At 42.8% G+C, this 1,153,433-nt stretch overlaps 1 protein-coding gene, 1 non-coding gene and 2 pseudogenes across 2 annotated transcripts; 3 read left to right on the top strand and 1 right to left on the bottom strand.

Annotated features, from left to right (window-relative positions):
• The first annotated feature begins 68,393 nt into the window (after positions 1 to 68,393).
• Positions 68,394 to 68,468, top strand: Trnat-cgu. Its single transcript has one exon. It is a non-coding gene; the product is annotated as a tRNA-Thr (tRNA).
• A 134,894-nt stretch (positions 68,469 to 203,362) lies between these two features.
• On the bottom strand, positions 203,363 to 905,960 carry LOC124598129 (lachesin-like). Its single transcript, XM_047135981.1, has 12 exons — positions 905,637 to 905,960; positions 857,089 to 857,284; positions 856,934 to 856,960; positions 496,761 to 496,867; positions 394,513 to 394,720; positions 367,962 to 368,123; positions 345,104 to 345,232; positions 329,498 to 329,782; positions 319,626 to 319,688; positions 247,218 to 247,361; positions 224,006 to 224,064; positions 203,363 to 204,010 (listed from the first exon to the last, which is right to left on the bottom strand). The coding sequence occupies exons 1-12, from the start codon at positions 905,958 to 905,960 to the stop codon at positions 203,987 to 203,989; spliced, it is 1,728 nt and encodes a 575-aa protein (XP_046991937.1). The 3' UTR covers positions 203,363 to 203,986.
• Positions 241,458 to 241,575, top strand: LOC124556077 (annotated as a pseudogene).
• Positions 253,013 to 253,130, top strand: LOC124560763 (annotated as a pseudogene).
• Positions 905,961 to 1,153,433: the final 247,473 nt, after the last annotated feature.

The raw sequence follows: 1,153,433 nt of genomic DNA, 5'->3' as shown, positions 1-1,153,433 counted from the left end.
GTTAAGTCAAAGATCATAGTGACAAAAGAAAGAATACACATAAGAATAATATCATTGCAATATATACATATGGATGTATCGAAGTACCTCTACATTAATGAAATCAAATCTGAATGTCGTCACAGAAATATATTAACTATTTTACAGAAACAAAGTAGAATATTGCTGGTATCGAGAGGTTGAGGTGAGGTGCCGTAATGGTTACGTAATTCAAGTACCATTACAAGGGGAAGGACATAATCATACGAATTTTGAACTGTGTACAGTGTGCTTAAAAAGAAGTATCCCTTTTACTTACAGGGGATAGTACTGGTCAACAGCAGAGAAGAAAATCGAGTACACATGTCTGAAATCAAATACCTTTTGCTATACTAACCATCAAATTTCTATTGTGTGTGTGTTGGTCGTTCTGTCTACCTGCTGACGTTCACTGCACATTTGTTATTGGTTGGCATACTTTACACAGCAAGTGTGTGCTCTCAGACTGCGAGGCCCAATGTCAGATAAAGTACTGCCAACGTATCCTAAGACGAAGCGCCTAAGATCATATGTTACAGGTTGCAAAATTAGACAATTCTCACAATGAATACCGTGTGGGCAGATGTAAACCCTTCATCGATCGTGGAAGAAACGCAGGAATTTTGTGTGACAAACTCATAGCGCAGTACACTTTACCGGATAAATGAACAGGTACCGTTTATCAACAGTTTACGCCGACAAATTACCTATCCTATTGAAGAAAGATCTCTTCGCAGAAAGGCTTTCAGCGCAAAGGGACTTCACCCGCTCTTCTACACTCACCGAACAACGCTTAATACAAACGTCTAATGAGCACGAACTGGTCGAAGAAGTCCGGTAGAATAGCTACCCTGTTCACTTGACCTTAATCCCTTCGATTTCTGGCTGTGTGTTCCACAACAGTCTCCTCTCAAAAACCACTGTGCTATATTGCACTTACGAGGCAGGTTTTGGCATACTCATCCCTTGGATTTCGTTAAAGCAAAGATCCTGGTTCCACTACTTACGTGGTATGTAGTTGAAACTCATCCAAATCAACTATTTCTCGGCTAGGAAGTACATGATTCTTCCCGACAACATGCCTACTCCTGTAATCAAGCCTTACATCCTTTCTAACGATGTGCCAGATCAGCCAGGAATTCACGAAAGTGTTCGTGGAAAGGTACTTGCAGAGTGAAGATGGCAGTTGATTTCCAAATAAAGCTCAGAGTTAGTGAGAGTATTACCCAGAATTAGTGAGAGTACTACCAGAGAAATTTAACAATCTTTGTTCGAGCACTGGTCCAGAAAACAGTTCAAACATGTGAGATACACAGCGAATGTCACTTAACGTACATATTCTTTCGATGTTCCAGGAAATAATAAATAATTGACATGAAGTAGATAAATTTTGCACTTCGGAAGCATGAACGCCCAACAGTACTAAAAAAGTACGTCCTTAACGCGTAGTCGTTCAAACATATATAAAAACTATACAAGACAGGTATTAGGCAAATTATTGCCTGCGGTAATCGCAGCCCTGTGTTGCAGCTGTAGTAAGTAAAAAAAATTGCGTCCTATCAGCCGACCCCTTCTTTTAGTCAAGTAGTGCCTGAATTTCTGTTTTCCCCGAATCAGCATGGTTGCTCTTAATAAGGTATCCGATCTACGAATCTAGTCTTCAGCATTCTCCTTTAGTAATACATACCGAAAGCTATTCTATCTGTACTATTTACCATGTATGTTTCACATCTGTAGCGGCTGCACTCGAAGTGTATTTGGTAAAGAAGACTTCCTAAATCTCAAATTCATATTTTTATATATACTAAGATGGTATCTGTTCTTTCGGACATATTCGAAAGAAGAGCTACTATCCTAGTATACATGTAGTTAAGGCTCACCGGCCACTTGACCATCTTGTTCTTCAGTGCGAATGCACAAACAGTGCCCGAACTCTTATGGGAATCGGCAACACTCCGCGAGTAATCAGTATAATGGGCGGGTGCACTACGAATGTAGTGCGGGACAATACGTTGATAATGTGGGTTTCGCGGGAGGCGTGCCAGAGATAAATCCCTGCAGTCGCGCTATCCTCTGCGTCCTCGGTGGCTCAGATGCCGGCATGGTAACTCAGCGTGTTCGGTCAGAGGGTTAGCTACCCACTGTAATAAAAAAAATGGATCAACAAGGAAATGAAACGGGTGTATTGCGACGTCCGCAAAAAAAAAAATAAAAAAAAAATAATAAAAAAAAAGATAGCGCGTCTGCCATTCAAGCAGGAGATCCCGGGTTCGAGTCCCGGTGGGGGCAGACATTTTCATCTGTCCCCGTTGACGTATGTCAACGCCTGTCAGCCACTAAGGGTGTTCATTTCATTGTAATTTCATATTTTATTTTCAGATATTTATCTCTCACAGATATAATTTCCTTGTTATTGCCAGTCTACTTTTTGTGTTCCTTTTACTTTCAATGTTTCATTTCGCTCTTCATTCTGCTTTTGACTTCGCAAATATAGATTCCTTTTTTCCCTGCTTCACATATTTTCGTCAAAATTATATCTAAGTGCTGGAATTCGCATTACAGATAAGACGTCTTATGAAATGTGCCATAATGAATGTCACGTAAAATGTACAGTGTGCTTCATTGGATGTAAGAGATGGCCCTACATTCTCGATCTTGGTAAGTAAACGAATAAATAAATCTGTTTTGAGTTTACTTATACAATCTACGTTAGTGAATCTCTACATTATAATCTGTACAGGTAATGGTTGCGAATGGTGACAGGCATTACATCTGAGATTAAGTGACTCTGCGTGCCGATCAATATTCTAATCTCCAGCTGTAGTAGAGAACCACTTGCTGATACAATTACAGCTTGGAGTAACAATCATGTTCATTACTACATTAATCAGCCACTGTAGTACGACCGATATTGTTTCCCCATTGATAAATAACAGCATCGCGTTCCAGATCGGAAGCCGGTGTTGTTCAATAAATTTTGGGGAATTTGGCTCCGGTGTCAGCGAAGTCCCTGCCGAAGCGCGGTGTATTTTTTTTTTTCCTGAAGCTACAAATCTGTTTTGCTAATGGCCTCGATAAATTATACTTTTCACAGGCTTTATGATAATATTTTTAATCCGGCTGTCGGCTGCAGCTTTGCGAATTAACGCGCGCGCTATGCGAGCGGAAAATCCCTGCAGCGCGGATGCACGCGGGTACTCGCACGTTCGGTATAAGGGTGCAGCGCTTGCCACTGTGGGACGTCTGTCGCGGAAGGGGGCGGGGTGGTGGGGGTGGGGTGGGGGCGGGGGGGGGGGATGGGACACGTGGTGTGGGTAGGAGGGGATGCAGTGCGTCGGACTTGGTGGGAGCTCGGTCGATGGTAATTTGCGCCCGCCAAAGGCGCTCTTAAATACAACACCGCGCTCGCACAAAAGCAGCGAGAATAAGAGACAATAAAGTGCGGCAAACTTGCGCCAAGTTGCGAGGTCCCTGCATTACAGCTAGAGCCGCGGGCCGACCAGAAAAATATGAATAACAACGGGCTCGGCGGCGCGCGGCGGCGGCGGCGGCAGCGGCAGCGGGCGAAGCGACGGCCCTGCGAAATGAAAGTGGAATTATAAAAGAAGAGAGCAGCGCGTGGCGTAAATAAAGGAGAGCTCTAATTCGGCGCGCGCGCGCTGGCTGGCTTTGTCCCGCCATGTTGGTAGCGCGGCGATGCTGCGGTAACGGAATAACGCGCTCCGGCGTTACACGGGGGCCGGGCGGCGCGAACGGCGCGGTCGCAACCGAGGGAGGCGTGCGGGAACCGCCACTGCGACCACCACCAACACGGGTCGACGCGTAGAAGTGTCCAGATCGCTAAATGGACACTGCCTTTTCGTCGCCCTTTAATGACAGAGGTTCCAATCTGACTAATAAACGTACGCTACTGGCCATTGTAGTTGCTAAACCAAGAAGAAATGCAGATGATAAACGGGTATTCGTTGGACTAATATATTATACTAGAAGTGACATTCGATTACATTTTCACGCAATTTGAGTGCATACAACCTGAGAAATCAGTTACCCAGAACAACCACCTCTGGCCGTAATAACGGCCTTGATACGCCTAGGCATTGAGTCAAACAGAGCTTGGATGCCGTGTACAGGTACAGCTGTCGATACAGCTTCAACACGATACCACAGTTCATTAAGAGTAGTGATTGGCGTATTGTGACGAGCCCGTTGCTAGGCCACCATTGACCAGACGTTTTCAATTGGTGAGAGATCTGCAGAACGTTCCGGCCAGGGCAGCAGTCGAACATTTTCTGCATCCAGCTTGAGCCCGTACAGGACCTGCAACATGCGGTGTTGCATTATCCTGCTGAAATGTAGGGTTTCGCAGGGATCGAATGAAGGGTAGAGCCACGGATCGTAACACATCTGAAATGTAATGTCCACTGTTCAAAGTGCCGTCAATGCGAACAAGAGGTGACCGAGACGTGTAACCAATGGCATCCCATACCACCACGCCAGGTGTTACGCCAGTATGGCGATGACGAATACACACTTCCAATGTGCGTTCACAGCGATGTCGACAAACACGGATGCCATCCTCATGATGCTGTAAACAGAACCCGGATTCATCCGAAAAATATGCCGTTTTGCCCTTCGTGCACCCAGGTTCGTCGTTGAGTACCCCATCGCAGGCGCTCCTGTCTGTGATGCAGCGTCAAGGGTAACCGCAGCCATGGTCTCCGAGAGCTGACAGTCGAGGCTGCTGCAAACGACGTCGAACTGTTCTTGCAAACATCCCGATCTGTTGACTCAGGGATCGAGACGTGGCTCCACGATCCGTTACAGCCATGCGAATAAGATGCCTGTCATCTCGACTGCTAGTGATACGAGGCCGTTGGGATCCAGCACGACGTTCCGTATTACCCTCCTGAACCCACCGATTTCATATTCTGCGAACAGTTATTGGATCTCGACCAACTCGAGCAGCAATGTCGCGATACGATAAACCGCAATCGCGGTAGGCTACAATCCGACCTTTATCAAATTCGGAAACGTGATGGTACGCATTTGTCCTCCTTACACGAGGCATCACAACAACGTTTCACCAGGCAACGCCGGTCAACTGCTGTTTGTGTATGAGAAATCGGTTGGAGACTTTCCTCATGTCAGCACGTTGTAGGTGTCGCCACCGGAGCCAACCTTGTGTGAATGAAAAGCTAATCATTTGCATATCACAGCATCTTCTTCCTGTCGGTTAAATTTCGCTTCTAGAGCACCTCATCTTCGTGGCGTAGCAATGGCCAGTAGTGTAATTATGACGCTATCCAGGGTGAACATTAAAAAGCCGACAAACTGCTGGGACGGATTGTGTCTGGAATTGGAGGAGAAATGCATCATTGCCACGGTATGGGGCGCTAACAAATGAGAGTTCCTCTGGCCACGTGTCGTGTTGCAGGCTGTCTGTTTGACGCAGCGTACTGTAAACTATAGAATGGTCCGGTATTCATGTCCGGAACAAGCCGAGATGGTGCTTCTGTACGGCCAAGCAGATTTAAACAGTCGAGTGGCAGCATGGCTATACCGAAACAAGTACCCTCACAGACACGAACAATATCACCCAAAATGAGATTTGCACTCTGCAGCGGAGTTTGCGCTGATATGTTCCTGGCAGATTAAAACTGTGTGCCGGACCGAGACTCGAACCCGGGACCTTTGCCTTTCGCGGGCAAGTGCTCTACCCCGTCCTCACAGCTTTACGTCTGCCAGTACCTCGTCTCCTACCTTCCAAACTTTACAGAACTAGCACTCCTGAAAGAAAGGATATTGCGGTGACATGGCTTAGCTACAGCCTGCGGGATGTTCTACAAGGGTTGCAGGAGAGCTTCTGTAAAGCTTGGAAGGTAGGAGACGAGGTCCTGGCAGAAATAAAGGTGTGAGGACGGGGTGTGAGTCGTGCTTAGGTAACTCAGTTGGTAGAACACTTGCCCGCGAAAGGCAAAGGTCCCGGGTTCGGGTCTCGGTCCGGCACACAGTTTTAATCTGCCAGGAAGTTTAATATCACCCAACATATCAAGCTCTTTTTGGGCATCTCTGTGATCATGATCTTTTCAGACAGACGAAAGTGCTCGGAGGCGTCGGACTGTGCGTACACCAGATTTGAACCTTGTAGTAGGTACGGTTGGTCTGAATATCCTATAGAATCCGGTTCTCCAGATCTGATGCACGCAGTCCGCCGTCCCCCTGCACGTTTGCCTGTCCGAAGTGACCGATGAACACAGAAACGCCCCAAAATGTGTGGTGTAGCTTGTGTCTGTTAGGGTACTTATTTTGGTATAGCCGTGCTACCTCTCGACCGTTTCCATCTGCTTGGCGTGTACAAACACCATGTCAGCTTGTTCCCGACGTGAATACCGGACCATCCTGCTCTTTACAGTACGCTACATCAATCACTCACCCTGCAACACTTAAAGTACAGACGGCACGTGGTTTGAGCGAGTACCATTCCTCAGCGCCGTCTAACGGTCCATTTACTCACACGTGATCATATGAACTTTTTCCTCCATTTTCAGTCAGGAATCCGTCCCTGCAGTTAATCGGTTTTATTAATGTTCTTCATAGAATTCTCCGTGTCCGTCCGGATCACGTCGTAATTCCTCCACGACGTTTCAGCAAAAGACTTGTTACCATTGTCAGGTGCCTGCCGCCTGCTCGGTTTGCCGCCCCATTGAGAGAGGGTAACAGAATTGTTATTATTATCGTTAAATGGCTGGTTCAAATGGCTCTGAGCACTATGGGACTCAACTGCTGTGGTCATAAGTCCCTTAGAACTTAGAACTACTTAAACCTAACTAACCTAAGGACATCATACATCCATGCCCGAGGCAGGATTCAAACCTGCGACCGTAGCGGTCGTGCGGTTCCAGACTGTAGCGCCTTTAACCGCTCGGCCACTTCGGCCGGCTTATTATCGTTAATTCCCCCTTCAGAAGAGCGCTAATATACTGTCAGTTTTCACGGCTTTACTTTGTTTCTCACTTTTTTCTTCCTAAAAACCTCTCATACATTTACTGTGTTTCTTCCACCTCTCTCTTCTTTCCTTCTTTTTGCGTTTGCTGCAATTTCTCTTTTCTGTTGTTTTCTCTGTATTTTTCGCTGTCTACCATGTCTTTTGTGGAGACTGGAACAAAGGCACGAACTTGCTTCTTTCTCCACAGGCCTCTTCTGTTCTCGCTAGCTGCGCTGGCTCCAAAACTGGCGGGAAGATATTAGTGCCACGCGGTGTAGCCGCGTGGTCTCGGGCGCCTTGCCACGGTTCGCGTGGCTGCCCCCGTCGGAAGTTCGAGTCCTCTTTCGGGCATGGGTGTGCGTGTTGTCCTTAGCGTAAGTTAGTTAGATTAAGTACGAGAGTAATCCCAAAAGTAAGGTCCCTTATTTTTTTATAAGTACGTAGACCTGTTTATTTCTGCAATGGTTTACATGAGTTTAAGGCTGAATATTTAGCTATTTTTCGACATAATCACAATTTCTGTCGACGCATTTTTGTAGACGCTGTGGCAGTTTTTGTATGCCCATGTCATACTAGCTCGCCGCCATGCTGAGAAAAAGGATGCCGCCACTGGCGTGATTGTTGCCAGAAAGTTGTCCTGTTCGGCTGCAAGGCGGTGAAGAAATGAGCGGGAAGCATCGACTCTTTGCCACATGTGGTCCTCAGTCAGCATGCGCACACCTTCCGGTAGTTTAATGTTTCCGTTAAAATTCTGTGAGTGGTGCTTCGGGAAACCTCAGGAACCAACGTGCAGAGACCATCCACGGTGATCCGCCGATGTTAACGCATGCTTTGCTCAACCTTCAACACTGTCTCCTCAGAAATTGACGGTCTCCACCTCCTTTGTTCATCATGAATTTCGATCCGACCAGCTGCAAACTCTCTACACCTCTTACGAACATTATTGACATACATCAACTACTTGCTATACACTTCCGTCAATTTGTGATAGATTTCAATCGGTCCAGTGCCCTTTGCGTTCAAAAACCGAATAACTGCGCGCAATTCGCACTTTGCGGTAACATCCGACGGGAGCTCCATTCTCAACGGCTGCCTAGCCAAGACTGAGAGACTCTGGGCGGCGTGCGCATGTTTACACACAGCGCGTGAAGCACTCTTCATAACAGTGTGACCAACAACCACACAAACTGAGTTCTGTACTTATAAAAAAATAGGAGACCGTACCTTTGCAGTTACCCTCGTAGTGTCTAACCCTAGCTACCGATGACGTTTGCAGTTTGGTCCCATAGGAATTTAGCACAACGTTCCAGTTTCCAAAGGTTTTAGTTCTACTAATAGTCTATAGCAATATTGTGGTTGACACCAGAGGTAGATTTAAAGCTGTTTAATTACACTCTTGACGTAAAGCATTCATTGATAAGGCCAGTTTCTGGTCTCACATATAGTCCGAATTAAAGAAAAGCAGATTGTTACCTACTACACTTGTTCACTCCGTCTGCAGGCCACGTGTGGCCGACCGCAGTGTCATCCTCGGTGGAGGATGCGGATAGGAGGGGCATGGGGTCAGCACATCGCTCTCCCAGTCGTAAGATGGTATTCTTGACGAAGCCAATACAGTTCGGTCGAGGAGCTCCTCAATTGGCATCACGAGGCTGAGTGCACCCCGAAAAATGGCAACAGCGCATGGCGCCCTGGATGGTCACCCATCCAAGTGCCGACCGCGCCCGATAGCGCTTAACTGCGGTGATACTCTAGTTCACAGATTGTTAAATTTTCCTAGAGCAGTAGTCACATAACACAGTGTTGGGAATGCAGGAGGACTGCATAGGTTATCTTCAATCAGAAAGATTCCCATCAGTTAGTAACAAAATGACATTTGTTAAATATGAAGAAGTACTCAATTTAAATAATGCTTCTTCTAGTGAATTGAAATTATTACAAGTCCTCCAAAACAATGAAATTCTGTCACCCTGCATCTGACTGATGCCTGTGGAGCCTAAAAGTCTCGGAGACGACGGACGAACACCGCAGCTTGTAGACTCGGCGGTTACTGGAGACTGTACACAACTTGGCACGCTGAAGAGAACTGTTGCCCCTAGCCACACACGTGATGCCCATAGGTCGGCAGTTGCGGCCCCTGGCGGACCTCGGTTTAGTTCACACTGCCAACCCGTACAGCTGCTGCACTACGACTGTTTCGAGCGCAGACTATCGATTGTGGTGTGGTACTCTCTGGAGTTCAGCGCTTCAAAACGATTCATATGTGACCAAAATTTAACTTATCAGTACACCATATAACTCGAAACTATCAAGATAGTGCACATAAGTAATCAGTAAGTTTGTCAACAGCGCCCTGCTAACAGGCGTTGTTCATAGGAGTCAATAACCACCGTGTTCCTCTAACAAGTTCTCATTCAGAATTAATCAGTAATTACTGCCACAGAAGTCATGAATAAAAGCCAGGAGTGAAGCAAACGAACTGTACACAACATATAAGAATATTTCAGAATATTAACCATCGCATTACGGCACACTACTCACGACATGGGATACAGGTGTTGCTCACTTTAATCTCCGCTGCAGACGGCCGGACCGCGTATGTGTGACGTCTGTAAGTAATTTCGCCTATGAACAATATGTTTTACACTGATAATTATTGACGGCAGCCATCTTCAACCAAATACTTCATTAAACTCATAAAAACATAGCAGATGAGATTGGATACTCAGCTTGCATAGTCTCAGGATGTTCTGTTTTTTGATGTCTTCATTATTTTCGTTACCCAGTTTGTTAGTTGTCATATGATAAAAGTCTTCTTGGTCAGTTTGTTTCCGCACATCCTATTCCTCATGTTGTTTGTAATCTTCTCTCTCTGTTCGCACAGTTCTCTTGTCTGTCTTTTTGTCCTCCAGAACCCTTCTTTGTGATCCGGCCCGTAGGTCGTTCTCAGTATTTTTCTCTTCTTTCCCTCCCTATGATTTTTTCGTTCTTCCCTTCATTACAGTTGTTTTTGGCACTTATAATGCCTCTGGTAACAATACTGTACTATAATGTTTTAATTTGACATTGATGGAAATTTTTCTTTTGTTGCAATGGTTCCATGTAACTCTGTACGCGTTTTGTAGTTTTTTATCCTTTCCTCACTGAATGTTGAGTGCACATCCGTTTCCTGTATAATTTCTCCCAGGTATCCGAAACTTTCTACTTGTGCTCCCTATCTACACTTAGTTACCAGCTGGTTCCTGTATCTGGATTTTGTGTCCCTGTACTGCGTTTTTCATAGGAGATTAGTACTTCTGCTTCGGCTTAGATTTCGTGTAGTGTCTCCAGAGCTTCTTTGGTTTCCATTCTGTTGTTTGTTACGATGGCTATATCATCAACAAAGGCCAGACATTTTTTGTTGGTGCTCCTGTCTTTGTGTCTCCCTACCTTTGAAAAATTATTTACTTTACTATGTGTTCTACACTGAAGAGCCAAAGAAATTGATACATCTGCCTATCATCGTGTAGAGTCCCCGCGACCACGCAGAAGTGCCGCAACACGACGCGGCATGGACTCGACTAATGTGTGAAACAGTGCTGGAGAGAACTGACACAATGAATCCTGCAGGGCTGTTCATAAACCTGTAAGAGTACGAGGGGGTGAAAATCTATCCCGAATAGCACGTTGCGAGGCATCCCAGATATGCGAAATAATGTTCATGTCTGGGAAGTTTGGTCGCCAGTGGTAGCGTTTAAAGTCAGACGAGTATTACTGGAGCCGCTCTGTAGCAATTCTGGACGTGTGGGGTGCAGCATTATCCTGCTGTAATTTCCCAAGCCCCTCGGAATGCACAATGGACATGAATGGATGCTGGTGATCAGACAGGATGTTTCCGTACGTGTCTAGACGTATTAGAGGTCCCATATAACTCCGACTGCACCCGCCCCATACCATTACAGAGCCTCTACCAGCTTGAACAGTCCCCTGTTGACCTCCACGTTCCATAGATTCAAGAGGTTGCCTCCATACCGCGTACGTCCATCCGATCGATACAATTTGAAACGGGACTCTTCCGACGAGGCAAAATATTTCCAGTCATCAACAGTCCAATGTCGGTGTTGACGGGCAGGCGAGACGTGCAGTCATCAACGGCACAAGATTGGGCCTTCGGCCCCGAAAGCCCACATCTATGTTGTTTCGTTGAACAGTTCGCACACAGACACTTGTTCATAGCTTAGAATTAATCTCAAGCAATTTGCGGAAGGGGTGCAGTTCTGTCACGCTGAACTATTCTATTCAGTAGTCGTTGGTCCCATACTTGCCGGATCATTTTGCGGCTGGAGCGATGTTAGAGATCTGATGTTTTAGCGGAATGCTGATATTCAGGGCACACTCGTGAAACGGTCGTACGGGAAAATCATCGCCACCTCTGAAATGCTGTGTCTCATGGCACGTACCCCGACTGTAACGCCGCGTTCAAACTCACTTCAGTCTTGGTAACCTGCCATTGTAGCGGCAGTAACCGATCTAACAACTGCGCCAGATACTTGTCTTACATAGGCATTTCTGCCTGTTTACATATCTCTGTACAGGAGTACGCATGCCTATACCAGTTTCTTTGGCGCCTCAGTGTATTACTCACATTTATACATCAAAACCTTAGTTCTTAGTAAATCTATGGCGCACCACCTAAGATGGAAGTTGTGGACATGTTCGAAGCAGCCACAGGTAAGGTCATGGTCCCGATCAAATATATACAGGGTGTCTCACCTAACTCTGCCTCCTCAAATATCTCTGGGACAACAATAGATATTCAGAAACATTTTTCACCAGCATGAACGTACGGCTGGTGATTAGGAAGCCAAATACTATGCAAAATTTTAAAACGGAAACAAATACTATTTTCAACACCAACGTGTGTATTTTTAAATGGACACCCCCTATTATTTTGTATGCAATCAATAGCACGAAGAATCACTAAAGTAATGGCGTCCGTTGCATCACAATACGTCAATTACATTCCAAGAAATTGCGAAGCCAAGTTGACGCTTGAAATAAATGAAGCGTACAGCTAGCGCACGTCCTGAGACTCAAGCATGTATCTCACGCTAGCGGTAGTCGTGATGTGATTGACGTACTACGTCAGTTGTGTGTAAATATATGGTGTGGTATTGCATGATAATACGTCATTGGCCCATATTTCATTGATGGAACTCCTAAAGGGGGATATTTTAGCCCCTTCTTGAGCTGTACCTTACTTGAACCAGTCCGGCTCATATAATATATCAAATAATACGGTCTCTGAATGATGAATGTCCTGCGCAAAATGTTTATTGTTGCGAAATGACAAGTAGAGCTACAATTAGCGGTAGCACACTTGGTTTCACGTTCCTAAAATAAGTTCTGAAATATATGGCTTGTAAAGGATAGCAACCGCGTCACAGTTTCTGGCGTAGTGCATCGCATGTAGAACTGTGCTCAGAGCAGAGGTTGTCTGCACTAGCGAGTGTATCCTGCTGTAAACATACCAATATCACCACGGCATGCTCTACTTTCAGTATACAAGTGTCCTCTGCTGAACTGCTCTCATACTGTAGCGTAATTCACATACGTTGCCTCATTAGAAACTGTTTTCTTGTGACTTGTTACATTTGCCGTCATCTAGTCGATATGCCGGCCTTCAGCAATGAATAAAAACTAGATATTATTTTAATTTATGTGGAATGTCGCAAAAATACAACCGCGGCTGTGACACTGTATGCTGAACGCTACCCAGACCGGCGGTGTCCGTCACGTTGAACCATTGGCAACGTTTGTAGGACACTCAATTAAACAGGAAGCTGGGCTCCCACAAAACGTTGACGTAAAACGCCAGCGACTGGCAATAGAAACGACATTGCTATTCTGGACATTGTAGCGCACAATCCTCAGGTGGGTGTACGAGAAATTGCACGAGGTGTAGGAATAAGCCACAGTAGTGTGTGCAGAATCTTGAATCGGCAACGGTTTCATTCTTTCCATATCTCACTGCACCAAAACTGTACAGGAATGACTTTGAATCCCGCATTGCATTCTGTCGTTTTGAACTTCAGCACTTGCAAGGTAATCCAGTATTCCTAAGCAATACGTTGTTTACGGACGAGGCTTCATTTACAAATCATGGTGTCTGCGGAACATGCACTACTGATCCGTGCAAAGCCCCCACTGGATTCGCCGAGTTACTCATCAACGACAGTGGAGTGTCAATGTTTGGTGCGGTATCATTGCTAATTGTATTGTAGGTCCCTATTTTTACCGTGGAACATTGAATGGACAGCGTGATGCATAATTTCTTCAACACACACTAGCGCTCCTCATGGATGATCTAGGATTGGACACTCGTCTGTCAATGTGGTTCCAACATGATGGATGCCCCGCACACAATGCAGAAGTAGCCAGAGACGTTCTAGATGCGACATTTCCAAATAGGTGGATGGGGCGGGGAGGTACTGTGCGATGGCCAGCACGGTCCCCCAACTTAACGCCATTAGACTTCTTTCTCTGGAGTGCAGTGATACACAGAGTGTATCAAAAGTCCCCAACGGCAGTAGAGGATATGAAACATCGTCTTACTGCGGCGTTTGCGGCAAATACCTGTAGAAACTCTACAATGTGAGCAATGCTCTCTCGTTGCTCTTCTGCAAACGTGTACTAATGCAAACGGAGGGCACTTCGAACATACACTCCTGGAAATTGAAATAAGAACACCGTTAATTCATTGTCCCAGGAAGGGGAAACTTTATTGACACATTCCTGGGGTCAAATACATCACATGATCACACTGACAGAACCACAGGCACATAGACACAGGCAACAGAGCATGGACAATGTCGGCACTAGTACAGTGTATATCCACCTTTCGCAGCAATGCAGGCTGCTATTCTCCCATGGAGACGATCGTAGAGATGCTGCATGTAGTCCTGTGGAACGGCTTGCCATGCCATTTCCACCTAGCGCCTCAGTTGGATCAGCGTTCGTGCTGGACGTGCAGACCACGTGAGACGACGCTTCATCCAGTCCCAAACATGCTCAATGGGGGACAGATCCGGAGATCTTGCTGGCCAGGGTAGTTGACTTACACCTTCTAGAGCACGTAGGGTGGCACGGGATACATGCGGACGTGCATTGTCCTGTTGGAACAGCAAGTTCCCTTGCCGGTCTAGGAATGGTAGAACGATGGGTTCGATGACGGTTTGGATGTACCGTGCACTATTCAGTGTCCCCTCGACGATCACCAGTGGTGTACGGCCAGTGTAGGAGATCGCTCCCCACACCATGATGCCGGGTGTTGGCCTTGTGTGCCTCGGTCGTATGCAGTCCTGATCGTGGCGCTCATCTGCACGGCGCCAAACACGCATACGACCATCATTGGCACCAAGGCAGAAGCGACTCTCATCGCTGAAGACGACACGTCTCCATTCGTCCCTCCATTCACGCCTGTCGCGACACCACTGGAGGCGGGCTGCACGATGTTGGGGCGTGAGCGGAAGACGGCCTAACGGTGTGCGGGACCGTAGCCCAGCTTCATGGAGACGGTTGCGAATGGTCCTCGCCGATGCCCCAGGAGCAACAGTGTCCCTAATTTGCTGGGAAGTGGCGGTGCGGTCCCCTACGGCACTGCGTAGAATCCTACGGTCTTGGCGTGCATCCGTGCGTCGCTGCGGTCCGGTCCCAGGTCGACGGGCACGTGCACCTTCCGCCGACCACTGGCGACAACATCGATGTACTGTGGAGGCCTCACGCCCCACGTGTTGAGCAATTCGGCGGCACGTCCACCCGGCCTCCCGCATGCCCACTATACGCCCTCGCTCAAAGTCCGTCAGCTGCACATACGGTTCACGTCCACGCTGTCGCGGCATGCTACCAGTGTTAAAGACTGCGATGGAGCTCCGTATGCCACGGCAAACTGGCTGACACTGACGGCAGCGGTGCACAAATGCTGCACAGCTAGCGCCATTCGACGGCCAACACCGCGGTTCCTGGTGTGTCCGCTGTGCCGTGCGTGTGATCATTGCTTGTACAGCCCTCTCGCAGTGTCCGGAGCAAGTATGGTGGGTCTGACACACCGGTGTCAATGTGTTCTTTTTTCCATTTCCAGGAGTGTATATTGACGTGAGACTGTTTAACTGGTCAAAGTGTGGATGTATTTTCTATGTTGGATGTAATGCACATGAACATAGATACTGTCGGCGACAGGGCACTAGTAAATGTGTTTAGCAGTGAATTCAAGTATGTTATCTCTAACTGTAGCTCTAGTTGTCTTTTCTCTAGAATAAACATACATTTACAATTTGAAAAACGTAGCTCTGCGTTGGATGCGGTACTTGTTTATTTTTGTGGTTTGTGCATACCTTCCCATTGTGTGAACCCCTGACACAGGCAGCGTGAGGTGCACGCTTGGGTCTCAGGACGTGCGCTAGCTGTGTGCTTCATTTATTTCAAGTGTCAGCTTCGCTTCGTGATTTCTCGGGATGTAATTGACGTATTGTGATGCAACCAACGCCATTATGTTTGTAATTTTTCCATGCTATTGATTGCATACGTAATAATAAGGGGTGTCCATTTAGGAATACACAAATTAGTGTTGAAACTAGCATTTGTTTAGGTTTTAAAATTTCGCATAGTATTTGGTTTCCTAAGCCCCTGTCGTTTGAATATCTATTGTTGTTCCAGAGATATTTGAGACGCTCTGTATATGGGGTCCATTTACTGTTTCGTTCCCTTGACAAGAAACAAATAAAACTGTATCGCAGATGAATATCAGCGCTAAATAATTTTAATACCACTTTATTATGGTGACCAGAGACTAACTCGCGCAATGAATAACGTTAAAATGATCTTAAAACAGTGAAGATTATGCATGGTGAACCACTCAGTGAACGATTGCCCACATCCTCCTTATGCCACGCACAGAGAGAGGTCTAGTTTACGCTGCAATGGTAATGGCAGTCATACAGCATAAACATGACGGAAACGTGTACGTGGAACTACAGGGGAAAAAATGGACGCTGCTATCAGTTACTGAAGAGCCATGAACTGTGCTCTTTCTAAGATCCACCCTCGGCGGGAAACTGTTAACGCTCTCATTGATTTCTACTAAACTAAACTGGTCTCTGACTAATTTCTCTACACTCTTACGAATTCTACATTAATTTCTCCTAAAACAACAGGTCTCTTACGATTATTAATTTTTCTCTAGACTTTATTAGTTCAAAAAACCCACTCTTCGCGGGAGCAACTGACTTTCTCACTTTCTCTGTAATACAATAAATCTACTAAATCTGCTTTTAATTTGCATGTGAATAGGGGGAGGAGGTGTCCACATTACTCATTGACGGACAGACAACTTCTGTCTCACTAAATCTTGGTATGCCCCATGCAGACTGAAACAGCAGACTAGGGACGAGTACACTCTCAGGTCATGTTAATATTTCAGCCCCATGTAATGTGGACCTACCATACCCTTAGTGAGTCTAAAACAGTTTGGTAATTCGGCCTCAGTCCTCATCACTACAAACACTTTGGTATCCATATTCTTAATTTAAGTTTAGCAAACCTTTTCACATGTAAAACAAGATCTACAAACAATTTAGTAACTCACATCGTAGGTATTTTATAATAATAGTTCACTTTCAGAATGCGATTTTCACTCTGCAGCGGAGTGTGTGCTGATATGAAACTTCCTGGCAGATTAAAACTGTGTGCCCGACCGAGACTCGAACTCGGGACCTTTGCCTTTCGCGGGCAAGTGCTCTATCATCTTTTTTTTTCTTTTTTAATCTCATTTTGTTTGCTTTCGTTCGTTGCATCTGCTCGGGGCGGACGTCGTAATACATCCGTTTAAGTTCGTTGTGGATCGATTGACTCAGTTTTTTTTATTACAGAGGGCAGCTAACCCTCTGAGACCGAACACGCTGAGCTACCGTGCCGGCTACCATCCGAGCTACCGAAGCACGACTCACGCCCGGTACTCACAGCTTTACTTCTGCCAGTATCTCGTCTCCTACCTTCCTATCAGCGCACGCTCCGCTGCAGAGTGAAAATCTGATTCTGGAAACATCCCCTAGGATGTGGCTAAGCCATGTCTCCACAGTATCCTTTCTTTCAGGAGTGTTAGTTCTGCAAGGTTCGCAGGAGAGCTTCTGTAAAGTTTGGAAGGTAGGAGACGAGATACTGGCAGAAGTAAAGCTGTGAGTATCGGGAGTGAGTCGTGCTTCGGTAGCTCAGATGGTAGAGCACTTGCCCGCGAAAGGCTAAGGTCCCGAGTTCGAGTCTCGGTCGGGTACACAGTTTTAATCTGCCAGGAAGTTTCAGTAGTTCACTTGTTAACCTTGAACTGAAATCCGATTAAGCACGATATCTCCCTGTTGTCTGTGCAGCCAGCGATCACGAGGTCCACCGGAGACAATCGCTACTCAGTGTGCTCACTTTTTGTACGTGCTTGTCCACAGAAAAGAATTAACATACGTGTATGCTCAACTTAATTGGATACTGCACACACGTATACTCTCAACTAATTCTACACCCATTGGCCTCGGCTGAAAATCATATCAAACACTTTCACAGATCCTTGTCCGTGCAGCCAGTGGCCGCGAAGTCCACTGTAGACAAAGGTTTTCAATGTACCCTCCTTTGTGCGTGCTTGTCCGCACAAAATAACACACACGCCTGTAGTCTAAACTTAGGCAATGGAAAACATAACGCAGGATTTTCCTCCCTCCTCCATAGCTCACTGGTACAATTATCCAAAAAACAGAAAAAAGAACATTATTGTTATAGGCACAAATTTTGGAGTGCAGGTTGACCCAAGTGAACAAAAGTGAAAGGGAAAGGCTGTAAACTTTGACATTATGCGTTGGCTGTTACTCTCTCCGTCACGCCGCCACTGTCAAAAAAAGGACTTGAAGAGAGCAGCACTCATCAAAAACCACCTGACGATCGCAAAAACATCTGTTTGCGAATTATCGTGGAGAACATGGTCCGGGTGGACTCCCGAAATTTATAAAACTTAGAAATACCCCAGGAATACATTAAAGCGCATGTAATATGTCTGTACGACCATCTTCCGCAGCTTCATTAGTTAATTAATGTTCAATAGATCATCTGAACGACTCTCTTAGTGATATGATGCGGAAAGTGTCAGTTGTCAACTTACATCATATGTTATACGTTATTAGTGTTAATCTGAACGAGAACGAGTACTTTTTTTAATCTATGGAATAAAAGCAGTTTGTCATAAGAAATGATTTTAGGCTAAATTTCAAGCTTGCTTTGTTAGCTGTCAAACATTCTATAGTATAGGGATAATGATTAAAATTTTTTGTTGCTGCATACTGAACTCCTTTCTCAGCCACTGACAGCTTTAATAATGAGCAATAAAGTAATTTTTTTTCCTTTGCTATTGTAGGTATCGTTTTTGCTGTCCCACTATATATGTGATGCATTACTCATGACTTATTTCATTGGCGAGTATATGGATTGCAATGCATAAGTCCTTTAAGATCTGCCTACGTGACGACGGCGAAGAACACCGCATGTTATTCTTAGTGCTCGCTTTTGCGCAACCATTACTTTCTTTCTAAGTGATGAATTACCACGGAAAATCTATTGTATATAAATTATTATTGTTTCTTTTTTCGGTCTTAAGTTTACTGCAGTGTAAGGGTGTCTTTCACCAGACACTTTTCGCTTTTGTTTATGAAGCACCTTCAGTAGCCATTCTAGAATTATAGTATACATAATATGGCTCTACATTTTGCTATTCATTGATTAAAAAGAGTGTTTTTATATAATTTGGCGTGCAATTCACTTATGGTGTTATTTCTGTCATTTAGCCGGCCGCGGTGGCCGAGTGGTTCTAGGCGCGTCAGTCCGGAACCGCGCGACTGCTACGGTCGCAGGTTCGAATCCTGCCTCGGGCATGGATGTGTGTGATGTCCTTAGGTTAGTTAGGTTTAAGTAGTTCTAAGTTCTAGGGGACTGATGACCTAAGATGTTAAGTCCCATAGTGCTCAGAGGCATTTCAACCATTTCTCTTATTTACATTTTCTGACTACCCATTGATATAATTATCTTGTCGTGGTGGTGGGGCTTGCGTTGTCAAATGATACTGAGAGATATGTCGCAACCACTGTTTCCTTTTCATTCCCCTCGGCCCCCGGTTTCTGTACAATTATAAATAGCCTTTCGCTATTTACAATTTGTACAGAAACCAGATGGCAGTTATAAGAGTCGAGGGACATGAAAGGGAAGCAGTGGTTGGGAAGGGAGTAAGACAGGGTTGTAGCCTCTCCCCGATGTTATTCAATCTGTATATTGAGCAAGCAATAAATGAAACAAAAGAAAAATTCGTAGTAGGTATTAAAATCCATGGAGAAGGAATAAAAACTTTGAGGTTCGCCGATGACATTGTAATTCTGTCAGAGACAGCAAAGGACTTGGAAAAGCAGTTGAATGGAATGGACAGTGTCTTGAAAGGAGGATGTAAGATGAACATCAACAAAAGCAAAACGAGGATAATGGAATGTAGTCGAATTAAGTCGGGTGATGCTGAGGGAATTAGACTAGGAAATGAGACACTTAAAGTAGTAAAGGAGTTTTGCTATTTGGGGAGCAAAATAACTGATGATCGTCGAAGTAGAGAGGATATAAAATGTAGACTGGCAATGGCAAGGAAAGCTTTTCTGAAGAAGAGAAATTTGTTAACATCGAGTGTAGATTTAAGTGTCAGGAAGTCATTTCTGAAAGTATTTGTATGGAGTGTAGCCATGTATGGAAGTGAAACATGGACGATAAATAGTCTGGACAAGAAGAGAATAGAAGCATTCGAAATGTGGTGCTACAGAAGAATGCTGAAGATTAGATGGGTAGATCACATAACTAATGAGAAAGTATTGAATAGGATTGGGGAGAAGAGAAGTTTGTGGCACAACTTGACCAGAAGACGGGATCGGTTGGTAGGACATGTTCTGAGGCATCAAGAGATCACGAATTTAGTATTGGAGGGCAGCATGGAGGGTAAAAATCGTAGAGGGAGACCAAGAGATGAATACACTAAGCAGATTCAGAAGGATGTAGATTGCAGTAGGTACTGGGAGGTGAAGAAGCTTGCACAGGATAGAGTAGCATGGAGAGCTGCATCAAACCAGTCACAGGACTGAAGACCACAACAACAACAACAACAACAGTAAACCTAACTACAGTTGAGGATCCAGACAGTCGCAAAAAGTGGTCACAACTTGCGACGTGGGAACTGTACCACGAATCGCATGGAAGACATTACTCTCACCCTGTTTAGTAGGACGGTATTAAAACAATTACTGATTATCACAACTCAGTATTGTGTAAAAATAGTGACATGAAACGTTGGAAATTTTAGCAGACAATATTGAGATCATTCGTCGAAGATATTCCGCCCAAAAATATTTTTGCTATGTCAGAATGATAAGTCTTAAAATTTCTTTTTGGTTATGGCGTCGCATCAGAGAATAAAAATTCGTGTGATATGGAATATGAAACAACCTAATACCAAAAAAAAACAGATGTGTTGTATTTGAATGCAAGAACAGAAAAAGTACAAGTAGTAATGGAACTGTTACAATGCGCAGAAAATATGTCCCTCAAGATAAAACCAACGACGAATTCCTAATGGGCACATTGGAGCAAAATAAGAGTAGCATAAAGACTAAATTGATGGGAATAACCGAAAGGAGAATAATGATTTGCACAATATTCAAAATCTGGAAAAATACTCAGGAAAATGAAGTTGGTTTGCTACACAAGAAGACAGTTGACATGTTGCAGCAAAGTAAGGGGGTAATTCTTATTAACGAAGCAGAATATGACTGACATAAAAAATATGCAATGATGCATCGATTTGTGACATAAAAAGAAGCAGAATTTAATTTTTATTTATAATATATCACCCGTCAATTATTTTCACGGCATCTTTCCAGTAAAGAAAGTGATGTTCGCAATATATTATCAAAAATTACGGGAACCTGGTGTAAATGCTGGAAAGACCCCACGTATAGTGACATACAGCTAATTTTTCACTAAAGTGGATTTCCTTCATAAATCGTACTTGCAATATATCAGATACGCCAGTTTTTGTAATGAACCTAATAAGAGAAATTAAGTCAAAATGACATATGTTACAAAGTCTCTTCAAAAAAGATCACTTCGGTTTTAAGCCAACAGTATTTCTCGTCGTCGCGATAAACCAGATCGCATTATTTAATGAGAATCTGTTTAAGTCTTTCTTCCTCCAGTCAGAGGTTGCCTTCACACGGGTTTTGAACGGTCACTGTAAGACAGTATAAAGATTTTTTTAATTCTTTTCTACTAACGCGCTACACTGAATATATAAGTGACCTCGAAGAGTGTTTACATTTTCCGACACTTTAATTTACATAACAAAAGTCTCCATGAAACATCACACGTCCAAGAAAATTACATTACAAAATAAAGTTCTATGAGGCTTATTTTTTGTTGTGTGCATCATGAATTTAAGTAGCTTTACAAAGCAACGACGGTTCATTTTAATCTTCTCATTTAGAACGCTATGAATCTCTCTCTCTCTTTCCCTCTCTCTCTCTCTCTCTCTCTCTCTCTCTCTGTCTCTCTCTCTCTCTCTCTCTCTCTCTCTCTCTCTCTCTGTGTGTGTGTGTGTGTGTGTGTGTGTGTGTGTAACAAGAAAGAACTGTGATTTGGTTGCATGTTTTAGTGATGTTATTCTTTTTCTCCCAAAGACTTAAAAATTTCATCTGCCGTTTTCACATACACGTTTCCGTGGTGAATTATAACAATTACGAGAACAGAAGTAACTCTGTAAAACAGAATGCCGTTTTCCGTGCAGCTGAGACTGCTATTACTTCTGCTCTGCTCCCTACGACTGCTACGAGTGTGTGACGGCGTTTTGAACTGTGAAGTTGAAAACTGAATCTGGGATTACCAGCTCGTTATAGAGACGCATTCATATTTCGACTAGGAAAAAGCGTTCGACAATTTAAAATTGTGCAAGATGTTCGAAATTCTGTAAAAAATATGGGTAAGCTATAGGGAGAGACGGGTAATGTACAATATGTACAAGAGCCAAGATGGAATAATAAGCATGGACGACCAACAACGAAATGCTCGGATTAAAAAGGGTGTAAGACAAAGATGTAGCCTTTCGGCCCTACTGTTCGATCTGTACACCGAAGGAAAGATTCAGGAGTGGAATGAAAATTCTAGGTGAAAGGATATCAATGATAAGATTCACTGATGACATTGCTATCCTCAGTGAAAGCGGAAAATTGTTATGGGATCTTCTGAATGGTATGAACAGTCTAACGAGTACAGAATATGGACTGAGAGTAAATCGAGGAAAGACGAAAGTAATGAGAAGTAGCAGAAGTTAGAACAGTGAGAAACTTAAAATCAGAACTAGAGAAAACGAAATACACGAAGTTAAGGAATTCTGCTAACTAGGCAGTAAAAAACCCATGACAAATTACATCGGTCCATTCTTTTCATCCTAATCACACGAGGAATATATTCATGAAACACGCATCACACGTAATTACACTGTTAAAAGTATTTTCCACCGACCGCAGGGCATTTCGAGTCCACTCCACGACCGCTTCACAGGGCTGGCCGCTTCACGCATTCCCTAACGCGCAACCTGCACCACGCGCGCTCGAGCCCCACGCCTGATATTTGATACCCAAGAAATTAATATCGAAACACATGCTCCCCCCTCTATTTCTCGGAAGTGGATGCTTCTTGTTTGTGTGAACCAGTGTATGAAAACACAGACTGACCAAGATGTCCCCCACCCCTCCTCCCTTCCATACCCACCCCTGCCTTCTCTTGCCACTCAAGTTGCAGACCTTCCATACCCACCCCTGCCTGCTCTTGCCACTCAAGTTGCAGACCTGCCATTGGTACATCCTTTTGTTCTCACACTTCCACGGCTATGGAATCCTGTTGCGGAAGGAATAAAGACATTCGGCAGAAGTAGTTACCGTCTGCTGCACTGACCCCACCTTCCTCCTGAACAAAGTAGTGGACACCTGTTAAACCCTCAACTGTGAATGTCTTGGAAATATTTCCTCACTCTATCAAATTGACTGACTAATTAATTAAAACCATATCCTTTACTTTGGGACAATTTTTCCTTGCAGCGTATTGGTGGACACTAGGAGTGGTATATTTGGCGGGATTCGACCCCGAAACTGCCCAGCTTCCTACTGCACTTTTTTCCCTCGCCTCCTTTTGGTGTATCCTGGCACAATTTAGGTCATTTAATAGAAAGTCAGTTATGTTGGAGGCAGCCGAGAAATTCATATTTCAGCTCAGTTGCATGATATGTGCTTAAGAAATTTGCGGAAGCGATTGGAATGGTGTTTGTGCTTCCAATACCACTTTTGGAAACAATAAATTGATTAACTGGGAATCACATGTTGCGTCTAGGTTTTTTAAATCATTATAGAATTCCTAAATTGCTTCTCTCTACTACATGCGGAATGATGAGGAAGGGCTTACTGCATGATAGGATAGAGACAAACATGAATACCTCTGCAAGACAGAGTCCACTGCGATGTATTGAGAAATACTGAGCATAACACACTTAAAGCACGATCCAGTCCGTAGTAGCAGCAGTTGTGTTGGCTAGATGTCAGAGATCGCTGAAACCCTCACACATCCGATGCACTCATGTCCCACTGTCCATATGCAGCTGGCCAATCCCCTCATACTCCATCAGCACCAACGCTGTGTGTGACAGCAAGAGGAATACGAGAAAGCGTGGCATAGAAGTACCGGGAAACCAGAGAAACTGTCATTTTTCGTCGACAGCGAGAAGATGGCTGGAACAGAATGTTTAACATGAACGACTAACAAATGTAAAGTAATGAATCTACATACGTTGGATCACAGGCCCAGGTCTTACCTCAGAGTTATCGGCAACACCTTACAGATTTTTATAAAGTGTCCTTAGCTAAAGAGCGTTTTACTACCAGCTGGGGGCCTACATTATACAACATCAGAATTGAAAATGTGTTTCACAATGTGCCAGACTGTTCAGCGGTTTTAAACCCTAAAAAACAGTTTTTACAATGTCCTTCTCTGTACTCTGTACTAATCACAGCTATGCAGGGTCAGCTAATAAACACTTTACAGAGCATTTGGTACATGATTTTTAGCAATAATCAGTTGTATGTCTATCGAGGTAATAGGGGTACTTCCAGGTTGAAAGCTGTCTTTGATGCTTTCCTGGAAAAGAGAACCATCTGCCTCTAGATTGACATGGAGCTGCGTTAAAGAATGATAGAAAGTAGATGGAGTGGTTGTTTGAGACGGGTTGTAACGAGGTATGGTTTAGTGGAAGGCTGATGATGCGTTCCAGAGAGAGGAAGATGTTGTTGCAGGTGATTTATCACGCCATTAACGATTTTTTACCGCTGTTCTCTTGGGCCGTATCAGCTGTGTCGTATAAGTTGGTAACGACTTGTATACAATTCCATGTTGTATTTGTGGCTTGGAGCGCTCCCTACCTTCAGTCGTTAACAGCAAACATCTCCATACTACAGTGATCAGAGGCCTTCCGACACATGTATGATGAATCATCTCCATCGATGGAAAACCTATTTCAGCACTCTCCTCTAGACGAACTAAGATGTGTGCGAAATACTCCATTTCTCTGCCACAAGTTGGATATGAGTCTTCAGTTTCATTACTGCCGTGGTTCTAATTTAGTGACAGTTGTTTGTAAAGTACTGCAAACACTTTTTAGACATTTGCTTGACAGTTGTCCTGTTTACTGAGTTAGTGCAGAATTGCGTTCAATTTCACATGCCAAACAATACTGCTATGAGTTCGTCTGTTTCCTTGTAAGAGGCATTATCCCTTGCTGATGATCATTTTACAGGATTGATGCGTTCATAGTACCATTTGTGAACCAACAGTGGGTGCTATATATAGCTGGAAAGCTATATTGTGCATGTGTCACAAAGAATCTGACATTTATTTATTTATTTTTTTGTAGAAGGAAGTAGTTTTATCATCTTAAACTTCGTCACCGTAGTAAGTGGGATAGAAAACTTGCAGGGTAGATGTATGCCAGATGTAGGATATATATATATATATATATATATATATATATATATATGCCCCTGTCTTTTATTTCAACCATTCTGTGTGTTGTGGGAGCAGCGTAGTATGTGATGCCCAGCTTTCTGTGAGAGCCAATTGATTGAAATGTGTTAATGTTGGTTTAGCATCTGGCACAGACCTAGAAGTCATGGTGGAAAAACAAAATGTATGGCAGTCTACAAAGCTGTAGTCATACACTGCCTGGATGTGCTGCAACAGAAAAAACTGTGTATCAAACTTCTTATGAAAGGACAACACAGGTACCGGTATCCTCTCTTGTGATTGATAGTATGGTGACAAAATTTTACACTGGTCTGTGTCAGCGACTTCAATCACTAGCCACCTGCTCCAGTGGAGCCATGTCTGTATATTTAGTAGGATCGCCACATATTCTCGATGTCAGAAAGCAGACGGTATTTGATTTCAACATGTCGGAAGAGAGGGATGTGGTAATATCTTATCGAATCCTATACTGGATGACGTTAGCAGAGTTATAGTTTTCCTGAATTGAATGGTACAGAATAATGAGGATAGAGAGAATGTTTCGGGGACATTAATGTACCCTGTGTGACATGAATGCACCCTATGTGAGGTGGACCTCCAACAAACTGCAGTATCTGTAAGTAGTTTGGAAAATCACTAGAAGACAGTAGCAAAATCTTCATCCCCCTTACAGCTCGTTTAGGATGTGGAGAAAACCACTGTAACTGCTCCTACTCTCTTTTCTGCTACCTAGTATTGCAGGAGATAGCTTCGATTTGCTCTGGCCTTACACACTGTACATGATTGGCAGAGCTATGACAAGAAATTCCATTTCCACCCAGTGGTCAAAACTGAGTCCTACTGCATTAACTCCGGTCAGCCTGTTTCTCCAGGGGCTGCAGAAGATAGTAGATATAGCTCGTTCCAACTTTAGCTCAATTCTGACTTAAACTGGAAGGATGACATAGGCAATGCTGCAGGGTGGGCGGGACAGAGACTGGGGAACAGTTACAAGGTGCAGAGACACTGTCTTTAACCATACTGGAGACTTGTTGTAAGGGATCCTTAGCAGACAGGTTCGAAAAAGGTGAGTCGTTTCGAGATATGAGAGTGCCATGAATATGACTCACCAGTGGCTGTTATCACTAAAAGACATCTCCATAGGATCCAATGCAAACATGTGGTAGAATGGAGAGACTTGATTCCAAATCACTGACAGAATTTCTACCATAAATCGCAACACTTTAGATCCAAAAAGCCGTTGTATTGGTAATAGGTTTTGTTCATTTATTATGACTTCAATCTAGCGCTTCATTTCGTAAGTGACTCCTCACATAGCACACAATCTGCTGTATGTGATTATTCTCCGTGAGTCATCATCCTCCCTCACTATAACCCTGTGGACGTATTACAGAACTTCTGTTACACTGTCTATATGGCATGAAGATAGAATGCATAAAAAATATTGTTTGTTGGCGTGGGAAATATCTAGCACCGGTAAGAGGGAGTAGCAAATATCGGCTTGATACCACGTTTCTTAACAGAATCCCCTTCCAAACTCTGTAAAAAGGGCATTTCTTTTTACGTGCTTACACAGCTAGCGAGATGCACCTGCACTTTTGGTCTGTTAATACACACCTCGTGATCACTTTCTGCATTCAGTGTTGCGGTATTTGTGTGAAAGACCATATCTTGATTTATAAAACATATATAGTTTTAACACGGATATCGTTAGCGATACTGTGGAATATAGACTGTTTTTATGCACGATGATATTAACATGGTCATTGTGATCGTGTTCTTTACACTTGGACGCTTGTAAGACGATTGCATCGCTCCTCGTAAGACACACCGCTACCATACACAAGAGAAACAAATGAGGCCTGTCCACACATTACGGATTTTCACCTAATATTGTATGACACCAGAAGCATTAAGTTACGGGCGAAGTATTATACTTAGTAGGAGATGTGTAATAGATTCCCTGCGATCAGCAGGCTTATGAAGCTTATGTCAGAGTCTAAAATTACTGTGATGATTGTTCTGACATGTGCAAAGAAAGTGACTGTCTGGTCATTAGGGAGGTATGGATTTGATATGGGAGACTGCTATTTCGACGCACCAATAGCCTTAAGGGGGATGAAAGGTTTTATGTGGGAAATTAAGTCCAGTCATAAGAAGGAGTTAGATATTGATATTTCCAGAGGCACACCTGTCAGGACGAGGTACTCCAATACCTCGCTCATTGTCGAACGTCATCAGATTGGGGATGCATTCGTGATATTTAATTGCAATGACAGTCATAAATATGAGGGTAGTTTCCTAGGATGACAGTTTTTGGCATGCAGGGCACATGACGGAGGTAACCTAGGGCAGGAACGAATGGGCATTTCTGGGTTAAGGCTCTCATGAGCCTTGATAACCATATTCCTACCATTCCAATCATCCCCGAATGTCCTCCATGGCTGGAGGTAGTGCATCCCCCAGCAAACACATGTGTCCACGATGGCAGCTGCGGTCATGGCGGCAGTTTTATCTGACCTGTGAGCGTTGGTGTTGGTGGAGTATAAACTGATACTACAGACATGATCGTAGTTTAGGTATGTCCTTCTCAGTACATCGCAGTGGACTCTATTTTGCAGTGGAATTTGCTGTTTTCTCTATCCTATCATGCAGTAGGCCTTTCCTCCACCTTCTTCTGAACGGAGTGGAGTAAATGAATTTAGGAATTCTGCAGTGCTTCGAAAACCCAATTCCAGCATCAAATTCTCAATTGGTAGTGATCTACAACTTCTAGTCACGACAAATACGACTGCTGTGGATTCGATTATGACTTACATGTATGGTGTTTAGTGCTTCTCAAAACATCACAGTGGATTTTGTATTGTAAAGGTATTCGTTGTTGTCTCTATTCATTACTGCAACAGGCCCTTCCTCCTCCTTCCAGATGTCATGGAGAGAAGCAATTTAGGAGTTCTATAGTGACTCAAAAAACCAACTCAACATTAAATTCCCATTAATCAGTTTATTTTTCCCAGTAGTGTTACTGCAAGAACACACACTAGTCCAAAACCTCTCACAATTTGTTTAAGGACACAGTAAGCAACTGAGCTGAAATTTGAAATTTTCAGCTACCTCCAACGTAATGGACTTCCTGCTGCATGACCTAACTACGTCAGTATCCACCAAAAGGTCGCAAGGGAAATCAAATTCAGTATGGTTTGGAAACCGAGCAGTTGCAGGGCCGAATCCTGCCAAATATACCAGTCCAAATATCCACCAATATGATACAAGGAAAAACTGGTCACATACAAAGGCTGTCGTCTTCATTAGTGGGTCAATCAATCTGCTAGAGTGAGGGAGTATTTCCAAGACATCTACAGTAGCGGGTTTGCCAGGTATTAGCTGCTGTGTGCAGGACAAAGGTGGGGTTAGTGCGCCAGACGACATACACTATATACTTCTTCTTGAATGTCTTTGTTCCATCCACAATTGGATTCTTAGTTAATGAGTCAGTCAGTTTGCTACAATGAGGGATTATTTCGAAGTCCTCCACAGCTGGGGATTTGCCAGGTATTAAGGGGCTCCGGAAAGGCTCAAAATCATGAAAAGTTCAATTTTTACTTTTTTGCGTTTTCTGAATCTGCAGACTATTACCTTTTAATAGATATATAATTTATTCAATTCCGAAGACTACAACTATTTTTAAATTTTTTTTGAAATGTGTTCTACATGGGCGTGACCCACTGTGGCGCTGTTAAACTGCTGTCAAATGGTGTTATTATTAACGTCCGTGTTCATCAGGTACATTTTAGTGATGTGAGATAAAGTATGTGTTGTGGCTAACCTGTGATGATTCAATATACACTCCTGGAAATGGAAGAAAGAACACATTGACACCGGCGTGTCAGACCCACCATACTTGCTCCGGACACTGCGAGAGGGCTGTACAAGCAATGATCACACGCACGGCACAGCGGACACACCAGGAACCGCGGTGTTGGCCGTCGAATGGCGCTAGCTGCGCAGCATTTGTGCACCGCCGCCGTCAGTGTCAGCCAGTTTGCCGTGGCATACGGAGCTCCATCGCAGTCTTTAACACTGGTAGCATGCCGCGACAGCGTGGACGTGAACCGTATGTGCAGTTGACGGACTTTGAGCGAGGGCGTATAGTGGGCATGCGGGAGGCCGGGTGGACGTACCGCCGAATTACTCAACACGTGGGGCGTGAGGTCTCCACAGTACATCGATGTTGTCGCCAGTGGTCGGCGGAAGGTGCACGTGCCCGTCAACCTGGGACCGGACCGCAGCGACGCACGGATGTACGCCAAGACCGTAGGATCCTACGCAGTGCCGTAGGGGACCGCACCGCCACTTCCCAGCAAATTAGGGACACTGTTGCTCCTGGGGTATCGGCGAGGACCATTCGCAACCGTCTCCATGAAGCTGGGCTACGGTCCCGCACACCGTTAGGCCGTCTTCCGCTCACGCCCCAACATCGTGCAGCCCGCCTCCAGTGGTGTCGCGACAGGCGTGAATGGAGGGACGAATGGAGACGTGTCGTCTTCAGCGATGAGAGTCGCTTCTGCCTTGGTGCCAATGATGGTCGTATGCGTGTTTGGCGCCGTGCAGGTGAGCGCCACAATCAGGACTGCATACGACCGAGGCACACAGGGCCAACACCCGGCATCATGGTGTGGGGAGCGATCTCCTACACTGGCCGTACACCACTGGTGATCGTCGAGGGGACACTGAATAGTGCACGGTACATCCAAACCGTCATCGAACCCATCGTTCTACCATTCCTAGACCGGCAAGAGAACTTGCTGTTCCAACAGGACAATGCACGTCCGCATGTATCCCGTGCCACCCAACGTGCTCTAGAAGGTGTAAGTCAACTACCCTGGCCAGCAAGATCTCCGGATCTGTCCCCCATTGAGCATGTTTGGGACTGGATGAAGCGTCGTCTCGCGCGGTCTGCACGTCCAGCAGGAACGCTGGTCCAACTGAGGCGCCAGGTGGAAATGGCATGGCAAGCCGTTCCACAGGACTACATCCAGCATCTCTACGATCGTCTCCATTGGAGAATAGCAGCCTGCATTGCTGCGAAAGGTGGATATACACTGTACTAGTGCCGACATTGTGCATGCTCTGTTGCCTGTGTCTATGTGCCTGTGGTTCTGTCAGTGTGATCATGTGATGTATCTGACCCCAGGAATGTGTCAATAAAGTTTCCCCTTCCTGGGACAATGAATTCACGGTGTTCTTATTTCAATTTCCAGGAGTGTATATCGCTGGTGTGATTGTCGATTGCTTCATGTTTATTTACTCTGTCGTTATCTTGAAAATATTCGTAATTAATTCTGTTTCATCCACATCTACATCTATACTCCGCTAGCCACCTTACGGTGTGTGGCGGAGGGTACTTATTGTACCACTATCTGATCCCCCCTTCCCTGTTCCATTCACGAATTGTGCGTGGGAAGAACGACTGCTTGTAAGTCTCCGTATTTGCTCTAATTTCTCGGATCTTTTCGTTGTGATCATTACGCGAGATATATGTGGGCGGTAGTAATATGTTGCCCATCTCTTCCCGGAACGTGCTCTCTCGTAATTTCGATAATAAACATCTCCGTATTGCGTAACGCCTTTCTTGAAGTGTCCGCCACTGGAGCTTGTTCAGCATCTCCGTAACGCTCTCGTGCTGACTAAATGTCCCCATGACGAATCGCGCTGCTTTTCGCTGGATCATGTCTATCTCTTCTATTAATCCAACCTGGTAAGGGTCCCATACTGATGAGCAATACTCAAGAATCGGACGAACAAGCGTTTTGTAAGCTACTTCTTTCGTCGATGAGTCACATTTTCTTAGAATTCTTCCTATGAATCTCAACCTGGCGCCTGCTTTTCCCACTATTTGTTTTATGTGATCATTCCACTTCAGATCGCTCCGGATAGTAACTCCTAAGTATTTTACGGTCGTTACCGCTTCCAATGATTTACCACCTATGGCATAATCGTACTGGAATGGATTTCTGCCGCTATGTATGCGCATTATATTACATTTATCTACGTTTAGGGAAAGCTGCCAGCTGTCGCACCATGCATTAATCCTCTGCAGGTCCTCCTGAAGTACGTACGAGTCTTCTGATGTTGCTACTTTCTTGTAGACAACCGTGTCATCTGCAAATAGCCTCACGGAGTCTCTGTTTTGTTGAAGTATAATAATGAGTAAAAGTAAAGTTATTAGAAATCCTCTGAAGGCTTTTAAGAAAAGGAGAAATGTTGGAAAGCCAAAGGTATGTGTTATTACTGTAAACAATAAAGACGATAACCAAGTGAGTGAACCTAACCTCTCAAGTACACCTGCCCATAGCAGCCAAAGTGGGAAAGAAAATACTTCACAGAAGAAGCTCGGTTCAATGAGTGAAAACTATGAATGTTTTATGGGCGAGTCGGATATGAATGAAATATTTGATATGTCGGTTCTCAAAGGAATTTTTTCAAACTGTGTAAGATGTATTCATTGTAGTGAAATTGGTCTGGAACTCTCCATAATAAAGCACGTAGGACTTGTTAGTGAAATACAACTGAAATGTGATAAGTGTTCATACATGACCACCTTTTGGAACAGTGTTGCAGTAACTGCAACTGAAGAAAATGGTAGCAAAACCTACGAACACAAAAACGAGCGATGCTTGCTTTAGACAAGGAACGCCTTCGGGCTGCAGACAGGGCTGTAAAGAGTCTAGAAATACAAGCAAGGGTAAACAGGAGGAGGAACAAGAGGAAGCTGGAGGAGGAGTTTGCAGAGTATGAAGATAATCCATCCTATGGACCTGGAATGCACTAAAAAGTTAATCCAATCTTTGTCGCTCGATTCCCAAAACTTTTATTTTCTCATACTAATTACATGTTTTCTAAGGATCTGCCAAACATATTTGTTTCAAACTTTCAGTAAATGTTACACAGTACCTTCTGCGTAATTTAACACAGCCTTTTTCCAAAAAACTGTATATTTTTTAATATATAAATAAAAAATTGCAAAAAAATGTTGTGAATTTTCATTACAATTGAAAGAAAATTATCTTTAATAACTGAACTAAAATTTTGTAAAATCCCTGTGTTAAGTTGTAGCCCATATTCCAATAAATAATCTGTAAAAAGTTCAACTTCCTACCTCAAATACTTTGTGAGGAAAGATGTAATTTATAAGCGTTATTTTAACATTGCAAGTATAGGGCGTTCCGGAGCCCCTTAACTACTGTGTTCAGGACAAATGTGGGGCTAGTGTGGCAGACGACAGACACTACCTACTTCTTCTCGAACATCTTTGTTCAATCCGCAGCTGGATTCCATAACAGGAGAAGTGTGAGAACAAAGGTCTGTACCAACAACCAATATCAGGTCTGCGTGAGTGGCGAGAGGAACAGGGGAGCGGTATGGAAACGAGGAGGCGTGGAGGATCATCTTGGTCTGTGTGTGTTTGCATACGTTGTTTCAGACAACCAGGAAGCATCCACTTGAGAGATAGAGAGAGTATGTGCTTTAACAAGAATGTCTCGGGTATTAAGTATCACAGGGTTGCCACTACCTGAAGCTTATGTTGAGGGGCTAGTGTAACTTCTGATCTGTGTGTTGCACGAGTCGGCTGTCTGTGCGTCAGCTGACAGCAGTCGCGGGACCGAGTGGGTTTAGTGCGGCCTGCACATGTGGGAGTGTGCGATGCGGCCAGCCCAGCGAAGTGGACAGAACATGGGTGCTCAATTACTTGTGTTCAGAGCGAAAGATCTTTAACAGTGTAATTACGTATGATTAGCGTTTCATGACCGTACAGCTTGCTTGATTGGTTTTAGAAGGCGATCTATTTGTTTATTTCTTTTTGATGAATTTTACAAGACCTGCATCTCCCAATGTCGCACAAAATAATGAGCAAGAGAAATCGAACACCATCGAATTGAATTTTGTTAATAAACAGTATACCCTTGGCTATGCAGTTTAATTTCCTATTGTGAAATCCTTCCTCTTCAGCACTGATCCACCAATTTACAGTTGGGGCAGGGTGGTGTGGGATGGGAGGCTTGGAGTTTTACCACAGCTAAAGGTGTTAATTCATTTATCGATTTAATTAATTAGTCCATAAAATTGATAGTGTGAGAGAGGGCCACTTGAATAACTCAAGTCGAAAAGTGTACATGTACTGGCAAGGGGGAGACGAGAGGTTCGGAGGTTTACAGGAGGTTTGTGGAGGGGGAGAAAGAGGGGGAGGGGTGGGGGGTATCTTGGAGGCAGAGAATATCCCCTGGAGATCACAAATTAATCCCAGGAGATCATAAACCATATAACAGGATAATACATTAAGGGGAGGGGAGGTGTCATAAACCAATCAAGTTTGCCCTCGAATGTATGAAACCTGCAGTAAGAAAATGCATGAAAATGAGGTTTGCCCAACTACTGATATGGCGTGTAACTACGTCGATCCATGAGAAACAGCGTGTTTCAATCGAGTTCCTAGTTGTAACATTAAGAGTGCAATAAGAATTCCACAATTGAATGCAGAGGAGAGAGTGGGTAGGTGGAAAGAGTACATTGGAGGCCTCTATAAGGTGGAAGACTTGTTTGATATGATTCAAGAAGAAATAGGAGTCGATTTAGAAGCGATAGGGGAATCCACTATTAGAATCAGAATTTAAAAGAGCATTGTAAGACTTAAGTTCAAACAAAACAGAAGGCATAGATAACATTCCACGAGCATTTCTAAAATCCGTGGAATAAGTGGCAACAGATCGACTATTCACGTTGGTGTGCACAATGTTTAAGTGTGGGGATATACCATTCAATTATCGAACAAAATATCAGCCACAAAATTCCGAAGACTGTAAGAGCTGAGAAGTGCGAGAGTTATAGCACTACCTGCTTAAAAGGTTATGCATCCAAGTTACTCATAAGAATAACTTTCAGAAGAATGGAAACGGAGATTGAGGATGTGTTAGATGACGATCAGTTTGGCTTTAGGAAAGGTAGAAACACCAGAGAAACAATTCTGACATTGCGGTTGATAATGGAAGCAAGACTAAAGAAAAATCAAGATACATTCAGAGGATTTTTGTACCTGCAAAAAACGTTCGACAATGTAAAATGGTGCAAGATGTTCAAAATTCTTATGTATATAGAGGCAAGCTATAGGGAGAGATCGGTTAGTATGCAACACGTACATGGTAAGGTAAGGAATTAAGAGGTTCTGCATAGAATCAGAGAGGTAAGGAATGTATGGAAAACACTAATAAGAATAAGGGACAGAATGGTAGGACATCTGTCAAGACGTAAGGCAATAGCTTCCATCGTACTAGAGAGATCTGTAGAGGTAAAAACTGTAGAAGAAGACAGAGACTGGAATACATCCAGTGAATGATTGAGAACGTAGGGTGCATTGCTACTCTGGGATGAAGAGGTTGCCACAGGAGGGGAGTTCGTGGCAGTCCCCATCGAACCAGTCAGAAGACAGAAGACTGACGATAGGAAAAAATGAATGCAGAAGAAATCGCCCACACATAGAACAACCTGTCCGTCAGCGTGACAATTCCAGAATACACACGAGTTCTGCGTCATCTATTACAATCCGACGCCATGGGTTCACTGTCATCGATCGTCCTCCATACAGTCTCAACATAGTCCTATGCGATTTTCATCTGTTTCCAGAACTTAAAGAACACCATTAAGGACTTCACTTTGAAACTGATGAAGAGTTTCAGGGGGAGATGAGGTTGTCGCTCTGTCGAGAATATCACACATTCTACACTGGCTGTATCAACAAACTGGTCTCTCGTTGGGAGCAATGTTTTCGTCCCCAGGGTCACCATATTGAGAAACAAATATGTAGACATTAAGAACAAGGGCCTAAAATACTAATAAAGTACATTTTATTTAAAAATGCTTTAAGAGTTTTGACATAGTATATTCCGAGTCCTTACTTTGTAACACACCTAGTTAAATTCAGATGTGCTGCCCATCTGTTTGTAAATTATTAAATTGAGTTTATGTTTTCCGAAAATATAGTTAAAACGAAAGTTTATTGGAATTTAAAGCAAACCAGTGGTTGTCGTTTCAAGGATTTCGATTACAGAGTGTTTTGATTAATATTTCTTCCTCAAAAACTGAGTACCGATTGGAAGTACTTGTTTCAAAGATCGTTATGCTTATGATTAATTTCTTGTGATCCTAAATCCATTGAGTTTAACTCAGTCGGAGTGTGTAGAACATTATGCTGTGCTAAATTTTATTTCAGTTATTAACTCAAGTTTGTCGTTGTGTATTGATATTCACTCATTTTATCAATAAATTAAGAAGTGTTCAGATGTTAACTTGAACTTAGCCACTCGATTCCGACCATTATATCCTGCCCCTCCAAGCCAGCTCGATGCACCGTTGTGTAGGCGGTCTGCAACTGAATCTATAAACCATGAGCCATTAACCGGGATAGGCTTTCAGTAATGTAGATAAATGCTGTATATTAATTTCTGTTTAGTTCCGACCGTCTTTCCAAAATCGTATCATACAACAGTATGTTTGTACTACATTCTGATTTACTGTTAAGAAAAAATGATGAATGATAGGTGCGTATGAATTTATTATTAATGAGAGACGATTAAAAGACAACTGCAGGGGGACAGACGCGAAACAAAGCAGGACTTGAAAACTGGAATAAAAACCTGAAACGCATTACTCTACACCTTGAGAAAAACGTAAATAATGCACTATATTTTTAATTAAAAGATCTGTTGAAGGATGATACGCAAAACAAAGTTTCCCACCCCTGTTCACGCTAATAAACAGCTACGTTAGTCAGTCACTACAAATAGTGGTTCACTAAATGCATTTTTATCGTTCTGTAACTCATAGATGTTAAACCTGAGGATCACCAGTTGAGAGATACAACAGCTGGGCGGCGTCTGTTTGCTCTTTAGATTTGCAAGATCGCCCAGAAACCTGCCGCGTTGCCTATTAGGATGTGAGACTATGTGACACGTTGCCGGAATGGTCCCACCGTCCTGCTTGGTATTGTTTCTGAGAGCCGTCGCGGTCCCTGGCAGTAGCCGGACAACTTGGACTGCATCTCGAAATGTTTTATTCAGCGAACCACTCTGGCCACGAGGACGCATGTAAATGTCATATGCGAGCCCCGATCGGACACAAATGTGTGTTTCAAACTGCAGTAAATTATTCAGAGCGCCGGCCGCAGAACAATAGGCGAGGAACAGCGACTAGCTTTTAGAGAGATTCCACATGAAAAGCACGCACCACGCGTTCAGGGAACTTCAGCTATAAATATTTGTTTCTAAAAATGGCGTTTGAATTTCTTTCAGTTCACACTATTCTTATGCTAATGCTCATTCTTTAACATAGTAGACGCTTAAGGAAAATTATAAAATTAGTTCCATACTTCAGTGATAAACTTAACAACATAAATCGAACCAATGTTGAACGATGTACAGTAGTTCACAGACAACATGTACGTGATTTGCTTGTGTATGTGGTTACATACTGGGAACTCAAGTATACGACTGGCCATTAAAACTGCTACACCACGAAGATGACTTGCTACAGATGCGAAATTTAACCGACGGGAAGAAGATGCTGTGATATGCAAATGATTAGCTTTCCAGAGCATTCACATAAGGTTGGCGCAGGTAGCGAAACCTACAACGTGCTAACATGAGAAAAGTTTCCAACGGATTTCTCATACACAAACAGCAGTTGGCCGGCGTTGCCTGGTGAAACGTTGTTGTGATGCTTCTTGTAAGGAGGAGAAATGCGTACCATCACGTTTCCGACTTTTATAACGGTCGGATTGTAGCCTATCGCGATAGCGGTTTATAGTATCAGGACGTTGCTGCTCGCGTTGGTCTAGATCTAATGACTGTTCGCAGAATATGAAATCGGTGGGTTCAGGAGGGTAATACGGAACGCCGTGCTGGAACCCAACGGCCTCGTATCACTAGCAGTCGAGATGACAAGCATCTTATCCAAATGCCTCTAACGGATGGTGCAGCCACGTCTCGATCCCTGTGTCAACAGATGGGGACGTTTGCAAAACAACAACCATCTGCACGAACAGTTCGACGACGTTTGAGGCAGCATGGACTATCAGCTCGGAGACCATGGCTGCTGTTACCCATGACACTGCATCATAGACAGGAGTGCCTGCGATGGTGTACTCAACGACGAACCTGGGTGCACGAATGGCAAAACATCATTTTTCGGATGAATCCAGGTTCTTTTTACAGCATCATGATGATCGCATCCGCGTTCGGCGACATCGCAGTGAACGCACATTGGAAGCATGTTCAAATGGTTCTGAGCACAATGGGACTTAACATATTGGGTCATCAGTCCCCTAGAACTTAGAACTACTTAGACCTAACTAACCTAAGGACCGCGGTCTAGGGGTAGCGTCTTTGATTCATAATCTAAAAGTTTTCGGTCCCGGGTTCGATCCCCGCCACTGCCTAAATTTAGATATACAATCAGCATTGGCGGCCGAAGACTTCCGGCATAAGAAGTTAGCCTCATTCTGCCAACGGCCTTGTCAAAGAGGGCGGAGGAGCGGATAGAGGTTCGGGCCACTCTCTTGTCCTAGGGATGGGAAATTGCCCCTAAAGGCGGAAGAATCAGCAATGATCAACGACATGAGGATGCAGAAGGCAATGGAAACCACTGCATTAAAGACACGTAACGTGCATCCACAGGAGATGTGGCCTGTAATTGAAGAAGTGTCATGATGATCTGTCCATTGGCAAAAGATTCCGGAATAGTCCCCTATTCGGATCTCCGGGAAGGGACTGCCAAGGGGGAGGTTACCATGAGAAAAAGATTGAATAACCAACGAAAGGATAACGTTCTACGTGTCGGGGAGTGGAATCTCAGAAGCTTGAACGTGGTACGGAAAATAGAAAATCTGAAAAGGGAAACGCAAAGGCTCAATCTAGATATAGTAGGGGTCAGTGAAGTGAAGTGGAAGGAAGACAAGAATTTCTGGTCAGATGAGTATCGGGTAATATCAACAGCAGCAGAAAATGGTATAACAGGTGTAGGATTCGTTATGAATAGGAAAGTAGGGCAGACGGTGTGTTACTGTGAACAGTTCAGTGACCGGGTTGTTCTAATCAGAGTCGACAGCAGACCAACACCGACAACGATAGTTCAGGTATACATGCCGACGTCGCAATATGAAAATGAACAGATAGAGAAAGTGTATGAGGATATCGAAAGGGTAATGCAATATCTAAAGGGGGACGGAAATCTAATAGTCATGGGCGACTGGAATGCAGTTGTAGGGGAAGGAGTAGAAGAAAAGGTTACAGGAGAATATGGGCTTGGGACAAGGAATGAAAGAGGAGAAAGACTAACTGAATTCTGTAACAAGTTTCAGCTAGTAATAGCGAATACCCTGTTCAAGAGTCACAAGAGAAGGAGGTATACTTGGAAGAGGCCGGGAGATACGGGAAGATTTCAATTAGATTACATCATGGTCAGACAGAGATTCCGAAATCAGATACTGGATTGTAAGGCGTACCCAGGAGCAGATATAGACTCAGATCACAATATAGTAGTGATGAAGAGTAGGCTGAAGTTCAAGACATTAGTCAGGAAGAATCAATAAGCAAAGAAGTGGGATACGGAAGTACTAAGGAATGACGAGATACGTTTGAAGTTCTCTAACGCTATAGATACAGCAATAAGGAATAGCGCAGTAGACAGTACAGTTGAAGAGGAATGGACATCTCTAAAAAGGACCATCACAGAAGTTGGGAAGGAAAACATAGGTACAAAGAAGGTAGCCGCGAAGAAGCCATAGGTAACAGAAGAAATACTTCAGTTGATTGATGAAAGGAGGAAGTACAAACATGTTCCGTGAAAATCAGGAGTACAGAAATACAAGTCGCTGAGGAATGAAATAAATAGGAAGTGCAGGGAAGCGAAGACGAAATGGCTGCAGGAAAAATGTGAAGACATCGAAAATATGATTGTTGGAAGGACAGACTCAGCAACAGGAAAGTCAAAACAACCTTTGGTGGCATTAAAAGCAACGGTGGTAACATTAAGAGTGCAACGGGAATTCCACTGTTAAACGCAGAGGAGAGAGCAGAGAGGTGGAAAGAATACATTGAAAGCCTCTTTAAGGGGAAGATTTGCCTGATGTGATTGAAGAAGAAACAAGAGTCGATTTAGAAGAGATAGGGGATCCAGTACTAGAATCGGAATTTAAAAGTGGTTTGGTGGACTTACGGTCAAATAAGGCAGAAGGGACAGATAACATTCCATCAGAATTTCTAAAATCATTGGGGGAAGTGGGAACAAAACGACTATTCACGTTGGTGTGTAGAATATATGTCTGGCGACATACCATCTGACTTTCGGAAAAGCATCATCCACACAATTCCGAAGACGGCAAGAGCTGACAAGTGTGAGAATTATCGCACAATCAGCTTAACAGCTCATGCATCGAAGCTGCTTACAAGAATAATATACAGAAGAACGGAAAAGAAAGCTGAGAATGCGCCAGGTAACGGTGAGTTTGGTTTTATGAATAGTAATGGGACGAGAGAGGAAATTCTGACGTTACGGCTAATAATGGAAGCAAGGCTAAAGAAAAATCAGGACACTTTCATAGGATTTGTCGACCTCGAAAAGCGTTCCACAATATAAAATGGTGCAAGCTGTTCGAGATTCTGATAAAAGTAGGGGTAAGCTATAGGGAGAGGCGGGTCATATACAATATGTACAACAACCAAGAGGGAATAATAAGAGTGGACGATCAAGAACGAAGTGCTCGTATTAAGAAGGGTGTAAGAGAAGGCTGTTGCCTTTCGCCCCTACTCTTCAATCTGTACATCGGGGAAGCAATGATGGAAATAAAAGAAAGGTTCAGGAGTGGAATTAAAATACAAGGTGAAAGGATATCAATGATACGATTCGCTGATGACATTGCTATCCTGAGTGAAAGTGAAGAAGAATTAAAAGATCTGCTGAAAGGAGTGAACAGTCTAATTAGTACACGGTATGGTTTGAGAGTAAATCGGAGAAAGACAAAGGTAATGAGAAATAGTAGAAATGAGAACAGCGAGAAACTTAACATCAGGATCGATGGTCACGAAGTCAATGAAGTTAACGAATTCTGCTACCTAGGCAGTAAAACAACCAATGACCGACGGAGCAAGGAAGACATCAAAAGCAGACTCGCTATGGCAAAAAAGGCATTTCTGGCCAAGAGAAGTCTACTAATATCAAATACCGGCCTTAATTTGAGGAAGAAATTTCTGAGGATGTACGTCTGGAGTACAGCATTGTATGGTAGTGAAACATGGACTGTGGGAAAACCGGAACAGAAGAGAATCGAAGCATTTGGGATGTGGTGCTATAGACAAATGTTGAAAATTAGGTGGACTGATAAGGTAAGGAATGAGGAGGTTCTACGCAGAATCGGAGAGGAAAGGAATATGTGGAAAACACTGATAAGGAGAAGGGACAGGATGATAGGACATCTGCTATGACATGAGGGAATGACTTCCATGGTACTAGAGGTAGCTGTAGAGGGCAAAAACTGTAGAGGAAGACAGAGATTGGAATACGTCAAGCAAATAATTGAGGACGTAGGTTGCAAGTGCTACTCTGAGATGAAGAGGTTAGCACAGGAAAGGAATTCGTGGCGGGCCGCATCAAACCAGTCAGTAGACTGATGACCAAAAAAAAAAAAAAAAAACCTAAGGACATCACACACATCCATGCCCGAGGCAGGATTCGAACCTGCGACCGTAACAGTCCCACGGTTCCGGACTGCAGCGCCTAGAACCGCACGGCCACCGCGGCCGGCCAGGAAGCGTGTATTCGTCATCCCCATACTGGCGTATCACCCGGCGTGATGGTATGGGGTGCCACTGGTTACTTGTCTCGGTAACCTCTTGTTCGCATTGACGGCACTTAGAACAGATGTGGTACGACCCGTGGCTCTACCCTTCATTCGATCACTGCGAAACCCTACATTTCAGCAGGATAATGCACGACCGCATGTTGCAGGTTCTGTACGGGCCTTTCTGGATACAGAAAATGTTCGACTGCTGCCCTGGTCAGCACATTCTCCAAATCTCTCACCAATTGAAAACGTCTGGTCAATGGTGGCCGAGCAACTGGCTGGTCACAATACGCCACTCACTACTCTTGATGAACTGTGGTATCGGGTTGAAGTTGCATGGGCAGCTATACCTGTACACGCCATCCAAGCTCCATTTGGCTCAATGCCCAGGCGTATCGAGGCCGTTATTACGGCCAGAGGTGGTTGTTCTGGGTACTGATTTCTCAGGATCTATACACCCAAATTGTGTGAAAATGAAATAACATGCCAATGCTAGTATAACATATTTGTCTAATGAATACCCGTTTATCATCTGAATTTCTTCTTGGTGTAGCAATTTAAGGGCCAGTAGTGTATTATGAAAGATAATTGTTAATGACATGTTAATCATTGCCATAACTAATATTACTAGTGAAGATTCGATGGGACGTGTAGTCCCATAGTAAGATCGTTGTACTATCCTTTGTCAAAGGATAGTACATGTCCTGAGTTTTCTGCACACACATCTCTTCTGCTGTATCACATTGATGTAGTGACCAGGAATGGCGTACTCCATAGTTGAAGTACGCATGACGGTATGGTTCTTGTTGGCAAAAAGTCTAAATCCCACACAGATTAAGAGTGACATTCTGGAGATATATGGAGGAAATGTAGTGTCACGCCCAACCGTAATGAAATGGTGCCAACAATGTGACCAAGGCAGCACAGATGTGCGTGATACTAATCTGAAAAGAAGGTCATGGAAATCGACAAAATACGTCAAGTCCCGGTAACCGAGGAACTGATTGGCAGAAATAGCAAATTTCCCGAAGGCGAAGACCTACACACAGCGGTTGTCAAATGGCTCCGAGGCCAAGGGCTGAATTTCTAACGTCGAGGAATTGAACTATTAGTACAACGTCCACACTGCTGTTTACAGAGGCTTGGTGTCTCATGTTGAAAAATAATGTCTTGATCTGTGTCGCTAGTGGAACCAGTGTAGTCCAGCGTGCAGTAACAATTACCTGGCCTCCCACAACAATGCGTAACTTGCTTTGTGATGTCTACTAGTATACGGGGTGTTACAAAAAGGTACGGCCAAACTTTCAGGAAACATTCCTCACACACAAAGGAAGAAAATATGTTATGTGGACATGTGTCCGGAAACGCTTACTTTCCATGTTATAGTTCATATTATTACTTCTTTTCAACTCACATTAATCATGGAATGGACACACAGAGCAACAGAACGTACCTGCGTAACTTCAAACACTTTGTTACAGGAAATGTTCAAAATGTCCTCCGTTAGCGAGGATACATGCATCCACCCTCCGTCGCATGGAATCCCTGATGCGCTGATGCAGCCCTCGAGAATGGCGTATTGTATCACAGCCGTCCACAACACGAGCACGAAGAGTCTCTACATTTGGTACCGGGGTTGCGTAGACAAAGAGCTTTCAAATGCCCCCTTAAATGAAAGTCAAGAGGGTTGAGGTCAGGAGAGCGTGGAGGCCATGGAATTGGTCCGCCTCTACCAATTCATCGGTCACCGAATCTGTTGTTGAGAAGCGTACGAACACTTCGACTGAAATGTGCAGGAGCTCCGTCGTGTAGGAACCACATGTTGTGTCGTACGTGTAAAGGCACATGTTCTAGCAGCACAGGTAGAGTATCCCGTATGAAATCATGATAACGTGCTCCATTGAGCGTAGGTGGACGAAACTAAAATGAGCTCTAACATGGAAATTAAGCGTTTCCGGACACATGTCCACATAACATCTTTTCTTTATTTGTGTGTGAGGAATGTTTCCTGAAAGTTTGGCCGTACCTTTTTGTAACACCCTGTATAGTGAGAAAAGGGAAGATCTTCGCCACCGATACCACACAAGCTGTTACCTTTTCTGATTCGATTTAAAATTTACATCGCTTCCTGTGATGTGTTTTATAGTACTGAAAATGTAATCAACATGTATGAGGCTGCACATTAAAGACCTTTAATTATAGGTAATGTAATTTTTTCTTTTGGTGTTGCACTTCTGGATATAACTGCATTTATTTACAACTTCGGATGGAATATGTTTGACGAATCTAATTAGAACCCCTAACACATTGAAGAGCTTAGCTATAAGACCGCTGAGGATAAGAATCACATATCATTACTCGTGTTCACTTTTGGCCTGTCAAATGCCCTTTCCAAGAGATATCTACCTCCAAAAAATTAGGCCAGGTTTGATTAATGAGTAAAAATATCATTAACATTTCATGATGTTGGTTCGTTTATTTTCCACACTATCAGCTACATTTTCAGCGTTTGTTGCTTGATTCTGTTCTTTCATGAGGCACATAATATTATGTTAGTCCAACACGTTTCGAGACTGGATTAGTAAAAAATAATGAAACGGTAAGACAGCAGACAGGTGTTCTAGAAAGTCTTCCACGACTTGTGTACAGCGCTTACAACCATATGAAACTGTCAGGAGAGTTCTTTGGGATGTTGTTCAATTCACGTGCACATTGACTTGAATGTCGGTTATGTCTTCAAAATTTTGACCTTTTGTAACAACAACGACGCTGTACTATTGTATATATAAGTAAATTTTTTTCCATCTGATTTTTCGATAAACTAGTGTAACTGATGTTCTGATTTCATTTCTTTTTTTTGTGAGATGTCATTATCTTAAGAAAACTGTAAACAATTTTCAATGTGAATATTAATGTTTATGTAAAATGTCAAGTAATATTGTGATAGAATTGAAATGTAACAAATGTTGAAACTATTGCAAGATGTTTAAAATTGTAACTGTGCGTCTGGGCCGGCCGCGGTGGTCTCGCGGTTCTAGGCGCGCAGTCCGGAACCAAGCGACTGCTACGGTCGCAGGTTCGAATCCTGCCTCGGGCATGGATGTGTGTGATGTCCTTAGGTTAGTTAGGTTTAAGTAGTTCTAAGTTCTAGGGGACTGATGACCTCAGATGTTAAGTCCCATAGTGCTCAGAGCCATTTGAACCATTTTTTTTTTTTTTTGTGCGTCTGGTCCATACGTAGGCAATGTGTTAGAATATGTAGAATGCAAAACCTCGGGTGAATACCCGGTCTGTCAGGGAGCGGTAAAAGGTGGATGGCAGGCGAGCGCGGGAAAATGCACGCGGGCACTGCACGGCACAACGGGCTCAGGAGTAGTAGTTGGAGTTTGGCACTGGTTTGAGCAACACCTTCTGCAGCGAGGAGGCTCTCCTGGAAGACGTAGCTTCACTGAGCCTCGGGTATGCCGTTCCAGCGCTCACACAGCATGGGAAAAGTCCATAGGCACTACATGGAAAAGTACTGCGACGCAAAGAAGAGTTAAAGTGCCGATACGTCAAGAGCCATAGCTGTGGTTGTATGTGTACTCTGTGCCTCGCCATCTCGCCGCCCGCCAACCACCGCATCGATACAAGCAGGTTGAAACTTTTAGTACTGTATTCGTATGGCCCATTGAGTGAACTGTTCAATAATAACCTAAATTTTACCAGAGCTTTCCCATCATTTAATTATCCTCACAACTAACCTAGACAGGGTCCTTTCCAAATGTTGTGCAATCCGAGTGTCCCGAAATGAAAAATTAAATTTTGTGTTAGTAATAATTACTTGCAGACCTAGCTATGTTAGAATGCTGTTTAAAGAACTGTTTTGTTAATGAACCAGTAAACGAATAACGAAGGTCTAACGAAGTTGAAAGATAACTTTAATATTGATATAGTAATGAAGTTTAATTATTTCGAGACAGATATAAAGGTATTTAAATGAGCAATAAATAAGATAAAAAGAATAGTAACTCATATACTGGAAATCTTGAACGCATAATTATTTCAGTAATCAATTTTTTTAATATAGTGATCATAACAGTTTCAGGGTCCCCCCCCCCCCTTTTTATTCATTGGAATTCTGAAGTGGTCTAAATTGGTTTAACCAGAAAAAGTTAAAGTCAATATAAAAGCCAAAATTTATGAGTGTTTCATCTTTATCAAAATTGACATTTTGTGTGTGGCTCGAAAGCGCTATTTCTAGGGTAACCTATGCCCAATTTTAATCAGATCAATAGACAGTACGAAGTTTTGTAGTATACATTATAGTGTAGTGTTATGTATTCGTGGTTTTCCATATCAGTACAGAACGCTAAACTACCAGTTCAATAGATTTTCTGGTTCTAAAATTCTACTATATTATGCAATGTTACAACTTGTTGTTTTGCATGAATATATACCAACTTGTACAGGGAAGAAACTCAGTTACTGCCTAATTAGGCTGGCGACCGTATTATTATCAAATTGGTAGCATCTTCTGGTTTGCTTTTGGTCCATCCTGACGTGTAATTGCATTTCGAACTTACTTGATGGATCATTGTTATTACAGAGTGGGTGTAAGTCTGATTTGCCACCATTCAGGTACACGCGGTCGATATCTATACGAAAATCCTTTCTCATAAGGTGAAGCCCGCTCACTTACCATAGTACAGCTTTAACGAGTATTGTGTGCCCCACGCGCACGTTACACTTTCACTTTAATTTCTTCCCCTTGTCCATTTGTGGAAAGTTTGGTCTGATCATGGTGTGATGGATTCTTCCAGAAATGAACTGTAGACATTTTTTGTTTCTATCTAGTCACTGCAGGCGTCCATGCACCTTTGTTTTTCTTCAGGAAACAAGGTACACATTTCACAAACCTTTCTTCCTTTTACAGTGCGTTCTGGGTAGTGTTTTTAACTCTTGATTTAGAGATGTTACTCCACAGCAATTTGTGGCACAACATCTCTGACACGCTACAGTAGCATGTTAACTATTTAATACGGACTTCTCACAAATGATTGGTGAAATGTACATCTGTGGTTTCTATTTGTTCTTTGAAGATGCCACCTTAGCTGACGTCGCTTATATGCGAGTAATAAAATCAAAGTCAACTTTTTGGATGGGTGGTGTATGATCCTAGATGTTCAAAGTTTGATGAGAAAATATGCCAAAAAATATGGAAACTTTTTCTCTACTCACTGTTCTAAATTTATTGTTGCTGTTATTCCATATTTTACACAGAACAGAATGTCTTGTTTGCTCTTTTCTAGAAATTAACACAGAGAAACATTTGATAATTACTGAAAGGGCATCACTGGCCGTTTTACATAAAACTATTTAGTAGTGTTAATCATAAATCTTAGATCATCTGAAAAAGATAACTACCAGAGCTTATCTACAATATCATTCAAGTATTTCATCACATACATATATTACCCAGTGGTAATGGCTATTTTAAATCCTTGTAATAATTGGACAATAAACTCAGATGGCTTCCAATTATCAATCTTACTATGAGCTACAAGAAAACTGAAAATATAATTTTTTTATGTTTTGAATATTCAGGGTACACAGGGGTTAGTCAGAAAGTTTCCAGTATCAGCCTGAAAACATGAAGATATGTAATTTAGTTTCAGTTTGTTTGAAGTTACATATCTACAGCACTGGTACACAACAAAATCCCCACTCAACAATGCCAACGTATGGCACTAGAGGAGTGAAAAAGAAATGCTGCTGCCTAGTGATGAAGTGTGGTATCATTTGATAATGCGTATTTTTTCAAGTGAGTAACAGAATGCACACAATAACATGCCTTGGAAAGACCACAAAATATAGCAACTGGCGATATATTATTATTTAAGATTTGTACCATCAACCTTTCTGAAATACAAACTGCGATATGCTAATTACATTATTTACAATATGTGTGGTTACTCTTGAGTATATTACTTTTTCGAATATTTTGAAAAAAGTTCTCAGTGACGAAACTGAACGTTATTCCCAACTTTGCATGGCTATAACATTGGTTGTAGAAGGCTGGATATTCGCCGTTGCAGAAAAGTTCCACCTCGACAGTCACCCTGTTGTTATCCTGGAAATGCACGCCACACGATAGATTCTAAGGAAAGAAGTCACTGGTTGCCATGTCACCATGTCAGGAGAATCCGAGAGAGGGGGGGGGGGGGGGGGATAACTAGCCCAAACAATCAGAATGTGTGCTTATAGTCTGTAAAGAATGAGTCAGAGCGTACTGAAGGGAAACAACCCTTCAACAACGCATTCAGAGTTTTGTGAGTGTAGGGAAACTATATATTATCATATGAAACAGTGGTTGGATGGCGCAGACGAATTCAGTGTGGTCAGACAAGTCTTAATGGCGGAAAACGGAGTAGAAGTGGAGACGCTGAAGCTCTAACACCTGCAGATCACAATAAAGGCGATAGTAAAAAACGTGAGAGCCAGGCATGGATCAGTTTTCATCTTGCACTACACTTTGGATATAACAGAGGTCAGCGCAGCTGGGTTCCACAACTACAGACACCCATTCAAAAAGTTCGTCATTGTCAAGCAACAGTGTAATGTTTCAGTTGTGACAAGCCAGTGCGGGTAAAGTATTTAACAGTCTAATTACCAGGTGCGAGTGCTGAGTGAATCACAGTGATCTCGAAACAGAGGATTAAAGCTAGAAATGACAACATTCTGATCCACCACCATCACCAAATGTGACAAACACCCAACCAACATCGCGGAAGGTTATGATAAATGTTTCCTTGGTACTGTAACGTTGTGGTGTTAACTGACTTTGCTCGTATGGGGCTAACAATCATAGGATGATACTAACGGAATCTCATGACGATGATTACAGCCACAGCATTGCAGGAAGCCTTCCACATAAGTATTTTTGCTCCATGACATTGGTCCAACTTATTCTTCATGGAGTACAACCAGCACATTGCCGCCTTTTTGGGCTACCTAATCTTTCCCCGCCCCCCCCCCCCCACACACGTCTTCGATTCTCACATGGTGACATGGCCCGCAGTGGCGGTGAAAATCTAGTTTCCTTACTGACAACTTTTCTCAAAATATTCGAAGAAGTAATGTATTCATGAGTAACCATACATAGTGGAAACAATGTAATTAGCATTGCAGTTTGGATTCCAAAAGGGTTGCTTGACTGAAAATGTTATTGTTCATTCACTCATCAAACAGTACATGCCTAAACAACAACATAGCTCCAGTTGCTACGTTTTGTGATCTTTCCAAGGCATGTGATTGCATAGGCCAAGTTACTCAAAAAAATTCAAGTTTTATGTAACTGTTGGCTGTATGCAAAGCTGGTTCAAAACACTTTTAACAAACAGTATGCAAATGTTTGTGTTGAATAATTCTGATAATTTAGTGAATTTAGTAGACAATTTTGGTGACTGAAAAAACAACAGACTCCCACAGGATTCAATCTTGGATCTACTTTCATACTTCATATATGTGAATGACTTTCCTCTTAAAATTTATGGAGCAGAATTCGTACTTTTTGCAGAAGATACTAGTGTTATAATAAATCCCATTAGCGAGGAGCAACAGAAGAGTTGACAACTGAATTTCCAAAGAATCCTTAAGTGGTTCTTTCAAAATGCACACACCCTAAACATTGTGCAGTAAATAGAGCCATACCAACAATTGATGCTGTACATGAGCTGGAGTCAGCAAATAGTGCAGAATGCTCCATATTTTTGGGCGTGCATATTGATGAAAACTTGAACTGGCACAAGTATATCACTGAGCTTTCCAAACAATCAAGTTCTGGATTTCATTGCTAATCTTGGAAGCAAACAAATCAACTGTCTGACAAATTTTGCACATTTACACCCAATAATATCTTCTAGAATAATTTTATATGACATCTCATAACTTAGAAAGAAATTATTGATTATACAATAGCGAGCAGTAAGAATAATACGAGGTTTTCACCCAAGGACATAATGTAGGTACCTCTCCAGGAAGCTAAGCATTTTAACAGTGCCATCAAAACAGATATATTCGCTAATGAAATTAATCATAAATAACGCATCATAATTTGAGGAGAAAAATTATACCTACTACACTGGAGGGAAAAATGGCCTTTATTACACATTTTAAATCTGTCAGTGGTTCAGGAAGGGATTCAATACACTGCAACAAAACTTGCTTCCATACACCCAACAACATAAAATGTGTAACAGGTGGTGATGCAAATTTTAAATTTAATTTAAAATCAATTGTCATGAACAACTCTTCTATTCTACTGACGAATTTGTATTTAAGAATTGGTAGCGAGTAAAAAGATAAGTGATGTTGAATAATGTTAACGCTGATCATGTATACATTTCCTCTGAACCGATTCTTTCCGTATCATTCTGATAAAAGAATTGTTCACATGATCTGTGGAATGTGTAATTAACTAACAGGTCGCACTGAATGATGAATATATAGACAATGACTCACACCAGATTTGTTGATTTTTTTCAAGACAATAATGCAAACTTAAGTTATTATATCTAATTACATATCTACAGAGTGAATCAGAACACCACCGACATACTTCCTCACGATGTAGTAAGGACCAAAACACAAGAAAGTCCAGTAAACATTGTCACTAAATGTATACCTTAGAGCTATGAGCACTCATTCAGAACAAGTACCGTGTTTCAGGGTATCGAAAGTGAACAAGCGCTCCTAGCTCTCACACTATTCGTTCTCAGGCTGGAAGCTCCTTCCTTTTATTCACCCAAGCATTTGTCGACACTAATGTGTTATCTTCTGTGTGTCAAATTTATTTCAGTAAAATGTACATAAAGTTCATGGTCGTTTATCTATTTTAGTCCTACAAATTAAAAATGTATATTGTTGTGTTTGTTTTGGCTGCTCAGATGAAAATTATTTGATTATGAAAATGTATTTTTACAGATCGGCTATTTTTTGCCCTTTCTTCTGTCCTTTTGATAGAACATCATTTTCTAAGTAGTCATGAAATTTGTGTTTTTTCGAAATATTTTTCGTGGATAGTTGTCATGTATGTCACTGTACTTACATTTTCCATCCTGCTGTTTATCTTTCATGGTGTCTTTCTATAAATACTTTGTATACTATGCTCACACTGTTTCCTATACAACTTTTTCTCACCTTCCCTTCACACATATTTTCCACAAAACGTGATTTGAGCAGACAATTATGTCTCCATACTCGTTGAGATGTGCTGTGTCATTATCGCTGCTCACTTGTTCATCTTTTGGATTGCGTTTAGTTTGGTGCTAATTTTGAATGTCTCCTGAGAGCTATTATGCTGTGTCTGGTGGAAGAGAACTTATTTGAAGCGATTTGTGTGTATGTGCATGTGAAATCAGAGAGAGAGAGTGAGAGAGACAGACAGAGAGAGAGAGAGCTGGGAGGAAGACGGAGAGGGAAGGGGATTAAGAAACAGAGGTTTTTTTGTAATTTATCGTGTACGATTACTATTTTTATATGTGTAAGTGTCTTTATATAGTTCACTGAGGGTTCCAAACAGTGTTCTGTTGCACAGCGTCATGTTATTGTTCAAGACTTCTTTCCTTGTGTTATTGCTTTTTTATGTGGTAGTTCTCCTCTGTTGTGAGTTTTTCATAGAGGCTGTTGCTGTCTTTGAGTAACTTAAGAGCAGTCTCAATGTTTTTTTTTTCTTAAATGAGATGATCTGCAGAAATGGGGTGTTCAGAATATATTGTTTTAAAATTTTAGCGTATTTGGTCCATGTGTAAAAGATTGAAACGAATTGTAGATTATTGATGGTTTGGCGGAATGAACTGATAGATTCCAGTCTTGGAGAATTTATCTGTGAAGGTGTTCTTAGTGACTAGAATTTCCCATACTGTGTTATTTATGAGGAATGATATTTCTGATCATTGTTCCTTCAGAATATTTGCAACTCTGACGACGTTTTTGTTGATGTATTTTAATACATGCCATGCAGTGTTCTTTATTATGTTTTCCTGGTTCCCTGTGTCTATAAAGCGTCTATTTTCCTGGTTCTCTGTTGCAGCTGATAATTTGTGTTTTTACTGTCTTTTTCGTCTTGTTGATAAGTTTGTTTATTGTAGCCGTTTCCTCTCGCTATGTGCTGTATTGTGTTTAGTTTCTGTGTGTAGTGTTTGTCCAGTGGACTTATGTTGAACCTATCTAGCATATACCTGAAAATTGAGAATCTGTATGTTGCTGGTCATTGGAATGGTTGTGGTTCTAGATTTCCTGAATATTCAATATTTACATTTGCTGTTGTTTGATGATGTCATCTACGTAATAGTACCAGTATACAACCTTGCATTTTTTTTGTAATTACATTGAATATTTTGTTTTTAATATCGTTCTGAGATATGTTTAGAAGCAGATCGTAGGTGGTTAGCCCACTGGTAGATCTTCTTTTTGCAGACAGAACTCCATGCTGAAAGTGAATAACATCTTTTCTGTTGAAATCTTTAGGATGGTTTCATTTTCACATAGCTAAGCATTTGTTGTGTTCCCTTGTCTCTGCAGTTGTTCTTTAATGATGCCGATTGTTTCTCCTATTGACAACTTTGCCTTCATTTTGGAGATGTCAACAGATATAAGGTTTGCAGATGATGGTATATTTATGGCTTTTTTCTGTCAGTTCAATGTATGTGTGCACCCAGTTAGATGGTAAGATGGTACATTAATTAAGTTGATTGATGGTCTTATTGAACTGTTACATTTGTGTATTTTTTCTAAACTGTCTAAGTTAGATGCATCAGGATCGCTTTGTGTCATAAATTTTGCTTGAGCTGTTTTGGTGGCAATATTGATAGTCCTTAGAACTTTCTGTATATTTCTTTGGTACCTCCTGGTGGTATCACTGATTAATTTAATGATGTCCTCTTCTATGAATTCTTCTGTTTTGTTGATGTATTGTGCCTCATTCATAACAAGCAGGGTAGTCCATCGATTCACCCTGGTAGTGATTGCTTTGTGTTTTGTAACATTTTGTTTAGTTTTCCAGACATGTTTCTTCTACTGTTTTGTTATTGATCTTATATGGTCCTGTTCTCCCTGATTATGTGTGTTACCTCTTCTGCTACCACTTCCCTTGTAACGATGGCCCTGAAGTTTAGGTTTTACAACTTTTCTCTTTCATTATATCCTCTTTCCACAGCTAATTTTTCTTTTACTTTGAGTGTCATTTTTATGACCATATTGTGTTTGGCCCTCTTTTTATGTAATTTTATCTTTTGCTTTGGTCATTTTATATTAGCTAAACTGACATGTCTGTAAATGAATTTGTGTTGGACACCCATCTTATCTTCTTTCTTCATTGGTGTGGTGGATTTTTTGCAGTGACGTCTTTGAATCTTCATTTTCATTAGTATTTCTATGTATGATTTGATTCCTTGAGTGATATCATCGAAATGGTAGGATATTTTTTTTGAGATTATGTGATGCAATCTGCATTTTATATAACTATACAATTAGCTGCTGTTTTTTAACATATAGCAAACTAGTTTCTTGTTTTACCCAAAAATTGTCGGCTTTTCTTTGAGTTACTTGTGCTGTAGGTGATTTCCTCTTTACACTGGCTTTTAAAAAACCGGACATTATACACTACTGGCCATTAAAATTGCTACACCACGAAGATGACGTGCTACAGACGTGAAATTTAACCGACAGGAAGAAGATGCTGTGATATGCAAATGATTAGCTTCTCAGAGCATTCAACAAGGTTGGCGCCGGTGGCGACACCTACAACGTGCTAACATGAGGAAAGTTTCGAACCAATTTCTCATACACAAACAGCAGTTGACCGGCGTTGCCTGGTGAAACGTTGTTGTGATGCCTCGTGTAAGGAGGAGAAATGCGTACCATCACGGTTCCGACTTTGATAAAGGTCGGATTGTAGCCTATCGCGATTGCGGTTTCCCGCGATTGCGGTTTATCACAACACAACATTGCTGCTCGCGTTGGTCGAGATCCAGTGACTGTTAGCAGAATATGGACTCGGTGGGTTCAGGGGGGTAATACGGAATGCCGTACTGGATCCCAACGGCCTCGTATCACTAGCAGTCGAAAAGACAGGCATCTTATCCGAATGGCTGTAACGGAACGTGCAGCCACGTCTCGATCCCTGAGTCAACAGATGGGAACGTTTGCAAGGCAACAACCATCTGCTCGGACAGTTCGATGACGTTTGCAGCAGCATGAACTATCAGCTCGGAGACCATGGCTGTGGTTACCCTTGACGCTGCATCACAGACAGGAGCGCCTGCGATGCTGTACTCAACGACGAACCTGGTTGCACAAATAGCAAAGCGTCATTTTTTCGGATGAATCCAGGTTCTGTTTACAGCATCATGACGGTCGCATCCGTGTTTGGCGACATCGCGGTGAACGCACATTGGAAGCGTGTATTCGTTACCGCCGTACTGGCGTATCACCTGGGGTGGTGGTATGGGGTGTCATTGGTTACACGTCTCAGTCACCTCTTGTTCGCATTGAAGGCACTTTGAACAGTGGGCGTTACATTTCAGATGCGTTACGACCCGTGGCTCTACCCTTCATTCAATCCCTGCGAAACCGTACATTCCAGCAGGATAATGCACAGACGCATGTTGCAGGCGCTGTACGGGCCTTTCTGGATACAGAAAATGTTCGACTGCTGCCCTGGCCAGCACATTCTCCTAATCTCTTAGCAATTGAAAACGATTGGTCATTGGTGGCCGAGCAACTGGCTGGTCACAATACGCCACTCACTACTCTTGATGAACTGTGGTATCGTGTTGAAGCTGCATGGGTAGCTGTACCTATGCACGCCATCCAAGCTCTGTTTGACTCAATGCCCAGGCGTGTCAAGGCCGTTATTATGGCTAGAGGTGATTGTTTTGGGTACTGATTTCTCAGGATCTATGCACCCAAATTGCGTGAAAATGTAATCACATGTGAGTTCTAGTATAATATATTTGTCCAATGAATACCCGTTCATCATCTGCATTTCTTCTTGGTGTTGCAGTTTTAATGGCCAGTAGTGTATTACTACTCCGACAGAATTAGTGAAACTTAATGTTTAGGTTAGTTTTGCATAGCTGTACTGTTGTATTCTTGAATTTGCTGTTGAGCGTAATGGGAAATGCTTGGTATGGCTTTGAGAGAATCTTCTTGATAGGGCTGGAAGTTTTTGTTGTCCTGTTGACGCTTTTTCTGTGTTTAAGTTTTGAAATATTTATTTCTGTATAAGCACCATCTTTGCAAACACAATGTACTTCTATTTATTCACCTAGACATTTTTGAACACATATGTGTCATCTTCTGTGGGTTAAATTTATTTCGCTAAAATACAGTTCTTTTCTATTTTAGGGCTAAAAATTGTAATGTGTGCATTTAATTTGGTTTGTTTCGATTGTTCAAGGGAGTCAAAATCTGTATACAGAATAAAGAATAAACAAAAAGGTTTTTCACATTTAACAGGTCTCTTCTGCGTGTGTAGTCTTGAACAGGGTGCCATTTCACTCATTGGTAGACACAATCTTTCTGCTTTCATAGCCCTTAAGCCGCAGGATTCGAAGAACTATACTGAAGGACTAGATTAGGCTGCTCCTTGCTTCCATCAAAAACGAACTGTTCCACTGCAGCAAGTCAATCGGCAGTTACCGACAACTGTACTTGTCATTCAAATCTCATATCAAGAGACCTCATTTTGCAACATTAGAAGTCGGATTAAACGTTCTGTCAAATACAGACTTCTTCACGTGAGATGATACACCTCATATGAAGTTTCAGATCAACATCCATTGCAAACCAATAGGAAATCCAAGTCAGAAGGTATTTTATATTGTAGCACACATATTTTCTCGCCTCCACTGGTCATGGAGTGCGGGAAGGAAGACTGCTTTAAATACCTCTGTGGGCAGTGTACTTAGTACGATTTTGTCCTCACGGTTCCTGCGAAAGGGAAACTTAGGGAACTTCAATATATTCCTAGATTCCTCATTCAATACCTGTTCCTGGAACATTAAGTATGATTTTGCAGGATAGCTGCCGTCTATCTCCAACAGACTTCCTGTTCACGTTTTTCAACCCTTTTGTGATGACCCTCCGTAACTCAAACAAGTCAGCGAACAATTACAGTAACATTGTTTGCGAAAATTAATTATATCCTGTTAGTCCTATGTTTAATGGTTCTCAGTCACTTGAGCAATATTCTAGGACAGGTCGCACAAGTGCTTTATGAGTAATCTCGTTTGTAGTCATTTCCTTTTTTCATTATCCTATCAACGAAATGAAGACGCCCATATGTTTTATATAACACGAATCCTTTGTGATCATTCGATGTGGTATCCTCACAAAGTTTTTAATATTTATAGATAGATATACTCATAATAATATGAGTTGTTATTGTGAATGTTCTCACTGTTCTTATAAGCACGTACGGCTTGCTTATAACCAGGTCATGGACACAGACGTGGAAGTTTCCGCGCCAAAAATTCGGTAAGACTTTATTTAATACATGAAACACATGCACGCAAAACTCTTCCAGTCACATTTTCGAAAAGTAACAACGTGCTAGGCGATGTTGGTCGCTCTTTACAGTCAGACGTCAAGCTGCGCTTCCTTTTGCACGCTGGGTGGAAACAGAACGTGGCATTACGATGAGAAGCCGCAACGAAGAAAGGCATTAAATTTTCATTTGATGTCTCGCAGTAAACTGCAAAATAAGTGCGCGGTACCAGGATGACGTACATTTAAGGTATGCTCCGTTTCTTGGACCCTGATAATTGCACAAAGCTGCTTTTTCCCAGTGTCCGTCATGTTAAATTCATAGGAATTCGTTTGTTATCTTTCTCAGTACTGAGTAACACAGAGAGCACGCTTTAAAATTTTCCCTCGGGAATTTCGCGCTTTCAGGCGTTCCTCTGTGTACTGTCTCTCTACGGATGTTGCTTTACCTGTTTCCTTTATATGTGTGTGCGTGTTGCTACCTGCCTAAATGAGATTCATTCTATCCGTCCTTTCATCCTTTTTAATCATATCTACTTGTCCTGCGCCTACATCCTTCCTTGCAAACCCTAAAATATGACAAATTCGAATGTAATTATTCTCCCTCCTCCCACCGACACTCCCCTCCCCCCTGCCCTAACCACGCTGTCAACCCTCCCTATATGTACTGTTATGTACTATTCGTTTACATTTGTACGTGTAGGTGCACCAGTGTGATCCATCATAGCTCATTACCTGACTCCTTCTCAATAAATACTTCCAAAGAGATTCTTGCGCATCATAGTGAGTGAGCAACTACATCTACTATACCCTCATGATTCTTAAATACGTCACAGTGTTTGGTGCAGGGTGTTTCGTGAAGAAACAATACTTCCCTTGCTTACTGTTCCACTTACTAATGCTGCGATGAAATGATGAACGTCGGTAACCTACCGCATAAGCCTTATTTGTATGTTTTTTCGGTTGCGATCATTTTGTGCCGTAATTCAGCACAAAAATCCACAGTCAGTTCTAGCATTCTTACTGTCTCCTGTCGCCTTCTTCATCTCTGTAATGGGAAAGACGCCAAGCCGCACTGTGGTTTAGACAAGGTTAACACTTGCTTTTTATTTCATTCTGTTTATAGGATTTACCAGGATATACCTTTAAATATTTCTGATGCTACAATGAATTATCTATACCTAATAATTAATCCAAATGCGTGCAATGACAATATGTGAAATGGGTAACTTCCGTTAATAAGAACATATGTTTAAACATAAAATTTTGAACAGCACAACATACATTAGAGAATACAATTACAACACTGGTTTCGCTCCTACAAACCCACTGGCTGCCTGGTGAAAACAACAGACCTATATTTAGCTTTGCCTAAAAATGGTCCGTAAACGTATTTGCTCCTCTTTTTACATAACTGCTTGCCCCTTTTCCTCCCTTCACACCCTCCAGTTTAAAAAGTCTTGCTAATGTTTCTACGTTGCGGTACTGCAATAGAAAGTGTATTTTTACCTTTGTGGCCTTTTATGCTGAAGCCAACTGATCTGACGTTTAGTGACTAGCAACGCTTTAATAGCTGCAAAGTCTCTTTTTTTTTTTTTTTGAGTCCTCAATCATCAATCCTCTGACTGGTTTTATGCGGCCAGCTACGAATTCCTCTCCTGTGCCAACCTCCTCACCTCTGAGTAGCACTTGCAGCCTACGTCCTCAGCTATTTGCAGAAAGTATTCCGATCTCTGTCTTCCTCTACACTTTTTGCACTCTACAACTCCATCTAGTTGGTTGGAAGTCATTTCCTGATGTCTTAACATATGTCCTATCACCCTGTCTTTAGTCAGCCGGCCGAAGTGGCCGTGCGGTTAAAGGCGCTGCAGTCTGGAACCGCAAGACCGCTACGGTCGCAGGTTCGAATCCTGCCTCGGGCATGGATGTTTGTGATGTCCTTAGGTTAGTTAGGTTTAACTAGTTCTAAGTTCTAGGGGACTAATGACCTCAGCAGTTGAGTCCCATAGTGCTCAGAGCCATTTGAACCATTTGTCTTTAGTCAGTGTTTTCCACGTATTCTTTCCTCTACAGTTCTGTACATAAACTCTCATTCCTTACCTTATCAATATTTCCATCATTCGCCAGTAGCACCACATCTCAAGCGCTTCGATTCTCCTCTATTCCGTTTTTTCCACAGTCCATGTTTCATTACCATGCAATGCTGTGATCCAAACGTACATTCTCAGAAATGTCTTACTGATATTAAGGCCTATGTTTCATACTAGTAGATTTCTCATGACCAGGAATTCCCTTTCTGCCAGTTCTAGTCTTCTTTTGATGTCCTTCTTGCTCCGTCCGTCATTGGCTTTTTTGCTGCCTAGGTAGTAGAATTCCTTAACTTCATCTACTTCGTGACCACCAATCATGTTAAATTTCTCGCTGTTCTCATTTCTGCTACTTTACATCAATTTACTCTCAGTCCATACTTGCCGGCCTGGGTGCCCGAGCGGTTCTAGGCGCTACAGTCTGGAACCGCGCGACCGCTACGGTCGCAGGTTCGAATCCTGCCTCGGGCATGGATGTGTGATGTCCTTAGGTTAGTTAGGTTTAAGTTGTTCTAAGTTATATGGGACTAATGACCTCAGAAGTTAAGTCCCATAGGACTCAGAACCATTTTTTCAGTCCATACTCATTAGACTACTGTTCATTACATTCATCAGATCACGTAAATCTTCTTCACTTTCACTCATGATAGCAATGTTACCAGGAAATCGTACTATTGATATCCTTTCACCTAAATTTTAATTCCACTCCTGAACCTTTCTTTCGTTTTTGTCATTGCTTTTTCGATGTACAGATTGAACAGTAGCGACGAAACACTACATCCTTGTCTTACATCATTTTTAATTCCAGCATTTCGTTCTCAGTCGTACACTCTTATTATTACCTCTTGGATCTTGTACATATTGTATATTACCACTAACTCCCTGTAGGTTACCCCTGTTTTTCTCAGAATTTCGAACACCTTGCACCATTTCACACCGTCGAACACATATTCCAGGTCGACAAATACTATGAACGTGTATTGATTTTTTCTTTAATCTTGCTTCTGTTATCAATCTCATCGTCAGACTTGCCTCTCCACAGCTTTTACCTTCCCTAAAGCCAAACTGATCCTTATGGAACACATCCTCAATTTTCTTTTCCATTCTTCTATATGTTGTTCTTACTAGCAACTTGGATGCATAGAGACCTTCAGTGTACTCTTCTCACCTATCAGCTCTCTTCTCTACATTTTACAGTGGAACTCCCGTTCAACTCGTACTGTTACCACCCTTGCTTTTAATTACACCGGAATTTATTTTTACTTTCCTGTATTCTGAGTCAGTCCGTCCGACAATTATTTCTTTTTCAATTACCTCACATTTTTCTGGTGCTGCCATTTCATCTTAGCTTCCATGAACTGGCTATTTATTTCAATCTTCAGCGACTTGTATTTCTGTATTTCTGAATTTCACTGAACATTGTTTTACTTCTTTCTTTCATCGATCAATTGAAATATTCCTTGTGTTACCCATTGTTTCTTCGCAGCTTCCTTCTTTGTACCTATGTTTTTCTTTGCAACTTTTGAGAGAAGTCCTTTCCTCTTCACCTATACTTCCTACTTCACTATTCCTTTCTGCTGTATCTATAGCCTCAGAGAAATTCAAGCTTATCTCTTCAATCTTTAGTGCTTCCGTATCCATTTTCTTTGCGTATTGTTTCTTCCTGACTAATCTCTTCGGCCTACTGTTCATCACTACTACATTGTGATCTGATCTGTATTTGCTCCTGGGTACACCTGTGTCTGACCATGACGTAATCTAACTGTAATCTTTCTGCATCATCCGGCCTTTTACAAGTGTACCTCCTCCTCTTGTGATTATTGAACAGAATTTTCGCGGGAACTTTATTACAGAACTCTTTTGCCTATCTCATTCCTTGTCAGAAGCCCATATTCCCCTATAACCATTTCTTCTAATCCTTTCCCTGCAACTGCATTCCAATCCTCGACGACTATTAGATTTTCATCGCCTTTTACGTACTTGATTATCCTTTCAGTATTCTCATATACTTTCTCTATGTGTTCATCTTCAGCTTGCGACGTTGGCGTGTATACCTGAACTATCGTTATCGGTGTTGGTTTGCTGTCGGTCCTGATAAGAACAACCCTAACACTAAACTGTTCACAGTAACACACTCGCTGCCCTACCTTCCTATTGATAACGAATCCTACTCCTGTTACACCCTTTTTCTCTGCTGTTGGTATTACCCTATGTTCATCTAACCAGAAATCATTATCTTCTTCCATTTCACTTCAACGACCAATACTATGTCTATATTGAGCCTTTGCATTTCCTTTTCCGGATTTTCTAGCTTCCCTATTACGTTCAAGCTTCTGATATGCCACACCCCGACTCGTGGAACATTATCGTTTCGTTGGTTATTCAGTCTTTTTCTCATGGTCTCCTCCCTTTTGCAGTCTCCTCCCGGGGATCCAAATGGGGGACCATTCCGGAATCTCTTGCCAATGGAGAGAACATAATGACACTTTTTCAATTGTAGTGCACATGTTCTGTGGATACAAGTTACGTGTCTTGAATGCAATGGTTTCCATTGCCTTCTGCGTCCTCACGCCGCTGATCATTGCTGATTCTTCCGCCTTTAGGAGCAGTTTCGCACCCCTAGGAGAAGAGAGTGCCCGGAATCTCTATCCGCTCCTCCGCCCTCTTTGACAACGCCGTTGGCAGAATGAGGCTGACTTCTTATGGCGGAAGTCTTCGTCTGCCAATGCTGATTATTTTTGGAAATGTAAGTGCGGTGGGTTTTGAACCCAAAACCAAGGTGGTTTTCATTACTAATCAAAGTTGTTACCCCTATACCACGACTAGTACCTTGGGGAAAACATGGCTGGGGCATCTGCTACCTCAATGTAAAGATGGACCTTTTGGTCATCGATTTCAACATCATACTTGGTTGTTGTAGTACGCCTGGTAGCTTCTTAGGAGATCGTTCATTGACAGTAACTGTGTCGTCCACTGAACTCAAAAGAAGCAAATTCTTGTTCTTTTTCCTCTTATAGCATGTTAGAGTCATGTCGCCTGAGTTTTAACGAGAACTGTTACGTAATTATATGTTCTATAAATTTTGATCGATCCCTCTTCTTAAAGTCATGACATCCCCACAACAGCCTCCCTGTTTCCGTTCCAATTTCTCCGATCAGCCTCACTCCATCGCCCCTTGCCCCCTCCCCCCCATCAGCAACATATACCTATTTAAAGCTTCTTTCCATTTCATTTCACTGACCCCTACTACATTGAGCCTTTGCATTTCCCTTTTCCCATTTTCTAGTTTCCATAACATGTTCAAGCTTAAACTGCAGCTGCAAAACACAGTACTCTGTTATGTGATTCTGAGCATTCAAGATAGATTGCTAACACAACTATTTAGGTAAATTCTACATTTATGTACACATATTTTGTAGAGTCTTGTACTGCAAGGAAGCAAGGGAGAGGATGTTGTTACATGTGGCCAGTATCCTCTTTCTATAACACAAATGCACACTCGGATTAATACGGTCCTTTATTTACATGAACTGGAAACATTTACTTAAGTTCAATAAAGTCCATGTTTTGTGGTACAAGCTCATCAGTAATAGTCCCCTTGTGGACAGATGTGATGTCAGTATCAGTAATCTTGCTAATACGAACTTTTGGGTCCTCGCTGTTAGTAAAGTAAAATTCTGGTAGAGGTAAACTAGACCTGCTGTAATCACTAATGTGGTCACTATGTACTGTCATAGCCTGTGATGAACTAAACCCACACTGAGAGTAAACTGACAGACGCCAAAATGGATGGTTAAGTGAGGACCACCGGTCAGTGGCAGCAGACTAAATACATGCTGTCAAGAGGGCGTTGGCGGCGTGTTCCCTGTGGATGTGTCTCTGGCCTCTCTCATGATAGATGCACTCGACCCAGTGCCCACTAATTGATCTTCGAGCTTCATCTCCGCTGACCAGTCTGCTGGCGACAGCTTACGCCAGCACATATTTTCTTTTCTAATTATTGTAAAATATTGGAAAGTACATATTTAATTTTTCTTTTTTTAGATCTGAAAATGATCAAAACTGATCGAAACATGTAATCATTAAAAATGTGCACCTGATACGAAGCAATTAATGAGAATTATCTTACGTTATATAGTGTAGTTGTGTGCGAAGGTATTACAGCAGAAGTTGCTGATTCAGTGAGTTCCCTTCTGTATCTCTTCAATGTACCTGAAATGCTTGTACGCACAACATGCTCTGCCTCCCCGTAGGGCATTGCCCATCTTTTCCTACATAAGGAAAACCATTCACCAGGTACTTAAAATTTGTATCAACTGCAAGCCAAAACTTTATTTGTGGATTTTTTTTGGGTCATCAGTCTTCCACCACAAATTCATCTCCTGTGCCAGCCTCTTCATCTCAGAGTAGCACTTGCAACCTATGTCCCCAGTTATTTGCTGGATGTATTCCAATCTCTGTCTTCCTCTAGAATTTTTGCCCTCTACAGTTCCCTCTAGTGACATGGAAGTCATTCCCTCACGTCTTAACTGATGTCCTCTCCTTTCTCCTTATCAGTGTTTTCCACTTATTCCTTTCCTCTCCGATTCTGCTCAGAAACTTCTCATTCCTTATCTTACCAGTCCACCTAATTTTCTACATTCGTCTGTAGCATCACATCTCAAATTCTACGATTATCTTCTGTTCCGGTTTTCTCTCAGTCCATGTTTCACTACCATACGATGCTGTACTCCAGACGTACTTTCTCAGAAATGTCTTCCTCAAATTAAGGCCTATGTTTGATATTAGTAGACTTCTCATGGTCAGGAATGCCGTTTTTGCCATTGCTAGTCTGCTTTTGATGTCCTCGTTGCTCTTTCCGTCACTAGTTATTTTACTGCCTAGGTAGCTGACCATCTCTTTCTTGACCATCAATACTGTTGTTAAGTTTCTCGCTGTTCTAATTTCTGCTAATTCGCATTACTTTAGTCTTTCTTCGATTTACTCTCAGTTCATATTCTGCACTCATTAGATTGTTCATTCCGTTCAGCCGATCATGTATTTCTTCTTCACCTTGACTGAGGATAGCAATGTAATCAGCGAATCGTATCATTGATATCCATTCACCTTGAATTTTAATTACATTCCTGAACCTTTCTTTTATTTCCATCATTTCTTCTTCGACGTACAGACTGAAAAGTAGGGGGGGAAAGACTACGTCCCTGTCTTACACCGTTTTTAATCCGAGCACTTCGTTCTTCGTTGTCAACTCTTCTTGTTCCCTCTAGGCTCTTGCACATATTGTATATTACCCGTCCCTCCCTATAACTTACCTCTGTTTTTCTCAAAATTTCGAACATCTTGCTCCATTTTACAGTGACGTGTCTTGAAATTTCTTTAGTCTTGCTTCAGTTATCAACCGCAACGTCAGAATTGCCTCTCTAGTGCCTTTACCTTCTCCAAAGCCGAACTGATCGTCATCTAGCACATCCTCATCCAGCCATAAATCTTTGTCTTCTTTCCATTTCACATACTGACCCCTAATATGTCTACATTGAGCCTTTGCATTCCTGTTTTTTAGTTTCCCTAACATGTTCAAGCTTCTGTCATTCCACGCCCCGATTGGTAGAACATTATCCTTTAGTTGATTACTCAATCTTTTTCTCATGTTCATCTCCCTCTTGGCACCCCCTCCCGGAGATCCGAATAGGGAACTATTCCGAAATCTTTTGCCAATGGAGAGATCACCATGACACTTTTCAATTGTGGGCCACATGTCCTGTGGATACAAGTTACGTGTCTTTAATGTAGTGGTTTCCATTGCCTTCTGCATCCTCATGCCGTTGGCCACTGCTGATTCTTTCGTCTTTTCCACCGCTAGGACAAGAGAGTGCCCCGAACCTCTGTCCCCTCCACCGCCCTCTTTGACAAGGCCGTTGTCAGAACGAGGATGACTTCTTATGCCGGAGGTCGTCAGCCGCCAATGCTGATAATTAATCATATTTTAAGCAGTGGAGAGATTCGAACCCGTTCAAGCTTCTGATATTCCACACCCCGACTCGTAAAATTCGTTGGTTATTCTGTCTTTTTCTCATGATATCCTCCCTTTTACTATCCATCATCATGACACTCTTTCAATTACAGGCCACATGTCCTGTGGATACAAGATACGTGTCTTGAATACAGTGGTTTCCATTGCCTTCTCATTCCTCATGCCGTTGACCGTTGCTGATTCTTCCGCCTTTAGGGGCAATTTCCTACCCCTAGGACAAGAGAGTGCCCTGAACATCTCTCCGCTCCTCAGCCCTCTTTGGAAAGGCCGTTGGCAGAATAAGAGTGACTTCTTATGCCGCAAGTATTGGTTGCCAATGATTGTTATTAATCTAAATGTACGCAGTGGTGGGTTTTGAGCCCAGAACCGAGGACCCTTTGATTACTAAGACGCTACCCCTAGACCACGGGTGCAAGCCATTCCTGGTTTACTGATCACATATTGAATGAGAGTGTATCTATCCTTGCACGGAAACAGCTTCTCATCCAAGAGTGATTTTTTCATATGGAACGTAATGCTACAAGAATCAGGCAATGAATGAATTTCAAATACGAGTAGCAGGTGTAAAGCGACTTGTACTTAGTCTTTGGCAAAGTCTGTCCATTTTTCAACTCGCATGAACACCAAAATTTCTGTGACTTGTTCACATGTCCGTATCCACCAAAATCCAAAAATGGTTCAAATGGCTCTGAGCACTATGGGACTCAACTGCTGAGGTCATTAGTCCCCTAGAACTTAGAACTAGTTAAACCTAACTAACCTAAGGACATCACAAATATCCATGCCCGAGGCAGGATTCGAACCTGCGACCGTAGCGGTCTTGCGGTTCCAGACTGCAGCGCCTTTAACCGCACGGCCACTTCGGCCGGCCCACCAAAATCCATCAATAGTGGTCCTTCTACCAGGAGTTCATTGTGACACTTCTCAGAAAGGTCCTTTCTTTGCAGATTTGCACCTCATAATTACTTATTAAAAGTCATAGAAAATGGAATCTGTAGAATAAACTATTTACAGGAAGTATTCTACGAAAGAAAAGAACTCGCCAAAAGCACAGGTGCGGTCCTTGCAGTATTAAACGATGATTAGCTCTATAACTGGCAGCAAAGCATTCAATAAGTCGTATGAGGGAAGGACGACACCACGTCCGATGATATGAGGGCTTGCTGAGAAATTACGCCTCCGAATTTTTTATTCTGTTCTCAGTATCGGTCGAGGTATTACATTTCATGCATGCTACTCGGTAGACTCTCCCGCTTTGCTGACGCAATTTGCAATCCTCTGCCGCTAGAGGGATCCGAATTACAGTGAGCAATATGGCAGTGTGTAACATAACTACGTCGGTGAGTGAGATACAGCGTACTGTAATCGCGTTTCTAATCGCAGAAAACGCGCTTTCAATTGAAATCCGTAGGATGATGAAAGCTGTGTACGTTTATGATTGTATCGATATCATGAATTGCGAGTGGGATTGTTCACAATTTTGACCCCAAGGACAAGAGAGCATCAGTGCAGTTCCGCTGCAAGGATACCAAACGCCAAAAAATTTCAAGGCCATTCCACTAGCAGGCAAAGTCAAGCTCACAGTTTTATGGGCGCGGTGCATTTGCAATTCGTGCCTGAAGTCACCACCATAAACTCTGTACAATATTGCGAGTTCCTCAGAAAACTGAAAGCACGAATTCGAAGAGTTTGTCTACACGTGGATAACCTTCTCCTTCAGCACAACATTGCCAGACGACACACGAGTGCTGCGACATCTGCAACAATCCGACGCATTGTGTTCACTTTCATCGATCATCGTCCATAGAGACCCGACTTAGGATACCTTCTGATTTTAATCCGTTTCCAAAACTTAAAGAATACCTTTGAAGGCTTCACTTTGATGGTTGTGGAGCTGTGTAAGCAGAGGTGAGATTATGGCTCCGTCAACAAATTCAAACATTCTGCAGTGGCGGTATCAACAAACTGGTTACTCACTGGGAGAAATGCGTTCGTCGGCAGGGCGACCGTGTTGAGAAATAAGTATGAAGACATGAAAAATGCAGAGACAGAATTTTAATAACGTTGCGTTTATTTAAAAAGCATTGACAGTTTTCACGTCATAGATTTGGAGGCACCACTTTTCAGAACACTCTCGTGCTATTCCTACTACAGCACAATTGTACTTAAACTAGCATTAGGTAGCAAGTAAGCTTTAATTTCATTATATTAGAGAATTAATACATTGTTCAACTTCTTTGAAGGGTGTGCTGTAGGAGTTACAACAGCAAACATCTAAATAATGCTCAAAGAATCTCTTCTGCTTATTTCCTTTGAATCTTCTGCGTCTACTTCGCTACTTCTTCCTGAGATGGTCTCAGACGAGATATATCAACAGCTACATACATACTCCGGAAGCCACCGTAAGATGCGTGGCTGACGCTAACCGTACCAATACTTGTCATTTTCTTTGCTGTTCCACTCGCAAATAGAGCGAGGGTGAAACGACAGTCTGTACGCCTTCGTATGAGCCCTAATTGCTCGTATCTTGTTTTCGTGGTCCTTACGCGCAATGTATATTGGAGTCAGCAGCCGGTAACAAATCTAGCAGTCCGACCTGGTACGGATACCAAACACTCGAGCAGTACTTAAAATATGTCGCACCAGCGCCCTGCATGCTGTCTCCTTTACAGGTGAACCACTCTTTCCTAAAATTCTCTCAATAAACCGAAGTCGACACTTCACCTTCCCTATCACAGGTCTCATATGCTCGTTCCACCTCACATCGCTCTACAACGTTATACCCAGATATTTAAACGACTTGACTGTATCAAGCAGGACATTAGTAATACTGCATCCGAACTTTACACGTTTGATCTCCCTACTCACCCGCATTAACTTACATTTCTCCACTCATCACACTAACTGGGAATTTCGTCTAAGTCGTCTTGTATCTTCCTACAGTCACTCAACTACGTGTAAAAATCGGCGGGACGATAGGTTTGTATGCTACGTCCTTCGTGAGTGACTTACTTCTCGTCAGGATTATTCGAAAGATTCCCAGTCGAGTAACTCCCTGCGACTAGGCTCATATTACAGTGCAGTTTAAAGCGTTTCGGGCATTTTCACAACTTTCTCATAATTGTTCGTCAGTCGTGCAATCAAATGATTTTTGTATGCAAAAAAAAAAAAAAAAAAGAAATGGTTCGCATGGCTCTGAGCACTATGGGACTTAACATCTGAGGTCATCAGTCCTCTAGAACTTAGAACTACTTAAACCTAACTAACCTAACGACATCACACACATCAATGGCCGAGGCAGGATTCGAACCTGCGACCGTAGCGGTCGCGCGGTTCCAGACTGAAGCGCCTAGAACCGCTCGGCCACCGCGGCCGGCAAAACTTTTGTATGCAGTGCGTTACAATTGTGTCAGCTGTCAACCCCTGCTCCGATCATCGATCCCCTCCAGGTATTCCTGCAGTTCGACACTTTTTTCTGGAACTGCCACAGCTACAGCATAATTTATGATTAACCTCGTAAGATTTGATCATGTAAATCAGCCGCTGACCTGGTCCTGTGTGCTACCGATGGACACCCAAAACGTGTTGTTCAGGACTTTAGAGCGGACGTGTGGGCATCCGTGTGTGGGCGATGGTTAGGTGATTAAGAACACGATAAATGTGTGTTCAGTGGCAATGACTCGGCTTTATCGCCATAATTCTACCGCTAAGAGCACAGAAGACTGAATTTACAGCACCTGGAGGCCACAGACAGACAGGTATGCTGTCTGCAAGAGGAGCTGAACGGTACGGCTAGATCGAACGAGGGCTGGCTGGGAACAAGCGACCGGTCGGAGTCGCAGCCCGCTCACCGGTCTCCCCTGCGTCCCCACGTGACTATTCTCGTTTCTCTGATTGGCTGCCGGGGATGCTTTAGACGAGCGTGCCTGCCTTAGCGACAATCTCCGAAGGCGTTACCCCATCAGGAGCACCCACTGTGAGAATTCTCTTATGTGAAGTGAGTATGGGTCGGTGCTGACATCCGCCGGCCGAAGTGGCCGTGCGGTTAAAGGCGCTGCAGTCTGGAACCGCAAGACCGCTACGGTCGCAGGTTCGAATCCTGCCTCGGGCATGGATGTTTGTGATGTCCTTAGGTTAGTTAGGTTTAACTAGTTCTAAGTTCTAGGGGACTAATGACCTCAGCAGTTGAGTCCCATAGTGCTCAGAGCCATTTGAACCATTTGGTGCTGACATCCAGTCATATCTGATGCTGTGCCGGCCCACACCTACCACAACTCGACACTGATGCCTTTCTGCATCGTACAATGAATCAAAAATGACAAAAATAAATATTAAAGGAAACTTCCTGGCAGATTAAAACTGTGTGCCCGACCGAGACTCGAACTCGGGACCTTTGCCTTACGCGGGCAAGTGGTAGAGCACTTGCCCGCGTAAGGCAAAGGCCCCGAGTTCGAGTCTCGGTCGGGCACACAGTTTTAATCTGCCAGGAAGTTTCATTTCAGCGCACACTCCGCTGCAGAGTGAAAATCTCATTCTGGAAACATCCCCCAGGCTGTGGCTAAGCCATGTCTCCGCAATATCCTTTCTTTCAGGAGTGCTAGTTCTGCAAGGTTCGCAGGAGAGCTTGTGTAAAGTTTGGAAGGTAGGAGACGAGGAACTGGCAGAAGTAAAGCTGTGAGTACTGGGCGTGAGTCGTGCTTCGGTAGCTCAGTTGGTAGAGCACTTGCCCGCGTAAGGCAAAGGTCCCGAGTTCGAGTCTCGGTCGGGCACACAGTTTTAATCTGTCAGGAAGTTTCATTTCAGCGCACACTCCGCTGCAGAGTGAAAATCTCATTCTGTAAATATTAAAGGTTTTAAATCACTAACAAAATTCCCTTCCCGCTCTGTCTGCCTGTCCACCATGGACAATGCAGACTGCACCCGGCGTCCATTCGGCTAAACAGCCGCCAGACGCTTTGTTGAGAGCGATGGTGCCACTGGCCGGCGCTACTTGTGACACACAAAGCGACCCATCCCGTGAGACTGAGAGGCTGTAACAATCCCCTTCTGGTAGGTATAGAACTAACTCGCTGGTACTGTTGCAACAAGCGACGAGCTAATAAGCTCACGCCCTGCTCTGCAAATTATGCTGTTGCGCCGTCGAACCTCCGTTTAGGCAACAAGCACTGCGCCGCCCGCTGTAAACACGCCAAGTGCCGCAACAATAGCGTAGAGTGTAACACTCCGGTTTGATCTACTGACTTATCCCGCTCGATCGGGATCTGATAGCAGCCCAAATAGATAATAATTAATGTGACCGTGTACCTAATGGGGCTGGCAATCGGATTGGACTGCTACGGAGATGTTACATTCCATTTTTGTCCTTCTCAAATGCTGTAATAATAAATTGTCTGGTGGCAAGAAGAACAACAACACAGCTTCATTAATCAACGACCTATATTCTTCACAAAAACACAAAGTAAGGAGACAGCCACTGCCTTCGTCGAACAGAATTAATAACGGCTAATCTCAGCACAGGCCCTTTAGTTATTCATTATCGTCACACGCAATTTTTAATCACTGTATCCAACACTGCAATCCAACACTGCAATCCAAATAATGCCGGCGCGGTAGACGCGAAAATACAAATATCGGCACTGAAATATCACTGAATCACACTAGTAATTGTACTTGTTCACTTTCCCGTATATTTCTAACACAAAGGGGTTAAACCACGGCGATGGCCACTCCCTTTGTCGGTACGGTCTTGCATTCCAGCAACAGACCTCCACCCGGCTCGGCCCGCAGCGCGTACCACACTACTGACTCAACACTCGCTCTTGCTCTCGCAACCCGACACACACTATCGATTGTTTGTCCTGTCGACCTGTGCTGTCGCAAAACTTATAGTAAGGGCCTACGGACCCCTTACAAGAGGGATGCGCTGAACTGCACCCCATGCAGAAATAAGCGAAGCAGTAGCGCGCCACAGTGTTGCACGTGAGAGTGTAACGACAACTGTACATATAATAATTTTTTTCTTTATGAATTTAGATAAATTAATGTAAGCTATGTTTTGAACTTCTTTTTCGGTTCGTATCGTGATGTTAAAGAGACTGTGAGTAACTTTTGAAATGAATATTATTATTTATGTTAGATTTCAAATAATGTGGTAATCAAAGGGAAGTGTATTTAATGTTAAAACTATTGTAAGATGTGAAAATTGTAATTTATACACTTGGTCCATACGTAGGTAATGCATTAGGATATGTGTAATAGAAAACCTGTGGTGAATACCCTACCTGTAGGGGAGCGGGAAAAGGTGGAGGCAGGCGAGGCGGGAAAACGCACACTGGCGCGGTTCGGCACAACGGGCACAGTATTACAGTCGGAGGCGAGCAACAGTCGGAAGTACACGTACTGTACCGAGGAGGCTACCCAGGAAAAGTGGATTCCATTGAGCCTCGGATGAACCGATTCCGACGACTACTTGGCATGGCTATATTCCGAGGCACAAAGTTGGAAAGATTACGACGCTAAGAAGAAGGAAAGTGCCGATGTTGTGTGAGCCTTAGCCGTGCTTGTATGTGTGCCGTGCTGCCCGCTATCTCGCTGCCCGCCAACTGCCGCACCGCCTTGCACAGGTCAAACATTTATTTCATCTTTAGAAGTGTATCTGTGTGGACCAGTGTCGAAAATGTTTCTGACTGTTCAATAATAACGTGACTTTTACCAGAATTGCCTTAGCCGTGACTTATCCTGATCACTGACCTAGACAGGATCCTTACCTCGTATTGTGAACTGAAAGTTTAATGTCAGTGTTAATGAAAATTATCAGCAGATTAATCTATGCCATAAAGGAGCCTAAAATTTCCATGTGTTATTGCAAATGTTGAGAAAGAACAAAAGTGTGACTAAATTGGAAGAGAGTTTTTGTTGGATTGAGTTAGCGATGTTATTTAATTAATCTGAGACAGAAATAATGACAGTTGAATAATTCAGAAGTGAGACAAAAGAGTAGTTATCCAGAGATTGATAATTTTGAGTGTTAATTTGCCTTCAGTACTTAATAGTTTCAGTATAACGACCATCACAGTTTCAGGGCCCCCCCCCCCCCCTTCTCTTGTCCATTCTTTCAAACCTTGAAATGTGTTGATCAGATTTGACCAGTAAAGCTAAATTATATGTTAATCCTAAGTGTATTAGTGTATTTCCATCCTTAACAGTGACATAGTGTGTGTACTTTCGAGATTGCTAATGCTAGGGCAATCTATGCCCGATTTCAGTCTGATCAATATACAAAATGTAGTTCGTAGTAATCACTGCGGTGTGGTGTTGTGTAAATGTAGTTCATCCAAATTAGTACAAAGGGAGAAAACTTTAGTTCAGTGGATTTTTCCGGTTTCAAACTTTGCCATATAAAGCTTCATTACTACGAGTTACTATGCTTGTACATGCACCCACTTGTACAAGGAAAAACTCACTCATTGCCTAAGTAGGCTGGCGACCGAATTATTAATTATAGGTGACATCTACTGTGTGTACTTCTTGTCCATGCGAAAGAGTAATTACACTTTACATTTGCTTGACTGCATCACTGTAGTTATTGACTGAGTATAAGTCCGATCTTGCTTCTATTAGGTACACGCGGTCAACTAATGTACTAAAATCCTTGTTTATGAGGTGAAGCCCGTGAACTTATTACAGTACAGGCTTTATAGAGCTAACGTACGTCCGAGAAGGGTGGTAGCGTTACAAGTGGCTTCCCGGTGACAGGACATCCAGTTATTGTCAGTTAAAAATCAATGTAAAGATCGAACAATGGATGTACAGTGGCACGAATAGCAATAAAAGTTAGTAAAAAGTAAACTGCAGTGTGAGTCAAGTATAATAGTGTGGTATAGTTGGCATTAAATATGGACAGGAACGTAGGCAGGGTAGATGCGCCAAGTGAAATGGAGAATGCGGCTGGCAGTAGCCGGAGTTTACGCGGCCAGATAACAGATGGCGTTAGCGGAAGACAATTGGCGTACTTACAATACCACGAACATGTCAATGAACAGATTGAAAGGTTGAGATCGCCTCGGACACAGCAAGGAATAAAACAGGAAGTAGAAGGTGACTTTGTAGATGATAGTGGTTATGTGAATGAATCCACTGACATGTTTGATTCTCCACAGATAAAGAAAGAACCGAAAGAAACTTTGAAAGTAGGATCGGAATACACCGATTCCGTAGAACAAAACAGTGTGAAAATTTTAAACATGAACGATTTATTTGAACAATTAACCAAACAAATTGTAGGAAAGAATGAGCAGCTTAAAACGCACGTTGACAAGCAGCTCAAAACACAGAACGAGCAGCTCAAAACACAGAATGAGCAGCTTAAAACACACGTTGACGAGCAACTCAAAACACAGGTGGATCAAATTAAAGCACAGGTCGAAGGACAGGGAATTAAAATTAGTAAACAAATAGAACAGGTAGAACAAAAAGTGGGTAATTTAAGTTCTGTGGTAAATACACTGAAACTTGAAATTGATACCATTAACAAAAATATGGATACTATGCAGGAGGAAATTGGAAACATTAATAGTAGATTCGATGTTGAAATTCTCAACATTCAAGAGAAAGTAGAACCTATGGTTGAAACTAAGGTAGACGAAAAAATTTTCGGTCTCAAAACTGAGATCGTAAACGAATGTCAACACGGGATATCACAATTGAAAAAGGTAGTTTTAGACACTGAAAGGGATTTAAGTAAAAAAGTAACCGGATGTGTTCAAAATTGTGAACAAAATACTACGAAAATTCAAGGCAGAATTTTCGATCTGGAGAGCAAAATTAAAGATAGGCCTGGTGTTGTCTGTAATGGCACACCAATTACGAAGCTGTTAGAAGGCTAGGAACGCTTCGATCCAGCCAAGAAACATAACGGGTGGCATCCGTTAGATTTTATTAAAAATTGCGAGAGAGTATTTCCTGAGCACTTGTCTGATCAGGAAAAGATAAACGTTGTGATTAGCGCCTTAGCGGGTGATGCTAAGCGCTGGGGAATAAATTTAAATACCGAACGAATGACGTTCGAAGAATTTAGGCAAAGATTTACGGAAGAATATTGGTCTGAACAAAAGCAGGACCATTTATGGCGGGAGTTCATCATGGCCAAACAGCATGATAACAGGGGCAGGAATTCTTTGAAAGATTTCTGCGAGCATTGGTACCGGAAATTGACGCATTTAAAAGGCCGAAGATTAGATAAATTTTCTGGGAGCTATATAAAAAGCTTCCGGAGGATTCAAAGAGGTATGTAGGAAGCAATCATCGCAGCTTCCAAGCAATTCTTGAAAGAGTCGAAGACGAGGATCATTGGCGCGAAAGTCGTGCCAATTATCAAAATTTTGGTAACCGTAATAACCGAAACAATGACGAAGGAAATGACGGCGATGGATTTCCCGTCAATATAATGCAGAGAGGAAGAGGCAGAGGAAGAGGCAGAGGAAATAATCCAGGTCGCGGTAGAGGGTATACCGCGCAAAATAATAACGATGCGGGAAACTAATTTCCGCGAACGTTGCGGGCCAAACGGAAGCGGACAATACATACTGGCCCTGATTTAAGAAAAGATACCGGACCGACCGTAATGTAATGAGACAGGATAGGGACAGTCATGGAACGCCGCAAAGTGTTGTGGCGAAACAAGCGTCAGGTGCGAGCCAGAATGAGTCATCTCTGCCGCACAGAGCGCTACATGTTAACAGGCGAGTGGAGCATCAGAGGGCAACGGCCCAGCCTAGCAGAACATCTGTTCGGAAAGAAGCCGCTAGCAATAAGGCAGCAGTAGGTACGAACGTAGCCGTAAGAGCTGAGGAAAATTTTACGAGTGATAATTCCGTGGCAAAGGAAACAATAAATGAAACTGTGAGTACACAGAGAGGTGCGGTTAGCAGTGTTTGCAATGAGATAAAAGGCGAGGATGAATTAGCAGAAGTAACTGATTGGCGTGTGCAGATCGACGATCTGTACAAGGGCCTAAAGCAATGTGAGTGGGAGGATTTTAAAAGGGAGTATGAGGCGAAGAGATTAGTTGGTGGAAAGAGAGATAGTAGGGACGTCCATAAAGTGACGTGGCCCAAATTTGAAGAGGGAAGAATAAATAGCGCCGCGCAAAGTACGCGTGCTGCCGATAGGAGGAAGGTTAATGATAGGAAGGATTTGGAGGATGAAATCCTCAGCATTGACGAAGAAATAACTCCTGCTAACAGTCCGCCAATAGTACGAGCTGCTACCGAGAGGCACCATGGAGAAGGGGTAGATGATTACCTGAAAGTAATTAAAGTCCACGAGGATTACACTAAATATGAAGTCACAGTAGATGTAAATAAAGCTGATGATGAGGCCGTTTTGCCAAAAGAGGAGATTGAATTAAAATCCAAGCCTGACGACAATACAGAGGAAGAACTTAGTGCCTGTCTCACAAAAGCTTTTATGTTAGAACCTGAAAGCGATCCGGAATGGTCGGATTCCGACGATAGTTCGGATGATGAAAGATACACAAATACAAACGAAAATGAATGTACTAACTCTCACTATTGTGCAAAACTGGCGTACTTAAGTGAATCTCATGTTGAGGAAGAGAGTAGTGGTGATTCTAGTGAAGTTGAATTTTCAGGTGTAAAGGAAAATGAATATACTTTTACTGAAAGAGGGTATGAGAAAATCAGGAGACTGAACAAAGAAAGAAAGAGCCACCGGACGACTCAGTGTTCATTTTGCAACGAGTTCAAGTAAGCAAAGACTTTGAACTCCAGAAACCGAAAAAGCCGCCAGATATAAATGGTTCAGAGGTCAGGAACGTATCTTGGGACGATGTCACAGTCGACCAAGGCGCGTTGCGGACAAAAAAAAAAAAAAAAAAAAAAAAAAGAGGAAGGGGCATGATTTAGAGTCTGGGGCAGATTTATATCGGATTTTGAGAATGTCATTAACACATTACATCATGAAACTACAGGATTTCCACCGGAAGAAATTTTGTTAGGCAGAAGTAGTAAAAGTTTAATTGAAGAAAAACTAGAGTTTCCACCTTGTACAAGTTTGGGATTGGATCAAAAGAAAGAGTTGGTGATAAAAAGGGCAAAGCAAAAAGCTGAATCTAGATCTAAAAGACACAATAAAAATTTAAAAGTTTCAAAATTTAAAATTGGAGATTATGTTCTTTTAAAAACCCACGAAAAGTCTAGTGAACTAAACCATGAAATTTCAAAATTTAAATATATTTATAATGGACCATATATAATACAGAATATTCCACATGACAATGCTTACTATCTGATCTACCCAAAATCCAAAAGACCTTAAGGTGTAAGAAATATTGTGGACCTGAAACTGTATGTTCCTAGGAACGAGTAAATGTGCTGTATCTTATGCTGAACCCAAGTTATTCTAAATGTATCTAATCTTTGTAAATGTCAGTATACCCTTGAAAGTGTGCTAATGTTGTTATGTGAGTTTCAGATTACCAATTGTACTGTAACTGTAAAAATGTATGGAGAAAAGGACTGAAAAGAAAGGATAAATGTTATCAGCCAGATAAATGATGGGACTGTCGAAAATGAAAATGGGCAGTGTATGGACCATAATATGAAGGACTGCCAAATACCAATGATGGCAGATAAATAATCGATGGAAAATTGTAAATGTGATCCAGGAGATGTGACAATATGAAGTGAAAAGGACTGCCCAAATCCGCATAATAGGCAGCAAATATGTGTAGTTAATTTTCTGAATATATGTGTGTGTGTTTTGTTTAGTAAGTAAGGAAATGGACTGCTATTCAAAGCAAGCAGCGACAAACTATCTTATAGTGTATACAAAATATGCAATTATTTTTGTAGTTAAATGTTTGTATTCCAGAATTTTAAATTATTCCTTTGAGAAATTTAGAAAAAATGATTAAATTGCTATTTTAGTAATGTTATGATGGGAAGTTGGACTGTGCAAAAGGCACTTGAGTAAATGACAAGTAATTATTCTTGATGTGTTAAAAGAGTGTAAACCTATATACAGTGAGTAAAAGGAAATATGTAGTGTAAATCTTTTTGGACAATTAAGTAAAGATTCGGAACCACTGTATAATTGTAAGATTTAGTGTTCCCATAAAATTTGGACTTAAGAAAATTTTCTGGAAACAGGGGCATGTGTAACGACAACTGTACATATAATAATTTTTTTCTTTATGAATTTAGATAAATTAATATAAGCTATGTTTTGAACTTCTTTTTCGGTTCGTATCGTGATGTTAAAGAGACTGTGAGTAACTTTTGAAATGAATATTATTATTTATGTTAGATTTCAAATAATGTGGTAATCAAAGGAAAGTGTATTTAATGTTAAAACTATTGTAAGATGTGAAAATTGTAATTTATACACTTGGTCCATACGTAGGTAATGCATTAGGATATGTGTAGTAGAAAACCTGTGGTGAATACCCTACATGTAGGGGAGCGGGAAAAGGTGGAGGCAGGCGAGGCGGGAAAACACACACTGGCGCGGTTCGGCACAACGGGCACAGTATTACAGTCGGAGGCGAGCAACAGTCGGAAGTACACGTACTGTACCGAGGAGGCTACCCAGGAAAAGTGGATTCCATTGAGCCTCGGATGAACCGATTCCGACGACTACTTGACATGGCTATATTCTGAGGCACAAAATTGGAAAGATTACGACGCTAAGAAGATGGAAAGTGCCGACGTAGTGTGAGCCTTGGCCGTGCTTGCATGTGTGCCGTGCTGCCCGCTATCTCGCTGCCCGCCATCCGCCGCACCGCCTTGCACAGGTCAAACATTTATTTCATCTTTAGAAGTGTATCTGTGTGGACCAGTGTCGAAAATGTTTCTGACTGTTCAATAATAACGTAACTTTTACCAGAATTGCCTTAGCAGTGACTTATCCTGATCACTGACCTAGACAGGATCCTTACCTCGTATTGTGCAACCCGAGTATCCTGAACTGAAAGTTTAATGTTAGTGTTAATGAAAATTATCAGCAGATTAATCTATGCCATAAAGGAGCCTAAAATTTCCATGTGTTATTGCAAATGTTGAGAAAGAACAAAAGTGTGACTAAATTGGAAGAGAGTTTTTGTTGGATTGAGTTAGCGAAGTTATTTAATTAATCTGAGACAGAAATAATGACTGTTAAATAATTCAGAAGTGAGACAAAAGAGTAGTTATCCAGAGATTGATAATTTTGAGTGTTAATTTGCCTTCAGTACTTAATAGTTTCAGTATAACGACCATCACAGTTTCAGGCCCCCCCCCCCCCCCCTTCTCTTGTCCATTCTTTCAAACCTTGAAATGTGTTGATCAGATTTGATCAGTAAAGCTAAATTATATATTAATCCTAAGTGTATTAGTGTTTTTCCATCCTTAATAGTGACATAGTGTGTGTACTTTCGAGATTGCTAATGCTAGGGCAATCTATGCCCGATTTTAGTCTGATCAATATACAAAATGTAGTTCGTAGTAATCACTGCGGTGTGGTGTTGTGTAAATGTAGTTCATCCAAATTAGTACAAAGGGAGAAAACTTTAGTTCAGTGGATTTTTCCGGTTTCAAACTTTGCCATATAAAGCTTCATTACTACGAGTTACTATGCTTGTACATGCACCCACTTGTACAAGGAAAAACTCACTCATTGCCTAAGTAGGCTGGCGACCGAATTATTAATTATAGGTGACATCTACTGTGTGTACTTCTTGTCCATGCGAAAGAGTAATTACACTTTACATTTGCTTGACTGCATCACTGTAGTTATTGACTGAGTATAAGTCCGATCTTGCTTCTATTAGGTACACGCGGTCAACTAATGTACTAAAATCCTTGTTTATAAGGTGAAGCCCGTGAACTTATTACAGTACAGGCTTTATAGAGCTAACGTACGTCCGAGAAGGGTGGTAGCGTTACAAGAGGCTGAGGTGGTCGCCGCCGCCATTACCGCTTGTGCCAACTACAAGTCGAAATTCGCCAGAAACATCATAAGAACGTCAGTACATTACTACAGGGAAGTCAGCAATGTGGCGGCTCTCCTATTCGGGCGTGTATAGGAAAGTTGAAAACTGTCTATCTGCTTACAGACTCCCATTCCCATGCGCTTATGAGACTGCACTACTGGCCATTAAAATTGCTACACCAGGAAGATGAGGTGCTACAGACGCGAAATTTAACCGACAGGAAGAAGATGCTGTGATATGGAAATGATTAGCTTTTCAGAGCATTCACACAAGGTTCGCGCCGTTGGCGACACCTACGACGTGCATGAGGAAAGTTTCCAACCGATTTCTCATACACAAACAGCAGTTGACCGGCGTTGCCTGCTGAAACGTTGTTGTGATGCCTCGTGTAAGGTGGAGAAATGCGTACCATCACGTTTCCGACTTTGATAAAGGTCGGATTGTAGCCTATCGCGATTGCGGTTTATCGTATCGCGACATTGCTGCTCGCGTTGGTCGAGGTCCAATGACTGTTAGCAGAATGTGGAATCGGTGGGTTCAGGAGGGTAATACGGCACGCCGAGCTGGATACCAACGTCCTCGCATCACTATCAGTCGAGATGACTGGCATCTTATCTGCATGTCTATAACGGACCGTTCAGCCACGTCTCGATCCCTGAGCCAACAGATGGGGACGTTTGCAAGACAACAACCATCTGCACGAACAGTTCGATGACGTTTGCAGCAGCATGGACTATCAGCTCGGAGACCCTGGCTGCGGTTACCCTTGACGCTGCATCACAGACAGGAGCGCCTACGATCGTTTACTCAACGACGAACCTGGGTGCATGAATGGCAAAACGTCATTTTTTTGGATGAATCCAGGTTGTATTTACAGCATCATGATGGTCGTATCCGTGTTTGGCGACATCGCGGTGAACGCACATTGGAGGCGTGTATTCCTCATCGCCATACTGGCGTATCACCCGGCGTGATGGTAAGGGGTGCCATTGTTTACACGTCTCGGTCACCTCTTGTTCGCATTGACGGCACTTTGAACAGTGGACGTTACATTTCAGATGTGTTACGACCGGTGGCTCTTCCCTTCATTCGATCCCTGCGAAACCGTACATTTCAGCAGGATAATGCACGACCGCATGTTGCAGGTCCTGTACGGGCCTTTCTGGATACAGGAAATGTTGGACTGCTGCCCTGGCCAGCACATTCTCCAGATCTCTCACCAGTTGAAAACGTCTGGTCAATGGTGGCCGAGGAGCTGGCTCGTCACAATACGCCAGTCACTACTCCTGATGAACTGTGCTATCGTGTTGAAGTTGCATGGGCAGCTGTACCTGTACACGCCATCCAAGCTCCGTTTGACTCATTGATCAGGCGTATCAAGACCGTTATTATCGCCAGAGGTGGTTGTTCTGGATACTGATTTCTCAGGATCTATGCACCCAAACTGCGTGAAAATGTAATCACATGTGAGTTCTAGTATAATATATTTGTACAATGAATACCCGTTCATCATTTGCATTTCTTATTCTTGTAGGAATTTTGATGGCCAGTAGTGTACCATTGAAGATTTCAGTTCAATTCAGTTTCGGTGCAATAAATGTCTAGCCTGGCGAAACAGTCTAGTATTACGTCAGCAACGAATAATACAGAGCAAAGCTGAGTGGTATATACTGTCTTTTCAGTTTCTTGACAGTAGCACTGGAGTCCAAATGTTCCATGGTAGCCACAGTATTGTCACCCTGCTGTCGTCACACATACAGCCTCGGTCGGGTACTTTATCTTCTCCAGAGCTTCCAGACATTGCAAATTTTTAAACCTTGTGCTTGTGAAATCAAAATGCATTAGAGGCAACACGCTGTCGAGTATAGACTCCAGATGAAAGCTGGCCTACGTGTGATAGTAACGAGGATTTCACAGTAAATGCGCCAAGGTAATTAAATACTGCTTCTGCAATACTGGAGCCTGAGGATGGTGGTAATATGAGGCCGAAACTAGTAGTGTGGTATACTACAGACATTCTTAAGATACAGCTGTGGTGATACATTTTCTCGCATGCTCCTACTTCATGTTGCAATTTTTTTCGTATATATAATGAAATTCTTAGAAACAGAGAAAAGCGGAATGGGCATACTAATATAGTTTACCTCTGAAAATTAGAGGGCAAAAACCAAACCGCAGAAGTTGCGGGTCACAGGAAGAAAGGTGTCGATAGCGATAGCTAGTTCCCTAATTCTAGGTGTGTAGAAGAAGACTGCAGTGAGGAAAAAATATGAAGTTTCTAAAACTCGAAAGAGCAAGTTGTGAGGAATTCTATTTGCTGTTTGGGTACCTGTGACGCAATTGAATTTTCAGTGCTGAATTTTCCTGATATCGTGGTCGAAAAGAGCCGAGTACAATGGGCTGTTTCGGAAACAACGTATCTTACACAGATTGAAAAGTGAAATGAAGAAATTGGTACGTATTGGAGAAAGTGTTTCTGTGTAGTGTTTCCCGGTACGTAAAAACACATAGCGAATCGCGGAAATTCAATTTTCTTCATCAATCTAGAGTAATCGTTCGAAGGAACACGAGAGGGAGGCAGAGTAAATGAAACAAGTTTTATAGGAACGTTAAGGTTCGTGTTAAGATACTATACAAGCCATAGCGTAATCAACGGAGTAATAACACAGCTTAAAAGCAGCAATGAGACACTGATAGAATGCAGACGAGAGAAAGAGCAGTAATTTTCCTAGATTTAGTTTGTGACTTCGACCTCTTTTTGCCCATCTCGTGTAATCCAGTTTCCGGAAAGAGAGACACGAAAACTTGCAGTCCCCACGGTGAAGCTTTATTCCAAATGTTTGCTGAAGAGTTTTTAATGGATCTACACAGGATCAGAGCGTAAAAGGTTCTTGCTTCTACCATCCTGGATGAAGGCTACTACCTCTATACCTGGACAATTAAATATCATATATGATTCAATTAACTCAATCCTCGACAGTAAAGGTCGTATTTCTTGTTGTTTGTTGTTATCATTTTTGTACGAATCAATATTTAACTGTGATGCACTTCATCATAACTATATTTGTACAGCAGTTTGCAGAAGTCCTTCTATACATGTTTCGAAATCTGTAAACCTGTAGACTGGATACGCATTTTTCCATGGCGCTGCCAAGAAACGAGGTGCGTTATTTACGATCACGTAGTAAATTATCAATCAATACGATTTCAACGATTTCTACACAACATACATATCCCGTACTCCAAAGCATGCCCCACGCTTGAGAGAGTATTGTCAATAAATGTCAACACTTTATTCTGTAAGCAGATATAACATTTAGGCAAAACAGAGTAGTTAAAAATGGTGGGTTGAAATGATTGTTCCTCTATAAACATCTTAAGAAAAGAGTTGTGACTTTTCTGTAAATTTGTGGCACACTGTTTTCCATAATAACTTGTTTCAGCCATGATCGTCGCTGGCATGTAACATCATTTGCTTCCATGCTATAGACCATTTATTCAGACATACATAGTTACAGAAACGTCGGTCTAATACGAACTGCACCGGGCAGCCACAGTTACAATAAGTGCTGAAAATGGTTTCCATTTCCTTCAAACTCTTCCTTGTACGCTCCTTAGCATGTTCTGTCTCACACGTTCACATCGACCAGGCTTCATCCGAACAAAGACAGCATGGATACGCTGCACCAGTGTCTCCACATCTGGCTCTGAGCACTATGGGACTCAACTTCTGAGGTCATCAGTCCCCTAGAACTTAGAACTGCTTAAACCTAACTAAGGACATCACACACATCCGTGCCCGAGGCAGGATTCGAACCTGCGATCTTAGCGGTCGCGCGGTTCCAGACTGTAGCGCCTAAAACCGCTCGGCCACCCCGGCTGGCTCCACATCTGGAATGGGCTCTGCATGAACGATACTTTTGAGATGGCCCCTTAACCAGATATCGTTACGGATTGAGATCTGGTGTACGAGCAGGTCATACAATTTTACCCCCTTGTCCGATCCATCGACCAGGCAAGTCACGATTGAAATGCGTCCCGACGTTAATCCGGACATAACGGAGCACCATCATGTAGCAGCCACATAACCCTTCGAATCATCAATGGCACTTCTTCCAGCAGGGGAGGCAAAGTCACCCACAAGAAACGCAGATGGTTTCGCCCTGTTAGCTGGCAGGCGACAGGGAAGGAAGACTGACCCCAAAATACGGTCGCCAGTTATCCTGCCCACAAATTCCGGATGCATCGATGCTGATGATTCGGTATCACCATACCATGGGGGTTCTGCATACTGTCCCACTGTTATGATGTTTGAAGATACGACTCCGGGTAAAGGTGGCCTCATCTGTGAATAGGATGGATGACTCAAATCCCGAAATCATGGTCCCCTGTTGAAGAAACCAGTGACAAAACTGCTGTCGATGTAGAGAGTCTGTCGCTAGTAAGACCTGCACACGCTGTTAAATAATAAGTGTAGTCACAGTTGTCATGGAGAATGTTCCACACGTTCGTCTGACTTACCCTGTACTGGCGACCCAACTGCCTGGTTGTGACATGGTGCTCGCCTTCTAAGGTGTTAATCACATCTTCCTCCAAGTCTTGTGTCCAAACATTTCGGGTACGTCCTTCATGATTTCCTGACTCCTGAAGCGACCCTGTCTCATACCAACTGCGAAACACTGTCGCAAGCATTGAATGCTGTGGCTGGTGTCGGCGGAGATACGTCTCCTGGTACAACCTTGCTGCCGCCGCCGGTTGCCTTTTGCCTTTCCGTAAGTAGACAACATGTCGGCAAGCTCTCAATTCGAATACGGAACTAATGTGTACAACGCTGTATCACATCGACTACAGGGTGAGTCAGCAAGAAAAGTGAATCGGACGCAAAATTACCAATGACTATGGCAGGAGAGGGCGCTAGGGTATGACGTATGAGGAACAGTACCACCTTCTAGGAGGAAACCATACATACTGTAACTGTGGCTGCATGGTACAGCTCGGTCGCTGTAACAAATTAATTGAATAAATGGTCTCGAGCATCGAAACCATGCACTCTAGGACATAATTTCATTAGACCTTTTCAGTTACGTATACTCTCATCGACCAATCCCTAGAGTTTGTATACGGTAGAAAAAATCACCCTGCATAACACAAATATTATCGCAGCATTTTGTAATATTGACAAAACGAAGGGCCATATAATGCCACAGTAAAGTATCTCTTCACTAGACTTTTCTTCCTCAGCCTTTACGGTTAGTTTTCACACATTTATACTTTTAACGTAAGATTCCTTTGCTTTCGATAACCGTCTACAAGAACAGCACAAATTGCCTGTAACCCACAAAGGTTTGCGATAGAAGTTATTTCGTGAGTTACTTGTAACTGTGCTCTCTACAGAATTTCCAATTACGGGAGACTAATCTCCAAAGATCGCAGGGTGATTTGGATCAAATGGTTCAAATGGCTCTGAGCACTGTGCAACTTAACTTGTGAGGTCATCAGTCGCCTAGAACTTAGAACTAATTAAACCTAACTAACCTAAGGACAACACACACATCCATGCCCGAGGCAGGATTCGAACCTGCGAGCGTAGCGGTCGCTCGGCTCCAGACTGCAGTGCCTAGAACCGCACGGCCACTCCGGCAGGCACAAGGTGATTTACGTTTCCTGCAGTACCTATGCGAGCGATGGGGGCTGCGGCATGTCTAGAGCCGACATTGGCCGGGATATGACGAGGTGATTTTCCCAGGTCAGTCGGTCAGCTGACCCTACACAAGATAATCTACATCTACATCTACATCGATACTCTGAAAATCACATTTAAGTGCCTGACAGAGGGTTCATCGAAGCACCTTCACAATTCTTTATTATTCCAATCTCGTCAATCTCGAATAGCGCGCCGAAAGAACGAACACCCATATCTTTCCGTACGAGCTCTGATTTCCCTTATTTTGTCGTGGTGATCGTTTCTCCCTATGTAGGTCGGTGTCAACAAAATATTTTCACATTCGGAGGAGAAATTTGGTGATGGGAATTTCATGAGAAGATTCCGTCGCAACGAAAAAGGTCTTTCTTTTAGTGATGTCCAGCCCAAATCCTGCATCATTTCTGTGACACTCTCCCCCACATTTCGGGATAAAACGTGCTGCCCTTCTTTGAACTTTTTCGATGTACTCCGTCACTCCTGTCTGGTAAGGATCCCACAACGCGCAGCAATATTCTAAAAGAGTACGGAGAAGCGTAGTGTAGGCAGTCTCCTTAGACGATCTGTTACATTTTCTAAGTGTCCTGTCAATAAAACGCAATCTTTGGTTAGCCTTCCTCACAACATTTTTTGTGTGTTACTTCCAATTTATGTTGTTCGTAATTGTAATACCTAGGTATTTAGTTGAATTTACGGCCTTTAGATCAGACTGATTTATTCTGTAGCCGACGTTTAACGGATTCCTTTTAGCACTCATGTGGATGACCTCAGACTTTTCGTTATTTAGGGTCAACTGCCAATTTTTGCACCATTAACTTATCTTTCCTAAATCGTTTTGCAATTTATTTTGATCTTCTGATGACTTCATTAGTCGATAAACGACAGCGTCATCTGCAAACAACATAAGACGGCTGCTCAGATTGACCCCCAAATTGTTTATACAGATAAGGAACAGCAAGGGGCCTATAATACTTCCATGGGTAACGCCGGAAATCACGTCTGTTTTACTCGATGACTTTCCGTCAGTTACTACGAACTGTGATCTCTCTGACAGGAAATCACAAATTCAATCACATAACTGAGACTATATTCCACAAGCACGCAATTTAACTACAAGCCTCTTGTGTGGTACAGTGTCAAAAGCTTTCCGGAAATCCAGAAATAGGGTATTGATCTGAAATCCCTTATCAATAGCACTCAACACTTCATGCGAGGAAAGAGTTGGTTGGGTTTAACAAGAATGATGTTTTCTAAACCCGTGTTGACTTTGTGTTCAAATGGCTTTGAGCACTATGGAACTCAACATCTGAGGTCATCAGTCCTCTAGAACTTAGAACTACTTTAACCTAACTAACCTAAGGACATCCCACACAGCCACGGGCCAGGATTCGAACCTGCGACCGTAGCAGGCGCGCGGTTCCGGACTCAAGTGCCTGGAAACGCTCGGCCACGGCGGCCGGCGACAATTTTCTTCGAGGTAATTAATAATGTCCGAACACAACATTTGTTCCAAAATCCTGCTGCAATCGCACTTTAGAGTACGCCGGACTGTTTCAACACTGCCCCAAACGGCATGGACCCTCCCGGGTGCCTGTCAACACGCCCGCAACAGGTGGGGGTGGAACCGGTTACCCACTAGGTCGTCCTATTGCATGCACGCGAGTGGCACTTTGCCCACTCTGACTGAGCTCTCTTAGCCACGGCAGTAAGACTGCAATGGCCACAGCCAGCCTCCTGGCTGCCCACATATCAGCTGTTTACTCAGCCCTGTCCACCAACGGCCAGAGGACACGGCTCTCCTCAGGGGATCACTCAGTTTGGAATAGCCTGACGTAGGCGATGCTTGATCTGGCACAACATTACACTGCAAGCTTTTGTCATCCACTATTGTAGACGAAGACAGAGACTGGAATACTCCAGCAAATAAGTCATAGGCTGCAAGTACTACTCTGAGATAAAGAGGCTGATACAGGACGCGAACTCGTGAGGAGCCTAACATAGCCTGACGGGGGCCATGCTTTACCTGGCACAACATTACATGGCGAGCTTTTATCAACAACTACTGTTGAAGAAGGCAGATATTGGAATACATGCAGCAAGTAAGTGAGGTCGTAGACTGCAAGTGATACCCTGAGGTGAAGGGGTTTGGTACAGGAGAACAGCTCGTGGGGAGCCACATCAAACCAATCAGAAGACGATGACTCACAAAAGTGATTGTAGACAATGCACGTCTGTGTACGTCACCTGTGAACAAGTACTGGAGACATATCGTTCATCACAACTGTTACCTCCTTCCATATTCGTTCTCGAAGATGAGTGCATTAACTGGAAATCACAACAGAAATAGGTATCTCATAGCAGTACAGCGTGCCTAATTGGTTAACGAAACTAGAAGTCCAGGATTCCATTTGAAAATTAGTTCGGAATAGCGACCTTGCAAAACTACATGGACAGAATTACAATGAACTCGCAGAATATTTGTTTGCGGCCTATTGTACACATACTATCAATAAAACAACTTTATCTAGCCTTTAAAGCAAATTGCAGGCAGATATGATCTGAACCTGTTTTGAATGTTGACTCAACTGAAACTTAAAAGTATGTTCATCCTCATGCCCTTCCAGAAGTGTTTAGATGTCTGTGAACGATAATTAGATCAGTTTCTATAACAAATTACATCTTTCAGTTATTTTTCACTATGTTGTTACATTGTCAGTCTTATGTTATTGCTTTTCCGTAAAATTCTTACAACCGTATCGGTCTGATTTGGTGGTTATATGTCGGGCGGTACGTCCCCTTTCTGCCCTCAGACGCTGCTGCCCCCCTTCATCCACCAAAACCTTTTATCTGCATCTTCATCAATAGGCATACTCCGCAAGCCACCTGACATTCTGTGGCTGAGGGTAGCATTAATTGATCCCACGTTCCCTATTCCATTCGCGGATGGCGCGTGGGAAGAAGGATTGTCGCTAAGCCTCTTTGTTACCTCTAATTTTTCGAATTTTCACATCGAGGTCATTTCGCGAGATATATGTGGTAGTGTAACACGTTTTGTGACTCTTTCCGGAAAGTGCTCTGTCGAAATTTCAATAATCTCTTCGTGATGCGTAATGCCGTTCCTGTAGCGTATACTGGAGTTTGTCGAGCATCTATGTAACGCTCTCCCACCGACTAAACGATTCCGTGAGGAAACGCGTCCTCTTCGTTGGACCTCTCTCTCTCCCATCACTCATACACCTACATCCACATCTACATCCATACTCCGCAAGCCATCTGACGGTGTGTGGTGGAGGGTACCTTGAGTACCTCTATCGGTTCTCCCTTCTATTCCAGTCTCGTATTGTTCGTGGAAAGAAAGATTGTCGGTATGCCTCTGTGTGGGCTCTAATCTCTCCGATTTTATCCTCATGGTCTCTTCGCGAGATATACGTAAGAGGGAGCAATATACTGCTAGACTCCTCGGTGAAGGTATGCTCTTGAAACTTCAACAAAAGCCCGTACCGAGCTACTGAGCATCTCTCTTGCAGAGTTTTCCACTGGAGTTTATCTATCATCTCCGTAACTCTTTCACGATCTTGTAACGAAGCGCGCTGCTCTCCATTGGATCTTCTCTGTCTCTTCTATCAACCCTATCTGGTACGGATCCCACACTGGTGATCAGCATTCAAGCAGTGGGCGAGAAGTGTACTGTAACCTACTTCCTTTGTTTTTGGACTGCATTTCCCTAGGATTCTTCCAATGAATCTAAGTCTGGCATCTGCTTTTCCTACTGTTTATTTATGTGCTCATTCCCCTAACAGTCGGCTGGACTGGATAATTACTTCTGGATATATTACAGTATATTCTGTTTCCAGCAAAGTTTTATGAATAGCGTAGTTGTACAGTAGTGGATTTTGTTTCCTACATTTGCAAAAATGTTATATTAACTCATATTCATGTTTAGGGTCAACTGCAAGAGCCTGCAACATTCATCAGTGCTCTTTAAAAAAATGGTTCAAATGGCTCTGAGCACTATGGGACTCAACTGCTCTGGTCATCAGTCCCCTAGAACTTAGAACTACTTAAACCTAACTAAACTAAGGACATCACACACATCCATGCCCGAAGCAGGATTCGAACCTGCGACCGTAGCAGTCGCACGGTTCCGGACTGCGCGCCTAGAACCGCGAGACCACCGCGGCCGGCAGTGCTCTATAGATCATGCTGCAAATCGGTAGTGTCTCCAGATGGTCCGACAGATTCTCGACTGGTTTTAAATCCAGAGAGTTTCGCTGCCACACGAGTACGGTAAACTCATCCGGGTATTCTTCGAACAGTGCGCGTGCACTGCAAGCGGTGTGATATGCTATCTTGTCCTGCTGGTATATTGCAGCGGGGGACATGGTCCCCACGGATAGATGGATATTTGTGTTGATACATTGTGCCTTTCAGAAGGTCGAGAAATGCCACCCAGGAAATGCCACGAAAATATCCCGCAGAACATAACACTGCCTTCTCCGTCATGTACCCTTCCAACGATAGCTGCAAGCTCTTTGCTTCCTTTGCATAAAACTTGACTAGACTGGAAGGGCCGCCTGTAACCACTCAATAGACGTCCAGTTGCCGTAGTGGCGTGCAAGTTCCAGCCGTTGTCCCCGATGTACAGCACTCAGCATGGTTGCATGAAACAGGAACCTACTATGGAGGCCCATACGTAGCAACGTTCGCTGAACGGTCGCTAAAGAGATACTGTTTGTATCCCCTTGATTCATCTGTACGCTCAGTCACTCAACAGTTGCACTTTTGTTCGCCCGTACACTTCTCGGCAACTATTGTGTACCCATTCCATTTATGACACGTTGTGTACCATAGTTGCCTTGGGCCCAGTACTGGATAGCGTCATTTTACAATGCACGGTATGCACTATGACCGCGGGGGCACGCGAACAGTTTACAAACTTAGCCGTTTCAGTAATGATTCCAGTCTTGCGCCGAGAGCCAATTATCAGATAAATCACTCCGTTTCCGCATTACGACAACGACTGCACTATATTTGCATCCCTCTCGACGCGCTCTCTCCACTGCTAGTTCTACCATCGGCCTTCGGTGACTGGTCATTGCACGTCGGTGTCAACACATTCTGCGGTCACATTAATGTGAATACGTTCACCACTAGGAGGGTTTCGTATGAGGCTCTGCGGACGCGCCACACTCTCCACTTTGAAAAGGATGTCATTCGTCACGTAGGGGAGAACACGACGACAAGTACTCAAAACATTCGCCAATCCATGGCCTCCTGTACAGCTCATTGTTTTCGCTGTGTCTTTACTGAAGCAGGGTGTTTGAAAGTGATTCGATCTTCAAAGTTATTTTACATCCAAAAGGCATATTTCTGGGCACGGGTTCCTTATCAAAGCTTTATCTACAGAGTCACTTCTCCAGCCCTTAGAAGCCTGTAATAAGACTTGTGAAACGCCCTGAGTATATCAGCCTCTGGTCACAGAAGTGGTAACGCTAATGGTTTCGGCTTGTTACCAAGTCATCAACAGATTATTTGAATATGTCACATTGTGAGAGCCTCTCTGGATCCCTGCACGGACGAGTTGTTATGTATCGAATTCAAATCATCTGATGATGAATTGGTTATACGTTACACCATCGAGACCTCAACCTCACATATAAAATAAAAAAATTTACAAAACATAGTGTTTTCATATCAGAAGATAAAAGTCTATGTAGAACCACACGGTTGTATTTAAACTGGAGGTCCAATGTGGTCTGTAATTATTGTATGGCAGCGAAACATGGTATTTATTCTTATGCGTTAATGCAGAACAGATTTACACTGAAAAAAAAATAGTTATAATTTTGGCCACGAGGTGTAAAACTGGCGCTGTGAATGCAATGAAGACCTATAGACATGTTTCTACATGATATGGATTATGATTGGGGCATAGGCAGAAAAGGTCAAAAAAATGAGAAAGGCATAATGTTAATTTTCTTACTAAACGACACTCACACAATTTGTACAGGGAGCACCGGAGACGTCGAACAGGTGCTGCATCCGTAAAATGACGTAATCATCAGTAGCTCGCAGCAGTTCCGCTGGAATATGAGCGACACGTTCTTTTATACTGACCTTCAGATCAGATAAAGACCGAACGTATCCCTTTATATAGGGGAGGGGGGGGGGGGGGGGAGGGGAGCTTCTCCACGCCCACACCGGCATGACTGCCAACACAAAAGTCTACTGCCGTCCCTGCGTAGCGGTTACTGTTCACTAACTGAGGTCTTCGCAGGATGTGGGTACTGCGATGTTTGCGTACATCTGTTTATGATTAACCATTAATGCGCTATTTGAAGATAGTTTCGGTCGAAGATTTAACAAAGGATAGAGCATTGATGGGCAGAGAAGAGAAGGTGCGAATGCAAGAGCCAAAGGGGAAAAAACCTCTGCGATAATCTGGTCGGATAGTAAGAGCAGAGGTTGCTCACTTGCTGTCTGCAACAGATCATGTAGGGGTTAGGTAAGTTAGTAGTGAGTATCATACAGGAGGGTGCCTTTGTCGTTGCGTCGCATTGTCACTCGACGGCTGCAGCTGGGTACCGGCGTTGTCTTCTCGGCCGGCATGAGCATACCTGAAACAGCCGGATTCATCATCGGTTAGCATCCGACAGGTCATGTATCTGATGTACAGTGCAGGATAGTGTGGAGGTTTGTTTGTGTGCTAGTGTGCGAGTTTGTTGGCTTCCCTGCTGTTGCCTGTTGGTCGTCTATGACAGCAGATGGTATATTCAGTAAGTACTGCTGATTTGCAGGGGCTCGCCGATGAGTTCGCTAGTGGGTGTGTGTTAACTCGCCATAGGTGGTTACGCCCTAGGCGGCAGTGTCTTTGTTCGCTTTTGTTTCCACCTACGGTTGTGATCATAGTTCCCCATAGTCAAGATGAAAGGATTTTTCTAGTGTCTCCCGTTCCTGTATAGCCGTGTGGCAAGGTTTTTGAATACTCCCTTGAGGGTTTTAAAGCGGTATTCATTGTGAAGATTTGCCAGGCGTTACAACTTGCAGGCGTGTAGGTGTTGCTTATCCTCAGACAGGAGCTGTGTACGTCATAAGAGGTCTGATCAGCGTCATGTGGAACGTGTTCCTGGTAAACACATTCTTTCGCGCATCCCTAAAGCGAAAAGTGGCGAGGATTCAGATCAGGTGATTTTGCATGCTATGTATCTGGAAGTCCTCTGGAGATAACACATTCGTGGAAGATTATATCAAGCAGATCTTTCACTGGCCGAGGGATATGAGGTGTTGCCTTATCTTGCATCTAAAAACTTGTGTTCACACAGCTGCGCTCTTCCACAGAATGAATCATTTGCTGTGCAAGGAGGTCTGAATAACGTGCAGACGTCACTGTACACCTGCCAGGCCCTCCGGCTGTAGTGCTTTTAGAGCCACACCACCCAGTCACATACGATGAGTGCAATAGCTCTTCGCGCACAACACGCGGTGTAACAGCACCGCAAATTCCGAGTTCTGTGAATTCACTGCGCCCTGTAGTGAAAAATGCGCCTCGTCAGTCCATAGAATATTGCCCAGCCACATTTTATCAACTTCAGTTTGAAAAGCATTTTCAGTACGTTGCTGTCCGCCCTGATAGCTGAGTGGTCAGCGTGACGGGTTGACGTCCTACGGGCCCGGGTTCGATTCCCGACTGGGTCGGGGATTTTCTCCGCTCAGACACTAGGTGTTGTCTTCATCATCATTTCATCCCCATCTGGCAAGCAGGGCGCCCAATGTGGAGTCGAATGTAATAAGACCTTCACCAAGGTGGCCGGACCTGCTCCGTAAGGGGCCTCCCGGCCAATGACGCCAAACGCTCATTCACATTTCAGTACGTTGCAGCGGATCATGAGGTTTCAGTTTGTGCACCTTCTAGATCTTGTACAGGTAGCAGTGTAAAATAGACCGCAAAGCTTTCCGTACTGTTGACCATGGGGTGGACAATTCTTGTAACACTACACGAGCACTGATACTACCCGGAATACATGCTGCATGGTCAGTTACGGCAACAGCAACCTCGTTATTAATATCCACCGGGATAGGACGCCTTCCTCTTTCAGGTACGAAGCCAAGCTCACATGTCTTTCCGAATTTTATTATCATCTTCTTTAAGCGAATCAACGAAATTTGGCGTCTCCTCAGACCTCTCGGTGCAGTATTGTAGCGCCTGCCTTTCACGTAAAATACACTCCTGGAAATGGAAAAAAGAACACACTGACACCGGTGTGTCAGACCCACCATACTTGCTCCGGACACTGCGAGAGGGCTGTACAAGCACTGATCACACGCACGGCACAGCGGACACACCAGGAACCGCGGTGTTGGCCGTCGAATGGCGCTAGCTGCGCAGCATTTGTGCACCGCCGCCGTCAGTGTCAGCCAGTTTGCCGTGGCATACGGAGCTCCATCGCAGTCTTTAACACTGGTAGCATGCCGCGACAGCGTGGACGTGAACTGTATGTGCAGTTGATGGACTTTGAGCGAGGGCGTATAGTGGGCATGCGGGAGGCCGGGTGGACGTACCGCCGAATTGCTCAACACGTGGGGCGTGAGGTCTCCACAGTACATCGATGTTGTCGCCAGTGGTCGGCGGATGGTGCACGTGCCCGTCGACCTGGGACCGGACCGCAGCGACGCACGGATGCACGCCAAGACCGTAGGATCCTACGCAGTGCCGTAGGGGACCGCACCGCCACTTCCCAGCAAATTAGGGACACCTTTGCTCCTGGGGTATCGGCGAGGACCATTCGCAACCGTCTCCATGAAGCTGGGCTACGGTCCCGCACACCGTTAGGCCGTCTTCCGCTCACACCCCAACATCGTGCAGCCCGCCTCCACTGGTGTCGCGACAGGCGTGAATGGAGGGACGAATGGAGACGTGTCGTCTTCAGCAATGAGAGTCGCTTCTGCCTTGGTGCCAATGATGGTCGTATGCGTGTTTGGCGCCGTGCAGGTGAGCGCCACAATCAGGACTGCATACGACCGAGGCACACAGGGCCAACACCCGGCATCATGGTGTGGGGAGCGATCTCCTACACTGGCCGTACACCACTGGTGATCGTCGAGGGGACACTGAATAGTGCACGGTACATCCAAACCGTCATCGAACCCATCGTTCTACCATTCCTAGACCGGCAAGGGAACTTGCTGTTCCAACAGGACAATGCACGTCCGCATGTATCCCGTGCCATCCAACGTGCTCTAGAAGGTGTAAGTCAACTACCCTGGCCAGCAAGATCTCCGGATCTGTCCCCCATTGAGCATGTTTGGGACTGGATGAAGCGTCGTCTCACGCGGTCTGCACGTCCAGCACGAACGCTGGTCCAACTGAGGCGCCAGGTGGAAATGGCATGGCAAGCCGTTCCACAGGACTACATCCAGCATCTCTACGATCGTCTCCATGGGAGAATAGCAGCCTGCATTGCTGCGAAAGGTGGATATACACTGTACTAGTGCCGACATTGTGCATGCTCTGTTGCCTGTGACTATGTGCCTGTGGTTCTGTCAGTGTGATCATGTGATGTATCTGACCCCAGGAATGTGTCAATAAAGTTTCCCCTTCCTGGGACAATGAATTCACGGTGTTCTTATTTCAATTTCCAGGAGTGTATTAGGATCATGCGCTATACGTATAAGTTGTACCCAAAAATTTTGGGACATCCTGTATTTGTAGAGTGCACACCTGGTAAAAAGAAGTTTAATCTGAGGAACAATTTTTTGACAATATACGTCTGGAGCACAGCACTGTAAGCAAGTGAGTCATGACCTATGTAAATGCGAATCGAAATGTTCGAAAGGAGGTGCTACTGAGGGATACTGTAAATTGGATAGAATGATAAGAAATGAGGAAATTCTTCGCAGCATTGGGGAGGAGAGGAAGATGTGGAAAACAGTGTCAAGCAGAAAAGACAGGATCACAGGATCTGTATTAATTCAGCAAGGAATACCTGGGAGGGTTATAGAGCTTTAGACCGTTGAAACAGTAGAGTAGGACAGAGATTGAAAAACATCCAACAAATAATTGAGAACGTAGGGTTCAAGTGCGTCTCTAAGATGAAGACGTTGTCAAACAAGAGGAATTCGTAGTGGACCGCATCAAAGCAGTCACAAGACTGATACCTGTTGACCAAGTAACTGTTGTTCTGCGAACTAAAAGAATGTACAGTACTTCCTCCTTGCTCTTCGTTTTCGTCTTCGTCCTATCAGTCTCGAGAAAAAGTTTTATTTACTTCCCAGAGTAACTGCTCTTATAGAAGCTTTCACACGGCCACTCTAATCTGGCTGGCTAGTAGACTTCAGCTGTCTTCGTGCGTTATCATTCCAACGGCCTGAGAATGCAATAAAAATAGGAACTTCCTTATTTCTTGTTCTGTGTCTGTTGTCGTAACTGGTGCGTTCTTTTGTCGGTCGTAGAACGCCTCTGCTAAACCAAATAAGAGCACGAGAGCTAAATCTCAAACAATGCGCAATAAAAGTGTTTATACAGTGCTTGTTAAGACTCCACTGAATGTCGCTTCCCGCTGTCTCGTAAACGAAACCGAGCCACTTGGCAAGTGTTCCAAACAAATCTTCGGGAACAACTGGGGACGAGGAGTGCCAGCAAGAAAAGCTACTGAATTAAGAGGGAAGCACTAAGTGAAACGTAAATATCGCCCGCCCACATTAATAACAGCTCGGAAATTATTCAAATGAAATGCAAACGAGGCTCCAGTAATCCGCGAGGGACGTGAGCGGCCGGCACGCATCGACGCCCTGCGCTCCCGTCACTGGTGGGAGATCCAGCGACGATCCGCCCGGGCAGTGGCAACCCTGCTGCACCGCCACCTAACAAAGGAAAACAATTCGTGCATTATGTGTAGTTCCAAAGCCTAAGTAATAATTATTCTATCTGGATGTACACTGATGTGCGATGCGAGATGTGTCTGTAGACGTTCAAAAACTTTCAAATGTGTGTGAATTCTTATGGGACGTAACTGCTAAAGTCATCAGTCCCTAGGCTTACACACTACTTAACCTAAATTATCCTAAGGACAAACACACACACCATGCCCGAGGGAGGACTCGAACCTCCGCCGGGACCAGCCGCACAGTCCATGACTGCAGCGCCATAGACCGCTCGGCTAATCCCGCGCGGCCTGTAAACGTTCATAAGAACTGTATCGGAACTGAGATTCTCCCTTTCTCGGCAGTATTAGAGAGCTGTTTGGATTTTCCTGGAAGTTCGTCGTAGGTCGGTGCAGCAATGAAGAAAACTATTCGACTGGACAAAGGCGGCGGTCAGTCTGTCGTTGGACACATGAACACAATTCAGGCGTTAACGTGGAAAACGGTGTCAGTCACTAAAAAATCTAAAATCCGTTTTTATGGAGAACGCGATAATAATCCGCCCCAGTGGTATAAATGTGTATTCACACTTCTCGTGCTTGCCAGACTTCTTCTCGTCATACTCGTCTGTCAGGAGAATTGTCAAACTTGTCTGGCTTGCGCTCGTGCTGCTTCTGTCTTCGTCCACACTACTCCAGTTGCTTGCCAGACTTCGGTTCGTGAGCATCCGCACCGTACTGTCAGTAGTGAAAAATGCCAGTTTTCTGATTCATAAAAGGACGAAGTGGTTACAGCAAGTGCTAGCTTTCTTGTGACGCGTCTTTTAGCTGAGGAAGAAGGTAGAAGAAGACGCTACAAAGACGCAAGGAAACGCAGGTGGTGGATGACCGGAGTTTTCAGAAGCAGAAAAAGATATATAAGGAGTTATTTTATGGATGACTTGGATGTTGAAAACATACATTTCAATACATTTTGCCGTATGTCCGAATCAGATTTTGAATATGTGATAAATGTGATTGGACTGAAAATATCAAAGGCTAATAGCAAATTTCGGAAAGCTATACCAATTACTGAGCGGTTGGCACTTACGCTCAGATACCTAGCAACAGGCGATTCCTACCCCAGCCTTAGTTTTGTATTTAAAGTCTCCAATAAAGTGATATCAAACATTGTCCTTGAAGTATGTGCAGCACTTACTGGCAGCTAGAAGGAGTTTGTGAAGGTCAGTTAATGAATTATACAATTTTTTTTACTAGTGCACCTTTATTCATCAGTTATAACGAAAAGAAATAGAAACATTTAGATTTAAAGAATGAGAAGCAATTAAAGGCAAAGATTATTAGTTTTGATATTATAGGTTATCTGCCTGGTGCTGACTGCAGTGTAATTAAGAAGCACCTGAAAGATGTCGTGAATGCAGAGCAAGTCCTAGATATACAGTTACTGGTACAATTAATGTATGCAGCATGTGATGCTGTTTGGTTGCAATGCCACATTTAACCATGTGAGTTAGTCGCTGCTGCTTCATATTCGCATATGCTTAGCGGTTCAGTGGTCTCATCACAAGTCACACACTACATTGTACTATACAGCCGTGATGATCTAATTAATACTGTTTATCAGAGGCACCATGGATTCCCGGTAATACGTCCATGCAAACAAATTTGTTCCATGTTCTCTCAGTGATGGTGAGACATGAAATGTAAAATTGCTGGTGTCACAGAACGCCTCACCACCTGCATCAGACCTCCCGCGTCCCCCCTGCACCCCCACCCACCGCATCCTTTCGTCAACCACCGACCTGACGCGCACTGAGGCACCAGCAACTTACACTTCGTCCGCAGGTCGTTTAGAAGTTGCTTTTTTTAGTTCTGCACTGAACACTTCACCTAATTGAACACAGTCACTTATGTGCACCTTTTGCACCCATCGACAATTTTATACGTTTCTAAATCCTTGCCTAAAAGTGATGTAAATTTAATTTAAATTGATTTGGACGTATTTAGCTTACACACATGACCTAGATGATAGAAAAATATAATGCTTTATTTTAAAAGTTGTAATTTGTTACTGTAACTTTTGAAAACAACTAAATAAACTATGATCATAGCCGTGTAGAATGAGTAACATTTCTTATGTTTACCTAACCAATTACATGTTCTTTTCACTTACTATTTTGTAAATAACATCCATCTGAAGCACCTTGCATATCCACATGAAGATATGGATCAGGTTATGTATCACTACATTATCTTTTAATGCCTCTCGCTAACTCATCGTGCAGGGTGGGCCAAAAGTCACAAAGGGTTATAACTGCAAATAACATTTTAGACACTGGGAAGTAGTTTTCATTGACATTTCACTGACTTAAAGACCAAGAGTGGGAGACTCTTTACATTTATGTATGGAATATAATCTCAGGTAGAAACGAGAGAAGAATAAACCCCTTCGTGACTTCTGGTCGACCCTGCACTTGCACTACAGGAGAAAATAGAGAATGATTCAGTAAACCATTAGTGTACAAGAGTGAAAAAATCAAAATAAATTCACAACAAGAAACTAGTGGTGAAATATACCAAAAAATCATTCCCTGACAAGAGACAAAACCATCTCGAACAGTTTCACTCCTCCGTACGTTATTGGTCTCTTAAGACAATTACTCTTAAGTCTGCAATCGATTAGAAAAGAGTAATATCAGTAACATTCATGCTTGCAGTAAATCGAAACCCAGTGTCGTTATACATTCTTAAGAACTAAAAACGGAAAAATGCTACCACACAAAAATAAAATAACACTGCTTATGTCACGTGGGCCCTCGACATTGTCATCCGCGTGCTCACTAACACAGTACTTGAATTATTTCACAACGAGCGAGACACAGAGATCGTGTCGTCACTGATTCTGTCTGCACAGCGTCAGAGTGCGCAGCCCATCTTACTTTGTAGGGTCCCGGCTAGACATTAAGAAAATTTGGGAGAGAGCATCCCCTTTCTTGAAAGTCTTGCAGGATACCACTGAAACCTTGTTGCCAATGTGTGAAAACTTTACCTGTATCTTCACTCAAAGTGCATCCTGTCTCTTCTCCACTGCTTTTTTGTTAGTGTCGATTCGTAGCTGCACTAGCTCTCTATGACGCAGGTGTATTTCGTTGGCATAGGCCCAACTTCCTTCACTTAATTTCACAGTTGACGACTCTTGAGAATTAGAATATAAGGCAAAGTAGTTGGCTCATAAGGAATCTTCTTATTGGTATTCTGAAAACAGAGTAAAAATAATATTCCACAAGCGATATCTACTGTTCCAATACAACCTACAAAGCTTTCCTACTTCTTACGTGATTTTCGCAGTCGTGTTTGATGGGAGGCGATTTGTAGAAATGAATTCAGGCTTGGTCTTGGCAGAGAGAGAACGGAATTGTGGACTACTACCTAAGATTACTTCGTCGCCATGTCCAACCTCTTCTTCTTCTTCTTCTTCTTCTTCCAAGAGCTTTAGATCAACTGGCGCATTGCTGTTTCTTGATCCTTCCACCTTTTTTGGGTGTACCGACGTTCCTTCTTCCTTTAGGAATGTATTGTAGCGATTGTTTTGGATACCCTTTTCTTTCTGTATACTCTTTTGATTCTCTCCTGTATTCCTTAACATTTCCATTTAAGATACAAGTTCCTACCTCCTTCCCGATAGTCTCGTTTTGTAATCTCTCTTTTCTTGTTACCCCCTGAACTATTCGTGAAGCCTCATCTCGTAGGCTTGGAATGTGTTCTAGAGTCCATAGACCTGTTTTCACTTCCATGTAGTCAGCAAGGAACTGTTATAACCTTTTTAACTTTAGAATGGTGTCTTTTCGTAATTTCCCCTGAGTGTTCTTCAGATGATGCCACATATCATACTGATACTGAATCTCTCAATATAGTTTTTCAATATCCACAGTCCCAGCCCAAGAATCTGGATGTGTTAACTTGTTCAGTAGTTTTGTTTCCTAATATAAATTTTAATCTGAAGAGTTGTGAGCCTTGCTATGCCATGTGTTCGAATTATTTTGCTTTCCTATTTTGCGCAATTTATGTAGCGCTCTCTCTACGATATCTTCGTTGCCCGTAAACATAATCCGGTCCTCGACAAACATAAGAATTTTGAAATTTCTTTCTTTGAAGATGCTCTTTATTTAAATTAATATTTCATCGTTATCAGTACCTCCAACGTCGTCTAAATGTAAATTACAAAGATCAGCGAAATACAACATCCTTTCCTTGGGTGATATTTCAAGATTCTAGCTTTACAACTATTTGTTTTCCTTCAGGTGTACTTTGGGAAACTTCGATCAGATGTAGTGGTTTTCCTCTTCTTTTCACAATGTTCCATGGATTTTCTCTGCGCACATTATCAAACGCTTTACTATAGCCTCCTGTGTGAATGTTTTGCGGGTATTTTCTTTTCTCTTTTTTTTGATGAGAAAGTCTTATCTGAGCAGGACCGTCCTTTCTAAAACCTGTTCGTTCTTCGAGTAATACGTACGCGATGTTTCTGATCGTATTTACTTTTATCTTCGTATATATTTTGTGTGCCATATTTTAGTTACACCTCTATAATTCCCTTCGTTTCTTCTTGACCCTCTTTTAAAAATGGGTATCACTATCGCTTTCTTACATTCCATTGGTATTTTCCTTTGCTACCAGCACTGATTTAAAAATCCTAAAAACCTGATAGATATTCAGAAAGTTCTATATTTAAATTATCCGATCTAGGAGCTTTTCCGTTTTTAGAGCTTTTAAAACCTCTTGAAGTTCCTTAAATTCTATTTTTATCAATTTCCGAAAGAGATCTGTTTATTTCTTCTTCTTCTACTTTATTATCGTCTTCTACCACTTCTTTCGATGACACGTTTCTTCAGAAATTCATCCAGTCTTCCCTGTTTAGAAGATTTAAACTTGACACATTCTTTTGTTCTTTGTTTAGTCATCTCATTATTTTGAATTCGGCACATTTTATCAGTAAATTAAACGGCATTGTAGTACAGCCGGAGGACATATTGGACACTTTTGACATGGTGTCTCTGTTCGCCATGGTTCCGCTCAATGAAGTGTTGCAACAGATGAATCGGATTTTTCCTCCCGACGTTGCGGAACTGTTTAAACATTGCCTCACAACCACGTACTTCAAATGGAACAAGGATTTATCTGAACAGACAGATGTTGTCGCTATGGAGAGCCCCTTAAGCCCGGCTACAGTGAAGTTCTTTAGAGAAAAATTCGAGGAACGGTCATTGGAAACTGCGAACAAGAAACCCAATATTTGGTTCCGTTCCGTGGATGATACGTTTGTTTTTGTAGGGGCATGGCAGGGAGGAACTGGATTGTTTTCACAAACATCCAGTGGCGTAGCGTGAGGGGAGACTTTGAGACTTAGTCTCCCCTGTATTCGTGCTTAAAAAAGATGCAATAGTAATTCAAAACAAAAATATAAACAGCTTTCTACTAAGAGCACTAAATGTGCGAAGATATCAGTTTTGTAGCCAGCGCCGCCGCGCCCAGAGTATTGGTGTGTCTGCCTGCTTGAGACTCGACTGCTCTCAGTCTCTGCCTCCCTTCCGTTACCTGGCTGTGTGCGCCTGAGCGTTTTCGGCTCCCCTCCACATCCCCTCTTCCACGAAGGCCGGTGCGCTCCACTTGCTAGCAGGTATCGAGACTAGTCTCTGCCGCTTCTATGCTGGCTTTTAACACGGAAGTGAACAGTCGTGCGGTTTGTGTTCGTAGTCATTCTTGTTTGATTCTAGTGTATATTTTCGTTGTGTCGCCAACATGAGTGAGGCAGCAACTGAACACCTTATAGAATTTTTATTAGAAACTCCTTTTTCTACATTAACGAACGAAAAAAGAGGGAATTGAAGGACACAGGACCTACTCCTATACTCAGTGTAGTTTTAAGTGAAGCCAAACAAAAACGCACTTTTCAGACAGCCTAGTCCTAAAAGTATGCTTGGCTGACTGCAAATGCAGTTAATAACAGATTATATTGTTATGTATGTCTTCTGTTTGGTGGTGAAAAGGAATGATGCAATGAGGGCATTTGTACAATAAAGAACTTTGACAGGAAAGCACAAAAGCATGAGATTTCAAAACGTCACCTGCAGGACAAAGAATCATTTCACATATTGGGCAAAGGTAGAATTGAGCACGCCCTTTCTGAAGCCGCTCGTCTGAATGCAACAAAATAAAATGAACAAGTTGCATCCAACAGGAGAGTATTGGCTCGTCTTATTCAGGCCATTGTATTTCTTTCGCGGCCATCGAGAAGACGAATCCTCCTGCAACAAAGGTAACTATCTGGAATTGTTGGATTTACTAGCTCAAGGACAGCAGTTAATCCGAGACCATCTGTCATCATCTTCAACCTTTAAAGGAACTTCTCCAGATATACAGAATGATGTAATAGAAATGATAACTCTGGCAGTTAATAAGAAAATAAAATCTGAAATTCAGAATTGCAATTTCATTTCGATTCAGGCTGCTGAAACATTAGACGTGTCATGCAAGAGTCAAATGAGTGTAATATTCAGGTACTGTATTGCAGACAAAACTGAGGAAAGATTCGTTGGATTTTACGATATTTTTGGAAATAAAACTGCTGAAGGTTTGTCAAACATTATTCATGCAGTATTGAAAGAATGTAATGTGGAAGGAAAAGTGGTTAGTCAAATATATGATGGCGCTTCAGTAATGGCGATCAGAGTAAGAGGACTACAACAATTGGTGAAGCAGTTCTGTCCCTATGCGCTGTTTATTCATTGTTACGCATACCAACTGAATTTGGTACTGTTACATGCCTCCAGAATCATACGACAAGTACGCATGTTAGTAAGTGATCTTACTGCATTCCATTCGTTTGTTTAGCAAATCATCAAAACGAACTGTATTGCTGACTGAGAAAGGATTTAAGCTGTCACATGCAAGCAACACTAGCTGGAACTTTCGTTACAGGGCAGTTTCAAGAACATCTGGTCTTTCCTCAGGGCTATGTAGTGTTTTAAATTATATATTTGATGATACAGACTCTCAGTGTGATCCACAATCCTTGAGCTGAGCTGTGCTGTGGGAATGAAACGACGGATGGATGATCTTACGTTTGTCTACTTGCTTTGCTTCTACCGAGGGTGCTTTGTTTATGTTGATCATCTCTTTAATGTTCTTCAGTCAAAATCTGCCACTATAACTGCTAGCCACGACGAAATAAGAAATGTTTTGAGAAACCTACAACAGTGAAGAACGGAAACATTCGTTGATGAATGCACTAAATGCAGCTTGTGTTTGAATGGCAACTTATCATCCAGTGACAGTCAAAAGACATCTCTCAGGGCATTAACTTACGAGATACTGGATTTGCAAATTGTTCAGATGGAAAGAAGGTTTCAAGACTTTTCCCAAATTCAGTTTGTTGAACCTATGAACGAAAAGTATTTCCCGAACTATCAAAAAGAATTCCCAAAGTTAAAACTACTTCAATTATTAGAACAGTACCCTTCTTTCAAAGAAGAACAACTTGAAAATCAACTGTGTAACATAAACGCTGATGAGAAAAAACACTTATCTCCAAGAATTCTCTTTAAGTACATTGTCAACAATGATTTAAGCTCCGTTTATGAAGAAACAACGAAGTTCCTGCGTTTGGTTTTGACCCTACCCGCAACTACAGCAAGCAGTAAACGAAGCATGAGTGCTCTTGAACGAGTGAAGAATTATTTAAGGAATTCAATCTCCACCATCCGGCTGTCGTGTTTGAGCACGTTAGCAACAGAAAAGACACTACTTCGAGAGCTACCCAGTGATCAGATCTTTGTAGACCGAGTTACAGACTTATTCGTGGAAAGTGCTTCTTCTCATGCTGCTGGAGTTCTACAAATTTGTCATCGTTTCTTGAACAAGTCAGTTATTATTATTATTATTATTATTATTATTATTATTATTATTAGTGGCGGTGGTAGTGGTAATGGTAGTAGTAGTAGTAGTAGTAGTAGTAGTAGTAGCTGTTGTTGTTTTATTTGATGCGTTTTGTTTCATTTCTTTAAATTATTGTTTATTGGACTATTTTGTCTCCCTGTAATAACTACAGAGTCTCCCCAACCTTTACAACCACGCTACGCCACTGCAAACATCTGAACGGTATCGAACCGAAGACTCAGTTTACGAAGGAGGAGGAGGCAAGTGGAAGATTAAATTTTCGTGACGTACTAGTTTTCAAGAAAGAAGATGGCAGCTTGAGCCACACAGTTTATGCGCACAGACTGGGATTCGAACCACCAGCCACAACAGAAGCGAGACGTCAAGAAAACGTTGTCGGATAGAGCAAGGAAAATCTGTGAACCAGAGCTGCTTGACGCAGAATTAAAACATGTCATCAATGCATTGCCCAAGAATGGTTATTCGTTCCCTGAGGTGAAAAGAGCGTTAATACTACCGCGTAGAAATCATAGTGATACTCAAGCGCAGGTAAAATCGAAAGTTTCCCTGCTAGTCATTAAGGGCGTGACAGAACGCATAGGAAAAATCATGAGAAAGCGGAACATCGCGGTAATTTACGCATCCACACGGAAGATACAAAATCGTCTCAAATCGGCCAAGGATACTCGCCAGCCGCTGGAAAAATCTGGAATTTGGAATTTATAGGACTCCGTGCAGTTTTGGTGAGGTGTACGTGGGTACTACGAAAGAAACTGTCAAAAAACGACTTGAAGGGCGCAAGGACAATCTGAATAGCCGTCTTAGATTGTTTGCAGATGATGCTGTCGTGTACCGTCTAGTAAAGTCATCAGATGGCCGAACCGACTTGCAAAATGATTTAGATAAGATAGCTGTATGGTGTGAAAGTGGCAATTGACCCTGAATAAAGAAAAGTGCGAAGTTATATGAGTACTAGAAGAAATCGGCTAAATTTGGATTACGCGATATCACACAAATCTGAAGGGTGTAAATTCAACTAAATACGTAGGGATTACAATTACAAATAACCTAAACTGGAACGATCACATAGATAATATTGTGGGTAGAGCAAACCAAAGACTGCGATTCATTGGCAGATCACTTAGAAGGTGCAAAAGGAGACTGCTCACACCACGCTTGTCCGCCATATTCTGGAGTATTGCTGTGCGGGGTGGGATCCGCATCTGGTGGGACTGACGGATGACATAGAAAAAGTACAAAGAAGGGCAGATCGTTTTGTATTATCGCGAAATAGGGGAGATAGTGTCAAAGACATAATACGTGAATTGGAGTGGCAATCATTAAAACAAAGGCGTTTTTCGTTGCGACGGGACCTTTTCATGAAATTTCATACACCAGTTTTCTCGTCCGATTGTGAAAACATTCTGTTGGTACCCACCTACATAGGATGAAATGATCATCACGACAAAATAAGAGAAATCAAGGCTCGCACAGAAAAATTTAGGTGCTCGTTTTTTCCCGCGTGCCGTTCGAGAGTGAAACGTTAGAGACAGCTTGAAGGTGGTTCATTGAACCCTCTGCCAGGCACTTTATTGTGAATAGCAGAGTAATCACGTAGATGTAGATGTATAAGAAGGAAATTGCAGAAGAGGCGAGACTAGCAGATAAGCTGTTGCGGAACATACTTTACAGGCAGGAGACCATCACATTCATTTTGACTGACAATGTTGAATGTTTATGGAAAAAGTTCAAGGCAATCGTAAAATGCGTTTTAGACAGGTACGTGCCGAGTAAAACTGTGAGGGACGGGAAAAACCCACCGTGGTTCAACAACTAAGTTAGGAAACTACTGCGAAAGCAAAGAGAGCCTCACTCCAAGGTTAAACGCAGCCAAAACCTCTCAGACAAACAGAAGCTAAACGATGTCAAAGTAAGCGTAAGGAGGGCTATGCGTGAAGCGTTCAGTGAATTCGAAAGTAAAATTCTATGTACCGACTTGACAGAAAATCCTAGGAAGTTCTGGTCTTACGTTAAATCAGTAAGTGGATCGAAACAGCATATCCAGACACTCCGGGATGATGATGACATTGAAACAGAGGATGACACGCGTAAAGCTGAAATATTAAACACCCTTTTCCAAAGCTGTTTCAAAGAGGAAGACCGCACTGCAGTTCCTTCTATAAATCCTCGCACAAACGAAAAAATGGCTGACACCGAATTAAGTGTCCAAGGAATAGAAAAGCAACTGGAATCACTCAACAGAGGAAAGTCCACTGGACCTGGCGGGATACCAATTCGATTCTACATAGAGTACGCGAAAGAACTTGCCCCCTTCTAACAGCCGTGTACCGCAAGTCTCTAGAGGAACGGAAGGTTCCAAATGATTGGAAAAGAGCACAGGTAGTCCCAGTCTTCAAGAAGGGTCGTCGAGCAGATGCGCAAAACTATAGACCTATATCTCTGACGTCGATCTGTTGTAGAATTTTAGAACATGTTTTGTGCTCGCGTATCATGTCGTTTTTGGAAACCCAGAATCTACTCTGTAAGAATCAACATAGATTCCGGAAACACCGATCGTGTGAGACCCAACTCACTTTATTTGTTCATGAGACCCAGAAAATATTAGATACAGGCTCCCAGGTTGATGCTATATTCCTTGACTTCCGGAAGGCGTTCGATACAGTTCCGCACTGTCGCCTGATAAACATAGTAAGAGCCTACGGAATATCAGACCAGTTGTGTGGCTGAATTGAAGAGTTTTTAGCAAACAGAACACAGCATGTTGTTATCAATGGAGAGACGTCTACAGACGTTAAAGTAACCTCTGGCGTGCCACAGGGGAGTCTTATACGAACATTGCTTTTCACAATATATATAAATGACCTAGTAGATAGTGTCGGAAGTTCCATGCGGCTTTTCGCGGATGATGCTGTAGTATACAGAGAAGTTGCAGCATTAGAAAATTGTAGCGAAATGCAGGAAGATCTGCAGCCGATAGGCACTTGGTGCAGGGAGTGGCAACTGACCCTTAACATAGACAAATGTAATGTATTGCGAATGCTTAGAAAGGAGGATCCTTTATTGTATGATTATATGATACCGGAACAAACACTGGTAGCAGTTACCTCAGTAAAATATCTGGGAGTATGCGTGCGGAACGATTTGAAGTGGAATGATCATATAAAATTAATTGTTGGCAAGGCGGGTACCATGTTGAGATTCATTGGGAGAGTCCTTAGAGAATGTAGTCCATCAACAAAGGAGGTGGCTTACAAAACACTCGTTCGACCTATACTTGAGTATTGCTCATCAGTGTGGGATCCGTACCAGATCGGGTTGACGGAGGAGATAGAGAAGATCCAAAGAAGAGCAGCGCGTTTCGTCACAGGGTTATTTGGTAACCGTGATAGCGTTACGGAGATGTTTAGCAACTCAAGTGGCAGACTCTGCAAGAGAGGCGCTCTGCATCGCGGTGTAGCTTGCTCGCCAGGTTTCGAGAGGGTGCGTTTCTGGATGAGGTATCGATATATTGCTTCCCCCTACTTATACCTCCCGAGGAGATCACGAATGTAAAATTAGAGAGATTCGAGAGCGCACGGAGGCTTCCAGACAGTTGTTCTTCCCGCGAACCATACGCGACTGGAACAGAAAAGGGAGGTAATGACAGTGGCACGTAAAGTGTCCTCCGCCACACACCGTTGGGTGGCTTACAGAGTATAAATGTAGATGTAGATGTAGAATCGGACATTCAGCAAACCTACGACCCCCCTTGGAAATGTCCTGCGCAGATGGGAGCGAAACGTCGGGTTTTTAAGTGAGACCCCTTAGACCACGGCACAATAGCCCGGAATATTTTATTAATGGTGAATAGCGTCATCGTATGTGGTACAGACGGGAATGTGGTCGGTAGATCGCTCTCCCACTCGTTGTCCGGTTTGTTGGCCTTGGAACCACTACTACTTAATCATGTAGCTCCTCAGTTGGTTTCATGAGACTTATTGCACCCCGTTCCATTCCTCATACCAAAGGAGAGTAGCTGGCGGTACCGGGAATCGAGCTCGGGTCCGCCACTTGGTAGTCAGCTGCGCTGACAACTCAGCTAAGGAGCAGGAAATTTTGACAACGAGGTTAAAGAAATCCTTCTTAACAATGAATTGCATCACAGAAGTGAAGCACTTGGAGAAATAAACATTCAGACACGTAATTTGCGGGAGCGCACTCGCGCATTCACACATTAGAGAAACGATGTTTTTGCGATGTTAATGAGTCACATTTCAGAAAGTAACTATTGTATGAATACATACTTTAGAACTGGTGCGTCCTCGGCGAATTTCGTTGCATGGTACTTCCTTTATCGTCCAAGTTCCTTCGCGAGTACCTACATCCGTGTAAGCCTAAGGGAAATCTCATTGCGCTGAGTAACATCCCTGTAGCGCCTTTTGTGGAACTCTGGACGCACGATACTGGGGGCGAAACGACATTCCACAAAAGACGCCTTGCTAGTGGTGTGCACGCGTGGCACTTAAAGGGGATTTCAGTCGGTAATGGCTGCACGGGGTACTTCCTCATTCACAAAGCGAGTGCACCTGCAGGCGAAAGAAAAGCCACATTCCGCTGCGGCGCACCAGACCTACGAAATAACAGCCTCAAGACCCCCTTCCTCATTCATAAAGCGAAATCATCAAAAGCGCAAAGAAATTGTCTGAGCATTCACGGCCCTGTCGTCAGGTTGCGTAGATTATCGCTAATGGGAGGACGCCTGTAGAACACATACACTCGTAAGCGAAAAAGAAATACCTTTTCTTAGCACATAAAACAATTTTCGAGCACTACACCTTAAGATTAGCGTGTTTTCCAAGTCAGTTCGGGTCCATCTTCTACATAACCTACAGAAAATAATGGGAAGACATTCCAACTATCTTATATAACAGTTGTCTGTATTAGCTTGTTACATATTTCGTTATAACCTATTAGTACAGGATTCTTAAAGAGAGGGGCTCCTTGGGATGCAGACAGAGTGTGAGAGCGCTCGGTATTCCTGGCGTACATCGGTTCTACGGAACATGCGTCTGCACGGACGAGTCAAAACATTATGACCATCTGATTAATAGTCTTTTTTTAAAAAAAAAAAAAAAAAACGGGACGCAGTAGCTGTTCTGCGTGGCACAGACCCGATAAGTACTTGCTGGGTTTCTGGACAATACCCTATGTGATCAAAAGTATCCGGACGGTCGAATCCCGATGGTCCCGTACCCGCTGCTGTCGTAATTGACGATGTCGTTACGTTAACTTGTGGACGCGTAGTGGTGGTCTGCTGCGGAACTCTATGTTCAAAAATGCACAGTGAACGGTGAGTTCCGAAACACTTGTTCGCGCACCAGCATTGTGCTCTTTGGCAGAGATGCTTTTTGTCAGGTGTCACGGACGTGCACCAATTTAGCGCCTAGAGGTGGATTGACTGTCCTGCCTCTTTCCGTAGATGCTCACGGCAGTAGCACGTGTACATTCGACCAGCTTTGCCGTTTTCGAGATACTCGTTCACAGGCTCTGCGTAATAATAATGTGCCATTTTTCAAAGTACCTTATCTCAATGGATTTCCCCATTTACTGCCTTTACCTTCGCTGGAGTGGTTACCCGTCCGTGTATGCTCCGCTAATATACCTTTATAGCGCGTCGCGTGCCCGCAGCCCCACCAGGTGGTTTCCAACGACGTGGTGGGCAGTGATCATAGTGAGTAAGTAAGTAAGTACCTCAAAGAAGTGTAATAAAACGTACACTATGCATGTATGACTTACCACGCAACGTTCGGTACCGTCTGACGCACTTCATATTGGACACAGTTGTGTAGAGGACTACAAGAAATTGTTACGAAATGCAGGGCTGTTTGCAGATGAAAAATGCTTCATCAAAGAATGGTAGTTGTTAGTAAACACACCATGTGATCAAAAGTATCCGGACACCCCCAAAAACATACGATTTTCATTTTAGGTGCATTGCGCTGACACCTACTGCCAGGTACTCCATACCAGCGACCTCAGTAGACATTAGCCATCGTGAGAGAGCAGAATGGGGAGCAACGCGGATTTCGCGGACTTCGAATGTGGTCACTTGATTGGGTGCCACTTGCGTCATACGTCTGTACGCGAGATTTCCACACTCCTAAACATTCCTAGGTCCACTGTTTCCGATGTGATAGTGAAGCGGAAACATGAAGGGACAGGTACAACACAGAAACGTCCAGGTCGACCTCGTATGTTGTCTGACAGAGACCGCGTACGTTTGAAGAGGGTCACAATGTGTGATAGGCAGTCATCTGTCCAGACCATCACACATGAATTCCAAACTACATCAGGATCCACTGCAAGTACTATAACAGTTAGACAGGAGGTGAGAAAACTTGGATTTCATGGTCGAGCCGCTGCTCATAAGCCACACATCACGTCGGTAAATGCCAAACGACGCCTCGTTTGGTGTAAGGATCGTAATCATTGGACGATTGAACAGTAGAAAAACGTTGTGTGAAGTGACGAATCACGGTACACAATGTGGCGATCCGATGGCAGGGTGTGGGTATGCCGAATACCCGGTGAACGTCATCTGCCAGCGTGTATAAAGCCAACAGTAGAATTCGGAGCCGGTGGTGTTATGGTGTGGTCGCGTTTTTCATGAAGGGGCCTTGCACCCCTTGTTGTGGCACTATCACAGCACAGGCCTACACTGATGTTTTAAGCACTTCTTGCTTCCCACTGTTGAAGAGCAATTAGGGGATGGCGTTCATAATGCACGGCGGGTGGCAGAGTGGTTACACGACGATAACATCCCTGTAATGGACTTCCTGCACAGAGTCCTGACATGAATCCTATAGAACACCCTACAGAACACCTTTGGGATGTTTTGGAACGCCGACTTTGTGCCATGCCTCAACGACCGACACCGATACCTCTCAGTGCAGCACTCGTGAATAATGGGCTGCCATTCCCCAAGAAACCTTCCAGCACCTGACTGAACGTATGTCTGCGACAGTGGAAGCTGTCATCAAGGCTAAGGGAGGGCCAACACCATACTGAACTTCAGCGTTACCGATGGAGGGCGCCCCGAACTTGTAAGTCATTTTCGGCCAGGTGTCCGAATACTTCTGATCACATAGTGTATCTGACACCACATGTCTACGCTCAAATCACACAAATCATGCAAATCACGGGCCGGTGCCTTGTGAGCGCACATCTGGCACCCGACAGCTCTCCCGATGTGTTTCATTGGGTTCAGATGAGGCGATTTTGGTATGAATGGTATCATCATCTGTTCACTGTCCTGTTTAAAGCATTCTAGCACGATTCTGGCCTTGTGACATGTAGAGTTTTCTGCTGGCACATGTTCACGCCATCGGGAGAAATATAAAAAACATGAAACATTGCAGGTGTTATCAATAATGTTCATGAAGTCCACAGCTTCGGACTTTCCATTACCACAACATCTACATCTACATCTACATGGCTCCTCCGCAAATGACATTTAAGTGCCTGGTAGGACTTCTAATATTTTTAAAAATATCGGGAATCCAGATCTACATTTAAAAAATACCGTTATTAGCCCAATATATCCACAAGGAGTACTGATATATCGAACGAAAAAATATCGGCCTATAAAGATGTCAGCTGCACATCGTAAACATACTGCCGGTTTTAGAATTGTATATTTGAGTATTGATTTACATCAACAAGCTAGCAGTCTCGTTATCCCCATTAAAGCAAAACTTAAAAGAAAAACACTTAATTAAAAGATCTGTAAGTTAGTAGTGGTACTTTGAGTAGATGAAAAGCTTGTATTACAACATTTTTGTGTTCGACTGTTGTCGACAACTGGGTTTATGGTTCATTGTCATGCAATATTTCATTCCACTTAACCTCTTATACCTTATTTTCTTAATTTCTCATTGGTCACACGCTGAAATAAACCATTTTCACGCCGATGTGGAAAAATTGCGTGCTGAAGCTAAACGTTGCGGTATCTGTTGGTAGCGCCGAGCGCCGATTACGCCAGCATTTCTCCTCATCTGCCGGAAAGATCAGTCCTGTAATTTAGAATTTTTTTCATCTTTTCAGCAACTTTTTCTGAAGAATGCCGATGTGAAGAAATAGTACACTAGTTGTGTTCATTTTTTTATTTTTTTAACACAGCTGGTGTGCTATTTCTCCGTATCGGAAATTTTGTTATTACATTCATGCCGCGACGATTCAGTGCAATCGGACTTCTTTTGTGCCACCTATGCTTGCTTTACACAATCATAGAAAATGAGTGGAAGTGATGGAAGCTCAAAATGTAGTAAGAGTCCTTCACACAGTGAAAGCAAAATTATGTTATACGCACTTTCAAAAGAACAGATTAAAAATATTGACGGAAAATTGCGATAAATATACATATCGGAAATGAAAATGTCGCCGATATAAATCAGGCATTATCGATAGAATGATATCATATCAACGGTCCTAGAGCAAAGCAGAGGCTCAATCGAAGCATCTCCACACAAATTCTCTATTATTCGGCTCTCGAACACGGTGATGGAAAAACGAACACCTATATCCTTCCATGAGAGTTCTGATTTCCATTATTTTATTATAAAGTTCGTTTGTCCCTACGTGCGTCAGGGCCAACAAAATATTTTCGAATTCCTAGGAGAGTGTTGGTGATTGAAACTTCGTGAGAAGACACCACCGCAACGCAAAACGCCTCTGTTTTAATGATTTCCACCCTGAATCCTGTATCATTTCCGTGACACTAACTGCCCTACTTCTCAATTACATGAAACGTGCCGTCCATCTTTGAACTTACACGATGTACGCCTAGTAAAGATCCCACGTCACGCAGCAGTACTCAAGAAGGGGAAGGAAAAGCGTAGCGTCTAAGTGTTCTGCCAACAAGACGCAGCCTTTGCTTCACCTACCCCACAACATTTTCTATGCTACTTTTCCTATTTCATTTGTTCATAATTGTAATTCCTATGTATTTAGCATTTGTACGGAGTGTAGCCATCTATGGAAGTGAAACGTGGCCGATAAATAGTTTAGAATGGTTCAAATGGCTCTGAGCACTATGCGACTTAACTTCTGAGGTCATCAGTCGCCTAGAACTTAGAACTAATTAAACCTAACTAACCTAAGGACATCACACACATCCATGCCCGAAGCAGGATTCGAACCTGAGACCGGAGCGGTCGCTCGGCTCCAGACTGTAGCGCCTAGAAGCGTACGGTCACTCCGGCCGGCTAAATAGTTTAGACAAGAAGAGAATAGAAGCTTTCGAAATGTGGTGCTACAGAAGAATGCTTTGGATTAGATGGGTAGATCACATAACTAATGAGGAGGTATTGAATAGAATTGGGGAGAAGAGGAGCCTGTGGCACAACTTGACTAGAAGAAGGGATCGGTTTGTAGGACATGTTCTGAAACATCGAGGGATCACTAATTTAGTATTGAAGGGCAGGGCGGAGGGTAAAAATCGTAGAGGGAGACCAAGAGATGAATACATTAAGCAGATTCAGAAGGATGTAGGCTGTAGTAGGTACTGGGAGATGAAGAAGCTTGTACAGGATAGAGTAGCATGAAGAGCTGCATCAAACCAATCTCAGGACTGAAGACAACAACAACAACAACAACAACAACAACATGTATTTAGTTGAATTTAGGTACTTAAGATTTATTGTGTAATCGAAAGTTAACGGATTTCTTTTAGCACTCGTGTGGATGAGCTCACACTTCATTATTTAGGGTGAAATATCAATTTTCTAACCATAGAGATATATTACCTAAATCGTTTTGCAATTGGTTCTGGTCTTTTGATGACTTTACTAGACTATAAATGATAACATCATCTGCAAATAACCCATGACCTACTGAGATTGTCTCCTAAATCGTTTTTATAGATAAGGAATAACAGATGGGCTAGAACACTACTTTGGGGAAAGCCAGAAATCAATTCTTTTTTACTCGGTGATTATGCGTCAAGTACTACGAACTGTGATGTCTCTGACTTGAAAGCACAACTGAGACAATAATTTATAAGCTCGCAGTTTGATTACAAGCCGCTTGAGAGGTGCGGTGTCAAAAGCCTTCTGGAAATCCAGAAATACGGAATCAATTGGAAAATCCTTGTCGTTAGCACTCAACACTTTTTCTGAGTAAAGAAAAAATGTTTCAGATGGCTCTGAGCACTATGGGACTTAACATCTGAGGTCATCAGTCCCCTGGAACATAGAACTACTTAAACCTAACTAACCTAAGGACATCACACACATCCATGCCCGAGGCGGGATTCGAAACTGCGACCGTAGCGGTCACGCGGTTCCAGACTGAAGCACCTAAACCGCTCGACCACAAGTCTGAATAAAGAGCTAGTTGTGTTTCACAATAACGATGTTTTCTAAATCCATGTTGACTATATGTCAACAGATAGTTCTCTTTGATGTAGTTCATAATGCTCGAATGCAATACGTTTTCCAAAATCCCGCTGTATATCGACACTAATGATATGAGCCTGAAGTTTAGTGGATTACTCCTATTGCTGTTCTTGAATACTTGTGTAACTGTGCACCTTTCGCGTCTTTGGCAAAGAATCTTTCGTCGAGCGAACAGTTGTAGATGATTGTTAAGTATAGAGCTATTGTGTCAGCATACTCTGAAAGGAACATAATTTATACGATCTGGACCAGAAGACTTGCTTTTATTTTGTAATTTAAGTATCTTTATTCCTCCGATTCCACTGGCCCCTTCAGAACAAGTGAATGTTCTTCTTTGCATAATAATTTCCTGATGATGACTGGGTGTTGTGTGATGTCCTTAGGTTAGTTAGGTTTAAGTTGTTCTAAGTAGTTCTAAGTTCTAAGGGACTGATGACCATAGATGTTAAGTCCCATAGTGCTCAGAGCCATTTTTTTGAACCACTTTCCTGCGTCCTTGTTTCGATTCATGTTTGAGCTGCCGTGCTCCTGAATATCGGCATATCCAGGCGCAACCACAGAGCTTGTGTGACAAAAACATTATTCATCCGACCAGGCGACGGGTTTCAATTGACTCCGGGGTCCCGTCGCCACTGCAGTCGTAATTGATGTCATTTTGTCATCGTGAGAACATGCAGGTGTGGTGTGCTACGAGTTTCCATATCCAACTATATGCGCTGAACACGTATTCCGATAAACTTGTACACACACCAGCACTGTACACTTTCTGGCACAGATTGCAGCTTATCCAGTCTTAAAGAACAGGCAGACCTCTGACCTCCACGTTAATGAGAGACGGACGTCGAGCACCTTGTGGCGCGTTGGCGTTTCACCGTGCTTCAAACACTTACCATAGAGTATAGACGTTTACGACAGTAGCTCGTGAACAGCCAACAAGCCTCGCCATTCCCGACCCCCGAATCCAGGAACCAGGGCTTAACAATATGCTTTTTCAGTGGATTTCCCCACTGGCCACTTGTATCGTCGCTGGAATTATTTCCCATCCTTCTCTTATATAAGCGTGCCTTACCACGCACCTGCCCGCCTCTCCAGTCTCGCATTGGGCGGTGGCCAGAACGCTTTTGGCTGAGCAGGGTCTCGTTTTCCATCTCCATGTCTCTGCCCCTGACGGACTGCCAGGCGCACCAGACCGAAGATGGAACACCCAGAAGTGGGACCGGTGGGCGCGGACCGCAGAGGGAAGATCCAGAGCTGCAGCGGACGAAAAACGGAGCGGCAACGCTCCGACAGGTCGTGGTGAGCGGGCGCAGACCGCAGGGGGAACGCTTGATACCCCAGACCGTAGATGAAACCCTCAGGAGCGGGTTTGGTGGGCGCTGACCGCAGAGGGAACACCTAAAACCGCAGCGGACGGAAAACGGAGCAGCAACGCTCCAGCAGGTCGCAGGGAATGGGCGCGGACCACAGAGGAAGCGCCTGCAGCCGTTGGTGGAGGGGGAAGGCCATAGGCACAAATACTGGACCAGGTCCACTCGAGGAGCAGTCTCAGGTCGCACCTGACGAAGGTTACGAGCTACGTGACCGAAATATCGTGCAAGTACGACGCTGATATCCGGCAGAACACCCGACAACCCAAGATGTCATTAGATCGCCGGGAAAGCCTGAAGAGTTACAATTTTAGACCTGTTATCTCGAGCCGGCCAGAGTGGCGGAGCGGTTCTAGGCGCTGCAGTCTGGAACCGCGCAACCGCTACGGCCGCAGGTTCGAATCCTGCCTCGGGCATGGATGTGTGTGATGTCCTTAGGTTAGTTAGGTTTAAGTAGTTCTAAGTTCTAGGGGACTGATGACCTTCGAAGTTAAGTCCCATAGTGCCACTTTTTTTTTTTTTTTTTTTTTGTTATCTCGAAGTTCCAAGCAGGTCGTTCGTACTCAATAATCATTGTGCTGTACAATGTATTACAATGTGTACGTAGTAATAAGTTAACAGCAACCATTCGTAATATTAACGTAGAAATAAAAATGAATGCTGAAAGTATGAATCAATTAGAAAAAAACACAAATTAAAAAACACAAAATTAACTCAGCTTCCAAGTGAATGACCGCCAGCTTATGCTACTAGATATGTTACTGGCAGCCTTGGATGAACACAAGATTTGCCGGATAACAACGAGTACACCATTTTGATTTTCAGAATCAAACGTGATTGTTATTAAATGGTTCAAATGGCTCTGAACACTGTGGGACTTAACATCTGAGGTCATCAGTCCCCCAGAACTTAGAAATACTTAAACCTAACTAACCTAAGGACATCACACATACCCATGCCCGAGGCAGGATTCGAACCTGTGACCGTAGCGGTCGAGCGCTTCCAGACTTCCAGATTGAAGCGCCTAGAACAGCTCGGCCGCACCGGCCAGCGATTATTACTGTTCGTTAATCAGTGCGATATTTTTGTTAGTGGGTAGGTGCTTCTGAAAGAGGATTACACACTACTTGGTACAAAACATTTTGTAAAATACAGAGGAAGTAATGGGAATAGCTATACATGGCCAAAGTTAACATGGATTTGTGGATACAAAGATCAGCCTATACTTCCACCACGGCCGTCAACTTGAAATACATTTCTGGTCTGTAATTCTAAAACAGAATGAAGCACTGACCACCCAGAAAAAAATGTTGATATATAGCTTTCTTTAGTGCTTTATTAAGCCTCATACAAGAATCAAACCTAGTACAGTACACGAATCAAGCAGTGTGATCCATCATCAAAATTATAAATATAATGAAAGCTTCTAGGATGGAGAACCACATACATAGCTCCAGATGTCATTGAGCATAATATCTTTAGTTTCACCCATATTGCACCTAAATCGACGTTTCAAAACTGTTAGTGCAGTTACACCTAAGGACATCTCTTCTTCATTTATACGCCGCGCGGGATTAGCCGAGCGGTCTCAGGCGCTGCACTCATGGACCGTGCGGCTGGTCCCGGCGGAGATTCCAGTCCTCCCTCGGTCATGGGCGTGTGTGTTTGTCCTTAGGATAATTTAGGTTAAGTAGTGTGTAAGCTTGGGGACTGATGACCTTAGTAGCTAATTCCCATAAGATTTCACACACTTTTTTTTTCTCCATTTATGGAGTCAATAGTTGACGCTTGTGCCCAAACAAATTTTATTCCTTGCGTCTGAACATATTTGATATATCTTGTACCTGACTCACTGCCTGAACCACTACGGCTTGCGGTTTGACGAATGGATCACTGACATTCATTTATCTTAGTTGTAGATACATTAATGAGCCTTCGTCTGTATACCAGTCGTTAATGTTTGTATTTTTTTAGATCCACACTATCATTGCCAACAACACTGCTTCCTAAATTGTGTACCTGTAAGCCTTGGGTAACAATTACCAATGGTCAAAGTAACTCCGAAACAGAAAAATCATCCACATGACCTCAGAAATCGTAATATACTGCCCAAGAAACGAACCAGTGGTTTCCCGGGTTCGATTCCCGGCGGGGTCAGGGATTTTCTCTGCCTCGTGATGACTTGGTATTGTGTTATGTCCTTAGGTTATGTAGGATCAAGTAGTTCTAAGTTCTAGTGGACTGATGACCATAGATGTTAAGTCCCATAGTGCTCAGAGCCATTTGAACCATTTTTGAACCAGTGGTCTGTTTTGAGAACTGATCAAGTGATTTAGATGATATATTTGAATATACTGATGGCTTTGCAGTTAAATGATACAGGTGGAGTTTGCACGCCCAGATTGTAATGCACTAAGTCACAACACGTTCGCCAACTGTTGCTCAAGATAATCTGCACTACTTGGTACCATCTAGCGTATATTGGCGGAACTTTACCACCAGGAAATATATACTGAACAGTCAGCTGACAGCCAGCAGAGAGCTGCAAAATTTTTGGTGTATGATTGGTCAGAGTATCCACGGCGGTCAAAGTATATCTGGTTACAGTACTTACTTCTAGACCTATTGTTGCTACAGTATTTTACATTACCCACACATTACCGGCACTGGCATGTGTGTGCCTTGGCAAGCCTCGAATCTACACATTGTGGGTGGCAATATCATACAATATTAGATACGTAGTATCTGTCAATTATATTTGTATGTGCCTATCATTATCGGTAATAGAGCTTCTTGTGACCTGTAGGCGTTATTTACATACCTGGAGCGTCCACTTGATCTTACAGACGGAAAACTGAGGGGTTGAATTAAAATATTCGATGTGCTGCCATATTAACTGTAGTCCATAAGTTTTCGTCGCTTGCAATTATTTTCAGACTGCAGTTTAACTGTCTGCAGTCTCTTTCTGCTTGGATAAGGAGGCAACTGAAAATAACTTCGTTAGATGCAGATATTAAGAATATCGAGCGTGACTTGTTAATAAGTGCACCATACTTCGGGTGGGGGCAATGTCGCGTAGTTTGATGCTGTGTACTTTGCGCCTACTCGTGGTCTTGGGGTAGCGTCTTTGATTCATAACCTAAACGTTTTCGTTCCCAGATTCGAATCCCGTTAAACATTGACTAATAATCAGCATTGGCGGCCGAAGACTTCCGGCATAAGAAGTCACCCTCATTCTGCCAACGGCCTTGCGAAAAGAGTGCGGAGGAGCGGACAGAGGTTCAGGACACTCTCTTGTCCTGGGAGTGGGAAACTGTCGCTTAAGGCGGAAGAATCAACAAAGATCAACGGCATGAGGATGAAGGCAATGGAAACCACTGCTTTAACCATTACGTCTAAAAACGGAAGCATCCCATCATTTTCAACCTCCATAGTAATGCTTTATAAAAAACCAGATGGAACTTTGGGACACAGTGTTCACCGAACGCCGACACACACAGATTGGTATCTGCGTCCTAAGAGTTGTCATCCACCACACCAACGTAGTGGCGTCCTTAGGACTTTGGTACGGAGAGCATATGCCATTTCCGACGCAGACAGCTTAACCCAAGAACTTGAACATTTGATGACTGTTTTTGAGGAAAATGGATACACCGAGAAGCAGATTCGTCGGGCTATGGAGTTTGGACCATCTCCGGAGGTGTACGAAGAGGAACATAGATCTGTGGCCTTTCTTCCTTATGCTGGAGGCTTATCGTTTAAGATTGGACGAATTTTAAGGAATTTTAACATTAAGAGTGTTTTCCGTCCACCTTCTAAGATTAGGGCTCTGCTCGGCTCTGTGAAGGATGATTTGGGGCTTAGGAAACCCGGGGTGTACAAAATTCCATGTCAATGTGGGAAAGCTTACGTTGGCCGTTCTATTCGCACAGTGCAAGACAGGTGTGTGGAACATCGCCGACATACGAGGCTACAACAGCCGGAAAAATCGGCGGTAGCAGAACACTGCCTAAATGAGGGACACAAAATGAAATTTGAGGAAACTGTTGTGGTTGCCAACATTTCCGGTTTTTGGAACAGTGTGTATAAAGAGGCGATTGAAATTAGGTTGACTGATAATTTAATCAACAGAGACAATGGGTTTCCTCTTAGAAAAACGTGGAATCCTGTACTATCTCGCATCAAAACTGAACGTTCTTCGGTGCGGCCTTGATTGCGATATATCGTTGCCAGCAGTGTTTCACTAAGGGCGGCGCCACCTCCCTGTTCTGGAAGGCAGAAACCGTGATGGGCGGCGCATGCGCCGTGTACTGAACGGTAGCCTATATAGGACGTCGATTTGCAACCTGGCGTCAGTTCTCAGCGGGACTCATCAGCATAAGCAGCATTTTCCTGAAGATGGCGAACAGTTGGATAGCCGAAATATCGAGTCAAGTTGATTTTAGGATCCGGCAGCAAACCCGAAGAGACTTTCGAGACACGTAACGTGTATCCATAGGAAATGTGGCCTGTAATTGAAGAAAAGTGTCATGATGACTTTAGCAAAGATTCCGGAGTAGTCCCCCATTCGGATCTCCGGGAGGGGACTGCCTAGAGGGAGGTTACCATGGGAAACAATGAAAGAATAATGTTCTACGAGTCGGGGGGGGGGGGGGGGAGGTGGAATGTCAGAAGCTAGAACGTGGTAGGGAAACTAGAAAATCTGAAATGGGAAATGCAAAGGCTCAATCTAGATATAGTAGGGGCCACTGAAGTGAAGGGGAAAGAAGACAAGGATTTCAGGTCAGATGACCATAGAGTAATATCAACAGCAGCAGAAAATAATATAACGGAAGTAGAATTCATTATGAATAGGAAGGTAGGGCAGAGAGTGTGTTACTGTGAGCAGCTCAGTGATAGGGTTGTTCTTATCAGAATCGACAGCAAACCAACACCGACAACCATAGTTCAGGTACACATGCCGACGTCACAAGCTGGAGATGAAGAGATAGAGAAAATGTATGAGGATATTGAAGGGGTAATACAGTATGTAAAGGGGGATGAAAATCTAATAGTCATGGGGAACTGGAGTACAGTTGTAGAGGAAGGAGTAGAAGAAAAGGTTACAGGAGAATCGGGGCTTGGGACAAGTTATGACAGAGGACAAAGATTAACTGAGTTCAGTAATAAACTTCAGGTAGTAGTAGCGAATACTCCGATCAGGAATCACAAGAGGAGGAGGTATACATGGAAAAGGCCGGGTGATACGAGAAAAATTCAGTTAGATTACATCATGGTCAGGCAGAGATTCAGAAATCAGATACTGGATTGTAAGGCGTACCCAGGAGCAGATATAGACTCAGATCACAACGTAGTAGTGATGAAGAGTAGGCTGAAGTTCAAGACATTAGTCAGGAAGAATCAATATGCAAAGAAGTGGGATATGGAAGTACTTAGATGTGGTTGAAGTTCTCTAAGGCTATAGATATAGCAATAAGGAATAGCTCAGTAGGCAGTAGAGTTTAAGAGGAATGGACACCCTAGAAAGGGCGATAACAGAAGTTGGAAAGAACAACATAGGTACAAAGAAGGAAACTGCGAAGAAACCATGGGTAACAGAAGAAATACTTCAATATATAGATGAAAGGAGGAAGTACAAAAATGTTCCTGGAGACTCAGGAATACAGAAATACAAGTCGCTAAGAAATGAAATAAACAGGAAGTGCAAGGAAGCTAAGACGAAATCGCTTCATGAAAAAGTGAAGAAATTGAAAAAGAAATGATTGTCGGTAGGACTGACTCAGTATACAGTAAAGTCGAAACAACTTTCGGAGACATTTAAAGCAAGGTTGACAACATTAAGAATGCAACGGGAATTCCACTGCTAAATGCAGGCGAGAGAGCGGATAGGTGGAAAGAATACATTGAAAGCATCTATGAGAGTTTAAGATTTGCCTGATGTGATAGCAGAAGATACAGCAGTCGATTCACAAGAGATAGAGGGCCTGGTATTAGAATCAAAATTTAAAAGATAAAATAAGGCAGAAGGGGTAGATACCATTCCATCAGAATTTCTAAAATCGTTGGTGGAAATGGCAACAAAACGGCTATTCACGTTGGTGTGTAGAATGTATGAGTCTGGCGACATACCATCTGACTTTCGGGAAAACATCATCCACACAATTCCGAAACGGCAAGAGCTTACAGGTGCGAGAATTATTGCAAAGTCAGCTTAACAGATCATGGATCCAAGTTTTTGACAAGAATAATATACAAAAGAGTGTAAAATAAAATTGAAGATGCGCTAGATGACTACAAGATTGGCTTTAGGAAAGGCAAGGGCACCAGAGAGGCAATTCTGACCTGTGCGGGTTAATAATGGAAGCAAGACTAAAGGAAAATCAAGACAAGTTCATAGGATTTGTAGACTTGGAAAAAGCGTTCGACAATGTAAAATGGTGCAAGATGTTCGACATTCTGAGAAAAATAAAGGTAAGCTGTAGGGAGAGACGGGTCATATACAATGTGTACAAGAACCAAGAGGGAATAATAAGAGAGGACGACCAAGAACGAAGTGCTCGTATTAAAAAAGGTGTAAGACAAGGATGTAGTCTTTCGTCCCTACTGTTCAATCTGTACATCGAGGAAACAATGATGGAAATAAAAGAAAGGTTCAAGACTGGAAATAAAATTCAAGGTGAAATGATATCAATGATAGGATTCGCAGATGGCATTGCTATCCTGAGTGAAAGAAGAATTATATGATCTGCTGAATGGAACGAACAGTCTAATGAGTACAGAGTATGATTTGAGAGTAAATAGGAGAAAGACGAAGGTAATGAGTAGTAGTAGAAATGAGAACAGCGAGAAACTTAATATCTGGATCGATGGTAACGAAGTAGAGGAAGTTAAGGAATTCTGCTACCTAGACAGTAAAATAACAAGTGACAAGTGACGGTCGGAGCAAGGAGGATATCAAAAGCACACTAGCAAAGGAAAAAAGGGCATTCCTGGCTAAGAGAAGTCTACTAATATCAAATATCGGCCTTAATTTGAAGAGGAAATTTGCGAGAATGTACGTCTGGAATACAGCATTGTATGGTAGTGAAATGTGGACAGTTGGAAAACCGGAACAGAAGGGAATCGAAGCAGTTGAGATGTGGTGTTACAGACGAATGTTAAAAATTTGGTGAACTGGTTAGGTAAGGAATGACGAGGTTCTGTGCAGAATCGGAGAGGAAAGGATTATGTGGAAAACATTGATAAGGAGTAGGGACAGGATGATAGGTCATCTGTTAAGACATGAGGGAATGACTTCAGTGGTTCTAGAGGGAGCTGTAGAAGGCAAAACTGTAGAGGAAGACCGAAATTGGAATACATCCAGCAAATAATATAGGACGTGGGTAGCAAGTGCTACTCTGAGATGAAGAGGTTAGCACAGGAGAGGAATTCATGGCGGGTCGCATCAGACTAATCAGAAGACTGATACTTGTTTTGCAGTGCTTCTGGTCATACGGATTCAGCACCAGGCCTGTTTGTGTGCTGTGTATTGGGTACACAGCGCGAACACCTCTAGTTCACGTACCTGGCAATTTGGAAAGCAGCAGTTTCATTTCTGATGCCTGTTCCCTAGTTTCGTAGGTTTTAAACAAAATAACGCAAGACCTCATGTTACCCGTGCTGTCCTGACCTGCCCCAACGCATGGTCGTTCGATAGCTGACCTGGCCATTATTTCTGCGCATCTAACACCCACTGGAAACCCACTGGAAACATCTGGCCTTGGGATTCAGAGAGGTAGGCACGCAGCCATTCGGCAGCAACTGCAGCTGATGAAATGTGGCATAGAGTTGAAGTAGCAAGGAACGAGGTAACTTTATCTGTCACCCAGCTCACTTCGACTCCTTGCGTAACGGGGATGGACCCATTGTCTCTGTCAATGGTGACTAGCCTGTGTAATAATTAATCACGCTCTATAGCTCCAAATGATAGAAATAATATTTTGTTTTTTGCTGCCCAACTTTTGTTGAAATTTTAATTTACATCTACATCTACATGGTTACTCTGCAGTGCACACTTAAGTGCCTGGCAAAGGATTCATCGAACCATTTTCATACTACTTCTCTACCATTCCACTCTCGAATGGCTCGTGTTAAAAAGGAATACTTAAATAGTTCCGTTCGAGCTCTGATTTTTTTTTTATTTTATTACGATGACCATTTCTCCCTACGTAGGTGGGTGTCAACAAAATATTTTCGCATTAGGAAGAGAAAGTTGCTGATTGAAACTTAGTAAATAGATCTCGTCGCAAAGAAAACCGCCTTTCTTTCACTCCTACTCCTGTCTCATATCAGTGACATTCTCACCCCTACTGCGCGATAACAAGAAACGAGCTGCCCTTCTTTGCACTTTTTCGATGTCTTCCGTGAATCCCACCTGGCAAGGATCCCACACCACGCAGCAATATTCCAGCACAGGACGGACAAGTGTAATGTAGGCTGTCTCTTTAGTGGGTTTGTCGCATCTTCTAAGTGTTTTGCGAACAAAGCGCAGTCTTTGTTTCACCCTCCCCACAATTTCATTTATGCGTTCTTTCCAGTTTAAGTTGATCGTAATTGAAATTACCAGGTATTTAGTCGAATTGACAGCCCTTAGATTTGTGTGATTTATCGTGTACCCAAAATTTATCGGATTTCTTTTAGTACCCATGTGGATGACCTCGCACTTTTCTTTGTTTAGTGCCAATGTCCACTTTTCGCGCCATACAGAAATTCTCTCTAGATCATTTTGTAATTGGAATTGATCGAAGTCGCTTGTGAGGAACGGCATCAAAATCCTTCTGGAAATCTAGGAATATGTAATCGATCTGAGATCCCTTGTCGATAGCACTCATTACTTCATGGGAATAAAGAGCTAGCTGTGTTGCACAAGAACGATATTTTCTGAATCCGTGTTGGTTATGTATCAATAAGTCATTTACGTCAAGGTGATTCATAATGTACGAGTACAGTTTACGCTCCAAATTCCTACTGCAAATTGAGGTCAGTGATATGAGTCTGTAATTCAATGGGTTACTCCTGTTTCCTTTCTTGAATAATGGTGTGACCCATACTACTTTCCAGTCTTCAGGAACAGACCTTTCGTCAATTGAGCGGTTGTACATGATTGCTAAGAAAGGCGCTATTGTGTCTGCATACTCTGAAAGGAACCTGGTTAGTGTAACATCTGGACCGGAAGACTTGCCTTTCTTAAGTGAGATGAATTCTTTCGCAACACCTAAGATGTATACTTTTATGTTACTCATGCTAGCAGCTGTTCTTGTTTGGAATTCTGTAATGTTTACTTCGTCTTCTTTCGTGAAGGAACTACGGAAAACTGTATTTAGTAACACCGCCTTAGTGGCACCATCATTGGTAACATTTCCATCGCTATCGCGCAGTGACGGTATTGACTGTTTTTCACCCCTAGTATACTTTACATACGACCAGAATCTCTTTGGGTTTTCTACCATATTTTGGGACGATGTTTCATGGTGAGCAGTATATTTAATTTTTTGGCGCCGAATATGGAACGAAATCACTGAAGCGAAGTAATGGGTGCTTTAAATAAATAAATAAATAAAAAGTATTCCATATTTTGAGAGGTAATAGTGTGTACCAAAACAAAACAGAAGTATCCACCAAACATGGGTTCTAAAACGCACACTATAATAATTACGGGGGCATTTGTTCACAGCTACTGTGGAACACAGTTCTTCGACTGCAAGCTTTTTGCTATTACGAATGTCGTAATCAACTGAGGACAAGCTGCACTGTTATTGTCCATGGATACAGCATGCAATAAACATCTATTTGTGGTGTTACCGTAACTGTATTCAAATGGTTCAAAATGGTTCAAATGGCTCTGAGCACTATGGGACTCAACTGCTGTGGTCATAAGTCCCCTAGAACTTAGAACTACTTAAACCTAACTAACCTAAGGACAGCACACAACACCCAGCCATCACGAGGCAGAGAAAATCCCTGACCCCGCCGGGAATCGAACCCGGGAACCCGGGCGTGGGAAGCGAGAACGCTACCGCACGACCACGAGATGCGGGCTCAAATGGTTCAAATGGCACTGAGCACTATGGGACTCAACTTCTGAGGTCATTAGCCCCCTAGAACTTAGAACTAGTTAAACCTAACTAACCTAAAGACATCACACACATCCATGCCCGAGGCAGGATTCGAACCTGCGACCGTAGCGGTCACGCGGTTCCAGACTGCAGCGCCTAGAACCGCACGGCCACTTCGGCCGACTGCGCTGTATTCCTTTTTCTGTGTAAGTACAGTGCATACATTATTTGTGATGCCACTTTTTTGCGTTCTGAAAAGTTTGTGCTTTTACACGTTAGTTTTATTTTTGCACTTACCGGCTACAGTCCTCTCTTGGTGCAGTTCTTCTAGAACAACTAATGCCCACCGAGCATACTGTGTAGCGATATAAGGATTACATTTCAATCTACATATTCCACAGGCTTAGAAATACGTGAGTATCAGTTTGGTTGAGTTCGGTCAAGGTGTTCGTGGTGTAGAACTTTCCATTTACGTCAGAGTAAATTGTATTCTGTCGTAATGAACCCATTTTAAGACACAGCTGTGATAATATTATCTGCAGTAATACTATAATGGAAAAATCCTTCACAAAAGGGTACAGATTATGGTTGTTCGACATGTCATCCCAGGATTCATTAATTATCCACTTTCTTCCCTACCAAGTATTTCTAACACTTAAGTCCCATCCTGCTAAATTGTATGCAGACTCACATCAAGAAGATAGATGCACAGACCGACTACTATATATTGTTATATGGAAATACAGCACACTTCCCGTCAGACCAGCTTCTGTATCCAGAAAAAGCAAACACTCTGTCGTTGAGTCCGGACTGTCCTGGATAGCTGCTACTCAGCTACTCGCACTGAGTGAGGTGAGAAAGTTAACTGGTTCAATTCCCCATCCGGCCACCCAAATTGATTTTCCCTGTTTTCCCCAAATCTCTTAATCCAAACACCTGAATGTTTCATTAAAAAAAGAGACTACCGATATTGCAAATATGAGCGTATTTCGAGATTGTACTTGACCACTCTTGACTTCAACAATGAAGGCAATTAACCTTTAATCGTCTTTTCTTCTTCAGATTGTGTGATGGCGAAGCAGTGGAAAAGTTGCAGTCATGGTCTTTCCCACGGACGTCTACCGTCTCCCTCATCTTCCTGTCTAGCCAGCACTGTGCTGTTAGTGGTTCAGACAAACTCTCGTACTTGTTTAGAAAAACTACTGTGGATCTTAGCACCGATATCTTACATTTTGTTACGCCACGATTCTGCCGGATGAAACAGATCGCTCTTGAGACGAGTCAGCAAAACGGCATAAGGAGTGCCAAATAGGTACCATGTCACAAGAACACGCATTCAGTATGCAAAATCTGTATTCAGCAAGCTCACAATGAAGAAGTAACTGGACAGGGAATCTGAAGAGAGAAGTTGCAATTCCTTTACAGTATCGCCAGGACTGCGAAGTTACTGTTCGTTACTGTTCTGCTACCGCGCGCCGCGGAATTAGAATCCGCGCCAGACATCATGGACGTCGAAGATCCATAGAGGTCTCTGCACCATCGCGCCGTAAGTTGTGGCGTCGCTCGCCTCCTGCCCCGCTTTTAGTGTGAGGGCGGTACAGTGGAACACCTGGACCCAGCGGCCAATAGCGGCGCCTCCGATAGCGTACTTAAGTGCCTGCCTCGCGCTCAGCCAGTACCTACCTTGGCCTCACCATTGACCGTCACCTCACCTGGATCCCTCATCTCCGCTCCATCCAATCCAAAGCCCACAACCGCCTCCGACTCCTCAAACTCCTCTCTGGCCGGACAAGGGGGTTGCACCCCTCTACCATCCTCCACACCTACAAATCCTTAATCCGTCCCATCCTCTGTTATGCCAGTCCTGCCTGGATATCTGCCTCCCTCCCCCAAATTCTATAAGTCCCTCCAGATCCTTGAGCTTCATGCACTCCGCCTCGCCTTCTGTATATGCCTCCCGTCCCCCACGCGGATCCTCTATGATCTCATTCCTTTCCCCCATCTGCTCCTATTCCTTCAACATATCCGCATCCTCTACACCTCCCGCCGCCTTGAACACCCTCACCCCCTGGCTGCTCCTCTCCTCTCCCATCCCTGCCCCCTGCCACACCTTCACTGTTGTGTCCCCCTTACCCTCCATCTCTACACCCTACATCTCCTTTCCCAAGGTGGCTTCCATCAACTCCCCCTCCCAGATGATGCCCTCTCTCCCTCCATTTATCCCTCCTATCAACTCTGATCCTCACTCCCCCTCCTTTCCTCTGTCCTTTTCCCAGGCTCCCTCTCCCCCCTTTCCATCCTCTTTCTTCCCCACCTCCCCTCTCTGTGCCCCCTTCTCTCCCCCGAGTCCTTTTACATTTCCCTCCTCTGCCTCCTCTCATTCCCTGTCGCATCAGTCCTTCTCCTCCTTTATTAGTCCTCTCCCTCCTTTGTTCCCCCACCCCTTTTTTCGTTTTTTCCCTTCCTCCCTCCTTGTTCTTCCTCCTCCTCCTCCAGGTCCCCCCCCCCCCCCCCCATCTGCCTTTGGCTCGGGAGTGTCATCTTTGTGCCGCCACTTTTGTGCAGTGTTCAACATTGAGTGTTCTACAGTGTGTGTTTTACAGTGAGTGTTCCGTGTTGTGTTTTTTGGGAAGTGTTGCGAACGGCCATCATACTGTCGCTGGGTGTGCCTTTTATCTCTTGTGAACGTTATTAACGTTGCCAACCCCTTTTGCTTTATGTTTTAACTTTCCGTATTTTTCCGCCATTCTACACTTGACGTCACTGTTTTATCGCCTGTTTTTCTTGTTTCTTTTCTTCTTCCGTTTCTTTAAAATAAAAGTCTAATCTCGCGTACGTCGGTTTACACCTCACTTTGCGCTAGACTGCTTACTTCCTGGTTCGTGTACGAGTGAACGTGTTTGTTTCCTTGTGACTATGTTGTTCGGTCTTGTTGTATTCGTTCTGTCCTACGTTGGTCGCGTCCGTCCTCTTCCGTTGTGTTGTTGTTCGCGGGCCTCCTCCCGGGTCCCGCCGCACCTTCCGTCATTGCTACCCCGCGACCGTCCTGGTCGCAGTTACAACTGTTGTGCCAGAAGACCTGGAGCATAGTGTCATGGTTGGCTAATGGCTGGGCCTCAGACCTTGGTTAGAGAGCAGAGGTTCCATAAATGACAGCAGACCTGGATAATATATATATATATATATCACCAGATTTAGGCACTCACTTTTACTCACTATCAGCCACTAGCCGAAGAGAGGTCCACGACAGTCTAGACACCACGTTGCACCAGCCAGCTGCCAGTGGTAGGCTCTGCCATCAACAGCTGCAGGCGACTTCCTGAGCTCAGTTAAAATGCTGTCAAGAAGGCGCGTTTCCATCTATCAGTCAGCTGCTGGGTGACTATCTTCTACCACTGGTAGCTTTCCTGTCAGATCGAAGTTTAAGCATGGGCTGTTTAACTGCCCACTCGCCAGCACCTTGTGTGAGCAAACACTATTGCTTTCCATCGCCCAGTGTGGGTACACACCATCGTCATCAACTACGCTAGAGACCACAGTTTGTCTCCGCATGCCCCAGTGTGCTTACTACTGAGATGCAGCAGCAGGCCAGTAGCTGCGACTGCCTTCTGCTGTCAACCACTGGCCGCTGCAGCCACCGACCACTCGCCACCCAGTGTCAGGGCCTCTGCTGTGTGCTGACTGCAGCGTCTCGCCAACCACTGCCACCACCATGGAGAACATGCAGCCCACCACTTGTCTGGAGGGGTAGTGCAGGCTCCAGGGCGCCACACCGGCTGAGGCTGCTACGTCAAGGAGGCCACAAACTGGCTCTGCAGCTAGGTCCCAACTGCTGCAGTTGTTATGGAACGAGAGAAATTCAATCAGCACTGTTTCCTTTAAGGATAACCATTCAATACCCGTCACCGCTCCACTGCAGCCACTCCATGGGAATTGAACTGCCATACATCTAACCAATCGCAGCCTGCTTCACCTTCCATCTCAGTGGCTGCTCGCCCTGACTGCTAAAATTTAATGTTGTTTGTATGTCAGCGATTTAATTGGAGCAGGATTTGATGTACCCAAGAAGAAGCAGATGGCTGAGCTCATAAGAAACCTTTAAACAATTTGTACATCTTTTGTAGATCTATTGACGTTTTATTGTTTATAAATACGCTTCGTTGAATGCGTTCTCATAGTTTTCCTTGTCTTACTTGCACATCTATCATAGATAGAAAGTATTATGAACTCATGGAGTAGCTCTTTCATACTCTGATATGGCCTTTAGGTCCCCGAAGCTTATTCTACATTTTAACATGCAAGCTACACTCTAATTTTCTTAAACTTATGTTCTTTCCGAGATACTTACACAAGAGGAAGTTGTTGTTGTTGTTGTGGTCTTCAGTCCTGAGACTGGTTTGATGCAGCTCTCCATGCTACTCTATCCTGTGCAAGCTTCTTCATCTCCCAGTACTTGCTGCAACCTACATCCTTCTGAATCTGCTAAGTGTATTGATCTCTTGGTCTCCCTCTACGATTTTTACCCTCCACGCTGCAACACTAAATTGGTGATCCCTCGACGTCTCAGAACATGTCCTACCAACCGATCCCATCTTCTAGTCAAGTTGTGCCACAAACTCCTCTTCTCCCCAATTCTATTCAATACCTCCTCATTAGTTATGTGATCTACCCATCTAATCTTCAGCATTCTTCTGTATCACCACATTTCGAAAGCTTCTATTCTCTTCTTGTCTAAGCTATTTATCGTCCACGTTTCACTTCCATACATGGCTACACTCCATACAAATACTTTCAGAAAAGACTTCCTGACAGCTAAATCTATACTCGACGTTAACAAATTTTTCTTCTTCAGAAACGCTTTCCTTGCCATTGCCAGTCTACATTTTATATCCTCTCTACTTCGACCATCATCAGTTATTTTGCTCTCCAAATAGCAAAACTCCTTTACTACTTTAAGTGTCTCATTTCCTAATCTAATTCCCTCAGCATCACCCGACTTAATTCGACTACATTCCATTATCCTCGTTTTGCTTTTGTTGATGTTCATCTTATACCCTCCTTTCAAGGCACTGTCCACTCCGTTCAACTGCTCTTCCAAGTCCTTTGCTGTCTCTGACAGAATTACAATATCATCGGCGAACCTCAAAGTTTTTATTTCTTCTCCATGGATTTTAATACCTACCCCGAACTTTTCTTTAGTTTCCAGTACATTGATTGACTAATCTTGGAAAGTACGCTGTCATAACTTAACAGTAATTAACTCTTTGATATAAACGTCTCTCTTACTAATCGAACGCATGACAGATATTCTCTGTTTAAATTTCAGAGGATTCTTCCATTTATTGCCAGGTTGGCATCTATTTTTCCTACAATCTGCTTTAAATTGCTTCGTACACCAACTCCCATATTTTTACTGGATGTCACTGTTTCCAGCGATTGTCGCCTGTTGTGTAATCAAACAATAACGGGTGATTCCGCGTTTTTCTGCGGAATACGTTATACTTGTATGTAGTCTGTTAGCTGCCAGTTTGCATCGATCCCCTGCTTACCTTTGTGCATGTCGCTACAATTTCCTACCGCTGGAAGTTCTCTCTGTGCAACACCTCATCCGCGAACAGTTTCATGGTGTTCCCACTGTTATCTAGAAGCTCATTTATATACATACTGTTTACAGTAATGGTCCTATAACATAATTTCACTACGTCGGAAGCTATTATTACTTCCGAGTGTTTCCCTTCGTTAAGAACAACACGCTACATTCTATTTACTCGGAACTCTGAAATACAGTGACTGACAAAGCTTGTCTGATATTCATACTCTCGTATTTTCTTCATTAGTTGTAAGTGCGAAGCTTTATTAGATTTGAATGTAAATTCATCTGCAGTCGACAGTGCAATCAATGGCTTGTTTTTCTTTAGTTAAGTTTTAAAACGTTGTCTGTATGTATGAAACGCATCAGAATTGCATGCAGAGAATTTCTATGGACTTTAAATAATTCAGTCATTTGCCCTGGTGAAAAATTATTATTACTTTGTCTTCGAAAGTAATATTAACCAAGCACATTTTTGAAAACGATGTGTATTCTACATAGTATGACGTATTTATGTAAAGAAATATTCTAAATAATTTAGTGGCGAATTACGTACCAATTGTCGTGTCCTGACGTAGGTGGGAGAGGGAGAGAAGTGGTTACTGGTCAGTGTGGGCTCCCGAACGGTACAGAGCAGAAGGCAGAAGGACAATTAACAATGAAGGCATTTGATTCTTGTCCTCTATCTGAGCTAACACTGATACAAGCAATTACTAGAAATGCAGGTGGTGAGACTTGGTAGGGAATTCGTTGTGGAGACTCTTGGACAAACAGGGTTTTGAAATAGCTGTTTATTCCAGACAGGACCAACGAATACACTGGTGGCTAGTTCTAGGGTTAGAAAAATCTTGACTAACACTGTTACAACAGCAGCCAGTGCAGACGTCCCAGGAGTGGATGCTAACCACAGTAGCAAACACTAGCAGCATCTTAAGGCAACAACTTAGTTGCAAAACAAAACATACTGAATGTGACACTGTTCACTGTGGCAGACTTACGCGGGGCTGGACCGAGGCTGGAGTAGGCGGACGCAGCTTCGGCGCCCAGATCGTCTGACTGAGAACTCCGCCAAAATGCGGAATCTAGGGGTTTTAAAGAGTCGCGTGGGGGCACTGTTTTTCCCACTTAAAGACACCCAGCCAATCCCGCAGGTCTCTTGCAGGCGCCTACCAATCACGGTTTAGTTAGGTCCCCTCTACTGCCCCTAAGGCGGGGAACGTAATGCAGTTGCACTGAGTCCGTATTTGGTATCAACATTGTTCAGCTGAAAGCTAAACGTAACTGCTCTGCCAAATAAGGCTTGAAACATTATCTTTATACGTCATTTAGCCCCGCCCCTCGGGCTCTCCGGAGTAGGGACAGCTAGGTCAACAGTTTTTTGGCGTTTTCGCGCTCTTCCTAACCCTTGTGAGCCTACTGACGTTGCTGTTCTCAGGGCTGGTATCAAGCTGGATTTATACGCTAGTACGTGCCTGTTGGTTACAAAGTTCTACGGTGGCAACCTACCACAGCGTCTAGACGACGTATGACGTTACATGTTAATTCCTTGAAGAGTAACTAACGCCCTGGGAACGCGTCTGGGGGCGTCTGTATTTTCGCAAGGCTCTCCCCTTACTGTTTACATCATGTAACGATATCTCTCCTAGTTTCGTCTGCCCTCAGCATCGTCTCTGCTTCCGCGCCATGGAGCGCCTGTCCTCCTTTCTCACAGCTTCAAGATAACACTACAGTAGCAAGGAATAATAAATATATTACACAATGAATAATGTTAAACTAGATTCACTTATAACATATTCAGTACAAAATCGAGCGGTGTGAATCAGACAAATGTATTTGCTTCCGTTATAGGTCCAGTACCGTTGGGGCATACTGTTATTGTTACTAAAGAATGGGTCACACCTCATGTACAAAAATATATTTTCTAAATGGCATTGCAGTATATATTCGCCTTACATAGTCCCTCGCCAACAAACAGAACATTGCTCTCTATCCCATTTTTAACCTCTCATAGTCGGGGTTCACAGTCATATAGATTGTTTTAAAGGACATCATATACGACGTTGACAGCAGAAATTATTTATTTCTTCATTGCAGTTTCGACCTTTGCGCCATTTTCAAGTGGTAATGCAAAAGATATTGCTTCAGCACATTCAGACTTTAAAATACTCCTGCATGTATATATGTCATCCCGTATAATATTCCCTATATCTGAAAGTCTTAACCCTTTCGCTGTTACAGACATGGTGTTTGCATTCTGTGCTGAGGCGGCTTTCGTTATGGCTGTACTGCTCGCCAAACGCTCGCGCCTCTATCTACATCTACATCTACATCTACATATACGTAGATACTCCGCAAGCCACCCTACGGTGCGTGTCAATGGGTACCACGCACCACGACTTGTCATTCCCTTCCTTGTTCCGCTCGCAAATTCAGCAACGGAAAAACGACGATCTATATGCTTCCGTATGAGTTCTAATTTGTCGCACCTTATACTCGCGGTCCTTACTCGCAATGTATGTTGGCATTTAGCTTCAGATGGTCGTTTTCAAAATGTCCTCCATAGTATTCTTCGAAAAGAACGTCGGCTTTCCTCCAGGGATTCCCATTTGAGTTTCGGACGCAATTCCGTGATACTTACGTGTTGTTCGATGCTACCGGTAACAAATCTAGCAAGCCGCCTCTGAATTGCTTCGAAGTCCTCCTCCAATGCGACCTGATATGGATTCCAAACACTCGGGTACCACTCAAGAACAGATCGCACCAGCGTCCTATATGCGGTCTCCTTTACATCTGAACCACACATTCCTAAAACTCTCCCAATAAACCGAAGCCGATCATTCTCTTTGCCTACCACAGTTTTCACATGTTTGTTCCACTTCATGTCGCTTTGCAACGTTACACCCATATATTTAAACGACTTGACTGTGTGGGCATTAGTAATACTGTACCCGAATATTACAGGTTTGATGTTCCTACTCATCCACATTAACTTACATTCTTCCACGTTTAAGACTATCTACCGTTCATCACACGAACTGGAAATTTTGTCTAAGTCTTCTGTATCTTCCTACAATCACCCAATTTCGACACCACCCACCACCAGCAAACGACCGCAGATTGCTGCCCACCCTATCCCCGAAATCATTTATGTATATGGAGATCAAGAACCTTCCTATCACACTCCCATAGGGCACTTCTGACGATACTCTTGCCTCTGATGAACAAACTCTGACGAGGACAACGTACTGTAACTTAAGAAGTCTTCGAACAATTCACTTATCTGTGTACTTATTCCATATGCTCGTACCTTCGTTTACAGCCCGCAAAGGGGCACCGTGTCAAATACTTCTCGGAAAGTTTCCAGAGTGAGATTGTCACTCTGCAGCGGAGTGTGCGCTCTTATTAAACTTCCTGGCACATTAAACTGTGTGGCGGACCGAGACTCGAACTCTGGACCCTTGCCTTTCTCGGAAAAGTGCTCTACCATCTGAGGTACCCGAGCACGACTCACGACCTGTAGGCGGGAGACGAGGTGCTGGCAGAATTGAAGCTGTGAGGACGGGTCGTGACTCGTGCTTGGGTAGCTGAGATGGTAGAGCACTTGCCCGCGAAAGGTGAAGGTCCCGTGTTCGAGTCTTGGTCCGGGACACAGTTTTAATCTGCCAGGATGTTTCACTTCTCAGAAATCTAGAAGTATGGAATCAACCTGTTCGCAGTACATCATGTGAGAAAAGGGAAAGTGAGTTTCGCACGAGCGATGCTTTCTAAATCCATGTTGATTCGAGGACGTAAGCTTCTCACTCTCAAGAAAGTTTATTACATTCGAACTGAGATTATGTTCAAGGATTCTGTGCCAACCGGAAATTAGGGATATTGATCTGTAATTTTGTGGGGTCCACTCTTTTACTCTTCCTGTATACTAGAGTCAGTTGTGCTTTTTCCCAATCCCTTGGGACCTTGTGCAGGGCGAGTTAGGTAAGGGGCCAATGCTTAGAGTACTCTTTGTAAAATCGGACTGGAATTCCAACCGTACGTGGTGATTTATTTGCTTTCAAATCTTTCAGCTGTTTCTCTACGCCAGGGACGTCTGTTAGTATGTCACCCGTACGGAAGTCTGTCCGATGATCAAATGACGGAATTTTTGTAGGATTCTCCTATGTTGAGAGACGGCGTTCCGGCCGATATGAAATACATATCATCCGTTTTTCGAAAAGCATTAGGTGAAAAAAAACTGATTTTTGCATAACTTACAGTCTGACACCTTCACTCGATAAAGAACTGAATTTATTTTCCTTATTCATCATAAATCCTGCGCCTCATCACACTACAGATAAGTAAAACATTAGGCGAAATTTTAAATAGTTCGTTAGAGACACATCTGCATCTACATCTACACTCACATACATACTCGGCAAGCTATGGTATGGTGCGTGGTGAAGGGTACCATGCGCCACTACTACTCATTCCATTTTCTGTTCCACTCGCAAACTGAGAAAGTGATAAGGGATTGTCTGTATGCCTTCGTACGAAACCTAATCTGTCTAATCTTATTTTCATGATCCTTACGTGAAATATTCGTTCGTGGCAGTAAAATGGTTCTGCAGTCTCTAAATTTTCTCAATAGTGCTCCTCGAAAAGAATGTCGCCTTCCATCCAGTGATTCATGTTTGAGTTTTCGAAACATCTCCGTACTACGTACGTGTTCGAAGTTACCGGTAACAAACCCAGCACCCCGCCTCCGAATTGCTTCGATGTCTTCCTTTAATTTTTTAATCCTTTAATCCCAGACACCTGAGCAGTACTCGGCAATCAGTTCATCAGTCGCCTTCCTACTACATCTTTACATGCTTATTCCGCTTAATATTGCTCTGCACCGTAGCACCTAGACATTTAACTGATGTCAAGCAGCAACATTCTAATACTGTATTCGAACATTACGGGGTTTGTTTTTTCCAACTGATCCCTATTAACTTACATGTTTCTACATTTAGAAACGTGCCATTCATCACACCAACGAAAAATGATTGATGATGGTTTGCATAGCAAAATTATTGACACTGCTGGTGTGCTGGATCTTGATGTTGGTGCTGCTGTTGTCTGACAGGAATATGATAGTGAGAAGTCTTATCACGCGCTCTGGATAAATGGATGGATGAATGGTGTCATTGTATCATTAAGAGAAGAATAAAAGTGTAATGTAGGTTCTGTTATGGAAATGGAAGAGGATGTAGATGAAGATGAAATGGGAGATACGATACTGCGTGAAGAGTTTGACAGAGCACTGAAAGACCTGAGTCGAAACAAGGCCCCCGGAGTAGACAATATTCCATTGGAACTACTGACGGCCTTGGGAGAGCCAGTCCTGACAAAACTCTACCATCTGGTGAGCAAGATGTATGAAACAGGCGAAATACCCTCAGACTTCAAGAAGAATATAATAATTATTATAATTCCAATCCCAAAGAAAGCAGGTGTTGACAGATGTGAAAATTACCTAACTATCAGTTTAATAAGTCACAGAGGCAAAATACTAACACGAATTCTTTACAGACGAATGGAAAAACTAGTAGAAGCCAACCTCGGGGAAGATCAGTTTGGATTCCGTAGAAACACTGGAACACGTGAGGCAATACCGACCTTACGACTTATCTTAGAAGAAAGATTAAGGAAAGCCAAACCTACGTTTCTAGCATTTGTAGACTTAGAGAAAGCTTTTGACAATGTTGACTGTAATACTCTCTTTCAAATTCTAAAGGTGGCAGGGGTAAAATACAGGGAGCAAAACGCTATTTACAATGTGTGCAGAAACCAGATGGCAGTTATAAGAGTCGAGGGACATGAAAGGGAAGCAGTGGTTGGGAAGGGAGTAAGACAGGGTTGTAGCCTCTCCCCGATGTTGTTCAATCTGTATATTGAGCAAGCAGTAAAGGAAACAAAAGAAAAATTTGGAGTAGGTATTAAATTCCATGGAGAAGAAATAAAAACTTTGAGGTCCACCGATAATACTGTAATTCTGTCAGAGACAGCAAAGGACTTGGAAAAGCAGTTGAATGGAATGGACAGTGTCCTAAGATGAACATCAACAAAAGCAAAACGTCGATAATGGAATGTAGTCGAATTAAGTCGGGTGATTAAGTCGGGTGATGCTGAGGGAATTAGATTAGGAAATGAGACACTTAAAGTAGTGAAGGAGTTTTGCTATTTGGGGAGCAAAATAACTGATGATGGTCGAAGTAGAGAGGATACAAAATGTAGACTGGCAATGGCAAGGAAAGCGTTTCTGAAGAGGAGAAATTTGTTAACATCGAGTATAGATTTAAGTGTCAGGAAGTCATTTCTGAAAGTATTTGTATGGAAGTGAAACATGGACGATAAATAGTTTGGACAAGAAGAGAATAGGAGCTTTAGAAATGTGGTGATACAGAAGAATGCTGAAGATTAGATGGGTAGATCACATAACTAATGAGGAAGTATTGAATAGGATTGGGGAGAAGAGAAGTTTGTGGCACAACTTGACCAGAAGAAGGGATCGGTTGGTAGGACATGTCCTGAAGCATCAAGGGATCACCAATTTAGTATTGGAGGGGAGCGTGGAGGGTAAAAATCGTAGAGGGAGACCAAGAGATGAATACAGTAAGCAGATTCAGAAGGATGTAGGTTGCAGTAGGTACTGGGAGATGAAGAAGCTTGCACAGGATAGAGTAGCATGGAGAGTTGCATCAAACCAGTCTCAGGACTGAAGACCACAACAACAACAACAGGTTCTACCGTGACACTGGTTAAGCGAGGGCTGCCTAGGAGAAATTTTGAGAACTGTATTGTGAGGCCTTCGGTACTGGATTCTTGTGGTGGTGACTTAGTGTGGTGGTGATTGAGGGTAGTGGGACTAGAACTGCGTAAAGAAACTGGTTCTCTACTTCTAAAAAAAACCTTTTAAATAATAAAACATGACCTATACAAGGAATCTGATTAGCCCTGTTAGTCATGAACGAAAAAAAATTAGGTAATTCAGTACAATTATTATATAGATGCGATAAATCACTTTTAAGGGAGCCAAATGAACAATTAAAGTCAATATAATTCCAGTAAACCTGCAAAAGTAAAAAATAAATAAATTGTAGGAGCCTACATAGACATCGCGCCTGTGCTAGATGCCCACGAAATACGTAATTTTGTTTTGAAGCTGGCAGCTAATGAGAAAATAGGTGCAGTTTTCAAGCAGTACTGGCGGACGGCATTAGCTGGTAATATACGTAATTTTATGATAGCTAATTTTACTACACAAAAATTAAAATATGTAGTCCCTCCAAAAGAAGTTACAAACAAACATTAAAATAAAATTATAACGAGCAGCAAAATGTCTGAGAAGAATTTTGAAAGAAAATTATTGATTGAACTTTAATTTGGCGGGTTCTCAACACTATCAACAAGACGAAATAATGGTAAGAATATTTATTGGGACTAAACAAAATTGAGATAGTGTGACAGTATTTTTAAAATAGTTAATTTAACCGCAATTGTCTTTAATTTTGAAATGAGAGAGAGCGTAATAATTTTCTTTTATTGTCATAACTGTTGCTTCAGGCAGTGCGATGACGTCAGCGGTGGTCCACGCGGGCGTTGTGTGAAGTTAATCCTGGTTCGTGGCGGGAAGATAATGATGGAGCCTCCTGTTTCATTAATATTCCAGTTACGGCGGTGGTTCACGTCTCCGTTGTAGTCGAATCAGCTGGCAGCACTGGCGCGATAATAATAGTTCCAGTATGCGCGTTGTAGTCACGTGCGCGACGTTTTATTATTAAAAGTTTATTAGTCACGCGGTGCGGGTAGGTCGGAATTATGCGACGTCTTTAGCATTTAAGATATATATCCGGTTAATACCAATACTTCGTACAGTTCTTTCACCGTGTTGCTACAGGAAAACAGTCACATGTGTTTTTTTACTGTAACAGTCCGTTAAACATCAGTTCAATTACGTCGCCGTCTTTAAGACAGTTTGGACGATATAACAAATGTTTCTAGATCAAACCACAGCACTGTTCTTTTACTTAACATTTTGGTTTAGTCCACTTTCACGCAATTCTAACAGCTACTGTCTCCACACGACAATGGTGTCTGATTCATGACTAATTGTGACAAGTTCACACAGTTTGTAAAATCGTCACCGCAAACACTCGATATACTTTTCAGGTTTTACTGTTCACTTAATAATGCACAACCTCCTATTAACACAGCGGACGCACTGTAATTAATTGTTACTCCGCGTATCACCGTCTTTCACGGCGAAATTTGCAACGTTTTGCACCCGCGAACCGACTACGTACCACAACTCACACGCTCTCTACCGATAGTCGTTCGCTCTCTCTCTCTCTCTCTCTCTCTCTCTCTCTCTCTCTCTCTCTGACACAATACTTCTCCGAGCCTAGCCAAATATTTACAAACCATATAAAACCAGAACATTCATATTCGTACAATATAAAATATAAAACAGTAGCAAAATGAATGAAGAAAGAATGTGACGTATTAACAAATAAAGAATAATTGAAATAAATGATACATACTTACTATGACAAGGTAATGCACAAAAGAAAAAAATTACTATCGACTTTCGGGGAAAGCAATGTCTTTACAACTGCTGCACGTCATATGTTGCGAATGGGACTGAAGAAGAATATCTGGGCAGCAGAGAGTGAAATGGAATAGTTCTGGTACCTGTGGCCGTTTCAGTTAGATGCTATATATGGAACGGGAAGCCGGTCTAATGCACTGAACGTTACCATTCAGAGGGAAGAAAATTTTTCTTGATTGATGAATCTATGTGAATCCCTAATTACAGAATCGGGCTTATATAGATGATATAGAAGTCATAACATCCTTGACTTAAGGCTGGATACTCCGAAGATTTCACCTGTTAATTTGGTTGAGTTCTGTTTAACAATCGTGTTGGGATTGTCGGTCAACAACACTCTGTTTTCCTACCGGATATTAGGTCTGCTGTTGCCAGGTACCAGCAGTTGTAGAGGCAGGCAGGTAGCTAGTAGCAGCCTAGTCCCACACCTTCACTGTGCACTGCGGGCAGGCCCGTGCCACGCTGCGTTGGCTGCTGTGTTGTGATGCGCGCCACGCACCGCCCGCCGTGTCGGACGAGCTACGGCGGTGGCGGGGGCTGCGGGGGCGGCGTCGGCGGCGGCTGCGGCGGCATCGGCGGCGGCGGCGGCTCGTGTGACGCGATCCTTGTAAGGCTGCGCGTGCCCTGCATTCAGCCGCCGCCAATGTCGTGGCGAGGCCGGCCCGGCCTATGTACCGGCTCGACTCAGGGCGAACAGGACTGCGGGCACTTCTGCAGTGTTGTCCACAAAAATTACTATACAACGAAGGATAGCACATTACGAAATTTTATTTATTGTGCGCATTCTTCGTGACTGATTTTTTTGCTATTTGGAGCTGTACGAGGTGCCCACCTCTGGCAGCATGTAACATCAAATTTTGTTATGGAAATCACTGTGCCAGATACTGTGCCGTGTGTAGGAACCAAAGACGTTACTCCTTGCATAATAAAGCGAACATTATCATTGTATTATCTCTGGTTTTTATTATCTCTGTTGTTGCATGTAACGTTAACGACTCCGAGTTTGTTCTTGCTCTGACAAAGACGTTGGGAACTTATAATTGTGAATGTTACGTATTACAGCTCGATTGTAACATTAAAAGTTGTATTCAAGGAAGAAATAAACGAGTGCTCATCTGTGATAAATAATTATGTGAGAAACGAACGTAAATATTCCTCTTTCTAGTCACTCTAATTACTATTGAAAGTTACACTACGTCGACGTGCAGATGAAGAGACGACGGGGAGTTTGGCGAACGAATTTGCAAATACACTACTGGTTATTAAAATTGCTACACCACGAAGATGACGTGGTACAGACGTGAAATTTAACCGACAGGAAGAAGATGCTGTCATAGGCTAATGATTAGCTTTTCAGAGCATTCGCACAAGGTAGGCACTGGTGGCGACACCTACAACGTCCTGACATGAAGAAAGTTTCCAACCGATTCCTCATACACAAACAGCAGTTGACCGGCGTTGTCTGGTGAATCGTTGTTGTGATGCCTCGTGTAAGGAGGAGAAATGCGTACCATCACGTTTCCGACTTTGATTAAGGTCGGATTGTAGCCTATTTCGATTGTGGTTTATCATATCGCGACATTGCTGCTCGCGTTGGTCGAGATCCAATGACTGTTAGCAGAATATGGAATCAGTGGGTTCAGGAGGGTAGTACGGAACGCCGTGCTGGATCCCAACGGCCTCGTATCAGTAGCAGTCGAGATGACAGCCATCTTACCCGCATGGCTGTAACGGATCGTGCAGCTACGTCTCGATCCCTGAGTCAACAGATGGAAACGTTTGCAAGACAACAACAATAAGCACGAACAGTTCGACGTCGTTTGCAGCAGCATGGACTATCAGCTTGGAGACCATGGCTTCGGTTACCCTTGACGCTGCATCACAGACAGCAGCGCCTGCGATGGTGTACTCAACGACGAACATGGGTGCACAAATGGCAAAACGTCATTTTTTCGGATGAATCCAGGTTCTGTTTACAGCATCATAATGGTCGCATCCGTGTTTGGCGACATCATGGTGAACGCACATTGGAAGCGTGTATTCGTCATCGCCATACTGGCGTATCACCCGGCGTGAGAGTATGGGGTGCCTTTGGTTACACGTCTCGGTCACCTCTTGTTCTCATTGACGGCACTTTGAACAGTAGACGTTACATTTCAGATGTGTTACGACCAGTGGCTCTACCCCTCATTCGATCCCTGTGAAACCCTACATTTCAGCAGGGTAATGCACGTCCGCATGTTACAGGTCCTGTACGGGCCTTTCTGGATACAGAAAATGTTCGACTGCTGCCCTGGCCAGCACATTCTCCAGATCTCTCACCAACTGAAAACGTCTGGTCAATAGTAGCCGAGCAACTGGCTCGTCACAATACACCAGTCACTACTCATGATGAACTGTGGCATCGTGTTGAAGCTGCATGGGCAGTTGTACCTATACACGCCATCCAAGCTCTGTTTGACTCAATGCCCAGGCGTATCAAGGCCGTTATTACGGTCAGAGCTGGTTGTTCTGGGTACTTATTTCTCAGGATATATGCACCCAAACTGCGTGAAAATGTAATCACATGTCAGTTCTAGTACAATATATTTGTCCAATGAATACCCGTTTATCATCTGCATTTCTTCTTGGTGTAGCAATTTTAATGGCCAGTAGTGTACGTACAGTGGCGTTCAAAGGACTCGAGAGCACGCAACAAGAAATTTGCCACAGCTCTTTACTAACGTAATACCACACCACAAAAGACACACAAGGTGAGTTTAGGTTCAGTGGGCATTTCCGTACACAATTTTAAAACAAGAATACTTGCTAATCTTCTCTATAAAACCATAAAACACAATAAACGTAACAATATAGGCAGCTACTGGTGTAAACAGGCTGGGCATCGAGCCAAAGGAGCCTTTGTGGCAGATATGGGTACGTCATCCCACGCTGCTTCAAAACTATCAGTTGTTGTGGTAATGTTTACCAGAGCCGATTTACGGCCCAAGCTACACTAGCGACCGCTTGACGCGTCAAACTGAAAGGGGCACCAGACACACCTCTAGGGCACACTTTGTATGGTGGTGTATCGTTACCAGCAGCGAAAACAACATTTCCAAGCTCACTATGTTTAGTTTTATTTTTAAAGATCTTGCCGAGAACGCAAGGAACTGCAGCTAATGTGCAAGCATGGGTTTGAAGAAGGGGAGAGGCGTGAAATGATATCACGATTGCGTAGCAAAATGTTGCCCAACGGACCTTGCCTATTAGATGACGCTCAGTTTAGCTGTAGCAAAGGTTAACTTACCAAAGGGGCAGTTCTGACTTTGCGTTTGACCTTCCGCTGGCACGTTGGAAAAGTTACATGACTTGGCACTTGGGGTCTTTCAAGACTCCAGTTCATTTGACTGGAGCAGTTTATTTATTGTTGGGTTTTGCCATTATTTCCCTGTTGTAACATGAAATTGTTATTTTCCATACTGTTTTGATTATTAGTAGATCATATATACCAAATGAAAATTTTTTTTTATATTTTATGGCACAAAATACACCATTACATAATTTTCGAACATTTTGTTTTCCATTGCTTTTTGTTACAATGACGACATTTATTTTTTACAATTTAGATTCTTAGATACTAAATATTATCAGGACATAGCATTTTATTTGATCTTTTCGACGACAACTGATATATTTTCGTATTTACCTGATTTTGCTATATCTTTAGAGACTGTAACAAAAATGAAAAGAAAATGGAAACTTCAGTACAAAAAAATACCTCTTCTAATGTCATTGTGATATAAATGGCCATGGCACCACGACACACTTACTCATTTTAACGACATTCTAAGCACATCACAATCTGTCTGGAATGAGACCTGCAAACAAATTTTCCACAGGTTACAAATTGTTTTTATTTCTTTGTCTAGCTTCCCTGGACACAAAGAACATCTTCATCGTTTGTTGGTGGTTTGGTGATTCACAGGCGTACTGAGTCCTTGAAGCTCATAGTCATATCCAAGAACAAGAAAACCACGTTTTGCTCCCTTTTGAAGGCATCTCCTATCAAGTAGTCTTCTGTTTATGCAAGGATACACAAGCTATCGTCCTAACTGCAGCAGGAACCTCCTATTCTCATTCGAAGTCAGGTTTTGTGGGTAATGATACAACCATATAATCACTGCAGCGATTGCAACAATGTCGATCATACTATAGAAGAGTGCAAGGGGCAAGGGCTTGGTGTTGCGTTTCACGCCTCAAGTTCCCAAAAGTTGATCTATGGTGTCAACACCTCCCTTACGTTTGTTGTAATGCTCTATTACTTCTGGCTTCTTTTCGTTACCAACTACAGTTCGTGATGACTGAAGAGAGGGGACAAGTATAACTGCTGATAACTTCTTTGGTACATATGATACTAGTTATATGGAATCAGAGAGGAATTTACTATTGTCGAACAATGTGGCTGCAGCTCTTTAGAAATTACAATCTTGTTTTTCCTTAGAGTTGCGACATAGGTGGTTTTCACCGCCAGCAATTCTCTCACTAAAGGTATGCTATTGAAAAAATCGTCAGCTACAATTTTGCAGCCCTTACTGAACCATTTTGCAGTTAGATCTCTTATGACCCTGGAACTTTGATTTACTTCTCTCTGTTGGCGAGCTTATTTTCCCAAGTAAATCTGTCCATTCAGTGCAAATGCATTTATAGAATCGCAAGCCCGGCTCATTTTTATACCATATTTAGGAGTCCTGCTTTACATGTATTGTCGGAATGGACAGTGCCCTCTAAACGCATCAAGCCGTTCATCAACAGTTATGTCGAAGCCTGGACTGTATATGGAAGAAATCTGTGAAATGAACATTTCCTAGATGTCTCCAAATGCAGCTAATTTATCATGAATCCCATGATCTTCCCTTGTTTCCTTATCGTCAAGTCTGAGAAAATGTGCGATAGCTTGAAACCTTTGTAGGCCCACTGTTGCTCTGAAATTAGGCCTGCCATGTTCTTCCTTCCACTATTTAATCATATCTTCCTTCCTTGGTCTGCAGGCTCCAGAAGATATAAGCAAACCAATGTACGCCTCTAGTTCTTCCGCATCTAGTTCCTTCCATACCTTAGGTGCATTATTAGGATAATCTTCATTCCACTTTTTGTACACTCGCCTAGCCTCTCTGTTATTTTCCTTTACCACGACGGACATTATTTCTGGGGTAATTAGGAGCCTTAGGACTTCTTCTATTGAACTAGGGGTACCACATTAGCACCAGTTTTGTCACGAATTATGAGATGAAGTTTGGCACTTAGTTGGAGGCTCTTTGTACCAAATCGTTCCATTTTTTCCAATGGAATTAGCTTTCATAGTGTTGTCATTACTAACAGTGTCCGCCCCCGTTAGCTGAGTGGTCAGCGCGACACACTGTTAATCCTATGCGCCCGGGTTCGATTCCCGGCTGGGTCGGAGATTTTCTCCGCTCAGGGACTGGGTGTTGTGTTGTCCTAATCATCATCATTTCATCCCCATCGAAAGACTTGCAGCAGGCGAGCGGTCTACTCGACGGGAGGCCCTTGTCACACGACATTATTATTATTATTATTATTTTCGATTTTTCCCATTTAAGAGAGCGTTTGAACTTGAATTCCTTTATGATGATTGTTTGTGTTTTTTCTGAGCCCAAATTTTATTCATGTGTTCACTGTGTTGTTTCTTTCGCTCCGCTGTCTATTTGCATCCTGGTCTCTTCTGTGTTGTGGTGTCAAATTTATGTTTTTTGATGATGTTCCTGATTCAGTTCTATTTTCTGCATCGCTTACTGTCATGTGTGCTTGTCTGAGGTCCTCTTCAACTTCTTTTATCCATTTTGTTTTTCCCCTGTCTGAGTTGATGACTTTAAGAATTCGCTTTGAAATTCTGTTTTCATTCATCCAGTGGATATGTCCGTAGAACTGCATTCTTCTTTTCCTTATTGTATCCGTAATCTTGTCCGTGTGTTTATATAATTCTGATGTTGGTCTCTTCTTCCATATTCCTTGCTCTTGTATCGGGCGAAAATTTTCCCGAGAATTTTCAAAATGGTTCAGATGGCTCTGAGCACTATGGGACTCAACTGCTGTGGTCATCAGTCCCCTAGAACTCAGAACTACTTAAACCTAACTAACCTAAGGACATCACCCACACCCATGCCCGAGGCAGGATTTGAACCTGCGACCGTAGCAGCACCGCGGCTCCGGACTGGAGCGCCTAGAACCGCACGGCCACCACGGGCGGCTGAGATTTTTCCTTTCTTGTTTCTCTATTTCTTTGGTTTTAGTTTGCCCACCTATTTGTGTTGTTTCAGACGCATACAGTGCCTCCGGAAGTACGACAGTGTTGTAGTGCCTCAATTTTGCGTTAATGGATATGGACTTTTTGTTATAATAGTTCCACGTGAGTTTATATGCTTTCTGTAGTTTTTTTATTCTTTCCTCATTGGCCTTTAGGTTGATCCCTGATGGCTGGATGATTTCTCCCGGGTACTTAAAATGTGGTACTTGTACGATTTTCCCATGGGTTGTCACAATAGGCAATTTGTCCTGTGGCACTCTTTCTATGTACTGGGTTTTCTCATATGAGATTTGCAGGCCAGTTCTTTGTGCAATTTCGTGTAACTTCTCTATGGCGTTAGTGGCTTCTTTTCTATTATTTGTGAGGATTGCAATGTCATCCGCAAAAGCTAAACACTTCACATTGAATCTATTATCTTTTCTAATGCCAATTTGGATTCCTTTGACTTCTTTTTCCCATGTCCTGATAATTTTTTCAAGAATGATATTAAAGAGTAATGGTGAAAGTCCGTCACCCTGTCGCACTCCAGTTTGGATTTCAAATGGTTCCGAGATATCCCCCATAAATTTAACCTTGGAGACTGTGTCAGTTAATGTTTCCCGAATGATTGCTCTTGTCTTTCTGTTAATGCTGAATTCTTCCAGCGTCTTGCAGAGCACTACTCTGTCTATTAAGTCGTAGGCCTTTTTAAAATCTACAAAAGTAACCACTGTGTTTCGGGTGTTTCTCATCTGGAGAATCATTTTCAGATTCCAGATATGCTCTATGCATGATCGTCCCTTGCGAAAACCAGCCTGGTATTCTCCTATTTGTGGATCAGCTTGTTCTTCTAATCTATTCATGAGAACTTTTGATAGGATTTTATATGTGACCGGTACGAGTGAGATACCCCTGTAATTATTTGGTTGAGTTTTGTCCCCTTTTTTGTGGAGTGGGTGGATGAGTGCGCATTTCCATTCAGAAGGGATCTGTTCTGTTTCCCAAATGTTTAATATGATTTTGTGAATTTTTCCTGTTAATCTTTCATCATTTAGTTTCCATAGTTCTGCAATAATTCCATCTTCTCCTGGGGCTCTATTGTTTTTCAGTGTCTTGATAATTTCTACTATTTCGTTGATGGTTGGCGGTTTAGCGTCAGGATTTGGTGTAGACGCCTCATAGTGAATATCCTCCGTAGATTAATTTTTTGTGTAGGGTTGATGGAAAACTTGAGAAGTTTGTTGAAATAGTCTGCGAGGATTTGGCAGTTATTCTTCGTGTCAGTTTCTAGTGAACCATCCGGTTTCTTGAAGCAAAGATTGGGTGGCTGGTATCCTGCAATATGTTCTTTAAACGTCTTATAACAATTCCTGGTGTTGTTCTTCTTAAAGTCTTGTTCTATCTCATCTAGTCACCGTTTCTCATAATTTCTTTTCTCCCTCCGAATAGTTTTCGATGTTTGTTTTCGGATTATTAGAAATTGTTGCCATTTTTCTAATGTTTTGTGACTATTGAAGTTTTTCCAGGTATTGGTCCTTTCTTCTATTGCTTGGTCACATATTATATTCCACCACCTGTGTTTTCTCCTTCTCGGGGGTTGACCCAATTTCATCGTGGATTTGAGGACGTCCACAAGTTCTGTCCAGTTTGTGCTGCTTGTCTGACTAATTTCCTGTAAGATGTTTTCCTTGTTGAGTTTTATGTATTCGGGGTCTGGTCTCAGCACTTTGTTTAGTTTTGGCTTTTTTCTATTGGGTTGTAATCTGGTCTTTATCTGTAGAAGATGGTGGTCTGAGTCAAAAAATCCTCTTCTCGTTTTCACATTCAGAATTTCTGCTGTGTTACTCTTGGAGATGGCCACATGCTTTATCTGGAATTCACCCAACATTGTGTTGGGCGACTTCCAAGTATACAGTTTCGTGTTGGGTTTTTTGAATTGTGTTGACATAATTACGAGGCCGAAATTTTCGCAAAAGCTTATCAATCTTTCCCCATTCTTGTTAGTTCTCTAGTGAGCTGTATGGATTCCGGTGATTTTCCTGTATTTTTCTCTTTATCTAATTGTGCGTTAAAGTCGCCTAACAAGATTATTACATGGTGTTTGGCAATTTTGTTTGTCGTCTCTTCAAGGTCATTCCAGAAGTCATCCACTTTCTGGCGGTTCTTCTTGTTATAGTTATGTGTGGGTGCGTGTGCGTTGATCAAGGTATATGCTTTGTTTGCCGATTTGACGGAGAGCGTTGATGTACGTTCTGAGGCAGACTGGAAGTCAATGACAGAGTCGCTGATAGATTTGTGGACTGCAAATGCTGTGCCGAACTGTTTGAGTCCTATCACATTAATTTTAACTGCTTGTTTTCCTTTGTAGATCCTGTAGTTGTCTGTATCAAAATGGTTTTCGTCCGTAAATCGTGTTTCCTGGATTACAAGGATTTTGATCTTGAATTTTTGCAGCACGTCTGTAAGTTGTTTCATCTCGCCCAGTTTGAAGAGAGTATTAGTATTAAGTGCACTGATGAAGTGTCTTTGTTTTGTGTGTAATAATTTGGACGTCGTCTGGTTATCAACCTTAGGCGTAACCTGATGCTCCTGGTCCCCCGGAATCCGATGACCAGGTAAAGCCAGCCTTGCGACTGGTGACCGGGGTAGTGGATTCATTCCTTGTGTTATCATCATGTTTGGTTTTTAAGTTGAAAACTAACTTGGTGGTGGTCCTTCTGAGGAAAGATCACGAGGAATACGACTTGATTGTTGAGATCAAGAAGGTTGCTGCAGCCTCACCATCTAGGCGAACAGACGCTGAACCCTACCCGCTGGATACCAGGTAGACGTTAGTGGATTTCGGTTGATAGTTTTGGCCCACCCCGGGTATTTTATTTCCCCGGTACCCTCCATATCTGGAGAGCATTCCCCTATCCGCCACCTGGGGAGGCGCCCGATGGGAGACTATCAACTCCACACGGGACACGACATTATTATTATTATTATTATTATTACTAACAGCTACATCATCGGCACTGTGAATGACGTCATCTTCATTATCTTCCTCATTCTCTTCCCTATCTGATGCAAGTATCCGTCACCATTCAGGTCAGAAATACTTTCATTATCGACATCAGCACCATCTTATCAGCATCTTCAGCCCAAACAAGTTTTCCATCAACCCTACACAAAAAATTAATCTCATGTATGTAAATTCTAACATAAGTTATAAGACAATAGTTTCTCCCAAAATTCCCACAGTATTCATAATTTGGACTTACATTATAACGAACAGACACTTCTCTTTTTATGAATAATATCATACATGAATGCAAACTGTAAGATTTGAAAACAGATACTGTACTTACCTAATAAAGCAGGCCTTCTCCCATTTCTCTGGCATCAACAATGCTGTCTGAAGCTTAACTACTGAGTAACCTTCATTGTTAAATGGTTCAAATGGCTCTGAGCACTATGGGACTCAACTGCTGAGGTCATTAGTCCCCTAGAACTTAGAACAAGTTAAACGTAACTAACCTAAGGACATCACAAACATCCATGCCTGAGGCAGGATTCGAACCTGCGACCGTAGCGGTCTTGCGGTTCCAGACTGCAGCGCCTTTAACCACACGGCCACTTCGGCCGGCCTTCATTGTTAATAAGTTCTGCCAACTTCAGCTATTTACTGGCAACACTGAGTCAATTACACCAGCTGGGGTCTTTGAAGACCCCAAGTGCCCGTTTTCGTTGATTCCTAAACTAAATCATCATAAATTAAAGAAATAGTTAATTAATAGTATTTCAGAATGCTAGTCATTTAGATCATAACTGCGAGAGAGATGTCAGGAACCATAAGTGTTGCAGGTCCAGTTAATAATGAAGTGCAAGAAGTGTATTGTATTGTACTGTATGTTAACTGGGGGCCTAGATATGACGGAGAGGCTCCGTCCCCGCCGCAGCCGCAGTGGTCCACAACCCCACGACGACTACCGCAGTCCACTTCACCCCTCCGCTGCCCCACACCGAACCACTCTTTCAGTGTTATTGTGCGGTTCGGTCCCCAGTGGACCCCTGCAGGGATCGTCTCACACTAGACGCGTGTAACCCCTATGTTTGTGTGGTAGAGTAATGGTGGTGTACGCATACGCGAAGAACTTGTTTGCGCAGCAATCGCCGACTTACTGTAGCTGAGGCAGAATAAGGGGAACCAGCCCGCATTAGCCGAGGCAGATGGAAAACCGCCTAAAAACCATCCACAGACTGGCTGGCTCACCGGGCCTCGACACAAGTCCGCCGGTCGGATTCGTGCCGGGGACTAGACACTCCTTCCCAATCCGGAAATCCGTGCGTTAGACCGCACGGCTAACCGGGCGGGCGCAAGAAGTGTAAGTAGTATGGGGTCCCAAAAGGCACCACTTGTCCAGCGGAGGATTGATAATTGAAGCAAGACTGATGTGAATTCAATGCACCACAATATTATTTACCGACTTAGAAAAAGCTTTCGACGATGTCAAATGGTGCAAAATGTGTGAAATTCTGCGAAAAGAGGTGAGGAGGGGTAAGCTATACGGAAAGAACGATAATCTAAAAATACGTGACCCAAAAGTATGTTCATATTTGAAAATTCAATAATTTACTTAACAACGAAGGAGGAGAAAGTAAAAATCGACACACATGCTTGCAATGACATTAAAACAAAAGAGGTGCACATAATTATACAAAAGTAATAATTAACGTAGCAACTGATGTTCTTTAGAATAAATGCTCAATATGACGGCCATCATTCATCAACAACACGTGGTAGTCGAAGGGCTACGTTGTGAACTGCACTGCACAGTATATCAGTAGGTGCGGTCAGCAATTACCGTCGAATGTTGTCTCTTAGCAACTGTAATAAGGTCGCACGATCGCATTAGACTTGCGACTGCAGGTAAGCCTACAACCGATAACCTCACAGAGGGAGGTCTGGCGACCTGGGAGACTAAGCATAACGGAAGTGGCGGCTCAGCAAGCGATCCTCACCAAACGATGTGTGCAAGAGATCTTTCATACATGTGGTGGAGCTCCATCTTGCGCAGAAGTCGTACTTTCCAGCTGGTGTTTATCACACACAGCATGGCTGATGCGATTGTGGAACTTTCGGTGTATCTCGCACCCATCACGATAACAGTCTGACAAGTAGCACTTCGTATTTCCTCTAAGATTGATGCGGTAAATCAACACCATACCGTGACTATCTCGTCATGCAGTCGGATTTCCACGACAGTTCTATAATTTTCGGCAGCCAACATTCTGTATTTTTACGCACGATTCTCACACTGCGTCACTGACAAGTTACTGTCTAGCACCATCTGTTGGCTGCTTTCTGCACCCTCGTTTGGTTTCAATAAAACTTTGTCATTTCAGGTATGTGTGTCAAGTCTTATCTCTCTGCCAACATTATTCAGTGAAATAGTGCATTTCTAAATGTTGACGGATTTTAAGGACGCCCTGTACAAGAACCAAGATTCAACAATGAGACTGGAAGACTAAGAACGAAGTGCTCCGACTGAAAAGGCAGTAAGACAGGGATACAGTCTTATGCACACAATGTTCTACATACGAACAGGAAATGACAGGAATGGAAGTTCAAGAGTGGAATTAAACTTCGGAGTGAAAGGATATCAATGATGTGTTCGCTGACGATATGATCATCATCAGTGAAGCTGAGCAAGAATTATAGGCTCTGTTGAATGGAATTAGTCTAATGAGTGCAGAATGTGGACTGAGATTAAATTTTATTTATTTATTTATTTTTCGTGTACGCACGCTAAATAAAAGTACAGTGCAGTGATACAATATACTAAAAGTAATAACATAATACAGCAAGACATATATTTTTCCATTGAATGGACCAATATCCCCAGAATTGCGGCGGCTTTGATGGCCTTATCACTTGCTCCATTAAGATCCTCCGTGGTGTAAGGATTGGGCGGGTTTCTGCAGACCAGGAGACGTTATGTCTTCTGTTGGTCGCCACTCACATAAATCGTCTTCAGTAATGTAGCCCCGCTTCCTGAGGTTCGCCTTGCATCTTGACAACACCATCTTCAGTCGGTTTAGAGCCTTCCATGTCGCAAATGGCAGATGAAAGCCCACAGTAGGTTTCTCTTTAATGTTCTTCGTGTCCCCTTCAGTTAATGAATCTCGCCATAGCTCTGTTCGACAATTTCTAGGTGCTGACGGAATTGCTGATGTTGCGTGCATGAAGCTCTTTCTTGACGTCAGCGTAAGTCTTTGTGCTTCATGCCCAAACAAGTGATGCCTGAGGTCGGATTCCTCCTTCTTTTTCTCAATTTCTGCGGCTGTTCTTCTGTGGATGTCAGGTGGCGTTGTCCCATCATCAAATAGATTTTGATGACAGGAGTTGGTCGTAAGCATCCATTTACAGTGGATCCAGTCTCATCTAATGCGGTATCAATCTGTTTAGCACGTATGGAGTTGCACCACACAGGTGCTCATACTCTGCTACAGAGAAGCACACTGACAGGGCGATGTAAGGAGCACGTTAGGCTGTGAACACCAGGTGGTGTCAGTAAGTTTACGTATGTTTTTCAGAGCAAATACTTTCTGCCTTTTTTTTTTGAAAAACTGAACATGCCGTCATTTGACTGTATTGTTGTTCATTTAATTACGACTCAGGTTTCGGCCTTTTATGCCATTTTCAGTGACTGAGTTTATGTCTTTAACATATATTGCAGACATCAAGTTCAAAATTGGTCGTAAATTAAGAAAAATATTCTTTCCCGCGAAATTACAGATGTAAAATCATCATCTAGTAAAAATATCAGTAAATAATGGTGGGAGCGTGTCATATTTAATAAAAACTGGTTTACTTTTATATAGCTACAAATGGAAACTTTTTTTGTAAAAAATGACATGCTCCCACTATTATTTACTGATATTTTGTACAATATGATGATTTTACATCTGGCATTTCATGGGGAGCGATTAGTTTTTTATTTATGGCGTATTTTGAACTTGATGTTCTGCAATACATGTTAATGACGTAAACCAAATCACTTTAAAATGGCATAAAAGGCCCAAACCTTGGTCGTAATGAAATAAAAAACAGTACAGTCAAATGGTGGTGTGTCCATTCAAAAATTATTGTAGGACTGTTGCTCAGTAATATCAAAAGCTTTCAGCATGGTTTCTTGGCAGTGATCTTTGAATGTGAGACTACCATCCAACTTCGCTCCCAGGTACTTGGGAGTATCGTAGTGAAATAGTTGTTGCCCCCTCCAGGTAATATTTTATTTCCTCCTGGCTTCCTGGTTTCTCGGATGACAGGCACAGACCTTTGTCATTCTGGGATTTGGTTTCAGATGGTTATTATCATAATTCTCGCCGAGATGCTCGAGGGCTGCTGCCAGCTGCGTCTCCTCTTCCTCAAAGGTTCTCCCTTGAGCTGCAGTTGCTGTGTCATCCGCATAAACACTGTCTGGAATGAGACCATTCTCCAAGGTCTCCCATCGGTTCTTTCTGTTATTCGCAGTGAGAAGAAACCTCATGTTTTGCTGGAAACACCGGATGACGGGTATTAAGCGGTAGCCTTTTGTGACTGAATATACCTTTACAATTAACTTCCTGTGGGTGACGACATTATACGATGCTAACCGATCTATGAATGCCTGTCCTTTGACTTACCCTCTTACGTATCTGTCTTCTACGTACTGCGCCAGATCGAGGATCTGACTACATCGTGACCTTCCTGGTCGGAAACCCGACTGCTCTTTTATAAGGTTTTTATAAACAAGTTGTGAGATGCAGTTCAGGATCAGCCTTTCTAGGACTTGGTATAGTTGTTAAAGAAGAGAAACTTATCGTAAGTTTTTGGGACCAGTTGGTTCCTTTCCACATAACGGAAGTGCTACAACGTCGGCTTTGCGCCAGATCTTAGGGATCTGTAATTCCGAAATGTAGGTGTTCGTTTAATTTAAGGTCCATTGCTTTGTTATTGACCAAAACATTTTAAATTGTTCTGCTCTTTGATCTACTAGGTCTTAAACTTTATTCTTCATAGATTGAAATGTTGCTTCCAGTTCTTCCATGGTGAAGGGAGTACCAACATAGTCTTTCTCATCACAATTTCTTTGAAGCTTCTTGTACACAGTTTTTCTTTTAGTTTTCCCATTCAACAGTAGTTGACGTGCAGTTTGATAAGATGTTACATTAAATATGCTCGAAGGAGAACTGGGGGGTCATTGTTAAGTTTCTTCAGCAGTTCCTACACCTGACGGCTGTTCTGTTACAGATCTAGCTGTGTCACTATCTCACACTATTTCTCTCTTCTTGCTGCTGATACAGCTTTTAGTAGGAGAGTTAATTGAAGAAAGACGAAAGTAATGAGAAGTAGGAATAGAATAGAAAGTGATTTATCAAAATTCGTGATCACGAAGCAGACGAAGGTAAGAACTTTTGCTGTATTGTTAATGGAAAATAACACATACTGGACGAAACAGGGAGGACATAAAATGCAGATTAGCTCAGGAAAAGGTGGTAGAAGGCATTAATGACCAATAGAAGTGTACTAGTCTCAAATAAAGGCCTTAATTTGTGGAAAAAATTCTTACAATGTACGATTTCGTCACAGAATTCTATGGCAGTGAATCGTGGGAAATTAGAAAACCGGAACAGAAGAAAAGAGGAGGACTCGAGATGTGGTGCTACCGACGAATATTAAAAACTGGGTGGAGTGATAAGGTGAGGAATGAGGAGGTTCTCCCCAGAATCGATGAAAGAAGAAACATACGGAAAATACTGCAAAGAAGACGGGATAGAATGGTAGGACATACGTTAAGACATCAGAGAATAACCTCCATGGTGTTAAAAGAACCTGTAGAGAGTCAAAACTGTAGTGGAATAAGGGAATGGAATACATCCGAGAAATAATTGAGGTCATAAAGTGCTCCTCTGAGATGAAGAGTTTGCATCAGGATTCGTGGCGGACTGCATCAAACCTGTCAGAAGGCCGTTGACTCAAAAAATAAAATAGATGTAGTTGATTGGAGAATGGTGGCGTGACAGTTCCTCGGTAATTCGTGCTCACATGCTTTCAGTGGCTGAGAGATCTGGAGAATACGCTAGTCACAGTACGTTCGAACTGTAACGGCGCAAAATTACTGCAGAACTTCCGCCTGCGTACCGTCCGTGTGACGAAGTCAGGTCAGTAACCAGGTGGAAAGAATTGCGGCTCGACCCACTGCTATTTACAACAGCCGTCCGATGCCTCCACTCCAGATAATGTGACGTGACGCACTATCGTCGCACCTCCCACAACTCTCAGCGCATGCAAGCAGCACTTAACAACGGCGGTGAGAGCCTACGTCAGGTTGAGACAGGCAGACTGTAAAGTGACGCCCAGTCTGTGCTATGCTATCGCCGTAGTTCTGCAGCCACTGGGCTGCGATGGAGGCACCTCAGCTTGTCCGCCCATCCCCCCAGCCCCCAACCGCACCACCGTAAGACACCGTGTCTTTACTTTGTTTCAAGATTGCTGAAATTGAGGAGAGGACAGCTCTCTCATAACAAATGTCCTCCGTCATGGAATTTGGTTTCTTAGTCTTTTCCCACATATGCTTTACACCAGTCTTGTGATTCTTGACAATAGCTGTCCTGCTTGATAATTTTATTTTCCTTTAACGTTTAACTGACCTACATCCCCTGGTCGGTCTGTTGCAAATTGCAAGTAAGTCTTTGTGCTTCATTCTAGAAATACTCATAGTGACTTCAGATAACGTTGCACACAGTGAATCGTACAAATAGATGACCGTTGCCTGCCCATGATAAGCCCAACGGCTTCATGAAACCATTCCATATGACGAAAGAGGTATCAACGATTGTAATAAAGATCGAAATTTAGGGTCAGTTAGTAATCAAACGATAGATAGCATCAGTGGGTGTAGTGAACGGTAAAGAATCTTAACGGTCCAACGCACTAGCACCCGAGAGGACAGATACATTATTAGTACGCTATGAACGATTGTACAGTCACGTCAAATTTCTTTAGTCAGGATATAGGTTGGTTTGCAACAAGGTAGGTATCCACGCGGCAGTGGTACTACGTATGCAGCAGCAATACATCATCGACATGGCGACTGTTGTTTGCTGCTCCCTTTGGTGCGGCTGAAGCTAGAAATACAACTCATGTGTTCTGGTGTCGCACAGGTGCACCAACTAAAACACAGAACACATTCATGAGTGGCAGCAAGTCGTATTTTCCCACCAATCCTTGCTTTCCATGCAGCATCATAATTGACGTATCTGTGTGTAGAGAAGCCGAAGAGTACGAACTTTGCTAGACAGCGGTAGCCATCGTCATGACGGACTAGTACATGGGGAATAGTATGGGGTTCACTTGGGTTCAGCACTTGATTAACTCTGGTTTGCATAGTTAATTATTTGCATAGCAACGGTGACGTATCTGAAGTTTAGGCTGGAGGATGTGCAGTGGTCTGGAGGACATCGTGACATTACCTATATCCAAAGTAACAAAAGATCACAGGTTATACGCGCTGTCCTGACTAACCTTGACATAGAGGGTGTTCGACCATTTTCTGACCAGCACATTCCCCTATAGGCAACACACCGTACTTCTACCAAATATAAATTTCTTCACATAGCTCGCCGGCAAGCTTAGCTGGGGGTTCTTGAGGCTATCTGCTTACTAACTGACGATGTTCTATAGCATTACGATCGGAGAAACCGATACTTCTGCTCTTAATATGATAATGGCTTGGTACTATTAACTTCAAAATCTCTAGCTTATAAGAATATGTGCAGCATATCCAGTTCAAGATCTCTAAAAAGTATACGCGTTGATCTAAAACCAAGCTGGAAATTCAGAACATTATTTTATCCCAACTGTCAGTGGAGTAAGTACCGCGCATTTTTTTCTTTTGCAGATCGTGCTGTTAATAAAAATGATTTAAACTTCCAATAGCAGTTACATGTTTCAGCGGAAAGCGACGCTGTGTATTTCCTCCGCGTGGAACGCTATAATAGTATAACGCCATGGGAATTACCAGATCAACGTTCGCGAGAGGTAATGTGTTGTTTTATTTTCTCCTTTATTTATCTCGTCGTTTCTGTTGTTTACTAAACAGGATACACAGGTAAAATATAAGGATAGTAATACCATTGCCTCTTGAAACGTGCGTTGTTGCCTTTATGAAAGAACATTACACTTTATAGCTTCGGCATTTTCTCGACGCTTTGAATGTGTGATAAAACTGCATACGGTAACTCTTCTTTCAGTACGTACGGCTGAAGCGCTCTTCTATTATGCATAGAAAATAGTCTAAAGCTTTATTGCTGAGGATACTAAATTAATTTCAGCTATTCATCAAGGTTGAACTGTACAGATGCACAGTTTTAAAGAGATACCTATGGAAAATTCATACCTATATATATAATAGGGTCACTCCCAGATATCTTACCTACTTATGATTTCCCGACCTCTAAAATACACTGAAGTGACGAAAGTCATGGGATAGCGATATCCTCATATACATGTTGCGGTAGTATGACGTACACAAGTTGTAGAAGGACAGTGCATTGGCTGAACTGTCATTTGTAGTCAGATGATTCATGTTAAAACGTTTCCGACGTTTTAATGGCCACAAGATGGGAATTAACCCTAGGACGCCTAAGGGGGGGTTCGTTGAACCCACAATTCTTTTATGTCCCCTGATTTTGCCCAAGTAACTTTCATACCACATATTCCCTTTGAGCTATTGTTTGTTGGCTATTTTATGAAACGTTAGTGTCAATATATTTTATAGAAAATTCCTTCTTTGAAAGAAAAAGTAAATAAACTTATTATGGGTCCAACAACCCTCCCCCCCCCCCCCCTCAGGCTTCCATGCTATAGAAAATTTCCCTTAGTAGGATTTCGTATTCCTCATCTCCACAACAATGCAAGTTAGTTTCTTGTTGGTTGGTATTCTTGATATTCACAACAATCGGTTTACTTTCAGAAAAAGTGATTGTTGATGTCAGTCAGCTGTTATTTAGCTTGTAAACTTGCAGTGAGTTAGTGTAGTCCCCAACACGTAGGCCCCCAGTAACTTTGGTGTCCTACACAGCAAAAACGAAACCAAGTAAGAACTTACTGATGCACCAAGATAAAGGCACTGTTGGAGGAGAGAAGAATAAAACCGAGAGAAATGCATATTATAATTCCACTAAAGGTGGAACTGATACCATTGATCAAGTGGCGCGTATGTACACCTACAACAGGGGAACAATTTTACTCTCTCATCGACATTTGTGCTATCAATGCAACCACCATATTCATCCAGCAACATCCAAGATGGAATGAAGAGAAACACAACAAATGGAAACTTTATCTTCCGCAAGCTGGGATGGAACTAGTGAAATTGCAGGTAGAAGAAAGAAGTGCCAATGCAAGAGGGTTATATAAACAAATTGTTCAATCAATGGATACTATTGTACAAAAGAAAATCAAAGAAGTGACAACAGAAGCACGTCAGCCTCCTGCAGGGAAAGGTCGGTGTCATGTTCGTGTAAGAAAAGCTAAAACAAAGAAGCAGAGGTACAACAATCTAAGTAAACCAAAACAGTATTGTGGACAGTGTCATAAACATGTGTGTAACACACATTCAGAAAAAATTGTTAAGTGTGTTTCTTGCCTTGAAGTTGAGGACTCAGAGTAGTCTATTGTATATGAACACATCTGTATTTTGAATTATAATATGTCAATTTTTTATTCACTCAATCCAATATTTATAAGAATTAACAACATTTATAAACCGATGCCGTAGTTAAAATGCATAAACCATTTTGAAAGTTGTAATTTTTCGTCACTTAACTTATTTAATACCTGTGGGCTCGCCGAACCCGCCCCTTAGGCATCCAAGTTAGAGAAAAAGGCTTGGGCGTCCTACGGTTAACAGACTTTGAACGTGGAATAGTAGTCGGAGCTACGCGCATCGGACATTCCATTTCGGAAATAGTTAGGGAATTCAGTATTCCGGAATCCACAGTGCCAAGAGTGTGTGAAGAATACAAAATTCAGGCATTAGCTCTCACCAGGGACAACGCAGTGGCCGACCGCCTTCACTTCACGACCGCGAGCAGCGGAGTTTGCGTAAAGATGTCAGTGCTAATTGAAAAAACAACACTGCATGTATTCATTGAGACAAGAAGGCGTAATTAGCCATTAATGGGCTATGGCAGCGAGTGCCTTTGCTAACATACGACATCATATGAAGCGACTCTCCTGGGCTCATGGCCATATTGGTTGGACCCAGCACAAGTGGAAAACAGTGGTCTGGTCAGATGAGTATCGATTTCAGTTGGTAAGAGGTGATGGTGCCGTGTGACGTAGGCACCACTAAGCCCTGGACCCAAGTTAGCAACAAGGCGCTGTGCGAGCTGGTGGTGGTACCATAAAGGTGTGGGTTGCGTTTGCACGTAATAGACTGTGTCCTCTGGTTCAATTGAAACGATCATTGACTGGAAATGGTTATATTCAGGTACTTGGAGACCATTTGCAGCCTTTCGTGGACCTCGTCTTCCGAAACAGTTTCTTTATGGATGACAGTGCACAATGGCACCGGGCCACAATTGGTCGCGATTCGGTTGAAGAACATTCTGGACAGTTCAAGCGAATGATCTGGTTACCCAGAGCGTGAGATCTGAATCCCATCGAACATTTACTGGATTTGATCGAGAGGTCAGTTCGTGCACAAAATCTTGTACCGGCAACACTTTCGCAATTGTGAACGGCTATAGAGGCGGCATGGCTCAACATTTCAGCAGAGGACTTCCACCGACTCCATGCCACGTCGAGTTGCTGCACTACACTGGACGAAAGGAAGTCCGACACGCCGGCCGAGGTGGCCGAGCGGTTCTAGGCGCTTCAGTCCAGAACAGCGCGACTGTTACGGTCGCAGATTCGAATCCTGCCTCGGGCATGGATGTGTGTGATGTCTTTAGGTTACTTAGGTTTAAGTAGTTCTACGTTCTAGGGGACTGATGACCTCAGATGTTAAGTCCCATAGTGCTCAGAGCCATTTGAACCATTTTTGAAATCCGACACGATATCTGGAGGTATCCCATGACATCTTGCTCGTCAGTGTACTTAGAGAGCTTTTACTTGTGTTAATGAAAGAATTTATTGCTCGGTCTATTGTGACGTGCTCTTGCACTGGAAAGAAGAACATACATAACTTATTGTGCAGCAGCCTACGTTTGTTGCTGTTTCACTTGAAATTAAGATCCTGTCAGTCTAAATCTACGTTAACATGTAAACTATGCTCACCGCGTTTTGATATGTGGTGTAAAGTGCCTCTGTTGTAGCTATCTCTGCCTCCTCTATCCAGCTCTATTATCGGAGAAGAGGTAGAGAAAGCCTACGGATAAGCTCTAATATCACCAACTTTTTGCGTCAGTGTAATTTTACGAGGTAAAAATTTGACCAAGTAGAAAGTTGCCTGAGTCTTCTTGGAATTTACGCTCTCCGAGTTTATTAACAATTTTTTCCAGTGGATCACAGCACCTGTATTGTGAGGTCCGTCACTGGAGTTAGTTGCAGCTTTTACTAAACGAATCCGTGACGAAACGCTAGGCTTCCCCTTGAATTTAGTCTTTCTCCTCCATTACTCCTTCTTCGTGAAAGGCCCCAACCGATTTGTGAGTCACTTTTTCCGTGAACGAGGTAAATTTCGTCGAAATCCTTTCAATGCATCTCAGCCTGTCATGTTCGTTTCCTTTGCAAAAACAGACATAATGTCCGCAGGGACACCGCATTCACTTTTTTGTGCAATGTTATTTGTAATTCGTCTTGATTGCAAAATATTTATTCACACGACCGGTTTCGGTTTCTCTAGAACCATCTTCAGAGCTGAAAATTTCGGTTACAGGAATAACCCGTCCACACTCAGCAACCTTCACATGATGCGTCACATTAAATTTAATGTGACGCAGCATGTGAAGCTTGCTGAGTGTGGACGGGTTACTGAAATTTTCAGCTCTGAAGATGGTTCTAGAGGAACCGAAACCGGTCGTGTGAATAAATATTTTGCAATCAAGACGAATTACAAATAACATTGCATGTGCATTTCCTGTAACTAGTTTCTTGTGGTCGCTCCAGCATAGATCGCGACAAGCGCTTACTCCCTTCATGGCTGTTACTGTTGGAAGTGTTTTGTCGCGAATCATACAGTCGAACTGTAATGAGCCTTTTCAGCTATTTGTGAGCAATTATTTACGTTCTGGATTAACAGCCAGCCTCTTCACTATTCGTCGATCCTCTGCAGTACGGATAAATTGTACCATACAAATCCACCCATCAGTTTTGACCTGTTGGTATCATACCGGAACCAAAGTTTTTACAGTCAGACAAGATTTCAAAACGACGACGATTATTCGTAGACAAATGAATATACCACAGTAAAAAAAGACAATACACATTCATACCATAAATTACAGTCATAGTTGAAGCGAGGAATTACTTAAGCACGATTTACATCACAAACCAAATGCGACAAAAAAAACAAAAATAGAATTCGTAGCAATAAACAGCGAAAATGACCGTACTATTTCGGGGAAGTAGAGTTTTGGAGGCGACAAACTAAAATATTACACAACAATGCCAACATCAAATAAATTGTGACATACACGCGACGGAACAACGACAGGTAATGCCGTCAAATCAACACAAAAAACCTAAAGGAAATCCTACTACATGCTTAACGGAAAATCACGAAAAATAACGAAACGGAATGGACAACCATAATTTACCTATACAGGTCAATTCTGCTTGCCTGTGCTTTCTTTATGGAATTTTATTTTTTGAATCGCACTTCGTGCTAGAGTTATATGATTTTTTCTAATCTAACTTTTGGTGCCTCAGAAACGTGATTTAGGAAGAACTTTTCAGCTAATTCAGATGACGAATACGCAGTCCAACTCATTTTTGTTCGACTGATGTGAACAAAAAGAAGTTGTCATGCGAAAAATCTGGTGAATATGAGCAATCGTTAAATACTCTGTTTCTTCACGTGCTTCGTGACTGCCGGCATTGTCACTGATATGGCTCAGAGTAACGGTTGTGGCTGATGGTAAGACAGTGCCCGTAATTAGCAACAACATAGTATACGCAATTTTCATGGAACAACGAAAAAAAACATTTCTCATGACTAATCACAGTAGCCCTTGGAAAGAGTACTAAAGTAAAATAAACCCAGACCATTGGCCATCAAGTCTACATCTACATCTAGATGACTACTCTGCAAATTACACTTTAAGTGCCTTTTAGAGGGTTCAGTGAACCACTTTCACCATAATTTTCTGTTATTCCACTCTCGAACACTTGCCGATAAAACGGACACCTATATCCTTCCGCTCCGATACCCTTATATTCTCCCTATGTAGATCGGCATCAACAAAATATTTTCACATTTGGAGGATAAAGTAGGTGACAGAAAATCTGTGAGAAAATTGCGCCGCATGGAGAAACGCCTTTGTTTTTAATAACGTCCACCCCAAAACCTGTATCATATTAGTGACACTCCCCTATTTCTCGATAATACGAAATGATTCCCGCCGGGAATCGAACCCGGGAACCCGGGCGTGGGAAGCGAGAACGCTACCGCACGACCACGAGATGCGGGCGAGAGCAGGTTGGTCAGAGCTTACACAAGTCAGTAGCAATAAGCTAAAATTTCTCCAGAATTAATCAAATCTCTGAGAACAGTGGAATCTGAAGGTTATTTGAGTTGTTGGCAAAAATCTAGAAAAAGGGTGCCTTGCCATCAGATGTCAAGAAAAGGACGATCATTGCAGTACTAAAAAACTCACCTAAGGATCAGTGGAGAACCATAGGGTAGTTTATATGTCAGATCACACTTGTAAACTGCTGATCAGAATAATATGCAGACGAATAATGATATACTGAACGAAGGTCGCTTTGGTTTCAGGAAGAGAAACAGTACCTAGGAAACAATTTAGAAATTGGGCTTAGCCGGTGGAAGGCAGGTGGAAGAAAAATAGGGATACCTTCCCAGCATTTGGGAAAATCTTTCCGTATTGAAGGTGAAATAAGATCTTCATAGAGACAGGTAAATAAGAAATGACATAGGTGATGAAGAGTATACGTAGAAGAATAATTACAGAATTATGGGGGTAGTGAAAAAATGCTTAAAACGTGAAAACCCTATTGCTAAGAATAGCCAAAGGAAGAATGTTGTCAGAAGTGGATCAGCAACTCATAAAACAGCTCTTCGACAAAATAGCTCTGTTGCTAATTTCTGTTTATATTAAAATGAGGAATACGTTTCTGAAAGTGAACGTCTAGAGCACATCATTTTGTGGAAGTGAAACGTAGATTATTGAATATTCGAAATAGAAGAAAATTGAATCATTTAATTCTTTATGGATTCACTGAACTACTAGGCAAGGACAGATCATTTCCTCACCACCTACTTCCCTGTTTCAAGATCTGTAATAATTATTTTACAACTACCTCAGAGATATTGATTTAGCCAACTTCTGATTATTTCGCTATCTCTTTGATCAACCGTTGCATCGAAGTCATAATCTTTTTTTGGTGGTTGAGAATGCCGTGTGGTTCCCTGGTTCAAATGGCTCTGAGCACTATGGGACATAACTGCTGAGGTCATCAGTCCCCTAGAACTCACAACTACTTAAACCTAACTAACCTTAGGACATCACACACATCTATGCCCGAGGCAGGATTTGAACCTGGGACCGTAGCGGTCGCCCGGTTCCAGACCGTAGCGCTTGGAACAGCTCGGCCATAGTTCCTTGTTCGAAAGAGTGTTTGCCATTACAATTCGTTGTTCAGCGCCTTCTATGTTGAGTAGCATCTGGTTCTTGATCTATATTTGAGCGAGCATGCTGTCCTGATGAAATTATCGTTGTTTGCATGATTTTCAACAGTCTGTTCGACAAGCAAGATTAACCGGTAGTCATTTCAGTTTCTGTACTGTGGTAAAATATGTTCTACAGTTTGAGGTTAGTCAGGTTGCCCATTCGTATCATTTTGTGTGCGGCTATCCTTCCACATATTCACCCGCAGTGGAGTCGGCTTCAGGAGGTTGCCAATTACTAAGCAATTCATTACGTAATGTCGTCAATTCTGTGCAATCCTCAAGCATCGATTCCACATCGACCAGCGCAGCGCCGCGAAACATGAAGAAGGTGCTGACCCACTCTTCAATGGAAAGAGAGGGCAGCGTCATACCTCCAGAAAGACAGAGTTCAGCGTCCCCTGACAACACTGATTAAACTAAGCGCACTTCGCTCGTCGGCCCAGTTCAGTAACAGACTTCGAGAGCATGTGTACTGAGTATTAGGAAGAGGTTACTTAGCCTGCGTTCTGCAAATAGTAATAGAAGCAAAGATAATTGTATGTAGGAGGCAAAGAAAGCATAGGAATCAAGAGAAGTTTAAGTACACGTTATTTTCATTTTAGAAATAAAGTGTCCTTCCAATTATAAAGTGTTTCGCACAGGCAATTTTGGATTCCTGACAACGGCCTTCGCTACGTCTCTCATTCTTTGTGTCGATTCTGACTCCCATAGTAGCCGACACGACATCTGGCGATTAGGATTCCAGAACCAATGCTGCATTCGCTCTACACGGCTCCGTTCCCGTGTGAAACTACACTCCTGGAAATGGAAAAAAGAACACATTGACACCGGTGTGTCAGACCCACCATACTTGCTCCGGACACTGCGAGAGGGCTGTACAAGCAATGATCACACTCACGGCACAGCGAACACACCAGGAACCGCGGTGTTGGCCGTCGAATGGCGCTAGCTGTGCACCGCCGCCGTCAGTGTCAGCCATTTTGCCGTGGCATACGGAGCTCCATCGCAGTCTTTAACACTGGTAGCATGCCGCGACAGCGTGGACGTGAACCGTATGTGCAGTTGACGGACTTTGAGCGAGGGCGTATAGTGGGCATGCGGGAGGCCGGGTGGACGTACCGCCGAATTGCTCAACACGTGGGGCGTGAGGTCTCCACAGTACATCGATGTTGTCGCCAGTGGTCGGCGGAAGGTGCACGTGCCCGTCGACCTGGGACCGGACCGCAGCGACGCACGGATGCACGCCAAGACCCTAGGATCCTACGCAGTGCCGTAGGGGACCGCACCGCCACTTCCCAGCAAATTAGGGACACTGTTGCTCCTGGGGTATCGGCGAGGACCATTCGCAACCGTCTCCATGAAGCTGGGCTACTGTCCCGCACACCGTTAGGCCGTCTTACGCTCACACCCCAACATCGTGCAGCCCGCCTCCAGTGGTGTCGCGACAGGCGTGAATGGAGGGACGAATGGAGACGTGTCGTCTTCAGGGATGAGAGTCACTTCTGCCTTGGTGCCAATGATGGTCGTATGCGTGTTTGGCGCCGTGCAGGTGAGCGCCACAATCAGGACTGCATACGACCGAGGCACACAGGGCCAACACCCGGCATCATGGTGTGGGGAGCGATCTCCTACACTGGCCGTACACCACTGGTGATCGTCGAGGGGACACTGAATAGTGCACGGTACATCCAAACCGTCATCGAACCCATCGTTCTACCATTCCTAGACCGGCAAGGGAACTTGCTGTTCCAACAGGACAATGCACGTCCGCATGTATCCCGTGCCACCCAACGTGCTCTAGAAGGTGTAAGTCAACTACCCTGGCCAGCAAGATCTCCGGATCTGTCCCCCATTGAGCATGTTTGGGACTGGATGAAGCGCCGTCTCACGCGGTCTGCACGTCCAGCACGAACGCTGGTCCAACTGAGGCGCCAGGTGGAAATGGCATGGCAAGCCGTTCCACAGGACTACATCCAGCATCTCTACGATCGTCTCCATGGGAGAATAGCAGCCTGCATTGCTGCGAAAGGTGGATATACACTGTACTAGTGCCGACATTGTGCATGCTCTGTTGCCTGTGTCTATGTGCCTGTGGTTCTGTCAGTGTGATCATGTGATGTATCTGACCCCAGGAATGTGTCAATAAAGTTTCCCCTTCCTGGGACAATGAATTCACGGTGTTCTTATTTCAATTTCCAGGAGTGTAATACGTCGCTGTTCCCTTTCAGAGGAGCATTGCTACTAATTGTTATTTCTTATGCCTTTGTTCTACTTATTATTTGTTCCGGCGCTCCTCTCATTACAATGGCCTCTAACCCCCTCCCACAACAGCTGCACCTACAACTCCGGCTGCTGCTACATTTTATCTAATGTAGTTTATTCCGTTTCAGAGCCACCAAACGCCACAGTTGATGACGGCCGTCCAGCAGCTTGGTAATCCACAAGTCACTGCTTTTCGGTTTCAGTGTAGCTGTGGACAGTACATCAGTGATTCAATGATATGTGATGCCATTACGTATGTGCCAGACAGTAGAATTCGAGAACAAATTCTCAAATTCTTAAACATTCGGATCCTACTTTAAAATAAGTGTTACAAATTATTGAACATCACGACTCATGTGATAGTACTCCGGAGAACATCGAGGTAGCTCCCCTTTGCAGTGTAAAGCAAAGTGACAAGCTGGTACGGCCTTACGACCGACCGCCATGCGTAAAGAGGCCACAGCGCCACAGCCAGACTAAACAAGTGACACTGCGCGTGTCTGCTGTGAAATCACGTCCCCGCTGCTTTTTCATGCATAACCGACAAAACTGGCCTTCGCCGAACATGACGTGCTGTGCTTGTGAAAAGCCAGGTCATGTACAGTCAGTGTGCTTGCAAAAGAAAACGAACTCCTTAGCGTGGGGCAGCTTCTCACTCTGCAAACGCAGTTTTTCTCTAAACCGGCTACCGGTACTAGTAATGACCAAATTCAGGATGTGTCTTTACGCCGAGCAAGTGCTGTGCAATGACAAATTGTTTGTGAACTTAGTCACTGCTGGAAGCTGTGTGCTGTGCGGCTAGTGCCGGCGGAGGTTCGAGTCCTTCCTCGAGCATGGATAATTTAGGGACTGATGACCTCAGCAGTTAAGTCCTATAAGATTTTACACACATTTGAACATTTGTGAAGCTGTGTGGGACTTCAGTTAGACATTGGCGTTTCCGTTAGATTGCTTAACCATGCCACTTACGAACAGATGGGCTCGCCACAGTTGACAAAATCTTGTACGAAACTTACTGTGTATGTTAGTCAGGACATTCCAGTGCTTGGTACATGTAGTGTGCCTGCCACATTCCGGTCTCACACCAGAAGAGTGACATTTACAATTTTGTGTTCGTGAGACTGTGAAAGAATTTTTGGGTTAGATCATTTGATTTGTTTGGTCTTCGTATTCGGGACAATGCAATTTCTGTTTCTGGTTTCAACCCAAAAGACAGTGTTACTCAACTCACTAAGGAGTTTCCTCATTTATTTTCTGGAGGCCTAGGTGGAGCAAATAATTTTGTTGCGCACATGACAATGAAGGTCACCGCGCAAGCTAAGCTTTTTCAGGTGCATCCCGGCGGCCACGTACTTAGAGAGGAAGTGGCAAGTGAACTTAAAAAATGACAAGACGGTGGTGTTATTGCCCCTCTCCAGGCTAGTCAATAGGTTCAAATGGTTCAAACGGCTCTGAGCACTAGAACGTAGAACTACTTAAACCTAACTAACCTAAGGACATCACACACATCCATGCCCGAGGCCGGATTGGAACCTGCGACCGTAGCGATCGCGCGGATCGAGATTGTTAGTCAGTAGGTTTTTCCCTTAGTAATCTTACCTTCGCCTCCTGGGAGACATCGTCTTTCAGTTGACTTTAAATCCATTGTCAGTTCACAATCAATAATTGATACATACCCTTCGTCTCACCCTGAGGTATTAATGAACAAGCTTGGAGCAGGCCGATATTTTTCAAAAATTGACTTACGCGATGCGTATTTGCAAATCCCGCACGATGAGAATTGTCGGGAAGTGTTTGTGGTGAACATACATTTAGGATTGTTCAAATTTTTGCGCTTACCCAATGGCAGCGCTTCCATGCCTGCCACATTCCAACGCTACTTAGAACACCTTACTGCAAAAATTCCATTCTGTTCAAATTGCCTGAACAATATTGTGGTGTCAGGGCGTACGGAAGAATCAGTAACCTTTGTACGCTTTTTCAGGTGCTTTCAGTTGCAGGTTTGAACTTTCGCCTGGAAAAATATGCCGTTTTCCAGACTTAAATTCATTAATTAGGCCATGTTCTTAATAACAAATGCTCTTAATAACCAAGGCATTCCTCCCCTCCAGTCACATTTGCTGGCCATCCTGGACCTCTCTTCTCCACAGAACATGACGGAATTACAGTCAATTGTCATGAAGTTGACATATTATATCCGGTTTATACCCAACGCAGCCCAGATCGCGGCTCCGTTGCATCGTTTGCGCTGGAAGGATGTGCGTTTGGATTGGACCTGAGAATGTCAGGATGCATTTCAAAAACTGAAAAATGCATTGTTAAGTGACACATAGCTTGTTCATTTCAATCCCGCTAAACCCGTGTTTTTGGCCGTGGAGGCCTCTTCTTAGGGCGTCGGAGCTGTGCTCTTGCACAGATTTGGTTCACAGGGCAGGCCGACTGTTTACGTTTCCAAGTTATTGACCAAGACGCAATGTAGTTATTCCCAAATAGACAAGGAAGCGCTCGTACTTATCTGTGGCTTGACATAGTTTCACCGTTATCTGTTTGGTCGGAAGTTTTATTTAGTGACGGACCGTAAGCCACTTCATTCTTTATTTCGTACGTCCAAACCTGTTCCACAGCGCCCGGCTCAGAAGCTGGGCTTTGTTCTTGTCACAGTATCAGTACGAAATACTGGCAAACTGCACAGGCCACAAAATCAGATCCTGATTTGAACCTTTTGTTGCACTGCATCTGTACTGCCTGCCCTCGTTCGGTGAAAAACATTCAGAATTCTTTTGTGCACCGATATTTTGTTCGTCGGCATTTGCCCTCCTTCCAGAATGGTGTGCTTTCATTCAAAAATTACTATAGAAATTCGCTTGTTCTTATTCCTAAAGTATTGCAAAAAGATGCATTGCGATTGCTCCACCAAGGTCATTGGGGAATAGTACGCGTAAGACAGCGCGTCGAGACTGTACTTGGTCGGGCATGGACGCCCACATTAAAAAGATGACGTCGCGGTATCACGATTGTCCTGAAAATCTATCGGCCCCACTGCAAACGTTCTCAGCTTGGCTAAAATCTCGATTTCCGTAACAACGAGTGCATATTAACTTTGCTGGTCCCTTTTGGAACAGTCATTGGCTTATTGCAGTGGGCTCTTTGGGCAAATATCCGTTTGCCTTGCCCCATGCGCTAGACTACGTCACATAGTACCATAAAGCCTTTGTCGTCTATTTTTTTACTTAGAAGTTCCGCTTGAAGTGTTGGTTGCAGACCACGGACCACAGTCTTCAGGACTTTGAACAGTTTTGTGCGGGCAGTAGTATAAATAACATTACCAGTGCTCCGTTTGACCCTTAGTCGAACGAAGAAGCTGAACGATTTGTGCCTCAGTTCAAGCACCAGATGGCGAAACGAAGTACCTCCGACATACGGAAGCAAGCGCTGCTGCTCGTCCTCTCAACGTACCTGTCCCAACCCCTTGACGGTCCATCGGCGGCGGAGCTTCTACACTACTAGCCATTAAAACTGCTACACCAAGAAGAAATACAGATGATAAACAGGTATTCATTGGACAGATATATTATAAAGAACTGACATGTGATTACATTTTCACCCAATTTGGATGCATAGATCCAGAGAAATCAGTACCCAAAACAACCACCTTTAGCCGTAATAATCGGCTTTGATACGCCTGGGCGTTGAGTCACATAGAGCTTGGATGGCCTGTACAGATACAGCTGCCCATCCAGCTTCAACACGATACCACAGTTCATCAAGAGTAGTGACTGACGTATTGTGACGAGCCAATTGCTAGGCCACCATTGATCAGACGCTTTCATTTGGTGAGAGATCTGGAGAATGTGCTGGCCAGGGCAGCAGTCGAACATTTTCTGTATCCAGAAAGGCCCATACAGGACCTGCAACATGCAGTCGTGCATTATCCTACTGAAATGTAGGTTTACGCAGGGATCGAATGAAGAGTAGAGCCACGGGTCGAACACATCTGAAATGTAACGTGCACTGTTCAAAGTGCCGTCAATGCGAACAAGAGGTGACCGAGACGTGTAACCAGTGGCACCCCATATCATCACGCCGGGTGATACGCCAGTATGACGATGACGTACACGCGCTTTCAGTGTGCGTCTACCGCGATGTCGCCAAACACGGACGCGACCATCATGATGCTGTAAACAGAAACTGGATTCATCCGACAAAAATGACGTTTTGTCATTCGTGCACCCAGGTTCGTCGTTGAGTACACCATCGCAGTCGCTCCTGTTCGTGATGCAGCGTCAACGGTAACCGCAGCCACGGTCTCCGAGCAGATAGTGCATGCTGCTGCAAACGTCATCTAACTGTTCGTGCAGATGGTTGTTGTCTTGCAAACATCCCTATCTGTTGACTCAGGGATCGAGACGTGGCTGCACGATCCGTTACAGCCATGCGGATAATATGCCTGACATCTCGACTGCTAGTGATACGAGGCCGTTGGGATCCAGCACGGCGTTCCATATTACTCTCCTGAACCCACCGATTCCATATTCTGCTAACAGTCATTGGATCTGGAGCAACGCGAGCAGCAATGTCGCGATACGATAAACAGCAATCGCGATAGGCTACAATCCAACCTTTATCACAGTCGGAAACGTGATGGTACTTATCTCTCCTCCTTACACGAGGCATCACAACAACGTTGAACCAGGCAACGCCGGTCAAATGGTGCTTGTGTATGAGAAATCGGTTGGAAACTGTCCTGATTGCAGCACGTTGTAGGTGTCGCCACTGGCGGCAACCTTGTGTGAATGCTCCGAAAAGCTAATCATTTGCATATCACAGCATCTTCATCCTGTCGGTTAAATTTCGCGTCTGTAGCACGTGACCTTTGCGGTGTAGCAATTTTAATGACCAGTACCGTACATGGCCGGCGCCACAGCACGCTGCTCCAGCTGCTGCACCTATCGCAGCGCACGGCGCCTCCCACCCTCCGCAAGTGTCACTTTGTGCCTAATAATCGTATTCTTTTCAGCATTTTTGGTCTTGTGACAGCCAGAGCGAGAGCACCAGCAGCAGCGAGTACTGTTTGTATAAAGCGTTTATTTTGCATTTTGTTTACGACCTTCCACTAAAGAAGGGATTCTATTTGTGTTTATCTGCTCTGCATAGTAACTAACAGTTCTTGATAAAACTTTACGTAGTTTTCGTGTTAGATTTCTTAGTGTTTTCTTGATCGTTTAGAACAGAAAGCGCCCTAAAACCGTCTTTTGTTTGTTTCGCGGCCGTTAGCCACTAGTCACTTGAATCAGCAGTTGTCTTGTGACAGCCAGAGCGAGAGCACCAGCAGCAGCGAGTACTGTTTGTATAAAGCGTTTATTTTGCATTTTGTTTACGACCTTCCACTAAGGAAGGGATTCTATTTGTGTTTATCTGCTATGCATAGTAACAAACAGTTCTTGATAAAACTTTACGTAGTTTTCCTGTTAGATTTCTTAGTGTTTTCTTGATCGTTTAGAACAGAAAGCGCCCTAAAACCGTCTTTTGTTTGTTTCGCGGCCGTTAGCCACTAGTCACTTGAATCAGCAGTTGTCTTGTGACAGCCAGAGCGAGAGCACCAGCAGCACCGAGTACTGTTTGTGTAAAGCGTTTTTGTACTTATTTGCTGCGCTTAGCTTTTAAATAGTTTTTCTGGGAAAACCTAGCGCAGTTTTCGCGTCTCGTATTTCTGTGAGTGTTTCTTGATTATCAGAGTAGCTCATCAGAAGATTATCTTGGGAATTTGTCACCGTATAGAGTAGGGTAAACATAGTCATGTGTAGGGACTGTGGTTGTTGTGAGCGGACGCAAGGAGAATTGGCCACTCTTCGGGGGCAGGTGGAGGCTTTGTCTGTTAGGCTCATCGAGCTCGAGGCGCAGGCGTCGGCTCGTAGTGGCGTTGGGGCAACTGTGGTGAGACCTATGCCTACTTCGGTGGCCTTGGAATCACATGGAACCCCTGATGTCACTGCGTCTTCCGGCAGTGAGCATCTAACCGGTCAGCCATCACTCCAGGGTGAATGGCGGACAGTGGTGGGCTCGCGCGTGCCTGGCCGAAAGGCGAAGGTGGGATCTGGCCGCGTGGCAGCTGCCTTACCCCTTTCCAACAGGTACGGGGTGCTTCCTAGTGGTGATGACATCGTTTCCGAGCCACCACAGGATGCCTCGCCTGTTGGGCCAGTGGCCGATTCTCCGGCAAGGTCCCGACAGTCACAGAGGGCGGGCCTATTAGTTATAGGGAGCTCCAACGTTAGGCGGGTTATGGAGCCCCTTAGGAAAATAGCGGGTAGGTCGGGGAAGAATGCCAGTGTGCACTCGGTGTGCTTGCCGGGGGGTCTCGTCCGTAATGTGGAGGAGGCCCTTCCGGCAGCTATTGAACGCACTGGGTGTGACCGGCTGCAGATAGTAACACATGTCGGAACGAATGACGCCTGCCGCTTGGGTTCTGAGGCCATCCTTGGTTCCTTCCGGCGGCTGGCTGATTTGGTGAAGACAACCAGCATCGCACGCGGAGTGCAAGCTGAGCTTAATATCTGCAGCATAGTGCCCAGAGTCGATCGCGGTCCTCTGGTTTGGAGCCGTGTGGAGGGTCTAAACCAGAGGCTCAGACGACTCTGCGACTATAATGGTTGCAAATTCATCGACCTCCGTTATTGGGTGGAGAACTGTAGGGCCCCCCTAGACAGGTCAGGCGTGCACTACACACCGGAAGCAGCTACTAGGGTAGCAGAGTACGTGTGGCGTGCACACGGGTTTTTTTTAGGTTAGAGGGACCCCCCCTTGGGCGAAACGATAAAATACCTGACGGCTTACCAGAGAGGACATTATCATCGTTGATAAAGAACGTCCGTCCTCAGAGACCAAAAACAGGAAAAGTTAACGTAATATTGGTAAACTGCAGGAGTATCCAGGGCAAGGTTCCTGAATTAGTATCTCTTATTGAAGGAAATAGTGCGCATATAGTATTAGGAACGGAAAGTTGGTTAAAACCGGAAGTGAACAGTAACGAAATCCTAGACACAGAATGGAATATATACCGCAAGGATAGGATAAACGCCAATGGTGGAGGAGTATTTATAGCAGTAAAGAATTCAATAATATCCAGTGAAGTTATTAGCGAATGCGAATGTGAAATAATCTGGGTTAAGTATCAAAGGTGGGTCAGATATGATAGTCGGATGCTTCTATAGACCACCTGCATCAGCAACCGTAGTAGTTGAGCGCCTCAGAGAGAACCTGCAGAACGTCGTGAAGAAGTTTCGTGATCATACTATTGTAATAGGGGGAGACTTCAATCTACCAGGTATAGAATGGGATAGTCACACAATCAGAACTGGAGCCAGGGACAGAGACTCTTGTGACATTATCCTGACTGCCTTGTCCGAGAATTACTTCGAGCAGATAGTTAGAGAACCAACTCGTGAAGCTAACGTTTTAGACCTCATAGCAACAAATAGACCGGAACTTTTCGACTCCGTGAATGTAGAAGAGGGTATCAGTGATCATAAGTCAGTGGTTGCATCAATGACTACAAGTGTAATAAGAAATGCCAAGAAAGGCAGGAAAATATATTTGCTTAACAAGAGTGATAGGGCACAAATCGTAGAATATCTGAGTGACCACCATCAAACGTTCATTTCTGAGGAAGAGGATGTGTAACAAAAATGGAAAAAAATTCAGAAACATCGTCCAGTACGCCTTAGATAAGTTCGTACCGACTAAGGTCCAAAGCGAGGGGAAAGATCCACCGTGGTATAACAATCATGTACGAAAGGTACTACGGAAACAAAGAAAGCTTCATCATAGGTTTAAGAGTAGTCGAATCATAGCTGATAAGGAAAAGCTGAACGAAGCGAAAAAGAGCGTAAAGAGAGCAATGAGAGAAGCATTCAACGAATTCGAACATAAAACATTGGCAAACAATCTAAACAAGAACCCTAAAAAGTTTTGGTCATATGTAAAATCGGTAAGCGGATCTAAATCTCCTATTCAGTCACTCGTTGACCACGATGGCACCGAAACAGAGGACGACCGAAGAAAGGCAGAAATACTGAATTCAGTGTTCCGAAACTGTTTCACTGCGGAAAATCGTAACACGGTCCCTGACTTCAGCCGTCGCACGGACGCCAAAATGGAAAATATTGAAATAAACGATATCGGAATTGAAAAACAACTGCTATCACTTAGTAGCGGAAAAGCATCCGGACCAGACGAGATACCCTTAAGATTCTACAGTGATTATGCTAAAGAACTTGCCCCCTTTCTATCAGCAATTTATCGTAGATCGCTGGAAGAACGTAAAGTACCTAGCGACTGGAAGAAAGCGCAGGTCGTTCCCATTTTCAAGAAGGGTCATAAATCAGATGCGAATAATTATAGGCCTATTTCGCTTACGTCAATCTGTTGTAGAATAATGGAACATGTTTTGTGTTCTCGTATTATGACGTTCCTAGATAATACAAATCTCCTTCATCATAACCAACATGGATTCCGCAAACAGAGATCATGTGAAACTCAGCTCGCCCTATTTGCCCAAGAAATTCACAGTGCCGTAGACACTGGCGAGCAGATTGATGCCGTATTCCTGGACTTCAGGAAGGCATTTGATACGGTTCCGCACTTACGTTTAGTGAAAAAAATACGAGCTTACGGAATATCGGACCAGGTTTGTGATTGGGTTCAGGATTTCCTAGAAGAAAGAACACAACATGTCATTCTTAACGGTTCAAAATCTACAGATGTAGAGGTAATTTCGGGAGTACCGCAGGGAAGCGTGATAGGACCTTTATTGTTTACAATATACATAAATGACTTAGTTGACAACATCGGTAGCTCCGTGAGGCTATTTGCAGATGACACGGTTGTCTACAAGAAAGTAGCAACATCAGAAGACTCGTACGTACTCCAGGAGGACCTGCAGAGGATTAATGCATGGTGCGACAGCTGGCAGCTTTCCCTAAACGTAGATAAATGTAATATAATGCGCATACATAGGGGCAGAAATCCATTCCAGTACGATTATGCCATAGGTGGTAAATCATTGAAAGCGGTAACGACCGTAAAATACTTAGGAGTTACTATCCGGAGCGATCTGAAGTGGAATGATCACATAAAACAAATAGTGGGAAAAGCAGGCGCCAGGTTGAGATTCATAGGAAGAATTCTAAGAAAATGTGACTCATCGACGAAAGAAGTAGCTTACAAAACGCTTGTTCGTCCGATTCTTGAGTATTGCTCATCAGTATGGGACCCTTACCAGGTTGGATTAATAGAAGAGATAGACATGATCCAGCGAAAAGCAGCGCGATTCGTCATGGGGACATTTAGTCAGCGCGAGAGCGTTACGGAGATGCTGAGCAAGCTCCAGTGGCGGACACTTCAAGAAAGGCGTTACGCAATACGGAGAGGTTTATTATCGAAATTACGAGAGAGCGCATTCCGGAAAGAGATGGGCAACATATTACTACCGCCCACATATATCTCGCGTAATGATCACAACGAAAAGATCCGAGAAATTAGAGCAAATACGGAGACTTACAAGCAGTCGTTCTTCCCACGCACAATTCGTGAATGGAACAGGGAAGGGGGGATCAGATAGTGGTACAATAAGTACCCTCCGCCACACACCGTAAGGTGGCTCGCGGAGTATAGATGTAGATGTAGATGTAGATAAGGCGCTGGGAGAGAGGAACGATTCTTCGAAATTTCGGCGGCTGCTAGTATTTAATTCAAGGTCCTGCTGGGCTGCTGCGCCACCATCAGAACCAGATTCATGCTTGTCATTTGCGAAATTCTTCCACACATCTTCTGTCCGAATACTCGCATCCTGCCAGGATCTAGCGGCCGGCGCAGCCACCTCCGGAAACGATGGAACTAAATCAATCCCCTCACCGTCGCAGCCGGCTCAACTTCCCGGACCCGTCGTCGTCATCATCAACAACGCCACCCTCTTCTCCGTTTTTCGTCGGACCGAATCAGGAAGAGGGTGGGCGCCTCTCCGGGGGTTCTCCGACCGGCGTTCCCCTCGGAGCGCAGGCCGGATGTCAGGACGCGGATGGCGGCTGGACGTCGGTCCCACTTTCGGCTCCCCATTCATCACGCCACCAAAATTCCAACCTCACCGCCCCCCCCCCCTTTGTCGTAACATGACTCATTACACGATAATAATGTGCTATTTTGGAGGGGGGAGGAGGAATGTGCAGCCCAAAGCATCGATTGCACACAAACCAGCGAAGCGCCGCAAAAGGGCATCAAGAAGGCCCTCACGCGAGTGCCAATGGAAAGAGCTGTCAGCGCCACACCTCCAAGAAGACAGAGTTCGACGCCCCCTGTCAACCTGTCAACGTTAATCTAACCAGCCGCACCTCTCCAGTCGGCCCAGAGCGTGAGTACTGAGTAAGAGCAAGGTGTTACTTAGCCTGCGTTTGCCAGCAATAACAGTAGCTGAAGTACTTGTTTACAGGAGGCAAGAGAAGCATAGGAATCAAGAGAACTTAACTCTATTTATTTAGATGTAAGGTGTCCTTCTAATTAGAAAGAGTTTTGTACAGATGATTTCGGATTCCTGCCACTATTATCGCAACCTCTCTCCTTCTTGATTTGTGTTGGTACTGACACCCACAGTAGCCAACAAAAAAAATACATGTTAAAATCACTGTGAATGCAAGGGCTGTTTTAACTGAGTTTTATTGGATTACTTTCCCAACGGTGGAAGCTTGGTTTTGTAAAGAGTAATACGAACAGGATTCTCATGACGAAATTGTAAGTTCTGTCACGTATCATTATTAACAACCGCTGCATAGTGATTTAGCAGAAATATCATTGTGTATATTCATGCCTCAAAGAGGGCTGAGCAAACTGCCTTTACTTCTGATAATATTGAGTCACTAAATTATCATTTCCCGAAGGATAAGTACTGCTGCACTTTTAAATGTCTTTTCCGGTGGTTAACTGTTTCATTCACTCTGAACTGATAAATACATGTTTTGGGAAACAGTCCCACTTGCTATAAGAGAGCACCTCACTCACGTTGGAGTCACTTATTGCTTTCACGAAGTTGTATACTTACGTATTTGTGGTATTTTCAGATATCCAGTCTCTTGCCCCTCTCGTTGTCCTCATATATACATGAAAGTGTGCCCTATGTCACTGTTACATGGATTTTAATTCGAGTCAAATAGCATGAGAAACTTTTTCATGGAAATTACATATTTCATTTAACAAGCACACAGACAGAAACACACACACACACACACACACACACACCTCTTATTTTGGTCGACCCTGCCAGGATGAAACTTTGGATTCCTTTTATAAAGTTATTGGCTAAATTCGATATTTTCTAACAAATGCTGACTATGAGAATTTTAGCCTATCTGCACAGTACTTTCCTTCTATTGTGGGTTAAAATTACTTTTATCCACTGATGCCTTTATGTAGTTGCCATACCGGCATACATATTTTCATTCGAGATTTTTACTTGTGGAATGAAATGCAATAGTGAACGCAGAATATTTGTATTTAATTTCTGATGTGGAGTGACATTTATATTAATTCTGTATAAGAAATTATCCTGACTTCGTGACAGAAGGGTATGAGCAACATTTATTATTTTGAAGTCAAAGAAACAGTGAAAAGTTATTCTCTGTTTGTGAGATAAGAAATGATGCCTTTTCTGATCAACAGGAAGGCACAGTGTAAATTTTGCGGAGGTGGATTAAGAAGTGATTTTAATAAATTTTCTTTGAATTTTTCTGAATAATATTAATATTGTGTTCTGAGAAAGCAGTAAGTTGTGCAGCTGTGGTAGGATTTCTTCTGAAGTTTTAATGTTATGTCTTCTATGTTTTGTGTCATCTGATGTTTGTATTTCCTCGCCATAAATTCAATAGGTAACCTGCTTGATTGTCCGTTTGTGGCGTGGGGTGACGGATAACTTGCACGTACATGCCTTTGCACTTACTTGGCATATAATTCGCCATGGAAACCAGCAGCAAGAAGGCCCAGGTGACTGGGTTAACAGCAAGGTGCTCCAGCTGGGCAAACTGCAATATTTCTTAACCGATTAAAAAAACTAATTACGGAGAAAAATTGATCCTTGCACATCTCATAGCTTCATTCGACAGCTTCATTGTGAACTGCCTGTCATTCCGCTATTGATCATGGCTACTATCATACTTCGAGATTAGGTAAACTACTGCAAGAAATTCAAGTTTCCATTGAAAGGTGTTGGTCGCTATGGAGTTGTGTTTTGTGCATATTAGGTTGTATGTTGCTATGTATGAAATGTAGCTAACATATTGAATTATCTTTAAACTTGGAAGGGTACCGTTAAGATTCCGATCTCACGAAAATAGGTTATATGTAAACTACTACGTCCTGAATGTCTGCCTGACAAAAATGTGCTTCCTTACAGCGTAATGTAAGTTGCATATTCTTTCTGCACTTGTTCTGTACGTATAAAAGCGTTGTCTCTTGTCTGCTATTGTAAAAAATATGTTCACATCCATTATATTATTTATCAAAATGTAGCAGTTTCCGATATAATTTAGAATCGCCTAATATTAAGGCTAAAATTAGTCGTGTGGACTTAATAACATCCTAATGAAGCAACTGGAGTAGGTTTCCATTAACAAATTAGAGGCTAGCGTTACTACTTACAACAACAGATACACGTGAAACATCCCCTTAGAAAAATTAAGAATGACAATGGTTCAAATGGCCCTGAGCACTATGGGACTCAACATCTTAGGTCATAAGTCCCCTAGAACTTAGAACTACTTAAACCTAACTGACCTAAGCACATCACACACACCCATGCCCGAGGCAGGATTAGAACCTGCGACCGTAGCAGTCCCGCGGTTCCAGACTGCAGCGCCAGAACCGCACGGCCACCGTGGCAACAACTGTGTGTATTGATGGGGAAGAAAGTTCCTTGTGAGTGGGATACTCAAGCCCAGGCAGAATTTCAATGAGTGGAACTGGCTCTTTTATGAGTACCACACAGACTTACACAAAAAATTTCGTCTAAATGGCTCTGAGCACTATGGGACTTAACTTCTGACGTCATCAGTCCCCTAGACCTTAGAACCACTTCAACCTAACCAACCTAAGGACGTCACACACATCCTTGCCTGAGGCGGGGTTCGAACCTGAGACCATAGCAGTCGCGCAGTTCAGGTCAATAGTTTCGAATCATGCTTGGTACAATAGAAGAATACAAACGATTTATATGTCACATTACCACCCAGTATCCAATCCCCCTGGGCATGCCATAATGCACTTGGGCAGCTGTATAGACTGTATCACCAATGGTGCCATAGATCTGATGTCATAAATGTGAGAAGTAATATGTACACATATTTTAGAAAGCAATCAATGCCTTTCCATAAGATTCAGCATCTTTGTCACCTTTCTTAGTGTTGTGTAATCAGTTTTCATCAAACAATCTAAGAGAAAATGTAAAGTTTCCAACTTTTACGATATTGAAAGAAAGCGGTGTGGTGATGTTAGCGTTGCAGAAAATATGAAAGACTGCAGACAGGTATCACAAAATGACTGGCGCATAAGATGGGCCAAATTGTTCATAGTTTGTTGGAAAGTTCTAGTTAGTTTGCACAAACTGCCGTAAATACGGCATTCACTGACATGTATTTTCCTTCAAATTTACCGCACTCCATTGAAAGTGCAACACTCAGCATGCCCGCGTACTACAGAAGTAGACACACTGAGGATAAGGAGGCTGAAATAAGTGCATTATGTTCCTAATGTGAAAGTGTTGCATGAGTAATTATGTTATGATTTGTAGGAAAGAGACTCCTGTGAACCTGTTGCATGAGTAATTATGGTTCAAATGCTTCAAATGGCTCTGAGCACTATGGGACTTAACTTCTGTGGTCATCAGTCCCCTAGAACTTGGAACTACTTAAACCTAACTAACCTAGGGACATCACACACATCCACGCCTGAGGCAGGATTCGAACCTGCGACCGTAGCGGTCGAGCGGTTCCATACTGAAGCGTCTAGAACTGCTCGTCCACCCATGCTGTCTGAGTAATCATGTTAGGATTTTTAGCAAAGAGACCCCATTTATCGAAAACTTTGAAGTGTCATGAATATTTATGCGTATAGGATATTAGACTAGAATATGATCAAATTTCTCTGTATGAGCAGTTCCTTTTTTACAATTCATATATTTTGTGTGGATGAATGAAGTAATGACAGACCTGCAGTATGCAAAGTCTTTAATAGATAACCCACAGAGTAAACAGAAAGGGTGTATCACACTGAGAGCGAACATTGTATCCATGAGTTTGAATATAATTAGAAATTATAAGACGGACAAATGTTGCCTAACAAAATCTACTCTAATGTGAAACTTAACATGTATAGAATAATTATTACTGCCATATTTTATTGGTCTTCGTTTACTTTCGTATGTTTTGATACATTTTATGTACCATGTTTTAGTGTAATCAATGTACGAATGAATCAGTTTAGGTGATACAAATCCTGGTGAGGAGGAGATGATCAAAGATTGTACCGTTTAAAAAAGAAAGAAATGTCTTTGTACTCATTTGCGCTACTTCACGTACTAAGCACGATACATGAATCTTCGTTGTAAGAGATCTAAGGACATAGGAAGAGAGGCGTCTGCTAATTCACTGTCCATTATCTACAGCTTAATATTTTAATTTGTTAGTTACGAGTTCCATAGATAATTTGAACCATTCTTTCATCAAAATGATGTGGAATTAGAGAGTTTGCAGGATATATGTGCATAATTGGCGTTAACATTGCTGACTGCATTCTTTTTATTCCTACTCTTTCAACTACACCTAAAAAGTAGTTTTTAAAGAACCATAGACTTTTCAACAGAATTCCGCTCATAGACTGGAATAAGATGTCCTGGAAATGGTATTACATAAGATTTAAGACTTGCTGCACTACCTGTCCGACATTTTATATTGTTGGGAAAATTATAAAAATTTTTTTTCAGTGCATTGAACTCATTTCTAAGTCACTGATAGCTATAGTAATTGGTTATAAAGTTCATTTCTTCCCTCAAATCTTGTAGTTACGGACATTTCTATACTTCTTAAACTGCAATGGAAAATTTATGACAAAACCTCATTAGTGAATATATGTACTTTGATGCTGCAGTTGACATGCTTAACTTCTTGAAGAGACATCCACATGACGACCAGAGGTCAGCACCGTGTACAGTTCTTACTGCTCGCTTTTTTACAATTAGAAGTCTAATTGTAAGTCATGAGCTACCAAAGAAAATTATTCCACAAGACTTTATTGTGGGTAACCATGCAGAATACGCCAGTACTCTGAAACATTTGTTTTCAAGACTAGCAACTACACAAACTAGTTGAAATTAATTATTTTAGAAATTCAGTAATATTCTTCTTCTAGTTAAAGTTTTGATTAATACATACACCCAAAATCTGTAGCATTCAACGCCATTACTGACCCTTGCTCAGGTGCTACATCAGTTATTTGCATCACTCCATGTGTTGTGCACAACTGAATATAATTTGTTACTCCATTTTCAGGGAACCACTAAACAATTCTTTGAAAAATCTCATTAGCCTTCTATTGCAGTTTCTACTATGGAATTTATTATAACATTTTTATTGCTTCAACAGTTCTACTTGTTGTATGTTAAGACAGTTATTCACATATATAAGGAATGGCAGAGCATCCAAAATTGAACCTATGGGACTCCCTTTGAAATTACTGCTCAGTCACTAAATACTCCTCCCCTCACAACATTATTTGAATTATTCAGCACAAATTTTCGCATTCTTTTTCTTTAGTAAGATTCAAGCAAGTTATGTATAAGGCCATCAGATACAAAAAATTTTTATAAAACTGTACCATGATATACGATGTCTGTTAGAAACGTATCTGATCTTTGACCAAAAGATACAAAACTGGCTTACCTGCAGCGTTGGACACCTAATCTCCCTCAAAGTAGTTTCCTTGAGATTCAACACACTTTTACCAGCGGTGCCGCCATTGTTGAAACTATGCCAATAAATCCTCTTTCGGATTCTGGTTCAGCTCGTCGCTGCTATAAAATCCTCTCTTGTCTGAAATTGTGTACCTTTCAATGGCTTCTTCGGTTTGGGGAACAGCCATATTAGGAAAGTATGGAGCCTGTTGAAGCACAGAAAGCTGGTCTCTCGCAAAAAATGCCTGAATCAAGTGCAAGGGACGTGCTGGAGGGTTGTCATGATGGAGATCTCAATTTCCTGTTGATTCAAATTCGAACTCTTAAGCCACACACAGCATCACGTTGCCGATGGAAGCCAAACAAATTCAGCAAGCATCACTTCGACACTGCTGTGCACTTGGTGGGCTTTCTTTGGTCTTGATGATGAGGAATGCTTCCACTGTGACGACTGGGATTTTGTTTCCGTGTCGTATCCGTACACCAATACTTGTCACCAGTGATTATGGTGTTCAAGAGATCGGCATTATTGTTCGTGGAGTCCACATTTTGCCGACACTCTCTTCATGGTCAATTCTTCACTCACAATAGAATGTACCGAAAAAGTGCTGATGCTCACCTCTTCCCAAGTTTGTACGATAGTCATTCGTCCGTCTCACATCACATTGGCGTTCAGTTTGGCAATGACCTCGTAATTTCTGCATGTTGATGGCGACAGGATCGTGGATCGCTCTCCACCGATGTACGGCCGTTTTTAAACCAATTATACCACTTCTTAATCTGTGTGATGCCCGTAGCATCGTCACCGAGAGCCGTCTGATTCTTCCGAATGGTTTGCACCTAGCTGTCGTGCAGTTTCTGGCAAAATTTGATGCAGTAGCATTGCTCCAATCGTTACGTCATTTCTCTTGCAGTAAATAACTGACGCAGGCACTACATACTGCCCCACTCAACTGAAGCTTGCCAGCAGCTGACACTATGCTAGATTGAAATCCATCAGGTGTTCGCCCAAAAAAAGCTCGGATTCTTTTCTAACACACAGTGTACACTATCAAACGCCTTGGAAAGACCAGAAAAAATACCAGCTGGTCGTATTTTATTGTTTAAACCTTGTAATATTTGGCGCATGAATATATAAATAACGTTCTCAATTTAGCAACCCTTCTGGACCCTATGCTAAGTTGTTTCAACTTAAATGTGAGACTGTTCTTGAGTATATTACTTTTTCCGGTAGTTTGGAGAACGATGTCGGTAAGGGAATGGGGCAGTAACTATTTAAATCCTCCTTGTCGCTCTCCTTGTAAAATGGTTTAAAAAGTTTTATTCGACTGTAAAATTCTCTGTGTCACTGATGCATTACATGTATCACTAAAGATGTTAGTTGCTAAGCTACAAGAACTTTTCAGAAAGAAGGATAAAGGCTGTTCAATTTTGTACTTACAGTCTATTTAACAAATGTCAGCATCAGTAACTTGAGATAAATTTAATTATACTTTATTGTTTACATTAGTATGTGGTTGGTTCAAATGGCTCTGAGCACTGTGGGACTTAACATCTATGGTCATCAGTCCTCTAGAACTTAGAACTACTTAAACCTAACCAACCTAAAGACATCACACATATCCATGCCCGAGGCAGGATTCAAACCTGCGACCGTAGGGGTCACGCGGTTCCAGACTGAAGCGCCTAGAACCGCACGGCCACACACATTAGTATGTGTTTTGGTCTGATAGTCTCAAGGCATGAAAATATGTCATATGTAAAAACTTCTTACTTGATATCATGGTCCATAAAAGGAATTAATATAACTAGTCTTGGTCCCAATAGCATTGTTGTGCTTGATGTCACAATTGCAATTAATATTAAGCAGAATGTAATGTGAGTTAATCATAGCAGTTGCACCTAGTTAGAGAAGCATGTTACTTGATCTATCATAAAATGTTTGTGTAAGCCATATACTGACCCATATTATGACTTGATGCATGGTTGTAGGAATTCAGAATGAATGTATATGTCAGGAAAGCACTTTATGATATACTTACCATTTTATCTCAAAATTCTATAATTAATATTTATTGTTATTTTGAATTTTTCTATTTCGATGCCATGCTATTTGAAATTTTTTGAATGAGTTAGTAAACAGATGAAAGCTGTTACCTTTATATGATATATCTCTGACTTTACAGTACGACTTTTTTATACAGAGACTATCGTGGGACCAACGATGACGATGTTAAAGTATAAATTCAACCTATGCAGTACCATACGTATTGTGCAGGCTTATGTACTTCTAGGAAAGAGAGAGACAAGAGAAAGGAGAAGAATGGTGTGTGAAGAAAAGTTATGGGCATGGAAGCATAGAGGCTCATGGATGATCCACTGTGGCCACTGAACTCAACCTGAGACACCTGAAAACAACCACCAGCAGTATTCTGCAGGGAGTACGGAGAAAGTCTGTCCTACAGAACAATGTACAGATCAATACATCCTGAGTGCCAATTTGTGAAGAAAACAATCAGTATAGAGAATGGAATATGTAGTCAGACCATGAAAAACGTCATTGAGGTGTAGATGAAGTTTTCGCCATTGTGATAACTTGAATGAGTGGATGGGCATCAACATGCTTTCTGAATCAAGAAACAAAATATTTTTCTACTTCTCCATGTATTCAGTGATTTATTCTCCACAACAGTAATTGTTGAAACATTTAAATTGTTAGCTCCTCATTAACTGAAAGCAAGGTATGTGTAAGTTACTCAAAAAGAGGTGTATTTTTCTCTGCTATGCCAATTAATTAAGCAAGAGTTGACCACAGGACGCAAATGAACCTTACCTACCTCCCTCTATTTCTCAAAAGAACTATTACTTGTGTATCATAATGTTTGATGTTCTTAAACGCCTTGTAAAGTGTACATCGTCATGCTAAAGTCAAACACAACTATTCAGTCTATGTTTGCAACTAAACTTTTATATGGATGTAGTTTATTAAGGAAGTCGATTAAAGTTTAGTGATTGTTTTGGGTCACTTGTTTTTGCAAATTATCTCACTATTTCCTACCTTTTAGTGTTTTCCAAGAATTTATTGAATGCATTATCTTACTTTTAAGATTTAATCTTCTGGTAACAGCTTTAAAACTCATCACCATCTAGATTCCCTATAGAGATACGTGTCAAAAAGGTCAATTGTTAGCGTGTTCAGCTAGGGATTATTTCTGAATGATTAAAGTACTTTGCTTTTTATGCAGAGATTTTATTATGTACTTCAAGCGCAAGTTGTGACTAAGTAAGTACTTTGCTCATTGATTTCGTGATGATCAAGTATAGATTTTGACTAGCTAACGTACTTTACTCATTTTTTTGGTAATGTTGATATGCCCTTCAAGCATAAGTGGAGTATTATGAATAAAAATTGTGCACAGTCAGCTGAAAAGCATAAACATGATTAACCCTGCGTACTCTGAACTAATATTTACCTGTTCATCTGAATAATTTTATCATATTTAGAAACATATTATGATATTATAATGCAATTTGGAATGTCCCCTGGTGGTCTCCTCGAGAGTACATTTCAAATAATCTCAACGCATTAAAGGAGAGGCTGGAGGCTGACGAAAAGTGCCTGTTGGTTGGCTTCTGCATTTCATCACCTATTTTCCTCTTACAAGAACTTTAACATTTATTTGACGTCTATCCCTGAGATACTGACTTAGAGAGCTTCAGTATATAGCGATAATGATTCTTTTGCTAACTCTTTGCTCAGCCACGACATCAGAATCATGGTCTCTGATGAGTGGTTGTCCATTAGCCAGTAGTGTGGATTGGTGATTGAGATTGCCATGTAATTCCTTGCTGAGTAGAAGTCAGCATCACAGTCACGTTAAAACTTCTTCACATTCGTTGTTTACACACCGATGTGGTAAGATGTGTCTGGTTCTGGAGCTGTATTTGAGGAAGCGTAATGTTTTGATGAAGTACTTTTGTTTGACAGAGATCCATGGATTTGAACAGTCGGTATGACATGCAAAGTGACCAAAAACATCATTCCAATTTGTATACGGTGCAGAAGTACGTTCTACATTTGAGATTTTTCAGATTACTTGTATGTATCATTGTGCGTGCAAATCTCCTTCGACATATTCTCACACATTAGTGTAGCTTGAAGAAGTTCGAATTTTAAGTATTTGGAGAATCTGTTTTAAGTTCATTTCAGTTCCCCACGTTAAAAATTGCTAGAAGTGCAAAGTCTGTTTTGCGTGAGTTTTTTTGGTTGTTTTCCCAATAGCAGAAGCTTGGTTTTGTAAAGAGTAATATGAACAACATTCTCATCACAAAATTGCAGCTTTGTTGATGTTCATGAGGAGTAATACATTCATTGCTAACGACACATGTTGCATAGCAGTTTATAAGAAAGTTAATTCCCTATTCTCATGCTTTAATTATATGTGTCTCAAAAATGGCGCCAACACCTTGTCGTGATTTCATACGCTAACTGCTGAAGAGCACGGCATTATGATTAAATTAACGTACTGAGAGACATGGTTGCGGCCTGATTAGCAAAATGTCTTAACACGCTTGCTAGTTTTTCAAGAATTTTGTGAGGGAAGTCGATGTACTTTCCCGTGTTGCTGGTCGCTGTTGTGTTACCTGTGATTTCACTGCGTCGGTGAGTTATCATGTCTGATATGGATATATTGGTGCACTGTTAAGTATCTTTTCAGACACTTAACATTCGCTCCGAAATGATAAATACTTGTCTGCAGCAACAGCCCCACAGTACACCTGATCACTATAAGAGAGAATCTCACACATGTTAGTACCACTTGTTGCATTTACCCAGGTACTTGCGTTATTTTGGAACATGTTGATCACTACCCCTTCTTTTGTGGTCATGTCCAAGAATGTGGGTCCTGTGTCGATACTTTAGATATGTTTATTTGAGTCAGATAGCGTTAGAAACGTTTTCATAGACATTACTTATTTCATATTGCGTATCACTAGAACATAAGCGCATCCTTATCAATTCCTATGAGGGTGGTTGCACCTTTCCGAAAAACACATACGCCTTTGAAGGGTAGTTGGACATCTACTGTTCTATCCAGTAGTAACCAAACATGCTGGAAGGAGCAGCAGAGAGAATAAATAGTGGAAGTAGACAGACTTGCATGTGGTTGGTCGTAGTTTTACTTATATGTGGATCAGTTTGACAAGGATATTGGACATTTCATGTTACTGCAGTTAAGGAACAAACAAATACTATACCTACAGACTCTCACATACTCAAGTTTTACCTAGCAATTTTTTTTTGGATTTGAGGTCCGCCAGTTATGCAAAACACCGTTTTTCTCAGTACCAAAACATGTTTCGGCACCACTGTGCCATCATCAGTGGGTTTTCGTTTTTCCACAAATAACGTAGTAAAACGCTTTTCACCACACCAGAACACAGTGTGATTGTGGTTTGTTATGTGTCCCAGCGCAGTCAGTGTTCATTTGTTCACCAGAGAGTTCGGCGCCAAATATGATTTTTATTTCAATTTCATCTTTGTGTGTGTGTGTGTGTGTGTGTGTGTGTGTGTGTGTGTGTGTGTGCGTCTGTTTGTGTGTTTTCTGTGTGATTCTTAGCTGTGTGTTTATTTATTTTTTGCTTGTGTGTGTGTGTGTGTGTTTGTTTGTTTGTTTGTTTGTTTGTGTGTGTTTATGTGTGTGTGTGTGTGTGTGTGTGTGTGTGTGTGTGTGTGTGCGTGCGTGCTTGTGTGTAGACTTTATCTGTTTGTGCTGTTTTTATTTGTAAAGTTCCTTTAATGTGTTAAATACGAGTAGTGTGCCCTTACAGAGTGTAGTGTATTCGTTTAAGACCTGTTTTCCTCCTGCTATTGCCTTCTGTATATGGAAGTTTTCCTCAGTGGTCAGTTTGCTGTATAGGCTGTGGCTGGGTCTTAGAATTGTTGAGTCTATTTCTATTGTGGTTGGGTGGTAGTTGTTAGCTATAAGGTGGTCACCAATTATGATATGGAAGCTGTTGCTTTTTAAAGCTCTGAGATGTTCCGAATATCTTGTTTGAAGTTTGTCCTATGTATACTGACTGGCAAGTGTTGCATGTGAGTTCATATATCCCTGACCTGTTAAATTTATCCATGGGTGTTTCTTGTGTCCTGATCTTTTTGTGTGTTGTGTTCGCCATCCTGTATCCTATTCGGAGTCCATGTTTCTTTAATAAGTTGCTTATTCTGTGAACAATCTTGTTATTGTAGGTGAGTATGTGCCACTTCGTTTTGTGTGAGTGTTGTTGCTGTGTTGTGTCTTGTGTGTGCTCATTGTTTGTGTTTTTTGATGTTCTGTGCTAGGTGAGGATTTGTCTGTGTGTGGTGTGTTCATTTTTGTACTGTTTGCATATTTTTTGATTTAACTTGTCTACCATATGGGTAGGATAACCATTTTCTACTGCTACTTGCTTTATTATGTTTAGTTCTTGTGTGTAGTTCTGTTTGTTCATGGGTGTTCTTTTTAATCTTCGGAGCATGCATCTGAAGTTTGCATGCTCATGTGTCAATGGGTGGTTCCCTTACGTAGCAAATTCGAAATATGTAGTGAGGCGCGGTGTCATAGTGGGAACCATACTTACGCTATAGCTGAGTCGGCTGAAGTTCATCCCTGACAGTTGTAGTGGGCTCGGCGCAGCAGCTTCGCGGGCCAACCTCAGCCAATAACGTAACGCTATTTCGTAAACTCCTGTATGGCAAAGCCTCAATGTTTATAGATGGCTACTGTTTCTGCCTGCAGCCGTTAGCGCTTCGTAATTGAAAGCTGACAACAGCGTTGCAAGCTGTCAGGGATCTTCTTACACCTTCCCGGCTATAATCTGAGGTAATTTAGGGAAAGCACTTAAATCCACAGCGATGATGTTTGGATTCCGGTTTGTGTACCGCAAGTTCTAGTTTGCTTGCCTGAAAAACTGAGTGAGATGTGGGACTCCAAAGTGCAATAACATATTGCTTTTAAATATATTGCAGAGCTTTTGGAGTAAGGTTTCTCTCTGAAGAGAAGAGAAAAAAGCGTTACACTGTGGAAGTGCCATATGAAGTGAAAGATACGTTTATTATTATGATTATTTACTAGTTTTACATTTATACCAAATCTCTGCTGTTTTGTCCAAAATTTTTTACCTGCCTTTTTTAATTTCTTGTGCTATTCCTTTAATCACCTTGGAAATGTTATTATACAGTTTCATTTTGTGGTAGACCTGGAAACCTGTTTGTTCTTTGTTGACAATATAACTTCAGCTTGTTATCCTTTCCCACTGTACATATTTTTTATTCAGTAATTATCACGGTTATTTTGACGTGCATTACTTACGAGTGAAGGTACTCCCAAGATCTAGATAAAATCCATCGTGTTTTGAACAGATCTTTACAACAGTCCTGATTACAGTTTTGTGTTATTATAACAACTGCACTTCCCTTTAATTTGAAAACTGTTCATAGCTTTTGTACTTCTCTCCGGAAATGCATTTATAGTTAAGAACTGACTGTACATTTAAACAGCATCTAAAAAAAGGCTAGCTGTTACTTGTACATACTGATTTCGGGACTCTTCAGTCATAACATGTTGATTTTGTTCTATTTGTAACAATCTTCGAGTGTTCACAACGCTTGAACTGAAAACCGACACTCATTTCTAGAAATTTGGCATTTCTTTTACGGTCTGTAGGTGTATCATGTATAGTGTCATTTGTACTCTTCAAATGAAAAATCTCGTTACGTTTGTTTTGTGTTCAATGTAACTTTATTGAATTTTTTTAATGGTATACTTTCTTGACGGTTTCATTTCCTATCTCTGCAAGGAGTTCTCTCGTTTGTCAGTGGCTATAGCATTCTGGCATCAGAATTTTTTCCTTTGAAAAACGCTTATATTTACATGTATCAGAAATAGTATCTGTCGTAATATGCTACCGTGAAGAACTCAGAACTAATTTAATATGACTGTGATAAGTGTTTCACTAAGTTATTGACGATATAGAAACTATGAAGGATGTTTTTTGAGAGTGCTGGTTAGACGAATGTAGGGTTATATCAACAACAACAGAAAATTAGGTAGCGGGGGTAGGTTTTGTTGCGAGTGGGAAGGTGGGACAGAGAGTGAGGTACTGTGGACAGTCCGGTGATAGAGCTGTTTCCGTCAAAATTGGCAGTAAAAAACGCCAACAGCAACTACTACTGAGGTACAGTTCCCAACTTCACAAGCAAAAGGCGAGATTAAGCATCTGAGTCTATTCACTTAGTAATTTAGTACGCAAACGGAAATGACAATCTAATAATCATGGGGGATTGGAGGCGGTTGTAGGGGAAGGAATAAGTTACAAGAGACTATGGTTTGTAATAGAAATGTCAGACAAACAGACTTATTGAGTTCACCTAGTAATGGTGAATAAACTGTTCAAAAACTGCAAGAGCATTGAGTATGCTTGAAAAAGACGGAGAGACGCTAGAATATTCCAGCTGGATTATATGAGGATCAGGCAATGGTTTAGAAATCCTTTATTGGATTGTAAACCGACTATCACAGGCAAAGAAGACCTTCATGGTCAAAAGAAGGCTACTAGTATCGACCATCTGTCTTCATTATTGCAAAAAAATTCTAAAAATGTATGTTAGTTGCATAGTACTTTGTAGTAATGAACCATGGACTGTGGGAAAACTGTAAAAGAAGAGAATCGAAGCATTCGAGATGTGGTGCTATTCAAAGCAATTAATAGTTAGGGGACTCGACAGGGTGAGGAATAACGAGGTTCTTTGGAGAATCGTCAAAGAAAGGAACATATGTGAAACAAAGAAAAGAAGAAAAGACAAAATGATAGAACCTGGGTTGTGATATCTTGGAAAACTTCTGTGGTATTAGTGGGTACTGTAGGGTAATACAGGATTTGGAATATATCTAACAAGTAGTTAAGTACAAAGCCGAAGATTGAAACAGGAATGGTCTTATTCCAAAAGGGTAAAATTCTGTTAAAAGAATAAATAATACCCGCAAAAGCTGTTAATCGCACCATATCTTCTTCACGTTATTTCCAATATTGTGTTCACATGGTCTGCTGGCATTGTCACCGTATACGGTTTTCACCTGTTGCGTAAGAGTTGTGCCAGTGGAGCATAGAAAAAGTGACTGTCTAGGGCAGGGCCTGCAACAGTGTTTGCAGCTGCGAATACTGCCTTTCGACGGAGTTGCCCTTTAAGTCAGAGTGTGCACGATCTCTTCCCAAGAGAGCAGCGACTGCCCTTGTTTTGAGGACTCGAAAGCCATTAATTCGGCAAATGGTGCGTGGTGCTGTGTCCTCCCCCCCCCCCCCCCCCCAGCCCCTCCTCTCCCCACCCCCGCCCCTAACAGTGAATATGCATGAGCAGCGCAGACGGAGGCCGGCTCACCCGCAAGCCACATTATTCAAAATGCAGCCCCGAGTGCGGCACGCTGTGTACAAAGCCCACTGCGCCTCGTACAAGAACGTCACCACTGCTGAGTCTGAAATGGACTCTCCGAAATCATGACAGATACATCATGCACAGTCTTTCCGCGCCGTATCTACCGGGTGATCAAAAAGTGAATATAAATTTGAAAACTTAATAAATCACGGAATGATGTACATAGTGAGGTAAAAATTGACACACATGCTTGGAATGACATGGGGTTTTATTAGAACCAAAAAAAATACGAAGTTCACAAAATGACCGACAGCTGGCGCTGGACAGCAAAACGTCAGTGACTGCGCATGACAATCGCGTATAGAAGCAGCTGTAATGAGAAAGAGAATCAGATGCGCCAACAGTTGCAGCATGTTGACGTTACCTGAAAAGGTACTTTTAGTGAAGCTGTATAATTAGAATGGGGAATGTGCTAGTTCAGCGTTATGATCCTATCGCCATAGCAAGGAGATTCGAACGGTTAAAGGTCCGTTGACAAATTCAGCTGTGGCGAGAATGATTTCGAAGTTCGAAGCCACGGGTTGTTTAGACGATAGACCACGTAGTGCCCGACCGAGCACAATGCGTAATGCTGCTGAGACAGTTCAGGAAGAAATGGAGACTGTAGCGGGTTCGTCTATGCACGGGGAAGTCAGCGCTCGTGCAGTCGCACGTCGCACCGGCATTCCATACACTACTGTTAGGCTGGCACTGAGGCGTACCCTCCGATGCTATCCGTACAAAATCCATCGGCATCATGAACTGTTACCTGGCGATTTAGTGAAGCGGAGGGCACTTGCGGTGTGGGCGTTGCCAAAGATGGCGGAAGATGACGATTGGTTGAGTAACGTGTTGTGGACCGACGAAGCTCATTTCATGCTCCGAGGGTCTGTCAACGCCCACAACTGCAGAATTTTGGCTACCGAAAATCCTAGAACTGTCGTGGAAACTCCATTGCACGACGAGAAAGTCACGGTGTGGGTTGCATTGACACATCTACCGTTATCGGGCCTTTTTTCTTCGAGGAAATGCGTGATTCTGCTTTTGTAACTACTATCGTGACAGGTGAAAGGTACGCCGATGTGTTACAGAATCACATCATCCCCAGCCTGGCTGATAAACACCTGCTGGAACGTACGTTGTTTATGCAGGATGGCGCTCCACCCCATATTGCTAGACGCGTGAAAGATCTCTTGTGCGTCTCGTTTGGTGATGATCGTGTGCTCAGCCGCCACTTTCGTCATTATTGGCCTCCCAGGTCCCCAGACCTCAGTCCGTGCGATTATTGGCTTTGGGGTTACCTGAAGTCGCAAGTGTATGGTGATCGACCGACATCTCTAGGGATGCTGAAAGACAACATCCGACGCGAAGCCTCACCATAACTCCGGACATGCTTTACAGTGTTGTTCACAACATTATTCGTCGACTACAGCTATTGTCGAGGAATGGTGGTGGACATATTGAGCATTTCCTGTAAAGAATATCATCTTTGTTTTGTCTTACTTTGTTATGCTAATTATTGCTATTTTGATCAGATAAAGCGCCATCTGCCTGACATTTTTTGAACTTTTCTATTTTTTTTGTTCCAATAAAACCCCATGTCATTCCAAGCATGTGTGTCAATTTGTACCTCTCTATCTACATTATTCCGTGATTTATCCAGTTTTCAAATGTATACTGACTTTTTATCACCCGGTGGATACGTTCCAATATTAACAGTTAACTATAAGAGAAAGACTTAATAACCTAGGAATGTGTAATAATGCAGTCAACGAAAACCAAAAGAGGTCGAGTAGGGGAAAAATTCGTGTAGATACAGATTTTCGTACATTCGTAGCAGGGAGTGCACTGAATAACGTACTAATAATCGTGCCTAGTGAAGTGAGTGGGGGGGGGGGGGCAATGGGAAGGGGCATTTACCTGTAACTTTTCATGTTTTTTCTTGAAAAAGCTCGAAAACCGCTGCGTCCAGCGTTAGTATTTCCCAATACAAAAATAAAAGTACATCACATTTACTACAAAAAACGCGCTAGTCTTTTTTTCTCCAGGACTAATTTTTCCCGTGTTCCAGCGGATGTAAAGGTTGCAGATTATTAAAAATAGTGTTTTAATTGTAAGAACTTAATGTTTGCTGCTAAACGAAGTGGGTTAAGAACAAAATAATATTAAATGTGTGTACCACATCTAAGTGCAGGAGAACCACATTAGGAGAGAAACCGTGCTCTGTGGGTTGCACGAGGGAAGAGTGTGAAAGGTAAACGCATGAGGGAAAGCAGGTCGCCATATTGCGTGCATACACTTCCCACTTCTGTAGATCTGCAAAGTGAAGGAGTAGGTGATCCCGCAATCTCTACCCTACGCCGGCCGCTGTGGTCGAGCGGTTCTAGGAGCTTCAGTCCGGCGCCGCGCGGCTGTTACGGTCGCAGGTTTGAATCCTGCCTCGGGCATGGATGTGTGTGATGTCCTTGGGTTACTTAGGTTTAAGTAGTTCTTAGTCTAGGGGACTGATGACCTCAAACGTTAAGTCTTATAGCGCTTAGAGCCATCTGAACCATCTCTGCCCTACTATGGATGTTTCACAAAGTTGAACCGATCCTTCGCAGCTCGTCCTACGAATCACTGGGGATCCAGTACGCAGACACTCGAAAGGAGTTAAGTATTTCTCAACTATGGACATGTAGGCAGTCTACAGGCAAATCGAAATTTACGAAGGTGGCTGGGAAAAGTCTGCCTTCATAACCTCTAAGAGTTCAAAAATATGCCGTTTGCACTATGTAACGCTCCAGCAACCTTCGAATATTTGGTGGACATCCTGCTTCGACACCATAAATGGAAGATGTGGCTTTGCTCCCTGTATGACACTGTCGTTGTTTCGAAGGCAGTTGAACAACATCTAAGCTACCTTACAACCGTGATGAAGTGTGTTCAGACTGCAAGTCGTTGACTGAAACCGAAAATCTTTGAGCATCTAATGAATGGCGATGGGATCTATCACTATCCAGAGAAAATGTGAACAGTCACATATTTTCCGACTCCTCATCATATTCTTTATATGAGACGTTTTCTCTGAATGAGCTCACACTATCAGTGATTTATGAATGACATCTGTATCAAGGCACATCTGTTGCGAGAACTACTGTCGGGAGAAGCTAAATTTTCCTGAGACGAGGCAAAATGAATCTGTTCCCTTTTCTTTAAGAAGGCACTAACATCTCCAGTTCTAGCTTAGTACTACGAGAATGGCTAGACAGAACTTCACACTGACCTTACCGCCTTTGGAATAGTGACAATTGTTGCACAAATTCAGGAAGGTGCTGAAAAGGTGACAGATGTGCTTCCAGAGTATGCGCCAAGTCCGAGGCGAACTACTCTATGGCCGAGAAAAAGAGCCGTGCATTTGTCTGGACCATCAACAGGATCAGGCCTTATTTATTTGGCAAGCCATTCAGCGGTGTGACAGGTCACTCTACTGGCTGAAGAATCCGTCAGGTCGATTGGTGGTATGGGCATTGAGACTGCAGGAGTACATCGTCTCTTGGTACACAAAAGTGGACGCGGATACAAGGACGCCGACAACCTTTCAAGGAACCCTTTGGAGGAACCCAGCAACGCAGATGAAACCTTAGTCTTCGCTCTATTAAATGACATTAGTGCTGACTAGAGGCAACAGTCAGCACTGCTGAAAATCACAGAAGCCGTAGAGGAGGAGGAATCCGCCAAATGATAATTCCATTCGTAGTTATCCGAGAACTGTAAGAGATGAATTTGATTGAGTGGGACAAAAGTGATTGTTCGTCGTCCCACGTCTACAACTATTTATTGTGAAATATTTCCACGGCACTTCACCATCTGGTCTCCTTCGATCTGTGATGACTTTAACCAAAACATATGCAGGTATCACCGGCCATGTCTCTAGCGATCCGTTAGGCGCTAAGTGAGCTACTGCAAGAAATGCTAGCGACGGAAGATAGTTACCTCCTGGACGAATGGTACAAATCCCGCCCACAGTAGCGCCATTCCGCAAACTTGTAATCAACCTCTTGCGGAGGTTTCCGAAATCGACAAGTCGTAATCGATCTATAATAGTGTGCACTAACTACCTCATCTGCTATGCTGTCATTAAATCTGTGGCGACTGCGAAGCTCTTTAAATTGCAAAGTTCCTTTTAACGTACGGATAACCCCATGTGATGATCTCTGATGGTGGAAAACTTCTGCAGTCGAGAGTAGTATCAGAGATAATTACATCTGGTGACATCACTTGCAGGATAATAACTGCATTCCATCCACAGACGAATGGTCTCACAGACCGCTTTAATAAGTCGCTGGCAGACGGGTTCTCAATTTACGTTGATGCAGAACAGAGAGATTGGGACACAATACTGAGCGTCTTGACATTAAAACATTCTTCGACACTTTCCCCCGATATAACTTTCATTTTAATTTTCCTTGCTTTGTGCTTATGGTGAGTGTTTCTTTCACCGCTAGTTGTTGGGCGTGGAGCGTCGAAGCCTTAAGGCGGGAAGTTCGTGAAAAACACACACTTATTAAAGATGCACCAAGTCCATAATTTTGGAAATACGGCAATGAAATTTTGCAACATGTTTTACACGAAACTAACGCATTTACTGTTCAGTTCCTTGGAATTTAAAAAAATTATTCTCAAAAAGTAGTTTTGTCTTTTTCTTAGAAGCTATTCAAGAGATTTCTACAAAATTTTCTCTATTTAACCTCTTTATATATAGTAAGCTACTATCGTGAGGTTTCATGAATATATAGCTAATTTTTAATTATAATTCTGTAAGTATGATACAAAATTAATGGGAAATTCCAAACACATCGCCCCATAATTTAGCTTTACTGAGAATTTCAAAAATGTTTCTTGTGACTACTTTTGTTGCGTTATAGAAATACGTTTTCTAAATATCATAATTCTAGGCTACAAAGATTCTGAGAAAAAGTTACATAAACTTTAAAACAGACAGTTTTCAGGAAGTGCAGTTTCAAGCTCAACCTAATGGTTTTTTCTTATGTCACTTCCTGGGAAGGCCCTAGATTTGTACTCAGGGTCCTCTTTACCGTGAAGGCTTCTCTTCTGGTTTGTTGTTTCCTGCCTTCTTTACTTTTCCAGGTCCTCAACTGACTTTTCAGCTGCATAGAGGCGCTGTAAATCTGTTTCCCTCAAGATTTATTGAGTGGTATTTCCTATCTTAATGCCCATTCTCTAATATCTTCATCCTCCCTACGTTCCCATCATTAAATAAAATAGCTGTGTCCTAAGTTACAATTCTGACAACAGTAGCAGTTGAAAACCTTGTTTAAGGGCATTTATAGACTCACTTGGATTCTTTATTTTGCCGTGAATACGCTTTTTAGAAGTACAGGCTCGGCCATAAACCTGTAAGTGGTCTTCACAACATCCAGAATACAATTTAGAAGCCTCCCCTTGTGAATATAGGGGTTGTTCAACGAGCTAATACTGAAGTTTTGCTTCATCAAGTGGGTGTGGCGGGAAGGTGGAGCCATACATTTAATTGTTTTTCAGGCACTTCGGATGCGATTTCAGCATTGAAACTTTGCGAGCTTACTGCCCATCAGTTCTATCAATAAATAAAAAATAAATTTAAAATTGACATTTTCGGGTCAGGGCAGCATGCTGTCTGTCCGCCACTCTAATTTCGTTTTACGGGAGGCACTAGTCGGTGTGGTACTTTAACAGTTGTGGCAGACAGCAGTGGAGATCAAGCAGTGTCCACGGATGCATATCTAATGACAGCTGCGTTGGAAATGTGATGTCTGGAAGCTATATTAGCGGAGTTAGCAGAGGATAACTTCTCAGCGCGAAATGTTATTACCTCGTCGTGTATTGCGCATGATATGAAGGGAGCTCCACGCTGCAGTAATCGCACTGGGTGGGGAATTGTGTGGCTCGCAAAAGTGGTATACGGTGTGCGCTAAGCGCCTTTAGTTTTGGCTGGTGGAGAGTTATTCTGTGAAATTTAAAAAAGGCGAACGCCACTCCGCCACGAAAAGGGTGAACGTTTGCAAGTCTATAAAAGTTTGTTCATTGCCCGTGATTTAATTGTCTTAGAAGAGTTTCGCCCTGTTCCCAAAAGCAATGTCTTATATTAGTTTTATGTGAATTTTGTATGTTACATTTATCAGCCGATGTGCTGACTTCACTTCAAGGACAGCGATTTTATTTCTATAGGATATGTTGTGCTAAAGTTTTGCAGTTGTCTTTCAGTGATTTAGATTTTACTAAGCGATCTTAAGCAGTGCTGAGCTTACTTGAAAGAGACACTTAGTTAATTATTATAATTTGAAAGTATTGGCCCATTAGCTGACGACAATAAAGACTCGCAGATTGTTTTGTTACTGGATGGCTACTTCTAGAGCTGCATTTCTTACAAGCAAATGAGCTGCTGAATACCTTTAGTTATCGCGGAGTCATTAGCTGATGCTGTGTGTCTTTCATTTAAAATTAGTTTTAAAGAAATGTAAATCTTCTTCTTATCCATGAACATTCTTTAGTACCAACTGCTATAATCGTTTATTTCAGTTCCCGAGCTCGGAGCGGCTTGTGGGGTTTTTAGACTAATTGTATTTTATTGACACCCGTACGTTCGTCTCTTGTTTTAGAAGTTACCTGTACCAACCTGTAAACGTAATGCTCAATATACTGCAGGCGGCCGCTGTCGCCATAATATGGGGCCTGGGAGCGACTTACGCCCGTTTTGTATCTGACGGTGGAACAGTTATGTAATAAATAATGTTTCTCAGCGGCATTTATTCAGTTAGTGTGAAGATCTATAATGAAGTGCTACGAATTTAAAATTTTTTTACCCCTAGGTTATGTTACTAGAATTCCCGAGTTTGAACGTAAATTTGTCCTTCCTCTTGTGTTTATATTTGTTCTTGAGCTGTATTTTAATTGCTAGAAGTTCAAAGCTAATTTAATAGACACATAGCCTAGTGTCAAACATGTCTTACATTTTACTGTTCTCCTTTGCTGATGAAAATGGAGTGGGGGATGGTTCAATGGAGACAAAACACTTAAGTTTCCATCGAGAAAAAAATAACCAACAATACACCTGCCTGTATCAATAACCGGACACCCATTAGGGGTGGAGGTCTCTATTGAGTAGCAGACATACCTGTTGGTTCTGCGTCTTCAATGTCCGTGCACGAGTCCTCGACCTGTTAAACTTACCTGACCTTACCTATAATGAGGCTGCTAATACGTTGGGCAGCAAACATATGAACTCTAATACTAAGTTATTCTAGAACAACAACACTCTGAGAGAGGTTGGAAATCCCGTGAATGTCAGGCAAATCTGGTAAAATCTTAATATATTGTTCAGACCACTGTCCTCTGATTTTGCAGGTGTACGTTAGTTACATCAATTGCACCAAGTTACACGTACTTTTCTTAGAATTCATGCAGCTGACACAATTATAACTTCGTCCTCTGAACACAACACTACCGATACTGAAGCATAACTTACTCGCAAATCAGTTCTAAGCTGCCACAGCTCTGATATGCGGCATATGATTTATGAAGTCAACCACGCAGGACTTCAAACCATAACACCAGGTAGTTTTGATCTGCTGGCAATTAATAACCTGATACCCTCCAAAACATATAAATAGCCTAACCTCACCGCCATGACAAAGTGACCATTATTGGTGTTGTGGTCTTCAGTCAAGAGACTGGTTTGATGCAGCTCCCCATGCTACTTTATCCTGTGCAAGGTTCTTCATCTCCCAGTACCTACTGCAACCTACATCCTTCTGAATCTGTTTAGTGTACTCCTCTCTTGGTGTCCCTCTACGATTTTTACCCTCCAAGCTGCCCTCCAATATTAAATTGGTGATCCTCTGATGCCTCAGAATATGCCCTACCAATCGATCCCTTCTTCTAGTCAAGTTGTGCCACAAACTCCTCTTCTCCCCAATTCTATCAATACCTCCTCATTAGTTACATGATCTAACCCATCTGATCTTCAGCATTCTACTGTAGCACCACATTTCGAAAGCTTCTATTCTCTTCTTGTCTAAACCATTTATCGGCCACGTTTCACTTCCATACATGGCTACACTCCATACAAATACTTTCAGAAAAGACTTCCTGACACTTAAATCTATACTCGATGTTAACAAATTTCTCTTCTTCAGAAACGCTTTCCTTGCCGTCGCCAGTCAACATTTTATATCCTCTCTACTTCGACCATCATCAGTTATTTTGCTCCCCAAATAGTAAGACTCCTTTACTACTTTAAGTGTCTCATTTCCTAATCTAATTCCCGCAGCACCATCCGATTTAATTCGGCTGCATTCCATTATTCTCGTTTTGCTTTTTTTGATGTTCATCTTATGTCCTCCTCTCAAGAACTGTCCATTCGGTTCAGCTCCTCGTCCAGGTCCTTTGCTGTCTCTGACAGAATTACGATGTAATCGGCGAAGCTCAAAGTTTTTATTTCTTCTCCATGGATTTTAACACCTACACCGAATTTTTCTTTTGTTTCCTTTATTGCTTGCTCAATATACAGACTGAATAACATCGGGGATAGGCTGCAACCCTGTCTCACTCCCTTCCCAACCACTGCTTTCCTTTCGTGCCCCTCGACTTTTATAACTGCCATCTGTTTTCTGTACAAATTGTAAATAGCCTTTCGCTCCCTGTATTTTACCCCTGCCACTTTTAGAACCATGATCATTAGTGCAGATAAATTTACGACACCGAGACAGTGGACACGGAATAGTCATAGCATCCTACTTATCAACATGAGCTGGAGTAAGTTTTGCTCGTTACCTACTCCCTCTAAGTCAGTGCAATTTGTCGCGAATCAAAATACAATTTTTCAACATCAATCATAGCTACTTCATATACGACTATACTGGATTTGGGGTTGTGAACTCGACATGAGCCTGAATAGAGCTTATTATACCACAGAAGTGCAGCTGATGTTCGCCCCACGTCCTAATTCTTCCGGTACCCTTCCCGTTCTCCCTAATAGCCACGTGTCGCCCCCACTGCGGTCCGTCCTGCGCCGCAGTGACGTCAGACCATCCTTTTTATGAATATTTATGCTTGTAATATTATATAATAACTTAAATCGGTGGTTTCATTGGAGGTCATCTCAGTATCATACCGACATAATTTCTATTACACCCTGACTACGATAATCTGTACCTTTACGTTGGACTATTTTATGAGAGTGACAATCTTTTGCATTCACCAAGCTTCTTCGGTGTATTACTGATTATTCAAGGCACAATTGTGAGGAATTTAGTAAACTATCTTAATTTAGTTCGTTAAATTCCATACGAGTATTTCGTGTAGTCCGCATGTGTGGAGTCGGGATTCCCATGTTTTCTCGTAACGTGGAGGTCTCGACTTCTAGTCAGACTTCAGAAATAGCTGTACGTTTTCAAACTGCCGGATTTATGTGTCTAACCTTGAGATCAACTGAATAGTAACAAAAATTACGGTATCTAAAGTGAAATACTTTGTCACTAGCGGTAGGAAACTGTCCGTTAATGGCAATACACTGTTGTTAGTTTGCCGCCTGTTTTGATTGTTTAATGTTATCGACCAACTCCTAGAATCTACCTTCATATTACACATTTCGTGTAAGAATCACGACTGTAGCACTCTGCACCTCTCACGCGGACTCGCACAATTGCACCTTCTGCTCTTACGACGCAAGTTGGTTACGTTTCAGTCTTTCGTCTGTCTCGGTTTTAAGACCAGCTTACCGAATAAACCGCCTGTCATTCTTTACCGTACATGCAGTCACTCGCGTACGTCACATTACTTTCAAAAATCCCTCAACTATACTCACACCAGTCGTGGGCAAACTGCACTTTAGTAAGTAATATTACCAGGGCGACTATGTAAACCCTTCCAGTACCTCCACACGACCTCACAGTTACGACCATCCATCGAATCCCATTTGTTCAGACACGCATTTGTTCCGTCACTGTCTTCATGTGCCAAGAATTAACTTACATGGGAAACTAATGCATACAAATAAATAGTTTTCTCCATCATTCACTTACTTCTTCCACCAGTACATGTTCCCATGGCCCACGCCATGATCTTCAGTTGGAGAATTACGTAGTCATGATCTTCCTGTTAGTAAGGAACACAGGCCTTCGGAAAACAGGTTATTTTTCGTCTTTTGAGGAGTTATGAACCGTCCTTCAAGGAAGAAGTAACTAATCCACTTAATTTTTAAGTTTAATCGCTATCTGTCTGAAAAAAGTTTCCAGTGGTAGCTACGTAAATATTTACTTCCGTTACCGATATGCAGTGTGTTAAAAGGAAAGTTTCATTTTTTAATGTGAAAGATGAAGTAGTACGTAACTTTCCAATGCTTATTACCTCAGAGTCGAACAAAAAACGAAAAAAGCTTCAATAGTGTCCCAACTAACGAACAAAATTAAAATTTTCTATTGAATTCGTAATTCACAGAGTGTAAAACAACTTTTAACCGTTGACCCACTGTTCATACACAACCTCTGACAACGTCTTTGCTTACAGTTCGCTGTCGTTTTCAGCAGACACAAAAAGTCTCATTCGAAATTTATACATTACCTGGATAATCAGGATCCAATTAGTGCTTCTTGCAGTGTACATTTGTTCTGAAACCCTAATTTTGTCAGTATGTCGACAAGGAACAGAGAAAAACCTTTCCAAAATATACGCACGTGTACTTGGTTCGAATTCGAGCACAAGAAACAGTGGTTTTCTCATCGGAAAGCCTGCTGCCCTCGACTTCAGAATGTAGACTTCTATAGTAACTTAAAGCTGTGAGTTGATCTAGGTCACCGTTATCTAGCTGCAATACTCGCGTTCACTCATCGCAAAACGCAGGCTTCCCGCCGCCGACATCTCGGTTAACTGACGCAAGACGATACGTCGTTGCCGATCTCCATGGATTCCTTTTGCTTTACATTTTAATAAAATTTACTTAAGTGGATCTTGCGTGAACTTCATGATTTAGTGAAACTTCCTGGCAGATTAAAACTGTTTCCCGGACCGAGACTCGAACTCGGGACCTTTGCCTTTTGCGGGCAAGTGCTCTACCATCTGAGCTACCGAAGCACGACCCACAACCCGTCCCCACAGCTTCAATTCCGCCAGTACCTCGTCTCCTACCTTAGTATTGTATGAACTGATCCATTCATGATGTTTACTTTATTCCATATTACAAAAATATTACATTTCTTTACTTAAAAGTAACCTCTTCAGATTTATAGCCAGTCACAGGCCACCATTACCTTCACGTAGATTGGCGCTTGGGGAGGTTAATCCCCAAACACTGTTTACTGACAAGGTAACGAAACCTGGATCCCTTCACGATGGCAGCTAGAATTTGCTATGTAGTAGCCTAAACTCTACGCAACGGAAAAAAATGTCCATTTGATGATATACAGGGTGTTTCAAAATAGTACGGCCAAACTTTCAGGAAACATTCCTCACACACAAAGAAAGAAAATATGTTATATGGACATGTATCCGAAAACGCTTACTTTCCATGTTAGAGCTCATTTTATTACTTCTCTTCAAATCACATTAATTATGGAATGGAAACACAAAGCAACAGAACGTACCAGCGTAACTTCAAACACTTTGTTACAGGAAATGTTCAAAATGTCCTCCGTTAGCGAGGATACATGCATCCACCCTCCGTCACATGGAATCCCTGATGCGCTGATGCAGCCCTGGAGAATGGCGTGTTGTATCACAGCCGTCCACAATACGAGCACGAAGATTCTCTACGTTTGGTACCGGGGTTGCATAGACAAGAGCTTTCAAATGCCCCCATAAATGAAAGTCAAGAGGGTGGACGTCAGGAGAGCGTGGAGGCCATGGAATTGGTCCGCCTCTACCAATCCATCGGTCACCGAATCTGTTGTTGAGAAGCGTACGAACACTTCGACTGAAATGTGCAGGAGCTCCATGGATGAATGAACCACATGTTGTGTCGTACTTGTAAAGACACATGTTCTAGCAGCACAGGTACAGTATCCCGTATGAAATTATGATAACGTGCTCCATTGAGCGTAGGTGGAAGAACATGGAGCCCAATCAAGACATCACCAACAATGCCTGCCCAAACGTTCACAGAAAATCTGTGTTGATGACGTGATTGCACAACTGCGTGCGGATTCTCGTCAGCCCACACATGTTGATTGTGAAAATTTACAATTTGATCACGTTGGAATGAAGCCTCATCCGTAAAGAGAACATTTGCACCGAAATGAGGATTGACACAATGTTGGATGAACCATTCGCAGAAGTGTACCCGTGGAGGCCAATCAGCTGCTGATAGTGCCTGCAGACGCTGTATATGGTACGGAAACAATTGGTTCTTCCGTAGCACTCTCCATACAGTGACGTGGTCAACGTTACCTTGTACAGCAACAACTTCTCTGACGCTGACATTAGGGTTATCGTCAACTGCACGAAGAACTGCCTCGTCCATTGCAGGTGTCGTCGTTCTAGGTCTTCCCCAGTCGCGAGTCATAGGCTGGAATGTTCCGTGCTCCCTAAGACGCCGATCAATTGCTTCGAACGTCTTCCTGTCGGGACACCTTCTTTCTGGAAATCTGTCTCGATACAAACATACCGCGCCACGGCTATTGCCCCGTGCTAATCCATATATCAAATGGGCATCTACCAACCCCGCATCTGTAAACATTGCACTGACTGCAAAACCACGTTCGCGATAAACACTAACCTGTTGATGCTACGTACTGATGTGCTTGATGCTAGTACTGTAGAGCAATGAGTCGCATGTCAACACAAGCATCGAAGTCAACATTACCTTCCTTCAATTGGGCCAACTGGCGGTGAATCGAGGAAGTACAGTACATACTGACGAAACTAAAATGAGCTCTAACAATGAAATTAAGCGTTTCCGGACACATGTCCACATAACATCTTTTCTTTGTGTGTGAGGAATGTTTTCTGAAAGTTTGGCCGTACGTTTTTGTAACACCCTGTATATACAAGAAACATATTTAAGCTGGCTATATCTGAAGGTATTATAATTCAGTTGTGCTATACATTGTTGATCACCAGTTATCTAATACTTAGGACAGGATTTAAGTGTAAATATTAAACCAGATGTTGGCTTTAATAAATTTATTACAAATATATTCGTATATACACGCGACAGAACGTAGCAATACTGACAAACAGAAGCAGCGTATTGTGGAAGCACACAGTTCGTATAGCGAGAATCATAACTTTTTGTTGTTTCAGTTTCCTGCTTACAGCTACTACCTCGATTAACTTTCCCAGTGACAGCGTACAAACATTGCGTTATAAACACACTGTTCCTGGAAGCTATGTCGACCAATCAGCATTCCGTATCGCAATTGACATTACAGTCTTAACAGATCAACAACCTCAGATAGAATTTAATAGCATTTTATTGGAAAGGGTGGTTTTTATTTTCAGCACTCTCTTGTCGCATCGCCGTATCTGAGGTACCCACAGAAGAAGTTAGTGTCTCAATTGTACTTGTTCCCCACTGCCAAGAAGTCACACGCAAAACTGATAAAAGAGCGAGTCGAAGGAAACGTGAAGATTTATCGTGTCCACAGTGCCACTTGCTGAGCTGCGCCTGACAAGTAGTTTTGTGGCAGCGTACGTCACAAATTTTTGTTAGGAATTACGAAACGACAGCGTCGTTCGCCACTCCTCTGTGTATCCCTTTACTTTCACAGTCACTTTGTAGCTGGTTGCATGACTCACGGGTCATGCTCCTCGAGTATGAATTGCATCTCAGACGACGAAAACACGCTCCACCTGTAACACAAACGAAAAAAAGCTGTAAGTCGCTAGAAATTCTTGTATCTGCTTGTATCTGTCTGTTCCTTACCCAACTGAAAAAAAGGAGGCGTATAATTTCCAAATTTACTGCTCTCCTGTCATGTCCAGCTTGCCAAACAATTAAGGGTGACAATATTAAGCTAAGACGAGAAGAATACGCTTAGCTGGACTCCAAACACCTACACTACTGGCCATTAAAATAGCTGCACCAAGAAGAAATGCAGATAATAAACGGGTATTCACTGGACAAACATATTATACTAGAACAGAGATTTGATTACATTTTCACGCAATTCGGGTGCATAGATCCCGAGAAATCAGAGCAATGAGTCGCATATCAACACAAGCATCGAAGTCAACATTACCTTCCTTCAATTGGGCATTGAGTCAAACAGAGCCTGGATGGCCTGCCCATTCAGCTTCAACACGATACCACAGTTCATCATGAGTAGTGACTGACGTATTGTGACGAGCCAGTTGCTCGGCCACCATTGACCAGACGTTTTCAATTGGTGAGAGATCTGGAGAATGTGCTGGTCAAGGCAGCAGTCGAACATTTCCTGTATCCAGAAAGGACCGTACAATACCTGCAACATGCGGTCGTGCATTAACCTGCTGAAATGTAGGGTTTCGCAGGGATCGAATGAAGGGTACAGCCACGGGTCGTAACACATCTGAAATGTAACGTCCACTGTTCATAGTGCCGTCAGTGCGAACAAGAGGTGACCGAGACGTGTGACCAATGGCACCCCATACCATCACGCCGGGTGATAGCCAGTATGGCGATTACAAATACACGCTTCCAATATGTGTTCTCCGAGATGTCGCCAAACACGGATGCGACCATCATGATGCTGTAAACAGAACCTGGATTCATCCGAAAAAATGACGTTTCGCCATTCGTGCACCCAGGTTCGTCGTAGAGTACACCATCGCAGGCGCTCCTCTCTGTGATGCAGCGTCAAGGGTAACCAAAGCCATGGTCTCCGAGCTGATAGTCCGTGCTGCTGCAAACGTCGTCGAACTGTTCGTGCAGATGGTCGTTGTCTTGCAAACGTCCCCATCTGTTGACTCAGGGATCGAGACGTGGCTGCACGATCCGCTACAGCCATGCGGATAAGATGCCTGTCATCTCGACTGCTAGTGATACGAGGCCGTTGGGATCCAGCACGGCGTTCCGTATTACCCTCGTGAACCCACCGATTCCATATTCTGCTAACAGTCATTAGATCTCGACCAACGCGAGCACCAGTGTCGTGATACGATAAACCGCAATTACGATAGGCTACAATCCGACGTTTATCAAAGTCGGAAACGTGATGGTACGCATTTCTCCTCCTTACACGAGGCATCACAACAACGTTTCACCAGGCAACGCCGGTCAACTGCTGTTTGTGTATGATAAATAGGTTGGAAACTTTCCTCATGTCAGCACGTTGTAGGTGTCGCCACCGGCGCCAACCTTGTGTGAATGCTCTGAAAAGCTAATAATTTGCATATCACAGCATCTTCTTCCTGTCGGTTAAATTTCGCGTCTGTGGCACGTTATCTTCGTGATGTAGCAATTTTAATGGGCAGTGGTGTATATCAGATATGTATAGAAAGTTCCGAGCCATTCAGTATTACACGGTCCATTAATTTACTAATGCGAAGGATTTCGGTAAGGCAATTTGTAACTAAGACATACCACAAGGAAAAATAAGCAGCTTAACTTCATATATTAAGGAGAAGAAGGTACAACGGCAGTCGACACCTCCCCCCCCCCCCCCCCGCATCCCCCTCCCCCACCAGAAAATTTGGGTCATCACCTACTGAATGTACTGCGTTTAAATTTTGTTACTCGTTCAGCCCCTCTGCAGCCTCTTAACGACCGAGCGCGAAATACTGCACAGTGATGTGACATCCAAATCCCTCCTACTAGCGGGATTTTGAAAGCTTAGGAAGCGGAGATGGGAGATGGGCACATACACCCAACATGTTTTGGAATCTTGTTCGAGAATACATGTTATTCTACTCATATATGAGTAAAATATTATTTTAAGACTATTCTCGTACTGATAGTCTGCAGCTACATACACGCTTCAAAATCAAATAAAAAAAACCCTAACTAACTGAACAAATATCATGAAATGAAGCTAATGTTTTTCGATCGAAAAGTCAATCATACGAATCACGTTAGAGTAGACTACATCTCCTGCAGATACGACTCTAAAATCCAAATAAAATAACGCAAAACAGCGATGGTAGTAATTAAATAGCGGTATGCTACTTCTTTAATGGAGCACTGATCGTTTCGTTCTTTTATACTGCATCTGTGAATCGCAAAATAATGTTGAAAAGAAAGGGATCTGTGGTACTAGCTGCAGATTAGAAACTGCACAGTCTAACACGAGGAACAAACCATGTTACGGACGTCCAAAAACAGTATTTCACAAACTTCTTGCTTTCTCCACTGTACCGTACCTGACGCACGGGCATTAGGCGGCTGCAGTGGAACAGTGGTGGCGACAAACGATCGGTGCGCCCTAAAGTTTGAAAGCTGTAGTTTCAGAAACTCACAAATGGATACTATCAGAATTATGGCCAAACTTTTCGTGCGGGATCGATTGATGAGGCTGATATCTTGCAAGTGATCTTTTTTTCTCCTTAAAATATGAGTTCTGACTGATATTGTTTCCTTGTTAGTACTCAAAATTTGTTCTTGTAATTGTAATTTGGCTTCCGAAAAGTAGCATCAACGGAGAATGCAATGTGAGACAGTGCAATGCAATGTGAGACAGTTACAGAGTTTATTGATGTGCACAGAAGGTATTATGACTTTGTTGTCGCACAGCTCGGCAGGTAACCTATGATCATCACTGCCGACACTCAACCACCGGCAGGTAGGGAGACTGTCACTTGGGTGTTCGTCATAAAACCGACCGTTTCGCGAGAGACTGTCAGACCTTATGGTTTTATGATCTCTCTTGCCGACACTGTGCTTTCAATATCTGACCTGGTTACCCTCAGGACTACTAGGTACACTGGCTCTGCACAGAAATTCAAACCGTGCGATGAAATATATTTCTCATTTTGGTCATCAGTCTTCTGACTGTTTTCATGCGGCACGCTACGAATTTCCCTCCTGCGCCAACCGCTTCATTTCAGAGTAGCACTTGCAATCTACTTCCTCAATTATCTGCAGCATGTATTCCAAACTCTGTCTTGTTCTACAGTTTTTTCCCTCTACTGCTCCCTCTAGTAACATGGAAGTCAGTGCCTGATGTCTTAACAGATGTCCTATCATCCTGTCCCTTCTCCTTGTCAGTGTTTTCCACATATTGCTTTCCTCTCCGATTCTACGCAGAACCTCCTCATTCCTTACCTTGTCAGTCCACCTAATTTTCAACATTCTTCTGTAGCACCACATCTCAAATGCTTAGATTCTCTTCCATTCCGGTTTCTCCACAGTTCATGTTTCATTGCCACACAATGTTGTGCTTCAAACGTATATTCTCAGAAATTTCTTCCTCAAATTGAGGCCTATGTTTCATTCTAGTAGATTTCTCCTCGCCAGGAATGCCCTTCTTGCAGGGCTAGTCTGCTTTTGATGTCCTCCTTGCACCGTCCGTCATGGGTCATTTTGCGTCCTAGGTACCAGAATTCCTTAACTTTGTCTACTTCGTGACCATCAGTCCTGATGTTAAGTTTCTCACTGTTCTCATTTCTGCCACTTCTCATTGCTTTCGTCTTTCTCAGATTTACTCTCAATCCATACTCTGTACTCATTAGACTGTCCATTCCATTCAGCAGATCATGTAATTCTTCTTCACTTTCACACAGGATAGCAATGCCAACAGCGAATCGAATTATTGATACCCTTTCCCCTTGAATTTTAATTCCACTTCTGAACCTTTCTTTTACTTCCATCATTGCTTACATTGAAAAGTAGGTGCAAAAGACTACATCCCTGTCTTACATCCTTTATAATCCGGGCATTCGGTTCTTTTTCGTTCACCCTCATCATTCCCTCTTGGTTCTTGTGCATATCGTATATCACCCGTCTCTCCCTATAGCTTATACCTATTTTCCTCAGAATTTCGAACATCTAACACCGTTTTACATTGTCCGAACGCTTTTTCTAGGTCAACAAATACTGTGAATGTGTCTTGATTTTTCTTTAGTCTTGCTTCCATTATCAACCGCAACGTCAGAATTGCCACACTGTCTTTATCTTTCCTAGGACCAAACTGATCGTCATCTAACACATCCTCAACTTGATTTTCCATTCAACTTGGTTGGATGAGCTGTTAAGCTGCCTGTGCGATAATTCTCGCCCTTGTCAGCTCTTGCAGTCTTCTGAACTGTGTGCATGATTTTTTCCGGAAGTCAGACGGTATATTGCCACACTCATACATTCTACACAACAACGTGAACAGTCGTTTTATTGCCACTTCCCCTAATGATTTTAGAAATTGGAATGTTATCGATCCCTTCTGTCTTATTTGATCTTAAGTCCTCCAAAGCTCTCTTAAATTCTATTTTCAATACTGGATCTCCTATCTCTTCTAAATCCACTCCTGTTTCTTCTTCTTCTTCTTCTTCTTCTTCTATCACATCAAACAAATCTTCCCCCTCATAGAAGCCTTCATTGTACTCTTTCCACGTATCCGCTCTCTCTTCTGCATTTAACAGTGGAATTCCTGTTGCGCTGTTAATGTTACCACTCTTGCCTTTAATTTCATCGAAGGTTCAAGATGTAGCAGGTCTAACAGTGCGTATTTTCCTACATCGGCTTCGCCATAGTGTAGCGACACTAACTGGAGAGGCCAACTTTGGAATGCATTTGGAATTAGAACTTATTTTTAACTGTTAATTTTCACGTTTCCTATGATAACGTGTACGCTGTACACCTAAGATTCACCAAATATTACAATGGAAACTGAGTGAGGTTATGAATAACGCAAATTGAAGTGCTAACCAACCACTTAACGTTATTAATTTAGCTGTGGGACTGTAAATACGAGTGAATGAATAGATGATGAAAAATGTTTTCATTACGATTGCAGCGAAAATCGCACTGAAATGGAGACATATTTTGCACAGAAGAAACGAAAAGAATTCGTTGAGGATTGATATAACTGATTTTAAAATGAAGAAATAAATGAAAATCCCGCAGTTGTGTAGGCTCCCGCGAGTTATTCGAACAAATGAACAAATGGGACTCTTTACAGTTTACAATATTAACTTCACCGACAGATAGGAGAAAGGAAGAGCATGGTTTAGTGGTAAGGAGAGATAAGCATTACTCGAGTAAATTTCTATCTAGTTAATTAATTTAATAAGCCGAACATTAAAACAAAATTTATTCACGAATAAATTATTTGCAGGTAAAGGGATTATTCCTGTCAGAGAATAATAATAAATATTAATTTATTGTTAGTAACTTGAATAAAGACTAACGTAGGATGCCACTATATTTCCTTCGTCTACTTCTTTCATTGAATTATATAACTAGCGTTTGTTCCCTTGTCTCGGAGCAGTTTCTACTTCATAAATAACTCATTAACGATTTGTACAGAAATATGACTCGGTGGCTGAGTAGGTTACCGACACAGTAAGTCAGGAGACTTGCCAGCCTCTGTAGCAGAAAAACTGAATGACATTTTCATTTAATGAATTTGCGAGATATCGAACGACATCGCAGAGAATTGCTGACGACAAAACGTCGAAGAAACGGCAATAAAGAAAGAAAAAGCTTTAAGTTCCCGACTACGTAGCTAACGGTCTAAGTTTCGATCCTCCGTTGGCCCAACGGCTTTTTTCTGTTACTTCTCGCTTCTGTCTCCCCTCGACAACAAGAAAAACACCAAGTTGCCCAGCTGAAGGTTTCCATCTCACTGGCTGTATAATGCTGTTCAGAGGTGGGAGGAAGGCAAAAGCGCATCACCATGCCTGGTAAAGCACTGCAGTGCTCAAGCCAGCCTTCTGGTTGACAGCAGCTTTCGTTGCTTTACAGAGCATAAACGCAACATAAAAGTGGTTTCTTAGCGGCCAGCCTTACCGGTTACATTACCGCAACGGCCCAGTTCAGCTGACTGCACTTACCAGTACTTCCAGTTTCCCTATCCTAAAATGTGGAAGTGCTCCACGTAAATACTCAAAAATGACAATACAGCGAACCAGAGGCTTAATCTACAGTTTCTTCCTCCACTGTACGAACATTCCTAAAACAGTCGGATATGGGTGTCTTGTTGCTGTAAATAAACCATTTGATCGTGTTTATAGAGCTACATAGTGAATAAACATAGTATGAACATAGAGGTTGCTAATGACTAACGTCAAGTAACACTGAATCTAAAGAACTCCTCAAATGTTTGTGGAACGCTGCTGGACGTCGAAAGTCATTCATACATGTTTTAGGATTAACTCTGAGTATGCTTTCCGTTATAAGATAGAACGGTTTCTCGACCCGACATGTGCCTATGAAGTTATATAGAACTACGAGACTGAGAAATTTCGGAAGAGACATGGGTTTGAGTATTTAAAGAGCTTATATTATTACTGCACACTGTCAAATTTTTTGTGAAGAAATTGTCAAGACACGATCGGAAGACTCTCTTTGCCTTTGGCATCTGCTGGAGTCATTTAGTACCGACTTAAACAGTACATCTGTTTCAGTTTACCACATCCTTTAATTATACCGTTTTGTTCTTATCCCATCTGCACTGGGATCTAAATTATAGCCACATAAGCTGGCCACACTATATCTATTGTGTTTATGAAACTTTTGCGCGTTTAAGGTAAAATTGAGCAGTTTTCAAACTCTTTGGTACTTAGAAATTGTATAGTAATTCTTTTCATTATACAGGGTGGTCCACTGATCGTGACCGGGCCAAATATCTCACGAAATAAGCGTCAAGCGAAAAAACTACAAAGAACGAAACTTGTCTAGCTTGAAGGGGGAAACCAGATGGCGCTATGGTTGGCCAACTAGATGGCGCTGCCATAAGTCAAACAGATATCAACTGGTTTTTTTTTTAAATAGGAACCCTCATTTTTTTATTACATATTCGTGTAGTGCTTTCTTCGCTTTGTGATAGATGCCGCTGTAATAGTCACAATCATGTGGCTCACAATTTTAGACGTACAGTTGGTAACAGGTAGGTTTTTTATATTAAAATACAGAACGTAGGAACGTTTGAACATTTTATTTCGGTTGTTCTAATGTGATTCATGTACCCTTATCATTTCTGAGAACGCATGCTGTTACAGCGTAATTACTTGTAAATACCTCATTAATGCAATAAATGCTCAAAATGATGTCCGTCAACCTCAATGCATTTGGAAATAGGTGTAGCGACATTCCTCTCAACAGCTAGTAGTTCGCCTTCCGTAATGTTCGCACATGCACTGACAATGCGCTGACGCATGTTGTCAGGCGTTGTCGGTGGATCACGATAGCAAATATCCTTCAACTTTTCCCACAGAAAGAAATCCGGGGACGTCAGATCCGGTGAACGTGCGGGCCACGGTCTGGTGCTTCGACGATCAATCCACCTGTCATGAAATATGATATTCAATACCGCTCCAACCGCACGCGAGCTATTTGCCGGACATTCATCATGTTGCAAGTACATCGCGATTCTGTCATGCAGTGAAACATCTTGTAATAACATCGGTAGAACATTACGTAGGAAATCAGCATACATTGCACCATTTAGATTGCCATCCATAAAATGGGGGCCAATTATCCTTCCTCCCATAATGCCGCACCATACATTAACTCGCCAAGGTCGCTGATGTTCCACTTGTCGCAGTCATCGTGGATTTTTCGTTTCCCAATAGTGCATATTATGCCGGTTTACGTTACCGCTGTTGGTGAATGACGCTTCATCGCTAAATAGAACGCGTGCAAAAATCTGTAACCGTTCCGTAATTTCTCTTGTGCCTGGTGGCAGAACTGTACACGACGTTCAAAGTCGTCGCCATGCAATTCCTGGTGCATAGAAATATGGTACGGGTGCAATCGATGTTGGTGTAGCGCTCTCAACACCGACGTTTTTGAGATTCCCGATTCTCGCGCAACTTGTGCTACTGATGTGCGGATTGGCAGCGACAGCAGCTAAAACACCTACTTGGGCAACATCATTTGTTGCAGGTCGTGGCTGACGTTTCACATGTGGCTGAAAACTTGCTGCTTCCTTAAATAACGTAACTATCCTGTGAACGGTATGGACACTTGGATGGTGTCGTCCAAGATACCGAGCACCATACATAGTACACGCCCGTTGGGTATTTTGATCACAATGGCCGTACATCAACACGATATCGACCTTTTCCGCTATTGGTAACGGTCCATTTTAACAGGGGTAATCTATCACGAAGCAAATACCGTCCACACTGGCGGAATGTTACGTGATACCACGTACTTATGCGTTTGTGATTATTACAGCGCCATCTATCACAAAGCGAAAAAAGTGGTCCAACTAAAACATTAATATTTCATTACGTACTACACGAATATGTAATAAAAATGGGCGTTCCTATTTTAAAAGAAATTCAGTTGATATCCGTTTCACCTATGGCAGCGCCATTAGCGGGCCAACCACAGCTCCGTCTGATTTCCCCCTTCTAGCTAGACGAGTTTCGTTCTTTTTAGTTTTTTCGTTTAATGTTTATTTCGTGAGATATTTGGCCCGGTTACTATAAATGGACCTCCCTGTATAGTGACCTCTACCACTTATGTTTCGTTCATCAGCACAGTGATGATCTATGACACCTACACATTGTCCTACAATTAGCACCTTACACCTTAAGCTACAATTAGCAATTTCTTCTCAACAGCCGTAAACTGCCACGCAGCGACAAATTACCAGCCCCAAGATATCAATCTCTCGAGAGACAAGTTTTTCCTAAAACATGTCACTACCGGCACAGTACACAAGGCAATTATGAGAATCTCTTCCGAGGCAGTAGGAAATGATGGAGTGAGCATTGGCATGATTAAGAACGTCGTAAACACTATTACTCCAGTTATCACAGACATCTTCAACCTGTCTCTTGTCAGTAGTACATATCCTACTGAGTGGAAGCAAAGCTTAATTCAACCTATACCCAAGACTGACAACCCTAAGTCGCCAGGTGACTACAGGCCGATCAGCATACTTCCTGCAATATCTAAAGCCCTAGAACACATCGTCCATGAACAGCTGACAGATTACCTCAAAACTCATAACATCCACGACAAATATCAGTCAGGTTTTCGAAAGCACCATAGTACAGCAACTGCATTAATCAAAGTAACTGATGACATTAAACATGCTATGGACAGACGTGAAGCTACCATCCTAACACTGCTTGACTTTAGCAAGGCTTTTGATACAGTTGACTTTGATATATTACTAATTAAAATGAAGCAGTTGAATTTCTCAAACAGCGCAATACACTGGTTCGACAGCTACCTCAAAAACAGAAGTCAACAAGTCATTTGTGGATCGGAAAAGTCATCATGGAAAAACGTGCGCTCTGGAGTTCCCCAAGGCTCCGTCCTTGGTCCATTACTCTTCTCACTGTACATCAATGATATTTCTTCAGTGATTCACTCCTGCAACTACCATCTATATGCCGACGACATCCAACTGTACATAAGTGCAAGCCCCAAGAACATTGCTGACGCAGTAGCGAGTATGAACGCAGATCTTTGCTCTGTTTCTCGATGGGCACAGAACCTAGGTCTGAAACTAAACCCCAAGAAATCCCAGGTCATACTTATATCTCATCCAAAGTTAATCAGTCGGTACTTTCGCGAAACAGTCCCTCAAATACTCCTCAATGGTACCCAACTACCATACCAAAAAACAGTAAAAGACCTTGGAATAATCTTGGATGAACACCTAAACTGGGAAGAACAAACAGTCACAGCTTGCCGGAAATCGCTCTCCTCCCTACATGCAATTCAAAAGTTTAGAAAAATATTTCCATCCCATGTTAAACAAAAATTAGTCCAAACACTAGTCTTGCCTAATCTTTACTACTGTGATGTAGTTCAACATGGCACAAATAATGAAAATTCGAGATGCCTCGAGCTAGTGATGAATGCTTGCGTTAGATACGTATGCAATATACGGTTGTATGATCATATCAGTCCTTCATACTCCCAGCTAGGTTGGATACGCCCACATAAGGCACGCGATCTCCACACGATGTGCTTACTTCATCGATTTCTTAGCCACTGGTGCCCCCAATACTTATCTTCTCACATTAAACACCTATCATCATTCCACAACCGCAATACCAGATCGGATACGTCTAGCATCTTGGCTGTACCTTTACATAACACAAAATCTTTCTCCGTGTCATTCTCCATCTCAGCCATACGACTATGGAACGCGCTCCCCTGTGATCTGCGTCTTATCCAAAACCATTCAACATTCAAGAGGGAACTTAAGACTTACATATTAGGGACGGTATAGCTACCATTGTTGTGCCCCCCCCCCTCATCTTTTTCTTTCTCCTCTCCATCATAGCTTCGAATTTTACCATTCTATTTCTCTTCCTCTAACCTATCTACCTCTTCTATATCTCTTTCACCCCATTCCATCGTCTTATGTCTCTGCTTGATGAGAATAACTTACAAGCTGCAAGAATATAACGAGAAAATTCCCAACTAGCAATAGGACTGACACTCATACAAGAAAAATATGTTTACTTTCATATACATAGTCATTATTATTATTATTATTATCATTATTATTATTATTTTTATTATTCTTGATTGTTATAATTATTTTTTGATTGTTATAATTATCATTGTACTACTTTTATAATCTCTATTTTTTCTGTAACATTAATACTGTATAACATGTTATATGTCCTAATTTTCTGTAGACACTGAAATTTGTTGAATCTGAGTATGCCTGGTTAGGTGTAAGAGAGGGCCTGAAGGCCCTAATCTTGCCAGGTAAAATAAATGCATAAATAAATAAATAAAATAAATAGACTGCGGGCTACTGTTATCACCTAGACTGGGAGTTACAATTAACACCCAGACCTAGAGCTACCACAAGACGAATTGCCTTTACGAATTTATAAATTTTGGACTTGTACTCCTAGACCTTAGGCTGCGATAGCACATAGACTTCCGCAGTATAAATTTACCATGTGTGTACATGTATTTTACAGAGGATAACTCTTACCATCTGTTGTGCAGAATGTCATAATGTTTCATACGTCTAACTGGTTACGACGCTAATATTGTGTATAGTACCTGTACCTCGAACCACTACGCCATTAATACTTATGAATAATGATTAATTCTTCTATGATTTACATCAACAGTTCATTTCAACCGCTGACACGCGCTGAACTTATAGATCAGTCTTTGTATTATCAACAAGCATAATGGATTTTTATTTAAGTACCTGATGTAAAGGATTGTACTATTCACCCCATTGCTTAGCACCTACATCTCAAACAATAAGTTAGTGAAAATGTATTGTGGTGTAGAGATATCTTATATCTATGATTGTTCTGTTACATTTTCAAGCAAACATGGTACCTCACCAGCAGTTGTAATATATGCTTCTCTCATATGAAGCACTTAACTGTGAGCCATCTTGCTCGATGCTTCATCGCATATATAGCAGCTAGATTTTGAACTACATTGAGATTGAAATTGGTCTTTAGATACATTTAACATTAGGAACCTGTAGTGGTAATTTATATTTTTACACCTGCAGGCTGTTGGTATTTTATTGTGTATAAAATACAGAGATATGGCTACTTACCATTGTTATAAACATCCAACGGCTTCTGTATGTCACTTACATAATTGTTTCTCCTGTATTGATTTTAATAGTGGTCACTTATAAAGCTATTGTAACTACGGGTTACAACAACATGGAACCTTCAGTTGTTCGCTTATTTTATATGAACACTAAAATCTGAGCTTCATTAATTGATATGTCAGTGTGCAACACCTAGACCTCAAGCTAAATTAGGATCACATCCCTCTCCGGTTTCAGATGTATCTATGCTTAATGCCCCTTGATACTTTTCCCTTAGACTTAGGCTACGTACTATTAATTTTATATGTACGGAGACCATGATAGCGTTTGAGGCACCTGTTAATCCTTTTTTGCTGGGATGATTGTTTTATTACGTTTTTATGCATAAAATATAATTTATACTGAATCTCAGTAAGTGCATCTCTTATATCAAGCACTTAAGTGTGAGCTATATCGCTCAATGCATCATGGTGTCTCTGGCATCTAGACAGCTACATTTGGTTTGTATCTGCTCTGTGTCTTACATATTCGCACCTTGGTATCCGAATATACTTCAGTCAAGTTGTGACTTCACATACACGATAGTGTGACACCTTATTCTCTATCATACTTAAGCGTAAGGCTACCTATGACTATAATTTATAGCTTACGATCCAGCCCCTTTCATGGTTCCTGTATTATTTTTTTTGGGTTTCATAATACTTAGTAACCACATGTAATTCTGGCTATACTTAACACCTACACCTCAGGTTACAACATCATGTAATTTCACCTGTGCTCTACTTTCCTATGAAGCACCAAAACTGACTTATATTACTCGATAGCTACACACTGTGTGTGTAACACCTACACCTTAAGCTTCTTTGGGATGATACATAAGTCTATGTCGGCTGGATCGCCTGGATATTACTTCTAATGTAATAGTTCTCATGAATATTTATTACAAAGTAAACAAAATAATGCTTATTGTTAATCAGTTAACTTGCATTTTGACAAGTATCTTATGAGTTAATGTTTGATGATACGTTCTACAGTAATCAGCTGGGTGTAAGTTACTAAGTTACTATGAAAATATTCATGAAGTTCGACCCTTGTAACTTGTTTTAACTTAATATCTACTCGCTCAGTTGTACCACTTAGGTTTTATTCATTTATTTATGATTTTTAATTAAAGTCACTCACAACGCCGGATGTAATTGACACCTACACTTTGGTTTAAATTATTTCTCGCTTTATTATTTAGTATTATACGTTTTTAATTTGTTGATCATTGGCTCTGTGCATTCTTTCCTGTATCTTTAAATATTGTACCGCTTTCAGTTGCGGCCATATTAATTTCCTTCTTTTGTTGTATTACTTAACCAACGGCTTGTGTTCGGTATATGATTCCTAGAAATTGTAGAAACTGAACATAGTTCCCTAAATTTTATGTAAAAAGACCGTTACGTTGAAATTCATTGCATTTTTGGAGCCCCGACTTCTTAAAATCTCGCTTGTTAGCAGCGCCATCTGGTAAGTAGAGTTTTCGTATAGCAATAATGTTACATATGCGGCCAGTTCTCTGACAGCCATAGTACGGCTGTTCTTTTTTTTATTCTCGTAGCTAGCGTTGAGAGTGATACACCATATTCACATGCGAATGTTCAAATGGTTCTGAGCACTATGGGACTCAGCTGCTGTGGTCATAAGTCCCCTGGAACTTAGAACTACTTAAACCTAACTAACCTAAGGACAGCACACAACACCCAGCCATCACGAGGCAGAGAAAATCCCTGACCCCGCCGGGAATCGAACCCGGGAACCCGGGCGTGGGAAGCGAGAACGCTACCCCACGACCACGAGATGCGGGCACATGCGAATGTGTACTGTATCATAGTTACCACTGTCAACCCGTAGCGTTTAAACGCAAGTGTGGCAATACGAGCTCTGGAGATATATGTGGCTAGCATTGTAGATTGTGTAACCGTGACGACCCATTTTAGAGTGTGATTCCACCTTTATACCACTTGTTGTTGCGCCTGGTGGTGTTGCGCCTGTTGGCTGATACACACTGAATAAACTTATTTGTTTCGTTGTTACCTATCACAGAATGGAGGTTAAAATATAAAATTTGTTTTGCTATCGTTCGCCTCTTTTACGCAATTTTCTGTATTTTGGATCTGATTATGGCTCGACAATGAGCTGACACAAGTAATCAGTAAAGGAATTTTAGTGACCTTCAGCCAGGATTTTTATCCAGACATTTCTCTCAGTTTTTGCTGAAGAAGATTCTGATTTGTGGGTCTTACGTGGTGGGAATTTACGGAGATGGGACCTGGATAAACTGACTAAACTAGAGGTTGTACAGAGTTTCAGGGAGAGTATATGGGAACAATTGACAGGAATGGGGGAAAGAAATACAGTAGAAGAAGAATGGGTAGCTCTGAGGGATGAAGTAGTGAAGGCAGCAGAGGATCAAGTAGGTAGAAAGACGAGGGCTAGTATAAATCCTTGGGTAACAGAAGACATATTGAATTTAATTGATGAAAGGAGAAAATATAAAAATGCAGTAAATGAAGCAGGCAAAGTAATACAAACGTCTCAAAAATGAATTCGACAGGAAGCGCAAAATTGCTAAGCAGCGATGGCTAGAGGAAAAATGTAAGGATGTAGAAGCGAGTATCACTAGGGGTAAGATAGATACGGCCTGCAGGAGAATTAAAGAGACCTTTGGAGAGAAGAGAACCACTTGCATGAATATCAAGAGCTCAGATGGAAACCCAGTTCTAAGCAAAGAAGGGAAAGCAGAAAGGTGGAAGGAGTATATAGAGGGTCTATACAAGGGCGATGTACTTGAGGACAATATTATTTAAATGGAAGAGGATGTACATGAAGACGAAATGAGAGATACGATACTGCGTGAAGAGTTTGACAGAGCACTGAAAGACCTGAGTCGAAACAAGGCCCCCGGAGTAGACAACATTCCATTAGAACTACTGACGGCCTTGTGAGAGCCAGTCCTGACAAAACTCTACCATCTGGTGAGCAAGATGTATGAAACAGGCGAAATACCCTCAGACTTCAAGAAGAATATAATAATTCTAATCCCAAAGAAAGCAGGTGTTGACAGATGTGAAAATTACCGAACTATCAGTTTAATAAGTCACAGCTGCAAAATACTAACGCGAATTCGTTACAGACGAATGGAAAAACTAGTAGAAGCCGACCTCGGGGAAGATCAGTTTGGATTTCGTAGAAATGTTGGAACACGTGAGGCAATACTGACTTATCTTAGAAGCTAGATTAAGGAAGGGCAAACCTACGTTTCTAGCATTTGTAGACTTAGAGAAAGCTTTTGACAATGTTGACTGGAATACTCTCTTTCAAATTCTGAAAGTGGCAGGGGTAAAATACAGGGAGCGAAAGGCTATTTACAATTTGTGCAGAAACCAGATGGCAGTTATAAAGGTCGAGGGGTACGAAGAGGAAGCAGTGGTTGGGAAGGGAGTGAGACAGGGTTGTAGCCTCTCCCATATGTTATTCAATCTGTATATTGAGCAAGCAGTGAAGGAAACAAAAGAAAAATTCGGAGTAGGTATTAAAATCCATGGAGAAGAAAACAAAACTTTGAGGTTCGCCGATGAGATTGTAATTCTGCCAGAGGCAGTAAAAGACTTGGAAGAGCAGTTGAACGGAATGGATAGTGTCTTGAAAGGAGGATATAAGATGAACATCAACAAAAGCAAGACGAGGATAATGGAATGTAGTCGAAGTAGAGAGGATATAAAATGTAGACTGGCAATGGCAAGGAAAGCGTTTCTGAAGAAGAAAAATTTGTTAACAGCGAGTATAGATTTAAATGTCAGGAAGTAATTTCTGAAAGTATTTGTATGGAGTGTACCCATGTATGGAAGTGAAACATGGGCGATAAATAGTTTGGACAAGAAGAGAATAGAAGCTTTTGAAATGTGGTGCTACAGAAGAATGCTGAAGATTAGATGGGTAGATCACATAACTGATGAGAAAGTATTGAATAGGATTGGGGAGAAGAGACGTTTGTGGCACAACTTGACTAGAAGAAGGGATCGGTTGGTAGGGCATGTTCTGAGGCATCAAGGGATCATCAATTTAGTATTGGAGGGCAGCGTGGAGGGTAAAAATCGTAGAGGGCGACCAAGAGAGGAATACACTAAGCAGATTCAGAAGGATGTAGGTTGCGGTAGGTACTGGGAGATGAAGAAGCTTGCACAGGATAGAGTAGCATGGAGAGCTGCATCAAACCAGTCTCTGGACTGAAGACCACAACAACAACAACGTTGTTATCTAGGAATAGAGGCGTTTCAGGAGATATAATACACTTATATCCTCTTCACGTGGGAAGAATTTATTTTATGTAGTGTGTTTACAACGTCAAATCTTACAACACGAAATAAGTTTTGTGATCCGATCTTTGAAAAAAGAGTTGTTTTCGAAACTAATTTAAAAACAACAAGAAGCCTATGAGTATTAACGAAATGTCTCGCACACCGCACCTGCGTAAAGAGCATTCGCATGCGTCACGTGCATGCAGGCTCTAGGGGGAACCACATCTTCCATAAGTTAAACTATTATAGGAAAGATGAACAATGGTTCGTTTCATATCTAGAGAAGTTGAAACAAAGGGATGTAACCAAGTGTCGTCAACAGTCAGGGAACTAATTTAAATCCGCATGGTACGTTCTAAAGTGGGGAGAGAGTGTTGCCATAGGATTCCGTTCCGGGTCTATTGCTTTCCTTAATACGTCAGGGTTGTAGGCTACCCCCAATGTTATTCAATCTGTACATTGAGCAAGCAGTAAAGGAAACCAAAGTAAACTTCGGAGCAGGAACTGAAGGTCAGGGAGAAGAATTACATGTTTTGAGGTTGGCCGATGACATCAATTCTATTAGTGCTAGCAAAGTACTTGGAGGAGAAGTTGAACGGAATGGATAGCGTCGTGAAAGGAAGATATACTCGTAAGGTGAACATCTACAAAACCAAAATAAGAACAATGAAATGCAGCCGAATTAAATCAGTTGATGCTGACGGAATTAGATTAGGAAACGAGATACTAAAATTAATAGATGAATTTTGCTATTTGGACTGCAAAACAAACGTTGATGGCTGACATAAAGAGGTTATAAAATGTTGACTGGCAATAGCAAGGAAGGTATTTCTGTGGAAGAGAAATTTGTTAACATCAAATATAAAACTTCCTGACAGATTAAAACTGTGTGCCCGACCGAGACTCGAACTCGGGACCTTTGCCTTTCGCGGGCAAGTGCTCTACCAACTGAGCTACCGAAGCACGACTCACGCCCGGTACTCACAGCTTTACTTCTGCCAGTACCTCGTCTCCTACCTTCCAAACTTTACAGAAGCTCTCCTGCGAACCTTGCAGAACTAGCACTCCTGTAAGAAAGGATATTGTGGAGACATGGCTTAGCCACAGCCTGGGGGATGTTTCCAGAATGAGACTTTCACTCTGCAGCGGAGTGTGCGCTGATATGAAACTTCCTGACAGATCAAAACTGTGTGCCCGACCGAGACTCGAACTCGGGACCTTTGCCTTTCGCGGGCAAGTGCTCTACCAACTGAGCTACCGAAGCACGACTCACGCCCGGTACTCACAGCTTTACTTCTGCCAGTACCTCGTCTCCTACCTTCCAAACTTTACAGAAGCTCTCCTGCGAACCTTGCAGAACTAGCACTTCTGAAAGAAAGGATATTGTGGAGACATGGCTTAGCCACAGCCTGGGGGATGTTTCCAGAATAAGATTTTCACTCTGCAGCGGAGTGTGCGCTGATATGAAACTTCCTGACAGATTAAAACTGTGTGCCCGACCGAGACTCGAACTCGGGACCTTTGCCTTTCGCGGGCAAGTGCTCTCCGCTCTCCGCTGCAGAGTTAAAATCTCATTCTGGAGACATCAAATATAGTTTTAAGCTGTACGAAGCATTTTATGAAGGTATTGGGAGTGAAGTCGTGTATGGAAGCGAAATATGGAGGATCAACATTTTCGACGAGAAGAGACTAGAAAATTTTAATACGTGGTGCTACAGAAGAATACTGAAAAGTAGATGGGTAGGTAATGCAGTTAATGAAGAGCTACGAATGGATTTGGGGAGACAAGAAATTTGAGGCGTAACTTGACTGAAAAAGGGATCAGTTGATCGGAGACGTTCTGAGACACCGAGGGATCACCAACTGATTACTAGAGGGAGAAGTTGGAGGGGGGGGGGGAGGGAGGGGTAAAAATCGTAGAGGGAGACCGATAAATGAATACAGTAAGTAGACTCATACGGGATATTCGAATAAAAATAAGCTTGTGCAGGCTAGAGTAACATGGAGAGATACATCAAACAAATCTTCGGAATGAAGACCACAATAATAATAATGATCTCACACTAAATATATTTGGTAATACAAATAGGTTAGGTGGAACGTTAGGTAATAAAAAATATGTTAGTAGGTAATATCGGCTTGTGGCTTACAGGAAACTGATAGATGCTGATCTCCACAAAAACATGTGGAAAACAGTTTCTGAAGCGAAATTCTCGTAGAAGTGAAAGTTAAGAATCATAAATGGATGATATAATTAGTGAAGTACAACACAGAAATTCCTGAACTGAATATATATATATATATATATATATATTGTAATCATCACATTTAGGATATAAATGCTGAAAGAATTATTAAAAAAAAAAAACTTAGCTCCTTTTTCAAACGCGGGCGGGTCCGTCGGTAGGGGCTGAAAGCCGTGTCACCCTCATCGTTTGATGCCTTATGGAGCAGCGTGAGATCGACGCATTGTTCACCCGGCCGTTGTCAATTTTTGTGACCTGAAGCAGCTACTAGTCGGTCAACTACATCCTCAGTGAACTTCACGTGGGACAGGATGCCCTATTACCTTCCTCCCACCAACAAAAAATCCCCGATAATACCGGGAATCGAACCCAGATCCTCTATATGGCAGTCAATCACACTAGCCACTTAGCTGTGGAGACGCTGCTATGAATGCTATTAGAATAATCTCCATTGTGCCTGCCATTGAAACGCGACAGCTTGTAAACGACGCATAATTTTATTGTGCTGCATCTTTCAGTATTATATTTTGAGGCAACTCTGAATACAACTCAGTTAGAAAGAGCAGTCAAAATAGTCTTCATTGTCAGTTTGCCGGCTTCGTGTAGGTAAATGCTTTATAATTTTGGTATCGCTGCTCATACAGTCTCTAATGACATTTGTGAATAATAACATTGACGCATTCGAAAGCGACTGTCACATTTTCCCAGCGAGCGCCAGACGGAAAAACTATTTGCATTTGGGGAACAATTCATCAACCATTATCTTCAACAGGTTACGACCACCACTGTTTTAGCGTTGAACCTCGTTCTATTGAAACCAAATTCAGATATTATGTTCAAATTTTTTAATTATGTACAGCAGTCCATTGCAGTAATTTCAAGAATTACAGTGTCATAAATTGTTTTTGTATATACTACTGACATTTGTTTATGGTTTATTTTTTTATTGTTTTCTTTTTTCATTTTTTTATTTTCTCTTTCAGTTTCGGTGAATTAAACGTGGTGATTTTACTACATGGGAACAAACAGCATGAAAGCTTGTGGACGACGAGATGTAATGATTATATCGGCTATAGTCAGCCCATTTTTATACAATAGCTCAACAAATTCCTTTGTTTCACATAAAGGAGCAACAACGTTTACAGGTCTTACTTATACTTTCTCTCTATTGTTCTGAAATGGGTTTACCACGTATTCTTCTTCTCTACAGTCTCGGTCATCTACAGCTATCCGTTAAGTATTACATAAATATCACCAATCTTACTATACGAACCGTTTCTTTAAATAAAAATTTAAAAAACTTCTCTATTTCTTTTTTTATCCTCTTTCTTTCTTCATTTCACTTATTTGTACCCCTTGCACTATGGAATTCCTTCCTTTTCGAGAGTTTCAACGTTTCAATGTCTTACAAGTACGTAAGTGTTCTCAAGCAATATTTACAGACATTCGCGTGAATAAAAAATGTGACGACTGAATAACAATGTTTTTACGTCACCTAAAATCTCGGTAGATGTTCTTTCTACCTATACTATGTGGGAATAACTTGATGGAGAAGCAGTTTAATATTGTTAACATTGAGTAATAAGTTATTAATATCAATATACGCAGCTGTACCTGGCTCATCAGCGTCCACAGCACATGTAGTAGCAACAACAAGCATGGCTCCTGGGCTCCTGAAACAGAGAGCAACAAGTAGAAATTAGTCGATGTTTCTCGTTCTTCTTCAGATCCCTTATAAGAAATAGTGTAAAAAATTTCGGGACTACATTTGGTTAGGTAACATATTTGAGTGGCTGTCATTACGAGATCATAGGTTAATGTAAAAGAGAGATAACCATTGCAGATGTAAAATGTTGGTACATTAACAACCAGTGTTAATGCTAGATTGTTGAATGCAAGCATGCAACCGTGCATTCGTTGTGTTGTACAGGCGCCGAATGTCATTTTGTGCAATCGAGTTCCGTGTGTGTTGCTCTTGGTCTGTCAATACAGGGACGGTTGTGCATGACGCTCGATTTGTTGTCCGATGATGTCCCAAACGCGCTCGACTGGTGATCGGGCAGGCCAAGACAACATGTAAACACCCTGTAGAGGTTTTGAGTTACAACAGCGGCACGTGAGTAAGCATTATCCTGTCGGAAAAGACGTCCTGGAATGTTTTTCGTGAATGGCAGCACAGCAGATCGAATCACCAGATTAACGTACAAATTTGCAGTCAGGCTGCATGTGATGATCACGAGAGTGCTCCAGCTGCCATACGAAATCGCATCCCAGACGATAACTCCAGGTGTAGGTCCAGTGTGTCTAGCACGCAGGCAGGTTGACAGCAGGAAGTCAACTGTCCTCCTAACAAATAAAAGGGCCACCACTGGCACCGAGACAGAACCATCTTTCACCAGATGTCCGTCCTGCCTTCCAATAAGCCCTCGCTTGACACCACTGAAGTCGCAAATGGCAATGGTTTGGGAACAGTGGGATGCACGCTACAGGACGTCTGGCTCAGAGCTGTCCTTGAAGTAACAAAATTGTCAACAGTTCGTTGTCACTGTGGTGCCAAATTCTGCTCAAACTGCTGCTTCAGATGCAGTACAATGCGACAGTGCCGTAATCTGAACACGATGGTCCTCCCTCTCAGTAGTTTCAAGCGGCTGTCCGAAGCCCGGTCTTCTTGCGACTGTACATTCTCGTGGCCACCGCTGCTACCAGTCGTGTACCGTGGCTGCATTCCCGCCACGTCTTTCTACCATATCGCAGTACTCGTAGCCCTGTTACACGACGTCGTTCAAACTCAGTGATGTGTTGATAATGTCGTCCTTGTCGCCTTAAGGGGGGGGGGGGGGGGGGGGTAGGACGTGAAACGGGCCGACTTGCAGCAGGAGAGGCACCACAGGACATTTTGATTTACACTGTCTATACTTTTACAAATAAATTCATAAAACTTTGCTAGCATGACCACGAAGGATTCAGGATTCACACTCATAGCAGAGGAATTTCAAAAACATAACAAAACAAATTTGTTTACATGTGAAATTTCATCATTTTTTCACTTGGTATTAGCTGCATTTGTTGCTGTAGGTACACTTTTATTCATAACTAAGAGAAATTCTTCTATGAATTTTGCACAGCATACAAACCATACTTACAGGTGTATGAAACTCTAGAATTTCCCAAATCTGTTAAAAACTGTGGAAAAAATTGAGACAATTAACTATCAAATTCGAATTTTCTCTAAACACGAAGTTTAAAACGTAGCAGCCCATTCATTTTTCCATAGAGTTTCATACACCTGAAAGTATGGTTTGTAAGCTGTGCAAAATTCATAGAAGAATCTCTCTTACTTATGAAGGAAAGTGTACGTATAGCGACATATGCAGCCAACAGTGAGTGAAAAAAATCATGAAATTTCACATTTAAAAAATATTATTTTTTCGTGTTTTTGAACTTCCACTGCTATGAGTGTGAATCCTTCCTGGTCATGCTGACGACGTTTTATGAATTTATTCGTAAAAGCAAAGACAGTGCAAGTTAAAATGTCCTGTGGTGCTTCTCGAAGTCGGCCCGTTTGACGTCCTACACCCCTTAAAGGCATTCTTGACTAACATCAACTCACCAACTCAATCGAAGGCACACGACCGTTAAGCGTGTTTTTAAAGCAGTCCTCATTTTGCTGCTACCGCCACTCGGACGCAAATGTCGCAAAATTTGAATACACATCTTCTTTCAGATAGTGAAACACGACTACCAACTTTCGTTTATGCCGCACGACCCCTTGTTGGTGTTTTCTTCTGCCAGCATATGTAAAAAAACATTTGCTGCGAATAAGCTATTGTGAACAGCTACTGATCTTGAAAGTATAGCACAATAAATAATATAAATGATGTTTGATATTATGGATTCTTATAGAATGGTGTACCGTGAAATGATGACGATGACCAAACAGAAAAATGCACCACGTAAACTCATCATTGAATAACAAGAGTCACTTCAGAAGAGAACTGCACTCAGCACGCTTGACAGGCATGGACCGTAAAGCACCATGCCACAAAGTGGGATCACTGCTAGAGGTTTTGCGACTATTTCCACAGGTCAGCAGCATTCTCTGTGCTGTGGACTGTAGGTAGTCCTTTGATCAGTGTACTTATGAGGCCACTTTAAAAACCCCGGCAGCACCAGTGGGCTTATGCTGTGCTAGATGACCGTGGAAGTCAGAATGACTTTTTACTGAAGATACACCAAGGCGCAAGTGGATATCAAGGCTAGCCTTGCTTGTGTAAATGGTGGTTTCTATAAATAGTGACCGATGTTCTACAGCAGTTACACTTTAGTCCGACGAAGTCAGTCAGCCGGCCACTGTAACCGAGCGATTCTAGGCGCTCTCGTCCGGAACCACGCTGCTGCTACGGTCTCAGGTTCGAATCCTGCCTCGGGCATGGATGTGTGTGATGTCCTTAGATTAGCTAGGTTTAAGTAGTTCTAAGTCTATGTGACTGATGACCTCAGATGTTAAGTCCCATAGTGCTCAGAGCCATTTGAACCCATTTTTTTAATATTACGGTATATTAATAATTTTTACTTATGGACCGTCTGACAACAACTGAATAAAACACAATTTTAGTGCCATACGCGTTTCGCCTCTATTTTCTGCAAGGCATCATCAGTGGCAGATTGTGTGGACAATTTCCTACATACTACGCTCCTGTTGCATTTTTGGTGTTGTTCTTCTTCTTATGAACGCCAATTTGCGGTTTGTTTCCCCATTCCACAACACTATGCACTGAACGCTTGTTTTAAAGCAATGTTTTTGAAAAACATTGAAAAACATTGCTTTAAAACAAGCGTTCAGTGCATAGTGTTGTGGAATGGGGAAAGAAACCGCAAATTGGCGTTCATAAGAAGAAGAACAACACCAAAAATGCAACAGGAGCGTAGTATGTAGGAAATTGTCCACACAATCTGCCACTGATGATGCCTTGCAGAAAATAAAGGCGAAACGCGTATGGCACTAAAATTGTGTTTTATTCAGTTGCTGTCAGACGGTCCATAAGTAAAAATTATTAATATACCGTAATATTACACGCAACTGAGGAAAACAGGACTATAAAAGTTGACGATGTCCATTTTTTTAAGTCGGCCATAAATACAACTGAAATTTGTAGTGAGTAGACTCTATGGACGTTACGTCTCCAATAACATATTTAAGTCCAGTTTAATCCTATGTCTGGAACTTGTTGGATCAAGTGGCGCCTTTATCCAATAGTGTTTTATTACTTATAATACTATTGTATTTTTATTAAATTTAATTTTTTGTTTGAAAATGTAATATCCCATAAGTGAATTAAACTGTGTTCATTTCTGATTATTCGTGTTCTTTCACAAGCATTAGTAAGCAACCGATCATTTCAGAGCACATCATATTCCAATTCTACTTAGTACTATTGTTTCCAGATTTTCAAGTAAACTTCTGGAAATATTTCATTATAGTGATATTTTTAATTTGATATTCAAATAAAATGAAGTGAAAGAACATAGTAATTAACTACATATCATCCTGCATTACCTGCTTATCACCCCTGAGAAATTTTTTCTCTAGGGCTAATCAAACCTGCTGTCGTGCAGGCTTATAAACTGTTATTTAAACAGTCGTGGTGAGGATCGATCGACGAAGTTCTTGATCCTATACACAGAGTGTATGTTCCCCGTCTGTTTCTCTCAGATATATTGAAAAGACAAGATCACTATAGCAATGGGAATTTCAGTAAAATGTAACTAAGTAACATTTGACTGGTCTCAAATTACGAGTACATTTGGCAAGTCTAATTTAATGTCGTGAACCATAGCACATTAGCGTTTCTAGCTCTCTTCCAACAACAACAACAGCAACAACACTAAATTTCTCTCAAAAAGACTGGTAGTATTGTTCTGAAATGGCAAGTGCGCCAAAATCGCTTGTAAATATGTTTATTGATTACCGGTTTCCACGTATCTCTGCTGTCATCATCGGATCTTGTAATATATTAATAGAAGTGTTACAAAATCCGATGATGACAGCACAGATCTGTCGAAACAGGTAATCAGTAAAAGGATTTACAAGCGATCTTGCCGTACTTGATATTTCAGAATAATGTGAAAGTTCAGACTGGTCTCACCAGTTCACACGATGTCAGATATATGTAAGGCTGGTAGTCTCCACGTAAGTTTCCTATCACAATTTTTTTACAACGTTTGAAATGACACACAGAAATACTTCTCCTCCAATGAATGTTTCGTTCCAGTATTCACTAATTTTTGGCCCAGTCACCTATCCGCAATATGATATTTTGTTTGGGTGCTGTTTTACATTCCATGCATCACACTACAAAGTTTTCATACAAGACTGAGTGCGAAATGGACAAGACAGCGGTAGCCATATGATTGAGACATATGACTGTTGGCTCTTTACGGATATGAAACATTCCTCTTTGCCCTCTGTGTGTACGTAATTCTGTAGGACGAATATTTATGGAATCTTGGTCGTATTTTCTCCAATTAAAATCTGTAAACACTTAGTAATGGAAAGGAACAAATAATTGGAAAATGTTAATTACTGTTTGGGCAAATCAAGTTGTTCATCTAATTTCTCTCATTTATCTGACCCGTCCTCTTCCTATAACCTATCTTGAAACAGTAGGTCGGACTGGTACCTCATTAACAAGAGCCAATCGACCGGCAATTTCCCCAGTAATTGCAGAAACACATAACGGAGATCGCTAAGAGTAGTTTGCAGAGTCGTATTTGGAATAGCTGTCAGAAGTGCGTTTCGTATACCCCCACGAGAAACAATCGGAACGAAAGGAACGCAGTGTTAAGCAAGACGAACAGTGACTTATTTTTCAAAGACCTCTAGTGGTAAAATGTTTCTACCACAGCTTTGCCAGTTCAAAAAGTGTTGACTCTATCTTTTGTGCTTTACAAATAAGGAACTTTGTAATCTAACTCAGTGACACTCTTTAGAAGAAAATATCGTCCTTCTTCGTGGAATAATAATAATAATAATAATAATAATAAAATTTACATACGATTAGAAGGGACTCCTTAAAGTAACTTACGGCGCCCAGCTAGTCTCAGTCACGTGACCACGTAAGCCGTGATCTGGAGTGCTGCTCCAAGCTGGATCCTTGCCTTTTTGGCCAACACTCTACCGACGACATTACGGAATACTTCGCAAATACGAAATTGGCTTAGCAAGTATTTGATAAATAGAACCCAAAGGTAATGCTTGTTATAAAAAGAATAGCTTTGTATTCTCTGATTACACGATTATTGAACGTCATGAACACGTCAGATCGTCTAAATACGAAGGCTGTTCGGAAACTAAGGTCCCAATCGGTCGGGAAATGAAAACCACAATAAAAATCAAAAATTTTTTTATCCGCAACAGTTAGCCACACCTTCCAGCTATCTCTCTAAATAGTCATCGCTCAAACTTAGACGCCGGCCGAAGTGGCCGTGCGGTTAAAGGCGCTGCAGTCTGGAACCGCAAGACCGCTACGGTCGCAGGTTCGAATCCTGCCTCGGGCATGGATGTTTGTGATGTCCTTAGGTTAGTTAGGTTTAACTAGTTCTAAGTTCTAGGGGACTAATGACCTCAGCAGTTGAGTCCCATAGTGCTCAGAGCCATTTTTTTTCAAACTTAGACATCTGTCATGGCGTTCTACAAACTTTCCAGTATCCTCGTCACAGAAAGCAGCCGCGTGTATTTTGCGCCAATGCTCTACGCTGGTCTGCCTTTCGTTGTCTGTGCCAAAATGTTGTTCTTCGTAGCCAGTGGTTCGTGTGAGCAGAGATGAACAGCGGAGGGAGCCAGATAAGAGCTGTATTGTGGGTGATGAAACATTTCCCATCGAAAACGCTGAAGGAACGTCTTCATAGCCCCTACAGCTGAAAATTATCTTGAAGAAAGAAAGGCATGACATTTATGTTATGTGGGCTGCATAGCTTCAGGCAAAAAATCTCTCACCAGATCCATATACTTGGCGGGAGACACTGTTGTTTTAGGCACTTCTACGTGAGAACTTTGCGATCTGAATTGAAAAGAGCGACGCGAAGCGGTCGACAGGCACACTAAAGACACTGCCCAACACATCTGTGCAAAGTTCCATCGGATTTTCATAATGTTTTCCATTTCGCCCCTAATCAGACCTTACTTTCCGAATACGCCTCGCATGTAGGGGTAATACCGACAAACGATATGAAATCTGGTGACTACGTAACATTAGCACTGCGTAAGGCGAAAAAAGAAGTACGTTCGTCGGAAGTGTTATGGGAAAATGCAATAAAATGAATGAATAGACATTAGAACCTTAACTGGTCTCTGTATCATGTACGAAATTATAAGAGAAATGCTCTGTGAATGTAAATGGCAATCCCTGAAAGGAAGATGACGCAGTTGTGAAATCATGTTCGTTAATTCGAAGACTATATGGCCATTGTAGTCCCACCAAGGAATATCTTGCAGGGTGCTCGTGAGAATATGAGATTACAGCGCACACACAAACATATAGGTAGCATTTTTCCTTCGCTCAATACGTGATATTTACGATACGAAATAAAATCGATGATATTGTTACGATGTATCGCCCATCATGCACGGTACAGTAGCTTATGTAGTTATTTTTTTGGATGGTTGGTTGATTTGGGGGAGGCGACCAAACAGCGACGTCATCGGCCCCGTCGGATTAAGGAAGGATGCGAAAGGAACCATCCCAGCATTGTCCTCCTTTCAGAGGAACCATCCCAGCATTTGCCTGAAGCGATTTAGGAAAATCACGTAAAACCTAAATCAGGATCACAGCGGGCGAGTTTGACCGTCGTCCTCGCGAAAGCGAGTCCAGTGTGCTAACAACTGCGCCGCCTCGTTCCGTGCTTATGCAAGATTTGCTACCGTAGCATCACGTCTCAGGCGCTTCGATAGTCTTCTTTTCCAGTTTTTCGACATTCAGAGATTTGTATACATGTAATGCTGTTCTTCTGACATGCGTTCTCTGAAATTTATTACTAAAATTACTTTGAACGACACCAGTATACTTAACCTTCGACTTTTCTAGTACATATGTCGCCTTTGCCTCGTTGGTCGTGAGTTATTCTGCTCCCAAGATAGCGAGCCGCTGTGGCCGAGTGGTTCTAGGCGCTTCAGTCTGGTCGCAGGTTCGAATTCTGCCTCGGGCATGGATGTGTGTGATGTCCTTAGGTTAGTTAGGTTTAAGTAGTTCTGACTTCTAGGGGACTGATGAACTCAGATGTTAAGTTCCATAGTGCTCAGAAACATTTGAACCATTTGAGCTCCCAAGACAGCAGAATCCCTTCATTTCGTCTGCTAGATGGCTCCTAATTTTGATAAGGTCATTGCTAATCTTATTTCTGCTTCTGTTCATTTCGTTTGTCTTTCTTTCGTTTTCTGTCAGACTATGTTCTGTGCACAATATACTCTTTATCCCGTTCAACAGACCTCCCTCCCAAACACATAAGACCACAATGTCATCAGTGATTTTTATCATTGATATTATTTCACTTTGAATTTTAATCCTGTTCCTGAAACTTTTTTCTATTTTCTTCACTAATTATTCGACAAACGTTCTGAATAGAGAAGGAGGAAGACTACCTCCTTGCCTCATGTCTTTTTAATCCGAGTATTTATCTCTTCGTCTCTGTTCCCCGTGATTTCCTATTACTTATACCTTTTTTCTGAGAATTAAAAAATGTTTCTTCTAGATCGACAGAGTGTCATGAATTTTCTTTCGCCTAGCTTATATTAACAAGTCTAACGTCAGTACCACCTCACCGATGCCCTTAGCTTTACTAAAGCAAAGATGAGCGACATCTAATAGAACTTGCATTGCTATCTTCAGTATAGAATGGATTATACTTTTTTACAAATTAATAAAGTACCCTGCGCTATTCACTTTCACTGAGGAGCCGAAACATTATGCCCATCTGCTTCATAGATTATTTGTCCGTCTTTGGAACGAAATACATAATCGATTCTGCGTATCCGGCCCTCTGATTTGCATACGCATAGATGGCGCCCGATACCGACCCAGGTGGGTTCCATAGGGTTTACGTCATCCGACTTTGGTCGCCGAGACGTCAACGTGAGTTCTCTATAATGTGTCTCAAACCACTATAGTACGGTTGTGGTTCCGAGACACGGATAATTGTAATGGTGAGAGATGACATCGTCATCTGGGAAGACAACAAGCATTTACGAATGCGCCGGCCGCTTTGGCAAAGCGGTTGTAGGCGCTTCGGTCCGGAACCGCGCTGCTGCTACATCTACATCTACATTTATACTCCGCAAGCCACCCAACGTTGTGTGGCGGAGGGCACTTTACGTGCCACTGTCATTACCTCCCTTTCCTGTTCCAGTCGCATATGGTTCGCGGGAAGAACGACTGTCTGAAAGCCTCCGTGCGCGCTCTAATCTCTCTAATTTTACATTCGTGATCTCCTCGGGAGGTATAAGTAGGGGGAAGCAATATATTCCATACTTCATCCAGAAACGCATCCTCTCGCTACACCGCGATGCAGAGCGCCTCTCTTGCAGAATCTGCCACTTGAGTTCGTTAAACATCTCCGTAACGCTATCACGGTTACCAAATAACCATGTGACGAAACGGGCCGCTCTTCTTTGGATCTTCTCTATCTCCTCCGTCAACCCGATCTGGTACGGATACGGATCCCACACTGATGAGCAATACTCAAGTATAGGTCGAACGAGTGTTTTGTAAGCCACCTCCTTTGTTGATGGACTACATTTTCTAAGGACTCTCCCAATGAATCTCAACCTGGTACCCGCCTTACCAACAATTAATTTTATATGATCATTCCACTTCAAATCATTCCGCACGCATACTCCCAGATATTTTACAGAAGTAACTGCTACCAGTGTTTGTTCCTCTATCATATAATCATACAATAAAGGATCCTTCTTTCTATGTATTCGCAATACATTATATTTGTCTATGTTAAGGGTCAGTTGCCACTCCCTGCACCAAGTGCCTATCCGCTGCAGATCCTCCTGCATTTCGCTACAATTTTCTAATGCTGCAACTTCTCTGCATACTACAGCATCATCCGCGAAAAGCCGCATGGGACTTCCGACACTATCTACTAGGTCATTTATATATATTGTGAAAAGCAATGGTCCCATAACACTCCCCTGTGGCACGCCAGAGGTTACTTTAACGTCTGTAGACGTCTCTCCATTGATAACAACATGCTGTGTTCTGTTTGCTAAAACTCTTCAATCCAGCCACACAACTGGTCTGATATTCCGTAGGCTCTTACTTTGTTTATCAGGCGACAGTGCGGAACCGTATCGAACGCCTTCCGGAAGTCAAGAAAAATAGCATCCACCTGGAAGCCTGTATCTAATACTTTCTGGGTCTCATGAACAAATAAAGCGAGTTGGGTCTCACACGATCGCTGTTTCCGGAATCCATGTTGATTCCTACATAGTAGATTCTGGGTTTCCAGAAATGACATGATACGCGAGCAAAAAACATGTTCTAAAATTCTACAACAGATCGACGTCAGAGATATAGGTCTATAGTTTTGCGCATCTGCTCGACGACCCTTCTTGAAGACTGGGACTACCTGTGCTCTTTTCCAATCATTTGGAACCTTCCGTTCCTCTACAGACTTGCGGTACACGGCTGTTAGAAGGGGGGCAAGTTCTTTCGCGTACTCTGTGTAGAATCGAACTGGTATCCCGTCAGGTCCAATGGACTTTCCTCTGTTGAGTGATTCCAGTTGCTTTTCTATTCCTTGGACACTTATTTCGATGTCAGCCATTTTTTCGTTTGTGCGAGGATTTAGAGAAGGAACTGCAGTGCGGTCTTCCTCTGTGAAACAGCTTTGGAAAAAGGTGTTTAGTATTTCAGCTTTACGCGTGTCATGCTCTGTTTCAATGCCATCATCATTCCGGAGTGTCTGGATATGCTGTTTCGAGCCACTTACTGATTTAACGTAAGACCAGAACTTCCTAGGATTTTCTGTCAAGTTGGTACTTAGAATTTTACTTTCGAATTCACTGAACGCTTCACGCATAGCCCTCATTACGCTAACTTTGACGTCATTTAGCTTCTGTTTGTCTGAGAGGTTTTGGCTGCGTTTAAACTTAGAGTGAAGCTCTCTTTGCTTTTTCAGTAGTTTCCTAACTTTGTTGTTGTACCACGGTGGGTTTTTCCCGTCCCTCACAGTTTTACTCGGCACGTACCTGTCTACAACGCATTTTACGATTGCCTTGAACTTTTTCCATAAACACTCAACATTGTCAGTGTCGGAAGAGAAATTTTCGTTTTGATCTGTTAGGTAGTCTGAAATCTGCCTTCTATTACTCTTGCTAAACAGATAAACCTTCCTCCCTTTTTTTATATTCCTACTAACTTCGATATTCAGGGATGCTGCAACGGCCTTATGATCACTGATTCCCGGTTCTGTACATACAGAGTCGAAAAGTTCGGGTCTGCTACGGTCGCAGGTTCGAATCCTGCCTCGGACATGGGTGTGTGTGATTTCCTTAGGTTAGTTAGGTTTAAGTATCTCTATGTCTAGGGGACTGACGACCTCAGATGTTAAGTCCCATAGAGCTTAGAGCCATTTGAAACATTTGAAGGAATGCAGGCCTTTCGCAGCTGTCTGCGTGTCTTTAATTACTAACACAGATCCCAAGCAAGCGCAGGAGAATGTCTGCCATGGCATAACACTGCTCCCACTAGCTTACGTCCGTCGCGCGATGCACGTTCAAGCCGCCGTTCATCTCGGTGACGATGTTTGTGGAGACAACCATCGACCTAGTGTAGCAAAAATGTGATTCACCCGAAGAGCCGACACGTTTCCGTTGATAGACAGTCGAATCCTGGTGGTCTCCTGCCCACTGCAATCGTAATTGCCGATGTCGTTGGGCTAATATGTGAACACGTAGTTGTGATCTGCTGCGGAACTCCACATTCAGGAATGTACGGTGAACGGTGTGCTCCGAAACACTTGTTCGTTCACCAGCATTGTGCTCCTTCGGCAGAGATGCATTCTGTGAAGTGTCGTGAACGTCCAACAATTTAGCCCCCAATAGTGGATTCACTGTCCTTCCTGTTTCCATAGGTGCTCAAGACAGTATCACGTGAACATTCGACCAGCTTCGCCGTTTCAGAGATACTCGTTCACAAGCTCTGCATAATAATAATTTGCCCTCTGTCAAAGTTTCTTATCTCAATGGGTTTCTCCATTAACACTCCTTATCTTCGCTAGGATGATCCCTCGTCCGTGTCTGTTCTGCTTACATACTTTTAAGGATTTTCTCGTGGCCGCAGAGCCACCAGGCGGCATACAAAGTCGCGGTGGGCGGTGGTCATAACGTTTTGGCTTATAAGTGAATATTAAACTATATAAAGTTAATGTAAAAGTGGGTAGCTGATCGCCATGGTTCATGCAACATGTCTTAGTATGTTTCTGAACTGATATATTGTAGAAAGTATCCAGCATTTATCCACTTCCATATTTCATGTTTACTGCTTCAATAGTTGCTAAGAAGGATGGGTGTTTAGTTTCATTGAGACTAAAAACAAAAAAACACCTATTTTGGAATTATCGATGATGTGAAAGGCAAATTTCTCTATTCGATCATGAAATCCCGAATGGTTTAGATAGAGCAGCTTGAAATCATGTTTCCCCACTATCTGGACGCACCCTCACTCCGCCTTCAGGCCACGAGTGGCCTACCGGGACCATCCGACCGCCGTGTCATCCTCAATGGAGGATGCGGATAGGAGGGGCGTGGGGTCAGCACACCGCTCTCCCGGTCGCTATGATGGTATGCTTGACCGAAGCCGCTTTTATTCGGTCGAGTAGCTCCTCAATTGGCATCACGAGGCTGAGGGAACCCCGAAAAATGGCAACAGCACACGGCGGCTGGATGGTCACCCATCCAAGTGCCGGCCACGCCCAGCAGCACTTAACTCCGATTATCTCACGGGAACCGGTGTATCCACTGCGGCAAGGCCGTTGCCGACTACCTGGACGCCTTCGACGGAATTCCTCAGCGTTGAACAGAAAAAAATCGTATTTACGGAACAGTATGCGACTAAATCATAGATTAGCTGCTACCTTAACTGGGTATACTTCGTAATGAGGAGACAATTTAAAACCTAAAGTGAGTAAGCAAATACATCAAAGAAGTGTGATGAAACATTTATTATGCGTTTACGACATACCACGTAACGTTCGTTACCATCTGACGCACTTCATACTGGACACAGTAGTATAGAGGAATACAAGAAATTTGTACGAAATGCACGACTGAAACATCCTAGCGGTTTTAAAATGTGTGCGGGACCGAGATCCTAACTCCGAACCTTTACGTTTCGCGGGCAAGTGCTCTACCAACTGGGCTATCCAAGCACGACTGACGACCTCTTCTCACAGCTGTACTTCCGCCAGCACCTCGTCCCCTACCTTCCAAACATCACAGAAGCTCTCCTGCGAACCTTACATGAGTCTAACTTCTGGAAGAAAGGATATTGCGGAGACATGGCTTAGCCACAGCCTGGAGGATGATCCCAGAATGAATTTTTCACTCTCCAGAGGAGTGAGCACTGATACGAAACTTTCTGCCAGATTAAAGCTGTGTGCCGGAGTGAGCTGAGTCGGCAGAGCACTTTCCCGCGAAAGGCAAAGGTCCCAAGTTCGAGTCTCGGTCAGGTACATAGTTCTAATCTGGCAGGAAGTTTCATATGACAGTTCACTCCGCTGCAGATTGAAAATTTCGTTCTAAATGCAGCACTGTTTTCAGACGAACAATGCTTGATCAAAGAATGGTAGTTGTTACTAAATATCAACAAATGTAATCTAACTCTTATAGTACGTCACTGGGAGGCATGAATGATGTGATATAACGAGCCGTGATCGGTGAATGAAATCACAATGTGACGCAAAGAGAGATACCACGTGAAGTTGTGAAGTGAATTTGAAATTCGTGGCACGTCTTGTTTTTGTTCCGCCAGCCGGCCGCGTTAACGCTGCTCTTACGCTAGACGTCGGAAGGTGGGGTGGGGGGGGGGGGGGGGGGGTAGTTATGTGTTTTTCACTCTGCTGGCTCCGCTAAGTACCTGGATAGGCAGCACATGACGGAACAGGGAGGTTTTTGTGTGTGTGAAATCTTATGGAACTTAACTGCTAAGGTCGTCAGTCCCTAAGCTTACACACAACTTAGCCTAAATTATCCTAAGGACAAACACACACACCCATGCTCGACGGAGGACTCGAACCTCCGCCGAGATCAGCCGATCAGGCCATGACTGCAGCGCCTCAGACCGCTCGGCTAGTCCCGCGCGGAACAGGGAGTTTTGGGCTGACCATCACTCAATCGGAATCTTAGTCTGACTAGCGGGCGAACCGGTCAGAGCTTTCGAGCCTTGGACTGTGAGCGGTCATCCCAGAGATTGCCTGCGGAAGCAGTGGGAGCAATGAGTAGTGGAGAGCTAAGAATGGAAAGTTTTTTTCCTAGCTGGTAGCCAAGAACTGCCTTTGGTATCTCATCCGAACTTGCGACGTTTGCTTTACGCGAACCAGTGTTCATCAAATGAGCTACCCATACACGAAAGATGACTCGCCGTCACAGCTTTGATCAGGCTGCGAGCAAGCGTCGTGACTCATGCTTTGCGTTTTCTGCTTTTCTTCGTGCCAATTTCTTCTCGTTATTCGCACTCCCCGCTCCCCCATAGATTGGTCTATATGTTGTGTTTTTCTTCTTCCAGGGTCCAGCTCCCCTTATTCCGGAGTTAGAGTAGTAACATTCGGGCCGATAGGACGGCCTTACGGCACTGTCATGCCTGTACAGATACAAAATAATTTTCGACCAGTTTTACCTGATCGAGTTAGGGTATGTACCTTGTTAGTAAGGTATGTGCTGTTGGTACTGAACTCTTTGGTAGCAGCCAACTCTGCAAATGTTTCTCTTCATACTTGATGTAACGTGTATCAGTGCAGAATGTACTGAACAACATGATATTAGTATTTACGTCACTTTCAGACTAACAATTATAGCTACTACAAGTCGTATGTTTTTGGTTGGATAGTAAGCATCGCTCAAGGAAGCCATTGATACGTATTTTTCACTGGGCAGGAGGTCGGATGTTTAATTTTGGACACGTGGACACAAAACGGCTAGTCTATACTCAGAGATGTAGTCCACTCAGAGGTGCAGTTAACACCACGCAGAAAAATCAGGTCGTAAACGTTGTGACGTGTTTGTGAGAGAAGTGTTCGACGCAGAGAAAAATTAGTCATCACACTGATGAGTGTACATATTAAGGTACCACATATGAAAATTTCTATACTTCTACCTGTTACACCATGTACATAGATTCCACTGAACAACATTTTGTTTTATTACGTCATGAGCCACGGAGAGATTAATGATTATATTGAAAACGTAAGCTAACAACATGTGTTTCATATTACTCACTTCCTTTGTACTGGAATATCACAATGATTTTTTGGTATTACTTTTCATATTTATCCTGGTAATAGGTCCTATATTAAATACAATGAAGTTTTCCTTAGTGAGAAGAAACAGTACTTGTTATTTTTTACCCTGTGCTTGTGAATATCCAACGAGTAAAATCAAAACCATGTGGTGATGAGATGATTTGAGTGGCAGTGATCTGCTGTAGTAAAATCCTGACTGACAAATAAGATGCCACGTTTTGTTCTCTTGTGAAAAATGAAAACACTTGACAAGAATGAAAATGCTGTTTTATTAATTCACATTTCACAACGAAAAATATTGTTTTGTCTGGAAGTATTTGGCCGTTACCTGAGGCATAAAAGTGCCGTATCTCCCAGTTGAGAGGCTGTCAATAGAGTCAAAGGAAAGAGCAATTCCAAAGAGGCGGCGCGACTTTTCACCCGAGCGAACAAGTTAACCGAGCCGAAGACACCTTTCCTTCCGCCGTAAAATTCTTTGTGTGACAAGTGCTCCGCCGAGCAACTCCTCGCTTTGAGGGCTGCGCGCCAGTCTTCTACCTTGCAAGAATTCCCTGCAAACTGCATAATATCGGAAGGGATATATTCGAACGCCTATGTAACGAAGAGGAGATGTGCTATGTACTCTATCGTTTCATTCTTTGTGCCTTTACATCAGTGTCTTAGATTTTCACGTACCGCATCTGTCTACGAATGGTTAATTAGCAGTTTACTAACCGATATTCAATCTTTGTCATTCGTCATAATTTTCCCTGTGTCTACTCACTGGGCTATAAAATAAACTGATTCATCTGATTTGTACTGAGGGTACGCGTTCAGAAAAGAAGCATTACTGCTATCAGCATCTACAACCCCGCAAGCCACCTCATCGTGTGTGGCGGAGGGTAATTTTAGTATTACCGTCTTGTGACCGCCTTCCCGTTCCATTCAAGAATGATGCGTTGGAAAAATGACTGTCAGTAAAGCTATGTTTTACACTAATTGTTTCTAATCTTCTTGTCGTGATCATTTACAATCATTTCATGAGTGGTGTACGGGAGAAAATAAAACATTGCCTGACCCTTCTTCCCTTCAGGGATTCAGATTTGAGTTCACGAAGCACCTTCGTAATTCTTGGGTGTCAACCGAACCCATTGGTAACAAATCAAGGAGCATAGCTCTTAATTGCTTCAACATCTTTCTTTAATCTGACCTAGTTGGGGTCCTAAACTCTCGAGCATACTCAAGAATGGGTCGTGGTCTCCTTTATAATTGAGCTAAATACTCTCCCAATGTACCGAAGTCGGCCAGTCACCCTCCCTCCTACCACCCTGATATCGACCTTATGTGCTCATTCCATCTAATATCGCATTTAATAGTGACTGTGTGATGCAGTGCACCACTAGTTCCGTTTTTGAACATTACAGGTTTATTTTCCTACTTATGTACATCAAATTACATTTTTCTACATTTAGAGTAAACTGCCATTCATGACACCAAAAAAACTTCCTATATCCTCTTCCAGTCATCTGAAAACAGTCCTTAAAAACTCTCAGTACGTACTTCTGGTTTACATATTGAAAGTGCTGCACATTACATTTTCCTTTCGGTCTTATGTCGATCTATCACATTCGTTTCGGCGAGTTATTTCTCACGAGTATGTACAGGACTAATCCTTACTCACTGAAATACTTTTCTTCATTATGAGCTTAGCGTTTTTAAGTATCTACCATGGGGTAACAGATTATATTTACACGACATTTCTTGAATATCTTTTAAGTTCATATACGTGCTTGAATAAAGGAACAAAATTAATTTAACCGCTACTTTTGTCTTGGGATAACACGAGATATGTAAATGTAAACAACGAAGAGAGAATTTGAATGTGGTCAGAGCGTACATGTGGGACGTAGGTAAACGCAGTCTCCGAAGTCGAGCAAGTTCCGAGTGTTTCACGCCCCATCGTCTCATAGTCCTACCTTGAGTACCTCGGTCGACAGAAACCCGCAGCCGCCAGAGGTGACAACCCTGAATCAAAATACATTTGTCTCTGTCAATTACTGCGAAATGAAACAGCGTTCAGACGTGCAACATTGCTAAAAATCGCTCCCTCATTCATTTAAAAGCAATAGCAACAACAACAACAACAACCGATGATTAGACGCACCATCTAGAACAGTCTTCATACAACATGGTACGGAAGCCACAACCAACAATTGTACCTCCACTCGCTGTACCCACAGGGCGCGTACAGTGTGTTTCACGTAAGACTCAAATGCTGCGTCTGACATTGAAAGGGAACAAAAAATGGGGAAACGGATTCCCATGATGATGAATATGGCTTCCAAGGGATTCAGCGGTGTATTATTTGTTATTTTGCCTTCATAACTAAAGATCCAATAGAATTGCTTTGTGAGTAATATAGATTACCAGATCAAAAGTTTTCGTCAGTTTTTTGAATGATTTGGTGCAGTCCGACACAAATTCCTCTCCTGTGATAACCTTTTCGTCTCAGAGTAGTAAGTACAACCTACGTCCTCAATTATTTGCTGCATGTATTTCCATCTCTGCCAACGGCCTTTCCGCAGTGATAACACCGGTTCCCGTCAGATCACCGAAGTTAAGCGATGTCTGTCTGGGCTAGCACTTGGATGGGTGACCATCCGGTCTGCCGAGCGCTGTTGGCAAGCGGGATGCACTCATCCCTTATGACGCAAACGGAGGAGCTACTTGATTGAGAAGTAGCGACTCCGGTCTCGGAAACTGACATACGGCCGGGAGAGCGGTGTGCTGACGGCATGCCCCTCCATATCTGCATCCAGTGACGCCTATGAGCTAAGGATGACACGGAGGCCGGTCAGTACCGTTGGCACATCATGACCTGTTCGGGAGGAGTTTAGGTTTTTAGTTTTATTTCCATCTCTGTCTTCCCCTACAACTTTTACCCTCTACAGTTCCCTCTAGCACCACGAAAGTTATTCCCTGATGTCCTGACACATATCCTATAATCCTGTCCCTTCTTTTTGTCACTACTTTTCATATGTTCCTTCCTTCACAGATTCTGCGGAGAACCTTGTCGTTCCTTACCTTATTAGTCTACCTAATTTTCAACATTCTTCCGTAACACCACCTCTCAGAAGCTACGAATCTCGTCTATTCCGGTTTTCCCACAGTCCATGTCTCACTACCACACAATGCTTTTCTCCAAACCTAAAGTCTCAGATATTTCTGTCTCAAATTAGGATCTATGTTAGATACTAGCACACTGCTCTTGGCCAGGAATGCCCTTTTGGAAGCGCTATTCTGCTTTTTATGTATTCCTCGCTCCGTCGTTCGTGGATTATTCTGCTGCCTAGGTAGCAGAATTCCTTAACTTCGTCTACTTCCCAGCCACCAGTTTTGCTATTACGTTGCTCGCTATTCTCGTTTCTGCTACTTCTCATCACTTTTCTCTTTCTCCACTATACTCTCAATCCATGTACTGCACCAATAACACTATACATGCCATTCAAAAGACCGTGTAATTATTCTTCATCGTCACTGAGGATAAAAATGTCTTCAGCGAATCTTATCATTGACATCATTTCACTCTGAATTTTAATCCCGTCATTGCTTCTTCGATGTGTAGATTGAACAATAAGGGTTGAGGAATGCCATCCCCGCCTTACGCCTTATTAATCAGAGCACTTCGTTCTTATTTCTGCAGTCTTAATGTTCCCTCTTGCTTCTTACAGTATTGCACATTGTCTGTCTTTCTCTGTAACTCACTTCTGTTTTTCTCAGAATTTCGATCACATTGCTTTATTTCACATCACACACTTTTGCTAAATCGACAAATTCTGTGAGCGTATCATCATTTCTCTTCAATCTTGTTTCCATTATCCGGCGGAAAATCAAAACAGGCTCTCTGTTGCCTTTTCTGTACCTTTCCTGAAGTCAAAATGATCATCTAGTAACACGACCTGAAATTTCTTATTCAGTCTTCTGTACATTATTCTTGTCAGCAGCTTGGATGCATCATACGCTAAGTTCATTGTGCGATACTTTTCGCACTTATCTTCCCTTGCCAACTTCACAGCTGTGTGGATGATATTTTTCCCAAAGTCTGATGCTATATTGCAAGTCTCATTCTTTCTATACACCAACTTGAAAAGTCATTTCGTGTGCTGTTTCCCTTAATTGTTTTAGAAATTTCGATGGAACGTTATTTATACCGTCTACTTTGTTTCATTTCAAGTCTTAAGAGCTGTTTTTAGTCGTGACTCTAACACTAGATTCCATATGTCTTCCTTATTGACTCCAAGTTCTTCTGGTGTCAAGTCATCAAACAACCCCCCCCCCCCCTCATCGATGTATTCTGTGTACTCTTTCCACCTATCCGATCATTCCTCTGCTGCGTTTAACATTCCCCCTAGAACCGTTCGGTCTCACCGCTGCCGGAGGTCAAACGATATTATGCGTCTGCATTAAAGGTTGTGGATTCATTGCCCATCGAGGCGAATCAATCAAGTGAATGCGTAGTGTCTGTTCTTTCGGGAATGTTCGTATGAGTTACTTTTACCGATAACACAAGTTTAGAAAAAAACATTTTTTCCAACTGTATGGAATATTTCTGCTGACTTATGTTTTAAAGATCGTAGATTCTAAAAATAAATTCCATAATACCCCATGTCACGTATAGGCTTCTTTTTTTGTAAAATGAATAGAAATTTTTCATAAAAACATTTATTACAATGAAGTAACATTATTTTTACAAGCAATCAAAACATTTTTTCTGATTTATAGAAAGTTTAAAGGTTACCCTTTTTTCTTGCTTCTGTGTCTTCTTCTCTTAGATGCTTACCCGAAATCGTTTCGGAATTCCTTCTTTGGTTTCTCGATTGAGGATCCATCAATCGTCAGCTGACATACTTATGTCCCATCATCCTTGGTAACGTCTCTCGATATCATGGATTTCCTGCCGAACTCTATCAGCTTGTTTTTCACTAAGGGCTTCTACGTTTCCTTCAAAATAGTCAATACGTGAGTGTAAGAAATGATCTTCCAAAGCTAGTCTTTGATCTTTGAGCTTCATACGCTGTCAGCCTTCTTCGTACAACGCTTTTGTAGTCAGGGTTCTTTGTATTCCCGAAAAACTATGTATTCTTGAAACACAAATACATTCCAAGTATAAAGAAAGACTACTTTAGGGCTAGCTTTCGAAGAATCAATGAATATCCTCCATTCTGATGAATCATGTTCTATTTGAGAACACTTCATGAGGCCATGAACACCATTAAATTAAGCAGAATTCCCTATTTGAAGAAAAACTGACTAAATTTTCTCTAATGATACCTGTGTCACGCAAATGAGGTCCGAGGTTTTTGTTTTTTGTCTTCATCCCAGCACTGCGGCAGCATCCTTTGAAAGACCTACCTTACTAGGTCGTTGAGATCACTCTGAGAAAGAAGTTTACGTCCCTCGTCAACAAGAAAATATGAGCTAGATTCACCCCGGCCAGCTAATTAGTCTGAGCCTCCGACTAATTCAGGATGTCATCTAAATAAGAAGGTGGCTGTGGAACCGAGATTTCAGAGCCTTGGGACACTGGACGAATAACTGAGTCAGCGTTAGGGTAAGATACTTTCACTTTTTGTAGTATATCTTCCACATCTACCGAACAGAAGTAGCAGTCGGTTGTGTGATTTTTCTATTTACACCGTATCACAGGAATGCCAAAACTAAATGAGTTTTTCTTACCCTTAAACCACAAACGAGGGATTTATATGATCTGTCATTGTAGTGGACTGAGACTGCGGCTCGTCACAAACATGTAGAAACAAGAATTACTAAGATCAGTATTTTTTGTGAAATACATTAATTACATGCCAAGTACCGACACTGCATTAGTGTTATCTTCAGACCAGTATGCAAACTGAATGGTGATATCCAACCTTCGTTGCATTAGGACAGGTACCATGCACATTCACTGATCTGATGGATGTCTATTTACACGATGTGTGCATCCAGTCATCTAAAATTAACTGACATCTGTCACAGTTGTTAGATGTTTCACCATTCAAACAGGAATTTTCACTCTAATGCGGAATGTGCGCTGATATCAAGTTTCTTATCAGATTAAAACTATGTAGCAGACCGAGTTCGAGTTTCAATCCGGCATACCAGATTTACTGTGCCAGGAAGTTCTGAGTCATCGTTCTGTTTGGATAGGGGTCTGAAGATGACTAGCGTAGTGTCGAAACTGGTCACGTAATTAAAATATTTTATGAAAAGTACGGCTGTTGGTGTTCCTTATTTCTATCATAAAAGTACATAAAGAACAGAAAATCTTCCTTGCATCTTCTGCACACCTTATAAGGATCCCTAGCTTTCTCTTGATCTTCAAGTTTCAATTTGAATTACGCAAAACAAACATTCTACACAAACTCACTTATGTTCCTTTGTTAAAGTTTTAGTTTTAAGACAATTTTTTGAATTAAAAATACTAAATTTTAAGTTAATTGGGAATTTTACGCTGAAAACAAAATAACGCCTGAAATTAACAAAAAAAAATTGCAAGATCGAGTTTTTCTGGTACTCTTTCGCTTTTACCAAGTTGAAAAGTATAAGTAAATGTATAAAAATGGTAAGAATTCCTTTCACTTCCAGACCTTTGAAATCTGTTTTGTGCGTTAATGGCTACCTTGAAGGAAAGCATGCCTCAAATTTCATTTGTGTTCAAGAATAGAGGATGATTTTTCTTAATGGAAACAATTTGTAGCAAAGGACTACTGAGAATATGAAAAGGAAAAACGGTCATACGGAGAGATACACCTAGTTTAAGGTAGAGATAAAAAACCTTTGACAATTACCCCAGTGCCAAAATTATACAATTAGCCGCCAGCGTGGGGTAAGCAAGACGACCATGTGTAATATATCTCCTCGACAACTACCACTATCCGTATCATTCACAAACCGTGCAGGCCTTACTCCATACAGACTTGCCGCCGAAGAGACGATTCTGGCCACCACGGCAGCGCCTTCAATCTCTACTACACGCAACACACATTGCCGATGCTATGAAGATAGATATGCATCTGCACAGGTACAGCCACAGTCTATTGGTGGGGATTATTTATGACCACCTCACTGAACCAGTCATGCTTCCACAGTGCCTCATAGGTGAGACATACATGCACTTCCTGACAATGACCCTGCTTCCCTTGCTGGAAGACGTTCCATTGGGGCTATGAATGGTGGTGTGGCTACTTCTTGATGTTGCCTCAGCTCACTGCCCTCTTCAGTGTGGAGCTAAAACATTAGGAGAGAGAGAAAATTCTGACTTGTGTGCTGTGTCCTCATGTCTGCTTCCAGCCACTGAAACCTTCACTATCCATGATCTCTTATCTCCACCTCGAACTAGGTGTAACTCCATTGGAATGCATTTCCAGCCATATTTCCGCCTGACTTCACTTGCTATTTATTCACTCAGTGATCGTTTTCTGCAATTTGGTCGCATTTTGCATGTCTAAATTACTTTAAAATCGTTGTGTTTCTTCTCTGTAACCTTTTCCATTATACCCAACCACATTTCGGCAGAAACAGCTGCAGTACGACGAGCGGACTGATGCTGCTACGGTTATGATGATGAAAGAATTTCCCTCGAGGTAAAAAACTGCATTTGTGAGAGTAGGGATGACTGCGACAGCTATTTAAAGAGTGCTCCCAAGAGGTGCTAGGTACCAGTATATTTTAAGAAAGTGGTGTCCCACAGCTCGAAAATATTGGAAGAATGCCATTATTTAACGTCAACAGCTGGTCATGAAATTTCGATATTGAACAACCAGTTTTGGTCTGGAGACCACCATCAGGTTAATAACCTCATACTGTGCGACAAAATCAATGTAGTCAAAGGATACAATAGATGAATTCGTCATGATTTCACGATCTGACAACAGTGGCGAATTTATGGATTTTATTATTTGATATCATTGATTTTATCGCCTAGTAGGACACTGAAAATGGTATTATGAACCTGATGATGATCGTGGATCGAAACTGCTTGCTCAATAACGGTATTTTAACAGCAGCTCCTGGCAATAAATAATGGCGTTCTCACTAAGTATTGTTCCATTTGATGATGAAGGCTCAGTATGCAGCCCAGATACTGTTCATGCGTGGCATGACGATCTGGCCATTCCCTCCAGATGTCTGTGTAAAAACGACGGTCTGTCTACTCGTGAGCTACACCTAAGGAGTGAGTGTGCGAGTGGGAGAGCTACGGCATGCGGAGGGTCATGCTGGGGTGAGGTGCGAGTAGCGGGCTGGGGTAGTGGGGTGGGGTGAGTACCTGTGGCGCCGGCCAGGGCGGGGCGCGCCGTGGGGCCCGGAACCCTCGCCGCCGGGGAGTCCCTCCTGCGGTCTGGCGGGGCTGACAGCGCCTCCTCGGCGCCCACCTTCTGCCGGGACAACGGCGTCGGCGCCGCGCCCTTCTCTGTGGACACACCACCACACCGAGCCGTCACTCCCCTGCTGGCTGACGGCACTGATGCACTGATCCCACTACCTGTTAGAACGGTGAGCTAATAAGAAGGCAGGTGGTGGGCTGCGCACATTAGTGGGAGGCCCTGACCACGTCACACACCACACACCGAGCCGTCACTCCCCTGCAGGCTGAGGGCGCTGATGCACTGATCCCACTACCTGCTAGAGCGGTGAGCTAATAAGAAGGCAGGTGGTGGGCTGTGCACAGTAGTGAGAGGCCCTGACCACGTCACACATCACACACCGAGCCGTCACTGCCCCACTGGCTGAGGGCGCTGACGCACTTATCCCACTACCTGCTAGAGTGGTGAGCTGGTAAGAAGGCTGGTGGTGGGCTGCGCACAGTAGTGAGAGGCCCTGACCACGTCACACACCACACACCGAGCCGTCACTCCCCTGCTGGCTGAGGGCGCTGACGCACTGATCCCACTACCTGCTAGAGTGGTGAGCTGGTAAGAAGGCTGGTGGTGGGCTGCGCACAGTAGTGAGAGGCCCTGACCACGTCACACACCACACACCGAGCCGTCACTCCCCTGCTGGCTGAGGGTGCTGACGCACTGATCCCACTACCTGCTGGAGTGGTGAGCTGGTAAGAAGGCTGGTGGTGGGCTGCGCACAGTAGTGAGAGGCCCTGACCACGTCACACACCACACACCGAGCCGTCACTCCCCTGCTGGCTGAGGGCGCTGACGCACTGATCCCACTACCTGCTAGAGTGGTGAGCTGGTAAGAAGACTGGTGGTGGGCTGCGCACAGTAGTGAGACGTCCTGACCACGTCACACACCACACACCGAGCCGTCACTGCCCCACTGGCTGAGGGCGCTGACGCACTTATCCCACTACCTGCTAGAGTGGTGAGCTGGTAAGAAGGCTGGTGGTGGGCTGCGCACAGTAGTGAGAGGCCCTGACCACGTCACACACCACACACCGAGCCGTCACTCCCCTGCTGGCTGAGGGCGCTGACGCACTGATCCCACTACCTGCTAGAGTGGTGAGCTGGTAAGAAGGCTGGTGGTGGGCTGCGCACAGTAGTGAGAGGCCCTGACCACGTCACACACCTCACTCCGAGCCGTCACTCCCCTGCTGGCTGAGGGTGCTGACGCACTGATCCCACTACCTGCTGGAGTGGTGAGCTGGTAAGAAGGCTGGTGGTGGGCTGCGCACAGTAGTGAGACGTCCTGACCACGTCACACACCACACACCGAGCCGTCACTCCCCTGCTGGCTGAGGGCGCTGACGCACTGATCCCACTACCTGCTAGAGTGGTGAGCTAATAAGAAGGCAGGTGGTGGGCTGCACACAGTACTGAGAGGCCCTGACCACGTCATACACCACACTCTGAGCTGTCACTCTCTTGGTGGCTTGAGGATGCTGACGCACTGTTCTGAGTACCTGATAGAGCAGTGAGCAGGTAAGAAGACAGGTGGTGGGCTGCGCACTGTAGTGAGAGGTCGTGACCATGTGACACACCACATTCTGAGCTGGCACTCACTTGGCGGCTTGAGGACACTGACGCACAGTTCTGATCGCCTGTTAGAGTGGTGAGCAAGTAATTAGGGGTGGTGGCCTGACACACAGTAATGAGAGGTTGTGATCATGTGACACAGCACAACAATGATCCATCTCTGCCTTGCTGGCAAAGGGCGTTGCTAGAGCAGTGAGTTAAGTGAGAGCTGGGTGATGGGGCACCAGCCAGTGGCCCCATGACACTCCAGCCAGTAATATTATTTTGCTGGACTTGCCGACCAGTGCTCAGTATAAGTGACAAAAAGGAAATACCATAGTTATTAATTAAAGAAATGAGTAGAATGTTTCCCATGGACTTCGATGATTGGAGAGAGACTCAGTGGTTGGTTGGTTGTTTTGTGGAAGGAGACCAGACAGGGAGGTCATCTGTCTCATCGGGCCGGCCGCGGTGGTCTTGCGGTTCTAGGCGCTCAGTCCGGAACCGCGTGACTGCTACGGTCGCAGGTTCGAATCCAACCTCGGGCATGGATGTGTGTGATGTCCTTAGGTTAGTTAGGTTTAAGTAGTTCTAAGTTCTAGGGGACTGATGACCACAGATGTTAAGTCCCATAGTGCTCAGAGCCATTTGAGTCTCATCGGATTAGGCAAGGACAGGGAAGGAAGTCGGCCGTGGCCTTTGAAAGGAACCATCCCGGCATTTGCCTGGAGCAATTTAGGGAAATCATGGAAAACCTAAATCAGGATGGCCGGACGCGGGATTGAACCGTCGTCCTCCCGAATGCGAGTCCAGTGTAGACTCAGTGGCAGCAGTGTTGTTAGTTCTCCAGAGAGCAGACGACTACAAAACATCGAGTGGGACAGAGAAAGACAGAGAATATAAGAGTCACTACAAAATATTGTCTTCTGTCACTGAGGAGAAAAGTCTTACGTAGCTACTGACACCCATTGTCAGTGACTTAATGGATATGACTACCCATTTTCTCAGCCAGAACCATACATATGTTTGACAACGGTCACCAGTTAAAAGTGTCTTAGTAAAAGTGTGTGAATCGTTAGTTCAGTGGTGACTGATGTCGGACAAACCATGAGGTAGCTTATTGTCTTGAATCTCTTTTTAATCGTCTCCCCTTTCCTCTCCTTTCTGGGACACAAGCTTTCCTCTGTTTTGTACCTTTTATTCGCCAGTTGAAATCACAATTTAGGTGACAGGGTCATAACTGATGGAACACAAGTTCAGACTGAGGAGGAAAGCGGAAGCAAACCAGCCATGTCCTTTGAGGCGACACCACAGCTTTTGTCATAAGCGATGTTAGGAAAACCTAAATCTGGCTGGAGCTATGAACGCTGCCCTCCCGAGTGCCTTAACAGCGCAACACCTCTATCGGTATTTGATGCTCCATAGTTTATTTGTTCTCATTGTGGTCTCAGGACTTTCTAGGCATCTGCTCGTCTTTTGCGTTCTTTAGTCAGCCCATCCTTTCAAGATCACTGAACCTATTTCCCAAGCAATGGCACACGCTTTTGGTTCCTCTTGGCAGTATTGTGTACAGAAACACCTTCATAAATTTCCAGTATGTAGCCCTACAACTATCTTGTAAAAAAGGAGGTGGCAGTATCTACCGTTTGCTTCTAACCGACGGTTTAATCTCAGAGTGTTGTGAGTCGATGGTCATAGAGTCATGCTGAAATGATATGTTACACACTGTTCAGATACCTGACTGAGACAGTTTCAGCTCATCTAGCTGCTGTGTTTGCTGGAAAAAAGGCTACTTTGGGTCCATATTAGAGTACATGTAACAATGTGGGTGCTTCAGCTGCAAAGGACAAAATGTACCACTTGAGCAGCCTGCAGTCCCCCCTACGAGGTAGGGCTGAAAATAGAATGAATGTTGGGTACATGGATCTTTCTGCTATACGCCTCATATAGCTACACTATCTGAAAAAGTATGTAAATACCAATAGGAAAAATGGAACAGACCATTAGCTGCCACGAGAGGCGACCCACCAGTGTAAGAAGAGGCAGCTCTTATCGTGTTTTCACTAGAAAAGCAGTGACAGCAGAATGGGTAGGTTAGGCAGTTGAGTGACTATGAACGTCTACTAGGCAGTGCATGTCACCTAAAATAATCAAGCAATGGCGTTTGAACGCTTCTAAATCTACCGGACTGTTGATGATGCGACTGTGAAGAGGAAGCGCGAAGGAACAACCATAGGTCGACCAGAACCAAGCAGACCTCACGTACTGACGGACACAGACTGTCAAGCACTGCATAGGATGGTTGTAAAAATTACATGAAATCAGCGAAGGGAATCAATCATGAGCTCGAACGTGATACCATGTAATACACTGGATATACACTGCCGGAAAAAAGTAGTACACCTTTTATGACCTAACACTTCTATCAGACTCATTAGAAACATCAGTTAGAAAACTCAACGTTCTCAGACACCAAGCGGCAAATGTTGAGCTTCATTTATCGCTTGAGAAAACGCAGTACATCACGAACATAGGTAAATCTCCTAGTACACTGCATCTAGACGAGGGTGAGATCAAGAAAAGCAACAGATTTAACTACTTGGGAGAATGGCTGGAACCTAATCTATCCGAAGGAACAGCACTATCAACACGAGTCAACAAGCTAGAGCTGCCATACCAACTGATCAGGAGCGCTTATAATAAAAAATGTCTGTCCTGAAACACTAAACTGAAGCACTACCAGCCAGTCATCCGTCCTGAAGCCTTATATGCCTCAGAATGATTTATGGAAATGCCGTGTGGCTAGGGTCTCCCGTCGGGTGGACTTCGCCTGTTTCAAGTCTTTCGAGTTGACGCCACTTCGGCGACTTGCATGTCGACGGGGATGAAATGATGATGATAATGACAACACAACACCCAGTCCCTGAGCCGAGAAAATCTCTGAACCAGCCGGGAATCGAACCTGGGCCGTTAGGTATGACATTTCCCCGCGCTGACCACTCAACTACCAGGGGCGGACAGAATTTTTAATACTCAATAGGTAGGGACTTACTGAAAATGAGGAAGATACTGAGGCCAGTCAAGGAGGGCGACAATTATAAAAGGCGATCCAACCGAGAGTTTTAGAGTACTGTGAAAGAATCACAATGTAGCTAGGAAAAACGTCTGGCATTTTATGGACATGTTTAGAGGATGCATCGTGACAAGCTAACCAACCAGCTTCTTTGTTACTGAAAAAATAGGAAAACCAAGACACCATGGTTGATGCAAGTGGACAAAGATCTTCAGGAATTTGGAATAACAGAAGAAAACTTGAAGGATCGGACAATTCTCAGGAAGAAGCTTAGAGGTTCCAGGACAGACTACCAAGAAAGAGGACTGGTGCCCTCTGGACACAGGAGAGGAAGGAACAATAGAGACAGAGGATGAGTAGCTACTGGGCAAATGGCAAAGCCCACTTCAAACGCAATAGTTGAATTTCGTGGTCCTTAGTTGGCCTATACGAAATAAGTAGAAAGAAGAAGTACGCCTTTTAGAGCTTTCCCATCAACTCAAGTTTTATTGTTACAACAGTGTACACGGACCACATGAAATGATTACATTTACAGACCAATAACACAATTGGTTCTGAGGTACCAGGCATCGACTCATGCTGAAGCACCCATGTTAGTATGTTGTGTAATCTCCAAGGGCGCCAATGCAGGCACTAACTCAGGCATCCAGTCGATTGTAGAGATTGCGAATACTATCCTGGGATACGTTATTGCCGGCTGCAGTGGCCATGCGGTTCTAGGCGCTACAGTCTGGACCCTACGTCGCAGGTTCGAATCCTGCCTCGGGCATGGATGTGTGTGATGTCCTTAGGTTAGTTAGGTTTAAGTAGTTTTACGTTCTAGGGGACTGATAACCAAAGAAGTTAAGTCCCATAGTGCTCAGAGCCATTTGAACCATTTTTTGTTACGTTATTTGAAGCCTGATCGACCTGATCATGTAGTTCTGTAAGAGTCGTTGGTTGACGAGTAGCATGAGTCACTTCTCGTCCCATCATATTCCACACGTCGTCAATTGGTGAAAAGTTAGAGGATTGTGCTGGCGGGGTAAGTTGGTGCACGTCTTACAGAGCACGTCGAATTTCATGGGCAGCATTATCTTTCCGGGCAACGGCCTCGCCGCAATGGATACACCGGTTCCCGTCAGATCACCGAAGTTAAGCGCTGTCGGGCGTGGCCGGCACTTGGATGGGTGACCATCCGGGCCACCATGCGCTGTTTCCATTTTTCGGGGTGCACTCACACTCGTGATGCCAATTGAGGAGCTACTCGACCGAATAGTAGCGGCTCCGGTCAAAGAAAACCATCATAACAACCGGGAGAGCAGTGTGCTGACCACACGCCCCTCCTATCTGCATCCTCAGCTGAGGATGATACGGCGGTCGGATGGTCCCGAGGGGCCATTTGTGGCCTGAAGAGGGAGTGCTTCCAGAGCCACACATCACCTCCCCGTTGCAAGAAGGGCAAAATAACAAGTATGACAACATTCTACACGCATCGAGCGGTGGTTAGCGTTACCTATACAAACACCAAAGGTGAACGACAGTTGTAGCTTTTTGTGTCCCAGACGGTAGGTCATGGAGTAGGGCCACTGTCTCTTGGACGAATGCCCGGTTCGTGACAGCCCTCACGAGGTGTACGTTGTACATGCAAACGACCATCACTTGCATGCAGACAGCATCTGCTTTCATCGCTGAAGACCATGGTGCTCAATTGCATCCTCCAAGTAATCCTATGACAGCAGTAGTCGAACCGTGCACATCGATGCTGTGGCGTGAGCGGAAGATGGGCTAGAGGTGTTCGTCCCGTAGTCCCACTACTAATAGCCTGTTCACGACAGTTTGTGCTGACATGCCTCGGGTCACAAGCCTTCTCATTCCTGCTGTGGGAGCTGTACGATCTGGCACTGCTGCCTTCGCAACACGACAACCTGGCGAGCGCCTGGGTTGCGTGGATTTCCGGAAACGCATCTATCGTTGTGAGAATGTTTACATCACCACTGATGTCGGCATCGTTCCACGTACATATCATATAGCTGAAGTGTATAACAGAGATATTGGAGCTTCGTATTTTATGTCTACAGTGCCTCTTACTTTAAGAACTAATAATCACCGTAAAATTGGTGAATATGAATCTGTATGTGTCTGGGCTAAAGGCCAAGGCAATCGTTCTGATGTTCAAATTGTAGGTGATTTGACTCACACTTACAGAAATTAATAAAGTTCCTTTCCTTCCCATGTGTCCTTTATTTTTTTTTAAAAATACTATCCTTGGCTCGTACTCAGTGATGTACTCTGTGTGAGGCATTTCTGTGTGACCTTGAACGGTGCTTCGCGCATGCGCACTGCTCATTTCAAGATGGCGGCGCCCATGTCACGGGTTCGTGCAGTATGTGTGGCAATTCTCCGATAGGACCATCCGTCCACTCGGAGGGCCACAATCTGATCCCTTTCAAAGTAGCTCAGTTGGCTGTAGGAAGTATGAGTGCCTCCACGTGGCAAGGTTTCCTACATGTTTCGCACATCTGCACCATACTTAGCCTTCTGTCTGTGAGCATTAGCCGGCCGCTGTGGCCGTGCGGTTCTAGGCGCTCCAGTCCGGAGCCGCGCTGCTGCTATGGTCGCAGGTTCGAATCCTGCCTCGGGCATGGATGTGGGTGATGTCCGTAGGTTAGTTAGGTTTAAGTAGTTCTAAGTTCTAGGGGACTGATGACCACAGCAGTTGAGTCCCATAGTGCTCAGAGCCATTTGAACCATTTGTGAGCATTACCTATCAAAAGCGTGGACACTGATGGCGATCTGGTAGCTATTCCACGAAGATTTCTGTTGAAAGACGACGTTGAAACCATTATCAATACGTCTACTATCCCCCATATCAATTCATCGGATCAAATTCGACATCGTCTTTTTAGAATATTAAGTTTCTTCACGGCAGCGTAAGTACTATAAAGATTAGGTTCGAGTGCAAGTGATAAACCACACGTTCTATTGTTAAAGGAAAGCGATGTGTGAGGATCAGAATCACTTGTGTAGCGAGCTTATGTATAATGTCTCACTTAACTACCGTCACTGTCTGATGCATTTATTGCCAATTTTAGATAGTTGTGGTTAAGATAATGTACTTCCAGTGTCTCAGTAGGTCAAATGGTTCAAATGGCTCTGAGCACTATGGGACTTAACTTCTGAGGTCATCAGTCACCTATAACTTAGAACTACTTAAACCTAACTACCCTAAGGACATCACACACATCCATGCCCGAGGCAGGATTCGAACCTGCGACCGGAGCGGTCGCGCGGTTCCAGACTGTAGCGCCTAGAACCGCTGGGCCACTCCGGCCGGCCTCAGTAGGTCAGACTTGAGGCTGAACTAGACGGTTCGAAACTAGTCGCCAAAATATATGTACTACTATTGCGACAGAATTCATATCAGCTATGGACCTATGGCCTCCCACTGGAAACTTTTTGATCGCCGCTTATAAACGCACTTTCTGGTGGACCTAGCGGGAGTATTACATGAGTTAAATGATCTACTGGGTAATATTGGAGATTCCAAGGGGCTGTTTGTGAATTATGTTGTTGTATATACCCGAGCGGTTCTAGACGCTACAGTCTGGAACCGCGCGACCGCTCCGGTGGCAGGTTCGAATCCTGCCTCGGGCATGGATGTGTGTGATGTCCTTAGGTTAGTCATGTTTAATTAGTTCTAAGTTCTAAGGGAATGATGACCTAGGATGTTAAGTCCCATAGTGCGCAGAGCCATTTGAATCATTTTATTAGCCGTTCTCCGAAATCGACAGGTCGCACCCGGCGAGATGAGCACTTTCTTTGCTTGTTCGAGTGTCTTCGGTCTCTGTCTGTGGCGAAGCTGGTGGGGTTGGTAGTGGTGGCCAGTAGAGCGTTCGTATTTCTGGTGCACGGATTCTCTGGAGCGCCTTGAGCCGGTGTTTACCGTACCGGACGCTGCGGTTGTTGACGCAACGTGTTTGGCGAGGCTACCCCTGTCCTAGCTGTGTTAGTTCGCGTGGTTCCGGGTTTCCTCCTGGAGAAGTCAATGCGATTCGGCGAAGCCTACGCGTCGTGCCCCGGGCTGCCCTAGTTGCTCGGAACGCCTTAATCGTGGGATTTTGCCGGACACCGGATCAACGCATTCTTTGGTTTTCCCGTCGAGGACAGGGACACGTCCTCCCCGCTTCTCTTTACGGGTGAGAATCATTTGTAATGTTCGCTAGTAACCTGTCTCGATTGTCTGCAGTCTGTCTGAATCAGCTTGGCGCTTGCCTTTCGCTTGGTTTTGAACTTAGATTGTGTTGCGTTCCCGCATTCTCCATTTTATTGATGATTATTCGAAGGGGTCGCTGGCATGTGCTCAACTGCTTCCCATATGGAAATTGGCTTATCTGCTTAGAGTTTTTCGTTTGTTCCTTTTTTTAAATTTTGATTTGAAGGCTTTGCCGCCTGTGCTCAATTTTAAGTTGACACTGTGTTTAACTTAAGAAAAGGGATCCACTTTAACTGGCGGTAGTGACTTCGTTCTTCCAGTTAGTGTATATCTCCCTCTATAGAAAGCGCGACTACTCTTTGACGGAATAACTGGAATATTTTATATGATTCTCAAACGGTGCTTGCATCTGTTAAATTGTATATGAAACTGTATAGGGACGAATTCCACAAGGTTAATTGAAGTAGGCTACTTAAAAGCCCCTGACGGGACCATGAAGCTAATAAGCAGCCTACCTTTAAGAAGGGTGAAGGAACGTTTTGAGTTGTGGAAACCAGTTCTTAAAGCAGATTTCGCATTTGTCAAGATTGTGGTGATACTTGTTTTACACTTAATATTTAAATAACCTTTGATTCTTTGTTGTTCCCGTGTTTAAACGCGCTGTAAGTGTGGTGTCTTTCAAAGCTAGACCAAAGGCTGTATTTAGTCTCGTTGTACCCTTTCACTCTTTAGAGAGCTTTTAATGTACATGTTGCAGTGGTGAACTTAATATCACTTGCCTGGTTTTCGCAACGGTCTACAGCCGGTCTAAGTTGTTTATCATCTGGTATTTGAAGTTCAATAATTTTTCTTAAAACTGATCTTTAATAATTTTTTTCCTTCTTAGATAGGAAAGGGAACATTGATAGTTGTGCTTTGTTACTGTTTTGGAAAAGAATTTCTTGTTAGCCAATAAATCTTTGGCGGAGATCTTAATAAGAAATGATGTTCAATGGTTTTCCTCAGTCCTTCCTATAGGACCTTATTGTTGGTGTCTCTTAACTAGATACACGCCCTTGTTTCCAGTTCCAGCTTAAAAATCCCTCGTTCGACTGATACTTTAATATTACTTCCGAGTGTGGTATCTGCACCAGATAGAACTGGCTGAGAAAACGGAGGAAATTCGAAGACGATCAGCGGATTTTTAACCACAACTTTCTTGAGTATGCATGAAAGCTTCACAGAGATTGTATCCAGACGCAACAAGAGTGGCGTTTTGCATCACGGTGTGGTTTACTGTTAAAATGCCAAGAGCGTACTTTCCTAGAAGCGTCAACCAATGTATTGCTCCTCATATGTATGTATATCTCGTGAAGAGACCCTGATGTGAAAGCTAGAGAGATTCCAACCCTCACGGTGGCATACCTACAGTCGTTTTTCCCTCCCATCTTTCTCGATTGGAAAGGAAAGTGACCGTGGTAGAGAAAGTACTCTCCACCACACAGTATTAAATGGATTTAGGAGCATAGATACAGGTGTCCTACGGGTTACGATCGCACGATTAGCTTCATGTGGGAGGAGCACGTCATGTACACTACTGGCCATTAAAATTGCTACACCACGAAGATGACGTGCTACAAGACGCGAAATTTAACCGACAGGAAGAAGATGCTGTGATATGCAAATGATTACCTTTTCAGAGCATTCACACAAGGTTGGCGCCGGTGGCGACACCTACAACGTGCAGACATGAGGAAAGTTTCCAGCCGATTTCTCATAGACAAACAGCAATTGACCGGCGTAACCTGGTGAAACGTTGTTGTGATGCCTCGTGTAAGGAGGAGAAATGCGTACCACCACGTTTCCGACTTTGATAAAGGTCGGATTGTAGCCTATCGCGATTACGATTTTTTGTATCGCGACATTGCTGCTCACGTTGGTCGAGATCCAATGACTGTTAGCAGAATATGGAATCGGTTGGTTCAGGAGGGTAATACGGAACTTCGTGCTGGATCCCAACGGCCTTGTATCACTAGCAGTCGAGATGACAGGCATCTTATCCGCATGGCTGTAACGGATCGTGCAGCCACGTCTCGATCCCTGAGTCAATAGATGGGGATGTTTGCAAGACAACAACCATCTGCACAAACAGTTCTACGACGTTTGCAACAGCATAAACTATCAACTCGGAGACCATGGCTGCGGTTACCCTTGACGCTGCATCACAGACAGGAGCGCCTGCGATTCGATCCCTGCGAAGTCCTACATTTCAGCAGGATAATGTACGACCGCATGTTGCAGGTCCTGTTCGGGCCTTTCTGGATACAGAAAATGTTCGACTGCTGCCCTGGCCAGCACGTTCTCCAGATCTCTCACCAATTGTAAACGTCTGGTCAATGGTGGCCGAGCAACTGGCTCGTCACAAAACACCAGTCACAACTCTTGATGAACTGTGGTATCGTGTTGAAGCTGCGTGGGAGCTGTACCTGTACACTCCATCCAAGTTCTGTTTGACTCAATGACCAGGCGTATCAAGGCCATTATTACGGCCAGAGGTGGTTGTTCTGGGTACTGATATCTCAGGATCTATGCATCCAAATTGCGTGAAAATGTAATCACATGTCAGTTCTAGTATAGTATATTTGTTCAATGAATACCCGTTTATCACCTGCATTTCTTCTTGGTGTAGCAATTTTAATGACGAGTAGTGTAATATTTGTGCATAGGGGAAGTGACTGACCGAATGACGGTCATCTTGTAATGGCGGACACCAAAATATGTACGCAAACTACGAACATGGAGGCTTCATCAGAAGTAGTAGTTACCTATACGCCTACAAGTAACAGCACTTGCTGTGGTTGTCCTACGACAAATCGCACTCTCGGCAACTGTAATAATTCAAGAGTCCTCGTCTAAGAAATTTCAGTATTTAGACCAACAACTGTTGGCAAATTTTACTGAGGCGTTGATCTCAAAGATCTTAAATTAAGCTGTAATAAAGCACTATTCTAAAGCACATTTGGTTCCAGTAAACATTATTTCGTTAGTTTACATGAATGTTTCAAAATATCAGCATATGTGAAGGTAACAGTTGTAAGGGTTGTCAGTTAATTTTCTGAACGGCGTTACACCAACCTGACAAGTTTCTTCTTTGCCTCAGAGCGTAGAATTCGCACTAGAATCTCTGATAAAATTACAGCAGACTACGAAAACTATTCAAGAGGGAATTTCTATAACGAAGGGTTCAAAACACTAGAGGCTGCATATCTGAGGAACAAGAACTTCCCTTGAAATCAAAGAACCTACTATAAATGCTTTCCCTTGATGCACCTAAAATTTTGTTCAAGTCCTTTCCTAAAATCGCTACTATATGTACAGTACCAAGAGTTTTGAAATATCTTTCATACATAGAAGACTATATCTTATTGGAGACAACGGTCAAATTCAGCTTCGTTATTAGTCACCTCTGCTGATGTTGTCAGCATATCACCTGGGCTTAATAGTGATAAATGATACAAATTCCGACCAGATCACTCATGTCACAGTTTGAATTAGAGTTTGAACAAAATAGGCCAGTTGTCAGTAGCTGTATTGCAGTACCAAAAGAAATAGTTTCATAACTACGTGGTCGTATGGAATTCAATGAAGGAAAGGCTTCAATTTAAAAAAAAACTATGATAACTAGTATAGCGCCCGATGCCTCTGTCGCAAAGACTGTATGGTTTGCACAGATCCTTTCTTTCTCCTTAATCGAATTTTTACGTTGGTACTCCCACTGCAGTAAATTTGCACACTATAAAACAGTTAGTGACCCTTTACATGGCTGCCATTCTTTGCATAATTACAATGTTCCAACGTGTTTCATTTAATTTCATATAGCGAGCTAAAAACAAAGAAAGAAAAAAAAAGAAAAGAGAGAGACAAGTCGGGTAAGTGTTTCTATGGTTATTAGCGCCAGTCTTAAACCTGGTACTGAATTCTTTCGTTTCAAGCGGATATTCCTGTAGATGGAATCTACATCACTGATTAGTTTGCGCAGTAATTGCAACAAAAATAATTTTATGAACATATATTAGGCCTAATGAAAAATTAATGTATTAACGATGTTATTCAATTCTGACTAAGCCGATTTGTCTTAGTGACTGTTAAATAGCTTTCTTTGATTTAGTTTAGAAGTTTTACGAGGTTTAGAAGGCTTTTCAAGTCCTTATAGTTTGAATTTCCAAAACACTGAGACACGTTCAGTATATCTTTAATTTGTAACAGAGAAGTAATCAAACTTCACTTTTCATAGATGTTGATTTAAAAGCTTTAGTAGTTGATTACTAAACTACTTTACAATAAAAAATTTCCCTATAAAAGCGAACAAGGACTCCGCGGCCAGCGATGTTGCAAAACTCTGCTCACACTGTTCTTCCAGCAGATGCACAGGGCAGTAGACATCGGCTCTCAGGCTGATGCCGTGTTCCTTTTTTTCAGAAAGGCCTCTGACAAGATACTGAACTGCCGTCAATGACGAAAATACAAGCTAATCCGATTTGTGAGTGGAATCAAGACCTCCCTGCAACACGTCGCTCTTAACGGAACGAAATCTAAAGCAATAAAGGTAACTTCAGGAGTACCTCAAGGAACTTTATAGGACTGTTACTGCTTACACTAGATATAAATGATGTAGATAACGTCGACTGTGTCTAAAAAGGTAACAAGGCCACAACACGGTAGCGTTTTTCAGGAACACCTACAGAGAATGCAATGAATGGTGGAGGGAGTGGCAGCTGATCCTGAATGTAAGTAAATCTAACATACTGCAGAAACATAAGAGAAGGAATCTGTTATGGTAAAATTATGCTACTGATGATAAATTGCTGGAAATAGTAATAATAGTGAAAATTTGTAGAGTGTAACAATTGTAGCATGAAGAGCTGTAGAAAATGCGTTCTATCGTGGATCCACGTTCGAGGAAGCACTCTTCACGGGGTACTTTCTGACAGGTTACCACCAACGTGATGTAATAGCAAGTTCTGTTCTTCTATGTGTGACGAATGGGCCCTGAAAGTTGCGCTGCACAATTTTTATGCATCCCCGGGCCAATCACTAATGAATGTGTAATAGATTTTTGCAAAGCTGTTTCACAGAGGAAGACCGCACCACAGTTTCTTCTTTAAATCCTCGTACGAACGAAAAAATGGCTGACATCGAAATAAGTGTCCAAGAAATAGAAAAGCAACTGAAATCACTCAACAGAGGGAAGTCCACTAGAACTGACGAGATACCAATTCGATTCTACATAGAGTACGAGAAACAACTTGCCCTCCTTCTAACAGCCGTATACCGTAAGTCGCTAGAGGAACGGAAGGTTCCAAATGATTGGAAAAGGGCACAGGTAGTTCCAGTTTTCAAGAAGGGTCGTCGAGCAGATGCGCAAAACTGTAGGCCTATGTCTCTGACATCGATCTGTTGTAGAATTTTAGAACATGTTTTTTGCTCGAGTATCATATCATATCATTTCTGGAAACCCAGAATGTACTCTGTTGGAATCAACATGGATTCCGGAAACAGCGATCGTGTGAGACCCAACTCGCTTTATTTGTTCATGAGACCCAGAAAATATTAGATACAGGCTCCCAGGTAGATGCCATTTTCGTTGACCTCCGGAAGGCGTTCGATATAGTTCCGCACTGTCGCCTGATAAACAAAGTAAGAGCCTACGGTATGTCAGACCAGCTGTGTGGCTGGATTGAAAAGTTGTTAGCAAACAGAACACAGCATGTTGTTCTCAATGGAGAGACGTCTACAGACGTTAAAGTAACCTCTGGCATGCCACGGGGGAGTGTTATGGGACTATTGCTTTTCACAATATATATAAATGACCTATTAGATAGTGTCGGAAGTTCCATGCGGCTTTTCGCGGATGATGCTGTAGTATACAGAGAAGTTGCAGCATTAGAAAATTGCAGCGAAATGCAGGAAGATCTGCAGCGGATAGGCACTTGGTGCAGGGAGTGGCAACTGACCCTTAACATAGACAAATGTGATGTATTGCGAATACATAGAAAGAAGGATCCTTTATTGTATGCTTATATGATAGCGGAACAAACACTGGTAGCAGTTACTTCTGTAAAATATCTGGGAGTGTGCGTACGGAACGATTTGAAGTGGAATGATCATATAAAATTAATTGTTGGTAAGGCGGGTACCAGGTTGAGATTCACTGGGAGAGTCCTTAGAAAATGTAGTCCATCAACAAAGGAGGTGGCTTACAAAACACTCGTTCGACCTATACTTGAGTATTGCTCATCAGTGTAGGATCCGTACCGGGTCGGTTTGACACAGGAGATAGAGAAGATCCAAAGAAGAGCGGCGCGTTTCATCACTGCGTTATTAGGTAAGCGTGATAGCGTTACGGAGATGTTTAGCAAACTCAAGTGGCAGACTCTGCAAGAGAGGCGCTCTGCATCGCGGTGTAGCTTGCTGTCCAGGTTTCGAGAGGGTGCGTTTCTGGATGAGGTATCAAATATATTGCTTCTCCCTACTTATACCTCCGGAGGAGATCACGAATGTAAAATTAGAGAGATTCGAGAGCGCACGGAGGCTTCCGGGCAGTCGTTCTTCCCGCGAACCATACGCGACTGGAACATGAAAGGGAGGTAATGACAGTGGCACGTAAAGTGCCCTCCGCCACACACCGTTGGGTGGCTTGCGGAGAATAAATGTAGGTGCAGATGTAGAGAGCGGAAGGTAACTCATACCTATAGTACTCACTCGTTCCCCTTCTCTATTTGTATGCTGACTGAAGGAAAAATTAGTCCCAGTTTCTTTACACAATTTATTCTGTTACTTTCACGACACACACGTGCTACATGTGCGGTATAACAGTACAAGACTAGATGACAGGACTCGATGCCGTAAATGGGACACGTGCCGCATTATGCTGATGCAGCATTATGCCACGACAGCCTCTGGCCGTCACCGTCCGCCTGTTGGTCAATGCCCGGCCAGTTACGGAAACCATGGACACTTGGACACGGGGTGAAGTGACATTTGTGGCAGCAACATCATACCTAACCCACGTTTAAGTACTGGCCATCCGGCAGGGCTGGTCAAGAGACCGAATCGAGTGAACGCCAATCACAGTGTCAGCTTCCACTGTGAGGTCGCTACCACCCTATCGTCATACTGATAGCACCGGCCGTCAGTAGTGCGGCCGCACCACTGATGAAATGAGGCTCGAACTGAGGCCCTGCAAGACACGTAACTCGCTTTTCCTCAAGCTTCACAGGACAACTGGTTCAGCAAAAGTGTAATGAGTTGCATGCTGCGCTGTAATAAATGAGTGGTGGATAAGTGTTCGTGACCACTACAGAAGACGTAAAAATAAGAAATAAGTACCATAGGGACCGCTGAAAAAAAAGAAAAAAAAGAAGTGTTAAAAGGAATTCTTTTCCAAATGTTATGCTCAGCACTGAGAATATGTGGGAAATTGGCCTAACGCGTTGGCGAAATGCAGTAATTGCCTCTGCAGCAACGCAGTCGATACCTTGTAAGTAGGCTGTTTAGGTTTTTATGTTGGTAACACCACGTAGCGCTCTGTATGAAAATCACTGGCTGTGCTGTGTGCAGTCTGTGGCTGGTTTGCATTGTTGTTGGCCATTGTAGTGTTGGGCAGTTGGCTGTTAACAGCGCGTAGCGTTGCGTAGTTGGAGGTGAGCCGCCAGCAATGGTGGATTTGGGGACAGAAATGGCGGAGTTTTGAAATTTGTAAGACTGGATGTCATAAACTGCTATATATATTATGACTTTTGAACACTATTAAGGTAAATACATTGTTTGTTCTCTATCAGAATCTTTCATTTGCTAACTATGCCTATCAGTAGTTAGTGCCTTCAGTAGTTTGAATCTTTTATTTAGCTGGCAGTAGTGGCGCTTGCTGTATTGCAGTAGTTCGAGTAACGAAGATTTTTGTGAGGTTGGCTCTGAGCACTATGCGACTTGACTTCTGAGGTCATCAGTCGCCTAGAACTTAGAACTAATTAAACCTAACCAACCCAAGGACATCACACACATCCATGCCCGAGGCAGGATTCGAACCTGCGACCGTAGCGGTCGCTCGGCTCCAGACTGTAGCGCCTAGAACCGCACGGCCACTACGGCCGGCTTGTTGTGAGTTAAATGATTCTTGAAAGGTATTGGTTGTTGTCAGTCAGGGCCATTCTTTTGTAGGGATTATTGAAAGTCAGATTGCTTTGCGCTAAAAAGAAATATTGTGTGTCAGTTTAGTGATGATCAGAATAAGTAAAGAGAGAACTGTCTGAGTACGTTCAGTTTTGCTCAGCTGTTTGAAAATCAAATAATGTAAGAGGTTTACTAGCACAGCCATTCATAGTTTTTCTAAGGGAGCGTTACAACCTATGTAGAGACAAGTGAGTATGAACAGCAGCCACGATTCTCAGAAAACATCGGAATCAGGTTTTCCAGCCACATGCCAACGTCATCCGACCGAAAAGAGGAAGGGAGGCGATGCCCTTCTCAACTGATATGAGAAGAAGCAAGACAGACTCCTCTGGGGACTCCTGTCTGGAACATCAGCCGAAACGACCACCACGAGAGGACGAAACCGACATGTTCTTCAAAACAATGGCTACCACAGTGAAAAAAAATTTCACTCAAATCTCATTACTCAGACCACAATTGCAGTTCTCCAAATCGTCACAGAGAAGGAAGTGCTAACCCAACAGAGTCAATACAACTCCCAGTTCACCAACTGCGAATTATAATGAAGACATTCGTACTCGGAGCACTCGCAAGCATCACTGCCTAGGTCCACCACTGACACGCCTTCAACTCCTCTTAGCAAAGTTACTCCAACAAGTGACATTGTCACTCAAGTACAAGGTTTTTCACTAAAATATCTTACTGATGAACACTAATAATAAAAAAAATATTATAACATAATGTTTTGTGCAATGTACCATATAATTTTGCTATATGAGACCCTCTGGACTGTGTGAATATTGTCTCGTGGTTGTATGTAGGTGACTCATTGTTGTAGGTTATAGTCTTGTAAAGCATTAGTTTTTTTTCGTAGAACCTGTTGCAAATAATGAAAAAGTTATTAATGATAACTAGTAACCAGACAGCACGTATGGACTGAGTAGTTAGTGCACGTCCGGTTTCATTTGTGAACAAAACTGAAATCCGCGACGTATTCAGGTTTCCAGTCCCTGCCAACATAAAACGCCCCATCCTGTTCACCCAGAGCAAAATTCTTGCTCCTAGGAAAACTCATCTTTGGCGTCACTCCGTGCTCGTGCCGCGCTCGGCGTAGCAGATTCTAAATGAAGACCTCACGACAACGTGTCACCGGCGATGTCTGGGAGATCGACGGTCACCACATCTGCAGAACATCGAAGCAGTGGGTCGACGCCAGGCTGTGCCACAGGACGACGGCGCCCGCCTGTAAGTGCTCAAGTTTATTGGGACAATAAAGATCTTTCACGAAAGCCATCTGTTTCGCTACAGCCACCTTCTCCTCCAACGCATTCGTGTAACCCAAGCCAGCTCATGGAACCTGGGTGCTAGACCCGAACGCCATCCTGAGAAACCGGAAGAGTGGCTTCCCACCCATTCGTAGCAGACACAGCACACCATTTCGTTACATTTCTAAAAAGTAGATTTGGTTTTTTTTCCTAAATTTACGCAACAGGGTTTCGCCAGAGGAATTACATTTACTTCCACCTGTTGTCACTTAACTTCTCCGGTCACCTGCGCTACACTTCCGCATGGGCAAACCAAACTGTTGTGATCCTTGCACGACGACTCTCGATGCTTTTGACGTCTGCTGCCACGTCTTTGTGATCAAGGAACCAAACACTTCAGTACAGCTCTAGAATAATCCCAGTTGTGCCTCAACATGATTTGCCCATTTTAGAATCCTTCCAACAAATTTAAGTCTTCTATTTGACTTCACCACTACAGTAACATCTGTTTATTACTCGCAGACATTCAAGGGATGTAACAGGTTACAGCAGCGTAACACTAGTCTTGCAGTCAGATATAATCCAGCTCTTTATCCTACATACCGGCAGATTCTTGCAGTGAAGATAGTTTTTATTCAGTACAGTTAAACTAGATGTTAATAGGGCCAAAACGAAGGCGCCGTATGTGGAATGTAAATACGTTGACCCACATGCTGGTGCTACATGTACCCTTATGTTATAAGCGTGTTTCATATCAGTTGACATTCAACTGCGAAGTTAAAGATTCAAAGCACAAAAATCTTTAAGACAATAGTGAAATCCCTCAACACCACAATACCTTCCACCCCCCACCCCCGACCCACAACACTCTCTACCGATTCCACAGTAGTTTATAGCAAAAGAAGGAATAAACGTGGCAGTGAGTCAGATAGCAGAGTAATCATATTCCGTGACTCCTCAAAATGCTCAAATTTTCGTTTTGAAAACAAACCATACCGACTTTAAAATTCAAAATCCCATGGACTCTCTGTAAGTAATACTACAAGGACGAGCTGAAAAGTAATTCCTCCGAATTTTTTCCTTGGAAACTCTCAAATCTTTTTAAATGAAAAGAAGTTTGTTTGAAGTCCACACCCTTATTATTCGTGTCTGCGTATTTCTTTCTCAGTGTAGCCACCCTGGCGACGAATACATTTCTTCCAGGTAGAGACCACTTTGTTGATACCGTCACTGTAGAATGTTTCACTTTGTTGATGGTGTCATCTCACCTCTTCTAGCACCGCCTCATCACTATTTCAATGAATCCCTCCAAGGCGTCCTTCAGGTTTTGGAAACACTCCAAGTTCTGTCACACACATTGAGATTAGCAACAAAATTTCCATCTTTAGGAGCACTAACAACCCAACGTTTCACATTACCGATGTCAATGGAATCACCACCGTACACGGCTTTCATTCTCCTATGAGATTCCATTTAAGGTACGTTTTCTGCTGTTACAACCTCAATTACAGCATGCTGGCCGGCCGGAGTGGCCGAGCGGCTCTGGGCGCTACAGTCCGGAACAGCGCGACGGCTACGGTCGCAGGTTCGAATCCTCCCTCGGGCATGAATGTGTGTGATGTCCTTAGGTTAGTTAGGTTTAAGTAGTTCAAAGTTCTAGGGGACTGATGACCTCAGATGTTAAGTCCCATAGTGCTCAGAGCCATTTGAACCATTTTTGAACAGCACGTTGTTTCTCACGCGCCGACATACTTACGTTTCACACCGCCATATTACACGCTACAACTCTGAGCCCTCTAGCGGCAGAAGATTGTAACTTGCGTCAGCGAAGTGAAAAAGTCGACCGAGTTGCATGCATGACATGTAATATCTCCATCGATATTGACAACGAAATAAAAATTTGGAGGCGTGACTTTTCAGCACGTCATCGTACAACAGAGAGGTTGCAGCTGTTTCTCGAAAAACTGCAAAACGATGTAGAAAAGCTGTCTGAATGGTGCGAAAAGTGGCAGTTGACCCTAAATAACGAAAACTGTGAGGTCATCCACATGAGTGGTAAAAGAAATTTGTTAAGCTGTGGTTATACGATAAATCATTCAAATCTAAAAGTCGTAAATTCAGCTAAATACCGAGGTATTACAATTACGAACAACTAAGTCGTAAATTGGAAGGAACACATACAAAACGTTGTGGGGAAGGCTAACCAAAGACTGCGTTTTATTGGCAGGACACTTAGAAAATGTAACAGACCTACTAAAGAGACTGCTTACACTACACATGTCCGTCCTCTTTTAGAATACTGCTGCGCGGTGTGGGAACCTTACCAGATAGGACTGACGTAGTACATCGAAAAAGTTCAAAGAAGGGCAGCACGTTTGTACGAGGCCTGTTCAGAAAGTAAGCTCCGATAGATTGCCAAATTGAAACCACAGTGAACATCAGAAATGTTTTACTTGTAACAATTAGCTACACCTTTCAGCTACTTCTCTACGTAGTCGCCGTTCTGACTTACACTTTTGTCATAGCGTTGTACCAACTTTTCAATAGCCTCATCACAGAAGGCAGCCGCCAGTGCTTTCCGCCAATTCTCCACGCTGGCCTACACCTCGTTGTCTGTGTCAAAATGTTGTCTTCAAAGACAGCGGTTCATGTGACCAGAGATGAAACTCAGGGGGAGACAATTGCGGACTGTATTGTGGGTAATCTCACATTTCCATTTGAAAACGATGCAGGAGCATCTTCATTGCCCCTGCAGAACGCGGCTGAGAATTGTCTTGAAGAAGAAACAGCACGACAGTTATGTAATGTTAGCTGCATAGCTTCAGGCGAAATTTCTCACCAGGCCCTCGTACTTGGCGGCAGACACTATTTTCTAGACATCTTTACGCACTCACTGCGAGCTCAGAAATGAGAAGAGCGACGTGATGCTAACTGGGGTTATACTAGAGGCACTACCCAACACATCTGTGCAAAGCTTTATCGGATTTTCATAGTCGTTTCCATTTCGCGACCGATCGGAGCTTACTTTCTGAACGCCCCTCGTATTATCGCGAGATATGGGAGAGAGTCTCACAGAAATGATACAGGATGTGGGCTGGACATCATTGAATGAAAGGAGTTTTTCGTTGCGACGGAATATTTCACGAAATTCCAGTTACCAACTTTCTCTTCCGAATGCGAAAATATTTTGCTGACACCGGCCATTTTATCACCACGATAAAATAAGGGAAATCAGAGCTCGTACGGAAGGATATAGGCGTTCATTCTTTCTATCGCGCTATACGAGATTGGAATAATAGATAATTGTGAAGGTGATTCGGTGAACCCTCTGCCAGACACGTAAATGTGATTTGCAGAGTATCCGTGAAGATGTAGATGTAGAAATGACCGTCCGTTACGACCACTCAACACAATGCGGTATAAATCTACACGGAAGGATATAGGCGTTCATTCTTTCTATCGCGCTATACGAGATTGGAATAATAGATAATTGTGAAGGTGATTCGATGAACCCTCTGCCAGACACGTAAATGTGATTTGCAGAGTATCCGTGAAGATGTAGATGTAGAAATGACCGTCCGTTACGACCACTCAACACAATGCGGTATAAATCTACGATACGGTGTCTCTTGAAGCGCCAAACGCTTTGGTTATATCGGCGACCGAAGCACTCACTACACGAACACCAAAAATTTCCCCACGTCCGAATTCACTTACCTCCGACATAATGCAATAATGCACCCACCACTATACAGAACGCTGTACTGACCACAACTGACACTGGCAACGAATTGAGGACACTACACAAGTCTCGCCTTTGGTCATATACGACAGCGCAATCTAGAGGCTTGGCTAGCATCTCATTTAAGTCCAAGCATGCATTTCTCTCTGTTGTTCCATATATTTCGTCATCAACTGTACGCTGTTGCAGTGTATGTCCTACTACAAGAGGCATCGGATAAATGAGGATTCACGTGGAGTATTCGTGGTGCCGCAAACGTTTCGCTAGAATTTCCGGCACCATCGGACTGAGGCCATCATGCGTGACTTATCTAACGCCTCTGCTAACGGGTAGATCCGCGCGCCGTTCTTTATCTGCTGCCGATGGGCAGCGCTGGGAGTAACTTACCGACGCGCCGGAAATTGAGTTCCAGGGGAGCCAGAAGAGAACTGGAAATATGAGCCTCGGCTCCACAGCCGCTCCCTATCTTTGAGCGGTGCGATTAATCAACTCGGAAATCGTCGTACTTAGCTGGCTGACGTACGGCGAGGAAGCCGTAGCTCGTTCGTTTAGACGTGCATACACACCGTAGCACGTCCCAGACACTGTCGTTCAGTTTATCGACGTATGCTGCACTGCAATGTTGGATACATTCGGCCAGTACGTGTGCAAAGCTTAGTAAGCCAACAAGAACCTCCTCACCGTCCTCCTACCCCAAGTTACGCACATTTTGTACTAATGATTAGATTAGATTAGATTAGTACTTGTTCTATAGATCGTGAATACGACACTTCGTAATGATGTGGAACGTGTCAGGTTAATAAAAGGTGTCTATACAAGATATTACATTACACAAAATATTACATGACACTCAATATTTTTAATTTTTTTTCTGGGGTTGGGGAAATTACCCATTTACTCTATCCAAAAATTCATCTAATGAGTGGAAGGAGTTGCCATTAAGAAATTCTTTTAATTTCCTTTTAAATGCTATATGACTACCTGTAAAACTTTTGATGCTGTTAAGTAAGTGACCAAAGACTTTCGTGGCAGCATAATTTACCCCATTCTGAGCCAAAGTTAGATTTAACCTTGAGTAGTGAAGATCACCCTTTCTCCTAGTGTTGTAGCCATGTACACTGCTATTACTTTTGAATGCAACCGGATTGTTAATAACAAATTTCGTAAGTGAATATATATTGTGAGGCTACAGTGAAGATCTCTAGCTCTTTAAATAAGTGTCTGCAGGATGATCTCGGATGAGCTCCAGCAGTTATTCTGATTACACGCTTTTGTGCAGTAAATACTCTTTTACTCAATGATGAGTTAGCCCAGAATATGATACCATACGAAAGCAGAGAATGAAAATAGGCGCGGTGAGCTAATTTATTGAGATATATATAGCCAAAATTTGCAATGTCCCTAATAGCATAAGTAGCAGAACTCAAACGTTTCAGCAGATCCTCAGTGTGTTTTTTCCAGTTCAACCCTCATCAGTGCATACATATGGAAATTTTGAATATTCTGCCTTAGCTACCGATTTCTGATCGAAGTCTATATTTATTAATGGTGTCATTCCATTTACTGTGCGGAACTGTATATACTGTGTTTTGTCATACACTCCTGGAAATTGAAATAAGAACACCGTGAATTCATTGTCCCAGGAAGGGGAAACTTTATTGACACATTCCTGGGGTCAGACACATCACATGATCACACTGACAGAACCACAGCCACATAGACACAGGCAACAGAGCATGCACAATGTCGGCACTAGTACAGTGTATATCCACCTTTCGCTGCAATCCAGGCTGCTATTCTCCCATGGAGACGATCGTAGAGATGCTGGATGTAGTCCTGTGGAACGGCTTGCTATGCCATTTCCACCTGGCGCCTCAGTTGGACCAGCGTTCGTGCTGGACGTGCAGACCGCGTGAGACGACGCTTCATCCAGTCCCAAACATGCTCAATGGGGGACAGATCCGGAGATCTTGCTGGCCAGGGTAGTTGACTTACACCTTCTAGAGCACGTTGGGTGGCACGGGATACATGCGGACGCGCATTGTCCTGTTGGAACAGCAAGTTCCCTTGCCGGTCTAGGAATGGTAGAACGATGGGTTCGATGACGGTTTGGATGTACCGTGCACTATTCAGTGTCCCCTCGACGATCACCAGTGGTGTACGGCCAGTGTAGGAGATCGCTCCCCACACCATGATGCCGGGTGTTGGCCCTGTGTGCCTCGGTCGTATGCAGTCCTGATTGTGGCGCTCACCTGCACGGCGCCAAACACGCATACGACCATCATTGGCACCAAGGCAGAAGCGACTCTCATCGCTGAAGACGACACGTCTCCATTCGTCCCTCCATTCACGCCTGTCGCGACACCACTGGAGGCGGGCTGCACGATGTTGGGGCGTGAGCGGAAGACGGCCTAACGGTGTGCGGGACCGTAGCCCAGCTTCATGGAGACGGTTGCGAATGGTCCTCGCCGATACCCCAGGAGCAACAGTGTCCCTAATTTGCTGGGAAGTGGCGGTGCGGTCCCCTACGGCACTGCGTAGGATCCTACGGTCTTGGCGTGCATCCGTGCGTCGCTGCGGTCCGGTCCCAGGTCGACGGGCACGTGCACCTTCCGCCGACCACTGGCGACAACATCGATGTACTGTGGAGACCTCACGCCCCACGTGTTGAGCAATTCGGCGGTACGTCCACCCGGCCTCCCGCATGCCCACTATACGCCCTCGCTCAAAGTCCGTCAACTGCACATACGGTTCACGTCCACGCTGTCGCGGCATGCTACCATTGTTAAAGACTGCGATGGAGCTCCGTATGCCACGGCAAACTGGCTGACACTGACGGCGGCGGTGCACAAATGCTGCGCAGCTAGCGCCATTCGACGGCCAACACCGCGGTTCCTGGTGTGTCCGCTGTGCCGTGCGTGTGATCATTGCTTGTACAGCCCTCTCGCAGTGTCCGGAGCAAGTATGTTGGGTCTGACACACCGGAGTCAATGTGTTCTTTTTTCCATTTCCAGGAGTGTAGTTTAATGAGAGCTCATTTGCAGCGAACCACTAAATGATTTTCTGAAAAACATCGTTTACAATTTCACCAGTTAATTCTTGTCTGTTGGGTGTGATAGCTATACTTGTAACATCGGAAAAAAGTACCAGCTTTGCATCTTCGTGAATATAGAGTGGCAAGTCATTAATATATATATATATATATGAAGAACAGGAGAGGACCCAAGACCGAACCTTGCGGCACCCCATTCTTGATTGTTCCCCAGTTTGAGAAATCACCAGTTTTTTGCATCTTATGTGAACTGATGCAGCCTACCCACGTTTGCGATCAGGAAGATTGCCCCGTTCACAAAATGGCTTCATTTTAATCAAACATGTAAACCGTAGTTTACAGGTAAGAAACACCATAAACATGTAGACGACGCAATTCCTGGAAAAACAAACCTCATCCAAACAAAACTGCAGATATTTACACTCGTTAATCTGCAATGAATATTCATTCAATAACGTATCTGCTAAGCCTGCAGCAGATAACAACTGATTCATTTTATTGCAATAACAATATCGGGGACGAGAATACTAGTTTGAGATCGCTGAAATCAAATGTGCGTAAACTGCATTGCAACAGCGCTAGCCAGTAAGTCAGTAGATAGTTTGTGGAATCATAATGTCCCAGCGGAGTACCAGATTTCGAATGCATACCTGGTTTATTTCTTTCTTTTAATAATTTTCTGACATGTATCGATACGTCCTCTTGAAGAATTCTAGCACGGCTGTCTACCCACTCCACTAAGTAGGCACTGCTGTTACAGTCATTCCACCAATTAGACAGTGATGCTGGAGCGAGGGGGAGGGGGTTACAGCCTGTGGTAGAAGTTCAGTATATTTTCGTACTTCATTTTTAAATGATCACATATGCTATTTTTTGTCCCGCAATCCTTTTCTGAAATTACAATCATTCCTCTGGTAATTAAACTTTTCCCAAATTTGAAAACCCATACCAATGTACAACATGGTCATGTACCTAAGAACAAATATTCTATTGAAATTTAATGAGTTTCCAGTAGAGAAAAACTTGTCAGTACTGTATATATTACGTGAGGTGGCAGTCATACGTTGTCTTAGTATGGGTTTGGTCCACTCCCTTTGCCTTGTTTCAGTTTTGTGTATACAAACAAGGGCTTTACTTACTCAGTCACTAAACGCCATAGAAAAGCAGGAAGGTTCAACGAGATATTAGGGACTGAATTAGTGTTGTAATTTGTAGCTAATGAAAATCCATAGTGAAAGTAGGAACCAAGTAAGAATGGAAAGGGTCGTTGTGCTTATTCGTGCAGAGGCAGACAAGTCCACATATTATATAAACACTTCTAAAAATATTTTTCCTGTTATTCATCTTAAAATTCTGTATCTGAAGAGTTAATAGTACATTAAAAAAAAAATGGTTCAAATGGCTCTGAGCACTATGGGACTTAACTTCTGAGGTCATCAGTCCCCTAGAACTTAGAGCTACTTAAACCTAACTAACCTAAGGACATCACACACATCCATGCCCAAGGCAGGATTCGAACCTGAGACCGTAGCAGTCCCGCGGTTCCGGACGGCAGCGCCTAGAACCGCACGGCCACCGCGGCCGGCAGTACATTCCAAATAGCTTTAAGTTCATTATGAGCACTCAACGTGTACAACGCGCAATATTGATAAACGCTACCCAAAACGCAACCACATCTCTAACAAGAACAAGAGTTGTGTGAAATGGTGGAAACTGCTTATGGAAGTCTATAGTTGGCATTTTTTCATCCGATTCTAAAATCGGTCATTATTCTGAAGCACCGATCAAAAAGCATCATGTGTTTGTAGGTACACTATCCACTAGGTACAACACTTTTCCCTGCTGAATCAAATACTTTTTCTACACATGACTGCTGTGTTACTACGTTACCATTCCTTTACGCCCATTTCATGTACAGAGGATGAAATTTTGTTACAGTCGTTTTTGTGTTACTAGCAAGGAGGGAATCATGCTATTAAGTACACTGTTTTCGTAATGTTTATTTTGCGGATCTTAAACGAAAAAAGATAACTATATGGAGTAACAATATGACAGTTTAAGTGTCTAGTCGTCAGATTTATATGATTACTATTCGGAAAGTAAGCACTTTTAGTTCTGAGCGCACAGTGAGGACGTAAAATGCCTAGAAAAATAGTGTCTCCCGCCAAGGATGTGTGCCCGCTGTGAGGTTTCGCCTGATTTCATGCAACCCCACATAACGTACCTGTCATGCATTTCCTTCTTCATGACATTCTCGCACGCGCACTGCAGGGGCAATGAGGATCCAGTGCACTGTTTTCGTTTTTGATGGGAAGTATTTGATTACTCATCATAAAGCCCAGACTTGGCTTTCTCTGATGTTCTCCTATGCTCACGTGAAATGCTGACTATGAAGACAACGTTTTGACCCAGACAACAACCTGCAGACCAGAGTAGAGAAATGGTGGAAAGCATAGGCAGCTGCCTTCTATAACTGGGGTATTGGAAAGTTGGTACAACGCTACGTCAGATCTCTAAGTCGGAGCGGCGACTATGTTGAAAAGTAGCTAGAAGCTGTAGCAAACTGTTGCGAATAAAACATTTTGGTTTTCGCTGTGGTTTCCATTTCGCGATCGATCGGTTCCTTCTTTCCGAGTAGCTCTCGTAGGCCGCGCGGAGTGGTCGTGTGGTTTGAGACGCCATGTCACGGATAGTGCGGCCCCTCCCGACGGAGGTTCGAGTGCTAGCTCCCTCGGGTATGGGCATGGGCATGGGTGTGTTGTTCTTAGCATATGTTAGTTTAAGTTAGTTTAAGTAGTGTGTAAGTCTAGGGACCGATGACCTCAGCAGTTTAGTCCCTTAGAAATTCACACACATTTGAACATTTAGCTCTCGTAAGTTAGTAATTCGTCTATTTATCGAAGACTTTCAGCCATGTAAGGCTAATCACAACGAAGATAGGCTGATCGTATGTGTAATAAGCAGATTCTGTACTTGATAGGGGAGAAAAAAGAATTATGGTACAACTTGATTAAAAGAACGTATTTTTCGTATAGTTTTACAAATAGACAAAAGTATCCACGATCAAATGGAAAAGTCCATATGTGACAACCAGTCCATAGCACTCGTAGGAACTTTGTGTAGAGTCCTCAGATCACTGTCAAATACTCGTCCTGGGCAACCCTTAAAATGTATTTTATTGTTTACTCCTCCAATCTGCAGTCAAGGTCAGCAGATGAAAGGAAAACTCACTTATTTAATATGTAACTACCACTCTCTTGACCTATCCTAATGAGGTTCAGCCTCGACCACGGTTGGCCAGGTAGCCGGATTCCCTCAACCATATTTGTTGGATCTTGAACCTGGTGACCGGAGCTGGGTGGGTGTTCATTCCGGCCTTGTCGTCCCTTGGAGGTCACGTCGACAGGACGGCTAATTTATGAATCAACACAGGATAGTTTACGTGATTTGAGAAGAGTTGTTGTTGCAACTTGTAAGACGCCGTGGTAGGGAGATTGCTTATGACATGTGATCTTCTTGAGCAAGTATAGCATAGTCGCTTTGCTCCTTATGTACTATGGAGCAATACTAGTTAGGACAGGAAACCACTGAATGGGCGTAGATTCATTAAGCTGCACAGCCCTCTTCATTGTCAGGTTGCTGTTTTTCCACATAGGAGCGGAATATTGGCTCAAATGGCTCTGAGCGGTCTGGAACTTAGCATCTGAGGTCATCAGTCCCCTAGAACTTAGAACTACTTAAACCTAACTAACCTAATGATATCACACACATCCATGCCCGAGGCAGGATTCGAACCTGCTACCGTAGCAGTCACGTAGTTCCGGACTGAAGCGTCTAGAACCGCTCGGCCACAGCGGCCGGCGAGCGGAATACTCACCGGCAGAATAGGCTTATAGGACACATCCAGAGGCGTCAAAGAATAGTTGATTTGGTAATCTGGATAAGTATTGGGGATGGTAATCGAGATGGAGACCAAGGTTTGTAAGCAGGTTCAAATGAACGTAGAGTGATATGAAGAGAATTGCACTAGAGAGACTAGAATAGCAAGCAGTGCCATACCAGTCTTCCGTTCGAAGACTGTAGCAGCACGGTCCCTTTCAAGTCAATCAATTTTGTCCAACAGTTTGCCATGTGAGCACTTCCTATCCTTAAAGTGCGCTTCTGTAAGGTCTGCAATTTACGCAACCACAGCCCCAATAACTGTTCGATGTATTTCGAACTCCTTGTATACGTAGCTCTCTGTAGATGTAGGAATAAATTAAATTCAATATGTGCCATGTCTGGTGAATATTTCCCAAAGCATACACTATCAGATCAAACGTGTCTGTACTTTTACATGCAATGGTGACTTGAGAACCAGATTTCTTTACTTTACGTGTATGGTAATAAACACTTTGTCATCAGACTACCGGTTTCGGTCTATAATAACCATCTTCAGAGATGTTTTATAAAAACATGCCCTAATGTACTACAGCCATTTTATTTTTTGTTTTGTTTTGAGCACTAGTGCTGCTGACAAGATGACTCTTGCCTATGCTGTTATTTATATATATTGCTGGTGTTGATTTTGTGTTTAACATTTGACGATGCCACTGTGACTCCAGTACATTAGGGTTTTCTTTTTAAAAACAGATCTGAAGATGGCCATTATATGCCGAAACCGGTAGCCCGATGACAAAAAATTGTGACCATAGACGTAAAATAAAGGAAATTTACTCTACATTCAGGAAACTGTTTTATTCGCGACCATGTCGTAGCTTATGACAAATAGATGCCAAGGGAACGGGATCCGCCGATATAATATGAAGCGCAGTGTACTGTGTTGACAATAGAAAAGTAGTATGAGCAGAATCTGTCTGCCAGGAGAGATCAGTGGCTTCGAAAGTGGAGTAGTTATTGGATATCAAATGGTTCAAATGGCTCTGAGCATTATAGGACTTAACTTCTGAGGTCATCAGTCCCCTAAAACTTAGAACTAATTAAACCTAACTAACCTAAGGACATCACACACATCCATGCCCGAGGCAGGATTCGAACCTGCGACCGTAGTGGTCACGCGGTTCAAAACTGTAGCACCTAGAACCGCTCGGCCACCACTGCCGGCCATTGGATATCACCTGGGCGACACATCCATCAGGGATATTTCGACACAGAGGAACAACCACACTAAACCAAAACCAGGCAGATTTCGTATTCTGACGGACAGACACCGGCGAGCATGGCGGACTGTGGACGAAATAAAATCGCATAAAAACAGGGTGAGTTTCAAAGTCGAGTTAGTGTTTTGTCCATGCGTAGGGAGTTCAAAGGAATAGGGTACATTGATCAAGCAGTCTGTAGTCAATACTAAGCGACAATTGAGATGGTGTGAACAATGACGCCACTGGACAGTGGATGATTGGTTCCGTGTCATCAGGAGTGATGAGTCACGTTATACCCTGTGGCCATCCAGTGTTAGCGTAAGGGTTTGGCGAATGCTTCGCCAACATCACCTGTCATAATGAGCAGTGCCAATAGTGAAATACGGAGAAGGCAGTGTTCCGGCATGGTGGCGATTACCGTGGTTGGGGTGTTCCAACAATGTGATTAAGTGAACGCTAAATGCTGAAGGATATGAACACATTTCACAAGTTGTGTACTGCGTACGGTTGATGAACATTTCAGAGCAATATTTCTATCAGCTTGACAGTGTATTCTGTCATATCTACCGATTTCCGTCTCATTCGGGGTGCTTTGGTTCTTAGACTATAACGACAGTGAATTTGAACTATGTGCGCAAGCCTCTCTGAAGTCTACCTCGGTAAGCACGCAAAGATATGGAAAGTGTCTCTAAATGAACTGATATATTATAGTGCAGCACCAGCAACCCTTCATGTCTCAAGTCTTCCCTGATAGCCACGACCTATTTCAGGAGGATAACTGTCCTAGCCATAATGTCGGAGTCATGATACATTCGTCTTAGTGTGGCAGGAAATTCAAATAGATACTTTGGCCGCGAAATTCCTGTCATCTAAAAACGATAAAAGACATCTTGGACGTTATCGGTGCCGGCCGCTGTGGTCGAGCGGTTCTAGGCGCTTCAGTCCGGAAGCGCGCGGCTGCTACGGTTGCAGGTTCGAATCCTGCCTCGGTCATGAATGTGTGTGATGTCCTTAGGTTAATTAGGTTTAAGTAGTTCTAGGTCCAGGGGACTGACGACCTCATATGTTAAGCCTCATAGAGCTTAGAGCCATTTGAACCATTTTGAACGTTATCGGTTGCCCAAAAGCTACAGGGCAGTAATTAATGGGAAATGGGTGCTCCTTGCATGGACGTCTGTTACCACATAACTCAGCAAACCTACGAACGCGTTATTAATCATGTTGTCATAACATTTTGTCTCGTCAGTGTAGAGTCAGCAGTACGGCAGAGCGTAGCCTACCATTCTTTTAATAACAATAAGGGACGGAGCATATGTGACTGACGTCTTGCCTGCATTCGTTCTTCTTCAACAGCCGCTGTCTGTTTCTTTGACGTATCCTCATACTGCGAAGTGATTGAAGAGACTTTTAAAAGAATAACTTAACGAACCAAACTCTTCAATAACCATAAAAGCTGAAATAATGAATTAAAATTTGTGCCAAGGCCAGGACTTACTAGGTAGACGTCCTATCCACTACATCACCCTGGTTTTGTGGCTAACACAGCTGCACGGACTGTTATACTATAATTTAAGGAGGGGAAAATCACATGGGCTGATCACACAGTTAAAAACAGCAGAAGTATCTCTCCTGTGGCTTTGCCTTTGGTGCGCCTAGACGACAAACTCTAGAGAAATAATAGGCATTCGCCCCTTACCCAACCACCTACTCCATTTTTATGGGTTCCACCCTGGGTCTTGTACAAAATTAAGGACAAAAAAGGAGAGGGAAGACCTGTAGTACAACTGGTGGAACGAGATACCCTAGTGGCTCTACTGTAGCAGCACCGTATTTCTTGAAGCACCCGCCCGCAAGTCATCTCAGATCCTGATATGTCGGAACCGTCCGCTGAGTGTCGGGGACCGCGCCGTGGCTCGGAAGGAGGTGCGGTGCGGCAATCAGCCGGTAGCGGGAGGCGGGAGCCAGACCCCAGACCCCAGGCCCCAGGCCCCAGGTCCCAGGTCGGGGCAGGGCGGCTAATTGCGTTACGCGGTTCACTGGAGGCCTGATGGCGCCTCCCGGGGACCCCGCCCGGACCCGCTCTTCCCGCGGAGGAAGCGCGCCGCCAGCTGCGGATATTAATACGCGCGCCCGCGCCCAGGCGAGGAGATAATTACCAAGTTTGCACTACCTGCCGCCGCGTCGCGGTTAATTATTCCACTGTAATCACCTCCGCGGCGCTTTTTAAGCCACTGTGTTCCGCTGCCGAGTCTTTCAGAGGAGACTGCTGTCATGGATGACAGAAAAGAACGGGATTGCTGTCGTGGCTTACTACTGCGCGACTAGTTGTCCACTTGGTACTGTGTGACAAGTTTAATCGACACGTTGGTTGGCTGATTTCGGGGAAGGGACCGAAGAGCGAAGTCATCGGTCCCATAGGATTATGGAAGGATGGGGAAGGAAGTCGGCCGTGCCCTTTCAAAGGAACTGTCCTGGCATTTGCCTGAAGCGATTTAGGGAAATCGCGGGAAACCTAAATCAGGATGGCCGGAAGCGGATTTGAAACGCCGTCCTCCCGAATGCGAGTCCAGTATGTTAGCCACTGTGCTACTTCAGTCTCCTAGCTAGTCTGATGCATTCCGCCCCTCGTCTCCCTTCTGCCAATACTGCATGCATGAAAACTTCTTGATATCATGGAAGGTAGGAGAAGAAACCATACTGGTGGAAGTAAAGCTGTGACGTCGTCTCCCAATTCATGTTTGGGTACAAAAACCAATTTATGTTGTTTAAAAGATACTTCTTATGGATACAAATATACACTAAAATTGTTTGTTTCTTTGTTGTTTGTTAAATTTGTATTAATTATTTCCTCGATTAATGAAATACACTGCTGGTCATTAAAATTGCTACACCAAGAAGAAATGCAGATGATGAACGGGTATTCATTGGACAAATATATTATACGAGAACCGACATGTGATTACATTTTCACGCAAATTGGGTTCATAGATCCTGAGAAATCAGTACCCAGAACAACCACCTCTGGTCGTAATAACAGCCTTGATACGCCTGGGCATTGAGTCAAACAGAGCTTGCATGGCGTGTACAGGTACAGCTGCCTATGCAGCTTCAACACGATATCACAGTTCATCAAGTGTAGTGACTGGCATATTGTGAAGAGCCAGTTGCTCGGCCACCATTGACCAGACGTTTTCAATTGGTGAGAGGTCTGGAGAATGTACTGGCCAGGGCAGCAGTCGAACATTTTCTGTATCCAGAAAGGCCCGTACAGGACCTGCAACATGCGGTAGTGCATTATCCTGCTGAAATGTAGGGTTTCGCAGGGTCCGCAGCTCGTGGTCGTGCGGTAGCGTTCTCGCTTCCCGTGCACGCGTTCCCGCGTTCGATTCCCGGCGGGGTCAGGGATTTTCTCTGCATCGTGATGACTGGGTATTGTGTGATGTCCTTAGGTTAGTAGTTCTACGTTCTATGGGGCTGATGACCATAGACGTTAAGTCCCATAGTGCTCAGAGCCATTTGAACCTTTTTTTTTCGCAGGGATCGAATAAAGAATAGAGCCACGGGTCGTAAAACATCTGAAACGTGACGTCCACTGTTCAAAGTGGACCGAGACGTGTAACCAATGGCACCCCATACCATCACGCCGGGTGATACGCCGGTATGGCGAAGACGAATACACGCTTCAAAAATGGCTCTGAGCACTATGGGACATAACTTCTGAGGTCATCAGTCCCTTAGAACTACTTAAACCTAACTAACCTAAGGACATCACACACATCCATGCCCGAGGCAGGATTCGACCCTGCGACCGGAGCGGTCCCGCGGTTCCAGTCTGTACGGCCTAGAACCGCTCGACCACCCCGGCCGGCAATACACGCTTACAATGTGCGTTCACCGCGATGTCGCCAGACACCGATGCGACCATCATGATGTTGTAAACAGAACCTGGATCCATCCGAAAAAATGACGTTTTGCCATTCGTGCACCCAGGTTCGTCGTTGAGTACACCATAGCAGGCGCTCCTATCTGTGATGCAGCATCAGGGGTAACCGCAGCCATGGTCTCCGGGCTGATAGTCCATGCTGCTGCAAACGTCATCTAACTGTTCGTACAGATGGTTGTTGTCTTGCAAACGTCCCCATCTGCTGACTCATGGATCGAGACGTGGCTGCACGATCCGTTACAGCCATGCTGATAAGATGCCTGTCATCTCGACTGCTAGTGAAACGAGGCCGTTGGGATCCAGCACGGCGTTCCGTATTACCCTCCTGAACCCACCGATTCCATATTCTGCTAACAGTCGTCGGATCTCGACCAACGCGAGCAGCAATGTCGCGATACGATAAACCACAATCGCGATAGGCTACAATCCGACCTTTATCAAAGTCGGAAACGTGATGGTACGCATTTCTCCTCCTTACACGAGGCATCACAACAACGTTTCAGCAGGTAACGCCGATCAACTGCTGTTTGTGTATGAGAAATCGGTTGGAAACTTCCCTCATGTCAGCACTTTGTAGGTGTCGCCACAGGCACGAACCTTGTATGAATGCTCTGAAAAGCTAATCATTTGCATATCACAGCATCTTCTTCGTGTCGGTTAAATTTCGCGTCTGTAGCACGTCATCTTCGTGGTGTAGCCATTTTAATGGCCAGTAATGTGATTTGAAAATGAATTTCACCACAACAAAAGATTTTATTTAAACATATTAAAAAAAGAAAAACTCAGTCGGTAGAACTCTAGTCTGTGAAGGGGTGACAAGGCCGGGGGGAAGGCCGAGGGATGACCATCTGTTCCAATGCTGCCTCGAGGCAGTCGTGAGTCGCCCTATTGAAGTCGTTCTCGAAGTCCACCGACAAAATGGCTCCACTCAACCAACAAGCCAGGATGACGACGTCCCTAAAATCTCCTAGTGCCGTCTCTGTATCACTGTCACCATTCAGGCATGTTTGGTTCAAGGAGAGAATCCGGGGCGGGATACATCGAATGTGAGTGGCTACAGTCTGGGTATAACTTCGAAGTCACTGTTATCCTGGTGAGAGGCCGACAATGTTCAACATCCTCGCCTCCTGGATGCTCTCCATTGAGAACCCCACTCAGTGAACGGAGATAACCGTCTGTTGCCGAGGCGTCTGATCCTCTACTTCGTAGAACCACTACTAGTGTTGGAGAAAGGCATCTGCAATATCCTTTTGGGCCCTCAACCGTTGCCAAACCGGTACGTGAAGGGCGCGTACTGTCGTTCTCGAACATCTCCGATTTTTGCTTGTTTTATAGTGCATGGGCAGCGGTTCGCCTCTGATCCAGTCCCAAAAATGCACACATAAAAGTGTGCCCTCCAGACGCCGACGCATGAGCATAATGGTCTTCGCCTTATCCACTGTAATTCCCCATGGCATGCAGCAGACAGTGCTTGGATGCAGAACACCCTCAGTAGCATGAAATAGTATTCCAATTGATGCCAACGCATTGTTTCATGCGCATTTGGAACTGCGTGTGACGGAAGGCGTGCTTGGCACAGTGAAGCCATCACCTAAGCATGGACAGATACGATAGAATGTGCCTCTTACACATCTTCCATTTCTCCATTATCAGCTGCTGGCACTCTGTTTTCTTGAGGAGCGCAACGTTCAGTTTCCATAAGCCCTGTCCATGTCACACATACTTACATGGTAAGGATAACGTTGAGACATTACCGACATGGTCAGAGAATGCCGTCTGCCATAGCTCCACATTGAGCGACGGCACTGTAAGTCCTGGATCATTCAGTGGCTGAAAGTTTCCCTCCATGCATCGCCAGGTATCTATCAGTTGCAGTCTGTTTAACCGCTGGTTAAGTCTGAGCTTCTAGTGAATTGTGGGATTTGTCCCATCGGGATAATATGCAGCAAAAGTCGCTAATGTGGACGATGTTGTTATACTGGTCACCAATACTGGAGGGAACGTAAACCTTGCTGATCCTGATGTCTCGAAAACTGACAATGAGGTTCCGAACTGATGGGAGGAAGATCATGTCATCCACCTTGATTTCTTCCTTCAGGAACCTGGCCATCCCACAGTCGGTATCCATGTACGGCATTTGGTAGATGTCATACCCATGAATCAGCGAAAGCAGATAGAGGCGAGCCTCCTGCAGGAGAGTCACCCTCAACATATGGAGCTTAATGTGTGAACCGAAGGTGTTAGGACTGATATAGCCTATCCGACAAGCTTGCTGTGGATTGGTGAAAACGGGCACTCATGAAGGTAGGAAGAGCCTCCGAGGTTCGAAACGGCTCCCCCATCGGCAGCAATCCCTCTCCTAAATCCATAATCAGTTAGGATCTGCAAAATGATGCAGCTGCAGCCACCCCATTATGTGCTCCTTCACTGATATCGTCAGACTATAGAGGCATGCTGGGTTGGTTGTCGCCATTTTGAAGCACTGTGTCTACAGTGATATGTGCTGCATCCGCCAAGGACTCGCAATTCGGTTCCAACTGCTGTCCTGCATGCATGAGCATTTCGCTGTGTGTGTTTGCATCGCTGATGCTATGCCCATCTGAGGCGAGACTGATGGTTGACTAGGTGAAGATCACTGTCGTTGGGGTCATCTTCTTCCTGAGACAGCATGTGGCACATGTCCAAAGGATCACGGCGACGTTTCCTCCACTGCCTCGGAGATCTTTGTTTGAGCACATGGGCATCCTATATTTCAATCTTGAGCATTGTGGTGTATGTTAAGATGGTCAACCACACGACTTGCGGAAGGATTCTGAGTGTGACTCGAGATTGTCATAAATTTAGAATTTAGTTGTAAAATTTTGGAACACGTATTATATTCGAGTATAATAACTTTTCTGGAGACTAGAAATCTACTCTGTAGAAATCAGCATGGGTTTCGAAAAAGACGATCGCGTGAAACCCAGCTCGCGCTATTCGTCTACGAGACTCAGAGGGCCATAGACACGGGTTCCCAGGTAGATGCCGTGTTTCTTGACTTCCGCACGGTGTTCGATACAGTTCCCCACAGTCGTTTAATGTACAAAGTAAGAGCATATGGACTGTCAGACCAATTTTGTGACTGGATTGAAGAGTTCCTAGATAACAGAACGCAGCATGTCATTCTCAATGGAGAGAAGTCTCCCGAAGTAAGAGTGATTTCAGTTGTGCCGCAGGGGAGTGTCGTAGGACCGTTGCTGTTCACAATATACATAAATGATGTTGTGGATAACATCTGAAGTTCACTGAGGCTTTTGCGGATGATGCTGTGGTATATCGAGAGTTTGTAACAATGGAAAATTGTACTGAAATGCTGGAGGATCTGCAGAGAATTGACGCATGGTGTAGGAAATGGCAATTGAATCTCAATGTAGACAAGTGTAATCTGCTGCGAATACATAGAAAGATAGATCCCTTATCATTTAGCTACAATATAGCAGGTCAGCAACTGGAAGCAGTTAATTCCATAAATTATCTGGGAGTAGGCATGGTAGGACCATATAAAATTATCGCCGGTATAGCAGGTGCCAGGCTGAGATTCATTGGAAGAATACTAAGAAAATGCAATCCGAAAACAAAGGAAGTAGGTTACAGTACACGTGGTCGCCCACTGCTTGAATACTGCTCACCAGTGTGGGATCCATACCAGATAGGGTTGGTAGAAGAGATAGAGAAGATCCAACGGAGAGCATCGCGCTTCGTTACAGGATCATTTAGTAATCGTGAAAGCATTACGGAGATGACAGATAAACTCCAGTGGAAGACTCTGCAGGAGAGACGCTCAGTAGCTCGGTACGGGCTTTTGTTGAAGTTTCGATAACATATCTTCACCGAGGAGTCAAGCAGTATATTGCTCTCTCCTACGTATACCTCGCGAAGAGACCATGAGGTTAAAATCAGAGAGATTAGAGCCCACACAGAGGCATACCGACAATCCTTCTTTCCACGAACAATACGAGACTAGAATAGAAAGGAGAACCGATAGAGGTACTCAAGGTACCCTCCGCCTCACACCGTCAGGTGGCTTGCGGAGTATGGATGTAGATGTGGATGTAGATGTGATGGCCATATAAAGAATACGCAGGTCTAACATGCAGGGCTCAGACAGAGGACGATCTGGATATCAGTCTACTTCTTGAGGTTCCTGCCGAGATGGAGGTTACTGGACTGAGCCCCTTTGGAAATTCTATTAGCCATATGAATGAAAAACTGATGCAACCTAAACAGAATGTGACAGTTCCACATCAGTCTTCCCAAACGTGTCCCATCCTATTTGTGAATTGACTGCTATCGTGTCACCATCATTTAAGATGGAAAACCGAAGATGTGCTTTGGAGGCAGCCAAGGGGGTCATGTCTGTTTCAGCTCTCTGAAACTTCGAAGTATCCAATTACCACCAACAGATGTGGAGGTGATGACTACATGGATGACATTCCCACTGATGTAATTTCAAGCTGTTCAAGTCGCCTACCACCCGTCGACAATGAAAAAGTCTTTATTAAGATCATTGTCATCTCCAGAGGAGCAGCAGCAGCAGAGGAACGAAGACATCATCTGAGACCCCTCCATCTACACCGTCACCACTGAACAGTGGGGTGACACAGGTTATGGGGATAGAAGTTGCCTCCATGGCTGTGCCAACCAAAGCCTTCATTCAAACGTCTTCAAACACTGGACATTATCTCACAGAAAGTGCTCAATATCCAGTGCCATTAGTCTTGGATTCTCCTGCGAGAAACTGAACCTCAGGGTCGATTTTTGGTATTGGTGTTTCACACTTCTTGTATGTAAGGTGAGTGCATGCGGACAGGTGAGATACGCAACACCACTGCACGAGTGCTATTATGGCAGGAACGTAAACAGGACGTCCACGCCACTCCACTGCCGAAGGCTAACCACCACTTGGGCACAGGAAGACCAATGTTATTATCATATCATCATTTTATTCCTATATGTCATGATTACGTCGTTAAGCGTCTGTGTATATGCAGATACTTCATTTATTACAATACAATGTCCTTCAGTAAAGCGGGAAAACCAGATTATAGTCGCGGTCCGGCACAAAGTTTCATTTGTCACAAACAGCTAACGCTAGAACATATTCACAAAAAGTGAATCTATTACGTGGTTTCCACATCTGCGAATCGTCAAAGGCAGTGTCTGCTCCTTCAGACATGCATGTATGTCTGAAAAACATTGTAACGTAGTAACTTCAGTTGCTGCAGACAAAGACAACTTCGCATTAATGGTGGCTTCTAATTTAAAGAATTTTTGCACGAGAACAAGGAAACTGCCATTTCTCGCGACATTCTGTAATTATCGCAAATTTCACAAGGTGTATGTAAAACCAGCAGATTTTGTGATTTTTGTCGCTTATTTGAAACGTGAAATTTCTACGTTTGCTGTATTTGTGAAGAACACTTTTTCATAGTTTCAGAGCATCCTCGCTGACAAAGTTAAATTCCACCTCGTCTTTCCACGCTAAAACTTCAGCCGAGCAATTGTCGCTTGTGACTGTGGTTTTATTCTTGACATTATTAGCTTTACGCAATCAGCTACACAGCCTGGATGGATTTGCGTATACAGACCTGGTCTAGTATATAGAACAGCAGGATGCAATGTAAACGAGACAAAACGACGCTGTAAGAAAACCGTCTTGGTTTTGTAAGCAATCGTTTTCATTTTGTGAATGCTTGATAGTTTCTTGCAGTAGATTGATTTCAAGTTTGGGGGCCAAGAGGCAAGAGAGAATATAATTATTATCAACAGAGAGCACGGTAATTCAATGGGAACATTCTTCTTGAAACGCACTTGCTTAATATACTTCAATTTTTGTCTCATTTCCTCTGAATATTATGTTGGTCAAAATTTTCTAAGCGGGCTGGTAAGATTAATCGATAGTTTAAATGCATTTTCGGCAGATTAGTAATATCGCTTTTTTTGGAAATCTGATGGTTACGTTCCCCCTTTCTCAGGTTTTAAAGGCAACTCAGGTACTCTTCTTGTCTCCAAAGCTTCCACAAATTTCAGTAATTCGAAAGATATATTTCATACTCCTGTCACGTTTGAGTTCAGTTCATTCAGTTTTCAGACGACATGTAAGTTTCTGACCATTTATTTTTAACCCTATACTTTCAAAGCTGAGGTAATATGGAATGGGTAAGACACAGAAGCGATGTTTAGCTACCTAACTGGCCGTCTCGAATATCTGCTCCATCGTTGAGTAATAACAATCTGATTTGTGAAGGAAGTGACCTTGAAAACATCCGCAGTTGCTATGATAAATTACTTTGTTTTGAAGTATATTGACTGTATTTGGCCAAAAAATACGGCACAGTGGAAGTGGGTTGCAACAGAGTTAGTGCAGGCGAGAAAGGGTGTTACACGCCACAAAGCAAAACACGGCCGACAGGTGATGCGCAACAGAGCCAGCTGGGCGCTGTATAGTATCAGCCGACACTGCAATACACTAGTGGAAAGACGGAAGCCTTTCCCCACTTACCACCAGAAACAGTTTAGAGTAGGTGCCTCAAACCCTAAACGAACATAGACTGGAAAACATAAGTATTCAGCCATTCGTTTTCAGTATTATCAAATCTTATGCAAAATCTTAAGAAGGAATTTGTAGCAAGATTCCAAGATTTTTCAGAAATAGAGAAGCTTAAAATCGCCTTTTGAAGTTTCTGTAGAGGCAGATTGGGCGGATGTGGCTACGAAATTGTTCTGCCTTCCAAAGCCTTTACTCCAAATGTAGATAATAGACTTGCAGGAAGACATTTCCTTGAGAAAGTATAAAACTTCATTCGCTGATGAATTTTGGAGCAAACATGCCCCGAAAAATATGATAATTGCTAAAATTAGCCACATACCTGGCTATTACATTTGGCTACACGAGTATTTGTGGAATATCATTTTATAAAATGAATTCTTGAAGAACAAGTATCGCTCAAGATTAACGGATGCCCCCCTTGAAGACATTATTCGCGTAAGCTGCTCCCCACATCAACATAACTTTAAGAAACTGGCCCAAGACCGCAAATGTAATTGATTTTTAGTACAAATAGGACTATCGGTTGTATTTCATGTTTGTGAGTGAAAATTAAAATAAATAATAGCACTCAATATAAGTTGTTTCTGGGTTTTTCGATACAAATATGCCTATCTACTGTAGTTCATATTTTTTGTGAATCAAAATAAAAATTAAAAAAATATTGAAGAATATAAGATTTCTTCTAGAACTTTTAATACAGGTATGCCTACCTATTGTATTTTATATCAGTCTGAGAGTGAAAATTAAAAGAAAAATTAGTAAGGAATTTGAGCTTTTTTCTGGATTTTTGAATATAAACAAGCTTATCTAATGTATTTCATATTATTGTGTGAAAATTAAAATAAAAAACTAGTAACGAGTATGAGATTTTTCTTCTGTACCCCAATAGAAATTTTCAAAAGTGCCCAGACCTGATATTACTTTCCGATCCTTGCCTCAGGTGTTAGACAATTTGACGTAAAACTGGTTTTATTTATTTTACAAATGTATAAGTTATATTTTGGATATTTCGCCAATTTCTGTATTATACGTTTCAGTTATGGCCGAGTTGTTTTAAATGCGCTAAGGTAGACCACTCTCTTGGGGGTCAATGTTTGATGTGGCGTGAATCCGAGAGAGTATAAAAATTACTTCCACAGTGCTCTACCCTGTGTGACAAAGGTACATTTGTTGGTCCGCTATTTTAATCTCTGTATCAGTTCAAATGGCTCTGAGCATTATGGGACTTAACATCTGAGGTCATCACTCCCCTAGAACTTAGAACTACTTAAACCTAAGTAACCTAAGGACATCACACACATCCATGCCCAGCATACACAACCGTAGCGGAGGCGCGGTTCCAGATTGAAGCGCCTAGAACCGCTTCACAACGGCCGGCTCTGTATCAGCAAACTGGTTTAATTTCACTTAATGACTCTTTCATTTATTTGACTAATTATTTCGTCCTATCTGAATTTAACTGAATTCCTGTCTTGGTGTAATGTTTAAACTAGCCGCTGCTGTTGAGCTCTGAAGTTCGAGTATCTTGGTTAATGACCTTATAGTAATAACTACAGCTAAATTTTGTTAATCTTTGATTGGATGTGAATCGTAAGTTGCGCAAAACTGTTTAATCAGGGATCTCTGAAATGTATAAATATATCGAGTTTGTTTGAAAAATGCGTATTGTGTGCGACACTTTCATTTGGGCACCAGCAAATTGCCGCTCCAACCTAGCTCCCTACTGCCTGAATTTTGTTAGCACTTTAGTTGAACAAACATGTGAAGCTAATCTTGAACACATTACTTTTCGACATTTTGAATAAAGCTGTCAAAAGTGAGATTGGGTGGTAGTTGTTAGCATCAGACTTATCCACCTTTTTACCCAATGATTTAAAACTAACATATTTAATTCTATCAGGAAAAATACCCTGTTTCAGTGATCTATTACCCATGTGGCTTAGAATCCTACCCACCTCTTGGGAACAACCTTTTAGTGATCTGTTGAAAATGCATCAATTCCATGCGAGTGTTTCCTTTTGAGTGAGTTTATTACTTTCCTAATTTCAGAATGAGGGGTGGGCAGAATTTAAATTTTATTAAATTTCGTAACTGCTGCCTCTTCTATGTATAATGTCTGTATCCTATGATGTCCATAACATTTAAAAAGCGATTATTAAAATTTTTTTCAATTTCTGACTGTTTGTTAATAAACGTTTCATTCAGTTTGGTGATAATATCATCTTACTGTGCTCTTCGCTGCCCTGGTTCCCTTTTACAATATTGCAACCTGTTTTATTGTCAGAAATGCTATTCTCAGACATAATACACAGACTTACTCAGACTTTTAATTCAGTACAACAGTTTTTTTAATAGTTGAATGTCTCTGGGTCATTATTCTTTCTTTCCTGGTTACAAGATTTTTATACTTTTATTAAGTCGTAGTTTCGTATAAATATATTTCACTGTTTTCAAAGGCAAACTGTTTTCAGATACACTCAGAAAGGTATCGAGAAATAAGTTACATTTTAAATAAGCATCAGGTTCCCAGTAAACGTCACCCAAGTCTTAATTCCCGCAAGCTTTCCATAAAATTTGCAGTTGTTAAACATTTAATTGAGCCCACAATTTTGGAGAAGTGTTTTGCTTTACTGTATGACGTTCTGAATCGACTAATACTTGAGAGTTATTCTTCCTATGAATCTCTTACAGTTCCAGAAACAGCTAAAAATTTCCCTGTGGGGTGCTATACATAGTTACAAATATAAAAGTACCATTATTTAGTTTAAGCTCACAGGCGCATGCTTGTATATGTTGCCCTCCATAAAAATTTGTAGTTTCTAAATTTTTCAAACTACGATTACTTTTAACATATGTGGCAACACCCCTTTTTCCCATACTTTCCCTACTTACACGTACTGAACGCTTGTATCGCCTTAAGTTTACATTTTCCATATATAACTGTTCAGTCAGGCATAGTAAATCTATTATACTCACATCTTTCAACCAAGAATCTTCTCTACTTTGTTTCTTAATCCTCTGATATTCTTATGCAAAAATCTAACATTATTTTTCACTGCACTTTTATGAGAATCTTGTAATATTCTAATATCTTCAGTACTTGCCTGTCCGAGCTTCAGTGTCCCCCCCCCCCCCCCCACACTTCTAAAGATTTTAAAGATTTTACTATCAAACCAACGATTTTACCCTTTCCTTTCCCACTGAGATGCAACTGGCCATGCCTAGTAAAACCCAACGTATCAATAGCATAAACAAGAACTAAACCCATATCTGACCCGATAGCAACCCGAAGCAGCTAATCTAACTCCATGTTGACCCTACTTACAGAGCTGTTAAACAAGGGCCGATCATACGGCATGCAAGCGGGCAGAAATCCTATATTTGTACGGTTCGTTACAGAAGCAATTTTTACCATGTCAGTGTCACTATTGTCGCCCATAACTCCTCAATTGAAAATCACAAGGCTGAGTGCATTCCATACCAGTTCTCCCTCCAAGAAAAAATACCAGGCAGTAACAAATAGCAGCCATCTATGCTGACCACTCCGCTTCGGAGGCGAAACAAGTACAGTACTGGCCATTAAAATTGCTACACCGAAAAGATGGCGTGCTCCAGACGCGAAATTTAACCGACAGCAAGGAGATGCTGTGATATGCAAATGATTAGCTTTTCAGAGCATTCATACAAGGTTGGATCCGGTGGCGACACCTACAAAGTACTGACATGAGGGAAGTTTCCAACCGATATCTCTTACACAAACAGCAGTTAACCAGCGTTGCCTGATGAAACGTTGTTGTGTTGCCTCGTGTAAGGTGGAGAAATGAGTACCGTCACGTTTCTGACTTTGATAAAGGTCGAATTGTAGCCTATCGAGATTGCGGTTTATCGTATCGCGACATTGCTGCTCGCGTTGGTCGAGATCCAATGACTGTTAGCAGAATATGGAATCGGTGGGTTCAGGAGGGTAATACGGAACGCCGTGCTGGACCCCAACGGTCTCGTATCACTGGCAGTCGAGATGACAGGCATATTATCCGCATTGCTGTAACGGATCGTGCAACCACGTCTCGATCCCTGGGTCAACAGATGGGGACGTTTGCAAGACAACAACCACCTGCACGAACAGTACGTCGGCGTCTGCAGCAGCATGGACCATCAGCTCGGAGACCATGGCTGTGGTTACCCTTGACGCTGCATCACAGACAGAAGCGCCTGCGATGGTGTACTCAACGACGAACCTGGGTGCGCGAATGGCAAAACGTCATTTTTTCGGATGAATCCAGGTTCTGTTTACAGCATCATGATGGTCGCATCCGTGTTTGGCGACATGGAGGTAAACACACATTGGAAGCGCGTATTCGGCATCGCCATACTGGCGTATCACCCGGCGTGATGGTGTGGGGTGCCATTGGTTACACGTCTCGGTCACCTTTTGTTCGCATTGACGGCACTTTGAACAGTGGACGTAACATTTCACATGTGTTACGACTCGTGGCTCTACCCTTCATTCGATCCCAGCGACACCCTACATTTCAGCAGGATAATGCACGACCGCATGTTGTAGGTCCTGTACGGGCCTTTCTGGATACAGAAAAAGTTCGACTGCTGCCCTGGTCAGCACATTCTCCAGATCTCTCACCAACTGAAAACGTCTTGTCAATGGTGGCCGAGCAAGTGGCTCGTCACAATACGACTGTCACTACTCTTGATGAACTATGGCATCGTGCTATGGCATCGTGTTGAAGCTGCATAGGCAGCTCTAAATGTACACGCCATCCAAGCTCTATTTGACTCAATGCCCAGGCGTATCAAGGCCGTTATTACGGCCAGAGGTGGTTGTTCTGGGTACTTATTTCTCAGCACCTATGCATCCAAATTGCGTGAAAATGTAATCACATGTCAGTTCTAGTATAATATATTTGTCCATGAATACCCGTTTACCATCTGCATTTCTTCTTGGTGTAGCAATTTTAATGGCCAGTAGTGTAGATGTACAGGTGGCACACAAATTATTTTACATACTCTGAAGGGTGATAGAGAGCAAACGAACTACGAAAGTATGGGACAAAAGGGCTTGGTTATTTGTCTAGTTTCTTGGAAGTTAATTGCGCTTGTAAAATCGCGTATTTAATTGTGTGATGCTGAAATGCAATTGATGTTCGTGGCTCAATCAAAAGAGTAGTGGTTTATTCCTGCTTCAATTTCAAATATTGTCCTCCTTTTCTACGCAAGCGTTATACTCTAAGGTGAAAAAAAGTCGTGGGATACTTCCTACTATCATGTCGGACCTCCTTTTGCCCGGCTCAGTGCAAGAACTCGACGAGGCATGGATTCAAAAAGTCGTTGGAAGTCCCCTGCAGAAATATCGAACCATGCTGCCACTATAGCCGTCAATGACTGCGAAACTGTTGCGAACTGACCTCTGTGTTATGTCCCACAAATGTTCTATTAGATTCAGGTCGAGCGATCTGGGTGGCCAATAATTAACTAGATATGTCGAGATTGTTCTTCAAACCAATAGGGAACAGTGTGTTCAAAACATGCTTCAAATGGCTCTGAGTACTTTGGGACTCAACTGCTGAGGTCATTAGTCCCCTAGAACTTAGAACTAGTTAAACCTAACTAACCTAAGGACATCACAAACATCCATGCCCGAGGCAGGATTCGAACCTGCGACGGTAGCGGCCTTGCGGTTCCAGACTGCAGCGCCTTTAACCGCACGGCCACTTGGGCCGGCTAACAGTGTGTTGCTGTTAACAAAAATTCCATCGTTTTTTGGGAACATTAAGTCCATGAATGGCTCCAAATTCTCTCCAAGTAGCCGAACATAGCCATTTCTATTTTATGATCGGTTCACTTGGACTAGAGGACGCAACCCATCCCACGTAAACACAGCATCACCATTTTCCACAGTGCCTCGTTGACTACCTGGGTCCATGGCTTTCGTGGGGTCTGTGCCACACTCGAACCCTACCATCAGTTCTTACTCTAAAATCGCAGCTCATCCGACTATGCCATAGATTTTCAGTCGTCTACGGTCGCACCGATATGGTCACGAGCTTAGGAGAGAAGCTGCAGGCAATGTCGTACTGTTAGCAAAGGCACTCGCGTCGGTCGTCGGCTGCTATAGCTCATTAACGCTATATTTCGCTGCACTGGCCTAACGTATACGTTCGTCGTACGTCCCACCTTGATTCCTGCGGTTGTTTCACTCAGTGTTGCTTGTCTAATAGAACTGGCACCTCTACACAAATTGCGATGCTCTGATGTTAAGGGAAAATCTTCGGTCACTGTGTTGTACGTGGTGACAGGTAATGTCTGCAATTTCGTATTCGCGGCACATTCTTGACATCGTGACTCTCGGAATACTGAATGCAGTAACGATTTCAGTAACTGAATGTCCCATGTGTCTAGTTTGAACTACCAGTCCACGTTGAAAGTTTTAATTCCGGTCGTGCGCCCATAATCAGGTCAAAAACCTTTCCACATGAATCACCTGAGTACAAATGGCAGCCCCACCAATGCACTGCCCCTTACGCCTTGTGTACGCGATACTAACACCATGACTTTTGTATCCCATGACTTGTGTCACCTCAGTATAATCTGGTCACTGCCTTTGTCGACTGACAGCGGTTCATCAAGGTGAGAGCTCCCGGTCACGTTACATACCTTTACAGCACTTGTGATGATCATTCTCGACTATTGGCGGCACCATAGTAATATTCACCAGACAGAATTAAGCAGAAAAAGTGATCAAAACTAAGAATTATTTGAAAAACTTTATTACTGGTTAAACTTCGAAATCTGAAACCCCTCCAGATAGCCGTGTGTAAAAACACCGCCTCCAGGACGGGGAGATGCGCCGGCCCCGCATCGAATGAGCCCGGCGGATTAACAACGAGGGTCGGTGTGCCGGGCAGCCCTGTTGCGGTTTGTATGCGGTTTCTCACATCCTACAAGGTGAATTCCAGGCTAGTCGAAGTAGAGAGAATATAAAATGTAGACTATCAATGGCAAGGAAAGCGTTTCTGAAGAAGAAAAATTTGTTAACATCTAGTATAGATTTAAGTGTCAGGGAGTCGTTTCTGAAAGTATTTGTATGGAGTGTAGCCATGTACAGAAGTGAAACATGGACGTTAAATAGTTTGAACAAGAAGAGAATAGAAGCTTTCGAAATGTGGTGCTATAGAAGAATGCTGAAGATTAGATGGGTAGATCACATAACTAATGAGGAGGTATTGAATAGAATTGGGGAGAAGAGGAATTTGTGGCACAACTTGACAACAAGAAGGGACCGGTTGGTAGGACATGTTCTGAGGCATCAGGGGATCACAAATTTAGCATTGGAGGGCAGCGTGGAGGGTAGAAATTGTAGAGGGAGACCAAGAGATGAATACACTAAGCAGATTCAGAAGGATGTAGGTTGCAGTAAGTACTCGGAGATGAAGAAACTTGCACAGGATAGAGTAGCATGGATAGCTGCATCAGACCAGTCTCAGGACTGAAGACCACAACAACAACAACCCAAATCCCGCCACAGTTACAGGATTCGTATACATTTAAAAAACTTTCGCCCACGTTCACGTTAATAACAGCGCACAGAGACAGTTGGGCTACACATATTCCATCCTGGGGGCTAACAGGGTGGCAACAGGAAGGGCATCTGGTTACCCCTTAACTTAACCATTCCAAATCCGTTAAGTACCATGCATACATTGCAATGATGCGGCACAGGGAAAAGACTTACTAAAATTTGAACACATACACGTGCCTTTTACTGATATAACACAAAGATTTTCCTTTGGTAAGAAGTGGTGTTAACTCCATTTTACAGCTTGATGTATTTCGGCGCTAAATAAATTATTAACTATCGCCAAAATGGCAGTTACCGTTAAAAATTGAACCTTTGTGAGTAAGTATCAGTGTATGCAGTGGTATTCTCGTGAAGCGAAACTGGCGGTAAAACGTTGCCAGAACCTGACAACAAAAAAATCACAGACCGGTTCCCTCAGAAGTTTCTGCCCAATGACCCTGTTAGCTTCGTCTCTCCACTCTCGTCAGTCACCTATTTTTCTGTGGATATTTGTCATTAAACAACACCCTAGGAGGTCACCTATCTTTAGTGTTTACCTGGACTCCTAGGAGCCAAACACACTTCCGAGATCAGTGTAGTTAGCCACCAGGACGCATAATGTACCTCTGATTTGGGTGCTGCCTTGGTAAAGTTTTTAGTAAACGCTGAAGCCACATAAGAACAGGGAAATTGCTTTTGCAGTAAACAATCGTTTTGCGATTCGCGCTAGATCTTGGACTAGTGATTTATGATCTTATACGCCCGCTCAGATAGAGCCGTTATATTGTTACCCTTCTATGTCCCTCGTGTTGGCCTCATTATCAGTGCTTGTTACGACTTGTGAATTCCTTTATTTTTGTTCCGCCATCCTAGCAACGACTGCAAGATTTGTTCTTATATCCATTTTTCATGCTAAAAGCAATATTTGCTTCTCGCTCTAGCTTTTTGAAGCCCATGTACCTGTATAGTTCGAATATAAATACGACTGTCATCCGATGACTGTTTCTGAACCTCTCCTTCTTTGCTGTAATTTATATATAGCTTTAATCTTGTCAAATGTAACTATGCAGAAAGACTGGGCTTAATTTACTCTGTCAGCAGAAAAAGAAATTTCGGGCAACTTTCCACTTCTAGCCCAATTTAGTCGAGGGTGTGACACAGAACGAATCAAAAAATGGTTCAAATGGCTCTAAGCACTATGCGACTTATCTTCTGAGGTCATCATCCGCCTAGAACTCAGAAATAATTAAACCTAACTAACCTAAGGACATCACACACATCCATGCCCGAGGCAGGATTCGAACCTGCGACCGCAGCAGAACGAATCACATCAGGAACAACGGGGGCACTTTTTGCTTTAATAAATAATGTTCTACACAAATTTAGGAAAACATTCGGATTTCCAAAAGATACTGCAACGATATTTTGTTTCCCAGTCTCCATTGTCAAATGTAAACGAATGAAAGCTCCCTTGTGTAAGCTTCCGCGGTTGTGTGCTTGCTGCGCGTAATTTTCTGCACGGGTGTTTCCCGAATGCACGCCCTTTTACTGTAACCCTCACCCTATGTAGTGAAGACTTTTCTCTCCGACAGCAGATTATTCTCATTTGTTCAACAAGCAGAAAAATGCCTTTTCCGAAGAGAAAGGAGTCCTCTATTGCCTTGGTCTATCCCGGCATCTAACTACTGTAGCAACTGAAAAGCGTTACACCACGAAGCAACAGTCAAATATTTGTATTCAGTGTAGCGTATAAGCAAACAGCCTCCAAATGTCACGTAAAGGAATTTCTTGCCTTTCCTGGAATATATGGCTGTCTCTGGTCGCGAATATTACCAGCTGGAGACTGATACAAATGTTTGCGCCCTCACATCGTGCCCCGGAAAGGCTCTATGGAGGGCCGCAAACCAGGTAATCGCGCAAGCCAATCAAGTATCTCTACGTCTCTCGAAATTTCTCCAGTGCGAAATCCAGTGTGGGGGTCTTCCATTATCCTGCTGGAATAGCCCTATTCTTCCCTGGTCATGAAGTATTTAATAACAGAACTTATAGTTTTTACCAAATATTGGCAAGCATTCAGCCTTCCTCCTGCATTTACCAAAGCTATACAAACAGCTGACTCACCGACAAAGCTTAATGTCACACTCCAAATCAGTAGTGTTGTCATATTCAACAGCTATCCAGAGTACGACTGCAGGAATAGGAGGTGCAACGGTCTGCTTCCTATGGTCTTTCAGCAAGTTTTCTGTGGACGCCTGTCTCATAGTTACAAAATGATATTCATCACTGAACAACACAAAATGCTAGTCGTTGTCGCAGCTGACTCAGGTAGCTCCGGACCATGAAATTCTCTGTTATCAATGGCATGACGTAAAAGACGAATGACTGTTCGAAATCTCATCAAGCTTCCTGTAATTCTTTCACGGCTGTCCTTGGGGAGCGTCTGCCATTAAACTCCGCCCCGAATTCAGCTGTTGTCATACGCCTGGTTGTTGAGCCAGTGCGAACAAACACGTACCTGTTCTTCTTTCCGTACTGTTATCCGAAGTCATCATTCGATCTGTACTTATTGATACACAATCGTCTGTACGATCCCTCGATATGGTTGTCCCACGTCCGTCATGCAAATGAGTCGACGTTTGTCGAAGTCCAAAAGATGACATTAAGTTGCAAGTGCACATCGCGGGGACATTCTGAGTTGCGATGTCCACTTAAAATTTTCCAGTGCCGTTAAACAAGCCTAATAACCACCGTATGCTCCTAACATGCTTCATTTGTAGAACCGGCTTTTTTCTGTGCGGAAAGTAAGACCACGTCAGGATGATTTTCAATCAACATATCAGTCAAGCATGGAAATATTGGGGCCATCCACTTCCAAAACGGACAAGAACATCTAAACTGCTGAGCAAATTATTTGTGATGAAAATCATGCACGACTGATGATGTTGCTCATGGGTTGAATATTAACCACGGTACAGATTTTTCTATCTGTAATGGATCGTTGGCGAATCTAAAATGTCGAGAATATTCGCATGTGCTTCTAGCACATCACATAAACTGACAAACAGACACGAACAAGAAAGACTGGAAAAGTGGAAATCACATTTCAGGTGCTTTGAAAGGAAACAGAAGACTTTGTGGAGTAATAACAGTTTATTCACTACGAACCACTGAGCAAGCGACGAAGCACCGTGTGGAAGTACCCATCTTTTCCTACAGCAAAATATTTGAAAAAACAATCTCGTCTATGAAACATGACGATGGTTGTGTTATGGTGCACGAGAGTTTCAACACTGATTGGTAACACTCCTACAGGTCAAACATCGAGTAGTGACGCCTAGAGGTGTGAACCTAAGAGAGAAGGAAAGGTATTGTTTTGCTTCAAGATTATGTCCATCGTCAAACATTTTTGAAAAATAAAAATCCAGTACAATCAAAATCCTTATTATGAGCTTCTGGAACACCAAAAGTTCAGTCCTTGATCTACCTTGAAGTGATTTTCACCCTTCTGACCTGATGAAACGACGATACGATACCGCAGTGCCTGTGTTAATCTGAAATACAATGTATAGTTCTCTCGGACACGCTTGTATATCCGAAGGAACTTTACACCGTACTTCGGATTAACACAGGCACTGCAGTATCGTACTTATCTGCCGACACCGGGCAAGCGACTTCCAAGAAAAATGTCTTGCCTGAACGGGAGTATACATAATGGATGTACAATTACAGGTTGTAGACGCATGATTGATGACGTATGGAAGTCTGGCCCTGACCGTCAATCGTGCACGGATAGCCAAATGGTTAGATGACTGCACGCTGTAAGAGGTCTATGATTAAGAAATTTGTTGCTAGCGCACTCGAGCAGATGTAATTTCGATGGATTGCTCACGCGCTGCCTGCGATATGTAAGCTATAAGAGAATCTCAGACCAAAGAGCAGTGTTGTATGCAGTACGAACCGTGTGGCAGTTGTAGTAGTTGCTAACGAGCAGTCGTGTGTGTGGAGGTGGCTGGCCGGTCGTGGGGGAGCGATGGCGGAGCCTGAGCGATGTAGTATAAGGTATAAGCAGCCTCGCGCATATGAAGTACAGGGTTATTACAAATGATTGAAGCGATTTCACAGCTCTACAATAACTTTATTATTTGAGATATTTTCACAATGCTTTGCACACACATACAAAAACTCAAAAAGTTTTTTTAGGCATTCACAAATGTTCGATATGTGCCCCTTTAGTGATTCGGCAGACATCAAGCCGATAATCAAGTTCCTCCCACACTCGGCGCAGCATGTCCGCATCAATGAGTTCGAAAGCATTGTTGATGCGAGCTCGCAGATCTGGCACGTTTCTTGGTAGAGGAGGTTTAAACACTGAATCTTTCACATCACTATGCGTGAAACTTACCCGCACGCGTTCAACCGTTTCTTCGCTCACTGCAGGCCGACCCGTCGATTTCCCCATACAGAGGCATCCAGAAGCTTTAAACTGCGCATACCATCGCCGAATGGAGTTAGCAGTTGGTGGATCTTTAATGAACTTCGTCCTGAAGTGTCGTTGCACTGTTATGACTGACTGATGTGAGTGCATTTCAAGCACGACATACACTTTCTCGGCTCCTGTCGCCATTTTGTCTCACTGCGCTCTCTAGCGCTCTGGCGGCAGAAATCTGAAGTGCGGCTTCAGCTGAACAAAACTTTGAGTTTTTCTACGTATCTAGAGTGTGTCGTCACCTAATGTCAATGAATGGAGCTACAGTGAATTTATGAAATCGCTTCAATCATTTGTAATACCCTGTATTGTTATATCAAGTCCCATGTAAATGTTTAGAAAAATCTCTTAATAATGATCTGTTTTATAAAAATTGAAAAAAAAATCTGTAACCTTCCAACAGTAAAAATACAATTATTTATAATTCACATTCTAGCGTAACCTCCCAAAAAATAAATTGTGCAACCTATCAATAATAAAATGTGACTAATCTCTCAATAAAAAATAGTGGCTCACTTATAATATTTCAATAATTGACTGTGAATTTAAACTGATGTCTACTCTTATAATAAATTTTTCTGGCACAGCCCAGTGCAATGGTGGCCGATAGATTTGTCATGTATAAGAGGAAACAACTGATATTTCTTTACAATAATCGGGATGACCAAGGATTGGAGAAATTAGTAAATTCTATAAATTGAGATGAATGATTGTCAAAAGTTAAATTTTATATAGAAGATTATTATTAAGAGATTTTTTTGAAACATTTACATGGGACTTGATATAACAATACTACATATGCGCGAGGCTGCTTTTACCTTATATTATATCGCTCAGGCTCCGCCATCGCTCCCCCACGACCGGCCCAGCCAACTAGATACACACGACTGTTCGCTAGCAACTACTACAACTGCCACACAGTTCGTACTGCATACAACACTGCTCTTTGGTCTGAGATTCTCTTATAGCTTACATATCGCAGGCAGCGCGTGAGCAATCCATCGAAATTACATCTGCTCAAGTGCGCTAGCAACAAATTTCTTAATCATGGACCTCTTACAACGCGATGAACGATAAACTCTGGTTCGAATCTTCGTACGGCACAACTTTCCGCTATCATCATTCCATTATGCAGCTGATGGTACACCCTATTTGCAAGTGCGAATACGTTTCATTTACGATGAAATAACGTCTGCGTGACTAAGAGTTTTCTTCGGATGACGAGACTATGAAGGAATCGTAAGGGCGTATCTGCACGATGTCACAAAACGTCTTCCAGTCTAAAATTAGGCACTTTGCCATAAGACTAGTCAATTGCATACAGGTTGAAGGAGATTCTGTAAAGAAATGATTTTTCTGGCAATGTGGATTTCCCAACAAAACTTCCTTCAAAAAATTTACTTTACTTTGTAAATTGCTCTTATACTTTACCAGTAATATTATTGACAAAGTTGGTCTCTCTTGAAGCAATCCAAAGTCCCTTTGACAGAGTAAACTAAATTATTATGCAAATTGGAAATCATTGCCTGAATTTTATTATAGGTAACAGTGAACCAATAGTCAGCTTCTATATACAAGGGCACTTCAGCCATTATAAATAACATTGGTTCACAGTGGTGACGTGTCGCAACATTGTTTCACGGACATTAGGCTTTTAAATAGTGTACTGTTTACTGAATTTATAACAGAATGTGTTTTACGCACAGTATTTGCGCTTGAAATTCAATTGAATTTGTAACAACATGTACAAATGCAAATAAGCGAACGGCATGGAGGTAATTTGCGTCCCTGTAATAGTAATTAAACTAAACTTGTTTCTAGCGGCTTTCCCGAATACTGACAAACTGTGACAGACAACATGAAATGGCATTGGGCTAATGCACAATCGAAGAGAACGTGAACGCCTGGTAACTTATAAGTTTCATCAGTTTTAGGTTACCGTCAGTCACTCATGGGGAAAACAGTGAGTAGTTAGGCAGTGCCACTCCTGTGTAACATTTCGCTACAGGTTATAAAAGCTAATTGTGTAATGGCTACTTACACAACTATTTAGTAAGTAATCGAATTACTGTGAATATCAATATGTAGAACGACAAATCCATGGTTTCTGTAGATACCATATATACCTTTTAAATATTTAACCACGTTGCCATTTTGCGTCATCTACGGTAAGGTTCAATGTCGCCAGGTTGACTGTGGAATTTTGGACTCTTTTTCATAAACACACAATGACTAAAAAGATGAATTCAGTCTTGTCTTTCGGTCAGGGTTGTTGAAAATCTGGGTTGCTTTCGTTGGGCACAGAGAAGCACAACTTGCAACATTCCATTGATCAATCATACGGCATCAAATTTTGTGTGGGACTCGGAAACTTCGTAAAAATAACATTCACTGTTTCGCCGCAGACAACTGGATATGACTCCCTCCAAGGAACTAGAGTTGTTTAAGTTGAGATCAGGGAGGGTTGGCAGGAGATACAGGACATAGCATTCTGGAGCTCTATAGAAGGGTAAATCAGAGGACAATGTGAATAATGTGCACGAATGTTTGGATACTTAACACAGTTATGTATTAAGATGATAGTACAGACTTTAAGGATGTACAAAATAACATCGTAATGGAACCCTTTGACCTGTACTTGCTCCAAACTGGCTTACAGTATTAGCTTAACATAAGGTATGCTCCATTGTGAGTTTGTAACTGAGGGGCAGAAAATCAACACACTGACTTTCGCAAAAGTGCTCAAATGACTGATGCAAAAGTCAGCGTGGCCAGACAAAACATTACTGCCAATATTGGCTGTTGCATAAATACAGCACACCAGAGTCACCTGCCTGCCAGCCACTTATTTCGAGAATAAACGAGTGTAAACTTTACCCAACCCTCGAAATCGCTCGTTTTGCACCTTGTCAACTTCCTTTTATTTCTACGAAACAAGGATACGCTGAATAAACTCCACACAGATACGATGCACAAACTGAAGTTGCTAACACAAATGGCCTACTTGCTGTGCAGGAAAAGACTTACAGGGTGCCTACCAGGTTTGGAAACAGCACTGGCAAAAGTCTGTCAATATTTCGTTCTAAGAACCTTAATCAGTTGCACTAATATGTGTAAGTAATAAGTTTTACAAATTCTATCGAATCACTTCCAAGCAGAAACTGTACTAGAGGCAGCAATAATTTACTTTCTTTCTGAGGAATGGAGAACATTAGTTCCACATCTTTGATCGAATGCTCTAGTCCATTAGTAAGTCATTCAATGCGGTCGGTTCTAGTTGTGCCTTGAAGGGAGTCTGTCAAATTTCCTCAGAATTCCCATGTGGTGAACATTAGGTAGGAGCTTCAGTAGACTTATATAGATGAGTTCCGATTCCAAATATTATCACACACTGTTAAGCAAGCCACTGTTGAAAATCCGTAAATATTTTGCCATGGATCAAAAGTGTGCTGCTGTCGCGAAAAGATATCCAAGGCCTTCATATCAGACCCACGTAATTTAACTACCGCCAAAATATAAGTACACTATTTGGTATGAATCCTTCAGGAAAACGCATGTCAGTCTTGAGCACTGCAGAAACTGTTAAATTTCTGTAACTAATACCAAAAAATATTGTGAGCTCCTAAACTTACGGTCACTTTGAACTCAGTGCCCTTCACAAATATTTGTCTGCGGAACCGTTACTCGGACACATAGTCCATTACCAGTGGTAACTGATACGAAGGAGCAACAAACTAATGTATGCGTATCGATGTCGATAACACAAGAACATTCTGCATACACCCAGTGGCGGATACATATGGGGGGAGCGTTGGGCGCCCCCCCCCCCCCCCCCATCCACGCCCATGCCAGGCCGCCAGCATTGCCACCCGCGCGCAGCCCCCGCCAGTCAGCCCGCACGCTATTCGTTCGTCTCTGTCGTCAGTCGACTCGACTGAATCGAGTTATCGAATAGTTGTCCGCGTCGTCGTATTTCATATGTTTCTGTCTGGCACGTAGATAGCTAACACATGCCTACGGGAAAAGTTGCGTCCATTCTAGTGATCTCGATACGTTATGAGGGAGGATCGACATAATTTCTTAGCTACGTTGAACACTCACCCTGACAGTGATTGCCCTATTTACAATAGAATTATCCAATTTGCCGGGAAGAATAGGCGGATAGAATTCATCATTTAAGGAAGAGAATCATAATTCTAACTTTTTTATATCATAAGATGGCATTGTCTTGTATATGTGTGTAATCAGTTTAAATAAAAATTTCATAGATTTTGCTTGTAACTTCTTTATTTTTTAGTACGGTAAAAGTAGAGGTAGCTCAAGATATCTTTAGCACCCCCTCCTTGAGGTTTTTCTGAATCCGCAGCTGCATACACCAAAGTAGAAACATTAGATTACTTTTTTAAAAAAAAAAAATACTATATAAAACGACCTATATGTCAACTATAAAATCGTTATGTTGGTTAAAATGACGCGTACACAAAATTTTCTTATGAACTTTAGCTCATGTTGTCCTTTACCAAATATATAATCTGCGGAGCACCCTTCATATATGATTTTCCGTCAGTTCTCTGTAGTAACGTATTCCAATAGAGAAGAGATATTCGTGCTGAACAGAAGGACCCCGATAAACTGTTAATCATGATGAGTTTGCACAGGTTATACATTTCTGTTGATATTTTTGTGGACATGGTTCGTTTCATTACACCTCGTGTGTGTATGTGTGTGTGTGGGTGGGGGGGCCGGGTTTATCTGGGTGTATGTGGGTGTGGGTGTGTGGAGGGGGGCTATGTGCGTGTATCAATGACCTTATGGGCGCACAATGGCGAGGATGTCAGCGCCATTCTACCTCGTATCTGGAGCCATAAGCCACGCTATGTGGCCGTGCGGTTTGAGGCGCCATGTCACGGATTGTGCGGCCCCTCCCGCCCGGAGGTTCGAGTCCTCCCTCGGGCATGGGTGTGTGTGTGTGTGTGTGTGTGTTGTTCTTAGCATAAGTTAGTTTAAGTAGAGCGTATATCTAGACCGATGACCTCAGCAGTTTGGTCCCTTAGGAATTCACACATATTTGGAGGCATACATCAACACTGGGGTACCCTACCCTATTGGGGTGTCAATATCCCACAACATGTAGTCGAAACGAAAGAAATGTGAACGCGAAATGAGCGTACGTGCATCGAACTAGATCCCTCTGCTTGTAAAAAAAAAAAAAAAAAAAAAAAAAAAAAAAAAAAAAAAAAAAAAAAAAAAAAAATCTTATACATGGTATTGGGCACTATCTACTTTGTGTTTCTAGCCGTTTTGTTCATAAAAGAATTCCTTCATTCAGTTTTCACTATACGCAATCTTTAATTGCTAAAGTAAGTTTAAAAGGTATACTATTTTTGTTTTAAAAGACTTCTTATTGGACGTGGATAAGCTCAGTAACTGGACTATATGGTCCTTCTTCGGGCTTATTAATACAGCTTTAAAAGACTGACTAAAAATGCGTACTTACTTCTCTGTTATTGTTTTCTTTATACAATCCCAGTCTATACCTAACAGCAGATCAACAGTTTATCATATGGTTTCGCCAGTGTTTTACATGAGTATTCTGCTTTTTTTATCCGTTTGATACGTTATTATTGTGTTATACAAGTTTCTGTATTCGATAAAATTATTTAGCGTCATTTCATTTATTTTTCCAAATTAATGGCCTGATTGTGGTCTAAATCGGTCGAAACCGGTAATTTCTGTTGAACTTTTGTGTTACTGCGCTGATGGATAATTTTTTATTGAAGAAAGTTATACTCGAGATGTTCAGCGGGTAATCGCGACGCAAACCATTAGTATGACATACGAAGTCTACAATTTTTTCTGTAACGGCTCTAGAAAAACTTCACAGTTTGCAAATTCAACTTTAACAATTCAAATCGGCCTGATAGCTTGCTTATTCCCGAGTTCCGAAATTCCAGAAGTGTAACATCTGGAAATCTAAATGTCACATCAATATTGTGCCTGATCTGCCTCTAAGGATCTCTTCATCCAGCTACTATGATTTCCACACATCACAGTATATACCACAATACTCCAACAATTTTCTAATCTTGTTTAATAAAAATATAAAGGTTAAGATGGTCGTTTTAATGCTTCACTTCTTCCACATAGTCTCCCCCAGTTTGACAACACACGGAAGTTTCATACAACCATGAGAAACTGTCAGAGAGGTCATTCTTTGGGATGTTGTTCCACTCGCATGTCACATTGGTTTTTAAGTCGGTTATTTGACCAGAGCGTTGATCCTTTCAATTTCTGCACTTTGTCGTTTTGCGGTAGGTTCGTCTTGCTAACTCCATTTCTTGTCAATCGTGATTACTTTTTCCGGGAAGGAATTGTCTGTGTCTGGCATTTCAAACAAGTTGTGGCAGGCATCCATTTTGTTGGGGAGTCAGGTGTGTGAGAAAAACTTCGCACACACTGTTCTCTTCTTGAAGACACTCTGGAGAAGAACAAATGATTTAGAGATGTTCCTCCATTTCGATTTGTGAGACAACGCTGACATTATACGTCCGCACGTTCGCTATTTAACACTACCTGCTCACTGCTGACTTACCGAATGCATATCTGTCGTTTACAGTTGTTAGTTCAAGCCGCGACCGTAGTTACTCCGCTGACGATGATTTTAACTGATATACTCAGACCAGGAACTCTTCGGCCGGATGTTGTTCTTATTTTACTCCAAATTACTCAAAATCTAAGAAATTATTTCGATTTTGTTAGTTTAAATTTTAGGACAAGTCAGATTTTAATACACAGCACACTTTTGGTGTGCCAGTTGTACAATACTACCAGCTGAAACACATGGAGCAGATGACTCATTGCGGTGGCCGTGCGGTTCTAGGCGCTTCAGTCCGGAACCGCGCGACTGCTACGGCCGCAGGCTCGAATCCTGCCGCGGTCGTGGATGTGTGTGATGTCCTTAGGTTAGTTAGGTTTAAGTAGTTCTAAGTTCTAGGGGACTGATGACCTTAGATGTTAAGTCCCATAGTGCTCAGAGCCATTTGAACCATTTTGACTCATTGCATTCCTGAACAACTACACAAAAGTAGTCTACAAGTAATACACACTGAACGGGGGATGAGGGCTTTTAGGAACAATGTTTTTGTCTCTTATCTTAAACCGATCCAATCCTTATGAAATTTTTTTCGTGAATTATCGTGATGTTACTGAAGATCAACTTCAAATTACTAGTGATGAAGTACTCCCGAGCGCAGCTATATGAATTACATATCGCAGAAGATATAGTTGAGAACATAAACTGACATTCGGACCACAAATACAGTTTTATTTCATACTCGACCTTCTGTGTAAACTCCTCCGGATCCATAGTGGTGCCCGGTCTACCGAGTGATAAATCTCCATAGCGTCGGCTACCCTCTAGGGTAGTAGCTTGACAACAAAGTGTGTAAGTTTTAATACTGGCAGTAATGGTCACAATTTACTTTATGTGAAGAGACCATTTTAATTGCTGTATTTTTTCCCCGCTATGTTGAATGCTCTAAAGCTAGTGCCTCTTGTTATTGTGGTCTTCACAGCGAAGACTGGTTTGATGCAGCTCTCCATGCTACTCTATCCTGTTCAAGTCTCTTCACGTCTGAATAACTACTGTAACCCACATCAGTCTGAATCTGCTAACTGCTTATCGCACTCATCTTTTGACTCCCTCTGTAACCCCCCCCCCCTCCCCCCACCCTCTTCTCACCAATACCAAGGTATCGATTCCATGATGTCTTAGAATGAAACCTATCAGCTGATTCCTTCTTTCGTTATGTTATGCACAAATTACTTTTCTTCCCTTACCCATTCGGATCCTCTCATTAGATACGCCATCTACCCATCTAATTCTTAGCGTTACTCTGTGGCACCACTTTTCAAAAACTATTTTCCTCTTATCTGAACCGCTTATCGCCCACGTTTCACTTTCTCAGACGGCTGCACTCCGCCTTCAGAAAAAATTTAATAACATTTAAATTTAGGTTTGCTGTTAACAAATTTCTCATCTTTAGCAACACTATCTTTTCTATTTTATCTCCTCTCTATTTCAGCCATCAGCAGTTGTTTCACTGCCCAAATAACAATACGAATCTACTACTTTTACTGTCTCATTTCTTAATTCCCTCAGCATTGGACTGCATTCCATTACCATTATTTTGGTTTTGTCAGTGGTTATCTAACATCCCCTTTTCCAGACATTGTCCATCCCGTTCAACTGCGCTTCCAAGTCCTTTTCGGTCTCTGACCGAATTACAGTGTCACCGGCAAACCGCAAAGCTTTTATTTCGTGTCTCTGAACTTTAATTACCTTTCCAAATTTCTTCTTGGTTTCTTGCACAGTTAACACTGTCAAAAGCTGTCTCCAAACCTACAAATACTATAAACGTAAGTTTGCCTTTTCTTAACATGTCTTCTAAGATTAGTCCTAATGTCGGCTTCAACACGGTTTCCGTTCTTCTGTAAAAAATGTGTATTTTTCAAGCATGACCTATTAAACTGGTAGTTCGGCAGTAATCACACCTGTCAGCACCCGCTTTCCTTGGAACTAGAATTATTAAAGTCTTCCTGAAGTGTGAGGGTATTTCGGCTGTCTCAGATATCTTGCATATTGGGGGCAACAATTTAGTCATAGCTGGATCTCCCGGGGATATCAGTAGTTCTGAATAATGTCATATTCTCTAGAGGCCTTGTTTCGGGTTAGGTCATTCAGTGCAATGTCACGTTTCTCTCGCAGTGTCAAATCTCCCATTTCATCTTCATTTTCATTGCCTTCCCTTCCTATAGTATTGACTTCAAGTTCTTTTCTCTTATACATTCTCTATAGACATACCGTGTGCGATTCTTATCTGAACCCGGGCGTGTTGTATCAATAGTGGCTGCGCTGTGGGAACGTCTTTGGCCGGTTGCTGGGTGACTTTTGGACTTACTTCTGCAAGGGGGCAGCGCTCGTTGGGAAAAGCAGCAGCCTGGCCTCTCGATGGTTGGTACTGAAATGCCTGTCTCAATTGGAGCCACTAGCCACTCAACAGTCTGAAGGATGTGAACCAGATCTGTAATCTCTTTTCACCTGGAAGCTATTGGAATCCTTATCTTTCAGCATCTATCACTGTGATTGTGCAGCGATCTGAACTTGTTAAACAAGTCTCCTGAACGATTGATATCCTGGTTGTGTCGCCCCCTGCAAGTGTGTTTTCTGTTCTTTCGGTACAACTGTGAGAGAGTGCATTTATTAGTCAATTATATTAGGCTGTTTGTGCCCGCGAGTCCTCTGTTGCCCGCTCGAGGTGGTCCCACAGACTCTCGACTGTACTGCAATCCTATGAGTTTAATATTCTCACCCTCCTACTCTTCAAATCACGTGCTTACACTGCGAGCTGTCAGGCATATTGCGTGGTCCTGCCGGTAGATACTATCGTGCTGATGAAAAACAACCTATATGTAGGGCTGGTCGTGGTCCCCGAGGATAAGTGCATACTGTGACTTCCAGAAGCACGTAAGAAAGGCAAGTCTTCCGGTCCAGATGGTATACCAGTCAGGTTCCATTCAGAGTATGCAGACACAATAGCGCCTTTCTTAGCAATCATTTACAAACGCTCATTTGACGAAAGGTCTGTTCCTAAAGACTGAAAAGAAGCACAGGTCACACCAATATTCAAGAAAGGAAATAGGAGTAACCCATTGAATTACAGGCCCATATCACTGACCTCAATTTGCAGTACGATTTTGGAGCATATACTGTTCTCGAACATTATGGTCTAGGTGATAATCTGAGCAGATCCCGTAGATTAAATTTCAGATGACTCAGTAATTTACCGTCTAGTAAAATCATCAGACGATGAGTTCCAATTACAAAACGATCTAGAGACAATTTCTGTATGGTGCGAAAAGTGGCATTGGGCACTAAACAAAGAAAAGTTCGAGGTCATCCACATGGGCACTACAACAAAACCGGTAAATGTTGGATATACGATAAATCGCACAAATCTAAGGGCTGTCAATTCGACTAAATACCTAGGAATTACAATTACGAGCAACTTAAATTGGGAAAACCACACAGATAATATTGTGGGGAAGGCGAATCAAAGACTACGCTTTGTTGGCAGAACACTTAGAAGTTGCGACAAACCCACTAAAGAGACAGACTACATTACACTTGTCCGTCCTCTGTTGGAATATTTCTGCGCGCTGTGGGATCCTTACCAGATAGGATTGACAGAGGACATCGAAAAACTGCAAAGAAGGGCAGCTCCTTTCGTGTTATCGCGCAATAGCGGTGAGAATGTCATTAATATGATACACGAGTTGAGGTGGCAGTCACTGAAACGAAGGCTGTTTTCTTTGCGGCGAGATCTATTTACGAAATTTCAATCACCAACTTTCTCTTTCGAATGCGAAAATATGTTGTTGACACCCACCCACGTAGAGAGAAATGATCATCATAATAAAGTAAGAGAAATCAGAAATCGAATGGAAAGATTTAGGTGTTCCTTTTTCCCACGTGCCATTCGAGAGTAGAATGGTAGGGAAGTAGTATGAAAATGGTTCGATGAATCCTCTGCCAGGCACTTAAGTGTGAATTGCAGAGTAACCATGTAGATGTAGATGACGAGATCACCCAGGAAATGCCAAGAAAACATTCCCCACGCAATAACGATCCCTTCTCCTGCCTTTCACACGTTTCACGCAGTGCACATCAACAGCCTTCTGTCCTTTGGAGCATAAAACGTGCTTCATCTGTTGCCAGCCCCTCGGTTCGTCGTCGGACCCGCCAGTTAGCTAACAGTTGCACACCGGTTAATCAACAGCTGCAGCCGTCTTTTTCCACTGCCGTGTATATCAGATGGTGCAGTGCAGTTGCCTCGGCGGCGGTTTTAGATAGCGCCATTTTGCCAGGCATGGTACACTTAATCCAAGGCGGCAAGATTACAAACAAAGCCGTTTCGGAAATGCTTCCACCGGTGCCCCAAAAGCCGTGCCCTTTTGGACGTCAGGTAAATTGCTCTGTTTCCTCATTAGGACAACTATTGCACTATTTTCCGCCTTCACCCGACACGCTTTATATTCCCTCCACTGCTAGTGCCACCACTGGCCGTCTGTGAGTCATTATTGTGCGTTGACATTGAATGTAGGCGGTGGGGCCCGCATCTCGTGGTCGTGCGATAGTGTTCTCGCTTCCCACGCCCGGGTTCCCGGGTTCGATTCCCGGCGGGGTCAGGGATTTTCTCTGCCTCGTGATGGCTGGGTGTTGTGTGCTGTCCTTAGGGTAGTTAGGTTTAATTAGTTCTAAGTTCTAGGCGACTGATGACCTCAGCAGTTGAGTCGCATAGTGCTCAGAGCCATTTGAACCAACCATTTTTTTTGTAGGCGGTGGGCACCGTCACTGGACCCAGTAATTTCGTCTGTTCATGGGAGCAAGGGATTATTATCACTATTATTGTTACTGTACATACATGTTAAAAAGACCGGAAGGGGGCCTCACTGTATAGTCCTACGTGCCTCCCATCAAGCTCCCCAGTTAACAATTAATTCAAGACAAAGAGCCATCTTGATGTACTACTTAATTTCTGAGTGTAGCGGCTAATAAAGTTATACTTCTTCTTTTACTAAAGCAGCTCGGCATATATACAAATCAAAACAAGTTTTGCATCACCTCGGTTTCCAGAGTTCCGGAACCTGTACAGACAATTGGAATAGAGACCAGCATAAACATAATTTCCCCCATTTTTATTGCTCATGAAAACCACACATTGCATGTTGCATCACCATACAGCGAGACCTTAAGAGGTGTTGGTACAAATTGCTGTACACACCGGTACCTGGCTGGCTCTGAGCACTACGGGACTTAACATCTATGGTCATCAGTCCCCCAGAACTTAGAACTACTTAAACCTAACTAACCTAAGGACAGCACACAACACCCAGTCATCACGAGGCAGAGAAAATCCCTGACCCCACCGGGAATCGAACCCGGGAACCTGGGCGCGGGAAGCGAGAACGCTACCGCACGACCACGAGCTGCGGACACACACCGGTACCTCTAATACCCAATAGCACGTCCTCTTGCATTGATGCATGCCTGTATTCGTCGTGTAATACTATCCACAAGTTCTTCAAGACATTGTTGGTCCAGATTGTTACACTCCTCAATGGCGATTCGGAGTAGATCCCTCAGGCTTGTTCGATAGGGTTCATGTCTGGATAACATGCTGGCCACTCTAGTCGACCGATGTCGCTATCCTGGAGGAAGCCATTCACAAGATGTGCGCGATTGGGGGGGGGGGGGGGGGGAATTGTCGTCCACGAAGACGAATGCCTCGCCAGTATGCTGCCGATACGGTTGCACTATCGGTCGGAGGATGGCATTCACGTATCGTAGAGACGTTACGGCGCCTACGATGACCACTAACGGCGTACGTCGGCACCACATAATGCCACCCCAAAACAGCACGAAACCTCCACCTTGCTGTACTCGCTGGAAAATGTTTCTAAGGCGTTCATCCTGATCGGACTGCCTCCAGACACGTTTCCGACGGTTGTCTGGTTGAAGGTATATGCGACACTGAACGGTGAACAGAGCGTGACCCTTGGGCGGCCTGAGTGAGACATGTCATCGACAGTTTCTGTCTCTCTGTATCTTCTCCATGTCCGAACAACATCGCTGTGGTTCACTCCGAGACGCCTGGACACTTCCCTTGTTGACAGCCCTTCCTGGCACAAAGTAACAATGAAGACGCGATCGAAGCGCGGTATTGACTGTCTATGCATGGTTGAACTACAGACAACACGAGCCGTGTACCTGCTTCCTGGTGGAATGACTGGAACTGATCGGCTGTCGGATCCGTTCCGTCTAATAGGCGCTGCTCATGCATGGTTGTTTACATCTTTGGGCGGGTTTAGTGACATCTCTGAGCAGTGAAACGGACTGTGTCTGCGATCCAAATCCACAGTCAACGTCTATCTTCAGGAGTTCAGGGAAGCGGGGTAATGCAAAATGTGTATAGGAGGAACATAAGGAATATCCCTAAGATAAACAGAAATGTGTGCAGAAAACACAATAATGTGTGTAGTTAAATTTGTGTGCTTCTATTCTAATTTTTTAACGCCTGGGGCGCATTTTCGCTGAGCTGGATCCTTTGTGACACTGCCTTCATTTTCTGTTCTTATCTATTGACCTGCTTCCCTCTGCTGTCCCAGTGGACGAAAGTTAATTTAAGGATTTTGTATTTTCTATTTCTAGCTGTTCAACGAAATTAACTGTTAACCTTTTCTGTAAACGATTATCAAATATTTCATTTTTTTAAGTAATTTGCTTATTACTGGGAGGAGTCTTACCTGATTTATTAATGTGATGTCAGAAGCCGTTTTACTTAAATATTTAGGCTGTAAGATCCCCTCAGTTGTATGTAATTGCTACTCCATTTTGCGTATTATTGCTCTAAGGCACTCGTTCAAAGCTTCATTGTACGTAGCCGTTGATGACTGTTGCTTTCGGTGCAAGTCCTAGTGATATCGTGGAGCGGCTTTCAATTTCTAACTTGTAACTGGCTGTTGTCGGCAAAGTCTGACTCAAAATTGTTTTTCTTTTCTTCAGTGGGCCTCACCTATATTCCAGTCAGGTATACTGTGTATGTTATGTACAGTTTTGAGGTGCCCCGCTTACTGTAAACTTATAATTGATCGTTGGCCGTAAATATTTATTTTTGAATTTTTAATTATTTATTCTTTTTCCAGTAGGCCTCAATCAGTTTAAAAAATTTGAATTTTTTAAATATTGTTAACTTCTTACTAACCTTGTCTTTGTCTGTGATCCTAAAGAACAGTACCACATCTTTTTCTAAATTACTTTCTGGGTGGAGAACGTGATATTCATTATTTCTGCCTTCCAAGACGCTTTCCCCAGAACCGTAAGAAGTTCCACATCGAATTTTTACTATGTGTAATTGCTGACTCTTAATGTTAATAATTTGTAGTTAATTTTTTTGTTTTATCAGCGCAGCACCTTATCGCTCACTCTACCAGGTCCCTACCTCTTCAGCTGCCTTCAGGTTTATTCCTCTTGTATGGACCCTCTAGATTTTCCTTCCTCATTTCAGCATTCTCGTCAGTGGTTGGTACCGGTTTTCAGTTTGGGCCCTTGATATTGACAAGGACGCTCCTTTTTTCTCCAGAGAAGTATTTAATTTTCCCGAGGCGGTATCTATCTTTTCCCTAGTTATACATGCTTCTGTAGGCTTACATTTGTTCTCTAGCCATTCCTGCCCAGCTGTTCTGCGCTTCCTATCAATCACATTTTATAGACGTTTGTATTCCATTTCGCCTGCCTCGTTTCCTGCATTGTTATATTTTCTACTTTCATCAACTAATCTCCTGTGATATATAGGGATTTCTACTAACTCTTGTCTTTTTACCGATGGTCAGAATCCAAATCTGCCCATGGAAATGTCTTACACTTTAAAATCTGGTTCCAAATTCGCTGTCTTACCGTTACATAATCAATCTGAAATCTTCGAGTACCTCCAGATCTATGCCATGTAAACAACCTTCTTTTTATTCTCATCGCAAAATTCTCCCAGGTGGCTTCCGGTTTCATTTTCCCCCAGTCCATATTCTCCTACTGGTTTTCCGTCCCTTCCCCTTCCAGTTACCAAATTCCAGTCATCTATCATAATAAAGTTTTCTTCTCCCTTAACTATCTGAATAATTCCTATTATCTCATTCTTTTAATCGCTTCATCATCGGTGTAGCCAGTACTTTTACTACGGTAGACGCTGACATTGAGTCTGTCTTGGCTACGATAAAGCGTTCGTTATGCTACTCATAGCTGCTCACACAAATTCCTACTTTCTTATTCATTGTTACACCGACTCCTTCATTACTTCTACTTGATTTGGTGTTCGTAACATTTGTATCCACCTAGCCTGAAGCTCATTTGATCTTGTCATAGCACTTCACTAATTCGTACTATATCTTACTTCAGTTCTATCCAGTTCTCTTCTCAAATTTTCTAACCTACCTGCCCGATTAATGAATTTAAGATTCCATTCTCCGATCTGTACAATCTCGGTTTTGCTTTTCCTGATGGCGACATCCTCCTGAGTAGTCCTCTTGTCCGTGCGGCTGGTCCCTGCGCAGGTTCGAGTCCTCCCTCGGGCATGGGTGTGTGTGTTTGTCCATAGGATAATTTAGGTTAAGTAGTGTGTAAGCTTAGGGACTGATGACCTTAGCAGTTAAGTCCCATAAGATTTCACACACATTTCCACTTCTCCCCGGATACTATTTTTACTTCAGGAATTCTTTACCCAAGAGAATGCCATCATCATTTAGCGATGCAGTAGAGCTGAATGTCCTCGTGAAAAGTGGAAGCAGTAGTCTCCCCTTGCTTCAGCCGTTCCCAGTAACTGCGCAGTAAGGCCACGTTGGATGATGTTACAAAACCAGATCAGTCAATCATTCAGACCGTTGCCTTCACAACTACTGAAACGGCTGTTGCCCCTCTTCAGGACCCACATGTTTGTCTGGCCCCTTCACAGATATCCCTCCACTATGGTTGCACCTACGGTACGGCTACCTGTATCGTTGTAGCAAGCAAGCCACACCATATCAGAAATATCTGATGTTCATGTGGCAGCAGGTCCTGTTACCCCTTCAAAAATTCAAAATGTTATGCAAAACTGCGAATTCTACGGTTTATTTCGACAACAAGGTCACTGACCTGCTGCAAAGGTCAAAGCTAGTTCAATTTCCAGGTTATCTTCTTACTCATTTTAAGCCGTTTCTCGTAACTCTAGACATATATTTGCCCTTTAAACGTCGATATCTCGTGTCACTTTTCAATAGTTTCTAATTTTCAGTAACTCATGAAAACGACACAGAATTCATGAGTACAGATTAATTAGTTAAATTGGCGCATCGATTTTCCTGACCTGGTGCCATTTTGATTGAGTTGTCATGTGAAAGGAATCCAGTCTTTCTACGTGACTGATATTTCGTTGTTTATTCCAACTTAACAGTGTGTCTTATATGACTTTCAATGTGTACTTTTGTATTACCTATAAATCTACTTTTGACTGAACCGTCATGTGAAAGGAAGCCAATCTTTCTATGTACCTGAAATCACGTCCTTTATTAACATCTCAATAGTGTGTATTATATGACTTATAAGTTGTTTAGTTTCATATTACTTATAAACCTCGTTAGCCTATTCCGTGAGAGTGTCCCCGAGAACGACACTCTACATTTAGAAGAGAGCAGCACCGAGAGGAAGCTAGGGAAAATTATGATAAATGGTACTCAGTCAGAGGAAGGAAATACTATGGTTAATAACATTTGTACTGCAATTAGCCACCAAAGGTCCTAACTTGCATCGCACCATTAGTAACAAAAATGAAAGTGGACAGTGTAGTGTTAATTTATCTCTTCGTACCGCTCAGTGTAACTTGCCTAGTGCACGTTAAATTACTTGTGTTGCCATTTCGATTAGCTGCTATGGCTGTTCCAAATATGCATGCTTGACTGTATTGCAGTTACGTGCAAAGGCGGATGTTTTGAGAATGGACACAATGTCCAAAATTAGTCACCGTCGATAAATAAAGGATGCCTGTCAATGTTAATTACGACTGAATTCCAACCATTTATTTCAGAGTAGTGTTACTTATGTTGCGGAGTGTAAGTCAGTCAGTAAACAACATTATATCATAATAAGACCCATTCACTGAGCTGAAAGGCAGCATATTGACGGACTCCTTGAGGAAGGATGGATATTCTATTTTTGCCACTTCTGTTGCTGTCATCAGACTATGAAGACGGTGTTCGTATTGCCCTCGGATTTCCAGACGGCTGCAGTCTTTTGCGGAAAACAACAGCGTCCGTTGGAATCATATTCAGGTGACACGAGCAGTGTGAGTACTTTGCTACAGCACACCTCCTACGGCTCCCCACCCCTTTCCACCCTGCCGCATGCCGATTCTGGTGGAGTGCTGGGGGGGGAGACACCATCGCTAAATGCTAGTCGCGAGCTCTGGTCCCTCAGGGTTTCTGCCGCATCCGTGGGACACAGAAGACCTCACGGCCAATGTTGGGAGTCGTCGGCTGAGCGCTGGCTCCCACGCTGCACTGCGGTCGAAGCTGCTGTCTCTAGTGATCGGGCCGTCGACCACTCGTATTTGAACAGCTTTCTCTACTGCACAATCCCTATACGGAGCGGCCTGTTTTATCAGGCTGTTGAAATACAAGTGGCTGCCGGTCTGATCAACAGGGAGCTTCACTCTCAGTAAAGTGTGCCACATAGAGGTCAGTCGAATGAAGTAACAACTTCAGCAGAGAGCTAATTCCACGCCAGACGGCGGCGTCATTAACACTGAGGGACCGGAATTCGCACCCAGCATTTGCCATCGCCTCCGTCCTCCACTCCATACGACGTGGCGAGCGGCCGAGTAGTGAGAGAAAGGCTGGGCAGCATTATTAATATGAAGGAGGCGCAAGGCAGCGCCTGAAGTTGACGCCAAGGTAAGCTGTCGAATGTTTCGTAAGCGAATTCACCCGGCTCTGCACCCAAGAGAAATTGCAACAGAAGATTATCCGGTAAAACTTTATGTAGCAAATGTGAAAATGGTGTTTAGAAATAGTGAGCATAGGAGGGAAGTCATAACTTAAGAAAGGTTCAGAGCGACTCACAACAACAACTTGAACGTCGTCTCGTCTAAACAAATGTGAATACAACAAACGGCGTCCTTGCCTACAAACCAACACATAGTGCCATCACAGGCCATCTCACTGTTCCTACACACGTCGCCAGACTTCTCCCAGGACGATACTTGCTTTTGTGACGTTCCTCACCCAAATCATCGTCGTTTTCTCAAAAACCAGCATAGTCGTTCAGATTTTTTTATGTTTTCAACTGGTTCAAATGTCTCTGAGCACTATGCGACTTAACTGCTGAGGTCATCAGTCGCCTAGAACTTAGAACTAATTAAACCTAACTAACCTAAGGACATCACACACATCCATGCTCGAGGCAGGATTCGAACCTGCGACCGTAGCAGTCGCTCGGTTCCAGACTGGAGCGCCTAGAACCGCACGGCCATTTATGTTTTGAGGCTGTACCGCCGCCTAACAACGGGTGTCTGGTCGGCTTTGTTTTGTTTCCGACCGGACGAGATCCGCTTTCGGGTATGAAGGATGGCGAATGCGCAACCAAGTCCAGCACTCGTTGTTGAACTCCGCAGCAATAGAATTGGGTCCATGATCATATACACATGAATATTTCACTATTCGTATGGTGCTTACGAGACAGCACTGCCGTCACGATGTTCTGACACCTGCCTTTTCATTCATGGAGTGCATACAAAGAGAACGTATTCGAATGTCTTGCCCATCCATACCCAATTTGTACTTGTGCCTCTAATAATACTGTTGTCGACAGGACGTTAAAATCTAACTTCCCTTCTTTGCTATGTCGACTAGGTCTCAAATGGTACAACTGTGGAATCTGTTGCTTTGCAATCTTTGGCGCTAGATCTGCTGGAAATGATGTTTCAAGCTAAACATATATGGACTGATTATCTCTATAATACAAAGGCACAATTAAATACTCCATGTACGCAGGTAGGTGACTAGATGTAATGTATAGTTCAAATGTAAAATAGTTCTAAATAAAAAAAAACTCAATACCGCATTATGTTGCCGTAACTGTCAGCTGCCCTTTTAAGTTTCATTCCATTTTCATAAGACTTTCTGTGTAGAATCTTTTCATTGTCATTCAGTGTATACTTCTAATCCTTAAAGGAGTTATAAGCAATCTATTTCACAAAGTTATTACATTTCTCTGTGCCACAGAGAAGTTTATATCTTTACTGAAAATATTGCCCTTGGAACTTTAATTCTGCTGCAACTTGGCATGTTCGTTATTGTTGTGTTATCCTTAAAATGATTGCTCAAATCACGCATCTAATTTGTGAGATTGGTTCAGGGCAGTTATCGCGGACCTTCACAAAAATTTCCACACATACAGACCATGGATTCAACTTTTCAACATTATTTTAGACGATTAAAGCATGCACCATGGAACCAAGACAAAGAAGTATTCCATACTTCACGTTATTATGGGTGAGAGTAGGAAGTATTCCGTAAGCCTTCACATTACTGTCGGTGAGAGTAGGAAGTATTCCGTAAGCCTTCATATTAGAATAAAAATAGTAAGAGACACCTCACCGGAAGATGAAGGGTATGACATTTTTCGAAACGGTGCGAATGTGAAACGTTACCACAAGGCTGGAAGCCCAAGAAATTTCTATCAACAAGGTTGACAGCTCTTAAGTTGCCTTCAGTTGTAAGCCAATACTTCTTAACTTCAGACTTACACCGCCATGTAGGTGGTTTCAAAAGGTCACTCCAACCACTGCGGATCTCTCATTGTGAGTAGAATCAAATGAAAACCCCTAAGATTCACAGGGATGGAATTATCTCTGGAAATTTGAATGTGTTCTTACCTGCTTTGGTGGTTCCACTGCGCACTTCTGTCGCCTTGGGCGGCGTTGAAGGTCGTGGAATTTCTGAAAATCAGGAGAAAGACTATTTTAAGCGTATTTTCATACACTGCAGAAACCAAAAATAAGGATACAGATTATCGCAGTATCTTTCCACTTTCCAGGTGATTGAACATCCAACTTCAGAAAAGATCTATAGTGCAGACCATTCACAGGACACAAATGCGTCGGAGACAGAAATTACACGTATATAAAAATTACGCATTACTGTAGATGATTTTCGGAACATCACTTGTCTGAACCAGTCGATTGAAGCAGTAAGAGTATTTTCGTACACAATGCTGCAACCTTTCATAACTTTGTTTCAGAAACATTGTAGTGTTGTTGGTTTGTGAGCTCCTGTAATAGCCGCTCGAAACCTGAAGCCTTTTTCACCGCCCCTGCATAACAAGCGCTGCGGCAAACAAATTGTCAGAGGCCATTAAAAATGTCAGTGCGGGCGTTCGATACTTGACGTCGTTACGAGGACTCTCCAAAGGTCGTTTCACGCCTGCAATTAATGTGCCCACAAGATCTGCCGCTAAAGTCACCCCCAGAGCGGCCAACCGGCAGAATGCCAGACTGCCTCCCGTTGATCGCCATCACTACGCTATCTTGGTATACGTGAGCGACGTGACGTTACTAGACAATATTGTATAGCTGCGGAATATAAGTTTCCCCCTCTCATTTTACTACTTAACTGCAGAATGTGGTCTAAATCACCTATTCTTCTCGTGTGACGGGTATCGCGACCAGCAAGTCCTATTGTGCAAAAGGCAAAGCGGCTGCTAACACTATTTTTCTAGTATCAAAACCATCGCCGCATCAGAAAATACTTCAAGAATCGTTCTGGGCGTTTTTTAAGATATTGTCGTAGCTAGAGGGAGGGCTGCGTGGGTGAATCATAGTAATTTGAATAAGACAGCAGGCAAGAGGTATTGAAGATAATAGTATATTTAGGGCCGATAGATCAATACCAGGTGGCACATTGTACTTCAAACAACTAACTGTTAAACTTCTACCACAGAAAAAAGGAGATACGCTGACCAGCCAAAACATTATGATCATTGTCCAGCGTGGCGTTGCGGGCGCGTGACGTGCTAACAAAACTGTGGAAGCGGAGCAGACACGGACAAGGAATCACCCTACCGAAGATATGGGCTAAAAATGGAGACATCCACTGAGATAAGCGACTCTGACAAAGAACAGATTATTATAACGCAGAGCCTGTGAACGTGTATCTCGAAAACGGTGAAGCTGGTGGAACGTTCACGTGCTACGGTCGTGAGCATCTACATCTAATGCCGCATACCACTACAAACCTAGTAACAAACTGTAGGATCCCTGATACGCAGAATCAGTGATGTATTTCGTTCCAAAGACGAACAAATAAGCTATTGAGCAGGTGGTCATAATGTTTTGGCTCATCAGCGTATTTTTACGGTAGAAGTTAATGTCAGCACGTCACAAATAAAACACCACCCAATTAAAACATACAACATGTTGTCCTGTATGTTTTAATTGCGTCGTATTTTATTTGAGACACGCTGGTGTTCCCTGCCAATTTTTCTTACAGTTTGACACACGATCACTACCTGACATTCAGTATTGTAATAAGGGTGCACATCATCAAAAAAACGTCGGCCGAAGAACCCAAGACAGAAACCAGAAGGTAGCTTGTCACCAAGTGGCCACGAAGGCCTTAACAATTTTGTACAGCTAATAATGTGGCAAGATCCGATTATGACAGCGTAGATCTGGCGAACCGCTGTTAGTAACCAACGTGATTCATCTGAAAGACCATCTGTCAAAATTCAATGGGGGGTCTCATCTTTTAGTCATAGTCTTCTGACTGGTTGAGGCGCCCCTTCAACAATGCGTTGACGCTGTCCAACCTACGTCCTCAATTATTTGCTGGATGTATTCCAGCCTCTGACTTCATCTACAGTTTCTATCCTCCACATCCCGCACTAGGACCATAGAAGTTATTCCAAAATGTCTTAACCGATGTTCTACCATCTTGTCCATTCTTCTTTGCAGTGTTTTCCATATATTCCTTTCCTCGCTGATACTCCGGAGAACCTCCTCATCCCTTATCGTAACACCCATCTAATTTTCTACATTATTCTGTAGCACCACATCTCAAATGCTTCAGTCCTCTTCTGTTTTTGGCTTTTTCACAGTCCATTGTTCACTTCTATTCAATCCTGAGCTCCAAACGTACATTCTCAGAGATTTCTTCCTCCAGTTAAGGCCTACGTTTGATACTAATGGGTTTCTCCAGGACAGGAATACCCTTTTGCCAGAGCTAGCCTGTTTTATGTCCTCCCTGCTCCGTCCATCATGGGTTATTTTGCAGTCTAGGTTGGAGAATTTCTTAAGCTTTTCTACTTTCTAAATCCCAGTTCTTATACTAAGTTTCTCGCTACTCTCATTTATTCTTCTACTCATTACTTTTGTCTTTCTCCGATTTACTTTCAGTCCATATTCACTAGAAAGCTCATTCCACTCAACAGGTTCTGTAATTCTTCTTCGCTTTCACCGAAGATACCACTGTCGTCTTCGAATCATATGACTGATATCCTATCACCTTCAATTTTAAATCTACTCTTTAATCTCTTTTTATTTCCGTCAATGCTTCTTCGATGTATAGACTGAATAGAAGGGACGAAAGACTACATCCCTGTCTTACAACCTTTTTAATCCGGACACTTCGTTCTTGGTCTTTCACTCGTATCGTTTCCTCCTGGTTCTTGTACATATTGTATATTATCCTTCTTTCTCTAGAGCTTACCCCGTTTTCCTCTGAATTTCGAACACCTAGCACCATTATACATTGTCGAACGGTTTTTCCAGGACTACGAAATCTATGAACTTTCCTTGATTCTTCTTCAGTCTTGCTTCCATTATCGGCCGCAACGTAAGAACTGCCTCTCTGGTGCCCTGACCTTTCATCTAATAGGTCCTCAAATTTGTATTTAATTCTTCTGTATATTATCCATGTCAGCAACATGGATAAATTAGATGTTAAGAAGCTTGTGCACAATTGTCGCAATTGTTGGCTTTTTCAGTCCTCGGAATTCTGTGAATGACGATTTTCCGGATGTGTAAGGGTATATCGGAAGTTTCATACATTCTAGACACTAACATGAATTGTCGTTTTGTTGTCACTCCTTCGAAGGATTTTAGAAATTCTAATGGAATGTTATCAATCGCTTCCCCCTAATTTAATCTTAAGTCGTCCAAAGCTCTTTTGAATTCTGTTTCTAATAGTGGATTTCCTATGTCTTCCCTCCCGACTCTTTATAATTCTTCCAATACAACATCAGACAAGTCTTTCCCGTCGTTGTGGTCTTCCCCCCTATATCCTCTTTCCACCAAACCGCACTCTTCTCTCCATTCAACAGTGGAATTCCATTGCAGTCTTAATGTTACTGCTATTGCTTTTTACTTCACCGAAAATTGTTTTGAATTTTTTGTATCCTGAGTCAGTCATTTCGACAGTAATTTCCTTTTCGATTCTTTCACCTTTTTCGTGCAGCCATCTCGTCGTCGCTTCCCTGCAATTCCTGTTTCTTTCATTCTCAGGTGACTTTTATTTCTAGTTCTCTTGCAAACGTTTGTGGTAGCCCTTTTTACTACAGATGTCCATTCCTTTTCAACTGAACTACCTATTGATCTACTCCTTACCGCAGTGTCTATAGCCTCAGAAAATATCAAGCTTATCTCTTCGTTCATTAGTGCATCTGTATACCATTTATTAGCACACTGATTCTTTCTGCCAAGTCTCCTAAACTTCAGCCTGCCGTTCAGCATTACTAAATTGTGGTCTGAGTCTATTTCTGCTCCTGGGTATGCCTTACAGTCCAGTATCTGATATCGGAATCTCTGCCTCACCATAATATTACCTAACTAATGTCAACCAGCATCTCCTGGCCTTTCTCAAGTATACCTCCTCCTCTTGTTATTTTGAAGAGATAGTCGGTATTATTAGCTGAAATTTACTGCAGAACTCAGTTAGTCTATCTCTCCTCTCCTTCCAGTCACAAAATTGATATTCTCCCGTAACCTTTTGTTCTATTCCTTCTTCTGCAACCGCACTCCAATTCCCCATGAATATTACATTTTCATCTCCATTTATGTACTGAATAGCTCGTTCAATATCGTGATATACTTTATCTATCCCTTCTTATTTTGCTTGCGACTTCGGCATATATACCTGAACTATTCTTGTCGGTGTTGGTTTGCTGTTGATTCTGATGAAAACAATCTTATCACTGAAGTGTTGACAGTAACTCACTCTCTGTCCTACCTTCCTACTGACAACGAATGCTACTCCTGTTACCCCACATTCTGCTGCTGTTAATGTTACCCTGAACTCTTCTGACCAGAAACCATAATCTTCTTTCTTTTGCAATTCACTGACCCCCACTATCACTATATTGAGCTTTTGCATTTCCCTTTTAGATTTTGTAGCTTCCCTAACACATTCAAACTTCTGACATTCTGTCGCCCGAATCGTAGAACGTTACCCTTTCCTTTGGCTATTCAATTTTTTTCTCATGGTCACCTCCTCCTTAACAGTCCCCTCGCGGAGATCCGAATGGGGCACTAGTACATAATCTTTGGCGATGGAGACATGAGCATCACAGTTTTTCACTTGAAGGATACATGTCCTGTAGATAGACATTATGTGCCTTTAATGCAGTGGTTTCCATTGCCGTCTGCATGCTCATGTTGTTGATCATTGCTGATTCATCCGCCTTTTAGGGGCAGTTTCCCACCCCAAGGTCAAGAACCTCTGTCCGCTACTCGGCCCTATGGACAAAGCCACTGGCAGATCAAGGGCGGCTTCTTACGCCGGACTTCTTCGGTCGCCATTTCTCAATGTTTTAGTTGCGGCGGGGTTCGAATATGGGTATTGGTGTGCAAATTTCCTCCTTCGCCGTCGTTCAACAGCAGTCAGCATGGATGCTTGATCCAGACACCAGCTGCGGAGGCCCATAAGAAGCAGCGCTCGCTGAACGGTCGTTGAGCAGACATTTTTGATAGCTCGTTGGTTGACCTAAGCGGTCAGTTGCTCAAACGTTGTACATCTGTTCTCCCGCACACTTATATGCCCGCTGGTGCACCACAGTCTCCTCAAGTCTCCTCGCCGCCGTTCTTGGATAGCGCCATATTGCTGTGCACAGTATACTTTAACCCCGGCGGGTCTTTCAGCTTTCCTCACAAACTCGTTTCGGAAATGCTTCCACCGTTCGCCCGAAAGCCAATGAGCATGCCCTTTTGGAGATCAAGTAAGTCGCTCCGTTTCCACGTTACGACAACTACAGCACTGTCTTCTCCTACACCCTCCCCCCCCCCCCCCCCCACGCCACCACCCCGGACATGCTTGATGTAAACTCCACTGGTTGTGCTCCTACCCGCCATTTGTGAGTCGTTATTACACGTTGGCTTCAATGTAGGCGGTGGTCACGTTGATCTGACTGGACCGTTCATAATAGTGCAATATATTCCAAATTTTGAGAAACATAAGTGTACAATACATACAGCAAGTGACATACAATACACGGGTTGGATCACGTGAAACTTGCACTGGAAATATTGTGGAACTGGAAAATGCAATTGATGTGCAGTCTTCATGGAATCGATTGGTTGTCTGGGGCTCGCAGTGCTCGTCAATCAAAGGCTCGTGATAATATTTAGAAAACGTTTTTTTGTGGAAACCTACACTTTTTAAACGGAAAAATACCTACTGATATTAACAAACTAAGAGTAAAATAAATCAGAAAGTCAGTGATATTTGTTGCAAAATTCTATTCCGAGTCGTTTACGAGACATCGTATTTCAGAAAGTTTCTACACCGACACGTGAGCAATACGTATGGTAGCACATACTAAATAACAACACAAGTGCATACACTAGAGCTGGCCGCTGTGGCCGAGCTGTTCTAGGCGCTTCAGTCCGGAACCGCGCTGCTGCTACGGTCGCATGTTCCAATTCTGCCTCGGGCGTGGATGTGTGTGATGTCCTTAGGTTAGTTAGGTATAAGTAGTTTTAAGTCTATAGGACTGATGATCTCAGATGATAAGTCCCATAGTGCTCAGAGCCATTTGAACCATTTTGAGCATACACTAGTTATCTGGACCTTTACAGGTTGTGTTCAAAACGACCGCCGGCAGCGGCAGTATATGCTTGCAGTCCGGTTTCGAACGACTTATGCACACGTACTAACATTTCAGCGGAGATGTCCGAGCAGGCTGCAGTAATACGCCGTTGCCCATCATCGTGTCCTTGCAGACAGTCTCTACAAGGGGTGTCCTTGTAGACAAGGTCTTCCAGCTTTCCTCACAGAGGAAAGTCTCTAGGCACCAAATCCGGGGCAGGGCCGGCCAAGGTACAGGTCCTCTGGGCCCAATCAAAAGATTTAGAAACAATCAGTGAAGACATTACTGTAGTACTTCGTGCACTGTGGGAGGGACAGCCAACATGTTGGTAGCGCAGGTTCTTCCTAGTCTGCAGACGACCGTCGTCTAGCATCCGTGGAAGATGGTCTGTTAGCGGATTACGATACTTATGAGTGTTCAGTGTTTTCTATTTATTTTTTACTTACTCGTCAAGTTCCGTAGGACCAAACTGAGGAGCAAATCTCCAAGGTGATGGAACGTGTCAGTACATGCAATACAACATAAACGTAATAACAGATAAAAATAAAATGTTTATGAACCCGAAAAAGTCAGTCCATAAGTTTAAGTAAAGGCTATCAGCAATACAATGAAAATCAGCTTAATTTTTCAAAGAATTGCTCGATAGAATAGAAGGAGTGACCCATGAGGAAACTCTTTAGTTTCGATTTGAAAGCGCGTGGATTATTGCTAAGATTTTTGAATTCGACTGGCAGCTTATTGACAATGGATGCAGCAGTATGCTGCACACCTTTTTGCACAAGAGTTAAGGAAGTACGATCCAAATGCAGGTTTCATTTGTGCCGAGTATTAACCGAGTGAAAGCTGCTTATTCTTGGGTAGAAACTAATATTGTTAACAAGAAATGACAGTAAGGAATATATACAGGGTGAGTCATCCCACATTACCGCTGCATATATTTTGTAAACCACATCAAATACTGACGAATCGATTCCACACACCGAACGTGAGGAGAGGGGCTAGTGTAATTGGTTAATAGAAACCATAAAAAAATGCACGAAAGTATGTTTTTTAACACAAACCTACGTTTTTTAAATGGAACCCCGTTAGTTTTGTTAGCACATCTGAACATATAAACAAATACGTAATCAGTGCCGTTTGTTGCATTGTAAAATGTTAATTACATCCGCAGATATTGTAACCTAAAGTTGACGCTTGAGTACCACTCCTCCGCTGTTCGATCGTGTCTATCGGAGAGCACCGAATTACGTAGGGATCCAAAGGGAACGGTGGTGGACCTTAGGTACAGAAGAGACTGGAAGAGCACATTACGTCCACATCCTAACACCTTTTTATTGGTCTTTTTCACTGACGCACATGTATATTACCATGAGGGGTGAGTTACACGTACACACGTGGTTTCCGTTTTCAATTACGGAGTGGAATAGAGTGTGTCCCGACATGTCAGGCCAATAGATGTTCAATGTGGTGGCCATCATTTGCAGCACACAATTGACGTAATAAATGTCGTACACGCCGCAGTACATCTGGTGTAATGTCGCCGCAGGCTGCCACAATACGTTGTTTCATATCCTCTGGGGTTGTAGGCACATCACGGTACACACGGTACATGTTCTCTTTTCTCACACCACACCACACGTTTACGCTCTATGGACTCTGACGTTCCACCTGACAAAGCCAACGGGGATTGTCGACACACCAGTAGTGAACGTTTCGATGTTTTACCTAGCTATGATGGTAAATATGGGTTCACCACTAAACAAGATACGCGATACATCTGGAGCACCCTTTCCAAATGCCCATGTCCAGAAGTTAACACGAGTCTCATAATCGGCCCCATGCAGCTCTTGATCGCTTGTTCGCTTACGATCGTTGTATCTGCTCGGGGCGGACGTCGTAAGACACCCGTTTTAGTTCGTTGTTGATCGGTGAACTCAGTTTTTTTATTACAGAGGGCAGCTAACCCTCTGACCGAACACACTGAGCTACCGTGGCGGCACTCTCAGCTACCGGGGGCGGACAACGCTCAATCATAGATCTACTGTTGTTTCTCGTATATGTAAACGATCATCCGTTTACATATACAACAAACAGAATTAGTTCTTTTTGCAGACGTCACTAGTACTGTAATCAGTCCAAGCGTATGCACAGAATCAGAACAAATGGCAAACAATGTTCTTAAAAGAATCACTGATTGTTTTTCTTTGATGGTCTCACGCTGAAAAAAATAAGATACTATATATATAGTTCTGTACAACTAGCTGTATTACACTGATGGTAAGTGCAGCACATGATCTGGAAAAAAACACGTTTTGGAATTCGTAGATCGACATCGTTCAGCCACATTTGCACTCAGAATTATTGCAAATCTTAGGTATAGTGTTGTTGTTGTGGTCTTCAGTCCTGAGACTGGTTTGATGCAGCTCTCCATGCCACTCTATCCTGTGCAAGCTTCCTCATCTCTCAGTACTTACTGCAGCCTACATCCTTCTGAATCTGCTTAGTGTATTCATCTCTTGGTCTCCCTCTACCATTTTTACCCTCCATGCTGCCCTCCAGCACCAAATTGGTGATCCCTTGATGCCTCAGAACATGTCCTACCAACCGATCCCTTCTTCTAGTCAAGTTGTGCCACAAACTCTTCTTCTCTGTTCAATACCTCCTCATTAGTTATGTGATCTGCCCATCTAATCTTCAGCATTCTTCTGTAGCACCACGTTTCGTTAGCTTCTATTCTCTTCTTGTCTAAACTATTTATCGTCCATGTCTCACTTCCATACATGGATACACTCCATACAAATACTTTCAGAAACGAATTCCTGACACTTAAGTCAATACTCGATGATAACAAATTTCTCTTCTTCAGAAACGCTTTCCTTGCCATTGCCAGTCTACATTTTGTATCCTCTCTACTTCGACCATCATCAGTTATTTTGCTCCCCAAATAGCAAAACTCCTTTACTACTTAAAGTGTCTCATTTCCTAGTCTAATTCCCTCAGCATCACCCGACTGAATTCGACTACATTCCATTATCCTCGTTTTGCTTTTAATGATGTTCATCTTATACTCTCCTTTCAAGAACACTGTCCATTCCGTTCAACTGCTCTTCCAAGTCATTTTGTTGTCCCTGACAGAATTACAATGTCATCGGCGAACCTCAAAGTTTTTATTTCTTCCCCATGGATTTTAATACGTACTCCGAATTTTTCTTTCTGGGTAGAGTAAAATCTATAAATTGACAAATTTTGCATATTTTTCCTTTATTCATATTATATGGAATATTTTTTCGGGAAATGACATTCGTTACTCCACATTAAGGCTGTCTTTAGCGCAAAAAGGGGTGCACACTGCTGCTATTAAAATTTTTAACCACTTGCCTAGGTATATAAAATTTGTCAGAGTCAGCACAGTAAAATTTAATAACAAACTGAAAAAGTCTCCCTCTGTCAACTCCTTTTATTCCATAGAAAAATTTATATTATTGCAACGCGTAAAAGGTGATGTGTAGGGATTTATGACTCACATCCTGATGTTTTTTTTTTTTTTTTTTTTTTCAAAGGAACGTAAAACTAACTGACTAAACTAGGACATGGATTCAAGTGCTACTCTGACATAGAAGACAGACGACTTGAAAACATTGGCCCAGGTGAGAGCGCAAAGTGACTCACCATAGAGCCTGATGGAGCCCTCCGTTTCGCCCAGCGAGTTCTTGGAGATGCAGCGGTAGTTGCCGAAGTCGTTGGCGGTGAGGCCCCGGATGGTGAGCCTCATGTGCGAGCGGTACGACGTCTCCTGGATGTCGGTGTGGTACTTGCTGGTGGGCAGCAGCATCACGTTGTTGTAGACCCAGTAGCTGATGGCGCGCGGGTACGCCTCCGTGTGGCAGTCGATGGTCACGTCTGTACCTGACGGCGCGCCCACCAGCTGGTTCGGCACCCAGATCATCGGGGAGACTGCAACAGGGCAGGCACTCGGTGACAGACAAGTAAAGAATAGTGCAGACACAGGAAAAGTCATTGAATTAGGAGATTCCAGAGCGGGAAGCCGGCCGGTGTGGCCGTGCGGTTCTAGGCGCTTCAGCCTGGAACCGTTTGATCGCTACGGTCGCAGGTTCGAATCCTGCCTCGGGCATGGATGTGTGTGATGTCCTTAGGTTAGTTAGGTCTAATTAGTTCTAAGTTCTAGGCGACCGATGACCTCAGAAGTTAAGTCGCATAGTGCTCAGAGCCATTTGAACCATTTATACCAGAGTGGGAAACAAACTAGTTGGATCTTTGTTCAAATGTTCAAATGGCTCTGAGCACTATGGGACTCAACTGCTGAGGTCATTAGTCCCCTAGAACTTAGAACTAGTTAAACCTAACTAACCTAAGGACATCACAAACATTCATGCCCGAGGCAGGATTCGAACCTGCGACCGTAGCGGTCTTGCGGTTCCAGACTGCAGCGCCTTTAACCGCACGGCCACTTCGGCCGGCAGTTGGATCTTTCCACGGGAAAACGTACCATCACGAAAATATTCTACCTGGTATATAAGATATATGAGACACGTGAAATACCCTCATACTTCAAGAAGAATCTAGTAGTTTCTAATCTATAGAAGGTTGGTACTAAGAGGTGTGAATTTTACGGAACCATTAGTTTAATTACTCCTGGCTGCAAAATACTGTCAAGAGTTATTTGCAGAAGAGTGGAATGAAGAAAGAAGTCAAGCCTGGGGGAAATCAGTTTGAGCTTAGGAGAAATGTAAGGACACGCAAGGCAATACTGAGGCTACGACTTATCTTAGAAAATACACTGAAGTAAGGAAAACCTATGCTTTTAATATTATTAGGCACAGATTAAGGTGTTTCTTTTTTCAATACTGAGCCCAAAAGACTCTTCGAAATTCTGAAGGCAGCAGTGATAAAATACAGTTAGAGAAAGGTCATTTACAAATTGTACAGAAGCCAGACTGCACTTATAATAGTTGAAGGACATCAAAAGAGAAGCAGTTTATATCGAATAAAATAGGGTTGTGGTCTATCCTCGATGGTATTCAGATTATGCACTGTAGAATTAGTGAGGGAAACCTAGGAGAAATTTGGGAAGAAAATAAGTTTCAGAGATAAAAAATAAAGGTTTTGAGTTTGACAACCAAGCAGTTCTATCAGACACGGGAAAGCGATATAAAATGAAGACTACAAATTTAAGGGGGGTAGGACGTCAAACGGGCCGACTTGGAGCAGGAGAGGCACCACAGGACATTTTATTTTGTACTGTCTATACTTTTACACATAAATTCACAAGTAAGAGAGATTCTTTGATGAATTTTGCACAGCATACAAACCATACTTACAGGTCTATGAAACTCTAGAATTTTCCAAATCTATTAAAAACTGTGGTAAAAATTGAGATAATTAACTACAAAATTTGATTTTTTTCTAAACCTAAAGTTTAAAACGTAACAGCTCATTTATTTTTTCATAAATTAAATAGATTCTAGAGTTTCAGACACCTGTGAGTATGGTTTGTATGCTGTGCAAAATTCATCGAACAGTCTCTCTCACTTATGAAGGAAAGTGTACCTATAGCAACAAATGCAGCCAATAGTAAGTGAAAAAAATGTTAAAATTTCACAAGTAAAAAAAAATATATTGTTATGTTTTTCAACTTCTGCTGCTACGAGTGTGAATCCGGAATCCTTCCTGGTCATCCTGACAAAGTTTTATGAATTTTCTTGTAAAAGTATAGACAGTGGAAATTAAAATGTCCTGGGTGCCTCTCCTGCTCCAAGTCGGCCCGTTTCATGCCCTACCCACCTTAAACAAAAGTCTTTCTGAAATCGAAATTTTTTGACCTCGAATGTAAATGTGTTAGGAAGCTGCGAGTATCCCATATCATCAGGTATTTAAATGCTGTGTATTAGCAGTAACATTTAACAGTATATTTATCGAAGTGCTTAATTGCAGTGACTGTATTGCAGCTACCTCTGATTTCGCAGAGGTAGAATTTTAAATCAATCGCTGTCCAGTGATAATGTTTGGAGTTAATTATTATTGTTGTCACTGTGCGCGAGCGCTCAGTAACAGTTGGCAGCAGTTGGACGCAGTAAAAGCGGAGCAGAAGCAAACGCGTTCTGGCATTGTGCGCATGACGTCGGAGAGGAACACTTCGCGCCCATGTTTGTATGCTGGAAGCTGTGTGGTTTTGTGAGTGTTGTGTTCGCTTGGTTACTTTTGTGGAGTGATTTGCAAGTGAAAGTATTTTGAGTGTGCGCAGGCAATGCCAAGTTATGTTGCTGTTCGCTGCAATTCTCACAATTGCAATACTACAGGGACTGAAGTATGCTTCATGCTTTCCCTCACGATGCAAATCTGCAAAAGATTTATCTGTCGAAGTGCTGTATAAATGACGCTTTAAATGTTCCAGATGCTTGAATATGTTCTTTGAGCTGTGCGCGGCTCGAGTTCACCCCGTTTTTTGTTTGTCATCGACTTTTAAGGTACTGCCACCTCGTTTTCTTATTCCATTTACTCGCGTCACTAACTTCCTGCCTAAGCTGCCCGTGAGTGGAAGCAGCAGCGCTTAGCGATAATAGCACTGTCGTACCATCTCTGGAGCGACCGATAGTATTTCCGGGTCGTCGTGCGTCTGGGGTTCAGTTGTGAGCTTAGTCGGAGCGTAGCTGCAGTGAAGTCGTGACGCAGCAACAGTGAAGTCGGGGACGGAGCGCCAGTGAGGTGCGGACAGCCAGTGCTCGCCGACCGCCGGCGACATACATGAACTGTCCGACGGAAGGAGATTGGAGCGGAACAACCGTTGGTTGGTCGTCTCATCGGGCGACGTGTATTTGGTCTTTTGACCGTTTCTGGGCCACGTCACTTGGTCATCGTCCCCTACGTGGGTCGGTTCCATCCTTGCGCAGAGATGTCGTGGCCAATGGGTAAGAGCTACCTCTGTATGGCAGGGTCCGAGCCAGTGTACCTGGGTCGCCGTGTGTCCGAGTTCCGAACGGACATGGAGTTGAGTCGGGTTGGAGCCGCAGTCAGCTTCGGACAGCCAAGACTCGCCCCACCGTTGCCGGCACACGTAACTTGAGTGGTAACGACCTCGGTTGGTCGATCGGTCGATCTCTCATCGGACGACGTGTATTTGGTCGCCGACCGCTTGTGGAAACTCTCTGTGTGTCGAATGGATTCGTCCTTGTTGTTCCAGAGTGATCGCTTTTACGATTGTTTGGGTTCTTGTGCAAGTGTGTTTACGTGGAATCGTGTGTGTAGCTTATGTGATTTCCACTGAGCAGACAAATGCTGTCTGCGTACTGGAGTAGTCAGTCGGTTGGTTGAAATAGAGCAGCGAGTGTGTCGGATGGAAGGGAATTGATTAGGCTGTTGGTTGGTTCCTCAGCCGTCCCTAGGTCGTGTTGCCACCCGATTGTTCAGTGTTAAGCTTCGAAACTGTGGTTAGAATTCCCTCCCAAGGCCGACCCTTGGAACCTTTCTGAGCACCACTGTCTGTTGTTTGTGATTGTCATTTTAGTTGGTCACAGGTACTGTGCCAGGTCTTCAGCCGTGTATTAATATTGTCTACTTTGTGTTTAGTGTATGGCCTTCAGCTGAGTTTCATTAAAAATTCTTGTTGCTCTGTATTTAGGTCTTCAGCCGCATTTGTGTCAGAATCTGTGGTTTTAATATGTAAATCCTTGTCTGTAAGGTTTCTATTTAATTATTTTGAATTCTTGAAACGGTCTTCAGCCGCGTTCTGTAAATGCTTATCTTAAAGTTGTCATTAATTATTATTGAGTAATTGCTTGGACCTTCAGACGACAAGATACTTCAAGTTTTCTTAAGATGTTTTTCTGTTGTTCTGTGTAAAGTCTTATCTTTAAAGTCTCTCTTTTGTTATGTAAAGAAAATTCCTTTTACTCGGGCTTTTAGTCCAAGAATTTGCTTGAATTTTCGTTAATATGGCATTTAGCCGGAATTTGTAAATGCTTTGCTTTTAAAGAATTCCTTAGCTGATCTGAAATATTATTTCGGCCTTTAGCCGAGAAGATATTGTAAATTTGCTTAAGTAAGGCCTTCAGCCGTTACTTTAAGTCCTGGTGTTTTAAAAGCAATTGTTTAAAGTTGTTATGGAGAAGTTATTTGGGCATTCAGCCGTGAAATGACCTGTGTTTTTTTAAAGAGAGAACCGAGCATTTGTTTGAGGAACAAAGTTGACTGTGTTCTCGTATAACTAACAGTAATTGAATTTGGCCCCTTTCTACAACCTTCACTCTTCTCATTTTAAAGAAACTGGTTGTGTTAGAGCGTTCGGAAATGCTAAATTTACCGCAGAAACGAAAGCTTAAGAGCGATGCTTTTCTGTCGTAGTTTACCTCGTGGAATTAGCGCGAGTGATTCCACACAATATCCAACGGAAGAAAGAAAGGAACGGTTCAACAAACGTGACATCCTTAGAAGAAACACAGAGACTTTAGAAAAGCTTCCACTACTGAATGATTGCCCATAAAATGTACATTTGCAGATCAATTTGATGATTGAGATAGAACCAGTTTACTCAGGAGAAATGTCTATCTGCAAACAAGTGCATGGAATCGCGAGTACGTATTAAAGAAAGTCAGTTGCCATCAACAAAACAACACCTGCACGATGAAGAGATGAAAAAATGCACTTGAGTCTCGTCAAATTAATCGAGTACTGGGGTAAATATATTCGCGCAATCAAATCACATGTTTCTTATGCGGGTCAAAATGGGCTCCATGGATCATAGTGAACATTTGCAAGTCAAAAACTCTGGGTATCGTTTTTCAGTAAATTACAATTTTTTCAGGCAAAAACTCGGATATTCTCTACTTGCAGTGTAGCTTTGCGTTCGTGGATTATTCATATTTTCAGCTGCCAATCAAGTATTTTTCAAGGATGTTTCACTCTTCATTAGCTGCATTGAAGAGCCAAAAAAACTGGTACACCTGCCTAATATCCTGTATGGCCTCAGTGAGCAGTCAGAAATACAGCAACACGACGTGGCATTGACTCGACTAATGTCTGAAGTGTTGCTGGAGGAAACTGACAGCACGGATCCTGCAGGGCTGTCCATAAATCCGTAAGAGTACAAGGGAGTGGAGATCTCTTCTGAACAGCACGTTGCAAGGCTTCCCAAATATGCCCAATAATCCTCATGTCTGGATCATTTGGTGGCCAGCGGAAGTGCTAAAACTCAAAAGAGTGTTGCTGGAGGCACTCTGTAGCAATTCCGCATCCGTGGCGTATCGCATTGTCGTGCTGGAATTGCCCGAGTCCGCCGGAACTCACAACGGACGTGAACGGATACAGGTGATCAGACAGGTTTCTTCCGTACGTGTCACCTGTCACACTCGTATCTAAATGTATCAGGGGTCCCATACCACTCCAACAACACACGCCCCATACCATTGCACAGCCGCTACCACCTTCTAAGAGTTACCTGCTGTCATGCAGGGTCCATGGATTCACCCGTCCGTACACGTCCATCCACTCGATACAATTTTAAACGAGACTCATCCGACCAGGCAACACGTTTTCAGTCATCGACAGTCCAATGTCGGTGCTGACATGTCCAGACGAGGCGTAAGTCTATGTGTCGTGCAGTCATCAAGGGTATAGGGGTGGAACTTCGTCTCTGAAAGCCCATATCGATGATGTTTTGTTGAATGGTCCGCACGCTCCTATTTTTAATGGCTCAGCATTGAAACCTGAAGCAATTTTCGGAAGCGTTGCACTTATGTCCGCTGACTATTCTCTTCCGTCCTCGTTGGTCCCGTTCTTCTGGCCGCAGCGATGTCGGAGATTTGATGTTTTGCCGGATTCCTGATATTCACGGTACGCTCGAGAAATGGTCGTACGGGGAAATCCCCACTTCATCGCTACCTCGGACATGCTGTGTCCCATCGCTCGTGCGCCGACTACAACACCACGTTCAAACACACTTAAATCTTGATAACAACTGCCCTAGAGACTTGTTGTCTTATATAGGGGTTGTCGACCGCAACGCCGGATTCTGTCTGCTCACATATCTCTGTATTTGGATACACACGCCTATACCCGTTTCTTTGGTGCTTCAGTGTAATTCTTCTGCTTCCTGCAAATAACGCATTTGTATAATTCTTTTTGTAAAAATGGAAGTGTCCAGCTATTAGCTAAAGTCCTTTTCAATTTGTGACGCCACATAACATGAAAATGAGGGCTATATAGATCTTGTTTACTCGTTAAAACTTTTCTCACAGCCAATTTAGAATACTTCAAGCTCATTTCGAGCATTTACTTTGACAGAAAACTGCAAGAACGAATTACACAACACTCCTCTATCTGGATGTTTCGAAATGCTTGAAGCTTTTAAAAATAGGCAGTGTCTCTTTAAGCGCCAGAAAAGTTACAGAATGTGACATTCTAGCAATAGCAGAATAGTAATTTTACATTTCATTATTTCAATAGAAACCAAAACATACTACAAATACGTGTTACGGCACTGTTCCGGAAGGAAATGCTGTTCCTTAGTGACGTCACAGCGTCCGCGAGTAGCGGCTCAGAACGCTTAATCCCCGTCCTTATTCTTCCACGGACTTTGGTTGGCAGTCTGCTGCCGGCATGTGAGCAGCGAGGTTGGGTTGATAATATGAGCGGGCCGGCACTGTTCGGTTATAATTGCTACCTATATGGTATTGGTATATGATTAGCAACGCCGCGTTATTTCACTTCAGAGTTTCGGTGTGAAAATAACTATGTCGCGTAGTGGCACGAAGAACCTTAATTAACTGTGCATATTTCAAAGAACCTGCTGTGGGTTTCGTTTCGATAGTAAAGGAGTTTTGCTATTTAGGGAGTAAAATAACTGATGATGGTCGAAGTAGAGAGGATATAAAATGTAGACTGGCAATGGCAAGGAAAGCGTTTCTGAAGAAGAGAAATTTGTTAACATCGAGTATAGATTTAAGTGTCAGGAAGTCGTTTCTGAAAGTATTTGTATGGAGTGTAGCCATGTATGGAAGTGAAACATGGACGATAAGTAGTTTGGACAAGAAGAGAATAGAAGCTTTCGAAATGTGGTGCTACAGAAGAATGCTGAGGATAAGGTGGGTAGATCACGTAACTAATGAGGAGGTATTGAGTAGGATTAGGGAGAAGAGAAGTTTGTGGCACAACTTGACTAGAAGAAGGGATCGGTTGGTAGGACATCAAGGGATCACAAATTTAGCATTGGAGGGCAGCGTGGAGGGTAAAAATCGTAGAGGGAGACCAAGAGATGAATACACTAAGCAGATTCAGAAGGATGTAGGTTGCAGTAGTTACTGGTAGTAGAAGAAGCTTGCACAGGATAGAGTAGCATGGAGAGCTGCATCAAACCAGTCTCAGGACTGAAGACCACAACAACAACAACACAGTAAATCGTTTGTTCGTGACCTCGTAACAATAATTGTTCTTCATAGTACCCGCCATTATGCGATTCTCCATATCGTCAATCCCTGAATTACCTGTCTTTCAATTAAAGGAACCGTGGGAAACAGCAGTATCGTTGCAATGTAGCATGGTATCCAACGGCCGTGTCGCAAAGTGTTTTCTGAATTATTTTGTACTGAGTCTAATCCTATACGGAAGGTAAACGTGGCCACTGATTAGTGCACATAAGGAGAAAATAGAAGATTTTATACGAGGTAGTAAAGAAGTGTGTTGTAGATTAGACGGGGGGATAGACTAGTGAGATCCTGAAAATAATAGAGGATAAAATAAACTTATGCGAGAACACGAAGAAAAACGTAATCGTATGATATGACTCATACTGAAGCATCAGGGAATCGTCAGTTGCCTAATGGAGGGTGTTGTAGCCGTCACAGGGCTAGATATACCATATCAAATTTAGTGAAGACCGGAGTATTGTGCACGAAGAAAATATTGACTCCTAAGTAGCCAAAAACAGGAGTCACTGATACTGAGGCACTGAACACTTCATGGCGAGTTACCAGGAGAAATCTTTTCGCCAGTAACTGTCCGTACTTTTCAGATTGTTTTTTTTTTTGTTTGTGTGTTACAAGAAGAGGGAGTAATATACAAGTAACTGTCCACAAATCCGCACGTCCAAGCTGAGGTCCGGGTCGACGTGGACTGTATCAATAAGCTCAGAGTGTGCTCTATTGGGTGGGACGTTGGGCGCGGCCTGCGTGAAGCCCGGAACGTACGTGAATGCTGATTGCTAGTCAAGCAAGCATCATCTCTATGAGAAATTGCTCTGTATTGATGGTACAGTTTTAACCGAGTGGGTGTTGCCTGCTACTCAGTGTGGTATTGTTTAGTTACTGTCTCTCGTGTCTCAGTGTGTCTGCGCGGTATCAGGTATTAAGTTTGACCTGGAAGTCAGCTTATTGTGCACCATTGCCTGTCAAGACGGCCACGGGCCGCTTGTAGCGGTCGGCGACGTTGTTGAGTTTCCCAAGGCGACGAATCAAATACTTTAGAAGTTCCTGCCTTTCATCCTTTCAAGCTGTTCAGTGTTTTGAGACTTCTTCGAGGAGAGCCTTACTCAGCGTATTAGTTCCACAGGGAGGTCTATAATACTCTGTTGCACGCATAAAACTGTCAGTGTGTGACGGTACGTTGGATGCAGGTGTCTTCTGTCACTGTTTGCGGTGTGTTGTGGCCGCTTACGTCTGACGAAGAGCCCCCCGTCGAATTCTAGCCGACCGACGTTCCATGAGAGGTAAACGATCTTGTCGTACTTCCCGCTGGAGGTCGGGCTGCGAGGTCGCTGCCTGGCCAACCTGTTTGTGGAGCTGCGCGGTCTTCGGATCTAGAGGCTGGACGCCCCTCTAGCGTCGCCGTGCATTTGCGCACGATGCACCTCCGTAGCTAGCTGTGTGCTGTGGTCGCAGTTGCAGAATTTGGCGGCTGTTTTCTTTCAAGGTGGGAATTCCAGACCGTCGTGGTCGCTGCTACATTTCGCACACTTACATCTACCTCTAGATCTACATTTATACTACGCAAGCCACCCAACGGTGTGTGGCGGAGGGCACTTTACGTACCACTGTCATTAACTCCCTTTCCTGTTCCAGTCGCGTATGTTTCGCGGGAAGAACGACTGCCGGAAAGCCTCCGTGCGCGCTCCAATCTCTCCAATTTTACATTCGTGATCTCCTCGGGAGGTATAGGTAGCGGGAAGCAATATATTCGATACCTCATCCAGAAACGCACCCTCTCGAAATCTGGACAGCAAGCTACACCGCGATGCAGAGCGCCTTTCTTGCAGAGTCTGCCACTTGAGTTTGCAAAACGCTTACCAAATAACCCTGTGACGAAATGCGCCGCTCTTCTTTGGATCTTCTATATCCCCTCTGTCAGCCTGACCTGGTACGGACCCACACTGATGAGCAATACTCAAATATAGGTCGAAAGAGTGATTTGTAAGCCACCGCCTTTGTTGATGGACTACATTTTCTAAGGACTTTCCCAATGAATCTCGACCTGGCACCCGCCTTACCAACAATTAATTTTATATGATCTTTCCACTTCAAATAGTTCCGTACGCATACTCCCACATATTTTACAGAAGTAACGCTACCAGTGTTTGTTCCGCTATCATATAATCATACAATAAAGGATCCTTCTTTCTATGTATTCGCAATACAATACATTGCCACTCCCTGCACCAAGTGGCTATCCGCTGCAGATCTTCCTGCATTTCGCTGAAATTTTCTAATGCTGCAACTTCTCTGTATACTACAGCATCAACCGCGAAAAGCCGCATGGAACTTCCAACACTATCTACTTCGGTGGCATGCTGCAGTGTCGGCCTACATGATAGAGCTCCTGATACCTGAAGCACTGCTGTGGTCCTCTGCGTGCTCGTAACTTCTCATCTCCGACGATGAGTGCGTAGGCGCGCGACACGTCGAAGATTGTTAAGTGGTCTCAGAGAGAATTCGCACTCTCACTGGAGTTTCCTTCTGTGAATCTGGAGTCCTGTGATTGTCGACAATTGATGAAGTGAAGCTTGTATTTTAAGCGCTTTCTGCTCCGTTACATGAGACATCGCTTTGGAGCGCGCCTTGTAACTCCTTCAATTTCCTTCGGTTCCGGGGACAGGAAAAGTTTGCGTGGGATCCATTGTTTTCCGCCATGTTCATCACTGTTACATATTCGCTGGTGGTAGTACAGGACAGCTTCAACCTGTCATCATTTGCTTGTTTGGCAGTGAAAGATTTTTGAAGCTTCTGCGCTAGTCAATCATATAAGGTCGTGTAGTTTTTCGAAAACTGGAGAATTATAGGTGATATCTCCAGACTGTGCTGCTGTTATTGCTGTTGCTGGTGTTGTTGTGTTTGTTGTTGTCTTCGCTCCATAAGCTGCTGTAGCCCTGCTACGTCGCTAGTCGGACCAGGATCGCCATCTTGAAAGGCGACGAAGGTGTAATTCGTCTCTATTGGCGGTGTCTGTGCGGCGAGGCTGGGTTTTACTCAGCTGTGCAGGCTGCATATTAGAAATCACCAACCTCAGAACGGCGTCTTCTCGACGTCCCTCCACTCAGCAACCTAGATACAATATGACGTAAAAGCAGCGTTGATGAAAAACACCATCTAATATCTGCAATTACTGAGGCTACGCAACTATAGTAATGAAATAAAGTTCTGTAGAAAAACTATCATTAAAAAATTTATCAGGCAGTAAGAAAATGGATTGGCTTTTGGAAAATAATTTCGAAATTTCCACACAAAAGGTTCATTTTGTCCATATAGCCAAAGTAACCGTACTATTCAGTCCACATTTAAACTAATGGCTGTTATCATCCTGTTAACAACTTATACCCACATTTCACACGCACAGAAGCCAGAAATATGTCCAAATTCGACCGCAATCAAACAAAATTTCCACAGTCATTAATTTCACCACTAATTCGAGTTCTTACATTTGGTCCTTCTTGTGGATTTCTAAAAGAAAAAAATTGCACTCCACAAAATGCTCAATGGTTGAATACAGAACATGTCACGCGGATACTATGAAGGTCAAATTTTCACACACGAATATCATTCCAACAAAACAATTCCAAAACTTCCAGACTTCACAAAACTGTCAGCGTTAGTCACGCCACGTATCAAACGTGAAGAACTCAGTATTCCTTCATTTTACACATAATTAGAAACATCACATTTAACATGCACTGCCGCGAACGAAGCTGGCAACCGACCCCCTTCTTGCAACCTCACTCCGAGTATAACTATCAGGTAACAAGCGGGAACCGTTTCAATTCTGATTGGTTAACCATAGTCGCTGCCAATCAGAATGCTCGCTCACGATCAAACTCGCGCCAAAACTGGTCTGCACCAATCCTTACATAAAGACGCATCTACATCATTCTGATATACCAATATTAAAGTAATGTTTAATAAATGAAAACGAAAAGGCCATCAATCTGGAAATGTCCTTTAGATACAAATAATACTCCAGTTGACTTTCTGGCTCCTCTGTTACAATAGCAATACACATAGACAACTCTTGCCGGTTACTTAAGACGGTATATAATGCAACATTAAAATTTGACGAATGTCCTACATGCACATTCTCATTCACTCCCATATACTCCCACAACAATTTTAGGCACCAATAATAATTTTGTCTGATTTTTATATTACGAAAACGAAAAATAATTAAAGTTTTGATATGAAAATCTCAATTAGTTAATTCTGCACACTGAGATTTCTGCTTATGTTTCCCAATTATACCAAAAGATAAACCACTATATTTCCAAACTGAATTTAGTTCCCTAAATCTCGGTTTTTTACTTTTTTAGCACTTTTTTTCTATCTCTGAAACTGTGATAGTTATAAAGCTGAAATTTGGGTATAATCTTCTCCTGAATGTCAAAAGGTAGTGCACCTACTTTGAAAATTATTGAATAATATTAGATATCATTTATTTAGGTTCTTACAGATGGTGAATGTACGGTCTCTAAGAAGTGACACAGGAGCCGTTCTCACGCTGCCGTAGTAGCAGGTGTACATGACTCATTGGCTAAGACACAAGTGGCGGTTTCTCTCACAGCCTCCGGCTCCAATACTGCGGTCTGTATAGCAACGAATGTTATCGCGCATTACCTCGCGACGTTACATCTGGACAATTCTTCTCGGTTTTGATTGCTTTTTCCACGCTGGTTTCGTAAATCTTCCGTCGCTTGCTGTTGAAGTTTGAAGTGCCTCGCTAGTGGCAAATGCGTCACTGCGAATGCATCTGGAGGTCGTGACAGAGACCTCTAATTCCGTTGTTCGTTCGGATGAGTCCGTGCTGCAGTCGTTCTCGAAGTCCACGTTTGTGCGCCGAGACGTCGTATTAGATGTGCCTTCTGCCGTTGGCAAGTTGGCCTTCAGTGGAGCAGCCGAAGAGGCTGACGGCGGGGTAATCCCTCCCTGACGGCGATCACAACACGTCCGTACGATGTTCCACCGCGCGCTGTCAACTTATCCTGATTGCTTGTCGTCTTAAACTGGCAGGCGTAATGATTTCCGCGCACAGCACATGACCTGATTTCTATATATTCGTCGTATGAGGCCGAGACTGGTGCTTCATGTGGTGATTGCAGGTAATACCAGGAACTACAAGAAAGTTTACATAAACGTGGAGCATGCCCCGGCCGGTACTTGCTTGCCGGCGCGTCGGCTGGTTCCGGAGGTAGACTGAAGGCTGGCAACACGGCTGAAGCGGCTGTATTTCTGGTTACCAAAGTGATCGCCAAACAACCGTAAACACGGCGGAAGGAAGTGCCGCGGCTAAAAAGTGTAGAGGAGGCCAAGGCTGACTGTAGTAAGTCCAAATCAATTAGGTTATGTAGTTATTCTGACAAGAAGAGGCTTGCACGGATAAAAACAGTGGGGAGCTGCATCGAACAAGTCTTCAGACTGAAGAACACAGTAACTACAAGACTCAATGAGAAAAAACTGTGCGGGATAGGATTGTTTAGAATGGAGTGCGAATGGACGAAGACGGTAGCAACAAGTAAGTGACGCCAATATGAATACATAAAGTGCGACAGAAAACGAGGAGGAGTGGACGAAAGATTAGAAGACGCTGATTTCGAAGCGAAGGACGAGATCAGATGTAACGGCGTAAAGTCAATCCCCGGCACGCCAGTCGGGAACGACAGGGAAGAGAAGGCTGTGAGAAGGGGTCAGCCAATCGCACGCTGACCGACCTCCCTTCCAGGACGACAACGCGACAGCAGCGGACCCCAGGTGAAGAGGACATAAGCGCGGCGCCCGCCTCGTGAAGGCTCAGTTCAATCCAGCTTCAAGATTAGTGAGTTGGATGGCAGCGTCAACGTTACACACTACGATACCTGTTCAGGAAAGACTTCTGTCAGCTAGAGATCAGCAGTCACTGCAAAGACTGATTATTTCGTATGCCGCCCTTTGTTTGCGAAACATCTGTGTGGTTGCCAAAGCTAAGTATTGTATATGATCAATTGTAATAAAGCTCATTAATACGACTTTTTTGATTGTTTGTCTAGCGGACCGAGTATGCAAGCTTTGTAGACACTACACCATGGGCTAAAATACATGATAGCAAAGACGATGGTGGAGATACAAAAAGGATACCTATTGGACCCCCGTCGGACGTTCGAATCCTCCCTCGGGGCTGGCCGTTGTGGCCGAGCGGTTCTAGGCACTTCAGTCCGGAACCTCGCTGCTGCTGCGGTCGCAGGTTCGAATCCTGCCTCAGGCATGGGTGAGTGTGATGTCGTTAGGTTAGTTGGGTTTAAGTAGTTCTAAGTCTCGGGGACTGATGACCTCAGATGTTAAGTCCAATAGTGCTTAGAGCTATTTGAACCTCCCTTGGGCATGGGTGTGTGTGTCGTCCTTAATGTAAGTTAGTTTAAGTTAGATGAAGTAGTGTGTAAACTTACGGACCGATGCCTCAGCTGTTTGTCCCATAAGACGTTACCACAAATTTCCAAAAAGAAATTTCAGACGTCAGAGGGTAAATATTTATCGTAAGGCATCCGCTGGACGCATGTGGATATTGCAGAGAAGTTGATCAAGACGACTGAATGTTTGGACTTGTTGACGTAAGATTCTCGACCCATAGACACATAGTGAAGGGATCATTGTAGAGGTGAAACATGTCAGGGAACATTCAGTGAATACAATGGTTACTCTATCAATGAGTTAGTTAAAAGGCAGTTTTATTTGCTATTTAGAACCTTATTTAGCTATTGACTGACCACTCTGCTATATTGATTGAAGAGACTCTATCAAAATGCGTTAACAGCCATCAACTAATAATCAGAAATACGGCAGCACAGTTGAGATGCGTCGTTTCGAATACGGGTGACATCTCAGGTACTATCTAAAGCAGTAGATTCTAACAGATAACGCTCCTAAAGCAGACGCGTCTGACATCGATAATGTTCGACAATTTTCTTACATACTAGCACACGCTCAGATGTGGAAACACGTAATGCATCCAGAAACACTATCGAACATGACCGTTTTGGTAGTCCAGATCTTATGGTATGAGGAGGTATAATATTTGAACACGGGAAACTCACCGTTTCTCTCCGTTTTTCTCCGTGTGTGCCTATTCGGAGCGTATTCCCACCTGACTTCAATTTCATGGATGGCGATGCGGAGGATATTAGGTGAATACACTTGCCAGCCAGTTTCCCAGACTTAAGACCAATCAAGCATGTGTGGGATGCGTTGGAGAGATGCACAGAACCACGTCCACATGCACCTATGACCTTCTAGTAGTCGTCAAACGCGCTGGAATACCACAATATCAATGCCCAGGAGACCATCATAAATAGCGGTGACTTCAGTGTGATTACTGGCAATGCTTAAAATGGTCTCTTCTGTTCGTCTCATTGTGTATTTCTTTCAGTTGCCTTCGTAACTACGCTGTAGCAATTGTTTCTATGTATGGTCGAAGTTTCATCGAGGAATGTTACTTGACAACGACACGTCACGCGGAAGTTGATTCCGTTCTTAAGTTTTACAGACTTGAGACTGAGTTCTTGAGGACTTCGTACTATGTTATATTTTTAATTAATGCAAAACGAAGGATCCTACGAAGTTGATTTAAATGGATCTTTTTTCCATTTTCCTTCATCCAAACTGTTAAATATGTCTGTTCCATACTGTCCGATGTTTTTACAAATATCTCCATCCACAAGTTCACTGACAAGACAATTCCTACAGCACAATAAACATCTATTAAATGATCACGAACGACACACTTTGACAGCTAGGTCTGCCAACAATCAAGTCCACTCACACTCGACGTCGACGGTGATCCTCTTGCTGACGGAGGGCGGCACGCCATTGGAGGCTATGCACAGGTAGGCGCCCATCTCGGTCCGAGAGATGCGCGTAACGTTCAGCTGGTTGCCGTCGTACACGTTCACTGCAACACAAGCACAAAAGTTGACTGGTTACTTTTCCTGACAGGCAGCGGTACATTGTACAAGTGGACGTCGAGCTCGTTCCGCAAGATGGTGTCACATCCAAGCTCGTTGCTACAGTACACGATCACTGCATGACGAATGCAGCTGTCTGCTGTTCAGCTTTCCTGGAGGACAGTAGTACACTAAGCTGTTAGTAGGACGAGCAATCTCATATATGCTAAAGATTAACGGCAATGAAAAGTTAGTAAAAATAATGCAGTACTATTTGCCCCTCCACTAAACTGGAGATTAACTCCAGAAGCCCCTTACGATAGTCTGATGTTTCCTTATTCTTTAATACACGCTCTACTAATGTTTGTAACCTCCCACCAGATAATGTTCCCAGATGCCCATACAGTCAGCTGTGATATGGCAAGAGCAGCTGCGGATTACATATTTGAAACGTTCAATTCCGACGCTGTAGCTACTTGTAACCGTTTCCCCACCAGTAGCTCACAGTACTTCATCTAAAAACTCTTCACATTTCATTCATAACAGGGGTGGCACGAGATAGTTGGTTGTAGAAAAATAAAGGACCTTATGCTTCAGTAGATGCTTCATTAAATAAAATTTGCTATATTGTGTCCGCAACATCCTTGCTTCCAGGAGTGCTAATTCTGCAAGGTATGCAGAAGAGCTTCTGTGGAGTTTGGAAGGTAGGAGACGAAGGTACTGGCGGAATTAAGGCTGTGAGGACGACTCGTGAGTCGTGCTTGGGTAGCTCAGTTGGTAGAGCACTTGCCCGCGAAGAATTCGAGTCTCGGTCCGGCACACACTGATAGCACTGTCTGAGCTTGTATTGTATTGTATTGTATGTAAACCGGGGACCTAGAAACGACGGAGAGACTCAGTCCCCGCCGCAGTCGCAGTGGTCCACAACCCCACGACGACTACCGCAGTCCACTTCACCCATCCGCCGCCTCACACCAAACCCAGGGCTATTGTGCAGTTCGGCCCCCGGTGGACCCCCCCCCCCCCCCCCCCCCCCACGCCCCACAGGGAACGTCTCACACCAGACGAGTGTAGTCCCTATGTTTGCGTTGTAGAGTAATGGTGGTTTACGCGTACGTGGAGAACTACTGTCTGAGATTACTTGAAACTGTAATAATTTGCTACGAACTATGAGATTAGGTATTGTTCGGAAATTCATGTTGTCGCTCTGCGTGCTTTTCTCTGCTCTGTCGGTCTATTTATTTAAATATTTGTAGTAAATCCATAATAATTGTATAATCAAGCGTAAGATGCCAAAACAACTCTTAACTAGGATCAGTTACACACCATGTCACTACACACTGGTCCAGATCTAACACCATTACCGTTTAGCTACCACAGCAAGCCATCCACAACGCTCTACCAAACTACCTATAAATATATCTTAATAATTTCTTATACCAAACCATACACAATCCGTGATTCATATAGCACAATTAATAGGACGACTTCTTAGTGCAAATGTGTTAACAACTGAATTGCTCTCAAGGCGTAAGTAAAACAATCGCTTTTGACTTAATACACTTAGTCAAGCTCACACAGAGTAGCTTACCAAACTGAACAGCTGTTGACAGTGCACAACGACAGCTAGTCATACGGCAACCACGGGCTTCCGCACAGAAATTTGTATCCCTGCAAAAACACGCAGTGCGCTGTTAAGCACCTTGTTGGAAATTAGGTGAACTGATAAGGAATGGAGAGGTTTTACACAGAATCGGTGAAAGGTAAACACCGACAAGAAGAAGGAACAGGATGATAGGAAGTGAGTTAAATCAACAAAGAATAATTTCCACAGTATTTGAGGGTGCTGTAGAACGTAAAAACTGCAGAGAGAGATGGTAATACAGTCAATAAGTAATTAATGGCATTAGGTGTAAATATTATTCTGAAATGGCTGACAGAGAACAGGAATTCGTGGCGAGCTACGCCAAACAGATAGAAGGCTAAGGAGAGAAAGCAAAAAAAGAAATTAAGAAAATCGTGGAAAATAATAGTACCATTAGTAGAATCATGCTAAAGCGAGGGTAGAACACTCCGTAGTGAAACATTTTGTGTGTGTGTGTGTGTGTGTATTCAAAAATGGCTCTGAGAACTATGGGACTTAAAATCTGTGGTCTTCAGTCCCCTAGAACTTAGAACTACTTACGCCTAACTAACCTAAGGACATCACAAACATCCATGCCCGAGGCAGGATTCGAACCTGCGACCGTAACAGTCGCGCGGTTCTGGACTGAGCGCCTAGAACCGCATGGCCACCGCGGCCGGCGTGTGTGTGTGTGTGTGTGTGTGTGTGTGTGTGTGTGTGTGTGTGTGTGTGCGCGCGCGCGCGCGCGCTCGCATTCGCTTCATCTTGTGTCTTCGGAAACCACTAATAATAGCTGACAACTTTTTTTTTGTATAGAAAACACGTGAGACAGAAGAAAAATCTCTGGAGACAGTGCTATTTAAAAGAGGACCTTCATGAATTATTAGTTAACCAATGATGTTGATGAAATTTGAAGCGGTGTTAGACCTGATGACTGTAAGTCACTGAAAAAAGGTTGAATATATCTGGAAAAATTTTACAAGTTGACATGTTGTTGTGGAGAGAAACTGAAGGGACGGTATCAGGACGGTAGAGGTAACAACTGAGTAGCCGACGAAGCTATGGACGTGGTCAGGTCAGGTGATTCGTTGAACAGTACAGATATCTTTAGCACATCTGGGAACAAGTGTTTCAGCATTTTCCGGTTGCAATACTCTTTTAGGTATTGGTTCAAAAATTTGGTATCAACGCAGTAAATCTATCTCTCTCTCTCTCTCTCTCTCTCTCGCTCTCTCTCTCTCTCTCTCTCACACACACACACACACACACACACACACACACTGTAAAATTCTCCGACGAAAGTGCCTTCGTATGTGTGTCTGCGTCTGAAGGGTAGTTTTATCATGGCTGACCCACGTGTAGAAGTGAAGGCATATCTCGTTCAGTGCTGTAATTTTTCAGGGCTAGTTTCCGAGACTGTGGAGTTACTACCAGAAATCTCCAGAGTTGTTCGCCGACAGAGTAACTCCTGAAACACTGATGAGTATTCCAACAAGAGAGGTGTTTAGTACTGTGATACCTTACGGAACGAACTAAACGTCACTTGAAAAGTGGTACCAGTCGGAACTCCTGTGGTTCAGCTGTCATTGCTGAAGATTCGAGGTAGAGGATACCACATATATAATCCACTGACGCGTCAGACCATCACGCTACCCGCCGCTCTCGTGTGCAACGTGATATGCACCCACGGATATTCGGTTCTCTTATATAGCACCTACATATTCATGAACATAGTTACTACACATTCAAAGTGCATAGTGCATGGTGGCGGGTTCATAGTACCATTATTATCAGTTTTGGTTCCTGTACGGCTAGCTTATTGAACGACGGAAAAATGAGTAAATGATTGTCCAAATGCTTCTCTAAGCACCTAATCTCCATTATCTTTCTCAAGATCCCTATACGAGATATGAGTTGGTGGCAGCATAATGGTTCCACGGTCATCCCCTACAGGGATTCCCGATGAGTATGTCGTCTTTCTTCCAAGGATTTCCGTTTCAGTTCTCCGGAGGTTTCTTTTATACTTTCATATTGGATATATCGACCTGCTATGACCTGAGCAACACATCTCTGAACTTGTTCGATGTATTGTTACGTCTACTTAATGATTCCGTACACTGGGAGAATTTCTTAGACCTGGTCGCACTTGTGTACTGTATGCGATTTCCTTTGCAGATGCACAGCATATTTCCAGAACCTTTCCAACAAATTCAAGTCTTCGATTCGCCTTCCCTAATGCTGATATTACGTGATCGTCACACTTAATTTCGCATCTTAGTATTGTTTTAAAGACTTACATGATACGGTGTGTTCAAGAAGTTCACCACTTATCTCGTAATCAGATACTATCTGATAGCTATTATCTTTCTTTTATCAACATTTAAGAAGGGCTACCATACATTATTTCCGGTAGAAAGGTTGTTCATGCCTTTCTCACGATCATTCAACGACGGTACTGAACTGTACACGACTAGACCGCACCGAACTATTTTATGGTATTGTTGATTCTACCTTACATATAAGTCCTAATACACTTCCACGCCCGACGTTACTTCCGTTTAGTGGAACATTAGCGTCTAGTGTAGCGTTCTGAGCTCTATTAGTCAAATATTCCTCTATGCAACCTCATATATGCGAAGATATTCCCAATGATTTGACCTTGGCTTGTAGTCGATAATGTTTCACTGGTAACGGACCATCACTGTCCCCTTGATGACTGATCGAAAAAGTCAGTTTGTTACTGACTGAGCTCTCCGTGTTCGTACTGAACAGCCTGTTGCAGCCGGAAGTGTCTTTGTTTTCCGTTCACTCGCCCTCATTTAGCGTAATACCTTTAACTGATGATGTTCACTGCCGCCCCTCACCAAGGAAAAGATCGACTTAAAGCAATGCTCCAAGGTTTTTCTCATGTCAGTGAACTGTGATTTACGAATTATTAGCCTCAAGGTCAAGCAGTTGCCATGACAGTGTAAGTGTTCCTAAAAGGACGCAAAAAAAGTAAGAAGCAAATGCTAGTTCAAGGTAGAAAAACAGTTCTTTGAGGTTGACTATGCGGTTGCGCACTCAGTTTCATCATTTCACAAAATTTATGCGATGAGACAGATTACTGCCCCTTCTCAACCATCCCATTCCCCAAGAATGCATTCAATGTGATGTTGTCATGTTTCCAAAATATAAAACAGATAAACAGCAAACATCACAGTGATCAGAAGAGTGTTTTTACATATTTTTACCAGCTTAAAACAGGAGCGACTGCAGTAATGGATAGGAACTGTGAGTGCTCTGTACAGATGCGAGCTGAGTGGGCAACCTTTCGCTCACAGTTCCAGGCAGTGTTGGCTTCTGTCACAGAGCTTGAGGCTGCTGCCAAAGTGCATCAATGTGGGGGGTCGGAGGCGGGGTTGCGAGGGACGTCGAGCATGTCCCACATGTCCCCCGATCGGTTCACTGCTGTGGCCACCCCAGGTACTGTCTGCACTGAGGTTGACGCCTCACCCATGGTCGAGTGGGAGATCATTCCAGTGTCTGGCAGGCAGCGAAAAACTTTCTGAAGGGCCGATCGTAGGGCCTTCCCAGTTCGTTTGACGAACAGGTTTCGAGCGTTGTCTGTGGCTGACGATGTCTCTAAGATGGATGCAGTCGTCCACCCTGTTCCAGAGGAAGCTTCTCGGCCCGCAAGGTCTGGGCATTCATAGAGGGTGGGTTTGCATGTAGTTCGGAGCTCCAACGTTAGGCACGTAATGGCGCCCCTTAGGAACATGGCGGTCAAGTAGTGGAAGGAAGCCAGAGTGCACTCCGTGTCCATACTAGGGGGGAGTCATTCCGGATGTGGAAAAGGTGCTTCCGGATGCCATGAAGAGTACAGGGTGCAGCCAACTGCAGGTGTTGACACATGTTGGTACCAATGACGTTTGTCGCTTTGGATTGGAGGAGATTCTCACTGGTTTTGGGCGGCTGGCGGAAATGGTAAAGTCTGCCAGGCTTGCTTCGAAGATTAAGGCGGACCTCACCATCTGCAACATCGTCGGTAGAACCGACTGTGGTCCTTTGGTGCAGAGCCGAATAGAGAGTCAGAATCAGAGGCTCAGGCGGTTCTGTGACCGAGTAGGCTGCAGATTGCCTGACATGCGCTATCGGGTGGTGGGTTTCCGGGTTCCGCTTAATAGGTCAGGAGTCCACTACATACAGGAGGCGGCTACACGGGTAGCGGGGGCTGTGTGGAAGGGACTGGGCAATGGGCGGTTTTTTAGGTTAGAGGGTCTCAGGGAACCACAGAAGGGGCGTCCGTCAGAAAGTGGACAGTAAAACACAGTAAGGTAGTTGTAGAAACGATTGTTATTGTAGTTTTAAATTGTCGTTGCTGTGTTGGAAAAGAACCAGAGCTCCAGGCCCTAATAGAAAGCACTGAAGCTCAAACAGTTGTTGGTACAGAGAGCTGGCTAAAGCCGGAAACAAGTTCAGCTGAAATCTTTTCAACCATCTAACAGTGTTCAGAAAGGATAGATTAAATACAGTTGGTGGTGGAGTATTTATTGCTGTCAGAGTTTGTCTTGTAGCTAAATTGAAGTAGATAGTTCGTGTGAAATAGTATGGGTTGAAGTTATACCTGACAATGGGACTAAACTATTAATTGGATCATTTTACCGACCCCCCGACTCAGAAGACATAGTTGCTGTACAGTTCAGAGAAAACTTCAGTCTCATTTCAAATAGGTACCCCGCTCATTTAATTATAGTCGGTGCCGGCTTCAATCCACCGTCGATATGCTGGAAAATTTATACGTTTAAAGCCGGCGGCAGGCATAAAACGCCATCAGAAATTGTGCTGAATGGTTTCTCAGAACATTGTTTTGAAAAATTAGTGCAAGAGCCCACTCGGAGCATAAATGGTTGCGAAAGTATACTTGACCTCTTAGCAACAAATAATTCTGGACAAATGGGGCGTATCATGACGAATACAGGGATTAGCGACCACAAGGCAGTTACTGCTAGGCTTAATACCGTAGAACCTACAACCATCAAAACGAAACGCAAAGTATTTAAAAAAGCTAATAAAAATGCTCTTAAGGCCTTTTTAAGAGACAGTCTTCACTCCTTTCGATCTGATCATGTAAGCGTGGAAAAGTTGTGGAATGATTTCAAAGAGATAGTATCGACAGCAATTGATGTATACCACATAAATTGATAAGTCATGGTACTGATCCCCCCCATGATACACAAAACGGGTCATATCGCTGTTGCAGAAGCAGCGAAAAAAAGCATGCCAAATTTAAAAGAAGGCAAAATCCGCAAGATTGGCAAAGTTTTGCAGAAGTTCGAAATATAGCGCGTACTTCAATGCGAGACGCTTGTAATAATTTACACAACGAAATTCTGTCTCAAATCTGGCAGAAAATCCAAAAAGATTCTGGTCATACATAAAGTACACCAGTGGCAAGACGCAATCAATACCTTCACTGCGCGATAAGAACGGTGAAGTCACTGATGACAGTGCCACTAGAGCAGAGTTATTAAACACGGTTTTCCGAAATTCCTTCACCAAAGAAGACGAAGTAGATATTCCTGAATTCTAATCAAGAACAAGTGCCAAGACGAGAAACATAGAAGTAGATATCCTCAGTGTAGCAAAGGAGCTTAAATCACTTACTAAAGGCAAGGCCTCCGGTCCAGATTGTATACCAGTCAGGTTGCTCTCGACGTATGCTGATACAATAACTCCATATTTAGCAGTTATATACAACCGGTCGCTTACAGAAAGATCCGTACCTAAATACTGGAAAATTGCTCAAGTCACACCAATACCCGAAAAGGAAAGTGGGAATAATCCGCTGAATTACAGGCTCATGTCACTAACGTCGACTTGCAGTAGGTTTTTGGAACATACACTGTATTCGAACATTACGAAGTACCTCGAAAAAACGATTTATTGACTCAGTCAGCGCGGATTCAGAAAATATCGTTCTTGCGAAACACAACCAGCTCTTTATACTCATCAAGTAATGAGTGCAATCGCCAGGGGATGTAAAATTAGCTTCACATTTTTAGATTTCCAGAAGGCTTTCGACACCGTTCCTCACAAGCGTCTTCTAACGAAACGGCGTGCTTCTGGAATATCACCTCAGTTGTGCGATTGGATTCGTAATTTCTTGTCACAAAGGTCACAGCTCGTAGTAATAGACGGAAAGTCATCGAATAAAACAGAAGTGATATCCGTCGTTACCCAAGGAAGTGTTATAGGCCCTCTATTGTTCCTGGTCGATATTAATGCCTTAGGAGACAATCTGAGTAGACGCCTTAGATTGTTTGCAGATGATGCTGCAATTTACCGTCTTGTAAAGTCATCAGATGGCCACAACTAATTGCAAAAGATTTAAATAAGATATCTGTATGGTGCGAAAAGTGGCAATTGACCTTGAATAAAAAAACATGTAAAGTTATTCACATGTGTACTAAAAGAAATCCGTTAAATTTCGATTTCGCGATATGTCACACAAATCTGAAGGCTGTAAATTCAACTAAATACTTAGAGATTACAATTACACATAACCTAAATTGGAACGATCACATAGATAATGTTGTGGGTAGAGCAAACCAAAGACTGAGATTTATTGGCAGAACACTTAGAAGGTGCAACAGGTCTACTAAAGAGTTAGCTTACACCACACTTGTCCGCCCTGTTCTAGAGTACTGCTGTGCGGTGTAGGATCCGCATCTCGTGGGACTGGCGGATGAAATCGAAAAGGTGCAAAGAAGGGCAGCTCGTTTTGTATTAACACGAAATAGTGGAGATAGTGCCACAGACATGATACGTGAATTGGAGTGGCAGTCATTAAAACATAGGTGTTTTTCGTTGCGACGGGATCTTCTGATGAACTTTTAATCACCAGTTTTCTCCTCCTATTGTGAAAACATTCTGTTGGCACTCATCTACATAGGGAGAAATGATCATCACGATAAAATAAGAGAAATCAGAGATTGCACAGAAAAATTTAAGTGCCCTTTTTCCCGCGCGTCGTTCGAGAGTGGCACGGTAGAGAGACAGCTTGAAAGTGATTCATTGAACCCTCTGCCAGGCGCTTTACTGTGAATTGCACAGTAATCACGTAGACGCAGATGTAGATGTACTTTGAACGGTACAAGAATTAATCGTCTGTAACCAGAATAAAAATAGGTGAGAAGACGTGCCTGCTAACCATCAAACCTGTTCTTTGAATCTATTAGGAATTTTCCAAATTATAGGGAATTAGCAGAGTTGTGTCAACATTGCATCGTATCGCTTTGTGCGTGAGCGAGTCGCTTATGGAGTTCTAGAAGGTATGTCGGTTCTATGACACCATATAAACCAATAGTATGACGATCATGAACGCACATTAATTTGGTCTCAGCTAGATGAAGAAACCAGTCACATATACGAACGAAGAACATGAGAGTCAGTACTATTTTGCTTGGGGAGGATGAGTTCTGTTATAGTCTTCTCGCTTACGAAATCTCTGCTCGCGCCTGGCTTTAGCCTGTGAGAAGCGACGTGCTCAAAGGACGGGAGCCTTAGGTGAAGAGAAATATACAGCAATGCCTCGTTGCGTAAGGTACTTTCCGTAACATGGAAGAAAAAAAAATCCGTGCATCTGCCTCAAGGTATGTGAAACATTCCGTATCTTTGCCCTTGCTACATCACTTGCTCAGTGTGTTTTTGGAGCTTAGATACCTAATTTGGTGACAAAAATCCCAGAAACGGATGACCTGCCATTTAAGTAAACCTTTACTGTCTCATAGAGATAGTGAACTCTGATTAATTCTGTGAACGAAAGGCACCGGAAATGGAAGCTGCCGTGCGGACATCAATAAAAATAGCACCTATATTGAAGCAGTAAGTAGATAAATTCGTTTCTTGACACAGCTTATAGAGTCGTTAACACTCAGGGTCATAGACTGAAGAGTTTGCTAAATTATTGTCACAGATCTAGTTTCCGGCATAACGCTACAAACATTAGTATGTAACTTCTGCGTGCTAAGGGTTGAAAATTTGTTAATGGTAATAAACAAGTGTCTCATACGTGGCCGGTTGAAGTTATGTATTTATATTCACTTAATATACAGTCACTGCGATCTACGATCTACAGTGAATAAACCTGCTTGGATGCTATTTTTAAATTTCCAACCGACTGGGATTCAAATCGAGAACCTCGCCTTTCGAAAGTATAGCTCCCAGTTCCAGTTCTTCTAATACTTCGAGAGGAGCACTCCTGCAAGAAAAAAATACAGTTGAAAAATGGCTTAGCCAAAATCTAATCCTTTCCTGCACAGTACAATAGCACATGACCTGTTTTCGCGGCTGATAACAACTCTGTACTGGTTGGCTTTTCGTCTGCTATATCTTCAGAGTCGATACCCCTGTTTTCTCAGAGTGATTGATTAATGTTTTTTAACGACACAACCAACTAAAGAACCAAGCAAATCAGCTGTCACCGAACACTGGCTCGAGTATAATCACGAAATTAAATACGATGAAATCAGTATTGTGATCGAACGCCAAATTTCTAGGACAGCATAATTAAGGATCCCATCGAAATAAAGACATCGAGAGACTTAATTAACTGAGAGGGAGGTTTCAATTTACATAAGGCTTCGGGCCCGGCAATCAATCAAGATTTCGCCTGCCACCACATCCATCAGATCTGGGAATCGAAGAGAGAATATGCGATTTACTGAATATCAGTGCGGGCTAAGAAAAACAAAAGCATCAAATGTCGTGGTGAGCATCGAGAGTCGAGAGTCGAACTCAGCCATAATAGCGGCGAGAGACCAGTGATAGTTGCATGTTGGTTCCAGGCAGCGATTGCACATACCAGCAAAACTCGGAGCAGAAGCAGCTCACGACTGAGGCAGTCGTAGAAATACTGTGCAGAAAATGGGAGGAGGAGATCGGTGTTTAACGTCCCGTCGACAACGAGTTCATTATAGACGGGGCCAAGCCCGGATAAGGGGAGGATGGAGAAGGAAAGCGACCGTGCCTTTCCAAAGAAACCATCCGGAAATTTGCCTTAAGCGATATTGGGAAACCACGGAAACCAAAATCAGGATGGCCAGACTCGGGTGTGAACCGTCGTCCTCCAGAACACAAGTCCAGTGTGCTAACCACTGCGCTAGTCAACTCGGTTGTATAAAATGAGATCAGTCACTCGGCTGAACAACCACAGGGACACCATTAATCTTAAAGTTTTTCTCCATGAGTACTGATTACGTGAATTATTCATGTTGTGTCCGAAATTTATGATGTATTTATAAATTTGAAAACATTTCGACTTGTCTGGACATAAACTGGTGTACAGGATGGCAGCCAGTCAAGGAACATTTTAGGGAATTACTTAAAAAATTTTATTTCAAAGGCCCAGTGGAATCTTTACAAGTTTTCTCCCAGAGTATTTCACGCCGTGTCTACGTGACACAAGTTGCTTGTTTTCAAAACCGAGGCAGTTGTGTCCACTTAAAGCTACTGCAAGAGACGCCTTGAGCCCTCTGCTGAAACTGCTAGCGACTTCACGCTATTGGTTTTAGCCAATAGCGTGCGCGGGCTACCGATCACGTGTGTGGACCATGCAGTGTTCTACGGTGCAGAACACAGTTCCTTCTCTCTCTTGCAATCCAGACTTCGTGTAGAACATACGTCTTCTTGGAAGGCAGAGCTATCTGGCTCTGCTTTTCACGACCAGCCACCAACGTAAGTTAACATGAACCGCTTCCCCTACCGTTTCCCACTTCAGTTAATTGTTCGACCCCCTAGACTGGCCTAAACCTGGTAACTACCGACCCTAGGGGCGCCCCTTGTACACCGTACGTTGAAAAACTTCCTCTTTATTGTACCTAATTTCCTGTTTTGTTATTTAACGGCAACCCTGGATGCCCACTCTCTAATCCTGACCGCTCGACCTCCTGCACCCTGTCGTCACAAGGCGTATGTAACAACCGCCTCCACGCTTTCCCAAACCCTGTCTACATTTACAACTGGTGTCCAGAAGTGGGATCATAAACATTAACATTGGTGTTAGGGATCCTATACATTTACAATTGTTGTCAGAAGTGCCTGTATACCCTATATTGGTGACGTAAAGTTGTTAGTAGCAGGTCTTTCACAGTTCACTGGAAACAAAACAACAGGACTGCACGTAATGTGCCTCAGCACCCTTCCGTGGTTGCAGACACGTACTTCTCGGCTAGCTACTGAAAGCAAGGCACGCTGTCACGATCGGACAGCAAGCTCTGTTGGCTGCAGCGAGCCACATATTGTGTCGCAAAGTTCCACTTAACCAGACTTATTGTATTGTATTGTATTTGTAAGGTGTATGCTTCGCCGGCGATGGGCGAGGCATGACAGAATCTCTGACCAGAGAGTAGTTTATCGTTAGTTGTTGCTTGTCGCGAGTCTGCGCTAGTCTGCGCGAGTCGACAGTAGAAGTCAGTCTGCGCTTGCCTGCGCGAGTCTGCGGTAGGAGTCTGTCTGCAGTAGTAGTCAGTCGGATACGGTAGTAGGGAGTCGGCATGCGTCGGCTGTGTGCTCTGGTCGCGACTCTGGTCAGGACTCTGGAGGATGAGTATTGTTGTAGAAGGTAAAGAAGCAGCCTTGAGCATATTTAATAATGTATGTTAATTGTAAATTAATTTGTTCAGAAAAAATGCCCCAATAATAATTTTTTACAAAGTAACTCTTTTAAAGAAAAGTATTCGTTTCAATTTAAAGAATTTTTCCACTCTTTTCAAGAAAAAGCATTCATTTCAATTTAAAGAATTTTTCCTATGCATTCCTTCCAAGAATAAAAAATATATATATATACGCCAGTATTGCACGAAGCTGTGTCAATAAATAAGAGCAGATATAGTTGCAGTTTTTATTGAGGTAAGAATTTTGCTCTTGTTATTCAGAATACAGGGCCGAAGGTCAGCGCTGCTGTCCTTATAAAATTTACCAGATATTATTATTTCTGTTAGGAGCTTACATTTTGTTCATGGTTCATTATTTAATTAATATTATTGTGTGGGTTTTTGGTCAATTTTCATTTATCAATTTTGTGGGGAAGTTACATATTGTATTGACCTGTGGATCTAGAAACGACGAATAAGCTTCGTCCCCGTCGTAGCCCACAGTGGTACACAACACCACAACAAGCTACAGCAGTCCACTCACCCCCATCGCCGTCCCACACCGAACCCAGGGTTACTGTGCGTTTCGGGCCCCAGTGGATCACCCCGGGAACGTCTCACACCAGACGAGTGTAACCCCAATGTTTGCGTGGTAGATTAATTATAGTGTACGCGTATGTGTAGACAGTATTTGCGCAGCAATCGCCTACATAGTGTAACTGAGGCAGAATAAGGGGAACCAGCCCGCATGCACTGAGCCTTAATAACCATCCACAGACTGGCCGGCACACCGGACCTCAACACTACTCCGCCGGGCGGCTTCGTACCGGGGACCGGCACGCCTCCCCCCCCCCCCCCCCCCCCGGAAAGCCTGAGAGATTCACACGGCAGCCGGAGGATTGTTGAAGACGATCATCGTCCAACACCACCGTAATCAAGACGTCAACAATTTATAAGGGAACTCGTCTAGATTGTTTACTAAGTTAAAGGCAGACCTAGTCCATTTTTTGGATTTAAATAAAAGTAACACAGTTGTGATTTCGTACTTAAGACATGTCATTATCCTAATGACGTTATTATCTGAAATATGACCCTACAGGTAACGATAAGGAAAACTCCATCCACAGGTTCTAGCAAGTGCATCGGTACCGACCGATCGGGGTGTCATCCTCTGCAAATAGTGTCACTGGACTTGGCACAGAGGGTCGTGGGGTCAGCACGACTGTTGCAAGTTCTCATGTCCCGTGTAACAAATCAGTGCGTGTCGCAATGTCAGAGATCACATTGTAATCTGTCTCGCTCCAACTGATTAGCATCTTGTTCCATATATTTGAAAATAATTGAGTCACGTAATGTGTCCTTCTTATTCTGCTTGTTACCTTTAGACTCGCGACTGACTTTACGTAAGGATGGCCGCGCTGGGTAGCCGCGCGTTCTCAGGCGTCTTGTCACGGCTCGCGCGGTTCCTCCCGTCGGAGGTTCAAGTCCTCCCTCGGGCATGGGTGTGTGTGTTTTCCATAGCGTAAGTTAGTTAATAAGCTTAGGGACCGATAACCTCAGTAGTTTGGTCCCATAAGATCTTACCACAAATTAACAAATTTCATGTAAGGATGCATTTCCTTATTCTCTGTGATTTTCGTTAAAATAATACTGTTATCTAAATTCATTTGCATTTATATTCAGAACCAATTGGTCCATATTCCATTATCTATGGTGTATATACAGCCTGTTTGTCTTTCGGGTATTTAAGTGCTTTGGGAAGCGACTGGTATGTGACGTGTCAATTTCGCGGTATCAGGGCACCATCATGCAAACATTTGTCTTTACAAGTCAAATATTGAAGTCTAAATTTCTTATTACGACGTCCAAAATCTCAAAACTCAATGGGTGTCATCATGTGCGTCTCTGCTCCTTATCAATTGGCTCGTGAGCCACATCGACCATTCCTATCCTGCATCGTTACTGGTGACAACAAAGGGTATCTTTATGCTAACATAAGGATAATAAAGGAATTGTTAAGCCAAAAGAAAGCAGAGACTCCCCGCATAAAGACCTGCGTGCATCCACAAAAGATATAATATTATACGTCTTGTGGAACAGCGACGGTGTGGTATGCTGCGAATTGTTCCCTGAAGTGTAACATTCATTGTCAGCAACTGAGACGCCTTGTAGATGCAACCAAAGAACAACAGTGAAGAACACTGCGTGGAATGATCCTGCTCCACGATAACGCCGGTCTGCATTCAGCTTGACTGACAAAAAATGCTATACAGGAGCTGGATTGGGAATTCATTCCACACTCACCTTATTCACTTTATCTTGCACCATTGCCTGTTCACCTTTTCCACTCTCTATCGAGTAACATTCAATAAACTTCCTTTACGGATGAAAATGCGTTCCGAATATAGCTCGACAACGTCCTCACAGCTTCAATTCTGCCAGTCGTTCTTGGGTAGCTCAGATGGTAGAGCACTTTCCCGCGAAAGGCAAAGGTCCTGAGTTCGAGTCTCGGTCCGGCAGAGTGTTAATCTGCCAGGAAGTTTCATATCAGCGTACACTCCGCTGCAGAGTGAAAATCTCATTCTGGAATAGCTCGACAAGTTTTTCGCCTCAAAACCACTTGATTCTACAGTAGAGGAATCGAAAAGTTACCGCAGCGTTGGCAGACTATTGAAGACTGTGAAGGAGAATATATTGGTGATGAGTGAAGTATTTTTTATGTAAATCTGTTGTATTTCTTAAACTTATGGGAAAACGCTACGGACGTATGCACCAACTTAATATTTGATGCATTATACTACATATTATCGCTGTCCTCCGACACTAAGCTTCCGCGCTCCCCAATGACGACTCTGCACTTGACTCTAAAAGATACTGAAAATAGCAAGCAATAGATCCCTGTTTCGCCTAGTAGGAGCCTTAATATAAGTCAACAAACAATTCTGATTATCTATGTTTTTTAATGTGCTACCGATGTGATTACTGTGATATGCCCCAACTCCGAATAATTAACATTTGCAGGCTTAAGGTTCATTCTGTGATGGATACGTTACCCCAGAAGCCGCTACTACTCTATCAAGTAGCTCCCCAGTTGACATCAGGAAGCTGAGTACACCACTTTCCAGTCCTCACTCTATGGGAAAGTCCCTGTCAGTAACGAACTGAACACCGGTCTTCCGACTGGCAGTCAGCCGCCCTATCTACTTTTTCCTTTCGATCTGTTTATTCGTTCGTGTTTCGTCAGTGATTCTGTGCGAGTGTCACACGACATCTTTCAAATTCCGTTGATGAGAACATCACTTAGATTAGCGGATGGTCACACCACTGACCCCGCACGCTGAAATACCGTGCCCCCGACCATCTACGAAAGCAATAAGACCCTAACTGCGACCAGGTGACATTGGGTTAATGAGCTAATACATTTTCTTATATTTTACTAAATTAAAATCTCCATTCTCGTTTTTTTTCTTTTTTTTTTTTTTGTCCCTATATTAAAGATAATCTCACGAACTACTGTAGGGGTTTTGATACAGTTTTCACTAATATGTACACTGATTCTCGAGGGAGTTTTTGCATATAATTTATAACGTTTCGTCGAAATTATCTGATCTATGATGTATCAAAAGTTCCTCACCACGTTTTTGTGTCTTAAATTTTGGTAAGTAATCAATGATATTCAAGTAAATTGATTTAATTCGTTTACTAACAGTTAGTCTGGCATGAACTAATTTTTTATTTTCTTACATGTTATTTAGTCTGTGATTTGACTGATGTGAATTTATTGTGATTTGGCGTGCAATGTTTCGGCTTTAAATTATCATTCTGAGTACAACATTGGGTCATGTGTTCATCAGAAATTTTGTTTTGTCAGTTTTGATCTGATCAGACAGTGCAAAGCTGTACCCGTAATTGTTAACGTATGGCAACTCATTTTGCATTCGCGTGTTTGTGTTACTTAAGCCACTGTAATCTCAGTACGAAATATTGTATTATTTCTTGTTTCAAATTTGCCATGAAGTATGTTATTTTAAACCGTGGTAATTTAATTATGAAGACAATAGGTGAATTACCCCTTTATGTTCGCGACATATGTTTGCGCAATAGTAACTGCGCTTATACGGCTTAATTACGAGAATCACAGCTGCGATGATTAATAAGTTACGCAGTGGCATTGTTCGGAGTGAACTGGCGACCGTATTGTTTTATAAAATTTATTTTATTCTTTTTTGGCGAATACTGAGTACTTGTACCGATTCAGAACTATACTGATTTATATCGCATTTATTAAAATTATCTCGTACTTTTATTCGAAGTTGACTATGGGAGAACACTGACATTTTCGGCATTAGATGTGCTTTCTAGCCGGTTGAGATATAGCTCAATTGTTTTGAGATATAACCAAATGGGCTGTGGGGGTTGTACTGCCATCTCCATGAAGGAAACGATGTCGTGGACATCCTGGACGGTTTTATCTGCTGTGTACATGTGACAAGTATGATACGTAATGGTGGGAGAATATAATTTTTCAGCACAATTCATTGAAATTAGAGCATTTAATGCTGGTCTCCTTCCAGAATGGCTGTTAGAATATAACGTAAAAAGTCTCTGCAAGCTTCATTCCTTTCAAATACGCATTGTACTAGCTGGTTCGTTTCTACTTTCTGGGTTTTCGAAAAGAGATATCAAGAGGGTTGTACTTGAAATGGTGTAGGAGGCACCAACTTTCTTATGAAGTTACCACTGTATTGAGCAGATTAGACAGAAATGAAAGTAAGCTTCCGCCTCACGTCCACTCGCTACACCTGCTGCTAAAACGACAAAGCAAACAATTCTTTTACCTTCCGTCAGTGTGCAAACCTCTCCTCTGTTTATTCTGCTTTTTACTTTATTAATGAAAGTTCAGTCAGTTATAGCGGCAGTTGGGCGAGTGAAACGGCTGGTGTTTACATATGATACGTAGAAATTGAATTTTACCATCCGCCTAACCAACCAAAGCATTGTTTCCTATGTGTATGGCAATCTAAGCTTAACGACATGGTAAAGTCGTAATTCTTCAGTCTTTCTCGGTGATCTGTTGACATCTTCAGGCGGCGGGTATTCTACCTGATATAAGCGTTGTTCTCGACGGTATTTCGACAACGTGACTCAATATCTTCATCAGGTGCTACCAGAGATTCAGATAATACCAGATAAAGATCTCGAGTCACGTTGTCGAAATATCTTGCCAGAACCAATATATATATACCATTTATACCATTTTATTATAAAATGGCATATATATATATATATATATATCATTTTATTCGGAATATATATACCATTTTATTCGTAATATATATATATATATATATATATATATATATACCATATTTGTATATATACACCATTTTATTCGGAATATATCTACCATTTTATTCGTAAAATTGCAAATTTTATAGTGAGATAAAATTCCTAAAATGTGAATGTAAAAAAAATACTGTTTATGTTTTTAAATATAACCTACACCGGTTGAAAATGTTAAAAATTTTTACGTGCATAACTTCAAGATCTAATAAATCGGTAATTTTTTATATAGATGGCTTTGGATTGCTGTGGTATAAAGGTTATGTCCAGAAGGTTGAGGAAGTTGAAACAAAGTTCGAGAGAGAAGAAACTTTCTGACGGCAGAACCATACGGGGCAGGCAGATAGACAAAATTATTGATGAACTACAGCAGTATAATGAGATGACCATAAGAAATAATACTGACGATTTGTTTAAAATGAAGCAGGCAGTAAGGGCTACCTTCTTCCACAGTCTGCAACTGATGAGAAACCAGTACACCATCGTTGCCCTCCTGGACCTGATTCATGGTGCAATTACCGCATTGCCCAGTACCCAACAGTTTATACAGCCATAAACATTCCATACCAGCAGCAACCATGGGTATCGTAAAACCTATTCATAGAGTTTTGTCAAATCCTGCATTACTGAAGAAGTATCTGTATGGTCAGACTCAAAATCCCAATGAATCGTTCAATAATCTTATATGGACTCGCTTACCAAAAAATGTTTTTGGTGGAATGAAGACACAAAAATTGGGCGTCAGTGATACTGTTATTGCCTTTAATGATGACAACATTGTTAGCGTGAAAGTGCTACAGTATATGGGAATTAATCCTGGAGCAAACTGCATCAGAGAACTTGAACGGATGGACAAGGTTCGCATTGATAAAGCAGAGTATGCAGCACAGTTGGCCACTAAGGAGTCCAGAAAGAAGGAAGGAAGAAAAAAACACGGAAATAGATCAATAGGGAGATATACAGTATGGCGCAGTGTGCTTCTGAGTGTCTAAAAACAAAAAATTAAGCATATATTAAGAGAGTTTCAGACTGTTCAATCTTTAGAAACCGTACCCGAATATTTACATTTCTGTTGTGTTTTCCCCTAAATCTCAGAAACCACTTCAAACACAGTATTCAAGTTTTCCGGGAGTAATAACATACATACCCTGAGTCTACTGAACTAAAAGAAGAACATAATGTTATGTATAATTAAAATTATTTAGGACAACGTACAAAAAAGTACACAAAATTTTAACTGTGTAGTTAAAAAAAATGTATTTCCGAAAACAGTGGATGAAATACATTTACTGTAGTTCAGTAGTCTCGGAATGTACAGTTTAATGTCCTGCATAAGTTTCATGTCAGTGGCTACAGTGGTTCCTGAAGTACCTGGAAGCCAACTCACTAAATTGAACGTTGTCTGAATAGGGCGTTCCAGCTCCCCTTACCACATAACTACGTTCTCTACACTTCAGATCAAATGACAAGATGACCATAACATTGTGGTGAGATACCAAGAAGTGCAGAAGACTGTGTGGAGAAAGCACAACAAAGAACTGTTCATGTAGGCAACTCGCAAAATCAAAGCTAGGAATACAATTACAACCAAATTAAACAGCACAAGTTGGGTGACAGAGTAAACAAGTAACGAGCTGCTTACAATGTGAGTCACACTACCACAATGTGTCACATTTCCCCAGAATCAGCAAACCGTGCAGGTAACAGCACCAGACAGCATCCAGAAGATCACTGACCCTCATGGCGGAGCACGATCGAATGACCTTGAAACAGATCTACTTCTACAACTCTCTACTTTCAGAAAAAGTCCATACAGAGGGGACTACTCAATTCTGACTCCAATGTGATGAATGAAAATATCGCTTGTTTCGTTTATGTTCAAATGTGTGTGAATTTCTAAGGGACCAAACTTCTCAGGTCATCGGTCCCTAGACTTACACACTACTTAAACTAACTTACGCCAAAAGCAACACACACACCCGTGCGGGCGGGAGGATTCGAACCTCCGGCGGGTGGGGCCGCACAATCCATGACATGGCGCCTCAAACCGCGCGACCATTCCTTGTGGCTGTTTGATTTATAAATGGGGGGGGGGGGGGTTAAGGGGCGGGACATTTCAGAAATGTCCCTCTCTTGGTATATAAAACGTACCTTAAGAAACAAGTGGTTGGTTCTTTCATGGAGCACTATCACAGTGTTTAGTGATCTTCGCACTAAATACCGTTGGAGGGTGGATCACTTCGAATGTGTACACAAAATTTTGAAGCGAAAGCAATGTATCTTCCCATGCTAATCATGCGGATACTTGGTGGCTAGTTCACTGATATCTGATGAGAAAAGAATAAAAAAATAACTTCTTGTTCTCAGTAATTCTCTTGGGATGGCAGTGGAGCAGTGGAGGCACCGCGCCTTCTGCTCAAGGCTAAGAGAGTAGCTGGCTGTGCCAACAAAAACACAAAGCAGGCCACAGCCTTACTTCGCCGAAAACTGTCCAGTTCCCAGCAGACTTCGCCCGTCCTAATAACGTTCACTGACTGCCTTCTGCCAACACAAGGAGAAAGACTTCCCAACGAGAGAAAAGCAATACTTTCCTCATAGAAAATGTGTCCAGTACACTTTAAATAACTACATCTACATCTACATTTACATGATTACTCTGGAATTCACATTTAAGTGCTTGGCAGAGGGTTCATCGAACCACAATCATACTATCTCTCTACCATTCCACTCCCGAACAGGGCGCAGGAAAAACGAACATCTAAACCTTTCTGTTCGAGCTCTGATTTCTCTTATTTTATTTTGATGATCATTCCTACCTATGTAGGTTGGGCTCAACAAAATATTTTTGCATTCGAAAGAGAAAGTTGGTGACTGAAATTTCGTAAATAGATCTCGCGCCGACGAAAAACGTCTTTGCTTTAATGACTTCCATCCCACCTCGCGTATCATATCTACCACACTCTCTCCCCTATTACGTGATAATACAAAACGAGCTGCCCTTTTTTGCACCCTTTCGATGTCCTCCGTCAATCCCACCTGGTAAGGATCCCACACCGCGCAGCAATATTCTAACAGAGGACGAACGAGTGTAGTGTAAGCTGTCTCTTTAGTGCACTTGTTGCATCTTCTAAGTGTCCTCCCAATGAAACGCAACCTTTGGCTCGCTTTCCCCACAATATTATCTGTGTGGTCTTTCCAACTGAAGTTGTTCGTAATTTTAACACCCAGGCACTTAGTTGAATGGACAGCCTTGTGAATTGTACTATTTATCGAGTAATCGAATTCCAACGGATTTCTTTTGGAACTCATGTGGATTACCTCACACTTTTCGTTATTTAGCGTCAACTGCCACCTGCCACACCATACAGCAATCTTTTCTAAATCGCTTTGCAACTGATAATGGTCTTCGGATGACCTTACTAGACGGTAAATTACAGCATCATCTGCGAACAACCTAAGAGAAGTGCTCAGATTGTCACCCAGGTCATTTATATAGATCAGGAACAGCAGAGGTCCCAGGACGCTTCCCTGGGGAACACCTGATATCATTTCAGTTTTACTCGATGATTTGCCGTCTATTACAACTAACTGCGACCTTCCTGACAGTAAATCAGGAATCCAGTCGCAACTGAGACGATACCCCATAGGCCCGCAGCTTGATTAGAAGTCGCTTGTGAGGAACGGTGTCAGAAGCTTTCCGGAAATCTAGAAATACGGAATCAACTAGAGATCCCCTGTCGATAGCGGCCATTACTTCGTGCGAATAAAGAGCTAGCTACGTTGCACAAGAACGATGTTTTCTGAAACCATGCTGATTACGTATCAAAAGATCGTTCCCTTCGAGGTGATTCATAATGTTTGAATACAGTACATGCTCCAAAACCCTACTGCAAACCGACGTCAATGATATAGGTCTGTAGTTAGATGCATTACTCCTACTACCCTTCATAAACACTGGTGCGACCTGCGCAATTTTCCAATCTGTAAGTACAGATCTATCGGTGAGCGAGCGGTTGTACATGATTGCTAACTAGGGAGCAATTGTATCAGCGTAATCTGAAAGGAACCTAATCGGTATACTATCTGGACCTGAAGACTTGCCCGTATCAAGTGATGTGAGCTACTTCGCAACCCTGAAGGTATCTACTTCTAAGAAACTCATGCTAGCAGCTATTCGTGTTTCAAATTCTGGAATATTCCATTCGTCTTCCCTGGTGAAGGAATTTCGGAACTAACAACAAAATAATTTGAAAAATAAATCAATATCGCGTAGCGATATGTTTTAGTAATGTCACATAGGAGTAGATTATGATCCATAGTCAGTCTTACATCACTCATTCTAATCACAATGAAAGGTTCGTCATATAATTTACATTTGGGAAGATTTGACTATCTCTCTAGATATCTCAATAAGCTATATAACTTCTTCCACATCAAATTGTGTAGTCGATCACCTTAGCAATATTCAAATTATCATGCGGCGTCAATCGCTGCCACTCGGGTATTACGCCATGATCGTCTTTTATTGTTTATGGCTTTTTATGTTTCACTTGCAAACTCGCAAAGCTACTTCTACAGGTATATAAAAACATCCTCTGTTTACAATATTTCTCATAATATCTGCCTAACTAATACTTCTTCAACTATATTAATTTATTCCATGCCTGGACCATTGCACGACCATCCCTTTGGCCACACTTAACCAACTGAACTACATCTCAGCGTCTCCGGAGTGAACGCAGTCTATTAAATGACTCCCACACCATTGGTGCGAAACTACCTTTTCTGGAACCTTCTAGGAAACCAATGATACAGTAATCAACAAAAGATAGAGGCTGATATCGATTATTAGCAAAGGTATCGTTAATGGTACACTTACCGGTGACAAATGAAAATTTTCGGAGCCAAAGATGTATTTACCCAAATGAGCACCTCATCTTTAACAAACGAAGCATGAAAGAAAAGGTAATAAAGCAATCTTTACATCCATAAGTAAACAAAATAACCGTGTTCTGTTGCAGACGACGGCAGCGTGAGAGATTGCAAGTCGCAGTTTTAATGAGCAACTCATCCCGTGTAATCAGGGTAAGGAATATGGCTTAAGAGGTTCACGTGAATGAGACATTAGCAGCTCACCCTTCTTGCGCCTGTCGATGTGTATAGCCTGTCCATCTTCACGGCGCCACATGATCTTGGGCGCGGGGAAGCCATCAGCCTTGCAGGTCAGCGTCACGTTCTGGTTCTCCCGCACAGACACAGAGGATGGTGTCGACTCGTCGTCCACGATATTAGGCGGCACTGAAACAGCGAAAAGACAAAATCAAATCAGCGGAGAGGAACGGACTCAATGAAGTACCTCTAGCTGTTACCCAACAGAACACTCTTTAGCCTACTCAGTAGGCAGAAAACAACATAAGTAACTTGAATAATGAAATTGTACTGGAGCACACTGCCAAACTAGACAGAATTGGAAAAACTAAGCTTTCGGTTTATCTGAAATGTAATACACTATGTGATCAAAAGTATTCGGACACCTGGCTGAAAATGACTTACAAGTTCGTGGCACCTTCCACCGGTAATACTGGAATTCAATATGGTGTTTGCCCACCCTTAGCTTTGATGAGGGCTTCCACGCTCGCAGATATACGTTCAATCAGGTGTTGGAAAGTTTCTTGGGTGAATGGTAGTCCATTCTTCAAGGAGTACTGCACTGAGGAGAGGTACCCATCTCGGTCGGTGAGGCCAGGCAGGAAGTTGGGATTACAAAACATCCCAAAGGTGTTATATACGATTCATGTCAGGACTCTATGCAGGCCAGTCTATTTCAGGGGTGTAACCACTCCGCCACAGGCTGTGCATTATGAACAGGTGCTCGATCATGTTGAAAGATGCAATCGCCATCTCCGAATTGCTCTTCAACAGTGGAAAGCAAGAAGGTGCTTAAAACATCAGTGCAGGCCTGTGCTGTGATAGTGCCATACAAAACAACAAGGAGTGCAAGCCTCCTCCATGGAAAACGCAACCAGACTGTAACACAACCGCCTCCGAAATTTACTGCTGGCACTACACACGCTGGCAGATGACCTTCACCGGGCATTCGCCATAACTACACCCTGCCATCGAATCACCACATTGTGTACCGTACTTCTTCACTCCACACATGTTTCCACTGTTCAATCGTCCAATTTTTACGCTCCTTACACCAATCAAGGCATCGTTTGGCATTTACCGGCGTGATGTGTGGCTTATGAGCAGCCGCTCGGCCATGACATCCATAGTACTTGCAGTGGATCCTGATGCAGTTTGGAATTCCTGTGTGATGGCCTGGATAGGTGTCTGCCTAGCACATATTGCGACACTCTTCAACTGTCGGCGGTCTCTTTCAGTCAACAGACGAGGTCGGCCTGTACGCTTTTGTGCTGTACGTGTCCCTACAAGTTTCGACTTCACTTTCACATCAGAAACAGTGGACCTAGGGATATTTAGGAGTGTGTAAATCTCGCGTACAGAACAATGACACAAGTGACACCCAGTCACCTGACCACGTTCAAAGTCCGTGAGTTCGATGGAGCGCCCCTTCCTGCTCTCTCACAACGTATAAGGGCTACTAAGGTAGCTGATATGGAGTACCTGGCAGTAGGTGGCAACACAATGCACCTAATATGAAAAACATATGTTTTGGGGATGTCCGGATACTATTGATCACATACTGTATCTGTAGTCTCTGTCCATGTCCTCCATGCTGAAATGGAGAGGGAAAGCGGATAGGAGGCGCTTTGAGGGAATGGCGGGTCAGGCAAGGGGCGTACGAGACAGTCCGCGGAATCGCGAAAAAACTCTACTTTTGTGGAGCAGTCTCGGGAATTTCGACAGCAAATCACACTGTGGCGCTGGCCGAGCGGTTCTGGGCCCTTCAGTCTGGTACCGCGCTGCTGCTACGGTCGCAGGTTCGAATCCTGCCTCGGGCATGGATGTGTGTGCTGTCCTTAGTTAGGTTTAAGTAGTTCTAAGTTCTAGGGAACTGATGACCTCAGATGTTAAGTCCCATAGTGCTTAGAGCCATTTGAACCGTTTTTGAACACTGTGGCGAGCTACATACAATATATACAACAGCATAATCTGCGAGTAGCCTCGGAGAACTCCAAATGTTATCCGCAACTGCGAAGTTTGTTAAGCCGTTTTGAATGTTACGTAGAAGCTACGTTATCGTTCAGTGAAAAGTTATTTTTTCCTTGCCTCTTCATGTTTCCTGCTTTATACACTGAAGCGCCAAATAAACTGGTACAGGCATGCTTACTGAAATACAGAGATATGTAAACAGGCAGAATACGGCGCTGCGGTCGGCAACGCCTGTATAAGACAATACGCGCATTCCTCCATTATTTCAATGCTTGGCCACCAACAAGTGTCAGCTTGCGAAGCATTCAACGAAAATCATCGATATGGGCTTACGGGGCCAAAGGACAAATGCGTACCCTCGATGATCGCGCAATACAAAGTTTCTCGCCTCTCCTGGGTCCGTCAACATCGACATTGGACTGTTGATGACTGGAAATAAGGTGCCTGGTCGGACGAATCTCGTTTCAAAGTGTATCTAGCGGATAGACGTGTACGGATATGGAGACAATATCATGAATCCATGGACCCTGCATGTCAGCATGGTACTGTTCAAACTGGTGGAGGGTTTGTAACGGTGTGGAGGCACCTACAGTTGGACTCCATACGTCTAGGTACGACTCTGACAGGTGACCCGTACGTAGGCATCCTGCCTGATCACCTGCATCCATTCATGTCCATTGTGCATTCCGACTCACTTGCGCTATTCCAGCGGGACAACACGATACCCCACTCGCCCAGAATTGCTACAGAGTGGCTCCAGGAGCACTCTTCTGAGTTTAACACTTCTACTGGCCACCAGACTCCTCAGGCATAAACATCACTGAGCATACCTGGGGTGCCTTGCAGCGTGCTGTACAGAAGAGGCCTTCACTCACTCGTTCTCTTTGGGGTTTATGGACAGTCCTGCAGGATTCTCGGTGTCAGTTCCCTGCAGCACTACTTCAGGTATTAGTCAAGTGCCTGAAACGCCGTCTTGCAGCAATCTGCCTCCTCGTGAGGACGCTACACGATATTAGGCAGGTGTACCAGTTTATTTGGCTCTTCAGTGTATTACACTCAGCCTTCTGTACACCTATCTCTCTATTCAGATGCAGAAAACTCTGGAGGTAATATAAAGCAGGAAACATGCAGAGGCAAGTAAGAAATAAGTTTTCGGTGAACCTTAACATCGTTCCTAAATAAATTGAGTACAAAAATTAAATTTCCGGAGATTTTGCAGTACGTGTGCACAATTGCTCGCGCAATGCTTCGATTCTCTTCTTTTCTGGTTTTCCGACAGTCCATGTCTCACCAGCATACAATGACATGTTCCAAACCTAAATTCTCAGAAATTTCTTCTTCAAATTGAGGCTTGCGTTTGATACCAGTATCCTTGGACAGGAATGCCCTTTTTGCCAGTGCTAGTCGGCTATTTATGTCTTCCTTGCTCCGTTATTTTGCTGCTTTGATAGCAGAATTCATCCGCTTCTTCTTCGTGATCCTCAGTCCTCGCTGTTCTCATTTCTGCTACTTCTCATAAATTCCGTCTTTGTTCGATTTACTCTCAACCCATATTCTGTACTCATTAAATCGTTCTTTCCATTAGACAGGTCCTGTAACTCTTCATTTTCTCCAAGAATAGCAGTTTCATTAGCGAATCTTATCACCGACTTCCTTGCACCGCGAATTTTAATCCGACTCTTTAACATTTCTTTTATTTCCGCCATTGCTTCTTCGACGAGTAGATTGACCATTAGGGGCGAAAGACTACATCCATGTCTTATAACTTTTTTTGATCGGAGCACTTCGTTCCTGCCGTTCCAGTCTTATTATTCCAATTCGGTTCTTGTACAAACTGTATATCACCCGTCTTTCGCTATACTTTGCTACTGTCTTCCTGAGAGTTTCGAACAGTTTTCATCATTTTTTCCAGCCCGACAGATGCTATGAACGTGTCTTGATTTTCCTTCAGTCTTGCTTCCAACGCCAAAGCCGGCTGTCTGGTGCCCTTACCTATTCTCAAGTCAGACTGATCGCATCTAACACATCCTTCTGTGTATTTTTCTTGTCAGCAGCTAGCATGCATGAGTTATTAGGCTGATTCTGTATAATTCTCGCTCTCTTCCGCGTCTGCTATTTTTAGAATTGTGTGGATGATGTTTTCCCGAAAGTCTGACGGTATATCGCCATTCTCATACATTCTACACATCAATAGTCGTTTGGTTGCCACTTCACACAACGATTTGAGAAATTTCTAAGGAATGTTATCTGTCGCTTCTGCCTTATTTAATTGTCTGAGGCTCTTTCTAATTTTGACTCTAATACTGGCCCCTCTATCTCTTCCCTGTCGACTCTTGTTTCTTCTTCTATCACGTCATCAGGCGGTTCCTCCCCTCACATGGGCGTCCAGTGTACTCTTTCCACATGTCCGCTCTCTATTCTGGATTCAACAATGGAATTACTACTGCATTCTTAATATTGAAGCAGTTACTTTCAGTTTCACAGGAAGTTATTTTGACTTTACTATACGCTGGTCAGTCCTTCCAACAATCATTTCTTCTTCCATCTTTTCACATTTTTCGTGCACTCATTTCGTCTTAGCTTCCCTGCCATTTCTACACTCCTGGAAATTGAAATAAGAACACCGTGAATTCATTGTCCCAGGAAGGGGAAACTTTATTGACACATTCCTGGGGTCAGATACATCACATGATCACACTGACAGAATCACAGGCACATAGACACAGGCAACAGAGCATGCACAATTCGGCACTAGTACAGTGTATATCCACCTTCGCAGCAATGCAGGCTGCTATTCTCCCATGGAGACGATCGTAGAGATGCTGGATGTAGTCCTGTGGAACGGCTTGCCATGCCATTTCCACCTGGCGCCTCAGTTGGACCAGCGTTCGTGCTGGACGTGCAGACCGCGTGAGACGACGCTTCATCCAGTCCGAAACATGCTCAATGTGGGACAGATCCGGAGATCTTGCTGGCCAGGGTAGTTGACTTACACCTTCTAGAGCACGTTGGGTGGCACGGGATACATGCGGACGTGCATTGTCCTGTTGAAACAGCAAGTTCCCTTGCCGGTCTAGGAATGGTAGAACGATGGGTTCGATGACGGTTTGGATGTACCGTGCACTATTCAGTGTCCCCTCGACGATCACCAGTGGTGTACGGCCAGTGTAGGAGATCGCTCCCCACACCATGATGCCGGGTGTTGGCCCTGTGTGACTCGGTCGTATGCAGTCCTGATTGTGGCGCTCACCTGCACGGCGCCAAACACGCATACGACCATCATTGGCACCAAGGCAGAAGCGACTCTCATCGCTGAAGACGACACGTCTCCATTCGTTCCTCCATTCACGCCTGTCGCGACACCACTGGAGGCGGGCTGCACGATGTTGGGGCGTGAGCGGAAGACGGCCTAACGGTGTGCGGGACCGTAGCCCAGCTTCATGGAGACGGTTGCGAATGGTCCTCGCCGATACCCCAGGAGCAACAGTGTCCCTAATTTGCTGGGAAGTGGCGGTGCGGTCCCCTACGGCACTGCGTAGGATCCTACGGTCTTGGCGTGCATCCGTGCGTCGCTGCGGTCCGGTCCCTGGTCGACGGGCACGTGCACCTTCCGCCGACCACTGGCGACAACATCGATGTACTGTGGAGACCTCACGCCCCACGTGTTGAGCAATTCGGCGGTACATCCACCCGGCCTCCCGCATGCCCACTATACGCCCTCGCTCAAAGTCCGTCAACTGCACATACGGTTCACGTCCACGCTGTCGCGGCATGCTACCAGTGTTAAAGACTGCGATGGAGCTCCGTATGCCACGGCAAACTGGCTGACACTGACGGCGGCGGTGCACAAATGCTGCGCAGCTAGCGCCATTCGACGGCCAACACCGCGGTTCCTGGTGTGTCCGCTGTGCCGTGCGTGTGATCATTGCTTGTACAGCCCTCTCGCAGTGTCCGGAGCAAGTATGGTGGGTCTGACACACCGGTGTCAATGTGTTCTTTTTTCCATTTCCAGGAGTGTATTTATTTCGCCCCTAAGTGGCTTTTACTTTCGTATTCCCTGCGCGTTTTTGTACCTGAACTACTGTTGTTGGTGTTGGCTTTCTTTCGCTTCTGATGAGGACGACCTGATCACTGAACTGTTTAAACTAACTCACTCTCTACCCTGCTTGCTTATTCAAATCGATCCCAACTCCAGTTGTACCATTTTTTGCTGCTGTTGACATTTCCTTATACTCTTCTGACCAGAAATCCTTGACTTCTTTCCATTTCACTTTACTAACCGCTACCACATCTAGGATGTGCATCTGCATTTCCTTTTTCAGATTTTCTAGCTTTCCTACCACGTTTTGGCAGTGAAGATATCATCGTGACACTTTCTAATTACAGCGTTCATGTCCTGTGGATACACGTTATGTGTCTGTAATGCAGTGGTTTCCATCTACTTCTGTATCCTCATTTCTGATTCTTGCTCCTTTTAGGGACAGTTTCCTATCCAAAGTGTCCTGAATTTCTGTCCGCTCCTCCACAGTCTTTGACAAGACGACTGGCGTAACAAGTGTGACTGCTCAGGCAGAAGGCATTGCTGATGAGTTTTTACTCCAAATTTCAGCAGTGGCGAGGTTCGAGCACGAAACCGAGGACGTTTTGATTACTATTCGAAGATCCTACCCTTAGACCACAGGTGCAAGGCTACTATTAGATGGTGCTGGTTACATACCTATCGTAATGTGTTTAAGTGGTACAAAAAATTTGAGACGACGATGTTATTTTGGAACTGCACAATTTCAAGATATTTGCAAAACGGAATTCAACTGCGAGAATCCGGTTGGGGAATCCGAACATTAAAGTGGCTGCGCGCTGTATAATTTCCTGCAGACAGTACTCACTTCCCACGACGTAAAGTGACTTCGCCGCCAGCAGCAACAAACCTAGCAAGATGAGCCCAGGTACTTTGTCTCCCTTGCTCTAACTGGACTTGAGGAGACAAATACTACAAAAGCCCCTGTAATTTCGCTTATCGTACTGAATTATTACTCGAGGGTTTCCTAAGCAAACCTGTTGCTCTCCATACATCATCGGTAGTGGGATAGTTAGGTATGTAACCAGATCTTCCTACACCCGTCATAACACGGGACGATTAGTCATCTTTGATGTGGAACTCTAGAAGGTTTTTGACGTCATTTCCTGCTACTGTTGGTTGAGAAACCATTTCATCATATGAAACACAAAAGTTCTGTGATATTCTGCAAAGTGCCACGTAAAGTAGAACCAGTAGGAAGCTGGAATGCTCCCTACGCCTCAGGCAGAAAGCAAGACATCATACTGTGTATGCCGTGTACAGTAGCATATTCGATGGATGGTGTGTTATACACTACACCCTATAAATACATGTTCTTTCTAAGCACCAGCACATTGGATATCTTGAGAACGAATTTTTGCAGCTACGATTTATTGCAATAAAAAGCCAGGAAACGCCACATTGGTGACTAAAGAATTTTCGCATTTAGCTGTTTCTCCATTACAACTCGCGTGTCACGAGAGCCGTTTTAAGATAAGGACCGATTTGAAGTTTCACGATAACGTGCCTCTCTCGTTAGGATTTGTTTTGATTAAATGTCAATAACAATTTGACCATTAAAGATTTAGAAGATTGTAACCGGTAGATAATTCGCACCCTGTTTTAAGACCTGTTTTTTTTCGATTTCACGCTTTTCAAAAGGTTTTGAGAGTTTCGTATGAAAGAGGCAGAAATAATGTCTGTAATCCAGAATGAGATTTACACGTTGCAGCGGAGTGTGCGCTGATATGAAGGAGAGCTTCTGTAAAGTTTGGAAGGTGAGAGATGAGATACTGGCAGAAGTATAGCTGTGAGGACCGGGCGTGAGTCGTGTTTCGGTAGCTCAGATGGTAAGGCACTTGCCCGCGAAAGGCAAAGGTCCCGAGTTCGAGTCTCGGTCGGGCACACAGTTTTAATCTGCCAGGAAGTTTCAATGTCTGTAATATTTATATCTGATGTTATGTAATTATAAGTTTGCTTCTGTCAGGACTGTGTTGGTTCGATATGGTGAACTGTTATAAGCTAATCTTCTTAATGACTGGATATGTATCTTCCATTTTTGTCTTAGTATATGCTCATGGATATTGAAGCTTTTATTTATGTATACTACAGGTTGAACAACGTAACGAGCATATAGTTAAGAAAGGAAATGTGCATTTTAATAGAGCTGACATAGGTAATCTGTGGGCGTCCTTTTTTGTGAACAAACTGTATGGTTTTCGAGCCAAATAAAGCGGACAACTGCCCCCGAAGAGTGCTGGGGGTGCAAAATCATGTTAACCAGCTAGTGCCTTGTGACGATGGCGCTGTGGTTCAAATGGTTCAAATGGCTCTGAGAACTATGGGACTTAACAGCTGTGGTCATCAGTCTCCTAGAACTTAGAACTACTTAAACCTAACTAACCTAAGGACATCACACACATCCATGCCCGAGGCAGGATTCGAACCTGCGACCGTAGCAGTCGCGCGGTTCCGGACTGCGCGCCTAGAACCGCGAGAGATGGCGCTGTGTCTAGAGACGTTGGATACCCCATCTGCGTGCAGACAAACATTAGCTGCCTCATACCGTGTGCTGATTGCATTGCAGGAGAGCCTATGCGGTGATCTGTAGGGGACGGGGGTCTGGGCCTGTGGTATGGAAGACTTTAAACGTTTTGGAAGACGAAGAGCAACTAGTAATTAGGCACAAAAAACGTTCCACTTACGACCCTTTCAAGAACCTGCATAATACCGACTTTCAAAACACTTCGCTTAAAGAAAAACATTTTACTACACTATTTTTCCCCTATATGAAGCCCTGAGGGGGGGGGGGGGGCAGAGGCCTCCCCTTGCCCCGGTTATGTGTGCCCTTTCTACATAAGACTATACATTCTACCAGGTTGTAGCCATGTTATGTTCCATATCGCTCAAGACTGTCGTGAAAGAAAAGTTGCAACTATGTTTTGATGTTGTTTTCTCTTTTCCTACATTCACTACCTGTTTTTCGTCTCATTAGCAATTTTGTCCGTAGTGTTGAAAGTCCAAAAAGAATACACAAACAGCCCCACGATGAGCACCAAAATATAATGAATTTAAATTAATTGAGAAGTCACAAACAAGGTTGCCCCAATTGAACGCCAATTCTAACTAATTGCAAATCAGTGAAAAGTAACTGATTACTGGACCAACAAAACAAATGTATTCTCAGGACATATTTTCCTGGATGTGGACATTACTCTGTAATAGGGCATTTGGGAGCAGCAGGGGTGTACCTACAGATTCAGTTTTACATGAAGGCATTTGCAGCAGATGTAAAATTGGTGCCATATGTGAATCATCCCTCGTCACCTTGGGCTGCTTTATTCGTTCCTTCTTCTGTGCTTGCTGGCTCCCTCAGATATAGCAGGGTCCCGGCAGCTGATGTGGTATTACTGTACTTGCGCTAACCGTCTCTCTTCTGCGGTGGTTACCTCGTTGAAGCAGTATTAGCGTAGTATTTGGAGGCTGAGGTCAGACGAGGAAGAGCAGTCGAATGCTTAAAGATTCGAGCATCGGAATGTCCATCCGACATGCAACGGTAATAATTATGTCACAAAATAACCCATTTTCTAAAGACTGAGTAGACAATAGGTTGGCATGTGTGTCCCTCTCTCTCCTCCAATCATTATCTGCCTGCATTGCTGACTTCTCACTAACTGAGTGATCTATGTGATTGTTCTCGCTGACTGGATGGCTGCGGCTCCTGATTGGCAGTATTTGTAAATCGTCCTGCAGTATGTCCTTTAGGACACTAAATTTCCCGACGTACCGTCTATGCCAGTGATGGGCCCAGTTTTTAATAGCACCCAATGAACGATCGCCACTGCCCATCCACGCAACGCGGTCATTGTACATTTCCAGTCTCGTGGCAGCTGGTGTGTAGCATACGAACTCCTGCGGCACTCTCAGGTGTTCCGTGTTGCAGCACTTCACACCGCGAGCTGCTGCTCCGTAGCGTATTTTACACCGACTTCAAGTGTACCACACAGTCTGCAGCAGAGAAAAGAAGGGAATCAGCTGAAAATTCTTCTGTAGGATAACTAAGAGGCAAATATGCTCCTCTTTATAAGACTCTGACGGAAAATTGGGGAACCAGCTGCCTCAGTCCTCATGACGCCTTCTTGAAATTTAGGATGCGAAAATATTCTGCTTTTTTGTACTGAAAGACAGTAGCAGTGAGACAGTGACGATAGAACAGAGATGAAACAGTACCAGTGCGAGAGAAGGAGAAAAGTAGACACTGATGGTGGGAGGGTGAAAATGGCAGTGAAAGGGAAAGAGAGATGGATGAAGACAATAGCAGTGGGAATGAAAGGGAGGAGATAGTGAAGCTCAGTGAGAGACAGTAGCAGTAAAGAGAAACAGAGATAGGTGTAGATGAGAGTCTATACCGTCCTCTTCTACATCTACATCTACATACATACTCAGCAATCCACCATATGGTGCGTGGCGGAGGGTACCTCGTACCACAACTAGCATCTTCTCTCCCTGTTCCACTCCCAGACAAAACGAGGGAAAATTGACTGCCTGTATGCCTCTGTACGAGCCCTAATCTCTCTTATCTTATCTTTGTGGTCTTTCCGCGAAATGTAAGTTGGCGGCAGTGAAATTGTACTGTAGTCAACCTCAAATGCTGGTTCTCTAAGTTTCCTCAGTAGCGATTCACGAAAAGAACGCCTCATTTCCTCTAGTGACTCCCAACCGAGTTCCTGAAGCATTTCCGTAACACTCGCGTGATGATCAAACCTATCAGTAACAAATCTAGCAGCCCGCCTCTGAATTGCTTCTATGTCCTCCCTCAATCCGACGTGATACGGATCCCAAACGCTCGAGCAGTACTCAAGAATAGGTCGCATTAGTGTTTTATAAGCGGTCTCCTTTACAGATGAACCACATCTTCCCAAAATTCTACCAATGAACCGAAGACGACTATCCGCCTTCCCCACAACTGCCATTACATGCTTCCTCCCACTCCCCTCCAGATCGGCGAACTTTAACGTGAAAAAATTTCCTCACTTCCCCCCAACCCTATACCCTCATTTTATAGTTTCTCGGTCTGAGGGTCACATCTCCAGCAAACCATCCACAAGGACAAATGTGGAGAGGAGACAATGGTGACTGAATAGAAAGACAGCAGACTTTATGTGAGAAAGAAAGAGGCAGTGGCGATGGGAGAGAAAACGAATGGTACAAAGGCAATGAAAATATTGTGGTCACGAAGAGCGAGAGAAAGGGATGAAGTCACTTTATTTGTTTAATCGTATGGCTAGGAATCGCACGAGGATAGTCTTGTTCTAGAGCTCAGTACTATATCGATGAGAGGTGGCGCAGTGGTTAGGACACTGGACTCGCATTCGGGAGGACGACGGTTCAATCCCGGGTCCGGCCATCCTGATTTAGGTTTTTCGTGATTTCCCCCCCACTGTCGGGCAGACCGTTCTCCGGGTGCCAGTCTTTCAACTTGACGCCACTTCGGCGACCTGCAGGACAACACAACACCCAGTCCCTGGGCGGAGAAAATTTCCCGACCCAGCCGGGAATCGAACCCGGGCCCAGAGGATTGACAATCTGTCACGGTGACCACTCAACTACCGAGGGCTGACGTGAAGACAGTCATAGGGAGGGAGACAGGAGATAGGTAAATGTGTCACTGAAAGAAAAAGGAGGATACTTGCAGGGTGAACATTAATAAAACCGAAAAACGGCAGGTTCGGATTCCTACCGGAAATGGGGGAAAAAGTTCCTATGAACATATATCCAAAAATGCATCGTGGCCAAGGTAGACGACGGTGACGAATGACAGTTCCCCTGACAACGTGTCGCGTGCTCCTTGTGTGTTGCAGGCTGCGTGATTGACACAGCTTACTGCAAGCAGCAGAATGATCCGGTATTCATGTCGAGAAAAAGCTGAAATGGTTTTTGTGTACAACCAAGCAGATGGAAGTGGTCGAGAGGAATCACGGCTATCCCAAAACAAGCACCCTCACACACACAAGCCGCATCACACTACATTCAAAGCCCTTTTGGGCGTTTGTGTGATCATGATTCCTTTCAGACCGGCGAACTTGCAACGTGGCGGCGGATCCCCAGCTCGTTCGTCTGTCTGAAAGGAGTGTGAGTACACTAGATCCGGAGTGCAGGATTCTATGGGCTATTGAGTCGAACCCTAGTACAAGCTCCAGGCAAGTGGCCCGCCAACATGGTGTAAGCCAAAGTACGACTTTGTGTATCCAGCAAAGAGTGCAAGGATTATCATCTGCAGATTTTCCGCTATGGGAAGGATTTTGTCAGTTTTGCACCAGACGACCGGAATTATGGGACTTCTGTCACTAATTCTCTTTACTGACGAATCAACCTTTATCATCACTGACATCATCAGTGTGCACAGCCCTCATTTGTGGCCTACAGACAATCCTCGGGAAACAGTTGAGTCGTCTCATCAGCATCGGTTCCGCATCGTTGTATGGGCAGGGATTTTGGCGACTACATACTTGGTCCAATCATTACTCCACGACGCCTCAACGGAAGCACGTACCTGACTTCCTGCAGAATACTCTGCCTAAGCTGCTTGAGGATGAGACATCGGTAATACGGCATGTTATGTGGTGTCTGAATCACGGAGCACAACCCACTTCCGCATTACAGTTCGCCGACGCCTCAACAATATCTTCCCCAGACGTTGGATGGGAGGCGGAGAAATGTTCAAATGTGTGTGAAATCTTACGGGACTTAACTGATAAGGTCATCAGTCCCTAAGCTTACACCCTACTTAACCTAAATTATCCTAAGGACAAACACACACACCCATGCCGATAGAGGGCTCGAACCTCCGCCGGGACCAGCCGCACAGTCCATGACTGCAGCGCCATAGACCGCTCGGCTAATCCCGCGCGGCTAGGAGGCGGAGACCCTGTAACATGGCCTACTAGATCATCAGACTTCAACCCCCTGGATTTTTACCTCTGGGGCATCTGAAAAGTGTTTGTGTGCTGAACCAGTTCCTGATGTGCAGATCCTTCATCAACGTACTCACGACATTTTTCACGCTAATTCGGAGGGAGGACGGAAAGTGCGAAAGAGTGCAGCAATCCACCATGCGACATGTGAACGCGTCCTGTGTTAAAAGAGGGCGAATGTGATCGCACGCCGAAACGTGAGCCACGGAGAATGAAGATGAGGCAACTGATACCCCACTTTTCAGTCATATTCAATTAAAGAGCAACATACACTCCTGGAAATTGAAATAAGAACACCGTGAATTCATTGTCCCAGGAAGGGGAAACTTTTGACACATTCCTGGGGTCAGATACATCACATGATCACACTGACAGAACCACAGGCACATAGACACAGGCAACAGAGCATGCACAATGTCGGCACTAGTACAGTGTATATCCACCTTTGGCAGCAATGCAGGCTGCTATTCTCCCATGCAGACGATCGTAGAGATGCTGGATGTAGTCCTGTGGAACGGCTTGCCATGCCATTTCCACCTGGCGCCTCAGTTGGACCAGCGTTCGTGCTGGACGTGCAGACCGCGTGAGACGACGCTTCATCCAGTCCCAAACATGCTCAATGGGGGACAGATCCGGAGATCTTGCTGGCCAGGGTAGTTGACTTACACCTTCTAGAGCACGTTGGGTGGCGCGGGATACATGCGGACGTGCATTGTCCTGTTGGAACAGCAAGTTCCCTTGCCGGTCTAGGAATGGTAGATGACGGTTTGGATGTACCGTGCACTATTCAGTGTCCCCTCGACGATCACCAGTGGTGTACGGCCAGTGTAGGAGATCGCTCCCCACACCATGATGCCGGGTGTTGGCCCTGTGTGCCTCGGTCGTATGCAGTCCTGATTGTGGCGCTCACCTGCACGGCGCCAAACACGCATACGACCATCATTGGCACCAAGGCAGAAGCGACTCTCATCGCTGAAGACGACACGTCTCCATTCGTCCCTCCATTCACGCCTGTCGCGACACCACTGGAGGCGGGCTGCACGATGTTGGGGCGTGAGCGGAAGACGGCCTAACGGTGTGCGGGACCGTAGCCCAGCTTCATGGAGACGGTTGCGAATGGTCCTCGCCGATACCCCAGGAGCAACAGTGTCCCTAATTTGCTGGGAAGTGGCGGTGCGGTCCCCTACGGCACTGCGTAGGATCCTACGGTCTTGGCGTGCATCCGTGCGTCGCTGCGGTCCGGTCCCTGGTCGACGGGCACGTGCACCTTCCGCCGACCACTGGCGACAACATCGATGTACTGTGGAGACCTCACGCCCCACGTGTTGAGCAATTCGGCGGTACATCCACCCGGCCTCCCGCATGCCCACTATACGCCCTCGCTCAAAGTCCGTCAACTGCACATACGGTTCACGTCCACGCTGTCGCGGCATGCTACCAGTGTTAAAGACTGCGATGGAGCTCCGTATGCCACGGCAAACTGGCTGACACTGACGGCGGCGGTGCACAAATGCTGCGCAGCTAGCGCCATTCGACGGCCAACACCGCGGTTCCTGGTGTGTCCGCTGTGCCATGCGTGTGATCATTGCTTGTACAGCCCTCTCGCAGTGTCCGGAGCAAGTATGGTGGGTCTGACACACCGGTGTCAATGTGTTCTTTTTTCCATTTCCAGGAGTGTATTCTCCTTTTTTGTGCTCCGGCAGGAGCATTTTTCAGCTGGTACAGAAAATACCTACAACAGCAGTACCGTGTGTCTGTATTGACACTATAGACTACAGTCATCAGATTATTTTGCCTTTCAGACACTGAAATACTACTTTGAAACAGAAAGCTGCTGAAGAGGCCGAACTACTCACTGTAAACAGAATGATATTGAAGAAATCTAAGAGACAACCGAAAAGAAATTTTAAAATATGTCTCTCCAAATTACCTTGAAGAAGTGACATACATGGTAAGAGGAAACAAGAAAATCGAAAAGAGCATCAACATTCATTCGAATACGAAGGACACGTAGGCCAAATATAAATGGAGGTATTAAAAAAGACAGGTTGTGGAATTCTACAAAACTTGCAGTAGGATCAAAGTGAGAGAATGAAATGACGTCCTGAAGGAGGCAGAAAATTCGTTACTGATCAACTGGAAAAACCCAGGAAGACGGGAATAATTTGGTATGAGAATACGAAAAGAGCCCATTCTGACAGAATGAAAGTAATATGGACAAAGAAATTCTAAGCAAAAACTCTGAAATCCCCTTGTTTGTGCACTGAGTTGTCCTATAAAATATTAATAAAAAGCTTGAATATGCCTTTTTAAGGGTTGTCGTTTGCTGTAAGACGCGATGTTATTTCGTCTCTCCGTAACAGGAAGTGAGCTTAATTGGCACTCTAACCAGCCCGCTTGAATCTTCAAAGGCAGGTGCACGGAAAGAACAGCTGGAAGGTCCACCTTCATTACTTCCCTCGTGAAAATTTTCTGACTGCAAATTAATAGTCCACAGAGTATCGGATGAGGTGTATTGCGGCAGCAACCATCACAAATCACAGGTGGCACAAACATCCGAAACACTGTATAACGTTTAATATCAAACGCCACAGTCACTGCCGGAAATATTTTTCTACGCTCCCCACCGACTGGAATGGTTTTCGAAGCAGATTACAAAATTTAATATTTGCGCTCACATTAACAACGTTCACAAAGGGATATTACATATTACCTGTCGCTTTAGCGCGCTGTTTTGTGTGTGTTCGTGTGTGTGTGCGCGTGAGTGTGTGTGTTTTATTACAACAGGACGCGCCGTAAAAATATTTGCGAACGACGTGAGATATACAGCAAAGCCAATCCTGCAAAAGCGTGCCGCGGTCTCCAAACTATTTACTAAATATACGGACAAGTGCTGCAAAACCGACAGCTAAATCATTCGTGGCACGCCCGCTAAAAAAGCACAGCGGACAGCCGGGTGCGGCAAAACCATTGATTTGTGTTCGGCGTTAACCGCAGCAGCCCGTGCCTGTTTATCTTAGGGATTTTCCGGCGCATTATCGCTTCGAACGCAGGGGGAGCAAAAAGACGCCAAGCGTCCGACATTCCCGTGTTGTCGCCGTTCACCGCAGTTTCATCTTATCTTTCGAACCGTAGCCATATCGATGTTTCGCAACGTTAATTTACGTTCCTCTTGCAGTTTTCCGTGTTCGCGCATTAATTTTTCGTACGTCTCGCTACGATCGTGTTGTGTCTTCCTGTGAAATACTAATATTCAAATAATTTGAATAGTTATTGGGATATTTTTATTATAAACGAGCAGAGCACACAGTGTTGCTCCATTTATTCCATTTCTGTTGTCCCGTCTCCTCTTTTCCCCTCTCCTACACCCTCCTCTCCGTCCCTCTCTCTCCCCCACTCTCTCTGTCCACAACCTCCTGCTCCCTCTCTCTGTGCCTCTGCTACTTCCCACTCTCTCTCTCTATATGCTCCTCCCCACTTTCTCTGTCCCTCTGCCCCACCCGATCCGTCGATCTGCTCCTTAACCATCTGTCCATCTCCTACTTCTGCATCTTTCTCCCCTCTGTCCTCCTTCATCCTCCCTACTCCCTTTACTTTTTTCTCTCCCCCCCCTCTCTCTGTCCATCCCCTCCTCTTCCTGTCTCTGTCCAGCTTGCCCCACTCCCCCATCTCTCTCTCTCTCTCTCTCTCTCTCTCTCTCTCTCTCTTCCTGTATCTCCCCTTTCTATTCCCTACTCCACCTCTCTCTGTTCGTATCCTCCTCTTCCCTTTCTCTGTCCATTTCCCCGTCTTCCTTCCCCCTCCCTGTCACCCTTTATCTACTCACGTCGTCACCACTACCTCAACAGGAGTCTGCTGCTTTTTACCTCTACAGTATTTCTTTCCAGGTAGTCAGTAATATGTGTACCAAGTTGGGTTGAAATCGATCCAGGGGCTTAGGGTGAGCTTTCAACCCACGACTTTATCAGGGTACGCACATCTCACATATATTTCACAAATATTTAACGTATTTCGTACATATTTGTATACATATTTCACCGAGCTACGCGCAGCACTTACGTTTTCTCGCAGCTCAGTCTCTGTAACATAATATCTCCTGAACAATTTGTGTTACAATGATATAATTTTGCAGGTGGGATATTCGGGTATTGTCGGTGAAAAGTGTTGGGAATAGATTTAGTATAAAGACGTAATAAATTAAAACGTTATGCGTGATGTGACCGTTTTTCGCGATTCCAGTGGTTATGTCATCTTATCTCCTGATCTATACGTCGTTAGCTAGTATAATTTTGTTGGTACATTGAGCCGTAGTTTTTCAAGCGTCTCAGTGTTCATCAGTCACATCCCCTGAACTAGTGTCAGACAATGATATAATATTGCAGCTACATTCAGCGGTGTACATGATTACTGTCTGTTGACCACAATTGGTACTAAAGAAGTATCGCCTGATGTGCCAGTTTTACTGCATGAACAGCGAAAATATGGCAAGCGTTGTCATGTATAAAGGGCCTTCACAAAGAAACGAGCCGGAGGCATAATTACAGAAACCAGTACCTGTATGATAAAAGCATTGATCCTGGCTGTTAAGACACTTGTCCCACTGTGACACAAGGCGGTGAATGGCTGTCTCATAAAATTCCTGGGGCTGTTATGTCAACCAGTTCCGCACGTACAACTGAACGTCGTTGTCTGAGGTGAATCGTTTGCACCTCAGAGCCTTTCTAAGGGGACCAAAAATGGCGTAATGACAGGGAGAGAGGTCCGTACTGTATGGAGGGTGGCTGAGAACCTTCTATTTGAATTTCTGCAGAAATGCCATGACTGTGTTAGCCGTATGAGGCTTTGCATTGTCGTGGAGCAGAATGACCCCACAGGTGAGATTGCCCGGTCGCTTTGATTTGATCGCTTGGTGAAAGGTGGTCAAGTTTTGCCAGTAACTATGGGCATTCACTGTTGTCCTGTGCTGCAGGAAGTGAATCAGAAGTGGGCCATCTTGGTCAAAGGAGAACGTCGGCATAACCTTTCCTGCACTCGTGTTGACGGCCTTGGCTTTTTGTGGTGGTGGTGACCCTGGATTCATCCACTGGAGACTTTGTCGTTTTCATTCTCGTTCGAAGTGATGACACCATGACTCATCTTCAGCCACCACTCGTGCCAGGAACGCATTCCCTTCCAGAGCATAGCGCTGCAGATGAGCAAGACAGTGGGCCATTCGACATGATTCCTGGTGTGGTTGAAGACTGTGGGGCACCCATTGGGCATACACTTTGCACATGTGCAGTCATTCCTTCATGACGGTGTGAACACTTCCGACGCTCAATCGGACCACAGCGGCTGTGGTTTTCACTGTCATTCGGCGGTCCTGGGTAATGAGTGCATCGACCAGCTGGACGATGTCATCGGTGCTCCAGATCGTGCATCATCGGCTAACGACGCCCGTTCTTCCCTGAAGCGCTTGTGCCACATCTTGACCCTTGCAAGGGACATGCAGTGTTCGCCGTACACTTGTGACATTCGTCGTTGAATGTCCGTTCATCCTACTCCTTCCGCTGTCAGAAAACCTCTTTGTTCTTCTTTTGACGGCTCCACGTCATTGTTTGCAAGGCGACTGGCAGCGTTGGACAGTTGATACATACGTGATGCTGCTAGCTCTGTATAGTCACGTGACGTGCACGCGTGCGCTCTAGCGACGTGCTGTGAACTTCCACGCTCTGGTCTGAACCACACCTCGTTACATACGCCACGATATTACCCTCCTGTCACCGGTTTGCGCATTCCAGACTCCGGGTCGTTTCTTTTTGAACGCTCCTTACACACTACCTTTTCACCCCTACCCCCACAGCTGTTCTAACCAGACAACAAATTATATGTGTACCAAGTTTGGTTGAAATCAGTCCGATGGCTTAGGAGATGTTGGACATAGATACATGCAAACACACATACATACATTTTTGTAATATGTGTCGATTACAGCCTCGAGTCACATAAATGGTATTAAAGATGTACATATAGATGTTTTACTTTCGAAGAAGTCTTCATCATTTGCCGTCGCGGTTTTCAGTCAGAAGTCGACTCTATGATTTCATGTTGCGAAACCATCTTCGTCTCGTCGTATATACCACAACTTACATTGATCTGAGCTTAGTTACTGCATTCAAGCGTTGGAAGCCCTCCACTGCTTTTATACCCCTGCACTTCCCTCCATTACTATATTATCGATTCCTTGACGCCTCAGGGTGTGTCATGTCAACCGATCCCTTCTTTTAGCAGGGCAGTACCAGAAATTTCCTTTTCCCCCAATTCGATTCATTGACTCCTCGTTAGTTACTCGACCTACCCACATCATCTTCAGCATTCTTTTGTAGCACCACATTTCAAAAGCTTCTCTTAATACTCAGACTGTCTGATGATAACTTGCAGCAGTGCGACCTGAACCTGAACTGCGTTCTCCTAAAACAGTATGCTAGTCTATGTAAGTAGTTTTTGTTCCTGTACGCTAAGTGACAGTTTGTTTTTCAGTTGCCGGCCGGAGTGGCCGAGCGGTTCTGGGCACTACAGTCGGGAACCGCGCGACCGCTACGGTCGCAGGTTAGAATCCTGCCTCGGGCATGGATGTGTGTGATGTCCTTAGGTTAGTTAGGTTTAAGTAGTTCTAAGTTCTAGGGGACTGATGACCTCAGAAGTTAAGTCCCATGGTGCTCAGTACCATTTGAACCATTTTTTTGTTTTTCAGTTATCTAGCATGAACATAATCTGAGCTTTCTTTATATTTAATGCCGCGTTCGTATTGTCCTGCGTAATTTCCGTAACCAATATACTTTTTTTGTGTGTGCTTATCCGGTCTTACGGTGTCCGCAGCTTCTCATGGTTCGACAAACGTATTTAATTTTAATTTTGCCCTTCCCGTCGCCACAGGCTTCATTTGGCCCGAAAAAAGCGTGGTCTTTGAGAATTTTTTTCTCTGGATGTGTTATAGATATCAATGTTAAATATGGTCAAAATTTTTATTGATATGTCCTCTACAAACTGGAATTTTTTCGACCGTAAATGTCGAAGAGCAAAGGCGGAAGTGCTGTCGGAACGAAACAAAAGTTTTCGGCTTCGTCGGCCAATTAAACATTGATGTATCGGAATAAAAGTGGTACAACTCCTAGACAATTTAGTTAGCTTCGTCGGGAACACAGAATCATGCCAATCGGTTCAGTGGATTTGAAGTTAGCGTACCGCGCGATAAAAAACGTCATTTCGTGAAAAACGTGTTTGAAGTTTGACTGCATATAAATGCAAAATTATGCAACGTACGTTCAATCTGCTATTCCGAGTCCATAAACTACTCCTTCCTCTTCCTCATAGACGGCGTTCTGCTCGATCTGGGCTACCTTGCGCTGCTCCAGGGCCGCTTGTACGTCCGGTGACAAGCGGTTTTCGGCCGCTTGCATCCGGTGGTCGTCCTAATGCTTGTCGAACTACGTCGAATAGAGTCCCAGGGTGACGTCCATCGTTGTCATGGTCTTCCGAATCGCTGAATACCCGTCGTCGAAGCTCCTCACTGCCAGGAAAGTCGCAATCTCTACAGTATTCACACCAGAATGCAAATGCTTGGGGGCTAACTTCCAAACACACGCGTGCAAACTTTCATTTGAATTTTGTGTGTTTCCTCGTAAGCACAGGTACAATAACTCGTCCTCCGAAAGAAAAAAGCTGGTGCGTGAAAAAGGCCGATTTCAGTCAGGTGCAGTTTTTTCAAACGCGTGCGCCTACAGCTGCGCTGCCGCGTTCCCTACAACTGCCACCGTAGCACGAATGATTACGCCGCTGGCAATGAGATGCAAGCATCCTCTCTGTTCAGATTCAGCAGCGGGTGTATTTAATTTCGAAAATTCATGGACTGACCCTTTTCTATGTATTTTCCAGTTGAGTAACGCTTACAGATTTTCATAGTGGCCAGGGCTCGACAACTTCTGATGAGAAATGTACTGAAGAGTGATAGATTTGTAAATCTTTTCTACCTGTATATGTTTCTACATTCAAATCAACTGTTAGCAACTGACGCTGCCGTCACTGCAACGAAGTTATCTACTATTTTTTACTGCCTTATATTAGATACGAAAGATTACGCCAGCTTTGGCGATTGTAGCAAATAGTAAAGTAGATTGTATTATTGATGACGGAAGTCTCTGTTATGTGTCTGTGGTGTTTATTACTATTATAGGAAAACGCTACAAACTTACGCAAGAACCCAGTACATTACGTTCTGTTACTGTGTGGCATTGCAATTCACGCGAAAGTATTGGAAAGGGAGGACGTAGGTGGAGTCTTTCAAAAATCTCCAGAGAAAAAGATGTGACATAAATTAATATCTGAATTCTCTGTTTATGAACAGCATCTGTTTCTCCTCCTGTATCCACTAAAGGAACACACAGTGTGCACGGAAGATATAACACGAGTAGAAACTTTATCTGAGAAAGGATGGGTCAGAAAATCGGCAGCTTGCCTTAAGTTAATTAGGGAACCCGCGTAAAACCTAGATCTGCATAGCCGGCTGGGGATCTGAAACTCTGTCCTCCCGAATGCAAGTGTCTTAACTACTGCGTCACCTCACTCAGTACGGCAGTATGTTCAGGATGAACGCAAACAGTCTCTGCAAGAAAAGTTTAGAATATTGGAACCAGGAAACCACCACCGAGCTTCAAATGGCTGCTGCAAATGAGGAGTAAACTGAAAGCGAACAATATCGATGGCCATAAGACTCTGTATTCGTAAGAAGGCTTTAGAATCTCATCTTCAGAGGAAATGAAACAGATAAAACTGGAGCATGCTTTTCAAAGGATCGTAAACGACAATACTGACACAGTGAACAACATCAGAAAAACCCAAAGCTAAGGCATTAAAGCATAAGTATAGATGAGAATCTCTTGGGTATTCAGTCGGATGGTTTAATGGGCTCCGTACTAGCTGAAACCTCGACATTTTCATGTTTTGTTTTGTTATGCTCTTATTCTACAGAATTTACTCGTTACATAGAATAAATCTACCCGTACTCGTTACATAGAATAAATTCTGTAGAATAAGAGCGAAACAAAACAAAACATGAAAATGTCGAGGTTTCAGCTAGTACGGAGCACATTAAACCATCCGACTGAATACACAAGAGATTCTCATCTATACTTATGCTTTAATGCCTTATATATATATATATATATATATATATATATATATATATATATATATATATATACTCCTGGAAATGGAAAAAAGAACACATTGACACCGGTGTGTCAGACCCACCATACTTGCTCCGGACACTGCGAGAGGGCTGTACAAGCAATGATCACACGCACGGCACAGCGGACACACCAGGAACCGCGGTGTTGGCCGTCGAATGGCGCTAGCTGCGCAGCATTTGTGCACCGCCGCCGTCAGTGTCAGCCAGTTTGCCGTGGCATACGGAGCTCCATCGCAGTCTTTAACACTGGTAGCATGCCGCGACAGCGTGGACGTGAACCGTATGTGCAGTTGACGGACTTTGAGCGAGGGCGTATAGTGGGCATGCGGGAGGCCGGGTGGACGTACCGCCGAATTGCTCAACACGTGGGGCGTGAGGTCTCCACAGTACATCGATGTTGTCGCCAGTGGTCGGCGGAAGGTGCACGTGCCCGTCGACCTGGGACCGGACCGCAGCGACGCACGGATGTACGCCAAGACCGTAGGATCCTACGCAGTGCCGTAGGGGACCGCATCGCCACTTCCCAGCAAATTAGGGACACTGTTGCTCCTGGGGTATCGGCGAGGACCATTCGCAACCGTCTCCATGAAACTGGGCTACGGTCCCGCACACCGTTAGGCCGTCTTCCGCTCACGCCCCAACATCGTGCAGCCCGCCTCCAGTGGTGTCGCGACAGGCGTGAATGGAGGGACGAATGGAGACGTGTCGTCTTCAGCGATGAGAGTCGCTTCTGCCTTGGTGCCAATGTTGGTCGTATGCGTGTTTGGCGCCGTGCAGGTGAGCGCCACAATCAGGACTGCATACGACCGAGGCACACAGGGCCAACACCCGGCATCATGGTGTGGGGAGCGATCTCCTACACTGGCCGTACACCACTGGTGATCGTCGAGGGGAGACTGAATAGTGCACGGTACATCCAAACCGTCATCGAACCCATCGTTCTACCATTCCTAGACCGGCAAGGGAACTTGCTGTTCCAACAGGACAATGCACGTCCGCATGTATCCCGTGCCACCCAACGTGCTCTAGAAGGTGTAAGTCAACTACCCTGGCCAGCAAGATCTCCGGATCTGTCCCCCATTGAGCATGTTTGGGACTGGATGAAGCGTCGTCTCACGCGGTCTGCACATCCAGCACGAACGCTGGTCCAACTGAGGCGCCAGGTGGAAATGGCATGGCAAGCCGTTCCACAGGACTACATCCAGCACCTCTACGATCGTCTCCATGGGAGAATAGCAGCCTGCATTGCTGCGAAAGGTGGATATGCACTGTACTAGTGCCGACATTGTGCATGCTCTGTTGCCTGTGTCTATGTGCCTGTCGTTCTGTCAGTGTGATCATGTGATGTGTCTGACCCCAGGAATGTGTCAATAAAGTTTCCCCTTCCTGGGACAATGAATTCACGGTGTTCGTATTTCAATTTCCAGGAGTGTATATATATGTATTCTGGTTTATTCATTCAAAATGGTTCAAATGGCTCTGAGCACTGTGGGACTCAACATCTATGGTCATCAGTCCCCTAGAACTTAGAACTACTTAAACCTAACTAACGTAAGGACACCACACAACACCCAGTCATCACGAGGTTATTCATTCATTTAAACAAAATGCTGTGTGAGTGTGACCATAAACGTTTGGTAGTCTACAAACTAAAATTTTATTTTTTTTTAGTCGCCGGCCTCCGAGGGTAATTATTTAGGAGATAGCGATTCAAAGCCATTCAAAGCAGTTGAGTAAGAGTAGTCCCGTGGTGGCAATGTTGCCATCAGTAAACTGAAGCGCAAAGTTCATGTACAAAAGCGAATGGGTACGAGGCTGCGCCGACTGAAAACTGCAACGCACGCCGCTTAAACGAGGGGACCCGCCGAGTGTCATACCCCAATCTTGCAGAAACTTCGCTCAGTGATAGAGGAGACAAAATAAGTGAAAACGTGTATCGGCTTATCTGCATACACTCGACCGCTTCTGAGAAAACGACGGTCAAAGATTTCAATGCGCTCTTGCTGTATTGTAGATACCTTTTAGCGTGTAATTCAATTGAAGCGGTGACTCAGCGGCTACCGTCGCGACTTCAGAACTTTTCTCTGCGAGTTCAAACCCGGTTGTTTCTTTTTCCCCCCCTCACTCTCTGAATTATCTACGAATGTTTATTCCAATTTATGTTGAAACCATGTTGTCGTGATTGGTCAATTAATTTACTGTGTAATGAGAGAAGCTAAAAAAAAAATAAACGAATGAGAAAATGATGTGAAATATTTGTGAATGTCGTTGCAACGTTAGAGGTTGTAAGGAGGTTCAAAAATATTTCAAATTATTTTCTCATTCGTTTATTATCTTTTTAATGCATTAATTACTCATTATAATAATTCATTATTATCTTTAGATTTCATTGACATAGAAGCTCACTTTTTTTACACCACCAAGGGACCGTATACCGCAGAAAGTGCTATACATTTCCGCTTATTATGTCTACCCGTACTCGAGGTAAATGGGCTTTAAGGGTTGGGTAGACGGACGGTCAAGAAAGTGAGACTAGTAGAGTTCCATTTTTACCGATTTAGGTGACGAAATCCTAACAACGAAAATAACTAGGACAGTTGCTGAAGATGAAGGCCGCATAAATAATTTCCCCTAATCTTTATTCGAAATGTTCTATTTGCAGTCGATACATCAGCATATTAATCGTAGCTACGCTTTCGATCCAAATCACGTTTACAGGAATGCAAATAAAATCTATTTGCCAATACACCTGGTAATTCAGATCCCAGTATCAATGCCACCGCGTTTTAGAAGTGCGAGCACTCCCATTGCCAGCTAGCTTAAGAAACACTTCGGCTAATGAACGTTCTCTGGCTGTGGCGAGTCAAATAGAGAATATTCGAAACATTGTAGAATACGTTTGGCAGCTATGTCGCCGTTTAATTTCCTGGGGTGGTGCAGAATTGTCCTACTAAATTTCCTCGCTAATAACAGTATTTTGTTATTTCGATAAACATCCAGAATGATTGTCACGCAAGCGGTGACATAAAGGTAGAAAATTCTTGTTTTTGAGTCCAGAAAGCTCTATGCAACAGAAACTGCAGATCTATTTGCCATTTTCATTGCGAAATTGCCGGCTTAGCCATGTCTGGGGTAATAATAGAGGACTGTTTGCCTGGGTTGTCTGCTAGCGTGGTGAAAGGTGTTTGCTACTGCGAGGGAAGTCTAGTTTGTTTTCGGTTTTAATCTCGATGGTGGCAGATGGACTATCAGTAAAACAATTTTAAGAAATTCTCGCTCCCCCAATACGTTTTATTGCTACCTTTATTCTGTACCGGCGCCCTGTGGATGTCAATATGAAACTCTTGTAGAATTTCATACTTGTTACTGCCTACTTTCTCCGCTTCCGTCAATAATTGAATTGACTTAAGTGTAGCACTGAATGATTTTTAACTGAATTTCGTTATGAATCTTCAAGCATTGCTAAATTTGCACACTTTCATGGTAGGTCAGCAACGGTAATCCAGTATGACTGGTCTGAACCTTGACACAGACCGTTTCGCGGCCGAATGCGTATAATATTTTGCTAATTCGTACTGGGGTACTTTGTCTTACTAAAACATTTATGTATCTCGATAAGCTGAAATTCATTTTTTTTTCGTACTAATTAGAGTTTCGTCTTTCATTGATATCTTATATTTAGGTGTTGTGTTTAACACACTAATCAGCATTAATGTAGTCTTACATATGATAGAAAACAGTCTGACAAAGTTCCGATAGTTTTTCAGTTTCACGCCTGTGCATAGTATGTTGGTAGCACTTCGTCGCCTTGCCTGTTATGCTGTGTGGCAGACTTTAAAGCTGTGCGGATCAGCATAACGAAAAGGCGAGGGTCTCGCTCGTTTTGTCCACGACTGTACATAGTAAGTGTATACGGAACCCTCATTTTACGATTCCTTCTCCATTCTGGCCAATATTTATTCGTCAAGAGGAAGCTTTTATTGGATGAATTATTATATCTGAAGATGGCAATAAGTTTCCGAAACCGGTGATGTGAGTATTGTCGTAAGAAGGTAATTTTGAAGTAATGATTTATTATATTATCTGTGGTATGCGATACCAATTAACCGTGTTGCATTATGTAATGTGAGACTGCCATTCGCTGTTATCTATGGTATGCGCAACTGACTAGCCGTGTTGCACTGTGTAAAGTGTACCTCTCCTACACTGTTGGTTTGTGTTCGATACACCTACTTCATCTCACGCACTGATACCGCGTTTGCCCAGCAGAGTCGAAACGCAGTGCGTCCCAGACGAATTATACAGACTCACCCACAACCTGCAGGTAGCCGGTCTGGCTGATCATGGGGTTGGTGTTGACTTGGCACATGTAGAAGCCGCGGTCCTCCTGCTGCACGTCGCTGACGTGCAGCAGCCACGTCTTCTGGTTGTCGTGCGACACGCTGAAGCGAGGCACGCGCGCGATCACGTGCCGGTGGATCGTCAGGATCATCTGCCGGTCGATGTGGATCCACGCCACCTGCAACAACCAGTCAACACGAACTTCACTACTGTGTTGTTGATGCTGTCAACTGGCACATCTTCATTACGTCTCCTTTCATTTTTACACTACTTGACAAAAACTTCCTAAGACACTTGAAAAGGCTCTATGCCAACATAAAATTTACCATGGCAGTAGAAAAGGACAAAACAACTGCCATTTCTAGATGTGCTGGTCACAAGGAATGGGACACAGCGTGTATCGAAAAACAATATACACGGGCCGATACCTGCACAAACTATCAAACTGCGAGCCGAGCCAGAAAAGAGGCATGATTAATACGCTCGTAACGCGAGCAGGACGAATATGTGAGTCGTAGCACCTCAGACCTGGAAAGTGTTCTGAGGAGCAATGGGTACTCCACAAATTATATTAGAAGTGTAACAGAGCCAAACACTCAGCGAAGTAAGAAATCAGAAAAAGAAATGTCGGGTGCGGCCTTTGTGCCATACATTCCCAGAGTGACGAACAGAATCGGCCATATATTGCGCAAAAATGGCATAAAGACGATTTTCAGACCGATAAGGAAGATCAAAGAGTATCTTAGATCGGCAAAGAAGAAGAGGGACCCCCACACGCAATGTCGGGAATAAACCGTATACCATGCACATGCGAAAAAGTTTATGTCGGAATGACTGGACGATCAATCAACACCAGGATCGAAGAGCATAAGCGGCATTGCATGTTGGGGCAGGTGGAGAAATCGGCCGTGGCAGAGCAAGTACTGAGTGAGGCCGATCACGTAATAAAATTCGCCGACAAGGAAGTTCTGCCTGTAGAGAAGCAGTATCACACGCGCTTGTTCAGAGAAGCTGTAGAAATACAAAAACACGCGAACAGCTTCAACAAGAAAGAGGAAAGCCTTAAGGTAAACGTATCCTGGCTTCCCGTACTGCAGCGAACGACCGTCGCTGGTAGCAAGAGAAGAACCGCACCGGAAATGACCGCGGAGAAGCCCTCGGACGTTGGTGCGCCAGGTACATATAGTCTGCGGCCGTCAGCTCGGCTCCAGTTCACCACCGGCAGTGGAGGGTGAAGCTTTGACAATGCCAGCCACTCGTGCTGGTGAAACGTTGGTAAAATCGTTAGATGAACGTTGGCCGAAGAACCCGAGACAGAAGCCAATAGGCAGTTTTGCAAAAACTGAAGCACCCAGAAAGTGAGGAGGAAACTAAACGAGACTTCTTGGGTTCAGAAGGTATATGGTGTTATTTCAGAGGTTAAAAAATGGAGCCAAATTTACAAAAAACCTTGCAGAATGAACTCCCTTATTAGCATGATGCTGGATCATTTGTAGCCTTGGTGCATGCACTGATTCCGTTCGGATGGGCTCCATAAAGCTGTTGCATCCTTTCCTGAGGCAAGCTGACCTAAAAATTGAGAAACTCGTCTTTATTATCCTGGATATTGACACTAGAACGGAGCTGACGTTCTAGCTGGTCCTATCAGGGACTTTTCTGGGTAATCTTACTAGCGACGAGACTAACACAACATCTTTATGCAGATCTACATCTACATCTACATCCATACCCCGCAAGCCACCTGAAGGTGTGTGGCGGAGAGTACCTCGAGTACCTCTACCGGTTCTCCCTTCTATTCTAGTCTCGTATTGTTCGTGGAAAGAAGGACTGTTGGTATACCTCTGTGTGGGCTCTAATCTCTCTGATTTTATCCTCTCTTCGAAAGATATACGTAGGAGGGAGCAATATACTTCTTAACTCCTCGGTGAAGGTATGTTCTCAAAACTTCAACAAAAGCCCGTACCAAGCTACTGAGTGTCTCTCCTGCAGAGTCTTCCACTGCAGTTTATCTATCATCTCCGTAACCCTTTCGCGATTACTACTAAATGATCTTGTAACGAAGTGCGCTGTTCTCCGTTGGATCTTCTCTATCTCTTCTATCAACCCTATCTGGTACGGATCGCACACTGGTGAGCAATACTCAAGCAGTGGGCGAACAAGTGTACAGTAACCTACTTCCTTTGTTTTCGGACTGCATTTCCTTGGGATTCTTCCAATGAAGTCTGCCATCTGCTTTACCGACGATCAACATTATATGATCATTCCATTTAAAATCACTCCTAATGCTTACTCCCAGATAATTTATGGAATTAACTGCTTCCAGTTGTTGACGTGTTATATTCTAGCTAAATGATAAAGGATCTTTCTTTCTGTGTATTCGCAGCACATTACACTTGTCTACATTGAGATTCAATTGCCGCTCCCTGCACCATGCGTCAGCTCGTTGCAGATCCTCCTGCATTTCAGTACAATTTTCCATTGTTGCAACCTCTCGATATACTAGAGCATCATCCGCAGAACGCCTCAGTGGACTTCCGATGTTGTCCACAAGGTCATATATATATATATATATATATATATATATATATATATATATATATATATATATATATATATATTGTGAATAGCAACGGTCCTACGACACTCCCCTGCGGCACACCTGAAATCACACTTACTTCGGTTAAGGGACCTCGGCTGTTCAGTATAAAATGTCGAATTAAAACACCTTCAGCCGTCTAAATTTCCAAATGTTATTTTATTTGAGCCACCAGTTTCAGCGCTATATTACGCCATCTTCAGCCCCCTGACCGACGTGTAGTAAGAATCCCACCTCTGGACCAGTCGAAATCGGAGCAAGCATTCAGTGACTGATTTCGGCAAATGATGATCGAAGAGACCGCAGGGTCAAAAATCTATGGATCAGTCGCTGCATGTTGCCCCCCATTTCCACTGGATCCGGAGGTAGGATTCTTCTAGACATCGGTCAGGGGGCCTGAAGATGGCGTAATGTAGCGCTGAAACTAGTTGCTCGAATAAAATAACAACTGGAAATTCAGACGGGTGGAGGTGTTTTGATTTGACTTTTTATATCTCAACATGGAGTAAAGTGACAGTTCATAGAGACATGTTCCATGTGTGAACGGGCACCACCCTGTTGATAAATGTCGCCGCGGTACTTTGACATGAGATATAACAGAGGAGACGCATGATGTCCATGACATACCTCCATGCCACCAGATTTCCCTTAATCACTGTCAGCCACGACCTGAAGTCATACCAGTTGTTTCCGCATACCACGGCGCCAGGAGCTACTCCACTGAGCCTCTCCAAAACACTGGGCGAACGGGAACTCTCTCTGTGTCGACATAATCGGCGACGGTAGTGATCCGAGATAATGCAGTAAAGCTATTCATTGCTCAACACAATGCGACATCTTTCGTCAGCAGACCAGTACCAGGTCACAGCACTGCTGCAGCCGTTTGTGTTCTTATGTTAATGGCAGCCTACAAATGGGACAGAGTTCCTTGTATGGCTGGTACTACTGTCAGATAAAAGGTGTGGGTGACACAGAATGCGTTATTTATTCCCTGTTGGAAACGCAGATATGAAGGTCTTATGAGGTGCTTTGTTCATAATAAGGTGGTCCTTCATGCTGATAGTCATACGTGATCAACCTCAACCTTGTAATTGGTACACCTGTCTTCATGAGCCCTTGCAGTCCTACACTGGACCACTGTCACATTAGAATGCACAAGAAATCTGTATATTGCACAGTTCGACCAGATGGTGAAATGCAGAACCACGCTGAAGCCCATTCCAAGTTCTCTCAGGTGATAGTAACACTATCTCACACGAGTATGTTGCATCTGCGCGTCTCACGCAATGTTCGCCAAACATGAGGCTCTGTTCACGGCTCTTATCTACAATACCAGGCCTGATAACATCACTACACGTGAACAACACTAATGCACTGTGGTGGTCTTTCAATCTGTCACAGAGACTTGCATCTCTAATCATTTTCTTACGCGCCTATGGTGTGTAAGTGTACAAAGTTAGATTACCATTCGACGATGTCTTTTGGATGCTTCACATTTTTGTCGGAAAGTGTATATCTCCCATGACATCGCAATAAATGTGGTGGACGGAAAGTACTCAAGAGCTACCAGCTGTCTTCCTAATCTGTTAAAACGTTCACTCGGTGACACGATCCTAGTTTTGCAGATTGCTTACCTAATGGCTTACAGGTGAAACAAAAATTACATTTTCAGTACTTCGTGTAACTATCCAGCGAATTTAAAATTGTATAATGCTGTCATAATCTATTTTTTGGCTCTGAGCACTATAAAACTTAACATCTGAGGTCATCAGTCCCCTAGAACTTAGAACTACTTAAACCTAACTAACCTAAGGACATCACACACATTCATGCCCGAGGCAGGATTCGAACCTCCGATCGTAGCAGCAGCGCGGTTCCGGACTGAAGAGCCTAGAACCGCTCGGCCACACCGGCCGGCCATAATCTATTCATCAATAGGTATATCCTTACGTTAAGGATTTAACATAATAAGACAAGTATTACAGTTGGAAACGGAGTATACGAGTACATCTTGAGGCCATATAACTCCTAGTTCGCAAATTATCCAAACTATATTCATCCGCGGTTTGAGAATGAGAAAACTTAGCGACTTCCAACAAGTTCCACAGATAATTTCAAACCTTTTCTTAACTTCTCCCGTCGACATCCCTATAAAAACATTCAAGCAAAAGCGATCATCGTTTACCATGTTTACGCTCTTCATGCATTAAAATTTCAGCATCAGTCATGGCGTTTAAATTTATTACTTGATTACTACTAAATCTGTCTTGAAGAGAGTGTAGACATGTGCCACCAAATTTACCCTCAAAGTTATAGCGTTGTAAGACACATTGTTCAGGAGATATGATGTAACTCATGAGTCACTGCGCTTATGGTGCGACGAAAGGACCATGATGAATGGTGAACAGAAAAATCCACTATAGGTACTGCCTAAATGAATACTAAAAAAAACACACACACAATTTAGCAAACAGTCTTAGGTTATTGTCAACAGCAAGGTGTCGTTTCTGGGAAACAGCAAATAAACGCTAAACTATTTAGGAAATTGTCTCCACTTCCTGTACTGAATGACAGTTTTCTTTAAACGTGAATAAATGCCAGGTAATGCTTACTACATTGAGAACGGATCTAACAATATCTGATTCAAGATTAGTGGCTGTGAAATTATTTGATTAACAACAGGTAATGCTACAAAATGAAGTGAAATGGAACGAAAACCTAAATCAATAGCAGAGTAGGTGAATGGAAGACTTGGATTTGTTCGGAGGTTTCCGGGATCATGCACTGAATCCGTCAAGGAGGCAGCAAACGAAACGCTAATGTGATGTAACCTGAGTACTGGTCGAGTACTGCGATCTTTTTTTTAAGTTTATGTGACACCGTACACCATACGTCATAGTAATTCGCGTGAGGATAATACGACAGATATAATGGTGTGTACGAAGACATTCAGACGCGTGCAGGTCTCCAAGTCGCGTAACAATAACCTCGAAATTTTCATTAAAAATATTTTCTTGTATAGTCCTGTTGTTATTCGTTGTGGCCTAAGTGCCAAGTATATCCGTCGCATCACCAGAGGCTATTTATTTCCGTAGATGCTAACACTGCTGACAATCTGCGCTGTCTCTCCTCCTTCTACTCATTAGACGAATTTTTGGATATAATACGTGGGTAATTTCCCCAACCCCAACAAAAAATTAAAAATATTAAGTGTCGTGTAATATTTTGTGTAATGTAATATCTTTTATAGACACCTTTTATTAACCTGACAAGTTCCACATCATTACGAAGTGTCGTATTCATGATCTACGGAACAAGTAAAAATCTAATCTAATCTAATCTCTAATCTAATCTTTGTGTAGCTAATAGGGATCGTGGGCGAGAGAGGTACGTGTTGACTGATAGCTGCCACAGAAGAGAGTGTGGTTGCAAACCCTAAGGGCGAATCACGATTAGTCGATACACTTATGCAGATTATTAGTGCCATCATGGCTTTACCAAATTGTTCTAAAAATAATTTTGTTGTTTCACAGCCATAATGTGTGCTTCCAGAGAATTTTCGTTTCACTTTAAGGGACCTGACACATCTACATCTACATGATTACTCTGGAATTCAAATTTAATTGCTTGACAGAGGGTTCATCGAACCACAATCATACTATCTCTCAACCATCCCACTCCCGAACAGCGCGCGGGAAAAACGAACACCTAAACCTTTCTGTTAGAGCTCTGATTTCTCTTATTTTATTTTGATGATCATTCCTACCTATGTAGGTTGACCTCAACAAAATATTTTCGCATTCGGAAGAGAAAGTTGGTGACTGAAATTTCGTAAATAGATCTCGCCGCGACGAGAAACGTCTTTGCTTTAATGACTTCCATGCCAACTCGCGTATCGTATCTACCACATTCTCTCCCCTATTACGTGATAATACAAAACGAGCTGCCCTTTTTTGCACCCTTTCAATGTCCTCCGTCAATCCCACCTGGTAAGGATCCCACACCGCGCAGCAATATTCTAACAGAGGACGAACGAGTGTAGTGTAAGCTGTCTCTTTAGTGCACTTGTTGCATCTTCTAAGTGTCCTGCCAATGAAACGCAACCTTTGGCTCGCCTTCCCCACAATATTATCTATGTGGTCTTTCCAACTGAAGTTGTTCGTAATTTTAACACCCAGGTACTTAGTTGAATTGACAGCCTTGAGAATTGTACTATTTATCGAGTAATCGAATTCCAACGGAATTGTTTTGGAACTCATGTGGATCGCCTCACACTTTTCGTTACTTAGCGTCAACTGCCACCTGCCACACCATACAGCAATCTTTTCTAAATCGCTTTTCAACTGACACTGGTCTTCGGATGACCTTACTAGACGGTAAATTACAGCATCATTTGCGAACAACCTGAGAGAACTGCTCAGATTGTCACCCAGGTCATTTATATAGATCAGGAACAGCAGAGGTCCCAGGACGCTTCCCTGAGGAACACCTGATATCATTTCAGTTTTACTCGATGATTTGCCGTCTATTACTACGAACTGCGACCTTCCTGACAGGCAATCACGAATCCAGTCGCACAACTGAGACGATTCCCCATCGGCCCGCAGCTTGATTAGAAGTCGCTTGTGAGGAACGGTGTCAAAAGCTTTCCGGAAGTCTAGAAATACGGAATCAACTTGAGATCCCCTGTCGATAGCGGCCATTACTTCGTGCGAATAAAGAGCTAGCTGCGATGCACAAGAACGATGTTGTGTTATTGTTCTTAGCATTTCATAGGTTCGGTTATATTTATTTTGCACTCCAGGTTTAATGAAGGCTAACTCGAGATTCTGTTCTCTCTTGTGGGATTTTCTCACCTTAGTTAGCTCTTACCTCTATGGCAAGTGTTACCTTTACCAACATTTAATGTGCGCATGGGATTATTTAAAGAAAGTTCTTTACAAGGATGCCTTAGTAATTGTACTTGTGTTAAACGTGTGTTGCAGACAACTATCTGTTCCTAGTCTTAGCGCTCACTGCTGCGCACAATGAGGATTAAAACGATCTCCTCCACCAACAACAGTGATATAAGGCCACGAAACACAAAGGCTGCAATACCTTTCCTAAGCTAATCTGGCAAATGCTATGATTTGTCGGCCTTTCGGAAGGGGGAGGGATGCAGTGGGCGCCCAGTCAATTCTATAATGGTTATCTCGAATTTCTCATTAAAATTATATACATTTTTCTGTACACTATTGTTCGATGTAGATTACGTGTCGGGTAATAACATAGCTTGTCCGGAGAGATTGTTTGTTTCCTTGGAATTTGTAATGCTGACAATCCATTCCCTTCGCACTCGCTGTGTGTAACCAATAGGGATCGCCGTGGAAAAATTCAAGTATTGACTGTTGGCCGCCAATGAGGCTTCCTCTTGCACCGATACCCCATGATACATAACGTGTTTCCTTTCTGACTTCATAGAGAACCTGTATCCGAAATGGCAATGTTATATTTCTAATGTGATCACCTCTCGACCAGACGAGACTGGCTGACGGGCTAGCGTTTCATCGCGGGGGCTCCCAACAGTGTGACCTGTACAATAAAAAGCCCGCATCTCGTGGTCGTGCGGTAGCGTTCTCGCTTCCCACGCCCGGGTTCCCGGGTTCGATTCCCGGCGGGGTCAGGGATTTTCTCTGCCTCGTGATGGCTGGGTGTTGTGTGCTGTCCTTAGGTTAGTTAGGTTTAAGTAGTTCTAAGTTCTAGGGGACTGATGACCATAGATGTTAAGTCCCATAGTGCTCAGAGCCATTTGAACCATTTGTACAATAAAAGGAAGTTCCTTATGGTCAATGAGCAACTAACCCTCCACGTTACGCGCTGCCTACAGATGTTCACTCCTTTACTACCCTAACCAGCTAAATTTCCATCGCTCCATGCATGAATGAGATAGGGCGTAATTTCTGTATTTATCATTTCATTTGCTTGGACGCATCACCTAGTATTCAAAATAAGATCATATATACAATTTAAGCAAAATTCATTTGAATTAATGATTTTAAAATGAATTTACTGTATTAAACTTGCATACACAAAAAACTTGGATAGCTAAAACATACACAGATTTAATAAAGAAGTAATAAATATCGAGAGTTAGGATAAGATGAAGGATGGAAAAGAACAAAAAAAGAAAGAAAGAGGAAAACGCGCTGTCCACATTCCAGAGTTGGTATGGTGGAAGCGTAAGAAGAAAAACACTCAGTTTTATCCTTCCCAATCGCAGATAACACTACCCACTCGTAGCTTCTATTTGGTCCTTGATGCTACCTATTTATAGTTTCTATTTGCCCTCTGACATTTCATCGCATAAAGCTACGTGGGACAGTGGTAGAATAGGGAATGGTATATATGGATAGAAAATACCGTGCGCCAGGCTCTCTGAAGTGGTATACAAGGTAAACGTGTAGATGTGTATGCTTGCTGCAAGTTTACCTTCGTATGATCCAGAATTTCTCTAATTTTACATTTCCATCACAGTTTCTAACAACCCTACCACAACAAGTTCAAAAATTAATTATGATTGTGGTGTTGCTCACGCTGCTAAATACTGCATTTTCGAGCAACAACAAAGTTATATTATGTGGCAGGCGTCATTAGAGCACAGTTAATAAAGTCATTTCTTGAAATAATGGATAAACTAGGCCCTCATCTTTTCGTGTTTCCCACGCTGGTCTCGTTGTGAAATCATGGCTCAATCGTCGAAAATCTAGGTGGTGATGATTCCAAGCTCGGATGCAAAGAGGCGTAGGTGTTAGTCTGCGATATTCAAAAGTTTTATAGATGTGTTTCATAAACCATTCTCGAGGATTAAACTTGAAAATAACTTCCTCGCTGTTAAGGTTCACATTTCATAAACTGACTACAATTTGCCTTTTTTCAACATGACGACCAAGACTTGACTCTCTAATAACCGTTTACGCGCCCAAAAATCAAAGTTACAAGAACGTCAAAGATCACAGTGACAAAAGAAAAAATACACATAAGAATAATATCATTGCAACATAAACATATCGATGTATCAAAGTACCTCTACATTAATGAAATCAAATCTGAATGTTGTCTCAGAAATATGTTAACTACTTTACAGAAACAAAGTAGAATATTGTTTGTACCGAGAGGTTGAGGTGAGGTGCCGTAATGGTTACGTAATTCAAGTACCATTACAAGTTATAATCGTAACTAACTAGCTAACTAATGGGAAATAAATTTGAGAAAAAATAATACGATTCCAGAATCGTCTTGAATCATTTCTCCTTCGAAATTTATCTTATCCTTCAGTTAATTCCCTTTGGTGACAAATAATGGCCATGAAACAGCGAAAAAACATCTACCTGGATGAATACTCTTCACTAAAAACCATTACATTGAACCTGGATCTAATATCTGTGTTTCCAACACCTAAATAAATTCTGCCTGTATCTCTATATTCTGCCTGTATCTCTATATACACTACGGAAGCCAGGGAGCCAGGGTACTGTGCGTGAAGGAGTGTACTTCCAACCAGTTTGGCGATTGGGTGTTGCATTTACGGTGGCCAGCAGTGTATGATGAACTCACCGAGACTTCCTCAACTGTAACAATCTCTTCTCTTACATTTAATGTTTTCAGTTAATGTTTAATACAAGTCTTCACATACCATTTCTGCCATCTACTGCTACTTCTTAAACCATAGAACCATTTCATTATGTCTTAGTACTTGTGCTATTGTCTTGTTCCTTCTTCCAGTTAACGTTACGGATAAATCTCATTCCTCGCCAGCTATGCGAATGTCCTCATTTCTTAATTATTTCATTTCGTTGTAAGGCAGTGTATCACACGTTATCAAATGCAAACTGTTGTCATCTTTGCGTTGACACTGTAATTTAGGCAGGGACGGCAAAAGTCTTGGAATAGCAGTTGAACAGAATGGGTAGCACCTTCAAAACAAGTTCTAAAATTAATATTAACGAAACAAAGATAATGGAGTATAGTGTAGTGTAATCAAGCGTTGCTGATAGTATTAAATTAGGAAATGAGGCATTAAAAGCAGTAGATGACTTTTGCTATCTGGAAAGTAAAATAATTAATAATGGCCCAAGTGGTGAGGATATAAAACGTGCACTGCCAATGCCAAGAAAAACGTTTCAGAAAACGAATAATTTGTAAACATTAATTATATATTTAGATCTTATGAAATATTTTCTCGACGTATTTATATGAAGCAGGACATTATGAAGTGTGGTGCTGCAGAAGAATTGCGGGAAAATGAAATTTGTCGGTAACTTGACTAAAGGAAGGGATCATTAGTGGACACACACTGTGGTATCAATCTATCGTCGTACTGGTAATGGTAGAAGTGAGGAGGGTAAAAACTGTACAGGTAGACCAAGTTTTGAGAACAGGAAACAGGTTCAAATGGATGTGAGCTGCAGTAGATATTCGGAGATGAAGTGGCTTGCACTGGGTTGAGAAGCTTAGACGGCTGCAAGAAATCCGTCTTCGGCTCATGACAACAACATCGGGACAGTACTGTAATCGGAGTCTATGAAAAGTAGAACATTCAGTAATTTCCAGACGTTGTCAGTGATGTATACAATCAAAAACTGTAATAAACGTTTAATAATTTCGGAATCGGGGATTTAACAATAAAACTTATATATATTCGTGTACTCCACTTCAACACAAAGAGAACGAACGATGAAATTTTCTGCAAATACTTCTTTACTGTAGTTACTATTGCTGGTTACGGAAACAGTGCATAGAGATGAAAAATTTAACGTGGATCAGGAATTCAGACTCTCCTGAGAAAAAAAGGAAATGAGGCTATACTTACGCTGCCAGGCGCATTTTTCAGCGGCAACATTTACGCTCTCAACGTGACGTCACATAATGGAGGTCAAGCGCGGAGCTACACCCCCGTGGTGCATTTTTCAGTAAAACAGCTTCCGCGCCTGTCCATACCTATCGGAATGCCGTTACCCAAGAACGATATGGGGACAGCAATTTCCGTCCATAAAGAAGCTGTGGCGAACTATCACCGCCAACACGCGGTCTGGCGTCTCCTATAAAAGTTTAGTATGTGTCGGCGCTATCAACGCAAGTGCAGACCTGATACCAGGCACATGAACGTCGGCGGCAGCATGTAACGCTGGAAAAATACGGGCCCAAAAAGTGACTCGCCCTACATAATTCTCCGTCCGTCGGGACAGCACACGAACGCAAAAAAAAGGGGAAAGAAATTCTGCGATGGACGTCATCGGAATAAAGCGATGAGCGATGCATGCGGACGACCTCATGACAACACTGCCAAAATGAGTTAGGGAGTCCCATAAAACAAGGGCAATCTATTTTTTCCCCTTGTATCGACGTGTCGATATTCTAAGACCTTGAATGCTTAACGAGCCTATATTATCAACTGCACAATGTATTACACAGTATTTAACACTATTCTGCAGCTAAAACTTAGCAACTTTTTCTTTTATCGTACAAGAAAATAATCATAATTCGTAGGTCCGTGAATAAGAATAACAGCCTAATGAGTACAGAATATGGACGAACGAAGAAAGATGAAAGTAATGAGAAGTAGCAAAAATAAGAACAGCGAGAAGCTTAAGATCAAAACTGATCACGAAGCAGACGAGATTGAGGAATTCTGCTGGCTTGGAAGCAAAATAACCCATGAAGGACGAAGGAAGGAGAAGCAAAATCATCGAGGGAGGAAGCAATGAGGACATAAAAAACAGAGTAGTACCAACAAAGAGGGTATTCCTGGACAAAAAAAAAGTCTGCTAGTATCAGACGCAGTCCTTAACCCGAGCAAAAAAAATGTGTGAATGTGCGTTTGGAGGCCAGCATGTCTCCAATTGTAACAACGCGGCCTGTGTCCATTGCGTGGCTTTAAACGATCCCCCAACTCCATTATCCCAGCTCGCTGTCAGTCGCGTAAAACATCATATTCTGGTCCTATTGCAGGGTCACTTTACCTTAGCCTCACACTTTATGGTAGTGGTACTAACCACACGTAGTTAAAAATTAAGTACACGAGGGATCGCTCTGTCTTCAAACAGATATACAGGGGACGGACAAAAGGATGGAAACTTGAATAGAACATCATGAACTGTGGGACAGACGGAAGAGAAGAGAATAGAAGCGTTTGAGATGTTGTGCCGCAGAGAACTGTTGAAAGTTAGGTGGACTGATAATGCAAGGAATGAGGAAGTTCTCTGCAGAATTGTCGAATAAATGAACGTATGGAAACACTGACTAGCCGGCCGACGTGGCCGTGCGGTTAAAGGCGCTCCAGTCTGGAACCGCAAGACCGCTACGGTCGCAGGTTCGAATCCTGCCTCGGGCATGGATGTTTGTGATGTCCTTAGGTTAGTTAGGTTTAACTAGTTCTAAGTTCTAGGGGACTAATGACCTCAGCAGTTGAGTCCCATAGTGCTCAGAGCCATTTGAAACACTGACTAGCAAAGGGGAGGGGATAATAGGATATGCGTTAAGACATCAGGGAGTAACTTCCGTGGTAATACAGGGAACTGTACAAGGTAAAACTGTAAGGGAAGACAGAAATTTGAATACACACAACAAATAATTGAGGATGAAGTGAAGAGATTAGCGCAAACCAGTCAGAAGACTGGTAAAAAGAAATCCGTAAATACTTTCATTACGTATTGGAATTGATTTCCTGCATCAGTCGTGAGTGTGATTTAACAGTCTGTGCAAGCACTGATTTTCCTTCACTGGAACCCTTTTGCGAATAGTTTTCTCAACAAAGTGTTAACCGCAATTGTAATACAGTTGTGGTGTGCATCCATACGGCTTTGTCTGAACGTCATCAGATTGTAAAGTTTTACATTCATTGCGCGTAGGATGACATGAAAGTTCCTGCAGTTGTTGAAATACGTCGTGAATAAGTACAGGGTGTTCGAAAAATATTTAATTCGATTTAATAAGACAAGACTACGTAAATGAAGATCGATCCTTGGGGCCGCGCGGGATTAGCCGAGCGGTCTGAGGCGCTGCAGTCATGGGCGGAGCGGCTGGTCCCGGCGGAGGTTCGAGTCCTCCATCGGGCATGGCTGTGTGTGTTTCTCCTTAGGATAATTTAGGTTAAGTAGTGTGTAAGCTTAGGGACTGATGACCTTAGCAGTTAAGTCCCATAAAATTTCACACACATTTGAACATCGATCCTTGGGGTGGATTTTAATTTACTCATCGAAACGAAATATTTATCTGGACCCATCTTGCCTATTGTCAGTTCATGTGGTACGCTTCGTGCAGCTAGCAAGTTCGCTCGCCCATTCGCTTCTCAATGTGCGCCGAGCCGCCGTGGCAGTAACACACTAACAAAACAGGTTAGGTTCAGTTACAACTGTGTGGCGTGGCGTCATTTTCATCCTCGGTGTATCTCAGTGATTTATTCTTTTCTCCATTGCTCCATACTCCAGATTTTATCGCTTCCGCACTACGTTTTCCTGTTATGGACATTTGCATCAATGATGTGTGGTTTTTAGTATTCCAGCTCGGTCTGCAATTCACTACTTAACGGAGCTGGTGCTGTTTTGGTGCTGATAGGGCTCGCGTGTTCGACTTCTGCAGCTGTGGTCTTATTTTTCATCATAATACTCTACAGTGTGTGGCATCGCAACTAGTGTGCGATCGCCCATTTGTCTATTAAAAGCTTTACTTCAGAATGTATGTGGGCTGTAATGTAAGCCAGTACAGTACTGTAAGGTCAGTTACGGACGAGTTGTGTCCTGCAGACAGACGTCACGAGCATCTGTTGCAGCTGCGCGTGTGAAAGCAGTGGAGTAGCGCTGGCAGGCCACTTACATTATACGAAACTAAAAATATTAATAACTAACAAAGGAACAACCTGAGGAATGTCATATTTGATGTACATCCTTCTGTTGTGAAAACAAACAATATGTCAAAGTCTGAGATCAAAAATAGTTGTATTTTGGAAGTTAGTAAAATTCCATTAAAAAAAAGTAATTTTCCGACAGTCAAGAATTTAAATAAATACAGTGATGTAATAGTTCACCTTCAGTGACTATGTACGATAATCTGATAACACTTTCAGTGTTCATACATAAATTTGGAAAGTTTTTAGTTTCAGAAAACCTCTGTGACTTTTCTATGATAATAATTTCAAGAATTCTAAGTAAATATGTGTATTGTGTGTTAGGGTGCGTGTGAATGAGAATGCGTGCGTGAGAGTACGTGGGACGTTCGTCATTATTAAAAATCATTCATGTAATTCCCTACAGGAACTGGCACAAACTCTGTAACGTGGGAACGAATCCACTAGTGGTTCCCCCACTAGTGAATGTCGGATGTCCAAGTATGTATGTTTATGTATAAGACAGCCAGAACATTCGCGACTACATAATAAATTGCCAGATGTAGAGTAAAGCTTATAGTTCATTTTGTTTTGTTTATTTAATTAGAGAGTTTTGTGTTACTTAATTTGATGACGTCAATGAGCCTAGAGAAGTGGTTGGTGCTTGCTAGATTTTGGCGCGAGCCGCGCCCTAGAAGTGAGTTCTCATTGGTCGTAAGTGCTGACAGCCAATGAGAAGCGAGACAGTTGGCCGCCTAGCGAGGAGATATAGTTTTGAGTGGTGGGAGAGTGAGAGAGAGAGAGTCGCGAGCTAGCTTTGATTGGAGGCGGTTATGCTGGATGTGACTTTTCGCATTGTGTGTAAGATGAAGTCTTGGGATGACTTCTGCGTTATGATCCAGTGTTAGTGGCATCTGGTAGTGACCAGAAACTGTTTATGAAAACTTCAGTGTGTTGTGATAATTCGTACCGACGAAAATCGCGAGTCAACTTTGAATTATATAGCGTGGCGGTACTGAGTATATTCTTACTGAGTATTTTATGGCAAGCATAAACTTTTACTAAAGACAACCACAGAATATCGTGTGCAGAAGTAATTGGCCGAACATTGACTGTGTTACAAGTAATTGGTTTCGGAATTTGGGAAGGTAAAAGTTCGGGCCGTTTTAGGTATGGTGATAACTGTGAGCAGAAACTTTAGTAATTTTCGTAAATGTGGGCTGATGATCTTGCTTAACGCCAATAAAGATCTATTGAAGATTTAAATTTGAACTTCATGTTTAAAGTACGAGTGACATCCCCTTTCCGAATCATTTCTTTAAAGTACATAGACAATTTTCAGCAAATTTTACTTACAGCGGCCTCCGGCGTGTAGCTATGAGGTTACAGTTTCCTCAACACTGCTTTTCTGTGATCTCGTAAGTAGCTGCAATCAGGAGTTTACGTGCGAAGATCTACCACTGTAAAGAGGTAGGTGCACAAAAATTATAAAAGAAATTGCATTCCAGCAGCAACGTATAATCCGTCGCAAGTGACTGTCTGTCACGATCATTTACTTTCATCCGCATTGTGACCTACCGGATGAGTTTTTTCCGCTTTCCCGGTATCCGGTCCAAATCTTCGATTCGGTGCCTCTTGAAACATTAAATACTTTTACTGTCTTCTGACCATGAATGCCACTTGTAACGCATTGAGGACATTGTACAGCGCCACCAGCTGGCTTGACAAGCATCTGCGTCTGTGTTCAAGCATACATTTCTCGTGGTGTTTCCATATTTCTTCACAATCCCTGAATTTTTCCATAGAGAGTCATGAATAAATTTGAAAGGAGTTTCACACAAACAATAAACTAGGAAGCACTTAAATGAGTTGCAGAACTTCTGTTACTGTGGGGAATTAATGATTAAGGAATTAAACATGAAAATGAGGATAAAAGAGAGAGATTCTATCTTGCTGTGGCACATAGCCGAAGAACGTTAATGTTTCTGTATTACCAGTGGCATACATAAATCTGTGGTTGGGATACGGTCGTAACTGCGAGTTACTACCGTAAATTCGATGTATCTGACCGTCGAAACTAGCGAGAAACCTCTTCTTTCTTTACGTAGACGGGGTTACCGTCTAGTATCGGGTCAGCTATAGTCAGGACGCTCTTCGTCCGTCAGTTACCTAATTGAGGCAAGTCATACGCGCCGCCTGCATGCGAATTGTGTGAACTTCATTCTGTGTGTTAACGTACTTTAATTGTTTGTGTATCGTATTTTCTAAGGTGGAGACTGGGGAGCAGCACAATATTTACGTTACGGATAGTGGGAAACTTCCTAAAAACGCCTGCAGCGGCCATGGTCGTTAATGCTCCGAGTGGATTCAATCCCGGTGTGTTACACCTTCCCTTCTCACGATACAGTGTGCTGCGCATTACGCTATTGGAGCAGGTGCGCAACGAGCGAGCAACAAGATTCGAAATTGTGTTTCTGGGCAAAACCGGCAGCCTTTCCAGAACTTCTGAGGTCTTAAGCATTCAGGAAAACTACTGCAACAGTGCATCTTAAGTTGTATTTCTGTATGACCTACAGACTGACAGCACTAACCACAAAAGAGGAGTTTTGCCTGTAGAAGATCAAGCAGCAAAATGAGACTCCCCACTAGTTTTGAGTGTTTTTTAAAACCTCAGCCTTCAAAAGAAAAAAGTCGATTGCCCATAGACGTACTACTTTTTTACAGCCAGCCATCCTGTGTTTATTTTTACACATTTGGCTCCTCAAGGAGATAGAGTTGCCAGACGTCTCCTAATGGCCGAAGCCACCTATGTAGGGCGTCCCTGCCAAAACACTGATCACGTTTCCGCAGTGGCTTGGTTTTAAAACGCATTTCGGGGAAATTACTAACGTCTTAGTGAATGTGAATAATGATTCTGAAAAAGATGAAAAAAGCCATCTGTACCTACGTATAATCACTATCTAAATAGTATCTCTCACCTCCAGTTTACAAAGAACCAGAATTATGGGGATCTTTGATCAACAGTAGATTACGATGCTAAGGCTGTTTCACCAAATTTGCTATTCAATTCCTTTTCCAGCTATGTTTTACCTAAAGCTGAGCCGGCCGCGGTGGCCGTGCGGTTCTAGGCGCTCCAGTCCGGAGCTGCGCTGCTGCTACGGTCGCAGGTTCGAATCCTGCCTCGGGCAGGGTGTGTGGGATGTCCTTAGGTTAGTTACGCTTAAGTAGTTCTAAGTTCTAGGGGACTAATGACCACAGCAGTTGAGTCCCATAGTGCTCAGAGCCACCTAAAGCTGCAAGTCTGAAGTACAAGAGGTGAATTAATGGGGTCGATGTATTTTATGGAAATACGTATTTAAATTTTACAGTTCTCCAAGTTCCTCTGTAATAGTTTGGAACAATATTTTTATTTTAAAATAAATTGATTATGCTAGAAATTATATGCCGCCCGTGGTGGCCGTGCGGTTCTAGGCGCTTGAGTCCGGAACCCCTCGGCCATTGATGTGTGTGATGTCCTTAGGTTAGTTAGGTGTACGTAGTTCTAAGTCTAGGGGACTGATGACCTCAGATACTAAGTCACGTAGTCCTTAGAGCCATTTATAAATTCTGATTGTTTTATCTGGCCATAAATGGTATATATCTCACACTTCATAATATTTTGGTTACGAAATTTATCGTAAGTTTTATTATCTATCAAATCAAGAACTGTTATATTTTTTCAAAAGCAAACTCAGATTTTCATGAGTGACAGCCATATAGGAGAAAACATAATCCTTATTATTTTGACATTTTTTGTAATTTTTACGGGTCTCTATTTAAAAGTTACATACAAATATAGATAAGTAATTTGATTTTTAGAAATATTGCGGATCTCAGGAGGCGGGTTTCCTCCGTAACTGTTCACTGACATATGCAGAACACTGAGTAAAAACATTAATTTGACCATTTGCTGGTTCTGGAACAATCTAGAACTTCGTGCTGCAGTATATCGTTCATCATACGGGCTCTTGTAGGACTATCTTTGTTTGAACGCAAACTTGTAAGTTAGTCTTGGTGCTGTGGACAGAATGTGCGGCAAGAACGACTTTTTGTGAACTGTGATTTATATTGAAAAGGTATTCGGAATGATTTAAGAATTTCTAGATTGAGGACAGTTATCAGTACGAAATCTGCATATCCTAGAAAGGAGAGTCTCTTTAGCGATGTGTAGCAATCTGATACATAAATTTTATTGTTTTGTAGCCCTGGATGGGACATAAAAGAAAATGTGAATAAGTATCTTCAATAATGTTCGGCGAACCTGGACTTTTACGTCATCCGCTAAACCAGAAGTTTGTAGCCACAAATGCGTTCACGAAATCAGATGAGCATTGAAAATTTTGCTCATTACATCACCCAGTTCACAACCTTTTTTTATACGTTGCTGTTTCTTGTACTATAATTTTTACATAGCTACGTAACTAGCTGAAAAATGCGATTAATTATCATCAAACTTTGTAACGAAGACTTTTCAAAATGGCCCTGAGCACTATGGGACTTAACATCTGAGGTCATCAGTCCCCTAGAACTTAGACTTACTTAAACCTAACTAACCTAAGGACATCACACACATCCATGCCTGAGGCAGGATTCGAACCTACGACCGTAGCAGTTGCGGGGTTCCGGACTGAAGCACCTACAACCGCTCGGCCACCGAGGCCGGCGTAGACTTTTAAATGGACATAGAGAATAGCAGTGTTAGACCTTCCATCACACACAAAATTAATTTCAAAAATTAAGTAATTCACTAACAAATTCAAATTTCTGAATTATATTTGGCTTCAGAGGGATCTTCGATTTTATATTAAAAAACTAGAAGCCCGCCTCGATTGCGAAAAAGGCACCTAGTGTTAACCCAGGTTTCGGCGTAGATAACTACACCTTCTTCAGAACAATAAAACCCACAAGTGCCTAAGAAGACCTTTGTAAATGATTAAAAGAACACCACAGCTATACATTTATAAGCGAAAAAAGGAAAACACAAACAGTACATGTGTACAAAGTCTAAACCGTTACTTAACTTAATGGTGTAACCTCCACCTGACACCGGCCTATGTTCGATGGGCCATGACCCGCCATAAACTGTAGCTACAAATCAATATATATTAACCAACGATTGCTGACCCGCTGCGATGTTGAAGGTTCTTAAATCTTGGGTTTTAATTATCCTAATTATTCTTTCATTGATTAAAGTCTTGTTGTCAGTGGGGCAAGTAGCTATAGATTCTGAATATTGTATTTGGTGCGCGATAGCGGGGCTATCATGGATCAAAGAGTGCGACGAGGAATGGATAGAGCCATAGGGGATATCAAACAGTGCCATCGGGTATATCAAACAGGAATTTTTTTGCATAAAACCGTAGGTCTCTCGCGCGTTTCTTATCACTAGAAGTATTCTGAATGCGATGCTGGTTACCCCTACAACTTTTTCTATAAGATCCCCTCGTGTGATGCTGGCGTGGGAGTGGAGCTGAGAAGCGCAGGCAGTCGATACGTGTGTTACCCTGCGGCGCTCGGCTACAGACCACGCGCGGTGGGATGCGATGCGATGCGGGGGCCGCTATAGCTTGTGGACGGCGTTCGCTGCCTTATCGACAGGTCGTTCTGCCTGCGAGGCGGCGAACGCAGGCTGCCTGCGTCAAGAGTGTGCCGAGGGGGGCGTGGCAGACGGCGAGCGTTCCTCGTTAATGCTGCGGTCGGGCGCGATGTGCCGCTTCAACACCGCCACACAAGCCCACCGTGCATTCATTGTGGCGGTGTATCCTGTTTGAGGAACGATCTTTTTACGTTCCCGTTTTCAAGAAGGGACGTCGAACAGACGTGCATAACTATAGACCTATATCTCTAACGTCGATCAGTTGTAGAATCTGGAACACGTATTACGTTCGAGTAGAATGACTTTTCTGGAGACTAGGAATCTACTCTGTAGGAATCAGCATGGGTTTAGAAAAACACGATCGTGTAGAACCCAGCTTGCGCTATTCGTCCACAAGACTCAGAAGGCCATAGCCACGGGTTCACAGGTAGATGCGTTCGATACAGTTCCCCACAGTCGTTTAATGAACAAAATAAGAGCATATGGACTATCAGACCAATTGTGTGATTGCATTGAAGAGTTCCTAGATAACAGAACGCAGCATGTCATTCTCAATGGAGAGAAGTCTTCCGAAGTAAGAGTGATTTCAGGTGTGCCACAGGGGAGTGTCGTAGGACCGTTGCTATTCACAATATACATAAATGACCTTGTGGATGACATCGGAAGTTCACTGAGGGTTGTAACAATGGAAAAATGTACTGAAATGCAGGAGGATATGCAACGAATTGACGCATGGTGCAGGGAATGGCAATTGAATCTCAATGTAGACAAGTGTAATGTGCTACGAATACATAAAAAGAAAGATCCTTTATCATTTACCTACGATGTAGCAGGTCAGCAACTGGAAGTAGTTAATTCCATAAATTATCTGGGAGTAAGCATTTGGAGTGATCTAAAATGGAATGACCATATAAAATTAATCGTCGGTAAAGCAGATGTCCGACTGAGATTCCGTGGTCGTGCGGTAGCGTTCTCGCTTCCCACGCTCGGGTTCCCGGGTTCGATTCCCGGCGGGGTCAGGGATTTTCTCTGCCTCGTGATGGCTGGGTGTTGTGTGATGTCCTTAGGTTAGTTCGGGTTAAGTAGTTCTAAGTTCTAGGGGACTGATGACCATAGATGTTAAGTCCCATAGTGCTCAGAGCCATTAGAACCATTTGACTGAGATTCATTGGAAGAATCCTAAGGAAATGCAGTTCGAAAACAAAGGAAAAAAATGGTTCAAATGGCTCTGAGCACTATGGGACTTAACATCTATGGTCATCAGTCCCCTAGAACTTAGAACTACTTAAACCTAACTAACCTAAGGACAGCACACAACACCCAGCCATCACGAGGCAGAGAAAATCCCTGACCCCGCCGGGAATCGAACCCGGGAACCCGGGCGTGGGAAGCGAGAACGCTACCGCACGACCACGAGATGCGGGCAAAACAAAGGAAATAGGTTACAGTACACTTGTTCGCCCACTGCTTGAATACTGCTCACCGGTGTGAGATCCGTACCAGATAGGGTTGATAGATGAGATAAGCGCGCTTCGTTACAGGATCATTTAGTAATCGCGAAAGCGTTACGGAGATGATAGATAGACTCCACTGGAAGACTCTGCAAGAGAGACGCTCAGTAGCTCGGTACGGGCTTTTGTTGAAGTTTCGAGAACATACCTTCACCGAGGAGTCAAGCAGTATATTGCTCCCTCCTACGTATATCTCTCGAAGAGACGATGAGGATAAAATCAGGGATATTAAAGCCCACACAGAGGCATACCGACAGTCTTTTTTTCCACGAACAATACAAGACTGGAGTAGAAGGGAGAACCGATAGAAGTACTCAAGGTACCTGCCGCCACTCACCGTCAGGTGCTTGCGGAGTATAGATGTGGATGTAGATGTAGATGAAACGCACCGTATCACAGACGTTTTGCGAACAAACCAAGTAATCGAAGATGTGTATTTTGCGGATTTGTAATTACCAGCACACCGCTATTCGAGAAAAATTTCACCCTCAGAGAAGTGACCAAGATTTAGAAGTTTAAATCGCACTCGAAGAAAAGTGTATGTAATCAGTGACTTGAATTATACGGTAACAGTTGCTGTGCAGATTGATGATGTTCCTTCGAAAGAACGCGTTGGTTTTCATACTAAGTTTTTCACATTTAATGGCACACGTTGACAAGTTTAAAGCTGCAGAATACCAGACCAAAAATTTATCAAGGGACATGGGTCCGCAAAGGAACTGAGTTAATTGAGAATTCTATAGTAAAAAACTTAATTGTTTTTAATTGCATTCTTATCTAGGAATGTGGTTATGACGATTGCTACAGCTCTGAAGATGTAATGCATTTCTCCTATAAAGAGTATAAAAATGGGCCTGCCAAACTTTCTGGACACATTCAACAGACACACAAGAAAGTCTTTTATTTGGATACTGGCCCTGAAATGATTTATGCTAGAATCGTCACAACGTTTCATAATACATTAGTTATAGCATACAGGAACATAAGGTACCAACATACGACATAAAACACTTTATTACTCGGAATGTTCGAAATGCCTTCTGTTAGTATTGTATACTTGTCAGTCCGCCGTAACGACAAAAATTGGAAAGGCTGATTTGTATGTGTGGTGAATGTGATTTCATAGCTTTCCACAATAAATGCACAAAGATTTTCTACAGGGTGTCCAGGCAAGAAATGTACACAAACAAGTCATTGTAACGAAAGAACTACATATTTTATGTTGTTGGGTAAATATGAAATGGATGGAGACACTCTCCAAGATGTGGTAATAACTGTCGTGCTCATTAACACATCGAGAGACGTGGAACACCGTTTCGATATCTGTCGAGCTACAGACGGTGTGCACACCACTGAATTGTACGAACACTCAAAAATATGTTTGAGCTCCTGTGTACGATGTTGAACAAAGAAAGTTATAAACCTTAGCAGGTACTGAAACATAAGGAAATGTTTTTATTTACTTCTAGCTCAGAGAACCTGTACAGCTTGTAGCAGCTTTCGAAACAGAAAATATTTTGTAACGATGGAGAATTCGACTTACACAGTTTGTTAAAAAATGTTCCGACATCTATATCTACATACGGATCCCTCAAACCACCTTACGGTGCGTGTCGAAGGGTACAGTGAGTACCACTGTCGCTCCTTACTTTTTCTCTTCCAGTGGCTAGTGGTTCGCGGGAAGAACGATTTCTGGTAATCTTCCAAGTCAGTTACAATCGGTGTAATTTATCTTCATTGTATTTTCGCGGGATGTACATAGGAGGAAGCAATATATTGCTTGACTCTAGGAACGTACGTTCTTGGAACTTTAACAGTAAACAACACCTTGATGCAGAACGCCTCTCTTGCAACGTCTGCCGCTGGAGGTGGCTGAGCATCTCCGTGACTCTTTCGCGCTTACTAAGTCTACCTGTAACGAAAAGCGCTGCTGTTCTTCCGATCTATTCAGTTTCGTTATCTTTCAGGCTCTGTAGCAGCCCACAATAGCGATTAACATTATCATGTGGTAAGTAGCTGCATTTAGAGGCAACTGAAAGTTTCTTTGGGCAGTTTTTGCTACTTTGTTGAAGTTTTTAATGTCTCTCTGGCAAATGATTTCCGCGTGTGCCGAAAGCTTTGTTTATCGCAGATGTTTGTACTAAGATACCTACATACGTCTTTTCTCTTCACTCTGGTCATTAAGGGGCTCCGGAAAGGCTCAAAATCATGAAAAGTTCAATTTTTACTTTTTTGCGTTTTCTGAATCTGCTGACTATTACCTTATAATAGATATATAATTTATTCAATTCCGAAGACTACAACTATTTTTAAATTTGTTTTGAAATGTGTTCTACATGGGCGTGACCCACTGTGGCGCTGTTAAACTGCTGTCAAATGGTGTTATTATTAACGTCCGTATTCATCAGGTACATCTCAGTGATGTGAGATAAAGTATGTGTTGTGGCTAACCTGTGATGGTTCAATATATATCGCTGGTGTGATTGTCGATTGTTTCATGTTTATTTACTCTGTCGTTATCTCGAAAATATTCGTAATTAATTCTGTTTCTTGAGTCTCTATTTTGTTGAAGTATAATAATGAGTAAAAGTAAAGTTATTAGAAATCCTCTGAAGGCTTTTAAGAAAAGGAGAAATGTTGGAAAGCCAAAGGTATGTGTTATTACTGTAAACAATAAAGACGATAACCAAGTGAGTGAACCTAACCTCTCAAGTACACCTGCCCATAGCAGTCAAAGTGGGAAAGAAAATACTTCACGGAAGAAGCTTGGTTCAATGAGTGAAAACTATGAATGTTTAATGGGCGAATCGGATGTGAATAAATATTTCATATGTCGGTTCTCTAAGGAATTTTTTCAAACTGTGTAAGATGTATTCATTGTAGTGAAGTTTGTCTGGAACTCTCCATAATAAAGCACGTAGGACTTGCTAGTGAAATACAACTGAAATGTGATAAGTGTTCATACATGACCACCTTTTGGAACAGTGTTGCGGAACTGCAACTGAAGAAAATGGCAGCAAAATCTACGAACACAACAACGAGCGATGCTTGCTTTAGACAAGGAACGCCTTCGGGCTGCAGACAGGGCTGTAAAGAGTCTAGAAATACAAGCAAGAGTAAACAGGAGGAGGAACAAGAGGAAGCTGGAGGAGGAGTTTGCAGAGGATGAAGATAATCCATCCTATGGACCTGGAATGCACTAAAAAGTTAATCCAATCTTTGTCGCTCGATTCCCAAAACTTTTATTTTCCCATACCAATTACATGTTTTCTAAGGATCTTCCAAACATATTTGTTTCAAACTTTCAGTAAATGTTACACAGTACCTTCTGCATAATTTAACACAGCCTTTTTCCAAAAAACTGTATATTTTTGAATATATAAATAAAAAATTGCAAAAAAATGTTGTGAATTTTCATTACAATTGAAAAAAAATCATCTTTAATAACTGAACTAAAATTTTGTAAAATCCCTGTGTTAAGTTGTAGCCCATATTCCAATAAATAATCTGCAAAAAGTTCAACTTCCTACCTCAAATACTTTGTGAGGAAAGATGTAATTTATAAGTGTTATTTTAACATTGCAAGTATAGGGCGTTCTGGAGCCCCTTAATTCTGATTGTGGGGCACCTTGATCTTGATAATACTCCTTTTAACAATACTGAGACAGTTTTCCGTGCGGCTATAGTCAATTTCTTTTCTAAGCTCGAGTTACTAAATGTTTCAGGAATTTCCCTACTATTTGCCTCTAACGTAGCCTTTGTGATGGCAAATACTGTAATTATCATACTGTCTCATTAGGGGATGCAGCCTCTGGTGTTTGTCACACTCTGTAGCTGGTTCAATAATGACTCTGTGACAACGTGCTAGACCTCTAGACCACAAACAGATGCTTGCGGGCAGGCTTCACTGACATTTTTTTCCCTTTTTTTAGTACATTCCAGTTTCATCAGCCACACTGAGCAGCAGCTCGGGGAATGTTACACAAACATCTGCGACACTCTATGCGGCTCTGTCTTTCGCACAGGGCAGACAAACATTAATCATGGAATGTGGATGACATCGGAAGTTCACTGAGGCTTTTTGCGGATGATGCTGTGGTATATCGAGAAGTTGTAACAATAGAAAATTGTACCGAAATGCAAGAGGATCTGCAGCGAATTTCGCATGGTGCAGGGAATGGCAATTGAATCTCAATGTAGACAAGTGTGATGTTCTGCGAATATATAGAAAGAAAGATCCCTTATCGTTTAGCTACAAAATAGCAGGTTAGCAACTGGAAGCAGTTAATTCCATAAATTATCTGGGAGTAGGCATTAGAAGTGATCTAAAATGGTGGGACCATATAAAATTAATCGACGGTATAGCAGGTGCCAGGCTGAAATTCATTGGAAGAATACTAAGGAAATTCAGTCCGAAAACAAAGGAAGTAGGTTACAGTACGCTTGTTCGCCCACTGCCTGAATACTGCTCAGCAGTGAGGGATCCGTACGAGATAGGGTTGACAGAAGAGATAGAGAAGATCCAACGGCGAGCAGCGCGCTTCGTTACAGGATCATTTAGTAATCGCGAAAGCGTTACGGGATGATAGATAAACTCCAGTGGAAGACTCTGCAGGAGAGACGCTCAGTAGCTCGGTACGGGCTTTTGTTGAAGTTTCGAGAACATACCTTCACCGAGGAGTCAAGCAGTATATTGCTCCCTCCTACGTATATCTCGCGAAGAGACCATGAGGATAAAATCAGAGAGATTAGAGCCCACACAGAGGCATACCGACAGTCCTTCTTTCCACGAACAATACGAGACTGGAATAGACGGGAGAACCGATAGAGGTACTCAAGGTACCCTCCGCCACACACCGTCAGGTGGCTTGCAGAGTATGGATGTAGATGTAGAATGTCCCAGCTGTATCAGTCATTTCGCCTACACTTGTGTGCTTGTCGTCTGAAGTTTTCACAGTATGCAGTGCTTAATTTGCCGTATTCTCGGTGTATTTCCCTTTCCTGGAACTGCACTGGAGCGGGCTCACGCCAGTTACCAGTCTGTGATACCTCAGACTTCGGCAAAGAGGCTTTTCCGTATCCTTCGTCTAGGCCATTTACCAAACAGATCAGCCTGTAAGATTTCGGTTCTCTTGAGTCTTTGTCTGCCCCCCCATCTGTTTAGTATAACCATATTCAAAATTTTTCCGGATTCTGGGCATCCGTCACAGCAAAAGATTATTGTTTACAACACGATTAGGTATGGAACGATTTGGTCCATTAGCTCATGCAAAACACTTCTGTCATAATTGTATTTGGCCCAGGTCCTCTCTTCTTCTGTAGCATCATTAATGCCAGCCTCACTTCCTCCTAGGCAAATGGAATCACAGTTCTACAGAGTGGCTCAGGAAAACGGAAACTACTCATCTGACGCCATTTGCGCTAATAAATGCAGAAAAACATTTGTTATTTACGTAAGTGCATGTATAAGTGTCCCATTCATATTTTCACTACAAAATGTAGCAAACTATTTCTTTACTTCATAAGTATAATATTAGGACCGTATGCGCCCTGTAGGAGTTGACATTCAAATACTCTATTATGGAAACTTCGGACTGCTCGGAGTAATATGTCTCAGGGGATGGCAGCTATTTTGTCTTGAATCTTTTGTTTCAGTTCATGGATAATTGCAGAACATGTATCATACACTTGCTTCTTCAGTTTTTCTTGATTTTTTATTTCTTACGAAAATAAAACTTGTTAGACAGAAATTTCACAATTCTCGGATTCAAAATAAAATAATTTTTTTTCTCTAGGAAGGCCACAATGAGCGATTTCTCCAGAACAAGGAAAATAAAGAAAGAAAGCTATCCAATAACTTAACGATTAAAGCCAAGGTGCAACAATTTGGTAAATAGAGCACGATAATGTGGAAGACTCTGCCGTTTCCAATGCACGTTCTCCATAAATTGGCGAAAAACACGGGGTTTAGAATTGTTGTGACGCCCGGCTACATAGTGAGCATACTGTCCGAAGAGCCACGCGATCGAATTAGTCTTCGTCCGAGGGAAAACGGAAAAGTCCGGACACAAAAGAACCGAGAAAGCAGCTTCAGCTGATAGGGTAAGGAAGGCCAGTTATCAGCGCATCCAGTGCCAGTGTTCTCGTCCACGAGAGACAAATCTGTGTGGGAAGGTATCAGGTCGATGAAATGTGTCACAAAGACTAAGAACAATAACGATGGAAGCGTTCGCTGGTTGGGAACAGACGGTGAATGAATGATCCTATACCATGATGAGACGATTTGCATCGCCAGTACAGGAAGACTGACGTTTAACAGCACTGTTTCCCAGGATATGAATGGCCCGGCCATTTCAATCGGGTAGAGGGATGATTCTGCTGCCCAACGAGAAAGTAAGATGGTGAGCTGCGTCACTGATAAAATTTTGGGTCTCAGAAAACTGATCATTATATAAAATTCTGATATGTGCCACAATTTAGAGTTGATCCGGCCAATGTCGGCAGGGGTAGTCATATTGACCGGTGGAAGACACACACTTAAACGAGATGTAGTGAATAGTTTGCGTATATATTAAAAAGTTACGCCGTATAAATGATACTGAAGCATTCATGTTGTTATTGTGAGGTTCCAAACCTCGAGTTCTACGGGTCCTCGCTACGATTCATACTGAGTCGTAAAATATGACTTTTCCAATGGAAACGACGGGATAATTGCATTAGTTTGCGTGCCAGGGTCGCAGAGACTGGTAATGTTTGTACAACGTAGAACACTTTACTGAAAATGTAAAATGTAGGATCTAAGATCCTTACTTTGTGAATAAGTCTAGGGGAACAGCGTTCGTGTACACGAATTTCCCATTGAATTCGATATGTCAACACCCTCTAATTGAGTGGATCCTCTTTCATCGGGCAGCGATCCTCGGTAATCCCCAACAATTTGTGGCGAGCAACCACTGTTGCCTATGGAATGACAACTTGATGAAAACCGCGCATTGACAACAGGGTACATATCCCTTAAGCAGTGCAGGCTCCAGAGACGAACAAGGGAGAACAAAAGAAATCGCCGGCCTGTGTGGCCGAGCGGTTCTAGGCGCTTCAGTCCGGGACCGCGCGACCACTACGGTCGCAGGTTCGAATCCTGTCTCGGGCATGCATGTGTGTGATGTCCTTAGGTTAGTTAGGTTTAAGTAGTTCTAAGTTCTAGGGGACTGATGACCTGAGATGTTAAGTCCCATACTTAACAATACGATAACATCATCCGCGTACGCTTTACCGAGAAGGTTTCCCCCAACATCTTCCAGCCACGTAATTCATCAGCAAAATGGCGAAGCACAGGTTCTAGGGAGAAGACAAAAATTAACATGAAGAGGGGGCTCTCCATCGGATGGTGATCTGGGATGTAAGATGTCCGTTCACTACGATCACTGATTGAATACCATTAAAAAGATTTGATAATACCGGACAAGCAGTAATAATTGAGACCGGTAGAGCACCTACATCAAGAAGCTGTGACAGATCCTGTCAAACGTCTTATTGCAATCAGTAAAAAAAGGCTTTAAAATCTGAAGAAGTTGCAGCTACCGAGATGACGTCCCGGCATTCGACTGCAGCAATCAGGATCGTGCACCCAGGTACTCAGCTTTGAACAACAAGAATTTTCTCTATCAGTATCGACAACCCCCCCCCCCCTTCCGCCACCCCCGTGAACCATGGACCTTGCCGTTGGTGGGGAGGCTTGCGTGCCTCAGCGATACAGATAGCCGTACCGTAAGTGCAACCACAACGGAGGGGTATCTGTTCAGAGGCCAGACAAACGTGTGGTTCCTGAAGAGGGGCAGCAGCCTTTTCAGTAGTTGCAAGGGCAACAGTCTGGATCATTGACTGATCTGGCCTTGTAACAATAACCAAAACGGCCTTGCTGTGCTGGTACTGCGAACGGCTGAAAGCAAGGGGAAACTACAGCCGTAATTTTTCCCGAGGACTTGCAGCTTTACTGTATGATTAAACGATGATGGCGTCCTCTTCGGTAAAATATTCCGGAGGTAAAATAGTCCCCCATTCGGATCTCCGGGCGGGGACTACTCAAGAGGATGTCGTTATCAGGAGAAAGAAAACTGGCGTTCTACGGATCGGAGCGTGGAATGTCAGATCCCTTAATCGAGCAGGTAGGTTAGAAAATTTAAAAAGGGAAATGGATAGGTTGAAGTTAGATATAGTGGGAATTAGTGAAGTTCGGTGGCAGGAGGAACAAGACTTCTGGTCAGGTGACTACAGGGTTATAAACACAAAATCAAATAGGGGTAATGCAGGAGTAGGTTTAATAATGAATAGGAAAATAGGAATGCTGGTAAGCTACTGTAAGACATTTCAAGGGGCAGATGTGGACTCTGACCACAATCTATTGGTTATGACCTGTAGATTAAAAGTGAAAAAACTGCAAAAAGGTGGGATTTTAAGGAGATGGGACCTGGATAAACTGAAAGAACCAGAGGTTGTACAGAGTTTCAGGGAGAGCATAAGGGAACAGTTGACAGGAATGGGGGAAAGAAATACAGTAGAAGAAGAATGGGTAGCTTTGAGGGATGAAGTAGTGAAGGCAGCAGAGGATCAAGTAGGTAAAAAGACGAGGGCTAGTAGAAATCCTTGGGTAACAGAAGAAATATTGAATTTAATTGATGAATGGAGAAAATTTAAAAATGCAGTAAATGAAGCAGGCAAAAAGGAATACAAACGTCTGCAAAAATGAGATCGACAGGAAGTGCAAAATGGCTAAGCAGGGATGGCTAGAGGACAAATGTAAGGTTGTAGAGGCTTATCTCACTAGCGGTAAGATAGATACTGCCTACAGGAAAATTAAAGAGACCTTTGGAGATAAGAGAACGACTTGTATGAATATCAAGAGCTCAGATGGAAACCCAGTTCTAAGCAAAGAAGGGAAAGCAGAAAGGTGGAAGGAGTATATAGAGGGTCTATACAAGGGTGATGTGCTTGAGGACAATATTATGGAAATGGAAGAGGATGTAGATGAACATGAAATGGGAGATACGATACTGCGTGAAGAGTTTGACAGAGCACTGAAAGACCTGAGTCGAAACAAGGCCCCCGGAATAGACAACATTCCATTGGAACTACTGACAGCCTTGGGAGAGCGAGTCCTGACAAAACTCTACCATCTGGTGAGCAAGATGTATGAAACAGGCGAAATACCCTCAGACTTCAAGAAGAATATAATAATTCCAATCCCAAAGAAAGCAGGTGTTGACAGATGTGAAAATTGCCGAACTATCAGTTTAATAAGTCACAGCTGCAAAATACTAACACGAATTCTTTACAGACGAATGGAAAAACTAGTAGAAGCTGACCTCGGGGAAGATCAGTTTGGATTCCGTAGAAACACTGGAACACGTGAGGCAATACTGACCTTACGACGTATCTTAGAAGAAAGATTAAGGAAAGGCAAACCTACGTTTCTAGCATTTGTAGACTTAGAGAACGCTTTTGACAATGTTGACTGGAATACTCTCTTTCGAATTCTAAAGGTGGCAGGGGTAAAATACGGGTAGCGAAAGGCTATTTACAATTTGTACAGAAACCAGATGGTAGTTATAAGAGTCGAGGGACATGAAAGGGAAGCAGTGGTTGGGAAGGGAGTAAGACAGGGTTGTAGCCTCTCCCCGATGTTATTCAATCTGTATATTGAGCAAGCAGTAAAGGAAACAAAAGAAAAATTCGGAGTAGGTATTAAAATCCATGGAGAAGAAATAAAAACTTTGAGGTTCGCCTATGACATCGTAATTCTGTCAGAGACAGCAAAGGACTTGGAAGAGCAGTTGAACGGAATGGACAGTGTCTTGAAAGGAGGATATAAGATGAACATCAACAAAAGCAGAACGACGATAATGGAATGTAGTCGAATTAAGTCGGGTGATGCTGAGGGAATTAGATTAGGAAATGAGACACTTAAAGTAGTAAAGGAGTTTTGCTATTTGGGGAGCAAAATAACTGCTGATGGTCGAAGTAGAGAGGATATAAAATGTAGACTGGCAATGGCAAGGAAAGAGTTTCTGAAGAAGAGAAATTTGTTAACATCGAGTATAGATTTAAGTGTCAGGAAGTCATTTCTGAAAGTATTTGTATGGAGTGTAGCCATGTATGGAAGTGAAACATGGTCGATAAATAGTTTGGACAAGGAGAGAATAGAAGCTTTAGAAATGTGGTGCTACAGAAGAATGCTGAAGATTAGATGGGTAGATCACATAACTAATGAGGAAGTATTGAATAGGATTGGGGAGAAGAGAAGTTTGTGGCACAACTTGACCAGAAGGCGGGATCGGTTGGTAGGACATGTTCTGAGGCATCAAGGGATCACCAATTTAGTTTTGGAGGGCAGCGTGGAGGGTAAAAATCGTAGAGGGAGACCAAGAGATGAATACACTAAACAGATTCAGAAGGATGTAGATTGCAGTAGGTACTGGGAGATGAAGAAGCTTGCACAGGATAGAGTAGCATGGCGAGCTGCATCAAACCAGTCTCAGGACTGAAGACCACAACAACAACATATCGACAAACGTTATTGATCACCCGGGTGACAGTTTTGCAATCGAAATTAAGTAGTGTGATTGGGCAGAATTTATCACTGTCTGGACGTCCGGTTGTCTTCGGAATTAGAACGATTTTACCAACCTTGAAAGGATCAGGAATCAACCCCCCCCCCCCCCCCCCCGCATCACATTTACGAGCGACATATGACATCGCCTATAAGAAGGCAAAAATTTCGTAAAATTCCTTAGTAACACCGTCGAGCCCCGGAGATTTTCGAGATGACGAACTAACAAGAAGTCGGTATATGTCATCTCCAGTGAAGTCACTTACAAGTTCATCATTTAATGCCGGAATCACCACGCATTCCAGGAGGTGTAAATGCGTCAGGGACAATCGCGTCAGTAGCACAGATGTCATAAAAATCGGTAAAGTAATTAAAGATCGCTGTGTAAATGTTAGGTTGGGACGTCACTAAGTGACGATTGGTGCGAGTGACGGACGCCATACATGCTCTTATTCGATGGGTCTGCAACTGGATAACATGATTTAAGACACCAATTCATCCTGTCGGAGTGAGCGGGATTTTGTTCGCACCCTGAGCGCTTCCATTTGTTGTCTCCTTAAATGAAAAAGCTCCTCCTTAACATGGCAGATATCCATATTTCGTAACGGAGCTGGTCTGTCTCCTTCGTAAAGTTGTCGTAAGACGGAATAGGAAAATTCCTGGGTCCTAAGGAGACCCCTCGCCCTCTCAGCACTGTAACGCGTTAATGCTTTCCAGAACAACATTTTTGTATGCCCTGACCACCACTACATAAGAGACGGGTAACGGTACTGTGAACGGAAGCTATGGGCTCAAACTTGTCGAACTATTATCTCGAGGGAAAAGTACTTTAAGAGAGATGTGTTCAACATGCAGGCTAGGCCATACAGTTTTACTGGTTGCGTCACAAGATCTAACGCTACGGCTACGGCACAGTGATCAGTAAAACAAGTGGGTATCATGTGTGTCGCTAAAAGTTGCCCACATAAATAACCACAAACATAAAAACGGTCAAGTCTGCTGCTGGAAGTAGCTGTAAAATGGATATACCTGACGAGAGTGGGATAGTGACATATCCAAACGATCTAGGTCCTTGCTGAAATTAAAATTTGTGTCTGATCCATAGGACAAAAAATTAAAATCTCCGCCTAACAAAAGTTTCTGCGGGGTCTTACGAAATAAATAAATTACATCCTCTTCGTAAAAATGCGGTCGACCTGCGAAAAGGCCAGATCCTGAAGGGGCATAAAGACGAATTAAAGTAAGATCACGAAAAGTGCAGCCTACCCCTCGGGTGTTATCAAGAACTTCGAAATCAGTCAGTGGTGTTCCCTCTCATTAAAATACCGCAGTACCAGTAAAAATATTCAGGAGTCACAATTAAAAAGGTGGAAAAGCTGGGAATATAAAAATGATCAAGTAACACTTCTTGTAAAAGTATCACGTCTGGACTTGAAATGTAAATAAATTGTCGCGGAGCCGAAAATCTAAGATCGGAACTCATTCATTTCACATTCAAGGTAAGAAAAATATAGGCCTGCATCTAGCTATTACCAAAACCGTTCAGCTGATTACTCGCAAGCAATCTTCAAAGTCGTGTATCATACTCCATGGCAGAGTCAACGGATGAATCTCAACATAAATTGTTGGATCTCTCTCTTCCATCTTCTTTCGGTTTCTTTTTTTTTTTCGCGTTTTTTTTCAGGTTGAAAACGCTGTTCTTTGCGGCTTTGCAATGAGACAACTGCTGCATGGGGGAACGTGTGGGATCGGGGAGGGGGGGGGGCGGCGAGGGGGTTAACTGTGCAAATTCAGGATAAAGTGCCAGAGGACACACACACCCCACTCTTCCAAAAGTGGGCGGTGCTGCTCCTGAGATTCAACGGAAACGAAAACTGGCGGTATGTCTCTTATCCTCGCCACGTGTTCCACTTGCACACTTGTGCCAGTCTGGTTCTGATCAGAGCCGGCCTGTGGCATGATTTCCCCATCTGGGGGCGCAAAAGTAGGATGGAAGTAGGAAATACGTTACAGACACAGGGTCCGCAGCTCGTGGTCGTGCGGTAGCGTTCTTGCTTCCCACGCCCGGGTTCCCGGGTTCGATTCCAGGCGGGGTCAGGGATTTTCTCTGCCTCGTGATGACTGGGTGTTGTGTGCTGTCCTTAGGTTAGTTAGTTAGTTAGTTCTAAGTTCTAGGGGACTGATGACCATAGATGTTAAGTCCCATAGTGGTCATAGCCGTTTGAACCATTTGGGCCATTTTGAACAGACCCAGGGATGCCCGGCAAGTTGGTTGGGCTGACTTGGTGGAAGAGACCAAACAGCGAGGTCATCAGTCTCATCGGATGGGGAAGGAAGCCGACCGTGCCCTTTGAAAGGAACCATTGCCTGAAGCAATTTACGGAAATCACGAGAACCCTAAATCACGATGGCTGGACGCTGGATTGAACCGTCGTCCTCCAGAATGCGAGTCCAGTGTGCTAACCACTGCGCCACCTCGCATCGATATAGTACTGAGCTCCAGAATAGGTCTATCCCAGTGCGATTCCGAAGCGGTGACCTCAGTCTTGGGAGACACATCAGAGTGGATGCTGGACGCTTTCGACTCTAGAACAGCAGCTGATACGTTATCATCTGGTCTGAAGCCCGGGAGAGGCCTCCTCCAACGGCTATCTTTTCAGTAGAGCGGAGGAGGGAGTAGGAACCATCTGACTCCTCACTGTCTTGCGGCTCTCTACGCTTATTTTGAAGGCGATGGCGGCGCGAAAGCTACAGTGGCAAAGTCCCTACACAAGGTTAACGCCGTAAATGCACTAGAATCTCCAAGCAATGCCCAGCCATCCCCTCAAGAATTTGGTTAGGCACAATGGCCGCCACTTGGGGGACCAGTTCCGCTGAAGTTAGCCTGTTACGATGTTCGTAAGCGACTTTTAAGACCGTGGCTCGACGCTGACAATTTGTGCTAAAGTTTCCACCTTCGCTACGTATAAGACAGGTCCCTTTTTATCCTGTATAAACTGTATGTACCCGGTATAAACCCACCTGCAAATTAGAGGTGCTATCCCGTTTTACGACCATGTCCACGGATTGAACACCACTGTAAACTTGTTAACGATGTTGAGCGGGTCATCATTCCAGCTGTATATTCCACATGCCTCCAAACATAAGCAGGAGGATCTTGAGGAAACTGTCATCAACTTCGAGCGGAAGGTTAAACACCTCCGCGTTCGCCAGAATAACAGTGCTAACAGAACAATCGCTATAAGTGGAATGAACTTTTTCACCGTGCTCTGAAAGGAGCCTGTCAACGTGAAGTGGGTCTAGTAACTTGATATAAAACACATATGATTCAGAATCTAGCCAACGGCTCCGCCGCAATGGTAAGACTGCTTCCGTCAGATCACCGCAGTTACGGGCTGTCGGGCTTGGCTAGCACTTCCATGGGACCTGCCGAGTGGTGCTCGCAAGCGGGGTGCACTCTGCCCTTGTGTCGCCAATTGAGAAGCTACTTTTGAGGGGTAGCGGGACCGGTTACGAAAACTGACAACGGCCGGGAGAGCGATGTGCTGATCACATGTCCCTCCATTTTCGCGTCTGGTGACGCCAATCCTGAGGACGACACGGCGGCCGGTCGGTACCGTTGGGCTTTCAAAGCCTGTTCGGACGGTGCTTTGTTTTTGTTTGTTTGATTCAGATTTGATATAACCCGTGTGAAATTGTTCTGAAGTTACTTTGCTCGTGTGTATAAGTCAGTTATGTATTTCTAATGAACCTGGCTGCACAGCCCGTGTCGACTTGTGTAAACTAAAATTGACTGTATCTGTACGTGGAATTTTCCTGGGAGGTATGTACGATGTCATGGCGCAAGAAGACGCCGTCTCAAATTCAATCACAAACATGAGACGCCAAGAGATAAACAACAATGCGACACACATACGGACACATACGACACTAGCGGAGAAACAAAGAAGCTCTTGGAGCGGTACGATAGAGGAGGGAACAAAAAAAAATGGCTCTGAGCACTATGGGACTTAACTTCTGAGGTCATCAGTCCCCTAGAACTCAGAACTACTTAAACCTAACTAACCTAAGGACATCACACACATCCATGCCCGAGGCAGGATTCGAACCTGCGACCGTAGCAGTCGCGCGGTTCCGGACTGAGCGCCTAGAACCGCTAGACCACCGCGGCCGGCAGAGGAGGGAACAGGCAGAACCTACTCACGAAACGCGTTAAGCGGGAATACCTAGACCACGGGTCCTACATTGACAACACTAACGTTCAAAACTTCCCGTATCCCCGCGCCACCCTGTAGTGCTCACTTGCTACGTCAGAATGAAAGCGAAAAGTACCGATGGTACTCAGTGTCTTCCACCGTGCCCGTCGCTTAGATACAGTAGGTACTGCTACAGTGTCAGCAAAGTCGAAAATTGTCAAGAATGTCGTCCTGCTGCACATCGCACAATGAACACTCATTTTCGATCAAGAAATATATAGGAATCAACGCACCAAGGAAAGGGGTGATTTCATTGACGGCACTTACGCCATCTCCTGAGGGTTTTTCGTATCGATTCTGATCGACGATATGTATGAAATGTTTTCCTCGTCCATGCATTAGAAAACTGCGTGATTGCATCGCTGCGTGTCTCGGATCTGACCTCTGTCACACAGGCGGCAAAAGAAGGGGTGAAATGTGGATAAGAGCGGGTGTGACAACCTTTCCAACGTGTGACACGTAACGATGGCTTTGAGCGTTGTGGTGAAATTTGGCGCCAATGTGACATCATTAACCCAGCTTACAACTCACATGAACTTCTGAGCTGTGGGGTTGTTTCGCGTGTATCGTCACCTTGCTGTCTGAAGCGTCAACGAGCCCGGGGCTTACATTTCAGGCATAGTAACAGTGTAGGTACCTTTGAGTCAAAATTAAAATATGCGTCACTGTTTGGAAATCGCAATGGGCTACTATTACGTAGCTTCAAAAAAGTGATGACTGATGTCTATCTAAACATTAAATTTGCTGTAGAGATGGAGAGGGACGGCAAACTTGCATTCTTGGACGCCTTAATTGAGCGGAAGGCACGAAGCCGGCTTGGTTCAAATGGTTCAAATGGCTCTGAGCACCATGGGACTTGACATCTGAGGTCATCAGTCCCCTATAACTTCGAACTACTTAAACCTAACTAACCTACGGACATCACACACATCCATGCCCTAGGCAGGATTCGATCCTGCGACTGTAGCGGTCGCGCGGTTCCAGACTGAAGCGCCTAGAACCGCTCGACCACACCGGCCGGCGCCGACTTGGTCATTCAGTGTGTAGAATGATAGGAAACCAATGCACAAACGCACACCGACCGGTACTTGAACGCAAGCAAAGTTCACCAACCTGTACACAAGAAGGCGTTCCGGAACACGTTGGTGCACAAAGCAAAGTTTATTTCCGAAAAAGGCCATCTAGTCTGAATTGCAGTACCTAAGAGGCGTGCAACGATTACAGCAAATAAGACATTACAAACATTTTTAGGTGTTAACGACGAAGAACGTCTCGTGAATAGGCGGAATAGGCCTGCATTTCTTCCATATTGTTGGCCACCGACCAGCAAGATAGGACGCATGCTTCAGAGACATGAACAGAGATCAGTGTTCCGGCGTGCTTCCTAGATACGAGATATTTTACACCCAGTTAAAGGTGACGTAGGTCTGCCAACGCCCGGTGTGCGCGATGTCTTTCGTGACTGCGACTGCATCCGTGTAGCCCAGACTATTCGCATTGTTGCTGAGCGATGTGCTGACCACACACGACATGTTAGACAACGGAAGCTTGGGAAATCAATCGTGGCTTAACATTACTTTGTGAATGGATGCAAAAGAGAAAAGACAGAAGAACAAAATGTGTTTCGGGTGGGATGATCTTGCTTGAACAGTGTTTCCCAGTCTGTCAAATTATTGAAAAACACGGAGAACGCAATTTTTCCTCATACCCAGCCTTTATCGGCTCTGAGGAATCTTTTAGTTGAGTTGATAGAGTGAAATTATGGAAAATTCTAGAAAAGAATAGTGTACCTTAGCATCTAATAAGGGTAATTCAACGTTTGTGTTTACGCAATAAAATCAAAGTACAAAAAATAACTACCTTTCGAGAAGCATGTCTCACGGGAGTGAGAAAAGGTGTATTTTGTCACCCACTTCGTTTAACATATACCTAGACGACGTCTCAAACACAGGACAGAATAAAGCAGTGCACCATTATAAGCTTAATAAAGTTGTGGACCCTCCCGCCGGAAGTTCGAGTCCTCCCTCGGGCAAGAGTGTGTGTGTTGTTCTTAGCATAAATTACTTTAAGTTAGTTTAGGTAGTGTGTAAGTCTAGGGTCGGGACCGATGACCTCAGCAGTTTGGTCCCTTAGTAATGCATATGCACAATAAAGTTATAAATACACTTCTTTGCAGATGGTAAAATAATCTCAGTTGACTCAAAAGACAAATTACAAAGAGCAATTTTGTCCTTACACAAAGCAGCAGAGAGTTATGATATGACAATATCTAAAGATAAAACTAGGATAATATCATTCGATGGTAAAAAGCGTTTACGAACAAAAATAATAACTTATGACAAGCCGCTAGAACAAATAAATACTTTTAAATACCTGAGATTTGAGGTATTGTATATTGCATCTAATGATCAAGAATGCAAACGGCGAAATTTTCAACAGTTGGTACGTACTATAAATTGTACTCTCATCAGAAAAGTTAAGAAAGTGACAATACAAAAATTTTGTAATGTGATAGCAGCAACATTTCTTATCTGTGGTCCAGAGGCTCTAACTGCCAGTCAACCGAAGGGGACTGAAGCAGTAGAAATAATCTCCTAAGACCTCTAGTTGGTTACAAACACGTGAAACGGATTAAGAATAGTGAAATACGAAATAAATTGGGTGTCAAAAGCATAATTCAAAGAGTAAAGGAGTACAAAAAGAAATGAAACGAATACGTACAAAGCATGTGAGATTAACGAATTGACAGACAATCACACATTTCAAGAGGAGTGTTGGGTGTCCTGAGAAGAGTTGGATAGATCAGCTGCCGTCTGAAATCGTAACGGGCAAGGATGCTGGAGTAATTCTGGTAAGCAGTAAATTTTTTATATGTTTTCCCATTTTTTCATAAATTTATAAAAATTAAGAACGTGAATTCTACATGTACACTTCAACGAATTTAAAAGTAAGGAAATGAACTGAACCAGGAATTGCTCTTGCAATTATAAACAAAGCCAGTGAGATCCATAAACAAAACTAATTTTGTAAAATACAGGGAGTTTCAAAAAGAATGTACCTATTTCGAATACATGTGTTTATTAAAATTTAAGACCTACGAATATGAAACTTTACACAGGTATTTATGGATCTCTCAAGTTCAGATTACAGAAGTTCAATATATCCTCCATCAGCGACACGAACATTATCACATCGATATTCAAATTCCTCCCATACTAGCCGGCTTTCGTGGCCGAGCGGTTCTAGGAGCCTCAGTTCGGAACAGTGCTGCTGCTACGGTTGCAGGTTTGATTCCTGCCTCGGGCATGGATGTATGTGATGTCCTTAGGTTAGTTATGTTTAAGTAGTTCTATGTCTAGGGGACTGATGACCTCAGATGTTAAGTCCCGTAGTGACTAGAGCCATTTGAACCGTTTGAACCTCCCATACTGCGGCAAGTATGTCCTTCGTCACTGATGATGTGGCAAAATGGATCCGGTTGTTCAACTCTTCCAGATTCAGTGGGAGTGGCGGTACATAAACGTTCTCTTTAACGAAACCCCACAGAAAGAAGTCAGAAGGTGTCAAATCCAGTGGCCGTGGAGCCCAGCTGAGACATGCTAAGTCGCAAGCTCCTTGACGACCAATCCATCGATTCGGTGGAGTTTCGTTCAGATATTCACGCACTTGGCGACTCCAGTGAGGGGATGCCCCGTCTTATTGAAAAATTAAGTTGTCTTCGTACTGCCTCGGAAACAACCAGTTTTGTGACATAGCGAGATACTTCCTACCGTTTACCGTGTTTCCGTCAAAGAAGAATGGGCCGTAAACAAATGATCGGATATCGCACAAAACACGTTGACTTTGGACGAATCTCGTACATGTTCAATGGCTGCATGCGGGTTGTGTAAGCCTCAAATTCGAACATAGTGTTTGTTTACCTGACCACTAACAAGGAAAGTCGCTTCATAAATGAACACGATGCGTTGTGCGAAAGTGTTATCATTGTCAATAGCATCAATAATCTCGTTACAAAATGCCACAGGTTTGCGTTTGTCATCAGGACGCAGAGCTAGTAACAGCTGTTACTTGTACGGCTTCATAACCAACAGACGTTTCAAAATACGCCAAATGGTTGTTGTAGGCAGTTGTAACTCCCGACTGACACGTGATGTAGAAGGACTACGTTGGAAAGCAGTTTGAATTCGTACAACATTTTCTTCAGGAACACGAGGGCTGCCAGGATTCTTTCCTTTACATACATATCCTGTATCTAGAAACTGTAAATACCATCTTTGAATGTGACACCCATTCGGAGGATCAGTTTGATGCCTCAGCCTGAAACATATTTGCACTGTCATCACGGAATTGCACTTCGAAAACTCGAGCACACAAAATGATTTCGGCTGTGGAGTAGACAATTTAAACATACGACGGTTACTAACAAGGGAACCTCCCCATCGCACCCCCCTCAGATTTAGTTATAAGTTGGCACAGTGAATAGGCCTTGAAAAACTGAACACAGATCAATCGAGAAAACAGGAAGAAGTTGTGTGGGACTGTGAAAAAATAAGAAAAATATACAAACTGAGTAGTTCATGGCAAGACAGGCAACGTCAAGGACACTGGGAGCGCAAGAGCGCCGTGGTCTCGTGGTAACGTGAACAGCTGCAGAACGAAAAGTCCTTCGTTCAAGATCTTCCATCGAGTGAAAAGTTTAATTTTTTATTTTCAGTTTATGTGACAAACTCTTATGTTTTCATCACTTTTTTGGGAGTGATTATCACATCCACAAGAAAACCTAAATCGGGGAAGGTAGAAGAATCTTTTTACCCATTCGCCAAGTGTACAAGTTAGGTGGGTCGACAACATATTCCTGTCATGTGACGCACATGCCGTCACCAGTGTCGTGTAGAATATATCAGATGTGTTTTCCTGTGGAGAAATCGGTTGACCTATGACCTTGCTATCAAATGTTTTCGGTTCCCATTGGAGAGGCACGTCCTTTCGTTTACTAATCGCACGGTTTTGCGATGCGGTCGCAAAACACAGACACTAAACTTATTGCAGTGAACGGAGACGTCAATGAACGAATGGACAGATAATAACTATGCGAAAATAAAGAAAGTAAAATTTTCACTCGAGGGAAGATTTGAACCAAGGGCCTCTCATTCGGCAGCTGTTCACGCTACCACTGGACCACGGCGCTCCTGAGGTCATATTGTCCATAATGTTGCTTATGTGGCCCATGGACTACTCAGTTTGTTTATTTTGCTTATTTTTTCACAGTTCCACACAACTTCTTCCTGTTTTCTCAACTGATCTGCGTTCAGTTTATCAAGGCCTATCCACTGTGCCAACTTATAACTAAATCTGACGGGGGTGCGATGGGGAGGTTCCCTTGTAAGCAAAACAGCAGACAGCTGACATCTAGCGGTTATTAATATAAACTAGACAATGTATTCGTTTCTCCAATAACCGAGCCGAGGCGCAGCGGTCGATAGTTTGGACAAAATAATTCTTCGTAATACGTATATTCTTTTTGAAACATCCTGTAATATACTAATAAAGCATAAGTCAGATTATTATAAACAAAACAATTGTGGTGCCAGTAACTAATCTTCAGTTTCACTCACTCCTCGTTTCCTTTGAGTGATAATACAATCCGGTGAAAAAACTAATGGTGCAGGGTCACATTTTTCTGTTGGTTTTCCACTAGCATACTGAAACATTTGGCAGTTCATTCTGATAGCATGTGGCGTGGACAGTGACACTGAATCCCAAAAAGCGCTTGAGTGGAAACCCTTGTAGCAAGCGCGAAAATGCGCTGGAAAAGTAAAGCGTGATGTTCTCGTTCCTGTGTTTTGTGCCCGTAGTAATTTATGAAACGCTTTATCTCTCAGATCCTAATGAGTGACATTGCTGATGATGTCACCTGTTGTACATCAACGTTTTGCTTCTTACAACGGCTTCAAAGCTGATGTTACACACTCTAACTAATAAATCTTCTCATATGTCGATAATGTTTGGTGCAAAATACCTAGTCGCCTACAATTTCTCAGTGTGAACAGTGAAAGGTGGTATATTCTTTGGACAATGAACTTTACGATTGATTGTAGCAGTATCTGAGGTGTGTTCATGATCTTAACACACCAATGCCGGCAAAGCTATGATGCAAAAAGGTTTGACAAAGCCTCTATTTTAGTTAGTTGCATATTCCATCGCACAAACTCTCGTAATGATGTGAAACTAGTTACTTTTATAACTATGGTATACTTTCTCACTTGAAAATTTGGCAACCGCGAAACATTTAAATTATTATTTAAGCCACTGTTTTGTTTTTACAAGCAGTAATTTGCAATTGTGAGTTCAGTCTCTCACTCTCTCTCTCTGTCTCTTTCTCACTCTCTCTCTCTCTCTCTCTCACTCTCTCTCTCTCTCTCTCTCTCTCTCACACACACACACACACACACACACACACACACACACACATACGCACAGATCAAACCTTTTCGAATGATCAATGTGGTATCCTATCAGGTGTTTCCATTGTTGTTAATTGCATATTATGTATCCAAGCAATATGCTTAACAGATGCAACCGTTTCTTTTAACAATCAGGACAATAAAAAAGTATTCATCATTTCGTATTGTATAAGATTCATGGCATAGTTAAGTACAAACTGAATTAGCTTAAAACATCATCTCATTATGCGTAAAATTATATCGAATTTTAAGAAGATGCCAAGCCGATGATTACTGATTGGGTGACATTTGAAAAAGTCACAATTAATAAACATAAAATAGAATATTTACTGTAGGATACATAGAAGTATTGAGTGTCGTCCCGCCATTGTCAGTAATGTACTATAGGGATAAGTTGAATGACAAGCATGCAGTTTTGCTAGCATATAAGGGCTCGGCTAAAACATCTGACAGTTTTAATTAACAGTACCTCGGCTATAACGCAACATGTTATTCATACAACATAAGGGAGTACATATTCAATTTAAGAGCCAAAAGGTAGAAATTTAGAAAAAAACCTTAGGGTTTGGAAATGACGTCGTCTAAGTACTGTGTATTTTTCACAATATCTTCTTCATCTCTGTTGCTGAAACTCTCAAAAACACAACTCAACTCTTGATTTAGTATAGCAAATATTTCCCGATGGGTCATCCTTTTAAGTGCGCCCACTGTACGAAGTTTTCTACCGTACGCATTTGATATAAGGAGCACGCACAACAGAAAAGATACCAAACGAGGCCTGTGATGGATTCGAGCCAGTCAGTGACAACATTGCGAGAAAATAGGTGACCAAGGAATTTTATTACCACAGCCATCATCATCATCATGACCTTCCTTTCAAGGATTAGGCTATTGCCTGTTCCGAACTCACACACTCCAATATCTCTTTTCCATTTCGGCTTGAAGTTCATGACCTTCCGTGGAATTCTCTCATCTAGCATTCTCATGAGGTGTTGTCCCCACTTTCACGATAGTTTTGAAATACTTCATTCAAGTTGAAAACACTTAATTCTGGTCTTATATTTTCAGTTTTAACCACATCTTTTCTTATGTATCCCTTAGTCCTTAGAAACCTCATCAATGCTGTTTGACTTTATTTATTTATTTATTTATTTTTAATTCAACCCTCAAATAACTCATTACACTGTCTGCTAAGCGATCAGTTGCTCCATCTTGCCAGAACCAGATTCAGTTTCGATAGAGGCATCGTCTTCTTATGTTGGGCACAAGGAAATGTTCAACTATTGATAGCAACGTACTGCTGTAGCTGTTACTGATTGTCCACCATCATGCACTTCTTCATAAGACAACCCACACTGCATCTTTGGCTCTGTGTGGGGGATATCGATGCTTATTCTCAGAGTTCTTATGTTACCAGAAGCACAAGTTGTGATGGTTAAAAAACAAAAGAGAGCTTCGTCGCTTGTCATTGGAAGCATGAATCATCACTTAAAACATGTTCATCAAAGCTTGCATTAGGTTAACTTGCACTAAACATATGCCAGGCTGTAAATGGAAGCCAGAAAGATGGCCATAAGGAAGCTAAGCGACAGTACATCTCCGCCACTTACTTTAACAACAACGGTATTACCAGTCCGCGGAATAGGCACAAGTCTGCCCATGCCAACAAAAGTCAACAAGACACTAAATATGTAAACGATTCTCATTGGCCCCAACTATCTAAACCACCTCTCAGGTACTAAACGAAGTTCACAACATGCCCTGCTTTTAGTCATCTACGCTCTGGAGTCGGAGATCCAAATGTAGTTCCTAAAAATTGCGATTTCTGGCGTCATTACCAGCTTTAGGAGAAACACATACGTAGACCACTTGCTCTTCTGCAGCGAGGAAGTTCTATAGGAAGAATTGTGAAGATGTTACGCATATGAAGAATTCTGGACACGTTAAGCTTTCAGAAGTTTTGGTAGCATTTTTGGGAAACAGCGATCTTGTAAGCCATGTAAAATTAGTGAAACAACGGTCTAGATAGCAATGGTTATTTTATTTCTAACGACCGGTTTCGACCTAGTCTTAGGCCATCCGTCAGCTGAAGTTGACGATGTCCAGAACAATAAGTAGACATCAGTCGCTGAAACTGTTATGCATTTTGAATAATCTTGAGTATTTAGTTGTTAACCTACGGCCATTTAGTAAGGGTGAAAGAGTAAACAATGATGAAACATTTGTTTTGCGCTGCGACCAGAAAGATGCATAGTAGAACTTTGTTTGCTGGATGACTGATATTGAATTATTTCCATAGCATATCTTATTGGCTCGATGTCGATTGTGCTCCATCAACGAACGACCTTCTCTTCTATTCCACAGTTCCACGTTTACATCTCCATCTAGACTCAGCAAGCCACCTTACGGTGTGTGACAGGCGGGTAGATTTTGTACCAGTCCCACTCCAGCCCCTCCCCCCCCCCCCCCACCCTCCTGTTACAGTTTCGAATGCTACGCTGGAAGAGCAATTATTTGTGATCCGAGGAATTTAAGCCGATCAGCTGTTTGCACTGTTGTCGGTTGTCCAGCCAGATGCCGTCGTTTTGGAAGGGGTGATATGGATCAACGATAGGGGTTAAAAGCTAATGGAGGCGGTGATCTGTGGGAGGCGGGGAGTGAGAGGTACACATTAAACTCAAGACGGAGCCCCAGAGGCGCCGGAAGGGTTTCGTAACACGATAATTCGACAGCGTACCTTTCCGACATCTTCAGGTGATACCTGTACGATGAGCGTCTTTGCTGCATGCCGCCTCTTTTATAATCTTATCGCCCCCCACCACTTCTTCCACTATCGGCCGCACGCTCCCTCAGTTATCTCGTGGCCTGCCTCAGGTGCAGAAGTCGCTCTCGACCGACGCTATGATTTTAGTTGGCTGAGTCCTGGGTCCCAAGCTTCGCTTTGAGTCAAACCAGTATCTCTGTTGGTCAACCCGTCAACCACTCGTATTTCAACTGCCTCCTTCGGAACGCAGTCCCAAAACGACGAGGTCTATCCGCATTCACATATAACAGTATAAACAACTGGTTTACGGAGCCTTAAGTCGTCTTTCAAAATACCTAATACGGCAGGCCGGCCGCGGTGGTCTAGCGGTTCTAGGCGCTCAGTCAGGAACCGCGCGACTGCTACGGTCGCAGGTTCGAATCCTGCCTCGGGCATGGATGTGTGTGATGTCCTGAGGTTAGTTAGTTTTGAGTAGTTCTAAGTTCTAGGGGACTTATGACCACAGATATTGAGTCCCATAGTGCTCAGAGCCATTTTTGAACCTAATACGGCAGCGTTTTCTGTGATGGATGGAAAATGGATTTAATGTTATGTCGAGCTAGGAGTCTGACGATTTTGTTTGATACTTTGCCGGCGTACGGAAGATACGACATTGTTTTCTCTTCCTCGTCGTTTTCTGTCTGCTGGGCTTGTACTTTCTCCATGAAAACACGTCCGATTTGTCGCTCTTCGCATCTGGTCTTCTTCAAAAACGTAAGGTGGTTAAGCTCCCTTGGTAGGTATTCTTCGTCCGGTATTGCGAGGGTCCTGTGTATCAGCATTACGAAAACAACTGCGCCCGGGTCGACATCCAACAACAGTAGAAAAAGCGCAATTATTGTTGGTAAGTCTCACTGTGAATTCTAGTCTCTCTAATTTAGCCTCCATGGTCTAGCCATGATGTAACGTGATATTGTTGGGGTCTTCAATCCAGAGACTCGTTTGATGCAGCTCTCCATGCTACTCTACCATCTGCAAGTCTCTTTATCTCCGAATAACTCCAGCAACCTACATTCTTCTGAATCTGCTTAATGAATCCATCTCTTGGTCTCCCTCTACGATTTTTACCCTCCACGCTTCCCTCCATTACTAAATTGGTGATCCCTTCATGCCCCAGAACGTGTCCTACAAACCGATCCCTTCTTCTAATCAACTTGTGCCACAGATTCCTCTTCTCCCCAGTTCTATCAGCACCTCCTCATTATTTACGTGATCTACCCATCAGATCATCAGTATTCTTCTGTAGCACCACATTTCGAAAGCTTCTATATTCTTCTTGTCTAAACTAGTTACCAACCATGTTTCACTTCCATACATGGCTACACTCCATACAAATACTTTCATAAAAAACTTCCTGACACTTAAATCTATACTCAATGTTCCTCTTCAGAAACGCTTTCCTTGCCATTGCCAGTCTACATTTTATATCCTCTACTTCGATCATCATCAGTTACTTTTCTCCTCAAATAGCAAACTCATCTACTACCTCAAGTGTCTATTTGCTGGATGTATTCCAATACTGCCTTCCTCTACAGTTTTTGCCATCTACAGCTCCCTTTAGTACCATGGAAGTCAAATGGCTCAAATGGCTCTGCGCACTATAGGACTTAACTTCTGAGGTCATCAGTCCCCTAGAACTTAGAACTACTTAAACCTAACTAACCTAAGGACATCACACACAGCCATGCCCGAGGCAGGATTCGAACCTGCGACCGTAGCGGTCGCGCGGTTCCAGGCTGTAGCGCCTGAACCACTCGGCGACATGGAAGTCTTTCCCTCATATCTTAACAGATGTCCTATCATCCTGTCCCTTCTCCTTATCAGTGTCTTCCACATATTTCTTTCCTCTTCGATTCTACGCAGAATCTTCTCGTTCCTTACCTTATCAGTCTACCTAATTTTCAACATTTTTCTGTAGCACCACATCTCAAATGTTTCGATTCTCTTCTGTTCCGGTTTTCCCCACAGTCCATGTTTCACTACCATACAATGCTGTACTCCAGACGTACATTTTCAGAAATTTCTTCCTCAAATTAAGGCCTATGTTTGACACTAGTAGACTTCTCTTGGCCAGTAATACCTTTTTTGCCATTTCTGGTCTGCTTTTGATGTCCTCCGTGCTCCGTCCGCCATTGCTTATTTTACTGCCTCGATAGCAAAATTCCTTAACTTCATGTGCTTTGTGACCATCAATATTGATGTTAGGTTTCTCGCTGTTCTCATATCTACTACTTCTCATTACCTTCGTCTTTCTCCGATTTACTGTCAATCCATAGTCTGTACTCATTAGACTGTTCATTCCGTTCAGCAGATAATTTAATTCTTCCTCACTTTCACTCAGGATAGCGATGACGTCAGCGAATCCTATCATTGATATCCTTTCACCTTGAATTTTAATTCGACTCCTGTACCTTTCTTTTATTCTTGTCTTACACCTTTTTTAATACGAGCACTTCGTTCTTGATCGACAGTATACAGATTGAATAACATTGGGATAGGCTACAGTCCTGTCTCACTCTCTTTTCAACCACTGCTTCCCCTTCGTGCCCCTCGACTCTCATAACTGCCATCTGGTTTCTGTACATATTGTAAATAGCCTTTCTCTCTCTGTAATTGACTCTGCCACCTTCAGAATTTGACAGAGAGTATTCCAGTCAACATTGTCAAAAACTTTGTCCAAGTCTACAAATGCTAGAAACATAGGCTTGCCTTTCCTTAACCTACCTTCTAAGATAAGTCGCAGGGTCAGTATTGCTTCTCGTGTTCCAACATTTCTACGGAATCCAAACTGGTCTTCCCCGAGATGAGATTATACCTGTTTTCCCATTCGTCTGTAAAGAATTAGTGAAGCGTTTTGCAACCGTGACTTATTAAACTGATAGTTCGATAACTTTCACACCTGTCAACTCCTGCTTTCTTTGGGATTGGAATTCTTATATTCTTCTCGAAGTCTGAGGGTATTTCGCCTGTCGATGTAATGAGTTGGAGAGGCCAATAAATTGGTCGCCTCTTCTCGCAAGTTTCGCAGCGAACTACACCGCGATGCACAACGCCTCTCTTGTAGGGTCTGCCACAGGAGCTGGATCAGCCTCTCCGTGTCGCTCTCACTCTTCCCAGATGAATCAATAACGAAACGCTATTCTCTGGAACTTCTTCATTTTGTCTGCCAAAACTATTTGATACGGATCCCAGACTGGGCAGTATTCAAGCGTTGGTCGGACGAGGGATCCTTTCAATAAATCTCTTTCTGACATCTGCTTTACCTGCAGTGGTCGTCGACTTTAAATCGCCATGCACGCATCATCCTAGAATTTCAACGGACGTGGCTGATCCCAGTGATTGTTCTTCAGCCGTGTTGTTATTGACGTTGTTGTGGTCTTCAGTCCTGAGACTGGTTTGATGCAGCTCTCCATGCTACTCTATCCTGTGCAAGCTTCTTCTTCTCCCAGTACCTACTGCAACCTACATCCTTCTGAATCTGTTTAGTGTATTCATCTCTTGGTCTCCCTCTAAGATTTTTACCCTCCACGTTGCCCTCCAATACTAAATTGGTGATCCCTTGATGCCTCAGAACATGTCCTACCAACCGATCCCTTCTTTTAGTTAAGTTGTGCCACAAACTTCTCTTCTCCCCAATCCTATTCAATACCTCCTCATTAGTTATATGATCTACCCATGTAATCTTCAGCATTCTTCTGTAGCACCACATTTCGAAAGCTTCTATTCTCTTCTTGTCCAAACTAGTTATCATCCATGTTTCACTTCCATACATGGCTACACTCCTTACAAATACTTTCAGAAACGACGTCCTGACACCTAAATCAATACTCGATGTTAACAAATTTCTCTTCTTCAGAAACGCTTTCCTTGCCATTGCCAGTCTACATTTTATATCCTCTCTACTTCAACCATCATCAGTTATTTTGCTCCCCAAGTAGCAAAGCTCCTTTACTACTTTCAGTTTCTCATTTCCTAATCTAATTCCCTCAGCATCACCCCACTTAATTTGACTACATACCATTATCCTCGTTTTGCTTTTGTTGATGTTCATCTTATACCCTCCTTTCATGACACTGTCCATTCCGTTCAACTGCTCTTCCAAGTCCTTTGCTGTCTCTGAGAGAATTACAATGTCATCGGCGAACCTTCTTCTCCATGGATTTTAATACCTACTCCGAATTTTTCTTTTGTTTCCTTCACTGCTTGCTCAATATACAGATTGAATAACATCGGGGAGAGGCTACAACCCTGTCTCACTCCCTTCCTAACCGCTGCTTACCTTTCATGTCCCTCGACTCTTATAACTGCCATCTGGTTTCTGTACAAATTGTACATAGCCTTTCGCTCCCTGTATTTATCCCTGCCACCTTCAAAATTTGGAAGAGAGTATTCCAGTCAACATTGTCAAAAGCTTTCCCTAAGTCTACAAATGCTAGAAACGTAGGTTTGCCTTTCCTTAATCGTTCTTCCAAGATTCGTCGTAGGGTCAGTATTGCCTCACGTGTTCCAACATTTCTACGGAATCCAAACTGATCTTCCCCGAGGTCAGCTTCTACCAGTTTTTCCATTCGTCTGTATAGAATACGCGTTAGTATTTTGCATCCGTGTAATGATAGAATATTTGGCCTATCTGCCCATTCATTCGCAATATCTTACACGTTTTTATATTGAGGGTCAATTGCGAATCCCTGCACCAACATCAAACGTCACATTTTCCTGCAGTTCGGTACATTTTCAAACGTTGCACACATCAGTAGCACACGCGGGAAGCTTGATGAAACTTTCGACGATATCCAATTTGTCATTGATATATATTGTGAAAATTAAGGGCCTTGCAACACTACTTTGGGGCACATCCTCATTTACGTTTATCGTCTGACGATTTCTCTCCGTTGAGAGTGGCAGACTGTGCTCTGTTTGCTAGAAACTCGTCATTCCCATCGCGCATTTGTTTTGTTTTGTCTTTCGCTCAAATTTTATTCATTAATCAGCAGTGCATAAGTGTATCTAACAACTAATGGAATAAGGAAGCACGGCATCAACCTGGACGTCGGTAGATACGACTTTGCTGGGTCTTGTGGAAGAACAGAGCGATCCGAGTTTGAACTAGTGCAATTGGTAAGGAATGTAGCACCTCGTGTTAGACCCGTATTGAAATGTTGGCGGTACTAATGCACAGTTGCAGTGCAAGAATCACCATTTTTCAATATCGCTTCAAACACAATTTAATGGTGCTTATTTGTCAACAGCTCCATGGTTCTTGAAATGATACAGCAGAAGCAGGAGTTTGTCATTATGCAATAATGAGGATGTTGTTTAGTGTACGTACAAGGAGGAAATTAAAAATTTGTGGCTGTGGAAAATAGTATACGAACTGATAAATTTATTTAATCTTTGTCTGAAGCTTTTGGGACATTATTCTTTTTTTGAAGTAAGTTTTGTTACAGTGTGAGAACATAAATGTACAATTTCATTTGTCTGGACTGCAATACTGCCTTTGTGAGTGTATGAGTTCTGAGTGAAGCAACTTTAAACTAAAAACATATTTTCAACCGTAAATAAATGCTTTCTGGATAGCTTTCACTAAATAATTAAAAGTGGTACCGGTAACACCAATCGAAAGTGTATAAGCGTTCGTAATAAAGGGAGTACATACTTCAAACAAACATAATCCAAATTTATTTCGAGATTGGTTCTTTTATGTGCTTATTGTCAAACTATGCGGGGGCAACGCCCTGCACTGGGAAATTATCTGGAATCACAAACGGCAAATAGGCCAAATTTTTCCTCTAGCTAGTCATGGACAATTTCAGCCTTTTATGGTGCAAATTTGCGTAGTCCACAAATGACTGCTGAACGATCCACACAGGCCGACAGTTATTATAGTCCGTAATTCAGTAATGGTGGTCATCAAACGTTAATTGTAAATGCATACAACTGTTTCCGCGACCAACGGAGATGAAAAATGGGAAGTACAATATGATTCTCCATTATTGTACTGGGTCCAAATGAAGATAATTCAAGCCAGTGACCTCCTAAACGAAGTAAAACGACTTAAAAGGCATCGAGAAATAGCTCTTTTCATCATAGGACTTACAAACACATTTGCAAACAAATCATAAGTCCTTCTTCCACTGTTTCCGATAGTTACAAGAGTTACAATCACGTTTTGTTTTTGATAAAATTACGTGAACAGTTATTCAATATGTTGCATGCAAATAAAGACTGAATCATGATGAGGCGAATATTTGTTATTCCTCGCAAAAAATTAAAACAGATAATTACTGTTGTATTGTGCAAATTATATAATTTTTATTAAACTGAAAGTTCATAGCTTTTGATTCTGAATAAGGTCAGATATGTTAACATCGCTGCCAACCGTGCATAGGGGTAATTAAGAGTGTAAAACATGATGTTAGTTACTCTCCAAAGTACACTCCTGGAAATGGAAAAAAGAACACATTGACACCGGTGTGTCAGACCCACCATACTTGCTCGGGACACTGCGAGAGGGCTGTACAAGCAATGATCACACACACGGCACAGCGGACACACCAGGAACCGCGGTGTTGTCCGTCGAATGGCGCTAGCTGCGCAGCATTTGTGCACCGCCGCCGTCAGTGTCAGCCAGTTTGCCGTGGCATACGGAGCTCCATCGCAGTCTTTAACACTGGTAGCATGCCGCGACAGCGTGGACGTGAACCGTATGTGCAGTTGACGGACTTTGAGCGAGGGCGTATAGTGGGCATGTGGGAGGCCGGGTGGACGTACCGCCGAATTGCTCAACACGTGGGGCGTGAGGTCTCCACAGTACATCGATGTTGTCGCCAGTGGTCGGCGGAAGGTGCACGTGCCCGTCGACCTGGGACCGGACCGCAGCGATGCACGGATGCACGCCAAGACCGTAGGATCCTACGCAGTGCCGTAGGGGACCGCACCGCCACTTCCCAGCAAATTAGGGACACTGTTGCTCCTGGGGTATCGGCGAGGACCATTCGCAACCGTCTCCATGAAGCTGGGCTACGGTCTCGCACACCGTTAGGCCGTCTTCCGCTCACGCCCCAACATCGTGCAGCCCGCCTCCAGTGGTGTCGCGACAGGCGTGAATGGAGGGACGAATGGAGACGTGTCGTCTTCAGCGATGAGAGTCGCTTCTGCCTTGGTGCCAATGATGGTCGTATGCGTGTTTGGCGCCGTGCAGGTGAGCGCCACAATCAGGACTGCATACGACCGAGGCACACAAGGCCAACACCCGGCATCATGGTGTGGGGAGCGATCTCCTACACTGGCCGTACTCCACTGGTGATCGTCGAGGGGACACTGAATAGTGCACGGTACATCCAAATCGTCATCGAACCCATCGTTCTACCATTCCTAGACCGGCAAGGGAACTTGCTGTTCCAACAGGACAATGCACGTCCGCATGTATCCCGTGCCACCCAACATGCTCTAGAAGGTGTAAGTCAACTACCCTGGCCAGCAAGATCTCCGGATCTGTCCCCCATTGAGCATGTTTGGGACTGGATGAAGCGTCGTCTCACGCGGTCTGCACGTCCAGCACGAACGCTGGTCCAACTGAGGCGCCAGGTGGAAATGGCATGGCAAGCCGTTCCACAGGACTACATCCAGCATCTCTACGATCGTCTCCATGGGAGAATAGCAGCCTGCATTGCTGCGAAAGGCGGATATACACTGTACTAGTGCCGACATTGTGCATGCTCTGTTGCCTGTGTCTATGTGCCTGTGGTTCTGTCAGTGTGATCATGTGATGTATCTGACCCCAGGAATGTGTCAATAAAGTTTCCCCATCCTGGGACAATGAATTCACGGTGTTCTTATTTCAATTTCGAGAAGTGTATTTGTTAACCTCGACTTTAACGGACAGCCATAACAATCGGTTTATTCTACGTCGACTGACGTAGCATAGCGAAACTGAAGATCAAATACGTAGTGGTTGTGTAAGATCAATTTTTATGAAGTTATTTAATGTGTTAACATTCGTAAATGAAAATGATATATTTGAAGAACTGTGGTCAGAGAACCAGTTGTTAGGCAACGGTGTATTGTCTCGGTGGAAGCACTGTGGAGTCATAGAATCTTCGACAGTCAGTAGCGGATAGCTGCAATGTTCAGCAGGCGGGGTTTCGTCGAGTGTACAGTCTAATGAAAATTGTACTTTTCGAACTATGGGAGTGGCACATTTATTACGAGGAGAAATGATGAGTCAAAACATTGGTTGGATAGCATACGGACATAAAAAAAGTTTTCGTTGGTCCACTTCACCCTCGTCACAGTCGCGTTTTTGATAATTATTCTATTAACTGATCTTCTGAGTTGATGTACTGCACCATGGAAATTATTAGATTAAAGGAATATTCTTATTAGAGTCTGTAATTGTCTTCTTTGATAATTCCTGTCCCAACTGAAATTTCAGTACTTAAAGCTTGAGCACGTGTTTCATTGGCATTCTGTGTCAAGATTATGATCCCCATTTTCCCTGAACCAACTGTAGTTAGTTTTTAGCAGCATTTTTTAGCTGTTGTGGTGTTTTCCTGTGTTGCTGTTTCTGCCAATAATACTTCATTTTGCATGTGATATTCATAATATGTGATTGTTTCGTTTCCTTTGCGCAATGTATGTTCTGTCAGTTTCTTTATTTTACCAGGGCCTTATGTATGTGCGAAAATTTTCGTGTGCCTCCGGTTACTTTTTTTTTCGAAACAGTTCGCACTGACCAAGTCTGCTGAGCGTGAAAGTATCGGTTTGCTTATTTATTTGCTTATAGATGAGATTTGCTTTCACACACGCACACACACACACACACACACACACACACACACACACACACAAATGATTCATTCTATTTATTTGCTTATGGATGAGATTGGTTTTTCACGCACACACACACATACACAAAGGATTCTTTTCAATTCCATGTAAGTGAAGTGGTTTTGAGATCAGTAGCACATTTAGCTTGTCAGTTTACATTCCCAGGATTGTATTTATGATAACACAAACAAAGGTAAAAGGCTACTTACATTTGTTTTAAGAAACGGAGAACCAGATGCTTTTTTCTCTAGTGTATAAGGTTTCTTATGAATCATTGCAAGTTTAATATTATTGAAGTTTTTTCTTTTAATAATGGTAATTTGCGCTAAAATCTTTTGTTACTTAGAAAAACATGTATAATAATGGACAAGTATTTCATTATTCTTCATTTAATTTTCCTGATATCTAAGTCTAAATTAACAGTATTCATACTTCAGATTCATTCCTGATCGTCTGAACTTAAATGTCTTCAAAAACAAAATTTCCTAAGGAGAACCAATTTTATACACAAATCTGTATTATCACACGGGGCACTTTAGTTCCATGCATTCAAAACATGACATCCTGCATTTCTACTAACCTTTAGGCACGATAATCCAAAAATATCAACAATCAAAGTTGGATGTGTTTATCACCATTGGGTGTCCGCCAACCTTATTTATTGAAAATTGTCCTTTTTTTCTGTCTGCTGATCGATGTTTTTTATTTCGAAATTACCGATTTCGGGCAATGTCGCCCATAGATCCTATGTTATAGTTATATAGTAACCTGTCGTAAAAGAACTGTCAGTTCGCTGTCGTATCCTAAAAGTATACTAGCATGCCGTCGCTATTTATAAATCTGGACATCCTGCTAACGAAGAAGGCAGGTGGTACGCTAGGCAAAGTAGTTTACGCGAAGAAGACCAGCACGCACCCGTACTTGCATACGACAAGCTATAACCATCCGGATCAGGAGGCAGATATTGCTAACCCCCTGGTGTTTCGATCCCTAGTCTGTGACAACGAGAGCCTCCCAGCGGAGCTACAGCGTCTGAAGTAGGCATTCCGTCTGACAGGGGACAGTAAGCCGAAATTTTGATAGTCATTTCCGTAAAAGATATTAACGTTTTCGACATTAAGTCAATAAAACACTGCATATAATCCTGCTACTTGTCAATGACGGCGCTCACAATATTGGGGAAATTGCTCAGAGCCATTAGACACGCGATCTTTCTTGGGATGACGGATGGACCGGGTAATGGTTGCAAAAAGCTCATCGGAAAATGAATAACGGCATCCTCGCGGAGTTTGTTTCAGTTTCTTGATTCATGAAAAGTCTAATGTAGTTATTTAATGACTGTAGGGTGAGCGAGGTAATACTTCCCAACCATAGCCCCACATATACGACTTTGGCGGTGCGCGGGCAAGCGTTGCTCTGACAAGGGAACCTCCACATCGCACCCCCCTCAGATTTAGTTATAAGTTGGCACAGTGGATAGGCCTTGAAAAACTGAACACAGATCAATTGAGGAAACAGGAAGAAGTTGTGTGGGACTGTGAAAAAATAAGCAAAATATACAAACTGAGTAGTTCATGGTAACATATAGAACATCAAGGACAATAGGCTTGTAGGAGCGCCATGGTCTCGTGGTAACGTGGGCAGCTGCGGAACGAAAGGTCCTTGGTTCAAATCTTCCATAGAGTGAAAATTTTTATTTTTTATTTTCAGTTTATGTGACAAACTCTTATGTTTTCATCACTTTTTTGGGAGTGATTATCACATCCACAAGAAAACCTAAATCGGGCAAGGTAGAAGAATCGCCACGTGTACAAGTTAGGTGGGTCGACAACATATTCCTGTGATGTGGTGCACATGCCGTCACCAGTGTCGTATAGAATATATTAGATGTGTTTTCCTGTGGAGGAATAGGTTGACCTATGACCTTGCGATCAAATGTTTTCGGTTCCCATTGGAGAGGCACGTCCTTTCGTCTACTAATCGCACGGTTTTGCGATGCGGTCGCAAAACACAGACACTAAACTTATTACAGTGAACAGAGACGTCAATGAACGAACGGACAGATAATAACTATGCAAAAATAAATAAAGTAAAATTTTCACTTCAGGGAAGACTTGAACCAAGGACCTCCCGTTCAGCAGCTGCTCACGCTACCACGGGACCAAGGCGCTCCTGAGCCCACACTGTGCATGATGTTGCCTATGTGACCCAAGGACTACTCAGTTTGTATATTTTGCTTATTTTTTCACAGTTCCACACAACTTCTTCCTGTTTTCTCAATTGATCTGTGTTCAGTTTACAAGGCCTATCCACTGTGCCAACTTATAACTAAATCTGAGGGGGGTGCGATGGGGAGGTTCCCTTGTGAGGAGACCGGCCGAGCCTCGAACATGTGGTGATAAATTTTACGCATTTTTCTGCTCTGTTGTTTACTGTATACACGTAATGCACTACTGAGACAGTTCGTTCGCGTGAATCTTTGTCTGTAATGATGCTTCAAGTATTATTATTGTTATTATTATTATTATTATTATCATTTGGTAGAGTGTGGGAGGGTTGAAATCTTCGCATGTTCACTGTTATTTCTAATCCGTTTCAGACTTCAATCCGCGCTTCATCAATAGTGACTATCTTATGCACTAAAACTTGCCTTCCACGCGCAATATTCATTACATCAGGGTAGAAATGTCTAGGACTTTTCATTTCTGTTAAACACTCGAGCTGTGAGGGACCAACTGTGTACAAACTTTTTTTCTTGTTTAACTCGTTTCTTACGTTGGTATAGCCACTGGAATCTCGGGAGGACACGCATGTTGCCTTGCGCATCTATTTAGGATCAGAGTGATAGATTGTCTCACATACAATGGACATCGATAAGACGATGGAGATCGAAACACGTCATAGGAGGATGCTCCAAATGTGGTCCACATCAAAATGAACTATTGAGAAACCTCGTAAATATTGCAATTCTCTTGCCAACAAATATACTCGTGCCCACAACAAACGGAAATTTTCCAAGATTGATATTACTTTCCCGAAAAACAGTATACACCTTGTAATGGTACTTGAGTTACGTAACCATTACGCCACCTCAACTCAACCTCTCGATACCAGCAATATTCTATTGTGTTTCTGTAAAGTAGTTGACATATTTCTGAGACAACATTCAGATTTGATTTCATTAATGTAGAGGTACTTTGATACATCGATGTGTTTGTATTGCGATGATGTTATTCTTACGTGTATTCTTTCTTTTGTCACTATGGTCTTTGACGTACTTGTAACTCTTGATTTTTGGACGTGTAAGCGGTTATTAGAGAGTCGGACCTTGAGAAGGTCAAGTCTTGGACGTCATGTTGGAAAGACGCATATTGTAGTCAGCTTATAACTTTAACAGTGAGGAAGATGTTTTCAAGTATGTTTTTTATTGTGAAGTGATGTTTTGTGTGTTACGTGATATTGCAACAAAAGCAATGAAAAGGAAGTGCAACTTAAATTCGGAGAGCTGATTATTTTTTTACATCACCATTGTGCTAACTTTCAATAGATTTAATCTTCAAGAATGGTTTGTGAAACACATCTATAAAACTTTTGAATATAGCAGAATAAAAGCTAGGCATCTTTGCATCCGAGCTTGGAATCATCACCACCTGGATTTTCGACGATTGAGCCATGATTTTACAACGAGACCAGCGTGGGAAACACGAAAAGATGAGTGCCTAGTTTATTCATTATTACATGAAATGACTTTATTAACTGTGCTCTAATGACACCTGCCACACAATAACTTTGTCGTTGCCCGAAAATGTAGTATGTAGCAGCGTGAGCAACACCACAATCATTACTAAATTTTGACCTTTGTTGTGGTAGGGTTCCTGCAGAGCTGGTCACAAGTTTTGAAGTGGTTGGTGGAAGTTGACGTGATGCAATCCGACTCCCCGTGCATATCAGACACGCTCTACTGGATCCAGATCGGGAGAACGAGCACGCCACGCCATGGGTGCAATATTTTCCGTTTCCGAGAAAACATCAACCACCTGTGCTCCAAGAGGTCGAGCGTTATCGTCCATCAACACAAAATCAGGGCCCACAGCACCTCGCAACAACCGCACATGAGGTCGCAAGATCTCGTCACGATTCCCGATAGCAGTCAAACCTTGGGGGCGGTTCACCCGCACAATTTTGTGAAGAGATGTTCGTGTGGTTAATATAAACCCTCCCCACACCATTAGGGATCCTCCTCAATATCGGCCTCTCTCCACAAAATTTGTGTCCCGAAATCGAGTTCCACGTTCCCTCCAGATGCGAATCCGTCGACAATCACTCTCCTGACCAAATTATTACTCATCTCTTAAAAAAATATTGGCTAACTGTTCGACGGTGCGGGTGACATGCCGACAATTCCACTCAAAACGTTCCCTTCTGTGAAGACGCGTCAGAGGTACACATAAAGAGATTTCCAACAGTAAAGGCCACTCTGCCGAAGCTTTCTGTACACCGTTTGCCTCGATACAATTCCGTGGATGCTGCGCGGTCGGATACCTGTTGCCATGTACTACTAAGGCGGAACCGTTGTGCCCTTACAACCAAATAACAATCCTCTCTTTCTGATATCACAAATGGTCGGCCCTGCCCTGGTCTTCGGGATACAGCTTCGGTCTCTATAAACTGTCGCGTCATCCGCGAAACTACTGAGCTATTCGCATTAAACCATCGGGCCACATCGGTCTGTGAATGTCCTACTTCCATTCTTCCTATGGCCCTCCACCGCAGATAGTCTGGTAGACGTCTTCTCTGTGCCATACTGCAACGTTAGTGGTCGTGTACACTACCCCGTTTGATAGATGGCCTGACGTCATCGTTTGTGTGGTTGTTCGTTGACTGTAGTGCCACTTTCCGTGCAGAACACGATCGTACGGACACCTATTGACAATTTTTATCATTATATTGTGAATTAGACACAGAACGGGGAAATAGCGGTTTGTTACTTTAATTCTGAGAACCAGTGTATTAAATCAGTAATGTATCAGAACTATATCGAAATTAACGATTTCATAGCACGTTACTAGCAAGTACATTATCGTTTTCCACGGATCCCTTGGAGAGGAGTCTCTGTACAATTCTAATGCAGACAGAGTTACGAGCTATAATCCTTGTGAAGATATTCATTGATGGAGTAGAAGGAGTTGGCCAACAAGAAGTTCTTTATTTCACTCTGAAACCGATCTTTGTCACTTACAAGACCTTTGATATGCTCTGGTAAGTTATTGAATATACGAGTACCCATGGATTTGACTCCTTTTTGTACTGATGTTAAGCTTTCATAGTCCCTATACAGATTGTTTTTGGTTCTGGTATTTAAATCATGTTTTGCACTATTTTGAAACATGTTGGAAATGACAAAGGACACCAATGAGTAGATGTACTGAGAAGTAGTAGTTAGAATACAAAGTTTCATAAACAGCTCTCTGCATGATGATCTAGGACTGACACCAGATATAATTCTAATGACTGGTTTATGAATTTTGAAAATGTTCTCTTTGTGAGATGAGTTTTCCCAAAAGATGATTCCATAACTCATTAGTGAATGGAAGTAGGCAGAATAAACTAACTGCTTCATTTCTAAGTCACCTATTTCTGCTATCATGCGTACTGCAAATGAAGCTGATCTAAGACGTTTCATTACGTCTAGAGTGTGAGTTTTCCAGTTTACGTTGTGGTCTATTTGTAGCCCGAAAAATTTCTCTTCAGCTTTAATTCAATTGTTTGAATACATTATACTTATAGGATCAGGTTTTCATCGTGAGGTACTAAACTGTTTGTACTGGGTCTTGTCAAAATCCAGTAACAATCCATTTGCAGTGAACCACCCACTGATACTTACAAATATTTCATTAGCTGATTGCTCAGTTTCATAACTGGTACTGTTTTTTATACCATTACTTGTATCATCTGCAAATAAGACAACATTTGCATTTTGTGACACTGGGTATAGGTCATTAATATATAATCTGCATTTTGTGACACTGTGTATGGGTCATTAATATATAATAGGAACAACAAGGAATCTAAAAAATTTCAGATGGTCTCATATTTTGAATGACTATTGACATGTGGTGAGCCTGATACAGACACACACTGTTCTCTATTAAAAAGATAGGATGAGAACCATGAGCCTGCTACTCCTGTTATCCCATAATATTTTAACTTTTGTTTAAGGCAAGCACAATCAAAAGCTTTAGCCAGATCACAGAATATTCCAAGTGGTAGTAACTTTTGATTTATTGATTGTAATATATCATCTGGAAACGTTAATATAGGTTGATGAGTTGACAATCCTTTCCGAAATCCAAACTGATTGAGAATGAGAATATTTTTCTGTACTATGTGTTTATAAAGTCTGTTGTACATAGCTGTTTCAAACACTTTTGAAAATATTGTCAATAATGACATGGGACAGAAGTTTTCCACTGATGATTTGTCTCCTTTATTGTATAAACCTGTAACATGATATTGTTGTGCCTATGTAGTTAAGAAGCACAATGCAAAATTGCTTCAGACATGCGTGCATGGGCCATCATGAAATACATGAAATGTATTCGCAATTGCGTGTACGGACAACCATCAACTGTATAATGGAAAGACAACATTGAAAATTTGTCTCAGACCGGGACTCGAACCCGGATTTCTCGCTTTACGCGAGCGGTCGCCTTCAGTATATTTCACGTATTTTGTGATGGCTGTAGTCACTACAGTGCCTGTTCCTTCGAATATGCAAGCGTGTGCGAAATAACATTGCACCGCACTTCTTAATAACCCAGAAGCTGCAATGTCGTATTTATCCGCCGATACCAGGAATCGACTTTAATTTCAAATGTCCTCCCCCCGTACGGGAATTACATAATGTGTACGAGTACCGGTTATAACGCCTGAATGACAACATATGGAAGTTTATGTTTGGCCGTTGTTCGTGCACAGACAACCAAAGCGCTTAAGGCGACCGCTCGCGTAAAGGGGAAATCTGTGTTCGAGACCCAGCCCGCCACAAATTTTCCATGTCGTTATTCCATTATACAGCTGATGTTAGTCCAAAACTATCTTCTCTAACATCACATAGCAGATGTGATGGATATATTGATTTCAGTAGAATTCCAAAACATTATTTTAAAAAAATCATTTGTCTGAAAACCGAATACTTCCTGTAGTTTCAGGAATTTCCTTACATGTTACACAGCGAACTTCTTAAATATTTCACACTCCGTCTTCATTTGTGTTTGGTCCCCCTCGTCTTGGATCGTTTATGCTCAAATGACCTTCAAGAAGACGGTTGGTGCAACGAGAGACTAGAACAGTCCAAATAGTTCACTTACATGACTATTCTTCGTGGTCTGATTTTGCTACGTTTAAGTTTCAATCTCTATGTACTACCTTTGGTTCTTAACAGCCACTGTATATGAGATTCGCGCAGACGCTATTTGTGGCTTCTGCTATTGCGAAACAAAGCATTGTATTGATGGAAAAAAGTACGGGGTACTTCTACAAGGGTTGACCAACATTATGGATAAGTTATTCACTCAACAGTGTCGATAACCGATTTATTTAGGTGACACGCCCCTGAACAGGCTACATTTTTAGCATTATCTTCACCCTCATAGTGCAACTGATCTATAAATGAGAGATAGCTCAAAATTCTCACACACCATTGGAGTCAATAGTCAAAGCATTTCCCAAAAAATCATTGAGATATTTATTATATTTTGCTACTGAGAACAATATTTATAATAGTATAAAAACCTGCACAGCTTGGAAAAAGAGTCAGAGTACAGACAACATTCACATAAGATTTTTAAGCCTCCAGCTTCTTTCCCTGATGCTGATCTGTGAAAAAGGCAAGTAATTTATTTTACTACAACAAAAATATTTAAAAATGTACCTCAAATATCACCATCATCATCATGTTACAAATTTTTCAGGGAATAGTAGGCAAGGGAGGTAGAGGAGGTCATTCTAAATATCTGTACTAATTTTTGTATACCAAATATTCTATGCTCTTCGTTTACATTCGAACCATAGCCTTCTAGATATGCCTGCATTTTGTTTCCGGGTGTCAGTGCCTTCTAGAATACACCTGTGTTAACGATCCGTAACTAACAATGGAAAAAGCGCAAGAACAAAATAATGCATCACGTATTCTGACGCACTTCAGATTGACAGATGAGCGTGGCTCCTGTGCAAGGTTATGTTCAATCTTAGAACGAACGGAAATGATAATTCCCATAAACTATACATTTTTGAAATCAGCATGAAATGGTCTTTTCTATAGACCAAGAACATTTTTTTCTAATTTTTGGTCATTTTCATGAGCATGTCCGCGCAAGTGTGCAACGTTACGAGCAAAGAAAAAAAGCGGAAAAGGACGAGAAATGGAACAGGAGTGAGCGTGCAGAAGTTCTAACATAGCTTTTGGAGTGGTGAGACCGAGAGGTGGATCGCTTCTTTTGTATAAACAGGACATCTGCAATATTCAGACGCTTCACTGGGCGAAACGACTATGACACTCGTCAAACCGCCGCAATGTTTCAACAAATTGGTCAGTCGGATACATATTCCACAGATCATCTGAACGATCCTTTTATCGAAATGATGTGGAACGATTCAGTTTACATGCTCAGTGTTAACATTAATAAATTGATTATTATTTTTATTCTTACTGATGCGACTACACTTTTTTTTACTAATTGCCAGTTTTTAAGGTGAAATTATTCAACGGAATACAAGGAGTTGACCAGGAGAAATGATTTTAAATTATATTTAAAACTTGCTTCGCTGTCTGTCAGACGTTTATGTTACAGGGCACATGATCAAAAATTTTTGTTGCTGCTTATTGAACTCGTACCTGAGTCATTGACAACTATCACAATGGGTAATAAAGGTCATTTTTCCCTTTAGTGTTGTAAACATGTACATCACTGTTCTTCTGAAGTTAACGAATATACGTGTTGTGCAGTTAAGATAACTATCCCCTTAAAGTGGTATCTACATGTCGTTGGTGTGTGAATCCCACATATTATTCTTACTGCTCGCATTCGTGCAATCAGTACTTTCTTTCAAAGTGATTAGTTACCCAAGAAAATTATTCCGTACGACATTACTGAGTGGAAATATGCAAAGTGTGTCTGGAGGTTCTATGTTTGTTTCCAAAATTAGCAATTATACGTAGAGCAAAAGTAGCTGAACTTAACTGTGTGGGGTTATTAACTACTGATCATGTGTTACTTCAATTGTTGGCACGACTGTTTGTTATCCAAAACTGAATGTGGTGTATTTTTAAAAATTTAGAGAAAGGCCTCTTTCAGAGAACCACTTAATAATTCCTTGTAACTAACTGTTCAGTTGCTTTATTTCTAACGGCATTTATTGTGACACTAATTTCATCTGCAAAAAGCACCGAATTTTTTTGTTGAATATTTATTGAAAGGTCATTCACAAATATAAGGAATAGGACTGGACCCAAAATTGAACCCTGTGGGACTTCCTTTGTGATTTTTTTTTCCGCAGGTGCTAGCTTTTCGATATTGTCTGAATTATTCAGGACACCTTTTGACATTCTCTTTGCAAAGCATTATTCAAAACAGCTATGTGTGAAGACATCAGTTCCATAAAACTTGTGCTTTTAAGAAACTATCATCATTTACGCAACAAACGTCTTGGAAAGGTCATAAAAAATTCCAACTGGCGATATATTATTGTTTAAGGCTTATATTATGTGGTGGATGAGTGTACAAGGCTTATATTATGTGGTGGATGAGTGTACAAATAGCATTCTCATTCGAGCAATGCCAGCTGTATCCACCTGAGTGGGAAGCTTACGCGACAGAGTTTTGTGAGAAAAGAATAGTTTTGTTCCATATAGTTTTGTTCCGTATATATCAGTTCACATTCGAAGCGCACTTCACTGCTGTTACTGTAGTAGTGCAATTCTGAGATCGATGTCTGTTGTCATGCTTCAAATGCTGGAGTATTAACTTCCAGGTTGATTAAAATATTTTTCTTGGAACATTGCCTTTCGGGGGCAATGCCGTTTCTCCAGAGGATTCTCGTCACATAATGTATGACGGAGAACATCCATGAAATTTGGAAGGTAGGAGACAGATACTAGCCAAGTAAAGCTGCGGGGGGAGGGGGGGGTGGCGGAGGTGCGAGTTGTGCCCGGATAGTACAGTTAGTACGAGCATAAGGTCATTGCCTTATATAGGAAAAGGTTCCGGGCTCCTCTCACTATCTGCCACGGAGTTTTGAAACACTCCATTCACTGCAGAGTGAAAGTTTTTGCTGCAGTCTACAACTGGTCCCCCTAGTGTTGTACTGTATATGTTAGTTCCTTCATAAGCGGCTTTCCCTCTCACATAACCCATCCAACTAGTTTAAGTTTGCTATTCACGTTCTCAGTTACTTATTTTAACGTTATCATCCGATTTTACCTCGCTATGTACTATTAACCCAAAATATTTAAACGATGTGACAGGCTCTAACATTTAAACTCTTTCCTTGTGACGGACAAATGTGGGAATCTGATGCAAGTGTGTCTCTCACTAAAGATGCCGATATCTGCACAGCTGTAGTTTCTGTAATTTATCGTTAACAGCTCATCTTCTATACAGAGCAATAACGAAGAAAAATTACATAAAACAGCTTACAGTAAAATATGCATTCAGTTTGCTGAAGTTTCGAAACTAAACATGCTATTTTAAAGCTTCAATTTGTTTGCAGCTATTCAATGGCAGTTGTCATTCGAAAAGAAAACACTGATTTTCGAGTCGGTGTAGGCTTCTTTGCCTACCCAAGGGAACGAATGTTTTGAAACTAGCAGTGAGTCCAGTAATAATAAACGTCTCGTGAGGACAGAACAAAGGCGCGAAGGGACGAGCGTCGAGAAGAAGTGACACCGCACTTATTTGCGCTAAGTGTGGCCCACAAAGACGGAGTTCAGGATGAGTTCAGCTCCCAGCGAGGCGACGCAATCTAAGTTTTCCACGCCAACTGAAACGAGAGACGGTAACGGAGTCCCCACTGGAGTCGGCAACTCGAGGTCGCAGTTCGCAGCACGTCCCAGGCCGTGTTAATCCTCCGCAAGCTCCGACTTTGACCGCTGAATCAAGATGGAGTAGTGTTTCGTTATACAGCACATACATGGAGCGGTCGTTGGAAACGCGAAGCGCTCGAGTGTGCAACAGTCTGATAGTTAACTTAGACAGAAGGCATTGTTGACGTAATTTCAACATTTAGTTGATGTAGGATGTAAAGGTACTTGAATTACGTAACCATTACGGCACCTCATCTGAACCTCTCGATACCAGCAATATTCTACTGTGTTTCTGTAAAGTAGTTAACATATTTCTGAGACAACATTCAGATTTGATTTCATTAATGTAGAGGTACTTTGATACATCGATATGTTTATATTGCAATGATATTATTCTTATGTGTATTCTTTCTTTTGTCACTGTGATCTTTGACGTACTTGTAAGTCTGATATTTGGGCGCGTAAGCGATTATTAGTTAGTTAGAGAGTTAGAGACTGGAGAGTCAAGTCTTGGACGTCAATATGGAAAAACGCATATTGTCGTCAGCTTATAAAATGTGAACTTTAACAGTGAGGGGAGATGTTTTCAGGTATGTTTTGTATTGTGAAGTGATGTTTTGTGCGTTACGTGATATTGCAATAAAAACAATTAAAAGGAAGTGTAACTTAAATACGGAGTGCTGATTACTTTTTTTACCTCACCATTGTCCTGCAAAAGTGTAATCTTCAAGAATGGTTTGTGAAATACATCTACAATACTTTTGAATATCGCAGAATAAAAACCTAGGCCTCTTTGCATCCGAGCTTGGAATCATCACCACCTAGATTTTCGACAATTGAGCCATGATTTTACAACGAGACCAGCATGGGAAACACGAAAAGATGAGTGCCTAGTTTATTCATAATTACATGAAATGACTTTGTTAACTGTGCTCTAATGACACCTGCCACATAATAACTTTGTTGTTGACCGAAAATTCAGTATTTAGCAGCGTGAGCAACACTACAATCATTATTAAATTTTGACCTTTGTTGTGGTTACAAGGACCAACAACCCTTTTATTCCATAAGGCGTTGATTACAAATCTGCCACACTTGCAGTACATTTATGTTTTGGCGACCAGTTTCGAACCGTCTGTTTCATTCTCACGCCTTATTAAGAAGGCTGCGCTGAAAGTGCCTGATCTAAATGAAAACCATTTAAATTGGCAATAAATGCATCACACTGTAAATGTTGGTAAATGACACAATGTACATATGTTCACAGTACAAGTCAAAATCAATGGCAATCAAGTCTGTCAACTATCGGAGTGTTGCGTGGTTGGCTGTTTCGCATTAATGACGAGAGCTCCATGTATGTGGTGTATAACAAAATGCTACTCCAACTTATCTTCATTGAGTGGTCTTTTGACTTTTAATATATGCATATATACAGTGACATTTATCCCCTGTCACTGTGTGATGCGTGTATTGCCAATTTACATGGTTGTTTACATGGTTGTCATTAAGATTAGACATTATAAGTGCAGCCTCAGTAGATTGGGCTTCAGAAACAACCAGTGGGATTGAAACTAGTAGCCAAAAAAATAAAGGTATGGTACTGTGACCTATCTGTTATTGTGGTAGCTTGGTTCAAATCAGGGACAGCGTCTTTCCAACTATCGTAATAAACCGAGCAATATTAGTCGCTTGGCCGCAACCCATTTAGCAACAATGATGGATACTGATGAAATCATTGTCCACTAGGCCAAATAATACATGCTTCGAATATGATGCAGCAAAAATGAGTAAATTTTTTATACCTGTCGTGCGCAGCTGCAAGGAAAATGAGTGGGTTTCAGATTGCTGATGTAGCCTAACTGTATGTAATGCTTCTAATGAAGTAACTTTCCGAAGTCAATACAGACACCCGTTGATAATAAGAAACGTAGACAGTAACCTGTTTCGCTTAGTGTTGTTTCGCTGCATGTGTATTACTGAATTACTCACAGAATATATTGCAGCGTGTATTCGCGAACAAAATGTTTTTCTAAACATGATTTTCTTTTCATTTTTGTCTGCTGCAAAAGTGTTTTTTTTAAATTATTATTTATATTCATACATCTCGACAAATATGTGTGACCATGGAAAATCTCCCTTTTATTTGCGTAAAAACATCATAAAAATGGGGAATGGTTCTTTATTATGGACTTGAAACTAGAGCTACGACTTTCGTACCAAAGATCACGAAGAGTGGAACTGCCGATAAATTCTTGTGTACGATACATTTGTGACGTACGCTTTCTGAACCATATCGTACCAGCCGACGAACTATTATCATGGCTACGTGCCGATAAGAATAGAAACTATCATACTCTATGTTTGCTCTTTTGTCCTCTTAGTCATTTCACTTCCTTTTACATGTCTTCAACTCTTGTTCTACTATCCGAACAGCACAGTAGAAATACTCGTTCTCAAAAAAGTAAAAAACTCTCTATACTGTCACATAGCATTACCCTTGTTTTCTATGTCATTTTCTATATCAGGAACACGACTGTGGAACAACCTTCCTCGAAATAATTGAGAAATTAAATCCCTTTCACACTTCAAAAGACGACTAATGGTCCTCCTCCTACCACAACAGCCATCTCTTCCAGATTCTGCGCACCTCATTCTTGTCAGTTCCACTCCTCCATAGCTAGTTCCTAGCCCTCGTTTAGCAGAGTTCTATTTTTATATTCTTTACTTTCCTAACACCCCCTGTCACTCCCATTTCAACCTCCTCCTCTTCCTTTGTCCATTCTGCTTCTGATAATGCTAAACATGACCTCAAATGTGCTAGGGTAATCTATATCAATTTAAAAGCTGTTTATTATTATTATTATTATTGTTATTAATGGGTCTTAAGGTCCTAATCTGCTCAGGATAAATAAACGACAAATATATTAATAAAATTATGAATAAAACGATAACTATAACTTGAATCTTGGATTTCGTAATAGTCATTTTCAGTCTAGTGGGAATACAATGTTCTCCTACCCAAATGTGTGTTACCCACACGGTATCGACGTGGATGACACTGAATTCGAAGGAGCATGGTTTAAATTCACGTTCGGCTTGCCAGCAAAGATTTTTTCTCTGATCGATTAAGGCGTAGTGTAGAATCTTTGCTTTGAAAAAGAGTCGTTCTGCTTCCTGACTCAACCTTCATCAACTTGAGCCTGTGCTCCCTCTCTAAGGGAATTGTTGTCGGGTCTCTCCAACATTCCTTCGCTGTTTCCTAAACTTACAATGAACACTATGTCACGCCACTTATCAACTAATTATGGTTGCTCTGGTACACTTCTTCATTTCTCTTTCATATACTCTTATCTAGGCATGCCCCTTCCACCAGCCCTTCAACTACAATTTCCACCGACGCCTCATGTCGTAGTATGTCCCCACTGTTCTCTCCTTTCATTCCACTCTATTCTTTATTAGAACCACACTCCTCGTCTCCTTACCATAACTATTTTCTCGATAATTTGATATTCCTCAACAAGGAGACAGATATGTTCATAGAATTTTTAAACATGGTAAGTTAGCCAAAAGAAGGATATAGGTGACGCCATACTGTTCTTCTGATTAACAGATTGAGCTCATTCACTCACCTCTACAGAATCTTCTATATCTCTATTCGTTACGTCTGCAGCTATTGCAATTAGTATGTGAGAAGTTGTACACATTAGAAGGTGAGCCAATTTTGTTTTTCTTATGCGCAAAATGAACGTTTCCTTACATATGCTCATATGTAACACTTAAACTATGTAGTTTCCTCTATAGTTCTTTCGACAGTCACCTGCAATAAAGCTGCATAGAACATCATCGACTGTCTATCTTTTATACTCATTTCTACACTCGTCCCTGTGAATCTTTCCTTCAACCACCGTAGTATATGGCAGTTATTCTTTAACTTCGATTCATTGAAATATTTGTTACGTGCTTCATCTATCATTCCTTACCCGATCAATACATCTTTTCTGAACAGTCAGCTGCTGTAACACCATGGCACTTCAGACGCCACTAATGGTTTCATTTACGTCTTCCACCATTGTCCCTGTTTCGCACCCGTATAAAGATGTATTTCTGTCGTACTTTTAATGACTTTTTTCTCGAAGTTAATATTTTGGACCTTAGCAGCTGTTCCTTTTTAACTTTGAGCAATCCTTGTCAAGGCATTTCGTGCATCTTCATTCTTTATCTATTCCATTTACATATTACAATTCTCCTACTTCTAGAATCTCAAGATAACATTTAGCCCTTCATAAGGTACATTTGCTGCACACACATTTGTGTAGTTTTACTATCGTTTCTTTGCATATTACACCGTTTAACTTTTTCCTAATTAACTACTCGATTCCTATTCACTTTCGATGAACGAAGATGTATTATCAATGAGCCATATAATGCTAATTTTCCAACCGTGACAAACAACGTCCAGAGGTGAGCTCTTTATTTTCATCCATCGTCTCTTGAATATACAGGGTGATCTAAATGTCCGTTAACATTTGAAAACTCAATCTTCATAGAATAATATAGACAGAGAGGTAAAATTGCCTGAAATGACCTGAGGTTTTATTGAAAACCAAAAAGCTTCACAAAGTGAATAAAAAGTAATAATTGGCATAACAGCTGATTTTTAGCAAAGTCGATGTTCCTTGTATCAAATGCTCCAGAGGTCGCTGTCATTCATCAACAATAGTTGTAGTCGAGAGTCATTGTTGTGAGCACCACTGTACAGAATATCTACAGGTGCGATGAGAAATTGCCGTCGGATGTTCTCTTTTAGCATCCCTAATGAGGTCGAACGATCGTCACTTCAGGTAACCCCGCAACCAATAATCAGACGGACTGGGGTCTGGGGACCTGGAAAGCCAATTACGACGGACGTGACGACTCAGCATGCGATTCTCACCAACCGATATGCGCAAGAAATCTTTCATACGTGTAGATGTCAGGGCGAGGCGCTATCCTGCAGGAAAGTCGTACCTTTCAACAGGTGTTTATCAACCGGGCTTCTGTAACAGATCGGCAGGCCTCACACCCGTCACGTCTACAGTTCGAAAAGTAGCATCCCGCATTTCCTCGAAGAGCAGGGGTCCGATCACGACTGATGTGGTTAATCCACAACACAACGTAACATCCCTGTCATGCAGTAGGGTTTCCAAGACAGTTCTCAGACTTCGGGTAGCCGAAATTCTGCAGTTGTGGGTGTTGACAGACGCTCGGAGTGTAAACTGGGCTTCATCGGTCCACAACACGTTAGACAACCAACCTTCCCCAATTTTTGGATGTTTCCAAACATAAAATGCTCTCCGAATCACAAAATCGGTCGCTAGCAGTTCATGTTGACACTGGACTTTGTATGGATAGCACTGGAGGGTAAAACTTAGTGCTCTCCAAGCAGCTGTGTCGATGCGACACGCTGCTTCGCGATAGCTGACTTCACCATGCGGAGATGGACCCACTAAAGTCTCCACTTCTCCCTGAACTGCCCGAGCAACAGTAACACTTGTGTCTGGTTGCCCACTAAGGGCCTATCGTCGAAGCAACCCGTGGCTTCGAACTTCGTGATGATTTTCTTCACAGTGATACTTGTCGCAGGACCTTTACCCGTTCAGATACCCTTGTTATGGGGGTAGGAGAGTAAGGCTGCAGTAGCGGGTTCTCTGTTCTGATAGTAAAGCTTCACTAACCGTGCCTTTTCTGGTAAAGTCAACATGCGGCGATTTTTGGCGCATCTGACTCCCTCTCCCAATACAGCTCAATTTATACACGATTGTCATGCGGCGTCACTGACGGTGTTGCTGTCCAAAGACATCTGTTGGTTGGTTGTTGCCCTCGTTTTTGGTTTAAATGAAACTCTATGTCATTTCAGGCATGTTTGTCAAGCTATACCTCTCTACCTGTATTATTCCATGAATTAGTGCATTTGCAAATGTTAACAAACTTTTGGGGTACCCCGTACAAGTTAAATTTCAGTGATGAGAATGATCAGTCGTATTTTGCAGCTTTCCTTCTTTTGACCTTATAAATGGAAAACTGGAAAACTCTTTTATTTCATTGGAGGCCTATAGATTTCCTTATTTGCCATTTACTACTAACTACAGTACTAAAATTTCTTCTGGAGTTCCGTAGAGTGACGGAATGAATATTGGTCTGTTCCCTTAGTACTTTTACGAATTGCAGTGCTGAAAAAACAAATTCCGTTTTGATGAGAAACCATAAGAAAGTCGTTCTCTACATCTACATTTACGTTATTACTCTACTATTCACAGTAAAGAGCCAGGCATAGGGTTCAATGAACCACCTTCAAGCTGTCTCTCTGCCGTTCCACTCACGAACGGCGCGCGGGAAAAACGAGCACTTAAATTTTTCTGTGCGAGCCCTGATTTCTCTTATTTTATCGTGATGATCATTTCTCCCTACGTATATGGGTGCCAACAGAATGTTTTCGCAATCGCAGGAGAAAATTGGAGATTCAAATTTCATGAGAAGATACAGTCGCAACGAAAAACGCCTTTGTTTTAATGATTGCCACTCCAATTCACGTGTCATGTCTGTGGCACTATCTCCCCTATCCCACGATAATACAAAACGAGCTGCCCTTATTTGTACTTTCACGATGTCATTCGTCAGTCCCACCTAATACGGATCCCACACGGCACAGCAATACTCCAGAATAGGGCGGACAACCAACTGAACCAAACTTTCAGCTATAAAAACGGTGTCGCACGAATTTTCCCTAAGCAACGTCGTAACCGTCAAAGGTCGGGTTGATGCTGTTGCTGTGTTCCATGAACTTTCCTATTATTGGGCCATGGACCAGGTCTGTGACTGAACTCAAGTCTTCCTTGCAGATGGAACTCAACACGTCTATCTTAACAGAAGAAAACGACATGTGTCGAGGTAGTTTTCAGAGTACTTCAAGCAAGTGTGATAGGACCGTTACTGTGTAAAACGTATATAAACCACCTAGTAGAAAGCGTCGGCTGCTCTTTAAGACTGTTCGCAGGTGATATAGTTTCCTTAAAACAGTAACAATGCCAGAAGATAGTATAGATTTCCAGAAAGACCTGCGGAGGATTGATGAATGGTGGACGCTCTTGCAGTTCACCTCAGACGAAAAGAAACGTAGCACATTGGGCAACTATACGAAAAGAAATCCACTACTGCACAAATACACTATTGATGAGATATTCCTGCATGAAGTATCTACCGAAAAATCTGTAGGAAGAATTATCCAGGGCGACCGTAAGTGGTTGACAACATAAAACAAATAGCAGGAAAAGCTTCAGAGGAAGAATGTTGAGGAAATGTAGCTCATCCACGATATAAGTGGCTTACATGGCGCTTCTTAGACTGATTCTTGAGTTCTGTACATCAGTCTGGGATCCTTACTAGGTAAGAGTAATAGAAGAGATACGATAAGATCCAACGAAGAGCAGCGCGTTTCGTGCCGGAATCGTTTAGTCGACGCGAGAGTGTTACAGAGATATTCAACAAACTCCACTGGCGGTTGTTACAAGAGGGGCGTTACTCATCAAGGACAGATTTGTTACTGAAATTCCGAGAGAGCACTAACCGCGAAAAGTGGGGCAACATATTACTTCCTGCCACATATGGCTCACGAAATGACCATAACGAGAAAATTAGAAAAATTAGAGGTAATATAGAAGATTAGTGACAACTATTCTCACCACGCACCGTATGCGAGTGGAACAGGGAGTAGGGATCAATTAGTGGCATCAAAAGTACCCTCCGCCACGCACTGTTAGGTGTCTTGACGAGTATGACGTAAATGTAAATATTTGTCAACGTCGACATTGAAAGCACAGATTTGTCAAGCCGCAACAACAATTCTGAATTTGTTAATGAATTTTAAGCGAAAGAGTTTAGCACAATTAAACTGTTCTATTTGCTTACCGTCATGATCAGGCATATATCGGAAGGGAGCGCCTATAATTCCTGAATTGCATGTAGTTGACTTTCTGAAGTTTAGAGACAAAAAATTGGCTATGAATCATTAATTAGTGTCCATGAAAATGTATTAACCTAACCTCCTAAAAGTATAATTAATTTGCTATTTGTTCCAGTGATTGTATCATCTGCAAGTAAAACAATCTTGGCATCTGGTAATGTCACTAATAAAAAATGATTAATAAACACAAGAAAAAGTAAGAGCCCTAAGATGGAATCTATTGGGTCACCACATGTAAATATATGAGAGCATGTCTCTAGCGTGTCACTGTCGCTTTGGAAATTGGTTAAGCTTCCTTCTACATGGATTCCGGACGTACGAAGATAAAGATAAGTAAAGTCATTTCGTCACTGAGACGGTGACCTGAGACCAACAGGCCGAGTACCGTAACACTGCTTAAGATCAGCTGAGCCAGTCGCAGTGGAAAAGTGAACCTCTACTAAATAGAAATGAATGCCATGAGATTTGCATTTGCTATTTAAATTGCAAGAGTGGATGGACTTTTTTTCACGGGATTAAGCTGATTGGCAATAAGATTTGCGGAATTCATTTGGACTCTTTCCAGCTGTATTTTAATGAAAATGAATTGCTATAAAATACTCTGACGAAGTAGTAGAAATAGCTTTGCAAGCTGAAATTAAGCTTTAAATTCTTTAATTATGTTCCAGTAATAAACGTATGAACATTAATGATAAATATATGTAAAACAACTGATACGGCAGACAGATAACGGTACAGAGAAGTCAAAAGAGCTAGAATTGCTTAAATCGTGATTAATTCACTTCTAATTTATCACTAATAAGCATGTGTTAGCATGATGATCAGAAAGCGAAACAAACAATGATATTCAACAAGTAGTATTACATAATGAGCCAACCATTTTTTTATTTACTGCAAAAAAATGTATTTAGCAGTTGTGAATGTCATCAGAAACCTTACACTTGCTACAAATTTCTTGTTACAGATGTATAGTGATTTGACTGTTGTAATGCAGCCCTCTCCTCTAACATTACCTTTTTTATATAGAAATAACCGGTACATGTATACTATCGATTCTTGTATCTCAGTTGTTTAACTGAATGAACTTCATATGATTTTGTATATGATGTGTTATGTTTCAGGCTAAAATATGTAAAAAAAATAATTAGTTAGTACTCTGTACATACAGTTAAAATTGCTCTTCTTTTAGGAATATTTGAAATTACAAAATATCAGGCATGTTTAAAATTCATATTATTAACTGCACAACCTAAAGCTAATTATTAAATTTATTCCTGGATTAATTTATAAAATAATGTTATAACTTGGTGATGATTCTTCTTTTGTCTAGAAATATGTAAACTCTTTTGCTTTGTTAAGTCTTTGGAATATTGTGAGTACCGCAGAATGTAAGTAATCGTAGGCATGTCTCTGGTGGAGTCAGACGTATTTATACGATAGACACTAATAATGTAATTTGGAATATTAAGTGGAAATTGTAAAAACGGTGTGATATTCAAAAATATGACAAAGAATAGAATTCAAGAGTAGTACAGGCATCTCTTCATCAGTTATTTAGTCATCAGGAATCCACAACGTTAAATCAAAATTTCAGTGGCAAGACTGTACACCATATGCCTCTTGAAGCTTTCAAAATATGTGCAGAGACAGAGAATTTTAGTAGTGATGTGTGGGAGGGTAAGATTACAATGTGATATCTATTAGTAGTATTACTCATTACCGGGCCAATGGCAAAAAGGCGTTTTAGGTGCTCTGTTTGATTATACGATATTATTGTTCTGTTTCAAAGACGCTGAAAGCCTGCTCTCCTTTAATTATCTTTAGCCTGGGGCTTCATATGAGATTATGACCCTGTTTTTAATCTGACGTGTATCTAAATAAAGGAAATCTGACTGAGATCATTAAAGTTTCATGGTGGCAATAGCATCAGATTAGAAGAGGAGGTTAACAAGAGCTACAAAGACAGAACTTCCTCTATTATTTCATTTTTTCCTAAAAGTTTAATTTCGAAAACTTCATGTGTTATACCAACGCTACTGAAAGAACATTTAATCGTAGAATTAAAGAAAAGAAAGAAATTGGACGATTGAATTGCAGACAGTAAAGTCGGTATAATTTTAGATGTTATGGTCTGCCTCTGATGATTCGCCGTTATAACGGGCATAAAACAAAACTCTCTTGTAAAAATTAATTTACCAATGCAAAAATTGTAACTGGGGACACTAGAATTCTTAGCTGAATACTTTTCATAATGTTCTGCCGCTCCAGGCACCGACAACCACTAAGGTGTACCCAAATGGAAAGGAGGTTACAGTTATACGAAAACAAATTTTAATACCAGTATTATAACCACAGCTCATGTGGAACAATGAATCCATACACAATGGCCACTGACGTCGATACACCAGCATGTACGAATGGAGTGGATGGTTTCAGTGTGGGAACTCCTGGTTTGCTGACTGATCCAATTTTCCACAGTGTCCTGCACTCCTTTGTAACAGGTGAACCTCTTCTGCTCTTTCTGAGATTGTTTAAAGCGCCCGAAGATATGCGAGTCATGTGGGGAGATATCGGGGCCGTATGGAGAGCGTTCCCAGGCCTCCCATCGAACGTTTTGGTGGAGCTCGAGGATTTTCAGGCCCACACATCCCTCGTCATAATGCTGACACCACCAAAATATTGCATACCGTGCGAGTCACTGCTATTCGTTCACCTCTGTCATCCTGTGATGAAGCATGCTCCCCTTTCGAAGAAACTGGATAATCGCTCTTTGTGGTGATAGGGAGGAATCAGTCATACAACGAAACGCGACAGCAACTCTACAGAAATGGGTAAGTTGTTGCGAAGCCGTTAAGGGGGTGGCCCTCTTTGAACGCATGAAACATGTGTGATTTATAGATTTTTTCAGGTAAAATAAAATATAATGCTTGATCAGATGATATAGATTTATTCCTTACACTTTTTTCTTCAATAAATCATTTTTGTGACGGAACGGAATCAATATTTTACAGAGGACATGTGAGTTCTCCAAAAACATCAATATATAAGTACTACAAAAATAACAGAGCGGACAGTACTTCACTTTCTTTCATTCCATACAGTCAAATCGCAACATTCTTTTGGATAGCTCATCAAGTGAAACTAAAATTCTCGAAATAGAAATGTTGTGACGTGCCCTGCAGAGGCCTGTTCTCGGATCTGGGGAATATAACTGCCGCTTCCCAATATCTTTATTCCTTAATGAAATTTTACTTAAGTAATATAGTTTTTTTAAACCTACAGCTCAGTTCATGGGATCAGTACTAGAAATAAGAATGATCATAATGATTTAAAGTCAGTTACTTTGGTCTGTGCCCATTATTCGGAGGAACAAAAGCTTGTCATCAGCTATGCGATGTTCCAATACTAATAAACTTCAGTTCCAGACAAGCCAAAGGAATTTATATGTGATCAACTCCTTCTACCCCATTGATAAATTTGTTAGTTGAATCGACTCAGGTACATACTAGTATTGGTTAAAAACAGTCTTGGTTGCAATTTAGTTTTTTTTATTTTTCAACGACACGTTTCGCCTTTTTTAGGCATCTTCAGGTATCTAAACAGAAAACAGAGAACAAATACATCCATTTAACAATCGCGATCGCGTTGTGCAGACTTGGATAACCTACAAGGATGTATAAACAGCTCACCTATTGTAAATATAAACAGATCACCTATTGAAAGTGCAAATACCTTAATTTGATATTTATTAAGAATCCTTTAGTCAGTGTAGCCAAAGGGCATCGTCGAATATATCAGGCCAACATTGCATTCGTTAAACTCGGTAAAAACTAGAAATATAAAGTAGTAAAATCATTACCTTTTCTAGATGGACGCGGGAGGCAGCAAGATCTGCATAACGCGTTCCCGTTCGCAGGAGCGAGTAACAGTAAGATGGGGGCTCAGGTAGTAAGCATAATGCACCCCAGCGTCGTGTGCCAGTACTGAAGCCTCTAATACAGAATCACCTCAAGAGGTGGCGCTGCGACGCAGCAGTGATTAAAAATGAGATCGTAAACTGGATATACATACCCACTAAAACTTTATAAATGTAATTCACATAAAACATTGATTAGATGGAATTACTAGGGGCAACACCTGTGCTTAACTTATCCTACAATTTTGACGAAGTAAAATATAAATGAAGGCAGTAAATTTAAAACTAAATAACAAGGTGTATAATACAATACACAGATGCAGTACGTAAACAGATTTTTCGTATCATATACCACTAGAACGAGAACATTAAAGACACAGAAGCATATTTTCAAATAAAGAGGCCGCCCATATAACACTCAATACTGCGTCATTCTGAGCTAGAACGTCTAGCAATAAAACTTTTTTTATAAAATACAAGTAAAATTATTAGGTTTAAAAAATACACACCAACGTGGAAGACGGACGTTGTGCGGGTCAACTCCCCCCCCCCCCCCCCCCCACTTTTTTTATAGCTACATTGAAATGCGTAAAATGCGTCATCATTTAAAGCGGCAAACTCGCAAATATCCTATTTGAGTAAAAAAAAGAAAAAAAAACCTAATGGCTTTGCTAAGAATACGACATAAGACTAGAGAGGAACAGGGCTCATGTTTAGGCAGAATTACGGGAGCTCCAGGATTACATTAACAACACGGATTTCATAACTTCTAAAAAGGCCTGATTGGCGCCAAATATTTGGTCGTTAAGGAGAGACAAATCTTTGTCTTCCATATGCCTAAATATTTCAATTTCTTCCAAATTGTTTAACTTCTTTCCCTTTTGCGCAAAATGCAAAATCTTAACATTTTGTACTTGCGGAGGTCTGTGGCCACTGCCTTTAAGGTGTTGGGCAAAGTCAGAGCTTTGTTTTACCTGTCCCCATCTATTAAGAAGATATTCTTACAATATAATTTTGAAGGTTCTGCCTGTTTGTCCAACATATCCTGCATTACAATCGCGACACACCAGCAGACATACCCCCGATGCCAAAAGGTTGTTCTTTTTAGGTGATTCATTATGTATGTACATAAACTGGAGATTGGTAGCCGTGGAAAATACTGTACGAGAGCCCACTCCCCAGAAAATGTTTGCCAGTTCATAACTAAAATTTCCCATAAATGGTAAAGAAATGTAATTGTGCTCCGCGACAGAAGGTGCACTGGATGAACTCCGAAGGGGCATCGTTGTTTTGTCTTGGTACATCTTATCAACGAGCGCAGCACTGTAGCCATTATTACGTGCGATATACTTTAGATTGTAATGTTCTCTATTAACTGCGTCTTCAAATAATGGCAATTCGCATAGGTGCGTGATCATAACTCTAAAAAGACTAATCTTATGGTGACGAGGATGGCAGGAAGAAGCATGAATAATAACATCTGTGGTCGTGGGTTTCCTAAAAATATCTATGGATACTTTGTTATCACGTAGCTGTAGCCGCAGATCTACGTAATTGAGGACTCCGTCAGTATTCATATCCTTATGTGTGAAAATCATCTTTGTGTGGAGGGCATTAAATCCATCAACGAAACCCGAAATTTCTGATTGATCACGATTAAACACAACAACAATGTCGTCGACATAACGCCGATAAAATAAAATTTTTTGACAAAAGTAGGAAATGCGTTTAAACACCTGGAGCTCAATGTAGTTGACGAAAACATTAGCTAAAAAACCAGCTAAAACGCTGCCCATAGCCAGCCCATCTCTCTGACTGTATATGTTGTCATTGAATGAGAAATAATTATATGCCGTAAGAATTCAAAGAAGAGAGATAACCTCAGTAATTTCATCTGTTATCAATCGCTTATTATGAAAGAGATTCTCCTGAATAATCATAATGGTTTCTTCTATCGGCACATTTGTGTACAAATTCTTTATGTCAAGGGATAACAGACAACAGCCTGTCGGGAAGACTTGCTCCTGTAACAACGTAACCAGTTCTTTTCGACTCGTTAACGTCAAAGTCTGCTCAAAAACAAATTATTTTTTCAAAATCTGCAAGGAAAATCTTTGCGCAGGTTCACCTATATTCCTTCTTGCATTTATTAATTAACGGGCGGATAGGGAAACCTTCCTTATGAGTCTTAATTTGGACCCTCAATGCAGGAATTTTAGGATTCATAACACGCAGTCTTGACAGACCGTTAAGGGGAATAATAAACAAACATCCTTCAAGACAATCTTTAAGTTCCCTCGCATAAGTCTCCGATGGATCGTGGTCTAACCGGTGGATGTTATTCTTTTCGAAGAATGACAGAACCTTATCCACATATACTTGTCGATATATAATAACGGCTGATTTTCCTTTATCTGCGCGAGTAACAAGGGTTTCCTCATCCTCTAGTTTTTTATTTATAGATCTCAGAACTGACATCTCATCATTATGGGCTTGTCTTTTTACCACCTTAGTTATTATATCACTCGCCCTACGGGCCAATTTGACATTTTCTTCTTTAGTACACTTCGAAGCGTCGATGGCCATTTTTACATCTGCTACTAAAGTGTCGATCTTTCTACCATCATCTTAGGCTGAGTACTGCATTTTAAGCCTTTCGCCCATACGGTCCATACTGTCCATACTGTTATTAATATCAAACAACAAGAGACTTCTGTAGTATCTTCCTTCTGCACATGTTCACTGCAGTAATGTGATGAATGTATATCAGTGTTGTAAAGTGATTTTTTGTTTGATGATGCGTACATACCGTACCCAAACCATTATCGTATACACTTCGGTGTATTGTTCATTTACAGGTTTTATGTAATTTGTGTTATTACTTCTTGAACGAAAATATGTTTAAAACTTTGTGCGACATTGCAGAGCTTGTATTGTTCATAAGTAAGATCACCGTTGCGAGTTTGGACAACAATCGGCAGTATAATAGAATGACGACAGAGAAAATTTATAGCGGATCAGGAGTGGATCCCGGATTCCCTGCTTACCGCGAGCGGTCGCCATACTATTTCGCTATCCGAGCACGATTCACTGCCAAAACATTTCATGGAAAACTTTTTGACTTATTCCACGTCCATTAGCACCACTTCACATCGAACTCTCTCTCTCATTTTCGTATGTAGTCTTGTATTCTTGTATTTGGGCATCCTCTACGCTTGTGAATCTCAGTACTATGGACCTACGGACAACGAGAGCGTTGCGCACACCTCCACACCTGTTTAGTGTCGGCACTGAGTGAAATATGCATACGGCATTTTTGGCAGGGATTCATCTTTCGGAACGTTTGGCCGATGGTGCAAATATTTTTATATGTCGTCACTTCAGCGACCAGTTTGTCGATGATGATGAAATGATAAATAGAACAACATAGGAGATACATACCTAGAAACACCCCAACCCGACTATTATTCGAACCTGGGGCCGCGCGATCGGGAGACAGCAGCTCTGACAACAAGAACAGGAGCTGGTGTTTCCTCACCACCCAGGCCACCGGACTAACCGGAACTCCGAAATTTCTTAGTTAGTGCACCATCCTACTACTCCCTATAAGTGAAACTCGAAACATCAACAGCACATTCCAAGACAGTCGATGAATAGTGGTCGGATGGGAGTACAATACGCTAATGGAAATGGAAACTACTACCAGGTGGTTATAATTACAGTGCACCTACTCGCAGAGATCCAGTGTGGACTGTAACTGTCATACGCCAGCGAAACTAGGCAGATATTCTAATGCATTGATGCGACATACCATCTGACTTTCGGAGAAATATCATCCACACAGTTCCAAAGACTGCAAGAGTTGACAAGTGCTAGAATCATAGTACAATCAGCTTGACAGCTCATGCAGCCACGATGCTGACAAGAATACTACACAGAAGGATGGAGAAGAAAATTGAGAATGTGTTAGATGACGATCAGTTTGACTTTAGGAAAGTCTAATCCGATAAAAGAGAGTGTAGTAGGACTAGCGTAATGTGTATTAGATTAGTTAATCTGCTAATGGAGAAAGACTTGAGTGAGGAGAATTGTTCGATGGATTGTAGAGCACGGTCCTGATTAAAAAAAAAAAAATAACAAGCTTTCTACTTCGCCCAACAACGTGCACAATTCATGTGTTTATCCATTAGCAGATTAACTAATCTAATACGTCTTACAGATATACCAGCACGTAATCTATAAAAATAAAAATGTCAACGTTCGTCTGTTCAGAATCGTATGACTCCGAAACTTCTTGACCGATTGCTTTGAAATTTTGACACAACGTTGCTTTCTAACACAAGTATGTTTTTAGGAATACAGATTCCTAAAAACACACACACATATATATATATATATATATATATATATATATATATATATATATATATATATATGTGTGTGTGTGTGTGTGTGTGTGTGTGTGTGTGTGTGTGTGTGTGTGTGTGTGTGTAAATTTTTGTAACAACGCTTCCCTTTCACCAAATTTATGAAAGTTTGTATATTACATATATTAAAAAACAGGCGTAGCTATAAAAACACAGGAGTATATCAATGGAACATTATGTCAACATTTTAAAGCAATAAATAAAAAACTTTCGGAGATTTTCGGTCAGAAACTTCTACACTTTCTGTATAAGTACAAACATAGACATTAGTTTCTTCAAAATATCAAATCTCCGGAAGTTCTTCATGGATTGCGTTGAATTTTGAAAAAACGTTGCGTTCGGACACACAAATGTTTTCATGCACCTACTGGAACGCTGCCTGGTATATGTGTAATAAGAGATGAAACGTAACAAAAATCACTGAAACCTAATCTTTGAAAGTTCTTGACCGATTGCTTTGAAATTGTGACACACTTTTGAATTATAACGGAAACGTGTTTTTAGGTACCTTATTCTTTAATTTCTGTATATTTTTACTACATATAATACATAAATATATGCGTAATGTGCAAAGAGAAAACATTGCTACGAAAAATCTGAAAATGTAACTTTCCGATTTACTTCAAACATTTACGTGCTACGGTAATAAACATTTAGACACATATAGGTCATGTACTTTTTAATGTATACAATAGGGAAATGTTGTTAGCAAACAGGAAAGATGTATTTGTGGCTTCAGTTTCTGATTAGATCACTACTATAGAAGCTGATATTGTAATAACCATAAATAAGGCTTAAGATCAGAGAGATGTGGTGGGAAATGGGGTGGACAGAGAGAGGGTGGGAGGAGACAATGGACAGAGAGGGGAGGAGGAGAGGATGGAAGAGAGAGGGGGAGGAGAAGATGGACAGATAGAGGTGGGAGTAGAGGATGGATAGAGAGGGGAGGAGGAGAAGATGGAAGATAGAGGGGAAGGAGAGATGGACAGAGATAGGAGGGGAGGAGAGGATGGACAGAGAGAGGGGTGAGGAGAAAATGGAGAGAGAGGAGAGGTGAAGACGTACAGAGGCAGTGTGGAGAGAGGACGGACAGAGAGAGGGGGGAGGAGAAGATTGTCAGATAGAGGTGGGAGTAGAGGATGGACAGAGAGGGGAGGAGGAGAGGATGAAAGAGAGAGGGAAGGAGAGATGGACAGAAATAGGAGGGAAGGACAGGATGGACAGAGAGGGGAAGGGGAAAATGGACAGAGTGATGGGAGGAGAGGATGGACAGAGAGAGGGGGTGAGGAGAAAATGGAGAGAGAGGAGAGGTGAAGATGGACAGAGGCAGTGTGGAGAGAGGACGGACAGAGAGAGGGGGGGAGGAGAAGATGGACAGATAGAGGTGGGAGTAGAGGATGGACATAGAGGGGAGGAGGAGAGGATGGACAGAGAGAGGGGGGAGTGGATGGACAGAGCTAGTGGGAGAGAAGAAGATGCACAAGAGAGGGGAAGATGGAGCAGGAGGACAAAGAAAGGGAAGGGGGAGATGGAGAGAGACAGGAGAGAAAAGGATATTAGGATGCATATCCAATTGCCATACTTGTTAGAAACGTGTGCTATCTTTTTTTCCATTTAAGCAGATTGAGCTTCAGTAAAGCGTGAATACCGGGTACTGCCAGCGGTTTATTTAATACCGCTTCGAGTAACTCTTACGTGTTAGCACCTGTCCTGTTTACTTTTCTCAGGGTTTTGTCTGGTGATCTTCCCCCAAATTACATGTATGTCATTCAGCCGTTCTCTCGACGCAGCAAACAGTATGAATCCGATACGTGGAACCCGTGTGCAGTTCGTTACACCCCGAATAGCACATAAAAACACAGTGCTTCACACGCGAAATTCACTTTAATGACCGGGAGCAAAACTGCACTGTTAACAGTGTCCAACAGTACATTCAGAATTTGCACACACATTCATGATGTTAGTAATGCAATCTCGGCTGACGTTACCAGAATTATCCACATTACTCGACTATTGTGTCTGACTGCGGTTAGAATAACACCACAGGTTTCACGCCCCACAGGACGGAATTCTATTACGAAACTTAATGCAATGCAAGAGTGATATTAGCCTCTAGTTAGTAAAGAAGATTGGTACTCATCTGAGCAGTAATATTTAAATGCCACGTTTAAGGAATCGTTCACGCAAGAGATTCATACAGACACAGCGTAGTTTGACAATCGAACAGTCTCCCATACGGACAACATAGTAGACCCCTGGCGTAGAGAAACAATTGAAAGAGTTGAAAACAAATAAGTGGAATCCCAATTCGCTTTTAGAAAGAGTACGCTACAGCATTGACCTCTTATCTATCCTGCATTTATCGCGAATCTCTCACTCAGTGAAAAGTCCCAAATAAGTGGAGAAAAGCTCAGGTCACTCCTGTATATAAGAAGGGTAAAACAACGGACCTGCAAAATTAAAAACCAATATCCTTAAAATTGGTTTGCTGCAGAATTCGAATATAATACATTCCCTAGAGACCGAAAAGCTAGCGTCCACGAGTCAGCTAGGCTATAGAGAGCATCGCTCGTGCGGAACTCAGCTTGCCCTTATCTCACCTCACATACTGCGAACTATGGATGAAGGGCAACACGCACATCCCATATTTCTTGATTTCCGAAAAGCATTTGACACGGTGCCGCACTGCAGACTGTTAACGAAGGCACGAGCATATGGAACAGATTTCCAGATATGTGAGTGGCTCGAAGACTTCTTAAATAACTGAATATAGTATGTTTTCCTCGACGGCAAGTGTTCGTTAGAGACAAAGGGTATCGTTAAGAGTGCCCCAGGGAAGCGTGATAGGTCCTCTGTCATTTTCTATATACATAAAAGATCTGGCGGACAGGATGAGCAGCAGTCTGCGGTCGTTTGCTGATGATGCTGTGGTGTACGGTAAGGTGTCGAAGTTGTGTAACTGTAACAGGATGCAAAATGACGCAGAAAAAATTTCTAGTTGGTGTGATGCATTTCAGCTAGCTCTAAATGCAGAAAACTACAAGTTAATTCTGATGACTAGAAAAAACAAGCTCGAAATGTGCCGCTTGGCACAGTCATATCGTTTAATACCTGGGTAGGAAGTTGCAAAGCGATATGAAACGGAACGAGCGTATAAAGATTATAGTGGAGAAGGCGAAGGGTCAACTTCTGATTATTGACATACTTTTGGGAAAGTGTGGTTCATCTGTAAAGGAGACTACTTATAGCACGCTTGTGCGGTCTGTTCTTGAGTACTGCTCGAGTGTTTAGAGATCCACAACTGATCGGATTAAAGGAATAAATCAAAGCAATTCTGAAGCAGTCTGCTAGATTCGTTACCGGTAGATTAGGAAAACAGGCAGGTATTGCGGAGATGCTTCGGGAACTGAAATGGAAATCCGGTAAGGGGAATGCGACGTTCATTTCGAAGAACATTATTGGGAAAATTTGGAGAACCAGCATTTGAAGCAGACTGCATAAGGGTTCTACTTCCACTGGCATATATTTCGAATACGGGCCACGAAGGTAAGAAACTAGAAATTAGGGCTAGCACGGAGGCTAAAAACTGTTGTTTTTCTTTCGCTGTATTTGAAAGACGAACAGGGTAGGAAAAGACTGGTAGTGCTTCCGAGTACCCTCAGCCACACACCGCACAGTGGCTTGTGTAGCATGTATATACGTAGATGTACATAGGCAACTTAAATTTGGATTTCAATAGGGCTACTCTACCGAGTCAGCTATTTATACACTTACTAAGCACGTAATAAAATCTTTAGATGGTAAAATATCACCAGCTGGAATGTCTGTGTCGTATCGAAGGCATTTGATTGTACCAATCATATTATTCTGTTACATACATTTAGTTTTTACGGAATACGTAGTACACCACTTGCGTCGTTGAGTTCATATTTAAGGAACAGAATGAAGAAAGATACCACAGACTATTTGAGTAATACAAAGTTATGCAGTAACCCATAGTTATTCTATCCTTGGCACAGAAAGGGGTGAAATATGAACTCTTAGTCTATCCGTAGAAATAAAATATCTGACAAGCATCAGATATATTTTCAAACGTAGATTAAAGATGTTTCACTAAAATCTCCTATGCCACAGTGGGATTCGTGAGTAGAATTAATTAATAATTTTTACAGAAGAATCGGTAAATTTTCCGCATGTAACCGTAAAAAATATTCGTCATCTATATACTACGTATATGGGTTGGTAGGTGGATGCTGGTGTTTGTGTCTTAACATTTATTGTGAATATGATTTAGGGAACGAGTAACTATCTACCTTACCACACAGTGTTGATGGCGATATTCAGCAGTTTACCAACACTGAAAAAACGTACAGGCTGTACAGTTTAATTTGGTTATTGACTCTTAATGGAAAAGCAATTACGGTTTTATACAACCTGACTAATCTTAAAGACCTGTTACATTCAAGTTATAGACAAATGTGTTCTAATTTCCACATTTATTCGTCTATTGTCTTTAAATTTGCAGAAGCAGGTAACACGCCATTTGTCTGTGACGTAGTTATCCACATCTTTTATTAGATCGGAAAATGAAAAAAATCTGGGATAGATTCTTAAAATGTCATTAGGAGCCCACTAATCAGCTTATCCACCCAATTAACTACGAACTTGACACTAACATAGCTGGATTTCAATTAACTATTTACGTCACATCCTTTACTGCTGCATCAAACCACTAATAATTCCATGTGTGTCTTACACCAACAGTTGGCAACATTTTTCAAAATAGTAATTTATGTTCGTACAGGTTTGCTTAAAATTTATCTGTACATTCCAGTGTTTTGCTTTAAATATGATCTCTTCTTACACCACCACGATCTCTGCAGTTAAATGCCTTCGAGCCTGTCATCCATCAGCATAGCAAGCTTGAGAACTAAGAAAACCGCATTCTCTCTCGCGTATTTTCACTTACACCCCCTGAAATTAGGAAAATATTAAACTCACGCAACAGTAAAAACTTGCATGGAACTGATAGCATTTCCAACAGAGCACTAAGATCGTTATTGCATCAGTTAAATAGATTCTCAGTCACATATGTAATAGTTCACTGTTACAGGACGTTTTTCATGATAGACTGAAATATGGTACTGTTAAACCATTTCATAAAAAGGGGAATAGATTTGATACCAACAACTAGGGCCTAATCTCATTTCTGACTACTTTATCCAAATTCATGGAAAAGTAATATATTGAAGAGTAGCTTGATCTTTCTGTAAAATAAAGAACTAACAAAATGACAGTTTAATTTTTAGAAAGGGTTTTCAATAGGAAATGATTTATATGCTTTTATTGAAAAAATATTAAATGCTTTGAATACCAAACATCATCCAATAGGATCCTTGTGATCCTCAAAACCTTTTTACTGTGTAAATAAATAATTCATCTAGCTAACCTTAAGCATTATGGTGTGAATGAGACAATTCACAAATGATTTGATTTTTATCTAACTGGAAGAGTACAGAAGGTGAGTATAAAAAGTTCACATTATGCTGAGAAATCAGCAGATTTCTCAGACTGGGGATGTATCAAAAATGGGGTCCCACAGGGTTCAGTCTAGGGTCCTTTACTTAATATGTATTAATGTCTTGTCAGTCTGTATTCATGAAGATGTAAAGCTAGTTCTTTTTGCTAATGATACAAGTTCAGTAATCATACCCAAAAAACAAGAATTAGTTGAGGGATTTAGATATGGTTTTGGGTAATAGATTCACGAAGAAAGTTTAGGTATGTAATTTGTCACTGATACGCCAGATAAGTAGGTAGTCGCTAGTATACACAAGGTTTCTCACTGTTCGTGTTACAGGCTTCTAGGGTAAGAAGACGAGACTCAGTAAATAAAGTTCTGACAAGAAACCCACTTCCTGAAATATACGGTATGGATATAAAATAAGTCTGAAGGATGTATCTCTTCCAAATCTCCCATTTGACTCTATGCACACAAACTGAGGAGACGGCGCCGTCGTCAGTCCCTGTTGTAATTGTGACATCACATACCATTTTCGGCCGAATACAACAACGACTGCGAGAAAGTGGTACATTCGCAGCTCGGACGGTTGGCTGTGGTGCTCCACGGACGCATCGCACTCTCGACATCGAAGATGACGGTCTTCGCCAAGTCGGAGAGAACACGACGATGAGTACACAAAACATTGTCCATGCCATGGGCTCCTGTAGATCTGTGTTTGCACCGTGAAGAGGAAGATTTGAAAGTGATCCCATCTTCAAACTTATTTTACATCCGAACGGTACATTTCCTACTATGGGTTCCTTATTAAAACATAACCTACTGAGTCAACTCTATGATACCTAGAAGCCCATACTAGAAATTGTGTTGTGAAACATCCTGTATATAAATGAACTAGTAACCCATCATATCTTTGCACTGGTAGCATTAGTATATATGACCGGACGACTTGTGTGATGTAATGGTAGTAAATTTTAATAAATTGTATGCACACTTATTTTGTGTAAAGCTTTTAGTTAGTTACAAAAAACCGTTACAAAACAAAACAAAACCAGTGAAAAATCTTTATCTCTCTATAATGATTATCTGTTTTTAGTAGTGAGTATGTCATCCCCGCACAGTTTTTAAATTTTGCGACGAAAATGTGCAAGATGGAACCATCTAGAATGACATTTTCACTCTGCAGCGGAGTGTGCGCTGATATGAAATTTCCTGGCAGATTAAAACTGTGTGCCGGACCGAGACTCGAACTCCAGACCTTTGCCTTTCGCGGGCAAGTGCTCTACCAACTGAGCTACCCAAGCACGACTCACGCCTCGTCCTCACAGCTTTCTTCCTCCAATACCTCGTCTCCTACCTTTGGAACCATCTAGTTTATCTTGAGGTCTGAGGTCCAACTCAATGGCAGCTTCAGTGAGGTCATTTGCATTCATTGTCTGGGAACTGTGCTGGTCAAAGCAATCGGTTGATGTTGCATCTTTGAAGATACTGAGACACTGCCAGAGTACGGTGCACCTTACATTGTCATCGACTAGGATAAAGTTGTCACCGACTTCACGTCTGTAGGAACAATCGCTTGTAGGGCCTCTTGGAGGTATTAGAGTCCGCAGTCCCATCATTATTGCCGCCCATCTGAAAACGGATGGACTTCCTGAACATATCGGCGTTACTGGAGTCGTCTAGCGCTTCTCCAAACCCTAACATGTCTAGTGACCAGTCGCAAACCTATCCTGGTCTCGTCAGCAAACATGACATTACTCCATTCTGAAATGGTGCACTGTTGATGTGCAAGAGCCCGATTTCGTTGGTTCAGTACAAAACTTCTCGTTCGTCCTCTGGAATGAAGACTACCTTGATGCAATCTTCTAAACACTGTTTGGTCTGAGATACGAATCCCTGTTGCCCGAAGTCATTTCCAATATTTCTGGCAGTTGATTTGGGCGCCTGCGAGACGACAGTCGCAGGAAACGATCCTGCATTGATCTTGTCATTCGAGGACAACCACTGCGAGGAGATACTGTTCTCCACACCTTAGACACAACACTTTGAGTGACATGTAACCGATCGGCAACATATTGCTGTTTATGACCTGCTGAAAGTAAAGCCACTATCCTGACTCTGTCAAAGTGTTGTATGCCTCTACATGGCAAGTTACTGCAGTGCTGTACACAAACTGAACGAAGCTGTTGTTGACATTGGACTGCCTGCGGTGTGCCGCTGCGGCAGCGGTATGTTTACACGACTGGGAAACAGCCACAAAGCCTGCCAATAGTAAGCACCGTCCACAGTGTGGGTTCTAAATGCATGAAGTATCGAGATCATTGAGACTTCTAGTATCGTAGACTACATTTTACGGTAGTGTTCCAAATTTTTTATATTGCTCATGCAGCAAGAAGGTACTTGAATATATTCATCACACACACAGACGCATTGTATGTAAGTAATATATTATCTATTTAAATAATACAGACGTTTCTGATACACCAGTCATACCCTAATATTACTTTTTTCCACACACATTAATAGAATCTATTGAGGACACACACAGTAACTCCAAATTTAGATTCTACGTCTCTGCCCAAGAAAGGATTAGAACTGTATATCTTAATATTTACTGAAAGAAACTAAATTTGTGTAGAATGGAAAAGGAACATGCATAGATACAGGGTAACAATTACTGAACTATAAGAAAAAAATGTTAATAAGCTACAAACTATGGCGTGCACACATTTTGTTCAACATGTAAACGTCACTACAGATATCCGGATTTAGGTCCTGAGATGTTCGATATACCTGCCTTCATTGGCGATGATGTGGCGTAGACGAATAACGAAATTCGACATCCATGCTGTCGATGACCTCCTGAATGGCTGTTTTCAGGTTTTGGAGTTATTGCTGCACAACTTGCCTTTAATACAGCCGCAAAAGAGGAGTCGCATGTGTTCAGATCCGCGGAATATGGCGCTCAATCGAGGCCCATACCAATGGCCTCTGGGCACACCAGAGCCAGAATGTGTTCCCCAAAGTGCTCCTGCAGGACATCAAACAATGCTTCGATGCAGCCGATTTAACCTGCATGAAGGAAGGATAGATGCTGACGTGGGTGTTGGAGTGCTGTTCAGTTTCTAATGCCGTCTGTTCTGCTTTCTTGCGGGTGAGGTACTCGTTACTTGACTGCCGCATGTGCTGCCGTGTTCAAGCTGCTCCCTCTATGTTGGATTTCCTGTGTTTCTCCATCACTCAGTTTCAGAAATTGAATTTACCTTTTGGTGCCTCTGTTTGACATTATTTCAATGCCACATTTGCTGTTTTAAAATTTCCTTTAAATACGATTTGTTCAAAGCCTGCTTATTTCTCAGCTGGGTCTGAAATTAATTGTCATATGTTTTAGGCCGCTACGTGGGTTCGTGGCCACTGAAGTCGAAATTGTGTCTGATTTGTATTCGAAGATGTTACTTCCTTGACTGAAGTGGCTACTGTGACAAACTGCCTATTGGCTTCTGTCTCGGGTTCTTCGGCCGACGTTCATCTAATCATTTTACTGACGTATCAACAGCACGAGTGGTTGGCATTGTCAAAGCTTCACCCTTCATTGCCGGTGCTGAAATGGAGCCGAGCTCGCGGCCGCAGACTATATGTACATGGCGCGCCAACGTCCGAGGGCTTCTCCGCGGTCATTTCCGGTGCGGTTCTCCTCTTGCTACCTGCGACGGTCGTTCGCTTTCCCCTTTCTTGTAGAAGCTGTTCGCATGTTTTTGTATTTTTACACCTTCTCTGAACAAGCAGGTGTGATAGTGCTTCTCTACAGCCAGAACTTCCGTGTCGGCGAATTTTATTACTTGGTCGGTCTCACTCAGTGCGTGCTCTGCCACGGCCGATTCCTCCACCTGCCCCAACCTGACAGAAGCCAATAGGCAGTTTGTCAACAAGTGGCCACGAAAGCCTTAACAATTTTGCACCTACTGTGAGTTTGCCTACAGCTGTGGTAAGCAAACGCTAGCGGCCCAGTGAATCAAGGCTTTTTGTGTAATTTTATTTCATTGCTGTGATGAGATATACCCTTTCGGGGAATTAATATTTACTGTTTTAAACATGACTCCGATTGTAATTGTTTGAGCACTAGCCCTCAAGATTTCCCTGTTACCTTCTAAGCCACATAACTTCATGTGAGTGACGGTTGTGTGTGATTATTACATTAAATTGTTATATTTTATTGTAAGATTAAGTTAATCATTAGTAATTCCTTTGTAAAATTCTGGTTGTTCCGCGTAAGGTTTGGTCAGAGCTTGGGGCCACGCTCAAGTTGAGTGTTTGTCTTGCCCTGATCGTTTTCATGTGTTCCACGATTATTATGCATGATTAATATGTTGGCTAGTTTTGTCTTGATCTTCCAAGATGTCCGCAGCGCTTGGCTGCTCAGGGGCCTTATTTGTTGCCAGCCAGTCCACCGGGCGCAGCCTACCCCCGTTGGCTGTATACGTAAACGCGAACGGCGTGCCGCTTCCCGTCTCACCGCAGCCTCTGAGACATTGCAGCCTCCTGGCTTGCCATGGCATACCACATAACTTGAGTTTCTGTCTCGTAGCAGTTTGGCGTTAATTTACCTAGCAGTATGCGTTATTTTTCGATGTTATTCAGCCGGCCAGTGTGGCCGAGCGGTTCTAGGCGCTACAGCCTGGAACCGCGCGACCGCTACGATCGCAGGCTCGAGTCCTGCCTCGGGCATGGATGTGTGTGATGTCCTTAGGTTACTTAGGTTTAAGTAGCTCTTAGATCTAGGGGACTGATGACCTCAGATATTAAGTCCCATAGTTCTCAGAGCCATTTGAACCATTTGATGTTATTCAGACCTGGCCTACCGCACCTGTCTCTTCCGCGGTTTTCCCTGCCTGAAGTTTGTTTTTTGTAACGTAATAGTTTTAATATTGATGTAATGCTCAGGTGTTGAATGGGTCCGCAGCTCGTGGTCGTGCGGTAGCGTTCTCGCTTCCCGCGCGCGGGTTCCCGGGTTTGATTCCCGGCGGGGTCAGGGATTTTCTCTGCCTCGTGATGACTGGGTGTCGTGTGATGTCCTTAGGTTAGTTAGGTTTAAGTAGTTGTAAGTTCTAGGGGACTGATGACCATAGCTGTTAAGTTCCATAGTGCTCAGAGCCATTTGTACCATTTTTTGTTGAATGGTATTTTACTATTTTTCCACGCCAGTATATTGAATAGGGCAAAGAGCCTATCCTGGTTGATTAATTATGTGATACACTTTGGCTTATGTTGTAAGAAATTTGCCTTTTTATTTGTTTATGTTGGACCTGTTGTGTGTTGTTTATTTGTAAATCTGAATTGAATAGTTTGCATTTTAAATGTGTCTTTGAGAAATGCTCTATATTTACGGTGCTGAGGTGGACTAAAACAATTCAGAAGAATCGTGTTTGCGGGGTAGCCTTCTCTGGTTGATCAAGTATGTCTTCAGAATTGTGGGATAGCTTTGGCCAGTGTTATAAACAATTTTTTTATTTATTTATAGTGAACCTACTCGTGCCGGCTGGTGTGGCCGAGCGGTTCTAGGCGCTTCTGTCTGGAACCGCACGACCACTACGGTTGCAGGTTCGAATCCTGCCTCGAGCATGAATGTGTTTGATGTCATTAGGTTAGTTAGGTTTAAGTAGTTCTAAGTTCTAGGGGACTGATGACCTCGGACGTTATGTCCCATAGTGCTCAGAACCATTTTGAACCATTTTTTTTGAACCTATTCGTGATCTGTTTACCTGTATATCTGAATTGATGAGTTTCCATTTTTATTGTATGGGGTGTTCAAAACGTCTCTCCGCAGTGCTGTATGATTGTCAGCCGCGCGCGCCGTGTGATTGTTCGCCTGCCCGGGTTACTTCCCTTCAGGTGGACTCTCCCAACATTCCACTGTTTCGTTTATCTCAGCCAGCGTCAGTAGTATCGTTGGTGTGTGTCGTTGCGTGTTGACATGAAAGTTTAAGTTTAGTTCCTTTGTTCGTTTGTTTCGTTTTTGTCACTGTTAAAATGCTAACCATTGAAGAACGTGTGTTTTTAGTCGAACACGCTTTCAAAGCTGGCGGTAAGTACACAGTTTGAGTTAATGAAACATTTAATTCAGTTTTCCCGGAGACAACACTCCCACATCGCGATACTGTGCGAGATTTGAGTAACAAATTTCGGAGTACGGGTTCAGTGACAGATGCACCGAGAAGTGGTCGTCCTAGCGTTTTGTCTGAGGATAAACTGCTCGATATTTCCGATAAAATGTCCACGAGTCGGAACAAGTCAGTAAGGAAACTAGCCCAGGAAATCTATGTTAGTGTCGGAACGGCCCACACGGCTGTAAGGAAAAAATTAGAACTTTTCCCATACAAAGTGACAGTCGTGAAAGAACTGAAAAATACTGATCATGGCAAGAGACTGCATTATTGTCAATGGTTCAAAAATTTCCTTCAACAAAATAGAAGGGATATTCTTAAGGAAACGTTTTTCACTGATGAGGCGTGGTTTCATTTATTCGGGTACATTAACTCGCAAAATTCTCGTATGTTCAAATGTTTCAAATGGCTCTAAGCACTATAGTACTTAACATCTGAGGTCATCAGTCCCCTGAGACTTAGAACTGCTTGAACCTAACTAACCTAAGGACATCACACACATCCATGCCCGAGGCAGGATTCGAACCGGCGACCGTAGCAGCAGCGCGGTTCTGGACTGAAGCGCCTAGAACCGCTCGGCCACAACGGGCGGTTTCTCGTATGTGGAGTACTGCAAATCCATTGTGTATTCATGAAAAACCACTCCATTCTGTGAAAATAGAAGTTTTGATTGCAATTTCTAGACGTCGGGTTGTGGGTCCCATATTTTTCAACGAAACAATAAACGCACAACGGTACTGCAGTGATATTCTGTAGCCATTCATAGGAGAACTTGTGATAAGTGAAATACCGAACGGTTATTTTCGATCAGATGGTGCAACCGCGCATACAGCTCGCAGTTCAATGTCACTGCTTGCTGATGTGTTTGGTGATCGCATAATTTCACAGGGACTTTGGCCTCCGCGATCGCCTGACCTGACACCACTTAACTTTTTCTTCTGGGGTGCAGCGAAAGCAACTGTCTATAAAAACCGTCCGAAATCCATCGATGAAAAGAAAACTGCAATATCCACTTTCACTGCTTCTGTTTGCAGAAGAAATGTTCCAGCTTGTGTTTGGAAACATGATTAGACGAATTGAATTGTGTATTCAACAGCAGGGGGGACGCTTACAACATTTAATGTGAAAATTTGTAAGTGAAAATGAATAATCAATAAATGAATAACTTCTATTTCACTGAGTTTCATTTCGATATATTCACTGCGGCATAAGGCACGCGCGGCTAACAATCATACGGCACTGCGGAAAGACTTTTTCAACACCTCGTATGTACACTACTGGCCATTAAAATTGCTACACCAAGAAGAAATGCAGATGATAAACGGGAATTCATTGGACAAATATATTATACTAGAACTGACATGTGATTATATTTTCACGCAATTTGGGTGCATAGATCCTGTGAAATCAGTACCCAGAACAACCACCTCTGGCCGGAATAACGGCCTTGATACGCCTGGGCATTGAGTCAAACAGAGCTTGAATGGCGTGTAAAGGCACAGCTGCCCATGCAGCTTCAACACGATACCACAGCTCATCAAAAGTAGTGACTGACGTATTGTGACGAGCCAGTTGCTCGGCCACCATTGCCTAGACGTTTTCAATTGGTGAGAGATCTGGAGAACGTGCTGGCCAGGGCAGCAGTCGAACATTTTCTGTATCCAGAAAGGCCCGTACAGGAACTGCACCATGCGGTTGTGCATTATCCTGCTAAAATGTAGGGTTTCGCAGGAATCGAATCAAGGGTAGATCCACGGGTCGTAATACATCTGAAATGTAACGTCCACTGTTCAAAGTGCCGTCAATGCGAAGAAGAGGTGACCGAGAGGTGTAACCAATGGCATCCCATACCATCACGCCGGGTGATACGCCAGTATGGCGATGACGAATACACGTTTCCAATGTGCGTTCACCACGATGTCGCCAAACAAGGATGCAACCATCGTGATGCCGTACACAGAACCTGGATTTATCCAAAAAAATGACGTTTTGCCATTGGTGCACCCTGGTTCGTCGTTGAGTACACCATCGCAGGCGCTCCTGTCTGTGATGCAGCGACAAGGGTAACCGCAGCCATGGTCTCCGAGCTGATAGTCCATGCTGTTGCAAACGTCGTCGAACTGTTCGTGCAGATGCTTGTTGTCTTGCAAACGTCCCCATCTGTTGACTCAGGGATCGAGACGTGGCTGCACGATCCGTTACAGCCATGCGGATAAGATGCCTGTCATCTCGACTGCTAGTGTTACGAGGCCGTTGGGATCCAGCACGGCGTTCCGTATTACTATCCTGCGCCCACCGATTCCATATTCTGCTAACAGTCATTGGATCTCGACCAACGCGAGCAGCAATGTCGCGATACGATAAACCGAAATCGCGATAGGCTACAATCCGACCTTTATCAAAGTCGGAATCGTGACGGTACGCATTTCTTCTCCTTACGCGAGGCATAACAATAAGGTTTCACCAAGCAACGCCGGTCAACTGCTGTTTGTGTATGAGAAATCGGTTGGAAACTTTCCTCATGTCGGCACGTTGCATGTGTCGCCACCGGCGCCAACCTTGTGTGAATGATCTGAAAAGCTAATCATTTGCATATCACAGCATCTTCTTCCTGTCGGTTAAATTTCGCGTCTGTAGCACGTCATCTTCATGGTGTAGAAATTTTAATGGCCAGTAGTGTATTAGCAATGCTCTCTATTTATGGTGGTAAGATCGAATGAGAGGAGTCAGTGGGAGTGTGTTGTGCCAGACAGCTGCATTATAACATCTATCTGTGCAATAAAATATTGTTGAACTTATGTGAAGTAACAAATGACTTGTGATAAATGGCCTGCACCTTTCCGTGGCGCTTTAGTTTTTCCATTACCCTGAGCCGTCCACTGACATTTCACGAATGGAGAATCTGTTGAACGACCTCGATCGACCCTCATGGCTCCACATATGTGTTGGTACCTTGCAGAACGTCACTGGCTCTCTTCCTCCACATCTCGCAGCGATACGCACTGCAAAACATGCTTATTCGGGCTTTTCACAGACGGTCACATTAGTGTGACTGGACAGTGTAGTAAATATGCTTGAGCAACCTCCGTGTTTTTATCAGTGGAGTTCAGGTTCACACAGTGTACCATCGACGCGGTTAGAAACATCAGGGAGCGCCAGCTGTTAGTGCTTCCTGCATTAGCAGGTACATCCTTCCGGCGTGCCTTGCTGTGTCAGTAAGACAGTGAATGTACGTAACTGTGGTCCCCTCATCCTGCATAGAGCAGAGCAGACTGCACTCACGGGCAACGCCATTCGTCTATCGACCGCACAGCGGCAGCTGTTGTTTTGGTGGCGAGCGCTTGAGTTTCCGCAACGCTGCACCGCTGGTGACAAGTTCCGGCCAACTACTGCGAAGCGACGGCTGCGTCCGGCAGCTCTAGGTATTCTCTCTTCTGTTTAGTCTCCTACAAAAGAGCACTGCGCTGTTTCTGATACCGTAACACAGTTGTCACCACTGAAATATTTTTCCTTTGCTTTTTACACATACAATTATGTTATTTTTTCATTCTGACAAGGGAACCTCCCCATCGCACCCTCCTCAGATTTAGTTATAAGTTGGCACAGTGGATAGGCCTTCAAAAACTGAACAGAGATCAATCGAGAAAACAGGAAGAAGTTGTGTGGAACTACAAAAAAATAAGCAAAATATACAAACTGAGTAGTCTATGTGCAACATAGGCAACATCAAGGTTAGTTTGAGCTGAGGACCGCAGTGGTCCCGTGGTTAGCGTGCGAAACTGCGGAACGAGAGGTCCTTGATTCAAGGCTTCCCTCGAGTGAAATATTTAATTTTTTATTTTCAGTTTATGTGACAAACTCTTACGTTTTCATCACTTTTTTGGGAGTGATTATCACATCCACAAGAAAACCTAAATCGGGCAAGATAGAAGAGTCTTTTTACCCATTCGCCAAGTGTACAAGTTAGGTGGGTCGACAACATATTCCTTTCATGTGACGCACATGCCGTCACCAGTGTCGTATAGAATATATGAGACGTATTTTCCTGTGGAGGAATCGGTTGACCTTGCGATCAAATGTTTTCAGTTTCCATTGGAGAGGCAAGTCCTTTCGTCTACTAATCGCACGGTTTTCCGGTGCGGTCGCAAAACACACACCAAACTTATTACAGTGAATAGAGACGTCAATGAACGAACGGACAGATCATAACTTTACGAAAATAAAGAAATTAAACTTTTCAGTCGAGGGAAGACTTGAACCAAGGACCTCTCGTTCCGCAGCTGCTCACGCTAACCACGGTGTTGCCTACCTTGCGCACGGACAACTCAGTTTGTATATTTTGCTTATTTTTTCATAGTTCCACACAACTTCTACCTGTTTTCTCGATTGATCTGTGTTCAGTTTTTCAAGGCCTATCCAGTGTGCCAACTTGTATCTAAATCTGAGGGGAGTGCGATGGGGATGTTCCCTTGTGAGATAAAAATATAATGTTGTTGTTGTGGGCTTCAGTCCTGAGACCGGTTTGATGCAGCTCTCCATGTTACTCCATCCTGTGCAAGCTTCTTCATCTCCCAGTACCTACTGCAGCCTACATCCTACTGAATCTGCTTAATGTATTCATTACTTGGTCTCCCTCTACGATTTTTACCCTCCACGCTGCCCTCCAATACTAAATTGGTGATCCCTCGATGTCTCAGAACATGTCTTACCAACCGTTCCCTTCTTCTAGTCAAGTTGTGCCACAAGCTCCTCTTCTCCTTAATTCTATTCAATACCTCTTCATTAGTTATGTGATCTACCCATCTAATCCTCAGCATTCTTCTGTAGCACCACATTTCGAAAGCTTCTATTCTCTTCTTGCTAAACTATTTATCGTCCACGTTTCACTTCCATACATGGCTACACTCCATACAAATACTTTCAGAAACGACTTCCTGACATTTAAATCTATACTCGCTGTTAACAAATTTTTCTTCTTCAGAAACGCTTTCCTTGCCATTGCCAGACTACATTTCATATTCTTCCTGCTTCGACCAACATCAGTTATTTTGCTCCCCAAATAGCAATACTCCTTTACTGCTTTAAGTGTCTCATTTCCTAATCTAATTCCCTCAGAATCACCCGACTTAATTCGACTACATTCCATTATCCTCGTTTTGCTTTCGTTGATGTTCATCTTATACCCTCGTGTCAAGACACTGTCCATTCCGTTCAAGTGCTCTTCCAAGTCCTTTTCTGTCTCTGACAGAATTACAATGTCATCGGCTAACCTCAAAGTGTTTTTTTCCTTTATTGCTTGCTCAATATACAGATTGAATAACATCTGGGATAGGTTACAACCCTGCCTCACTCCCTTCCCAACCACTGCTTCCCCTTCATACCCCTCGACTCTTATAAGAGCCATCTGCTTTCTGTACAAATTGTAAATAGCCTTTCGCTCTCTGTATTTTACCCCTGCCATCTTCAGAATTTGAAAGAGAGTATTCCAATCGACATTGTCAAAAGCTTTCTCTAAGTCTACAAATGCTAGAAACGTAGGTTTGCCTTTCCTTAATCTTTCTTCTAAGATAAGTCGTAGGGTCAGGATTTCCACGGAATCCAAACTGATCTTCTCCGAGGTCGGCTTCTATCAGTTTTTCCATTCGTCTGTAAGGAATTCGCGTTAGTATTTTGCAGCTGTGACTTATTAAACTGATAGTTCGGTAATTTTCACATCTGTCAACACCTGCTTTCTTTGGGATTGGGATTATTATATTCTTCTTGAAGTCTGAGGGTATTTCGAGTTTTGTCAGGACTGGCTCTCCCAAGGCTGTCAGTAGTTATAACATTATATATAATATTGTTCAAATATTGAGAAATACAGTAGTCAAAATAAATTTTGCACATTTGCTGTAACTTTAAAACTGAACTTTGTGATCCAGAAACACGTTACTATATCAGTACATTCATTTGTTTGTAATTTAATTCTAACGGAAACAGTATATATTTCTATCGTGAGGGGCAGTACGTGCAGTCTATGGCAACCATGTAAACTGTAAACATTGCAGTACCTGCACAGTGTATTATCGCGAGAGCCGTGTTGCTTCAAGATGGTTTGGAAAGCAGTAACGTATGATCAGACGCTCAGTCACTTCATAGAATACTGAACTAGTTTGTAGCGACAGAATCAGCTCAGCTTTGTCACAGTAGTAATCGTGAGAGAAAAAAATAACAAGAGTGCAGGATGAATATCTGTGTATAACAGATAGCAGACACCCTCAACACAATGCGATACGTCCACGGCGGTAGTTAACAGCTACAGGAGTGCAATTGTCAACCCAAATGATACCAAACAGGTTCGATAATCTGGGACTAGACCCCTGCCACAAGACCTCACAAAGCTCTTTGTCTAATTGTGAGCAAGTCAGCAGGGTGACATCACGCTTTTTTCTGAAGAGATCAGCATCAGTCTGCACCTTGACAGCGTTTACACCCTAACTATCTCGTGGACCGCCACCATTAGCGGTTTAGTTACGTTTTGGTGTCGAACCAAGTGTGGTCGCAGGACAGCCCCTGTGCCAATACCAGAGAAGATGACTGGTGTGAAGCATCGGAACGACCTCCTTGCACGCATCGTGGCACTGTTTTCTGACTCCCGTTGATGGTCGACAGTCAACGCCCTCATCATCCCACTCTGGTGAACACCTTCCTAGTGGAGCTATCGTGTTTGAAGGTGCCCACAACCACACCGCAAATGAAAGCGCCAGATTTGTTCATATATCAACGCCAAATGTCAGACATGTCTACAAGGAATAACAGCCGTCAGAGATTTTGGCTTCCTATACAGAAGTGAACATTGTGAAGCACGAGTGAACATTGTGAAGGGAACTTTATGCCACAGACATTTGGAATTGGGTACCACTTCATTGCTCACAACGCCACGTGGGGCTGCACATTCTGAATGGAGCGAATAACACAGAAACTGGTCCAGTTGAATAGAGGCTTGTAGAGGCTTCCAGTATTCCAGTGGGTCTCTGTTGTGCAAGGCATCAAGCGCCCTGAGTGCCCTATAACGCGTTTATTCAACTGTGCATGGAGAATATAAACCAGGCCAGAGGCAGTTCTGTGGTGTTTTTCGTAGCATGATTTGGTGAGTCGTACTCATGAACAATGATCCTTGTTTCAGCAATCTCGGTGACCAAGTGTTGACCATTCTTTAACATCTACATTGTGGATATGTAGAGAACCCTTCTGTATTAGAAATGTTTCCATAAATCACACGTATAGCTGGCCGGAGTGGCCGAGTGGTTCTAGGCGCTACAGTCTGGCGCCGCGCGACCGTTACGGTTGCAGGTTCGAATTCTGCCTCGGGCATGGATGTGTGTGAGGTCCTTAGGTTAGTTAGGTTTAAGTAGTTCTAAGTTCTAGGGGACTTACGACCCCAGCAGTTGAGTCACATAGTGCTCAGAGCCATTTGAACCATTTGAATCACACGTATATGTTCCTGGTTTAAGGATACGTGAGCACTACACCTCAACTGACCCGCTAAAAAACACGACCTAAACCCTGTAGAAGTTCTCCGGTACTACCTGCATTTGGCACAATGTGTGAAACGTACCACTGCAACACGCCAAATCTGATAGGTGTAAGGGGTCATAGCTGAAGGAACTTCATCACCACATTGATGCAATTTTTTCAAGGCCAGAGGCGATGTTACAAGATATTAATGCGGTACCTCTTGGGCAGGACTAATTTTTTCTTCAGTGTACTTGCTACAAGAGCTACTTTCTTTTTTCTTCAACATCCGATCGGTGGCAAAATGAATACCACAATGAAAACCAAAACCATTTAGTTTGCAACATTTAGCTATGCCTTCCAGTTACCTCTCTCCATAATCGCCACTTCTGTCAATTGTAGTAGACTGGTTTGGGGAAGGAGACCAGACAGCGAGGTCATTGGTCTCATCGGATTAGGGAAGGATGGGAAAGGAATTCGGCCATGCCCTTTCAAAGGAACAATCCCGGCATTTACCTGGAGAGATTTAGGGAAATCACGGAAAACCTAAATCAGGATTGCCAGACGCGGGATTGAACCGTCGTCCTCCCAAATGTGAGTCCAGTGTCTAACCACTGCGCCACTTCGCTCAGTACAATTGTAGTAGTGTGGTACCATCTTTCCAATGCCCTTGTCAAAGAAGGCAGCCGCTTGTGTTTTCGAGCTTTTCCTTACATTGGTATGGAGCTGGTTGTCTGCGCCAAAATGCAGCCCAGAACTGTCAGAAGAAGGATATGCATGACAGTTACATTATGTGGGATGCATACAATCAGGCGAATCACCTGCACAGAAATTCACGTTTGGCGGGAGGCTCTATGTACTAGGCGCTTTTATGGGCTCACTCTGCGCTCATTACAGAAAAATGCAACTTGATGCAATACACTGGCATACTAGGAAGACTGTGCAAGACACCTGCGCAAAGCTTCACCGGATTTTCACTGTGGTTTTCATTTCGCTACCCATCGCAGCTTGAAAAAAAGTTCCTCTCAAACTGTACGCAGATGGCAGTGTCACTGACCTTGAACTCGCCCAGGTTGTCGACGACGCAGGACAGCGACGCATCCCTGCCCAGCGCGGCCGTCACATTCTGTATGGGCTCCACGAACCGCGGGCCGTCTGTCAGAGCTGGAATTGAAAAGAGAAACGCCTCACAAAAACTGCGCAGCGCAGCCACGGAAATCTGGCGCGGCGGGCGCACCTCCAGAGAAAACACTCGGTGGTCGCAAAATTGTTGCTTCAGTGTAGTAATGACAAAAACACTTCTGCACCTTGCGAATTATGACATTATAATCATCACTGCTACATGTGTTAAAATCATTCACTTACTGCCTTCCCTACATGGCCAGTTTTCAAAGGCATCAGCTGATTTCAGACCTAAAAACAATGAAGAAGAAAAAAACAGTCTTTACAAACGTTTTAAGTATAATATTTTGAAACAGACATTTAATATTACGGAATAATGAAATTTTAATAAATATACAAGGTGGTCCATTGATGGTGAGCAGGCCAAATATCTCACGAAATGAGGGTCAAACGAAAAAACTACATAGAAGGAAACTTGTCTAGCTTGAAGGGGGTTGGCCCGCTAGATGGCGCTCCCATAGGTCAAACGGATATGAACTGCGATTTTTTTAAATAGTAACCCCCATTTTTTATTACATATTCGTGCAGTCTGGAACCGCGCGACGGCTACGATCGCAGGTTCGAATCCTGCCTAGGGCATGGATGTGTGTGATGTTCTTAGGTTAGTTAGGTTTAAGTAGTTCTAACCTCTAGGGGACTGATGACCTCAGAAGTTAAGTCCCATAGTGGTCAGAGCCATTTGAACCATTTGAACATATTCGTGTAGTACGTAAAGAAATACGAATGTTTTAATTGGACCATTTTTCTCGCTTTGTGATAGGTGGCGCTGTAATAGTCACAAACATATGGCTCACAATTTTAGACGAACAGTTGGTAACAGGTATGTTTTTTAAATTAAAATACAGAACGTAGGTACGTTTGAGCATATTATTTCGGTTGTTCCAATGTGATACATGTGAACTTATCATTTCTGAGAACGCATACTCTTACAGCCTGATTACCTGTAAATACCACATTACTGCAATAAATGCTCAAAATAATGTCCGTCAACCTCAATGCATTTGGCAATACGTGTAACGACATTTCTCTCAACAGCGAGAAGTCACCTTCCATAATGTTCGAACATGCATTGACAATGCTCTGACGCATGTTGTCAGGAGTTGTCGGTGGATCACGATTGCAAATATCCTTCAACTTTCCCCACAGAAACAAATCCGGGGACGTAAGATCCGGTGAACGTGCGGGCCATTGTATGGTGCTTCGACGACCAATCCACCTGTCATGAAATATGCTATTCAATACCGCTTCAACCGCACGCGGGCTATGTGCCGGACATCCATCACGTTGGAAGTACATCGCCATTCTGTCATGCAGTGAAACATCTTGTAGTAACATCGGTAGAACATGACGTAGGAAATCAGTATTCATTGCACCATTTAGATGCCATCTATAAAATGGGGGGCGAATTATCTTTCCTCCCATAATGCCGCACCGTACATTAACCCGCCAGGGTCGTTGATGTTCCACTTGTCGCAGCTATCGTAGATTTTCAGTTGCCCAATAGTGCATATTATGCCAGTTTACGTTACCGCTGTTGGTGAATGACGCTTCATCGCTAAACAGAACGCGTGAAAAAAATCTGTCATCGTCCCGTAATTTCTCTTGTGCCCAGTGGAAGAACTGTACACGACGTTCAAAGTCGTCGCCAACAATTCCTGGTGCATATAAATACAGTATGGGTGCAATCGATGTTGATGTAGCATTCTCAACACCGACGTTTTTGAGATTCTCGATTCTCGAGCAATTCGTTTGCTGCTGATGTGCGGATTAGCCGCGACAGCTGCTGAGGCACCTACAAGGGCATCATCATTTGTTGCATGTCGTGGTTGACGTTTCACATGTGGCTGGACACTTCCTGTTTCCTTAAATAACGTAACTATACGGCGAACGGTCCGGACACTTGGATGATGTCGTCCAGGATACCGAGCAGCATACACAGCACACGCCCGTTGGGCATTTAGATCACAATACCCATACATCAACACGATATCGACCTTTTCCGTAATTGGTAAACGGTCCATTTTAACACGGGTAATGTATCACGAAGCAAATACCGTCCGCACTGACGAAATGTTACGTGATACCACGTACTTATACGTTTGTGACCATTACAGCGCCACCTATCACATAGCGAAAAAAGTGGTCCACCTAAAACATTCATATTTCTTTACATACTACATGAATATGTAATAAAAATAGGGGGATTCTATTTTTAAAAACGCAGTTGATATCCGTTTGACCTATTGCAGTGCCATTTAACGGGCCAACCATAGCGCCATCTGGTTTCCCCCTTAAAGCTAGACAAGTTTCTTTTTTTGTAGTTTTTTCGTTTGATGCTAATTTCGTGAGATATTTGGCCCGGTCACTGTCAATGGACCAGTATACAGGCAAATGCCGTGATGGTTCCTTTCAAAAAGTGGCGTCTATTTCCTTCCCTATCCTTTCGTAATCCAAGCAGTCGATGGAATGTTAAATTCTAGTCTTCCTTCTTTTTCTCTCAGCCATTTCAGCTACACGGTAAAGATGAAGAAATTACAAGACCGGAGTAATTTTTTAGCAGCTGTGATATTATTAATTTTTGACAGTGGTTAAAAATGCCTCGTTTAGCATTGTTTTTTATTTTTTATTTCCTTATTACTTTTTATGTCTTGTTTATTTTTTAACAAATGATAATTCCTGCACACTAGTATATCCAAATTTCATACAGTGGCTGTACGTCCGCCATGTTAGATGCTAATTGAACTGCCATGTTTTCTGAAATAAAAGCTATCACCTAGACTCCACAGCCCAACCAAATTTTATCTAGTTGCCTTTTGAAAACAATTCCCTGATTTAAATAACTACTGGCTACTGAATATCGACGTGCGTCAGGATCCGCCGCTGTTGAATACTGACTGATACATTTTACTCCAGAAAACACGGCACTTCAATTTGCCTCAAACACTGCAGACGTATAGGGACGTTCGTCCACTCTATGAAATTTAATCTCTTTGACTATATCACTCTCCGGGTATTTTAATCTCTTTGAATATATCGCTCTCCGACTATTCTGGTCGTTGTAGTAGACGGACACATTTGTGAGCCTTAACGTTAGGAGACATAATTACTGTGACGGAGCACTTAGAGGCCTTCAAACAACTGAGTCTTTGAAAGCTTATTTATTAGTCACCAACGAATTACGACCTAAAAAAAATATGTGAGCCTAAAGTTTAGGCAACAGCAAAGACAGAGAGCCTGATCGCACATTGCCTGCCTACTAGAATGTAACGACAGCAAGACATGAGTAAAACTTTAATTAATTTCACCCCAGTTCCGACTGACTTCAATAGAAATCCAGAGAACAGCAATCCCGAATAAAATATTTAGATTAGTAGCTAAATCCAATAGCGCAGATACGTCTTTGACGAATAGATTGATAAAGCGAATATCATTTGAAAACCTTTCGGGTATTTGACTGTCTTCATTCACTGACACTGTATAGTACAATATGACTGTCATTAAAAGGCGATACGTAAATTAGTCATATAACGGGTATTGAAATAGCTATTACGTACCGTGTGAAACCGAAAACAAGAGAATTGAAGCATTTGAAATGTGATGTTATAGAAAAATGTTGAAAATTATGCCGCGCAGGATTAGCCGAGCGGTCTTGGGCGCTGCAGTCATGGACTGTGCGGCTGATCCCGGCGGAGGTTCGAGTCCTCCCTCGGGCATGGATGTGTGTGTTTGTTCTTAGGATAATTTATGTTAAGTAGTGTGTAAGCTTAGGGACTGATGACCTTAGCAGTTAAGTCCCATAAGATTTCACACACATTTGAACATTTTTTTGAAAACGATAAAGTAATCTTTACCTAGGTTTCGATAAGTTTAAACCTATCTTCTTCAGAACTTATCGAAACCTAGGTAAAGATTACTTTATCCTTTGCAACGGGTCGGCTGTTTTCAATCTAATTACGTGGAACCGTTGCTGTTACGCAGCTATGTTTAAAATAATTTTTTTGAAAATTATGTTGACTGTTAAGGTATGGCATGAGGAGGTTCTCTGCACAATCGTCGAGGAAAACATTGAAAACAAAAAGAGACAAGATGGTAGGATACCTGTTAAGACGTCATATAATAAGTTACTTGGTACCAGAGGGACCTCTACAGGGTAAAAGCCGTAGAGGAAGACGGAAACTAGAGTACATCCAGCAAATAATTGAGGACGGAGGTTGCAAGTGCTACTCTGACATGAAGAGATTGGCACAGGTGAGGAATTCGTTGCAGGCCGCATCAAACCAGTCAAAGGACTGATGACTCACAAAAAAATCTTTTTAATCACTTCTTTGTTAAATATATGATGTGTGAGTACATAAGGAAACCAGCCGGTTTCACGAAAGTAGATTGTTTCTGTAAAAGCAAACTACAAGTTCAGTTTTATTTACTAAGAGCTAAACAAACTACACTTTAAAAAAGTAACAAAATTAATAATAAAATAATAAAAAAACATTGGTCAATATCTAGTGGCAGAGTCTCCTCTTCGACTTATTATTTGTTGACGCTGTAATCGTTCATTTCACAGCTCTTTCAGAATTTGGTAGTAGAATCACCGATATGGCTGCCATACGCACTCACTGACAGGAAGAAGGAAGATAAGTGTTCAATGTTCCGTCAACAGTGAGGTCATCAGAGACGGAGCACAAACTCGTATTAAGGAGGGATGAGGGAAGGATGGAGGAAGGAAAGCGGCCGTGCCTTTTCAAAGGAACCATCCCGGCATTTGCCTGGAGCGATTAAGCTAAATCGCAGAAAACCCAAATGTGGATGGTCGGACGGGTATTTGAACCGTCGTAATCTCGAATGAAAGTTCATTGTATTAACCACTGCGTCTGTGACACGAGACTAACGTATGTTCGTTTGAGCTTTGAAGAGAGGAAACAAAGTATTAGGGGGTAATCATTTATTGAAGCACCCTGCATGTCTCGCGTGAACCGGCATTTTCTTAGACACGAGACCAGGGTAAATATTGAAGTATTCAGCCGTAATAAACTCATCTACATTTAGATATTTTGCCAGCAGCTCCATGTTTCATAACTCACCCGTTTTGTCCATCGGGAGATTGTGTCCGCCGCCGTTAGCTGAGTGGTCAGCGCGGCGGAATGCGACGCCAAGGGGCCCCGGTTCGATTCCTGGCTGGGGCGGGAGATTTCCTCCGCTCAGGGACTGGGTGTTGTGTTGTTCTCATCATCATTTCATCCCCATCTCTTACGTGCAAGTCGCCAAATGTGGCGTCGAATGCAATAAGTACTTGCCGTCGGCTGCCGGACTTCCCCGAATGGGGGACTCCGGGCCCACAATGCCGTACGCTCATTTCCATCTGGCAATTGTCATAATTTCATTCAAACATAGCACACGTGCCAAATTTTCCTTAGATTATAAGTTACTGCTTTTGTCTAAGGAAAGATTGTTGTAAATCAGTATTTTTAAAATTCTTGTGATAATAACACACACGGATAAAAGAAATTTATCTCAAGGCCTTCATTTTTTTGCTGTTAGGTTATTTGTTCTATACTACAACCATTCATTGAAGCTGTCCTCAACCGAAAATGCGCAGATCAGTGGATTTTCTCGTTGCTAATTCCGCAAAAGTCGCTTACTGTGATTCTACCAGGTGGCAGGATGAACTGGGGAGTGTAGTAAGGTGGCGGTTGCGTAGCGTAGCAGCATTCTATATGTTGCTAAAATCTGCAGGACGTGGTCCACGGCCGTAAAGACGAAGGGAACCAGATTATTTCAAGTTTCTCAAAAACCGTGCCATTTCCGTACGTAGTGACGAGCTGTGAATAAATCAGTCCTGGTCTTCAACAGACTGCGGTCTCGTACTAAATCTTTCATCACCGTACTATTGCCAGGGTTGTTTCTAGGCGCTTCGGTCCGGAACCGCGCTGCTGCTACGGTCGCAGGTTCGAATCCTCCCTCGGGCATGGATATGTGTGATGTCCTTAGGTTAGATAGGTTTAAGTAGTTCTAAGTTTAGGGGACTGATGACCTCAGATATTAAGTTCCATAGTGCTCAGAGCCATTTGAACCAGGGTTGTTTCGACAGCACTCCAGAAATTTTAGTGGGGAGCCCTTACACGATCTCCGCACAGTCCCAGTCCCTTCCTCCGCTGTTTCCATATTTCTGTAGCCCTGCAGAAACACATCCGTGGCCTCCAATTAGCTTCGTATGAAGCGGTGCATCCCTGGGTACAATCATGGTTTCATAGGCCACCTCAAATATTTTTCCATGTAGTTACTGCTAGCCTCGTCTCACGCTGGGATAAATGTATTAACAGTTGAAACAATAAAAGTTTTATTTAATTCCCATCTGTCTAATTTTCGTTTGTTTGCCCCTCATGCAGGATGAAGAAGAAACGCTGCCCTTGGGGGTCGGCATAAGATTCCTCATCGAAATTCAAGACGGAAGTATCTCTAGTAAAACCTAGTCCCGCCAGTAGGTTTAACAGAAATGCGATTTAAAAAAGCGAAGCTCTGGCAATGCTGTAACTGTGTGCAGAGTGGCCTATTAGCTCAGTGCGTGCCGGCACAGTAGCTCAGCGTGTTCGGCCAGAGGGTTAGCCGCCCTCTGCAACAACAAAAAACTGAGATAATGGAACGTCGATGAACTTGAACAAGCGTCATGGGACGTCCGCCCCGAACAAATAGAACGAACAAACACAAAAAAAAGTGCGACGAGGCAGTGCCGTGGGGAACAGCTACGTAGACTCGCTAATGTTTGTATCTCGTTCGCGCTAAACATTTTTTTCTTCTTTTTCCAGTTAAAGCGTCAAATTCTATCCAATTTACATCTCCACAATGCGATATCTTGTGTATGTCTATTACTGTCACCTTTATTTAAACATTAAAACATAACATGAACTTCTAACAGGCGTAAATGCGCACTTTGTTTCATCCAATTCACAAATAAAGACAAAAGAAAATACAGTGGATACAGTAATAATATCTGTGTCCAAGGACGTACAAAAAACACAATTGGTAGGCTACACCAAATTGCACACATGCTAACCACAAGAATTCCATTCTGTACGTTTCACGTCCACGCTTGCCTTCACAGAACCGGTACGAACATGTACGAGCAACGCTCACTTTAGAGAAGATGTGCAAAGCTACCACCTTGCATTTACAAACACTTCTCCACATTAGAACATATTTTGTTGGACCCTACGAAACACGACAGCATCCATCACTCCCAAAGCGTCATGCACACGAGCTATTAGGTCTTCATCCATGGGTGGAGTACTATAAACTTGCTCCTTTAAGTGACGCCCCAAATAAAAATCTACTGGATTAAGGTGGAAAAAACGTGGAGGCTGAAACCATAGCTGCCACCAAACACCAAGTGGAACATTTTCTAATGCATCGGGAAAAGCATTGTAAAGAAACGTACGATACTGAGGCGCATTCATCATTTCTGGCAATAGGTAAGGGCTCAAAAGAGCTCCTCCCACTATTCCAGCCCACAGGTTTACGGCAAGGCATGCCTGAAAGCACCGCTCATGGGTAACGCGGGGCTTGTGTTGTCACAAATAACGGCAGTTGTGGAGGTTGAAAATACCTTTACAAAGGAAGCTAGATTCGTCAGTCCATATCGAATTATTTATAAAACGTTCGTTACCTTCCATTTGTTGCAAAAACCATTCACTTGCCGAATACGGTCTTAGGCCCACTGGTGTTGAATTAACGTCAGTTCTTGATTTGCAGCACTGTAACAAATATTCTTTGAGATATCTGGAACTACCAGGCAAAAAGAAATGATCGTGTGACATGGTTGGCCGGGAGGCTGCAACTCTTATTTCAGATGACTCCACATTGAGCGACTTGCGTGTCGATGATGATGAAAGGATACGAGGAGAATACAATACCCAGTCCATGAGTGGAAAAAATGTCCAACCCGGCCGAGAATCGAACTCGGATCCGCTGTAAGGTAGGCAAACACGTTACCAGTCACTTAAGTTGGCGGGCACTGCCGTGCAATATGATGTGTATTTCGCCGAACTGAGTGGTGAATGGTTTCAAGAATCGCGTCCTCTGCTTGTGGAGTAAGTCTATTCTTTGAAGGACCTCTTTCCATTACTTCTGGACGAAGATTACCGCCGGCCGGGGTGACCGAGCTGTTCTAGTCGCTACAGTCTAGAAGCGCGCGACCGCTACGGTCGTAGGTTTGAATCCTGCCTCGGGCATGGATGTGTGTGATGTCCTTAGGTTAGTTAGGTTTAAGTAGTTCTACGTTCTAGGGGACTGATGACCTTAGAAGTTAAGTCCCTTAGTGCTCAGAGCCATTTGAACCATTTTTTGAAGATTACCGATTTCCCGAAAGCGTTGCTCCAGACGACGGAAAACATTCTCATCTGTCTGGCGCCTCTGAGGGTCCCCTGCAGCAGATGCATAAGCAGCAGCAGCCTCTTTGGTATTGGATGCATCCAGCACCGAAAGTATATAGACGTATTCATCGTTTGTGTACTCCATCGGAACCCACTCTACACGAACTTCACAGGACCAGGTATGGCTGTGTACAGTGCGGTTTGTAGACACACACATGAAGTTTAATGGTACCCACTGTCGTGTGATAGACTACTGCCGTATGAAAAAATGGTGTTCTGCTTATAAACGACGAGAACTATGGGACGGACGTCTAAAAATATAAAAAAAAGAGCCTGATGAGAGTTCGAACCACAGCTCCATTGTGTACGTGAGTTTGACGTCCCAGTAGTGTGCTGGTCGGGTAGTTTGGCGTACATTTCGATAGGCTGCACGATGTGAAAGTGTTGTCAGCTCCTCATTTTCACTCATGTGTTTTCAGAATGGAGTCAATCTCATATAGGTAGATTTTGTCTTGAATCTGCATGCCGACCTCCAAGTGCGCCCGCCATTTTTTTCACCTTGTATATTAATGACCCAGTATGTAACGCTGGAAACACCGTGAAGCTTTTCACGGACAATGCTGCTATCTAAAGGAAGGTTGCAACTCTAAAAGACTAAAGCGAAGTGCGTTTCACATAAAGAGATGAAGGGATCCACCGCTGCTCGATTACACTGTAGGCGACAACTCACTGGAAATAGCGAGGAGTGACCATCCGCAGCGACCTAAAATGGAATGGTGACGTAAGAACAAATGTTAGACTGAGATTCATTGGGGCACTCTTAGGGAAATTTAATTTATCCATGAAATATGTGGCTACCAAAAGGTTCTTGGGTACTTTTCATCAATCTGGTACTCTTACCAAGCTGAATTAATAGAACAGATAGAGAAGGGTCTTTTGCTCCTGCGGGCAAGTGCTCTGCCAGCAGAGCTATCTGAGCACGAGACACGACCTATCGTCATGGCTGTACTTCCGCAGTATCCTTTCTCCCAGGAATGCTACTCCCACAAGTTTGGCAAGACAACTCAACTTCTGTGATGTTTGGAAGGTAGGAGATAGAATATTGGCGGAAGCAAAGCTGTGAGGACACACTGTGAGACTTGCTCAGTTGATGGAGTACTTGCCTGTGAAAGGGGAAAGTCCTGAATTCAAGTTCTGATCCGTCACACAGTTTTAATCGGCCAGGTAGTTTCACTAACTCCTTCATTTCCCTGTCATCTCATGTGCTGTATCTTTCGTAAAACCAATTTCTGTGAAGAACGGTATATTTTTCCGAGCACACTGAAGTGTTTGTTCTTTTTTGCTTTTATTTTTACATTTCAGTGACAATTGTATAGACCTCCTTTAGGACCGACGAACAGTTATCAATAATTTTGATGCACGTAACTGTCTGCATTTGTAATTCGATATTTATTTTGATACATACACACCAATTTTGATGCATACCATCTCAGTGTCGCAATTCTTGTGCATTTTTAAGGGGAGTTGGAACGTTCTGTCCCGATAATGTTAAATTTAGTAACTTGGCTTCCCTGTATTTCAGGAACCACTGTAGCCATTGACACGAAACTTTTCAGGACATTAAACTGAATGTTCTGAGTCTACTGAACTACAATAATTGCATTTCAGCCACTACTTTCGGAAATACAATTTCCTAACTACACAGTTAAAATTTTGTGTACTTTTTTGTACATTACCCTAAATAATTTGAATTATACATAACATTATGTTCATCTTTTAGTTCAGTAGACTCAGGATATGTGCGTCATTACTTCCTGAAAACTTGAATAATCTACTCGAAGTGGTTTCTGAGATTTATGGAAAAATGCAGCCGAAAATGTAAATTTTCATTAACTTCCTCTTTTCTTCTTTCTGGACTCCTTAATCGCCAACTGTGCTGCATACTCTGTTTTATCAATGCGAACCTTGTCCATTTGTTGAAGTTCTCTGATGCAGTTTGCTCCAGGATTAATTCCCATATGCTGTAGCACTTTCACCTTACCAATGTTGCCGCCATTAAAAGCAATAACATCATAACTGACCCCTCCCCCCACTTTAATTTCTTCATTCCAAAAATAAAAAAAACGTTTTTTGGTAATAGGGTCCATATAAGATTACTGAACGACCATTGTGGTTTTGAGTCTGGCCATGCAGAATGCAGACACTTCTTCGGTAATTCCGGATTTGCCGTATCTCTGTAAATAGGTTTTATGACATTCATGACTGCTGCTGTGCTGGAATTTTTATGGCTGTATGTACTGTTTGAATACTTAGCATTGTGGTAATTGCACCATGAATCAGGTCCAGGAGGGCAAAGATGGTGCACTGGATTTTCATCATTTGACAGTCTGTGGAAGAAGGTAGCCCAAACTGCCTTCTTCATTTTTAACAAATCCTCAGTACTGTTTCTCATGGCCATGCCGTAATACTACTGTAGTTCATCATTCATTTTGTCTGTCAGCCTGCCTCTTATGGTTTTACTATCAGAAAGTTTCTTGTATCTCAAACTTTGTTTCAACTACCTCAACTTGGTGGCCACCCCCTTCTGGATATGACCTTTAGAAAACAGCAATCTACAGTCTTCTGTATAAGAAATTACCGACTTTTATTAGATCTCGAAGTAATGCACGTAAAAATTTTAACATTTTCAACCGATGTGGATTATATTTAAAGAATAAAATGGAATATATATATATATATATATATATATATATATATATATATAATCATTTTATTTGGAAATATGCAAATTTTATAATGAGATAAAAATCCGAAAATGCGAAAAAAAATTTTTTTTCCTTTCTAACTCCCCTTGTATTTACAACGATTATATTGAAGGTATGTGGTATTTGTGATACTAATTTGTTTGATACTCGCTACTCTCGATGTCGTAATTATGGAACTTATTTACCCATTCATACATCAATTCATTTATTCGTTAGCACAAGTGTTTTCATATGGGAATTTATCCATAGCTTTTAGGATTCATGTATTGTATTTATAATTCTACATGTTGTACATCGTCACAATCATACACCCTGATTGGTTGTTATGTATTCATATTTCTAAAAATATCAATATATTTTTGTTATTATTATTGATCAGTGTGGTAAATTATGTAATAGGTTATGTTTATAATGGACTGAATGCTTTGATATTATACTATAATGAGTGTAGATTGACACTCATGTTCTGAAATAAACAGAACACCTTAAACAACTACAGATAGTACGTTCATATTCACAGGACACGTACATCAGTATGTTCTGCATACCTCAGTTCAGCATGTGTCCTTTTGCCTGGTAGACATCCTGTATGTTGCTTAAGCCACAAGATGCATTACCTTAGGTTTATAGCGACAACGAGAGCCGTAGGTATATTTTACCAGTAGGTGGTGTTGTGCGTGATATTGATGTTGACCTTGAACCCGCAAGGCTGACATTTTTCAAATGATAATCATTTCTGCAGCCACACTAATGTACGTGTCCTGTGAATATGAACGTCTTCTCTCTAGTCATTCAAGGTGTTCTGCTTTTCCTGAACATGAGAGTAGTAACTAATTGTACATTGATTTGAATGGGAGTTGATTTTGAATGCAAGTTGTGTACAGCAATCTGGACCACCACCTCAGAAGTTCTCGCTGTATGGTGGTGCAGCACGCAATGTGTGGTGATGATGAGCAAGAAAAGGGAGGAAATGATGTTTATGTTGATATCTATTCCAATGTTCTGCACAGGTTCCGGAACTCTCGGAGCCGAGGCGATACAAAACTTTCTTATATATATATATATATATATATATATATATATATATATATATATATATAACATTGGAATAGAGATCAACATAAACATCATTTCCGCCCTTTTCTTGCTCATCAACACCACACATTGCGTGCTGCACCACCATCCAGCGAGAACTTCAGAGGTGGTGGTCCAGATTGCTGTACACACAGGTATCTCTAATGGCCAGTAACACGTCCTGTTGCATTGATGCCTGCCTGTATTCTTCGAAGCGTGCTATCCATAAGTTCATCAAGGCACTGTTGGTCCAGATTGTCCCACCCCTCAAAGGTGATTCGGCATAGATCCCTCAGAGTAGATGATGAATCACTTCGTCCATAAACAGCCCTTTTCAGTCTATCCCTGGAAAGTCTAACAGGGTTCGTATCGTGAGAATATGCTGGCCACTCGAGTCGAACAATATCGTTATTCTGAAGTACGTCATTCATAAGATGTGCACGATGGGGGCGCGAATTGTCTTCCATGAAGACGAATGCCTCGCCAATATGCTGCCGATATGGTTGCGCTATCGGTCGGAGGATGGCATTCACGTATCGTACAGGCGTTACGGCGCCTTCCATGACCACCAGCAGCGTATGTCCACCCTACATAATGCTACCCCAAAAACGGCAGGGAACCTCCACCTTGCTGCACTCACTGGGCAGTGTGTCTAAGGTGTTCAGCTTGACCGGGGTGCTTCCAAACACGTCTCCGACGATTGTCTGATTGGAGGCATACGTGACATTCATAGGTGAAGAGAACGTGATGCCATTCGTGAGCAGTCCATTCGGCATGTTGTTGGGCCAATCTGTACCGTCCTGCATGGTGTCATGGCGGCAAAGATGGACCTCGCCAGGGACGTCGGGACTGAAGTTGCGCGCCATGCAGCCTATTGTGCACAGTTTGAGTCGTAACAGGACGTGCTGTGACTACACGGAAAGCGTTATTCAACATGGTGGCGTTGCTGTCAGGGTTCCTCCGAGCTATATTCCGTATGTAGTGGTCATCCACTGCAGTAGTAGCCGTTGGGCGGCCTGAGCGAGGCATCTCATCCACAGTTCCTGTCTCTCTGTATCTCCTTCATATCCGAACAACATCTCTTTGGTTCACTCCGAGACGCCTGGCCACTTCCCTTGTTGAGGGCCCTTCCTGGCACAAAGTAACAACGCGGACGCGATAAAACCACGGTGTTGACCGTCTAGGCACGGTTGAACTACAGACAACACGAGCCGTGTACCTCCTTCCTGGTGGAATGACTGGAACTGATAGGCTGTCGGATCCCCCCCGTCTAAGAGTCTCTGCTGATGCATGGTTGTTTGAATCTTTGGGTGGGTTTAGTGACATCTCTGGAAGTCAAAGGGGCTGTGGTGTCTGCGACATAACATCCACAGACTGCGTCTATCTCCAGGAGTTCTGGGAACCGGGATGATGCAAAACTGTTTTTGATGTGTGTATAGTGTAAACAGCAACGGTCCTATCACACTTTCCAGTGGTACTCCGGATATTACATTTACATCTGTCGATTTAGTTCCGTTAAGAGCGACGTGTTGAGTTCTATCTGCAAGAAAGTCTTGAATCCAATCGCAGGTCTGTTCCGATACTCCACAGGCTCGTAATTTTTTCATTGAACGGCAATGCGGGACGGTGCCAAATGCCTTACTGAAATCAAGGAACACGGCATCAACCGGAGTGCCGTTGTCCACTGCTCTGTGTATCTCATGGAGGAACAGAGCGAGCTGAGTTTCGCAGGATCTCTGTTTGCGGAATCCATGTTCATTTTATAGAGGAGATGTTCGTTTTCCAAAAACATCAGAATTCTGGAGCATAAAAAATGTTCCATAATTCTACAACAGACTGACGTCAACGATATGGGTCTATAATTGTGTGGATCTGTCTTACGGCCTTTCTTAAAAACTAGAATGACCTGCGCTTTTTTCAAGTCGTTAGGTACCTTTCGTTGCTCAAGCGATCTACGATAAATTACTGATAGAAGGGGAGCAAGCTCTTTCGCATAATCTTTCAAGAATCTTACAGGTATCTTATCTGCTCCTGAAGCCTTTTCGCTATTAAGCGATTGTATCTACTTTTTAATTCCGCGATCGGTTATCTCAATATCTGCCAGTTCGAAGTACGTACGACGATTGAAAGGAGGGACAGTGTTCCGATCTTCCGCGGTGAAACAACTTCGGAAGACCGAATTCAGTATTTCGGCCTTCTCCCTCTTATCTTCCGTTTCGGTACCGGTGTGGTCGGTGAGAGAATGAATAGATGATTTTGACCCACTTGCTGATTTTACATACGACCAAAATCTCTTACGGTTTTTACTCAGGTCGGTTGACAACGTCTTACTTTCAAAATCATTGAACGCTTCTCTCATTGCTCTCCTTACGCTCATTTTCTCTTCGTTCAGCTTTTGCTTGTGAGTTGGGGTTTTACTTCTCGTTAATTTGAAATGAAGTGCTCTCTGTCTACGAAGCCCTTCAATAAGACAATAAGAAGTTTCCATTTAAATACGCTGTTATTCTTAAATTTTGCATGATTTTATGGGGAACTTCGCTTCCCAGTAGGTCACCAGTGGTTTGGGTTATAGCAACTCAACCGACACTTCAAACTATGCGCAGACATTGTGCTTTCTGGCGTGCTAGTAGCACTTCAGAAATAATGACTGATTCCTTCCACCGATTACATACAATTATTTACAGCTAAGCTCTGCTATTCTCGATTGTCCTTGCCTGTCAGTATATGAGGCCTCTCTGGTCTTGATTGGTTGTGAATGTTCATTTGTGTTTCCATTCCACAATGACATCGTCAACAGTCGACTTGAACGGCTTTAGAAGGAGTGAAATTCTGTGATGGACTTGTTACCCAGGTGTCATCCAATGACTAACTAGCATCCGACGTCACTGAGGTTTGATGAGTGTTCCATTCTTTTGCTACTACTTTCTGCTGCCTTGCATGTCGACAGTCTGTCTCTTGTCACATCTAAGGATCAGTAGTTACACATAACATAAAGCTGATCAGTTACTTTCAAGCAGACAGAGCAGATGTATCCAGAATGAAGTTTTTAGTTTGCATCGGAGCGTGTGCTGGTACGAAACTTTGTGGCAGATTAAAACTGTGTGCCAGAATGTGACTCGAGCTTGGGATCTCTGCCTTCCTCAGCACTCTACCGACTGGGCTACCCAAGCACTTCTCACGACCGGTCCCCAGAGCTACAGTTCCGACAGTTCCTCGTCTCCTACCTGCCAATCTTCACAGAAGCTCTCCTGCGAAACTTCCAGAACTTGCACTCTAGAAGAGACATGTCTTATCTACCTGTGAAGTTTGGAACGCAAGAGATCAGGAATGGGTGGAAGTTAACCTGTAGGGAAGGCTCGAGAGTCGTGCTTGGGTAGCTCTGTCGGTTGAGCACTTGCGCACGAAAGGCAAAGTTCCAAAGTTCGAGCCTCGGTCTGGTATAGAGCTTTATTCTGCCAGTAAGTTTCAGAGTAGATCTAGATGTAGACATCGACTCTTCCGAATTGTCTGGAATGTTCTTCAAATCAGTCACGAATGACTGTTGACCGGGTGCCGTGCCATCGTTACTTGGGAACATGAAACTCATGAATGGCTGCAAATGGTCTCCAGTTAGCCAAATATTACCGTTTCCAGTCGGTGATCAGTTCAGCAATCCATTCCACATAAATGGAACCCACACCATTATGGAGCCACCATAAGCTTGCACGGTGACTTGTTGACTACTTAGGTCCATGGCTTCAGGGTGTCCGTGCCACATTCGAACCCTACCATCAGGTCCTCCCAACTGAAAAGGACACTCATCTAACCAAGCCATAGTTTTCCAGTCATCTAGGGTCCAACAGATACGTCACGAGCCCAGGCAAAGTGCTGCAGACGGTGTCTTGCTGTTAGCACAGGCGTTCGCTTCGTCGTCCGCTGCCATAGCCCATTAACGCCAAATTTCTGAGCAATGTCCTAACGGAAACGGTCGTCGTATGTCACACATTGATTTCTGCGGTTATTTCACGCAGTATCAACTCTACGCAAACGCCTCTGCTGCTGATGCCCGTCGGCCACTGCGTAGTCCATGTTGAAGTGCCTGAAATTCTCAGTACACTCTTGACACTCTGGATATCTTAATATTAAATACTTAACAATTTCCGAAATAGAATGTCCAGTGAGTATTGGGTCTAGTTACCATACCGAGTTCATGGTAAGTCCAGGCTGAGCCGTACGTAGTTCATGTTATTCCGTTTATTGTTTGTCAAAAAAAAAATGGTTCTAATGGCTCTGAGCTCTATGGGACTCAACATCTCAGGTCGTAAGTCCCCTAGAACTTAGAACTACTTAAACCTAACTAACCTAAGGACATCACACACATCCGTGCCCGAGGCAGGATTCGAACCCGCGACCGTAGCGGTCGCACGGTTCCAGACTGAAGCGCCTAGAACCGCTCGGCCACACCGGCCGGCTATTGTTTGTCATCTTCTCTTACCGTACTGCCGCCTCGTTTTCTTATTCCATTTACTGGCATCACCAACTTCCTCCCTTACCTGCCCGTGAGTGGCAGCAGCAGCGCTTATCGATAAGTGCTCTGTCGTACTATCCTTGGAGCGACCGATAGTATTTACGGGTCGTCGTATGTCTGGAAGTCAGTCGGGCACAGAGCAGCATTCGGGGACGGAGCAGCGGTCGTAGACGAAGGAGCGTCGGGCATGGAGCACCAGGGAGGTGCGGACAGTCAGTACTTGCCTGTCGCTGGCGACACACATGGACTGTCCGACTGAAGAAGACTGGAGCGCGAACGACCGTTGGTTGGTCGTTCGGTCGGTCGTCTCATCGGCCGACGTGTATTTGATCTTTTGAGCGTTTCGAGCTGTGTGGCAGTTGGTCAGTTGCGGCGGAGCAGCGAGGAAGTCTTTGCGGCGTGTGTTCAGGCCGGGGCCGCTGGCAGCATGCATGCGCGGTCGGAGTTGTGTGGCACTAGCTGTGAGAACTGCTAAGTTTGTCGCCAGCTGCACCTGCGTACTGGAGATCAGTAATTAGTGAACCTGTCTCGAAAGCTCAACCGTTGTGACATCTCTTTGTTGACTGCTGGTTATTGCATCCTGGGCTGTCCCCGCAAGCAGCAATGTGATGGTGTGTTGGGGTCGGCACATTTTGAAGCCGTCTCCCTGTATGGTGTTTAACCTTTGAAATGATTTTAATTTATTAGTGAAGTGCACCAGCGGTATCTTCTGCTTTGTGACCGTAAACGTTCCGGTTACCTGCCCTGGCCATTAGCGTAGTTTTGCAGCAGTGTGTTTTCCTCGCCGTGTTGATGCTGTCCGGCAGTCTAGTTCGACAGCTTGGTGTTGTTCTCTTTTTCTCTTTGAGTGTTTATCATGCCTTGGCTGTGTTTATACGCCAATTATTAAGACATAATCCTGCCACGATCCTCATCTTCGCTGATACCTTTCGTTGTCGCGCTGTTGGTCGGGTGGAAGGGAATTGATGAGGCGGTTGGTTGGTTTGTCAGCCGTCTGTAGCTCGTGCTGTAACCTGACTGTTTAGTGTAACGCTTGGCTGTCTCACCTAAACTGTGGTTAGAGTTTCCTCCCCAGGCTGACCCTTTGAACACTTCTGAGCACCACTGTTTGTTGTTTGTGATTGTCATTCTATTTGGTCGCAGGTACTGTGCCAGGCCTTCAGCCGTGTATTAATATTGTCTGTTTTTTGGTAAGTATATGACCTTCAGCCGAACTTCATAACAGTTTTATGATTAGGCCTTCAGCCATGTTTCATTTAAAATTCTTGTTGTTCTGTATTTAGGCTTTCAGATGCGTTTGTTTCAGAATCTGTGGCTTTAATATGTAAATCCTTGTCTGTAAGCCAGCCGGAGTGGCCAAGCGGTTCTAGGCGCTACAGTCCGCTACGGTCGCAGGTTCGAATCCTGCCACGGGCATGGATGTGTGTGATGTCCTTAGGTTAGTTAGGTTTAAGTACTTCTAAGTTCTAGGGGACTGATGACCTCAGAGGTTAAGTCCCACAGTGCCCAGAACCATTTGAACCATTTTTTGAACCTTGTCAGTAACGTTTTTCTTTAATTATCTTGAATTCTTCAAACGGCCTCCAGCCATGTTCTGTAAATGTTTATCTTAAGGTTGTCTCTAATTATTCGTGGGTAATTGCTTGAGCCTTCAGCCGACAAGATACTTGAAATTTTCTTAAGATTTTTATCTGTTGCACTGTGTAACAGCTTATCTTTAAAGCCTCTCTTTTATTACGTAAAGAAAATTTTTTATTGGGCTCTCAGCCGCAGAATTCACTTGAATTTTCCTTAATATGCCCTTTAGCCGGAATTTGTAAATGCTTGGCTTTTAAAGAATTTCCTTAGCTGATCTGAAATATTATTTCGGCCTTTAGCCGAAAAGATAGTGTAATTTTGCTTCAGTAAGGCCTTGAACAATTACTCCAAATCCTGGTGTTTCAAAAGCAATCATTTAATCTTACTCCAGAGAATTTACTTTGGCCCTCAGCCGTGAATTGATCTTTGTTGTGTGAAAGATAAAACTGTGCATTGGTTTGAGCAATAAAGTTGTGTGTGTTCTTGTATAACAAACAGTAATCGAAACTTCCTGGCAGATTAAAACCGTGTGCCGGACCGACACTCGAACTCGGGCCTTTGCCTTTCGCGGGCAAGTGCTCTACCAGCTGAGCTACCCAAGCACGACTCACGCTCCGTCCTCACAGCTTTACTTCTGCCAGTACCTCGTCTCCTACCTTCCAAACTTTACAGAAGCTCTCCTGCGAAACTTGCAGAACTAGCACTCCTGAAAGAAAGGATATTGTGGAGACATGGCTTAGCCACAGCCTGGGGGATGTTTCCAGAATAAGATTTTCACTCTGCAGCGGAGTGTGCCGGCTAAAGGCAAAGGTCCCGAGTTCGAGTCTCGGTCCGGCACACAGTTTTACTCTGCCAGGAAGTTTCATATAAGCGCACACTCCGCTGCAGAGTGAAAATCTCATTATGGAAACAGTGATCAACCTTGGCCCCTTTCCACAACCTGATCCACTCTGTTCTGCCAAACCAGATTTCACAGTCGTTCGGCAATAAACACGTCGGAAGCCTTTTCACATAAATCACGTGAGCACAAGTGACAGCATGGTCAATGCACTACCTTCTTAAACTTCACGATACTACCACCGTCTGTATGTGAGCATATCGCTATTCCATGACTTGTCAGTTCAGTGCAGAACTGTCCGGATACTATTGAGCAGGGCTAACATATGTAGATGTAAATCTAAAATCCCTCCAATTGCACAACGCCCGCCAGAAACGCTTTCCAGTAGCACTCTCTGGTTGCCTTCCGTACACCTCACTGCAACACCTAGACGTGTCTAGCAGGTCAGAGAAACAACAGCTTCAACTGCTGTGGCTATCCTCCCCACCCAGCTCTCCCCCCTCTTTCTGCCTTTCCTCCCTGCTTACACTTCCCACTCCCCGCCACTGGCGGTTTAATTACGGCGGCACACGCAGCGCCGCGGTGCGGACCTCGGTGAAACATTTACGACGGCCGGCCGGCAGGCCAGCGGTGGGCACGCGGCAAGAAGCCGGCGGCTAGCGGACCGGCCGGGCTGAGCGATGGGCTGCGCGCGCATCCGTCTCACCTGCGCCATTAGACCGGCGCGTCGCAGTCGCCACCTAATGCCCGCACATAAATACTGCAGCCGCCCCGCGCCGGGCCGCCGCTAATATACATTAGTCTGCCCTGTTTTTTTTCCGGCGATGATGTTGCGCACTTAATTTTCTCAGGAACTTACCGGCTACGGGCGGTGTTGCGAGCTACAGGCTGCGGAGAAAGCCAGCCTCCACATCTCAAGAACGTCGACAGCACAGCACTGCAGATGCGAGCTTGATCCGCTTGGAATTCTCTTCGTTGCAGTGTGCCAGAGAGAGAGGACGAATGTACTTCGCATAACCTGGCGTACGTTGGCGGACAGTACCTTGCTAAAAGGGCCATCACACACTCAATATTTATTGCGCAATAATATTGTACCAATGTTGTTGTTGTGGCCTTCAGCCCAGAGACTGGTCTGATGCAGTTCTCCATGCTACTCTATCCTGTGCAAGCTTCTTCATCTCCCAGTACCTACTGCAACCTACATCCTTCTGAATCTGCTTAGTGTATTCATCTCTTGGTCTCCCTCTACGATTTTTACCCTCCACACTGTCCTTCAATACTAAATTGGTGATCCCTCGATGCCTCAAAACAAGTCCTACCAACCGATCCCTTCTTCTAGTCAAGTTGTGCCACAAGCTCCTCTTCTCCCCAATTCTATTCAATACCTCCTGATTAGTTATGAGATCTACCCATCTAATCTTCAGCATTCTTCTGTAGCACCACATTTCGAAAGCTTCTATACTCTTCTTGTCTAAACTATTTATCGTCCACGTTTCACTTCCATACATGGGTACACTCCATACAAATACTTTCAGAAAAGACTTCCTGACACTTAAATCTATACTCGATCTTAACAAATTTCTGTTCTTCAGAAACACTTTCCTTGCCTTTGTCAGTCTACATTTCATATCCTCTCTACTTCGACCATCATCATTTATTTTGCTCCCCAAATAGCAAAACTCATTTACTACTTTAAGTGTCTCATTTCTTAATCTAATTCCCGCAGCATCGCCCGATTTAATTCGACTACATTCCATTATTCTCGTTTTGCTTTTGTTGATGTTCATCTTATATCCTCCTTTCAAGACATTGTCCATTCCGTTCAACTGCTCTTCCAGGTCCTTTGCTGTCTCTGACAGAATTACGTCATACCAATATATTGCGCGAAAGTGGTAGGCCAGGAACTTCAAGATATTACTGCGCAATATTTATGGCCAGGACACTTCAGTTAAAACTCTGCCTTTGTAGCGAATATGTCGGCGCTTCAGCATATGAGAGGGCCTTTAAAAAAGTAATATAACACATTTCTTTTTTCGCTACCAATTTCTGTTGCTAAATGCGAAATTTGTTGTGGAACATCGTGGAATATTCTCACTTTAGCCCCTATAGTTTCATGAAGTTTCGATAGCTGCTGTACGTAGCCTTCAAAATAGCGTCTGCAACGAAAGAGCTTTCCAGGTGGAGAGCTATCGTTAGTTTTCTTTTGGTGGAAAACAAAAACATTGCAGATATTCACAGACGCTTGCAGACTGTCTGCGGAGAACTGGCAGTGAAAAAGGCATGCGGAGTGGTTGTGCTGGGTGAACCGTGTTGGGCTCATGTATGCGTTGATTTAAACCTTGGTTCCTATTCTGTGTTTGGTTTCCCGCTGTTATTGCGATTACGCTGTTTTCACTCTCTCCGTGAGAGGCAGCAGCGGTGTGTATCGATATTCGCACCTTGAACTATCTTTGGTCTGGTGCTTATAGTTTCCGCCTGTGCTGTGTGCGAGCAGTCGGTCCGTTGGCATGGAGCAGCGAGTAAATCTCCATTGGGCATAGTTTGGCCGGGCCTGCTGGCGGTCTCTACGCAGTGTCGTAGTGTGTGGGGCTGTTCCCATTGCTACGAGGCCCGTGGCTCACCGACCCTGGACACGAAAGTTGAGCTTGGATTTAATTTATCAGCAAGTCCAGATTGTTCACATTGTGCCATTTGGTTCTCGTTGTTGGCTGTTGGGACATTCCCATGAGCAACAACATGTCTTTTCGTGTTGGCGAAGGTTTAGCCACCGTCTGGTGGAGTCTAATTATATTTGGTTATCTGTAATTGAAGTGCACCAGCGGAATTTTCTGCCTTGTGGCCGTTAATTTTCCGGTTACCTGCCCTGGCCATTGACGTAAATTTAGGCAGTATCCTTTCCTCACCGTGTTGTTGCTGTCCAGCTTGGTGAGTAGTTCGACAGCTTAACATATGCTTGGTTGTGGGCGTCCATGCCTTTTACGTTTGAACTGAACTCCTGGTGGTGTGCTGGTCGAGTGGAGCGCAAGTTACCTTGTCGGTGGGTCCGTTGACTGTCTGTTGGTTGGGTTGTCGTCGGATCGAGAATAGTTGGACAGACTGCCTGTCTCACCTAAGTGAACGTTTAGTATTTCAAGTGCTGGCCAACCCCCAAAACTTCTGAGCGCCGTTAGCTTCACTGCCTTTTCTTATTTTCTGTTGTGTGTATTTGTATGGCTCATAGGTGATGGTTTTGAATCAAAGTTGAATCGTTTTTAGTGGTGTTTTAAATCATGGGCCTTCAGCAGCTTTAAAATTAAAGTTCCTTGCTTTTAAAGTGTTAGACTGTTTGGGCCTTCAGCCTGATTAAAATATTGTTTAAAGATAAAGCCATGGGCATTCTGCCTAATAAAAATTATTTTAGTTGTGTTTTAAGTCATGGGCCTTCATCTGTTTTAAAATTAAAATTTCTTGCTTATCAAGTGCTCGATTGTTTGGGCCTTCAGCCTGATTAATATATTGTTTAAAGATAAAGCCTTGGGCCTTCTTCCAAATAAAAAATATTTTAGGTTTATTATAAGTCATGGGCATTCAGTCATTTTAAAACTAAAGTCCCTTGCTTGTCAAGTGTTAGATTGTTTGTGGCCTTTAGCCTGTTTAAGATAAGGCTTTGTTGTTTAATTTTATTTTACCTTGAGTTTTAAGTCATGGGGCCTTCAGCCGCTTTAAATTAAGGATCTTTATCTTTCGAGCATCAGATTGTTTGGGGCCTTCAGCCTAACTGAAGATAAGGCCTTCTGCCTTGTGTTTTTTTATTTAATTTTACCTTGAGTCTTAAATCGTCGGCCTTCAGCTGTCTTTAAATTAAGGTAGTTGCTCTTCAAGTGTTAGTTTTTTGGGCCTTCAACCAAATTATAGAACTTACTTAGCGTGAAGCCTTCTGCCTTCTAAATATACTTTTTGGGGTCTGAATTTTGAGTTAATGGCTTCTAGCCATTTTTCTTTAATTAAAGTAGTTGTGCCCTTAAGGCATAAGATATTGTGACATATTCAGCCTATAACTAAGTTCAAGAATTTGTACTGTAATGTTTGGTCAAATAAAGTTACATGTGTTCGAGTGTAACTGACAGCCGCTCATTTTGGCCCCTGTCCACAATTCCAACTACATGTCCTGTCCTGCGGGTTTAGCAGGGCGTCTCTCTGGGATGATGTCATCATAGCAAGAATGTAGCTCAGACCTATCCAATCTCCCACAGGCCGACCAACCGCACACATCTGTGATTCTTGCAATGTTTGAACGTGCAGACATTCTCGTTCTAGGTGGCCAATAGATCACAATCAAACACCTCCCTGCACAACTGGACCGAGGCTGATCGTCAAAAGTTTTTGTCGAACGCCGTCACTGGTGATGGAACATGGGTTCATCACTTCGAACTGGAAACAAAACGGTAATCCATGAAGTGGCGCCATATCACCTCTCCTCCAAAGAAGAAGTCCAGAGCCGCACTATCAGCCGGTAAAGTCATGGCGACTAGGGAATGGTTATTCTATTTGATGTCCTCCCTCATGGTGCAATGGTCAACTCTGAAGTGTATTGTGCTGCCCACATGAAACTCAAGAAACTACTTCTGCGTGTTCTTCGCCACAAAACTGCATACGAACTTGTCCTTCTCCTTGATAACGCAAGGCCTCAAACAAGTTTGTGCGCACGAGAGGAGCTCATGAAACTTCATTGGACTGTTCTTCCTAGTCCACCCTACAGGCCGAATCTTCCATCTGTGTGGTCCAATGAAGGATGCACTCCGCTGGAAGCAGAAAGTGGGTGATGGGGAGGTTAGAGATTCAGGAAGACGTCTTCTCCTACGTCGACCGATAAAGTGGTACCACGCGGGCATAAGGTCCTCCCAGTAAAGTGACATTAAGCCGCCGCATTGAACGGAGAATTTGAAAAATCGGGTTTTGTAGCCAACAGAGAGGTGAAAAATATGGTCTACAGGAATCCTGAATAAAACCAACCTGCTTTCTGAAAAGAAAGTGTTTCATTACTTATTGAACGCTCCTCGTAGAACTCGCACGTCAGCATTGTGACTACGACCACTACCTGCTGCAAAAATAACAGCAAGAGGAAACTGCAGTGGGCGAAAAAGTGGCCATACTAGCATACTAAGAGAATCTCCAGCAGGGTCAGATCACTGTCGGAATAATTTATGACCGAACGAGGAATCTTTCAACTAATTGATGGGCATCGTTACATCTTTTGTGCAAAGAAAAAAATTTTGTTCATATACGCGTCAGATTTCACTTTTTACATTCCTGGAAGCGATCTACAAACCTGAAAAAGAGTAGATAGTATATTGTACACGATCAGTAAGTAGTGCTGTTATGTATTTCTGTAGTAAACATTTCAAGCATCTGAAACGAACATATAAGCCGTTGTGGTATTATTTCCCTGCCCAGAAACAGTTCTATGAAATATTTCTTCAGTTAATTAATGGTTAAGCGTTAAGTATCCAATCAAACTTGTCTCCTCAATGTAGCACAACATATCATTCGTTTCCTCTGTCTTTCCTGACGCGTTCCTATTCACATGGCGTCCCTGTCCAGTTGTTTAAACGTCTGCAATTCACGACTTTTCAGCAGGAGCTGCCGTTTCTTATGCAGTATCATCCTTACATTGTACAACGTATTCTGCAACACGTTGAACGAGCGTCAATATTTTTAAAGTACTGTAGTCTCTTTCAGTATATTGCGACAACCGTCAGTTCCGCTCTCAGAGACAATATTATTGCGCAATATTCAGTACTGCGCAAAATATGCCATCCATCACGCCTTAAGACGGATATGTCCAGTTTTGATAAATACTGAGCATCTGAAGGAGCTTAAAGTCCATATTACCCGATACACCTAATGTGTATACCTAAGCAGCAGCGCCCCATGGGTACATGCCTGAAACTGCAGACAGGTCCGCGTCGAACAATAACACAGTACACTGGAGATATTCGGGGCTCGAATCCGTGCGTGCAAACTAGACTTCAATAACACGTGAAAGTGCGACGAGGATGATTTCTTGTAAAGTCGTTCATTTCTGAGAATGGAAGGTTCCAAACAATTAAGTAGTTGTTGTCTTGCAAAACTATCTAACAGAATTATGTTATTAGCTTGTTGAATTATGAGTCCAATGTTCGTTTTATATTACGGCATTTTTCACACAAGGATAATTTCTTTCAGTTTACGTTTATACAGCATTTTGTACATGTATGATGCAGTTATTTTGGAGAATATTGACCTGGTACTGTTTGGAACTCTTAGGGACTAGGGCATAACGACGACGATGACGAAAATCCAGAAGTCGTTGGGTTCTGCCCTGGTTCGAAAGAAGGGACGATGGCAGGGGATATACTCCATATTAATGAAAGAATAGAGGCCCGAAGATCCGAGAGAATTTCAGAACTTCATGATAGTGGATGTGGCTTGTTTTCACAAGCTGCTGTCGAAGACACAGGCAGAAATGCGCTTAACTGCCACAGTAACATAGTAATTCCTCGCGAATACAATCAGTCCCTCCTTTCTGGCATGCTGAAATAAAGTAAAAGATGTAAACAAATCAAACGCCGGCCGCGGTGGCCATGCGGTTCTAGGCGCTGCAGTCCGGAACCGCGCGACTGCTGCGGTCGCAGGTTCGAATCCTGCCTCGGGCACAGATGTGTGTGATGTCCTTAGGTTGGTTAGGTTTAAGTAGTTCTCAGTTCTAGGGGACTGATGACCTCAGCAGTTTAGTCCCATAGTGCTCAGAGCCATTTGGACAAATCAAACAAACTTCCATCAATTGAGGTGCTATGTATGCGAATGTAAAATCACAATTGTAAATTTATAGGCTTATTTACTCAGAAATAAACGGTTGCTCACTTATTTTATTACGATACAGCGGGTCGAAAGGATCACACAGACACCTTTACTCGTTGTACTCCTGGATTAGGACGCTTAATGCTCGTTTTGTCGATTCGATTTCTAGACTAGGAAGCAGTGAGTGCAAATTATGCTTTCCGGAACCAGCTCATATGAAAGAAAGCCTGCTGGCAAAAAAATGTTTTGATTGAGTTTAATTACTGCAGTACACCATTTCTGAGAGCGTACGTCTGGAGCACAGCGTTGTCTGGTAGTGAAACTTGGACAGTGGGAAAACCCTAAAACAAGGGAATTGAAGCATTTGAAATGTGGTGATACAGAATAAAGTTGAAAATAAGGTGAAATCATAAGGTAGGAAATTGGAGGGTTCTTCGCAAAATCGACGTGGATAGGAATACGTGGAAAACACTAGCAAGAAGAAAGGGCAGTATACTGATACATGTGAAAGATATGAGGGAATAGCCACCATGTCGCTAGCATCATCTGTAGAGGGTTAAATCTGTAGAGGATAACAGAGATTGAAATACATCCAGCAAATAATTGAGGATGTCGGTTGCAAGTGCTGCTCTGAGATGAAGAGGTTGGCACAGGAGAGGAATTTCTGGCGGGCCACATCAGGCAAGTCAGTAGATTGATGAAAAAAAAAAAAAAAGCTTTAACAAGACAAGAAGAAGGCATATTCTAAATACTCCCTTCTGCAAATGCGTGAGTTTTCGTCGTCTAGTGTACATGCGCAGATTCACGTCAGTTTGCAACTGGTATGTACTTCCGCGCAGATAATGCGCCTCCTAAACTTTGTAGTTCCACCCGTTCTACCGCCAGATAGCTGTAACATTTGTGGCGGATCGTCGTCTAACACCTTAATGGTGCGTTTATACTACCTCTCTGGTCGTCAGCACAGCCCGGCGAGGTGAAGCAAACCCCTGACTCACGCTAGTGCATTTGATCTGCTCCAACGCTTCCCGCTACGAATCTAACCAAGCGATGATATATCATGCTAGTGTGTGTTTCGAGGTGCGACCATCGCCGCCCATCCTGAAACTTAAGTATTAATTGGTTGTTTCAAAGTCACTCTCGGAGTGCCGTGTTTGACTGCACCACGCTGCGCGGTTTGTTCTGCGGTGTACATCTAATTCTACACACCCGTCTACGTCTGTACATTTCAGACTACAGTGAAGTGCATGGGAGGGTTACCTCCCATTGTATCATATATTATGATATGGAGCGTGGGAAAACAACTTCTTAAATGCCACTGTGCAACATGTAATTAAATTAATCTTAGCCTCGCGATCACTGTAAGAGCACTGTGGAGCTCCAGTATATTCCTAGATTCCTTACTTACTGCTGATGCTTGTGTCTAATTTTTCGGTATCCTACAAATTAAACCACGATTAAACCATGTAGTGACAACTAAAAGTGACGTTTTACGTAGGCACTTGTTCCAGCCGTTTTGCTGACACAAAGCTATGTACTGTGTTAGCAGAGGCATAGCGATCATCATAACTGATTCATGATGGATGACATTAGCTGTAATACATTTTTGTAAACTACTTCCTCCGTTTCACCTAATGTATCCCTTTTTTTTCGTTAGATATCAGTATGAAAATCTTAAAGTGGCAGATATACAGGGTGTTACAAAAAGGTACGGCCAAACTTTCAGGAAACATTCCTCACACACAAATAAAGAAAAGATGTTATGTGGCCATGTGTCCGGAAACGCTTAATTTCCATGTTAGAGCTCATTTTAGTTTCGTTCTTCCACCTACGCTCAATGGAGCACGTTATCATCATTTCATACGGGATACTCTACCTGTGCTGCTACAACATGTGTCTTTACAAGTACGACACAACATGTGATTCATGCACGATGGAGCTCCTGCACATTTCAGTCGAAGCGTTCGTACGCTGCTCAACAACAGATTCGGTGACCGATGGATTGGTAGAGGCGGACCGATTCCATGGCCTCCACGCTCTCCTGACCTCAACCCTCTTGACTTTCATTTTTGGGGGCATTTGTAAGCTCTTGTCTACGCAACCTCGTATTGTGGACGGCTGTGATACAATTCGCCATTCCCAAGGGCTGCATCAGCGCATCAGGGATTCCATGCGACGGAGGGTGGATGCACGTATCCTCGCTAGCGGAGGACATTTTGAACATTTCCTGTAACAATGTGTTTGAAGTCACGCTGGTACGTTCTGTTGCTGTGTGTTTCCATTCCATGATTAATGTGATTTGAAGCGAAATAATAAAATGAGCTCTAACATGGAAAGTAAGCGGTTCCGGACACATGTCCACGTAACATATTTTCTTTCTTTGTGTGTGAGGAATGTTTTCTTAAAGTTTGGCTATACCTTCTTGTAACACCCTGGAGTGTATAAAGTAGCTGTTGGTAAAAGCTGACGAAATATTACCTGAGGGTATACAGGCGTACGATGCGCTCTGCAAGAGAAACTACGGTAATACACTACTGGAAATTAAAATTGCTACACCAAGAAGAAATGCAGATAATAAATGCACAATTTGGGTGCATAGATCATGAGAAATCAGTACCCAGAACAACCACCTCTGGCCGTAATTACAGCCTTGATACGCCTGGGCATTGAGTCAAACAGAGCTTGGATGGAGTGTACAGGTACAGCTGCCGATGCAGCTTCAACACGATACCACAGTTCATCAAGAGTAGTGAATGGCGTATTGTGACGAGCCAGTTGCTCGGCCTCCATTGACCAGACGTTTTCAATTCGTGAGAGATCTGGAGAATGTGCTGGCCAGGACCGCATTCGAACATTTTCTGTATCCAGAAAGGCCCATAGAAGACCTGCAACATGCGGTCGTGCATTATCCTGCTGAAATGTAGGGTTTCGCAGGGATCGAATGAAGGGTACAGCCACGGGTCTTAACACATCTGAAATGATCAATGCGAACAAGAGGTGACCGAGACGTGTAACCAGTGGCACCCCATACCATCACGTCGGGTGATACTCCAGTATGACAATGACGAATACACGCTTCCAATGTGCGTTCCCAACGATGTCGCCAAACACGGATGCGACCATCATGATGCTGTAAACAGAACCTGGATTCATCCGAAAAAATGACGTTTTGCCATTCGTGCACCCAGGTTCGTCGTTGAGTACACCAACGCAGGCGCTCCTGTCTGTGATGTAGCGTCAAGGGTAACCGCAGCCGTGGTCTCCAAGCTGATAGTCATGCTGCTGCAAACGTCGTCGAACCGTTCGTGCAGATGGTTGTTGACTTGCAAACGTCCCCATCTGTTGACTCTGGGATCGAGACGTGGCTGCACGATCCGTTGCAGCCATGCAGATAAGATGCCTGTCATCTCGACTGCTAGTGATACGAGGCCGTTGGAATTCAGCTGATGCTGATGCTTGTGAAGAACTTCTTCGGCTCTTTGAACGAGAAGGTGATGGCTTCCTGGCAAGAATCGTTACTGGGAACGAAACCTGGGTTCACATCCAAAACCAAAGAAGTTTCTAACAGAACGAACAGCAGGGAAGGTTATGCTTACACTCTTTTGGGACGAAAAAGGCGGCATTTTGGAGCATTACATGCCTAGAGGGACCACTGTCACCAGTGCATCATACACAGATCTATTAAAAAATCAGCTGCGGCCTGCAATCAAATCAGAGCGACGTGGATTGCTATCAGCAGGTGTCCTTTTGCAGCATGAAAATGCAAGGCCCCACACTGCCCGTACAACAGTTGCAATAATCACAGATCTACATTTTGAGTGTCTTCTTCATCCACCATACTCACCAGCCCTTGCCCCAAGTGATTTCCATACGTTTGGACCACTCAAAGACCCAATGGGAGGAAAGAAGTTCCGTTCTGATGAAGAGGTATGCCACGCGGTGCATGAGTGGTTGCGCGGACTACCAAAAGAATTTTTTTCTAAAGGAATTTATGCTCTTTGTAAGCGCTGGAGGACTTGCATTACGCGTGGGGGAGATTATGTTGAATAGCAATCTGTGTGATTCATAGTACAAGAATATCCTTCTGCTTTGTTTAGATGGAATGGATGTACCATGTGCTTTCAAAAGAGTGCATATTGTGAACCACAAATTTAATTACAGATTGACACACTGCGATGTCTGTTTGAGAATTCCAAGCTCGAGAATTCTAAGCTTTTTAAATAACAGCGTATGTGAGGCTCAAAAATCGCATACTGTCCAGAACTAAATCATAAAATGACTCAATTTCTGTTTAGACTGACATGTCTGGTACAATGGCGTAGTTCGTCTCTCACGCACTCTTTTCTCCGCCTCTCTAGCTCGGTAAGTAGCGTCGCCGAATCCGCAGCACAGCGCTTGCGACAATGCTGGCGACAGGTGGAAGATGGCTGAAGGGTATCGGGTAAAAATTACCGCGGGAGCCGCTGTCAGCTGGCGGCGGCGACGGCGACGGCGACGGCGACGGCGAGACAATGGCGCGTCGTGAATGGGGACTGCGGCCGCCCCAGGCGAGCCGAGCAGCGCCGCGCCGCGTCGATAGGCAACCCACCCTACGCAGCCGTCGCGCAGCGCGGCCTAGTGAAAGCGAACAGGGGGCGCTTGCTTTTTCGCTGTGCATAATAACACGTTCGGACTTTTGTTACTCATACGTCATCGCACAATTCATGCTTGAGCAGTTATCGAACGTACTCATTACTTAATGGTGTAAATTGTATAACGGGCGTCTTGGAACTAACTAATGAATGAATTCCATATTATACGTGTACATCATGTGCACTGTAACTGACCACAATCAGTGGGCGAAATCCCTGTCGTTAGACTATTCTGAGTAACAGTTTGAGTGTCTTACCGAATCTTTTAAGAGAATCCATGACAGATACTGCAGAGCACCATTACTGTATATTACACTGAATATTCCTTCACTTCCATTTTTTACCCTTTTCAGGCTCTTCCTCATATGAGATGTGGGGACATTATGTAACATGTTTGTAACAGATGCTTCTCTGTAAGATGAGTACATTTTAATGTGTCGTCTTGTGTGTTAAAATTATTTGGGAAAGTGTGTCGAAAAATTAATTACTATATTTACTGCACCAATATGGACAGTACACCACATTTAGAATGCTGCAAATTGCTATTGGCAATCAATGCTTACAAAATAATACTAACTAATAGTTAATTGCGCTGCACTCCTTGTCTCAAACGCAATCGCAATGGAAGCTAAGAGTTGGATGTCAACATTTGAACCGTCCATCCTACCGGGGTCATGTAACTAACGCACAAGCCAACACTTTATAATGTTTCCTACCTTCTTGTCACCGAAAACCAGGCTCCAGTACTTCAAATCGCGCTACAGACAAGAATATGCAACTTCTGCGTATCTCATCTGAAGTTGACACTGGTGAGCTCGAAGCTGGTTGATGGAAGTAAACAAATATTTCGCAAGATACTGGTTCTTATATCTATGTGTCATCTTCTACAGTTCCTTCTAGATGCAATAAACTCACGCAAATGTGCACTCAGTTTGTCAAAGAGATGTCAAATGTCATTTTGAAGGACAGTATTCCACACTATTTTTCACCTCCCAACATAAGTGGCCGAACATCCGCAAACTATAAGCTGGAAGGGATAAACTATAGCTGGAAATGATACAAATATTCAAGTTTCCTCAGCCATTATGCCTTGGTCAGGTGTTTTTCAAGATAAATCCAATGTCCTAGCCCATCTGCGAAGGATATGTTAAAGCGTGTAGTGCTGTCTGTTCACAGAGTACAATGAATTCTAGGTGACAGAAGAAAAACTTCAGACGACGAAGCGAGAATCATCTGTGGAGTCGCTTGGGTGAGAAGTAGCGTCTATGGGCAGTGCTATGTTACGAAGGGAGATAAGATCGTCTGGAAGAAATGACACTAGCCTCTGGAATCCAAAGTCTTTTGCTCTTAATTAAAGATGTCATTGACCTTCTTTGGAGCATCTTACAGTAACGGTATGTCACTGCTTTAAGAAAAACCCACGAGAAATACATGGTAATTTTTTAGGTTACACACGTATGGCCTCAACTGCTGGAAAAGAAGTTCGCTACATAGAATACTGAGTAGCCGTGAACAGGTGTGTGTGCTAAAAAGAAAACTATGGAGAACGAAAAGAACGATACAAAGGCAACAGTCGAATGGGAGTTAAACAAGAATCAATTGTAGCGGAACACAATTTGCGATAGGGAAACTAGAGGATTCCAACCGTAAGACCCAGATCCTGGAGGCCATGAGCAGATCAAGTGCTCCATAAAGAAATACGACACTAATTTCAATCGTAAGTAACAATATGTTTAAGTCAATATTATCAGTCTTCCGCTATTGAACAGTGTTAATGTAATTAGTCAGTCAGTTTCAAGTTCCATGGATCACTTTGCCCTATAGATCGTAATGATGCGGAACGAGTCGTTTTACATTCATACCGGTAATTAATTTATACATACACTTGCATTCTAAACAGTTCAAAGTTTTAACTTTTTTTTTTTTTTTACAATAAGAAGGTGGATATACAGACGTGACTTAGTAATCTCTATGTATTACAGTAACGGACATTCTTCTAGCGAATGGGAGTTGTCAAGAGGAAACTTTCGTAGTTTGTCTTCAAATTTTCTTTTGCTGTCACTGGATAAGTGATAAAAATTTTTTGTTGCAACATTGTGCAACCTATTTTGTGCTAATGACTACCTTAATGTGGAATAAGGACTGTCATTTCTCGCTCTGGTATTGTAATTGTGTGCATCATTGTGCCTTCTAAACTAGAGTGGATTATTTACAACACACTTCATGGGGGAATAAATATACTGTGAAGTGGTAGTCATAATGCCCAACTTCTTTAACAGATGTCTACAAGACGACCGTGGGCGACCCCACATAATATTTATTGTTACAGCAGGCATTTTTGGGTAATAAAGACTTTTTTTCTTAATGATGGGTTGCCCAAGAACATTATTCCACACAATATTATTGAGCGAAAATATGCAAAATGTGGACTTACTGATTTACTTCTTCCCAAGATTTGCAGTGATTCTAAGTGCAAATGTGTGTGAACTGAGTTGTTTTAGGTGTTCCAAAATGTGCTTTTCTGATTTAAAACCTCGTCAATATGGCTTGTAAGAATTTTGAAGTTTACACCCTATTTATTATTTCTTCGCCATGGGTTACACTTTCATTGTTGTAGGCCCCTAGATGTGATGAGTGGAATATGTTGTGTCTTTTCTTTTGAATATCTTGTGAATGATATATTTAAGAGCGTTTCCTATTTCTTCTCTTTCCGTAGATATGCTTGGATTGGGTACAGTATTAGTGTTGATTGCAATACTAGTGTCATTTGCAAAAAGAACTAATTCTTCTGATTGTATATTAGACAGAAGATCGTTTACAAATTTGTGAACAATAATGGACCTAAGATTGAGCCTTGGGGAACCCTAAACATCATATCTCTGCAGTGAGAATTATGTACCTGGACTACATTGGATGAATTAATATGTAGAACACCATCAAAATCAGAAGAGTTTTAATTTTTGAGAGACTCTACAATTTTCTTAGTTTCAGAAGGAGAAGTTGGTGATACATTCACATAACTGAAACACCTTGTGATGATAGCTGCAGTGTGTGGAAGGCAACAACCAACAATGGCCGACTGCACTGGAATTTCAGAAGGTGTCGTCAGGTCTCGTATCGTGATATATCTCCCTACCACATATTATTTAAGTCAGTTTTGTGCCACTTATGCAGTAAATCGAAACTACAATATCCCCTGAAGTTGTCTTTTGCATTCGGTGTCGAAACGTTTGATTCACTCAGAAAATCCGTTTGGCCGCGGGAGAATAGCCAGGGTAACTGTACTCAGAGATTACAGTGTAGATCGGGCTTGACGCCTCACATTCCAATACGCCAAAATGTGGGTTAGTGCGAGATAATGGCCGTAACATAAAGGCAGAGGATTAATGTTGAAATTTTATACCACGCCTCATTCCTTGAATGTTTATGATTCATACTGATGGGGATGTACTGAGTATAACAGGGGAACAATTAATTTATGGAGCAAGTAATTTCAAAGAAGGCATTATGAAAAAATTGTGGAAGGGTACTATGATTTGAATACAATAAGCAACCGCAACCAAACAGGTGTCTATTGCAGTACTTTTACAGAGGTGAAGAACCTTGCGCATCATAAACTAGGATGAAGAACTGCGTCGAACAAGCCTTGAGACTGAAAATCACAACGACACCTGTCGCAGCAATATGAAATGAAAGGAACACTTAAAACCTACAGAAGTGAAGACAAATGGAAATTTATTTTTTGGATGAGTTCTGGAAATCGCTGTGTATCTCAAAAGAAACTTGCTTACAAGACGCTGGTGCGAACAAGTCTATAGCAATTAAGAGACGCCCTATTAATACTGTAACAAGTCGGTATTGCACACACGAAAGTAGAGAGAAGGTGCTAGGAGGATTTGAATTATAATCTGTGGCAAATAATATTGCTTTTGCGGAACTCTAGAGAAAATGTCAAGAATCGCTATATAAAAACCGTTCCTAAGTACAGTCGTATATCTCGGGTAGATATTATGAGTACAGGAAGAGAGAGATTATGGAGCGTGTGCAGGCATAAAAGCTGTTATTGTTCACTCGCTCAATACCAAAATATAATAGGACAGATAATCTCTAACATTGGTAGAGACATTCTAAGCACGCCCTTATCATGGCTTTTTGCCATTGTTAACAAGAGGTCATCAGTTGGTAAAGCTTCATTTATTTACCTATTTCGAGCAAGACCTTCATCTAAATGTCTGTCAAAACCATCACAACCGTCATGGTTGGTTGGTTGGTTGGTTGGTTGATTGGTTGGGGGAAGGGGGCCAAACAGCGAGGTCATCGGCCCCCCACTGTCATGAAAGCACCACTTACAGATGGCACTTTGCAAGCCGTCACTTGCTTTATCATAAATATCTGTCTGAGTCATTCTAAACGTTATTATCTTTACATAAAGGAAAGTATTATATTCAAATCGTGAGCTAAATCATTAATTTTTTACATATAAAATTAGTGAATCTCTTCATGGCACTTTTGCTGCCTATGTCTGCAGTCACTTTCAGAACTCAAATTAATAATCGAATTAATTAATTGAGTAATACTTGACAGTGAATTTCTGGTGTAGCAATGTATCACCACAATGAAATAAAAGCAGTGAATAATTGAGGGACTATGAATGAGAACAGTGATGTACTTAAGTGTACAAAAATGATGAAACATTTTACTAATCCTTTTATAGCTACAGTGAGTTGGTCAGTCTTAAAAAAAATGACAATCATAAGTCAGAAAAGGGATGGTGCTTGGTTGCCAAAACATTCATTATGGTGGAAGCTGTACAAATGCTCCCCTGGATTAATCCCTTTTACAACGCAGTTCGACTTTGTTTACATGAATGCACTGTGAGGCGCAGCTCTATCAAATGGAATCAACTACGACCACGTACACCACAAACTATGGTTCACGTAGAACAGGGAGCTGTGAATATCATTTAACAACCCTACGCCAGTGCAGCAGTACATTACCCTTTCATCTTGATTCAGGCAACAGCAGAAGTCGGTGCACTGTGGGCGACGAGTGGCACACTGCGGCAGCTGTTCTGACGCATCCACGAAAATTTGCAGACTACGCAGACTGGCGTTCTGATTATTAGAACGTGGGAAACTTCCCTGTTAGAACCCTGAAATCCCAGAAGATTTCAATGTGAGGTGCACCCGTTCGCTGGTCTGGCTAACCCAATTTCACTCTCAGGCACGACGGTGATTGCTGGAATTTTCAAACGTCAGGCGGCCTACTCAGGACAGATAAGTTCATCCTCGTGACACACGATACGTCCGGGATGATACGCAGTTCCACTGACAGGACAGTTGGAAACTGTCACTGATTCTAGTCCACCACTAGTTACAGACCACAAGTCTCACCCACTGGGGAAAGACCTGAAGTTCTCACCAGGAGAGGACCACAAGATGAAGCAGGCAAAGAATCGCCACCACTTTCCACCAAGCGTCTGTACGGGAGCTGAATCAGCAAAAGCGAAACCGGCTCCATATTTTAAAAACCGATCGAACTATCCTCTGCTCACTGAATCTCCCCTCACAACTGTTTTGTTGGTCTGGGCTTCCCACACTGGGGGAGCATGTCTGTGCTGTACATACACTGCTGGCCACCGTAAATGCAACACCCTGAAGGAAGCATCCGAATCAAGTGAAATTTACACCATGGGTTTGCAGCGATGAGATATGCAACTGATTAGAATTTCAGCGCAGACGCATATCACGCGCGCCTGTGGCGCCACCTCATAGCGCCATTTAAGGCTTGGCGATTTCGACGAGTGTACGTTCGGCACGTGTGTTTACCTTGTGGTTGTTTCACAAGACGATCAGTTATGCCTCGCAGACAGCAGCGAACATCGTTTGATCAAGTATCCGAGTTCGACAGAGGAAGGATAGTGGCTTACCGAGATTCTGGATTATCATACAGAGGAATCGCTAGTCGTGTTGGACGAAACCAAACAACTGTAATGCGGATATGTGACCGTTGGATGCAGGAGGGTACGACGGACCGACGTGGTCGATCGCATTCACCTCGGTGCACCACTGCACGTGCTGATAGGCAAATTGTGCGCATGGCAGTGACGGATCGCTCAGTGACGCCCCGAATCATAGCACAGCACATTGCGTCTGTAACGCATCATCCAGTGTCTGCGCGTACCATTCGACGCCGTTTACAGCAGAGTGGTCTGTCCGCAAGACGTCCATTGCTTCGTCTACCATTGACGAGGAACCACAGACGTCTCCGTCGCCAATGGTGTGATGACAGACGGATGTGGACGGCAGAATGGAGTAACATTGTCTTTACTGACGAGGCACGCTTCTGTCTGCAGCACCACGATGGTCGGATTCGAGTGTGGAGACACCGTGGAGAGAGGATGCTGGACAGCTGCATTATGCACCGCCACACTGGTCTTGCACCAGGTATTATGGTATAGGGCGGTATTGGATATTACTCTCGCACGCCTCTAGTACGCATTGCCGGTACTTTAAATAACCGGCGCTACATATCCGAGGTGCTGGAGCCAGTTGTCCTTCCTTACCTTCAGGGCTCGCCCACAGCCATATTTCAACAGGATAATGCGCGACCACACGTGGCACGCATTGTCCAAAGGTTCTTTGTCAATAACCAGATTGAAGTGCTTCCCTGACCGGCTCGCTCTCCGGATCTTTCGCCGATAGAAAACATGTGGTCCATGGTTGCTCAACGAGTGACCCAGATTACATCCCCAGCTGCCACACCAAATGATCTTTGGCAACGTGTGGAAGCTGCTTGGGCTGCTGTACCCCAGGAACACATCCAACGTCTCTTTGACTCAATGCCGAGACATGTGGCAGCGGTGATCTCCAACAATGGCGGCTACTCTGGCTACTGATTCTGGCAGGAACCACATGTCACAGACGTCTATAAACGTAATCATTTCATACTTGGTCAACATGTTATCTACAAAATAAATTTTGTTGTGCTACCTCTTGTCTTTCTTGGTGTTGCATTTACGGTGGCCAGCAGTGTATATTGAGAGGAGCCAATCAGCGACTCAGAATCTCTCTTGTCTGAGAAAAGAAGATTTTAGATTAGGGAGGTGTCGTTCTCATTATAAGCATGGCCATGTTTCGCCAAAACACCTCTACTTAGACGGGACCATAGTCCCTCGTTTATGGAGAGACGTAATCTTACCCGGCTGACCATTTCCATGTACTGAAAGCAGGCTCTTAAGCTTCACAGACAGTCATGCCCAACAAATACATGTTTTTACCGCTCGCTAAAAGAACCTGGTGACTTCCTAGCCTACTGGCGTTAGGGGAGTTACACTCTTGGCTCCACTAAAGACGTGCGCCAGCTGCTCTGTGTGCATCGTCCCAGCTTCTAACATAAGAACGCCCGGAGTTTTATGATCTGCCCACCGTTTACACAAAAGCTCAGATTACAGAAGTCTCTCTTAAATGGCTTTTTCCGCCAAAATGGCTATCTTCGCGGTGGACTGTTGCCTGGCCCAGGTAAAATGTTTTGCAAACTGGCGCCCTTCTGCTCTGACCCTAACTGGAATGCGGGGAGTGCCACAGCATGAAATCCCTTTGCAGGTACAATCTACAGAGCGCTTCTTCCCAGAATCACTAGCACAGCTGACCGAGTTATCCTTCACCTTTACTATGGACTCCTTCACCTCCACATGAACCATCGGGTACAAGTTCTCTAGAGGCTACACATGGAGTTATATGAACATTTTGCCCAAAATTTCCTCATGTATAAAAGTAATAAACCACATATACCAAATGTAATACTGGGGAACATCGAGATCATGAACTATAATATGAATATTGATCTGACAGTGTTACTGAAGTGAGAGAGTGGCGTGACACTGACTGAAAACTTACAAACACACTCAACAAACACACACAATGACAACATCACACAGAAAAGAACCAGATGGTACACCATGACCTACACACATAAACTAACACACAGAGTTGCAAACATCCTAAAGAGACAGGGCTTCAAAATAGCATATAAGCCTGGGTAAACCCTTCCAATCATACCTAAGCCAGCCTGCTACCAACAGGGTCAAATTCCAACAGTCAGGAATATATAAACTTGAATGTCAAAGTTGCGATGCAAGTATACATATGCATGAGACGCAGGAATTTTGAAACATGATACAAAGAACATATCAGATGTTAGAAGTATGAAACAAACCATTCCACATTTTCAAAACATTTAAAACACCATAACCATCATCCTACAAACATGGAACAAGAAACAAAAATAATGAGAATAAGCAACCATGACAAACATCTTATACAAACGCAAGAAAATTTCCACATCCAGAAAGCCATAGCAGTATACAAACACGTGATAAATGAACAAACACACATCACCACAGGCTCCCTACTACACTTAATAAAGGAAATAACAAGATAAAACAGAAAAACTCTTCCCCCTTCATCATCTGGACACACACACACACACACACACACACACACACACACACAGCACAAAAAAATTGAATCACACCAAAACACACACACACACAGCACAAAAAAATTACATCACACCAAAACACATACACACACACACACACACACACACACACACACACACACACACACACAAACGCACACACAAATGCATACACGAACAGATCACAGATACTTCAATAATTATACTCGAAAGTTTGGCAATAACATTCGATCTTTGACAAAAACATTTGACAGTCAGCAACAGAAACCAAAACATTGCATTGAAACAAGCGGTCAGTTCATAGTGCTGTGGAATGTGGGAAAAGATCGCAAATTGTCCTTCATCAGAAGAAGAACAACACCAAAAATGCAACAGGAGCATAATATGTAAGAAATTGTCCAAGCAATCTGTAAATACAGTTCAAAACATTACTACTTAATAGGAAATACCAACCACCAGAACTATTTATAACTTATAGCCACAGTGACAAAAATGTAAATAGCAAACATATGTTCATATTCCAGGCCACTGATGATGCCTTGCAGAAAATAAAGGCGAACGCGTATGGCACTAAAATTGTGTTTTATTCAGTTGCTGTCAGACGGTCCATAAGTAAAAATTATCAATATACCGTAATATTACACGCAACTGAGGAAGACAGGACTACAAAAGTTGAAGATGTCATCTATGAACTGTACAGCTGACATCTCACCATCGACATGTTCTATAATACTTCGGATGCAATAATCAGACTGCTGCAGTTCCAGGTAGGACCTCACTCAAATGAATTGCAGAAGCTGTGTGAATTGTACTCCTTAATGCCACAAACATGTGTCTTGATTTACTTTTCTTTTACATTTGACTGGTTTCTTGCAGCCCACCACAATTTCCTCTCTATTGCCAATCTCTTCATCTCGCAGTAGCGAGCAACTGAAGTTAAGTCTCACTTACGATTAACATTCGTCTTGATTGCAAATCGCATCGTACTATGAAGCTGTGAACCAACGATCTGCCACAATTGCAGCGAGCCTTTGCCATTGTGTGTAAGTACTGAAGCTCTAAAGTGAAACATCGGTCTTAGAGACCTGTAACGTTTCTTAAATGCGTAATGCAGCAACACTGATCTATTTGCCGCTATACCCTCCACAGTATCTTCTCAGTGACAAATCATTTACGTTAGAGAATCATTTCAGTTCACTTTGTGGCTTCTCGTTGTCGCGTATATGTATGTAAATATCATAAAACGTACAGGTCTGTCCATCTTTTGTTTCGTATTACTTTTTAAATGGCTCGGTCTGACAAGATGTTTCGCACTACATTTAATTTATTCTTTCTATTATTCCCTTTTATTTTGTGATTTTTTGTACGGTTTAGAAGACGCCACGACGGATAATACTTCTGACGTACTTCGTAAATCTACAAGAGGCCCAAGGAATGAGAGAATACGGTACAGTGATGCCATCTTTGGAAAGAATCTTCCTGAGTGATTGCATGGAGAGCCATAATGAATACGAGCTGGAAAATGATTACTCAGATGCGGATTCTCGTTTCATAATGGCGATGTGAGAAGATGATCAGAGAAGAAACGACATTGGTAATAGGTTGGTAGCAAGTGAGAGTAGTGATGATGATGATGATAATGATGACTGTGACAATATACCGGAAGATGACGAGAAATAGTTAGCGCCAATACATTTGGAAAACAAGGTGGCATGCCAGATATTTTTGTTGGTTATTACACAATTATTGCGATTTATTGTAGCTGAAGATTAATTCTGTAACTGTTTATGAAAAAATCAATTAATTCTGAGTAAACAAAACTTAAATAACACTAATATTGATGTTTCATACTGAAAGAACTAAAATATCACCCTTAACACATAGAACATTTTAAAAATGGTAAATCTATGAAAAAATATGATTGGGAAAAATTAGGTCTGTCAGACTCGTAACTTATAATTATGTACTATCGACCTCTGTTTCTGTTTGGATAATGCTGTGAAATACGACCTAGATAAATGTTAAGGAAGGTAACATGTAAATGAATACACAGCTCCGAGACATTTTTATAAGACACACTAACATCAAATTTAAATCTAAGTAACTTACATCTACAGATGTAGTCAACAGATCATCTTACTGTGTGTGACGGAGGTTGCTAGTAGTAACACAATAATTTACTCACTTTCCTCTTTCGTTGGCGAACAGGAGGTGTAGCAAGAACCGTGGCGTATTTCAGCCCCTTTCTTTAGACGTTCTCTACTAGTTTTACTTCCTGAGGGCACCAGACACGGTGTTTTTTTATGTACGTGTGTGTGATCAGGGGAGAGGGGTATTCGTCTTCTGACAGGTTTGATATGGCCCGTCACGAATTCGTCTCCTGTGTCAGTCTCTTCATCTTAGAACAGCGCTTGCAACCGAAGTCCTCAATTATTCATTGGATATATTCCAGTCCCTGTCTTCCACTACAGCTTTTGCAATCTGTAGCTTCCTCTAGTACCATGGAAGTTATTCCCTGATGTCTTAACACATCCTGTGCCATCTTCTTGTCAGTGTTTTCTACATACATTTTTCCTCGTCGAATTCGGGGACAGTATTGTCATTTCTTAAATTATCAACGTCGTTTTGAAGCACTACATCTCAATCCCTTCGATTGTCTTTTTCTATGGCTTCCCACGGTGCATGATTCACTATCACACGCTGCTGTTCTTCAAGCATACATTTTCAGAAATTTCTTGCTCAAATTAAAGGCAATAATACTAGCAAACTTATTTTTAACATGTACGCCCTCGTCATCTGTCCTAGTCTTCTCTTTACGTCATTCTCGCTTCGTCCATCATAAGTACGTTTTTCTGAGGTAGCGGATTTCCTTCACTTGGTTTTCTTTGCAAGCCCAAACTTGCTAACTTACCTACTAATGTTTCTGCTACTTCTCATTACTTTCGTCTTCCTTCTTTCACTCTCAATCCATATTCTGTGATCAATAAACTGACCATTCCCTTAATTATGTCCTGTAATTCTTCTTCGCTTTCAAAGACGATAACGATGTCATCAGCTAATATAATCATCGATAATCTTTCATGCTGAATTTTAATCTCACCTCTGAACCTGACTTTTATTTCCGCCACTTCTTCTTTGATAAACAGATTGACCCGTAGACGAGAGGACTGGATCCCTGTCCTATACCTTTCCTAATCGAGCATTTCGCTTATGGTCCTCTATTTTTATTGTTCTTTTTTAACACCTGCACATATAGCATACTTGCATATTAAGTGACAAACCCAGCGTTCCCCGGGTATTCATTTTTCCAGTTTTCTATAAAAGAAAAAACAAATAAAAAACTTTTTTGTGGAGAAGCGTCAAAAAATTTCATTTCTTTCTCCGAGGTAGTGTCATGGCTCTCTGGAGATCCTTATCTACACTACTGGCCATTAAAATTGCTGCACCAAGAAGAAATGCAGATTATAAACGGGTATTCATTTGACAAATATGTTATACTAGAACTGACATGTGATTACATTTTCACGCAATTTGGGTGCATAGATCCTGAGAAATCAGTACCCAGAACAACCACCTCTGGCCGTAATAATGGCCTTGATACGCCTGGACATTGAGTGAAACACAGATTGGATGGCGTGTACAGGTACAGCTGCCCATGCAGCTTCAACACGATACCACAGTTCATCAAGAGTTGTGAATGGCGTATTATGACGAGCCAGTTGCTCGGCCACCATTGACCAGACGTTTTCAATTCGTGAGAGATCTGGAGAATGTGCTGGCCATGGCAGCAGTCGAACATTTTCTGTATCCAGAAAGGCCAGTACAGGACCTGCAACATGTGGTCGTGCATTACCCTTCTGAAATGTAGGATTTCGCAGGGATCGAATGAAGGGTAGAGCCACGGGTCGTAACACATCTAAAATGTAGCGTCCACTGTTCAAAGTGCTGTAAACGCGAATAAGAGGTGACCGAGACGTGTAACCAATGGCACCCCATACCATCACGCCATGTGATACGCCAGTATGGCGATGACGAATACACGCTTCAAATGTGCGTTCACCGCGATGTCGCCAAACACGGATGCGACCATCATGATGCTGCAAACAGAACCTGGATTCATCCGAAAAAATGACGTTATGCCACTGTGCACCCAGGTTCGTCGTTGAGTACACCATCGAAAGCGGTCCTGTCTGTCATGCAGCGTCAAAGTCTCCGAGCTGATAGTCCATGCTGCTGCAACGTCGTCGAACTGTTCGTGGAGATGGTTGTTGTCTTGCAAACTTCCCCATCTGTTGACTCAGGAATCGAGATGTGGCTGCACGATCCGTTACAGCCATGCGGATAAGATGCCTGTCATCTCGACCGCTAGTGATACGAGGTCGTTGGGATCCAGCACGGCGTTCCGTATTACCCTCCTGAACCCACCAATTCCATATTCTGCTGACAGTCATTGGATCTCGACCAACGCGAACAACAATGCCGCGATACGATAAACCGCATTCGTGATAGGCTAAAATCCGATCTTTATCAAATTCGGAAACGTGATGGTACGCATTTCTCCTCCTTACATGAGGCATCACAACAACGTTTCACCAGGCAACGCCGGTCAACTGCTGTTTGTGTATGAGAAATTGGTTGGAAACGTTCGTCATGTCAGTACGTTGTAGGTATCGCCACCGGCGCCAACCTTGTGTGAATGCTCTGAAAAGCCAATTATTTGTATATCACAGCATCTTCTTCCTGTCGGTTAAATTTCACATCTGTAGCATGTCATCTTCGTGGTGTAGCAATTTTAATGACCAGTAGTGTATATTAACGGTTTAGGGAGACAATCTGAGCAGCTGCAAAACGATTTAGATAAGATATCTACATGGTCCGAAAATTGCAAATTGACCCTTAATGATGAAAAGTGTCATGTCATCCACATGAGTGCTAAAAGGAATCCATTAAACTTCAGTTACACAATTAATCAATCACATCTAAAGCGCGTAAATTCTTCTAAATATCTAGGAATTAGAATTACGAACAGCTTAAATTGGAAAGAATACGTAGAAAAAGTTTCGTGGAAGGCGAACCAAAAACTGCGTTTTACTGGAAGAACAGATAAAATGTTTATTACAGAGACTGCTTAAACTACGCTTGTCCGTCGCCTTTTGGAATACTGTTGTGCGGTGTGGGAGCTTTACCAGATAGGATTAACGGACACACCCAGGAATTTCAAAGAAGGGTGGCACTTTCTGTATTGTCGGGAAGTAGGGGATAGAGTGTAACGGAGTTGATACAGTATTTGGGGTGGACATAATTAAAACAAAGGTGCTTTTTGTTGCAGCGGATTTCACCAACTTTGTCCTCCGAGTGCCAAAATATTTTTTTGTGGTCGACCTACAGAGGGAGTAACGATCATTATAATAAATTAAGGGAAATCAGAGAAAAAGTAGATGTTCGTTCTTTCCGCACGCTGTTCGATAGCGGAATAATAGAGAATTAGTGCGAAGGTGGTGTGATGAACCCTCTACCCAGAACCACAAGAGGAAGAGTTATACTTAGAAAAGGCCTGGGGGTACGGGAAGATTCCAGCTGGATTTCATCATGGTCAGACAGAGACTTCGAAGTCAGACACTGGATTGTGAAGTGGATTCAGATCCAAATATAAACTCAGATCACAATTTAGTAATGATGAAGAGTAAACCGAAGTTTTGGAAGATCGTGAGCAAGAATCAATGTGAAAGGAAATGGGATACTAAAGTTTTGAGGAATTATGAGACGCGTTTGAACTTCGTTAGAGATGTGGATACAGCGATAAGCAATGCAACAGTAGCCAGTTGATTTCAAGAGTCGACATCTAACAAAAGAGCAACCACAGATGTTTGAAAGACAAACATGTGTCCTAGGAAAGTAACTGCATATAAACCTTGGGTTACAGAGGAAATACTCAAATTGATGGAAGAAAGAAGGAAGTACAAAAATGTTCCGGGAACGACTGGAATTTAGCAATATTAATCCCTTACTGATGAAATAAACAGGAAGTGCAGGGAAGCCAAGGCAAAGTGGACGCAGGTACAAATGTGAGGAAATCGAAGAAGAAGTTATCACAGAGGACTATTCAGCATAGACAAAAGTCAAAAAAACTGTTGGTAAAAGTAAAAGAGAGAGCGAAAGTATTAAGAGTCGAACGCAGAGGAGAGAGCGAATATCTGGAAAGAGTACATTAAAGGCCTCTATGTAGGCGAGGATTTGTCTGTTGCCGTGACAGTAAAAGGAGTAGTGATTTCGAAGACTTGATATTAAAGAAGACATTTAGGATAGGTAAAGTTGTATCAGAATTTCGTTGGGAGAAATGGTAACCAAACAAATATTCAAGTTGGGTGTAGAATCTATGAGACTGGCGGCATAGCATCAGACTTTCGGAAAAACATCGTCCGTTCAGTTCCGAAGATTGCAGGAGTCGACAAGTACGAGAATTATCCCACAATCAGCTTAAAATCTCATGCACCCAAGTTGTTGACAAGAATAATATACAGATGAATGGAAAAGAAATTACAGGATGTGTTTGATGACTATGGGTTTGGCTATATGAGAGGTAAAAGCACCAGAGAGACAGTTCTGATGTTACGGTTCATAATGGAACAAAGACTGTAGAAAAATCAAGAGACTTTCATAGAATTTGTCGACGTGGGAAAAGCGTTTGACAGTTTAAAATGGTGCGAGATCTTCTAAATTCTGAGGAAAATATGACTAAACTACGGGTAACGACCGGTGACATACAATGTATCCAGGGGCCAAGAGGGAACAACATGATTGGAACACCAAGAACGAAGTGTTTGCATTAAACAGAGGGCGACACAGGGATGCAGTGTTTCACCCCTAGTATTGAATTTATACATCAAACTGGGAACTACGGAAATAAAAGGAAAGTATAACAGTGGGGTTAAAATTCAGAGTGAGAGGGTGTCGATGATAAGATTCACTGAAAGTGAAGAAGAGTTAGATCTGTTGAACGGAACGAAGATTCCAGTAAGTGCACAATATGGATTGAGAGTAAACAGAAGAGATAAGTGAGTAATGAGAAGTAAGCAGGAAAGAGAATACCAAGAAACTTAGCATCAAAATTTGTCATCACGAAGTTAACTAATTCTACTACCTAGGGAACATAACAACCCATGATGGACGAAGCAAGATAGACATAAAAAGCAAAGAACGCATCCTTGACGAAAATAAGTCTACTAGTATCAAACATATGCCTTAATTTGAGGGAGAAATATCTTAGAATGTACGTTAGGAGCACAGTGTTGTATGGTAGTGAATTATGGACTGTAGGACAACCGGAACAGGAGAGAATCAAAGCGTTTTGAGATATGGTGCTACAGAAGATTGGTGAAAATTATTTGGACTGATACGGAATGAGTAGGTTCTGCTCGGAATCGGCTAAGAAGGGACCATAAGGCAAACACTGATAAGAAGAAGGGACAGGACGAGAGGACATGTGGGAATAATTTCCAAGGGAGTAGGGGGAGCTGCGGGGGGTAAAAGCTGAAGCGGAAGACAGAAACTGGAACGCATAAGTGAGGGCCTGAAGTGCGAGAGTTACTCTGAGTTGAAGGGGTCGGCAGAAGAAAAGAACTCGTGACGGGCCGCAACAAACCATTGGGAAGGTAATTTCATTACTGGCCATTAAAATTGCTACACCACGAAGATGACGTGCTACAGACGCGAAACTCAACCGACAGGAAGAAGATGCTGTGATATGCAAATTATTAGCTTTACAGAGCATTCACACAAGGTTGGCGCAGGTGGCGACACCTACAAAGTGCTGACATGAGGAAAGTTTCCAACCGATTTCTCATACATAAACAGCAGTTGACCGGCATTGCCTGATGAAACGTTGTTGTGATGCCTCGTGTAAGGAGGAGAAATGCGTACCATCACGTTTCCGACTTTGATAAAGGTCGGATTGTAGCCTATCGCGATTGCGTTTTATCGTATCGCGACATCGCTGCTCGCTTTCGTCGAGATCCAATGACTGTTAGCAGAATATGGAATCGGTGGGTTCAGGAGGGTAATACGGAACGCCGTGCTCGATCCCAACGGCCTGGTATCACTAGCAGTCGAGATGACAGGCATCTTATCCGCATGGCTGTAACGGATCGTGCAGCCACGTCTCGATCCCTGAGTCAACAGATGGGGACGACTGCAAGACAACAACCATCTGCACGAACAGTTCGACGACGTTTGGCAGCAGCATGGACTATCAGCTCGGACACCACGGCTGCGGTTGCCCTTGACGTTGCATCACAGACAGGAGCACCTGCGATGGTGTACTCAACGACGAACCTGGGTGCACGAATGGCAAAACGTCATTTTTTCGGATGAATCCAGGTTCTGTTTACAGCATCATGATGGTCGCATCCGTGTTTGGCGACATCGCGGTGAACGCACATTGGAAGCGTGTATTCGTCATCACCATACTGGCGTATCACCCGGCGTGATGGTATGTGGTGCCATTGGTTACACGACTCGGTCACCTCTTGTTCGCACTGACGGTACTGTGAACAGTGGACGTTACATTTCAGATATTTTATGATCCGTGGCTCTACCCTTCATTTGATCCCTGCGAAACCCTACATTTCATCAGGATAATTCACGACCGCATGTCGCAGGTCCTGTACGGGCGTTTCTGGATGCAGAAAATGTTCGACTGCTGCCCTGGCCAGCACATTCTCCAGATCTCTCACCAAATGAAAACGTCTGGTCAATGGTGGCCGAGCAACTGGCTCGTCACAATACGCCAGTCACTACTCTTGATGAACTGTGGTATCGTGTTGAAGCTGCATGGGCAGCTGTACCTGTACACGCCATCCGATCTCTGTTTGACTCAATGCCCAAGCGTATCAAGGCCGTTATTACGGCCAGAGGTGGTTGTTCTGGGTACTGATTTCTTAGGATCTATGCACCCAAATTGCGTGAAAATGTAATTACATGTCAGTTCTAGTATAATATATTTTTCCAATCTATACCCGTTTATCATCTGCATTTCTTCTTGGTGTAGCAGTTTTAATGGCCATTGGGGTAAAAAACACAAAAAAATGAAATAAAAAATTGAAAAGGGGAACCAAATTTTGCCCGTACAACGTTTGGGACTGTCGTTTTTAGAGATGTCTTCATTAACTGAATATCTCCTGTGGTACTCAGTATTGCAATTCAAAAGCACTTTATCATTCCCAAGTACTTCAGTATTCCACTTCTTTCTTCGTTAATTCTCCCATATGATTCTCTGAAACTTCAATCGACTCTTCATCATTACTAGATTACGATCTGAATTTATCTGTTACTGGATACGCCTTACAGCCCAATATCTTATTCCGGGATCTCTCTCACACCACGATGCAACCTAGCTCATCTCTTCCAGATGCAGTAGCAGTAGTTACTAACCGGAGAATGAGTGTTTTGCAGACCACTTCTTTAGTGACTGATATTTTACTTCGGTAGGATTCTTCGTGTGGAACTCAGGCTTGCATCTAGTTCCCTACAACACCTTTTATGTGATCGTTCAACTGTTAGTCACTTTGTTACATAACTCCCAGATATTTTACGGATTTATATTTCTAGTGCTTTATCACCAATAGTATAACTGAACAGTCTTTTCGCCTATTTATATGCAATACGCTACATTTATTTAGGTTCAGGATCTAGTGCCAGTCCATACAACAAGTATTGATACAGCACTACGGACCATTTACATTTCGGGGACGGAATTATAGAAAAGAGCAATCGCTACCAATTACCACTTTCTCTGGGATCCTTCAGCAAGAGTTAGATTCGGTTACAACGTAATATGTACGGACAGCTGTGAAGCAGAAAGGTATTCATTCAACGCATATTACTACGTCGCAGAATATATAGGTTGTCCCAAGAGTAGTGATCAATATTCAAGGATATGACAGGAAAGATCATTCGAAGGAAAAAAAAACTAGTTCACATGGGCTCTAAAATGCATATCAATAAAGTTATGAGCACTTCTTCATCTTCGCTGCTGTGAAAAAAGTCTCTTCTACTGCAAGAGCTTTGCTTTCCATTTTTTTGGATGGAGCTAGTATGGACCAAAACAAGAAAAAATGATGCAGTAAACATGGAATCTAAAATCATACGTTACGAACTTAGAACACTTGTTGATCTCTGCCACTCTGAAAAACATTTATTCTACTAGATGCCCTAGTGGCTTGTTAAATCCCAAGCTCCCCTTTTTCGTTCAAATGGTTCAAATGGCTGTGAAGCAGAAAGGTATTCATTCAACGCATATTACTACGTCGCAGAATATATAGGTTGTCCCATGAGTAGTGATCAATATTCAAGGATATGACAGGAAAGATCATTCGAAGGAAAAAAAAAACTAGTTCACATGGGCTCTAAAATGCATATCAATAAAGTTATGAGCACTTCTTCATCTTCGCTGCTGTGAAAAAAGTCTCTTCTACTGCAAGAGCTTTGCTTTCCATTTTTTTGGATGCCCTAGTGGCATGTTAAATCCCAAGCTCCCCTTTTTCGTTCAAATGGTTCAAATGGCTCTGAGTACTATGCGACTTAACTTCTGAGGTCATCAGTCGCCTAGAACTTAGAACTAATTAAACCTAACTAACCTAAGGACATCACACACATCCATGCCCAAGGCAGGATTCGAACTTGCGACCGTAGCGGTCGCTCGGTTCCAGACAGTAGCGCCTAGAACCGCACGGCCACTCTGGTCGGTCCCTTTTTCGTTACTGAAAGTGTACTCACCAAGAGAATCACTCCACGGATCGCAAGTCTTGTCACCTTGTTAAAGATAAAACTCGATGGAAGCTTATTAGCACAAATTTGAAAGGTATCGTCGATGGAAGGCAATAAATCAAACAGAATTATGCCGTTACGCTTCCTGTGGGAAAGGAAATGAAACGTAATATTTGAAGATGAAGCATAGCAGTATTTCCGCCGAAGGCGATAGAGATTATCTCTTAGATAAAGCGAATAAAATGTACATAAATTCACTTCGTAAGACTTCTGGTGAAATCAGCCACTGAAAAGAACTCAGAGTTAGCCTTGGATCACTGGAATTTAGAAGCTTATGGCTCATAAAAAGCTCAAGCAATTCTACACTGATATTCTGCTCTTTAGAAGCGAATTGTATCGTATCACGGAACAACCCAGTGAAAGGAAGGAATCAACGATATCGGACAGAAGCTGAGTGGTCATAGAAGAGCAGTTGCATCTTAGCTAGATGTGAGCTTCTGATAATTCTGCGGAATTCTCGATCCCTTCTTCTTTTCCGTCACCCCTTCCCCACTTTACTGTCCCCTCTCACTTCGATTTACCCTCAGGTTTCTCTTTCTCTCTTTTTTTCCTTTCGCGTCTAGAACGCCGCCGGTCTGCACCTAAGAAAAATCCAACACTAAATTAAAAATTCCTTTCTCAGTTTATGTTATATCCTCTTTTTTTTCTTCTTCTTGCCTTTTCTCTCGTTAAGAAAAGATAAATTGCCTTTATGGTAAAGATTAAGTTTCGCTTCTTAGCTCTAATATTTGCACATCCAACTTTTAGATGTCCTTCACGATGAACACTATGTACGTACCTCCTAGAGTTTTTCTATTCCTGTACTAGTTTGGTGGTTATCGAAATTTAAATGATGACAACGTATGTACCTCCTAAAATTCTGTATTCTTGTACTTTTGGCGGTTATCGAAATTTAAATGTCGCACAACTGACGTAGAATACCAGGGCAAGTAAAACGTATGTTCCCCTATGACTGTATAGAAAACTTAACCAAAACCTAGTACATAGGTGCACATCAAATCTCTAAGTTATGAGCACTTTTCCCTGAATATGAAACTTTAATTTCTTTGTTCACTACTATTTTCAGGTTGGCAGCCCTTTTTCCAAGCGCTCCTGTATAAGAGTTTTAAACAGTCTCACCATAAATACACACGTATTGTGAATTACTTAAAATATAATTTTTTCAACATTAAGATTTGTTATGCATAACTGGAAATTAATCTCTGCAAAGTATAAAGTATAGTTTAGATTCCAGATAGCTACATAGTCTACTTATCGCTACAGCTCATCATAGAAATAAAATAGGTGTGATGGTTCAGAGGGCAAGGAAACTATCAAAAAGGGATAATGATAGTAAAACATACAAGGCAAATAAAATGTGTACTCAGCATAGCTTTTTTAGAGCAAGCTTATGTGAAAGACATTTATCTGATACAAAGGTAAAAATCGTTGAGTGCTTCTTTTGTACCTAAGCTTACCATCAAGTGTAAGCTGGGATGGTTGGAAAGTGGCGTCGTTAACACAGTACCAACTGGGTCATCTTGGTGCAACTGTACCAGGAATGAATCAACACTACCAAACCTTGATGTACAGTCCACCAACATAGTTGTAACCAAAATTACGTTTTATGTTTTGTAGGAAACAATGGTCTGTTACGTATGGCATAAGTGAATAACAGTATAATGATGTTTTAATATGATTCACCAAAATATTTATGCTGAAACTCTCATCTTATGTGTTGTTTTTATAGAGAAGCGCTTAAGAATGGAGCAGCTATCCTGAAACTATAAAGGAAAAAGGAGGAGTTGTGGAACTTTATGTCTAGAAAAAATATTTCATAAGCTTTGGAACCACACATAAAAATTCACTTTCTAAGATATTGCGGAAGATCATGGAAAGCTCCTCTACGCCGATATAAAATCAATCTTGTCGTCAGAGCATATAGGAATACTCGGCTGTCGACGTAGCTGGAATATCGTCAGACCATGACTGGACGTCGGCGTGATGGCCGAGTACACAGTGGATGAGAGATGCCCCGATTAAATTAATTTCCATTTTATGAAATATAAACTGGAAACGAACAGCGTGGATACCTTTGGGAAAAAGAGGAGCTAAGATTTCAGCTACTACCAATAGAGCGCTGATAGTTACGTATACCACCACTAGAGTGCTCGCTCTAACAGACAGATAGTTATCTTCAGTCACAAAGAAGATAACTACTATGGAGCTTGAGTTTTCTGCGTTCATGAGTCCACAAGAGGTGAGTCGGAAACTACAGTGCAGAGGGTGTCTCTGATTTAGAATTAAACCACCAACTAGGAAAAGCATAAGCCATTGGTTTGAGAAATTTCGAGAAACTGGATATCTATCCAAAGCACGAAGTGCGGGCCAACCTCAATAGGAAATAGGGGGACAATTGGAACACTTATAACCTATGTTTCTAAGTATTAAACTTCCTGTTTCCATATGTACACTATGTGGTAAAAAGTATGCGGACGTCCCCAAAAACATACGTTTTTCATGTTAGGTACATTGTGCTGCCACCATCTGCCAGTTACTCCATGCCAACGACCTCCGTAGTCATTAGACATCGTGAGAGAGTAGAGTGAGGAGCTCCGTGTAACTCATGGACTTCGAACGTCGTCAGGTGATTGGGTGTCGCTTCTGTCATACGTCTGTGCGCGAGATTTCCACACTCCACACACTGTTTCCGATGTGATAACGGTAAGGAACACGTACAGCACAAAAGCGTACAGGCCGACCTCGTCTTTTGACTGACAGAAACCGCCGAACGTTGAAGAGGGTCGTAATGTGTAATAGGCTGACACATATACAGACCATTACGCAGGGATTCCAGACTGCATCAGGATCCGCTGCAAGTACTATGACAGGCGGGAGGTGAGAAAACTTGGTCGAGCGGCTGCTCATAAGCCACACATCACGCCTGTAAATGCCAGACGACGCCTCGCGTGGTGTAAGGAGCGTTAACATTGGACAAGTGACTAGTGGAAAAACGTTGTGTGGAGTGACGAATCACTGTACACAATGTGGTGATCAGATCGCAGGGTGTTGGTATGGCTAATGCCCAGTGAACGTCAGTACAGTGCCAATAGTAAAATTCGGAGGCGGTGGAGTTATGATGTGGTCGTGTTTTTCATGGAGGGAGCTTGCATCCCTTGCTGGTTTGCGTGGCACTATCACAGCACAGACCTACATTAATGTTTTAAGCATCTTCTTGGTTTCCACTGTTGAAGAGCAATGTGGGGATGGCGATTGGATCTTTCAACACGATCGAGCACCTGTTCACAACGCACGGCCCTCGGCGGAGTGGTTACACGACAATAATATTCCTGTAATGGACTGGCCTGCACCGAGTCCTGACCTGAATCCTATAGAACACATTTGGGATGTTTTGGAACGCCGACTTCGTGCCAGGCCTCACCGACCGACATCGATACCTTTCCTCAGTGCAGCACTCCGTGAAGAATGGGCTGCCGTTCTCCAATAAACGTTCCAGCACCTGACTGAACGTACGCCTGCGAGAGAGGAAACTGTCATCAAGGGTGGGCCAACACCATATTGAATTCCAGCCTTAACAATGGAGGGCGCTACGAACTTGCATGTTGTCTTCAGGCAGGTGTCCGGATACTTTTGATCACATAGTGTATTTAGATTATTAGTACTCAATTTATATTTCATAACATAAAGATTAACTTTGTTGGGTGTAAAGTTTTCAGTGATCATATACTCAGAATGCCCAACTTATTGGAAACCCCACTTGGGAGCTCGTGCAGGTTCTGGGCTTTCTGTATGTGCAGTGGCGTTACAGATCGACCATGAGTGCATCATTTCGAGGAAACTTCATCAGTGTCATTTAACGCGTCCAAGAAAGTGTGATGACACGTGTTGCCATCGACTATCGCGGAATGCAATAGGCGATTAACAGGACACACTACAGGAAACTAGTTCAACGCTGAATAATAAGTGATGAACAGTCGTTGTCATGCACAACAACTTCCTCGCTATGGAATGCTAGGGAATACCGCTACCAAGCATCGAAAAAGCACACATGCACTGATCATTCACGTTCCACATAGTTACACGCCAAAGGCAGGGTTACGAACAAAACAAAATAAGGTAATGAATTTTGATTAACATCGAGGAACGTTTCCAACATGTGGCTATGGCATTCTGGTAACAAGGATTTTAAGTGGGGTCCCTGAAAGGATTCGTATCATCTTTCCTTAGCTAACAACACAGGATCTAGACATCAGAAACGAGCTCCGTATACTTTCTTTAATCTCGCCAGCAGGTTCTATGACGTCATTTCCGAACTGCCGTCTCCGTATGCTCGGAGACTGCCCTCGCGAGTCTCCGTCGATGCCCATTTATAACCGTAAACCCGTCGCTTAAGCGATGTCTGGCGCAAGTGGTCTCTGCCAACGTAGAATAGAAAGCGAGAACACGAGGTCGTAAGCAAAGTCGAGGACTCGCGGCATTTCCTGTACATTACCAATCACTGGATATGAAGATTTTTATACAAACAAATCGAATGACTGACAGTTTACCATTCTGCCTGTACATATATTTAAATAAATGTTTTTGGTAAGTGCGATTGGATCCTTGTGTATGTATGTATGTATGTGTGTGTGTGTGTGTGTGTGTGTGTCTGTCAGCGGTACAGGCAACCTACTCTTTAGCCAATGAACAATAAAATAGTGAAGTAGATGAGAAAAACAAGAAGCATACAGCAGAGACATTTACAATGAATTTAAAACTTAAAGGCAAATGTAAGGTAATGTTGGTGCAGATGGCGGTGGATGTGACGGGAGAGGATGGATTCAAAGACCTTGTTAAACGTTGTGGTGAGGCAGATTGGGGCTACAAGGAAGCATCAGAGATGGTGGTTTGTTTGTTTGGCTTAAGGAAAAGCAAGATTTAGGTGGGTTTGGACAAGTCAGGATAGTAGACCGTGGAGAGGACAGTGTTATACAGGGTTGGAAGAGTGATGAGAAAGGAGACAGGACAGTCATTGGGGTGACCTTAGGTAATATGCTCGTGTCCATTGAATGTGTTGCATTTCCTGTGAGATACTTGTTTTATGTCCTGTGTTGTGATTGGCTTGCTAAATTCTGTTTGTTCGTGTTGGAAGCGGGGAGCCAGGTCTGGGGCTTTGATACCGTGCAGTCATGGACAATAGAGAATTGCCAGTAGTCAAAGTAAAGGTCATCAGGGATGAAAAAGACGTCAGAGAGGTAGGATGCAAGTAGATTGTCTTTGCTCAGGTCGTCAGGTAACGGAAGGTTGTTGTGAAGAATCGGGCAATGAGGGATGGGATGAGTGCCAGTAAGTCACGGAATGCTTTTCAGTATTTAGAAGAGATAACTCGGAGTGCACCATTGAGTCTCGTGCATGTCTGGAGCCAGTCCTGCGTTTTTTTGGCATTGAGTAAATGTCTAATTTGTCATTGTAGCTGCCAGTGGCATGTAAATGTATCCCACTCATGAGTTCGGAGGAAGGAGTGATATAAGCGATGGGATTTATGGAGAGCGAGTACAGCTTGTGGTGGGAGAGTGGGGCGATCAGGATGTATGGCTTTAGTAGGGATATGGTGGAGATAGTCTGCTGCAGGGAGACTGTGGCATGGGATGATACCATCAGGCTGCTGGAAGGTTACGGCGTGGTTTCCTATCTGGGTATCTATAGATACCCAGTAGGTATTAAACAGTTGGCTACTGGATGGCTGTGGCATAGGGGATATCATCGGATTGCTGGAAGGTCCTTTTCGCCAGCGCTAGTCTGCTTTTGATGTCCTCCTTGTTCCGTCCGTCATTGGTTACTTTGCTTCCTAGGTAGAAGAACTCCTTCACTTCATCTACTTCGTATCCATCAAACCTGATGTTTAAGTTTCTCGCTGTTCTCATTTCTACTGCTTCTCATTACCTACATCTTTCTTCGATTTACTCTCAATCCATATTCTGTTCTCTTTAGACTGTTCATTCGATTCAAATCATGTAATTCTTCTTCATTTTCACTCAAGATAGCAATGTCATTAGCGAAACTCATAAGTGATATCCTTTCAACTTGAATATTAATTCCACTCCTAAACCTCACTTTTATTTCCATCATTGATTCCTCGAATGGTGGGTGCGAAGGACTACATTCCTTAATCTTATTATTCTCTCCTGGCTCCTATACAGATTGTACATAACCGGTCTCCCTCTGTAGCTCTCCGCTATTTTTTTTCACAATTTCGAACATCTTGCACCATTTTACATTGTCGAACGCTTTTTCCAGGTCGATGAATCCTATGAACGTGTCTTGATTTTTCCGTAGTCTTGCTTCCATTATCAACGGCAACGTATGAATTGCCTCCCCGGTGCCTTTACCTTTCCTAAAGTCAAACTCATCGTCATCTAACACCCCTACTATTTTCTTTTCCACTCTTCTGTATATTATTCTTATCGGCAACTGCGATGCATGAACTGTTAAGTTGATTGTGCGATAATTCTCGCACTTGTCAGCTCTTGCATTCTTCGCAGTTAATGGGTGGTTTGAGTGAGTTGTTAACATAGGCTTAGTATACTTCTCTAGAATATAAAGTTCTTAAAATTGAGAAAACATAAGCTTGAATTATTGCTACTGCTGATTCTAGAATTAACAGAAGTATTTGTCCAATAATTAATAGTGAAATTAAGTTTATTGCTATAGATGGTCCTGTGGATGATATTTTTCCGAAAGTCGGATGATATGTAACCAGACTCATACATTCTACACACCAACGTGAATATTCGTTTTGTTGCCATTTCCCCCAATTATTTTAGAATGTCTGATGGAGTATTATCTATCCCTTCTGCCTTATTTGGCCGTAAGTCCTCCATAGCCCTCTTAAATTCTGATTCTAATACCGGATTTACTGTCTTCTAAATTGGCTCATGTTTCTTCTTCTATCACATCAGACAACTCTTCTCCTTCATAGAGGCCTTCAATGTACTCTTTCTACCTATCCGCTCTCTCCTCTGCATTTAACAGCGGCATTCCCGTTGCATTCTTAATGTTGCTTTTAATTTCCTATGTGCTGTGTCAGCTGTTACGACAATCATTTCTTTTTCGATTTATTCACATTTTTCATGCATCCATTTCGTCTTAGCTTCCCTTAGCTTCCTGAAATCCCGAACATTTTTATACTTCCTTGTTTCATCCATCAATTGAAGTATTTCTTCTGTTACCCGTGGTTTCTTCGCAGTTACCTTCTTTGTACCTATGGTTTTCTTTCAAACTTCTGTGATTGTTCTTTTTAGAGATGTCCATTCTTCTTCAACTGTACTACTTATTGAGCTATTTCTTATTGCTGTATTTATAGCCATAGAGAAAATCAAGCGTATGTCTTCTTTCCTTAGTACTTTCGTATCCCACTTCTTTGCGAATTGACTCTTCCTGACTAATCTCTTAAACTTCAGCCAACTCTTCATTACTGCTACACTGTAATCTGAGTCTACATCTGATCCTGCGTACAATTCCGTATCTGATTTCGGGATCTCTGTCTGACCATGATGTAATCTAACTGAAATTTTCCCGTATCACCTGGCCTTTTCCAAGTATGACTTCTCGTCTTTTGATTCTTGAACAGAGTATACGCTATTATTGGTTGAAATTTAGTACATAAATCAAGTAATCTTTCTCCTCTCTCATTCCTTCTCCCAAGCCCGTATTCTCCTGTAACTGTTTCTTCTACTCCTTCCAAACAATTTCATTACATTTCCCCATGACTCTTAGGTTTTCATCTCCCTTTACGTACTGTATTACCCTTTTAATATCTTCATATACTTTCTCTGTCTCTTCATCTTCAGCTTGCGACGGCGGCCTGTGTACCTGAACTATCGTTGTCGGAGTCAGTATGCTATCGATTGTGATACGAACAACCCTGTCACTGAACTGTTCACAGTAACCTACTCCCTGCCCTACCTTCCCATTCATAACGAATCTTACTCTCGTTATACCATTTTCTGCTGCTGTTTCATCCTATACTCATCTGACCAGAAATCCTTGTCTACTTTCCATTTCACTTCACTGATTCCTACAGTATCTAGACTGAGTCTTAGCACTTCTCTTTTCAAATTTTCTAGCTTCCCTACCACATTCTGACTTCTGACATTCCACGCCCAGACTCAATTTCGTTCTTTCGTTGGTTGTACAGTCTTTTTCTCATGCTCATCTCTCCCTTGGCATCCCCTCCCGGAGATCCGAATGGGGGACTGTTCCGTAATCTGTTGTCAATGAAAAGATCATCGTGACACTTTTCCAATTATAGGCTGCATGTCCTGCGGATATTCGTTATGTGACTTTAATTCCGTGGTTTCCATTGTCTTCTGCATCCTCATGCCGTTGAACATTGGTGATTCTTCCGCCTTTGCGGGAAGTTTCCCACCCCAAGGACAAGAGAGTGTCCTGAACCTCTGTCCGCTCCTCCGAGCTCTTCGACATGGCCGTTGGCAAAATAGGGGTGACTTTCTATGCCGGACGTCTTCGGCCGCCAATGCTGATCATTAACCAAAATGTTTGGAACCGGTAACTGAGGACGTTTTGATTATTAATCAAACATGGTACCCCGAGACCACGAAGGCATATAGACAGTAGATTTCCCTTCGCCGTATTTGCGCATGGAACAGGAAAGGAAATATAAGTAGTGATACAGAGTAACCTATGCCACGCACCGTACAGTGTCTTGCGGAGTGACTGTGTAGATGTAGACGGGCATCGTAAAGTCTTGTTTGACGGGTGGCGGTTTAGCTTTGCACTTGGCGCAATAGGTAGGGTGGGCATCATTGCTAGTATTGCAGGTGGGAGGGGAGGCGAGGTTGGAACAGTGTTTGAGGAAGTTAGAGTCTTTCCAGTGAAGATATATGGGGGGGACTCTTACAGTAGGGAGTGAGGTGGTCATTATAAACAATGCAATTTTGGCAATGTATGCATATATATGTAAGTACATGTTATGTATCTACGTGCGTATGCATATGTAAGTATATATGTATGTATATATGTATGCATGTTTGTGTATGCGTATTTATGTATGTGTGTACAAGGTTATTCAGGGAAGGAGTCCCTGATTTCAAAACTCAATACCTCGAAAATTAAGATCGATAGATGAGCGCAACCAGCGGTATGTTAGTGCGAAAGCTGTGAGAAATTTGTACAGAACTTATATAAGAGTTTCGAAATAGTTCTAAAATCTGCTGACCCTTCTGACAGATGGCGCCGTTATCGAAATACGTAGGGCCTATATATAGTGTCCCACACCTCAGGACGATCAGTTCCACCGTTAAACGTGAAAGGAGGTTAGTTTACAGAACTGAATTGAACAACATTTTTTTCTGATACTGGAATACCACGTGTTAGAACACAGTCTCATGGCAACAAGGCGCAGTGCTCAAAAACGATTTAATATTCCAAAATGACCAGATGCGAAAACCATTCGCAACCTGTTCGCCACATGGCAACGGACAGGAAGCGTGGCTGAAGATCTAGTGGACAATGCTGGCCCTAGGTTGGCTCTGAGCACTATGGGACTCAACTGCTGAGGTCATTAGTCCCCTAGAACTTAGAACTAGTTAAACCTAACTAACCTAAGGATATCACAAACATCCATGCCCGAGGCAGGATTCGAACCTGCGACCGTAGCGGTCTTGCGGTTCCAGACTGCAGCGCCTTTAACCGCACGGCCACTTCGGCCGGCTGGCCCTAGGTAATCTGTAGTTACTCCTAAAAGTGTCGCTACAGTTTCTGGAACTACTCAGCAAAATCCAACGAAATTCGCCAGAAGAAGAGCAGCAGACACTGGTTTGAAGCATCCAGCAGGCAGAATATACTGAGACACTGCAGACAAATGTTTCCGAAGCCAGCAGGCCATACCTGTACGAACTGTGCCACAGAGGGCTAACTTTGAGAAGCCGATTCTTCAAAAATTCATGTCACATTACTCTAATAAATCTAACTATCGGCTGAAATGGCTACTCCTTTCATAATTATAGGCGTTTATTGCCAAAGTGAGTATTTTATTCTTTCTGTAAAACTTTGACCTTTTTCAGAAATAACTTATCTCCTAATTATCATGACGTAGATTGGATAATTCTACAGTAATTCCCTCTTCTTTTGTTGTCTATTGGCAGTCCAGTGACGATTACTGCCTTCTCGAAACCGTGTACTGCATTACAAAAGCTTTTGTGGTCGTGTCGTAAGAAAATAAAGAGAGATTAAAGAGGTGAATGGTAATCTACAGATGTCTGGAAAAAACCTAATCGCAGTAGTATAGCGTATAGTGAGATTGCTTTATGTCTCTCATAGATCGTAGGACGTAAGCATGTCGTACTTCGCTTAACAAGTGGAGTTCACAAATGGAACATCATATTGTTGAAAGAAAAATAGCCACTGCCTTAAGGAAAGAGTTATCCTGCGAGTACGGCGAATGGCTTAGACTTTCGTGTCATTGTGACAATCGCCTGTAGGATGCGCAAGATATGACTCATTTAATCGCGGCCAGCCCATACTGGCCTGGTACATGGGACACTCCATGCCCGAGATTGTGAAGTCACTCGTGTCTGACGTGCTACTCACCCAAGAATTTACCCTAGTACCTCAACGTGTGGGGAATCTGCCGCAAGCAAGCATGTATTGAGAATAAGACGCGTCACGGACTATGATCGAGTCTGATAGGTGATATACGGGCAGGTTAAAACGTACATGCCTTTTTTGGGCCATCGATCTCTTTACTGGTTTGATGCAGTCCTCTCTCACTAACCTCTTCATCTTATCTATCAGCTACAGGCAATGTCCTCAGTAATTTGTTGTTTTTATTACGATCTCTGCCTTCCGCTAGTTTTTACCGCTCTACAGAAATCTCTTATTCTTATATGTCTTACCACATTTTCCATCAACTCGTCTCTTTTTCTTGTTAGTAATTTCCACATGTTTCTTTCCTCAGAGAGTGCGCGGTAAACCTTCTTTTGCATTTTACCAGCTCAGTTAATTTTCAGCAAGCTACTGTAACATCACGTCTCAAACGCTTCGAATCGCTTCGTTTCTTGTTTCCCCACAGTCCTTGAATCAGTTCTGTACTGTGCTCCTGACGTACTATATTCTGCGAAAACTCTTTCTCGTACTAAGCCCTATGCTTGATACTAGTGCGCTTCTTTCCGCAACAAATCCGCTTTTTCTGTGTCGTACCCAGTTTCTTATGTCTTCCTCGCCTCATCTGTAAAGCATTACTTTGCTTCTAAGGCAGCAGAATTCCTGGAGCTCATGTAATAAGCGGGGAACAGCAGAATTCTTACACTTAACATAATACTTAGATCCCACTTTTGAAGTTAAGACTATCGCTAATCTGATTTTGCACCCCATTAGTTTTGTTATTGTTGGATACTTCTCTCAGTCCATGCACTGTGCTCGTTAGACCGTTCATTCTAGTGAACAGGTATTGTTATTCTTCTTGACTTTCACAGAGGATAGCAATGTCACCAGCTAACCTTATAATTATCATGTAACCTTCCCGTTACTTAATTTGTGGCAGTTCTTAAATAAATTGGAGCGTGTTGCCTAATACGAAATTTTAGGCAATAAAATGTCGCTTTGAAAGGATAACAGCACAGATCACTTTACTGCGTTCATTGATTCACTGAAGTCTGCCGTCTGTACTGGTTTGCCGAATAAATCTTTCACATTATAACTGTCCACGGTAGCATTGTTACAAATGAAGATGATGAGCTCTCATAGTCCGAGGAGCGCAGAGGACGATGCGGGAGACCCGCACGGCCGGCTAGGCGAGATCCTAGCGGAGGTGGTTTGCCACTGCCTTCCTCCGACCGTGATGGGAATGAATGATGATGATGAAGACGAAACAACAACACCCAGTCATCTCGAGGCAGGAAAAATTCCTGACCCCGCCGGGAATCGAACCCGGGAAGCGAGAACGGTACCGCAAGACCACGAGCTGCAGACTGTTACAAATATTCAGATAATAATATGTTCTGCTAACGGAAGCTACTGACTAGGAACGGTGGTACTGTTTCGTCCCCTAATTTCATACGAAATTCCGCACCCTCCGCGAATAATTGTTCATTTGCACTTTGTTACACATAAGTGTTCGTTATCTTGCCATGGTCCTTGTATTTTGGGAAATATCATTTTGACAAAGTGGATAATCTGAAAATGGATCCCTAGCCGAAACTAATCATCAAGCAAATAAAAGTGAAATTTGCAACTTTGTCTGTTTTTCCGTTGTATTGATTAACACAACTTGCTGCCCTGCAATTACTCAGGCGTGCTGGAACGTTCGTTATGCATTGTGTTGTCGCAGGTAGACAGCAGGCAATGGGAGTTGAACCTTGGCTCTGCGCCCGCCGGCTAGTATCTGAGGCTGTAAGCGTTTCTCGAGAGAACACTGGTAGCATACCGCATCGCGGAACTGACCGAAGATTGGAAGGCGGCGTGTCCCAACGGAACGGGGCTGCAAGGTCCTCATTCCGGGGCTCGGACCATGAGGCGGCAGGCAGTCAGGAAGCGACCTTTGGTTCGCAGCCTGGCTGGAACGATGATAGCTGCGTCAGTGGTACCTCGTCAACATCACGGCGAAGACTGACGCACGCTGGGCGTTGTTCATGGTCCTGCAATACCTATGACCTGCACTGAAAGCTTGGGAATTTACATTGAAGAGCCAAAGAAACTGGTACAGTCACGCGTATTCAAATACAGAGATACATAAATAGGCAGAATACGGCTCTGCGGCCGGCAACGATTCCATAAGACAACAAGACTTGGCACAGAATGAGATTTTCACTCTGCAGCGGAGTGTGCGCTGATATGAAACTTCCTGGCTGATTAAAACTGTGTGCCCGACAGAGACTCGAACTCGGGACCTTTGCCTTTCGCGGGCAAGTGCTCTACCATCGCAGGAGAGCTTCTGTAAAGTTTGGAAGGTAGGAGACGAGGTACTGGCAGAAGTAAAGCTGTGAGGACCGGGCGTGAGTCGTGCTTCGGTAGCTCAGATGGTTGAGTACTTGCCCGCGAAAGGCAAAGGTCCCGAGTTCGAGTCTCGGTCGGGCACACAGTTTTAATTTGCCAGGAAGTTTGGCACAGTTGTTAGATCGGTTACTGCTGCTACAGTGACAGGTTATCAGGATTTAAGTGAGTTTGAACGTGCTGTTATAGTCGGCGCACGAGCGATGGGACACATAATCTCCGAGGTAGCGATGAAGTGGGGATTTCCCGTACCTCCACGAGTGTACCGTGAATATCAGGAATTCGGTAAAACATCAAATCTCCGACATCGCTGCGGCTGGAAAAAGATCTTTCACGAACGGGAGCAACGACGGTGAAGACAATCTTTCAACGTGAAAGAACTACAACCCTACCGCAAATGCCTCCAGATTTCAATTCTGAACCACCAACAAGTGTCAGCGTGCGAAACATTCAACGAAATATCATCGATGTGGGCTTTCGGAGCCGATGGCCCACTCGTGTGCCCCTGATGACTGCACGACATGAAACTTTACGCCGACATCGGCTGTTGATAACTGGAAACATGTTGCCTACTCGGACGAGTCTCGTTTCAAATGGTATTGAACGGATGGACGTGAACGGGAATGGAATCCATTGAACCTGCATCTCAATTTGGGACTGTTCATGCTAGTGGAGGCTCTGTAATGGTGTGTAGCGTGTACAGTTGGAGTGATATGGGACCCCTGATACGTGTAGATACGACTCTGACAGCTGACACGTACGTAAGAATCCTGTCTGATAACCTGCATCCATTCATGTCCACTGTGCATTCCGAATTACTTGGGCAATTGCAGCAGGGTAATGTGGCACCCCATACGTCAAGAATTGCTACAGAGCGGCTCCGGGAACACTCTTCTGAGTTTAAACACTTCCGCTGACCACCAAACTCCCCAGACATGAACATTATTGAGCTCCTCTGGGATGCCTTGCAACGTGCTGTTCAGATGAGATCTGTACCCCTTGGTACTCTTACGGATTTAAGGACAGCCCTGCAGGATTCAGGGTGTGAGTTCCCTCCAGCTTTACTCCAGACATTACTCGAGTCCATGCCACTTCATGTTGCAGCGCTTCTGCGTGCTCGCGGGGGCCCTACACGAGGAGTACCAATCTCTTTGGCTCTTCAGTGTATATAGCGCCAATCACTGCCGCTCATTTTCAGTGCCACCGAACTCTCTTGCTAGTACGTAGGATGATTGCTCCTATGAACTTCAAAGGAGTTGACACCTCCTTGACAACGGCCATTGCCCGGAGAAGCTGGTCGCTGCCGGTCTGACAAAATGCTTCGATGAGCGGTGACTAATGCCCCTGAATAAGGGGAGGGGGGTTGGGGGAGGAGATCAGACAGCGAGGTGATCGGTCTCATCGGATTAGGGAAGGACGGGTAAGGAAGTCGGCCATGCCCTTTCAAAGGTATCATCCCGGCATATGCCTGGAGCGATTTAGGGAATTCACGGAAAACCTAAATCAGGATGGCCGGACGCGGGATTGAACCGTCGTCCTCCCGAATGCGAGTCCATTGTGCTAGCCACTGCGCCACCTCGCTCGACAATAAGGCACTGAGCACGTGTCGTTACAACGTAGTATTAGTTATGCTAACTAGAAGGACGAGAAATCGCCTTCTCGCGCTGCAAGTTTACCTCTCATTTCTAGAGTGAGTGATTGAACAAGCAACGGAAAAAAGGTACAAAGACCACATTTTTCAGTCAGAAACAAACAAAAGAAATTCCCGAAGAAAACCAGACGTACTCGATAACCTCCACAATACGGGCGTCTATGAAATAAAATGTAGATGAGGCAAAGTGTGTATAGGTCAAAGCGTGAAATCTCTGGTACCGAAACATTCGGAGAATTGCGGCCAAAATACAGATTTCAACAACGTACAAGTGCTGGGCAAAATGCAGCATTTGTAGAAACGAAGTTCGAGAAGTGGTTGAGATTCCTAAGAACGAATGTACATTAAGTAAAGGTGACGACTATAGATCTTCAGCTTCGTGGCCTCCCACCATCAAGGAAGTAAATACTCAGCCACATATTGCACGAGGAAGACCAACAAGTAGAGGAATCTATGTCTGTGTCACGGAAAAGAATGTTTGGCAAATATTCTCCCACTCTTTTTCTGCCTATTATCGCTACATATACAGTGACGATAACCCCCAAATAGTAGTTGGAAACGTTTCACCAGATAATACAAGCGAGAAAATTCCGTTGTGGACGAGAACGACAGAGTTGTCTTTTTGTTTTTGACAGTGTTCGGCTACCAGGGAACACCAGAGGATCCTGAAGAATATGGTAATGGAGGGATGAAACGTCGATTGTGTAAGAATAAATGCGAAAACAAATAATGACGCTGCCTAACTTCCTAGAAGATTTTGCCTTGTCTCTGACAGATTCCGACGCCAGTTCCTGACATCATGTAAATGTGGTAGCAATGCACGTACCATGGCATCCGTTCCTCATCCCCATGAAGCCTCTGCATCGTTTTTCTCTACAACAGAGCCACAACAGCAATTTACCATTTGAGTGTGACGAAAATTGCACATGATGGCATGCTGATTATACATGAAGACTTACACGGCAGATTAGTTGCAGTGCAACCCGAAAAGACGCTACACTTTATATACGGAGCTAAATATATCGGTCTAAAAAAGAAAAGATCGTTTTTGGGGATAAAAGAGGGGAAGATGTGTGAAATTTTAAGATCTAAAGATGTCTTCTCCAGAACTGGGACTTTTTCAGATACTGTGGGGTGCACCACGACGCCACACGTAGCCGCAGAGTTACGATTTCTGCAGTCCAGTTGCCATAACTTCACAACGATGAGACGAGGACTGCATTGGTTCAGTTCTGGGAAGTTAAAGTTAAGTGACACCGACCAATTTGAAAGTGGTTTTGGAAGATTTCTCATATTTATCTGGTCGTGTGCTTGCCTCGAATTACGTATTACCCAATCAACTATAAAGGTATAGCTTTCAAAACACATTTTCTTCGTGTTTACTTATACCTGTCTACATTCAGAAAAACAGAAAACATAAAAGTAGTAAAATAAATTAATTACTCTTTTAAGACGTAGATTTTTGTAAGCAAGCAGGATTATAGATGTCACCAAAGTTGCATAAACGTTTTCTCCTAATCTACGAGTATTAATGTGGCATTTTATTGGTTATTTTGTTGATGTAAAACGTTCGTTTTGTTAATATCAAACGTTCAGACTTTCCTACTTGTAATCCCGTATTTTATTTTCAGTGTCAGCCTAAAATTATTGGAATATGAACATTTCTTGTGGGAATATTTACTGGTACGTTTTATAACGCGGTTGATTCCCTCGTTTTAGTCATATCATGACTTAATTTCAGATCTTGGGATAAAACTGGTGGTCTCAATACTCGTATTAACAATATACACTACTGGCCATTGAAACTGCTCCACCAAGAAGAAATGCAGATGATAAACGAGTATTCATTGGACGAATATATTATACTAGGACTGACATGTGATTACATTTTCACTCAAGTTGGATGCATAGATCTTAAGAAATCAGTACCCAGAACAACCGCCTCTGGGCGTAATAACGGCCTCGATACGCCTGCGCATTGTGTCAAACAGAGCTTGGATGGCGTGTACAGGTAGAGCTGCCCATGCAGCTTCAACACGATACCACAGTTCATCAAGAGTAGTGACGGGCGCATTGTGAAGAACCAGTTGCTCGGCCACCATTGACCAGACGTTTTCACTTGGTGAGAGATCTGGAGAATATGCTGGCTAGGGCAGCAGTCGAACATTTTCTGTATCCGGAAACGCCCGTACAGGACATGCAACATGCGTTTGTGCATTATCCTGCTGAAATGTAGGGTTTCGCAGGGATCGAATGAAGGGTAGAGCCACGGGTCGTAACACATCTGAAATGTAACGTCCACTGTTCAAACTGCCGTCAATGCGAACAAGAGGTGGCCGAGGCGTGAAAGCAATGGCGCCCCATACCATCACGCCGGGTGATACGCCAGTATGGCGATGACGAATACTCGCTTCCATTGTGCGTTCACCGCGATGTCGCCAAACACGGATGCATCATGATGCCATTCGTGCACCCAGGTTCATCGTTGAGTACACCATCGCAGGTGCTCTTGTCTGTGATGCAGCGTCAAAGGTAACCGCAGCGATGGTCTCCGAGCCGATAGGCCATGCTGCTGCAAACGTCGTTGAACTGTTCGTGCAGATGGTTGTTGTCTTACAAACTTCCCCATCTGTTGACTGAGGGATCGAGACGTGGCTGCACGATCCGTTATAGCCATGCGGATACGATGCCTGCCATCTCGACTGCTAGTGATACGAGGCCGTTGGGATCCAGCACGGCGTTCCCGATTACCCTCCTGAATCCACCGATTCCATACTCTGCTAACAGTCATTGGATCTCCACCAACGGGGACAGCAATGTCGCGATACAATAAACCGCAATCGCTATATGCTACAATCCGACCTTTATCAAAGTGGGAAACGTGATGATACGCATTTCTCTTCCTTGCAAGAGGCATCACAACAACGTTTCACCAGGCAACGCCGGTCAATTGCTGTTTGTGTATGAGAAATCGGTTGGAAACTTTCCTCATGTCAGCACGTTGTAGGTGTCGCCAGCGGCGTCAACCTTGTGTGAATGCTCTGGAAAGCTAATCATTTGCATATCACAGCATCTTCTTCCTGTCGGTTAAATTTCGCGTCTGTAGCACGTCATCTCCGTGGTGTGGCAATTTTAATGGCCAGTAGTGTAAACATGTGTTCGTTGATACACCTCTGAAATTTATTTATCGCTCATCTATCAGTGTAGTGTCGCTTAAAATTTCTAAGTGGGTAACTGTCAATCGACTTCAGGTACAACAAGTGTTCGTAGTCATTGAGTCAGTTGTCTAAATCGACAAAATAGGAAGTTGCCCCTTCTTGAATAAATGTCTGCAGATACCCATGCGCTTTTTCCTACAGCCTATATCATAATCGATTTTAAACGTCTGTAGACATACATGTATATAAAAGGAGGTTTGCGGCTATTGAGAGACTTTCACAATCTTTTCAGACAATATGAAACAGGCAATGACCTTCGGTGGATCCCTCAGGACGAGAATTTACTCTATCCGACTGAAAATAAGCATAACTGCATAATTGCCTTAACTCAATTAAAAACTGTTGAGTTCTTCATAGTCCGAACGGCAAAAGTTTGCAGTTTTTGTAAGGAGATTGGAGACGGCGGCCTGATGCGTTCGCAGTCGCCGGTGCCGGACCTGTGAATGAGCGCAAATTGCAGACGTAAAGCGGGGCCCGCGGAGGGCGTGCGCCGACCGCGACTACCTCATTACGCGCCTTTCAAGGCCGACGCATCCCGTAATAAGGAGAACCGTAATCATTCACTCTTTCTGACAGGGCCGGCGCACCCTTTTCTTGCTCTCTGCCTAATGAGGAGCTTTTCCGCGGAAACGTCCACCAGCCAGCAGACGAGAGGACGACTGCGGAAAAGCAGCTGCATCAGCGGTTAGTTCCAGAGTGCAAGCGAGCCGCTAGTTTGCAGCCGGGCTGACTGCCAACGCGTCTGACCACAAGCCCAAAGGTCCAGAGCTCCATCCCCGGTGCATGCTACAGTTTCTTCTGTCGCCTGTCCCATATGCCACTTCTAGAAACAAGATGCATATGTGAAATATGCTAAGTTGGTTCATGGTTCAAAGTACACTTTTGAACTGGCTACACAACACAATTCGGAGGTCGGATGAAAGCATCCCTGAATATGGAAGTTAATAGGAATATAAAAAAAGGGAGGAAGGTTTATCTGTTTAGCAAGAGTAATAGAAGGCAGATTTCAGACTACCTAACAGATCAAAACGAAAACTTCTGTTCCGACACTGACAATGTTGAGTGTTTATGGAAAAAGTTCAAGGCAATCGTAAAATGCGTTTTAGACAGGTACGTGCCGAGTAAAACTGTGAGGGACGGGAAAAACCCACCGTGGTACAACAACAATGTTAGGAAACTACTGCGAAAGCAAAGAGAGCTCCACTCCAAGTTTAAACGCAGCCAAAACCTCTCAGACAAACAGAAGCCAAACGATGTCAAAGTTAGCGTAAGGAGGGCTATGCGTGAAGCGTTCATTGAATTCGAAAGTAAAATTCTATGTACCGACTTGACAGAAAATCCTAGGAAGTTCTGGTCTTACGTTAAATCAGTAAGTGGCTCGAAACAGCATATCCAGACACTACGGGATGATGATGGCATTGAAACAGAGGATGACACGCGTAAAGCTGAAATACTAAACACCTTTTTCCAAAGCTGTTTCACAGAGGAAGACCGCACTGCAGTTCCTTCTCTAAATCCTTGCACAAACGAAAAAATGGCTGACATCGAAATAAGTGTCCAAGGAATAGAAAAGCAACTGGAATCACTCAATAGAGGAAAGTCCACTGGACCTGACGGGATACCAATTCGATTCTACACAGAGTACGCGAAAGAACTTGCCCCCCTTCTAACAGCCGTGTACCGCAAGTCTCTAGAGGAACGGGGGGTTCCAAATGATTGGAAAAGAGCACAGGTAGTCCCAGTCTTCAAGAAGGGTCGTCGAGCAGATGCGCAAAACTATAGACCTATATCTCTGACGTCGATCTGTTGTAGAATTTTAGAACATGTTTTTTGCTCGCGTATCATGTCATTTCTGGGAACCCAGAATCTACTATGTAGGAATCAACATGGATTCCGGAAACAGCGATCGTGTGAGACCCAACTCGCCTTATTTGTTCATGAGACCCAGAAAATATTAGATACAGGCTCCCAGGTAGATGCTATTTTTCTTGACTTCCGGAAGGCGTTCGATACAGTTCCGCACTGTCGCCTGATAAACAAAGTAAGAGCCTACGGAATATCAGACCAGCTGTGTCGCTGGATTGAAGAGTTTTTAGCAAACAGAACACAGCATGTTGTTATCAATGGAGAGACGTCTACAGACGTTAAAGTAACCTCTGGCGTGCCACAGGGGAGTGTTATGGGACCATTGCTTTTCACAATATATATAAATGACTTAGTAGATAGTGTCGGAAGTTCCATGCGGCTTTTCGCGGATGATGCTGTAGTATACAGAGAAGTTGCAGCATTAGAAAATTGTAGCGAAATGCAGGAAGATCTGCAGCGGATAGGCACTTGGTGCAGGGAGTGGCAACTGACCCTTAACATAGACAAATGTAATGTATTGCGAATACATAGAAAGATGGATCCTTTATTGTATGATTATATGATAGCGGAACAAACACTGGTAGCAGTTACTTCTGTAAAATATCTGGGAGTATGCGTGCGGAACGATTTGAAGTGGAATGATCATATAAAATTAATTGTTGGTAAGGCGGGTACCAGGTTGAGATTCATTGGGAGAGTGCTTAGAAAATGTAGTCCATCAACAAAGGAGGTGGCTTAGAAAACACTCGTTCGACCTATACTTGAGTATTGCTCATCAGTGTGGGATCCGTACCAGATCGGTCTGACGGAGGAGATAGAGAAGATCCAAAGAAGAGCGGCGCGTTTCGTCACAGGGTTATTTGGTAACCGTGATAGCGTTACGGAGATGTTTAATAAACTCAAGTGGCAGACTTATACCTCCCGAGGAGATCACGAATGTAGAATTAGAGAGATTAGAGGGCGCACGGAGGCTTTCAGACAGTCGTTCTTCCCGCGAACCATACGCGACTGGAACAGGAAAGGGAGGTAATGACAGTGGCACGTAAAGTGCCCTCCGCCACACACCGTTGGGTGGCTTGCGGAGTATCAATGTAGATGTAGATGTAGATGAAGGACATACCACCTCTAACAGGCGTTTACCTAGAAAATTATTGTAGGCTTCAAGCGAACCTTCAGGTAGAAGACAGCTTTACCTTTTAAGCTACATAAAATGTCTAATTCGAAAAGGTTTCCACAGTTTAGAATGTCACAAATCTTACGCTATTATTGCAACCTAGACTGTTTATTCTTGATGAAAATGTATCACCGTTACTGCACCTACATCTACATCTACATGGTTACTCTGCAATTCACACGTAAGTTCCTGGCAGAGGGTTCATTGAACCATTTTGATACTACTTCTCTGCCATTCCAATCTCGAATGGCGCGTGGGAAAAAAAGAACACCTAAATCCTTCCGTTCGACCTCTGGTTTCTCTTATTTTATTGTGATGATCATTTCTCCCTACGTAGGTGGGTGTCAACAATATATTTTCGCGTTCGGAAGAGAAAGTTGGTGATTGAAATTTCGTAAATAGATCTCGCCGCTAAGAAAACCGCCATTGTTTCAGTGACTGCCACCCCAAGTCGCGTATCATATCAGTGACACTCTCACCCCTATTGCGCGATAACACGAAACGGTCTGCCCTTCTTTGCACTTTTTTGATGTCCTCCGTCAATTATACCTGGTAAGGATCCCATACAGCGCAGCAATATTCCAGCAGAGGACGGACAGGAGTAATGTGGGCTGTCTCTTTAGTAGATTTGTCGCATCTTCTAAGTGTTCTGCCAACAAAGCGCAGTCTTTGTTTCGGCTTCCCCACAATATTATCTATGTGGTCTTTCCAATTTAAGTTGATGTAGGTTGATTCTTACAAAGAAGAAGACAGCAACTAGCCACTATTAATACTCCTATTTACTTAAGTAAATAGCGCTGTAACCGGTTTCGAACTGACAAGTTCATCATAAGACGGCTGTTCACGACATTTGCAAGATACACTTTACATATTCGCCACAGTGGAAGAATAAAAATCGAAAATTGACGATTATGTAAAGTGTATCTCGCAAATCTAGTGAACAGCCGTCTGTTGATGAACTTGTCAGTTCGAAACCGGTTACGGCGCTACTTACCTCAATAAATAGCAGTATTAACAGTGGCTGGTTGCTGTCTTGTTCTTTGTAAGAATCAACCTACATTAATTGTACACAGCCACGGTCTCACCATGTCAGTTTTAGATAAAATAGCAATTTAAGTTCCTCATAATTGTAATTCCTAGGTATTTAGTCGAATTGACAGCCCTTAGATTTCTGCAATTTATCGTATATCCAAAATTTATAGGATTTCTTCTGGTACCCATGTAGATGACCTCGCACCTTCCTTTGTTTAGTGCCAATTGCCACTTTTCACACCATACATAAATTCTCTCTAGATCATTTTGTAACAAGAATTGATCGTCTGATGATTTTACTAGACGGTAAATTATAGCGTCATCTGCAAACATTCTAAGGGGGCTGCTCAGATTATCACCTAGATTGTTTATGTAAATCAGGAACAGCAGAGGGTCAATGACACTACCTTGCGGAACGCCAGATATCACTTCTGTTCTACTCGATCATTTACCGTCTATCACTACGAACTGTGACCTCTCTGAGAGGCACCTTAGCCATAGAGTGGGAGCGGTTGTATTTCTTTATCGTCAACTTCTCGTGATGCGTTTCAGGTTATCTTCCTCATCAGATATGTGACAGAAGTATACAATCTAAGACGAAATATAGAGATACAAATAACAATGAAGCAAGCAAATCCATTAATATTCCTTTAACATCGGTACACAATATCTTCTCATTTAAAATCACTCTATTACATCATTGACTAAGCCAATGCTCGAAGTGATGCAGGTGGTCTGCAATAATGTTAACGTAGTCTACAGGTGTCATGATGTTTCCGATTACTACCGGAGGTAAACAAGGTGAATGTCCCCACTAACATCGGCCTGTGTCCATGGTGCGGTGCACGTTTCGACCAGTCCTTAGCATGGTTGACAGCGTTTTAGAACACGGACGTGGACCTGGGTTAATGCGACACTTGCCTCATCCCACCAGGCAACAGGTTTCCACTGATCCCGATCCAAGATACAATCTCGATGATGCCGTGTCCCCAGCAATCGTACGTGAATACATCATTGGGTCGACGGGGGAACATGTAGGAAATGTCTGCTGAGGAAACTCATGTTCAACAATGTGTGCCCCCAACACTTGTGACTGCACCAGCATTGTACTCTGTCCTTAGATCTGCCACACATCGCCGTCTGTTCTCCTTTACAGAGCGGGACAATGTCCGACCCCCTCATCCTGTAATGAGATGTGGACATCCAGCACATTACAGCCTACTCGTGATTTACGTAACCTCCATCAACTGCCCATAATTGCTTACGACAGTAGCACGCGAACAGACGACCAGCTTCGCCCTACCAGGAGCCGCAACGCCGTCAAGTGACATTCTTTCTGACGGTGGGCAACGGCCTTACTGTTCAAGCTCGTCGGTGCATAACACCACAACTCTGTGGATGGTCATACATTTTCTACATGATTTATGAAGTTTGTTTTATTAGTTGTGCTTAATATTATTCTTGTAAATATGTTGTCAAGTTACAAATGCTATTTGTTATTTGAGAAAGAGAATACGCATGGAATGTTAACTTTTGTAAGTAGACACGCTGGCCTAGTAAGGGAAAACTTATTGTCAAAGAGTGTTATAAATTGTAAACGCATCATCGCTGGGCATGTGAGCGCGCCAATAAAGTAGCAGTTCGGAGTCGCGAGGAGACGGTGGTGTCGTTGGTTGGGTGTATTCGCCGGTGTGGCTACGCAGAGGTGCGGAAGTAAAAAGTCTGTTTCCGAAGTGCGGAGCAGTGAAAACTGAAATGGTTGTTTTGGCGGATGTTTAATATGGGCAAGGTATGTGTATGGCATTTATTGGGCACAGTACAAATGCAGCAAGAGTAATTCACATAACATCAAGAGTATTGTGAGCCCTTGTTATAGGCTATGGTATGGCACGAAGATCAACCTTGCCCTACTTTACCGCCAAATGAAGCCGTTCGACAAATCATAGGCATCATAAAGTGACGTAAGATCTAGACTTTTTATAACTAGAAGTTTAATAGGCTGACCAGCATAGCTGGAATTTCATTGCTTAAATAACATTGTTTTCGTGCATATCGTCACCTAAATCGTTATCCAAGTAGTATCCATCCCATCCCTTTGTACGAACCGAGATAATCAGAAAACGGACTGAAAATAAAGTGAAATTAATTTATTAGATATCAAAACATAATTTTTCGAACTTTTCGATAGTTACGTGATAATGAAATCTTTGGCCGTAGTATGAATAATGTCAGAAATAGAATGATGCAAAAGCCAGTATTAATTCATCTGCTAAAAATAGAGTAACTTTCGTAATAAGAAGTTGGTAGTAAAACTTTTCGTAACTTGGACTCTAAATTTCACTGTCAAAGCGCAGTTTCTAATTTATAGCTTGTGGCATAATTTATAACTTTTATTACATAGAGATATTAGAGTAACTGCTGGGTAAATGACAGCCATTACCAATGAGTAAATTCAAACAATCTTTCGGCTTGTTACAATTACGACAGTCAGTATTACGGTGAGAAACATAATAAAAAGTTTCTGTCCACAATCAGTAAACAGTCTTACTTTAATTGATCTTTGAAAATTAATATAATATGTAGTATGCGTTTGCTATTGGATTATTATCTGACTACTGTGACATGTGTGGTGTGAAGCACTTGAAAGTGGGCGTTAGGTACTGTTCCTACGTCATGACGCCAATCACTATTCTTACGTAATATTGCTTACGAGTATAAAGTTCAGTTTCAATTTAATTATTCTTGTTCGGGTGAGGAACTGGTGACCGTTGGTTATTTTCATTAATGACATACTTTGAAAACCTTTTTCCCACTAACTGCCGTTAATTAAAAATTAGTTTACGTTCTAAAAATGTATAAAAGTACTGAGCAGTGGCAATTCGCTTATAACTTCATCTAATTCTCTCGGTTTTGCATTGTTCTTCGGAGTAGACGCCTTTTCCTCGCAAATTAGGGACTTTAGGTACACGGTCATATAGGAAAGCCTTATTAGCCGGAGAGGAGGGGTGTTCATTACTATATACTTATCAAACCCATCAACCAAATACACTCCTGGAAATGGAAAAAAGAACACATTGACACCGGTGTGTCAGACCCACCATACTTGCTCCGGACACTGCGAGAGGGCTGTACAAGCAATGATCACACGCACGGCACAGCGGACACACCAGGAACCGCGGTGTTGGCCGTCGAATGGCGCTAGCTGCGCAGCATTTGTGCACCGCCGCCGTCAGTGTCAGCCAGTTTGCCGTGGCATATGGAGCTCCATCGCAGTCTTTAACACTGGTAGCATGCCGCGACAGCGTGGACGTGAACCGTATGTGCAGTTGACGGACTTTGAGCGAGGGCATATAGTGGGCATGCGGGAGGCCGGGTGGACGTACCGCCGAATTGCTCAACACGTGGGGCGTGAGGTCTCCACAGTACATCGATGTTGTCGCCAGTGGTCGGCGGAAGGTGCACGTGCCCGTCGACCTGGGACCGGACCGCAGCGACGCACGGATGCACGCCAAGACCGTCGGATCCTACGCAAAGCTGTAGGGGACCGCACCGCCACTTCCCAGCAAATTAGGGACACTGTTGCTCCTGGGGTATCGGCGAGGACCATTCGCAACAGTCTCCATGAAGCTGGGCTACGGTCCCGCACACCGTTAGGCCGTCTTCCGCTCACGCCCCAACATCGTGCAGCCCGCCTCCAGTGGTGTCGCGACAGGCGTGAATGGAGGGACGAATGGAGACGTGTCGTCTTCAGCGATGAGAGTCGCTTCTGCCTTGGTGCCAATGATGGTCGTATGCGTGTTTGGCGCCGTGCAGGTGAGCGCCACAATCAGGACTGCATACGACCGAGGCACACAGGGCCAACACCCGGCATCATGGTGTGGGGAGCGATCTCCTACACTGGCCGTACACCACTGGTGATCGTCGAGGGGACACTGAATAGTGCACAGTACATCCAAACCGTCATCGAACCCATCGTTCTACCATTCCTAGACCGGCAAGGGAACTTGCTGTTCCAACAGGACAATGCACGTCCGCATGTATCCCGTGCCACCCAACGTGCTCTAGAAGGTCAACTACCCTGGCCAGCAAGATCTCCGGATCTTTCCACCATTGAGCATGTTTGGGACTGGATGAAGCGTCGTCTCACGCGGTCTGCACGTCCAGCACGAACGCTGGTCCAACTGAGGCGCCAGGTGGAAATGGCATGGCAAGCCGTTCCACAGGACTACATCCAGCATCTCTACGATCGTCTCCATGGGAGAATAGCAGCCTGCATTGCTGCGAAAGGTGGATATACACTGTACTAGTGCCGACATTGTGCATGCTCTGTTGCCTGTGTCTATGTGCCTGTGGTTCTGTCAGTGTGATCATGTGATGTATCTGACCCCAGGAATGTGTCAATAAAGTTTCCCCTTCCTGGGACAATGAATTCACGGTGTTCTTATTTCAATTTCCAGGAGTGTATCTAAACTGGTTGCAATATATGCGGTATCTATAATTAAAATAGTAGTTTCAAAACGTAGTAGAAAATGAACCACTGCTCAGAATGAAGTGTGACCAACACGTTGCTGACTCAGGAGAAACGTCATTAAAAAAAATAACGAAAATTTTTCAAATAGATGGCACTTTAAGCGTCCTAACGTAAATAGGGTCGGCTACAAATGACAGATGAATCTCAGTATGACGGATATGGTTTGAGTAACACGTTTCACTATTGGTACTGTTCAATGTAAATGACTGCACAAGTTCGGCAGTCGACCGTTGTGGCGCTGTTGGTAACTCCATCCAGTACGGCAAGGTCGTACGGTATCGGATGGTAAAAATCGATTTTTAATTGTCCTCGGGCCAAGAACCAAATAACAACCAAAATACCATCGGTTTTTAACTGTTCTGGGACCAAAAACTGCATAAAAAGAAAAATGGCATCGGTTTCTCATTGTCGTGTGACTGGCGCAAGACATGTTCAATATGTTGACCACAGTTATTTGCAACAAGCCGAAATCGAGAAACAGCATGTTCCACAACGAATCGAAGTGCCACTGGAGCCAGGTTCAGATTCCGTTGCGCAGTGCATGCCTTCAATTATGCTACGTTCGTAATTAAAGCACTGAAGACATCTTTCAGATAACCCCCACGGCCGGAAGTCACGCCGATTAAGATCATATGATTTGTATGGCCAGGCTACAGGGAAATGACGGCAGGTAATTCTAGCATTACCGAAATGCCTCTGCAGCAGCCGGTTCAATGGCTGTGCGAAGTGCGGAGTTCCATTTTGCATAAAAATGATCCTACGCACACATCCACAATGTTGAAGGGTGGAATGAAGTCGGCGCCCAGACGACTCTGATGGCGTTTACCAGTGACGGTACAACTAACAGGACCCGCAGCACTCGGCTTGTAACACTACGCTACTGCGAACGATACTTATTAAAGCCTGTACTATGGTAAGTTGACGGGCTTCACCTTATAAGAAAGGATATATATGTTGACCGCGTGTACCTGAATGGAGGCAAATTCAGACTTCCACCCACTCAGTAACAACAATGATACGTCAAGCAAGTCTGAAGTGCAACTACACGTTAGGACGGACAAGAAACGACACAGCAGATGCTACCAAATTGTTAATAACACGGTCGCCAGCCTAATTAGGCATTAACTGAGTTTCTTCCCAGTACAAGTTGATGTACGTTCATACAAAACAACACGTAATAACACTGCATAATATGGTAAATTTTAGAACCAGAAAATCTACTGAACTATTAATTTCACTTTCTGTACTAATATGGACAAGCCATAAATACACAACAATACACTATAATGTTTACTACAAACTTCGTACTGTCTATGGATCTGATTAAAATCGGGCATAGGTTACCCTAGAAATAGCACTTTCGAAACACACACACAATGTCAATGTTGAAAAAGGTAAAACACTAATAAATTTTGGTTTTATATTGACTTTAACTTTGCTGGTCAAATCAGTTAAATACACTTCAGAATTTAAATGAATAGAAAAGAAAAGGGGGGGGGGGCCTGAAACTGTTATGATCACTGTACTGAAATTTTTGATTATCGAAATCGTTAAGCACTCAAGATTTCCAATATATGAGTTACAACTCTTTTTGTCTTATTTCTTGCTCATTTAACTACCATTAATTTTGTCTCAAATTAATTAAACTTTATTACTAAACCAATTTCAACATTATCTTCCAACTTTGTCAGACCTATATTATTTACCTACATATTCATTAACAACAAAGTTCTTTAAACATCATTCTAACATAAATAGGTCTGCAGGTAATTATTATTAACATAAACTTTAAATCTTCATCTCGGGACACTCGGATTGCACAACATGTGGAGAGGATCCTGTCTAGGTTAGTGATGAGGATAATTAAATGATAGGACAGTTCTGGTAAAAGTTAAGTTGTTATTGAACAGTAAGGAACAAAAGTAACACTGGTCCACACGAATACAGTACTAAAAGATTCAACCTGTTCGTATCGATGTGGCGGTTGGCGGGCGGCGAGATGGCGAGGCGCAGAGCACACATACAATCACAGCTATGGCTCTTAATGTATCGGCACTCTACTTCTTCATAGCGTCGCAATATTTTTCCATTTAGTGCCTATGGAATTTTGCCATGCTGTATAGTCGTCGGAAACGGCACATCCGAGGCTCAAATGAAACTACGTCTTCCAGGAGAGCCTCCTCGATCCAGAACGTGTTACTCAGACCGTTGCCCAACTCCGACTACTACTGCTGAGCCCGTTATGCCGTGCAGCGCCCGTGTGCATTTTCCCGCGCTCGCCTACCATCCACCTTTTACCGCTCACCTACAGACAGGTTATTCACCCGAGGTTTTGCATTCTACATATCCTGATACATTGCCTACGTATGTACCAGGCACATAATTACAACTTTGACATCTTACAATTGTTTCAACGTTTCTTACATTTCAATTCTGTTATAACATTGCTTGAAATTTGACATAAATATTAATATTCACATCGAAATTTGTTTACAGTTTCTTTAACATAATGGAAGGAAAGAAAAAGAAATGAAATCAGAACATCGATTACCCTAATTTATCGAAATCAGAAGAAAAAATTATTGTATGTACGATAGTACAGCGTTGTTGTTACAGGCTCCTCGAAAAAATGTGGCCCTACGACAAACGCACCACACAGTCACATTTGCAGAATGAAGTGTACTGCCGGCCGAAGTGGCCGTGCGGTTAAAGGCGCTGCAGTCTGGAACCGCAAGACCGCTACGGTCGCAGGTTCGAATCCTGCCTCGGGCATGGATGTTTGTGATGTCCTTAGGTTAGTTAGGTTTAACTAGTTCTAAGTTCTAGGGGACTAATGACCTCAGCAGTTGAGTCCCATAGTGCTCAGAGCCATTTTTTTGAAGTGTACTGGCTGATGAGCAGGCGGATTTTCCGTTGCCCATATTCTGCAATTCTACGTACTGACACGTCCTTGGAGATGACAATGGGCTTTGTCTGTCCACAGAATGTTATGTTGCCATTCATTGTTCACTTCCATGCGAGCAAGGAATTTCACAGCGAACATTAGTCTTGTCGGCGTATCACAGGAAGCAACTCCTGTGTAGATAGCAATACAGGATGCTTCGTAGGATTTTATGTACCGTGCTCGCAGGCACGTGCAAGGTTGGGGCAATTCTCAATGCACTAGATGTTTGAACACCATCGCTCGACACCGCCTGCAGTGCTGTGACCACATCTTAGACAGACGTCGGATCAACGGCTTTTCTCCCTCTGCACTTCAAATGGAACTGTTCTTTTTTCGAATTTTGTCATCATTTTTTCCAGACTAATAGCAGACATCGAACCAATGCCTTTTTCGGTACAATAGAGATTTCGGAGCCTCTGCAGGGCTACTGGCACACAGTCACTACTCTTGTAAAAGAGTTTTATCAACAGCGGGTGATCCTTCATGGAGACAGCTTTAATCTGAGGAAGGACTTCTGAGAATGTACGTTTGGAGCACAGCATTGTGTGGTAGTGAAACATGAACTGCGAGAAAACGGGAACAGAAGAGAATCGTACCATTTGATATGTAGTGCTATAGACGAGTGTTGAAAATTAGGTGGTCTGGTAAGGTCGGAATGAGGAGGTTCTGCGCAGATTGGGAGAGGAAAGGGAAACGTGGAAAACACTGACACAGAGCACGGACTGGATGATAGGACATCTGTTAAGACTTCAGGGACTGACTTGAGTGGTACTAGTGGGAGCTGTAGAGGGCAAAAACTGTAGAGGAAGGCAGAGATGGGAATATATTCAGCAGATAATTGATGATGTAAGTTGCAAGATGTTGGCACAGGGGAGAAATTCGTGGCAGGTCGCATGAAACCAGTCAGAAGGCTGATGACAAAAAGAAGAAATGGAAGTGGTGTACTACTTTACTGTGCCAAGTCTTTATTACGTAGTCTGTGTATGTATTAAATAATGTGGGTGATAAAGACTCCCTTTCTCAATCCTTGACAGATTTTTTTGCAAACGGACTTCCTTTCTGTACTTTGATTTTGTTATGTATATGCACTGATGAACCAGAACATTATGACCATCTGCTTAATAGCTTTTTGTCCGTCTTTAGAACGAAAAAAATGTTCAAATGTGTGTGAAATGTTATGGGACTTAGCTGCTAAGGTCGTCAGTCCCTAAGCTTACACACTACGTAACCTAAATTATCCTAAGGACAAACACACACACCCATGCCCGAGGGAGGACTCGAACCTCCACCGGGACCAGCCGCACAGTCCATGACTGCAGCGCCCAGAGCGCTCGGCTAATCCCGCGCGGCCCAGAACGAAATATATCGCTAATTCTGCGTATCGCAGATCCAGCAGTTTGTTGGTATGTTTGTAGAGGTATCTGGCATTAGATGTCTACGCACGGCTCATGTAATTCGCGTAAACACTGAGCTACTGATTTTGATACACGGTACTGGAGCCCGATAGCGACCCAGATGGCTTCCATATGATTTACATCAGACAAATTTTGTCGCCGAAACATCAGCGTGAGTTCACTACAATGCTCCTCAAACCACACTACAGCACGGTTCTGGTTCCGAGACGTGGACTATTAAACTGCTGAAGGATGACATCGCCGTTGAAGAAGACATCAGGCATAAAGAGATGCAGGTGATTCAAAGCCGTCAGGGTGTCTTTTAGTACCACCACAGGTACCATGCAAGCACAGGAGAATGTCTCCCACAGCATAATACCGCTCCCATTAGCCTTCGACCGTCAGGCGCTGCACATTACGAGCAGCTATTCACCTCAACGACGGAGTGTGGAGACAACCGTCGACCTAGTGTAGCGTAAAGACACGATGGGTTTCCATTGATCGACGGTCAAATTCCGATGGTCCCGTGCCCATTGCAGTCGTTGAGTCAACATGTGAACACATAGGGATGGTCCGCTGCGGAGCTCGGTGTTCAGAAATGTACGATGAACGGTGCGCTCCGGAACACTTGTGCGTCCATCAGCATTGTGCTCTTTCGGCAGAGATACCACAGATCACCATCTATCCTGCTTTACAGAGCAGACAAGTCTCCGAACCGCACGTTCTGTGAAGAGCAGTGGACGCCCAACCATTTAGCATTTAATGATAGTTTCACTGTCCTCCTACCTCTTTCCATAGATGCTCACGACAGTAGCATGTGAACATTCGTCCAACTTCGCCGTTTCCAAGATACTCGTTCGCAAGTTCTACGTAATAATAATCTGCCATCACAATGGATTGTCCCATTTACAGCCCATATCTTCGCTATGGCACCAGGTGGCATCCAACGACGCGGTGGGCAGTGATCATTATATTTTGGCTTATCGGTACTCACACTCAGCGTTACACTTAGTAGATGCGCGCTACACCATTCTTTTCTTAAATTTCCCATCATATAACTCTCTTAACTTTATCAAAATATTTTTCACAACAAAGGCTGCATGTGGCCTTATTCTCCGTGTTTTTTAATAATTTGGTAGCCTAGAAAAACACCGTGCAAGCAAGATCTTACCATCCGACTTCCATTCTATTCTTCAGTAAGAAAGGTTTCCGAAAGTACCTTTAGTTTATTTGACATTAGTTTTGCATATATCTTGTATCCAGAGCTCAGAATACTAATACCTCGATAACTGTTACATTTTCTGCGATCCCCTTTGTTAAATAATGAGGTAACAACTGCAGTTTGTTAATACTCTGGCATGATGCTGTATTTCCAACGAGAAATGTCCTCAAAAACTATTATTTACGATAGGAGTTGGCAGTGTGGCGTCACCAGCCTTCACGCTCTTCCTCCTCTCATCAAAACGCAACACAAACGCATCACCGCAATTTACCGCCACCCACTGTTAAACTTACTTTGTCTCTCCAGCTGATCTTCATCATCCTTCTATAGCACCACATCTCCAGGGCCTCTAGCCGTCTTCTCTCTTCTCTTCCAATTGTCTAATTTTCACATCCATATATGGCCACACTCCAAACGAAACCTTCCATGATACGTTCCCTTATTTTTAGACTGATACTGTTGCTGGTGAGTAAGTTCCTTCCCCGACTAAATGCAATTTTGGCCTTTTGTATTCTGACCGCAATTTCTTTCCGGCTTCTACCATCTCCTGTGATTTTGCTTCCCAGGTAAGTAAATTCCTCTATTATTCCAACTTCTCTCTTCCAATTCTCATTCTCAGAGGTTCATATTCTGCTCCAGTACTGCATACCATCACTTTAGACTTTTTCTTGTTTATTCTCGTTTCATACTGATTGCATAGAATTTTTTCCATTGTTTTGAGGACTTCCTCTAGAGAGAAAAAAAGAAAGGCATATAGCTGTTTTTGTAATAGTTGGAGATAAGGATCTAGAGACAAAGTAACAAATGAAGAGGTGCTTAGAAGAGTACAGGAAACCAGATCTCTGTGGAGGCACATCCAAAGGAGAAGAGACAAACTTGTAAGGCATATTGTACGACACAGCAACGTCATTGGAACAATAGCAGAAGGAGCTACTGAGGGGAGTAATCGGCGGGGGCGACCAAGGATATCATACATGCAACAAATCGTGAGTGACATTGGATGTAACACAGACTTGGAAACGAAGAGGAAGGCAGACAGAAGAGAGGAATGGCGCTCTGTTGCAAACCAACCTCAGGGTTGAACACTGTAAGACGTCATGGTCTCCTGACCTTCATTGCTTACATATTCCGCCCTCACAATCATATTCCACACATCAAGACGCTTCATTCGAACCCAAACTCGATAAGATAAAGTCAGTGTTGTATGAATTCATGTAAATGATATGCATATAACAAGTGCTCACTGGGGTTGAAATACTCGAGGCTGGCATACACACATACATTCCAGACACGATGGTCACAGGAGCTTTTAGTTCGAGAGAGGCAGACCACACACTGGGAGGCCGGTCCCTTTGGAGGACGAGTCAACCTCGGCCCCCCGTGGAGCAGACAGCGTGTGCCCGAGTGAAAGGGGGAATGACCCCCTGTTCGGCTTGAAAGCAAATTTCGCTACATAGTGTGGGAGCGTCCAACTTACTCATTCTTTACACACAGCATGCAGTTTCAGAGATTTGCACAGGGAGACAGCAAACGCCAAACGCCGATACTACAGATTTCTGGATTGGTCGCCTTAAACAAAATGTCATTCTCACGTTTTAGAAGAGCAATGCTGATTGGCAGACGATATTTCTGACGCCTTCAGCTGAAGGAGTGATGGAAGAGACCAAAAGATATACCCCTTCACGTCTGGCGTGGAGAAGCAGCGTTCCGTTGTCACTCTTGGAGCGAGTAACAAGTCTCTCCTCAGTACTTCACTGGGAGAGCACCTCTGTTGAGAGTGAATCGAAGTGTGACTCTATATTGAGTCCTTGCGATTAAGAGTTGTTCACTGTGTTGGCTGACACACTTATTGTATGATGTGAACGGACAGAGTTATAGTTAAACGCCTGCAAGCGAATTTTTGAGTGGCATCGCGGTGGACTGGTTATCTGACCGGTGTACCACACCCATAGTTAGACTAGGGGCGAATAGGAATCCTTGACTTCATCAAGGGATAGGGAGGATTTGATTGGTGAAGGTCAATCCAGATAGAACGAGAGTTATCTCATTTGTCAGCAGACAGCAGTCATCGCAGCTTACAGTACTGTGTGCTACAGCTATTGCGAGTCCCATATTTCCTCTACAACAGTACACTTCGCTGCATTTCACACGCGACAGCCTCGAGCATACCTAGCAACATACTAAAGGTTAATTAATCAAGTTGAGTAGGCGCACCTCTCAGCCATTCTGCCAAGTCAATAACAGTCTCAAACTTTGTATAGAAATTTCACTAGCGAATCCTATCCTTGAGAGGTAACTTCACATTCTGAAAAGAGCCAGGATATAACTTGTTCAATTCATAACTAAAAGTGCCATTGTGATTTCTCAGAATTTTTGCAAATTGAATAATAATTTTCGTTAGTTTCATGTTTTTCTTACAGTAACTAGCACTACTTCAGTACCCAAGTATCCCACTAGATACGTAAGAAATTTTGTGAATTTTTGTGTCATTTCCTTACAGCAGACGACTCCAGAAGATATTTATTGCTCAAAGTTTTTCAGGCATTTCTCTTTAGAAAGTTAGGAGCGTCTGTCTGACATCTGTAGTAGTGTGGGGGTGGAAATTGCATCTTGCAGGAGCCACAGGGTAAAGGGTACATCTCAGATTAATCCGTTGCGCAGAATAACTGAATAGCAGATCAACCCCACGCTCACAACACAAAAAGAATGACTGTTAAAATTAAGGTACCTGTCTCCCAGGTCGCCAAAGAGGCGCCAAGGAGCAAAGGTCTGCACCAGGCCGTGAGTAACAGGAGTTCATTCTTCGTTCATCCAGGACTACAGCGTGTATTTTCTGGTCCAGCTGAATGCTGGGACGTCGCTCGTCCCTTTGTGAGACAATACCCCGGCGTCGCATCACGTCCAGCGAGCCGTCAGCGTGACAGCGAATCCTGCTAGGGATTTGCAGCCAGCAGCAGCTGCGGAGGGCCACCTGGGAGGCTGCAGATGACTGGAGGGCCCTCCTGGCCCCCGGCTAAGCGATCGGAGTCAGTCGGGCGCCGCTCGCCGACAAATGGCGGCCGCCCCCGCCAGCGGGCGGCAGACAGATTGGCCAGATTCCTCTCAGATGTCGCCGGCGCCCCGCCGAGAGCTGCCTCTCAGAGCAGCTGGAAGGCGCGCGAGATGAGCGCCGAGGGCTGGAGGGCGCGGAGGAGGGGGAGGGGGAGGAGGAGGAGAGGGGGCGGACGGCGGGCGGTGGAGGCTCCGGAAAATCAGTTACGGCCCAGCGCCGAGTCCCGTCGGGAACGCGCCTCTCTTTCTCCGACGTGGCGCTTCGGGTCCTGCCCCTCCCCCTCTCCCCCCACCGCTACCACCCCCTGGCCGCCGTCACTGCGTAGTTTACTCGCCGGCGGTCCCTGCGCATTTTTACAAGGTTTCGCCTGTCCCCGCTCTTATTACTCGCCCGTCCGCGGTCCGTGACGCACAATAACGGCCGTGTCGCAGTTATTTATCTTCCCCCATTATGGTTCTGCCTGACAAGAGCGGCGACAGCGCGGGGATTTCCGACTAAATTGCGCGTCACTGCAGCTCACTGATTTGCAGGACCACCGTGACTTCGTCATTGTCACGAGCAATTTATTTTCATCATCTTCGCTGGGATGTTTTACTACAACACATGCATGAGGGTACACATACTAGGCTATTTCAAAAATATTCATTCGGTTGGTGGTTTAAGTCGGCGTGATGCTGCTGTGTCATCAAGAGCATGCGATGTGCGGATGTACGAGGATACGGCGCCGCAAAGCAACCTACGGCGCCGGTCAGCAACCTGTGCATTCCCTCAAATGGTGAATGGTGGGAACGCATAATTCATACACGAACGTTGTGAAACGTCATAGTTTCGGTGGGCCAGATTCTACGATACTGTGAAGCATGGGCATACGTTACCCTAAAGTTTGACCGAGCGAGGTGGCGCAGTGGTTAGCATACTGGACTCGCATTCGGGAGGACGACGGTTCAATCCCGCGTCCGGCCATCCTGATTTAGGTTTTCCGTGATTTCCCTAAATCGCTCCAGGCAAATGCATGGGCATACGTTACCCTAAAGTTTGACCGAGCGAGGTGGCGCAGTGGTTAGCACACTGGACTCGCATTCGGGAGGCCGACGGTTCAATCCCGCGTCCGACCATCCTGATTTAGGTTTTCCGTGATTTCCCTAAATCGCTCCAGGCAAATGCCGGGATGATTCCTTTGAAAGGGCACGGCCGACTTCCTTCCCTAATCCGATGAGACCGATGACCTCGCTGTTTGGTCTCTTCTCCAAAACAATCCAATCCCAACCCTAAAGTTTGAGCACAGCACAAAAAATGAAATGATCGTATGGCATTGTTGTCCGGGAGGCCCCATATGGGGAAGTTCGGCCGCCGTATTGCAAGTCCTTTTTAGTTGACGACACTTCGGCGACTTGCGAGTCAATGATGATGAAGAGCACACAACCACCCAGTCATCACAAGGCAGAGAAAATCCCTGACCTCGCCTGGAATCGAACCCGGGACCCCGTGCGCGGGAAGCGGAAGCGCTAACGGAAGACCACGAGCTGCGTGCTATTTACCTGATTATGTGTCCGCCCCCGGTAGCTGAGTGGTCAGCGCGACGGAATGTCAGTCCTAAGAGCCCAGGTTCGATTCCCAGCTGGGTCCGTTCAGGGACTGGGTGTTGTGTTGTCCTAATCATCATCATTTCATCCCCATCTACGCGCAAGTCGCCGAAGTGGCGTCAAATCGAAAGACTTGCACCAGGCGAACTGACCACCCGACGGAAAGCCCTAGACACACCAAATTATTATTTATGCAATTATATAATTTTGATATTCCATTACTCCTCCATTTTTTTTTTTTTTTTGGTGATATGTTACAATACAGCATCACCGGTCAATTGCAGTCTAACTGTGTTGGTGAGGCAGTAAATTTCCACATGGCAGTGACTGCGTCACTGCAATTCACTTTGGAGGTGTGGCGGTGGAACTTATAGTCCCATACCACCCTCTGACGGTGACAGTACTACATGAGTCAGGCAGAAAAATTTAGCCTAACATGGGCAGGTATGATTGGAAAGTATTGGACATAGAATGGGGGCTAGTCCCGCCAAAGGATGCGTCCGTGGTGGGCGTGCCGGACCTATCGTTAGCCATGGTCGGAATCCGTTTCCTCTAGGATGGTTATGGGAACCAGATGTCGATGCCAGCGGCGTGGAAGTGTGGTCCCAACGTGGCGTAGCCCGTGGACAGTGTCCCGCAAGGCATCCACTTTCTCATACAGCCGCCGCGCGTTGTTGCGTATGGTCGTCTATAGCAAGGAACATAGAATAAAAAAGGCATGCCAGATTGGCTTAGTGCGCTGTCATTTGTCAGCGACTTGTTACGTCACCTGGCAGCCAGACGGCAGCAGTCTCCGTTTGTAGAATATGAGTGATTGCAAAATAACTGTTTTCACGTCTCTTCTCTTCTCATATAACGTAAAGTTTCGCGTTCACAGGGTTGAACACACTTCATGTTAATATTATATACAAGGTTTCCGAAGGAAACGCGTTAAATATTAGTAGCAATGATGATATATCGCCACGCAAAACTAGTGGACGATGTTCGCATCCGCATTCATGCTCGTGTTTTAGGCATCTGACTATGGTAAATGTTTTACAGTTGGGTACTGCCGATTTTACACATGTTTTTGTAAATAAAAAGATAGTAATCGTCGAACTTACCTTACAAAGCTGATGCAGAAGCTACGTCGAAGATGCTGAAGGCGACGCTGACCAGAGCCGATTCTTCCTTGCCGAATTCCGTTTCATTGCATCAATTTTGGCTCTTTTGTTTAAATGTCTAATCCGTATAAAAGTTCTTGTTCTGACATATAACTCAACTATTTTGCTATTAAGTTCGGGAAATTTCGCACTTATATGACCTGCTAAGGTTGCCATCACTCTATTACAATGAGAAATATTTGATCCATGAAAAGCAGCAAATATAATTTCTAACTCACGTATTTTAGCAAACCAGTCAGTAGAGGGAGAAATGAGGCCCCCTTTTGAAATAATGGTAATCCAATCTTGCTTCAGACTTAGTTCTGTATCAACAACACACTGCCCTGCTGTATTTCCCAAAGAACTGTCAACGTTTTTGCACTTGAATGCTATATATCCTGCTAGATATTTTAGAGCATCCTCATTCACGTCTTCACTGGTACACACTGAATCACTGAGCTCGAAATGTAAGAGCAAGTTTTCGTCATCTGTAGCGACGTCAAATGATTTATCAGTTACTCTTATACATAATTCACTCGAGAGAAAACGTGCAAAATCTTCCTCAGTTTCATCAGCTGGTGTCGGGTAGTTTTCAGAAACAGAATTCTCATTTCTGTCCTCTGAAGTCGAAGCACCTGAAGACAAAGGTATTTCACTTGCACTTCCAGTCAGTATCAATAAACGAATTCTGTTTTTCACCTCAAAAGGAGTGGGGTTGTTGTAGAAGACACCAAGGCCACGGATTCTGGAAAAGAAATTTTCCAGACAATCTTGAATAAGTCTGGCTGTCAATATATAAGTAGCTCCGGAATTTTTCATATCATTGTACAATCCAAAAAGTGAATTTATTGATACAATGAATCCCTTCTGAAATGGGAGAAGACTGTTTCTTTTTCCTACTCGCATACTAGAGCACATTTCAAGAAATCTTTTTAGAGTGTTTTCCTGACTTCTGATATGAAACCCGTGACCACTTCTAAGGGGAGCTTTCTCATCTTGAGGGTATCTCGAATTCAGCACATCGAAAACATCGTTCACGAGCTCAATGAAGCTTCCTTCGCGATTTTTCTGCAGAACGTATCTCACAGCTTGGGCAGTGGGACGTGAACATATCTGTGCAGCCCTTCGGACATTCTGACGATCACGTCCACTAACGTTGAGATGAACCTCCGATATGTGGTGATTGATCGAAAGGTCGCCTTTCTGATGTCGAAGAAGATCTTCTATAACCATTTTTGTAATCACAGTACCATCAGGCAAAGTGATTCCGTCATCAAGAAAATGGAAATGTCGTGTGGCTAGGGCCTCCCGTCGGGTAGGATTTCTTAATAACTTAAGCAAATGTGGAACATCAAAAATAACCCAAACTTTTCTGCTGTGATCAACAGGGTTTGAAAAGAATGTCTTGGATGTAGACACACCAAGTTGCTTCCACACATTCATATTTTTTGGTCCCATGTCACACGTAACAGCTACAATACGGATTCCTGCTGTTTCAACTTCTTTTATGACATTCTGCAACAAATCGCTAGACATTGCAACATCAAAGTCATAATACACTGGCTGCTTCCATTTTGAAAACAAGCTGCGAACCATGACAACTTGGACATTGTTGTGTGGTCCGAGTACTACATCGTCGGACGAATCATAAGTCACACGACCGTCAATGCTCATCTCGTCGAAGCTTAGGACACCAATCGCCTCTAATGATGTGAACATTTCTGACCTACTTTTAATTAACTCCAAAACTGGTTTCAAAATACCTGGTCGGCACTTGAACTGTTTCGTCCATATCTGGAGTGTTGACCTGCAGGGAAAAGGATAATTCTTCCTCCTCAGGTAGGCATATGCTTTAGGAGACAAAGCTCTCAATGTGAGAGCATTTGCAATATCCTCTGAGCACCACTTTACTTGCTTCCTCTTCTTTAACAGACAACGAATTTGTCCTGGTGTGAAACACTGAGAAAGTGTACTTCTCACATCCGAGCATACACATTTGTGCTTCTTAGTGTGAGACACATTAGGTTTTACAGATGTAGCTTGCTTTATAACTTCTTTCATGGACTTAATTCTTTGTTCCAGTCGAACATTTTTAATCTTCAAACTAACCAATTCTTTCTTCAGTGCTTGAATTTCCTGGTCTTTAAATGAAATTAGCGGATCAGTCAAAACGTCTGTGTTGCTGGATTTGTCCAGCTTACTTTTCTTGGGAGATAAAGTTTTCAACGTTGAGAGAGCTCTTTTTTTTACTGTTCTAGTGTCACAGCGACGTTCTCTCTCTGTTAGAACACTACCGGTAACATTCGCGGTGCTGGGACCTGGAACTTCGAATACATTTCCGTGCCAGTTTGGTATTTTTAGAGACGGAACAGCATTATCCTGTAGCAGTTTCCGTGTAGGTAGACCTAACAATTCATTCTGCAAGTCTCGTTTGTAATCGCTTTCACAAAAATGTTCAGAGCAAACTCTTGCATTATTAACATTAATTTTGTCCTCTCGTTTACAACGAGCAATCCACTTACGCTGTAGTTCAACATTTTTTGGAAAACGATGATAAATTACGCCTTCAGTCTTACGTCCACTATTACTACATTCAGCAACTGCACAATACGACGTATTTGTAGACATAATTCCAAGAACGAAGCTACAAGGCTCACGGAACAATTCCTTTCCAACTGAACACTCGGCAGGACAAGAACTACACACAAACTAACGTGTAACACGAACTCGCATGCACGCCTTCGATAGAAACACTGAGAGACACCGTTGTAAACAAACTGCAGTAGCTGCCAGGTGACGTCACAGCTCGAGATTCAACATGGCGGAAAAAGGAGTGGGAGGACGCATTTACACTCCCCTGGTCTATAGGGGGAAATTAGTGTGCGTTTGAAAATAATGTAGTATTATTGTAATATTCCGGCTGCGAGTATCAGCGATGATGCGCTTCCGTAATTGAGACGACAACGCTCCTTGATGTGACGACAACGCTCTCTGCTGTGAAAGGCATATAGCTGTTTTTGTAATTGTTGCAGATACGGAATGTGAGGTCAGAGTAGTTTGCATATAGAAGTATTGTTGAAGTGCAAAGGAGATACAACTTGTAACCGCAATTATCAAGAATACAAGAAGTTTCTCTTATGAAAAAAATGGTAAATATCATCTATGAACGTTTATTCGATGTTGGATCCCCGGACCTTCATAAATATTATTAGTGTGTTTAGCAATGCTGTGCATAGTGATTTCTTCGCGAGTTAACAATACTGGGCGAATCTGCTACTACCACAGTCCGAACGACGCGCAATATTTCGCCGTCGCTTGTATGTTCAAGACGTTCCCTAAGACCAGTTTGTTAGTCAGATGATATCATACTGCCACTGTTGTTCAACATTCATTCTGAAAGTGTTTCCAGAAAATCTTACGGCGACTGTGAGTACCTTTTTGGTGAAGAGAGACGGAGTATTCATCACGACTTGTAGCAGTATTCTCTGACTTTGCCTGGCCTTCTCTGAGAAACGGAGAAACGGAAACCTCCGACCACCAAATCGTCCTGTATCTAACACTTTCTCTCCTTACAGCAGCCACAAAGAAAACATATTCATCTATAGTCAAATTTTTTCATAAGTTTTTTTTTTCATCTTAGACAGGTAAAATTTTTTAGAATGTATGCATCTAGGAAAGAGAATCAAAAGAGAGTCTAAATACAGTACCTGTCTTATCTCTGTCAAAGTCACAGGTCAAGCAAGTTAGTTAATTAATCAATTTTTTTGACTTAGCAATTAGTTCATTTCTGTTTTTTCAGGCTGTATTTGGCCCATACTTCATTTTTATGAACGTCAGTCCGGGACCTCTTCCAACTGCGTAGGTGGAAGAGCTCTTGGAATGAGAGGATACGCGGCGAATGGACTCGCTTGCTCGTCTATCTTCCTCTACAGCTGTTAAACTTTGCAGCCCCCTCTAGTAACATGGAAGTTATCGTCTCACGTCTTGACACATGCCCTATCGTCCTGGTCTTTCTTCTTGTCACTATTTCCGATATATTACTTTCCTCGCCGATTCTGCGGAGAACGTCCTCATACGTTACTGTACCAGGGCACTTAATTTCCCGCATTAGTCTGTAGCATCACATTTTATTTTTTGATTCTCATCTGTTCTGGTTCCACCACAGTACATGTTTCACCACTATATAATGACGTTTACCAAATGCATATTCGCAGAAATTTGTTTCTCAATTAAGGTCCATGTTGGATACTAAGAGACTTCTCTTGGCCAAGAATACCTTTGTTCCCAGTAATCAGCTTTTTATATCCCCCTTGCTCCGTCCATCAAGGGTTATTTCTACACCTACATCTACACCACATCTATACTCTGTAAACCACAGCCGGCCGGAGTGGCCGTGCGGTTCTAGGCGCTGCAGTCTGGAGCCGAGCGACCGCTACGGTCGCAGGTTCGAATCCTGCCTCGGGCATGGATGTGTGTGATGTCCTTAGGTTAGTTAGGTTTCATTAGTTCTAAGTTCTAGGCGACTGATGACCTCAGAAGTTAAGTCGCATAGTGCTCAGAGGCATTTTTTGTAAACCATGGCGGAGGGTACGTCAGATTGTTCCCGTTACTAGGGTTTCTTCATGTTCCAATCACGTATTGAGCGCGGAAAGAGAGATTGAATGTCTTTATGCGTGCAGTAATTATTCTAATCTTATCTTTACGATCTCTACTTGAGAGATACGTAGAACGTTGTAGTACTTTTCTAGAACAATCTCTTAAAGCTGCTTCTTGAAAATTTGACAACGTACTTTCTCGGGATAATTTACGTCTCTTATCAAGTTCTTCCAGTTCAGTTCCTTCAGTATCATTGTGACACTCACCCACGGGTTAAACAAACCTGTAACCATTCCAACGGCTCTTCTCTGTATACGTTCGATACCCCCTGTTACCCTCTCTGGTATGGGTCCCCCTCACGTGAGCCATATTCTACAACCAGTCGCACAAGTGACTTGTAAGTAATCTCCTTTTTGTATTGATAGCACTTCCCCAGTAATTTACCTGTAAACCGAAGTCTACCACCCGCTTTGCCCACGAGTGAACCTATGTGATCATTTCATTTTATATCCCTAGAGTGATACACCCAGGTATTTGTATTTATGAGCTTGCCGATTCCAACAGTGACTCACTGACATCATAATCATAGGATACTACTTTATTTCGTATTATGATGGGCAAAATTTTACATTTCTCAACATTTAAAGCAACACTCTGAAATCTTATCAAGAACTGACTGAATATATATGCAGCTTCTTTCAGAAAGCACTTGTTTACAGGTAACTGTATCATCTGCAGACTACACTACAGGCCATTGAAATTGCTACACCACGAATATGGCGTTCTACAGTCGCGAAATTTAACCAACAGGAAGAAGATGCTGTGATATGCAATGATTAGCTATTCAGAGCATTCACACAAGGTTGGCGCCGATGGCGACACCTACAACGTGCTGACATGAGGTAAGTTTCCAACCGATTTCTCGTACACAAACTGCAGTTGACCGGCGTTGCCTGGTGAAACGTTGTTGTGATGCCTCGTGTAAGGAGGAGAAATGCGTACCATGACGTTACCGACTTAAGGTCGGATTGTAGCCAACCGCGATTGCGGTTTATAGTATCGCGGCATTGCTGCTCGCGTTGGTCGAGATCCAATGTTAGCAGAATGTGGAATCGGTGGGTTCAGGAGGGTAATACGGAACGCCGTGCTGGATCCCAACGGCCTCGTATCACTAACAGTCGAGATGACAGGCATCTTATCCGCATGGCTGTAACGGATCGTGCAGCCACGTGTCGATCCCTGAGTCAACAGAAGGGGACGTTTGCAAGACAACAACCACCTACACGAACAGTTCTACGACGTTTGTAGCAGCATGGACTATCAGCTCGGCGGCCATGGCTGCGGTTACCCTTGACGCTGCATCACAGACAGGAGCGCCTGCGATGGTGTACTCAACGACGAACCTGGGTGCACGAATTGCAAAATGTCATTTTTTCGGATGAATCCAGGTTCTGTTTACAGCATCATGATGGTCGCATCCGTGTTTGGACATCGCGGTGAACGCACATTGGATGCGTGTATTCGTCATCGCCATACTGGCGAATCATCCGGCGTGATGGCATGGGGTGCCATTGGTTACACGTCTCGGTCACCTCTTGTTCGTATTGACGGCACTTTGAACACTGGACGTTACATTTCAGATGTGTTACGACCCGTGGCTCCACCCTTCATTTGATCCCTGCCAAACCCTACATTTCAGCAGGATAATGCACGACTGCATGTTGCAGGTCCTGTACGGGCCTTTCAGGATACAGAAAATGTTTGACTGCTGCCCTGGCCAGCATATTCTCGAGATCTCTCACCAATTGGAAACGTCTGGTCAATGGCGGCCGAGCAACTGGCTCGTCACAATACGCCAGTCACTACTCTTGATGAACTGTGATATCGCGTTGAAGCTGCATGGGCAACTGTACCTGTGCACGCCATCCAAGCTCTGTTTGACTCAATGCCCTTCGTATCAAGGCCGTTATTACGGCCAGAGGCGGTTGTTCTGGGTACTGATTTCTCAGGATCTATGCACCCAAATTTCGTGAAAATGTAATCATATGTCAGTTCTAGTATAGTATATTCGTCCAATGAATACCCGTTTATCATCTGCATTTCTTCTTGGTGTAGCAATTTTAATGGCCAGTAGTGTATTACCGTTGTCTGCGAGATAACTAATATACAACTTGAACAGCAAGGGTCGAAGCACACTTCCCTGGGGCACACCCGAAATTATATCTACATTTGACGATGACTCTCCATGCAAGATAACATATTGCATCCTCCCTACCAAAAAGACCTCAATCCAGTCACAAAATTTACTTGCTACTGCATATAACCGTACTTTTGACAATAAGCGTAAATGTGGCACTGGGTAAAATCGTTTTCAAAAATCCAGAAATACAGATGTGTCTGCATTGACCCAAGATTTCAGTATGTCATGTGATAAAAGTGTGAACTGGGTTTCACATGATCGATGTTTTCAAAGCCCATGCCGGTTGGCATCGAGAAAATCATTCTGTACGAGATACCTCATTATGTTTGAGCTCAGAATATTTTCTAAGATTTACGAAAAAATGATGTCAAGGATATTGGCCAGCAGTTTTGTAGATCACTACTACAACCCGTCTTGTAGACTTGTGTAACCTGTAGCTTTTCCAAGAATTGAGTACAGTTTTTTGTTGGAGGGATTTGCAATAGATAATAGTAGAAGAGGGGCTAACTAAGCCGCAAATTCAGCATAGGATCTGACAGGGATTCCGTCGAGCCCTGGATCTTCCTTCAGTTTAAACGAATTCAGCTGTTTCTCGACTCCACTGACACTGAAACGTATTTCATTCATCTTTTTCGTGGTACGAGGATTAAATTGGGTCAGTTCTGAGTTAACCATTCCAGCTTTTGCTTTGCTACCCTTTATTTCCGTTCTTGTCTCGTTCACTAAGCACTGGACACTAACGTTTGTGCGACTAACAGTGTTGAGTTCTGTGAGAGGTCGCTTGATACTATTCTGCTACGGTAGTCATTGAAGGCGTCACGGATTGCTCTTTTGACAGCCAAACGTGTATCATTCGGCATCTCTCTATCTATAGCCCTACGTTTTGTTTTACACCTATTATGCAATAAGCTCTGTTTCTGTAGAAGTTTCTTTACGGTGACCGTATACCATGGAGGTTCCTTCCTATTATGAACTGTTCTGGGTTCATATCTATCCAGTGCATGATCAACTATTCTTTTAAACTTGAGCCAGAGTTCCTCTATGTGCCCCCGGCCTGCGCTGAAAGTTTCGAGTTCCTCATTGAGATACGACACTACTGACTTTTTATCTGGTTTACTGAACATATATATCTTTCTGCTTGTTTTATCCTTTCTACTTCGGTAATTATTGTTGCCACAACCGCGCCATGGTCACTGACACAAGATGGGTCAGGTCTATTTGTTTCCATTGGATCCAGAGATTTAGAGAAGGATTCTGGTAAATTGAAGATTTCTGCAGACCCTTTTTCGTGTGACATTGAGGACATGTCGAGTAATTTACAAATGAATGTGGTTGATATTCAGTCTAATGACACTCGAAGACACTCTTTCTATGCAATCTATGATCGAGTTTAATTTTATGACGGTCTGCCATCTTATTTTGAAGAAGTGGCAAGATTTCCTCAGCAAGTAATTGCAGTTTTTGACAACAATTCATTGTTAATCACAGATGAGTATTTGAGTGCCATTCTCTCAATTTCTATGATAGAAATGGAAGCAAACGTTCCAGAAATAGCCAATCAAACACAGCGACAAAAAATCACATTAATTTTAGATTTGACCCGCATGTATAATTATTTCGATGTTCTCATTTCCATTCTGTCATTTTCCGTACTTATTAATAAATGATATTGAATAAAATGTGAAAGTAAACGATTATGTTTTTCAATTTTTTTTATGTCACCGATATCTTTATAGGAACATAAAATTATTAACCCGCCCGTCTTTATTTCATTTCGATACTATATGGCACATTCTGCTGAAAGATGGGCGACCACTGATGTAACTTAACCCGCAATAACCTGGAATGTTTCACGAATTCCTGAATCTGGACCAAGGGATTCGTAAGAATGAGCGGTAATAACATTGAGAACTTCCTGCAGTGTCAAGGGATAAATGACTGCCACAGCACAGAATCTCTTACTTCTAGCATAAAAGTGTTTCACGGTTCATCTGGTATTCAAAAGATACAACACGTTACGAATTTAACGTAAAAAGAAGTTAAAAATGACATCTCTGAGAAGCAAACTCGGAGTTCTTGACTTCATAGACTTCAAACTATCATTTATATTCTTCAACTGGTATCTGAAAACCATAACCTTGTTCGGGTACTCATCATGTTCTATTTTACGCGCAGATCGGACGAAGTGTATCTTAACGGCAAAGTTACACTCTCTGTATTCATCAACAAAAGCAATTCAGTAATGTATGACGCGTTTGGATAATGATACGTAATGATGCATAAATGCCGCACGGAACAATTTGCAGACGAGAGAAAAGCGTGAATAGGTTCGTCAGTGAACGGTGTCGAACAATATGGTGTGTTCCAAAATCAATACCTTCGTCATTGACGTCAACTGTACCCCGTTGGCTGTTGTATTTATGTGAAGAGAGTAATCAAAGATAGGAAGAGTATCTTAGTTCTAACAAACAAATGCAGAGAGTCAATTATTTCAATTACATATTTTTTAGTTCCTAATTTGTTGCTTACAACAGACCAGTTCTATCTGTCAGCCTCGTGATCTCACCATAGACGTTGGATCTCCTTCAGTCACACCTGCAAGACCAGTAGGTTATAACGGTGCGAAAATTGGTATTTTGTAAGAAATACGGCACTATTCTGAAAGGTGCACATTGTGACCAACACATTCTCATTTTACTTTTAATTTGTGCTATCCCTATTCAGAAATTAAAACTGCAATATGTCAATAAATGTGGCGTGTCAAAGCAAGATCAGAGTGGATCAATGACATTAAGGATATAGAAGATTCTTATGGACTAGTTAAGTAAAGGATAATCAGAGAGAAAATTGTTCACAAAGAAACGCAAATGTTTAAAGGACATGAAAAATATTGGGACCGTTGGCTCAAAGTTTAAGACGTTTTCTATCAGATTTTGATCTTCCCTTCAGTCCTAACATTCGATAAAAATGCTTCAATCGGTATTACTAAGATTTCATGACAAAACTTTTGCATTAGGTAACACAATACTTTTAATAATTTTACACAACAATGTCGGAAATAGCTCATGAAAGTAATCATGCATATAAGATTATACCTGCAAATAGCGATAAAATTAAGAAGTAACTTTGATAGAAAATTGGTGACATGCAAAAAAAGTAATAGACTAAATGCAATAACCCATTACCAACATTTGTTTCGTTTTTTTAGAACTGTAATGAATAACCGAATTATTCTTAACGAGACGATCCAGTGGAGTCAAAGTTGGCGGCAACTTAACATATGAATGAGAAATTTGTAGAAAACGAGCTCTCTCAATATGAGACATATCTTGAGTTAAACATAACTCGTATTTTCAGTTTATGTCACCGTTGACTTGAAAAGAGTCTTTGGGACTTTTACGTATTGTTGATATCGAGCGCATTAGTGTTGGATTAGCCTCAGCGGCTCATTAGAATGCCCGCTACTTCAGCAGAGGAAACAATAAAGGAACACCAAGGGATAAGTGCTCAGATTAAGACAATCATAAACCAAGGGTATGGTCTTCCTCTTAGTGTTCAACGTGTGCATCGAAGAAACAACGTCGGAAATAAAGGGAGGTTCATTAGTAGAATTATACCTCTGGGTGAAATGATATCAGTAACCAGATTCACTGATGATATTGCTATTCTCAGTGAAAGGGAGGAATAATTAGATAACCTATTTAGTAGAATGAAATGTGTAATGAGCACAGAATATGCGACAAAAGACGAAACTAATTAGTAATAGTGGAATTGAGATTAGCTCCAAACTTAACGTCTGAATTGGGGACAAAGAAGTAGACGAAGCAGGTATCTGCCACTCGGAAGCAAAATTACAGATGATGGACGAAGCAAGGACGATACGAAATACAACAACACGGGTAAACAGGACATTCTTCGGCAAAAGAAGTCGACTGATATCATAGGACTGAGTTGGAGTAAGAAATTTCTGGGAACGTACGTTTGGTGCACGGCACTGCATGTTAGTGAAAAATGCACTGTGGGAAAACTGGAAAAATGCCACAAAATAAACAGGAGGTTGAATAAAATCACACACCAAAATAAGTAACTTTTTTGTGACTGCTTATAGGGTTTCTGGTCCCAGAAGAGTGGTAGCTCAGGTGCTATAATACAAAAAATAATAAGTTGAAAGAGATGTTAAATAAAATTTATTCATTTACCTTGCACAACAGCATGTTCATATTCTAGATTTGTCCCAGTGGTAATCTGATATTCTAACGATCATGCATTTCACAGAGTTACGGGCATTCTGAAAGCCAGCAACAAGCATAGATGTTGTAAGCAGTCTCCCATTGAGTTTTTCCTGTCATATTCAAAGGCCAGTACCGGAGAACACCACAGTTCCAAAAACTCTGTTACGTAGTTTTGATCCGTTTATGCAGTAGTTTAATGATAACAAAAGTTCTTTGTAGTTAAAAGAAGATGGTAAAAACATTTCACATTTCGGTGATTTTTTCCAGAGAAGGTGCAACGAAGCAAGATGATAATAGAAAGGAAGGGTGCTAGCTTGAATAAGTTTTGACTTACTGTGGCTCGACGCCCACATGGATATGCTTCAGACTACAGGACATGGTTGGAATGCCAGCGACTCCTTTGACATTTTTCTAACATCTTTATTCATCTGTATTGTTGATTTCCTTAATGTGAAAAATGCCAAGCCGAACCGTGCTTAGGAGTACACATTAAACCGTAGATAGGGTATAAAACTGGATGGGTAAGACAGTTCCGAGATAGGAGGAATGAAAATGCATGGCACCACAAAAGCCCCATGCCTAGTAAACAACTACGCTGTTCAAATCAAACTTCACTCAGATAGCAACTTTACTCAGCTGGTTACGTGCGTTGGACCGTCGTGTGCTTAGTGTCAACGGCAAAGTGGGCGTGTCCTCTTCGTTTCAGACACCACCCGACCCCACTGGAAGTCACTGCTCGCGAAAGCGCGTGAGAAGTAAATCTGTCGATCGAATCAAATTAGGAGGAGCAGTATTTCCTCATAAAGCGGTTAAGGGCCGGCAGACACGAACGGGCGTTTGAGGCCAACCATCGAGCTTCCCAGGGCATTTGCGAGGTGTTCCAGGGAACGGCGAAGTCCGGAACATCTTCACGCACGCAATGCCTAGTACCTCGTGGAGAAGGTCCTTCAGGCATTGTGGGAAGCAACAGCCGCCTGTAGTGGTTCTTCACGTACAAGAGAATTAATTAAAGACGATTAAGGTTTAACGTCCCGCCGACGACGATGTCATTAGGGTCGGAGCAGAGACCCAGGCTCCAGGCTCTAGTTTCAGATTAGTCAAGCATCTCTTTGTTGTAAATATATCATCATTGTGATTACAGACTTTTGCGTCACCAGAACCAACAACAGCCATACACAAGGTGATTGTTATTAACGTTTAAAAAACTGCGAAACGGCGCAGATAACGCTGCGACAAGTAATTTAGTATAAAACACATGGAATCGCAAATGTCGGGAAATACCCGAAACTTCGATGACAAATTTTTAACATGTGACGACGTCAAATGATCGTACCTGATCACTGCAGCGGAAGTCAAGCAATTTTTAGGTATTTCCCGAGATGCACGAGTTTAGCACGTGTGGCTACGGGGATCGAGTCTTGCGCCTGGCATTTTTTCGTTGCATTACAGTTATGTGTTTACACTGAAATAAGATTTATTATTTTATTTGTCGGTCTCGCACTCTTCGCTGCTTTATTGCAAGGTACCATACAGCAAAACCCTACCATACTATGTCACAAGTAAATGAGTATAAGCTTCCGAATTGCATCGTTAGCTGTAAATGACCTATGTTTTCTGTACCGAATACTGTCTGTAAACAGAGAAAGAAAGGACACAGGGAGAAAACACAATAGAGGAACTGCTTTTACTTGATTGCAGCGAGGACAATAATTTTGTAACATCTACATTTACAATAGATCACATTTAAAAAAGGTGTTCAAAATTTGCACCGTTTACTCGAATGCAGATATTGCATCGTTCCCTTATCTCTTTACGCCCAAGCTCAACCGCTGCACGTGCGGCGAAGCACGTCATCTGATGAAGTCACATTTTTAACATTTCGCTTCGATTTTTGAGGTATTCCTGAACGTTGGCGACTCCATGTGTCTTACATTAAATAAACTGTCTCATCTACATCGCTTCGGGGGTCTTTAAACGTCGACAAGAATCACTCTGTCTAAGACCGTAGCCTATTAACATACCCATGACTTAAGATAGCTAATTAATTCTCCTAACAAGGAAACACCATCAAGAGGCGAACGACTAAAGTATGGCGAAGTTAGCAGCAACTCTATCGCATGGGGGAAGCATACTACAAAGAATATTATCTACATCTGCATCTAAATCTACATAGATACCCAGCAAGCCACCACACGGAGCCTGGCAAAGAGTACCCTGTAGCATTATTAGTCATCTCCTTTCTTATTCCACTCCCAAGTACAGCGAGGGAAAAGCGACCGTCTATTTGCCTCCGAATGAGTCCTCATTTTTCGTATCCGATCTTCGTGGTAGTTAGGCGCAATCTATGTTGGCGGTGGTCAGCTTCAAATACTGTTTCTCTAAATTTTCATAATAGTGTATCTCGAAAAGAACGTCGCATTCCCTCCAGAGATTCCCGTTTGAAATATCGAAACACCTCCGTAACATGTGTTGTTCGAATCTACCGTTAACAAATCTAGCAGCCCGCCGTTGAATAGTTTCGATGCCTTCATTTTATTCCTGGTATTTCGACACATATGAGCAATTATGGTTCTGCAATGTGTAGGTGTAGTCAGTCTAAGAGACAGTGCTCACCACGTCTTTCATGTGACGCCCAGTGTCAATGGAAACTGACGATTTGTTTTCCCGTTAAAAAAAAATATTAAGGTGGAATTTTACGTTCTCATTTGATAGGGCGGTCCCAAATCAATCTACTAAATACGTATTAACAGGGGTAGTAAAACACGAAGAGCAAGGAGTACTCTAGCAGCGAGTGAGCAGCGTTGCCGCATGGCGGTAACATTGAGTGCTGGCCAGGGCGGTGGTGTCACTGGGCGGTGGTGTCACTGGGCGGTGGAGTTCACATCATTCTTCGCGTTTTACTGTTTCTGTTAATAGTAGTAGTTTGGTATTCTGCCTTACGGCAGGTCTTCTTATGGGTTAAGCCTCTTCCACTTTTGTCTGCCCATAGCCGGTCTTTTCATTTCTGAATATTTGTCTCCTTTGATATTGTCCAGCATTTCTTATCTTATTTTTCCTCTTCCTCTTTTTCCCTCCACCATTCCTTCCTTCAATAAAAAGTCCCTCCTCAAGCAATGTCCAATCAAGCTCCGTTCTCTCTTTCTGATGACTTTCAGATTGTTTCTTTCTTCTCCAACTCTTCTTAATACTTCTTCATTCCTTACTCGGTCTGCCCATTTCACTTTTTCCATTCTTCTCCAATTCTCCATACCCACTTCTCTAGTGCCTCCAATCTTCTTTCATCTTCCTTCCTCAATGTCCAGGTCTCCACGCCACACAGTGCAACGCTCCAGATGTAACATTTGGCAAGTCTTTTCCTCAGATCTTTGTTTAGTGGTCCACAAAGTAATTTCTGTTTCCTCTTGAATCCTTCTTTTGCCATTGCAATTCTTTTTCTAATTTCTGTTGAGCAATACACATCATTCCCAAGTAATTGAAGTTACTCACTTGCTCTATTTCCTCTCCCCCTATTTTCATATGGCATTTTCTCCCCTTTCCTCCAGTTACCATGCTTTTCGTTTTCTTCTCGTTAATCTTCATTCCATATTCTTCTAATTTTGTGATTAGACCATCTAACGTCCGTTCCATCTCTCTTACACTCTCCGCCATGACAACCATGTCGTTTGCAACTCTTATGCACTCCACTCTCCGACCCCCTATACAAACTCCTCTCCTTCCATCAAAACTTTCACTAATAATTTCCTCCAGATATATGTTCTGTTAATACAGGTCGATAAAATCAATACCGAAATAGTCTAATTAAGAAACTCTCTATCGAATGGGAACATAAAATTTCGCTTTGAAAATCATTTTGTTCGAAAAGGGAAACAAGCCGACGCTTTTCATCGTTACTGTGCCTCGCATGGTAGATGTGATAAGTAGCATTTGTCTGGGCTAGCTCCAGTTATGTAGAGCAAAATCGAAATGGAAACATCTGCCGAAATACTAGAGAAAATGCGCCTGACGACTGTTAGGAGGGACACAACGGAAATTTGTGAGACATGTGTTTGCACTGATAAACACTACGAGTTGTAATAAGCTGGACTGGCACTTACGTTAGAAGTAAGCGCTGTTATTTTAAAACCAACATTCAGGGTGAAAGCTGCTTTTTTTTCGTATTAATGGTGTGTACTTCATAACGACATTTTGAGGAAATTTTAATTGTAGTTAATAAAATTTTTATAAAGTCATATGCCTACACAGGAGAGGAATTCGTGGCGGGCAGCATCAAAAAAGTCTGAAGACTGATGACCCAAAAAACAGTTGCCTACGTATTCGCAGTCAGTGCTTCATTAGTGTATGGTAGGATTGCTTTAGAGGTCACGCAATACTCGCCGCCTGTATAGTTGTCAGCAGCCTTTCACTCCTGCCTCTAATGGATAACTTGGGACCAGTGTAACGAATACAGAACAATGAAGTCCAAATATTAATCTCTGTAAAAATATTTTCAATTATCGGGAATCAGTTTAAGATATAATTTTATATTTAGACTCCTGTTTTGCTGTTTCCTATTTCCGTTCGTGTCTAATCAGTGTATGGAGATTTAATTTGAAGGCAAAGACGACCTTAAAATATGACCGAAATAGTAGCGTTCTTGATGGTCTGACGCATTCTTTATCAGGTTGCCAGGTGAATTTTAATTGACATCGACCTGACTGTGGATTTAAGCTTTGACTTTCGTATCTTCTGTGTCTAAGCAACAAAAGACGCAGCCATATTTTACCACCAGACACTGAGGATAATAGTTGTGATTCTAGAAACACTGAGTTTTAGCTTAAATTTCCCGCGACGTATCTGCTAGGCAACTTTATAAACTGTACCATTACAACAAAGGATCATTTCAAATTTAAATTTCCATTCGTATTAAATAAATGACTCTTACATTCAAGTGTATACTATCTATATTCATAGCTATTGCAGAATGCTGAAATCTTGAAACTCACTCATTGTAAATAGGTCACACAGAAACTGTTCCAGCAAGAGATCCTGCAGCTGCAACTGGCCCGTAATTGGTTTTCCACTGCAGAGGATAAATTACCGGCAATATTCAAATCTGGTGATAGTGGAGGAGGACGAAGGATATTATTTCATCATGGTACTCATCAATTCAGTTATTCAATTGCATCTACATCTAGTTCTGTGAAGCACTCTATTAAAAGTGACTTCGTGAACTACTACCATAAACCCACTACCATGCCACCCCCCCCCCTTCCTTTCCTCGTTTTCCTGATCTATTCGCTGTTAAGACGCAGGAAGAACGACTATCCTTGATTTTACTGTCAAGGATGATCAGCAAAATAAATATGAGATGAAGCTGTGGTTGTTCTACTAGTCTTGGAAAGTACTCTTGATATTTCATCACTGAACCTATCCACGACGATCAGTCGCTCTTTATGAGAGTCTGCCACTGCAGCTTCATAACCGTCTCTGAAAATCTCACTCTCAAAATTCAACCTGTGACGAAAGGCACATCCCTTATTTGGATCTCCTCCATCTGCTGTGTGAATACTACCCAGCACGAGTTTCAAACTACCTACCTGTTCTCAAGACGCCACACGAGTGTTTTGTGGATGAGGCACATTCATTTATAATTCTTCTGTATCTGCACTTCTATATGGTTGTTCCACTTTCGAGCTGTTCATGATGCAAACACCAACCCCAAGTACTAAACAATCGGTATTTTTTAACTAATCGTCAATCGTCAGTTATACAATAGAACAATAACGTTCTTTCACGCTAAATTCGTTACAGTTTCTTATCTTAACGATGCACTACCAAGTCCTGCATGAAGTGTCAGTTTACCCATCACAGCAAATAAATCATTGTGTCCCACAACTGCATACATCTACATTCCGATAGCCATTTTACTGTGTGTTGCAAATGCTACATCGTGTACCACTTTAATTCCCACTTTCCCGACGCATTTGCAAACTTTTTCGTGGGCAGAATCACTTTCAGTTAGTCTCCATAAGAGTCCATACGGGCCCGAAGATCTCACATTTACTTGTCATGTTTGTGTGAAGAATTAATTTGTTGGCCGACTCTTTTTGGAACTTCCGCTCTCGAATACAAAAGTGATATCGTCTGTGATGATCAACGCCTCGCTAGTAGCTTTTGCCACTGGAGCTGAAACAGCTTCTCTGCAATATTACCAGTCGTGCCAACCTTACCTGTGTCGAAACATGCTGCTCGTTTTTGAAACTCCTCAATTTCAATTATTTGGAAAGCTTCCCTTATTGACGCGGTATTCTCAAGGATCGATCGAATGATTGTGTAAACCACCTCTTAAGTAAGTAAAACACATTTCTTCACTACTCTTCCACTGAATCAAAATCCCACATCAGTTTCTCCCACGGATCTTTCTTATGAAGTCATTTTAAGTAGGTGTCTTTGGATGCCTAGTACAACAAAGTTACGGCACTTAGTGCTTCCAGTGGTTAAACATCAATCTCATAATCAAACAATAATTGATATTTTCATCGTTTTACATGCGATACTTTACATCAGTTTCTGTCGAGGATCAACCGCTAAGCTGCACCAAGAAGGTCTTTGTTCATCTCGCTGTAGTTTTCTAATGTTACCATTCTCGTACGCAACATCATCTGCGGGTAGCCTCAAGCAGCGTCTGACGTTGTGCAACAGATCAACTACAGTGTCCAGGATGACTTTTGATACGTACGGAAAACCAAAGGAGAACAGATAACGCTGAAACGAATAAGAAACTTATGTATTTTTCTCCCACACAAACCAATATTCTAGAAGCTGTCGCTACTTTTCTGTAGCTCACAAATACGAAGTGGGAGGAACGTAAACCTAACTAATTCATACCGACGATTATGATCACATTGTAAGTATTTGTGGGAGCTGTTTCGTCAAAATGAACATTGCCAGTAAAGTACACGAAATATTTCAGTACTTCACAATGTGAAAGAGGGCTGTAACGTTGGAAAGGTCACACCTCCTCTGGCCATAACTGGGAGCTCAAACTGGCGTATGTTTTCCAACAAATGTGGGGCACGTTTCATAATAAATATCTGTCGCGTATTGTAAACACGATCCGGTAAGTCTCCCGCACAGCCAATCAGTTTGAGAACTGCACGCAGCTGCGCGTTCGGGCTACAGGCAGTTTGCAAATTTTGTCCTATAAACAGAAAACTTTGACCTTGATTGTTGGTTAAACTGTTGGTCAAACAAAAAAATGGAAAGAGGGATTTACGTCTCAAAAAATATATCTGTACGTCCTGTGAGCAACTTTTCCCGATGCATCGGAAAGCCATCCTCGTAAGCAATAAGGAACCAAACACTCCATTGGAGTGACTCAGAATTTAATTTAAATCTGGAGATTCAGCTCATTAAGAAACAGGTATTGCTCTTTTATTTATAAAACTTGTCTCACATGCTGTTAAGTTTTAATTTTTTGCTAGACGATAATGCAGACGTTACGGAATCCGTTTGGGAAATCAAGGAACACGTCAAAACCTTGGTACTCTCATCTCGTAACTTTTGGAGTTCATGAAGGAATAAATTGAGTTTCACAAGTTTGCTATTTGCGTAAGCTTTGTTGATTCGCACAAAGGAGATTTTCCGTCACGATATGCGACGATAAAACGTTTTATGTAACGAAAGAACATTCTGAAATCAACTCTGTAGGCCTGTTAATATGGACGTATGACCGACGAACCTCTTTGAAAACGTGAAAGGTTTGCTCGCTTTTCAAATCACTTGCACCGGTTCTTTGTTCCAACGACCTCCACGTACAATGGCTACAGTAAGCCAACCAGTTAATACTAGGCAGAAATCCAATCTGCACTTCCTTGACTCTTGTGCAGAAAGGAGTGCAGTATTCTGCTGCATCCATTTTCAATAAGCTACCACAAGAACTCAAAAATCTTAGCAGTAGCCCAAACTCTTTTAAGTCCAAACTGAAGAGTTTCCTCATGGCTCACTCCTTCTATTCTGTCGAGGAGCTCCTGGAAGAGCTAAAAAAATTAAGCAAATTCCAGTGTTACATTGTTGATTTTCTTTATTGAAATTTACGACTTGTCACCTGAATATGCTTTTTTTATATTTAATTTTATCTGTTTCTAATATCGTGTTATAATTTCATGTATTGACTCGTTCCATGACCATGGAAACTTCTCCTTAATTTGGTCCCACGGAACAATAAATAAATAAATAATATAAACGCCTGATATGAAGGCAGAAAGTTCTTTTGCACTTTCGGTATTGTTATATCTCATGAGGTCCAGTTATCTCGGGCGCATTGCATTACAACGATCTGGTAATTCTGCTGTTTCAGACATGTTTCCTAACTCTGAATACTCGGCACTCGACAGAACGCTTCGAGCAATGTATTTCCTCCCTGTGGTTGACCCCGGAGCAACTACTTCCGGATGATTCACAGCTTCACGTCGTCGGCAGGCGAAGTTATTGAGTTGCCAAGCAGAACTCCATTTTCCGCTCGAACTGCTCGATTGCAGCGCCGTTTCTCAGTGGACAGGAGAATAAGCCTACTCATACCACCGGTCGAAAAAGTATAAGGTCGCATGTGAGGCGAAGTAGAGAATGCGTCAGAACGTTGCAAATGCAATAACAGAAATGAGATGAATACAGCGGAAGAAAGTAAACTTCTCCTACATAAGAAATCTTCTAAACTAGTACACAGATTTTCAAAGACAGGACCCATGTACTGGTATCCATTCCACAGTTTGCACATTCTACGATTATGAATATTTTTAATCAAAATTCTTCCGTTAAACAGTTATTAAATACGGGCATATTAACCATCTCGGAATTATCTGTTGTATTGGTTCATGAAACATAGATTTTAGAAATTATGCATAAGAGCACTGGATGAAACATTAGTCAACCCTACACCCAACACACAGAGACATAATGATAAAAACTCGTAATACGGCCTTCAGTCTTGACAATGGATTCATGCTGGCAAGGAGGAGAGTACACAAATTTTTTTTCAGATTTGTCGTATCCAACTGAAGCCACTTACTGGTGATTAGGTCCTGTAGAGGTCCTAGGTTGGAGAGATTTTTCACTCGCTGTTTCAAACAGTCCAAAACATTTTCGAGGGAATTTGACCGTGTGAGGAAACTAGAAGGAGGAACCAACGAGCGATGATGTGAAGAAAACGCTAAAGAGAACACAAAGTAACTAGGCTCCTGGTCGAAGAAATGAAATGATGGAACTCTTGAAATCGCGTGGACTGGCCGCTTGGTTTGGGGCGCCATGTCACTGATTGCGCGGCCCCTCCCTCCGGAGGTTCGAGTCCTACGTCGGGCATGGTTGTGTATGTTGTTATAGGTATAAGTTAGTTTAAGTAAGTTTAAGTAGTGCGTAAGTCTAGGGACCGATGAGCTCAGCAGTTTGGTCCGTTAGAAATTCATACACATTTGAACATATTTTTTTGAACTCTCGAAGTATGAAGAGAAAAAGATACGAGATGGTATATCCCGAAAATAACCATGGAAAACGTTAACAGTCGGTCGCTGTGCCCGAGCGATTCTAGGCGCTTCAGTCTGGAACCGCGCTGCTGCCACGGTCGCAGGTTCGAATCCTGCCTCGGGCATGGATGTGTGTGTTGTCCTTAGGTTAGTTAGGTTTAAGCAGTTCTAAGTCTAGGCGACTGGTGATCTCAGATGTTAAGTCGCATAGTGCTTAGAGCCATTTGAACCATTTTGATAACGTTAACAACAGACGTGGCCATCTGTGCGCGTCCTGTGACAACACTGGCAGCCGGGTCGACGAGTGTTGTAACGGCCGAGAGGGCGAGGTTTGTCAGCGTGGTCAGTAGGTGGCAGCACCTATGATGCGCGTGATTGGCGGAGTTCAGAGTAAGAGAAATCGTGGCAGCAGATCAGCTAATCTGAGGCTGAAAACACGCAGTGGGGAAAACTCGACCATCTGAGTTGTCGCGCGAAGGTAGCTGCCACGGCTGACTTACTGAATGAAGGAAAATGAAAATAACAGAAAGTGTAAAAAAAAACCTGAGCGAAAGCAGAATAGGGGAAACCACTTGTATGGTTTTAGAGAGTAAAATTAGACGTTAGTAAAGACGCGGCCTCGCTACGAGACTTAGTTTTAGAGATATGATACGTTAAATATTTTGGATATAAAGTGATATTGAAAAACTAATAACTCACTAACGCCTTACACGATTCAGACAAACGTAGTGTCACTAGCAAGAGCTCAGTGAGCACTATCGAACTGTTTTAAAAGCTTTTCCGTAAATATTTAGTATCTCAAATTACAGGTCGAATTCTATGTTTCGAGCGAGAAAAAATTTTCCAGTAAAAAACGAAACAGTGAAAGTAGCGAAATCTTTAGTAAATAGCGGTAACTAGGAATGTGTGATTGTAATTAGTTTAATTGTTTAGTATTTATTAGTGGTATAACGCCGCAAGATAGCGCCCTTATAAGCAAAAATATTATGTTTGTGACAGCCATTAAACCTATACAAAAATTAAGAGCAACATTTAAATCTGATAAAATTTACGTCTAAATTCATGTGCAATATATCTATATGAGATTAAATTTAGAGTTTAAATATGGTTTCAAAAATCGGAAGTGCTTCAATTTGACTCACCTTTAGTGCGAGCCGCTAAGTATCGGCAGCCATTTTCGCGCAACGCACTGAGATTTCGGCGGGCAGTTGGAGCGGAGTTCGCGTACAAAATCTACATCTACATCTACGTTTATACTCCGCAAGCCACCCAACGGTGTGTGGCGGAGGGCACTTTACGTGCCACGGTCATTACCTCCCTTTTCTGTTCCAGTCGCGTATGGTTCGCGGGAAGAACGACTGTCTGAAAGCCTCCGTACGCGCTCGAAACTCTCTAATTTTACATTCGTGATCTCCTCGGGAGGTATAAGTAGGGGGAAGCAATTTATTCGATGCCTCATCCAGAAACGCACCCTCTCGAAACCTGGCGAGCAAGCTACACCGCGATGCAGAGCGCCTCTCTTGCAGAGTCTGCCACTTGAATTTGCTAAACATCTCCGTAACGCTATCACGGTTACCAAATAACGCTGTGACAAAACGCGCCGCTCTTCTTTGGATCTTCTCTATCTCCTCCGTCATCCCGATCTGGTACGGATCCCACACTGATGAGCAATACTCAAGTATAGTTCGAACGAGTGTTTTGTAAGCCACCTCCTTTGTTGATGGACTACATTTTCTAAGCACTCTCCCAATGAATCTCAACCTGGCACCCGCCTTACCAACAATTAATTTTATGTGATCATTCCACTTCAAATCGTTCCGCACGCATACTCCCAGATATTTTACAGAAGTAACTGCTACCAGTGTTTGTTCCGCTATCATATAATCATACAATAAAGGATCCTTCTTTCTATGTATTCGCAATACATTACATTTGTCTATGTTAAGGGTCAGTTGCCACTCCCTGCACCAAGTGCCTATCCGCTGCAGATCTTCCTGCGTTTCGCTGCAATTTTCTAATGCTGCAACTTCTCTGTATACTACAGCATCATCCGCGAAAAGCCGCATGGAACTTACGACACTATCTACTAGGTCATTTACATATATTGTGAAAAGCAATGGCCCATAACACTCCACTGTGGCACGCCAGAGGTTACTTTAACGTCTGTAGACGTCTCCCCGTTGAGAACAACATGCTGTGTTCTGTTTGCTAAAAACTCTTCAATCCAGCCACACAGCTGGTCTGATATTCCGTAGGCTCTTACTTTGTTTATCAGGCGACAGTGCGGAACTGCATCGAACGCCTTCCGGAAGTCAAGGAAAATAGCATCTACCGCAGTCGACGTGCGGCTGGAAGTCGCCTCCTTTGTGTAACCAAAATATTTTGTATGTGTTCGGTCAGGGCTTGTGAAAGTTTCGCCTGTGAAGATCACTTGTTCGTACTTAGAAGAAATTCACTTCATCTGAACTGTTCGTGGATACTTGTAAATAATTCGCGACTCTCGATCGAAAACAATTTGAAAACATAAACGTTCACCGTTTAGATTCTGAATAATATTGGATTAGGTGACTTTGTCTTAACATTTATGAACTATTCTGCAGTTAACTCTGATGTTGATCTGCAGTTAAAATTATCCTTAGTTCGTCATTAAAGTACATCAGCTTGGAAGTGTGCTGAAAGCACATTCAATAATGGAACTTCCTGGCAGATTATAGCTGTGTTCTGGACCGAGACTCGAACTCGGGAACTTTGCCTTTCGCGGGCAAGGGCTCTACCATCTGAGCTACCCAAGCACGACCCACAACCCGTCCCCACAGCTTTAATTCTGCCAGTACCTCGTCTCCTACTATCCAGACTTCACAGAAGCTCTCCTGCGAACCTTGCAAAATTTTAGTGGCTTTACTACGGGTTAAGCGAACACGTAATGCTAGTCGGCCTACTTAGGTTCTCCCACTGATGAATATTATTTAAAAACAAACTGTGATGAATATTGTGGAAGACAATTTTTTTTTTCTGAAATTAATTCAGTCTGTGAATAGTGAGAAGTGAACATTATTTCACTGCAGATTTCTGCGTCTAATTTTAATAAAGTAGTGCGACGCATGTGTTGGTGGGTCCCTCGACATGACGAAGCCAATATTTTGAAATCCGACCAGGCATTGGGAAGACCTATTAACGGAGTTTTCCTTGCTTTATTTAATTTTTTATTCGTGCTAACACACGTGGGTGCTCACGAGTTGGACTTCAGTGGAAGCAACAGCTAATTACTTCACCATTACTCATTCATTTGTTTTGTTAACTAAGCAGCAAGAAAAGCAGAACATTTCTTAAAACAAATATTTTTTCTGTCACTAATATTAACACAAGTTGCTTTGCATATAGTTGGTCTCGTCCGGGAACAAAGTAATTTTCTCCAGCAGAATATAATCCCAAAGAATATTGCAGATAGCAGTGTACCTTTTAATAAATAACAACAGGTGGAAGATATATATGGAGAGTGGAACGTGTCTTTTATTAATTAAATCTGTAAAATTGGAGACAAGAAGTCTTGTTCAAATTACAGGGTAATTAGTGTGATACATTCAGCAGCAAAACAGTTTTCTAATATCGTGAAAGAAAAGGTGGAGCAGGACATGAAGATTTCTCAGAGAAACAAAGTTTTTTTAGGGCTGGTAGAAAGGGACAGAGTTACTGACAGGGAAATCCACATGAATTTTGTGTATTTTGAACGAGCACACGACAGAATCCCAAGATGTGAGACTGCGTGTGCCATGATGAGACTAGGAGTAAGGGGTGAGTGGGTTAAAGTAGTTATGGAAATGTACAAGGAGACAGAAGCAATAGTAAAGGCGGAAAACAGAATAATAGAAAGCTTTCAAACCACAAAAGGCCTTGAACAAGGTTGTAGTTTATCCCCACTACTTATTAATATATACATAGACCAAGCGTTGGACGCAAAAAATATTAAAAAAAGTTTTCAGGAATGAGTATTTTAGTTGGGCAGGACTAAAAGCATTCACTACTGTTTGCAGATGACCAAATAATTTTCTCAAAGAACAGATAAGTATGGAACACATGTTGTATAAATGGCTAAAGCGCTGGAGGCAAAAATTATTACAAAAATTGTTCAGGAATTAGTATTTTACTTGGGCAGAACTGAATGCATTCACTGCTGTTTGCAGATGACCAAATAATTTTCTCAAAGAGCGGACAAGATATGGAACACAAGTCGTATAAATGGCAAAAGGAATACACAAGATGTTACCTGAAAATTGATTTCGGAGAGAGCGTAGATTTCCATTAGTAAAGAGGAACGGATTTAGTTCTTGAAGATAGAAAAATCAAAAAATGTAACAATTTTAAACACATTAATGTGCAAAATGTGTACACCAAAGTGACTTTCGCATCATGCGTCACCATCAAGTAACGTAGCTCGATGAAACTTGAAACACGAACAGGAAAAACTGCTGCAGTATAATGCACAAGGTACTTGAAGTAAATACGTAGTGAGACGGAGAGAAATGACACTTTTTTTGCAAGACAATAATTACACTGAAGTCATCGCTATTCAGGATGGTCCCGTGGACATTAAAAAAAGGCGGGACATGGTTCTTAACGGGGTGTGTGATCAGCACGGATAGGAGTGCGTGATCTTCGACGTGCTTCCATGCTGGCAATAAGGCTGGTAAGAAATTTTGGTGGTAGGTCGTTCCATCCATCCACCAGCGCGAGTGACAACTGCTGGATGGTCCTTGGCACATGTGGGCATGCTGCAATACATTCCATACGTGTACGGTGCGATTTAAGCGTGTCTATTTACCGACTTTTCTCTCGTTCCAAGAGCTGATGCACGTGCGCTGTTCGATCTGGAAGCGCAATGTTATCCATAAAAATGGAGTGAGGGCTGAATGCAGTCCTGAAAAGACGCTCGTGGGGAAGACTACAGTGCCGCAATAGCGTTAACCGGTGAATCTAACGTGTTCAAAGATTTCCGTGCATTCGGGAAATGCTCAGGAAGCAAAGGCTGCTGCACTCTCGGTTCCAAAGAGAACGCACAAATGACGACTGGCAAAGGGTGGTAGAGATTCGTGTGTCTGTGAAAAGATCTATTGGAAAGCACACCGCAACTCCCACTGTCATACCTTAGAAAAAGATCTGACTGAGAATTCGAGAAAATTCTGGCCCTATGGAAAATCACCAAATGGCTATAATGCTTCGATCCAGCACCTCGTTGGCTCCAAGGGTTCCATACAGTCACTGGTTGAACAATCTGCAGTTGAAGATACCAAAACGAAAGCCGGAGCTCTCAATTTCACGTTTAAAAATCGTTCACGCAGGAGAATCGCATTAAAATCCCGTCGTTTGACCATAGGACAGACTCCCGTAAGGACGTTACAGTAATAAGCATCCCTGGTGTTGAGAAACAACTGAAAGATCTGAAAACAAGTAAACTGCCAGGTCCGGATGGCATTTCAATTCGGTTTTACAAAGAGTACTCGACGGCAATGGCCCCTTACTTAGCTTGCATTTATCACGAATTCCTGGCATAGGGTAAAGTCCCAAACGACTGGAAAAAAGCGCAGGTCATTCCTGTGAAGAAGAACGGACCCCCAAAATTACAGACCAATATCCCTAGCATTGGTTTGCTGATGTATCCTTGAACACATTCTCAGTTCGAATGCAACAAATTTTCTTGAGAATGAGAAACATGTCCACAAATCGGCGTGGGTTTAGAACGCGTCACTCGTGCTAAACTTAGTTTGCCGTTTCCTCATATGATGTATTGCGAACTACGGATGAAGGGCAAACAGGTAGAGTCCATATTTCTAGATACCCAAAAAGCATTTCAAATGGTGCCCCGATGCAACGTCAGAAGCTGCTTGAGGCTACCCGCAGATGATGGCACGAGCATATGTAATAGCTTCCCAGATATTTGAGGGACTCAAAGACTTCTTAAGTAATAGAACCCAGTAAGCTGTCCTCGACGACGTGTGTTCATCAGAGATAAGGGTATCTTCAGGAAATATATATATATATATATATATATATATATATATATATATATATATATATATATATATATATATTTGGCGGACAGGGTGGGCAGCACCCTGCGGTTGTTTGCTGACAACGCCATTGTGTATGGTAAGGTGTGCAAGTTGAGTGACTGTAAGAGAATACAAGATGACTTAGACAAAATTTGTAGTTGGTGTGATGAAGGGCAGCTTCTCTAAATATAGAAAAATATGAGTTAATGCGCATGAGAAGGTAAACCAAACACGTAATGTTCAGATGCAGCATTACTATTGTCGTGTTTGGCAGAATCACATAATGTTGAAAAGTGATATGAAATGGAAGGAGCATCGAGGCTTATAGTAGGAAATTGTTTGATCGACTTAGGTTTATTGGCAAAATTTTGAGAAAGTGTTGTTCATCTGTAAATGAGACCGCATATAGGACGCGAGTGCGATCTACTCTTGAGCACTGCTCGAGTGGTTGTGATCCGTACTGGTCGGATTAAAGCAAAAGATGGGCTGCTAGATTTGTTGCAGGTATGTTCTAACAACTAGCAAGTGTTACGAAGATGCTTCGGAAATACAAATGAGAATTCCTGGAGGAAGGTGATGTTCTTTTCGAGGAACGCTAGTGAGAAAGTATATAAGAATGTAGTTCTGGCAATACCGGCGATGACCTTTTTCTTCTGTGCGGATGCACACATATTACCCGAACTCTTACGGGACTTGGTAAGAATGTCTTCCACGAGTAATGAGTGTGTTGGGGTGGGACACTACGAATGTAGTGTGTGGGCATACAAGGTGAGAATGTGGGTCTCGCGGGTGGCGTGCGCGAGATAGTCCCTGCAGTCGCACTATCCTCTGTACTCTCGGTGGCTCAGATGCATAGAGCGTCTGCCATGTAAGCAGGAGATCCCGGGTCCGAGTCCCGGTTGGGGCATACGTTTTCACCTGTCCCCGTCGATATATATCATCGCCCGTCAGCAGCTGAGAGTATTAATATATAATTCTAATTTCATTCAGAGTGTGGTCATGGGCACGTCCAAACACAAAAGTTCCTTTCTGCCATTGTAACACGTTTCCACGTCCACACAACTTGATGCGCCGTCACGTACACTTCACTCATATGACTTACACTGTTCAGTCACACTTATGAGACCACCTGTTAGAAGCCTGACTGAAAAACTTTTGCAGCGCGGACTGATGCGAGACGTGCAGGAAGAGAGTCAATGATTTTGTGAAATATACCGACCCGGAACCATGCCGACTCCAGAGCCGTAAGCAGCTACGCTAGGTTTCTCAGCTGAGGATCCGCGATGCGAACAACCCGATCCACGTGGGCGCAGATTCTCTGGGATCTACGGTAAACTCGTCCTGGCGCCCTTCTAACCACGCAGCTGCGTGACACGTTGCATTGTCCTGCTGGTAGATCGCATCGTACTGAGGACCAACAAACGGCATGTAGTGGTGGTTGTGGTCTCCAAGGATAGATGCTTACTTGTGTTGATCCATTGTGCCTTCCTGAATGACGCTATCATCTAGGGAACGCCACAAAGACTATCCAGACAACAATGTCTCCTCCTCCAGCATGGACCCTTTGGACGATTGTTGGAGTGTGTCTGCTTTCAGACGTTCCAAGCGAAGAGACATCTATCTGATGGAGCATAATACGTGATTCATCTGAAAAGCCACTAGTGGAGGTCAAGTTGCGATATTGACGTGTAGATTCCAACGTTAATTGCCGATGAACAGCAGTCAGTATGAGTGTATGAACTACACTACTGGCCATTAAAATTGCTTCGCAAAGAAGAAAGGCAGATGATAAACGGGTATTCACTGGAAAATATATTATACCGGAACTAACATGTGATTACATTTTCACGCAATTTGGATACATAGATCCAGCGAAATCAGTACCCAGAACAACCACCTCTGGCAGTAATAACGGCCTTGACACGCCTGGGCATTGAGTCAAACAGAGCTTGGATGGCGCGTACAGGTACAGCTGCCCATGCAGCCTCAACACGATACCACAGTTCATCAAGAGTAGTGACTGGCGTATTGTGCCGAGCCAGTTGCTCGGCCACCATTGACCTGACGTTTCAAATGGTGAGAGATCAGGAGAATGTGCTGACCAGGGCAGCAGTCGAACATTTTCTGAATCCAGAAAGGCCCGTACAGGGCCTGCAAAATGTGGTCGTTCATTATCCTGCTCAAATGTAGGGTTTCGCAGGGATCGAACGAAGGGTATTGCCACGGGTCTTAACACATCTGAAATGTAACGTCCACTGTTCAAAGCGCCGTCAATGCGAACAAGAGGTGACCGAGACGTGTAACCAATGGCACCCCATGCCATCACGCCGGGTGATACGCCAGTATGGCGATGACAAATAAACGCTTCCATGTGCGTTCACCGCGATGTCGCCAAACACAGATGCGACCATGATGATGCTGTAAACAGAACCTGGATTCATCCGTAAAAAAAGACGTTTCGCCATTCGTGCACCCAGGTTCGTCATTGAGTACACCACCGCAGGCGCTCCTGTCTGTGATGCAGTGTCAAGGGTAACCTCAGCCGTGGTCTCCGAGCTGATAGTCCATGCTGCTGCAAACGTCGTCGAACTGTTCGAGGAGATGGTTGTTGTCTTGCAAACGTCCCCATCTCCGCAGTTTCGAATCCTGCCTCGGGCATGGATGTGTGTGATGTCCTTAGGTTGGTTAGGTTTAAGTAGTTCTAAGTTCTAGGGGACTGATGACCTTAGAAGTTAAGTCCCATAGTGCTCAGAGCCATTTGAAGCATTTTTTTTCCCCATCTATTGACACAGGGATCGAGACCTGGCTGCACGATCAGTTACAGCCATGCGGATAAGATGTCTGTCATCTCGACTGCTAGTGATACGAGGCCGTTGGGATCCAGCACGGCGTTCCGTATTACCCTCCTGAATCCACCGATTCCATATTCTGCTAACAGTCATTGGATCTTGACCAACGCGAGCAGCAATGTCGCGATACGATAAACCGCAATCGCGATAGGCTACAATCCGACATTTATCAAATTCGGAAATGTGATGGACGCATTTCTCCATTTCTCCTCCTTACACGAGGCATCACAACAACGTTTCACCAGGCAACGCCGGTCAAGTGCTGTTTGTGTGTGAGAAATCGGTTGGAAACTGTCCTCATGTCAGCACGTTGTAGGTGTCGCCACCGGAACCAACCTTGTGTGAGTGCTGTGAAAAGCTAATCATTTGCATATCACAGCATCTTCTTCCTGTCGGTTAACTTTCGCGCCTGTAGCACTTCATCTTCGTGGTGTAGCAATGTTAATGGTCAGTAGTGTACATGCCTGCTGCAGTGGCCCATATGGAGCAGCGTTCGCTGAACAGTCGTTGAGGAGAGACTGTTGGCAGCATCTTGGTTCTGCGCCACAGTTGCCTCTGCACCAGTTTCGGATTGTGCGATTTTGCAGTGCGCGATGTACTTTAACCACGGTGGCAGCCCGCCCGGTTAGCAGAGCGGACTAACGCACGGCTTTCTCGAGTGGGAAAGAGCGCCTGGTCCCCGGCACGAATCCGCCCGGCGGACCTGTGTCGAGGTCCGGTGAGCCGGCCAGTCTGTGGATCTGCCTCGGCGAATGCGGGCTGGTTCCCCTTATTCAGCTACACTATGTCGGCGATTGCAGCGGAAACAAGTTCTCCACGTACGCGTACACCACCTTTACTCTACCACGCAAACATAGGGGTTAACTCGTCTGGTGTGTGACGTTCTCCGGGGGGAAGGGGGGGGGGGTCCACCGGGGACCGAATCGCACAATAACCCTGAAAGAGTAGTTCGGTGTGGTGCGGCGGAGGGGTGAAGTGGACTGCGGTAGTCGTCGTGGGGTTGCGGACCACTGCGGCTGCGGCGGGGACGGAGCCTCTCCGTCGTTTCTAGATCCCCGGTTAACGAAGAATACAACCACGGCGGCTCGTGAATAGTTTACAGACTTGGTGGTTTCGGAATTGCTTTCCACCCTTGGCCCGAAAGCTAATATTTATGCTCTTCTGCACGTCAGATAAATCAGTCCGTTTCTGCATTTCGACAACGACTGTACTGTTTTCCGCATTCCCCGGACACACAGTGTATACCATCGACTAGGAGTACTGCCACTTGTCGTCTGTGAGTGGTTACAGCACGTTGATGACGAACATATGTGGTGATCACATTAATGAGCCTGAACATTGCACTTCAGGGAAGGATGATAAAGCTCTTACCAGTTCTACACCATCCACTGCGCTCTAAGTCACCCACTCTGCTCTTTTAATAGGATGCCTAACGTTTTATCCGATGGGTTTACATACTTCCTGTCATTCTCGCTTAGAAAACGTATAAAACTGTTGTCTGTTACGCCTACGTGTAAAGAATTCTATGACTGTTTCTATCTCGTCTTCACTCATCCTACGCTCTTTCTTACTTGCGGTTTGAAATATTAGAAATCTCCGGTAATCTTTCTTCACGTTCTTCCCAGTTGTGTCGAAGCTTCGTTAATTTTTAAAGTGAGGTATTGCAAACTGTGTTTTTACACCACCTTCTGTCTTATACTGTTGCATACACTGAGGTGTCGAAAGTCATCAATAGCGACATGCACATATACAGATGGCGATAGTGTGGCAAAAGCAAGCTATAAATGGGCAGTGCATAGGCGGAGCTGTCATTTGCACCACTGCGATTCCTATGAAAAGGTTTCCGACGTGATTACGGCCGCACGACGCGGATTAACAGACTTTGAACGCGGATTGTTAAGTTGGAACTAAACGCATGGACGTGCCGTTTCAGAAGCTGTTAGCAAATTCAGTATTCCAAGATCCACATCCTAAAGAGTGTGCCGAGAATACCAACAATCATTCATTATCTCTTATCATGGGCAGCGCAGTGGCCGACGGCCTTCACTTAATGACCGAGCGTAGCGGCGTTTGCATAGAGTTGTCAGTACTAACAGACAAGCAGCACGGCCTGAAATAACCGTAGAAATCAATGTGAGACATTTGATACCGTTCCCCACAGTCGTTTAATGAACAAAGTAAGAGTATATGGACTATCAGAGCAATTGCATGATTGGATTGAAGACTTCCTAGATAACAGAACGCAGCATGTCATTCTCAATGGAGAGGAGTCTTCCGACGTAAGAGTGATTTCAGGTGTGCCGCAGGGGAGAGTCGTAGGACCGTTGCTATTCACAATGTATATAAATGACCTTGTGGAAAACATCGGAAGTTCACTGAGGCTTTTTGCGGATGATGCTGTAGCATATCTAGAGGTCGTAACAATGGAAAATTGTACTGAAATGCAGGGGGATCTGCAGCGAATTGAAGCATGGCGCAGGGAATGGCAATTCAATCTCAATGTAGACAAGTGTAATGTGCTGCGAATACAAAGAAAAAAAGATCCCTTATCATTTAGTTACAATATAGCAGGTCGGAAACTGGAAGCAGTTAATTCCATAAATTATCTGGGAGTACGCATTAGGAATGATTTAAAATGGAATGATCATATAAAGTTGATCGTCGGTAAAGGAGATGCCAGACTGAGACTCATTGGAAGAATCCTAAGGAAATGCAGTCCGAAAACAAAGGAAGTAGGTTACAGAACACTTGTTCGCCCACTGCTTGAATACTGCTCACCGGTGTGGGATCCGTACCAGGTAGCGTTGACAGAAGAGATAGAGAAGATCCAACGGAGAGCAGCGCGATTCGTTACAGGATCATTTAGTAATCGCGAAAGCGTTACGGAGATGATAGTTAAACTCCAGTGGAAGACTGCAGGAGAGACGCTCAGTAGCTCGGTACGGGCTTTTGTTGAAGTTTCGAGAACATACCTTCGCCGAGGAGTCAAGCAGTATATTTCTCCCTCCTACGTACGTATCGCGAAGAGACGATGAGGATACAATCAGCGAGATTAGAGCCCGCCCAGAGGCATACCGACAATATTTCTTTCCACGAACAATACGAGACAGGAATAGAAGGGAGAACCGATAGAGGTACTCAAGGTACCCTCCGCCACACACCGTCAGGTGGATTGCGGAGTATGGATGTACATGTAGATGTAGACAGCGCAGTGACATTTGAGGTTAATGGGCTTGACAGCAGAAAAATGACGTGAGTGCCTTTGCTAACAGCACGACTTCGCTTGCAGCACTTCGCCTAAGCTGGAGACCATATCAGTTGTACCCTAGACGACTGGAAAACTGTGATCTGGTCAGTTGGGTCCCGATTTCAGTTGGTAAGAGCTGATGGTAGGTTTCGGGCGTGGCGTAAACCCCACGAAGCCGTGTACCCAAGTCGTCAACAAGGCACTGTGCAAACTGGTGGTGTCTCCATAATGGTGTGGCCTATTTACCTAGAATCGACTGGGTTTCTGGTCCTACTGAACCAATCATTGACCGGAAATGGTTGTGTTCGGCTACTGGAGACTATCTGCAGCCATTCATGATGGACTTCATGTTCCCAAACAACGATGGAATTTTTATGGGTGGCAAAATGCCATGTCATCGGGTCATAACTGTTAGCGACGCTTTTTAAAAACATTCTGGACAGTTTGAGCGAATGATTTGGCCACCCACATTGCCCAAGATGATTCCCATCGAATATTTATCGGACATAATCGAGAAGTTCAAAATGGTTCAAATGGCTCTGAGCACTATGGGACTTAACTTCTAAGGTCATCAGTCCCCTAGAACTTAGAACTACTTAAACCTAACTAACCTAAGGACATCACACACATCCATGCCCGAGGCAGGATTCGAACCTGCGACCGTAGCGGTCGCGCGGTTCCAGACTGTAGCGCGTAGAACCGCTCGGCCATCTCGGCCGGCAATCGAGAAGTCATTTCGTGCTCAAAATCCTGCACCTTCAACATTTTCGCAATAGATGCATCATGGCTCAGTATGTCTGCAGGGAACTTCGAGCGACTGTTGAGTCCCAGCCACGATATTAAGAGCTTTCCCATGACTTTTGTCACCTTAGTGTATATTCAGCAGCTTGCCGCATTATACGTATTTCGCCACTTTGTCTACGCGACGCAGTTAGTTCCGTTAGTATACATTTTCACGTCTGCATATAACAGCTTATATCCACATTCTAGTAAAATTTTATCTCTAAAAGATTTTTGTGCTTCAACGCATGTTAAATATAGTTATCAACTGTTTAGGAAAACTGATCCAGTTGCTGTAGAGACCTTTGTAAACCTTATCAAGGAACAAGAGTGGCAAGATGTTTATAGCGCTGATACAGTAGATGATAAATATAATGCTTTTCTCAAGACTTTTCTCGTGCTCTTTGAAAGTTGCATTCCGCTAGAACGTTCAAAACAGGGTACTAGCACAAACAGGCAGCCTGGGTGGCTGACTAGAGGGATAAGAATATCTTGTAGAACAAAGTGGCAATTATATCAAAACGTTAGAAAAGGGCAAAATCTAAATGCAGCAGCTCATTACAAACAGTATTGTAAGGTGCTTAAAAATGTCATTAGGAAGGCAAAAAGTATGTGGTACGCAGATAGAATAGCTAACTCTCAGGACAAAATTAAAACCATATGGTCAGTCGTAAAGGAAGTGGCTGGTCCGCAGAGACAGGTCGAGGATATAGAATCAGTGCGTAGTGGGAATGTCCGTGTTACCGATAAGTCGCGTATGTGTACAATATTTAATAATCACTTTCTGAATATAGAAGGTGAACTAAATAGAAACCTAGTTCCAACAGGGAATCACATAGCGCTCTTAGAAAAAAGTGTTCCGAGACTGTTACCTGAAATGCTCCTCCATGATACTGACAAGAGGGAGATTGAGTTAATAATTAAATCACTAAAGAACTCTCATGGATATGACGGGGCATCTAGCAGAATACTGAAGTATTGTTCTATGTATGTTAGCCCAGTACTTAGCCATATCTGTAACTTTTCCTTTAGGAGTGGTCGGTTTCCTGACCGATTAAAGTACTCGGTAGTGAAGCCACTTTATAAAAAGGGAGACAGGGATAATGTTGGCAATTTTAGACCTATTTCTATGCCATCGGTGTTTGCTAAAGTTATGGAGAAAGTTGTATATACAAGGTTACTGTACCATTTAAATTCACATAATTTGCTGTCAAATGTACAGTTTGGTTTTAGAAACGGTTTAACAACTGAAAATGCTATATTCTCTTTTCTCTGTGAGGTTTTGGACGGATTAAATAAAAGGTTGCGAACGCTAGGTGTTTTCTTTGATTTAATGAAGGCTTTTGACTGTGTTGACCACAAAATATTACTGCTGAAGTTGGACCATTATGGAGTAAGGGGAGTAGCTTATAATTGGTTCGCCCCTTACTTTAAGAACAGAAAGCAGGAGGTAATTCTCCATAATATTGAGAGTGGTAGTGATGTTCAGTCCCAATGGGTCACCGTTAAGTGGGGTGTTCCCCAAGGGTCGGTGCTGGGTCCACTGCTGTTTCTTATTTATATAAATGATATGCCTTCTAGTATTACAGGTGATTCAAAAATATTTCTGTTTGCTGATGACGCCAGCTTGGTAGTGAAGGATCTTGTGTGTAATATTGAAACAGAATCAAATAATGTAGTTCATGAAATAAGTTCGTGGCTTGTGGAAAATAATTTGATGCTAAATCACAGTAAGACTCAGTTTTTACAGTTTCTAACTCACAATTCAACAGAAACCGATATTTTGATCAGACAGAATGGGCATATTACAAGCGAGACGAAACAGTTCAAGTTCCTTGGCGTTCAGATAGATAGTAAGCTGTTGTGGAAAGCCCACGTCCAGGATCTTGTTCAGAAACTAAATGCTGCTTTATTTACCATTAGAACAGTATCTGAAATAAGTGACACTTCAACACGAAAAGTAGTCTACTTCGCATATTTTCATACACTTATGTCGCATGGTATTATTTTTTGGGGTAATTCTTCTGATTTTTGGCTCAAAAACGGGCTGTTGGAGCTATATGTGGTGTAACTTCGAGAACATCTTGTCGACCCCTATTCAATAGTCTGGGAATTCTGACATTGCCCTCACAGTATATATTTTCTTTAATGTTGTTTGCTGTTAGCAATATTAGCCTATTTCCAAGAGTTAGCAGCTTTCACTCAGTTAATACTAGGCAGAAATAAAATCTGCATGTGGAATACACTTCCTTGACTCTTGTGCAGAAAGGAGTGCAGTATTCTGCTGCATCCATTTTCATTAAGCTACCACAAGAACTCAAAAATCTTAGCAGTAGCCCAAACTCTTTTAAGTCCAAACTGAAGAGTTTCCTCATGGCTCACTCCTTCTATTCTGTCGAGAGCTCCTGGAAGAGCTAAAAAATTAAGCGGGTTCCAGTGTTACATTGTTGATTTTCTTTATTTAAACTTAAGACTTATCGCCTTAATATGTTTTCTATATTTCATTTTATCTGTTTCTACTATCGTTTTATAATTCCATGTATTGACTCGTTCCATGACCATGGAGACTTCTCCTTAATTTGGTCCCACGGAACAATAAATAAATAAATAAAATAAATGTTTGAGCCATGCATGTGTGACGAAGTTCGACGTATGACGCATTCATAGGCCATGACTTATCCTACACACTATTGAAACTAGTTTTCCAATAAAAACCAGTATGGCCATATAAAAGTAATAAAAGTTATTGCGTCATATCATTCTAAATACCAGTAATTGATGTAAAGGAAGAAAAGTCGGGGAAATGAATGTAGTTAATCTCTTCGTCATCCTTTCCCGCATGATGTCCTGGGTTAAACTGTAAATTATAAGTTTATTTTTGTGTAGTAATAGCCCTGTTTATATGTATGCATTTAACCACGAAAAACTTTAAAATATGCACGTAAAATATGTGCATAAAATATTCAGGTAAAAAGTTTATACAGAAATAAAAACTGAATTTCCATTGCTTTTAAGCGCCAATGAATCAAACATGCAACTCAATTTTCGTCGCTAAATTATTTAATAAATAAATATCGAAAATGCTTCTGCACAAACATTTTACAGAGTAATATTGTACAGGATCAAAAGTGTCTCAATTCTTTCAATGTTAATTGCCTACAATGGTCTCACAAAACGTTTATGTCGCGTAAAATATTTCTTTTCACTTCACAGGTACTTAGAGTACATTTATAAACTCGTCTTCACGCTCTGCTCTTATAGATATGTCACCCTGAAATTCGGTGTTTTACAAGGTAGAGTTGCAAACTTGTTTTTGTTTCCATTTTTATGGACTAATCCCTTGGATAAGATTCAGTTTAGAGAAGATGATTTTTGCACAATTCCTAATCCACAATAAGTTTCCATAGAGTTAAGAATGGTGCCGGATTCATGAAAAGTTTTACTATCTTCTTGTACTTTTTTCATCACATTGAAGGTAATTCGCATTGAGGTCCCACAATGACGATCAAATCTGTTTGCAGTGCTGCTGATTATTTCCATATCTAAGTAACTGCACCTAAAGATGTGTCCTATGTAATGTCAGGAGCAGCTGTCCTGATACTCTTTTTCTACATGGTTGTTTACCAAAATTGTGTTAGTTTAACGTATTGCTACGCATCATGATAAAAATGTAGAAGAATTGGTTCTATGTATATGAGAATAATTTTGCCAACATGGGCAAATGTATTTTTAATCATAACTTTGAAAGAAATTATATACTTGATCACTTAACTTTCACAAATTACAATGCTGTACTTCTAATACTGAAGGTCGTTTGCCCTTGTCAATTAATGTTATCAAAAAAAAAAAAAAATGAAACTGTGGAATTATATGCCAACTTAAAAGGCAATACCATCCTGAGGCACACTGCAGATTTTTCCACCACCTTAGATTCCAAACTACAATTTTCTCTACAAACTACTGATGCTAACGGTTAAATTCTGCAGAAATTAAGTCTTCACACTACAAGAAGAACTTCTGTACGAGAAATAGCGAAATAATTTCTGTTCGCATCACTTTTTAATGAATTTGGCCGGTTGTCTTTATGCTAATAAGTATCGAATATTTTGAGATGTTTCCCCCACTCAACATTTTTCATTCATTCCTTTTTTCTGCTCTTTGAACTTAATAAATTTGCCATCTGACAATATATTAGGTTACCTTCCACATCTCACTGTGGCAGATGTATTTCAAACATAGTAATTCAGACATTTCATTTTTCCCATAGACTATAAACTAAATGAATATAACGACGAGCACTGTAGCTGTTGCGATGTAGCTGTTGTTTATGTGACAAAACGTAGCACAACAGGAAAGCAATTTCCAACCTCGTATCAGGAGTAATGTAAAATAAGACAGATGAAATATGTCTACAATGAGCACCTGTAATTCTAATAAGATATTTAAACAGTCTCTTGTTGCTGCCCCTCTTCCTGCAATGGCAAGGAAAGCGTTTCTGAAGAAGAGAAATTTGTTAACATCGAGTATAGATTTAAGTGTCAGGAAGTCATTTCTGAAAGTATTTGTATGGAGTGTAGCCATGTATGGAAGCGAAACATGGACGATAAATAGTTTGGACAAGAAGAGAATAGAAGCTTTCGAAATGTGGTGCTACAGAAGAATGCTGAAGATTAGATGGGTAGATCACATAACTAATGAGGAAGTATTGAATAGGATTGGGGAGAAGAGAAGTTTGTGGCACAACTTGACCAGAAGATGGGATCAGTTGGTAGGACATGTTCTGAGGCATCAAGGGATCACCAATTTAGTATTGGAGGGCAGAGTGGAGGGTAAAAATCGTAGAGGGAGACCAAGAGATGACTACACTAAGCAGATTCAGAAGGATGTAGGTTGCAGTAGGTACTGGGAGATGAAGCTTGCACAGGATAGAGTAGCATGAAGAGCTGCATCAAACCAGCCTCAGGACTGAAGACCATAACAACAACAACATTTAAACAGTAGATAATAATCAACATTTTAACAAATCGTAACAGAAATGACATTTTCCTACAAGTGCGTACAAAAACGAAATTTCCTAAAAATACACTCATCAATTATGTACATCATAGTGAAAATTATTTTCGCTACAGCATACTACATCCTTGGCCATAACTTTTGTTACTGTTTTTACCATTAAGTGCTCCAGGAGGTGATACCCCAGTTAGATGATAAACACGGAAATAAAGTTTTATTCAGATTAAAAGAACAGCGACAGTAGGAAATGACTATTTACAGCAGTTGAAAACATCGCGTAGATGGGCAGAAAAAAATCAACAGAACAGTGAAAATAGAGTACAGTACCCTTAGTAGACTAAAGACTGCTTTAAAAATTAAGTTCTCATGTGTCTGTAGGGGAAATTTATAATCAATGTATATTATCAGTTCGGTTTTCAGGTATGTATTTGAAAGCAAAAATAATTGAAAGACAGTTTGAAGAAATTTTAGATTTTGTTGTAAATTACTAAGAAAAATAAGAAACCTAAGAAATGAGTCAGGGAACAAACTGGAGTGGAAGACGTAGTTGTGTCTTTAATGAAAAGACTGAAGGTCGGCAGTACACATAGACAAACGAGTGGGTTATAAATGGACGAGGACGTTTTCTGCCGCATTCAGATATAAGAAAAGCGCATGATGTGGACCCAATTCAAAACAGACTGATTAGACACGCAGAAGAAGCGTGGATGCGTTTCGTGAAAAGCTGTAACTTTAGAATAGGTTTGGCGGTGACTTTTATCCAGCAATGTAGATAAACTGGTGGATGATAATGTTCATTATTATCTTCATATGGCTATGCTTTGCCGCTGCAAGCACTTTTCTATAATTATTGCCTTCCTCTTTGTTTCTTGAGAATTTTAACATTTTCTTACTTCCAGTAGACCTATTAAGTTCTTTCTTGGCCCCCGCTTACTTTCCTTTCGCTGAAATTATTCTTTCCAATATTTATCTGAAAAACTTTGGTGTTTGCGTAAATATCCGAAAGGTTTCGTTTTACGTTTTTGGATAGGTACTCTATGATTTTCCATTCAATTGTTTCATTCAGAATATCTTCCGTGGATGTCTTTTACTGCCTAGCCTGATCCTCGGTAGTTTTCTCCAAAGCTACAGTTCCATCGATTTTAAGGACTTCCTGTCTGTACACAGTTTTCACAACCATAGAAGGAACATACTCCCCGCAACAATCGCCAGTAATTAATTTTTCGTTTGCGTACCTAACGATGTGTTCCCTAACAGTTGTCTAATTCTTTCAAAAGACATTTTATTTATTAAAACTCTTTTTTTTCTGATTTTCGAGCGGCAGCTGTCTTTTATAACTAAGCTATCTAACAAAAGTGATCAACTTTTTTTTTATTTTATTGCTTTCAGTTTTGAAAATAGATAATAAAATATCGCCAAGTGGCATATTATCTGAACCTTCGTACATCAAGTAGCTCTCTTAGAAACACTTAGGTTTTATGGAGCTGATGTCTTTACACACAACTGGTTTGAACCACACCTAACAAACAAGGTGTAAAAAGTTGTGGTGAATAATTCAACAATGTTGGAAAGTGATGAAAGTTTAGTGACCGAAGAGAAATCACGAATATTCCCACAAGGTTCCATTTTGGGTCCACTCCTATTCCTTATAAATGTGTAATACCTTCTACTTAGCAGTCATCAGCAAACTGGATACTTTTTCAGACGATTCTAGTGTTACAAAAAAAATCCCGTTAGACACAAAGCATCAGAAATAATGTTTTTCGAAGAATTATAAAGTGATCCTCCGAAAATAGATTCACCGTTATTAATTTTGAGAAAATAAGCAATATTCTGTTCTGTACTTCAAATTGAGTCATACAAATCAGTATTCATATACTATATCAATCATTAGCATGCTCCAAATTTTTGGATGCACTTTTCGCCGAAAACTTTAACTGGAAGAAGCATATTACTGAGCCACTGAAAGAATTAAGTTTAGCTACTTAGAAGGAAAGTAATGATTTCACAAAAGTGAGCAGCAAGAATAATATCTGATGTTCCACCACGATCATCTCAAGGAGTTAGGAATTTTAACTGCAGCATCACAATATTCGCTAATGAAATTCGTCATAAAAATTAGGCCATCAATTCTGAGAAGAACAGTCATGTAAATACGTACTAGAGGAAGAAGTGATCTTTATTACCCATTACTAAACTGTCACTGGCTCAAAATAGAGTTAAATATGTAGCAACAAAAATTTTTGGTCTCTTGCCCAGTTACGTAAAATATCTGATAGGTAAAGAAGAAGGTTTTAAATCTAACCTAAAATCATTTCTCCAGGACAACTACTTCTCTTCCAATGACGGATTTTTATTTAAAAACAAAGCACGTAAAAAGCTCTTTATAAGTTTAGTTTGTGAGTGTAACAGATAATAATACGGTACGTTTATTAATGTTGACACTTATCACGTATACTCATCCCATAAACGGACTCGTCCCATATCATTGCGATAAAAGAATCGTTCAAATGGTCGACGAAACATTTACGTAGCCAGGTAAGTAACTAGGCTGTCCTCAGTTCCTATTTGCTTACTATCTGCAGTTTTACTGACTATTAACTTAAAGTTCAAATTATTTTATAGCTGTTCTCTACGTACAAAGCATGTTTCCCACGTGTTTCTCACTATCAGCTATTAAGACAATATCACCTGACCTGCAAATTTTGTGCTGTAAATGGGAGATTTGTTTCACTTTAACTCTAGATGGGTTTTGTTTGGATACTGTCGTAGCTTTCTCGGTTAAAAGGTTAAATATATCTGGTGACAATGAGGTAACTTTTAGGACTTCCCTACCATTTGCTTCATGCTGCTCTACATTAAACTCTATCCTTACTCTTCGTTTTTGTACACGTTACCAGCATTGTAAGAAATCATAATATTCTATAGAATGCACGAGGTAATGTACAGAAGGCTAGATGGTTTTATGCAAAGAATTAATTTTTGTGAACATGTTTCGTACTTTTCCCAGGCATTTTATACAATTCCTAGGTATTATAAAAATGACCAGTACTATTTACGCGAAGTGTTAAAAGGACACAAGATGAAAAGTTTTTATTAACTAACCCGCATGTGAAACCGAAAGAACAAAACTACAACATAAATCACACGATATTCTTACCGGATAACAATGAAAGCTAAACTGAGGTTGAAGTACTTATTATAGTAAGTACTTATTTTTCACCTTCACAGAAGAAAACACTTTACATTTTAGCAATTTGATCTTGTGCATACATTTCACTGCTCAAAGAAGAATGCGAACATAATATTGTTACAGGTAAAACACAAAGTGGAACTGGCACAATGTACTTGTTCCAGCAGGTAAGGCCAGAGTGACATTTTGAATTGCACTTAACTTTCTTTTTCAGGTGAAGGCACCTCATATTTTGGCATTTCGTGTTGCACATACACCTGACGAATCCTTGGCCCATTCCTGTGGACTGAGAAGAACCTGCAGATCAGAGAGGTGTTTCGTGGTCAGGAACGTCTTCAGTTCTCATTAAGTTCTTTGGACATACGGTGAATCCCAGTCTTGTGTACAGCTACTTCAAGATTCCTTCTGCAGTTCCAAGTCAGTAAAAGCCGTCGATCGTCGCGTTCATAACAGTTGCCAACAATAGACAGTGTGAGTCACCCCATCATTTGTCGAGATGGGGAATCGGAATTTCTTTGTCAGAATCCCTTTTAATTTTTTGGGTCCGAATCTCAAGGTTCAATTTCGATTCCGTTTTGCTCTGGATAGCTGCCTCAATATTGAAGCAAACACTGCACAAAATGATAATCCCATAACGTTCTGTCGCCGTCACCATCTTTAGGAGAATGTCCACAGACGACATGAACGTTTCGGCCACGCTTTTGACGTACCGATATATAAGCACTGTCGGTTTCTTTTAAGGAGACGCAACAGATATCAGAAAAAGAAGGGTTTTAGGTAACCACAGAAATGAAACGCTTTTCGGCAACCATGTCTTCATGGTTACTTTGATTTCCTCCATCATGGATTACATCCCCATCTATCTCTTCTGCAGGGAGCTGTGCCTCTTGAATTGATTCATTTGGTCTTTCTTTCTGCTTTTGTGTTGCACTCTATTTTTTTTCAGCTCTTAGTCAGTCTCTACGCCTTGAAAAACGCCATCAGGCAGGGAGACGTCGAGATACCTATTCTAGCGTTGAAGTCGAACAGAGCTTCGAAAGGTGTCCTTTTCAGTCAAGAATAAAAAGCTCTGTTTTTCAGAAGTTGGACAAATCACAATCCGAGCACACAGCATATTTTCAGTGTCCTAGTTTCCTCTTTTGACGCTCCACTGACTCCGAGAGTGCCGTGGCTTACCGAGGACGATCTTCAATGTGGGTCAATACTGCTTTAGGCTGCTTATTACATTGTTTGCAAATACCCTGCCGTTATCGGACTGTAGAATCGTTGGAGCACCAAGCAACGTAATTACTCTATATCGATGGAGCTGTAGACGATTTCTTCAGCTCTCTTTGATTTCAGAACCCTGGGAACTACCAAGTTAGTGAGGTGATCCTGGTAGACCATTATAAACATACCCTGCATCAGGATGTGACTGAAAATCGATGTGATCTACCTGAGAACCGTAACTGAATTCCTAGAAAACCATTGACTTGACCAAAACACCTTTTTTTTAACACGTTTTTGCTTCTTCTGGCAAGGCTTACACAGGTGAATGTACAATATCACGACGGGTATTGTTCCTATATTTGGGTTAAAGTTGTTTCAACATTCTGTCCCGCCCTCCATAACCAATAACCAGATGGGCCTTATGGAGAATGCCATACAACTCGGAATCGGGGATGTAAAATTGAATAGCACCCGTAGCTTCTTTAACAGGATAGATCAACTTAGTCTCATTTTCGACCATCATTACGTCATAGTGCCTCATCTGGCAGTAGGCCGTGGTTCCTTCTTCAAGATCGTCTTAGCCACATCATTGACTATCCGTTTGGTAACAGGTTTCGGTTAGGTAAACACAGTTTTTAGCATCATTGGCTCCTAATTCGGATAATGCGTCGCAGAACCGTCGTAGCACGTTAGCATGGCGAGGTTCCTGTCTTGGCACTATACTCCCTTGCGACATGGTGATCCAACAACAACGGGAAAGGAAGATGGGAGAGCATCTGCGGACTTTCTACCGGATGCTACAAAAAAGAGAACCATTATGATGATAACCGTGGCGTGATGGTAGAACGTCAATGCAAAACGTACAGTGCCTATGCAGTGTATTAAATAAGTCTTTTCATCCTTTAAGTCCGCCCCGATAGCTTAGTGGTACCTCCACTGAGTTGGGGGTTGCCTGGCTCAGAGGGCACGCACCCCTCCTCCCCCGGCGGTGTCTGAGTTTCAACCGCCTACGATCTATTCTACTTCTGACCTCCGCGGATGGGAGAGCGCGTCGCAGATTGCGCGGATTTTATTTTTTTGCTTTTCCTTTTTCCTTTCTTTTTCTTTAACCAGAATTTATATTTCTTTTCTTTTTCGCCGATGTGTTCCCATTATTTCATGATATTAGTGAATCTTACAAAAACACATGCAAATAAATTAATAACAACGCCTTCCACTACTGTTGATTCCTGTGTCTCCAAAAAACAAAACAAAAACAAAAAAAGGGGGGTAGCGTCTTTCATTCATAATCAAAATGTCTTCGATCCCGGGTTCGATCCCCGCCAAAAAAAAAAAAAAAGAAAAAAAAAAAAAGTTGGTAGAGCACTTGCCCACGAAAGGCAAAGGTCCCGAGTTCGAGTCTCGGTCCGGCACACAATTTTAATCTGCCAGGAAATTTCAGTTATCAAAACGTTTTTGGAAATATTCTTTTGTCCAGAAGTCGGAATACTGCAAAATTATATTAATCCACATGTATTTTTTTCGCCATCTGCCGTATGTAATTCCTTGATGTCAAGTTAAATTGATATAAGTATCAGTACTGACTTGGAAGTTTCGCATAGATCAACTTAATGTCTCACAATTTTTCTGTAAATTTCGCTATTGGATTCTAATAGGGTATCTGCGACGCTTTTTACCATAATAAAAAGTTACATGAAGTCTCGTGTTTTATTCCTGAAGCCAGCTGTTAACCCGAATAGCGTGACGGTTCTTTTTGTCGGATCATTGACACACACGAATGAGGAATATTCACGGTTAAATTTCTAATGCACATAAAAAAAAGTGGTCAGCGCGGCGTTCGGTAACGCTAAGAGGCCCTGGTTCGATTCCCGGCTTGGTCGGATATTTTCTTCTCTCAAGGACTGGGTGTTGTGTTGTCCTCATTATCATCATCAGTGGAAGGCAACGGGAAACCACCACTGGAATCACTTCCCTAGACGCTCATGCGGGGGACCTCCCTGACGAGGCTTCCCCCATGACAAGACCTGCCGTAAGGCAGAACGCGAAGTTAGTTTGAGGTTCTATTTTAGGCAGTCTATAGAATGTCGGATTTCACACAGTGCCCAAACAGATACACTCCTGGAAATGGAAAAAAGAACACATTGACACCGGTGTGACAGACCCACCATACTTGCTCCGGACACTGCGAGAGGGCTGTACAAGCAATGATCACACGCACGGCAGGGCGGACACACCAGGAACCGCGGTGTTGGCCGTCGAATGGCGCTAGCTGCGCAGCATTTGTGCACCGCCGCCGTCAGTGTCAGCCAGTTTGCCGTGGCATACGGAGCTCCATCGCAGTCTTTAACACTGGTAGTATGCCGCGACAGCGTGGACGTGAACCGTATGTGCAGTTGACGGACTTTGAGCGAGGGCGTATAGTGGGCATGCGGGAGGCCGGGTGGACGTACCGCCGAATTGCTCAACACGTGGGGCGTGAGGTCTCCACAGTACATCAATGTTGTCGCCAGTGGTCGGCGGAAGGTGCACGTGCCCGTCGACCTGGGACCGGACCGCAGCGACGCACGGATGCACGCCAAGACCGTAGGATCCTACGCAGTGCCGTAGGGGACCGCACCGCCACTTCCCAGCAAATTAGGGACACTGTTGCTCCTGGGGTATCGGCGAGGACCATTCGCAACCGTCTCCATGAAGCTGGGCTACGGTCCCGCACACCGTTCGGCCGTCTTCCGCTCACGCCCCAACATCGTCAGCCCGCCTCCAGTGGTGTCGCGACAGGCGTGAATGGAGGGACGAATGGAGACGTGTCGTCTTCAGCGATGAGAGTCGCTTCTGCCTTGGTGCCAATGATGGTCGTATGCGTGTTTGGCGCCGTGCAGGTGAGCGCCACAATCAGGACTGCATACGACCGAGGCACACAGGGCCAACACCCGGCATCATGATGTGGGGAGCGATCTCCTACACTGGCCGTACACCACTGGTGATCGTCGAGGGGACACTGAATAGTGCACGGTACATCCAAACCGTCATCGAACCCATCGTTCTACCATTCCTAGACCGGCAAGCAGGGCCGGCCTTAGCCATCCAGGTGCCCCGGGCGAGTCGTCCAGTTGGCGCCCTTTATTGTATAAATAGCGAACCTGTCAGTGCTTTGCAACACGGTATTTGACTGTTTTCTAGAAATCGTCTTTAGTGGTTAATGGCGTCATCTTATGATCATAACATGGTTTTTTTCCATCGTAAATTTGAGTATTTTATTTTTTTAAATGGAAATGAAATCCAAATAATCTGAAAGCCCGCTAAGACGCTCCATGTGAGTCCTGTGTAGCCTGTGACGTCAGTCCAGCATGCTGCTGTCGCTGCCGTAACAGTCAGTATAGCAGTGATATATTGTTTGGGCATTCACGTTTTGGGAAATTGTAGTACTGCACTGTACATCTACAACAACTCCAGAAAATTGTTTTTGCGTGTTCCAAACAAAGAAAAGATGCGCAAAATGTGGTTGAAACAGGCTCGTATATCCCAAATATTTCTTTTCTTTTCTGAAGCACCCCTGTACTAAAGCGAACAAAACAAAACAAAAATTGTTCAAATTGGTCAAGCCATTTCTTTGTTTTGGTGAGCCTAACACACAACAATTGATTTTTATATATAGGAGGTAATATGTATAACGAAAAAACACTAATTTTGAATTGGGTACCATATTTTTATTTAATTTAATGTAACTGTAAGCCATAAACCTATATTTTCTGTCAGTCATCTGAACACAAAGCATATTACGCCTAATGAAAAACAATTATAAACGACTAAAATTTTACTTTTCCCGCTTTTCTGTCGGCAAAGTCTCTGATCAGATTAGCAAAGTCCAGGTTTTCTGCAACTTCATTTTCAATGGACAGTGAGGCCAAACTGGTTAGTCTTGTTTGAGACATTGTAGACCGCAAGTACGTTTTTATCAACTTCAGTTTGGAAAAACTGCGTTCGCCGCTTGCGACAGTCACTGGTATTGCTAGCAAAATACGTAACGTTATCCAGATGTTGGGATATAACTCTTGAAGATTATGCTTTTTTATGAAGTTTAAGGCTTCAATAGGCGTTGCCTGGCTGTCTTCGAGATAGTGTTGCAGGCCTAAAATTTCGTCGCACAGCAAATTTCCATCAATATCTGACTTCATGTTGACAGTTAACTTTTCTTGTAATTTAGAACAGCATTGTATTAGTTCTTCTTTATTTCAATTTTTTTTAATGCCAAACAAGAAACTCCACGTCGCAGAAAATTCTTGCATCTGTTCTAATCTTTCTTTCATGGATATGTGCACGGTGTCCAACAGTGCATTGAAAAACTCTACTTTAAACTTCTTTTTTGGGTCAGTTATTTGATCATCAACAGCCTCTTCACCCGGCCTGCGTTTAATACGTCTTAATCGCATTTGTGGTTTAAATAATGGCTGCGTATCAAGATCCGAAGCCAGTTCAGTTGCTGTTGCAATAGCTTGTTCGAACCCTGTTTGTCTATATGTTTCCAAATTAGAGCAACATTTGTCAAGGATTCCCATAAACTCGACAAAGTTGATTGTGGGTGACTGACTTGCTTTACTCACAACGTTAATTTGAAACAGAACATCATGCCATGTCACGAGAGAAACAATGAAGATGAAGTCTTTTAATTGTCCTCCTAGTGTTGTCGCTTCGTGTGACACCGCAGCATCGCTTTGTTCAGTAGCATCTGCCGAGGAAACCAAAGCGTCATGCATTTCGCATAATTGATAACGAACCGCTTTGACGCTATCAATTCGAGCTTCCCAGCGTGTGTCACTTACATTTTTCAGGGTGTATATCTTCAAATGGTCGGTCAAAATTTTCCATCTACTTACCGATCCAGCAAATAGATTAAACATTTTTTGTAACATTCCGAACAGTGTCACGGATTTTACTGATGATTTTGCCGCATCACACAATACCAAATTATAACTATGGCATCCACATGGCACAAAAAAAACTAGTGGATTTAACTTCTTAATTCTGTTCTGGACGCCTTTATTTTTCCCCTTCATGTTCCCGCCGTTATCGTAGCCCTGTCCTCTGCAGTTATTAATGTTAAGGTCAAGATCACTCAATGTTTTTAAAATGCTTTCTGTGAGGCCTTCACCGGTTGTATCATCTATTTGCAGAAATGAGATGAAATGTTCTTTTACACTTACGCCATCCTCTGTTATGTCGGCGCATCTTAAAGTTATCGAAAGTTGTTCTTTGTGGCTTATATCTGGAGTACAGTCAGCTATGATTGCATAATACTTTGAACCCTTTATGCGGGATACGATTGTAGACATAACGTGTGATGCCATGAGTTCTATTAATTCATTTTGTATATTTTTGCCGCAATAATGGTCAGGCAAATCACCATTCAATGCCAGTCTGACGTGCTCTTCCATGATTGGATCAAACTTTGCCAATAACTGTACAAGACCTAAGAATTTTCCATTATTTGGGGTAAATAATTTATCTGATAACCCTCTGAATGCCATATTATTTTCAGCCAAATACGAAGTAATGTGCATCAATCTTTGAAGCACATTGCTCCATCGTAAACTTTCTTTAGAAATTAGCTTTTGTTCTTCCTTGTCAATAGTTAATCCAGCTTTAAACCTGATTTCAGCTTCAGTCCATTGAGTAAATGCTTTTTTGTGGTTAGGACTATTTTCATGCAGTTTCAGAGCTTCACTTAAATGTTTCCAATTTATGAAACCCACAGTGGTAGTCAAATTAGTAGTTGACTTTAAATCAAACAGTCGACAACAAAAGCAAAAGACACTGTCGTTTGATACAGAATAAACTAGCCACCGTCGTCTGATAGTTTCTTCGTTTGATAGTTTTCTTGTGTAATGAGTTGAAGAGAAATGACGCCCATTTTCATCTTTTGGAAAGTTATTTAGACATACTTGTGAGGGTCCACACATTATAATGCGATCTATATCTCTAGCATTAAGTACGTTTGGCCACGTACCTACATCAGAAACATTGTATTCTTTTATTGCAAGAACGTTGATACTTTCATCGACCACAGATGTCATGTGTTGATTTTGACTTGGAGAAATATCAGAGGATTCATGCAAAGATGTACTGCGCTGGTCAATTTGATCACCTTCAATAGGTGATTGTATATTTTTTGTGTATAATTGTTCACAGTCTGAAGAAATATTTGCTGACACATGGACTTTTGATTCAATATCTGAAGTATTTGCCTTAGAATTTCCTTTAAGGTACTTATAAATATTCATGTGCTTTTTAGTTTTTTCAAGAACTTTTTCTTTTTCAGCTTTTTTTCCGATTTTCTGAACCAGAAAGCTTTTTTTTAATCATTTCCTTCTCTTCTGGCATGATTTAATAATTTGACAAATTATTGCTTGGACACTGCTCTATTTCGCGACCACAATATGCGATCTATAACAAATAAAGAAATTCACCTGTCAGTAGACGTAACTAGAAAAAAACCTGAACTGAAAGATAAAAATGTTTTTCGCACCCACCAGAGAATTAAAATGTTGACACAGTCACGACACTCGTTTCGCTCACAATTATTCAGCCACGGAAACATGACCGCTGCCTCCGACTCTTACTGACAATTACTGACATGCGGGTGCAAATCGTAGCGCTGCCAACACATGCAGTCTAACAAACATTGTGTGGCGCTGTATTGTTTCAGTAAGTTAGGGGAGAATTCTCTATGAATGCAGTGCACGCATTGCATGATCTATTAATTAATGTACATGAGTCATTAAGTCACAAATATTCGATATAAATACATTCGTATTAATTAAATCATAATGTAATGTATATTTCACAGTCTGTATTTTCTTTTATTTGGAGCGACCGGTAGTTTCTGTTGTAAACGAGAGATGGTGCGGCTGCATGGGCTCTTCCTTGTTGCAGTTCTTGAAACAAATAAGAGAGGCGCTTTGGTAGAGCCCGTGCTAGCCCGCGTCAAACATGGATGGTTGCAGACAATACGAAGATTGCATTCAGCATGATTTCTCTTCTGCTACCCCGAATTCATCGCGCATTCGTGAGATTAGCGACGTATGTTGAATGAGACTGAATAATATTTTAGTTTCGCGAAATGGGTGATTGTAAATTGTAATTTTTTTTTTTACATGCGTTTAGTATGTGGCGCCCCTTGGGCCCCGGCGCCCTGGGCGACCGCCCGAGTCGCCCCACCCTAAAGCCGGCGCTGCCGGCAAGGGAACTTGCTGTGCTAACAGGACAATGCACGTCCGCATGTATCCCGTGCCACCCAACGTGCTCTAGGAGGTGTAAGTCAACTACCCTGGCCAGCAAGATCTCCGGATCTGTCCCCCATTGAGCATGTTTGGGACTGGATGAAGCGTCGTCTCACGCGGTCTGCACGTCCAGCACGAACGCTGGTCCAACTGAGGCGCCAGGTGGAAATGGCATGGAAAGCCGTTCCACAGGACTACATCCAGCATCTCTACGATCGTCTCCATGGGAGAATAGCAGCCTGCATTGCTGCGAAAGGTGGATATACACTGTACTAGTGCCGACATTGTGCATGCTCTGTTGCCTGTGTCTATGTGCCTGTGGTTCTGTCAGTATGATCATGTGATGTATCTGACCCCAGGAATGTGTCAATAAAGTTTCCCCTTCCTGGGACAATGAATTCACGGTGTTCTTATTTCAATTTCCAGTCGTGTATATTTAATACTGTTGTATGTTTCAAGATCTAATTTCTTCCAGATGTAATGTAGGTCAATAAAAGCTATTATGAATAATGATGGTAGTTACGTTTAATATCGTGCCCGTACACGTAAGAGCTACTATCTCTTATTCATATCCTTTCTGTATCTTTTTCGTAATCGGCTAAGTTTATTCAGTCACCTGTTCCTTCACCTGCTTTCTCGTGGCAGCAAAAAACAGCTTGAACACAAATATTGTGTCCTACTTGTCGCTAAGTAGACGGATTGACAGAAATGCTGAAGTTCGGTCAAAAAAGAGGGAAGAGAAAACTACATTCTTCTTTGCTGGTCTATCGAGAATTTCAGAGAGTGGTCTTTCGCTTCACAAAATGACAATGCGTGACCAGCCGAGCACTTTGCTGCAGACCGGTCCGCCGCGTCGCATATTCACAAACAAGCGCAGAGGCCGCAGACCGCCCTTGTCGATGATACAGTCCGCTGTGGCCCGATACAGGCGAAGTCGCGTTCTGAGCCAGATTAGCTGGAGCCGTGTCTGAGTGCACCCCCCCCCCCACCCCACCCCCCCCCCCCCACCCGCACTCCAAAGAAAGCCGTCCCTAGGGGCTGGGATACTAGCCCTCGGCGCACAGTCTGTGTGTGTGTGTGTGTGTGTGTGTATGTGTGTGTGTGTCCAAGGTGCTCTCCGCTCTCCCGCGGCGCCGCTGAAAGGAGAAGACTCTCAAAGCACTTCTGTCAGCTCTTGCCTCTCGTTCTCAATCTATTTACACTCTATCCACAGCGTAATTTATTTTTTATAGCGAGATTGCCCGAGGATCGCCTTCTAAGTGCTTACAATGACGCTTTTCAGATGCGGAATTGCTTTCGTTCATAAAATTCAATCTGTATATTGAGCAAGCAAACAAAAGAAAAATTCGGAGTAGGTATTAAAATTCATGGAGAAGAAGTAAAAACTTTGAGCTTCGCCGTTGACATTGTAATTCTGTCAGAGACAGCAAAGGACTTGGAAGAGCAGTTGAACGGAATGGACAGTGTCTTGAAAGGAGGATATAAGATGAACATCAACAAAAGCAAATCGAGGATAATGGAATGTAGTCAAATTAAATCGGGTGATGCTGAGGGAATTAGATTAGGAAATGAGACACTTAAAGTAGTAAAGGAGTTTTGCTATTTAGGGAGTAAAGTAACTGATGATGGTCGAAGTAGAGAGGCTATAAAATGTAGACTGGCAATGGCAAGGAAATCGTTTCTGAAGAAGAGAAATTTGTTAACATCGAGTATAGATTTAAGTGTCAGGAAGTCGTTTCTCAAAGTATTTGTATGGAGTGTAGCCATTTACGGAACTGAAACGTGGACGATAACTAGTTTGGACCAGAAGAGAATAGGAGCTTTCGAAATGTGGTGCTACAGAAGAATGCTGAAGATAAGGTGGGTAGATCACGTAACTAATGAGGAGGTATTGAATAGGATTGGGGAGAAGAGAAGTTTGTGGCACAACTTGACTAGAAGAAGGGATCGGTTGGTAGGACACGTTTTGAGGCATCAAGGGATCACAAATTTAGCATTGGAGGGCAGCGTGGAGGGTAAAAATCGTAGCGGGAGACCAAGAGATGAATACACTAAGCAGATTCAGAAGGATGTAGGTTGCAGTAGGTACTGGGAGATGAAGAAGCTTGCACAGGATAGAGTAGCATGGAGAGCTGCATCAAACCAGTCTCAGGACTGAAGACGACAACAACAACAACAACAACATAAAATTTGTCTTTTTAATAGTTGAAACACTTACAATCTAGAAATTATGCTTTTGGTTTGTTTGCAGTGTGCGTATAAGGAAACAAATTTCCACAAAAATTGAAATTCGCGTGAATTTTCGTTGTACGGTTTTTTACGTTTTTTCTAAATGGTCTGATTCGCTTTGTTCAACTTTTGGAAAGCAGTCAACTTTCGAGTAAATAGTTTACAATTGAATCGGTCAGATCTACATCTACATCCATTCTCCCCAAGCCACCTAACGGTGTGTGGCGGAGGGTACTTTGAGTACCTCTATCGGTTCTCCCTTCTGTTCCAATCTCGTATTGTTCGTGGAAAGAAATCCTCTTGGTATCTTCGCGAGATATACGTAGGAGGGAGCAATATACTGCTTGATTCCTCGGTGAAGATATGTTCTCGAAACTTCAAGAAAAGCCCGTACCGAGCTACTGAGCGTCTCTCCTGGAGTCTTTCACTGGAGTTTAACTATCATCTCCGAAACGCTTTCGCGATTACTAAATGATCCTGTAACGAATCGCATTGCTCTCCGTTGGATCTTCTCTATCTCTTCTGTCAACGCTACCTGGTACGGATCCCACGCCGATGAACAGTATTCAAGCAGTGGGCGAACAAGTGTACTGTAACCTACTTCCTTTGTTTTCGCACTGCATATCCTTAGGATTCTTCCAATGAATCTCAATCTGGCATCTGCTTTACCGACGATTAATTTTATATGGTCATTCCATTTTAAATCACTCCTAATGCCTACTCCCAGATAATTTATGGAATTAACTGCTTCCAGTTGCTGGCCTGCTGTATTGTAGCTATATGATAAAGGATCTTTCTTTCTATGTATTAGCAGCGTATTACACTTGTCTACATTGAGATTGAATTGCCATTCCCTGCACCATGCGTCAATTCGTTGCAGATTCTCCTGCATTTCAGTACAAATTTCCATTGTTACAACCTCTCGATGTACTACACCATCATCCGCAAAAAGCCCCAGTGATCTTCCGATGTTATCGACAAGGTCATTTATGTATATTGTGAATAGCAACGGACGTACGACACTCCCTTGCGGCATTCTGATGCCACATTTTGGTCAAAATACGTTGATAGAGCTATTTACGTCCCAAAGGGTAAATCCAGTTAGTGAGTTAATGAAACAAGTTTTCCCGATAATGCATTTTGTGGGTTCGCAGTTGCGAATAACGAGAAGAAGAAAGAAAAACTTCCCTTCTTAGTCACATAATAATTCGATGTAGTGACAGAGTAAGGAAGTAAGATTTGTTTAAAAAACCACGAAAGTTTTAGTAAGCAAAGAAATTTTCCGAAATACCTATTACGAACATTTTACGTGTACTCAGGAAAGTATGGTTATGGCATTTCTAGTGCCTTTACTGAGAGTTCTGTAAGTGTTGACAAGTGTCGACTTTAAACTCTACTGGGGTTATAAGGTTGCTGCTCCTACTGACATTATGTGTGATGAAACGATACCTATGAAGAAGAAAAACTCCAAGATCTAGTAAGCACTGTCCTATACGTTACTGATGATTGCAAAGGTTGCTACTATCAGGTGTTACTGACACCCGCTTCCAGTGTGTATGGAAAAAATGACTAATATGTATGCAGTTATTAAATTTGAACTATTCTTATCACGATTCTGCTTTAATAAGATTTTTGTTCAGTTAAATCATTTCTCTGCGTTTTCTGTAAATAATTTCTGCTTTTGACAGTTAAAATGAAAGCCATTTTTTCAGATTTATCGAAAGTTACATTGCAATGAATTTTTCCATTCTTAACCTCACAGATTCAATGTATTTGCAGAATCCTACTGTGATCGTGCTCTCGCCGAAGATGAATTTCGTGATAGTCGAATAAAATCGATTGTTGTTTAAAAATACAAATGGCATCATTGAAGAAGATCGTCGTTGGTTTATGGTGAGATAACACCACAAATAAGTTTCAGTTTGGTGAGATCCCATAAACTCTCACCACACATGTGAACCATTGTCTACGTGAATTAAATTTCCTTCTGTCCATCGTCCAAATTACTTACAATCATCTTTAGCTTTCTTTTAATGTCAGCAAATTCGAATCGTATTTCTGGTGACACGTTTCATTAGGCACTGACCATGTATGGTACATATGAACATCAGAAAGCATTTAGTCTCTACAGAATTATTGAGCTGCTACTTTTAAACCTCATTTTGGCTTATGGTCAATAGACCACTTGTGCATTAAATAAAACTCGTCCCTTTTATGTAAAATACGGAATTTGATCGCTGAGAGATTTAGTACTTCATTTTATTGTCGTTAGTTTAGCGTGCTTGTTAATCTATGAATATTTAACATAAGATTCCAGAGATGCGGGACACACACATTATTATTGTTAGTTATCTATCAATATTGTGAATATAACCGATGATAATTGAATTCTATAGCACCATAACTTCACTTTCACATCATTCACTCCTTCAGAGAGTGATGAACTACTTTTTCTTTCTGAGAGCAATGTACTGAAGCAAAATTTAAAAAATGGAGAAAGTCTGAGAGATTCAAAGAGGACTAGAAAAATTTAATTCCATTCAGCTCGACTCCCATCTAGAAAATCACCGATGAAACATAATTGCATATAGGAAAATCCAAGAAGTGGGTGATATTCCTAATAACATCCTGAGACCTACGATGTGTGAATAGGATTACTACGTAGAAAAATTAGTGTGGTTTCACTAAGCTGCAGTGTGTGTATTATTTTAATTTACGTACAGTTTATGATGAGATACAACTATGGAAATCACAACTGACAAATATATAAACATATTAACATATCTTTTGCAAAAATATTGTAGAATGACACGACATAATCCACGCTGCTTAAATGTGTGTAAAACAGGATTACTTCCAGTTTGAAAACGAGAACCATAGTCAGCCTGATAGCCTAGCTATTGGTTCACCTCTTATTCTTATACTATCTTAAATTCTCATGGACAGTTTCGAACAAATTTTGTTACAGAAAGATCCAGTGAATGCAAAATTAAGTATTGTTTCAGATATAACGATGATGTACTGTGTTCGTGTACCAGTAGCATTAGACAGTTAGATAGATTACTAGAGCATTTAAACTCACAACAAAATAATATTCAGTTTACAATGGAGCTATAAATTCCTCGGACCTTAAAATGGGTATGAGGACAAGCAAACGCGTATATGGCGTTTACAGGAGAAACATACCTACCGACCGGTATCCGCTGCAACCTCCCAACAACCACACAGCCTCAAACGCACAGCTTTCCATTCAGTGGTGCATCACCTCATATGTGATCCATTATCAATATCAGCCTTTCAAACAGAACTACAAACCATCAAACGAATCGCATCCAGCAATGGCTATAACTCTGCCCTAATTGATAATACACTATGGAATAAGAGAGCACATAAAATTACACCACTTCTATACGCCGGTCAACAGCAATCTCTCTGATGAAAAATTCCCTGTACTTGCAACATTTCAGACAGTCTTGCAAAAAAACTTAAAGTCTCGGAACCATATATATATATATATATATAAGATCAATTACAGGCAGAGCTGTGGCAATTGGGATATGTCAACATGACAGAAGCTGGAAATTAAAGAAGAAAGATTCAACCTTTGCTCATCGTCTTTTAGCAAACAACCACTCACATTATATAGAAAGTGAAGTTTCACATTCTGTCATGAAAAGCAGGAAGATGACCCAATTGAAAATACTGGAAATCAACAAATACATGGCACAGAATGCTAACCAAGTATTAAATGATCAGACTCAATTTCCATTTTCCCCTTTGTCATACTAAATTTTCGTTATACACACTAGATTCACACGGTAAATTCATCTCATTTATTGTCAGCTATGACATATATCACGTTATAAAAACTTTGTTTTAGGTAATTTAATTATTTCTATGATCTATTTCCCCATTTTCCCACGTAAACACTATGTCATTTTTCTATCTTCTTTATAAACAATATCGGAGTAAGTAGTACGTCATGTTCATCTGTGTTCGCAACATTCATTTGTCACATTAAGACTGCCTGAGAAGTGGAAAGCCTGTTCCTGATCGAATAAATATAATTTTGCGGGACATTAGGAAATGTTTTTCCTCTTTTTTAATATTATCATCTTCTGACACGAACGTGCGAAAAATTGAGACAAAGTCTTAACTTATTGTTGGCTTTCGGCTTCAGCCATGATTTTAGGTACGCAACCGAGAGTTTTTCTCTCTCACAGAGCTTTTGCGAGTAATACGTGTCGTGCAAACAGGGCCGAGGGTCACTACCCCTTTGTCATATTAAATTTTCGATATAAATAAGAAGCAAAGCTTGTTGGCTGTAATGGGTATAGTTTTTAACACATTCACAGGAGAAATTTACTAGAATATCCACAATTGATCGGATCAGGCAAAGTAGTTTTATAACCTATATTAATTAACATAGAGAGAGAAGTAAATTTACGCTTGAAAATAATCTTTTTTGCCACTCGAAAAATTGCTATTTAACTATAAGTAAAACAGCCCTATCTATAATTTCATGTGACATGGTATTTATTGATTCTATTTTTATATTTGATATTGAACAAAATACCTTTAGAAATTTTCGAGTGGTTCCTTAAATCACACAACTAAAAACGTCGAGAAATAAAAGTATGACTGGAAATGTTGCACTTATCAAATATCACCCCTATTTGGTTTTTGAAGTTCTGCTGGTACCAAGATGAAATTTGTATCTTGTTATTTAATCGCAATTGTTATTTTACAAATTACTAAAGAGAATAAACAGAAGCGATGTTAGAAATGTTAGAGTCCCGAGAAGTCTATCTCTCACACTAACGCGTTAATGCGAAACAGTATCTACATTCCCAATATTGAGTCCATTTTTAAAAAAAATATTTCTTCTATCTCCATCGCTGTCATTCTCGTAAAATTTCGATAGTATTCTGGATTTAACTTCACAACCTCTTAAGTGAGAACTCTACAATGAGAATCTTTTATGCTCAAAAATCATCCCGCCGCATAATCCGCTCTCTCACCGCGACCACGATCGTTTAGGCCAACGTTTTCTCTTTGTCACTGAACGTATTATAAGTGTAGCTGCAGCCCGATGCTCTTCCATCGCAACCTCTTCTTCCCACACGGAACTACGATAGAAAAATGTCGCGGCGAGTGATCTCACAGACAACCTCCACAGCTCGTGGTCTAGTGGCTAGCGTTGCTGCCTCTGGATCACGGGGTCCCGGGTTCGATTCCCGGCCGAGTTGAGCATTTTCTTTGCCAGGGAACTGGGTTCAAATGGTTCAAATGGCTCTGAGCACTATGGGACTCAACTTCTGAGGTCATTAGTCCCCTAGAACTTAGAACTAGTTAAACCTAACTAACCTAAGGACATCACACACATCCATGCCCGAGGCAGGATTCGAACCTGCGACCGTAGCGGTCTCGCGGTTCCAGACTGCAGCGCCTAGAACCGCTAGGTCACAGCGGCCGGCCGGGACCTCGTACGGTCGCTGATGACCACGCAGTTGAGCGCCCCACATGATCATCACAGACACTCTCACCCGGCTGTGTGTAAACGCTCGCAACAGGTGCTAACGCAATATTCTCAGACACTTACAGAATGTACTCGCAAGAAAATATCAAACAGTAACCATCAGCGACAATTAGCCCCTAGCGTAAACTATTCTGCGAGTGTTATCTGAGAGTACTAAACCGGCTTGGGGGCAAAAACCAGTAGCGTGTATCTCAGTCCTTAGGCCAGGACTGGGGTGAGTCCTTGTGAAGGAGTGCTGTATACAGGGTGGTCCACTGATCGTGACCGGGCCAAATATCTCACGAAATAAGCGTCAAACGAAAAAACTACGGAGAACGAAACTTGTCTAGCTTGAAGGGGGAAACCAGATGGCGCTATGGTTGGCCAGCTAGATGGCGCTGCCATAGGTCAAACAGATATAAACTGCGTTTTTTTAAATAGGAACCCCCATTTTTATTACATATTCGTGTAGTACGTAAAGAAATATGAATGTTTTAGTTGGACCACTTTTTTCGATTTGTGATAGATGGCGCTGTAATAGTCACAAACATATGGCTCACAACAGTTGGTAACAGGAACTTATCATTTCTGAGAACGCATGCTGTTACAGCGTGATTATCTGTAAATACCACATTAATGCAATAAAAGCTCAAAATCATGCCCGTCAACCTCAATGCATTGTGTAATACGTGTAACGACATTCCTCTCAACAGCGAGTAGCTCGCCTTCCGTAATGTTCGCACATGCATTGACAATGCGCTGACGCATGTTGTCAGGCGTTGTCGGTGGATCACGATAACGAATTTACTTCAACTTTCCCCACAGAAAGAAATCCAGGGACGACGGATCCGGTGAACCTGTCATGAACTATGTTATTCGATACCGCTTAAACCGCACGCGAGCTATGTGCCGAACATCCATCGTGTTGGAAGTACATCGCCATTCTGTCATGCAGTGAAACATCTTGTAGTAACGTCGGTAGAACATTACGTAGGAAATCAGCACCATTTAGATTGCCATCGATAAAATGGGGTCCAATTATCCTTCCTCCCATAATGCCGCACCATACATTAATCCACCAATGTCGCTGATGTTCCACTTGTCGCAGCCATCGTGGATTTTCTGTTGCCCAATAGTGCGTATTATGCCGGTTTACTTTACCGCTGTTGGTGAATGACGCTTCGTCGCTAAATAGAACGCGTGCAAAAAATCTGTCATCGTCCCGTAATTTCTCTTGTGCCCAGTGGCAGAACTGTACACGACGTTCAGGGTCGTCGCCATGCAATTCCTAGTGCATAGAAATATGGTACGGGTGCAATCGATGTTGATGTAGCATTCTCAACACCGACGTTTTTGAGATTCCCGATTCTCGTGCAATTTGTCTGCATCTGATGTGCGGATTAGCCGCGACAGCAGCTAAAACACTACTTGGGCATCATCATTTGTTGCAGGTCGTGGTTGACGTTCCACATGTGGCTGAACAGTTCCTGTTTCCTTCAATAACGTACCTATCTGGGGAACTGTCCGGACGCTTGGATGATGTCGCGCAGGATATCGAGCAGCATACGTAACCCACGCCCGTTGTGAATTTTGATCACAATAGCCATACATCACCACGATATCGACCTTTTCCGCAATTGGTAAACGGTGCATTTTAACACGGGTAATGTATCACGCATCAAATACCGTTCGCCCTGGGGGAATGTTACGTGACACCATGTACTTATACGTTTGTGACTATTACAGCGCCATCTATCACAAAGCGGAAAAAGTGGTAAAACTAAAACATCCATATTTCTTTACGTACTACACGAATATATAATAAAAATTGGGGGTTCCTGTTTTAAAAAACGCAGTTGATATCCGTTTGTCCTATGGCAGCGCCATCTACCTGGTCAACCATAGCGCCATCTGGTTTCCCCCTTCAAACTAGACGAGTTTCGTTCTTTGTAGTTTTTTCGTTTGATGCTTATTTCGTGAGATATATGGCCAGGTCACTATCAATGGACCACCACGTAGATAGGAACGCAACTCCATCGGTGGCCTATGCTACGGACAATATAAAATAGTTGCGTGTTCCATCGGCACTGTGATGCAGCTTCGGTTGACTTACAATGGGTCATTTTGGACGATCCTAGAAGGCGGAACCAGGACACGTGGGGATGAACGAAAGTGACTTTAGGGTAGATGCTCAGATATGTCAGTGGTAGATAGCGGAAAGACGTCTTGGTTGTTCCAGTGCTGGGAAATTCCTTAAAAAGATCCAAATTTCGCGATAAGTTGGCGTCTGGGGAGAGGATTACGCAAGCACGTGCTGTCTCTCTCTCTCTCTTGCTGCTCGTCCTATTCTGTTTCTAGTAGTCGTTTGTGGAAAATTTCCTTGTGATCTCGTTAGGAGAGGATGACAGAAGGTTAGCTTCTCTCTGTCCCATTGGCCAGTATTCAAAATTTAACGTAGAGTTGATACGCATTGAAAGAAGACTCTCACTCCATCTGTGTATCAGTTGTTTTTACGTGATTGGCCAGCAAACTGGCTCACACAGTTTCCTATACAGAGCCTAAGTGGAGCTCAGAAAGGGAGCAGCAGAATCAGTCGGGATTCGGAAGTATAAGTCTCTCGACTGTTGGAAGCAGACGCAATGCTAGAAGCTTTGCAACCATAGCTGTTGGAGAAAATCTACTCCTGGTGGGCGAATGTGCTGGCTTCCTGATAGTAAGCGTACTCTGCAGGTTGTGTGTTCGATTCTATAAGGCCTTGTTCCATCTGAGACGCCTTCCTTTAATCATATCAATTTCGCTGTTCTCATTAAATTCCCGATTATTAGTTCATGATTGGCTTACGTGCTAACTACTCAAATCCCAGTGCTTAACTTTCGAGAACTGTTCACTATTATACCAAATGAGTGGCTATGGATCCTTTTGGATGCCTGATTAACCTTCTCATAGGCATTATATGATGATCCTTGCAATTGTTTCTGGTTCTGCCGGATTCTATGAGTCTTGAGTTTCAGTTATTAGAGAACACATCCATTTCTCATGCCTCAGACATTTACCCTGTGAATCCGCACGCACACGAGATTTATATGTAGTATTAGAGATTCCATGAGGATATTAATAACTATCTGATTTTATCTCTATGTTGGCGCTGCGTAAACGCTTCTGTAAATTAAAACCCTGTATCTCATAAATTGGAAATAACATGAATTAATCGTTTCGTTTATGCAGAGACTACATTTCTCTGCCTTACAACTTGGCTGAGTTTAACGGGTACGCACTTGATATAGTAATTACATTTGAATATCGCGTCAATTACGCCTCTCACATCCTGTCAGGAAAGTTGCCTATAGCACATATTTACCCTGACGCTCCCTCCATGTTTAATACACATTACACATAGCTTAAGCCGCCAGAATCATTGATTAACGATTAAAATCCATTACACAATAACAAATGGTGAATTTTCGATACACATTCACTTATCACTGTTATTTACAGTACATTAATTAACTAAAAATAACGAAACAAAGAGGATAAAATTTTATGTATCGACACACAGACCAGACTAAGCCATGAATATTAGCTCCATTCTCCACTACACACTAAATTCGTGACTTCCACAAAATCGTTATAAACCCATGAAAGCTTCCTGTACATTGAACTATAAATATACTTATAGAAACACAGTACCACTTGACAAAGGTATCGTTAATTAATTTTGAAACAGGATAGAAGACTTCATTGGTGTGAGAAGTTTTCGCCAAATACCATAGCAAAAATTATAAAACTAAATGAATACTAAAAACAGCTATCATATAGTGGAATATAAGGGTATGTGCTATATACCATGTACATTCTATCCTTCGCGACCGAGCGAGATGGCGCAGCGGTTACACACTGGACTCGCATTCGGGAGGACGACGTTTCAGTCCCGCGTCCGGCCATCCTGATTTAGGTTCTCCGTGATTTCCCTAAATCACTTCAGGCAAATGCCGGGATGGTTCCTCTGAGAGGGCATGGCCGACTTCCTTCCCCATCCTTCCCTAATCCGATGAGACCGATGACCTCGCTGTCTGGTCTCCTTCCCCAAACAACACCAACCCCCTCTATCCTTCACCATAGAATATAATCTTTTTACACTATTCATACACTACCTACGTGGATAATATAGTCAACTGGTGCCTCTCGCGCGAAAATCTCTTGAAGCGTACCAATCCATCAGCACTTGCAGAAGTAGCAATCTTCTATACGCCGTGCAATGCTTGAAATGGTAGAACAAGCTTTCCCGATACAATCAATATGTCTCATTAAAATCTTACAGTCCGTCGCAGACGCCACTTAAAGCGTTAAGTCTAATGGAATAATTCCTCTCCTGCATCCTGATGCTTACGGAAACTTGAGCTGCTAAAGAGATTGTGTGATCTATTGACGGAGTATGAAACTAGGTGCCAACAGCAAGTAGTGTAGAGGCAGCGAACATCAGCAGTTTGGTAGACCAATAAGAGAAATAACATTTCAAAGAGGGAATAATATGACATATTTTAACGTTGAACTCCGTTTTTACACCTAGATAGGACATAAAAGGTTGTAAAAGTCGTTGAAGGTTAATTTCAAAGTACCATTTGTTAAGATTGTTTTTCAGTTACGCTCATGTACAGTATTTAGGAAGAACGATGGTCTGAAATTCTGAGTTTGAGCGTACTCTTAGGTGTGATTTTACCTTCACTGTTAATAGAGAGCTGATTGCTGAAAAGCATTCGTAGATTTTGCTCTCAGAACATGTTGTAATTTTCTCTTTAGGTTTCAGAGAGAGAGCCTACTTGTGTCAGTAGAGATTAAGAAGTACTTCAGCTACATTCCATCGCTAGTTAAACAAGCCGGTAACCACTCCCATTTTAGCTGTGTGAACCTGGTAAGTGTATTTTAGTAGGGAGGGCGAGGGGCAGAGGGAAAATGAAAGTTACTACCGAGCTACGCATCAAACAGTATATACTGCGACGGCTGTAAACTGTATTGATGAGATCGTTCTGTTGCGTAAAGCGCAAGTTGTGTAACACACAGACCAGTACTTCCTTGAGGAATGAAGGCCCCAAGACGCAAATGTCTAGATACCACTTCGTTCAGGAATCACCAGCAGATAAAAATCATTCGAAAGTTGATCTGGAGGCCTTACCGGGTGCACAACAGAATATTTCAAAGGATAAAAGTCTAGGTGTCGTCGACCCCGAAGCAATAGCATATGATATACGTAAATTTATTTTCAGTAAGGAATTCCTCTCCTCTGCCAACCTATTCATCTCAGGAGTACCACTTGCAACCTGCATCCTCAGTTATTTTTCGTATGTTTTCCAGTCTCTGTCTTTCTCTACAGTTGTTACTCTCTACAGCTTCCTCTTCTGCTGTGGAAGTTATTGCCCGATTTCTTAACACATATTCTGTCACCCTCTCCCCTCTCGTCAGTGTTTTGGATATGCTTTCTTCTTCGTTGATTCTGCGGAGAACCACCACATTCATTATTTCATCAGCCCATCTACTTTTCAACATTCTTCTGTAGCACCACATTCCAAATCCTTCGATCCATTTCTGTCCCGGATTACCCGAAGTGCACGTTTCGCTACCATACAATTCTGTGCTCCAGATGGTCTGTTCTCAGAAATTCCTTCCTCAAATTGGGGCCTATGTTTGATAATAGTAGACTTCTTGAACAGTATTGCCCTTTATTCTTGTACTAGTCTGCTTTCTGTGTCCTTGTTTCGTCCGTCATGGGTTATTTTGCTTCCAAGGTAGCAAAATTCCTTAACTTCGTTACTTCGGGATCAGCAATTTTGATGTTAAGTTTCTCACTATTGGTATGGTAGCTAAGTGGTCAGCGCGACAGAATATGAATCCTAAGTGCCCGGGTTCGATTCCCAGCTGGGTCGGAGATACTCTCCGTTCAGGGTCTGGATGTTGTGTTGTCCTAATCATCACCATTGCATCCCAATCGACGCGCAAGTCGCCGAAGTGGCGTCAAATCGAAAGTCTTGCACCTGGCGTACGGTCTACCCGACGGGAGACCCTAGTCACAGGACATTTGCATTTTACTATTGGCATTTCAGCTGCTTTTCAATACTTTCGTCCATCTTCAGTTTACTCTCAGTCCTTCTTCTGCACTCATTAGTCTTTTCATTCCTTTCAACAAATCTGAAACTCTTCCTCACCCTCGTTGAGGATAGCATTGACATTAGCGAATCTTATCATAACCTTTCGCCTTGGGAGTTAATTGTGGTCTTGAACCTTTCCTTTATTTCCGTCATTGCTTGTTCGATGAACATGTTGAACAGTAGGAGAGAAAGACTGAATCCATGCTTTACGATCTTTCCAATTTGAACACTTTGTCCTTTGTCTTCCCATGTTTCTTTCTTGTTTATATTGTATATAACCCGTCATTTTCTACAGTTCACGCTGTTTCTCATACAATTTCTTACATGCTGAATCATTTTACAAGGTCGAACGCTATTTCCAGGTCGACAATTCCAATGACCTTTTACTGTTTTTCCTTTAGTCTTGCTCCCACTATTAAGTGCGTCAGGACTGCCTGTCTAGTATCGTTATCTTTCCTAAAGCCAAGTGTTTCAATAGAAATGATCAAAGCTGGATAAAAAATAATACGAAAGGAACTTAATTTCTGCACGAAATATTCTGTACCAAATATTCTCTAAAATGATCACAAACCATCAGATTTCATCAGGCAAAGAAACCAACTGGATTTACATTTGAATATGACACAGTATTAGGAATCAGTGAATGAAATTATGGAACGGAACAATCAGTAGGAAATTCCTAAAATTCAAACTTTCCAATTTTTTACTCAATTGTAACTAACTGTAAAGTAACAGCTCTTAAACGCTAAGCACTGATCTAATCTGCATTGGTGTATTAAGGAATAAATGAGTGATTGTAGCAAAATCTCGGCGAATTTATCAGAAGTGAAACAAGATACAGATGGTAGCTGCCGTATCACCAGGACTACTTTTAGTAGTTAGCAGATTTAAGCTGACAAAATGTAAAAGAAATTAATGTTACTGTAAAATATCTGATCGCATTCGATCTGCTGATGACATCGTTCTATTTGCCTCTACTGCAGTCGGCCAGAAAATCAAATACCATGTGATTAAAATAATGTGTAAACGACGTGTCGAAATAAAAACAGTAGAATTTAACAATGAAGTAATTGAACGAATTATCCGTTTCTATTTTTAAGGTAACTGTAGATAGCTCCGGGATGGATACATAAGCTCATCAAAAGGAGAGTACAAACTGCCAGCAGAAGACTCAGTATACTAAACTAGGTTTCCAGAACTAACTTTCTGACATACTGAAAGCAAAAGCCTACAAAAATATATGTCAGCAGTTGAAACATCCCCTTAGAAAAATTTATGAATGACTGTGCTGATAAACCTCTTACATTATATGCTTTTCAAACAGCTGAGCAAAATTGAACGCACTCAGACATTTCTCTCTTTACTTATTCTGATCAACACTAGCCTGAAACACAATATTTTTAGCGCAACGCAATCTGACTTTCAATAATCCCTACAAAAGAATGGCCCTGACTAACAATAACCTATACCTTTCATGAATCACTTACCCCACAAAAATCTTCGTTACTCGAACTACTGCAATACAGCGAGCGCCAATACTTCCAGCTAAATAAGAGATTCTAACTACTGAAGGCACTAACTACTGATAGGCATAGTTAGCAAATGAAAGATTTTGATAGAGAACAAACAATGTATTTACCTCAATAGTGTTCAAAAGTCAGAATATATTTATCAGTTCATGACATCCAGGCTTACAAATTTACTGTCTCTGATAGACCCACGTCCAGATCATCCGCTCTCAAAACTCCGCCATCTCTCCCCCCACATCCACCACTGCTGGCGACGCACCTCCAACTGCGCAACGCTACGCGCTGTTAACAGCCAACTGCCCAATATTACAATAGCAAATTCCAACAATGCAAACCAGCCACAGACTGCACACAGCACAGCCAGTGATTTTCATACAGAGCGCTACGTGACGTTACCAATATAAGCCTACTTACACAGTTTTTAAGCGTCTTAGCGAGGCATGAAATTTAAATAAGTAAATTGGAAGAGATCAAAGCAAGTTGTCAGAGTTTATATTTTTTTTCTTTTTTTTTACTTTGTGAAGGGGTAGTCCCTATCCCTAGTGTATCTCTTTATACGACTCCCTCGGCAGTTGGACGAAAATGGCATGCGATTTCGGAAGTCCAACAGGGACTGGCTATCGTGCAATCTTCCCAGTTTATGAGCGTACCGTGAAACCGAAGATTTGAGCATTATGCAAACTTATTTTATTTCCAAACGGTACGTTTCCGGACGTTGGTTCTAAATCAGAACTCTACAAAAAGCCGGCCGGAATGGCCGTGCGGTTCTAGGCGCTACAGTCTGGAACCGCGTGACCGCTACGGTCGCAGGTTCGAATCCTGCCTAGGGCATGGATGTGTGTGTTGTCCTTAGGTTAGTTAGGTTTAAGTAGTTCTAAGTTCTAGCGGACTTATGACCTCAGCAGTTGAGTCCCATAGTGCTCAGAGCCCTCTACAAAACCTAGAATAGGAATTGTGAAACAGCCTATGTATAAAGTACTTCGTGCCATGATAATTGCGGCACAGTGGAGGTCCCGGCCTGCACAGCAGGTTGCGCCAAAATCACAGGCAGTTTTCTCGCTGCAGACGAGAGGGCGCCAGAGACATGGAAGGGGGGCCGCAGCCAGCCGTACCGGCGTCCACCAAACAGCGACTGAAGCGGCCGAGCGGAATCTTTGCAGAGAACAGTGGGACCACCTGGATGCGCGGGCGGCTAGAGTAGTTAAGCTCGGGGTAGAGAGGGAAGACGCTTGGCGGATGGCGGTCTATTGTAAGGACGAGCGAACGACGGGGCGGCCCCGGTGCCAGTCCAGTTGTAAGGACAACACAGGGGAAGTGAGGGCCGCCTGCACAAAACTGTGCCAACGGGAGAGCTGCTGCTGTCGTTTTTGTTCGCGGTGTCTGAGCAATTTTTATGGTTAGAGAGGTCGGACAGTACCTGTGCCATAATGTTGTGCGCGTACTTAAGAGCCGCGAGTGAAACACTCGAGAGATGCTTTTAGATGTTTTAGATGCAAAAACGTCGCCTGTGCAGTCTACATCTACAGCTACATCTACACTGCGCTAGACACATTGCAGTGTGTGGCGGAGACTGCATTGTGTACCACTGTCGTTTCCCCTCTTTCCCGTTCCAGTCGCGAATATTTCACGGGAAGAACGATTGCCGGTAAGCCTCAGTCCCGATTCGAATCTGTCTGGTTTTAACTTCATGATTTTTCGCGAGATATACGTATGACGAAGCAACATATTTGTTGACTCTGCTAGCAGAGTACCGGTACACTCTGGGAAGTTTAACATTAAGGGGCTCCGGAACGCCCTATACTTGCAATGTTAAAATAACGCTTATAAATTACATCTTTCCTCACAAAGTATTTGAGGTAGGAAGTTGAACTTTTTACAGATTATTTATTGGAATATGGGCTACAACTTAACACAGGGATTTTACAAAATTGTAGTTCAGTTATTAAAGATGATTTTTTTCAATTGTAATGAAAATTCGCAACTTTTTTTGCAATTTTTTATTTATATATTCAAAAATATACAGTTTTTTGGAAAAAGGCTGTGTTAAATTATGCAGAAGGTACTGTGTAACATTTACTGAAAGTTTGAAACAAATATGTTAGGAAGATCCTTAGAAAACATGTAATTAGTATGAGAAAATAAAAGTTTTGGGAATGGAGCGACAAAGATTGGATTAACTTTTTAGTGCATTCCAGGTCAATAGGATGGATTATCTTCATCCTCTGTAAACTCCTCCTCCAGCTTCCTCTTGTTCCTCCTCCTGTTTACTCTTGCTTGTATTTCTAGACTCTTTACAGCCCTGTCTGCAGCCCGAAGGCGTTCCTTGTCTAAAGCAAGCATCGCTCGTTGTTGTGTTCGTAGATTTTGCTACCATTTTCATCAGTTGCAGTTACTGCAACACTGTTCCAAAAGGTGGTCATGTATGAACACTTATCACATTTCAGTTGTATTTCACTAGCAAGTCCTAGATGCTTTATTATGGAGAGTTCCAAACCAACTTCACTACAATGAATACATCTTACACAGTTTGAAAAAATTCCTTTGAGAACCGACATACCAAATATTTCATTCACATCCGATTCGCCCATAAAACATTCATAGTTTTCACTCATTGAACGAAGCTTCTTCTGTGAAGTATTTTCTTTCCCACTTTGACTGCTATGGGCAGGTGTACTTGAGAGGTTAGGTTCACTCACTTGGTTATCGTCTTTATTGTTTACAGTAATAACACATACCTTTGGCTTTCCAACATTTCTCCTTTTCTTAAAAGCCTTCAGAGGATTTCTAATAACTTTACTTTTGTTCATTATTATACTTCAACAAAACAGAGACTCAAGAAACAGAATTAATTACGAATATTTTCGAGATAACGACAGAGTAAATAAACATGAAACAATCGACAATCACACCAGCGATATATATTGAACCATCACAGGTTAGCCACAACACATACTTTATCTCACATCACTAAAATGTACCTGATGAACACGGACGTTAATAATAACACCATTTGACAGCAGTTTGACAGCACCACAGTGGGTCACGCCCATGTAGAACACATTTCAAAAAAAATTTAAAAATAGTTGTAGTCTTCGGAATTGAATAAATTATATATCTATTAAAAGGTAATAGTCTGCAGATTCAGAAAACGCAAAAAAGTAAAAATTGAACTTTTCATGATTTTGAGCCTTTCCGGAGCCCCTTAAAGCACTGTTGTAACCGTTGGAAATTTTTATTTTTGTTCTTGTTTTTGTGACCATAATAAGAGTCCAGGCTCCATAGGCAAACAGCCAGCCGACATTAAGAAATAGTCCACCAGGACGTAGGGACAAGATAAGCGGCAGAGGCTGCCAAGTATGGCTTGTTGATCAAATAACAGAGTGTTTGACTTCCTGCCAGAGGAAGCAGCATGACTCCAACTTGCGCAATGGAAGACGCAAACACCAGGGCGATATTGCAGCAAGAGAGAGTGTCAGTCACGTGCGGAAAAGACTCGTGTGGAACCAAATTAAGTTGTGTGCAGCTAGAAACGAAAGTGTCGTGTGGAACCGAAGGCATTCTTGCACAAGCCGACCAATTAGAAACTGATAAACAAAGTAAGAGCTTACGGAATATCAGACCAGCTGTGTAGCTGGATTGAAGAGTTTCTAGCAAACAGAACACAGCATGTTGTTATCAATGGAGAGACGTCTACAGACGTTAAAGTAACCTCTGGCGTGCCACAGGGGAGTGTTATGGGACCACTGCTTTTCACAATATATATAAATGACCTAGTAGATAGTGTCGGAAGTTCCATGCGGCTTTTCGCGGATGATGCTGTAGTATACAGAGAAGTTGCAGCATTAGAAAATTGTAGCGAAATGCAGGAAGATCTGCAGCGGATAGGCACTTGGTGCAGGGAGTGGCAACTGACACTTAACATACACAAATGTAATGTATTGCGAATACATAGAAAGAAGGATCCTTTATTGTATGATTATATGATAGCGGAACAAACACTGGTAGCAGTTACTTCTGTAAAATATCTGGGAGTATGCGTGCGGAACGATTTGAAGTGGAATGATCATATAAAATTAATTGTTGGTAAGGCGGGTACCAGGTTGAGATTCATTGGGAGAGTTCTTAGAAAATGTAGTCCATCAACAAAGGAGGTGGCTTACAAAACACTCGTTCGACCTATACTTGAGTATTGCTCATCAGTGTGGGATCCGTACCAGATCGGTTTGACGGAGGAGATAGAGAAGTTCCAAAGAAGAGCGGCGCGTTTCGTCATAGGGTTATTTGGTAACAGTGATAGCGTTACGGAGATGTTTAATAAACTCAAGTGGCAGACTCTGCAAGAGAGGCGCTCTGCATCGCGGGGTAGCTTGCTCGCCAGGTTTCGAGTGGGTGCGTTTCTGGATGAGGTATCGAATATATTGCTTCCCCCTACTTATACCTCCCGAGGAGATCACGAATGTAAAATTAGAGAGATTAGAGCGCGCACGGAGGCTTTCAGACAGTTGTTCTTCCCGCGAACCATACGCGACTGGAACAGGAAAGGGAGGTAATGACAGTGGCATGTAAAGTGCCCACCGCCACACACCGTTGGGTGGCTTGCGGAGTATAAATGTAGATGTAGATGTAGAGTGTCGCGTGGAACCGTACACATTCTTGTGCAAACCGATCACTTAGAAATGAAAGGGTCGTGTGAAACAAATTAACTCGTGTGCACCCAAGTACATGAGAAACGAAATAAAAGGCCAGGCAGCGGAATAGCTAGAAGCAGAGATTCAGATGCAGATTCAGAGCCAGTGCCGGCAGTTTGGAGATTCCGCAGCGAGACGCCAGCGGGGCTGAGTAGGCCCATACCAGCCGATGCAGCTGATAAAGACTTCAACTACAAGAAGACGCTGATAGACTCTGGTGGACGCTCAGGAACTGCAGGTCAAGTAGGATTTTTAGAGTTTCATTGGAATAGTGTTGAACAGAGGCTGTCAGTATTTGTCTCATTTACTTAGAGAGATTACAGTGCTAACCACGAACAAGTGATTGCTTTGTACTTGTTTCTTAGATGTACCGGCAATTAGCTTTGAAGTGGCAAGTCCGAATAAATAGACTGAATCTTACAAAGGGGTTTATGGTCCAACACCTCACATAAGTATATGTGAGAATAAACGTGATAGAAACTAACCAATCTCTTCTGCCCATTGCAATTCTGTAACAGATTTTCAGGAAACTTATTTGGTTCAAACCAAAGAGATTCTCTCCCTCTCCTCTCCGATATAAAGGTTGACAGCAATTTGTAACTAAGCCATTGTCGTTAACGTCCCGATTGCGCTACGCATTTCGCACTTACTTCATTCTGGTATAGTGAGGCTGTGCCGGGACGCGACACCACATCACGATGTAGAACGGCTCTCTTGCAGCGTCTGCCAATGGAGTTGGCTGATCGTCTCTGACACACTTTCGTGCTTACTAATTGAAGCTTTAACGAAACACGCTGTTCGTCTTTGGATCTTCCCTGTTTCCTCTGTTAGACGTGACTGCTACGGATTCCGTACTAACAATCAATATTCAAGTAGTAGTCGAACGAATGTTTTGCAAGCTACTTTCGTGGTTGACATTCTACATTTCCTGAGGATTCTTCCAATAAATCTTAGAAGGGAAGGCCTCGAGGCTGAGATCACAGATTTACTTCAAACTATGTCCACCATTAGGAGGTCATTAAAACAACATAATGTGCAACTAGTAAGGTACACTACTCTGGCAATTCCGAGAAAAGCGCAAGAGACGCTTTACGTGTCTGTTATGTGGCTTATTTATCTGTGCATAGTCGCAAGACGTTAGAGTTCGTGGTGGTCAAGTGGTAAGAGTTCGAGGTGCCTAAGACGAATGAGTATGAGGCAGCCGTTCAACTCCTGTTCAAACGTAATTTTTAACTTACATTTTTTCATCACTGGTTATATTATTTAATTTATGAAATTTCAGAGTCAATATTATAAAAAAGATAATATAGAAATTCTTCCAGTCCATATGTGACATAACAGCAAACCAGTGCTTAACAGTACTGGTTAAAAACAGTCTTGGTTACAATTTAATTTTTTTAATTTTTCAATGACGCGTTTCGCCTTATTTAGGCATCTTCAGCTTATCTTTTCTAGCGGCACCAAGATCCGCCAGTACTGGCACACGACGCTGTGGCGCATTATGCTTATGCTTACTACCTGAGCCACCATCTTACTGTTACTCGCTCCTGTGAACGGGAACGCGTTATGCAGATCTTGGTGCCTCTCGCGTCCATCTAGAAAAGGCAACCTGAAGATGCCTAAATAAGGGGAAACGCGTCTTTGAAAAATGAAAAAACTAAAATTGCAACCAAGATTGTTTTTAACCAATAAAACGATAATATGTGTTTGCATGAAATATCAGTGAATTTCATGTTATTTGACCACTCAGTATTTTAATTAAATTTAATTATCAGAACAAACATATTTATAACTATCGAGAAGTAAACGAAGAAACGCATAGTTTTCCTGAAAATGCATGCATGTCGGGATTTGCGAAATCCCTTACACACGCAATCTGGTAAGGTACACGGAACTACTTTGCACCTCGACGCTTCGGGCTGCAGTCAGAGACGCAGGTACCATTCGGCAATCAACCTGCGTAGCCGTGCGACGTTGCTATTGTACTAAGAGCGAATAGTGTAGGTACAAAGTTTTTGAATACCACATAATTTGCACTTGTACTACAAAAATAGTGACTCCTTGTTCTTCGACTACTGCAGATAGTGAATTTCATGACAGTTCGAACCGACGCCTCATCCACTGCCCTCTTGCAAAGCACGAACGCTAACCACTTGATCAAACTGACTGCTAACGGCCGGCACTTTCGTACGGATACATCAGTAACACTGAAGAGCCAAAGAAACTGGTACACCTGCCTAATATCGCGTAGGGCCCCATGAGCACGCAGAAGTGCCACAACACGATGTGACATGGACTCGGCAAAAGTCTGAAGTAGTGCTGGACAGAACTGACACCATGAGCCCTATAGGCTTATCCATAAATCCGCAAGACTACCAAGGGGTGGAGATTTCTTCTGAACAGTGCGTTCAAAGGCATCCAGGATACACTTAATAATTTCATGTCTGGATAGTTTGGTGGCCAGCGAAATTGTTTAAATTCAAAACAGTGTTCCTGGAGCCACTCTGTAGCCATTCTGGATTTCTGGACGTGTGGGTGTCGCATTGTCTTGTTGGAATTGCCCAAGACCACCGGAATGCGCAGTGGACATGAGAGGATGCAGGTGATCAGACAGAGTCGTATCTAGGTGTATCAGGGGTCACATATTACTCCAACTGCACACGCTCCACACCATTACAGAGCCACCACACCCTGAACAGTCTCCTGCCGACAGACAGGATCCATGGATTCATGACGTCGTCTCCATACTCGTGCACATCCTTCCTCGCCATACAATTTGAAACGAGACTCGTCTGACCAGGCAGCATGTTTCCAGTCATCAACAGTCCGATGTCGGTTTGACGGGCCCAGGCGGGCGTAAAGGATTGTGTCGTGCAGTCATCAAGGGTGGATGAGGCATATCGATGCCGTTTCGTTGAATGGTTCGCACGCAGACACTTGTTGATCGCCCAGCATTGAAATCTGCATCAATTTGTGGAACGGTTGCACTTCTGTCACGATGAACGATTCTCTTCAGTCGTCGTTGGTCTCGTTCTTGTAGGATCTTTTCCTGGTCGCAGCGATGTCGGAGATTTGATATTTTTGCGGATTCGTGATATTCACAGTAATACAAATGGTCGTACAGAAGTCCCCACGTCATCGCTACCTCGAAGATGCTGTGTCGCATCGCTCGTGCTCAGACCACACCACCACATTCAAACACACTTAAATCTTGATAACTTACCATTGTAGCAGCAGTAACCGATCTAACAACTACGCCTTTTTTTTCCTTTATTGAGTTTCGATTCCCCCTAAAGGGGATGGGCTGGCAGCAGCTTATTACGCCGCTCTTCAGCCTACAGAATTTGTTTTAAAAAGATGAAGATAATAAAAACTAATAACAGTTGGCGATAAAATCGGTGACTTAAAGGTAAAATGGCAGAAAATTCTGGAGCTTAAGACATAAAACACAGGGTTGATGATGCTAATAAAATACACAGGAAGCAGAAAAATAATAGACAGACAATTAAAAAACACGGCGACAGTCTGGGTTCTGTTCGCAAGAGATATAAAATGCACACCCAGCGACAGCATGACTTCTGTTCTCAACACTGAGGAAAGACGCACAACACTGAACACTCACATAAACACTGCACTAAAAAGTTGGCACAAATATGACATACCACACCTGAGAGCAGGTGGGGGGGAAACTGGTCAGATGACGGGAAAAAAAGGGGGGAAGGAGAGGAAAAGTGAAGGGGGAGGGGAGAAAGGAGCCAACGGAAGATGAGGATCCATAAGAGGGGTGGGGGGTGCTGAGCAGACGTGCCAGGGAGTGGGGAAGGCAGAGGAGGGAAGTACAAAAGGACTTGGGGGGGGGGGGGGGGGAGAAAGGAGATATGGAGAGTGTAGGCGGGGAGAAAACACAGGATGGAAGGGGGAGGAAGAGGGAGCCCAGGGAAAGGACAGAGGAAAGGAGTTGATAGGAGGGATAAATGGAGGGAGAGAGGGCACCATCTGGGAGGGGGAGTTGATGGAAGCCACCTTGGGAAAGGAGGCGAAAAGTGTAGAGATGGAGGGTAGGGGGGTACAAGAGTGAAGATGTGGCAGGGGGCGGGGATGGGAGAGGAAAGGAGCAACCAGGGGGTGAGGGGGTTCAAGGCGGTGGGAGGTGTAGAGGATGCGGATATGTTCAAGGAAGAGGAGCAGATGGGGGAAAGGAATGAGATCATAGAGGATCCGCGTGGGGGACGGGAGGTGTATAAGGAAGACGAGGCGGAGTGCATGGCGCTCAAGGATCTGGAGGGACTTATAGAATTTGGAGAGGGCAGATATCCAGGCAGGCCTGGCATAACAGAGGATGGGACAGATTAAGGATTTGTAGGTCTGGAGGATGGTAGAGGGGTGCAACCCCCATGTCCGGCCAGAGAGGAGTTTGAGGAGTCGGAGGCGGTTGTGGGTTTTGGATTGGATGGAGCGGAGATGAGGGATCCAGGTGAGGTGACGGTCAATGGTGAGGCCAAGGTAGGTGAGGGTGGGGGTGAGGCGGACAGGACGGGCGCAGATAGTAAGGGAGAAATCCAGGAGCCGGAAGGAGAGAGTGGTACGACCTACGATGATTGCCTGTTTCTTGGAAGGATTGATTTTCAGGAGCCACTGGTTACACCACACAGCAAAAAGGTCAAGGTGATTCTGGAGAAGGCGTTGGGACCGTTGGGACCGTTGGAGGGTAGGAGCGAGGGCGAGGAATGCGGTGTCATCAGCATATTGCAAGAGGTGTACTGAAGGGGGGGGGGGGGGGGGTTGGGGCATATCTGCCATGTACAGGAGGTAGAGGAGAGGGGAGAGGACAGAGCCCTGGGGCACACCCGCAGAGGGGTAGAAGGTGTGGGAATTGGCATTATGGATGGTAACATAGGAGGGGCGGTGGGAAAGGAAGGAGGCCTTCAGACGGATGTAGTTGATAGGAAGTGCGTAGGTTTGGAGTTTAAACAGGAGACTGGGATGCCAGGCACGGTCGTAGGCCTTTTCGAGGTCAAGGGAGACAAAAATGGTGGAGCGACGGAAGTTAAGCTGGAGGGAGAGGAGATGAGTGAGGCGGAGGAGCGGTCATCAGCAGAGAAGGAAGGTCGAAAGCCACATTGGGTGTTAGGGAGGAGGACACACTACGCCAGCACCTGTTGTCTTAAATAGGCGTTGCCGACCGCATCGCCGTGCATGATTTAACTGCGTTAAATTTGCTACAAAAAGGTTCTGTTCATCTTTAGTGTGGGGCTAATACGCTACTGGCCAATAAAATTGCTACACCACGAAGATGACGTGCTACAGACGCGAAATTTAACTGACAGGAAGAAGATGCTGTGATATGCAAATGACTAGCTTTTCAGACCATTCACACAAGGTTGGCGTCGGTGGCGACACCTACAACGTGTTGAAGTTGCATAGGCAGCTGTACCTGTACACGCCATCCAGGCTCTGTTTGACTCAATGCCCAAGTGTATCAAGGCCGTTATTACGGCCAGAGGTAGTTGTTCTGGTTACTGATTTCTCAGGATCTATGCACCCAAACTGCATGAAAATATAATCACATATCAGTTCTACTATAATGTATTTGTCCAATCAATTCCCGTTTATCGTCTGCATTTATTCTTAGTGTAACAATTTTAATGGCCAGTAGTGTAGATTGCGCCCAGCGGGCGTGAGTAGATGGAAATCTCTCGTGTGGTTTATAAAGGCCAAGTATAATATTGCGGGTTGCATGAAACGACATGGGTAGGGGCAACTTAATCGCCCTGTGTATTGTTCGTAAGAGTGGCCGAATTATTCACGATCTCGTCGCTTCACAGTAAGAACGGCTTGACTTCCTATACAAAAGAAGCGCAACAAATTTGGAAACTACGACCTCTCCCGTTAGGTGCCAGATCACCTGTGAGCACTTTGAGACTCGGCAGTCACAACAGACAGCGGCGCGACGGCTGGGGTGAGAAGCCGGCGCGCCTTGACGCGCGGCTGAAAGCCCTCCTCCACGAGGGTCCTTCCCTCCCAGGAGCAGCTTTGCCACCCGACACGGCCAGAGGGCTGTAGAGCCGGCCTGCCGTTTGACGCCCCTCTCCGGCAGCTTCTGCAACCCGATGCCGCTCTCGCTGATAGCTCAGGCGTTTTCGTTGAGAACGGGTACGCGGCCGATGAGGAAAAACAAAGTTTAACGCGTCCTCTATCAAGAGATTATCAGATTAGTGGCATACGCTCGGCATGGGCAAGGATGGGATAAAAATGGACAGTGTCCTTTCAAAGGGACCTTACCGGCATTTGCATTAACTGAGTTAAAGAAGACACCGAAAGACGCTTCATCTGTATGGCAGGGCGGCGATTTGAGTGCTGGTCCTTCCAGGTGCAAGTACAGTGCGTTAACAAGTGTAACACACAACTCAGTCACTAACTTCGTAGGTATTATATTATTAACTCTTACAAATAGTACAAAGTATTGCCGATAAAAGCGCAACTATGTCCACAAATCTACAGCCCAAGACACTCAGATAGGATGAGGTGGGAACTTTAAACCATTTCTTAATTTCCAGGCTAAATTTTTCACCCTTCAGCGGAGTTTTCGTTGAATGAAACTTCCTTAAAGATAAAAACTATGTAACGGGTGTGGCTAATCCATTCCTCCGCAGTATCCTTTCTCCTAGGACCGCTAGTCCCGAAAATTTCGCAGGTAAACTCCTGTGGAGTTTGAAACGAAGGAGATGAGGTACTGGCGGAAGTAAAGCTGTGAAGGCGGGTCACGAGTCGTGCTTCGGTAGCTCAGTTCATGGAGCACTTGTCCGCGAAAGACAAAGGTCTCGATATGTAGCCTAGTATACAGTTTTGATCTGGCAGGAAGTTTCATTATTCAGTTGCAGGTGTTTAGCGCGAAATTGGGAAGTTTTCTTCGCTGTTCCTTTATATATTCAGTCCCTAATCTACTCCTAATGACTGTCACTCTGCAACGGCTCAAACACTGACAGTCGGGACCGCAGACCAGCAACCGACCCCAGGGGGAAGTTACCGGTCAGTGGCCTGTCAGTTCAGCAGCATCAAGAGACACTGCTTTCGCAACCGGTGCTTCCGCCTGAGAGGTATCGCATAAGCGAATGACCTACTTATTACGCCACACCAGGCTGTCGACCCCACTCCAGAGCCGGCCGTGGTGGCCGAGCGGTTCTAGGCGCTACAGTCTGGAACCGCGCGACCGCTGCGGTTGCAGGTTCGAATCCTGCCTCGGGCATGGATCTGTGTGCTGTCCTTAGTTAGGTTTAAGTAGTTTTAAGTTCTAGGGGATTGATGACCTCAGAAGTTAAGTTCCATAGTGCTCAGAGCCATTTGAAACAGCCCACTCCAGACGCGGCCTCTATGCAGGGGGGCTTCCGCAAATGTCAGCACGAGGAAACGAGATTTCAATGAGCAGGACCAGTCCGTCATGAAGTCCTCACAGCTGAACCGTCCGCTGACATATCTATGACACTGCCTCCGCAGGGCCGCGAACCAACGACCGCTGCCTGAGTGTCCAACCTGCGCTCAAAGACGGCGTATCTCTGCTGCAGCGCCACTCTGCAGCCGTCAGCCGCTATCCGCAAGCATGTTGCGGTAGCCGGTCCGCTGTTACCGTCGGCGAGAAACGCCTGCGTCCGCACACTCCTGCCAGTGTGGTCGGTCCGACAGTCATGTCTAGTCGCCTAAAGTCTGTCTGTTTCAGATGTACTGAACCATCTCTAATCGTGTGCACCAGTAAAGTTTTCAGTCAAATGATTGGCTGCCTCCTTCGCCCACTCCATCGCCAACCACCAGCACAGAACAAATGGTTCAAATGGCTCTGAGCACCATGGGACTTAACATCTGAGGTCATCAGTCCCCTAGAACTTAGAACTACTTGAACCTAACTAACGTAAGGACATCACACACATCGATGCCCGAGGAAGGATTCGAACCCAGGAACTACCAGCAGACATACAGTGCTGCCAAGTGCGAGAACAAAAAATCGGCAAGTTTATAATTTTCCTGACGTGAAGTTATTTATTTTACATTTACAGGCATTATAGCAGTTAGCTGAACCTACAGGTGCAACAATAAAGGCTAAAAGCTCCATTGCTTACGTAGAAACGAGTAAAACATACGCGTCCCAAAAAAGGGACAATGGTCAGTAATCGGTTAAACTCTTTCGTATTCTTGGAGCGCAACGGTCTTTTACTGAAGGGTAGCAGAGGGCTAGTTGTTCTGTGCTGGCCGGCCGGTGTGGCCGAGTTATCCTAGGCGCGGTTCCTGACTGAAGCACCTAGGATAACTCGGCCTCGCCGGCCGGTGTGGCCGTGCGGTTAAAGGCGCTTCAGTCTGGAACCGCGTGACCTCTACGGTCGCAGGTTCGAATCCTGCCTCGGGCGTGAATGTGTGTGATGTCCTTAGGTTAGTTAGGTTTAAGTAGTTCTAAGTTCTAGGGGACTGATGACCAGAGATGTTAAGTCCCATAGTGCTCAGAGCCATTTGAGTCATAACTCGGCCACACCGGCCGGCCAGCACAGAACAACTAGCCCTCTGCTACCCTTCAGTAAAAGACCGTTGAGCTCCAAGAATACGAAAGAGTTTAACCGATTACTGACCAGTGTCCCTTTTTTGGGACGCGTATGTTTTACTCGTTTCTACGTAAGCAATGGAGCTTTTAGCCTTTATTGTTGCACCTGTAGGTTCTAGGTTCAACTAACTGCTATAATGCCTGTAAATGTAAAATAAATAACTTCACGTCAGGAAAATTATAAACTTGTCAATTTTTTTTCTCGCACTTGGCAGCACTGTATGTCTGCTGGTAGTTCCTGGACGACAGTGAGCTGTGATTGAGTTTGGCTGGGCGTGTTTGTCATGAACATATGGATGTCCGTTTAAGATTAAGTATACTCCAGATTTTTTCAAGTAAGTGCAATATCGATATATTTTATGCGTCCCAATAATGGGACAATGACATGTTACACTATCATTTATTGTGGGTCTGCTTATGCATGACGAACATGTTTGTTATTCTTAGCTCATTATTTAATGCGGACGCCTTTATTCTATATGCATTATTATTCATTGCGTTTTCCGCTTCAGAACCAATAAAGTTTGCCACGGGGGTGCCACCCACCTTTGCGTTATAATCTCCTCCTATTATCAGAAAATAATTTTTGTTTATTTTACACGAAAGAGTCAAAGAAACTGGTACACCTGCCTACTATCGTGTAATCCCAAATATGCTCAATAACGTTCATGTCTGGGGAGTTTGGTAGCCAGCGGAAGTGTTTAAATTCCAAAACGTGCTCCTGGAGCCACTCTGTAGCAATTCTGGACGTGCGAGGTATCGTACAGTCCTGCTGGAACAGCGGAATGCAAAGTCCGTCGATATGCACAATAGACAGGAATGGATGCTGGTGGTCCGACAGGTTGCTTATGTACATGTCACCTTTCAGAGTCGTATCTAGACGTATCAGGGGCCCCTATAACTCCAACTGCACAAGCCCCACATCGTTACAGAGCCTCCACCAGCTTTAACAGTCCCCTACTGACATGCAGGGTCCATGGATCCATGAGATTGTCTCCATAACCGTACGTACACGGCCATGCGCTCGATACAATTTCAAACGAGACTCGCCGAACCAGTCATCAACAGTCTAACGTCGGTGTTGACGGACCCAGGCGAGGCGTAAAGCTTTGTGTCGTGCAGTCATCAAGGGTGCACGAGTGGGCCTTCGGATCCTAAAGCCCATATCGATGATGTTTTGTTGAATGGTTCGCATGATGACACTTGATGGCTCAGCATTTAAATCTGCAGCAATTTGCGGTTTGCACTTTTGTCACGTTGAACGATTCTCTTCAGACGTCGTTGGTCTCGTTCTTGCAGGATCTTTTTCCGGCCGCAACGGTGTCGGAGATTTGATGTTTTGCCGGATTATTGACATTCATGGAACACTCATGAAATTGTCGTACTGAAAAATCCCCACTTCATCGCTACCTCGGAGATGCTGTTTTCTGTCACTCGTGCGCCGACTACCACACCACGTTCAAAGTCACTTAAATCTTGATAACCTGACATTGAAGCAACAGTAACAGATCTAACAACTGCGTCAGACACTTGTTGTCTTATATAGACGTTATTGACCGCATCTCCATCTTCCGCCTGTCTACGTATCTCTGTATTTGAATATGTATGTGTATATCACTTTCTTTTGCGCATCAGTGTATATAGGATTCTTTGCAAGATATCACGGAAGTCTTCAGTCAACCGTTCCGTCTTCTGTGGCATATACTCCAGTTACCGATAGGTAACTTATTAATATCTTTGTTATGACCACAATGATCCATTCATTAATGAAGGTGTGAGACTGTATTTTGTTTGTTAAAATCTTCTTCCACAGAACAACAACTTCAGCACAGGCTCTTTGCTTTTGAAGGACTCCGCTGTGCATCATCATATTTGTATATTGTTGTCGAACCTTTTGATTTCTTTTTGGTTTTCGGTATGCTAGCCATGTCAATATTTTGTAAATTTACTACATTTTCTAATTCTACTTTTTCTAAAGCAAACCATATTGATAAATTTAAGACAACCTTGGCCTTCAACAGGAACAAACAACGACAATGTATTGAAATTGGCTTTATCTAAAAAGCCGATTTGAATACATTGTCGTTGTTTGTTCCTGTTGAAGCCGAAGGTTGTCTTAAATTTATCCACACGGTTTACTTTTTTTCTGGAAATTCTGAGTAATATTATGATTCCCTCGTTACAGGACGCCGGCCTGTAGCTACTTATTAGGGCTATCTCCTTCATATATCCCAGCACACCTGTTGTTCTTTTACGGTTGTCTCTCTTACATGATTGCTTTCGCTACAGCTATGGATCCATCTCTCCAGGTTCTCCCTGTTTTTCGTAGAGGCTGTCTCCTTTAGAAGAGCTGGCTTTCCTGCTCCCAGGACCTACCCCCTCAGTACCACTACGTTGTGGACTGCTCTTCGTCAGTACATACGGATGCGCTCTGGTGTCTTTTGTTCACTGAGTGGAAGCTGCTAATGGTGGTCCTCCACAATCACTTCATGCTCGTATCTGTAGCAGCAGCTCCAGTTCTAAGTTTTATAACTTTGAAATGCCTACTGTAGCAGTTTCTCGCCCCCCCCCCCCACCTTCCTCTTTACCCCGACCATCATCCATGACACATGGCTCTTTATACTGCAAAGTCGGTTTAGTAAAATGCTGGATACTACAGAATGTGGTCACAAATATAATATACTGCTGCTGTTTTATTTTACAGTCTATCACTATGTTCTTCCAAAGGAATTTGACTTCTCATAACTCATGACTGATCGGTTACCCGCCGTCTGCGAGTGGTTATTGCACTTGACTGGACCACCAAATGTAAACGAGACAGATGGAAAAATTAAGCAATCTGTTTATTATTTCAAAAGTAATCGCCGTAGCCTTTATCCTACCGTGAGTCAAATGGTTCAAATGGCTCTGAGCACTATGGGACCTAACTTCTGAGGTCATCAGTCCCCTAGAACTTAGAACTACTTAAACCTAACTAACCTAAGGACATCACACACATCCATGCCCGAGGCAGGATTCGAACCTGCGACCGTAGCAGTCGCGCGGTTCCGGACTGAACGCCTAGAACCGCTAGATCACCGCGGCCGGTCTACCGTGAGTCATTATGGGCAGTGTCTTCATGGAAAAAATTTAGGGTGTGGAAGATGTGTAAGGGATTGCCACAGAAACCTCCCAGCGAAAACATGGCAATATGTTGGTGCGCACTTTGTTAGCACCTTGTTTCCACTGCGCTGCAGAATTTTCGCTGTGAAGCCCAAACAATAAAGTCAATATCGTCACTGCGCAATAGCGATGGAAATGTTACCGATGATGGTGGCACTAAAGCGGAGTTACTAAACACAGTTTTCCGTAATTCCTTCACACAAGAAGACGAAGTAAATATTCCAGAATTCTAAACCAGAACAGCTGTTAGCATGAATGACATATTATAAATATCTTAGGTGTTGCTAAACAACTCAAGTCTTCCGGTCCAGATGGTATACCAGACAGGTTCCTTTTACAGTATGCAGACACAATAGCGCCTTTCTTAGCAATCATATACAACCACTCGCTTGATGAAAGGTCTGTTCCTAAAGACTGGAAAGTAGCACAGTTCACACCAATATTCAAGAAAGGAAATAGGAGTAACCCATTGAATTACAGACCCATATCACTGACCTCAATTTTCAGTAGGATTTTGGAGCGTATACTGTACTCGAATATTATGAATCACCTTGAAGAAAATGACTTATTGATACATAGCCAATACGGATTCAGAAAATATCGTTCTTGTGCAAGACAGCTAGCTCATTATTCCCATGAAGTAATGAGTGCTGTCGACAAGGGATCTCAGATCGATTACATATTCCTAGATTTCTAGAAGGATTTTGATACCGTTACCCATAAGCGACTATTAATCAAATTGTGTGCATATCGAGTTTCGTCTCAATTGTGTGAACGGATTCGTGATTTCCTCTCAGAGAGGTCACAGTTTGTAGTAATAGACGGTAAATCATCGAGTAGAACAGAAGTAATATCTGGCGTTCCGCAAGGTAGTGTCATAGGTCCTCTGCTGTTCTTTATTTACATAAATGATCTAGGTGATAATCTGAGCAGCCCCCTTAGATTGTTTGCAGATGACACTGTAATTTACCGTCTAGTAAAATTATCATACGATCATTTCCAATTAGAAAATGATACAGAAAGAATTTCTGTACGGTGCAAAAAGTGGCAATTGGCACTAAACAAAGAAAAGTGCGAGGTCATCCACATGGATACTACAAGAAATCCGATAAATTTTGGGTATACGATAAATCGCACAAATCTAAGGGCTGTCAATTCGACTAAATATCTAGGAATTACAATTACGAGTAACTTAATTTGGAAAGACTACATAGATAATACTGTGGAGAAGGCGAAACAGAGACTGCGCTTTGCTGGTAGAACACCTTAGAAGATGCGACAAACCCACTAAAGAGACGGCCTACATTGCACTTGTCCGTCTTGTGCTGGAATATTGCTGAGCGGTATGGGATCCTTACCAGGTAGGATTGATGGAGGACATCGAAAAAGTTCAAAGAAGTGCAGCTCGTTTCGTGTTATCGCGCAACAGGGGTGAGGGTGTCACTGATATGATACGCGAGTTGGGGTGGCGGTCACTGAAACAAAGGCGGTTTTCTTTGCGGCGAGACTATTTACGAAATTTCAATCACCAACTTTATTTTCCGAAAGCGAAAATACTTTGTTGACACCCACCAATGTAGGGAGAAATGATCATCATAATAAAATAGGAGAAATCAGAGCTCGAACGGAAAGATTTAGGTGTTCCTTTTTACCTCGGGCCAATCGAGAGTGGAATGGTAGAGAAGTAGTATGAAAATGGTTCGATGAACCTCTGCCAGGCACTTAAGTGTTAATTGCAGAGTAACCATGTAGATGAAGAACATATACCCCATACAGCCCCCAACTCTCCCTATGCGATTTCCATATTTTTGGAGCCCTGAAGAAAGACTTCGCGTTTGTCGATGTGCTACGGACGAAGCCTGGTTACAATCACGGTCCCGTATGTAACCGCAAACATTTTCCCATAAAGGTACTGACCCTCTTGTCTCACACTGGGATCAATTTATTAGCGGTTAAGGTGATTACTTGTAAAATAATAAACAACTGACTTACTTTTTCCCACCTGTCTCCTTTTTAACTGCCCCTCGTATATAAAGTTTTTCGTACGTTCGCCTTGTCAACAAATTTTTACTTTATATATACAACGCTATCACCCATAACAAAAGCGACCTTAACTTGGTTTTTGTATACTGCTCACAGCAACGCAGATCGCCGATGGCTCCGACTGACCAAGTTCTCATCTCGGACCGGCTCACACCTAATCGCTATGGGGATTATTTGCACCTGCGTCAATACGCCACAAATTTCAGTTCCAATTTCACCAGCGGCAGCATGTGTGGGCGTGTGTGTGTGTGTGTGTGTGTGTGTGTGTGCACGTGTGTGTGTGGGTGTGTGTGTGTGTGGTCGGTAGCTGGCGCGGTACCGCTGGATAAACACGTCCCGAATTAAAAACAAACATTTGTCAGCACAAATTAAATAGTGTGATTAAGTACATGAAGGGGTATTTGAGAGAGGAAGAGGCGGCTGCAGAAAGAGAGAAACAGAGAGAGAGAGAGAGAGAGAGACAGAGAGAGAGAGACGTGGAGAGAGAGGTGGTGAGGTTGGTGGGGGGCAGAGGAGCAGACGGTATGACGCGGAGCTATCAGAGAGTTTGGGCGGCAAACGGAAATTTAATTTAGCCTTTGACCGTTCAATTCGGCGTCGGCTGGCGGGAGGCCAGCAGAAGCGCGCAGTTACACCCGCCGTTAGCAGGCAACGCGCTCTCACTTGCTCACACTCCTAACGAGTGAACCGGCGGCTCCAACGAGGCTTGCGCACCACCTGTCTGTGAAGTATAATTTACCTAAACCGTACCGCGCTGTGTTATCCTCAAACTTAGAAAAGTGGCGGAGTTTCTGCGTCCTGTATCTACGTCCTCAAAGAATCAACGACAGGAATAAAAGATAACTTCAAGAGCGGGATTAAAATACTGTGTCGAAGGATGTCAATGATAACATTTGCTGATGGTTTTGGTATGCTGAGTGAAGGTGAGGAAAAACTGCAGGAACTATTGAATAGAATGAACAGTCTGCTGAGCACACACTCTGAGTTAAGAATAAATTGAAGGAAGCCGAAGTTAATGAGCAGTAACACGTGAGGCAAGACTGACCTTACGACTTACCTTAGATGAAAAATTAAGGAAAGGCAAACCTACGTTTCTAGCATTTGTAGACTTACAGAAAGCTTTTGACAATGTTGACTGAAATACTCTCTTTCAAATTCTAAAGGTGGCAGGGGTAAAATACAGCGAGCGAAAGGCTATTTATAATTTGTACAGAAACCAGATGGCAGTTATAAGAGTCGAGGGACATGAAAGGGAAGCAGTGGTTGGGAAGGGACTGAGACAGGGTTGTAGCCTCTCCCCGATGTTATTCAATCTGTATATTGAGGAAACAAAAGAAAAATTAGGAGTTGGAATTAAAAGCCATGGAGAAGAAATAAAAACTTTGAGGTTTGCCGATGACATTGTAATTCTGTCAGAGACAGCAAAGGACCTCGAGGAGCAGCTGAACGGAATGGACAGTGTCATGAAAGGAAGATATAAGATGAACATCAACAAAAGCAAAACGAGGGTAGTCGATTTAAATCGGGTGATGTTGCAGGAATTGATTTAGCAATTGAAACGCTTAAAGTAGTAAACGAGTTTTGCTGTTTGGGGAGCAAAATAAATGATGATGGTCGAAGTAGAGAGGATATAAAATGTAGACTGGCAATGGCAAGGAAAGTGTTTCTGAGGAAGAGAAATTTGTTAACATCGAGTATAGATTTAAGTGTCAGGAAGTCGTTTCTGAAAGTATTTGTATGGAGTGTAGCCATGTATAGAAGTGAAACATGGACGATAAATCGTTTGGACAAGAAGAGAATAGAAGCTCTCGAAATGTGGTGCTACAGAACACTGCTGAAGATTAGATAGATAGATCATATAACTAATGAGGAGGTATTGAACAGAATTAGGGAGGAGTTTGTGGCACAACGTGACACGAAGAAGGGATCGGTTGGTAGGGCATATTCTGAGGCATCAATGGATCACAGGTTTAACATTGGAGGGCAGCGTGGAGGGAAAAAATCGTACAGGGAGACCAAGAGATTAATACACTAAGCATATTCAAAAGGATGTAGGTTGGAGTAAGTACTGGGGGATGAAGAAGCTTGCACAGGATCGAGTAGCATGGAGAGCTGCATCAAAGCAGTCTCAGGTTTGAAGACCACAACAACAACAATAACAACAACAACACAAATCAGACCAGCGATAGGTTTAACATTAAAAGTCTTAACCATAAAGTACCTTGGAAGCAGAATAACATAAGAGTGAAGATCTATGGATGACTTGAAAAACAGGCTACCACAGGCAAAGAGGGTAGTCCTGGCCAAAAGAAATCTACTACTATCAAAGAAAGGCCATAATTTCAGAAATAAATTTCTGAGAATATGCGTTTGGAACACAACATTGTATGGTAGCGAATCACGAACGAGAGGAAAATCGGAAAAGAAGAGATGTGGTGCTATAGAAGGACGTTGAAAATTAGGTGGACTGAAAATAAATGAGAAGGTTCTCCGCAGAATCAAATGGTTCAAATGGCTCTCAGCACTATGTCACTTAACATCTGAGGTCATCAGTCCCTTAGAACTTAGAACTACTTCAACCTAAGTAACCTAAGGACATCACACACATCCATACCCAAGTCAGGATTCGAACCTGCGACCGTAGCAGTCGCGCAGTTCCGGACTGAAGCGCCTAGAACCGCTCGGCCACCGCGGCCGGCCTAGATTTTTACGCATAGGACATGTAATTCCTGTAAGTAACTGGCAGCTGATTTACGTACGCGGTGATGGTGCCCAACAGCGACCCAGATGGGTTAAGTAGGATCGACGAAAAAAAAAAAAAAAAAAGCATATGGAAAACACTAACGATAAAATGGGATGAAAGAGGTCATGTGTTAAGGCATAAAGAATTAACTTCCATGGTACAAGAAAAAGTTGTAAAGGGTGAAAACTGTAGAGAAAGACAGAGACTCTAATATATGCGACAAGTAATTGAAGACATTTATTGTAGCTATTAATGTAAAATGAAAGGGTTGGCGCAAGACTGGAATTCGGGGCGGGTGGCATAAAAAAAGGTCAGAAAAATTTATTTACCATCTACACTTCAACATCCACACCGCATGCCACTATACGCTGCATGGCTGGGATGTGTTCCGGACAAATATCAGTGCATCTCGTCCGACTCTACTCGCGAATTAAGCGAGCGAATAATTGTCTAAACGTATATCTCTGTAGGCACACCAATCTGTTGTCGCAGTCTCATGAGCTCTACGCGAGATGTACGATGATCGCAGCACAAAAGGCGACACTGTTTTCTTCGAATACTGGTTCTCCAGATTTACCCATCAGGCTTTCGCGAGATCTACGTTATTTTCCTTCCAAAGATTTCCATTTAAGTTTCCCGAGCATTTCTGTTGCTCTTTCCTAAGGGATGTACTGTTCTGCTACGATACTATCAGCGCGCCTCGGACTTAGGCGTCTGTCTGCGATATTGCAGTCGTTGTGTTGTTAAGAAGAACGGGCCGGCCGATGTGGCCGAGCGGTTCTAGGCGCTTCAGTCTAGAACCGCGCGACCGCTGCGGTCGCAGGTTCGAATCCTGCCTCGGACATGGATGTGTGTGATGTCCATATGTTAGTTAGGTTTAAGTAGTTCTAAGTTCTAGGGGATTCATGACCTCAGATGTTAAGTCCCATAGTGCTCAGAGCCATTTGTATCGTATTTAAGAAGAGGGATGTAATGTTCATGTCAAAGGTACGCTGCACCGTTCTTCTTAGCAACATAGGCACTACGGTATCCTATTTATCATCCGATACCGCGCAGCGACTTTCAATTGCAATGTCCTCCTATGTACGGGAATAACATAATATGTGTACGAGTACTAGTTGTGACGCAGGAAAAACGACACTTAGACGTTTGGATCAGGCCGTGAGTTATTATGGTTCCACACATGTGATGACATTTACTGCATTTATTTTGTACATCATCTTCGCTATTCACTTTGGTGTTGTACGCTAAATATAAAAAACTGGAGAGCTTTTCCAAGTGTTTTGTCGTCAATAACAATTTTTGACCTGAGTGGATGTTTTCGTCTTGAGTCAAAATTTTAGTTTTAGTGGTGGATACTTTCAGATTGTAGCATTGTGTTCGCAGTTGATATAACCTACACACCGAATGTTGTAAGTTTGCATACTTATTTTGTGTTAAGACTGGACTGCCTGCATATAGCGTAACATCCAAATGATAGCTCTTTTTTTCTAGTGTACCTTTATGTACTGCGTTCCTCCGTTTTAACATGGAATCATCAGTTTAGACGTTGAAGAGCGTCGGTGACAATCTACATCTCCGCCTGACGCCTTGACCTGCTATTATCTTTTCTGTTTGTATGACGCTTGTGTTTATGATTATTTCGGAATCATACGTAGTTTTGACTGGCAATCGCAAGGAAATCGTTTCTGAAGAAGAGAAATTTGTTAACATCGAGTATAGATTTAAGTATCAGGAAGTCGTTTCTGAAAGTATTTGTATGGAGTGTAGCCATGTATGGAAGTGAAACATGGACGATAAATAGTTTGGACAAGAAGAGAATAGAAGCTTTCGAAATGTGGTGCTACAGAAGAATGCTGAAGATAAGGTGGGTAGATCACGTAACTAATGAGGAGGTATTGAATAGGATTGGGGAGAAGAGAAGTTTGTGGCACAACTTGACTAGAAGAAGGGATCGGTTGGTAGGACATGTTTTGAGGCATCAAGGGATCACAAATTTAACATTGGAGGGCAGCGTGGAGGGTAAAAATCGTAGAGGGAGACCAAGAGATGAATACACTTAGCAGATTCAGAAGGATGTAGGTTGCAGTAGGTACTGGGGGATGAAGAAGCTTGCACAGGATAGAGTAGCATGGAGAGCTGCATCAAACCAGTCTCAGGACTGAAGACCACAACAACAACAACGTAGTTTTGGTTGTTTGTGTAAGAAGTAGGGGGACATACTTTTTCTTCCATTATTGTCCGTAGTCTGTATCTAATGAGCGAGTCAAAAGTCCTCTCTAAGTCAGTAAATCCAACATGTGTTTCTAGCTAGACGTCGTGTCGTTTTTTCAAATTCTTCTAGGATGAAAATAGTGTATTTCGCAGGTGACTGTGTACAGCTCTTATCTAACTTGAAAAAAGCGTCCCTGTGCCATCAGCTGTGCAATTGTACATCTATTCTCTAGCGGTTTCAATTATTACAGTCACCTTCACAGGAGAAAACTCTACACAGTGTACATCCACCTTTGAAGCTGACTGTACACTCGACACCGGTGGAGAATAAACATACAATTGTACAGCTGACGATAGAAATATACTTATATAGTGTAGAAAAATATCCGCTACCAGTCACAATAAAAGGTTATTTATTTGTCACACGACTGGTTTCGGGCTTGTGCCTATCCTCAGTTGTTAATACATTCATATACTTGTTTATACTGCTGGAGATCAATAAAGATGAAGCACCATTGTTACAGTTAGGCTGTGGTGACAGATTTGCCACTTAGTTACACACTTATTATCATTTTCACGTCCATATTTCAGTTTGATGAAGCTTAGCTGCATATTTCACTATTATGTGTGTGTACTCGTGAAATCCACTATGTTTACGTACAACATAGGACTATTTGGTTCATTTCATTTGATGGTGTAAGAAAACGCTATGTTTTAAGCATTTCGTTATGGGTTTACAGTATTGTACTTATTGTATTTTCGATCATAATAATTAGTTACTTAGTATTTTTAATTAACAAAATACGTTTATGTGAAAAAGAAAACCTAAAAACAAAACAGTCTGTGAATGTAAAACATAAATTAGCAATTTAACATATAAAACAAATATAGGTGAAATAAATAACTGGAATAGTAGTGAATGTCTAGATATTTTACTTAGGTGTGTTGAAAGTACTCCGACAGCACACTGTGTACAGCTTACTTTCCAAAAATGATATTTCAGAAACCAGCTTTATTACACAGTGATTTATGTGTCTTGAAAGATTTCTCAATTCACGTTGTAACAAAAGTTTTCATTTTACAAAATTAATTAATTGTGGTGAAGTATGTTGCCAAATTTCAGAACGTTACAAAAGTTAAGAACATTAATTACATATCAACTTTTATGTGAAAAAGGTCTTTTTAATAAAATTGTTTCGAAGATATTCTCTCTATACCTAAAATGTCAAATTGCCATTTGGGGTGTGTTTCGCTCTTTAAAATTGGAATTGGGCACAAACAAAGAAATACATACTGCACCATTCTGCCTCCTCTACACACCCACCAAGTTTGATCAAGATCGTTTGTTGACACTTGGGAATGTTTCCCTGTTAAACGATTTCACGCTGCTTTACAATGATCTATGCTTTTGCAACTAGAGAAGTTAACGAGGCGCGAGTATTAGTTTACTTTGTGATGAACTTCAGCGGACAGCGAAGCAGCATCACCGAGGAACTTTTAGCGTAAATAGTCGGTGGGACTTGAACTTTGGTATTTCTATCCAGTTAACAGATTTAACTGAGGAATTTGTCGAATCTTATTCACTATTTCACGCAATCTTAACGGCAGTTAATTATGATTTTTACTCTTTAACTTAAGGTGGAAACCGTCACGCATTTAATAATTTTATGTAATGTCGTCATATGTCCGTGTGTTTTATTGAAAATACGATAGTCAGTATTCGATTTAACTCCATAACTGTGTTAACTACATTGTTAAGTGCTTTGGTTCGACACATTTTCTCATTTTATTGAATATTGGTTACTGTTTATTTCTCACTGCGGTGTGTTAAATCAGTGCTTGCCTAGCGAGATCTATTACAGACAGTTATTGGGACAGAAGCACAGCAGTGGAGTACCTACCCAGTAGACTGCAGAGCCACACACTTGCCGTTAGGATCATTCACTGGTTTCCACTCCAATAATCCTAGTACAGATTTGAGAACACAGGCGCAAAGTATTACGGGACAGGCCCTAGGAAAGATATAGCATGTAATTGTAGTGGTTTATGTGTCTTTTATATTTTATCTCCTACTCTGTTGCGCATCTGTTTTAGGGTACGGCTGAAGATTTGACAAAAGAAGAAACAGGAGTCGACAGGAAAGAGACAGAATTTTAAGAAGCTTTGGAAGTAATAAAATATTCTCCGGCTTCCAGCTGTGTCAGGCGGTTACAGCCCATGAGCTTTCTACCAGGCTCTCCTCGCCCATTGTCTACTGAATGACTGCCGTGTCGCCGCGGTCTCGCCTTTATGCTCTGCTGGCTGTGACGTCACTGGTGCTCTCTTCCCCGCCAACTGTGCCAACGTCTTATTCTTGCGTCCGTCGCGCCCGCTTCAACCTCGCGATGGCCGGGTCCCAGGCTGTGCAGAGCTCCAAACCGCCGTCCATGTTGATGGTGTTTCCAGATATTTTCATTTCTACCGCTTCTTCTATGACGCTATCCCCAAATCCCATAGTCCTCGTAATTACACGTGTTTCGTCGAGTAGAACTCGGTGCCGATTTTCTAAAGCGCGCTCTACCACGGCTGACTTTTCAGGACAGCTTAGCTGTAAGCACCGCTCATGTTCCATCCTGCGTTGCTCCACAGTGCATACTTTTTGGCCGACATAGAAACGGCGACACTACTATGGTGTATTGTACACTGCACGCTTTAGAAACGCTAGATCATCCTTCACAGGCCTCATGAGATGTCATATTTTTAATTATGCCTGAACACTGACGAGATGTTGAAATGTTGTACGTAATTTTACTAGTTCATATCGCCGCTAAGCCATACATTTCCACAAGCTCTGTGTGGTGTGCGTACTGTAAGACCTTCGGTATACACACCATCAGATTATTTGACTTGTCGCTCTAACGAAGTAGGCGAGTGTCAGCAATATGTCTCGTGGTCTTATCGTGGCGTGTTTATCTTCTGCCGTTAGGTCAGATGATAGAAATGCCACTTGCACGCTTAGAGTAGCAGATTGACGGTGACCAACTTTAAACAGAACTTGATTAATTTTCACACACATTTATTAGAATAATAAAAAGCATAGATATACGTAACTTGATTCTGGATGCTGTTTACAATTGACAATCTGAAGTTCCTTTGGTCTTGGTACGTTAATCTTATTCTCACATATCTCTGATACTTGACAAAGTGTCTATTCATTTATCTTCATGGCTATGTACAGGAATATGATAATCTTATTAGGCGCAGACTGAAACTTGACTATAGACTGGTACCGACAAATGCAGACTAATGCAGACTGACTAATCGGAGGTCTGTACACTCGTTATAATACCTCGCTCGTTCAGGTATCACCGCGCGAGTGTGATCCGCGAGGAGAAAAGGTTCTACGTTAGCAGCAATCTCATTGGCTGCGTTATATATTAATACGCGGATCGGCGGAAGCAGAATTTGGTCCGTCTTTATGGCAGCGCCGTCTCGTAGAGAGGAGACGAGCGCTGCGCCTGCGCTGTTGTGCTTATCGGGGCGCGCTCTAGTGGGAAAGTTGTGTACGCGCTGACTACGCGGAACTATGTGCACAAGCAACAGTCTGTAAGACTTAAGATCGAACAAAGCAGAAGGGACGGATAGGACTGTATCGGAATTCCTAAAACCGCCGGGGAAATTGTCAATAAAACAACTACTCACGTTGATGTGTAGAATGTATGAGGCTGACGATATACCATCTGACTTTCAGAAACAACGGGTGGATTTTGTTAACACTCATCTAGTCTCGCGACTACCCCATTTAGCACTGATTTTGCCGATGCCAAAGGCAATGCCACACAGACCGTAGGTGGCGTTCGGCTGTTTTGCAATCGCGGGTCTTTCCTCCAAAGTCCGCTACGGCACGCTTACACTTCCCCCTCGAGATGGCGGCCTCGGCCTTGTCCAACCGAGAGCAGCTGCCTTTACGTAAGGATTACCGGGAGCTCTGATTGACGAACTGGCCCCTCCCTCTCGAGTGGTCCGCTTTGCAGTAGCCCAAATTTCTTCCTCTCTCTCACATGTCAGGACCTTTTTCATCAAATACTGTTATGTCCATAGTGACTTGTCTAGTACCAGGAACCGTACGACACATGATGTTTACTGCGTAATGATATGAAATAATACTAGGAATGTTGCGGAAAGCAGATATCCTACGATCGCATGGCCCGTGGGTTGGCATTCTTCTTCTTCTTGCGTTACGGCCTCTGTAGGACCACAGGTAGCCCCTTCGTGGACTGCATTTTCCTCTTCTCCCAGAACCTCTTCATTCTTTCTCTTCTCCTCTCCCGCTCTTCTTCCGAGATCTTCAGTTTCCGTTCCTCCTGGCGGCTCCACTGGTGACATTCTAATCTTTTCCTGTATTCTTGTCTGTCACTGATCTCCGGCATTTTTGTCGGTGTATATTTGTTTCTCCAATTTTCCTTTCCTTCGACCTTGATCCCCAGTTCCAACCAGTCCTTCCGAAGTTCAACAATCCACTTGGTTCCTGTCTTTCCCCTTATCCTCCCTGTTGTTTCCCACACTCTCTTCGTCATTCTGTCCATACTCATCCTAACTACATGCCCAGCAAACCTTTCCCTTTTGAGTCTGATTTCCCCGGATATTCTTCTCATGTTCCGGTACAATTCTGTGCACCATGTCCACCTCGACACGACCGCTCATGAGACCTGGTATCTGGTCGTTATTGGAAAATACATGACTCAACTTCGTTCACATGCCACAAAAATGACAGATTTACCGCCGTGCGCTCGTTGTCACACTCTTGATACGGATGAACATCGACTGAGGTGTGGATCGTCTCGAGAGCTGTGGCAGCTAATTCAGAAGATGCTTGCCTTCCTTCTACGTACGGCTCCCCATGTCATTACACCGAAATCATGTTCCCAGATGTGACTCATTTCCCACGTACGAAGACCAACGCTGTGATCTGGAAAAAAGGCCTCTCGATCTCTTATTTGTTACACGAAGGCGACCAGATTGTTCTTGATTTTTGGACGTTCCTGCAAGATCGCATTACTTTCCTCGTGCACCATCCGCGATACCGTCAGTACTACGGCATCCCTTTGGGTAGTGCCTTCTTCGATTCCCCCTGCAGCTGGGGTGTTCCAGGTATGAGAAGGCGATTTCAGTGTGATTGTGTAATACCAAGACTCTGTCCAATGTACCGGTAAAATGGAATATTCTTGGCGAAGACGCGCCAGGAACATGCCCGTCTGCCTTGGGATCCAGAGTGCGGCTACCCACAAGTTAGCGGGAGGGCATTTTCTTTAATTTCCTTTATGTTTTGTTAGTTATTGATGCTAATTCCACATGATTATTTTTCGCCTGGAGGGCATCCTATATGATCTAAACAAGGGAAAAAACAACAAAAAACAGAAACATATTTGCTATGATACACTACCTGAGAAAAAAACTGATGTGGAAAAAGTATACTTATTTACGTTTTCAAGAAATGTTTTTTTTTAATTTCATGAACAAGATCGTCATTTGTTTTAGAACACCAGAGATTTTTATTTGCTTTGTCATTAGTTAAAAGAATTAAAATAAAATAAAATGAACAACAACACGAAGAAAAAAATACAGCGACGGTTCAAAACTTTCTCTTACCATCTAGATTTAGGTTTTTCGATCTTTTAAATAAATTCTTCGTTTAAATTGCGGATCAACATTTGAAGTGATATGGTTAGGTCCGATCGTTTTACATGGTTAGATCAGCTTAGCAGAATGAAATTTACTGGGTTTTGCTACTTTTGTATAATTACAGCTCTAGGTGTTACCTTTAATTAATTATAAACCGAAACCACGACTCCAAAATACTTCTACTGGTTCTGATATACAACTGTTTGATTTGTACGGTAATATGAAGGTATAAGTATTGGAAACAATTACGTTGTCCTCGACGGCGAGTGTTCATCAGAGACAAGTTTATCGTCAGGAGTGGCCCAGGGAAGTGAGAGAGGAACACTCTTATTTTCTCTATATGTAAATGATCTGGCGGCCAGGGTGCGTAGCAATAAACGGTTGTTTGCTGATGATGCTATGATGTACGGTGAAGTATCGAAGTTGTGTGATTGTAGGAGGATACAAGATGACTTAGACAAAGTTTCTGGTTGGTGTGGTGAAGGGCATGATTGGCATCTGTAAAGGAGACAGCACGTTGGACGCTAGTGCGTCCTGTTCGTGAGTACTGATCGAGTGTTTGAGATCCATACTCGGTTGGATTAAACGAAGGCATTGAAACAATTCAGAGGCGGTACACTGTTACCGGTGGGTTCGAGCAACATGCAAGTGTTACAGAGATGCTTCGTGAACTGAAATAGCAATCCCTGGAGGGAAAGCGACTTTCTTTTCAAGGAACACTACCGAGAACATTTAGATAACCCGCGTTTCAAGGTGATTGCAGAGCACCGTACATTTTACGTAAGACCACGAGGATGAGATACGAGAAATTAGTGCTCATACGGAGGCATACAGATTGTCATTTTTCTTTCGCTCTGTTTGCAATAGGAAGGGAAATAACAGGACTGATAGTGGTGCAGTGTACCCTCCGCCAGTAACCTAGTGGTATGGATGTAGCTGTAGATATAGAAGTAGGTACACTACTAGACATTAAAACTGCGACACCAAGACGAAACGCAGATGATGAACGGGTATTCATTGGACAAATATATTATACTAGAACTGACATGTTATCACATTTTCACGAAATTTGGGCGCATAGATCATGAGAAATAAGTACCCAGAACAACCACCTCTGACCGTAATTACGGCCTTGGTACGCCTGAGCATTAAGTCAAACAGAGCTTGGATGGCGTGTACAGGTACAGCTGCCCAAGCAGTTTCAACACGATACCACAGTTCATCAAGAGTAGTGACTGGCGTATTGTGACGAGCCAGTTGCTCGGCCGCCATTGACCAGACGTTTTCAATTGGTGAGAGATCTGGAGAATGTGCTGGCCAGGTCAGCAGTAGAACATTTTCTGCATCCAGAAACGCACGTACAGGACCTGCAACATGCATTATCCTGCTGAAATGTAGGGTTACGCAGGGATCGAATGAATGGTAGAGCCACGGGTCATAACACATCTGAAATGTAACGTCCGCTGTTCAAAGTTCCGTCAATGCGATCACGAGGTGACCGAGACGTGTAACCAATGGCACCCCATACCTTCACGCCGGGTGATACGCCAGTATGGCGATGACGAATACACGCTTGTAATGTGCGTTCACCGCGATGTCGCCAAACACGAATGCGACCATCATGATGCTGTAAACAGAACCTGGATTCATCCGAAAAAATGACGCTTTGCCATTCGTGCACCCAGGTTCGTCGCTGAGTACACCATCGCAGGCGCTCCTGTCTCTGATGCAGCGTCAAGGGTAACCGCTGCCATGGTCTCCGAGCTCATAGTCCATGCTGCTGCAAACGTCGTCGAACTGTTCGTGCAGATGGTTGTTGTCTTGCAAACGTCCCCATCTGTTGACTCACGGATCGAGACGTGGCTGCACGGTCCGTTACAGCCGTGTGGATAAGATGCCTGCCATCTCGACTGCTAGTGATACGAGGCCGTTGAGATCCAGCACGGCGTTCCGTATTACCCTCCTGAACCCACCGGTTCCATATCTGCTAACAGTCATTGGATCTCGACCAACGCGAGCAGCAATGTCGCGATACGATAAACCGCAATCGCGATAGGCTACAATCCGACCTTTATCAAAGTCGGAAACGTGACGGCACGCATTTTTACTCCCTAGACGAGCCATCACAACAACGTTTCACCAGGCAACGCCGGTCAACTGCTGTTTGTGTATGAGAAATCGGTTGGGAACTTTCCTCATGTCAGCACGTTGTAGCTGTCGCCACCAGCGCCAGCCTTATGTGACTGCTCTCAAAAGCTAATCACTTGCATATAACAGCATCTTCTTCCTGCCCGCTAAATTTCTCGTCTGTAGCTCGTCATCTTCGCGGTGCAGCAATTTTAATGGCAAGTAGTGTATAACTTACGAATTGTTTAATAGGAAAGATCAAATTTTAGAATTCAGAGTTTAATTCCACAAATTATCGCTGACGTATGTAAATACGTGAAAAACATCGAAACTAAAAGTTTTTATTATAAATACATGCAATTTATACTACGTCATCCATAAAAATTTTGATGTAAAACTGACAAAACGTTTTCCTTCCAATTACATTCTCACAGAAATGGGTGTTATTACATTATTCAGTTTTTAATAACAATTAATTCACTGAGTCAACAATTATGTTTCATTATCCCAACCGTGCTCCGTTGCTCGCTAAGGTGACAGAATGTTGGTGTCCTGGTTCGTAGGAGCTCACTTGCCTGCTGGGCCACTCTTACTGGACCCGTGTCAGACGTGGAGCACACAGGAAAAAAGAAAAAAGAAGAAACAGCAATGTTGCAGCTACCAAGTTCTGCCTAAGCCCTTCGAGCAGGTAAAAAAAAGGTCCTCCGGTGGATGCAAATCAATGCTCCTAATTAGTGGGGCAGTGCATGACGAGCGCGACCAAGGAATATTAATTAACGTCTTTCAGAGTCGCCGGCAGGCTAATGAGATTATAGCGCTCGCACCCAGATTGGCCCTCGGCCTCTCCCTGTCGAACGGAAACTTTTGAGTGGACCCGGCGCGCTCCACTTTCCTCTCGCGTCCGCGCAGACGCGGAAAAGGAAAAGTTTAATGAACACCGACAGACAGGGAGTTATTCATCGCCTCGCAAATGTTTAGTGAGAACTAACCAACGGAACGTCCGCCTAAATGAAAAAATAAGTGGCTATGCTTTGCTCTACTGCTAAAAGTACGTTTATTTCTTGTATTCGGCTGGTCACTTAAATTATGGCCTCGATAATTTTACACTGTACGGACTAACGTGTGGACATTAATGCTGGCGTCATCTGACTACGGCCACTAGGGGTAGCATCTTAGCATCTTCGACTAATAAACTAAATTTGCTGGGTCTCTGGTTCGATTGCAGGCACTGCTTAAATCTGGATAAAAGCCACAAGTAGTGGTGGCCGACGACTTCCGGCATATGGAGACACCCTCGTTATCGATACGGGCGGACGAGAGGACGGGGGTAAGGGGTACAGACTTATCCTCTGGGTGGGGCAATACCCTCAAGAAGTGGAAGAATCAGAAATGAACAATGGTAGGGGAAAGCAGAAGGGAATGGAAGCTATTACTTTAAAAGCACATGAAGTGTATCCGCAGGGCATGTGACCTGTATGTGAAAAAGTGTCATGATGGTCTCTCCATCAGCAAAAAATACCGGATTAGTACGCCGTTCGGATCTAAGGGAGGGAACCGCCAAGGAGGAGGTGTCAACGAGAAAAAGCCTGAATGGCCAACGAATCGGTAACATTCTCCCAGCCGCAGTGTGGAGTGTCAGAAGTCTGAACACGGCAGGGAAGTTGGAAGGTCTGAAATGGGAAATGCAAAGGCTTAATCTTGAAGCAGTGGAAGTCAGTGACGTCAGTATCACGTCCGCACATGAAGACTTCCACAGAATCAAAATTATTTTAGATGATAAAAAATTTTCCTTTTTTTTTTTTTTTTTTTGCAAACTATTTCCTTCTTGGTGCTTACGTGATACCGTCAGCAGGAGAGGGATCTCTGAAAGTGAAAAATGCAGTCTTATTACTGAAGAGTCCGCCCCTGGTAGCTGAGTGGTCACCACGACGGATTGTCGTACCTAACGGCCCGGGTTTGATTCCTAATTGGGTCAATGATTTTCTCCGCTCAGGGACTGCGTATTCTGTTGTCCTTATCATCGGCATTTCATCCCCATCGACACGCAAGTCGCCGAAGTGGCGTCAACTCGAAAGACTTGCATCAGGCGAACGGCCTACCAGACGGGAGGCCCTAGCCACACGCCATTTGCATTACTGAAGAAGTTTCATTTGCCCTGATCCTAATAAATGCATTAGAGACGACTAGTTTCGGCAATTTAAATCGCTGTCCTCAGATCATCTACATGCGTCAACCATTGTGCTATCATCTAGTCATAAGCAATCTTCTTTAACGAGTGGTTCCCTGGTTCCCAAGTATAAGAATCAGTGCCTGATTCTGTCGATGACATATTCGTTATCCAACGAAAAAAATCTTTTGTATTTGAAATGGACTGCTCCTTATATGGAATGAAGCACTTTTTTCTATTTTCCAGCCGTTAAACATACAGGCAAACGTTCTTTTAGGCAATTTTTATCTGCTGTTTCCTGTGAAAGCGTGCGATTTCCGAACTATTCTGGCAGATAGCGGAGGCCTTCTGAACCATCAAAATGGCGTCTACGCAATACACTCGTCGCAAGCACCGTGCTGCAATTGAACTTTTGGTTTCGGGAAAAGAAACGATGGTGAACGTCAATAAACGTGTCTGTGTTGAAGTTGGTAGGTACAGTGCTGGGCGATGAATAAAGAGAGTTTAAGCGTCACGAAGTCTCGAAACTGAGCTTCAACACCGGCTGAGTTCGGGACGCCCTACCAAAGTCACCGGTCCCGACTTATATCGTACGTATGCCATTATTCGTACAGACCGACGTTCCGCAACTGAAAAACTGTCTCCACAGCTACGGGTGAGCATTGAAAGTGCGTAATGCAGTGTTTGAGACTCTTCGGTATTCAAAGGTGTGCTCAAGATAGGTTCCAAGAATCTCACAACAGACCACAGGATTCAAAGGAAAGCCATTTCACCCGAATTTTTGCAACAGTTTGAGATCAATGGAAAGGCCTTTGTTGTCACGGATCGTTACAGGTCGCGGATCATAGGCGCATCACTTTGGGACTGAAATAAAAAGGCAGTCACAGGAGTGACACCACCCATAATCACAGAAAAATGAAAAAAAATCGAGGCAAATTCCTTTGGTGGCAAAGTCATGATGACAGTCTTTTGGGATAGTGTCGGTGCATTTCTTATGGGTGTTTTGCAAAGAGTCATTCATTAATTCAGAGGCTTATGTGAAGACTGCGAACAAACTCTACAATCATTTCCGAGGTGTCCAGTTTGAGAGTAATCAAAAATAAATCTTGCTCCAGCACAATAAAGCACCACACACGTAAGTCTCGGCACCTCGGGACCTATCGCCAAATTGGATTGGATATAACTGCCTCATCCACCCTAGACTGAAGATCTGGTGTCCTCGGACTTCCATTTGTTTTGGTACACTTCGAGGATGGTGAGAGCGTAATTCATGGGCCAACTAGGAGTATAGGCTAAGACGCTAGCGTAAGGACACAGAACGTGACTGAGACTACGGAGGAAAACTGGCCAAGTGCGATTTGGACTGCAGTGAGGGTTCCATCGTTCATCCATCTTAAGAAGTGAGAATCTCAACAATTTTTGCCTGTTATCAGTACAGATGCTGGCAAGAATTCCAAGAGCATATCAAAATCTCTACAGTAGTCCCTCAGATTAGACTGGACATACAAAAAGATGCGAGCAGAGAGAGAAGATTTGATAAAACATTTTTTATTTACTTACTAAAGCATGACTACAACTTACATTTTATGTTCACGTGCAATAATGTTCGTCTATTATGCTTTTCGCGAATCTACATCTACATCTACATGGTTACTCTGGAATTCACACTTAAGTGCCTGGCAGAGGGTTCATCGAACCATTTCATACTACTTATCTACCACTCCACTCTCGATTGGCGCGTGGGAAAAAGGAACACCTAAATCTTTCCGTTCGAGCTCCGATTTCTCTTATTTTACTATGATGATCGTTTATCCCTGCGTAGGTTGGTGTCAACAAAATATTTTCGCATTCGGAATAGAAAGCTGGTGATTGAAATTTCGTCAATAGATCTCGCCGCAAAGAAAACCGCCTTTGTTTCAGTGACTGCCACCCCAACTCGCGTATCGTATCAGTGACACTCTCACCCCTATTGCGCAATAACACGAAACGAGCTGCCCTTCTTTGCACTTTTTCGATGTCCTCCGTCAATCCTACCTGGCAAGGATCCCACACCGCTCAGCAATATTTCAGCAGAGGACGGACAAGTGTAATGCAGGCTCTCTCTTTAGTGGGTTTGTCGCATCTTCTAAGTGTTCTGCCAACAAATCGCAGTCTTTGTTTCGCCTTCCCCACAATATTATCTATGTGGTCTTTCCAATTTAAGTTGCTCGTAATTGTAATTCCTAGGTATTTAGTCGAATTGACAGCCCTCAGATTTGTACGATTTATCGTATACTCAAAATTTATCGGATTTCCTTTAGTACCCATGTGGATGACCTCGAACTTAATTTGTTTAGTGCCAGTTGCCACTTTTCGCACCATATAGAAATTCTCTCTAGATCATTTTGTAATTGGAATTGATCGTCTGATGATTTTACTAGACGGTGAATTGCAGCATCATCTGCAAACAATCTACGGGGGCTGCTCAGAATGACGAATGCTTCTTAGGTTTAAATGAAAAAAGATATTTTTATGCGACGTAATACAATTTAAGAAATTTCAGAGTTTTTACTTTACTTGTACAATCTCAAAGGGATGTAGTTATAGGTTTCGATGAGTGAATTTTCGAGTATCAAAATGAGTGACATAAATGGCCGTATCTATTGACTGAAGTATCTTACAAGCTTAAAATTTTTCAACTGAGACCGTAGACCTTAATGTGTACCAAATGTGAATTGGATATGTCTACACATTTCAGAGGAAAAGGGTTCTTGACAGTCGGACACAGAAAGACAGACGGACAGGCAACACAGCACTGCTGGAAGGATTCCGTTTTTACACATTGAGGCGCGGAATCCTAAAAATTACACATGTAATGTTGATTGAAATTGTTAGTTAGAATAAATATGTTGTGAGAAAAAAATTATGGACTGTTATTAATTGAAAGACCGTCGTATTTTAAAGCTAACAACACATGGCCTACGCAGAAACATGACTTTTAATAACATACAAAATGGCTTTCCAAGGAAAGCAAGAATTGCACACAGCAAAATCTCGGAGTTGCAATTAAATTCGAAATCCGAAAACTCCATTAACGGCGCACTCAGTTAAGTGCCGCGGAAGCAGAGCTCGCAGACATAAAGGCAGCGCAGACGGCGTCCGCTCGCTTCACACAAGGAGAGCGCAACATCTGCTGCTAGCCTGCCCGCCGGCGAGAAAAAGGAGCCTCGCTGGATCTGGAAGCTGGAAGCTGGAGTCTGCGCTTTAATTAAAGCAGTATTTTAGGCGGCGTGCGTCTGCACGGTACAGCTGCCTCTGCCGCTGCCGAACCGTTGCAGGCGTTAGCAGCAGCTGTTACTGCCGTGGCGCGCCGAAACAAACAGTCCGGCCAGCAGGTGGACAAGCGCCGTGATGGACGGCGGCGAGCTTCCACACGTAGCGAAATCCAGCTGGCGCACTGCTCTGCGTTACGGATACACTACTGTGCAATGCAAAAACGTACATGTGTGCCCAGTGAATATCACAAGATGTACACGCGATTATTTCGTATTGTGGCTCATATTACGGACATTTTGACGACATAGACTACGGAGAGTTCACAGCTTGTGGTCTCACGGCAGCGTTCTCACTTCCCGAGCACGGGGTCCTGTGTTCGATTCCCGACGGGGATAGGGATTTTCAAAAAAAAAAAAAAAATGGTTCAAATGGCTCTGAGCACTATGGGACTTAACATCTGAGGTCATCAGTCCCCTAGAACTTAGAACTACTCAAACCTAGAATGAGATTTTCACTCTGCAGCGGAGTGTGCGGTGATATGAAACTTCCTAGCAGATTAAAACTGTGTGCCGGACCGAGAGTCGAACTCAGGACCTTTGCCTTTTGCGGGAAAATGCTCTACCACTTTTTTTTTTTTTAATCTCATTTTGTTCGTTTCAATTGTACGTGGCGGACGTCAACTGACGCCCGTTCAAGTTCTTTATTGATCCATTCACTCAGTTTTTTTTATTACAGAGGGCAGCTAACCCTCTGACCGAACACGCTGAGCTACCGTGCCGGCACCACGGAGCTACCCCAGCACGACTCGCACCCCCTCCTCACAGCTTTACTTCTGCCAGTACCTCGTCCCCTACCTTCCAAACTTTCCAGAAGCTCTCCTGCAAACCTAACTAACCTAAGGACAACACACACATCCACGCGCGAGGCAGGATTCGAACCTGCAACCGTAGCGGTCGCTCGGTTCCAGACTGAAGCGCCTAGAACCGCTCGGCCACACCGGCCGGCCAGGGATTTTCACCTGCCTCGAGATGACTGAGTGTTGTTGTGTCGTCTGCATCATTATCATTCATCCCTATCATGGTCGGAGGAAGGCAATGGCAAACCACCTCCACTAGGACCTTGCCTAGTACGGCGGTGACGGTCTCCCGCATCGTCCCCTACGCTCTGTTACGGAGTATGGGACTTCATCATCCATCAGTCTACGGAAAGCAGCGAACTGACGTTATATTTACGTTAAAATAAACAGTCGAGATCGCAATAATATTTCTTTATTGACAGGTTTCGGCTTATATACAAGCCATCTTCAGAATTTCTCGGCCCCCTATAGCTGGTGCTGACGGCTCCTCGGATTTCTCGTGGTACCACGATAGTACACTGACTGATGGTTGTGGAGCCACGGGTTAAGTAGCGTGCAGTTCACGCGCCGACTGTGGCTTGCGTCATTACCGTCACAAGAACATTAAAATATATATATAGTGAGTCCTAATAATTGAAGTTCAATCACATCTATATTAATACTGTGCAATTCATAGCTATATCAAAACACAAAGGAATTAAAGGCATCAGCTGCCAGTGGACATTGGTTTAAAACAATGGAGGAAGCTGAAAAATTGTACCTGACTGGGATTCGATCCCGGGTCACCTGTTTACTAGGCACGGACGCAGGCCACTTCTTTTTAATGTCATTTTGTTCTATATTGTTTGTTGACTTCGTTCGTGGCGGAGGTCCTATGACACTTGTTCTGGTTGTTCGTTGATCCGTTCACTCAGTTTTTTATTACAGAGGGTAGCTAAACCGTCTTACCGAACACGCTGAGCTACCGTGCCGGCAAATAAGAATCATACGTGAATGAAATTTCGTATGCATATGATAATGACGTAATGTGTGAAATCTTATGGGACTTAACTGATAAGGTCGTCAGTCCCTAAGCTTACACTTTACTTAACCTAAATTATCCCAAGGACAAACACACACACCCATGCCCGAGGGAGGACTCGAACCTCCGCTGGGACCAGGCGCTCAGTCCTTGACTGCAGCGCCTGACCGCTCGGCTAATCCCGCGCGGCACCACTAAGAGATCCGGACACGGTGGTCATTATAAATCCACAGACTACCCTAGCACTCCTCCCGTTCTCAACTTACCACCTACTACTGATATATTGCCCCTTGCACATTATCCTCATTACTTACGTGCTGGGCAGCGTGTTCAGTGAACGTCTTTCAAAATATTTCGCGACCGTTCGACTCTCAGACTGATCGTGGGAAAAGTGAACACCTAAATCTTCCCGGATGGGCTGTGATTTATTTTATTAGGATGGTGATTTCTCCCTTTGCAAGTGGGAGTGGAAAAAATATTTTTGCATTCGGAGGAGATCAGTTACAGTGACTAAGGCATCCACAGCGGGTCAAGCACCATCGCCGTTATCCAGATAGTGCGAACTCTGCTGATAGCCCGTAATTAAAAGGCCGAAACTGGTCAGTCGTTAACATCGGCTGCCATCTAGACTGCTTTTAAATAATATTATTAGGAGGAGAAAGTTGGTGATTGAAATTTCGTGAGAAGAGCTCGTTGCAACGAGAACCCTCTTTTTGACTATCCATGATAATAAATTATGGAGATACATCTGCATGTGATTAGTAATTACAAATAAGAGAGCCGCTGGTTACAGGCTGGTTTTTAAAACATTTTCATTACAATATCTATTTCAGAAATAGATTCCATTCCATTCCAACGCACTCTAAGTATACATGAAATTGTTATTATGTCTTACTTCCCAGGATGATGTAACCCTGATAAAGCAGTGTAAGCTCGACGTTCACGACACTGCTCCAAAATGACCGCTCGATGGCAAACTGAGTAATAGTCGATTTTAGTGTCATGAACGGGAGGTTCGGTTGACTTCCAGCTGTGGTTGGGAAAACGATATCTAACGTTGATTACAGATGTGTACTACTACTCCTCCCGAACAGGCCATGAAGGCTCAATGGTACCGACCGGCCGCCGTGTCATCCTCAGCCCATAGGCGTCATTGGATGCGTATGTGGAGGGGTATGTGGTCAGCACACCGCTCTCCCGGCCGATGTCAGTTTCCGAGACCGGAGCCGCTACTTCTCATTCAAGTAGCTCCTCAGTTTGCCTCACAAGGGCTGAGTGCACCCCGCTTGCTAACAGCGCTTGGCAGACTGGATGGTCACCCATTCAAGTGCTAGCCCAGCCCGACAGCGCTTAACTTTGGTGATCTGATGCAAACCGGTGTTACCACTGTGGCAAGGCCGTTGGCTGATTACACATGTACTTAAGGTTAAACTAAGGACGGGAATGCATTTCCCTAAATCGATCACATAATAAGAACCATACTGTATTCAGAGCCTAATTTATTTATAATTAGCAAAAACGTCTTTTGTGTCACTGATAATGACGTTTCTAGGATGACTTGGTGTGGGCAGAGATTGTCTGCTGAAGGAGATTATGGTATGCAGTCGAGGAAGCTCTGACTATGATTACGATAGCTTCTGTATTGCAGCTTGTTTACAGTCATTGGTCTGGAGTTACGAGTAACTATGGTGAACGAGGTGAGTAACACAGGGTTTCCCAGTGTGGCAGCACTTAGCTATTGGCCATGTACCATGCTGTAGCTGCTGCTACTGTGTCACCAGATTCTCGTATTTCCCAGATGGAATACGTCTGGCTGATGATGGATGCTGCAGGAAAAAATGGAAGTGTCGTGTGGCTAGGGCCTCCCGTCGGGTAGACCGTTCGCCTGGTGCAGGTCTTTCGATTTGACGCCACTTCGGCGACCTGCGCGTCGATGGGGATGAAATGATGATGATTAGGACAACACAACACCCAGTCCCTGAGCGGAGAAAATCTCCGACCCAGCCGGGAATCGAACCCGGGCCCTTAGGATTGACAGTCTGTCACGCTGACCACTCAGCTACCGGGGCGGACAGGATGCTGCAGGAATGTCTGGCGGCATCACGTTCCCAAGCCCCGTGCACAGAGGCCCCCTCGTGTCGTACTCCCGACACTGTGAGAAAGTGTTGGACCGTCCAGGTACCCCAAAGCTTAGACAGTGGGCAGGTATTTGTAGCCCGGCTGAGGTGGATGCGGCTGCATCTTTGGCGCGGTATTGAGCAGCACCAGGTCGACCTCACATAACTGCGAAGCTGGTTGATGATGGGGGTTGGTCTGGGAGGGGCTTAAAATGTGCTGCTCCCTATTCACTTGCATTATTATGTCGCACCTAACGATCTGGAAAATGGCAATGGATGGAGTCTGGCGTAATCGACCCTTGTGTCGTCACGTGGAAGGGTGCGACATGGAAGTGGTAGCTGAGCGCCCAGCGTGTGTGTCGACGACCAGAGCTGGCTGATTCCAGCGTGGCCCCATTACTGTCTGGGCGCTCCATCTCAGGGTGCAAGTGCTGTTGTGTCTATCCCTTCACATAGTGTTTGCCACCCAGCCTCCCATATCACTGGCATTCTCACCCCCGTTTCACAACAGAAAACTAGGTTGATTGGCGACTCCATGGCGTGTTGTGTGCACCACGACCAAGTAGTGGATAGAATTGGAAGTAAAATCAGCGTTGGCCGTATTTTGTTGTTTTATTGTCAGCAAAATCGATTTTCGGTCACTTAGTGACCATCCTCAGTGCTGTAATATACGATTAAAATTGGTAGGCACCGGTGTCAAGCTATAACCACAAGCTTAAAGCGAACACCTAAACTTTCATTGATCATGAGTATACCAACGTGACTGATATCCTTTCAACCTGTTTTAATCGCTCTTGAACCTTTCTTTTATTTCTGTAGGAGAGGATTATTGCATTTCTCCCTTACGCCTTCTTTGCTTCGAGAACTTCTGACATATTTATAGTGAGCCTTGTTAACGTTTAAAAACACCCGAAGCAATGTAGATGGCACTGAGGCAAGTAATTTAATATGCGACACATTCGGCTGCAAATGTGGGGAAATTCCCAAAAGTAGATGACAAATGTTTGAACGGACGACGTCACCATATGTACTCAGCCAAAAGATGTTTTTATTTTGTGTTCCTTTCCTTCTGTCGTTTTGTTCTCTTTTGTTTATAGACATTATTTAGTAAAGAAAACGTGGCTCGTTTGCTGGTGATGACACAATTAAGAGGTTATACTCATTCACTTGTGACGCAATATGGCAGGTTTTTGTTGTAGTGCACTTTGCAATTAACCGGCGGAGGCTGCGAGCTGCGAGACCGGTAAATAAAAGAATAAATCTTACCTCATACTAAATACATAAATACCTAGCGCTTTGAAAAATATACTTCCTGCCACACGGCAGACTCGAACCATTAGCCCCACGTGCTAAAATCACGCACGCAGACCCGGAGCCACGCTGATGCGAATACTTAAGTTGGGATGATCAGGTGCGACAGACCGATGGACTCAATATTGCTGCCGTTGCTGCGAGGTATGTGAACTCATGGCGTCACATGTTCAAGATTCGTCATCCACTTTTTAAGTATTTACCGACATTTGCAATCCCATGTATCGTATTAAATTACTTACCGTCGCTCCGAAGCTTTTTAAAGGTCAGGGAGAATGGCCCTGTGTATACATTAATCAGCCGGAACATTATGACCACCGCCCGATGTCGATATAAACCCGTCCAGGAGACAGCAGACTCACCTGGTGAGGAATGAGCCCTAGTCAGACACACGCACGGAGACTATAGTATCAGAGAGCGTGCTGTCAGTGAGTAGAATGGTGAGGGTGTATGATCTGATTTTCACCGAGGGCAGATTGTGATGGCCTGGAGGCTCGGCACGAGCATTTCGGAAACTGCACGACTTGTCGGGTGTTCGAGGAGTGCTGTGGTGAGTGTCTTGAACACATGGCGAAAGAGGCGAAACCACGTTCACACGTCGTGGAGATGGGCTGTCACCCCTCTTTACAGATGTCGGACTGCGTAAGATGGACAGATAGGTAAAACGGGCGAACTGTAGTGGAACTAACATCTGACTTTAATGCTGGGCAGAGTACAAGGGTGTCTGAACACACAGTGCACCGGACCCTCCTAATGAAGGGTCTCTGCAGCCGATGATCCACCCATGTGCCAATGTTAACACCACGACATCGGCAACTACGACTGAAATGGGCACGTGCCCATCGGCACTGGATGATGGCACAGTGGCAGAGCGTTCCACGGTCTCATGAATCCCGATACCTCCTTCAACATGCCGATGGGAGAGCGCGAATCCGTCGTCTTTCAGAGGAACAGCTCCTCGACACTTGTACTGTGGAACGCAGGCAAGCTGGCGGCGGCTCCATTACGCTCAGGGGAACATTCACGTGTGCATCCACGGGTCCAGTGGAGTTATGATGGCCAAGGAGTATCGCACATTGGTTGCAGGCTACGTATACCCCCTCATGACTATCATGTTTCCCGACGAGCAGCGGCATTTTTCAGTAAGATAACGCGCCATTTCACAGGGCCAGGAGTGTGATGGAGTGGTTCGAGGAACACATGGGAGAGTTCCTGTTGATGTGCTGGCCCCAGCAACTCACCAGATATGAACCTGATCGAACACATCTGGGATGTGATTGAACGTGGTGTCAAATCTCATCCCCCCCCCTCCCACCCTCCCACCCACCCCTGGAATTTACGGGAATTTTAGGTGACATAAGTGTGCAGATTTGGTAGCAAATCCTCCAGCTACCTATCAAGGCCTCACTGCTTCCATACTGGGACTCGTCACCACTGTTACCTGTGTCAAAGATGGACATACCGGCTATTATGTGTTCTGGCGAAACCACAAGCGCCGGAACGAAGATGAAGAACGCAAGAGCAGAGAAGGCGGTGAGACGACGTCGGTCAATGGTGCGCTGATTAGGACCGCAGCCCGGCAGGAGCGGTCTCTACATGAAGAGAATGTAAGCGTAACTCCTGGCAGTCTCGGTCGCACAGTATTAGCACAGTACTAGATGGAGACTAGCAGACAAGCACAGCCATTAGCTCAGTACTAGGAGAGTGACGTGTGATCCATATCAGTTACTTATGTAAGCAAGTAATATGGGTCACAGTTTTCTATACAGCAAAGGACTTTGTTTGCATGTCGCCCATCACTTGCGACTCCATTGTAAACTCAAAGTATTGACAGTCTTCTTATTTGTAATAAAAACTATTAGTGTGATTTGCTTGCATTGTTGTATAGCATTCCGACAACGCAACATCCTGTAGCCACCCTATGCGACACGAGTGGGCAGAGCCCCATATTATGTTGCAGTGTACACATATGTGTGTGTTGTATACGTATCTTTCTGATATATTTTGCCTCAGTCACTTTCGAAATTCATTTTTATTCGAGAAATCGGCAACATACAGTACAGTACGAAAACTTGAATATGCACTAGTGTAATTATACTGGAACATCAATGCCGTGTACTCAGATTTTTAACAGACTACGTTCCTGCAAGTACCGACGGAGTATTCCGTATATGTTACGCTCTTAACCAGTCATAAGATGCTTCCCTGAGGCACACACGACGTTTGTCTTATTTTCGTTAAACGTCCACCGTCAAATACGCTACACTGAGTCCTATAAGTAAAAATTCTTCTTGAAATTCCGATGTTTTAGATGGTACGATAGCATCTTGTTTTCAGTGAAGTGTGTGTGTGTGTGTGTGTATTTATGTGACAACATCAAAAAATAGTTTGAAAATCTAAGACCTACGAAAGTACATGTAAATGTTTGCTGCCGTCCATGTATCACCAACTATCTTTGCGTTGGCATTCCTATCGATGTCTTACATACAGACACTAAACAGAAATATTCTTGTGCAGCCAAATTTAGATATGAACTACGGGACAAAACACGCTTTGCCTCATAGATGTAAGCTTAGTTCGTGGTCGCTTTATCGCTCACTACTGTAGCAAGGGCGCTCATTCCCCCGTATCGGCTCTATTTCCGGCCAACAGTGCAGCAGAGTCGTCAGTAGGTTGCTGTAGCCTTCACTCCGCCCCCAAACTTCTGTCTTCCGCCTCCCTACTCCCCTATCGCAAGCGGAAGCAGCAGCGACTGACGCCGGGGGCAGAAACGGCGGCGCTCATTTCCCGCCGCAGCTCTAGTCGACTCGCGCGACACTCTCGACCGGCGAAGGGGGGCGACAGGTCGATCTTTCGAGACGCGGAGGTCGGCCGCTGCCGCAGAGCGCTCTATCGCCGCCACAGGTAATTAACAGCGGCGGTGCTTGCGGTGGCGGCGCTAATGTAAGGCGCGAGAGGCCGAGAGGGTGCTAGGGGGGGTGGGGGGTGGAGGGGTGGAGACATGCCCCCCCCCACATCGCCAACCGTCCCCTTAGAGCGGCGGCTCTGTCGTCGAGGCCGGGGGGTGGGGGGGAGGAGAGGGATGTACTTTCATTAGCCGGCTGGCGGCAACGCTTCGAGGCAGACGAATGAGGGGTTCGACGCTGCTGGGCGAACACACACGGACGCAGACGCGCTCGCAATCAAAACACAGCGCCGAGACACAATGAGCGTCGCGGAAAGTGATTAAGTGAGAGGTTAGGGGCGCTGCGTAGCTGCAAGGGCGTAGTGCGGCAGCCTCCTCATCCTAGAGTTCTAGCTGAAAACACTAAGAAGAGCACGCAGACAGTCTACACACACTGAAGTATTTTCGATGATCACTGGATCCAGAAACATCGCAAATAACATATTACTTTAATGAGAAAATTAAATTTTAAAAATGTAAGTTTAGAAAAGGACACCGTTATGTTTGCTGACGACCATATAATTCTGCAAGAGGATGGGGTCGATCTGTAAAAGGTAATACAGGGTGTCTTAAAAAGAATATACGTATTACAAAGTACACTACTGGCCACTAAAATTGCTGCACCACGAAGATGACGTGCTACACATGCGAAATTTAACCGACAGGAAGAAGGTGCTGTGATATTTAAAGGATTAGCTTCTCAGAGAATTCACACACGGTTGGTGTCAGTGGCGACACCTACAACGTCCTGACATGAGGAAAGTTTCCAACCGATTTCTCATACGCAAACAACAGTTGACCGGCGTTGCCTGGTGAAACGATGTTGTAAGGCCTCGTGTAAGGTGGAGAAACGCGTACCTTCACGTATACGACTTTGAAATAGGTCGGATTGTAGCCTATCGCGATTGCGGTTTATCGTATCGCGACATTGCTGCTCGCGTTGGTCGAGATCCAATGACTGTTAGCAGAATATGGAATCGGAGGGTTCAGGAGGGTAATACGGAACGCCGTGCTGCATCACAACGGCCTCGTATCACTAGCAGTCGAGATGACAGGCATCTTATCCGCATGGCTGTGACTGATCGTGCAGCCACGTCTCGATCCCTGAGTCAACAAATGGAGACGTTTTCAAGACAACAAACATCTGCACAAACAGTTCGATGACGTTTGCAGCAGCATGGACCGTCAACTCGGAAACCATGGATACTGTTACCCTTGACGCTGCATCACAGACAGGAGCGCCTGCGATGGTGTACTCAACGACGAACCTGGGTGCACGAATGGCAAAACGTCATTTTTTCGGATGAATCCAGGTTCTGTTTACAGCATCACGATGGCCGCATCCGTGTTTGGCGACATCGCGGTGGACGCACATTGGAAGTGTGTTTTCGTTATCGCCATACTGGTGTCACCCATCGTGATGGTATGTGGTGCCATTGGTTACACGTCTCGGTCACCTCTTGTTCGCATTGACGGCACGTCGAACGGTGGACGTTACATTTCAGATGTGTTTCGACCCGTGGCTCTACCCCCCATTCAATCCCTGCGAAACCCTACATTTCAGCAGGATAATGCACGACCGCATGTTGCAGGTCCTGTACGGGCCTTCCTGGATACAGAAAATGTTCGACTGCTGCCTTGGCCAGCACATTCTCCAGATCTCACACCAACTGAAAACGTCTGGTCAACGGTGGCCGAGCAACTGGCTCGTCACAATACGCCAGTCACTGCTCTTGATGAACTGTGGTATCGTGTTAAAGCTGCATGGGCAGCTGTACTTGTACACGCCATCCAAGCTCTGTTTGACTCAATGCCCAGGCGTATCTAGGCTGTTATAACGGTTAGAGGTGGTTGTTCTGGGTACTGATTTCTCAGGATCTATGCACCCAAACTGCATGAAAATGAAATCACATGTCAGTTCTAGTACAATATCTTTGTCCAATGAATACCCGTTTATCGTCTGCATTTCTTCTTGGTGTAGCAATTTTAATGGGCAGAAGTGTTTTATTTTGTCCAAACTATCGATCGCTGCGCCTCGGCTCGGCTATTAGAGAAACGAATACATAGTCTAGTTTATATTAATAATCGCTAGTTGTCAGTTGTCTTCTGTTTTGCTTGGTAACCATCATATGTTTAGAAATGGCTACTCCGCAGCAGAAGTCATTTTGTATTCTCGAGTTTGCGAAATGCAACTCCGTGATTACAGTGCAAAACCGTTTCAGGTTGAGATTCCAAACTGATCCTCCGAATGGGTGGATCATTAGCAGATGGTATCGACAGTTTCTAGGTACAGGATGAGTATGTAAAGGAAAGAGTCCTGGACGCCCTCGTCTTCCTGAAGAAAACGTTGCACCAATTCAAACTGCTTTCCAACGTAACCCTTCAAAATCAACTCGTCGTGCCTACAACAATTTGGCGTATTTTGAGACGTCGGTTGGTTATGACGCCGTACCAACAGCTGTTACAAGCTTTGCGTCCTGATGACAAACGCAAACGAGATTCTTGATGTTATTGACAATGATAACACTTGCGCACAACGCATCGTGTTCAGTGTTGAAGCGACTTTCTGTGTTAGTAGCCAGGTAAACAAACACAATGTTCGAATTTGTGGCCTACACAACTCACATGCAGCCATTGAACATATACGACATTCGTCCAAAGTCAATGTATTTTGTGCGATATCCGGATCGTCTATTTATGGCCCATTTTTCTTTGATTGAAACACGGTTAACGGTCAGCAGTATCTCTCTATGTTAAAAAACTGGTTTGTTTCCGAGGCTGCACGAAGACAATTTCATTTTTCAACAAGACGGGGCACCCCCTCAATGGAGTCGCCAAGTGCGTGAATATCTGAATGGAACTCTACCGAATCGTTGGATTGCTCGCAAAGGAACTGGCGACTTAGCATGTCTCAGCTGAGCTCCACAGTCACCGGATTTGACATCCTCTGACTTCTTCCTGTGGGGTTTCGTTAACGACAAAGTTTATTTACCACCACTCCCACATAACCTGGAAGAGCTGAAGAATCGTGTCAGTACCGCCATAACAAATGGCTCTGAACACTATGGGACTTAACAGCTGAGGTCATCAGTCCCCTAGAACTCAGAACTACTTAAACCTAACTAACCTAAGGACATCACACACATCCATGTCCGAGGCAGGATTCGAACCTGCGACTGTAGCGGTCGCGTGGTTTCCAGACTGAAGCGCCTAAAAGCGCTCGGCCACTTCGGCTGTCACTGCCATAACTTCAGTGACGAAGGGTATGCCTGCCCGAGTATGGGAGGAATTTGAATATCGATGTGATACTATTCGTGTCTCTGATGGAGGACATATTGAACGTCTGTAATCTGAACTTGAGAGGTTCGTAAATATGTGTGTAAAGTTTCATATTCGTATGTCTTAAAATTTAATAAATGCATGCATTCAAAATACGTATATTCTTTTTGAAACACCCTGTATATTGTTCAGAGGCTACAATTTTACAATTGATCACAGAAATACTAAAGTTATGGCTTTTAAAGGAAAAAAGTCTATACATTCCAAAACAGTGACAAACTTTAGAAGAGGTTTCCTGTTTTAACATCTGAGATTGTGTCGCAAGCTACCAGTCTGAAAATGGAGTACACAATAAAATAAAGAAATATCCGATGATGTCTGGCGCGGCACAACATGCAATTGGCAACAAAGTATGTGAAGAAACAAAAATAAATTGTTCATAGTATCGGCTACACATGTTCCGGACAGGGCAAAATGCGTATACATGCCACAGAAACGAAATTTATGAGGGGCACTAAAGGTTAAACTACAAGGGAAACGAGACCACAGAAATGGTGGCTGGAATGAAGTCGGAGAAAGATGCGATGACAGACGCCGGAGGGCGATTTCCCAACTTTGAAGTTGAGAGAAACAGTTTCTGCCTAGGAGGATCCGACACCAAATGGCTTATGCGGCATAGCAGGCCCACGTGACTCGGGGGTCATGTTGTTCAGAGTGCACTCAACTGCATGTTGTTATTGTTGTGGTCTTAGGTCCGAAGACTGGTTTTATGCAGCTCTCAATGATACTCTATCCTGTGCGAACCCCCATCTCCGAATGACTATTGCAACCTACATTTTTCTGAATTTGCTTACTGTCTTCATCTCTTCTCCCAGTACGATTTTTACCTCCCACACTTCCCTCCAATACTAAATTGGTCATTCCTCTCAGAATGCGTCCTACCCATCGTTCCTTTCTATTGGTCAAGTTTTGCCATAAATTGCTTGTCTCCCCGTATATAATACCTCATTAGTTCCGCGATCGACCCATGTCATCTTCAGTATTCTTCTGTAGCACCATATTTCGAAAGTTTCTATTCTCCTTTTATAGACACATACCTCAAAAGGAAGTTCCTCACACATCTGTATTCGACGGTAACAAATTTCTCTTCTTCACAAATTATTTTCTTGCAATTGTTAGACTACATTTTATATCCTCTCTACTTCAGCCATATCAGCTATTTTGCTGGCCAAAAGCAAACCTCATCTACTAGTTTAAGTGTCTGTTTGCTAATCGAATTCTCTTAGCATTACCTGGTTTAATTCAACTACATTCGACTATCCTTGTTTTGCTTTTGTTGAAGTTCATCTTACATCCTCCTTTAAAGGCACTGTCCATTCCATGCAGTTGCTCTTCCAAGTCCTTTGCTGACTTTGGTAGAATTTCAATGTCATCGGCAAACCTCCAAGTTCTCTCTGAACTTTAATTCCTTCTCCAAATTTTTCTTTGGTTTCCTTTGCTACTTGGTCAGTGTACTTATTGAAGAACATCTGGGATATGCTACAACCGTGTCTCACTCCATTTTCAACCACTGCCTCCACTTGATCCACTTTGATCTTTCCCCATGTAGGCTTCTATCAGTTTTTCCATTCTTCTGTACAGAATTCGTGCTAATATTTTGCAGCCATTACTTTTTAAACTGATAGTTCGGAAATTTTCACACATGTCAGTAACTTCTTTCTTTGGAATTGGAATTACTACATTCTACTTGCAGTCTGAGGGTATTTCGAGTGTCTCATGCACCTTGCACATCAGGTGGAAGAATTTTGTCGTGGCTGACTCTCCCAAGGTTATCAGTAAATCTGATGAAATATCTTTTACTCCTGGGAACTTCGTTTCGATTTTCAGACTTTTATCAAATTCTTCACTGCTGGCCGCTGTGGCCGAGTGGTTCTAGGCGCTTCAGTCCGGAACCGCGCTGCTGCTATGGTGGCAGGTTCGAATCCTGCCTCGGGCATGGATGTGTGTGATGTCATTAGGTTAATGAGGTTTAAGTAGTTCTAAGTCTAGGGGACTGATGACCTCAGATGTTAAGTCCCATTTGAACCATTTGAAATTCTTCACGCAGTTTCACGTTTTCCACCTCATATTCATTTGCGTCAGCTTCTTTTATATCATACTGCTTTCAAGTTCATCTTCCTTATATAGGCCCTCTATATACTCCCTCCACCCTTCAGTTTTCCTTTCTTTGCTTAGGATTGATTTACCATTTGAGCTCTTGATATTCATACATATGCTCCTGTTTTTCCCAAAGGCTTCTTAAATTTCCGTTAGGAGGTATCTGTTCTTCCCCTAGCGAAGTATGTTTCTAAATCCTTACATTTGTCCTCTACCTATTATTGCTGAGCAGTTCTGCACTTCCTGTCAGTCTCAGTTTTTTAAGCGTTTGCAATCCTTTCAAGTGCTTCATTTGTTGCATTTTAAATTTTCTCCTTTCATCAGTTAAATTCAATTTGGTGGTCGTTAGAAGTGGCGGATATTTTGGAGGAGTGTTGTTAGGAAACAGATGTCTCAGATGTCTCCAGTAGTGGGAGGCAAGTGGAGGAAGTTGTTGAGATGGATGGAATGGTGGTGGTGGGGAGGGGGGGGGGGTGTGAGCATAGATTGGGACAATGGTTAAGGAAGTGGGACTGCTTACAATGGGAGCAGGTGGAAGTATTCTTACAATCAGCAGTAAGTGATCATTAGAGGAGGCATTTTTGGTATCTGTAGGATTGGAGGAGTGGGAGATTTAGTGTCTTCAACATTGTGATGGCAGTTGTAGATGAGGGCTCCCTCCTTCAGGAGGCGATCGATTTTGGAGAACATGTTCTGCAAACACTTACATGAGAAAGGTTAGACCAGAATCATTGATGATACAGTGGACATTGCAGATTTCTAGGGAAGGAGTTCTGTGGCCATCTTCTCTGGGACCAAGCTTCATGATCATGACAATGAGGGGAGGTGGGGAATGGCACAAACTTTGGGGTTGTTTGGATGGGGGTGGGGGGTGCAGGGAGTGAGAGTGGCATGAGTATCAAATATATCATGGGGGAGTTTCAGGAGAAGGTGTGTGGAAGGTGGGATTGGTTGATTTGATGAAGACTGAGTCTCTACAGGGGATGATTCTTGGGATAGAAATGTGGGGGACATGTGTTCTGATTTCAGGAATGAGGGATTTTGTGTTTGCAAATTGAGGATCAGCATGGGAGAGGAGGAAGGTATGGACATCCAGAGGAGAGGTTGTGGGGGTGGAGCAGCCTCCATGTGTTCAATGGGGTCTCGGTTGGACTGATGTTTTTTTGTAGTAGTGTCTGTTTTGGGTCGCTTCTGGGGTTTTTTGGTGACTATGAGGTGAAGTGTGGGATCATGAATTGGAAAGGGTGGGATATGGTGCAGGACAGGACCTTTCAGTGGGGTGGAATCAGCGTGGATCCTGGTGGATGGTATTGTATCATCTTGTGTAGCGACAGTAACACAGCAGTATGTGGCTTGTACAGGTTTCGCAGGGGCCATGGCGAGTGTGGAAAAGGTTTGGAGTGCAGGACAGGCAAAAGAAAAAGTTGAAGGTAGGGAAGGTGCCACAGGGAGAGGGAAGGGGTTAGGTGGCTGATATGATTGTGGATGGGGAAGAAACTACTGGGATTGGTGGTGAACATATGGTGGTGGGCTGGAAGAAGTGTCCCATTTGTAAGGTGTCCACATTTTCGGGCCTTACGTAAGCTGCATAACGACGATACCGAATAAAATCACCAGCAAATAACGATCTTATTGACAACAGTAAATAATTAGAGCCATCTCATGTACGGAATAACAAACGATTTACTCTTTTAGCGACAGGGGCATGAGTAATATAACAAAGTGAACGCAGCTTAGAGACGGACAGACCAGGTGGCTAATGACATTGGAACGAATCAATTAGCTTTAACAAAAGAAAGCCCAGGTGCACTGCAGAAAGAAATAAGGGAAAATCAATAAAATAGTGGCCAGAGTACATTAACGAGTGGAGAACCGGGCAAGAAAAATAAGAATTTGCCTTTAACGTTGGAGCGGTTGGCTGAAGCCAGACGTGTGATGTAGTAGAATCAAGGTGGGGATGATAACTTCATATAAAAGCCCTTTGAGAACTCAATTAAGACACAGAGACAGAGAGAGCAAGCGCTCATGTTTAGCGGCGGGCCGCACACATGTGTGGTAAAGGCGCGACTCTGACACTATTTTACGTTTGCGAAGTGAGGGCGATACGCTTCACGTATCGTGGTGACAAACATAAACCGATAGTTAAATATTCCTGCGGGAATCCCTTCTGGCTGAATTTTGTTTACGTCGCTTCAACCCAGAGCGAGTGTGCAATTGCCATTAATTTCGGCTAGGGAAATTTGAACATTCCACGGAACGCCTAGCGTTTGAGACTAATTACTTTTAGTGAAGGCCAGAGTAGGGAATTAGCGATTTCAGATCCAGCAGGGAGACAAAGCCGCCGCAGTTGCCATTTGGTAATGGATGAAGTGCTTTTGGCGAAATTAAATGTTGAGTCCAATTTTGCGAGAGTTGCATGCTTTGAATAGAGAAATTTTACAGCTAATTACTAACCTACCCTCCAATGAGTTCATGAGAATCGATTAGATAAAGTCATCCTCCCCCAACTTAGTTCACTGTACAGCTACGACGTAGGTGTAATTTTCACTGCTAAAGATATACGTGTTTCAATTGATAACATTTTCACATATAGAGATATAGTTTGATTAATTACGTATTCAATGTTTGATTATTAATTGAGTTATTGAGAGAAGAAGTAATTAAACTTGCTTATTGATTATAACTTTTTCTTGAGAGCTTTGGTACATTGAATGTAATGCGAAAAGGGAGAGATTGTGTTATCATTCCCGGCCGGGTTGGCCGAGCGGTTCTGGGCGCTACAGTCTGGAACCGCGTGACCATTACGGTCGCAGGTTAGAATCCTGCCTCGGACATTGATGTGTGTGATGTCCTTAGATTAGTTAGGTTTAAGTAGTTCTAAGTTCTTGGGGACTGATGACCCTCAGAACGTAAGTCCCATAGTGCTCAGAGGCATTTTTTTGTGTTATCATTTTAGGTTAAATCCCAAACTTGTCATTAACACCAATTTATGAATTCTTGGAATAAAAATATGGCGTTTCAGACTTGGATCGCTATTCTTTATTTTCAATGACGGGTTTCGGGCTAACTGCCCATCTTCAGATATGATAGACAAAGTTAAAAATATAATTAACAAGAGAGATACAATTAGTGATAGAAATATCTTAGTTCACAAAAAGAAATTTTGGAACGTATTAAGTGCCAACATACCATATATTGCAGTTACAGAGTAACTTGTCAGTACAGAACAATCGTTTCGCTGTCATAACTAAAGTAAATTTTAATCTGTTAAAATCTTATATCGCAGTTTTCGAGAAACCCGATTGGTAACAGTAAAAAGTGCCCTCTACCTATAACAATTGTGCATCTGTTATTATTTCACCGTACATATTAATGGCGAATATTCTTTTTAATAAAATAATTTTTAAAATAATAACATATTAATAATGTTTTTTGAGTGGGTCATGAAACGAAAAAAATTACACTAATATCAAATTTCTTTATAAAGAAACATAAAATATAATTAAATTATTGTAATTTTTTTCGTTTCATGGCCCACTCAAAAAAGATTATTCATATGTCATATGTCATATATCATTATTTTATTAAAAAGAATATTCGCCATTAATATGTACGGTGAAATAATAACAGATGCACAATTGTTATAGGTAGAGGGCACTTTTTACTGTTACCAATCGGGTTTCTCGAAAACTGCGATATAAGATTTTAACAGATTAAAATTTACTTTAGTTATGACAGCGAAACGATTGTTCTGTACTGACAAGTTACTCTGTGACTGCAATATACGGTATGTTTACACTTAATACGTTCCAAAATTTCTTTTTGTGAACTAAGATATTTCTATCACTAACTGTGTCTCTCTTGTTAATTATATTTTTAACTTTGTCTAACATATCTGAAGATGGGCAGCTAGCCCGAAACCTGTCATTGAAAATAAAGGATAGCGATCAAAGACTGAAACGCCATATTTTTATTTAATGAACGATCGCGGAATTCCCATTAAGACAATCATGTCTAGTTTACACACATTCTTGGAATGTCATAGTAGCATTTTTGATTACTTTGAGATAGGGCCAGAATTAATAGCTATGTGGAATGTCTGTTTACCACCGTAGTATTGAGAAGACAGTCAGAACTTTATCCTTTGCCGCATTCAAAATTAACAAATCCAACGACACATTACACATTTAGCGATGGTGTGGGACCAGGGGATGGGGTGGTGTGAACGGTAGACATGGTTGAGGTGTCCATCGTGGGTTGAGAAATTGGGAGTATGGCTGATATATTCCAGTAATGGACCGTCGCCGAGATAGTGGAGGATGGCGTCTGTAATATCTGAGGTGAAGCGATGACAGCAGACCTGTTGCCGTGGTTGATATGCAGGTAAGTAGATGGAGGCAGCGAGGAGGTTGCAGAGGCGGCGGCGGCGGCTTCTGCAGTGACGACTGTAGCAGTGGCAGCAGCAGCAGAGGCTGCTGAGGCAACGGTAGACGGCGGACGGCTGTTGTACAGCAAGATGGAGGCGGTGACAAGAAAACGGTAATATGCAAAGAGATGATGATGAGCACACACACTCACAGAAGAAAGTCTCGATGACACAAAAGAAAACTATAACGATGAACAGAGGCAATTGCAGAGCATAGGGAAATAGTCCCTACCAGTTTACGCGAAATCAACAGTAGCAGCATGTGGACTAGTAAAAGAGACCGCTGGAAGTGCGGAGGGGGTGCGCTGCTGGCTTTGAAGGGCCGCCAAGTGTTCTGCTGGCTGGCAAAGAGGGTAAAACCAATGCCTGAAGATGTAGCACAACCATCTAGCGACTGTCATCGAGTTACCTACCTTTTGGCAGGCATTAACTTTCTGGGATGGGTTACCAGAATATGGGTAGATGTAATATGTTGCCTTATTATTTTTGAAATGTAAGCTGTCTTCTTTGTACCTTCACTGTCTCTTCTATTAACCGAACCTGCAAAGAATTCCTTACTGAGGAGCAATACTCAAAGAAGCTATATGATTCCAGAGACTTTTTCAAGTCTCTAACATCTATGATGCATAAATGCAGACTGAAAATTTGAACGAAAGTTCGGGGTGAGGAGTGAATGGGAATTTAGATTGAGCAGGGAGGCATGCTAGAGTAGTCCGTGCAATTGTGCCAACCCACTGGGTCAGGGTGGCAGAGTGGTTAGTACATGTAGCTAGTGGGCAGGAGACCTGTCTTCGAATCCCAGCCTTTGTATATATATCACAGATGTTTGAGACTTGTAAAGTTCTCTGGAAAGTGTCTATACCCGGGTTTCAGTCAGGATTCCCCATTTCGTTTGATATTGAGGTGCTATTCTAATACAGCTGCAGAGTCTTTACAATACTGCTCGAGTTTAGGGGGAATACTGGGTGGGATGATGAGTGAATGGGAATTTGGACTGAGGAGAGTAAGGTGCTAGGGTAGTCCTTTCAGTTGTGCGAAGCTACTGTGACAGGGCGGCGCAGTGGTTAACGCATCTCCCTAGTGAGCAGGACTCTCCAGTTCGAATCCTGGCCTTGACACCAATTTTAATTCGTCACTTCAGTCTGCATACATAGTACTCAAAGCGTGAAGTACTTGCTTTGTGAAAGAATTATAGTTGGTTAAAATGTTTCCTGAAAATCTCAGCCGAACAATCCACAGCTGAGATCGATACTGAATGCCCTTGCTGTGACCCAGACGGAAGTAACTGATTTGACTCGTAGAACAGGAAGAAGTTTTCTTTGCTTATTAGTCGGTAAGTGGAGAAGAGGGTGTGGTTTAAAGTTCCTGGTCACCAAAGTCCTCGGCCGAATTCCAAAGCTTTCTGTATTGTCCCATGAAGTGACTGCATGTAACACTGTTTATAGTGAACTGCCCATCAGATAGGAACAAACTCTTTGGTTCATTTCGTGCTATTAGGGAGAAAGACGTTTAGTCTTTCCCTGCCCGTCATCCTTAAGGATATAAACACAACACTAGACGATTTTCATCACAGACATACACGCGCTGTAGTACAAACTTCAAAGATCTTCCCAGGACGACACTGCAGGATTCGTGAATCTGCTCCCAATTTTCGTTTCCTTCCATGGACTGACTTACCTTACCATTGCTAGTAATTTATCACCAATAGAAATGTATCCATTCACCTGTTCATGTGCAATTCGTTAAATTTATTCACATTTCAGTTCGTATACCAATCTCTGCATCAGTCATCGACCGTCAGCGGCTTTTCCTTCCTATCACCAGTCTTTTGGCATCGCATTCTTCATATAGGTAACAACTTAGAACAGTCTCACGGATTTTCCAGCGCTACAGCTCATTTTTCCTAGTGGCGAGCTTATGTGTGTTTCAGTGTGGGACCAGCCTTTTTTCCTTAATGTTATTTTAATTATCCATTAAAGAGTGGCCTTTCAGTGGATATAACCACTCTTCAGTCAAATGTTTTACATATTTAAGAAATGCTTTTAACTATATAAAAGAGATGACATAAATAATGTTTTTAAAGGATATTTACACAGGTGAAAAGTTGTACGACATAAAAAATACAATTTATATAAAATTTAATTTGTAATCACATGTGATGATGATGCTATGGACAATGGTGATGCTGGTGCTGCATGAAAATGATCGTGTTCATGAAGGAGGTGAAGTGGTAAGTGGTGCAATCGAGCTCTGTGGAGCTGCAGGAAGCAACTAACGGTTGTTGAGGTTGGGGACGGAGGAGGGAGCAAACGTAAGAATGGAGTGAGGGAGAGCATTGTCGCCCATGGCTGGAAGGAAGCGCGTATTTTGGGACGGCTTTTCATCATTTGGTTGTATGAGGGGACTTCAGAAAAGTCAAGTAACTTTTGGTGCTGACTATTGAAACACGTATGTTGTGTGGCGGCGATGGCGAGGCATTGCAGAGTCTCTGACCAGAGAGCTTTTTATCGTGTGGTCTTATACGGTCGCGAGAGAGTCGCGAGCGGGACGCAGTCCGCGAGCGTCGACATGGCTCTCTGGTCAAGATGCTGAATGAGGTATATTGTTAATTAAGGTAACCAAGCTGCATTGCGCACATCAGATAATGTAAAGTTTATTTATTGTAATTAATTTTCAACAAGTGCCCCAATAATAATTTTGATTTCAAAGCAATTTTTAACAAAAGAACCATTTAATTGAACGAACGATTTCCTTCCATTTCCTTTAAAGAAAAGTTTCAGTTAAATTAAAAAAAAAAAAAAATAATACTTGCGATGCATTTCCTCCAAGCCGTGGCCAACAATAAGAGCAGAAATTTGACATGCAGTTTCAATGAGGTAAGAAATTAATTCTGATTTTTTGCACAGGGCCAAAGACTGATATTTCGGTTTAATTGAGTTTACATTGTCACTGAAGTCTCATTAGCATTGAATTGTTTTTCATTATTTTCGTGAGAGCTTACACCTTGAGTCAGATTGCGATTCTCATTTTTATTGTCATTAAATTTAATTGCTAGGAAGGTTACGCTTGGTTCCCATTTATTATTTTTTTTTGTCTTTCAAAATTTCTGTGGGGAGCTTACACTATGTATTGAAGGGATACAGATACATGACGCTATTTTTCACCATGGACATTAGGTTTCGTAAAAAACGATCGGCAGATTCTACCAGTTGTGCAATTTCTTGATGATAGACGTTCGCTCCGTAGGTATGGAGTTTTTCGAGGACCAATATGTGAAAGTAATCTCTGGAAAATCTTTTTCCCTTGAGATGTTTTTTGAGGTTGCTGCGTAGATAGAATTGCATGGTGCAAGATCTGGGATTCACCAACAGCATCACCCACATCTGTGTGGTCTTGCTCAAATTTCTGTACCCGTTTCATTACGGGGGTGGAGGGCTATCAGCATTCCATTCAACTTACTCTCCAGTCAAAGGACAAACAAAAACTGAGACGAAATCATACGCTAACAGAGATTAGATATTTCCAATGAAGTAAAAAATTTTTGAAGGTGAAATAAAATGGATGTTTTTATATATAATAGATATGAATTCCTTCTCTTTCACTTAAAACAGTAATAATAAAAGATAAAAGTGAAATATCACAAAAGTAAATTTAAAACATTTAAAAAATGATGCGAAATGTTGCATCAAAAAGAAACACTTCAGTGTCACTAAAACTGGAAGAACCTGCCTTTGGATTGGTAGGTTGTTATTGAAGAGGAAAAGACTGATTGTTAAGGGTAGAATGACGGTGTCAGAAAGGTAGAGGACTGGTACATAGGATCGAAGGGGTTAGTCAGTTGGTTGCGTGTTCCATTGATCAGTTGCACGGTGCGGTACCCGTTATGATGTGGAACGTGCCAAATCCACAAGAAATGCGCATATGAAAGAAGATTTTTTAATATATGCGTATTACAATAAAGAGTTAAGGATTAATATTTCTGTTATTTACCCCATTCCCTTAAATTGCACAAAATGCATATACTTTATTTATATATTTATTTATTCCTATTCAAGAATTCATTTATGGGATAGAAGGAGTTGTCAAGGAGATGTGATTTCAATTTATTTTTGAAGCTATTACTGCTGTCTGTCAGACATTTTATTTCATCTGGTAATTTGTCGAAAATTTTTATAGCAGCATATCTTACACCTTCCTGTGCCAAAGGTAGGTTGAGTAAAGGATAGTGTAAGTCTTTCTTTTTTCTGGTATTATAATCACGAATATCACTGTTGTTTTCAAACTGGTCCGTGTTGTTGAGAACAAATTTCATTAGTGAGTAAATGTACTGTGAGGCTGTTGTAAGAACTACCAATCTTTTAAAAAGATGCCTACAAGATATGCGACTATGAACCCCACATATTATTCTAACCACTCTCTTTTGAGCAGTGAATACTTTTTGTCTAAATGTTGAGTTACCGCAAAATATTATTCTGTATGACATCAGAGAGTAAAAATGTGCAAACAATGTTAGCTTACTAATCTCTATATCCTCAAAACTGGTAATTATTCTGACTGCAAAAGTTGCTTTAGAAGATCCAAAAAGATTCTCATCTATATGCACAACCAAAAGCTTAGTATGCCCTACCCTGTCTACTGAATTCTGTTGATGTGTTATATTTATTGAAGGAACTGTACTTTTTGCAGCAGAAAATTGGATGTACTGTGTTTTTTCAAAGTTTAGAGCCCATTTGCCGAAAATCAATTAATGACTTCTCCAAATACCTTATTTGAATCATTTTCAATTGGAGTTTCTTTTACTGGGTTAATAATGACGCTTGTATCATCAGCAAACAGTGTCAGTTCAGCCTCCTGTTTCAGATAGGATGATTGCTAGGATGATTGAACCCTGTGGAACACGTAATGTGTTTTCACCTCAGTTAGACGAAGTGGCAAACTTATTTAAATCACTTGACCCATATAAGGAAACTTTTTGCTTCCTGTTCTGTAGGTATGACTTAAACCACACATGTGCTATTCCATTTATACCATAGAATTGTAATTTCTGCAACATAATGTCATGGTTCACACAATCGAATGCTTTCGACAAGTCACAGAAAATTCCTATTGGTGACATTTTACTATTTAAAGATTCTATTATGTGGACAGTGAAATTGCATATTGCGGTCTCAGTGGAACAGCATTTTTGAAATCCGAACTGTGATTTACTAAGTATCCCATTACTGTTGAGATGGCTAACCACTCTAGAGTACATTACTTCCTTGAAGATTTTTGAAAATGATGTAAGCAAGGTAGGAGTGGCTGTTGGGAGACAAGAAGCGAGGAGTACATGTCTAAATCGGTGAGGCTATAATTTGAAAGGAGAAAGGTGTTCAGGAATGAAGAGGGATGGGAGAAAGGTGCAAGGGAACACGGGGAGGGGTGGACCGGGAGCCTTGATGAGGTGCGATGAGTGGGGTAGATTTAAAGTTGGTAGTACAGGTAAATATTAGGATGAAGTTAATGATATGGTAAGGGGGAGATGCTTGAAATTCTTTTGGGAGACGCTGTGAAAGGTCTATAGGTGAGAGGTTGGTGGAATCTGTTGATACTACTAGAATTGGAAATTAGATGGGAAAGAATAAGATTATTGGTAACAAGTTTGCGTATAGTGTAAGTTGTTCGGAGGTGAACAGTGTGAATGAGGAGAAATGGGAATTTGATGTGATGGTAAATGATCCATTTTGGCAAGGTAAACGGTTGTGGAAAGTGTGGTGAAATCGATGATGTTCAAATATCTGGAGGGACTTATAGACCTTAGGTGGTGCCAATATCCGTGCATAGGAAATGATGGGTTGGATCAAGGTGTGGATGACAATGGAGGGGTGAAAGCCCCAAGCTATGCTTGTTAGAAGTTTTATTAGTTATATTCTATCTCAGGCTTTCTACTGATTGGTTAGTGGGCGAGGTTTCTATATTAGATACTGGTCGATGGTAAGGCTAACATACTTTATTGTATCAGATATCTAGTCGGCTTTACGGCACTCCTAGTAGATAAAGATGCGCTGTCGTGTCTGAGTTAGCTGTGGGATGGGTGGTGGCAGCGCGTCAGGTAGGGAGAGGACACTCACGGCACAACACACAGCAGGTGTGGCGCTGCGGTATTGTCTCTGAGTGCGCGGGACGGTTGCGAGGGGCGTGCCCGGAGAATGGCACGTCGAGTGGCGACCCCTGGCGGAATGCAATTAGGAGTCGGGGCGGGCCCGCATAATTGGCCCATTTGGCGGCGGCGTTCGGTTTTTGCCGCGCTCTCCATTACACCGCGGCGGTCCGCCCACGTAATGAGGAGGTATGCAGGCCAGCCGAGGGGGCGTACGGCCGCTGATACGGGAAATAGCACGCCTGCGTACCGTGCTCTCTCACAAAACACTCGGAACGCGTAGCCTCCTCTCTTGAATTTCTTCGGTTTTATTAGCGACATTTTTCTGGTTGGTTCACGAGTCCTCCGCTTTTAATACCCTACGCTAATCTTCCTACGCTTCAGTACCTTTTAAGGTCGTCGAAAACAGTACGTTATTCATTATAACCATCTTTTTCTGTTTTTTCCCATGAATCTTTAGACTGACATGATGTGGATCGCAATGATTTCGCAGCCTCTGCCAACGTCCTCGTCTAAGAACAATCCTTACACCAAATGAACTTCCTGTCTCCCGTGTTATTCGAGGAATTCTATTGGACCTTGTCTTTTTATTAGTTGTCCCTCAACTAACTTCACTATTTCATCTGTCAAAGCAACGTTGGTGTCGTGTTGTATGTCTGTTTCTGTCAGTCGTTGACTAATGCTTCCTGTCAAACTCTCAAACATTTCTAATTAATTCCAAAATGAATTTTCACTCTGCAGTGGAGTATGTGCTGATTTGAAACTTCCTAGCAGTTTGTTTCAATTTATTCAACTCCATCTCCCTAGTTTTCCACCTTTCAAGAAATTTCTTGTTTCCAGCTGCAGTTCTTAACCTATAAATTATGGCCAAAATTAGTATCTGTTCCTGGAAATATTTGCAGTTTTAAATCTAGTTTAGAAATATCTGACTTGTCATTACACAGGGTGTCTCAAATCTTTTGGATCAAAGTAAAACAGTTGATAGTGGGTCCACTATCGATTACAACGAAAAAGGAAAACATTGGTCGGAAATACGTATTTATTGTGTTGTGGACATACAGAGTACACCACATAACAACAACGTAGCTCAAAGTTCAAAGCGGTAGCCGCCAGTCTCATTGCTTGCAGCCGCGCGGAATTAACCGAGCGGTATAGGGCTCTGCAGTCATGGACTGTGCAGCTGGTCCCGGCGGAGGTTCGAGTCCTCCCTCGGGCATGGGTGTGTGTGTTTGTCTTTAGGATAATTTAGGTTAAGTAGTGTGTAAGCTTAGGGACTGATGACCTTAGCAGTTAAGCCCCATAAGATTTCACACACATTTGAACTTTTTTTTTTTTTTTTTGCTTGCATCTGCCGCACTCTCTCAAAGATCCCTGGTGTTTGTTGTACCAGGAGACAGACTGCTTGGACCCTAGCAAGCAGGTCTTCACCCGTGTCTACGAGGGTTTCATACATCGACGTTCTGACGTAACCCCAGAGGAAGAAGTGCACTGGTGTGAGATCGAGCCATCGCGCTGGCCATGGGACAGGAGCTCCGTTTCGATTCCACCGATTAGGGCACCTGTTACTCAGGTATTCGTAGACGTTAACATCGTAGGAGCTAGTACACCATCTTGTTGAAGCCACGTACTTTCACGAACATCAAGGGGTACAGTCTCCAAGAACTGTGACAGCCTATCTCTCAGAAACACTGGGTAACGTGGGCCAGTTAAACGGAAAGGCAGCAAATAAGGTCCTCTTACGTGATGCTGGACAATGCCCGCCCATACGTTGACAGAGAATCGTTGCTGGTTGCCACCGATGTGGGTGGCGTGGGTATTGTCCTCACTCCAGATACGGTTGTTGCAGCTGTTGAAAATAACATCACAGGTGAATGAGGCCTCATCCATGAACAATGTGAGGTACGTTGTTGTTACGGGTTGTACGCTGTGTATGTCCATAACACAATAACTATGCATTTCCTATTATTGCTTCTCTATCTCAATGTAACCGGTTGTGGACCCTCTATCACCTGTTTCAGTTTGACGCAATAGGTTTGCGAAACCCTGTATGGTCTATCTAAAACGTTCTGGGTGTCAAGATATCTTGAACAAATACAACTTTCTCTTACAAAGTGTTTCCAATGATTAAACTATTCTCTGTACAGTACAGTTATTTAGTAAGAGCGAATAATTTTTTTTTTGTCATTTTCCAATTATTCAAGCATAGTCATACTTCGTGAATTGAAAAAAAAATATATGTACCTCAAACGTTTTTCTCATCTTTGAATGCGGAAGATATCTCTGTAATTTTGTCTCTGAGGAGTATTAACAGATTACATAACTACGTGACAACGATTTATGCTTCAGTTTTCCTAAACATGATTATGAAATACTCTCATGTGTTTGCGGTATAGTGCCTACAGACCGTGGTATCAACCATTCACACAGCTCATTCGTTAGGAGTCCTTCCGTAACATCGCGCAGTACTTCAGTGATATTGTGCAGTACTTCTGTGATATTGTGTACCTGTTCGTTCTGGCTGCTGCCATACTTCAGAGTCACATAAATTAGCTGGACTGTCGTCTAACACCAGTTCACGATTAATCGACATCTTTAGAAGGAAGGGCTGGTCCACTTCCAAACCTAATGTGACGTACAGTTCTAATTTCATTACTGATTCGGAGTTTCACTATGCATTGTACATGTATTTATACTGCCTTTTGTCGACGTACCTAAATTAGACAAACACCATTAAATGTAGTTGTACAAATCAACATAAATATTCATTTCTAGTTCAGTTGGCCAACGGCCTTGCCGCAGTGGTAGCACCGATTCCCGTCAGATCACCGAAGTTAAGCGCTGTCGGGCTGGGCTAGCACTTGGATGGGTGACCATCCGGTCTGCCGAGCGCTGCGAGGCAAACTGAGGAGCTACTTGATTGAGAAGTAGTGGCTCCGGTCTCGGAAACTGACATACGGCCGCGAGAGCGGTGTGCTGACCACATGCCCCTTCATATCCGCATCCAGTGACGCCTGTGGGCTGAGGATGGATCGGCGGCCGGTCGGTACCGTTGGGCCTTCCAAGGCCTGTTCGGAAGGAGTGATACGTGTAGTCCATTACTGATATGTCAGCCATCACTGCAGTCTTGTTTTCCGGCTAAAAACACTTAGTCTTTTACGACAAGTGAAGGTATCCCGACAAAGAAAAATTAAATTCTTCGACTGAAGTGGACCACGCTGTCATCAAAAGTCCGAACCTGAAGTTATACAATTCTTAAAGTGGCACAAGCATTCTTAAGAACTTCAAACGTTCCTTTCCTCAGAGAGGTTGCGAAGGACGCGGACGCACTAGAAAACCATATACGAGTATCTCGCCACTGGACCGCAAAACAAAACACTGCAGACCCTAACCTCCTTCCCCAGACTGTTACTACTGTCCTAAACAACCGCCTTGACGGGGAGAGAAATCTTCAATTAAAAGTTAAGAATCAGTAAAAAACAATCGTCCAATATGAAACAGTTTTGTTCCATGAAACAAACAATTTATTCGTTTCATCCAGCCTAACACACGCCTTCCTATTACAGCTTCATCCATTGGCTAGTAATATTCTCTCCTTACACATGTAAGATTTGAGTGGTAGCTCAGAGCCGATTATCACTTCTGAAACTGCTAAGGGGCTTTTCTCTTATGTAAAATCAATAAGGGGTTCGAAATCATCTATACATTCACTCAGAGACCGGAGAGAGAAACGGGTGATGACAGAGAGAAGGCCGAAAGACTGATTTCCTTCTTCCGAAATTGTTTCACTGTGGAAAATCGTATCACAGTCCTTCCTCTCAGTCATCATACGAACGTCTAAATGGCAGGTATTGAGATAACCGATCGCGGAATAGAAAAGGACCTGCAATAGCTTAGTAGCGGAAAGGAATCAAGGCCACATGAGATATTTATTAGATTCTACAGGGATTACGCGAGAAACCTTCTTCCTCTACTATCAGCAATTTATCGTATATCACTGGAGCAACGAAGAGTACCTAGCTACTGGAAAAAAGCGCAGGTCATTCCCGTTTTCAAGAAGGGCCGTAGGATAGATGTACACATTCATAGACCTATATGGTTGAATCCAAAGGCCTCCTGTAACAGGCCATTTACATCTTTCATCTCTGCAGCCATGGCTTGTCTGGCTTCTATTTCTCTCCTGATTTACGTGTTCCGTGATTTCCCTAAATCCCTTAAAGCAAATGCCTAAATGGTTCCTTCGAAAGCGCACAGCCGCTTTCCTTCCCCATCTTTCGCTAATCCGAACTCGTGCTTCGTATTTAATGACCTCGTTGCCGAGGGGACGTTAAACACTATTTTCCTCCTCCCTCCCCTACCACAAACCACCCAAATATTCGGAAAAATTCCACTGACTTCATGGGAAAACCATACTTGTCAGCATAGCGTCAAAGAAACAGTCAGTCACGTCTTCTGAAAGTCGAGCAGACGCTCACGCTTGCCATATTAACCGAAAACTCCGCCCTACACAAGTGGTTGTCTTTTGTGTAGACTTTGAATCACATTTACTCCAGCAAAACTCCTCCCGCACAGGCCATGAAGGCCCAAAGGTACCGACGGCCGCCGTATCATCCTTAGTTCACAGGCGTCACTGGATGCGGATATGGAAGGGCATGTGGTCAGCACACCGCTCTCCCAGCCGTATGTGAGTTTCCGAGACAGAAGCCGCTACTTCTCAATCAAGTAGCTACTCAGTTTGTCTCACAAGGGCTGAGCAAACCCTGCTTGCCAACAGCGCTCGGGAGACCGGATGGTCACCCATCCAAGTGCTAGCCCAGACCGACAGCGCGTAACTCCGGTGATCTGACGGGGACCGGTCTTACACTGCAGCAAGGCCGTTGGCTTTTACTCCAGCAAGGCTCGTTAGTAATATGTTACACGGTGCATATATTCAGTGGTTTGATGTTTATACGTTTTTCTTAAGTTTACACTTGACCGTGTTCTCAGAGCTCAGCTATTAAAGTGCACTTGCTTCCAACTAGATAGATTTATGTTGGTATTAAAATAAATCCTTCATTCATTATGGTGTCCACAATTACACGGTACGGTGGATAAAAATAAAATCTTATTAACCATTTTTGTGACGACAGGAACATAAAATCTACCTGTAACTGTAGCCTCACAATACCAGTTGCACCATTCTTTTCACTAACTATCGAAAATTGTTGACACATTTACGAGATATATTTAGTAATTAAAGAGACAAATTTAGATAGAAAAAACTGTTTATTTTTATAAAAGGAGAATTTTACTACCTCTCAACGGAATCATCACCAATATTAATACTCTTGCCCCCACGATGAATTAGTTTGTTTTATATAACTATTACAAAGAAGTATTGTTATTTGAGCCACTTTTCCACTAATTTTTTGACCTTCGCGTTGTTGCCGTACTTTTTTCAATGTGATGCCTCCCTGAGTGTAGCAAACAAATGTAAATCTGAGGGAGCCAAATCGCGACTGTACGGACGACGAGGTATTGTCTCTTAACCCATTTTTCAATGGTTTCGTGAGTAAGCTGGTGGTGTGCGTGCCAACAGTGTCGTGTAGCAGTACCACGTCTTTTCTTTGAGATCCGCAACGTTTTTCTCTCACTGACGCTTTTACTTTTTCCATCATCATGACAGAGTAGGAGACAGTGCTTATGATAGGCTTATCTTCCAAATAAGGCGGGTTGAAAGCGAGGGAGTTGACACTTCAACTGTTCGCCACTCACTGAGGTTCGGCCATTCTTGAACTTTTATTAATACGTATCAAAATTTCTCGGTTCATACAAATTTCACCATATTGTAAAATCACTCGGAAATGATTTTAGCGGTTTTCGTGAACGTTGTTCAACTCATGTGGAAACTTCAAGGGACATGCCACCGTTCAATGGAATATTGAGGTTAGAAACAAAACAACTTCTATCCATCAGCTGTTCTCAGCTCATTCCAGGGATGCCAATTTAAAATCATGAAATTACAAAACTCCTCCTGCTAATTGTTTAGTTTTTAAATGTTTGTTTCTTTAATTATTGAATGTCCCTCGTATATTATGTCTTAATTACTTTCGCCTTCACATGGAACGTAGCTAAAAACAATCGCTCTGTGACTTGTGCTAAAACGATGCGTTATCAGCTCCTGGTAAATGAGCTTTCAGAATTTTCCTAATTAATACTACAAGAAATTAAATTAATGTTATTAACTGCGGACGTGTACTGAATACAGTAATTGTGAAATATCGTTGTATACTTTATTATAATTTTACAGCAAGAAGTTGTTGCTTATTTAAAACTCAATCTTTCTATTGGATACGTTCTTATCTTCAGATGATCGAAATATGCGTTATTGCAAATGTGTGACGTTCTAAACGCCATACCATTGTTGTCGTAATTATTCAGACGGGAGACGGAAATACGATGGGCAAGATCTCGAGTCTGCACGAAATAATTCACACTTATGATTACGGTTGTTTTCCGCCCTACAATCATAGAGATAAATCATTCTGTACCACGTACTGCGCGAACAACTGAGAACACAGAAGTACTAAGTAGTCACTACAGGCTTAACATGTGACATATCAACACGAACTATTCGTCCTACATATGTTAAAAAATACGTCCTAACAATGTGAAATGCGGAGTTACCCAATCGAAACTGGTTACCAGTTGTAAATAAACAACAAAAAACTATAGTATCTGGTTTGCAGTAATTACAGGAAAACTACAATTCCGTTAGTGTATTTTCTCCCTAAAAGAGCTAGCATCCTGCTTTACTACTAGAAGCCGCTTGGAAGCTTGAGCCATCTAGTGATGTACCAGGATCACTTGCTCCAAACAGTTTTCGATATGAAAGCACGTTAATCGCCTTACATGTGCTTTGTAGTTCCGCCACACTGCCGACTGCGTAACGAGCAGTTTTTATTAAGCGAGTGAGCGGTTAGTGCTAATTGAGCTCCGAAGCTGTACGACCATGATTGCCCACCTTGATTAAAATAGTATTAATTAATAGAGCTCGTACTGCCTGCTGCAACTGAAATGGCACGTCGATGACCGTAATTCAGATAGTTAGTCTATCTATAGAGTTCTAATTGAATATCGAGTGCTTTTTGCTTTCATCACTTTATAACTTCTCCCTGAGAGTTTAATTGGAAGCGTTTCGTTAGGGTGATGAAAAAGGATTAGTTGCTACCGTATTAAATTGAACTCGTTATCGGAAGCTCACTTGAAGGAATAGTTTCAGAATATTATCTGCTGTTTCTGTGCTTCCATCATTCTAATTTACTGCCACCTTTTAATTTGCAATTTTATTATTTTCCACTCCGTTTTTCGCGCTACAGGAGCACGAATCTTAACAGGCGTTAGTACCTACTTAAAATACATTGCAGAATATTGAAGGACTGGTAAGTCGTAACCGACTTCGTAACAGAATTCACAGAAACTAGCTGCAATGACGACTAGGGCTTGAAAGACATCAAACTTAGCAGCCGTGTCAACAGTGATTGTTTCAAACTTCAGAAGGGTAACTAAATAGCTGTAGTTAAACATATTAACCAAACAGGACACAAGGTTACAGCAGATGACGCCCTCATTAACGACTTATTTTAGAGAAGACCTGGAGAATGGCTGTCTTAGAAAAAATGGAAATATTCATCCATAGTTAAAAATGGAATAATGAAAACCTGTATGGAGTGGAGGATTTAGAACCCACAGTTCTTCAACAAATTTATGTGGTTTTTGCTATTGAACTCTCTTTCATCTAACTCTCTCTCAACTAATTAAATACAGCCTAAAAATTATCACGAGCACAAGAGAAAGTAAAGATTACGTTCAAACTGTACGTAGGAACATAACTTAGAGACTACAATTTTAAATTCATAACACTTTATTACAATAACATCCTTTCGATGTTATTTATTACATAGCTACCATTTTCGGAAGCCTTCAGGCCTTAACTGACACTGAGGGGGTTAACTGCAATCGTACACACGAGTCCAGCAGTGACCATTATGAATAACCTTGTATCCGTAGACAGTGAGAACGATGTATTTACACCCATCGACGACATCGGTATTACAGTTTACGGGAACAAGTTCAGTGATGATGGCCACCGATGGACTTGTGTATACGATTGCAGTTAACCCCGTCAGCGTCAGTTAAGGCCGCAAAATGGTGTATTGGACCACCGAAACTAGTAGCTATGTAATAAATAACATTGAAAGGACGGCTGGAGTTGTTCCATCTATTACATAAGTGAACAGTCGAAGTCCCTCAAACCTTCGGTGAGAAGGATGGACATCCAAAACTTTATTTCACTCTTTTACATCAAATAAATAGCTGTAACCAAAAAAACTTTGTTATTAATTATAAAGGTTGTTACAAACGGGCACAACACGTACTCAGGCTGCAGATTATGCCGACGAGGAAGGAGCACACTTGTAGCAACTAACTTAATAATTTCACTTGCCCACAAGCCGCCCCGTGCTCTGAACTGTACACCACAGAGGCAGTAAGAGTACATAATCAATAAAATATTTTCATAAATAAGCAAACCTTAAAAGCTAGCTTTAAATAAAATATACACGCCGTCAGTTAATGTTACCGCAAAATTACTCAGCTGTTACTTTACTTGAAAAAGACAATGCTCTCTAGCAACAGGCGTCCACTAACAAATATACATCTCCGTGATTACTCTGCTTTTCACAATAAAGTGCCTGGCAGAGGGTTCAATGAACCACCTTCAAGCTGTCTCTCTACCGTTCCGCTCTCGAAAGGCACGCGGGAAAAAACGAGCACTTTAATTTTTCCGTGCAAGCCCTGATTTCTCGTATTTTGTCGTGATGATCTTTTTCTCCCTATATAGGTGGGTGCCAACAGAATGTTTTCGCAATCGGAGGAGAGTACTGGTGATTGAAATTTTATGAGAAGATCCCGTCGCAACGAAAAACGCCTTTGTTTTAATGATTGCCACTCCAATTCAAGTACCATGTCTGTGACACTATCTCCCCTATTTCGCGATAATATAAAACGAGTTTCCCACCTTTGTCCTTTTTTCGATGTCATCCGTCAGTCGCACCTGATGCGGATCCCACATCACACAGCAATACCCCAGAATAGGGCGAACAAGCGTGGTGTAAGCAGTCTCTTTAGTAAATCTGTTGCACCTTCTAAGTGTTCTGCCAATGAATTGCAGTCTTTGGTTTGCTCTACCCACAATATTACCTACGTGATCGTTCCAATTTAGGTTATTTGTAATTGTAATCCCTAAGTATTTAGTTGAATTTACAGCCTTCAGATCTGTGTGACTTATGGCGTAATCGAAATTTAGCTGGCTTCTTTTAGTACTCATGTGAATAACTTCACACTTTTCCTTATTCAGGGTCTTTTGGCACTTTTCGCACCATACAGATATCTTATGTAAATCATTTTGTAATTCGTTTTGGTCATCTGATGACTTTAGAAGACGGCAAATGACAGCATCATCTGCAAACAATCTATGACGGCTACTCAGATTGATTCCTATGTCGTTAATATAGATCAGGAACAATAGAGGGCCTATAACACTTCCTTGGCGAATGCACGATATTATTTCTGTTTTACTCCATGACTTTCCGTCTGTTACTACGAACTGTGACCTTTCTGACAGGAAATCACGAATCCAGTCGCACAACTGAGGCGATACTCCGTAGGCACGCAGTTAGAAGACGCTTGTGAGTAAGGTGTTCAAAGCCTTTTGGAAATCTAAAAATATGAAATGAATAGCACTTATTGCTCCATGAGTATAAAGGGCTAGCTGTGTTTCACAAGAGCGATATTTTTGAAACCGTGCTGACTATGTGTCAATAAATCGTTTTCTCTGAGGTATTTCATAATGTTCGAATACAGTATATGTTCCAAAACCCTACTGCAAATCGACGTTAGTGATATAGCCCTGTAATTCAGCGGATTACTCCTGCTTCCCTTTTTGGGTATTGGTGTGACTTTAGCAATTTTCCAGTGTTTAGGTTCGTATCTTTCTGTGAGCGAGTGGTTGTATACAGGGTGTTACAAAAAGGTACGGCCAAACTTTCAAGAAACATTCCTCACACACAAATAAAGAAAAGATGTTATGTGGACATGTGTCCGGAAACGCTTAATTTCCATGTTAGAGCTCATTTTAGTTTCGTCCACCTACGCTCAATGGAGCACGTTATCATGATTTCATACGGGATACTCTACCTGTGCTGCTAGAACATGTGCCTTTACAAGTACGACACAACATGTGGTTCATGCGCGATGGAGCTCCTGCACTTTTCAGCCGAAGTGTTCGTACGCTTCTCAACAACAGATTCGGTGACCGATGGATTGGTAGAGGCGGAACAATTCCATGGCCTCCACGCTCTCCTTACATCAACCTTCTTGACTTTCATTTATGGGGGCATTTGAAAGCTCTTGTCTACGCAACCCCGGTACCAAATGTAGAGACTCTTCGTGCTCGTATTGTGGACGGCTGTGATACAATACGCCATTCTCCAGGGCTGCATCAGCGCATCAGGGATTCCATGTGACGGAGGGTTGATGCATGTATTCTCGCTAATGGAGGACATTTTGAACATTTCCTGTAACAAAGTGTTTGAAGTCACGCTGGTACGTTCTGTTGCTGTGTGTTTCGATTCCATGATTAATGTGATTTGAAGAGAAGTAATAAACTCAGCTCTGACGTGGAAAGTAAGCGTTTCCGGACACATGTCCACATAACATATTTTCTTTCTTTGTGTGTGAGGAATATTTCCTGAAAGTTTGGCCGTACCTTTTTGTAACACGCTATATAATTGCTAAATATGGAGCTATTTTATCAGCATACTCTGAGAGGAACCTGACTGGTATACAATCTGGACCGGATCACACTATAACTTTAAAAGAAACTTCAACACACTTATGAAAGTAAAAGTCTTTCCTTTTTTTTAAAAAAAAAAGCAACCAGCACACTGACAAACCAAATTCACATAAGGCGAATAACGCTCAGTGCTGTTAGAACCAGGGTAAAATACGCTGAACAGTTAAAGCAAGGGCAATGAACAAAGTTTTACCGACTTGCAGACGCTCACCCACATCATAAGTAAAGTTGAATTCTGTTTAACCATATTGAATGACTTTCCTTCACCGCACAAGGCCTTCCCAGTGTGACGCCAACAAAGACGCTTAGCAATGAACATCTTCCACTTTAGCGAGCCAAAAAATAAATGCCACTGCCCAGTACCGGTGCAATGGCCAACTCGATCCACTGCATCGAGGAACTTTCTGCATGCCGAGCGCCGTCTCTCCATATAAGCCTGTCACGACGACTTAATAACACGTCAAAACACTGCTCGGCCCCCACTGCTGTCTGCTGCAAGTTTTAAGTTATACTCCGGCACCATACCACGTGGCTGCCGTACACTCAGACTCAACGAAGGACTACAATCCTCTCGGTGCCAAACTACCACATTCACTTTCCCGGTTCATCACTGCCTACACCGTTCCGCGCTTTCCCCCTTTAAGCTCCGGCACTATACACTCGTCTCATCGCTGTGAGTGATGCATCGTGAGCCGACAGCAAGACTTTCTGCAGTCGATAACAGACCGTCTCACTGTGTTAGAAAATCCGTAATGATTAGAAGCATGTTGTTGTGGTGATCTAAAGACCGAAAACTAGTTTAATGCAGCTTTTCACCTTAGAGTATCCTGTGCGTGCAAGCCTTTTCATCTCTGCGTAACTGCTGCCACCTACATCCATTTATACCCACTCACTGCAGACAGAACTCCAACAACTTTTAGCTACCACATTTCCATCCACTACTAAACTGAAAATTAATGACTTGAGTTCAAAGTATTAATGTTCCAAATAATATTCATTTAATAGTTCGCTATGAAACGGCTTCCGGCTTCTTAGGCCATCGTCACATAACTAAATACTAAACAGGTAGTCCATACAAGTTCGTAGCTACACAAAGATTGCTGTTCAAAGTTAAGTGATATTATGACTACACCGATACAAAACACAAGCGTAATATAATATCTAAATGGATTCTGAACAAATAAATCTTGTATTACAGTATTTTCAAATATTAAGGCTACACGAAAATACATTATAAAAATGTTCTATAAGTGATTCATGGCACAGGTTACTATGTCATATGGACAAACTGGTGAGTGTGACGAACAGACCGAAAAAAGGCGTGAGGAGATGAAAGAAGTCTTTGGAAATGGCTGTGGAGCAGTTATAACAAGCTTATTACCTAATAATGAGAGAAATAATAAGTGGCTGCTGCTACTTTAATAAAGGTGAGTAATGAAGGACCAGTCAGGATTCTTTTAATGTTGTTTATTAATGGCCATAAATTCAAGTAATGTTAGTTTTGTGCCTTTAGTTCCTTTATCGAGAACACCACATTTCATATCTTATGAATGACATTCATGTAGAGCTTGTTCAGCAAAAGTGGAATCTTTCTTTTTCAGTCTCCAGCTCCTTTCACGTTCAGTCACTCTAGTAGTTATAGCCTCACCTGATTGACCTAAGTATAATGTGCCACAGGTATTTCAAGAAGTTGTATAAATTCCACTCTGTTCTAAAGGTGGAACCTTATCTTTACTGTTCAACCAGACGGTAGCCAACAGTACTACCAGCGTAAAAAAACTGGAGTATACTTCCTGAGTTTCAGTTTCCCAAGAAGGACCTATGAAGTCTTATCCACATATAGCTTGCGGGCCCATTTGTTATCAATGTGGTTTTGTGCTATCTGAGGTGGATAAAGGAATGCTGTTATCTTCTGTCTCTTCTTTTTCGTGGGTACGTTGTCAGATAGTGTAGGACAATAAACACGGCTGTATGTTATTTCTTTAATTATTTTCAATTCGTTTTCGAAATCTGGTTTGGTTTTGTGGTACAGACGGTGGGCGGTGCACCTTGGAATGGAAGGTTGTATATTCGTGTGTTATGGGATGCTGGGAACTAGCTAGTATTACTGTGTCGGTTGAGATTACTTTCTTGTATGTCTTAAATAGATGCTATTACTTACTGACGTCAGTGGTGAGGTATGAAAATTTATTAGTCTCCTCCGAACTCCAGCGTAAAATTGATTTTAAAGCGGTGTGAATTCAAATATGGGAATCCTATTGCTAACCCATCTGATTGACTGTACAGAGCCCGTTTAAAATGAGAATAATTTTAAGTATGTTTCAGTTGCCATCCTCATATTTTCTGTCTTCACTGGATTTGTTCTGGTTGTAAGTAACCGTTCTGTTAAAATTCCTATTGCTTCTGCAACAGTAATATTAGGAAACAGGCTGCTAACATCAAATGAGACCAGTTTTGCACTAGATGGAACGGGTACAACTTTTAGTTTTTTCCCTAATGCAAGTGAATAGGTATTCCCGCTTTGGTTGAAATTTGATTTTCGTTTTAATAAGCGAATTTAACTCTTTTGCTAATTTATCGTAAGGTTAAGAAACTGAAGATGAAGAAACTGAAGAATAAACAGGTCTTTTTGGAACACCTTCTTTGTGCAACTTGGGTAATCCATGTAACCTAGGTGCTACTGGGTTCATGTTTGTGAGGTATTTGGAATCGCTACCAGTAAATATCTATTTGCAGGTTTTAAGAAAGTTCTTCACTTCCATATCATATTTCATAGTGAAATCCTTAGTTAACTCAGAGAACTCTACAGGATTGAGGAATGTCAAAACCTTTCCAATATTCTGACTCACTAAGTAACACTAGACTGTTCCCGTTGTCACCCTTGGTGGCAATCACATCTTGAGAAGACAGTTTTTTAATGTAGACAACGCTCTTTGCTACGTATAACTAGAGTTGAAGATACCAGTATTTACAGTTTCTACTTCATGAGCTATCAGATGTTTCGTACACACATCGTCTGACAAAGAATAGTGAAGAATCACTTTCAGCATGTCAAGCTGTTTTTCGGAAATATTGGATTTCGGAGCATATTTAATTCCCATACTAAAAATTTGGAATCCTTGAGAAGAGAAATTTAGATTTCATATGTTAATGACACGTTCTCCAAATTGTTAGTGTTCAGTGATTGTTGGGGCTCGTTTCAGTTGAGATACCTGTTCGATTTTAGCTTTCTAGCAGCGGTACACCTGGTTCATCAGGTTTGTTTTGGCAGTCAGTTCTTCTCGGACTGGTTTATCAAATACTTCTAGTTCATAGGGATGTAGGAGTGACGTAATTACCAAGTGAACAACTTTCAAATGTAAATGCACATTATCACACAACAAGTACCCCTTTTTATTTCTTTATTCGCCCAAGTCCTCTCGGCAACACGGACAGCTTTCTTATCAACTCATTTCGTACTTCTTGACTTTACCATAGCGTAATTCGATGCTATGTTTACTTTTAAGCACTCAAGATTGAACGAAATCTGTTGTGTGGCTTTATAGTTCCGTTCCACTAAACTCTAGCATATGAGAGAAAATTGAGCTATGTTGGCACATTTGATAATATTTATGGAATATTCCGCTGGTTCTGGGAGGAACACAGAAATATTAATAACTTGAATACAGAGTTTTAATGTTCCAGTATAATATTTAACTGAAACATGCTTAAAGCAAAATCATTTTCAATTTCAAAAGGCTCTGTATGTTACTGTGTGAAGTCAAGCGCTGGCATACCAGTTGGTAACGATAGAGAAGAGATGGCTGTGAGAAGAAGTCGGCCAATCGCATGCTGACCGTACCTCCCTCCAGGAAGACAATGCTAAGACAGCGGCTCCTAGGTGAAGAGGACATAAGCGCCGTGCCCAACAGGTCGCGGCCCAGTTGAATAGCAGCTTCAAGACAAGGGACTTGGATAGAAGAGTCAACGCTCTTTACTTCAGTGGTACCCTCTGTGTAGCACAGACATGGAATTGTTTATACTGAAGGTGATTTATTATTTCGTATGTCGCCCTTTGCTTGCGACTCATCTGTGTAATTAACAAAGTACTGTAATGCTTTCATTTTGTAATAAAACTCTTTAATATGATTTTTTTGAATTGTTCGTCTAGCGCAAGTATGCAGCATTCCTAGACTGCACATATTTGACGACGAACATGGAGACTCAATACTGTATAGTCAGACAGTTGGGTTAGCAATGAGATCGCCACCGAGCCCCTTGTCAGCGGAAATGGTTATGAATTATTTTTAGCAAACAATTTAGGTAAAGAGCCCGTAAGTTCTAAAATATAATACTGGACTAGGTAAGTGGATGATGTGCTGTGCTTGTGAACAGGTACCACCAGGCAATTAAATAAATTTTCTTGACATTTGAATTCACACCACAGTAAAATCAACTTTAAAATGTGGGGATGGGAGGAGGCTATCAACTTTTCAGACTTAACACTTATTTAAGATACACAGGAAAGTAAGCCGCGCGGGATTAGCCGAGCGGTCAGGGGCGCTGCAGTCATGGACCGTGTGGCTAGTCACGGAGGAGGTTCGCATCCTCCCTCGGGCATGGATGTGTGTGTTTGTCCTTAGGATAATTTAGATTAAGTAGTGTGTAAACTTAGGGACTGATGACCTTAGCAGTTAAGTCCCATAAGATTTCACAGACATTTGAACATTTTGAACACAGGAAAGTAACCTCAACTGACTCAGTAATACCAGCCAGTTCCCAGCATCCCATAACACACAAATACACAGTGCTCCATTCCAAGGTGAACCGCCTACTATCTGTACCACAAAACCAAACCAGATTTCGAAAACTAATGCAAAATACTTAAAGAAATAGCAAACAACAATGGTCGTAGTCCTACACTATCTGACAACATACTCACCAAAAAGAAGAGACAGAGTATAACAGCATTCCTTTACCCACCGCAGATAGCTCAAAACCACACTGATAACAAATGGGCCCCCATGCTGTATGTGGATAGGACTCAATAGATTCTTGCCAGGCAACTAAAGTCCAGGAAATGTACTTCAGCTTTCCTCAATAGTAATACTGTTGTCCACCGTTTGTTCAGCAGTAAAGATAAGATTCCACCTATACGACAGAGTGGAATTTATAGAATTTGCTGAAATATGTGTGACAAATTATAAATAGGTCAATCGGGTGGGGCTATAACTACCAGACTGACTGAACATAAAAGGAGTTGGAGACTGAAAAAGAAAGATCCCACCTTCGCTGAACATGCTCTGAATGAATGTCATTCATGTTATGTGAAATGTGATGTTCTACATAAAGAAACTAAAGGCACAAAACTAACATTACTTGAAATTCTAGCCATTAATATCCACCAGTCAAAGAATCCTGACCTGGCCCTTGATGACCAAACACAATTCCATTACTCACTCTTATTAAAATAGCAGCAGTCAGTAACTATTTCTCTCATTATTAGATAATAAGCTTGTTATAACTGTTCCACACCCACATTCCATGGCCATCTTCCCTCCGCCCCCCTCCCCCCATTTAGGTCTGTCCGTCAGATTCACCAGTTTGTCCATATTGCATAGTAGCCTGTGCCATGACTCACTTGTTGGATAGTTTTGGCTTATACATTCACATGGTCGTGATATCTGAACATACTGTAATGCGAGATTCATTTCTTTAGAGGCTCTTTAGGTATTACATTATGCTTGTATTTTGTATCGACATAGTCATAAAGTGTCATATGGCTTTGTACAGCTATCTGTGTAGGAATTCTTTCTGAGATTGTGTTTACTATGTGTTTAGTATTAATTTATATGAAGATGGCCTAAGAAGCTGAAAGCTGCTTCATAACGAGGTGTAAAATAAATACTATTGTGGATCATTAATACTTTGTATTCAAGTTATTAATATGTCTATGCTCCTCCAAGATCAGACGGAATATTCCATAGACAAATGCCATCAGAAAACACATGTTAATATTCAATAGTAAGAAAATTCTCATTACTGGGAAGGCTTTCCTTGCTATTGCTAGCCTGCATTTTGTATCTACATTGGACAATCGTCGTTTATTTTGCTGCACCAGTAGCAGAACTCAGCTAATGATTTAGTGTCTCATTTTTCAGTATAATTCCTTGACATCCTCGAATTTAAACATACTATATTTCCATGTCCTTGTTTTATTATTATATGGGTCTATATTCAATCACTGTGCCTTTTTAATTTTAACATAATTTCATTTTTGACATTAGGATTAACAAGTCATTCACATTCCCGCTTACTATAACACAGTTCATCTCCTAACTTCAAAGATGTTTCGTCTACGTGTGCAGAAAAGATTAAAAAGTGACAAGTAATATAGCGATTGACACATCAGTAGCATTATTTTGGCTGCCGCCTTAATTCTGATGTATATTGGTGCTGATTAAAGAAGATGCTGTTAGTGTACTTGACGAACTTACAAACAGGGGAGAACAAAAATTCTGATAGCACTAGCGATGGAAGATGGAGAATAAGCCAGAACAGGACAAATATTTCTGATGTACAAGCGGTCCAGAACACAAGACATAATACTACGCATATTCGTATTAAATGTTTCTGTATTGTCCTTTTTGCCTGGTGATGAGTTCGAACTTCAGAACGAGTTGCAACAATAAAAAGCAAGTTACAATGTTGTTGTAGGACATCATCATGTTCGCTCGTCTATGAATACAAAATTACACCCAAGGTCCGCGACCGTGAAAGAGAACAATAGTAATAATATTTCTGTACGCATCACATTTCAGATCCGGCCCATTTGAGCAGTTGCGGTTCCATTTAGCCACGTATGGGGACAAGTTGGTAGTGGGACAGATTAATTCATTCGTGAGACAACATGTATTAAACTGCCGCGTATGTTTGAAGTCCTACCCCATGAACCACGGACCTTGCCGTTGGTGGGGAGGCTTGCGCGCGTCAGCGATACAGATGGCCGTACCGTAGGTGCAACCACAACGGAGGGGTATCTGTAGAGAGGCCAGACAAACGTGTGATTCCTGAAGAGGGGCAGCAGCCTTTCAGTAGTTGCAAGGGCAACAGTCTGGATGATTGACTGACCTGGCCTAGCAACATTAACCAAAACGGCCTTGCTGTGCTGGTACTGCGAACGGCTGAAAGCAAGGGGAAACTACGGCCGTAATTTTTCCCGAGGGCATGCAGCTTTACTGTATGGATAAATGATGATGGCGGCCTCTTGGGTAAAATAATCCGTAGGTAAAATAGTCCCCCATTCGGATCTCCGGGCGGGGACTACTCAAGAGGACGTCGTTATCAGGAAAAAGAAAAGTGGCGTTCTACGCATTGGAGCGTGGAATGTCAGATCCCTTAACGGGGCAGGTAGATTAGAAAATTTAAAAAGGGAAATGGATAGGTTAAAGTTAGATATAGTGGGAATTAGTAAAGTTCGGTGGCAGGAAGAACAAGACTTTTGGTCAGGAGAATAAAGGGTTATAAACACAAAATCAAATAGGGGTAATGCAGGAGTAGGTTTAATAATGAATAAAAAAATAGGAATGCGGGTAAGCTACTACAAACAGCACAGTGAACACCTTATTGTGGCCAAGATAGACACGAAGCCCACACCTACTACAGTAGTACAAGTTTATATGCCAATTAGCTCTGCAGATGATGATGAATTTGAAGAAATGTATGATGAGATAAAAGAAATTATTCAAGTAGTGAAGGGAGACGAAAATTTTATAGTCATGGGTGACTGGAATTCGAGTGTAGGAAAAGGGAGAGAAGGAAACGTAGTAGGTGAAAATGGATTGGGGCTAAGAAATGAAAGAGAAAGCCGCCTGGTTAAATTTTGCACAGAGCATAACTTCATCATAGCTAACACTTGGTTCAAGAATCATAAAAGAAGGTTGTATACATGGAAGAATCCTGGAGATACTAGAAAGTATCAGATAGATTATATAATGGTAAGACAGAGATTCAGGAATCAGGTTTTAAATTGTAAGACATTTCCAGGGGCAGATGTGGACTCTGACCACAATCTATTGGTTATGAACTGTAGATTAAAACTGAAGAAACTGCAAAAAGGTGGTAATTTAAGAAGATGGGACCTGGATAAACTGACTAAACTGCAGAGGTTGTACAGAGTTTCAGGGAGAGTATAAGGGAACAACTGACAGGAATAGGGAAAAGAAGTACAGTAGAAGAAGAATGGGTAGCTCTGAGAGATGAAGTAGTGAAGGCAGCAGAGGATCAAGTAGGTAAAAAGACGAGGGCTAGTAGAACTCCTTGGGTAACAGAAGAAATATTGAACTTAATTGACGAAACGAGAAAATATAAAAATGCAGTAAATGAAGCAGGCAAAAAGGAATACAGATGTCTCAAAAATGAGATCGACAGGAAGTGCAAAATGGCTAAGCATGGATGGCTAGAGGACAAATGTAAGGATGTAGAGGCTTATCTCACTAGCGGTAAGATAGATACTGCCTACAGGAAAATTAAAGAGACCTTTGGAGAAAAGAGAACCACTTGTATGAATATCAAGAGCTCAGACGGAAACCCAGTTCTAAGCAAAGAAGGGAAAGCAGAAAGGTGCAAGGAATATATAGAGGGTCTATACAAGGGCGATGTACTTGAGGGCAATATCATGGAAATGGAAGAGGATGTAGATGAAGATGAAATGGGAGATACGATACTGCGTGAAGAGTTTGACAGAGCACTGAAAGACCTGAGTCGGAACAAGGCCCCCGGAGTAGACAACATTCCATTAGAACTAATGATGGCCTTGGGAGAGCTAGTCCTGACAAAACTCTACCATCTGGTGAGCAAGATGTATGAGACAGGCGAAATACCCTCAGACTTCAAGAAGAATATAATAATTCCAATCCCAAAGAAAGCAGGTGTTGACAGATGTGAAAATTACCGAACTATCAGTTTAATAAGTCACAGCTGCAAAATACTAACGCGAATTCTTTAGAGACGAATGGAAAAACTAGTAGAAGCCGACCTCGGGGAAAATCAGATTGGATTCCGTAGAAATATTGGAACACGCGAGGCAATACTGACCTTACGACTTATCTTAGAAGAAAGATTAAGAAAAGGCAAACCTACGTTACTAGCATTTGTAGACTTAGAGAAAGCTTTTGACAATGTTGACTGGAATACTCTCTTTCACATTCTGAAGGTGGCAGGGGTAAAATACAGGGAGCGAAAAGCTATTTACCATTTGTACAGAAACCAGATGGCAGTTATAAGAGTCGAGGGGCATGAAAGGGAAACAGTGGTTGGGAAGGGAGTGAGACAGGGTTGTAGCCTCTCCGCGATGTTATTCAATCTGTATATTGAGCAAGCAGTAAAGGAAAACAAAGAAAAATTCGGAGTAGGTATTAAAATCCATGGAGAAGAAATAAAAACTTTGAGGTTCGCCGATGACATTGTAATTCTATCAGAGACAGCAAAGGACTTGGAAGAGCAGTTGAACGGAATGGACAGTGTCTTGAAAGGAGGATATAAGATGAACATCAACAAAAGCAAAACGAGGATAATGGAATGTAGTCGAATTAAGTCGGGCGATGCTGAGGGCATTAGATTAGGAAATGAGGCACTTAAAGTAGTAAAGGAGTTTTGCTATTTGGGGAGCAAAATAACTGATGATGGTCGAAGTGGAGAAGATATAAAATGTAGACTGGCAATGGCAAGGAAAGCGTTTCTGAAGAAGAGAAATTTGTTAACATCTAGTATAGATTTAAGTGTCAGAAAGTCGCTTCTGAAAGTATTTGTATGGAGTGTAGCCATGTATGGAAGCGAAACATGGACGATAAATAGTTTGGAGAAGAAGAGAATAGAAGCTTTCGAAATGTGGTGCTATAGAAGAATGCCGAAGATTAGATGGGTAGATCACATAACTAATGATGAAGTATTGAATAGAATTGGGGAGAAGAGGAGTATGTGGCACAGCTTGACAAAAAGAAAGGACCGGTTAGTAGGACATGTTCTGAGGCATCAAGGGATCACAAATTTAGCATTGGAGGGCAGCGTGGAGGGTAAAAATCGTAGAGGGAGACCAAGAGATAAATACACTAAGCAGATTCAGAAGGATGTGGGTTGCAGTAAGTACTGGAAGATGAAGAAGCTAGCACAGGATAGGGTAGCATGGAGAGCTGCATCAAACCAGTCTTAGGACTGAAGACCACAACAACAACAACAACAATGTTTGAAGTGTGTATATGTTGTATTAAGGTGTGTGTGTGTGTGTATGTGTGTGTGTGTGTGTGTGTGTGTGGGTGGGTGGGTGGGTGGGTCGGTGTGTGCGTGCGTGGCTGAATGACGTGTTAGCCAAGGACGAGACAAAGTTATGGTGGGTCAGATGGATTCATTCCTAGGGCTCAAATATTAAATTGTCTTGTCTGCGTTAAGTGTATATGTGTTGACGAGTAGAATGAAGGTGTGTAGATCCCTTCGCGAGACCGTTTAAATTATCGCGTACATTTTGAAATACCTACACATTGAACACTGAACTGATACAATCATTCCCAGGACAATAACTAATTAATCGACACGTCCAAGGTTACTAAATAATAAGGTTGAGCAGTAAGCGCTCTGCTCTGCCATTGGCTGGCCTAGTGACGTCAGCGTGGAAGCAAGCGCTCACAAGCAGACGACACGGCATGCGCGTTGACGTCAAGTTTTTGGCGGAAGATTTTGTTTAAACCAGAATTGTGATGTCTAAACTGCTTTTCTGCTGCTAAAATATTACAGTTAATACTGATGAGTTATATTCTTTCGCAGCTTATGCCTCACACATCGGTAAAATATCAAATCACAACCACACTGACACACACTTGAAATTCGAAACCTCGGCTCAAATAAATCAGAAACTATTCATTGAACCGCACTGAAATGAATTTACTTAAGAGCTCGAAGTTGCACACACTTGTTTGTAAGAACAGCATTCCTTCTTTCTAAAGCCGCTATAGTATTCATCAAAGTAACTTTATCTGTGTCTGAAAAAACAAAAACTGTCATCTGTACATCTACATCTACATCTACATCTATACTCCGCGAGCCACCTTACGGTGTGTGGCGGAGGGTACTTATTGTACCACTATCTGATCCCCCCTTCCCTGTTCCATTCACGAATTGTGCGTGGGAAGAACGACTGCTTGTAAGTCTCCGTATTTGCTCTAATTTCTCGGATCTTTTCGTTGTGATCATTACGCGAGATATATGTGGGCGGTAGTAATATGTTGCCCATCTCTTCCCGGAATGTGCTCTCTCGTAATTTCGATAATAAACCTCTCCGTATTGCGTAACGCCTTTCTTGAAGTGTCCGCCACTGGAGCTTGTTCAGCATCTCCGTAACGCTCTCGCGCTGACTAAATGTCCCCATGACGAATCGCGCTGCTTTTCGCTGGATCATGTCTATCTCTTCTATTAATCCAACCTGGTAAGGGTCCCATACTGATGAGCAATACTCAAGAATCGGACGAACAAGCGTTTTGTAAGCTACTTCTTTCGTCGATGAGTCACATTTTCTTAGAATTCTTCCTATGAATCTCAACCTGGCGCCTGCTTTTCCCACTATTTGTTTTATGTGATCATTCCACTTCAGATCGCTCCGGATAGTAACTCCTAAGTATTTTACGGTCGTTACCGCTTCCAATGATTTACCACCTATGGCATAATCGTACTGGAATGGATTTCTGCCCCTATGTATGCGCATTATATTACATTTATCTACGTTTAGGGAAAGCTGCCAGCTGTCGCACCATGCATTAATCCTCTGCAGGTCCTCCTGGAGTACGTACGAGTCTTCTGATGTTGCTACTTTCTTGTAGACAACCGTGTCATCTGCAAATAGCCTCACGGAGCTACCGATGTTGTCAACTAAGTATATTGTAAACAATAAAGGTCCTATCACGCTTCCCTGCGGTACTCCCGAAATTACCTCTACATCTGCAGATTTTGAACCGTTAAGAATGACATGTTGTGTTCTTTCTTCTAGGAAATCCTGAATCCAATCACAAACCTGGTCCGATATTCCGTAAGCTCGTATTTTTTTCACTAAACGTAAGTGCGGAACCGTATCAAATGCCTTCCTGAAGTCCAGGAATACGGCATCAATCTGCTCGCCAGTGTCAACGGCACTGTGAATTTCTTGGGCAAATAGGGCGAGCTGAGTTTCACATGATCTCTGTTTGCGGAATCCATGTTGGTTATGATGAAGGAGATTTGTATTATCTAAGAACGTCATAATACGAGAACACAAAACATGTTCCATTATTCTACAACAGATTGACGTAAGCGAAATAGGCCTATAATTATTCGCATCTGATTTATGACCCTTCTTGAAAATGGGAACGACCTGCGCTTTCTCCCAGTCGCTAGGTACTTTACGTTCTTCCAGCGATCTACGATAAATTGCTGATAGAAAGGGGGCAAGTTCTTTAGCATAATCACTGTAGAATCTTAAGGGTATCTCGTCTGGTCCGGATGCTTTTCCGCTACTAAGTGATAGCAGTTGTTTTTCAATTCCGATATCGTTTATTTCAATATTTTCCATTTTGGCGTCCGTGCGACGGCTGAAGTCAGGGACCGTGTTACGATTTTCCGCAGTGAAACAGTTTCGGAACACTGAATTCAGTATTTCTGCCTTTCTTCGGTCGTCCTCTGTTTCGGTGCCATCGTGGTCAACGAGTGACTGAATAGGGGATTTAGATCCGCTTACCGATTTTACATATGACCAAAACTTTTTAGGGTTCTTGTTTAGATTGTTTGCCAATGTTTTATGTTCGAATTCGTTGAATGCTTCTCTCATTGCTCTCTTTACGCTCTTTTTCGCTTCGTTCAGCTTTTCCTTATCAGCTATGATTCGACTACTCTTAAACCTATGATGAAGCTTTCTTTGTTTCCGTAGTACCTTTCGTACATGATTGTTATACCACGGTGGATCTTTCCCCTCGCTTTGGACCTTAGTCGGTACGAACTTATCTAAGGCGTACTGGACGATGTTTCTGAATTTTTTCCATTTTTGTTCCACATCCTCTTCCTCAGAAATGAACGTTTGATGGTGGTCACTCAGATATTCTGCGATTTGTGCCCTATCACTCTTGTTAAGCAAATATATTTTCCTTCCTTTCTTGGCATTTCTTATTACACTTGTAGTCATTGATGCAACCACTGACTTATGATCACTGATACCCTCTTCTACATTCACGGAGTCGAAAAGTTCCGGTCTATTTGTTGCTATGAGGTCTAAAACGTTAGCTTCACGAGTTGGTTCTCTAACTATCTGCTCGAAGTAATTCTCGGACAAGGCAGTCAGGATAATGTCACAAGAGTCTCTGTCAGAGCTGTGAGTACCGGGCGTGAGTCGTGCTTCGGTAGCTCAGTTGGTAGAGCACTTGCCCGCGAAAGGCAAAGGTCCCGAGTTCGAGTCTCGGTCGGGCACACAGTTTTAATCTGCCAGGAAGTTTCATATCAGCGCACACTCCGCTGCAGAGTGAAAATCTCATTCTGGGAACTCTATGAATGACCAGTGATCAGTGATCAGTGTAGCTACGGCTCTGGAATGGGGCATTCACTTCTTAGTCATTCATAAGAAGAGATAAATGAGTTCTGCGAGAGGAGAGCTTTGATAATCGTAGTATTGTTAATGGCAGCCATTTGCGAAAAAGCTTGAGTATAAAAGTTTAACTCGCCTTAACGACAGACATACCTGAGTAATTGTCCTGAGTTTTATAATAGGAACTTGTCTGAGATACAGATAAGTTCTACTTAAAAAAAGGTATGGTTCGTTGATTATTTACTTCGGTACCTGAAGTTGTCTGTACCATGCACTACAACAACGCATTGATACTTGGATTTGATGTTAAATGAAGTGGTGCGATATTCTCCACGTGCTGAGTTCAGGCTGATGACGATTTTTCATGCTCGTAAAACCTATTATTCGCCGACTTTAAAATATTATTGCGAGTTATAACTCATTTTTTCTTTACTACAGCTTTGAAACACGAATAGCCCTTTTTTTCGAGAAAGAACCTAATTTGTTTAAGAAAGACATTTTCTACTAGTAATTTCATTTCATTTCATTTTAAAATTGATATTAGTAACAACTCTTAGCAGTGTAGGTAATAACGATCCAACTTCTACCATCGAACAGGATATTGTTAATCAACTTTTACAAACTGCCACCGAGCGAGGTGGCGCAGTGGTTAGACACTGGACTCGCATTCGGAAGGACGACGGTTCAATCCCGCGTCCGCCCATCCTGATTTAGGTTTTCCGTGATTTCCCTAAATCACTCCAGGCAAATGCCGGGATGGTTCCTCTGAAAGGGCACGGCCGACTTCCTTCCCCATCCTTCCCTAATCCGATGAGACCGATGACCACGCTGTCTGGTCTCCTTCCCCAAACCAACCAACCAACCAACCAACCAAACTGCCACGCTCGAATATTACTTTAACTACCAGGTACTTCATATATTGCAAGAAAGCTAGCTGACTCCTTTAACGACTTTAAATTTAACATGAATCTCATTACCAAAACTCTGAAGTCTTAAACTGTATACCTCTGGTTGCTGTTCTCCCTCATGTATATGTATACTTGTTAGACCGTTTAAAACTGGTAGTCCTAATTCCAAGGTGAATTTTTCTAAGTGACGTGCATTATTCAAGAGCTATACTGAAAAACTTAAAACAAGAGAGACACTGGCAAGAAATACACAACACTAAAAGTTCCACAAAACTAAGAAATGAAGAAAGGTCACGTTTTAACGTCCTGTCGATGTCAAGATCCTCGGGGATGAGGTGTAAGCATAAAGTAACCATCGATGGGTGACTAAATTAGCCACCGTTTCATTAAGTACCTTCTTGACGTGTATTTGAAGTGCTTTAAGAAAATTAAAGAAAACTGAAGTCAGGAGAAGATGATCTGAACACTATTTTTTTCAGAATACCGTACGTCGTTTAACGGTTGTTTGTTAGTTCAGTTGTATGTGGTAAATACGTGTATAGGATAGGATGCGAAAAAGGAAGAAGCAGAATAAGGTGAGAGGGAGCAATAGATACATGGGACGAGTTTACAAAAGGAAAAGGAAGAAATGGGAGAGAACCAGAAACGGAGGGGAGTCAGAGGAGGCGAAAGAACGGAGAGAGAACGTGCAGGATTTTTGTGGTTGAGGGTGGAAAGCTGGGCAATTAACTGATGAGAGTGAGCTGAATACTGGTTTGTTAACAAAAACATTCCTCTGATGAAGCTGGGAGTCTTGGCTGGTTGTAAGACCAACAGGTCAGGGGGACACGCTGGGCAACACGGTTTCTCCAGTCGTAAGCACCGCTCTCAAGCTGCAGCCGACACAGTTATAAGGCAACGGCCCGCTTAACAATTTCCGAAAATCCTTTAACAATAATGAAATGAGTTTATCCTCCAGCGTTACATACAAACTATGAAAGTACACCGGATAATTGAAATTGAATTCAAATGACCAAAATCAATTGCATTCACTTTAAGCTTCAAATAACTTAGATAAAAAGATTTAAAGCATCTGCGCTGGCAGATTAATATTACTATCTTTAAAGTAAATCCATCCATTAATAAAAGCTTTAATAAAAAATTAATTTATAAAACTGATCAGAAATAATATCTGAGTTTAATTACTTTAGCACAATGGACATGAACCACACAATACACGAAAACCAATTACGACAGACATACAAAAACCTTAGACGTCACCCACTACAAACCACACACTCACAACACAATTACTAATGGCCGCTGCACCAGCTTATCATGCAACATTCAGGTTTAACGGGTCGCTGCTGAAACACCACAACCCACACAAATGGCGCAGAGGTATTTGATGGATGAGCACAGTTTAAGATATGGCTGTTGATATGCTTTCCGGGATGTGAGGTCGTGGTCCAAGGACTTTTCTGCTCATTACGTTTCGTCCAGGACTGCGCTGGACTTCCTCAGAGGCACTGCTCCGCTGAGTCTTGCCACGACCTCACATCCCGGAAAGTATATCAACAGCCATGTCACCCGGACGTGAAAGCCATCATTCTACAAACAGCTTAAGATAGAAGTTATGCTAAAGAATTTTTGCTTAACAGCCCTACTCTTGACTTAGATTTAAACCAAAAAGTAAACAGTAACATATATTACTACCTCTAAAATTAAAGAGGTGGCCCTTTGACGCTCTTTCTTAGAAACTGAATACATACTGACCAGCAGCGAAACAGCACGCTATCATACCATGTCTTAAGCCTCGGTTTTACTAAGAACCATGCGGGACACCACTATCACATACTTAAAGTTTAATCGCTATAATTCTGGCCGCATATTACATCTTAACGAATGTTATGTTACCATGAGAAAAAGATTGAATAATCAACGGAAGGATAACGTCCTCCGAGTCGGGGCGTGGAATGTCATAAGCTTGAACGTGGTAGGGAAATTAGAAAATCTGCAAAGGGAAATGCAAAGGCTCAATCTAGATGTAGTAGGGGTCAGTGAAGTGAAGTGGAAAGAAGACAAGGATTTCTGGTCAGATGAGTATAGAGTAATATCAAAAGCAGCAGAAAATGGTATAAAGGGAGTAGCATTCGTTATGAATAGGAAGGAAGGGCAGAGAGTGTGTTACTGTGAACAGTTCAGTGACCGGGTTGTTCTAATCAGAATCGACAGCAAACCAACACCGACAACGATAGTTCAGATATACATGCCGACGCCGCAAGCTGAAGCTGAGGAGACAGCGAAAGTGTATGAGGATATTGAAAGGGTAATACAGTATGTAAAGAGAGATGAAAATCTAATAGTCATGGGAGAGTGAATGCAGTTGTAGCGGAAGGAGTAGAAGAAAAGGTTACAGGAGAATATGGGCTTGGGACAATGATTTAGGGAGGATAAAGACTAATTGAGTTCTGTAACAAGTTTCAGCTAGTAATAGCGAATACTCTGGTCAAGAATCACAAAAGGAGGAGATCTGATTGGAAAACGTCAGGTGATACGAGAAGATTTAAGTTACATTCTATCACGGTCTTACAGAGATTCCGAAATCAGATACGGGATTGTAAGACATACCCAGGAGCAGTCTTAGATTCAGATCACAATGTAGTAGTGATGAAGAGTAGGCTGACGTTTATGACATAAGTGAGGAAGAATCAGTACGCAAAGGAGTGGGATACGGAAGTACTAAGGAATGACGAGATACGGTTGAAGTTCTCTACTGCTATAGATACAGCAATAAGGAATAGTTCAGTAGGCAGTACAGTTGAAGTGGAATGGACATCTCTAAAAAAAAAAAAAGTAGGGAAGGAAAACATAGGTGCAAAGAAGGTAACTGCAAAGAAACCATGGGTAACAGAACAAATACTTCAATTGATCGATGAAAGGAGGAAGTACAAAAACGTTCCGGGAAACTCAGGAATACAGAAATACGAGTCGCTGAGGAATGAAATAAATAGCAAGTGCAGGGAAGCTAAGACGAAATGGCTGCAGGAAAAATGTGAAGACATCGAAAAAGAAATGATTGTCGAAGGACAGACTCAGCGTACAGGAAAATGAAAACAACATTCGGTGACATTAAAAGGAAGGGTAATAACATTAAGAGTGCACCGGGAATTCCACTGTTAAATGCCTCTGTGACTGAGAAGATTTGTCTGATGCGATAGAAGGACAAACAGGAGTCGATTTAGAAGAGATAGGGAATCCAGTATTAGAATCAGAATTCAAAAGAGCTTTGGAGGACTTAAGATCCAATAAGACAGAGAGGATAGATAACATTCCATCAGACTTTCTAAAATCTTTGGGGAAAGTGGCAACAAAACGACTATTGACGGTGGTTTATAGAATGTATGGGTCCGGCGACATACCATCTGACTTGAGGAAAAGCATCATCCACACAGTTCCGAAGACGGCAAGAGCTGACAAGTACGAGAATTACCGCACAATCAGCTTAACAGTTCATGCATCCAAGTTGCTTACAAGGATGATATACACAAGAATGGAAAAGAAAATTGAGGATGCGCTATAAGACGATCAGTTTGACTTTAGGAAAGGTAAAGGCACGAGAGAGGCAATTCTGATGTTGCGGTTAATAATGGAATTAGGCCTAAAGAAAAATCAAGACACGTTCACAGGATTTCTCAACTTGGAAAAAGCGTTCGACAATGTAAATTGCTGCAAGATGTTCGAAATTCTGAGATATGTAGGGGTAAGCTATAGGGAGAGACGGATCATATACAATATGTACAACATCCAAAAGGGAATAATAAGAGTGGGCGAACAAGAACGAATTGCTCGTATTAAAAAGGGTGTAGGTCAAGGATTTAGCCTTTCGCCCCTACTGTTTAACCTCTACATCGACGAAGTAGTGATGGAATTAAAAGAAAGGTTCAGGAGTGGAATTAAAATTCAAGGTGAAAGGCTATCAGTGATGTTGTTGTTGTTGTGGTCTTCAGTCCTGAGAATGGTTTGATGCAGCTCTCCATGCTGCTCTATCCTGTGCAAGCTTTTTCATCTCCCAGTACCTACTGCAACCTACATCCTTCTGAATCTGCTTAGTGTATTCATCTCTTGGTCTCCCTCTACGATTTTTACCCTCCACGCTGCCCTCCAATACTAAATTGGTGATCCCTTGATGCCTCAGAACATGTCCTACCAACCGATCCCTTCTTCTGGTCAAGTTGTGCCACAAACTTCTCTTCTCCCCAATCCTATTCAATACTTCTTCATTAGTTATGTGATCTACCCATCTAATCTTCAGCATTCTTCTGTAGCACCACATTTCGAAAGCTTCTATTCTCTTCTTGTCCAAACTATTTATCGTCCATGTTTCACTTCCATACATGGCTACACTCCATACGAATACTTCCAGAAATGACTTCCTGACACTTAAATCAATACTGGATGTTAACAAATTTCTCTTCTTCAGAAACGCTTTCCTTGCCATTGCCAGCCTACATTTTATATCCCCTCTACTTCGACCATCATCAGTTATTTTGCTCCCCAAATAGCAAAACTCCTTTACTACTTTAAGTGCCTCATTTCCTAATCTAATTCCCTCAGCATCACCCGACTTAATTAGACTACATTCCATTATCCTTGTTTTGCTTTTGTTGATGTTCATCTTATATCCTCCTTTCAAGACACTGTCCATTCCATTCAACTGCTCTTGCAAGTCCTTTGCTGTCTCTGACAGAATTACAATGTCATCAGCGAACCTCAAAGTTTTTATTTCTTCTCCATGAATTTTAATACCTACTCCGAATTTTTCTTTTTTTTCCTTTACTGCTTGCTCAATATACAGATTGAACAACATCGGGGAGAGGCTACAACCCTGTCTTACTCCCTTCCCAACCACTGCTTCCCTTTCATGTCCCTCGACTCTTATAACTGCCATCTGGTTTCTCTACAAATTGTAAATAGCCTTTCGCTCCCTGTATTTTACCCCTGCCACCTTTAGAATTTGAAAGAGAGTATTCCAGTCAACATTGTCAAAAGCTTTCTCTAAGTCTACAAATGCTAGAAACGTAGGTTTGCCTTTCCTTAATCTTTCTTCTAAGATAAGTCGTAAGGTCAGTATTGCCTCACGTGTTCCAGTGTTTCTACGGAATCCAAACTGATCTTCCCCGAGGTTGGCTTCTACTAGTTTTTCCATTCGTCTGTAAAGAATTCGTGTTAGTATTTTGCAGCTGTGACTTATTAAGCTGATAGTTCGGTAATTTTCACATCTGTCAACACCTGCTTTCTTTGGGATTGGAATTATTATATTCTACTTGAGGTCTGAGGGTATTTCGCCTGTTTCATACATCTTGCTCACCAGATGGTAGAGTTTTGTAAGGACTGGCTCTCCCACGGCCGTCAGTAGTTCCAATGGAATATTGTCTACTCCGGGGGCCTTGTTTCGACTCAGGTCTTTCAGTGCTCTGTCAAACTCTTCACGCAGTATCATATCTCCCATTTCATCTTCATCTACATCCTCTTCCATTTCCATAATATTGTCCTCGAGTACATCGCCCTTGTATAGACCCTCTATATACTCCTTCCACCTTTCTGCTTTCCCTTCTTTGCTTAGAACTGGGTTTCCATCTGAGCTCTTGATATTCGTGCAAGTGGTTCTCTTATCTCCAAAGGTTTCTTCAATTTTCCTGTAGGCGGTATCTATCTTACCCCTAGTGAGATAGGCCTCTACATCCTTACATTTGTCCTCTAGCCATCCCTGCTTAGCCATTTTGCACTTCCTGTCGATCTCATTTTTGAGACGTTTGTATTCCTTTTTGCCTGTTTCACTTACTGCATTTTTATATTTTCTCCTTTCATCAATTAAATTCAACATTCCTTCTGTTACCCAAGGATTTCTACTAGCCCTCGTCTTGTTACCTACTTGATCCTCTGCTGCCTTCACTACTTCATCCCTCAAAGCTACCCATTCTTCTTCTACTGTATTTATTTCCCCCATTCCTGTCAATTGCTCCCTTATGCTCTCCCTGAATCTCTGTGCAACCTCTGGTTCTTTTAGTTTATCCAGGTCCCATCTCCTTAAATTCCCACCTTTTTGCAGTTTCTTCAGTTTTAATCTACAGGTCATAACGAACAGATTGTGGTCAGAGTCCACATCTACCCCTGGAAATGTCTTACAATTTAAAACCTGGTTCCTAAATCTCTGTCTTACCATTATATAATCTATCTGAAACCTTTTAGTATCTCCAGGGTTCTTCCATGTATACAACCTTCTTTCATGATTCTTAAACCAAGTGTTAGTTATGATTATGTTGTGCTCTGTGCAAAATTCGACCAGGCGGCTTCCTCTTTCATTTCTGTCCCCCAATCCATATTCACCTACTATGTTTCCTTCTCTCCCTTTTCCTACACTCGAATTCCAGTCACCCATGACTATTAAATTTTCGTCTCCCTTCACAATCTGAATAATTTCTTTTATTTCATCATACATTTCTTCAATTTCTTCGTCATCTGCAGAGCTAGTTGGCATATAAACTTGTACTACTGTAGTAGGCGTGGGCTTCGTATCTATCTTGGCCACAATAATGCGTTCACTATGCTGTTTGTAGTAGCTTACCCGCATTCCTATTTTCCTATTCATTATTAAACCTACTCCTGCATTACCCCTATTTGATTTTGTGTTTATAACCCTGTAGTCACCTGACCAGAAGTCTTGTTCCTCCTGCCACCGAACTTCACTAATTCCCACTATATCTAACTTCAACGTATCCATTTCCCTTTTTAAATTTTCTAACCTACCTGCCCGATTAAGGGATCTGACATTCCACGCTCCGATCCGTAGAACGCCAGTTTTCTTTCTCCTGATAACGACATCCTTTTGAGTAGTGCCCGCCCGGAGATCCGAATGGGGGACTATTTTACCTCCGGAATATTTTACCCAAGAGGACGCCATCATCATGTAATCATACAGTAAAGCTGCATGCCCTCGGGAAAAATTACGGCTGTAGTTTCCCCTTGCTTTCAGCCGTTCGCAGTACCAGCACAGCAAGGCCGTTTTGGTTATTGTTGCAAGGCCAGATCAGTCAATCATCCAGACTGTTGCCCTTGCAACTACTGAAAAGGCTGCTGCCCCTCTTCAGTAATAAGATTCGCTAATGACATTGCTATCCTGAGTGAAAGTGAAGAAGAATTACATGATCCGCTGAACGGCATGAGCAGTCCAATGAGTACAGAGTATGGACTGAGACTAAATCGAAGAAAGACGAAGATAGTGAGGAGTAGTAGAAATGAGAACAGCGAGAATCTGAACATCAGGACTGATGGTCAAAAAGTATGTGAAATTAAGGATTTCTGATACCTAGGCAGTAAAATAACGAGTGACGGACGGAGCAATAATGGCTCTGAGCACTATGGGACTTAACTTCTAAGGTCATCAGTCCCCTAGAACTTAGAACTACTTAAACCTAACTAACCTAAGGACATCACACACATCCATGCCCGAGGCAGGATTCGAACCTGCGACCGTAGCAGCAGCGCGGTTCCAGACTGTAGCGCCTAGAACCGCTCGGCCACCCCGGCCGGCACGGACGGAGCAAGGAGAGCATCAAAAGCATACTAGCAATGGCAAAAAGGTCATTCCTGGCCAAAAGAAGTCTACTAATATCAAATATCGGCCTTAATTTGAGGAGGAAATTTCTGAGAATGTACGTCTGGAGTACAGCATTGTATGGTAGTGAAACATGGACTGTGGGAAAACCGGAACAGAAGACATCCAAGCATTTGAGATGTGGTGCTACAGACGAATGTTCATACCTAGGTGGACTGATAAGGTAAGGAATGTGGAGGTTTTGCTCAGAATCGGAGAGGAAAGGAATATGTGGAAAACACTGGTAAGGAGAAGGAACAGGATGTTAGGACATCTATTAAGACATGAGGGAATGACTTCCATGGTACTAGAGGGAGCTGTAGAGGCCAAAAACTGTCGAGGAAGACAGACTGGAATACATCCAGCAAATAATTGAGGACGTAGGTTGCAAGTGCTGCTCTGAGATGAAGGGGTCAGCATAGGAGAGTAATTCGTGGTGGGCCGCATCAAACTAGTCAGAAGACTGATGACCAAAAAAAATGATTACAGGGAAGATATTTACTGCATCGTCCACGTGGGCCAGATGCAAACGCTTCTGTAAGTTAGGAAAATTGGATACCCTATGCATAGATATGTGAAAGGGAAGATGTGTGTGGCTACATTCCTACGTAAGGACGCAAAGCAACATTGCAGGCCCTTACCGCAGTGAACAGAATTTTTTTTTAAAGAACGAACACCACAACTTTACGTAACTGCGGGAGACCAGACCAGTAGCAGCAAGTAACACGACAACGACGGAACAGCTAAAAGGGCCACATTTCATAATATCACTTCGCATCAGACTCAGACAACACTAACCTTGTTCCAAGCCAATCGGTGTCGTACAGTACCCGTAGCAACCAGCAATACTTGTTCTGCAGTGCCGACTGTCCAGCACTTTTTCTGTCGGTAATACAATCAGACCACCTTGTAGCACCGATCCTGATCCTACATCAAAAGTGAACGTTTGGAGACACAGTGAAACTAGAGGCTTCAGTAATGGATCACACTGTAGTTAATGTATCTGTATGCATTACCCAGTTTCGCCTCAGAAGGCCTGTCTGGACAAATCTGACCGACTGTTACAACGACGTTAAGAACTCTCACTGACAACAGTAAAAATCACCAGTCAACTAAATTTAAAAAATTACGGGTAGTTGAAAAAACTAGGTTGAAGAAACATGACGCCGTACTACCATATACCACATAGGCGGCTGACAAACACATGTACCGGTAAGTCATTCCCAGAGACAAGTGCCGCTATTTTTTTGCCTCAAGCACTCCACGCTAATCATAGAGAGCGCTACGCCGACAACGTATCGGCGAGTTGCAGGCCAGCACCGCGGGCGGCCGAGCACGTGAATCCCAACAACCATAATGATGAACATCCGGCAGACGAATAACGATTACTTACTTAATTACGAATTAGTCTTCTTCTTAGCTAATCGTCAGGCGACTACAGAATGCCTCAAACAAACACAAAACACCGTGCTACTTGAAGAGATACTAGTGGTAGAGTCACAGTGGGTTTGTATTAAATTCTGGGTGTAATAAGTGAAACTTTTATCTTAAAACTGAGGAGCAGAGTTGGTTTTACTGTTGTAACTAACACCTGTACAACTGAAACTTAGTGCAGCAGAAGGAAAAGTAACAATTTTTTTTTGGTCATTTAAAACGAAGTTGCCAGTCAGCGTTGCATGTGTATTGACTGCAAGATTTCCAGTAATGCCATCTTTCTGCTGTTCTTAACAGCATGCAAAAAGTCTCAATGGACGTCATGTGTGCGGTTTTCTGTTAAAAGACATTCCTCTAAGGTCGACTCTGCGTTACCTAAACTCCAGCTTCTCGACAATCTAACAGCCACAGCCCTCTTTCACCACCATTAACACATACTTTTCTGCAGAGGTCACATATGATCATATACACAACAGTCTATGTCAACTGTTTAATATTACACGCAATGCCATTATACAGGGTGATTCAAAAAGAATACCACAACTTTAAAAATGTGTATTTAATGAAAGAAACATAATATAACCTTCTGTTGTACATCATTACAAAGAGTATTTAAAAAGGTTTTTTTTCACTCAAAAACAAGTTCAGAGATGTTCAATATGGCCCCCTCCAGACACTCGAGCAATATCAACCCGATACTCCAACTCGTTCCACACTCTCTGTAGCATATCAGGCGTAACAGTTTGGATAGCTGCTGTTATTTCTCGTCTCAAATCATCAATGGTGGTTGGGAGAGGTGGCCGAAACACCATATCCTTAACATACCCCATAAGAAAAAATCGCAGGGGGTAAGGTCAGGGCTTCTTGGAGGCCAGTGATGAAGTGCTCTGTCACGGGCTGCCTGGCGGCCGATCCATCGCCTCGGGTAGTTGACGTTCAGGTAGTTACGGACAGATAAGTGGCAATGTGGACTCTCCATACAGTTGATTGTGGAATTTGTAGCTCTCTGCTAGCTCTGCGAGTCGATTTTCCTGGGCTGCGAACAAATGCTTGCTGGATGCGTGCTACATTTTCATCACTCGTTCTCGGCCGTCCAGAACTTTTCCCTTTGCACAAACACCCATTCTCTGTAAACTGTTTATACCAACGTTTAATACACCACCTATCAGGAGGTTTAACACCATACTTCGTTCGAAATGCACGCTGAACAACTGTCGTCGATTCACTTCTGCCGTACTCAATAACACAAAAAGCTTTCTGTTGAGCGGTCGCCATCTTAGCATCAACTGACGCTGACGCCTAGTCAACAGCGCCTCAAGCGAACAAATGTACAACTAAATGAAACTTTATAGCTCCCTTAATTCGCCGACAGATAGTGCTTAGCTCTGCCTTTTGTCGTTGCAGAGTTTTAAATTCCTAAAGTTGTGGTATTCTTTTTGAATCACGCTGTATATTTCAATAACCAAACACAGTCCTGTTTTGTCCTTCGTGAACTTCACTTTCAGTTATGAAAGTAGTGGGGTCTAGCCCACTCGTCGCTAATAGCGTGCCTACAGGTTGCAGCGTTCTCGGAATGCTATACAACAATTTCAAACAAATGACATTAGTAGTTTTATTTCTAGAAAACAATTGACAATAATTTACTACAGCAAATGTCGCTAGCGGGAGGCGACTTCGCACAGTCCAAGGAAACAGTTGATACGGATCACGACAGTCTGACAGCGTAGCACCAATCACGTTGCAGACTCGGGCCGATCTGAGCTGCCGTGACTGGCAGGGGCGTCACTTTTATTCACGTCTTGCAGGGGGCGCTCCTGACGCTGCGCACTCCAATTCCGGGGACCACTGGCCGCCGTTTCCTCACCGCCTTCTCTGGTCTTGCGTTCCGCATCTTCGTTCCGGCGTTTATGGTTACGTCAGAACAAAAGTATTACATCATAAGATTATAGCCGGCTGGAGTCGCCGAGCGGTTCTAGGCGCTACAGTCTGGAACCGCGCGACCGCTACGGTCGCAGATTCGAATCCTGCCTCGGGCACGGATGTGTGTGATGTCCTTAGGTTAGTTAGATTTAAGTAGTTCTAAGTTCTAGGGGACTGATGGCCTAAGAAGTTAAGTCTCATAGCGCTCAGAGGCATTTGAACCATAAGATTATAATCATATTTGTTGTTCATTAATATGCAGTAGTTTACTTAGTAACATGTGTAACACGCCCGGGAGTACAATGGGGTGGGATGGTTCCTTAAAGTGGTTGTCGTTCCTTGACCGTGCGCGCTGTCCACACCACGTACCTGAGAATCCCGTGGCGGTCGTATTGTCCTGCTCGACACTGCTGTTGGCTTGCCTGAAATTATCTATCGAAATATGCAAGTGGGGTTAGGGGAACCACTCAACGTTAAAACACAGCACTGTTCGACATCCGGTATGAACAACTATATTCTGAGACGATTAAAGAGAATCGCAGGTTGCACTGTTTACATTCTAATTCATAAGTGTTTATCCCAATTAATGTATGATTACCAGTCCACAATATCACTTGGACGAGCGTACGCTTAACCGACACAACGCGGTGATTGTTGATGATGCGGAAGCCGAATGATCGCATGAAAGTTCTTACGCTCGTCACGCAAACACAGATATTTGTTACCAGTCCTCCTTGACACTGGTAATAAACTTTAACACTGTTCACAAAGTTAAATTTACAGTTCACAGTAGAGATGGGCAAACTGAAACACGTAACTGTTTCGAAACAAATGAAACAGTGCAATGTAATGTTTCGATACGCTGTTTCGAAACAGTGAAACAGTTTGTGTTTTGTAATCTAATTAACCTACACATTTATCATCTTGACTGTCTACTGTATAAGTATGTCCACAAACACAAATGAGGTGCGAGAGCGGTAATCATATCGCAGAAAGTATGAAATTATCACTTAGGCGTCTTGGCAGTTTCGTATTTCTGCAGCAAATGTGCTTGGCTGAGGATAGCCACAGCTGAAGACAGAAGAGCCACCACCGACGGAACTGGAGGTGGGAGCAAACTGCAGAAATAACGGATATGCTACTGGGATTCCCACATTCCGTTAGTATGGGTAATATACCCACCCTGCTGATTTCCATGCACACAAAGGGAATCATTGAGGATAATAGGCACAGTGACTATAGACTCACAAATAACGCCAAATAATTCGAATAAATAACAAAATATAACAAAAAAAATTTTGTCTTTCAAGGTGTTTCGAACCGTTACTATAAATTCACCATGCTTCGTAGTCCTTCCCGTTCACCATTACACTATCAGTGATATGTCAAACAGATTGCTTGCAATTATACCTACATCAAATTTATGTATGCGTCTGTCACTCTGCGCCTTTTTTTTATTAAAAATGTTGTCGGCTTACTTACGTTTCTTAATATGATTACTGTACATGAACAGAGAAGCATATGTTATCAAAAAGTGTAATTTAACTGAATGATTTTCACATATTTATTATTTTGAATGTGAATAGTATGCATTGTTTTATTGCTTGGTTAGTGTTTATAAAGCAGATGTTACGCCATTTCGTAATATGACAGTCAGCTAGAAACGAAGCTTTATTTTCGGATATCTTAAGCTTCATGCTATTGCTTGTCAAAAAGATTTCGACACTCTTGAAAGTGTTTCGTGAAGTGGTACGTTAAATGTGTTTCAGTACCTGTGCCGAGCCCGAATCTTGTCCGACACAGAGGGGAATGAAACATCACTGTTTCGATACGATTAGTCCGTTCCAAGCACTGGTGGACTGAAACAGCCTTATTTTGAAACAATGATACAGTTTCTGTGTCTGGCTCGAGACCGAATCTGGTCCAGTTATCCGAGACAGGGGTGGAATGAAACACCACTGTTTCGAAACAGTGAACCGTAGCCGTTCCGAAACACTGAAACAGTTCCACGTATCGATACACTGTATCGAAACATAGAAACAGTGGCCAAGTCTAGTTCACAGTTCTCAGTTGTACGAGCGTGCGCGTAACCGTCGCGGCGCGGTTGATTGTTGACGATGCGGAAACGCGATGACTGAACGCACGTTCTCACGCTCGCTACAAGACACTGGCACTTGTTTTCACTCTTTTATGGTAACTAATTTTTGCTGATTCGCATTAGTTCATTCTGAGAGACCGAACACGGCGCGGATGATTGATACTGTATGGTACGACACGCAACGAGAGGATATACAAATACGTTATCAGTAGCACTGCTCATTTTTAAATTAGTTCTTGACACACTTTCCTCTTAATCACTTGCATATTTTATCACTTTACTGTAATAACACTTGTAGCAACACTTCAACTTCCATGCTAACAATGCCTCTCACATGCAGAGCTACACACTACACAACATACAGTGTGTAAACTTTTAGATGGCAGACCTCTCCCTAGTCCTGAATCGGCAGAAGTCGGTAAACGTCGGGAGGCTTCGGTAGGCACGCAGTTTCGACTGCTGCCAACATTACGTAGCTGACTGTGTTGTACAAGGTAGCCATCGTCGTCTGCTTCGTTATTGTTTTGCGCTGTACTGTTCTGCGTGTTTTTATTGTGCAGTTGTGCTAAACATTATCAAAATGAGTGAAGAGGCAGTTGCTGGCCTATCTCGGGAGTCGCCGGCAACCCCTACTGGTAAGCCTGCGGTTAGAAGGAAACCAGTATTATGTAGCGATGCTCGCAAAATTATATTGCGTGTGATTGAATGATGCGAAAGGGAAAGGGAGCAGAAAAAATTGCTCCACCCCATTTACAAATCTTCAGTGAGAGCTGCTACATACACAGGACAAAGCATGCGTAGCACTGGAAGATTCAAACAGTTTTCAAGAATTATCCAGGCGTATCACCACAAACGCCTGGCGAGAAAAGGTGAGTTTCCATTGTTCGCGATCACTTTGAAGGAATCACCAAAATTTCATCGCAATCGGATGAATGGTTTGGGAACGAACAGAGGGCAGACATACATACATTCGTTTTTATATATAGAGATTGACAGTTACGTTATAGTATATGACCTGTTTAAGGTTATTTAAATTTTATAATTAATAGTTGAACATTGCGGGAAATGAAATAAAATATTGCGAGTAGTGGGAATCGAAGGCGGGTCCGCTGCGTGACAGGCCTTTACCTAATCAATTGCGCTACGTATACATCAGTGACTAACTGTAGAAACAGTTCCCATTACTATTTTCGGGCGTTCGGAGAACAACTCACCAAAGTTTCATTGCAATTGTATGAATGGTTTGTGAGCACATAGTAGACAAACATACATACATTCATTTATATATATATATATATATATATATATATATATATATATATATATATATATATAGATTTTAATGTACATGACGATTTCAGTTTCGTTTACGAACAACATTTAAAGCGAGATTTACTTCCAAGCCTTTCGTCTGCTTTCGTGTAAGCATGACGCGCAATTTGTAGTGCCAGCACTGCAACTGGTAGGCGTGCCTTGTCCCCCTCTACGGCTCCCATCCCCTCGCTAGCCAATGCTTGCTTCCTCCTCTCCCCGCACCCCCCTCTCAACTCAGCCGTCTTACAGTTAACACACTGTAGCAGTTCCGTGTCCCGAGCTCGACTCTACAGACGCGGCTGCTTGCAAAGATACTCCACAAGTAAACCAGCGATATGACAATACGCTTACACATGAAATATGTAATTCCTCTCTTTGTAAGTCCGATTTTTAACGTCGCTGTTTTTAGTGTGGCTGACAACGCAATGGGAAGGTCGTAATGCCGCTGTCAGCATTATATACAGTTTCATTCCCTTTCTAATAATTACGTAAACAGAAGATAAGAAATGAGATTTTCAGCAGAATCGTCGAGGAGAGGAACGTGTAGAAAACACTGACAAAGATAAAGGGCACGATGATAGTGTTAAGGCACCAAAGAATAACACCCACAGAACTTGATGGTGCTGTAGAGTGTGAAAACGTAGTACAAGAGAGAGATTAGAATGTGTACTATCAGATGAGGAAGTGGCACAGGAGAGGAATTCGCGGTTGGCCGTTTGAAAACAGTCAGAAGACTAAAAAAAAGGAATTTAATGGAAACATTTTATAGATTCTGTAATGATTACTTGTGTCTTGGAGAACACCGCAGCTGTTTTCGTAAATTACACTGTAGGAAATACTGCAACCAGCTTCAAGATTTTTTGAAATGATTTTACTGTGCCATTACAGGTTTCGTCCCTAACCCATCGTCAGGTAGTAGCCTTGACTTCTTTGCAAATTTTACATTTTTCTCTTCGTGAAAAGCCTTCCGTTATATATTATAAGACAGACGTTTGATTTTCTTCAGTATGGATTGTAAAAGAAAATCAAACCTCCGACTTATACAAAGGAGGGCTTTTCATGTAAACCTTCCAAAGAAGTCTACGCCGCCTGACGATGGGCTCAGTACCGAAACTAGTAATCGTACAATAAAATCATTTCAAAGAAACTCGTGGCTGGGTGCAGTATTTTCCATGTGTAATTCTCCTCTTTTTATCTGTTGACGATCTGGAGGTGCCCACCGGTTCCAATATTGTGAAACGCTGTTGCGCGTCATTCAACTGTGATTGTGCTATTCGGTTGTCACCTGAAGAATATCAGAGAAACCGAATTTCTGCTCGTAGTTAAATGAAAAGAACCTGAAGACAATTAGGAAAGCGGTTCCCTTTTCATTACTATCGCCGACCTCCGTCAAGCAGCGATGGAGAATTCGGTTAAAGTCCCCTATGATTATTTGACTGCTCTGAAATACGTTTGGGGAATAGTAAAAAGTAGTCGCATATTTCGCCCCATCGATCTTAGAGTATAATTACTTGACATTGTCGGTGGTGTAGAGGCGATCTTTAAATATACTTTTGTAGTCTTCTTTAGGAAATCTTCTTGTTTGTTGTTTCCATCCTTGTGGTCTCGACGAACAAAAAATACTGTGAACTTACAGTACTTTACTCGTGAGAAGACAACGATAGAAGCAGCGTGCTTAAAAAAGAACCCGAGGCGGATAGCAACTGCTTCTCCATGACGTCAAGAATCCCTCGAATTCTGGGACGGATTTCTGCGACGTCGCTTTGAAAAGGCCGGTTCCAAAAGGAAACACATTTCTCATTCAGTGTCAACGTTTAATCTGCGCGGCACCTGTAGAGCAGTTTGCGGCTTTCTGGGCAGCACCTGCTGTGACGTCACAGCCGCGCCAATAAACGCCACGCTTGAGGCCCCCCTGCTTTGCCTGCAGCCGCTGGCGGTGGTAATGGAGCAATAACCAATGGAACAAGAATTCAATTACCGGGCCGTGAATTACCGAAGGGCATAATTTTTTCCCATTACGAAAGCCATTAATCCCCGTGTCTGGAGCAGGCGCGCCGCGCCTACACTCGCGCTTTATTAACGGTGACAAATCCCGGGATTCCGGGAGCGGCCTATCTCTTCCAGAGGAAGGATCCTTTTCTCGCGCTGTTAACGTTTGGCCAATCAAGTATGTTTTTTAAATGTTAAAAGAGTATTTTTAAATGGCTGTAAAACCTTGTCTGGCGGAATAGTAGCTATTGTTTATTACGTCCTCGACTAGGTTCTGTTAAAAATAGCAACCTGCCTGATGTTTCCCTGTCCTGACAGTATTACCAAGCATCAGATGTTATTACACTCAGTTAAGGTGGAGTTGAGGGTAGGTTTTCTGCTTACTCACAGCTGACAGAGGATCTTTACATTGTCAGACAGGAGTCGTAATTAGATTCAAATGCAACAGCTTGAGATTTTTAAAAAGTTCTTACAACTAGAGCACACGAATGAACGATATTAACAGCAGTGAAATAGGTAGCACCAGCAGCTTAGATCATTAAATCTAAATACCTGGACAGTTGCATGGATGATCTCGTGGCTTGGTTACCATCGTACATCCATTCTGCCGTGATTAAATTAGGCTATGAGTTATCGCGACTGACTAATAATAGTTCAATCGATATGACTGCTCGGCGAAGTGGCAGTCTCCCCTACCCTCCACCACTGTAGCTTCTGAGTCTTCAGCACTCAGCTCGCATTCGGGAGGACGACGGTTCAATCCCGTCTCCGGCCATCCTGATTTGGGTTTTCCGTGATTTCCCTAAATCGCTTCAGGCAAATGCCGGGATGGTTCCTTTGAAACGGCACTGCCGATTTCCTTCCTCCTCCTTCCCTTACCCGAGCTTGCGCTCCGTCTCTAATGACCTCGTTGTCGACGGGACGTTAAACACTAATCTCCTCCTCCTCCTCCTCCTCCTCTTCAGCACTCAGAACATTTTTTCTAACGCGACGCTTAAGCTACTGGTCCATGTGTCCTTGGAGCTGACAGATGAGTGGGGTGCCCTTCCGAAGTCCAGATAAAAAGTTAGGGCAGCTGTACTTTCCGGGACCTATATAAAAACTCCGATCCAGAGAAAAACAGTCGACTGGCCAGAACGGTAATACGTTTTATGACCAATCTCTTGGTTCTTTTTGCAATAAGTTCTGAAGGAACACAGGAATGTTCCGTTTTTAGTCTCCAGCGACGTTTTGTCGCCTACATCACCTTGTTGATATACTTGTGCACGTAAAGGCGGGCTCTTATAAACAAAGTCTCCGTATTAACGAAAATCGCAATCTTGGCGGTAATTTCTAACACGGTTCTTTGCTGACTCTTAAAAACCGCAGAGAGAACCCTCTGTTCAAGAGGCACATGATTGTACTGTCGTCATATTTCACAAATGTTACTACTTATTGACTAATGAAGTCGTCACATTAGTCGTTTTATTCATTGGTGAGTGCAGTGATCCCATTCTGCTGTCATTTCTTAAATAAATGAATCTTGAGCTAGGCGTCCTCGCCCAAAGCGACGTTCACTTCTTCTTAATACAACGTGCAGAGGTAGGCGGGTAATCTTCTGCACTTGACCCAACCATCTACTTGCTAGCCTTCTTCGTGGCATTCTGCTTTACATTTCTCCTTGCAAGATGGTCTTTTTGAATCTGTTCACTTCTCAGATGGTGCCCAAGGAAGTGGAAGTAGCTTTGACTGGCGATATAACTTCAATTGGTAACAGGTTAATCAAGAATTTACGCTTTGCTGATGGCTCTAGCAGGAAGTGAAGAAGAACTTAGTGATTGTTCTCCAGAGTGAAGACTGTTAGTTTAAACTTCGGTCTAGAGATAAACATGAAAGAGACCAAACCATGAAAGAGACCAAACTAATGGGTAGTTATCGACGTGGTTTAGACCAAGTTCATCTTACAGGTTGCTTAATGAATCTGGAGGTAGAGAGTGGTTTTGTATGTCTAGGATCTCTGATGGATGACACAGGAATTTGTAAGAAGTATTGAAACCACGAATCGTCTTGGCCGAACCGCAGTGGGTCAACAAAATTTTTCAGACCCGGGCATTTTCCAAAACTATGCAGATGCGCTTAGTGGAATCATTGCTATTCTCTGTGTTGGATACTATTTAAAACTTCAGTGGCTCAGAAAACAACCGACTGTCCAGAGAGGGACGTTTTTTACAACCAACGCAACTAATTTCATTTTCACTGCTTTTGGGGAGGTTACGTTGCCAGACAAGAATGTCTTCTAACTACTGAAGCCACCCCTCTGATGCCCGGTGTACAAGTATGACACCGGAATTTGGTTGCAATGATTACACGTCTGTGGTCTGAAACTAATAAACAATATTTTATTCAAAATAATCTGAGTTGCTATTTACACTTTTCTTCTACCTCTTCGGCAGGCTATGAATACCACGTCAAAAGAAATCTTTTTAAACGAACCAGTCTGGGAGTTATTTTCGTACATTTTGATACGAATTGAAACGTTGCTGAGCAAGAGCTTGTCCCAGTGATGCAAATACATGATAATCGGAGGGAGCCAAGCCTGGAGAATAAGCCGCATGCCATAGTATTTCCCAACTGAGAGCCTCGATCGTTTCCCTGACCCGTTCTGCTGTGTGTGTTGGGACGTTATCATGGAGCAATGTGACTTTGTGCTTACTTACTTACTTACTCACTGGTAATACCGGACTCGAGAGTCCATTACCGCAGCAACGTATTTTCGCCACCTGTCCCTGACGTAGGCTATTTCCTTCATTCACCTTCAATACCTAGGCTCCTTAAATCAGCCTTCACATTGTCCTCCCATCTACGCCTCGGTCTCCCCACAGGACGTTTTCCCTCAAGTGCCCTACCAGTACTCTGCGCGCTGCCCTGCCCTCATCCATTCGAGCTACGTGACCCGCCCATCGCAGCCTACGTGATTTAATAATACTGATTATGTCAGGGCTTGAATAGAGTTCGTGAAGCTCTTCGTTATGCAGTTTTCGCCACTCTCCGCTAATGTCGTCCCTTTTTGCTCCGAAAATTTTCCTCAAAATTTTGTTTTCAAATACTCGAAACGGCTTTTCATTTTGCACAGTGATAGACCAAGTCTCACACCCATACAGCATAACTGGTAGAATAATAGTTTTGTATATTCTAATCTTTAAATTCCTAGACAATAATCATGATGAAAGTAATCTATTCAGTGAGAAGTAGCACGCATTTCCTGCCCGTAATCTCTTCTTCAGTTCGGATTCAATCTCATTTCTCGAAGTGATGTCCACGCCTAGATACTTAAATGTATTCACTTTTTCAAACTGCATGTCTCCAACTCTTAACATTTCCTGATCTACTGCTGTTCGCATTCTAGTAGTAACCAGGTATTTAGTTTTGTCTTCACTTATCCTTAGACCTACATCTTCACTAGCCTTGATTAAAGCATTCGCATTTGCTGTTACAGATTCTTTCCTATCGCTAATGATGTTCAGATCATCTGCATACACTAATATTTTAATATTTCCATTTAACTCCACACCCTCTGAATTATCTGCTGCCATTCGTACAATATATTTTAGGACTAAATCAAAAAGTAGCGGAGACATGGCATCTCCCTGCTTAAGTCCGTTCTTTATTACAAATTCAATATATTCTAGGACTAAATTAAAAAGTAGCGGAGACAGGGCATCTGCCTGCTTAAGTCCGTTCTTTATTACAAATTCTTCTGACTCCAATTTCCCCACGCGTACTCTACCTTTTTTTATATTCCGGTCGTTTTGCAAGTAATACTCGATTTAAATTGACCATTTGTTGTTGGTAGCGAAAAGTGTTAACTGTTTCACGAGGTTTTAGCAGCTCATAATAGATGACACCCTTCTGATCTCACCAAACACAGAACATTCTCTGCCTTCCTTAGCGATTTGGTCTTGCAGTGGATGTCGATGGTTTGCTGGATTCATCCATGATTTACGACGCTTAGGATTCTCGAAATATTTCCATTTTTCACCACCGATGGAGAAACGACTTTCTTTTGTATCTGGCGAACAGCATTTCAGAAGCGATCTTTCAATTTGCTTGCTTTCGTTCAGCTCATGCGGAACTCATTTCCCACTTTCTGCACCTTCCCCTGAGCTTTCAACATAAGAGAAACGGCTTTCTGCGTCACATTCAATTGTTCCCCGAGTTCCTGTTGAGAGTATCATATTCATACAATAAGGCCAGCAATTCGTTGTCTTCGAACTTTTTCGGTGGCTTCCCAAGTTCGTCGTTTCTCACGTCAAAATCACCAATTTTGAATTTTTTGAACCACCCGAAACACTGTGTTTTCCTCAGCGTATGTTAACCGAAAGCTTCGACAAACATTCAATGCGATTCTGCAGCAGTTTTCTTCAAATGATAACAGAAAACCATTCCTGTTCGCAAATCGTAGTTCGTAGGCACAAAACTCGACATGTTTACGGATTTGAAACAGATACCGGTACATGGAATTTGGGTTACTGTGTGTTGACATTCGTCGTCAGCCGTTACACGAAGCAGATGGCGCTGCAGGCGCGGTCTTAACGGGTCCTACAATGACGGCTAGCACCATCTACAGGGAAATTCGGGTTTCATACTTCTACGTCTGGTACATCCATGTGCGAGGCAATGTTCAGGTCTCCACAAAGGCTCAATTTTAACGAAAAATATTTTTTGGCGAAAATAACAAACATCTTAATCAAATAGAATAAAGATCCGCAAAACTGATGGAAACATCTCTTTAATTTTTAAGAAATTCTTCCAGCCGGAGAGAGTGTGTCATCACACTACCAAAGTGCAAATGCTACTCAAATTAGTATCGTTGCATTTATGAAGGCGTTAGGCCTAGTAGACTAACGGTACGCTTATGTCTGAAAATCGGAAGGTTGCGACATCGAATCCCAGTCGGGCCACGAATTTTCCAGTCTATCTTTTAACATAGCATTCACATCTCAGTAGTGTTCCAGAATCGACACGTGGTTCGGATTCCGCATTAAACCGTAGGTGCCATCTCCGTGGTACGCATTAAGGACACACAAGTTGCCGAAGTGGCGTACAATTGAAAGACTTTCACGAAGTCGTTGAACCACATGAAATTATTGTTTCTGAGAATCTGCATACACCCCTTCTTCAAAATTCCTACGGACTGAGAATTTGAGTAATATAAGGAGTAGTTTAGTCTAAGGTGTAGCAGTATCAGTAGTAGGTCACTATCAGGAGAACGTTAGTTAAAAGAATGCAGTGTTTCAATGCTAAAAGAATACCAAATACCATACCGATGAAGACACGTGAGTCTTGCCCAAAAAGTTTTCTTGTTTCTTCCACTGTGACTTGAAGAACGCGGTTTAATTTCTTTCCTAAGTTTTGTTTTCATTAAGACGACCTATTTTTGGCCTTCAGAGAACATTACGTACCTATTCGGAACAGATTCCAAAGACGTGGATGAAGGGAATTGTTGACCAAGACCCAAACAGAGTGAAATTGGCAGGAGAGTATCATACCCGAAAAAACACGCAAAAAGGAAAAGTAATTCGTCTAGTCATGAAAAGCAAGAAGTCCTGTTTCGAGTATTGGACACATTATAAGTACCACTTTAGGTGTATATCAACCTGGACACTACGTTAAGTGGCGAAAGTCACGGATTTATTATTTCGTGTTCAGATATTCAAGATATAAGCTTCTGAAACTGAAACTAGTTTCGTACACGCTATGTGCACTAATGTGGATGTGTTACTAAAAGTTTAAACCATTCGTCAGTTTACATGGAGTCAGCAACAAAGTAATAAACGGAAGATTTATAATTGCAGTGGATTTTACTCAGAGTAAATAAAATATGCAAAACCATAGTTACACTTTGATATCCAACGATCTTCTTCATTTGTGAGTCCATATTGTCAGCAGTCGCTTTACAGTTCGTATGGGTATTTTCCTTCTGTCGTTACATATACAAGAAATGCATAGTTTTTATTTTTCATTAGACGCGTTTCGTGTTATTGACGTAACGCACCGTCAGTGGTTTGTAATTAAAGATGTTTACAACCTGATTTGTTTTTAAGATCGAATAATAGATCGTTATCAATTTGTTGGTTTTTACTCACGGTGATTTTTGCTTGATTTGTCTCCTACATCAGGAAATGCCGTCTGCTTGCTTGTCTTTGGTGTCTTTTTTCTTTAGACACTGATACTTGGAGTCTAATTTTTCGCTACTCTGCACAACTATGCATTTGTTACGTTTTACACACCACACTTTTTCGTACACCTCTGTTCACTGTTTATTTTTATACTTCTGAATGTGTATTGTGTTTGTAGTGTTTGTAATATAACGTTGCCGCTACTTTGCCTTTGACTTATACTTTTTTATTTTACTGTATGTGTGTTATTCTGTTTAATTTCGTCTCGCTGGTCTCATTTAATTTAGTCTCTGAATCGCGAATATACGTTAGATATCTGAAAATTAAATCTGAAAGAAAATGCTGGTAACCAAATTATTAGTAGTAGAGTATGAAGTTTTAAGGAAAAATATGACGCTTAAAGTGATAGATCTCTTTTTTTATTCAAGGATATCTTCGGAGACACATAATACCATAAAAACAATAATGAGTAATCTGAAACATAGAAGTAAAAACTTAAACAGTCAAGATCGCTAATTATAGTTTTATTTTTGATGACCAGTTTCGGAAAATCTAAGTTGTCATCACCGCAGCTTAGGCAAATACATCTCCATCATACGTATAACATATCGTGTCAAGTCTTGACACGTCATTCCAGGAACATGCAGGAAGTGGTACATCGGCAGTCTATAATAAAATAAGATTTACATAAAATATCAATCATACTGTGCAGGCTGAACGAGTTCATAGCCATAAAACAGATAAAAGGACAGTCTCCTCTATATTAAGCATTTGATGGAGATGTATTCGCATAAGATCCGATAACTACAACTCATATTTGCCAAAACCGGTCATCAAAAATAAGATAGAAATTTTTGCTATTGAAGCTTTTACTTCTCTGTTACAGATTACTTCAGATCGCCCTCCTACTTGAATGCAGCCAAGCACATGTAATGAGTAATCTACCTCTTGCATTCAAAAAATAGATACGGGTGAGTATAGCACACTGGTAAACTGCTTTTATTGCAAAAACGAACTGTGATCCAGATGCAAGCTTCTGGCATCATTATGTGATTGAAAATGATTACAGCCAAGAGCCAACTGCGACTGGTAGTGAAACTATACCGGAAGAAGTGGAAGTCGTTTTGATGACCAAAACAGTTACACAGTGGCGTAGTATAGAACATAACTGACTCCCGGGGTACTACACTTTGTTGGTGCTCCCCTCCCTTGCCCCCCGCCCCATCGCAGCACCATGGACACGACACTACACCTTACTGGTATCCCCCCCCCCCCCCCGCTACGTCCTTCCAAAAAACACAAATTGTAATATAATATACAGAATTTACTCTAATGCTCTTGTTGTTGTGGTCTTCAGTCCTGAGATTGGTTTGATGCAGCTCTCCATGCTACTCTATCCTGTGCAAGCTTCTTCATCTCCCAGTACTTACTGCAACCCACATCCTTCTGAATCTGCTTAGTGTATTCATCTCTTGGTCTCCCTCTACGATTTTTACCCTCCACGCTGCCCTCCAATGCTAAATTTGTGATCCCTTGATGCCTTAGTACATGTCCTACCAACCTGTCCCTTCTTCTTGTCAAGTTGTGCCATAAACTCCTCTTCTCCCCAATTCTATTCAATACCTCCTCATTAGTTATGTGATCTACCCATCTAATCTTCAGCATTCTTCTGTAGCACCACATCTCGAAAGCTTCTATTCTCTTCTTGTCTAAACTATTTATCGTCCATGTTTCACTTCCATATATGGCTACACTCCATAAAAATACTTTCAGAAACGACATCCTGACACTTAAATTAATACTCGATGTTAACAAATTTCTATTCTTCAGAAACACTTTCCTTGCCATTGCCAGTCTACATTTTATATCCTCTCTACTTCGACCATCATCAGTTATTTTGCTCCCCAAATAGCAAAACTCCTTAACTACTTTAAGTGTCTCATTTCCTAATCTAATTCCCTCAGCATCACCCGACTTAATTCGACTACATTCCATTATCCTCGTTTTGCTGTTGTTGATGTTCATCTTATATCCTGCTTTCAACACACTGTCCATTCCGTTCAACTGGTCTTCCAAGTCCTTTACTGTCTCTGACAGAATTACAATGTCATCGGCGAACCTCAAAGTTTTTGTTTCTTCTCCATGGATTTTAATACCTACTCCGAATTTTACTCTAATAGTAGTCCGTTTTCCGGAAAATCTTATTTTCTTGCAGACAATTTGACGCCCCTCTGCTCTCGGGGCATTCTGGATTCCCTTGCTATGCCACTTTAATTGTGGTAACTGTCTTCTGCGGCTTAGTATCACGATCAACGGTTTGAAACAGGGCAAAAAAAATTAAATGGCTCTTATTACGTACTAGGACTGAACCGTTTGCAAGGTCAGCAGAAACAGCAGCAAACGACATTAAAATGCTAACTGTGAGTTAAAAAGTCTCCCACTCTTCGACAACTAGATGACAAATGTGTACGAACTGTGCTTCCAATTAATCATTTCCCTAGTATCATGATATCCTGTTGTAGTCCAAAAGACTTTTTCTCATTTCCACCTAAAAATGGCTAGAAGGAGACATATTGTGGAGCGGTGTATAACAGTATTATGCTGAGTTGCTGGCAATGGCAAGGAAAGCGATTCTGAAGAAGAGAAATTTTTTAACATCGGGTATAGATTTAAGTGTCAGGAAGTCGTTTCTGAAAGTATTTGCATTGAGTGTAGCCATGTATGGAAGTAAAACATGGACGATAAATACAAGAAGAGAATAGAAGCTTTTGAAATGTGGTGCTACAGACGAATGCTGAAGATTAGATGGGTAGATCACATTACTAATGAGGAGGTATTGAATAGGATTGGGGAGAAGAGAAATTTATGGCACAACTTGACTAGAAGAAGGGATCGGTTGGTAGGACATGTTCTGGGGCATCAAGGGATCACCAATTTAGTATTGGAGGGCAGCGTGGAGGGTAAAAATCATAGAGGGAGACCAAGAGATGAATACACTAAGCAGATTCACAAGGGTGTAGGTTGCAGTAGTTACTGCGAGATGAAGAAGCTTGCACAGGGTAGAGTAGCATGGAGAGCTGCATCAAACCAGTCTCAGGACTGAAGACAACAACAACAACATGCTGAGTTGGACACAAATTTCCTCTATGCCACAACAAGAAATTTGGGATATCGATGTACAAATTAAATACTAAGCTAATGTTGAGAAATAAATGCTTATCGTGTAATCATGTAATTTATTTCGCTTTTATAGAGAGTAAAGATGAAATAGTTAGCGGTTGAATAACGAAGACAGAAATATTTTTTTCCCTTTTTCTTTCGGTTTGACCACATGCATTCGACATGCATGAATCACAATAATTGGAAGTAGTTACTCGTAGCATCTGACGAAATGCAGTCTATGAACGTTTATTGCCCTTGTTGAAATGCAGTCGGGTACGTGTGAAATAAATTAAGGCCAATGATTTGTGATCGAGCTACATATTGCGCACTTTACGTCAATTCGCAGCAGTACTCCATCAATGGCCGAATTCAATTCCGGAGAGCTATTGCGTTTAAATGTTTACCTGGCAGGATTTCCAACCAATTATAGTCTCCAAACTGACAACGTGCGAACGGTAACGGGAGTTCATTCCGATCACAAAATTACTGTTATCCCTCCTCCAATCGCCCAGGTAAATTAAATATTTGATTGTCGGCTCAGCATAAATGAAAATTCTCTTGACTGAATTAGATGCCTACCATAAACACTCAGATAATCCGCCCTATTAACGGCGTAAGTCATCTGTATAAATATCTGCTCATAAATTGCCACCAAGTCATATCATGCGCAGTTTTGACTGGTTAGAGCTGGGCGTTTAATATTAACAATTCTTCTTTATTGTTGGTGTATATTAACACAAATTTATTTATGTATCCTTACATCTAACTAGATACTCTACATATTTCATATTTTGTTCATAACGACACATATGTTATAAAAAAGTTGCATTTAGTAAGGGTAGTAATACTTCTAAATAACTAAGAAACAATAAGTGGAAAACAATAGTAGGTAAATACAAAAAAGGACAGAGTATATTAGCTCATGAAAATTGGAATAACAAAGAACGATTACAGCGAGAAAGATTAAAACTGAGGGCAGTGCAGCAATAGACGTTTCGTTAGGGGAATGAAAAGGATAGGAATAGGAACGTGATAGTATAAAAGAAATGAAGAAAAGAGGAAATAACTGGGAAATGAAAAGAGAAAGAAGTATAAATGGGAGAAGGTGAATGCGTTTGCTTGCGTGTTTGAGAGAGATGTACGATGGGCGTCAATTTTTTAGAGAGAAGTTATGAGTCTGACAAAAGAAAGCAGCAGGAGTTTGCGAACGTTTTTGTTTTATAGATAGGACAGTTTGGTTACTAGATAAGTGAGGAGACCTTGCGATTTCGACGACAGGTGCCTGATCTCTGTTATTGTGTTCGAGGATTAATACACACTGAGGTACCGTTGAAGTACATGGCGCTCCGTAGTCGCGTAGCTTCTCTTGCATAACCATCCAAATCGGGCGTAAGAAACAATGACATGGTGAAAGAGACGGATTTTGCACATGTCACGCAAACAAGCATTAATGGTTAGATATAACAGTCTGAAATTTCCGATTCTAGTGCTGTGTTGAACATCATGGTAATAGCGATCCGGCGGAAGAAATAATTGCCAAATTTACATCTCATATCGTATAGAACTATTTTACGTTACTTATGAACGGAACAGAGGCAAGCGAAAGTCATCCTGCACGTGCTGTCAGCATTATGTTCCCGGTCAAAGTGCTCAAGTGAAGTTACACACAAATTTTTCACCCCCTTCCGATATAATATTGGGATACCGCTGATCAGTTTATCAATTGTCTTAATTAGTGGGATGTTTTTGCCATAGTGTTTACGAAAACCGGACTAATATTTGTCATGTAAGTGTAATTTCAAATGACGTACTGCTCCAAACTAATCTCAGAGTTGAACTCTGAAGAGAAAGGAACTTAAATTTGTGAAAGTATTCAGCAGTGCGGTAGTAAACGACGAAGTTCAGCACTTCAGATACGACAGATAAGACAGTAATAGGCAGGTAAAGATAAAGTGATTGTGGCTTTGGTTCTTCGGATAAGTCGGATGATGTTTCTTTCGTTATTACGAAAGAAAAATTAAATTTCTATATTCAATGATGGAAGATTAAAAATTTGTAGGTGTTCCGACTGAGGCAGCAGTAAAGAAAGTATTGTACTGTGGACGAAGTGCAAACAACACACTGAAATTTTAATCGATGAAGCAATAGTTAATGTATCTCAATTTCTGAGAGAGTGAACTGCTGGTGAACCATCGTCGTAGATTAGTGAATCCTAGTAAGTGCTACGACAGTATTAACAGGCACAGTTCTTCCAATTAACTGAATTTCAGCGAGGTTTTGTTGTATTTCTAGTAAACTTTACAGCCTTTTCTACGAAATTAACAACACGCTGGACGTGAGGTGTTAGATATGTGGCACCAACGCTCTATGTCAGAGGACGTTGTCCTGATTCTGAACGGCATCAGCACTTATGTAAATTCATTCGTGAACCTGTGAGTCAGACGAACAGCTTTTGCTGATCACTCGGTGACCATGAGAAAATCGTTAGGCAGAATAATACGTAGCAGAAATGTTACCACATCGGCATATTCACAAATTCTGGAACGAACATGGTGGTGGTCATACCTCACAGTTTTCATGTTTATCTACGTGAAAAAAGGTCGATTTTAGCATGAGAATTAAATATGTCAGTCACATTTATTTTATTACAGCATGCCCATTAAAACATTATCTGCGAAGTCCCTCTGAACCTTTCTCGAATACCAATTATGGAACATGGATACATAAGAAAGATTTCGATCCACCAGGCTGTATTTTAAAAATGTTCTTTATTAAACATAGTTTCGAGCATGTCTCATTTACATCTTCATCGTAACAGATATTGATGCATCATCCTCAACAAATGAAAATCACGTGTCATCCTTGATTGCGCATACGACGTTCGTCAGAGTCAGTAGTTATAAAAACTGGTACACCATCCCATATGCTGGCTGAATTTCAGATAACCTTACAAAAATATGTCGCAATTATTACCTGAGTTTTACAATAATAACATCACACGAAAATTTTTATTCAGCATTAATGATATGTGTACAAAATCACATGAAAGCACTGTGAGACAACATTGCTAGTCATTCAGTCATAGTTGTGATAATTACATTATCGGAACACCAGAAAAAGACCGATTCATCTTTTTCCGGAACGGTAAGGCAAACATAAGATGTGTGTTGTGCAGCTTTTCATGCTATTAAAAAAAAAAAAAAAAAAAAAAAAAAAAAAAAAGAAGAACTGTAAGATGACCCTACTGTAAATACTTGAAATCAATAAGCATGACACAGAATGCTAGCTTAGTTTTAAGTGATCAAACTCAATTTCCTGAGTGGCCTTCTGTTAAAATAAGTTTCAACTATACGGATATTAGTTTATGATTGTAAACACATCCTTAGTTTTCATCTGTTGTTATCCAATTAGAAAATTTATTTTTCATTTTTTGTCAGACGTAACTAGGGGAAACCGGGGGACGTTGGCCATGTTTTTTATTTTTTTATTATAATTTTTTTAGATATTTAAATTTATGAAATTATTGTTAAATTTTAGAGCAATCTTACAGAATTTGTACTGCAATTATTAAACCTGAAAATATGAGTTAAAAAATTAAAAATAAAATTAATTAGTGGCCATACGTTAAGTGGGCCAATCTGCCCCCACCTTGGGGTAATTTGGCCCACAGACTGGTGCACGTTGACTGATGTAATATTTTGATATGTTAAACTAGATAGCTTTAGGAAATGAAAATAAAACTAATAGTTATTAGGGATCATACTTTAATGTACATAAAATCAAGATGAATACTGAGTTAAATGCTTAGCATTTTATTATGACACCGGGAAATCGTAAACTTATTAGGATTTATAGTGTCTTAATACAAACCAGTCAACTTTAATCACTGTCCAGATCCGAACGATTTCATTATTCACACATGTCTGAGGAGCCCAACGCTTGAAGTTTGTGCACTGAATTCATTGTGCTCCGGGCTGAGTTTGAAAACGGCTTGAGACACCTTAGGCACAGTGAATTTTCATCTTCCTCAACGTCATCGTCGTCATCTTGCGTTTTAGTCCTACTGCAGTTGATTTAGTTAATTTCATTCTACCATTGCTCGTACTTTCTTTTTGAAAAAGTGCTTTTTTAGCCTGTGATTTAATTTTTCTTTCCAATACTTTCGCCATCTTTTCTTTTGCACCTTTTTGTTCTTCCTCGAGGGCTGTTTTTACTGGAGTGTCTTTCAGTATGCCAGAAATTCTTTTCCTTTTCCCTGCTGCCATACCTTTTCTGGGTTCTGCTTTTCCAAAAGGTCTGACCTCATCTGGAGTTGGAAATGGCCTTACGTTTTCCGGTGCCTGTGAAATTTCCTCTGGTGGTAACCCTTCTTTGGACATTGAAGGAATAGCCAGAACTTGCTGAGAGATGTTGGGCGTAGTGTATATCTCAGCTCGAGTTGAGGGACTGCATTCAGTGCTTGGGTGTGGCCTATCCGAACTGTAGGAAGGCATAAAATCACGCCAATAAAAATGTTTTTGTTAAACGGATTGATCCCAGTGACCTTGAATCCGCTGGTTATGTTATTGGGAGTTGCAGCATTTGGCAGTGCTATTCGCACTATCGACGGGATGTCGTAAATGGTCATAGGCTGTTTATTATTGGTAGCCCATGCGTCACATGCTGAGTTCACGAACTTTTTAAAAGGACCATAAACTCTTCTGGCTAAAGGCTGTGGCTTATAGCTGCAATGCGACGTAATAATTAAGAACTCCAGAGTCCAGATGTGAACCGTGGTTATCAATCAAAACCGAGCAAGGGCGTTCTTTTCAACAGCGAGCGAATAGGACAAAATTTTTCATATATTTTGCAAAGTTCGTCTCCGTCATCCATCCGGAAAGATGAACTGTTCCATCACACGGATAAAATGATTCTTGAACTTGACTCTCGGGAAGATGAAGAGTGGAGGCACACTATTACCCAACGTACCACTAATTGCAAAAGCGATTATAACAAGCGACCCTCTCTCAGCCGATGTCACTCGCCCTATTTGGTGAAAACCTCTTCGAATGACTACACGACCATGACGCTGGACGGTCGTACTTCAGGTTCGTCTATGTCCCAGATGTCCACAGGGGTCACTTTTAATGTTTTTAAAACGATGTGTAGATTATTAAGAAGCATTTCTACATTATGCTTTTTGAAACTGATGCACCGGGCCAAACTAATTGTTTGAGAAGTCCGAATCGAAAGCTGAGGATGCCTCTCCAAGAATCCTGTGAACCAATCGCTTCCCGCCATTTCGGTCTCGGTCCGTATTTGGGGTATTTTATTGTTACAGGCAATAGCGTGTCTATATGCAAACTTCCTGACCTCTTTTCGGGAGAAAACCGTAATATGTGCCACTTGCCTTCATGAAGCATTGTTCATTCGTATCTTCTTGTTCGGAATCAAATATCTGAAAATAAACAACTGTAGTTACGTTAGGCATAGAGGCACGGTTTTTCTTTTCATATGTGTGTGTGTGTGTGTGTGTGTGTGTAGAGAGAGAGAGAAAGAGAAACAGAGAGACACAAATCAGTACTTTGCGCAATACGACGTAGAGAGAGACACAATGATAGTGGCAGAAATAGAGAAAAAACGTCAGAAACTGAAACATGGCTTTGCAAATAAAAATAATTTTGGTTAATAATATTTCATACATGAAATCTTTTATCGTAGAAAAATTTATTCCAAGGCTTCTTTTCGGCATTAAGTACTTGTAGGACTCCTCCAGGCTGAGGGTTTTGGTCCAATGGCACGGGTTCAGGTTCAGTTTCACTTTCCTGAGTTTCAACTGACGGTTCCCTGGTCTCCCCTACTTGTGCGTAACATAAAAATGTAATACTTTATTTGCTTGAAGCTCTGTAAGTCCATTTTTTATCAGTACGAGCAATGTATGTGCAGGTCATACGTAATGTTATGTTTTTTTTCTACTTTCAGTAGTCACCTGATGATATCTTAAGAAGCCGAAAAAGCCCTTTCGTGACCAATTAAATAAATTTTGTAGAAAAGTAGGAAAGTTCTTCCTATGTGCTATTGTTCTCATGTTCAGACAAGCACCGTTGGGAAATTTAGTTAACGTTAATAACACCAATGTTTGCCATAAAGGAAAAGTATTTTTCCTAGCGCTATTGACAGCGATATAATCTTTTAAAAAATGGCTCTGAGCACTATGGGACTCAACTGCTGAGGTCATTAGTCCCCTAGAACTTAGAGCTAGTTAAACCTAACTAACCTAAGGACATCACAAACATCCATGCCCGAGGCCGGATTCGAACCTGCGACCGTAGCGGGCTTGCGGTTCCAGACTGCAGCGCCTTTAACAGCACGGCCACTTCGGCCGGCTAATCTTTTAAGCAATGGAAAGTTTGAGAAGGGAAAACATTGAGATGGCAAGACTGGCGTGCAGATTTTGGTAGGTTTGCCGTATTCTCATAGCCTGTGAGGCAGCAAGGGTGCCTCACGCACTAGATCGAGATGTTTTGATCCAAGCCGTGATAGAATATATTGTATAAACTGTGACGATACAGAATTTATGCATGTAATAGCAACATAATTTTTTTTGAAAGAAGTCATTTTCCTGCGTGACTTTTTTTTTATATGAAATGCTTATAAAATTTATTTAATCATTAGCCATTATCTGATGACGACCAGTTGAGTATTATCAAGCTACGTTATGCACACATCACGCCATGATACACACTGCGGTATGGGAAGAACAACATGCAATAGCAACTCAAATAAAACTTCCCAGAAATCCTATTAGGTGCGGGTACACCTAGCACAGATGTAAGGTTCTTTATGTAGAATGAAAATATATAGGCTTTGTCACCGTACTAATTAGTTCAAATGGTTCAAATGGCTCTGAGCACTATGGGACTTAACATCTATGGTCATCAGTCCCCTAGAACTTAGAACTACTTAAACCTAACTAACCTAAGGACAGCACACAACACCCAGCCATCACGAGGCAGAGAAAATCCCTGACCCCGCCGGGAATCGAACCCGTACTAATTAGGTCAGAGTAGCTCTTGAAATGGAAAGTTCAGTTAAGTCTTCAAATGCAGTCTGGGAGATGAGACGTGAGAAAAAGCCTGACAAGCGAGAACCGCACTCTTTTAAATCGTGCTTCAGTCAGGTTCGTGATGGCACTCTCATTGCCATAGAACGTATTAGACATTTGCACATGTGTCACCGAGTGATCAGCAAAAGCTGTTCGTCTGACGCACAGGTTCACGAATGAATTTACATAAGTGCTGATGCCGTTCAGAATCAGGACAACGTCCTCTGACATAGAGCGTTGGTGCCACATTTCTAACACCTCACGTCCAGCGTGTTGTTAATTTCGTAGAAAAGGCTGTAAAGTTTACTAGAAATACAACAAAACCTCGCTGAAATTCAGTTAATTGGAAGAACTGTGCCTGTTAATGCTGTCCTAGCACTTACTAGGATTCACTAATCTACGACGATGGTTCACCAGCAGTTCACTCTCTCAGAAATTGAGATACATTAACTATTGCTTCATCGATTAAAATTTCAGTATGTTGTTCGCACTTCGTCCACAGTACAATACTTTCTTTACTGCTGCCTCAGTCGGAACACCTACAAACTTTTAATCTTCCATCATTGAATATAGAAATTTAATTTTTCTTTCGTAATAACGAAAGAAACATCATCCGACTTATCCGAAGAACCAAAGCCACAATCACTTTATCTTTACCTGCCTATTACTGTCTTATCTGTCGTATCTGAAGTGCTGAACTTCGTCGTTTACTACCGCACTGCTGAATACTTTCACAAATTTAAGTTCCTTTCTCTTCAGTGTGCAACTCTGAGATTAGTTTGGAGCAGTACGTAATTTGAAATTACACTTACATGACAAATATTAGTCCGGTTTTCGTAAACACTATAGCAAAAACATCCCACTAATTAATTACTATGGGGTCCGCTACGCAACGTGTGGAAGTAGAGGCGGCATTATCTTAAGACGTAAAAAATATAGACCTATGTGAAAGCATAACGCTGAAAACTGCTTTCAATAACTGTCGCTAATCTTCCTGCCACAATATATTTTCGATATCTGTCTAGCCCGAGAAGAAAACTGAAACTGATGCTTCCACTTAAATGTATCTGTGGTGTCAGTCTAAATTTAGAACAAAAACGAAGTTAATACCTGTACTATAATAAATCTTTAGTGATAGTCTACCCTGAAAAAGGAAGAAAAGTCTTTCGCAACCTACCAAAACGCTGCGTCAGGTTGTCGAATTTACGGAATCCTCCCAGGCAGAAGTGGCGCAGCGAACGACCCGTGAGCCTGGCACTTTCCAAAAGACGCGCTCCATAATTTAGTATTTATTAACTGCAACGAGATTTACGGCTTCCATTTAAGACGAGGAACTTCGGTAAACTAGCAGCAAGGGAGCCGGATGATACATTGAGATGAGAGGGCACTACTGACAAGGGAACCTCCCCATTGCACCCCCCTCAGATTTAGTTATAAGTTGGCACAGTGGATAGGCCTTGAAAAACTGAACACAGATCTATCGAGAAAACAGGAAGAAGTTGTGTGGAACTATGACAAAAGTTAGGAAAATAAACATACTGCGTAGTTCATGAGCAACATAGGCAACATCAAGGAAAGGGTGGGGTGAGGTGCGCCGTGGTCCCATGGTTAGCGTGAGTAGCTACTGAACAAGAGGTCCTTGGTTCAAGTCTTCCTTCGACTGAAAATTTTACTTTCTTTATTTTCGCAAAGTTATGATCTGTCCGTTCGTTCATTGACGTCTCTGTTCACAGCAATAAGTTTAGCGTCTGTGTTTTGCGACCGCACCGCAAAACCGTGCGTTTAGTAGACGAAATGACGTGCCTCGCCAATGGGAACCGAAAACATTTGATCGCAAGGTCATAGGTCAACCGATTCCTCCACGGTGAAACACGTCTGATGTATTCTATAGGACACTGGTGACGGCATGTGCGTCACATGACAGGAATATGTTGTCGACCCACCTAACTTGTGCGCTTGACGAATGGGTGAAAAGATTCTTCTACCTTGCCCGATTTAGGTTTTCTTGTGGATGTGATAATCACTCCCAAAAAAGTGAAGAAAACGTAAGAGTTTGTCACATAAACTGAAAATAAAAAATTAAATTTTGCAGTCGAGGGAGACTTGAACCAATGACTTCTCGTTTCGTTGCTGCTCTTGCTATCCACGGGACCACGGCACTCCCTGCCTGCCACTGTCCTTGATGTTGCATATCTTCGCATGGGCTACTCAGTTTGTATATTTTACAAAATTTTTTCATAGTTACACATAACTTCTTCCTGTTTTCTCGATTGATCTGTGTTCAGTTTTTCAAGGCCTCTCCACTGTGCCAACTTATAATTAAATCTGAGGGGGGCTGCGATGGGGAGGTTCCCTTGTGAGACGGACAGTGTTGCCAACCGTCCGCTGCGTGTTGAGACCGTCTACAGTATGAGAACTTCCTTGCAATAGATCTATAGGACATTTCCTGCATCCAACTGTATATTTTAGGGCTCCTCTATTTTTATTTGATAATAAAACAGTCTAGAGAACGTATCATTGTGTTTGTTATTGTTTTCCGCCCAATTCGGCCACTTTCAAATTTAAAGAGAGACATTGTTTCACCAGGCCCTATTTTATAACAGTAATTTACTAAGCACTAATAATTTAGAGCTTTTCTCGGTCTTAACTGCATCTGCAAGACGTGGATACTTCATCCTCGTCAAAAAAAATCTTGTGCCATGCTTATGCATAACATCCACAGAGCAATGGAATGACGACTGTGCTATGGAGAACTACTCACAGCACTTGTATTTTGTTTGTGGAGGATGGTGTATCCACATGTGTTGTAAATGCATTCGAGAATGAGCCACGCTCGGAACTACTAGTGCTTAACATGGTGCTTAGAGAGTGGTGGATCGAAGTCTTTCTTCTAACTCACTTCGGATTTACAACTAGAACAAAGGACTGTTGGTACCAGCGATGTCATCTGATGGGCGTGGTAATCGTCCTCCTGTACTTTAGTGTAAAATCGAGATAGCCTAACCCGCTCGAAACTGATTATAATAGGCATTTAGTACACAGTACCGCGCATATATACTCTTTCTACACAAGTCGAGAAGAAACAGATTATTCAACAATTTTATTATTAGCATCATTCAAACAGAAACGAACAGGAGGCTGTGAAATGAAAGCCGCCTTACGGATCCTAATACCACTGCCTGCAGAAGAAGATGTGGTTCCTATAAGAGTGCAGAGAGCCCAGACTCGCTGCTAGAGGGACGTCACCGGACACACACGTGGCAACGAAGCGTGCACGTGCTTACGTCGACCGTCCACTGCACTCAGTTATTGCTGGAAACACAGAAATGGAGGCTCCAAAGGAAGAACGAAGGGGTGTAGCATGTTTGCTGACAGTGGAATGTGTGGCGAGAATGGAAATTCGTCAATGAATGGGGCAAGTATATGAAGAGCACTGTAAGTCCGTTGTAAGGGTCAAGGAAAGACGGATGCCGTTGACTGATAACGTATGATATGGGACGCTACACCGCATTACCAATACCACTGTTCGGTAGGTGTATGCCCTCATTATAATATTTTCAACATTTCGCGGCCCTCTCAGCAACTGTATAACGAAACTTTGTCTCGAAACCTGGCAGAAAATCCAAACAGATTCTGGTCGGAAGGTCTATGTGAAGTATGTTAGCGGCAAGAAACAATCAATGCCTTCTCTGCGCGATAACAACGGGGATACTATCGAAGACAGTGCTGCCAAGGCAGAATTACTAAACACAACCTTCCGAAATGATTAGCTTTTCAGAGCACTCACACAAGGTTGGTGCCGGTGGTGACAACTACAGTGTGCTGACATGAGGAACGTCTCCAACCGATTTCTCATACACAAACAGCAAGTGACCGGCGTTGCCTGGTGAAACGTTGTTGTGATGCCTCGTGTAAGGAGGAGACATGCGTACTATCACGTTACCGACTTTGATAAAGGTCGGATTGTAGCCTATAGCGATTGCGGTTTATCCTATTGCAACATTCCTGCTCGCGTTGGTCGAGATCCAATGACTGCTAACAGAATATGGAATCGGTGGGTTCAGGAGGGTAATATGGAACGCCGTGCGGGATCCCAACGGCCTCCTATCGCTAGGAGTCGAGATGACACCATCTTATCCGCATGGCTGTAACGAATCGTGCAGCCACGTCTCGATCCCTGACTCAAAAGATGGATACGTTTGCAACACAACAACCATCTGCACAAACAGTTCGACGACGTTTGCAGCAGCATGGAGTATCAGTTCGGAGACCATGGTTGCGGTTACCCTTGACGCTGCATCACACACAGGAGCGCCTGCGATGGTGTACTCAACGACGAACCTGGATGCACGAATGGCAATTCGTCATTTTATCGGATGAATCCAGGTTGTGTTTTCAGCATCATAATGGTCGCATCCGTGTTTGGCTACATCTCGGTGAACGTACATTGGAAGCGTGTATTCGTCTTCGCCATACTGGCGTATCACCGGCCGTGATGGCATAGAGTGCCATTGGTTACACGTCTCGGTCACCTCTTGTTCGCATTGACGGATCTTTGAACAGTGGACGTTACATCTCAGATGTGTTACGACCCGTGGTTCTACCCTTCATTCGATCCCTGAGAAACCCTACATTTCAGCAGGATAATGCCCGACCGCCCGTTACAGGTCCTGTACGGGCCTTTCTGGATACATAAAATGTTCGACTGCTGCCCTGGCCAGCACATTCTCCAGATCTCTCACCAATTGCAAACGTCTGGTCAATGGTGACCGAGCAACTGGCTTGTCACAATACGCCAGTCAGTACTCTTGATGCATGTGGTATCGTGTTGAAGTTGAATTGGCAGCTGTACCTGTACACGCCATCCAAACTCTGACTCAAGGCCCAGGCGTATCAAGGCCATTATTACGGCCAGAGGTGGTTGTTCTGGGTACTGATTTCTCAGCATCTATGCACCCAAACTGCGTGAAAATGTAATCACATGTCAGTTCTAGTATAACATACTTGTTCAATGAATACCCGTTTATCATCTGCATTTCTTCTTGGTGTAGCAATTTTAGTGGCCAGTAGTGTAGATATCATCTTTCACACGTAGAAACACGCCTACTTAGTTTCGTTTATGTCGCACAACTCCTTCTTGCTTTTGCGATTTTTCTTCCGTCATCCTCAAAAGATGATACATTATTTTCGCTGATATACACTCCTGGAAATTGAAATAAGAACACCGTGAATTCATTGTCCCAGGAAGGGGAAACTTTATTGACACATTCCTGGGGTCAGATACATCACATGATCACACTGACAGAACCACAGGCACATAGACACAGGCAACAGAGCATGCACAATGTCGGCACTAGTACAGTGTATATCCACCTTTCGCAGCAATGCAGGCTGCTATTCTCCCATGGAGACGATCGTAGAGATGCTGGATGTAGTCCTGTGGAACGGCTTGCCATGCCATTTCCACCTGGCGCCTCAGTTGGACCAGCGTTCGTGCTGGACGTGCAGACCGCGTGAGACGACGCTTCATCCAGTCCCAAACATGCTCAATGGGGGACAGATCCGGAGATCTTGCTGGCCAGGGTAGTTGACTTACACCTTCTAGAGCACGTTGGGTGGCACGGGATACATGCGGACGTGCATTGTCCTGTTGGAACAGCAAGTTCCCTTGCCGGTCTAGGAATGGTAGAACGATGGGTTCGATGACGGTTTGGATGTACCGTGCACTATTCAGTGTCCCCTCGACGATCACCAGTGGTGTACGGCCAGTGTAGGAGATCGCTCCCCACACTATGATGCCGGGTGTTGGCCCTGTGTGCCTCGGTCGTATGCAGTCCTGATTGTGGCGCTCACCTGCACGGCTCCAAACACGCATACGACCATCATTGGCACCAAGGCAGAAGCGACTCTCATCGCTGAAGACGACACGTCTCCATTCGTCCCTCCATTCACGCCTGTCGCGACACCACTGGAGGCGGGCTGCACGTTGTTGGGGCGTGAGGGGAAGACGGCCTAACAGTGTGCGGGACCGTAGCCCAGCTTCATGGAGACGGTTGCGAATGGTCCTCGCCGATACCCCAGGAGCAACGGTGTCCATAATTTGCTGGGAAGTTGCGGTGCAGTCCCCTACGGCACTGCGTAGGATCCTACGGTCTTGGCGTGCATCCGTGCGTCGCTGCGGTCCGGTCCCAGGTCGACGGGCACGTGCACCTTCCGCCGACCACTGGCGACAACATCGATGTACTGTGGAGACCTCACGCCCCACGTGTTGAACAATTCGGCGGTACGTCCACCCGGCCTCCCGCATGCCCACTATACGCCCTCGCTCAAAGTCCGTCAACTGCACATACGGTTCACGTCCACGCTGTCGCGGCATGCTACCAGTGTTAAAGACTGCGATGGAGCTCCGTATGGCACGGAAAACTGGCTGACACTGACGGCGGCGGTGCACAAATGCTGCGCAGCTAGCGCCATTCGACAGCCAACACCGCGGTTCCTGGTGTGTCCGCTGTGCCGTGCGTGTGATCATTGCTTGTACAGCCCTCTCGCAGTGTCCGGAGCAAGTATGGTGGGTCTGACACACCGGTGTCAATGTGTTCTTTTTTTCATTTCCAGGAGTGTATATAAAGAACGGCTGGTTACCAGTTTTGATTCACCCGTTACTACAGCTGCCTTTCTGATGGCGCATAAGTGAAACTGTGTGTAATTCACAGTGTGCCTCGAGATTATTTTATAGTTCACGGCTACACTGGTTGAATGAAGGCTTTATCGTGTACATTTTGTGGGTTGACGATCCACGTGGCTTCCTTTGTTTCAACAGTATTCTTTTTCATTTCAGTGCAGAACCAAGAAGAAAAACGTTGTAAGCTGCGTATCTTTGAGAACGTTAGCAACAAGTCTTCGGAATATCAGATTGTAAGTAATATCACTGTACTCGTACGAAAAATAATTTCGTCTGATCTAGTCGTCAGTTCATGGCACGTCTTTGGTATAGTGTATGCTTCACACTGTAGTAAAATGTCAATTTTATACTTCTGCTGTCTTGTACCAACGTGTTAACGCTGAGGAAAGAGAGAAAGGACGGTATCCTTTCATCAGATGGCACGTGTTATCATACACAGAATGATTATTTGTAAAATTACAGAAAACGATATTAACTTCACATTTGAGCAATGTTTCCGCCGCAATCCGCAATAGTAACGAAGATGGCGACTAGTGAACAGAAAGCGTTTTGTGTTTTGCAGTTTGCAAATACCGAAACTATAGTTACTGTGCAACGTGCGTTTCGGCTGAAGTTCGGTTGTTATCCCCCAATTGATAATAACATTCGTAGATAGTATCATCAATTTGAGGATACTGGCTGCCTTTGTAAAGGGAACAGCAGAGGACGACCAAGAGTTAGTAAGGAGAGTGTTGAGCGAGTGAGAGAGTCGTTCACTCGTATCCCAAAGAAATCAGTCCGGAAAGCTAGTCGTGAATTACAAGTTCCCGTGTCGACTGTTTGGAAAGTTTTAAGAAAACACTTACAATTACGTCCTTACCGTTTACAGTTACTACAGGCTCTAAAGCCGACAGACCATGGATTACGTGCCAACCTCGAAAACGAAATGTTGTTTCATGACGATGAAGATTTTTTGGATCATGTTGTCTTCAGTGATGAATCGACCTTTCATCTTAGTGGACATGGTAACACTCACAACGTGCGCATCTGGGGCTCAGAAAATCCTCATGAGGTTGTACAAATGCAACGAGATTCCCCTAAAGTGACTGTTTTTTGTGCGGAAAGTTTATGGGCCTTTCTTTTTTGGTGAACCCACTGTAACGGGCACTTCTTACCATGATACACTAGAGCAATGGCTCTTCCATCTGTTGGAAGAAAATGAGCTAGAGAACTTCATTTTCCAGCAAGATGGTACGTCACCTCACTGGCACAGCGAAGTACGCGATTGGTTCAACTTCATTGTACCCAAGCGCTGGATAGGCCGCAAGCGGCCCAATGACAGGGGTTGCTTTACATGGCCTCCACGTTTACCCGACCTAACGACATGCGATTTTTTCCCTTGGGGATTCATCAGGGAACGTGTGTACGTGCTTCCGCTACCAGCAGACCTCCCTGAATTAAGAAACCGGAATGAAGCAGCTGTTGCTACAATAACTGAAGAGACACTTATCAATGTTTGGGAAGAACTCGGCTATAGACTTGATGTGTGCCGTGTGACAAATGGTGCTCACATTGAACATTTATTAGGTTCTTGGTAAAACTGTTTGAGTTGCTCTTTCATTTGACGTATCATTTATAACTGTAAGTTTAATAGATGTTATAAAGCGTTAAAACCCCGATATTCATTTGTAAACACCCTGTATTACGAAACCAACCAACCAAACAAATAAAATTCGCAACCAGGCTCTTGTGTTTACCACTGCCACTTTTTAGCATCGAGCTAGCCTGTTTTACGATTTGAGGTTGTAATGGTACTTAAATTACGTAACCATTACAGCATCTCACCTCAACCTCTCGATACCAGCAATATTCTACTGTGTTTCTGTAAAATAGTTAACATATTTCTCTGACAACATTCAGATTTGATTTCATGAATGTAGAGGTACTTCGATACATCGATATGTATATATTGCAATGATATTAATCTTATGTGTATTCTTTCTTTTGGCACTATGATCTTTGACGTACTTTTAACTCTGATTTTTGGGCGCATAAGCGGTTATTAGAGAGTCAAACTTTGGTCGTCATGTTAAAAAGAAATGTAAACTTTAACAATGAGGATGATATTTTCAAGTGTGTTTTATATTGTGAAGTGATGTTTTGGAACGAGTTACGTGATATTGCAACAAAAGTAATAAAAAAGAAGTGTAACTTAAATTCGGAGTGCTGATTACTTTTTTACATAACCATTGCCCTAACTTCCAAAAGTTTAAGCTTCAAGAATGGTTTACGAAACACATCTATAAAACTTTTGAATATCGCAGAATAACACCGAGGCCTCTTTGCATCCGAGCTTGGAAGCATCACTACCTAGGTGTTCGACGATTGAGCCACGAGTTCACAACGAGACCAGCGTGGGAAACACGAAAAGATGAGTGCCTAGTTTATCCATTATTTCAAGAAATGACTTTATTAACTGTGCTCTAAGACACCTGAAACATAATATAATTTTGTTGTTGCCCGAAAATGCAGTATTTAGCAGCGTGAGCAACACTACAATCATAATTAATTTTTTACCTTTGTTGTGGTAGGGTTGTTAGAAGGACAAATTCCGAGACGCAGTCACAAAAAATCTTCTGGAAGCTGATTTACGACTGTGATTATCAGTGTTCTTAGTCTTTGACTGTAGCTGCCGCTTTGTCGGCGAGCAGTTTGCAGCAGCGCCAGCAAGTTTTCGCACAGAGGGGCGCCGGGCCCTCCCGTGGCACCCATTACGGCACCTCGACGCCCTCAATTAGCCGCGGGCGTAATTTCACGGCGGGAGGGGAAGGGGGAGGGGCGGTGTGTGGCGGCGAGGTAGGCCGCTGCTGACGGCGGGCGCAGCAATCACCTCTGCCAAGCCCGCCGATCGAGTCCCGGTGGGGGCGACGTACGCACCACCTGACCAGGTGACACGTGTGCAACAATGTCACTGTAAGCGGACACTTCCTGCTCTGAACAGAGCTGAGCTCTGTTCTGGGAGGTGGGAAGAAGGAAAGTGGAGAGGGGGATTGTTACAATAATTATAGACTCTCCATCGCAAGTTGGCTGTTCGAACATTGTAAGCAGGCCCAAAGAATAAGGAATCTACAGCTCACACTCCGCTGTAGAGTGAAAATTTCATTCTAGAAACATTCCCCAGGCTGTGGCTAAGCCATGTCTCCGCAATATCCTTTCTTCCAGGAGTGCTAATTCTGGAAGGTTCGCAAGAGAGCTTCTGTGAAGTTTGGAAGGTAGGAGACGAGATACTGGCAGAAGTAAAGGTGTGAGGACGGGGCGTGAGTCGTGCTTGGGTAGCTCAGTTGGTAGAGCACTTGCCCGCGAAAGGCAAAGGTCCCGAATTCGAGTCTCGGTGCGGCACACAGTTTTAATCTGCCAGGAAGTTTCATATCAGTGCACACTCCGCTGTAGAATGAAAATTTCATTCTAGTTCCAAGGAATAGTCTGCACGGTTTCAGAATTAATAAGTGCTATCGACAAGGGATGTCACATTGATTCCATATTTTTAGATTTCCAGAAGGTTTTCGACACCGTTCCTCACAAGCGTCTTCTAACCAATTGAACCTGAGTAAAGAAAAGTGTAAAGTGTGAAGTTATTCACATTAATACTAAAAGAAATCAGCTAAATTTCGATTACGCGATAAGTCACACAAATCTGAGGGCAGTAAATTCAGGTAAATACTTAGGAATTATAATTACAAATAACCTAATTTGGAACGATCACGTAGATAATATTGTGGGTAGAGCAAACCAAAATCTGCGATTCATTAGCAGAGCACTTAGAAGGTGCAACAGGTCTACTAAAGAGACTGCTTGCATCACGCTTGTCCGGCCATTCTAGAGTATTGCTGTGCGGTGTGGGATCCGCATCAAGTGCGACTGACGGATGACATAGAGAAAGTACAAAAAAGGGCAGCTCGTTTTGTAATATCACGCAATATGGGAGATAGAGTCACAGACATGATACATGAATTGGCGTGGCGATCATTAAGACAAAGGCGTTTTTCGTTGCGACGGGATCTTCTCATGAAATTTCAATCATCAGTTTTCTCCTCCGATTGCGAAAGCATTCTGTTGGCATCCACCTACATAGGGTGAAATGATCCTCACGATAAAATAAGAGAAATCAGGGCTCGCACAGAAAAAATTAAGTGCTCGTTTTTCCCGCGTGCCGTTCTAGAGTGGGACGGTAGAGAGACAGCTTGCAGGTGGTTCATTGAACCCTCTGTCAGCTACTTTATTGTGAATAGCAGAGTAACACGTAGATGTAGATTTTCAAGTGTCTGCCAGTTTTTCAAGCATCTCCGTGACACTCTGCCGAAAGGGTGGCTGGATTTCGGGTTCCGCTGAATGCGTCAGGTGTCCGCTATACGCAGGAGGCTTCTACACGGGTAGCAGGGGCTGGTGGCGTGGACTGGGCGGTTTTTTAGTTTAGAGGGTCTCGTGAAAACACAAGAAGGGCTTCAGTCACAAAGGGTGCAGGCCGAACACAGGAAGAACGTAGATAAAGGAACCATCGGTATAACAGTTGTCAATTCTCGTAGCTGTGTTGCGAAAGTACCAGAACTCCAAGCGCTAATAGAAAGCACTGAACTGAAAGCTGGCTAAAGCCGGAGATAAGCTCAGCCGAAATTTTTACGAACCTAGCGGTGTTCCGAAAGGATAGGATAAACACGATTGACGGTATCGCGTTTGTTGCTGTTAGAAGTAGTTTAGCTTGTCGCGAAATTGAAGTAGTTGGTTCCTGTGAGTTAGTTTGGCCAGAGGTCATTGTTGTCAACCGGAATAAAATAATAATTGGATCCTTTTACTGACCTCCCAATTCAGATGATACAGTGGCTGAAACGTTCAAAGAAAACTTGAGTTTGATTTCAAACACGTACCCGTCTCATACAATTACAGTTAGTGGTGGCTTTAATTTACCCTCGATATGTTGGCGAAAATACATGTTCAGTTCCGGAGGTACGCATAAAACATCATCCTAAATTGTGCTAAACACATTCTCTGGCAATTATTTCGAGCGGTTAGTTCATGAGCCCAAGCGAATAGTAAACGGTTATGAAAACACACTTGACCTCTGATCCTGAGTTAATAACGAGCTTCAAAACGGATACAGGGATTAGTGAGCACAGGATTGTTTTGGCAAGACTGATTATTGTAAATGCAACTGTTCAAAAAAGCAGATAAAAATTCACTTGACGCGTTCCTGAGAGACAAACTCCACTCATTCCAAATTAATAATATGAGTGTAGACCAGATGTGGCTTGAATTCAAAGAAATAGTATCGGCAGCAATTGATACATTTAACCCAAATAAATTAACAACGACGGAACTGATCCTCCTTCGTGCACAAAATGGGTCAAAACACTGTTGCAGAAACAACGAAACAAACATGCAAAATTTAAACAGACGCAAAATCCCCAAGATTGGCAATCTTTTACAGAAGCTCGAAATTTAGCGCGGACTTCAGTGCGAGATGATTATAACAGTTTCCACAACGAAACTTTGTCTCGAGACTTGGCAGAAAATCCAAAGAGATTCTGGTCGTATGTGAACTATGTTAGCGGCAAGATACAATCAATGCCTTCTCTGCGCGATAGCAATGGAGATACTATCGAAGACAGTGCTGCCAAAGAAGAGTTACTAAACATCAGCCTTCTGAAATGCCTTCACAAAAGAAGACGAAGTAAGTATTCCAGAATTCGAACCAAGAGCAGTTGCCAACATGGGTAACTTAGAAGTAAATATCCTCGGAGTAGTGAAGCAACTTAAATGAATAAAAACAGGTCTTCTGGTCCAGACTGTATATCAGTTAGGTTCCTTTCAGAGTATACTGATGCATTAGCTCCACACTTAACAATCACATACAACCGTTCTCTCGACGAAAGAAACGTAATCAAAGACTGGAAAGTGCACAGGTCACACCAATATTCAAGAAAGGTAGTAGGACTAATCCACTTAATTACAGGCCCATATCATTAATGTCGATATTCATCAGGATACTGGAACAAATATTGTGTTCGAACATTATGAATTACCTCGAAGAAAATGGTCTATTCAGACAGTGTCAACATAGCTTTGAAAACATCGTTCTTGTAAAACACAACTAGCTCTTTACTCACATGAAGTGTTCAATGTTATTGACGAGGGACTTCAGATAGATTCCGTATTTCTGGATTTCCAGAAGTCTTTTGACACAGTATCACACAAGCGGCTTATAGTGAAATTGCGTGCTTATGGAATATAGTCTCAGCTAAGTGACTGGATTTGTAATTTGCTGTCAGAGAGGTCACAGTTCGTAGCAATTGACGAAAAGTCATCGAGTACAACAGAAGTGATTTCTGGCGTTCCCTAAGGTAGTGTTGCAGGCCATTTGCTGTCCTTATCTACATAAACGATTTGGGAGACAATCTGAGCAGCCGTCTTAGGTTGTTTGCAGATGACGCTGTCGTTTATCGACTAATAAAGTCATCAGAAGATGAAAACAAATTGCAAAACGATTTAGGAAAGATATCTGCATAGTGCGAGAAGTGGCAGTTGATCCTGAATAACGAAAAGTGTGAGGTCATCCACATGAGTGCTAAAGGAAACTCGTTAAACTTCGGTTACACGATAAATCAGTCTAATCTAAGAGCCGTAAATTCAACTACATACCTAGGTATTACAATTATGAACAACTTAAATTGGAAGGAACACATAGAAAATGTTGTGATGAAGGTTAACCAAAGACTGCGTTTTATTGACAGTACACTTAAAAAATGTAACAGATCTACTAAAGAGACTGCCTACACTACGGTTGTCCGTCCCCTTTTAGAATACTGCTGTGCACTGTGGGATCCTTACCAGATACGACCGACGGAGCACATCGAAAAAGTTCAAAGAAAGGAAGCACGTTTTGTATTGTCGCGAAATATGGGAGAGAGTGTCACAGAAATGATACAGGATTTGGGTTGGACATCATTAAAAGAAATGCATGTTTCATTGCGACGGAATCTTCTAACGAAATTCCTATCGCCAACTTCCTCCTCTGAATGCGAAAATATTTTTTTGATGGGCATCTACATCGGGAGGAACAATTACCACGATAAAATAAGGAAAATCAGAGCTTGTACGGAAAGATATAGATGTTCGTTCTTTCCGCGCGGTAAACGACATTGGAATAATAGAGAATTGTGAAGGTGGTTCGATGAACCCTCCGCCAGCCATTTAAAGGGGATTTTTAGAGTATGTTGTACCCGTGGTCTAGGGGTAGCGTCTTTGATTAATAATCAAAACGGCTTCGGTCCCGGGTTCGATCCCCGCCACTGCATTAATCAGTATTAGCGGCCGAAGACTTCCGGCATAAGAAGTCAGCCTCATTCTGCCAACGGCCTTGTCAAAGAGGGCGGAGGAGCGGATAGAGGTTCAGGGCACTCTCTTGTCCTAGGGGTGGGAAATTGCCCCTAAAGGCGGAAGAATCAGCAATGATCAACGACATGAGGATGCAGAAGGCAGTGGAAACCACTGCATTAAAGACACGTGACGTGTATCCACAGGTCATGTGGCCTGTAATTGAAGAAGTGTCACGATGATCTCTCCATTGGCAAAAGATTCCGGAATAGTCCCCCATTCGGATCTCCGGGAGGGGACTCCCAAGGGGGAGGTTACCATGAGAAAAAGACTCAATAATCAACGAAAGGATAACGTTCTACGAGTCGGGGCGTGGAATGTCAGAAGCTTGAACGTGGTAGGGAAACTAGAAAATCTGAAAAGGGAAATGCAAAGGCTCAATCTAGATATAGTAGGGGTCAGTGAAGTGAAGTGGAAGGAAGACAAGGATTTCTGGTCAGATGAGTATCGGGTAATATCAACAGCAGCAGAAAATGGTATAACAGGTGTAGGATTCGTTATGAATAGGAAGGTAGGGCAGAGGGTGTGTTACTGTGAACAGTTCAGTGACCGGGTTGTTCTAATCAGAATCGACAGCAGACCAACACCGACAACGATAGTTCAGGTATACATGCCGACGTCGCAAGCTGAAGATGAACAGATAGAGAAAGTGTATGAGGATATTGAAAGGGTAATGCAGTATGTAAAGGGGGACGAAAATCTAATAGTCATGGGCGACTGGAATGCAGTTGTAGGGGAAGGAGTAGAAGAAAAAGTTACAGGAGAATATGGGCTTGGGGCAAGGAATGAAAGGGGAGAAAGACTAATTGAGTTCTGTAACAAGTTTCAGCTAGTAATAGCAAATACCCTGTTCAAGAATCACAAGAGGAGGAGGTATACTTGGAAAAGGCCGGGAGATACGGGAAGATTTCAATTAGATTACAGCATGGTCAGACAGAGATTCCAAAATCAGATACTGGACTGTAAGGCGTACCCAGGAGCATATATAGACTCAGATCACAATATAGTAGTGATGAAGAGTAGGCTGAAGTTCCAGACATTAGTCAGGAAGAATCAATACGCAAAGAAGTGGGATACGGAAGTACTAAGAAATGACGAGATACGTTTGAAGTTCTCTAACGCTATAGATACAGCAATAAGGAATAGCGCAGTAGGCAGTACAGTTGAAGAGGAATGGACATCTCTAAAAAGGGCCATCACAGAAGTTGGAAAGGAAAACATAGGTACAAAGAAGGTAGCTGCGAAGAAACCATGGGTAACAGAAGAAATACTACAGTTGATTGATGAAAGGAGAAAGTACAAACATGTTCCGGGATAATCAGGAATACAGAAATACAAGTCGCTGAGGAATGAAATAAGTAGGAAGTGCAGGGAAGCTAAGACGAAATGGCTGCAGGAAAAATGTGAAGACATCGAAAGAGATATGATTGTCGGAAGAACAGAATCAGCATACAGGAAAGTCAAAACAACCTTTGGTGACATTTAAAGCAACGGTGGTAACATTAAGAGTGCAACGGGAATTCCACAGTTAAATGCAGAGGAGAGAGCAAATAGGTGGAAAGAATACATTGAAAGCCTCTATAAGGGTGAAGATTTGTCTGATGTGATAGATGAAGAAACAGGAGTCGATTTAGAAGAGATAGGGGATCCAATATTAGAATCGGAATTTAAAAGAGCATAGGAGGACTTGCGGTCAAATAAGGCAGAAGGGATAGATAACATTCCCTCAGAATTTCTAAAATCATTGGGGGAAGTGGCAACAAAACGACTATTCACGTTGGTGTGTAGAATATATGAGCCTGGCGATATACCATCTGACTTTCGGAAAAGCATCATCCACGCAATTCCGAAGACGGCAAGAGCTGACAAGTACGAGAATTATCGCACAATCAGCTTAACAGCTCATGCATCGAAGCTGCTTACAAGAATAATATACAGAAGAATGGAAAAGAAAATTGAGAATGCGCTAGGTGACGATCAGATTGGCTTTAGGAAAAGTAAAGGGACGAGAGAGGCAATTCTGACGTTACGGCTAATAATGGAAGCAAGGCTAAAGAAACATCAAGACACTTTCATAGGATTTGTCGATCTGGAAAAAGCGTTCGACAATATAAAATGGTGCAAGCTGTTCGAGATTCTGAAAAAAGTAGGGGTAAGCTATAGGGAGAGACGGGTCATATACAATATGTACAACAACCAAGAGGGAATAATAAGAGTGGACGATCAGGAACGAAGTGCTCGTATTAAGAAGGGTGTAAGACAAGGCTGTAGCCTTTCGCCCCTACTCTTCAATCTGTACATCGAGGAAGCAATGATGGAAATAAAAGACAGGTTCAGGAGTGGAATTAAAATACAAGGTGAAAGGATATCAATGATACGATTCGCTGATGACATTGCTATCCTGAGTGAAAGTGAAGAAGAATTAAATGATCTGCTGAACGGAATGAACAGTCTAATGAGTACACATTATGGTTTGAGAGTAAATCGGAGAAAGACGAAGGTAATGAGAAGTAGTAGAAATGAGAACAGCGAGAAACTTAACAACAGGATTGATGGTCACGAAGTCAATGAAATTAAGGAATTCTGCTACCTAGGCAGTAAAATAACCAATGACGGACGGAGCAAGGAGGACATCAAAAGCAGACTCGCTATGGCAAAAAAGGCATTTCTGGCCAAGAGAAGTCTACTAATATCAAATACCGGCCTTAATTTGAGGAAGAAATTTCTGAGGATGTACGTCTGGAGTACAGCATTGTTTGGTAGTGAAACATGGACTGTGGGAAAACCGGAACAGAAGAGAATCGAAGCATTTGAGATGTGGTGCTATAGACGAATGTTGAAAATTAGGTGGACTGATAAGGTAAGAATGAGGAGGTTCTACGCAGAATCGGAGAGGAAAGAAATATATGGAAAACACTGATAAGGAGAAGGGACAGGATGATAGGACATCTGCTAAGACATGAGGGAATGACTTCCATGGTACTAGAGGGAGCTGTAGAGGGCAAAAACTGTAGAGGAAGACAGAGATTGGAATACGTCAAGCAAATAATTGAGGACGTAGGTTGCAAGTGCTACTCTGAGATGAAGAGGTTAGCACAGGAAAGGAATTCGTGGCGGGCCGCATCAAATCAGTCAGATGTGGATGTAGAAGGCAAACAATGCTCTTAAAAATCGTGATGCCCTTCATAGTGCATGACAAACATCCCTTCTCAGTCCAATTTGGCACGGGCCTGACACGTCTGAGCAGTATTCTAGGATTGTTATCACGAGTGTTTTATTAGCATTAGACTGTATTTTCTTATTATCTACAAATAGACCTAAATCGTCTTCCAACGTAGCAGCTACATCACGTAGTACTGTATAAATGTCTCCTCTATTTTTTCTTTTTACTAACATTTGATGGTAATAATAATAATAATTAAAGGCTTCACCATAATTTAAAGAGAAGAATATCACCCCATCCATAAGCCGACATGAAGTAAACTGTATACTTTGTACTCCAATTACGGGAATATGGAGTATTTGAAAGGACACTAGACGCGCGGACGACTTACCATAACATATGGAAGGCGGTGAATTGCTTGGATTGGGAAGGCCAGAGAGAAGTGTACGTGGCGTTTGCATGAGAACACAAAAAACTTCTCGATTGTTCCAGGAGGAACATTAGGTAGACCTTTCCGTCAGCTTAAAATCGCGCGGAACGACTATGCCAAGGGAATTCCCCGAACTAGTGTGGTATGCAATAGACCGAGATATCGCATACAGACATAAAAAAAAATCACATGAGTTTTTAACCTTAGAAGTAAATAACTATTTATTTTATGATCTAAAGAAGATATTTGAGATGAATACCTAATGAGCCAGATTCCTCTGGTTCAGTTCATATGTTTCATTCATTTTCAAAAGCGAATACTTCTACTGTGATTCACAAGCGCGGAAACACACGTTCAGTTGATAGACACCACTAAGGTGCTGGATCTAGTCTAAGTTGCTAGTGGGCTGCCTGAGAGGCATGCCACGTAGATGAACGTTCGGCCAAAATGTTCCTTTTCTGATGTAATGTAGTATTTTCGGATTACAATGCTGTTGCAGTAAAAATTAATATTTGTATCAACATTTGTATAACTCTAATTACTCTCTCTCAAATCCCTCCTTATGGGGAGAGAGAGAGTGTTTTAGTTTTAGCGAATCAAAATTTACGAAGTAAATAAGTATTTTTTATATATCCGTAACCATTTTCCGCGCAAAAATGAGAACATGGATTTTCTTGAATTACAGCGCCAAACTTCCATCGTCAGGTGCTCTGTAAATATATAGATAAGCGATGGTGTTAATATAATGGTTTTGTAACTATGGCACAGAGGAAAATCGCACTGCAGTTCCTTCTCTAAATCCTCGCACGAACGAAAACATGGCTGACATCGAAATAAGTGTCCAAGGAATAGAAAAGCAAAAGGAGCACAGGTAGTCCTAGTCTTCAAGAAGGGTCGTCGAGAAGATGCGCAAATCTATAGACCTATATCTCTGACATCGATCTGTTGTTGAATTTTAGAACATGTTTTTTGCTCGCGTATCATGTCATTTCTGGAAACCCAGAATCTACTCTGTAGGAATCAACATGGATTCCGGAAACAGCGATCGTGTGAGACCCAACTCGCTCTATTTGTTCATGAGACCCAGAAAATATAAGATACTGGCTCCCAGGTAGATGCCATTTTCCTTGACTTCGGGAAGGCGTTCGATACAGTTCCGCACTGTTGCCTGATAAACAAAGTAAGAGCCTACGGAATATCAGACCAGCTGTGTGGCTGGATTGAAGAGCTTTTAGCAAGCATAACACAGCATGTTGTTCTCAATGGAGAGGCGTCTACAGACGTTAAAGTAACTCCTGGCGTGCCACAGGGAAATGTTATGGGACCATTGCTTTCCACAATATATATAAATAACGTAGTAGATAGTGTCGAAAGTTCCATGCGGCTCTTCGCGGATCATGCTGTAGTATACAGAGAAGTTGCAGCATTAGAAAATTGCAACGAAATGCAGGAAGATAGGCACTTGGTGCAGGGAGTGGCAACTGACACTTAACATAGACAAATGTAATGTATTGCGAATACATAGAAAGAAGGATCCTTTATTGTATGATCATACGATAGTGGAACAAACACTGGTAGCAGTTACTTCTGTAAAATATCTGGGAGTATGGGTGCGGAATGATTTGAAGTGGAATGATCATATAAAATTAATTGTTGGTAAGGCGGTTACCAGGTTGAGATTCATTGGGAGAGTCCTTAGAAAATGTAGTCCATCAACAAAGGAGGTGGCTTACAAAACACTCGTTCGACGTATACTCGAGTATTGCTCATCAGTGTGGGATCCCTACTATGTCGGGTTGACAGAGGAGATAGAGAAGATCCAAAGAAGAGCGGCGCGTTTCGTCACAGGGTTATTTGGTAAGCGTGATAGAGTTACGGAGATATTTAGCAAACTCAAGTGGCAGATTCTGCAAGAGAGGCGCTCTGCATAGCGGTGTAGCTTGCTGTCCAGGTTTCGAGAGGGTGCGTTTCTGGATGAGGTATCGGATATATTGCTTCCCCCTACTTATACCTCCCGAGGAGATCACGAGTGTAAAATTAGAGAGATTCGAGCTAGCACGGAGGCTTTCCGCCAGTCGTTCTTCCCGCGAACCATACGTGACTTGAACAGGAAAGAAAGGTAATGATAGTGGCACGTGAAGTGTCCTCCGCCACACACCGTTGGGTGGCTTGCTGTGTATAAATGTAGATGTAGATCTGAAAATTTATATCATTAGGTGTTTTAACTTACACGTAACATCGTTGCTGTCATGTCCTGTCTGTTTTGTAATTATTACTTTCTCCCAGGTTTAGAGTGGATATGTATATCAGATGTTACTTGTTTTCCAAATACGCTGCTTTTCTGATATGGTGTAAATTTTCAGATCATAGTGAAAAAACCATTATATTAAGACCATCGCTTATCTATGTATTTTCCAGAGCACCTGACGATGGCAATTTGCCGAAATGGGCTCATTGTAAATGAGAGAAAACATAAACAACTTACATAGCAGTGTTGCTGGATATTACTCATAAATAATCATGTCATTAAAAGACAGTTTTTTCACTGCGGGCCCCAAAGAACAAAAGCTAAAATGTGCGTAGTTTTATTATATAGAATCTGATTCTACAATAAAAAATGGGGGTTCCCATTTGGATTTTTAAAGTTGATCCCCTCCACACCCCTAGAGGGCGGCCTAATTTTAGCACCAGCAGATGTGCCCCTCGAAAATAATAAACTTTGGATTCTACACTTTTTCCGTGTGAAGCTTATTTTTCAAGTTATTCTGGTTTGTCAAGTTAAAATTAACATCCTGTATATATACTTATTGAGAATTTCACAGAGAAAACTTTTTGAAGCAGTGCTAGGCGCCTGGACGTAGGAAACCACTTGATACACTCGTACCAATTACCTTCCTGCAAATGCATAGCACTACTTCGAAAGTTTTCTCTGTAAAGGCACATTTTTAAAATACCCAACAAATGTGTGTGTGGGGCGGGAGGTGGGAGGGAGATGGGGTGCCACCGAGGTTTTTGCCTAAACAGGGGGCTTGGGGGGGGGGGGGGGTTGGAATTAAAAATTAGAGGAACACTATGCCGTTTTATTCACTCATGTGTCCATGTCATGTTCAAATTTTGTCACCTCGTTTTGACTGCTTGCTAGTGGTTTCACCCTGCACACCAGAGCAAAAATTGCAATTGGGTGAGATCACATTCAGTGGCACTGCTAGGCCATGTTGCCTTTAGAGAAAGGTTGAGGCGTCTTGGAGGTGTCCGCAGTATTTAAGACTGTCAAGAACCTTTTCCTGTTGCTCATCACACAGTAAACTGGCGCTTTCGGCTGCGAAATATGTGGGAATCAACGACCCAAGGAAAGAGGTGGTTTCATTGATGGCCTTTTTGCCACCCCCTGAGACCTCTTTGTGTCGATTCTGAACAGTGGTGCATCTGAAATGTTTCCCTCGGCCACACTCGTAAGAAACTTGCGTGATTTCAACGCTGGGCGTCGAGATTCTGACTTACCTCACAAAGACGTCAAACGAAGGGGTGGAATGTGTGAGAAAGGGAGTGAGACGACCTTGTTATTGCATCTTCACTACCGATCAATGCAATTTAGTTCACTCCCCTAGAGGGACAAGCCCATTGCTTTGTTAGAGTGCTTCTATTGTGTTAAATGAATACGGCCTGCGCTGAAATTAGAAAGTGCAAAGAGAATTTTGAGTGTCGCTGCTGGCGCTGAGATTAGTGTTCGTAACGCAGGAACGCCAAAGAAGAAACATTTCTAATCGGAAATAACGACACAATATTAAATTTGTCTGAGACGAACTGGCAGTGAAGACTTGCCAAGTGTTTGTGCTGTGTCGAGAAAGCTAATTCTTCCTAGCTTGCATCGGATTGCAGATACGACGAACGACTCATAACGCACTCCGCAAGCTGTAGTATGCGCGTGCACAAAAGGGGTAGAAGTTACAGAATCTGAAACACGAGGTAAAAATGGCTAGAAAACGATTTTTTCTGTGAGGTACTGCAACAAATAGAGATAATGCTATTCAAACACAGATTATCCGAAAAAGTAATTCCACAGTACGGATATTAATCGGATATGTTTCGTACAGATAGTAATTAAGTAATGGAGACTAAGACCAATGATTAATCGTGTGATTCTAGCAGTTAATCTGATTTCCCCTTATGAGAATGAGTATTACCTGGGAACAGACAGGTTTCGTATTTCAAGCAAATCTGCACTTCACAGTATAGGTGGCTCCAGGAACCAGAAGTAAGACTGAGGTAAGCAGAACCAAGTATGACGTACAAAAAAAAAATTAGTTCCATGTGTAAATTAAAACATTACATCGTTGACGGAACGCGGTCGTGTGATAAATTGAGAGTAAGAATGACTGCAGTTAAATGAACGATTTCGAGGCTGTTAGCCTCTTCTTCAGATGTACCTGCTTACGTCAAAGAATTATCAGCTGTCCAGAAAATTACTTTTTCACTTAGTCATAGGTGAGAAATAATTAAACCATGATACTGTCTAATTTACGTATTCTGAATATCGTAAAAGTACAGAGGTATTAAACTTTTAGCAATTCTGATGTATAGAATTTCGTGGTAGAATGCTACTATTAAAGTGTTGTGGAATATATGTCTAACAGCCCCACATTACACAGTGCGCCCACATTATTAGTGGGGTGTTGTACCTGTGAGAGGTGAAAATATTTTACGCTGCATGGTCTACACGGTCACAAGCTAAAAACGGGTACGTTGTTCACTTACCAGGACATACACTCCTGGAAATGGAAAAAAGAACACATTGACACCGGTGTGTCAGACTCACCATACTTGCTCCGGACACTGCGAGAGGGCTGTACAAGCAATGATCACACGCACGGCACAGCGGACACACCAAGAACCGCGGTGTTGGCCGTCGAATGGCGCTAGCTGCGCAGCATTTGTGCACCGCCGCCGTCAGTGTCAGCCAGTTTGCCGTGGCATACGGAGCTCCATCGCAGTCTTTAACACTGGTAGCATGCCGCGACAGCGTGGACGTGAACCGTATGTGCAGTTGACGGACTTTGAGCGAGGGCGTATAGTGGGCATGCGGGAGGCCGGGTGGACGTACCGCCGAATTGCTCAACACGTGGGGAGTGAGGTCTCCACAGTACATCGATGTTGTCGCCAGTGGTCGGCGGAAGGTGCACGTGCCCGTCGACCTGGGACTGGACCGCAGCGACGCACGGATGCACGCCAAGACCGTAGGATCCTACGCAGTGCCGTAGGGGACCACACCGCCACTTCCCAGCAAATTAGGGACACTGTTGCTCCTGGGGTATCGGCGAGGACCATTCGCAACCGTCTCCATGAAGCTGGGCTACGGTCCCGCACACCGTTAGGCCGTCTTCCGCTCACGCCCCAACATCGTGCAGCCCGCCTCAAGTGGTGTCGCGACAGGCGTGAATGAAGGGACGAATGGAGACGTGTCGTCTTCAGCGATGAGAGTCGCTTCTGCCTTGGTGCCAATGATGGTCGTATGCGTGTTTGGCGCCGTGCAGGTGAGCGCCACAATCAGGACTGCATACGACCGAGGCACACAGGGCCAACACCCGGCATCATGGTGTGGGGAGCGATCTCCTACACTGGCCGTACACCACCGGTGATCGTCGAGGGGACACTGAATAGTGCACGGTACATCCAAACCGTCATCGAACCCATCGTTCTACCATTCCTAGACCGGCAAGGGAACTTGCTGTTCCAACAGGACAATGCACGTCCGCATGTATCCCGTGCCACCCAACGTGCTCTAGAAGGTGTAAGTCAACTACCCTGGCCAGCAAGATCTCCGGATCTGTCCCCCATTGAGCATGTTTGGGACTGGATGAAGCGTCGTCTCACGCGGTCTGCACGTCCAGCACGAACGCTGGTCCAACTGAGGCGCCAGGTGGAAATGGCATGGCAAGCCGTTCCACAGGACTGCATCCAGCATCTCTACGATCGTCTCCATGGGAGAATAGCAGCCTGCATTGCTGCGAAAGGTGGATATACACTGTACTAGTGCCGACATTGTGCATGCTCTGTTGCCTGTGTCTATGTGCCTGTGGTTCTGTCAGTGTGATCAAGTGATGTATCTGACCCCAGGAATGTGTCAATAAAGTTTCCCCTTCCTGGGACAATGAATTCACGGTGTTCTTATTTCAATTTCCAGGAGTGTAATAATACACTTCCTAACAGTCGATAACTTTGAATGTGTGGTTACGATGTGGCACCGACTTCAGTATGAAATGTTGTTCTCGTTAGTAAGAATGTATTTTCGATTAAGGAGCCACGTAACTTAGCTTAAATTTCACTCGTCATATTATTCACTGAAGAGAATGTTTGAGGGTATTCCTCACTGTCCCACTTATTAGGTTTTCATCCTGTTCCATTTACGTGCGGAGCGCAGCAGCAATGACTGTTTGAAGGTCACTGTGCGCCAAAGGTTTAGACTATCTGGACACATAGGTGTCTCTGGCATTAATATAATAGAAGTTGTAACTCCTCTGCCAGAAAATCTTAGTTACACCTTCCAGTACGCACACGTAGCTCTTTCTATTGAAATTAATCAATTTGTGCGAGTAAGCTTTTGGACTTCGACCTAAAATTATACATATTTATAGTAGTGAGGTATGATTTTTGGTTTGCGCACCCAGAATCCCATAGCAACCCGTAATCCTTGAAAGACATCGTTGCCTTTGACCGTTAAAAATCATTCGTTTATCAAAGTCCACTTATGTAATTTTTAGCCGTTTTCCACTTGAAAAAAGCTGATTGGTCTAAATTCCAGTTGTAGATTTCGTAAATAAACAATATTTAACATTTAAAGCCGATGTCGATGCCTTTCAAGAAGTTTTATATGATGAGAACTCCAGCAATGAAAAAGTAATCAAACACTTGTTCTGGATACGTGTTTTCCATCTTTCGTGAATTAATAGAATCACTGTAACTACTGTCATCGGAGACTGAGCTAAAATCATTCAGACTGTAGATATTTAGATATGAGTACTGCATCCCTTGTTTCCTTTTAGCCTCTGTAACCAAAATAACCAGTGTATTACAGCCTTCGTTTTAAAATAAAAAAGAAAACCTCCTCGTTTTTTTCAAAACACCAGGTGTAACATTATCTTCTGACTTGTTGGAACTGCCATACTGCTGTCTCTTCGGGCGATAACCTCTGAGCGTTACCGATGACGAATAAAACAAAATCTCAGCTCGTATTTCAAGCAATGTATGAACAACGAGGTTGTGGTGTGCGTACTGTAAGACCTTCGGTACACACACCATCACATTATTTGACTTGTCGCTCTAACGAAGTAGGCGAGTGTCAGCAGTATGTCTCTTGGTCTTATCGTGGCGTGTTTATCTTCTGCCATTAGGTCAGACGGTAGAAATGCCACTTGCACGCTTAGAGTAGCAGATTGACGGTGACCAACTTTAAACAGAACTTGATTAATTTTAACACACATTGATTAAAATAATAAAAAGCATAGACATTACGTAACTTGATTCTGGATGCTGTTTACAATTGACAATCTGAAGTTCCTTTGGTCTTGGTACGTTAATCTTATTCTCACATATCTCCGATAATTGACAAAGTGTCTATTCATTTATCTTCATTGCTATGTACAGGAATATGATAATCTTATTAGGCGCAGACTGGAACTTGACTGTAGACTGGTACAGAGTAATGCAGACTGGTACAGACTAATGCAGACTGACTAATCGGAGGCCTGTACACTCGTTATAATACCTCGCACGTTCAGGTATCACTGCGCGAGTGTGATCCGCGAGGAGAAAAGGTTGTACGTTAGCAGGAATCTCATTGGCTGCGTTACATATTAATACGCGGATCAGCAGAAGCAGAATTTGGTCCGTCTCTAAGGCAGCGCCATCTCGTAGTGCAGAGACAGACGAGCAGTGAGCCTGCGTTGTTGTGGTTAGCGGGTCGCGCTCTAGTGGGAAAGTTGTGTACGCGCTGACTACGTGGAACTATGTACACAACAGAGGTGTACCAGCTACTGCATGTTTCCTATATTGCAGCAACCAGATATTTATTGAATAACATCACCCGTGTGCCGCCGTTGAAATATTAGTCACTGATGAGAGTGTTAGTGGGGTACAGGACATTTTTCAGACTTTGTGTCTATTTCATTTTTTATTTATGCGTAAAAATATTCAGTCTAAAGAACGAAGGTTACATTATCGTGAAACTTACGATTGCAGATACAAAATCATGAATAACATTACTTCAATAATATTACTACAGTATGCCAATAAATACGGTTAACATCCTGCAAAGAAAAGACTAAGATACAATTCGACACAATGTATCGGCTGCGTTACATATTAATACGCGGATCGGCAGAAGCAGAATTTGGTCCGTCTCTAAGGCAGCGCCATCTCGTAGTGCAGAGACAGACGAGCAGTGAGCCTGCGTTGTTGTGGTTAGCGGGTCGCGCTCTAGTGGGAAAGTTGTGTACGCGCTGACTACGCAGAACTATGTACACAACAGAGGTGTACCAGCTACTGCATGTTTCCTATATTGCAGCAACCAGATATTTATTGAATAACATCACCCGTGTGCCGCCATTGAAATATTAGTCACTGAAGAGAGTGTTAGAGGGGTACAGGACATTTTTCAGACTTTGTGTCTATTTTATTTTTTATTCATGCGTAAAAATATTCAGTCTAAAGAACGAAGGTTACATTATCGTGAAACTTACGATTGCAGATACAAAATCACGAATAACATTACTTCAATAATACTACTACAGTATGCCAATAAATACGGTTAACATCCTGCAAAGAAAAGACTAAGATACAATTCGACGCAATGTATCGACCCAAATAATCCCTAACATAGCATCCCACACACGAGTTCATGAAATTTACCAACATTACTTATGACGTCTTACAACTCTATGTATAAAAAAATTACAAGGCCAAAAAGTGAAACACAGACATACAAAGTGTTTGGAAATTTAAGACTTTTAGGGCTTGTAGAGGAAGTGGGTACATATTATTCTGAATGGGAACTCATCTCCGAAAACGTACCGTTTCCATTCTACGATGGCTTCAGTTCAGATATTTAACTCATCCATTTCTGTTTGAGGAATTAAATTAGGCATTATTTAGTACAATTATTAGGAAACAGTTCAAAAGAAAACATATCGAAACAACCCTTTATCACTTACGAAAGTTTGTGTTAACACTTAGACATTATGTCTTCACTTTATTTCAGAACAAAGAATCACCCAGCGTACTGTACGAACAGAACAGTACTGATACATTATTACAGCGGCCCGATGTGGCAACAAACAACATTGTTACAGACATTGTACCTACAAATTATGATCCGGTACACACTCCATCCCAATTGGTGTCTCTTCAATTTGTAGTGCAGCGGCCAGAACTCGTGCCAGCGTTTATCTTCCACAGTCTACACAGGAGTCTCGTAAATTAAAATTTGCACACCTATACTATGCCACAAGAAGTAGTCCATAGAACGTAGTACATGTCATCCTATCTAATCTATTGCACCAGGATAAGTAACTCTTGAAACTTTTCTTTTCTCTTCAGCACACTTGGACGCGTTACACATCTGAATTGAAACCGCTGTAGAATGGAAACGGTACATTTTCCGACATGGGTTTCTGTTCAAAAATTATGTTTTCACTCCCATCTAAAAGTCCTACAGGGCTATAACCGGAAATTCCGAACATCCTGTATATACAATCCTGGAAATTGACGGATATTTTTCAAAGAGAGGCTCAGTGAAAAATTGAAATTTGTATTTACTTGAGAGAGTTTTATTATATGTCGTGTCACAATCACTAACTTTGCAGAAGATCCAGTAACGTATCGAATCTAAAATTAGACAGTTATTCAATCGATATTTTATATGTAGTTACTTGATACCTGAAAATAACAAACAAAGTTTGCAGTCTACAATTTTTATAACATCAATTTAATAGCTGATGTCACCTTTTCAACACAACAATATAAAATTGTATGCTCACATGATTCAGTTTGTTAAATATCAAAGAAAAAGATCACCAATCCTGAAAACAAATTAGATAACATAATTATGAAACAAAACTATGGTGCTTTCAAACAACTCTTTCGATTGTTGATGAAACCACTAGATAAACTTGCTTCTTGTGTCCACATACGCACAGTCTTTTAGTATAATGGCGCATCAGTTGTATCTCGTTTTTGAACAGTAGTTTGGTAGTTTTAGGTGACTCACTTCATTCAATAAAAACAATAACTGGCCCAATACAGAACAGAAATGGACACAGCGCTGAATGTTTGAGGGCACTATATTTTTGGTTCCCTGTTTTAAACACAATTTCTCCTAGGTGCATCCGAAAACTCATAAAAGGTGCCTCAAGAATCTCTTAGCTATGAGGGAGACTAGTATTTCCAGTAGAGAACGGAGTATATTTGTGGAAAAATCCACCAGGAGTGGCCGGCAGCTGACAGCCGTTTTGTTGGTTTTCTATGGGCTAAGATAGATATTGTTATATTACGAAATAAAATGCGATGCTATCACACTATTTTCCCATTATTGTTAACTTCACAGCTCATATTCCCTTTGTGACTCCACATGTGTGCTATCAAGCTGCAGAATAAGTACATCAGTTAAAATTTATTTGAGAATAAAAGCAGTCTTAGTTGCGAAATTATTTAACTTCAATGAGGCATTTCACCCTTTTGGGGCATCAGCCGATCGTCCATAAAAACTAGAAAGCAATTAGTAACATATAGAGGAAGGAGTATGGTGAGATCTTGCACGACTACGCAGGTAAAATGAGCTAAAAATAATAGAAACTTATGTAAAAGTAGCTCAACATGTAAACCATCCGTCATAAAGCCATATAAAACGCGTGACGGACGCAACAGCAACTGGATATGTAATCCATCCGTCAGAAAAACTTTTACAATGCAAAGTGTAACTAGTTAAAAGCAAATAAAACCGCCAGCATATCATCAAGAAGCCACATAAAAGAAGCGGGAAAAAAATTCGACGCCTATTGCATACTACCTTAAGTACACCACCTGATTCCGCCATAGCTGTACAAAATAGGGCCACGCTTACAAAATAAACGTAATATGAGCTCCACGTAACGCAATGTCCGTGCGTGCATACAGATATTGCTGCGACAGATCAAGATAACTTCATACAGACCAAAACAAACAAGTTAAAAAGTTAGGCTGTCGACGAAACTTGTTCATTTTGGCATTACCATGTTAGTGGACTTATATTTCAAAGGACGCTTATTAATGACCTTATTTGATGGAATGTGACTTAACATTTTCATATTCTGTAACTTACATCTTTTTATTTTAATCACTAGAAATAAGTCTTTATCTCTTGTTGGCAATGCTTACGACTGTCTTGGTCCTGATCCCTTGACGCTTGGGTTCTTGGTCCTGTATGCTTAAACTGTGCAAACATTTTAAAATTTAGCTGCTTTGCTCAGAATGGAAGTTTTAATGACACATTTTGACTTGCTGTTTTATGTCATCAAATATACCTATTTACTCTGCTTTATTAGGGGTACCTCAAGATACTTTTGATTTGATGTGGTTGTTATGGTTTGATAATATGTATATTAATTTATTAGGTTTATGTAGTTTTTGTATTTCTTAAATGTGCCTTACGTGGGTCACGCACACTACCTGGGTTCCTCTTGCCGTATTATACGTGGTGTTTCCATCTTTATCTGTTACAGTAATATTTCTGAGCACTCACAGACGTTGTGATGCGTGTGGCTCATACGCTTGTGGTGTGCGTACTGTAAGATCTTCAGTGCACACACCATCAGATTATTTGACTTGTCGCTGTAACGAAGTAGGAAAGTGTCAGCAATATGTCTCATGGTCTTATTGTGGCGTGTTTATCTTCTGCCGTTAGGTCAGACGATATAAATGCCACTTGCACGCTTAGAGTAGCAGATTGACGGTGACCAACTTTAAACAGAACTTGATTAATTTTCACACACATTTATTAAAATGATAAAAAGCATAGACATTATGTAACTTGATTCTGGATGCTGTTTACAATTGACAATCTGAGGTTCCTTTGGTCTTGGTACGTTAATCTTATTCTCACATATCTCTGATAATTGACAAAGTGTCTATTCATTTATGTTCATGTACAGGAATATGGTAATCTTATTAGGTGCAGACTGAAACTTGACTATAGAGGGGTACAGACTAATGCAGACTGTTACAGACTGGTGCAGACAATTACAGACTGACTAATCGGAGGTCTGTACACTCGTTATAATACCTCGCTCATTCAGGTATCACTGCACGAATGTGATCTGCGAGGAGAAAAGGTTCTATGTTAGCACCAATCTCATTGGCTGCGTTACATATTAATACGCGAATCGGCGGAAGCAGAATTTGGTCCGTCTCTAAGGCAGCGCCATCTTGTAGTGCGAAGATGGACGAGCGCTCCGCCTGCGCTGTTGTGCTTAGCGGGGCGCGTTCTAATGGGAAAGTTTTGTACGTGCTGACTACGCGGAACTATGTACACAAAACCGCGTTTATTTTTTTTAAGAATAGCCCTGCTTCGTACTGCAATGGCAGGGTCAGCTGGGGTGCTTAAGGTAACATGCAATAGGCGTTGAATCTTTTTCGCCACTTTTGTGTGCCATTTTGATGAAAAACTGGCGGTTTTGTTTTATTTTAACTAGGTCCACTTTACAATGTATAGTTTTATGATGGATGGAGGACATACCCATTTGCCGTTGTGTCCATTTTCCATCTTATGTGGATTTATGAGGGATGGGTTACATATTCAGCGACTTTCATGTAAGTTTCTATTACTTTCAGTTTATTTTACCTGCGTAATCGTGCAAGATAGGACCACATCCCTTCCTCTGTTTGTTATTAATTGATCGGTTTGTTGTTTTTATAGATAATATGATGATGCCCCAAATAGGTTAAACGTGTCATTGATGTCAAATAATTTCGCAATCAAGATTATTTTTATTCTGAATTAATTCGAAACAGTTTGCTGTAACACCCTGCACAATGGAATGTAATAGTTTTCAATTAAAATCTAGTTTCAGAAATATTCGCTTCAGCTTTGAAGGAACTTCACATTGTACAATAAAAAAATAAAATGGAACCGATAACGATTCTTGTAAGACAGCAGTAATAATTCCATCATAGAATTGGACACAACATTGAACCTTGAGGAACACCAAATATTTGCTTCGTCGTATAGCACATCCTGTCGTACGTGCGTTCAATAACTGAGAATTGCAGAGAGTTTTCGGCTGTGGGGAGTCCGGTGTGTGACGTACTGGTGCCAGGCGGAGTGCCGGTGTGGGGGGAGCCCCGTCGGCCGGCGGCCGCTTTGCGGTGGTTTCCCGCACCCCGCATGCTGCCGGCCGCAGCGCCGCGCCGCTTAATTCCGCCGGAACTTGGCGCCGGCCGCAAGACTCGGCTACAGTTCGCCGGCGCCGGCGCCGCGCGGCAGCCCCGATTCTCTCGCCCGGCCGTCGCACGCCGGCGCAGAGGCGAGAACTCCCGCCGTCCTGCTGCAATTCTGCCTGCGGTTTCTGGGCGCGGCGCGCAACTTGCCCGAAACTGACCCACTGGCGTGACTGCGCGACACTCGAGCGGTTTTCGCAGATTAGCCTCACGTGACGTCACAGCTTGCTCTGAGACGCGGACTGCCATGCGCTCATTCAAAGTTTGACGCCTCAAACAAATGCACTTTAATCCCTTCACACTTTTCTCTATTGGAATGAGATAGTGGGAAAAAATTAATTTTGTGCTCCAGCACCGTAGGTGCACTTTAAATTGTGGTACAATATACAGGGTGAGTCGTGTAAGACGTAACATCCCCTTTATTCCGGTGGCGATTGCACGTATCGACAAGCGGTGTTCGGCGAATCATAGCCGACTATGGGGCACATACTTTGGTACATGCACAATAATCACAACGTTTATTTTGACCGAGATAATGAGGCAAGTACATGTTATTTAAATGGGACGCTATACTCTTTTTTACCATCATTCGAACGCTCTGGAAAAGACACGTATAGTGATGTAACGCATGTTGCTATTGTGATTCAAACTTCGCTTAAAAGACGCTGGGAAATATTGTGCGATTGAAGGTTGAGGCGGTTGGAAGCGGCTGCAGACTGTAAACACGCCTCGCGCGACCCGCAGGCCGAGTTGCCGTGCTCTATGTAGCATGCACGGCCTAAGCTACGTAGGTAAATCCTCATCCGCCCTCTTTTAAGCAAAGTTTGAATCACAATAGCAACATTCGTTACATCACTATACGCGTCTTTTCCAGAGCGTTCGAATGATGGTAAAAAAAGTATAGCGTCCCATTTAAAAAAACATGTACTTGCCTCATTATCTCGGCCAATATAAACGTTGTGATTATTGTGCATGTATCAACGTATGTGCCCCATAGTCCGCTATGATTCGCCGAAAACCGCATGCCGATACGTGCAATCGCCCCCGGAATAAAGGGGGTATAACGTCTTACGCGACTCACCCTGTATACTCTCTAATTCGGTTTTTGAAACAATTTACCGTTCTTTACATGTAAATTTTTAGATTAGATCTAAGAGCGACTGTCATGAATATCAACTCAAAATAACAATTAACGGTAGGCTGTAACTTTCATTCATCTATCCACTACACTTTTCAGGGGGTTACACCTCTATCTCCATGATCAGATAGATATATTTAAATGGACAATACACAAATGATTTGTGAATACATCTGGACAGTTACTTTATGTCTACTATCAAACATGATAAATGATCGAATCTTTAATTCCGTAACGAGAGTCAGTAGAAGTCATCATTTTGTAGCTGTTTATTACGAAAAGCTGCCAGATTATATCCTTTTGTGGAAACTAATTGTAGATATACAGTATCAATTAAATGGCTGGTATGGTGGTGAAGATGTCGTTGTTCTTCTTTTTTTTAACTTTTCGTGAATTTTGCAGCGCGTGTAAAATAGGATTTAAAGGAATTAATTTTTTTATTCTGCTTCATCTTATCAAGTTCTTATAGTTTTAGGTATGCAGAAGAGTTCACATCGATAGCAGAGATATGAAATATGTGTCAGAAATCCACTGTCTTCCCAGACTCAACTATTTTTCTCTACCTCCCTTACGCAAGTCTTGAAGGCGCTAATATAATTTAGCTGTGTCAAGCAAACATTATATTTATTTTATTTTATTTTACACCTCTAGCTCCGTAGGACCAAGTTGAGGAGAAAATCTCTCTCATGGAGCTTGTCAGTACATGAAACTACAATATAAAATTAATAACAGGTAAAATAAAATGATTATGAACCCAAAGAAAAGGACCATCCATAAGTTTATACACGGTGGTCTATTGATCGTGACCGGGCCAAATATCTCACGAAATAAGCGTCAAACGAAAAAACTACAAAGAACGAAACTTGTCTATCGTGAAGGGGGAAACCAATGGCGCTATGGTCGGCCCGCTAGACGGCGCTGCCACAGGTCAAACGGATATCAACTGCGTTTTTTTTAAATAGGAACCCTCATTTTTGTTACATATTCGTGTAGTACGTAAGGAAATCTGAATGTTTTAGTTGGACCACTTTTTTCGCTTTGTGATAGATGGCGCTGTAATGATCACAAACATATGGCTCACAATTTTAGACGAACAGTTGGTAACAGGTAGGTTTATTAAATTGAAATACAGAACGTAGGTACGTTTGAACATTTTATTTCGGTTGTTCCAATGTGATACATTTACCTTTGTGATCTCATCATTTCTGAGAACGCATGGTGTTACAGCGTGATTACCTGTAAATACCACATTAATGCAATAAATTCTCAAAATTATGTCCGTCAACCTCAATGCACTTGGTAATACGTGTAACGACATTCCTCTCAACAGCGAGTAGTTAGCCTTCCGTAATGTTCGCACATGCATTGACAAAGCGCTGACGCATGTTGTCAGGCGTTGTCGGTGATCACGATGACACATACCCTTCAACTTTCCCCACAGAAAAAAATCCGGGGACGTCAGATCTGGTGAACGTGCTTCGACGACCAATCCACCTGTCATGAAATACGCTATTCAGTACCGCTTCAACCGCACGCGAGCTATGTGCCGGGCATCCATCATGTTGGAAGTACATCACCATTCTGTCATGCAGTGAAACATCTTGTAGTAACATCGGTAGCACATTACGTAGGAAATCAGCGCCGGCCGAAATAGCCGAGCGATTCTAGGCGCTACAGTCTGGAACCGCGCGACCGTTACGGTCACGGGTTCGAATCCTGCCTCGGGCATTGATGTGTGTGATATCCTTAGGTTAGTTAGGTTTAAGTAGTTCTAAGTTCTAGGGGACTGGCGGCCTTAGAAGTTAACCCATAGTGCTCAGAGCCATTTTAACCATTTTTAAGAAATCAGCATACATTGGACCATTTAGATTGCCATCGATAAAATGGGGGCCCATTATCCTTCCTCCCATATATTAACCCGCCAAGGTCGCTGATGTTCCACTTGTCGCAGCCATCGTGGATTTTCCGTGTGCAATAGCGCATATTATACCGGTTTACTTTACCGCTGCTGGTGAATGACGTTTCGTCGCCAAATAGACCGCGTGCAAAAAATGTTTCATCGTCCCGTAATTTCTCTTGTGCCCAATGGCAGAACTGTACACGACGTTCAAAGTCGTCGCTATGCAATACCTGGTGAATAGAAATATGGTACGGGTGCATTCTCAACACCGACGTTTTTGAGATTCCCGATTCTCGCGCAGTTTGTCTGCTACTGATATGCGGATTAGCCGTGACAGCAGCTAAAACACCTACTTGGGCATTATCATTTGTTGCAGATCGTGGTTGACGTTTCACATGTGGCTGAAAACTTCCTGTTTCCTTAAATAACGTAACTGTCCGACGAACGGTCCGTACACTTGGATGATATCGTCCAGGATACCGGGCAGGATACGCCCGTTGGGCATTTTGATCACAACAGCCATACATCAACACGATATCGACCTTTTCCGCAATTGGTAAACGGTCCATTTTAAGACGGGTAATGCATCACGAAGCAAACACCGTCCGCACTGGCGGAACGTTACGTGATACCACGTACTTATACGTTTGTGACTATTACAGCTCCATCTACCACAAAGCGAAAAAAGTGGTCCAACTAAAACATTCATATTTCTTTACGTACTACACGAATATGTAATAAAAATGGGGGTTTCTTTTTAAAAATCGCACTTGATATCCGTTTGACCTATGGCAGCGCCATGTAGCAGGCCAACCATTGTGCCATCTGGTTTCCCCCTTCAAGTTAGAAGAGTTCCGTTGTTTGTAATTTTTTCGTTTGATGCTTATTTCGTGAGATATTTGGCCCGGTCACTATCAATGGACCACCCTGTATAAACGCAGTCAACAATATAAAATAGGAATCAGCTCAGTTTTTTCCAGGAACTCCTCGACAGAATAGAAGGAATGACCCATGAGAAAACTCTTCAGTTTCGATTTGAAAGCGCGTGGATCACTGCTAAGATTTTTAAATTCTTGTTGTAGCATACTGAATATGGATGCAGCAGTATACTGCACGAGTACGATACGATATTGCAGTACCTGTGTTACTGTGATTACAATGCAAAGTTCCTTTGGACATGCATGCATGTCCAAAAAAACAAGCACTGCGGCGACTACAGCCGGTATTAAATACATTAAATGAATTCGCAATTGCGAACAAGGACAATCATCAGCTGTAGAAAGGAATGACGACAGTGAAAATTGTGCCGGACCGGGACTCGAACCCGAATTTCCCACGTATCGCGAGCGGACGCCTTACTACTTTTTTCTTTGCTCTCACTTCGTTCGTTATTTTTCGTTCTGTTTGTTCGGGGCTGACGTCCGATGACGCTTTTTTTAAAAAAAAAATATTTATTCTTCAGATGCACGATACATTAAAAAACTCATCACCTAATACATTTGTGGGTCCTAATTGATACTAATACAATTATTATTACTGCAGCCTTTCTGGTTCTATGAATGTTAGTGCTGTTACTACTTTCACTATCGGCACTACTACTACGTCCTATGGTTACCAGCATTTTGCTATGTCTACTTCTTATGCTAGTCTACTGTACCTGCAGCGTTAGAGGTGTGCCAGCGTGTGTATAAATCTACATTGTTGGCCGTGCCCATCGAGCTAAGCCCATTGGGCATGCCTCCTGGCACTGGGCTGGCCCAAAATTGAGAAACGCTGCAGTACTACACATGTTCAAGTTATTCGTTCTTTCATTAACTCAGTTTTTTTACAGAGGGCAGCTAACCCTACCATTTGCCTACCAGCGCATGACTCGCGGCCAAACCCAATCTTCCATACGTTGTCAACTTTGCGTCTACGGCCTGTTCTCGTACATCGATTATGTATATTCCCGTACAGGTCAGACGCTGTACTTGAAAGTCGCTTGCAAGCATGTCCAAAGAAACTTTTCATCGTAATCAGCATAACACAGGCAGTGCAATATCGTATTCATCTGCCGTTACCAGACAAGCGACTTTCAAGTACAACGTCTAACATGTACGGGAATATACATAATGGATGTGCGTGGACAGGTCGTAGACGCATGGTTAACAGCATATGGAATTTTGGGTCCGACCATGAGCCGTGCACCCTTCTGGCCCAAAAATATCCTCCTGGAATGGGAAGAGTTACCCCAGAATATAATACCAGACGACATAAGCGAATGAAAATGAACAAAGTAAACTACTTTTCATGTCGAACTATAACGTACTTCAGATACCATTCGAAGAGTAAAAATGATAGCATTAAGCCTTCTAACAAGACACTGAAAGTGGGCTTTCCACTACACTTTACTATCTATCTGAACACTTAGAAAGTTGAACTGTTCAGCTTCACTAATCATGTGCCCTTACTGTGAAATTAAAACGTCGGGGTTTTGTTGGACTGTGTGTTAGAAAATATAAGAACTGAGTCTTACTGTGATTTAGCTTTAGTTTATTTTCTACAAGCCATGAACTTACGTCATAAACAGAACTATTTAAAACAAAGCCAATGTTGCACACAACATCCTTCACTAACAAGCTGGTGTCATCAGCAAACAGAAATATTTTAGAATTACGTGTAATACTAGAGCGCATATCATTTTTATAAATAAGGAACAGGAGTGGCCCCTGCACTGATCCCTGAAGCACCCCCCCCTCCCCCCCCCCCCCCCCCCCGATTTGACTGTGCTGTGGAACCACTCAGACCCCACATCACAACCATTCTCATCACTGTGAATAATGACCTTTTGCTGTTTGTTCTTAAAGTAAGAAGTGAACTAATTATGAGCTACTCCCCATGTTCCATAATGGTCCAACATCTGGAGTAATATTTTGTGATCAACACTATCAGATGCCTTAGTTAAATAAAAAGATGCCTAGCGTTCGAAACCTTTTGTTTAATCCACCCAGTACCTCACAGAGAAAAGAGAATGTAGCATTTTCAGCTGTTAAACCACTTCTAAAGCCGAAATGTACATGTTCATTATATGTACACTGCTATTTATAAATCTATCTTGGCGTTTTAAAGATGCTGCTGTATACTGTAATATTTACTGATTTCTCAGAGTATGCTAGTTATACAGGTACATAAATTTACTCTGACTAAATTATGACAATGCTATCGAAATTATTCATCGAATAAGGTAAAGTCGAACTGTAACTTCGAAGCCACCGTGTTTTCGTCTCTCAAAGAAATCGTTTGCAATTATTAGAATACAAAGTAGTTAGTTTATATTATAAAGTTTTACCGAATTACTTTCGCTCATTGCATGCGTTAGTATATAATGTCTCAATAACAGGGAATTAACGTTAAAATATTAATGATCTGTCAGAAGCTGCACAAATGTCTACGTACATCTTAATACGTTCAATACTCCCTATTAGCTCTATTTTAGTACGGTTTCCACACATTCAAGCAATACTCTAAGGTGATACGCCCAAGCAATTTTTAAGCGCTCTGCTTTGTATACTGACTGCATTTTTTCAGTGTCCTACCAATGAACGAAACTCTGCCAGCATCTTCAGCTGTGATTGAGTCTGTCTCATCATTCCATTTCATATCCGTCCAAATTATTACAAGAAGGCAGATCTGCGTTGTGTAGGTTCATGGTGAAAGACCGCCAGGATATCGTAAAGCAAAATGTTATTAAAAACAAAAAATGAAACACCGATCGACCATAAGCCTTGGCAAAGACTTTAATTATGAATGCGAGGTAAGGCGCAGACAAATGAAAAAAATCGTCATTTATTTCTCCTTGTACATGATTTTGGGTCTCAACCAGAGGCTACCGGCTCAAGTAGTAAACCTGTCGTGCCATGACGCCCGTTCACAAAATGATTCACATTGAAGTGTACACGCAGAGATATTCGCCGAAAAAGCTGACGAACAACGTGTGCATGCTGCCGAACGCAGCATATATAGCTCAGCCACATCGGCTTTTCTCGCCTAGAAGAATGAGGCAATTGCTCTCCAGGAACAATTCGAGTTAGAATAAGGTGTTGATATACGGTTCTGGTATTGCAGACTAAACATAAGTAACGAAAAAATTTTTTGGTTAAATTTTGGTCAAAAGTGGTCAAAACGTAACTTTTGGTCTGCCATATTGGATTATCCATTGTGAATTTTGGAAATCTGAATGCAGATTTGTGTTCAACGACATCAAAAATTAAAAAAAGATGTATTTTTTGTGCAAATTGAACTTATAATACACTACTGGCCATTAAAATTGCTACACCAAGAAGAAATGCAGGTGATAAACGGGTATTCATTGGACAAATACATTATACTCGAACTGACATGTGATTACATGGGTCGTAACACATCTGAAATGTAACGTCCACTGTTCAAAGTGCCGTCAATCCGAAAAAGAGGTGACCGAGACATGTATCCAGTGGCACCCCATACCATCACGCTGGGTGATACGCCAGTATGGCGATGACGAATACACGCTTCCAATGTGCGTTCACCGCGATGTCGCCAAACACAGATGCCACCATCATGATGCTGTAAACAGAACCTGAATTCATCCGAAAAAATGACGTTTTGCCGTTCGTGCACCCAGGTTCGTCGTTGATTACACCATCGCAGGCGCTCCTGTCTGTGATGCAGCGTCAAGGGTAACCGCAGCCTCATGGTCTCCGAGCTGATAGTCCATGCTGCTGCAAACGTCGTCCAACTGTTCGTGCAGATGGTTGTTGTCTTGCAAACGTCCCCATCTGTTGACTCAGGGATCGAGACGTAGCAGCACGATCCGTTACAGCCATGCGGATAAGATGCCTGTCATCTCGACTGCTAGTGATCCAGCACGGCGTTCCGTATTACCGTCCTGAACCCACCGATTCCATATTCTGCTAACAGTCATTGGATCTCGACCAACGCGAGCAGCAATGTCGCGATACGATAAACCGCAATGGCGATAGACTACAATCCGACCTTTATGAAAGTCGGAAACGTGATGGTACGCATTTCTCCTCCTTACACGAGGCATCACAACAACGTTTCACCAGGCAACGCCGGTCAACTGCTGTTTGTGTGTGGGAAATCTGTTGGAAACTTTGCTCATGTCAGCACGTCGGAGGAGTCACCACCGGCGCCAACTTTTTGTGAATGCTCTGAAAAGCTAATCATTTGCATATCACAGCATCTTCTTTCTGTCGGTTGAATTTCGCGTCTGTAGCACGCCATCTTCGTGCTGTAGCAATTTTAATGGCCAGTAGTGTACATATAAAAATTTTCCCTAAACTTTAAACAGATTTTTTGCGAAAATGATTTTTGAAAACTGCGTGTAGCATAAAATAAAAACCGTTCAACTCGTTTACTTCTACTTCTGATCCTCGAAAAGTAATCACTTTTCTCGGGGGCCTATACCTATAATATATGAAGCTTGTTAATGTGAACTGAACTGCATCATAAAGTTTGCCCTACGACTCTCCCTTTGGTAACATTTTTGTTGTGTGGTATACGTCAATGCTCAGGAACTAACAATACACAGGAGGATATCAACTTAATACAAGTCAAATGTCTGGAGGGTACACTAGAACGAGAAATTTAATTTCATGTTCTGGGAAGTAAAATTAAATAAGCAGATCAGCAGACGTATGAAGCAATGTATGAGAATCAATGGTTTCTTCAACGAGGGAGTTACTGGAGTCAGGTGCTGATGGCCATTGAATGCTCCTGATGCTATACGTTTGAAGTACAGTACTGTGTGTATGTGGAACATTGAGTGTTGGAAAATGGAAAACAATAAACTCAATGCTATCGTTACGTGATGTTATATTAATGAATTATTGATTAAATTGCCAGTATTAATTTTTTTAGTTGTGTCTTTGCGCCTAGGATAGCACGGAACTGAATACTTCATAAGATGTTGAAAATATTGTGATCAAACTTAACCAAACCATAATGAACTATGAAATCTCAATGCAGATGTAACAATAAATAATAGAATAGTAATAAGAATAAAAATAATAGGAATTGTAACAAACATATATCATAAGAATTATTTCGTATGATATTTAATCTGTTGCAACAAGTTGCTGTAAATTTTTCATGCATGAAACTGCATCTCGTAAACTGCTTTTTATTGCTACAATACAATTTATTTATGTTCCATACGTGTTTCGCCGTTTTATTTTTAAGGCAAATTCTACGGATCTATTCTTGAAAATATAGTTCTGTTTTTACTACTACCTATAGACTCGAAACAATCCACACCACAGTTTTCATATGGAGACAATGTTATTTACAGATATTAGTCCCTCTTGCCAAAATTTGCTTTTTCTCTCATCTCGTCATAGGCCGCATCTCCCCTGCAATTATGAAAAACCGGCATATACTCACCACTTCATTTGTGTTTTTAGTTTTCATACTTTTTTTCGTACACTAAATATAGTGACAAAATTTACTATTGATGTGGTGACAATTTTAAAAAGTTACCTTGAGCAATATTTTTGTTACACTTTTTGTTAGCAAGGCTTATTTTGCAGCGTGTCTCTCTCTGTTCCTTTCTATTGGTCATTTCTCTCTCTCTCTCTCTCTCTCTGTTTGTGTTTGTGTATGTATGTGTGCGTGTGTGTGTGTGTGTGTGTGTGTGTGTGTGTGTGTGTGTGTGTGTGTGTGTGTATGTGTGTGTGTGTATGTATATGTGTGTGTGTGTTGCGTGTGCATATGTGTGTGAGTGTGTGTGTGTGTGGATGGGTTCATGTTGAATTGTATGGGGACTTAACGCGAAAAGTTTGCATTTCAAATATATTTCTACCAACTAGGAGAATATTTCGTTTTGTAATTAGTAGCGCCTTGTTACCATACATTCTCAATTATGACACAAACGGCTTTTATGATACACCCAGTATTATGAATTGAATTAAGTACTCTGTAAATAAAATTTAAGGACTTTGTTGTAACCGCTGAGCATGTAATGGTATTTCACATTGAATCTTGGATACGGAAATAACGAACTAAATGACTGAATTTCATCTGACAGATACTACAATTTTTTTCAAAAACGTTCGAAATAAATCTTCGAGGAAGGTGAGACAAGGCGCGAACAAGAACCGTTTCAAAAGACAGCAGTGTCAGCTAAAGGTATTCTCTTTTCCGTTATGGACGTTTATCTGCTTCACAAGCGTTAATTTACAAACCGGCCGTTGTAATAACGAAGGAAATAATGGAAGCGACCGTCCACCGTTCGCTGACGCTATCGCCGTGCCAATGGCTATTGTCAATTTATCGCCGCTCACTTCACGCTTGATCTACTATTTAACACCCTTTTAGTGCGAGATGTAATAGTGCAGACCAATACATTTCCAGATACAGTGGCTTATTTATACCTGTCAATACTTCATTTAGCCCTTCACAAAGATGCAGAGTACATTCTGGTCGATGGCTCTAGAGATGGAATATTGTGCGGGAGGCATCAGGCACAAAAACATAGTACAAACTATCGAGAACTTGGTGTTTGTTGAGGATGGAAATAACAAGGTAAAGAACTCACACTTTCTCATTTTGCTCGAGGAAACGTGGGGCGTCTACTGAAATGTGGACACCGAACTACACAGTGCTTACATTCTCGAATATTTCTGTCAGCATGCTATGCATTTTTTTATTGTTTAGTTTCAGGCACTGAAAGGGTTTTTTTATACAGAAAATTGAAATTTTCGTAATATTTTGGATGTCACACGGAAAGTAAAGCTTGAATAGCATCTGATTAGTAGCAGGTAACATCTCTGCCAAAGAGATAGCGAGATAGCGCTGCGAGAGACTGTTAGCAGAGCCTTTGCTTGTGAGTGGAGGACAGTATTGGAGAAGGAGAGAGAGAGAGAGAGAGAGAGAGAGAGAGAGAGAGGGAGAGAGGGGGGGGGAGGGCGGAGGAGGAGTCGAGTTGTATCTTGTGATGGAGTAAGATGTGCTTAGCCGTGCTGTGTGTTGGCAGTAATTTCCTCATATTATTTCTCATTTATGGAGAGATATTTTGTAGCTTCATTCAGAAGACTTCAAAAGGTACTGTAATAGTGTTATTTCCGAGACTTCCAAACACAATAATTAATTTGATCAGCGTTTTATAACTGTAGATTCTTATGATAACGTAAAAATGTGTGATTTTCTGATTTTTCATCAGAGATGGAAGCATACATGATTGTAAGAAAATAAAAAGAATTTGTTCCGGTTTCTCCACTATTAAGGTAAAGCGAATTTTTAATATTTCAATTGCTGCCTTAGTGCTGTAAAAGTTAGTTAATACAGTTACTTTATTGTTTTTCCTTCAGTCATCATTCGTCTCTTTGTTTCAAGTTTCACATATATAATTTTGCTTTCCCGAATTTCTCAGTAACAGAACTTTGATGGTGATCATTGCATTAATCAGATTTATTTGCACAGAAGTTTTGTGGATGTCTCTACAGTTTAAAGCACCCATTGGATATCGCATTGCTGGTAGTTTGAATTTTTATTTTTTAAATAGCATAGCAGCAGCAGCCACAGTAATTTGCAGACAGCAGTAGCACAGCACTTATTCCTTGCACAAACACGTAGGCCGCTTATGATTTATGTGTGACACAATTAACATACTTTTCAGACAGAGCATTCTTGGTAGTTACCTATATTTCATATTTTTGTCACTTTCACATTGCTTACATTATTGCTAACAGAACAGTTTTCTTAAATTTAACGAAACAGACTGCATTTTCTCCACGAGTGTAGCAGTACGCAGTTTAATGATGTATTTCTGATTAACTTTTGCACTGCTGATCACTTTTCAAGAATTTCAAGCTTATTTATGAACTTAAGTATGAGCTTAACTGTTTCTCTCATCACTTCACATCACCACATAGGCGAAATACCAGTAAATATGAATATACCACACAACAAAACAAATTAGCCACTTTAAGCACAATAACATACAATTTGAAGAAGAAATTACCAGTTTATGATGTCAGCGATTATTTTCGGATGTACAGGATTAGGTAATAGAGTAAATGAGTTTAAAACGTAAAAAGGAAGCTGTTGTGGCTGACAATTCGCAGTTTTTCACAAACACAACTTTTATTTATGTAAGTTTACAAGGTTGGTGACTAAACTACAAAAAAAGGTAACAAATGGTTCAAATGGCTCTGAGCACTATGGGACTTAACTTCTAAGGTCATCAGTCCCCTAGAACTTAGAAAAAAGGACTTAGAATAAGTCTCCTAATGGAGGCAAACAAAAGTACACTTCTAATTTTCCACAAAGGTTCGTGGTAACAAACAAACACACACACACACACACACACACTAGTAAAATTCCAATTCAGAGACGAAGACGTAATCTTCAGCAGTCAGAGTCCACGAGTTCAGCATCTGGAGTGTACTGAGCTTCGGGGCTGGTTCTATCCCTTAAATAGCTGTCTCCAGCCAATTAGGTTTTGGCGTAGTGATACTTCCTGCAGGCTGTGCCTCGAGCACCCCCTGCAGCAAGTAGTGCTCGGAATGTTTCCGTTTTCTTGTATGTAAATAGCCAGTGTTTACCATGGTGCTTTTGGTACGTCTTGGACATAAACAACCCCGTCCTCCGTGGTGTAATATGGGTTGCCGGCCCTCAGGGGCGACCTTGGCTCCGGCATAACAGAAGCTGTACACATTACGTCAAAATTAAATCATTTAAAATACAGTGATGTCGCTTCGTTAGAAGCGAGGGGCAGTTAAATCCCAAAAACTGACAAAACTACATTGTGAACGAATATCACGAGTATACAGGGTGCTTCACAGTTACAACAGGCTTCTTGCATTTGTAGGGGATTTAGTAGATAAAGTTTTGATAAAGCATCCACGTCTGGAAATGTATCTTTTGAATGTATGCTTGAATAACAGATCACTTCCCAATCTCCCGCTTAATGGTGCGGTACGTAATGGTAGAGTTCCACAATGCATGTACTGAGAACGTTTTGCGGATCGCCTCTGTCCATCATAGACCATTTTCGTCCGACAACACACCTTGTACGACGAACACTGTGGGCGTCACATAGACCAGCTCCAGTAGAACACACACGTCAGAGCTCATTGTCTGTGCTGTGTGTGTGTGTGTGTGTGTGTTTGTGTGTGTGTGCGTGTGTGGGTGGGTGTGTGGGTGTGAGGGTGTGTGGGTGGGTTGGTGTGGGTCTCTGTATGTATCGCGAAACTGGAGATCTGAAAGGATTTTCAAACTTATTTTACATCCAAACAGTACTTTTCGGGACATGGTGTAGCGTTTCTGCCACATTTTTCGTACAAGTTACATTTCCGTTTTACTTCTACTTGCCATCAGTCGGACGAGAACATTCAGTAGCAGCAAAGTAGGGAGAGGTCTGCCTCTGCAGCTGCGCGGTCATTGCGGCGAATTGCTAGCTGAAGTGGCCCTGGGTTTGATTCCCAACATCGGCGGAGATTTCCCGCTCGGGGACAGGGTGTTGTCGTTACGTTCGTGTCGTCATAACTGACATTCCACTGTTGATATGACGGTATGGACATGTCCCGAAAGCCGAAAAATTAAAAAAAAAAAGGTAGGGAGAGAGTACTGTGCGCTGAATTGTGCGGCAGATGGTTCAGGGCGTGGGAACGCGCCTGCTGGCGGTGACATTACCGACCTGGAGTACCGTTTGGAAAGCCGGGAATCACATACTGAGCGTGGTGCGAAGCAGTACCATGTTGTCAGCTAGTATTTATCATTTGATCACTGCTATGCTCCTCCAGCCACAACGTCAACGTCAGTTGATCTGATACAATATTAATCATTTCTTCATATAGTAATTAACTAAAGTAAATACGTGAATCAGAAGAACATTTTAACTTAGTCGTTAGTGGTGGAAGACGATGGACCAATCAGAAGCTCGCACTGAATACTCAGGAGCCAAACTGTTAATGTAACCCACTACGAGTCCTCTACCGGGTACAAGCGAGGCAACACGCGTCGGAACGGCCAAGTGGAATACGATGCCGATAATTATTCGTCGCAGTTAACAGTGCCTCGGAAAACGTTTGTATGTAATAACTTACTACTAGTTTTATATCAGGTATGAACAAATGCAACACGCGCTTTTAACAGTATAGTGTAAAGAGTTACCGAAAATCATTTCTCGTGTTGAACGGTGCCTTGCTGAACGGTCGTGTAAAGTTTTGAACGTCTTGTAATGCTGTGAATCAATAGTGTCTTGTTGCGCTGCTCTGAACATAGCTTCCGCGGAATTTGATTTGAAAGTTAGCCCATGTAGACCCTATTTAGGTCTGACTGATTTACATTTGTTAATATCGGAAAGGTATGATTTTTTATATCCGCTATCTTCAAGAAGACGCACGTTGTTACTGCGGCGCAAGAGTTACCGAGCACTAATTTTCTTCGGCCCTCATACATATAGTAATGAGTGGCTAATTTCTCATAGATACAATTGCTAAAGACGTTATATGCTAACTCCTGCAAAATATGGGAGCTGGGAAAAAAAGATAAACTGTGGTAACGAACCAAGAAGGCAAATGCTACGCTATAGCAAATACATTTATTTCCGTAAGGACAAAATAAAAACTTGTGTCTTGACACAGAATGTTAGTGGCGAATTTGCAGAAAAATCACGAACACAAGCAAGAATTGCCGCTGTGTGGTAACAATATAGACTACGCCTGTATTCCTAGTTTGACTACAGCAAACGTGCTGTAGACACGACTATGAGTAGAGGGCCATGAATAATAAAGTAGACTTTGCCTAACTTAAGGGGGGCGGGGGATTGACAACACATGGAAAGGACAAGGTTTTGCATGCAAACAGTGAGGCACTGACTGCGGCTACTGCAGATGGCATCGAGGTAGCAGCTGGTGGTAATGAAGCTTTTCTCCAACATAGTCACTTCAATTTAGCACGTTTTGTTGTTTGTACATCGAATCCTGCGCCTATATGGAGAAGAAGCCAAACGGGTCGAGATCTATGAGACAATTTTAGAAAATGCGGGGTAAGCAAATCAAAGTCAGTGAAGCCAGGAAAGTGAAAAGACATACCCTCGCAAACTTTAATACTGGTAAAACATAGAATTACTGCAAGGTGACTTGGGCATTTTATGAAACCCATCGAGTGTCGTAATTATAATAACAATCCACCGTCGACATTCTTCTATTTTTTTTTAAAAAAAAAGAAAGGCTGCAGTGAATTCCTTATCAAATATTTGTCTGTGAGCTCCCTCTACAACCCCAAGAGATATGCAGTAGAAACTGTGAAACATCTTGAATAAAGACAAATACACTCGTAGGCATATAACAAGCAATTTTTGTGGTATTGCACATATAATGACGTACCCAAACAAAATGTAAAGGAGCATTTGTAATTATTTTAGTCAAAATAATCTATTAAACTAGGGAAAAATCTGAGATTGTTGTATTTTATGATACAGGTCTATGCACCAGCGACGAGAAAATAAATTGCGTGTCATTACGTAAAATGTCTTCTTTTCAGTATTGTCTGTTACATCGTAGATTTGAAGGTCGAAGGTGACAGCCAAAACCACTAATTTCTTGTTGAAATTATGGGTAATTATTCCAGAAATTAACTATTTTTAAGAAAACTTTTTAACGATCACTGACGACTCCATAAAGCTTGAAATGTCGCTCTTCCCGCTATGTATTTTTGTTAGACAGCGAACTTAATCTCTGCTTTTTCGCGGGTTTATATAGCATTTAATTTCACTGTTGAGTTAAGTAAATTCATGTTTCATACAGTTGAAGAAAACTGAAATATAATTATAAACGATGAAAGTACGAGGCCGGCCGCTGTGACCGAGCGGTTCTAGTCGCTTCAGTTCGGAAACGCGCTGCTGCTACGGTCGCAGGTTCGAACCTTGCCTCGGCCATGGATGTGGGTGATGTCCTTAGGTTAGTTAGGTTTAAGTAGTTTCTAAGTCTATGGGACTGATGACCTCAGACGTTAAGTCCTATACTGCTCAGAGCTGTTTGAACCATTTGAAAGTACGAGAGCGTGCTGAAAAGTGATGGCTCCGATATTTTTTATTTGAAAACTCGTAAAGCTTTTTAAATGAAACAAACGTTATTAACATTGTACATCTTTATTCTTTTCTGTATATTTATTCTTCATGTCTACATTTTTGCAGCCCTCTACAGCTAAAGTGCTCAGAATTGTAGCATGTAACATGGTGGTATGTTACGTAACTATGTCAGTGCGTGAGAAACTGCGTGCTGTAATCGAGTTTCGAATTCTAAGACTTCGTCCACACATGGAGCATCCTTTCCTTCAGCATGACAATGTTTCACCACACACGGGCGCTGCGACATCTGCACCTGCCCGACGCCTTGGGTTCAGTCAGCGATAGTCCTCCATACGGTACGGCTTCACCTTAACATATTTTGATCTGTTTCGAAAACTTACAGAACACCTTCGAGGACCTCACTTCTTTAGCAATGAAGCGGCGCAAGCAGAGGTGAGTTTGTGGCTCTGTCAACAAAGTCAGACATTCTACAGTGACGGTATCCACAAACTGGTCTCTCGCTGGGAGCGAAGTGTTCGTCGCCAAGGTGACTATGTTGAGAAATAAATACATATACATGAAGAAGAAGGATGTATAATGTTTTTGTTCTGGTCATCAGTCCAGAGACTGGTTTGATGCAGCTCTCCATGCTGTTCTATGCTCTGCTAGCTTCTTCATCTAATACCTACAGCAACTTACATCCTTCTGAATCTGCTTACTGTAGTTACCTCTTTATCTCCCTCTAATATTTTTACCCTCCACGCTGCCCTCTAATACTAGTGATCCCTTGTGCCTCAGAACATGTCCTACCAACCGATCCCTTCTTCTAGTCAAGTTGTGCCACAAATTTATCTTCTCCCCAATTCTATTCAATAGCTCCTCATTAGTTATGTGATCTACCCATCTAATCTTCAGCATTCTTCTGTAGCACCACATTTAGAAAGCTTCTTTTCTCCTCTAGTCTAAACTATTTACCGTCCATGTTATACATCCATACATGGCTACACTCCAAACAAATACTTTCAGAAACGACTTCCTGACACTTAAATCTATACTCGGTGCTAACAAATTTCTCTTCTTCAGAAACGCTTTCCTTGCCATTGCCAGTCTACGTTTTATATCTTCTCTACTTCGACCATCATCAGTTAATTTGCTCCCCAAATAGCAAAACTCCTTTACTCCTTTAATTGTCCCATTACCTAATCTAATTCCCTCAGCATCACTTGACTTAATTCGACTACATTCCATTATTCTCGTTTTGGTTTTGTTGATGTTCATCTAATAGCCTCCTTTCAAGACACTGTGCATTCCGTTCAACTGCTCTTCCAGGTGCTTTGCTGTCTCTGACAGAGTTTCAATGTCATCGACGAGCCTCAAAGTTTTAATTTCTCCTCCATGGATTTAAATCGTACTCCGAATTTTTCTTTTGTTTCCTTTACTGCTTGCTCAGTGTACAGATTGAATAACATTGGGGATAGGCTACAACCTTGCCTCACTCTTTTCCAAACCACTGCTTCCCTTTCATGTTCCTTGACTCTCATAACTGCCATCTGGTTTCTGTACAAATTGTAAATAGCCTTTCGCTCCCTGTTTTTTACCCCTGCCACCTTCAGAATTTGAAAGAGCTTGAACGAACAAGAATGTTAAGAAAGTTTTTTAGCTAAAAAGTCTTCAGAGTTTTCGCACGAAAAATTCGGATGCATTACGCTTCATCTCGTTCTCGTACAAATCTCGGATTTTGAGTTGGCAACTCTTCCTTCAGTTCCATCTCTCATCGCAGGCCGCTGGTGGCATACGTCGTACTGGTCTAAATGAAAAACAAACGAACGATGAATTTTAAAAGTTAGTCTTAAAGTTTTTTTTTAATCATGACAATGTACCCAGCTCCGTTTCCAAGTTTTTAGCTCGACTGCAACTAGAAAAACGTTTTAGTACCGAGTTAAATTGGCTTGAACTTCAGAGCCCAAAAAAAGCTTCCTAACGCTTTCCAGCACAAAATTAATTTGAACAGAAGTTCAGGTTATTGTTTGTGAGGCCATCTAAAAGAACGAGAATGAGCAAAGACAGAGAGCCGTTGTACAACCAGGGACGGCAGCGAGGTCGTCAGTCTCCGAAGGCAAAAACTGTGTTCCAGGCGAGGATGTGGCGTGGCGAAGGCCGGCAGTTTGGAACTTGGGACGGAAGTTTCACCTAGCGGGCTGTTCGTTCAAGTGGGCTTTTACGGTCGATTGAAAAATTATGCGAGCTCTCGGTGCTACATCCTGCAGGTAAAATTGTTGCTCACTCCGGAACTTTGTCGAGTGCGGCGACCTAAGCGGATACGAGTGAAATGTACGCCGCCGTCTCCTGTTTATTTTCGCCACATGCTCTCCGTATATCTTGCGTTTGCAGTAGACTGTAGCACTGGCCGCACAGGGTAAAGAAAAATAGCTTTCGAAACATTCTGCTCGATACGAGCAATGTTTCTTTCTAAAACATCGACGGAAACCGCAAGTGCGTAATGTAAAGCCGGTGAGTGTGTGTTTGACCTTGGAAGAGACGAAGTGGAACGTGGCAGAAGAAATGGTGAGTTTTAAAAGTTTCGGCAGTACGTACATATATGTTTCGGAGTTCGTGGATAGGTATGTTGAAACATAGCGTAGCCCTCGAAATTGAGTTGTACATTTCATTCATGCATTTTCGATTATTACTATAATTGTTATTATTATTATTGCTATTACTGTAATTCTTATTATTTATCTTTATATCGAGCAAGTGAAATTACTTAACTACTTCAACTCCTCATATTCCTTTGTTGTTGCCTGTTTTCCCGGTAGTCCCCTACCTTCTCCTCATAGCGTCTATTCTTTTCTTCTGTCTGTCATTTTTCCTAATTTATTATTTTTCAAATTTAAAGCCTTCTAAATTTACTATTCTTCCCTGAGAACAGTTTCCTTCTGTTATTTGCTAGTCTTTGATGCTTTTTTTTGCAAGTTTTATTCTTATGTCAGTAATAGTACTATTAACTTATTTCTCCAGACATGCAGGAGTGTTTCTTTACCTAACCTGGTGTCGTTCATTCAATAGAGGTATCCAAATAACATCACACTGCCTTTACGTCTAATATTTTCTGTATATTTTTTGTAGATCTCAACATTATTTTTCATTTTTTGACCCACTGCCGTTTGTAATGAACCCATTATTTTTCTAATAATCCGTCTTTCCAGTGTCTATTCCCTCCAACTTATAGTTCGCTGTTACACACTTAGATGCATATAAACATTACGAACTGTGATGTAGTGCTTTAGTTTCATGCCCTTTCCGTTTTATCAATTCTTACATCGACTGCAAATCTCCCTCGTGTCTGTTGCTGTATGGTTTCTCCAAGATATTTAAATTTAGTAATCAGTTCTATTTTATTCATTTGTCGCCTTCTTCATTTTGCTTCATTCTTTGTATTTATCATGTATTTCTTGTTCTTCTGAAATTATTCTCTCTGGTATTTGTGTCCAGAAGATTTATTTTAGTAATGGGCTGCTGTAAGATTTTATAAAAGTACCTCAAAATATAGGCAGTTCCTGTCAATTTCTTTCAGTTTCCAAGGTATTATTTAGCTCCAAATTCCACATCCCTTTTTCCCCCTAAAACACAGCTAAGTAGTAAACAGCTCTTCAAATGGATGAAAAATTTCTCTCATAAATTTCACTTTAGTTATCATGTTCATCAGAGTTTTACGAATTACATTTGCTAATTTCTTTCAACAAGAAATTCTCTAATGGTTTGATTTGTGTTCCTCTGTTTTCTAATTCATATGCTTTCTTGAAACCAATAAATGGTACTGCTAGAGGCTTGGAGGTTAACATTCTGTAGGGAATTACAGATAGTGATTGTAACCAAAAAACCTTTCTGTGTAGGATTTTTTTTTCTGAAATCACCCCGGTATTCTCCTACCGGGTGTTTGTTTAAAATTTCTTCAATCTTCAATTTTTAATAAAATTTTGTATGCCACTTGTACGAGTCACACTCCTCTGTGATAGTCAACCTTCTTTTCGTCTCCACATTTTGTATAGTGGACTGGTTTACGCTATTTCTCCCTCTTCTGAAATATTTTCTGTTTTCCAAACTTTGTAAAGCAGTAAGTACAGATTTCTTGTAATCCTTACGTCTGATCGGTTTAATAGTACTACTGTAATTATGTTTTTACCAGTTATTTTGTTATTTTTAAGTGTTTGATGGCTTCATTAATGGTTCAAATGGCTCTGAGCACTATGGGACTTAACATCTGAGGTCATCAGTCCCCTAGAACGTAGACCTGCATAAACCTAACTAACCTAAGGACATCACACACATCCATTCCCGAGGCAGGATTCGAACCTGTGACCGTAGCGGTTGCGCGGTTCCAGACTGAAGCGCCTAGAACCTCTCGACCACACTGGCCGGCTCTTCATTAATTTCTAGATCTGTTGGTGGGAATCTTTTCTCAACGTTCCCTGGCATCGTTAGAAATTCCAGTTTTATTGCTAGAATTGTAATCTGAAGTTTAATAATCTGTCAGTTTCTTTTACGTTTTACAGTTACTTCTCTTATTTAATCAACTTTTACCGATTTCATGTTAGCAAAAAAAATCGATTCCTCTTACTTTATCTGAGATTTTTCGAAGGTTCTCTTGATTTTATGGTTTACTTTCAATGTTTACTTCTGTTATTGTCTGAATTTTCCAGGTTCTTTGTTTTCTCTTATGATATGAGCTCTATTGGTAATTTGCTTGCTTTCTATGTTTTCTTACATTTGATAGGAGTAATCTACCCTTAACCTAATACGGTAATTCCCCTTTCCGTCACTTAAACATACTTTTTTTTATTTTTCCTTTGGATATGACTATGTGGTCTAACTGAAATTTCTTAGATTTGGATTTTGAGATATCCAGTTTGCCTTTTTTTTTTTGTTTGTTTTTTTATTTTTGTTTGCGAAATGGACACGAGTATTAAGTAGAAAATTTTACTCATATTAATAATTGTTACTATTATCTTTAGTACATATTATTATTAACGTTATTATCATTACATTGCGTAAGACATAAAGCTTGTGCTGCGAAATGGGGCAGCTGTGTTCAAACGTCCTGTACACACATCCCATTTTTATCCTATTTTTCTAGTCAACCACGGTGGGTAGACTTTTTTATATTTCAATCGACCGAAAATCTCCCATGTCGACCTCCGTCTGAAGGGCCAGGACGCAGAGAGTGGTCACGGCTAAACTCACTTCAGAAGTTTCTTCTGCTCTAATGTTCACCACAGAAGCGCCGGCGCACCGATAGCATTACACCCCTCGGCCGGCCATCCCTTAAACCTTCTCCCGCCGTCTGGGAATTCCTGCTTTCCGTGGGGGAATTCCCAAGGTAGGTGATCGTGGCGACCGATGGCCTCCTCTAATAGAGTTAATGCGCGACTGAACAAAAGTTCTCGGGATTAGAGCTCAGCGCAGGAACTGCGGTGAAATAAAATCATCGTATTGCATTATTAGCAGTGCTGAGGTTGTTCGGCTGTCTGTTACAAGTCTTTCTACTTGATGCCACCTCGGCGACTTCCTCGTCCTTGCGCTGAAGATGAGATGAAATGATTAGGACAACAGAAACACCCAGTCCCCGTCGATAAATTGAACCCGGGACCCCGGGATGTATAATCAGCGGCGCCAACCACTAGGCCTCTAGCTACGCAGAACTGCGACGATATTTCGTTGCGTCACGATGTTTAAATCATCATATCCCGCCAAAGCAAGGAGGTACTTCCTAGCATAAAGCTACAAGAGGCCTCATTTTATCACAGACAACGATCAGTGATTTATGAATGCAGAGTCTCGCGGCGATAACGTTGAATAAAATGTTATCGGGTTTCCAACCGCGTCAATTGCTTAAAACTACACGAGCTTTCCGCCAAGCACTCCTTGGCCATTGTCAAGTGTTATGACTGCCAGTTGTAACCTCCCCCTCATTTATCGACCTTAATGACAGTGAAAAATTAAACCGCGTGTACCTAATGGAAATTTGGGAAAAGCAATCATCACCGAAGTTAATCTGTCGGTAAAGAGGGAGGAAAGGGTTACATCTAAATGAAAGGAAAACTGCAAATGGAACTGGTAGAAATTAATTTTGAAAATGGGTAAAGTTAATAAAGAAAGTAAATGTGCGGTCGTTACGTCAACAATTAACTAGCGGTAATTAGATATTTGAGGTTTGGGGGAAATTACGGTCGCCAGTCCTAAGGACAATTACTATAGTAACTGAAAAAGAAAGGTTATTACACATATAATTAGCACTAGAAGCGTGGCAACTGAAGGTTGACACTTGTCGTGTGAAAACTGAAAGTTTGTCAGAAGTAATAAATTTCGCTACACTCTGACTTAATTTAGCAAAAGAATGAATAAAACCGGAAAATTGAAAGTTAATTTAGTGACTGAGATTAATAGTGAACTTTGTTTCTGAAGCATATCGAAATTCAGTAAAATACAGTTAGTCTTGGGCTACCTCAACAATCATTTCAAAAGCTACTTGAATCTACACAATTTAGAAGGAAGAGATTGAACTTCGAACTTGAATTAAATGATTCTGAACAATTAACAATAGTAAAATTTAGTACGTACCAAGCTGAGCTGCAGTCACAGGTAAGCTAAAATATGCTAACAAAACTCGCACTCTTAATTTGTGCTCGTGTAATCCAAATATTGTAGCCAGCTACGAATACTTTAACTGAGCTTTCAAATTAAAGCAGTGAAATCGAATTATATTATTTTAATGCTGACGTTTCAATTTCAACGGAAAAGGAAGGGACCCTGCTTGGCAATGCAATGGGGACAATGAGCAACAAAGGTTCATGCTAAGTTGCTGTAATTTTGTGATGCAACAATTTTAAAAGCTGAGGTCTGCCATACAGTTCTGAAACTTTACGTGCTTTTAGTCTTCCTTGTTGATTGATTGAAGGTTTGAAGTCGTCGATCGAGGAGGTGGCGACAGTCACTCATTGTCGGCCGTCGCTGTTGCAGAAGCTGGATGTTGGCGCGTCTTCTTCTCGACACGGTCACCAGGCGAAACGGGCTCTTGATGTGCGCCAGCTAATGCTTCCCGTCCGCGACACCATGTCAGAAACTATCATCGCGAGTCGAGCGCAATTACATGCTGCCAAACCCCGAAAGCGCGGCAACTCGCGGGAGCGTCACACAACACCCCTGCTCCACTCGCTACTCCAGCCAGACTCTCTCTGCCCGCGCCCCACGCGGCAGAGTTAACACTCCCAAAGATCCTACACACTTTGATTCTTCACACGACCCATCGATGTAATCGTTCGATAGCAGTTTTCCCTAGGCAAGACCCAGCGTAAAAATACAAATAATATTTACGAAACAAACCAATTATACATCGACATAAATGCATAAATATATATATACAAATAGTAAAACAATTGCAATATGTAAAGACACAGAAATGTCATATATTCAGGTAACAAAGATAAGGAAAACGAATTTATAGTACAATAGATGGAAATAGGAGGAAATGCATTTCCGGCGTTACACAGTGGGCTGTCGGTGCGCCCTGATATACGCTAGCTGCCGGCTGTGACGTCACTGGTGCTCGCGAAACTGCTATATATGGGCATGTTTTGAGTCGGCGTTAGATGTGCCCTCTTCAGCCGCGCGATCGCTGGATCCCACGCAGCGCTGAGCTGCAAGCCACCGTCTCTATTCAGGGCGGAGAATTAAATCGTCTGCAGCAGTTCAGGAGGTACACACTTGTTTATTTACAGAAAAAGGAGTTTCAAGCTGTAGCACATGTTAAATTGGCTAGTGCAGTGATATCTTTATAGCCAGTTTGTCGATTATTTCAGAGGAGAATGTAGGACAGTGTTAAAAGGGCCAGTGGAGCCGAGTCGCCCAGCGGCCCTTTTCTTGAGATATTGTTGTAACCCAATGGTTCTTGAGTATGTAATGGCTCGCAGAATAATTTGGTGTGGACAGGCGAAGTATATTGCATTAGATGTGTACAGCGTAATTTCCGCAGCAGGATGCAAATCAACATTAAGAGTACTGTGGGCCCAATTTCATTTGTTAAGGAGCCTCAAGAAAAAGAGCCTGCATCTCACATTGTCAACGGAAAATGCCTTGCATTGCATCGACGACTTCTCATCCTGAAGTAATATCAACTAACTGCTTGGTCAGGCTTGAGTACGGCTAGCCAGCGTTGTAGTTCGTGTTGTGTTTTAATAACGGTGAGTTATACTAAACTGTTGACGTTAAATTTTATCGGAGACCAAATACCTAAGCAAGATCCATCCTACTCAGTACTGATGATCCGAGAGAGTCCTGTTGATTGAGAAACTATTGCAGTGTTTTATGAAAGAAATAATAGTAATTAAAGTTTTAATAATTTGCAAGACTACAATTAACAAAAGTGCTCAAGTCAAGTGAACAGTAATCTGACAGAAAGTACTTAACAAAGCAAGATTCAGAAAAAAATACTTTTTGTGTATTTTTCATGGATAAATAACTTTTCAGTTTTGCTCAAATTTTATCAGTCAGAAATATTTGTTAATGTCGTGAGCAAGTAACAGTAACTGCACAATGTAATTGGCAATAATTGTTAATTAATAGTACTAAAAGTTGAAATTGCATGAAACCGGTAAGTCAGTATAATCATAAATCGAACTTTTCCATTATTTTGCAATCGAAATTTTAAATTTGGACATAATGTAACTGAAACTAACATGAAAGTCGTTATTGAATGATGCTACATCATTACGATAATTTTCAAGCTAAATGACAACATGCAGTAATCCATAAACATAAACAGCTGCTTTAGGAATATATATATATACGCGTTATCCGGCGACGTCATTGAGGTAAGAATTTTCAATTTATTCAGTATGATTTTTCAGGGCTATGGCGCAGCATTGCTGACGTCCAGATTTACAAGTTTAGGTTCACAGTTAGTTAATTATTGAAAGGTTATATGTGAGCCACAATTTTTATTGAGAGGTTAGTCACCCATTTATTGTAGGGTTATAGAATAAACTGTTGGAAGGTTACAATATGTTACCTAGACAAACGTGTTCGTGAAATTTCACTACTGTAAAATTTTGTGTTGCGACTTTTTTTTCATCTTTGTGTATTATTCTATTCAGAGTTAATTTTATAAGTTAATCTCTTGACAAAATGTGAAGGGTCAGGAGAGCTGAGGGATGGTCTGTTACAAGCAGAAAGAAAGGAAACTTTAGACACCTGTGAACACCAGAGCTGAAGATCCTAGCAGAAGGTTCAAAACGTCGATAGTATACAAGAAACTGAAGTGTAAAATGACACCACCTAATAACCTAGAAAATTTGCTTTCAGTAGGAGTGTAGGTTCATGTTGTATGTGCCACAAGGTGGGTGGCTGTTTTTCTAGTATGCTGGTTCAAATGATTCAAATGGCTCTGAGCACTATGCGACTTAACTTCTGAGGTCATCAGTCGCCTAGAACTTAGAACTAATTAAACCTAACTAACCTAAGGACAACACACACATCCATGCCCGAGGCAGGATTCGAACCTGCGACCGTAGCGGTCGCTCGGTTCCAGACTGTAGCGCCTAGAACCGCACGGCCACTCCGGCCGGCTCTAATACGCTGGCAGTAGCGTAAATCATTGGGCAGTCGTCAGTTGACATGCCTTTACGTTTATCGCCAGTGTCAGAAACTGGCACAAGCGTAATCAAACAAAAATCCTTATAGACAATTTGCTTGTATTTTTTGGTTTCAAGACCTTAGTTACTGAGAAGAAACAACAGAAGAAACCAGAAGCCATGTATAACAAGCTGTACTGAAGGATTTAGCTGCGTCTGAGGCGTCTTGAGAAATTCCTTGCCAGTTGCGAGGACAAAAGTGTGGAATATAACAATACCGCTGTCTATGTTCATTTATATTAATTCTGTAATCCGATAGCTTCTTCTGATTTTCTTTCTATGGTCTCATTAGGCAAACGTGAAAGGCAGCCTTTGTGTTTGTTGCATTATTTACGTTACAGATATGGTATAAAAATAACTTCAGTTACGAAGGGGCACAAAATATTCGCTATAAATAAAGTAATGCTGAATAACGAACGTCAGTTAGTTTCACTTACTTCTGATTATGAAGGGATTTTAACAGAACTTTCTACTGGGAATGAGAGCGCTCTTTTAATTTCGCAGCTCCTTAATTAAGTTGGGAGACTTCATCATAACCGATGTTGACATAGCGAGGGATGGGAACACAGTGAGCGACCGCGAAGTGCGGTAGTGAGTGGGAGAGTGAATGGGTAGCTGGGTGGATTGGTTTTGTATATGTATGTATGTGTGTGTTTGTTTGTGTGAGTCTACTTTCTACGCAATAATGCCGGACAAACAGGGTAGATGGAAGAGACGTAGGGATGACTGTGATGAAAATTAATGAAAGGAAGAGAGCAGGACGAGGTGATGTTACATGCAAATGCGTATTCTCGTAGCGTAACTTCTCTCGTTTACTTTGTCGCACGATATTATCGTGACAACTCTACTCGCTGAAATAAAATGCACGTTACTCTTTACATTTCAGCTCAGTATTTGATACTTCTGAGTTTCACGTTTACTGAGAATGCCACAGGGATCATACACCACTGCCAGTGAAAATACTTCGTATTAATAGGAAATCGCAATGATCTGGTAAGCATATGTTATTTGACTTTGCAGCACCGCAGCACAATTTTCAGATTCCACTATAAAATGGCTTCAATATAAACGCCGAAACCGGGAATGGAGTAAAGTAAATAAATTTCTAGCAACTGGAGAGTTTATTCATTAAAGTCTTCGATGTAAGATCAACGATCAATACAGCTAGAACTTGCTTATTACCAGCAAGTTGGTTTGCATAATTAATCTTTCAATCTGCAGAGGTAGCTTTCCGGAACACGAACCCAGGCCTTCACCTAGTGCGAACAGTTCTTTTACTGACTGATGTCTCACTGCACCAGAACCTCTCTGTTAGTTTCAAAGCTCTGTGCAGGACAGGCGCTGTGAGACCAGGCCGTGATTCCGTCTACATATATCAACACGTGCTCCTTGAGGCAGGAAGTTGGACCAGTGCTGCCGCAAGAAAGTTGAACTAATAAAAAATAAATTAAAAAATAAACTACTCGCAATAGGACGCCTAACTTAATCATATGACTTTATTCTACTTGGTGAATGATTCAAGGACAAACTTTTCGTTTGCTACACATACTTTATCTGAAATTTGTTCTTCCTATGTCTTTATTGAACACTTGGTGTGTCCGAAAATAGTCTTTCCGGCTTCTGCATACCTTCCACTAGCGAATCCGGCAATGCTTCGCAACTGCAAAACATGTATGTGAGCAGAGTATACCTCCTATTAATGGACATCGGTGGGAACTGTGCCAGGACACAGATTTCGGCTCCTCCCTGCAATTTCACCCAGTTTGAAGATATGGAACTATAAATTGTAATCAATTACATATTGAATATGACTGAAAATGAATTCTTCCTTTTCATTTTTAAGGTTCTTTTTCAAAATTTTTTATACGGAATACAATTATAAAACTGAAGAATACACAAAATTTTTCGTTTTTTAGATACTGTGTTGTAAGAGTTTGACTTGTCTGGTCTTGGGGTTTGTATATTATTATTACCAACGAGGCTCTGATTGACAACTGAGGTCACATAAATAAAGCGTAATTTCATCTGCAAATAGGCGGCACAACGAAGTTTTGCTCGCCTCACGGAGTTGAACAGGTGACTCTTCAGCTGGGAAACATATAATGGTAGTGGCATCACCAGCATTAAGTGGCAGAAATTTAATCTGGCTTAAGCGAAAATGCAACAGATACAGTTTACATGACATATATGTTCCTGTTATAACCACTTACAAGAAGGAAACCAATAAAACATGCCAAATTCAGAGGAACGCAAATTCCCCAAGACTGGCTAAGTTTCACGGAAGCTGGAAATTTAGTGCGGATGTCATTGCGAGATGCTTTTAATAGTTTCCACAATGAAACATTGTCTCAAAATATGGTAGAAAACCCAAAGAGATTCTGGTCGTATGTAAAGTACACCAGTGGCAAGAAACAGTCAATACCGTCACTGCGTGATAGCGATGGAAATGTTACCGACGATGGTGCCACTAAAGTGGAGTTACTAAATACAGTTTTCCGCAATTCCTTCACGACAGAAGACGAAGTAAATATTCCAGAAATCTAAACCAGAACAGCCCTCAGCATGAGTAGATAGGTGTTGCGAAACAGCTCAAATCACTTAAGAAAGGCAAGTCTTCCGATCCAGATGTTATACTAATCAGATTCCTTTCAGAGTATGCTGGCATAATAGCGCCTTTCTTAGCAATCATATACAACCGCTCACTTGACGAAAGGTCTGTTCCTAAAGGCTGGAAAGTAGGAGTCTGTGGGGACGGGTCTTGACTCATGCTTGGGTAGCTTAGTTGGTAGAGCACTTGCCCGAGAAAGGCAAAGGTCGCAAGTTCGCGTCTCGGTCCAGCACACATTCCAAATGTCATGAAGTTACATATCAGCTTTCAGACACCTCAGTGGAAGTGTCCTCAGCAGAATTCAACCAGCCTTTACAGCCAAGGGCGGACAAGCCCCATATTAATAGTTAGCAGTAGGAGTCCACACACATTTGATGAGATAGTGAATCGGGCTCAAATCTGTGATCTGATTTTGCGTCCGTAAATTAGGTTGTAAAATAGCAATTTTGTTGGAGTGTGTCATGACAGTGGGGTAAGGTACAGCAATCCAGTGTTTAAAAGCCGGAGCCATGGTCTGTGAAATGTAACGTTTCAGATTCATGTCTGCGTTCAGCACACACTTTTAATCAGCTAGAAAGGTTCAAAATTGCTGGCGAGTGAAACATTCAATCTGGAAACATTGCCTTAGACCATGGCTTAATCATTGCTTCACGATATCTTTTCTTCCAGGTGACATAGTTCCGCAAAGCACGCAGGGAACTTGTCTCACGTTAGTTTGTAATGTTCGAGACATGTGCTGATAGAAGTTACGTTCTGAGGGTAGGTCGTATGTAGTTCGTCGGTAGCTAAGTCTGTAATGCATCTGTCCGCTAAAGGTTACGCCGTGGCCTCGAGAGCCGGTTCGACACATAGTTTTAATCTGTCAGTAAGCTTCATGAAGTTAACTTGTTGCAACTATTTTCTATACTGCTTTACATATTCATGCCTTCATGTCATGAGCCATTTTTGCATCAGATGTCTTCAGGGGTACTATCCATGACTAAAAGTATTTGGTTTTGTAAGAATGTAGAGTTCCACGGCGTTAACACCGAATAAAATGTTCTCCAGGCGTGTCTAGTGGCTAAAATGTCACGAGAATTTGGCCAAGTAATTCTCGGTCATTGTCAACTAGAATAATTACTGATAGGCTGCTGGAGCTCCTTCGTGCTAGGTGTAGAAGTATGAATTTGGTTGCAGCGATTACACGTCTGTTGTTTGAAACTGATAAACAATATTTTATTAAAAATAATCTCCATTCCTATTTAAACATTTCTCCCACCTGTCTGGCAGGCTATGAATGCCACGACAAAAAAATGTTATTCTTTTGAAGCGAACCTGTCAGGGAGTCATTTTAGTAAATTTTTATAAGAACTGAAGCGTTATTCAGCGAGATCGTGGCCCAGCGATGCAATTAGATAATAATCGGAGGGAGCCAAGTCTGGAGAATAAGCCGCATGCCCTAGTACTTCCCAACTGAACGCCTCGATCGCTTCCCTGACCCGTTGAGCTGTGTGCGATGGGGCGCCATCATGGAGCGATATAACTTTGTGTTGCGATTTTCCATATTCTGGTTGTTTTCACGTAATGCTCGATTTAAATCGATGATTTACCGTTGGTAGCGATCACTGGTAAAGGTTTCACCAGATTTTAGCAGCTCATAATAGATGCCACCCTTCTGATTCCACCAAACACAGAATATTGTCTTCTTTCCAAAGCGATTTGGTCTTGCAGTGGATGTCAATGGTTTGCCTGGATTCACCCGTGATTAACGACGGTTAATATTCCCAAAATATATCCATTTTTCCTCACCTGTCACTATTCGATTGAGAAAGAGCTTTCTTTTGTACCTGGCGAGCACCATCTCACAAGTGGGCTTTCGATTTGCTTGCTGTCTTTCATTCAGTTCATGTGGAACCAGTTTTCCCACTTTCTGCATCTTTCCCATAGCTTTCAACCGAAGAGAAACAGCTTTTTGAGTCACATTAAATTGCTCCGCGAGCTTCTGTAGAGTCTGAGTATCATCTGCATCCAACAAGACCTGAGTCCGCCCCCGATAGATCCTAAGGGCCCGGGTTCGATTCCCGGCTGGGCCGGAGATTATCTCCGCTCAGGGAATGAGTGTTGTGTTGTCCTAATCATCATCATCATTTCATCCCTATCAATGCGCAAGTCGCCGAATTGGCGTCAAATCGAAAGACTTGCACCCTGCGAATTGTCTACCCGACGGGAGGCTTTAGTCACACGACATCTACATTTAATAAGGCCTGCAATCCATTGTCTTGGAACTTTTTCGGTGGTTTCCCGCGCTAGTCGTTTCTCAAGTCAAAATCATAACTTTTGAATTTTTTTAACCACTCGAAACACTGTGTTTTCCCAAGATCACGTTCGCCGATAGCTTCGACAAGTATTCGATGCGATTCTGCGATAGTTTTCTTCAAATTATAACAGAAAACCAATGCTGTCTGCAAGTCGTAGTTCGTAGACACGAAACACCGCCCGGTGTGGCCGAGCGGTTCTAGGCGCTTCAGTCTGGAACCGCGCGACCGCTACGGTCGCAGGTTCGAATCCTGCCTCGGGCGTGGATGTGTGTGATGTCCTTAGGTTAGTTAGGTTTAAGTTCTTAGTTCTAGGGGACTGATGACCTCAGATGTTAAGTCGCACAGTGCTCAGGGCCTGTTTTTGTAGACACGAAACTCGATATGTTTACGGGTTTGAAATAGATACGAGTGTATGGAACTTGGGTTACTATGTGTTGACATTCGTCGTCAGCCGTTACAGGAAGCAAAGGGCACTGCAGACGTGGTCTTACGGACCCTACACTGACGAGCAGCACCTCATATAGGAAAATTCCGGTTTCTTGGTTCAAAAATGGCTCTGAGCACTATGGGACTTAACTTCTGAAGACATCAGTCCCCTAGACTTAGAACTATTTAAACCTAACTAACCAAAGGACATCACACACATCCATGCCCGAGGCAGGATTCGAACCTGCGACCGTAGCGGTCGGGTGGTTCTAGACTGTAGCGCCTAGAACCACTCAGCCACATCGGCCGGCTCCGGTTTCTTACTTCGTCATATATGGGCATATGTTGACTCCGTGATCGATACGCCCGCTGCTTCAACATCGCGATTGTTTGATTCCGCGCAGTCTCTACTAAGAATGCTATCAGTGATTTTCATTTCCGTTTCTCCTTTAACTACATTATCCCAGAAGCCATTAGTGCCAGCCTCGACAGAGATTACTTTAAATTCGAACCGATGACTATTTTCTACAACATGCACAACTAAACACGATTTCTCAGGTTAGCGTAGGGAACGAAACCTCTCATACTACTTCCTGCATTGTTTGCAGCACGCGCTGTTTGACCGACGCAGAATAGCCACACTAGTTGGTAGGCCCTAGATGTTCTGAGACGAACCGCATATTTAACTGGTCCCATCAATTGCCTGATTTCTGTTGAGGCCTGTAGGTCGATTTTGTGTCTTTTCAGCAGGCGGCTTTCCCGGTACGGAAAGGCATCAAAGAGGTTTCTTTTCTTGCTCCTTGTCGATAGTTTTACTGCGATTCTTGCTTATTTGGTGATTGTTGTAGCCCCTGCTCCTGAAGACCTAATCTGATGGTCCAGGTTATGAATGGCAGATGCTGTTCTTGCACGACGAACCAAAGTTTAACACAGTGCGCTTCTGCGACTGGCGAGGAATACTTGATCCTAAGCTAGTTGTAATTTAACTACATGATGCGGCTGGAAACCTAAAAACATTTTATTCAGCTTTTGATTTTCATTGATTTCTAGGGGATGAGACTCTTTGCCGTAGTAAAACTCTTCCTTGCACAGATGAATCTTCGCGGAAGTTTCCTGTGATTTCCAGTTGTTATTCTTGCGCGTCTTTTTATGTGACTTGTAGGGGAGAACTGTTTTGTGTTTCCGCTTTGCTGATGAAGATTCTACACTATTGGATAACAAATTAGTATCAGCTGCCCACACTCAATTTGTTAATTAATTATTTGCCTTCACAACTTTAAAGTGTGTCTCAGCACTGCAATTTTTTTTCAGACGTGCCGGTAACGAAGGTGATTCATTGATGGTCAAAATTATTGTGCCCATTAGTCACGATAACAGAGGATGACTTCAATCAAAGGACGTGTATATAGTGTAACAGGTAGACTAGTGTATAGGGGAAGAGTTTGGTAGAGCACGAAATGAAGAGCAGAATGTATCCAGTAGAGATACATTCACGAAATAGGAGGACAAACTGGCAGAACGATTTACAATGATTTTACACACTATCTTGTGTGACGGACAACTGCAGCCATAAATAGATATCTTGAATAATAACCGCTTGACTTCTCTTCTAAAAAATTATTTGACAGCCTGTTTCGTAGCTTAGAAGCCAAAACATCAGGTTAGATCTGTTTTGATGGATTGTAACCCTCGAATCAACGGCAAACCAGTCACGTTCAGCTTACTGTCCTCCTTTCCGGATTCATGGTAGGCGCTCTTTTTGACTGGGTGTCCCAACACAGTATTGGTTTCATGTCACTTTAGGTTGGGCACATATTTCTTGACCGTTCTTATTGTTTCTAAAAATTTCTTAGGCGCGCTTTCTGGTTACCTGACGAATCGCTAATTGCATTGTTTTTATTGATAGACAAGGATTGTTCGATCCTGTCCATGTCGCAAATTTAGTGTCGTGATTTAATATATAAGGAAGTTGCTCTATTTCCCTCTGTTCGTTGTAGCTATAATGTGCCACAATTGAAGCGAACACTTTTTCTGATTTAACATACCTAACCTCTTGATGTGGCTTCTAAGTTACAAAACCGGTCTTTAAAAAAATTATTAACTAGAGCAGCCAAGCGGTTATAATTCGAGACGAATAACCAATGAGGTGTTTTACGTTAACGTGTGTAGAACCTCCACTGTACAGTAGTGGGAAAGAGATACAGAAGCGCTGAATTGTTCCGGAACTACGATCCCTACGCGTAAGAGGAAACCATCGTGTTCTTGTTCCTGACTTCCTTTTAAACGGCCGCAGAATGAGGACTGTGGAGGTACCCGGCGCGCCGCGGCGCGAGTAAAAGTGGTTACCCGACCCCGAAAGAAGATTAATGACCCACAGAGAGAAGGAGAGAGAGAGACAGAGAGCAAGAGGGGGGGGGGGGGGGAGAGAGAGAGAGAGAGAGAGAGAGAGAGAGCAGCTAGCGCCGGGAGATCGCCGCCTCGGGATAAACTTTATCTTCATTTGCAGGCGCCGGCAGAGGCACCCGAAACAGCCGAGACGCGTGTCGTCCCGTGGATAAATGATGCCATCTCCCGCGGGAACCAAAAGCTGCAGGCGATCTGCGATTCCCCGCCCGATATCCGTTCCCTCCATTTTCACTCAGACAGCGTGTCCGACAACCTTCCCTTCCGGTGCTCACGTAATCATTGCTGTGGCGCTTAATTAAGAGAAATGCAACGTACCCCAATCATGAGAGATGAATCTGCTGTGTCCTTCGGAGTCTCAAAGAAGGAAAAGCGACTGGTCTTGATGACATGCTATAACGTTGTTGAAAAATTGTGGTAATAACAGGAACGACCAATTATTCAGTGTAATAAATGACTGCTACGAAAGAGAACACCTCTCACACGATAGAACCGTTACCATTACTAGAACAAAAAGACAGTTGATTACTCCAATTACAGAATATTATCACTCTTAACACATGCCTCCTAAGTGCTCATTAATATACCCGATGGTTATAATTAAAGTGCAGCTGCTCACGGGGCTGTAGTTATCGCATGGCAACGAAAGTTGGTAGCTACTCCAATGCGTTAATGGGGAACCGATTTAGACTGGAAAAAAATTAGTTCCAGTTTTAGCCACCAGGTGCAAATCTGGCGCTGTACAGCACCTCATCGACTTCCGGTGTTCATATAGAACAAATTGTGCAAGAGGCTGTTAAAAATTAAATCAACATTACGTCTTTCTCACTTTCTGCCCACGTTCCGTTCCTAATTCATATATACCGAAACATTTCTATATGTATAGAATGAAATTTTCACTCTACAGCGGAGTGTGCGCTGATATGAAACTTCCTGGCAGATTAAAACTGTGTGCCGGACCGAGACTCGAGCTCGGGACCTTTGCCTTTCGCGGGCAAGTCCTCTACCGACTGACTCACTACGACTCACGCCCCGTTCTCACAGCTTTAATTCCGCCAATACCTCGTCTCCTACCTTCCAAACTTCACAGAAGCTCTCCTGCGAACCTTGCAGAACTAGCACTCCTGGAAGAAAGGATATTGCGGAGACATGGCTTAGCCACAGCGTTAGGGTTGTTTCTAGAATGAAATTTTTGCTCTACAGCGGAGTGTGCGCTGATATGAAACTTACTGGCAGATAAAAACTGTGTGCCGGACCGAGACTTTCTTCCAGGAGTGCTAGTTCTGCAAGGTTCGCAGGAGAGCTTTTGTGAAGTTTGGAAGGTAGGAGACGAGGTACTGGCGGAATTGAAGCTGTGAGGACGGGACGTGAGTCGTGCTTGAGTAGCTCAGTCGGTAGAGCACTTGCCCGCGAAAGGCAAAGGTCCCGAGTTCGAGTCTCGGTCCATTTCTATATGTCTTTCTTGCATTCACAGCTCCATATTTGTACCAGGAGGATAAAACTGGAACTTGTTTTTTGCCAGCGTAAATCGACTCCACATTAACGCCTTAGAATATTACTACGCTTCGCTACCATACGATAATTACAGCCCACACTGGCTTCTGTGAGTAGCTATACATTAATTAATACACCTGGTAGTTACGAGTGGGATAAAAGTAAAGGCGTGTAAGTGCGTTGAAGACCAATTTATATTAGAGAAGGCAGGGGAAGAAGAGAAGCACTTTTGACTTTGCGTATGTTATTGGAGTGAAGGATGGATATGAACAGATACTTATCTTACCTTCACTGAGGTAGAAAAATCTTTTGACAGTGTGAACAGGAAGCTACTCTTTAGAACTACGTAGAGACAAAGCACAAAAATAAAGGTCAATAAAGTAGAGGAAGAGGCCAATATTAGAAAAGGTGTTAGACAAAGATCTCCCCTATGAATGTGTTCATTGCGATAGCTATTCATGTCATGAAGAAGACAGAAGGAACGAAGACGAAAGGTGAAAGGATACACTGCATCAGATTGTCTGATGACGTTATAAGAGCAGTCCGAAAAATTCTGAAAGCTGTATCAGATACTCTTAAGGTATGGAAATTAAAAAGGACAAGTGGAAAATGAAACGAATATAAGTACAGTAAAATATGAAAGAAGTTAAAAACAATATAAAATTGATGAAGTTAGAACTAATCAGGTGAAATAGCTTTTCATCTTGGTAGTATACTCATGGAACAGAATAGCTGCTTAATGAAAGCGAAGAGCATAATTGCATTGGTAAACAGAAAAACATTTATACAGCAAACGTTTGAAACCAAAAAAATCCTTTTCAAAATAATTTTATGAAGTACACTGCTCTACGTAAGTCAAATTTGGAATCTGACTAAACTGTAACGGAATTGACTCGAAGCTGCTGAACAGTGGATGTGAAGGGAAATTACAAGGACAAGAAAGACGGAAAGGTAAAACCAACCTGGAAGATGGAGTACTAAAGATGGAAAAATGTTCCATTGCTATTCAACTATCGTAAATTTTACTACAGCAAATTTTATTCAAAGGAAGATATAATTTATAGGTTTGACCTATAATGATAAGCTTCATACAAAATAGTTACAAAATGAACCTGTTTTATAACCTATAACTACAATTTTACTGCTCAAAATGTTTTTGGTAAAGAAGTCATAATTTGCACTAGTTACAAATTAGTATAACTGTAAGAGTATCGTACACACACAACGAGTAAACAATTTTCTGATTTAGACACTATTATTACAGTCTAAGCAAGATCTAGCTCGTTATTGGACACATGTTGCTTTTTAGCAGGGAATGTCATCGTCGTTCTTCGTTTATTCGAAGGGCAAACTGAGCGAAGTTTTCCCCCTTGAGGTTGCTAAAGGTTCTGCTGCTACTCGGGTGAAGTTATTGAAGTAATTCGCCTATTATGGTAATGTCAAAATCAAACTCAGCTAATTTCAGCAGCAAAAGACGAGGTTAACACTAAATAGGACCAATGTGATACAATCTGACACTTTTATAACTTCGACTGCTTGATTTTCACCTAAGATAAATTCTAAACTATAAAACGGACATGCCGCTTATTACAAAACAGGACACGATTATTAAACTTTTGTAATATTTATGACAAGAGCTCCTCGAGTGTTAGCAATAAATAATTCAGCCATTGTCAACAACTATGTTTGTCATGAAGATACTGAAGAGCACGAACCGGTCAGGTGACTCTCTTAGCGGGATCGGAAAGAGATACCAACAGAATCGTAAATTTTACGATGGTCTACTAAGTTAGGGTTAAGGAAAGTATTGAAGAAAAAAGGGAAAAGTATTAAAGAAAATGGAAAAGAGAAAAATAAAATGTGCCGCACATGTTATCAGACACAACACTCATCATTAATATTCTTGAAAGAAATGAGAAAGACAGGAAGGTGACGGCATGGGAAGAAATTTTGGACATCGAAAAGAGGATAGACTGTGACAGTTATACGAAACTGAATCGAACGTCCAACGACAAAAGAGAGTGGTTGCATCGAAAAGGCATTAGCCTTTGGAGAATGTGTGGTCGTAATACTAGTCACTCTCGTAAGAGACAGCTGCAGATGGTGTAGGACTGAACTTGTGTCAGGCGGTGATGACACCACCCCATTCTCCCTGTTGCTGACGTTGATCTTGGCAGTGAAGTGGTGCTATGTACCAGTCAGTTGCAAGGAACCATTACAGTAAGATGTAGAGACGTGACGCAATGGCTGAAAGCAGGTAATGTGTTGGAGATGCCCATCAACTCAAGATCAACGACCTTGCCGTTCTTGTTGATGTATTAATGTCGACTGTCGAGCGTGTCTTTATGGAATGGTGTACTCCTCGTAGACATGTAACACGTTGTAAGAACAGCACTCGTTTGAGGAACCTAACCGACAGGGACCAGACTCGAGTGTCGTCCTTTGTCAACATCAGCCGGTTTCAAAACCGACAGAAATTGCTATTACCAGTGAATGAAGTTCATGTAAACCAGAATCAGAGCGAACATTGCGAACTAAATTGCATCCAGTGGCCATAAGGGGTCTAATACGTCTCACAAGGACATTTTAAGCTGGACACCTTGTATGAGCCAAACATCATAGAAGGTGGTCAGCGCGTGACTCGTCTAGTGAGGTCCAAATAGTCACAATTTTTCGTACCATGGCTTAGGCCGAAGCATTCAGGTTACCATGGACGTGAAGCCGGATATTTATATCAACATTCTCGGTGCCCCAGTGTTCTTCCTTTTTCTACATTTTCATCATGACTGTCCTCTGGAAACACCTATTTTCCATCATGACACCGTATGTATTCACATATGTGTTCTAGTTCTTGGTTTGACAAGCAACTAGTCACCCAGTTCCACATCGATGTCCCTTTAAATCATCATGTCGCAGTCCAAAATAGTTTCCAGCTATTTGGAACAACAGGCGAAACGGTAGAATTAACATCCTGACCAATTCATAGCTCAATGTAGTCTAATGTGTGAGAGCGTGTCTTGAATCCAATAGTCTTAACTATTTGTTGGAGATAGTGTAGTCTACCTTCCTCGGCAGTTTTCACATACTACAGTTTTCAGCAATCTTCTGTAGCACCATATTTCAAATGCTTCGATTTTTTCAGTTCCGGTTTTGCCACAGTCCATCTATCACTCTGTCACGTACTCTGCTCTAGATGTACATTTTCAAAAACTTCTTGCTCAGATTACTAGGAGATTTCTTTGGGACAAGGAATACCCTCTTCCCCTTTGTAAGGCTGCTTTTTATGCCTTCCTTACTTCGTCCGTCAGATGTCAGTTTGCTTCGAAGGTGGCAGAATTTCTTGACTTCGTATACTTCGTGATCATCAATTTTGATCTTAAGTTTACCGCTAATCGCATTTCCGTTGCTCTTCATTACTTTCGTCTTTCCTTTATTTACTCTGTAACTTTTTTCTCTGAGAGTAGCAATGTCCTCAGCGATCTTATCGTTGTCTAATTTTATTCTCACTACTGAACCTTTCTTTTATTTCTCATGAACAGCACGGTCAAAAGACTGCATTCTGTCTTACATCATTGTTAATCGGAGTACCTCATTCTTCGTCTTCCCCTCGTATTGCTCCCTCTTGTGTCCTGCACATACTGTATATTACCCGTCTTTCCATACAGTTTACACGTACCTTCCTGACAACTATGAACATCTTGAAATATTTTACAATGTCGAACGATGTTTTAGATGGCAAATTCTATGTACCTATCTTGATTTTTCTTCGTAAGTCTTGGTTCGATTATGAAATGGAATGACAGATCTGTCTCTCTGATGCCTTCATTTTCCTAAAGCCAAATTGGTAGTCCTCTAACAGGTCCTAAAGTTTCTTTTCCACTCTTCTGTGTATTATTCTCGTTTAGCAACTGGGATGCATGAGCTGATAAGCTGATTGCTCTGTTGTTATCGCACTGTTCTTCCCTTGCATTATTCGGAATTTTGCTAACGATCGATAGTCTGATAATATTTCTCCAGTCTCATTCCAAACGCCAGAGTCGTTGCTGCCACTTTCCACAAAGATTTTAGAAATGCACCAAGAATGTTAATAAGTTACTTGTTTCATAGATCAAATTCACGATAAATCAAACAAGGAATACTTATTGTACAGCTAAATAAAAGAATAGCAACATTTATGTAGCTGCATACTGGCCATTTACAAGCTTTTACTTTTTTAATTATTAACTGTAGTTAACAATTTCTCAGTGGTGTAGTAGGAGTTGTTAAGCAAAAGCTAGTTAATCTACATATGAAAACGTTTCTGCTGTATTTATTATTTCCGTGGGTTGATTGCACAATAGTTTTATAGCTGCTTGTTTCAACCCCATCCGTGTTAAAGTTCGATTCATTTATGATTACCGCAGATCATTTTTCCTTGTAGTGTTACCTATCCCTTCTGCCTTATTTTATTGCAAATTTTCCAAAGCTTTGATAAATTTTTACTCTAATACTGGATCCCATATGTCTTCCATAGCCTCAATGTACTCTTTCCACTTATCCACTCACTCCTCTGCGTTTAAGAGTGGAATTCTCATTTCACTCTTAATGTTATTTTGACTTGCGAATCAGTACTCCCGATGAAGATTTCTTTTTCGTTTTCTTCACATTTCTCCTGCAGCCATTTCGCCTTTACTACCATGCCCTTTCTATTTATGTTTTCCTAAATAAATTATATTGCTGTATTTGTGTATTTTCCTGAACTTTGTTGTATTCCCTTTTATTCGTCGACCAGTTGAAATATATCTTCTGCTGAAACTTCCTGGCAGATTAAAACTGTGTGCCGGACCGATACACGAACTCTGCGAACCGTCAGTATGCAGGTAAGTGATCGTCTATCCCTTGACCCACACAACTGGGTCACTCCAGTCCGGGGCAACGCGGAGGTAATGGCCAACAAACTGTCGACCCAGTTTCCAGACTTCATCGATGGCAGCGCAACACAGGGGGTGGACGCCGTCAAATTGTAGAAAGCGGAGTGTCCCACAAACCGATTGCGTAAAGACGTTGATTTGTGGCGAAATCTCCGCACGCAACATGATACCTTGTTGTTGGAGGAAAGGAAAGGCTGGTGGACATGACGCCAAGCCGTGGACCACCCCGTCGATGGATTTTTGAGTCAGATGTTGTTGCCCGATATGCAGAAAAGTTGTGTGGCACCTTGTAAAGTAATTTCTATACGAGATCACAGAGGAATATGCCGAATGGCAATTTGTTCCAGCTATAATACCTTTTTTTATACAGATTCCGTGAATTAGAACACTGGCTACGTGAGATCTAGCTCATCTCATAATGTTGGCTTTATATCGTGCACAGTTTGAGTTGTCTCACCATGGCGTCAACTAGACAAATGTTGCACTAATGGTTTGCGTATGTTCTTTGTCAGCCACCTTCTATAAATTTGTTATTGGCTAAGCTTTTATGACCGTGAAACGAACAATGCAATTTATACATGTTATTCTGTGACAACTTTCCTTATTATACCATCGTGACGTCTACTCACGGTGTATCTGTACAAACAGGTATTTAGGGTGGTCAAGAAAAATATATATATAACAGTATACTCACTATAAAATATTACACATTCACTATAACATAAATGCAAGAAAAATCCTAGTTTTAGAGAACGTAACAGCTTCCTGTACAGAAACCAAAGTCTTGGATGCATCCATCCTTGAGCAACAATGTTGTCCGTGTATTTCATAATAATTAACAGTCTACCTCTCATTTCCGATTACTTCCCAAATTACTCTCTTGCAGTACACATCCCCACATGTATTATTTAAAGGTTTTATGTCGTGGGCGACAGTCACTAGTCAGAACAGCGACGCCAAAATCACGAACACCGCCTTAGAGCAACGCCATCGATAGGGTGAATGGGTGTCTTTCCCTGACAGTAAGGAATATTTGTATTGGTAGAAATATTTTTCCATAGTTATCCTTATTATTTCCCTTGCCATCAGCTCTCCATACCCACTCTCACTCCTAAATGTGCTAAGGTGTTTCATATACTTGAATGCATGGTGTCCGTTCCTTCGAAAGAACGGCGTTACCACAACTGCACGGACTATCTCGGTACGCCTCACGGCCGATTCACACCCCCACCGAGCGCCACCTCTCTGCAGTCTTTAGAAGGAACAGGCACCATACATTCAAATAATTGATAAGCCTGGCTGGGCAATAGATCCACATTTTTTTCTGTGCGAATCCACAAAATACGTCCTATCTCCTGTGGGGATCTCTAAGTAGAGTACAGGAGTATAATGGACAGGGACTGGATTTATTCACATGTGTACCACGGGCAGTCGAAATTGTTCGAATCGCTCTTACTTTATAAGAAAAAACACACACACACACACACACACATGCGCGTGCAAAGGCACATCCTTTACTAAACATATAGATTAAATTACTGAGACTATTTATTTATACTTTTTTCCTTGTTACTTACATTTTTTGTTTATGTGCAAAAAAGAAGAGTGTGGAAGGTACAATTGAATGCAGAATGTTGTTTACAAAATCTCCTGTCACCATCTATCCATCCATCAATCATCATACGTTACAAAATAGAAACAAACACCAGATGGCAATAACAAGTTAAAATGGATGAAGCTCAAATACGTAGAAAATCTAAAAATACATAAAAAATAACATGATTGACAGACATAATATACCGTTAAAAGAATTCTGGTACAATTATCAGTGCCACGTTATGATTTTTATGTTTTCTTGGTTTTTATATTTTTTTATTTATTCTTAGATTTTTATCTGTTCTAAGATGTCCTGTATATTTGGCATCCAGCCATCTGAATTTATTATTGTCACATTAGTGTTTCTTTTTTTTTCAATTCTTAAACATATCCGAAAATGTGATACTGGACTCGGTTTTCATGCATTGCAGAGATGCAGTTGTTTTGTAAATGACTGAATAAATTAATAGTAAATTAAATGTATGGTGCTAATGGAAAAATTTTGATAAGGTCTCGTCACGATACTTGAGGATGACTGGTTTATTCATGATGCCGTATTCTCTATGTCTCTTGCCCCTTTGTGTACCTAGGAAAATGAAACGGTTCTTATTATGTTTAATCTATTAGTAATATATAACATGTAATGGTTCTATTTATGACCCTAAATTGCTAAGCAGTTCTTTCAGAAACGTAATACTAGAATTGTCAGGGATTTTTTTACACGCCCTAGAGGCGTAATGATGCTATTAAGACACTCATGTATACTGTAAGGAACCGTCTCCCTACAACATTTTTCTCAAAGACAGAAACGTTACATGTATTGAAGATGATGACCTCATGTCGTGTTGTTAACATAACTTTAAACGAAAATCTAGAACAGGTGTAACGACAGTTTGGAGCTGTCATGGATGCCGTATCAAAATGCACTTAAAATATATAGGGCTATTACAAATGATTGAAGTGATTTCATAAATTCACTGTAGCTCCATTCATTGACATATGGTCACGACACACTACATATACGTAGAAAAACTCATAAAGTTTTGTTCGGCTGAAGCCGCACTTCAGGTTTCTGCCGCCAGAGCGCTCGACAGCGCAGTGAGACAAAATGGCGACAGGAGCCGAGAAAGCGTATGTCGTGCTTGAAATGCACTCACATCAGTCAGTCATAACAGTGCAACGACACTTCAGGACGAAGTTCAACAAAGATCCACCACCTGCTAACTCCATTCGGCGATGGTATGCGCAGTTTAAAGCTTATGGATGGCTCTGTAAGGGGAAATCAACGGGTCGGCCTGCAGTGAGCGAAGAAACGGTTGAACGCGTGCGGGCAAGTTTCACGCGTATCCCGCGAAAGTCGACGAATAAAGCAAGCAGGCAGCTAAACGTACTACAGCCGACGGTTTGGAAAATCTTACGGAAAAGGCTGAAGCAGAAGCCTTAGCGTTTACAATTGCTACAAGCCCTGACACCCGATGACAAAGTCAAACGCTTTGAATCGGCGCGGTTGCAACAGCTCATGGAAGGGGATGCGTTCAGTGCGAAACTTGTTTTCAGTGATGAAGCAACATTTTTTCTTAATGGTGAAGTGAACAGACACAATGTGCGAATCTGGGCGGTAGAGAATCCTCACGCATTCGTGCAACAAATTCGCAATTCACCGAAAGTTAACGCGTTTTGTGCAATCTCACGGTTTAAAGATTGCGGCCCCTTTTTCTTCTGCGAAAAAAAACGTTACAGGACACGTGTATCTGGACATGCTGGAAAATTAGCTCGTGCCACAACTGGAGACCAACAGCGCCGACTTCATCTTTCAACAGGATGGTGCTTCACCGCACTTCCATCATGATGTTCTGCGTTTCTTAAACAGAAGATTGTAAAACCGATGGATCGGTCGTGGTGGAGATCATGATCAGCAATTCATGTCATGGCCTCCACGCTCTCCCGACTTAACCCCGTGCGATTTCTTTCTGTGGGATTATGTGAAAGATTCAGTGTGTGAACCTCCTCTACCAAGAAACGTGCCAGAACTGCGAGCTCGCATCAACGATGCTTTCGAACTCATTGATGGGGACATGTTGCGCCGAGTGTGGGAGGAACTTGATTATCGGCTTGATGTCTGCCGAATCACTAAGGGGGCACATATCGAACATTTGTGAATGCCTAAAAAAACTTTTTGAGTTTTTGTATGTGTGTGCAAAGCATTGTGAAAATATCTCAAATAATAAAGTTATTGTAGAGCTGTGAAATCGCTTCAATCATTTGTAATAACCCTGTATATAAATCTGGGAAAAACGTATGTAGTTGCAGAAATGCAAGGTGTGACGAAAAGACGAGTAAATACTGGATTAAATGGTGCTTCAGGCGTAAAACGTTACGTGCATACAGAGTTTTCTGTTGGCGTGGCATTCTAGCAGAAGCTATTGGCAGGTGAGTAATTTTGATGAAAGACAGCCATTTCGACGGATGGAATTTAGTTCGTTGTTGATTTATAATCGATGAAAATACTTCTATTCGCAGATCTATCACCAACTAGGATGTCTTGAATCGCTGACGCAATGAATTTCCGTGCTCTGATGAGACGTAACGTTTCATTAGTGATGGTCATACGCTGAGTTGATTATGATAAACTGAGACTGTGTTTGAATTCGGAAAGAAATTAGTTGAGTGTGAGTCAACTAGACGCGTTTAAAAACTTTTTTGCATGAGTCGTTAGAGATCCTGGTAAGTGAATCCACCTCGGCTTCTAAAATACTTTACTTCTCTTAAAAAACACAGCCAGGGCATTTTCAAGTGTCGAGTGTCGCAATAAGAGTCCAGTTAAGACGCGAATGATATTCAATAGTGATGTGAAGTGCCGAACGCTGACTTAATGGTCGGCCGGACACTGTGGCCGAGAGGTTCTAGGCACTTCAGTCCGTAACCGTGAGCCTGTTACCGTCGCAGGTTCGAATCCTGCCTCGGGCGTGGATGTGTGTCATATCCTTAGGTTAGTTAGTTTTAAGTAGTTCTAGGTCTAGGGGACTGATGACCTCAGATGTTAAGTCCCATAGTGGTTAGAGCCATTTGAACCATTTGAACTTAATCGTTTGTTACAGACAGCTATCGAAAGCAAATGGTTCAAAGTTTTGTTTTCTATCGCTATTATATTGCGCATGTGTCTTTACAAATGATTATTTTTTTCGATCGTTCATGCTCATCTTCGGCACAGAAAACTGTTTGAAACATTTATTATGTTATTCCAAATCGCAAATGTTTTAAATATTTCCTATTTCTCACTTTTCATTTGTACAACAGTTCGTTCAAAAATTTTGTGTGGAGCGTGGTTGTTGATCTATGTACAGACAACGGATGAAGAGAAGAACTGACGAATGAGGTGGGATACATGGAGAGAATGAACTGGGCCCTGTGTTCCCATTCTCAGTTCACGCCACAGTTTCGTTGAATCTTGGGCGTGAGTGTGATATTTGATACACTCACGCAATTCATATTTTGTCGATATCTGGATGTCGGGTGAGAACCATGATGCATTGTGTTCTTCTGTACATTGAATTTACCCATTTGACCTTTTAATTTTTTCATTATTTCTTAACTAACTGCATTTTAGACAGTTGTTATCATGTCATCAGCATCTGTGGAAGGAAGCTGAAGTACTGTCAAATCTCGAGCAGGTGACAAGCTGTTGGTCATCCAGGCATCACCACAGAAAGTGCAGATTCGAGACTCGCCCCTTACGTAAAGGAGGATAAGCGATATAGGGGAGATCTGACGACTGAGTACAATCGCGCTTCCGGCTCAGTTGTTTCAGTTAAAACAATTCATTCTACATTGTTGAATATGGCACTCCTACGTCATCGTAAGTTACCGTTGCAGTTGGCACGAGATCAACTGGACCATGGATCAATGGAAACATGACAACTGAATGACTCATATTACTTGTTACACTAGGCAGCGAACGGATCCGCCATCATCCCGGCGTATGGTTATCGAAACATAAACCACGACCATGGACACAGAGTGATGGACGCAGTATTATGCTGTGTGGGACATTCGCCTGAACGTCCACGGGAACAGTGTTAATGATCGAAGGTATCATGCCAGCTGAAGCCTGCACAAACATTATCGAGTACCACCTGGATTCCCTCGTGTTTGATACCTTACCCGACGAGGTGACATCTTCCAGCAGTGTAACTATCCTTGTCACAAGACCAGAATCGTGCTACAGTGACTGACAAGCACGGGGGCGCACTCATTCTGATGTCTGGTCCGCCAAATTTGTCTGATCTGTACCCGACGTAACACATCCGGGAGACTAGCGAGCGCCAGTTCCACACTCACAGACCACCGTAACTTACGTGGTATAGCTCCAGAAAGTTGCCAACGGATTTTTGAAACCAGAATCGTTGCTGCAATGCGTTTCAAAGGTCGACCAACACACTACGAAGATTATGGTTATAATGATTTGTTTTATCAGTGTAACTATTCGCAACTACGTAATCGTGTTGGAAAGTGCATGATGGGAAAATGTGGGAGGAATTCTGACTTTTTAAATGCCAACCCATCACCTGTGACTAGACTATGTATTGCAGAACGCGATCCACTGTCCGCCTCGGCATTCATTCTGACGCAATAAATAAATGTCGTGCGGCTAAGGCCTCCCGTCGGCAAGGCGGTCGCCTGTTGTAAGTCTTTTTTATTTGACGCCGCTTCGGCGACTTGTGTGTTGATGAGAATGAGACGGTGATGAATACAACACAACGCCCCGTCGTCCCCGAGCGGAGAGAAAACCTGGCCCAGCCGGGAATGCCCCCCCCCCCCCCCCCCCTTCCCTCGCTGGGCACGCTGCCTCGCTGACCACTCTGCTGTGATGGCGGACGGCTGAGTCACCTGAAAACTCTGTGATCTATGAAGGAAATAAAGAATTTCGCAAGTCGATTTGGTTTCCTTTAGCAGGATTTTCACTCACCATTAAAGCTTTCAAACCGTGAAACTGACTCATTCCCATCTTGCAATCTGTTAAAATTCAGAAAGGTGGATAACTCTAGTGTAAACAAAGCTTGGTAAAAGAGGAGCAGTCATCAGTATGTGAGAAAAGAGACTACTGTGCTTCAATTGTTTGTGAAGATATGTAATTACTTCCCTGTTTGTTTACAGTTTACTTCCTTGCGTGATACTTCTTTCTTTCATATTGTAATATGCAATTTCATGCTTTTACACTACACATTTCACTACCCCACTTCATTCTGTGATTGTAGACCGATATATGCATCATTCATAATGAGAAATATTGTTTGTGTTCTGCTATGAAATGTGTCCGAAATATTTTGGTTAAAAATTATACTGACGCTAAAGGATTCTGAAGGAGATAAGGAGCTAGTGGTTGCAAATTTCTGTTTAAGGCGGTAACGAGGTCTTCAAACAGCAATGCGTGTGACTCGCGACTTAAAAAGTACATATGTTTTCATAACCAACAGCTCCCAGCTACCTTGAAGATGGCAACGCTACATTGAAAAACTGCACACATTCGACTGATATGTGTCATCTGAAGACATTGTCTGTAAATGAGTCCGTGATAATGTTGTGTCACTTTATTTGTGAATGTACGTCTTGATCACATAAACTGCACATTTCACAATTACCGGTTTCAGCCATTGTCACCTCCACATTACAAAAATATTCTGATGCAGGCATTAATGTCAAAATCTTACTATGTACCTAGATACATTATATAGATTTTGACTTTGAAGCCTACATCCGAATATTTTTATGATTTGAAGATGGAAATGCCCGAAATCGGTAATTGTGAGAAGAACAGTTTATGTGATCAATGCAAATATAGTGACTGATGTGTATCCAGAGTCTAAAATTCTACTTGTCGAATACAGAGTTATCCTAGTTACTGAAAATTTGAGACTTTCTTGCAATATATGTTGCTGCTTGATGTATACAGAAAAGTTTTGCAAAAGAAGTCACCCTAATTAGAATAAATTTATCGCTACAGATATTTACGAAGAAGTAAGTCGATGAATATGAGTGGCCGTAAGTCACCACAAAGAATTATTTGAAAAGTAAAATTTGTATAGATGGCGTTGTACGGTGTGGGAAAAAGTTCATCAGCAAGCATCTGTGAAATTACGCATGAAATGTAAGCTTCGAAGAATACAGCCTGGAAGTACTAGCGCGACAAAAATTTCTACACTACCGTAAACAATGTGTTTAAATATAGAGGCGAAATAGCTTGAGCCCTGAGATGCATAAAGACTGGAGCTCAGTTGTTACTAAAAGCTGTAAGTAGCTTATATCAATAAAAAACTAAATTTTGGGTCTGTTAGTTTCTCATTTAAAGTACTCAGCGTAGGATCCTCTACTCTCCGTATAACCTGGGCATCGCAGTTTCGAAATAATGGTACATAAATGTTCGCAACAACACAAATTGAAAGGAACAGAGGTACAGTACTGTCTGCGTAATTTTATCCTTGTTTTTTGGCCTATGTAACCATTTTACATTGTTTGTGCTTTTGTCCTGCCAGCACTACTTCATATTATTTGCAACAATCAGTTGACTCGTAGTGATTTGATTCCAAACAATCTAAGAAGGGAAACTCCCCATCGCAGCACCCCACTCAGATTTAGTTATAAGTTGGCACTGTGGATAGGCCTTGAAACACTGAACACAGATCAATCGAGAAAACAGAAAGAAGTTGTGTGGAACTATGAAAAAATAAGCAAAATATACAAACTGAGTAGTCCATGTGCAAGATAGGTAATATCAGTGATAGTGGTAGCTCAAGAGCGCCGTGGTCCTGTGGTTAGCGTGAGCAGCTGCGGAGCGAGTGGTCCGTGGTTCAAGTCCTACCTCGAGCGAAAAGTTTAATTTTTTATTTTCAGACGATTATTATCTGTCAGTCCGTCCATCCGAACAGTGACGTCAATGAACGAACGGACAGATCATAGCTTTACGAAAATTAAAAATGTAAACTTTACACTCGAGCGAAGACTCGAACCAAGGACCTCTCGTTCCACAGCTGCTCACGCTAACCACGGGACCACGGCGCTCCTGTGGTCACACTCTCCTTGACATCCGCCTGTCTTCCACATGGACTACTCAGTCTGTATTTTTGCTTATTTTTTCATAGTTCCACACAACTTATTCCTGTTTTCTCGATTGATCTGTGTTAAGTGTTTCAAGGCCTATCGACTGTGCCAACTTATAACTAAATCTGGGGGGGGGGGTGCGATGGGGAGGTTCCCTTGTAAGCAGCGTGACGTAGTAGATTTCGGGCAAAACAGAAATCCCCTTCAGCCGGACGGCATAGCGACCTACGATGATGGTTGGTCACCCACCAGTCTTACTCCATCAGATTTACAGACAACGATGGTACCTTCACAGTTCGCATAACCGCGAGATGCACTTACTCATTTAACAACCGCGCTTCGAAGGAGCTACGAACGCTCTTGCAGGTGAATCTGAAAGACTGCTAATCCCTGCTGCAGGATTCTGTCTGCCACTATTGAGCAATAGCAAGCTAATCCATATCTTCAGAGTCACTAATCTTTTGAACAAAAATCTCCTGAAGTCCTTCTGTGTGAACCTGCATAGTGCTGGACAACTGGACAGATGTGAAATAAATACTTTTTAGGCAGATTTCAGTGAAGAATTCCACGCGTTTGTCCGTAAAGCAATAATTTCAACGGGATGCGATATGAGTCGTTTCCTACATCTCATTTCCTGATGATCATAATCTACACTACATCTTGATCCAAAGATACATACGCGATCCACAAGCAATTGTACAGCTCGGCAGGGAGTACTGTGTTGTGTGCAGTGAAGGGAAAATGATTGCCTGTTTTAATAAGCACCCTAAATTTACTACTATAATCGTTACGTGACACTGGCAGTAAAACTGTTGGAAAGCCTCTAATTTTAACTACAAGGGCTATTTTTAAAACTATTTTTGTTTCATCTCTGAGGCTGCCATACGACCTATATCGACCCTTCCCGACATTTAACACGGCGCTTTTGATTTTTTCGTTTTCCTTTAAGCTGACTTAACGACGCCTAATACCGCAGCGATAATGGTTTATCTCGTAGAGTCCCCCGAAAAATTATGTTTTCCATTCGCATTTCTTCCTACTACAGGTTTCACATCAAATTTCCGTTTCGTAGCATTAGCTACAGATTTTTAAACGAGGTGAAAAGTTTATTATTAATGCTATAAACTGATACTATTGGGTTTGTCCCCTGCACATCCATACTATTTTGTATCTACATCATTTGGGGAAAGCTGTCATTCAGTACGTAACGTGGAAATTATTCCTCTTATTTTAATTCGTGGCTGTAATTTTCAGCAGCTGTAGTATTATGTTTGCAGGAAATATTTCAGACATCAGTTGCAAATAAATTTTTTACTATCTTTACCGGTATCGACAAATTAATTTACAATACGTAAATTTCTGAACATTCCATGACATCCTTCTACGAAGAACAGTCTACCAAACTGAGCTTCTGAAGATGATAAATTAATATGTCGAAATGGGAAAGATAATAAAAAAATTTATTTGCAGTTGATAACTAAAATTCTTCCTGAAAAATTATTTCCCTTTCTGCATTTAATTACACTCATCTGACGACGAAAATTTGCTTCAGATAAGGGGATAGTGACAGAATAACTTTAAATTAATGAGATATTGGAGAGCCCGTATTGTTGAGAAGAACAAGGCACGTTATTTTTAATACAGGCGTTGTAATATCTTAATAATCCGCCGATACCACGCAGCGACTTGCAATTAAAATATCCCCCCCTCCCTCCTGTACGGAAATTACGTAATGTGTGTACGAATACGAGTTGTGAGGCAGGAAGGAGGATATATGGAGGTCTGGGTCTGGCGGTGTGTCGTGCACAGATAGCCGATAGGCCAAGCGGCGAAGGCGACCGGGAAATCCATGTTCGAGTCCCGATCAGGGACAAATTTCCATTGTAGTCATTCACTTATACAGCTTATGGTTGTTCGCATTCGCACCTGCGAATACATTTCATGATTTTGTCCGTATCATATCAATCGTCAAGGGAAGTGTAGAGTACTTTCGTATGTTGAACATTCGCTGTGCAGTATAACTTAATGGATTCTGTTGGTCATTCTTCTGGTCGCTCACATATTTGAGGAGAAATTTCATACGATTGTTCTTCAATATCAGTAGGCAGTTTGATGCAAACTAGGTAAACGGAATATACCTGTCGACATATTTCAGTGGTTTGGAAGATACCTCTTACAAACAGGTAAACTGTGATTCACACCAGCGTCCTTCCGAGAATATAGACAAATTGACCTGATATCATTTAACTGCAAATGGGCGATCTGACCCTAGAACCATTGACACCTAGAATATAGGTGGAATGCAAATGTAGCCGTGGTGTAGGGACTTAACGAACCGAAAGAATCATAGACTGACTCATCCGTTACGAGACGATTTCAGAAGCCTCTTTCCATTAATTCTTGATTGATTTTGAGAGGTCCGGAGGAAGATGGAGAAGACTAAAGGAAGAGAAGCATGGTTAGCATTGGGTTTATTCAGCACGCGAACAGAAGTAACATGCTAAACATATTGTAGTAGGATTAGATTAGATTAGTACTTGTTTCATAGATCGTGAATACGACACTTCGTAATGATGTGGAACGTGCCAGGTTAATAAAAGGTGTCTATACAAGATATTACATTACACAAAATATTACACGACATTTAATATTTATAATATTTTTTTTACATTACACAAAATATTACACGACATTTAATATTTATAATATTTTTTTTTTTGGGGGGGGGGGGGGGGGGGGGGGGGAGCGGGTTGAGGAAGTTACCCACTTACTATATCCAAAAATTCATCTAATAAGTAGAAGGAGTTGCCATTAAGAAATTCTTTTAATTTCCTTTTAAATGCTATATGGCTATCTGTCAGACTTTTGATGCTATTAGGTAAGTGACCAAAGACTTTTGTGGCAGCATAATTTACCCCCTCCTGAGCCAAAGTTAGATTTAACCTTGAGTAGTGAAGCTCATCCTTTCTCCTAGTGTTGTAGCCATGTACACTGCTATTACTTTTGAATTCGTTCTGATTGTTAATAACAAATTTCATAAGTGAATATATATATATATATATATATATATATATATATATATATATATATATATATATATATACTCCTGGAAATTGAAATAAGAACACCGTGAATTCATTGTCCCAGGAAGGGGAAACTTTATTGACACATTCCTGGGGTCAGATACATCACATGATCACACTGACAGAACCACAGGCACATAGACACAGGCAACAGAGCATGCACAATGTCGGCACTAGTACAGTGTATATCCACCTTTCGCAGCAATGCAGGCTGCTATTCTCCCATGGAGACGATCGTAGAGATGCTGGATGTAGTCCTGTGGAACGGCTTGCCATGCCATTTCCACCTGGCGCCTCAGTTGGACCAGCGTTTGTGCTGGACGTGCAGACCGCGTGAGACGACGCTTCATCCAGTCCCAAACATGCTCAATGGGGGACAGATCCGGAGATCTTGCTGGCCAGGGTAGTTGACTTACACCTTCTAGAGCACGTTGGGTGGCACGGGATACATGCGGACGTGCATTGTCCTGTTGGAACAGCAAGTTCCCTTGCCGGTCTAGGAATGGTAGAACGATGGGTTCGATGACGGTTTGGATGTACCGTGCACTATTCCGTGTCCCCTCGACGATCACCAGTGGTGTACGGCCAGTGTAGGAGATCGCTCCCCACGCCATGATGCCGGGTGTTGGCCCTGTGTGCCTCGGTCGTATGCAGTCCTGATTGTGGCGCTCACCTGCACGGCGCCAAACACGCATACGACCATCATTGGCACCAAGGCAGAAGCGACTCTCATCGCTGAAGACGACACGTCTCCATTCGTCCCTCCATTCACGCCTGTCGCGACACCACTGGAGGCGGGCTGCACGATGTTGGGGCGTGAGCGGAAGACGGCCTAACGGTGTGCGGGACCGTAGCCCAGATTCATGGAGACGGTTGCGAATGGTCCTCGCCGATACCCCAGGAGCAACAGTGTCCCTAATTTGCTGGGAAGTGGCGGTGCGGTCCCCTACGGCACTGCGTAGGATCCTACGGTCTTGGCGTGCATCCGTGCGTCGCTGCGGTCCGGTCCCAGGTCGACGGGCACGTGCACCTTCCGCCGACCACTGGCGACAACATCGATGTACTGTGGAGACCTCACGCCCCACGTGTTGAGCAATTCGGCGGTACGTCCACCCGGCCTCCCACATGCCCACTATACGCCCTCGCTCAAAGTCCGTCAACTGCACATACGTTTCACGTCCACGCTGTCGCGGCATGCTACCAGTGTTAAAGACTGCGATGGAGCTCCATATGCCACGCAAACTGGCTGACACTGACGGCGGCGGTGCACAAATGCTGCGCAGCTAGCGCCATTCGACGGCCAACACCGCGGTTCCTGGTGTGTCCGCTGTGCCGTGCGTGTGATCATTGCTTGTACAGCCCTCTCGCAGTGTCCGGAGCAAGTATGGTGGGTCTGACACACCGGTGTCAATGTGTTCTTTTTTCCATTTCCAGGAGTGTATATATATATATATATATATATATATATATATATATATATATATATTGTGAGGCTACAGTGAAGACCTCTTGCTCTTTAAATAAATGTCTGCAGGATGATCTTGGATGAGCTCCAGCAATTATTCTGATTACACACTTTTGTGCAATGAACACACTTTTACTCAATGATGAGTTACCCCAGAATATGATGCCATACGATGGCAGAGAATGAAAATAAGCGTGGTAAGCTAATTTACTGACATGTATATCGCCAAAATTTGCAATGACCCTAATAGCATAAGTAGCTGAACTCAAACGTTTCAGCAGATCCTCAGTGTGTTTTTTCCAGTTCAACCCCTCATCAATGCATACACCTAAAAATTTTGAATATTCTACCTTAGCTACCGATTTCTGATCGAAGTCTATATTTGTTAATGGTGTCATTCCATTTACTGTGTGGAACTGTATATACTGTGTTTTGTCAAAGTCAAAGCTCTATAAGAGCTGTGTTGTGCAGCCTTTTACCCACTGATCCTTCGTTCCAACACTAGCGAACTTCTTCCTCCAAAATGAGTTTTCTACAGTGATCACGACGCTAAAACGACAGATTGCTGTACGCATTTAGTTCGGAGACCGCAATCGTAACTTCCCGGATACAGAAGTACGACGTGAAAATTTGAAGATAGTTCTGGATTCTACAGATGTGTGTTGAAAATTGTTCTTCTCTCGACTGCAGTAGGACAGAGTCAAAGTGAGTCCGGTTTACCAGTACTCTCGCCCACATACCGGTCTGTGACTTGCGCAATTCAAATGTAGCTGAACCGTTTCCCATTATTCTACAGAAAGGTCTTACGAGGAATTAATGTAGGTTGATTCTTACAAAGAATAAGACACCAACCAGCCACTATTAATCCTGCTATTTATTTAAGTAAATAGCGCCGTATCCGGTTTCGAACTGACAAGTTCATCATCAGATTTACAAGATGCACTTTACATAATTGTCAGTTTTCGATTTTTATTATGACGATTATGTAAAGTGCATCTCGTAAGTCTTGTGAACAGCCGTCTGATGATGAACTTGTCAGTTCGAAACCGGTTACGGCGCTGTTTACTTAAATAAATAGCAGTAATAACAGTGGCTGGTTGCTGTCTTCTTCTTTGCAAGAATCAACCTACATTAATTGTACCTAGCCACGGTCTCACCATGTCAGTCTTAGACAAAATTGCATCTTACGAGGAAGTTCTTCATCGGCTGCAAGCTCTGGAGAATTTCGACGGATGGTCACATGTTCATTTCCTGCTCTCTTAAAGTCATCTGCATCCACATCTAAACCCTGTAAGCCGCTTTATGATGTGAGGTGGAGGGTACTTGTAGCACTATTATCTTCTCCCCCCCTTCCCCTCTCTGCTCTATTCATGAGTGGAGAGTGGGAAAGAGGGCTGTCGATAAGTTTCCGTACGAGCTGTAAATGCTCTGATTTTTCCTGTCGTGTTCATTTCACGAGACGTAAGTGTAAGGAAACTACGTGTTGAGCGACTCTTCTTGGAACTAACGCTCTCGGAGCTGCAAAAATAAATCTCTCTGTGAGGCACAACGCCTCTACTGTAGCATCTACTAGTGGAGTTTGTTGAGTATCTCGTTAACTCTCTCGCCCTTACTAAACGAAACTAATTCGCATCACGTAGCTCTTCGTTGGATTTTCCTTATCGCTTCTATTAATCCAACCTGCTACGGTCCATGATTGACGAGCAATACCACTCCTCTCGTGGAAATAGCATTTCCTTAAGATTCTTACAGTCTCAACATAATAACTGCTTTTTATGCTATTGGTTTTATGTGCTCATTCCGCTTCAGAACGCTGTGAACGGTTCCTTCTGCGAATTTCACTGTCGTTACCGTTTCCACAGATTAACCACCAGTAGCATAATCAAGCAGTAATGGATCGCCGATTAATGCGCAATACGTCGTACATTTACATTCAGCATTCAGACACCGGTGCCTACACCGATCGTTTATGCCCTGCAAGTCTTCTTACATTTCGCTACAGTCTTATGGCGTCGCAATCTCCCTATAGACAACAGCACGCCAGCACAACAGCAATCAGACTCGAGGGGCTTCCGACGTATTCCATATATATAGTAACAACTCTGTGACATTCCGCTGTATTATTGTCGAAATCAGTTTTTCATCTGTCGATTTCATTCCGTTAACGACATGCTGACCTCCATCTGCTGAATTCAGTGATAAATCTGGTCACACACTCGGTAAATTTCTGTTTTGGAGTACTTTTTTAAGTTGTGATCTACTGCTTAGACAGTAGACATTTTTATCTGCGGCACCAAAAGCCTTTAAAAACTCCATTGGACTGAGACAAGTCTCCACAATTCTTATCTGGCATAGTCTAAAGTTTAAAATGGCCAGTTTTAGAAACAATCGAAATATGGTATACACCTTTCTATTCTTTAAGGGGGGTAGGACATCAAACGGGGCGATTTGGAGCAGGAGAGGCACCACAGGACATTTTAATTTCCACTGTATATTCTTTTACAAGTAAATACATAAAGCTTCGTCAGCATGACCAGGAAGGATTCAGGATTCACACTAGTAGCAGCGGAAGTTCAAAGAAATAACAAAATAATTTTTTTAGATGTGAAATTTCATCATTTTTTCACTTACTATTGGCTGCATTTGTTGATATAGGTCCACTTTTCTTCATAAGTAAGAGAGACTATTCGATGCATATTGCACAGCATACAAACCATACTTACAGGTGTCTGAAACTATAGAATCTATTTAATTTATGAAAAAATGAATGAGCTGTTACGTTTTAAACTTTATGTTTAGAAAAAAATCAAATTTTGTAGTTAATTATTTCAATTTTTACTACAGTTTTTAATAGATTTGGAAAATTTTAGAGCTTCATACAGCTGTAAGTATGGTTTGTATGCTGTGCAAAATTCATCAAAGAATCTCTCTTACTTCTGAAGAAAAATGTACCTATAGCAACAAATTCAGCCAACAGGAAGCGAAAAAATGATGAAATTTCATATCTAAAAACAAATTATTTATGTTTTTGCACTTCCACTGCTATGAATGTGAATCCTGAATCCTTCCTGGTCATGCTGACAAAGTTTTATGAATTTACTTGTAAAAGTATAGACAGTGGAAATTAAAATGTCCTGTGGTGCCTCTCCTGCTCCAAGTCGGCCCGTTTGGCTTCCTACTCCCCTTAAACTCCGCCAGATGACGACATAAGTTGTCGAGCTACTTGCAGAGCATTATAAAATTTGTACCATATTTTGGAAATATATGTGAAAATGTATTTTGTTCACTGATCGATAGTGCATAATTCAAGTACTGCAGAATCCTCAAAAATTTCCTCCTGTGGAAACACCGAATGTGGTAAGTCTTTGGAGTTTTTTTTTGTGTTAGTGTGAGCCAAGTACACGGGATCGCCAGTGCGCCTGTGGCATCGTCCCCTGCTGTGTAGGCTACTCACCGTGGCAGGCGGCTAGCGCGGCCAGCAGCAGGGCGGCGGCGGGCAGGCGCGCCGGCCCCGGCGTCGGCGTCGCGGCGGCCGGCGTCGGCCTCATGGTGCGCGGCGCGCGCTACCACTGCGCCTGCGTCTGCGGCGGCCGCCCATCGCGCACTCACTGCAGCCTCCTCTGCCGCCGGCCGCTGCCTCCTCTCGCCGCTGGAGCCGCCGCGACGCCAGCGCGCCCCCTGCGCGGCGGTGGACCCGCGCACTAGCCGTGCTGCGCGGGACACCTACCTCCGCGGCGCGACAGAACCTGCGATGCCGCGGTGGAGAGACGCGTATCAGCTGGCACTGTGGCGTGCGTGGGTTGAACTGCAAGAGAGTGCCCCAACTATTTATTTATTTATTCATTTATTTTATTATTTATTTATTTATTGCAATCAAAATTGTACAGAATTCTTTTGGAACTTGGAATACCACAGAAGTATGTTAGACTTTGTAACCTCCCCCTCACTTATCGACCTTAATGACAGTGAAAAATTAAACCGCGTGCACCTAATGGAAATTTGGGAAAAACAATCGTCACCGAAGTTAATTTGAGAGTAAAGAAGGAGGAAAGGGTTACATCTAAATTAAAGGAAAAATGCAAATGAAATTGGTGGAAATTAATTTTGAGAGAAGGGTAAAATTAATAAAGAAAGTAAATGTGCGGTCGATACGTTAACAATTAATTGGAGTTAATTAGATATTTGAGATTTGGAGAAAATTATGGTAGCCAGTCCTATGGACAACTACTATAATAACTGAAAATGAAAGATTAATGCACATATAATTAGCACTAAAAGCGTGTCAACTGAAGGTTGACACGTGTTGTGTGAAAACTGAATATTTGTCAGAAGTAAGAAATTTCGCTACACTCTGAGTTAATTTAGCAAAAGAATGAATAAAACCGGAAAATTGAAAGTTAATTTAGTGACTGAAAGTAATAGTGAACTTTGTTTCTGAAGCACTACGAAATGCAGTAAAATAAGGTTAGTCTTGGGCTACCTCAACAATCATTTCAAAAGCTACTTGAATCTACGCAATTTAGAAATAAGAGATATAACTTTGAACTTGAATTAAATGATTCTGAACAATTAACAATAATAAAATTTAGTATGTACCAAGCTGAGCTGCAGTCACAGGTAAACTAAAATATGGTAACAAAACTCGCACTCTTAATTTGTGCTTGTGTAATCTAAATATTGTAGCCAGCTATGAATACTTTAACTGAACATTGAAATTAAAGCAGTGAAATGGAATGATATTACTTTAATGCTGGCGTTCGAATTTCAACGCCACTTGGGTTCATTCCGCAAAAGGAAGGGACCCTGCTTGGTAATGCAATTGGGACAATGAGCAACAAAGGTTCATGCTATGTTGCTGTAATTTTGTGAGGTAAATTGAACAGTTTGAAAACTTGAGGTCTGCCATACAGTTCTAAAACTTTACGTGCTTCCAGTCTTCCTTGTTGGTTGGTTAAAGGTTTGAAGTCGTCGATCGAGGAGGTGGTAACAGTCACTCATTGTCGGCTGTCGCTGTTGCAGAAGCTGGATGTTGGAGCGCCTTCTTCTCGACACGGTCACCAGGCGAAACGGGCTCTTGATGTGCGCCAGCTAATGCTTCCCGTCCTCGACACCATTTCAGAAACTATCATAGCAAGTCGAGCGCAATTACATGCTGCCAAAGCCCGAAAGCGCGGCAACTCGCGGGAACGTCACACAACACACCTGCTCCACCGCCCTACTCCAGCCAGACCCCGCTCTGGCCGCGCTCCACGTGGAAGAGTTAACACTACCAAAGATCCTAAACACTTTGATTCTCCACACGACCTATCGGTGTAATCGTTCGATAGCATAGTTTTCCCTAGGACAGACCCAGTGTAAAATGCAAATAATATTTTCAAAACAAACCAATTGCAATAAATGCATATATACATAAATAGTAAAACAATTACAATATATAAAGACACAGAAATGTCATATCTTCAGGTAACAATATAAGGAAAAATTGTATAGTGCAATAAATGGAAATAGGAGGATATGCATTTCCGGCGTTACAACTTATAGAAGCGAGTCTGAAAAATACAAAAGGTAGAGTAAGTGTGGGGAAATTGGAATCAGAAGAATTTGTAATAAAGAACGGACTTAAGCAGGGAGATGCCCTGTCTCCGTTACTTTTTAATTTAGTCCTAGAATATATTGTACGAATAGCAGCAGATAATTCAGAGGATGTGGAGTTAAATGGAAATATTAAGATATTAGGGTGTGCAGATGATCTAAACATCATTAGCGATAGGAAAGAATCTGAAACAGCAAATGCGAATGCGTTAATCAAGGCTAGTGAAGATGTAGGTCTAAGGATAAGTGCAGACAAAACTAAATACCTGGTTACTACTAGAATGCCAACAGCAGTAGATCAGGAAATGTTAAGAGTTGGAGACATGCAGTTTGAAAAAGTGAACACATTTAAGTATCTAGGCGTGGACATCACTTCGAGAAATGAGATTGAATCCGAACTGAAGAAGAGAATACGGGCGGGAAATGCGTGCTGCTTCTCGCTGAATGGATTACTTTCATCACGGATATTGTCTAGGAATTTAAAGATTAGAATATACAAAACTATTATTCTACCAGTTATGCTGTATGGGTGTGAGACTTGGTCTCTCACTGTGCAAAATGAAAAGCCGTTTCGAGTATTTGAAAACAAAATTTTGAGGAAAATTTTCGGAGCAAAGAGGAATGACATTAGCGGAGAGTGGTGAAAACTGTATAAGGAAGAGGTTCACGAACTCTGTTCAAGCCCTGACATCACGTATGCTGCTATGGGCGGGTCACGTAGCTCGAATGGATGAGGGCAGGGCAGCGCGCAGACTACTGGTAGGGCACCTAGAAGGAAAACGTCCTGTGGGGAGACCGAGGCGTAGATGGGAAGATAATGTCAAGGCTGATTGGAGGAGCCTGCATATTGAAGGTGAATGGAAGGAAATAGCCCAAGACAGGGACAGGTGGCGAAAATACGTTGCCGCGGTAATGGACTCTCGAGCCCGGTATGACCAGTGAGTGTGTGTGTGTGTGTGTGTGTGTGTGTGTGTGTGTGTGTGTGTGTGTTTGTTTTACCTGGCAACACAATAAGCCTATGCTCAGCAAGCCACCTGACGCTGTGTTGCGGAGGTCCTTCTCGTACCGCTATTTGATCTACCCCATTCCACCTTCCAATTGCGAACTGCGCTTGGGAAAATAGCTGTCGGCAAATTTCTGTATTAGCTCCAATTTCTTGAATTTCCTCTCCTACGCCAACCTTTTCATCTCAGAGCAGCACTTGCAACCAACATCCTTGCTGGCTGTATCCCAATCTCTGCCTTCCTCTACAGTTTTTACCCTCTACAGCTTGTAATATTTCTGGCTTAGTCAGCCATCTTATTAGGCTGCAAGAAACTGTTCCCAGAGCAGTGTAGATGCAAGAAGTATACAGGGTGTTACAAAAAGGTACGGTCAAACTTTCAGGAAACATTCCTCACACACAAAGAAAGAAAATATGTTATGTGGACATGTGTCCGGAAACGCTTACTTTCCATGTTAGAGCTCAGTTTATTACTTCTCTTCAAATCACATTAATCATGGAATGGAAACACACGGCAACAGAACGTACCAGCGTGACTTCAAACACTTTTTTACAGGAAATGTTCAAAATGTCCTCCGTTAGCGAGGATACATGCATCCACGCTCCGTCGCATGGAATCCGTGATGCGCTGATGCAGCCTTGGAGAATGGCGTATTGTATCACAGCCGTCCACAATACGAGCACGAAGAGTCTCTACATTTGGTACTGGGGTTGCGTAGACAAGAGCTTTCAAATGCACCCATAAATGAAAGTCAAGAGGGTTGAGGTCAGGAGAGCGTAGAGGCCATGGAATTGGTCCTCCTCTACCAATCCATTGGTCACCGAATCTGTTGTTGAGAAGCGTACGAACACTTCCACTGTAATGTGCATGAGCTCCATCGCGCATGAACCACATGTTGTGTCGTACTTGTAAAGGCACATGTTCTAGCAGCACAGGTAGAGTATCCCGTATGAAATCATGGTAACGTGCTCCATTGAGCGTAGGTGGACGAAACTAAAATGACCTCTAACATGGAAATTAAGCGTTTCCGGACACATGTCCACATAACATCTTTTCTTTATTTGTGTGAGGAATGTTTCCTGAAAGTTTGGCCGTACCTTTTTGTAATACCCTACATAGATGACGAAATGTGGCGTGAGGTACCTGTGGCAGATGTTAGATTCGGTACCATTCCCGTGTGAAAGACCGCTTGCATAATGCTACTGCTCTGTGATTGGCTGCTGTGTTCGGAGCAAGGGCGCCAAAACGTTAAAGTATAGTTATTATTATTAGTTAAACTACTCATTGGAATGACTTCACCTTTCAATATAAATATCTCTCAATAGCTGACTATCAATCAGTCATTTTAGAATTATTAAAAACAATTTAAATCACAAACAAAAGACTGACGAAATTGTAGACGAAGCACTTCGGAAGCGTTCGGATCACGCCTTTTCTGGTATGGCGCGCGAGGTGTTTAGGGCTGTTGGTCACTCTGGATTAGGCGGTCAAGGATAACAGACATGTTGTCTGTCGTAGGATGTGTTTCCAATTTTTATTTAAGTTCCTGTTCGTCACTCTAGATTAGGCAGTCGAGAAGAACAGGATGTGTTTGCCAGTATTCAGTATTAAAAGATTCACTCCGGTAGTCATGAGGCACAAATAGTGTAAAGATACATTTTCGTAAACATTGTGTTTGATCACGTACTTTGCTGTGTCAGAAGGTCTTGAGTAAGATCATGTAGTCTTCTCGTGTGGCTATTTTAAAATACGCGAGTGGCATCCCAAAGAAGTGATACATTATTTCAGAACAGAACCTCGCTAAAAGTCAGTTTCAGCCTCAAGATACACCATACACTCCTGCATACCATACCGTTGCTCAGCCTGCTCTGGCACGATTGTTTCATAACCGGCAACGTGCGACGCAGCCCTATGGAATTCGCGCACAGGATTGCCTCGGTGCGATGTCTATGGCTGGTCTTCGTGTTTTACGTCGCGGTTGGAGCAGATCTCCACCTTGGCTCCTCCGGAGACCCAAACTTATTTTAGATTTGACTAATTTTAAGAAAGATGGCACACCAGATTTTACGTTCCAATCTCTGTTTTTAAACATTTTACATGTGGATCACGGTTTCACTGTCTTTTATACTGATGGCTCCAAACAGGAGACTTTCCTTGGCTGTTCTGTGGTGTTCCCTGATCATTTTACCCGGATTTGCCTCCCTGCTGAATATACCGTTTTCGCAGCGGAGCTCCACGCGATCCTGAAGGCACTGGAGCAGATGAATCGTGTTCGGGGCGATCTATTTCTTCTCTGCTCCGATTCTCTTAGTGCCTTACAATCACTGCAGAACCTATACCCGACTGAGGAGATGGTCCAGCTGATACATGACCAACTGTACTTGCTCCAACAGCGGGGTAAAGAGGTATCCTTCTGCTGGGTGCCTGGTCATGTCGGCATATGGGGCAATGAACAGGCTGATCGGGCTGCCAAGGAAGCCTGCAGAGAGCAGGATGTGGTCCAGTGTCCTATCCCCTTGCAGTCGGTCATCGCTGCACTCCACAGGAAGTGCATGGAGTTGTGGGAGGACGAATAACTGGCGAAGACGACCAATAAACTGCGGTCGGTAAAGTCAACCACTCGGCCGTGGCGTTCCTCCTGCCGGCTGCTCAGGCGGGAAGAGGTGGCCCTCACACGTCTTCGGATCGGGCACTGTCCTCTGATGCATAGCTATTTATTACGGCGGGAGGATCCTCCGTTTTGTGATGCTTGTGGTGTGCACATCTCTGTCCGACACATTTTAACAGACTGCATTTTATACCGTGATGCAAGGGCAGAAGCACAAGTTGATGTGGATCTGCCTTGTGTTTTAGCTAACAATGAGACGTGTGTGTCTAGGGTTTTTAAGTTTTGTGATGTGTCTGGACTCTGGCCTAAACTTTTAGGCTGGAAGTTTTAATGTATTGCAGAGTGGCTGACTCCCCCCTTTTTTCCTTGTGGTCAGCCAGCCACTTTCATCTGCTACATTGTTTTAGTTACCTCTACCATTTTCTTCCTGTGTTGTCCATGTTTTACTGCTGACGCCCTGCTTCATCCCACGCTTCGGTGTGGGTGAGCACATATTTTTCAATGATTGTTCCCCGTGTTTTATGTTCCGTTTTATGTAAATGTTCTGAGTTTTTTTCTTGACACCCGTCTCACTATGATACTGAACGGGCGCTGAAGACCTTGCTGTCGTGCGCCCACAAAACCCCTCTACTACTACTACTACTCAAGATACAGAACCTACGACCTGCGTGGTGTTTTCTGCGCTGGGGACATCAACTTGAAGACAGCAGGTTAGTGAACTATAACAGAACCTTCCTATTTCACACAGTGCAGTGGAAACAACTAGGCGCCTCACGTGTACTGCATGCACAGAACAAATGTGCTCAGTGTCACGTCACCTGCAGTAATGCAGAGGAGTTAAAGGAGGATGATCGTTATTAGCACCAACAATCAATTCATTCTTCCTTTCTTGCCGTAAGCTGAGTCTACTACTATAGCAATTATTCCCAAATGTCTTAACAAATGTCTTCTATTCTCGCCTGTTCCGTTTTTCCCACAGTTCATATCTTCTATCATACAATGCTGTGCTCCAAACGTATATTCTTAGAAACTTTTTCTTCAAATTAAGATATGTTTGATACTAGGAGACTTCTCTTGGCGGAGAATGCCTTTTTTTTCTAGAGCCAGTCTGCTTTTAGCGTCCTCTTTGTTCTTTCCGTCATGAATTATTTTGCTACCTAGGTAGCAAAATTCTTCAGCTTCATCTACTTCGTGAACACCAATTCTGCCACATTCCTCTTCCTTCGGTTTACTCTCAGTCCGTATCCTGTACTCATTAGACTGTTCACTTCAGTCAACAGGTCCTGTAATTCTCCTTCATTTTCACTGAGAATAACAATGTCATCAGCGAATCTAAAATAGTTATCGTTTCACCTTTAATTTTAATCCCGCTCTTGAACCACTCTTTCATTTCTGTCATAGCTTTTTCAGCGTATAGTTCAAACCGCAACCCTTTTTAATCCCAGCACTTCGATTTTGGTCTCCCACCATTATTGTTCCCTCTTCGTTCTTTTACATACTGTGTATTACCCGTCTTTCCCTACAGCTTTTTCTCAGGATTTCGATAATCTTGCAACATTTCTGAGGACTTCGATAATCTTGCAACATTTTTCATTGTTGAAAGCCTGTCCATGTTCGACAAATCTTATGAACATGCCGATTTTTCATCAATCTTGCTTCCATTATCAACATCAACGTCACAAGTTATTCTCTGGTGCCCTTTCCTTTCCTGAAGCCATGCTGTTCGTCATATAACACATCCTAGGTTGCTTTTCCGTTCTTCTGTATACTATTCTTGTCAGCAACTTGGATGCGTGAGCTGTTAAGCTGATTGTGTAACAGTTCTCACACTTGTCACCTCTTGCAGTCTCCGGAATTGTATGATATTTTGCCGAATGTCCGATCGTATATCGCCAGTCTAATAGATACTACACACCAGTGTGTATAATCGTTTTGTTGCCACCACTTCTCCTAATACTTTTACAAATTCCGATCCAATGTCATTCGCCCCTTCTGCCCTATTTGAATTTAAGTCTTCCATACCTCTTTTAAATTCTGATTCTGATATTGCATCTCTTCCCTATTACTCCTAATGGTCCGAATGGCTCTAAGCACTATGAGACTTAACATCAGTCTCCTAGACTTAGAACTACTTAAAGCTAACTAACCTAAGGACATCACACACGTCCATGCCCGAGGCAGGATTCGAACCTGCGCCCGGAGCAGCAGCGCGGTTCCGGACTGAAGCGCCTAGAACCGCTCGGCCACAGCAGCCGACTCCTTGTTAATTCCTGTTTCTCCTTCTATCAAGTCATCTGGTAGGACCCTCCCCTCATAGAGGGGGCTCTTTCCACTTGTTCACTCTGTCCTCTGCATTTAACAATGTAATGCCTTAGCACTCTTTAAAGTTACTACCCTTGCTTTTAATTTCACCAGAAGTTGTTTTGGCTTTCCTGTATGCTGAGTCATTCCTTCCGACAGCCATTTCTTTTTCCATTTCTTTACATTTTTCCTGCAATCATTTCGCCTTGGCCTCCCTGCACTTCCTATTTATTTCACTCTTTAGTGACTTGTATATCTGTATTCCTGAATTTCCTTGAACATTTTTGTACTACCTTCTTTCATCAATCATCTAAAGTACTTCTTTCGTTACCCATGGTCTCTTTTTAGTTACCTTCTTTGCACCTAGGTTTTTCTCACCGACTTCTGTGAGTACCCTTTTTAGAGATGTCCATTCTTCTTCAACTGAACTGCCTACTGCGCTATTCATGATGGCAGTATCTATAGCGTCAGAAAATTTCAAGTGTATCCTTTCATTCCTTAGTACTGCCATATCGCATTTCCTTGCACAATGATTCTTCCGAGCCTACTCTTCATCATTACTAAATTGTGATCTGAGTCAATATCTGCCCCTGGGTACACTTTGCAATCCAATATCTGACACCGGAAGCTCTGACTCAAATCTTCCCTTATCGCCCGGCCTTTTCCAAGTATACCTCCTCCTCTTGTGATTGTTGAAGAGAGTATTTACCATTAGCATCTCAAATATATTTCAGAACTCAGTTTTCCTCCTCGTCATTCCTATTACCAAGCCCATATTCTGCCATAACCCTTTCTTCTACTCCTTCCCCTACAACTGCATCCCAATCCCCCGTAACTATCAGATCTTCATCTTCCTTTAAGTACTGAGTTACCCGTTCATTATCCTCATATACTTTCTCTATAACTTCATCTTCCACTTGAGCCGTTGGCATGTGTACCTGAACTACTGTAGTTTGTGTAGATTTGTTATTCGTTTCTGATGAGGACAACCCTACCATTGAACTGTTCGCAGTAACACAATCTGTGACCTACTTTTCTATTCATAGCGAATCCTACTCCAGTTATACCATTTTCTGTTATTCGGTCCTGAAAGGCTTCGTCATTAAAAGAATATTCTCTTAAATTTAATTTAATTAAACATCTCTTAATTAATGGAATTCTGGAATAGGCCTACCACTATTGCTGGTTTAGGCACTGCTCTCTCTCTCACATATCAAAAACATATTTAATGGAAAGAATAACAACAAACAACGTTAAAGTCGCTAATTGTCTTCTGCAGTTTACTGAAAGGACCGTGGGGGATATTGGGTACATGGTGGCAAAGGATATGGAACGGGTTTGGTTATAGTTGAAGGGGTGAACATTAGAGTGGCCGTGCGTTTCTAGGCGCTACAGTCTGGAACCGCGTGACCGCTATGGTCGCAGGTTCGAATCCTGCCTCTGGCATGGATGTGTGTGATGTCCTTAGGTTAGTTAGGTTTAAGTAGTTCTACGTTCTAGGGGATTGATGACCACAGCAGTTAAGTCCCATAGTGCTCAGAACCATTTGAACCATTTTTGAATGAAGTTACGAAAACCAGATTCGTATATCGTTCGCTGGTGCTTCATTGGATACCAGTGATGACTCACAAAGTGGAACCTGAAATCTTAAAGATCGAGTTGCAGGTAACAGTGTACGAAATGCCTAGCCGGCCACACGTAATTGTAGTGTTTGGCAAAGGGGAAAAATTTTCACTTCAGTTGTAACAAATGTGATGTAATTGTGTGGGGCCTCGTTCTGGTGATAAGAGGCAGTTTCTTTCCCCTCCAGTTCCAAATGACGTTTTGGTACCACCACGAAAATAGATGTTCGATGGTGTCCGTAATTTGACAATGGCTTCAGAGTGGGCTGAATGCAAGATTGCCTCAGATCAATTTTTCACGCAAAGGGGCGGTGTTGATGACCGGTACATACCACGTTGTCTGCATGAAGATAGGTATCATTCGATGGAAAACGTTGCTCCACAGACTTGTCAACCTGAGCTGTGTGAACCTGGTTGATTGGGGATGCGGCGGAAGAGGGCTAAGCAAAGTATTGTAGAAGAACAACGTGGAGATGCGGAGCATTCCATCGTTCGTTTGGTTCAGGACTTGGTAGTAGATGTCTGCGTATTCTGGTACAACATTAGCAGCGACGTCTGGACGCAGCGATGGACCGATTTCCTGGTGGAAGGGTGCATATAGTCATTTAGTTATGCTTTCAGCATTATTCTTGATGAAATTGTACGTTCTTTTGAAAGTTATTCAGCCACGACTCACCTTACGCCATTACAGCTTTACTTTTGCCCTCATCTCAGTGGGATATTCATTCATGTTATAACACTCCAGCTGTCTGCTACTACTGTACCATAACCTCAAAACTGGAAACAGGTTATGAAGTAAAACTATTTTGTTCAAGCAATTATGGTATATAGCAACAGAGCAGTGTTACCCTCCGAGAGGAATTTTATTAGGTTGACCGTGCTGTACCCAACGGGAATGGCTTATCGAAAATGAAAGTCAGAATTACGTAAATATTTGAACAGTACGAACAAAATTTTGTCTATCTGTACTGTTCAACTGAGAAAGAAAACGGTCGCCAGCCTAACTAGGCAAGAGAATGATTAACATTCTCGTTTAAGAAAATAGTTATCAGTAGCTACAACGGATCCACACAACCTATACTTTGTCACACGCGAGTGCAGTGAACTGTTACACATACATATGTTTACGGTAAGATTGGAACTAACAGAGCAGCAGAAACAATTTGCAAAATTATAACAGCTACCGAAACACACTATTACTTTCAGCGTTTACACAAAGTCAGTGGTCTTTATAACATTACTATTAATATGCACTTCTAATACACCAGAGAGACAAACACTTAGTAAACACGAGTATATAAGGTTTCACAACTGCAGCTTTCTCACTTTTACTACATCGAAACACAGTGTTGACAAAATTGCAAGAAACTGCCTCACCTTTTATAATTTACTACAGACAACTATGTGATCATTTACTTTATAAGCCTCAGTCTTAAGGAATTTTAATTTGAAGTTGGCAACAACACATCAACAAGCATTTTTACTAGGAAAATTATTTCAGCAAGCATCATTAACTTTAACTCACTCTCTTGCCACTTTAACTTTCTCTTTACTATGTTCAAGAGGCATCAATTAGCAAAACTCTAGGTTTTAATTTCTTTCAGTAAGGACACTCGGAAATCACTTTAGTTCAAACGGAGAGGAACCTAAGAGGTGTTATGATGAGGAGAAAAATCAAGGTAGGTACATAAATTCAGAAATAAATTACCTTATATTTGAGCACATTAGCACATCCATTAAGCTGATCCTTCACTGTACATCATTATAGTATTACGTTACAGTGATTGCGCAACGTGGTGGCAACTGCATGTTGGTAGGTGGATTCGCAGACAGAATTGCTGGACTCTGTCATTTCTTGGTGGCGATGATAGAGACAAATTCCAGAAAAATTCCAGCTATCTACCCATCCATCCGAGGCCTTGGAAAGAAGCAGGAAAAGCCTCTCTCGAAATCAGCACAATATGCTTCTTTTACATGGCAGTGCACGGACTCGTAGCTCGTCCCCGACTCGTAGCTCGTCTCCGACTGACTATCAGTTCCACCTTTTCCACCTAGGCCAACCACAATTTGCGCGTGCTACACCGTTCCGTTCCCGAGGGGAACCACTACACCATTTACATACAAACTAACTAAGAACCCTAAGTGAGGATCAGCAATTTACATAACAGTAACCAAATGCATTAAATAAAACAAAACATTTACACATATTGACATCTCTACAAAAAATTATTCACACAAAATTACAATTATATACATTAAGTTTTGTTCCCTCCAAATGGGACAAAGCATTTAAATGAAAGATATGCTACACAGTATAGAACCAAACCATGACATCAAAGTTTGTATAAAGAAAGCAGTATACAATTTTATGTTATCTATACAATCACACATATTTACAGAAGCACAGCAATGTAACATTAAAAGAAAGAAAAGGAAAATAAATCAGTACAGTATTAGAGCTATGGTGTTACAATGTCTAAATGCAATGACTTTGATTTCCAGGGAGACTTTATCAAGTGATGCATGGCGTATTGACTTGTACATAGCTTGTAGAGATTTCCGTGGCAATTGTTAGATTTAGGCGTGGTAGCACGGTTTAAGCGAGCCAAACCAACAGTCATAACATACATGGTTCAAATGGCTCTGAGCACTATGAGACTTAATTTCTGTGGTCATCAGTCCCCTAGAACTTAGAACTACTTAAACCTAACTAACCTAAGGACATCACACACATCCATGACCGAGGCAGGATTCGAACCTGCGACCGTAGCGTTCGCGCGGTTCCAGACTGTAGCGCCTAGAACCACTCGACCACACTGGCCGGCGACATACATGTATAGCAGTCCCTTTGTAATATGTTTTGATTTCCCAGGTCGTGGTCAGGTTGTAATTTAATAGCACAGCTAAAATCGAAGAACTGTACAGCCTGTTCGGTATCATGTTCTACAGTATTAAATTCCATTACACCTCTAAGTTTTTTTCCAACTTTTCTCTTTCGATTCTGCTTTATTTTCGTATTATACACAGCTGACCTGTAGACCTTTGTCGGAGATGATTCTCTTCTTAGTTCCTCCCATGTAATTACCCAACATCACCATTTGATAAGCCTATAATGCCTATAATGCATGCTGAAAAGTAATGCCTCTGAGATTTTTACTCTGTTCTCAATATCTGTCGAGGTATTGCGTGTCATGCGTATTACTCGGTCGGCTTTCCCACTTGGCAGCATCTCCGCCAGCACCGCCTCCTTCCCGCTACCGAGTGTGGCTTTCGACCGTCCTTCTCTGCCGATCAACTTCTTCTTCACCTCATCTCCTCTCCGACCAGCTCAACTCCCGTCGGTCCTCTCCCTCGACCCTGAGCGTGCTCACGACCGTGTATGGCATTCCGGTCTCCTCTTCAAGATCCAAACCTTCGTCCTTCCTATCAATTACGTCCGTCTGATCGGGTTCTTCCTTTCCCAACGTCCATCCTATGTCACCATCCATAACACGGATTCCTACACCTTCTACCCCTCCACCGGTGTGCCCAAAGGTTCCGTCCTCTCCCCTCTTCTCTACCTTCTGTATACGGTGGACATGCCGCCGCCTTCACCCCTCGTCCACCTTCTCCCAGTACGTCGATGACACCACCTTCCTTGCCCTCGCCCCAACCCTGCAACTCTCCAAACACCTTCTCCAATCCCATCTTGACCGGTTCACCGCTTGGTGCAGCCAGTGGTTTGTTCAAGGTCAATGCTTCCAATACCCATGCGATCATTGTAGGCAAAACCACCCCTTCCTTCCGTCTCCTCGACATCTATATCACCTTTTATGACCGTCCTATCACCCTCACCCCTACCCTCAAGTATTTGGGCATCACCTTGACTGTCGCCTCCCCTCAGCCCCTCATCTCCGGACAATCCAAGCTAAGGCACGCTCCTGCCTCCGTCTCCACAAGATTCTTTCTGGCCACACATGGTGTCTGGACCCCTCCACCATCCTCCACACCTATAAATCCCTCATCCACCCTATCCTCTGCTATGCCCACCCTGCACGGATCTCCGCCCCTCCAACCTTTTACAAATCCCTTCAAATCCTAGAACGCCATGCACTGCACCTCGCCTACCGCATCCGTCTACCCTCCCCCACGCAGATCCTGTATGACCTTATTCCGTTCCTGCACCTCCTCCTTTTCCTCGAATGGATACGGATCCTCTATACCTCCTGTAAACTTAATCCCCCTCACCCAATTTTTTCTCCCATTCTTTCCCACCTCTGTCCGCTGCCACGCCTGTATTCCCACGTCCTGCCTGCTCTCCATCTCTCCACTCTCCATACCCTCGCCCAAGGTGGCTTCCACCAACTCCCCCTCCCTGATGATGACCTCATCCCCTCCATCTACCCCTCCTACCAACTTTGATCCTCCCCTTCCACACCCTGTGTTTTTTTCCTTAGGGCACCCTCTCTCCCTTCTGTCCCTCCTCCGTTCCTCCCCCCTCCTCCCCCTGGGCTTCCTCTACCCCCCCTACCTTCTTACCTCCCCTTCCCATCTCCTTTGCCACTCGCATCTACGAGCTCCCCTCTCCCTCCTCCCCCACCTTTTCCCCTTTTTGCAGGTCCCCGGACTCGTAGACGTAAAGTGAACATTCGCGCGCAGGAGATCGTCGCCAGTGTTTTTGTGTGTGCCATCGTGTTAGTGATTCAGTGTTTCGTCATTTGTGCTCCTTGGTTCACGTGTGCCATTTCTGTCGTCTCTGTTAGTGCCCGAGTGCTGAATGTTTTTACTTTGGACGCTGCACTTGTGAAAGACTTCATGCATTTCTTAATTTGTGTGTCTACTGTTGTCTATCCACCGTGTTGTTTCGTTTTTCGATGACTCCGCTTGTAATAAATGTATTATCTGTGGCCGAAGAGTGGTGTAGTATTGCCGCTGCCAGCCTACCTTTGTACAAGGTGTCAAAATAACAATAAAGGGAAAAAAATCTTTCCCACTTCGCTGTCGTAAGTTGCAACCGTCTGCCGCTAGATGGCTCAGAATTGTAGTGTGTAACATGGTGGTGAGAAAACCTCAGAAAACCGAAAGCAAGAATTCGAGGAATCCGTCAACACATGGAGCACCCTCTCCTTCAGCATGACAATACCAGACCACATACGAGCACTATGTCATGTGCAACAGCCCGACGCCTTGAGTTCCATGTCATCGATTGTCCTCCACACAGTCCCGGCTTGGCCCATCCGATTTTCATCTGTTTCCAGAACTTAAAGTATACGTTCGAGGGCTTCACTTTGATAGTGATAAAGCGGTGCAAGCAGAGCTGAGGTTGTGACTCTGTCAACAAAGTCAAACATTCTACAGTGACGGTATCAACAAACTGGTGTTTGTCGCCAGGGTGATTATGCTGAGAAATAAATCCAGAAACATAAAGAACAAAGAAGCAGAATGTTGACGAAGCTGGTTTTATGTAAAAAATTCGGAGACATGAGTTTTGAGCGCGCCTTCGTAGTTCTGCTTAATTTGATTTCACCTACTGATCATTGTATTTGGTAGAGTAATAACTAGAGGGAGCTGTAGAGGGCAAAAACTATAGAGGAAGACAGAGATTGGAATAAATCCATGAAGTAACTGAGGACGTAGGTTGCAAATGATACTCTGAAATAAAAAGTTTGACAAGGAACAGGAATTCGTGGCGGGCCGCCTCAACCAGTCAAAAGATTGATAACTCAAAAAATAAATAAATAAATAAAATAAAATGAAAAATAGAGAGAGAGAGAGAGAGAAAGAGGGAGAGAGAGAGAAAAAGAGAGAGAGAGAAAGAGAGAGAATATTAATGTAACAGATAGACGACTAAATACATTACAGTTTTAAACATGGTTATTTGCTCAGCAACCAGCTCAAATGGCTCTGAGCACTATGGGACTTAACTGCTGAGGTCATCAGTCCCCTAGAACTTAGAACTACTTAAACATGACTAACCTAAGGACATCACACACATCCATGCCCGTGGCAGGATTCGAACCTGCGACCGTAGCGCCTAGAACCGCTCGGCCACCCGGGCCGGTGCTCAGCAACCGTATACTAGTTTCAACATAGGATGATACAGACAACCGGTTGCAAATAACTGTTTGCTACATTGACCTAGTTTTCGACACCTACTAAGGGCGCCTTCATCAGAAAAAATTATGAGAAACCGAAAATTTACATTCCGAGAAAGCAATAGCCAGAATTAAGAGTAGCTATGCTCAAGTAAAAAATAATTTTTTTGACTTGAGCACAGCTGCTCTAAATTCTGACTATTGCTTTCTCGCAATGTAATTTTATGGTTTCTCAAATTTTCATTCTGATGAAGAAACCTATAGAAGGTATCGAAATCCAGGCCAATGTACCAAAGAGTTGTTTTCAACCGATTGACAGTATAATCCTACTTTGAGACTAAATTCAGTATTACAATTTCCTTGATTGAAACGCTTTTAAATTTCAATAGAATATTTGATCCTAGATACATGACCACATATGAAGTGAGTACAACCTTTAAAAATGGAATATGAAAACATATTAAACATTCTATTACAGAGCTGGCTACGGCCAGAACTCTGACAGGTGTCCCAAGGAACAAGACTCTCGCCTGCAATAAAGTAATACACTAAAAAACTCTTGCCCCACGGGAATAATCAACCTTACAAAAGCGGTACAAACAAATAAAACCAGAAAGAATGAGATTTTCGCTCTGCAGCGGAGAGTGCGCTGTTATGAAACTTTCCTGGCAGATTAAAACTATGTGCCGGACCGAGACTCGAACTCGGGCCTTTGCCTTTCGGGGGCAAGTGCTCTACCATTTTTTATTTTATTTATTTATTAATTTTTTTGATTGTTGTGTTTGGTCGTTGTGGACGTCACATGACATCCGGTCAAGTTCGTTTGTTGATCCTTCCACTCAGTTTTTATTACAGAGGCCAACCAGCTCTCTGACCGAACACGCTGAGCTACCGTGCCGACGTCCATCTGAGCTACCCAAGCACGACTCACGCCCCGTTCTCACAGCTTTACTTCCGCCTGTACCTCGTCTCCTACCTTCCAAACGTCACAGAAGCTCTCCTGCAAGATAGGAGACGAGGTACTGGCGGAAGTAAAGCTGTGGGGACAGGGCGTGAGTCGTGCTTGGGTAGCTCAGATGTTAGAGCACTTGCCCGCGAGAGGCAAAGGTCCCGATTTCGAGTCTCAGTCAGGCACTCAGTTTTAATCTACCAGGAAAGTTTCAAAACCAGAAAGCCTTAACCTGTTACCCAGCCTCACATATCAGTATTTCACCTCTCTGAGATAAAAACTTTACAATAAATGAGGCATGAACTATCACATAAAATAAGAATACAAGTATAAACGGAACACAAGGACACCCGAGCAAGAATCTTGTTGCAGGAGCTGATCTTAAAATGCACCCGACCAAGGGCAGCACATTTAACAAACACCGGACAGACTATACAGACAGTCACTAACACAACAACCAAACGTACTTCTTATAGCAAGGACAGAAAGAAAAGGAACATTAATAAGGGTAAACTGAGCTCTAAAATACAATTCAATCATATGCAGCACTGCTCTAAGAATTGCACATCTATCAGCGGTGTCGCCATGTTTACCGACATAAACCTGTGGTTACTTAAGTATGTCAGCAAAAGCTGAACGATTTGCACGACAGGACAGCTTAAGTCACAAGTCACATTACCTTCCACTTGTTGTAACGGAAACCACACTTCAACCAGCATTTACTCTCGTCGCAGTTGCTCTGTGTCCCCTTGACGTATGAAAAAGAAAACACCGTCCGTTGCTCCAGCTGCAAGTTGACGGAAAGCCACATCGAGCCTTAGCTGTCCGTCAGCCCAACTTCCTTGCTGATCTGCCACACTTCAAATTCCTTCCCGAGGAGGTCGCTCTCGAGCTAGCCTCTCTTTCGTCTATACGGGACTGTGCTGACACGGGAACTTTCTGGACCAGCTACGCCAATACCCAAACAAGCGCAGCTTTCGCACCTTGCACCATTACTGTCAACTGCTGCAAACTGCGGCTTGGCGCTCACACCAAACTGGAGTTGCCGCTTCAGTTCCACAATCCAGACTGTCCTACCTGCTTGCTCTCATGATGACAGCAAATACTGTGTTCTCCATCCCCATAGCTCCGCAACCTCCGACCAACCTTCTGGGCCAGCCACGTCAAAAACATCTCCAGGCTCTGTCAGCATGCTATGCCACGCCTAGTGTCGATCCAGCAATTGCCTATGACGGCCCGAGACTATCTCCAAATTGAAATGTCCGATTCCGTCCCAGTCATCAGGCCCCAAGTCGGGCAGCTTACACCCTACCCCTCGCCTCATCACAGTGCTGCTCTCGACCAAGTGCCATGACCAGACTCCATGAGTCGCGCAGGTGCGAACTGCTACAAATGTGCACTGAAGCTGCTCAACAGTTTAGCATCGCAAGTACGATCTGATCAAAAGTATCCAGACACCTATTTTGTGCATCAGTACAGGGCTCGTCCATTTTTCATGTTTATGATGGCTCGAACCTTGCTGGGGACACTTTCAATGAGCCGTCTGAATGTCTGTGGGGGATGGCGGCCCATTCTTCGTCAAGAGCCTGTTCTTCTTCAAGCGCTTTAAGAGCCCAGTGGGTAAGGATGTTGGATACCAGGGTATGGAGCGCTGTCGACGTTCTACCTCGTACCAAAAGTGTTCCATTGGGTTCAGATTGAGACTCTAGGCAGTTCACGCCATTTCAGGAATGTTGTTATCCACAGACCACTGCCTCTCAGATTTTGCTTTCTGACTGTGTAAACCGTCTTGCTGATGCAATCTTCGTTTCCGAACTGTAGCTGTACTGTAATCAGTACACAAGCCTATCAAATGTGTTCATTTCCTTCTGCGTGTGGTGTTTTCCTAAACGCAGCAATAGGACAGCAACTTAACTGTGACACACACACTCACACTTCACTGTAGGCAGTTCACACTGAAACAAAACAAGCGCTGTATCGTGTGTGAGGTACAGAGGCGAGCGAGTGTGCCGGGACTCACCCCAGTTCACTGCTAGTAGCGCCACATCACCATAAAGCGTCTGCGCGTAGCGTGCAAGTACTGCACCACAAATATGTGTGAAATTAAGATTCAAAATTGATGTTTAAAACGTTTTTAAAATATAGTTTAGTGTTATAATGTTCCAAATACCAAGTCTTTATGTTCCAGACTTAATAGTTTTCATAAAAATGCCGTTTTAAGAGAAAAATAAGTGGCGCTAAATAATGAAGCTAGAAAGCCAGAATTTGCTCAGAAGGTGTCTTTAGAATTCATAAACAAGTGCTGCAGGCTTCCAAAACCATACAACAAAAATTAACGCTAGAATCCACATTTTTAGAAAAAATCAGAGGTACTAAATAATGGACTTCGAAAAATTGTTTTATGCTTCAGTTCACCCCAGAAATAATAACTGAGAGACCACATTAAGCTACCTCTTATAGTTTTGAGCAATTAAGTAAAAACCAATTTTGTAACAAAAGTAAACCAAATAGTTGTAAATTAAGTACCTGTGATTTTAATGATAGAGAATTTTGGTTAAAGTCGATGGTAAAACATACCAAGTGATAGAGTAATATCAAATTTAAGAGTTGTAATATTAATAACTATTCTAGAAGGGAAAGTTTTCAGTCTAGCGACCTAAAACATTTTTGGTAATTTCGAACAGCTTAACTGTATACAAGTAAACATTAAGAGGTTTCTGAAGTAATTTGTAACTATATTCTAAAAGTTTATGTGTCCGAGAAAGCGGTCGTTCGGAGGCTGCTGCTCCAGCCCACATTCTGCTGGTTTCTTGTGACAGCTAATGAACGAAGGTTTTACTCAATAGCATTTCCTTCAGCGTGAGGTCATCTGGGACGGATAGGAAGTGGACATCTTTAGTGTTTGTTAGAGGTGTGTGCGGGACGATGGTTTGGATCTTCTATTTCCAGAAATTAACTGGGGGGGGGGGGGGGGCGGGGTTTCCCCGGCAACTCTAATGGTCGAGCAGTGCGAGGGGACGCCTATGCGGTGGAGGCTGCTGCAGTATGCAGATAGCCGCAGACAACTAGTGTTCCCTCGGCCGTCCGCTCCGGCACCTATATAAATGCAGCCCGAGAGGCAGTAGAAAGGTTCACTTCGCATTCAGCTACTGTAAGATCCACGTGTGTTAAACGTCGAATCGCGCTCTGCCTCGGATGACGTCAGAGCCGAGCTGTGATAAAGCATGTATTTTGCGGTAAAAACGTAGAAACGGATAGTGAACTCGCGAGGACTGTACACCGTCCTGGATCGCTTAGAATTCGCCAAAGTAACTGTTAGTGTGCCGTCCGTGTGAAATACAATTCCGCGTGGCAAGTGGTCACCCTATTTCCACTTTTATGGGGAGAGTTAATTTTGAACATTTATTGCAAACTTTCATTGAGTAATTTTAGTCAGGCCGAAAGACAATCTGGTAGGAACGTACCGTAGAGGTCGCCTCTGAACTGCTAAATGTACTGTTAGAGTAGAAAGACTTGCTTTCAATTGAAAATAGTGAATTTGCAAGTGTTGCATGGGAAAAACGTGATGCAATATAATTTTGATTGCAACTTTATACTTTGATTTAAAATTTAAGGTCAGATCCCGCAAAGAAATAGGAGGATAGAAACTTTTCTTTCAGTGGGCTGGAGCCGGCCGAAGTGGCCGTGCGGTTAAAGGCGCTGCAGTCTGGAACCGCAAGACCGCTACGGTCGCAGGTTCGAATCCTGCCTCGGGCATGGATGTTTGTGATGTCCTTAGGTTAGTTAGGTTTAACTAGTTCTAAGTTCTAGGGGACTAATGACCTCAGCAGTTGAGTCCCATAGTGCTCAGAGCCATTTGAACCATTTTTTCAGTGGGCTGGTCCAGAATGTGGCCGTGCAGACTGGAAACTAAGGTCACTGTGTTTCCCTTCGCTTTCTGGCTGACCACCAAATTAGTTGCCAGGCTCGCGTGAGGAAAACGACGAACAAACAACTGAATAACTCTTACCCGCCACCCCACAACATGATGACAGGTCACGCTCTCCAGATGCTTGTCAAACTCAAGTTCTGCCATCGGACTGCCAAACAGCATAAAGTGATTCATCACTCCAGATCACTAGTATCCAGTCATACACTGTCAAGCGGCGTCGGTCTTTGCATTGCATCAAGCGTTGTTTAGCACTAACTGGACAAATGCGTGGGTTATGAGGAGTTGCTCGACCATTGTACGCCCTACGCACAGTCATTGGGCTGGCTGGGATGATGGTGGAACTTTTGGAATTCACGAATGATCTTTTCTACTGATCTGATGAGAGTATTTAGGACCTACATTCACTATGCTCGAAGGTCCTTCTCCGTCAGTAGATGAGGTCTCGTTTTAGCTGCGATTTATCCTCCGTGTTTCCACTTCACACAGCCGATGTGTGCAACAATATCTCTGGTAGATTTGTTGGTCAGGGGGCATCCAGTGACCAACCCATTCTTCTCTATTGATGACAGGCCGGCCGAAGTGGCCGTGCGGTTAAAGGCGCTGCAGTCTGGAACCGCAAGACCACTACGGTCGAAGGTTCGAATCCTGCCTCGGGCATTGATGTTTGTGAAGTCCTTAGGTTAGTTAGGTTTAACTAGTTCTAAGTTCTAGGGGACTAATGACCTCAGCAGTTGAGTCCCATAGTGCTCAAAGCCATTTGAACCATTCTAATGATGACACAATACACCCCACCTCCTTTTATACTGTCAGATCCGCCTCTCACGTAATCTTGTGGTAAATTCCGTATTATGTAGGAAAGTCTGGAAATTTTGATCGTATGGTACTATGAGATGACAAAAGTCGTCGGACAGAGATTGTTGTTGTTGTTGTTGTGGTCTTCAGTCCTGAGACTGGTTTGATGCAGCTCTCCATGCTACTCTATCCTGTGCAAGCTTTTTCATCTCCCAGTACCTACTGCAACCTACATCCTTCTGAATCTGCTTAGTGTACTCATCTCTTGGTCTCCCTCTACGATTTTTACCCTCCACGCTGCCCTCCAATACTAAATTGGTGATCCCTTGATGCCTCAGAACATGTCCTACCAACCGAGCCCTTCTTCTGGTCAAGTTGTGCCATAAACTTCTCTTCTCCCCAATCCTATTCAATACTTCCTCATTAGTTATGTGATCTACCCATCTAATCTTCAGCATTCTTCTGTAGCACCACATTTCGAAAGCTTCTATTCTCTTCTTGTCCAAACTATTTATCGTCCACGTTTCACTTCCATACATGGCTACACTCCATACAAATACTTTCAGAAACGACTTCCTGACACTTAAATCTGTACTCGATGTTAACAAATTTCTCTTCTTCAGAAACGCTTTCCTTGCCACTGCCAGTCTACATTTTATATCCTCTCTACTTCGACCATCATCAGTTATTTTGTTCCCCAAATAGCAAAACTCCTTTACTACTTTAAGTGTCTCATTTCCTAATCTAATTCCCTCAGCACCACCCGACTTAATTAGACTACATTCCATTATCCTTGTTTTGCTTTTGTTGATGTTCATCTTATATCCTTCTTTCAAGACACTGTCCATTCCATTCAACTGCTCTTCCAAGTCCGGAGATATGCACACATTCAGCTGGCGATAGTATCGCGTACACAGGATATAAAAGGGCAGTGCACTGGCGAAGCTTTCATTTGTATTTAGGTGACTATTATTAAAAGGCATGGAGAGCTGCATCAAACCTGTCTCAGGACTGAAGACCAAAACAACAACAACAATTGTTAAAAGATTTTCGACGTGATTATGGCCGCATGATGGAAATTAAAAGACTTTTAACGCGGAATGGTAGTTTCAGCTAGACGCATGGGACAGTCTATTTTGGAAATAGTTAGAGAATTCAATATTCCAAGATCCACAGTGTCAAGAACGTTCCATGAAGAGTAAATTTCACGTATTACCTCTCACCACGGACAATGCAGTGGCCGACGGCCTTCATTTATCGACGGAGAGCAGCTGCGTTTGCATAGAATCGCGAGTGTTAACAGACAAGCAACACTGCATGAGATAGCCACGATCAATGTGGGAATTCGACGAAAATGTCCATTAGTACAGTGCGATGTGATTTGACATTAATGGTCTACAGCAGCAGATGACTGACGCGAATGCGTTTGGTAACAGGGAGACATGGCCCGCAGCGCTTCTGCTGGGCTCGTGACCGTACCGGTTGGGCCGTAGACGACTTAAAAACCCAAGTTGTCAACAAGGCACTGGGCAAGCTGGTGGTGGTTCCATAATGGTGTGGGTTGTGTTTGCATGGAACGGACTGGGTCCTCTGGTCCAACTGAAGCCATCATTGACTGGAAATGGTTACGTTCAGCTACTTGGAAATCATTTGCAGTCGTTCGTGGAATTCATGTTCCCTTAACAATTACGCTACGTCACTGGGCCCCAACGGTTCGCGATTGCTTTGAAGAACATTCTGGACAGTTCAGGCGAATTATTTGGCCACCCTGATCGCCCAACATGAATCCCATCGAACATTTATGGGACATAATCTGGCGGTTAGTTCGTGCACAAAATCCGGCACCGGCAACACTTTCGTAATTATGGACGGCTATAGAAGCATCATGGCTCAATACTCTGCAGAGGACTTCCAACGGCTTGTCCGTGCCACGTCCAGTTGCTTCACTACGCTGGACAAGAGGAGCTAGGACACGATATTAGGTGGTATCCCATGACTTTTGTCACCTCAGTGTACATACATTGCCTGATAAAAATAGAGAAGCACAAAGAAGACTTGGTGGGAAGTCAATGTAACTTCGTACACGCACATTCAAGGGATCACCAGTATTGGAGGGAAGCGTGGAGGGTAAAAATCGTAGAGGGAGACCAAGAGTTGAATACACTAAGCAGATTCAGAAGGATGTAGGTTGCAGTAGGTATTCGAAGATGAAAAAGCTTGCACAGGATAGAGCAGCATGGAGAGCTGCATCAAATCAGTCGCTGGACTGAAGACCACCACAACAACAACAACAAAAACCTAACCGAATTAGTGCTTGTGTCTAGGCCATAGCGGGTGCAACGTCATACTGAAAAGTGGGGTGATAATGCTAGTTTTTTGTAAATTTGAAGTGATTTTGCAATCAGATCCCCGCTTCAATCCGTGAGTTTTATTTCACTTGCTCCTCTGTCTCTAGGCGCTTCATTTTTGTGAGACCATTACCTGTAGTAGCTTTTGGACTTCTGTGTAAGTTCTAGAGCAGTGTTTCTCCACGAGTGATCCACAACGCCTAAAAATTGAAAAGTGTTGTAATAAAATGGAACTCACAGCTGTTATGCAAGAGTAATTTCTCAATTACACTACTGGCCATTAAAATTGCTACACCACGAAGATGACGTGCTACAGACGTGAAATTTAACCGACAGGAAGAATATGCTGTGATATACAAATGATTAGCTTTTCAGATCATTCACACAAGGTCGGCGCCGGTGGCGCCACCTACAACGTGTAGGCATGAGGAAAGTTTCCAACCGATTTCTCATACACACCGCCGGCATTGCCCGGTGAAACGTTGTTGTGATGCCTCGTGTAAGGAGGAGAAATGGGTACCATCACGTTTCCGACTTTGATAAAGGTCGGATTGTAGCCTATCGCGATTGCGGTTTGTCGTGTCGCGACATTGCTGGTCGCGTTGGTCGAGATCCAATGACTGTTAGCAGAATATGGAATCGGTGGGTTCAGGAGGGTAATACGGAACGCCGTGCTGGATCCCAACGGCCTCGTATGACTAGCAGTCGAGATGACAGGCATCTTATCCGAATGGCTGTAACGGATCGTGCAGCCACGTCTCGATCCCTGAGTCAGCAGATGGGGACGTTTGCAGGACAACAACCATCTGCACGAACATTTCGACGATGTTTACAGCAGTATGGACTATCAGCTCGGGGACCGTGGCTGCGGTTACCTTTGACGCTGCATTGCAGAGAGGAGAGCCTGAGATGGTGTACTCAACGACGAACCTGGGTGCACGAATGGCAAAACGTCATTTTTTCGGATGATCCAGGTTCTGTGTACAGCATCATGATGGTCTTATCCGTGTTTGGCGACATCGCGGTGAACGCTCGTTGGAAGCGTGTATTCGTCATGGGGTGCCATTGATAACACGTCTTGGTCACCTCTTGTTCGCACTGACGTTGCTTTGATTCAAACAATTTCTGAAAAGATTACAAATATCAATATCACATACACGCACAACATTGGTTTTTAACCGCTTTCTTTCCAGGAAAGATAAGAACAATTCTTAAACAATATCACTGCACTGCGGTCTTATTACTGTTGAACCAAAAATTTTCTCCTTTTTTATTTTCCATGAGTGGTCAATTAAGAATAAAAAACAAACAACAAAACTTGGGACTTGCTGTACTCTTAAGCAACAAAGAGAAACTACTCTCGATGTTCTTTCTATTCAGTAGCAAGATCATGTGAGTAAATAAGATTTTCAATTCTTCATCGCCACTTTACAGATTTACCCCTGGTGTTTTCGAAGCCAGACACAATAATAAGCTTTATCATGCGCATGTTCTTTGTGAATTTAACTAGAGTTGGATTTGGATATGACGTCACGCGCACACCTCCAGCGCGAGCGAGTGGCATTAGCCATGTTTTTCCCCTTCAACATTCCATCAAATAATAGGTGAGGAAAAATGTTTTACTGGAGACAATATGTATTAGAGACAGTCATACATGTCACGTGTTCATGGTATGACAAATGTCACCTGAGTGGAGAAGGATAAACGGCAGATGTATACACACTGATTTGTCATCAGACATTCGTTTCTTTAGCTGCTCAGCGTTCTTTTGTGTGGCGATATTTCTTAAGTTCGCAATAGCTCGATGGTTGCAATCGTCTGCTGTGAGGCGAAAGACTATTGGTGATGTCAAGTTGGACAATGCTGCTGAAAGCGAGCCTTCAAGTTCACAAACTGCTGCAAGTGAACGTGAAGGAAAGAAGGGAAAACTACACAGGTTCAAATGGTTCAAATGGCTCTGAGCACTATAGGACTCAACATCTGAGGTCATCAGTCCCCTAGAACTTAGAACTACTTAAACCTAACTAACCTAAGGACATCACACACATCCATGCCCGAGGCAGGATTCGAACCTGCGACCGTAGCAGTCCCGCGGTTCCGGACTGCGCGCCTAGAACCACTAGACCACCGCGGCCGGCTACTAATAATAAAAAACGCTATATTCTTAAACTTTGAATAACGTCAAACTTTGTATTTTCCTTGTACACTTCTAAGAAAATTAATTATGACAATATTTTTGTCTTGAAAGTTGCTGTGTAGTCGAAATCTGTGGTGGGAGCTAATTTTATATCATCTTCACGTCTGGAACCATGTGAATTCATCACAGCACACCATGATGTCTGTAGAAGGCACTGTTCGTACACCAGCTATGGCTCAAACACTCCAACAGATATTATGACAGGAAAACCTCGCAGTCCGCGACCCATAATTTTAAAGATGAGTTCCGTATACATCCTTAAGAGCCACACCACAATGAACATGATTCGGAGCACTTTACGAATTCACATCCCCAGACATGGAAACCATGTCCATGTCCGCACTCATAACCATGTGTGCGACTCCCTTCGTTCTGTCTGCCTTATGCCATTACAACGCATCCAAACAAGCGGGAAATTTAAATCCCATTATGGATCTCCACCATCCGTAGTTAAATGTTTCAAATTTAACCTCCATAAATTACGTACCCTAGTGAATTTACAGTCAGTTCCAATAATATTAAATTATTTTTCGCTCTATTAGATTAATTATTTAATAAATATTAATACACCTTCATTTAAGTGATTCCAAAGATTCACAGTATTGCCAGTAACTGAGTATCGATATCCGATACAAAATATTTGTCAAAAACTTTTATGAATTCTGTGGTGTTTATTTGTTAAAAGAAGCTGTTAAGTTACAATGCGGCCAGGATTAATTAATTTTGGTCATTATGACGGTAATGAGAACCGAAACAGTTCGCCACCAATGAAAACAAAAGAAACCGCGATTTGCACTATTAGTAGAAACTTTGACTCTTTCCACATCCCAGAGACTCCTCTCCAAAGGACCCATAGAAAACGATAAATGTAATGTAATGAGAAAATGTAGCCTAATGCTCCATTCTACACTCCTTGCCGAGGGGAGTGTAAGCTTTCCGTATCGCTAACCTTGAGGGCACGTTTTTCCGTGGACCACGATCTAAATATTTGGGTTGCGTACTATTCAAATGACCGCATCCACACATAAAATTCCCATGTTTTGTTTATTTTTAGTCTGTAATTTATTGGAAGATATACAAAAGAGTCGTGTCACTGAATCTGTTTCAGGTAGACCTATTACACAAGCACAAAACATGCTACACTTCCATTGCAAAAGATGCTTTTGACCGCTGTATTTTTGGAATGTAGTATTCAAACGATTTTCGTTATCCTAAGTAGATAGGCCTTCTGGTACTTCACAGCCTCTGTAGAATTCCAACACTGTGTTGCTAGAGAGATCAGAAATTTTATTTAGTTTTCTTATTTTCATTCACATTTGAGTTAAGAGTGGCTAGTTTCGAATATATTTTTTTAATTTTCAAACCACTACTTACGTTAAAAATATATCTTCAGTGGAAATGTTATATCATTCGTGAAAATGTTACTTCATCAGCGAAAATGTAAAATACAAGATATTAAAGTATATGAACAATGGTTTATTACAATGGCAGTACTGTATGTGAGCAGTTTTATATGTATGTACTAATCGTAAAGATTTATTAAAGTGGCTGTAACATACCTGTGTCATTCTCGTGTGATTAATGAATTAATTTCATAGTATAACATTTATACATTTTTAGCTATTCGGGATAGTTCGTGTTTGCTTATTCTAAGCCCTTGACGATAGTAACTACTATGCACTGATTCATCTGTAAGCGAAGTGTGGTTAAGAGGCGCCTCCTGTGTTCATTATGTAATCTCGCGCACTGTCGTCATAGCACAGAACTAGTATTATTTTGTTGTACCACATCGTGGCCAGGGGCGACGAGTTGCTGTTCTGTTGCTCTGCGGAACGTCGTCACAAGAGGAGAGACGTACATCAGCTTGGTACAGAGCCACTGTGGAGCAAGAGATCGTATTCAGGATGCGAGGGCACCAACTCATTGTGTTGACACTGCGGAGTATGCTAGCCATCATCAATGAAAGCAAAAGTTGCGGCATCTCATATGTCTAGCAAGCCTTCTGAAGGAATTAACTAGACAGAAAAAACAGTCTTTTTTTAAAATACTTTGCCATTTGACTATATATTTCCTGTATACAATCTACATTTTAAAAGGCCATAAGGTAAAATATTAAATGTAAGCCGACATAAAATTACGAGAGTTACACTTATGATACTTCTTAGACCATTAACATCATTTTGCCGTGTACCGTTCAGGATGACATATCTACATTTCATTACATTTGCTGAACATGATATAAATAGTACGAAATTAACGTCTTGTAGGAATGCAACATATCGTATAAGCACTACCTTTAAGACAAAGCTATGAAAGAATGTAGATTCAGGTGCAAAGCGTTCTGGAGTCTACATTCTTGACATCAGTTTCATAGCTGCATCTTAAAGGGATGTGCTAGTCTTGTGTTTACCTGCTTGGGGCTGATTTTCCCAGATATGATATGCTTGTATGATAATGTGCTGCATTCTTATAATACGTTAATTTTGTATCATTTGTGTTATGTTAAGCAAATGTGTTGAACTATGTAAATCCCATCCTGCACAGTACGCACCAAAATTATGTTAATGGTCTAAGAAGTAAGTGCATCTCTCGTAATTGTACATCAGCTTACATCTAGCACTTTTTGCTTCAAGGCGTGTTATTTGCATGTTTCGCTTTAAGAAATATACTCGATAATGGCGTGAAATAATGTCATCCTGCAAAAGGGTGTTAACGGTCTAAGATGTAAATGCATGTCTCGTAATTTTATACCAGCTTAGTTCTAACATTTTTTTTAAACTTTTAAAATTTTTCAATTTCTTACTTTACCTCTTACTATTTGCATATTTTTGCTTTTACCATTGTACTCGATAACGGCGGGAAAGCCGAAATCTAGATTGTACAGGGTGGAGCGCGGTACATTGCTAATTAGGGAATGAAATAAAAAAAAATCAACACTTAGAACCTTACATTTTTATTTTTCTCATATTGGACAATAATGGAAGTTTCTAATTACATGGTTTAAACAGTATATCTGACAATCGTCTACTTTTACAATAAACACACTGCCGCAGTTGTTTTCTGAAATTCTCATGCACTCTTTCAAGCGTTTCTTCCGGTATTTTTGCGATTTCAGCCTCAATATTGTTCTGTAGGTCTAACCTTTGCCTTCAGATAACCCCAAATAAAAAAATCGCTGGCCAGTTGAGATCCCCCACCCGAGAGAGAAGCCTTCCAGGAAACGCTTGCTTCAAAAATTCATGTTAACGCCCGTTGTGCGTGTGGTGACACCGTCTTGTTGAAACCAGGTATCCTGTAACTGCATTGCCTCGCCAGCTGCAAAAACTCTCGCAGCATTGTTAAGTAACGATCGGAATTCACAGTAACAGCACGACGATTTTCCTGGAAAAAGTAAGGGCCAATGATGGCTACTCGAGATAAGGCACACCACATAGTGACGCGGTCCAAGTGCGGGGGTCTCTGGTGAATTTGCCTGCGGATGGTATCGCTCCACTACCGCATACTCTGTTTGTTTACACATCCACTGAAGTGAAAATGTGCCTCATCGGAAAAGAACATATCTGCGTCAAGGGGTATGGTTGCAAGCATGCCTTCACAAGATGTTCTTCGAGACTTTGATGACTGGGTGTTGTGTGCTGTCCTTAGGTTAGTTAGGCTTAAGTAGTTCTAAGTTCTAGGGGACTGATGACCATAGATGTTAAGTCCCATAGTGCTCAGAGCCATTTGAGCCTCTCACAGTCCAAGAAAAACAGCCGGCCCTGCAGACAGATTTTACAGTCAAGAACTGCAGGCTTTTGCCTCAAGTAATGCCTGTACTCAGTCAACATGCCGCCTTTACACCATCGAGTCACCTGTTGGGTTACTCCCATCTGCTGACAGCCACTTCCTTTGTGAGCCACGGAACCTGGGGCAACTAGCTGCCCATCTGTTCTGCTGCTGTCCTACACTCCGTGTGGGCGCACATTGCTGCTGTTCAACAGGCGCACACCATCAACTTCAGCCACGCCGGAAGCCAAGGGTTACCACCTGATCCAGTGTCTCTTGTCCTGCCGCTAAGGAAGCGGTCAAGCTGCCAGGACCGTTCTCTGTCACCCATATATACATGGGCAGAACTCAAATACCGCCTTCATGTCCTATTAGGGACGAGTAGGATAGAATGTCGTATTCTATCCCACTTGTCGCTCACAGACCATCAAGGCGGTATTCGAGTCGTTCAACGTGACAGAAGTGCTACCCTTCCGCAAATTGCTGCAAATTTCAGTGCTGAGCCATCAGTAACTGTCAGTGTGCGAACCATTTAAGAAGACATAATCGATATGTGCTTTCGGAGCCGAAGGCCCACTCGTGTATCCTTGATGACTGCTCGACACAAACTTTACGCCTCGTCTGGGCCCGCCAACACCGATATTGGACTGTTGATGAGTGGAAACATGTTGCCTAATCGGACGAGTCTCATTTCAAATTCTATCGAGCGGATTGACATGTAGAGTTATGGAGACAACCTCATGAATCCATGGATCCTACAGACGGCCGCTATGGCCGAACGGTTCTATGTGCTTCAGTCCGGAACCGCGCAGCTGCTACGGTCGCAGGAATCCTGCGTCGGGCATGGATCTGTGTGATGTCCTTAGGTTAGTTAGGTTTAAGTAGTTCTAAGTCCAGGGGACTGATGACCATAGGTGTTAAGTCCCATAGTGCTCAGGGCCATTTGAACCATTTTTTCTTTCTTGGAGTTACGTAATCCCATACTGACAATTGCTGGACCACGCACATTTTTCACGGATGAAAATTCAGTTCATTGTGAAGAATGCGGTGGAGAGAACGTCTTGCAATGCTAAGCGCAGGTGCGTGTTCACGAGCTCAGCGTTTCGGAGATTGCAGTACTGCTGCTCTAACTCGTTCGACATTTTGTGGTTTTGTAAAGCTTGTCTCAGGTCCTCTTCGTACAAATGACACATACCCTGTTGTTCTGAATGAATTTACCCAATTTAAAATTGATTGCCATCCAGGAACTCATCCGCGTGGGGGTACTACAGAACGCAAACGAAAAGCACGTTGCACTGCAATGATCGAGTGGGAATACGAGAAATACACTTCAACACAAAATGAGCGCTCCTTACTTGCCCACTGGATTATCGCAACTGAACAACAATTGAATATAAACCTCTCGTCAGTCACTGAAAACCACGCCCACTCTCCCCTCTATTCGACCAGCAGAGCCACCACAACGTGAATTCTAAAAAAGCAATTTACCGCGCTCCACCCTTTACACAGGAAATTTACAGAAATACACAGTCAAATAGCGATGTAGTCCTTCAAAGACTATTGTATTACTGTGGCTCAGCACCATCAAGGAATCATTGTTGCCTGACGATGCCCAGCTGCTCCAGCCTGGGTTTGCAGGTTGGGGGTTCCGCCTTTGCAGGAACGCTAGCCTGTCGGCTCACATATACAGCCTACCACCCATATCAAACACTCATTCTTATATTGTGCTCACTAGTATCTAGATGCGCACTATGCCCAGCGGTGCAGTCAATGGCAGCCAATAACCGCGAGGAGAAGACCTCTCACAGTCGTCCACAGCCCGTGGTCGTGCGGTAGCGTTCTCGCTTCCCACGTCCGGGTTCCCAGGTTCAGTTCCCGGCGGGGTCAGGGATTTTCTCTGCCTCGTGATGACTGGGTGTTGTGTGATGTCCTTATGTTTGTTAGGTTTAAGTAGTTCTAAGTTATAGGGGACTGATGACCATAGATGTTAAGTCCCATAGTGCTCAGAGCCATTTGAACCATTTGAACCTCTCACAGTCCAAGAAAAACAGCCGGCCCTGCAGACAGATTTTACAGTCAAGAACTGCAGGCTTCTGCCTCAGGTAATGCCTGTACTCAGTCAACATGCCGCCTTTACACCATCGAGTCACCTGTTGGGTTACTCCCATCTGCTGACAGCCACTTCCTTTGTGAGCCACGGAACCTGGGGCAACTAGCTGCCCATCTGTTCTGCTGCTGTCCTACACTCCGTGTGGGCGCACATTGCTGCTGTTCAACAGGCGCACACCATCATCTTCAGCCACGCCGGAAGCCAAGGGTTACCAACTGATCCAGTGTCTCTTGTCCTGCCGCTAAGGAAGCGGTCAAGCTGCCAGGACCCTTCTCTGTCACCCATATATACATGGGCAGAACTCAAATACCGCCTTCATGTCCTATGAGGGACGAGTGGGATAGAATGTCGTATTCTATCCCACTTGTCGCTCACAGACCATCAAGGCGGTATTCGAGTGGTTCAACGTGACAGAAGTGCAACCCTTCCACAAATTGCTGCAAATTTCAGTGCTGAGCCATCAGTAACAGTCAGTGTGCGAACCATTTAAGAAAACATAATCGATATGTGCTTTCGGAGCCGAAGGCCCACTCGTGTATCCTTGATGACTGCTCGACACAAACTTTACGCCTCGTCTGGGCCCGCCAACACCGATATTGGACTGTTGATGACTGGAAACATGTTGCTTGATCGGACGAGTCTCATTTCAAATTGTATCGAGCGGATTGACATGTAGAGTTATGGAGACAACCTCATGAATCCATGGATCCTACAGACGGCCGCTGTGGCCGAACGGTTCTATGTGCTTCAGTCCGGAACCGCGCTGCTGCTACGGTCGCAGGAATCCTGCGTCGGGCATGGATCTGTGTGATGTGCTTAGGTTAGTTAGGTTTAAGTAGTTCTAAGTCCAGGGGACTGATGACCTCATATGTTAAGTCTCATAGTGCTTAGAGCCATATGAACCATTTTGAACCATGGATCCTACATATCAGCAGGAGTGTGTTCAAGCTGGTGAAGACTCTGTAATGGTGCGGGGCGTGTGCAATTGGAGTAATATGGGACCCCTGATACGTCTAGATACGACTCTGACAGGTGACAAGCACGTAAGCATCCTATCTGACCACCTGTATCCATTCATGTCCATATTGCACTCCGACGGAGTTGAGCAATTCCAGCAGGACAATGTGACACCCCACATGTCCAGAATTGCTACAGAGTGGCTTCAGGAACACTTTTCCGAGTGTAAACACTTCTGCTGGCCACCAAACTCTCCAGACATGAGCATTATTGAGCCTATGTGGGATAACTTGCAACGTGCTGTTCAGAAGAGATCTCCGTCCTCTCGTACTCTTATGGGTTTATGGACAGCCCTGCAGGTTTGATAGTGTCAGTTCCCTCCAGCACCACTTCAGACATTAGTCGAGTCCATGCCACGTCGTGTTGCGGCACTTCTGGGTGCTCGAGTGGGCCCTATAGATATTAGGCGGTTGTACCAGTTTCCTTGGCTCTTATTTGTAGATGGAGCAATAGAGAGGGAAAATTGTAGGAGAAGACATGGATTGGAATAATTCCGACAAATACCTGGGGGCGTTTCGTACAGTCGCTATTCTGAGATGAAGAAGTATGCACAGGTGAGGAAGTCGTGGCGGACCACATCAAACCAATCACAAGAATGCGAAAAAAAGTAACATCGAAAAGCACGCAAAAGTGGCAAAACTAACAACACCATAGGAGAAGCTGAGAGAAGAATAAATGCAATACTTTTCAAAGGAAATGTTTAGCGGCGCTGTGCAATAATATAGCGCCGAAGTAATACTGGAAACATACGAGAAACACAGTAATTTTCGTTAGCAAAGGCTCAACCACGTAGTGCAAGCATTTCAACGTAATGAGGATAATGTCCACGCTGCTCTGTGCTGCTCAGCTACATCATTTGCATTAAAAGCACGGTGTGTGGCACTTCAAAGGAGGAAGTGGATTTAAGTTTAGGACGGAGAGAAGGGTCAGCCCTCTCGCCGCACTACAGACCTTCTAGAAGCATTAATTTACTTACTCTTAGACAGAGACGCAAGGGAAGCTCATAAAAAATGGACTACTTGGAGTGGATTGCTCATCTCACTCCAGCGTACGTCTCTACTTGACGAGGAACCAGTGGATGCAAATTCGTTCCTCCTGCTAATTCGAAGGGAGCTTGTGATACCAGCGGAAGGTTAGCAATGGACTTTTGCCAAACCTTCAAAGCGAAATTTGTTGCTTTACAACATGAAACAAGCACCTTAGCTCAATCAATGCACAGCAGTTTTTAAGCTTTCAGATTACCCTCAGTTCCCCTGATACCTATTAATCCCAATCTAATATTAGAGAGGGAAAGGAGTGAATAATCTATATATTATAAAAACATAGTAGTTATTTTACATATTTTTAAAACTATGGATGCAGTATACAGTTTATAATGTAATGGTCCCAAAAATTAGATGTTTGCTACCACTCTTAGATTATTTTTTATGCCACGCCCTTTTCACTCCTACTGTCTCTCCCGGGGATAATTTTTCATCGGAACTGTCACCCGTCAGACTGATGTGGTTGTTGTGGTCCTGACTCACAAGTCCGGTGCAGGTCTCCACGCCAGTCTATCCAGTGTCAGCTCCCTCCTCTCTGCATAATTACTGCAACATTCACTTTGGAATGAAATAAAGAGGAAGTCCAAGGAAGCTGAGGCGAAATGACCGCATCAAAAATGTGAAAAAATGGAAAAAGAAGTGGTTGTCGGAAGGACTAACTCAGCATATAGAGAAGTCAAAACTACCTTCGGTGAAATTTAAAGTAAGAGTGGTAACACTAAGAGTGCAACGGGAATTCCACTGTTAAATGTAGAAGAGAGAGAGGATAGGTGGAAATAGTACAGTGGAGGCCTCAAGGAGGGGAAAGACTTATCTGATGTGCTAGATAAAGAAACAGGATCGGATATAGAAGAGATAGGGGCTGCAGTATTAGAATAAGAATTGAAAAGCGCTTTGGAAGACTTAAGATCAAATTATGCAAAATGGATGGATAACATTTCTTCAGAATTTCTAAAATCGTCGGTGGAAGTGACAAAAAAATGTATGAGTCTGGCGGTATACCATCTGACTTTCGGAGAAATATCATCCACACAATTCCGAAGACTGGAAGAGCGAACAAGTGTGGGAATTATCGCACAATCATCTTAGCAGCTCATACAACCTAGGTTGCCGACAGGAATAATATATAGAAGAATGGAAAAGAAAATTGAGGATGTATTACATGACGACCAGTTTGAGTTTAGGAAAAGTAAAGGCACTAGAGAGGCAATTCTGACGGTGCGCTTGATAATGAAAAGAAGCCTGAAGAATAATCAGGATACGTTCCTAGGATTTCTCGATCAGGAAAAAGCGTCCGATAATGTCAAATGCTGCAAGGTGTTCGAAATTTCGATGAAAATTTAATTGTACGGAGAGACGCGTAAATATATGACATGTACAAGAGCAAAGAGGGAATAATAAGAGTGGAAGACCTAGAATGAAATGCTCGGATTAAAAAGGGTGTAAGACTGGGATGAAGTCTTTCGCCCCCACTGTTAAACCTACACATCGAAGAAGCAATTCTGGAAATAAAATAAAGGTTCAAGAGTGGTATTAAAATTCAAGGTCAAAGTATATCAGTGATAAGATTCGACGATGACATTGTTATCCCCAGTGAAAGTGAAGAAAAACTACATGATCAGACTAATGAGTACAGAATATTGATTCAGAGTAAACCTAAGACAATAATAAAAAATAGCAGAAACGAGAACAGCGAGAAACTTAAAATTAGGATTGATAGATGAAGTTAAAGAAGTATACTACTTAGGCAACAAAATAGCCCATGACGGACGGAGCAAGGAGGACATCGAAAACAAACTAGCATTGGCAAAAAGGACATTCCTGCTAGCAACGAATACAGGCTCTCATTTGTGGAAGAAATTCCAGAGAATGTACATTTGGAGCCGGGCGATAGGACAACTGTTAAGATATCAGATCCCACGGTACGAGATGGAGCTATAGGAGGTAAAAAGTGTAGAGGAAGACACACTGGAGTACATCCAGCAAATAACTCAAGATGCAAGTTGCAAGTGCTACTGTGAGATGAGGTTGGCACAGGAGAGGAACTCGTGGTGGAGTGCATCAGACCAATCCGAAGACAGATGATCCAAAAAAAAGTTTCTTAATGTTAAATAGCTGTTTGAGTCAAGGTCACAATTTCTTGGAATCTCGTTATCACATATGTGATATATTTCGCCATAGAAATTCGACACGGTTGTCTTGCACGTACCAGGATATCCAACTTTTGGCTTTTGCGAGCATATGTTATCAAAGAGCTTCACTTACACAGGGTTCTTAAAACGCTCTTTTGTTGCGTGCGTTTACCGGTTTTGTGGTTGTCAACTGTCGCCGATTTTTTTTTCTTTTCTTGAGACCATAAGCCGTTATTTGACTGTGTATACTGTAATTATCTTCTGTACTATCTAAATTTCTACTTTTATGCCATTTTCATGTACAATGCTAAAAGTTCTTAAACCATTCACATATCCTATCTGTTAAGGCAGTCCAAAGCAGTTAGTTCTGTTTACCTGCTTTGAACAGCCTTAACAGATATCACAATGGTCTAAGAACTATTATAATTGCATAATTAATTGATAATGACATAAAAGGCGAAATCTAGCTGATTGAGAAGGTAAACACAGAAGTATAAAGTCAAACGGCGGTTTATGCTATATATTGCACGACTGTTGCTCAAAACTATCAAAGTGTCTCAAATGGCTCTGAGCACTATGGGACTTAACATCTGAGGTCATCAGTCCCCTAGAACTTAGAACTACTTAAACCTAACTAACCTAAGGACATCACACACATCCATGCCCGAGGCAGGATTCGAACCTACGACCGTAGCGATCGCGCGGTTCCAGACTAAAGCGCCTAGAATCGCTCGGCCACAAGGGCCGGCTTCACAACCATCGAAAACTTTTTTGTCGACGTGTGTTTTTCGGCCGTCTTTTGTTTGTGTTGTAATGTCTATGCTCATGTTGATATTTGTTTGTTTATTACATAGATTTGTTGCTCGGTGTTGTCAGGGATGGTCTCGGCGAAAACCAAGAGTAAGTGAAGGGAATCATTTCTTTTTTTTACTTTTTGTAAGGGAATTGTCAGTGATGGGTATTGTGGCGTGTTGTCATAAATGAATTGGGTTCTAAATTGGTGATAAATAGGTTGATTATTGCACGCGTAAAACGTAAAAACTGAAATATATTTACAGTCAAAATGAACACTTGTTATACAGATATACGGCTATGAATCAGGACATAGGTACATTGATAGAACCATTCTAACACTTGTGCTGACCTAGACTGTCGTTAGTAACTCAATTAATAATCCTGAGTTAACAACGGACATCAAAACGGATACAGGGATTAGTGAACACAGGGTTGTTGTAGAGAGATTGAATATTGTAACCACCAAATCCTCCAAAAATAAACCAAAAATTTACATATCCAGTAAATCAGATAAATATTCAGATGACGCTTTCCTAAGAGACAATCTCCACTCCTCCCAAATTAACAATGTAAGGGCAGACGAAATGTGGCTTGAATTGGAAGAAATAGTATCGGCAGCGATTTAGAGACTTATACCAAATAAATTAACAAACGACGGAGCTGATCGCCATTGGCACACAAAACGGGTCAGGACGCAGTTACAAAAACAACGGAAAAAAATATGCCAAATTTGAACGGACGCAAAGTCTCCAAGATTGGCGATCTTTTACAAAAGCTCGAAATATAGCGCGGACGTCAATGCGAAATGCTTACAGTAGTTTCCACAACGAAAATTTGTCTCGAAAATTGGCAGAAAATACAAAGAGATTCTGGTCGTATGTGAAGTATGCTAGCGGCAAGACAGAATCAATACCTTCTCTGCGCGACAGCAGTGGAAATACTATCGACGACAGTACTGCCAAAGCAGAGTTACTAAACACAGTCCTTACGAAATTAACCAAAGAAGACGAAGTAAATATTCCAGAATACGAATCAAGAACAGCAGCCAACATGAGTAACATAGAAGAAGTTAACCTCGGAGTAGTGAAGCAACTTAAATCACATAATAAAAGCAAGTCTTCTAGTCAAGACTGTATACCAATTAAGTCACTTTCAGAGTGTTCTGATGCTATACCTCCATACTTAACAATCATATGCAACCGTTCTCTCGGCGAGAGATCCGCACTCAAGGACTGGAAAGCTGCACAGGTCACACCAATATTCAGGAAAAGGTAGTGGGAATAATCCCTTAAATTACAGGCCCATGCCATTAACGTCAATATACAGCAGGATTTTAGAACATATATTGTATTTGAACGTTATGCATTATCTCGATGAGAACGATCTATTGACACACAGTCAACGCGGATTTAGAAAATGTCGTTCTTGTGAAACACAACTAGCTCTTCACTCACACGAAATGTTGAGTACTATCGGCAAGAGATTTCAAACTGATTCCGTATTTCTGGATTTCCGGAAGGCTTTTGACAACACTGTACCCAAGGTAGTGTTAAAGGCCATTTGCTGTTCCTTATCTATTGTAAATAGGCTGTTTAGGTTCTTATATTGGTAACGCCACCGCCGCGTAGCGCTCTATATGAAAATCACTGGCTGTGCTGTGTGCAGTCTGTGGCTGGGTGGTATTGTTGGAATTTGCTATTGTAGTGTTGGGCAGTTGGCTGTTAACAGCGCGTAGCGTTGCGCAGTTGGAGGTGAACCGCCAGCAGTGGTGGATGTGGGGCGAGAGATGGTGGAGTTTTGAGAGCGGATGATCTGGACGTGTGTGCACCAGAGACAGTAAATTTGTAAGACTAGATGTCATGAACTGCTATATATTATGACCTTTGGACACTATTAAGGTAAGTACATTATTTGTTCTCTATCAAAATCTTTCATTTGCTAACTATGCCTATCAGTAGTTAGTGCCTTCAGTAGTTTGAATCTTTTATTTAGCTGGCAGTAGTGGCGCTCGCTGTATTGCAGTAGTTCGAGTGACGAAGATTTTTGTGAGGTAAGTGATTTGTGAAAGGTATAGTTTAATGTTAGTCGGGGCCATTCTTTTGTAGGGATTATTGAAAGTCAGATTGCGTTGCGCTGAAAATATTGTGTGTCAGTTTAGTGTTGATCAGAATAGGTAAAGAGCGAAATGTCTGAGTACGTTCAGTTCTGCTCAGCTGTTTGAAAATCAAATAATGTAAGAGGTTTATCAGCACAGTAATTCAATAATTTTTCTAGGGGGACGTTTCACTATATACGCGACTGAGGAGACAATCTGAACAGCGTCTTAGGTTGTTTGCAGGTGATGCTTTCGTTTATCGACTAGTAAAGTCATCAGAAGATCAAAACGAATTGCAAAACGATTTAGAAAAGATATCTGTACCGTGGAAAAATTGTCAGTTGACCCTAAGTAACGAAAAGTGTTAGGTTATCCACATGAGTTTTAAAAGGAATCCGTTAAACTTCGGTTTCACGATAAATCAGTCAAATCTAAAAGCCATAAATTCAACTGCATATGGAGGAATTACAATTACGAACAACTTAAATTGGAAGGAACACTTAGAAAATGTTGCGGGGAAGGCTAACCAAATACTGCGTTTTATTGGCACGACACTTAGAAAATGTAACAGATCTGCTTAGGAGACTGTTCAAAGGAGGACAGCACGTTTTGTGTTATCGCGAAATAGGGGAGAGTGTGTCACTGAAATGATACAGGATTTAGGGTGGACATAATTAAATCAAAGGCGTTATTCGTTGCGTCGGAATCTTTTCACTATGGGACTGAACTTCTGACGTCATCAGTCCTCTAGAACTTAGAACTACTTGAACCTAACTAACCTAATGACATCACACACATCCATGCCCGAGGCAGGATTCGAACCTGTGACCGTTGCGGTCGCGCGGTTCCAGACTGTAGCGCCTAGAACCGCTCGGCCACTCCGGCCGGCGGTAAGGTAGCGAAGAATCCTTACAAGCACGGGCAAGCGCCCTATTCAAACAACAACATTAATCTTTAAAAAGACATTAAGTGATTCTCAAGTTAATTAAATTCTGTGCACAGTAAAGCTCGCAAAAGTAGAGTGCAATGATGAGATAAAGTTAAACCAATAATGAATATCACCAAAAAAAATTTAAAAAAATAAATAAAATACAGATACACCCCTTCATGACAGATTTTTAGTGCCGCACACAGTACACTACAACACACTGAAAAAAGGTCTTTTAGAGCCTGTGCTACTACACAATTTCAGAGAAAGAGGGGGGGGGAGGGGAGAAAACGGCAAACATTAATTCCGCAAACGTTAAATAACTTCGATGTATAAAATAATAGCCTACTTCACGAACATCGAAATAAAATAGTCCCAGGTGAATCAATAACTAATGCCCTTGACGTAACCTTAAAGGACGAGGGCGAATAGCATAATATCAAGTCAGCTTAGAAATTTAAACTACACTAGTAGGTTAACATATGCTCACTGAAACTGGGGAGCTCATTTAAATTACCCCTTAACGGGATACTTATAAACTTAAACAGTCAAGTAAGGCTACCATTTCACTGTTTACGAGTGAACAAGTAATGCAATTAGATAACACAGAACGTATAGATTCAATGTTAAACCTGTGCTTTGAACCAACTATAACAACGTCCGGACAGCTCAGTGTACCAGGAAAAATACAGGGTGATTCAAAAAGAATACCACAACTTTAAAAATGTGTATTTAATGAAAGAAACATAATATAACCTTCTGTTATACATCATTACAGAGAGTATTTAAAAAGGTTTTTTTTTCACTCAAAAACAAGTTCAGAGATGTTCAATGTGGCCCCCTCCAGACACTCGAGCAATATCAACCCGATACTCCAACTCGTTCCACACTATCTGTAGCATATCAGGCGTAACAGTTTGGATAGCTGCTGTTATTTCTCGTTTCAAATCATCAATGGTGGCTGGGAGAGGTGGCCGAAACAATATATCCTTAACATACCCCCATAAGAAAAAATCGCAGGTGGTAAGATCAGGGCTTCTTGGAGGCCAGTGATGAAGTGCTCTGTCACGGGCTGCCTGGCGGCCGATCCATCGCCTCGGGTAGTTGATGTTCAGGTAGTTACGGACAGATAAGTGCCAATGTGGTGGCGCTCCATCCTGCTGAAATATGAATTGTTGTGCTTCTTGTTCGAGCTGAGGGAACAGCCAATTCTCTAACATCTCCAGATACTGTAGTCCAGTTACAGTAGCACCTTCGAAGAAAAAGGGACCTAAATCTTTATTGGCTGAAATGGCACAGAAAACGTTCACCTTAGGCGAGTCACGTTCATACTGAGTTGTTTTCCGCGGATTCTCAGTGCCCCATACAGAGACATTGTGACGGTTGACTTTCCCGTTAGTGTGGAAAGTTGCTTCATCACTAAACACAATCTTTGAAACGAAAGATTCATCTGTTTCCATTTGAGCAATGATAAAATCACAGAAATCGATTCTTTTAATCTTATCAGCTGCAGACAGTGCTTGAACCAATTTCAGACGATAAGGTTTCATAACTAACCTTTTTCGTAGGACTCTCCATACAGTTGATTGTGGAATTTGCAGCTCTCTGCTAGCTCTGCGAGTCGATTTTCCTGGGCTGCGAACAAATGCTTGCTGGATGCGTGCAACATTTTCATCACTCGTTCTCGGCTGTCCAGAACTTTTCCCTTTGCACAAACACCCATTCTCTGTAAACTGTTTATACCAACGTTTAATACACCACCTATCAGGAGGTTTAACACCATACTTCGTTCGAAATGCACGCTGAACAACTGTCGTCGATTCACTTCTGCCGTACTCAATAACATAAAAAGCTTTCTGTTGAGCGGTCGCCATCTTAGCATCAACTGACGCTGACGCCTAGTCAACAGCGCCTCAAGCGAACAAATGTACAACTAAATGAAACTTTATAGCTCCCTTAATTCGCCGACAAATAGTGCTTAGCTCTGCCTTTTGTCGTTGCAGAGTTTTAAATTCCTAAAGTTGTGGTATTCTTTTTGAATCATCTTGTATTACAGTTTCACCATACTGGCTTATGCCGTCCGTCACTCCCAACAGCAATAGAACCAATTAATACACCCCGCTTACTCGGACTGTATCACATCACAAAATCGTAATAAGCCTTTAACCAAACACAACAACACGTGTTTACTTAAACAGCACTAAATAAACCAACCTTTTGGTTGGCAAGACAACAGCTTCCAGTCATGGTGCCGATACTTGGGAAGCAAGGATCAGTATAATATGCGCACCGAAAACATGACTAGCAATTCTTGCCAAATCTTTTATGAAATCCTTTACAGATCCAAATCAGGGCCGCGCGGGTAATGTGGCCGAGTCCAGTCCGCACACTACAAGCCAGGTTCGGTCTTGCAAACGTGTCAGACACACCACAACCTCCGCGTCGTGCCCCGGCCTGCTCAACCACGCTCCCCCTGACTCCCCAGCGCCGCGCGGCTCTCCGGCTGTCCCTCTCTAACGCCACACGCCCGTCGCTGCCAAAAGCCACGTCAAACGGCGCAGCCCAAAGATCACACAAGATCGATCAATCGATACGAGCCGGCACGGCTCACTGCTGAGCCTGGAGGGTCTGCATCCTGGTGGCACTAATTGTGGCCCACCCAGTGGAGCCACAGGTGAGCGAAGGATGGACAACCATCCGGTACAGTCAGAGCTTGATTTCTAGGTTCAGTTCCCCGTTGTTGAACATTGGGTGCAACGCTTTTATCAGCTTCTGTCCTGTTTCGGTGACGTATTCCGCATGTAGATGGAAGTGCAGTGTTTTATCAATCCGGGCACCTAGTTACTTGGTATCAGGGGACCATGTGGCGCAGGATTGGGCGCCGTTTGGTGAAGTAGACTGACCTTGCATCCGTGTGTCGGTCTACATCTACATCTACATCTACGTCTACATCTACGTGATTACTCTGCTATTCACAATAAAGTGCCGGGCGGAGGGTTCAATGAACCACCTTCATGCTGTCTCTCTACGAACGGCACGCGGGAAAAACGAGCACTTAAAGTTTTCCGTGCGAGCCCTAATTTCTCTTATTTTTATCGTGATGGTCATTTCTCCCTATGTAGGTGGGTGCCAACAGAATGTTTTCGCAATCGGAGGAGAAAACTGGTGATTGAAATTTCATGAGAAGATCCCGTCGCAACGAAAAACGCCTATGTCCCCTATTTCACGATAATACAAAACGAGCTGCCCTTCTTTGTACTTTTTCGATGTCATCCGTCAGTCCCACCTGATGCGGATCCCACACCGCACAGCAGTGCTCCAGAATAGAGCGGACAAGCGTAGTGTAAGCAGTCTCTTTGGTAGACCTGTCGCACCTTCTAAGTGTTCTGCCAATGAATCGTAGTCTTTGGTTTGCTCTACCCACAATATTATCTATGTGATCGTTCCAGTTTAGGTTATTTGTAATTGTAATCCCTAAGTATTTAGTTGAATTTACAAATGGCACTGAGCGCTAAGGGACTTAACATCTGTGGTCATCAGTCCCCTAGAAGTTAGAACTACTTAGACCTAACTAACCTATGGACATCACACACATCCATGCCCGAGGCAGGATTCGAACCTCCGACCGTAGCAGTTGCGCGGTTCCGGACTGAGCGCCTAGAACCGCTAGACCACCGCGGCCGGCAGTTGAATTTACAGCCCTCAGATTTGTGTGAATTATCTCGTAATCGAAATTTTGCTGATTTCTTTTAGTACTCATGTGAATAACTTCGCACTTTTCATTACTCAGGGTGAATTGGTTCAAATGACTCTGAGCACTATGGGACTTAACATCTGTGGTCATCAGTCCCCTAGAACTTAGAACTACTTAAACCTAACTAACCTAAGGACATCACACACATCCATGCCCGAGGCAGGATTCGAACCTGCGACCGTAGCGGTCACGCGGTTCCAGACTGAAGCGCCTAGAACCGCACGGCCACACCGGCCGGCTCAGGGTGAATTGCCACTTTTCGCACCATACAGATATCTTATCTAAATCATTTTGCGAGTCGTTTTGATCAACTGATGTCTTTACAAGACGGTAAATGACAGCACCATCTGCAAACAATCTAAGACGGCTACTCAGATTGTCTCCTATGTCGTTAATATGGATCAGGAACAATAGAGGGCTTGTAACACTTCCTTCTGTTTTACTCGATGACTTTCCGTCTATTACTAAGAACTGTGACCTTTCTGACAGAAAATCACGTATCCAGTCGGACAACTGAGGCGATACTCCGTAGGCACGCAGTTTGGTTAGAAGACGCTTGTGAGGAACGGTGTCGAAAGCCTTCTGGAAATCTAAAAATATTGGATCAATCTGAAATCCCCTGTCGATAGCATTTATTACCTCATGAGTATAAAGAGCTATTTGTGTTTCACAAGAATGATATTTTTTGAATCCGTGCTGAATATATGTCAATAAATGGTTTTCTTCGAGGTACTTCATAATGTTCGAATGCAGTATATGTTCTAAAACCCTACTGCAAATCGACGTTAGTAATATAAGCCTGTAATTCAGCGGATTACTCCTACTTCCCTTTTTGGGTATTGGTGTGACTTGAGCAATTTTGCAGTCTTTAGGTATGTATATTTCTGTGAGCGAGTGGTTGTATATAACTGTTAAATGTGGAGCTATTTTATCAGCATACTTTGAGAGAAACCTGACTGGTATACAATCTGGACCGGAGGCATTGCCTTTATTAAGTGATTCAAGCTGCTTTGTTACACCGAGGATATCTACTTCTATGTTTCTCATCTTGGCAGTTGTTCTTGATTGGAATTCAGGAATATTTACTTCGTGTTCTTTGGTGAAGGATCTTCGGAAAACCGTGTTTAATAACTCTGCTTTAGTGGCACTGTCGTCAGTGCCTTCACCGTTGCTATCGCGCAGTGAAGGTATTGATTCCGTCTTGCCACTGTTGTGCTTTATGTATGACCAGAATCTCTTTGAGTTTTCTGTCAGATTTCAGGACAGAATTTTGTTGTGGAAATTATTAAAAGCATCTCGCACTGAAGTACGGGCCATATTTCGAACTTCTCTAAAACTTGCCAATCTTGGGGACTTTGCGTTCTTTGCATGCTTTTTTCGGTGCTTCTGCAACAACGATCTCACCCGTTTTGTGTACCATGTGGGATCAGTCCCATCACTTATTAATTAGTTCAAGACAGCCCAACGACGGTGGCTCGGAGAACTATTGTGGGCGTGTCTTGCTATTTCCGTCATAGTCGTGTGGCCAGCAATACTCCGATAGCAAGGAGTATCTTTGTGGTGTCGATACCAGGGGCCAGAGCAACGCCTATCGACTACACCTCAGTGGAGAGATTGAGTAGGTTATTACTTAATCTGGCTATTTTCTACATATCGGTTAGATATTAATTTTGTGGCTAACATGATCAGTTTCTTGTCAGTTCAATAAGTTTGGTGATATATTGCCTCCTCGTTCATTACAAGGGATCTTTGTATGTGAAAATTTTGCGTAATATTAAGAGTTTTCTGTTGAGATTGCTCCTCCTTAGAGCCAGTCCTGACAAAACTCTACCATCTGGTGAGCAAGATGTACGAGACCGGCGAAATACCCTCAAACTTCAAGAAGAATATAATAATTCCAATCCCAAAGAAAGCAGGTGTTGACAGATGTTAAAATTACCGAACTATCAGTTTAATAAGTCACAGCTGCAAAATACTAACACGAATTCTTTACAGACGAATGGAAAAACTGGTAGAAGCCAACCTCGGGGAAGATCAGTTTGGATTCCGTTGAAATGGAACACGTGAGGCAATACTGACCTTACGACGTATCTTAGAAGTAAGATTAAGGAAAGGCAAACCTACGTTTCTAACGTTTGTAGACTTAGAGAAAGCTTTTGACAATGTTGACTGGAATACTCTCTTTCAAATTCTGAAGGTGCCAGGGGTAAAATAAAGGGAGCGAAAGGCTATTTACAATTTGTACAGAAACCAGATGGCAGTTATAAGAGTCGAGGGGCATGAAAGGGAAGCAGTGGTTGGGAAAGGAGTGAGACAGGGTTGTAGCCTATCCCCGATGTTATTCAATCTGTATGTTGAGCAAGCAGTAAAGGAGACAAAAGAAAAATTTGGAGTAGGTATTAAAATCCATGGACTGTGCGGCTGGTCCCGGCGGAGGTTCAAGTCCTCCCTCTGGCGTGTGTGTGTGTGTTTGTCCTTAGGATAATTTAGGTTAAGTAGTGTGTAAGCTTAGGGACTGATGACCTTACCAGTTAAGTCCCATAAGATTTCACACATATTTGACAATTAAAATCCAGGGAAAAGAAATAAAAACTTTGAGTTTCGCCAATGACATTGTAATTCTGTCAGAGACAGCAAAGGACTTGGAAGAGCAGTTGAACGGAATGGACAGTGTCATGAAAGGAGGATGTAAGATGAACATCAACAAAAGCAAAACGAGGATAATAGAATGTAGTCGAATTAAGTCGGGTGATGCTGAGGGAATTAGATTAGGAAATGAGTAAAGGTGTTTTGCTATTTGGGGAGCAAAATAACTGATAATGGTCGAAGTAGACAGGATATAAACTCTAGACTGGCAATGGTAAGGAAAGCGTTTCTGAAGAAGAGAAATTTGTTAACATCGAGTATAGATTTAAACGTCAGGAAGCCGTTTCTGAAACTATTTGTATGGAGTGTAGCCATGTATGGAAGTGAAACATGGACGATAAATACACTCCTGGAAATTGAAATAAGAACACCGTGAATTCATTGTCCCAGGAAGGGGAAACTTTATTGACACATTCCTGGGGTCAGATACATCACATGATCACACTGACAGAACCACAGGCACATAGACACAGGCAACAGAGCATGCACAATGTCGGCACTAGTACAGTGTATATCCACCTTTCGCAGCAATGCAGGCTGCTATTCTCCCATGGAGACGATCGTAGAGATGCTGGATGTAGTCCTGTGGAACGGCTTGCCATGCCATTTCCACCTGGCGCCTCAGTTGGACCAGCGTTCGTGCTGGACGTGCAGACCGCGTGAGACGACGCTTCATCCAGTCCCAAACATGCTCAATGGGGGACAGATCCGGAGATCTTGCTGGCCAGGGTAGTTGACTTACACCTTCTAGAGCACGTTGGGTGGCACGGGATACGTGTGGACGTGCATTGTCCTGTTGGAACAACAAGTTCCCTTGCCGGTCTAGGAATGGTAGAACGATGGGTTCGATGACGGTTTGGATGTACCGTGCACTATTCAGTGTCCCCTCGACGATCACCAGTGGTGTACGGACAGTGTAGGAGATCGCTCCCCACACCATGATGCCGGGTGTTGGCCCTGTGTGCCTCGGTCGTATGCAGTCCTGATTGTGGCGCTCACCTGCACGGCGCCAAACACGCATACGACCATCATTGGCACCAAGGCAGAAGCGACTCTCATCGCTGAAGACGACACGTCTCCATTCGTCCCTCCATTCACGCCTGTCGCGACACCACTGGAGGCGGGCTGCACGATGTTGGGGCGTGAGCGGAAGACGGCCTAACGGTGTGCGGGACCGTAGCCCAGCTTCATGGAGACGGTTGCGAATGGTCCTCGCCGATACCCCAGGAGCAACAGTGTCCCTAATTTGCTGGGAAGTGGCGGTGCGGTCCCCTACGGCACTGCGTAGGATCCTACGGTCTTGGCGTGCATCCGTGCGTCGCTGCGGTCCGGTCCCAGGTCGACGGGCACGTGCACCTTCCGCCGACCACTTGCGACAACATCGATGTACTGTGGAGACCTCACGCCCCACGTGTTGAGCAATTCGGCGGTACGTCCACCCGGCCTCCCGCATGCCCACTATACGCCCTCGCTCAAAGTCCGTCAACTGCACATACGGTTCACGTCCACGCTGTCGCGGCATGCTACCAGTGTTAAAGACTGCGATGGAACTCCGTATGCCACGGCAAACTGGCTGACACTGACGGCGGCGGCGCAGAAATGCTGCGCAGCTAGCGCCATTCGACGGCCAACACCGCGGTTCCAGGTGTGTCCGCTGTGCCGTGCGTGTGATCATTGCTTGTACAGCCCTCTCGCAGTGTCTGGAGCAAGTATGGTGGGTCTGACACACCGGTGTCAATGTGTTTTTTTTCCGTTTCCAGGAGTGGAGAAGAAGAGAATAGAAGCTTTCGAAATGTGGTGCAACAGAAGAATGCTGAAGATTAGATGGATGCCGGCCGAAGTGGCCGTGCGGTTAAAGGCGCTGCAGTCTGGAACCGCAAGGCCACTACGGTCGCAGGTTCGAATCCTGCCTCGGGCATGGATGTTTGTGATGTCCTTAGGTTAGTTAGGTTTAACTAGTTCTGAGTTCTAGGGGACTAATGACCTCAGCAGTTGAGTCCCATAGTGCTCAGAGCCATTTGAACCATTAGATGGGTAGATCATATAACTAATGAGGAGGTATTGAATAGAATTGGGGAGAAGAGGAGTTTGTGGCACAACTTGAGTAGAAGAAGGGATCGGTTGGTAGGACATGTTCTGAGGCATCAAGGGATCACCAATTTAGTACTGGAGGGCAGCGTGGAGGGTAAAAATCGTAGTGGGAGACCAAGAAATGAATACACTAAGCAGATTCAGAAGAATGTACTGGGAGATGAAGAAGGTTCCACAGGTTAGAGTAGCATGGAGAGCTGCACCAAACCAGTCTCAGGACTGAAGACCACAACAACAACAACAGATGCGAATTGCAGAGCAGCCTTGTAGAGATGTTGGGATCGCGGGGTCCACACGACGTGGCACGGGTGCCCTGGCGAGAGCACGTATCGACCTCGGACAGCCCCGCCAGCGGGAGCTGACCGGACACTGTGTGTTGCGGCGGGCGACACTTTTTGCGCGCAGCATGCGGGTCGGGCCAATGCGGCGCCATACGGCGGCGGCGGCGGCGGCAGCGGAGCGTGTGCTCTGTACGGGCACAGCACGGGGCGGGGCGGAGCGCACTCGATAATCGACGCGTGCTGTCCGGCCGGCTGGTACACAGCAGCGGGCCGTGACGGCACCAGCCACGCGAGCAATGGCCGCGCCAACTCGGCAGCCGCCCTTCCAGCCTGATGCGTTTACTTCTTTGTCATTTACACCCCTCCCGATAGCCGACGGTTTGACAGCGAGCTCACATCCACTCATCAACGGAAAAATACACTACTGGCCATTAAAATTGCTACACCAAGAAAAAATGTAGATGTAAATGGGTATTCAATGGACAAATATATTATACTAGACCCGACATGTGATTACATTTTCACGCTATTTCGGTGCATAGATCCTGAGAAATCAGTACCCAGAACAACCACCTCTGGGCGTAACAACGGCGTTGATACGACTGGGCACTGAGTCAAACAGAGCTTGGCTGGCGTGTACAGGTACAGCTGCCCATGCAGCTTCAACACGATACCACAGTTCATCAAGAGTAGTGACTGGTGTATTGTGACGAGACAGTTTCAGGCGTAGCGCCGTATACCGATCCTGCCTTGGAGGCGGTTAAGTGGGAGATGTGTCTCAGAGCTGGATAGTGACAGATGGTGACGCGAGACTGGACGCGCACGTAGTTTATGTATCAGCTGATAGAGGAAAATATTGGATAGGCGGACTGTGATTTTAGTTTCGATTGTGCCCACTAGAGTGCACTAAAGTAATAGAATGTTTTTCATAAACTGTTGTAGTGTTTTCATAAAGTGTTATTACGTATTTTTGTGTATGTAAAATGTTATATATGTGTTTTAGCCGTATGAATGATGCGTGAATGTAGTTTAAGGTTAATAGAAAGATAATTGTTTAACGCGTTATCTATTAGGATTTAGTGTGCGAACATTTCGAAACATGATGGAAATGGAAAATGGTCAAATGGCTCTGAGCACTATGGGACTTAACATCTATGGTCATCAGTCCCATAGAACTTAGAACTACTTAAACCTAACTAACCTAAGGACACCACACAACACCCAGTCATCACGAGGCAGAGATATTCCCGGACCCCGCCGGCAATGGAACCCGGGAACCCGGGCGCGGAAAGCGAGAACGCTACCGCACAGCCACGAGCTGCGGACGATGGAAATGGACAAAGGGGATTTTTGTAGAATATATTTGTAAAGGGACGGAAAGAACCGCGCCGCCGCAAATTGCTCGGCCACCATTGATCAGACGTTTTAAATTGGTGAGAGATCTGGAGAATGTGCTGGCCAGGGCAGCAGTCGAACATTTTCTGTATCCGGAAAGGCCCGTACAGGACCTGCAACATGCGGTCGTGCATTAACCTGCTGAAATGTAGCGTTTCGCAGGGATCGAATGAAGGGTACAGCCACGGGTCGTAACACATCTGAAATGTAACGTCTACTGTTCAAAGTGCCATCAGTGCGAACAGGAGGTGACCGAGACGTGTAACCAATGGCACCCCATACCATCACGCCGGGTGATACGCCCGTATGGCGATGACGAATACACGCTTCCAATGTGCGTTCACCGCGATGTCGCCTAACACGGATGCGACCATCGTGATGCTGTAAACAGAACCTGGATTAATCGGAAAAAATGACGTTTTGCCATTCGTGCACCCAGGTTCGTCGTTGAGTACACCATCGCAGGTGCTCCTGTCTGTGAGCAAGGGTAACCGCAGTCATGGTCTCCGAAGTGACAGTCCATGCTGCTGCAAACGTCGTCGAACTGTTCGTGCAGATGGTTGTTGTCTTGCAAACGTCCCCATTTGTTGACTCACGTATAGAGACGTGGCTGCACGATACGTTACAGCCATGTGGATAGATGCATGTCATCTCGACTGCTAGTGATACGAGGCCGTTGGTATCCAGCACGGCGTTCCGTATTACCCTCCTGAACCCACCGATTCCATATTGTGCTAACAGTCATTGGATCTCTACCAAAGCGAGTAGCAATGTCGCGATACGATAAACCGCTATCGCGATAGGCTACAATCCGACCTTTATCAAAGTCGGAAACGTGATGGTAGGCATTTCTCCTCCTTACTCGAGGCATGACAACAACGTTTCACCAGGCAACGCCGGTCAACTGCTGTTTGTGTATGAGAAATCGGTTGGAAACTTTCCTCATGTCAGCACATTGTAGGTGTCACCGGCGCCAACCTTGTGTGAATACTCTGAAAAGCTAATCATTTGCATATCACAGCATCTTCTTCCTGTCGTCGAAATTTCGCGTCTGTAGCACGTCATCTTCGTGGTGTAGCAATTTTAATGGCCAGTAGTGCACATTACGCGCGTAAAGTTACATTTTTATATTTCTGACAGACAAGTGGTGATGACGTGTCTGTGAAGACGCTAATGATACGTTTCGTCCTGGCTGTTGTGGTCTCTGTGGTCATCAGTTGCCACCGGTTTTTGATGTAACTATCCACGCTAGTCTGTTCTGTTCCAGCCTCTTGATCTGTGCACAACTGCTGTAAACCTTTTCTGGTTGAACCTAGGTTAAGTGAGGCACCTGCAACTTGACGTGCTGGGCAACACGACTAATCTCTTAGCTTAAGGTCTTCCTTCTAGGCTTAACACATATAGCAACTATTAAAAATACGTTAGTAACTGGTGTAAGAGCTGCAGATTTTTTAGACTGAAGTTAGCTGATAGGTATACCTGCTTAAATGGTTCAAATGGCTCTAAGCACTATGGGACCTAATATCTGAGTTCATCAGTCCCCTAGACTTAGAACTACTTAAACCTAACTAACCTAAGGACATCATACACATCCATACCCGAGGCGGGATTCGAACCTGCGACCGTAGCAGCAGCGCGGTTCCACACTGAAACGCCTGGAACCGCTCCGCCACAGCGGCCGGCATACGTAATGAAAGAAATTCCCTCTAACTACTGTCTCACCTTCAGAGGACGTCATGCTTCCAAGTAGAGAAGGAAACAGCATATTTCATCAGCATATAAGAGGTATTAGAGATAAAGTTAATGAACTGTTTATAGATGTTGACTCTGAAATTATTGGTATATCGGAGCACCACTTAAATAATTTGATAATTCAGAGGCTTCCTTTACCAAGATACAGACTAGCTGGCTGTTCTTCAAGGAGTGCCTGCGGGGCGGAGGAGTGGCCATGTAAGTAAAAAACAGTATTCCATTAGAGTCCATAGGCGTATCACGGCACTGCACTGAACAGATATTTGAATGTTGCGCAGGAGCAATTGAATTTAGTGAAACTAAACTCCTAATTGTTGTTGTTTATAGGTCCCCTAACTCTGACTTCAGAGCATTTCTCCTCAAGCTAGAGAGGGTTATTGATTCACTTTATGGAAGTACCAGAAATTAGTTATATGTGGTGACTTCAATGTAAATGTTGCATATGACGGTACAAGAAAAAGGATGTTGGTAGATCTCCCAAATTCATATGCTCTGACGCAGACTGGGTTTTTTCCAACCAGGCTACAGGGCAACAGTAGCACAGACATAGACAATATTTTTATTCATTCTTCATTACTAGATGGTCATTCTGATAGTAAAAGGGTGAATGACCTTTCAGACTATGATGCACAAATTTTTACAGTAAAACGCTTTTGTGCTCAAACAAATGTCACATATAACTACAAACTATGTAGCAAAGTTAATGCAACATCAATAGAGAAATTTTTTAAACCTCATCAAGTAACAAGTATGGCAGGATGTTTATAGTGCGATAACATAGACAACAAATATAATGCTTTCCTTAACACATTTCTCATATTCTTTGAGAGTTACTTTCCATTTGAACGTTCTAAATGGAGTACTAGAGTAAAAAGCAGCCCGGGTGGCTGATTAGTTGGATAAGGATATCCTGTATAACAAAGCGGGAATTATATCAAAATGTTCGAACTAGTCACAATCAATCTACAGTAGCTCATTACAAAAAGTACTGTAAGGTGCTTAAAAATGTTATTAGGAAGGCAAAGAGTATGTGGTATACAAATAGAACAGCTAATTCACAGGATAAAATTAAAACCATATCGTCAGTTGAGAAGGAAGTGTCTGGTCAGCAGCACAAGGTCGACGATATAAAGTCAGTTCGTGGCAAAAATATTTCTGTTACTGATAAATCAGATATATGTACAGTATGTACAGTATTTAACAATCATTTTCTGAGCATTGCTGGTGAATTAAATAAAAATTTACTTTTTTCTGGAAATCATATAACTTTCTCAGCAAAGACCACTCCCGAATAAGTGGAATAGTTACCTCAGTACGAAAGTTACAAATGGGCTGTCGTATGAAATAAATGTCTGTTGACGAGGAAGCACGCAAGGATGAAACAAGGAGGCTTAAAGTTCTACTCTGCTGTAACCTGCATAAATCTACTCTGAACTTTCACCAGAGGACTGAACAGAGTGTTGCAAATGCCACTCGGGATGGCACGAGGACTCTTCAAATTCAGAAGGAAGAAAATTTTTGATTTTTGTTAATGAAAAAGACCAGTTTTCAGTTACGGTAATTTTCAAGAAAATAATCCTTTCATTTCATACTATTCAATAACAAACATGCAGCAATGTTTAGTTAATTAATGCCCAGTCTTACACTTTCTAAGAATAAAGATGTATTCCACTTTTATCAATATTATCTTGCCCCTTGGTCAAACTCATTTTGTCCCAGTATTAAGTTAAGACGGATATTTAGCATGAGTTTGCGCACGACGAACAACTCTTTAGAGAGCGATTAGGGTTCACCTCAGCGATCACACTTGAGGCCACTGTCGGTGCATGTGAAATTGCACGACTTGGTCAGTCGCTGAAATATTCCGTGCAAAATGGTATCGTCAATTCAAAAACATACCATCAGCCACTCATGCTGAAATCATCTTACAAATCTAACAATGTATCATGTCTGAGGTCGTAACTGAATTTATAGTAAACTACTAGTTTCGCTGTTTACCTGTTGAACAAAGAGAAACCACACTTTTTTGAAATTTGAGTGAAGATCTTGTGATATTCCTAGCTCTGGCCACCAGTATTCTATTTTTCTAAAAGCTAGCCTTCATGCAGCTTGATACACGTGAAGTAGCATATGGCACAAAGGGGGAGTCCTAAGAGGGTGTCCACCACTTGTAATGAACTTGGTCGGCAAGTTCGGGTGCTAGGCGCCAAAACGCATAACTTCTCTTATTAGTTATTTATTTTTCTTTCATTGTATTTAACCCAGTTTTTTAGTATGACAATCTCTTATGGTTACCTTACTGATCTATCGCTTCTTTTATTAAATTTCCTTGGTTTGAAAAAGATAAGAGTTACAATACTGCAACCGAAGTGCTTCGGACACCTCCGAGTCGCTTTGGCGCCTGGGAGACGAAGTATTCGGCTGCTCTTGTGTCTCTGTTTCGGGCGTTCTGGAGGGCTGGACACGTGTCTCAGTATTGTGCGTTACTTAGATGTGAATGTGTAATGGTCACTCTGTCTAGTGCGTACCGGAGAGCTAGACGTGTGTATCGCATTTAGGAAGTTGTACGAGAAAGTTACCATACAATAAAGAAAGCTAAGTCGAGTGTTGTAAAAGATACTGTAAATGTGTGAATATTTGAATAATAACCAAACAGGATACAGTAATGAGAAGTATCGCCTACCATCATTGTCAGTACCACAGATCTTGCCCTCTGTAGTTACAGAGACTAGCCTGGGCATGTGGCATCCCGCAAAAATCACAATCACAGGTTCGAATTGACACCATAGCAGCCTCCACCGAAGAAGATCCCACGACCGCCGAACCGTCTTCTGCGCTGGGGACACAACTTTAGAAGACGACAGTTTGGTGGAAAGAACGGAGACTCTTATTCAATCTCTCCAGCTTCCAGATCTGACTTCCAGAAGGACACATAATTTATAAGCTTCTGATGAGAACTGAAGTCTTCCAGGAAAAGCGTCACTGTGATGAGTACCTCGTTGCCAAATTCCTCTCTACTGTCTCGCTTTCTCAAAGAACGTTCATCAATTATTGCTTTAACGTGCGCCATCTGCAAAAGACTTGTTAATCTTTCCTGGAAATTTTCCTCAGCGTAAACAGCAAACATTCTAATTAAAAGTACAGTTTCGAATAAGATGGCGCGCCGGCTCCGCGCCGGTTTTCAGTCAAATTTTCGGTTAAATGAGAACCTCATTTCATAATAAGAACCGCCTTTTTGGCCATTGGAACTCATCATGACAACCTTTTTACTATAGAAGTAAGTACACCTCACTGATTAAAGCTGGAAAACACAAGAAAACCGATTTGCGAAACGATCTGATACAGTTACATAAGTTTATAAATACCTGTAGTAAGCAAATTTCTCACCTTGTTCTCCTTTATTATCTGGCTAATTTTTCCATCAGATTGCACCGTATGACTCTCGTATAAATGTGTTATTTCCGCCAGTCTTTTAGTATTCATACCCTGTTGCGCTCTTTCAATATCGTCACAATGCAGAAAAGCAATAGCTATCACACTCCTGTCTACTGCTTGCTAGCTCGTTCTGGCTGTGTGCCACGTGTTCGTGTGTGTTTCGTCGTGGTTACTGCCAACGGCTGATTTTTATCCCACAAGCTGCGACATAGTCGAGAATAACAGCAAAAGTGTAGGTTTTGTTTCTTTATTCTAGTTCACAACCACAAAAAGGTTTTGTTCCCAAAAAATGATTTAGATCAGAGGTGATAATCTTCAGATCTGTTTAAAACATATCCTAACACAACGAAGACAAAGTGGCATCGTCAAGAGTTTCATCTCTATTGATATTGCCACTTCGGCTTTATTAAGGTAGGATACATTTTAAACGGATCTGAAGATAGCCGTTACCGACTGAAATACATAGTTTGGGTACAAAAATATGTTTTTGATCAAGCGTGAAATAAAAAAAAATGAAAAATACTGAATGTTAGGAGAGCGGAGAAACGAATGCCAATAGATGAATACTACACTACTGGCCATTAAAATTGCTACACCACGACGATGACGTGCTACAAACGCGAAATTTAACCAACAGGAAGAAGATGCTGTGATATGCAAATGATAAGCTTTTCAGAGCATTCACACAAGGTTGACGCCGGTGGCGACACCTACAACGTCCTGACACGAGGAAAGTTTCCAACCGATTTCTCATACACAAATAGCAGTTGACCGGCGTTGCCTGGTGAAACGTTGTTTGATGTCTCGTATAAGGAGGAGAAATGCGTACCATCACGTTTCCGACTTTGATAAAGGTCGGATTGTACCCTATCGCGATTGCGGTTTATCGTATCGCGACATTGCTGCTCGCGTTGGTCGAGATCCAATGACTGTTAGCAGAATATGGAATCGGTGGGTTCAGGAGGGTAATACGGAACGCCGTGCTGGATACCAACGGCCTCGTATCACTAGCAGTCGAGATGACAGCCATCTTATCAGCATGGCTGTAACGGATCGTGCATCCACGTCTCGATCCCTGAGTCAACAGATGGGGACGTTTGCAAGACAACAACCATCTGCACAAACAGTTCGATGACGTTCGCAGCAGTGTGGACTGTCAGCTCGGAGACCATGGCTGTGGTTACCCTTGACAGACAGAAGCGCCTGCGATGGTGTACTCAACGACGAACCTGGGTGCACGAATGGCAAAACGTCATTTTTTCAGATGATCCAGACTCCGTTTACAGCATCATGATGGTCGCATCCGTGTTTGGCGACCTCGCGGTGAACCCACATTGGAAGTGTGTATTCGTCGTCGCCACACTGGCGTATCACCCGGCGTGATGGTATGGGGTGCCATTGGTTACACGTCTAAAAAATGGTTCAAATGGCTCTGAGCACTATGGGACTCAACTGCTGTGGTCATAAGTCCCCTAGAACTTAGAACTACTTAAACCTAACTAACCTAAGGACAGCACACAAGACCCAGCCATCACGAGGTAGAGAAAATCCCTGACCCCGCCGGGAATCGAACCCGAGAACCCGGGCATGGGGAGCGAGAACGCTACCGCACGACCACGAGATGCGGGCGGTTACACGTCTCGGTCACCTCTTGTTCGCATTGACGGCACTTTGAACAGTGGACGTTACATTTCAGATGTGTTACGACCCGTGGCTCTACCCTTCGTTCGATCCCTGAGAAACCCTACATTTCACCAAGATAATGCACGACCGCATGTTACAGGTGCTGTACGGGCCTTTCTGGATGCAGAAAATGTTCGACTGCTGCCCTGGCCAGCACATTCTCCTGATCTCTCACCAATTGGAAACTTCTGGTCAATGGTGGCCGAGCAACTGGCTCGTCACCATAAGCCAGTCACTACTCTTGATGAACTGTAGTATCGTGTTGAAGCTGCATGGGCAGCTGTACCTGTACACGCCATCCAAGCCTTGTTTGGCTCAATGCCCAGGCGTATCACGGCCGTCACTACGGCCAGAGGTGGTTGTTCTGGGTACTGATTTCTCAGGATCTATGCACCCAAATTGCGTGAAAATGAAATCACATGTCAGTTCTAGTATAATATATTTGTCCAATGAATACCCGTTCATCATCTGCATTTGTTCTTGGTGTAGCAATTTTAATGGCCAGTAGTGTATATTACACAGCATATTTCCCTTTCTACAACTATTTCAACTTCCAGTTAACGCTCTCCATTATTAGCCCAGTCTATCTCAAAATGTTGAGTGACTGGACCACTCATAGCTACTCACACTCTAGGGGTGGCCCAACCGATCAGTGGATGGTGAAAAAGTTTTTGGGAGTGTGGGTGGTTTCCCGATGTAGACAGACACAAGCTGCGCAAATGAGAATACAGTCAAAATGTTTTTTCGAAAATGAGACACATATCACAAAGACTTGGTGGTGGCACATACTGTGATACATTTTAATGTGTTGAAAAATTTGCTCTGACTAATGGTCAGCAAAAAGCAACGCGAGATAGCAATTTTCTTTAAGACTGCAGGAACAGTAAATTAAATTTCAAACTGAATAGCGAATATTTAAATATCAAGAAAGTTGTTTAAAACTGATGAGTTAAATTTTAAACTGAACAGAGATTAGCTTTAAATCAACTATGGAATAATAAATGGGAAAATTGCAGGACAATTAAAATTTCCAATTTCATGTCGACTTTCAGATATCATTACGAGCAGTCAAGTTTCAGCAGAGCGTAAAGTAATTTAAATACCCTAAATTAAACAATAAACACCAAAACACAATAATAAAGAGTAACAGATTTCTCAAAATCGGCTACTAACGCCTCAGATTGACTCTGTATCAGGAAGCTTAAACAAGATTGGTCCCGACTTCAGAGGCGACCACCATTCCTCGCAATAGTCTGGCTGAAATACCCAAATCAGCTGCATCAGGTCTTTTAAATGAAGGCACACGTCCCTGAAGCTGGAAATCAACAGCAAAATGCGACCCTCGGCCTACAACGATCTATCTGCTACCAGCTGTCGTCTCCCGGATCCATACGGTCGCACTCCTCTCGTCCTCTATGTTGCTGTTTGCCAGTTGTCACCAAGAGACGCCATGCGTATCCGACGGCCCAGCACAGCGACAAATTCAAGACTCCTCGGAACGGTTCACATGACCCAGGCCACAGAGCGGACACACCCGACCGCTTGCTTGTCACTCTGCTTCCTTCCTGTCGCTGGTTCAACTCAACGAGAGCGAGAGCGCGCTCGCTACGTTCACAGACTCAGAACCGCACCCGCGCCCCCTCTGGAGGAAGATAGCCCACTTGCAAGCCGGACGCAACCTATAGACTCGCTGCACGGTCCAATACATACACAGACGTCCAGGCAGAAAATGCAAAGAGATTCTGGTCGTATGTGAAGTATCTATGCTGCAAGAAACAATAAATACCTTCTCTGCGCGGCAGCAATGGAGATACTATCGAAGACAGTGCTGCCAAAGCAGAGTTACTAAACACAGCCTTCCGAAATGCCTTCACAAAGGAAGACGAAGAAAATATTCCAGAATTTGAATCGAGAACAGCTGCCAACATGAGTAACGTAGAAGTAAATATCCTCCGAGTAGTGAAGCATCTTAAATCACTTAAGAAAAGCAAGTCTTCTGGTCCAGACTGTATATCAGTTAGGTTCCTTTCAGAGTATGCTGATGCATTAGCTCCACACTTAACAATCATATACAACCGTTCTCTCGACCAATGATCCGTACCCAAAGACTGTAAAGTTGCACAGGTCACACCAATATTCAAGAAAGGTGGTAGAAGTAATCCACTAAATTACAGGCCCATATCATTAACGTCGATATGCAGCAGGGTTTTGGAACATATTTTGTGTTCGAACATTATGCATTACCTCGAAGAAAAGGGTCTATTGACACACGTTGATTCCGTATTTCTGGATTTCCGGAAGGCTTTTGACATTGTACCACACAAGCGGCTTGTAGTGAAATTGCGTGCTTATGGAGTATCGTCTCAGTTATGTGTCTGAATTCGTGATTTCCTGTCAGAGACGTCACAGTTCGTAGTAATCTGCGGAAAGTCATCGAGCAAAACAGATGTGATTTCTCGCGTTCCCCAAGGTAGTGTTACAGGCCATTTGCTGTTCCTAATCTATATATGCGACTTAGGAGACAATCTAAACAACCGTCTTAGGTTGTTTGCAGATGATGCTGTCGTTTATCGACTAGTAAAACCATCAGATGATCAAAACAAATTGCAAAACGATTTAGAAAAGATATCTGTATGGCGCAAAAAAGACAACTGACCCTAAATAACGAAAAGTGTCAGGTCATCCATCCGTTAAACTTCGTTTACACGATAAATCAGTCAAATCTAAAAGCCGTAAATTCAACTAAATACCTAGGAATTACAATTATGGTGAAAAAAGGCAATTGACCCTAAATAACGAAAAGTGTCAGGCCATCCACATGAGTTTTAAAAGGAATCCATTAAACTTCGTTTACACGATAAATCAGTCAAATCTAAAAGCCGTAAATTCAACTAAATACCTAGGAATTACAATTACGAACAACTTAAATTGGAAGGAACACACAGAAAATGTTGTGGGGAAGGCTAACCAAAGACTGCGTTTTATTGGCAGGACACTCAGAAAATGTAACACATCTACTAAGGAGACTGCCTACACTACGCTTGTCCGTCCTCTTTTAGAATACTGTTGCGCTGGGTGGGATCCTTTCTTGACAGATAATGATTTTGTCAATGTAAACGCTCTTTTGCGCTATTATGTTACTAATATAAATAAAACCAAGCACATTCATGCATCGTAACTATGTGTGTTTAGGAATGCTGCCGCTTCTTTCAATGTTTTGTCTTATTTATGCGAAAATACAGGTTTTTACGCAGGGAATGTACATTCTGGCCTGTGATTGAAAATTTGTGATGTGTATAAAAATTTACTATAACAGTTCGATAGTGCTCACTAACACCTATCCGTAGACACTTTGTCTGTAAAAATTGCCTAAGGCGTTATCGAGATGTCAATTTTTAAATTTCGTTATATACATAAAACATTTAACATGAAAACTGTCACTTGTTGAATTCAGGTTTCCTTAGGTTTAGTCTATTTACTATTTTATACTGGACACTCAATTTGGCTATGGAGGCTACCCTTCCAATTTGCACGCTAATGGTCACGTTTTTCCGACCAAGCTGCCGGAGTCATCGTTCACCTCATTTGCTGTCTAACTTCCCCATACTTAGAGCGTCTGCCAGTCACTGCTGTTTCAAGGAAAGTGACTATTTGGGGACTCGAAAAACGAAGGAAGCAGAGTAGAGGCCAGCTATCAAACATCGCTGTAACGTAGGCAGAGGAGAAGTCTCTTTTTCTTTCTCTCTTTTGACTAGATTCGTGCGGCCTGCCACGAATTCATCTCCTGTACCAATCTCTTCGTCTCAGCAGCCTGTCCTACGTCCTCAATTATTTGCTGAATGTCCTTCAATCTGTGTCTTTCTCCACAGTTTCTACCGTCTACAGCTCTCTCTAGTAAAATTGAAGCTATTCCCCGACATCTTAACAGATATTTTGCCAGTGTTTTGCATATATTCCTTTCCTCTCCGATTGTGCCCAAAACCTCCTCATGCCCCACCTTATCAGTTCATCTAATTTTCAACATTCATCGTGAGTATTATTGCACATCTCAAATGCTTCTATTCTCTTCCGGTTTTCCCACAGTCCATGTTTCACTACCATACAATGCTGTGTTCCACACGTACATTCTCGGAAAGTTCCTCCTCAAATCAAGGCCTATTTTTGATATAAGCAGACTTCTCTTGATCAGGAAAGCCTTTTTGCTAGTCTGCTTCTTATGTCCTCCTTGCTCCGTCCATCTTCAAAACTCCTTAACTTCGTCTACTTCGTGACTATCAGTCCTGATGTTAAGTTTCCTGCTGTTCTCATTTCTGCTACTTCTCATTAGTTTCGTCTTTCTTTGATTTGTTCTCAGTCCATATTCTGTACTCCTTAGAATGTTCGTCCCACTCAATACGTCCCATAATTCTTCTTCACTTTCACCTCCGAGTCGAGCACCACACCACAGTCGTGCGTCAGCGTCTTTGGCTATGACAGGGAGTGCTGTTGGTACAGAACTGTAATCACTGCATGGCTGGGATCGTCTGAGTAACAAAGTACTGTAGCATCCTGACTGCTCAGGCTAGTCCGATGCAGTTTAACGGGCGAAGCGGGAAGGCTGTAAGAAGGAGAAAAACGCACCAAAGAGGACATTACTGGCTGAATACAGTCTATTAGTATCAAACGTAATGCTTAATTTTAGAAAGAAATTTCTGAGAATGTACGTGTGGAGCACAACACTATTTGCAAGTGAATTACGGACAACGGGAAAACCGGGAAAGAAGGTACACTGTTTAAGATGTTAAAGAAGACTGCTCAAGATTAAGCGTTTTGATAAGAAATGAAGATGTTCTATGAAAAATCTGTAAAGAAAAGAATATATGAAATCACTTAAACCAGGATATAATTATGTGATGGCAGTGCTGGGTATTAATTCTGACGAAACTGAATTGATTCTTTTTTAATAATTTAAAGTTTCGGCAGAAATGGTTGAAGCTCTCGAGGAAGACTGTCCCGTGGGTCTCCCTCGTCGCTCCGAATGCGAAAGCGTCTTCACCAGACGGGCTGTAGCGGATCTGGCAGCGTACTGCTCCTGGCAACCTGCAACTGTCACTATATACTATATATCTTAGACCAATCCCTGACCATTCAGTGACAATAAGAACACCACAAATGGCAACTTTGCAAGTTCAATACACTTAACAAAATACATGAATAGTGTAAAACTAGCAGCACCTATATCTAACGACACTGTGTAACCCCCTTAAAAAAATAAAAAGTAAAAAATTCAAGGACATTAAAATAATTGCTTCCAAAATTTCAGTGCCAAGAGTCTATCATAAGCAAATTTAACAAAACTAGTCAGCGAATTAAAAATGCAATAACAACTTTACGAACAAATTACAAAATAATAACTTAACTAATAATCGTAAGGGATTTCTAAAATACCCAAGGTAACCTGTTAAGTAGTCTTAAACAAAACATCCAAGAAGGCGACAAAAAGGGATACATTCACCAAATACGACCACTAGATCCACAAAAGCAACAACAAGTATCAAGAATACTATTGTAAAACCTTATGTAAAACCGTTAAGCCCGTGCAGCACAGGCCGACAACAGTTACTCACCACAGAGCCAGAGCAACACAATCACACGCAAACCCGTAACTTCGCTTTAAATAACAGCTCGGCATAGCCGTCTTAAATAACTATACTTCTCGTCAAGTAACACCCTTCAGTGTTCGGACCAAACAAATTAATTTTGCAACCAATGCGTCAGCGCAATGCAGCCACACACCACAAAGCTATAATTACAGGGCACCTTGACGCCGTAACGGGTTCGTCGTAATCACATTGCCTACGTACGGCCTACGTTAGTTGTAGCGTGTCGTGGAATAACGGAACAAGTGGGTGCTGCGGGTTAAGCACTCTGATAGTGACCGTACCAAACAGTAATTTAGGTTAACCATCTAATTTCAGTAGTTCACCACTACTGAGTTAGGAAAGATTTAGTTCACTTTTACGAAGGACCACACAGACTACCTGCTCTTTGAAGTTAAACAAACAAGACGTACACCTCTCAACAAACGACAAAACCTCACTCATTTTGAAAAACCATTCCACTTCCGGAATCGTCAGACTATCTGCTCTTTGAAGTTAAACAAGCAAGACGTACACCTCTCAAAAAACGACAAAACCTCACTCATACTGATACTAAAATGTAGACTTTCACGGCCGGAAATATCATGTCCATTATAATTATCCGGGCTGTTATGCCGTGGTCGGTTGATGAATTTTGTCTCAATTCCCAACGTTTCGTCTCCGACTGCGGGAGACATCTTCAAGGGGGTCCGTAGGTAGATCGAAGGTCCAACACACCCACTGGCTCGCTACTGACTGCCGCTAAATTCCGTGTCCGCGCGCTCCCGCGCCGCGGCGTGAAATTAAACGGTATATGGATGCCGGTGTTAAAGAAGATGTGTACCACCCGTCCACTACTGGGTGATGGCAACGGCGATCGACGGCGACGGACAGCAGCCAATTGCACTGGCGTTTTCAAAACACGTGACGTCACGCCGCGGCGCGGGAGCGCGCGGACACGGAATTTAGCGGCAGTCAGTAGCGAGCCAGTGGGTGTGTTGGACCTTCGATCTACCTACGGACCCCCTTGAAGATGTCTCCCGCAGTCGGAGACGAAACGTTGGGAATTGAGACAAAATTCATCAACCGACCACGGCATAACAGCCCGGATAATTATAATGGACAAAACCTCACTCATTTCGAAAAACCATTCCACTTCCGGAATCGTCTATCATCCGACATGGTAATTCAAACTGACACTAAACATTTCACACTTCAAGGTCCGCTTCCTCGTAACCCAACCGAAATTAAGTGATTAATCGTGTTTACACAAACAAATTACAGAACAATCAGATCTAGGGCGTGCAAAGCACCGAGCTCCATAGATCAGCTAGGTGAGCATGACGTTAATCCACACTCGATCTCAGTCTGAACCAATTAAACACCAATTTAAGTCATTATTCTTATATGACATTAATGTAAATCATGACAGCGAAACAAAACAAAATTACACTTCACGGCGGTGTCTCGTAATTGGATGTAAGCGGTAGCTGATTGCCGGCCGGTGTGGCCGTGCGGTTCTAGGCGCTTCAGTCTGGAACCGCGTGACCGCTGCGGTCGCAGGTTCGAATCCTGCCTCGGGCATGGACGTGTGTGATGTCCTTAGGTTAGTTAGGTTTAAGTACTTCTAAGTTCTAGGGGACTGATGCCCACAGATGTTAAGTCCCATAGTGCTCAGAACCATTTGAACCATTTGGTAGCTGATTCATAACACAAGTGGCACCCACCACTCACCACACAACAATATACGGTGTGACGCGCTGCAAAACACATTAACGTACGCTCGCAACAACAGGACCAATCAAAAAAATTGCACTGGCCTATGGCATCGCTGTCGCCAGGCAACAAAAACCTACCAAGTGACGGCGATTAATCAGTATACACAATTCGTCTACCAAATACCAACTGTCGAGCTTCAAACCCGTCTAGGGGAATCAAACAGACTAGAGGTCTAAGGCAAAGCCGAACTCAGCATCGTCAGCTGCAGAGCCCCTAAACAACGCAGCTGTCGCAAGCATCGCCTACAAGCCACTGAGTCCCTTCCCGGGGGGCGCCCCATGTCTCGCAACTTCACCTTACATCGACAGCGCCAGCTAACAGCAGCACGCGAAACACCCCTGGCACAATACCTCTTTCAGCCGATGGCTACGGCGCGAATTCAAAAAAAACTGCATGAAGAAACAAGACCATTGGACATACGAGGGTCACTCCAAAAGAAATGCACACTATTTTTGTAAAAATACAGTTTTCATTCTGCATGTGTGAAAGTTTTACAGTGTGTAGACACATCCTTCCCGCTTGTTTTCAAACTTAGTTCAACCTGTTCCCGCGAGTGGCGCCGTTACAGCATGTCTTCAAGATGGCTGCTACACTTGACGTTCGTCAGAAGCAACGTGCTGCCATAGAATTCCTATGCTGTGGAAACGAGACAGTGGGAAACATCCACAAGAGGTTGAAAAAGGTGTATGGAGATGCTGCTGTCGATCGCAGTACAGTTAGTCCGTGGGCAAGCAGGTTACGTGATGAAAGCGGGCGCGGCAATATTGAGGATTGTCCTCGCAGCGGCAGGCCTCGTGCTGCACACACTCCAGACAATGTGCAGAGAGTTAACGAATTGGTGACTGCTAACAAACGCATCACAGTGAACGAATTGTCACGCTACGCTGCGATAGGGGAAGGAAGTGTTTGCAGAATACTGAAAGTGTTGGCGTTAAAAAAGGTTTGTGCCAGGTCGGTTCGCAGGATGTTGACAGTTGCTCACAAAGAAACAAGAAAAACGGTATGCAGCGAACTTTTGGAACAGTACCAGAATGGTGGACATGAATTTCGTGGAAGAATTGTGACAGGTGATGAAATATAGCTCCATCATTTTTCACCGGAGATGAAGAGGCAATCAATGAAGTGACATCATGCAAATTCACCCAAGAAAAAAAATTCAAAACCACACCTTCTGCTGGAAAAGTTATGGCTACAGTGTTTTTCGATTTTGAAGGACTCCTGCTTGTGGACATCATGCCAAGTGGAACGACCATAAATTCTGATGCATATGTGACGAAACTGAAGAAACTTCAAGCTCGACTGAGTCGTGTTCGACCACATCGTCAAAAGCAGGATGTTTTGCTGCTGCACAACAATGCACGGCCACATGTCAGTCAAAAAACCATGGAAGCGATCACAAAACTCGGATGGACAACACTGAAACACCCACCTTACAGTCCTGACCTGGCTCCATGTGACTATCGTCTCTTTGGGAAACTGAAAGACTCTCTTCGTGGAACAAGGTTTGAAAATGACGACTCCCTTGTGCACGCTGCCAAACAGTGGCTCCGACAGGTTGGTCCAGACTTTTCACCGTGCGGGTATACAGGCGCTGGTTCCAAGATGGCGTAAGGCAGTTGAGAGGGATGGAAATTATGTGGAGAAATGAAAATATTGCACCTAATGGATGTATCTACACACCGTAAAACTTTGAAATATGTAGAATAAAAGATGGTTTTAAAAAAAATAGTGAGCATTTCTTTTGGAGTGACCCTCGTATGTCAAAATATCGGAAATTAACTTCCATAGTAATCATAGCAGAAGGATGAGATTGAAATGTATAGAAGAACTAACAGAAGATGTCGGACATATGTATCATTCTGAGATGAAAGAGGTTCGTAAAGGGTATATGTCGTGTCTGGCTGCATCAGACCATCTAGAAATAATAAAAAAACTTGTCATGCTACCGTCAGGCCAACTATGTACTGGATCCCAAGTATGACAACCCTGATGCAGCCTACAGTGGCAGTTTAACGTCTAGTATCCCGACAGCTTCACTGAATCACACTCTGTTTCCTAATTATAACCGGAAAGAAGATAATAATTTTCAATCCCAAAGATAGTATGTGTTGACAGATGTGAAAATTTCCGAACTATCAGTTTAATAAGCCACGGCTTCAAAATACTAACACAAATTCTTTACAGACGAATGGAAAAACTGGTAGAAGCCGACCTCGCAGAAGATCTGTTTGGATTCCGTAGAAACGTTGGAACACATGAGGCAATACTGACCTTACGACTAATCTTAGAAGAAAGATTAAGGAAAGGCAAACCTACGTTTCTGGCATTTGTCGACTCAGAGAAAGCCTTTGACAATGTTGATTGGAATACTCTCTTTCAAATTTTAAAGGTGGCAGGGGTAAAATACAGGGAGCGAAAGGCTATTTACAATTTTTACAGAAACCAGATGGCAATTATAAGAGTCGAGGGACATGAAAGGGAAGCAGTGGTTGGGAAGGGAGTGAGACAGGGTTGTAGCCTATCCCCGATGTTATTCAATCTGTATATTGAGCAAGCAGTAAAGGAACCAAAAGAAAAATTGGTAGTAGAAATTAAAATCCATGGAGAATAAATAAAAACGTTGAGGTTCGCCGATGACATAGTAATTCTGTCAGAGACAGCAAAGGACTTGGAAGAGCAGCTCAACGGAATGGACAGTGTCTTGAAAGGAGGATATAAGATGAACATCAACAAAAGCAAAACGAGGATAATGGAATGTAGTCGAATTAAATCGGGTGATTCTGCGGGAATTAGATTAGGGAATGAGACGCTTAAAGTATTAAATGAGTTTTGCTACTTGGGGAGCAAAATAACTGATGATGGTCGAAGTAGAGAGGACATAAAATGTAGACTGGCAATGGCAAGGAAAGCGTTTCTGAAGAAGAGAAATTTGTTAACATCGAGTATAGATTTAAGTGTCAGGAAGTCGTTTCTGAAAGTATTTGTATGGAGTGTAGCCATGTATGGAAGTGAAACGTGGACGATAAATAGTTTAGACAAGAAGAGAATAGAAGCTATCAAAATATGGTGCTACAGAAGAATGCTGAAGATTAGATGGGTAGATCACGTAAGTAATAGGGAGGTATTGAATAGTATTGGAGAGATGAGAAATTTATGGCACAACTTGAGTAGAAGAAGGGATCGGTTGGTAGGACATATTCTGAGGCATCAAGGGATCGCCAATTTAGAACTGGAGGGCAGCGCGGAGGGTAAAAATCGTAGAGGGTGACCAAGAGATGAATACACCAAGCAGATTCAGAAGGATGTAGGTTGCAGTAGGTACTGGGAGATGAAGAAGCTTGCACAGGATAGAGCAGCATGGAGACCTTCATCAAACCAGTCTCTGGACTGAAGACCACAACAACAACAACAGAAAACTATTCGAAGAAGTGAAAATCTGAGATGGTAGTTCGGCAGGAGGCGTCACAATGAACGTCTTTCTCTCTGACATGAACTCCGTCGTCGTGCGCCGTCAAAACACACCACCACCTCCAGACGTTCCTGCGGAATTTCCGAGAGCCGATCCCGGTGTCAGGGTGCGGCTTTCTCGCAGTGTGGGAGCGCGGGGGACTGAGGGAACGCCCCTGACGAGGATAATCCCGGTGATCCTACTTATTTACGTCGGAGCGAGGGCGGGCTGCCCGAGCCGCAGAGGGTCTCTTTGTTAGCTGTATCCACACGGCCGTAGATTACATGGAAATCTCGCGCTGCAGCGGGGGCGGCGGACCGCGGCGGCCCGTGCGTGGCGTGGCGTCGCGTCGTGTGCGGGCGGCGGCGTCGCGGGCGCGCCGGGCCTCCGGCATGAAATATTCAGGCGCGGGGGCGGCGCCGGAAGACACGCCCACGCCACACCCTGGGCGGCGACAGGGCCGGGGGAGGTGTGTGTGTGTTGGAGGGGGGGGGGGGGGGGAAGGCAGGCGGAATTCCTCTAGAGGCGCTCACGCACTTGATGTGAACACTGCTCGCAGCCAGCCCCAATTTGTGCGGAATTTCCTGCACGAGCCGATTATTAGCCGAGACGTCGGTAGACGTCATGAGGACCAACAAAAGCGAATATCAGCACAAGAGCGACTTTACCAAATGGGGAAAACTATAGAAGACGATGTGAAATTTAAAAACTTCCCGCCGCCGAACTGAATATTGAAAAAGATTTCGGGCTTGCAGCCGGTCGTCGTTAGCTTCCATCCACGATATTTCGACTGGACAACTGCCAGCCATCCTCAGGTGAGCCATCGAAGACTGACGAAGACTCCCTCCGTTCCGTAATATATAGCGTGCAGCGAGTATTTCGCGCATGCGTCAAAATCATATGGAGAGACGAACCACACCGCCCGCCAGCAGCGCCCTCGCTGGTGGAACTGCAGAACTCAGCTGTCTTCGGCGTTGTCAGTTGCCGCGGCCATCGGAGTACTCCGACGTCTTCGTCTGGAGCAGATCTTAGAGATGACGGGGTTCCACGCATTATCCAGCTGGTAGCCATTGTCACGGTTGATGAAATTGTCTGTCATGCGAATTTCCACTGATTCTTTCATGACGGAGTCCCAAAAGGATGTTGCTGTGGCCAAAATTGTTGTATTGTCATACTCCATTGATTGTCCAGTGGAAATGCAGTGCTCAGCAATTGCAGACTTGCTAGGTTCCAAAAGGCGAGTACAGTGTTGATGTTCAGTGCAACGTTCTTCTACTGTTCGCAATGTTGGTCCTGTATATGACATGCCACACTGACAAAGTATTTTATAAGTTCCCGCCTTCAGCAATACCAGATCGTCTTTCACTGATCCCAGCAGGTCGGAAATTTTCCATGGTAGACGGAAAATTACTTTCACTTCGATACCGTGGAGGAATCTTGCAATTTTGAAGGAAATGTTGCCAACAAAGGGAAGAAAAGCTAAAGATTTAGTAGACGTGCTCTCTTCTTTCTCCACTCCCTGTTTCTTTGACTTAGTTGCAAGTGCCTTGCTAATTTGCCGGGTACATCTCTAAGATCTGCTCCAGACGAAGACGTCAGAGTACTCCGACGGCCGTGGCAACTGACAACGCCGAAGAGAGCTGAGTTCTGCAGTTCCACCAGCGAGGGCAACACAGAAGATGCTACCAATTTGTTAATAAAACGGTCGCCAGCCTAATTAGGCATTAACTGAGTTTCTTCCCTGTACAAGTTGATGTACGTTCATGCAAACCACCGGTAATAACACTGCATAATATGGTAAATTTTAGAACCGGAAAATCTACTGAACTGATAATTTCACTTTCTGTACTAATATGGATAAACCATAAATACATAACATTACACTACAATGTTTACTACAAAACTTCATACTGTCTATTGATCTGATTAAAATCGGGCATGGGTTACCCTAGAAATAGCACTTTCGAAACACACACACAATGTCAATTTTGATAAAGGTAAAACACTGATAAATTCTGGTTTTTATATTGGCTTTAACTTTGCTGGTCTAATCAGTTTACAACACTTCAGAATTCAAATGAATAAACAAAAGGGGGGGGACCCTGAAACTATTATGATCACTGTATAAAAAAAATTTAATTACTGAAATAATTGTGTGCTCAAAATTTCCACTATATGAGTTACTACTCTTTTTATCTTTTTTCCTGCTCATGTAAATACCATTATATCTGCCTCGAAATAATCAAACTTCATTACTAAACCAATTTCAAAATTATCTTCCAACTTTGTCAGACCTTTGTTATTCGTCTATTAGTTCATTAACAAAAAAAAAATGGTTCAAATGGCTCTGAGCACTATGGGACTCAACTGCTGAGGTTATTAGTCCCCTAGAACTTAGAACTAGTTAAACCTAACTAACCTAAGGACATCACGAACATCCATGCCCGAGGCAGGATTCGAACCTGCGTCCGTAGCGGTCTTGCGGTTCCAGACTGCAGCGCCTTTAACCGCACGGCCACTTCGGCCGGCAGTTCATTAACAACAAAGTTCTTTAAACATCATTCTAATATAGCTAGGTCTGCAGGTAATTATTATTAACATAAACTTTAATTCTTCATTTCGGGACACTCGGATTGCACAACATTTGGAAAGGACCCTGGCTAGGTTAGTTGTGAGGATAATTAAACGATAGGACAGTTCTGGTAAAATTTAAGTTGTTATTGAACAGTATGGAACAAAAGTAACACTGGTCCACACGAATACAGTACTAAAAGTTTCAACCAGTTCGTATCGATGCGGCGGTTGGCGGGCGGCGAGATGGCGAGGCACGGAGCACACATACCACCACAGCAATGGCTCTTGATGTATCGGCACTTTACTTCTTCATAGCGTCGCAATACTTTTCCATTTAGTGCCTATGAAAATTTGCCATGCTGTATAGACGTCGGAACGGCATATCCGAGGCTCAATGGAACTACATCTTCCAGGAGAGCCTCCTCGACCCAGAACGTGTTGCTCAGACCAATGCCCAACTCCGACTACTACTGCTGAGCCCGTTATGCCGTGCCGCGCCCGTGTGCATTTTCCCGCGCTCACCTGCCATCCACCTTTTACCGCTCCCCTACAGACAGGATATTCACCAGAGGTTTTGCATTCTACATATCCTAACACATTGCCTACGTATGGACCAGACGCACAATTACAATTTTAAACATGTTACCATAGATTCAACGCTTGTTACACTTCAGTTCTATTACAATATTGCTTGAAATTTGACATAAACATTAATATTCACATTGAAAATTGTTTACAGTTTCTTTAACATAATGGCATGAAACAAAAAAAAAGATATGAAATCGGAACATCGATTACGCTGATTTATCGAAAAATCAGATGGAAAAAAAATTTACTTATATCTACAATAGTACAGCGTTGTTGTTGTTACACGCGGAATACTCGCTGCACGCTATATATTACGGAACGGAGGGCGTCTTCGTCAGTCTTCGATGGCTCACCTGAGGATGGCTGGTAGTTGTCCAGTCGAAATATCGTGGATGGAAGCTAACGACGACCGGCTGCAAGCCCGAAATCTTTTTGAATATGGAAGACGATTCCGGAGAGGATAGGGAACTAAGAAGGTCATACATACAATTACGTTCCAAGGGAGGTTAACCTCATGAAGGTGGAAGTAAGAGGTCTTTGACGTTGTAGATTTAGGTAATTGAAAGCATACATGAATCCACACTAGGTTAGTGGGAATGTTTTGTGCGTACTAGTGTTTCAGCTCCACACAGTAATAACTATGACGACGGCACGTCGCCGGCTGCGGCGAACGAGCGGTTCTAGTCGCTGCAGTCCGGAACCACGCGACTGCTACGGTGGCAGGTTCGAATCCTGCCTCGGGCATGGATGTGTGTGATGCCCTTAGGTTAGTTAGGTTTAAGTAGTTCTAAGTTCTAGGGGACTGATGACCTCAGATGTCAAGTCCCATAGTGCTCAGAGCCATTTGAACCATTTGAACCACGGCACGTCCGCACATCGATATCCGGGGTCATCCACTTCACTGTGTTACTGAATGACCCTCGTGTTGAACTGCGTCGTCTCGTGCAGCGCTGATAGACGGTGACCCGGTATACGAACCAGGAACAGGCTGACATGGACTTTATAAACGAACAGGAAAGTGGCAATGGGCGTATGGCAGCATGACTATCGGAAAAAGTACCATCGCCGACAACAACCGCACATGAAATTCAACAGAGCTACACTCTTTGTGTAAGACACGCTCGTTTACGGGAATGTGTAACCACGAAAGGTGGGTGCATTGGGTATGCACGCAAGCCTCGCATCCAATCTTTTCTGCTTACCTGGGCCGCAATGACGGAAAACGAGTATTTTTAGGCCACACATAATACAATTCACACTAAGAATAACCGCTGAGCTAATATGAATATGAGATTTCATTCAAGTAAATACAAATCATAGAATTAATGTGACATTTGACTTTGATTTTGAAAAAATGATGTATCAGTATCAGGTTGAAACACGTATGTATTCAGCGTATTCATTAACACCGATGGCGAGGCATGACAGAATCTCTGACCAGAGAGTTATTTATCGTTGCTAGTCTGCGCTTGACCGCGCGAGAGTTCAGTTGCGTGTAGCGAGCCGGCAGGAACAGAAGTTGTGTGTGAGGAGTCGGCAGTACGAGTAGCGAGTGGACGGTTGTACTGAGCGGGCGTCGACATAGGTCTCTGGTCACGGTTCTGGACGAGGTATATTGTTATCGAAGGTAATGAAGCAGCATTGCGCTCAGCTAATAACATATGTTAATTGTAATTAATTTGTTCAAGAATTGCCCCAATAATAATTTATCTACAAAGTAACCTTTTTAAAGAAAACGATTCATTTCAAGTTAAATAATATTTCCTATGCATTCCCTCCAAGAATCAAAATTAAACATGGGCCAGCATTGCACGAAGCTGTGCCAAAAAAATAAGAGCAGATATAGATGCAGTTTACTGAGGTAAGAATTTTGGTTTTTGTGTTCAGGTTTAATTATTGCACAGGGCCGAAGATCAGCGTAGCTGCCCTTATAAAATTTATCAGGTTCATCTTAACGTTAATTTTGTGGGGACTTAACATTTTTTTGCACATTTTTATTATCATTGAGTTTTATTACTGTGGGGAGTTTACATTTGGGCCATTATTATTCTTTAATTTTACAAGGAGGTTACGCTTGGGTCATTTTTATGTATGCAGTTTTGTGGGAAGACAACATTTCACTTAACATTGATTTTATATTTTCACGGGGAGGTTACAAGGATCGATCGAAGTGGTCGCAATTCTCAGCGTTTTTTCAAGCTTTTCATCTGAGATTTTGGTTCTGTTTTCGCTCCTTGTCTCCTTTTCTCTTGAAAATAACTGTCCACAGACGTACGTGCTTCCAAACGAAGATGGCACGTATAACGTGTGACTGTGCAGCAAGGGATACTTGTCTCTCGGCATATCTGATTTGTAAAAGTCCAAAGAAGATGAACAATTTTTTTCTTTTAGTTGGATGTCAGACTGAAGCTCTATACATTCCATCTAATAATGTTCTGGCAACGTATCTCAATTGTTTATAAAAGGTGTTGCGTAAAAACATTTTGCTCATTTTTGCATCAAATCGAAAAGTATGGCTGCGTATTTCATCCCGTCATTAGGATTTTGTTTGGCCATTGTGCTGAAATGAAAAAAAAAATGTTTGAATTTACTTTCACTTGCCATAGTTTCAATTTTATTTGGATCACGTTCACTGTTTGAAACATTGTACTGATAAGAATGTTTTTACCTCGAAGACGCCTGCTTTACTCACCTAAATGAGCTGTCAAATTTATCAAATTCGCTAAGTCTGCCGTCCAGTTGACAACGTCAAGTTCTGGCACAGATTTTGTTTTTCAATCATGAACGACATGATTTCATTAATTAGTCTATAATATCTTTTAACATCTGGCCTCAAGTGAATCACGTTACTTCTGTAAAATATACGATATCACCATGCTTCTGAGGAATTCCTGCAATAGATCATCATTCAATCCCGTGAAAGAATTGAATTAAAACACATCTCTCTGTAGCGATCACCTATTATGTTTGAAATTGCACATGAAATTAAAAATATTTCGTGAAAGCCCTTTAGAGACGTTCATGTTCAAATATAGTCCTTTGTAATACTGGGTATGACATCAAATTTGTTATAAAACAGTTACGGTACTGTTAGATAGCAAACATTGTCTGTAATTTCAGTACACATGAAAATTTCTAACTGCTATTGACTTGCACTGATGAGAACTACGATGAAAAAGATTCTTTACACAGCTGTACAGAAATAATACTAGATTACTCTGTACTTACATAAATTAATTGCAAAATGCGTCTGTAGATCTCTAGTTTCGCAGATGCAACTGAAATAGCCGTAAGATAATTGATCAGCGCTTATGACGGATTGGCCGTTTGTAGGAAGGAGACTCTGAGGGTTCAACTACATCACGGGTGACAATGTTAAGGACGGGAAAGGACCAATGAGAGAATAGCGTCGTGTAAGAGTTTCAAATCGAAAATATTCGTTTTATCATAACTTTACATAAATCAGAATTTTATAGATTTTTTTTTATTGATCGTATTATATATGATTAGTTCTTGTGTCGCACTGATACTTGCTTTGGGCCGCATTCGGCCGCGGGCCGCGGGTTAAACACCTCTGCTGTGTAACATGACCCTGGTATCAGCAGCAGGCAGGTGACCTTCCGGTATGGGGCAAGCCAGACGACCGTGTGAAACATTCTCCACTACATCTACCACCACCCACGTATCATACAATACATGCAGGCGCTATTACCTACAGACGTATATCGTCACTGACTTGTCACTTTTACCTCGGTGCTGGGACTTCTATCACCCATCCTATTCACAGATGAGAATTTCTCCACGAGACGTGGTATTGTCGACCTCCACAACACCACCCGTGGGCTACAAGGAAACCTCATGTTGTGGTGACAGCGAACCATCAGCGTCACTTCAGCTCCAGTGTGTTGTTGGGGATTATTGGCAACCACCTCACTGGTGAGACATATCTGCGCTTCCTGTAGGTGACCGTTCATCGCCGTTTGATGGTACAATGGGTGACGTGGCTACTGAATGATGGCGCTGCAGCTCACTTTCAAATTTCCATGTTGAGGCATCTCGACAATGTCTACTCTGGGCTAATGGATCGGACGAGATGGTCCAGTCGCATGGCCCGCCCTGTCACTTGATCCCAACCCTCTGGATTTCTGCGTATGGGGGGGGGGGGGGGGGGGGGGAGGGGGGGGTACCTGAAAAAGGTCATGTCTACGGAGCCCATCCTGGACGTGTAGACGCTGGAACAACATATTCGTGCTGCCTGTGACGTCATTCAGTTGCAGGATGGCAGATCTGAAAGTATGCATTAGTCGCTACTATGTCGTGTTGGCGCGTATTAAGACACCTGTGAAGCCCCTTCGAACACCATATCCTAACTGAGGGCTCGTTTCAGAATGTCGTACATTGCACTGTAGTGTATATTCATGATGAATTAATAATTACGTCTAGCACACCATACATTTCCGGCCATATGGCCCTCGACGTGTTTTGCTTCTTATCTTCTCACTGCTCGCTTCCTACTGTTTGTTCCCATTTCGCAAAATCACCCTGTATTCAGGGTTATTCAGGAGGAACAGGAAATACTTGTTTTAAAAAAGTTTCAACTCCACTAATCTCGACGACACCACCGGCACCTCTTGTGAGGTCGTCTTAGCGTTCTTTTACGACGGCAACTCTATCCTTAATCTGAACAAGTCGTATTCTTTCTTTATAGATTATGCATTTCAACCATCTCCACAGGCAAATATCTTCTTCTTCTTTTGCTAGCGCCTTTGTCCCACATGTTGCGCAGGGTCGGCATGATTAAGGTCGGTTAATTTTTTAAGAGGTAGCCGGATGCTCTTCCTGTCGCCACCCCGTATCTCCGCCCCCTCTCCAGGACGGAATGAGTGTACCCCGGCTGTCTGCGTCTAGTGTAAGCCATGGAATAGTGCGAACGTGTTCAAATGTCTGCGAGTCGTGTAACTTAGGCGGGGCATGGGGACCAGTCCGGTATTCACCTAGTGGGGATGTGACAAACCACCTAAAAACCATATCTAGGCTGGCCGGCACACCGGCTCTCGTCGTTAATCCCCTCGGTGGATTCGTTCCGGGGCTCACGCCTACCAGCGTCCAGAAATCAGCGCATTAGCGCTCTTGGCTAACCTGGCGGGTTTCCACATGCAAATATCTATAGGTGTAAGGTCTGGAGGCCCCTGGAGATCAAGCAACGACACAATTTCTGCCGATCGACTTTCTGGGCAACGTTAGACTTAGGTGTGTCACCTGACTGTCCAGGGACCCCATCACACTGGCAGTTAGGAGTGATATTGATATCGCGTAGAGTGAAAGTTGCTTCATCACTAAACAGTATTAAAGGAGTTACCCGGTGACTTACACTTAGGCAATAACAAAATTCCAATCATCTACCTTCATTTCCTTCTCGAAGTAGTTGAATGATAGTAGATACCGTGCATACATAATGTTCCCATACTTCTGTATGTGGAGCACTGATACCTGTAGAAATATGCTTGTTGATGGAGTATGACCTGTGCACCAGCTTTTATCGATGTGTTGCGAGCACCCCAGAGACTTTGCTGTTCCCTCACTGGGTGACGGATTTCGCGGCGTCCATATAAGGGGCGCGAGAAGGGAGGAAGGACACTTCGTGTGCGCATGCGCGAATCTCTCTGGTAAGTGCACTTTCGAGGGAAACTACCCACGCACCCCCCTCCCCCCCCTTCCCCTTCAGATTTAGTAGTAAGAGGGCCCAATGTATAGTCCGTCGAAAACAAGACAGATCAAGCATGAAGGCTGGAAAATGTGCTGAACTGTGAAAAAACAAACAAAATAGAAACTGTGAACGGTTCAAGCTCAAGATGTGTAACATCGAGTGAACTACAATAAACACGGCGTCGTGGTTGTGTGGTCCCAGTGGTGGACTGCAAAGCCGGAGATCCATGTTCGAACCTCCCTCATGTCAGGTTTTTCCCCAAACTTATGAACTTTCCGTCCGGTCACTGACGTTTTATTCTCCTTCTGTAGTGTTGGCAACTGTACTAGACATTGATTATAGAATAACAGTCATATGGTAAGAATATATTACGGTCGGAAGTGAATGTGGTGAATAGTGAGAGGAAGCGAAATCCCGTATAGACCTCTCACGGAAATGACAACAACAAATAAACGGGTGTGAACTGTGTTGCAACAAAGAAAGTCAAGAGTCTAAACTTCCAAAGAGTTATAAGGCGTGGCACTTGTGTACAACAAATAGGATGTCTCTGTTTGACCCTTCCTCGCATCTAGCTGTTGCAAACAAACGTTACACCACGACACAGACAGAAATTTGAATACGGCGAACAGATACGTCAATGACCAGACGGAGGGTTCATAATTTAGTGAAAATAAATATATATGGGTCACGCGGGAGATTTGAACACAGATCTCCCCACGACGCTGTCAATCCTCAACTTCGCTCGATGTTGCACATCTTGAGTCTGGACCGTTCACTGTTTCTGTTTTGCTTCTATTTCACAATTCAGTACACCTTCTCCCTGTTTCCATACTTGATCTGCGTTGTTTTGATGGCTTATCCACTGGGCCATCTTATCACTAAATCTGTGGGTGGGAATTTGGAAGGTGTGATGGGCAGTTTCCGTTGTTAGTAGTGCTGCTGGCCCTCAGTAATGGAGCAGTAGGGTTATACTTGGGATGGACTGTAACCTGTGTGTGGCCCACATGTGAGGTGGGATGATGACTACGGCGGCGTAATAATTCTCGGTGATGGCGTTGCCAGTAGGCGGAAATGTACAGTGGAGTGGGCCTCAAAACCTCGGTCGCTAGTTCCGAGGGCGCGCCTGTGGGTGCTCGACTGCCTGCTTGGCGATCGATGAGGGGTATTCATTTTCACTGAAGGTGTTATAAGAATTCTACTAATATACTATGATCCTACTGAACCTCGTGAGCTGTGACTTCGTTAAATTTCTGCTGAGTGTGAGTCATTCGCTAAAGACCCATTGTTTTGCAATGCTCGTGGACAGGCATTGGGGAAGTAAAATAAAAGTAACGGTGTTAGACGCCTTCGACGCGTTTTCATTTAGGTATTTTAATTTGGTGAGAACAATCTTGAATTTTTGGCAGACTTCTGCAGAAGCTCGTGAGCTCTTTAAGCGCTGTGGACCAAGTCTTGCTTTGATATGAATTCTTTTGTAAACATTTACGTTTTAGTATGGAGAATTATTTACATGGCCATTTCCGTGACCAGTATTTTTTGGGCTGCAACTATTTGCGTCACGGATTTTCATTTTCATTGTTAGTCACTTGTATAATCGTTTACATTGTTTGTTGTAACTCTACGCTCTTATCTTGTACTAAATTGGGGTGATAGTGTGAGTTTTGTTACTAAACTGAAAAGCTAGCTTTAAATGATTAGATTATTTTAACCTTACTGGCAAATTAAAATTGTGTGCCGGACCGAGAGTCGAACCCGAACCTTTGCATTTCACGGGCCAGTGCTCTCTTGCCTCAGGACGTCTGTGAAGTTTGGAAGGTAGGAGGTGAAATACGGGCAGACGTGAAGCTGAGGACTGGCCGCGATTCGTGCTCTGTTATCTCAATTGGTAGAGCACTCACCCGCAAAAGGCGTTAAGTCCCTCTTTCGACTTCCGGTCTGGCACGCCGTTTTAAGCTGCAGGAAGTTTCATATCAGTGCACAATCCGCTGCAGAGTAAAAATTAATTTTGGAAACAAATTGCTTATTTATAACTGAAATTTTTTTTGCAGTTATATGTTTTAAAAATCTGCAAATGTGTAACCTCCTTGGTAAATAACCGCGCGGAATAGCAGCGCGTTCTCAAGCGCCTCGCCACGGTTCGTGCGGCTCCCCCCGTCGGAGGTTCGAATCCTCTTTCGGGCATTGGCGTGTGTGTCGTCCTTAGCGCAAGTTAGTTACAGTTAGATTAAGTAGTGCGTAAGCCTACCGACCGATGATCTCTGCAGTTTGGTCCCGTAGGAACTTACCACAAATTTCCAAGAATTTCCTTGGTGAATACAGGACGCCCCAATAAAAAAATAACTCGCCACCCAGTTGAATCTGAATGCAATATTTGGACTTCTGAAATAAACAGCTGCAACAACGGGCAGTTTTATACAATAATCGATTGTTAGCATTCTGATGTCAGAATTTCAGTTTATTTCATCGGCGAACTTAGACGTTTCTCTTTGCGCTCTTTCTCGATAGAAGAAAGAATTGAAATCATGAAATCATATTTGAAAAGAGGTTCCATTAAGGAAACTTGCGAAGTTTTCTGGGTCAAGTACCCGTACAGAGGACAACCAGCGAAGAGAGGAATTCAGAGTCTGCATAGAAATTGGAGCACCTACGGATCTGTGCAAACCGTAAACCGACAAGAATTTACTGCAGACATCCACCGAAAAATTATCCAGAGCCCAATGAAGTCTACGTGTAAATTGGCCCAACAGGCGTATGTAAGTGGGAAGATTTGCCAGCGGACATTGAAAAATGTTAATATGAAGCCATACCGTGTGGCGATTATGTAGCAATTACGGGAGGATGACAATCAGAAACGCGTAAATTACTGCACGTAGGTTTTGAATAACATCACCGATGCTGTGTTACACTCTTTCCATTACATCATGAGTGACGAAGCATGGTTTCATTTTTCTGGTCATGTGAATTCACAGAACACGTGTGTACTCCATGATGGAAAAATCGACATTTGGTGCGGTGTTACAGGAGCGCTCATCATTATACCGATATGTTATGACACTAGCCCAAAAACCGTTGCACATACGGAAATATTTTATACATTTTGTGCTTGACTCACTGAATAAGGAACACAATACAGCTTCTTCTAGCAAGATGGGGCAACATGCCACACGTCTAAGTTATCCCTGGAACAATACCACGATGTCTTCGCTGAGGATCGAACTGCTAGCAAATATTTATGGCCACCACGTTCGTCGCATCTAACAACATGTGATTTTTTCCTGTGGGGACACTTGAAGAGCAATTTCTATGAAAGAAATCCATACGCAATGCAGGAAATGAAAGACAACATCAGCCGTGAAATTGCAGCCATAGATATCCTAACTTTAAGCCGGCTGTATCTTCGTATGCTTAGACGTTCACAGCTGTGTATTGATGTTGCAGGGCGTTACGTTCAACATCTCTAAATTTATTTGTCAATGAATTTTCCATTTTAAATAAATAACAAGTCCATTTCAGCTCCTAGTTTCTGTAATTTCACTGCATTTCCTTTATACTTACATGGGCTATTTTTATGTGTGCCGCTCAGTTTTTCTGGGAATTAAATAAAAGTCGTGACGGAGCTTTACATTTTATGGCCTAACCCTCCGGTTTTCCTGCTCCATGCACTCTGTATTTCATCCACACACTGTTCATTTGCAGGTCCAAATTATGTATGACTGCTGGACACTGCTCTAGTCTAACACAGTTTAGCGAAAATTCGACTAAGCACACATGAATGTGGAACTCTGTGGTTAGTAAATCGTCTAACGTAGTCTTTACAAGCAGTTGCAGCGGCTCCATTAAAATGGAAATGAGTGTACGGCATTGTGAGCCTGGAGTCCCCCATTCGGGGACGTGCGGCCGCCGAGGGCAAGTACTTACTGCATTCGACGTCACATTGGGCGACTTGCGCGTTATGAGATGGGGATGAAATGATGATGAGGACATCACAACGCCCAGTCCCTGAGCGGAGAAAATCTCCTGCTTCAGCAGGGAATCGAACCCGGACCCCTTGACGTGGCATTCCGCAACGCTGACCACTCAGCTAACGGGGGCCGACAGCGGCTCCGCTATAAATCCCGTATAGAAACACCACATCTCCCAATTCACTGTCTGTAAATACGTGCAGCTTACTTAAACTGTTCAAAATGCCATCAGAACCACCGCTGAAAAATTCAATTATATAAACTCAAGAATAATTTCACAACTCTAAATAAAAGTTACAATCTATAAGTAAATAGCAGCTGGCGCACAATTAGGCAAAACGAAAACCTCTCCGTAACCAGATGTACCTTCGTAAATTCAAATTGGATACTTGTTATATGGAATATTTTATTCGCATTACTTAGTACTGCCAACTCATTCATCCTGAAACGCCCTTTATATATGTGTAGGATTCCACAAACGGTGTCAATCTTAAAATGTTTTGAAACATTGTTCATGGAAGCAGCAGCAGCGGGCGAAAAACATTATTAAAAATATTAATTAAAAATTATGATTACAAAAGAGTCTTGACTGCAAGAAAGTATTTATTTTTGTTTTTAAAGGTGGCCAGTTTCGATGTGAGTGAGATCTTCAGCCCAGTGGTGATTGATGGAGACTTCACGTTAAATGATAACAGCCAAACAGTTGCAGGATAAAGATTTGTTGAAATCCTCGACGACGGTTTCAGTATATCTAAATATACCTTCATCAGAAGCAAAATGCACCTGAATAGGTACACTGTTTCACATTGATAAATGCCTTCTCGTGATTCGGCGTCAAATGGCATCTATCACACTGTTTAGTGAAGGCAATAGCATACCTGTTTTCAGGATTTTAAATGAGATGTCCATGTATTTCGAAACATACCTGAAAACAGGTATGCTATTGCCTTCACTAAACAGTGTGATAGATGCCATTTGACACCGAATTACATGAAGGAATTTATCAATGTGAAACAGTGCACCTATTCAGGTGTATTTTTGCTTCTGATGAAGGTATATTTAGATATACCGAAACCGTGGTCAAGGATTTCAATAAATCTTTATCCTGCAACCGCTTGGCTGATATCATTTACTGTGGAGATTTACAACAGTTGCCGATTCAGCTACGTTAAAAATTTTGAGACTGTTGGAGACGTTGGCACGGAGTATGGACCGCTGTAGGAAGGCATGGAGATCAATTGCTTTGGCGGTCAAGACAGTTCCTACATAAAATTTTTAATGGTGTCAATCTTATCAAATCCTTCTGAACGAACTGCCGCATCATGTTAAAAAATAAGATACTAAAATATTCCACCTTTTGGCGGTGTTCCAGCGGCACATGTCAGGGTGTAGACTAATTTGTTTGGGTAGTGCGTGCTTCGGTATACTGCGTTTGTAACGCTGTCATCACCGCAGTCGAATTTATTAGATTTCATTAGCACTACTCAATCATTCATCTAAATTTATAAAAAAATTATATTTAATATTTGGCACAATATAACATAAACCAGATGGCAGTTATAAGAGTCGAGGGGAATGAAAGGGAAGCAGTGGTTGGGAAGGGAGTCAGACACGGTTGTAGCCTATCCCCGATGTTATTCAATCTGTATATTGAGCAAGCAGTAAAGGAAACAAAAGAACAATTCGGAGTGGGTATTAAAAGCTATGGAGAAGAAATAAAAACTTTGAGGTTCGCCGATGACACTGCAATTCAATTAGAGACAGCAAAAGACTTGGAAGAGCAGTTGAACGGAATGGACAGTGTCTTGAAAGGAGGATATAAGATGAGCATCAACTAAAGCAAAACAAGGATAATGGAATGTAGTCGAATTAAGTCCGGTGATGCTGGGGGAATTAGATTAGGAAATGAGACACTTAAAGTAGTAAAGGAGTTTTGCTATTTGGGGAGCAAAATAACTGATGATGGTTGAAGTAGAGAAGATATAAAATGTAGACTGGCAATGGCAAGGAAAGCGTTTCTGAAGAAGAGAAATTTGTTAACATTGAGTATAAATTTAAGTGTCAGGAAGTCGTTTCTGAAAGTATTTGTATGGAGTGTAGCCATGTATGGAAGTGAAACATGGACGATAAGTAGTTTGGACAAGAAGAGAATAGAAGCTTTCGAAATGTGGTGCTACAGAAGAATGCTGAAGATTAGATGGGTAGATCACATAACTAATGATGAAGTATTGAATAGAATTGGGGAGAAGAGGAGTTTGTGGCACAACTTGACAAAATGATGGGACCGGTTAGTAGGACATGTTCTGAGGCATCAAGGGATCACAAATTTAGCATTGGAGGGCAGTGTGGAGGGTAAAATTCGTAGAGGGAGACCAAGAGATGAATACACTAAGCAGATTCAGAAGGATGTGGGTTGCAGTAGGTACTGGGAGATGAAGAAGCTTGCACAGGATAGGGTAGCATGGAGAGCAGCATCAAACCAGTCTCAGGACTGAAGACCACAACAACAACAACAACTGTGATATGCGAAAACTATTTGAAATGTATGATATATGTGATGTTAGAGTTTTTTGCTAGTGTATATTTGTAACTTATGTAAACAAAAATGTGAAATGTATAATTTGAATTGTATTGTATGTAAACCGGGGACCTAGAAACGACGGAGAGGCTCCGTCCCCGCCGCAGTCGCAGTGGTCCACAACCCCACGGCGACTACCGCAGTCCACTTTACCCCTCCGCCGTCCCACACCAAATCCAGGGTTATTGCGCGGTTTGCCCCGGTGGACCACCCATGGAACGTCTCACACCAGACGAGTGTAACCCCTATGTTTGCGTGGTAGAGTAATGGTGGTGTACGCGTACGTAGAGAAGGTGTTTGTGCAGCAATCGCCGACATAGCGTAACTGAGGTGGAATAAGGGGAACCAGCCCACATTCGCCGAGGCAGATGGAAAACCGCCTAAAAACAATCCACAGACTGTCCGGTTCACCGGACCTCGACGCAAATCCGCCGGGCGGATTCGTGCCGGGGACCAGGCGCTCCTTCCCGCCGGGAAAGCCGTGCGTTAGACCACACGGCCAACCGGGCGGGCTATTGTATAATTTACTAAATAATATTTTGCCATGGATTAGAGAAATGAAAATGTTTGTTGTGTAACTTTATATACTTGTGCAAGTTGTCATTTGTGTAAAACGGTGCATGCAGGGGACAATGTCTAGGATATGTGTTATGTAAAAGATGAAGTGCTTTTGTACTGCATGGGAAATAATGTGGGAAGCGTAAAAGGTGACTGGGTTTTTTGACTCGCTACCTGTAGAGCGAGCGGGAACGAGAAAACACTGTCAGTAGGCAGCAGTGAAATGGCAGACAACCTTCCGTAAATAAAAAGGAAGACAGCGTTACTACGACCGAAATTGTGGCTAGAAATAGCAGCGAAGTGGAGGAGAAAGATTTATTTAATGGAGCCGCGCAGAGTTCGCGAGATGCCAGTGCGAATCAATCCAAAAGCACCGCGCAGAGGACGTGTGTATCTGACGTTAGGGTAAATGAAGAGGTCGTGAGTGGACGCGAAACGGAAAATAAAATTTTACACGTCAGTGAAGAGTCATTCCGTAGCAACAAATCTGCGAAAATTGTTTCTGTCATTCACAAACCTGACTTAAAAGAAAATGAATTTGTGCTATTGACAGAAATCCACGAAGAATACAACTTGTGTGAAGTGCAAGCTGATCACTTCAGGGAAGACGAGGACGACGGTTCGGATGAAGACGAACTAAAACTTACGGAAAATAATCTGACTGCAAATGAAGATAAGGAAGAGGAACTTCTTACCATCGAACGAATTCAAAAGTGCATTAACTATGAGACTAGCAAAGACATAGAATTTTCGAAGAATTTAAGATGGGCTTTCATGTCGAAATACAATAGTAATACTGAAGATTCTGACTTAAGTGAAGGTGAAGAATCAGAAGAAAAGAAGCTTACTGAAACAGTCACACAAGAAAATGAGAATATTTCGTGTGAAAAGTCGCCGAAACGAGATATCAAACATGAAGAAGTTGTTCAAGAAGAAAGAAAAACACTAGAAGATGAGCCATACGAAGGGGAATAATTTCAATACAGGATTAATAGGACGTAACGAAGCCAAAGAGAAAGCAAGCACCGTACGAAATGATTAGTAACAAATAACTGAGATTGTGAAAGAATTTGCGATTACAAAGAAGAAAGAACCACCTGACACAGAATTTAAAGAAATGAACGCCATTCCATGGGAAGATGTAATGGTGAATCAAGACGTACTTGCTGAGAACAAGAGCATACGGAGGTGAAAGTAACTAAACAAACCATAATTCAGATAGAGGTTTGTGGCTACAAATTTAGGGCGTTACTGGACACTGGCTCTTAAATAAGTCCTTTATCTCAATCCTTCTACGACTACATACAAGACAAATCAGGTATAGTCGTAATGTCTGTGTAAGAAATCAGCATTGTAGGTGCAACTGGAAGACCAAGTAAACCAATAAAGACGCAAGTTTTAACAAAATTTGTAATAAAATGTTGTGTTCTTACACACGATTTCCTGATGACGTCAGAACTTAGCACCGAAATAATTATGGGCGTAGGTTGGCTGCAAAAGCAACATGTAGTGCAAATGAAATAGTTAGCATTACGACAGAAGAAGGAACCGTGAACATAGACTTTGAAGAAAGATGATAGCATTGAACTAGAATTTTAGTCTTTGTTTATAGAAATACATACACGTAATGAAGGATTATCAGAATTATTTGAAGATTATCACATACAAAGCACAAGAGTTTAGACCAAATGTTAGAATAATTTCGGAAAATTGTCACTGACATACCAAATTTAGATCCAATGCAGAAAAATGAGTTGCTAAAAGTACTGGAATAAAATAATAGCGTGTTTTCAGATACTCTGACAGAGTAAAAAATTTCTAATATCATTTGGAAATAATGCCACATAAACCACTTTCGTTTAGCGATATCCGGTACCTGTAGCGAAAAAACAGGCCATTCAAGCCGAAACTGACAAGATGCTTGAGTGGAGAGTCGTGGAGTGTAGCAATAGTGAATATAATAATCCATTCACTATTGCAGGCAAAATGGATGGTGGAGTAAGAGTGGTAATTGATAGCAGAACTTTGAATAAGACAGTTAAGAGAGAAATAGACGGTCCTGAATTATTACGCGAAATACTGCAAAGATTTTACCATATTAAATATTTATCAAGCCTGGATATGACGGCCAGTTACATGCAAATCGCTTTGGATACTGAATCGAGAAAGTATACCGCTTTCCTTTCCGCTGGTAAACGTTATCAGTACAAGATAGTACCGTTTGGTTCAAATACACCAGTTATTGTGTTCATACATGCGTTAGGTTGCGTGCTAGGAAGAGAATTAAGCAGTAGACTCACAGTTTATGTAGACGATTTATTAATAGCTACACAACAATGGAAAGAACATTGTGAACTACTAGAATAGGTACTCATTGCATTGCAGGAAGGAGGAATTACTCTTAAATTTAAGAAATGGAATGGTGAGAAAATAAACTAAATTTTTAGGATATATTACTACAATGGATGGAATAGAAAAGGACCCTAAAAAACTAAAAGCTACTGAAAGGTGTCCTCCTCCAGTTTAGATTAGATTAGATTAATCATTCATCCCATAGATCCACAAAAGAACGGATCCTCCTGGGTGTGGAACATGTCAGATAAACAATATAAAAAATGTAATTAATTTTAATGATCCTCAGTCAATAAACAGTAAAATTATGTACATGAATTAAAATTAAACTTCTAATATTTACAGGTTTAATACTTACATTTGCTTTCATCAAATCCATCATTCATACAGTAGCTGGTTACTTGGCTATTACAACCAAGTATTGTCAAAAATTAAAGTAAATTATTCATTTCAATGATCCTCAGTTAAGAACAGCCAAATTATGTACAAGATTTAAAATTAAACTTCCACTATTTACAGACTTAAGACTTACGTATGCTTTCTATACATCCATCATTCACTTCACTGTTACAACCAAGTATTGTCAAAAATTAAAGCGTAATAAATTTTCATTAAAATGGTCTACTGCACTTGTTGAGAAATTCATGGATGGAATAGAAGGAGTTGGCCACCAAAAATTCTTTTAAATTATGTTTAAATTGTGCCTTGTCTGAAATTAAACTCTTAATGGTTGCTGGTAACTTATTGAAAATATGCTTTGCTGAATACTGGACTCCTTTCTGGGCAAGAGTAAGTGATTTTAAATCTCTATGTATATTGTTCTTATTCCTAGTATTGATACTGTGTACTAAGCAGTTAGTTGGAAAAATAGATTTATTATTTACAACGAACTTCATTAAGGAATAAATATACTGAGTAGCTGTGGTTAGTAGGTCCCATTCTTCGAATAGGTTTCGACATGATGTTCTTGGATCTACACTACACATTACTCTTATTATACGCTTCTGTACTCTAAAAACTGTTTCTCGGTTTGTGAAGTTACCCCAAAATATGATACCATATGACATAATGGAGTGAAAATAAGCAAAGTATGCCAGTTTATATCTCCTATGTCTGACATCATTCGCATTGTAAACACAGACTTGTTTAGGCGCTTTAGGTGATCGTTAGTATGTTGCTCCCACCTGAATTCATTATCAAGTAGTAATCCCAAGAATTTTACACTCTCAGCTTCTCCTATTTCCATGTCATCATATTTTATACACACACTATAAGGAAATCTCTTGGAAGTTCTGAACTGCGTCTAGTGGGTCTTTTCAAAGTTTGATGACAGTGAATTGCCTATGAACCACTTATTAACATCAGTAAAAATTTGATTAGCTGCCCTTTCTAAATTTATATTTGATTTACTATTTATTGCAATGTTTGTATCATCTGCAAATAAGATTAACATGGCATCTGGTAATGTAACAGATGAAATGTCATTAATATACACAAAAAAGTAATGGACCTACTATGGAACCTTGGGGAACACCACATGTAATTTCTTACCACTCAGATGATGTCTGATTGCCTACTGCTGAGGTGTTATGTAATGACACCCTTTGTTTTCTATTAGTAAGATGTGACTGAAACCACCTTGCAGCAGTACCAGTGATGCCATAATATTTCAATTTACTTAAAAGAATGCTGTGATTCACACAGTCAAAAGCAATAGGAAACACTTAAAAGCTTTTTTAGGTTTATACAGATTACTCAGAAAATTCGTAAAGGGGGAAACTTTTAATAGCCAAGTTTTAAACAACTCTTACAAAAGAACAATGCATTCATTTGAACGTCTGAATGCCAAAGAGAAATTGAAGAATTACTTGCAAATAACATTTTACTCCACCCTAATTTATCGTTACCATTCCATATGACTATGGATAGTATTAATTATGCGGCAGGAGTAGAAATCTTTCAAGAAATAGAATATGAAGAGGAAATTGTTCATAAAACAATTGATGTCTCAAGCTGAACATTAACAAAATATGAACGAAACTACACTATTTTGAGAAAGGAGGCACTAGCCATAATTAGGGGATTGAAAAAATTTCGTAACTATCGATGGAGACACAAAGTTGTAATACATACCGTCCATAAAGTTCTTACATTTTTGTTCGATTGTAGACTACTGAAACAGAGGTTGTCTCGTTGGGCTTTATATTTACAGCTAAACGACTGTAAGATACTTTATGTAAAAGGACACGAAAATCATATCGAAGATGCACTTTCGAGACTACCTGAAGGCAAAGTGCAAACTAATTTGGGAAAAAATTACAAAGAAACATCTAAGTTGTTGCATTTGAAACCAGTAGCTGGTAGTAAAAGAATAGCTACTTTATGTAAAATTATCAGAAGATTTCAAAAAGAAGATGAACTGTGGAAATCAGTGAAGGTCAAATTTGACAGTGATGATTGTTTACAAATACCAAGATGTTACAAAATCTTTAAAGGTGTACTGTGTATTAAAAAAGGTAGTAATAGCGAAGAATGGCAAATTTGTTGGTCATCACAATTTCAATTGGAACTAATTGTTTACTACCAGTTATCATATGGACGTTATGGAGGAAGAAAGTGCAATGGGAAACTACAAGCGTAGTCAATATTGGGAGTAATGCGTTAAAGAAGGTCAAGGAACGATTAAAGTCTTGTGATGTCTGTCAAATAGCTAGTGTGACAAACAGAACTAACAGAAGAGCTATGCAGAGCCTCAAACCCAAATATAACTTAGAGTTACTGTCTGCAGACATGTATGGACCGCTACCAAAAAGTAATTGGCAATTTCACATACATACTAGTAATTTCAGACGTTTTTTCGAAATTTATTAAACGTTCTGAGAAGTCAGAACAGCTACAGTTAAAGCAGTATTCAATAAAATACTAGATTACACTAATGAAATACGAGTGCTAAACAGAATACTGTGCCACAATGGCCCATGGTTTACTGCTAAATTATCTTTAGAAGGTATGGAAAAACGGGAGTGCATGTAACTCACATTTCGGCTTACTATCCATCTAGTAATCCCATGAAACGCTATAGCCTATGCGAGAGTTAGGAACACTGTGTAGGACTTATTGTCACCAAATTAGTAGATTGAGCAAATTTCTTCCAGAATTTGAAGTAATCATGAATTTATTACTCCATGAAACCACTGGCTCCACTCCTGAAAAAATTACGCTAGGTTACAAAAGTAAAAGTTTAGTAGAGGACATATTAAAATACCCACCCAGCAACGAGAGAGATTTGGTGAAAAAAGAAGGAATTGGTAATGGAGTTAAACAGAAGAAAGGCAGAAGTAAGAGGCAAAGATACGATGAAAAATTGAAATTCACAAAATTTCTTATTGTTGAATTAGTCCTTGTGAAAGGTCATGAAAAATCCAGTGAGGTAAACCATGAGATATCCAAATTTAAATACATTTATTACAGTCCTTTTGAAATTCAAGGAATACCACACCAAAATGCATATTTCCTGGTGTATCCTAAGTTCAGAAAACAAGTAGTAGTCAGAAATATATTTATTCTAAAGAAATTTTAGCTAGGAAAGTGTAAAAACTCCAACAACTATTACTGATGAGAAGTCTGTATGTTGTTTGTAAGACGGTTGTACCTATATTAATACCTGACACGTTTCAGGTTTTGAAGTACTTATTTATATGTATACTGATGACGGAATAAATGAAACAAATGTGTCACCCACAGGACTGTCAAGTGAAATAATGCAGCCTAAGCGGCATGGAAAAAATATAATTTTGACACCAAAGGACTGCCCAAACATGTGAAGGTAGAAAGGGAGCCAAGAAAGAAAGTTATACAGAATGTAGTTAAGTAAAGTGGGAAATGGGTTGCTAATAATCTTATTAAGAAGCAGCCAAAAAGTGAAGTTCATTCACTATGATTCAGAGAAACCAAAAGAACTCTCACAGTACCCATACTGGTTGCAGCAAGCTTTTTCAATAATGCTTAAAATTTCGTATAATTTATGTAAAAGTGTTATCTAGGTAAAGTGTGACTTTATGATAGATTGTGTAATGAACTTTCAGTGTATAATGTCTGTATGATTTGTGTAAGAGTTAGAACCCCTTCATGATGACAATGCTTGAGAGTAGAGGAACTGATAAACCAAACTTTTATTTCAATTATGCTTATCTGTTAGGACACATAATTGAAACATAGACATACATAACACAATTATATCAGTCATATAAATTACAAAAAAAGTTTTACACTCAAAAATGGTCGTAATGTAACTGTGATACGCAAAGACCATTTGAAAACTTTGACATATGTGATATTAGAGTGTTTTGATAATGTATATTTGTAACTTATGTAAAGAAGTATGTGAAATGTATAATTTACTAAATAGTATTTTGCCATAAATTAATAAAATGGAAATGTTTGTGTGTGTAATTTTATATATTTGTGCAAGTTGTCATTTGTACAAAATAAAATTGTACATGCTTAAGGAAAATGCGTAGGATATGTGTAATGTAAGAGATGGAGTGCTTTTGTACTGTACTGAAGTTACTGTGGGAAGCGCAAAAGGTGGCTTGGATTTTTGGCGCACGACCTGTAGAGCGAGCGGGAATGAGAAGACACAGTCAGTAAGCAACAGTGAAAGAAGTAACACTCGGATGGAGCAGGCGATGCATTGCCTAGAAATTGTTCCACAATAGCCTCGGCTGACGACTGCTGAATCATTACGGCTTTGGTACAAGTTGTTGCGCTAGGTAATGAACATTAGAACGACAAGTCCATACTTAAAGAAACTGGGTAGTGCAGCCACCATTACTATGTGCCACACCCGACACCTACAGCCAACAGGTTACGGGCAGTAAAATTAGAATTGTAGAAGGCGTGAACTTTTTACAAATGATTGTTATGTTAAAACATAACCTGACAGGTCATCAGTTCCTGTCCACAATCGATCAGCACTTTCTGCTTAATTAACCAATCTATGCCTAGTATTATCTCTGTAGTTAACTCATGCACTCCCACAGAGACATGTGAAACTGGCTGTTCCTATATTTTAAACGACCAGTATCTGATATTTCACTTGTTTGTATACTTTTGTACAGGCAAGTACACCACGCATGTTTGTTCTTTCATCACTTCAAAGAACGCATTGGATGCGGCACTAACCTCTGCCCCAGTATCCAGAAGGACATATAATTCATGATTGTAGACTTTAGCTGGTAGTAATGTCTGTGTTCTAGTGTTTTCAGTCCTATTTTCTTCACTTTTCCATAAAAAATCATTTTCCACAGCTAGGTCCTGCCAAGAAGGCTGTCCTATCCTTACATCTATTCATATATCTGGAGATGTTTTCCTCCTCCTTTCCTCTACTCCTCAACTGCTACTGCACTCCGTCACACAACTCCTTCCTCCTCCTCGTCTTCGTCGCTTTCAGCAGTTAGCAATACTTCTGGACCCTGTCGAGATTCGGTAACTTCCACTTTTTTCCTGTGTCTAACTCTGTCTTCTTTCTATTGGCTTCACACAGGTCAACACTACGTACAGTTTCAGTTACGCCTGGAGGAGTAAGAAATTCGTCAGCACTACTGCTTTGGGCTGCATCAGTTTCTGAATGGAGCTCGTTTTTACTTTCTTTCACTCTATATGACGCTAGAAATCCTGCATTTACTCTATAATTTCTTCATCACCTTCATCTTCCTCTAACAAGTTACTGTCGGATATCTTCACCATCCTGTACAGCTGTTATTAGTCGTTGGATATTATTGACTTCAGCAGCAACACTACCAGACTGTAATGCGTTTAGGTCATCGGTTCGTCACCCTACAGATCTGTCTCATTTTCGGAATCTCTAGCCTCGTAATGAACCTCCTCCTATACTGAAAATAGCTCAAAATCGGAATGGGTCTCTACACTTTAATTCTTGGATCATCGTCTTTAATCTCTCTTTCGAAAGTTATCTGCTTTGTCTGGGTCTACCCTAATCATTGTTCATATTCGGAGAATGGGATTATCTCGTCAAAATCCATTTGTGCATGCATCTCTGTGCAATGCTTTTTCCTTTCTACTCGTGATGGAGAGCCTCTTCTAGATCACTACCTCCCCTATTTCGCTCGACTTTCCCATTTTAACCCGTCATATATTTGACGAAGTTTCCCAAAATACGAAACATCCTCTCACCTGTCTTCTAATTTGCAGTTATTGTTACTCTTGGCAATAAAATGCCCCTCCTTCGGTAGTTCCGAAACATCTTCTCTTTGATCCAAATTCTATACTTCTCCTTCTATCTCTTTACCCCCTTCCGTTTAAATAACGTCCACTTCAGCTACATGCGTGTCTGTTGTCTGATCTGCAATGTCTTGTGTCAGTACTCCGATGTTCACTTTTACCTTGTCTCTGTTCCAAAACACATTTCCAACAGAGCCACGCTCGACCTACCTATTCGTATCTCCACACTTACAAGAGATCCTCTGTCGTCTTTTATTGGGCCTTTTCCACGCCCGGCAGAGCCAAATTTTGCACGGACGTTAGTGTCCATCTCTATGTCCTTTAATATTACTGAAGTTACCTCTGACACGACCTCTACCACATCTTCTATTCATATTTAGCTGATGTCCATTTCTGCCACCTCTTTCAGATGTATTTTGATCCCTGGACGATCTTTGGTTGCATGTTTCCCATCACCGACCTTCACCTTCGACCTTCTCCAACCAATCATCGAACGTTTTGTGATTACTGCCGATATAGCGTTTTGAATCTTCAGGTAGTTTCTTCATTAACTCCCCCACTATTTCAGATTCTGATGGCCTATCTATCAGATACTCTAATCATTTGAACCAGTTTTCACAGTAAACTTTCGTGGTACTCCGTTCATGCCGGCCGGAGTGGCCGAGCGGTTAAAGCCGCTACAGTCTGGAACCGCACGACCGCTACGGTCGCAGGTTCGCATCCTGCCTCGGGCATGGATGTGTGTGATGTCCTTAGGTTAGTTAGGTTTAAGTAGTTCTAAGTTCTAGGGGACTTATGACCACAGCAGTTGAGTCCCATAGTGCTCAGAGCCATTACTCCGTTCATGATTGTCTGGAATTTTCGAGACGACAAATTCTCGCCATAACTTATTTTTGCACCGACCAGAACTCCTCTAAAAACTTTTGCTTGAACCGGTAAACGTCATATTCGACATAGCCAAGTTCGAACCCTTGTCTTTGCAGTGCTTGTCATAACATCTATTGAGAAAATTATCTTTTTGCTATCCTTCATATCCTTAGGTAACACCCGTTCGCAGTTTTTTATGAAATCTACCGGATGCCAATCTCCTTGTTTCGTCTGACAACTGCATGTTTCCTCTTTGATCAATAATTCAGATTTCTGGACAGTGAAAGGGGTACTACTCGCTTCACTTTGGAACTCGATACGTAATGATTCGATTTCATTACGTATTTGTGTGGTTTCATCACTTACACTTTTTGTACTTTTGTAACAGCATTTTTAAGTGCCATGACGTCTAATTTCGTCTCGCTTGTAATCGTAGTCATCATTAGAGGTACCATTTCCTGGTATTTGATTACTACTATCGGTTCTCCGCCCTCTTCTATTCTTTGCAATTCAGTATCGAGTCTTTTGTTGGTACCAACTACTTCGTTCTGAATTTTCGTCAAGTCAGTTCTATCTGATGAAATAGAAAAACTGACTCTGTACATTGAGAATAGCTAAGTTCGATTCTGTTTTACCTGTTAGATTCTCATATAACTCAAGTTCCTGTCTCAGAGCCCTAATTTTATTTTCCAATTTTTGATTCTCCATCTAACTATGAGACAGTCTTCTTATTCTCATTTTGATATCTGATTCAACCTGAGTGCTAATACAGTATTGTACCACCCTCATATTTTGATTCATTGTCAACATGTTCTTGGACAAGCTTCGCAATATTTCAATTAATTCAGAGATAGACATCTGATAATCTGCCCCAACTGTTCGTTTCGTGCCATGATACTGACGATCAGAAATTGTAGTCTCTTTTTCTACTGTCTTCAATACCGATGATGATTCACTTAATAGTCACGTAATATCGATTCCACTGTCGCTAGCCGCCAGTAATGGCAGCTGTTGGCCATTTGCGTCACTCTTTCCTGCCGCATATGCACCGCAGAAAACTCTATCTCCCTGCAATGTCCTCCTCTATCTTCATTCTCACTGTTTCCGGATTGCCGTTAGTACTAGCCACATTTATTAAATCTTTTTCTTGTCTCACAACAACTCTAAAGCAATCTAAAAGACATTGTCGAACTGTCAAAAACTGTCTTTGCTGCGCTACCTTGCTGTAGTGTTCTTTCATCACCAAATTCTGGTGTTTCGGTTCTCACACACAGAACTAAAGTTCCTTTTCACAAGAAAAGACTTTAAAGTCCTGTCACTGTGACCACGTGTAGCTGAACCCGCCTATTCCACGTGTGACCGATTCAACTTTTTATTTTAAATGTTCGAATCGCGTGTAAGCGAACCGTTTTTAACGTTATATAGCAGGGAAAGGAATGCTTTTTAATACGAACGAAATAATATTTAACCATGGTTACCCTCAAATGGAAGTATCAATGGGCAGAACAATTTCTGTATCTCTCCAGAAGTGAAAACATGGCGTTGGTCGCTCCACAGAAAGTGAATTCGGTTAGCGGTCGGGTTTACTACACCCCGCGCATGTACCGCTATCTGCCAGGACTACCTCAAATAATAATAATAATAATAATAATAATAATAATAATCATAATCATAATCATAAAATAAAATAATTGTCCCTCCTGTGCAGCCTGCATGCCGCTTCTCAGAAAAATGCTACTTTAAATTCGTCCAGTAGAGCATTTTCATTAAAATTGCACAGCATTACACTGTTATTATTAACATTAACAATTTTGACGCTTATTACCTAACATAATTGCTATTATTTCCAAGGCATGGATAATGGCGTCCGATTTTCAGGACTGGTACCAACGCATGTTATTAAGCACACAAAACTATATATAGCCTATCTGGATTTGGTTTTACCCGCACCCCTGTAGAAACAGCTCACAACTATGCACTCTTATCTTACGACAGATCCACTGAAATAAAACTATATCTAGTAAGATTGTTTTGGTCGCCATATCTGAAGGAGACATTTTAATACTTTATTTCAGTTTACGTTTATTTAAATGTACCAGAAGTAAATTTACGTTAATGACTTTTGTGCCAAAAAATTTTTCTTGGGAAGATGGAGGCAGACTGTGATATTCTTAGGTGGTTTAATAATTCGAATCCTAACTCGGGTCCACTACGGGTCCTGGGAGCAGTCCGCGAGGCATGCATATAAACAGACACACACAAAACAGAGAAAACGCTCTCCAAATGTGTAGGTGACTGGATACAGTCGAGTAAAGTGCCGTAGTACGCCTCCTGATCAGTGCATTTGGGCCGTATTTTGGCAGCTGTCCTACATTTACAAGCAATTTTAGAACAGAGCATGAGAGGATATCTCATTATCGCATGGACAGATCTGACACAAAATCGATAGAATTGCGGAAAATGACGAGAGAATAGGTACACATTGACCGAATGTACATCGAATTGCGGGGAAATTGAGGAAGTACTTGTGTACCTTCTGGCTGGCGCCGAACAATTTGTAAATGGGAACAAGTATGCGGCAGCAAGAGGAACCCGACAAAACGTGTAAGTAGGCTGTTTAGGTTTTTATGTTGGTAACACCACGTAGCGCTGTGTATGAAAATCACTGACTGCGCTGTGTGCAGTCTGTGGGTGGTTGGCATTGTTGAAATATTCGCTATTGTAGTCTTGGGCAGTTTGATGTGAACAGCGCATAGCGTTGCGCAGTTGGAGGTGAACCGCCATCAGTGGTGGATGTGGGGAGAGAGATGGCGGAGTTTTGAGAGCGGATGATCTGGACGTGTGTCCATCAGAGAGAGTAAATTTGTAAGACTGGATCTCATGAACTGATATATATATTATGACTTCTGAACACTATTAAGGTAAATACATTGCTTGTTCTCTATCAAAATCTTTCATTTGCTAACTATGCCTATCAGTAGTTAGTACCTTCAGTAGTTTGAATCTTTTATTTAGCTGGCAGTATTGGCGCTCGCTCTATTGCAGTAGTTCGAGTGACGAAGATTTTTGTGAGGTAATTGATTCATGAAAGGTATAGGTTATTGTTAGTCAGGGCCATTCTTTTGTAGGGTTATTTGAAAGTCAGATCGCGTTGCGCTAAAAATATTGTGTGTCAGTTTAGTGTTGATCAGAATAAGTAAAGAGAGTAATGTCTGAGTACGTTCAGTTTTGCTCAGCTGTTTGAAAATCAAATAACGTAGATGTTCATCAGCACAGTAATTCATTAATTTTTCTAAGGAGACGTTTCAAACGTCGACATCGAATCGAAGGTAATCAGTGAGGCAGTCAATTTTTCGCCGTCGAGGGAGCATTATTCTGTATGTCTATTGAGGTACCAGTAATACACGCGAGTTGACTTCTGTATTTGATGCTTTTCAGGAAGGCAGAGAACCATCCGCCTCTAAACTTACCTGCATCTGCGTTAAAGGATAACAGAGAGTGGACGGGGTGATCGATTGAGATGGAGCTGTAACGAGATGCGATTTAATGGTTGACTGTCGATGCACTCTAGAGAAGGAGAAGTTACTGCAGGTCAGTTTTTCCACAGTTCTGTCAGGATGCATCAGTCGCGTGATATAGCCTGCGTTTTACTCGTATACAGCCACGTGTTCTGTATGTGGTTTAAAGCACTGTCCACTTGCGATCGTTAACGGTAAACCTATCGGTCCTCAGAGGACTTCCATCTCATGTGTGATGAGACGTGACACATTCCTCTAAACGAACTTTGATTCATGCGATGTACTCCATCCCCCCCCCCCCCCCCCCCCTGTCGCGTCTTGGGTGTAAAATCTAGACTTCAGCGTCATAACTAATTTAGCGATAGGTACTTGTGAGACACTGCAATCCCCGTGTACACATTTTCCTGACAGGGGTGCTATTTACAGAGTTAGTGACGGAATGAATGGTAATTTTCACATGTCGGACGCTGCTGCTATGTGTTTATCTGTTTCCTTGTAAGAGGCATTCGGCGTTACTAACGATCATTTTATATAGGGCTGATGCAGGCATAGTATAATTTCCGAACCGTGATCGGACGTGAACAGTGGGCGCAATACATCTCCAGAAAGCTATATTGTACCCGTATCACACAGAGCCAATGTTTTAAGGAAGTAGTTTTTTCGTTTTATGGTTCGATAACATAGTTTATCGTAGAGAAACCGGGATGAAGGATGTATATCCTGCGCTTGAAATATATTTCTTACATTTGAATATTAAGAGCGCTACATTCCATACGACTGATAGGTTGGAAACGCAGGCGGTCTAACATTATAGCTCGTTTTAAGTGCAGAACCTTGTAGCCCTAGGAGTACGTGTGTTTATGTTCTCTCTTACCAATACCTTCCAGATACCAATCCTAGACTCTAGAACAATACTTTAGAGTATGCTCTGTGACTCTCATCCGCAGAGAGATAGATCGTAAATTAAACACTGTGCTCGAGGTGTTAGAAATATGTAGAGCTCTGTCTGGTATACTTCGATGATTTATGTGTTCGAGAATTAACACTGAATGGACGTACTGCGCAGTCATCTATCTACAATCGCAATGATACTCCCGAAGTAGAGAAGGGACAGTTTAGCTGTGATACTGAAATTGGGGAAACATGCTGTCACATCATTGACCTGTGTTGCAATTACTGTAAAATAACTAAAATTGTTCGCGCTATCAACTGTGATGCTTATTATTACAGTACATCAGCGGTGTCTTTTCCATCCCATCCGTGCATTGGCGCGCTGTTGGTTACCACATAATGATTGACTGGCAGTGCTTGTTTGAGTTGGGGAATGAGTTTTGTGGATGGGTGACACCTTCTGGGGGTTGCTAGCACCGAAACAGCGATCGCGCACATGAGTGCAATATGAGGAATCAGTCGAAATGGAACTGAGAGCGATAATCTATTCAGTCACTATGGCAGATTTGTTTAAATGTAGAGGTCGTCAATCACTTGCGGACATCAGTTTGGAATCACTCCACAACGCAGCCAAACTCTTCTAGTTTCCGTATGTTGTAACTGTCTTTTATTTAAAATCATCCACCTTGTGTCACGTGTCATGGTAGCCGCAGTAACAAAATTATTTACACGTGCGATGTCTAGTTATCTGTGAGAGGCCGTGGATGAGAGCTTATTAATGTCAGTTTAGAACCTGACTCAGACCTCGAAGTCGTGGCAGAGAATGAAAATGTATGGCATTGTACAGTGCGTGTTAGAAAACAATGTTTCAATCACAGACACAGGATCAGAGAGTGCGTCTCTTGCGACATACAGTGTAGTCTGTGGAATACAGTCATCATCCTACAGTATGGGTGATGAAAACTTAAACTGGTCTGTGCAGTTGATCAATCTCAGTATATTTAATAGGATCGTCACATGTGCTCCATGCCTGCAGACATGCGGTATTTGGTTTCGATGTATGGGAGGAGGGAGACGCGTTAAAAATCTTATCTTGTTCTCTAGAAGATGAAGTTAGTTGAGTTTTTATAGTTCATAATTGTGCTCTGGAGGATGGATTAGAAGAAATAAAGACAGAATGTTTGCGTGATAGACGTGAATGGACCCTGAGGGACGCGGATCTGTAGTACCTGCTTGTAGTTTGGAGAAGCACTACAATGCAGTAGCAAAATCCACGTCCTTCTCCAGCTCCCGTACTGTCTTTTATACTACCTCTCGTTGCAGGATCAGGTTTCATTTCCGTAAAATGATCCAATCACAGTAGCTCAGCCTCGCCTGTTTCTACTCGGGTTGGCGAAGGTGGTAGATGTAGCATTCTCTGACTTCTACTCAGTTCCGACTTACAATAGAACAATCACATGTGCAAAGCTGTAGGGGCGGTAGCACAGAGTCTGAAGGGTAGTTGTAAGATACATAGGGGCTACCTAAAACCACGTTGGAATTTTACTGCAGCGGACAGGTTCGAGAAAGGTGGCTCGTTTGCGACATATGTGAGTACCAGGAATATGATATGGCATCGAGACAGAATGCATTACAAATGCTGGAGAAATATCCAGTGGCGGTGGCGAGAGGGTTGCACGTATCTGTTTCATACCACGCTCCTTAGCCGAATCACTTTCAAAATTCAGCGATTTTATCACGAGGTTGCATCGTGGGCTATGTGTAACCGTGCTGCTGGTGTGATGATACACACTTCGGCGATTATCGTCTCGGTATTTGTCTGGATAGAAAAACCACGTCATTCGTAGATTCCGTGATGGTGTTACAAACTTTCATGGATGATGGACAAATATAAATGTATCAATTTGAGGTAAGGGGCCGTAGTCCGGAAACGGACGAGTCGAAAGTTATAAGCGAAATCCGTTTTGATACCTCTGACAGTGGAATACATGTACCGGTACTGTTTTTGCCGAGATTGTAGGATAGGCAGCTTTCAGAGGCGGTCTAGTAGACATGGGCCTTAAACCGCATACCTTAAGAGCTATGAGCACTTGTTCATCTTCGCTGTAGCGAACGACACCTCCTGTATTGAAAAAGTAACCATGGCTCTTACGGTATGTGTTTTAGAGTCCATGTTTACTAGTCTTTTTTTTTTTCTTGTTTTGGTCCATGCCACCACCTGTGAAAGCTGCCTACCCTACAGTCTTAGCAACAACAGTACCAGTACATGTATTCCACTGTCAGAAATAACAGAAATATTTTCGCTTATACACTACTGCCCATTAAAATTGCTACACCACGAAGATGACGTGCTACAGACGCGAAATTTAACCGACGGAAAGAAGATGCTGTGATATGCAAATGATTAGCTTTTCAGAGCATTCACACAAGGTTGGCACCGGTGGCGACACCTACAACGTGCTGACATGAGGAAACTTACCAACCGATTTCTCATACACAAACAGCAGTTGACCGGCCTTCCCTGGTGAAACGTTGTTGTCGTGCCTCATGTAAGGAGGAGAAAGGCGTACCATCACGATTCCGACTTTGATAAAGATCGGGTTGTAGCCTGCTCGCGGTGGTCGACATCCAATGACTATTAGCAGAATATGGAATCAGTGGGTTCAGGAGGGTAATACGGAACGCCGTGCTGGATCCCAACGGCCTCGTATCACTAGCAGTCGAGATGACGGGCATCTTATCCGCATGGCTGTAACGGATCGTGCAGCCACGTCTCGATCCCTGAGTCAATAGATGGGGACGTTTACAAGACAACAACCATCTGCACGAACAGTTCGACAACGTTTGCAATAGGCATGGACTATCAGCTCGGAGACCATGGCTGCGGTTACCCTTGACGCTGTATCACAAACAGGAGCGCCTGCGATGGTGTACTCAACGACGACCGTGAGTGCACGAATGCCAAAACGTCATTTTTTCGGATGAATCCAAGTTCTGTTTACAGCATCATGATGGTCGCATCCGTGTTTGGTGACTTCCCGGTGAACGCACACTGGAAGCGTGTATTCTTCATCGCCATCCTGGCGTATCACCCGGCGTTATGGTATGGGGTGCCATTGGTTACACGTCTCGGTCACCTCTTGTTCGCACTGACGGAACTTTGAACAGTGGATGTTACATTTCAGATGTGTTGCGACCCGTGGCTCTACCCTTCATTCGATCCCTGCGAAACCCTACATTTCAGCAGGATAATGCACGACCGCATGTTGCAGGTCCTGTACGGGCCTTTCTGGATACAGAAAATGTTCGACTGCTGCCTTGTCAGCACATTCTCCAGATCTCTCACCAATTGAAAACGTCTGGTCAATTTTGACCGAGCAACTGACTCGTCACAATACGCCAGTCACTACTCTTGATGAACTGTGGTATCGTGTTGAAGCATCATTGGCAGCTCTACCTGTACACGCCGTGCAAGCTCTATGTGACTCAATGCCCAGGCGTATCAAGGCCATTATTACGGCCAGAGGTGGTTGTTCTGGGTACTGATTTCTCAGGATCTATGCACCCAAACTGTGTGAAATTGTAATCACATGTCAGTTCTAGTATAACATATTTGTCCAATGAGTACCCGTTTATCATCTGCATTTCTTCTTGTCGTAGCAGTTTTAATGGCCAGTGGTGTAACTTTCGACGTTTCGTTTCCAGAGCAGGCTCCCTTACCACAAATTGATACTTTTATACTTCTCCTTCATGCTTGAAAGTTTGTAACTTCTCACTGAATCACCCTGTATACAGCCTATATGCCTATACAGGCAGCGGCGCCTACTAACGTCTACGCTCTGTAACGTCGCTGGGCAACGTTTTCCGACACACGTTGCTACATTCCTTTTGTTCCTCAAGACGTTTCCTACAACTCTCGAAGTTTGTCGGTATGTTTTTGAAACACCCTGTACATCGCAAGGATGGGTCTGTGGCACCACATCTCAAACCCTGGTTTTTTTTCCATCAGTTCCTGTATCACTATCATATAATACTGTATTCCAAATGTAAAATGTACATTCTCAGAAATTTCTTCCTCAAATTAAGGCCTGTGATACTATAGACGTGTCTCGTCCATGAATAGCCTCTTTGCGAGTGCGATACTGCTTTTTGAATCATCAGCAATCTAGAGGTCTAGATGAAAGTGTAATGGCGTCGGGGTGAGTGGAATGAGCGAGTGGTTCTCTGCTGGAGGTGGATGGAGATGTAGACGACAAAGGTAGCCAAGTGTCTACAAAGTTCTTTACTAGATGTAGCGCAGCGTGCCTGCGGTGAGCAGATGACAGGTGGCGGGCGCTGAACACTGCACCCAGGCGCGCCAGTATCGATGCGCTGGTGCATGTGCTTGTCGAAGAGTGAGCCTGGTAGCGAGCTGCCCTGGCTATCGTCGCATTCCAAGTGCCCGGCTGTTGCTGAGTCAGACACGCATGACAGGGTCCCAGCTTAGGTGACTAGAGCAAATCAGGCTGGTGGCCAGCCTAACAGGATCCAAATGACGAACCTCGCACTGATGGCTGAGGCGTTGCTTGTGACAGCATCGGACTGCAATGGCAAGAGCCCCGACTGTCGAAGCCATCAGGCAGCAGTTACTGGTTCGCAGCTCTGTTGTGTCGATGATAGCTGCATCAGAGAACTGTTGGTGATCTCACAGCTGAGACCGACACATGGGAGGCACTGATGCGTAGTCCAGACGTGCTGATCACCTGCTTGGTTATCTTAGGGGTACATAAGTGAACCAAGTTGCTTGTGAAAGAGAAATACTGCCAAACACTTCAGTGCCATCGACACTTCCTGAACGGTGGTCTTTGCCTAGAAAACTGGGTCACTATTGAGGCAGATGTTGGTGTGGCGAAATGAATCGGCTAGTTGCAGGCCACGCCCTGAATATGGAAATGGACGCTTACATTACGGAACGAATGTTTAAAACTAAAGCCAGATGACGAACGCTTCAAACTGAAGACCAGAAATGTCTGGAGGAGGTCTAAAGCAGCAGTGAATGTCAAATGGCCGCACTGATGATGACGATATCGACAGCGACAGTGATTAGGACGACGAAGATGGTGATGGTGTTCTAATCCACTGAGTCAAGTCACTCATGCACTCTTCTCTAATTCGACCACGGAGGTAGCTGATAACTACTCACATATGGAAGGGCTGTAGTCAAATCTCTATACAACCATGCAATTTTGGGTTTCTGAAACTGGAACGCTGGCATGGTTCCTTTCAAATAGACAAGGTCCTTTTCCTGCACCATTGAGAGCTTTTGTTCTACCTCGATGACCCCGTCGTCGACAAGGCGTTGTGAAGTAATGGGCGAGTTGTGGCGCCATGAGAAAATTCTAAGTTCAGAGTTGGCGTTGCCGCACGGGCCGCTCGGCGGCTGCGGGCCGCTTGGCAGGCCGACCACGTGGTGCTGGACTTCGGTCGAAGCAGGAGGGGTTCAGTGGCCACGTGGCTGGGAATTCCATGGTGACAGTGTATCGATGAAAGGGACTTGTATGCCGAGAGTGCCAAAGACGGCCGACTTTGTGAAACCATCATGGCAAACATTTCACAGTTCGTATAGAAATTATTCAGGTAGTGAAGGAGACGAAAATTTAATAGTCATGGGAGAGGAAGAGAAGGAAACGCAGTAGGTGAATATGGATTGGGGCTAAGAAATGAAAGAGGAAGCCGCCTGCTAGAATTTTGCACAGAGCATAGCTTAATCATAGCTAACACTTGGTTCAAGAATCATGAAAGAAGGTTGTACACATGGAAGAACCCTGGAGATACTAGAAGGTTTCAGATGGATTGTACAATGGTAAGACAGAGATTTAGGAACCAGATTTTAAATTGTAAGACATTTCCAGGGGCAGATGTGGACTCAGACCACAATCTATTGGTTATGAACAGTAGATCCAAACTGAAGAAACTGCAAAAAGGTGGGAATTTAAGGAGATGGGACCTCGATAAACTGAAAGAACCAGAGGTTGTACAGAGTTTCAGGGAGAGCATAAGGGAACAATTGACAGGAACGGGGGAAAGAAATACAGTAGAAGAAGAATGGGTAGCTTTGAGGAATGAAATAGTTATGGCAGCAGAGGATCAAGTGGGTAAAAAGACGAGGGCTCGTAGAAATTCTTGGGTAACAGAAGAGATACTGAATTTAATTGATGAAAGGAGAAACTATAAAAATGCAGTAAATGAAGCAGACAAAAAGGAATACAAACGTCTCAAAAATGAGATCGACAGGAAGTGCAAAATGGCTAAGCAGGGATGGCTAGAGGGCAAATCTAAGGATGTAGAGGCTTATCTCACTAGGGGTAAGATACTGCCTATAGGAAAATTAAAGAGACCTTTGGAGAAAAGAGAGCCACTTGCATGAATATCAAGAGCTCAGATGGAAACCCAGTTCTAAGCAAAGAAGGGAAAGCAGAAGAGGAGCTAGATGAAGATGAAATGAGAGATACGATACTGCGTGAAGAGTTTGACAGAGCACTGAAAGACCTAAGTCGAAACAAGGCCCCAGGAGTAGACAACATTCCATTAGAACTACTGACAGCCTTGGGAGAGCCAGTCCTGACAAAACTCAACCATCTGGTGAGAAAGATGTATGAGAGAAGCGAAATTCCCTCAGACTTCAAGAAGAATATAATAATTCCAATCCCAAAGAAAGCAGGTGTTAACAGATGTGAAAATTACCATCTATCAGTTTAATAAGTCACAGCTGCAAAATACTAACACGAATTCTTTACAGACGAATGGAAAAACTGGTAGAAGCCGACCTCGGGTAAGATCAGTTTGGATTCCGTAGAAATGTTGGAACACATGAGGCAATACTGACCCTACGACTTATCTTAGAAGAAAGATTAAGGAAAAGCAAATCTACGTTTCTAGCATTTGTAGACTTAGAGAGAGCTTTTGACAATGTTGACTGGAATACTCTCTTTCAAATTCTGAAGGTGGGAGGGGTAAAATACAGAGAGCGAAAGGCTATTTATAATTTGTACAGAAACCAGATGGCAGTTATAAGAGTCGAGGGACATAAAAGGGAAGCAGTGGTTGGGAAGGAAGTGAGACAGGGTTGAAGCCTCTCCCCGATGCTATTCAATCTGTACATTGAGCAAGCAGTAAAGGAAACAAAAGAAAAGTTCGGTGTAGGTATTAAAATCCATGGAGAAGAAATAAAAACTTTGAGGTTCGCCGATGATATTGTAATTCTGTCAGAGACAGCAAAGGACAGGGTCTGGAAAGGAGGATATAAGATGAACATCAACAAAAGCAAAACGAGGATAATGGAATGTAGTCGAATTAAATCGGGTGATGCTGAGGGAATTAGATTAGGAAATGAGACACTTAAAGTAGTAAAGGAGTTTTACTATTTGGGGAGCAAAATAAATGATGATGGTCGAAGTAGAGAGGATATAAAATGTAAACTGGCAATGGCAAGGAAGGCCTTTCTGAAGAAGAGAAATTTGTTAACATCGAGTATTGATTTAAATGTCAGGAAGTCGTTTCTGAAAGTATTTGTATGGAGTGTAGCCATGTATGGAAGTGAAACGTGGACGTTAAATAGTTTAGACAAGAAGAGAATAGAAGCTTTCGAAATGTGGTGCTACAAAGAATGCTGAAGATTAGATGGGTAGATCACATAACTAATGATGAAGCATTGAATAGAATTGGGGAGAAGAGGAGTTTGTGGCATAACTTGAATAGAAGAAGGGATCGGTTGGTAGGACATGTTCTGAGGCATCAAGGGATCACCAATTTAGTACTGGAGGGCAGAGTGGAGGGTAAAAATCGTAGAGGGAGACCAAGAGATGAATACACGAAGCAGATTCAGAAGGATGTAGGCTGCAGTAGGTACTGGGAGATGAAGAAGCTTGCACGGGATAGAGTAGCATGGAGAGCTGCAGCAAACCAGTGTAAGGACTGAAGACCACAACAACAACAACATATAGAAATTAAGAGTAGCCAGATGAATCATGATACCTCAGAGAGATACATGGTCATAACCATTATTTGCACAATGATTCTGATGCTGTAATTAGATTTTCAATATCTTTATTAGTTTAAAGTTTAGTATCTGACTGTAAATTATACAAGTAACACCAAATAATGAATTTCCAAAATCTAAACGATTCATCCGATTTTGTCGATCGACATGTCTTTGGAAAGCTATTAGTGTAAACCTAAATTGGTATAAATTACAGGGATGTAATTTGAATAGTATGTGATTTATTGGATGTCAAAGTGGCCGATTACTATCGATCGTGTCAGGTCATAAGTACTACACAGTTACACGAAAAAACGGTAGCAGCATGCTTGTAAATACACTCCTGGAAATTGAAATAAGAACACCGTGAATTCATTGTCCCAGGAAGGGGAAACTTTATTGACACATTCCTGGGGTCAGATACATCACATGATCACACTGACAGAACCATAGGCACATAGACACAGGCAACAGAGCATGCACAATGTCGGCACTAGAACAGTGTATATCCACCTTTCGCAGCAATGCAGGCTGCTATTCTCCCATGGAGACGATCGTAGAGATGCTGGATGTAGTCCTGTGGAACGGCTTGCCATGCCATTTCCACCTGGCGCCTCAGTTGGACCAGCGTTCGTGCTGGACGTGCAGACCGCGTGAGACGACGCTTCATCCAGTCCCAAACATGCTCAATGGGGAACAGATCCGGAGATCTTGCTGGCCAGGGTAGTTGACTTACACATTCTAGAGCACGTTGGGTGGCACGGGATACATGCGGACGTGCATTGTCCTGTTGGAACAGCAAGTTCCCTTGCCGGTCTAGGAATGGTAGAACGATGGGTTCGATGACGGTTTGGATGTACCGTGCACTATTCAGTGTCCCCCTCGACGATCACCAGTGGTGTACGGCCAGTGTAGGAGATCGCTCCCCATACCATGATGCCGGGTGTTGGCCCTGTGTGCCTCGGTCGTATGCAGTCCTGATTGTGGCGCTCACCTGCACGGCGCCAAACACGCATACGACCATCATTGGCACCAAGGCAGAAGCGACTCTCATCGCTGAAGACGACACGTCTCCATTCGTCCCTCCATTCACGCCTGTCGCGACACCACTGGAGGCGGGCTGCACGATGTTGGGGCGTGAGCGGAAGACGGCCTAACGGTGTGCGGGACCGTAGCCCAGCTTCATGGAGACGGTTGCGAATGGTCCTCGCCGATAGCCCAGGAGCAACAGTGTCCCTAATTTGCTGGGAAGTGGCGGTGCGGTCCCCTACGGCACTGCGTAGGATCCTACGGTCTTGGCGTGCATCCGTGCGTCGCTGCGGTCCGGTCCCAGGTCGACGGGCACGTGCACCTTCCGCCGACCACTGGCGACAACATCGATGTACTGTGGAGACCTCACGCCCCACGTGTTGAGCAATTCGGCGGTACGTCCACCCGGCCTCCCGCATGCCCACTATACGCCCTCGCTCAAAGTCCGTCAACTGCACATACGGTTCACGTCCACGCTGTCGCGGCATGCTACCAGTGTTAAAGACAGCGATGGAGCTCCGTATGCCACGGCAAACTGGCTGACACTGACGGCGGCGGTGCACAAATGCTGCGCAGCTAGCGCCATTCGACGGCCAACACCGCGGTTCCTGGTGTGTCCGCTGTGCCGTGCGTGTGATCATTGCTTGTACAGCCCTCTCGCAGTGTCCGGAGCAAGTATGGTGGGTCTGACACACCGGTGTCAATGTGTTCTTTTTTCCATTTCCAGGAGTGTATATTTATTCGACTATGCCTTCGTTTATATTCGATATATGAAAAAATTGGTAAAATATTTACTGTGTGTTAAAAAGCACAGAGGCATTTAGCTCCTGGCCTACCTTTAGCTTCTTTTCTTTTGATACATGTTTATTTGTTTATGTATTTAACAATGTGTGTTAGAGCATGTTTATAGTCCAACCGTTGGGATATTTATTTAATTTCAAGTATTTAAATGTAAACCCAGTATTTTGAATGTGTTTCATTATGTTTGTGAGTGTGTGTTGGCTTGAAGACATGGCAGGAGTGCTCTAGCCAATCACAGCATTCGTGAATGGGGAAACTGGTTCAAATGGCTCTGAGCACTATGGGTCTTAACTTCTGAGGTCATCAGTCCCCTAGAACTTAGAACTACATAAACCTAACTAACCTAAGGACATCACACACATCCATACCCGAGGCAGGATTCGAACCTGCGACCGTAGCGGTCGCGCGGGGAAACTGGATGGAAGTGGGAGAAGAGCATTGTTTCGAGAGTGGACAAGGGGGAGCTCTAAAGAGTGCGGCGTTAGGGACAGTCGCACAGGACACAGAGAGTCCTGGAGAGTACGGACAGGACACGGGAAATGCTGGACGTGACGGCGAGACGGACGGACGGTCGCGGCAGAGACTTGGAGAGTGTGGAGTGGTTTGCGCATGGTATCGGCAGATAGAAATACTTCGGAGTGCCGACTTGTGCACTTGTGAGATTTCCGTAGCTTCTACAGAGAAGACGTAGTGTACGTTTAGAAGTGAACAGCTCCCGAGATATGTTGTTGTTCATAACTAATTAGGTGCAGTAGGAATCTATTGTTTCCCCGCTATTCAACATATATGTTATTTAATTGTTGGACCATCGACACCAGTAAGTTATGAAACGTCTCCTTAGAAAAATTTATGAATGATTGTTCTGGTAAACCCCTTACGTTATTTGCTTTTCAAACAGCTGAGCAAAACTAAACGTACTCAGGCATTTTTCTCTTTACTTATTCTGATCATCACTAAACTGACACACAATATTTTTAGCGCAACGCAATGTAACTTTTAATAATCCCTACAAAACAATGGACCTGACTAACAATAACCTCACTGCCGAAAACAATTTGTAAAATTTTTTGTGGGGAGCATGGGGGCTATGTAAGTAGGCTGTTTACGTTCTTATATCGGTAACGCCACGTAGCGCTCAATATGAAAATCACTGACTGTGCTGTGTGCAGTCTGTGGCTGGTTGGCATTGTTGTAATTTGCTATTGTAGTGTTGAGCAGTTGGCTGTTAGCAGCGCGTAGCGTTGCGCAGTTGGAGGTGAGCCGCCAGCAGTGGTGGATGTGGGGAGAGAGATGGCGGATTTTTGAGAGCGGATGATCTGGACGGATGTCATGAACTGATACATATATTATGACTTTTGAACACTATTAAGGTAAATACATTGTTAGTTCTTTATCAAAATGTTTCATGTGCTAACTAAGCCTATCAGTAGTTAGTGACTTCAGTAGTTGGAATCTTTTATTTAGCTGGCAGTATTGGCGCTCGCTGTATTGCAGTAGTTCGAGTAACCAAGATTTTTGTGAGGTAAGTGATTTGTGAAAGGTATAGGTTATTGTTAGTCAGGGCCATTCTTTTGTAGGGATTATTAAAAGTCAGACTGCGTTGCGCTAAAAATATTGTGTGTCAGTTTAGTGATGATCAGAATAAGTAAAGAGAGAAATGCCTGAGTACGTTCAGTTTTGCTCAGCTGTTTGAAAAGCAAATAACGTAAGGGGTTTACCAGCACAATCATTCATAAATTTTTCTAAGGGGACGTTTCAGTTTTTCGCAGAAATATACCACATTCTCAAAAGTACTTCTACTACCGTACTCATCATTTAAAGTCGTTAAAAGTAGTACCTGCATATTTTATTTATTGCAATCTTTTATTTATAAATTTGTACGTTACATTCGCAATTGCTGAGTGATAGGAACCTTCGACCATTCGATTCATGTGCATATTCATATTGTATACTGTAGACTCAGCAGTATTTGGCTTGTGATGCGGCAACTACGTATACCAGCCCGTAGACAACGGAACCAGGCAAAACTTTCAGTATTTCAACTCTGAGTCTGAGGGTAAGTAGTTGAGGGCCACAACACACCATCCATTCCTCATTTATTATTTGAAAGCCCGTAGTGTTAAACCCTAATCTTCTTTCTCACGAGTTCAAAGTATTGCATATGTAATGTAAATATACTGCCTACTAAAATATGTGATGTACCCAGAGGACATGGCCGAATGAATGTAGCTTCGTACACATACACACCATCGACTGCTATTTAATAATACATAGAACTACCACGAGGATGCATTAGTGTTGTTCGTCTTTAGTGTTGTTACGAGGCCTAGTAAGGTATATAAGGAGCTCTTACGGTGACAGATATTGCGCGATCAGTCGTAAGGACGTGGAGGCGCCATATAGTTGTGTGAGATAGCATTATCAGCAACTGACAATTTCAAAGGGGCCTCAGTGTTGGTCTCCATTTGGTCAATTCAGCGAACCACACAATATCAAGATGTATGAGACATTCGGATGTGACAGTGACCCGATATTGGAATGCACAGGAACGTCAGGATAGACAGCTTCGACTCACCACCACCACGGAGGATCGTCATATTGTCTACCAAGCACGTCGTAAACCCTCCACATCTGCGCTTGTCACCCAAAAAAAAGTAATTGACTCCCTGCAACATTCTCTGTCATGTCTCACCGTTGGTCAGCGAGTACCAGTTGGACCATGAGATTACCGTCCCATCACACCAAAGTCTCCCCTGTTTTAAGTAGTGCTGCTATCGGAAAAATGGATTGACGGGGCCAGCCGGGGTGGCCGAGCGGTTCTAGGCGCTACAGTCTGGAACCGCGCGACAGCTACGGTCGCAGGTTCGAATCCTGCCTCCGGCTTGGATGTGTGTGATGCCCTTAGGTTAGGTTTAATAAGTTCTAAGTTCTAGGGGACTGCTGACCTCGGCAGTTAAGTCCCATAGTGCTCAGTGCCATCTGAAACATTTGGACTGCCGGTAAACGGCGTCGCAATGTTTTCAGCAAGGATTGGCGGTTCTACACAACCCCGGATGACCATCGACAGTGAGTATGCCGGCGAAATGGGAAGAGGTCCCACTGTTTCATTGTTCAAAAATGATTCAAATGTCTCTGAGCACTATAGGACTTAACTTCTGAGGTCATCAGTCCCCTAGAACTCAGAACTACTTAAACCTAACTAACCTAAGGACATCACACACATCCATGCCCGAGGCAGGATTCGAACCTGCGACCGTAGCGGTCGCGAGGTTCCAGACTGAAGCGCCTAGAACCGCTCGGCCACACCGGCCGGCTGTTTCATTGTTCTGGAGGGGGCATAGCGGTAATACTTTTGGCGTCGTGGTATGACTTCAGGTCACGGCTGGTAGTCACTGAGGGTACTCTGAGGAAACTCTGCGTCTTCAGGTGTTATGTCTCATGAGACAGTTTCATGATCCCATTTTTCAAACAGAACAATGCTCATCCGCACACGTCACATGTCTCTGTGAACTGCCTGAGTGATCCTGAGGTACTCTCACGACGGGCAAGTTCTCCATATCTGTCTCTGGTACAACACGGATGGAATCAGCTGGAATACCAACGCCGCCCCAAAGCAAGTAACCGGGATAACAGTTGGGGACCGGCTTGCCTGAGAGGAGGATGCGACAGCTTTATTATACCCCCTTCCTAGCGGAATCAGAGCATCATGTAGGCCAGATGAGGTGCAACGTAATAATGATAAGTGGGCTCATACTGCCAGGTATTTTGTATATTTGACTCGATATTGTAATAACTGAAATAACATCCAATACCCTCTCAGCCGGCCGCGGTGGCCGTGCGGTTCTAGGCGCTTCAGTCCGGAACGGCGGGACTGCTACGGTCGCAGGTTCGAATCCTGCCTCGGGCATGGATGTGTGTGATGTCCTTAGGTTAGTTAGGTTTAAGTAGTTCTAAGTTCTAGGGGACTGATGGCCTAAGATGTTAAGTCCCATAGCGCTCAGAGCCATTTGAACCATTTGAACCAATACCCTCTCAACCCGTGAAGTTTCGTTTCGTTTCCTCCTCCCAGGCGGTATACATATGTAGTAGTGGCGATAATCATAAGCTGTATTATTTGCTGTTTAGTACTTTGATTTAGACAAATAAATAATTACTTATTTTTAGTTCTACAATGAGGTACTTTCGCCACAGTAAACACCCAATAGTCACGTTGTAATAATACAGGGCTCATTGGAAGTAAGTTCACTAAGTTCGTTTGAGGTCAGTTATTTTACAGCTTCCCAATCGAATCTTAACACAGCACTGCGACTCCACTTGTTTATCGTGGCTCTTGACAGTGCGCAGGTCCTCCTGTCTAGGCAACGTTGTATAGATGCGGCTTATTGAGTCATATGTCTGCCGAAAATTATCGCCCGCATTTGCAGCAACTCATTCCGGGATTAGAGCCTATCTCAAACTGATGGGCTGCTAATTCAATAATTTACATCGGAAGGGTGTGGACTGTGAAACTGTGCACGCTCTCAGCCCGTCATCCGTTGTAATTCGGACCAGAATGCGAATTTATGGTCGACAAACGACGTGTTACCGAACTGTGCAGCAAAATATTTTTATTACCATTCGTAGTGAATAGTATTGTTTTATTCGTAATAAAACTGGCAATATTCTCTGGGACTGTCCAGTGTTAAATGAAAATTTATTTGACTTCGTATTACGCTTTCAGCGCCCTTTTTATTCAAACTGATGTGTCATTTGTTAGACTGGAAACAGAGCTTGATGCACTAATTTCAACTGCCGCAAAAATACAGGCACAGTCCAGCCGCTGTCCGATTTTGAAAGAATCTTTTGCAAAAGTTGTTTACTACAGGACCGCAAGAAGTTGTCATGTAATCGTGTTGATCAAAGAGTTCCACTTCCCATCTTGACTGTTTCAAAAACACCGTCATTTACAAGATGTCCCAAAATATAATTCAGAAGGCAGTGAAAAAGTAAGCGATTCTTCTGGTTATTACATGATTCGAAATAAACATGGCGTTGTTGTTGTTGTTGTGGTCTTCCGTCCTGAGACTGGTTTGATGCAGCTCTCCATGCTACTCTATCCTGTGCAAGCTTCTTCATCTCCCAGTACCTACTGCAACCTACATCCTTCTGAATCTGCTTAGTGTATTCATCTCCTGGTCTCCCTCTACGATTTTTACCCTCCACGCTGCCCTCCAATGCTTAATTTGTGATCCCTTGATGCCTCAAAACATGTCTTACCAACCGATCCCTTCTTCTAGTCAAGTAGTGCCACAAACTTCTCTTCTCCCCAATCCTATTCAATACCTCCTCATTAGTTACGTGATCTACCCACCTTATCTTCAGCATTCTTCTGTAGCACCACATTTCGAAAGCTTCTATTCTCTTCTTGTCCAAACTAGTTATCGTCCATGTTTCACTTCCATACATGGCTACACTCCATACAAATACTTTCAGAAACGACTTCCTGACACTTAAATCTATACTCGATGTTAACAAATTTCTCTTCTTGAGAAACGCTTTCCTTGCCATTGCCAGTCTACATTTTATATCCTCTCTACTTCGACCATCATCGGTTATTTTACTCCCTAAATAGCAAAACTCCTTTACTACTTTAAGTGTCTCATTTTCTAATCTAATTCTCTCAGCATCACTCAACTTAATTTGACTACATTCCATTATCCTCATTTTGCTTTTGTTGATGTTCATCTTATATCCTCCTTTCAAGACACTGTCCATTCCGTTCAACTGCTCTTCCATAACATGGCGTTATCGTTTGAAAAAAGGAATAGCGTGCTAAAGTGTTACTGAAAATGAGAGAATCTTGCTGAGGTTAGACGACGTTGGAGAGTTGAATTTGAAACACAACCGTCTTCACGGTGGACAATTAAAAGAATATCATAAAAGTCTGAAGTTGACAGAACGGTGCATGACGTGAAGAATGGACAAAGCGGGAGGACGAGACTTTGAATTTGTTTGTCACCTTGCTTCTCGGCTGACACTATGCAGCCGACTGGTTTGGTGCTGGATTTTGGTAGCAAAACCAAATTTCGTCCTTCAGAGAACATAGCCCTTTGTTCTTGCCGTACTCTTATCAACGTCAATTCGCTTAATTCGTTTCATTCAGAGTTTAATGTGAGTCGTCTGGGGGAGGTTGAGGCTAGGCAGCTACTGAACACTTAGGGATTCACCCTGACGTCTTCACTAATCAGTTGGAACTAACGCACAAAATCCAGTTCAAGATTCGTTTTAACTGATGATGTTCCTGTGTGAAAAGTTCCATAACGCTTGTCTTCCCCACCCCCCTCCCCCGAAGATGAGGATACTGCGACAAAAGGTCAACCACATGCGAAAAGGGGGGGGGGGGGAGCCTTAGGCAGTCCAAATCATTCCCCCATATTTCCTAAGGGATAAGGCTTATTGATTACAGAGCACTTTAATCAAAAGGTTGTTCTCGAATCTGTGCAGCTTCCTGACTTGCATGATTGTTTTACTTGGTTTCTGTGGCTTGTTACGTCACTATGCCTGTTGGTAACCAAATCTCTTACCAGGTACGGTTGACCGAGGATTCTAACAAGGGAACCTCCCCATCGCACCCCCCTCAGATTTAGTTATAAGCTGGCATAGTGGATAGGCCTTGAAAAACTGAACACAGATCAATTGAGAAAACAGGAAGAAGTTGTGTGGAACTGTGAAAAAATAAGCAAAATATACTAACTGAGTAGTTCATGTGAAGATATGCAACATCAAGGACATTGGTAACGCAGGAGCACCGTAATCGCCTGCACGGTAGCTCAGCGTGTTCGGTCAGAGGGTTAGCTGCCCTCTGTAATAAAAAAACTGAGTTAATCGATCAACAACGAACTTAAACGGATGTCTTACGACGTCCGCCCCGAGCAGATGCAACGAACAAACACGAACAAAATGAGATTTAAAAAAAAAAAAAAAAAAAAAAATAGTCTCGTGGTAACGTGAGCAGCTGCGGTGTGAGAGGTCCTTGGTTCAAATCTTCCATCGAGTGAAAAATTTAATTTTTTTATTTTCAGTTTATGTGATAAACTCTTATGTTTTCATCGCTTTTTTGAGAGTGATTATCACATCCACAAGAAAACCTAAATCGGGCAAGGTAGAAGAATCTTTTTACCCATTCGCCAAGTGTACAAGTGAGGTGGGTCGACAACATATTCCTGTCATGTGACGCACATGCCGTCACCAGTGTCGTATAGAATATATCAGATGTGTTTTCCTGCGGAGGAATCGGTTGACCTATGACCTTGCGATCAAATGTTTTCGGTTCCCATTGGAGAGGCACGTCCTTTCGTCTAATAATCGCACGGTTTTGCGGTGCGGTCGCAAAACACAGACACTAAACTTATTACAGTGAACAGAGATGTCAATGAACGAACGGACAGATAGTAACCATGCAAAAATAAAGAAAGTAAACTTTTCACTCGAGGGAAGACTTGAACCAAGGACCTCTCGTTCTGCAGCTGCTCACGTTACCACTAGACCACGGCGCTCCTGCGATTCTAGTGTCCTTGATGTTGCATATGTGGCCCATGGACTACTCAGTTTGTATATTTTTGCTTATTTTTTCACAGTTCCACACAACTTCTTCCTGTTTTCTCAACTGATCTGTGTTCAGTTTTTCAAGGCCTATCCACTGTGCCAACTTATAACTAAATCCGAGGGGGGTGCGATGGGGAGGTCCCCTTGTAAGCATGTTACTGCATTTTGCACCATTTGAAACATCTGAGTTCAACCGGGTGCCCTTCGGGTTATCCACCAGGGCCGCTGTGCTGACTAGCCTGTTGGATCACGTTCCCGGCGACGTTAAGTCCAACTGCTTCTGTAACTACCTTCATGATGATCTTGTACATAGCCGTTCATTTGATCAGCATTTGTGTCATTTCGAGGAAGTGTTGTTACGGCTTCGGGCGGCTGGCTAAGCGGCAGATTTCTTTCTTGCGTCATCTTGTGTCAAGCGAGGGGCTAGAATTGATCGGAATCGTCCGTCGGCCTTACATTTTCCTCTCCCAAGGAATAAGGAGGAGGTAAGGTAGATTTATCTGCATGGCCAATTATTTTGGGAAGTTTGTTCCTAATTTTGTTCAGCTCTCCGTCCCTCTTAATAATTTGCTTAAAAGAGGAGAAGCCTTTGTTTGGGGGAGGGGGGAGCCAACAGGCTGCTTTTGAGACTATTAAAATCGCCTTGAGTAATTACACAGTGATGGCCATGCCGGACTTCGAAAAAGGCTTCATTGTCCAGACTGATGCGTCTAATGCTGGCGTTGCGGCCGTGCTCTTGCCGGAATGTTCCAGGGAAAGGCGTCCCGTCGCTTACATCACGAGTAGTTTGACTCCTGCTGAATTAAAGTACTCCGTCTATGAGTGCAAGGCCTTGGCCATTCTCTTCGCTTCTGAGAAATTTAAATTCAATCTCGAGCACAGGGAGTTCGATTTGGAGGCAGTAAACCAAACCTTAAGCTGGTTCTTGGCGGAACCTAGAGAGATTGGTAGCGTAGCCGGATGAGCGGTACGGATGTCAGAATTCTGCTTCAGAGTTCGGCACATTAAGGGGTCTGACAATCAGGCGACCGATGCACTTAGTCACATGTTCGAGGAAGGCGCCGAGGAAGTAGAATCCTCTTTGTGGTGTTTTGGCTGAGGTACCGGAACTTTTTACCGACCTTAAGGTTAAAAGGGCCATGACCCCCTCTTGGGACCTCTTGGACAACGTCTGCTGGCCGTGGAACGGATATCCGATAGTTTGTCGAGAGGTAGGGAGATCCGCTGATGTTAGGATTTTTTTGCCTGAGAAGCTTGTTCCAACCATTTTTATTACTTTCATGACTCCTTGCTTGGGGGCATTTGGGGCTTCACAAGACCATCGCTAAGGTGCATCAATACGTGGCCTGACCGTCATTATACAGGGTGATTCAAAAAGAATACCACAACTTTAAAAATGTGTATTTAATGAAAGAAACATAATATAACCTTCTGTTATACATCATTACAAAGAGTATTTAAAAAGGTTTTTATTCACTCAAAAACAAGTTCAGGGATGTTCAATATGGCCCCCTCCAGACACTCGAGCGATATCAACCCGATACTCCAACTCGTTCCACACTCTCTGTAGCATATCAGGCGTAACAGTTTGGATAGCTGCTGTTATTTCTCGTTTCAAATCATCAATGGTGGTTGGGAGAGGTGGCCGAAACACCATATCCTTAACATACCCCCATAAGAAAAAATCGCAGGGGGTAAGATCAGGGCTTCTTGGAGGCCAGTGATGAAGTGCTCTGTCACGGGTTGCCTGGCGGCCGATCCACCGCCTCGGGTAGTTGATGTTCAGGTAGTTACGGACAGATAAGTGCCAATGTGGTGGCGCTCCATCCTGCTGAAATATGAATTGTTGTGCTTCTTGTTCGAGCTGAAGGAACAGCCAATTCTCTAACATCTCCAGATTCTGTAGTCCAGTTACAGTAGCACCTTCGAAGAAAGGTGACGCTGACGGCTAGTCAACAGCGCCTCAAGCGAACAAATGTACAACTAAATGAAACTTTATAGCTCCCTTAACTCGCCGACAGATAGTGCTTAGCTCTGCCTTTTGTCGTTGCAGAGTTTTAAATTCCTAAAGTTGTGGTATTCTTTTTGAATCACCCTGTATAAGGATACCCGCCGACTGGAGGGGGAGTGCGAGCTATGTAAGGTGGGATGTTTTCTATATTCGGGCCGCCTAAAGGTCTCTTGACTGATAACGCTCCAGCCTTTGTGTCGAAAGAGTTTAAGAGATTTTACTATGGTAACGCCATCAAGCATGTCACTACTATCCGTTATTATACTCGGCCCTCTTCCGCTGGAAGGGTGAACAGTAACCTAAAGGCCGCTCTCATCGATGCGAGTATTTCTAGGAAGCTCGCCCCGCGATTTGTAGGGCCTTGCCGAATCCTTAGGTTCCCACAGGTTATTGGGAATATAAAGGGGGGGGGCGGTGGCATTACGGTTTTAGTGGGGGGAGGTAACTATGTATGTGTGACGATTTTAGTAATATTGGATCCGATAAAATAAATAAATTTCTATGTTGACAACCGTAATCTTGCATGAGGTTTTTCATTTTTTAGAGACCGAAAAGAAAGTATTACTGACAAATTGTCCGAAGGTAACTATCTGAGATCAAGTTGCGCCCATTTCTTTCAGTTCCTTGTGTGTATTTTTAAGTAAGAATTTTTCTCAGTTTGATCGGCCAATTATCTTAGAACGACACGTCGGCCATCGCTTCATTGATGTAAAGATGATGAACTGAAGAAGTATATTTATGATTAACCAGCTTATACTATCAGCTATTTTTTCTAATGTTTTTGGTCAGTTTCGTGGTTACTCTCACGTGTCGCGGTGATATGTTAAAATCAGTTTTCTAACAGTCACATTACATCATCGCCTTGACTTTCTGAGGAAAGCTTCATTTAAAACATCTGAGTTTCAATCTAGAAACACAGACAGGAACGCTTCAATACGTAACTGAAGAAATTATATTACTCTCACGGCGTCTGTCATGTAGAGGCTTCATCCGTCTTTACTTCCTTGAAGAAAGGAAACGATACCAAAAACTTTTTGCCCAAAAACGTGGCATGTAAGTACTCCCGGTCTTAGCGATGTTTTTGAAAATGAAGATCACTACTTTTAACAGGATGGGGCGTCACGTGACTTCAGATCTGATGTGAGAGAATTTGTCAGTCGGATATTCCTTTCGAGATAAACAGGACGAAAAGAAATTGCTATGTAGTAACCATCTCGATTATGTGCCACCTTAGGCTCCTTTCTTCGAGATTCTGTCAAGTGCACACTCCCCAGAAGCACACACTGGACCGTCTATTAGGGCAAACCAATCCCGCCATGCTGTTCCATCAGAAACTACACAGTTGGTATGTCGTTCTGTTCTAACACGTTGTCGATGACGCTTTGCGGTGGAAGGTGATTATTTTGAACATATAACACGTTAACTTACATCTTAATGTATACGACACCAACTTCACATTTGTTTTAATTAAAGATACATTTAGTTTCAATGAGCCCGTGCACTGTTTCGGGTCAGCTTGTGTATCACGATGTTATTTTCAAGTGTTATTTCCGTCATCCTAATGTCACGCCATCACCCTGGGCAGATGTATAAAAATGTGCATCTGTCACTGAAACACACTGATAAGCCAAAACAAGATGACCACTGCCCACCGCGACGTTGGATGCCGCCATGTGGCGTCGCGGGCACGTGACGCGGTAACAAAAGCAGGTAACAGGAGCAGGCACGGACGGAGCATCACTCCAGCGAAGATAAGGGCTCCAAAGGGGAAAACCCATTGAGGTAAGCTACTGCGACAAAGGGTAGAATATTACTACGCAGAACCTGTGAACGAGTACTTCGAAAACGTCGAAGCTGATCGAACGTTCACGTGCTGCTGTCGTGAGCACTACGGAAAGGAGGCAGGACAGTGAAACTATCACTAAGCGCCAAATGGTTGGACGCCCACACTCTTCACAGAAAGCGGGGTTCGGCGGCATGTTTGCTCTAGAAAGTAGGATAAATGATGTGTGGGATTTCTGCCGAAGAAGCACAATGCTGGTGTACGCACAAGTGTTTCGCAACACACCGTTCATCGTTCATTGTTGAACTTGGAGCTCCGCAACAGACCACTCTTACGTGTTCACATGATGACTCAACGACATCGTCAGTTAAGATTGCAGTGGGCACGGAACCGTCGTGGTTCGACCGTTCATCAATGCAAACGTGTCGGCTCTTCCGCCCAATCGCATTTTTGCTACAATAGGTCCTGTTCGTCTCCACAAACGCCGTCATCGAGTTGAATGGCGGCTCGAGAAGTGCAGCGCGCCACGGACGCATGTTTGTAGGAGCAGTATTATCCTATGGGAGGCATTCTCCTGCGCTTAAATAGAACTGTGATAGCAATCGAAGACATGCTGACATTGAGAACCACCTGCATCCCTTCATGCTCGATGTCTCCCCCGACGGCGATGTTATCTTTCAGCAGTATAACTGACCGTGTCTCGGAGCCAAAAGCGTCCAACAGTGGTTTGACGAGCATTGTAGTGCACTACGTTGATGTCTCGGCGACCAAATTCACCTGACGTAAATCATAAGAAACTGTGGCGTGTCGTAGGATGTGTGTAGAAATCAGTTAGTTATTATTAACGTAACATGAGGTTTTATTCAATCACTGCTTTTCCCGGTTAATGATCGTCATTTTGCTAAAGAAATCTCCCCCTGGGAACGTGTAGGAATGTTGTCTGTCAAGCAGTGTAAATGGCACTAAGTTCATGCACAAAAGTGATCATATACAACCAGTAAACAAGCTAAATGCATGATAAGTAATCTCAACTATGCAACAGTAATGATTTTTAGCAATCTTCAGTGCTGTTGCATAATAATCTCATTACTAGTTGTAGATCGTCTACCGAATTTACCGCTACTGTTATTAGAGGTGGCAATGCTATTCTTTAAGCGAAACGAACAATTTTGTCACACAATGCCCCACAAGCACACGACACTAATGTATTGTTTCCCGATAAAATATTTAATAAAAGTTATTACGAAATAAACAGGCTTCATACATCAGCAGAGAACAATTTTTATCACGTAAGATGCTGTTTGAATAGACATAAGTTCATTATATTTAAAGATTATTTACATTCTAAGTGGAATTTATTATCTCTGAGTGGGTTCTGGGCCACCAATACACAATTCTTATCGTAGTAATGACCACGAAGATTTATGTCGGTAAAAAAATTCAATTTGAAACTTCTGGCGTAATGTTTCACTAAGATGGCGGCTAACATAAGACTTTTTTGTACCTTCACTATATGCATTAACGTTCAAAAGTATTTCTCAATGTTGTTCGTTCATAATTCAGCCTTTAGCAGTAAACCGCGCTGTACATCAATAGCACTAATGGCTGCTCTCCATTGTAGCTGGTCAGAAAACTTAACATTTGTATAGGACGAGAATCACAGTGACATAAAAGTCCAAATTAAAAGATTCATTTCAATGAGACAGAAACTCTATTTTTCAAATATTACTTAACAACATAATACTGTTCGTTACAGACCTCTGTGTTACGATACATCAATCACATCCGATTAGTGCAACAATTCGATGAAGAAGGATTATTCAAGAAGAATCACAGATAACAAAAGATGGAGATTTTCAATATTTTTTCCATGAGTATTGTGTGAGATATAATTTCTTACATAATATTAAAATATGTCATTGACAAAAATGATTTATTATTTTATCATCGATGAAATCCATTTTTCTGAATAAAATATAGGCGGTGGATATTACAGAACCCATTTGGGTCGCTATCGAGCGCCATCACTGCGTACGCAAATCAGTGAGCCGTTTTTGCGTGAATTACGTGACCCAACATATCGAGGGAAGGTTGAAGTCCTCACCAACTATAACCGTTTGAGTGGGGTATTTATTTGTTACGAGATTCAAATTTTCTCGGAACTGTTCAGCAACCATATCATTCGAGTCTGGGGGGCGGTAGAAGGAGCCAATTATTAACTTTGTTCGGCTGTTAAGTATAACCTCCACCCATACCAATTCGCACGGAGTATCTACTTCGACTTCAGAACAACATAAACCACTACTGACAGACACAAACACTCCACCACCAATTCTGCCTAATCTATCCTTCCTGAACACCGTCTGAGACTTCGTAAAAATTTCTGCAGAACTTATTTCAGGCTTTAGCCAGCTTTCTGTACCTATAACGATTTCAGCTTCTGTGCTTTCTATTAGCGCTTGAAGCTCAGGGACTTTCCCAGCACAACTACAACAATTTACAACTACAATTCCGACTGTTCCTTAATCCAAGCACGTCCTGTATTTGCCATGCACCCTTTGAGACTGCAGCCCACCCCGTACTTTACTGAGGCCTTCTAACCTAAAAAACCGCCCAGTCCACGCCACACAGCCTCCTCTACCCGTGCAGCCGCCAGCTGAGTGTAGTGAACTTCTGACCTATTCAGCGGAACCCGAAACCCCACCACCCTATGGCGCAAGTCAAGGAATCTGCAGCCAACAATGTCGCAAAACCGTCTGAGCCTCTGATTCAGACCCTCACCCGGCTCTGCACCAAAGGTCCGCAGTCGGTTCTGTCAACGATGCTGCAGATGGTGAGCTCTGCGTTCATCTCGTAAGCAAGACCGGCAGCCTTCACCAAATCAGATAGCCGCTGGAATGCAGAGAGAATTTCCTCAGATCCAAAGCGACACGCGTCATTAGTGCCGACATGTGCCACCACCTGCAGCTGGCTGCACCCTGTGCGCTTCATGGCATCCGGAAGGACCCTTTCCACATCAGGAATGTCTCCACCCGGAATGCACACAGAGTACACACTGGATTTCTTCCCCTCCTTAACCGCCGTATCACAAGTATCAACACGTCGTTCTCTCATTTCAGGAGTCAGCTGCCGTGGCACCCATCTTGCAAACATTTTGTGAAACTGGAGCACATCGTGCACAAATGGTGTGCTGACCCATACTAAATCTGTAAATATGCTGCAGTGTCATTCAGTGTCACTTGGCAGTTTTCCTTCACTATGGCTTCAACTGCTGCAATGTTCTGTGGAGTCACAACTCGTTGTGCCTGACCTGGGCGAGGAGCATCTTCCACTGATGTCACACCATTTGCGAACTTCCTACTCCCTTCGTAGACTTGAAGCTGTGACAAACATGCATACCATACTGAACCTTCATTCGTCGATGAATTTCAATAGGTTTCACACCTTCACTACGCAAAAACCGTATAACAGAACGCTGCTCCTCTCTGGTGCAAGTCTCAAGGGGGGCGGCCATATTTGCACTGATACTGAGACTGTATGTGTGCATCTGCACTATGCTGCAACCTACAGGCCATTTGCACGCTGTTTGTAGCACGCTTACCAACTTACATGATAACGGAGCGAAATTTCGATTTGTTATTACAAATTTAAGGCTTTCATTTGACTCATTCGTATTGTGCTGAATCACAGTTTTGGGGTTGTTATATTTCCGCAGAGGCTCGGGATGTGTGGTGGCCTCTGCATTGGCGTGGTTGAGTTGAAACAGTGGGTTGACGTCAGGATGTAGTCCGGAGGTGGCTCAAGATCATATCTGTATGTAACCTCCCCCTCACTTATCGACCTTAATGACAGTAAAAATTAAACCGCGTATAGTTAATGGAAATTTGGGAAAAGCAATCGTCACCGAAGTTAATCTATCGGTAAAGAGGGAGGAAGGGTTACATCAAAATGAAAGGAAAAATGCAGATGAAATTGGTGGAAATTAATTTTGAAAAAGGGTAAAGTTAATAAAGAAAGTAAATGCGCGGGCGTTACGTCAACAATGAAATGGCGTTAATTAGATATTTGAGATTTGGGGAAAATTACGGTCACCAGTACTATGGACAACTACTATAATAACTGAAAAAGAAAGGTTAATGCACATATAATTAGCACTAAAAGCGTGTCAACTGAAGGTTGACACGTGTTGTGTGAAAACTGAATGTTTGTCAGAAGTAATAAATTTTGCTACACTCTGACTTAATTTAGCAAAAGAATTAATAAAACCGGAAAATTGAAAGTTAATTTAGTGACTGAAATTAATAGTGAACTTTGTTTCTGAAGCACTACGAAATTAAATAAAATAAGGTTAGTCTTGGGCTACCTCAACAATCATTTCAAAAGCTACTTGAATCTACGCAATTTAGAAATAAGAGATTTAACTTTAAACTTGAAGTAAATGATTTTCAACAATTAACAATAGTAAAATTTAGTACGTACCAAGCTGAGCTGCAGTCACAGGTAAGCTAAAATATGGTAACAAAACTCGCACTCTTACTTACGCTTGTGTAATCTAAATATTGTAGCCAGCTATGAATACTTTAACTGAACTTTGAAATTAAATCAGTGAAATCGAATGATATTACTTTAATGCTGGCGTTTGAATTTCACTCCGTAAAAGGAAGGGACCCTGCATGGTAATGCAATTGGGACAATGAGCAACAAAGGTTCAAGCTAAGTTGCTGTAACTTTGTGAGGCAAATGGAACAATTTGAAAAGCTGAGGTCTGCCATATAGTTCTAAAACTTTACGTGCTTCCAGTCTTTCTTGTTGGGTGATTGAAGGTTTGAAATCGTCGATAGAGGAGGTGGCGACAGTCACTCATTGTCGGCCGTCACTGTTGCAGAAGCTGGATGTTGGCGCGCCTTCTTCTCGACACGGTCACCAGACGAAACGGGCTCTTGGTGTGCTCCAGCTAATGCTTCCCGTCCGCGACACCGTGTCAGAAACTATCATAGCAAGTCGAGCGCAATTACATGCTGCCAAACCCCGAAAGCGCGGCAACTCACGGGAGCGTCACTCAACGCAGCTGCTCCGCCGCCCTACTCCAGCCAGACTCCGCTCTGCCCGCGCGCCACGCGGCGGAGTTAACACTACCAAAGATCCTAAACACTTTGGTACATGGTGAATCACCTAACATTACCGCTGTATATATTTCGTAAACCACATCAAATACTGACGAATCGATTCCACAGACCGAACGTGAGGAGAGGGGCTAGTGTAATTGGTTAATACAAACCATAAAAAAAATGCACGGAAGTATGTTTTTTAACACAAACCTACGTTTTTTAAAATGGAATCCCGTTAGTTTTGTTAGCACATCTGAACATATAAACAAATACGTAATCAGTGCCGTTTGTTGCATTGTAAAATGTTAATTACATCCGGAGATATTGTAACCTAAAGTTGACGCTTGAGTACCACTCATCTGCTGTTCGATAGTGTGTATCGGAGAGCGCCGAATTACGTAGGGATCCAATGGGAACGGTGATGGACCTTAGGTACAGAGGAGACTGGAACAGCACATTACGTCCACATGCTAACACCTTTTTATTGGTCTTTTTCACTGACGCACATGTACATTACCATGAGGAGTGAGGTACACGTAGACACTTGGTTTCCGTTTTCATTTACGAAGTGGAATAGAGTGTGTCCCGACATGTCAGGTCAATAGATGTTCAATGTGGTGGCCATCATTTGCTGCACACAATTGCAATCTCTGGCGTAATGAATGTCGTACACGCCGGAGTACATCTGGTGTAATGTCGCCGCAGGCTGCCACAATACGTTGTTTCATATCCTCTGGGGTTGTAGGCACATCACGGTACACATTCTCCTTTAACGTACCCCACAGAAAGAAGTCCAGAGGTGTAAGATCAGGAGAACGGGTTGGCCAATTTATGTGTCCTCCACGTCCTATGAAACGCCCGTCGAACATCCTGTCAAGGGTCAGCCTAATGTTAATTGCGGAATGTGCAGGTGGACCATGATGCTGATACCACATACGCCGACGCGTTTCCAGTGGGACATTTTCGAGCAACGTTGGCATATCATTCCGTATAAACGGGGTGTATGTTGCAGCTGTTTGTTACAACACGCAACTGAACGTCGGAGGTTTCAAGCGTCCACTTTAGGTTACCATATCTCCGGATGTAATCAACATTTTACAATGCAACAAACGGCACTGATTAAGTATTTGTTTATATGTTCAGATGTGCTAACAAAACTAACGCGGATCCATTTTAAAAAACGTAGGTTTGCGTTAAAAAACATACTTCCGTGCGTTTTTGTATGGTTTGTATTAAACAATTACACTAGCCCCTCTCCTTACGTTCGGTCTGTGGAATCGGTTCGTCGGTATTTGATGTGGTTTACGAAATATATCCAGCGGTAACGTTAGGTGACTCACCCTATATACACTCCTGGAAATTGAAATAAGAACACCGTGAATTCATTGTCCCAGGAAGGGGAAACTTTATTGACATATTCCTGGGGTCACATACATCACATGATCACACTGACAGAACCTTAGGCACATAGACACAGGCAACAGAGCATGCACAATGTCGGCACTAGTACAGTGTATATCCACCTTTCGCAGGAATGCAGGCTGCTATTCTCCCATGGAGACGATCGTAGAGATGCTGGATGTAGTCCTGTGGAACGGCTTGCCATGCCATTTCCACCTGGCGCCTCAGTTGGACCAGCGTTCGTGCTGGACGTGCAGACCGCGTGAGACGACACTTCATCCAGTCCCAAACATGCTCAATGGGGGACAGATCCGGAGATCTTGCTGGCCAGGGTAGTTGACTTACACCTTCTAGAGCACGTTGGGTGGCACGGGATACATGCGGACGTGCATTGTCCTGTTGGAACAGCGAGTTCCCTTGTCGGTCTAGGAATGGTAGAACGATGGGTTCGATGACGGTTTGGATGTACCGTGCACTATTCAGTGTCCCCTCGACGATCACCAGTGGTGTACGGCCAGTGTAGGAGATCGCTCCCCACACCATGATGCCGGGTGTTGGCCCTGTGTGCCTCGGTCGTATGCAGTCCTGATTGTGTCGCTCACCTACACGGCGCCAAACACGCATACGACCATCATTGGCACCAAGTCAGAAGCGACTCTCATCGCTGAAGACGACACGTCTCCATTCGTCCCTCCATTCACGCCTGTCGCGACGCCACTGGAGGCGGGCTGCACGATGTTGGGGCGTGAGCGGAAGACGGCCTAACGGTGTGCGGGACCGTAGCCCAGCTTCATGGAGACGGTTGCGAATGGTCCTCGCCGATACCCCAGGAGCAACAGTGTCCCTAATTTGCTGGGAAGTGGCGGTGCGGTCCCCTACGGCACTGCGTAGGATCCTACGGTCTTGGCGTGCATCCGTGCGTCTCTGCGGTCCGATCCCAGGTCGACGGGCACGTGCACCTTCCGCCGACCACTGGCGACAACATCGATGTACTGTGGAGACCTCACGCCCCACGTGTTGAGCAATTCGGCGGTACGTCCACCCGGCCTCCCGCATGCCCACTATACGCCCTCGCTCAAAGTCCGTCAACTGCACATACGGTTCACGTCCACGCTGTCGCGGCATGCTACCAGTGTTAAAGACTGCGATGGAGCTCCGTATGCCACGGCAAACTGGCTGAAGCTGACGGCGGCGGTGCACAAATGCTGCGCAGCTAGCGCCATTCGACGGCCAACATCGCGGTTCCTGGTGTGTCCGCTGTGCCGTGCGTGTGATCATTGCTTGTACAGCCCTCTCGCAGTGTCCGGAGCAAGTATGGTGGGTCTGACACACCGGTGTCAATGTGTTCTTTTTTCCATTTCCAGGAGTGTATATCTATATATATAGTAAAACAATTACAATATATTAAGATACAGAAATGTCATATCTTCAGGTAACAAATAAGGAAAAACTTTATAGTACAATAGATGGAAATTGGAGGATATGCATTTCCGGCGTTATATGTAACATTCATATATTTTATTAGAAAACGAGCTACAGCATTTGTAGCGTCGATCCATAGTATCAGCGTCCCCTCAACGCGTGCTAACAGGGACAGGTCGGCAGTGCTGGGGCAACAGGCGGCCACTGGCCAGATGGCAGCTGGGCCCGAATCCTGGCGTGGGGCGCCTGCGACGAGTTCCCGGCAGGTCAGAGCGGGGTGCGGAAACCCGTGTGATTCTTCCGGAGGAAGGCAACGCTAGTGGTGGTGTGAGAAAATTAAACGCCTACAGCCGTCCTTACGATTTTATGTATTTCGTAGCTACGAGTTCCGATGTTTCAATGGGCCATCTTCAGGTTGTAGTTGATGACGTAGGGGTGGACTCCAGCCTGAAGATGGCGCATTGAAGCGCAGAAACTGGTAGCTACAAAATAAATAAAATCGTAAGGACGACTTTGGGTGCTTCATTTTCTCACAGCAGTAAACGGCCGTCGTCCTCAAGGTCTCCTGCCAATAGGATGGACATACAAAAACCTAGTGGTGGTATCCGTTCTTGTGAACGGGGGCGTAGAGCGTCAGTTTGCCTGCACAAGAACAAACGGATGGGCGATTACACTGCCATGATCACGAACGGCTGCCCTCCGAGGCAGAAGTCTCGCCGCATCTAAAGAGAGCCCAGAGGAAGCCCACAAGCTGGAAGGCGTCAAGTCCATGGAAGTGGTGCTGACCAGAGCTGAGCTGGTCGGTGGTGGAGCTCAAGTGGCATCAGCTTGGGAAACCACGTCGCCCCGTCGGCTCGTGTGGATCACCCTCCGTGGATGATGCTTCCAGCCTGCGACGCCTTTGGCTAAAAATGATGGATATTTACACAGGTTCGGTACACACTTGTTGTGCCGGGGTACTGCTTCTAACCACATACACCAAACAAGGTAGTGGTATTGCCGTGCTTGACCATCGTTTGTGCTCCGTCGTCGGTTTGGAAAGGGGCTCGTCGCCCATGCTGCATCTGACGTGACGGTGCTTTGATCAGCTCTGGGCTTACTGGAGACCCCGGCCTGTTTCCGACATCTGTGGCAGTGAAGCTGTTTTACTCAATAAATACGAAAAATAACGGCGGCACTACACTTCATTATTGCAAAAATTGGTAATACAAATCGTAGTACCATGACTGAAACAATTCGGACCTTTTAAATATGAATTTTTGGGGAGTTTCACAGTAATGTTTGGTTAACACGTCCAGCCAGGCCATTTCAAGCGCAAGTAGTCTATAAGTAAATAATGTTAGCACCCACTGACAATATTTTAAGAATAAAATTTTGGATGGAATTTACGTTTCTAAAAATATGTCGTTACTCTAGAAATATTTTAAAACAATGACTTATCTGAATAAAAAATACACAAAGCATGTACTTGAACAATCTTATTTACGAAATTGTATTCAAATTTCTTTCCGCAATTCTCAAAGCAACCAACTTAATCCTTATCATTGTTTACATCCGGGGTCTTCAAATAATAGTTCTAAAACTAACTGAGCTACGAAAATTCCAAGCACACCCAAATTAGCGTCGTATCGAGATGATCAAATCATCTTATTAACGTCACTGTCTCTACTACAACCTCACTTAAACCCTTAATAATATTTACTTATTTATTTAACCTGATCAGATTAGGGCCATCAGGCCCTCTCTTACATCGGACCAGTGCTCCACACGTGCAGCATTTCACACATCAGAGTTACATCATGACAATAGTTTAAATAAGAAAATTAGATTACTCTAGTGACAATATGAATAAAGAGTAATGACTAAGACCTAATAAAGTAAATGCTGACAGAATTTTTACAACAGGTACTAATACATACAAGTTATGATAAAAGCAATAATAATAACAGTAAAAAAGAAAATCAAATAATAATGGTAAACATAAGAAAAATTGGCAATAGTAATGAAGATTTGTGCAGATGAACATTAATATCTTGGTGTGTAAAGTAGATGTTTACTAGTATAGCGAGTTTTGGGGAAGGGAGATTGAAGGAGGGGGAAAGAGGGAAGTAATGAGGCGAAGTGCATTCATGTACAGAGGAAGGCATTACTGTTGCTTAAGTAGATACGTGATTAACTGTTTTCTGAAGCCGGACATATTTTTAAGTTCTCTAACATAACAAGGGAGGTTATTCCAGAGTTATTCCTTTACAGCAGCAGTCTTAAAAAAACTTTTGCCTTACTGCTGCATTTGCTAATTGTGTTAGTTACATCTACGAACCACTAAGGTCGACACTTCATCCGATCGAGATAAGCGGCCGCATTACTCGTCGGGTACAGTGGCCAAGTTGCTTATCCCTATATGAGTTTGTTACTTTCAGATACCACACATAATGTTACGTATTTATTTATAATGCCTTTTATGTACAAAGCTATCACTCGTCATTTTATCCCGTTGAGACGATTTTGAGTTAATTAATTACAAAAGAGCGAGAACGCATCGCATTCCTTTAACAAACTGCATTAGGATTCAGCAGACTCGGCTGCGGGTTGGAATGGCGGACCCAAGGGGGTAACAACAACGGCATCATCCAACATTCAAACAAATACAACACATTATTTAATAAAACATGCAGCAAAATGAGATAAGGCATTAAACCACTCTAGCTTAGTGAGTCACTCAGGTTACAATGACGAATTATTGCAAGAAAATCTTACTACAAGTGTTTCAATTATTTACCATAAATAATAGAAGCTTCTACTTGTTTTCAGAATTATTTACAGCTGTTAAATTAGTGAATCTAACAAATGTAGAGGTAAACCAAATTCAGAATCTTAAAAACCTTGGATTAAATCAGTTGCTAGCTGCATGAAAAAAGGAAAAGTTTAACCCCTAAAATAGCAACTAAATGAAGTAACATAGTAAAAATAAACAGGATTTAAGTTCACAAAATTAAATAATACACATTTTTTAATTATTTAGCGTATGGCTAATAGAGACATATCATGAAATTAAATTACATATACATATGTACATATTGACACACAAGAAACTTAAGTTTGTCTTTACAACTGAATATCCAGTCCTTCAATCCAGCGCACGGCATCTGGAGTTGCTAGCAGGAAGTCCTCTTTGGCGCCGTGATAGGCTCGAATCCTGCATTCACTGACAATGTGGTGAACAGTGTGGTATGGAGCCCCGCAGTCACAAACTGGATCAGGCAGCTTATTCGACTTAAAGAGAGCATCCCTGCATAGGCCATGGCTGGTACGGATTCTGTTGAGAGTAGTCCAGGTCTTGCGTTGTAGGTCGAATCCACTTGGAAGTTTAGCACCTGAGAAGATGTCATGCAGGCTCACATCTGACACTGCTTCCCACCGACCTTTCCATTCTTCAGGAGATTTGAAATCCTTAGCAACCATGTCAGCAGCATCGCACAGAGTTTGATGGCGTGATTTCAGTGTCTTGCGATTTAAAAGTGGCAGGTCGCTATGCACGGGTAGGTTAGAACTCCTGGAGATCTTGTGGAATTCTCTCATAAGGGCAGTACATCTGCGTAGATCGGGAGGCATTATACCGGTTAACAGTGTAAGCCAATAAACTGGAGTAGATCTGATTGCGCCAGATATTATGCGCATTGTCGTATTCAGCTTGTAACAACAACAACGCTGTACTATTATACAAATAATTTTTTTTTTTATTTTTCGATAATTAGTGTAATCGATGTTCTGCTTTCATTTCTTTTTTTGTTTCATGCCATTGTGTTAAGGAAACTGTAAACAAATTTCAATGTGAATATTAATGTTTACGTCAAATTTCAAGCAATATTGTAACAGAATTGAAGTGTAACAAACGTTGAATCTATTGTAACATGTTTAAAATTGTAATTGTGCGTCTGGTCCATACGTAAGGTGGATGGCAGGCGAGCGCGGGAAAATGCACACGGGCGCTGCACGGCATAACGGGCTCAGCAGTAGTAGTCGGAGTTGGGCATCGGTCTGCGTAACACGTTCTGGATCGAGGAGGCTCTCCTGGAAGACGTAGTTCCATTGAGCCTCGGATATGCCGTTCCGACGCCTATACAGCATGGCAAAATTCCATAGGCACTAAATGGAAAAGTATTGCGACGCTATGAAGAAGTAAAGTGCCGATACATCAAGAGCCACTGCTGTGGTTGTATGTGTGCTGTGTGCCTCGCCATCTCGCCGCCCGCCAACCGCCACATCGATACGAACAGGTTGAAACTTTTAGTGCTGTATTCGTGTGGACCAGTGTTACTTTTCTTCCATATTGTTCAATAACAACTTAAATTTTACCAGAACTGTCCTATCATTTAATTATCCTCACAACTAACCTAGCCAGGGTCCTTTCCAAATGTTGTGCAATCCGAGTGTCCCGAAATGAAGAATTAAAGTTTATGTTAATAATAATTACCTGCAGACCTAGCTATGTTAGAATGATGTTTAAAGAACTTTGTTGTTAATGAATTAATAGACGAATAACAAAGGTCTGACAAAGTTGGAAGATAATTTTGAAATTGGTTTAGTAATGAAGTTTAATTATTTCGAGACAGATATAATGGTATTTAAATGAGCAGGAAATAAGATGAAAAGAGTAGTAACTCATATAGCGGAAATTTTGAGCACACAATGATTTCAGTAATTAAATTTTTTTTATACAGTGATCATAACAGTTTCAGGGTCCCCCCCCCCCCCCCCTCTTTTATTCATTTGAATTCTGAAGTGTTCTAAACTGATTAGACCAGCAACGTTAAAGCCAATATAAAAACCAGAATTTATCAGTGTTTTACCTTTATCAAAATTGACATTGTGTGTGTGTTTCGAAAGTACTATTTCTAGGGTAACCTATGCCCGATTTTAATCAGATCAATAGACAGTACGAAGTTTTGTAGTAAACATTGTAGTGTAATGTTATGTGTTTATGGTTTATCCATATTAGTACAGAAAGTGAAATTATCAGTGCAGTAGATTTTCCGGTTCTAAAATTAACCACATTATGCAGTGTTATTATGTGTTGTTTTGCATGCACGTACATCAACTTGTACAGGGAAGAAACTCAGTTAATGCCTAATTAGGCTGTCGACCGTATTATTAACAAATTGGTAGCATCTTCTGTGTTGTTTCTTGTCCGTCCTGACGTGTAGTTGCATTTCGGACTTGCTTGACGTACCATTGTTATTACAAAGAGAGTGTAAGTCTGATTTGCCACCATTCAGGTACACGCGGTCAATATCTATACAAAAATCCTTTCTCATAAGGTGAAGCCCGTCAACTTACCATAGTACAGGCTTTAAGGAGTATCGTGTGCCCACGAGCGTAGCGTTACAAGCTGGGTATCAACAAGCCTTGTATGATGACTGTTCGTCCAAACAGGTGCACAACAGTGATTACAGGCAGCCAGACTATCCATAGGATCTCCTGGCAATGACATATCAACTGAATAATATACGATAATAATACAGTGTTTAACCAAACTGCTTAGTTGCCCAAGGCTCCGAGTGAAGCCCCTGTGACTTCGCAGTCAGGTAGGACGCCGACGCCACTGCCGGGATACAAAGGTCGGGTCCACGCGTCGAGGCAAATTAACAACCTGACAGACCAGACAGAGACTTTCCGAAATCTATAAAAAATTAAAACTAAAGTTAGATTACACAGTTACAGGCCGGTTAACACAGAAAGCAACGGGAGGAAGCCCAGAAGGGTGCGTGATAGTAAAATGGCCAGGCTCTGCTGACAAAGCTTAATCCTACAGAAGGCCTTTAAAGATTTGTCTGTAGCCATAATAAAATTGACTTGAGTATTAATACAAAAAGATTCAAATCATTTCATAACACGCTAGACAGTGATGGACTTAAATCAGTAGACTAAATATTTCGCCAGTTAGCACCAAAATTATAATTACGACTAGAGCTAATTTTCAGGGAACTGGTACTACTAATAAGGAATTACAATAATTCTGTCTGCAGCTAATAGCCAATGGTCAATGGTGGGGTTTCGGGATCCGCTGGATAGGTCAGGAGTCCACTACACACAGCAGGCGGCTACGCGGGTTGTGTGGCGTGGACTGCGCGGTTTTTTAGGTTAGATGGCCTCGGGCAAGAACAGAAAGGGCGACAGCCTCAAAGGGTGCAGGGAGAAGTCAGGACATGCGGGAACCAAGCACAAATCGGTATTGTAATTGTAAACTGTCGAAGCTGCGTTGGTAAAGTTCCGGAACTTCGAGCACTGATAGAAAGCACCGAAGCTGAAATCGTTATAGGTACGGATAGCTGGCTGAAGCCAGAAATAAATTCTGCCGAAATTTTTACAAAGGCACAGACGGTGTTTATAAAGGATAGCTTGCATGCAACCGGTGGTGGCGTGTTTGTCGCTGTTAGCAGTAGTTTATCCTGTAGTGAAATAGAAGTGGATAGTTCCTGTGAAGTATTATGGGTGGAGGTTATACTCAACAACCGAGCTAGGTTAATAATTAGCTCCTTTAACCGACCTCCCGACTCAGCAGCATTAGCGGCAGGACAACTGCGAGAAAATCTGGAATACATTTCACATAAATTTCCTCAGCATGTTATAGTCTTAGGTGGAGATTTCAGTTTACCACATATAGACTGGGACGTTCAGATGTTAAGGACGCGTGGTAGGGACAGAGCATCGAGTGACATTATACTGAGTGCACTATCCGAAAATAACCTCGAGCAATTAAACAGAGAACCGACTGTGGAGATAACATCTTGGACCTACTGATAACAAACAGATCCGAACTTTTCGACTCTGTAAGCGCAGAACAGGGAATCAGTGACCATAATGCCGTTGCAGCATCCCTGAATATGGAAGTAAATAGGAATATAACAAAATGGGAGGAAGGTTTATCTGTTTAGTAACAGTAATAGGAGGCAGATTTCAGACTACCTAACAGATCAAAACGAAAATTTCTGTTACGACACTGACAATGTTGAGTGTTTATGGAAAAAGTTCAAGGCAATCGTAAAATGCGTTTTAGACAGGTACGTGCCAAGTAAAACTGTGCCCTCACAGTGGTTCAACAACAAAGTTAGGAAACTACTGCGAAAGCAAAGAGAGCTTCACTCTAAGTTTAAACGCAGCCAAAACTTCTGAAACAGAAGCTAAACGATGTCAAAGTTAGCGTAAGGAGGGTTATGCGTGAAGCGTTCAGTGAATTCGAAAGTAAAATTCTACGTACCGACTTGACAGAAAATCCTAGGAAGTTCTGGTCTTACGTTAAATCAATAAGTGGATCGAAACAGCATATCCAGACACTCTGGGATGATAATGGCATTGAAACAGAGGATGACACGCCTAAAGCTGAAATACTAAACACCTTTTTCCAAAGCTGTTTCACAGAGGAAGACCGCACTGCTGTTCCTTCTCTAAATCCTCGCACGAACGGAAAAATGGCTGACATCTAAATAAATGTTCAAGGAGTAGAAAAGCAACTGAAATCGCTCAACAGAGGAAAGTCCACTGGACCTGACGGGATACCAATTCGATTCTACACAGAGTACGCGAAAGAACTTGCCCCCTTCTAACAGCCTTGTACCCCAAGTCCCTAGAGGAACGAAAGGTTCCAAATGATTGGAAAAGAGAACAGGTAGTTCCAGTTTTCAAGAAGGGTCGTCAAGCAGATGCGCAAAACTACAGGCCTATATCTCTGACATCGATCTGTTGTAGAATTTTAGAACATGTTTTTTGCTCGCGCATCATGTCATTTCTAGAAACCCAGAATCTACTCTGTAGGAATCAACATGGATTCCGGAAACAGCGATCGTGTGAGAGCCAACTCGCCTTATTTCTTCATGAGGCCCAGAAAATATTAGATAAAGGCTCCCAGGTAGATGCCAATTTCCTTGACTTCCGGAAGGCATTCCATACGGTTCCGCACTGTCGCCTGATAAACAAAGTAAGAGCCTACGGAATATCAGACCAGCTGTGTGGCTGGATTGAAGCGTTTTTAGCAAACAGATCATAGCATGTTGTTATCTGTGGAGAGACGTCTACAGACGTTGAAGTAACCTCTGGCGTGCCACAGGGGAGTGTTATGGGACCATTGCTTTTCACAGTATATATAAATGACCTAGCAGATAGTGTCGGAAGTCCCATGCAGCTTTTCGCGGATGATGCTGTAGTATACAGAGAAGTTGCAGCTTTAGAAAATTGCAGCGAAATGTAGGAAGATCTGCAGCGGATAGGCACTTGCTGAAGGGAGTGGCAACTGTCCCTTAACATAGACAAATGTTATGTATTGCGAATACACAGAAAGAAGGACCCTTTATTGTATGATTATATGATAGCGGAACAAACACTGGTAGCAGTTACGTCTGTAAAATATCTAGGAGTATGCGCACGGGACGATTTGAAGTGGAATGATCATATAAAATTAATTGTTGGTAAGGCGGGTGCCAGGTTGAGATTCATTGGGAGAGTCCTTAGAAAATGTAGTCCATCACCAAAGGAGGTGGCTTACAAAACACTCGTTCGACCTATACTTGAGTATTGCTCATCAGTGTGGGATCCGTACTAGGTCGGGTTGACAGATGAGATAGAGAAGATCCAAAGAATGGTTCAAATGGCTGGGACTTAACATCTGTGGTCATCAGTCCCCCCTAGATCCAAAGAAGAGCAGAGCGTTTTGTCACAGGGTTATTTGGTAAGCGTGATAGCGTTACGGAGATGTTTAGCAAACTCAAGTGGCAGACTCTGCAAGAGAGGCGCTCTGCATTGCGGTGTAGCTTGCTGACCAGGTTTAGAGAGGGTGCGTTTCTGGGTGAGGTATGGAATATTGCTTCCCCCTACTTATACCTCCCGAGGAGATCACGAATGTAAAATTAGAGAGATTCGAGCGCGCACGGAGGCTTTCCGGCAGTCGTTCTTCCCGCGAACCATACGCGACTGGAACATGAAAGGGAGGTAATGACAGTGGCACGCAAAGTGCCGTCCGCTACAGACCTCGGGTGGCTTGCGGAGTATAAATGTAGATGTAGATGTAGATGTAGGTTAGGTAAACAGTAGATCCCGAGAGGTCCAGCTTACACCATTCTCATGCTGAGGCCGTAGTTTGACAACTACGATATAACAAGCGGCCAGAAGCGTAACAACTATGCGTGTGTAACGCTGCTTATCCTATTAACGAGGGAACATTTCCAAATTTCAACATTCTTAAAAACAACTCATAGGGCGGCCGTTACGGCATGTACTGCAATACCAATTAAATAAGCAGAGCAGTTGTAGGATGAGCATGTCATCTGATTTTTGTGTTATTTATGTGCATTTCAGAGAGAGAGAGCAAATTATTTTACTGTGGCACAGTCTTTCCCTATACACAGTCTGATATATTCTTAGTTGAAGTGAGGTAGGTGATGGAAGCGTTCAGTAGCGATGTGCTGACTTGTGATTGTACCTGTTAGATGAAGAAAGATTTATTGTAAAGGACATCGAGGATGAACATATCTGTACTTTGAGGTAAGACCGCAGCATTGCGCACCTAATTTGAATAATGTTAATTTCGTTTTAAGAGAAAATGTTTGAAACAAGGCTGCAGCACGGTGCACCTAATTTGTAGACATTATTATTGACAATTAGTTAACTTAATTCACTAGCTCAGAGCTGAGAGAAAGACCACTCCACTTCCCTGAGTCGTGTATTAACATATTAACTGATTAAGCTGTTTTATTTTTATAGAAATTCTCTTTTAACATTGTACCCTCTTTAAACACTGTTCACTTTGTTAAGCATAATATTGTTCAGATCATGGTTATGCCTGAAGATCACGTGAAGTCTTTCTCTGTCTTTTTGAAAACATATTTCATTCTAAAATCGTTGTCTTCGAAAATCATTTCATAGGAATAGTTGCTCTCTCCATCCCACTGTTTATCACTACTCATTACCACATTGCATCATGTGTCATTTTGAACAGGGTTTGGAAATTTTATTTTGAAATAGAAAAGTAGCTTGTCTGCTTGCTGTTGTGCTTTCGATAAATATGCAAAAGTGTTGTCAAGACGCGAGGTAAGCGGAAATTTTGATTAGGGCCAGATAATTGCCTTATTTCCGTTGTGCATCCAAACCATTTACAGTTCAGTTCAAACTAGGTTCTGTTTATTCAAAAAAATTGTGGGGAGGCTACACAGTAATTTACGGTAATTTAACTTCACAATTTCATTCGAGCATTGTAGAATTTCGAATAGACACAGCCTTTCACCTGTTCTGGCAGAACACCTTATCGCCCATTGCACAATACCTCCACACAGTTTAACAACCACAAGGTTCACATTACAGATCAAAGCTTTAATTCATTGAGGCAACTATCAGACAGCACCTCTCAACAAAACACCAACAGTTCACAACGTAGAACAGAGCTGACGTGTCCGCACAGGCACGGTTACAAAAGGAATAAAAATACGGTTTTAGGCAGAAATTGAAATTAATCTCTATAAACAAAATAGTTTAAATTAACTGGGGTGGACGTTTAGTAGCCGGGATGACAGGCATCTTATCCGCATGGCTGTAACGGATCGTGCAGCCACGTCTCGATCCCTGAGTCAACAGATGGGGACGTTTGCAAGACAACAACCAACCATCTGCACGAACAGTTCGACAACGTTTGCAGCAGCATAGACTATCAGCTCGGAGACCATGGCTGCGGTTACCCTTGACGCTGCATCACAGACAGGAGCGCTTGCGATCGTGTACTCAACGACAAACCTGGGTGCACGAATGGCAAAGCGTCATTTTTTCGGATGAATCCAGGTTCTGTTTACAGCATCATGATGGTCGCATCCGTGTTTGGCGACATCGCGGTGAACCCACATTGGAAGCGTGTATTCGTCATCGCCATACTGGCGTATCATCCGGCGTGATGCTATGGGGTGCCATTGGTTACACGTCTCAGTCACCTCTTGTTCGTATTGACGGCACTCTGAACAGTGGACATTACATTTCAGATGTGTTACGACCCGTGGCTCTACCTTCCATTCGATCCGTGCGAAGGTCTACATTTCAGCAGGATAATGCACGACCCCATGTTGCAGGTCCTGTACGGGCCTTTCTGGATACAGCACATTCTCCAGATCTCTCACCAATTGAAAACGTCTGGTCAATGGTGGCCGAGCAACTGGCTCGTCACAATACGCCAGTCACTACTCTTGATGAACTGTGGTATCGTGTTGAAGCTGCATGGGCAGCTGTACCTGTACATGCCATCCAAGCGCTGTTTGACTCAATGCCCAGGCATATCAAGGCCGTTATTACGGGGTTGTTCTGGGTACTGATTTCTCAGGATCTATGAACCCAAATTGCGTGAAAATTAAATCACATGTCAGTTCTAGTATAATATATTTGTCGAATGAATACCTGTTTATCATCTGCATTTCTTCTTGGTGTAGGAATTTTAATGGTCAGTAGTGTACATACACACATGAAAAAAAGTTTTGCATCACCCCTGTTCCCAGAACTCCTGAAGACAGACGTTGACTCTCGATATTGTATCACAAAAACAGTCCCTTTGACTGTTCAGAGATGTCACTAAACCCACCCAAAGATGTAAACAACCTTGCATGAGCAGCGCCCATTAGACGGAGGGGGACTGACAGCAGATCAATTCCAGTCATTCTACCAGGGATGAGGTACGCGGATCGTGTTGTCTGTAGTTCAACCACGCCTAGACGGTCAATACCGCGTCCGCACTGTTACTTTGTGCCAGGAAGGGCTCTCAACAAGGGAAGTAGCCATGCGTCTCGGAGTGAACCAAAGCGACGTAGTTCGTACGTGGAGGAGATACAGGGAGACAGGAACTATCGATGACATGCCTCGCTGAGGCCGCGGTGGATGACCGGTACCTAGGGATTATGGGTCGGAGGAACCCTCACAGCAGCGCCACCATGTTGAATAATGCTTTTCGTGCGGCCACAGGACGTTGTGTTACGACCGACTTTGCAACACGAAACCATGCAGTGAGGTACAGATGGACCCAAAAACATGCAGAAAGGACGGCTCAGGATTGGCATCACGTTATCTCCACCGATGAGTGTCTCATATGCCTTCAACCAAACAATCGTCGGAGGCGTGTTTGGAGGCAACCCCGTCAGGCTGAACGCCTTGAACACATTATCCAGCGAGGCCAGCAAGGTGGAGGTTCTTTGATATTTTGGGGTGGCATTAGGTGGGGCCGACGTACGCCGCTGGTGGTCATGGAAGGTGCCGTAAAGACTGTACGATACGTGAATGTCATCCTCCGACCGATGGTGCAACCACATCGGCAGCATATTGGCGATGCATTCGTCTTCATGGACGACAATTCACGCCCCCAATGTGCACATCTTGTGAGTGACTTCCTTCAGGACAACAACACCGCTCGGCTAGTGGCCAGCATGTTCTCCAGACATGAACCCTATCGGACAAGCCTGGGATAGATTGAAAAGGGCTGTTTATGGACGACGTCACCCACCAACCACTCTGAGGGATCTAAGCCGAATCGCCGTTGAAGGGTGGGACTATCTGGACCAACAGTGCCTTGATGCATTTTTGGATAGTATGCCACGACGAATACAGGCATGCATTAATGCAGGAGAACGTGGTGCTGGGTATTAGAGGTACTGGTGTGTACAGAAATCAGGACCACCACCTCTGAAGGTCTCGCTGTATGGTGGTACAACATGCAATGTGTGGTTTTCATGAGCAATAAAAATGGCGGAAATGATGTTTACGTTGATCTCTATTCCAATTTTTTGTACAGGTTCCGGAACCGAGGTGATAAAAAACTTTTTTTGAAATGTGTAGTGAAGTGCACATTTTTGTGATTTTCGTCGTTTTCGTGACGTACAATTTACGAGAAATTACGTGGGTCTCCCCATGTAATGCTTCAGAGTCTCGAATTTCTCATGACGTGTTTTTTCACAAATCCATGTTTCAGTTTAGCTTACTTCGCGAGACAAGCCCGGCAGGCACAAACAGAGGCCGCGACCCAGTCATCCGACCTCTCGCTGCTTGGAGCCCATCTTCCAAATGCTTCCAAGGTACCTTCGTCGTGCCGCAGAGGTGCACTCGGGCAAACATGGCCACACAACGGCACAACCGACAGTCGAAAGATCAAAGCGAGCCGCACGGGTCAAAGAGTTCTAGAAAAAAATAGAGATGCATTAGGTGGCAGAGAGATAACGAGAAGCTTATGGAGTGTGTTCAATACAGAACAAGAAATCCTTGACTAAGTTTTTGAAAAGGAAAAGTGATTTTATGAATTTACACTGAACAATCTGTGGAGTTCAGCATTCCAGTCGTCAGTTGGCAGAGCGGAACAATATACCGCGTCGCTTTAACAAAGAGTATGAGATGGCAAGCAAAGAGAGCTCCCTCATATCAGTCTCAGAAACCTACCCGATGGAATTGTGTCGTGTGTGCATTGTACCTGAAGCTACACGCAGCAACAGATTGATTTCGACAAGAAAAGAAAAAAATTGCTTTCGAGAACGTCGGTACCCAGACGCAAGAAACAGCATGGTGATCGAGAGGTAAGTCAGCTTGCATTCTTGAGTAACAAGTGTGTAGCCAGGGTTCTCAGGTGTCGAGGCAGCAAGAACATTAATTTTCAGTGAATAGTTTTGGTAATTTTGAACAGTTATTTTCATCCGGGGATTATCCCTGCCTCGAGATGACTGGGTGTTGTTGTGTCGTCTTCATCATCATCAGTCATCAGGTAATGGCAAACCACCTCCGCTAAGACCTTGCCTAGCCGGCCGTGCGAGTCTCCCGCATCGTCCCCTACGCTCTCCGGGGTGTGGGACCTCATCATCATCATTTTCATCCGAATCGAGCAGTAATTTATTTATTTGAATATTCCAAGTCGAATCCTGCACTTTATTTTAAGGAATGTTCATAATGCACTTCGGTATTAAGTTTTAGTTGTATACTTTTCATTGTGCACAATTAGTTTGTTTTAGCATCTAATTAGATTCATTTTCCGTAGCAATATTGGAACACGTGAGGTAATACTGACCCTACGACTTATCATAGAAGCTAGATTAAGAAAAGGCAAACCTGCGTTCCTAGCATTTGTAGACTTAGAGAAAGCTTTTGACAATGTTGACTGGAATACTCTCTTTCAAATTCTGAAGGTGGCAGGGGTAAAATACAGGGAGCGAAAGGCTATTTACAATTTGTACAGAAACCAGACGGCAGTTATAAGAGTCGAGGGGCATGAAATGGAAGCAGTGGTTGGGAAGGGAGTGAGACAGGATTGTAGTCTCTCCCCGATGTTATTCAATCTGTATATTGAGCAAGCAATAATGGAAACAAAAGAAAAGTTCGGAGTAGGTATTAAAAGCCATGGAGAAGAAATAAAAACTTTGAGGTTCGCCGATGACATTGCAATTCTATCAGAGACAGCAAAGGACTTGGAAGAGCAGTTGAACGGAATGGACAGTGTCATGAAAGGAGGATATAAGATGAACATCGACAAAAACAAAACGAGGATAATGGAATGTAGTCGAATTAAGTCGGGTGATGCTGAGGGAATTAGATTAGGAAATGAGACACTTAAAGTAGTAAAGGAGTTTTGCTATTTGGGGAGCAAAATAACTGATAATAGTCGAAGCAGAGAAGATATAAAATGTAGACTGCCAATGGCAAGGAAAGCATTTCTGAAGAAGAGAAATTTGTTAACATTGAGTATAAATTTAAGTGTCAGGAAGTCGTTTCTGAAAGCATTTGTATGGAGTGTAGCCATGTATGGAAGTGAAACATGGACGATAAATAGTTTGGACAAGAAGAGAATAGAAGCTTTCGAAATGTGGTGCTACAGAAGTATGCTGAAGATTAGATGGGTAGATCACATAGCTAATGATGAAGTATTGAATAGAATTGGGGAGGAGTTTGTGGCTCAACTTGGCTAGAAGAAGGGATCGGTTGGAAGGACATGTTCTGAGGCATCAAGGGATCACCAATTTAGTATTGGAGGGCAGCGTGGAGGGTAAAAATAGTAGAGGGAGACCAAGAGATGAATACACGAACCAAATTATGAAGAATGTAGGCTGCAGTACGTACTAGGAGATGAAGCAGCTTGCACAGGATAGAGTAGCATGGAGAGCTGCATCGAACCAGTCTCAGGACTGAAGACCACGACGACAACAACAACAACAATAACAACAACAATTTCAAATTTTTCATCCGACGTAGTTTATAGTGTTGCTTCATCACACTTTCGAATGCGCAACACAGGGACAACGAACACTCAGGTTTGCTCAGCAACTGAGTACAATACTTATGTACATGTTACATGAGCAGAAAATGTTTTGAAATCAATGTATTCAGCTTTATCACATATAGACAATATTTTTTATAAAAAGCTTACGGAATGAACAATTTTCACAAAAAAATAACACTATAGATATACAAGATATTTGATGTAAGCTGTTCTTTCCAGCGTGGCTGCAGATGCTTTCAGGACGTCTGTCCAGTACGGAGATGTTATTTTTCCCAATTTCACTAATGTTGAGGCTGTAACTCTGGAACAAATCTTGCAGCGGTTAGAATTTATTTTTTTTTTTTTGCTCTCTTGATTGGTAACCATTGTCTTGAAGTTCGTTGTTGGGGTTGATGTACAACAGTTTTTTCCTACTTTCACCCAGGAGATCCTCTTTTCTACACATCTCCGAAGACAGCAAGTTGCACAACACAGGAAGCCAACGTGTAGGTGTGGATTTGATGGTCCCAGTAGTAAGTCTCATGCTGGTAATCAGCTGTCTGTCAATAAGCTCGAAACGACATCTATCAACTCGTGCTGGGGCACAATATTTTCCTGCAGAAAATAAGAGCAGGCGATGAAATCCAAAGAGTTTCAGTAGTTGCTCCTCAAATAGCTCCACAGAGTTTCTGTATTAGTTGATATTTCTGTATAGTAGATATTTTTGCTGCGATATTCTCAAGGTCTTTCCAGTATGTTACGCCTTCTCTCCACTTGTTAGCAGCAGACACGTTGGCTGCGCCAAAGACTGAGATGGCGTGGAGTTTTACAATTATTTATTGAACTTTCTTTACAATTTCTCCCTCGTCGTCGCTGCCCAGCCCTGCGGATCTCTCAGTCTGGCTGCTGTTGTGTAGATTCTCCGACAATGCGCGCAACGCGCGCGGCTGATCGCACTCGGGAGCCTCAGGTCACCAGTGCTCCGCTGAAGCAAGGATGCCCTGTGGTTGAGATGAACTCGTGGCCGTGAGGTCAGCTGCCGACGCCTGCTGTACCGGAGGCTGGGAAGCATCAGTCGCGATGTCCGCGAGGTCCCGTCATGGACGGACCACGCGCCATGGGGTTGGATTGCCGTGAAGTTCGGGCGTCAGTCCCTGTGACCGAGACTACGCTGCGGCCGGTCCTGCTGGAAGTTTTCGCTGTAGTCAGTCAGCCATAATGCCGACCTAAGTCGGGCCGACCTACAGAGCTGAAGTTGACATCTGGCGGCGAATGGAAGACTCCTGCGAGCTGGAACAGACTTCCGGAATCGTCATCTATGAAGATTGAACATTCGCACACGGACTACGTCGGTCCTCAGATCCGAACTGCTTCCTAATGGCTTCTGTCCGTTGCTGCCTGCGCTCCACTATTTACGAGGCCTGTTCAGAAAGTAAGCTCCGATTGATTGCCAAATTGAAACCACAGTGAACATCAGAAATGTTTTACTTGTAACAATTAGCTACACCTTTCAGCTACTTCTCTACGTAGTCGCCGTTCTGACTTAGACTTTTGTCATAGCGTTGTACCAACTTTTCAATAGCCTCATCATAGAAGGCAGCTCCCAGTGCTTTCCGCCAATTCTCCACGCTGGCCTACACCTCGTTGTCTGTGTCAAAATGTTGTCTTCAAAGACAGCGGTTCATGTGACCAGAGATGAAACTCAGGGGGAGACAATTGCGGACTGTATTGTGGGTAATCTCACATTTCCATTTGAAAACGATGCAGGAGCATCTTCATTGCCCCTGCAGAATGCGGCTGAGAATTGTCTTGAAGAAGAAACAGCACGACATTTATGTAATGTTAGCTGCATAGCTTCAGGCGAAATTTCTCACCAGGCCCTCGTACTTGGTGGCAGACACTATTTTCTAGACATCTTTACGCACTCACTACGAGCTCAGAAATGAGAAGAGCGACGTGATGCTAACTGGGGTTATACTAGAGACACTACCCAACACTTCTGTGCAAAGCTTTATCGGATTTTCATAGTCGTTTCCATTTCGCGACCGATCGGAGCTTACTTTCTGAACGCCCCTCGTATATCCGGCAGGAGGACGTTTTTTACCCTCTATGGTAGCTTTTCGTTATTACTCCCGCAGTATATTGCAGCGTAACTTAGCGTGCTGGCCTCACCTCTCCTTACTCAGTACTCTCCAGGCTTCGCTCGGCCTGTGTGCGTCCTTGCGTCAGCCTGTTGGTAGACTGCTGCTGTCAGCAAGGCTATCTGTGCGTTCTTATTTCGCAACGCCTCGGTCACCGGCGTGCCTTTGTTTTGCCATTCTCCACTGCGTGAAGCAACGCTTACTACATGTGGCCGCAACAAGTATGTAAGGTTGCGGTGAACTGCTATACCTAGATACTTGGTATGTCTGGCAGGTTTCAGGGTAACATCAACAGGCTGCACACCTATTTTTACATTTCCCACTTTAATACCGAGACCTCGGTCTCCACCTCAGTTGTTGTTGTGGTCTTCACTCCAGAGACTGGTTTGATGCAGCTCTCCATGCTACTCCATCCTGTGCAAGCTTCTTCATCTCCTAGTACTTACTGCAACCTACATCTTTCTGAATCTATTTAGTGTATTCATCTCTTGGGCTCCCTCTAGGCTGCCCGCCAATACAAAATTGGTGATCCCTTGATGCTTCAGAATATGCCCTACCAACCGATCCCTTCTTCAAATCAAGATGCGCCACAAATTTCTCTCCTCTCCAATTCTATTCAATATCTCCTCATTAGTTATGTGATCTACCCATCTAATCTTCAGCATTCTTCTGTAGCACCACATTTCGAATGCTTCTATTCTCTTCTTGTCCAAACTGTTTATCGTCCATGTTTCACTTCCATACATCGCTACACTCCATACAAATACTTTCAGAAACGACTTACTGACACTTAAATCTATACTCGATGTTAACAAATTTCTCTTCTTCAGAAACGCTTCTTTTGCCATTGCCAGTATACATTTTATATCCATTCTACTTTGATCATCATCAGTTATTTTGCTGCCCAAATAGCAAAACTCATTTACTACTTTAAGTGTCTCATTTCCTAATCTAATTCCCTCACCATCACCCGACTTAATTCGACTACATTCCATTATCCTCGTTTTGCTTTTGTTGATGTTCATCTTATACCCTCCTTTCAAGACACTGTCCATTCCGTTCAACTGCTCTTCCAAGTCCTTTGCTGTCTCTGACAGAATTGCAATGTCATCGGCAAACCTTAAAGTTTTTATTTCTTCTCCATGGATTTTAATACCTACTCCGAACTTTTCTTTTGTTTCCTTTATTGCTTGCTCAATATACAGATTGAATAACATCGGGGAGAGACTACGACCCTGTGTCACTCCCTTCCCAACCACTGCTTCCCTTTCATGCCCCTCGACTCTTACAACTGCCATCTGGTTTCTGTACAAATTGTAAATAGCCTTTCGCTCCCTGTATTTTACCCCTGCCACCTTCAGAATTTGAAAGAGAGTATTCCAGTTAACATTGTCAAAAGCTTTCTCTAAGTGTACAAATGCTAGGAACGCAGGTTTGCCTTTTCTTAATCTAGCTTCTAAGATAAGTCGTAGGGTCAGTATTGCCTCATGTGTTCCAACATTTCTACGGAATCCAAACTGATCTTCCGGCAGGTCAGCTTCTACCAGTTTTTCCATTCGTCTGTAAAGAATTCGTGTTAGTATTTTGCAGCCGTGACTTATTAAACTAATAGTTCAGTAATTTTCACATCTGTCAACACCGGCTTTCTTTGAGACTGGAATTATTATATTCTTCTTGAAGTCTGAGGGTATTTCGCCTGTCTCATACATCTTGCTCAGCAGATGGTAGAGTTTTGTTGGGGTTGGCTCTCACAAGGCTGTCAGTAGATCTAATGGAATGTTGTCTACTCCAGGGCCCTTGTTTCGACTTAGGTCTTTCAGTGTTCTGTCAAACTCTTCATTTCTGACGGACCGGAAGGAGTAGAGACTACGAAAAATGTTTTATTTTTATAAAAACTGCTACGTTTGATGAAAATACAGTGAAGTTGAGTTCAAAATATTCTCGAGTGTACGAAGTTATTTTAAAAGTATAAAACATTCCTCCAAAGTAGCATCTTATCCTCGGAGAAGAAGTTGTGCAGGACATCGCAGCAGGCTATCCTGAAAAGAAGATCGGCGAAGCAACTCCAAGTTCGATAGCCAAGGGGGAGTGTGAGTCTTGCACTCCAGTTCCACACGGCCACCCTTAATCACCGGTAACGGCCAGAGTGTGTATGAATTTACGTCAATAAATGTCAACAAAGACTTGAATAATGCGACCCATTAAATTTGTGAAGCTCCTTTTGTTACATTAATACACAACACCACCATTGCTTTAACTGGCGAAACTTCCAATCAGGAAGATGTAACTTTAAGAAAAACTGTGAAGCAAAAGAAACAGATGTTTGAAAGGAAATGTGAACGCTCGTCAGTTTTCACTACTGGTGTATTACGTCAAAACACTTCTCACACCTGTCGAATTAATTAGTACTAAAGGAGGAGCAGGAGGAGATCAGGATTTAATGCCCCGTCGACAACGAGGTCGTTAGAGACGGAGCACATGCTCGGATTAGGGAAGGATTGGGAAGGAAACCGGCCGTGTCCTTTCAAAGGAACCATCCCGTCATTTGCCTGAAACGATTTAGGAAATCACGGAAAACCTAAATCAGGATGGCCGGAGACAGTTTTGAACCGACGTCCTCCAGAATTCGAGTTCAGTGTCACAGTACTTAGCTGTTGCAGTGCAGATGTGAATGTGGTGCCAAGGTAATCCTGCATATTCTTCACATCTCTAAAAACTTGGGTAGACTGAGGTACCATAACGGCTACTCTCGATCTGCATATTTGAAACACTATAGTGAAACATTTGCCACACCCAATAATGCCAGGAAAAGTCTTGCACCCGCGTCAACGATACAATAGAGACGAGCTTTGTTATTACTTGTTGCCGTCATTTCTCCCAGTGTCATCGCAGACGTTCGCTATCTTTCAGAGTACACCAGAAGATCACCCACTATCACTGCCAGCACACTACTCTAACCCACTCAGTCGGTTTGCAGTACACCTTCACCAGGGCAACATGCTGCGCATCCCTTTGCATAAAAGATATTTACACAACACAACGACAAGAGGAACGGTTTATCCATCTTCAGACCTAATGGCTGCCACGGTTCCAAATTAAGGATACTGAGTCTTGTGCGACAATTATGTAAACTACCCTTAAGATGGGCTCAGCGCACTTTTATTTTGTGTTCCTTTATATATTTAAGATCAGAAACACAGTTAAATATGCAGTATTCTATCTATCTATCTATCTATCGCTTACGTCATTGTCCCTCAGCGATCGCCGGGTCAGTGTGGTTACAACGGATTTGGCAGTGTGAGTGTTAGGGATGGCCGGATGCCCTTCCTGCCGCCACTCCGTACCCCCCAGGATGGAATCAGTGCGCCCCAACTGTCTGCGTCTAGTGTACATCGTGAAATAGTGCGGACGTGTTTCAAATGACTGCGACGCGTGTAACTGAGGCGGAACGTGGGGACCAGCCCGGTATTCACCTAGCGGGATGTGGAAAACCGCCTAAAAACCACATCCAGGCAGTCTGGCTCACCGGCCCTCGTCGTTAATCCGCCGGGCGGATTCGATCCGGGGCCGGCACGCCTACAAAAGTCCAGGAAGCAGCGAATTAGCGCTTTTGGCTACCCTGACGGGTAGTTAAATACGCAGTATCATATAATCATATTGTTTCTCAAGCGTTAACACATGTCTCTTTCCACATGAGCATCAATAATATTTATTATATGGAGACTCCAACCCAGTGTGAGTAAAACAGAAGTGTGTTGCTTCCATCTAAATAACCGGTTGGCGAACGTAAAACTGGAAGTAAGTTTCAGAGGCAGAATTTTTCGTCATAATTGGAACCCAAAATATCTTGTTGTCATCCAGGATCGTACACTATGCTTCAAACTACACCTTCTTAACTTATCTCAAAAGTTGAGGACTCGAAACAACATCCTCCATAAGCTATGCGGAACTACCTGGGGATCTTCAGCAACAACCCTGGATCTTCAGCTCTGGGCTAGTGTACTCAAGTGCTGAGTATTGTGCGCCTGTGTGGCACCTACCACTGCATAGCGTCCTGCCACTTTTAAATCGTAAGAGACTGAAATCACGCCATCCAACTCTGTGCGATGCTGCTGACATGGTTGCTAACGATTTCAAGCCACTTGAAGAATGGAAAGGTCGGTGGGAAGCAGTGACAGATGTGCATCTCCATAACATCTTCTCAGGTGCTAAACTTCCAAGTGGATTCGACCTACCATCCAAGACCTGGACTACTCTCAACCAATTCCGTACCAGCCATGGCCGATACAGGGATGCTCTCTTTAAGTGGAAGAAGCTGCCTGATCCAGCCTGTGACTGCGGGGCTCCATACCAGACTGTTCACCACATTGTCAGTGAATGCAGGATTCGAGCCTATCATGGCGCCAAAGAGGACTTCCTGCTAGCAACTCCAGATGTAGTGCGCCGGATTGAAGGACTGGATATTCAGTTGTAAACACAAACTTAAGTTTCTTGTGTGTCAATATGTACATATGTAGATGTAATTTAATTTCGTGATATGTCTGTACTAGCCATACACTAAATAAATAAAAAAATGTTCATAAATCAACCAAATAGTATTTATAACATAGCACAAAACATGTAAGGTAAAACTGTTCTGTTATATCTGCACAGAATTGTTACTTGGAGGCAGGTGGTGACTGTGACAGGACGGGCACATCAGCTCCAAAGTCACTGCAGCAGCATACCATCAAATACTTGGCTACAATCGTTTTCTAAAATTCATTACAGACATTTTGTTTGTAATGATACAGCTGAACTTGGGTTATTTATAACACGGATCTTACCAAAAGCCGAGAAGCCAATTTTGTTTTGTGATGTAGCTCTGTGGGGCACTCTGGATGCTCTCTGTGTGAGGCACTTCTGGGCTTCTGTCTTAAGTGTGTGACCTTGAGTGGGACTTCTGTGTCAAGTGTGTGACCTTGAGTGGGACTTCTGTGTCAAGTGTGTGACCTTGAGTGGGACTTCTGTGTCAAGTGTGTGACCTTGAGTGTGACTTCTGTGTCAAGTGTGTGACCTTGAGTGTGACTTCTGTGTCAAGTGCATGACCTTGAGTGTGACTTCTGTGTCAAGTGTGTGACCTTGAGTGTGACTTCTGTGTCAAGTGCATGACCTTGAGTGGGACTTCTGTGTCAAGTGTGTGACCTTGAGTGGGACTTCTGTGTCAAGTGCGTGACCTTGAGTGGGACTTCTGTGGCAAGTGCGTGACCTTGAGTGGGACTTAGTTTCTGGCTTGCCCACGAAAGTCACTCAGATTAAGGCATCTGACCTTTCTTGTGAACCTAGAGAGAAAGCAAGGGCTGTTCCCACTCCCACACTTCCCCTAAATCAAGTGAACAAGAGGACCATTGCTTGCATGATGGCATATTCACCCTGTGGGTCCGGAGAAGTGGGCTTTGGTGTTGCCATATGGAGGAAGTTCGATAAAACAAATAAATAAATCAAAGATTTTCTGCTAGTGAGAGCACTGACCTGATATCTGTAACCATCCCAATAGTGAGATAGTGAGAGTGCAGCTTCTCACACTTGTGCGGAATTGACATGGCGAGAGGTTGTAACCTCACCCTCAATTATCGACCTTAATGGCAGTGAAAAATTAAAGTGCGTGTACCTAATGGAAATTTGGAAAAATCAATCATCACCGATCTGTCGGTAAAAAGGGAGGAAAGGGTTACATCTAAATGAAAGGAAAAATTCAAATGAAATTGGTGGAAATAAATTTTGAAAAAGGGTAAAGTTATAAAGAAACTAAATATGCGGTCGTTACATTAACAATTAACTGGCGTTAATTAGATAATTGAGATTTAGGGAAAATTACGGTCGCCAGTCCTATGGACAACTACTATAATATCTGAAAAAGAAGGTTAATGCCCATATAATTAGCACTAAAAGCGTGGCAACTGAAGGTTGACATGTGTTGTGTGAAAACTGGATGTTTGTCAGAAGTTATAAATGTCGCTACACTCTGACTTAACTTAGCAAAAGAATTAATAAAACAGAAAAATTGAAAGTTAATTCAGTGACTGAAATTAATAGTGAACTTCGCTTCTGAAGCACTATGAAATTAAATAAAATAAGGTTAGTCTTGGGCTACCTCAACAATCACTTCAAAAGCTACTTGAATCTACGCAATATAGAAATAAGAGATTTAACTTAGAACTTGAACTAAATGGTTGGTTCAAATGGCTCTGAGCTCTATGGGACTTAACGTCTGAGGTCATCAGTCCCCGAGAACTTAGAACTACTTAAACCTAACTAACCTAAGGACATCACACACATCCATGTCCGAGGCAGGATTCGAACCTGCGACCATATTGAATTAAATGATTTTGAACAATTACCAATAGTAAAATTTAGTGCGTACCAAGATCAGCTACAGTCACAGGTAAGCTAAAATATGGTAACAAAACTCGCACTCTTAGCTTGTGCTTGTGTAATCTAAATATTGTAGCCAGCTATGAATACCTTAACTGAACTTTGAAATTAAATCAGTGAAATGGAATGATATTACTTTAATGCTGGCGAATTTCAACGACACTCGAGTTCGTTTCGGAAGAGAGAGGGACCCTGCTTGGTAATGCAATTGGGACAATGAACAACAAAGGTTCATGCTAAGTTGCTGTATTTTAGTGATGCAAATGGAACAGTTTGAGAAGTTGAGGTCTGCCATACAGTTCTAAAACTTTACGTGCTTTCAGTCTTCCTTGTTGGTTGATTGAAGGTTTGAAGTCGTCGATCGGGAAGGTGGCGACACTCACTTATTGTCTGCCGTAGCTGATGCAGAAGCTGGATTTTGGCGCGCCTTCTTCTCGACAGGGTCACCAGGCGAAACGATCATAGCAAGTCGAGCGCAATTACATGTTGCCAAACCCCGAAAGCGCGGCAACTCGCGGGAGCGTCACTCAACATACCTGCTCCACCGCTCTGCTCCAGCCAGACTCTGCTCTGCCCGCGCTCCAAGCGGCAGAGTTAACACTACCAAAGATACTAAACACTTTGGTTGGTTCTGCACACGACCTATCGATGTAATCGTTCGATAGCATATTTTTCCCTAGGCAAGACGCAGCGTAAATTGTAAGTCGGCTGTTTATATTTTCTTATTGGCAACGTTACGTAGCGCTCTGTATGAAAATCACTGGCTGTGCTGTGTGCAGTCTGTGGCTAGTTTGCATTGTTGTCTGCCATTGCAGTGTTGGGCAGCGGCAGCTGGATGTGAACAGCGCGTAGCGTTGCGCAGTTGGAGGTGAGCCGCCAGCAGTGGTGGATGTGGGGAGAGAGATGGCGGAGTTTTGAAATTTGTCATGAACTGATATATATATAATGTCTATTAAGGTAAATACATTGTTTGTTCTCTATTAAAATCTTTCATTTGCTAACTATGCCTATCAGTAGTTTGTGCCTTCAGTAGTTTGAATCTTTTATTTAGCTGGCAGTAGTGGCGCTCGCTGTATTGCAGTAGCTTGAGTAACGAAGATTTTTTTGAGTAAGTGATTTGTGAAACGTATAGTTTAATGTTAGTCAGGGCCATTCATTTGTAGGGTTGTTGAAAGTCAGATTGCGTTGCGCCAAAAATATTGTGTGTCAGGTTAAGCACAGTCCTGTATAATTTTTAAAAAGGGGACGTTTCATATGTCGACCCTTAGCCAAGGATACCTCACTGGAATCTTCTGATTTTTTTCTTGTAGTTTGTGTAATTAATGTAGCTTTTGTTTATTGCTAACGCGTAATTATAGAGAGAATTTCCTTTGTAGTTGTAGTTTTTCATTGTTGTACACAGTTGTGGCATGCATGTAGATTTGCACCTGGTATTTCGCAGCTGCAATTAACTAGATATTATTTTCAGTGCTATGTTAATGTGTTCTCTTATTTTTGCTCATCAAATTGTGTTTTTCTGTGTTGTCGTGTAAAATATTGTGACAATAATGGCGTGTGAAAAACGTAATACTAGGCTCCAAAGTAAACTGAGAAATAACAGTGAAGACGAAAGCAGTGTGTTAACGCCACCATGTGATGAATTAACAAATATTCAAAGTAGTAATTTGGTAACTGTGCATAGGGAAATGGAGTGGGCGTCAAATAATGGTGTAGGCAGTGAATCAATTAGTGAACAGGGAAGCATTATCGATCGATCGGTCGGCAACAGCTCGCCTCAGGGTTCCGAAATGACAGGACACAATCTTGCAAATACTGTAGATTCAGGTTTTGCGTCCTCACCGTTTTCTCAAATAAATCAAAACACATTTTTTGCTTCTCAGAATGTGAATATTGCCGGTTCAAATGCACTGTCGAATACCACTGAGGAACATGTTTCGGACACCAGTGCACTGTTATTACAGTTAATGCAACAAATGGGACAAAGGCTACAAAAGTTAGACACAACGCTTGAACAAAATCAGAAACAAATGGGACAAAATCTTCAAAAGTTAGACACAATGGAACAAAATCTCCAAAAGTTAGACACAATGGAACAACACCAGAGACAAACACAGCAACAGTTAGACACAGTGGAACAAAATCTTAAAAAGTTAGACACAATGGAACAAAATCTTCAAAAGTTAGACACCACACTTGAACAAACACGTGAAGATTTAACTACTGAGTTACATAACATCGAATCGAAATGTCAAAAAGTCTGTAATGACGTAAAAACACAAATTTGTGAGCATTTCCAACCTATTTTTTCGCGGCATGAAAATGCATTGCAGAATCACGAAGCAGCCATAAAAGAACTGCAAACTATTGTTCATAAAAATCATGAGACCCTGCAAGCTAAAATTGACTCAGTTGCATCTACCGATTCGGTTACGCAACTTGAAAAAACTCAAGAAAACTTAAAGGACACAGTAGATACTCTGAAAATTGGTTCAGAAAGACACATGGAGGAAATTAGTTCGTTATCAGCAGAGAAAGTAGTTGAACTTTCGGATCAGCTAAATAATTTATCTACGAAGGTAGATGATAATCTGAATTACACAAAACCGGTAGTCTTTAATGACACAGAAGAGAGCAAACAAATTAGGAAACTGAAACAAAATCTGAATCAAATTAATACGCAACACCATAGAGAAATCCGGGAAGTACAAGATCAGCTGACACAGGTAATACAAGAATTACGTATTTCAGAGGACACTCTGAACACGGGAAGAGGGACTTAGAAATACGGAAAAGCCGCAAAATAATAACACAGGGCATTTCGGAAGTTATGAAAGAAATTGGCAATGTGCACCGAATTTTGAGATGGAACGGCCGACACGACCTAACAATGACTGATATGCGACTCGCCGACATGATGATTTTGACTATAAGCTGTTCATTACTACACGTAAATTCAAAACATTTAAGAATTCTGGCAATGACATTCATCCACAAACATGGCTCCATCAATTCTCTCATTGTTTTCCTCCCAACTGGTCATTAGAGCACAGATTAGAATTTATGTGTGGCTACTTAGAGAATGAACCAGCTGTAAGAATGCGATCGGTCATTCACGATTGTCACAGTGAAGGAGAATTTTACCATGCCTTCCTCTCAGCATATTGGTCACAAGCTACAAAAGACCGAGTAAAACATAGCACCATGATGATGAAACACTTTGAACAATCTGAATTTTCCAGTCTTGTCAAATATTTTGAAGACATGTTGCATAAGAATCAGTATCTTTCAAACCCATACAGCCCCTCAGAACTCATTCGCATTTGCTTAATCAAATTGCCTGAACATTTACGACATATTATTTTAGCAGGACGTTGCAAAGACGACATTGAAGCTTTTCAAGGACTCTTATAAGAATTAGAAATTGACACAGACAGTCGCAGGATGCGAAAACAGGAAAACAATCACTACAGGTCAAATCCGTCACAATTCCGTGACGACAGAAGCAATAACTGGACATGACAAGCCTATTCTTACAACGTAAATCGTGACCAAAACAGACACCACCCGTATGACAACCACTGGCAGAGTAATAGTTACAGAGAAAGATCGCATTTCCGTAGTAATGAATATGACAGAGACAATCATAGAAACAGACAATTTGGTAACCAGAACTATTATTATCACGGGAGACAGAATAACTTCAGACGCAACGGTCCACCGTGCAGTGATAATTCCGGGAGAAATTCTCCACCACATGACCGACAAACAAGAAACTATGTAAACTACGGACAAAGCGACAGACCTGAATTCCATCAGAACTGGCGAGCTTCAAACAGGGCAGGGCCTTCTCGTCAAGGTGAATTTGTAGAAGTTAGGTCTCCTAATCCCAATAACGACACGCGCCAACAAAGAAACAGACAATGACCCGCACCGCAGGCAGCCACATGTGCCGGCTGGCTCAGAGAAAAATAACATAGATGCTAACCTTGAGAAAAATTCCAGTATTCTTTACCGACTTATACCGCATGACAATTGCATTCAAGTTGAAACTCTGTGCACTAGGAAGAGTAAAGGTTTACACCACATTTCACATGTAAAACCATTTATTGAGAGATAATCTGCTTTTTAACTTAGTCTTTGGTATAAAACTTTTCACTTCACATTTCTAGTATGCTTTGTCAGACTTAAGAAACTGTTAACATGCAACAATGTTTGAAGTTAAATATCCAGTCTAGAACCTAGGGAACATTTTTAAACAGAAATTACGAATGCATTGTTATAGTGAACAGACGTCACAGTGTTATTGTGTGTGTACATTCTTGCTTGTTAGTTGCACGATTACGTAACGACTATAAGGCTCACATACTTAGAACATTTACCAGTACTGCTAATGAGATTTTAATGCAACATTTTGGTTTACTTGAAATTTGGTGTATCATGAGGTAAGTACATTGGCTTCTGCAGAACTTAGCTTTCAGAGGACGATAACTATGACACTTCCACAGAGATTATCTTGCAACAAGACGCACATTTAGCGCTACAGGACACGTATTTGAGTGATTAATTTCGCACTTAAAACATGCATTTTTTAAGATGTTTGAAGTACAATGATACAAGGGTTTTCCGTGATATATTTCATTCCATTGCTGTAATCTGTAACACCTGAGGGTATAATTACATTAATCCTCAGGGGGGTACACGCTTACTTTGTGTACCATGTGTTTGGCAAGCACAAGGAGCCCTAGCTAATATGGTATTTGCTTATACAACTTTACACATCGGTACCATATTTCTCTAAGACAGAATTACACAGCTATCTGATCATTTAACTGAGAGAGACAAACATTTTTTTTACTACGTCAGTGACAGATGTTTACGTAATTACACAGTTTGGTAACTTCACACTTACGAAATTGTATTTTGTCTGTACTTTGTGAACTGTTCATATTTTTTCGGAACCATTGTGATACTACGAGAGCTTTGAATGATGTATTTGGTATGAGATTATGATTTTTAAAGTACATTTGAGGTAGATGACACTTTTGAAATGAGCAGAGAATTTTTTGTAGGTTTAAAATATTCAGAAAGCTACGACGATTTTGAGATGTGATTGATCTGTTATGATGTTATTATTATGATGACAATGTGTATTATGCTGTTGAGGTATGTTTATGTTCAATAAGCTGATACTATATGAGGAATTTGATTATGCTATGTATTTATTATGATGAAATATTGAAGTGTCATCGCAAGATTGATGTGTCGACGAATATATATATGTGTAATAAGGTAAGGAGTAATGAATAGTGGTTAGGGACTCTGATTTGTGAAAAAGGTTGTTGGAAACCGAGAATCGTACTTTAAGAGTTATGAAATGTGTGTAAATGCGTGAATGTATCACAATGCAGGCGAAAATGTTTTGCACACTGCTATATTCATAGGATTTTGTTTCTACACATTTGTAACGTAAATTTTCGACCTGTGAAATTTTTTATATGAGACTGTCACTGTAATGGAAACTGGTGTCGTAAATATTTTGGTAAGAAAGTTAAGTGACCACCTGCACGTAATGCGTTGTGGGCACCCAGCTGGACAACAGTCGCCTGGAAAAAAGCCATTAGCATGTGCCCCTTTCAGAGGTACACGCGGAAAAAAAAGGGGGAGGCCATTATCCTCGCTATTGACGTTCCTTTGCAGAAAGCATAGCAAAAACGACATGGTCAAACTTGAAAACATATGATTACACTGTGGAGCTCTTAATTTATGATATTTACTGAAATGCCTAATGAAATGACGAGAAATATTTTTATGTCTGTACACCTGATTATGACTACTGTCTCTCTAGTTGAGAGATTTTTCTACTAACTTATGAAATGCCTCATGACTACTGAATGATGTTCTTATGCTTTACTTTGTACATAGTTGCTTATTTCATTTGATATCTGGTTTCCAGCTGTCTTGCAGCATTGGTTTCATAAAATAAAATTAAATGCATTGGCTAATGTGAACACTTTCTGTCAACAGATCTATTAAATAATAATTTTGTGATCCACATTCTTCAAAAAAGGAGCACTTGGAAAGGAAAGAACAATAAGAAGGGACTAGTAACAGTAACTGCATACATAATAATATTCTTTTCAAGTACATGGTAATATTCTTTTTCCAATAAGTTGTTGTGGTGCACCACTTTAATTACATAGACATTAACATGTGATTATACATTTCCCTTATCTGCATTGTTATCTTTAGTGTACTATTTTTTCTGCTTGAGCTTTGTCATGCTTAGGTATACGTTATAGCATTTACTGCAGCTGTTTGCCAGGCATAGTGCTACTGAGTTTTAATTTGTGCTACTCTGGTAAGCCAGTATACTACTGATTTATTTTTCTTGTTTGCTGCTCATTGCCTTATATTAGTTGTAATTTATGCTGCTTGCTTTGCCTTTTGTATTTTTTATCATTGCTGTTTGTGTTAATTGTTTTGTGCTGCTGCATTGCCTCGTTCCTTAGTTTAGTATCTGACCTCAGTAGATTTAAGTTAGCTTAACAGGGGTAGACTATATAAGAGAATGAGTTGCGATGAAATGCATTGAGTAGTCATACGAAAAAAGTACAGAAAGCAGGTGTAGATAGGACTTTTTGGAAATAATGAAGAACGAAGGGAGATCTCCGAGAAGTAAAGAAAGTTTTGTTTGCAAAATACTGCAGTAAAAGAAACCCTGTCCTTTCCTTGTGTTATCCCACTGTGTGTTTGTATATTCCTGTATATTTGTGTTTTTCCTCTCTTTATGTGTTTAGCTAATAAGAGTTATGTTGTAGAATTTTTCTAATACCATGTTATTTACTTTGTAAAGATGTTTAGATATTATTTATTCTGTTTTGTTTTGTTGCTCATGGGTAAAGTTGATGTTTCAAAAGTTATTCTGATCTTTTATGTAGGTACTTATTATTTCTGTAACACTGACATACATGTTATCTCGATTCTTTTGTAAAGCCTGTATTACTACAAATGTTATCTGTATTGTTATGTTTTTAATGATGTATTTTGTACCTTTGTTATTGTATTCTTATGTTGTAAAATTGTAATTGACACCAGTTCATCAAATTAAGTAACTTGTAAGTTACATTTCACTGCACACGTTTCCGTTGGTCATAGTATATGGGCAATATGTGCGAAGTAGGGACTGCTAGTGTTTGCACGTGTGTTAATAATTCAGCAAGGGACTGGATAACAGCATTGCTGGTTCTAAGGACAATTCCAAAAACTTTGTGAGTGCACAAGTGGTGGTTATGAACTTGCTATATTATCCGCAAGACTCTTCGATGGTGATTGTGCACCTGCACAGTCGCAACAGATCGCAACAGATGGCTGCTGGCCGTCTCTACAAGGACTACAGTGGGTCTGCATCTTTGATGACCCACCAATACCATTATCTCTACAAGGACTACAGTGGGTCTGCATCTTTGATGACCCACCAATACCATTATTTCTACAAGGACTGCAGTGGGTCTGCACCTCTGGTGACCCACCAATACCATACTCTCTACCAGGACTACAGTGGGTCTACTCTGTGATGACCTACCTTCCAATATTCTTCAAAACGTCGAATGACTCTGCTGTGGGTTTGCTCTGTTGTGGCCCATTACCTGTCAGCATGTCAAGAGTCAGCACTGTCTTTCCGTTGGAAGGACAACACTACTTCTTCAAGACTGCATGGATATCCACTACTTCTGTGTGCAATTTCTTTTACTAATGAGACTTTGAAAAAAAAACTGTAATTACTATTATGATGAATGATCAGGACTATCTTTATGGACTGTGAGAAAATTTTAGCTTTTGACCAACATTGTATCAATAAGTGTGTGCATTTGATATCTTTGTTATTGTAATTATGAAAAATTTTATCAAATCATTATTGGCCACTGCCCAAAACAATTTGTAAAATTTTTTGTGGGGAGCATGGGGGCTATGTAAGTAGGCTGTTTATATTTTCTTATTGGCAACGTTACGTAGCGCTCTGTATGAAAATCACTGGCTGTGCTGTGTGCAGTCTGTGGCTAGTTTGCATTGTTGTCTGCCATTGTAGTGTTGGGCAGCGACAGCTGGATGTGAACAGCGCGTAGCGTTGCGCAGTTGGAGGTGAGCCGCCAGCAGTGGTGGATGTGGGGAGAGAGATGGCGGAGTTTTGAAATTTGTCATGAACTGATATATATATTATGTCTATTTAGGTAAATACATTGTTTGTTCTCTATTAAAATCTTTCATTTGCTAACTATGCCTATCAGTAGTTTGTGCCTTCAGTAGTTTGAATCTTTTATTTAGCTGGCAGTAGTGGCGCTCGCTGTATTGCAGTACCTTGAGTAACGAAGATTTTTGTGAGGTAAGTGATTTGTGAAACGTATAGTTTAATGTTAATCAGGGCCATTCATTTGTAGGGTTTTTGAAAGTCAGATTGCGTTGCGCCAAAAATATTGTGTGTTAGGTTAAGCACAGTCCTGTATAATTTTTAAAAAGGGGACGTTTCAAAATATACAAATAATATTTACAAAACAAACCAATTATACATCGACATAAATGCTTAAATATATACATACAAATTGTAAAACAATTACAATATATAAAGATACAGAAATGTCATATCTTCAGGTAACAAATAAGGAAAGAAATTATAGTACAATAGCTGGAAATAGGAGGATATGCATTTCCGGCGTTACAAGGTGGCGACTGTGGCAGGACAGGGGCGTCAGTTCCAGCTTCAGTATGCCAGAATGGCATCAGTCAGCATGCACTCACACATGCCAAAAAAGAGTTGGCTGCATTCATTTTGGGCTTTGATTACTTATCATTTGAGTTTGCTTGTGGACGTAGACTGAAAGGAAGGGCGGTTACCCTTCGCCACTACCAGTTAATGAAGTGAACAAGGCCACAAAAAGGTTGGCACATTTGCTCCATGCCCACAGACAGTTAGACTTTGATGATGAAATAGGTAGGGAGATCGATAAAAAACAGCTTTTCTGCTGGCGAGAGAGGTCGCTAAGCTCGACAGTGGATTGATACCTGTAACCGGCCGATAGCGAGAGTGATGGCCGTCACGTCTGCGCGACATGGTAACCTGGTGGCAGGTGGCGACCGTGACAGGACGGTCGCAGCGTCCCGTCAGTCAGCACGCACGGACACACCGAGAAAAGGAAAAAGCCCGGAGTGCGGCGTGCGTTATTCAGCAGCCAGAGGTGGAGGTGGAGGCAGAGGTGGCCGCCGTATCGAGCCGGCGCCGCCCCCGGCTTCAATATTTGATGCCGCCGCCCCTGGCAGATGCCGCGCCGCCCCTGCACTTCCGGCAAAGGACGCGGAGAGCTTTCTTCCTGTGCTCCTGAGCACACGCTAGGTAAACGTGTAAAGGATGCAACTCGAGAAGTGTTCTTTTACAGCCGGAATAAACTGCTGCACCAGACGAGCAGAGTATGCAAACACAATACGGAAACGTGGCTGCAGTTGCAGAGACGACGTGTTACATGCCTGTTACGTCAGCAAACAATAGCATGTGTAACGCCCCAAGGACAGAAAACACCAATTAACAGACTTTGTGGAAACTTAAAGTAGGGAAGTGAGTCATCTTGACAGTGACGGCAACTATTGACGATAAAAAAAGGGTCTGAGCACTATGGGACTTAACATCTGAGGTCATCAGTCCCCTAGAACTTAGAACTACTTAAACCTAACTAACCTGGTGACAGCACACACATCCACGCTCGAGGCAGGATTCGAACCTGCGACTGTAGCAGTCGCGCGGTTCCAGACTGAAGCGTCCAGAACCGCTAGGCCACCGCGGCCGGCTATTGACGATAAAATCTACACTGGTAATATTTTGATTAACACCTATGTCATTCAAATACCGAGAATAGCAAACAAAAAGGGCAGATAAAAGGAAAGGATTATCGTAGATTCTTTGCAAACATCTATAGAGTAAATTCAGAATCACATGAACGAAGGTTAAATCCAAGAAAGTAATTCAGTCAGACATAACATTTACCATGGAAGAGAGTTGGAGCCGCATCGAAAAGGAAATTCAATGCGACTACAATGCAACTCGGATATGGAGATGTTCAGTTAGTTGCTCTCGAGTAGCTCTAGAGTACTTTTGCGATAGTTGTCTGGATGCATACGCTATTGGCCGGCCTGAGTGGACGTGCGGTTCTAGGCGCTACAGTCTGGAACCGCGTGACCACTACGGTCGCAGGTTCGAATCCTGCCTCGGGCATGGATGTGTGTGATGTCCTTAGGCTAGTTGGCTTTAAGTAGTTCTAAGTTCTAGGGGACTAATGACCGCAGCAGTTAAGTCCCATATTGCTCAGAGCCATTTTTTTGCACACGCTATTAGATTGTTTCAGTTTTGGAAGTTTGATAATTCGTTAGGTAGAGACTGAAGTACTGCTCAGTCATTCGACTGATGAAAGTTAATCACTACAGTTCTCAGAGCGACAGTATAGTAAGACGAGTGTTAGATTACATTTGAGTGATACTGGTTTATCGGACTTAGCCTTCGTACTGCTGAACAGATACAAACCTTGAGAGCAATGGATCAACTACAGAAACACAATTCGTAGTCTTGAGTAGGACACAATAAAACGAATAAATAAATAAATAAAATAAATAAATAAATAAATAAATAAATAAATAAATAAATAAATAAATAAATAAATAAATAAATAAATAAATAAATAAATAAAATAAAAAGACACGGAGAAGGGCAAGTACGCCGACTAGTCAAAAGTTGTCGTCAGCTTCACGATTACTGAACTGAAGTTAATCTTGAATGACAAATCGGTGTGCGTGTGTTGTAGGGACAAACAATTAATTACAGAAAGAACAATAAAATCTGAGCCAAAAGATAAATCTTACGTGTCGCCTAAGTCATTTAACGGACAATACAATGTGTATTAATGCAAGTAGATTGACGCTTTAAACATTTTAGGTGACTAAGTCAGTACATGAAAAGTGGACAGTGGAAAGTGATTAGTTTAAAGCAGTATTATGGCGCATTAAAAAAACATTTACTCCAACATAAGTTATCTCTGGAGTTACGTCGGACCGTTGTTAATAACTTGACATGGCAACGGAATAGCAGACAGCAAAATTTCATACTCACTATGTATGATGTGAAAAACGACCGTAATGATGAAATCAAGAATCAAGATTTCATTTCATCACGGAACTAACCGGGCATAAAAATGAAAACAAACGATTGCAGTTTACCAGTTCGCACAAGTTGAGAAGACTGTTGCGGTCAGATAACAGAATACTTCTAAACCACGCGAGGAGTTGTGTTCTTACGAGACTTACAGGTGCTGTTCCACGTCATACCGACGGGGACGAACATCGTTACAAGTCCTGTCTCCTCCCAGCGAGTGAAGAAGGAGGGAAGGGATGTCACACATGCCACCCTTTAAAGACTTTCGTATCAGCTATTTCGTACATAACTACTAAGAAAAATTCCTTTTGAAACATTTTCCCCGTCTAGGTGCCATATGTCCTCGCTATCACTGCACTCGTCATTTACTTAAGGTAAGGAAGTCGCCCATGACACCTACAGGGGATAGGCAAAATAATGTGAACATCAATACTTACTTGGGAATTGTTCATTACTAAGGGGTTGGACTCCCATTTGTTCATAATACAGCTGCGATTCTTCTTAAAATACTGGCATTAATGACTGTATACTCTGCAGTGGACTGTTACGCCACTCTTTGATTAGAACCTCTTCTAATTCCTGCAGTGACGAGGGACGCGAAAATCTGCTCCGGAATCTGCGCTCCAATAACGCCCACAAGGGTTCGATAATGTTCAATCTCGGGGACTGTGCTCGCCAGGGAAGACGCTGCAGTTCAGCTGCAAGCTCCACACACCTCAATTATACGTCGTGGCTATCTGAATGGGTGAATTATCGTCTGAAATTTGGCATCGTTGTTGGCGAACAACATTTGAATAATGGGGTGCACCTGATTACCTAAGGTGTTCCCAAAATCGTTGGCTGTAACACGGCCTTAAAGAGTAGTGATAAGACCAGCAGAATACCATGGCCTCCCACACCATTATACTTCCATTGCCATGGTTAACCGTTGGAATCAAGCAAGCAAGACTATAGGCTTCTTTTGGCGTTCTCCAAGCGTAAACGCGGCCTGATGTTGGAAATAACGAAAAGGTTGACTCGTTGGACCATATGAGATGTTTCCACTAATCAGTGTCCAGGATTTATGTTCCTGACACCATGTTTTATGCTTCTTTGCGTTGGTTGTCGCCACTAATAGTTTCTATATAGCAGGTCGTCCATGAACATTCGCTTTATGGAGTTCTCGGCGGACAGTGTCGATAGATACGGCGTCTCGAAGATAGCGATTGTGCTCTGCAGTCGCCTTAGCCGCCGTAGTTTTGTGTTGTCTTGACACAGTTCGTGCTAGCGTACGACGATCTCTGTCATTTAGTTTTGATTTGCGCCCGCTATTACGTTTACACGATTATGTCTTTCCATGTTTTGTGTAGGCTGTCCTGATTGTTGAAATAGTTGCTCTCGAAACGTTCAATAAGTTGGCGGCCTTGGTTACTGATGCTCCAGCTAATCGGGCCCCCACAACCTACCCTCTTTGGAATTCTTCTGTTAAGTCTTTTACTGCACGTCGACCTCGACCTCTGAGTACAAATACGAAGTGTTAACTATTCATAAACCACCTGCACTGATGCCTAGTCCGTACTGAACACGCACAGTCCAGCGCGACACTTACCTTAACCGCGTTGTTGACCGTCAAACACAACCATCCCATTACTGCCACTGTTCACATTATTTTGCCTATCCCTGTATATGTGAATTGTGTAAACATTGTACTGTATATGATCGTATTTTAATTGTTTGTTCATCATATTTTCTGAGGCTCGAAAGCGGGGAACAGCCCAGCATTTGACTAAACGAGCGTGGGAAACCACTTAAAAATCACAGACGGGCCTGTGCACCTGCCTGTTTCGCAAGGTACGCGCTGCGCGTTACACTACACTACCAGGTACACCGCTAGCAAATACTGTTGTGACAAAGTCCTAAATGTGACAGCGCGTAAAATAGATGCACATGGAAACTTTGCCTCGAGATATTTTGCAATACATAATGTTAGGAAGAATTCCACTTGTTGTTGTTGTTGTTGATGTGGTCTTCAGTCCTGAGACTGGTTTGATGCAGCTCTCCATGCTACTCTATCCTGTGCAAGCTTCTTTATCTCCCAGTACTTACTGCAACCTACATCCTTCTGAATCTGCTTAGTGTATTCATCTCTTGGTCTCCCTATACGATTTTTACCCTCCACGCTGCCCTCCAATGCTAAATTTGTGATCCCGTGATGCCTCAGAACATGTCCTACCAACCGATCCCTTCTTCTTGTCAAGTTGTGCCACAAACTCCTCTTCTCCCCAATTCTGCTCAATACCTCCTCATTAGTTATGTGATCTACCCATCTAATCTTCAGCATTCTTCTGTAGCACCACATTTCAAAAGCTTCTATTCTCTTCTTGTCCAAACTATTTATCGTCCACGTTTCACTTCCATAAATGGCTACACTCCATACAAAAACTTTCAGAAACAACTTCCTGACACTTATATCTATAGTCGATGTCAACAAATTTCTCTTCTTCAGAAACGCTTTCCTTGCCATTGCCAGTCTACATTCTATATCCTCTCTACTTCGGCATCATTAGTTATTTTGCTCCCCAAATAGCAAAAGTCCTTTACTATTTTAAGTGTCTCATTTCCTAATCTAATTCCCTCAGCATCACCCGATTTAATTCGACTACATTCCATTATCCTCGTTTTGCTTTTGTTGATGTTCATCTTATATCCTCCTTTCAAGACACTGTCCATTCCCTTCAACTGCTCTTCCAAGTCCTTCGCTGTCTCTGACAGAATTACAATGTCATCGGCGAACCTCAAAGCTTTTATTTCTTCACCATGGATTTCAATATCTACTCCGAATTTTTCTTTAGTTTCCTTTACTGCTTGCTCAATATACAGATTAAATAACATCGGGGAGAGGCTACAATCCTGTCTCACTCCCTTCTCAACCAATGCTTCCCTTTCGTGCCCCTCGACTCTTATAACTGCCATCTGGTTTCCGTACAAATTGTAAATAGCCTTTCGCTCCCTGTCTTTTACCCCTGCCACCTTCAGAATTTGAAAGAGAGTGTTCCAGTCAACATCGTCAAAAGCTTTCTCTAAGTCTACAAATGTTAGAAACGTAGGTTTGCCTTTCCTAAATCTTTCTTCGAAGATAAGTCGTAAGGTCAGTATTGCTTCACGTGTTCCAATATTTCTACGGAATCCAAACTGATCTTCCCCAAGGTCGGCTTCTACCAGTTTTTCCATTCGTCTGAAAAGAATTCGCGTTAGTAATTTGCAGCTATGACTTATTAAACTGATAGTTCGGTAATTTTCACATATCTCAACATCTGCTTTCTTTGAGATTGTAATTATTATGTTCGTCTTGAAGTCTGAGGGTATTTTGCCTGTCTCATACATCTTGCTCACCAGATGGTAGAGTTTTGTCAGGACTGGCTCTCCCAAGGCCATCAGTAGTTCCACTGGAATGTTGTCTACTCCCGGGGCCTTGTTTCGACTCAGGTCTTTCAGTGCTCTGTCAAACTCTTCACGCAGTGTCCTATCTCCCATTTCATCTTCATCTACATCCTCTTCCATTTCCATAATATTGTCCTCAAGTACACCGCCCTTGTATAGACCCTCTATATATTCCTTCCACCTTTCTGCTTTCCCTTCTTTGTTTAGAACTGGGTTTCCATGTGAGCTCTTGATATTCATACAAGTGATTCTCTTTTCTCCAAAGGTCTCTCCACTTACAACTGGTAAAATTGTTGTTTGTTAAAATACAACCGATTACGCGGCTTAAAGCCGCATCATCAAGTGCACCAAAAATGGTTCAAATGGCTCTGAGCACTATGGGACTCATCATCTCAGGTCATCAGTCCCCTAGAACTTAGAACTACTTAAACCTAACTAACCTAAGGACATCACACACATCCATGCCCGAGGCAGGATTCGAACCTGCGACCGTAGCGGTCGCGCGGTTCCAGACTGAAGCGCCTAGAACCGCTTGCCACCAGCAGCCGGCCATCAAGTGCAACCTACACGGTGAGAAGTACAGTGTCAGCACTTTTTCTGGATATTAAAACTGATAAAGGAATGTCTAAAATATACTCACAATGTTAAAGAATCATAGGCATACCCATCACTCCTAGTCAAAATTTGCTATTCAGAGCATATCGTCAATACCATTGATGACATTCTCTAAGCACTAAATTTGGACTAGGAGCGATGGGAATGCCTACGATCTTTTAACAGTGTTAGTGTATTTTAGACATTCCTTCATCAATTTTAATATCCAGAAAGAGGGTTGACACTGTGCTTTTCACTGTGTAGGTTGCACTTGATGATGCGGCTTTAAGCCGCGTAATCGGTTGTGTTTTAACAAACAAGAATTTTACCTGCGGAATTCTTCGTAAGTTCACGCCTTTGATCAGATTTGGATTCCCAGAATATAAAATAGTTTGCGTATTGCAATAAATGGCATTATCGGCAAGGAGTGGTGCAGGTGATAGGTAGTGTCATACAATAAGCTTACTTATTTGTACACGTAACGCCATCAAAATATTAGTCGTTTTGTGCTTACGTCATTAAGTTATTTTCGATTAAATATGTCAAAGTAAGAGCTCAGTTCTCGTCATTCGCTGGGAGTTTTAATTTCCTGCTTTAACGTGAAGAAATCTACTGCTGAGGCTAATAAAATGGTGAGTGTGACCTATGTTGAGGCAATTATTAGTCAAAGAATGTGCAAAGAACGGTTACAACGCTTCAAAAACTGTGATTCTGATGTCGAAGACGGGTGTTGCGGTGGAAGAGAGAACGTTTTCGAAGCTCCTGAAACCGACGGTAACAATCACAAGAAATCTTTGTCGAAAGCAACATATGCGTTTGAGGCGACGTTTGGAAGACAAACGGCCACAATACAGCGACAGACACGAAAAGGTCATTTTGCAGCATGACATTGGTCGACCCCATGTCGCAGAACCCGTCAAAACATACTTGGGAACGTTGAAATGGCAAGTCATACTCCACCTGCAGTATTCTCCAGACATATCTCTGACTACCACATCTTTCTGTAGATGGCACACTCCCTGGATGACCAGTACTTTTGGTTATACAAGCAAGTGGAAAATTAGATCTATTGATGGACCTCCTCAAAAGACACCCAGTTCTTCATCACCGGGATTCCTATGCTGTCCCAAAGATGGGAAAAAGTACTTGGAATTGTAAATATTTTGTAAATTTTTCACAATAAAACATCGAACTTCTAGTAACAACAGCGGAAGCATAGTTGCAGACCTAACATGAGTAGATACGCGTGTGACGTGGTTGAAATAGATGACACATAAAAGACCTATATCACAATTGTCTGGAAGCCGTCTAAGAGGCACCGTGCACAAGGCATGCAGCTGTGGTTTCACATTTATCCCACTGCCGTTGTGAACGTCACGGCACGGTAGTTCCCTTCATTTTCTTCCCTCCCAGTCTCTCCAGCCTCTCAGTACAGTCCCAGCGAAACAGAATGTGAGCAAATGTTAGCATGGCTTTTGTTTTATCTTCGTTTAAAAAGGAAAAAAAAACAGTGCAGACTCATCCAATTAATTTATGAAGGAACGAAATTCGGACGTTTCGCGTTCTACTTAGAGAGCACCGTGACGATCCTGAGTTCTCATCCAGTAAATTCGAATGAGTGTATCAACATTCGATTAACTGCACGAGCTACTGAGGGATCCGTTGCAGTGCAAGAACATAAAGTAAGTCTGCTTATTTTGGAAATGAAATGCGTAACTGCAATATTCCATACGCATCATCTGATATTGCCAGTAAATATTAATGAAAATTTCTATGTTCAATAATACTTGATCGTGGCAACCAGACTACAATCAGAAAAAATTAAGAGCAAATTCTAACTGCAGACCTATCCAACTTCAACTCTCTGAAGACAAATGTGAGCAAAAAACTGAAATAATGAAACAAATAGCTTTTGCAAAGGGTTGTAAAAGCTCCATAGTAGTCAACCTAAAACACTCAATAGTGGCGCCGGCCGAAGTGGCCGTGCGGTTAAAGGCGCTGCAGTCTGGAACCGCAAGACCGCTACGGTCGCAGGTTCGAATCCTGCCTCGGGCATGGATGTTTGTGATGTCCTTAGGTTAGTTAGGTTTAACTAGTTCTAAGTTCTAGGGGACTAATGACCTCAGCAGTTGAGTCCCATAGTGCTCAGAGCCATTTGAACCATTTTGAACTCAATAGTGGCAACGTAATCACATCACTAAAAACAAAAACAATACAACATTTTCCATAGAATCCGCTTTCTAGGTAATATCTCATATCAGACCGCCAGTCTCTTCAAACGAAAAGGCATAAAAATATCCTTTACCACAAACAACAAGACTGGACAGAAGTTACCTCACATCGACACATACAACCCACTTCATCACACAGGTGTGTATAAAATTGAATGTTAGGGCTATGACTGCTTCTACATAGGCCAGACAGTAGATAATTTAAGATGAGATTCAAAGGACACATGGCAGCACTACAAAACAAAAAATACCACACATCGGCGAAAGCCACCCACCTGCATGAAACAAAACACCATGTTAACAACACAACTATCAGCATCCTACACATCCAACCTAAACGCAAAAAATTACAATAGGCATCCTTGAAACACTCCAAATATACAAACACCAAACAAAACGACCTGAATACATCTCGAATGACAAAAATGACAATATTTACAATAGCACCATCTCTATTTTCAGCAACTGCCTACGTTATTAAATTTACAACTTGCACACACGCGCACACGCGCACGCACCTTTATACTTACAGTAATTATTTAGGTACGTTAACATGACATCCCCCAAATGTACAAGGGATTGACCTCATTTACAAATAAACCATCAAAACAACAGCTGGTACCCCATGCCAGCGTGAAACTATATGTACATCAATTTATGGCACAAATTGTACATCTGTCTGCATATTTTACAGCATTAACCAATGCATTTCCCCAACCTCTAGGCAGTTAATACATGTAACAGATATAATCTTAAAAAAAAAAAAAAAAAAAAAAAAAAAACTGCTTTGGAAAGTTTGCTTTCATCCTATCACTCCTTCCACTCTCTCCCTTCCTCTCTCTTTCTCTTCCTGTCCCTCTGCCTCCAGCCTTTCATTTCTATCTGTGAATCCCAACCAAAATTGCTGTTTATGTGTAATTTCACATCTGTAACCAAGTTTGCAACGTGTCACCTGACTGCATAAACAGCCGGCCGGAGTGGCCGTGCGGTTCTGGGCGCTGCAGTCTGGAGCCGAGCGACCGCTACGGTCGCAGGTTAGAATCCTGCCTCGGGCATGGATGTGTGTGATGTCATTAGGTTAGTTAGGTTTAATTAGTTCTAAGTTCTAGGCGACTGATGACCTCAGAAGTTAAGTCGCATAGTGCTCAGAGCCATTTGAGCCAACTGCATAAACGAATATGAAGTTTAAGCTATATAAACATGACAAGATCGAATTTATATACCGCCTGAAATATTTATTCCAAAGCACGTTTTCAACACATAAAAACAAAGATGTCCAAAATTGTTTAAAACTTATTCTGTAATAATGTTGTTATGTCTTTTCTTTGTACTTTTGGAAAATGTTTCTCTTCTGCCATATGTTCCTTGCACCTAATAGTTTCCAGACACCATATTTGTGTACAAAATAAGGCAATATACATATGATGTGTTACAACAGTGAAAGGAACCTGTGACCACTAGAAGTACTATATCTTACATATTTTGTTTTTACCGTTAGATATACGTTTAATTTTTGTCAAAAGAAACGCAAAACCATGTTCTGAAATAGTGCTTTGTTTCTCCACTAGACAGTGCCACAAGTTCCTCCAAAAAATCGTATCACAACACACACACACACACACACACACGTGTCACACTAACAAATGTAAATCCACCTGATGATGGAGGTTTAAACCTTTGAAACGCGTAGTGGAGATAAATAAACAGTGACTGGTAACAGTAAACTTACGTATTCACTTTCGTACTTATCTACCACAGAGAGAGATAATTTAAGTCTTTCACACATGTAGTAATGAAAGTTGCTCTTTTCATAAACAATTCATTAATTACCATCAGACACGAGAAACGTTGACGGTCTACACGAATGAAAGTAGAAATTACTAATACTCTATTTATACAAATCTCAGATTACATCGTACTTTTAAGGATGGATGGATTGTTTGGGGGAAGAGACCAAACAGCGAGATCATCGGTCTCATCGGATTAGGGAAGGATGGGGAAGGAAGTCGGCCGTGCCCTTTCAAAGGAACCATCCCAGCATTTGACTGGAGCGATTTAGGGAAATCACGGAAAACCTAAGTCAGGATGGCTGGACGCGGGATTGAACCGTCGTCCTCCCGAATGCGAGTCCAGTGTGCTACCACTGCGCCACCTCGCTCGGTCATCGTACTTTTAATAACAAGCCTTAGAACAAGAGTACGGTAAGTAAATAACTATTCTATATACATCAACATCTACGTGATTACTCTACTATTCTCAATAAAGTGCCTGGCAGAGGGTTCAATGAACCGCCTTCAAGCTGTCTCTCTACTGTTCCACTCTCGAACGGCGCACGGAAAAACAAGCACTTAAATTTTTCTGTGCAAGCCTTGATTTCTCTTACTTTATCATGATGATCGTTTCTCCCGATGTAGGTGGGAGCCAACAGAATGTTTTCGCAATCGGAGGAGAAAAATTGTGACTGAAATTTCACGAGAAGATCCCGCTGCAACGATAATACGCCTTAAAACAAATGATTGACACTCCAATTCACGTATCATGTCTGTGGCACTGTCTCCCCTATTTCGCGATACTGCAAAACGAGCTGCCCTACTTTGTACCTTTCCGATGCTATCTGTCAGTCCCACCAGATGTGGATCCCACACCGCACAGCAATACTCCAGAATAGGGCGGACAAGCGTGGTCTTAGCTGTCTCTTTAGTAGACCAGATACACCTTCTAAGTGTTCTGCCAATGAATCGCAGCCTTTGGTTTTCTCTACTCACAACATTATCTATGTGATCGTTCCAATTTAAGGTATTTATAATTGTAATCCCTAAGTATTTAGTTGAATTTGCTGCCTTCAGATTTGTGTGACTTATCGCGTAATCTAAATTTAGCTGATTTCTTAATTCAGGGTCAATTGCCACTTTTTGCACCATACATATATCTTATCTAATTCATTTTGCAATTCGTTTTGGTCATCTGATGATTTACAAGACGGTAAATGACAGCATCATCTGTAAACAATCTAAGACGGCTACTGGGATTGTCCCCTATGTCGTTAATATAGATCAGGAGCAATAGAGGGCCTATAACACTTTCTTGGGGAACGCCGGATATTATTTCGGTCTTACTCGATGACTTTCCGTCTGTTACTACGAACTGTGACCTTTCCAACAGTAAATCACGAATCCTGTCGCACAAATGGTTCAAATGGCTCTAAGTACTATGGGTCTTAACTTCTGAGGTCATCAGTCCCTTAGAACCTAGAAGTACTTAAACGTAATTAACCTAAGGACATCACACACATCCATGCCCGAGGCAGGATTCGAACCTGTGACCGTAGCAGCAGCGCGATTCCGGACTGAAGTGCCTAGAACCGCTCGGCCACAGCGGCCGGCCCCAGTCGCACAACTGAGGCGATACTCCATAGGCACGCAGTTTGGTTAGAAGACGGTTGTGAGGAACGGTGTCGAAAGCCTTCTGGAAATCTAAAAATATGGAATCCATTTCACATCCCCTGTCTATAGCATTCATTACTTCGTGAGTATAAAGAGCTTGTTGTGTTTCTCAAGGATGATATTTTCTGAATCCGTGCTGACTACGTGTCAATAAATCGTTTTCCTCGAGGCACTTCATAATGTTCAAATACAGTGTATGTTCCAAAACCCTACTGCAAATTGACGTTAATGACATGAGCCTCTAATTCAGTGGATTACTCGTACTTCCCTTTTTGGGTATTGGTGTGACTTGATCAATTTTCCAGTCTTTAGGTACGGATCTTTCTGTGAGCGACCGGTTCTTTATAATTGCTAAATATGGAGCTAATAGATCAGCATACTCTGAGAGGAACCTGACTGGTATACAAACTGGACTGGAAGCCTTGCTTTTATTAAGTGATTTAAGCTGCTTTGTTACACCGAGGATATGTACTTCTATGTTTCTCATCTTGGCAGTTGTTCTTGACTGGAAGTCAGGAATATTTACTTCGTCTTCTTTGGAGAAGGAGTTTCGGAAAATCGTGTTTACTAACTCTGCTTTAGTTGCACAGTCATCAATAACTTCACCGTCGTTATCGCGCAATGAAGGTATTGATTCTTCTATCGTCATATCATTATATTATATCTTACGAGAGTCAACAAAATTACTGTTTCAGTACCGAGAGTTAACATACGGGCAGAGCCAAACGTGCCATCACTATTCATCGTTTGCAGCAAAGATCACAATTGCAGTGCGCAGTGTGTCACTATAGGAAACATATTTAAGTTTCTTACAATACAGTAACTACAAACACGTTCTTCAGAGAATGTATTCGATCTATGCAAATGTTGGCTGCCGTCATAGTGCAATAAAATTTCTCCAAGTGATACAACGGCTTCCTTAGAGCGGACTTGTTTTCTGCATCATTCATGTTCTGAAACGACCCACTCTGATTCTTGAATACATTACGTTATGTGTGCGTCCTGTCCTTGTAATTTTGTAGCGTTTTGTCTCACAAAACTGGCTGTTTTTCTAACAAAAAAAAATCGGACTCTCATTGTCTATTTCCCAGGCCCAGTGTTGGAGTACGAAAGAAAGTTACGAAAACAAAAAGAAAAGAAAGTAACAGTAGAAGGAATGAAATTATTATGTACACGCAGTTGTTGCCTAGAAGACTGCCGTGTCGTGCCTGAAAGATGTGAGAATGCCAACGTTCACTAAGCCCCCAGCATCCCCACGCCACCATGCTAACCGCTGCGGAAGTGGCCGGCAACTCGGCGGCTGCCGTGTGGCGTTTGTTCAAGTGGCTCTGAGCACTATGGGACTCAACTGCTGTGGTCATCAGTCCCCTAGAACTTAGAACTACTTAAACCGAACTAACCTAAGGACATCACACACATCCATACCCGAGGCAGGATTCGAACCTGCGACCGTAGCAGTCGCATGGTTCCGGACTGCGCGCCTAGAACCGCGAGACCACCGCGGCCGGCCGTGTGGCGTTTGGACGGCACCGATCCGTGCCACATAGACCTAACATCTGCCATACAGCTTCCCACACCAATGCCGTGTACACGGTGCCATATAGGTTGCTGCTCGACAAGAGTGGAATGGGTGTAAGATCGAGCCGTTGGAAGAATAGCATAGTGAGAGAAAACCTGGGGCTTAGTCTAAACGAAGATGGCTACCAGAGTCAGCGGCTGACATATGTCTCCGCGGCTGGTTGTTCTAGGAGATAAGAATTTTGTTCGCAAATTATCTGGAAAAATCCTCCAGTAACTTCGACAGCTGGTGGCTGTAGTTTGTGAAAGGGCTGGGCATTGTATCCAGCGAAGATCAAGTGAAGTATGATCCGTTAGTGCTACGAAAAATCTCAGCATATATTTTTATTTGTATCTGTAAGCCAAGTTCATTTCAGCTTCTTCTGGTCCTTAGTAGGCCTCTTCCTGTACTTCCACACTCCTTGAAAGTTTTCTATGATATTTAGTCGACCACTGTACAAAAAGCTGGTCGACAACGTTAAGATTTTACTCTGTAGCAAAAGACTTTGGCCTACCTGAGGTGCCGCCCCTATCAACCCAGTCTCTTAAGACCTTAAATTTAATTTGCGAAAAATTTCTCGAGATGGAGGTTGCGTGTATGGAAAACGTCCCATGAACAAATCTCGAACATTACTGAAGTTATGGCTATGTTTTCAAAACAAACGTACGCTGTTCTGTAGTTAAATTTGTAGTCATTGTTCCTCAGACAACAAAAATTGTTCCTCAGACCTGAAACTGCTAGTCTCAAGTAAACTATGGATACTACGCACTGCTCAAGTTCACAACTGACTAGTACGCTACACAGCACGAAATCTAAGAATCACTTGTGACAACTTATTTATGGCACATCCCATATTCCTCTTTGCCGGCCAGGGTGGCCGAGCGGTTCTAGGCTACAGTCTGGAACCGCGCGACCGCTACGGTCGCAGGTTCGAATACTGCCTCGGGTATGATGTCTTTAGGTTAGTTAGGTTTAAGTAGTTCTAAGATCTAGGGGACTGATGACCGCAGCAGTTAAGTCCCATAGTGCTCAGAGCCATTTGAACCATATTCCTCTCTCATAAATTTTAATCGAATTTGCTGTCGTAAGATTTCTGATTTTGTGAGACAGTATTTGATACGCACCCTGAGGTACCCACCCCAGTGCTGATATTCTGACCACCTCAGTGACCAGCTTCCAAGAATCTGCGACGTCTTTGATCTGCATGTGTTACTTCTTGCTTGCATCAAATTCCTTGCCCAGCATACAGAGAACCCCACGCCAATTTTTAACAGCTGTACTGTTATACTTTTTTTTTCATCGGCCTTAGAGCTGGTTTGATGCAGCCCGCCACAAATTCCTCTCCTGTGCCAATTTTTTCATCTCAGAATACGAATTGCAACCTACGTCCTCAATTATTTGCAGAATGTATTCCACTCTCTGTATTCCTCTACAATTTTGACTCTCTGCAGCTCCCTCGAGTGCCACGGAAGTTATTCTCTAATGTTTTAAAAGATGTCCTTTCATCCTGTCCCTTGTTATTGTCAGTGTTTTCCACATACTGTATATCCTTCCGCGCCGTTTCTGCTGAGAAGCTCCTCTTCTTTATCTTAATAGTACACCAAACTTTTAACATTCTTCTTATCACCTCATTTCAGATTCTTCGATTCTCTTCCGTTCCCGTTTTCCCACATAATGCTGTGCTCCAAATGTACATTCTCAGAAATGTCATCCTTAAGTACACTAGTAAACATCTATTGGCGAGGAATGCCCTTTTTCCGAGTGCCTTTTATGTTCTCCTTGCTTCGTCCGTCATGGGTTATTTTGCTGCCTAGGCAGCAAAATTCCTTAATTTCGTCTACTTCGTGATTACTGATTCTACTCATTTCTGCTACATCGCATTACTTTTGTCTTTCTTCTGTTTACTTCCAGTCCATATTCTGTAAACATTAGCGTATCCATTGCATTTAACAGAGCCTATAATCCTGCTTCAGTTTCACAATCGATAGCAATCTCATCAGCGAGTCTTATCATTGATACCCTCTTACCCAGAATTTTAATTCCACTCTTGCATCTTTCTTTTATTTCTGTCATTGCTTCTTCGATGTACGATAGAGATTGAATAGCAGGGGCGAAAGACTACATCCGTATCACGCATTCTTTTTAATCCGAGCTCTTCGTTCTTGATCTTCAACTCTCATTGTTCCCTCTTGGTTTTCATACATGTGGGGAAATTTCCTTTAGCTTACCCATATTTTCCTCAAAATTTCGAACCGCTTGCACTAGTTTACATCGTCGATTACGTTTTCCAGGTTGACAAACCCTATGAGCGTGTCATGACTTTCCTTCAGTTTTGCTTCCATTATGAACTGCAATGTCAGAACTGCCTCTCTCTGCCTTTACCTTTTCTGAAGCTGAACTGATAGTTATCGAACACATCCTTAATTTTCTTTTATATTCTTCCATCTTGTCGCCAACTTGAATCCAATCTTTCGAATTGTGTGGATGTCGTTTTTCCAAATGTCTCATACATTCTACACACCAACGTGAATGATAGTTTTGTTGTCACTTCACCCAATGAGTTTAGAAATTTCCTTGGAATTATATACACTCCTGGAAATTGAAATAAGAACACCGTGAATTCATTGTCCCAGGAAGGGGAAACTTTATTGACACACTCCTGGGGTCAGATACATCACATGATCACACTGACAGAACCACAGGCACATAGACACAGGCAACAGAGCATGCACGATGTCGGCACTAGTACAGTGTATATCCACCTTTCGCAGCAATGCAGGCTGCTATTCTCCCATGGAGACGATCGTAGAGATGCTGGATGTAGTCCTGTGGAACGGCTTGCCATGCCATTTCCACCTGGCGCCTCAGTTGGACCAGCGTTCGTGCTGGACGTGCAAACCGCGTGAGACGACGCTTCATCCAGTCCCAAACATACTCAATGGGGGACAGATCCGGAGATCTTGCTGGCCAGGGTAGTTGACTTACACCTTCTAGAGAACGTTGGGTGGCAGGGGATACATGCGGACGTGCATTGTCCTGTTGGAACAGCAAGTTCCCTTGCCGGTCTAGGAATGGTAGAACGATGGGTTTGGATGTACCGTGCACTATTCAGTGTCCCCTCGACGATCACCAGTGGTGTACGGCCAGTGTAGGAGATCGCTCCCCACACCATGATGCCGGGTGTTGGCCCTGTGTGCCTCGGTCGTATGCAGTCCTGATTGTGGCGCTCACCTGCACGGCGCCAAACACGCATACGACCATCATTGGCACCAAGGCAGAAGCGACTCTCATCGCTGAAGACGACACGTCTCCATTCGTCCCTCCATTCACGCCTGTCGCGACACCACTGGAGGCGGGCTGCACGATGTTGGGGCGTGAGCGGAAGACGGCCTAACGGTGTGCGGGACCGTAGCCCAGCTTCATGGAGACGGTTGCGAATGGTCCTCGCCGATACCCCAGGAGCAACAGTGTCCCTAATTTGCTGGGAAGTGGCGGTGCGGTCCCCTACGGCACTGCGTAGGATCCTACGGTCTTGGCGTGCATCCGTGCGTCGCTGTGGTCCGGTCCCAGGTCGACGGGCACGTGCACCTTCCGCCGACCACTGGCGACAACATCGATGTACTGTGGAGACCTCACGCCCCACGTGTTGAGCAATTCGGCGGTACGTCCACCCGGCCTCCCGCATGCCCACTATACGCCCTCGCTCAAAGTCCGTCAACTGCACATACAGTTCACGTCCACGCTGTCGCGGCATGCTACCAGTGTTAAAGACTGCGATGGAGCTCCGTATGCCACGGCAAACTGGCTGACACTGACGGCGGCGGTGCACAAATGCTGCGCAGCTAGCGCCATTCGACGGCCAACACCGCGGTTCCTGGTGTGTCCGCTGTGCCGTGCGTGTGATCATTGCTTGTACAGCCCTCTCGCAGTGTCCGGAGCAAGTATGGTGGGTCTGACACACCGGTGTCAATGTGTTCTTTTTTCCACTTCCAGGAGTGTAGATCTATTTTGCCTTATTTGATTTTAACTCTACCAAAGCTCTTTTGGATTCCGTGCATTATACTGGATCGCCTATCTCTTCGCTAACGGCCCTGTTTCTTTTTCTGTCCTCTCATAGAGGTCTTCAACGTACTCCTTCCACCCATCCACTCTCTCCTCTGCATTTAACACAGGTATTTCCGTTTCACTCTTGATGTTACCGCCCTTGCTTTAAATATCACGGAAGGTTGTTTTGACTTTTCTTTATCTGACTCAGTCCTTCCGACAATCATTTCTTTTCGAGTAGCCATTTCGTCTTAGATTCCCTGCACTTCCTGTTCATTCATTTATTAATGACCTGCATTTTCGTGTTCCTGAATTTCTCGCAACAGTTTTGCACTTCCTTCTTTCCACGAGCTACTGAAGTATTTCTTCTAATACTACGGTTTCTTCGCAGTTATCTTCCTTGCACGTACGTTTTTCTTTCCAACTTCTGTAATCCCCCTTTTAGAGACGTCAATTCCTCTTCAACCGAACTGCCTACTGAGCTATTCCGTATCGCAGTATTTACATCCTTAGAGAACTTCAAGTGCATCTCTTCATTCCTTACTACTTCCGTATTGCTTGTTGATTCCTCCTGACTAGCCTCATAAACCTCTACCTGCTCTTCAGCACTACCAAATTGTGATCTGAGTCTAAATCTGCTTTAGGGTACGCCTTACAATCCAGTACCTGATTTCGAAATCTGTCTGACCCTACATCTATGCGTTTTCCGAGTATATCTCTTCCTCTTGAGATTCTTGAACAGAGTATTCCCCATTACCATCTGAAATTTATTTCAGAACTCAATTACTTTTTGTCCTCTCTCATTCCTACTACCAAGCCCATACTTTCCCTTAATGCTTTCTTCTACTCCTTCCCCTAAAACTACATTTCAATGCTCATCACTATAGATTTCCAACTCTCTTTCCGTAGTAAATTACCCTTTCAATATCCTTATACAGTTTCACTATCTCTTCAGCGTCTACTTGCGTCGTAGGCACATGTACCCGAACTACTGTTGTCGGTGTTGGTTTTTCTGTCGATTCTGATGAGAACAACCCTATAACTGAATCGTTCACAGTAACTCACTCTCTGTCCTGCCTTCCTATTCATAATAAAGCCTACTCGTGATATATCACTTCCTGCTCCTGTTGATCTTGCCCTATACTCACTGGACCAAAAATCTTTGTCTTCTTTCCATTTCATTTCAGTTGCTCTCACTATATCCGAATTGAGTCTTACAATTTACAAGTGGTTAATTGAAAAAACTAAATTAGTTCGTCGTTTTTAATATCAGTGTACATCAAATTAGTGTGATAAGATCTTTACTGTGGTTGACGTGTTTAACAAGCTATCTAGAATAGGGTGACCAAACGTCCCGGAAAACCGGTATTGTCCCGGTTTTCAGCTCTATGTCCCAGTGTCACGACAATTTGTTTCGGGACGCTCAAAAGTCCCGGAATTCAGTTTTTAAATACATTTCGTGAAACTTTCTCAAATTTTTGGGATTTCGCTATATTAAAGGAAATACAACATAAGAAATTAATTTATTTTAGCTTATTTGTCTAAAACCTCCATTGTCCCATACTAGTAATCACAGTATCAGTATTGATACATTCAGGCAATAATTTACTTTGAGTGGTACTTTGGCCAACAAGTAGTAAGTTGTATTATTGTAACAGAGCTATGAAACCGTCCGACTGTCGCGCCACTTACTCACGCACACATTGTCAGAACAGTGTAGTAGTTGATGTTCTGTCAGACAAGCTGCAATAGTTTTTTTCTCACATTAGTGGCATTATTGCTGCAGTACTGTGAAACGCAATGCCGAAACGTGCCTGCAAGTTCAGTGACTCTATTCCAAGTAATGGAATTTCATTAAGAAATGTTGTTTTGATTACGAAGCAGGGTGTTCCGTATGTAATTGTTTTATTATGTGAGACCTGAGTTTCTCCTGGAGTAAACAACTTTCAAATAACTTCCGGGAATTCAGCCAGGTAACACTTTCAGCGACCGCCGATATTTCGGCGGGAGAACACCCCGCCATTTTCAAGGCAAACTTTCAAATAACTTCCGGGAATTCAGCCAGGTAACACTTTCAGCGACCGCCGATATTTCGGCGGGAGAACACCCCGCAGTTTGCCTTGAAAATGGCGGGGTGTTCTCCCGCCGAAATATCGGCGGTCGCTGAAAGTGTTAACTGGCTGAATTCCCGGAAGTTATTTGAATTGTTTTATTAGTATAAGTCATGGTGGACGTTCCGACATAGTTGATCACATCAGGTCAAAGAAACATATTAACAGATACAGTGCACCGAGTTGCAGTAAAACTCTACAAAATTATTTTGTGAATCATCAGTCAAGTGAAGAGACGAAAGTTCGAGCAGCCGAGCTTACTCTAGCCTACCACACGGTAAAACATCACCAAACTTATAGATCTAGTGATTGTACTAATAAGCTTAACAGCATTATGTTTGATGATTCCTCCATTGCAAAAAAGTTAAGTTCAGCAAGAACTAAAGTGTCAGCCTTACTGAAAGGAGTTATTGCTCCCAAGAGTGTAAAGAAAACCTTGAATACATCAAAAAGTCTTCTTTCTATGGCAATCCACTAATGCCAGCAATCATAAGGCCACTAAAATATTTCCGTTTGTTCTTCAGTTTTTCGATATTAATCAGGGAATTCAGACCAAACTTTTAAAGGTGAGTTCCCTACCTAATGAAACATCTGACGAAATTTCAAGATTTTGTATGAATACTATCGAAATGTTTGATCTTGAGAAAAATAAATGTGTGGCATTTTGTGGAGACAACACCAACACAAACTCTGGTGGTTTAAAAAGACAATGCAAATGCAACGTATTTACCAAATTAAAGGCAACATTGCATGAAAACATTGAAGGCATAGGGTGCCCTGCACATGTTTTACACAATAGCGTGCAGACATCTGCTGACAGTTTAAGCTGTGATGTTGAAACTATCGTAATTAAGGTATACTCACACTCTTACATCTATACTGTTAGAACATAGAGGCTTAAGGAGTTCTGTGATTATGTGGGAACTGAATATATGAATGTAATGTGTCACTCGGAAACTCGCTGGTTATCACTGTTTCCAGCAGTTGAAAGAGTAATCCGCCTGTTTGAACCGTTAAAAGATTTTTTCCTAAATGAAGACAAAGCCCCCCAAAATATTGGTTCAGTTTTTCAGTAACCCTTTAAGTGAAGCCTACTTATAGTTCATTCACAGTAAGCTTAGCACTTTGCGGCATGGGATAAAGGAAATTGAGGGAAGCACGAAAAGTGTAATACAGGTAAATGATGTTTTGAAAAATACTCTGGAAACTGTTACTAAGAGGAGAGAACAGCAGTTCATTTCTTTTAATGTTAAATCTCTTCTTCAGAAAGGCTTTCCTTGCGGAAAGAAGTTTTAGAAAAGAAGTTAACAAGTTTTATGACACTTATGTAGAATATCTCAGCAAGTGGAGCGCCTCATATTTACCCTCATCGCCGGTGTTTGATTGGATGTTACTGAAGAGAGTGCCAAAATGGGAAAGTGTTGAATAGACAGTTTCTTATTTGAAGAGTAAAGAGATGGAAATCGATGATTCCATTCTCTTTGATCAGTTCGGCATACTGACAAATTTTGTTGAAGAAAGTCTTCACAAGTGGAATGATGAAAAAAAAATACCATTGGAATGTCATAAGAAGTGGGTGAGTTTTTTTAAAAGCTGTGACTGTCTTCAGCATTACTCTGAGTTGGTAATAATTGCAAGGTATTTATTTGCAATCCCAGCCCATAATGCCAATGTGGAAAGAATATTTTCGTTCATGAATATCCAGTGGACTGATGAAAGAAACAGAATGGAGGTGGACTCTCTTGAAGCAATCCTGCAGATCCTGTACAACTAGAAAATGGATTGTGCCGAGTTTTATCACTGTGTCTCAAAGAACAAAGACATGATGAAGAAGGCTGGAGGCAGTGAAAAATACCCTTTTCTCCAAGGACAGTCAATTCCATCTACAAGCGCTCAGTAATATTAAAGCTCATGTTAATATTAATTGATTAAAAATTGAATGGCTGCAAAATTTTGTAAAATCGTAATACATTCCTTTATTACTGTATACGTTTATTAAATGTCATTAATTATACAGATAATCTAGATTATATCGATCTTTTGTATTCTCTTATTAGTTATAATAATTGGGTTACAAAATGTATCAACAAAACATTGTTGTTGTTGTTGTGGTCTTCAGTCCTGTGACTGGTTTGATGCAGCTCTCCATGCTACTCTATCCTGTGCAAGCTTCTTCATCTCCCAGTACCTACCGCAACCTACATCCTTCTGAATCTGCTTAGTGTATTCATCTCTTGGTCTCCCTCTACGATTGTTACCCTCCACGCTGCCCTCCAATGCTAAATTTGTGATCCCATGATGCCTCATAACATGTCCTACCAACCGATCCCTACTTCTAGTCAAGTTGTGCCACAAACTTCTCCTCAATCCTATTCAATACTTCCTCATTAGTTATGTGATCTACCCATCTAATCTTCAGCATTCTTCTGTAGCACCACATTTCGAAAGCTTCTATTCTCTTCTTGTCCGAACTATTTATTGTCCATGTTTCACTTCCATACATGGCTACACACCATACAAATACTTTCAAAAATGACTTCCTGACACTTAAATCTACACTTGATGTTAACAAATTTCTCTTCTTCAGAAAGGCTTTCCTTGCCATTGGCAGTCTACATTTTATATCCTCTCTACTTTGACCATCATCAGTTACTTTGCTCCCCAAATAGCAAAACTCCTTTACTACTTTAAGTGTTTCATTTCCTAATCTAATTCCCTCAGCATCACCCGACTTAATTCGACTACATTCGATTATCCTCGTTTTGCTTTTGTTGATGTTCATCTTATATCCTCCTTTCAAGACACTATCCATTCCGTTCAACTGCTCTTCCAAGTCCTTTGCTGTCTCTAACAGAATTACAATGTCATCGGCGAACCTCAAAGTTTTTATTTCTTCTCCATGGATTTTAATACCTACTCCGAATTTTTCTTTTGGTTCCTTTACTGCTTCCTCAATATACAGAATGAATAACATCGAGGAGAGACTACAACCCTGTCTCACTCCCTTCCCAACCACTGCTTCCCTTTCATGTCCCTCGACTCTTATAACTGCCATCTGGTTTCTGTACTAATTGTAAATAGCCTGTCGCTCCCTGTATTTTACCCCTGCCACCTTCAGAATTTGAAAGAGAGTAGTCCAGTCAACATTATCAAAAGCTTTCTCTAAGTCTACGAATGCTAGATAGGTTTGCCCTTCCTTAATCTAGCTTCTAAGATAAGTCGTAGGGTCAGTATTGCCTCACGTGTTCCAACATTTCTACGGAATCCAAACTGATCTTCTCCGAGGTCGGCTTCAGCTAGTTTTTCCATTCGTCTAAAAAGAATTCGCGTTAGTATTTTGCAGCTGTGACTTATTAAACTGATAGTTCGGTAATTTTCACATCTGTCAACACCCGCTTTCTTTGGGATTGGAATTATTATATTCTTCTTGAAGTCTGAGGGTATTTCGCCTGTTTCATACATCTTGCTCACCAGATGGTAGAGTTTTGTCAGGACTGGCTCTCCCAAGGTCAGTAGTTCTAATGGAATGTAATCTAGTCCCGGGGCCTTGTTTCGACTCAGGTCTTTCAGTGCTCTGTCAAACTCTTCACGCAGTATCGTATCTCCCATTTCATCTTCATCTACATCCTCTTCCATTTCTATAATATTGTCCTCAAGTACATCGCCCTTGTATAGACCCTCTATATACTCCTTCCACCTTTCTGCTTTCCCTTCTTTGCTTAGAATGGGTTCCCAACTGAGCTCTTGATGTTCATGCATGTGGTTCTCTTATCTCCAAAGGTCTCTTCAATTTTCCTGTAGGCAGTATTTATCTTACCCCTAGTGAGATAAGCCTCTACATCCTTACATTTGTCCTCTAGCCATCCCTGCTTAGCCATTTTGCACTTCCTGTCGATCTCATTTTTGAGACGTTTGTATTCCTTTTTGCCTGCTTCATTTACTGCAGTTTTGTATTTTCTCCTTTCATCAATTAAATTCAATATATCTTCTGTTACCCAAGGATTTCTACTAGCCCTCGTCTTTTTACCTACTTGATCCTCTGCTGCCTTCACTACTTCATCCCTCAGAGCTACCCATTCTTCTTCTACTGTGTTTCTTTCCCCCATTCCTGTCAATTTTTCCCTTTGCTCTCCCTGAAACTCTGTACAACCTCTGGTTCTTTCAGTTTATCCAGGTCCCATCTCCTTAAATTCCCACCTTTTTGCAGTTTCTTCAGTTTTAATCTACAGATCATAACAAATAGATTGTGGTCAGAGTCCACATCTGCCCCTGGAAATGTCTTACAATTTAAAACCTGGTTCCCAAATCTCTGTCTTACCATTATATAATCTATCTGAAACCTGTCAGCATCTCCAGGCTTCTTCCATGTATACAACCTTTTTTATGATTCTTGAATCAAGTGTTAGCTATGATCAAGTTGTGCTCTGTGCAAAATTCTACCAGGCGGCTTCCTCTTTCTTTTCTTAGCCCCAATCCATATTCAACTACTACAGAACATTAATATTTAAAATTAAGAAACCTGGGTACATGTGGAATGAGGTGTCCATTGGCACCCAGGTGAATGTTTCCCGGTTTTCACCGAAAATAATTTGGCCACCCTAATCTAGAAACGACATACACGATTTTCTCTCCCTGTAGAAGAAAACTATGATCTATTGCAGGGAAAGCGACAGGTAACTAACAAAGTTAAGTAAAGCTGTGCTATACGGAACAACGAAATTGGCTGCTGAGTGAGCAAGTGTATGAAGTACCCTTTAACGTTCTCTGTACGTTTCCCCCACTCGTGTTCTCGCCGCACACCGAAACTGTTAAGCCTTCGGTCCGAAGACGCAGGTGTGTTGAGCAGAACATTACACACTAGTCCATCAAACAATGCTGCATGATACATGAATGTACGTTACATTACATGGCGCTCGTTTGAAAACGACATTGTTACAGAAATAATCAGATAGCACGTTTCAATAAAGATATTATTGGCAAACTTGGACAATGACTTCTTTTAAACAATTTATTGTTGCTGTGAAACAATACGTTAAGAAAGTATTCAGAATATAGGAAAATAGTGGCCACAAATCCATCCTCGATCATCCAAATTACTGTATTCTCGTATGATTTATAATGAATACTGAAGCAAAGTATATTACTAAATCTCATCTGTTACATTATAAACCTATTCCAGTTCTCACTGCGTGAACGTTTAAGCCTTCCGTAGCTTTGCACGTAATTTCAACCTAAGTATAAAGCAGAAAACTCGGGTGTCTGCTCCTCACAAGTAACATCGACAAACATAACCGAGCGATATGGCGCAGTGGCTATCACAATGGACTAGCGCTCGAGAGGACAACGGATCCAACCTGCGTCCGGCCATACAGAATTAGTTTTTACGTTATTTTCCTAAATCACTCCGGGAAAATGCCAGGATGTTCCTTTGAAAGCGCACATCAGGTTTCCCATTCATGACTCGATCCGAGCTTGTGCTCCGTCTCTAATGAGCTCGATGTAGACGGGACGTTAAACTCCATCTTCCATTGTTCCTTTGACTAGCGTGCCAGCATTGGTAGTGTACACTCAGCGGCTGCTATGGCTAGTACTAGTAATTTTTTGGGAGGAGAGAGGAAAAGAAAAAATGACAAGAAACGGTGCGGAGGGACGCAACCGCGTTTACAGCTTTGGCAAAGGGAAGGAACAGCAAACATAACATTTAATATGGCATATTTCCTTTTAATTGGCCTCCTCTGAAGACTCACTATCGACAAGTCAATTGAAGCAATAAAAATGCCTTCAGCGAAATTTTCTCGGATGCCTTCCTTCAGAAAAGTATTTTATCGCACTTTTTCTGCGTAGCGCATGCACATAACCTAGTCTTCTATGGTAACATCACCAATGGGTCCTTCAAGTAAATTCCGTACTTTATCTGAATGACCAATTTCTGGCGGCAACCTTTCCTATCACTAGCGCTCATAATTTTTCTAACGTGTTGTATAGGTAGTGGGAAGCGGGCAGCCTCATAACTTTGTGGCCTATTTCTGCTTGTAAGTTGGAAACTTCAAATTAATTGTACGAGCAAAAGTTTCCTTGTCGCCGACATCTACGCTTTTAATAAAATAGCCCGAAATTGAAATATTTTTCATCTTCTATTCACTGAGCAACTTATTCCATCATTATATTTAAAACAGGAATTTTCTTCTTCCTTTTATCCGACCTTATCCATGGCAGTCCCATAATCCTCTTTTAAAGTACCTAATACATCTAAGACAAGTGTTTAAATACATCCCTGTTCATCTCTTTATTATAAGAGCCGGATGACACTTTTCATTAAAAAATACTCTGCTGATCCTGCATGACAGATACTTTCTGTCCTTCACCACTCGTGACTTTCAGAGCACCATTGCCCTTCCAATAATGCCAGGAGTGATTTGTGGCGTGATTTTGATTGATCCAAGTCTCATCGTGATAAAGAATAGTGTATGATGATTTTCTCCCCTGATGTGTATTTCTCTCAGAATAGTTGCCCTAGTTCCTACAATATCGGATCATCGCACCAGAACGCGTCTGCCATTAATGCTTTTTTTCTAGCTGAGTCTCAAAGAATTCAGAATTCGTCCGGTCAGTGAAGGTCCCTTGTGAAACCTAGTTCCGTAAAATATCTTCAACCTCTTGCCTTGTTAGATTCTCGCTACGGTCGTAAAATTCTAGTGCAATCTTTCTGGAAATAATCCAAATCCGTGACAAGCTGCTCTTCCGCTAGTACCTTTCCACGGAGACTGAAACTTCACTTCAAGACCACAGGTTTCGGTGGCCCGTGCATCTGCACACATTCGCTGTACTCTTCCGATAAGATTTCGTATCTTCTGGCACTGTTTTAAGGTCGTGAAGTAGTTCACACACCTTGTGTATGACTCACTCTGGTCCGTGTGTCTTGTAACTCTTGCATCTTAACTAGCAGACAAGAATAGCATAACTACAGAAGTCGCAGCTCTCTTCGAAGAGGTACAACACTTCCACACAGCAGATGCATAAACCATTGATGGGTAGCAACAAAGCTACAAAGCCGTACCGGCGGTAGCAGGAATGAAGTACAGTGTTGCCACATAAACTCTGTCGACCACAGACTATGGCTGATAAACCCTGTCAATGACAGGCGTCTGTTTGGTATTCTTAGCTTCTTATGACCAAAAACATACCGATCCAGTGTCCCTTGTAAATTTAGGAAGTTGTACAATTTTGTAATCTGGCTTAATGAAAATGAAACATAGAGAAACATAAAGTCCAGGGAGATTTGATACAAGGACTGCATGGGCTGCATAGTTACCACAGTGATTAGCAAAGAAACTAAAGACTGTACCTTTAGATGCTGTAACAGCCGGCCGGAGTGGCCGTACGGTTTTAGGCGCTACAGTCTGGAGTCGAGCGACCGCTACGGTCGCAGGTTCGAATCCTGCCTCGGGTATGGATGTGTGTGATGTCCTTAGGTTAGTTAGGTTTAAATAGTTCTAAGTTCTAGGGGACTGATGACCTCAGGTGTTAAGTCCCATAGTGCTCAGAGCCATTTGAAGCATTTTTACTCTTATTTTTCAGGACGACAGCAGTGTAGTTCATTGGGCTCGAAGAATACGTGACTAGTTTTCTGAAAACTCTCCGGCGCTATTACATCTCCATTGACGTGTAAAATCGCCTGACCTGAACCCCATAGAATATCTGTAGGACATGTTGGGACGGCTGGTAAAACGCCGATGTCAGCATCCCCACAATTTGGAGGAATTGCATGATGAAATCCTCAGCAAGTGGCTTAACATGGATGCGACGTACCTGCATGCCCCTGTGGACTCAGTTCCCAACCGAATTCAGGCAATTATCAAGTTCAGGGGAGGAATTACTTGGCATTAAATGGTGCTTATAACGATTTTTCTAGGAATGACTAATTTTTTATCCGGTGTCCTGATGCTGCTACCTGGACGAGGCCAAGCCGGACTACTCCAAACGCTTCTCATCGGCAGTTACAAGCGAAAACCTAATATTTCCCTCCTAGCCGCCAGGTTCGCCACTACCTTGCACAGTTTCTGTGCAGCGAAAGTACAGAACACTATATCAGCGAGAACTTATTTAACCTGAAGGAGCATTTCTCAGTGTATAGTGAGGTGAGCGTTGAACAGGTAAGCAAGAGCCCCACGGAGTCATTTCATGTTGCTTGTCACGAACTCACTATGTCACGCGCAGCAGTGCGCATGAGCGCATCATTTCCCGGAAATAATTTAACCAAATGCCAAATACCTTCAGGTGCCAATAAACGACACCTGAAGGAGTTTGTCACTTGGACGAATCAGCAACACTTGTTGACCTTGAACTCCTTTCACGCATTTTTTTCAGTGACGAGTCAATGTTTAGTGTTTGTGAAACAGTTAACAAAGCAACTGCAGAATATGGAAATCTGAGAGTACTCTACGGCGCTGGCATCTTCCCTTACTTGGCTTGCATCACAAGTCTCTTGCCCGGTGCGGGATCCCGGTCAGCTGGAAAAGGACGCAGGTGATTCCCCTTTATGGGAAGGGGGGAGGGGGGGGTTACGGTAGTGGACCTACTGAATCGCACACTAGTATCCTTGGCATCGGTTTGCTGCAGAATCTTTGAACATTTCCTCTGCTCGAGTATGGTGGATTCTTGGGAGGGGAGGGCTTCTGTCCACAAATGGCAAGGTTTTGCAAAGCAATGCACGTGCGAGGCTCTGCTTGCCCTTGTCTTACATGAGATCCTGCAAACCATGGATGGGGGGCGGCAAACGGATTCTATATTCCTACATTCTTTAAAGTATTTGATACGATGCCACACATCCGACTGTACAAACTGTACAAGCATGCGAAATAGTTTCCCACATATGTTAGTGACTCGAAGACTTCTTAAGTAACGGGACCCCTTACGCTATCCTCAACGGTGGGTGTTCATCAGAGACAAGGGTATCGCGAGTAGTGCCCCAAGGAAGTGTGACAGGACTGCTGTTATTTTTTATATGCGTGGATGATGGGAAGGATGAAACGGTAGCAGTCAACGGCTGTTTGCTGGTTCAAATGGCTCTGAGCACTATGGGACTCAACTGCTGTGGTCATCAGTCCCCTAGAACTTAGAACTACTTAAACCTAACTAACCTAAGGACATCACACTTCCATGGCCGAGGCAGGATTCGAACCTGCGGCCGTAGCAGTCGCACGGCTCCGGACTCCGCGCCTAGAACCGCTAGACCACCGCGGCCGGCTGGCTGTTTGCTGATGATGCTCTTGTGCACGAGGAGGTAACGAAGTTGAGTGGCTCAAGGGCTGCAGGATCACTTGCACAAGGTTTCTGGTTGGTGTGATGAATGACAGCTAGGTCATAATGTGGGTTGACGCAGATGAGTAGGAAAAACAAACTCCTAATTTTCGAAAACAGTATTAGTAGTGAGCTGCTTGACACAGTCTCGTCGATTAAATACCTAGACGTAAGGTTGCAAAGCAGTATGAAATGAAATGAGCATGTAAGGACTGTAGTATGGAAGACGTATAGTCGATTTCGGTTTATTGGTAGAATTTTAGAAAATGTAGTTCATCTGTAAAGGAAACTGCATGTAGGACGATGGTGCGACCTATTGTTGAGTTCTGTTCGAGTATTTGAGATCCGTACGAGGTCGGACTAAAGGAAGACAGTGAAGCAATTCAGAAGCGGGCTGCTGGATTTCGTGGCAGTAGATTCGAACACGGAAGTATTACGGAGATCCTTTGGGAACACAAATGGTAATCAGTGGATGGAAGACGGCGTTCTTTCCGACGAGCAATATTTAGGGAATTTAGAGAACTGTTGTGTGAAGCTGACTGCAGAACGATTCTGCTGCCGCCAAGGTACATTTCAAGAAAGGACCTTGAAGATTAAAGAGATTAGGGCTCGTACGGGGTCATATACACTCATGCTCATAAATTAAGGATAATGCTGATACATGATGAAACAACGCTCTGGTGGGCGGTTTGCGGGTTTAAATCACCTCGGCGTATGACCATGCGGTGCATTTGAGCTGCGGTCGTCGCACGGTGGCGCTGGCAGCAGCCCACATACGCAGAGGTGTGTTGGTGCATGTCAGAGTACGGTGCAGCGAGTAAGTGTGCACACATTTTCAGACGTGCTAATGGAGACTGTGTGTTGAAAATGGCTCAAAGAACACATGTTGATGACGTTATGAGGGGTAGAATACTAGAGCGACTGGAGGCTGGTCAAACACAGCAGGCCGTAGCACGGGTCCTCCGTGTGCCACAAAGTGTGATCTCAAGATTATGGCAACGATTCCAGCAGACAGGAAACGTCTCCAGGCGCTACAGTACGGGACATCCACAGTGTACAACACCACAAGAAGACCGACATCTCACCATCAGTGCCCGCACACGGCCACGGAGTTCTGCACATAGCCTTGCTCGGGACCTTACCGCAGCCACTGTAACAGTTGTCTCCAGACACACAGTCTACAGACGACTGAACAGACTTGGTTTGTTCGCCCGGAGGCCTGCAAGGTGCATTCCACTGACCCCTGGTTACGGGAGAGCCCGTAAAGCCTGATGTCAAGAACACAGTACATGGTCGTTGGAACAGTGGTCCCAGGTTGTGTTCACAAACGAGTCCAGGCATAGTCTGAACAGTGATTCTCGTCGGGTTTTCATCTGGCGTGAGCCAGGAACCAGATACCAACCCCTTAATGTCCTTGAAAGGGACCTGTAGGGAGGTCGTGGTTTGATGGTGTGAGTGGGGTTATTGTTGGTGCACGTACACCCCTGCATGTCTTTGACAGAGGAACTGTAACAGGTCAGGTGTATCGGTACGTCATTTAGCACCGGTATGTCCGCCTTTTCAGGGCTGCAGTGGGTCTCACCTTCCTCCTGATGGATGATATCGCACGGCCCCACCGAGCTGCCATAGTGGTGGAGTAGCTTGAAACAGAAGATATCAGCCGAATGGAGTGACCTGCCTCTTCTTCAGACCTAAACACCATCGAGCAAATCTGGGATGCTCTCGGTCAACGTATCGATGCACGTCTTCGAACCCCTACGACACTTCAGGAACTCCGACAGGCACTGGTGCAAGAATGGGCGGCTATATCCCAGCAGCTGCTCGACCACCTGATCCAGAGTATGTGAACCTGCTGTGCGGCCTGCGTACGTGTGCATGGCGATCATATCCCATATTGATGTCGGGGTACATGCGCAAGAAACAGTGGCGTTTTGTAGCACATGTGTTTCGGGATGGTTTTCTCAGCTTATCACCAATACCGTGGACTTACAGTTCTGTGTCATGTGTGTTTCCCATGTGCCTATGCAATTAGATCCAGTTTTCTGTAGTGCCACGTTGTGTGGCATCACATTCTGCAAATATTCTTAATTTATGAGCATGAGTCTAGATAGTCGTCTTCCCCACGGTATATTTGCGAGTAGAACAGAAAACGAAAGCAGTAGTAGATATACAGAGTACCATCCGCCAATCACCATATGTTGGCTTGAGAAGTGTGTGTGTGGATGTAGATGTACAGAATCCTCATGTGCACATACGATATGAACGAAATAGCTCTAAGGTTCGTGTTTGGTATGGCCTGATGAGCACTAGTATTTTCTGCGGAATCTATTGTTACAGCCATAACACACCAATTTGATATTCCACAAGATTCAGCGTTTTCCCTACATCACGTTCGAAGTCTCGATGCACTACCGCATAGGGCTATTAATGTTCGACTTGCTTGGAACGATAATTTTCCAAAACGTTGGATAGAGTTAGATAGAGGGATAACGTGCCTACCTCGTTCCCCTGTCGTCACAAGATGCATTTTTTTTTTATTTGAGACTTTGTTAAGGACACCACCTACCAGAGAAAAGTGATGTACCTTTTAGTCTACAAGACAAGCTTTCAGTCACCGGAATTATTTATAACCGTCAAGTACCTATTAGCGTTCATCCGAAACAACGTAAGCGGTCCCTTAGATTACGGAATGGGATAGAGATAACTGAAAGACACGCTGCGTGTTTTGCCACAGGTTCATTTAATCAATATGAGTGTTACAAAAATGCTTAACAAATTTCAGTGGGGTACGCTACGAGAGAAACCAGCTATATAACACAGAGCATTACCCACAAAATTCCAACAGCCCACATTCCAAAACGAGACGTGCAAACAGTAAATAGTACTTATGACTTATCCATTGTCTACCTCTTTTGTGGCGAAAGTTCACTCATTTAAAGCTTTCTGAAACACATCACAGTCGACATAAAAGTTTTCTGGATATGATACTGCGTCATACTGTATAAAACTACTGCTGGAGAAAACCGACGTTTCGACCACAGTTGCAGCGGCCTTCTTCTGGATCTACTGGTGCGTGCTAGTTATGCAGTGTCCCTTACATTTTGTTATTACTGTTCTCTGCGCATGCCATTACGTCATAATTTTAAAAAGATAATACATTTCATTGGTCACTTACGGAAGAAGGAGAGGGAACTTGTAAGGCATCCGGATTTCACGGTTCAAATGGCTCTGAGCACTATGGGACTTAACATCTGAGGTCATCAGTCCCCTAGAACTTAGACCTTCTTAAACATAACTAACCTAAGGACATCACACACATCCATGCCCGAGGCAGGATTCGAACCTGCGACCGTAGCGGTCTCGCGGTTCCAGACTGACGCGCCTAGAACCGCTCGGCCACATCGGCCGGCCCCGGATTTCACGAATCTTACATGAACTTTATCCATAATGACAGCACGATATAGTATGAGATCCTCAGAAAATGATAATTACATTATATCAACAAAAGGCAATTGCAGTTAATCTCATGTACCTGAAAACTAACAAAACAGTCTCTATCAATATATGGGCAGTGGAATGAAACAAACAAGTTAAAGCGAATGATATTTTCACTCTGGAGCGGAGTGTGCGCTGATATGAAACTTCCTGGGAGATTGAAACTGTGTGCCGGACCGAGACTCGAACTTGGGACCTTTACCTTTCGAGGGCAAGTGCTCTACCAACTGAGCTACCCAAGCACGACACGCGCTCCGTCCTCACAGCGAAGTAATTGAGGACGTATTAATGGAGGAAGTCGAAGACGGGAGTACTTCAGACTTCGTGTAACATCAAGGATATTGTCGTTAACGTAATAGTTGATAGTGGGAGTGAGTTAACGGCGATATCAGAGTCGTTATTCAATCGTTGCAGTTGCGACCATAGCTTATTACTGTTAAAAACAGGGAAGGTAAAAGTACACAGACCAATTATGGGACGTTTTGTAACCTCCCCCTCGCTTATCGACCTTAATGACAGTGAAAAATTAAACCGCGTGTACCTAATGGAAATTTGGGAAAAGTAATCGTCACCGAAGTTAATTTGTCGGTAAAGAGGGGGGAAAAGGTTACATCTAAATGAAAGGAAAAATGCAAATGAAACTGGTGGAAATTAATTTTGAAAAGGGGTAAACTTCATAAAGAAAGTAAATGTGCGGCCGTTACGTTAACCATTAACTAGCGGTAATTAGATATTTGAGATTTGGGGGAAATTACGGTCGCCAGTCCTAAGGACAACTACTATAGTAACTGAAAAAGAAAGGTTATTGCACATATAATTAGCACTAGAAGCGTGGCAACTGAAGGTTGACACGTGTAGTGTGAAAACTGAAAGTTTGTCAGAAGTAATAAATTTCGCTACACTCTGACTTAATTTAGCAAAAGAATTAATAAAACCGGAAAATTGAAAGTTAATTTAGTGACTGAAATTAATAGTGAGCTTTGTTTCTGAAGCATTTCGAAATTCAGTAAAATACGGTTAGTCTTGGGCTACCTCAACAATCATTTCAAAAGCTACTTGAATCTACGCAATTTAGAAATAAGAGATTTAACTTTGAACTTGAATTAAATGATTGTGAACAATTAACAATAGTAAAATTTAGTACGTACCAAGCTGAGCTGTAGTCACAGGTAAGCTAAAAGACGGTAACAAAACTCGCACTCTTAATTTGTGCTTGTGTAATCTAAATATTGTAGCCAGTTATGAATACTTTAACTTAACTTTGAAATTAAAGCAGTGAAATGGAATGATATTTCTTTAATGCTGGCGTTTGAATTTCAACGACACTCGGGTTCATTCCGGAAAAGGAAGGGACCCTACTTGGTAATGCAATTGGGACAATGAGCAACAAGGTTCATGCTAAGTTGCTGTAATTTTGTGATGCAACAATTTTAAAAGCTGAGGTCTGCCATACAGTTCTAAAACTTTACGTGCTTCCAGTCTTCCTTGTTGGTTGATGGAAGGTTTGAAGCCGTCGATCGAGGAGGTGGCGACAGTCACTCATTGTCGGCCGTCGCTGTTGCAGAAGCTGGATGTTGGCGCGCCTTCTTCTCGACACGGTCACCTGGCGAAACGGGCTCTTGATACACGCCAGCTAATGCTTCCCGTCCGCGACTCCGTGTCAGAAACTATCAGAGCAATTCGAGCGCAATTACATGCTGCCAAACCCCGAAAGCGCGGCAACTCGCGGGAGCGTCAGGTTAGGCGCAAACTGAGACGCATATAGCGTGTGTGGCGCGACGCAGCGCAGCGCGCGTTTTTGTAACATCACAGGTTCAAATGGGACCGCGCAAATTGCGACGCGACGCGACTGGGACGCGACACGCGCCTGCGCCAGGTCGCGCGGCGTTGTGGTTGCGGCACAGTTTCTCGCGCCGCGCGTCGCGCGTGCCTCGCTAGCACCGTGGGAAATTTGAGGAGGGGAGCGGAAAGTAGCCCAGCCATATTCTCACATCGGAACGGCGCATATCAGCAGTGGTAGTATTGCCAATACGATAAATTTTGCTTTACGGTGTACTGAATTTTATTGCCATTGGGTAGTGTTTCGTTTCTAGCCATTTAAACGCTCCAGCTTTCTTCGTTAGCACGTTATACTTTTCTGTTATTGATATCTACATAGTTTTGTTTTGTTTTTCTTCTGTCAAGAAAAATGTATACTTCAGTAACTGATGAGCCATTGGCCGCTGGAATTGCACCATATGCCTTCGCAATATTTTAGATCGCAAGAAGGGACAGAGCGTAGTGAATAAAGAAGCAAGGTTCAAATGTTTCAAATGGCTCTGAGCACTATGGGACTTAACATTTATGGTCATCAGTCCCCTAGAACTTAGAACTACTTAAACCTAACGAACCTAAGGACAGCACACAACACCCAGTCATCACGAGGCAGAGAAAATCCCTGACCCCGCCGGGAATCGAATCCGGGAACCCGGGCGTGGGAAGCGAGAACGCTACCGCACGACCACGAGCTGCTGACAAAGAAGCAAGGAATATTATAAAATCATGTGATTAAGAATCAAGGCAGGAAAGTAAAGCAAGGTTATCTTCTCGCTGCCTAGGAAGCTAGCGTATCTGTACGATCTGTTACAAAAATTTAGAAAGGGATAATCTCCACAGGTGTGATCCCTTTGTTCTTGTGGTAAAAACCGTCCAAGATCTGAAGTATAGAAGTTTCACTGTGATTACTCTGATATGTATGTAATAATGTAATACGACACACTGTACTACATGCATGTGAACAACATATTTCCACTGCAAGCTAGAAACAGTCGAAAAGCAGGAAATGTTTTAATTGGTTCGCCGTGATGAGAAAAAGCATTTCAATTGTTGCATGGACATTATCAGCATTAATAAACTAAGTTTATAACAACAGGCTACACAAATGAATAAAATGGTCGGTGTTATTACGAAATTAGGAATATCCTAAAAAAGTGTTATGATTAGATATATTTAATTTGTTGAAATGTGCTGCTGACAAAGGCAGATATACTTTCATGACAATGTTTTTCGAACTCCATCTCACAAGGCACACATGGCTAACTTGTGCATTCCTGTCGCGCGCATTATCCTTCGCTGCTGACAATACACTGACCATTGTGTTGGGCGACAGATCAATTGTTTATTTTTCCCAATAACAACTATTTTATTCGCGATCACGAATTGTCAGTTTGGCAAGCCCTAGGTGAGTAAACAGTATCTGGCATGTGCCTATCATTCCACCTGAAGGAACGCTCGTCATTATTTTAATACTGCTCAGATCAAGAGAAGGAATAAAATCCTTTGGTAAGTTTCCATTTCCGTCGCTCAGTGTTAAAAATACGATGGGTTACGGGAATTCCACCAAAATTCCAACAGAATTGCCAATCTGTTTTTGCGTGAGTTGTTAACCTTTTCTCATTCGAAGAAGCATCACCATTTATGAGTAAAGGCCACATTCCTCTTGGTGACTGATTTAATTGTACTTCCTTTGTCACAACGTAATTTGCCAAACTCATCTCACAGCAGCTATTGAGACAGAATTCCGAAACGTAGGGCCTCATTAAACAAGTAATCGGCAATTACAGAGCTCAATAGCTTACGAGAAACCTCATAGTATCGGTTTGCAGTAGCAGAAAAGAAGAAATTTCATGTTTATTTTCATACTAGGAAGCTCTTGTTTCGCTAGCTGTCGATAACTCTTAAAAAATTACAGACTGGAGTGAAATAAATAAAAAAGAAGTATAAGTAGTGATATATCGCCATAGATAAGAATGTTCTGTGTGTTTAATAATTGGAAAAACACTCTCCTCCTTGTGTGCTATCATTCGCCAAACTTTCGTTTCGATGTCTCGAGCGGTTTAGGAGATACGAGAGATGTTGCGAGTATTTCATTCTCGCGGGCGTGAGATCGGAAGTGGGCGCGCTACATGGGATCCATTTTCTGGAGATTGGAGGCAGATAGAGATCTCCTCCCAAGTCTAAACAAAGATTCAGCATGTTAGCTAAATTTCATACGCAGCAACATATGGTGTAATACGCACCAAACGCAAAATCATAGCGACCCCTAATTTTCGTTGCAAACTTTTTGAGTTTTGCGTAGTGTCTTACAAAAATATGTACATCACAATGAGAATGGTCATTAGCGAGGTGATGGGCACGAAGCTGACATATAAGGCTACAAGTAAGGCAAAAATCATATATTTTCAGAGAATAGTTTCTGTAAAATCGTTTGAGAAAGATAAGAGGTTGCGCGCGCTTCGGTTCAGTCACCGCAGAGCATCGCCAGTCGGCGCGTGCGAAGTATGGTGTACGCGTCGCAATATGCGCTGGACCCGCGCGACCCGTGCGGCACGTGCGTGTCGCGCTGTAGTGTCGTGTCACGTCACACGTGCTATACGCGACTCAATTTGCGCCTAGCCTCACACAACACACCTGCTCCACTGCACTACTCCAGCCAGACCTTCTCTCTCTGCCCGCGCTCCACGTGACAGAGTTAACACTACCAAAGAGCCTAAACACTTTCGTTCTCCACACGACCTATCGATGTATTCGTTCGATAGCATAGTTTTCCCTAGGCCAGACCCAGCGTATAAATACAAATAAGATTCACAAAACAAACCAATTATAAATCGACATAAATGCATACATATTCAAATAGTAAAACAATTACAATATACAAAGACACAGAAATGATATATCTTCAGGTAACAAAATAAGGAAAAAAATTTGCAGTGCAATAGATGGAAATAGGAGGATATTCATTTCCGGGGTTACAGTTTGTCGAGCGTCACTAGGCAGACAAGACTTGCATTTGACTGCCACGGTCAAATAATAGAAACGAATTTTGTCATAGTACCAAAGATGTCAGTTGATATAATTATAGGAGCTGACTTCCTGAATCAACATAAAGCTGTGTTGGATACGGGCAGAGGAAGTGTCACTTTAGGAGATATCACCTTGAAATTCGAAGAGAACCTGAGACATGAAGAAATGTGTGGAAATTATGCACGGTTACAAATGCAAGTAGATGGAGATATTGCTTGTCAGAATAATCCACGATATCAATTGACAAACGAACCAGTGTCTATGGATTTGAGAATACTTGAAGACATTTACACAGAGACCGAATAAAAATACGGGTCTACAGGGGTTAAGGGATCAACAAAGTTTGGAATTAGATGGAATATTACGCAAACATGAAATTGTATTTGAACCTAAACATCTACAATACAGATTCGAGATCAAAGACCATAAGCCTTTTAGAGTAGCTCCATACAACATCCCATTGAGCTACCAATGTGCTGTATTCTTGGAGTTAAATAAGATGGAACAAGATGGTGTCTGTCACCAGGTGCCATCAACTTACAACAGCCTGTTACATGTTGTGGTAAAAAAAAGGGATGGAATGATACGTTTGGTGTCAGATTCCAGACAAATTAACACGATCATAGTTCCAGAAACACATCATCCTGAGAGACTAGAAGACTTGCTCCAAAAATTTCATAGTGTAAAAGTGTTCTCATCACTAGACTTACGACATAGCTCTTGGCAAATTGAATTAGCTTCTGAATGGAGAAAATATACTGCATATACTGCTTTTGGATGGTGTCATAGTTTAAAAGACTCCTCTTTGGATTGAACATTTCATCTGCAGCTTTTATTCGAGGTCTAAGAAGTATTCTGCCTAAGGAGTTACAGGAGCGATTGACATGTTATGTGGATGACATCCTCATAGCAGAGTCATTGTGGGAAAAACATAATGAAATTCTGGATACCTTACGGAAAACACTTTAAGAACATGGGATAATGGTAAAATGTGAAAAATTCAAATGTCAAACACAACACATAGACTTCTCAGGACATGTCATATCTGCACAGGGAATAAAAACAAACCCCGAAAAACTAGAGGCAATAAGAAATTTTGAAACACCATACAATAGTAAGATGCTCAGAGGCTTTCTGGGATGTGTAACGTTTTTTGAAAGGCTCATCTGTATAGGCACTCTAGCTACACTCCGATTAAGCAGTTTCACTTTAAAAACACTCCAAGGATACGGGATGATACTGCAGAACAAGAATTTCAGAAGTTGAAAAAGGCTGTTAGTGGAAGCACCGATACTGTCACACCCAGATCTTACACAAGATTTTTGTATGGCAATGGACAGCTCCAAGACTTGGTTAGGCATAGTATTATTTCAACACTATGAACAAGATGGACAGAAAAGGCATAAGACCATTGCATTTGAGAGCAGTCTGTTATCAAAAAGTGAGAGGAATTATTCCATTACAGGGCTGGAAGCTTTAGTGGTAGTCTGGGGTTTCCAAAACATTAGATTTTTTGTTCAGAAGGAAAACTATTGTATACACAGATCATAAAGCTCTTGAGAGTTCACTCACAGCAAAGTTGACACTTGGTAACTTAACGAGGTGGATTTTAATCTTGCAAGAGTATGATTTCCATGTAAAACATAACCCTGGACCGGAAAACACCTTAGCAGATTTTCTGTCCCGGTGTCCAAAAGATACAACTCCAAGTAACACATAATCCAGTGCAGATGAAGACCAAATTAGTATAGATTACCTAAGAGGAGTTCCTTTTGCAAACTATGTAACAACAACTTTCTCAAACATTTAAAATGAACAGAACAAAGACATAGAGGTGTTAAGGCTCAAACATAAGTGGAAAGACAAGAACTCGCTTTACATTCGTCAGCATTATTTGCTGAAGAATGACATGCTGTTCTACAGATGAGACCCAAGTACAAGTTTATGGACCTTATGTGTTCCTGATGAACTCATGAACAAGGTTATATGGTACACTCACTTAAGTAATTGGCACTTTGGGCAAAGAAGTGTTTTATGAAACTTAAAGAGACCATACTTTTCCCCAACATGGAAAGACGTATTCGGCAAGTACTCAAAAAATGTAAGGATTGCCAATGTGGCAAACATGTTATTTTTCAGACGAGACCACCATTGTCACCAATAATATCTAAAAAGCTAAAACATCTAGCAGCAACAGATTTGATGGGACCGTTACCAAGGACCAAGGAAAAATGGAAAAAATTCAGAAACATCGTCCAGTACGCCTTAGATAAGTTCGTACCGACTAAGGTCCAAAGCGAGGGGAAAGATCCACCGTGGTATAACAATCATGTACGAAAGGTACTACGGAAACAAAGAAAGCTTCATCATAGGTTTAAGAGTAGTCGAATCATAGCTGATAAGGAAAAGCTGAACGAAGCGAAAAAGAGCGTAAAGAGAGCAATGAGAGAAGCATTCAACGAATTCGAACATAAAACATTGGCAAACAATCTCTAAACAAGAACCCTAAAAAGTTTTGGTCATATGTAAAATCGGTAAGCGGATCTAAATCCCCTATTCAGTCACTCGTTGACCACGATGGCACCGAAACAGAGGACGACCGAAGAAAGGCAGAAATACTGAATTCAGTGTTCCGAAACTGTTTCACTGCGGAAAATCGTAACACGGTCCCTGACTTCAGCCGTCGCACGGACGCCAAAATGGAAAATATTGAAATAAACGATATCGGAATTGAAAAACAACTGCTATCACTTAGTAGCGGAAAAGCATCCGGACCAGACGAGATACCCTTAAGATTCTACAGTGATTATGCTAAAGAACTTGCCCCCTTTCTATCAGCAATTTATCGTAGATCGCTGGAAGAACGTAAAGTACCTAGCGACTGGAAGAAAGCGCAGGTCGTTCCCATTTTCAAGAATGGTCATAAATCAGATGCGAATAATTATAGGCCTATTTCGCTTACGTCAATCTGTTGTAGAATAATGGAACATGTTTTGTGTTCTCGTATTATGACGTTCTTAGATAATACAAATCTCCTTCATCATAACCAACATGGATTCCGCAAACAGAGATCATGTGAAACTCAGCTCGCCCTATTTGCCCAAGAAATTCACAGTGCCGTAGACACTGGCGAGCAGATTGATGCCGTATTCTTGGACTTCAGGAAGGCATTTGATACGGTTCCGCACTTACGTTTAGTGAAAAAAATACGAGCTTACGGAATATCGGACCAGGTTTGTGATTGGATTCAGGATTTCCTAGAAGAAAGAACACAACATGTCATTCTTAACAGTTCAAAATCTGCAGATGTAGAGGTAATTTCGGGAGTACCGCAGGGAAGCGTGATAGGACCTTTATTGTTTACAATATACATAAATGACTTAGTTGACAACATCGGTAGCTCCGTGAGGCTATTTGCAGATGACACGGTTGTCTACAAGAAAGTAGCAACATCAGAAGACTCGTACGTACTCCAGGAGGACCTGCAGAGGATTAATGCATGGTGCGACAGCTGGCAGCTTTCCCTAAACGTAGATAAATGTAATATAATGCGCATACATAGGGGCAGAAATCCATTCCAGTACGATTATGCCATAGGTGGTAAATCATTGGAAGCGGTAACGACCGTAAAATACTTAGGAGTTACTATCCGGAGCGATCTGAAGTGGAATGATCACATAAAACAAATAGTGGGAAAAGCAGGCGCCAGGTTGAGATTCATAGGAAGAATTCTAAGAAAATGTGACTCATCGACGAAAGAAGTAGCTTACAAAACGCTTGTTCGTCCGATTCTTGAGTATTGCTCATCAGTATGGGACCCTTACCAGGTTGGATTAATAGAAGAGATAGACATGATCCAGCGAAAAGCAGCGCGATTCGTCATGGGGACATTTAGTCAGCGCGAGAGCGTTACGGAGATGCTGAACAAGCTCCAGTGGCGGACACTTCAAGAAAGGCGTTACGCAATACGGAGAGGTTTATTATCGAAATTACGAGAGAGCACATTCCGGGAAGAGATGGGCAACATATTACTACCGCCCACATATATCTCGCGTAATGATCACAACGAAAAGATCCGAGAAATTAGAGCAAATACGGAGACTTACAAGCAGTCGTTCTTCCCACGCACAATTCATGAATGGAACAGGGAAGGGGGGATCAGATAGTGGTACAATAAGTACCCTCCGCCACACACCGTAAGGTGGCTCGCGGAGTATAGATGTAGATGTAGATGTAGACAAGGAATGGGAACATATTTATCTTAGTAGTTTTAGAGTTAACATCGAAGTATGTCACTTTGACCCCTTTGAAACGTGCAACAGGTGTTACGATCAATAAGGCACTACAGCATGATTTCCTCAAGTAGGTAGGGCATGTAGAAAGGTTAATTTCAGATAATGGGCCCCAATATAGATCTAAACCTTGGCTGGCGATTTTAAAAAGACATAAAATTAAACCCATCTTAATATCCAGGTACAAACCAAGAGCAAGTTGTGCAGAATGAACGATGAAGGGTATTAGGACATGGTGTCGTCTGTACTGTATTCACGACACCACATGGGATGCCAATTTACATCATTTACAGACTATTATTAACGAAATGCTGCACGATACTACACAATTGCCACCACTCACAGTGCACAAAAATGAAAGACCATTGGATAGGGTAAGAGAAGTTGAACAGTTCCTCCTCATTCAGAAGACCATCACACCTGCAGATAATAAAATTAGCACTCAAGAACATTGAATGACCAGCTGCAAAAAGGAAGCCCAGAGCAGACAATGGTGTGTCCACACAGGTATTCACTGTGGGACAGTTGGTTCTTGTTAGAACTCACTTATTATCTAATAAAGGAAAACAAGTTTACCATAAATGCTATCCAGTTTAATAAGGAAACCATGATAATTAGTAAAGTGGTTCACACAAATATTGTAGAATTGGTGAACCCAAGCATGGGAAAAAAATATGGATCTACATCACATAAGCCACCTAAAGGCTTATAATGAATGATAATTCTTGCAGTGGTCATATGGCAATTAGCCATGAAAACTAAAATATAACTGGATCATAGATAATACAGCAAAAGAATGTAGATGTTACAGGTAGTAGCAGATCTCAAGAGGCAGGCTGGACAAGCTATAAACATGCAAATATTCAAATATAGATACAATAAAACTAATCATTTAAATCATCAAAGTAGGTTAGGATAAAAAAGGAAAACTAATTGCATGATGTACTAATTAACTAACCTACACATGATCAATCCATGCTCATTCAAAAAGTAAAGGAACCATTATAAAATGAAGTAACTTAATGTGTCAGAGGTATATTTTAATTTCTTCTGTAAAGTACTGAAAAATAAAAAAAAACTATTTAAACATTCATTTTGTATTATTCATGTAAAAGTTCAAATTTAAAAGTTGTAGTAAATTTAGATAAAGAAACTTCTAAATTGTAGTATTAAGCAAAAGTCACTGTAAAACAAATGAAACAAGGCATGCAACACAACGTCACTACAATCATCTGGAAAAGGAAACCAAACTGACGACAGAAGCAGAAATTCGACTAGTAGCTAAGGGCTGAGTGTGAGAGTTTATACGATTGCGTTGGCGAAAGATTGAAGACAGAAGTACAAAATTTACTGCCTCACGCTTCACATTAACGCAGAGAATGAGCCAGGTGTATTTTGAAGGATATTGTCCCACGCCTCAACCATTAGCAAGAGGACGGAAAACGCATTAGCAGCGATGGACACATAAGCCGCTCATCTGCGAGGAAGACCCAAGTGAACCCATTAGCAGCGACAAACAATAGCAAACCGTCAGCAACAGCAGCAGTACAACCACCTGGAAAAATAAATTCAGAATATATTTCTCTCAATATTCCAGATAGAGAAGCTGGTAACTGAAAACAGATATACCACTTCAAAAATTATCTATTCAGACTTGACCATATCTCATAACAACATTACTGGTAGTCCTTCCGAATGCTTTCGCTGAATAACATATCCCATGCCTACGCCCTAGAAGTTGTAAGTTCCAAGAAAGAAGACATGAAGACACAGCAAGTGACGAAGAGAAGAATAGGTCCCAAGATGAAAGCAGAAGACAGCAAGATCCCTTTCTAAATCCTTTGCCTTAAGCCAGTATGAGATTTGGCAGAATCAGCACAACTAAATATTCAACGAAACCATGGCAGTTATTTCATTCTAACTATCAAACCAACCAAAGGCGGTCAAACCGTCAAACAGAGTACTCATAATGGGGGCATCAAGATGCAACAACTATTGAGGCGCTACACTCATCAACCTTGATGGCAACTACACCAATAAAGGACTATGCCATGTATGTTGTCACATCATGGCGTTGCCTTTGGACGAGCAGTTTATCGTCGATACAATGCAACATTGAATCGAGCATGCAATGGCATTCATGCTCGAACACTCAGAATGGCAAAAGTAGATAATCTTCATCAACATCGTACAGTGTCTACAACTGACTAGCAGCGTCAACCACCACTGATCGACAGCAGCATAGGGAAGCACACCCAGCCAAAATTTCAAAGTCTAAAGTGCGTTAAGAAAGAAAGTGGTGAGTGTGACAAATTCATAGTAATATGTTAAAGAGTGCAAAAGATAATCACTTCAGCAAGAATATGAGATGCCTGTAAATATTCAGTCGCACCTGTATCACTGAGAATTTGTAATTTAAGTGTTTCATTTTTATTTTGTAATTTGATTTGTAAATTTTTAAAGTCTATTCATAAATGTACCATGTTTTATATTTTGTATTTCATGTGTTATTTGTAAATTTCCATCCAAACTAAATATATGTTAATAAGAATTTGTGTATTGTAGATATTTTGGAAACGTGTTTTTAATGATAAATAATGTCACAGATATAAAGTTTGTGCTGATGTGGATAGAAATATGCAAAAATATTAACTATTTTGCATATATAATGTTCACTTAAGTACATACATGTCTGTTTATGATAATAATTTTCAATACTGATGTAGCATTTAAGTGTTGACAATAAATATAAGAGAAACGAACGTTTCCTTAACTTCACTCATCTTTCACAATTATCAGTATCATGAATGTTGGAGGATTGTGAAATGCCTGAAGTTATTGTAAAGAGAGAATCTAAAGGGATGATGAACTATTTTAATAGAATTTAACCACATGTACTGGAGAAAAATGTTGTAATATCAGTCAAATAACTGTCTTTAAAGGAATGTAAGGCCACATAATAAGTTCAATCGCTCCCTGAAAAGGGAATAATCGAAAATAATTATATATATATATATATATATATATATATATATATATATATTGTTAAAACGACATCATCTAGCATAAGATAGACAAGTAATTTTGCACTGCAATGAGCAACACCTCAGCCTTTGATCACAGCAGAACAAAATTAATTTGGAAGGACAGCATATGTAAGGCATCCAGATGTAATGGACCTTACATGAACTTTATCCATAACAGTACAGATACAGTATGAGATCCTCAGAAAATAATAATTACATTATATCAACAAAAGGCGATTGCAGTTAATCTCATGTACCCGAAAACTAACAAAATAATCTCTACCAATATATGGAAAGTGGTACGAAACAAACAAGTTAAAGCAAAACGCATTTTAGAGATGAAATGAGCAGGTGGCTAATAATATCATAAAACTCCCATTAGCAAGAGAACGGCGAGCTTCAGCGCAGAAACGGATAAGGCCAGAGCAATACATTATTCCTTTTAGCATAAATAAGGCCGCGACCCGGAAAGAAAAATAAAACTGTTTATTCACCTCTAGTCAGATGATGATTGGCTGAAGCCATACTTGACGACGCAGACGCGACACGGTGTGGAGATCCTATTATATAAACCATTTTCAGACCTAAAATTAAGGGTCTCTCTCTCTCTCTCATCTCGCGGCGGATTGCACAAGTGTGTGGAGGAAATAAGTGAAGGCGTAGAGAGTTTGCTTCCTGCGAAGTGAGGACGATATGCTTGACCTATCGTGACGACAGATAGAAAAGCGGTAGTTAAATATTCCTACATAAATTTTTGTGGGCAAAGAAACTGTGCATCTCCCTCAAACTTTTGGGTAAACAGGAGTCAATTTCTCAGTCGCCGGTGACCATCAGTCATGGAAAACAATACGAGAGACAATAGAGGGGTTATGCTCTTCCTCCACCGCAGTAACCTATTAAAATATAGTTCCCTCTCCATCTTCAAGTGACCAATGAAATGAACTATCTTTTTAAAATTATGACGTAATGGCATGCGTAGCGAACAGTAATAATAAAATATAAGGGCCACTCCATAGTTAGGACGCTCCAGCAGACGCAGAAGAAGGCCACTGCAACCGTGGCCGAAACGTTGGTTTTCTCCAGCAGTAGTTTTATACAATATGCCGCGGTGCCATACCCAGAAAACTTTTATGACGCCTGACTCTGGCAGCGGCAGCCTACACAATTAGATCATAGTCGTTCTGGTTAAATTCATTTATTCGTGAAATCCAGTATTACTATTTTACCTTTTTTTTCTTTGCAAACGGCATATAAATTTGTGTTTCAACAAGTGTCATGGTAGTACATTCATTGATCAGCCAGAACGTTATGACCACCGACTTACTATCGATATAAACCCATCCAAGCAATAGCAGAGTCACCGGGCGAGCAATAAATACTACTCAGACACACGCAAGGAGCGTGTAGTATCATTGAGCATGCTGTGCGTTGTAGAATGGGGACAGCACGCAAACTATCTCAGTGTGACCGAGGGCAGATTGTGATGACCCAGAGAATCGGCACGGGCGTTTCGGAAACTGCACGACCTGTCGGGTGTTCGAAGAGTGCTGGGGTGACTTCGACACGTAGCGAAACCAAGATGAAAACACGTCCAGACGTCGTGGGGATGGGCGGCCGCGCCTCGTTACAGATGTCGGACGTCGTAGGCTGAGCACACTGCACCAAATAGGACAGGCGGTCAACTGTGGGGGAACTAGCATCGGACTTTAATACTGGGCAGAGTAAAAGTGTGTCTGAACACACAGTGCACCGACACGCACAGCTAACGATGGGCCTCCGCAGCCGACGAACCGCAATGTGCCAATGTTAAACACTTGATATCTGCAACTACGACTGAAATGGGCACGTGACCATCGGCACTGGACGTTGGCGCAGTGGCAGAGCGTTGCATGGTCTGATGAACCCCGATACTTTCTTCTTCATGCCGATGGCAGGGAGGGAATCCATCGTCTTCCAGGGGACAGCTCCTTGACACCCTCACAGCGGGACAGAGACAAGGTGGCGGAGACTCCATTATGCTCTGGGGAACATTCACGTGGGCATCCATCGGTACAGTGGCGCTCGTGCAGGGCACTGTGACAACCATAGAGTGTGGTACACTGGTTGCAGACTACGTACACTTCTTCATGAAGCTCATGTCTCCCGACGGCAGTGGCATTTTTTCAGCTAGATAATGGTCCATGTCAAAAGTCCAGGAGTGTGATGGAGTGGTTCGAGTAACGCAGTGGAGAGTTCCGATCTAGGCGCTGGCCCGCCAACTTGCCAGAACTTAATCCAGTCGAACACATCTGGCATGTGACTGAAGCTGGCGTCAGAGCCCATCGCTCCTCTCGCCGGAATTTACGTGGATCTGGTGACTTGTGTGTGCAGATGTGGTTCCAACACCCATGCCACGACGCGTCGCCTCCGTTTTACGTGCCGAAGGTGGACGAACGGGTATTAGGTAGGTGGTCAAATGTTCTGGCTGACCAATATATATTCTAGATTTTTACGTTGTTTACATCAATTGTAGAAATAACATTATGCCATTAACCATGTTCAGTGTTTACTGACAACTCGTTGTGCAGTTAAGTCGTAACTGATTTATTTGCACAGGTCATCGTTCAGTCTTTTTCCCTTGAAATTGGCTTACTCTTTAACGTCTTATTGGTCGATTTTAACTATACATATTTCATATACTGTAGTATCATTGCCACAGATACTACTACAACGCCGCGCCAACACAAGGTTGGCAGCCCGTCGTCTGCCGAACACAGCGCACCCTAGCGGGCTGTGCAACTCGACGGAACTGGAGTGTGCCTCGTTCACTTCTTAGCTGGATTTCAACCTAGGCAGACGCACTTTCATAATCGGCCCTCAGCCTGTTCTGTAACGTTTGCATTGATTCTCTGAGGAGGGCCCATCAGGCTTAGTCCCTGAGAATATGTTGTGTTAGTTCATAGACACCGCTGCAGTCCTACAAACTACTGAAGATAAGTAATTTTCATTGTACTATGTGTTTCTTGAATAATAATCCTTCTCTCTAACAGTGTGCTGTACCGCACATTATTGCAACCTGGACTCCTTCAGCTCCTATCAACCCGGCCTCCTACTTATTTGCATTTAGTAACGAGCTGAAAACATCCACGCGTTTTGTGCCTCTAAACAGTGAGACACAATATATACTACTTCCATTAAAAGAATATGAAGCTTAAATTTTGGTGACAGTAGTTGCAGTGATCATTATGTATCGTAACTACTGTGACAGCCACTGTGGCTATTCTTTCTTGTGCAGGAATCTCAAGGAATCGAAACATAATTCTATTAGCACGCCTAGACATTAAATTGCGCCTAATGGAACAGCTTTTGAAAGCACTACCCAAAGACGGAGAATTTTTAGAATACCTCCAAGAGTGAAATTGGAAGAATGCGTGCCTGCTGGACCTGACTTTTGAAAAATTGTGAGTGAGAGGAGCACTAGGGTGTCATACAATGAGGTTATTACTGAGCTCTTAAGGAACAAAAGGGATCCATTTGATATGACAGAAAGTACCTCCATAGCCGTGCCCTGAGAATGTCTTGAAACCACTCGTGTGAGACAATAAAGAGATTCTCAAGACGCAGCTCTGGTGGTACTTTTTCTCATACATATCATCAGCTGATGTCCCTTTTTCATGCAATAGGATAGATATCCATAAAAGGGATCCAGTTTATATTTCTCTTGTAGGCAACATGGTAGAAAAGTTTCAGCAGTTAGGCTGTTTGATAAACCTCAGAATTCAATTTTTAAACTTTCTCTGTAAATTTCGGTAATATCAATGAGAAACAAAATGGGCACTTTCATCAACACGTGACAATGATGGAAGACAACATCACGGCTGTTACACTATACCAGTACCTTGTGATGGCAGACTAATGTCGATGGTTTCATCAAATGCACAATTTGAAACCCAAAGGAGACAAAGCTGTATTAGAAACTTCAAGGAGGAAAGACATAAGCGGTATACATCAACCCACAAATAATCTCTGTGTAATATAGAGGTATCTTCATGTTTATACTTTAATGAAATCTGTGTCCATATTGGAAAAATTAAACTACTTTTCATTCCAATTACATGTTTTAAATTCTTCTGGGCCTGCAGCGTTATATATGTCTTGTAAGGTCATTATGTGTACATTAAGCCAAAACGCTGCTTTGTGTAGCAGTTGTTATTATTATGACTTTATTTTAATTGGCTATTGCCCTATTTCGGATCAAAGGCAATTTTCAAACACTCTGCAACATATAGTACGGTATTTAGATCATATATCTGTGAGTTTACGTAATAAATAATTATTTTGTACATTTGGCGTAAGACTTACTTCTATATTACGTCGTTGACGTTCTTGCTGTCAGATATCTTACTTGGTGAAATTATAAATTACTCGCTAAGTAATGTCTCAGCAGTGTTTTTTTTTTTTCCTTTGTTGGCCAGTATCGTTAAGATCTTGTCAACATTCTGTAAGGGTCACAGCTTCGAGTTATGTCAGTGATGTTACATGACTATAGATTTGTATTTATAAATCTGTGAAGCTGTGTGATAGCAAAATCTTTGCAGCTGAAAATTGATGTGGCAGAGTGTTTGAAAATGGCCTTTGAGTCGAAATAGGCCTATAGCCAATGAAAATAAAGTCACAATAATAACAACTGCTACACAAAGCAGCGTTTTGGCTTAATGTACACATAATGTCCAATTACATGTGATTTGCGAATTTTTTAGTTTATAACGAAGTCACATTGCGACAAAATTGTACGTCATTGGACTGAGGTCATACATGGAATCGGAGCCCAAAAAAAAGAGTTTAAGTTATTACCAAAGAGCAGTCAAAAATATTGTTTCGTTGGCCTGTGCCACTTTTGTTAATTGAATGTCTTCTAGTTAAGTGTGAGTGAAAAGTGAAGCTACTGATACAAATACGAAGGTTGGAACTTTAGCAGTGCCCACTGTTTATTTACAGCTCGTACAAAATATATACGTGTTTCAAAGTTTTAGTGGCCTTCAAAGTAGTCACCAGCATTGTGTATAACCCATTGCCAGCGATGTGGAAGTCTTAGCAGTGTCAGTTGTGTTGACAGTTCAAGCGGAGCGCTCCATTGCCCGACAAATTTGTAGGAGTTCTGAAGCGAATGCCGTGAAGTGTTTCCTTCAGATAAGAAATCGAATTGAACTCACGAGGGCTTAAGTCAGGGGAGTGCAGTAGGTGGTATAGCACTTAGCAGGCCCATCAGTCAAACAAATCAGTAAAAGCTTGCACTGTACGTGGTTGAGCTTTGTCCTGCAAAATGATGGTCATATCCAGGAGAAAGTGTCATCACTTCTGTCTCTAAGCTGGTCGTAGGCTGTGTTCCAAAAATGAACAACATAGAGACAGAAGTACATTGAGGAGACAAAAGTCTGTGATGCCTGCCAATATCTTGTGGGACCTCCTTTTGCCCGGCATACTGCAACAAGATTCCATCGTTATTTGGGAGCATGAAGGCCAAGAATGGCTGCAAATGTTCTCAGTTGGTTCAGTTGGACCAGAGGACACAGTCCATTCCATGTAAATACAGCCCACACCATTACGGAACAACTACCAGCCTGCACAGTGCCTTGTTGACAACTTGGATCCATGGTTTCGTGGAGTCTACTCCACTCTCGAACCTTACTATCAGTTCTTACCATCTGAAAACTGGACTTATCTGACCAGGTCACCGTTTTTCTGTCGTCTAGGATCCAACCAATATAGTCGTAAGCCAGGAGAGGCGCTGCAGGCGATGTCGTAGTGGTTAGCAAAGGCAAGACATCCGTGTCGGTCGACTGCTGCCATAGCGCATTAACGCTGAATTTCCCCGCTCGTTCCTAACGAATGCGTTCGTCGTATGTCCCTCATGGATTTCTGTGATTGCTTTGCGCTGTGTTTCTTGTCTGTTATGACTGACGTCTCTGCTCAAACGCCGCTGCTCTCGGTCGTTAAGTGAAGGCCGTCGACCATTGCTCTGTCCGTGGTGAGAGTAAGTGCCTGGAATGTGCTGTTCTCGGCACACTCTTGACACTGTGGATCGCGGAATGCTGAATTACCTAAAGCTTTCCAAAATGTAATTTGCCATGCGTCTAGTCGCAATTACCAATTCGCGTTCAAAGTCTGTTGTTTCCCATCTCTGCTCTGTCCGTGGTGAGAGATAGTGCCTGGAATGTGCTGTTCTCGGCACACTCTTGACACTGTGGATCGCGGAATACTGAATTCCCTAAAGATTTCCAAAATGTAATTTGCCATGCGTCTAGTCGCAATTACCAATTCGCGTTCAAAGTCTGTCGTTTCCCATCTCTGCTCTGTCCGTGGTGAGAGATAGTGCCTGGAATGTGCTGTTCTCGGCACACTCTTGACACTGTGGATCGCGGAATGCTGAATTCCCTAAAGATTTCCAAAATGTAATTTGCCATGCGTCTAGTCACAATTACCAATTCCCGTTCAAAGTCTGTTGTTTCCCATCTCTGCTCTGTCCGTGGTGAGAGATAGTGCCTGGAATGTGCTGTTCTCGGCACACTCTTGACACTGTGGAACGCGGAATACTGAATTCCCTAAAGATTTCCAAAATGTAATTTGCCATGCGTCTAGTCACAATTACCAATTCCCGTTCAAAGTCTGTTGTTTCCCATCTCTGCTCTGTCCGTGGTGAGAGTAAGTGCCTGGAATGTGCTGTTCTCGGCACACTCTTGACACTGTGGATCACGTAATGCTGAATTCCCTAAAGATTTCCAAAATGTAATTTGCTATGCGTCTAGTCGCAATTACCAATTCGCGTTCAAAGTCTGTTGTTTCCCATCTCTGCTCTGTCCGTGGTGAGAGATAGTGCCTGGAATGTGCTGTTCTCGGCACATTCTTGACACTGTGGAACGCGGAATACTGAATTCCCTAAAGATTTCCAAAATGTAATTTGCCATGCGTCTAGTCACAATTACCAATTCCCGTTCAAAGTCTGTTGTTTCCCATCTCTGCTCTGTCCGTGGTGAGAGTAAGTGCCTGGAATGTGCTGTTCTCGGCACACTCTTGACACTGTGGATCACGTAATGCTGAATTCCCTAAAGATTTCCAAAATGTAATTTGCCATGCGTCTAGTCACAATTACCAATTCCCGTTCAAAGTCTGTTGTTTCCCATCTCTGCTCTGTCCGTGGTGAGAGTAAGTGCCTGGAATGTGCTGTTCTCGGCACACTCTTGACACTGTGGATCGCGGAATGCTGAATTCCCTAAAGATTTCCAAAATGTAATTTGCCATGCGTCTAGTCACAATTACCAATTCCCGTTCAAAGTCTGTTGTTTCCCATCTCTGCTCTGTCCGTGGTGAGAGTAAGTGCCTGGAATGTGCTGTTCTCGGCACACTCTTGACACTGTGGATCACGTAATGCTGAATTCCCTAAAGATTTCCAAAATGTAATTTGCCATGCGTCTAGTCACAATTACCAATTCCCGTTCAAAGTCTGTTGTTTCCCATCTCTGCTCTGTCCGTGGTGAGAGTAAGTGCCTGGAATGTGCTGTTCTCGGCACACTCTTGACACTGTGGATCACGTAATGCTGAATTCCCTAAAGATTTCCAAAATGTAATTTGCCATGCGTCTAGTCACAATTACCAATTCCCGTTCAAAGTCTGTTGTTTCCCATCTCTGCTCTGTCCGTGGTGAGAGATAGTGCCTGGAATGTGCTGTTCTCGGCACACTCTTGACACTGTGGATCGCGGAATGCTGAATTCCCTAAAGATTTCCAAAATGTAATTTGCCATGCGTCTAGTCGCAATTACCAGTTCGCGTTCAGAGTCTGTTGTTTCCCATCGTGCCGCCGTAATCACTTCGGAAACCTTTTCATATGAATCACCCGAGTACAAAGGACAGCTCCGCCAATGCATTGCCTTTTTATATCTCGTGTACTGCCGCCATCCGTGTATGTATATATTGCTATCCCATGACCCATCACCTCAGTGTATAGATGTGAATGTGTTTTATTTCCAGGTTGTTTATTTTCCTGATTATCGAAGTCGTATGAAATGGAAATCTGTGGTCGCACTATGGGATGTGCTCCACCTTAACGAGTATTATCACCAGAAAAATTATCGCTTCAGTATCTTGCTTAGTCTCAATGAACTGCTTGATGTCGGACTCTGTTGTGTCCTTAAAGGTACTTAAATTTATTGTCTAATTATATTGCATTTTTATTTTTCCAAATAGTTCGCTCAAAGTAGTGAAGCTCTCTCCACCACCTAAAGCCGTAATTTGGTTGTTGAGAATACTATGCTTCGCTGATTCTGCACGATGCTTAAATTAGGCTTCGTCTGTTTCCTTTCAGTTAAGCTATAATCGCAAGTGCTACTGCCTTGCTGTTTAATAACTTAACAAGAGTTGCAATAGTATCAATTCGCTGCACGTCGAACAGATTACAAATACACGTCTGCAAGATAACTGCTGTTAATTAGGGACGCAGCCAAACAATCCGATACAGCGCTCGTGTAACTTCGGTAGCACAAAAACCTCTTGTACGCCTTGCACGAGATAGCGTTTCAGAATGAAAACCTCGCACCGGAGCGGAGTGTTTCATGAGTAGAGGGTGAATATTTGCATATATACATATGGGTCGTACATCAGATATAAAGAGCGTAGTTCCTTTTACAAATGAACCCATTACGTAATACACCAAATGTGCCTCGTTCTCAGAGTGAATGTGGAAATATGTGTCGTTTACGGAAAGAAAGTAGCTACAAAACACTCCTGGCAAAGTCATATGTATGCCCCGAAAACACTTAGTTTTGAAATTTCGTAGCAAAATTTTCAGTGGAACCCTTCTTTACTGTTGTGTCGAACAATGAAAACAATAGTAGTAAAAGTAATAATAGAAGTGGCAGCAGTTTTATTTATCCTTCGAAATAGGATGTAAGCCGGCCGGTGTGGCCGAGCGGTTCTAGGCGCTTCAGTCCGGAACCGCGCGACCGCTACGGTCGCAGGTTCGAATTCTGCCTCGGGCATGGATGCATGTGATGTCCCTACTTTAGTTAGGTTTAAGTAGTTCTGAGTTCTAGGGGACTGATGACCTCAGATGTTGTCCCATGCTCAGTCATTTGAATAGGATGTAATTATTTGATGCGAGTGGAGGACTGGATGTTAACTCTGACGAGGCCGATTTGATTCCGATTTATTAATCGAAGGCTTCGACATAAATTGTTGAAGCTGTCGAGAATTCATTAATCACTACCTCAGTCTTGGCAATAGCTTAGTCCATATAGCTTATTACAGACCCTCACACATCCCGTAAAAAGAGGAAGACCACAAATGGCTATATGGCAAGTTTTGTAAGATTACAAAATCCTTGCCTGACGCAAAACACTTAGCACCTGTATCTGATCAGACTATGCAACCCCCCTCCACCCCCGCCTACCTTACAATGAAAAACCATTAAATTTATAAGAACATTAAAAGAGTTGCCTCCAAGATGTCAAATGCTACGTACACGTCACCAATAATTTTAATAAGCCTATTCAGCCAAATTAAAGCTGTAACAATAATTTTACAACAAATTATAATAAAGTAATTTAGCTAGTAATAATAAAATAAATTCTTAAATACCCAGGATAGCCTAGAAAACTATTAACAAGTCGTAAATGAAACCTACTCAAAGACAATAAGGTTCTCCAAATGAGACCACTGGGTCCATAAAAAACGTAACAAATATCAAAACATTATTGTAAATTGTTCAAGCAACGCCCTTAAGCCTGGGCGGCACAGTACACCATTTATACAAGGGCTGTCCAGAAAGTTAGTTACGATCGGTCGCGAAACGGAAACCACAGTGAAAACCAGAAACATTTTATTTGCATCAGTTAGGTACACCTTCCACCGACTTCTCTACATAGTCGCCGCTCCAACTTCGAGTTTTGTCGTAGAGTTGTATCAACTTTCCAATATCCTCGTCATAGAAAGCAGCCGCCTGTGCTTTCGGCCAAGTCTGCAGCTCGTTGTCCGTCGAAAAATTTTGTCTTCATGGCCAGCGGTTTTTGTGAGCAGAAAAGAGACTCAGGGGGAGCCAATTACGGACTGTATTGTGGGTGATCAAACACTTCTGATCGGAAACGCTGCAGGAGTGTCTTCATTGCCCCTGCAGTGTGTGGCCGAGAATTGGCATGAAGAAGGAACTGCTCGACAGTTGTGTTATGTGGGCTGCATGACACAGGCGAAATCTCTAACCAGGCCCTCATGCTTGGCGGGAGACGCTATTCCCTACGCGTCTTTACGTGCTCACTGTTCACTCAAAACTGAAAAGAGCGTTGCGACAAGATTGACGGGCATACTACAGACACTGACCAATACATCTGTGCGAAGCTTTACCGGATTTTCCCAGTGGTTTCTGTTTCGCGACCGATCGTAACTTACTTTCTGGACAGCCCTCGTACACTACAGCGCCAGCGCAATTTAGCAGTATTGTGTCTCCTGTAAAGTTTTCACACCCGTATCAAAACGAAAGTTTAAAAAGCATCGGATGTGAAGACGGTGGCGGTATCAGATGCAGGCACCCAGCTGGGACCAAATACTCCAAATATACTTCTCACAATCTCCACACCTACACGTGCCCTAGCAGTTCTAGCAAGTATCGTCCAGGTAAACCTGGAGCAGGGATATACAAAAATTTCCCTTTTTAGAGCGAAGAAATGTATTGGCAAAATCAACAAATATTCTCTCCATGGATTCCTTGGCTGCTGGGGCGGCCATATATGCCATTAAGGTACTCTTTGCAAACTTGCCAAGAGAGCACTCCTGACATAGCTTCACGAACGTTCTTCATTCCCTGTCCATTCCTACCCAAACAAAACGTTCCATAACTTTCTCATTTTATACAATCTAAGCTAATGACTCCCCTCCCGCGTCCATCAGGGAAACATGAAAATAGTGAAAAAGGGAGGCACTCGCAATAGCGGGAACAATGACTTTGAAGACCTTGATTATCGGTCTCAAGTTCAAATGTTTAGTGCTCCAGATATGTTTTGACCTTTCATAGAGAGAACAGTACTGCGAACGCTTCAAGCTCGTTTACAAAATACTGTCGTTCGAAGTATTATGGGGCCGTGATGCGAAGGTCACAGAGCAGTGACCCTCTCGTGTCCCTACAGGAGAACGGCTTCCACCCCTGTTTGTGAAGCACCGATTTGAAGTATAAAGGTCTTGTCGAAATCTAGTAACACTAGAACAGGTGCTTCCTTGACAGCCAGAAAGGCAGCTTCTTGCGGATCCTCCCACTGAAACTTCCTTCAAAGACCATATCTGGGGTTTGGCATAATACAGCAGCACCGGTGGAAATACCGAAAGGAACCTCGTTACACTCAAACAGATTCCAATTTTACTAAATGCGGTCAACGCCTTAAATGACTCTTGAAATGGGATTTGATAATAAGCCTGATATAAGTTCAGGGTGATGGAAACCTTGGCTTTCTTAAATAGCGCAAATAAGAGTGGAGATCTAGAAGGGGTAATGAACGCAAAATTAACTTCTTATTTAATTCCCAGTAGTCAACAATAGCTTGAACTTCTTTCTGCGCTTTCTTCACGGCAGTAGATATAGCGGGTGAGTAAAGTGAGGATGACTGTCCAATGGTTCCTTGTTGTAAAATGTTTCTCTGACTCCTGCTTTAACTGTCCGATAAGGCTGTTTCTGAGCGGGCGCCTCATCACTTACTTCAGTCTTATACACTCCTGGAAATTGAAATAAGAACACCGTGAATTCATTGTCCCAGGAAGGGGAAACTTTATTGACACATTCCCGGGGTCAGATACATCACATGATCACACTGACAGAACCACAGGCACATAGACACAGGCAACAGAGCATGCACAATGTCGGCACTAGTACAGTGTATATCCACCTTTCGCAGCAATGCAGGCTGCTATTCTCCCATGGAGACGATCGTAGAGATGCTGGATGTAGTCCTGTGGAACGGCTTGCCATGCCATTTCCACCTGGCGCCTCAGTTGGACCAGCGTTCGTGCTGGACGTGCAGACCGCGTGAGACGACGCTTCATCCAGTCCCAAACATGCTCAATGGGAGACAGATCCGGAGATCTTGCTGGCCAGGGTAGTTGACTTACACCTTCTAGAGCACGTTGGGTGGCATGGGATACATGCGGACGTGCATTGTCCTGTTGTAACAGCAAGTTCCCCGGTCTAGGAATGGTAGAACGATGGGTTCGATGACGGTTTGGATGTACCGTGCACTATTCAGTGTCCCCTCGACGATCACCAGTGGTGTACGGCCAGTGTAGGAGATCGCTCCCCACACCATGATGCCGGGTGTTGGCCCTGTGTGCTTCGGTCGTATGCAGTCCTGATTGTGGCGCTCACCTGCACGGCGCCAAACACGCATACGACCATCATTGGCACCAAGGCAGAAGCGACTCTCATCGCTGAAGACGACACGTCTCCATTCGTCCCTCCATTCACGCCTGTCGCGACACCACTGGAGGCGGGCTGCACGATGTTGGAGCGTGAGCGGAAGACGGCCTAACGGTGTGCGGGACCGTAGCCCAGCTTCATGGAGACGGTTGCGAATGGTCCTCGCCGATACCCCAGGAGCAACAGTGTCCCTAATTTGCTGGGAAGTGGCGGTGCGGTCCCCTACGGCACTGCGTAGGATCCTACGGTCTTGGCGTGCATCCGTGCGTCGCTGCGGTCCGGTCCCAGGTCGACGGGCACGTGCACCTTCCGCCGACCACTGGCGACAACATCGATGTACTGTGGAGACCTCACGCCCCACGTGTTGAGCAATTCGGCGGTACGTCCACCCGGCCTCCCGCATGCCCACTATACGCCCTCGCTCAAAGTCCGTCAACTGCACATACGGTTCACGTCCACGCTGTCGCGGCATGCTACCAATGTTAAAGACTGCGATGGAGCTCCGTATGCCACGGCAAACTGGCTGACACTGACGGCGGCGGTGCACAAATGCTGCGCAGCTAGCGCCATTCGACGGCCAACACCGCGGTTCCTGGTGTGTCCGCTGTGCCGTGCGTGTGATCATTGCTTGTACAGCCCTCTCGCAGTGTCCGGAGCAAGTATGGTGTGTCTGACACACCGGTGTCAATGTGTTCTTTTTTCCATTTCCAGGAGTGTATTTGATCAAATGATCTTTCAGTTAAGATATCAAGAAAGTTATGGCACAATGCTTTAATTTTTGGCTTACCCTGATCTGACAAATGCTGAAACCGATCAGTCACTTCACACAGATGTACCCATGGTCTAACACGTCTTTTTTCTACCCGAAACGCTCCTTTGATTTCCTTCCCAAAATGACAACTTCTTTCCCCCATAAACTTTAAAGTACCCATCAGCTCAATTAAAAAAAAGCCCAATTTTAGCTATAAAATCGGATCCTAGTGTTAGCTCGGTCGTAAGGTTGTAGATGACTCTAACGGGTATCTTCTAAGTAAAATTTCCAATGCTTAGTTTAACTTTGACAGTGTGTTAGACTCCAATCCATGACTTGTTGTCTGCAGCATGTTTTCCCTCGTGAGGTTTCAAGGGCGGAGATTTCAAGTGTCGTTGGTGCTGTTCAGTCCAACAGCGATCAACGGCGCAGATAGCGTTCCCAGAGCCCCGTAACCCACACACGGGCTCTTCATCAATTTCACAACAAACAAACGGGAGGGTCCCCGCCGTTGGTAGCATTATGGTGGTGATATGATGCCCATCATTAGATACCCTCTCCGGCCTTTCATTAATTTTCAATTCCCCTTGTACTCTCTCTGGGAAACAAAATCTTTGAATGTGGCGTTCCTTTCCACACTTAAAACATTCAGCCTGATTTCTACCAAGATTACTTTCCACCCTCTCCCTCCCAAACTTTCTTATCCTGGCCCAAATGGAGGTTAGATTTCCCTCTTTGCTTAGTGTACATTATTCCCTAAACATATCATGACATATCTTCCAACGGCTGTCAATTCTGAGGTGCTTGACACAATACTGCTCCCCGCCTATCCTCTGGTCTCAATCTGTTAACAATATGATAAGATGATTTTTTGTTCCTTATACCTCAGTCAGAGAGTCTTATAGCTTTGTTTTACTCTATATATATCCCCCCCCCCTACCTTTTCGTGAGATGCCTACTCCTGACCGTAGTGTACATAGATTGTCTCGTGGGCGGCGAGTTCTGCTACCATTTTCGCCACAGTTTCACATCACATTTGCCCCAGTCTGTAACCGCCAGCTATAGTTTTTTTGTTTTGTTTTGTAAATGCTCTAAAAGACCCCCTTGACTTCAGTGGCAATATGAAATACCGATTCTTTTTCAAAAATATCAACCGTTTACCTTTCTCTTGCAAATCAACTAACATATACAAAAATTTAACCACCTCGTCAAATGAGATGTCACCCACAATTCACAGACTACTGATGAATGCCTCCAAAGGGCGTGGAAGTTCCTCAAACTCATCTACCCTCTTTCTTCAAGAGCCAAAAAAATAGCGTTAATTTTGCAGTCTCTTTCCCCACCTTCTTCTATACCATCTCCAGTTTCGATCTCCAACCACTGCTCTAACTCACTTAAATTATTTTGCTATTGTTCCAATTGCCACTCCGTTTCCTTTGCTCCTCTAATTTGTTGCACATTATTCAATCTATTTTCATAGTGCCCTATCTTTGTCCTCAACCTTCGTTGCTGATCGAAGGATGCTGATCGATGTCAAAAATCTAACGAATTTACCACAATTTGGCACCTATTCCTTTAATACGCAATAGATAATCACTCGCCGTTTTACTTCGATAAGATGGAAGTAAAACAGGTACTCACTGGATTTTCTAAGTGTGCCAAGTAGTTCCTGCACTATACCCTCATCCTGGCCCCCCTCAAATCTGTACTTTTTATCACGGCTCCTCCTGCCTTAGCAACTGCGTGTCCTGGGCTGCATTTATACTTACTCTGAAACAATCACAAAATAATTACCAACAGAATCAGCTAATCAAATTAGCTTCAACAAACATACCCAAACAACACTCTGCTACCAATTTTGAACCAGGATATGATTATGTGATGGGGGTGGAGGGCTGGATATTGATTCTGACGATGTTGATTTGATTCCGATTTATCAATTTAAGGCTTCGACAGAAATTGTTGAAGCTCTCAAGGATCATTGTCGCCCTGAACGCGGTAAGTGTCTTCACCAGGTTGGTTGCGATAGATCGGGCATGGCAGAAACTCCAGTGTACAGCCCCCAGAAGCCTGAAGCTCTCACCATAAATCATTACTAAAACGTTGGCAGCAGCTTAGTCCAGATTTTGAAACTCACCTTATTAACAGGAACATTACAAATGGCAACTTGGCAAGGTTAGTACGATTAAAAAAATTCTTGCCTGGCGTAAAAAAAACTTACCACCTGTCTCTAATTAGACTGTGAAGCGCCCTTACAACTAAACACCACTAAATCTGCAAGAACTTTAAAGGATCTTCCTCTAAGATTTCAGAGTCAATGGGCCCAACATAAATAAATTTAATAAGATTATTCAGCCAAATTTAAGCTTCAGTAATAACGTTATCAACAAATTATAATAAAATTTCTTAGATAGTAATAATAAAATAATTTCTAAAATACCCAAGGCTGCCTTGTTAACTGCTGACAGGTCTTAATGAAACCTCATAAAAAGCAATGAGATAAGCTAGATTTTCCAAACACAACCACTAAGCTCATAAAAAAAATAAATATCAGAATTGCAATGAAAATTTTTCAAGTAACACGATTAAACGTGTGGCTCACAGAACAACATTTACACACTACAGCGCCTGTGCAATATGGTCACTTACAGTGCCACAAGTTTGCTTAGCGTAATAGGTCGACCTCGCCGTGTGAAGTAAGAACACTTATCATCAAAAAACGCCCTTAAGGCTGGGCTGCACAAACTGCACGTATTGTAACTAACGTGCCAGCACAATACAGCCACACACACGAAGCTGTAAGTTACTTGGAATAACAGGACGCCTTGCCACCCCTGATCAACTATCCTGCGCCGTAATAAGATTGCGTTTGTACAGCCTGCGATATGGAAATGACCGCACCCAGAATTACAGTCATCCTATAACTTAGATTTTTATTAAAAATTAAACTCCTCCAGCTATACTTGCGATTTTATATTTATTTGGCTACTAGTTTCGACGTTGCGTCAACGCCATCTTCAGGCCCGTGCACTTTGATGAAACCAATTGTGTGTGGCTGAGTACTAGAAGTCCGCGGTGAAGCCAATACGTGCTCCATGTGGAGCATTGGATTTCATCAAAGTCTACGGGCCTGAAGATGGCGTTGAGGCAACGTCGAAACTAGTAGCCAAATAAATATAAAATATCGAGGACAGCTAGAAGTGTTTAATTTTTAATAAAGGTTATACCAGCTGTGTCCCAGCATAATCCAATTTAAATATGGATGTACGAAAATATAACTTAGATTGTCCGTAGCTCGTGGTCTTGCGGTTGGTTCTCGCTTCCCGCGCACGGGCTCACGGGTTCGATTCCCGGCGAGGTCAGGGATTTTTCCTGCCTCGAGATGACTGGGTGTTGTTGTGTCGTTTATATCATCATCATTCATCCCCATTACGGTCGGAGGAAGGCAATGGCAAACCACCTTCCCTAGGACCTAGGACTTTCGCAACAGTACCGCACAAAATACCAGCCACAGAAGACGAAACAGTTTCACGACACAAGATGTTTAAGTGAAACGAACAAGGTGGACGCTGCCCAATAGTGACAATGCCCATCTCTTTTCAAAACACGAGTCCACTCCAGGAAACAGCTGACCATCTGACAAGGTAATTCAGATTCACAGTAAACCTTCCACACTACAAGGTCCGCTACCTCATAACCTAACAAAATCAACAGATTACGCTTTGTCAGACTCTTTGTGAGCTCAAATAATCAATTACGGATTGTTAAGACTGAGGGTGTCAAACTCACCAAGGATTTTTAGGTATTATTGTTCACAATGCCATAACATTTGGCTCCAATGTTCAACTACGTGACCAAGACGTTAATCCACATTCAACCAAAAGGGGAATCAATTAAACACCAACTCACCTCAGTATTCCAATCAGATCTTTTTGCAGTACATAGCAGAAACACAAAACATAATTACACTTAATGTCGGTGCGCTCTCCAGCGTTTTTATTCTTGTAATTGGATGTAAACGGCAGCTGATTCGTAACTCGACTAAATTGAACATATCATTAACCACTCCACAACCGACAGTGTGACGATCTGCAAACACATTAACGGACGCTCCATAACATCATCGGATTGCACCGGCCTGTAAAATCGTCGTCGCCTGGGAACGAATCGATCAAGCGGTACATGTAAAGCTTTTGTCAAACCCCAACTGCCGAATTTAAATCACGTCTTGAGGAACCAAACCGCCTACTTGCCTACGGGCAACACGCAATTCAAGGTCGCCATCGCAGAGCACCTGGACACTGCTGCTATAGAAATCCCTGGTCATCCACTGAGGCCCTCCTCCACTGCATTTTATGCCGCGTGAGCTCTCCGGACGTTGACAACGCTTTCCGATTGCAGAACGCGAAACACCGCTAGTGGACGAACGAAGAAACAGAGGAACTACTTTAGACTACGGCTATGGCACGAATTCAGAAGTGCCGAAGAGAAACCACCCAGCACTCCCCGAATCACTTTCGTAGAGATTCTGATCATGTCTTTGTATCATAATTTAAGTACGAAAAACATAATTAATATACACATGCTTTACGTGTGTAGACATCTAATTTGACAAGGGTGGAACAGATAGACGTCCATGTCCTCGCAATAGGAATCATTTCGCCATTTGCACAAAGTAATTTAGAGAAACTACAGCAAAACTTTTACTCTTGGTTTTTGATCTACATGTCGCCTCCACATCTTTGCAGTTACATAAATAATCGTAAGTTACAAAGAAAATTCATTCAAAATTGTTTGGGGCGATTGTTTATGCATTTATACTAAAATCTGTTACAGGAATCTAGAACGAGGACAGATGCTTCTAAAAAACCGGCGCAACAAAGAAGAGAGAGTGCGAGACGGCAACTGCGGTGTCCAGAGATCATCTACAGGCGCTGCGATCTGGCCACTATATGACTGACCGACAGCCATCCAATACAATGAAGTTATTATTGTAAAACTGCAGTATCGACATATGTTAGTCTAAGAGTCTGGTTCCTAACGTAATCAACATTAAGAGATAGTCAGTTCCTTCTTGACCACTACACACTGCACATCTTTCTGGCGAGAGGACTTGCGTCAGAACTCCAAGTTCAGGAGTGGTAAGTCAAACTATGCGTATGAAGTCTGCGGCTAGCACATTAGGCACGAATTTTCCTATACTAAATTTCCTCTGATTCCGAGAGAACAGGTTCCTTTTATTTATAACCTGAGGTACTGGTGCGTAATAGGGCATGCTATAGATAGGAATATTGTTTTAAGCGTTGATGCGAATAAGCAGATTAATACAAAAAGATTAGCTTCTGCCGTTCTTATTAATTTTTCGGTGTTTCTGGAATTTTGGTTGATATTGTGGATTTGGTCGGACGAAGGTTCCAACATGTTTCCGTTAAAGTAAATCAAATGAATCTGTTAGCCCACTCAGAGGAAACTGAGTATGAGCTTTCTTTTCATTTAACGGTTGTTGGTAGTACAAGGTGACTTCTCGAGGTGTGTAAGCGGCTATTGTATTTGATGTAACAGTCCCTAACAATGAGGAAATCAAGAAACGTTGTGATGAAAGATTGAAGGAAGTGTTGGATAGTGATATAGCTGTGATCCTCCCTAGGTGTGATAATACTTTTTCCTTGAAATTTGGAACCATATTAGGAGACTACATATATCTATGCTGTAATATGGTAATCGATAAAGTGACGAGTGACCGTTTTTTAGTTTTCAGTTCATTAGTTGGATTCCTGATCTGCTAACGCCTTAAGACGCTTAGCTTTTTCTATTAATTGTCCTAAGGTCAGTGTAATGTTGCTGTGACATTCAGGACTTTCGTTTTACTTTTGTTGTTCTATTGATTGTCCGGAGTGGTCGAGCGGTTCTAGGCGCTACAGTCTGGAACCGCGCGATGGCTACGGTCGCAGGTTCGAATCCTGCCGTGGGCATGGATGTGAGTGCTGTCCTTAGGTTAGTTAGGTTTAAGTAGTTCTAAGTTCTAAGGGACTGATGACCTCAGAAGTTAAGTCTCATAGTGCTTAGAGCCATTTGAACCATTTTTATTGATTGTCTTAGAGAGGATAAAACTGATTTGCTGACACAGTCACTGCCTTTTGTAAGAGGTGTAAAATACTTAGCTTAATTGACAAAAGTAAAGTACAAACGCAAAAAATAAGACCTTATAGAAATCAAAAACCCCAAATCAGTATTCTCATTTCAGTCTATAGGTTTTAAGGAATTTGCAGTGATATATTTCACGTGCGTTCGTCGTAAAGTGACGCACTACAAAAGATTTGTGTGATTCCTTTAATTTCGACAAAACAAGATTTTTTATGATAATTAATCTTAAATAAGGAAATAAACTGAATTTTCTCACTTTTTCGTAATACATACTCAGTGTTCTTAGATATTATTGGTTTACATAAAATGAAGTAACGAAATATACTATCAACATCGCTGGTATAAACAAAAGACAAGATATAATTTTCATTCACGGAAGTTGAGCATTTCTTCGAAGCATTTAAGCTACTTAATATTATATTACGAAAAGTAATCAGTTTACTACAACGAGGCATTGATTCTAATAAGGTATAAAGTTGATAGAAATTTCAATTTTGTTTGCTTATTAACAACAAAGATTAATAATTTACGAAGGGGTTATCCAAATTCCATCAGGTACTCTGAGTATAGACTAATAAGATAGATTTATTTTAAAGTTCTTAATTGAATTTTGCAGTTACAAAAACTGTTGTAAGTTTTGCAATGAATTAATAGTGATTGTTAGTTGTTACCGTGATTTTATTTGGTGTAATCATTCGTTGAGTAGACATCATTGTTGGGGTTTAAAAGTATTCGTCTAACAGGGATACGTTTAATTTTATAGCGACAATTCCACTCATTATTAATAAGCGTAACGTTTTCTGAATGTGCAATTCCAACTTGGCTTGTAGAAAAGAAACTAATCCTAAATCACAATAAGATCCAATTTTTACAGTTTCTAACTCACAATTCAACAAAACCTAAATTTTAATTTCACAGAATTGGCAAATGATCAATAAAACTCAACAGTTCAAATTTCTAGATGTTCAGACAAATAGTATACAGTCGTGGAAATGCCACATTCAGGATCTTGTTCAAAGACTTATTGCTGCCATTTTTACTATTCGAACGGTAACTGAAGTAAGTGATAGTTCGATACGAAAAGTAGTCTGCTTAGCTTATTTTCATTTGCTTATGACGTATGTTATCATATTTTGGATATTTTTGGCTCAGAAACGGGCTGTTCTGGCAATAAATGGTGTAAGTTCGCGAACCTCTTGTCGACCCCTGTTCATTAGTCTCGGTATTATGATATTGGCTCTCGACATATATATGTTCTCTACTATCGTTTCTTCTTAACAATACCAACTTATTCCCAATAATTAGCAGTTTTCAAGCAGTTAATACTAGGTAGAAATCCAGTCTGCATTTAGAGAGCACTTCCTTGACTCTTGCGCAGAAATGTGTGCAGTATACTGCTGCAACCATTTTCAATAAGCTACTACAATGATTCAAAAATCTTAGCGTTAATCTATCGCTTTCAAATCGAAGCTGAAGAATTTTCTCGTGAGTCGTTCTTCCTATTCTGAAGAGGAGTTCCTTGAAAAATTAAGCTAATTCCTATGTTATGTTGTTGATTGCGTTCACATAAGCTTACGGCTTGTCTTTTTTGGGTTCATAAACATTTTTATTTTATCTGTTATTACTTTTATGTTGTAATTTCGTGTACTACCATGTTCCATGACCTTGGATATTTGCTTCTCAGTTTGGTTATACGGAACTAGATGTGTAAAATAAATACCAATTGCTTGCCTGAAAAACTGAGTCAGTATCAGTTCTTACTGAATAAGCTGTTGATCTTAGAAAGAGTATGAGATTATATTATTATTATCCATTACAGAAGTGAAGTTTTCCCAAAAATGAATCTTTACACTGCGAAAACTTGCAGTGAAATGATAAAGGTGTTTAATTGTTATTCATTTGTTTATGTTTTTTATGAAACCCCTGCTGTGTATTACCTAAGTGGTACTTCACTATATGGAATGTGTTTCTTAAGAGATAATATTTAACATTCATATTAAATAAGTTTAACGAGTTTCTCGTGGTGACCGTTTTCTCAGCAGCTGTATACACAGAAAATGGCAGTTAAATGATATTTCTCGAAAATAGAGCCCACGCAAGAAAACTTACAAGCTTTCAATCAGTTTTCCACGTGAGAGAAAGCAAAGCTGTTTTGGTTACAAATAATGAATTAGACACTGATCTTGACACCCAAAGGAGATGCCTTGTTAAAAAGGCGCAACGCACCTGGATGCATAAATAAAATAAAAAATTAAAGTTCAGATTGCGTAATGGTTTTTCGTAGTAAACTACTGAAGTTTAAATAGGTTTATTTTGGTAATTCTTTTAATTTCTTTAGGCAGTTTATTTCTTGGTAGGAAAAGATGTCTTGAGGATTTTTTGTTTATTCTTTCCTGGTATAAATTCAGGCTAGATCCTGCTCCATGATCGTGGACTGAGCTATTCGTATGACAAAAATTATCAAGGTTTCTACATGCTAACATGGTGTAGTTACATGTCCCCATGTTTTGATCATCTATGACAACGAGCCCAAGTACAATTCTTGTTTGTTAGTCTCACGACCTGTCTTTATAGTTTTAAAAATGTGATCGCACTTCGTACATTTTTCCCCAACCAGGAAATCCATGCTAAGAACTGAATGTACGTACGAAAAGTATGCACCTAAGGCACACTGGCTGCTACATGCTGAAGGCATACCACACTGCTGACATTTCGTTTGCAAGTATTTTTGCCCTCAGGGGACCAGCGTTTTTCTGCTGGATGTGGGCTTGGAGACCCCAGGGTTCCTAAGCTAGAGACTAGTAAGCAACGCCAGTCCTCTGTCACTGTAGGCTCTGGAAATGTTTCGGCGACCACCATACAGATTCGTGGTGGAACTTTATGTGTCACAGGGAACAGGGATCTTGGCTTGACCTCTTGGATCGCGAGGATGGTAAAAATCTCTGGAAAAAAAAAAAGTTGATCTCAAGATGTGCCGCGCGGTGACGAGATGCATGGTTGTTGAGGTGAAACAGTCGTTAGTGGGCAATCTCTGGGAAACCTGCCAAACGTCAGCTGTATAATGCTTACCAAGGCAAGCAGGGGTTTGTCTAGGTGCACTTTTATTTTCATAGCTACGCTTTGCACCAGGATGGATCCTTCGAAATTATTTCTTTCCGCTCCCAGCGGAAACGGCGGATCGCTGGTAGGTACTGATATCCAGTCGAGGAAAAGGACTCGTATCGCCAATCCTCCAGACTTAGGGATTACGCAGAATCCTTCATTCTCTGGTAATAGAATACATGCTGGTGGCCAGAATGTGTTTCTTGTAGTTAAACTAAAAGAGGGCAACTTTGAGTAAGTTTCATCTTTCTACATACAAAAAGATTTAGAGGGCATCGCTGATACTTTAAAATCTGTCAAGCGCTTGCGAAACGGGACCCTGTTGGTAGAAACGAGTAAGTCCCAACAACTGAAGAATATCCGGAAAGCTCAATGCCTTGGGGAGTATGTAACTGAAAGCACAACTCAACAGCACAACACCTTGTACTACAGTAAAAGTTTTATGAATTGCAGTGATCTAGTTGACATTCCGCAGGAAGAACTGGAAGCTGAGTGGTCCCAGGAAGTAATTGTTGATGTGCAAAACATAATGACAAGAGAGAATGGGAATAAGTTGGTATTGTGGCAGCAGACTCGTTTATACTGACTTTCAGCGGTACGTTACTTCCACAGTACATTAAGGCAGGTTCCTTTTGCCTCAGGGTGCGGCCTTATTGCCCCAACCTTACGCATTGTTTTAACTTCCAGCACTGTGGCTACACCACTTAAGGCTGCAAGGCAGAAGTCACCTATGTCAAATGTGGTAAGACCACCTTGAAGGAGTTGGTTGTTCATCTCCTTCAAAATGTGTGAACTGCTCTGGGGATCACCTTAACTGGAGTAGGAACTGCAATATCTTCATTGAAGAAGGGAAGATACAGGATATCAAAACAGTTAAGCATACCTCCTATGGTAAGCCCAAGAAGATCTATTAGGCCGTCCTACCACCGAAGTTCGCTACCTCCTTTGCATCCGTTCTTAAACAGCTGGTTCTGAAGCCCGACGGTGCTACACAAATAGGAGTTGCTAGTGTTAGCACTAGTACCTGCGTTTGTCAATGCACTTGTGCTTCTGCAGTCCCTTTAAAGCCAGTACCTCACAGAACATCAGACAGGGCTGTGGTTGCAGCAGTTGCGGAGCTCCCCGCTTCTCCGTAGGTTCGGACCAGTCCACCATCCAGCACTGCCACTCCCACATCCGCAGCTGTGGCTCTGAAAATTCCCCAGGCAAAAAAAAACAGAAGGCTAAAACAAAGAATCAGCTACCAGTGGAGAAGAGTTGCAAGCAGTCTGATGATGTCGAGATCCTTGTTTATGGCTTATGTCATGACGCATTTACAGAGCAGATGGACCTTGATGTCGGCCCAACAACACACCCGCACCCACTACTGGCTCACTTCCATGGCAGAAAGGCAGGGTGCAAGTGCAGCCCCCGTGATATATGGCTCCCATATCCCAGTGGAACATTAATGGGTTCAGGAAACATGTAGAGGATGTGAAACTTTTAGCACAGGAACGCCCCTTGTTTGCAGAAAACGCATTTTAAAGCATCTGATGCCAAGCGCTAAGGGGCTAAAAGCTCTATCGCAAGGATAACCTCACTGGGAAGAGAGCCAAGGGAGGGGTCGCTTTGTTTATCGATAATGCGCACCAGTCCTCTGCTTTCCCCCTAGCTTCTGACCAGCAAGCGGTTGCAGTTGAACTTCACGTGTGTCAGGAGATCACTGTTTGCTCCCTATATTTACCTCTGCATGATGCGATTGACTCTGAGGCTCTAACAGATCCTATACAACAACTCCCCTGACCATTTCTCCTGTTGGGAGGCTTCGATGCCCCAGCTCCTACTGGCTCATCCTCAGTTATTCGACTTCTCTTTCTGCTCTCCTGTCCTTGCAGACCCAGCGCAGTGGAAAGCAACTGACGACCTATTCCCACTGTGGATTCACCTACTGGACGGAGGATTGCTTGAACAGAAGCCACCAAAATGAATCGTCGTCAGGGCTGACTGGACGCCGTTTAGCCAGCTGGCTGTGTCTGAACACTGCGAAAACGTCGAGGAATTGGTGGACCAGATCACTTGTGTGATCCATCATGCCGCTGAATTATCCATCTCAAAGTCGTCAGGTCGTTTGAGAAGGCAACCTTTATCTTGGTGAACCGATGAGTGTTGTTCAGAAATTCAGGACAGGTGTACGGACGCTCAATAGTTTAAATACCGCCTAACAGCAGATAACCTTACAGCCTTTAGAGTCGCAATGACCAAGGCTCGACATTTAATTAAGGAGAGCAAGAAAAGGTCATGGCAACCATTCCTGGACTCCATCAACCAGTCCATTTGTTCTACGAAGGGATAATAAGCCATCCGGAGGATTTTCGTTAAACGCATTCACTTACCAATAGCAGTAATGCTGAATCAGGGTTTTCTCCAAACAATGACCAGATACATCGCTCAGACGTTGGCAGAGCGTTCTGCTAAAACTACAGCCGATTCCAACCAGGATACGGCTTTTGGCCTATACTGTGTGAATGGATAGTGAGGCAAGTTGGACTTCAGATCCAACAGTTCTGTGTCCTTTGACTCCTCTTTATCCATTTGGGACTTCAATGTCTGAGACTCGTGACATTGAACCCTGTCACGCCCAAATCGGGTACTGCACACTTCGACATTTGCCACCAGCGTCTAAGGATATCATCCTAGAATATTCTGATCTTATATGGCAGACAGATAACTTCCCCAACTCATGGAGAGAGGCAACTCTGATACCTCTCCTCAAACCACTAAAGGACCGTACATGCCCCAATAATTACTTGAGAGACGACTTAACGAACAGTGTAGGAAAGACTCTGGAGCGAACGGATAATCGTCGCCTCATCTGGCTGTTAGCCGCTCTCAGTGTGGATTCCGGTGATTTCGGTCCACTGTCGACAACTTGACCCCACTAGTGACGGCTATTCAGCAGGCTTTTCTACGTAAACTTCACTGTCTCGGTATATTCTTTGATATCAGTGAGATGTGCGACACTACTTGCAGACAAAATATTCTTGTGCAACTCCATCAGTGGGGCTTTCGTGGCCACCTCCCCATTTTTATCGGGTCCTTTCTGTGTAACCGTCTTTTAAGGTCTCCAGTTAGTGACGTGCTGTCGAATCATTTTGAGCAGGAGAATGGTGTTCCTCAGGGCAGTGTTTTAAGTGTTACCCTCTTTGCCACCACCATAAACAGTATCACATCTACGATAAGGATTCCTGTGTAGTGCTCCTTAATTGTGGACGATTTTGGTGTTTTCTGCTCCTCCACCAGCGTTTCAACAACGAACCATCAGTTGTAACTTACAGTGCTGCGGCGGCTCGGTTCCTTTTCGTTCTTTACCTGCACCTACCTGTGAACTTGTTGCAGCGGATCGCCGGTAGGAAAGCCGAGCAGAAACCTACCGTAATGCAACTCGCAACAGGCTGCATACAACGTAATTATTCCGAGAATCGGGAAAAGGTCGTAATTTTGAATGGAAGGTGTAAATACTGGCAAAAATTTGGTATATTCTGAACCTTGATAATTGACGCGTTCAATGACGAACCCGTGCTAATCTTAACACAGTTGTGCACAAACTCTTTCATTCACGATAGCAAGTTCATGGTAACGTATTTCTCAAAATCTGAACAGCTGCTAAGCACGGATTGTTCTTAAATGAAAATGCTCGCCATACTATTAAGTTTATCGGCGTCTAATGCACTCAAGTTTTTAGTCAATGATCTGTTCAATATGCCAGGCGGAATTACTGTATTTTCTCTTAGACAAAATTACTTAAAAAATCCGTACTTTCTAAAAGACACACCGGAATAAATATACCTTCACTTTAAAACACTTCTGTAGGAATTCTATACCTCCAAGAGGAAAGACGCGCAAAGAATACTCCGTTCTGATTGGTCAGCTTTCTTTAAGGCCAATAGAATAACATTATTCTTCCGCGTTAGTCCGCGCTTTTCATGACTAATCAACCAACAAATAACACACTTTCGAACTGTACTTTTTCCTGAAATAAATGTTTAACATTCTGACATTTTGTTTATACTTTATGTTAGTAACTATTTTGATTTGCTCTCGATTCAGCTTTCCTTTTACCATAAACTTACTTAACATATTATGATACAAATTTCCCCATCGTCTGCATTCACACTGTCTTAAAAATTTCTCACGCTAGTTCGTACAGCGTTTGTCAGTAGAACAAAGATCTAAATATTTACTTTAGACCACATTCACGCATATTTCACACTACTAAAAGCATATACAAAACTGTACAGACCTAAATAAACAAATAAGCCTTCGATAAATAAAAAGAACAATTCACAAAAACATTCTCTTAACCTGTTTCTTGAATGTCTCTGTGCACTACTGTCCATTAGCAGATGAAAATTAGAACTACGTACTCGACTGAACCCACTTCAGACCATTCTCCTGAAACACAGGCTCTAGACAGGAGCGATATAAGTGCGGAGCTTTGAGGAGTGGGTAGGTTAGGTAGTTAGTGTTTAACGTCCCGTCGACAACGAGGTCATTGGAGACGGAGAGCAAGCTCGGGTTAGAGAAGGATTGGGAAGGAAATCGGCCGTGCCCTTTCAAAGGAACCATCCCGGCATTTGCCTGAAACGATTTAGGGAAATCACGGAAAACCTAAATCAGGATGGTTGGAGACGGGATTGAACCGTCGTCCTCCCGAATGCGAGTCCAGTGTGCTAACCACTGCGCCACCTCGCTCGGTCTTGAGGAGTGGGCTGCAAACATGGATTTCAAGTTTTCTGCAGATAAATGTAGTGTGTGTATGTATATGTGTGTGTGTGGGTGGGTGGGTGTATTCCTTTTAATCGTTATTGTGGTATTTTTAATTTACTTGACTTGCATATGAGGGACACCATCCTACATTTTAAAGACTCACTGATGTTTCTGGGCCTCATTTCTGACACTAAATTATTGTGGTTACCACACCTGGTGGACCAGAAAGCTAGAGCCCAGACGGCAGTGGATATCATAAAGTGCCTTAGCCACAGGTCTTGGTGAGGAAATAGGGCGCGTCTGCTGTAGTTTTATAGGGCTTTTGTGCGTTCACGACTGGATTATGGATGCACAATATATGGGTCAGCGACGCCTTCTTACCTGAAGATTATTGACACTGTCCACCATAAGGATATTTGGATCACCATAAGTGCTTACAAGACTAGCCGCATATCCAGTCTCTGTGCTGAAGCTTGGAAGCCACCACTCACGATTCGGCAGCAGCTGCTCAAGGTGCGTCAGGCATGTACGTTCCTCGCAGCACCAACTTCACCCGCATACAAATACTGTTGCTCGTCCGCCTCTGGAGCGCATTTTCTCCAATCACCCCGGAGCAACAATGCCGTTTGGGATCCACGTGCAGCGTGTGCTGGAATCGCTTGGTGTGGAGCAGTACAACCAGAAATCCAGGGTTTTAACCAACTGCCACGTGCTTATTGCAGAGGCTTAGTGTAATTTTAGCTTTGGTGCAGTACAGGAGAGATTTTACCCCTGCTTCTGTTTTTAAAGCGGAATTTTTGCTAAATGAGCAGGACAACTATGTAGCTGTCTTTACGGATGATTCCAAACAGGGGGACTCAGTTGGTTGCTCTGGTGTTTTCCCGGATCGTGTCCTCAATGTCCGACTGCCTCAAGACTTTACTGTCTTCGACTCAGAATTATATACAATCTTGCAGGTACTGGAGCAGATGACACGTTCTTCAAGCGCTGAGATCCGTAACTGTTACGATTCTCTGAGAGCCCTTTACTCTCTACAACCTTTGTACCCAGCGGATAATGTAGTCCAGACTATCCAGAATGCCCTTCTCCAACTACAACGACTGGGGAAGGAAGTGATTTTCTGTTGACTACAAGGGCATATGGGTATTTCTAAGAACTAAAGGTCGAATCTAGCACCCAAGGAGGCGTATCGTGATGTGTGCTATAGTCTCGCTATTGAGATCCGGAGTCTTGCATCAGTGGAGGAAGTGACTGACAATAAGTTCCATCTAGTAAAGCCCACAACACGACCGTGGCGTACCTCCTACCAGCCACATCAACGGCACAACCTCCTCCTTACTCGCCTCCGCATAGGCCACAGCGCTATGGCGCATAAGTTCTTGCTCCGGCGGGAGGACCCTCCAATGTGTGGTGCTTTTGGCGTACAGATACCTGTGAACCACATTTTATTGGACTGTGTTTTATTTTCCGACCAGCGGGCCGCGGGGCGATTTACCGGTGTATCTGACCTCTGTTTTAGTTAATGTTCAAACGAATGTGGTTAGAGTATTAAAGGTTTGTGAAATGTCCTACCTTTTTGCCAAGATGGTTTTAATGTGTTAACAGTGTGGCAGGCTCCCCCTTGCTTTTATAAGCGGTCGGCCAGTGACGTGTCTGTGTGCCTTTCTTTTAGCTCCTCTGTCATTTTACTTGTGTTTTTAATCTCCTGTATAGAATCTTTTACTTTTTCTCCGTTTTCTTAGAGCGTATGTAAATATTTTCGCAATGTTATCCATAATCGTTGCTTTTCATGTGTGTAATAGCGCTGACAACCCCGCGTTGATTGCCCGTAACCTCCAAACACACACACACACACACACAAACACGCACACGCTTCGGTCTTAACTGCAGATAGCCTCAAATGCAGATTGCGCAGCACATCCAGACGTTCTTGCATAAAAAAAAACACTTAGGATGTGCTTCAGATACTGAAAACACTGGAGAAAATACTAAATTCTGCAGAAGTCAATGCAGGCCTCTTGTGTTGGCAAACACAGCCTGTAAAATGTAGAACAAGTAGGTAACTTGCAAATTTCTTGAAATATAATACTTACATGGAAAGTTCCGAATTGACATAAAGAAACAACTGCCCTGATCCATTTTACTTGGAGTCGACAGAAAGTATGGAACAGAAAATAGGAAAAAAGCTAGCTAAATTATTGTTCGGCAGGCCATTATTTTCTTCAGATTTGCAGTTTATCCAGAGAATCAGATGACGTTGGTCATGCTCCATTTCACTTCTGTAGGCTAGCCACCGACACTTACAATCGCTACCTTTGTAACTTAGTCGAACCTGAAACGACTAATTTTATTCCCACATAGCGTGCTGTAGCAGACCAAGAAAGAAAATGTTCCTCAGAGACAGACCGTGTGACACTGACAACGTATAAATTTATTTCTTTCTGTTTCTTATGCCACCATCAGTAAGGCTTACTTTTGTTAAAACAAGCGTAATTCCCCTGGCTTTTAAAATTTCAGTTGAATGCTATTAACAGAATTGTTATGAAGAAAATAACATCAGATTTCTCAACATGGATGGAATGCTGTCACGTACGTAAAGAAATGAGAACTGGTTCATTTTCTCTTTCTCATATGGAGGCATACAAAAAGCACGCTATCTACGTCACATGGATACTCTGCAAGTCACACTTATGTGCATGGCAGAGAGTTCATCGAACTATCTTCACAATAATTCTGTTACTCAACTTTCGAACAGCACGCGGATAAAACGAACACCTGTATCTTTCGGTGTGAACTTTGATTTCCCTTGTGTTATCATCATGATCGTTTCTCCCTATGTAAGTCGGCATCAACAAAATATTTTCGTATTCGGAGGAGAAAGTCGGTGACTGAAATCTCGTTAGAAGATACCGCTACAACGAAAAACGCCCTTGCTTTAATGATGTCCACCCCGAATCCTGTATCATGTCCGTGATTTCTCTCGCCTATTCCTCGATAGTACAAAATATTCTGTCCTTCCTTGAACTTTCGCGATGTACTCCGTTAATGCTATCTGGTAAGGACCTCAAGAGGTCAGACAAGCATACTGTAGGCAGTTTCCTTAGTAGATCTCTTTCATCTTACAGCGTTCTGCCAATAAAACGCAGTCTTTGGTTCGCCATCCTCGCAACAGTTTCTATATGTTTTTTCCAATTTAAGTTGTTAGTAATTGTAATTCCAAGGTATTTAGTTGAATTTACGAACATTACGTTTGATTTATGGTGTACCAGAAGTTTAACGGATTCCTTTTACCACTCATATGGATAACCTCACATGTTTCGTTATTTAGGGTCAATTGCCAGTTTTCGAAGCATAAAAATAACTTTTCTAAATGGTTTTGCAATTTGTTTTGATCTTCTGACGACTTTACGAGACGAAAACTGACAGCATCATTTACTCTATGACTTTCTGTCACTTAGTACGAAGTGTGACCTCTCTGTCAGTAATTTACGAATCCAGTCGCATAACTGAGACGGTATTCCTTAAGCACGATTTTGATTAGAAGCCGCTTGTGAAGTACGGTGTCAAAACCGTTCTGGAAATCTAGAAATATGAAATCAGTTTGAAATCCTTTGTCGATAGCCCTTAACACTTAGTGTGAGAAAAGAGCTAGTTGTGTTTCACAGGAACGACGTTTTCTAAACCTGTGTTGACTGTGTGTCAATAGACCGATCTCTTCGAGACAGTATATGTTCCAAACTCCTGCTGCTCATTGACGTTAATGATATGGGCCTTTAATTTCATGGATTTCTCCTATTGTTTATCTCGAATATTGGTGTGGCCTGTGCAACTTTCCAGTCTTTGGGTATGGATCTTTCGTTGAGCGAACGGTTTTATATGATTGTTAAATATGGAGCTCTTGCATCAGCATACTATGAAAGTAACCTAACTGGTACGAAGTATAGGCAAGAAGACTTGGTTTTATTAAGTGATTTAAGTTGCGTCACTACTCAGAGGATATCTTCTTCTAAGTTACTCATGTTGGCAGCTGTTCTTGATTCGAATTCTGTAATATTTATTTCGTCTTCTTTGGTGAAGGAAATTCGGAAGGTTGTGTTCATTAACTGCTTTGGCAGCACTGTCATCGACAGTATTTTTATTTCTGTCGCACAGAGAAGGCTTTGATTGGGTCTTGCCGCTAGCGTATTTTATATACGACCAGAATCCCTTCGGATATTTTGCCAGGTTTCGTTGTGGAATCTGTTGTAAACATCTCGCATTAAAGTCCACTCTAAACATCGATCTTCTGTAAAAGAACGCCAATCTTGAAGATTTTGCGTTCGTTTGAATTTGACAATCTTTTTTCGTTGTTTCTGCAACAGCGTACCACGGGGGATCAGTTTCGCCGTTTGTTAATTTATTTGGTATAAGTCTCTCAATTGCTGTCCATATTATTTCTTTGAATTCATGCGGCATTTGATCTAACTTGCATTATTCATTTGGAAGGTGTGAATATTGTCTCTCAGGAAGACGTCAAGAGATATTTTATATGCTTCTTTCATAGATATAGTTTTCTTTTATTTTTAGAGGATTTGAGTTACAGTATTCAGCCTCGCTGCGACAACCCTATGTTAGCTAATCCCTGTATCCGTTTTGATGCTCGTTATTAGCTCAGAGATACTTTTGCAAAGAGATTAAGTGCGTTTTCGCAACCGGCAAATACCTTGCGCAGAGTGGCGGAAGAATTAACATTCATCCATTCTGAAGAATGTGATATAAAATCCAGTAAAAATGTGTTCGTTAGACGGTAAAACTCCTCAAGGAAGTGCTTCCACAAACATCGTTGCCATTGCGCCACCAGTTTTCACTTATGAGGAAACATTGCTTGAGGTTTCTTAGTTTACTGTGCTTTCTTAGAAAATGTTAAGGTACTTTTCTCGTACTACGAGAAGCCACAAAGGCAGAATGTACAAATCCAGTGTTATCCAGATAATAACTTATAAAATTTACACAAGAGATAATACGCAAATGAGTCGACAACTGAGGTAAAATTCGAAACATTTCTCTCGCGTTCAACGGCGTGAGGTGTGACCAAGAGTTTTGCTAATCCATAGTGTGAAATTATCTGTAGAGTAAACACATCACTTGCAAAGTAATTTTCTTTTACACTTTCACAGGGAATGAAAAAGGCATTGTTAAACCCATTTATAAGAACGGTGTCAGAAAAGATGTAGATGATCCATGAAATTTATTCGCAGGTGCGAATATGGACAACCATCATGGAATATGGACAACCTTCATTGTATAATGGAATGACGACGATGGATTTTCGTGCCGGACTGGAACTGGAATCCGGATTTCCCGTTTATCGTGAGCAGTCGCCTCACCCTCAGCCCTCTGAGCTGCCTTTAGGCTTCTTCTTCTTCTGTAGTGGGCAATCCAAGGATTGCTTTGCAACAGCTACAATGGCAGCTTGTCTCCATTCTGTGGGTCTTTCAGCTTTTCTCTTCATTTCTTTATAGGTGTTACATCCCACATCTTTCACGATTTGATCCACGAACCTCAGCCGTGGTCTTCCTCTCGGTCTTTTTCCCTCGACATATCCCTCTATGATTGTGTTCAGGAGTCCTTTATGTCTTAATAGGTGGCCCGTAAATTGTGCTCTTCTTTTAACAACGAAACTCCAGAAGCTTCTCTTCTCACCTGCTCTTTCCAGAACCACTTCGTTTGTGATCTTGTCGATACATTTTATTTTGGGCACGCGTCTATAGTACCGCATTTCAAAAGAATTTAGCTTCTGGTCTTCCTCCACACCCATAGCATGCCACACTCCACACATATGATTTCAAAAATCTCTTTCTGATTTCAAGGCTGATGCTCTTAGATGTTAAGATGTTTTTCTTCTTGTTAAAAGCAGCCTTTGCTTGAGCTATTCTACTCCTCACTTCTGCCTTGCTCCTTCCATTCCTGGTAATATTACTGCCCAGATAAGTAAATTCATCAACTTGTTCAAGCAATTCATTGCCTACATGAACTTGGACTTTCACTTGATCTTTTTTGTCGCATGCCATTACTTTTGCTTTTGCGTTATTAATTTTCGTATTATGTTCTTCCCCCAAAACTTTATCCATTCTATTCAGTAGGACTACAAGATCTTCTTCACTTTCAGCTAGGACAGCTATATCGTCAGCATATGTTATCATATCTATTCGTTGGCCATGAATTACTACACCTGTCTGTGAATTTTCCCTTACTTTTTTCAGCGCCTCTTCAATGTATAGGTTAAAGATAACAGGGGATAGTGCGCAACCTTGTCGGACACCTTTCCGTATCTGCACCTCTTCTTGTTTGGTCCGTCCACGGATAACTGCTGTCTCGTTTTTGTACAGGTTCCATATCATTTTTCTATCTTTATAGTCTATTCCTACTTTTTTGAGTACCTCAAACATCTTATCCCATTTAACATTATCAAAGGCTTTCTCTACATCTACGAAAGCTATGTATGTTGTCAGGTTCTTATCTAGTCGTTTCTCTATTATTAGTTTTAGAGCAAATATTGCTTCTCTGGTTCCTCTAACTTTCCGGAATCCAAACTGGTCTTTGGAGAGTGTAGCTTCAACTTTTTGTTCTATGCGTTTTAGGATAATTGAGGTTACCGTTTTAGAGGCGTGAGTAACTAGGCTGAGAGTCCTATAATTTTCACATCTTGTAGCATTTGCCTTCTTTGGAATGGGGATCATAATGTTTTTCTCAAAGTCTGTAGGAATTTTACCCTGCTCGTACATGTTGAAAACAAGATTATACAACTCCTGATTCAATTTTGCTCCTCCAGAATTCAGAAGTTCAGCTGGGATATCCGAGCACTTCTGAACGACACAGGCATTACAACATCGTATGAATAACCCAGTCCAGTTTCCTTATCGTTTCTTTAATACTCTGGAACTTAAATTTATTATCATGCAGTTTCAGTCATTCTTTTAATATTCAAGAAACAAATGTACTCAGGGATAGCATTACCTATAAGCAGATGCAGTTTATTTAGCTCATTACTATGTGTTCCAGAAGGGTGGCCTGACTATTAGTGCTAATTACGCACTTTCGTACCAAATATGGCAAGCCATAAAAAAAAAGATGGAATTTATTATTTTTGTTTTTATCAAAAACGTTTGATTTTGTGAAACATGACGCTATCTTAGAAAAGCTTTCATAGAAATCGTTGTTCCAATAACAACCAATTTGAATCTTCCTTAATACCAACAATACAAAACGTTGTGTTGAATAATCCAATCAGTTTTACAATCATAAAATATTTTAGTGAGTGTGGATAAATTGTGACGATGGTCACATAGAGTTTCCCTTCTGGGCCCACTATTGTTCCTTGCATTTGAGAATGTTATTCTAGGTAACATCCACTGCCTGACGTCGGTCTACTTCAACCAGTTTTTTCCCATTCTTCTGTATATAATTTTGCAACTATGACTTATAAAACTGATAGCTCGGTGATGCTCATTACCAGTAATCCCCCGCTTTCTTTGGAATTGAAATTATTACATTCTTCTTGAGGTCTGATTTTGGGTATTTCGTTTGTTTCATACATCTGGCGCATGGAAGGGTTGTGTGATGATTAGCTATCCCAAGTTGTGATAGAATGTTGTTTGCTCCAGGGGTCTTGTTTCTTCTGAGGTCTTTCAGTGTCCTGTCAAATTCTTTTTCGCAGTGTGACATCTCGTATCTCATCTTAATCTAGGTTCTCTTGCCTTTCTGCAATATTGGTTTCAAGATCATTTCCCTTGTATATACCATCTATGTATGTCTTCCACCTTTCATCTTCCCTTTCTTTGCATCTTAATCAGAATAACACAGGCACTGCAATATCGTATTTATCTGCCGATACCGGACAAGCGATTTTCAAGTACAACGTCTGACCTGTACGGGAATATACACAGTGGGTGTACGAGTTCAGGCAATAGACGCATGGCTGACGACATATCAAGGTTTGGGTTTGGCGCCGGCCGCTGTGGCCGAGCGGTTCTAGTCGCTTCAGTCTGGAACCGCGCTGCTGCTACGGTCGCAGGTTCGAATCCTGCCTCGGGCATGGATGTGTGTGATGTCCTTAGGTTAGTTAGGTTTAACTAGTTCTAAGTTCTAGGGCACTGATGACCTCAGATGTTAAGTCCCGTAGTGCTCAGAGCCATTTTTTTGGGTTTGGCCTTGAGTCGTGCACGGATAGCCGAATGGTTGCAGGCATGGTAGCTCAGCGTGCTGGATCAGAGGGTTAGCTGTCCTCTGTAACTAAAAAAACCGAGCGAACAGACCAACAACGAATTTGTGTTATGGGACGTACGCCTCGAACAAATCCAACGAACAATAACTAACAAAATGAGATCAGCAAAAAAAATATGGTAAGGTGACCGCTAGCGATAAGCGGGAAATCCGCGTTCGAGTCCCAGCCCGGCACAAATTTTCAGTCGTCATTCTATTCTACAGCTGATGTTTGTCCTTATTCGCAATTGCGAATTCATTCGATAAGAATATTTTAATGTGTGTGAGTGTGGAGAAAACATGAAGGTAGACACATAGGATTCCATTCGGGGTCTACTACTGTTTCTTTTATTTTAGAACAATCTTCCAAATAATATTCACTGCCTGACAAAAAAGCTGAAGCACACAGAAGATATGTTCGGATGTCAGTGTAACATTGTACACTTCCAGAACAACGCTGGGTATGTAAATGATTTAGAGTTGCAATTCTCTATGACAGGTAGGACGATCACCAGAGAGCATTTTTTTTTTTTTTTTGTGCGTGTTTAGTGCTGTTACTAGGGCTGGTAAGTTGGATAACACACTTGAAAAGTGACAGATATTGAGTGATCACTGTGATGGACATGAAGATGCAGTACTCGAGTGAGAGAGCGCCATCAACACGTGACCAAGTTAGTATGGGGCCTCTTTGTGGGTCTCCATTTAGCCGGCTGGTCAAATCGTGTAATATCCAGATTTTTGGGGCATTCAGATGAGTGCCGGCCGTTGTGAGCACTATGGGACTTAACATCTGAGGTCATCCAGTCCCCTAGAACTTAGAACTACTTAAACCTAACGAACCTAAGAACATCACACACAACCATGCTCGAGGCAGGATTCGAACTGCGACCGTAGCAGCAGCGCGGTTCCGGAATGAAGTGCCTAGAACCGCTCGGCCGAAGCGGCCGGCGCCTGCAATATCTCTACATCTACATCTACAACTACATCTACATCTACATCATTACTCTGCAATTCACATTTAAGTGCTTGGCAGAGGGTTCATCGAACCGCAACCATACTATTTCTCTACCATTCCACTCCCGAACAGCGCGCGGGAAAAACGAACACCTAAACCTTTCTGTTCGAGCTCTGATTTCCCTTATTTTATTTTGATGATCATTCCTACCTATGTAGATTGGGCTCAACAAAATATTTTCGTATTCGGAAGAGAAAGTTGGTGACTGAAATCTCGCCGCGACGAAAAACGTCATTGCTTTAATGACTTCCATCTCAACTCGCGTATCATATCTGCCACACTCTCTCCCCTATTACGTGATAAAACAAAACGAGCTGCCCTTTTTTGCACCCTTTCGATGTCCTCCGTCAACCCCCCTGGTAAGGATCCCACACCGCGCAGCAATATTCTAACAGACGACGAACGAGTGTAGTGTAAGCTGTCTCTTTAGTGGACTTGTTGCATCTTCTAAGTGTCCTGCCAATGAAACGCAACCTTTGGCTCGCCTTCCCAACAGTATTATCTATGTGGTCTTTCCAACTGAAGTTGTTCGTAATTTTAACACCCAGGGGAGTGTTATGGGACCATTGCTTTTCACAATATATATAAATGACCTAGTAGATAGTGTCGGAAGTTCCATGCGGCTTTTCGCGGATGATCCTGTAGTATACAGAGAAGTTGCAGCATTAGAAAATTGTAGCGAAATGCAGGAAGATCTGCAGCGGATAGGCACTTGGTGCAGGGAGTGGCAACTGTCCCTTAACATAGACAAATGTAATGTATTGCGAATACATAGAAAGAAGGATCCTTTATTGTATGATTATATGATAGCGGAACAAACACTGGTAGCAGTTACTTCTGTAAAATATCTGGGAGTATGCGTGCGGAACGATTTGAAGTGGAATGATCTTATAAAATTAATTGTTGGTAAGGCGGGTACCAGGTTGAGATTCATTGGGAGAGTGCTTAGAAAATGTAGTCCATCAACAAAGGAGGTGGCTTACAAAACACTCGTTCGACCTATACTTGAGTATTGCTCATCAGTGTGGGATCCGTACCAGATCGGTCTGACGGAGGAGATAGAGAAGATCCAAAGAAAAGCGGCGCGTTTCGTCACAGGGTTATTTGGTAACCGTGATAGCGTTGCGGAGATGTTTAGCAAACTCAAGTGGCAGACTCTGCAAGAGAGGCGCTCTGCATCGCGGTGTAGATTGCTCGCCAGGTTTCGAGAGGGTGCGTTTCTGGATGAGGTATCGAATATATTGCTTCCCCCTACTTATACCTCCCGAGGAGATCACGAATGTAAAATTAGAGAGATTAGAGCGCGCACGGAGGCTTTCAGACAGTCGTTCTTCCCGCGAACCATACGCGACTGGAACAGGAAAGGGAGGTAATGACAGTGGCACGTAAAGTGCCCTCCGCCACACACCGTTGGGTGGCTTGTGAGGTATGATGTCGATGATGTAGGTACTTAGTTGAATTGACAGTCTTGAGAATTGTACTATTTATCGAGTAATCGAATTCCAACGGATTTCTTTTGGCACTCATATGGATCACCTCACACTTTTCGCTATTTAGCGTCAACTGCCACCTGCCACACCATACAGCAATCTTTTCTAAATCGCTTTGCAACTGATACTGGTCTTCGGATGACCTTACTAGACGGTAAATTGCAGCATCATCTGCGAACAACCTAAGAGAACTCTCCTGGGATCATGACGATATAGGATGAACCCCAGACGACTGGAAAACCGTAGCCTGGTCATTTGGATCCCAATTTCAGTTGGAAGGAGCTGATTGTAGGGTTCGAGTGTGGCGCAGTCCCCTCGAAGGTATTAACCCTTGTTGTCAATAAGGCACCATGCAAGTTGTTGGTGGCTCCATAGGGCTGTTTTTACATGGAATGGACAGGGTTTTCTCGTTTTGATTTTTTGCCTCCTTTCGAGTTGTCCCCCCCGGAGATCCGAATGGGGGACTATTTTACCTCCGGACACTGATTTAACATGAGAGGAAGCCATTTTTTGTGCATAAAATGGAGACTGCATTATGCAGGGAAGATAATCTGCGGTGGTATTCCGTTGCCTTCCGCGGTTCTGGAGGCCGCCCCTAACATGGGATACAGACGCCTTTTGCAGCCGCCCGCTCCGGGTCAGACGCTGCATGAGAAGTATAGGTTGGAAAATGAAAGACCCCTAGCCCTCGAAACCTAATAGCGTCAGGGTCGGAAAAGAACAAGAGCTGGCCGAGGGTGGCCAGATAGGAAAGATAAGAGTGAGGAGCCTGGCATAAGTAAGTGGAAGCAATGCCAGGACTCAGCTCGGGGCCCCGTGGTCGCCAGCCACGTATCACTAGGTGTGACTCCCTGAGGTATGGCATGTATGGAAGTGAAACTTGGACAATAAATAGATGGGACAAGAAGAGAATAGAAGCTTTCGGAATGTGGTGCTACAGAAGAATGCTGAAGATTACATGGGTAGATCATATAACTAATGAGGAGGTATTGAATAGGATTGGGGAGAAGAGGAGTTTGTGGCACAACTTGACTAGAAGAAGGGATCGGTTGGTAGGACATGTTCTGAGACATCGAGGGATCACCAATTTAGTATTGGAGGGCAGCGTGGAGGGTAAAAATCGTAGAGGGAGACCAAGAGGTGAATATACTAAGCAGTACGTACTGGGAGATGGAGAAGCTAGCACAGGATAGAGTAGCATGGAGAGCTGCATCAAACCAGTCTCAGGACTAAAGACCACAACAAAAACAAGTAAATGAATCGCTGTTTATCTCCACACGGCTATGTTGTCAAAAACTCTTCATCGGCCGCTATGTTGCAGTGAGATTTTTTTGTCGTACCCGTACGGAAGGTTGTGCCCGCACGCTCTCAGCAGCGCGGATGCGACCGATGCCTGAGCGGCCTGTCAGTCAGTGCTGCGTCACTCGGCGGGAACTAAAAGCGGCGGCCGCTGGCGCCGGGATCGAATCCTGACAGGTAGCATGGCTCAGTATTTCTGCAGGGGACTTACAGTGTCTTCTTGAGTGCATGCCACTCGAGTGATTTTTATCACCTCGCACTACTAGGGCGACGGCTTCTACATCTACATTTATACTCCGCAAGCCACCCAAAGGTGTGTGGTGGAGGGCACTTTACGTGCCACTGTCATTACCTCCCTTTTCTGTTCCAATCACGCATGGTTCGCGGGAAGAACGACTGTCTGAAAGCCTCCGTGCGCGCTCTAATCTCTCTAATTTTACATTCGTGATCTCCTCGGGAGGTATAAGTAGGGGGAAGCAATATATTCGATACCTCATCCAGAAACGCACCCTCTCGAAACCTGGCGAGCAAGCTACACCGCGATGCACAGCGCCTCTTGAGGTTGCTAAACATCTCCGTAATGCTATCACGGTTACCAAATAACCCTGTGACGAAACGCGCCGCTCTTCTTTGGATCTTCTCTATCTCCTCCATCAACCCGATCTGGTATGGATCCCACACTGATGAGCAATCCTCAGGTATAGGTCGAACGAGTGTTTTGTAAGCCACCTCCTGTGTTGATGGACTACATTTTCTAAGGATTCTCCCAATGAATCTCAGCCTGGTACCCGCCTTACCAACAATTAATTTTATATCATCATTCCACTTCAAATCGTTCCGCACGCATACTCCCAGATATTTTACAGAAGTAACTGCTACCAGCGTTTGTTCCGCTATCATATAATCATACAATAAAGGATCCTTCTTTCTATGTATTCGCAATACATTACATTTGTCTATGTTAAGGGTCAGTTGCCACTCCCTGCACCAAGTGCCTATCCGCTGCAGATCTTCCTGCATTTCGCTACAATTTTCTAATGCTGCAACTTCTCTGTATACTACAGCATCATCCGCGAAAAGCCGCATGGAACTTCCGACACTATCTGCTAGGTCATTTATATATATTCTGATAAGCAATGGTCCCATAACACTCCCCTGTGGCACCCAGAGGTTACTTTAACGTCTGTAGACGTCTCTCCATTCATAGCAACATGCTGTGTTCTGTTTGCTAAAAACTCTTCAATCCAGCCACACAGTTGGTCTGATACTCCATAGGCTCTTACTGTGCGGAACTGTATCGAACGCCTTTCGGAACTCAAGGAAAATAGCATCTACCTGGGAGCCTGTATCTAATATTTTCTGGGTCTCATGAACAAATAAAGCGAGTTGGGTCTCACACGATCGCTGTTTCCGGAATCCATGTTGATTCCTACAGAGTAGATTCTGGGTTTCCAAAAACGACATGATACTCGAGCAAAAAACATGTTCTAAAATTCTACAACAGATCGACGTCAGAGATATAGGTCTATAGTTTTGCGGATCTGCTCGACGACCCTTCTTGAAGACTGGGACTACCTGTGCTCTTTTCCAATCATTTGGAACCTTCCGTTCCTCTAGAGACTTGCGGTACACAGCTGTTAGAAGGGGGGCTTCATTGATGGAAGTTCAATAGCCGGCCGAGGTGGCCGAGCGGCTCTAGGCGCTACAGTCTAGAACTGCGCGTTCGCTACAGTCGCAGGTTCGAATCCTGCCTCGGGCATGGATGTGTGTGATGTCCTTAGGTTAGTTAGGATTAAGTAGTTCTAAGTTCTAGGGGACTGATGACCTCAGAAGTTAAGTCCCATAGTGCTCAGAGCCATTTGAATCATTTGGAAGTTCAGTACCCAAGTATGAGAAGTTATCCGCCATCCCTGTGCCGTCCCCCCATTTACATGAAACATAAGGAACACGATATCCTTTTTCTGCTGGCGAATATCGTGTGTCTGATTGTAAACCGACTCAAATATTTCGCTTCACCCACGCTTTAGTTGCGCGAAACACCACACACGATGTATACCAGTTTAAACCACCTACTGTTACATTCCCTCACAGTATCGCTGCGTCACGTGTGTGTGTGTGTGTTTGCTTTGTGGCCACAGTAGGTACCTGCCCGCTGTCCCTCTCATCATCTCTCCCTTTCTCTGTCCCACTCCGAGCACTCCTAAGGCCCGCCGTATCAGGCGCCGCAAATCTCCCAGATAACTGTCAGAGCATTACTGTAGCCCTTTGAGCGTCGCGCGCAGCTAAGACTGTTATCCACGGGCCAGCTAATCGCGCGGACTCCAGTGGAGCCCGGTTATCTCCAAGTCATAGAGCTCGCCCGCTATCTCAGCCGCTTCTACCGTGCCATCCTCTCCTCTGGAGTATAATTGAGTCGATCCGTGCGCGACATACACTGCCCTACAAACCATGGGACACAATTCCGCGAGCTAATGTCTCTACTGTCACTGGAGCTACGCGAGCCACTGCACTGGTGTTGCAAGCCGGCTAGAGGCCGACATGGGGACGGAATGGTGTGATGTGAGACATATAGGATCACACGTCTTTGTAGTCTTTCACTATTAAACATAAAATCCCTTCCTATCACGAGTTTGGTTTAATGCAAATTGCATTAATTGTGCTCAACATTACTGCGTGTTTCAAGAACATTCATCATATCTGACTTGACTTTAATGAAGATACAGGGTGTTTCAAAAATGACCGATATATTTGAAACGGCAATAAAAACTAAACGAGCAGCGATAGAAATACACCGTTTGTTGCAATATGCTGCTCGTTTATTTTTTATTGCCGTTTCAAATATACCGGTCACTTTTGAAACACCCTGTAGAACCTTGCGGTAGTTTTTTAACTTATGTATCTAGAGAGAACTAAACTGCTAACCAGGTTTATCGTTTATGGTGAGCGGTGTTAGTAGCTGGTTGCCTGTTTAACGGCTTCCAGGGACAACCAAAATTTTATTCGTAGTACTTCTTATAATTGTTCTGTAAGCTGAAGATGGAGGAGGTGAGAAAGAAAAAAAAAATTGGTGTCAGCTGCATTGGGACTTTATGCGGAATCAGAGGCGACGAGTGAAAATTTGTGCCGGTCTGGACTCGTACCCTGGAACTCTTGTTTACTACGCAGTTGTACCACTGCACCATCTCCACATAGTGTGAAGCGGAACTGCACCGGCTGTCTCTGTACGCTTCCACCAAGTGCCCCGTATCCGAAGTCCCCGTCCATTTACTTAATGCTCGCTACTCTGAGATTCCCGCAGGAGGCCGAACGTAGCTGTGCATTCGCACTGAAGTTGGTGGATTCGTGGTCCACCGAGGCGAATAAATTATATGAATGCGTGGTGTCTGTGCTTTCGGAGATGTTCGAAAGAACATGCATTTATATACTTCATATAATTATTGACTTAATTTAAAAATTTAAAATGCTGTCGTAATCGATTCATTAAGAGACGTAATCTCATTTGAAGGTTTAACACCGTAAGAAGAGTATCACAGTTATAAACTGTAGATGAGTGGTGAGTGTTCAGGGATGTCGTAGGAACGATGATTCGTAGCAAAAAAGTCCAGTAAACATGTTCTGTTGACATGCATGCCTTAAGAACTGTGAGCGCTTATTCGACTTTGATACTGTGAAACACATCTCTTCTACTGCCGGATCGACTGTTCTCCACACCTCATTAAAACCATGAAGTATGAAGGTATCGCTGCCTCATCTCCGGCTTTCAACAAACAGTGCGGCATGAGAATAAAGACTGATAGAACCTGTGATGATGTCCGGCAAAGGGACCGTAGACTATAGTGTGCGACTAAAATTTCAACTGGATATTGTAACCGTGCTTGAGAAAATGAGGTCTTACAGGCGGACAGACAGACAGCTGAACAATAGAAGAGAAAACAATTTTTTTCGTTTTATATAATAACAAATTAACTATTTTAGGATTTTTTCTTTACTTGTACAGTGAAGCCTAGCTTCTTGGAAAATTTCATGATTCTAGCTCAATGGGAAGTACTCTATAGGATTTGATGAATGAGTTTCCGAGTATCAAAATACACTACTGGCCATTAAAATAGGTACACCAAGAAGAAATGCAGATGATAAACGGGTATTCATTGGACAAATACATTATACTAGAACTGACATGTGATTACATTTTCACGCAATTTAGGTGCATAGATCCTGCGAAATCAGTACCCAGAATAACCAACTCTGGCCGTAATAACGACCTTGATATGTCTGGGCATTGAGTCAAACAGAGCTTGGATGGCGTGTACAGGTACAGCTGCTCTTTCACGAGGCATCACAACAACGTTTCACCAGGCAACGCCGGTCAACTGCTGTTTGTGTGTGAGAAATCGGTTGGAAACTTTCCTCATGTCAACACGTTGTAAGTGTCGCCACCGGGGCCAACCTTGTGTGAATGCTCTGAAGAGCTAACCGTTTACATATCACGGCATCTTCTTCCTGTCTGTTAAATTTCGCGTTGTAGCACGTCATCTTGGTGGTGTAGTAATTTTAATGGCCAGTAGTGTATGTGATATAAATGGCCGTGTCTTTGGATTACATCGACTTAGAAGCTTAAATTTTTACACTGTCAAAGGGCCGTAGACTTCAGTATGTTATATAAATTTGAATTTAATTCGTCTATCCGTTTCTGAGAAAAAGATTTCTTAACAGTCGGACAGACAGACAGACAGACGAACAACAGAGAGATCCTGTAAGGCTTCCGTTTTTACCGACCGAGGTATGGAGCTATAAAAATCGTGGAGGGACACAAACGACGAACACAGCAGGAAGATGCAAATTGATGTATGTTGCAGTAGGTATTCGGAGATGAAGTTGCTGACATAGGATAGTGCAGCGTGGAGATTTGCCTCAAATCATTCTACGAACCGAAGACAACGAACTACGTTTCATCCTCCCTACTTAGTACTGTGCCACCAACATTTTCCTTCAAGATGATGTTAACGGAACAAATTTATTCAGTACGACATTAATTATCCCGGAGAGGTGCTCCAGGCGACGGCTGCTGTGGCCGAGTGGCTCTAGGCGCTTCAGTCCGGAACCGCGCTGTTGCTACGGTCGCAGGGTCGAATCCTGCCTCGGGCATGGATGTGTGTGATGTCTTTAGGTTAGTTAGGTTTAAGTAGTTCTAAGTTCTAGGGGACTGATGACCTCAGATGTTAAGTCCCATAGTGCTCAGAGCCATTTGAACCATTTGCTGCACGCGATGTTGTGCTGTCAGCGAATTCACTTGCGTCGGTCGTCTGCTGTCGTAGCCCATTAACGGCAAATTTCGCCGCTCTGTCCAGACCGATATGTTTATCATCCGCTCCACATTGATTCCTGTGGTTGTTTCATGCAATGTTGCTTGCCTGTTGGCACTAATAAATCTACGCAAACGCCGACACCTGGCTGTTAAGTGAAGGCTGTCGGCCACTGCGTTGTCCGTGGTGAGATCTGATATTCCCGGCACACTCACGCGACTGTGTATCTCTGTATACTGAACACCCTTACTATTTACGAAATGGAATATCTCATGCACCTAGATCCAACTACCAGTCCGCGTTCAAAGTCTGTTAATTCGCGTCGTGCGGCCCTAATCATGTTGGAAAAATTTTCACATGAATCACCTGAGTAAGAAACGACAGCTCCGCCAATGCACCACCCTTTTATACCTTTGTGTACACAATAGTACCGCCATCTGTCATGTGCATATCGCCATCCCGTGATTTTTGTCACTTCATTGTATTAAGGAAACAGTGTAATGAAGTTGCAATGCGTCGTTTGTACACACGAGGGCTAGAGTACAATACAGATAGCAAACTATGAAGAACTCTTCTGTTTAAACAAATTGTAGTGTGTTACCGATATAATTGACATCCTGGTGATGTCGAAAAATATTCAGATACAGTACACTAAAAGAAAAATAAATTGTACTCAAGCGAAAACTCTACATTTACCTGATTTCCGTTCCTGTTGGCTTGTAAGTAACGATCTCACTTTGTCATAAAATTTCTTCAAACACATTTATTTGGCAACGATTCATTATTTGTCATCCCACTGTTGGCGTAAGTGCGCTCGTGAGGTCAGTGTGACGTCTCTCGTGCGCACACACAGCTCAGGTAATCGGTTCATCATTACGTCAGTAGACGACACTCTAGCGTTAGTCGGTGTAGGTCTGACAATACAAGAGGCTCTCAAAGGTAACAAATAGAAAAATGTCAGTAGTCTAAAGAATAGTTGAAGAAAAGGTAAGCATATTCATATGTCCAAAACGTACAAGAAATTTCTGAAAAGGGTACCATGTAAAACTCTAGGTAACTTCTTAAGCAACAAGTTCAGCAGGCGGGGGTTTAAAGTACACCAAGGTGAAAATAAGAGCAGATGGGCATTACCAGTTTACATTTTACATCATCTCTGCTTCGGCTATCATGAGTTGTTTTACTGCCCAAACAGCAAAACTCATCTACTTTATAGTTTTGCCTCCTCATCTAGATTCATCAGCATCGCCTGTTTAATTCGACTACATTCCATTACCCTTGTTCACCTTATATCCTCCTTTCAAGACGCTGTCCATTCCGTTCAATCGCTCTTCCACATCCTCTGATGTCTGTGACAGAATTTCAATATCATCGATATACCTCAAAGTTTTTGTTTGTTCTCCCTGAACTCTAATTCATTCTTCAAATTTTTCTGAGGTTTTCTTTACTGCTTGCCCAATGAATAGATTACATAACATTGGGTATAGGATAAAAACCAGTTACATTAGCTTCTCAACCACGGCTTCCCTTTTATGTCGCTCGACTCTAATAACCGGCATCTGATTTATGAACAAATTTCAAATAGCCTTTCGCTCCCTGTATTTTACTACTGATACCTTCAGAATTTCAAGGAATGCGCACCAGTTGTGTTTGTCAAAAGCTTTCTCTCTTTCAATAAATGGTACATACCTAGGTTTGTCTTTCCTTAACCTGTCATCTAAAAGAAGTCGTAGGGTCGGTATTGACTCTTAGGTACGAGTTCTGACGGAATGTCCTCTACTCCAGGGGCCTCGTTTCGACTTAGGTCTTTCAGTGCTCTGTCAAACCTTTGTTGCAGTATCATATTTCCCATCTCATGTTTATCTACGTCCTCTCCCCTTTCTATAATAGTGTCTTCAAGTTAATTTCCTTCGTAGGGAACCTCCGTATACTCGTTCCACCTTTCAGCTTTCCTTTCTTCGCTTAGAACTAGTGTTCCATCTGTGCTCTTCATTACATACAGCCGCCTTTCTTTTCTCCAAACATTTCTTTAATTTTCCTATAGGCGGTATCTATCTTCTCCCAGTTATATATGACTCTACATTTGTCCTCTAGCCATTCCTGCTTAGTCATTTTGCATTTCCTACTCGTATCAATATACTTTTTTAGACGTTTGTATTTCCTTTCTCTTGCTTCATTTGCTGCATTTTTTTTTCTCCTTTCAGCTGTTAATTCAGTATCTCCTGTGATATCCTGGGCTTAACAATGAAAATAAAGTTGTTGATTAATGATTCAACAAAGGCATTGCATATTCGTCATTCTACGACTCCAGGTATTACGAAGCTGAACAAAGGACAACGCTTCAACGAACTGCTGAAATTAATACAGTCAAGTTCAGAAAAAAACAGAACACCTTGAGCAACTAGAGATAAGACGCTCATATTCACGGGATGTGCACGTTAATGTGTTGTGCAGAAATGATTAGAATTTCAGACACCTCGATTTAGCATGTGGCCGGTTGCGTAGTAGGCAAAGGGTCCACCTTGGGCACTGATAACTTGCTCCATGTGTGATGGCACCGGCGCGTATAAGGCGTGAATGGCGTCCTGTGGCACAACCTCCATGCTGCTTTCACTGGTTCCAAAGTTCATCTGTGGTGGTTGGCATTGGGTCACAGCGCTGCACCGGTCGTTTCACCATATCGCACACATTTTCCACTGGCGGCAAGTCCGAGACAAGGCGAAAGGCTGACATCCTGTGACACCAAGAAGGCACAACATGTGGTCGTTCACTGTCCTGATGAAAAAAGGCGTCTGGGGTGTTGCACAGAAAGGGTATGGCTACGGGTCGCAGCATGTCATTTACGTAGGTCACACTGGTTACAATGCCCTGGACACGTACCCACTGTGTTTTGTGGTTGAACCCAATAGCACACCACACCATAAGGTCCTGAGTTGCTGCTGTATGTGTTGTGTGAATGCAGTCACTGTGATGCTGCTGCCCCTGTCTGCGGCGAACCAAAATGCGGCCATGATTTTCAAACGAACAGAACACGTCTTCGTCCGAAAAGACTATCTGATGCCTTCCTGTCCGTCATGTCGTCCCGTACACCACTGCCGTCTAGCACGTTTCTCCACATTCGTCAAAGATGGGCAGAGAAGTGGACGACGCGCACGTAACAAATACCGTAATAAACTGCGACGGCCTTTCACCCGTGACAGTGTACGATGTGTTTCTCTGTTCTACTCTCACGACAGATCCGAGGAGGATTCCGACCTGTCCTGCGATGCCATTCGGATGAGGTATCGATCTTCTCGGGGGTGCGGTCTGGTAAACTGACCCACCTCGTGGTGCTCTACGGCCTTCCGCGAACCATTCTGCACACACTCGTTGCACAGCTGAAACACTTCGTTCCACACGAACAGAAATTTCCCAGATAAATGCATCACATTCTCTCATGCTGATAACGAACTTTCTCTCAAACTCATTGATTCGTGCATGCGTCTGCAAGGCATTCTGTACGTCTGCTCAAATCAGACTGATCCACATAGCGACAACGAGAGTCGCAGGCACATTTTATCGGTAGATGGTGTTTCGTCGCAGTATCGATGTTGACCTTCAAACCGCGGGCAGACATGGTTCAAATGCTAATCATTTCTGTAGAGCATACTAATGTACAGTCGTGGATAAAACGAGCAAAACCCCTCGCCTTTTCGTTATGCTGATCCGCACAGCTTTAAAGTTTGCTACACGGCATAGCAGGCAAGGCGACGAAGTGCTACCAACATACTATGCACAGGCGTAAAACTGAAAAACTACCCGAACTTTGTCAGACTGTTTTCAATCATATGTAAGACTATATTAATGCTGATTAGTGTGTTAAACACAACACGTAAATATCAGATATAAATGAAAGAAGAAACGCTAATTAGTATGAACTGTACTAATAAAACTGAATTTCAGCTTATCGAGATAACATAACTGTTTTAGTATGACAAAGTACTCCACATCGTTACGAATTAGCAAAATATTATGCGTATTCGACCGCGAAACGGTCTGTGTCAACGTTCAGATCAATCATACTGGATTACCGTTGAGTAAATTCTCTTAACAAACGGCCGTATCTTTAGATTTCGTTGACATAGAAGATCACTTTTTTACACCACCATGAGACTGTATACCGCAGGAAGTGCGATATATTTCCGCTTACTATGTCTACCCATACTCGAGATAAATGGGTTTTATGGGTTGGGTAGAAAGATAGACCGTCAAGAAAGTTGGCTAGTAGGGTTCCATTTTTACCGATTCAGGTGACGAAATCCTAACAACGAAAATAGCTACGACAGTTATTGAAGATGAGGGCCGCATAAATAATTCCCCCTACTCTCTATTCGAAATGTTCTAGTTGCAGTCGATACATCAGCATATTAATCGTAGCTACGCTTTCGATCCAAATAACATTTACAGGAATGCAAATAAAATCCATTGGCCTATACACGTGGTAATTCAGATCCCAGTATTAATGACACCGCGTTTTAAAAGAGCGAGCATTCCCATAGCTTATGAAACACTTCGGCTAATGAACGTTCCCTGGTTGTGGCGAGTCTAGTGAAGAATTAGAAACATTGTAGAATACGTTTGGCAGATATGTCGCCGTTTATTTCCTGGGCTGGTGCAGAATCATCCTACTAAATTTACTCGCTAATAACAGTATTTTCTTCTTTCGATAAACATCCCGAATGATTGTCCCATGCACGGGTTCCCGGGTTCGATTCCCGGCGGGGTCAGGGATTTTCTCTGCCTCGTGATGGCTGGGTGTTGTGTGCTGTCCTTAGGTTAGTTAGGTTTAAGTAGTTCTAAGTTCTAGGGGACTGATGACCATAGATGTTAAGTCCCATAGTGCTCAGAGCCATTTGAACCATTTTTTTGATTATCCCATAAGCGGTGACATAAAAATAGAAAATTCATGTTTTTGAGTCCAGAAAGCTCTATGCAACAGAAACTGCACATCATTTTGCCATTTTCATTGCGAAATTGTCGGCGTATTCATGTCTGGGGTAATAATGGAGGGCTGTTTGCCTGGGTTGTCTGCTAGCGTAGTGAAAGGTGTTTGCTACTGCATGGGAGGTCTGGTTTGGTTTCGCTTCTAATCTCGATGGAGGCAGATAGACTATCAATAAAGCAATTTTAAGAAATTCTCGCACCCCCAATACGTTTTATTGCTACCTTCATTCTGTACCAGCGCCCTGTGGATGTCAATATGAAACCCTTGTAGAATTTCAAACTTGTTACTGCCTACTTTTTTCGCATCTGTCATTAATCGAATTGTCTTAAGTGTGGCGCTGAATGATTTTTAACTGACTTTCGTTACGAATCTTCACGCATTGCTAAATTTGCACACTTTCATGGAAGGTCAGCAACGATAATCCAGTATGACTGGTCTGAAAGTTGACACAGATCGTTTCGCGGTCGAATGCGCATAATAATTTGCTAATTCGGAACGATCTGGGGTACTTTGTCTTACTAAAACAGTTATGTTATCTCGATAAGCTGAAATTCAGTTTTATTAGTACAGTTCATACTAACTAGCGTTTGTTCTTTCATTTACATATTTTATTTACGTGTTGTGTTTAACATACTAATGAACATTAATATAGTCTTACACATGATTGAAAACAGTCTGACAAAGTTCGGATAGTTTTTCAATTTCACGCCTGTGCCTAGTACGTTGGTAGCACTTCGTCGCCTTGCTTGTTATGCTGTGTAGCAGACTTTAAAGCTGTGCGGATCAGCATAACGAAAAGGCGAGGGTCTCGATCGTTTTGTCCACGACTGTACATGTCCTGTGAATATGGACATCCTATCTCTAGTCGTTCGATGTGTTCTGTTTTCTCTGAGTGTACATTACACCGAGTCAGCATCCCGAGAAACAGCGTATAACGAAGCACTGTCCGTCAACTAAAACAACGCTGCACCATTGTAAATCGTACAACTTTGACATTCGTTGAAAGTATTACAAACCACATAAACAGTACGCCGATCATTATGTACACCGAGTACCTTCACGGGAAAATAAAATACAGGCTTCCACGTCAAATACAACAGCGCCGCTCATCCTCGCAGAAATCCCTTAAAAGCCACTTGGCTCCATCCACCGACGTCGTTCGTTAATTACGCAGCATAGCGTGCTGAGCGCTTCATTATCGCTGGTTGAGATTCTGCTGTAGTGCCCTTATATTTAATAACATTTTCTAATTGCGCTCTGCTGAAATCCGGCAGCGCAACCAGAATTTATCGCAAGTGTGAAAACCTAAATCATAATTTGTTGAACTCGGCTCTCGACGTAACGAAGAATTAAATGGGACGCTAAATCCTATGAGGAGGGCTCTTCCGTTGCCCATCTACGCGCGCTCCCCCCCCCCCCCCCCCCCCCCCCACACACCCGGCCCATCTCTCTCTCTCGCTCTCTCGTTCTCTCTCTTTCTTTCTCTCTCACACACACGCACAGGCACACACAAACGCACACACTTTCACACACAGAAAATCCCCAGTAGCACGCGCGCACGCAGAAACGCGCCCGGAATTCGAAGTTATCCCGTCCCACAATTATCAGGCATCTGGCTTTTGTCGCTTGTTCGGCTACATTTCCTGCACTCACCGTAATGACTGGCACAATGCGAACGCGCATTGTACGCGGAAAACAAAAAAGGGCCTGCCGTTGCTGAACCCCCGAGTACTTCGCCTGCCTACCCTCACATGCTAATACTTGTCGCATTAGCGACCTGCGCATTTCATTATCGAGAGACACGTATTAATAAATAATTAAAGCATTAATTAAAACAACTCCGTTAATGAGGTTTGTCGTCTAGTTTTCCCCCGGTTCATTTTCAAATTTGTATGAAACATGGGAACTTTTTTTTTTTTTGCCATCCGTCTACCGATACATTTTATATGGCCCACAACACGCTTTCCTGCGCCAACTTCTCCATCTCACTGTAACACTTACACCCAACGTCCTCGATTATTTGTTGGACGTATTACAATCTGTACCTTTCCCTGCAGCTTTCGTCCTCTACGGTTTCTTCTAGTTATCCCCGGTTTCTTAACACATGTCCTGTCGTACTGTCGCTTCTTCTCTGCAGTGTTTCCTAAGCGACGCTGCGAACGCCAGCGTCATTTCTTATCTCATCCGTATCACATAATTTTCATCATTATCCTATAATACAACATTTGAAGCGCTTCCATTCCCTATTTTAGCGCTACTGTTTGTCAATGTTACTACTGGTACACTGTATACATCATACACTACTGGCCATTAAAATTGCTACACCACGAAGATGACGTGCTACAGACGCGAAATTTAACCGACAGGAAGAAGATGCTGTGATATGCAAATGATTAGCTTATCAGAGTATTCACACAAGGTTGGCGCCGGTGACGACACCTACAACGTGCTGACGTGAGGAAAGTTTCCAACCGATTTCTCTTACACAAGCAGCAGGTGACCGTCGTTGCCTGGCGAAACGTTGTTGTAATGCCTCGTGTAAGGAGGAGAAATGCGTACCATCACGATTGTAGCCTATCGCGATTGTTGTTTATCGTATCGTGACGTTGGTGCTCGCGTTGGTCGATATCCAATGACTGTTACCAGAACATGGAATCGGTGGGTTCAGGAGGGTAATACGGAACGCCGTGCTGGATCCCAACGGTCTCGTGTACTAGCAGTCGAGATGACAGGCATCTTATCTGCACAGCTGTAACGGATCTTGCAGCCACGTTTCGATCCCTGAGTCAACAGATGGGGACGTTTGATAGACAACAACCATCTCCACGAACAGTTCGACGACGTTTACAGCAGCATGGACTATCAGCTCGGAGACCATGGCTGCGGTTACCCTTGACGTTGCATCACAGACAGGAGCGCCTGCGATGGTGTACTCAACGACGAACCTGGATGCACGAATGGCAAAACGCCATTTTTTCGGATGAATCCAGGTTCTGTTTACAGCATCATGATCGTCGCATCCGTGTTTGGTAACAACGCCGTGAACGCGCATTGGAAACGTGTATTCGTCATCGCCATACTGGCGTATCACCCGGCGTGATGGTATGGGGCGCTACTGGTTACACGTCTCGGTCACCTCTTGTTCGTACTGACGGCACTTTGAACAGTGGACGTTACATTTCAGATGTGTTACGACCCGTGGCTCTACCCTCTATTCGATCCCTGCGAAACTCTACATTTCAGCAGGATAATGCACGTCCGCATGTTGCAGGTCCTGTACGGGCCTTTCTAGATACAGAAAATGTTCGACTGCTGCCCTGGCCAGCACATTCTCAAGATCTCTCACCAACTGAAACCCTCTGGTCAATGGTGGCCGAGCAACTGGCTCGTCACAATACGCCAATCACTACTCTTCATGAGCCGTGGTATCGTGTTGAAGCTGCATGGGCAGCTGTACCTGTACACGCCACCCAAGCTCTGTATGACTCAATGCCCAGGCGTATCGAGGCCGTTATTACGGCCAGAGGTGGTAGTTCTGGGTAATGATTTCTCAGGATCTCTGCACCCACATTGCGTGAAAATGTAATCACATGTCAGTTCTAGTATAATATATTTGCGCAATGATCACCAGTTTATCATCTGCATTTCTTCTTGGTGTAGCAATTTTAATGGCCAGTAGTGTATATTCTTAGCAGTCCCTGCGTCAAAACCTGCGGAAGGAAGGAGGACTAAGGTTCAACGCTCAGTGGACGTCAAGACCATTTGCGTAAGATAAACTGGACAAAGAGAGAGCGGCATATCAGCTTTGGTCTTGTCGCAGGAACGATCATAGCATTTGCTTGGAGTTATTCATGACAATTAAACGTAAACATGGTTGTCCTGGGGAATTTGAAACCGAATCTTCGAATTTGATACTTACTGGATGTTCCACAAACCACTGTATGTTAAATGACGGGGATTGAGTTGTACCAGTGTTAGTCACTTATTTTATTCTTCCGTTCGAAAATAGAGCGACTCATCGTACGTGCCTGTTCTCTCTTGTCTTACGATATTGCAGTGCCTTTGTTAAGAAGATTGGTGCTGTCTTCTTTCGGATATTCATGCATGTGCGAAGGAACAGGCACCACGCCAGCTACAGCCGTTATGAAATAAATGAAATGTGCCGGAGCGAGTCACGAACCCAGACTTCCCGCGTTACGCGAGCGGCGCCTTTAGAGGAGTTAAAATGGAAATTTTTTTTCACATTTTCGGATTTTTATCTCATTATAAAATTTGCAATTTTCCGAATAAAATGATATATATATATATATATATATATATATATATATATATATATATCCACAGACTGTGAACTGATGAGAAACCTGTACAGCACCTTTGCCCTCCTGGACATGATTCATGTAGCAATTACCGCAATGCCCAGTACTCAAACAGTTCGTACAGCCATAAACTTTCCATTCCAGTAGCAGTCATTGATATTATAAAACCTATTTACAGAGACCTGGCAATCCCGAATTACTCAAGAAATGTCTGCATGGTCAGACTCAAAATGCCAATGAGTCGTTCAGTAATCTTATATGGACTCGCTTATTAGCAAATGTTTTTGTTCGAATCAAGACACTAAAGTGGGGGGGGGGTCAGTGATGCTGTTATTGCTTTTAATTATGGCAACATTGGTAGGGTGAAAGTGCCACAACATACGGGAATTAATTCTGCACCAAACTGTGTTAGAGAACCTGAACAGATGGACAAGGTTCGCCTTGATAAAGCAGAAGATGCACCTCAGTTGGCCACTAAGGAGTCCAGAAAGAAGAAAAAAACTTGGAAAAAGATCAACAGGATGATACACAGTATGGTGCAGGGTGCCTCTGAGTGACTAAAAATAAAAAATTAAGAATATATTAAGTGAGTTACAGTCTTTCGAAACTTTAGAAGCCATTCCTGAAAATTAACATTTTCTGTTGCAGTTTTCCCTAAATCTCAGAAACCACTTCCAGTAGAGTATTCAAATTTTCAGGGAGTAATAAAATACCTATCCTGCGTCTACTGAACTGAAAGAAGAAAATAATGTTATGTATAACTAAAATTTTTTAGGACAACGTACAAAAAAGTACACAAAATTTTAATCGTGTAATTAAAAAATTGTAATTCCGAAAGCAGTGTCTGAAATGCAATTTTTGTAATTTAGTAGAATCAGAACATACAGTTTAATGACCTGTAAAAGTTTCATGTTAATGGCTACAGTGGTTCCTGAAATACAGGGAAGCCAAGTCAGTAAATTTAACATTGTTGGGGTAGGGCGTTCCAATTCCCCTTAACCACTTTGGCTATACGTGCACGACTGGCCCCAGACGCAAACTACCATATTACGTCATTCCTATAACACAACTTGTACTCTTAGACACATTATGTAATTACCATACAGGAGAGGACATTTTTCAATTTCAAGTCGCTGCCTGTTATTAACGGATAAATAAGATATTGCAGTGACTGTGTTGTTAAGAAGGACAATGCAGTATTTCTTCGTACATCCAGTGACTTTCAATTTCAAAAATTCCCTCCACTGTACGGGATTTATATAATGTGTGTAAGTGTACAGGTGGTGACACAGGAACGATGACTTATGGTAGTTCGGGTCTGGTCCTGAATCGTGCATGGGTCGCCAAAGCGGTTAAGAATTCCACTCGCGTAAAGCGGGAGATCCGGGTTCGAGTCCTTTCCAGCACAAATTTTCACGGTCGTCATTCTGTTATAAAGCTGATGGTTGTGCGTATTAGCAGCTGCAAACACATTTCCTGTATCTCCTATCTTACTCTCATGATCTCTGTATGATACATGTAGATCAGTTGTTGCACAGATTACCTTCGAACTTTCCATTGGACGTTAGAGAAACCTACGTCAGTACGTCAGCCTCTCCTGCAATGTCTGCCACTGTAATTTGATGAGCATCACTCTCGCGTTTGCTACACATGTGATGACGCAATTTCGTGGCAATTTCCTTTATTAAAGCCTACTTGGTAATTTACATATGCTCATGAGCAGTACAAAAGAAACAGTGTTTTGTAGTCCACTTCTTTAACGGACAAATCACACTTTCTTAGGATTGTTCCAATGAACAGCAGCCTGAAATATGCTTTCCCTACAACATGTTTCGTGTGGGCACTCCGCATTATCATTCCACGGGCTTACTCACAGGTATATTACGGTTGTTACTATTGTCGCTAGTGTAACAGGACAGTTAAGTGTCTTCTTGGTGATGTGTAAGCAATGTGGCACTGCCAGTTACTGCACCATACGTGCGTCCTCAACTCTTCCTGCATTTCGCTACAACTTTCTTGCGTTGCGACTATCCTACGCACAACAGCTTCAGCACAGAGTTTCCACCATTATCTGCTAGACCCATTGTACTGTGACCAACAAAGGCTATATAGCGCTGTTTTATAGCACCTGTACAACTGACTGCTACAAGCTTTTGCGAACGACTTGTCCACTTCGATCTGTGAGGCAGTCCTGAATCCAGTCACGATGCTGATCTGTTATTCGGCTAGCTGGTGGTTTGGTTAATACGTGACTGTGCGGATTCGTATCGTGTGCCTAACGCAAGTTAAATATGGCATCAAGACGAATCTCATATACGAACAGAGAAACGTGGTATTAACAACATCTCTGAACAAGATTTCTGGCTCTTGAGACTGAATTGTACCACTTGTACTATCTGAATACATTGTAAGTGTAACGCAAGAAAGCGATACAGGGCTGCAGATGCGTCGCCTGTCTATGAGGTGGCGCACGAGAGATAGTGCGAAAAACAAACAGCAGGTGATTGTTGTTGTGCTCTATAGAACAAAGACTGGTTTGATTGAACCCTCAACATTAGTCCATACGTTGCAGGCCCATTTATATCTGAATAACTACCACAGCCGTTTGAAGCTCCTTCCTGTATTCATGCCTTGGCGCTATCTACTATGTTTACCCCACACACTTTCCTTGACCAATCCTTTATACTCCTGGATGTGTCCTATTACACAATCTCTTCTTTTGATGTGGTTGTACCCCAAATTTCCTTTTTCCCCGATTGTATTCAGTACCCCCTCACTAGGTATTCGATCTACCCATCTGGTGTTCAGCATTCTTCTTCTATAGGACCACATTTCAGAAGCATCTATTCCCTTATTTCCAGAAGTAAATTTTCACTCTGCAGCGGAGTGTGTGCTGCTATAAAACTTCCTGGCTGATTAAAACTGTGTGTCGGACTGAGACTCGAACTCGGGACCTTTGCCTTTCGCAGACAAGTGGTAGAGCACTTGCCCGCGAAAGCCAAAGGCCCCGAGTTCGAGTCTTGGACCGGCACACAGTTTTAATCTGCCAGGAAGTTTCATATTCTCTTATTGTTTGAACGGTTTATAGTTCACGTTCAAGTTCATACTAAGATGCATTCCATACAAATACTTTCAAAAAAGAAACTTATATTAAAAGTCAACAAATTTCTCTTTTTCAAATATGTTTTACTTGCTACTGAAAGTCTGCATTTCATATCCTTTCTACTTCAGTCATGCTTAGTTATTTTTTGCACAAATAGCAAAAATTCCCCTGCCACTTTTAGTGTCTCACGTCATTTTCTAATACCTCAGCTCCGTCTCATTTAGTTCTACTACACTTCACTACCTCTGTTTTTCTGTTGTCGATGTTCATCGAACAACTTCTTTTGAAGACGCAGTTAATTCCGTTCAACTGCTCTTCCATATCCTTCGCCAACTCTGTCAGAATTACGAAAGCATGCTGAAAAGTAATGCCCCCGATTTTTTTTATGTGAAAAGTCTTACAGCTTTTTAACTATTTTTCTTAATATTCTGCATCTTTATTCTTCATGTCTACATATTTATTTCTCAACAGCAGAGGTCAGTTTATTGATACCGTCACTGTAGAATGTTTAACTTTGTTGATGGAACCATGACCTCAGCTCTGCTTGTAGCGCGTAATCACTACCAAAGTGAAGTCCTCGAAGGTGTGATTTAATGTTAAGAAACGATCAGATGCGACCAAGTTTGGACTATATGGACGATGATCGATGGCGTAAGATTGCTGCATATGTCGCAGCACTCTTGAGTGGTGTGGCATTTTCATGCTGAAGGAGGGGGTGCCCCAGCTGTGGACGAACTCTTCGAATTTGCCCTTTCAGTTTTCTGAGCTGTTTCTCAGGCACCGGCATAGTTATGTTATAGACTGCTATGTCGTGTGCTACAATTCGGAGCCCTCTAGCGGCAGAGGGTTGCAATTTGTGTCAGCAAAGAGGGAAAGTCGATCGAGTAATACTGATGACAGACGGTCCATAAATAAAAATTATTAATATACCGTAATGATGACAAGTAATTTCTCTTCCGATATTGAGAACACAGTAACAAATTCGGAGGCGTTACTTTTCAACACGCCCTCGCACACTGTCATAGTCAAACCTTTATACCTTTTCCCCGAACTTTAACCAACTTTCCAAATTCCTTCTTGTTTTCCTCCACTGCTTGCTCAAAGCTCAGATTGAATAATATAAGTGATAAGTTAAATACCTGTCTTACCCTACTGATTCTCTTTCATATCATTCAACTCTTATAATGTTCCTTTTTTTTTTTTTAGAGGGTGGGGGGGGGGGGCGCATTAGTCTTCTCTGGCTTGAAGAATCCGGCCACAAATCCTTCTCTTCTGTTGCCTCTGCCTGGGAGAGTAGCACTCCTAAATGGTTTGTTGGGTGCATTCCATTCTCTATCTTCTGTTACACTTTTTACGCTAGACAGCTCTGTCCTCTACCGTGGACGTTATTCTCCGATGTCTTAGCACATATCCTGCCCCTTCTTCTTGTCAGCGTTCTCGTCATGTTCCTTTTCTCGCCGATTCTGCTCAGAACGTCCTCTTCTCTTATTAGTCCACCTAATAGTCAACTTCCATCTATAGCACCACATCTCAGGCACTTCGTTTATCTTCTCTTCCATTTTCCTCTCAGTCGATGTTTCACTTACAAAAATGGCATGCCCCAAACGTATAATATCAAAAATTTCTTCCTCAATCAAGGCCAATATTTGATAGTAGTATAACTGTATTAGCTGGGACTGCCCCTTTTCCCTGCGCTGCAGTCATGGACTGTGCGGCTGGTCCCGGCGGAGGTTCGAGTCCTCCCTCGGGCATGGGTGAGTGTGTTTGTCCTTAGGATGATTTAGGTTAAGTAGTGAGTAATCTTAGGGACTGATGACCTTAGCAGTTAAGTCTCATAAGATTTCACACACATTTGAATATTTTTTCCTGCGCTGATCTGTTGTTTATGTCCTTGCTTAGAACGCCGTGTGTTATTTTTCCCTCCAAGATAGCAGAATTCTTTCACTAGGCCCACTTTTTGGTCACCAATTTTGGTCTTAAGTTTTTCGCTAATCTCATTTCTGCGAATCATCATTACGTTCTGGTTTCCAATCTATAATCCATATTTTAGGGACTGTTCATTCCATTCAATACGACCTCTGTTCTTCTTCAGCTTCAGTGAGAATAGCAATGTAATCAGTTAATCGTATCATTGATATCCTTTCATCTAGAACTTTAATCCCTCTCGAGAACCTGTTTCCGTCATTGCTTCTTCGATATATAGACTAAAAAGTGGGTAGAAGGATTGTATCCCTGTCTTAGATTCTTTCTAATCCCTGAGCTTTGTTCGTCGTCCTCTATTCTTATTGTTCTCTCTTGCTTTTTGTACATATTGTATATTATATACCCTATAGTTAACACCCAGTTTCCTCAGAATTTCGAACATTTGCGCCATTTTACATTTTCGAAGGCATTTTCTAGATCGACAGATCCTGTGAAAGTGTCTCGATTTTTTAAAGTCTTGCTTCCATTACCAAACACAACGTGAGAAATGCATCTCTCATGTCCCTACCTTTCCTAAAGCGAAAATGATCGTCATCTAACATACACTAAGTTTTCTTTTCCAGTCTTTTCTAAATTATCCTTCCTGCCTTTTTCATAATTCGATTTTCATATTTCTTTTGTTTCTTCATAGTTACCTTCTCAGCACCTATACATTTCTGTCCAACTTCTGTGATTTTCTTTTTAGAAATAACTTACTTCTTCAGCTGAGCTACCTACTATGGCATCAATTACCACAGTATCTCCAGCCTTAGAGAACTTGAAATTCACATGTTGTTGTTGTGGTCTTCAGTCCTGAGACTGGTTTGATGCAGCTCTCCATGCTACTCTATCCTGTGCAATCCTCTTCATCTCCCAGTACCTACTGCAACCTACATCCCTCTGAATCTGCTTGGTGTATTCATCTCTTGGTCTCCCTCTACGATTTTTACCATCTACGCTGCCCTCCAATACTAAATTGGTGATCCCTTGATGCCTCAAAACATGTCCTACCAACCGATCCCTTCTTCTAGTCAAGTTGTGCCACAAACTCCTCTTCTCCCCAATCCTATTCAACGCCTCCTCATTAGTTCTGTGATCTACCCACCTAATCTTCAGATAATCAGTACTTATTAGTGAATCATCTCACTTGTTTCCACATTTATTCTTCCGGACGACTCTTTTAATTTTCAGTCAACCCTTCATCACTACTAAATAGTGATTTCAGTCTATATCTTCTCGTAGACGCGCCGTGCAATCCTGTATAGGTTTGGGAATCTTTTCGTAGCTTGGCTGAAGCAGCCGAAGGTGACCGATACTAGATTACCTAGTGAGATAACCACGTGCCTAGCTCTTACGGCCGCGTAAGCATTAATTCAGATAAGCATGTTTTCTCGTAGGCTGCAGAGCGCACAGGCGTCATATACTTCCTTCACTCACCACTACAGTTCGTGCTATTTGTACCGTAGCTAGCCGTCGTTTCCGTCGCCACGTAGAAGGATAACAAACCTTTTTGGTCATAATCGGCTACTGCTCGCTCTCGTGAAGGCGTGGGAAGGAACTGCCAGCCGAGCGAAGAAGAGGCCGCGTGGAATGCGAGCGACCGACAACGATTACCTTGCAACTTTGGCATACAGATGCAGTGCGCTAGATGCCAGGCATGCAGAATTGGTATCATCGATGACAGGGGAAAGGGAGAAGTGGTGGCTTGCAGACACAGTGACAACATAGTGGGTTAGACTTGTGAAGTAACAGTGTAGCGGGCATGTGGGAGCACAAGACAGAAAGAGGAATTATTCAGTTTCAGAATTTGAGTTTCTGAGGCATAATTATTGTGGTGCCGCGTCATAAGAGTTACGAGGAGGAGTAACCTTGAAGTATAATTTTATTATCACAGTCGGCAACAACACCTAATGGTTATTCAGCGGTTAGCAAATACCCCTCTATGAACTAATGCTCATAAAGTACTGTTTACAGTGACAAAACAATTAATTGCAGTAACATTCACTCATCGCAGTCTACACAAAACCTGAGTATTTTAAGGACTTCACGGTAATCGACCGGCAGAACTTTCGTATCTGCCTAGTTTAGAGGATGTTTTTACAGAGCAGTGGATGTCGAATAGCTGATGATAATGATAATAAATCGTTGGTAAATACTACATATATATTCTGACAGTGAACACACTGTCTGACAAAAACATGAATCACACAGAAGACACTGACGGATAAAGTAACTTCATACACCTGCATTCCTTTGGAGAAATGTATATGATTAAAGTGGCAGTTCTTTGTGATATGTAGAAAGGCTACCAGAGTGCATTAGTTTTGTTCGAGCTTAGCTTGGTAGGGTAATATGAAGCCTATCAGATTTTGAGCGTAATATGAAGCTTATCAGATTTTGGGCGAGCTGCAGTGGACGCAGACTCTTGTGTGAAAGCGTAATCAGCATCTGACAGAGCCCGAGAGAGGCGTCGTTGTGGGCCTCCACTTGTCTGGCTGGTCGAGTCATGAAGTATCCAGATTTCTGAGACATTTGGAGTGACACTGGCCCGATGATGGACAGCGTGGGAATATCAGGGCACGCATATCCGTTGTCAAATATCCGATCAGTACCGTGAACACGCTCCGGTCGCAGGTCCGAATCCTGCCTCGAGCATGGATGTGTGTGATGTCCTTAGGTTCGTTAGGTTTAAGTAGTTCTAAGTTCTAGGGGACCGATGACCTCAGAAGTTAAGTCCCATAGTGCTCAGAGCCATTTGAACCATTTTGAGTACCGTGCCCCATTAGCACATCGTAGCCCTTTCATATATGCGCCTGCCATCCGAAAGCAAGTTCAAAATGGCTCTGAGCACTATGCGACTTAACATCTATGGTCATCAGTCCCCTAGAACTTAGAACTACTTAAACCTAACTAACCTAAGGACATCACACAACACCCAGTCATCACGAGGCACGAAAGCAAGTAATGGGCAACCTGGAACACTCTGTGTCATGCCGCACCATTGGTTGGAGACTGACCAGCAACCGGACTAGAGAGTTACCGTTCTATGGGTACGCTACCATTAACGCCCCAACAGAAATGGCTGCATTTGGAGTGATACCGTGACTGGCAAACACGGACTGCTAATGACTGGCGTCGCACTATGTTCAGCGATTTATCGCCGATCTGCACTGACAAGATTGACCATGGTGGGCGAGTATGGCGGCGATCTGTGAAGAGGTCCGATACTTCCAATGTTTTGGAGAGGCATAGCGGTGTTGCTTCTGGAATCATAGTGTGGGGAAACACAGAGTATGACTTCAAGGCCGGCCGGAATGGCCGTGCGGTTCTAGACGCTACAGTCCGGAACCGAGCGACCGCTACGGTCGCAGGTTCGAATCCTGCCTCGGGCATGGATATGTGTGATGTCCTTAGGTTAGTTAGGTTTAAGTAGTTCTAAGTTATAGGCGATTGATGACGTCAGAAGTTAAGTCGCATATTGCTCAGAGCCATTCGAGCCATGACTTCAGGTCACAGTTGGTAGTGATTTAGGAAACTGTGACTATACAGCGGTACGTCGTGGGCATCCTGCTTCCTCATATGTAACCTCTCATACGACAGTGTTGTGTCGCCATTTCGCAACAGGATCGTCCTTGTCCACACTGGGCACGTGTCTCAATGAACAGCTTGCGAGATATTGAGCTACTTCCGTGGCCAGCAACATCCCCAGATCTGTCCCCGATAGAACACGTGTGGGACGAGGTCTGACGTCAACTTCGTCCAGGGTTAGTATCCAGGACCATCTACAACGTTGTGAATGGTTCGAATGGATCTGAGCACTATAGGACTTAACATCTGAGGTCATCAGTCCCATAGAACTTAGAACTACTTAAACCTAACTAACCTAAGGGCATCACACACATCCATGCCCGAGGCAGGATTCGAACCTGCGACCGTAGCGGTAACGCGGTTCCAGACTGACGCACCTAGAACCGCTCGGCCACACCGGCCGGCACAACGTTGTGAGCCAGCTTGTTTCCGGAGAGGATACAGCACCCGTTTGACACCCTTCCCTAGCGAATCAATGCCAGCATCCAAGCTAGAGGAGGTGCAATTTCATGCCGCTAAGTGGGAAAACACTGCCAAGTTCCTTGTCGAATCTGTAATCACTAAAATAACATCACCTGCCCTCACAACGGGTGAAGATACAGTTCGTTTCCTCCTCCCTTTCTGAATACTTCGCTTTTTTGTCTGGCAGATATATTGGTCTAATTGCAGATTTCTTAGTTGGATGTTGAGCAACTGATATCAGTAAACTCTAAAACATTAAACTATGAACATTGTAGCTAGTATACTACTGACCATTAAAATTGCTACACCACGAAGATGACGTGATACAGAAGCGAAATTTAACCGACAGGAAGAAGATGCTGTGATATGCAAATGATTAGCTTTTCAGAGCATTCACGCAAGGTCGGCGCCGGTGGCTACACCGACAACGTGCTTACATGAGGAAAGTTTCCAACTGATTTCTCATACATAAACAGCAGTTGACCGGCGTTGGCTGGTGAAACGTTGTTGTGATGCCTCGTGCTAGGAGGAGAAATGCGTACCATCACGTTTCCCACTTTGATAAAGGTCGGATTGGGGTCTATCACGATTGCGGATTACCGTATCGCGACATTGCTGCTCGCGTTGGTCGAGATCCAATGACTGTTACCAGAATATGGAATCTGTGGGTTTAGGAGGGTAATATGGAACGCCGTGCTGGATCCCAACGACCTCGTATCACTAGCAGCCGAGATGACAGGCATCTTATCTGCATGGCTGTAACGGATCGTGCAGCCACGTCTCGATCCCTGAGTCAACAGATGGGGACGTTTGCAAGACAACAACCATCTGCACGCACAGTTCGACGACGTTTGCAGCAGCATGGACTATCGGCTTGGAGACCATGGCTGCGGTTACCCTTGACGCTGCATCACAGACAGGAGCGCCTGCGATGGTGTACTCAACGACGAACCTGGATGCACGAATGGCAAAACGTTATTTTTTCGTATGAATCCAGGTTCTCTTTACAGCATCATGATGGTCGCTTCCGTGTGTGGCAACATCGCGGTGAACGCACATTGGAAGCGTGTATTCGTCATTGCCATACTGGCGTATCACGCGGTATGATGGTATGGGGTGCCACTGGTTACACGTCTCGGTCACCTCTTGTTCACATTGACGGCACTTTGAACTGTGGACGTTACATTTCAGATGTGTTACGACCCGTGGCTCTACCCTTCATTCGATCCCTGCGAAACCCTACATTTCAGCAGGATAATCTACGACCGCATGTTGCAGATCCTGTACGGGCCTTTCTGGATACAGAAAATGTTCGACTGCTGCCCTGGCCAGCACATTCTCCAGATCTCTCACCAACTGGAAACGTCTGGTCAATGGTGGCCGAGCAACTGGCTCGTCACAATACGCCAGTCATTACTCTTGATGAACTTTGGTATCGTGTTGAAGCTGCATGGGCACCTGTACCTGTACACGGTATCCAAACTCTGTTTGTCTCAATGCCCAGGCTTATCAAGGCTGCTATTAAGGCCAGAGGTGGCTGTTCTAGGTACTGGTTTCTCAGGATCTATGCACCCAAATTGTTCGAAAATGTAATCACATGTCAGTTCTAGTATAATATAATTGTCCAATGAATCGCCGTTTATCATCTGCATTTCTTCTTGGTGTAGCAATTTTAATGGCCAGTAGTGTACAATAGAAAGTACACAAAATATCTACTTAAAATTGATCATCATCATCATCATCATTAGCCATCCTACATTCACTGCATGATAATGGCCTCCTCTAGAACTTTCTCTATTTCGGCCTTCAGCTTTACCCATTCATGCTTTACCCACATTTTTACGAAACTCATCTGCTCACCTACTAGTAGGACACTGTCTCAGCCAGAGAAACCAAATAAAGAACTTCCTTAGTCTGTTTGGTACGCATTCGCCTGACCGTATATCGTGCGCACTTTCACTTCTTCCTCTTTATATTCATTACTATCAGAATTCTATCTTCCACTACATTCTGCATTCTGCTCTGTGTCACAGTCTCTCTGTGTATTGAGACGCCACATGTAGCTTTCAATTGCCCACTGAGCAATCCTCAGTTCAGAAATGGTTTTCGGATTCAAAATCCAATTCTTGCTCTCGAATTCAAAATTGGCAAGGCATATGATTTGTAATTTTTTTCACATATACCACAGATTCGTTCTGAAATTTTTATTTCGTTTATCTAAACCACAAAATCCCTTTGGTACTCTTCTGTCCACTTCTTTTGTTGTCCATCCAGTTGCTGTCGTCAACTGCCCTTAATATAAAAACTCATTAACTGGTTTTATTACTTGAGTTTCCGTGTGTACTAGTCTCTCCTCCGTGTGCTGGTTATCCAGTACTTCAGTCTTAATGCAACTGATTTCCATCACTACTTTCAAACTTTCTCCATTAGTTCTTCCATGAGTAGAACTTATCCTGGACTAGAGGCAAACAGTAAAACGCCAACAGGAAAATGAAGGTGCTTCAGATATGTCCAATTAACGCCTAGGGCCTCCTAGTTTTACTAGTTTAACAATCTGAAATATTTTTTTAGGACTCCAAAGAACATTTTTAGTGGTAGAGAATCTGCATGCCAGAGTTCTCTTTCAGTTCTAAATCCTGATCGATTCCAGTGGTGCTGAAGTATTGATGTACATATTCTTCAATACACTCACAATGGAAATCAACGCCTAATTCCCTAGGACTGTTATCGTTGAAAACGAAGCAACAGAAGGTTTCTTGATTCGTGAAACCTAGGAAAAGCGAAAATTCATACTCTTTGCTCCAGTCTCCTGTAATTTCGTTTACTGCTTTCAAAAAGTCCATTCCCTGAGACTGCTGACTGAAATGCTGCGTTCCGCTCATCCATAATCAAACTGTAGATTTCAGTTGACAATAGATTCCATTGGATGGAGTGGGCACTGAAAAACAGCACTGTAGCAATCTGTGAGACCGTATGTGCGTGCGACGAGAGCACACGGCCGTTCTATTAGTCATCAGTAAACTCGTGTAGAGGCAGCCGCGTTCACCAACAAACACAGTGTCCCGTAATTAAACCCTACGTGGGAGCAGCACTCTACTAATATTCTATCTCTAGGAATGTGCGCATGTAGACGTGTCATAGCCGTGATTCAACCTCGAAGCAGCCGTTGTATCTTGCATGGATACAAATTCTAAGCTGCATTGGTAACATTGATTTTTCCAATGAAGAGAATAGTTCGGAAGAATCAATGTGAATCGAAGAGGGAGACTGAAGTATTAAGAATCAAGAGACGTGTTTGATGTTCTGCGATAGTGACTAGCACGGTAGTTCATTTGAAAAGGAACAGACATCTCTGAAAATGGCAATCACAGAAGTTGGACAGGTAAACAAAGGTATAAGGAAGGTAACAGCAAAGAAAACTTGGGTAACAGAAGAAATACTACAGTTGATTGACAAAACAAGGAAGTGCAAAATCATCCATAGGAAGACAGAAATACAGCAATGTAAATCACTCTTTAAAAAAAAAAAATTCTTGAGTCTTCTGACTGGTTTGATGCAGCCCACCACGAATTCCTCTCCTGTGCCAGTCTCTTCATCTCAGAGCAGCACTTGCAACGTACTTCCTCAATTATTTGCTGGATGTATTCCAATCTCTGTCTTCTTCTAGAGTTTCTGCCCTCTACAGTTCCCTCTAGTATCATTGAAGTTATGCCCTCATGTCTTAACAGATGTCCTGTCATCCTGTCCCTTCTCCTTAATAGTGTTTTCCATATATTCCTTTCCTCACCGATTCTGCGGAGAAGCTCTTAGTTTCTTATCTTACCAGCCCAACTAATTTTCAACACACGTCTGTAGCACCACATCTCAAATGCTTCGATTCTCTTCTGTTCCGGTTTTCACACCGTCCATGTATCACTGCCACACAATGCTGTACTCGTATATTCTCAGAAATTTCTTCCTCAAATTAAGGCCTATGTTTGACACTAGTAGACTTCTCTTGGCCAGGAATGCCATTTTTTCCAGTGCTAATCTGCTTTTGATGTCCTCCTTGCTCCGTCCATCATTGGTTATTTTTTTGCCAAGCCAACAGAATTCCTTAACTTCATCTACTTCGTGACCAAGACTCCTGATGTTAAGTTCCTCGGTGTTCTCATCTCTGCTACTTCTCTTTACTTCCGTCTTTCTTCGATTTACTCTAAGTCCACATCCTGTATTCATTAGAATGTTCATTCCATTCAGTAGATTATGTAATTCTGCTTCGCTTTCACTCAGGATAGCAATGTAATCAGCGAATCACATCACTGATATCCTTTCACCTTGATTTTTAATTCCACTCCTGAACCTGTCTATTATTTCCATATTGCTTCTTCAATATACGGACTGAACATTAGGGACGAAAGACTACATCCCTGTCTTACACCCTTTTTAATGCGAGCACTTCGTTCTTGGTCATCCACTCTTATTATTTCCTCTTGGCTCTTATACATATTGTACGAGGGTACGAACTTTAATAGTGGCAACCATTTATTTACAGCTCGTACAAAATAGATACGTGTTTCAAAGTTTTACTGACCTTCAGAGTAGTCACCTGCATTGTGTATAACCTGTTGCCAGCGATATGGAAGTCGTAGTATACTCTTAGCAGTGCCAGTTGTATTGACAGTTCGAGCGGCGCGGTCTATTGCCCGACGAATTTGTAGCAGTTCTGAAGCGAATGCCGTGAAGTGTTTCCTTCAGATAAGAAATCGAGTTGAACTTACGAGGGCTTAATTCAGGGGAGTGTTGTAGGTGGTATAGCACTTAGCATCCCCATCAATCAAACAAATCAGTAACAGCTTGCATTGTACGTGCTTGAGCATTGTACTGCAAAATGATAGTCAGATCCTGCATAAAGTGTCATCACTTCTGTCTCTATGCTGATCGTAGGTTGTGTTCCAAAAATGTCCCACCAGCACCCCCTGCCGCTGGATTACAGGCGTTATTTCTACAATCAGGTTTCATCACCAACGTGAACCTTAGCGTTATTAAGTAAAAATTTTCCGCAAAATATATGTTGTCCTGGCCACAGTGATCTGAGTGAGATGGTCGGCATAGACTGATGGAAAAAAATCGCAACGCCAAAAAGAATAGACATCTTTCAGATACAGAAACATGCCTGCCAACTTTCGTTTATGTGGCGCACGACATAAACTAAAGTTTGAAGGCGTGTTTCTGTATCTGAAGGATGATATTCAGATTTCGCACCAGTAGCGCCACCATGAGGATGCAGATCAGGTTTGCTGTAAATACCCGCTGTAACGGTCGTGAGCGTTCATTACCATTGAGATTGGACATGATGATGATAGTCAAGAGTGCCTTTAAGGCGACAAAGACACCATTTTCACATCTCAGTGTGTTTGAACGAGGTCGTGTAATGGAATTACGAGAAGCTGGATGGTTCTTGTGCTATACCGGAGAAAGACTTGGTAGGAATATGGCCACTGTAGTTGATTGCTGGCAGCGGTAGTCACGAGAATGTACAGTCGAAAGAAAGCTGGACTCCAGATGGCTTCGTGACATTATCGAGAGGGAAGACCATCACGTTCGGTGTATGAATGTGGCGCATCGCACAGCATCTGCAGCAGCAATTTGAGCAGCAGTTGGCACCACTGTGACGTAACGAACTGTTACAAATCAGTTACTTCAAGGACAGCTCCAGACAAGGCGCCCTAAAGCGTGAGTTCCACTGACCACAAACCACCACCATTTGTGACTTCAGTGGTGCTAAGTGAGAGGTCATTCGGCGGTAAGTTGGATGTCTGTTGTTTTTTCTGATGAAAGCTGATTCTACCTCGGTGCCAGTGACGGCCGTTTGTTGGTTCGCAGATCAGTTGAGGCCCTGGAACCAACCTGTCTGCGTGCTGGACACACTGGATCTACACCTGGAATTATGGTCTTTGGTGCGCTTTCGCACACAGCAGGAGAACTCTCGAGGTTATCCCAAACATCCTGCCTGAAAATTTGTATGTCAATCTGATGATTCGACCTATTGTGCTGCCATTCATGTGCAGCCTTCTAGGGAGTGTTTTCCAGCAGGATAACACTCGCTCACATACCCAATATGCTCTACAGAGTGTCGACATATTACCTTGGCCTGCTCGATCACCAGCTCCTTCTCCAATCGAGCACGTTTGGGACATCATCGAACGATAACGCCAGAGTCATCCACAAAGAGCATCAACGGTGCCTGCATTGACCGACCAAGTGCAACAGGCATGGAACTCCATCCCACAAACTGACATACGGCGCCTGTACAACACAACGCACGCACGTTTGCATACTTGTCTTCAACTTTCTGACGGTTACACTGGTTATTAATGTAACAGCATTTCACATTTGCAACGGCTTGTCTCGCGCGTACGTTAACTTGTGACCTTGGTATGTTAATCACTTAAATATGTTATCTAAATGAAGTTATTCCCGAAATTTCATTGCTCTACATTAACAATTTTTTGGTGTTACAATTTTTTATGTCAGTTTATTTCCGGTCAGGCTTTACCAATCCTTCTGCCCAGTGCTCTGTGAGACTCGAAGCTCAGAATACAGTTCTTTAACTTGATCAAACCGGACCTCGCGATGCAGTCCGTAATTTTCACAATATTTAATCTCTCAGAATGATACTCGACAGAACATAGCATTGATTCATAAAGAGAATCTAAGCATACACCATTTCTAGATTTTATAATGGCTTAATTCGGTGATGAAGAGACTTGTAAGGGATCCGTGATCCCACGAACATAGATATTAGTGTCAGACGCCCAGGTCGATAGTGCACAGGAGTCGATTGTCGAGCGTTGCAGGAGGCAGTGAGACGAGTGTTGAGTGAGAAGTGGTGCTGGAGAGACGGGAAAGAATCGTGGTCGAGTCAGTAGTAAACGGTAAATTCACCGGAGTATGGCGAGTGAGTGCGTCCCCCTGATTGTCGTGGGGTTGACCCTAACTAATACCGGTTCACGAGTGATATGAAACCGAAAGTGACAAGTGTCGGATTACGTGTTTCGCGTCAATCGTGTCGGCCAGCAACAACCATGGATTGCAGTGAAGATTGTTGTGAATGTTAACCATCATCATTGCGTGTGACGAAGTACTTGAAATCAGCAAGCAATAAAAGATATAACTGTGATTAGATGTGTAAGGCGAAGGTAGCAACTGCCTCAGAATATGTGTGTTAGTAGAAAATACATAACAGTTTGTATATCGCAACCTTTATGGTCTTAAATAATAGACAAACTTTCAATCATTCCACTATTCAGTCTCAGAACAGCGGCACTCGGTTGAAATACCCCCGAAACCACAGCAGAAAAACCGATAGCCTTTCATCCATTAAGCACACGGTCACATAATCATAATAATTAACTGTTGGGCGACTTCGATAAATTACACAAAATCCAGTAAAGGAATTAAACGGGGGTGTTTCAGACTCCACAAACCGGTCATTGATCATTAGGTCGTTTAGAGCTACCAAACTGTGGGATTGGTGATTACTACATTCCAAAACATCCTAGACACTTTCTATGTGATTAAAACCGTGTGATTTAGCGGATCAGTCGATCTGCGGCAGGGTGGTTGAGTGTTTGTGAAACGGGTGCTTGCAGCCCTGTGAGCATGATTGTTGTTAAGTCATATCGGGACTGACAGGGACCAGCTTGTCGGTCGTTACGCAGAAACCAGGTGAAATCGGCAGCCGCCAGGAGGCTTCATCTGCGCCAGTAGAGGTCACGACGTACACGAACTAGTTTATTACGCAGAAACACTGACTAAAAACAGTGCGCGGAGTATTCTGCCGCGGGAAGCGCGTTTAAGACCGCGCACAGACCACAAAAGGCGGTCTTAACCGAGTAAGCCGCAGGGTCAGGAGCTTATTACGGTGCATCCAGGAAGATGCGTAGCAGACCACAGCCAGCTACACCAGCGCGTCAGCCGATCGGAGTGGCCGAGTGGTTCTAGGCGCTACAGTCTGGAACCGCGCGACCGCTACTGTCGCAGGTTCGAATCCTGCCTCGGGCATGTATGTGTGTGATGTCCTTAGGTTAGTTAGGTTTAAGTAGTTGTAAGTGCTAGGGGACTGATGACCTCAGAAGTTAAGTCGCATAGTGCTCAGAACCATTTTTGAGCCACCGCGTCATCCTCCCTTGCAAACCGCAAGGCTACGGACCATTATCGGTCAACGTGAGGCCTACGACGCCGTATCATCGGTTTGAACTTATAATTAATACTGGTCGATAATTTCGGCTACACCGAACTCTATATCCTCGCACCCATTGTGGACCTTGACTATCAGAGATTGGTCCATAATTCCAGAGACAGGAACTGACCTACTTGTCACTCTTTCGGATTATCCGTGAGTCTGTTGGTTTAAGAACTTTTCAACACCAGCCTTTCACCAGAAGTAATTAGTTTATGTAATAACTGTTGTTCTTATTAAAATTGGCCTTCTGGCAGGAGTTATTTTGTTTTCTTGGCGTTTAGCAAGCAATTATTTGTTCCTGTTGTAACTGAGGCCTCAGTTCAATTATTGTTCCTTAATTAGGCCTTCAGTCCCCAGGTCACCACCACTGGAAAAGGACTTGAGGGAAAAGGACTTGAGGGAAAAAACTTCGTTTCTTTTACGTCTTGAGAAACATTCTTGTCCGTTGACTGAGGATAAAGCTGTAGTCATCTTGGAAGATTGGACTGTGTACAGCATATTCATCACGAAGATGTAGAAGAAATGCCTTATCTTGGTCAGCGGTAACGTTGAAATAAATATATTGGTTTATGTTAGCGAGAACTTGAATAAATGTTGATAAGAAAAACGTGACAGTACTATTTCCGGTCTGGACTTCACCCTCCACACACTGCGGGTTAAATGACTCACTGGCCCATCGGATTATCAAATCCGAAGAGACAAAATCGCGACTCATCGCGCAATGTTACAAACCTCTAGTCAGCCGATGTCCAGTTTCTGTGTTGTTTGGCCCATTTACGAGTACAGCTTTATCCGCCACTGTGAGCAATGGCCTTCTGCGAGGTACCTGACCCCACATGTACGCAGCACACAGTTCCCTTCGCAATACCGAGCGTAGTGGCGCAGTGGTTAGCACACTGGACTCGCATTCGGGAGGGCGACGGTTCAATCCCGCGTCCGGCCATCCTGATTTAGGTTTTTCTTGATTTCCCTAAATCGTTACAGGCTAATGCCGGGATGGATCCTTTGAAAGGGCACGGCCGACTTCCTTCCCCGTCCTTCCCTCATCCGATGAGACTGATGGCCTCGCTGTTTGGTGTCCTCCCACAAAAACAACCCAACCTTCGCAGTATTCACTCGGAAACTGATTGAGGTGGACCTGGATTCACTGACACCAGCGGTTTCTGTCGGGCTTGAAACCGACAGCGATTAACAAGGCTTGACACCCGTCGGCAGTCCTTGCAAGTTGGGATCTTTCTATCACTACCGTTCTTATGTCTTCCTACATGACAGCGAGAGGTAGATACACTGCACACTTGGCACTATAGGCCAAAAAATCGCACAGTGTCATTTACAGTGTGCTGATAGGCACGTCCTGGTTTCTGCCATTCTGTCAGGTCTCGTCTTCACGTCGATCCATTTACGGCGCTCACTCCTTATAACTACTGATGGAACATAGAAACCGTTGCCATGTTTTGCGTCAGCGTTGAGGATCACATAACCGCCCGGGACGAGCGCTACCCCATATACAGCGCTCCAACGTTATCCTCGTGTTCTTATAACATTTTGTCTACAGTAGATCCATGAACAAAAAACCGTTCTCATTAGTTGGAAGAAAGCTCATTTCACACGCATCTACAAGAAGGTAGCAGAAGTGGTTCACACAACTATCGTCCTATATCATTCTCATCCGTTTGTATTAGAATCTTAGAACATATTCAGAGATCAAACAAACTGGAGTATCGCGAACAGCATGACCTCCTCTTAGCCAACTAGCACGGATTTCTAAAATGTTGAGCGTGTGGAATCCTCCTCGCACTTTTCTCACATGGCATTCTAAAAGTCAAGGACCAAGATACTCAGGTAGATGTAGTTTATCTCGATTTCTGAAAAGCATATGACACTGCACCACACCTACGTTAATTATCAAAAGTACGACCGTGTGGGGGTATGAAGTGAAAATTCAGACTGGTTTGAGGAGTTCTTGGAAGAGAGGATACAGCATGTTATCTTGGATGGAGAGCCAGCGATAGATATAGAAGTAACTCTGGGTGTAAGCCAGAGAAGTGTTTACGGAGCCTTGCTGTTCGTGTTGTACACTAATAACCTTGCAAACTATATTAAAAGTAAACTCAGACATTCAGAGATAATTCGGTTACCTATAATGACTTACTGTATGAAAAAAGTTCGTAAAATTTTCGGTCATATCTTGATAGATTTCAAAGTGGTGCAAAGATATGCAAGTTGCTTTAAATGTTCGAAAATCTAAAACTGTGCACTTCACAGAACAAAAAAAACGTTCGTGTCTTGTGATTACCGTATCAATGATTCACAGCTGGAATCGGACAAATCATACAAATACCTGAGTATAAAACCTAGCGGTTGAAATGGAACGATGACAAAGGCTCAGTTGCAGGTAAAGGAGGGGACCGACTGGAGTTTATTGGTAGAATAGTAGTGAAATGCACTGTCTACATGAAGATTGCTTAAAAATCACTAGTGCGACCCACCCTACAGTACTGCCCAAGTGTGAGTGACCCGTATCAAATAGGACTAGCAGCGATTATTGAACGTGTACAGGGAACGGCAGCACGAATGATTGCAAGTTCGTTTGATGCAGGGGAGAGTGTCACAGACCTGCTGAAGATAGACGCAAAATAGACCGAGAAAGCCTACTTATAAAGTTTCCAGAACTGGCTTTAAACGATGACTCCAGTAATATAAACTGAAGCACCAAAGAAAGATATAGGCAAGCGTATTCAAAGACAGAGATATGTAAACAGGCAGAATACGGTGCTGCGGTCGGCCACGCCTATATAAGACAACAAGTGTCTGGCGCAGTTGTTAGATCGGTTGCTGCTGCTATAATGGGAGGTTATCAAGATTTGAGTGAGTTTGGAGGTGGTGTTATAGTCGGCGCACGAGCGATGGGACACAGCATTTTCGAGGCAGTGATGTAGTGGCGTTTTTCCCGCACGATCATTTCACATGTGTACCGTGAATATCAACAATTCGGTAGAATATCAAATCTCCGACATCGCTGCAGCTGGAAAAAGATCCTGTAAGAAAGAGAAGAATGATGACTGAAGAGAATCCTTCAGCATGACAGAATTGCAACCCATCCGCAAATTGCTGCAGGTTTCAATGCTGGGTCATCAAAAAGCGTCTGCGTGTGAACCATTCAACGAAGCATAATCGATATGGGTTTTCCAAAGCGAAAGACTCACTCGTGCACCCTTGATGACTGCATGACACATAGCTTTACACATCGCCTGGGCCTGTCAGCACCCTGGGCCTGTCAACACCGACATTGGACTGTTGATGATTGCACACATGTTGCCCGGTCGAACGATCCTCGTTTCAATTTCTGTCGCGCCGATGGACGTGTACGGGTATGGAGACAACCTCATGAATCCATGGACACTGCATGTCAGCAGGGGACTGTTCAAGCTGGTGGAGGCTCTGTAATGGTGTGGCGAGTGTGCAGTTGGAGTGCTATGGGACTCCTGATACGCGTAGACACGACTCTGACAGGTGACACGCACGTAAGTATCCAGTCTCTGATCACCTGCGTCCATTCATGTCCTTTGTGCATTCTGACGGATGGCGCGGATTACATTGGAAGTTCACTGAGGCTTTTTGCGGATGATGCTGTAGTATATCGAGAGGTTGTAGCAATGGAAAATTGTACTGAAATGCAGGAGGATCTGCAGTGAATTGACGCATGGTGCAGGGAATGGCAATTGAATGTCAATGTAGACAAGTCTAATGTGCTGCGAATACATAGAAAGAAAGATCCCTTATCATTTAGCTACAATATAGCAGGTCAGCAACTGGAAGCAGTTAATTCCATAAATTATCTGGGAGTACGCATTAGGAGTGATTTAAAATGGAATGATCGTCGGTAAAGCAGATGCCAGACTGAGATTCATTGGAAGAATCCTAAGGAAATGCAATCCGAAAACAAAGGAAGTAGGATACAGTACGCTTGTTCGCCCACTGCTTGAATACTGCTCAGGGGTGTGGGATCCGTACCAGATAGGGTTGATAGAAGAGATAGAGAAGATCCAACGGAGAGCAGCGCGCTTCGTTACAGGATCATTTAGTAATCGCGAAAGCGTTACAGAGATGATAGATAAACTCCAGTGGAAGACTCTGCAGGAGAGACGCTCAGTAGCTCGGTACGGGCTTTTGTTAAAGTTTCGAGAACATACCTTCACCGAAGAGTCAAGCAGTATATTGCTCCCTCCTACGTATATCTCGCGAAGAGACCATGAGGATAAAATCAGAGAAATTAGAGCCCATACAGAGGCATACCGACAACCCTTCTTTCCACGAACAATACGAGACTGGAATAGAAGGGAGAGCCGATAGAGGTACTCAAGGTACCCTCCGCCACACACCGTCAGGCGGCTTGCGGAGTATGGATGTAGATTTAGATGTAGACAGAGTTGGGCAATTCCAGCAGGACAATGCTACACCGGCCGCCAGTGTGTCCGTGCGGTTCTAAGCGCTACAGTCTGGAGCCGAGCGACCGCTACGGTCGCAGGTTCGAATCCTGCCTCGGGCATGGATGTGTGTGATGTCCTTAGGTTAGTTAGGTTTAATTAGTTCTAAGTTCTAGGCGACTGATGTTAAGCCGCATAGTGCTCAGAGCCAATGCGACACCTCGCATGTCGAGAATTGCTACAGAGTGGCTCCAGGAACATTTTTCTGAGTCTAAACACTTCTGCTGGCCACCAACTCCCCAGACATGAAAATTATTGAGCATACGTGGGATGCCTTGCAACGTGCTGTTCAGCAGAGATCGTTATGACACAATTAGTTTAATTACAACAAATGAAGAGCCGTTTAAACAGTCATCCGTCCCGCGCTCCATAAGTGAATGCAACGGGAAAAGGTCCTAATAAGTGCTAGGGAAGTACTCTCTGCCAAGTACTGTAGTTCAAGTGGATTGCCCTGGTATGGATGTAGATGTAGATGTAGCTCACTTTTCTAAGGATTTCTATGATATGTAAATGACTTCTACTCCGTCAGAGGAGGGCTATTTCTAATCACTGCGTTTGCTGCTCTCCACCAAAAATACGGTTATTTTCGGTTGCCGTTTTCGAGGGTACGTGCTGGGTCCGTCAAAAACCGGCAGCTGTTGGGCCCGTAGCAGATGTTTGGTTGGCGCCCCTGGCAACAGGTAGGGCAGAGTAGGCTGGCGCTGGCGGAAGCCCAGGCTGCGGCGCGGCGCGGCCGTGTTAGCCGCGGGCCATTACCTCTGCCCGCCTCTCCGGCCCGCACGTCGTCGCGCTGTTTACACTGACGCGCCGCGCTTTGACACGCCCCCCCCCCCCCCCCCCCCCCCCTGTTCCTGCCGGCGCCGCCGCCACGGGGAGCTTGCGTTGCCAGCCAACCGGAAGGATACGCCGCGCTTCGGTGGTAACACGCCGTAGCTATTAAGCGCCAGCGGCTTGTCTGTTGTCACTAGCCACCACAGCAACACTGGATAGCTTCGCTCCTCCGTAGAGCAACCGGCATGACCATTTCTCGGGGAATGTCGCACCTCGAATCGGTGTAATACTGATAAAATATCGCAAGAATCTTCATTTTGTTTTTATTCGTACCTAATTCGTACCGATACTAACGCTCCCATGCCATACTTTTGTCCAACTGCTTTTGCTATTTTTATTTCCAAACGCTTCTAGCGGCAAAAAATTTTAAGTATTTCGTGCAATGATCGAGCAAAGTTAAAAATGCTGCCACAGTCTGCACATTGAATGGTATAACCTTAAGTTAAAGTTTAACAGAATGAGTCAAGTATTAAAGTTGGAAATTGTTTGTACATCCTAAGCCAGCGCAACTCAGGCCGAACAAATTATCCAGACAATAAAATGGCTCTGAGCACTATGGGACTTAACATCTGTGGTCATCAGTCCCCTAGAACTTAGAACTACTTAAACCTAACTAACCTAAGGACAACACACACATCCATGCCCGAGGCAGGATTTGAACCTGCGACCGGAGCGGGCACGCGGTTCCAGACTGAAGCGCCTAGACCGCACGGCCACACCGGCCGGCGCTACACTCGTCTGGTGTAAAACGTTCCCTGGGGGGTCCACCGGGGGCCGAACTGCACAATAACCCTGGGTTAGGTGTGGGGCGGCGGAGGGCTGAAGTGGACTGCGGTAGTCGTCGTGGGGTTGTGGACCACTGCGGCTGCGGCGGGGACGGAGCCTCTCCGTCGTTTACAATACAATACAATGTCAAATATTTAACACATTAACTCATTTGTAAAGTAATCGAACGTTTGAAGGTGTTTTATAAATGGGAACTCGACTCTTTAAAGAGTCTGGGGTGCTATACAGGGTGATTCAGCTGCCCCTACTTTGCTGTCTTACACAACCCGCAACACCTCCAAAAAATGTTCAAATGTGTGTGACGAGACAGTCCTGTCATTCTTGCTAACGAAAAGATTTTCCTCCCTTTCTTAACATTCCTTCTAAAGCCTGTAGTCGTAGTTGTTGTCACAGCCTTATGACCACTGATACCTTCCTGTACGTGTACTGATCCCATGAATTCAGACCTGTTCGTTGCTAGGTGGTCTAAGACATTATCGAACCGAGTTGTTTTTCTAATTATCTCCCCCAAGTAATCTTCGGAAGGTTTTCTAATTATCTGCCACAAGTAATCCTCGGAAAAACAAACAGAATAATATCACATGAAACCCTGTCTCTGGCACCAGTTTTGATTGAATTTCTCTGCCAATCCACACCTGGAAAGTTGAAGTCACCCCCTTTTACAAAGGCACGATCAGGAAAATTACCAACGAAATTCTCCAAGTTCTCTCTGAAGCGCTCTAGCATTACAGTTCTTGACCTTTGATCCTTAACTTCACTCACACTGATTTACATTCGGAATCCGTGATAACCTCACAAGATATCATTAAATTCTTTACTGCAATAAATACGCCACCACTGTTGACTAACCTATCCTTAGCATAAATATTCCAGTCTGAACTTAAGATTGCTATTCACTTCTGGCGGAACCAACTTTCTGTTCCTAGGACGGGTCGGGCAAATAGGCCCGCACAAGTGGATACCATTTGTGGCAGAATTAGCGGAGGAGGAATAGACCTACAGTTATTTCCAACAGGATGGAGCAACTTCCCGTACATTCGGCAGAACCTTGGAGCACATTTATACAATCTTCTCGCCTGACGGAGATGTCAGCAGAGGTCAGGTGACCTGATCTGTCAGTGTGACCTCAAGTATAAGGTGTATCGCTACAACCCTCATAGTCTTCAAGAACTGCAGCAAAATATTTCGGACGATATTGCATCAATTCCAGCATTCCAGCTTCGAACAGCCTTCAGAAACGTGATGATCAGCGCCCAAAGGTGCCAACAGACGAATTGTCGTCACTTTCAACATCTGCTATAGTCAGGTTAGTACTGTATTTCCTTTCGTCTACTGTGTTTCTTTGTACCCTGGAACCCGATTCTCCGGGTCGCTTTTATTTGCCCGACCCAGTAATATCTGGGCATTATTATCTTCAGTAAGAGATATTGATTCAGGAATCCTTCCTTAGATGCTCCATACAGCTTACTACAGTTTACTAACATCATATTCCTCTTTTCCAACACCTGATCTGTGAGGACGAGCATTCGCCGAGAATATTGTGGCAGGTGTAACTTCGATTTTTGCAGGCAAATCGTCTCTGATAGGGAGAGAGGGTTCTCGAACCTAAAAAATAAAAAAAAAATTAAAAAAAGGAAATCGTGTGCACGCCACAAGTACTCCGCTACCCTTGTAGTCGCTTCCTGCTCTTAGTGCACGCCTGACCTGTTACGGGGAACACAATAGCGGTGGTCGAGAAATTCGCATCCAATACCGTCGCAGACTCGTCTGAGCGTCTGGTTTAGAGCTACCACACTGCTCCAAACGACAGGACCGTGATCAACCACGCGCAAAATGGTAAAAATAAACTTAACCTGCAACCCGTGTGTGATGTTAGTTGCCTTTACAAAATCAGCCATCGACCGAAAGGAACCGAGGATGGCCTCAGAACCCAAGCAGCAGGCGTCATTGGTGCCAACATGTGCCACTACTTGCAGTCGGTTGCACCAACTGTACTAGAGGGTGTAGTGGGACGCGAAATTGAAGCGTCACCCCTCCACCAGTGTCAGCCCAGTTTGCAGGTGAATATAGGTTTAATTTAGTGTTTCGTTTATGTATTTTTTGTAATATTTGTAATGGTTGTGAATCGTCTAAAGTTTGTATTTATTTTTTATGTTTCATGTACGCAGAGGGCAGCGCAACGAACGGAGACAGCATCTTCGTTGCCGGGACCAGAGAGAAAATTGCTGGCCACTATACGTCGCGGGGCGACAGCCAAAGAGCAACAGAAGATCCTGAAACCGAGTTGTTGCGTCGTGCTTCTAAAAATTGAAAAAAATTTGATTTTTTAATGTTTTGTACAACAATGACGTCATAGAAAGTTTAATCATGTGTAAATGTTTAGTCCCATCTTGTCAAGGCTCAGGTTCACGTCTATATGTAGGAAGATAATAAACTAGTGTATACGACAAAAGTTTAAATACGTGTTCCGATAATTTATTTATGAAGAATTATGTTACGTAATTTATTTGACAAGATTATTAATTTTTGACAACGTTCATCGCGAGTTTGAGTCTTGAAAGTTTATTCAATGTGGTTCTAATATCTATTAAAGCAGATAACTTGCAGTAATATAATTTCTGAGGAGAAACAAACGACATCTAAATTGAAAAAGTTTGCGCATACCAATTGGACTGAGTGACGAAATTCTGCGCATACGACTCAAATAATGACGTTTTATAGTTTCGTTCAAGAACCATTCTGAGACAATTTAAAAAGAATTTAAATAATTTTGAAGTGTGTTGTAACTGACGTAGGTGACGAAGTCTGCACATGGTCATATATCAAAAGAAAACCATTCATACAAAACTATACGTCGTTACACTGCAAGGGCCGCCGGCAGAGCCTCCTCCACGTCACAAACGAGAACCCTCCTCCACGTCATCAACGAGACCCCCACCAAATATACCGAGTTCACACGGGCATTCTTTCTGCTCTACGTACTACTTGCCTGATGGATTCCACTACCCGCTTGACGTTTGAGCTCCCGGTGACAAGCAACTCACCCTCTGCACTTGTTCAGACTAGGCGGGAAATTGGTCGCTGGCCCAACAGGGGAGACCTCCTGTGCTGGCTCATATCAAATGGTTCAAATGGCTCTGAGCACTATGGGACTTAACTTACGAGGTCATCAGTCCCCTAGAACTTAGAAATACTTAAACCTAACTAACCTAAGGACGTCACACACATCCATGCCTGAGGCAGGATTCGAACCTGCGACCGTAGCGCATAGAACCGCTCGGCCACCCCGGCCGGCTGGCTCATATCAGTTATCCGCACTGGATAGCGTCTCGAACCTGTCTCTAAGGCGTAAGGAGACAGCTGTGGGGCCCATTCCCTCTTTTTCCTCCAGAGACATACAAACACATCACTGTTCGCCATCCATTCTCTACAAAGACGAACCAGTCAGATGTTGAGTATCAGATGAAATAGCGACAATCTGCTCACCAGCGGATTCCATCGGTACCAAGGGTGTCGAAGGTCTCGTCACTAGCGCCCTGACGTCACTTCAACTTTAAACAATAGCCAGTCAATTCTTCTCGTGTCTCCTCACAATAAGACACTATCTGTCCATGTCGTACTGTGCGAAAGAAAACTGAATAAGATCTCAAAAATGCAAACGAAGCAGTGATGAGTAACTGAGGAAGTACAGGCTCCCGGAAAAAGATGAAATCTACCCAATTGTGGCGCTACTGAGGCTGGATGTACACAAAAGCTAAATAAGGATAATAAACAAACACTTGGTCTTCTTCGGTAATATTTATATTCGTTAAAATGGTTGAAATGACTCTAAGTATTATGGGACTTAACATCTGAGGTCATCAGTCTCCTAGACTTAGAACTACTTAATCCTAACCAACCTAAGGACATGAGACACATCCATGCCCGAGGCAGGATTCGAACCTGCGACCGTAGCACCAGCGCGGTCCCGGACTGAAGCGCCTAGAACCGCTCGGCCACAGCAGCCGGCTATATTCGTTACATCTCATTATTCACTATCTAGATGGTTAAGCACTTTATAGGTTCTATTTATCTTCCATGTTTACAATCTTCAACAGCGATTATAAATTTGTCCAAATTGTCTCGATGAGCTTTCCTTAAAATATTTTTCGCTTCATTTCGTTTTTCCCTGTACACCTCTCTTGCTGCATTCGTTTGATGTTGTAGTGCTCGTAGATGAGCTAATTTCTTATCGCTTAGTGCATTTGCCGTTTCTTCATTCCATACTCTTAATCCTTTTTCTTTCCGAAACTTTCTCTTTTTATGTTATACTTGGTTAACTACATTGCAAGATGGTTATAATTAAAGTGCAACTACTCACGGAAGTCCAGTGTGGGCTGTAATTATCGTATGACTGTGAAACGTCGTAGATATGCTAATGCGTTATTGTGGAGCCAATTTACGCTGGTAAAAAATTAGTTCCAATTTTGGCCACCAGGTGCAGAACTGGAGTTTGGCATCATCTCATCGATATCTCCGATGTTCATATTGAACGAAGCCTGTAAGCAGCAGTTAACAAAAAAAATCAACATCATACCTTTCTCATTTCTTTGACGTTTCCTGCCCACGTCCCTTTTCTAATCCATTACATACGGAAACACTTCTATACGTCTTTCTTGCATTCACAGCGCCAGGTCTGCATCTGATGGCCAGAACTATAATTACACTCCTGGAAATTGAAATAAGAACACCGTGAATTCATTGTCCCAGGAAGGGGAAACTTTATTGACACATTCCTGGGGTCAGATACATCACATGATCACACTGACAGAACCACAGCCACATAGACACAGGCAACAGAGCATGCACAATGTCGGCACTAGTACAGTGTATATCCACCTTTCGCAGCAATGCAGGCTGCTATTCTCCCATGGAGACGATCGTAGAGATGCTGGATGTAGTCCTGTGGAACGGCTTGCCATGCCATTTCCACCTGGCGCCTCAGTTGGACCAGCGTTCGTGCTGGACGTGCAGACCGCGTGAGACGACGCTTCATCCAGTCCCAAACATGCTCAATGGGGGGAGATCTTGCTGGCCAGGGTAGTTGACTTACACCTTCTAGAGCACGTTGGGTGGCACGGGATACATGCGGACGTGCATTGTCCTCTTGGAACAGCAAGTTCCCTTGCCGGTCTAGGAATGGTAGAACGATGGGTTCGATGACGGTTTGGATGTACCGTGCACTATTCAGTGTCCCCTCGACGATCACCAGTGGTGTACGGCCAGTGTAGGAGATCGCTCCCCACACCATGATGCCGGGTGTTGGCCCTGTGTGCCTCGGTCGTATGCAGTCCTGATTGTGGCGCTCACCTGCACGGCGCCAAACACGCATACGACCATCATTGGCGCCAAGGCAGAAGCGACTCTCATCGCTGAAGACGACACGTCTCCATTCGTCCCTCCATTCACGCCTGTCGCGACACCACTGGAGGCGGGCTGCACGATGTTGGGGCGTGAGCGGAAGACGGCCTAACGGTGTGCGGGACCGTAGCCCAGCTTCATGGAGACGGTTGCGAATGGTCCTCGCCGATACCCCAGGAGCAACAGTGTCCCTAATTTGCTGGGAAGTGGCGGTGCGGTCCCCTACGGCACTGCGTAGGATGCTACGGTCTTGGCGTGCATCCGTGCGTCGCTGCGGTCCGGTCCCAGGTCGACGGGCACGTGCACCTTCCGCCGACCACTGGCGACAACATCGATGTACTGTGGAGACCTCACGCCCCACGTGTTGAGCAATTCGGTGGTACGTCCACCCGGCCTCCCGCATGCCCACTATACGCCCTCGCTCAAAGTCCGTCAACTGCACATACGGTTCACGTCCACGCTGTCGCGGCATGCTACCAGTGTTAAAGACTGCGATGGAGCTCCGTATGCCACGGCGAACTGGCTGACACTGACGGCGGCGGTGCACAAATGCTGCGCAGCTAGCGCCATTCGACGGCAAACACCGCGGTTCCTGGTGTGTCCGCTGTGCCGTGCGTGTGATCATTGCTTGTACAGCCCTCTCGCAGTGTCCGGAGCAAGTATGGTGGGTCTGACACACCGGTGTCAATGTGTTCTTTTTTCCATTTCCAGGAGTGTAATTTGTACCAGCGTAAATCGGTTCCTCGTTAATGCGTTAGAATATCTATCAAGTTTTGCTGTGATACAATAATCACAGCCGACACTTGACTTCTATAGGTAGCAGGACTTTGAATATAACCAGCCGGTACTTACAGCTTGCATAATGTTACCCCGTTCCTCATTAAAATGTTGGCTAATTTCTTGTTTCTGTAGGTAAGCAGATAACCCTCTTTCATATAAAATTTTTAAACTTTCTTCACGTACTAAGTATATTTTAAGGGCCATTTACGGTTATTACGTTTAATTTCCCAATTATAATTTTGTACTGCAAGAATAGCCATTTTTAATTGTTTCACGTGAACGAATTAGTTACAGCCAACCATTCATTCCTCCAACTGGCAATATCCTACCAATTCCTATAATTTCTTTACATATTTTTGAAGAGAGGAGGGCGCCTCGTCAGAGAAAGGTCCCATCGTAAATCGTGGAAACAGTACACATGTCCGAGAGTCCATACGATATAAATAAGTGAGAAAAATTGAAGTAATGAGTAATTCAAAAATTACATGAGCACATATGAAGAACAAGAGATAGGTAAGTTGCTGTAGACCATCTCGAAGGTTAGAATAGTTTAACTGATGTGCGCGATCTATGCATCTGTATGCCACTTGCATTACCTTCACACAGTCTGTAGTAACTTGGTCGTCGACGGGACGTTGTACACTGATCTGTGGTGGCTGTGTGAACAAATATGTTTCCAAATTCTGTATAGCGACAATATCTTTCAGTTTGTGTCGACAGGAGCACATGTCGAGCGCAGAAAATATTCTGGCAGTGTCCCAAGCGCTGCGGCGACTAAACTAAGTACCTGTGTAACGGGGCTAGTGGTTTGATCCGGAAGCAAACTTACAGCGACGCTACAAGCTGTCGATGTTAGCAGTTTGTAACACGGGAAACTACCTAAACAAATCACAGAAACAACTCTGGGCCGCAGAACGGAGTCCAGCTCCGATAATAAAAGAAAATGGCCCTCTGAATCCCACCGCAACTGCATTACAACTCCGCGAGTAGAGACAAAACACATTTCTGCAGCTTCATGTTGCGCCTGTAGCGGTTACATTAATCTACACGAAGTAAATGACTCCCATTCTATACGAGTTCGGCATGATTTCGTTCGTTTCTGCTAACACAATTGCTCATTTCCAATCACGCAGAGGGTATTACAAAACCGAGAGAAAGGTCAAACAACAGAAATGGAAGCTTCGATGAGGTACCGTTGTTGAGGTAAGTTTCATCCCTCGACGATTGTGAGAAAATGGAGAAATCCTTAGACGGCACTGCCGCATGATATAATCAGTGGCAACGCTATTTAACTAACGATATTACAGTTTTCAGGATTAAAGATATCGATGCAGTATCGACTAACATTGCGATATTTTCAATCGTGCCCTTATGATGTGTACAGTAACCACCCGTCTTCTAGTGTAGACTAAAGACTCTTGCCAAAGATAGATCTAACAGATGATTCCTCTAGCTACACACCAATATCTATTATTCCAACGTTGTCAGAGGCATTCCAATCCCTAGTTCATTATCAGTTGACTTAATACTTGAAACAAATGTACTATTTAACGCTCTTCAGTCACAGGTAATATCATAGTACTATAGATGCTCTTATAAATTCAAACGACTACGGATCGCCAGCAAGCTAACACAATGATGCTTCTCAGTTTCAGTAAAGCTAACAACACATTTGATTGGGACGTACTAAATGCAAAAATGAAATCTTAGAATTCTCTGCCATGGCTAAGAAATGATTTGAATCATTTCTTATGGAGTACCAACAGCACAGAATGAAGGGAAAACAAAAGGTGCAAATGAGAGTATAACGTCAACTGTCCATCAAGGATCACTACTAGGGAATTGTTATTTTCCCTCTACACAGACGTACTGTTTTTAACTGTCTGCAACAACCGGCCGGCCGAAGTGGCCGTGCGGTTAAAGGCGCTGCAGTCTGGAACCGCAAGACCGCTACGGTCGCAGGTTCGAATCCTGCCTCGGGCATGGATGTTTGTGATGTCCTTAGGTTAGTTAGGTTTAACTAGTTCTAAGTTCTAGGGGACTAATGACCTTAGAAGTTGAGTCCCAAAGTGCTCAGAGCCATTTTTGCAACCACCGTCTGTTTCCGGACAATCTTCAAACGTACAAGAATGCCAGGCCTGAAAATCTAATGGCCGTTACAAAGGCCAAATCTCTAATCTGTTTATGATTATCTCAACAAAATAGCAATAAACCTCAACCCTATAAAATTGGAAACAATTCTCATTGCTCATCAGCAGCTCATATTTTCATATTTGTGTAGATGCCTCCCGTCAGTGTCCTGACTGACTTACTGATCTTCAGGAAATTCAACTTCTAACGGAGTGAAGTAGGAGATGAACGGGTTTTTGAAAATATCTCGCTATTAAAGCAGTTTTGAAGCTAGAAGTCCGGAAATTGGAATTTTGTTTCTCGGTTAGAAATAAAGAAATCTGGATTCCAAAATTTTTGAAAATTTAACCACTATGCGGATGAAAGGATTTTTTTTAAACTGATTATTATTAAAGAACTAATAAAGTATTTTCGAAGCTACATGTATGAAAATTGGTATTTCAGATCTCCGTTACAAATAAAAAATACGAGTTTCAGTGTTTTAGGAAATTCTCCACCTATTGGGGTGAAATAGGGGATAGAATTTTTTAACAAAATATTTCATTACGAAACCATTTTTAATGCTAAATCTAAAAAAACTTGTATTTGGCTTCTCGGTCGGAAATAAAATAATGAATGTTTCGCTGTTTTTGGGAATTCAATCCCTAAGAACACAAACCGCAAAGGATGGTATGGATCTTATGTTGTAGGCATCGTTTAAGAAGGGATTCCACTCCTAAGGGGGTTAAATAGGGGATGAAAGGTACGAAAACTGGTATTTGTCTTTCACAGAAACACAAAATTTGTGTTTCAGCATTTCTGAAAATCCAACCACTAAAGGGTGAAAGCTTTTTGAAAATAAATCATTATTAAATAACTAATAAAGTATTTTTAAAAGCTACACCTATGAAAATTGGTTAGAAATAAAAAAAGTGTTTCATTCTTTTTTGGAAATTCAACCCCTAAGGGAGTAAAATAGAGGATGAAAAGTTTTATTGAATTATTTCACTATCAAATCCTTTTCAATATTAAATCTTGAAAATTTGTATTTGACTTTTGTCAAAAAGTAAAATACACGTGTTTTACTGTTTTTGGAGATCACAACCCTAAGGGATTGAAACAGGGGACGAAAATGTTTAAGAAAATATTTTGTTGCATTAAAAAATTTTGAAAGCTAAATCTAGAAAATGTTATTTCACTTCCCGGTTAGATGCTAAGAAATATGCGTTAATGGATGAAGGTTTTTGTGGAAATATCTCCACAAGAACGCAAAAGGCACAATTAACAAACTCTTGGATTGGACCTTCTAGTATCGCTTTTGGTCAGGAGTACATTCCGAAAACATCATACTTCTATGGCCTTAATAGACATGAAAAGTTTAGGTGTTGCAATTTGAGAACAACATAAAAATTCGATTAAAGGAAAACAAAGAAACGTCCTTGTGCTCAACACGTACTGATCGTAGAGGCATGAATGAGATATCGGTAGAAATGTTTCTTTAACAGTTATAACATTTCATACCTTTGCTGCACTAAAACTTACTATTTCCGGAAAATTTTAACATAACATAGACTTTTTAACTATCATAGGCAAATGGGCATCGTGGATCCCCAGTTTCATATCCAGGTTTATGATGCTAACTTATGAATCACGAATAAGACACTTTCTTTTCACATTACGTTAATACAAATACAGGGTAGCGCGGATAAAAGTAGTATAAAGGAAACGAAGTGAAGTTACATAAACGAAGAGCTGAAATGGACTTACAATTTACTTACAATGAAAAATACAGTGGAAAATACATTTATAGAAGACGACGAAAGTGACCCCCCTGCAGCTTCAATACACAGCTGTGCACGTCTAAGCATATTCAGATACACCTAGCGTAAAGTTCGAATGTCCATGGAGGCACCTCCACGGCTGATGTTGTCTTTCAGTTCCTGTATTGTGCGTGGATATGTTTCACAGGCCTTGCTCTTCAAGTGTCTCCATAGGAAAAAAAATCGCATGTTGTAAGATCTGGTGAACTTGGTAGCCATAAATGTTTGCTGAGAGTTGGTTCCTCGGTGAAGACATCATGGATTCGTTCCAGAGATACCTTAGACGTGTGGCGTTTTGCGCCATCTTGCTAGAAGAAGCAGTATTGTCTGTCTTATTCAGTGACGTGAGCAGAAAACGTTTCAAAAATTTCCCTGTATGTAACCATGTTGAGGGCAGTGTCAAAACGCATCGGTCTAATGATGCACGTTCCTATCACAGCGCACCAAACGCCGACACACAGTATTACGGCTCTCCGTTACCCAGTACTTCGTATTCTGTGAATTCACAGTACCGAAAAGATGCTTCATCACTCACGATGTAATAGGAAGGGTGTAACAAACCATCGTTGATGTTATTCAAGAGTCACGTGCAGTAATCTATACGTTTCTGACTGTCATTCCCCCCGTAATTGCTGCACAACCGTCCAAGCATTGTCTTCAAAGTAAGACTTTTCAGTATCCGCTGGCATCTCCTCCTACTTACACACGCCTGTTTGGCCAATGCACGTACAGACTCCTATGGGCTCTGTATAATTCGTCGGCGATGTCTGCAATATTGTCTGGTATGCGAACTGAAAGAATTCCTTGCCGTTTCACATTTTGACAGATGCGTAGGTGCCCCAGTTATTATACTCTTTACTCTCTTGCTGGCAGTCCTCTGTCCGGATAATTGGTCCTGAAAATTTCCTGAGTTTCCTTCATCGATTCTGTTTTCGCATATTCTTCCACAATTTCAATTGTTTCTTCCATCGAGAAAGTCATTTTGCAGACCACAAAGAGAAACGTCTGACTTCACTGATGCAATAAACTGAAATTCTGAGAGAAGAATGCTAACAATCGATTATTGCCTAAAACTGTCGACTGTTGTAGCTGTTTATTTCAGAAGTCGAAATATTGCATTCGCATTCAAAGGAGAGGTGGGACACTTTTAATTGCGTCACCCTGTATCATTTCATTTGATTTAAAGTACATATTAACTGGATCATTTGTATACAGCATTGTCATTGATGACAACCGTGACCACTGTGGTAGTCCATTATCTCTGGCCATAGTAGGGGTTGACTTTTCTAAGCACGTATACTTTCCGAAACGACAAAGATATCTGTTATTGTTGCATTGGATTATGATTTATCTATTACTACTACAACTTAACTGAAAATATTGTCGAGTTAAAGCTATAGATTATGTGGCCCTAATAAAAGGCCATGATCTCTGCCAGACGTAGTATCTGGGGGAAACCTTCCGAATGCACAACATGTTTTTGGATACATGGAAATGTGCATATAAATATACATCATAAATTCATGATTGTTATTACACGTCGTTCGGTTCATTTTTAAAATTGCTTTCATTCCCCCTTATCGCAAGGACTACACTTATTCCAAATGCTGTCATTATTTAACGCTACAAAAGTACGAAAGTTTCGCACAGGTCCCCTTGCTCTAAAGAATGAAAAAACTGCTTTCTTGTCTTCTCTTAACCTTGGTTTAGTGAATAGCTACTTAAACTATCTGACTGCTGGAAGGCACATGCATTACTTCTGACTTTGCACTTACATAAAAAAAGATTTTTCACTCAAAGAGGCCAGAAGGGAAATAGTTCAGTGCCTGTTTTATTCATCTCCAATTCTCGTGGTGTTCGAGAACAGGTTGTGAAATGTACTCCCGCCGCCGTGACCTCGCCGTAAAACCCTGCATCTGTTACATTCCAATATATCAATGTATGAACACATTGCTACTTCCTATTCCAATTACGTACAGCCGGCAGATGCGATTAACGCACGCTTTGTTTGTTGAACCGACTACTTTGTAATCACAGTGCGACATATGTACCATCAACTATAACTTTCCAGCACCAGCAAAAAGCACGAGACCCAAAATCTTGTATTCTAAAATGCTTTTGGTCCTCTCCATATTACGAGCATTAGCGAAGAGTGTTTCGGTGTTGCAACCACTCTAGTCTGAAATTATGTGATCCATAAACTAACATCGGATGTAACAACATTTCTCCAGTTTCAAAAATGGACCAACTGCTTATCGTATGAATAAAGAAATCCGTCCTCTGAGTCCATACACAACGAATTCTGCCCTCTCAATATTAGTGTCGGTTAGACCGTCAGCGATAGTGCGCCGCAAGTTCCTGCTACTAATAAGGCGAGTACACCGTTCGCTTGTTACATATTTTCACGAGGTTCAAACAGGACCGACTGCAGTAATGGATAGGAACTGTGACTGTTGTGTACAGATTCGAGCTGATTTGGCGACCCTTCGCTCACAGCTCCAGGCTGCGTTGGCTTCCATAACACAGTTTGAGGCTGCTGCCAAGGGGCGTCACTGTGGGGGATAGAAAGCGGGGATGCGAGGGAGGGATGCGAGGGACGTCGAGCACGTCCCACGTGTCCTCCGATCGGTCCAATGCTGTGACCGCCCCGGGTACTGCCTGCACAAAGCTTGACCCTACACCTGTGGTCGAGTGGAAGGTCATTCCAAAGTCTGGCAGGCAGCGAAAAACATCCCGAGGGGCCGATCGTAGGGCCTCCCCTGTTCGTTTGACGAGCAGGTTTCGGGCGTTAACTGTGGCTGACTATGTCTCTGAGCCGGATGCAGTCGTCCACGCTGTTCCAGAGGGAACTTCTCGGCCCACAAGGTCTGGGCATTCACAGAGGGTGGGTTTGCTGGTAGATGGGAGCTCCAACGTTAGGTGCGTAATGGGGCCCCTTAGAAACATGGCTGCCAAGGAGGGGAAGGAAGCCAGTGTGCGCTCCGTGTGCATTCCGGGGGGAGTCATTCCACATGTTGAAAGGGTGCTTCCGGATGCCATGAAGAGTACAGGGTGCAGCCAACTGCAGGTGGTGGCTCATGTCGGTACCAATGACGTGTGTCGCTTTGGATTGGAGCAGATTCTGTCTGGTTTTGGGCAGCTGGCGGAAATGGTAAAGACTGCCAGTCTTGCTTCCGAGATTAAGGTGGAGCTCGCCATCTGCAGCATCGTCGATGGAATCGACTGTGGTCCTTTGGTGCAGAGCCGAGTGGAGGGTCTGAATCAGAGGCTCGGAGAAGGGACGTCCGTGTAAAAGTGTGCAGGAAAAATACAGTAAGGTAGTTGTAGAAACGATTGATATTGTAGTTGTAAATTTTCGTAGCTGTGTTGGGAAAGAACCAGAGTTCCAAGCCCTAATAGAAAGCACTGAAGCTCAAATAGTTGTAGGTACAGCCGGAAATAAGTTCAGCCGAATTTTTTTCAAACGATCTAACAGTACTCAGAAATGATAGATTAAATACAGTTGGTGGTGGAGTATTTATTGCTGTCAGAGGTAGTTTGCCTTGTAGCGAAATTTAAGTTGATAGTTCGTGTGAAATAGTATGGGTAGAGGCTATACCTAACAATCGGACTAAACTATTAATTGGATCGTTTTACCGACCCCCTGACTCAGAAGATATAGTTGCTGAACAGTTAAAAGAAAACTTGAGTCTCATTTCAAATAAGTACCCCGCCCATACAATTACAGTCGGTGGTGACTTCAATCTACCCTTGATATGCCGGAAAAATTATACGTTTAAAGCCGGCGGCAGGCATAAAACATCATCCGAAATTGTACTGAATGCTTTCTCAGAAAATTATTTTGAACAATTGGTTCATGAGCCCACTCGAAGCGTAAATGGTTGCGAAAGCATACTTGACCTTTTAGCAACAAATAATCCTGGACAAATAGTGAGTGTTGTGACGAATATAGGGATTAGCGACCACAAGGCAGTTGCTGCTAGGCTGAATATCGTAACACCTACAACCATCAAAAAGAAACGCAAAGTATATCTATTTAAAAAAGCTGATAAAAATGCTCTTAACGCCGTTTTAAGAGACAGTCTTCACTCCTTCCGATCTGATCATGTAAGTGTAGAAAAATTGTGGAATGTTTTCAAAGAGATAGTATCGGCAGCAATTGAGAGATATGTACCACATAAATTAATAAGTGATGGTACTGATTCCCAATGGTACAGAAAACGGATCAGATCGCTGTTGCAGAAGCAACGAAAAAAGCATGCCAAATTTAAAAGAACGTAACATCCCCAGGATTGGCAAAGTTTTACAGAAGTTCGAAATGTAGCGCGTACATCAGTGCGAGATGCTTTTAATCATTTCCACAACGAAATTCTGTTTCGAAATCTGGCAGAAAATCCAAACAGATTCTGGTCATACATAAAGCACACCAGTGGCAAGACACAATCAATACCTCCACTGCGCGATAGCAACGGTGAAGTCACTGATGACAGTGCCACTAAAGCAGAGTTATTAATCACGGTTTTCCGAAATTCCTTCACCAAAGAAGACGAAGTAAATATTCCTGAATTCCAATCAAGAACATCTGCCAAGATGAGAAACATAGAAGTAGATATCCTCGGTGTAACAAAGCAGCTTGACAAAGGCAAGGCCTCCGGTCCAGATTGTAAACCAGTCAGGTTCCTCTCAAAGTATGCTGATAAAACAGCTCCATATTTAGCGGTTACATACAACCACTCGCTCACAGAAAGATCCGTACCTAAAGACTGGAAATTTGTTCAAGTCACACCAACACCCAAAAATGGAAGTAGGAGTAATCCGCTGAATTACAGACTATATCACTAGTGTCGATTTGCAGTAGGGTTTTGGAACATACTCTGTATTCGAACATTGTGAAGTACCTCGAAGAAAACGATTTATTGACATATAGTCAGCACGGATTCAGAAAATATCGTTCATGTGAAACACCACTAGCTCTTTATACTCTTGAAGTAATAAGTGCTATCGACAGGGGACGTCAAATTAATTCCATATTTTTAGATTTCCAGAAGGCTTTCGACA

The sequence above is a fragment of the Schistocerca americana genome, chromosome 1 (assembly GCF_021461395.2).
Source record: "Schistocerca americana isolate TAMUIC-IGC-003095 chromosome 1, iqSchAmer2.1, whole genome shotgun sequence".
Classification (NCBI taxonomy): domain Eukaryota; kingdom Metazoa; phylum Arthropoda; class Insecta; order Orthoptera; family Acrididae; genus Schistocerca; species Schistocerca americana.
Note: the sequence above shows the minus strand (reverse complement) of the source record. Positions and strands in the feature narration are given on the sequence as shown.

Excerpts from the sequence above, each read along its gene's own strand:
- LOC124598129 (XM_047135981.1), bottom strand. The coding sequence starts at position 905,960 with ATGAGTGGATGTGAGCTCGCTGTCAAACCGTCGGCTATCGGGAGGGGT. Across the intron at positions 319,689-329,497 it reads GGGCTCCATCAGGCTCTATG|AAATTCCACGACCTTCAACG; the intron begins GTGAGTCACTTT and ends CCTGATTTTCAG. Across the intron at positions 224,065-247,217 it reads CGCCCTGGCCGGCGCCACAG|GAGCCCAGGAGCCATGCTTG; the intron begins GTACTCACCCCA and ends TCTCTGTTTCAG.